The sequence below is a fragment of the Ambystoma mexicanum genome, chromosome 8 (genome assembly GCF_040938575.1).
Source record: "Ambystoma mexicanum isolate Mex_15411 chromosome 8, UKY_AmexF1_1, whole genome shotgun sequence".
NCBI classification, from domain to species: Eukaryota; Metazoa; Chordata; class Amphibia; order Caudata; family Ambystomatidae; genus Ambystoma; species Ambystoma mexicanum.
This window is the reverse complement of record NC_090929.1, coordinates 900963632-902117064: the sequence shown is the minus strand read 5'-3', so window position 1 is coordinate 902117064 and position 1153433 is coordinate 900963632. Positions and strand designations below refer to the sequence as shown.

Genomic DNA, 1153433 nt, shown 5'->3' with positions numbered 1-1153433 from the left:
CCTCACACCGCATGAAGATCCAGTGAAGTAACTGGACATACAGCACCCCTGCTGAGTTAAGCAGGATAGAGAGTTCACCGATACTATAAAGAAGGTAAGAAGAATCCCTGACAACAGAAATCACGTACAGGGGCATAATGGAGGTGGGTCCAAGACTACAACAGTGGCTTGAACTTATCGAGGACCCTCTCATTGCAGGCATACCTTCATCTGCTAGGGGAACCATCAGCAGCAGGGAATCCCAGACACCTCAGCAGAAGTCGCCCTCCTGACGGACCAGCGCCCCTGCGGAAACAAGGTGAGCGTAACAGCTGGCCCCCTGGAACCCAGGAACCCACCTAACTTCCTCTACTGCATTTTCCCATACCTCTGCCTCGACTCTTAGGGAGGTGGAATAGACATTCCATACCATTCTACTTGGTCTCTCTCTGCCCCCTTACCTAATCTACCTCTTTTTTCCTCTTTTTAATACCACTTCTCTGCCTTCTCTAAACCACACTCCTTGGCTTTCTTAACCATCTACCGTGCCCCTGGACTTTTGTCCAGCTTTTGTGTTGACTTTGACCCAATACTCTCCTTCTTCCTCCCAGATTTCCCTATATTCTACCTTCTAGGAGACTTCAATATCCATCTATCCTCAACCCATGTTTCTTCACCCCTCATTCCTTTACTACACTCTTATTCCATATCTAGCCTTCCCTTCCCTGCCCCTTCTCATATCTTGACCACAAAAGTGATGGGTGGAAGGTTTCGAATGAATCTAAACCACTGGCAATTGCTCTGGGCAACCTTCGACACCACCGTTTTTTAGCCCGTCTGCGCCATTGCAAAAGGGGACCAGCCATGTGCAAATCAGTCAGCAGCTGCCGCCACCGAAGGTAGCAGCCCAGCCCGAACTGCTAGGCCAGGTCCCCTCTGCACAGAAAACCAAGCAACCCCAGACATGTTTCGGCCTTGTTGGACCTCCTCAGTGAGGTGCAGCCTGGTTCCCTGTGGCGCAGCGAGCAAGGGACCCACGTCTGGGCATACCCTCTCTCACAAGGAGAAACAAACTGACCACAAAAGTGATGGGTGGAAGGTTTCGAATTAATCTAAACCACTGGCAATTGCTCTGGGCAACCTTCCACACCACCTTCTCATATCTTGGGCTCCTCTCTTGATCTTATCTTCTCTTCTCTAATTTGCCGGTCTCTTCCCTCCCCATTTACTCATCTGTTCAATTTCTTCTATCCGTCTCTTCCCACTTTCCTCTTCCCTATTCCCCTTCCTCCTCTCCCACACCCTTTTCTAGTTATGATCTCTGCCAATATTCCTCTTTAACCTTTTCTTCTACTATTCTTTCCACTTTCCCCTCTACCGATCTTTTCTCCAATTTCTCTCCTGCTCTCACAGTCTCCAATCTAAACAATGATCTGTCTTCCACTCTGGACACTCTTCAACCTCTCTCTACCTTTTCCCTTCCCGTCAACCTTCACAACTCTGTCTATCTGCTGCTCTCAGATAACTTCGTCCCACCCTTCCGAAAAGCTGAACGGTGATGGAAAAAATCGCCCTTTCAGGGAGATCTTCTCCATCTGTCCTCTCTCCACTCTTCCTACAATTCATCCCTCTTGGCTGCCAAAAACGTGACTTTCCTTCACTTACTGTTTTCCTCTCTTATCACCCTTACAGTCTCTTCCAACTTATTTATAAACTTCTTTTTTCTCCCCTTTCTAGATCATTCTACGTCAACACTCTTAGCCTCTGATTTTGCTAACTACTTTACATCCAAGGTCTCTCGCTCTTCGTTCTCTCAGGTTCCCCTCTCTCCTTGTCTCTCTAGCTCCCTCTCCCAATCAGTAATCCATCATTGTCCCCCTTTTCCTCCTTCTCCTCCTTGTCCTTCGCTGACACCTCTGCCTTTCTCTCTTAGGCCAATCCTACCGCTTCCCATCATGATCCTATCCCAGCCCAGGTCTATCCCCTATTACTGCACTACCTAACGGCTATTATCATTGCCTCCTTCTGTTCTTCTATCTTTCCTTTATCCTTTAAACATGCCACTGCTATTCCCATACTGAAGAAACCCACTCTGGGTTCTTCTACCCTTTCTAACTTTCGCCCCAATCGCTCTTCCTTCCTTCCTTTCTGAACTTATGGAAAGAGTTGCCTGTTCTCAAATCTCTTCACACCTTACGCATCATGCTCTGTTACCAAATACTCAATCTGGCTTTCGTTTTGCACATTCTACTGCCACTGCTTTCCTTCATGTAAATCTATTTTCTCTCTCTGTCACCATAAACATTCCTCCATCCTGATTCTTCTGCACCTTTCTGCCACTTTTGATACTGTTGACTCTTCTCTCTGCTCTCTCTTACCTTATCAAGCAAAGCCCTGCAATGGCTCAACTCATATCTTTCTGCTCGAACCTACTTCATCTCCTGGTCTGGTACTACTTCTCCACCCCATCCTCTTCTTATGATGTTCCCCAAAGCCCCGTCCTGGGTCCCCTTCTATTTTCTATCTATACCATCCCTCTTGACTCCCTCATTGAATCTTTTAATCTCTCCTGTCACTTCTATGTAGAAGACTCCCGGATCTATTTATCTTTCTCATCCTTCTCTGGCTCCCTTAATTCCTATATTTCTTCGTGTCTTCAAGCAATTCAGTCTTGGATGTCCTCCTGCTATCTTTCCCTCAATCCCACTAAAATTGGAAATCTCTGTTTTCTTCCACTGGCTCTCTGTCCCCAAATCCCTATCTACTCTTTCTTCCCCCCTTTCCCATATCCCACTCTCTCCTACAGCCTTTAACTTGGGTGTGATCTTAGACCCCTGTCTCTCCTTCACTCATCCGATTTCACCTGCTGCTTGCATCTGCATCTGTCGATTCCACCTCTTTAAACTGCTCAAGATCCACCCCTTCTCTCTTCCCATGCTAATAAGCATATGTTTTGTTCTATTTTTCTTGTCTTCACTATTTCTCAGCCTTACTTGTAGACCTCCCCATTTCTTATCTCACCCCCTTTGCTCTATCTCTAACTCTGCTGTCTGTCTCCTCGTGCATCCATAAAACACTCTCTCCTTTCAATCTCCCTTCTCCCTTTCGACTCACAGATTCTTTTCCACTTTCTGTGTATCATTTTTAAACGTTATCATGGTCATGTTCCCACTTACCTCTCTTCCCTAATCTCACCCTACATTCCTTCTCAAAGTCTTCCTTCCCAACATCTCCACCTTCTCACTTCTCCCAAGCTCAATGTGCCCCATTGAGGTTTTGTTCTTTTTCCCTTCTAGCTCCTTAACTATGATATCCGTGTTTCTCCCTCCCTTCACATCTTCCTTTTCCACCTCCAGGCTCATTACCTGTTATTATTCTCTTCTAGCTAAACTATCTCTTTTCATGTAACCATTTATTTTACTTTGTACCGTCCTTTGTTATAATTGTAAAGTGCTTTGGTGAAAACGCTTAATAAATTTAAATAAAATACCTATGCTTCGAGGCTCTTGTGCAGTTTAGCCCTCTTGACATTACTGCCATGAGGGAGTCCACGCTCCTGATAGAGTTTGCACAAGAGGCTTGCTTTCCAGATCTTCACAGCACTCATGTCAAGTTCCATAAAAGAAAAAATGCCTGTAAATGCATCTAACGTAAATTGCACAAACTTTCATTTTGGAAGAATAAGCTGTAGGCAGTCTGCCTCAAATCGCACTGATGCCACAATTCTGACGAAATTACTTCGCTCTGTACGAGTATAAGGATGAGTAGTGGCTATACCACCTACTCAGTCCGCACTCTTCTACCAACCGAAAGTTATCCCAATCATAAAGGTAAAACAGGCACAGCAAAGAGATGTACATTATTGGCCTTTTGGGGCAGTGGAAAGGCTATACTCCAAGAGGGAGTGTGAATGTGAGCCAGTAACAACGCAAACAACAAAGTACAACAGTTCCACAATAAAATAATGTCTAATCAAGGTCCTATACAAATCTATACTTTTAATTACACAAATCAATTATATACTCAACTATAAAAAATACTATAAAACTCATCCTTTTAAATGACAGATAGAGAAATGTAGAATGTAATGGTGCATCACTGTGGATATTCAGCAGCAAGGAATAACAGGCAAGGAATGCAACAAGGAATTAAAAAATGATACATTCTTAGTGGAAAGGGTGCAAGAGGGACTTAGTTAGTCTCTAGGGCCCCAGAAGATGAACCATGAGGGACATGGTCAGTTCAAAGAACCTTATTCCAATGCTTGGTGGTTCATCAGTGTGGAACATGGTTTTGCGCTGTACTGCGATGCGGGTTGAAGCTGATTTGGGTGCAGCGAGTTGTGCTGGTTCAAGTGGTAAGCTGGTGTCTGGTTGGGTCATAGCGGGTGCTTTGTGTGGTTTGAGTGCACCGTTGGTGCCGTGCAGATCAGGTATCCCACCAGGGTCGTTTCAAGTGTGGAGTTGGTTAGAGACGTTGGTAACCACTAGTTCGGGTTGATGAGCGATGCAATGCTCCAGAGGTTCGAGTCGAGTACTGTCAGTTTGATGCGGTTACCTTGATGATCCAATGCAGGGTTCAAAGAGGTGGCAGTTTGAGTTTGTCTACAGTGGCAAGCTGGTTGTTGGAGCCGAACAGGTGACATCCTCTGCTTGGCATGGTATGTTAGCGAGCAGGTTTGATGGATGCAAAGCAGTGGTGGTTCAAAGATTGGTAGAGTGACAAAAGCAGCACCAGTGGTTCCCGCTGGTTTGAGTGTGGTGAACACAGCTCAAATGCAGCTTGACTGGTTTGATGCTGTACAACAAGAAGCCTGGGCTGTTCCGACCCTCCAGATGCTGTGAGACCCACTGCAGGGTCTCTAGTACAGGGGGAGTCTTTTCAAGTTCTGCTCTCCCAATCTTGTTAGATTTGGGGAAGAGTGTCAGGTCCATCAGCAAGCATCACCCCCAATGTGCCCTTGAAGTTGGTAGGGAGCAGAGCTTGCCTCTGCCTTGGAACACACATTCTTCCTTATATCCTGAATGATCCAAAAGTTAATCAAAGAATAAGTGGGAGACACCATATTTTATAGGCAATAGTCCACAGGGATTGGACAAAAGCAAGAACCTTGGAAGGTTCAAGGTTACCCAGGTAACCCAATAGCATGTTATGTTCATTGCCACTTTTAAAGATATATTTGTTTATAAAGTTGCTATTCTGTTTCCAATGTAAGAACAACATGTTTTTGGGCTACCTGGGTAACCTAGAACCTCCAAAGGTTCCAAGAAGTACTATCATGACAGAATATGCAATGGCATTAACTTAACTGATATATTCAAAGATCTATCCTGGAACTTCAGGTAAGTATCACACAGAGCATGAAAACCAGGATACACAGTGAGTTTAAAAGGAAACCTCTTTATTTGATATTACAGAGTTACGTAAGGAAGTTAGGCAGGAGAGTACAGGTTAGACATCAATCATGTTCAAGCTCCTATCTTGAAGTCCTGTCCAAGTCCCTCCCAGATCCCACATTCCACTGCACCGTCGATTGTACACAAATGTAGTCATTCAGGTTGCTACAATAACATGGAATGACACACACAAGTAAGTTTTCCGTTTCATATCCCTACTAAGTTCCCATTTTGACATTCACAAGCTTGATAGTCACAAAAGTCTTGCAGTTTGAGAGTTCCCAGTAAACCTCTGGTTTGACATTCAAAGTAAGTTAGAGATTCATAGTAAGCTTGCCGTTTGATGTCCCATTAAGTGTGCCACCACCATTAATCTTCTAATTCCACAGTGCCAGCAGGCTCCCAGTTCATTCCGATTAAGAGCCCAGTTTGACATTCACAGTAAGATTGATATTCCCAGTAACCTCCCAGTTTGACACTCCCATCAAGCTCTAATTTTGACATTGCCAGTAAGTTTGCAGTATAACATTTCTAGTGAGTTTTCTGCGCCACATTTTCAGTGCAGTTGACATTCCCAATAATCTACCAATTTGAGCTTCCAAGTAAGGTCCCAGTACATGCCTGTTAAGTGTAAAGGACGCAAACTAGGCCTCACGTGGAACCTGTTTAGTTGATTCAGAGATGAGTCCCCCTTTCATACCCCATAGAGAAGTTATGCTGGCCAGCTCACCAGAAGCCGAGCTGTGGCGTGAACAGTTAATTGGGACCAGCTGCAAAGCTCAGCAGCGCTGGGAAGGGAATGCTGGGTCGAGGGGAGGAAGGGCTAGAATGTGCCTTTGAAGGTTAAATTCATGTGAACAGGTCATGTGGTTTGTGAGGCCAAGAGGCCTGATGAAGATTTAGAGCACTACTGCCTTCACCCAAAGGGTGGTCATTCTATTTGAACTGCAGGTGCTGCACTCAAGGGGATTAATAAATAAGCGAAATTCAAACAGAAGAGTGGTGCCCTGATAGCATCATCCCTGGGCACATGGATTCTCAGAGAGATAAGCGAGGAGACGTGCTAGAGCTGTACCGTCATTTGGAACGGTAGGAGCAGAGGTGATGCCAATAAATTCATTTACGAGGTCAGTAGGCTGTCTGCGCATGCCACAGTGTCTGCTACAATGAGGAGACCCATTGTATTATCAAAACAGAGTTGGCCTTGCTCTTCCCACTTTGACCAGGTTCCAACAGAGCAGTGCACATCACGTGGTAGAAAAGAATATTTATTTGGCAAAGAAATATATCACGCCAACAATGTACCTGGTAGTCAATGAACTCTTAAGTTTCATAGTAACGATGTAGTAAGTCACGCGTTTAGGGGAATGTGTTTTAGGTAATGAGTGACCAATAGGATACTGAACTATAAGAGAAAATTAGACTTGTGTGTAGGTTTTAGCCGATGTGAAGTGCGGAATGATGTTGTGCTCATTATTATGCATAGTTTTGTTAATTTATGGCTTTCTGCTATTAAAAGTGTAGCTCTTTCAGTTTCAGGTAACAATGCCACATGCACAACTTGAAGAGGTTTGCGGGCCCAGTGCTGACAGAAGGCCTGCCTGTTCATTGGAGCAGAGTGCTATGCCCAATTGGGCAGGTAATTTGATGGGGGCCCTGTGTCGGAGGTGCTCAGGAGAGCCTACAGTTAGGGTGGAGTGGAAATTCCCAGTCCCCAGCAGACCAGATAGGACAGGAAATCCATGCGCCCAAAAGGGAAGAGTGAAGGAAATTAACACAGGCCTGTTTTTTATTAACAATCAACATAAAACAGGGACAGCAGCAAGCATGAAATGTCTCAGTGCTCTCAAAGGGCCTCATTACACGGATGGCGGTAAGGGTTAACGGTCACCGTTAATGGCAACGGTGACCGTTAACCCTTACCGCCGTACTACGAGGTCCCTTTGCGGGTTGGAGGATTTAACGCCTGCTTCTTGCAGGCGTTAAAATCCAACCCGCTAAGGGACCTCGGAGCTAATTACGGCACCGCAAAATTGCGGTGGCGTAATTAGCGCCTTCCCCATTTCCATAGAGCCCTATGGGGCAGAAATGGGAATGGGGAAGGGCAATGGCGGAAAGGGGATTTACCGCCCCTCCAACCTTGGAATGGGGCGGTAAATCCCCTTTCCGCCAAGGCGGTGCCGGTATTTTACCGGCATGAGCCATGGCGCTAATACCGCCATGGCTCACCGCCTACCGTGTAATGAGGCCCAAAGAATGTCATGCAAAACATCAGCTTATAATCAAACATACATCATAAGTGACATTGTATTTACTAAAACCTACACAAAGGTAGGATTGGTGCTGTGAATTACCTACATATAGAATACATACTAGCCAGTGTTCTCATTGGATATAGAACTCTGGTGGCCCCAAGTCAGACCAACCCTAAAAGTGATAAAGTAAGATAATACATCATAACAATAATGAATTGTGTCCTGCAACATTTGCAAGACAGCGCTATCTGAGAGCAATGATTAGTTGGCACTGGCTTCCACAACCTTGGACGTTTGACAGGTCATCAGCACATGAGCAAAAATAGTGTTAAGGAGAGAATGTGAGGGGTCAGTAATGGGATTGCAGACAAGTTTTCTCAAAATATTTTTATCAAAGTACATTTTTTAAAACAAAACCTAGCTTGCCCTACTCTACCAAGGAGTTCCCTAACTAAACTACAGGCTACAGAAATAATCTCTAGCATGGGTAAACTGGCCTCCCTATAAACAACAAAAAAATAAAATGGAAATTATATAGCAACACAAGGCAATAAACAATATAAAACAATATCTGAATGGCCATCACCTGTCCTTTGTGAGATTCCTTCCCCAGGCTTTAAAGTCAACTTAAAAATGTTCACAGGAAAAGAAAAGTTTTGAACCAATTCTTGTCAACTCCAAATCAACACAAAAGTTCATGAAACAAAACTCCAAAGTCCAAAGACTGTGCAATATTTCCTCTATGACAATGATACACAATTCTTTAAAACATCTTCAATTACAACTTGACATTTGATTAGGACTTCTTCAGTACATTTGGTATATTTTTTAGGATGCTTCTCTTTGGGCTGCTACTTCCCTTTCAACAACCACTCTTCTACTGTTGTTACTATGAGAACAGTCACCTTTGTCCCATAGTACTCTGCTACTTCAAACCACTTCAATATGGCACCCGTTGACAACTTAGTATACCACCACAGTTCAAGTACTACTACCACTGCTTCATAATTTTTAGCTATTAGGTACAATCTGACAAGATACTTTAACCTCTTCAGGTATGCAAGGCACTCTTCCTTTTAATAACTCCCTAAAAAGGGTTAGTCTCTTTGCCTCCTTCATCTGTCTGACTGCCACCAAAACAATCTGATTCTGCCCACAAGACGTACTTCTCTCTATCTTCTGTAGTCTTTAGAACCACAGGTTTAATTTACTTCTGCATGTTCTTCACAAGCATTTTACTCACACCTCTTCTGCCCAAGTAATTACCCAGAAGCCGTAGTGTCACTCTTTCAGCTTCAGGTAACGATGCTGCACTTGTATCTTAGGTTACTTGACTGTTGACAGCTTCACAGGGTAGGCGGATAGCTCTTTAGATCTTAGAAAAACTGTCTTTACTATGAAAAGGGGTGGCCTCTTGGCTTGGTAAATGCTTGTTCTTCTCTTTTAGACACTTTACTTATTGAAATTAGAAAGAATGCCAATTCTGTATACAGTATGTTAATCAGTCTTTTAAGTGAAAACAAAATTGGGCCAACGCAACCGCTCTTTAAGGTTGACTTTCAAGTTTAAAGTTGTGAATAGAATTGATTTCCATGTAATGTTAAAGGATGCACTTTGACTTATTTCGGGAAACACAATTGGGCTCACAGGACCTTCTTTTGATGTAGTTTCCACTCTGGGTTACTGGAAACTGGTATAACATCAATGGTATGTAGTGGGGAATGCTCTAGCAAGTGTTCCTACTTTTCAATTAAGGACAAGCGACCACTCCGTCAGTCAGAAAAGAGTTCAACAATGTATTTAATTGCCTTTCGCTTCTCACATGAGTGTTAAAGGTTTTAGAATAAGCGCAAGTGCAACAATTCCACTGTAAACTAATCTTCAAGTATGTCAAACAACTTTGACTTGCTTTACACAGTATGCAAGTTTTTAGGAGCTTGCTACAGTTACCAGCAAGGCTTGCAAAGTGCATCTGAACGCTGTTCTTCACTCATCGGCTTCAGGGACACCGCAATTGCGGGTTGCTCTGGTTACCTTAACTTTCTCGACCACTGCTACTACTTTGTGCTCACTTGGGAGCCACACCTTTCTCCAAAATGGGTGTCCTTGGTCCAGCCACTCCAATTGGGAGTTCCTTTTCTCCTCCCGAGACCCCTGGCTTCCTTTTTTGCTTCTAGCCTTGGTCACTTGCATGGTCATGGCTCTGCAATCACAGCAACTTGGCCCACATGGGGTAAACTCATCTTCCAGCATGTTTTCCACACCACATCCTCTGCAATTCAGGTTTTGAAAGAACAGGACCCTCTCAGAACCTGAAGGTGAAATATGCTGTCTCCAGGTTGCGGCATCATTTCTGTGCTCCAACTACCTCTTGAATGGCCGGCTTCATGCTTCCCCTCTGCTGCTACTACTACTGCCAGCCTTCCAACTCCCATTACAGCTCCTTCTACTCCTGCTTTCCAGCTGGGGCTTTTTTGCTCACAGGTTTGGCAATAGGCTTCAGACTGTTAGCCTTTATTGCCTGACTACTACAATAGCTAATGGGCTTAATTGCCTGACTAATACATCTACAAGCCTCTTCAGTCCTCTTCCTCATCTCAGTACCTGTAGGATTCTGGGACATGTAGTTCTTTTCAACAGAGGTAGGGTTTTCTTCTTCTGAATTTCGTGTAAGTGTAGATTTAATTCCATTATGGCTTTTAACAGAGGGGTTGTACAATTTAGCTTTTTTAGAGGAAGATGTTTTAGATTAGGCAACATTTCCATAATTCTTTGTATTGCGCCCTTGCGATTGAGGAGGGTATTCAGTTTGGGATACCAAAAAGGATCCTTCTTTTGGTACAGTGTTTTTTTGATTTTATAACCTTAGAGTCCACGATCATAGATTTAGCATGAGGTTGAAAGATATTAAAATTGAAATAGGCTATGACCTCTTTAGGTACATTGGGAAGAATCTTCCTGTCAGAGGAAAAATACTGTGTCTCATCCCATGGAATCTCCTCTTTATCCTGAGCCCTGTCTCCTTCCAGGTGATCCTCCCACAGTACACCACCCCCAGGGTTGGGATCAGGAAGTGTCTGCTTTCCCCTGGCCACCTGGGAGGAGATTCCAGGCAGGGGTACAGTGAGGGATACGTAGGATTCTTCGCATACCCTTCCGCTAAAGACCTGACCTCCCAGTCCAGGTTCTTTTCCCTCTCCTACTTCCCACATTCTCAGTAGGTCCACCGGTTTCCCAGTCCCAGACTAGATCATTGTCAAAGAAATCTCCACAAACCCATGAATCATAAGATTATATTATATTTTTCTCCCTACTTTGGAAGTGATAAATTTCCCCTTAGGTCTTAAATTCATTTGAGATAGACAAAAATTTCATTTATCAAGCCAGGGAATTTTACTACCCAAAACCAAAGATAAAGGAAGATCAGGGATCACTGACACCGATATTGAACAATTCTTCCCTAGAATGGTAACATCAAGAATGGTTGAAGGGTGCTTTTCTATTTTGTATGTACACAACGTATTTCTTCTTAGCCCATGCTTTTCTAACTAGATGGAGGAAAACTAGCTTGCATAGCAGAGTTTTTACTTTCAGTGTCTAATTGGGCCCAAATGGTGTTACCCTGAAATACCACAAGTATTCTATAAATTGTCTTTTCTCCAGTACACAACATGTTATCTGATTGATCTCCCTTTCTGTAATTAGACAAGTTTATAGATGACATACTTTTTTCAGAGATTATTTGTTTTTCTTCTTTGCATTCATCGTTTAAAACACTATACAGATGCAGAGGTCTATAAAAACTTCCACATTGCAAACACCTTGACTTAGTAGAAACATCTTTTTCAGAGAAACCTATTTTTTACAAAAGGAGAAATGTTTTCCTGTGAACATCTAGAATTAGACATTTGAGATATATTAAAACGTGTAGGTAAAGTTCTGCTTTCCTCCTCATGTCTGGACTTTATTTTAATTAAAGAGGAAGAAGTATAACCATGTGATCGTCTATCACTAAATCTGATAGTCTCCTCAAAGGGATCAGGGTTTTGCTCTCCTTCCACACTCCAAGTATCACTTACTTGCTCTTGAAAAAGTGGTTCAAGTGCCAGGCAACTAGTTTCTTTCTCAAAACAGTATGACATGAGCATTTTCTCTGTTTGTCTTACACAGGGGTTCAAGATTAGGGCAACAACCCTCCTTTTTTCTATAATGTAACATGGTGTTCCGGTGATCTTCCTGTTGGTTCTTACTAGAAGAAGTGTCATAAAGTTCACAGGTAGAAAAGGATTTTCTAGGGTTATTCACAGCATTCCCAAGCTACATCATGCATCAATCTGCCCAATCGATCTCCTCGGTTTATTTCATGGGTAGTGGTTGAAAATTGAGAATCATAAGTTTCAATTCTTTCCCTCTAGGGATAAGAGGATAGATCTTAAATCTGGGTCCTTGTTCAGGTATTATATAGGCAGAGATATAAATGGGAAATTCTACCTCTAGTAACAAAGACACAATACATTTTTCTTTTCCTGGTATTGCATGATTCTGAGGGAAATACAGATGATACACATTTTCTTCAACATATTGTCTTATTGGAAGAATAGCCTGGCCTGAGACTTTAAAAATGTGTTATTCCTATATTCATCTTAAGATGCCATTGATTACAAGGGACTTTTCTTATTTTCCCGGCTCCTAAGGGAGGTATGAGAACCAGTGTTTGAATGGGAAGTACAAGTGGCGAGAGTAGGAGGAATAGGCTCAGACCAACTCTTCTCTGATTCAGCCTCAGTTTGATCAGAGTCTACCAAATACATTGTGGATGCCCAGTTTGTATCAGCTGATTCCGATCTCACTCCAGGCACCATATGTGAGGTGTCAGTAATGTGGACAACTGCTTGTAGTTTTCTCAAAGTATGACATTTTAATGACTACTACATCTACATGCCTCTTCATCCCTCATCCTCGTCTCAGTACCGCTAGGATTCTGGGACATGTAGTTCTTTTCAACAAAGTTAGGCTTTATTACTTATGAATTACTTGTAAGGGTACATTTAAATCCTTTAAGGCTTTTAATAGAGGGGTTGTTCAATTTAGCTTTTTCAGAGGAAGATGTTTTAGATAAGACAACATTTCCATGATTCTTTGCATTGCCCCTTTGGGATTGAGGAGGGTATTTAGTTTGGGATACTAAAAATGATCTTTCTTTTAGTATGAGATGCTTTGATTTTTATTTATAACCTTAGAGTTCATGATCTTAGATTTAGCATAAGGCAGACAGATATTAAAATGGTAATAGGCCATAAACTCTTTAGGTACATTGGCAAGAATCTTCCTGTCCGAGGACAAATATTGTGTCTCATCCCACAGAATCTCCTCACTACCGAGGGACCAGTCTCCTAACAGGTGATACTCCTGCAGTACACCACCCTCAGGGTTGGCATCAGGAAGCATCTGCCTTCTCCTGGCTACCTGGGAGGAGATTCTAGACATGGGTACAGTGAGGGATCCGTAGGATTCTTTGCAAGAGGCATTCAAGAGCCGCTTCTTTTTATTAACTAAGATACCATCCGTGATTTCCTAGGCCACGGGACAAGGCCTCTAAATTTGAACTTAGTCTTAACCAGTGTCTTCACTCTGAGAACATATAGGGACTTGAGGCAGTGTGTCTCCATATCTGGCACAAATGAATGAACACTGTTTGTTATTTGTGAGTCACATGGGAGGAGACCACATTTATATGAGTGCTATTGCTTTCTTCGGCCCGTAGAGACTTGGTTGAGTTACTCTTCAAGTGATTTTAAGCTTTTAATTAACCGGCACCTGGCACCCCAAAGCTTTTTGCTCTTTTACCTAATCTAAGAGAAATATGTCTTGCGATTGGGAACTGTTATCTTCTGTGCTACTTTATAGCTGGTCGACCTTCCCTTTTCTGCACTAACCTTATACAGGGCCGCGTAGTGCCTCTCTGATCCATGCAAATCTATGTTTCAACTAGTTGAGCAAACTGACTTTCTCTGCAGCGTCGGGGCATTCTTGAATTCTCCATTCATTCTAACATGGCTGCGTCATCCATTTTCCCCAAAATGGCCAATTGTTACAGTTACATTTCTGCGTTGTGCAAGCATTATATGTCTTCTTAGACCTCTTGCATTTCAGCGTATATATATGTATATATATTTATATATTTTTTTTTTAGTACATGTGTTCTAGTGTCTATTGGGTGTAAGAATATTCTTCATGTCTAAATGCAGTTTGGCCTAATGTCCGTGTAACTTCATGGTGAATGCATTACTGCTTTGTGTCTAATGCGTCTATGTGTGTCAGGTTGAGCAACAGTGTCACTTGGTTCCGTCATCTTTAGTTACAGCATGTCCAATTCTGCTAAAGCTTGCAGATTAATCTCGTCTCCCATTGTCCCGGGGTGTAATGCTCACCTGATTCCCACAGAGACGCTGACCCGAACTGGACTGCTACCGTTTCTTCTATCGTGAGGCGCAGGGCCCGGAAGATGCTCTGCACGGGGCCTCCGAATTTGGATTGCCTGGTTTGTAGAGTAAGTTTTCTGCAGGTGGAAGAAAAGGGATTGATTACCAGCTGGGGTGGATATGTGTTCCCACCAATCTCCCGTTTCTCACTCTTCTTGACCCCCAACTTGGTTTCTGCGAGCTCTCACCTTAGGTTTTGTAAAGATGAGCTCTCCATCCTGCTTCAGGTGCAGGGGTGTGTAGAATCCAGTTACCTCACTGGATGGGAAATAGTTGCGGACACTGTGTCCTTCGTTTCTCCTACGGTAGCCGTAAGTATGAGTGTCTTTTCTCCACAGGAGCCGGGGCCCAGAAACCTAAAGCTGGTAAGTCTCTTGGTGAGTATTTGTTCTCCGTGCTTAGTTAGTGCTCACCATGTATTCCTCTTATGCAGGTGCTGGGATGTAGCTGGCGTCGTAGCCGCGGTGGAGGAAGGTAAGTGAAAGAAAAGCGACTGCTTACTTCTAATGATTGTCTTTTTCTGCTTACAGGTGCCGAGATGCTGCCGGCGACACAGCTGCTGTCGCGCGTGATGAGGCACGTAAGTAAGTGGAAGAAATGTGGCCGCTTTAAAGCGGGCACCTCTAATGACTGTCTTTTTCTGTTTTTCAGGTGCCGAGATGCTGCCGGCGTCGTGGCCGCGGTGGAGTTCGGCGAGGCCACGGATGGGTAAGGCAAGGCGGCGCGGCGTTTGTGAGCGCTGCTAATCTTGTACCTTTCCTTTGCAGGATCGTCGGAGGTAGGATTGCTGAGGCCGGATTCCGGTAAGTAATTTCTAATGCTCGCCTTCTCTTTTCTTGTCTGTTTGCAGGTGTTCTGGGTGCTGGCAGGCGTGTCAGGAGGCGCCGGGACTGAAGTCCTTTATGAGCCTGGCGCCAAAGGCGCCAGGACACGGTCCAAAGGGCCCCTGTAGGGGTCTGCTGGGTCCGGAGATGTGGAAGAAGGGTCTGCTTCCGGGGGCGCTGGACCAGTCCTGGCTCCTCGGGAGTAGTGCTCATGACACGGGGTAAGGCCGGTAGGGTTGTCTCAGCAAATAACATCTCCTGTGCTTGCGGTATGCAGCGGAAAAGGGACAGATGCCATGAATGATGCACGTCTTTCATTCCTACAGTATTGAGCTGGGGGAGGGGCCAACGCTATGGATGATGCATTCATCTGCCTCTCGACATTGCCCTTCTGGTTGAGTCCTCAACCATATCTCTTGGAGATCCTTCTCGGCAGTAGGTTACCTTAGGGTTCCATATATTTGTCAGCCCTCTCAGGTTACCAGAGTTTGTTCTGTGCTCATCTACACTCCAGGTCATATAGCAGCACTCTCCGTGTCTGGTTTGCAGAATACCCAATGTCCCACGTAATTACGGGCATCTCTGGGATAATAGAATCTCGAGCCTGGAGGGATGATACGACTTTCTTTCCATTTCATATGAGGTAGATCATCGGTCTGTGTGCATTTGTGCATCCTCGCATCGACGTTTATCACTATCATCATCCCTACTGCCTTTGAGCCAACTTCTTGCATTGGCTAATGACTATTCTCAGGGTACTGAATCCCAATAGTGCTAGCATAATATGGCTATTAGTACTTTGAATGCATTAGCCAACCAGAAAGGGATCCAGGAAAACAGATAAGTAAACAAATCGTCATCCTCTGTTTCTTCTAACCTCTCTACCGTCTTTGTGTGGAGGTCGTCAGGAAGGTTATAGCTTCTGTGAGGGTCCCATTTTACTCCATGGCTGTTATCAGGTCAAGGACATACCTGTTTTGAAGAGTCATGAGCCTTATTGCTTTCAACTATTTTGTGTATCATTGAAGCCTTTCACTGTTGAGTTAATTGCTTGTAGCAGTTCCCACGGATTATCTGCAACCACTTGGCCTTGGTTCATGCTTGCACCTGTAACAATATATAGGGAGACCACACTCAACATAGGGAGTTCCCCACCCTCACTTAAGAGAGCCCACAATATACCCTTAGTTTAGGATCGAAATACGCCCTACTTATGACTCATATAGAGCCTCGTGGATCCCTCCCTCTATGCCAACAGTGAGTCAAGACCCATGCAGGTGTACAGAAAGAATGCATATTTATTTAAGGTATAGGTTCAATGAGGTTTGGTTTATGTTACACGCACCACCTTCTTTGTGGCACAAGCGAAATCTTCAACAAATAAACTGCTTTCTCCTTTTTGTTTCAGGTACATGGAACACAGGCTGCATAAACAGATCAAAACTCCTGTCCACGAATCCTTTTGGTATCAAAATGAAATAATAATAACACAGCACATTACGAGAGCATAAGCTTTAGCATTTTTGGATAAGGCTTTAGTTTTCAAAAACAGGCACAATTTTGTTTTGAAAATTAGTTACCCATGACATACACAATGCTTGATACATGCAATTCCTCTGTACACTCACAAATGTTTGAAAACACAGATTTCTAAAGATACATGTGGCAAACAGTACCCAGTTTCCTTGTCACCCAAAAGCAATACAAACTCGTTTCGCTCTATGGGTCACTTACTCACTAGCAGGAGCACCTCTCCCCCAGCACCGAAAACTTGGGCATCAACATGCAGCACCCCTTTGTTAAATATAATAACATTTGACAAATAACTGCCATAATATATACATAATAACATTCCCCTCCTCATGATGGATCAGTAGAAGTTATATTTATTTCAGCACCTTATTACATGGGTGTGCTATGATTTTTCACCCTTCACACAAAAGCTATAATAGTTCTGAATATGAAATTTAATATCCAGATATCTAATTTAACGAGTCATCAGCTCACCAACTTTCAAGTTTCCAATATTCTCAGGGCAGCTAGAAACACCTTTTGGATTGTCACAGGGTTATAAAACATTGAATCCAGATAAACATGACATCAGCACCAACACTTTGATAAAACCTTTCAAATGAGACCTGTCCCAAGTCTACGAGTCTCCAAATTATTACAGAAAATAACATTTGCAATGAAAGTCAGTGGTCACATAAATAACATATACAATGTTTAGTTTCACATCCCAGCACCCATTTCTTGGTTTTCATTTCCTTGAAACCACATGGTTCAGAGTCTATTGTTCTGCAATGTTGATATAGTCTGCTATTAATCCATTATCTCTACTCTGTCCAGAGATAATGGTTATTTGTATTGCTTCTGCCAGACACCAAGTCCTTCAGATCCTTTGATCCTTCCTCAAGGGTTCTGCATAGCAACAGGCTCAGGAATTGAAACACAAATCCATCCATTTCTTGGGCCCACGAAAGCCTTTCTCATTTAACCTGAAAAAAAGCTTATTCACTCTGTGATATGTATTTTGCATGAGAAGCCTATTTTTCATTTTAATACATTGTGTCTCGTCGTCCTTTTCCTGATATTTTTATTTTAGCATGATACCATTATTCTTTATGTCTTAATTAAACTGCAAACGCACATGTCAGGCCCTTTACATGGAGTCAATTTCAATTTGCCACATTTCCCATTCAGGCAAATTCTTCTGTTGTCTCCCAGCCAACAGTGTTGAGACTTTTCCATGTTACAATGCTCCTTGTGTCAACAGCAGAAATAGCTGAATTATGATTTGCTAGGCACATTTCTCAGTATTTAATTCACCAGTGGGCTTAGCCATAAGAACTTGCATTTTGCGGCAAGGCCTAACCTGGCCTTGCAAATATATCTGTTGGGGCTGTGATTAAACCCCACAAGTCCCCCCCTGTTTTTTCCCCTGGTAAACTGTGGGAAAAACAGGGGAGAGTGGGGGTTTCCTCTGAAGTCTTTTTTTCTTTTTTGAGCCTGTGTGGCTCATTTCCTTTCCATAGGTGGTGGGCGCTCCGGTCCTCCATTTCTGTCTTTTTGGTTGGGGTGTGTGGAATGGAACCCCCTTCCTTCTCCTTCCCGGGGTGCCGGGGGTCCTCCCCGGATTCCCCTCCTGCTCCCAGGCTGGAAGTGAAGGAAGGAAGTCATTCTAGAAATAGAAAGAAAAAGAAAGGCTCAATATTTTTTACAAAACATATTTCCCAGAAACGGTACAGAGAATTAAAGACACAATATTTGAGAAACACATAGAACAAAAACAAATAGATGGACAGCTGTTTCAATGACAGTTTTAAACTATGCTTTTCTTTTTATTAAATGTGTTTAAAATGTGTTCATGGGTATTAATTAAATGACCCCCTGTCACAAATATTTTGGTCTCCATCCGGTGTTTTCCTCCTCACCTCTCATTCCTCAAATAGTTCCTCAGCTCAACCTTCATTGGGCTCCTCAATCAGCCGTAAAGCTTGTTTGGGATGACAGCTTTTCAACTGATTGATGTGGACCCATTTTTCTCCTCTTGGGATGCAGATCTTGTAGGCAACAGGTGATATTTTATCTATGCTTTCAAAGGTACCACACCAAGCCGGAAGGAATTTCTGCTCCTAGGCCTGATTCCTTTGAAAATTGTACAGGTAAACCTTGGACCTACCTCATACTACTTCTTTGTGTTCTTTACATCATATTATGTTTTCATCCCTTCAGCTGAATTCACTAAATTGCGCTGTGCATAAGCAAAGCATGGTGGAGGTGCTTCCTTAAATTTTGAATGTACTCATGAGTGGTGGACGCATTGTCAGTGTCTACTCTTGAGCTCTGTAGAGCAGGTGGTGACGTAACACCATTTTCTGTCCGGTCATAAACTCAAATGTAGGTATTTTAGTTGCAGAAGATGGTGTAGATATATTGGCCATCAGGACAAGCAGTAATTGAATGTTCCAACTGGGTCCAGAGTTTGCCACAAACTTCTTTACGAAGCTCACAATTGTCTTGTTGTATCTCCCTATCCCCCACCACACTTAAGGCTGGGCAGTAGGCAATGTGGAGTTTTCTTTTTACCCCTAGAATCTCCCACATCTTTGCCATCACCTCACTAGTAAAATGACTTCTTTGGTCCGACTCAATTGTTTGTGAGAGGCCGAAACAAGAGAAGATGGGGTTGATCATTAGTGCGGCAGCCTTCTCTGCCTTACATTTCGGGCTGAAAGACATCCTGCTCACTTTGCTAACAAGCATGTTACAATCAACATGTACTTTTTCCTCTAGAAGAGTGAATCATTGTCCCGATGAAATCAACTTGCAAATCTGACCAAGGCAGTGTCATTCCCATTTTTTGTAGGGGAGCTCTGTGTGTGAGTGAACTAGGTTGGAATTGAGCACACACAAGACACCCCTTTAGGTAAATATCAAGGTCCTCGCCCAGTGTGGTCAGTAGGCAACCTTGCACAAGATTTCTAATGTCGTATGAACCCCTGAGTACCGGCAGTGGCCGCTTCATGGGCATGGTTCAACATCAGGCTTTGGAATGAGGTAGGTACCACCGGTGTCCAGTCATTTGGTCGACTGAAAACTGGTTGAATGACATTTGGTTGACGCAATTTGGTCGAAAACCAAATGCTCGAATTTTTTTTTTTTTATATATTTATTTTTCGGGTTTTCGTTTTTAAAAAAAAGGGGTTTTTAGAGAAAAAAAGGGGGTTGGGGGGACCCCCCCAAAAAAATAAATTTAATTTAATTTATTACTAATGTGTTACAGCTTATTATAAGCTTTTCACATGACGTAAGAAATTACATTTGGACAACAATTAATCATTAAAAATAAATACTAACATATTGAATAAATAGAGAAAATAATAGCATAAAAGGTACAGATTAGCAGAAAAGGATCCATAAATCCACCAATGAATGAATATTAGTTATTTATTTATTATTTTTTTTTTTTCCTTTTTCCTAAGAGTAACGTTCCCAAAGAGAACATCCCCGAGTTGGCATTTGCTATATGTTTATGCCCAATGATTTCTCAGCAATCGTCCAAACATTATACATAGCAATGTATAATTTCATTCCTTTTCCCTTTGCATTAACGGCTCTGTGCCAGAATTCGTTACTGCCAACATATTCCAAGTTATGGACAAAGTCTGTATAAAATATTGTATAGACCTTTGCCATAGCGACACATCTAGCAAGGACATGTTTGCCCGTTTCAGATTCCGTTTTGGAAAAAAAAGGGGTGAAAATAAAAAAAAAAAAAAATTCGACCATTTGGTTTTCGACCAAATTGGTTCGACCATTTGTCTGGTTGACCAATTTTTTTCGACCAAATGTCTGGTAACCGGTACCACCCACTGGTCACATCCAGATATTGCTCTCCTTACCAAAAAACAATCTTGGATCTAAACATCTTGGAAAACTTCATCAACATCCTGAGATCCTCTTTACTGGTATAATCCGATTCTGTTAGAAGGAAACCAACAGCGTCGTCAATGTGTCCATAGAATTTTCCAATAACCGGGTCCTCTTTCTGTGCAGTGATCAAATCTGCATCTGGGGTATCTTTACTCCACTGGGCAGTTGAGAGTTCACTGGTGGCACATGTTTATTACCTGGTGACTGCAGCGATTTGGGTTTCACCCAGCAGGGATTCTGTTTCTATGAAATCCCCCTGCAGAACTCTGGTTTTAGCCAAATGGTCAGTCAGGTCATTCGAGGTTTTATCTGGCCCCTCTAATTTGAAATGAACTCTTAATTTCTGCCAATAAATGGTCAACTCATTAGAGGTCTCTAGATCATCAATTGACTAGATCAATCTGCCATGCTTTAAGGTTTGTGGTTGGCACAAAGCATGCCTTGATTCTTCCAGTTGTTCAGGTGTTCCACAAACCCATTTATGACATAATCAATGTCAGTGATTATGACCAGTTCTTTGAGTTGGTGGTACACTGCAATGAGGATGGCTTGATAAACTGCTTCAGTGTACTATTTCACAGCCAGCAGACGCTCTGGGGTATCATTCACCCAGGCATTCACAATGTCAGCCACCAGTTCCTTTCGCCCATTGTTATCAACATGGTAGAAGCCCCCATCCACAGAAACTGTGGGTATTCCCTGGCATGCGTCTTCTTCATAGAACTTATGCTGGGAAGTTAAGTATGCCTCCAAATTGTTGTTGGTCATTAGATTTTTGTCCTTGAGAGAGTTTTCTTGAGAACAATCATGCAACTCCACCAACCCTTGTGCTAGGGCACTCTCTTGTTTTGGCCATATCTGACCTCCACAGGAAAGCCTTGCATAGACAGGATCCAGTAAGTAATTGGGTATTACTAACGTTCCCTGCCCGGATTCTGTCACTTTGTAAATATTATTAGGGTTGGTGAGGAGTCTCAATGATGATGTGCTCCCCCTGGATGAATGGCCGGTAGTTTTTCAATGCCCACACCGTTGCCAGGAGTGCCTTTAACAGGTATTGAATTTTTCCTCCACAGAGGACAAAGTTCTGCTCACGTACAAAATGACTTTGTTGACCTTGCCATGCTTTGATAAATGGACCAAGGGTCGAGTGACCTGTGAGTGGTCTTCAATGAACTTTCAAATATAATTAGTGAGTCCAAGAAGGCTTCCTAATTCTCACAGGGTACTAGGGTCTTTTAATTTCATTAAGGCTTCCACCTTCTTTGCCTGGGGATTAAGACCCTCAGGGTTGATCTCATGCCCTAAGAAGTTCCCTCAGGTCTTACACCACTGTGCCTTCTGAAAGGACAGTTTTGCTCTGGCTTTCTGAAACTGGGTCAGAACATAGTGTATTTCTGCTATTTGTTCCTACACAGTTGAACTCTTGATCAGAACATCATCTACATAGGGCAGGTTTCCCTTTTCACCCAAATCGGCATGGTTTTATGCAGAAAGATGTTGAAATCATTGCCAGAGTTTATGTATCCAAAGGGGATTCCGGTCCATGTATATAGCTGCCCTCTGAAGGTAAAGGCCAGCTTGTATTGGTCTTTCCTACTTACAGGTACTGTCCAGAAGCCGTTGGTCAAATCAATGGTGGTGTACATCTTTGACCCTTTGATCTGTGTCATCACTTGATCAATGTAGGGAAGTGGCAATCTTGACATGTGGACCAGTTTGTTCAACTCCCTCAGGTCTGCACATAGTCTCCATTGGCCGTTTGGTTTGAGTATCCCCAGTACCGGGTTATTAAAGGTACTCTGGATCGGACAAATTATCCAACGGGATTCTATGTTTTAAATAATCTATGTGAGTGACTCCATGGACGCGAGATGTAACAGGTATTGCTTAACAAATACTGGAGCCATCTCTGAGTCTGTGGGAATGGTGGTTGAATGAATGGACGTGCGTCCACAGTCACATGAGTTCACTGAGAAGATAGCCTGGAATTCCAGGAAGACCTGTTTCAGCTTTTGTCTTTGCTATTCGGTCTCACAGTCATCAGCAATATAGACTGCCCTTTTCCAAATGTTGTCAGATCTCTCCCCAATGGTGGCATCTAGTAATCATTTTATTTCGCCCACTGCTAGTGTCATCCCTGATGTCATTCTTTCCAACTCATAGATCCATTTCCCTGCCCCTGATGTTAATGTTGGCAATTCAGACCTCAGATTGTCCTTCTCCATCTGTGTCCATGGTATACATTGTAGTCGTCCTACCCCCTTTTCTAACAATGGGAATTGTGTCAATTCTGCATTATATCCAGGTTCATTTGTGCCTTTTGTCTTTGTGAAGGCACTTGTCATATTAATTATTTTCGTCCTGTAGCATCCTCAACTTATTTACATATGGGGTTATTTCTCCTAGGCTCCGCGATCACCCTTTAGAATGCTAGAGGGATGGTATCATTTCGACCCTTTCCCCTTCTAATTCGTGCACGTCAGAACACTCTGTCCCTTTCTCTGGGCCTCTGCCTGTAGATGGGTCTCGCGCGGCTGTGTCCCCTTACTCATTTTCACTTTCTTCCCTTTCCTCATCTGATCGCATTGTCCCACAATTGTCATCACTTTCTTCATCCTCTCTGTCCTCAAAGTCCAATCGCAATGAGTGGTTTGTCCCGTACATTCCCCTCAATGCTTTCTCCAACAGGCTCGGCTCTTCTTGCAGTGATCCTACCACAATCTTTTTCACCTTATGTATGGCACTGCTGTCCCTCTTACTTCTATATAGGTTGCAAATCCTCCTTTGAATCGCTACTTCCTCATCTTCATTGGGAAGAGTATTCTTTTAAATTAGTTCCTCCATTCTCTTAAGCATGTTTCTAGGCTCTTTTCTCTTTTCCTCTCCTGTTCATTTTCCTCTTTCCCTTTAAGTATGCATTCCTTAACAAGCCTTTGAACTTCCTTTCTCCTCCTTTATTTGTTTGTCGTTCTCTTTCTTTTTCTATTTCCCTTGCTCTCTTCTCCTATGCTTCCCTTTGCCTTTCCCTCTCCTTCTGCTTCCTTGCTCTCTCCCTGTCTTTTCTTTCTTTCTCTTTCTCTCTTTCTTCAAGCCCCTTCTTATTTCTTCCTGTCGTTTCTTCTCCTTTTCATTACTTGCCCTATACCTTCTCTCCCTTTCTTCTACTTACTCCATTATCTTTCCCCATTCTCTCTCTTTCTCCTCTAACTTATTTCTCTGTCATTCCTCTGCTATCTCTTTTGCCTGGTGCTTTTTAGCTTCCCTGGGGGTCATTCCGAGGTTGGAGGTAAGGGATTACCGGCGCCTGTAAGGGCACCGATGGCGGTAATCCCTTACCTCCGTATTCCGAGTTCCCTTTGCGGGTCCCTCTTTACCTCCTGCTTTTAGCAGGAGTAAATTACGGGACCCGCAAAGTGACATTGGAGTAAATTACGGCACCGTAATTTACGGTGCCGTAATTACCTCCTTCCCCATTCCCATTGAGCCCTATGGGGGCAGAAATGGGGATGGGGAAGGGCTATGGTGAATGGGGAATTACCGGTCCATCCAACCTTGGAATGGACCGGTAATTACTCCATTCACCATGCCGGTATTCCATGGAGTAAATAGCTCCATGGTTGCCAACCATGGAGCTATTTACTCCATGGTGTAGTCCTAACTCGGAATGAGGGCCCCTGTCTTTGTCTTTACAATCGTCTGTATTTCTTTCATCAAATTTAAGTAGTATATGTCCTCCCACCCACTCATTCAAAGTGACCGCCGTATCTTCTCTGTCATTCACTCTATTTTTCTGTCTTTGCATCCCCTCTTCAAGCTTTGCTAAGTTCGCCAGTAGTTCTTAGTACTTGCTATATTCGTCGTGCATGGGCACTGGCTTTGGATTATTTAACGTGGCTCCATTTACAGCATCCTCAATACATATTGATTTATTTTATTTTTATTTATTTAAACATATATATGAGCGTGCAAAGCCCATGGGCATCTAGGCACTTGTTACATGGATGTAAACGTTGCAGAATGCAGGGGGAACATGTAAAAATGGGGCACATTAATTTAATACATGGGTTATTAGTTTTTCTGAAGATGTTGTGGGAAGGCTCGTTACACAACAGAAGTGGCGGGTGGCGCATAAGCAAGGTTAGTATACCCTGCCGCTACTTTAAATTATTTTAATGGATAAAATCCCTGCCTTTGTTTGGCAAATCGGTGCTCTGGGGAGGAGGAGCCCAAGGCATTGTGCCGTCTCCTTCATGCTGTTTAACCATCCATTCTTTCACCGGTGGATCTTCCACCTCATTCCCAAAAATGTTCCATAGCTCTAAAATAACTAATCTCTTCTACAGCTTTTTTCGCTTATATGCAGCATGTAAATTTGTGGTCATGTGTTGTAGGACTGATTTCGAAAGAGTGCCTTTTTGGAGCCAAAGTAGAAACATTTTATCTGCTGTGACTGTGCGTGTTACCTTTGAATTTTGTCCTTTTGCCTCAGCAGGGAATTACACTTGTGCATAAGAGGACTGTCTCCTCCCATGATAGCACGCTCTTGACTGCCGAATCTTACCGGCCCCTCATTTTTTATTTACTACCTGTCCATTCCTTTTTCACAATCTTTTATCAACAATTTTTTCATCAAATTCCACCACTTTTCTATGCATCTTTTCCAAGCCTCTCAGCTTCAACAACATCCGTGTGAGCGCGCACCACAACCGCCACCCACTCTTCGGACTCTACCCCTTTGAGATCAAACCAAAACACCATGTGTTCTACGACGTAAAATCAGCCGTCCGCAAATCCTTGTTATTACAACTTAAATGACTCCTCACATTCCTGCTGTTACCCCACACTGCTAATAAACAAAACTTCTCCTATCACTTCTACAAAATCTCCTCACAACCTCCTGCTGGTGGACCACCTTTCTGCCAAATTCTCACTATCTTCACAGCCTCCTACTGGTGCCAACAATCACTTACACATATTGGTGTACTTTCAATATAACACAACGAAACCCCAAACTCCCACGGCCATCTTCTTCGCTCACTGCAGGAGATTCTTCTCTTACTTAAACCCCAAAGGGATGTTTGAAACGTACTGTTCCTAGCCTCACGTCTGAGGATATCTCTTTATCAATCACTACTTTGTGCAGTAGCACCTGGAGCATTTCAAGGGCCAAATGGAATTGCCAATAAAGATGTTAGACCCAAATAACAGGACAGACTCAAAGAATATGGCAATATACTACTTTATTATCAGCTCAATAAAGTAGGGAAACCTGGCGAACAACGATTCGTAGTCCACACACTCACAATAATAATGTAATTATACAAAGGCTTTATACCTCAATGTACGTCAGCTATGATGTCATCCTATGTGGCAAACTTAAAAAAACCTATTGACAGGAGGGATTGGTTAAGTGAACATATGTACCTATAGCTTGTATAAGTGTTAGTATCACTATTGGATGCTCCTTATCTGCTAAGTATGGCTTGAACTACCTCTAAATACGTATAATATAGATTAATAGCAGAATAACCGCAGCCTATTGGTTTCTGCAACTATGTATAACGCACCACTACATAGACCCCTATAATTGGTTGGCATTTTCTCCCAACCTTGGACTTTTGGCTCATTAGCAGCACGTTAGCAAAACAAAACTCATGTGCAGAGAACAATGTCAGACTACTACCCGCTCGCCCAATTAGTCCATCATCTCTCATTGGTCTGGCCCTAAGCCAAGGCCTCTTCTTTGTAGTTGACCTTATGGACTGTTCTCTTCTCTGGTACTTATAAGGGAGCGAGGGAACACCACTATCTCCATCTGGAGCTGAATGAATAGGGCTTTTTTTGAGTTCTGAATCATGTATGACCACGATTTTCTCCATTTTTAACTTTTATTTAGTGCTATTTAATTCAGTTAAGCTTGGTGTCATTACTCCTCTCGGCATCTGGAGACTTGGGGGGTCACCAGCAGGAGTTGGGCAATATCCTGTTGGTAAATGCGCTGTATATGCACTGGGATACTGCCCAAGGTTAATAGCATTACTGCAACTTGGTCTGGATCCTGAGTTGCGGGGGGGGGACTCTCCATTCCCATTGGGTCCATTGGGTCCAATGGGGCATTGTTGGTGCTATTACCACCGGCGCTAATAGCGCCACAGTAATAGCACTGAAAATGGGTGGAAAGTTGCAAGTTAAATGTTAAATGTTAAAGGTATTTGTACCGCGCACCGTCACCAACGGAATTGGTCCCCAGGCGGTCAGGCGGACCTGTAAACGATAAAGGTGGGATGGGTTAGTAAGGTGAAGAAGGGAGTGGGATAGTGAGAGGAGTGGTGTTCTGTTGGCAGCTTCAACTCAGTATACACCGGGTGCTGAGCTTTGGTGCGGGTATCGGATCGGAGTCAGTCCGTGTGTGCTGTTGTTCCGGCTTATGTGTTGTTGCAGTGTTGTGAAGTGCGTGCGGCTTGTTTGAGCTTATATTGGTTAGTGGGTTATCTGACCTTTACCATGCTAAAATTTATAGTTCTGCATAGTGTGGCACCTGTCGGCCCTCACATTCCCATCTAGAAGCGGCACAGGCCAATGTTTAGGACTCCATCCAGGTGTGGTCATGCCAACCCTCACACCCCCATCCAGATGCGGCGCAGGCTAGTGTCTAGCGACCCGTCAAGGTGTGGGCATGCGAACATTCACAACTCCATCTGAGCGCCACGCAGGCTGGTGTTCACAACTCTAGTTGTGGCACATGTTAGCATTCACGTTTTTCCTAGGCGCTGGCATGTTATCCTTCAATCTATCCTATCCAGGTGCGACGCAGGCCAACGTCTATCTAGATGCGTCTGCCGGTCTGGATATGTTCGTCCGGTACGTACGAGTGGGAGTGTCACTTAGGGCTTTCGTCTGGGTCTAGGTATGTGGTCAGTCTCTGCAGCCTTCCTTTGTGGCTATTTTCCATGATGTCTTATGCTCTGTCGAATGGTTGGTTCTTTGGTTTGAGTGTTTGTCCAATTTGACAGCGGTCGAGGTTGGAGTTATTTTTGTCATTGTTTTAATGTCTGGGAATTCTAGTGCGTCTCCGTTGTGGTTACGTTTTGAAGAGCCATGATTTGAGGAGTTTCCTGAATGCTAGATTGTTTGTTGTATTCCGTATATTCTTAGGTAGGTCATTCCAGGTTTTGGGTGCCTGGTGAGAGAAAGATGATCCTCCAAGTTTTTTTCTGTTGTAGGGTTTTGGTTCCAGACTTATGTCGGTGCTTGATCTTAGTGTTCTTGTCGGTTGGTGTAGGCGTAGTTTGTCGCTTAGGAATTCTGCGCCTTGTTTGTGTATTGCTCTGTGCGTGATGCACATGGCCTTGAACTTTATTCGTTGTTTCATTGGTAGCCAGTGTAGTATTTTTAGCGCGGGTGTGATGTGTTCTCTTCTGGGTAGCTTGAGGAGGAGTCTGGCTGCTGCATTTTGTATGCGCTGCAGTTTTTTTAGAAGTCGTTCGGGCATACCCAGGTATAGGCTATTGGCATAGTCTACTCTGGACATGATCAGAGCAATGATGGTAAGTGTTTTGTTGGCGAATGACAGGAACGGTAGGATCCATTTTGCTGCTCGCAGGAGGAAGAAACATTTCTTGATTACCGAGTTCACTTGTGGCTCCAGAGTGAGGTTGTTATCCATCAGGACCCCTAGGTTTTTTACAGTTGATGATGGTTCTGGTGTGGTGCCGAGCTCTCTTAGCCAGGGGATGTAGTTGATGTCTCCTCCCTTTTTTGAAACAATCATTATCTCTGTTTTGCCTGGGTTGATTTTGAGATGGTTAAGGTTCATCCAGTTGAATATGTCACGAAGGCAATTCTCTAGTGTGGTGTTTTCTTCTCTGGTGTCTTGTATGTTGAAGATTATTTGAGTATCGTCGGCGTAGTTGTAGCATGTGAGGCCATGTTTTTTGATGAGTTTGATTAGGAGGTACATATAGATGTTGAATAGAAGTGGGGAGAAGGATGATCCTTGTGGTACTCCGCACGTGGAGACTCTGGGTTTGGATTTACAAGGTTTCATCCATATTGTTTCTGTTCTGTTAGTTAGGAAGGATTTGATCCATAGTAGGGCAGTGTCTGTTATCCCTAGTCCTTCTAATCTCTTTATGAGGATGGCGTGGTTGACAGTGTCGAAGGCTGCAGACAGATCAAAGAGAATCAGGGCGGTGCTGTTGTCTGAGTCTGCGTTTGTTTTTAGGTTGTCCCATATTGAGAGGGGAGCCGATTCTGTTCCTCTCATAGGTCTGAAGCCAACTTGTGCCTTGTCTAGTAGGCAGTGCTCTTCTATGAATTCTTGGGTTATTTGGTAGACGTACGTTTCTAGCAGTTTGGCTATGTAGGGTATGTTGGAGATGGGTCTGTAGTTGGATAAGTCCTCTACGTTTCCTGTTGTGTCTTTGAGTAGCGGCTTGATGTATGCCAATTTGAAGGCCTGCGGTACTTTAACTATTGAGATTGAGAGGTTGAGGAGGTTCCTGTGGTATTTAATGGAGGTTCCTTGTTTGAGAATTGTTTTGTATATGTCTGGGGGGCAAGGGTCTTCAGGAGAGCCCGATTTGTTGCTTTGGTTTACCAGTTTGACAAAAGCCTCAACGGGTATTTCTGGGAAGTTTCGTAGCTTGTTTGCGTGTTCCTCGTCTGTGCCGGTGGGGTTTGAGCTGTGAACACTTGGTCTGTTTTGTATGGTGTGTTGGATGGAGGTTATTTTGTTTTTGAAGTGGTCTCCGAGGTCCTCGTAAAGTTTTGTCGATGGGATTGCCGTGTTGTTGCAGGCGGGTGGGTTTTTTATTTCATTTAGGATTTTGAATAGTTCTTTTTGAGCGTTTGGTGCTATGAAGATTCGGTTGTCGTAATGTTTCCTCTTCGCTTTTTGTATTTCCTTTTTATATGCGCGGATCTGTTGTAGGAATTTAAATTTGTTTGCAGTGTTGTTGTTGTTCCTCCATTCAGATTCTAGTTTTCGTTTTTTTTCTTTTCATGGCTTTGAGTAGTGGGGTGAACCATTTTGCTGTAGTTTTCTTGCGTGATGGGGTGAAGGGCTTTTTTGTCTAGGTCTGCTTCTTCCATGGTTGATGCTTGTGGTTTGCTGAGTTCTAGGAGCTCGGTTAGGTTGGAGTTTTTTATGGTTCTCCAATTTCTTTTCATCATGATGGGTTGCTTTTCTTGTTGCTTTTTTGTCGGAGCGGCCGTTGTGATTACGAACGGAATAATGAGGTGGTCGCTCCAAAGTATTTGAATTGGGGGTGCCGTGGTGATGAGATCCTTGTTGGCGAAGATTGCGTCAAGTGTGTGCCCTGCTGAGTGGGTTGCTCCTTTGACTAGTTGTTGTAGGTTCATGGCTGCTAGTTGGGCGGTTAAGGATTTTTTTGTGGTTGTGGTTTCTTCGTCGAATCAGATGTTGAAATCTCCAAGGATGATCAGATGATTGTACTTGATGGCTAGGGTAGTGATTGCTTCCATGAAGGCGTCTACGAAAGTCACATCGTAGGTTGGTGGTCTGTACATCAGTATGAATTTTAGGTTGCTTTCGGGGTTTACTGAAAGTCGTAGTATTAAGGACTCGCATTTATCGATGTTTAATGGTTCTTCCATTTTGTTGTTCCTTGTGGATGATCGCTAGTCCCCCCCCTCTTTTGGATTTTCTGTTTGTTTGGATGCATTTGAAGTCTTCAGGCAGGCAGTTGTCGTCTAGCCATGTTTCGGTTACAAATAGGATGCCTATGCCTCCTTCTGACAGGAGGTCGTATATTTCCGTTGAGTGTTTGGACATTGACCTTGCGTTTATTAGATTACAGTGGATTCTCTGGGTGAGATTTTGTTTTGAGGTTATTTGTTGCTCGAGTTTGTAATTGTCTGTTCGGGGAGTTTCCGCATTGATGTCGGTAGGATGAAGAACAGCGACAGATGCTTCTTCATTGAAGCGGTCTAGTAAGTTGATAACAGGGTTGATTAGTCTTGGTGTTTCTGCTGTGATGCTACTCGGCTGAAGATCAGCGGTGGTTTCTTCATTGGGTCCGATTGTTGGGTGGGAGGTGGCGTTGCTGGTTGTTGGTACTTCACCGTATTGTGCGGGATGTAGTGGAAATCGATGTTGCCCCTCTGTTCTTGTAATGTAAGGGGTAATGGGGTCGGAGCCCTCCCACTCTCTTGTTGAGCGCCCCCGTCTTTTTTCCGCGTGTATCGGGAAATTTTTTCCATGTTTCGAGGTTTCCGTGTTGGGGTGTCGGTGTACCGTGGTTGTTGCGAGGTAAGGTGTGAGGTATAAGGATTTTTCTCTTGTGGATTTTGTTCCGGTTGTGGCTGTTTTAGGCGTGTTTTCTTCCAATGGGGCTGTTTCTTGTGGGTTCTGTCGGTGTTGTGTGTTCGCGTCTCTTGTTGCACGATCTTGTTCTCTTTCTCAGCGTCCTTTTCTGGTACGGGCCATTTTCCAGTCTAGGTGCAGGCGTGGTATTTGGTCCTCTATGCTGTGCTGTGCGGTCGCAGTGACCTCGGTTTTCCTTCTCTGGATACGCTGGGGTGCTCTCTGGCTCAGTGTTGTTTTCTGTCGGTGGGTGGGGTGGGGTATATTTCCTAAGGGTGCACTGTCGGTGGGGGGGGTTAGGGTGTTAACGGTCTGCTGGCATGGGATTTAGTTGGGTTAGGTAGTGGTGGGTTTCCGGGATTCCGGGATTGGTAGAGTACTGAACTAAGCGCAGTTAGATTATTTGAGGGATCTGTATAGTGGGTGAGAGTCCTATCAGTGCAATCTAAGCATCATACAGTGCCGTTCGGAGAAAAGGCTCCTGCTAAGTTTGAGAGACCTGCACAGTGGGGAGAGACGTCCACCAGCGCAATCTAAACACCACACAGTGCAGTTTGGAGACGGAGCCCCTGTTAAACTTGAGAGACCCGCGCAGTGGGAGAGAGGCCTATCAGTGCAATCCAAACATCCTACACGGCAATTTGGGGAAAGAGCCCCTGCTAAATTTGAGAGACCTGTATAGTGGGAGAGAGGCCTATTAGTGCAATCTAAACATCATACAATGCAATTAGGAGACAGAACCCCTGCTAAATATGAGAGACCCGCACAGTGGGAGAGAGGCCTATCAGTGCAATCTAAACCTCATATAATGCAGTTTGGGGACAGAGCCCCTGCTAAATTTGAGAGACCTGTATAGTGGGAGAGAGGCCTATCAGTGCAACCTAAACATCATACAATGCAGTTAGGAGACAGAACCCCTGCTGAATATGAGAGACCCACACAGTGGTAGAGAGGCCTATCAGTACAATCTAAACCTCATATAATGCAGTTTGGGGACGGAGCCCCTGCTAAATTTGAGAGACCTGTATAGTGGGAGAGAGGCCTATCAGTGCGATCTAAACCTCATATAATGCAGTTTGGGGACAGAGCCCCTGCTAAATTTGAGAGACCTGTATAGTGGGAGAGAGGCCTATCAGTGCAACCTAAACATCATACAATGCAATTAGGAGACAGCACCCCTGCTAAATTTGAGAGACTTGTATAGTGGTTTGAGAGGCCTATCAGTGCAACCTAAACATCATACAATGCAATTAGGAGACAGAACCCCTGCTAAATTTGAGAGACCTGTATAGTGGGAGAGAGGCCTATCAGTGCAATTTGAACCTCATATAGTGCAGTTTGGGGACAGAGCCCCTGCTAGATTTGAGAGACCTTTATAGTGGGAGAGAGGCCTATCAGTGCAACCTAAACATCATACAATGCAATTAGGAGACAGAACCCCTGCTAAATTTGAGAGACCCGTATAGTGGGAGAGAGGCCTATCAGTGTAATCTGAAACTCATATAATGCAGTTTGGGGACAGAGCCCCTGCTAGATTTGAGAGACCTGTATAGTGGGAGAGAGGCCTATCAGTGCAATCTAAAGATCATACAATGCAATTTGGAGACACAACCCCTGCTAAATTTGAGAGGCCTATCAGTGCAATATAAGCATCATACAATGCAATTTGGAGACAGAACCCCTGCTAAATTTGAGAGACCTGTATAGTGGGAGAGAGGCCTATCAGTGCAGTCTAAACATCATACAATGCAATTTGGAGACAGAACCCCTGCTAAATTTGAGAGACCTATCAGTGCAATATAAGCATCATACAATCCAATTTGGAGACAGAGCCCCTGCTAAATTTGAGAGACCTCTATAGTGGGAGAGAGGCCTATCAGTGCAATATAAGCATCATACAATGCAATTTGGAGACAGAACCCATGTTAAATTTGAGAGACCTATCAGTGCAATATAAGCATCATACAATCCAATTTGGAGACAGAGCCCCTGCTAAATTTGAGAGACCTCTATAGTGGGAGAGAGGCCTCTCAGTGCAATATAAGCATCATACAATGCAATTTGGAGACAGAACCCCTGCTAAATTTGAGAGACCTGTATAGTGGGAGAGAGGCCTATCAGTGCAATCTAAAGATCATACAATGCAATTTGGAGACAGAACCCTTGCTAAATTGTGAGAGGCCTATCAGTGCAATGTAAGCATCATACAATCCAATTTGGAGACAGAGCCCCTGCTAAATTTGAGAGACCTGTATAGTGGGAGAGAGGCCTATCAGTGCAATCTAGACATCAAACAATGCAATTTGGAGACAGAACCCCTGCTAAAGTTGAGAGGCCTATCAGTGCAATCTAGACATCATACAATGCAATTTGGAGACAGAACCCCTGCTAAATTTGAGAGACCTGTATAGTGGGAGAGGGGCCTATCAGTGCAGTCTAAACAACATACAATGCAATTAGGAGACAGAACCAACCTGGAGGTAATTCTGCAACTTTCCGCCCAAACTCGGAACTGGGCAGCGCAGTAATAAAGTGGTAATAGCGTTACTGCCGCATTTTTACCTCTCCGCCCAACCCGTGATGAGGCCCTTGATTGCTCTATTTCACACATACTTTCTGCATCCTTGATTTTCCAACACTTGGTACTTGCAGACGTTTTCTTCTTTGCTTAATCTAAGAGAAATATTTCTTACGTACATGGTTTATCCTCTTGACTCCCTTTGTGCCTTGCAATTATTCCTTGATGTGGCATCCTTTGTACCAGGCCAATAAATATTCTTTGTTCCTCACACAAAGCTGTTTTACCGCACCTCTGACCTCTGCAGCCCTGGTCTGTTTTGGAGGTAGCTTGATTTGTTGCAATACAAGTTCGGTGTCTATCTTTCAATCATGGTTGCTCTTGTCACAATATATTTTCTTCTGCAGCAAGCTTCTGTATGTCACATCTACATTGCGTATTTGCATATGTACATTCACTTTGTCTCTTCTCACTTATTTCTTTGGTGCACACGATTTCTTCAAATTCAATTACATGTTTCTCTTTTTACTTCAGTTACATCTTTATTCTTTAAGTATTCGCATATCGTTTTGGTGCGTCCTTGTGTCTTCTCTTCATGATGTCACCCTGCCCTTGGCTGACTTCATTTTCAGCTCCTCGTTTCCAATGGTGTATACAAACGTCCTTCCACCACGTCAGTATGAGGGTACATTTGATATGGTATCTTCGGTCCAGTATTGGGATGATACCTGGTGTCACACATAGTGCTCTCTTACTATTGTTCCAGTATGACAGAAGTGAGGGGGCAGGAACTAGAGATTATGTGTACATCTGCTCCTCTACATTGCCCCCTCTGGTAGAGTCCTCAACCACCTCTTCTTCTTTCTCTTCTTCTTCTTCTTCAATCTTCTTCATTTTTTCTCCATACTTTTGTCACCAACTTCAGGTCGCCTGCGTTCTTTTTATGCTCATCCACACTCCAGGTCATGTGACAACGCTCTCCAGTCAGTTGATAGAATATCCAATGTTCTACATAGTTCTTATGATCCTTTGGGAAGTAAAACCCCATCCCTGGGTATGCTAGCGAAATCTTCTTTATGTTCTCATGGATGGTGTCTTCAGTCCCTTTCTAATAATATCCTGACGCCAGAGCTGACGGTTGAGTGCGCAAAACCTCCTCCTGAAGTTTTCACTTTTGAAAGAGTATCGGAAATGAAGGTCTTTGAAATTATCCACAAACTGAGCCCTCCTCTTGCAAGGGAGATGTTTTTCTAGCCAAACTTTTTAAGGATTTTGCCGAAACTCTGGCTCCTTGGGTCACTCACTTGTGACCCAATCTTTTGATGAATCCTATGTTCCAAACAATATTAAGGAGGATGGATTATACCACTTATAAAGAAAGATAATCTTGATCCCTCAGTGCCTGGAAATTTTAGACCCATCACCAATGTACCATTCTTATTAAAGATAATAGATAAGATTGGATACAAACAATATCAAACATTTGTAGAAAAAAACAACATTCTTGCGGAGGAACATTCTGGTTTTCGTGCCAATCATGGCACTGAGACCGATCTCTTGGATCCCCACACTAACATTGCTTCCATCATCTAAAAGGGAAATCCTGCCCTGCTCCTCTTGCTAGATCTTGTCCCAGCATTTGATTTGATTAATCATGAGCTTCTTGCCGAAAGACTCATAACAGTTGGTAGATGTTCCCCAGATCTACTGCGGTCATGAAGGGGAACTTTACCTCCCAAAAAATCCCACTGCTATGTGGTCTTCCACAGGGTTCTTCCCTGTCTTCTTTACTTTTTAATATCTTTTCAAAACTATTATGCAATATGTTACAAACCCTGGGTGTCAGGTTTACGAACCATGCCGATGACACCCAGTTGGTGTTTACTGTGTAAGGAGACTACGAAAAAGACATGCATAGAGTAAGAGAGGTTTTCTCTGCCATACAAATATGGATGGCATCAAACTAGTTGACCCTTAACGAGGCCAAAACCGAACTAATGATAATTGGCACCCCCCAAGATACTAAAAAAACTAGACGATAAATATCAAAGCTTTAAAATCAACAACAGCAATATTATGGTATTGGACTGTGTAAAAACGCTGGGTATCTTTATGGACTCTCACCTATCCTTTAAAAGGCATACCTCGTATATCAAATCCACGTGTGCCTTTTTCTCTAATTTTCTTTTGCAAATTCGCCCATACTTAAAAACCCAACCTTGCCATAATTGCTGGTGCCATTATAAACTCAAAACTTGACTATTGTAATAGTCTATTAATGGGCACCTCTAAATTGAATATAAAAAAAAATGCAAACCATCCAGAATAGAGCGGTTAGAGCAATAAATGGTATGAGCCGATACTCGAAGATCTCGGCTGAAAGAAGGAACCTTCCTTAGCTCCCAGTTGGACAGAGAATTAAATTTAAAGGCACAATGTTATTCTGCAAATGCATATCTGGTACTGTGCCTAAATACCTTTCTGATAAAATAAAGAAAGCCCCCCTTAGAATAAACCTGCGCTTAAACAACAATCACAATTTATTCCAATCCTGTCAACTTTTAAAAAGAGTTGGCAGTACCAATGTTAGTTTCTGGGCCGCTAAGGTCTGGAATTCACTTCCTCTATCTGTAAAAAATTGTGGATCTATCAACATGTTCAAAAAGCAACTCAAGACCTGGCTGGTCGACGAAGGAACAGAGTAATTCCTGCCCTATCCATTTTATTCCCGGGGAATCTTCCCCTCACCAGTCTTCTTTGTTCTTTACTGTTCTGTTCGTCCTCGTGAGCGCTCTGAGGCCCTCGTGCGATTAAGCACTATACAAAAACTAATATAGATAGATAGATAGATAGATATAGATAGTCTGTGGTGTATGATCACGATTCGCATCAATCTTTATCTTCATCCCAATAACTTTCTTTGCTGTCTTCTTGCATTGTCCTATAACGATCCTTACAAGACAGAATCCTAGTAATACCAACACTAGTATTGCTCCAGGCAGCTTGAAGGCATCGTTGAAAACAGAGATGAAAACCAATCATCCTCCTCAGTCTTGTCTACTTCTTCCTCCAGCTTCATATGTGGAGTTGACAACATGAGTATTGCCTCTGTCAGGGTTCAATTTTCTCCATCATAGGCAGGTGTGTATGTGCAACAGGAAGGCCCGATCTTGGTGCACACGCCGCCTTCCAATGCCTTAATCAAGTCTGGCACATACCTTTTCTGGAGGGTCATGAGCCTGATGGCCTTCAATTCTTCTCGGATTGCATTGAATCCTTTGATTGTTTCATTTATTGTTTGTAACAGCTCCCACCTGGTTATCTGCAAGCATTTGGCATTCACTGCCGTCTGTATTCCTGGCATGAATATGGCTTTAAATATCACTGTCGTCTTGCTGTATAGTTTATGCTCAGCTGGAATATCGTCATAAACTGCTATTGATTTTGCAGAGAATTAGATCTCTCTTCAATCGAAGGAGGTTAAGTGACCTCTTCTTTCTCTGGTGTCCATCCATTTTTGGAAACTCTTCAATATGGAGATCACTTTGCGGGAACACCAATGCAGGAACGTGTATGACCACAATAGAACATTTTCCTCCCCAATTCATAGACAGCTGCATGTAAGCTCGGGATCCAGAGGCCCAATAGTGGTCCATTAGCACAGAAGTTTCTCCACTCATTCCTGGAGTATCAACTATCTGCTTAGAGACTTCATTTTCTCCTACATTAGTCGATCCTGTATTTCTGAAGCACAGTGTAACATTCCTCATTGGCAATAGAGATGCAGGTCCTGCTTCATTCTTGACCCATGTTAGTAGTTTTGTATATTTGTCCCATGTTTTCAGGCATTTGTCATTCACTATTTGCACAAACTGCACTGGTGCTGTCATCAATAAATGTGAAGCACAGGCCAGTATTTTATTTTCCCATCCTGTGCTGTTTGCTAATTGTCCATATATCAACATCTGAGGTTTCTCCCAGCATTCTGGCAATCCTGGTGTTTCTCATGCATCTGCACATCCTAGTCTCTTTTGCTCAACAATCCTTATCTGGTCTCCAGTCATGCCACTGAGGGAATACATACGCATCCTACTCATCCAACCTTGATCTTTTTCCATTTGCTGCACTTTTATATATCCATCTTCATATGGAAATATCTTTCTTGACCTAAATCTTAAAGTTGCCCACTTTCCTTGTTGTGCATGCTGCTAAGTGGGACATCTTGCCTCATGTTCAGATATTTCTCTTGCAATGCATGTTCTGGCTGTGCTCATGGCATAGGGGATGAGTGAATACATGTAGCAGCTTTCATCTGATGTTCTCCCTGCCTCCTTCATGTGCTGATACCAGATGTTATTCTTTAAATGGACCAAATTATCAAGATATGTATTTATATCATCATGATCTTCACCAGCATCTCTTTTAAGTCGAACAATTTATTAAGCAAAAACAGCGAAAATTCTACTCATGCTTTTGTTAGGGATAATAAGAGATGTTTCATTGTCAACCACTGTATCTGTATTTTTGATCATTATCTGTCTAAATGCCATAGTAATAAGGAGGAAAGGACAAATCATTATACAGAATGAGGTTACAATTAGTGTTCCAAAGTAACGTATGATTTCCATTCTTTTTAAATCAATATGTCACTTTTGTTATACGCACTTTTATATAAAAAAACTGCAGAATGATTACATAAATGATCCAGAAAATCATATCACTGTTTTTAGGATTGCTGAAAAATGTAACAATGTCCAAGTGTCATCTTACTAGAACTGGGTAAGACTATAATATGTAAGTAAAAACAGCATACAGGAATGTGTGCAACATTATTATTATTGGCAGCATAGAATATGTGATGTGCTCGTTTCCTTTGGATCCAGTACATCAATGCATTGTCTCTTTCTCCTATCTAAAATAGTTCTGGAACTGTTTTAAAAGTTGTTCATCATTCTTCTCTGCCTTGAAAAGTTCCTTAAGGATTCAAAGTGTCTATATTTCAATGAGTCCTTGTCTTGGTTCTTTGCAGCTGATCTTGTCATCATCTCTGGAGCTTCTTCTCTTGCTTCACTATCAGCGGATGCAGATGCAGGAGGGGGTAAAGGTTTCTCCTTGGCATGGCTGTGCAGGTGCAGCCAGGCTCACTTTCCTTGTAGCTTGACAGCTGTAGGGTCAACCCTCTCTACTAAGTATGGTCCTTCAAAGCGTGGTTTATTCCAGGTACAAACAAACTTTCGCCTGTGCCACTGGAGCATCTATTGGCACCCAATGTGGACTATATGGTACTCAATCATCACCCTAAACCTTCCTAGACAATACCTATTCATATTTCTGTCTTTACTTTCAGTTGCAAGACTGTGGATCTTCCTTATTTAATTTCACAAACTACATGTCCCATATTGCACCCCGTGACAGTTCCCTTTCCCTGGCTATTCCTATGCAGTAGTCTTAGAACTGCAATCCCCAGAAACCTTGGAGATCAGGGCTGCTTTCACTTTCCCAGGACCATAGAGGGAGGAGGCCAATTACCTTCAGGTGTGCTGCTCCTGCTGCTGCTAATTAACCTGCTTCAGCACAGGGCGGATCAGTATTTAAGCAGCTGCCTGCAGGAGCACAAGTCTCTTGCATTGAGCTTGCTTCGAGCCCTTTGTTGCTTTGATCCTTGGATTCCCCTCTGACAACTGGTTCCCTGGATACAAACCTCATTGAGATTGATTGGTTGGCTGTTTTCTTCAATCCCCTTTGACTCCTGCCTCCGGTTTTTAATCTGTTGAGAAATAAAAGAGACACTAGGGGTCATATTTGTTAAATAATCATGCATCTCATGACCTAATGTCTTTGTTACACTGTGGGCATCAGCTTCTACCATGATAGGAGGAGCAAGGGGTATTCTCATACGGCGTCCAGTCTCCAACTCATGAGTAGTCAGGCGGTGATCTGAGCCAGTGCAAATGATGCAAGGGTAAGCAATGTCAGCCCCACTTCTTTAAGTAAATTTAATCTTAGCTGTCCTGTCTTTAAGGAGTCCATTTCAATGCTCACAGATACCATTCGCCTGTCTGTGATAGGCAGAGGAAAATGTGTGCTTTATGCCTACAAAAAGAGTAACCTGCTCAAATAGTTAATTTACAAAATGGGGTCCATTATCCATTATCAGACTTCAGGACTTCGCACACACCCCATCTTGGAAATACCTCATGTATGAGAACCTTGGCAGCACATGTGGCATCAGGGTGCATACATGGACCTGCCTCAATCCATATGGAAAAGGGACATACTATGACTAGCATGTATCTATACCCATTGCATACTTGTAACATATCCACATAATCTATATGCAGATGCTGAAAGGGGCCATTGGGTCTTGGGATTGCTCCTCTTACTGTTCGCAAAGTGTGCCCTGCTGTACATTTTTGGCACACAATGCAATTCACAATAAACAGTGCCACATGTTCTAATACATTTGGTGAAAATGCATGAACAGCATGAGCTAATGCTTGTTCGCAAGGGTAATGTCCTTTCATTACTGGATATAAAATCCCACTATAGTAGGCTAATGGTTTATGTCCATATCCTAATGTTGTTTTTTGTGTGTGGACTGCTGTTATTACTTCGCCATTTGAATGTGAAAATAAATAACTCTTCATTATAATCTGGAAATCCTAACACAGGGGCTGTACTGATAGCCTTTTTTAATTCATTATATCCTTCAGTCATTTCATCTGTACATTTATCTTACTTTTTCCTACCTGTGCTTCCTTAAGTCCTTTTAAAAGTGGTTGAATAAATCTGCTATAATCGAAAACCCAGGCTCTGCAGTAGTTACATACGCCTAATAATTGTTGCATTTCCCTAACTGTTTTAGGTTCTGAAGTCTTCATAATTGTTTCTGCTGTCTCAGGTGTCACTTTTCTCCCTTCTTGAGAGATTAATTGTCCTATATAGAGGACCTCTTCCTGACAATATTGTAGTTTTTCTTTGTCTACTTTTTATCCTTTCTGCTTGTATGATCATTTACTGAACAGAGTCTTTTCTGAGCTTTTGTTCTGTCTTGCGGCACACTAATATGTCATCTACATACTGAATTATGGCACTCTCAAGTTGTACATTACGTGTGGCCCACCTGAAGGAGCCTGTTAAAGATCCAAGGGGACTCACAGGACCCCTGAGGAAGTCTTGTATGTTTCCAGCACTGGTTTCTATACGAAAATGAGGTCAAATCCTCTGAGTCCTCATGAAGAGGTATTGCGAAAAATGCGCTCTTCAAATATATTACTGCTAAATATTTGGCTGTGGCTGGAATATTACATAATATCATAGCTGGATTTGGAACTAAAGGAAATTCTGCCTCAACTATATTATTTAACCCCGTGGAGATCCTGAATAAATCTCCACAATCCTCCTGTTGATTTCTTCACTGGGTACACAGCTGTGTTGCATGAGGATTCTAATGGCACTAATATTCTCTGCTGTGCTAAAGTGGAAATGGTTTCAAATATACCTTCATCCGCTTCTCTGGACATGGGGTATTGCTTTGCTCGTGGTAAAACCGCTCCAGGCTTAAGCTTGATTTTAACTGCTCCTACTCCACTAAATAGACCCACGTCAATATGGGCTTCTGGTCCATAAGATGCTTGGCACCTTTTCTAAATCTTCATGGAAAAATGATGTATTTTCTTTTACCATTGCCATCCTCTGTGGCAATGGTACTCTACTTTGATCCAATAAGTGAGACTTATGAAAAATGCAACTCATCATCTGAATAATGATCCCTGAAAAGTTCTTCATCTGTCAAGTATGCCAATCTATATGCTTCACCAAGGGCCATCACTGCTATCCATCTTCTTCCCTCATCATCTGTCCCATGAACAACCACCATTTCCTCTCTGACCACTGCTGTTTCTAGCTCTAGAGGAATAACCTTTCCTTCTTCATCGTCCATAGGTATTTCTGGTCTAAACATAAATTATTCAGGTATTCTCAATATTTTACCTACCAATCTAGGTAATAACGTCAATAAAATAGTCACTCAATACACAAATACTTCTGGGTCTAAAGGAACTCCTTGTTATGCTTTTTGGCCTGCAAATGCTATTATAAACTCTCTTACATTCATATTATGTATCCCTGGAGTGGAACACACTATTTCTTCATCGGTAAAAGATATTGTCATCTTAGGTTTTGTCATCAAATCACGCCCTAATATCTTAACTGGTGTGTGCCGAGAATGCAATAATGGCATAGATACATCATGTTCTCCTCTGGAAATTGGTAATTCATCAGTATCAGTAAAATGAACTAAGGTCATAGCCCCATAGAATCTCTGCACATTCATGGCAATGCCAGACATTGGGTATTTTCCCTCTCGAACACAGAGACGAGTTGTTCCAGTGTCTTACAAGAAACAAAAATATCTTACCTCCTATCGTTACCTTGACACTTGGTTCCTCTTGGGGGTCTGGTGTCACTGATAGTACTGAACACATCAGGTCCTATTGTGGAAAAAAATGCATCTCTGTGAAAGGATTCCCTCCTACTACAGTCATACAAACTATTCTAGGTGTGGTTACTTGTGGGACCCTATCATTCATGTTCCATAGTGGCACCATGGCCTGTTGTGTCTGTGCTTGCTGAGTTTGTACTTGTTGTGTGTGCACAGGCAGTTGCTGTGGTTGTCCTTGTGGCATTTGTGATTGCAATGGAGCTTGACAAATGCGGAGAAAAGTTTTCAGAAAGATTATAGACCTAACCTTAAATGTTTGTGCAAAGTCTGAATGGATTTTTCCAAGTGGGGGCTAAATTACATGGCTATTTTATGTACGTACATTTTGACACTTTGAAAAAAATAAAACGTGGGCAAATTTGCAGCAAACTCGTGTAAGGAGTATTGGCAAGGACCTGAAAGCATGGTTTTGCGAATGTGTCCATGTTTTATTTTTTGAAAAGTGTCATGTAGGTACAAAAATAGTGATATACCTTTGGTGACTAAGGCATAGACTGTGGCTTATGTCAGTGGCCAGATTTTCCAGGTCATGGACTATGGCCATGACCCGGACATTCTGGCTACTGGCCATGACCACGAGGGACCAGCGATGGGGTTAAAGTGGGCATGGCCACCAGGGACCAGCTATTTGGTAACATTTTTTTAAAATTGGGATGGGTTTGAAGGGGGAAAATAAATCTGCTGGTGGGTACAGGTTGAAGTGCTGGATGGGATTGCAGCAAATATGCACGAGGAGGGTCAGCAAGAACTTCAAAGCATGGTTTTGCAAATATATCCTGTTTTTTTTTTTAAAGTGTGAAAATGTAAGTTCTCAACACAGTGATATAACATTGGTGTCTGGGTAATGGACTTGGTCGTCAGCAAGGAGAAATGTGTACTGTAATTTGCTTATTGGGGCATGCAGGCATGGCCGAAGCAGTAAGTTTGAATGGGAAACAATATTCTGCTTCTGGTTACATCCTGAAGAGGTGGACTAGATTACACCAAACCTGCGCGACGAGTATTAGCAAGGACCTGAAAGCATGTTTTTGGAAATATGTCTTTGTTTAATTTTCCAAAGTGTAAGAATGGAAGTAGAAAAGCTAGTGATATACATTTGGTGTCTGGGTAGTGGTCATGGCCCTCGGCAAACGCAAATGTGTACTCTGAATTGCTTTGGGGAATCCCCCATGGATTTGGAGACTGGCGATGGCTGCAAGCCATGAGCACTGGCCATTGGTTACCTTATTAGGATATAGTGGACACAGAGCTAGGATGCACTGTAGGTGCAGTGAATAATATGGGTGGTTTGGTTGGGCTGGAGTCATGGTTGAGCCTTATGCTGTAAGTAACTGAATGATGATTTTCATCCCCAGCCTGCTCTGCTGATAACGACAGACATAAGTATGTGTTGCAAAAAATATGTTTCTTTAAGGAGGTTTATAGTTCTTTAATATATATGAAAAGAGGAATTCTTAATAATTTATATACACTGATGTAACACCATGAAACATTTTCACTTATAAACCTATTAAATTGACAGAAAAACATTGTTAAAGGGATGTTACGGTTAAGATGCAACCCGCCCTTGGGAATCCTCTGCTCCGGTAGTTAGCTAGTGGCGTCCCACCTTGGCATCCGTTAGCATTTCCCTCTTAAGTTCTCATGACATGAAAGATGACATCACAGATGTCCATTTGTGATGTCACCTCCATGTCCTGGGTGTTATAGCAGTGCACGGTGGTGTTGTGAGTTTTGGTTGCTTAGATTACCATAACTGGCAAATTTCTTGGGGTTTTCGGTTTTACTTGTAACCATAACGTCCCTTTAACTTTTTGACATTGAATTTCATCGATTTCTATTAGTGCAACTTAACCATAGCGTGCCTTTAACAATTTTTTTTCTTGGAAGCAAGCTGCACATGGGGGAAGAGCCAGATTCCAAGCTTTGCTATCTATGAGGTACTATTCGTGTCCTGGGAGCCGACACGTTCTAAAGGGTTTTGCGAAGGGGGCCGTAGGAAGAGCATAATTCAAGCCTTTAGCTGTTTTATTCTAACATATTCTACCATCGTACGAGACTGGCTAGCAGCTGTGAAGTGATTAAATGCCCTGCAGCTCTCTCCAAAGGCTACAGAGAGGGAGCGTGGGCATTCCTCTCTGGGCTACTCATGAGGAGTTTCAACGAACTCTTCAGTCCCGCGACCTTGTCCTTTCATATTCAGACAACAATGTTAACAGTTGAGCAGAGTAAGCAGAATTCACATGAATTGCAAGCTGCAAAGCAGTTTTAGACAGAAAGCAATGAGCAATGGTTAACAAGCAAAATGGCGATTCTTGCTACATTTAAAATGGCCGCTTGTTGGTCAAGCATAGCAGTTTATATTTCTATAATTCGGTGCATAAGACGGTTGGCCCACGGCCATCAAGTTACGTCTGTCATTCAAATGAAGGGTATTCATTTTTCCAGATTGACAAACCCTCCTTTTGGCCGTATGCCAAACTTCTTATTCATTCATTGTATCCTCCTCCAATGAGGATAAGTCTGGGGTATCTATGTCTGAACCATCTTCATCATTAATGTCTATAGTCATGAATTGTTTTACTGTTTTTGTTTCCTCAGTGTCTCTGTTATTTCGGCCATGCATTTGTTTTCCTCTTGACACCATGTGCATACATCCCTTAGTACATCCATCAGTTATTTCAGTGCAAACTATTGGTAAGCATTGTATGCAACAGCAGCATGTTATGAATATCCCAAGTACCATCATTAGTATCGAAATTAACTTCCATCCCCAAGACCGCAATAATCGCCAAAACCAGGATCCTATCTCCAACCCCCTTCTTCAGTAGAGAGTGTGGAATTTATGACATGTAATTTACGGATCGCTTTAAATATCATAGGGGAGTAATCATCTCTATACACACAGCATGAGGTTTTTACGAGTTTGCAAACTCCCCCACGATCAACTAATATTATATCGAGAGCCATCCTGTTTTGAAGTGCCATTAGTCTTATTCCTTTTTCTTCTACCGTCATATTCAATAAAATATCCGTTGTTGAATCTATTGTTTTTTGTAATATTCCAGACAGTTTTCTTATATTGTAAGAATTTTCTATTTGGGACAAGAATGGTATAAATGATTTGGCTATATCCATTGCTTATCATTCCATCCTCGCTACTCCTTTGAGTTCTACCTTTCTGGCTACTTCACTTCTGCTGTCTCCAAGAGGAACACTCCTGGAACACTCCTGGAAACAGTAGACCTAGGTAGCATGTACATCCCCAGTTCCTAGGTAACCATGGATATGCTTTTTCTCCACATATAAAGTAAACAGGGTCCCCTACGTACACAGGTTCTATTTCGTGTTTTAAAACCACTGTGTTCAGGCAGTTGCTAAACGTTCCTACTTTATAGGAACCCTTTTTCTGTAGACATAGGGGAGCAGTTTTGGGGCTGTGATCCACTGTATAGGCAGGGGGCACAGCATCTTTAATCCATTCATCCCTCATTCGAAATGTCATTACTGATGTTTTTTCTGCTGGCAGGGTTAGTCTATTTTGCCTATGTAATCTATCTAGTCTTGTTATCTTTTGTGTGTTCTTTCTCATGGGTTCTAGTGCAAACACGCGAACCTTTCGGAATATGGAACAACCCACAGGTCTGATGATCAATTCCTCAAATTCATTCATATTGGTCTCATCTAGCTGACCCGTATTACTCTTGTTCCATTTCCGAAAGAACATTGCACTTAATGTTACCTCACATGAATAAATCTATGGCAACGGTTGTACATACCAGCCTATCCCTTTCCCACCGTGCTGTGGTAAATGGGCGCAAACCCAGCAATCTTTTTTCTTTAAAACCGCATGGGTCATGTTCATGATGAGCAACAATGTATTGTTGCCGTATCCTTCTCTATGTCTCTCTTCCATTGGGGGCAAAATACCAGTGATTACATGAACCAGGCTTTCAGTAGCTGCTTTTGGCAAAAGTGTTTCTAATGGGTGCACGTACCCCAGGAACAATAGTGTAATAGCTGTTATTGTTGGTACTACCATACTTAAGAAACACAGGACCAATGTCCAAATCAGTGCCTTATTCCTTTTACCATGCTTTTTCCCTAAATTTACAGTCTCTAAATCTATTATCTTTTCAGCAGGGGTGCAGGAGGAGGCTGAAACTGGTCTTGACTTGTTCTTCATCGTCCTTCTTCTTGCTGGCAAAGTTTGTCGCAAATGTCTCTCATTCTTGATGCCAGAAAAGTTCAACGAAAAATGTCACAGTTCAATTCTGCCAGCCTTTTCACAGCCTAGATCACTTATCCACTCCGAGCAAGATTAGTTGTTCTTTCTCCCACTGCTCAGACGATTTCTAAACAGTTCTTTATTGATAGAGTACTATGTGCATCCAGCTTGTCCCGCTCTGGCTTAGGACACATGTACTCTATCAGCCTTAGTACGTATGTGCGTCCAGCTTGTCCTGCTATGGCTCCTGACACATGTACTTTTATAAGCGCACCGAGGAGCCGTGAGTCTTGAATTGTCCGACTTGCACAATTCTCACACTTCTCTCCTCTACGCCCCTGGCTCCTACTCCGTCCGTGAGTGGAACCAAAGGCAAAAGAAAAGCACCAAAGATCTGTGGATCCCTTTGCCTGTCGAGGCCGCAAATTATACCGATTCACTCCTGGTATTGTATGATCCGTGAATAGTGCCGTTGCATTTTCAGTATCAGGCTCAGTGTCAGCTTGTGGCACAATGATGGGTAGCGATGGGCGCCGTGGCAATGATGTAGTTTCTTTCTTTGGCTTTGGTGCATTTGCAGAATCTGGCGGGCGCCAAAGGGGTACACATGTTGTTTCTGCTCGTGTTTGCAATGCAGGGTTTGTGTCGCTCGGCAGTGATGTTGTTTCTGTTGAGCAATGTTGGGGCACTTTTCGCCCTCTCCCCTTACTGGCAGCCTCCTCAGACTCTGTTTCGAGTTTCGCTTCTCGCTTGCGCTTTGTTTCAACTTTCACTTCTCGCTCAGGCTGATGCTGTGGCAATGGACTGGCAACAGTTTCTTTCGTTTCCGAAACCGTTTCCTTTCTCTGGTCGTCGGAAGTTGTCAGCAGTTCTGGGAATCTTTTTGCATGTGTTGCATGGATCCATGCCTTCCGTCCGTCTACTCGGATGGCCGTTTGTGTCGCCAAAAGTACTTGGTAGGGGCCGCGCCACCTGGGTGCTAATGCTGTCTTCCGTTCAAAGTTCTTTATTAAGACCCAACTTCCAGGCTCCAGCGAGTGCCCTGGTCCGGTATATCGCACTGGTAACGCCTCCTGCACCTGCTGATGAATCAAACGCAACTTCTGTATTAAAAGTCCACAGTACGTGCTTAACATAGGATGCTCCACCTCACATAATCTTTTGGGCTGCGGTGCGCACCATACATTTGCTGGTCTCCCCATTATAATCTCATAGGGGGAGAGCCCAGTCTTAGCCTGGACAGACGTGTGCATGCACAACAGCGCTAGGGATAATGCATCCACCCAACTCAACTTGCTCCCAGCGCAGATTATTGCTATCTTTGACTTCAAGATTCCGTTATGTCTCTCCACAAGCCCGGCAGAACTGGGATGCCTGGAACTGTGGAATCTCTTCTCTATCTGCAGACCTGCACAGATCTGTAGCACTACTGCACCCACAAAGTGGGGGCCATTGTCTGACCACAGGACACGGGGCAACCCAAACCGGGAGAAATACTCCTTTAACATTACTTTTGCTGTTGACATGGCAGTACAGTTTTTTAAAGGATATGCCTCCACCCACTTGCTGAATGCACAAATCACCACTAACACATATTTGTAGTTCTGGCACCTTTCCATTTCTATAAAATCAAAATGGACCACCTCAAATGGCATAGAGGGTGGGCCGAAACTACCTGCTGGAGTCACGATTCCCTTTCCTACATTGTGTTGCAGGCACGTAATACAATTCTGCACTAGTCTTTCTGCATTCTTTTTTATGTGCTCGTTTTTCCATACTGTGGATAAATGCTGTACCATCTTCTTCGCGCAAATGTGAGTAGGGCTATGCGCCATTATAACCATTGCAGTCACGTAACAATTTGGCAACATCCAGTTCTTTGTTTCCTTGTCCACCCAACATCCTTCCAAATCTAACTCAGCAGAGCCCTCAGCCCACCCCTGAATCTCTTTGGTCATGGCCTCAGCCTGCATTTCTTTGACTGTGGCAACTCCATTCTCTATCATACAAGGTACTTCCTCAGTCTGTACTGTCATCATTTTATTTCCCAAATCTGTGGCTGTTTGCTTCGCAATCCTGTCTGCAAATGCGTTTCCCTCTCCCACTCTACATGTTACTTTTTTATGCGCCTCGCATTTCACTATAGCTAGGCGTTTTGGAAACGTGAGTGCAGACAACAATCGCACAATCAAAGGGCCATGCTGAATCCTGGCCCCATGTGATGTCAAGAAACCCCTCTCAGCCCAAAGTCGGCCAAAGTTATGAACCACGCCAAAGGCGTACTGGCTGTCAGTATAAATATTCACGTTCAAATTCTCAGAGAGTTCACAGGCTCGGGTCAGTGCTATTATTTCTGCGGCTTGCGCCGAATTGTAGGGGATTCTTCTGCTTTCTACAACACTCTCTAGGGTAGTAATTGCATATGCGGCCGTTGATGTGCCATCAGGTAATTTAAAACAAGAGCCATCACAAAATAACTCCCCATCTGGCTCTTTCTGTGGGATATCGCTCAAGTCAATTCTTCCCTTTGTTTCTTCTTCAGTGACCATTAAACAATCATGGGGTGATGATTCGTTGTCACCAATTTCTGCTATGGGCAGTGGCATTAATTCTGCAGGATTCAATGCGCTACACCTCATAATTTGGATGTGGGGTGCAAACAAGATGAGCTCATATCTTGTCAGTCTAGCTGAGGTGAGGTGTTGCGTCTGTGTCCTATTTAATAGAATGTCTATAGCATGTGGCACCATCAAAATTAAAGTGTGCCCCAATACCATTCCTTCCGTTTGTTTCACTGACGCAGCAGCCGCTGCGACAGATCGCAAACATCGTGGTAGTGCACGCGCTACAGGGACCAACGCGCAAGAAAAATAGCCGCACAGCCTATTTCTTCCACCTTGTTCCTGTATCAAAACCCCCAATGCACATCCTTCACTCTCAGTCACAAATAGTCTAAAGATCTTTTTATAATTAGAAGTGCCTAAAACTGGCGCAGCACACAATGCAGCTTTCAATTGCTCAAATGCTTTCTGACATTCCTCATCCCACTGTAAAGGCATCTCTGCATCCTTTTTAGTCAACTTTATCATCAGCTTCACAATCAAGGTAAAATTACTGATCCACTGCCGACAATAAGAGGCCATGCCTATTACAGCTCTCACTCCTTTTTGAGTTTTTGGAATAGGCATACTAGAAATACTTTCTATGCGTTCTGGTGTTAATCTTCTCCCTTCTTTCAAAAGTAGGTAACCCAAATAAGACACTTCCTCCTGATTATACTGGAATTTCTTCAAACTTGCCTTATGACCATGGGTCGCTAAGTGTGTCAATAGTAATATAGTACTTTCTTTACAGATCTCTTTCGTGTCAGCAGCTAATAACAAGTCATCTATGTACTGCAAGAGTATGCAACCTTCGGGTAATTCTAGCATGTCTAGCTGCTCTTTTAGCGCTCTGCTGTAAATGCTCGGGCTTTCTGTTTATCCTTGTGGAATGCGTGTGAATGTGAATGATCGACCTCCTAGAGTGAACGCGAACAGATATCTACTGCTTTCATCCACTGGAATGCTAAATAACGTGTTCTTCAAATCAACTACACTAAAGTATTCTGCAGTGGCCGGTATCATTGTCAGTATTGTTGTGACATCTGGGACCAAAGGGAATTGTGGGTCTACCACTTTGTTTAATGCACGCAGATCAATTATGAAACTATAGGGTACCTCATTGCCTCCTTTCTTGTAAACTGGAAGAATCGGGCTGTTGCACATGCTACCTGCAATTTCCTCAACCACCCCCAATCTCACCTGGTCAGTAACAATGCTTTTCAATCCCTTCTCACCTTCAACAGAAATTTTATACTGGGGAATTCGTGGTAGTATGACACCTTCTTTCAAAGTTATTTTTGCTGGCTCTATTTTCAAGCATCCTACATCATTATCATGCATTGCCCACAGACAGGTTGGTACTCTACTTAGTTCTTCTGGCAACTCTTTTGACATAAATTCCGTCACCGGTGCATCGTGAGGCCACATCGTGAGGAACACCCTGTCTGCCGTACAATGTATGACTGCCCCCAATTTTCTCAGGAAATTTAATCCTAGCAAGTTCTCTCCACAATTTTCTGTCAAAAGAAATGGACACTGTTCCGTAAATGGTCCCATTGTAATTGGGACAGCTTCGGACATGGGGTTAATTACTGGTGTACCTGCGAACCCTACAGAAACATTCTTCTGCCCCGACAGTGGTATCTCCGGAACCAAGTGGTGGTCTATCGAGCACTTCTGTGCCCCTGTATCTACAAGGAAACGGTGCTCCTTATTCCCAACTCTCATTTCTATGTAGGGTCCTCTCTGATTCACGGGAATAGACACTGGTTCCAACCCCTGCCATGGGCTGTCCTATCGCAAAAATAACACATCGTCCGATGTGTAGTCACCGCTACTGCTATAATACGTGTTTGGTTGGGTATCAAAAATATTCCCATTTCCCCCTCGATGTCCTCCACTCTGATCATTTCTCTGTTGGCCCTGCCCCCCTGATTTTGGTTCGAAACTCTTTGGTTCAATGCCTGCTTCTGTTGCGCTTGGTTTTGACCATAGGATTGGGTTTGAGTACCTCCATTGGTATATCCCTGCTGCTGCTGCATGCTATTTCTGCTTGGGCCGTTTGACCCCTGATGTCCTCTGTGAGACCTTCTCTGACCAAACCCACCTCTATTCTGTAGGTGCGGGCTTTGCGCTCGCCAGTGTCCTTCCTCCTTACAATACGCACATTGATTTATTCCCAATGACACCCCATGCATATTATTCAAATTTCCTCTGCCTTGTGCATTTCCTCTACCTCTATTGTATCCAATGACCTGCTGCAGTAACACCCCTACTATCGTTCGCATTGCTTCTTTTCTCATCTCTAATGGGTACCCATTACATATCTCACTTACTTCCTTTACTGACGTTCTTTTGTTCGACATCCATCGCATTGTTTCCCCTACCCATACCTGCAATCTTTGTTTATCACCTATTTGTCCCGCTACCAGCAAATGCTTTGTACCACCTGGAAAAACTCTCGGCCATGATTTTTGCATATACAACCTTGACGCCTCCTTCCTACTTTTCTTAATATACTCACTACTATATTCAGGTGTAGCAAACATCTCAGCATATCTGTCTTCCATTTCATTTTTTACTTCAATGAGTTTGTGCACATGTTTTCTTACACCCTCATCTCTTTGCTCACTGCGTGCTAACTTATTCAAATCTAACAATCGCTGTGGCGGTAAATTCCCGAGTATCTTTTTCCATTCTCCCACCAAAATTTCCCTCATGCATTCCAACACTACCTGTCTCTCGTTGCTTCTTTGGTACCCATACAATGAGGCCAATGCTGCCGTCCCATCATTTCCTTCTATGTACATTTCTGCCTCTTGACGTAATTCAATCTTTCTTTCTTTGCTGATCGCGCTTCGAGTTACCCGTCCAAATCCTGTTCCTTCAGCCCCACCTCTCACCTCCCCGGTCTCAATTTCGACTTGGGGAGGGGCGGATGGTGCTGAATCTGTCTCTGGAGCGGGAGGTGCGGATGGGACAAGTGACACAGGTGGCATCTGTGAAGGGCCTTCCTGGATGCTGGGAAATTGTGTGTCCGCGGTCTGCACTTGTGGGAGTGCTCGCGCTGTGGGTGGGGCTTGGGTTAATGCTTGCGTGAGGGGAAGTGCTTGGGCTACGGGAGGGGGTATGAGAGCTACTGGTTGGGCCTGTGCAGTCACTGCTGGCGTGTTTTGTTTCGATTCTGGTTTTGGGCCTCGACCCGTGTTAGTTAACAAATGTTCCATTAATTCGTCTGCTATGTGTAGTTCCCGCTGCGGGTATATTCTTTCTATGTTCATCTGGTCACGTCTCCCTTCCCGTCTTAGACTTGCCGTCCACTCCTCCTCTTCCTTTTCTTCTGCTACCTCGAGCTTCATTTTGTGCCTACGCGCATGCTTCTCTCTACTCCTAAATCGGAGCATTGCTTCCCTCCTCCAATCTTTGACAGTCTCAAAAGCTGCAGGTCGCGCTTTCTTTCTAATTAGCACCCTTTCTAGGTTATCTATCCTCCCAATCTCAAAACTACCATTTATCGGCCACTGATGGTCGTGTTGCTTTCTAGTTTGGCTATGCCAAATTTCACAAAATATTATCGCACCCACACCATATTTTGCATACATATCATAAGCCGGCGTTCCCCCAGGCGGTGCACTTTGGCCATATTCCAAGGACTGTCTACCGCAGCTGAAAAGCCCCACTAAAGTGGACAGTACTCCAGGCATGTTTCTTTAACCTTCCCCTTTGGTTAGCTAACTTTTACCTGGACGTTTGAATTTGCAAAATCAACATTCTACCAAAAATCAGGTTTTTCTTTGAATCGGGGAATGACTCACCTGATAAAACAAGCCGCCTGTCCTAACGCAACCTCTCCCAACGTTGTGTCTGCGATTCTCTGGCTTCTGCCTCGTCTCGCGACCCTCGCCTCCTTTGCCCTCTGGCCCGGTACGTCGATCAGGGATCAGATGTGTGCAGATCTGCGGAAGGAATCTCTTCTCACTTCTACAGGGCGCCCCGTACACCTCTTGATCCCGGCTCGATCGTCCCATCCTCGCCATTCTTCCGCCTTTACTCCGTTACAACGTATATGATGGGGCAAGTGGGGGAGGGTCCCTATTCGGGCGCCATCTTGAAAGGGGCCCCTAGGGGTCCCTCGTGCTATGGAAACAAGGCAATAACCATACACGAAAGATGCGCCAGACACAAGGTTCAAATTCCCAATGCTAGGGTTTATTGCACGCAAAAAATAGTATCAATTGGCCAATTCTGATCTCACGCCCCGCGACGTGAATTTCCTAGACCTCGAGAGACGCAAGAGAGCGAATTACGTACATCAGTTACATATATACAAAATGCATATCATACAATCAGCAATGTCATGTTTAACACCCCTCTTTATTAAGTTCCTTTGAACTCGGGATAACGATGGACATATCCGACGAGTATGACGATTATGACACTTTCGATGTCTATTCTAGTAACAATGTGCAATTAGAAAGTGTGGAAGCATCTTTTAGTTGTTGAACAGAACACAGTGGTTCTGTTCTTGGAAGCAAGCTGCACACGGGGGAAGAGCCACATTCCAAGCTTTGCTATCTATGAGGTACTATTCGTGTCCTGGGAGCCAACATGTTCTATAGGGTTTTGCGAAGGGGGGGCGTAGGAAGAGCATAATTCAAGCCTTTAGCTGTTTTATTCTAACATATTCTACCATCATACGAGACTGGCTGGCAGCTGTGAAGTGATTAAATGCCCTGCAGCTCTCTCCCAAGGCTACAGAGAGGGAGTGTGGGCATTCCTCTCTGGGCTACTCATGAGGAGTTTCAACAAACTCTTCAGTCCCGCGACCTTGTCCTTTCATATTCAGACAACAATGTTAACAGTTGAGCAGAGTAAGCAGAATTCACATGAATTGCAAGCTGCAAAGCAGTTTTAGACAGAAAGCAATGAGCAATGGTTAACAAGCAAAATGGCGATTCTTGCTACATTTAAAATGGCCACTTGTTGGTCAAGCATAGCAGTTTATATTTCTATAATTCGGTGCATAGGACGGTTGGCCCACGGCCATCAAGTTACGTCTGTCATTCAAATAAAGGGTATTCATTTTTCCAGATTGACACTATGACGTCATCCTACGTGGCAAACTTTAAAAACCTATACTGGAGGGATTGATTAAGGGAACATATGTACCTATAGCTCGTATAAGTGTTCATATCATTAGTGGATGCCCCATATCTTGTAGGCACGCCTTGAACTACCTGGAAACACGTATAATACAGATTAATAGCAGAATAACAGCAGCATATTGGTTTCTGCAACAGTGTATAACACTGCTACATAGACCCCTATAAATGGTTGGCATTCTCTCCCAACCTTGGACTTTTGTCTTGCAAGCAGCACGTAAGCAAAATAAAACTCAGGTGCAGAGACCAACGTCAGACTACTACCCACTTGTCCAATTAGTCCATCCTCTCTCATCGGCCCGGCCCTAAGCCAAGGCCTCTACTTTGTAGTTGACCTTGCAGACTGTTCTCTTCTCTGGGACTTTTAAGGGAGTGTAGGTACACCACAATCTTCATCTGGAGTTTAATGAATGGGCCTTGTTTTCGAAGTCTGCATCACATGTGAGGAGACCACGATTTTGTCAGTTTTGACCTTTTATTTAGTGCTATTTAATTCAATTACTGGGTGTCATTACTCCTCTTGGCCTCTGGAGACTTGGTTGCTCTGCCTCACACATGCTTTCTGCATCCTTGATTGTCCAACACTTGGCACTTGTAGATGTTTTCTTCTTAGCTTAATCTAACAGTAATATGTCTTACTTGCATGGCTTATCCTCTTGACTCCCTTTGCGCCTTGCAATTATTTCTTGATGTGGCATCCTTGATCCCAGGCCAATAGATATTCTTTGTTCCTCACACTGAGCTGTTTTTCCAGCGCCTATTAGATCTGCGCCCTTGTCTGTTTCTGAGGTAGCTTGAATGGTTTCAACACGAGTCCGGCATCCATCTTTCAATCATGGCTGCTCTAGTCACGTTATATTTTCTTCTGCAGCAAGCTTATATGTGTCTCATCTACCTTGCCTTTCTGCGTATGTACATTCACATTTGGCTCTTCTTACTTATTTCTTTGATGCACATGATTTCTTCATATTCGATTACATGTTTCTCTTGTTATTTCAGTTACATCTTTATTCTTTAAGTATTTGCGTATCGTTTCGCTGCGTCCTTCTGTCTTCTCTTCATGACGTCACCCTGCCCTTGTCTGACTTCGATTACAGCTCCTCAATGTCCAATGGTGTATGCAGACAACCTTCCACCACGTCAGTGTGAGGGTACATTCGATATGGTTGTGTATAACGTCTCTCAGATTTTTGGTGCGGTTTTGAGACGTTATCTGGGTTCACACATAGTGCTCTCTTACTATTGTTCCAGTATGACAGAGATGAGGGCACGAGAATTAGAGATGACGTATACATCTTTGAGGGGAAATACATCTCCTTCCACAACATTGTCACGGGTAGTTTTCTCATAAATACCACAATTCCCTACTCTATACAAACAACTCCCTCCCACCTTCATTTGTCAGTGCGATATTCTTATACTTACAATCCGTGGATCAGTCGGGGCCTTCGATATCAACCCTCCCTCAACTGGCCACTCCGCCGCTACCCTGCGGGGCATCCAGCAGCGATTGGGGCAGGTTTTTCACCAAGGGGGCTCCTGATGATCGTCTTAGTTTGCGCGTGATTTTCCGGTCCCAATGGGTCACTCTTCAGTCCTCAGGCTTGCAGCAGGAGGTTTCAACAATTGCGAGGGCTCTGTCCAACCATCTAGCTGCTACCAAATGTTACGGTGGGGTGGAAAGTTCCAGCCACCAGCAGACTAAATAGGCCGGGAAATCCCACGCCCAAAAACAGAAGAGTCAAGGTAATTGACAAAGGGCTGTTTTATAAACAATTGGCATAAAACAGGGACGGCAGCATGCACAATTGGTCTCAGTGCCTTCAAAGGATTTCATGCAAAACATTAGTTTATGATTAAAAAAACACATCATAAGTGATGTTGCATTTACTAAAACCTACATAAAGTTGATATTGGGGCAGTGAATTAACTTCATAAAGAATACATACTGGTCAGGGTTCTCATTGGATATAGAACTCTGGTGGCCCCAACTCAGATCACAGCTAGAAGTTATAAGGTAAAAATACATCATAACAATAATTAATTGGCTCCTGCAACAGTTGCAAGACAGTGCTATCTGAGCAATGATTAGTTGCTACTGGCTACCCCAACCCTGGACGTTTCATAGGTCATCAGCACATGAGCAGAAATCGTGGTAGAGGGACCAGAACCCTGGAGCCACTTATTTTAATTAACTAAGATACCATTCCTGATTTGCTAGGCCACAGGCCAGGGCTTCTAACTTTGAACGTAGCCTTAACCGGCGTCTTTGCTCTGAGAGCCTTTAGGGAGTTGAGGCACATGTGTCTCCATATCTGGTGCTAATGAATGGACCCTGTTCATTATTTGTGAGTCACGTTTGAGACCACGTTTCCAATTATCTTGCTCAGCTTCTACCTGGAGACTTGGTTGAGTTACTCTTCATGTGATTTTAAGCTTTTAATGAACTGGCACCAAGCACCAGAAGGTTGTTTGTTCTGTGAAAAACCAGAGGGTGTTTCACTGCCTAGACCCCAGGCATCCCTTACTCAGGTGGCCAGGGCATGGCCATCGCCTTTGGATCCAGACCCTGGCGGTAGACAAGTTCAGGAGGATCACCTGGGTGAAGGGTCCTTGGCGAGTGGGGGAGGAATGCCTGATGGTGAAACATGATATCCCCCCTTTCCAAATACCCCTGCCCCATCCTATTTTGTAGGTTATTCCAACTTCCCAGATTCCACCCCCATTTCCTACACAAACACTGAGCCGAGGAAGAGGAGGTCTGAGACTAAAAGGAGTACCCGCCATGCAAAACATTGGACATGTCCCACTAATAAGATCAGAGAGGGTCAGGCACTTGATCTTAATTATATAAACCTGGTACCTATTAGCTCTCCCCACATGGTTAAAAGGTGGAAAAATAAGACACACTCGGAACAAGGTGATGCATGAGAAGAAGCAGTTCTTCCAGGGCGATGGCGAACCAGGCGGAGCAGAACCTCAGGCCGAGGGACGGAACTGAGGTATGGAGAAACCTTGGAAACCCCAGCGAGAGATCATTACATCCGAAGGGCCTTGAAGGTTGCACAAGGAAGCCCAGCCAGAGAGAAGAGACAAACCTCCTTTGTGTTTCAAGGATACCAGCCACCCTCCCAGGTGAAAGGCAGAGTTGGGGAGGTGCAGCAGCAGTTGTGGTATCAACCTTGACTTCAGGATCAAAGCCATGAAAGACAAATATTAATTAGCACAACCGGTGAGTTGATGAAAGCAACGAAAGTCTGGTCTGTGTTAAATGAAACTTGATGGCAACAGTATGTGATGAATGAAGGTTGTGCATGTGCCGATAAGATTAGAGAGAAAGCAAAGCATTGTAAAGAACTGTAAATTAAATATATAAAGTAACAGAGTGGTACAGCGAAAGATGATTGCCCAATCGAAAGTCTCTGTGAAATGACCCGATGCCGTAGAAACGGCGGGAAGAGAAACAAATTGAAATGCAAGATTTGAACTGTTGTTAGGTTTGATCCCGGGAGAGGGAAACCTGGATGTGAGAGATATCTTTGAACTTTGAAATAAGTACTGTGCTTGAAACTACATTTACCAAGAGGCCTTGAAGTATGGGAGAAAAAGTGATGTTTGAGGATTAAAAGGCCGAAGTGGTCATGCCGAGGGAACAGCAAAAGCCTTGCAGCTTCGAAGGTCTTTGACAGCGGAAGGAAAGTGAAAGGATGCTTGAACACAACTGAGGGAAGCCTATGAAGGTGAGATTGAAGCTTGGGGAAGCGAACCCCAAACATTGTGATTAAAAGGTTTGAGCCTGGCAGAGGGAACCCTGTACTGAATTGTGGTAACCAGAAGGAAACACACTTTTGTTGTACTGTATTACAAGCTAAAAGGTGACCGGGGCTGGAGTGAGAGAAAGCCGAGAGATCCAGCGGGTAAACTAGTGACTTTTCGTGGAAGGCCAAGTGGGCCCTGGTCCATGAGAGGAACTGCAGCCTTATGTCCGAAGCCAGAGTGTGTCCCAAGGTCCAAGTGTGCCACCTTACCCTGTGCTACAAAACGTGGGGAAGGGAGTTTACTCAGCATACTGACATTTCTTTTGAACACTGATTTTCCTTTTTGCATTACACATTCCCTTCACACATTTATTGTATTAGAAAGAGGGCAAACATTAGGTTAATTAGCATAGGCCATTTTATTTTGACTATGGACTGACTAGGACTGTATTTTCCTTTTGTTTGATGGTCAAGAATACTCCCATCTTAGTTATAGGGCACACTAAGAGTTTTTCAACCACTTTTAAACCATCAATAACGATTTTGAAACTTGCAGCTTTTATGTCAGTGTCTTCTTGCGATACCATGCCTCCCTCAAAGTTTTTTCGCATAATCTACGATAAATATGTCTTGCGCTTAGGAAATATTATCTTCTGTTCTACTTTATAGCTGGCCGACACTCCCTTTCCTGCACTTACCTTGGACAGGGACCATGTAACCCTTGTCTGATCCATGCAAATCTATCTTTCAACTAGTTCAGCAAACTGACTATCCTTACAGCATCAGGGCATCCTTGAATTCTTCATTCACTCTAACGTGGCTATATATATATATATATGTATATGTATTTATATACATTGAGTATATGTGTTTTAGTGTCTGTTGGATGCAAGAATATTCTTCATGTGTAAATGCAGTTTGGCCTAACCTCTGTGTAACTTCATGGTGAATGCATGTCTGCTTCGTGTCTAATGCATCTATGTGCATCAGTTTCAGCGACAGTGTCACTTGCTTCCATCATCTTTGGTTACAGCATGTCCATGTCTGCTAAAGCTTCAAGATTCATCTCTTCTTCCATTGTCCCGGGATAAGGTTGGTAGGGTTGTCTCAGCGAATAGCATCTCCCATGCTTGAGATACGGCGGCGGAGAAGGGACAGGCTCCATGAATGATGCACGTCTTTCATTCCTACAGTATTGAGGCGATGGAGGGTCAGACGCCATGGATGACACAGTCATCTGCCTCTCGGCAGTACAGACGTAAGTGGACGTTTGCAGGAGAAAACAAAAGGGGGATGATGTATGAAATTGAGCAATTGTAAGTGTGTCGAGAGAACAGACCATTTGACGATATATATTGTTTTTGTAATAGTGGCCAAATGGATCTCCTTTGATGAGAAGAACGAGGACGTCCTAACTAGTATAGCTCTGATGAAAGGAAAGAGAGGGAACAGGATCTCCTCATAAAAGAGGGAAGGCAGCGCTGCAAGCAGAAGTAGTGGTCCATTATATAGAGGGCCAGGAATCCCTTTGCCCGGAATAAGGGGGAATGAGGAGGGGAAGTCCATCGCCCCAAGGCAAGGGGACTGAGGAAGGGTCTACACCAATGTTTAAATAAGTGTGGTTTTATGTTTCATGAAATTCTTTGGTATGGATTGTGGCTTAATATGTATATAGAATTGTTGTGGTGTTGAGCGGTGGTTGCCCAATTGTATGAATAGAGGAGAGGTGTGTGTTGGGGAGCGTGTGTGTGAGCAGAAAAGCAGGGTGTGGGTTGGGTTGATGGGATAGTGACTGGGGCGCAGGGAGTGTGCACAGCATTTGGAGGGCGGGTAAGGACGGTGTTGCTGGATCGGCTAGCTGAGAAACATATAATTTTGGTAATTTTTGGGGAGGTAAGGGCAAAAGAGGGAGGCATTATGGGCATTATGGGCACCCCACTTGAATACATGTGTTCTGCGGTTCCGCAGCACCAGGAAAAGATGCATGAATAGCATCACAAATGGGACGTTGGTAAAAAAAAGGAAAGATGGCACAAATAATAAAGATGTGCTGGGGCATATGTACAAGTATTTGGCCGCAAAGTATAAGGGGAAAAGGTTGAGAAGCAGACAAGGCATTCTTGAATTCTGGAGAATGGTCGAGGATTTTGAAGATGGCTCAGAGGAACAAAAGGAGCAGATAGAGGTAATACCTACACCTAGTGTCATCCCCACAGCCCGCCCCATACCAGTGTTTCCCCCTGCAACCCGCAGCAGGTTATACCAACCCTAAGTATGTACCCAAGCCAGCACCACGACAGAGAGCTCCCCTGTTAGCACAAATGCTGTGGGTGATTCAGTGGCTAATGCTACTCGAGACCCATTGGTCATGGAAGTAGATAATAGGGCGCAGAGAGAATTAGAAACAGCACTCCACAGAACAGAGGCAGAGTTTGCACGAGCAGTGCAGGACAAGCTGGAGGGATTGTGAGTGACGATAGGTGCAGACAAATGGGGAGGTGATATTCTGTTTCAAATCGATAGTAGAGTGATTAGGGACGTGCAAGTAGCCACAACCGAAGATGACCCCAATGGTGGGGTCGTATAGAGTTTCCCTGGCATGCTGTTAGTGTAGACTATGACTCCACTCAAACAGCTAGGGGCATTGAGGTTGCAGAGGAGGAAGATGAGTGGGCGTTAGATGGTGAGCAGGGGGAGGATGAGGAGGCCGAGATACCACTGTTACCAACACTGAGGGTAGAGAGCTTATGTGGGCCGAGGCTAAGGACTCGTCCAGGCCGAATGGCAGTAGCAAAGGGTAAGAAGTTAGGGAGAATGGTAAGGGGTAAACAGTCAGGAACACAACTTCCGTTACTACACAAGGGCCATGGCAGGGCACAGTATGTGCCTTGGACACAGATGGACAGAAACAATGTAATAAAGGCATTATCCTCTGCGAGGTGTTAGTAATGCAAGGCAGACAACTGTTTGTAGTTTTCTCAGTGTTTAACATTGTATTTTAAACAAAAGAAATGCAAAAAAACCTAACTAAGCCTTCTTTACCAGGGGGTTTCCTACCTTGTCTAGCATCTAAGGGAAAATCTCCTAGCATACACAAAGCTGGCCCTCAGACTAAACAACAAAAAATCAAAATAAAGCATAAACAACATAAATAAAAGATGATCAAATAACCGGTGTCTTGGATGGCTTCTACTTATCCAGGATAGTTCTTGTTCCCCAGGAATGTCCAAAGTCACTTTCTACCAAAGTAAAGTCTAAAATCAGTTCTTAAAAAGTTCCAAGGAAACAAAAGTTCACTCAAACAAAAATACACCCGTAACAGTTCCTTCTTCGTTTGTTGAAAAGTTCCCTTTCCAAGTTCCACTAAGAAAACAGCACCAATGGTTATCCTGGATAACCTCCTTCCAGGATATAATTGATAAAATTCAAAACAAAAGTACCACTCCTGCTTCAACAATGACTCCTCTTTTGTATGTATGTATGTATGTATTTCAACTTGTATAACGCCGGAAGTCTGCGGCCATCAGGGCGCTTGCACATGACAAACACAAACAAATGGCGGGTATAGCTCCTAATTCACGTGCTAAGGAGGAAAAAGAAAGTGTAATGTGGTGGCATTAAGTAAAAAGATGAGTCTTCAGGAGTCTTCTAAACTTTACGTGGCTATCTTCCATTCTCAGCATCGATGGTAAAGTATTCCACATCTAAGCTGCCAACACCACGAAGGACCTGCCCATGCCTGATTTGAGCTTGTACTTGGGTACAGTCAATTGGCTCTTGCCCTCAGAACGGAGATGTCTTTGCGGGTTATATAGTGTCAAGCTACTTTTGAGGTAGCTGGGGGCTTTACCATAAAGTTATGCACTAAGGTCAAAGAGTTAAATTTAATTCTCTCCTCAACCCTAAGCCAGTGTAAGGATCTTCTGGCCTGGGTGATGTGGTCCCTTCTTCCACAACGTTTTACAAGCCTCACAGCATCATTCTGTATGACTTGACATCTAGCTAGATCTTTAACGGAGGCCCCGATCAAAAGGGCATTGCCGTAATCAAGCCTTGATAACACGATAGCTCTGGCTATTGTGGTCATATTACATTCACTCAGAAAAGGCCTAATAGCTTTCATTAGCCGTAGATAATAGGCTGTGTTCTTTAGCAGGTAATCTGTCTGTGCCTCAGAGTTAACTGCGGAATTTACCATCATACCCAGGGTTTTAACCTGAGTAGATACTTGAATTGATCTTAAAGGACTCATACTCAGCCCCAAGCTTAGCTAGCAGGCGGCTGGATCCAAACAGCATGGGTTCAGTTTTGGTGTCGTTAAGATACATCCAGTTTGTCTGCATCCATTCATTGATCATACTATATACTTTTCCAATCTTGGCACTATCTGCACTGTGACAGACCTCTAGCTCTAGTATAAATTGCTTATCATCTGCGTAGTTTGTACAAAACACACCTGTTTCCACCAGTATGTTACACAGGGTGTGCATATATATGTTGAAGAGCATGGGCGAAAGACTAGCACCTTGGGGTACTCCGAAAATGATGGAGCTGGGATCGGAAAAACTGTTACCCCAATGTACTCTGGCTTGGTGGTCAGAAAGAAAAGAAACCAGCCACTTTAATGCCCTTTCGGAACAGCCCACGTTATCTCTCAATGATTTGACCAAGGTTGATGATCAACTAAATCGAAAGCCGCACTTATGTCCAGCAGCATAAGCATTCCTATTTTACCCTTGTCCACCAGGCTCAACATGTGGTTCTGAAGATCCAACATGGCCGTCTCGGTGCTATGTGAGGCTCTAAAACCAGATTGTTGTTGGTGTAAGGTGACATGTTTTTCCACATACTGTTGCAGCTGTTGAGTCGCTATTCTGTCTAAGATTTTAAGAACAAAATTGGAGTTCATAATAGGACAGAGATTACTCGGGTCCTTGGGGTCTAGCCCTACTTTCTTCACTAGCTGGGAGATTGTTACCTTCTTTAGTTCTTTGGGTAGTATGCCCTCCTTAAAGGAGGCGTTGACTATTTTCAGGAAAATAGGGGCAAATAGTTGCTTATTTGAAGAATGATGTTGGGAGGCAACACATTTTCTGTGCAGGACATGGGTTTAATATGTCCAAGAACTTCTATAAGCTCAGTTTCAGAGATGATGCCACGGTTAAAGTCCTCCTGTCCTGGCCTAACGTTGACCTCCTCTGGCACTGTTATCTGGTTCAGTGCTAGATTTGCTGTAATTATGTTTTGTCCGGCTTTCTCTATTTTGGCTATGAAAGCCTATTGCACAATGTCACAATCTGCCTTGGAAGGAGAAAATGGCGGGGTGAGATTTTTAGGTTTCTCTATGCTCTGTAGGATATCAAAGAATTTACTTGTCTTATTGGCAGCTGTTTCGATTTCAGCATTAAAAAAAAATGGTAACCTCTGCAGCGTCTTTAATATCACTTGTCAGGATGCTTCTTCTAAGGAGGTTGCTTCTACTTGACAACTCCCTTCTACAAGGTGTACTGTGGAAACAGGCTCATTTGCTTCACAGTCTACTACTATTTTAAGTACATTCCATGTCAAATGTTCTGACAAAATTATTGCCAACCACAGCCAAAATCCAATACTGTTAACTTGAGGTGCTCTACTTAGGACAACTAATATCAGCAAACGGCAAAAGAAGAATACCAGACAAAGCAGCATCTGTGCGCGCCACACCCAAACTAGTTACAGTGAAAGACATGCAGAAATTCCTGGGTCTGTGTAATTACTGCAGAGCATGGATTCTGGACTACAGAGCATACACGAGGCTGCTCCTGCAGAGTCTCAAGGAAGCACAGAAAGGAAACCACAAACTACAATGGACAGATGCATGGTACAACATTTTAATGATTTGAAAGAAGTGATTTCCACAGCCCCAGTTCTCACCATCCCAGATTACACACAAGAATTCTATATATTCTCGCATTCAAATGGCACACTCATGATGGCCATTCTCACACAGAAGAGCTCAATGAGCCACAAGCCATCAACCTACTACAGTGGTACACTATATTCAGTTATGCAAGGGCAGTTCGCATGCGAACAAGCTCTCACTGCAGCTGCTGTCGCCATTGAAAAAAGCTCCACAATTGTAATGGGATGCTCAGTAACATTGTACATTGAGCATTCAGTATTTTCGATCTTGGAAAGATCGAAATCTACCCTGATGACACAGAGAGCATCAGCATATGAGATTATTATCTCAAGGCCAAATATTAATGTGGTGCAATGCAAAACAGTGAATCCAGCCACGTTCCTAATGGAAGTGCGCATAAATAAGAACTTGCAATATCATGACATACGAGGGTGAAGAGGATGCTATGCCCAAAGCAAAAGACAGTCCACTGGAGGAAGAGGAGGTGCTCTTTGTTGACGGGTCAGCAACAATTGACCAGGACACAGGACAAAGACATACGGGCGCGGCACTAGTGCGCCTGGAAGGGGGGGAATATGGGACATCGGTGATGAAGAGATTACCCATGCACTACTCAGCACAGGTGACAGAGCTCATGGCACGCATAGAGGTACTACACACATCAGAAGGATACCACGTGACCATCGATTCAGATTTGGCATCCGTCACTACAACCGTGCAAGGCAAACTTCAGGGAAGAGCACCCAATGAAGAAAAATAACAGTGGTTCAAGAGGGTGTGTAAACAGTCCCCCACAGACTTACACTGGAGACAAGAATGCACTGCCAAGGCAGTAATGCCTGTTGAGCTCTTGACAATGGCATTCGACCAGCTACACCACTCATCCCACAGCTCCAAACAGCACATTGTGGCAGAAATACAGGAAGATTGATTCATACCAAACCTTCAGGAGCATCTCGGGAACATTATACACTGCACAACCTGTCAAACTTTCAGCACTGACATGACACTCCGGACAGTGCGGGCGCCATACCTCACCCTATTGGGCCTTTCCGTGAGTTACACATTGATTATGCAGACATGGGGGAAAGGTGAAATGGTTCACGATACTTAATAGTAGTAGTATGCCCTTTCTCACGGTGGGTTGAAGCTGGACTTTGTGCACATCCGGATGCCAAATGTGCTGCAAATTTTTTGTGCGCGAGGCCTTCCCTCAATTCAGGATGGTTATATTCCTACACTTGTGGGCTACACTTTACTGCTATTTTATTTACTATAATGAGGAGGAGGTTTAGGTGAAACATTTTACGGATGTATATGTGGGTGCCGGGGTAACAGGTATCGGTCTGTTCTCGGAAGTTAGGTGGCATGGGGCATTATGTTAGGATCTTGATGACATTGCTATGGAAATCAGGTTAAGCAAAAATTCAAATGCTCCGGGCCCCAATGGGTTTTCTAACGTAACTTTAAAATCAAATATTTTGCTATGGTCTCAACTATTGTCTCATCTGTTTGGGAACATTTTAATTTTACAAAAAAATGAGATCCCGGAGTCCTGGAGAACAGCATTGGTTGTTTTGATCTTCCAGGGAGAGCACAGATTGTCCCTGTCACAGTACCGACCCATATCCTTATTGGATGTTTCAAACTACATTTTTGCAAAGATGATTCTAAAAGAGCTGCCGATATGGACGGAGGGGGGGGGAACTGTTTGGATCAATGGCAGGCAGGTTTTAAGAAAGGAGCGGGGACATCTTTAAACAACTCGTATTGTCTCTACTATAAGGGAAAGCAATAGCTCAAGGTCAAGGGAGACCTGTCTTCTTGGCAGAAGCGTTGCTAGGGTGGGGCTGAGGGGGCTATAGCCCCGGGTCTTTTGGTTGTAGCCCCGGATAGAAGATCAGGGATTACAACCAAAAAGGCTAGCTAGCCCCCAGTCCCGAAAGTCTCAAAATTAGCATAGCCTCAGATCTTTTCCAGACCTAGCAACACCCCTGCTTCTTGGCTTTCCTTGATCTAGGTAAAGCCTTTGTTCATGTGAATAGGGCTATTCTCTGAAAGAACTTACATAATGGCTGCCCACTGCCTTTAATTAGCATTTTGGAGGCTATGCATTTGAGGACCAGTATAAAAGTCAGACTGGATTTACATGAGTCTTTTTACAGACTGGATAGAAATGAATCAGGAGCTGCATCAGGGATGCGTCCTCACTTTGTTTTTGTTCTGTTTTACATCAAAGATTTGGTCAAATGCTGGAATTTGTTAAGGACAAACCCCCCAAGGTTGGGGGAGGAAACATTGCAGCATCTGAAGTATGCTGATGATATTGTAATCTGTGACCTGACCCCTATTGGCCTGCAGAGAGACCTGTGTGCAGTTGATGAATGTATGCTCAAATTGGACCTCTCAATTAATGGCACTGAATCAACCATTTTGGTGCTAAACAAAGAGAGGTTGAAATGGAAAAAATGTGGGTGGCTAATCGATGGCACCGGTCTGGAGCTTGTAAACAAATACCTAGATTACAAATGTATGCCCAGATCATTACACCCCCTAAGGCTTATCTTTTCGAGTACATTTAAATTTTATGGTAGCAAAGGGAAACTGCGGGGTCCTTGATAACTGGGTAGTTTGTTGTACTCGGGCTCTTTTGCAAATTGCATCCTTGACACAGGAGTTAACATAAAATCCAAATAAAGTTAAATTAAAGTTGTATAGACATGCGTGGATTCAGCTGAGGGCAGACCTGCTGAAATACCAATGTTTAGATGGCAACTTCACTTCGGCTATTAAAAACTTCAACGTATTGGCCCCTTATCTGAAAAAGCACCCATCGAGAAACATCAGGTTTAACATGTTGCGAATGAAGCTTAATCTGTTGATTGGGGCAAGGAGAAAGGTGCCTAGGGGAATGAGACTGTGTCGCTATTGTGAAAAAGAGGATGAGACCCTCAAGCACCTTTGCATTAATGATCCTCTTTTACGGCCCCTGTGGAGGGAGAAAACTAAATTATTTGTCCATGTACCTGAGCAGGAGCTATGGATCCGAATTTTAAATACCAATGAAATTTCTTTATCATTAAGATTTTTGAAATTTGTGCAGGTAGTTTTAAGTGCTTAATGGGACACTTTTTATTATAGGTTTTACAGTGTTTTTAGTATTTTGAATTCGGAATTTGGAACTTTTTATTTTGTACTTGGATTTGTAATTTGCACCTTGCACTTTGTACTATGTAAAATGTAATCATGTGGAAATTGTGGTTTTGAGATGTTAGAATTGTCAAAATTGTGTTCAAATGTTTTTTAAATGTGTTAACTGTGCGAAAAGTATCGCACAATAAATAAATAATAATGATGTTTATGTTAGGACTTATTGGGGTACTTCATTTATCTGGGCAAGCCATCTAAAAGACGGGGAGGGGAGCATAAGGGGAAATGCACTTCTAAACACAACCACTAACTCTACCGTAGACGTGTTTGATATTTCTTAGACTAGTAATAACAGTGTCAATAATAACAGTTTTAACATGCAAGGGAATACACCTGGCCGAATGAGTGTGTGCATGAGCAAAATGTTCAAAATTTTATTTCCCACAATTAAAAATATTTTTTGTAGCACAAATATTGGTAATAGTAACAACGTTATCACTAATACGCTAACAAAGGGATATATATCACAGCATGATAGAATGAAGAGGCAAGCACGTAGAAACAAATAGGATGCACACCTTGGCCTAGACCTGGATGCTATTGAAGATATTAGACATCCCAAGCACTCTAATAGCTGGTAAACGGACATGAGTGCGGTGGGTAGTCAAACAACAAGTGGTAGCTGTTATGTATGCTCATTGATACCGCATGCATCGGGGGAACCCAAGCTTTTAGTACCACAGAAAGTTCCAATTATGAGGCACAATGCCTGGTTCATCTTGCGCTATGCAGATAAAAGGCACCTTCCAGGCACACAGCGTGTGGCTAGAGCTTGTGGACCCAGACGCCCTCCCATGAAACAACAACATGAAAAACCCCAATTGCTTACAACAACCATATTTAGTGATTGAAGGGTTAAAGTATGTAAACAGCAAGTGGCAGGAAACAACGCTCAACTGCCTAGCTGAAGGCCTGCTGGGATACGAAGAGAAAGTAGCGTCATTTGTGGGAAAAACATGTACACAAATATGGACAGAGCACTTCACAAAACGGACATGGACTGCGGCAATGGAGAAGCCAGTGAAAGTGCACCGAGAGGAGAGCTACGAATTATGCTTCCACATCGAAGGAACTGTCTTTGTTGGCTCCAAACGAGTGCTGTAACAGGACATTGTTGATTCCAGACTTAAAATGTGGTACAGTGGCGGTGATGAACTACGTCTGTGTTTGTGGCCAACAAGCGTACTTGCACCTCCTACTATAACGGAGGGACTACTGTTCGCTGGCCACGCTACACTCAGCACTACTAGTAGTCCCAGAAGAACACTTGAAAGGGGGGCTAATACACAACACAACCTCAACAGCATTCCCCAGGGTTTGAAGAACAGAACCCGATCCCACCACCAGAATTTTGCATTCCGCCCGGGAAGACCCAATATGATAAACTACGAAGGAAGAAAAGAGCATCAAACTATCTAGCAAAAGACTCAACAGCACTGCCCGCGGAGATACCTGAAGACTACAGAATGTTAAGCTCTGCTGAAACCCTTTTTGCCTCACTATTGCTACCCGGCGTGCAAACAGCAGCTAATGCCAAATGGCTGCAGATAGTACGCTGGGAACTGGTCCAATTGCCGAATGACACACTGTGCATGGCTTCAACGTCATAAAGTAGAGCTGCGTGCCCTAAGGTTGATGATGATGCTGAACAGATACGCCATGGATATGCTGACAGCAATGGAAGGAGACGTGTGCCAAAAGATCGTGATTCATGTTGCCTGTTCGTGCCCCCTGAAGATGCAGAAAATGGGTAATTGTCCAACATAATAGTGGCAGTACTCGGCTTGAGAGTGCGCATGAAACAATAAGCTGGTATCCAAGGAGAGGACTGTTTGATCTTGACTTTGACTGGGCCCCCATCAGTGCGAGGAGCCATTCTGAAAATGCTGGTACCTTGTTTTCATCCTGGTTCTTTTTGCACATGCCAAATGGGACTCTGGTGTTTTGCCAGAGCAGTGCCTAATAGCACAATGATGATGGTTTCAATTAGTGTTTCAAAAGTACCTCATAATACAAAAGAAACAGAAATGCAAACTGACCATGCCATCTCCCAAATGATCCTTATTTACTATGGAGATGAAGTAGATCGCTTATACCACACCATCATTGTCCCAACCCCTGACCCTGAAAATGATAAAGAAGTTTGCGTAGATTTAGCTGGGGATGGAGGATGTATCTACATGACATGCACCCCCGAAGAATATGCGCAAGCAGGAGAAAGCCTGAGGGATGTATGTAGGGCATGGAAGCCAATAAAAGGAACACCACAATATGAAGCTGCAGTAAGAAGAGAAAATTAACGCAAATATGCAGAAGAATTTTTTACTGTAGAAGTAACGAAAAGGGGGAATGTTGGGCAGGAAACTAACCTCTCGCAAAACCCTAGGCGCTTTAGAGTGAGGTGAATCCCATAGATACACCTGCGATGTACCATGGGGGTGGGAGGGTGCCAGAAAACCCTGCACAAACACAATTTTATATGACACACAGATGTATGGACCTAGTGCGCGCATATAAGTAAGCAGCATAATTTTGTAGTAATGGTAGAAAAACTCGGCCTGCGTGGCAACGTGGTAAAACACAGGCTCAACAAAGAAACCTGAACAGGCCCAAGCACAGAGGGTAGAGAAACCTGTGCTGCTAACTCCCATAGAAACTTCTCTTTGTTCCATAACTGTTGTGCGAATATTTGTTATCCCAAGAAGAAATGTGCCCTGCAAGGCCACGAGACAGCACCAGGCACCTCACCATGCACATCTATCACAGCCAGGCCAAAAGCAGACCCCACCCACACCCAGCCCACCAGGAGTTATGACGCCCAGAACTGCCCCAGCCCAAGATCCCTAAATTCCACAATAGTAGGTGACCCCAGACCACCAACCATAAACCCAGTGTTCATAAAAGATCTAAAACAACACGGCCATTCCACCTTATTTCATAATGACATACTTTGTAATACGAGGTACAGGGAGGTTTATATTATAGTCCAAAGCGAGGGTGGAACCCTTGTGTGCGGATAGCGTGATATGGAGTGAGAGAAGAATGTGTGGGTCAGCATGATCTTAAGCCTCTCCCTGTGCTAGTCCTAGAACTTTCCAGGTATCTGCCATAATGATAGAATAGCATTGTCTTACAATAGTAACTAATCAGGAATGTGGCCTTTATTCCCTGGTGACGATGAGCCCGGCTGACCCCACGTGATGGAAGACGGACGTACGGGACTGAGTGCAACAGCAGCCTGGCATCCCCTATGGAGCAGGTCGCCCATGTATAGGGTCTTACCAACCAGCCAGGCAGGTTTTTACTGGATACTGTGACTTCATTAGTGACAATGTGTTTCCTTATAACCTTCTGCTTGTACTCTTTTCAGGCAGAGCGTTCTCAAGTAGTTCTTTGCTGACCTATTTTTTGTGTGATTAAAACTTTTAATCCTTGCAAGAATCCCTCGGCCTTTTTTCCCTAGCGGGTTGTATTTTTCTGGCGTGAGTGTTCAGGGGTGTGCCTTCACTGGCATCCCTATTTTTGTAGAAATAAACACTTGTTATCCTTGCAAGAGTTTATTAAGCTTTTTTCTCCCTAGCAGGTTGTATTTTTTCTGGTGTGAGCGTTTAGGGGCGTGCCTTCAGTAGTTACCCCAAAGTTGTATTGTCACAATTCAAGCCTTGGATAACCTTGTCAGCCTTGAATCAGAAGACTCTGGGTTCATAACAGCTTCAACAACTTTTAAACACTGGTGTTTATATTTTAATTGGGCTGGTTCACCTTAAAAAGGATGTGTCTACTGGCATGGGTAATGCTTGTTATGCTCATGACTTCAGTAATTTATACGACTTCAAAGTATTCGTTCTGAATGTTACAAAAGTTAGGTTTCACTTTAGAAACAAATTTAGGTAAACACAACCACTCTTTGATGATGGACTTCAGCTTAATTACTTGCATTTCCGTTTTTCTTACAGCATTTTGCTTTAAAGTGGATCGGGAAACACAGTTTCTTACACGTGACCTTTCTTTTGATGTTCTTAGTCTTGTAGCCCTTTGGGAAAGTTATCTGCTACTTCTGAAGTGATTACTAACAACGTTCTCCCTCGTGACAGGAGACACGCAACCACTCTGATAATGATATAAATACAACAATGGAAATATAAAGGTTTTCTTTTCTACGCAAGCACTTTAACTTGTGCCGAATAAGCACGTGATACAATTTCATTTTGTTGCGAAGACTTCCCACTATTACAGACAACTTAACTCACTCTCACTTGAACGCAAGTGTTAATTCAGCTGGCTACAGTTACCGACAAGGAGTTTCTTGTGATTTTGAGTACAGAGCTTCACTCACTGGCTCCAAAGTCACAACGGTTGCGGGCTGCTTCCACTTTCCGACTTTCTTTCTGCTTTTACTGCTGCATGCACTCTTCACACCCATACCCTTCTGAAGTACAGGTGTCTCAAATCCAATGTCGAGCACAGAGAGTCTCTTTTTCTCCTGGCTCCCTCGGCTTGCTTCTGCACATGGCCCACGACTTCAGCTCTGCATTCATAGTAATCAGGCACACCTGGAAAGACTGTTAACTTCTCCCAGTCTCTTCCAATGCTGCCACAGCCAAACATGGTTTGTGAGCACAGGACCAACTCAGAACCTGCATGTGGAATCTGCTCTTCTCTCATCCCGGGATCCTTTCTGTGGCCACACTTCCTAGTGACCTGCCAGCCTCATGCACTGCTTTTTCTTCTGCTACTACTGCTAACCTTTCAGCTCCTGTTCCAGCTTCTTTTTGCTGCTCCTTCTTCCTCAGGTGGGGCAATCGGGTGCTTGACCCTGGTAAAGGCTGTTATGCCTGCTTGGCTGTCCTTTACCTCTGCATGTCTCTTCAGCCATCTTCTTCGTCACAGTGCCTGAGGGATGCTGGGACATGAGTCAATTTTGAGGTTATCAGCGTCTGCTCTCTCCTGGCCCCCTGGCCACCTGGGAGGAGACTGCAGGGGCAGGCAAATGGATACATGTGTTAGAAAACCAGACTGCCGAAATTATATTTGCAGTGGGGGACCTGACAAGTATACTTAATTCTTTACTTGGAGATCAGGCAGATGACATATGGAGAAATGGGGGTATCCAGGAGTACAGATAAATAATTACAATCATGACAGAGCACAGTTTAATGACTGTTGATCGAGGGTTTGGAAACGGTTAAGGCCAGCTTACCCTAACAAGAACGTAGAAATATTTTATGATATGCTATGGAAGGGCATCCCCAAGGATGTGCAACATGATTTAGAGAAGGTAGTGGGAATCGAAGCAAAGGGGTGGGCTGAGATTCAGGCAATAATAGTACATCATTGTAGGAGACTACAGGAGAAGGAAAAGAAAACAGCAGGATTGGTCACAGAAGGCTGAAGAAACTTTAGTACAGAGGAAGTTGGCAAAGCTAAGTGTAGAAGGAGTGCTAATTACTAGCCCCCCTGAGGGGCGGCAGAACTCGAGGAAAGCACCAGAATGGGTGGAGGGTTACCAATGGTACCCAGACAATAAATGGGGGGTTACCAGAGTGGAAGAAGAGGCTTCCAGGGAGAAAGAGGAGGCGGATTAGGGGAAATGAGGCAGAGGTTTGGGAGGCCAGGACCCTATTGGCCCTGCAGACATTTTGTGTGAGAGTGCAGGAGCAGACCAGCTTATTCTTATGATCCCTGTGCTTATCCCGCTCACATACCATCCACCAAAGAAAATGATGCCCCCATTGGCAAGCGCAGAGCCCGGGACTGCAACCAGCGTACCAGTACCCGTCACCCACATCAGCAAATTCTGAACCTAGGCCCGAATTTAGCACTGGCATACATGCATCAGCAAGCCACACACTCCCAATCCCAGTCATGGGACAAGGACACCCTATCACAGGGTATGGTTGCCTATTATAATGGAGCAAGTGTATTGTGGGAATGTTTTTCCACCAGGGTCCAACACCCATCTCCAATAGGACAGCCCACAGAGAGCCCTGATGTGCCCAGTCCTGTCAGTCACTACCAACCCAGAAGAGGAACCCCAGGTCGGTTTGAGGATAGGTAGTAAGACATTTTCCCTCAACATTTACCTTTATGGTTGACACAAGAGCTACAAAATCCTGTGTTAAAGAAGGTGACTTTCCCTTATCAGGAAAAGTAACGCACATTCAGGGTTTCTCTGGGGCAGTGACGTCAGTTCCATTTACAAAAAACGTACCCATTAAGGTACGTACCCAAGAGGTGGTAGCTGCTATTATATTCAAAACATACCCCAGTGCATTTGCTAGGTAGGGACCTCCTGAGCAAGCCAAACATGACTATTGCCTTTACGAAGGATGGTGTAGTATGTTCAACACCAGGATACATTATGCTAGGGTTGCTGCAATAATGCACGCCCATCAGTGATGTAGCTACCAGAGGAGTGCCTTTACATCCAAATTTGTTTTTATATGGAGTAACAGTATTGGTGGGGTGGGTGCCAGCAACGAAAACAGTGGTGTTTTTGTTCAGACCATCAGTTCCCCAAGAGCATGCCCCAGGAAGCATCCTCACACTAGATTTGGAAGCAGCAATAATAAAAAAAGATAAGAAAGTATTGCTAGGGACTGTTGAGAATGGAGACGAGTGGCACACGGTTTTGTGTATAGATCCCACCCAGCCATTAAGGGGATTGTCTAATGAAGAGTTGTTTGAAGATGTTGACGATGATGGTGAAATGATCTTTGAAATATGTATCCCTTGCCAGGTTGTGGTGCAGCAGAGAGAAGTGCACTACACTTATTGCGAGGACAGTATCCTCAAACTCACAGGAAGATATAGCAAAAGTATCCAGCACCTTTTGGACTATTAATCACCACGATGTAGGGTTATTGAGGAGCATAGAAGCCATTGAAATGAAGATGCATCAGGCAGCAGTAGTGCCTAGAGTATGGCAATACCCGTTATCTAGAGAGGCAGATCAAGGGATTTATCACACCATCGTAGCTTTATGGCAGCAAGGCATAATAGTACGTTCATAAATCCCCTGCAACATGGCTATATATCCTGTCAAAAAAGCAAAGGGTTCAAGTTGGAGAATGATACAGGACTTACACCATTGAACAATATTGCAGACACAGAATGTCCAGAAGTAGCAAACCCTGCCATGCTACTTTGCAGCATACCCACTGATGCCACAAATTTGACTGTAATTGATTTGAAGAATGTCTTTTTCTCCATCCTATTACACCCTGATTCCCAGCATCTCCCTGCGTATACGTATCGCGGGCAACAATTTCAACCCTCTGCATTGACCACAAGGCCTTCTGGGGCCTTGGGCCAAAATACCTTCAACTCTCTCTTCCTAACTATCTTCCTTCTCAAGCTCTTCGCTCATCCACCTCCAACTACCTCAGAGTCAGCCGCTTCTCCAAGCAACGAGTTGGGGGTAGATCTCTCTCTGCAGCAGGGGCCTCCCTCTGGAACAGCCTTCCTGCCTCCCTGAAACTTGAGGAGAACCATCTCCGGTTCTGGAAGCACCTCAAAACCTTCCTCTTTGCCATCGCTTTCTCTCCCTCTCTCCCCTGCTAAGATCACAGAACCTGCACTGAATCTGCAACTGGGCCACTCACCGATCTCGGTCCTTGGCCCAGCCACTCTTCCCTGCACTCTTCCCTGCACTGCCTACCTGCACTACCGGACTGTCTCTGTTTCCTACAGCCTCTTCTCCCGGCACTTACCTTGCACTTGCCACCAGCTGGCCCTGTGGCCCAAGTGGTTATCTTGTATTCTACTAACCATGTACTGAACTTTCCCCTCTCCCCTTCCCCTTGCACTTTTCCCATTCCCCTCTACCCTTGCACTTGCGTGATCTGAATGACACCTGGCCTAGAAGGATCGTTATCTGTCTCCCCTTGTTCCCCCCCTGCCTCGTCGCGCCTTGAAACACTTGTGTATAGGCGCGTTACAAATGCCATATCATATCATAACACACAAGGCTTCCTCAGGGGTACTTTGAGTGCCCCAGTATCTTACACAGAGTTTCACATGGATGTAGGTAGCATATATTTTCAAAGTGTTATCATTCAGTATGTAGATGACCTCCTAGTATGCAGTAATACAGAGGAACAGTGTAGAGTAAACTCAGTAAAACTATTGACATGACTCGCAGCAAAGGGGTACAAAGTAAACAAGGACACAATTTTATTGTCAGAAACAAGTGGTATATTTAGGACAAATTATATCCTCAGCAGGAAAAAGGTAACCCCAGAAAGAGCTACTCTAGTACAAAATACACCACAGCCTACTTCAATAAAAGAGATGGAACAATTTCTAGGATTGTGTAACTATTGTAGTGCGTGGATTTCCAACTTTTTCAGTTACACAAAGCCCTAGTTGCAAGGACTTAAAAAAATGCAGACAACTCAAGGGTCTCTTACATGGACAGGAGACATTACCACATGTTTCCAAGAACTTAAGAATGCCATAAGTAACACCCTAGTGTTAGCAACCCCTGATTACACAAACAAATGTTATTTGTTTTCACATTCCAATGGGGAAGGAATGACTGCAGTGTTGCCCAGCAAACCTCGATGGGACACAAACCTTTAGCATATTATAACGGGATCTTAAACTCAGTGATGCAGGGTCATTTCCTTTGTGAACAAACGTTAGCGGCTGCAGCGTTTGCAATTGAAAAATAATCTGTAATAACTATGGGGTAGTCAGTAACATTATATGTGGAGCATGCATTTTTTGCCATTCTGGGGTGCCCAACATATGGCCCTCCATCCCATGAAATGAGGCCCAGCAAGACTGCTTACTTTTGTAATGAGATGCCGACCACTTTAAGCAGTTGGCCGCATTTAATTACATAAGTAAACAATTTGCCTGGGACAGTTGCTGGGGTCAGGCATTCATGACAAGTCTGCACCTCTATTAGAGCGGCTATCAACATTATCTTTAGTTCCATTATGATGTATGCCTCCCTCATTTGCTTAGAGCGGAAAGAAGTCTGAACTACCCCTGGGGGGTATACATTATAATGGAGATAAAGATAAGGTTAATAGCCACCAATTATCACAAGACAGGGAGACAGCTTCATGCCTACTCAGCAGGGCGCTGAAACGCTGAATGCCCACAGTAAAATGTTACCCGCATACATTTATTTTGTTTTACACATGTCAACAGGACTGTCCAGATCTTATCCAAAAGTATCTTCCCCTTGCAGGGCCTCGACTACCTTGTAAGCGTCTTGTAAAGCCGGCATCCCGCCTTCAGCTCAGATATGAACATGAGCAAACTTTGTTTTCAACTACATATTCCACCTCTCGACCTCACCTCCCATGCATAGCAGCAGGGGCATATCCTTTTTCACTTCTTTCCCTGCAGTACCTGATAAAACCTTCTCGTTTCACCTTCTGTGGACCAAAGAAAGAGCACACTGAAGTGGAAGGAGATGTGAATTGGCCAAGCCTAGAAACGGCCCTTCAAATGGACATATTCCTGCATACCCCACAAGAGGGAATGTCGCTCAAAGGGGTACGTCTATGTGAGACAGGAAGGGCAGAAATCAGTGTGCTTTTTGACACACAGAGAGAAGTGTTGGAAGAGATGGGCCTGGCCCACCTTACCCTCCAGGGTGTGTCTCTGCCTGACAAACATTACAGTGGTCACTGCTCTCAAACCTTTACTGCAGGAACAAAAACTTTGGGTTGGCATCTGGTCATGGGCCATTTTGACTTCTGCAAAAGTGCCCACACCTGAACTAGCCACCTCCAGCATTAAAACCATCAAAGTGAGGCGGGACTGTGACAAATCTGGACAATATGTCCCTTCTCCCCAGAAGGGAGTCATTCCCTGTGAGGCTAGGGAGGTGAGCCCACTCTGCAAGACCATCACTAGGGGTCTGGGCAAGTGGGACCTCACTGGGAGTGACACCCCTCTTGGGTACAAGGACTCCCAGTCCAATGATGACCTCCCTGAATGAACTACATTGTCTGCCTACATGGGACTTGAAAGAACTGTTGGCTCTCCGGGAGTAGTCGTGCGCTGGTCATGCAACGTAGAGGGAAGGTGGCATTAACTGCGGCAGACCTGCCACACAAGAAAGAACTCTCGCAGGAGTAAATGGAGGACTGTAAGGGGGTGCAGGTGGAACCGAGAGGTAGGTGGGAGCAAGCTCCTGGAGTGTTGGTTACTGGAGGATTTGGAGCCACAGCCAGCCACTCAAGCAAAATGCTCCATGAGCCCCTCAGCATAACAATGTGTGTGTGAGAGAGGAGAGAGAGAAAGGGAGCGATATTGTGAGAGTGGAGCGAGCACGGGAGTAAGTGAGATACAGAAAAGGACAACAAAGAGATAGGGGGAGTTAAGGAGAAGCAAGCGAGAGAGGGACCATAGAGATGAAGAAAGACAAAGACATACTAGAGAGTGAGCGGGTGGTAGAGAGAAGAGAAGAGATAGAAAGAAAGCAAGACAGAAATAGTAACAAGGTAAAGAGAAAGAAAGAGAGAGAGAGTGCAACAGAAATAGTAACAGGGAGGGAGAGAGAGATAGAGGAAGAAGAGAAGAAATGGAAAGACAGAAAAAGAGAGAGACAGAAATAGTAACATAGGGAGGGATAGAGAGAGAGCGAGAATGAAAGGGAAGAAAGGGAGAGAAAGAAAGACAGAAAGAGTGAAAAAGTAACAGGAGCAAGCGAGAAGGGGGAGAGAATGAAAGACAGAGAGTGACAGGCATAGTAACATTGGTAGAGAGGAAGAGGGAAGAGAAAGAAAGACAGAAAGAGAGAGAGAGTGTAAAAGAAATAGTAACAGGGAGGTAGAGCGATAGAGAAAGAGAGGAAGAAGGGAAGAAATAGAAAAACAGAAAAAGAGAGACAGGAATAGTAACATAGGGAGGGAGAGAAAAAGAGGGAGAAAGAAAGGAGAAGGGGAGAGAGAATGAAAGACAGAAATAAAGAGAAATAGTAACATAGGAAGAGAGAGAGAGGAGTATGGGAGAGAAAGAAAGACTTAGAGAGACAGTGACAGAAATGGTAACACTGGGAGAGAGAAAGGTGGAGAGAAAGAAAGACAGAAAAACAGAGAGCGACAGAAATAGTAACTCTGGGGAGAGAAAGAAAGACAGAAAAGAGCGACAGAAACAGAAACAGACAGGAAAAGACAGAGAGAGAGGAAGAAGGCAAGAGATAGAAAGACAGAAAAAGAGAGACAGAAGTAGTAACAGAGCGTAAGAGAGGAAGAGGGGTAAGTAAGAAAGACAGAAAGAGAGTGAGACAGAGAGAGACAGAGAGAGAGAGAGACGGGGACTCCTGTTTCTCCTTGTAACAGTACTTAATCTCTCCGGCCCCAGTCTTCATGACCAGGACGCTTTTAGTATTTCCTTTTCCTAGATTCGCCCCCTTGCTTATGCCATGCGATTCCCATACTGCCGCTCCATGCCACACATTAGTAGTCTGACCCACTGTACTCAGCTTCAAAGGTACAATCGGCCTTCCGGGAAAACCAGTTGTGCACCCCTGGTCTTAATCAACTCTCACAACCCAAAGGGCATTGATATATGAGGTCATACTGTCTAACCCTTCCATTCCATTGTAAGGTGTTGCACAGTGAACCCTGCTATATTAATTGCAGTACCCATGCAGGCAGGGAACGAGGTGCATGACTGTGTTACATATGAAGGTCCAAAGGATGACATAATTCAAGGAAGGGAAGATGCACTGGGTGAGGGGGAGGTGCTCTTAGTTGATGGGTCATTGACGATTGATCAGGAGAAGGGGCAGAGACATACAGGTGCTGTGGTCGTGTCCCTTATTGATGGGGAGTACGGGGTAGCAGTTAAAAGAAGATTACTGACACATTATTCTGCACAAGCAGCTGAAATCATTGCACTGATTGAAGCACTGGAAGCATCACAAGGGTGTCTATTAATAATTTTCTCTGAATTGGCATACGTCACATCTACGGTACACTCAGGATTGTCCAGAGGATTCAGGAGGTCCGATGGGATGCCTGTGCAGCACGCTGCATTGTTAGAAATATTGATTTGTGCTTTATCCCACCCAACTGTAGTAGCAGTGGGAAAATGCGCCACCCACAGTCTAAATACGGATTTTGTTTCACGCGGCAATGATGCCGCAGACAGAGCCACCAAAGAAGCACAGTATCTAGAAGGCCCAGAAGATATGGCATATCCAGCGATAGCTCAGCAACAATTGCAGCTAACAGTACCTTACACAGCAGTTCCCCGCACTCAGAAAATTGAATTGCAGGGTCAGGCAAACCATGAGGAAAAGGATTTGTGGGCTTCCATGAACGGATCTTATCTGAGGACAAACCATTATAGGTAAAGTATTAATGCCAAGGAAATTGGTATGGTTGCTCTTGAGTAACTGCATTACCTGATGCATACGTCTAAACAGTATGTCGCAACAGATAAACAGGAGGACTGGTTTGTCCCCAACCTTCAAGAGTACATTGATAAGGTTGAGGCAAATTGCACTATCTGTCATCTTTACAGTACTGGGCACACTCTTAGGACGTTGCATGGCACATTGCCCCGTCCAACAGGACCCTTTCGAGACCTCAACATCAATTATGTGTACATGATCAACAAGTGCAGTAAGTATCATTATCTTATTGTTATTGTGTGTGCATTTTCTGCATTTTCTCATTGCATTGAGGCTGACCCAGATGCAAAATCAGCAGCCACATTTTTAGTATGATAGAGCTTTCCTTGCTGGGGGATAAGTGATGACCTAAAGTCAGACAATGGGACATGCTTTTTAAATTAATTATTTAAAGAGATACCATCCCTACTGGGGATTAAACATGGACTGTGCTTGATTTACCAACCTTCAAGCCATTGGGATTGTAGAGTTCCTTAATGGCCTCTTGAAACAAAAGCTGGCGAAGTTATGTCATTTGTTAGGGAGAAACTGGCTGCATTGTCTCCCTCTGGCTTGGTTCAGCCTGAGAAATCAGCCAGGTAAGGACCACCACTTGTCCCTGCTTGGGATAGTGATGGGGAGAAGGTTGCACACGTCGCTTACATCTGCACGTACTGCATCAGATGTACACAGGGCAGCTGAGATTTTGGGGGAGGAGTTTCAGGTGTATTTGAGGGATTTTACAAAATGTATAAAGGTTATCTCTCAACAGCTCGCTCCCAGGAGAGAAGAAACAGCTGCCACACCCATGCTCAATCCCACGTCTCTACAGGCGCCTCCGCTATATCCAGGATATTTCATCAACGTCCGCTCCTTTGTGTGGAAATTGAATGATAATCATTACCAGGGGCTGTACAGGGTTATTTACTGTACTCCGTCTGCAGTGCGAGTGAAGGAGTTGAAATGTTGGAGTCTGACGTGATAAAAGAAACTGGCACAGCACCACCTTCTGCAGGTCCTCAAGAAGATTGACATTAAAAAATGAATGCGGTTACTGTTATGGTGATATTCTTGCGACAGTTGCGCCCCTGAGCCCCCATAACACTATGTTTTCTTTTTCCCCACAGCGTCCAGGATTCAAAAGTAATACAATGTATGTAGTATTATATGTGGGATGCTTCTGTCTCTGTCTTCTCCTTTCCTTTGTCATAGGTACTTGTGTATGGGTGTGCATATAAAAGGGTGGTAGTAGTAATAACACAGATGATACTGAACCATTACCATTCAGCATAAGGATGCCACGAAACAAAAAAGAAACAGAAAACAAAATATAATATAATCAGTACAGAAGGTTCATTTTAGATACAGTTGTGGATGTGCACCACCCTGAGACAGATAATATCTGGTACGATCATATGAGGGAAGTGGGAAGAGTGAAGTCAAATCACAGCTGCTATATTTGTGCCCTTATACCCCATGCAGCAGGCACCACCAAACTGTTTCTCCCGCAGGAAATGCCACCTCTTATAGCCCAATGTTTAGTGCATCTGGCCCTTTGCAGAGCATGAAGCCTGTTCCAAGGACACACCATCAAGGCAGTCATAATGGACAGAGATGAAAGTGAGTGTGCAAAGAACAAAGAGCAGGTGTGTTTTCAAATAAGACCACTACTGAAAATGGGAGGTGCGCTGTTCTCCAATGACAGATGGGTGAAATGACTTGTGAGTTGTAGACTGGGGGGAGGGTTTACTGGGGTTTTCAGAGGATCTAGTGGCAAGTGCCAATGAGAAATATTCTAACATTTGGAGAACCTTTGTGTCAAAACTACCTTAGATTGAACTGAACGAGAAGCCAGTTAAAGTGCAAATATTGAAGCACTTCTCCTTTTGTTTCAGAGGAAATGGCACTGTATTTGAGGGCACAAATGAAAGATACAATAAGACTCTATTTATTCCTGATCTGACTAATGGCACATCTGCATTAATGGATGTGTATTGGGTGTGCGGACAATACACATATCTCCACCTTCCTCCATCCTGTAGAGGAATTCGTTCACTCACCACTCTGCATTCAGCTGTCCTCATAGTGCCTGATTCACATTTAACTGTCAGAAACGTGCCACCGCTAGTTGCAACTAAAACCCCTCCTCATCAGCGTGCTCTCTGCTCAATAAGAGGTTGTCAACAAAAGAAATCAAACTATTGGTTTCAAGACTCTTCTGACAAGTTGAAAGCAATCCCAGAACAATTCCATCTGTTCACAAAGACGGAATCATTTTTTAACTCCCTCCTTGTCCCGGGGATTCAAACTGCAGCAAATGCAAAGTGGCTGCAAATCACAAGGTGGGAGATGCTCCAGATAGCGAACGAGACAATGCAGTGTTTTCATTCAATAAAAACAGAATTTTGGGCTATCTGTCTTATGACCCCCACATAACTGCAATGTTCTGGAGTTATGTGGCACTGCAAAGGGGGCGTGTGCAAGAAGTTATGATCCTCCTGCTGCACATACATACCTCCTAATGATGAGAACAATGGATCTCTAACTCATGCAATAGGGGCCCTCCACAATTTGCGGATTGCCATGGAAAAGGAAGCTGGAGTGAGTGCGGAAGATTGGTTTGATTCGTGGTTCTCATGGGCCCTGCCTTGGTTAGGGATAGCCGTGATGGCGCTGGTTCCTATCATGGAATTATTTCTTGTCATTTTTTGTTTGTGTCAAATGATCCTACGATGTTGCTCCAAGACACTGCCTAAAAGTGAAATGATGTTGGTGTCGATAACAACAGGTAACACAAAAAACATGTACACACAGACTGAGAAGTGGAATGGGGGAACAGAATATAGGATGGTGAGAATAGAACAACCAGTTGGTCCCCTCGGGACACTGTTTTACCCCACGCCTGATACATAAAATTATGTGGAACATTGGGTAGACTTGGCAGGAGATGGGGGATGCTGCTTTATGACATGTACTCCAGAAAAATATGCCCAGATCAGGGAAACCATACGTCATGTGCGCAAGGTGTGGGGACTCAAAGATGATAATTACAGAAGGAGGGAAGCAGCAGGGTTAGTTAATGGAGTATTAACTAAAGTGAGAATGTTGCAATAAGAGGTGATGTCAATACATTCATTTACAAGGTCAGGAGGCTGTCTGGGCATGCAGCAGTGTCTGGTATAATGAGGAGACCCATTGTTTTATCAAAGCAGAGTTAGCTTCGCTCTTCACACTTTGATCAGGTTCCAATGGAGGGGTGCATATCACATGGTGGTAAAGAATGTTTTTTAAGTAACTAAATATATTATGGCAACAATGTACCTGGTAGTCAATCAACTCTTGAGTTTCATAGTGATGATGTAGTAAGTCACATGTTTATGGGAATGTGTTTTAGATTATGATTGACCATTAGGGTAATGGACTCTAGGGGATAATTAGACTTGTGTATATGTGTTAGCCAATGAGGAGTGCAGGATTATGTTGTAATCATTATTATGCATAGTTGTGTTCATTTGCGGTTTTCCGCTACAGAATGATTTAACTTCTTTGTGTGGGGCGAGCTCTGTGTTTGTTCACTTCTTTGGGGCCGTCTGATGCTTTTTGCATGTAATAAACCTTTGTTTTCCCTGCAAGCGTGCCTTGATTATTTGGCCTACTTGGAATAGTTTTTTATCATTTATCGGTCCTTAACCCTACACATTCCCAGTAATATCACAGTTTGGCATTTCTTGTAAGCTTCCTTTTTGACAACCCATTGTGGTTGATATTCCCAATAATTTACTGATTTCATATTCCCAGTATGTTCCGAGTTTAACATTCCCAGTGAATTCCCAGTTTGACATTCCCAATACAGTTTTAATTTCCAATAAGACTGGCATTCCCAGCAAGCTTTCAGTTTGACATTCTGAGCAACTTCCCTGTTTGATATTCCCAGTAAGCTTGCCACTCTTAGTAAGCTTACTGTATGACATTCTATTTACACTCCAAGGTTGACATTTCTTATAACATAGCTGCCAAGTTGCCCTGTTTCATGCATGACACCTAGATCCAGTCCTGGTTTGTCACTTGTGGTTTGGTTTTTCCTCATTGTTAGTATGTGCCTTCAAATCCCAGCATGAAATGGGAAATAACATGACTGATTCGAGATGTCACACAAATCTCAGGGAAACTTGGCAGGTATGCAATAAGTGTGACATCACCAAAACCAGAAATTAGGTTGGTATCCCAAGTAGGCTCCTAGTTTGGGAAGATATACCCCCATAGACTTCAATCTTCTTCTCTCTTCCCGTTTTTTTAAAATTAATTTCAGATTTAAGGTTGCCTCTCTATTGATAGTTCTTCCCATCACCCATAGAGTCCACAGTCATCGTGAAGTGCAAGATTGATCACATTATTTCATTTTCATTTATTAGTAATATACGTATAGCCGAGAGGCTTTGTATATACAACATAACATTACATACATACATAAACACATGAGACTTTTCCATTAAAAACACTAATTCATACTAAGTCTATCAGTGCAATTACAGTACAGTAAAAGTGGTCCAATGACCATATATGACAAAACTTCATATGTTAAAACAGCTTCCTAATTTAAAACAAAACTCTAAAAATCATCAATATCTTCAAATAGTATTTCACCATAAAAAACATAACATTTTCATCATTTCCTTTCATAAAATTAGACCATATTCTATTAATTTCACTACTATCTACAGTATTGTCATAAGACTTTAAAAAGGATAGATGTACCTTAGTTAAACTTTCACAGTCGACAAGCAGATGTTCTAAAGTTTCTATCACATTACATCCACATAGCCGGCACAATCTTGCAGTGGATGATCTCCCCAATCTTATAACTACGACTTCCAAGGTTTCACAGACATTGAATTTCATTAAAAGGTAATTTCTAAATATATAAGAGTTCGGGTATGCACTTATATATCCAGGCCTAGTTGTTCGATTTAGCCAATATTGAAAATATCGGCCACTGTTTTTCTTAGTTGCGAGTTCAATCAAGAGACACTCTTGGCTATACGCTAACATTTTCTATTTTAGCCAGAATTTGAACCTATTATGAGATAGACTGGTTGAAACTACCTAATAACCGCCCAACCATTTCTTATGCAGTTTTGCAATTTTCCCAATGGTCCCAAAGGCGGTATAACTGTCTGTTTGAATATAGGCTTGGATATATGTAACTATTATTGTATCATTATCCAGCAACATCAGATTATCATAACACGTCACAATTTTTCTCAAACATTCTATAGCAACTCCTTTCAGTTCAAATTCCAAATAGATGTACTCGATAGTTACATTTTTGGCATTCTAAATAATTTCCTTGGTATACAGACCTTGATTCTTTTAAGCTCATCCATATATCGGATCGGATCACAGCTATATAGCAACATTGGCAATATTTTTGCTTCATAAAACATCAAGATCGCTTGCGTGGAGATTCCAACTTTCTTCCCAATAAGTGAGCTCATAGCGTTCGCAGACTTCATACATTTTCCTTTTGTGGCCTCTAAATGAGAATCCCTTTTCAACTTTTAGTCTATCAGAACACCTAGATATGTGTATGCTTTAACTTGTTCCAATTTTATATTTTATATTTCCCATTTATGCTGTTTTGTGGTTGTAGGTACGCTAAACACCATAATTTTTCTTTTTTGATTGTTCACTTTTAGTCCATTTAGCTTTGCATATTTCATTAAGGCATTTAATAAAATGTGTAAACCACTTGCTCTGAGATCCAGTAGTAACAAGTCATCTGCATAAGCGAGCCAGCTTATCTTGACAATTCCAACTTTATTGGGTTAATCATCAAGTTCCTAAAGTGATCATCGATATCAGCCAAGTAAAGGTTAAACAGGGTTGCTGCCACAATGCAACCCTGCTTGACCCCTCGACTCTTAGCCTTAGGAACTGAGAGTTTTCCACTACCATCCAATCAAATTCGTACAGTAGTGTCTGCGTATAGCAGCATTAACATTTTCAGCAATCCTTGCGGAATACCCCAGGCACTAAGTTTCTTGCATAATCTATTTCTGACAACGGTATCGAACGCTGCACTGAAGTCAATGAAAGCGCAATAAACATTCCGCTCACGCCGCTTCCAGGAGTATTCAACAGCCGATGCCAGAATCAGGATATTGTACATCGTATTAGCCTTAGGTCGAAATACTATCTGATGAGGTGGCAGGATATTGTTGGCTTTAATCCATATGTTAAGCTCAATCAACAATACCGCGGAGAATATCTTTGAAGAGATATCTAACATTGCTAAAGTACAATAGTTAGCTGGATTATACCAATGCCCTTTTTTATACACAGCAAGAAGGTGGCTCACATGCCATGTTGCAGGAATCTTACCACTACTTTCTATTTCTTTAAATAAAATATAGAGTGTATGCGCCCATAGTTCTGGGGAGAGTTTTAATAGGGCTTACACACTCCATCGGGTCCTGCGGCATGTGACTTATTGAGCTTTGCAATTATTATTACTATATCTAATATGCTTATGTCACAACTTCATATTTCATTTGGAAGTGGGAAGGGTTGTTCACAATCTACACTTGATCCTAAAGTGAACTTAATATGCTCCATACACTGGCCTTCAGATACACAATGAATGCTCAGTTCTCTCTTTATTGCCCTGCGCATTACACCCCATACAGCAGTGTTATGCTGTTGCATGACAAGTTGTGCATTTGTGTTCCACCCTTCAACCTCTTTAGATTTCTTATAATTGTGTAACCATTTTTGGAACACGCCTTCATTGCTTTTTGGTGTAACTAAGCTTATTGCTGAAGCGATCGCTTTATGCAGCAGTTTCTTAGCTTCCGATATATTCTTATCTCTATTTTGTCATTTACCAAGGTCTTTATTTGCTCGCTCCAATGGTGATACATAAGACTGTTTAAAGATATTATTCTTATCGCTAGATGTCATCATATCAGTAAAAATATATTTTCTGCATTGGTACTTTCTCCACATTGCTTAATGTATTTCGAAACAATCTGCATAACTTGTTGGTTTACTAATTTCACATTTTTATCATGCCATTTAATTCGATTCTGCGCTTCATTCAAAGCAATCTGCCCATTATTGTCATAGATTTCTGAGGAATACTTAATTAGTATAAGAGCCAGGAACACACATAAGGGAAAATGGTCACTCTTGTGTCTATGCACTATGGCCATATCAACCACTAACCTAGCTCCACTATCATTTGTGAATACATAATCAATTGTTGACAATGCACACCCATCTGATCTTGTATAGGCCACGTTTGCATCACTGGGACAATTACCATTTAATCTTGTTGGGCCATACTCCTCCATAATGTTTTACCATACTTTCCCTTGACGATTTGATGTGTTATTACAAACCGGTTCAGAAACACACCTAACTGTTATTTTCAACTGGTTGTAGGCATCCTATTTTTGCATTAAAATCTCCTACTATCCACATGGGATACTGACGCAAGTATTTCTGTAGGATAGATGCTACTATTTGAGCATTCTTGACTGTGCCCTTATGATTGGGGGGATCATAAATGTTTATGCACACTATTGAACAGTTCAAATGCTCAATGTTGACTCCCTGGACATTGTTTGTGGATTCCTTTAAAGTTGTTGCCTGCATGGAGATTGAACAGTCAACAGAAGCCCCTCTTCCCCAATGGCCTCCCTTTCAGTCCCTTGTGGGCTACTTGTTGGACCGTACTGCGACCGTCGAACTGGACAGACTCTGTGAGCCATGTTTACTACAAGGCTACCAACACAAATATGTCCATTGCCGATATCAAGCCATCCTCCCCAAATATATGTATGTATCCACGTGTGTTCTTCTGAGTAAATAAGATTTATATCACTGATGTATTGAGTTAAAGTGTTGCTTAAAAGCGACTGGTAGCCATTGCCAGTATCCAAGGCTTTCAGGCGTGTTTATTTCCAACCTTTCAGAAGCTAGCTCAGTGTCCGGTACACTATTCCTTGGGGGTACAACACTAGTGGTGCCACCAAGTTGTGCTGGTATTCTCTTATGTTCTTTATTTAAGTTGGTTCACGGCAGGCTTTTACTTTGACAATTCTGTACAGTATCCTGTTGGTTAAGCACTTGACCAGCTCTAGGTTTCATCACCGGGATCCACACAACTTTGCAAGAATACCCTATTTGAAACAGCTCCACTTCCGAGCGAAGGATATAATCCAAGGTTGCACTATATTGGAACCAGATATTAGTTCTATATTCCGATATCTGTTCTACTTTGTCAACTATTTTGATATCTTTGGTGGTAATCACTCTCAGTGCTACTACCGAGTGTAATGTACATAACACTGCAGATCTATTAAGCAGAGCCATGTTTCTTTATGGAGATACCGGTTGTATTTGAAGAGCACGTGTGAAACCTTGTTGTTCAATATTCCCCTCCTGTATGGGTAGCAACGGACATACTTCATTACTAGATGACCAAGAACCTGGTAAGGAACTTTGTATCAGGGGTTTGGAGGTGGAAGGACATCCACCCAAGGCTTTTTTGTTTGGATTCTCAACTAATAAATTACTTATCTGATCGGTAATTGTTTTTCCTTTTAGTGTGGGGACATCCTATGCACTCAAATGTTCATCTTCTATATTAATTACCCTCCCAAACTGAATACCTTCTTGGTTCTCTTTGTTTGCTAGCTTAACCATATCAGTGGGGATTATAGGTTGGTCAATTGATACGCACGGAATAGCCAATGCAGGTACTACACAAGCATTCTTTCTAAGTATAATACGGTTGTCATACTTGAAAGAATGATTTAGTGATTGGGTTTTCCGCCTTTTAGTTTTAACTGTGTGTTTAATTTTAATTTGATATTTACCAATATTAGTATTCTGTTTAATGGTCGACTCTAACGTATAACCATTTAGTGTTAAAGGAACGTCTAGACATGCTTTTATGCAATAGCAATGACTGTAAGTCTAACTTCTTTTCAGTATTTTCTGTTTTATTAAGAAGATGATGCAACAAGTTTTCAAACGCCTCAAACATTTCATTTAATGACATGCTGATGCTACTACCATTCAGGACATCTCGCGAGTTGTTCTCACTCGGATCTTCCATCACTTTAAATGATTCTCTATTGCCTTTTCTTAGCCCAGTCATCATGTTAGCTATCGCTATCGGTTCTAAGGATGATCTGGTATCTTGTTCTATCGAAGGGGCATAGAGTTCATGGAGTTCTATATCATTGTAACTATGAGAGTAAAGACTTTGGGCCTCATTACAAGTATGGAGGTAGCCATGCCGCTTTTAGCAGCATGGCTACCCCGATACCGGGTACCAGGTCCGGGTCCCGCAAAAGGGGACTTACCGGGCCATTTCAACCTTGGAGGGCTTGGTAAATCCCCTTCGTGGGACCCGGACCCGGTAAATCCCCATTCCCATTTGAGCCCCCATATGGCTCAATGGGAATGGGGAGGATGCTAACAACGGGCCTGTTAATGACAGGCCCGTTGTTAGCATCCTGGTCTGCTAGCGGTCCCCGCTAAGGACTCCTGGTCTGACCAGGCGTTCCAGAGCGGGACCCGCTGCAGACCTCGTAATAGGGCAGCCCGGAATGTACTGTGCCGGTCCCTTACCGGCACCGTTCATTCCGCGGCCGCCAGGGTCCTAATGAGGCCCTTAGCCATATTTGCACCCAGATATTCTACATCTACTTCATCACTCATATCACACTCAGGATCCAAATGATTTTTCAGAGTTTTTAGCTTGCAAAGTATATCATTCTCACTGCTATCTTTCATTGTTTCACCGTCCCTTGCTTTGCTGACATATTATTTAGCCTGGGGAATTCTAGATTTTCTGAATTTTGATGTTCAATGACGGGCTCTAATTCTGACAAACTTTCGTGTGTCTCCCTATTCATTAGGGGAGGTTGAGGACAGTGCCCCTTCAAGCAATTTTGAACTTACACAGCCTAAGGCTTCGCTTAAGTCGTCCACTATTTCTTTTACAGCAGACTCTTCATCTATTGGATCTAGATGTTGTAACGTCTGAGCTTTCAGGAAGTACTCTTTCATTTGTTTAGTTTTCCCATTTATAGTAGGCTTGGAAATAGTCTATGGGGTAACAATGCGTCTACCTCAACGCAGTAGTTTATGTGGGCTCACCTTTGTTGCTAATAGTGACAGAACTCCCTCAAGTTTGTCACCATGTGGAGAAGTGCTATCTACTGCCATCTTATTTACCATTGCAGATGTGAGTTTATGCAAGTTTCAACTATTCACTGTTTAACCCAGTCCCCGCCCAAATGTTATTACTACTAACTGCAATAGGCACTTGGGTTCTAGAATGTTCTTGAATGTTCGTTTAAATGCAACAGCAAACTCTGACTTGCAATGGTTACACTCAAATGGATTATACGAGGCTGGTGTATCTTGTATATGTAAGCAGCTAAGTACTGTAAAAAATGCAGGAATCAGTTTTCACGCCAAATTACTGTCTTTTCTACAGCTCAATCAGCCACTAGCTCATTCAGCGCGTGTAATTAGTGTTTAGCTTCGCCACTGCTTATCTTCTTAGTGCCGAAAGAAAAACAGCTTGGAAGTCTATCAGTCACGCTGCCGCACCGTGAGCTGTGCGTAAACACAATTTTCCCTGTACGTTCAAGTTTTTACAGTTTACTATACTCCTGCAATTCACTAACGTAATAGCAGACAATATCATCAATGTCTCAACTATGTTAGACAATAGTCGTAGGAGTAGCTGCTACTTACAATTGTTTTCCCTGAAAAGTCGTCGATGCAGTCACTCTCCGTAAAACTCACAACACCTTGTCCCTCTTTGACCTCGCTGAGCTCTGCTAGTAGGACTTCAACAAAGGAATGGCCAGAGAGCATAGACTGTGATAGTAGACAGTGGACTGGTATAATCACAACAATCTCTTGCTTAGTCCCGCTTACCAGCACCGCTGTATGAAATTATACGTTCAACCACTGTCTGCCTACCTATTTCTTAAGCAGCATAAGGACACAAGGACATTTTGCCACCTTCTCTCTTTTGCAGTGAGTGATGTAACAATTAAGACTTAATCTGTGTTCACTACACACCCTCGTCCAATTTAAACAAATCTATTTTCAAGCCCGAGGGGGGAACCGAGACGAGATGTCTCTGAGTAAAGTGTTCTGGCTGTGCTGTTCCACGAGCCAGCGAACAGCAAACAACACTTGACTTAGCACACAACTTAATTTGTGCGCACAAATGCGCGCGTCCCTGGAATATATTGGCCTTATGGATAGGGGGAGGGACCACAACTTAGAAAGAAGAAAAATAGGTTTATACAGATAAAACAGCACTTTTAAGTAATGCAGTCTTCTTGTAACTCTTTAAATAATGATACCAAAGTCTTGTATTTTGAGAATAAAGTCTGTACCACAAATAAAACAATACAGTCCTTGGAGATCCTTGGAAGATAGTGTATGGTCCACAGCAAACAGCACTTGACTTAGCACGCGACTTAATACACGCGCAGTAATGCGCATGCCCCTGGAATATATTGGCCTTCTGGGTAGGGGGAGGGACCACAACCACAAATAAAACAATACAGTCCTTGGAGATCCTTGGAATATAGTATATAGTCCACAGCAAACAGCACTTGACTTAGCACGCGACTTAATGTGCGCACGCAAATGCGCATGCCCCTGGAATATATTGGCCTTCTGGGTAAGGGGGAGGCACCACAACTGGACCATCTACAATTCACCTGCTAGAAGGGTTTTAATTGCCATTCGCAAACAAGGAGTTTCAATTTCTTATCCTTTGTTCGCCTTATTCAAATTTTTTTGGAAGACTAAGTGATGATACATTTTCTAACATACACTTCCTGGCTTTATAATGCTGAAAAGGCTAGGTCGGAATTAATGTAATTTCCAATAAAACTTTAGCCTATTCCTTAGAGATATCTTTCAGGATCGTCTTCCGGGAAAAGATAAATGTGTTCTCCACATGTGAACAGAGTTGTGCTGATTGCCTATATTCAGATTTAATTCTTTGAGCGCCTCGGCTGACAAATGTACATTTCTGATGTTGAAAATTAGATAGGTTGTTTCCTAGGCTCTTAAAACGCGGGAAGTAATAAGTTGTGAACAGCTGCACTGGGCTTTTGACAAGAACATATTATTCTCTCAGAATTCGGATTACATTTTGCCACTAGTCAACTAGACCCATGCAGCCTTTTCAAATCCTTCTGGTCTCGTTTTAGTTTTAGCTATTAGGTGGTACTAAAAGAGCCACCTTTAAGCTGAAACTGTTGTCATTAAAATAAGAGCTTTAACGTAAGAGATTCAAATAGGGGTTTTGAATGAGGGTCTCTAATACTTTTCAATGCAGATGACATATGAGGATGGATTTGTGTTGCTAGGCTATGTGTCCCGCCCATGTACTGCTCATCTCTAGGGAAAATCTATATGATTTTCCTTCCATTCCCACCCATCTCCACCCAAAACCACACCCCTTTTTGCACTCTTTACCTGCATTTGTATGGTGTGCTGAATTTGTCAGCCATTTTTACTTCGAAATGTCAGCCGCCATGTGTTAATGTATAAAAAGTTATTTGACTTGTTTGATACTTTAAAAAAACATGTACTGCTTCTTTTAAGTAATGTCATACATTTGAAAGTATTTTGTAATAAAAATAAACAACATACTGTTATAGATATGTTGCACTGAAAATGCCGCTGAAAATGTCCATGTACTGATTTGTGCATGTTGCTCTAGTGTTTGGTGATGTAGCAGTACCTGATTGGATGTGCAGTTAGTGATGTCATTAGGTTTGCAGTATGTGCTTTTTTCAACAAGGTAGCCATTTTGTTTTCTCAATACTTACCATGGCACTTATCATTATGTGCTCCAAAATCCTCTGCTCCAAAACGCTCTCACGAATATATTCCACAGCGAGTGGTCTGCGTTTCAAAGAGGCCGCGACGAGTATGATGGGAAGCTTCTGGTGAAAGATAATAAGGAGTTGTGCGAAAGGCAGCTGTGATGCAGGTACAGGGGAGCTGTGGAGCCTTGGTGTTCGGCCCACAAGCAGTGCCAAAAAACGCACCTCGTGTCTAACAAAATTATTGTATGGTTTAAAATGTGTATATTTAGGCTGATGGCTGTGTGGCCGGGTGCGCTTTGCAGTGCCTATTCTGCATTAACATGGCTGTCCCTCTGACAGGATCATCGCCTAGTTCAGCACTCCTGTCATTTTGACAGACTGCCCTCCCCTTGCAACTGCCCCTCCTCAGAGTCACGCATGCACACGTGCCTAGGCGCAGTGAATAGAACCTAACCAAATTGCTATATCTCCTATCAGGCTGCGCAGGTGATCTACGGCTGCTTTGCATTGTCTTCGATCTTTTCATCCTTTATTGCACTTGTGCGAACAATGTACGCTGCATGCCCCTTGACACAGATGGGTCTGTGGTGGTATGTGCTGCTGTGAGCCTCTATACAATGTATTCATTTCCTGCGGTTTAGGGCTGCAGTCCTCGCTGCAGAAAGGTTGGCGAGCTATCCGAGCGGAATCAGAAAAGGAAGACTTCATAAGCAGGATAGCTCACACTGCACACATCTTTCTATGTCTTTCTAGCGTTCAAAAGCAAACATCACACGCTCTAAACATGAGGGACTTCCACTTCACTGACAGACACCACGAAGCCAATGGCATAAAAGTTTTAACAAGCACTTCCACTACATCCCACAAGGCCCTGGCCAAATCCCTCCTTCGCCTGTTTTGCTTCTTTCCTGCCAGGATGGCAGAGCCTAATTTTAAGGTAAGCCAATACATACATACGTAGTTAGACGATAGGCATTTGCGTGGTACTGCAATAATGGTACCACCCTGCCATAAAATGGCAACCGCTGGAAAATGGTGTGAGTAGCTGGGCATATAATAGCAGTGCCTGGAAAATAACCATCTAATACCCACACAGAAACAAGCCAAAACTATTGCCATTGCCAATGCTTGTTTCATCTGTCTGTTAGCTGTGTTCCTGTCTAGGAATAACTCAGGGAAGAGAGTTACATCCCCTCCAATGAGAATGTACTTGCATTTGGAGCTGAAGGTGGCATTTGCTATGTCTTGCTATGCAGGTCATGAGTACACGCACTGCAGATAAATGTTAATCATTAAAAGGCTTTTATTTTATACACCCATTCTCGTCTGCCATAGAGGTTCCAACGTGTTTGTTACAGTTCTTTTTTGCTCAAGTTTCTTGTCTAAATCTTGGCAAACAAGTTCTGGAACTTGCCAAACCACCAGAATTGTCTGTGGTTTCATGCTCCCCAAATCTTTGGGACCATTATATTAACGGCTTTGGCAAGATGGAGCACCGAAATGGGCCATCAAGATCAATGGCAGTCTGGTGGAGTTAAGGGGAGAAAGAGATTGTGTGTTGGGAGCCAAACTGACAAAGGACAGTACTAAGTCACCAGAAGACTGGTGGAGGATTTTTATTGAAGGAGAGAAGACACACATCACCTCGGCCCTAACGCGGTTCCTGTTGATTATATTTGATAAATTGGACAAAACAATGTTGGGTGGAACAAGAACGAACTTATAGGCGTTGGGGAGATGTTAAGAATTAAGAACATTTTGAGAAATCTGATTATGGTACTTTCGTTCATTTTGTGATGCGTACAGTTGGTGGCGGGTGTGTTTTCTCTGTTTCTCTTTTTTGCATTTGTCTTATTCCATGTTTATGCATTTTATGTATTTTGTGTATTTTTCACATTTTGAGTTTGATTTTTGGCTAAAGGTTTTCTAAGTGGTAAACCGTTTTGAGCCAAATTAAAACATTTTAAAAACAGAATTGTGTGTTGTTTCATGCTTACCAAACCAATTTGTTTTTTACAGAGATTCATCTGTAAAAGCTGGAGGACACCTACAGATCAAAAATGCGGGCCCTGCAAGAGTAGGCAAGGCTTCTGCCATCCGACGGTGGAGCACAACAGCAGTACTAGTTGGCGGGGTGTGCCACAGGAGTGACAAAAGCCGGATAAGGAGCCATGTAAGGACTTTTGACGCTAAGCTGGTGTCCCACAATATTTGTGCGGGTCTTTTTTGGAGGCATTTGCCCAGCCTTGCAGCTTGAACACAGTCGGATTGACCTGTCGGCCAATCGGTCCGTGGCCTGGCCGAAATCATGATTAGGCCCTGTGGGCCGGTTCCTGAAGCCCACGCCTGTGCCGGACTCTGGCCCGGGCGTGGGCTTCACTTCCGGAACCGGCTCCCAGAGCCTCGCCGGATGCAAGTTGCAAAGGATCTGTTACAAATACTTTGCAATTGCAGCCTCGCTGGCCCATCCGCGACACCATGGCGCCAGCAGCTGTCAATGTTGGAAAACACTGGGAGGGAGCAGCAGGGCTGGGCGGGCTGACTCAGCCCGGCCTGCTCCCTCCCAGTGTTTTGTTACAGACTCTGCTCTCCGCCCTCCGGCTCCAACACGGCCAGTGATTTGCCTTAGATTCATGCCACAGCAGCAGCCCCTTTTAAGGTGAGCCTTGCCCCTGTGCATTGAGCTAGGAACTTGATATGCTATACACATTCAAAGGCGTCCTCTGGCCTATCCATTGTAGGTAAAATTATTACTAATTCATGACTGAACAGTGCCCCTGCACCCCTAGCCAACCTCACTGTATATATGTATATAAACTGACCTGCTGAAATGTATAATACTGTATGTATATTTGTATATATGCCTACTTAACAGACCCTGTAAGAAATGTAATGCTCTGCTTACCATTCAACTGTTTCCTACCCTGTAACCAAGTCTTTATGTATACTTACTCTTCTGTTCTCTGTTGCGCCCTGTTACCTCTGGGTTTTGCACGCTATATCAAATAAATAAACAAACAAACAAATAAACTCCCATGGCACTTCATGCATCTTTAATCACAGCCAAGCGTTACCTGCGCCTTCGCTTCTGCGTCTCCTGCTGGGGCGACACGTGGGGCTTATAATGAGCCCTGCTAGTAGCGTGGTTTGCCTGGCCCTCCTTTGCGTGTAAATGGCAGAGGTCAGTCTGACTTTTAAAATGAGGTGATTGTAAAGTTCTGTTTGGTGGTATTTGCAGAAAGTTTGTTTTTATGTACATCACTGGGAGCACAAGTCTGTTTGTAAAAAGTGAATTTTGAAGCAACTTTATTTAAAGTGTGGCAAACATTGGTACAACTTTTCTAAACTCGAAGGAGGTCCGATTGCACACAATTTCTCAACACTCCCTTTTACTGCCATGACACTGTCAGCTGCCCGTCATGTAAAGCAACTTTTTGTGTGTTGAAGTGTCGCGTGAGTAAGGTAAGGTTGGATTTATACTGCCATGGATGTTGTTTTTAACTGAATGTTTTTAGTAACTGTAATGTTGACATTACCAACGTTTATAAACTGTACTTTTTATAAGTAAAACTGTAATTCCTCTTAAAGTTAATTGTTCCCTCTCTTTTTTTTCGAGGTGAAGTGGGTTGTATTTTTCATAATGTCTGGATTTTTCCTCTGTTTTCTATATGTTCCCAAATACAGAGTATACTTTCTGGGCTTCCTACTGCATGTTTGCGTCTTCACGCAGTTGGAAGGCTGCATCTGCACACGTGTATTTCATATCAATATGCATAGGGTAACATAGTTCGTATTTGCATGTGTTAGTGTATTGTGTATGCACACGAGCGTGTACTTGCGAATGCGCCACATGTGTCCGAGCCTATCAGACCATATGGCTGAGGTCGAGGTCGCATGTATCTGAGTGTTCGTCATATGGTTTGAATGTAGCTAAACATTCAGTTGTGTGAAATGTTTACATTATTTTGGATGTGGTCAAAATGAACATAGAAAACCCTTTTTACATTTTCCGATCAAAAGTGTCACGCCGCCTCGGCTATATTTACATTTCTGGAGCAGATACATTAGAATAAAGAAGCAGGAAAAAAGCACACTAGAAATGCTGCACCTTGTTTAACTAGATGTCGGAGCAAGTCCTGGTTGTTTTACAGCACTGACAGTGCATCTCGGCCAAGGTCAGGAGGGGTGGGCACTATTTGCTTCCCGCTTTCGTGGTCGTCTTAGAACGTTTCGTCTTTCAGGAGGCAAGGCCCAGCCAACCCCCATCGAGTGTGTGAGCCATCGCTGGGCCACGTTTGGCAGCCTTGACTGGTTGGGTGTTACACTGCTGCTGGCTGAGACTTAGCTTTTTGGCTGCCCATGGCCGGGTTTGTTAATGTTGTTATGTTTACAGAGATGCAGATAAGACACATTGCGATTAAATGTTTTGCCCAGCATCATACACTTTAGTTAAATGGTGAAACCGGGATGTGGACAATTTAAGCAACTGAACACATCTTCCCAGGTTTTCTTGATATAGGTATTTATTTAGGTGTTGCTTTGCATTTTCGTTTGCTTAAATAATACTTTATAGCAATGCCTTGGAAATAACTACATAACATAAACTAGCCTTTCATAATAAACTACCTTTACAATCGATACATCGTCATAGAAATATGTTGAGCAATAAGAGTCGATTGAGAAAGAAACTCGCAAGTCGATCTGTTGTGAAAATTGCCTTTATTTCTGCTATGCTCTTCACATTTCTATCCCAAACATGCTAGAACACCTTCCTCTCCCTACTCTTTCCACTTCCCTGTTTGCATAGAACCCTACCTGTAAACGTATGCCTGTGTCCCCCACTTACAGCGTTCGGCTGATTCCCTGCTAAGTTTACGCTTTAAAAATTCCACACATACAAACGCAGTGGCCTCTTACAAAAGAAAAAAGCATTGGCAAAGCCAATAGTTTGGGCCTTTCTGTAGGCATGTGATAGCCCTTTGCCAGGCATTGCCATTCTGCTGCTAACTGGCTCTAGGATGGAGGCATATGATAGCAGTGCCTGGCATATATCTATTTACTAATATTCACAGGCAAACGTGTAGGCTTTGCCAATGCTTGATTCTAACAGGATTTCAGTGCAGGGTACACTACAGAATAATTGCTCATTTTACTATAGCCGATATGATAGCTCAGTGGGTTGAGCGCTCACTGCTGCGATGAGTGTGTGATCTGCAGGTTGCAGGTTCGAACCCTCTTAGCCTTTTATCCTTCTGAGGTTGATAAATGAGTACCAACACAGGTTGGGTGATATTGTATGCATATTTGTTCTATAAAAAAGAGCTTAAGCTTAAGTGCTATACAATAACATATTATCATTTGGCCTTGGACGTCTGCTTGCATTCACAGTAATTTGACAATATGGATCTATACACACAGATATTAATGAGACATATGGTGATCCATTCTTGTATGAAATGTATATCACATTAGTGAAATCATAACCATATTTTTCGTAGTGTACTTAGGAACAATGCTATTTGATGCCACTTCCTGTTTTGTCAAGGCGTGAAAGATCGTGTTCATGCCACCCCTGCACCTCCGAGCTGCGGACCCTGTCACAGAACTGTATGCAAAGTTATGTTATTTTATGAGATGTCTTGTAATGTAACACACATGAACCCTCCTAAGTAGCATTTTCTGTAAATTCGTGAATTGACGCAATTCACGAATCACGGATGATGGTTTGAGGAAATTGAGGGCCACTTTTTTGAGGCGCGCGGTGGGCCACATTTTTTAGACGAGGGGTGGGCCACTTTTTTTAGGTGAGGGGGGGCCACTTTCTTTTGGGTGTCCGGGCATATTTCTTGTCCCAGTGAGTCCGACCCTGCCGTTGAACCTGTTGGATAGCATCTGTATTGCTCTCTGCCTGCTCAGAGTCTTCGAACTATCTCTGCCTTTCGATCTTGCGAGTGAGCTGCATTAGTAATTCTAGTTCTGGACCCATGGTTTTCCAATATGCCAAAATGTGTCACAGAATTCCCCCTTTCTCACCTGGGAGCGATCCTTGCAGGATTTCTTGGGCGGTGTCTTCTTACGCACGGACCTGGTCTTGTATAAGCCCGCGCGAGCCTCTTCTGACTCCAGCATGCGTTCAGAGTTCCGGGATTACGATACTGCGGGATCCAGGAACGAAGAAGGTGCGCACACGGCGCACGAGTCCAGGAAACAAGGAAGAGGGGTATGGGAATGGAATTAGGAGGTCCAGGAACAAGGATAACAGAGTAGCAAACCACGGATCACACGTCTAGTCGCTGCTTTCAATAGCATTGAGATGCGCGGGACTGCGGGGGCGCGGCCTATTTGTAAAATATGTTACATCTGACGTAAAGAAAGAGGAAGGCGTTCCACGTTAGACGCCATGTTGGAAGTATCAAGGAGTGCAAGCCCCGTTGTGATAAGGACCATGAAGTCCAAAAGGGGCGCATTCTGTGGGTCATGACAGCATGCCTCCTCTGGAGACCCGTTCCACCGGGTTTGCCCGGGTGTATGAGATGGTATCTTCTGAGCAATCGAGGGGTGTTCAGATTAGAAGTTGGTTCCCAGGTTCTTTCACTTGGAGGCTATCCTTTCCATTCAACCAGGTATTCAAGCTGACCCCGTTTATACCTGGAATCGCATATTCGGGACACTTCATATTCCACTTGGTCGTCAACCACCACAGGAGGGGGTCTGCAAGATTTCCGGGAGGATCGGATGTAGGGTTTTAATAAAGAAGTGTGAAAAACTCAGTGAATTTTCTTCCAGGAGTCGGGTAGCTTGAGCCGGTATGAGACTCGATTTATGATTTCCTTGATGGAAAATGGACTATAGTACTGGGGGGCCAATTTGTTTGGTCGTAAATGTCGGAGTAGCAGCTTTGAGGAAAACCAGACTTGATCACCAATCGCAGAAGAAGGCCCTGGTCTTCTTTTAGAATCTGCATATCGCTTAGTATGTATTCTGGCCTTCTCTAAGTGTTCTTTGACTTCCTTGTGTACATTGATGAGTGTTTCTATCCAGGAGTCGACGGTAGGAACTGGTGTGGGAAGTGGAAGAACAGAGGGTAACACTGATGAATGGAATCCTTGACTGCAATGAAAGGGGCTGGTCTTAATTGCTGAGAGATCGGAATTGTTGTATGTGAACTCAGCCACAGGTATTAGGAGCGACCAGTCACCCTGAACCCTGGTGGCGAAACAACAAAGGTATTGTTCCAGGGTCTGGTTTACACGTTCCGTAGCTCCGTTGGTTTGTGGATGACAACCTGATGAGAGAGCGTGTTGAATTCCTAGAATGCGACAGAGATGTTTCCATAATTGTGAGACGTATTGAGGTCCTCAGTCTGATATGATCTTGGAAGGGAGTCCATGAAGGTGGAAAATGTGTTCCAGGAAGATTCCAGCGAGTTCTGATGAGGATGGTAGTTTATACAGGGGTGTAAAAAGAGCCATATGAGTGAACAAGTCAATGGTAACCATGATTGTCGTGTATCCCCTGGAAGGTGGCAATTCCACAATGAAGTCTGTAGCGATGAATTCCCACGGTCTTGTTGATAGTGTAGGTTGCAGTAGGAGACCTGCCGGTCTCTTGTTATCGTGTTTGTTCTGACTACAAATAGAACAGGCTCGGATGTACAGTTGTACGTCAGTCTTCATTCTAGGCCACCAAAATTGTCTTTGTATAAGACGGAGGGTGTTGGTGATGCCACGATGTCCCTAGTGAAGGGTATCGAGGCAGAGGTTTATTATCCTTTGTTGTAATTTCTGTGTGGGGATGACTAGAGCATTATCCTTGAACAAATATCCATCCCTGGTTCTCAGATTCCATTGATTCTTCCTTGAAATATCCTTCTAGAGCTCAGAGGATTGGGTGTGCATCTGAATTTCTTCCAGGAGACTACAAAAATCGTATGGGGAAACATCTTGGGATAGGTCCGATCTTCAATAGTTTTGTAGTCAGGACGTCGAGATAAGGTGTCAGCAATTATGTTTTGTGATCCAGGGACATGACTGATGTGGAACTGGTACTGGGCAAAGGAGAAGGCCCAATGGGCCTGGCGACTATACCTACACGCCAAGGATTATAGAACTTTAAGATTCCGATGGTCCGTGCGGACCTGGACTGGATGTCTCGCTCCCAGGAGTAGGTGTCTCCATTTGGTGAAGGCTTGGCAGATGGCTAACAGTTCCTTTTCCAGGATGGAATAATGTGTCTCACTGGGAGTCAAGGTTCGTGAAAGGTAAGCAATGGGGTGTTCCATCTTGTCCTCAAATTCTTGCTTCAAAACTGCTCCTATGGTGTAGTTAGAGGCATCCGTCTCCACTAGGAATGGCCGATTAATGTCGAGTTGGGCTAGGATGGGGGCTTGAGTAAACTCTGTCTTTGTTAGAAAACGGTCCCAGATTCGCAACGTCCCTCCCGTTACCCCATCCTCTCGCAGGCAGCAGCAGGTACTCTTACCCGGTAGTACGCGGAGGGGAGCGGTGTTTTGTCCGCGAGCCAACTTTTGCAGACGCGCTTGTCAGAAACCGCTTTGCCGACGCTTTGTTTGGAAGTTGCCATGGCGATTACGGCAATGGGCGCATCGTGTCCCACGTGATTCCATACGTAGCGGATCACGTGATCGGGGTATTGCCGGAAGTCCGGTATTTAACTCCTCCTCGCCCTCCAGTCAGCACTTCTGATCGTGTTTTGACAGCAGCGTTTGTTTTCTCTTGGATTTGCCGGTACTTTGATCTCGGATTGCTTCTCTTGGATTTTGCGCCTGGATTGCCCTTGTATTACTGTTTCTTGGATATTTGACCTTGGATCGTTCTTGGATTGCCTTGCTTAGTGATTTTGTGGTTTTTGATTCTGGACTTTGGTGGGTTCGTGACCGCTCCCTACCTGGTACTTTCTACCTGTTTATCCATCATTTCTGGGGCTCTTACTCTACTGCTTGTCCAATACCTCTTTTTTCTGCTCCTCTTCTACTAACCTCTGTCTGGCTCAACTTAGGTCTTAGGCGTCCTCGTGCCGGCGGGCACAGGTTTAGGTGCTGGACTAGAGACTGCCTTGGCACTTAGGGTGTCCTCGTGCCGGCGGGCACAGGTTTAGGTGCTGGACTAGAGACTGCATTGGCACCTTAGGTGTCCTCGTGCCGTCGGGATAGGTGCATGGCGCATTGGAGTCCGCTTATCACCAAATTGGACTCGGTTTACAAGAGGCGACAAGGACAAGTAATCACCTGGGAATCTATCATATCCTGAGCACACTGGTAAGAACTTTTCCCTTTCTTTGCCATTTTCCTGTACCTTTTGTTATCTTCTATGCTAAATACCTTTCTTGTGGTCTACAGAACCCATCATTCCTGAGGACCAATTTATACAGAAGTTCTGTGGTTAATGTTACGTTCTTCTGCAGGTTAGTGTTCTGAATTATGTGAGGTATCACTAGAGGTTCCTATAATAGTTGGTAATTAGTTGTATTTCTCTTCAAGTCATCAGGAGTTGCCTGGATGTCCTCATTTTTGTGCAGCTGTCGCGGTTCCAGCGAGGTCACAACATCTTTTGACCAATTGGTTTCTCAGTCTGTCCTCTCATACCCCTGAGAATCACATTGGTAGGAAGAATACCTTACTTCACGACGCGTTCAACAAGAGGCAATCTATTAAAGGATTCTGACAGAATCAGAAGCCTCCCTTATGGATACAACAAGTGACCCGTTGGCCGCTCTGGTCCAATTAGTGGCTGAATTATGTGCTGATATGACAGCCGCCCACACTGACACCCATCGATGCATTGATGAAATGCAGGCTGGGATCAGGGAGGTGACCGTTGGGTCCCAGTCCTTGGCATCTGCTGGTGCTTCAGGTCAGGCGGGGTCCTCAGGTAGACCAGACCCTGCGCCTGTTTACATGGCTGCCCAGTTCCCGCTAGCTCCCCCCGAAAGGTTTTCCGGAGACCCTAAGACCTTCCGGACCTCCATTAATCAATGTAGGTTACATTTTTTGTGCCGGCCTACCTCATTCCCTGACGCAACTACTAAAGCAGCTTTTGTTTTATCGAACCTCGGAGGTATGGCCGCAGTTTGGGCTAACCCTTTGTTGGAACAGGGCAGTCCGCTATTGTTTGATTGTGATGCTTTAATCAATGCTATGAGTCTGGTTTTTGATACTCGATATAAGACACAGGCCACCGATTTAGAACTATTAAATCTACGCCAGGGAGACGCTCCTCTGTTATCTTATCTAGCCAAATTTAATCAGCTGACTGCTGAAACCGGTTGGCCAGAAGAAAAGAAGGCAGCGTTGTTCTACAAGGGGTTATCAGACTCTCTGAAGGATACTATAGCTATGGTTCCGGTGGTTCCTACATCATTCCCTGAATTCCTAGATTTAGTACTCCAGATAGACGCCCGACGGGCCGAGAGAAAAGGGGAAAAGAGGGCAAAACCATCCAACCCTGCTGGTCTCACTGTCCCCGTGACTGGGTCTGAAGAGTCTATGCAAATAGGTGCAGTCAGAAGCCCGTTAACGATGGAAGAAAGAAAAAACCGTAGACTAAACAATCTGTGCTTTTACTGCGGTTCTGCTAATCATTTCCTTCGTGCCTGCCCAAAGAAGCCCCAAAAATCGGGAAACGCCAAAGCCCGGCAGTAGAAGGAACCCCTACTCTGAGCTGTCCTATGCAGGGTTCCTGTGTATCTATGCCTTTTTGTGTCAACATCACTTTGAGTTATCCACAGGGAGTGCCTTGGAGTTCCGAAGCTTTCTTGGACTCTGGGGCCACTGGAAATTATATTGATGCTCAGTACGTCCAGACGTGGGGAATACCTCTTCTGCCTAAGGAAGTTCCAGAGGTGGTGAATGCTGTTGACGGTTCTACTCTTATTTCTGGATTAGTTACGGAGCATACCATACCTTTGCAATTAACCATAGGTATCGAGCATTCAGAAACCATCACTTTCAATGTCATTATGGCACCTCAATTTAAACTGATTTTGGGGTTACCATGGCTTAAGCTCCACAATCCAGGAATTGATTGGGATACTGGGGCTATTACCTTTAATTCCCAGCAGTGTCTTGCGAATTGTAACTCGGCTGAATCCGTACTTACAGCTCCCAGTCAGGCTTTACTGGATTCCGCAGCCACTATTGGTGCAGTTGTTAACACCGCCCTGCCTGCAGAATATACCCAATATATAGATGTTTTTGATAAAGGAAAAGCTGAGAAATTGCCTCCTCATCGGCCATACAATTGCCCGATTGATCTGAAACCAGATGCTAAGGTACCATCGGGACGCATTTACTCTCTTACCCAAAAGGAGGATGCTGTCCTAAAGGAATATCTGGATAAGGCTCTCGAGTTAGGTTTTATCCGTCCTTCTCATTCTCCGTTTGCTTCCCCTTTGTTTTTTGTACCTAAGAAGGAGGGTGAATTAAGACCCTGTATTGATTACCGCAAGCTTAATGCAAGTACTATACGGAACCAATATCCTATTCCTTTCATTTCTGTCTTACTGGATCAGTTGGGTTCTTCAGTGATCTTTACTAAATTGGATCTTAGGGGGGCCTACAACTTGGTGAGGATTAGTCGTGGTGATGAATGGAAGACGGCATTCAAGACCAGATATGGGTTGTTTGAGTATTTGGTAATGCCATTTGGACTCTGTAACGCCCCGGCCACTTTTCATAACTTTATTAATGACGTCCTTTGTGATATGATAGACAGGTTTGTCATTGTTTATCTCGACGATATACTCATTTATTTCCCATCTATGGAATTGCATGTGCGCCATGTCACAGAAGTATTACAACGCTTGCGAGACCACCACCTTTTTGTGAAATCGGAGAAGTGTGTCTTTCATGCTACCCATGTAGAATTCCTTGGATATGACATTACTAATGAAGGAGTTCAGATGAGTAGAAATAAGGTCAAAGCAGTTTTAGATTGGCCTATACCATCTACCAGGAAGGAATTACAGTCTTTCTTAGGCTTCTCCAACTTTTATCACCTCTTCATTAGACAGTTCTCGTATATCACTACACCACTCACTGAACTAACCAGTAACAAGAAACCGTTTGTTTGGAACGATAACGCTCAACGAGCATTTGAGACTTTGAAATCAGCCTTTACCTCTGCTCCTGTTTTGTTACATCCTAACGTCAAACAACCTTTTTATGTTGATGCAGATACTTCTCACTTAGCTGTAGGAGCGGTTCTGTCCCAGCCTTGTTCCGATTCAGGCGATCTTCATCCAGTCGCCTATCATTCACGAAAGTTAACACCTTATGAGCAAAATTATACTATCACAGAACGAGAATTGTTGGCGATTCGAGAAGCATTTACGGTGTGGCGGCATCACCTTCTGGGCACTGATATTCCGGTTCAAGTATATACGGACCACAGAAACCTGTTGGCCTTACAATCACTGACTTGTACTACTGCCAGGCACGCCCGTTGGTATGAGTTCTTTTCTATGTATAACTTTACTTTGACTTACCGCGCAGGGGTTTTGCATTCCAAGGCCGACGCCTTATCCAGAATCCATGGAGGTTCTGTTTCACGTATACAGGATGGGTCTCTGATGCTGCCTGCACAAGTGGTTTGTGGTTGTGTATTACAACCCACTTTGAAGACGACTCTCCAAGCCTGGGTAGCAAAGGAACCAGTGCAAATAGCAGAATAGAACATGGACGTTGTGCACGGCCTGCCTTACGTCCAAGGTTGTGTTTATATGCCCAATCACGACACTCGCTATGCAGCTATTGCGTTATGTCATGACGCTGCTATCGCAGCTCACCCTGGTTTGCAGAAAACCCTAGAGCTCCTCAAACGTTGGTGCTGGTGGCCATCAATGCAGCGAGACATCTCGCAATATATATCGACCTGCGCAATTTGTGCCCAGTGCAAATCCTCCTGGGCTAAACCAATGGGGCTACTGCAGCCATTACCGGTACCAGTTAGACCATGGGCGATGATTTCAATGGATTTCGTAGTAGAGCTACCAATGGTCGAAGGATATGATGCCGTCTGGGTGGTGGTGGACAGCTTTTCCAAAATGTCCTTGTTTGTTCCTTGCCAGGGTCTGCCGTCTGCTTCTAAGCTTGCCGAAATGTTCTTGCTACACGTATTTCGGTTTTTTGGGCTACCTGAAATTGTGATTTCTGACAGGGGGTCCCAATTTATGTCATGTTTCTGGAGTCACCTCATGTCCTCGTTGGGGGTGGATGATCGATGTTCCACGGCCTTCCATCCACAAACGGATGGCCAAACTGAGCGTGTTAACGCTACTATGGAACAATACCTCAGATGCCTCATTCTCCAGCATCAAGAGTCTTGGTTAACAGTTCTCCCTATGGCGGAATTTGCATATAACAATTCAAGCCACTCTTCTACAGGAACGTCTCCTTTTTTTGCTTTATATGGTCAACATCCTCGCACTCTGCCTTTGGACTTGGTGCTTCCCGCAGATTGCCCGGCTGTGCATTCATTTATCAAGGAGCTGTCTGCGGTTCATGCTAGCATTTTGGAACATCTAGTACAAGCTCAGACGCAAGTCAAACTATACGCAAATCGTAACCGCCGACTCTCACCTGATTACATTCCGGGCATGCGGGTCTGGCTTTATACGAAGAATCTACACATCCCGGGGCGTCGGTGTCTGCTACCACGTTTTGTTGGCCCTTATGTTATCAAAAAAGTCTTGAATCCTTTGGTGGTCAAGTTGGAATTACCCCGCTCTTGGAGGATACATCCAGTGTTCCACGTATCCATGGTTAAACCTTGTGTCGACCACACTAGAATTACTGCTCCACCTTCCCCGGTGGTTGTCCAGGGTGTGGAGGAATATGAAGTTAACGCAATACTTGATTCAAAAGTCTCTCGTGGGGTGAGATATTTTTTGGTGGATTGGAAGGGTTACGGTCCGGAAGAACGTACATGGAAACCTGAGCGTAATATACATGCCCCCTTGTTGGTTTCCCAGTTTTTGGCCTCTCGTAGCTTAGGGGGACCTTGGGGAAGGATACTGTTAGAAAACGGTTCCAGATTCGCAACGTCCCTCCCGTTACCCCATCCTCTCGCAGGCAGCAGCAGGTACTCTTATCCGGTAGAACGCGGAGGGGAGCGGTGTTTTGTCCGCGAGCCGACTTTTGCAGACGCGCTCGTCAGAAACCGCTTTACCGACGCTTTGTTTGGAAGTTGCCATGGCGATTACGGCAATGGGCACATCGTGTCCCACGTGATTCCATACGTAGCGGATCACGTGATCGGGGTATTGCCGGAAGTCCGGTATTTAACTCCTCCTCGCCCTCCAGTCAGCGCTTCTGATCGTGTTTTGACAGCAGCGTTTGTTTTCTCTTGGATTTGCCGGTACTTTGATCTCGGATTGCTTCTCTTGGATTTTGCGCCTGGATTGCCCTTGTATTACTGTTTCTTGGATATTTGACCTCGGATCGTTCTTGGATTGCCTTGCTTAGTGATTTTGTGGTTTTTGATTCTGGACTTTGGTGGGTTTGTGACCGCTCCCTACCTGGTACTTTCTACCTGTTTCTCCATCATTTCTGGGGCTCTTACTCTACTGCTTGTCCAATACCTCTTCTATTTTTTCTGCTCTGCTCCTCTTCTACTAACCTCTGTCTGGCTCAACTTAGGTCTTAGGCGTCCTCGTGCCGGCGGGCACAGGTTTAGGTTCTGGACTAGAGACTGCCTTGGCACCTTAGGCGTCCTCGTGCCGTTGGGATAGGTGCATGGTGCATTGGAGTCCGCTTATCACCAAATTGGACTCGGTTTACAAGAGGCGACAAGGACAAGTAATCACCTGGGAATCTATCATATCCTGAGCACACTGGTAAGAACTTGTCCCTTTCTTTGCCATTTTCCTGTACCTTTTGTTATCTTTTATGCTAAATACCTTTCTTGTGGTCTACAGAACCCATCATTCCTGAGGACCAATTTATACAGAACTTCTGTGGTTAATGTTACGTTCTTCTGCAGGTTAGTGTTCTGAATTATGTGAGGTATCACTAGAGGTTCCTATAATAGTTGGTAATTAGTTGTATTTCTCTTCAAGTCATCAGGAGTTGTCTGGATGTCCTCATTTTCGTGCAGCTGTCGCGGTTCCAGCGAGGTCACAACATCTTTCGACCAATTGGTTTCTCAGTCTGTCCTCTCATACCCCTGAGAATCACATTGGTAGGAAGAATTCCTTACTTCACGACGCGTTCAACAAGAGGCAATCTATTAAAGGATTCTGACAGTCTTTAAACGTTGGAATGCCTTGTCTTGAGGTGTAGACCAGAGAAAGGGAGTGTCTTTCTTCAAGAGTGCAATGATCGGCTGAACAATCTCAGAAAAGGTGGGTATGAACTTCCGATAGAAATTGGCAAGCCCCAGGAAGGATTGAACTTGTTTCACAGAAGTCGGAGCCGGTCAAGATAGTATGGCCTTTACCTTCGAATGATCCATACCAATTCCTTCTGGACTAAGGACAAATCCTAGATAATGAACAGAGGTGACGTGAAACAGGCATTTCTCGGGTTTGGCTAGGAGTCTATGTTCATGTAGTCGTTGTAATACTGCTTTTACATGCTCTTCATGCTTTAGAGGGTACTTGGAGTAGATCAGGATATCGTCCAGGTAGACGATGTCGAAGAGGAACAGCATATCAGAGAACACCCTATCCATAAAACGTTGAAAGACAGCAGGGGCATTAGCAAGTCCAAAGGGCATGACCAGATATTCAAAGTGTCCAAAGGGTGTTCTAAAGGCTGTTTTCCATTCATCTCCTTCCTGGATACGAATCAGATGATAGGCCCCCCTGAGATCCAGTTTCGTGAAGATTACAGCTCCTTTCACCGCTTCCAGGATATCCGAGATCAAGGGTAAGGCGTAGCGGTCCTTGAGGGTGCATTGATTTAATCCCCGATAATCGAGGCAAGGTCTAAGTTCCTTGGTGTCCTTTTGGGAACAAAGAACAACGAGGCTCCAGCTGGGGATTTCAATGGTCTTATGGTGCCATTTTCAAGGTTGGTATCCAAGTATTCTCATAGGGCTCTTTTTTCAGGTTCGGATAGGATGAACATCCTCCCAAAGGGAATCACTGCTGAAGGTTCTGTGTCTATGGCGAAGTCTTCAGGTCTGTGAGGGGGTAGAGCCTGGACTATGGCAGTTGAAAACACATCAGCATAACTCTGATAGGCCTTTGGAACCTGTACGATATTCGAAACCATGAGTGGTACTTGCTGTTCTATTGATGGTTCTTTGGAAGGTGTCAAGGAGGATTCCAGGAATAGACAGTGAGACATACAAAACTCAGATCCGAGAAATAAGGATCCTGCTGCCCAGTTGATATAAGGATTATGTTTCTGTAACCATGGCATACCCAGGACCATGGGGTAATGAGCAGACTTAATGATGTCAAATCTGATCAGCTCTTGGTGATGGTTTATTGAAAGCTGGATCTCTTTAGTCTGCAAGTTTATGGGTCCTGAAGTGAGGGGTCTTCCATCAATCGCTTCCACCGGTTGCATGGTACTTCGAGTCTCGTATGGAATTTGGTGACTAAAAACCCAATCTTGATCAATGAATACTCCCATAGCTCTGCAGTCAACCAAGGCCAAAATGGAGTAGGTCTTATTATTGGATGGCGATATGATGGCCTGTAAAATCACTAGGCTGTTTTGTCCAGGAGAGTTCAAGGATGGAATAGACGTGGAGCAAACATTTCTCTCCCGAAGCCTTGCTCCATCTAGGATCGGGAGCTGGCATTTCCCGAAAGCCGAGGAGGGGTAAGAGGACATTCTCTAATCAGGTGTTTATCCGAGGCACGGTACATGCATAACCCCGCATGAATCCTTCTCATCCTCTCTTGCAGGGATATGGGTCCACGGAAGGATCTGCATAGGTTCTGGTTCAGTAGCTGACCCTGGATTATTGTCAGTTTTGGAGGTAGTCCCGAAGGATACCTTCGGGGGGGTTACTTTGGATTTCTTCTTCTCTGCCTTTCTTTCCTGGATACGAAAATCTATTTGCATGGCAAGGTCCATAAGAGCCTGGAATGAGATTGGGCGAGCCACTCTGGCCAACTCATCTTTGATCATTCAGTCGCCTTCTGAACAGAGTAAAACTTGCTTCAGGAGACCAGTCAGCTTCCTTGGCCAATTGCTTGAATCCGGTTACATACGTAAGCATATCCTGGGATCCCTGTTGAAAGTCTAGCAGGCACTCCTGGGCCCTATAGACCTGCTCTGGGCGGTCAAACATGGTTTTAAGGGCTTGTATGAAACCGTCATAGTCGTCCAGGAGGGCATTAACGGAATTGACTAAGGGCGTAGCCCAGGTTAGAGCATTTCCAGAAAGGTGTGAATTATTATGAAGCCCACCTTAGCCCTGGGAGTTGAAAAGTAGTAGGGCTTAAAAGTAAAGTGAACCAAACAAGAATCAAGGAATCCAAGAAGGTTTTTTGCCGACCCATCGTATTTGTCAACAATGCCGCCCAGCAATACACTTTCCTTTGTGGCAGAATCACGGCATAGAACTAATTGTTTGAGAGCGGCGTTTTCCGCTTTTAAATTTTGTACCTCGGTTGTTAGTTCTTGCATGCCACGCGTGAGATCCTGAACAGCCGCTTCCATGTCGACTTCGAGTTCGGTCGTTTGGGCGTCTCAAACTGTCACAGAATTCCCCCTTTCTCACCTGGGCGCGATCCTTGCAGGATTTCTTGGGCGGTGTCTTCTTACGCACAGACCTGGTCTTGTATAAGCCTGCTCAAGCCTCTTCTGACTCCAGCGTGCGTTCAGAGTTCCGGGATTCAGATACTCCGGGATCCAGGAACGAAGAAGGTGCGCACATGGCGCACGAGTCCAGGAAACAAGGAAGAAGGAAGAGGGGTATGGGAATAGAATTAGGAGGTCCGGGAACAAGGTTAACAGAGTAGCGAACTACGGAGCACACGTCTAGTCGCTGCTTGCAATAGCATTGAGATGCGCGGGACCGCGGGGGCGCGGCCTATTTGTAAAATACGCTACGTCTGACGTAAAGACAGAGGAAGGCGTTCCACGTTAGACGGCCATGTTGGAAGTATCAAGGATTGCAAGCCCCGTTGTGATAAGGACCATGAAGTCCAAAAGGGGTGCATTCTGTGGGTCATGACAAAATGTTGCCCTCTTTTTACTGGATAGTTGAGATCATTCGGGGACCAGCATATTAGCTTTTTTGTATTAGAATTAATTTAATATAATTTGACAGGTGAAAGGGTACATATTATCCATATCAGAAACAGGGGACTTTCAAATCAGCGTAAAATAACACAGCCACACTCCCATCGGACCCCACCAGTCCTTGCTATAACTTAATTTCAACATCTCTGGTACTGGGATATTAGGGTGGGAGAGAATAAACAGGCACACGTTTGGAATATAAAGGGAGTTAAGAGAAGTAGAGGAAAAACGTGGAAAGGGTGTTGGGAAGGACAGGAAAATGAGGATGGGTTGGACGGAGAGAAGAAAGGAAAAAGAAATGCGAATGTAGGAATGAAGGAAAGAAACAGCACACGAAAACAATGAGATGTAAGGGAGGACGGAAGCAAAAAAGGGAATGTATGCACAGAAAGGAAGGAGAGAAGGAAGGGAGATTTAAGGAAAAAAAGGAAGGGAGGAGCAAGACAAAGAAAAAAAGAGGACGAAATAAGGAAGGAAAGAAAAAGGCCTGTTCAGGATCTGGACTGTGTCGTTGGTGGAGCATTCACTTTTCTGTGTGGTGAGGAGATTGTTTACTTGTGGGAACGTGCGTAGGCATTTTGGTTTAGGGCAACAACAAACAAACCAAAACCTTGAAGCTTTAGCAATGTGAACGACACGGGCGTTGTTTTTTTGGGATATGTAAGTCTATTGGGAGTTATGATGCCTTCTTTTGAGTTCTATGGGAGGCCTCAGTTTGCAGTGATATAAGGGGATTTCTCAAACTTTAACATAACATAAACCCTTATATCCTTTAACATAACATAAACCCTTATATCACTGCAAACTGAGGCCTCCCATAGCCCTTAACAGAAAGCCCCATAACTCCCAGACAGCGTTGTTTGTGGGCTAAACGCGATCTTGTTAGCAGCTAAACACTGACAGGCAGCCAGCCTGCCATTTAAAGTGGCATGACTTCCTGTGAGCATTAACCTGTGGACTGGACACGGCTACCAGATTGGAGTGCCATTGCATAACCACGTCTATGGGACCTAAGCGCGCTGTAATCTCTAGGTTTTATGTAGCTTTCGTTCACCGGCCTCCACACTTTGACAGACCAAAACAATCCCTGTTATGTCACTACAGAGCATGAAGCCACCGTGAGCTACGCGACTCAATCGGATTAGAACGCCCCTCTGACTTTCTCCGGAATTAATGCAAAGAAAAAAACATCAAATATGACGAAAACAGTTCGGATATTCTCGCTGGGGTCAGCAACACGGTTTGTCGGCTGCTAACATGGAATGTTGGCTTGGTCCCCTGCTTTGTTTGACCTCGGGCTCTTGTAAGATTTCATACTGTGGCAATCACCACCGTAGTGGTTCTAAAGTGCCATTACCTTGTCCGAGAAAATGGCATATTGTGCCTCTTCTGGGGTAAGTAGACATTACTCTGTGGAAGAAAAAAGGAAGAACAGGGAAACATTTGGGGAAGTGGGACGAACAGGATAGGCAGGGACGTCATTTCACAAAAATGCCAGGGATAGTGGAAGTGGCATCACACGACCCTTGACCTCTGATGACAACACAGGAAGTGATGTCATTTGACCCCACCCCGAAGTAACCACGGGAATTGATGGAACACGACCTTTCACCCCTTGACAAAACAAGAAGTGACATCACATAGCATTATTCCTAAGTACACTACGAAAAATATGTTTTACGAAATCACTGTAATGTGATATACATTTCACACAAGAATGGATCAAAATTAGTATCGTTAAGATCAGTGAGTAAAGGTACAATTACCAAATTACTGTCAATGCAAGCAGACGTCCAAGACCAACTGATAATAATGATGTGTTATTATATAGCACTTACACTTAAGTGCTCTATATAGAATAAACATGCATACAATATCACACGACCTGTGTTGGTACTCATTTATCGACCTCAGAAAGATGAAAGGCTGAGTTGGCCTGCGGGATTGTCGAACCTGCAACCTGCAGATCACACACACATTGCAGCAGCGAGCACTCAACCCACTAGGCTATCTTAACAGGTATAGCTATCTTACCGGCTATAGTAAAATGAGCAATTACATGTCTGAATGTTCTCAAAGTCAGAAAGCAAATTACACTCTGTAATGGATACCATTAAACTGGTAACTGAGATTTAACGGCAGGCCAGTTCATCTGCAGGTCTGGTGCAAAGTTGGCCACATGTCAAGCCTGCGTGGATCTACTTTTCAGGTTTCAAGTGTTGGCAAAATACATACCACTGGGAGGGTTCATAACTGTGAATTTAAGAATTTAGAGTACCGCAGGGAATGCAGCGCACTCACATGGCCTCCCGTACACTGGGCCCTCATTACCTCATACATTCAAACAAACATCCTGAACAGCATGCCAGCGAGATAGGAAGGATAGACACATTACAACAAAGTATTAAATCAAGGGCCACTTTATGTGCTATAGTCAAACATTTCTACACTGTACACAAGCTTTTAAGCACAAGGATTTTGTCAAGTGACCGAGGACGAGATGGAATGTCTTGTGATGATCGTAACAGAGAAAACGGCAGAAAAAAACATGCTATAACTACAACTTGCGAAAAGCAAACTACATAGTCCGAAATGGATGCTGAGTCTTCATATTCTCTAAATGCCTTTTGGAAGTTTTTGTCTGCATTGTGAATTTTAGAACAGCCTAAACCAGTGACTCATCCTCTCAATTGTGCCTGAAATAAACCTTTAATGAGTCTAGCAATTATTGTATAGAATTCCTAAAAGACTCATTATATGTTATTCCTATTCTTTCTTATATAGGGTCACTGCTGAAAGTGTTACACTTGTGGAACCCCCTGTTTTTTTTTTTTAAGAGGCCTGAACAAGAAAGCCAGCCACTCCAGAAACAAAGAGCCACAGCCCAGGAGCTTCCTTTAAAAAAAATATATATATATATATTTTTAGCGGAGGCAAGGGAGACCCCTGAGGTCAAGGGGGACCTCAGGGGTTGCAGCTGTGCCCCCTGGCGACCTCCCAAATGACATCTCTGAGGATAGGGACTCAAAGAGCTAGCAAACTGGGAAGATACAATGGTATTTAGGTTGAAAGCATATGGTTGTATAAGTAGGGGTGCATGTGTAATGGTAGGCAGTGGATCAGACGGGATCTAGATAGATGGAACATAAGAATACTTGCAGTAAAAAATGTTTTCCAATGATGCCGGTTTCTAGTATCTTGGAAGAAGTAGGAGAATTTGTGGAAGCATGGATGTGCGATGGTCCTGAGATGTGCTCAGGAAGCCATTGAAGTGTGGAGGCCAGTTTTGCCAGGTAGTGTTTTTTAGGTCCCCGCTACAAATCCCAGGAACATAATCCGGGAATGCCAAAACAACTGATAGAAGTGACAGAGCCAAGGATAGGCTAGGTAAAAGAATGAATTTGAGAAACCACAATGGGAGAAAGGGAATAGGGAAGAGGGAAGCAGAACCTCTGTACAAAAGCCACACATGCATGAGGGTGAGCATGAGCCAAATCTCCATGAGAGTGGATTCACTAATGTGAGCTGTAGATATGTGGAGCTGATAACTTGGCATGGTTTAAAGTCTGTGCAAACTCAGCTCTAATATCATAGGTCTAATCCCTTATGAAGGCGAGCATGCCACACATAAACTATGCTATACCACCAGAGATCCAAGGGTAAAAATGTGCAATGGAGCCCAGAGTACAAATAAGCCATGAAACCTAAGCAAAGTATAAAAAAGTAATGAAGAATAAAGAACACATCTGTAGGCATTATCTAAACATAAGAGCTGGTATGAGACTTACTGATCCCCCCCAATCTTAGCATGTAACAGTTAAATCAATGGCTGTGCCCTAAAACAATAGGTATCCATTTATTTATTATTTATTATTGCATTTATAAAAGCGCACAAAGCCCTGGGGCATCTAGGCGCTAGTTACAGACAGGGAAGACGGTACACAGAAATAGCAGGTAGATTCATGTCACACGTTAGTTAAACAAGTGTGTTTTTAGATTTTTCCTGAATAGCTGTTAAGAGGTTTCAGAACCTAGGTGAAGTGGCAAATTGTTCCAGAGGTTGGTGACCACCACCGGGAAGCTGGAGCCCCCCGCTCGCTTCCATCTGAATCTTGGGGTGAGGAAGAGGTGACTTTCAGAGCATCTGGGTGGTCTGGTTGGTGTGTATTTCGTAATCCTCTCGGCTAAGTAGGGTGGGGCATTGTTTGTTAGATAGTGATGGGCAATTGTGAGGAATTTGAACTTGAATCTATCCCGGACAGGGGGCCAGTGGGCAGCTCTCCTGGCTGCCGAGATATTATCAGACTTACTCAAGCGCAGTGCAGTTCAGAGGGCATTGTTTTGGATCACTTGCAGCCTGTTCAGGTTCTTTGCAGAGGTGCCACAAAGTAAGGCATTACAATAATCTAACTTAGACCCTACAAGGGCTCGGGCCACAATGAGTCGGTTGATAGTAGTCAGGAAAGGTCTACTTGCCCGTATGAGTTTTGTGGTGTAAGCCGTTGTCGGAGTGATGTTATTAATTTGGCAGGTCATGCTTAGTGACACATCCAGGTAGATTGCCAGTGTTTTCACAGAGGTAGAGACCGAGATCTTGTGACCATCTATGTTGAAGAGGTGATATGCCGTATCAAGGCTTGCGAGACAGGCAGAGGGGCTGACTAGAAGTAGTTCCGTCATCTCGTAATTCAGGCACAAGCTCTGCTGGGCCATCCAGGTCTTTGAGGATTATTTCATAGACAGAGTTTACGGAAGAACAGTCTTGGGCATAGACACCAGTTAGGAGGATGAGAATTTGTGTGTCATCCTCATAGTTTCTGAAGGAGATGCCCAGAACATGAAGGTGTTCGAAGAGTGGTTTTGTATAAATATTATAGAGGGTGGGCGAAACGCGGTAGTATTGCCGGACACCACATGGATTAGGTGTCGGGGTGCTGCTGCCTCACCAGCAAAAACTCTAGATGTTCTGTTGTCAAGGAAGGAGGCAATCCAGTAGGCGGCTTCCAGAGAAAATCAGGCAACAGAAATCAGGTGGTGGTATAATGTTTTTTGAACTACAAGATCAAATGCTGCTGAGAGGTCGAGTAGTAGAAGGAGAGAGAGTTTTCCTGCATTATTGGCTTTATCTAGTTGATTTTTAAATCCAGGAGGGCAGTTTCTGTTCCATGTCTTGGATAGAAGCCAGATTGGTAGGCACTGAGGATGGAGTGGTCTTCTGGAAATGCCTGGTGTTGAGTGGAAGCCATTCTGGCAAGGATTTTCAGAAGTAAGGAGACAGTAGTGATTGGTTGGTAATTTGTGTAGACGGTTGGGTCAAGTGAGGTTTTATTTAGCGGGGGCGGGGGTAATCCAAGATTCTTTGAGGGTGGGAGGGATGATGTTAGCAGCGAAGGAGGCATTGACTATGGCAGTGATAAGCGGGATGAGAGGTTCTATACATTATTTCGCCAGTGTGGCAGGACAGATATCCCCTTTGCACTAGTCGGTTTGAGGCCCTTCACGATAGTGGTCAAGTCAGGCTCAGAGATGGGGTTGAAGTGAAAGAGATGTGTATGGATAGGAGATATAATGGGGGAGTTTTGTGTCACATTATTGGAGATGCTGTCTGATTTGTCTTTGATTTTGCAAAGCAATTGAGAGATTTTACCAGTGAGTGCATCTCGGATGCTGCTGCACCAGGTGCTGTCTTTTATGACGGACGAAGGGACGAAGGGGGAGCGATTTGTAATTCTAATTCGCGGAAGATACTGAATAGTTCTCGTGAACACGAGGAGGCTTTGAGATCCTTCTATTGTAGGATGCTGCTTTGGTCATTAGGACTGCTAGTTTATTTTTTGTGGACCAGTCTGAGAAGAGAACCTTGTTGACTGTGTTGGGGTCCTTCTGCCAAGCTGCTTCTGCAGCTCGTTTTTCAGCTCTCAGGGTGTGGAGGTGGGTGGTAAATCAAGTACTGTTGTGGTTGGAATGCTTAGCTTTATGTGGCATGAGGGGTGCTAGTGATTCAACTGCCTGGGCTAGTAGGCTGCTGGTTAGGTTGTGGGTGCTTCACGCTAGTGTTGGAGATAAGAGCGAGGGGGCTTTGTTGCATTTCTTTGGCATAGGGATGGTGAAGGTTACACAGTGTTGGTCAGTCCAAGGATACAATGCAAAGCCAGGAGGGGGCTTTCTGTACTCCTGCCCTCTATATGGCAGAGTAGAAGCACAGAGCACCCCAGCTAAGATTCTCTATATGGTAAGAAAGGTCGAGCAAGCAAGGCTTAAGCTATCATGAGGTGAAGCAGGCTGGTTCTTAAGTACAGTGTAGTCCCCAAGCCCCAACAAAAGGATGTCCACACACTATGTTAGTGATAACACAGTTCCTTATATAAATAAGGTTCAGAATATATACACACACAAAACACACTTTGTGCTCAGGCAATACTATAATGATAAATATGTACAATATCTATGTGGTAACACAATTCACTCTTGACTCCTTTAAAATGCTCCAACTGCTGACAGTTGCAATGGCATACAAGTCTAATAGCATAGTGAACCAACACCAGATATGGGAGGACAGCAAGTTAGGTCAAACAATTGGCAGAATACTTGGTTCCTACCACAAGACACAGTTCTGTGTAAGGATCCCCCCACCTGGCCAACCTGTAAATAAAGTATATTAACAAGCCCAGTCCATATATTGTTTAGCAAAGTCTTGTCTCCTTCTAAAAATGTTCTACTACCCGAAGGTACCTGGTTTAGCAGAGTTCTTTGATGGGTCGCTGACTGATCCCTCTTGAGTGAACTCCCGTTACGGCAGGAGCCATGGGTTGTTGAGATTCCTTGAAGAAAAGGTGAACAATGCCACCGAGAGAGCAGCTTCGACCTTTGCGGTGCTCGTCGATGATCGGTCGTGGACATCCTGTGAAGATGAGGCATGCGGTGCACCTCGATGGCAAGAGTTTGTTGCCGCAAAGAGTCAATGAAGAACGTAGGCCCAGCAAGGGCGTTGTGTCATCGGCGTTGGCGTCAATGATCGGGACTCGGCCATGGCTGGCCTTCGGATCTTCTTCTTGGCGGGTGGCGGGAAACCCATCGCTGGATTCTCCTCAGTTCATCAGCGACCTCGATTTCTTCCGGCGGGACAAAGTGGTCGACGGTGATGAGCAAGGGAGTCCTTGATTTCAAAGTGTCTTAGGTAATGGAATGTTGCGGCTCCGGTCGACGAGGTTACAGCGGTCCTCCGAACCTCAGTTGACGGTGATGGTCGTAGACAGCCTCCACGTCCTGGCGCTTCACTTCAGATTCCTCGGTGGTCCCCATCTCCGGTCGGCAGCCTTTTCGAGGACTGACTTCCAGGGAGACTTGATGAAGATTATCTGGTGTATGATGGTCCCTCGTAGCTCGGGAAGAGGTCTCCTAGCCAGGTCCTCTCTTTGATCAGTTCTTGGAGGCACGACAGCTTTCGGATTGCGTCAAAGGGAAGCAGCAGCAGAGCCTTCTTCTTCCAGCTGGGCTTCAAGGTTAAGCATCAAGTTCCGACTTCGGCTTCTGACCAATTCCAGTAAGTGAGAGGTCCCCAGATATACTGTTCTGTCTCTTATTCACACTACTGAGCCAGGCTCAGGCAGCCGATCATTCAGAGGGCATTTAGCAGGCAGGCAGCCAATCAGGCTTACAGTGCATTCAGTATATCACTGAAAGACGCAGGGGACCCCACACTCTGGACTAGGGTATTAATATAACAAATTGCTGCAGAAAAAATAGTCCGGACGAGCTTGATTTATAAAAAAAGTATCAAAAAGAATTTGATTAAACCTGATACATCATTTAAGCAGACAAGTTAATCATGACTTAATCAGCACTTAAATTATTATTTACATTGCAGGAAAACTAACCATTAAGAACATACCAATTCATACAATTGACAATAAATAATTTGCCCATTCGTCCACATTCAGCCGCCATTCATTCAACAATTTATAAAATTCTACCCAAATACAATAAATATGTGGTAGGACCTACTGATGGTCACAACTAAGAAATTCATTTTATAAAGTGCATTCAATGTACAAGACCACTGGTGTTCTTACATATTTGAAATACTACCGGAGTGGATCAATTAGATGTACAGTACGATCACATCCCCAATTTTTCGACCGGTGTTGACGTATGAAGGTCGCTTGAACAACGTCTTCATCCGGATAAAACATATACACTTGCAGCTAAGAAGCAAAGTGGCCAATCCACAAGATGTCGGAAGCCTGAAATATAGTGGCCAAACGGACCAAAAATAAGCACTGCCACATTGGGAGTGATGAACTCGCCATGGCAGATTTAGGGGGAAATGATGTAGCGTGTCACAGAGATGGTGTTAGGGCGGAAGATTGCACGCTCAGATTTGAGCAGGAATCATCACATGTAGCGCATGCCTCTGAATCGTGCCAGTATGGAAACGGAACGCATGGACGACCCAAGATGTTACCGCAATGCCAGGAGTATTCGGTAGCTACTTAATCCTGGAGCCTCTCCTCGCCAATGCATTCAGGCCATTCTTCTCCATCCAGACACTCACAACAAGGAATGTGAATTAGGACAAGCACCCAGCCATTCAGCACTCCACACTGCATTCATACCCGTTTTGGGCAGGGCTGTCTCAGTCATTGTGTCACACACCAGAAACCGGACACCCATAACATGAAATGTATATTGGTCACACAATCCATTCACCCAAAGTCCCACCCCAAGGGACCCTCAACATACAGTCGCTGGGAAGGCTCCAGCCAGTCTGGCCTGGACTTCCCCACAATACCATATATGGAACTTCGACCCAACAGCCAGTCAGGGGAAGGGACAGAGTCAGGGCTTCCCAGTAACTTTGGGAAAACAAGGTAACAGGCAATAGAAAGCAAGAGGCCACAGGGGCCATCTTGTTTCCTATCAGGAATCAACTGATTCCAATGGCATGGCCTGTGTATCCCAACATGGAGGATACTCAGAGCACCTGTCAAATAAAGCATGGAGCTTCCACCAGCCCATACCCTGCTCTGTGGGCCACACACAGATGCCCAAAAACATACACTAGGGGTTCAGGGTTGTACCCCCACCCATGGGTGCCATAAGGGTATCCCAAGGGTCTGTTCACAACCAAAAAGAGGAAGAGCTGCACTGCCAGGAGTCCCACATGGACTCCTGTGCAGAATATTACACAGAACACACATGATAAAGGAGTATAGGACAAGGACATGGAGGCCCTGTCCCTCCAATACATGTCCAGCATCACATACAGTATATTGCGGACTACAGAAATGTTGCAGTTGTGATTTAGTAACCAGTCTAGCGTGTGGCCATGGGAATGTGTAGGCTCAAGTATCCATTGAGTGCAACCGAAGGCAGAGGTGGCGTTAGCCAAGGCTAAGGCTTTGACATCTCAGGGTTGTTAAAATCTAAGTTGAGATCTCATTGAACGATAAGCTGAGTTGTGGGTTTGGGGTTAGTGACGATGACTTGGATAAGATTGTCCTCAAAGGTGGCAGGTGGGCCCAGGGGATGGTAAAGCAGGAGGAATGCTATGGAGGAGTGGGTGAGCTGCTATGTTTTGTAGCTAAGGATTCACAGAGTGGGAAGGGTGTGGTGGTAGTCATCCATAATGGGATTGTATCCTTGTAGATGAAGGCGGCACCACCTCCTTTGTTTACTGTTCTGTATTCTCAGAGAAAAGTGTAGCCAGGGGAAACAGCGATGTATAAGCCTGGCCCCCCAGATAGGCTGAGCCAAGTTTCGGTAATGGCCAGGATGTCAATGTTATTGGTGGTGATGAGATTGTGGATGTCAAGGCCGTGGACGACAACTGATCTTGCGTTGATCAAGTACAACTGAGAGGAGGGGGTGACATAGGCGTGCTTTGCTCCGTATTAGTTTTAGTTGGTAGTGAAGGCTTTCAAGGTGTTTGGTAAGCTTGGGTGTAGGGAAACAGAAACGAGTTTTGTTTTAGTGTCTTGGGGCAAGGTCCCGTGGGATGATCAGTGATGTGGTTTGGGCTCTAAGATGGCGTGTATGGTCAGGTCCTAGGCATGACATAGTTACAGGTACACTGATGGCCCGGGAGCCTGTCAGTAGTGGCGCTGGTAGTGTACAGTTAGTTTGTAGTTGGGTGTGTGGGGGATTGCCTGATTGCCTACCTCCAATTTCGAGTATTCTGGATGATGGCTTACGAGGTGGGTCCCTGGAGGTGATGCTGCAGGGGGTATAGTGGGAGCAATGGGGAGGCTTGTTACACACTTCACTGAATCACATTTTTACGGTGTTCTTTTATGTTACATTGCTCAGATTTTAATGCAAATTTTGAACTTACCAGAATCACACTTTTAATTTATCTGTCCTTATTAGCATGCATCACTTGTAATGAGGGGCTGCTTTGGACCTCTAAAATATAATCTTACAGAGTGTCAGGTGCTAATTATGTTACACTACTCTGCTTTAAGTGCACATTTTGTAGTGTCTTACTTAATCACAGTATTAAGGTGTCCTTCCCCATCAGTATAATACACTGACAGTGAGGGATACTTCTGGACCTCGAAATACAATCTTGCAGTGTTTATGCGATTTATGTTAAGTTATGTTACTCAGCTTTTAATCCAAATTCTGAACTTTCCAAAATCACACTTTTAAGATGTCTTTTCTCATTGGTATACTTCGCTGATAGTAAGGGGATACCTTTGCATCTCCAACGTTCCTTCTTACAAGATGTATGTTCTATTTATGTGGTTTGGGTTATGTTAGTCAGCTTTTAATGCACATTTCAAACTTCTCTGAATCACTGTCCTGAGTCGAGCTGAGAAAGTCCTTTTTATTTTGTAAAATCTTCAGAAACAGAAACCAGTTTGCATTCTGTGAGCGCCAATGCATAGACCTCTCTTTTCATTCCATGTGCAGTCACTTTTTATAGTCCCTTCATCTCCTGCATAAACTTTCCATAGTCACTGCTAAGTTCATCCAATCAGGGACTCTTTTCCTCTAAAAATGTGTATTAATTTCTTAACCTGATCTCTTCATTCACCCACCCCCAGACGTCACCATTATGTAATGTTGTGCGATGGATGCTTCATCCTGAGCACAATAGCCTTTAGTCAAATTAAACACATTACCATCTTATTTTTTTAATGCTTTTACCTTCCTTTCTCCAGCAAACCTGCTGTAGCAAATGTTGCTCTTGTCCTGTCTAGTGCCTCGATTGTGCAGCAGCAACAATGCTTTTGTCTAACTGCTCACGCGTTGCTGTTTTTTTTAACAAGTTGTTAACAACCTTTCATAGACATTTCTCACAACAGTTTTAATTCTGTATTTTTTCATTTTTATTAGCATTTAACCGTTGATGACTTTGAACAAGCATAATTCTCTATGTTCAGGATTTTAGCAATATGACACACTGACCTTCACAGTATTTTTGAAAAATTCCTCTTTTGAACAGTGTAAACTTCCTAACACAGCAAAACAAGTGTTAATAATGTTTTTAGTAGTATGTTCGTGGCATCAATGGATTTTCTGTTATTTGTACATTTGGTTTTTACATGTCAGAGTGTCCATATTACTAAATGTTCATGTTCATGTGAATACAGCTCCCTTACATTCCTCGCCCATATCACAACACTCCTTTCATCTTTTGCCTTTCGTCGTGACAGTCCCACACGGATCCATCCTCTCACCCTTGATCTTCAACCTCCACAAGGAGCTCCTCGTGAGCCACAACATCCACATTCACCAACCCAGAGATAATGCTAAAATCTACTTCAAAATATCTTCCACCAAAGACAGCCACTAGCTCCCCGCTTACCTTACCCTGACGCAAGCCTGGGCGACCAGTGCATACCTCAAATAGAGCACCCTCAAAACAGAATTCCTCCTCCTCTCCAGTAAAACCAAACACTCCCAGATCCAGACCTGGCTTTCCACAATGACCACAGAGGGCTTCATCCCTCGGCTGACACCCTGTGCCAAGTCCCCAGAATTCCACATTGACAGTCATCTCTCCTTCAAAGGACAGTTACTTATTGGCCTGACCCAAGCAGGGTTCACCTTTCGTTCTATTTGATCAAATGCATTGACTGTTAGTACCATGTCCTACAGATAATAGAGGACACTGTAACACTCCTGTATCATTGTGTAACCTCTACATGGGCCTCTTGATCAATCTGTAACCTGGTCAACAAGCCATGTCGTATGTTTTTTTCTTGTATGTACCCGTAAAAATGTATGTATGCTCAAGCGCCCAGATACCTCCAGGTTTGGTGCGCTCTACAAATAATCAACTAAACTGAACTAAACAAAGCCAAAACAAAACAGACATCTTGGTACCAACTAGCTGTTGTGAAAAACAAACCCTTTTTTCCAGCCAATAACTGCTGATACTTAGTGAAGGCTGTCATACTTTCTCACCTGGATGATGACAAAAGCATGCTCACCAGCCTCACAGCAGGCTCACAGATATCTCAAACTTCACTCCAATTTACTCAGGTGCTAAGGTTTATGTGACTACTGGCTGATGGTGGCAGACATGGACAGATCAGTGGTTCAACTTTACAGGGGCATTTTGCTCCAAATTGACCCGCCTCCATTTGGCCCTGAACAAATGTCCCTATACTCAAAATCATCATTCTAGCATGGCTAGTATACAGTGATAACCCCATGGTCATGATTGTGAGAAGTTGAGGTGCTCAAAGTTAAGGGTATACAGATGTTAGTAGCATTCTGGATTCATGTCATTGGAATTGGGATTCCCAGTGGAATTGCTCTGAAACATGTATTGTATTGCAATGCAATCCAGTAAGAGTTCTGATCGAACAAATTAAATTTCTGTGACTTTTCACAACAATGCAAGTGTATAAGTATTCAATTTTACAATTTGTAATTCAGATTTTGTGAGTGGCAATCCAGAATGCTGATTGCCAACATATTTTTGCAATAATGCAAGATGCTGGCAATTAGGGATTTAATGTTACGCTCACCTGGCTCCCACATGGGCGTCGGTCGGACCCGGACGGCTGCGGTCTCCACCAATGTGATGCCTAGTGCAGAGATGACTGACTGGACTGGCCCTCCAAATCTTGCTGCTTGACCCATAGATGTATTCTCCTGCAAGTGGAGAGATGGATTTAGCCACCCGTGGATTCAAGTGATGGCACCCCCCACATTCCTCCCCACTTATCACTCCGAAGTGCCCTTTCAGCAATCTCACCTTATACTCTTGAAAGATGAGCTCTCCATCCTGCATGGATTGCAGGGGCGCGTTGATGACAGTTACTTCACTGGTTTGAAGGCGTGGGTGAGTTCCGGAGAGTATTGACTCTGAGGTTCCTGGCTAGGACCAGTAATTATCAAGTTCATAGAGTTCAATATGTCCGATGTTCACTCTTGTTTTCCACGCTTCCTTCCTTGTCTTGCAGCTGAGTTCGTGAGAAGATGCTCTCGTGGTAGCTGGTGGTGCTCAGGTAAGAGTCTGTATTACCCGACGCTGTCCGGTAAATGTTGCACGCGTTTAACGTGTTGTTTTCTCTCTCTTTGCAGGTGCGGCACATGAAGATGTGGAGAGTTATAGAATAATGCCTCCGGTGGTAAATCAGGTAAGTCTATGGTGATAAGAGTTATATTTGTTGGTTTTCTCGGCTCACCTTGTTGTTTTCTTTTGTCCCCCAGGTGCCGGAGTTCGGCGAAGAAATGATGGAGGCAGCGCCGAATCGGAAGATGCTGCGAGGACTGGTGAGTATGGCGCAGCGCTGCAGCTGGAGATACGACGCGTACTGAAATTATGTTCTTTCCAGGTGCGGAGGCGAGATGGACCCGGAATCAGGTGAGGAGTTCGAAAATAGTTCGTTTTCTAACCTTGTCCTTTTCTTTCCTCTTGTTTTTAGGCGCTCCAGATTCGAGGCGGGCGTGGCAGAAGACTGCATGCTGGCTGCAGGCACTGTGAGCATTACGCTGCTGGATGCAGAATAACGCAAAGCGTGTGCTGCTGTACAGGCGTGGTTTAAATAGCCTCCAAAGTAGTTCCAGGTAAGAAGTTCCCCAGAACCACGCCCGAGTAAAAAATAGTCCCTGTAATAAAATAGTCCCATCCAGGCCTCAGGTTGGCTTGGACTCACTTGCAGCATGGTCTGTATCAGGTAAGTAAAGTCTATGAGCCTGGCGCCTAAGGCACCAGGACTGATTCCTATGATGAGCCTGGCACGTAAGGCGCCAGGACTGAACCCAAACAGCCCCCAGCCGGGGCTGTTGGGGTTTTAATAAGTGTCTGGGTAGGCATCATGACATTTAAGTGGGCTGAGTGCTACCTGGTCGCAGGCCTGCCAAAGCTGCAAAAAGCTTCTTAATATGTGTCTCCCCTAGATTCCTCATTCCAGCCGGGGACAGCTGCGGTACTGGTTGTAAACTGGTGTATTTCGAATAAAAGTAACAAAACATCAACACATAATAAATATGCATTCAATTAAAATCAGCCAATATATCTCATGTGATTAACAATTCATCCTTTAAATAAAACCTTAATTTGATCTAATTTTCATTGCAGCTAATAGAAAAATGGTCCCAAACACCAACAACTCTAAAATCACGTGGCAAAAATATAAGCAGACATTTACAGTGTAAACTTTAATAATATGAAGCAAAGATAAAAAAATATATCTGCCTCGGATTTTCTTAGCACATTCAAAAGAACAGAAAGTGCCCATTAGACTTTTGTAATTATCTCATAAACATCTTTGTTTCGCTCTCGGATTAGATCTGATACGCTTACTACTAATGGAAGGTCATTAAATCGCAAACGGTTAATACGTTTCCTTGCGTTGGGGTTAGATACATATGAACGATAAAAACAATAATTAACAAGCATTGGAAAGGCACTTGCCATACACTGGTCTAGTGCTTTTAACTGGGAATTGGTGGTAGCAGGTGCAAAATGGTGCAAGTACCTGGGCATCTAATAGCAGAACCTGCCAAATGCCTAATACTTATACACAAGCAAATACTGTTGCCAATGCTTGTTTTTAACAGGACACCAGTGAAGGACATACGTCGTGCTTATAAACTGAGTGGCTGAAGGCAGACCTGGTTAAGACATTTTTATTACACCAGTAGCAGATTTACAGCTCCAATGAAGTCATCAGCTCTCAGAAGACTGCTTTTAAATACACGGTCAGGCATTTTGAGTTCAAAGTTTGATCGTAAGGCTTGAATAAAGTGGCCTCAAAAAGTTCCCACGGGCAGATGTTGTGGGGCGGGGAAGGGCAGGGAATGGAGATAGGATTAGCATGGTCCTGGGTAGTCAATGGGTGGCCAAATAACCAAACAATACGTACAAGATTTGTGGCCCTCCTCCTATTCCATTTCCCCCATCTGTACTCTAATGCAATAGTTTCAGTTTATAATAGGTCAAACTAAAAATGACATGCAAAAACGGTCCGAAAAAATCATACTAATATATTCTAAAAACATTTCTTGTATCTTGCCAAGCTCCTGTGGTTATGGATTTGGAGCTTTGTCAGTGCTCTTGAGCAGTACTATTAACTCCTTTGAAGAAGCATTATGCATTGATAAAGTACTAGTTTGCTTGATGCAAAGAGTCTCTACCCGCTTACCTAAGCAGGAATTACTGTCTCAGTGCAGACTCGTGGCACTTGGACAGGGATGTCCGCATCTTTCCCATCGCAGGGATTCCACAGGGCGTGGACATCCACGTCCTCTGCAAACAAGCACTTTAATAGACCACAGTGTTTCTCCACATATCATATTAATAACTACCATTTATAAACAGTGCACTGTAGTATGCAATGTGTAACTTCTCACTCATGGCAATGTCACATATCAGCCATGTTTCTTTCACAGAAAAGTTAAACAAATGGTATACCACAGCGTTTGCTGGGTGGGGTATATTCCCAGGGGTCTGGGTCTCCAAGAAGCCATACAATAGGTGAAACACATGTTGCACCCCGCCCTTAAACAAGAAAGAACATGGCACTTATTTCTACTCAATTGTAGGGGGGGGCGGGTATTTTGTTTGGATCCAGAAGGCCTAGTGTGAATCATTGCATCCTGGAATCACCAAACATGGTGTGATCCCGGGCAAACCACTGTCTCTATCCTTGCCACATCTCGTTAGAGTTGCAAAATACACAATTGGGTGTCAATAAAAAATGGAGAAGTAACTGATATGTGAAATCAAAGAAAAACGCGGCCTTTCTCTTCTGCCTGAAGTGTTTAGAAGGGTTCAACTTGCAGAGCTGAGTTATGCTCAAACCTCCTCTCCAACCTGTGGGCTTCTCTATGTAATCAGAACACTGGGGAATCCTGGATGTGCATGGACACGGGTGTACGACTCTTCACAGGCCGGCCAGGATCAGGTCATGGCCACCGAGTAACAGGGACAAACAGGGCACCTCTCCCGCACGAACCTTCCTTCCTTTGCCCATAAAGACGTGCCCGTTTTTGCTTTCTGACTGTCCAAAATGAGATGCCGCAGTGCTGCTGTTGCTGGAACAGACACTGTGAGGGATTTCCATCTGCTAAAGGGAATCTCCAAGACTGTGGTTTAAGATTTGGTGTTAATGGGTTTGTGCCCAGATGGGCCTGCCAGCTTTTGGGTGCATCACTGACCTTACAAACATCTATATTTAAGACACTGGGTGTATAGCTTCTGCGCGGCATCAGTAATTTACATGACAGTACCTAATTGGCATGACGCAGTACCTAACACGAAAGATGGCACAGTCAGTAATGGGCACATGCAGGAACTGAGTAACAGTTTCTCATGTTGGTTTTCTTTTCAACAAATACCTGCCACTAAGGGAAGGTTTTCACATCATCCAGCTGTCTTTCGACACATTTCACCTTATACAGGACAAAAGTTATTCTTCTTTTCACATTGGATTTTTTTCTCAATAAAATAGGGTACCGCTTTGAAAGTAAACAAGCTGTTTTCAGTATAACTGCACCTCCCCTAGGTATGGTGGCTGTTTGCTTAGAAATAATCAGAAAGCCAGATCTGGTTTGATGTGGAGGCCTATGGAAAGCAAAGTATTTGCTAGCATAAACCTTTTGATTGTATTTTTCAGCCTGGTTTCTAGATCCATTCCTTTGACGCAGCCTCTCTGTGTTAGCTTTCTGGGACTGGATTTCACCCAAAATAAACCATTTGGTGCAGTCCCAGTGATCCCCTTTGTTCTGTCTGGGAAAGCTTGTCCCCTTTCAGGGAAACAGCATCCACCCAGAGGGGTGCCGGAAGGGACCTGTGCTTCAAAAGACAGGCTATGACAACCAAAAGGCATTCACACCAGGATGGTAATTGATGGAGTCCCTGTGATGCAGAGCAAACAGAAGATGGCGTAGTGTTGCAGTAGCACAGGAGAGTGGTACAGTTCCGAAAAGGGCCTCACATTCTTGGAATATTTTAGGCCACTCACACTGCCTGTGCGCCCAAATTCCGGCAGACAAAGCACTTCTGGACTGATACCACCAGTCAAAAGCCTTTGCACATTACAGCCAGGATTGCAGAATTACAGAAGCAAATGGTGACCAATCTGCTGTGTGAGATTGACTATATAAGAGGGTGAGAGCACCCCTTTAACTGAATCACCTTTGCACTACAGAATAAAAAGGATTTTGCTGGAGCTCTACAGGGTATCAAAACTCTGTTGTTTATATAAACGGGGCCCGACTGGCCTCGCTGCTTTTCCAATGTTGTACGCTACTTCTCTCCATGCTCTGTAACTTTCACTGTGAATGTATGATATATGTAACACGAAAACACCTACGTACTAGCTTCACATCACTCTGCTAGGCTTCACGCTCTCTGTAACCCTGAGCAAAGCCTTCATCCCTGTAACTAAGACACTTTCTTGCAACAGCGCCTCGATGCCCCTGGGCTGCTAGTGCGCTTTACAAACCTAAAAAATAAAATAAATAACATAAATACCGTCTGCCCGAAGTCCTCTCCCATGGAGGTGAAGATAGAGGTCTCCGAGAAGGGAGAAAGACCCCTTCTTCACCTATCCCAGAGGAACAATTAGGGTGAGTTGCTGTTAGGCAAGGCCTGCCTGCAAACATAAACAAAGTCCTCTCCCATGGAGGTGAAGATAGAGGTCTCCGAGAAGGGAGAAAGACCCCTTCTTCGCCTATCCCAGAGGAACAATTAGGGTGAGTTGCTGTTAGGCAAGGCCTGCCTGCAAACATAAACAAAGTCCTCTCCCATGGAGGTGAAGATAGAGGTCTCCGAGAAGGGAGAAAGACCCCTTCTTCGCCTATCCCAGAGGAACAATTAGGGTGAGTTGCTGTTAGGCAAGGCCTGCCTGCAAACATAAACAAAGTCCTCTCCCATGGAGGTGAAGATAGAGGTCTCTGAGAAGGGAGAAAGACCCCTTCTTCGCCTATCCCAGAGGAACAATTAGGGTGAGTTGCTGTTAGGCAAGGCCTGCCTGCAAACATAAACAAAGTCCTCTCCCATGGAGGTGAAGATAGAGGTCTCCGAGAAGGGAGAAAGACCCCTTCTTCGCCTATCCCAGAGGAACAATTAGGGTGAGTTGCTGTTAGGCAAGGCCTGCCTGCAAACATAAACCTGATACCCAGGATACAGCTCATTGTATGTGGCATTCTCTGCCAGTGCTCTCGGGATACATCCATGGCTGGGAAGTGCAGAAAAAGGACTCCCCTTATCCCTTGAGACCCTTCACCATTTCTCGTTGCAAACCAGGGACTAAAGAACATTTCTGGGCTCTGGCTTCTGCCTTGACCCACTTGTGAGCTATGCTAACCCAGACATCTCTTGTCTGCCCCATGTTTCTGTGTGCCAAGCGCCCTTGCTGCTGGTTGACCCGCAGCATGTGTTGTACCCAGTTGACCGCTCACCCAACTGACACCGGATTGCTGCCTCAGAAAGCTCCCAAACTCTCGGATCGATACTGTCGAGCCTCAGTAATAAGCCTTAAAGGTATTTATCTAGTTCTGTCCCCCTGGGCTGCCTTAACGGGTCCTAGTGGAAATGAAGACCCCACTGCCTTACTTTTTAAAGGCATCTTCATTGGCCATGAGCACTGCTGCTAAAACTATTGCCTGGTTACCCCTGTGTTCAGATCCAGGGTGCCCGTTTTTTATTCTGGTGTCTGTATGTCTGTGTCTTCTCTTCGAATGCTGGTTTATTAGTGCTTGTATTAGTTGTGTGTATTGTTCGTTTAATTAAGACTTCTATTTATTTACAGAACCGTGGTTGGACATTCTTGTATCTTGGTATCACAAAACTGCTGTTGTTTCGATGCTTCTATGGCAGCTCATGCCTCCTCTTGAAGAGTGTGGACTGCGCTTAGCCCTCAATACCTTAAAGAGGTGAAGGAAGTGTACAATTCATGCAGTGCCCATTTCACCTTTATAGTAGCAGTCCAGGGCTGAACGGAGTTTCAGTCACTACACATGCCCGTAGCCCTACTCACTTACTGAAACTACAGGGTTAGTAATGCAGTGATATTGGCCAGTTTCAGGGGATTTAAATCTGAGCATTTGAAACTTGAGTGGGGAATACTGAGGCACAAAGCTGGAAAGGTAGCTCAGCACCATACATGCCAGCATTATCCACCACATTTGGGAGATGCTAGTCCAGTCCTGGTTTTAACTTTGCAATCTGGGACTTGTAGTCCTGGATTTCCCCATTATGAATCCAGGAAGGCACGCCCTAGAATGCAAAGATAAATCGAGGACTGAACTTGCGTCTCTGGAATGGAATGAATAATGTTGGCATGTATGCAGCATGTGCAGTGACTGCTGATTACATCTCATGTGTTTAGAACTGCACGTCAATCATATTGCTTTTTGAAATTATCTGCTAACACATTTGCTGTAAAATATTGATTTTGATGAATTATTTGAAAACAAGTTTTCCGGAGAGAACCCTCACAAAACCTTCTGGGTAGGGGGTTTGACTCTTTTGCTTTACTCAATCACTTGCTCAAATTCATGGAGGGTGAGTGGAGTTGGGACTTGTCCCTGTACTGAAAAGGAAATGTTTGCATTGCGATTCAGACCATTGATATCCTGAAGCTTAACAAAATACTGAATAATTGTAAGTATGCCACGTCCCCTATTTCGGTTCCATGTGTCAAAATTGCTGCAAAAATGGCTGTTTACAGCAAAAATCAGGGCAAAAAGGCTGTGGTTTTGCCGCCGCAGTCCATGTAAAGGATGTGGGGGACACCCCCGCAACCCCCAGACCCATTATACCATTTGAGTGGAGCGGGGGACACCCCTGCAACCCCTGCTCCCCTTCAATGGCATAATGGGGTACACCTTTACTGGGTCAACCCACAGCATTTTTGGCGTGATTTTTTGTAACAGTGACATTTTTGCCACGATTTTATTACTGCATACGCCTATTTCATAGACCACATCACTCTTGTGACACCTTAGGTAATCCGCACATTTTTCATCCCACTTGAAATGTTCCTGCAAATTATTCACTTAAAAACACATTCAAATATTTTGAGGGTATCCATTTGTAGCCATAGCAGCCAAATCCTATAATGGCATCCCAAACTCTTCCAGACCACAAAACTGGTATTTCAAAAGTATGACGCCGGCTAGCTGGTCAGTGGGTGAGCTTCTCATGTTTGTTAGAGAAACAAGAAGCTAACATCTAAAATAGAAATGTCTACTTGGCTCTGCTGGGCAACAGCAGCAGCAAGGCATAACATTTTTAGGTTTGGGGGTTTCTGGGGGCTCTTCGTCACTGAGCCTCTCAAACTCCTGGTATCTTCTGCTTGGTCTCCTCAAGCCGAAGTCTTCAAAGCACCCCTGTGTTCAATGTCTCCCAGTGGTAATCACAGGGCCCTGGGTCTTTGGTGGTCAGCCACAAGCAAGCTCCTTGGTTCTACTCCTTAAATGTACCTTCTATCCTGCCGGGACTTCTGGCAATGGGCCTTTCTCCCTTCTTGACTCTCCTGTCTTCACCAGTCTGGAAAGAGCGTCTGGGCCTTTGAAACTCCAACAAGTAACTAACAGAGTGGTCCTTGGCCACCAATTGATTTGCAAATCCTAGTAGGGGATTGGTTTTTTCCAAATCCCCCCAGGTGTCCAATAAGAAATCCCCCCCATAGAGTGTTCTCCTTTTTTGCAGAAATGCTCAGGGTACTTTGCTTCTTGTGCAGTTAGATGCTGGACATGTCAGGAGATCCACAACAGTAGAGGTGATTCGCATTTTTCTGAGCTCCTTGTTTGCCTAGCTTTGCCCATTTCCTGCCCCCCCCTACCCACCCCAAGAACGAGGATGCTACCATCCTGCTCTAAACACTCCCTTCTATACAGGCTTTAAGAATCTGTTATGAGTTCTGCCCCGCCTTTGGAAGTCCTGTCTTCACACCCAGACAGAGTGTGAATGTGCCAACTGGTCGGACAAAGGGCCTTCCTCGGTTTGACCCAATCCATCTGGTGTCAGCCCTGAGGGATGAGCTACTCTCCTGGCCGCTGCAGACTGTCTCAGGACCAGATGTCACATGCATTTATGTTATAACGTATATGAATTTAACTTGTCTTCTGTTCATACCACAACATATTCATTTGTCAATATGCTGATGTATATTCACTACCGCCTACATCCCAATGTGTAGGTGGGCAGTGCATTGCCGCCATGTATGACAGAACATTGACAGAAGCTAATTAATTATTGCATTACTGGTGTATATATTTGTTGGAATAATGTGTATGGATGTGTATTAAACAGCCAGCTAGCTGCATTCTAAGTGAGTGGGGAGAGAAAAAGCGGGGTTACGTTATGTTATGTTAAAGGTTTTTATTCCTCACACTGTCCCCACTTGCGTTGTCCCTTGGTGCTCTGGTGGATCTGTAAAGCAAGAGGGTAGGGTGGTGCAAGTTAGTGGGACTGAGCGGGAGAAAGGAGCAAGAGAGCTATGATGTGCTGTTGGCAACTTCAGTTCGGTTTACATCGTTCGCTGAGCATAGGTGTGATTTGCGGTGGGTAGGCGCCATGTGCTGTTGTGCGGGGCTATGTGCGGTTTGTTTAGTTGCTGTGGTGTAGTGAAGTGCATGCAGTTCGTAGTGCTGTAGAAGTATGGTTGTGTTTAGTATAGAGTTTCAGAGGTGTATGTAGAAGGATGAGTTTCATAGTAGGGTTGGTTAGTGGTGGTACCCCTTCTTACCCCCTCCGTTTTGACTCCATGCCCTGTTGCACATATTCCTTCCCCTGTTATACATTGTGGAGTGCAACAATCACCACTCCTATATTGTGTGCCTAGGTGTGGGTCATCAACAGGGCTATTCAGGGATGGTACCCTCTTTGCCCACAGTTTTCATAGCAGTTGCTGCCCACATCCCTTCCCCCATAGCAAATCCTGGTTTGAAGCAGCAATAACCCCCACAGATCCACCCCAAGAGGGGTCCTATCCCCTGTAGTCCTGGTGCTCACTAAGCCTCGTGGTCCATTTGTTCTGAGTTTGGGACGACCCGCTCTCCCCTTAAGTCCCTCTATCTGTAATCCTATTAAGTTGATCCCATCATGTGCACCTGTTTTCGGTTTGGAAATGGGTACACCTGGGTCTCACTCCCATTCTGACACCTCTCTACTTCCCTGCGCTTCATTCTAGTCTGGGCCACTCATCCTTTTTCCATCTGTGTGTTAAATTCATGGGGAACTGAGGGACGGTGATGTTCATTGGTTTTCGTCCCGTTCTGAGTTGAAGAGCTAGGTTTTTAGCTGTTTTCTGAATTTCAGATGGTCCTTCATGGTGTGAATTTCTCTAGGGAGGGAGTTCCAAAGTTTAACAGGCAGGAGGAGAATGCTGATCCATCAAGGTTTTTCCTTGTGTATGGTCTAGGTTCTAGGCAGATGTCGTTACTGGATCTGAGTGTTCTAGTCAGCTGGTAAATGGTGATTTTCATTTGTATGAATTCAGCTCCTAGGCCGTGGACTGCTCTGTGTGTTATGCACATTGTTTTAAAGGTAATTCGTTTTTGGACTGGCAGCGCATGCAGCCTTTTTAGGGGTTCAAGCAAATAGTGAATGGTCAGAACAAGTAATATGGGGTACGTTCCTTCATTTTGCAAATATGATAATTTTATGAGCCAATGTGATATGGTTATAGATAAAATAAGGGAAAGAAACAGACCTTTCCATGGTACATCAGATTCACATATGGTCATGCTTTGAGTCGCTAATAAGACATTTCCCGGAAAATGAAGTATTCTTGTTTTAGTTTATGGCTATAGCAGACCAAAGAAAGGCATTTGTCAACCAGTTTTTCAAAAAAAAGGGGAGACGAGAATTACTGTAAAAGTACTGTATAATTTTACCCCTGAAAGGACTAACCAGCTATATGTGTAAACCACTTAAGTCGAAAGAAGGTGTGGGAATAGCCTATTTCATGATCCCTAGTTATAGAAATAGCACATAGGGAAAAATGTACTTGACAACTTACCAAATGTTCATAAAATGTAGGACAAAGGATGACGGCTGTTCATAGCCTTTTTTGGGAGTGTAATATTGGCCTATTTGATTTACTGTCCTTTGTCTCTTTGAATAAATTACATAACATCGAGTATAACAATTGAGTTTTATCTTTTACAATAAAACCTCACTGCTGTCAGGCACAGTTTTGGGCATATCATTTTTCCTGATTATTATCATGTATTTTCTGACCAATAAGGCCAGAGTAACCAATATATATCTGTGTAACATTAAATCAATCTTCCGATTACCAATGGGCTCTAAGAGGAAGATATCATGAAAAGCGGTTACAGTTTCTCCTGAGCATATTTTAGGCCACGTGTAACTTTATATTTGGAAGGTTTATATTTCGGCTTTATGCTGCTGTTGTGTGTTTGTACTATTATAGCACATGTTTAGTTACTCTGCCCGTGGAACAAAAGTCAGCCTCGGTGTAATCACTGAAACCACTTTCTAACTGCAGGGCAGATGTGGAAAAATCTTTTTTTGCGGAATGTCCACTTTTTCTCAGCACCCATCTTCACTTTGTCCATTTAGTTTTAACACATTCAAGAGACTACACCTTGCAGTTGGCATTTGTACACTGATGTGAATACAATACTCGTTTTACATTTTGTATATGATACAAATAACTGTACGTGATTCCACCATTTTGCTAATCATCAAGAAAGCATATTTTTACTTTGAACTAGTGTTTTGGACCAATCATAACACAAGCATAGGGATCACTAGCTTTTGAAAGTATTGTACATTGAGTAACACTAGGGCCATAGCCCTGAATGTATGGAATCTTTCAGACTGTATATAACCTTACTTTATTACACCACCATCTTAAAAATATCCCTTTGGCTTAAGTGATGGGTGGGGTAACTCCTTGTAGCTGACTTGTTTAGACTCATATTGCCTAAATGTATTAGCCCTAACCCTCTTTATTTTGGTTCTTCCTTCCTTGTCCCATTCCTTATAACTCATGAGGTGAGGACACTTTGTTAGGCAGATGTCCAAGTACAATTGTAGGAAAATGTAGGAGGCATTTGGACCCTACTTGACCTAGACCTCCACAATCAATGGGCATCACCTCTGTTACGTCTTCTGTACAACTATCCATCTTTTAGGGGGTCCATGTGGAAGAGTGCATTGGGGTGGATGGGTGTATGGTGTATTCAAAGCACCGGGACAAGGAAGGAGTAGGAATACTATCCATCTTTTAGGGGGGTCCATGTGGAAGAGTGCATTGGGGTGGATGGGTGTATGGTGTATTCAAAGCACCGGGACAAGGAAGGAGTAGGAATACTATCCATCTTTTAGGGGGTCATGTGGAAGAGTGCATTGGGGTGGATGGGTGTATGGTGTATTCAAAGCACCGGGACAAGGAAGGAGTAGGAATACTATCCATCTTTTAGGGGGTCCATGTGGAAGAGTGCATTGGGGTGGATGGGTGTATGGATGTTTTCAAAGCACCGGGACAAGGAAGGAGTAGGAATACTATCCATCTTTTAGGGGGTCCATGTGGAAGAGTGCATCTGGGGTGGATGGGTGTATGGATGTTTTCAAAGCACCGGGACAAGGAAGGAGTAGGAATCAGTGTAATGAAGATTACCAGCAACTAATCTTGTCATTAAATCCTTTGTTTCCGTGTCCTTACATTCTAGATGGATTTATGGATATACTGAAGGTTATGTTATTTCTTACGTCTCTTGACCAAGCAGCATAAAAACACTGCACAACTGTGTTCTGCTAACACCTGCATTTCATATGGAAATACAGAACACAGGACAGCATTCCCACTAAGTCCATAGCATCTGCTGAAAGAATATGGACATGAAAGTCTAGGGCACCCCTATCTCACATGTTAAACCTGCAGTGAAAGACGAAAGTTGAAGGAGTCTTCCATGTGGCTGCTTTGTATATTTCAGTAAGAGAGGCCCATCCTCCAATCCTGGTGAAAAAAGACACTGAGGTACTGCTGATAGATCTGTCATGCATTCTTATAGGTGACTCAACTCTTGCAAAGGAATATACAAGGAGGGGGGTACGGGTGAGCCCAGCAAAGATGGCTGTAAACTAGTGGGCTCCCAGGCACTCCAGTAGATCTGGAAGAAATCCTGAAACCTTTTGGCGAGATATCTTGGTATCGGTGGAAGCATCGGTTGGGGGAACCCCCAGGGCGCTCTCTGTTGAAATACTGCAGCCCTAACACAGGATCTGAAGCAGAGAGCAACAAAGAAACAGAGCGGGTCCAACCTGTGGAAGACGCTCTTTAAAGTGTGTGCACAGACTACCGGAGATTCGGCGAGGGCCTCCCTGCAAAAGGACTTGGGCGGCTGCTGCTCTGCAGTATATTGGGAGCAGACAGTTGCAGTGATTTCTATTAGCTGGGATCTGGAAGGCGTGTGGTCAACTGAGCACCGGAGGAGACCGCAGAGAAGCAGCCTGGGCAACTGCATATGCTGGTGCATATCTAACACATGGAACGCCATCAGAGGAAGAAGAGGAGGCAGAGCGAGTGGCAGGCAGTGGGCCTCCGCTTCCAAAAAGATGATCCAGCACCAGGACACAACTCAACAGGAGCTAACATCAGATTTAGTGATTGATCTATCTGACAGGACATTAAGTCATGATGAAAGATTTGCATTGAACAGAGGGTTGTCGTTTGAACCAAGCACAGGAACTGATATGATAGAGTTTCAAATTGATATATACAAATTTGTGAGAAAATTAAAAGAAAAAAAAAAAAAATACTTCCATACCAAAACCACCACTTATGATCGCTCGGGCATACACCAGCCCACGAGTACCCTCACCATTAGGGACATTGAGAATACGCAACTCATACTCTCGCTTGAGGCTGGTTATACAAAAACTCAGCAAGAACTACATAAGGACCTGGGAGATCACCCTAGAAATCTTGATATGGATGAACTGAGACGGAAGTCTAAATTCATTCCACCAAGAAGTACAGAAAGTGTTATTGAAAACTTTTATAAGGCAGTTACTGCAGATATCCACAGCTACATCGATAGTACCACATGTGGTAATATCAATCATAAATATAGTCTGTCTAAACAGGAAAGGCAATCACTACAGGCACTGGCTAATGATCAGAACAAGGTTATCAAAGAAGCGGACAAGGGCAGGAACATTGTTATTCTCAACTGGAAGGATTACATCACTATGGCAGAACTACATTTATCTATTCCAGGATGTTATACCAAATTGCCAGGCAATCCCACCCGTTCAACTGTGGGGGAATTAATTGCATTAGTGCAAGAATGGCACAGGAAATGCATGACAGACAAAACAAAAGGCAATTTCTAATTCGGTAGAATCCAGTATTACCAACAATGTACTTCTTACCGAAAATCTACAAAGACTTTGGCCCTCATTAGGACCCTGGCGGAGAGGGTTTTACGCCGGCGTAGTGCATGGCGTACCTCTCCGCCAGACTACGAGTTCCCGTAGCGCCATGGATGATTTTTACGCCTGCTTTTTGCAGGCGGAAAAATCCATGGCGCTACGGGACTTGTTGTTAATTACGCCACCGTAATTTACGGTGGCGTAATTAACGCCTTCCCCACTCCCATTATACCCTATGGGGCAAGAATGGGAATGGGGAAGGGTAAAATGGGGATTGGGGACTTACCGCCCCGCCAAGGTCGGCATGGGGCGGTAAGTCCGCCAACCACCTTGGCGGAGTTGGCAGCTTAGCGCCATGGACCATGGTGCAAATTGCACCATGGTCCTCCGCCAGGGTGGTAATGAGGCCCTTAAGTACACCCCCTTATGAGTGGCATAGGGTGGGCCATGGAAGGGCTTTCGGAATATTTAGACATTTAAGCCATCAAACAGAGAGTTCCTTTGCTGACTTCAATCTCTGAGGGATTCAACCCAAGTTTTACAAATACTTCACAAGTTTAAATGGGATCAACACTACTTAAAGGCAACGTTGGATGTCAAGTCTCTCTGCACTTCCATCGAACCCAATCTAGCAATCCAATCTATGGACTTTACATATCGTAATTCTTTGTCCTCCAATAGTCAGCATGTGGAAATGCTCAAAATATTTTGAGAATTTACTTTGAAACACAATTATTTTCTGTTCAATGACAACTACTATATGCAGAAAAGGTGTGTAGCTTTGGGGGCAAAGTATGCACCATTTTTAGCCAGTTTATTCATGGGCTATTTCGAGCAATTGTATATATACATGCTGAGAGAATTGGCGAATTTATTGAATATCTGAGCAACAACACTTTTGGTATTGAATTTATTGGACATGTAGACAATATATGTGACAACAGGACAGTTAGCAACTAAAACCTATAGAATACAAACTGAAGTAAATTCCACATTATTTGCCAGCAGCTTTCATAAAAGATTGACGATTACTAACATACCTGTAGGAGAATTCTGTAGAGCCTAAAGGAATTGTAGCATGTCAGATGTATATGGGCCTCATTAGGACCCAGGCGGTAAGGGGTTTACGGCGGCGTAAACAGCGCCGACCCTTACCGCCTGATTCCGAGGTCCCTTAGCGCCATGGAGGATTTAACACCTGCTTTTAGCAGGTGTTAAAATCCATGGCGCTAAGGGACCTTGTTGTTAATTACGCCACTGTAATTTACAGAGGTGTAATTAACGCCTTCCCCACTCCCATTATGCCCTATAGGGCAAAAATGGGAATGGGGAAGGGTAAATGGGTTAATGGGGACTTACCGCCCCGCCAACCTCGGAATGGGGCGGTAAGTCCGCCAACCACCATGGCGTAAACGTAGTTTACGCCATGGTGGTAAAGGTACAACCCAGGCGGTAACTTACCGCCAGGGTCGTAATGAGGCCCTATGACAAGAATGTAATCTGCTTAGCCAAAGATTTGAGGCTAGGGGGTACTCGAGAGTGTGTGTACGCAAGGTCTGAAAAAGGGTGCAATGTTTGTTGAGAGAAGATATGATAAAACCCAAAGATAACAAACGAGCCTCGCAGGAAATCGGGGTGAGGTTTGTGACCAGGTACTCACATGAAAGTGATCATATGTACCAGATGGTATTAAAAAATTGGCATTTATTACTGTTGGATCAGGATTTGAGTAAATATATTGGGGAGAAACCGAGATTCGTGTATACACGTGCAATGACCATCAAAAATAGACTATGGGCCTCATTACAACCCAGGCGGTAAGTTCCCTACTTTACCACCATGGTGTAAACTCTGTTTACACCATGGTGGATGGCGGATTTACCGCCCCATTCCAAGGTGAGTGGGGCAGTAAATCCCCATTCCCCATTTACCCTTCCCCATTCCCATTTTTGCCCCATAGGGCATAATGGGAGTGGGGAAGGCGCTAATTACGGCACCGTAAATTACGGTGCCGTAATTAGCACCAAGGCGGGTTAGCGCCTTGCATTTTAACGCCTGCTAAAAGCAGGCGTTAAAATGGTAATCAGGCGTTAAGGGTTAACGGCGCCGACGGCGCCGTTAAACCCTTAACGCCTGGGTTGTAATGAGGCCCTATGTCCTTCATTCCTGAAACCAATTGTCGGAATGGAGAGTGGCAGTGATTGGCTAAGAGGCATGCCGAAAGGGTTTACTAAATGTGGAACATGTAGTGTTTGTCGATATGCATTGAGCAATGTTACAACATTTACATGCCATGGAGGATTTAAGACAGAGATAAGGGAATTCATGAACTGCAAAACTAAATATACATTTTATGCGATTCAATGCATTTGTAAAAAGTGTATGTTCATTGCACCATCCAGGAACTTTGCATTTGAATTAGAGAGCATTTGTACAGCCTGGCGAGTCAAGATCTCAAACTGCTGCTAGCAGAACATTGGCAACATCAACACCAGTTGGATCACAAGGCGGATTGGGAGTAATTTCAAATACCAAAAGAGGTGGCGACATGGAACGTCTAAGACAGCTGGAATCTAAGACAAAATGTAGATTACGCTGCACAACTTTGGGACTCAATAAAGAACACGAAATGCATGTGTTCCTGTAAATCAGTTAAAGGAGAGTTCCGGGACTTTTTTTTTATTGTCCCTACGGGTCGGCCATGTGTTTGTAAGCATAAATCGGTAGATCGTAGGAAACTTTCCTATGGACCTTACCCGACTTTTCGCCCCTTATCGCACTCGAAATCAGCCTCCATTTTGTGATAATCCTATCATTCCGCCGCATCGACCTGGCTCACCTGCCTTTGCGGCACTAAATCAAATCCCCCGCCCCTGAAACAGACTTTATCAAAACATTCATATTCCCCGCCTCTATCCGTGACGTGACTGTGCTGCGTAGGCAAACGCGCCCAGGCGTCTTCTACGCGACTCCACACAGACCCCGGAAATCAACACAGATCAGCTCACAATACAGCGCACCACAATTCGGAATATGAAACTGTACTTTGAAATCAAACCGCAAGATTGTAAATGTGGTAAAGTACATTTATTTGACATCAAATGTTTAGAGAATATTCAGCGATTTGCATTTTTATTTGCTCATGTTCCAAAAAGTTCGTATTGAGGAACGCGATGGTCCTTTGCTGTACACAGGGTCTTAGAGCATCTCACAATACAGCACCACAATTCGGAATGTGAAACCGTGGTTTAAAAGCAAACGGCAAGATTGTACATTTGGCAAAGTACGTTTATTGGACATCAAATGTTTAGAGAATATTCAGCGATTTGCATTTTTCTTTGCTCTCGATCCAAATTAGTTCGTCTTGAGGGAAGCGATGTTCGTGTGCAGTACACAGGGTGTTGGTTTACGATAAAAATAAGCTCTTCTGTCGCACTGATAATCGCATGGCTGTTCCAACAACGAGGCGCTAGGCCACCACAATGGTAGGTATGTTGCATCTAACCGTTAGTACCGCGTAAGGGCATACTTGTACTTGGCGATCGTCCCATAAAATGGTCAGGGTGGTAACGTTGTTCACGCGGAGAAGCAACTGGCGGCTGTAGAAGCCGTCCGCCGGTGTCTGGTACTCGTGACACAGACAGTAGTGAATGATGTACCTAAAAACATAAAAAATGAAATTAGTCTCACCATCAGATCCTTATTAAAATTATTCATTTCATAGCGAGGACAGCGCTACTGGGTGTACACAAGTGTTTAAAGGCGTGGCGAGGCATGGAGGGGGGGGGGGAGTGCAGGTGGAGAGTGGAAGGGCCCAGGACTGAGGTCGCAGACAGTGGACCAGTTGTAGCAGGGGAGAGGGAGAGAGAAAGCAGAAGCAAAGAGGAAGGTTTTGAGGTGCTTCAGTAAAAGCAGATGTTTCTCCTCAAGATAGTGCGCGGTAGAAAACAATATGCCACATAGAACGAACAAGTACAACTGAACCCGTCTTTAAAGCCACTGTATAGTAATGAAATTGCGGTATAAACTCATCAAAAGTTACTTACATTATATTTGCATTTTCCATTGTGTCTCTGTGTAGGGCAGACCCGAAACACCACTCCTTCTTTGCCGACGTTACTTCTTCTAATGAACGTGGCTCATCGTTTCGTTTCTGAAATTTTATTCATTATCTTTTCTTAGTCTTTCAGGATGGTCCCGGCCTGTCAAGGTCAAATCACAATAGAACCTTATATTGGGTCGTGGGCCGTTCCGCCACCCGAGCAAAACATCAAAGCAGCTGACCTTCACTTTGAGCGAGCACACATTTCTAGTTAGCTGCAGTTAGTTTTAGGGACATCTTGTCTGCGTGCCTTTTTTTTTATTGTCCCTATGGGTCGGCCATGTTTTTGCAATACGGAAACATTCTATAATTTTTGTAAAAATGATTTATATTACTGTTTGGTTTAATTGCAATGGGCCTGCAACATGAGGAGACTCGAGAGAACAGACAATCAAATTACAATCATTTAAACCGTGATGTGTATTTCTCAATGAGCTCTGCTTTAGGTGGACATGGAACAGAGGCAATGTTGGGTGGCAATGCAGTTGTCCCCTGCATAGGTTCGTTCACCACTCCATGTATGTGCCTATCGAGGACATCTACGATAAGTCTCTCAATAAACTCATATTGCATATCCTCAAACACTGGTTTGATCACCCATTGTTTACTTCTTTTAGTGAAGGCCTTATTGTAGCGAAGCGTCCCTAAAGTTCCGGTCGTCCTACTTTGTTGACGGCCAACATTATGGTTATGTGCCAAGACCGCTAAAAGAGTCCGATTTATCATGCCTTCCATGCCAAAATGCAATCTTTTGGGCCTGTACTTGAGGCACATATTGTGGAACACCTCCAAATCTCCTGTGTGGCAGAATTCCGTGAGTCCCCTCAAAGCTTTTGTTATAGTTTTATCAAATACAATCTTTTCAATGGCTTTGTGAGTGGGTGATGAAGGAATCAACCACTTCTTCTTCCGTGCCTCCTCTGTGGACAAATGGCCATGTTCACATTTGTGGAAATGCTCATTTGTCGACCATCGATGTACGTTGCTACAGTGCAACATTACTGACCGCCATTTTTCCAGTAGAATTTCCAACGACCCTTCACATGTTTTTGAGCTCCACCAAAGATGGTTGCTGATTGACTTGGACCACTGTGAAATACCTTGCAATTCTTTTTTTTTACCTGCAGCAGACAATTTTTTATTGATTGATTTTGCAAGATGCCAAACGTCAAATTGGTGATTTATATTTTTGTACTGTTCTCTCATTGTCTTGGCAATTGAAACGTGTCTGTCCGTGGCTATCAGGTCGATCACCATTCCCCGCGATTGTAGTTCTTGCAATGATGCTACAAAGCCAACTTTCTCCATGGCCACTGAGGATGTACTTTGTGACACCTGCACGACCACCGAACTCACAATTTTCTTACTTTCCATGTCCTGAAAGTGGTAGGTGCAGTACTTGGCTGAAAATCCTGGGCTGTCGCACTGTCCATCACCGGCTAGCCTGAAGCGTTTGCCCGCGAATGTACTTTCCATTGACATTTTTTCCATTCTCCAAGCTTCGCTGATGGCTGGAAATAGATAATCGGTTTGGTATTTGTAGAACTGACTTTTCGCAATGAAATGGATTCCCACAAACTGAAAGAAATACTGTAACTTTTTAAAACTTGAACCACTAAAAAGTGCGGCCGCTGCACAAAGTAGATTGCCTGCTGGCAGTTGCCCCAGCATGGGTTGTGCAGACCATGCGAACGGATGATATTGTGTACAGGTGGCATGTATTTTAAGGTTAGTGCCTCGAATTGCACGAGTCACATTAATCAATGGCTCCCCACATACTTCCCCACCAACCGAATGCCCACATTTCATCATCATAATAATATCCATCAAACAGCTATCGAATACAATGAATTTGGCCTCTTTCCTTATACTTTCACTCTGCATCCCAGCTGGTTCGGCCTGTAACGTTGAGGACATGTCACTCGCATGAAAGGTACAATCTCTGATATCGTCTTCCGCTATGCTGAGTGATATTGATGGTGTTTCATTGTCGTCCACGTCATTCTCTTCCATTGCAACATCTGTTCCTTGTCCGGAGATGGGAGAAAAAAACAATGTCTTCAACTTTCGCGCGCTCTTATTTTTTGCGGGTGTGGATTCTGTGAATTGATCTCCGACTGCATCCAAACTACCAGGAGGACATTCACTATCAATGGCTGGTGGTGGTATAGCTCCGTTGTCAATCACTTCATATTCTTCCCATTGGCACGATGCATCTCCAGTCTCAAGTCCCTGCCAAAAGGTTTGACAAGCAACATCTCTCGTTCGCTTCACTGTCTGTGTAGATTTAGTTCTTACACCCACTCGCAACTAGAGGACAGATTAGAAAAGGGATGTTCAGTTTAAACACAACTTACAGTATTGAACTATTGACAGTGAAAGACAACATAATATAGTGAACAGGACACTAACCTTCTTTTGCTTTCTTTTCTTTGAAACTTTCTTGCCTCGAACTTCAACATCTGGACGCTGTTGCTCCGACTCGTGTGTGCATGTCTCCACTTCCTCTCGCGCTGCAACGACTATATTTTCATGATAAGCACATCCATCACTCACTGAGGCTCCATCGACTCCCTGAAACATAGAACTTTCATTAGTATGTATAATAATATTGAAAACACAAAATGTACTTGGGGACCAATACCCATACGTACATCTCAATAGCAAAACACGAATGAACGCATTGTGTAGAACATTCAAACGACAATAGTTCACGCATTGTTGATCTAGTTAGATTGAACTGTCAAGATCCATACCTCGGGCTCCGCATAGACTTCCATTGATGATATTATTGAAGATGACGCTTCAGCAACTCCCTGAAACACAGTAATTGCATTAGTATGCTTTTCTATTTTGTTAAAAAGAACATAAACTTTGAGCAGGCGTCAACGGCTCATCTAAATAGACCTGCACAAATGATCAGTTGTCTAAAATAAATAATGGATATGTAAATATGATTCGATTTGCTCGATCGTTGGAAGTGTCACCACCCAGAGATCTGCATCAACTACTAGGGGTGATGTTCTTGTAGAAGAAGCTCCGTCATCTCCCTGAAACATAGTACTTGCGTTAATAAAGAAGGAAGTATAGCGGATGTAATCACGTCATATGATTTCGCTTGATCGAACTGTCAGTATCCATACCTCGAAATGCATAAGAACATCAAGGGACGATGTAACTGCGGTGCACACTTCTGCAAGCTGTTGCGCCGACCCGTAACTGCATGCTCCCCCTTCTACTTGGACTAATGCTCCATCGACTCCCTGAAACATAGGACTTTCATTAGTAATGAACACAATATTGAAAAAAGAAGACAAATAGGAGGGCGACGACAGAAGGACATATCAATGGCTAAAAACGAAAGAAACGTACCTCGAGCATCTGAGTGACATCTACGGTTGTCGTCAATGCGTTGGACTCCTCAGCATCTCCCTGAAAGACAGTACTTGCATTATTTTGGATAACAATAATTATAACTGAAAACAAAGACTAGAGGACGAGTACAAGGGTGTACCATTAGGTAAAATAATTACACGATCAATTAAAACTATTGATTTACATGCCTAAAACAAGTCAGTGTCAGAATAGCTAAGTAAGATTACCCGATAGGCGCTTGAAGTGGCTGATGACTGCAATAACGACACGGATGGAGAATCTTCCGCCTTCATATTGAGTGGATACATAAATGGGGAAATTATTGTTAGCTACTGCTACACACTACCGCAAGGCCGAGAACTAGATCCGTAAACTTGACTCACCAGTGGAGGCATGTGGACGAATAGAGTGGGAATAGCGGTTGAGAGCAATTTTCGCCTCGCTCGCGGTGTTTTCTTCTTTATTAGCAATGATGTGGAGTACATGTCTGGGCTAAAGTGCCTGCTGCAGATGCGGTATCGATCACCCCTCTTGTCCGCAAAGACTTCTAGGACTCTACTTTCTAGCTCAGAGGCTGGATATCCGCAATATCGGACCCATCCTCTTATCTGATCTATTGTCTTAGGGAAAACATGCATTATAGTACCTTCAGATTTGTTATGGGTCTTCGAAGGGCAACCGCCAATGGAACAGGCAGGCATTATGGAAAGTTCTGAAAAGTAAAGATCAACAATTCTCTATGAATACCAATGTGTTAAAACAGTAAATGACACATAAAAGGTTCAATGCAAGGTCCGTTTTGGTTCTTGGAACTATACACGTTATTCACATGCGGATAAGTATTTCAATAACTTTCAAAAAATAGAAAAAGTAATTTGACTAAACTCAGAACATGTGACTAGTTCCTTGCATGTACTGTCGTGAACGAAAAGAAAACATGGATGCAATTTGATGACTACTAGCAAATAGATATAAATTAAAAAATTGGACGCAAAATGATTATGGTACATGGACTTACCTTGACGAACAAACAGTTAGATGCAGGGATCAGAGTAGTTTCTTGTCGTAGAACAGGGAGCAGTTCACAGGTTGCAAACTGACGAGTTTGCTCAAAGTGGTCACGGAAGTTCACAGAGACGAAGAGCAGATAACCAGCACCTTCACGGGTTGACTAGCAAAGCGCAAAGAAGTTCTCATTAGAAATATGAGGTGGGTTATAAAGAATTCGAACCAGGGGTGTGTTTGTGAATGAATGACGTGTATATGTCGTGGCATTATGTGGATTGCAGGGGGCCGTCCAGCGTGAGGGGGATGCTTGGCAGGAGACACGGGGTCTGGAGGTAGACATGGGAACAACAAACCCATGCTCTATAGACCACTTTGAAGTGTACATGGTCTTTGGCACCTCTTGGCCTTTATCGCTCCCTGACAGCTCCACTTGCCAGCAGCTCAAGTACCCCGGTGCGAACTGCCTTTGATAGGGCGGGGGGTGGATCGGGGCGGTGGTCGTGCAGACAAGACACAGGAAGACTCGTGAATGGAGACACACTTATGTGGATTGCAGGGGGCCGTCCAGCGTGAGGGGGATGCTTGGCAGGAGACACGGGGTCTGGAGGTAGACATGGGAACAACAAACCCATGCTCTATAGACCACTTTGAAGTGTACATGGTCTTTGGCACCTCTTGGCCTTTATCGCTCCCTGACAGCTCCACTTGCCAGCAGCTCAAGTACCCCGGTGCGAACTGCCTTTGATAGGGCGGGGGGTGGATCGGGGCGGTGGTCGTGCAGACAAGACACAGGAAGACTCGTGAATGGAGACACACTTATGTGGATTGCAGGGGGCCGTCCAGCGTGAGGGGGATGCTTGGCAGGAGACACGGGGTCTGGAGGTAGACATGGGAACAACAAACCCATGCTCTATAGACCACTTTGAAGTGTACATGGTCTTTGGCACCTCTTGGCCTTTATCGCTCCCTGACAGCTCCACTTGCCAGCAGCTCAAGTACCCCGGTGCGAACTGCCTTTGATAGGGCGGGGGGTGGATCGGGGCGGTGGTCGTGCAGACAAGACCCGTTTGCCGCAGGGCCTCACCAAGGAGAGGCCATCTAACTGAATGTAAGAGGATGGCTGCAGGATCTACTACATGGAAGGCAGGGGGGTGAGTTTATAAATACCTCACCCTCCCAGGAGAATATACACTAGATTCATTTAAAAAATCAAAACAACCATTGTTAAAATATATGTTGGGCTTTATTTTAGATTTTAATTAAACATAAATAATAAACATTACACATTGTAAAGTTGAGGTTGCAGCACATCGAGGGAAAATCCGCGGTATTGTCCACTGTCACTGGGGAAATGTTGTCTAATGGCAAGTACCGCACAGGCAGGTATTACTCTCCGAACGCGGTGTCCGAGCCTCCCGTGAAGCCACCAAGTGAAGCAACGATAGGCCACCAGCCTGTACCACCTGTGAAAAAAAAAGATGCAAACTGTATTAAACTGACCAAACTTTCTTATCAATGTCGATTCAGGTAACACATGTCATTTTTCTTAGAAAAAAATTATATCTAGAAAATGCACTATATGGAACCAATTTACATGCGTTCCAATGATATGTAAATGTAATTTTATATGTGGGAGACGACCATGAAATAGTGGTGGCATCACTGACATCACAAACAGAGTATACTTACTCGTTACTCGGATTACGCGGACGAACAGTGCCACGAAGTTCGTGCATAAGCACCATCATCATCCTCAACACTGTCCGTGAGAGGCAGGCTTCCCTGAACTCTGGCAGCTCGGTGATGCATTGCGGACTTTGCTCGCCTTCCTGCTGACTTTGCTCGCTTTCCGAAATGTAGGCCAAGCACCCGGAATTTTCACGGCAGCAGCAGTTCTCCTCCTCAGTTGGCATTAGCTCGCACCGATTGCACGTGCACCAGGTGGAGACGCCGTCCATGCGACATGGTCCAGGCTCTTCATCCGTTGACTGGTCCTCCCAACTGCCGTCCGAATCCCCATCGTTTTCGCGTGCTTGCCTTTCCAGTAGTTCTTCCTCGGTGTACTCGGGCTCGTACATATACGGCATTATTGTGGCCATTGTGCGGTAAAGATAGTAAAATAATTTATAGCGGTGGTACTGGTATCTGTTCACACGGGCTACAAGCGGCGAAGGTAGCTGACCAGAGCACTGAAACGAGTCACAGAATACTCAAAGTAACACAGAGAGAGGAATGGAATCGAAAATCTGCTGCTGTATGTTGTGAAACGGTCTGTTTATACTTATTGGGGAAAGAGGCGTCCTGCCATTTCCATGGCAACACGTCAATAGCTGAGGCGCAGCGATTGTTGACACGAGACGTGCTTGAAATGGGCAGTACGCGTCTGCTGATGTCAGGCTCAGGGGCGGGGGATTTGATTTAGTGCCGCAAAGGCAGGTGAGCCAGGTCGATGCGGCGGAATGATAGGATTATCACAAAATGGAGGCTGATTTCGAGTGCGATAAGGGGCGAAAAGTCGGGTAAGGTCCATAGGAAAGTTTCCTACGATCTACCGATTTATGCTTACAAACACATGGCCGACCCGTAGGGACAATAAAAAAAAAGTCCCGGAACTCTCCTTTAAAGATCTGATTACTGTTTTGAAATATGCTGAGGTTACATGTTCATGTTTGGTTCTAGTGATTACGTATTGCAGTGGTATCTGAAATGATGTATGTTGTTAATCTTGGAGAATCTTATTAGTGTTGCAATAATAAGACTTCATAGCCTCTCACTGCCATTTGTCCATGGAACCAGCACAATATAAGATCTGAAGAAGTAATGTGATCCCTGGAGAAACTATTTCAAGAGAAAAATGAGAAATGACATGTCATCTACTCTGTTATCTAAATAACATAGATTTGTATTATGAGTGTCAAAATAAGGGACCATTTTGAATTAAGACTTTGCAAATGTATATGACGATTATCGTGAACGGATTGGGCAACCCTCTTCTCATATGTATTTGCAGTTACAAAATACGCTCATTTTTATATAGATGAGCTCCACTTATATGTGCTTTAGTGCGGGGACATCAATCGATGTATGCAATCAATGCATGCATACTTCAGATTAAGACCTGCAATTAAGTGGGGATATTAGAGGATAATTCACTTTATAGGAGTGTTGAAATCTATATGATTTAGACCATTGAGAAACCGTATGTTTAAAGTATGGATAATCCAATGTATGGATCGGGTATCAAAGGGATGCGAGCACTGACTCTCTAAATAGCGCTGTTATAGGACCACCTCTCATGATTAGCCTTTGAAATGCTCTGACATGAGCCAGAACGAGTCACAAGACGTTGCAGTAAGATGTATAATTTGGATCATGTGTTATCTAAAATTTATGACATCAGAGTTTGAGTGCTAAATTAACGCGAGTACTGTCTCTATAAATCATGCTATAGGAGCTGCCTCTCATAACTGGCTGTTGAATTGCTTCAACATGAGTAAAGGTGTATAATATAGTAGGGTCAATAACGTGCTGTCACCTTACAATTGCACGTAATGATGTGGAGTGTGATGTAGGACATTCATGTGCTGTGCCTTTAAAATTGTGCAGCGATCATGTGATCACCTGAGTCACCAGTAGAGACTCACGTGACCCTGGATCCCACTATTTAAATGAATGCCAAAATGGCGCCTGCAAGAATTATTCTTGGACGCTGGACTAAGGCAGGGTGCTTTGAATGAGAAAGGACCCTTCAGATGTTACCAGTATGACTGAGGTAAGAACAATGGGGAACTAAGTAATATTGAATTAGGTGAAACATGCAATACTATGAGTGGTTATGGATACACAATTATTATTAATCACCGGGTCAAATTATTCTAGATGAGAACTTGATTGAACCAACTCATGAAATTACGCTATTTATCAGCAAATTTAACTGAATCAGAGGGTAAGCACACAACGCTGATTATATATGTTAACAATTTGCACCGAGCGCTTACAGTGCATAGACTTTATATAACTGGTTCCTCTGCACTGTTATAGGTGAATAACTAATATGATGTGAACATCAGATTTGCTTTGGAATACACCATGCAAGCATTGGATCCAATGAATCTATAGGAGAGTTAATTGAAGTTATGCATGCTAGATTGATAAGGTACAGCTGACTGTGACTGTTGGTAATCAACAACAATAAAATGAATAAGGCTAACGCTCAATTGGTGTTCAATCTGCACAGTAAGGACGATACTTCACTTGCACATTAGGATTTTCTTAAAATGAGATCTATCGGAGAATGGGTCAATGCTAGAACAAAAATTAGTATGAATGCAGATGACTACGTTTTGAAATAATTAAGATTAAGTATTGAACCATGAGCACCGGCTAGGGATAAGTTATATGTCCAAACCTAAGGCACATTAGTAGAACAAGGTTTATATTTTGTGATGCAACGATTATGTCATGTAATACGACTGTCTACCAATAATGGGGCTCAGGGTTGAAATTGAAGGTTTAAAGGAGGTTTCATATTGTTAACAACACAGGCTATAATGACACTATGTAACATGGGAAATGATGACAGTGCATTTTGATAGTGCGAAGAAGCATGATGCAGTATTACATCAAATTGGCAAACTACTACATTCTGATGACTAATGGTTGGCTCCTTTTTATTTCCTTCACCTTTTTCTTCTTTTTTCCTTTCTCTTCCTTTATGTCTATTTGACAATTACGATTACGTCTGTACTCCTTATTTTAACTCACGAAATGTAATTAATTGTCTGATCTAACAACATGTTATAATAATTTTGTTACTGTCTGCATTACACTATCTGTGGCTCTAAATTATGATTAGATATCATTGATACCACTAGATATTAAGTTTATGGATTTGGATGACTGACAAAGTCAGTCAGGTGTTGATGATTTATGTTTTAGAAATTTAGCATTTAGGTTACTATCAAGAACTTTGAGATATTGTCAGAGATTTGCCTTGATAAAGACCAGAATGGTTGAAGCACGTGTTGGCTTTAGTGGGTAGGCAAGAGTTGATAAAGGCTGACACTAAGCTTTTGTTGCACTTAAGATAAAATAAATATCTACAGAAATGTATAATCAAAGTTTTCTTTTGAAGATTAGTAACAAGCGCATTGAGCATTGCACTTCTGTACGCTTGTTCTTACCGATATACGCAGGGGTAGCCTATACTGTGCAGAGCTCTGCAGCTGTACTGTTTGAATCAAATCCGAAATTACCCTGAACCAAAGCGCCCTAAGAACCTGGTTAAGACCCCAAGCATTTCCAGTTACTGCTGTGTAGATGCAGCAGGAGGTGGCGTGGAGTTGGGCGCCTTCACAGGATCGTGCTCACACACTCTGCTGGGTGCTCATGGCGGTAGCCCGTTTTGAGGTCTGCAATTTAACCAAACACGCATTGCTCTGGTTCAAACACCCCACAATGTTATGAAAGTGCTCCAGTAGTCAGATGCTGGATATTGAAAGTGAGGAGCAGGAGAGCTCATAGGGATATATATTGCACTGCCAGTGCAGGGAGACAACAGACACATTTCAAGGGCAGAGAGGAGTGTGCATCTGCTGGTTCTGACATTGGAGGTGTGCAGAGGCCAGATTGGAGGTGAGATTGGACCGTCTCTGAGTGCTGCTGTTGACAGTGAGTGGAGATCTGCCATTGCTCCGTGAGTGTGTGGACTGCTGCAGGGCCCAAAGTGGGCTCCACATCCATTTGCTCTGTGACTGGTGGACCACCATTGGGGGAGGAGACCTTATTGCATTGTGGATAACTGGTGCAACATGAGGTATGGAGACCGTGCCAGTGGGCTGAACTGCTTGGTGGAAGCACAGAGACGCTGGCCTTCCCTCCACTTCTCTGACTTGGGAGAGGGAGCGTGGGGGGGTGCTCACAAGCTGAGTGGTGGAGTGGCAGTGGTCAAGGGCTGCGGGGCAGGTCTACGCTTCTCCCCATTAGTGATAACAAGGGAACAAATGTTGTTGGTGAGGCCTTATACCTGGAGAATCCACAAAAGCTGGCAGGCAGTGACTTCAGAGCCAAGGGAGTGTACATTCGGTGGGTGCTAGTACAACAGAAGAAAATGGAGGACACTGCAGGTCGGACTTAGGTGCCATTGAGGCAGCAGCTCTCGAGAAGGGTATGGGGGAGGCACTTCCTCCAAGCTTGGTAGAGTGAAGAAATGTCTAAATCCCATAAAGCAGGGAAGCAGCAGTCCAAGTTACACTTTGACACCCCCGCACAAGTGAAGAGTAGCAAAGTGATGGAGAATTCTTCAGAGGGGACCCCCCAGTCTTCCTCTTCAGAATCTAGTGGTGCGCTCAATGATATCAAAGATATGTTCAGCCATTTACAGGTTGGTATACAATCTTTAGACTGTAAAATTGACACTTACGTGTAAAGTGGACCACAACTAGTTGTGCCTGGATAAGCACGGTGAGAGATTGCATGTGGTTGAAGGGCTGGTCTGCATGGTGGAAGATGAATCCTCAGCGGTGACACGAGAGCTTGTAAAACACAGAAGGGCGCTTAAAGATCTAGCGGATAAGCAGGAGGATATCAGGTAATGATCCAGGCAAAATAACCTAAGAATAGTTGTTGTAGCCAAGACGGTGGATCAACGAGTCATGGAACCCCTGTTTGAATCCATTCTGCGGGAGGTACTCGGGGGCAAAGACATCTAGGCGGTCTTCATCGTGGAAAGGGCACATAGGATACTGTAATGAACTCATGGTTACAAAAGTAAAGACAGACACAAGTGATCACAGTGCAAGATTGTTTATTAAACTGTAAAGGTAGGTTGGAGAAACGCCTACTCGAAACCTAAATCTAAGATGTGAGCAAGCTTCGACCATCAAACAATAATAAGGCAGTCCTAGTGGCATCTTGTCAAATAAAAAAGTCCCTGTTGAATATCAGCTTCTCTTTGTCAGGTTCACTCTGGCATGGCATGCATTCAAAGGCTTTCCCTCTTGAACTTTTCTTTGTTGCATTCATGGGGGTTGGCTTTTCTCCCTTGCATCCCCCTCTTCGGGCTCAGATCCTACTCGACTGCTCGCCTACCTCGATCAGGTTCACTATGACTTTCAATACAATTTTGTTGGTGACATTGCTGAATCTTAATGTCTTTTTAAAGAGTTCACTTTGGACATCCCTCGGCCGGATTCACTCTTGTCAACACACTGTCCCGGGAGGATAGCTCAGCGGCAGCGTGCGCGTCTTGGAAGCAAAACGACACGAAGCAACAACAGGTTCGATCCCCGGGTCCGCGCTTAGAAACCTCTGGGTGTTTAAGCGCGTTATAAATACGTAACTAAGACAAAAAAAACAAACACAATTACGCAACTAAGAAAAAACAAACTATTCCTGTAACAGCGCCTCGATGCCTGCAGGCTGTGTGGGCACTTTATAAATGTAATAAAATAAAATACCTTATTTCAGGACTTTAGACTTCACCCCCTCTTTATTGGCATCCCTCTTTCGGGTTCACTCTTGCCAATCTTGTTAATCGTGCCTTTTCTCATTCAACTCTCATGATGCGGGATTCACTTCCCTTAGTTTCACAATCATCTGTTGGTCAAAGACATTTGACTGTACAGAGGATTTTACAAGACCTCTGTATGACCACTGTGAGCCTCTTCATGCCTTTCCCAAGACCTTCTGGTAATGGTAGTTTCAACAATCGAGTAATTGCACAGAGTTTCCTGAGTGAGCACCCACGTGGTGCCAGACTCCTCTGTTGCTGGTTTTCCCCCTTTTCGATATCAACAGTTCTTTGTATCTTTTAGCAATTCAATTAGCCGTTTTCTACTTTTGGTTCAACACAGTTTGGTTTCTTATTGGCTCTCCCCTCGACTCACCGGCTGTGATGAACTGCTTAGGTTTCTTCTCTCTGGAGTCAAGGTTGGTACCACGGAGACAAGTGTCTCTCCCCGGCTTGGTTATTAGTGGAGGAGGGTCCTGTGTACCGTTGACATCTGCTGCAACACACGCTGTCTATTGTTTGCGGTCTTACGGTTCCTTCCACATAGGTTTCATGGGCTTGGTCGGAAAGGGCAAGGTTGCTTCTCTTCTTGTCACCCGCTCGGTTTGTGCCATTTTTCTCTTCCTCTTGAACGGCCATGCTGAGTTAGCTCTCTCGACGTGCGGTCTGCCTTGCTCGTATCGTGCTCTCGTGCACCATCCTTTATTCCTGTGGTTAAGGGAATGGGCTGTCAGGTGTGTGTGTGATTCTGGTCAATTGCCTAACTCTACCTGACCCTTGTGTTGGGAAAAGTCAGGTAGACAGCCGTCGTCTTTCGTGGTGTGCGAAAGTGCTAATGTCAGTAAAGGGGCGGCGGGTAGAGTATCTGAGCATCCCATGTAGTAGGCTGGGGAAAAGGTGTTATAGGAAGTGGGATACCGCATCTCACCTGTCGGTGTCCCACATCTACTCCCTAAGAGTCCCCCATCCAGGTGATCCTCCCTCACTGGTCCACCCCCAGGAACTGGATGCAAGAACAATGGCTGTGTCTTGGCCACCTGGGTGACATACCCCCGGGGACTAGTAAGTGAGACACCCTTGGGTTTCTCACAATACTCAGTGGAAACCGGTCCCTGGGGGCCGGCAAGACTAATCCTTGCCCACATGTTGAACTATTTTGATAGAGACTTAGGCTTGCGAAAAGCCAGAGAGAAAGTTTCCTTGTTATATAAAGGAGATACTATCATACTTTTCCTGGAATCTTCAGGTAAAGTGCTGGCGTATAGACAAACATTAATTGATGTGAAGAAGAGGCTTAGGAAAAGGCAAAGCTCCAGGTGGAACGTGAGGAGAAAATGCTGTTTTTTCAAAACCCAGATGAAGCAAATATGTTTTTGGAGTCCTTGCCCAGGGCCCATGACATAGGGGGGATAAAGATCGAGGGGGTGAATCCTCGTGAAGTATGTTATTGTAACCATAGTTGATGCTGTTTATGGTAATGTCTATGTTGGAGATGGTGGAAGGGTAGCAATGCTTTAGTCAGAGGGCTGAGGTTGCTGGGCACTGAAGTAGTCCTTGTGAGGAAGGTAATGATATGTGGGGTTTGCAGGGGTGGTGGGATTACCGGCAAGTTTGGCTTGCTGGTCGGGGGGAGTATAGGAATATGGTTTGGCTTTCAGGGGTGACAGTGGTTCGGGGAGTCACCATCACTCGAAATTGGGACTCCCTCTACTATCGAAGTAGGCTACAAAGGAAGGGTGGATGTAAAGCGGCTGGGTTGGTAAGCCCTGTGGTTGTTACACATGAGTATGGCTAAAGCGCTTAGATGTATGACATGGAGCATCCGGGGGTTGAACTGCCCATAAGGTGTTACTATGTAAGAAGCATCATCAGGTAGATATAGCGTTTCTTCAGGAGGCACACTTGGTTCCCCTTGAGGAGACATGATTTGGGCATGGGTGGGGATGCCACAGATACTTCTCCTCGTACTCCTCTTATTCCAGGGGAGTCTGTGTACTAATACACGGTTTGTGGGTTTGCACCTGACGAAGGTGGTCAAAGATCGTGAGGGGTGTGCACTATTGGTAATGGGTAGTTTACATGGTCAAGCAGTTACCCTACTTAACTATTACAGTCCTAATCAGTAGACAGTATATCCGTTGGAGTGGATGGCCCAGCAACTCTACAGACACTGTTATGTTATGTTATGTTACTTTATTTGTATAGCACCAAAGCCCTATGGCGTCCAGGCGCTGAAACAGTACAGACAAGGAAAATGAAAAGAACAGCTGAGTCTCAGAGTGTTTACTTGAACAATCTAGTCTTTAAAAATGTCCTAAACACCAGATGATTTTCCTCCTTACTGAGTGCTTACGACACTCCACAGGGGTGATTCTTTGGGCGGGGGACTATAATGCAGTAATGGAACCAGACTTGGACAGGACTGGGAATGACTTGCACAGACCCTTGATGGCGACTAACAAGTTGAGAGATCTGTGCTGCGCTTCGGAGTCGCTTGATATTTGGAGGGTGAGACACAGGAAAGAAAGGGGTTACACGTTTCACTCTACGCTTCACCAGTCGGTGTCCCGATTGGATATCTTTCTGATTTCAGACAAAATTGCAGGGTGGGTAACTGAGCTCACAATACTGGCACATATGCTGTCAGACCATGTGCCAGTAGTGTTAGCTCCGGAGCTGCCCAGGCGGAGGGGAGGCAGGCTGGTCTGGAGGTTTTAGAAAGACGGTTTGATTGAGGAGGTATTTCCAGCAGGACTTACAGATGTTATTGACAAGTCTTTTTTTAGGAAAATGTGGGCTCAGTTGAGTCCAACACTGTGTTGTGGGAAGCCTTTAAATGTGTGGTGCAAGGGGGGAGTCTATCTATCTCTAGAGAGTGTTGAAACAGATATGAGAGGAGCTGGCGGCAAGTGAGGCGGACATTCAGCAATTTCAAGCTCATGCTGGGGTTTTGAGTCCGGTGGTGCAGGGGGAGATCAGGGAAAAGGTGGACACATTTCGGGAAATAGCACAGAAATAAGTAACAGTTTTATCGAGAGAGGTGGCGGTCTGGCGCTATGAGGAGGGCCAGCGTCCTGTTAAATAACTTGCAAGAGTAGCTAAAGTGGATACACCAAGAGTGCAGATTCTAGCTCATTCTAGCAGTTACAAATTAAAATGAGGAGTCGCAGTACGGTAATTCTTCGCATTTTACACACGGTTATATTCCTCAGAAATATAGGTCAGACAGCGGGAGATGGAAGGCTTTCTTGACTGGTTGGCGCTGTGCTGGTGTGCAGATGGAAAGCGGGAGTGGTTGGGTCACTCCATAACCTAACAGGAAATACTGGAGGCAATCAAGGCACTCTAGTCTGGGAAGGCTCCCGGTCCAGACGGCCTCACCTCTGAGCTTTATAAACACTTTGCTTCAAAGCTGCCTTCATATCTGGTGGGGGTGTACCAGCAAGCTCTCCGCAATGGGGAGTTACCGGCAACAATGAGAGAGGCGGTGGTGACTATATTGTTGAAACCTGGGAAGGAGGAAGATGTGTGTTCTTCTTACCATACGATTTGGTTTATCAATCTAGATAATAAAATCTCTGCTAAGTTGCTTGCAACAGGATTAGCACCCTTGATGCATAAATGTGTAAGGGCTGATCAGTCAGGATTTATCCCGGGATGATCAACCTCCTATGGCTTGCAGAGGATGTTCTGTCTATTTTCTGTTCTACGGCAAGAGGATGATGTTGTGGCAGCCCTAATGGATGCCGAAAAGGCATTCGACTCAATGGAATGGCCTTTTCTTTTTATGGTGCTGCTTAGAAGGGGTATCGGGGAACAGTTAGTGTCCATGGTCTCATTATTGTTCACCCAGCCTACCGCACGTATTTGGGTAACTAGCCAACTAACATCTGTTATCCCCATGACGAGGGCTGTCCTCTTTCGCCTCTGCTATTTGCTTTGGCAATTGAGCTGTTGGCTGAGTTACTCCAGACGAACATATGCATAGAGGGGATACAGGTTTATACACACAGAGTGGTGGCCTCCCAGTATGCAGATGATATGGTGATTAACCCACATGTTAATCTGACCCCTATCATCAAAGAAGGGCTGCGATTGGAAGACTTCTCGAGTTTGAGAATTAACGTTAGCAAGTCGGTACTTTTCCCACTTACTGGTAGTGCAGGGAGTTTAACGATTTTGGGTTCCAGTCGCATGTGGTGAGTACTCAGTATTTGGGTGTAGACATAGCGCAGTCCTCTGAGGTGTTGTACCAGCACGACTATGCCAAGGTGGTGATACAGACGACAGGTATGGTGGAAAAAATTGACGGGGATGCCACTTAATCTGTATGGGAGGATATTGCTAGTCAAAATGGTCTTGATGCATCGATTTCTTTGTGTTTTTGAATGTACTATCGGCACTGCCTACGTCGTATTTTTGGGAGGTGCAATTAGTGGTGATTCGATTTATTTGGGCAGGTAAGCAAGCGCGCATGCCATGGCTGAAATTGACAGCGCCGTTGGAGCAGGGGACCCTAGTGTTACCAGATTTTGCAATGTACAACAAAGGAGCACAAGCAGGATTCTTACAGTACTGTTTCGTGGAGGGGGTGGAAAGGAGGCACGCACAGGTAGAGCGGGCCCTCAAAGCCCCCTTCATGTTGCAGGCAGTGCTATTGAGGGCACCAGCTACAGTGACTAGGGTTGAGAACATGGTGGACTTGACATGCGGTCGTGGGCTCGTATTGAAACGAAAGGGAAAGAAGAGGTTCGGTACTCTCCACGACTCCCAATCATACATATACCAGGTGTACCACTTACCAGTGAGCTGGGGTTTATCCGATGTATGAAGCGCCTTGGTATCTCCTGTTTTCGGGATCTCTTCCCAGATGGACAGTTCCTAACGGTGGACGGACAGAGAGTTGGAAGAGTTTGTACACCCTTAGATTTATTCTTATACTTCAGGTTGAGAGACTCACTGAGGGGGTTTATTCCCCACCTTTCCGCAGTAACCAGAGGTGGCTCCCATTCTGGGTGTTATGTTGGGTGAGCTGGTATCCATGCTGTACAAGAAAATCCAGGAGGTTAGAGGAGCTCAGGATGCGTCATCTCAGGGAAAATGGAAGGCTGCACTGTGTGGAACAATAGCCAATTCTATTACACTCTAGCAATGTTACATACATTTTATCCTGAAACTGTGGATGACTGTGTCCGCTGTGCGGGCTCACCAGCAGACTTTATGCATGTAGTGTGGAGCTGCCCACCGGTGAAGCGGTATTGGGAAGAAGTGTTTGAAGTACTGAGTGATATTATAGGGGAGAGGGTGGAACCTGATCCAGTGGTGGCCCTGCTAGGTAGCACTCGAGAGATTGCCGGCGAGTGAGGAAACTGGCTGGTTTCCTGTTACTGCTAGCCGACAGAATGGCAGCGATGACGTGGGGTTGATCAAAGCACCCTAGCAGAGAACGTTGGAGGGAGGATATTCTTTATAGTAAGGAGATGAAAACGGAGCATGCCTGAGTGCTGCACCCATGTGCTAGACCTGAAGTCATTAGCGGTCCGTACGTTCAATATTTGATTTGACGGGCCCAAGAGACTATGGGCATCATCATGAGTTGGGTGGTAGCCCTTAAATGCGGCGGAAATGGTGTTTCTGCCACATTTAAGGGTCCGCCCAATCTCGAGTCTGCAGGTTAAGACAAATCCACTTTTCATGGATTTAATAATTTGTAACTGTTGTCTGGCCTTGTAAGGTGACCAACAAGGGACTCACCTACAACATCAGAGGAAATTCAGTAGCGTCCTGACCCGCCCCGCAGAAGGTTCTGTTGCTATATGAAGCAGTAGAGCAGTGTCCTCTCTGGGTTAGTAAACACTGTCACATGGCCCGTCTGATCTTCCTCATGCGGGACGTGAACCCCTCATATTCTTAATGGATCCTCCCTTTCACACCTGAGTGATACCCCATAATGACTGCACATCTGATGGACACGAAAGAAATCTTTGGTATCTTACATCCCCTTTGGCTTACATACACTTCCCATGTAAATTGAAGCTCTTTTTTTGTTGTATTGTTGCATTAAATGCGTCTTTTGTTTCTTCTGTCACTGAAACCCATGTCCAAAATATTTGGCTTAATCCAAGTAAATCTGGAAATACTGACCAAATCAAGCAAGTGCCGTTTTAATGTGATAGGTTATTTATAATGCTCTTAATACCCCGTGGTTTCTAAGCACGGACCCGGGGATCGAACCAAGTGTTGCTTCTTGCTTTCAAGGCGAGCACGTTGCTGCTGAGCTATCCTCCAAAGTATGTTTGTATTTTTCGCCACAGGATTTCCCTACTAGAGACTGTTAAAGGGATTCCATCGAAATGTACAGGGAGCTTCACTGTTTGCACAAACTGAAGTTGAATCCGGAATTGCCATTGACGTTACTGATTGCTGCGAATGCTGAACGAGTGTTCTGGATGCCATCACATTCCGAGGTCTGCTGTTTTTAAGAATTCTCACTGATGTGCAGAAAGATAACGTTTTTATATGGTTTGTGCCTAGATTGGTGCTGAGTTTCACAACTCTCATACACCACTGGGAAGTCCCGGGAAATGAAGTCAAACACCTGTTTCAAAGTTAGACCATTAACTTTTTGTGACGCCCTCCCTATGGAATCCCAAAAGTGTAGATTAAAGCTCCCTGTCCAACATGGAGACACTCTGACCTCATCATTAGTATGCAAACGCTTTATGCAGGTCAGCCCGCGACATCTTTTTGCGTGTCCTAGAGGATGTACTGTCCTCTGGAACCCAGAAGGTCCCAACCTTGACCAAAGAGGAATCGCTTGACAAAATTCCACTAGTTGATTGCAGAAGGAATTTGCAATGAACACTATACATGTGACAAACAACACATATTTGGCACCTTGGGCCAGGCAGGCTCCAGACCCACTCTTGCTGGTATAGATGATCGTTTCCAAAGGAGGAATTCAGCACCAATCAGAATGAGATGTCCACATAAATCGAGAATGCCCGTGTTTACGAGAACCTGAACAAGCAAAAAAATCCCTCATATGCCCTCCACAAACAATGAAGAACTGCGAAGCGTTCAGAGCACCTGCAACTGCGAGACATGTAAATGCAAATCCAAGATGGTGGCCTGTTGTATAAGTAAGCACGGCAGGCGGAAATGCACCAGATGGCAGCAGCTGGGGAGGTTATAGTCACCTGAATGGAGAGCCAAAAAAAGGTGCTTGCTCCTCGCTTATGTCCAGATGAAGTTGTTCAAGCAATTGGGAACCACATGAGTGATGCTGCTAGAGATTAAAGAGGAGTCTGAAAAAGAGAGTGGTGTGGGAGACAGGAGTTGGAAGCCTGACGTGAAGGACATGTGTTAGTGGAGCGAGTGGGAGGGTTAAAGGAAGCCTCAGGATAGTAATACTTCAGCACTGAGAACCGTCTGTTGACTGACCATCTGTGTTTTGACCATAGGACTGCATGCAGGTGGACATTGGTGGAGGGAAGAGGGTGAGCGGACCATGTGTATGTGTAATTTGGATTTCAGGTAATGTGGTGCTGTGATATTTAGACTTATTTGGGCTAATCAAATAATTTTGAATGCTACCCTACTGGTTCCTCATGGGCATGACGGCAGTGCTGCGTTATGGAGCATGGCTGTAGGACATACTATGAGTATACCTGCCTTGGAGATGCTCGTATATGATTCAGTACTCCTGGTTAATGGGGGAGATGAAGGACAACTTGACTTACTATGTGCGATTTGCAATTTGGATACCGTGGCCTTTATACCGGTTTTGCAGAATTCTATTTCCACATGCAGGTATCACCATTGCAGCACGCAGAAATATGAGGCGGCCCCATGATTACAAGCGCGCAACTGAAACACTTGTAATGGAGGAACGCACATGTGGATAAACCTCACAGCCTGCATGCGGAATCAATACTGCACACAGTAAGGGTTATTGCCTTGTGTGTGGAAAACCAGAAATGCAGTGGCAGCCATTTTACGATAAGGAACACAGTGTATTCTGAACAACATCAACTCTCCAGTAACTAAGCATGTGATGAGAAAGCCAGCATTTGGGTAGATGTAATAAGCATACATTTGTATTAGACATTCTATCCAAATGGGCAAAGATGGGTGTTCACAGCTCATCCAATTCATAAATCAGTGCTTCATGTGGACTTCCTAGCAAGCCACCAACACTGTTGAATTCATTACAAGCTGTCCATCATTCTGTAATGTAGATGTATAAACTATTAGATATATAATCAGACACTTGGACATTCTTGTTTATTCTTTCATGTAGCCTTCATTAAATCATGATCAAAGGGCATTCGAATTAATAATTCCACTCAGTGTATGCACTTATGTAGCTAAACCCAAATCATGGGATGACCTTAACACTAGAAGAAGGACACATGAACCATCGTGATAGAAAAACCTGTTTTGTCAATTTGTATTGCAATCTTTGAATCCCCTGCACTCAAACAGGGATATGCCAACCAATATGCCACAGCCAGGGACACACTCCAGACAAAGAAAGGGGAATAGTGCATTACTCCTTCCATCCGTGTGGATCCTATGTCTCAAAATCCATTTCTATCTTTTACCTAAACACTGTGGGATAGAGCCACCATGTTCATTGTATCTGATCATCTCCAGAAGCACACATCTGAAATACATATCTGAATTGCCTTTTTCCAGTAAGGTGATACCACAGGTGCTTGTAAATTAGTTGTCGGCATCCTCAACCAGTGTTTCCCCACTCGTATGTGGAATGGATATCTGGCCATGGCGATATAGGTATGTTTGCAGCTATAAATTATAGCATGTAGCATATTTTTAGTCTTTTATCGAGGCCCCATGGGACATACAAACAAATGGACTCAGAAGATAGATTTCTGTTCAATCTTTGTTTTAAAAGGCAAAAGTTCAACACAAAGTCAAAATAGCAAATTAATCACAAAAACAAAAATCTCCAACCCGGGTGCCAAGTCCCCTTGGCCCAGGCTGGCCCAGGTCTTTGTAAGCTATGGCTATCTAGAACCATGACTTGTCCTGTGATTCATGTCTGACTCTGCTTCTTGACGCTCCACCTTGACTTGCTTCTGCATCGTCTTCAACCACTGTAGATACTGCTCGAGTTGGAGTTGCACCAGGGAGCACCCACTACCAGTCTCCAATCCCCAAGCCCACTCTCCAACTTCAAGATTGCTCCTCTGGAGTTCTTTCCCCTTCAAATCTCTGATCATAAACCTTCCTGTCACTGTCTCATTCCTTCTCCCGCCATCTGGTCCTGCGTAAGACAAGCCTGGCCTGCCTGAACTTTCCTAATTGTGCTATTTAGGTCACCTCCAAGGCCACCTGATACAACCTTCTCTTTAAGTTCAATACCACCTTCTAATATTTCATCCTCTTGCAGACTATCACTACCTCTTAAAAGTACAACCACCTCTTCCAGATATGCGCAATCTCCTCCTAATGTTTCCCGGGCACCAAACTATTACCACCTCCTGCTGATGTTATCACCTCATTCTTACTCTTGCGCCTCTTCCTGGCTCCTTCTCCCCCCTTTTGTCATCAACAGGCATCCACCCCTCCACAGTCATTGCAATGAATACCAAACTCCTCAAATTAATTTCCAATGTTGAGCCTAAAAAGATGGCAGAGATGGATACAACCCATAGGGTCACAGCCGAGTTTGGTTCTTCCGGCCTTTCTAGGGAGATTGATGATTCGCCGGAAAAGGGGACCAGATCTATTGTCCCTTCCAGGACAGCCTGCTGCACCTAGGGAGTAACAGAGACCAACCTCTAGGGAGGAGCTTTCTTTGGCCCAACACAGTGTCCATTGCTTAAGGTTGTTTTTTGACACTGCCATCGACACTGAGGAAGGCTGTACCCGGACAAGTCAATACTTTGTTGAAAAGACAGGCTTCTCTCCATTGTGGTAATAATGTAAAGGCCAATGGACAGATCCACTACCAGCTACAGCTCCCTCCTCCATTCCAAAGTGGGAGTCCTGGACCTGGCCTACTAGATACTCAATGTTGTATCATTTATTCTTGTGACTCTGACGTGCACTTCTGTTGTTGATGTTTACAATATTTTAGCCCCTCAAGGTAGGATAGGGTCTAAGGAATTTACTTTAACTACAGAAGCAAGAGATTATACTCCTTGGAGATAGTGGTTTAAGAGACAATGTTGAAGTGACATACTCTATATTACACAGCCACAGTAGTGGCTGTGTAGTTATGGTTAAGTTGCTGTTTCCATAGGAAGAGCACTTTTTGGGTGGCGTATAACTTCGCTCCCCATGGACACATTTTTGCAAAGTTTGGTGAGGATTCGTCGAGGGGGGGGGAGTTATAGTGGGGGTCCCAAAACGTCTTTTTCTCCCATAGACTGCATAGGGGAAAAACTTTGCGCACGCTACAGGCCAAACCGCTGGACGGATTTTCACCAAATTTGCGGCAGGGCCAGGGGCTTGGTCCCGAAAGCGTGCTTTTGCAAATTTGGTGACAATCCATGCAGTACTTTTCTTTAAAATGACCAAAAAGTAGGTCTAAAAAAATTAGTTATATCTATGTCTGCCAACTTTATACGTAGTGAAATTAGAAGCCACAATGGGTGCGATATGCTGTGGTGGTTCTGGCTAGGACCCAGAGTCTTGCAGTGAGGTTATAAGTGTGCTGTGATGCGGTGGTTGTGTTCACGACCTAGCGTCTTGGGTGCAGACCATGCACCCAAGAGGAAACTTATAAGTAGTGAAATTACAAGCACCATGGTTTTCATATGCTGCGATGGTTGTGGGTAGGACCTATAGTCTTGGTTGCTTGGCCGTAGGGTGTAGGTGGTAGGTTATACATCGAAGACGGTAGGCCCAGCCTATAGCCACTGCACCATATTACTGCCATAGATTAGATGTGTACATTCGAATATGTATGACATGATGGTAATTATACTTACTGTTTACTGTTTTCAGGCTCCATATATGCCTTACATGACTTTAGTACTTGACGGAAATATCCTTTTTTAATTTCTGTGATAAAAGAAAAAAGCATGTTAGTGTTTGCATTTTATGAAGACTTATTACATTGTATAATAGACAGTTTAGCTTTTTTTTACCCTCATATTTAGTTTACAAACCAGTGTACTGTGCATTTCTGTGTTTGTTTTTCAAATCCTTGGGTCTGGGGAATTTGTCGGATTAAAAAAAAACTTTATTTGCTATGCTACAAACTAGTTCTTTGTTTTCTTTGATTGTTCTTTCTGATTAATGTTATGTCTGTTGCCTTGTTGGAGATTTTTAACAACAGTTAGATCCCTGTTGGCGTATTCTAACTGTGCATTTGTTGTAATGGATCTGTAGTATTCATTTATCTGTGTCATTGTTATACACTCTTGAGCAGGTAGATACCTGTTGGCGTATTCTAACTGTTTATAGTCTTTTACTTGATCTTTTGGTAATGTTGAAGTACACATTAGTTATTAAATTTTGGCTTTAAGTAGATTAAATACGTATTTGTAAGATTAGCTGGCAATCTCTGCTTTAGAGTAATAGTGCTATCATTACAGTCCAACCATCCACATTTCCTTTTAATATAGGCAGTGTAGTGACCTGCATTGGTTGAAGCTCCTGCGTGGTAGATTATACCTATTGTTGTAAAGGTTTTCTTTCCAAGTGAAACTTGACCCTGTGTGAATCCAGTCAGCTTGCAGTTGTTTTTGGTACCATCTGCATTATAACGTAGAAGCATAAGTATTATGTAGTTACTATGTGTTTGTATCAGTAAGGTGGAGCGATTGTCTGAATTGCACATAGTACATAATCTGCCATGGTTTGCATTCTGTACAAGTTGCAGAAATGGAATGGATTCACAATTAGGTATGGATACATACACAAATCGCTCATTTGGGATTTGTTTCTGTATCACATTGTTACAGAGAGTGCATGTATGTTTCCACATGTATGAAATCTGGAAGATTTCATTTATAGGTATGCTTTTGTTTTCTAGTACTTGTACTAAGTACATTAGAAATTCTTGTGGATCTTCTTGTGAGTTTATAGTGAATCTCACCATTCCAGCACAGTAGTCTTATTCCGTGAATACTGTACGTGTTGTCAGGATTGTTTGTTGCGTTTCTATGAAGGACTAACATTTGCAAACACAATTGATCTGTACTGTGTAAGTAAATATTGTTAACAATTGGTGGCAATAGAAATAGAATGTTCATTGCTACATTTGCACAGCAACTTATACCACTTTCATTTGAAAATTTGAATGGACCAGATAGTTCTGTATCTGAGTGCTTTTTTCGGAGTTTCTGTTCCTTCTTTGAAGAAGTACCTGGTTTACTTTCCCTAATAAGTTCTTCTTTGCTTGTGGTAATTTGATGAAGTTTTAGCTTCTTTTGTTTTCTTAGAAGGATTTGCCGTCAGATTCTGTTGCATTTCTGTTTGAATTAGTTTTCTTTTACTACGTTTTACTTTTTCTGGAACAGGATATTGTTTCAGATGGAGGGTGTACAGTGAACGCAGTCTATTGTATTCTACAATGCAAGGAATATCAGCGTTCATTTTAATTGCATCAAAGTTGATTAGAAATAGACCGTGAAGTGTACGTAAGCGTGATAGTGCTACGTAGCTCATGCCTTCTTTAAAGACTGTGTTTCCTATATCTATCAATGCTTTGTCTAGGGTAAGACCTTGGGATTTATGAATGGTGAGTGCATATGCAAGAGTTACCCAAAATTGTTCTCTACGTACATACATGTCTTTGAAGAGAAGGAATCGAGCAGTTGAGCGCCCTATCCTTTTCACTTCTGAAAGTTTGTCAAAGCGAATATTGACAAACTGAAAGTTGTTGTCACGAGGCTATGTTTGAAAGCCAACAACTGTACCCGGTGCCCCATTAACTAGCCCTTGTTCCACGTCAAGGTTACGTTTAAGCGTTACTCTACAATTTAAGGATAATTTTTATATTTTTTCCAACCCAGCTGTGTTGGAGATTGAATTTTCTAAGCTATTTAGTCTTGTTGTGGCTTGCTCACACATGGGTAGTGTCGTAGCATGTACGTCTAGTTTGTCTGTGGCGCAAATTTCCATTACTGGTTGCATTTCTTTATTTAACATTGTTTGATTGAATTTGAAACAGCTTGCAAGAGTTGGCATTAAGGCCATACAATTGACATTTTTGTGCGCAAATTGTTCCATAACATCAGTAGCACATGCATTATTGCCATAAAGTGCATGAATGTGCCGGTTTTTCAATATTGCTTGTGCTTCTTGAGATAGTACACCAACTCTAATACTTTTTAACCTGTTGGCATAAGTGAGACCTGCAGATTGCCGCATGTTTTCTGTTAATTCTCTGTATTGGAAATGTTGCCAAAGGTTGACATTTCCTATGCTGCCAACAGTTTAACGGCAGAGTTTGTGTCCTAAGGTTTTAAAAATAGGTTTACCTTTCACTCAGGGACATCATTTGGGGGTCTCCATTGCGACCTCTAAAAAAAAAAATGTATTTATTATTTTTTTTTTTGCAATGCAAGCTCCTGGGCTGTGGCCAACACCATGTGGCTCCTTCATTCTGGAGTGGCTAGCTTTCTTGTTCAGGCCCCTTAAAAAATAAGAAAATGAACATGACGGCCACAAGTCTAACACTTTCAGCACTGAACCTAAATAAGAAAGAATAGGAATGACAAAAAATGTGTCTTTCTGGAATTCTATACAATAATTGCTAGACTCATTAAAGGTTTATTTCAGGCACACTTCAGAGGGGTGAGTCACTGATTTAGTCTGTTCTCAAACGCCTCAAGTCAGCCTTTCATCCTTCTGAGGTCAATAAATGGGTACCAACACAGGTTGGGTGATATTGGGTGTATATTTCTTCTATGTAAATCGCTTAAGTGTAAGTGCTATATAATAACACATCATTATCATTTGGTCATGGACGTCTGCTTGCAATCACAGTAATCTAGTAATATGGGCCTATACACACACTGATCTTAATGATACATATGGTGATCCATTCAGGTATGAAATGTACATCACATTATAGTGATATCGTAACCATATTTTTCATAGTGTACATTGCTATGTGATGCCAGTTCCTGTTTTGTCAACGGGTGAAGGGTTGTGTTCCATCGTTTCCCGCGATATCACTTTGGGGTGGGGTCAAATGACAACACTTCCTGTGATGTCATCAGGGGTCAAGGGTCATGTGATGTCACTTTCGCTACCCCTGGCATTTTGGTGAAATGACGTCCCTGCTTTCACTGGTGTCAATTGTAGAAGATCACCAAAAACTATAATTTGTTTCCCTGCAAAGAGTTCTTCATAGTTTGTTTTAAGTACTTCTTGCAATCTGAGGTGAATCAAAGCCAACATTAGGTTGGAGACCATGTTCACTTCATCTCTTAGTAGCATTTTCATTTGTTTTAATACTCTGCGTAGTTCCATTGCAGCTTCTGCAGAAAGGTTGTAATAGTCTAATTTGTTTTGGTGTTCTACTGGAAGGAGTAGTAATCGGTGTAAAGTGACACTGCCTATGTTGTAGGCACCTAAACCTGTGGGGGCCGTTACAACAGCTAACAGTTTGTTGTTTGTCAATTTTTGAAGGAACTTGCTGATGATTTTGATTAAGAATGTTTTCCCTGACCCAGCTTCACCACTGACGTATAGCAGTATAGGTTTGTAATTTTGGCAGGTGCATTCTTTATTTCGTGCTGTACACCATGTGCAATTTGTTTTGTTACATCTTCAAAAATGGTGCACTGATCTTTGTTAAGTTTTGCTTGTTGTACAGTTAAGTCTTCTATATCTTCTTGATAGTAACACATGGTGTTTTCCACTTCTGTCATAGCTAATTCTGCCTCATTTGCTATTAGTGGCTGTCCTAGTGGTTCTTGGCTTCCTGTTACAGAAGGTTGACTACTGTCGGAAGAGTCCTTGGGCCTCATTACAAATCAGGCGGTCCGGAAACAACGGTGGCGGCAAACCCGCCGCCACCATTGTTTCCGGACCGCCTGATCCCGACTCCTGCAGGCGGGAGGTGATGTTCCCGCCAGGTTTGACCTGGCGGGTTTAACACCGCTCGCCTGCAGGCGGACGAGGAAACACCGGCAGCATTACGAGATGCTGCCGGTGTTTCCATGATCCCCATTCCCATTGAGTCCTATAGGACATTCATTAGCCTTCATTTCAGGACCTATTTGCAAAAGCACCTTCCATGATATCAAAAGGATATCAATACATCATTGATATGTAAGAAATCTAGTGTATAAAATATACTATGCTAAAAGTCCAGATTCAGATTTAGCCAATTTAAATAACACTCTTCTGCATGGTACACCCAAATATCTACAGGAAGAAATCGACCGTATCCAGAGAAAATATTTTGGAAGTGAAAGCCACTTACAAAATGCAATCGTTTTTGAACAGACTAGCAACAATTCTGCACATAGCAGAGTCCTATAGGACTCAATGGGAATGGGGATTAACACCATTCCGCCTCCGTGATTCCCGGAAAACCGGGGTTGTAATGCCCCGGTAATTCCGGGAATCACGGAGGTGGAATGGTAATAAGAGTCCGGCGGTAACCAGGCGGTTTTACCTCCTCGGTTACCGCCGGAATCGTAATGAGGCCCAATATCTAGTTGGGCCTGAAGTTCTTCTTCGTGTTGCTGTTCATTGTGCAACATTTTTTTGTACTGCGTAAAGTTCACATCGGTGATAGCGCTTTCATTTGCTTTGAAAGCATCTTCATAGCAATCATAGTTATCTAGTATCTCTTCCTCTTTTCTCCATCTTTTAAAAAGTTATAGCAGAGACATGTAATATAGTTCTTTCTGTTGAGGAGTTTTTAATGACAATTTGACTGATTAATTAAGCTTCGTTTGGTAAGTTTCACTAAGCTGCCTTCACAATCTGTCACTCTATATCTACATTTGCTTTCATTGGGTTTTATATTATTTTTGCATGCAAAGTTTTGAGCTATGTGGTATAGACACATGCTTTCCAAAGTGATACTCCTGTTCGGATAGTATGTGTCCAGTAAATTGTTTTTTAAAATGTCTTGGCTGCTGGGATCATTTCTGGCAATTGTTTCCATGTCCTCATATGGTTTGAGAACTCTTTTTCTAGAGTTAGCAGGACCAAGACTTAGCCATACTATGTTGTCTGATTTTCCATACAAAGCAGTACCGGTTAAATGATCTGCCGCTTCATAGGCGCCACATTCTCTATGAGAGAGCATTTTTATGCCTAGGCTGTACAATTTCTGAGATAGTGTTTTGTCTGATGATAGGTCATCCCAGAGGTCTTGAAGCTCTGTGTTTTCTGCTTTTGTTAAGTAGGCCGTAACAAATCCAGCAACAGCAGTGGAATTGTCTGCAATGTACTGCACATCTATGTTTGCATTCCATAAGAGGGCAAAGATTGCATTGTAATCATTGATATATTTTGATTCTTCTGTTCTTTTTATGTAATACGTGTTCTTAGGTGATTTACCTTTAACACTATGTCGAACTGAAGACATGAAGTTGTTCACTTCACCTGTTTCTGTAACTGGTCTAGGGAAACCAAAGCGGTATTTGGAGTAGTATTTCCCTTTGTTTTTGTATTTGCGACGACAATATTTGCCACATTTGTCTCTTTGAAATTGTAAAATCTGCCCATGCAGGTCACTATGTGTCTGCTGTGAAGGGATTTCACAAGTGACATATTTTTGGATGAACTGCAAAACAGTGGCATCACTGTCGTGACCAAATTTAGGTGCACCTTTGATCCATAAAAGCGTGTGAATATGTGGTGCTCCTCTCTCTTGGTATTCTTTTCTCCAAAAGAAGTGTTGCACTTCTCTGAGGGGAGGAACAGTTTTATTGCAAATAAAGTGTATCATAGCAATGAAACGATGATGGAAATATCTTGACACATTAACTGGATCTAGAGAGCAAAGTTCTCCAGGTGTTAATATATCTATGTTGGTTTTGTTGTTGTTTGATATGCGTAGGAACTCATGTAAATCTTCCCATGCATATTGTGCACAACTTAGTGTAACAAACCAAGACGGTGGTCCAAGGTTTCTGATCATACAACGTACGTCTCCGTGCTGTCGGAACCAGTATTCATTTGTACCACGCATGTTTGCAAACAGATTTGTTATACTTGATTGTAAAACCTCATCTTTTTCTTGTACGTGTTGTATTAATTGCGTAGCTGACATATTTTGAAAGTGGGTTCCAGATTTCAAAATGTGTGCAACTCCGTAACATAGGATTGCCAGTTCACTTTCAAAGAGTAGGTGGAATATGTATTCCACATTTTGTCTAAATCTGGGATCTTGCGAATACATTCGTAGTGAGCGGTATTCTGATGCCGTAATCTGACTTGGTCTTTCATCGTATCTTCCACCTTTGCCAGTAGGAAATAGCAGTGGAAAAGCATGTGCTTCTATACTTTTTTCCCATATGCTCATTGGTGACCCTTTGGTTTGTCATATTTGGTAAGTTTCTAGTGCATCATCTTTGCTTTCATTGGAATGCAATGGATGAATTGTGTAATGGTCCAAAAGAATGGATACTGCAACAGGATCCAGAAGTTCAAATTGTCCAGTTTCTGATGACTGTAGAATTATTTCTGTTGTTTCCCTTAAGCTTTCTTCAATATTTATTTCCTTGTAGTATTCGTTATTGTCTTTTAGATTTTGCAAGGCTTGTCTAACTTTATGTAAGTCCACCAGTTGTTGCCAATTTTTTTTGTCTTTTGTTGGTACACCATTTATCAAGACAATTAAAGAATGCTCTATTGAACGTTGCACTCCTAGAGTGTTTACATTTTCTGTTAGATCTAATGGCAAATAAACTACTTTGCCACGAATGCCTTTCACCAATTCAGAGGGAGGTAATTTTGCTGTTTTTGGTTGAAGGCGTATAATTGCTTGAAATGGGTGAACTGTTTGAATTATGATGCTCTCATACAAATTGAGTTGTAGCAGGGTTTTTGGTAGTGGGAACAATTCCAAATTATTTGTGATCGCACGTGAAGGAGTTTGGTTGTTGTCCAGTTTTGTACTGCAGTAACTGCAACATATTAGGGGTTCACTTATTTGGTATTTGTTTGCTGCTAAAAGGTAGAGAGCTAATTCAAACCATTTGGAATCTTCATTGTCTTCTATTTTGTGTGCTATGTCTATATTTTTATGTATCTTTTGTAAAACATTCTGCGGCAACACACACATGGTTTGGTACTTCAGCCGATGCACTTTTAAATTTTAGTATTTCTTTTTTGTATGTGTGTAATAGAAGGTTGCTATGTGCAGAATTGTTGCTAGTCTGCATTTTGTAAGTGGCTTTCACTTCCAAAATATTTTCTCTGGATACGGTCGATTTCTTCCTGTAGGTATTTGGGTGTACCATGCAGAAGAGTGTTATTTAAATTGGCTAAATCTGAATCTGGACTTTTAGCATAGTATATTTTATACACTAGATTTCTTACATTTCAATGATGTATTGATATCCTTTTGATATCATGGAAGGTGCTTTTGCAAATAGGTCCTGAAATGCAGGCTAATGAATGTCCTTGTAGTCCTGTGTATTTGCGCACTGGACAGATATCCATATTTTGCAGCACTTTCATTTTAATTTTGTCTTTACCTTTCACATACTGATTGAGGAACTGACGTAAAGATTTGAAAGATTTGTTAGGAATGGCACACATTGATGTGCACGGCCATTTGTATACTGGACGGTCTGGTTCAGTCGAATCGAGGGGATAATTCTGACTTTCAGCGGATACTTTTTTAAGCGGTATTTCTTGTTCCATGATAGTATTATTGATTTTTCATACCCTTGTCCACTGCTATGGATGGCAATTGTGTTTGTTTGATTTTGTTTGTATGCTTTTTCATTAAAATATGGTTCTGTGGTTGTTGTGTGACTCCATTCACCTCCACAAATATGTAAGAAGTTATTTTTGTTGACATTCCGTTTATTGATAAGTTTCTTTTGTAGTTTGGTACTTAGTTTTGTTAGTGGTTACATCCTATTTAACACTAATATAAATAACTTCCTTTTGAGAAGGATTGCACTGTCCACGAGAGCTTGCAGGATTCATTTTCTACGGTAGGTTTTAAGGGTTGAGGATGATTTCGGTCCTCTTCTTATTAGATTCTGAAGGACTCTGTGGCAAAACATTTTTCCTAAAATGCTTTTTTTTACTATGGGTTCTTGTTACCATATCAGGATTAATAGGAGCGTTGTTAGCAGTACTGGTAGCCGATTTTTTGTGAAGAGTTTTGTGTTTCATGCCACATTTTGATGGAGGTAAAGTTTCGGTAGTTGAAGCTTCCTTTGTTTCACTAAATGACTATATTAGCTGTTTTGTTCCAACGTTCTCTACACACTCTGCTACAGATGGATGCTTAGTTTGGACACTTTTATTTTTATTTGCTCTATTTTTGCGTTCCTTTCTACAGACTTGCTTTTTGGTAGGTATTATTTGGGGTCTGTTGAAAAAAGAAGGCATGGTTTGGTCTGTTGTACAATGTATGTGTGTTGTGTGCATGAGTGCATGAGTTTGATGGGGAAGCTTTTTATGGTGGTGTGTGAATGTGCATTGGTCTCTTACAATGATTTGGGAAGGCTATTTTTCTGTTTGTATATTAGTACAATGTGCTTCAGATGACAGTACAAAGTGAGCTAGTGGTGAGGAGAAGCATTAATAGTGAATGTAATGGTATAAAATTGAAACAGCTATTTGTTTTCTAGTACTAACATTCTAAGGCTTCTGTATGTTATTTGAGTTCCAAAAACACAGGGATTTGTGAGCCATTCTGCCTGTTATTCTTTGTTTAATAAATGGGGATTTGTTGGTATAATGGTTCAGAAATCAATGTTTGTTTTGGTGCGCAAATTAAATAAATAACCCACACAGTCTCTTTGAGGAATAGTTAGAATATATAGGTAGTACTGTACTTACTTTTTTTACGGAATGACCAGGTTTCTTCGGATATGTTGTTTGCATTGTAGATGCTGTTGATTTTCAGGAGAGTAGTCTTCACTGCGATTGTAAAAAGAAGAAGTTAGTAACTTTGTGTGTTCAAAGCAGTGATGTTACTGTACACGTTAATTTAGCATCTTTCGTCGGAGTATCCTCCTTTGATATTTCAACACAGTGCATGTGTGCATTTCACTTCACTATGTACTGCCTTTGTATATTATTTGCAGTATGTTAGTTGCACATGAATCAGAAATGAGTACAATTATCAGGTTATGAGTGTAAGTGATAGGTGATTATAGTAGATGGGAAAAATTGCACTACTTTCATATTATAAGTACGAATCCAAAAAATAGGGAGACCCTCAGGGAGATGTCACCACAGCAATCGGGAGCGTTTATTTTTCTCATATGATCGCATTGGAAGTAGCATTAATGTAGGCGGTACACAGTAAAAAAGTGTGACATTTTCTAATGGGAAATCGAGTTTCGCGCTAAATAGGGAGGGTTGTAACGTATGTATAGGTTATGTGGGAGACAGTAAGAAGTAGTGTGGTTTGCCAATGAAAAATCGGACATCTTGCACTTAAAGGGGGAGCATTGGTATGTATTGGCTATGCAGATTCAGTGGCATTAATTTGTTTAAATGAAATCTTAAGGGTTCACATGTTCTTTGATTAAAATATGCATACCTGTACTTTATACTCATGCATGTGCGCATGCGTGGAGCTGTACATAGAAATCTGCGACACTTGCACAGTAGTTTTCGAAGTAGGTGCTTTGCAATGATATGCGACTTGCATTCAGAGTGATCAATAGTGTATTTGAAGTGCGAAATTCTGATGACGGCGTTAGATGTAGAGATGTTGAATGTGGTTGGTGGATGGTTGTGTGACTGCTTAACTGTGTCCAATGGGGGAATGAATTTGCGAGTGATGTGGAAAGCGTAGAAGGATTGGCTAAGAGTTACATGCCGCACATAGACAATGCTTGTCCGCAGGTATGGCGTGTCACATACGGGGTTCTACAGCAAATCCAGTATGGAAAGGGGACTGTAGGCATCAGCCAATCAGATGTTCACATTGTTCTTTTGTGTCGAAAGACAGTGCGTATACTGAAGATGGCAGTGGTGGAGAGGGTCAGGGTTTTGGTGCTTGGAGATTTTTTTGTCCATGGTTTACAGCATATGACGAAAGTAGACATGTGGCTCACAATTTCGATGTGAGTGGAGTGGAGGTGGTGTGGAGCGCTGAGACTGATTGCAATGTTGCGGCAATTCTCCAGGTTTGCAGAGAAATGCGTAGGATGACCACTCCCCATGTGGTACTTTTGCTCAGTGATGTCATCAATGATATTTGTGATGTCATCTTTGATGTCCTGGGTGTTAGTCTTAGCAGTGCAAAGTGGTGGCGCGAGTTATGGTTGCTTAGCCTACCATAACTGGCGAAGTTCAGGGGTTTTTCGCTTTTACTTTGTACCATAATGTCACGTGTGTAACATTTTTTTAGTGAATTGCACAGGTTTTTAGTAGGGCAACTTAACCATAACTTCCCCTTAAAAAAGTTTTTTTTAGTGAATTTTACCGGTTTTTAGTAGGGCAACTTAACCATAACATCCCTTTAACAACGTTTTTTTTTACTGATTATATATATTTATGTACCGAGGCGAATCTGTTTTACCGATGCCTAAATAAAAACTGGATATATGAACTAACTCATTGTTGCGTGATGGGCTAACTTTAAGGAATTTCCAACTGGCATACGACCGTAACTTGGAGAGTGCCGTCCCTCCTTGGGAGAAGTGCAACTACTTCTTCCTTTTTTGAAATATATATATATATATATATATATATATATATATATATATATATGGATCTGCTTTTTATTATGAAATGGGTGTGCATGGTTAGTGTTTGTACCTTTTTAAAGTGAAACATGCCAGTATTTCAGTAGCTTGCATTTGGCCATGTCCTATTATATGTGTGTAGGGTCTATTGAGTGATAGACTCCTAACACTTGCAAAAGTATCTGGTCCTGAAGAAGGCATGGGTACAGGCTTGAGGACTCTATATGCTGAAACTATCATCAATTGATTACTCATGTTACATCTTTTAGAATTTAATTACACACCCTTTTACTTTTTGATGTTTACATAATATTATCATATGCTATTTATATGTATGATAACATTTGGATAATATTACAATGTCTATGATTGTATTAATGTGTGTCTTTGATGTGAGATCATTGTGATTGTATGTCAATTGTATTGGTTTGTAGAGTTAGGCTTGACACATGAATGCATGTGTATTTGTAATAAAAAATACATTTTTTGACTAGAAAATGTACGATATTGCAGCCAACGTCCCTAACTCCCATGGTTACTTTTTGAAATTGGAGCTTTGATATGAGCAAATTAAGAAAAAAAGAGACAACAACTGGTTCACTGTGTTACATGTTGTGACAAGGCCTCCTGATGCTATGGCAACTGTCACTGTGCTTCAGAACTGTCACCAGATACCAATGGTTATTCTAAATGTGTTTATTAAGTACATATTCAACTGAATAACCTGTCAACAGGACGGCACGACTCAACAAAGAAGATGTCAGGATGGAAGCTTTACATGTCAGGGTGCCAGTGTGGTTTACTATTAAGGGTCTAAAAGAAAAGGGACTACCCCCTTTGCACTCAAGGGATTTGCTAACAAAGTGCTCAGTGCTCCAATGTTCTAGAAGTACAACAGTTAAGTGGCAGCTGCAAGTTAAGTTTAAACTACTTCCTCCGTCCCAAAACAAACATAAAGTCTCTCAGAGTCCCCACCAAAGAAAATATTAAAGAACCAATGTCTTCCCTTCTTACATAGGGAATTCCCCCTATCAAGGGGAGGTAGCTGATGGGGTATCTTGTCCTCCAACGCTTTCTCTGAGCAGTGAGATTCCCCGGGCAGCTGATCCACTGTTGTTGGGGAGGCAGATGTTTCTTGGACCTCCTTGTCCTCTGACTGTTGGGCCTTCACCTTGGGGTTCTCTTCGAGCAGAGCAGAGGCAGCGGAAAGCTGAGAGCCTAATCTATGCTTGCAAGATGTTCCGGTGCACCCAAATGGAGTTTCGTTGAGTAGCATGACCCTACTCTATGCTTTCACCCTCTTCTCCTCTCACCATCGACTCACAGGCTGTTTTCCACTCTGGCTATCCCAAGGCTCTCCTCCCTGCTCCATGATACACACCCCAGATGACCCATGCCAGCAGGGCTCAAGATCAGGGTGTACAAAAGGTGGACGGAGTCCCCACACTTTTTTCAGAGGGCACCTTCGAATGCTAATTTCTGGTGATGCCACATTCAATTGGTATGTTAATGAACACCTTGAAAAGCACCCCCCTCGGCTAAAGCGGAGCTTAAGTGGTGCGTAAGTGGTGTTTTCAGTGTTTGCCGGTGTGAGCTGGTGAGATGGTGAAAGTACAGTTGACGAGTATATCCCCCTGAGTTCTGTGGAGTCAGTTCTGAACTGTTGAGAGGAGCTGCACCACAATGAAGAAACCAGTGGGAGAGCAACTGCAGCAAGCCCAGGGAGAGCTTTCAGGGACGCGGACAAGATTGCAGGCGAGGAAACGGGTGAACTCACTTACAATTCAATCTCCCAGCTCTACTGCAACTACGATCCTTAGACAATCGCACCTGCCCTTTAGTGCACGGGAGTCAGAAACCCTGTACGTTTATCTAAACATTTTAAAAACGTCAACATAATCAATTGACAACAAGGATCAATGGGAGGAACCGGAGACGGAACTGACCCCTCGGGTTCAAGAAATCCTAAATCTGATAAATTTGTTGAGTGCCATGCAGCAGCGTTCGATGACTTTAGACCCGGTAAGAGCAGGGGTGGGGGCTTCTGTTATTGCTGACACATTTGTGGAGAGTCCACTTGCTGAACTCACAGAGGAGGATTTAACAAGGGGCGAGACAGAGGTGGTTTAAATACCCTGGGACCAAACCCCAAAGCTGCTTTCCGGGGGTAACAACTCTAGGATAGACTTGCCTCCACCTGCACAACCAGAAGAGTCAAAGTCCTCAGAAAACGAGCCCGGGGGGAAACAAACTAAAGTCCCCACTTTCCCACCCCTGTCTGGCCAGGAACAACAGAATCCAGCTCAACATGAAGGATGGGCTGTTGGGAAGAGAGATGGCGACCCCCAAGTTTCTGGAAGCATCACAGATTCGGCATCTAAGGAAAAGATCTCAGAGTCAGATTTCACTAATGTCCCTCCGGTCTTGCCTCAGAATGAAGACGATGCCTCCGCCACACCATTATCTACTAATAAGAAGACTGATAAATCCTATAAAGGAAAGGAGGTCACAGTCATAAGCAACTCAGATATTCTAACCTGGGAGGAGCTAGACGATCTGGAGGTTTTTGAGGCCAGAACACAGTCGACCGGAAGGAAATGGGAGCCGGTGATATGTGGCCCATTATCACGAAACCTTAGCCACAATAAAGGACACCGGGGAGATTCAGAGTTGGAGAGTTGTAAGCCCCTAGGAGAAAACCAGCCACCCCTAAACTGGATGAGGACCAGACACCCTGGCACGAGTAATGATACGCCCGTAAGGACCTTAGGCACTACTAGCCACTCAGTACTGGTGGAAAAGCGGATACAAGACATTTCAATCCTCAGTGGAAGAATAAAACAAAAAATGCGGGAAAAACGGAACAGCTTGTCTTTTATTAAAGAAAAGATTGCGACGCTGGAGATGGATTTTGCCCTTGTGCTGTACGCGGGGCAGAAAAAACAGAGGACAGATACGGCCAAGAAACCACTCCTCCTAATTCAATCCAGGGTGAGTATCTCGGCACCCAAATGAAGAAACGGTGTACAACTCCTTTTAGGAGCAAAGGGATTATAGATCCTAATGTCACATCCCAGAGGAAAAAGCAAGCTGAGATCACGAAAATGATAACTAAGGAAAAAGATAAAATGTAAAGGATGGAGGAGCTGGCACACGTACAAAACACAGTCATGGCAGCTTCAGTTATTGCAGTTGCCCCCCTTTTGAAATTGTATGAAAATATGAACGACTCTTTGCAAGACGTTAATGCAATAAACCTAAAAGCCAAGGAACAGATAAATGGCCTGGAATCCTTTTGAAAAAAATTGATTAAAGACTTGATAAAGAGGAGGAACAAACGCACTTATGGCAAATCCGCCTCAGCGATATGGCAAGAAGTGAGACAAACGATAAGTCACTACTTATGGAGGCGGTTTTAAAGGACTGTAAGTGGATGAGGTGACTCTTCAAAAATGAAGAAAATCTAAATAAACAGGCAGGGAAGCTTGGAGGCCCAACAGATAAGCTTTGCGGGGGCAAGGAAACCCGCAAAGGGGGGCGAACGAAGATAAAATAGATATGGGGATAAACCCTATTACAAACAATAGGTCAAAAAGGGGTCCATGGCGATTGGCTAATACCAAACAAATAACGCTGAAGGAAAAAGGGCCCAAACAAAAGCCCAAGGATTGGGAAAGAGAAAAATCACGTGGGGTATAGGTGTGCACGGGACAGTTTAAACAATCATATACAATTTAAGAAAACAAATAAATTGCAGGGGAATGTGTATCAACAAGGGTTAGAGAATAATATAACAAGAAATTCAGGTGCAGGCGGGCATACGTCACAAGGCTACTTGGGACAGAGAAAATCGAGCAGAACCAGAGCTGTGTATTGCTACACAGCAAGCCCGAATGCACTCCAAGGGGAAAATAATCCCTATATACAGATAAATATTTATCAACAAGGTTTGTGCCGTCAAGGTGAGTTTTTAGGTACACGGGTACCTTGTTATCTTCTTATACTTGATACAAAAAGTAAATAGCAATATCACATTAGCAAAAAAACATAAAATTTGAAACATCATTGAAGCATGTATAAATAAATCAGAACCTAGATTATAGAGGTAACTCTTGGATTTTAATCTTTCAAGTCCAACAAGTTATTAGAAGCGATAGGATCAGATTTACACAGTGGGCCTCATTAGGACCCAGGCGGTAAGGGGTTTACGGCGGCGTAAACAGCGTCGACCCTTACCGCCTGATTCCGAGGTCCCTTAGCGCCATGGAGGTTTTAACACCTGCTTTTAGCAGGTGTTAAAATCCATGGCGCTAAGGGACCTTGTTGTTAATTACGCCACCGTAATTTACGGTGGCGTAATTAACGCCTTCCCCACTCCCATTATGCCCTATGGGGCAAAAATGGGAATGGGGAAGGGTAAATGGGTTAATGGGGACTTACCGCCCCACTCACCTCGGAATGGGGCCGTAAGTCCGCCAACCACCATGGCGTAAACGTAGTTTACACCATGGTGGTAAAGGTACGACCCAGGCGGTAACTTACCGCCTGAGTCGTAATGAGGCCCAGTGTCCTCTATTCATGCATAGAGAACATATTTGTCCATGTCACATATAATACACAGAACCTTTTAGAACATAGAAAATGCCTTACAACAACTGGCATTGTGTAAATCGGCCACAGGTCTCTGAAAATGTGTCACTTCACAAATCTATAATCGACAGTTCAAATCAACATCCACTTCCAGCAAAAAGTCCCTTTTTGGGTGTCAAAAAAGATGACAGACGCGTTTCGGTTCAAAGAACCATCTTCAGGGTATAGACTTTCACTGTTCCTATTTCACAACAATATTCATTACATGGATCCTGAAGGGTAATAGAAAAAGAAGACTATTCAGTATAAACTCTTATTTTATATAGAATCTGTTAGGAGTGTAGAGAGGATAGAATACACTAACCTTGCTGATACGTAACCTTGCTGATACGTGAGTGAGGTGTCCATTCAAAAACCAGTCTTCTGGTAAGCAACCCAAAGGACAGGGCAGAGGTGGGGTACGGCCAATAGAATATCTGAAATCGGACCAAAGAAGACCTATATGTAAAAAGCAGTCTCCAACCTAAGGAGGACAATCCAATTGTAGGTACGAAAAAGAGAAGAGTGAGGTAGAGCATGTAAAATACTGCTATGGACACGGCAAAGCCGCACCATGGTGAGTGAAGTTTGTCATCTGCAAGCGGCATTGTAAGAAGGCTATGTGTGCTCCTCTCTGACATTCGTGTGTCCACGAGCGAAAGGAGCCGACTTCTTAGATCGGGTGAAGCCTGATGTAAATATGGAGTCATTCTCTTAAAATACGACATGTGATGCGGGTAAGTGTGCAGAGCAACGCGACTAACGTGCTTCTGAATCCTTACCTCTGTATCCGAGAGCTTCAAGGGAGTTTGGCCGTAGCACAACGCGCGGTCAGACTGAGCTCTATCGTTATGCGTCGTCCTGGCAACCCCACGCATGCGCATGGTTCACCAGGGCGACGTCCATCTTGGGATGGGCATAAGGAGGAGCTAAGTTGCCATGGCTACGCGGCACCAACTTCAAAGAATATCAAATCTAATGGAAAGACCAATCTGTCAGTTAAAGGGATATGAATGCACATATGGGGGCACAAACGCAGCCCAAGTGTGATCGCTAGGTGCCCCCATGGTGCAAAAGGTAAATATGGCAGGATCGCGCGCACACACAAGAAAAATCACAGCCACAAGAAACATCGGAAGACCAGGCGAAATCACATTTTCTGATTTTCCAGGGCCCTATTTCAGGAGAAAAACGTTTGAGTAAAGGAGAAAAGGAAACTCATTTGACCCAGAAGGAAAAAAAAAAATTATGAAACCAACAACAAAACGAAAAATAAATGGATCAAGATCATTCTTAATAAATATAAGAGCACCACCAAAACTGGAAGTATCACAGTGTGCTAAGAAGGCAAGAAGAGAAATGGTTATCACTCCAAACCCCCAAGAAATACAGGTTCTGGACGAAACGGATATGATGAATACAAACTCAGAAGGTGAAGACTCTCTGCAACCCAATTCAGAAGTATGTCTGAGCAATTTGATAGAGATCATGGGGGAAAAACGAGGATGAAGATGATTGGAATAACTTAAGTTTCCCAGAATGGGAGGAAATTGAAAACCAGATACAAGGACAGCCTTCCGAGGCAGTGAGAGTGCAACTACCCTCGAAAACAAACAAGGAAAGTAACAACGATGCAAAGAAGGTCAGTGGTGTTCCAAAGGGAAAAGATAAAGATCGGGTCGGGAATGAGAAAAGGGCTAGCCCTGCTGACTTTAGAACACGGGAAGAAAAAAGGAAAGGTATCATGAAAGAAATCCAAAAGAAAGTAAATGGAAATGAAAACAAAGTAATTAAGGCTGATATAGGAGGCCGAAGAAGGTCTCACTCCCCTCCAATAAAAAAGATAGATGCCAAGGAGAGCAATTAAGATCCCCGGAAAGAGGGGTCAAAGTGAGACTCGAGAAATTAAGAAAGGACACAAAGAAGGTTCTTTTAAATCACAAAAAAGTGATGAATCTTCTCTAGCAGATCTCCACCCTTCGTTTCATCTCACCTAATGACATCTCAATAGTGAAATTTGTTAACGAAAGGTGGTTGGATTGGGTGACCCTACATCTGAAATCCTGAGTTGTTAAAGAATCCCTAATGAACATGAGTGATACATTTGCCTTACTGGGATATGAGATGAGTGAACTCTAAAGACAAGAGAGAAAACCCGACAAGGCTCCGAGTACTTTGAAGGAAACGGGTAAAGTAAATACATCAAAAAGAATGTTGGACGACAAGAAACGAGTTAAGAGAAAGAAGTCTTGCAGAATCCAGACACAAATCGCAAAGACATACAAGGGAAGCTGATTCCAACAAAAAAAAGATGAGTCACACAAACAACAGAGGGAACGCAAAGTGGACTCACGAGGGGAAAACCTTCACAAGACAAAATGCTAACGTTACATTTTACCATCGATAACTCCAGAAAGAAACAGAAAATAACGAAATATAAACAACAAAGGGAAGATAAGAACGAATACTGGTTGTGGATAGCAGAGTCGCTGGCAGGGAAAAAAGTAACAATAGAATTTAAAAAATTAGGATCCGGAAAGAGTGGTTTGTGCCTCATGGAACACCCGAGGTTTTAAGCATCTGTACACAGGAGAAGAAAATGATTTGGGACAATATGAAATCGTCTGCCTACAAGAAACATGGATAAGGGAAAAACCAATATGTGATGGTTAGGAGGTATATGTCAATCCAGCAAGGAAAGGAGAAAAGGGAAGGCCTTTCTCGGGTCTCCTTACCTCGAGAAAAATGAATAGTGACCAACAGGTTTCCGAACATCATACCCAAATCCGTGTGCACAGATTTTAAAAATCAAGAAACGTATGGAGAAGATGGAAGCAAGATTACTCCTAATTAACACCTGTTGGAGCGAAAATAAAGGCCCCACGCAGACATACATAAAAGATATCATGGAGGACGTTGACAAATCCATGATTGAGGATCAAAATCAACTAATAATTATATATGGGGATCTGAACATCAACTTGTTAAACAAAGCAGGAAAGGTGAAATCGGAATCCCAACTGGAAGGGAGGGCTTTGAGATGGAGGAACAAAATGGAAATACGTTCCATGAAGATGCTAAATGTGACAAGAGCAGGGCACATACATCGAGCGGTTACGTGGTCTAGCAGCACTAGTAGTGCCTGTCTACACTACTGTTTCGTGGCAGGAAACACCCTGAAAAGGATCAAATCTTTTGAAGTCGAAATACAATCAGTTAACGATCACAACCTACTAAGAATTGAAATGGAATGGACATTCAGAAAGGCGGAAAACCTGAAAAAAACTGCAGAAGTCACATGGGGGCGGAATAGAATTAGAATAAAGCAGGAAGACTTGCCGAAACTTACAGGGAGATACAGAAACCATGTGGTGGACAATCCAGAAGGTATGGAATATAAGTGGCTACTGAAAGATTTCAAAATGAAGACCGATCCATGCAGAAATACAATGGTAGTAAGGAAACATGCCTATGACAAGGAACTGGTGATGAAAAGGAAGCAATACAGGGCCCTATTGAAACAACTATGCAGGAAAGAATGTCTCAATAAACAGGAAAAGATCAGAAGATGCAAATAAACATACAAAAACTGGTTGAAGTCCACCAGGGCAGCACAAGCCCAGGCTGACGCTGAAAGAATGTTAGCAGAGGTATGCTCAAGTAATGCTAGGAATCTCTGGGACATTATAAATAAGGGAGATGATTTTCAAGCAGCAGTCACAACTAGTCAAGTGTCTGAAGAACGTTGGGCGAAACACTACACAACCCCATTTCAAATGAAACCTGGGGCCAATAGCCCACAGAGGAAAAAGAACATAACAGCATGGCCGATAAAATTCGACAGAGAAGAAATCACAGGGATGATTACCAAGTTAAACTCGTCAAGGGCGGCTGGGCCCGATGGCATTTCGAATTACATGCTAAAGGAAAACAACGAGTGTTGGACGGAGCTGATCCAACTACTATTCCAACAAATAGTAAATACCAGGACCGTTCCAGCATCCTGGAAGGATGCCATTGTGGTCCCCATATATAAAAAGGGCGATCATGGAGAACCCAGCAGCGACTATATAGACAAATTATTCACTTCAATATTACTGCCAGATCTTAAAAGCTGGTCAAGGAAGGTGGGCATATTGGATCCACGACAAACAGTCTTTATAAGCTGGGTGGGTACATCATTGAACTTATTTATCCTGAATTTGTTGAAACAACAGGCTCTGGAGTCGAAAACAAATATCTATCTTGGATTCATAGATTTAGAACAAGCATTCGACTGAATCAGCCACAAACTCTTGTGGGCTAAATTACAACGATGGAAATGCCCAGAGGATCTACTTGAAGCCATTCAAGCCCTTTATACTAACACGACAATACAGGTCCAACTGGCAAGCGATGGTTCCATAACAAGAAAAATCAAAACCCATAGAGAGATCAAACAAGGGTGTGCCTTGGTGCCTTTTTTGTTTCTGGCAAACATGAAGGAATTACAGAGAAACATCAGGGCTTTCCCACCGAAGATGGAAGTAAAAGTGATTCTGTGGATTCTACATGCGGACGATTTGGTCTTTATTGACCAGACTGCAATAGGACTCCAGAGGAGACTCAACGCATTTAAGGAATATCTGGAAGGGAACCACATGTGAATGAACGTAAAAAAATCTAAAATCTTAATAATGAAATCAGCATGTGGAATCCAGAAAAAGACCAAGGATTTTAAATGGACCATACAGAAACAGCAACTTGAAGTGGTAAACTCGATAATGTATCTGAGAATCAGGATTAACAAAAATGTTGACGAATCAGGGCATTACCTACTGATAAAGGAAAAATTGGTGAAATTAACAAATCAGGGGAGAGCATTGCATCGCAGATACGGAACTTTCTCCCTAATTCCGATATTTAACTTTTACAAACAAAAGGTTGTAGCAGTACTGACATACGGAGCCGAGGCACTTCTAAATCTGTCCTGGAGGACCTGGGGAGTTTGTGAGGCCTTCTTCTGGAGAAAGATTCTGAGACTGCCTAACTCCTTGCCTATGTGTACAATAAGGTATGAACTAAGACTTTAATCATTGACATCAACTGTTATGTAGAAATCCATCTCACTCTTCTGGAAATGTGTTCTAGACTCCCCGCCCGTACCTTTCGAGACCCTAAAGAATTGCTCGACTGATAAGGACAGAAACCTGATCAGGTGGAAATCGCGATGCAAAGAATATTTGGAGACATATAACTTCGAGACAGAAACACTCAGAGGAAATCCCAATAAGGTAAAGAGGAAACTACAAGAGAAAGACTGGGAGGAAACTATGGATTTGAAAAATAAGAACAAATTATGCATACACATCATATGGGAGTGGAAAACATTAAATAAACCGCCTGAATATCTAAGAAGGTTCCCGTCACCCCATTATAGAGACATGCTGATGCGGTGTAGACTAAATATCTTGGCCTCAAGAGAGGTGCAGCTTTACTGAAAACAGATTAAATCACAAGAAGCTAACTGTCGCTTCTGTAAAGATCTGGAATCCATTGAAACAATCAGACATCTGATGCTGAGCTGCATAGCGATAAGTGACCAAAGAAAGAAAGCACTCAGACACTATATCCAGTTGTGTGGTCCCATGCAGGAAGAGGAGTTTTGGGAGAGGATGTTAACTGCAGATAAACTTGGACGAACAATTGATGCCTTGAAATTTGTGGAGAAATTGTTAAAGGATACAATTATATAAGAACGCTTGACTTTGAAATAGACTAAGGGACAATAACCTAAGGAATGAAATTAGGAAGCACTTATGAGTGCTATGGTTGAGTATGTTGAAGGTTGAAAATGTTTAACCAATAAAATATTAATAAAAATAAATAAATAATCCAAGTCACCCAGTGGCACCTCTTGTGGATCATCCGGTAGGTAGGGGATGAAGAATGTCCACACCTTTTCTAGGCTGTACTGCCGTGTTCCCCTCCTGCTATGCATGCAACAGAACCTGGCCTCCATAAAGCCAAATGCCCACTCCACAGCGCTACAGGTCATGATGCATGCGTGCAGAGTCGCAAAGCTCCTCATGCACATTTGCTGGGTCCTGGATGCACATTAGTAAACATGGCATATGGGGTATCTAGAATGACCTGCAACATGTCCGAGGAGTTCGGTAGTCGGGGAGGAAAACCTGGTGTGCCTTTGACACTAAATTACGCGTATTGGTCATGATGCACAAAAGTATCATGATCATGGAGCCTGTATATCTATCCGATGCCTGACTGTTCAATCCAACACAAGAATGCACAGGTCAAGTGACACACTAGTGACACACTACAGCTAAAAGAGTCTAGATGTTCACTTACACATGTGAAGCATGCTGCTTTTTATGCAGTAGCCACCATGGTCTGGAACTCTCTCACGGAAGTACTGAGAAAAATTAACCCGAATGAAAACTTCAAGAAAAAACTGAAAACACACTTGTTCAGATAACAAGTTACGAGTTGTCACTTTTTCCTGGAACCCTCTCGCCCACACCCCCACCCTTTCAGCTGAGCTTCTTGTTACATGTCTCTGTTCTTCGTCTGTGTTAGTTGCACCCATAAGCCTCCCGGTCCGGAGGTGCGCAGTATACATTATTAAAGTAAAGTAAAGTAAAAGCCATGTGTCCTATTTTTAAATACTGCTAACCCCACCATAGGCTTATTATTTGCTCCATTTGCTGGCTTCCCATTGGTAGGGAGATTCACTCTTACTTTGCTGGTGTGGGATGGATTTGGGGGTTTCAGCCGAGCTCTCTTCCAGCATAATTTGTTGTTTGCCTTTTTATGTGAATTGGGAAACCAAGCATACAAAAGTTCAAGGGGCTAGTGTGAGTCTCATTATGGGTGTGAGTTGGCGCTTTGTTAGGCAAACATTCCGCAAAATGTACACTGGTGTCATTTCCTTTTACCATGTGCATAGAGGTGATTATCCACACGGCAAAACTAGAAAGCAAAGGACCACCACCGAGGCATCCTTCATCAAGATGGACCCGCCATGGTCAAAGGGAAGACATCTTGCTGTGGGGAATGAGATTCCTTACCGTCAGCTTGCACTTCGCTCTATTACTCCCAGCACAGCTACGAGTCGCGGGGGATGCCGAGAGTACAAATGTTCCAGTGGCTACTTTAGATGTCATTATAGGACCAAGTTGGAACGTACCAGAGTGAATGCACCACAGAAACCACAGCTAAGTAAGGGAGGACCTTATATTATGTTCCTTTTTGTAATTCACAATGGGGTGATTTGTCATACTACGCGCCTAGAAAGCAAAAAAAGGAGTCTCCAGGGGGTCTCCAGGGAAGTTCCCCTCTTTGAAACTGGAGCCACAATGGTCAAAGACCAGGAATCTTGGAATGTTGCACAGCGCCCCGCCCAGTCCTTCATTCAGTTACCTGCAGCCCAGCTGGGAAACATACAATGAATGAGGTCGATTAGTTATTATATGGACACAATAAAAGAAGATCATGATCATCATCAGCTTTATTTTGGTATAGATCCATAAAAGAAACAACACAAATACAAAATCAATCAATCCACAATGCACACATTGTTAAAACAATCCATTTCTAAAAGCTGAGCAGTAGAAATACAAACAAATCATTAGCTCTAATTACTCTTATATAAGATCGCTTGCAACCATTCCTAATGTGAATCCACGCTGACACATTAAAATGTTTATCCTGGCACAATTTAGCCAAGTCCGCTAGATTCAGGATTCGGGTGTCGAGTTGGTATCTCTTAGAGCAGGCAAGGAAGCTCCATCAACCAGGATCTCCTCATCCAAGCATGGCGTATATCATTGGCTAGAAAATACCACTGGCGGATTTACAGTGCTTCCTCCGCGCATGCCCTCTCAGAACAGCCTAAAGGGCACAATGGACTCTTCACCATTATCACACACCGGACAGATGTGCACAGGGGGGCGAGATTAAGTCAAGATAGTCCTCATCCCAAACTCTTGCGTGTTACATAAATACAACATGGCTTACTCAGTTGGAGGCATGCTCTTTCTTGATAAGCATATTGCAGCTTTTTTAACTCTGAATTTGCTCTCGCTGTTGATCTCACTTGGGTTTAGCCAAAGACCTCTTAGGTTTAGAATGGCAAGTCGTCCCTTTTTAGGGTTTTAAACCAAAGGTGAAGCTTTCCTCCCTCTAGTGACAGGATGTGCAGAAATGCTTCCCTGTACTTCAGTAGCCCCGGGTGACCTCAAATCCTGACCCAGTGCAGCAGCGGTCCATTATTGGCCTCATATCACACCAGGGTCGGACTGGGACAAGAAATAGGCCCAGACACCCAAAAAAAGTGGCCCACCCCACGCCTCACGACCCTTGACCTCTGATGGCATCACAGGAAGTAATGTAATTTGACCCCACCCCAAAGTGAAATCCCGGGAAACAATGAAACACGACCTTTCACCCCTTGACAAAACAGGAAGTGGCATCAAATAGCATTGTTCCTAAGTAAACTACACTACGAAAAATATGGTTATGATTTCACTAATGTGATATACATTTCATACAAGAATGGATCACCATACGTATTATTAAGATCTGTGTGTATAGATCCATATTGTCAAATTATTGTGAATGCAAGCAGAGGTCCAAGGCCAAATGATATGTTATTGTATAGCACTTACGCATAAGCTCTTTTTTATAGAACAAATATGGATACAATATCAACCAACCAGTGTGGTACTCATTTATCGACCTAAGAAGGATGAAAGGCTGGGATGTCCTTGCGGGGATTCGAACCTGTAGATCACACACTCATTGCAGCAGCGAGCACTCAACCCACTGAGCTATCATATCGGCTATAGTAAAATTAGCAATTATTCTGTAGTGGATACCATTAAACTGGTAACTGAGATTTAACAGCAGACCAGTTAAGTTAATCTGCAGGTCTGGTGCAAAGTTGGCCACATGTCAAGCCTGCATGAATCTACTTTCAGGCTTCAGAGGTTGGCAAAATAGGGAAAGCAGCGCACTCACAGGACATCCCATACTCTGAGCCAGAGCTGGCCTTAGGGGGGGCGAGCTGGGTGACTGCCCGGGGCACCACGCCCCCCAGGGCACCATTAGCCCCCGCCACGCCAGCTCGGGGGAGTCTTTCAAGGGCTCCCTCGAGCTGGCATTGTGGGATAAGGCACAGCAGGAGGCCTTTTACTGCAAAATGTGCCCGCGATGGCGGGTGCATTTAAATGCGCCCCTCCGCCGTGGGCACTTTTCATAAGAAAAGGCCCCATTAGCCCCACACCACGCCAGCTCGGGCGAGTCTTTCAAGGGCACCCACGAGCTGGCCTAGTGGCAGGCGCCTTATTGTCATTGAATGAATCCGCGGGGGCGGGCTCATTCAATGACAATGGGGTGCTAACGGGCCCTATTTAACGTCCTCGCCGGAGCGAGGAAGTTAAAAAAATAATAATAAATAAAAGTGCCCCATCCTGGCCCCGCCCCCTTCCGCCCCGCCCCCTGTTAACCAGGGGCGCACGGTGGGCGAGGGGGGCGCCAGTTCACCCAGGGCACTGCTGCCCTTAAGGCCGGCCCTGCTCTGAGCATTTGTTACCTTATACATGCAAACAAACATCCTGAACAGCCTGCCAGGGAGATGGGAAAGATAGACACATTGCAACAAAACATTAATTGTGGCACAATGAAGTCAATGGCCACTTGATGTGCTATGGTCAAATATTTCTACACTGTACAGAAGCTTTTAGGCACAAGGATTTTGTCAAGTGACAGAGGACAATGAGATGGATTGTCTTGTGATGATCGTAACAGAGACAACGGCAGAAAAAAAAACATGCTATTACTGCAACTTGCGAAAGGCAAAATACATAGTCCGAAATTGATGCTTATTGTACTCTAAAATTGGTTGTTTATCACTAATATCACTAATACATATTTATCACTACTACAACAGCACACCCACTCCAGCCACGATTTCGTCATGGCCATGGGCCGAGAGACAGAGGGGCCAATCCGACCCTGGATCCCACTCCATATGGATCGATGCATTGGGGCTGCTCACAGGAAGCAAAAGCATCACTTTAAACACGTTCGGGCACATTCCGGCCACTGTCCTTTGTATGGAAATGCTGCACTCAGTACTTGATATCGTCAAATACATGCTGTTCACATAGACTAGAAATGCTACATATCACATGACCCGCACTCTGCAGGGAAACATAAATAGGTGAAATATGTGTCTGAATGTTCTCATAACTAGTAAAGATTTTTGGCCATGGGCATAACAAAGGCTGGCATAGACAAACCCAATCTACCAGTTTTCTAACTTTTGTGGTGGGTGTGGGGCAATGGCTGCATGGCTTTGGCCAGGTATGTCAGGTAAGCGCAGGGCAGAGGCTGCATAGCTTTGGCCAGGAAAGCACGGGGGAGAGGCTGCATGGCTTTGCCCATATCCTGGGGGCAGAGGCTGCATGGATTTGGCCAGGGATGTCAAGTGAGTGCGGGGCAGAGGCTGCATGGCTTTGGCCAGGTATGTCATGTGAGCGCGGGGCAGAGGCTGCATGGTTTTGCCCATATCGTGGGGGCAGAGGCTGCATGGCTTTGGCCAGGGATGTCAGGTGAGTGCGGGGCTGAGGTTGCATGGCTTTGGCCAGGGATTTCAGGTGAGCCCGGGGCAGAGGCTGCATGGCTTTGGCCAGGGATGTCAGGTGAGTGCGGGGCAGAGGCTGCATGGCTTTGGCCAGAGATGTCAGGTGAGCCCGGGGAGAGGCTTCATGGCTTTGGCCAGGGATTTCAGGTGAGCTCGGGGCAGAGGCTGCATGGCTTTGGCCAGGTATGTCATGTGATCGCGGGGTAGAGGCTGCATGGCTTTGTCCAGGTATGTCAGGTAAGCCCGGGGCAGAGGCTGCATGGCTTTGGCCGGGTAAGCGCGGGCAGAGGCTGCATGTCTTTGGCCAGGTATGTCAGGTGAGTGTGGGCAGAGGCTGCATGGATCTTGCCAGAAAAGCACGGGGGAGAGGCTGCATAGCTTTGGCCAGGTATGTCAGGGGAGCACAGGGCATAGGCTGCATTGCTTTTTCTGGGAAAGCGCAGGGCAGAGGCTGCATGACTTTAGCCGAGAATGTGAAGTGAACGTGGGGCAGAGACTGCATGGTGTTGCTCCCACTAGGGCAATCTCTGTCTTGGTGGGGTTTGGGGGTTAAACTTCACCTGATTAGTGCCCACCCAAGAGCCAATGAGCAGTTGACTCTTACCAAAGTTCTAAAAGGTAACCTATGGATTCTGTGTGGTGTTGGGTGTCAACCGCATATCTATAACCTCCCGCACCCAGTTCTATCAGCCTTTCCAAGGTTTGACACATGTACACTAAATAACAGTGGCAATGGGGATGAGCCCAGAAGCATATGTTGAATGATATTTCCGGTCAGCTTCTGTTTTTGTGGCGTTGCTGTGGCGAGCTTGAAATCTTGAATTACTCTTCCAGTCAAATGGAGCTTGTTTTGAGGATTCTTTTCTGAGGCGATGCACAATAGGAGGAATTTGGGCTATTTCCTTGTCGATTCACCGGGGCGGGGATATAAAAGGGACTTGGATAACTGACTACTTTTTATCAGGAGGCCATATTTCCCATCACACAGAGGAGGACATGGATTCAACTTGTGGACAGGGCCATTATTGATTAGGTAGCTGGTATTGGATTGCGATATGCTGTGCTAGTTATGGTCTCTCTTTTAATATTGTTCACAATTAATTCATAAATAAAACAAATATAGTCACATATGAATACAATCACATCCAGGGAACCCGTTCTCCAACAAGCAAATCAAATAAACATAAACATTGACTATATAACGTTAGGGAGCTACTTAAACATAGGTATGTACAACTAAGACTGAGAGGCCATCGTTGTATTCCTTAATCTTCCAGTGTTATATTTTCCTAATGGGCCTTTGTATGATCAACAGTGTCCCCGATAGGAATGCTCTACAATGGGCATGCCTCAAGGGCCCTGCTGCCCTCCATCACCACTCTCTGCGCCCACATCCATGGAGGAGATGCAGGACTCTTGCCCCACCTGGAGACTTACAGGTCGGGGCTCAGTCTACCTTAAATAGTGTAGGACTGATCTACATCTTCCCTTAATCAAAATGTACAAGCGCATTGGGTGTCAGGTCCGAAAGAGCAGTATCATTCTCATAAAATAATGATGCATAGATGTCATTCCCTAATTTCCTTGACTTCACTGCATTCAGAGGTGAAGAAGACACTTTGCATCCGGTTTTCCAAGGCCACAATCTTGCTGTTGAGACTCGAGCTGTCAGCGGTTAAATAACTTCCTACAGTGCGTGATTGCAGAGGTCATTTTTGGTGCTAATTAGGATATTTTGTAGACGTCTGATGTAGACGTCTGTTGCCCATTAGGGAGGCTAAATCTGTCATAACTGTTCAACAGGAGCAGAATCAAAAGACGAAAAATCAGTGAAGAACCCTAGCGCGTCCCCTTTCCGAGACTGTGACTTTGGATCCTAGTTTCTGCATGACTATATGGTTATACCTCATTAATGCTATGTTGCTCCGGTAGACCTTCGGTACCATTTGAGCAGTCTAAAGTCTATCTCTAGCCTGGCGCCAAGTTCCCATATGAGTAGGGTGACCAGATGTCCTGGTTTTCCCAGGACAGTCCTGGGAAATCGTCCTCTGTCCTGGAGTCCTGAGAGTTTTTTAATTGAATAAACCCTGTCCTGGGATTGGATGGTTGGGCGGCTATGGTCATGGTTTTAGCTGGGAGCCGATTCGTAAATCCCAAAATTGGGACTGGTGGGACTCTTCCTGCGCCACTCTCCTCCAATGAGAGGAGTGTGCCCGTGAATACTCCCCCACAACAGGCCAGCGACATAGAAGTAGAGCTACAGTTTTATTGGAGCCCTGTTTGTGTTTACTGTAGTCCTACCTCTATGTCTATGGCCTGTCCTATTTTTAAAAAAAATCTGGTCACCCTACACAGGAGTCTCGTATTGATCGAACCAAAGGCATGTGGCAGGTCTAGGAATAGGCAATGGAGATCTCCTGGTTAATAAAGGCTCAATTAGAGAGTCTAAAATATACCTCCTTCACTGTCCTGATAGAAGAATGTTGTACGGTATCTTGGCCTATCTCTGATGGTGATGCCAGAGAGAGAGTGTTCGGGCCTGAGTGCGTGGAGGATGACGTGCGGGCGTTCCGAGGAGTGGCGGTTGAGATTGTTGCTGGCTTTGGTGATGGATGGCCTGTTCCCTAACAGTGCTCTTGTTATATCTATGAGGACACTAAGAACAATAAACCTACATGAACTTACCTGCTGGGAAGTGTTCTTTGTGCTACAATCTTACTTCCCTAAACTGGCGACAAGGATTTTTGGAGCTGCTGCAGAGGTGGCGGAGGCGGATTGGGATACTGCCCTCATACGAATCCGTCCATCTCCATCTGATGATACCAGCCACCCTGGACTGTGAGGCTTGACGGCCCAGGGGTATCATGGCAGGCTGGAGGTGCCGTAGCATAGAGACTTCCACTGCAGCCAGGTGCCGGAGCCCTTGGGGTCCTGTGTGAAGTTGCTCCATTGTAGCCGGGTGTCGGGGACGGAGCACCTGGAGTCCAGTGCTTGAGAGCTGGCTGAAATCAGCAGCATGGTGCTGCTTTGCAAGGCTGTCGGGGTGCCAGTGAAGTGAGGAACAAGGGTTGAGGAAACCCTACAGTAGCCGGGTCTCGTGGATGGAGCACCCGGGGTCCAGTGATCGTGAGGCGGCCAAATATGAAGTGAAGTCGGAGGGCTCTGCTGAGCCGGGCACATCTGTGGCATGCCTGCGGTCCAGTGTGTAGTGGGACGGGAGAAACAGCAGCATGGCGCTGTGTTTCGAGCCGCTCAGAAGTTTTCGGCATCCACAAGTTGGTGGCCCATAAAAGTTGGGCCTGACTGGCGTGTCCTGGCGACAGGAGTCCCCGGACCAGGAACAGGAACAATGTTCACAGTGACAGGTGTGAATCCTGTTGAAGCTACGACCATAGTGATAACCTCGCCAGCTCATCTCATGGAGTCCCAGTGCTGTAACATTATTGTGGAACGTAGCGTTCAAAATGTTCTTTTGGAACGCAGTGCAGCCTCAGAGGTCGAGGTGCGTTCGCTTGCGTCTGTTCCTGTTCAGTGTGGTTGTGGTCCAGTGGAGGCACCAGAGCATCAGCACCAGGAGCCGTTAACAGCTTTGTGTGGGGGCAGTGCGAAGATGGCCGTACGGATGCCTGGATTCGACGAGGGTCCGTGTCAGTTCGGACAGGAAATCGACTTCACTCAAAAGAGCAAGGACGGTCGCGGTGAGGAGCAACAAGGCGGACTGCCTTTTGGGACAGGAGAAGAGACAGTGCCTGAACACGTGCGCCTTTTGCCTGGTGCAGGAGTGCCCATCAGTATCCTTTTGTGGTGATTGCCATCGCCTGGCTCAAAATGTGAAAGAGCTGGATCCAGACCTTTGGGATTTTTATGTGGAGATGAACAATCTCAAATTGGCAGAGTGTTAGCAGGATAGTCATCTGGTGAGGTCATGTGCGTGGCGTGTGGGCGTGAGTGATGGTGTGTTTAGTGTTGTGGCCTCAATAGATATGTGAGTCTGTATTGGTGACATTATGTTTAATTCTTTAAAATGTTTAAAATATTGGGTTTCTCTTGCAGGTGGGTTTTTTCCCTTGGACATGTGGGCGGGTGGTTTGCCTTATGTCCTATTGCAGTGGTTTATCTTCCAGGAGGGACTTTCAATGGAAGTTGGACCTCCAAGTCCCCCGCAGCCAGTCCTTTGTTCTTCGTACCGAAAAAAGGAAGGAGACTTGAGAACCTGTATTGACTACCGCGCATTGAACCAGATCACTGTGAAGAACCGCTACCCCTTGCCACTTATCCCTGAGATGCTAGACCAAGTTAAAGATGCCCAGATTTATACCAAATTGGACCTTCGAGGAGCGTACCACCTGTTCCGAGTCAGAAAAAGAGATGAATAGAAAACCGCCTTCCGTACTAAGTACAGCTTGTTTGAACATCAAGTCATGCCCTTCCGGTTATGCAACGCTCCTGCGGCATTCCAGTATTTCATGAATGACGTCTTAAGGGAGTTAATTGTTGTGTGCGCCTTAGTGTAAATAGACAACATCTTAGTATACTCAGCCTCGGAACAAGATCATGTCAGGAACGTTTGTTGAGTCCTCACCAAGCTCCGTCAACATCGCTTGTTTGCAAAGCTTGAAAAATGCTTTTTTCACGTCACCGAAGTAGAATTTCTTAGTTTTATCCTTACTCCAGGAAGCATCAGAATGGATGTGCACCAGGTACATGCCATTCTGAAATGGCTTTCACCGACGTCTCTGAAAGGGTTACCAAGCATGCTGGGCTTTGCGAACTTCTACTGCCGGTTCATCCCAGACTTCTCTCAGGTTGTGCACCCAATCACAGTACTATTACGAAAAAACAATAAAAAGTTTGCTTGGACCGAAGAAGCAGAAGAAGCCTTTCAGGAACTTAAGCAAAGGTTTACCTCCGCTCCAATCCTGCGACATCCTCGTCCAGACCTCCCTAATGTGTCCAGTCTCGCAATGGGGGCTGTCGTTTCACAGAGAGACCCAGAAATCGCCCAGCTACATCCTGTGGCCATCTGGTCGAAAAAGTTCTCGCCTCCAGAGATTAATTATGCCATCACGGACAAGGAACTCCTGGCTATCAAATCCGCCTTTAAAGCCTGGAGGCACTACCTTCTGGGGGCCAGACACACCATTACAGTCATCACAGACCACCGAAACCTGCAATATCTCAAAACAGCCAAGGCCCAGTACTCGCACCAATTACTGTGGGCCCTTTTCTTCGCCGAATATGATTATGTAATCACATTTCGACCAGGAGTCAGAAACGGAAAGGCGGATGACTTATCTCATATGGGCATAGATGAAATAGTATATACAACTCCAGACCCAGTACCTATTATACGTGAAGACAAACTCTTGGGTATCACGACAGCCTTAACACAAGCAGAACTATGAAAAAAAATCCAACGGACAATGAATCCTGATGCCTACCTTGCATGGAAAACTCAAGGAGAACAATATACCATCAAGGACCATCTACCATTTTTTAGGAATCGCCTATATGTACCCAAGAAGGAATTACAAAAGCATATTATTTCAAACTATCATGATTCACTTTTCGAAGGGCATCCTGGGATCGCCAAAACCCTAGCTAAGGTGAAAGAGAACTTTTGGTGGGCTATCTGGCGTAAGGACATCATTCAGTATATTCAGTCCTGGGGCGTGTGCGCACAAAATAAATCACAGAAACAAAAACCATCTGGTCTCCTACAACAATTGGACATTCCTCCAGTTCCATGGCACACTCTTTCCCTTGACTTCATCACTGATCTACCTCCAAGCCAAGGGTTCAATATAATCCTTGTAGTTGTGGACTTATTCTCGAAGATGGTCCATTTTATTCCTCTCAAAAGCCTCCCAGACGCAGCCACTTTAGTGAAATTGTTCCTGGAGGGCTTGGTTAAGCTACATGGCTTCCGATCGGTTCTGGTCTCTGATCGAGGCAGCCAGTTTGTTTCAAACTTCTGGAAAAAATGTTGTGCAATGGCGCAGATCGACGTTCGGCTATCTACCAGTCACCATCCCCAATCGGACGGCCAAACCGAGAGAGCCAATCAGACACTCGAGCAATATTTACGGTTCATGCTGCACCACGAACAAAGGAATTGGAAAGACCTATTATGGATAGCCGAATATGCATATAACAATTCTTTGCATTCAAGCACTGGACAAACGCCATTCTATACCCTTTATGGCAGACATCCACGTACCTCTGAACTAGACCTTCCAGCCAGCTTAGAAATGCCAGCGGTAAAGACTCTACATACAACCATTACTCAGGCTTTCAAAAGGGCAAAGGAACATCTTATTCATGCCAAAGAAAAACAAAAGAGATTTGCCGACCAACACCGGAAAAAGGCCCCTGATTATCAAGTAGGAGACAAAGTTTGGTTAGCCGCTAAATTCGTACCCATCAAAGGAACCCGGACCTTTCATCCCAGATTCTTAGGACCCTATACCATTAAGGCAATTATCAACCCAGCAGCCGTGAAACTGGATTCGCCACCTAATCTACACATTCACCCAGCATTCCATGTGTGCCTCCTGAAACCAATGCAACCCGGCACACGGATTGGGACACCAACTAAGCCCATACTTGTTGACGGAGAACCAGAATTCGAAGTCAAAGATATCTTGGACTCTAAATTCTCTAGGACTAAGCTACATTATCTCATCGATTAGAAAGGATTTGGACCACAAGATAGATCCTGGGAGCCCAGTGAGAATATCCACGCACCACGTCTAATCGGGAAATTCCATCGGAACTTCCCAACCAAACCTGGGCCAGACAGAAGGAACACCATGGGAGGGGCCTTAGGGGGGAGTGCTGTCAAGGCCCTCGCCCAAAACCCCCTCTGGCAAAGCCATTGGCCAGGTGGAGTCAGGCTCGGGCCTCTAGAGCCTGGCATCCTCTTCAAAAGCCCTCATGGGGCCAGTCCTGGCGCCTATGGCGCCAGGCTCATACACCATGAATAAACAATGTGCTTGGGAACTACTTTATTATTGCCAGCCAACATGGAGGCATCCACATAGCTTGGATCCTAAGAACCAAGCTATGTGGTCTCGTGTTTTGGGTGTGGTAGCCTAGGGACTACTTTTCCTGGACTATTTTATTGGGGCTATTTAAACCACACCCGAGCAAGACAACACGCTTCGCGTTACTTTGCAGCTTGCAACGTGATGCTCACCATGTCCAGCTATTCCCTCGAACCTCGGAGAAGCAGAACCTGCAAGGAGACAAAAGGAACATCATTAGCAGCAGCATCTCACCTGTAGTCTTCATCTTTAAACACTCGCAGCTACTGAGAACAGCTTCCTCGAATCTGCATGCCTCCTGGACCGAACGACCTGAAATAGGAAGATAGAGGCAACATTAAAGAAAGCAGTAGAGACATTTACAAATTAAGAACTGCTCAAAAGGCTTACCTGGCTGGTCGCCTCTCGACTGGCACCACTCCGGACATTCCACTCGCACTGAAGAACACCACAACCTACAAGGAAGGAAAACACAGGTTAGCAAAGGCAAGACTTCGCAGCGCTGCGCATAGCGCTTACTTACCGCATCATAGCGCTCTTAATGCGCCAACATTTACCAGCGGGGCTAAACCAAGCCAGTTCGGCGTGCTGAAGCTCCGCTTACCTAAGGGAGAAAAAGAGACATTTTAAACAAAGAAAGGCATGCAGGATAGCAACAAAACTAAAGAACAGCAATAAGACCTACCTGAACAATATCAAACGGTCCGGCGTCAGTGAAGTAACTGGACCGCACTCGCCCATGAAAGACAACGCGCCCCTGCAAAGAAGGCAGGATGGAGAGCATGCCTATTTCTACCACAAGGTGAGGAGAGGGCGCCAGAGGGACTGAAATCATACGGGGGTGTAGGGAGGATACTTACCCCAGTCGGTCAGTCTTGAACACAGTCCTCCTGTATTTTCAGGCAGAACCTTCCCCGCAGACCACATCAGGGCAGAGCTGAGAAGCATACCAGCGAGTAACCCGGCTGGGTGGCATCCCTATGGATACCAGGTGAGCGTAACAGATGGGGCCTGCGCAAGGAAGCATTAGACAGACTCGTAGCACGATTAGCAAAGGAAGGAATGAAGAACTGAAAGAATGGGCCGAAACGTATATTGATGATGACAATGAAGTGGCTGTGCAATGTTCCATATCTGATCATAGAGACCTTGGTGAACAGCAGGTATTGTTAGAATGCATGGGGAATAAACTTGTGAAAATATGGAGTGATTTGACCAATACAGTGGTACCGCAAGAGTTGCGTGATTTGGTTGCTCTTTCGAATTTGCGAGATAATGCAACAAAAGTACGAGAACACGTAGGCCGAATATTTGTGTATGAGTGAGAACTTGATCGATATGTCGTATGTCCAGCAATGGTTTTTGCCACCGTTGAAACCTGTTAGTGAAGAGATGCAAATTTGTACGCAAGATGCGCTCAGATGGATTACGGATGCCGCCATTTTCCCAATTGAAGTACATGATACGTTTAGTCAGTATACACCAGAAATGCAGAGAAAGGTATTACAGGTTATGGTAGAGTACCTACAAGATGAATATATGAAAAAAAAGATATGTTGTCGCCCTAATATAATGACAATTTATAAAAGAGCGTTTTCACCTGAAACTTGGAACAATTGTTTTTTCACTTGATTTAGCTTTGTTGCTTAATAGACGAATGAATGTAGAATTGCCTAGTTTGCAATTACCCATGAGGGAGGTGCCTCCGATGTTTGCCCAGAAAGTAGAGGTTGCTGCCTCTGGAGGAACTCCAGCGCGAATGATAGAAGCTCATTATATCGCACAGTTTGTACATGTCCCTTTTTCTAGGCAAGAGGTAAATACTATAAAGCAGACGATCCCTGATATTAGAAAAAAGCCAGCAGCATTCTAAGGAAATTGAATCTGTTTTGAATTCATCTGTTTTTACATTGAGTGACATTGATTTATTGTTTCCGTGATTCTTCCGGTAGACATATGGAAACAGGTTAGAAATATAAGTGATGCGCCCATGTTAGGCAAAACATGGGAGAATTTGACTAGAATTGATAGTGAGAGAAAGGCTGGAGAGAAGCCACCGCAGGTAATGTTGGATTTACCATCCGTTTGGATCAGGATCATACCAAGGTCTCAGCTTCTCTTCATGACTGTCTGACATCAGTCGGTGGCTGGATGGACCAAAACTGGCTCAAGCTCAATGGCGATAAAACTGAGGTGATGCTGGTGGGTTGTCCTCCCAGCCCATCATTATGGACCCCTGATTTCTGGCCTACTTCACTAGGCCCCCTGCCCTGCCCAGTGGACAAAGTAAAGAACTTAGGGGTCATTCTTTCCACCTCCCTGTCCATGACAAATCAGGTCTCAACGGTCTGCCAATCCGCCCACCACCAGATTAGGGTACTTAAGAGGGTCCTCCCTATGATCCCAGAGGCTATGCGCCCTCCTGTGGTGGCTGCATTAGTCCTCTCCTGGTTGGACTATTGTAACTCCCTATACCTCGCTCAGCCGGCGGGCCTTCTCCAACATCTCCAACGCATGCAGAACCTGGCAGCCAGACTAGCCACAGGTTCTCCCTATGGAGCACATATCTCGCCAGTGCTTCGCCAACTCCACTGGCTCCCAGTGGCCCAGCGAGTCAAGTCACTGTGTATTGTCCACCGAGCAATCCAGGGCCTAGGTGCCGAGTTTCTTCAAACCAAATTTGTCCGTTATATCCCGGAACGTAATCTTCGTTCCCTGAACACCAACCTCTTGGTGGTTCCCAGGTATAACCGGGAAAGACTCGGTGGCAGAGCCTTTTCCATTGCCGCGGCCAGGCTGTGGAACACCCTCCCACTACCACTCAAGTCTACCTCTAACCATTTGGCTTTCAGGAAAGCTCTGAAAACTACTTTATTTTAGCTTTTTGACTATTACTGTTCTTCTTGTTTGGTAGCTTCCTCAACCAGCGCCATGATGCCCTTGGGCGACCGTGCGCTCTACAAGTTCAGGTAACATAACATAACATAACATAACATAACCATCACGAATAGTAGAGAAATTGAAAATTTTGGTGCCCGAAAAGAGAATAGTTTGGGATAAATTGACTGCTTGTTTGCAGGGCAAAGAGGAAGGAGTGACGGATTATTTTAATCGATTTGAAGAAGTATTTGCAGATTTTAGTGGTCAAGATCTAAGTACTGAACCTGGGAAGAGATTGTTGATAAGTTTGTGCGAGGGTTACTACCGAAATTCAAAGTTTAATAATGACATCTGAAAGTGCATGGCAAGCAAAAACACTAAGTGAAGTATTACATATGGCCCAGTATTATGAGAACAGAGTAAATTCAGAAAAAGATAAGGAACTAATGGACAAAGGGAATTTAAAAACAAGAGTACTGTTACAGCAAGTAGCGAACAATAATAGAGGTGGTGAGAACACACTGTCCAGAGTCCAATTTGCATTAATGTCCAATATGCAAGGGGATCCAATAGGGATTAATCAATGTGCCTATTTCGGACAAGAAGGCCATTGGCGAGTACAGTGCCCGCATATACAAAGTAGAAATGGGACTTTTCCGAGAAAACAGAATAGAGGTCGTCCGAGAATACAAGGACAGAATAGAAACCAAAGAGCGCCACCATTTCAGGAAAATCAGGGTAATCAGAATCAGAATCAAGAACGAAACAATACAAATGGTGGGAATGTTTTTGACAATCAGTCCAATGCATATTACTCTGGCAACTTTACATCTGACGATGTACTGTTCTACTAGGACAGCCCGAGACAGCGGTTGGAACCAGTATCTATTCCCGTAGACCAGAAAGGGCCCGACGTAGAAATGAAGGTTGGGAATAGGGAGCACATTTTTTTTAGTGGACACAGGTGCACAAAAATGTTCAATTGACCATCAGCGGGTTCCAGAAATACCACTGTCAGGGCATAAGAATGTCTCAGTAGGGTTCTCAGGTACGCCAGTGTCACAACCAGTACCTATAACACTAGGTCCATTCACTGAATCTTGCCCATTTCTTTTGACGAAAACTTGCAGCAAAAATTTGTTGGGATTAAATTTATTAAAGAAATTGAATGCAATCATTTACTGTTCTCCTGATGGAGTGTATTTGACAATCTTGCCACAAAAGACTCCTGTATCACAAGCGGTGAACGACAATGATGTTGGTTGTTTGAAAGTAGAGCCAGTAAAAATTGTTCTGAAAGAAGGAATTACATTACCGCGTATTCCGCAATGTAACATTTCGGCTGAAGGAGAAAAGGCATTGAAATGCATTGTATCAGATTTGATTAAAAGAAACATAATTGAAGAAACTTCTGGTAGTACTTGCAATAGTCCGATTCTTCCAGTTTACAAGAAAGGAGGTAATGATATAACTTACCGTTTTGTAATTGATTTACACAGAGTAAATACAGTGGTTGATCCACAATTTCCATTAGTTCCGGATGTGGCTACAATTTTGACTATGATTCCAGCCTCTGCATCTTATTTTAGTGTAATTGATTTGAAAAATGCATTTTTTAGTATCCCAGTGCATCCAGATAGCAGATATTTGTTTGCTTTTACTCTAGGAGGACGTTCATTTACATTCACACGAATTCCACAGGGCTACACTGAGAGTCCAAGTATTTACAGTAGAGCACTGAAGGAACAACTAGATATGCTTGAACTACCAGCAGGCTGCGTATTCCTACAGTACATAGACGATTTGTTGATAGCTACAGACACAGAAGAAATTTGTAAAGAGAGTACAGTTGCATTATTGACACATTTAGCAGAACATGGACACAAAGCTTCACTAAAAGAATTCCAGTATTGTCGAAAGGAAGTGGCCTACTTGGGCTACCTCCTTTCGAAGGAGGGAAGAAGATTGACACCAGAAAGAATAGAAAGAATCTCTGATGTGCCTATTCCAAATACACAGAAAGAAGTCAAGAAGTCAGAGCTTTAATTGGCATGGCTTCATATTGTAGGCAGTGGAACGCTAACTTTTCAATGATTGTGAAACCAATAGTGGCATTGGCAAGGAAGGATGTTACCTTACCTTTGCCATGGAACGTGGAATGTCAAGAAGCATTTGACCTGCTCAAGGCTGCATTGTGTTCAGCTCCGGTTTTGGGCATGCCAAATTACAAGAGTTTTAAGTTATTTGTGCATGAAAACAATGGATGTGCTTTGGCTGTTTTGACCCACGAACACGGGGGGAGAAATAGATCATGCGGCTACTTCCCCTTCACGTTGGATCCTGTTGCATGTGCTTTGCTGCGTTGCTTGCAAGCTTTTTCTTCAGCCGCTGCGTCAGTAAAACAAACCGAGGGAATGGTTTTAGGTCACGCTTTAACCGTAGTGGTACCTCACTCAGTGGACGTTCTTTTAAATAGAACGCAGACACAACACCTTACATCAGCCAGATTAACAAGGTATGAAATAGTTCTATTTGCACCACATATCCAAATTAAGAGGTGTTGCGCTTTAAATCCGGCCGAGTTAATGCCCCCTCCACATGAGAAAGGGGGTGAAAAACAATTCCCACGTGATTGCTTAATGGTTACTGAACAAGAGACAAAAGGAAGAATTGACCCAACTGACACCCCACAGAAAGAGCCAGATGGAGAACTGTTTTGTGACTGCTGCTTATGCCATCACTACACTGAAAATTATTATAGAAAGCAAAAGAATCCCATATAACTCAGCACAAGCAGCAGAGATAATAGCGTTAACCAGAGCATGTGAAATTTCTGAAAACCTCAATGTAAACATATATACCGACAATCAGTATGCCTTTGGGGTGGTACACAATTTCAGTCGATTATGGGCTGAAAGGGGTTTCCTGACATCACACGGAACCAAAATCCAACATGGCACTTTGATAGTGAAACTGTTGTCAGCACTTGCGCTTCCCAAGCGATTAGCGATATTGAAATGTGAAGCACATAAAAAAATAACATGTAATATTGGAAAGGGAAACACATTTGCAGACAAAATTGCGAAAGAAACTGCCACTGATTTACAAACATGTAAATGTATGTCGAAAAAATAGAAGAAGTACTTTGCGTGATAGCGAATGGAATTGCAACAGTTAAGGAAATGCAACGGAAGCTACTGTAGATGAAATAAAAAACTGGTCTGAGAGTCCAGCAGAATTAGATTCTGAAGGTTGTTTGGTGGACAAGAAAAATAACCGATGGATGTTACCAAATGCCTATGTGATGGCAATGGTCACTATGGCCCAGAGTCCGACACATATATGTTCTAGAAAAATTATTCAACACCTGGATTCTGTATGGCAGAATCCACAAATTAGAAAAACTGCTGAAAGATTGGTTCAGAATTGCATGACTTGTTTACAACATAACATTGGAAAGGGAACAGTGACGCCAGTAGGAGGTTTTGGCCCACCGTCCATGCCATTTGAAGTCATCCATTTTGATTTCATAGAAATGGAGAGGTGCCAAAACTATAAGTATGTCCTCGTGGTGGTCTGTGCATTCAGTAATTGGGTAGAGGCCCATCCCCTGAAAGATTGTACAGCTATGTCCACTGCTAAAGCCATGCTAAAAGAATACTTTTCCTGTTTCGGGCAACCCCGTGTCAAATGGTCAGACAATGGCCCGCACTTTATTGCGGCCGTGATATTGCAAATTTGCGCAGGTCTCCAAATTGACAAAATGATTCCATTCGCCAGACACCCGATGAGTGCAGGTTTAGTAGAACGTTAAAACAGTATTTGGAAAACACAAGATAAGCAAAATATGCGCAGGGAGCAATTTGAAATGGCCCGATGCACTACCACTAGCTTTACTTTGCATGCGAACAACTGTACAGGCGAGGACTGGTCTCTCCCCTTACGAGATTGTGATGGGGAGACCAGCAAATGTTTGGATTGCCCCTCGGCCGAAACAGTTGAGGGATATAGAGTACCCATTACTTATTGATTACTGCCAACAGTTGACTCAAAACTTGCATTTGATTCATCAGCAGGTGCAGGAGGCTCTTCCTGTCAGATATACCGGCCCAGGACATTTTCTGCAGCCTGGAGACTGGTCTCTTGTGAAAAATATTGAAAGAAAATCTTCAGTTGCTCCACCTTGGACGGGACCCTTCCAGGTGCTACTGGCTACGCAGACTGCAGTTCGCGTGAATGGCCGCAAGCACTGGATCCACGCAACACACACAAAAAAGTTCTGCTTCCTTTGCCACATGAGAAAGAGCTTGATGATCCTGACATCAAAAGAAAGACAGCTGCACTTGATCACAAAGATATCGCCAGTTCTCTGTCAGAAGTGCTTCCTAAGCCCAAGAAAGGGCCTGGGAAGATTGCAACGAAGATCGAAAGGCCAAAGGTGCCTCAACTTTGTCCGACTGCTGCCTCATCATCACGCAGTGCATCTCAAGTTGTCACTGATCCTGCATCTGGAAATGAGAGTGCATTGTTCATCGACCATACTGTACCTGGAGCTTTGAGGTACAATCTACGTTCACAAAATCGGAAATGATCAGCTTTTGTTTCGCCTTTGTTCCTAGCTCATGGATGAAGTTGGGAACGGAGGCCTAGGGAAAAGGAGCGTATGAGCTGTATCAAGTTGAAAAGCTCTCACATGCGGTTTCCCGGTGCTGCCATTGAAAAGTGAAGGACCATTACAACCTAGCACGGACAAGCGGCGGCATATGGTACCGACACTATCAAATTGATACTTGCTCCTGCCTTTTTGAAGCTCTGTGCAAATTCACTGCTATCATCAATAAACAGGCTAGCCTGGAATGGCCTGAATGTTTGTTGCTAACGTGTGTTGCTGTGGAGAACTTTCCCTGACGGAAACTGAATTTTTTTTCCTGAAATAAACATTACAGACAATGCCTATATTCGCTCCTGTTCCCTCCAGCACCGATGCTGTTGATGATATAGAGATAGAGATTAAGCCTACTGCAAGAAAGACTTGGTTCGGAAAGAATAATATGCTAAAGATTATGATACTGCTTTCCATTTTGATTACACTAGTCCCAATATTTTGGTATCTAGAAACTGTGCATCCTTTGAACTCTCTCTTGACTACTACCAATGCTCCTACTATGTGCAGCCCAGTACATGTGCTCTCTTATACTCTCCCCTCACAAGAAGTGAAACATATAAAAGGGTATGACAATAATACATTGCTAATGATTATGAATATGACCCATGCTATCTTGAATACGTCTTATTGCTGGGTCTGTTCCCATTTACCCCAGCACGGGGAAAGAGGAATGGGTTGGTATGTACATCCTTTGCCACTTAATACCGCCTGTTATGCATCATTAAGAGCGCTATTCTTCGGAAAATGGAATGATAGTGTCACCGGTCAGTTTGATGGAACAAACATAAATGAATTTGAAAGACTGGTATTGGAACCGTTGAGTTGTTCCGTATTTACAAGCAGAAGCAAAGTAAGACCAGTAACAACGAGTCCAGTAGATAGGCTCTCTTGGCCTTACAAGTCCCTAATCACTTTTAAAATGGCTCCGGTAGGAAATAACGATGATGTGCCTCCCTCTTATACTATTAATCGTAGTGCACGTTCTGTCCCATTTTGCTTACGGAAAAGGGCTCCCACCCAGTGGCAACATTGCCTAGATGCATGAACATTGCTATGCTTGAACAAGAAGAAAAAAGATTATATATAGGAGGTTCTGTCTGTTTTATATGTGGAGATCAGGCCTACCCATGGTTACCTGGGACCTGTTATTTAGGTATACTTTTACCTGGTGTATTTCTTTCCAAAACTTCTGAAATAGCAAAACTATCTAGATCTCAGCCACGTCGAGATGATACCACAAGACAGATTGTAGGGGATATAGCAAAATCATTTATACCATTTTGGGGACAAGCAATACACTCATGAAATATAAGAAAACTGTCCAGGGTGTTAGAAAAAAATATAAATGGAACAACAGATATACTCTATAATATGACATTGAAACAAAAAGCAGTCAGATTAATTGCACTTCAGAATAGAATGGTGCTTGATATAATTCTGGCTGATCGTGGAGGAGTTTGCAAATTGGTGGGGTCAGAGTGCTGTGTATTCATAAGTGACTCCTCCCCCATGATATTTGAAGCAATTAAAAAATTGCATGTCCTAATTTCTGAAATTCATGGTCCCACAGGTGGTTGGAATCTGAATATAAGTTTATGGTTTTGGGAACTGCTGCGATCATGGGGAATCCTCTGCTCCAAAATTACAAATTAGTGTGTACATGCGATTAGAACGAAATCTCCTCACAGGTTAAGTGAAGGTACACAACACGAAAATGAAACAATTAAAGAATTCATGGCAATTAATATTTCTGATGACGATTACAGCAGCATGGGTAGTTTGGAATTGGACACGTGGTCCGACGAAGACGCAATGTATGGATGATGCTATAGGCTTACGGCCAAAAGGAGGGTTTGTTAGACCAGAAAAATAACCCTATAGTCGAAGGATATGTATAATATGTTGGCCAGAAGCCAATCGCATCATGCAACAAACATTGCGATCTAAGAATCGTAAATGTAACCAAAGGGCGTCCATTTTGTGAAATGTCGGTCATTTGCTTTTTCTTTTCTGTAAAAACGCTTTGCAAAATGTATTCTATGCTTTAGACTTGCACACCGTGCAAGGCCACGGCTTGAACGCGGAAACACTAACACAGACAGGAATGTCAAACTGTGCAGAAATACATTGTTTTTCTCTTTCCCTAAGTCCTTGAAGTCGTGCAGAAGCCGCACCTAATCAGCAGACCAGGTGCTGGTTTGTCTTGCAAGCGCTGTTGTAAAAGGCAGTTAAACATGAATTATATTCTCCTAGTGGTGCCCCTTCATGGAGAGTGGTATTTTCTGCTTGAGGACTATCTGACCCTTAGCTCATGAGCCGAAACACACAGATAATTTAGTAAGGATTGTTTCTCTGCTAAGAACACAATATCCTCGCTGAGCCAGAGCTCAATGTTCCCCATAACAGAAAGCTGTCTCTGCTGCTTTTGCTAAAATAACTATGTTCAGGCTGAATGAAGACTTGTCATAACGTGTCATAATTGTCATAATTGTCAATCACTGAACCCTAGCCTGTATGACATGTATGTGTGCGGGTCGAACTGGCTTAGCAAAGGTTATGTCTAATGTATATATATTGCTGCTTGAGCGCTGATCTCTCTCTCTTCCATCTCACACTGTTTAGGAACACACGTCATGAGGCAGTGAGACCCAGTTGGCCAACTGAGAATACTTTGAAATAAATCAGACTTGTTTGGAAAACGAACCTTGTGTCTGACATGTCGTTTTAGTATATGGTTTTTGTGCCTTAGTTTGCATATGCGGTCTTTATCGCCCAGCACTCAGATTAGGGGTTCTTAGGTGTTGAGGCTGTGTAACGGTTATGGTTGTAGCTCATGGCAGTTGTGAGTTATCACGGTAAGTGAACGTCATTATTAGCTTGTGGTAGTTGTGAGTTACCACGTTAGGTGAACATCATTCTTAACTTGTGGTAGTTGTGAGTTATCACGTTAGGTGAACATCGTTTTTCTGTTGTGTGTTAGTGGCCACTTTGGATGCTGGCCAGGTCTTGTTGTGCCACTATTTCGATGAACTGATTTGGCACTCATGCAGTTGGCAAGACTTGGGGTTCTGAGCGTAGTTATGCTGTGCTGATACAGTTGGCACGGACTAGGGGTCCTGAGTTGTGGTGACGGTGCACTGCTGTGATGCAGTTGGGTGGGACTAGGGGTCCCAGGTGTGAGTGTGTTTGATGTACTGTCATGGGCAGTTGGCAGGGACCTGGGGGTCCTCTGGCGTTGTGGTTGCTGGTGTTGGTTTGAAGCTATTGAAGTTGACCATGGGTAGTGAGGTAGTTGCGTGTGCGTGTGCTCTGTGTGAGGGTTGCGTGGACTGATGTTCGTATTGATGTGCATGTTGTTGCTCTTATTGAGCTGGGATTGGGCCTGGGGTGGCAGCCCTGCTACTCTAGGGGACAGACTAGGGTGGAAGGTTGTTGGTGCACAGAAGAAACCGTATGTTAGTGTAATGTATTTTTGAGGAATGCTGGAGCGTGGCAAGTTCTAGGTTTCTAGGGGCAGCTTGAAACAGGTGGAGTGCGCAGTTTTTTTATTTTAGTTCCTTGTTGTGTTTCCAGTTCTAGTTTAGGGGAGGTGTTAACTCTTATTCTATTCTGTTCGGTTCCTCATTTGTTGTGTTTTGTGGGGACAGAGTGGAGTTGGAGGTGTTCTGAGGTGTTACTCAGTGTAGTTAGCTTAATGTGTGGATTTTTGCTGGTATGGTATGGTGCAGTTGTTTCCTTTGGGGGAGCATTTTGCATTTTTTTTTCCATTGTTCACAGGCACGATTAGGGTGCAGATTCTTGGGGTGCCATTTATGTTTTGGCTGGGTTTTGGTGTTAGGTTGCGTGGCTTCAGATCTATTAGTATTTTGCTGTGTTGGTTTTGGGGGGTGAGCGAGCTCTAGGTGGAGGGTGTCTTCTTTGCATGTTAGGAGTGTCCATTTAGAGTTCTGGTGTGTTGGTGCTGTTACGTGCTGGCCACACGTACTTGTGGGGGGTTTGTTCGGGGTGTAAGTAAGTTCTTTCCTTTTTCAGCGATGTGTTGTAAGGTATCTTGGCCTATCTCTGATGGTGATGTCAGAGAGAGTGTTCGGGCCTGGGTGCGTGGAGGATGACGTGCGGGCGTTCTGAGGAGTGGCCGTTGAGATTGTTGCTGGCTTTGGTGATGGATGGCCGGTTCCCTACCAGTGCTCTTGATATATCTATGTGGGCACTAAGAAACAATAAACATACATGAACTTACCTGCTGGGAAGTGTTATTTGTGCTACAATCTTACTTCCCTACAAAGAACGGTGATGCTGTACTGTCTGTATTGGATCGCAAACCACAGGCATGACTTTGAGAAGAATTTGTCAGGAGTCCTTCACCAAATAGTATCAGTTACATATGCATCCTGAGTGTGCCTTAAGCCTAACGTGCATATGGCTCACAGGGGTGGCACGACCCAACTGCAGTACTGTAAAAACGGTTGGGTTTGTTTTCTGTCAGCGGTGTGCGGTATGAATTACAATAACATAACATTGGACGACATATGCCAGTAGCTTGACGAGTGGTTCCTTCTCTGTTTTCTATTATAGTCTCCTTAAGGTGATTATGAACAGTCTGCAACACCAGCTGGCTGAAAGGTACTGAGTTAATTGCAGATAGTAAACAGCACTTGGTGCAAGAAAAGTTTCTTATTTACCCGTGCCTTCAGCCACCGGATTTCAAAGGAATACTGAAACCAACACAAAGCCTTGAATTAAAGTACTGGGCATGTCTCGTTTTAATTCTCGTGCACAGAAAAGATGGAGGCTAGCAGTAACATCATTTGTTTCACTGCCGTTAATTATATTGAACTGTACTGTAAAAATGTGAAATATATGGAAATTGCAACATTAAAAAAATACGAACGGGGGAGCGGTAAGGGGTATTGCTACCCATAAAAAGCAAGAACTGTTAGCTTTAGTAATGTTTGTTTAACGCGCTGCAGTCGTTTGTGTCTTTGTAACGCAGAAGAATCTTCTTTATTGTACATCACAGTGGCGTTTCTACGGATTCCTTTACTGTCGTGTGCTTCAACGTGGGAGTAACATGGCGAGCACCGTCGTTTGCTAAATATTCGGTCGTTTGCTAAACATTCAGCATTGGATACATTTGTCTGTGGTGCGTCATTCCGCAGGATCAAATAAGACAAATGCACCCAGAAATGTAGTTTGTATACGATGTTCGTGGTGATTTGAGTGTTTTTCTCAGTATAGCCTCTAGATGGCACTAGACTCCATATGATCATCCTTGACAGCCACTCGTTACGGAGCATGACATTTCGGCGCAGGCAGTTCTGCGCTGGCCTATTTGGCGCGGACGTTTCGCCGCAGGACCAGTTTGGCACAGCTTGTTCGGCGCAATTCCAATGCGGTCACAGGCCTCACCGTCCGTAAAGCCTTATTTAGTCCCACACTCTGAATATCATACTTGATTCCTAGTTCAGTGCACTGGACTACATGTCCCAGAATCCACTTGAACACATAATTCAAGGAGGGATGGAGTGCTGAAAATGCAGTGCTCCAGTGAGCAAGAGGAGGGAAAGGAAACAACAAAGAACAAGCCAGATCACATTCCCAAAGTGGGTGTCTCAGTGAAAAGTCCCAATTTAAGTCAGTTTCAGCCAAAAGAGAGCTGACGCTGACGTTATATCCCCAGTCAGCCTGCCAGAGGTACAGTCCAATGTGTAGGATTTTGGCGAGGAAATACAGTTCTCCAGAAACAATCTAATACCATGCGGCTGGCAGTTGATTTACCCACCCAGTTCAGTGGGCAGTTATTTCATGTCAGTCTCTGAACAAATCAACATATTGAGAAACTAAAAAAGCATCAGACCCACCCTCTGGAACCATGGAGCCAGGGTGTGACAAAATACATTCCAAGGAACTTTACATTTCATGTAGGTTCCACATGGGCAGCCAAACAGAGGTGTCCATCTAACAACCAGGGACTTTTGCTTACAAAGAAGGCTTGTATTGCCGCGCTAAAGCATGGCGGCGCCACAACATCCCCGCGCTGGACTGGTCGCGCCTAACAGGGCGTGCCAAATCGGCCCGCGCTGAAAAAGAGGTGTACCGCACACATTATTGTAATGTACGTTATGTATTATATTTCAGGCCCACCGGCTGAAAAAGACATCCCTAATTTAAGAAAGGGTGATTTGAAGGCCCTGCGAAATGTAGTTTGAAAACCTCTGCTAGCATGTCACTGCGTTACAGTAAATGTTCATGCCCCGTCTTTGCGTTAGACTTCTTTCAAGTCGCAGTACTCGTGTTTCTTCCTACATTAATTTTTTCTGAGAGATTATCTTGTCATACAATGGTGCTTTGTCTAAGCAGCCAGGATTGACCACAGAACCCGTTCCACAGTTTTATTTTTTACACTTATATAGCGCACAAAGCAGCCCTCGGGCATTGTGGTGCTGTTACAAGCAAGGCTTACTTAGTTACATGAAACAGGGGGAGGAACAGGGGGAAAACCAAAGAGACAGACTGTCTGTGGTTCGTGGTTATATGTTCCCTTGATTGTTTTAAGTATTCTGACATGGCTATATTACATAATGAAAAAAATGGAGATACTCTTGTGTAAAATAATTGAAAAAATCACATATATAAAGAAACTGCCATTCCAGGTCAAATTAGAAAGACATGTACACATGCTGGATGGCTTCAAAAACAGGAATTTGAATCACATATAGAAGTGGCTGCGACCCTCACTGGATATCGATGAAACTGATTTCATTGACAGCTACTTCTAGATTTGATCCAAATTCCTGTTTTTGAAGCCGTCCAGCTTTCTTTTAGTAATAGACTGGGCATCCTTTATTGTGGAAGTCCATCGTTTACGCACATGTTTTACATGTCAGCATTTTGCTTATCTACACACAGTGGTCCAGATGTTTAAGAGTTGCCCACACACTACCATGGGACATTTGTATGTCATCCTGTGCAATCAGAAAAAATACAATATTACGGCTGTTACATCAAGCAAAGGAAAATACACCGACACAGGGTTGTAAAGATTCCCAGAATCTTTATTCCAAAACTGAACAGTAGTCACAAAGTACACAAATAGCTATTTGGCCGTCAATACATCACAGAGACCACCAGCAGGGCTCAATGTGAGCAGTGAGCAGAATTTGCTAGCTGGACATCAGCGTATTTATACAGTTTGTTATAATGATGTCCAGCCTTTTACAAGTTAATAATACATTGGGCTAGGGTCGCGCCAGGTTCACTTTCCTAATTTACATATCTCGTGCATGCGGTTTACTTTTGAATACATTTACTAACACACTCTATTATTCTTTAATTTAATGTTACACTCTTTACGTATCGTTTTAATACAGATCAAACAAATGTTTCGCACATCGTATTTGGATAGCATTACTGTTCTTGTATACTTATAGTTTAACATTTGCTCATTCAAGTAATTCCCTGATCCCGAGGTCGACAAAGGACAAGGTCTACATGACCCTAACAAGTAGGCCGGATGGCAGGTTGGACATTAACCCTCCTACAGAGGTTGAAGAGGTTAAGGCAAGAACAAGAGCACACGAGACGGCCATTTTAGACTACAGGGTGACTTTATACGAAAAACTAAAATGGCGGTTCTAACCTAAAATGGAGGCTCGATTTACTTGGGGTCATGACCTTGTAATACGGGTTTCCTCGCAAAGCGACTGGGCATAGGCCAACATATACGATGAGGACGAAACAATATTATATCAGTTCTAACAAACCCTCCTTTTGGCCTATGCCAAGCGCTAAACTACCTTCAATCACTTTGCGACTAACTCCACATTTCAACATCTATACATCCCGAATCATTGTCTGACATATCTATTGTCATTAGATCTGACACCAGAGTTTCTTTTAACACATACTCTTTGGAAACCTTCTCTGGGGTGTATATTTTATGCCCTAGTACACTTGTTGCTTGCGCGCAACACCCCCCTAATACTGAGCATATACCAGGCAGACACTGTATACTACAGCAAAGAAACAGAAAACTTCCCAAGATAATCAACAGGGCCGAAAACAACTTCCATCCCCATGACCGTAGGAGGTCCCAAAACCATGCACTAAGTTCCCAGTTTCCCTCAGGAACATGTACTTCTGAACTAAGAACATGTAGATTTTGGATAGCCCTAAAGATCGTCGGAGAGGAGTCTCGTGAGTAAACGCAGCCAGCGGACCCCACTAATTTACATACTCCTCCACGCTCGGCCAGAATGACATCTAATGCCATCCGGTTCTGAAGAGCCACTAATCTTATCGCTCTCTGTTCTAACGTCATATTATAGAGTAGGTCAGTGGTCCGATTGATGGTTCTCTCCAATACTCTCGCTAGTCCCCTGATATCTTCTGAATTCGTAATTTGCCCAAAAAATGGCACAAAGGATTTCATGATATCTCCTAGAGTTTGTGCTGGAGTATCCCCTTTCACATCTCGTCGTGGACGAGTTTTCAAAACATCTGCTGTACTAGCAATAAATACCCCAGGTAGTAGAATCCCTAAATAGCAGGTTCCTTGCCAATCCCTGGGCAACCATGGAAATGCCACATTACCGCAAACAAAATAGACAGGTTCGCCTACGTACAGAGGTCTGTTTTCACTAGTCAAATTCGCAACGTTGGCGCACTTTCTAAAATTGCCCATTGACCGCGTTCCATTCCTCTGTATGCAGAAGGATACTGAATCGGGGCTATGATTGACAGAATAGATGGAGGCGTGGCATCCTTATTGCCTATAGGAGCCATTTTGAAAGAGATTAAAGACTGAAAGGGACGAGACAATCTATCAGAGGGCCTGACAGAAGCAACATTTGGCTTACTTCTATTTGCAAAAAGCGAGCAACCCAGGGGCATCAAAACATGCTTTTCAAAGTTATTTAAATTTGTACCATCAAAGTTCCCTGACATGCTGTCATTCCATCGACCAAAAAATAGTGCTCTAAGAGAAGCGTAACAGGCAGTTGTCAAAGGTAAAGGATAAATATACCAACGTAGCCCCTTATCCCCATGTTGCGGAAAATGCAAACAGATACAACAATTGGTCTTATTCAAAAGTGCATGCGTGGCATTCATGATTAACAAAAGGGTATTATTCTGATAGTTCCGTCTATGCAAAGAATCTCTAGGTGACAAAGTATGCAATTGCACGGAAGGAGTGGGGATAACAGATACATTTTCAATAGGTAAAAAGTCTTCTAACGGATATGCTTCCTCCAGATACCATAACCCAAAACCAACAGTTATTAAGAATCCAGTAATTATCACAAAAAGGCAACAATACACTTTGGGGGTCCCTTTACATGCTTGATCATTGTCTCTGCTAGTCACATGTTTATCTAAAAGTTCGGTACGAGTGGTAGCGGGTGCAGGCATTGTAGTCTTCAACCAAAAAAACACCAATTGTTTGTTTGTTGGCGACTCCAGTCGTGCGTCTTCTTAATGTCTTTCCCGCAACCCTTAGCCAACAGAACCTTCCCGTACAGTCGGGCCAAAAGGCAAGCCTTCAAATGATTTTCTCAATCGCACAGTCAGACCATGCTGTACATTTACTTCCTTGGACATAAATTATATTTTGCAGTTTCTGGTGAGTGTTGTCACTTCCTCCTGGAAGTGGCGAATGAACGGAAATGGGATCAGAAAAGGATTGATCCGGAAGTTCCACTGTTGGGGAGTGCAGAGACAAGATGGCCGTTTGGTCCGGCCTTGCGGATTCTGAAGCGGTCTCAGATTCTCCCTTGTTGGTTTTTGCTGTTTCAGGCACGCTAGTTACAGCAGTGGGAAGGGATTCTGTATCTTCTGTATCGTATGGCATGGGCTGTGGGATCCGTTTGGTGTGTGTCACATGAATCCAGTTCTTACGACCCGCTACACGCACAGCAGTCTGAGTGACTAGCAGGACTTGGTAGGGACCCCTCCACCGAGGTGCAGGCAAGACGACCACTCAAAAACCTTTGTGAGGATCCAGTCCCCCGGTCGTAGACTGTGACCGGGACCCTCGTAGCGTACAGGTAATGCCTCTCGAACGTGGTGATAAATTGAAAACAGATTTTTAGTCAACTGGTTACAGTAATCTGAAAGAAGCACATTTTCTGTGTCCCGTAGTGAACGGCTTTTTGGCAAACCCCAAATATTAGCAGGTCTCCCCATTACCACCTCAAAGGGAGAGAGCCCAGTCTTAGTTTGAGGGGTTGTTCTCATCGACAGTAACACGATCGGTAAGGCGTCCGGCCATTTTAGCTTGGTGCCAGCACACGTCTTAGCGAGTTTGTTCTTTATAATGCTGTTATGCCTTTCCACTAATCCGGCACTTTGGGCATGTCTGGCTGAATGGAACCGTTTGTCAATCTAGAATCCTTTGCAAATTTGTAGGATTACAGTAGCAATAAAGTGTGGCCCATTATCTGACCAGATGACTCTCGGCAGCCAGAACCTAGGAAAAAACTCTTTCAACAGAGTTTTTGCCGTGGTTATGGCCATTGCATCTCCAACCGGGAAGGCCTCAACCCACTTACTAAAGGCACAAATGACAACCAACACATATTTAAGATTGTTACAACGTTCCATTTCAATAAAATCAAAGTTAATAACCTCAAACGGGACAGAGGGTGGAGCGAAACTTCCTCTAGGAGTCGAGGTACCTTTTCCTACATTGTGCTGCAAGCAGACCAGGCAGCTTTGGACAAAACGCTCCGCAGTTTTGAAAATCTTATCATTGGCCCATACACTGTGTAGCATTTTAGTCAATTTACGCGCACAAACATGTGTGAGACCATGAGCCATAATACCCATTATTGTAATGTAGGCATCAGGGAGTAACCATTTTCCTTTAATATTGTCTACCCAACACCCATTGTCATCCAATCTCCCTGCACCCTCGATCCATCTCTTAGTTTCCTCTATGGTAGCATCTGCTTGAATATCTTTTACAGCATTGATACTTTCACCCAAAGTGCAAACGGTTACAATTTCTTTTACAGCATACATTTCTGAACTGAAATCAGTGGCAGTTTGTTTAGCTATCTGATCAGTGAAAGCATTCCCTTTTCCTACATCATCTGTAACCTTTTGATGTGCTGAACATTTTATGATAGCTAACTGAACAGGGAGTGCGACTGCTGAAAGTAATCACACTATTAAAGTGCCGTGCTGGATTTTCGTTCCGTGCGAGGTCAAAAAACCTTGTTCTTTCCAAAGTCTACCAAAATTGTGGGCCACCCCAGAAGCATACTGACTATCGGTATATATATTTACTGTAAGCCCTTCAGAAAGTTCACAAGCTCCAGTTAACGCTATAATTTCTGTGGCCTGAGCGGAGGTATGCATAATTCCTTTAGTTTCCACAATCATGCTTAAAGAAGTGACAGCATAAGCAGCCGTGGATGTACCGTCTGGAAGTTTAAAACAAGAGCCATCACAAAATAGCTCTCCTTGTGGGCTATTCAAAGGCGTGTCTTTCAGATCGATCTTGCCTTTAGTCTCCTGTTCTGTTATATAAAGGCAATCATGTGACGTATCGTCACCATCAATAGTATCTTGCGAAACAGGTAAAAGTTCAGCTGGATTTAATACACAACATCTCTGAATTTGAATGTGGGGGGCAAACAAGATTAGTTCATATCTTGTCAATCGTGCAGAAGTGAGGTGTTGCATTTGAGTTCTATTCAATAAAATATCTTCAGAGTGAGGTACCATTAGGGTTAACGCATGACCCAGGACCATTCCCTCACTCTGTTTTACAGACGCAGCAGCAGCAGCAACAGCGCGCAAACATCTTGGCAAAGCGCATGCTACAGGATCAAGGGCGGAGGAATAGTAACTGCAAGGCCTATTCTTCCCTCCATGCTCCTGCGTTAATACAGCCAAAGCACATCCATCACGTTCATGCACAAACAATACAAAGGCCTTGTCATAATTCGGAGTTCCTAAAACCGGCGCTGAACACAGCGCGGATTTGAGCAAATCAAATGCTGACTGGTGTTCCAAAGTCCATGGCAATGGCAAAGAAATGCCCTTCTTTGTCAAAGCCAGCATTGGTTTAATCGTTAACGAAAAGTTAGGGATCCACAATCTACAATAAGAACCCATACCTATCAGGGCTCTAACTTCCTTTTGTGTATTTGGGACAGACATGCCAGAAATAGTCTTTATTCGTTCAGGTGTCAACCGTCTTCCCTCCTTTGACAGGAGGTAGCCTAAATAGGCGACCTCCTGACAACAATATTGGAATTTTTTAAGTGAAGCTTTGTGGCCATGTTTCGATAGATGACAAAGCAACAACACAGTGCCTTCTTTACAGGCGCTCTCAGGATCAGCAGCCAAGAGGAGGTCATCTACATACTGTAGTAACGTGCAAGTAGTAGGCAACTCGAGTGTATCAAGCTGCTCTTTCAATGCCCTACTATAAATACTTGGACTCTCAGTGTACCCTTGTGGTGCACGAGTGAATGTAAACGAGCGTCCACCTAGTGTAAACGCAAACAAATACCTGCTATCCTTATGTATGGGAATACTGAAAAACACGTTTTTAAGATCAACAACGCTAAAATGAGTGGCAGAAGCCGGAATCATGGTTAGTATCGTTGTTACATCAGGTACAATAGGAAATTGAGGAGCCACAATTTTGTTAATAGCACGTAAATCAATTATAAAACGAAAGGGAATCGCATTATCACCTTTTTTGTATACTGGCTAAATGGGGCTGTTACATATGCTACCCGTAATCTCCTCAATTACTCCACGATGTACAAAATCAGAAACTATACATTTCAAAGCCTGTTCACCTGCAACTGAGATCTTATATTGCGGGATGCGAGGCAATTTTACTCCATGTTTCAAAATAATTTTAACAGGTTCAATTTGAAGAATGCCCACATCATTATCATCAATTGCCCATAAGCATTCTGGGACGTTACTGAATTCTGGCGGTAAAGGTCGAGTCAAAAACTGAGAGGCGAGTGATTGCTGAGGTGAAATTGTTAACCGAACTCCGTCCGGAGGACAATGTATTACTGCATGCAATTCCTTCAACAAATTTAACCCCAGCAAGTTCTCCCCACAGTTTGTGGTAAGTAGAAATGGACACTGTTCCGTGAAGGGACCCAGTGTTATCGGTACCGGCAAAGAGACTGGACAAACTACAGGTGTGCCTGAAAACCCTATGGAAACGTTGGACTGCCCTGACGGGGGAATATTTGGAACCCGTGAACGATCAATGGAACATTTCTGTGCTCCTGTATCTACTAAAAATAGATGCTTCCTATTTCCCACCGCCATCTCAACGTAGGGGCCTTTCTGATGAACGGGAATAGGCGTAGGTTCCAAATCCTGCTTTGGGCAATCCTAGCGAAACAGAATATTATCAAAAGGAAGCTTTTCAGAGAGGTACGCGGCAGAAGGGTGATCAAAAATGTTTCTATTATCCACATTCGAAACTTGCTTATCTTGTGAAGGAGATTGCTGTGATTCTGGTACAAACTGACCTCTACCAGGGCCCCCTGCACCTGGGCGACCTCTGGATCGTCTACCCATGTTCTCAAATGACCTTTGCTGCAAGGTCGGACATTGTGCGCACCAGTGGCCTTCCTGCCGGCAATAGGCACACTGGTTAATGGTTACCTGAGCCAAGGGTACACTTCCCTGTGGAATGTACTGACCTCTAAATTGATTACCCCCTCTGGGGCTTCTAACAATTTGTTGTAATAAAACTTTTGTTTTCAGGTCACCCTTTTTTTCTCAAGTTTTTCCTTTTCAGTATTTACACGATTTTCATAGTACTGAGCCATATGCAGTACTTCTGATTGAGACTTCGCCTGCCAAGCGCTTTCAGAAGACATAATCTGTAACTGGATGTCAGGCAGCAATCCACGTACAAATTTGTCGACAAACAGTCTTTTCCCTGACTCTGTGCCTAAGTCTTATCCACTGAAATCTAAGAATACCTGCTCGAACCGATTGAAGAAATCGCTAGCACCCTCAGACTTTCCTTGGACACAGGCCGTAAGTTTGTCCCAAATGATTCTTTTTTCAGGAACCATAGTTTTCAATTTTACAATAATTCTATCAGGCAAAGTTAATATCACTTGAGGCGGTCGTTCGCCAGCTGGTCATTCTCTATCTAGCCTAACCATCTTATCCCATGTATCTCCCAACCCAGGTATGTCATCTATAGTCCTAATCTGTTTCCACAAATCGACTGGTAGAAGTACGGGAAATAATAGGTCAATATCACTTAAGGTGAATACCGACGACTGTAAGACCGACTCTATTTCTTTATAGAATTCGGTCGGATTCTTTCTTATATCGGGAATAGATTGTTTTATGGTGTTCACTTCCTGTCTTGAAAACGGGACGTGAACAAACTGTGATACGTAATGTGCAGGAATTTCTCCGGCGACTATTCCTCACCCAGCATCGGCCGCAATCTCAACTTTCAGGACAAATGTCGGAGGGGCCTCTCTCATAGGCAGCTGGGAAGTAGGCAGCTCTGAACGCTTACTAAGCAACAGAGCCAAATCAAGCGCTAGGGCAGTCGAAGAAGTATCAATCGAAAAAGCTCTTTTTCTCAACACTCAACAATTCTGTGGGACAACAAATGTTTCTTTTTACACACTCATCCTGTAGGTACTCTACCATCACCTGTATCACTTTCTTCTGCATTTCTAACGTATACTGACTATATGTGTCATATACTTCATCTGGAGTTATCGACATATCCGAAATCCATCTTATCGCATCCTTTATACAAATCTGCGTTTCCTCACCTTTTAATTCACGGCGAGGAGAAAACCGTTTCTGTAAGTACATAATACCTAAACTATCACCAGCTGCTTCCTCATTCTCTAACCCTTCCAACTCCTTCCTATACTCAAAAATCCTCTCAACAAGCTCATATACCTTCTCCGCAGTATCTCTGGACAACGCTAAGGCATTCAAATCCTGTAACCCTTGTGGGAAATCTACATCGTTCAATCCATTCCACATTATACTCAAATGAGTCCCTAATCCTTCAATAAAAACATTTTTCTCAGGAATACCTTTTAAATTTTTGAGTGTGGAAAAAACATCGGCTTGTTTACCCTTCTCCATACAATGTTTAGCCCAAGCAATCAATTCATTTGTTTTTTCTGGGGGCACAGTATTACGAGTCACAACCTTTGGTCTCGCTCCCTGGTCTACTACAAGCGATGCAGAATCGCTTGGAAGAAGAAGAGTAGGCACGTTCTGAATATCAACAGGTGGAGGCAAGGGGGCAGGCAAAGGAGCGATGGCTGGAAGAACTGGAAGAACAGCAGGGAGGACCGGAGGAACTATATTAGGGGGAACAACTACGGGAAGGGGCAAAGCGCCAGGAGGAGGGACGTATGGAGGTGGCGCAGAGGCATCGGGCCTTCGTTCATGCAAAAGTTTATTAATCAATTCATCTGACGTATGAAAATCTTTTGAAGGGTAGATTTTCTGAATGCCTAATTGAAACGCCCTGTCCGTGTTCCTGACTAACTCCAATTGTTTATTTTGGTCATATAACCGTGCCTTTTCGACACTTGTCATATGCCTACGCATATGTTTTTCTCTACTCTTCTGTTGCTGCAAAGCTTCTGTTTCCCAACTATGTAAGGCATCAAATGCTGCAGGTCTAGCCTTTTTCTTTACTAATACAGACTCTAAATATTCTATACGAGGGATTTCAAAACTACCATTGGTTGGCCACCGAAGATTAGAATTATGTCTGGTCTGTGCCAAATGTCATTAAATGCTATACTACCAAAGCCTTTCTTACAGTACATAGTATATGCCGGCGACCCCTCCTGTGGTGCGGGACAGCTATCTTCCAAAGATTGTCTGTCGCTGCGGAATAATGCCCTAAAGCAGGCAGACAATTTCCCAGACATATCAAAGTTCTGGTGTTACCTGGTTAAATAATTGTGCTCGCAAGTACAATGCTCCAAATTCAAATTGTCAGTGTTAGATTAAGAATCGGGACACGATTCACCTGACCAAAGGACTGGGAGGCCCAATCGGGTTACTAAGGACAATGCTAAGGACCCACGTGTCTGGTGATTTTCGGCAAATTTTACCCACCTCGAATGTATGGACCCTCGTCAAGACGTCGTCTCGGGCTACAGCTCACCGTTCAGGGATCGGATCGTGCAGTTTTGTCGAGGAATTCGCTTCTCGTCTAGAATGGCCATTTCTGTTGGCACCGTCCGATCCCAGGCCGATAGCCGAGCCAACCTTCAACGAGACGAGGTCAATCTTGAGGGTCCCTATTCGGGCGCCATCTGTGGAATCAGAAAAAATACAATATTACAGCTGTTACACCAAGCAAAGGAAAATTCACCGACACAGGCTTGTAAAGATTCCCAGAATCTTTATTACAAAACTGAACAGTAGTCAACAAAGTACACAAATAGCTATTTGGCCGTCAATACATCACAGAGACCACCAGCAGGGTTCAATGTGAGCAGTGAGCAGAATTTGCTAGCTGGACATCGGCGTATTTATACAGTTTGTTATAATGATGTCCAGCCTTTTACAAGTTAATAATACATTGGGCTAGGGTCGCGCCAGGTTCACTTTCCTAATTTACATATCTCGTGCATGCGGTTTACTTTTGAATACATTTACTAACACACTCTATTATTCTTTAATTTAACGTTACACTCTTTATGTATTGTTTTAATACAGACCAAACAAATGTTTCGCATATCGTATTTGGATAGCATTACTGTTCTTGTATACTTCTAGTTTAACATTTGCTCATTCAAGTAATTCCCTGATCCCGAGGTCGACAAAGGACAAGGTCTACATGACCCTAACATGTAGCCCGGAGGCAGGTTGGACATTAACCCTCCTACAGAGGTTGAAGAGGTTAAGGCAAGAACAAGAGCACACGAGACAGCCATTTTAGACTACAGGGTGACTTTGTACGAAAAACTAAAATGGCGGTTCTAACCTAAAATGGAGGCTCGATTTACTTGGGGTCATGACCTTGTAATACGGGTTTCCTCGCAAAGCGACTAGGTATAGGCCAACATATACGATGAGGACAAAACAATATTATATCAGTTCTAACAATCCTTTTGCCCTGAGGAAGGCGGCTATATTGTATAAGTACCACCGAAACTAGTTGGTGTTGCTTTTGCACATTGTGGTTATTCCATAAAAGTCTATATTTGACAGTCATCTAATTGTAACAGCACATTTTTTATTTATGTTACCCGAATATTGTCAGTATTCTGTTTCATACATATTTAACCTTGTGGTGGTATTTAGTTACACATTGGTGCTTGCATATGTATATTCTTTGCTTAATTTGTGTTGCTTACATATAATCATGTTATGTTTGATAGGTTGCTTTTGAAACATTATTAAATCATTCAAGGGCTTTTGCTGCCACAGCATTTGTACATGTCTTTCTACTTGACCTTGAATGGCAGTTTCAGTTTCTTTATATATGTGATTTTCCCGTTATTTCACCCAAGAGTATCTCTTTTTTTCATGTTCAATTCATACCCTTGATACTGGGTTATAGTTTGGGGTCCTCCTTTCGTTTTTTTAACTATATTAAATAATAAAACATTATGAACCGAAGATTGGGGGAATGACTATATGCTGGATGAATGTATAAGTGAGCAAGTGATGCAAGGTTGAGTGGGGGATTAATGCACGCATCATCCCATGCCTGGGTAATGAATGCTGACTGCACGCATTTATCTTTCAATATAAATGTTCATATGTAGCGCCTAGCCGCTTGATGTCTGCTGCAGAGTGTATGGTAAATACCCGACGAATGAATGCACAATGAATGGCTGAATGCTGAAAAATAAACAAATGTAACCATGAGCGTTGAATGCATAACTGAATGAAGATGGACCATCAAATTGTGTCTGAATGGATTATAAATGAATTATAAATTAATACATTATCAGCGAACTAACTCTCGCTGCTGGATCATTGAATGGTGAATGGTTAAATGAAAGAGTGAATTAATAAAAAAATAAAATATATTATGGTTTATGCAAATCTTTTTACATTTAAGCACATATATCTTTACATTTAGAAATAACATTAAAACGATCAAAGACAGTGACATTAATAATGTCACAAAACATGGTACATTAATACACAAACATACATTAAACGTCTGCCAATCTATTCCTTATTCAGCTACAGCTGCCCCATTCTTCATGTGTATGCTTCGCAATTTGGCTCGCAATCGTCTTCAGCAACAAAGCGCAGGAAATATAAGTGGGCTCTCTGGCAGGGTCACAGTGGGGCATAACAGCTTCTTGGGCATCAATGGAAAAGTGGCCCACATGTGCAAATGATCAGTATTCATTCCTTTTATGACAGACTGTTTGAATATTGCCCAAGGGGGATTTTCTGATAAATTGTGATGTAAATTGTGCAGCTTAAAGATTATTTATTCAGCCACAATGGTCAAAACTACTAGCCACATAGTGAAGTAACTCATGAAACTGGCCCACACCAGCCAAAAAAATGGTCCACTTTGACCAAAAACACTGGGCCGCACTAGCATTTTGCATTTTTGGCTTGCGCATTGCCCTATTGCCCTGTACGCCAGGCCGAGCCTGTTCTCTGGTCCGCTAACAACGTGTAAGGCCACCACAATCTCACCAAACGGGCAAAAACGTGTCCTGTCTCGAGTTATTGAGTCTCATGCTTTCCACATAAAGGTGCCTCGAAGAATGGATCTTACCAATAACACAACCGACGTCTTCTAACAGGACCTTTCCTGATACAGAATCCCTTCCCCAGATTAAGTTCTCCCTATGGATTCAAGCAGGGTCAGCCTAAATGTAAGAACATGTCCACGTCTTTTTCTACCTGGCAACAGTGACAGGTATGAAGTTACACTTTGTGCAGGTTGAGAAACTTCTCAAAATTCTGCAGCTCTGCGTTTCAAGCTTAGTTCATGGCAAATTGACTACAAGTCAAGCGCAACCAATTCCAGCTTTACAACTCTCTTAAGTGTGATCTAATCCGTCTAAGCATTAGCTCGTTCTCGCAGACATGGAGCTTAACCGACCAGCTTTGCGTCTTTATTTGCTATTAATGAACCAGGCTCAAATAAATCTTCTCTGATCCGAGCCTGGAGATGTGTGAAATGTCCCTTGCCTATAATTAACCTACCTAGGTCATCCCCTGCAGAACCCAGCAGGTTAGACCCAGGTCTGCCCAAACATATTCTACTAGGGTGCTCCTGCTCAAGCCTAAAGCTCCTCTAAAAGCTCTCCCCTTTCATTTTATTTCAACCAGGTCGTTCCATCAATCAAAAGAGGACACTGCTTATGAGCAAAGCCAAATACTCTGGTCTTCCGGGTACGAATCGCAAGCTCGTTCGCTAGCACACACATTTTAAGAGAGGATGACTGTCTTTTGAGACCAAGTGGTGTTGCGTCCCAAAGGACAGCTTGTACGTGTATGCCTTTAATTGAATATGGATCTTGCCCATTTTAGGGGACAAGGTGCGGGCATGTTTTAAATAATCAGTTACCTAAGTAAGATATAAATTAAATAGCCTGGAACCCAAAGCCTAGCCTTGCTTAAGACCACAAATAATTTCAATGGGGTCGTTAAGGCACTGTTGGCTGCCGGACATACCCGCGCACTTGGATACTCCTGCTGAGCTTCCAACATTGATCATTAACTACCCTCTATACCTCAGTTGTTCAATGTTTTCCAAAGCCTTGTTTGGTTGGCCCCTTCCAATGCCGAGGTGACATCAATCAAGACTTCATAACGTGGAGGACGCCTTCAATAGACAGCATTACCAACAAGGCGGGCCAGAACGGGGGTCCTGTGACTGATAGATGTTCCAGCCCTAATGCCAGTTTATAAATCAGGTCCAATATTTGTTTTACTAGCCCAGTTACTAATATCTTCCAAAAGGAGTTTAGCAAATATTTTAGGGGCGAATGTCAGCCATTACTTTTAGTCTATGACTTGAGGAGGTAGTTCTTAAGCCCCTTTTAAATATTGGTATCAAAATGCTTTGGTTTCACGCAGGGGGTAAAATCCTAGCCCCCTCCCCTCACAGTAGCATACAGATGAGACAACCCAGCAGCCAATTTCCATGGGTCCTGATTAGACATGCATTGCTTAACCGGTCAGGTCCCGGTACGGGTGATCGTTTCAGTTGGTCAGTTATAGACTTAATAACCGACCTGTGTCATAATGATGAGCCTTTGCACTGTGCTTTAAGTCAATACTTCAGGAATCCAAATGACATGTCACTTCAAGACTGCAAGGGCCTGATTCACAGAAGCGTGGTATAACGGCGCTCTCCCATAGGAACACTCTCTGTGAATCAGGCCCAGCAAGAGTGGAAAAGATTAGTGCTTCCAGCCACACGCTTCTTACCAGTCTAACATCATTAGGGCAAAAATTCAAAAGAAACAGGTCAGTTTTAATTATACACAAAACATCTGTTTTTGAGAAATACGTTATGAAAATCTCTGTAATAAATCACTTTTATAATAGTGATGATAGTGAACTTTTACAAATGTAGTTTTCTTGTTGAAATGCTCCCCTTTTGGCCATTTCTTTTAGACCGTCTCACTATAAGCCGTGGGCTCTGGTTTGGATTGTTCCTCTACTGCACAGATGGGGACATTAATAGCCATAAAGGAATGGGTGAACGAATAATTCAACCCAGGTAGGTAATTGGTTACCTCCTGTTTTAGGTCTATGACATGCTGACTAGAAAAATAATTGGCCGATGTATTTACAATTGCTTGTTTATTTTCGCTCTATTTTAGATTGTTTTTCATCGCTGATTCTGCCTACAGGCTCTGGAAGAAGTTTGTGCACTGCACTGAGGGAGTGAACAATGTTGGTCTTTTTAAGTGTTGGTAACACGCTTACACTTTCTGTATAACATATTTTTTGTGATTTCTAAATTCCTGTGTGACAACATTTAGGGAATCGGATTCTTGGATTTGCTTCACAACCAGGGGCTCACTTGTAGCTTTTTCGTAAAATAAATTGTGCTACACATGGAGATAGTCTTCAAAGCATATTGAGCCCCGCCTATGTGCAAATAGTTATTTCATTGCAATAAACCTTTGTATATTAGTACAAATATTTATTTTTAATTGGACTACAATGCATTGCATTTTATATAGAATTAGTTTCTAGTGGAAAAGAGGGTCATGGTTTTTGACATGTTGCTAGTTCAACCCGGATGTCCCCTCACTATATACTAGAGACAAAGGCCCCGGGCCTCGCTTCTAGGGTTTGCGTGGTTAGTTCAATCACTGTTCTCACTTGTTCTTCAGCATGGTGAGCTGCTCAACTTCTTTCCACAAGCATTGGCTTACTGTGGGGGTGCAGGCGGTCCTTCTATCCACTGAATTCTGGGTAGAAATCATAGCTCGGCAACTGCGGCGTCCTTTCTCTGAGGCGAGACAGAGGCTTGGCACTGATACTTGCAATATTGGGAGTATAGACTTGTGTTCTCTTGTGACATCAGATGTGTGTAGCTTCATTGGACGTGGCCTAAGCAGTTGTTTTTGAACAAAAGTATAAACGTGCAGAACATGTCCCCTCATACCAAGCTAAGAATCATTTTGAGTTGATACATTGTAAGACTATGCAGGATCTGAATACTCCTTTCCCCCCTCTGCTTTCTATATTGACTGATTATGTTATGTATTTGTATGTTATGTTTGTATTGTTTCTTGTTTTTGTCAGCGCACTGAGGCATACAGGGCGTGCTGCGCTACATTACAAATAAAAAAAAATAAAACAAACTATGTCCCTCTGATAGCGAGGACGCTTATTCCTGATCACACTCCCTGAGGGTAGCCCTCGCCTGATGAAAAGAAGGTTGAGGCTTTCTGATTCCAAGGGGAGCTGATTCTATGCCGGTGAGGCTGTCTATCTATCTTGCCGCGGGCAGGCAACTGACTCAAGCAGACTCATGTACACATTGGTGATGGGAGGTTCCATGTATTTATTTATTTATAGCATTTGTTACACGCCCAAACCCGTAGGTATCACAGCGTAGGTTACATGGTTACATAGGCAACTTATCTGGTTACAGAGGAGGTTAAATACAGATGGGATTGGTTACAGCATTAGTTATCATACAAAAAACATGGTTTGGGGAAAAAATGATGACAGTATCGGTCTACGCATTTCTGGATGCGATCCCACAGGTTAGAATTTGCTGAATAACCAAGTTGTAATAAGTCTCTTAAAGCAGGGGTCGGAGGGCTCATTTCTGATGTTCATTTGGAGAGAGTTCCAGATTTTCGGAGCTGCTACTGGCAAGCTGACACCGCCCGCCCTAGAGTTCTTGAATCTAGGGATTAAGAGGTGTGAGCTAGAGCCTGATCTCAGTGATCTAGTTGATCTTTTTTGAGTGACTTTATTGTTGAGATAGATTGGGGACCTCTTTAGTAATACATTTATGCATAATGATGAGAGATGTGAATAGAATTCTCGCTTCTATGGGTAGCCAATGCACATCTCTCCTGACATGCGAAATATGGTTACTTCTTTTTAGTCCTAGCGCTGCTCTTAAGGCTTTGTTTTGCAACAATTGCCGTTTGCCAGATTAGTCTTTGTGGTTCCTAGCAGGAGGATGTTGCAATAATCCAGTTTTGAAAGTATGAGGGCTCGTGCTAGTGTGAGGCAGTTCAGAGGTGTGAGAAAATGGCACCTGAGAGCAATACGTTTGGCCATGTAAGCAGTAGAGGAGATGAGTGCATTAATGTGTTTGTTCATGGTGAGATTGGAGTCAAGGTACACACCTAGAGTTTTGACCTGTTTTGGTATTGGAATGGGTGATCCATCAATGGTAATGGAGTGGTAGCCACGGTGCAGCATTTTAAATCGAGAGGGGTGCCTATCATGAGGATCTCGGTTTTTACGTCATTGTGTCACAGGCTGTTTGTGGCCATCCAGTTTTGAATTATGGAGTGAATGTTATGAGTGTAGAGACTTGATCATAGTCACCTGTGATTGGGATGAGGATCTGAGTATCATCAGCAAAATTGGTATATATAACTCCCATGGCATCTAGTGTGGCAAAGAGGAGTTTGGTATAGGTATTATACAGAGTGGGGGAAAGGCAGGACCCTTGCTGGACTCCCAATGGTACTGGTATGGGGTTGGCTGCCTCGTCGCCAATGGCTACTCTTGAGGTACGTTCTGATAGGAGCGACTTAACCCATGCAGTGGCCTCTGTGGAGAAGTTGCATTTTTTGATAATGCATTGGATGGCTTGTCGTGGTCCAACATATCAAAAGCAGCGGACAGATCAAATAGGAGCAGGATCCATAGTTTCCCGGAGTCTCTTATGGTGTGCATCTGGATTTTAAGGTCTAGTAGGGACATTTCTGTACTGTGTTTTGGCCAGAAACCAGATTGTCTATCTCCTAACAGGTGGTTGTTTTCCAGGAACTCTTGGACTTGGGAGTAGGCAATTTGTCAATTATTTTTAATAGGAGTGGAACTGTGGTTATGGGTCTTTAATTAGTGGGTATAGTGGGGTCCTGAGAGGGTTTTTTTCAGGAGGGGGATGACCCAGGCTTCTTTGATAATGGCGGGGACCGAGGTGGCGGTGAAGGAAGCTTTTATGAATTTGGTAATGGGCGCTAGGGTCGGGGCACAGAGTTTGACTAGGCGAGCAAGGAAGCTGTCTCCTTTGCAGTTGGAAGGTTTCTACATGAGATGGTGTTAAGGACCTGGTCTTGGGAGACAGTGGTGAAGTTGAAGTGGGTGACTGTTGTGTCATCGCTGGCGATAGTAGCGAGGGAATGCAGGCTTTTACTGGTCAATAGTTTTCTTTTAGCTAGCATCTTTTTTTTGTAATGTACTTATTTTGGAGGCTAGTGCATTCTGGATGGTAGTGAACCAGGCTTTGCTAGAGTTAATGGGGGTGGCAGAAGGGATGTGTGCTTCCAGCTCTCTAATAATAGTAAATAGTTCTTTACTATTGGAGGCAGCATTGTTTATGTGCATGTTCAAGGAATTTGCTTTGTGGGTTATGACTGCTGATTTGTATTTTTTGTTAGCAGCCTGGAGATCATTGATAGAGTGAGCAGCAGTTGTTGTTTTTTTAGATAGATGTTCTAGGCTCTCTTATTTCGTCGAAGGAAAAATTAGTTCTTCATTGAACCAGAAATTACTTTGTTTGGCACTTCGGGGGCTTTTAGATTTACGTGGGACTACTTCATCAATGGTTGATTTCAGACAAGTATGGTAGATCAGGGAGATGCTATCTGCATTGGTGTTTGTAATAGTGTGTGTTTCAAGTGTGTTGGACAAAACAGGGAAAAGATTTTCTAATGTGAGTTTGCAGGTGCTTCTCATGGCGCATGTTAACTTTTTGTTTTGTTCCTGTACATGTGTTGCACCAATTGAGTTGGCAGCCAGTGCTTTTTTCAGATTAGATATTTCTATATATGTATGAATACATATGACCTTATGCAATACTTTTGGCTGTATGAAGGATTTATTAATTAATTGCAATAGTCAGTACTATCACATCTGAGGCCTTGGCCCGGTTTAGTAAATAAGCCAAACCGGCCATACATGATACCTGCTGGTAACATCTTCTTCTGGTTGTTTCCTGGATATTCTCCAGTTCCCAGAGTTGAGAAGATTACCCTTTTGTGAAGAATGAGCATGGCGACATAAGCCATGTCTTTAGTGGGTAGCCTTTGCCCCCCTGTGACCAGGAGATGAAGCTGGTGTTATTTCACAGCACAGATGGTCGGTCTGTAGTTTGGCACCTGCAAATCCAAGTAGTGGTTATGATATGATGTGATAGGTTACTTATAACATGCTTAATACCCAGAGGTTTCTAAGCGCAGACAGGAGATCGAACCTGTGTTAGTCCGTGTTGTCTTGCTTCCAACGCGAACACGTTGCTTCTGAGATATCCTCCTGAGACAGGGTTAGGGTGAGAGGTGTTTATAATCAATCAAAAAGTTGATCTTGGACAGTATCAATTTGATAAAACTTCAATAAGTAATATAACGTAAAGATTACAATGTAATATATTCGCTATACACTCACGTGTTAAATTCAACCAATTGAGATGAGATCTGCATCACACCAAATATTGATATATTAATTTTATAACCAGAAAGCCGCGTGATGACCACAGACATTGTATGAGGATCCTGATTGGTCAATTGAGAAAAGTGAGGTGCGTCAAAACGTTTGAAACAGACGCCATATTGAATTTGTGAATTGCTCCCGTATCTACAAACATCATCGGAAAAAAATATTCAAAAAGACATTACACTTGTTTTATGGATGAAACAACCCCTGGTGAGGTGAGGGGTGGTAAGAACAGGGTGGAAAATGCACAGAAAATTGATAAAAACTGGTATTTTCTTTCCCAAGTCCACAAAATCTCAGATGTTCGGGGAATTGCTATGATTTTTCGTGAGCAAACCAAATGCTGGCAGACTTTGAGGTATGTGTACACATTTCAAGGTTTGCATAGCGACGCAGTATTTATGGCTAAATTGTTTTTTCCATAGGGAGAACACTTTTTGTCAAGCTTATATAACATTGGCAACGTTCGATGAATCTGCACAAAACAAAACAAAACAAAACAAAAAGTACGCAACTCTGCATTTTTCGGGAAAGTTTGGTGCAGTTTCATCAAGGAGAGGAATGTTGTGGGGGGTAAACCTTTCAAAATATGGATAAATTTGAATGAGAAATAATTATGTACTTGCAGCTACAGCCCAAACTGCTGGATGGATTTGCACCAAGAGGGAGAAGCGGTGGCTTGCCCTGAAAGCTTGCTTTTGCAAATTTGGTGTTGAATCTTCCTGTGTTTTATTATTTCAAGAGTGTCGACATGTAGGTACAAAAAATAGGGATATAACTTTGGTGTCTGAGGCATGGCCTGTGGGCATGGCCAGTGGCCAGATTGTCCGGGGCATGGCTGGCTATGGGGTTAAACTTGGCACTGGGCTATGCCCAATGTCTGGTCTGAGATGCTCTGCACTGCAAAAATACACTTTGCACCACTCTGTGAATCAGGCCAGGTTCAATGGGTTTGTTGGCAGTGCAAATTCAATTTGCATTGCGCTAAACGTTCTATGAATTAGGCTCATTGTGTCTGATACCAACAGCAGCTGCCTTTTCAATTCATCTTTATTTGAGCGAGCATACCTTGTGCGTCATGTCTGTCTACAGCCGATTCTGCCTTGTGACTGCTGTTTGTAGTTTTCTGTCGTATCTCTATGCCGCTGTCAACCATTAGTTTATTTTCACTCTGTAAATCTCAAGTAATCCTCTGTTAATGTGAATCATTGTCTGTTAGAGCTTCACCATTCATTATACTGAGCTCAAGTGTATAACCTTTCTATATGGTCAGCTTTCTGCAAGTGCAATGAGCCTTTTCAGCAACTTCTGATTTTGGAATTTCTGTGAAGTCTTTTAGAGCATGGACTTCGTGCTCGTTTTTGGGTATGTGGATCTCCACCCGAGGATGTTGGTTCCTTTTAAGGAGTGCAATTGGCTCAGAACCAGCATACAGTCCGTTGATGCTCATTGTATAAAACCCCCCTGAGTTGCTGCAGTTTTGAACGTTTTTCCATTAATTTCAGGGACACTTTGAGAGAGAGCGCTTGTTTTAATTAATAAAGGCCTGTGAAGTGCTTTCCGCTTCAAGGGGTTGCCAAACCATCCATTGAGGTTGCAATTTTATTAGAGGCAGCCTGATCAAGCTGGGTTAAGGTGGCAAGACCCAGTCAGATGGCACCTTGCTGACACCAGGGAGGCATAGGAAAACAGGGTGGGGGCAGTGTAGGAGGGGCTGGGATTTCTAGCCGCCATTTCTCAACTTTCCATCCCTCCATTTGGGTTGTTACATTATTCCCCTCCTTACTAATAGCAATGGCTGTATCACACATACTACCTTCATTCCTTTAAATGTTTTATGGTAGTTACCATAGTTGCATGACTTCATGCACATGATTAGTTTACTGTATTTCCCACAGATACTCTAAGTGTGAGGTCTATCTCGGGTTGCCTTTTTCGCCTAGCATACACCCCCTTCTCCAAAGACTAGCATGCCATTTGAATCAATTAACTCGTGCCTTCCTCTCCCTCATGTCCTCTTCAACTCGACCAATGAGAAGAAGTGTGACTTTGGATGTATAAAGTTTGGAATGCAGTGCTTTAAAACCATTGGAGCCTAACACAGATGTATCTATGAAGATAAACATCTTTTAAGCTAGTTTACAAGGCAATAGCAATATATTGAGGGGGAAGAGATTTTCCATCATATTCGCTGCAGAAGGCAAGAACTCACCGGAAATGTACTCACCTTTTTTCCGGAGTGGTGCAGGCAGCTGGAACATCACAAGGGTACTTGCCAATGGCTTGCACAGTGACCATTTTTAGGGCCAAAATGTGCAGGCATTTACCTGCGTCACCCTTCCAGGACTGGTGTTCAGCCAGCTTTCAACCTCATTGGATGCCTGTTCCTGCAGCTGATTGGCCTAATCACACTAGGTAAACAAAAATGTGGGAAGAAGTCACCAGTCAACCTTTCTGAAATTCACTGTCCTCGCATCAGAGCCGAGCGGATGCAGTTTGTCTCAGAAAGAGAGAAAGGAAACTCATCCAGGACGCGTTTTCTGAGCCTTTGAACCTAAGGTACATAAAATAAAAATGAACTAGTGGTACGGCGTACCAATCATTACTATTACACTTCCTCCTCAGGGACGCCATTTAGGGGTTGCAGTTGCAACCCCTGAGGTCTCCCTTGCTACCCCTGAGATCTCCCTTGCTACCCCTAAATATATATATATATATTTTTTTAGATGTAATTCCCTGGGCTGTGGACAGCGCCATGTGGCACTTTGTTTCTGGAGTGGCTGGATTTCTTGTGCAGGCCTCTTAAAAAAACAGGGGGTCCCACAAGTGTAACACTTTTAGCAGTGATCCTAAATAAGAAAGAATAGGAATAACAAATAATTTGTCTTTATGGAATTCTATACAATAATTGCTAGACTCATTAAAGGTTTATTTCAGGCACACTTCAGGGACAGAGTCACTGATTTAGTCTGTTCTTAAACACCACAACTCAGCCTTTCATCCTTCTGAGGTCGATAAATGAGTGCCAACACAGGTTGGGTGATATTGTATGTATATTTGTTCTATATAAATCCCTTAAGCGTAAGTACTATATAATAACTCATTATTTGGCCTTGGATGTCTGCTTGCATTCACAGCAATTTGGTAATATGAGCCTATAGACACTGATATTAATGATACATATGGCGATCCATTCTTGTATGAAATGTATATCACATTATAGTGATGTCGTAACCACATTTTTCGTAGTGTACTTAGGAACAATGCTATGTAATGCCACTTTCTGCTTTGTCAAGGGGTGAATGGTCGTGTTCCATTGCTTCCCATGATGTCACTTTGGGGTGGAGTCAAATGATACCACTTCATGTGATGTCCTCAGGGTTCAAGTGTCGTGTGATGTCACTTCCGCTACATCAGACCTTTTTTTGAAATGACGTAACTGTTCCACCTCTGTTTTGAACAGATGCATCTCTTCTGCCCAATTAGGTTCTACTTAAGTCTTTTAATTTTCCCTCCATCGACCATTGTCATCATAATTCCATGCAGAGACAGAAGCAAAAAAGAGTTACTACAGCCGTTCTTCCCCTCTACATCCGATGAAACCTAATACTTAGTGTCTGAGCAAGCCCATTCTTTCGTTGGCGCTTTGAAGGGCTTCAGGAGCCGTCCTCTTCTTTGAATCTTTGTCCTCCCCTCGATCACCTTCAATTTTTCATGTCCTACCTCCTTCATGTATACACCTGCCTGCTCCACCCACCATGAGAGACCTTCCTAGCAACACCCCGATCAATTCCCTTGTCTCAAAACCTCCCGAGCAACATTGACATCTGAAAGGGCTTATGGAAGCTGAAGAACTTGCACCCGATGGATAGAGCCCGCTTTGACGCAAGCAAGCAATAGACACACTGATCTTCTGGCTTCTAACCATGTCTCTCCTGCAAGAGAAACCCATACAATTGCACCACAGGGATCTCCATTTTGACTGTATTGCTGGGACCTGCTCTGCGGAGCTAAGTATAAGCTTGGATGAGCTCCTGCAAGATTGCGTTGGATTTCTTTGCTCTCTCACCTGTCTTCCGCCTCCAAGAAGTACCTTCCTTAGAACATTCATGTAAGGAAGGACTGTTTATCTGCAGACGGTTAAAGGTTTCACTACATTTGGAATATTAACGTCGGTTTGCGTTTCACTTAGAACAACAATATAAACCTCTAGTTTGATCCAGTGGTGCAAATGGAAAAAATGTAAAGGTGATCCCACAAGGGCCGGGTGAGAGCGGGGTTTGGGGGAGGGGGCTGCGTTCTGAGGACACAGAGTTCAGAGGGGGCGGAGATGGCAGTTGAACTCTGCTTAAAGGAAATGTTCAAAATAATAGTTTTAAAATGGTGCAATGTCTTTCATGCTGCTTCTTTCCAATAACGCAAAATAACAAGGGGGGTCCTGGGAGTCCCTCTGCCAGACATTTGTCCCTGTTATGAGAGACTTACCCAGTTTCTTTAGCTCATTTTCTTTCACAGAGGAGAAATATCCAAAACATATCAGTCTTTGCACTGCCATGGGGCAGTCCAGCACCGAAATGCTAGGCAATTCTCCTCTGAACAAGAGTACCAACAGCAACCACAGACACATGTTTCAGTCTGGTTGGACCTCATCAGTAGAGGGGAGCTGTGCCTCTCTAAGAATAGTGAGCAAGGGGTCCACGTCTGGATTCCCATAGTAACTTAGGGTGAGACCCAAAGTTACTTAAAATATGCAAATAACAAGGGGGGTCCTGGGAGTCCCTCTGCCAGACATTAGTCCTGGTTACGAGGGACTTAACCAGAGTCTTTAGCTCACTATCATTCATAGAGGAGAAATATCCAAAACATATCAGTCTTTGTCCTGCGCTTGGGCAGTCCAGCAACAAAATGCTAGGCAATTCTCCTCTGAACAAGAGGACCAACAGCAACCACAGACACATGTTTCGGTCTGGTTGGACCTCATCAGTAGGGGGGAGCTGTGCCTCTCTAATAATTGTGAGCAAGGGGTCCACGTCTGGATTCCCCTTGTAACTTAGGGTGAGACCCAAAGTTAATTAAATTATGCAAATTAATAAGGGGCGTCACATGAGAACGAAAGTCCTGCTCTCTTGATGTGGGTTTACATTGTGAAAGAAGCCAGGCCTGAGAAGCATGATGGCTGGATTCGCCACTGACGACAGCGCTGAAGATTCTCAGATGCTGACCCTCTTTCTCCCAAGGAGAACGAGGAACAGCCTCTGAGTGGGGCCCCATGAGCCTGAAGCCAAGTGCAGCTACACATGCTGCACTTGCCTAGCGCCAGCCCTGCACCCACCTCTAAGGCCAGGGCTGCGGCAGGCCCGGGCCTGAGATCCGGGGAGACTTTCAGATCCCAGATCTGGCAAGAGCCGGTCCATTGACCAGTACTCGTTTTATCTCTTCTTATAGAAGCAGCTTCCTTCTTTCTCACACGCATCTGCTGGTCAGCCCCCTGGGCTAAAAGTGGGCTGGGGATAGCCAGATCGGAGCCCTAGCAATCTCCGGAATATGTCACAGAGAAGGGCGCTGCCAGGGTTCCCTAACTCCCCAGTAGCCCCAGTCAGTAGCCCCAGCCGATGAGGCCGATAAAGGCCAATGCTTTTGTCTAAATCCTGAAGCTCTCCCTCACGTGCGAGAGATTCAGGCTTTAAAGAGCAATGTCTTTTCTTTCATAATTGTGGCACAGGCCATCATGCTTGCTAGGGGCCGGCGCCACAATTAAGGAAGAAAAGACGAGGCTGCTAGAATACAAGTTCATTATTCTGAAGCCTTTGAAGCTTCAAAGGCTTCAGAAAAAAATGCATTGGCCGTGCCTTTTCATACGTAATGGTGGCATTGGCCTCCACTTGGCACGCCTTTTACTAAGCGATGCAGCGGTAATCGCTGCATCTCTTAATTAAAAGGATGCCTGGCAGGTGTCGGCACCACCATTAAAGAAGAAAAGGGGAATTGCTTACCCTGCCGGGCATCCCTTTAGCAAAGAGAAGCATGGATGAGCAAATCCCCCACCACTCCCCAGAAGGTGCTGCGGCACTGCCACTGAATATCCTCGATGCATCCAAACATGATTGCTTCCTCCTCAATTCCTTTCCAGCGTACTTTACTAATGTTTCCACATAATGCATGTCAGGTTTTAATTTTTGCTTTCCGAGATGCGGCACCATGGCTTCTATTCACTTGCATTAACTGTGTTTTTTCTTTTCAATTGATCTCTAAGCTTGTATTTAAGCATATACTGACCTCTAGTGGAATTGGATGGAGCGACCTCATTCTTTAAGACTCTTCAAGCCAGCAGACAGCACCTTTAAATATTTGCTCGGGTAAGTACTGCTTGCATGTACACACATATGCACTACTTTATTATATACTAGTGGTACCACCTGGTGTTGCATGGGTCTGTAGCTGACATGCACGTGAGGCTCTGCTATAGCCTTATGCATTGCGTCATAACATCCTATTGTTTAAAGATCACACATTTCTCAATCTCCCAAAATCACCTATATTGATAGCACAGGCCCGGACCCCGCCCCACCCCTGCGCAGGGCGAATGGGTGGGGTTGATCAAATGTCACTATCGCCAGTACACCCCAGACTGGTATGCTGACCTTAAGTTCTAACTTCGTATTATTGGAAAAGTCACAAAATCGCGAATCTCCTGAAATCGCTTATACTGATAGCACAGGGCCGGACCCTGCCCTGTGCATGGCGGATGGGTGGGCTAGTCAAATCACACTATCGTCAGTACACCCCAGACTGGTGTGCCGACCGTGGGCCAGATTTTCAGTCCACCAACTGTTATGGGGCTGGAGCCAACCCCTGAACATGCAAATACACTTTCACAAATATATATATATAGAAAATTACTATCTTGCACCCCTGTCCCTCAAGCTGACCGTTTCTTACTTACTATGGAACTCCTACAAAAGCACTGGACAGCAACTTAAACTAGACCCCAGCAGATCTCTGCCGGCCTCCTATGCACCCCAGTACTTTGGGCTCATCACCCCTTTCCTCCTATGTATTACATTGATGGCACCCATAATGCATCAGAAGTTCTAATCTCCACTTATTTAGATCTCTCTCTGTTGTATTTTCTACCAGTGATATTTGCTTTCTACAATCGTTTTAAACACGCACAGACAATGGGGATGTTGGGAAGAAACTACACGCATGTTTGAAGGGTTACCTTTCGACTGATTCGTTCCGCGCCTCCCAAAATTGCGCACCTTTATTAATGTTCGCACTTCTTTTGCCTTTTCTGATCCTCTCATTGCATTCAGCTGTTCCTCCCTTCTCTCTGAATATCACACCCTCTCGTTTTGCCTTTCCTCTGCCAGTTAGCTTAAAGATGAGTGTATGACCATTACTATCACCACTGACCCTCTAAGACAGAATCTTTGCATTCAGGGAGCCCAATCAGCACAGCCCCCAGAGTCCCCCCTCTTAGCTGAAGTGATCACTGTTCACCCACTTGTCCCTAATCCTTCATTGCTTAGGCCTTACCCATTCTTGCATATATGCAACTAAATTGATGGCACATTTTCATCTTGGTTCCCCTTAGCACTTCCTTATCGGGCCCTCCACCAGCACTTACCCACTCTTCAGCTCCCCCACCCTCCCCCTATCCCCTGCAACTCTCCTCACTGCACTGGCACGTCCGAACACCACAAGGCCTAGTAGGACCACAATTGTATTTGACTATTTATTGCCATTGTAATTTTCCCCTGTTCCCTTCCCATTCAGGCTTGTGGTGCATTAAAACAAAATTCAGTTGTATAAACACCTAACAAGTGCTCAATAACATACAAATAAAATAAAGACACGGTCAGGGGTGCCCTGCCTGACTACCTCCAATTCCACCAACTCACGCAAGCACATCACGATGATAGAGTGTGTCTGAAGTGATCTACCCTTTTAAAAATCTGTACTACTCAGTATTAAGTATTGTCCGATTAACCCTTTGAACACCAAACTAGGTGAAATGTTGTCTCCACAGTGCTCCCCTGCCACTTTGATTTTAGCCGGTTGGCACCAGTGGGTGATGTCTACACCTGCGTTGATTCAAAATATCATTAACGCTCTGTGGGAGTTTCACCAGGTCTTACCCATCTCATTACTTCTGGCACGGACACTGCACATGGTCTCTTCTACTCTTACTGTCTCAAGTCATCTATTTCCTGTGACATCTTTACTCGTCCCTGTTCTGTTCATTTATTCTTTATTGAACCTAGTCTTGCCACCGCTTCACCCAGCAGCAGCAACGTGCTGCCTTCCCGAGGAAGCTTAGCGTTGCATTGCATAATGTTCTTTATTTCTTCACGACCAGTTTATAATCTTCCCTTGCATGCCGAAGAATTCATAGTAAAAACTGCAGTCTGGTGCTCACTGGTATAGCCGCGATCTTGACTTCTTCACTTTCTTGTACCCATGCTCGTCCCCTTTTCTACAAAACACCCCCTTTCCTTGTTGTCAACATTCATTTGAAACAATCCTTATTCCAATCACAACACCCTGATGCATGAAAATGTCTTACCTGCACAAGACAAGCAGACTTCTCTGTGTATTGCCCTACTTGTTTTCACATCACAGAATTGTTTCACACAAGCATCTTCTGGATAAAATGTGCAAGTGTGCATGCATTACATTGTTTCAGGTTTATGTGATGCATGCATTTATTGTGGAGAATACGGGGAATGAGGGCCTTTGGGAGGGATCGGAGGCGTAGCCAGGATTGTCTTACAATCGGGGCCTTAAGCTGATGTAGTCGGGCCCACCGCAGTGACAGTAGCAACTGTAAATGCCCACACTGCGCTGCGGAGTGGGCATTTGCATGTTTTGGGTGGGCCTTGCTCGCTCAGGCCCTACCCTGTCTATGCCTCAGTTTGGGATGCTAATGGCCCTTTCCCAGAGAGCTGTGACTTGTCAGAGAAAGGGGCCATTAGCACTCTCTTGGGGAATGATCTGTGACCTGTGAAGCCCAGCTACGGCTTTTACCATCAGGGTACTTCAAAGCCCTGGTTAGTGTCAACCTGCAGTATTCAACAAAAGAAATAACTTTTGTTACGTTTTCAAGAAGGCACACCTCCGTGTTTACACTTCAAAAAAGCATGCTTTTCCACGTTTTTTGGGATGAGGATGCGTACCACAGAGTAAAGTAAGTGGCGCTACTGGGAGCTAGTATCATCCACCAAACACTAAACATGGCCAATAGTTCCAAACTAAGGGGAGTCACGTGGCGCATTACAAACAATACTCATCTTGCGCTCAGACCTCAACCCTGCTCCTCCACCCACTGATTCCATCCCCAACATTCAAGAGACTCCCTCACTCACTCACTCCCTCACATTAGCTTCCCCTCCCTCAACCTCCCTGATGGCCCTCACCAACTCCCCTTCCCTCTTTCTCTTACAACCTAACTTGATCCTGGCTCCAACTTCATATTCCGGTTCACAACATTAACCCCTCAACCACGCAAAACACCCCGCTCCATTAATTCCCCGCCTCTTCTAACCTTTACTGCATATCTGACACCAACCACCCCTCTATCAGAACCTACGCTTACCTACTTCCAGAACATCACCTCACCACCCTTCCCCCCTCAGCTCTATTCAACACATCCCATCCCAGACCCACTCAAGCTACTCAGCCATCCGAGCCAGCACTCTCCTTGTCTCCAACTGCCTGCTCCGCTCAGTCTCTCCACACCCCTTCATCCCTGCCCATATACCACTTTATGCAAGCTTTTCACCAACCTTCCTTCCTCTTCCTCATATTCATCCCTCTCTCTTTGTCACACCAGCCTCTACTCTCTCTCCCCATCCTAGCAATGCTCTCCCTCTCTTTTGCCTCTTAACCCCCTCACATAACTTTCCCATTTTTCTTTCGTCATCATTTTCAACACGTTCTCCCCATAGAGACCCCTTCTCCCCTCTAAGTCTAACATCTGTCACTTTCCAGTTCCCAAACATGCAACACCCCACCCCTTCACGTCTAACACTCACACATTCTTCCCCTGCCTCCGCCCCATACTCTACAACTACACCCACCCTAACTCATCCCGCCTCAACATCCCTTCTCCGATCTGCAGGAGCTTTCTTCAACCATTCCCATGTTCGACTCCCTTACTCTCCTCCTAGCAACCCTATAATGAACAACCAGTTTCTCCCAAATAGACCTCTCCTTCTCTTTTCTTCAATCCACCCTGACCCCCCCCAAGCACACACTCCTGTAACAGCTTTAATCCATCCCTATCACCGGTCCACAGCATTGGCCGCTTTGCAGTCAGTTCCAGCCTCCACCCCTAATTCACAGATCCACCTACTCTTTAAACTCCCCTCCCCCGGTTCCCTGCCAAATCAGAATCATAAGCCCCCTCCTCGATTGTAACCCTATCACCTACAAACTCCACAGTTTCCTACTAAAAAGAGAAACCCTCACATCACCACCCCTTCAGCCCTCCAAGCCAGTGAAATTCCTCATCTGTTTCTTAAAGAGCTCCACCTCAATCCAACCCACTCACCTCTATCTGTGGAGTGTAAACAGCATGTCTCCTGAGCTTCACCCATTTGAATCTCCATCTGCAGAATCTGGGTCTGCCTCCCCCTCCGCTCTTATATCATCCCGGGTAACCCCCCTTGGCCTGACGGCCTATCCACAAATTGAGTATTGAAAACTATCTCATCATCACTTAGCCCCTTAACATCTAAACCCATTTTAACTGAATCTCTCCTCCCACTCTGCCACCCCCACTACTCCCACGCAACTCACTAAGTCACGAGCGAGGATAGCTCAGCGACAACGTGCTTGCCTTGGAAGCAAGACGACACGGAGCAACACAGGTTCGATCCCCGGGTCCACGCTTAGAAACCCCTGGGTATTAAGCGCGTTATAAATTACCTATCATATCATGTCTACCATCACCTTCCACCCACCCCTTCCGATTCCCCAACCCCGCCTAGATAACATCATCCACCCTCATATCCCACCTGGCACAACATGTCCACTGCTTCTAAAGCAACAAATCAACAGACTTTTCAAATGCATACTCATCAATGCCAGATCTGTGTCCAATAATTGGCATAATATCTATGACCTAATCATCTTGGAGCGCGCTGACATCACCTTCCTCAATGAAACATGGCTTTCCCAAGACTTCCTGCCGATTGCACATGATGCGTTCCCAGCTGGATACAATTTCATTGTCCAGAATCATACCAATAGGACAGCTGGTATTGCCATACTCCTAAAAGACTCTAGCAATGCTTCCCCTAAAGACTCTTCTTTTCAGATTCCAGACTGCCTCATTACGAGTCCGACGGTAACCCTGCTGGTGCTTCTGGCGGGTTGCCGCTGGACTCATAACCCTTTACCGGCACCTGACTTCCCGGTGCCACCAGGATATTACAAGTCCCGGCGGATTGGGAAGTCAGGCGCCGGAAAATGTTAGTCCCCATTTCCATGGAGCCCCATAGGACTCCATGGGAATTGGGACACGGTAGCACCGGAAACGTTGCTAATGGTGCTGGTGCTTCCGTGAAAACTCTGCAAGCAGGGCCGTTATGCCCGGCAGGTCAGACTTGCTGGACGCAACAGCCCCCACCCTCAGAGTTGTAGTGTGGCAGTTCGGAAATGGGTGCCAGTACGGTGCAACCAGCACCCATAATTCCCGACTGCCACACCTGTAATGAGGCCCAATGAATATCTGGTCAAATGCAAACTCTCCTCTATGTTATGTTATGCTATGCTATGCTATGCTATGTTATGTTATGCTATGTTATGCTATGTTAAGGAAACTTAATAAAGCACGTGTACACCCGAGGGCATCTTGGCGCTGACGTGAGGTTGGAGAACACTGACATAATCACGTCCTAGGACCCGTATTAAAAAAGAGTAGAGTAGTTTAAAGAATTTGGCAGAAGGTGAGATGATCTGCAGTAGCACAAAGAGCAAGGGGAAGATCTTTCCAAGAATGTGCAGCCACCACAGAAAAGGCACGTCCACCCTTGCGCAACAGACGGTAGTGAGGGACAGCTACTAGAAGCGCAGATTGAGATCTCAACAAGCGGGTTGGTATTTAGTGAACAAATTTGGCCTGAAGCTACTCAGCACCCATGCCATAGAAGGCACGGTGCACCATGCATATGGATTTAAACAGGATCCGGCTGGCCACACAAAGCCAGTGCAGTTTCCTCAGTAGAGGTGAAAGATGGGATCCAAAAGAGTGGGCGAAGTATGGAGTGGACAGATGCATTTTGCGATAATTGGAGCCTGTTTATCAGATAACGTGGTTGGGCCAAATAGAGGGAGTTGCAATAGTCAAGGTGAACTAAGGAACAGCGCAGCTACCACAGGTGCCTGACATTCGGCGTGAATGAAGGGCAGGACTTTCTGCAAAATGCGGAGATTGAAATGCCCGGACCTACACACGCTAGCCACCTGGTCATCAAGGACAAGAGAAGCAGAGATTTTTTTCGCCCAGGTTCCGGACTGATTGGACCGGAAGGGGGAGAGGGTCCAAACTCGATGGCCAGAATTGCGAGGTTCACAAAAGTTGGGGAGATGTAGTACCCACAACCAGGACCTCGGTCTTACTGCCATTGAGCTTCATCCAGTTTCTCATCATCCAACGCCCCAGATCCTCCAGACAGCTTCTCAGCCGAGCTGCAGTGTCAGAGCGTGTGATGTCAAGGCGAACAAGGATCTGAGTATCATCTGCATAGGAATGGTAGCGGAACCTATGCACCTGAATAACAAGCAAAAGAGGTCGGATGTAGACATTGAAAAGGATAGGGGAGAGTGCACAGCCCTGAGGAACACCACAAAGGAGTGAAACCAGGGTTGAACGAAAAGGAGAAAGAGAAATAGACTGGGACCGGTCGGACAGAAAAGACATGAACCAGCCGAGAACCCGGCCGTAGAGGCCGCGTCTGAGGGACGCGAGAGCAGGATGGAGTGATTGACTGTGTCGAAAGCAGCCGACAGATCTAAAAGGAGGACTGCTCTGACACCACCCTCATCAACCAGGCGGACCAAATCGTCGAGTACCGAGTTCAGGACAGATTCGGTGCCTCTACCCGGCCGGAACACAGACTGGAATGAGTCAAAGAAGTGAGAGGACTCAAGAAAATTAGACAGGAGGGGCGACACCTGTGCTTCCATAAACTTCATAAGGAAGGGAAGAAGTGAAATAGGGCGGTAGATGGACAGTACATCGGGATCAAGAGAGGGCTTCTTTAGAAGTGGAACCACCAGAGCATGCTTTTTCTCCAATAGAAAAGGAGATATTGACAGCGGTGGTAATATGCCCAATCAAATCGATAGATGTTGCCTCCTCTACCTCATGCAATGTCTTCCTGTAATGAACCCCTGCTTCTTTTACTAATAAAACACCTCAATCACAATCCCTCTGTGATTCTCTTTCTGACTACTTCCACAACAAAACCATTGAGAGCCACACATTTATACTATCAAAAATCTATGCCCAGCCTCCACCCTAGTCTCCTGCTTCTAACATCCTTACTGACCAACCTTCAACTCTTCCCCTTTCATCCTCCTTCTCCCAAGTCTCCTGTATCTTCTTCCTCAACCTTCAGTGTAGTAGCTGGACAGCAGGCTCACCTGGTGAATCCTACCCCTCTGCCTAAAAGTCATTCTGTACTCCACTTGTGAGGTAAATCTTGCCCTTTCCATCATCAACACTTCATTCATCTCAAGCGACTTCCCAGCAGAATTTAAAACTTCCTACATTAATCCTCTCCTTAAAAAGGCATCTCTTGACCCTCGTGACATGGCTAATTACAGGCCTTTCTATAACTGATACATAGCAAAAGTAGCCCGCTGATAGGCATACTCACAACTATGTCTCTTTTCTGACTCCAACAACATTGTATATTTTGCTCAATTAGGTTTCAGACCCCCTATGAGGAACAGAATCATCAATATTCCTTTCTTAATCCTCCCCCACAGAGTGACTGCAATTATTGCAATTATCTTTTCATGACTAGACTATGTTAACTCATTGTTCCTCAGGGCTCCCACTAGTCAACTGACAAATCTTCACCGAGTCCAGAACACTGCAGCAACACTGCCTTTACACTGAGGATCTAGAGAACACAGCTCCCCTGCCCCACAGGTCCTCCAGTGGCTTTCGATTGGACCTCGAGCCATCTTCAAAGCTTTGTGCATCACTCACCAAGCTTTTTGCTATAAAGAGCCTGCATTTCTGCAGTAGAAGAATTCACGCCATAGGCCCAGCAGAACCCTCTGATCGTCCTCTGCACTTCCACTAAAAATTCCAGCTTCCATATCCTTTCAGATTGGTGGCTCCTCCTTTTCACTACAAACACCTACAATCTAGAACTCTCTTCCAGTCAACATTCTCTGCCTGGAGGGCATTCTCCTCTTCTGCAAAGCCCTCAAAATGTGGCTTTTCAAAGACCCACAATAGCATAATCAGATTCGCACACTTCCCCTCACCTTAGACAACCCTCCAGGCGATGCACATGATCTACCCAGCCCTCTTGTCTGTTTCTCCCCAAGCCGAAGCCACCCCTCCAAGTCCTACATCTGATCTACCTAACCCAACCCTCAGTTTGTTTCTCCTCTGACTACTTACATCTGCACTACATCTTCCTGCTCGTTCTGGTCCTATATGAAGGTATTTAGGTTCCTCCCAGATTGAGGTCTTCTGCTTGGAGGCCATAATTATTGGACGGGGATACTGTGCCAGTTTCTCTGCCCATTTCTGTAGCGCTTTATGGAAATAAACCATGTTTCTACCTTTGAAGTCTGGTTTCCCTATTGGATTATTTGGGGATAGGGTGTGAGAATCGTCAACCTGGCTTGAATGGTAAAATCTATGAGGTTTGAAAGAGATGAATTAATGAATAACACATAAATAAATCATTCTTGATTCATTCATGCTTGACAGGTGAAAGAAGAAAGAATAATAAATGAACAATAAATGAACAGTGAATGATGTATTAATGGTCAATGAACTACTGACAGATTGAATGATGATGGAAATCAAGAATGAATGAATGATTGATTGCATTATGAATGGTTAATGAATAATAAAAGAAGAAACTCATCTATTGATGGATGTATACATGTGAAAATGTTGATGTAGGCGCATTGGAAGCCACACATTAAGACACCATTTTGGAATTATTTGCTTTGCTTTGTCACTCATCAAGTGTAGATCTATACATTTCTTACCGTGAGCCCTTTTTATAGGATCTATGTGATTATAGCTACGCCCATGATTACGACGGCTGAAAATGCAGACTTAAAAAAAAAACTTCTTTACACCTTTACACCACATACATATGCGGGGGAGACCACCGCAGAACCCCCATGTTACCATTATATCACATACCCCACCCCACATATATATATATGGTGTAAGAGGGGGACTAAAAAAAAAAGTCTGCATTTTCGGCCGTCGTAATTGTGAGGGCGACATTTTGGCCCATTACCCTTTTTATACCAAGCTGGAAAAGTACAAAGTGGGGGTTGGGAATATAGGATAGTGACTAAGAAGACAAAACAATCAATATAATGAAGATTACAGGTATGTAATCGGGCCCTTTCCCCCTCAGTATCCCAGTGGGAAAAGGCACGTGACAATAATTTTGCCTACACACTCCACAATTGATTCAGAGAGCACGTAAGTGGATACTGCAGTCCAAACCCTAATGAAAAGGTGTGTCCCCCCAACGATTCATAATATTTGATAAACGTAATGGGAACTGCTCCTGCTGCATGTCAAATCTCTTGGATGGGTGTATATATAGGCTGTGGAGATGGGCAACTTCGTTCATCTGCATCGCGTAGACGGATGGGTGTTGGGCCGTGGGTTGTCACCCATGTCACATGACAACCCATATAGTCTAAGGAATAAAAGGGATGCCCGCCCATCTGGAGACAGGGACATTACGAGTCTCATTCTATGCCTGCTGTTTGGTGCTTGGCCCCCTGGGGTGCAGTACCCAGGGGCCTCAACAACTGGCGAAGAGGTGGGGCTGGGCTTGCGTGACGATGGCACCACTGCCTGTGCTCCAGTGCTCCTGCTTGTGCGAGACTGCTGGGAACAGTGACCACGTGTCGGGCAGATGCTGTTCTGGCACCGCCGTGACCATGGTCACTGTAAGTACGTGAACATTATCATTTTTTTAAATAACGTTTTCTTTCTCTGGGCAATAAGAACTTGCGGTGCACAACGGATACCATGCCACCATGGGGGGGGAGGTTGTCGACGATTCTACAAGTGACGACCTTGTGCTGGACAAGAAGGCCTGCGCTCCACATGCTTCTGGACACTGTCCCATGGGAAACCCCAAGCTTGCAGTCCTCCAGGGGGCGCTCGTGTGGCTGGAAAAAGCGGCAAGGCACAGAAGAGTGCCCCCTGGGTGGCTCTGTGTGCAAGTTTACACCCTAATATGGAGTCTGATGGGGAGGATGAAGGGGTCTCCACATTCCACACCACGCCATGTTACGTGCATGCAGAGATGCTGCTAGGCCTGCAAGGACGACACAGGGAGCAGCAAGAGATTTTGCCGCGTCCCAGAATCCGATGTGCCACAGCAACGTTCGGACCCAGCTGGGACATGTGGGTTGAGAGGCTAGAAATTTTCCATCGCGACCTCAAGTGAGGACGATGACCAGAGAAGAAAGCCATGTTCCTGTTTTACGCTGCAAGTGAGGTACACCAGATCTTCAAAACCCTTCGACCAGGTGACGATTCACATGGTGATGTGAAAACGGCACTCCAGGTCTTCTTCAGGCCCATTGTCAACAGAGACCATGAAGGGTTCAGGCAGCGACAGGCACACCAGGACCCGACTGAACACATTGACGTACACCATGCACGGCTTCAGCTCTAGCCGTCTCAACGACAAAACACATGAAATACTTACTCGGATAATTCAGCATTGTGCTTCGACCCCACTTCAGCGACAGATCCTTAAGGAGCCTGAGATCGCGCTGCAGCCGATCCTTGAGCTGGGCCGAGTGCAGGAGCTGGCGTCATCCTGTGCTGTGCAGATGGAGAAGGAATCCAAAGCTGGCTAGGTGGAAAGAGTAAATGCCGTGATGGCAGATGGCACGCAGAGGCCCAGGGGATGGTCCTCAAGGGGGACTAGAAGGTCCGTGGCGCAGACTGACTCAGGTGAACAGAAGCCTTGCAACAACTACAAAGGCCCAACCCCACAAGGAAAAGAATGCCCGGCCAGTGGACAAAGCTGCAGGTGGTGCATTAAACCTAACCACTTCACCAGGATGTGCAGGGCACCATGGTCTGGCCTGCAGGCAGCAAGACCACTGCCCACACCTCCCTGGCCATGCCAGAGGAGGGTTGCAGCTGTTGGCACAGATCAGGATCATACAATATCTTGCTTGGAAGGCGCATTAGATCTGGAGGACGTCTTCTTTCTGTCAGCAGTATGCCTGGGTAGTGTTGGCACGTGAGAGTGCTCATTGACACAGGGGTATCGGTCAACTCGATGCCTCGGTGCAACCAGTAGCCCTGCAGCATCACCGCATTCCACTGCATCTGCGACAGAAGATGGAGGAAAAACTGGGAAGGCTCAAGAAGGCAGATATCATTGCGAGAGTGACTGGTCCCACACTGTGGGTGTCCCCCATTGTGGTGGCAGCCAAGCCCAAGATCCTGTGGAAATGTTTATATATGTGGATATGCGACTGCCAAACAAGGCCATCTGCCGGGAGCGGCACCCTATGCCCACATTAGATGATATTCTTGCCGATCTACAAGGAGCCAAGGTCATCTCCAACCAGGACCTCAAGACACCAAGTACCATCAGGTGCCCCTACATGTGGACTTGAGGCTGATTATCACGTTCTCTTCCAACGTTGGCCTTTTCAGGTACAAGAGATTAAGCTTCAGTGTGTCCTTGGCAGTGGAGTTCTTTCAAAATACCATCAGGGGCATGCTGGCCGGGCTACCGGGCATTCTGAAACATGAGTGACGATGTGCTTGTCTTCTCCAAGTCACAAAAAGGACACATTCCTCAGCTGGAGGCAGTCCTGGCTTGGCCCATGCAACATGGTCTAACCCTCAACAAACGCAAGTGCAAATTCATGCAACCCAGGGTTGATTTTTTGGGATTTGTTTTCCACGACGGGGGCTGTCACCTGATCCCAAGAAAATGGATGACATCAAAATGGCATCGACCCCTGAGTCACCCACTGCAGTAAGGAGTTTCCAAGGAATGGTGAACATTAGTGGGTGCTTCATCTCTCACCTGGCCACCCTCACATAGCCCCTCATGGTGCTAACTAAAAAGGATCAGGACTGGCAGTGGGGCCAGGTTGAGGAGGACGCTTTCCAGGAAATGAAGGCAGCCCTGGTCTCTGACACAGTAATGGCCTACTTCGACCCCGCCCATATTACTGCAATCGTCATGGATGCCAGACCTGTGGGGTTTGGCGCAGTGCTTCTGCAGGTCGGCAGACAAGGTATAAGGTGGCCAGTGGCCTACAGTGCTGTGCTTCTGCAGGTCGGCAGTCAAGATATAAGGCGGCCAGTGACCTCCGCCATCCGGGCCCTCTCAGAGGTGGAACTCTGGTACTCTCTGATTGAGCGAGAGTCACTGGCAGTTTTTACCTGTATATCTACGGGCACCCAGTGATGATCTACACTGACCATACGCACCTTATTCCTACCATGACGGGGTCTGAACCTCGTCCCCCGATTCACCTGTAACTGTGGCTTCTCCAGCTGCAGGAGTACAGGGTGGCGCTGCTGTTCAGGGCCGAGGCAGATAACCCGCTGACTATCTATCGCATCACCGCGCGAGAGGGAATGTCCCAGAAGCCTGCAAGGATGAGGATGGTGACACAAAAGCCCTCATCTCAATGATAACATGGGCATCTGTCCCCAAATCCATGTCGCTCGATGACATCGCTAACACCACCAGGGCCGACCCAGGGCTGCAGGATCTGATTGGCCAGCTCCAGGCAGGACAACAGAAGTTATTTCTGTCAATGACGCAGCACAGCACACCCAAAGTCCGGGCATTTCTTGAAGGCCTGTAGAGGGTCCATTCCAGACTCTCAGTCAGGCACAAAGGGGTTCTGCTGCGAGACACTCATCTGGTGATCCCACCGGCATTGCAAGACAAAGTCCTAACCCTGGCGCATGTCGGGAACCAAGGGACCAGCAAAACTAAGGCATGCCCCATGGAGAAGGTATAGTTCCCCGAGCTGGAACAAAAGGTTGATGACGCCTTGCTCAGATGTGCCTGGTGTCAAGCGGCAAGGCCAGTTGCAAAGGAACCAGCCATCGAGTCCCCAGTGAGGGCCACAACCCCATGGAAAGCACTCAGTTTGGATTTCCAGACCGTAATGTGGTCTGAACGCTTCATTGTTGTTCTGGCCGAATTTTCAAGGTACCCATTTGTCCAGTTTGTGGACTCCACGGCAGCCTGTGTTAGAAGACCTCTTTGCAGCACATGGGATTCTGGACTCCATCAGGTCCGGCAATGGGCCACCCTTCCAAGGGTCCGAGATTGAGGGTTTCTACAGTTCTATGGGGTGACGCACAAGAGCATAACCCCTTGCTGGCCAAGGGCCACCCGGATGTCGAACGCTTTATGAGAATGCTCAACAAAGCATTTCGGATAACATGGACAGGGAACAGCCACTGGACCTCCCCCTCATGTCCTTCCTCAAGGCATACCGGACAACCTGGCATGCATCAATGGGGATGTCACCGGTGGAGGCCTTCTTAGGGCACAAAGCAGCCTCATTCAAGAGCATTGCTCCAGGTGACCTCGACCTGGTGAGATGGAGAGTGCAGTAGGAGAGGGCCAAAGAGCAGCAAAATGCCAGACGAAGGCTGCGTGATGACCCAATGGGCATTAGTGATGTATTGCTGGTGCGAATAAGGCAGTCAACCCACAAAGTGTGCCTCCCTCATGAGACTACACCATGGGCAGTAAAGGCAAATGAGGAAGCGAGGTGATAACCAGAAATTCGAGTTGGTTTTGTCGGGTGAAGCAGACGCCGGCTACAGGTTAAGGTGAAGACGCAATGAGCGATGATGAAGGAGAAGCATCCTTCTGGGCGAGTGACGTGGAGGAAGACCTGCCAGAACTAGGGATCCTCGAAGAACCTCCAGATGTCCCGGAACTAAAGTATCCCCAGCAAGCTGCAAAGAATCCCCAGAGCAACTACGGGACTATGAACTGCAGTAGTGGGCATGGGGGGTCAACCGACCTACCTTTGGGTATTGTTATCACTGTTGTTGTTATTGTTGTGTGCACATTCTTTTTGAGGAAGGTTTGATGGGATGTTGTAACGTGGGTCATCACCCACGTCACGTGATGACCCATGTAGCGTTTGGAATAAAAGAAAGGCTCCACCTGTCTGGAGGCAGGGACACTCCGAGACTCATACATGTCTGCTGTGTGGTCCTTGCTTGGTCCCCGGGGTGCTACCTGAGGGCCTCAACAATGGGTTTTACAACCCTGCTTGGAGGTACCAAATGGCATGAACAGCAAATCGCACCATTATTACTATTATGGTAATTATTGAGTGTGGACCTAGCTTTGAGAAGCAATGGGGCACTTTCCAGAGGTATACAACAATACAGATTCATAACAGAGCGCTTTTCAAAGGTAATAACAGAGCAGATATACAGCGGAGGTATGATACAGAGGGGTTCAGAGGAGGGGTACAGGTGGTATTTAGCTGATCAGGTGGCGCGAGGGGCGATGTGATGGCATAGGTATTGAGGAGGAGAGACTTCTTGAAGAGGCACTAAGGGAATGATTGTGTTCACCAACAGTAGATTTGAAGGCTCTCAGACACATTTAGGGTGTGGGGTTCATCCGGTGATGCCAGAGAAGGTTCCCCAGGAGGACAGGAAGGGCTATTACTGGGCTTGATGATAAGTGGTCATGGCTGTTGGACGGAAGCAAGAAGGAGACTATCAGGGTAATTCATAGAAATTCGCACAAAAGTGGCGCATGCGACTGGCGCACAGCATGCCCGTGCGAATGTCTGCGCAAGCCGCGTGCGCTAAAATCGATTTCTGCGGACAGCGTATTCATGGATTTTCGCATCCAAAACCAGCCGTGGCGCAGCGTGACGCAGCGACCCTGCAGCAGCGCCAGTTACGCCCCCAAGAACGCCCTCGTGCAAGGAAATGCCTTCAAAATCCCCAACTAATCGCAGAGGGCTGCGCTAACCCTGGACCAGTTTACAGGGCTGGCAAACAGCAAACGCCAAGCGGGGAACGTGTATTTCAGTGGTTCGCGGGAAGTTCCACACGCGATTGTCCTGTGTACGTGTGCATCAGGGGTGCGCGGGAAGTTCCACACGCAAAATCAGCAGGGTACGTGTATTTCAGGGATGCGCGGGAAGTTCCACACGCGATTTCAGCAGGGTACGTGTATTTCAGGGGTGCGCGGGAAGTTCCACACGCGATTGGCCCCGTGCGAGCAGAGTACGTGTAATTCAGGGGTGCGTGGGAAGTTCCACACGCGATTTCAGCAGGGTACGTGTATTTCAGGGGTGCTCGTGAAGTTCCACACGCAATTCCATCAGGGTACATGTATTTCAGGGGTGCGCGGGAAGTTCCACACGCGATTGGCCCTGTGCGAGCAGGGTACGTGTATTGCAGGGGTGCGCGGGAAGTTCCACACGCGATTTCAGCAGGGTACGTGTATTTCAGGGGTGCGCGGGAAGTTCCACACGGGATTCCATCAGGGTACATGTATTTCAGGGGTGCGCGGGAAGTTCCACACGCGATTGGCCCCGTACAAGCAGGGTACGTGTATTCCAGGGGTGCGCGGAAGTTCCACACGCGATTTCAGCAGGGTACGTGTATTTCAGGGGTTCTGGGAAGTACTACACGTGAATTGGCCGTGTGGGTCCTCCCAGGTGTTCGCTCTACAACCTCCACGGCCCCTGCAGGCAGCCCACACCACGACGGACTACCCTGCACCCCTGCTCATGTCCCGCAGGCAGCCCTTCCACCATGGGCATGCCCCCCAGCCAACCCACATGTCACCTTGCACTACTGATCAACAATGCATGTCTCCCACCACCCCCACCCCCCAGCAGTGCAGGGGCAGCTTCCACCAGGCCCCCACCCATGTCTACCACCACCCCCACCCCCCAGCCACCAGGGGCAGCCTCCACCAGGCCCCACTCATGTCTCCCACCACCCCCACCCCCAGCAGTGCTGGGGCGGCCTCCACCAGGCCCCACTCATGTCCCCCTGCACCCCCACCCCCCAGCAGTGCAGGGGCAGCCTCCACCAGGCCCCCACTCATGTCTACCACCACCCCCACCCCCCAGCCACCAGGGGCAGCCTCCACCAGGCCCCCACTCATGTCCCCCTGCACCCTCACCCCCAGCAGTGCAGGGGCAGCCTCCACCAGGCCCCCAACCATGTCCCCCTGCACCCCTACACCCCAGCAGTGCAGGGGCGGCCTCCACCAGGCCCCCACTCATGTCCCCCTGCACCCCCACCCCCCAGCAGTGCAGGGGCAGCCTCCACCAGGCCCCCACTCATGTCTACCACCACCCCCACCCCCAGCCACCAGGGGCAGCCTCCACCAGACCCCCACTCATGTCCCCCTACACCCCCACCCCCCAGCAGTGCAGGGGCAGCCTCCACCAGGCCCCCACCCATGTCTCCCACCACCCCCTACCCCCCAGCAGTCAGGGGCACCCTCCACCAGGCCCCCACCCATGTCTACCACCACCCCCACCCCCAAGCCACCAGGGGCAGCCTCCACCAGGCCCCCACTCATGTCTCCCACCACCCCCACCCCCCAGCAGTGCAGGGGCAGCCTCCACCAGGCCCCCACGCATGACCCCTGCACCCCCACCCCCCAGCAGTGCAGGGGCAGCCTCCACCAGGCCCCCACTCATGTCCACCACCACCCCCACCCCCCAGCCACCAGGGGCAGCCTCCACCAGGCCCCCACTCATGTCCCCCTGCTCCCCCACCCCCCAGCAGTGCAGGGGCAGCCTCCACCAGGCCCCCACTCATGTCCCCCTGCACCCCCACCCCCTAGCCACCAGGGGCAGCCTCCACCAGGCCCCCACCCATGTCCCCCTGCACCCCCAGCCCCCAGCAGTGCAGGGGCAGCCTCCACCAGGCCCCCACCCATGTCTCCCACCACCCCCTACCCCCCAGCAGTCAGGGGCACCCTCCACCAGGCCCCGACCCATGTCTACCACCACCCCCACCCCCTGCCACCAGGGGCAGCCTCCACCAGGCCCCCACTCATGTCTCCCACCACCCCCACCCCCCAGCAGTGCAGGGGCAGCCTCAACCAGGCCCCCACCCATGTCTACCACCACCCCCATCCCCCAGCCACCAGGGGCAGATTCCACCAGGCCCCCACTCATGTCTCCCACCACCCCCATCCCCCAGCAGTGCAGGGGCAGCCTCCACCAGGCCCCCACTCATGTCCCCTGCACCCCCACCCCCCAGCAGTGCAGGGGCAGCCTCCACCAGGCCCACACTCATGTCTCCCACCGCCCCCACCCCCCAGCAGTGCAGGGGCAGCCTCCACCAGGCCCCCACTCATGTCCCCCTGCACCCCACCCCCCAGCAGTGCAGGGGCAGCCTCCACCAGGCCCCCACTCATGTCTACCACCACCCCCACCCCCCAGCCACCAGGGGCAGCCTCCACCAGGCCCCCACTCATGCCCCCCTGCACCCCCACTCCCCAGCAGTGCAGGGGCAGCCTCCACCAGGCCCCCACCCATGTCTCCCACCACCCCCTACCCCCCAGCAGTCAGGGGCACCCTCCACCAGGCCCCCACCCATGTCTACCACCACCCCACCCCCCAGCCACCAGGGGCAGCCTCCACCAGGCCCCCACTCATGTCCCCCTGCACCCCCACCCCCCAGCAGTGCAGGGGCAGCCTCCACCAGGCCCCCACTCATGTCCCCCTGCACCCCTACCCCCCAGCAGTGCAGGGGCAGCCTCCACCAGGCCCCCACTCATGTCTCCCACCACCCCCACCCCCCAGCCACCAGGGGCAGCCTCCACCAGGCCCCCACTCATGTTCCCCTGCACCCCCACCCCCCAGCAGTGCAGGGGCAGCCTCCACCAGGCCCCCACCCATGTCTCCCACCACCCCCTACCCCCTAGCAGTCAGGGGCACCCTCCACCAGGCCCCCACCCATGTCTACCACCACCCCAACCCCCCAACCACCAGGGGCAGCCTCCACCAGGCCCCCACTCATGTCTCCCACCACCCCCACCCCCCAGCCGTGCAGGGACAGCCTCCACCAGGCCCCCACCCATGTCCCCCTGCACCTCCACCCCCCAGCAGTGCAGGGGCAGCCTCCACCAGGCCCCCACTCATGTCCCCCTGCACCCCCACCCCCCAGCAGTGCAGGGGCAGCCTCCACCAGGCCCCCACTCATGTCTCCCACCACCCCACCCCCCAGCAGTGCAGGGGCATCCTCCACCAGGCCCCCACTCATGTTCCCCTGCACCCCCACCCCCCAGCAGTGCAGGGGCAGCCTCCACCAGGCCCCCACTCATGTCTACCACCACCCCCACCCCCCAGCCACCAGGGGCAGCCTCCACCAGGCCCCCAATCATGTCTCCCACCACCCCACCCCCCAGCAGTGCAGGGGCAGCCTCCACCAGGCCCCCACTCATGTCTCCCACCACCCCCACCCCGCAGCACTGTGGGGCACCTGCCAGCATGCCCCCACTCATGTCCAACTCATGTACCCCTGCACCCCCACCCCCCAGCACTGTGGGGCACCTGCCAGCAGGCCCCCACTCATGTCCAACTCATGTCCCCCTGCACCCCCACCCCCCAGCACTGTGGGGCACCTGCCAGCAGGCCCCCACCCATGTCCAACTCATATTCCCCAGCCAACATGTCATCATAATCTAGATCCCTGGTACCTATGGTCAGCCTCCAAATGCAAAACACCCACCCGAGTTTTGCATCCACCCACTCATAATTGGCAATTACATGACAGAACACCCATTGCAAGTTCCGAAACAAACATATTTCCCTCACATACACCCAATGGGTGTCAGTGAATCTCAAAAGCCATATCATGATATGCATTAAACCAATGAGATACTACACATTGAAGTTTGATAAAAAAAAATATGTATTGAAGGAAACATAAATAGAATCAAAAATAAAGAAACAGAAATGGGAATGTACAAAAATGAAAAGAAGCATGTCCGTGAAAAAAGGCAAAACCAAAAATCAAAATCCAAAGTAATGGTGTCCAAAGTCACTGTCCAGAAAACAAAATCCAATGGGAAATAAAATAGAAAGCCATTGCTCCATGGTTAAAATGTGAAAGAAAAATACAATCCAACAGTGAACTATGTACATACGAACAAGCCAGGGTCCATTATCCCAACAAAAGAAAGGAAACCTATCTAACTACACTAACTAATAAAATAAACTATATACAAAAATGTGGCCAATGTCCGAAAGGTCCAAAATAAATCCTAAAAAAAATGAAACCTAACATTACCTACATAACTATGTACAAGGGCAGCGGGCTAGTTTGACGGCTCACTTGTGGATGTCCCGGGCCAGGGCATAATCGAACTCCGGCTCAATGTACCAGAGGCGGACCTCCTCCATGGCCCCGAGGGTCCGTAGGGCCGTCGACGTGTCCACCTCCAAACCCCTGCGGATTGCCTCGAGGCACTCAGCCCGCCTCAGGGCCCTCCGCATGGAGTTCTCCGCCCTGACCATTGTGAGCCGTGCCTCTTCCGCCCGCTGCCGTTCCGCATCTATGGCGTGGCCCAACCGCTGCCACACGGAAGACACTCTCTGTCCTGGGTCCTCCTGCCCTCCAGCCGATGCCTGCCCCTCCGATGTTGAAGGCCCCGAGCCTTCATGGCTCCCACCACGTTGCTGCTGCTGCTGTGCCTCTGCCCGTGCAATGCCTCCTGCTGCCTGCACATCCTCCGCCGGCTGGGGTGCAGTCGTTGATGTGGCCACCCCTGCTGGACGTCCGACTCCCGACTGTGGCAGGGATGCCTCCTCCACCAGCCTGGCCGCACCGTCAGAGGCAGCTCCACAGGGCACCCAGGTGACTGATGGGTGGGAAGATGGCACGGAGGACGACTGGCGCATAGGAGGTTCAGTTGAGGAGGGGGTCGTGGCAAGCCCCATCATACGGAGGAATCCGGCCTGGGTGACCTGTCCCAGCAGGCTGACGTGGTCAACGAGCCATTCGAGATGACGTGCAGTCTCCTCATGAAAAGACTGCAGGTCACCTCGCATGGCCCGTTGACGCAACGCCACACCACTCAGAACAGGCTCAACCCGGACCCGGATAGCCACGTCCGCAGGCAGAGGAAGGCCAGTTGTCGTGAGCTCATCCCCTGCCTGAAAACGGGTCTGGACGTAGGCATCCCTGCTGGTGCAAGATGATGCAGGGACAGGATCAGGGACAGGATTGCACACAGGCACCTCCGCGGCGGCCTGTGCTGCCTCCTGTCCCTGGTCCTGCACTGCACCACAAGCACTAGTGGGATCCCCACCTCCAGACCCCGTCTCTGTTGCTTGCACGGCCTCCTCCTCCATCAAACCCCCCACCAACCTGGATGACTCCGTGCCATCTTCCCCCGTTGGGCCCTGTGGGGTCCCAGCTGCCCCTTCTGCTGCCGAGGAGTCCAACTCCAACCTCCGCCTCTTGGACCTGCCCCCGGCAGCTGCGGCCTGGGACGCGGCACCGGGCTCCTCACTCCCGACGAGATGACAACATGGGAGGGGAGCCGGGCCTTGCGTCTCCGGCTGGCGGTGGCTCCACAGCACCTTCTCCGCCCTCTTCATCAGTTGACGCTGCAGACAGGGAGAAACAAAACACAGGCATCAGGGCACTGTACAATGGACACATACACACATGACAGTTGTACATGAGTGGCATTGGCAAACCTCAGACATGTCATCACAATCCCCAACACACATGTCATTTCAACTCGCACACATGAGCCATACCACAGCCATATCGCAACTGCCAGCACCATCCATACACATACAACAGCATGAGCAGGCAAAGGTGAGCCAGACATCACATGCAACACAGGAAGTGCACCACACATGTACACACACCACCACACTTGCATGCATGTGTACACCTCTGCCAAGTGTTGCAGTGTTCAGATGGGCATCCATGTCACATCTGCCCATCAGGCTTCCACATACCGCTGTCACATGCATCCATGTTGCATCACTGTTGCACCCTTGTCAAATACACACACATGCACATGTACACAGTGCTGATACATGCAGCTGAAAACACATACATGCGTGACATCACGGACATGTCTACTTACATACACATTCATCCAAACATGTGTGCCCACACAACTGCATTTGGCATGCAAGCCTACACACACAAACACCATCCATGTCTCACACATTCCAGCCCTCGCATGTGTTAGCCCCACGGCCCTGTACACCCCCACCCATACTCGACCCCATACAAACAGATGTGCAACCTGCACACTACTGAAAAATCACCACACGCACAGCTCACAATCAGGATGCATGTACACTTACCGCTCGACTCCAGACGGGTCTGCCTCTCAAGGACCTGGACGTGGAGCGCTGGGGATATGCATTCCAGGACCCTCATCTGTTCTTCCAACAAGTGGCCCCGGCGCCCCTTGGCCTCCGCTGCCTTCCAGCGGCGACGGGCCTTGTTCAGGGTCCTGGACCTGAAGTCCTCCCAGCGCTTCTTGAGATGTTGGAAGTCGCGGACTGCCACCCCCTCCGCGTTGATGGCAGTCATGATGTCAGTCCAGATCCGAGTCCGTCCTTCCTTGTCGGCGCGGGAACTTCCGAAGAGGGCCTCATACTGCCCCAGGACTTGCTCCACCAGGACACCAACTTCGGTGGCACTGAAGCTGGTGCCCCTCTGCCTCTCTGGCCGGGGGTTGTCAGTGGTCTCAGATGGTGTTTGCCCTGACATGACAACCCCAGAGGCAGGAGTGGGTGGGCAACTGGGTCCTGGGGCTGGGCTGTGGAGCGATGGAATCCCAGTCGGGAGTCTTCGGTTCGAGCAGCGGTGGTCACAGCAACAGCACCCCTGGCTGATGTGCAGGCAGCAAATGGTAGGGCACGTGGGCAGCAGGCAGTCAGGCAGCAGCAGATGGCAGGTGGGAGCGTGCCCGGGGCTCTGGGGGGCAGTAGTTCGGCCTTCTGGGCAGGAGCATGGTCTTCCGTGTGCTTACGCGTGGCCATCTTAATACGGAGTGATTTGGCACGTGAAAATCCTGCACGTCTGCGTGTAAATCGAGGAAAGGTCCTTAGCGCGTATGCACGTCAGCACGCATATGCGATTTCATTGGACCAAAGGCCCTTAGCCCGTGAGCGCGTCTGTGACGTGAGGCGCGCGGGTGTGATGACAGAGCACACATGGATTTCCACCAATCGCGTGTGGAACTTCCTGCGCACCCCAGAAATACACGTACCCAGGCCAATCGTGTGTACGCTCACTTCCCTCCGATTACACGCAATGATACTCGGACGTGCAGTTTTACCACGTGTGCTCGCATATGCGATTTCATTGGCCCAAAGGCCACCATGCGCAGCTGTGACATCACGCGCAAGGCCGTAGAGAATGTCGTGTGTAAAAATGAAGAGATACACGTCCGAGTGTCAAAGCGCGTAATTGGTGGAAATGGCCTCATTGCGTATGCGCGTCTGTGACGTGTGTATAAAAGGTGCGTGTAGAACGCCATTTCCTTGTACGTGGTTTTCGTGGAGAGCGAGTGGGTTAAATCTGTACTTCTTGTCGGTTCACACGCAATTTACTTCACGGCGTTTCCAGTTCGTACTCCCTGTTACCTCTGACAGCTTTTTCTCTTTTCCTCTTTTTCCTGGGCCTGTTTCCTCAAACAGCTTCCCTACTACTGTTGTCCTGTCTCCTCAGAGAGCGTACAATTCTTCTTTTGGCGGGGGTGTTGCCAACGCGCACACGCGCATATTTTTCACGCTTTTGTTCCTGGCGGACGGTGAGTCGCGCACATATCTAACATCTGTGCTTGCCCCGTGTGTTGCGTACCCCTTCAGAGGTCATTCTAGGCTGCATGTGACACACATACGTTCATTCTTGTGTTCCTGGGTGCCACAGCATAGTGCAGGTTTATTTTTCCACGCACGTGGTCTAGGAGGGGTTGCGTGCACCTTACTTCGCTTTTTTGGGGTGCCTGTGCGTTGCGTGACCCGTCATCTTTCCCCAGGGGTGACATACAGCCTTCCTAGAGCACTAGGGTACGATTACCATCTGGTACCCAACCCCTTTGACCCCCAATTGCCCAGGAAAACAGTTCACATCGACTCCCATATGCACAATAACATCAGTGCCATGGCTGGGAGGCGAACAAGCCGTAAGGGTGGCAAAGGTGGCCGAGCCCCAAGTGGGGGCTATGGTGGATCCAGTAGGGGACGTGCCCGTGACTTGCAGGGTGCCCCTAGCCCCCCATGTGTGGAGGAGCAGTCAGGGACACCCATGCCCCCCCCCTCCTGGTTGAGGTTACCGTGGCTGACACCATCCATGCTCAGCCCTTGTTGGACCAGCCCACTGTGGAACCAGACCTGGCACAGGGTGACTCCATGGCTGACTTCCAGGTCAGCAGGTCTAGGCCACGTGCGCCGGTGAACGTTGGTGTCATCAGGTCACGTGGATCAGGGGCAGCTAGGTCATCTTCTGCCCTGCGTAGGCAGGTAGGGGAGGCTGCAGGGGCAGCTGCGGCTCCATCCACCCCATCTCTCACACACCCATCCAGGACAGTGTCGGTCCAAGTCCATCATGCTGACATTCCCCTTGACACCATCACACTTTAGATAATGCCTGCACCAACTCCCATGCTGAGTGTGCAATCCCACGCTCCTGCCCCTAGTGTCCAGAGCGGCGCAGGACACTCTGGATACCCACCACCTTCCAAGCGGAAGAGGAAGAGTGCTCGTCCAGTAGAGGCTGATGCCCCAGGCACGGCTACACAGTCCGGCCCGTCAAGGAAGCCCAGCTTCAATGAGGCCGAACTGAATGCACTTGTAGACTATGTGTCCGCACATGACCGCGAAATGGTGATTGTTGCAGGATCCAAGACCACACCTGCACAACGTCAGGCACACTGGCAGACCATTGCGGACATCATAAGTGCCCTTGGAATCGTGAGGCGCACAGCTAATGAATGCTACAGGCGCTGGAATGACCTGAAGCGCAGGGCAAAGAATAAGCTGGCCTCAAGTCATGCCGCAACTCTAGTGACTGGAGGTGGGTCTCCAGCAGACGACATAGAACTCACTCCACATGAGCAGGTTGCTGGGACCTACATCACGGAGGAACAGATCCAAGGCATGGGAGAAGTGGCAGATTACGAGGCATTGTCCGGTGAGTGCACATGCATGTGTGTGTCATCCATGTGCATGGTGTGTGGGAGGGCTTCTGTTTGGGTTCCAGGGGAGGGTGTGTGTGCCTGAGTGGTTCGGCTCACCCATGTGCCTCTTCCTAAACATTCTTGGCAACAGTTTTTGGGTATAGCAGCATCCCTTCAGCCAACATTAGACATCCAGCCCAACACCACGCCAGTTGCCCTTGGAGTGTCATCTTGCCACTACACTGTTGCTTATTTACCTCTGTTTATTCAGGCAGATTGTTTGCATACCACCACTTTTACTCGGGATTTCTCAGTCCTATTGTCACATGTTTGACATGGCTATGGTACAGTGGACTGCCTCAGTTTCGTGGACATGATTAGTTTGGACATGTCCCTGTGCTATAGGACCATTTTTGACTGGCAGCTGCATGTTAAACATTTGAACCATTTCAATGAAAATAATCAATCATATGAACAAACTGGACTGAATGAACAATTGGTGACCTCCTCTCCCTCTTCACTTCATGGCTAGGGTACATGCCATCTGTGTGATGGCATGTGTATTTGACCTGCCAATCACTGGCCAATGTGTGATGCCACTGCTAGGCAGCATGCAGCAAATGTGTTCATCTTCCATCTTGGTGTCATCAATGTGTGCCATCTGCCTCCCCATCACACGCAGTGACGGTGCATGCATGGGAGTGTTTTAGTCATGTGGGACATGTCAATCAAGTACTGTTTCTGTAGCCTCTCAGCCCTCATTGTGTGCCATAGTGCTAATGCCTGTTTCCATTTGTTTTCTTTTATGTCTTTGCAGGGGAAGACGCACCTGATACTGCTGGGGTTGTGGAGATGGTGCAGACCCAGGAGGGGTCTGAGGGCCGACCGACCACCAGTGAGGGACGTGGTGTGGTGGTGGGTGAGAACCCACAACTGCTGCAGGTCGCGTTCTCAAGGGGTGTCTCTGGCTGCACCTCCCCCGAGCTGTACTCAGGTGTTGATTCGCATGATGAGACCTACGTGCAGTCGCAGGTGAGTGTTCCTGGGAGGGATTCTGTTCTGTCCGACCCACCTGCACCAGGGTTAGAACCCTCAATGGGGATGTCAGTGTTGGCAGGTACGCCTTTGGTGATTACGGATGCAGGGTCACACTCCGCGACATCTGATCCTATTCCTGGGCCAGCAGATCAGAGGGGGAATGCAGTCCTGCAGCCTCAGGCAGTGCCGGCACAGCAAGGCACAGTTCGCCTTGCCCCAGACAGGTGTGGTGCCCGCCGACGTGGTGGCTGTACGCCACCTGGCAATACCGCATGGGAGCAATCCATTTACGGTATGGCAACCCAACAGGCAGCATCATCAGAGATGATGGCTCAGGCCATGGATAGGATGGCCACTTCCATTGTCCCCCCCGAAAGGCTGATGGAGCGACTACAGCAGGCAACCGACTCCATCTGCCAGTCACACAGGGAGGACATGTTGGCGTCCGACAGGGACAGGCGGGCGGCACTGGTGACTCTGCAGGAAGCCATCTCCATAGAGTCCCATGGCCACAGGGAAGCCCTGAGGCTGGAACTCCTTCACCTCAGGACGACTCTTGTTGAGCTTGAGGCTTCAACAAACCGAAGGACAGAACAGCAGCTGGAGCGTCTCACCCGTACGCTCTCAGCTGAGATGCAGGTAACTAGGGTGAAGGTCCGGGCATCCCGTGAGTTGTTGCATGGGGACCTCCCCACACTCATCCTCCAGAACGAGACCTACCACACCCGCATGCTTGCAGCCATGGAGGAACAGACTAGGGCTTTGCATGGGCTGCCTCCCATAGTGCCACCACCTCCGGATGCAGCTGCAGAGGGTGAGGATAGCGACAGCAGTGATACTCCCACAATAGGGTAGCCGTGTAGGCCATGAGCCCATGGAGGTGTTTTTTTTTGCAAGATCCACACAGGTGGGTTTTGGTGTGTACCCTGTCCTCGGACTTCCTGGGTGGCCTCCCCAACCCCCCCGGGCCCTTTAATGGCCATTTTTGATATTTTATTTTTATTTATTTATTTATTTATTTGGGACAGTGTGTTGCCTTGTGTGGCTCCCGTGGGCATACGCTGCATTGTGGCTGGGCACATGCAGGCTTGTCATGGATTTTGTTCAGATGCTTGGGTTTTTGTCACACACACCCCTCCTGCTTCCCGTTTCCATGGGCTTGCAAATGGTGTGCCCAAGTGACATTGACGTACATGGTGACATTGGACTCCCATGAGCTGTGTGGGCAGTCTGTATTCAATACTGTGTATAGATTCATAGTGCATATTGTTGTTGTATTGTACACTGCGTGGTGTATTGATATGTGCCTCTGCATCCATCTCATCCTCCATATTTGCAGGTCTATTCCTCATGTCTTCACAATGCGGTCCACCTTGGAACTGGAGTCCATGTTGTAAGCAGTGCACCTACACTCTTGCGTGGCGCTAACACTGTATACTTGCAAGTGATCGGAGGGCTGTCATCATCAGGTGGCGAGGCTAGCTAATTTTTAAGTCTGTAATGTCATGTTTAAGGTAGGTTGGAGGTTGTGTAGGTGATTGGTATTCTTGGTAAGTATTTGGTAATGTGGGTTGTAGGTCCTGCATTACTGTGAGCATTTCATGTGTGGACATGTTTCCATTAGGGATACTGTAGCTGCTGACACTTGGGGCATGTTGTGGGGATTCATTTCTTTCCTCTCACATTGCATGACATGCCATGGTGTGTTGTGTGGCCGAGGGGGTGGGTGACATGGCACTGTTTTCATGTAGTATTTTGCAAGTGGGTATTCATTTCTGCAGCATGGAAGTGTCTTTTCATGAAACTGCATTGGTGGTGTTTGTGTAGGTAGGGATGCACACATTGTGACACTTCCACATGAACAATCTCAGGCTGCTATTGTTCTGACAGTTGACAGTCCCTTTGTTCGTCTTAACTGTCAGGTCGAATCATCATTGCTTATCAGATGGTATGTGCCAGGCCTGTGTGCACTCCACTGGGGTGTGATTTCTATGTGAAGTAATAAGCCACCAGCTGCGTACGGGCTGCCTCACCCCATGCCCTCTTCCCTCCCATGCGCAGCGGGCGTGCATGTGGTTGGGGATGTGGGGGCACCACCATGTCCACGGCCAGGCCCCGGGGTGTTGCAACATTGTGCAGGACACATGCTGCCACTATGACCCTGCACACTACTCGGGGCGCATATAACAGCTGCCCGCCAGAACGGTCAAGGGAGCGAAAGCGTGACTTGAGCACTCCGAATGTGCGCTCCACTACGCCCCGGGTTGCAATATGGGCTGTGTTGTATCTTACCTCTGGAGGCGTGATGGGGTTCCGAATTGGCGTCATCATGTGGGTGCTCAGAGGGTAGGCACTGTCCCCTGGTGAGGAGGTGATGGGTATCATTAGTGGGGTAGTGACATAACTCTGCATCTGACATGCATGCATGTGCAGTGGCATTCATACTCACCAAGCAGCCATGTATCGCCATGCCGCCCAGCTTCTAGGTCCCGGCTTAGGGTAGACATTCGGTAAATGAAGCTGTCGTGGGTGGACCCTGGATAGTTGGCATATACTGAGGTGATGATTCCCTTAGCATTACATACTACCTGCACGTTGATGGAATGCCAGTGCTTGCAGTTCCTATAGATGTGCTCAGATGCCCTGGGGGGACGTAGTGCCACATGGGTGCAGTCAATGGCACCTAGCACTTTTGGAAATTGTGCCACACCGTAGAAATCGAGGGTGGCAGCCTGCCTTTCTGCAGGTGTCCTGGGTAGGTGTATGTGCCTACGGACTGATGGGCGTGCAGTGATGATGTTCAAGACCTGGTGTAGGCAGCGTGACTGCGTGGCCTGTGACACCCCACCCACTATGGCACTTGTCCGCTGAAATGATCCTGTGGCCAAGAAGTGCAGTACATTGAGGACCTTCTCCAGGGGGCTGAGTGCTTGGGAGCACAGTGTGGGTGATGTGAGGTCATCCTCCCACTCACTGACCAGGTCCAGTATTATGTGTGGGGGAAACCTGTACCTCCCATACACCTGGTCATCAGGCATCCCAAAAAGGCTGGTTCTGGGAGTGAAAATTCGGGCCCTCACTATCCTCCTCCTCCTTTGGTAACCCACGGCCACTGCTGCTAGGAATGGTATATTTATCCTGGCGTATGAGCTTGTTTGTTGTTTGCGCGCACTTTTATGCTGCGCGGGTCGACGTACACCTGCTTCATGCTGGCGTACGTGTCTCAGGATTGGACCATTTCCGGCACGTCGTAGGCGAACGTGTGAATCTTCCCGCCCACCCCAGGAATACACGTAGCACGCTCTCACAGGCACAGTCGCGGGTAAATATTCCCGCCCACCCCTGGAATACATGTAACCCACTCTCACAGGCCCAATCGCGCGTGGAAGTTCACGCGCACCCCGAAGTACACGTACAATCGCGTGTGGAACTTCCCGCGCACCCCGTAGTACACATACCCAGGCAAATCGCGTGTGGAAGTTCACGCGCACGCCGAAGTACACGTACCCAGGCTAATCGCATGTGGAACTTCCCGCGCACCCCGAGGTACACATACCCAGGCCAATCGCATGTGGAACTTCCCGCGCACCCCAAAGTACACATACCCAGGCAAATCGCACGGCTGGGGTGTGGGGGTCGTGGGAGACATGAGTGGGGGCCTGGTGGAGGCTGCCCCTGGTGGCTGGGGGGTGGGGGTGGTGGTAGACATGAGTGGGGGCCTGGTGGAGGCTGCCCCTGCACTGCTGGGGGGTGGGGGTGGTGGGAGACATGAGTGGGGGCTTGGTGGAGGCTGCCCCTGGTGGCTGGGGGGTGAGGGTGGTGGGAGACATGAGTGGGGGCCTGGTGGAGGCTGCCCCTGGTGGCTGGGGGGTGGGGGTGGTGGGAAACATGAGTGGGGGCCTGGTGGAGGCTGCCCCTGCACTGCTGGGGGGTGGGGGTGGTGGGAGACATGAGTGGGGGCCTGGTGGAGGCTGCCCCCGGTGGCTGGGGGATGGGGGTGGTGGTAGACATGAGTGGGGGCCTGGTGGAGGCTGCCCCTGCACTGCTGGGGGGTGGGGGTGGTGGGAGACATGAGTGGGGGCCTGGTGGAGGCTGCCCCTGCACTGCTGGGGGGTGGGGGTGGTGGGAGACATGAGTGGGGGCCTGGTGGAGGCTGCCCCTGGTGGCTGGGGGGTGGGGGTGGTGGGAGACATGAGTGGGGGCCTGGTGGAGGCTGCCCCTGGTGGCTGGGGGGTGGGGGTGGTGGGAGACATGAGTGGGGGCCTGGTGGAGGCTGCCCCTGGTGGCTGGGGGGTGGGGGTGGTGGGAGACATGAGTGGGGGCCTGGTGGAGGCTGCCCCTGCACTGCTGGGGGGTGGGGGGTGGTGGGAGACATGAGTTGGACATGAGTGGGGGCCTGGTGGAGGCTGCCCCTGGTGGCTGGGGGGTGGGGTGGTGGGATACATGAGTGGGGGCGTGGTGGAGGCTGCCCCTGGTGGCTGGGGGGTGGGGGTGGTGGGAGACATGAGTGGGGGCCTGGTGGAGGCTGCCCCTGGTGGGTGGGGTGTGGGGGTGGTGGGAGACATGAGTCGGGGCCTGGTGGAGGCTGCCCCTGCACTGCTGGGGGTGGGGGTGGTGGGAGACATGAGTGGGGGCCTGGTGGAGGCTGCCCCTGCACTGCTGGGGGGTGGGGTGGTGGGAGACATGAGTGGGGGCCTGGTGGAGGCTGCCCCTGCACTGCTGGGGGGTGGGGGTGGTGGGAGACATGAGTGGGGGCTTGGTGGAGGCTGCCCCTGGTAGCTGGGGGGTGAGGGTGGTGGGAGACATGAGTTGGACATGAGTGGGGGCCTGGTGGAGGCTGCCCCTGGTGGCTGGGGGGTGGGGGTGGTGGGAGACATGAATGGGGGCCTGGTGGAGGCTGCCCCTGCACTGCTGGGGGGTGGGGGTGCAGAGGGACATGAGTGGGGGCTTGGTGGAGGCTGCCCCTGGTGGCTGTGGGATGGGGGTGGTGGGAGACATGAGTGGGGGCCTGGTGGAATCTGCCCCTGGTGGCTGGGGGATGGGGGTGGTGGTAGACATGGGTGGGGGCCTGGTGGAGGCTGCCCCTGCACTGCTGGGGGGTGGGGGTGGTGGGAGACATGAGTGGGGGCCTGGTGGAGGCTGCCCCTGGTGGCTGGGGGGTGGGGGTGGTGGTAGACATGGGTGGGGGCCTGGTGGAGGCTGCCCCTGGTGGCTGGGGGGTGGGGGTGGTGGGAGACATGAGTTGGACATGAGTGGGGGCCTGGTGGAGGCTGCCCCTGCACTGCTGGGGGGTGGGGGTGGTGGGACACATGAGTGGGGGCCTGGTGGAGGCTGCCCCTGGTGGCTGTGGGGTGGGGGTGGTGGGAGACATGAGTGGGGGCCTGGTGGAGGCTGCCCCTGCACTGCTGGGGGGTGGGGGTGGTGGGAGACATGAGTGGGGGCCTGGTGGAGGCTGCGGGGTGGGGTGGTGGTAGACATGAGTGGGGGCCTGGCCGAGGCTGCCCCTGGTGGCTGTGGAGTGGGGGTGCTGGGAGACATGAGTGGGGGCCTGGTGGAGGCTGCCCCTGCACTGCTGGGAGGTGGGGGTGGTGGTAGACATGAGTGGGGGCCTGGTGGAGGCTGCCCCTGCACTGCTGGGGGGTGGGGGTGGTGGGAGACATGAGTGGGGGCTTGGTGGAGGCTGCCCCTGGTGGCTGGGGGGGTGAGGGTGGTGGGAGACATGAGTTGGACATGAGTGGGGGCCTGGTGGAGGCTGCCCCTGGTGGCTGGGTGGTGGGGGTGGTGGGAGACATGAGTGGGGGCTGCCCCTGCACTGCTGGGGGGTGGGAGTGCAGGGGCACATGAGTGGGGGCTTGGTGGAGGCTGCCCCTGGTGGCTGTGGGATGGAGGTGGTGGGAGACATGAGTGGGGACCTGGTGGAGGCTGCCCCTGCACTGCTGGAGGGTGGGGGTAATAGGGGACATGAGTGGGGGCCTGGTGGAGGCTGCCCCTGGTGGCTGGGGGGTGGGGGTGGTAGGAGACATGTGTTGGTAATCACTAGTGCAAGGTGACATGTGGGTTGGCTGGTGGGCATGGCCATGGTGGATGGGTTGCCTGTGGGACATGAGCAGGGGTGCGGGGTAGTACCCTGTGGTGTGGGCTGCCTGCAGGGGCCGTGGAGGGTGTAGAGGGAACACCTGGGGGGACCCACATGGCCAAATCACGTGTAGCATTCCCCGGCACCACCGAAATACACGTACCCTGCAGAAATCGCGTGTGAATCTTCCGCGCACATCGGAATACACATACCCAGGCCAATCGCGTGTGGAACTTCCCGTGCACCCCCACCTAGCCAGGCCAATCGCGTGTGGAACTTCCCGCGCACCCCATAGTACAAGTACCCGGGCCAATCGCGTGTGGAACTTCCCACGCACCCCCACCTACCCAGGCCAATCGCGTGTGGAACTTCCCGCGCACCCCGAAGTGCACGTACCCAGGCTAATCGCGTGTGGAACTTCCCGCGCACCCAGGAACACGCGCACATGCTATTTTTCACACAGCGGGTGTCTGTGTTTGTCGGGGCTCCTTTGCACCTCATTTGTCCTAAAGGGCCACTGTATGGGCCATTCATCATGGCTGTATATGGGTGCTTTTTGTTAGCGCACATTTTGGCGCACATTTTTCTCAGTCGCAGGGGCGCTACCGCCTGCTTTCTTGTGGCGTACTTGTTTGGCCCTGTGCGCGTCTTTGACCGTGCGCTGGTTTGCCCTATTCGATTCCATGAATACGGGTTGTAGGCGAGCGTGTGGGCGTTCCGCGCACTTGCCTCCTGTACTTCCCCTGATGCCCATATTTTCACGCGTAGTTCCCCATTCCGAGTGTTACGCCCCATGTTCCGCCTACTTTTGTGATGTGCGCCGCGCTATGTGCGATTTCGCAGTGGCCGTGGCGCATGCTGTTGGATGACCTGTGCGCCGGCGTGCACGGCGCACATTTTTAGCGCAATCCAATGTTTTTCTCGCGCACGGACTTCCATGAATCGCTGTGCGCTGGTTTTCCTGCGATTTTCGCACTTGCACTGCGATTTTCGCACTTTTCCTGCGATTCGCACGTTTTGGCACCTCTGCGCAGGAATTTTCGGCGCACATTAATTCCATGAATCGACCCCAAAAAATCTCCTTCAAAGAATGCAATATTTGTCAAGAGCAATTTCAATGGAATCTCAGAAAGTGGTTTGATTGGCAGCTCTTTTAAGACATGCAGGAACTGAAGAAGATATTTTCAAACAATAAGTGTTCATCTATCTGGACATCTTAAAGGATAGTTCCGGGACTTTTTTTTTATTGTCCCTACGGTTCGGCCATGTGTTTTTAAGCATAAATCGGTAGATCGTAGAAAACTTTCCTATGGACCATACCCGACTTTTCGTCCATTAACGCACTCGAAATCAGCCGCCATTTTCTGATAATCCTATCACTTGCTGCATCGCCCTGGCTCACCTGCTTTTGCGGCACTAAATCAAATCCCCCGCCCCTGAAACAGACTTTATCAAAACATTCATATTCCCCGCCTCTATCCATGACGTGACTGAGCTGCGTAGGCAAACGCGCCCAGGCGTCTTCTACGCGACTCCACACAGAACCCGGAAATCAACACAGATCAGCTCACAACACAGCACGCCACAATTCGGAATATGAAACTGTACTTTTAAATTAAACTTCAAGATTGTAAATTTGGTAAAGTACATTTATTTGACATCAAATGTTTTGAGAATATTCAGCGATTTTCATTTTTATCTGCTCATGTTCCAAAAAGTTCGTTTTGAGGCACGTGATGTTCCTTTGCTGTACACAGGGTCTTAGATCATCTCACAATACAGCGCCACAATTCGGAATATGAAACTGTGGTTTAAAAGCAAACGGCAAGATTGTACATTTGGCAAAGTACATTTATTCGACATCAAATGTTTAGAGAATATTCTGCGATTTGCATTTTTATTTGCTCACGTTCCAAAAAGTTTGTTTTGAGGCACGCGATGTTCCTTTGCTGTACACAGGGTCTTAGATCATCTCACAATACAGCGCCACAATTCGGAATATGAAACTGTGGTTTAAAAGCAAACGGCAAGATTGTACATTTGGCAAAGTACATTTATTCGACATCAAATGTTTAGAGAATATTCTGCGATTTGCATTTTTATTTGCTCTCGATCCAAAATAGTTTGTCTTGAGGCAAGCAATGTTCGTGTGCAGCAAGCGATGTTCGTGTGCAGTACACAGGGTGTTGGTTTACGATAAAATAAGCTCTTCGGTCGCACTGATAATCGCATGGCTGTTCCAACAAGGCACTAGGCCACCACAACGGTCTATATGTTGCATCTAGCCGTTAGTACCGCGTAAGGGCATACTTGTACTTGGCGATCGTCCCATAAAATGGTCAGGGTGGTAACGTTGTTCACGCGGAGAAGCAACTGGCAGTTAAAAAAACCATCCGCCGGTGTCTGGTACTCGTGACACATGCAGTAATGGATGATGTACCTGTTTGAAAAACATAAAAAATGAAATTAGTCTCACCATCAGATCTTTATTAAAATTATTCATTTTATATATTAGGTCTGGAAATTATTTCATAGCTAGGACAGTGCAACTGGGTAATATAAGTCAAGGGGGGGCTGTAGGATACTGAGACAGTCCCCCAGTGCAGGGATTGACAGGGAGGCAGTGCAGGTGGAGAGTGGAAGGGCCCAGGACCGAGGTCGCAGACAGTGGACAAGTTGTAGCAGGGGAGTGGGAGAGAGAAAGCAGAAGCAAAGAGGAAGGTTTTGAGGTGCTTCCGTAAAAGGAGATGGTTCTCCTCAAGATAGTGGCGGTACAAAACAATATGCCACATAGAACGAACAAGTACAACTTAACCCGTCTTTAAAGCTACTGTATAGTAATTAAATTGCGGTATAAACTCATCTAAAGAGTTACTTACATTATATTTGCATTTTCCATTGTGTCTGTGCGTAGGGCAGCCCCGAAATACCACTCCTTCTATGCCGACGTTATTTCTTCTAATGAACGAACATTAAATGGCTTTCGTTTCTGAAATTATATTCATTATCATTTTTTACGTTATTGCCCCACACCCCCAAAAAGAATTCTTTCGGGATGGTCCTGGCCTGTCAAGTTCAAATAACAATAGAACCTTATACTGAGTCGTGGGCCATTCCGGCACCCGAGAAAAAATCAAAGCAGCTGACCTTCACTTTGAACGAGCACACATTCCTAGTTAGCTACATTCAGTGTAAGGCCATCTCACAGGACTTGAAATTTACACTCCATCTTTGCATTTTGTCTGCGTGCATTTGCAGCCCCATAGAACCATTAATACGGAGACATTCTATATTTTTTGAAAAATGATTTATATTACTGTTTAGTTTAATTTAATGCGCAAATGAACAAGGTTGGATAGACACATTGCATGTACACTGAGCAATCACTTTTATTTACACATTACATAGATACACATATTCAATGGGCCTGCGACATGAGGAGACTCGAGAGAACAGACAATCAAATTACAATCATTTAAACCGTGATGTGTATTTCTCAATGAGCTCTTCTTTAGGTGGACATGGAACAGAGGCAATGTTGGGTGGCAATGCAGTTGTCCCATGCACAGGTTCGTTCACAACTCCATTTATGTGCCTATCTAGGACGTCAACAATAAGTCTCTCAATAAACTCATATTGCATATCCTCAAACACTGGTTTGATCACCCATTGTTTACTTCTTTTAGTGAAGGCCTTATTGTAGCGAAGCGTCCCTAAAGTTCCGGTCGTCCTACTTTGTTGACGGCCAACATTATGGTTATGTGCCAAGACCGCTAGAAGAGTCCGATTTATCATGCCCTCCATGCCAAAATGCAATCGTTTTGGCCTGTACTTTTTGCACATATTGTGGAACACCTCCAAATCTCCTGTGTGGCAGAATTCCGTGAGTCCCCTCAAATCTCTTGTTATAGTTTTATCAAAAACAATCTTTTCAATGGCTTTGTGAGTGGGTGATGAAGGAATCAACCACTTCTTCTTCTGTGCCTCCTCTGTGGACAAATGGCCATGTTCACATTTGTGGAAATGTTGGTTTGTGTTCCAGCGGTGAACGTTGGTACAGTGTAGCATTACTGACCGCCATTTTTCCAGTAGAATTTCCAACGACCCTCCACATGTTTTTGAGCTCCACCAAAGATGGTTGCTGATTGACTTGGACCACTGTGAAATACCTTGCATATCTTTTTTTTTACCTGCAGCCGACATTTTTTTATTGATTGTTTTTGCAAGATGCCAAACGTCAAATTGGTGATTTATATTTTTGTACTCTTCTCTCATTGTCTTGGCAATTGAAACGTGTCTGTCCGTGGCTATCAGGTCGATCACCATTCCCCGCGATTGTAGTTCTTGCAATGATGCTACAAAGCCAACTTTCTCCATGGCCACTGAGGATGTACTTTGTGACACCTGCACGACCACCGAACTCACAATTTTCTTACTTTCCATGTCCTGAAAGTGGTAGGGGCAGTACTTGGCTGAAAATCCTGGGCTGTCGCACTGTCCATCACCGGCTAGCCTGAACCGTTTGCCCGCGAATGTACTATCAATAGACATTTTTTCCATTCTCCAAGCTTCGCTAATGGCTGGAAATAGATAATCGGTTTGGTATTTGTAGAACTGAGTTTTCGCAATTAAATGGATTCCCACAAACTGAAAGAAAGACTCTAACTTTTTAAAACTTGAACCACTAAAAAGTGCAGCCGCTGCACAAAGTAGATTGCCTGCTGGCAGTTGCCCCAGCATGGGTTGTGCAGACCATGAGAAAGGATGATATTTTGTACAGGAGGCATGTATTTTAAGGTTAGTGCCTCGAATTGCACGAGTCACATTAATCAATGGTTCCCCACATACTTCCCCACCAACCGAATGCCCACATTTCATCCGAATAATAATATCAATCAAACAACTATTGAATACAATGAATTTGGCCTCTTTCCTTATACTGTCACTCTGCATCCCAGCTGGTTCGGCCTGTAACGTTGAGGACATGTCACTCACATGAAAGGTAGAATCTCTGATATCGTCTTCCGCTATGTTCAGTGATATTGATGGTGTTTCATTGTCGTCCACTTCATTCTCTTCCATTGCAACATCTGTTCCTTCTCCGGCGATGGGTGAATAAAACAATTTCTTCAACTTTCTCGCGGTCTTAGTTTTTGCGGGTGTGGATTCTGTGAATTGATCTCCGACTGCATCCGAACTACCAGGAGGACATTCACTATCAATGGCTGGTGGTGGTATAGCTCCGTTGTCAATCACTTCATATTCTTCCCATTGGCACGATGCATCTCCAGTCTCAAGTCCCTGCCAAAAGTTTTGACAAGCAACATCTCTCGTTCGCTTCACTGTCTGTGTAGATCTGGTTCGTACACCCACTCGCAACTAGAGGACAGATTGGAAAAGGGATGTTCAGTTTAAACACAACTTACAGTATTGAACTATTAACAGTGAAAAACAGCATAATATAGTGACCAGGACACTAACCTTCTTTTGCTTTCTTTTCTTTGAAACTTTCTTGCCTCGAACTTCAACATCAGGACGCTGTTGCTCCAACTCGTGTGTGCATGTCTCCACTTCCTCTTGCGCTGCAACGACTATATTTTCATGATAAGCACATCCATCACGCACTGACGCTCCATCGACTCCCTGAAACATAGAACTTTCATTAGTATGTATAATAATATCGAAAACACAAAATGTACTTGGGGACCAATACCCACGTACATCTCAATAGCAAAACACGAATGAACGCTTTGTGTAGAACATTCAAACGACAATTATTCACGCATTGTTGATCTAGTTAGATGGAACTGTCAAGATCCATACCTCGGGCTCCTCATAGACTTCCATTGATGATATTATTGAAGATGATGCTTCAGTAACTCCCTGAAACACAGTAATTGCATTAGTATGGTTTTCTATTTTTGTTAAAAAGAACATAAACTTTGTGCAGGCGTCAATGGCTAATCTAAATAGACCTGCACAAATGATCAGTTGTCTAAAACAAATAATGGATATGTAAATATGATTCGATTTGCTCGATCGTTTGAAGTGTCACCACCCAGAGATCTGCATCAACTACTAGGGGTGATGTTCTTGTAGAAGAAGGTCCGTCATCTCCCTGAAACATAGTACTTGCGTTAATAAAGAAGGAAGTATAGCGGATGTAATCACGTCATATGATTTCGCTTGATCGAACTGTCAGTATCCATACCTCGAAATGCATAAGAACATCAAGGGACGATGTAACTGCGGTGCACACTTCTGCAAGCTGTTGCGCCGACCCGTAACTGCATGCTCCCCCTTCTTCTTGGACTAATGCTCCATCGACTCCCTGAAACATAGGACTTTCATTAGTAATGAACACAATATTGAAAAAAGAAGACACATAGGAGGGCGACGACAGAAGGACATATCAATGGCTAAAAACGAAAGAAACATTGTGTGTAACAATCACGCTACAAGAATGCAAGATCTGATGATCTCCATCGATGGAACTGTCCGGAAACGTACCTCGAGCATCTGAGTGACATCAACGGTTGTCGTCAATGCGTTTGACTCCTCAGCATCTCCCTGAAAGACAGTACTTGCATTATTTTGGATAACAATAATTATAACTGAAAACAAAGACTAGAGGACGAGTACAAGGGTGTACCATTAGGTAAAATAATTACACAATAAATTAAAACTATTGATTTACATGCCTAAAACAAGTCAGTGGCACAATAGCTAAGTAAGATTACCCGATAGGCGCTTGAGGTGGCTGATGACTGCAATAACGACACGGATGGAGAATCTTCCGCCTTCATATTGAGTGGATACATAAATGGGGAAATTATTGTTAGCTAATGCTACACACTACCGCAAGGCCGAGAGATAAATACGTAAACTTGACTCACCAGTGGAGGGATGTGGACGAATAGAGTGGGAATAGCGGTTGAGAGCAATTTTCGCCTCGCTCGCGGTGTGTTCTTCTTTATTAGCAATGATGTGGAGTACATGTCTGAGCTAAAGTGCCTGCTGCAGATGCGGTATCGATCACCCCTCTTGTCCGCAAAGACTTCTAGGACTCTACTTTCAAGCTCAGACGGTGGATATCCGCATTATCGGACCCATTCTCTTATCTGATCTATTGTCTTAGGGAAAACATGCATTATAGTACCTTCAGATTTATTATGGGTCTTCGAAGGGCAACCGCCAATGGAACAGGCAGGCATTGTGGAAAGTTCTGAAAAGTAAAGATCAACAATTCTCTATGAATACCAATGTAAACTCAGAACATGTGACTAGTTCCTTGCATGTACTGTCTTGAACGAAAAGAAATTGGACGCAAAATGATTATGGTACATGGCCTTACCTTGACGAACAAACAGTTAGATGCAGGGATCAGAGTACTTTCTTGTCGTACAACAGGGAGCAGTTCACAGGTTGCAAACTGAGGAGTTTCCTCGAAGTGGTCACGGAAGTTCACAGAGACGAAGAGCAGATAACCAGCACCTTCACGGGTTGACTAGCAAAGCGCAAAGAAGTGCTCATTAGAAATATGAAGTGTGTTATAAAGAATTCGAAACAGGGGTGTGTTTGTGAATGAATGACGTCTATATGTCGTGGCATTATGCGGTTTGCAGGGGGCCGTCCAGCGTGAGGGGGGATGCTTGGCAGGAGACACGGGGTCTGGAGGTAGACATGGGAACAACAACCCATGCTCTATAGACCACTTTGAAGTGTACATGGTCTTTGGCACCTCTTGGCCTTTATCTCTCCCCGACAGCTCCACTTGCCAGCACAAGTACCCCGGTGCGAACTGCCTTTGATAGGGTGGGGGGTGGATTGGGGCGGTGGTTGTGCAGACAAGACACAGGAAGACTCGTGAATGGAGACACACTTATGTGGATTGCAGGGGGCCGTCCAGCGTGAGGGGGGATGCTTGGCAGGAGACACGGGGTCTGGCGGTAGACATGGGAACAACAACCCATGCTCTATAGACCACTTTGAAGTGTACATGGTCTTTGGCACCTCTTGGCCTTTATCGCTCCCCGACAGCTCCACTTGCCAGCACAAGTACCCCGGTGCGAACTGCCTTTGATAGGGCGGGGGGTGGATTGGGGCGGTGGTCGTGCAGACAAGACACAGGAAGACTCGTGAATGGAGACACACTTATGTGGATTGCAGGGGGCCGTCCAGCGTGAGGGGGGATGCTTGGCAGGAGACACGGGGTCTGGAGGTAGACATGGGAACAACAACCCATGCTCTATAGACCACTTTGAAGTGTACATGGTCTTTGGCACCTCTTGGCCTTTATCGCTCCCCGACAGCTCCACTTGCCAGCACAAGTACCCCGGTGCGAACTGCCTTTGATAGGGCGGGGGGTGGATTAGGGCGCTGGTCGTGCAGACAAGACTCGTTTTCCGCAGGGCCTCACTAAGGAGAGGCCATCTAACTGCATGTAAGAGGCAGGCTGAAGGATCTAGTACATGGAAGGCAGGGGGGTGAGTTTATAAATACCTCAGCCTCCCAGGAGAATATATGGGTGCAGTTCACCCTGGAGACCCAGGATGCCTAGGCAGTTAGTCAGCAGCAGGCTGGCCTGTGGTGGCAAGGCGGCACGGGCCAGAAGGGGTAATCTCTGTACCCGGTGCCCAAAAGGATGATTTATTATGATCAACCATGTTGATTATTTACCTATAACCATGTTTTGTATCAATAAAATCCAACGTCCTTTTATTGCCAACGCTTGAACAAAGTGGTGTGGTAAGTATTTTTGGGGGAGGATGCAAGGCCGGGAGGCTTGATGCCAACCCGCAAAATAACATATGTATGTCTGCTGCATATGGGTTCAAAGGTTATGTGGATTGAAGGTGGGCGGCCAGCGTGAGGGAGGATGCTGGCCGGAGACATGTGGTGTGACAAGACAAGGCTCAGGAAGACTATTCAATGGAGACACACTAGATTCATTTAAAAAATGAAAACAACCATTGTTAAAATATATGTTGGGTTTTATTTTAGATCTTAATTTCAATTGAACATAAATAATAAACATTACACATTGTAAAGTTCCGGTTGCAGCACATCCAGGGAAAATCCGCGGTATTGTCCACTGTCGCTGGGGAAATGTTGTCTAATGGCAAGTACTGCACAGGCAGGTATTACTCTCCGAACGCGGTGTCCGAGCCTCCCGTGAAGCCACCAAGTGAAGCAACGATAGGCCACCAGCCTGTACCACCTGTGAAAATGAAAGATGCAAACTGTATTAAAATGACAAAACTTTCTTATCATTCTGCTTTGAAAAAAATTCTATCTAGAAAATGCACAATATGGAACCAATTTACATGCATTCGAATGATATGTAGATGTAATTTTATATGTGGGAGACGACCATGACATAGTAGTGGCATCACTGACATCAAAACCAGAGTATACTTACTCGTTACTCGGATTACGCGGACGAACAGTGCCGCGAAGTTCGTGCATAAGCACCATCATCATCCTCAACACGGTCCGTGAGAGGCAGGCTTCCCTGAACTCTGGCAGCTCGGTGATGCATTGCGGACTTGGCTCGCCTTCCGAAATGTAGGCCAAGCACCCGGAATTTTCACGGCAGCAGCAGTTCTCCTCCTCAGTTGGCATTAGCTCGCACCGATTGCACGTGCACCAGGTGGAGACGCAGTCTATGCGACATGGTCTAGGCTCTTCATCCGTTGACTGGTCCTCCAAACTGCCGTCCGAATCCCCATCGTTTTCGCGTGCTTGCCTTTCCAGTAGTTCTTGCTCGGTGTACTCGGGCTCGTACATATACGGCATTATTGTAGCCATTGTGTGGTAAAGAAAGTAAAATAATTTACAGAGATGGTACAGGTGTTCACAAGGCCTAGAAGCGGCGAAGGTAGCTGACCAGAGCACAGAAACGAGTCACAGAATACTCAAAGTAACACAGAGAGAGGAATGGAATCGAAAATCTGCTGCTGTGTGTTGTGAAACGGTGTGTTTATACTTATAGAGGAAAGAGGCGTCCTGCCATTTCCATGGCGACACGTCATTAGCTGAGGCGCAGCGATTGTTGACACGAAACGTGCTTTGGCGTTGGGAAATGGGCGGTACGCATCTGCTGATGTCAGGCTCAGGGGGGGGGGATTTGATTTAGTGCCGCAAAAGCAGGTGAGCCAGGGCGATGCGGCAAGTGATAGGATTATCAGAAAATGGCGGCTGATTTCGAGTGCGTTAATGGACGAAAAGTCGGGTATGGTCCATAGGAAAGTTTTCTACTATCTACCGATTTATGCTTAAAAACACATGGCCGAACCGTAGGGACAATAAAAAAAAAGTCCCGGAACTATCCTTTAACTCAAAATTCGAAAAAGAGATGCACAACCAACTACTTTACCCGAGCAGCCATTTGTTTATTGAAACCCCTGTTTTTGGGGTGATACAGGTACAAGACCTCAGAGATGAGAACAATGACACACTGACACAGTGAACTGTAGCTAACTCTTTCTACACCATATGCGTGTGAGCACCCATTGTTTAGTTTGCGTAATTATGCATAATGCATACTTTCTTTAATCTCACGCCATTGGCCTATGCATCATGTGCGCAACATCACATAATTCCCTCCCCCAAAATATCAACAACATATATTGAATCGACTTTATTATCCAAATTGCCTTGCCCCAGTAATCTCATTATTTTTATCAATACATAAGGTAGTACTGAAATCTTTATCTGATTCTGAGCTCCTTTCTGCTGTGTGCACCTGGCTTCCTCTTGAATAACAATTGCTTATTTCTTGTTGCCCCTCTCTCTACAGGATGGCTGACTTGCAATAGTTCTGTCCGGCTGATCATCGTGTTCCAGGCTTCCACCAGTTGCCCCCTGTATTTGTGTTTGATCTGCCCGTGCCATGTCCTCAGTATCTCGTTTGTCTTCTTCTTGGGTTGTGGGTGCTTCTTCATCCACTTGTGCTGCGGGTGACACTACTCCAGGCTCATTTTATGGGGTAGATGTCTGTTATTTACTGTACACCATCACCTACAGCTATGGGAACATCTTTTGTACAATGCCACACAGCCTTATGGCCGCTTTCCGGTATTTGCTTCAGTCATAGCTTCTCCCTGCCGATCGTTGATGTAGGTCTGAAGGTTTGCCAGGAATTATTGGTTTTACTTTTCTCCCAGGGAAAGTCCCCGCTAGTGATACATTTCTGGATATGTTGGCGATGTCTTGAAGACCATCAGAATGCAAGAGCAGCCATGGATAATGGCTCGCCCTGCTCATGCGCAAGCCTCCTTTGGCCTTCAACCACAATTGGGTGATAGGTGTGTGGTGAATATTAAGTTCATATAGAAATGACTTGAAATCCACTCCTTAGAAGGGTGGCCCACTATCCACCCTCCTGGCTTCTGGTTTCCAATGGGGAACAAACAATCATTCCAATGTTGTGATGACTGCATCCACAGGCATAGATTGGATTATCGCGAACACGAGGTATCAGGAGAACACATCTGACAACACCATGACATATTGGTGGCCAAGAACATTGCCCAAATGTATGCTGATCCCTTGCCATGGTCATCCACTGCTCTGCGGGGACACATTCGGAAGCTTGTTGTGTGAGTTGGTGGCCTGGCACCATGTACAGAGCTTGATCAAAGAAGCTACTTTTGTTTCAAATCTGGGGTTCCAGAACTTCACCCTCAGGCAAAAATTAGTTTTGACTGTCCACTGATGCCTCACATGTGCTATGTCATTTCCTTGTCAAAAAGCGATGATTACATTACAATTCTGGACATAGGAGGAGACTGTTCTCTGTGAATGCCAGCTCCGTGTGCACAAGCGTTGTGCCTCCTTAGCCTCTGAAGTGTGATGCCTCTGTTGAGCAAGGAAGTCCTTCCATCTCGCCGACTCCAGGTGATGTTTTTCAAGTTAATACAATTATTTGTCTTCTGTGGCTTTGCACGATGAATTGTGTCCATTGAAAATTATTCCTGTAGTGCAGCCATGGTGATTAGTCTGATGCAATCCTCTGCCATTGTGTCTTCAACCCCCTTTTTGCCTAGTGAACCCAGCTGGTGTCGAGAAAGATGATCCATTGAATTGCCCACTCCTGAGTGAAAAGTCATACCATGTTTCTGAAGTTGCAGGACCTAACGTTCGATCCAGGGTGGGACTGGAGGTGCTGTACTTGTTGTAATGGGTAGAAGAGGCTTTTGGTGGTGACCACATTCATCGGATGGCTATAAATGTACAGGTGGAAGTGTTGCATCCCCAAGGACAGCCAGTACATCTCTCTTTCTGTTCCTTCTCACACCACTCCCATGACCAGTCTTTGTGTGTGATATGCCAGAAAGGTTCAACCATATTGGCCTAATCTGGGATAAACCAGCCACAGAAATTGGCTGGTTTATCCCAGGAACGCTGTGCACTTTAGAGGGAATGCAGGGCACTGAGGGTTCTCAAATGTTAGCCGTCTTCTTTAGATGTACTCATAAAGCAGGCTCTAGAAATATGTGTAAACCCAGTTCCTTTGAGGTTTTAGCATGTAAAGGGCTGAAGGTTCACTCTCAGGGGCAGTTTGTGTGATTTCATAGTCCTTTCTTTATGTCCGCAACCCGTTCCACGGTTGTGGTTTGGGCGCGCAAATTCTGGGACTCTGTTAAAGTGGGCTCCACCAGCAGGGGGAGCGGGGCTGCCGCTAAAGTGATTCCACCTCAGGTGCTGAGGGCGCTCTCCAGCTGGTGAGCGGGAATGGTAGCGCCTGTTTGCGCAGGGTCTCAGGAAGGTGTCCCTGCGAGCTATTGTGACGTCACAAGCCTAATGACGCCACAACTGCCACAACTGAATCTGACGGACCTAAGACAAAAGCAGTTGCAAGATGAGGAGCTGAGGGAAGTCCTGCTGAGCAAAGAGAATGGTGTCCCCGTGGGTGGTGCAGCAGTAGGGGGCACAGAGCAGAAATCCCCATTGGCACACTATTGGCGTGTCCACTGGTGAAGGGCCCAAGAGGGTAATTTTTCTCCCTTTTCCCTTTTTCCCAAATCTCGCCTCGACCTATTCGGTCGTGTGGCGTATTCTGTTTTTTTTAGCTGCCACCGTTCTCTCACAGGGGATATCCGTGACCAGAAGTGTTAAGTATTTATCAAAGGTGAAAGCGTTCTGCCACAAGAGAGATTAGTGATGGAACAAGTTATTTATTTAGCACATGGGGAAACGTGATCAGTAATGTTATGTACTTATCAAAGGAGACAGTGTTCATTCACAAGGGAGATTGTTGACAGGAACAGATATTAATTTAGCACATGAGAAATGCGTTCATTACCAGAGAGTACCTGTGACCAGGAATTCTATGTATTTATCAAAGGTGAAAACTCTTATTCTCCAGGGCCACCTGTGATCAAGAAAACCATTTAATTACCAATTGGATAACTGATCATCCTCAAGGAATGCCTAAACTAAGGAGGGTTTGAGCATTCACCACCTGTATCTCCCTAGTCTCGTAGTGTGGCCAGAAGGATCCCTGTTTGTATTTATGTGATAAGGACATCCAATTGTATGTGATGGGAGCAACTCTGTCAGGGACCTAATGATGTTATAGAGACCCCGTGAATTTATTGTTTGATTTGACCCTCTATCTTTATTTAAAACAAAATTGGGCCTCCGCTCAAACAAAACAAAGAAGGCTGTGATTGTTTATTGGCCCTTGACACCTTCGGTTGACAGGGCAACAATGACAGCAGTAGTACATTTATGTGATGCGATTTAAATTCCCAAAACACAGCGAAAACTAAATCTATAATACATTTATTGAAGAAATCTCAGATAATTTAAAATACACATGCTCAAAAACAGATTCATTTTATGAGTTATAAAAAACCTACTGTACAATGTATCATTAGAGTCATAGTTACAATTCATTTTGCTGCCGTGAGCTCTGTTAAGCACAACATTCTATATTTACATTATGGTGACTATGAAAAGATCCAAGAAATGTAAATACAAAGTCTCAATTTGTCCATAAGGCGTATAGATACATTCAGGATTAAAACAAGTAAAAGCAAGTTCAATTAAACAGCATACTTTACAATTCAGCATGAAGAAATCCTTATGAAAACATTTTGAGAAGAGAAAAGATTGAATTACTAGTCTAGCTTCAACATTTCTTATATCTTAGTGTATCAACTGAGTAGAGACAAAGAATGATCCTCACTGGCACATCTTTAGTGATGGCAAGCTTGAGATAACAGACTAATGCCATTTTACAGCGCAGAGGGAAAATGTATCAGGTTCAACCATGCAAATAGTGTGGACAGATAAACATTAAATCAATAGGCGTCTCAACAAGTCTTAAGTCAAAGGAGCAGAGCAATTCTTGACCCTCCCTTTTTCCCCAAATGCCTACAAACGATAAAAGAGGCAACACCTGCAAGCAGAATTTAAAAGAGACTGTTCAGGCAGTGAGTATAGTTACAAAATCAAGATATCTATCGCGACAGGGTTTACTTGTAATAGATAAATAATCTGATGCAAGATGCACGGTTAACATATTGTCAAGTAGCAAGCAATTACAACATTCCCAGTACACTGCCTTTGCCTTACCTTTGTCTTCTTTAACAATCCTTTCCAGATTAAGCCAAAGATTTTGAAGACCAGCTTGAAATAATAACCTTTTAATATGGACATACTATGGAATGCTCGCTGCTCCTTTTTACCTTAAAATATAGTGTATAACAGTCTCAAACCACACCCCCCACCCTCCCACCCCTTGATGTAGAATGCCAGGCACTCAGATTAGTATTTTACAACCAATGTGTGAAAGGAACATTTGTGGAAAACTAATAAAACATATTATAAAATAAAAAAGTGAAAAATAAACTATAATATTACTAGGTGGGCTCGGTCAAGTTGTAATCCAAAGCTCAGAAGGATTGAAGTAGAAATATTTGCCAATGTTGTGGAGGCTTAACTCCATCCGTAATGTACCTGGTGCTAAGGATTGTGGGAGGGAGAGAAGTGATGTTAAAGATTTATTTTTAGCTCTCACCAGGGAAGAACATTGCTCTGAACCCCAAAGCTCTCTCCCGAATGTTGCTGCAGGCCTCCTTTGGACTTGCAAACTTTAAGAGCAGGACTTACTACTTCGTCTATTAGTCATTTAGTTCATCAAATAATTTTATAACTGATCTTGTGTTAATCATTAAAGGGGCAGCAGCCTTTTAGATTGCGGAATCCATGAGCCATTGGCGGCAATGCAAATACCCAAATAAACTCATGTGTCCGCTCTATCTAGAGGTGTATCACCTATAGCACATTTTGGAATCTTGGCATTCCAACCACCCGCTATCATCACTTTTGTTTTCTTTGCATTAGTAATTAGTTCAAATCTGGTGCAGCGGTCATAAAAAGTCCTTAAAAGATGCTTTAAGGAGTTCCTTTTGCGTGCCATCAGTACAGCATTGTTGGTGCATTACAAGATGGGCCAGCGCTTATTAGGATCCGGTGAGCGAGGTTTGGCGGCATCCCAGCCAATTTGGAGGCTTAGAATGGGTTCTTTTCCAAACAGTAAAGACCCTGCTCAGAGCCTCCTCAGAGCAGGAGACCACCATCTTCCCTCACTGGGACTCAGGTAAGTGTGCTCCTCCGTGTTCCCTCTCCCCACCCCCCTTTTCCACATATCCAAGCCCTCCTAGCCCCGCCCCACTTACCTTGCTCTGCCTTGACCTGTGCCGGTGCCGGGATCACTAGTGTTCCCTGCAAATCATGTGACGGCAATGGCTGCCATGCAAAGGGAGAAGTGACTACATGTAGTTTCCCTCTTCCCTATGGTGGCGGCTGTTAGGAAAGATTTCGTAATTGTAGGGAATTTTCCTTCCATGTGGCAACCCCTAAACTTTTTGCTATTGTTTTTAACCGTGTTCTTGACTTTGCCAGAGAAGTACAGCCTTCTGCCGCACTTCTCTGGGCTTTCGCTCCTTTCTTACGGGGAAACTGACATGCCCTTAAGACAGTCAGTACCGGGGAACGTGGTTTCCCGTAGTTTCTTTTATCGTGTCGCCGCTTTAGTGCAACACGACACAAGAGGGCACTGTAAGCTAAGTTACAGCTCTCTTGGGTCTCTAGCCTTCTACAGGCCCTAGATACTCTTTTAGGATGGTATTTGATCGGTGCAAGTCATTCAGGGACTCGAATGGTGGCAGCGATCGTTTTGTTTATTTTGAGCTCCTTTTGGCGTTCTGAGCACGTTTTTGCACTGAACCCAAAATGGTGGCCTGGCTCCCAAAATGGCCATGCCGCGAGGCTCCTTTGTCTTGTCCACTGACCGTCTTGCTCCCTTCACCTTCCCCAGGTCCGGCGACCCGGGGCCTTCCTTATTTGGGCATGTACTTTCCCGCGAAACGTGGTTGCTTTCGCGGGCTTCTACATGTTGTTTGTGTGCCTCCAGGGTGTGGGCTGGGATGTCTGGTCCCAATACACATCCTGGGTGCCAGAGAGTCTAGGGTGGTGTGAATGCCTGGGACCACCGTGGTCCGTGATTGGTCCACGTATGGTATGTGTTTTGATGAGCGGATCTCCCATTGGCTCCCATCTGTTTTGGCGCGAAGGGAACCGTGGATAAGAGGGGGCTGGAAACACCACTACCATGTCGATCTCCTGAGTTCTCACGAACGAAGGAATACAGGAGCCAAGTATCCTGCAACTACGAGGCTGGACCGAGGAATCGCTGGTGACCCGCTGAAGGAATCCTCCTTTGCACTGCTGTCGTCCGGAGAGCCCCTGTCCTCCTTTGATCGAACCAGAAGGCCTGTACTGGTGCTTCGACCTTTGGAATAGCAGGAACAGCTATTCCCGGCATCTTCAACCATCTCCTGCCAAGTAAGCCTTCGGAAGCGTCTCTGGGCCATCCAGTTGACTGACCAGCTTACCAAGGAGGTTGGCTCTGCAACCGCCGCCAGGTTGTGTTGTATTGCAAGTCTTTGTCCCTCTCCCACGCTTCGTACGCTTGGCGTCCCAGGTCTGAAGGGAGGAGGGTTCATTTGGCTCGAATACACACGGCCGCTCCGTTGTCCTGTGCGGCAACAAAACTGTGCCGGTTTCGTCGATTGGGACGTCTTTTTGCTCTACACGACTACAAAGCGTTCCCTGCTCTTCTGAACCTGCCAGCTGCTGAAACTATCGTGGAGAAGCCTGGGTCTGCTTGCTTCGGGGACCGGTGAGTAGTATATCTAGGATCTGGTCGCCCTCCTGCAGTATCCCATTGCTTTTCCCTGCTGTGTAAAAACAGCACCCTTTTGCCGCGCTCGCGCTCTGCTTCTGCCCGCTGTGGAGGCTGCGCTTGAGTTGCGGAACCTGTTCTCCTTCTGCTGTGCACTAACCCGAACTGCCTGACTTCCTCCGAAGAGCTTCCCCTTTTGCCCGTTGGCACCGGCGTGGCAGGTACTTTGAGCACAAGGCTCCACTCTTCGCAGGGCTCGGACTTCCATCTAGTTAGGTGCCTATGAAGGCGAACTGAGTCGAAAGCATTATCGCACTGCCTGTTTTCCTTCCCTGGCAGGTGGACTACATATTTCGTGCTTTAAACGCTTGCGACTGTGTATTTGTATATATATTGTGTTGATATGGTATGTGTTGGTTTAATATTGTGATATTGTGATTTTCTCGCTACGGTCATTATTTTAAAGGCCTTAAAATAAATGTGTATCTATTTTTGATATAACAACTGTTTGGAGTAGTTTGTTAGCGCTCTTGCTTTGTGTGCTCATTGCGGGCTTTCAGTCACCCTCACCCCTCTTGAGACCTAGTCTTGACCGCCGCGATCGCTACCTTGATTGGTCTGGCTTGTCCAGAGGTTACCCTGTTCCAAGTAATTAGGTTGGCCTTCTGAACTTCTGCGCCACCAGGACAGAGTTCAGAAATCCGTCTTAACAAATTGGTGTACAGCGGTGGGATACGACTGAAGGTATCCAGTGTTGCGCTCGAACTAAGACAATTCAGGTTATTCCAAACAGTACACGTAGTGAATTGTTATAGTATAACTTTTAAAAGGCCATAGTCCTATCAAACAGTATGGAAACAAGTACGTTGTTAACTTTAAATGCTTCCAAATCAGAAACGCTGAAAAAGATGTGTGCGGAGAGAGGTGTTTCCTCTCAAGGCACTAAATTGGAAATAATCCAAAGAATCGTGGCGTGGCAAGAAGCGCAGCTTGATGCTATTACTTCTGAGGACAGTGCGGAAGGTGGTGGGGCTGCTCTCACTGGTAGAACCGACGGTTCTGCCGCCGCACTGTTCCACCGCGACCACGAGGACGGGGAGGATGTAATGTCTAATGTTTCCTCTGCCAGTGCTGATGGGGAGGCTATGCTTGAATTCAAGAAGCAAGAGCTGCGGTTTAGGCAGCAGGAGCTTGAATTCAGCATAGCCAAACTAAAAATCGAACAGGCAGAAAAACAAAAAGACAGGGATCACCAGTTGGAACTGGCCAAGCTTCAGGTTGCAAATGGATCCAAGGGTCCTGGACATGGGTCTGGGGCCTCCTCTCATCCACGGTTTCCAAAAGATCTGCTCAGTGTGTATGAAGAGAGGAATGACATTATGGACTGGCTGAATGCGTTTGAGTATGCATGCGAGGTCCAGGAAGTTGACAATGCTGATAAGATTGCGTGGTTGCTCAGTAGACTGCCCCATTCTGGCTGTAGTGCCATTATGGAAATGTCGAAGGCTGAGCGGGCTGATTTCGCAATGTTAAAGCAGACTCTCATTTTAAAGTTTGGGAAGACTCCGGCCCAATATTTAAAGCGTTTTCGAGAGTATAAGAAAAAGGAAGGTGGTACTTGGGTATCTTATGTCGCTGAATCTTTGAAAAACTTAACTGGCTGGGTCGAAGGCTATAAGGTTTCTACCTTCGACGGCATGATAAATCTTGTCATGCTGGAACACATTTTTGCTTCTTCTTCCCCGGAGCTTAAGCAGCATTTGGCCGATTCGAAGGAGATAGATCCTAAGAAGCTGGCCATTGCAGCAGACTTATGGGTGTCACATCGAGTGTCCCATAAGGACAAAACTCATCCTGGTAAGCAGGAGGAGGGGAAAAAGTCCAAAGATATGGAGGGTGGGGAATCTGCTAAATCTTCTTCCCAAAAGGGCCACAAAAAGAAAAACAAGGGTAAGACACAAGAGAACTCACAGGGTAGTGGAGGTGCGCCTCCGAAACAGAACTCTGGTTACAATAAGCCTCCCTACGTAAACAGACCCACTGGGGCTTGTTTTTCTTGTGGAGCAACTGACCATGTGAAGGGGGATCCCCGTTGTAAGGTTAGACCTTTGGGGGTCCACTCCGCTAATCTGGCCTTCTCCTCCTACGAGGAAGAAGAGATTACAGGAGCATCCTTCTCCTCAGACTCATTTCCCAGCGGAATAGAGGCTGAGGTAGTTTTAGTGTCCCTGGGTTCCTGGGAGCCTAAAGTCGCAGAGGCGTATGCTAGGATTCCGGATAATACCAAGCACTACTTTAAAGACAGTGTGCTGATCAATGGAGTGGATACTCCAGCTCTTAGGGATAGTGGGTGCAGTCGAACTGTAGTGGATTCTACCTTGGTAGACTCAGAGGAAGTTGCCAGAGCTACTCTGATGCCCACTAAGTTGGCTGACGGCCCCCTCCGTATGTTTCCCGTGATCCCTGTTAATCTAACTTTAAATGGTACAGCAGTCAGGATTCCAGTGAGCATTCAGAGAAACGTCCCGGGAAAGGTCTTATTAGGTAATGATCTCAGAGCTTTAGGGCTCGTAGGAGACACTGCCGAACGACCCTACACACGGTCTCAAGCACGGGCAGCATTGGCCAAGTCCAATACGCCGCCCCAGCCAAAGGGGAAACCCAAGGCGAAAGGAGTCTACAAGTCAAGACGGGGGAAAGAGAATATTCCCCCGAGCTCGCCTACCACTGCGGTGGAGGAAGTTGGTCGATCGCCCGAGCCTGACGAGGAGGTGGCGATGCCTGAAGTATTCGACCCCAACGATCATCCTGAACTAAAAGACTTGTTAGTTGAAGGAGGTCCTGATAGGGACGAATTCAGTAAAGGCCAACGTGAGTGCCCATCTCTGGAAGGCCTAAGGAGACAGGCCTGCTCCCAGCTTGAGGGTGAACCTCCTGGGAAGCATAGGATTTATTGGGAAGGTGGACTCCTGTATAGTGAGCCCACAGAGTCTACAGAAGGAGACCATAGGAGGTTGGTGGTTCCCCTTGCTGTTAGACCCTTCCTCCTGCAGTTGGCGCATGAAGTTCCCCTTGCTGGTCACCTTGGTATGAAGAGGACCAAGCAAAGGTTATCCATGCACTTCTACTGGCCCAAGATGGGGGTGCAAGTAGAAAGTCACTGCAGGAGTTGCGCCTCCTGCCAGCTGTCTGGTAAGGTTGGCGCGACAATCCAAGCTCCGTTGGTACCGCTCCCAGTTGTGGGGGTACCATTTGAAAGGGTAGGGATCGACATCGTCGGTCCCCTTGACCCGCAAACATCCTCGGGCAATAGGTTTATCCTGGTGCTGGTCGACCATGCAACCAGGTATCCTGAGGCCATCCCATTGAAAACTGTAACTGCCAAGTCAGTTGCAAAAGCTTTACTCGGCATATTTACTAGGGTTGGCTTCCCTAAAGAAGTTGTGTCAGATCGTGGCAGCAACTGTATGTCGAAGTATATGCAGGCTATGTGGAAAGAATGTGGGGTCACCTACAAGTTCTCTTCTGCATACCACCCCCAGACCAATGGTCTGGTGGAACGTTTCAACAGAACGTTAAAGAGCATGATTGGGGCTCTGGAGGAGCCCCAGAGAAGAAAATGGGATCTTCTTTTACCATGCTTGCTGTTTGCCTACCGAGAGGTACCACAGGAGGGTGTTGGCTTCAGCCCCTTCGAACTTCTGTTCGGTCATCCCGTACGGGGACCCTTAGCCATTGTCAAGGAGGGATGGGAGATGCCCACTCCCCCTGTTACTACCAATGTAGTTGACTATGTGCTAGGGCTCAGAAAACGGATGGTACTTCTGATGGGCTTGGCTAGTGATAAATTGAAGGCAGGGCAAGCGCTGGTGAAACATTGGTACGACCAGAAAGCTTCCCTCATCAACTTTACACCTGGTCAGCAAGTCCTGATCATGAATCCAATAAGGCCTCGCGCTTTACAGGACAAATGGTCAGGCCCTTACACAGTGGTGGAGCCCCTGGGTGAGGTGAACTATTTAGTGGACCTTGGAAGGCCTGGACAGGCTCCAAAAGTGTTCCACGTGAATAGGCTGAAGGCTTTCGTCCCAAGAGTCGAAATCGCAGCACTGCTACTGGCATCAGACGTTGAGGAAGAGGAGTCTGAACCTCTCCCCGACCTGTTCCAGAGCGGTCCTTCAGATAGCTCCGTTGAGGGTGTCCGAGTGGCCCCTCACCTGACTTCTGATCAGCAGGCTGAGGTGAAAAGTTTGCTTCGGCAGTTTTCCCCCCTGTTTTCACAGTCCCCTGGTTTGACACCTTGGTGCAAACATAACATTGACACAGAAGACAGTGTACCTACCAAAAGTAGGGGATACAGGATGTCGGATAAAGTACGGTCTTATATTAAGACCGAGGTCAACAAAATGTTAGACCTTGGGGTGATTGAACCCTCTAGTAGTCCTTGGTCCAGTCCTGTGGTTCTGGTTCCAAAGGCAGGCACTTCTGAGTTGAGGTTCTGCGTGGATTACAGGGCTCTGAATGCTGTCACCAAGACAGATGCCCACCCCTTGCCTCGAACAGATGAGCTGGTGGATACTTTGGGTGCCTCCAAGTACCTCAGCACGTTTGACCTCACTGCTGGCTATTGGCAAATAGCGTTAGCAGAACATGCCAGGGAGAAGACAGCATTTTCTACACCAGACGGCCTTTACCAATTCCGGGTAATGCCGTTCGGGTTGAAGAATGCACCTGCCACTTTCCAGAGGCTTGTGAATCATGTGTTGAATGGGTTGGACGAATTCTGTCTTGCATATCTGGACGATATAGCAGTTTTCAGTGCCACCTGGGAAGACCATGTGAAACACCTCAGGATTGTGCTCCAGGCTCTTCAGAAAGCCCACTTGACCATAAAGGCTAGTAAATGCCAGATTGGACAAGGCTCAGTGGTTTACCTTGGACATGAAGTAGGTGGAGGGAGGATACAGCCTCTACCCAGTAAAGTACAAGCAGTACAAGACTGGCCTACCCCCACTACGCAAACCCAAGTGAGAGCCTTCTTAGGACTCACGGGGTATTATCGCAATTTCGTGGCAGACTATGGCACCATAGCTGCTCCTCTGACTGCCCTCACAACTCCGAAGAAACCCAAGAAGGTAACTTGGACCGACGAGTGTGAGAAGGCCTTCAATGGCTTAAAAGACTCCTTGTGCCAGGCCCCTGTCCTTAGGGCCCCTGATTATCAAAGACCTTTTATCGTGCAGACGGATGCCTCTGACACTGGGATAGGAGCTGTACTATCACAAGTAGATGAGAAGGGTAAGGAACACCCTATCGGTTTTATTAGTCGCCAGCTTAAGGACAGAGAGCTCAGGTGGTCCACGGTAGAGAAAGAATGTTTCTCTGTTGTGTGGGCCCTAAGGAAGCTGAGGCCCTACCTCTATGGGACCCACTTCACTGTGCAGACTGACCATAAGCCGTTAAAGTGGCTAATGAACATGAAGGGGGAGAATCCAAAGTTGAAATACAAAAATTTGTGGGATCGCTAACAAGTTGCGTGCGCTCTTTTCCACTCTCAAATTTCAAACAAAATATATATAATAAAAATACGGAGGGGTCGGCAGCAAGTGATATCACTCCCTCAAACTTCCCACAAAGTTTGTACAAAATAGACAAAAAAACTTTCAGAGTTCGGGAGGATATCTCGCGCTCACACCAACAACTTCTTGTAAACCCTATTATCACTAGTGCTACAATTCTTCTGAATAGGTACAAAAAATTTCTTCAAATTGCATAACAGTTGTCAAATATATTATTTAATTTCGACTTTCAAAGTGTAGAACAGCCGACACGTGTTTCGACCTTTGGTCGTTATCAAGGCTGCATAAATCATTAAATTCATAAAATATATCATAAAAAAGAAAGAGAAAATTCAAGAAACCATACCATATAGTGCCAACATGTCAGATCAGGATATGGGAAAATTCACGCCATAAGCAAGATGTAAAATGAAAATTCAAAGAAAAATAAACAAAAGGCAATAGTTTAGTTTTTCCACATAGAAAAAAATATAAAAATAGATAAATAAATACATTAATTCTGTGTGTTCAACATGGTACCCAATTATCATCTGATTGTATAATAATACTCAACCCCAATATATTAGTTACACAAATTACTGGTTATCACCCTGTGACGCCATTCCAACATGACCAGAGAGTATGTGAATATTCCAAATACATCATTGAACAATAAAGTTGCAACTTACCCTCTCTATATCAATAGCTTATATCTTCTGTCTTTGTATAGTAGACCCTTTAGGTTAAAATTGAGTAATATGAATTACATAAGCATTTTATCCCATATTGGAACATAAATTAAAAAATAAAATATTCACCAACCTGAAAGTCTATGTTGCTAACATGCCATATGTTCCAATGGTCTTAACATTCCAAAATTTTTTTATCCAATATTGGCTTTCTCCTACAAAAAATATATGTATTATGGTACTTGTGCTTCATAGGGTTAACTATAGATCCCCCATGTGCTGTCATTTCAAATATATTGTTGAGCAAAATGATATTTTATTGTGTTTAGTTCCCATACACACATCATGAGTTACTTAAAGGACCTCCCCCAAACATACCAAAAGGAAAGTTCATTATATCTTGTTTATGAATCTCCATAGGCTTACCTATACATGGGCTGGATCCCCGAACTTCAATATACTAAGGTGGTCCCACGAGGTTGTCCTTCCATTTAAATGTATTGTCACTCGCGAGGTCGCGGGCCGCAACGTGATGACGTCACGCGTACGCACGCGTGATGACGTCACGCAAGCGCGATGACGTCACGCGCATAACCGCGCGATGACGTCACGCGCACGTCCGCGTGACGGCGCCTAATGTACGCACAATTAGCGTGATACGAACAAATATAAATAATTCTTGTTCATTAACTAAATCGATCAATTGTGGTTATCCAATGTCTTAATAATGATAAGGCTACTCTAACTCGAATTTAACTTGCTGTATTGGTTAATACAAAATGAGACAATAAAACCACAATTAGTTCTACAGTTACATCCTCATGATGTATATGCGTCCATGAGACATATGAATTTCATTACAACCCTTAAATTATTTGTATAATCTCCACTTTCACTAATGAATACATGGGATCCTATCTTCTGATACGAGCATTTATATCTTATTCCTTGGCTGCTACTTCCACTCGAATTTAACTAGCCGTATTGGTTAATAAAAAATAATACAATAGAACCATACCTAATTCTACACTTACATCCTCATGATGTGTATACGTCCACCAAACACATAAATTTCATTACATCCCTGAAATTACTTAAATGATCTATACTTTCACTGTTGTGTACATGAGATCCTATAATTTCTGATCCCATATTTTCAAAGCTCTGGTAAGGCAGGAACAGCATCACAGGTTGTGATAATTACAATTGGTGACATTACCGATAATGCTGGTTACATTCATTTGTGAATCAGAAAGGAGAAAGATTGTCAATCATATTACTTTATAAGAAAACATGCATTTCGTGGTCCTGATTAAGACTGACTATGGTACTCCTAAAATAACAAATTAGTTTGCTCTCTTGTTGCCTGAGTTTGAGCCTAAGATTTCCACCCCGTTTACCCATCTTCACTTGCATGAGACCAATGAATAACCAATACAGCAAGTTAAATTCGAGTTAGAGTAGCCTTATCATTATTAAGACATTGGATAACCACAATTGATCGATTTAGTTAATGAACAAGAATTATTTATATTTGTTCGTATCACGCTAATTGTGCGTACATTAGGCGCCGTCACGCGGACGTGCGCGTGACGTCATCGCGCGGTTATGCGCGTGACGTCATCGCGCTTGCGTGACGTCATCACGCGTGCGTACGCGTGACGTCATCACGTTGCGGCCCGCGACCTCGCGAGTGACAATACATTTAAATGGAAGGACAACCTCGTGGGACCACCTTAGTATATTGAAGTTCGGGGATCCAGCCCATGTATAGGTAAGCCTATGGAGATTCATAAACAAGATATAATGAACTTTCCTTTTGGTATGTTTGGGGGAGGTCCTTTAAGTAACTCATGATGTGTGTATGGGAACTAAACACAATAAAATATCATTTTGCTCAACAATATATTTGAAATGACAGCACATGGGGGATCTATAGTTAACCCTATGAAGCACAAGTACCATAATACATATATTTTTTGTAGGAGAAAGCCAATATTGGATAAAAAAATTTTGGAATGTTAAGACCATTGGAACATATGGCATGTTAGCAACATAGACTTTCAGGTTGGTGAATATTTTATTTTTTAATTTATGTTCCAATATGGGATAAAATGCTTATGTAATTCATATTACTCAATTTTAACCTAAAGGGTCTACTATACAAAGACAGAAGATATAAGCTATTGATATAGAGAGGGTAAGTTGCAACTTTATTGTTCAATGATGTATATGGAATATTCACATACTCTCTGGTCATGTTGGAATGGCGTCACAGGGTGATAACCAGTAATTTGTGTAACTAATATATTGGGGTTGAGTATTATTATACAATCAGATGATAATTGGGTACCATGTTGAACACACAGAATTAATGTATTTATTTATCTATTTTTATATTTTTTTCTATGTGGAAAAACTAAACTATTGCCTTTTGTTTATTTTTCTTTGAATTTTCATTTTACATCTTGCTTATTGCGTGAATTTTCCCATATCCTGATCTGACATGTTGGCACTATATGGTATGGTTTCTTGAATTTTCTCTTTCTTTTTTATGATATATTTTATGAATTTAATGATTTATGCAGCCTTGATAACGACCAAAGGTCGAAACACGTGTCGGCTGTTCTACACTTTGAAAGTCGAAATTAAATAATATATTTGACAACTGTTATGCAATTTGAAGAAAATTTTTGTACCTATTCAGAAGAATTGTAGCACTAGTGATAATAGGGTTTACAAGAAGTTGTTGGTGTGAGCGCGAGATATCCTCCCGAACTCTGAAATTTTTTTGAGAATCCAAAGTTGCTTAGGTGGTCCATAAGTCTTCAAGGCTTCGACTTCACTATTGAGCATAGACCAGGTGTCCAACATAGCAATGCTGATGGGTTGTCCAGAATGTTTAACCGACCTGAACAAGAAACTCATCCAGGGGTGGATTAGTTCCCCCTGTCCATAGTCTGGGAGGGGCGAGTGTTAGGAAAGATTTCGTAATTGTAGGGAATTTTCCTTCCATGTGGCAACCCCTAAACTTTTTGCTATTGTTTTTAACCGTGTTCTTGACTTTGCCAGAGAAGTACAGCCTTCTGCCGCACTTCTCTGGGCTTTCGCTCCTTTCTTACGGGGAAACTGACATGCCCTTAAAACAGTCAGTACCGGGGAACGTGGTTTCCCGTAGTTTCTTTTATCGTGTCGCCGCTTTAGTGCAACACGACACAAGAGGGCACTGTAAGCTAAGTTACAGCTCTCTTGGGTCTCTAGCCTTCTACAGGCCCTAGATACTCTTTTAGGATGGTATTTGATCGGTGCAAGTCATTCAGGGACTCGAATGGTGGCAGCGATCGTTTTGTTTATTTTGAGCTCCTTTTGGCGTTCTGAGCACGTTTTTGCACTGAACCCAAAATGGTGGCCTGGCTCCCAAAATGGCCAGGCCGCGAGGCTCCTTTGTCTTGTCCACTGACCGTCTTGCTCCCTTCACCTTCCCCAGGTCCGGCGACCCGGGGCCTTCCTTATTTGGGCATGTACTTTCCCGCGAAACGTGGTTGCTTTCGCGGGCTTCTACATGTTGTTTGTGTGCCTCCAGGGTGTGGGCTGGGATGTCTGGTCCCAATACACATCCTGGGTGCCAGAGAGTCTAGGGTGGTGTGAATGCCTGGGACCACCGTGGTCCGTGATTGGTCCACGTATGGTATGTGTTTTGATGAGCGGATCTCCCATTGGCTCCCCTCCGTTTTGGCGCGAAGGGAACCGTGGATAAGAGGGGGCTGGAAACACCACTACCATGTCGATCTCCTGAGTTCTCACGAACGAAGGAATACAGGAGCCAAGTATCCTGCAACTACGAGGCTGGACCGAGGAATCGCTGGTGACCCGCTGAAGGAATCCTCCTTTGCACTGCTGTCGTCCGGAGAGCCCCTGTCCTCCTTTGATCGAACCAGAAGGCCTGTACTGGTGCTTCGACCTTTGGAATAGCAGGAACAGCTATTCCCGGCATCTTCAACCATCTCCTGCCAAGTAAGCCTTCGGAAGCGTCTCTGGGCCATCCAGTTGACTGACCAGCTTACCAAGGAGGTTGGCTCTGCAACCGCCGCCAGGTTGTGTTGTATTGCGAGTCCTTGTCCCTCTCCCACGCTTCGTACGCTTGGCGTCCCCAGGTCTGAAGGGAGGAGGGTTCATTTGGCTCGAATACACACGGCCGCTCCGTTGTCCTGTGCGGCAACAAAACTGTGCCGGTTTCGTCGATTGGGACGTCTTTTTGCTCTACACGACTACAAAGCGTTCCCTGCTCTTCTGAACCTGCCAGCTGCTGAAACTATCGTGGAGAAGCCTGGGTCTGCTTGCTTCGGGGACCGGTGAGTAGTATATCTAGGATCTGGTCGCCCTCCTGCAGTATCCCATTGCTTTTCCCTGCTGTGTAAAAACAGCACCCTTTTGCCGCGCTCGCGCTCTGCTTCTGCCCGCTGTGGAGGCTGCGCTTGAGTTGCGGAACCTGTTCTCCTTCTGCTGTGCACTAACCCGAACTGCCTGACTTCCTCCGAAGAGCTTCCCCTTTTGCCCGTTGGCACCGGCGTGGCAGGTACTTTGAGCACAAGGCTCCACTCTTCGCAGGGCTCGGACTTCCATCTAGTTAGGTGCCTATGAAGGCGAACTGAGTCGAAAGCATTATCGCACTGCCTGTTTTCCTTCCCTGGCAGGTGGACTACATATTTCGTGCTTTAAACGCTTGCGACTGTGTATTTGTATATATATTGTGTTGATATGGTATGTGTTGGTTTAATATTGTGATATTGTGATTTTCTCGCTACGGTCATTATTTTAAAGGCCTTAAAATAAATGTGTATCTATTTTTGATATAACAACTGTTTGGAGTAGTTTGTTAGCGCTCTTGCTTTGTGTGCTCATTGCGGGCTTTCAGTCACCCTCACCCCTCTTGAGACCTAGTCTTGACCGCCGCGATCGCTACCTTGATTGGTCTGGCTTGTCCAGAGGTTACCCTGTTCCAAGTAATTAGGTTGGCCTTCTGAACTTCTGCGCCACCAGGACAGAGTTCAGAAATCCGTCTTAACAGCGGCCATCTTGATTTGTAGTTTTATCTCAACATGAGATAAAAATACTATTAGTACCCCCGTTACAATGTGCCGGGGTACTAATAGCAATATAACACTTGCAGGGTGGCATTACAGTCAGTAAATGCCACGGGCATAAATTATGCTTCATTATTTAACAATGGTACATCTACAGCCACAGGGGTGGGTTGTTAGACTATTGTTTGGTTTGCCTCATTAGGTTTAATTAAAAAAACAATAATAATAGGTGTGCGCTGTGGCATGCTCTGCTCGCTTTTCCTTAGTTTGCTGAGCAACCATTGACAGCAAATTGAGTTCACAGTACTAGCGCGCCTCGAGTGTTCAAGTCTTTCTGGGGTGCACCAGCACTTGCTGAATACTTTCCCGACCCGAACCCCGCTTGATCCCAGGCCAGCGGCAGAAGATAAGGTACGTTTTTAAAAAAAGTGTTAAAGGTTTTGTATTATTTTCATGCAGGGTCGGATTGGGCCATAAAATTGTCTTGGGCACCATTGGAAAAGTGTCCCAGAGTTGCAAATGGCTATTCATTCCTTTTGTGACACTGTTTGAATAGTGGCCATGGGGGAGTTTTTTGAAAAAATGTGATGCAAATTGTGCATTATATATAATATTTATTCAGCAACACTGATCAAAACTATTAGCCGCATAGTAAAGTAACTCATCAAACTGGCCCACATAGGCGAACAAAGTGGCCCATATTGACCAAAGAAACTTGCCCACGCCAGCATTTTGCATTTTTGGCTCGGGCATGGGCCTATTGCCCTAAAGGTGAGTCCAAGACTGTTTGCATGTGTCTGAGTGTTTGAATATTCTATGTGTATGTGCCTATGCAAGTATTTCAAGTGCATCTGTGTGTTGTATATTTAGTGTTAGATTAGGTGTGTGTGTGTTTGTGTGTGTACATGCAAGCAGGTGTGTCACTGCAATGTCAGCAAAATTTGGTGTGGGGGTCTGGGTGGGGTGAGGTGCTTATTGGCATAGGATGTCAGTGTGGGCTGGGGTTGCAGCTTCATGAAAGTGATTTAAAGGGACCATTACTAGCATAGATAGATCATGTCAGAAGCCTCATGCAAGTAGGTTAGAGTGATCTGTGACCAATAAAGGCATAGGTTCAACAGAGTCTCATGCAAGGGAATTACAGTGGCCATTGCTGGCATAGATTGTGGCTGCAGCCTCGTTCAAGTGATTTACAGTGACCATTCCTGGCATAGATGTGCCGCTGCATCCGGGAAGTGATTTAAAGTGGGCATTACTGGCAAAGATATATTGTGGCCACATTGTCATGCACATTATTGAGCATTGCTGTTACTGACATAGGTAGATTGTGGTCACAGCTCCTGTGTACTGTTCGTGATGTGGAATGTATTGTTTTATTTATTTGTTAGCCTAGAGAACCAACTGTACATTTGATTGCTTTTTACCCATGGTTCCAAAAGTTGTGTTGTGAACACCATTTCAATACATTATTCTCTGTGGAAACCCCTTGAACCTTTGCAGATCACGTTGGGCTTCCTTGCTACTCTCGATCGCTCACACCAATATGGCTTTGTTATTGGGCACCTTCACTGAAAATATTCACCGACTGTGAATGACCATGTATCATTTAAAATCCTGTTGCACTCTCAGGTGCCGCTGATCCCCCCCCGCCCCACCTCTCCGTTTCCCCTCACTGCACCAAAAGCTACCTCCACCACTGGGAAAATTGGCAAGCTTACGCCCAGAGAAGAAGGTAAGGGGGGCATCTTGTCCCCAGATAAAAGAGCCTGAGAAAGAAGCTCATGAACAGGCAGGGAAGGGCCATGGAAGTAAAGGTGGAAATGGTGGCCAATAAGGGACTGAGATAAAGAAGACAACACCAGGACCAGGAATAGAGGAAGTGCAGAAAGCCTGGCCAAAGAAGAGGTGCAGAAGGAAAGGACACAGGGAAGAAAGACGGGAGCTTCGGACCAAGACAGTCCAGAGGAAAGGGGCCCTCACTCTATCCCAAAGCCAAGCAAAGGACGGGGAGACCATGACCAAGTGGGAAAGGGAAAGTGCCCAAGGGCGAGGGATGGGGGTGAGGCAGAAAACAACGGGGTAAAAAGACACAGGAAAAGGAGTAAAGGCCTAAGTACGGGGGATTGAAATAAGGGCCAAAGCCACGACCCGGGAGAAGGAGAATAGGCCCAAGAAAGGAGCTGAATAAGCAGCAGTAGAGGCTCAGAGCCTGGATAGAAGAAGAAAGAAAGCCAATAAGAGTTGCATAAGGACAGCCTTGATAGAGGTTCAGTATCCCCAAGAGACTCTTGGACAGTGGCAGGGAACACTTTCAACATCCCAGACCATCCCGACCATGCAAATACACTGCATAAAGAATACCTACTGTGTTGCATCATCTGTAACAGACAGTACTAGCCTGTGTCCATCTCTGCCTAGGGTAATCTTCTTTCCTCAAAGACAGATTCTCCATACTAAAGTCTCAATAAGTCATATTTTTTTTTATTTTTTTATTGACATTAGTTTTGTAAAAAAAAAAAACTTTTTTGTCATGCTTTCCAATGTTTACATAATGTAAGCCTTATAAATAAAGTGACAGATTCAAAGTAAGATGAAGGTTCAAAGTAAGATGACAGGAACGAGCGGAGGGGTGTAAGCAGACAGACACACGAGAAAATGCTGATTTTAGCTCTTAATGGCTTATAACACGTCAAGGTTAGGAATAATTGAATCCATAAAGTTGATGGTGGCACAGGTTAGTTGGGTGTCTAAAATAAGGCATTCGATTTATGAAAATAACTCCTTTTTTTCCGGAAGGAATACAGGCGATCGCTGAGCTGACAGCGACATTATAAAAACCTTTAATTAAACAATGTACTGGCTCAGCCTGCAGCATGTGACCTTCAGTGTGATAGGATGCTGACTTGCCCCTGTCAGAATGATGGCTGCCCCATGTTCCCACGCCAATGTCAAAAGCACACTGAAGGCCAAGGAACAGGAACACTGATGAACCCTCCACGGAACGAGGACGCTGATGAACCCTCACAGTGTCACTGATTGACCCTCTTAAAGACGTTCATAGATGCAAGTGAATTATATTTTAAAAATACAACCTTCGTAACACAGGTAACATACACGTATTCCCACATTGGAAATACTGTACATATGAGCACACAGAAAGTGCCAGCTCTTTATTCCATATTGTGGGAAACACACACATTCCATCTAGATTAGCTTTATGAAAACGGTGAAGCTCTCTGGAATGAGCAAGTTCTATTAAAATGCAAAACATATGTACAACAGTTGCCGTTCATTTGATAAACAGAGGGCAGACATTACTTCCGCTGCCAAAATCACATGATTAGAGCAATCTCCGTGTCTCCTACTGCTTGGCTGGATCCATACCTTGGTACCGAGTACCGACCAATGTCACTCTAAGAATCCATCCAACTGAAGAGCATTGACAGCGACCGGAAGTCGGAATTGCTTCTTGAGGGATCCTCTTGCATTTTAGTAAGGTGCCCACATCCAATATGTCACTGGGTTCCTCCTTCACGACAGCAACCCACAGAGCAGCCAAGTGCTCATCCCCGCCTCCTCTTGTTCTCACGCCTCCTTATCACGGCTCGTGCAGCCTGTCCCAGGGGTGCTCATTATTTTATAGCCTTCCTCGTGCCCCATGGACTACACCAGGTTGTAAATGCACCTAGCCCGCATTTACGCTCACATAGGCATTCGGTGGTGAGATAAAATGCAATTGGATAGCCCTTTGCATTGTAAAACATATCTCCTTTGAAAAACTGCCTTGGGTGGGGGACACAGAAAAACAGAGCAACCATAACGTCCTGATTCTCACTTGGAAGCAAACTTACAAGAGAGAGAAACCTTGTCCTCAACATGTATATATATAGCCACAAAATGACTCAGAGAACGGAGTGCCTCACTATCTGCGCTACCCAGCCAGTGTTTAAGCAAATAGGCTATATGTCAAATGGGTATAAGAACCCGTAAGATACACTTACGCAGAATAATGGCTAACAGCAGAATAGGTCATAAAATTACATGGATTTATTCAACAGAAAAAACACCACGCCAACACGTGTTTCGGCCCTCTATGGGCCGTCTTTAGGGCGTGAAAAGATAAATTACTACAAGTCCTGTGCTGTACTGTTAATCACTCAAAGGTTGTTGGCTTGATCTGGAATACTAATGTTGTCTCATTCATTATCTACACGTTCTGTGCTTTCCGTTAGTAACTCAAGGTTTTTGGCTGAATAAGTGTATCTTACGGGTTCTTATACCCATTGGACATATAGCCTATTTGCTTAAACACTGGCTGGGTAGCGCAGATAGTGAGGCACTCCGTTCTCTGAGTCATAATAGCCTTGAAGGGGCACCGAGAAATTACCCTTCCATGCCCCACCACTGCTGCAAACCTTGTAGACCAATACTTACTTTAACCTTACCTATCAGTAGAGGTTGTGCGCAACTACCCTGTTGTGGCTTATTTCTCGGACATTCACTATAGCCACAAAATGCCCACCTCCTCCATAGAAAGCACATGCCACAAGTGTACAGGTTGCCAGTGGCAGTCTCATCAGATGCAGTCACCATCGAGCCACGCACCGCCACCACATCCATGAGACTAGGCTCATAGGTCAGAGAGCTTGCCTTGTGGATGCCGGTTCTTCACTAGCACTTCATCACTGGGAATCAGCTGCTGTGGGCGGAGTCCTCTTCTGACGCTTTCTCCCTGAGTCCTGAGTCTCCTTTCACGCTCCACCTGAGCATCATCAATCACGGCTGGTTCTCGCTCACTCACTTCAGGCATTAACCCCTTCAGACACTGCGCAAAACATTGCCTCCGCTGGTGCCACTCCAGTTGATGCATGAGGGGTGGCTCTATAGTCCCTCTGGAACTGGTACAGCGCCCGTTGAAGGCAGTGGCCCTGGCCATGAATGAAGCAGAACACCTTGTTCAGAGTCCTCATGAACCTCTCGGCTTCGCCGTTGGCACGGGACCAAACCGATGTAATTTTCCTGTGTTGCATGCCGTATTCTCCCATCAACTGGCCAAAGCTGTCCCCTTGGATTGGCGGTCAGCTGTAGAAGCACAGGGTCTGAGGCAGCCCATGAGTGGCAAAGATCTTTTCCAAGGCAACGGCCAACTTGCCAAACGACACTGATTTGATGAATTCGATCTCAGGGTACCGTGACCACTCATCCACCACCACCAATAAGTGAGTGTCTCTGCTCGTGGACCCAAAGTCAGCATGTACGTTCTCCCAGGGCCTTCTTCCTCAGGGCATCATCTCAATGAGGGGCTCTCTCTGTGCTGAGGCAGCTGCCTATCACCACACACAGGTCCACACAAACTCTTACACCCTTCTCTCCAGGTCAAAGAACCACACTTTCTGGCGTAATCTTGCTTTTGTCTTGGCAGTCCCTTGATGAGCCTGGTGCACCAGCTCAATTACCTGGGGGATCTTGCATATTGGTATCACTATGCAGTCTCCCCTGAGCAAAAGCCCTGACTCGACAAATGTCAGCTGCTCCTTCACTCTCCACAGCTGTTTCAGCGTCAACTGTGCCTCTTGGGTCCTTAGTGGCAGCATGTCCACCACCGACTTCCACGACCCTTGCTGAAGGGCTGTCTTCAATATTAGGAAGCACTCATCCTCGGCTGCCTTTTCAAGCTCTTGGAGAGGCACAGAGTTTGGGGTTGCTGACTCCACCAGTAGCTGTACATGCTCGTCAGCCTCCTCACCACTGATGTCTTCATGTCCTTCCACCCCGCCTCTGGTTTGCCTAGACAGATAGTCCGCTGTGTTGTTACTGCCCGGCCAATACACCAGCGAGACCCCATACTCCAGGAGCGGCAGCATCCACCTTTCAATCCGCCAGCCATGATCGGGAGCAGGGGCTTGTGGTCAGTCACCACTGTCACCAGCCGTTTCAGCAAGTACAGTCTAAAATGCAGACATCCCCACAAGACTGCCAGGGCCTCCCTCTCGATCTGTGAGTAGCGCTGCTCCATTGCCAATAGTTCCTTGCTCGCATAGGCAATCGATCTGACCTCTACTTGTGGGTCCGTTTGAGTGAGGTCCACGCCGAGACCAAATGGGCTGGTGTTCACCACGATCTCTGATGTCAAGGAGGGATCGAAAAAACCCACAGTGTCTTCTGTCATCAGAGCTCCCTTCACATCTTCAAACGCGGCCTGTTCTAGCAGACCCTTGGTGAGACTTCTCATGCGCTCAGACCTGGAAGCTAGTTTCCGGATGAATCGGATGACCATCCCCAGGAAGCTTCGGCCTTCAGCTACATTCTCTGAGGGCCTTGCTTCCACAATGTCCTTTATCTTCCAGAGGTCATGTGACACACCTCCTTCCTTGAATACAATTCCGAAAAACTCTTTCTTTTGAGGAATTCACATTTTTCCTTATGCAAGGTCAGCCCCAAAGCCTCCAGCCGTTCCAGAGTCCTCAACAGCCGTTCCTGGTGTTTCCGCCTCCGCCTTTGCAAACACTGGGATGTCATTGCTAATGTTGAGGACACCCTCGAGATCCGCGAGGGCCCCACGGATGATATTTTGGAACACCTCAGGGGCTGACGACACCCCAAAGCCCAGATGCTTGTATCTGTACAGGTCCAGGCCAAGTTGCATAGTAAAGGTGGTAATGTACCTCAAGTCTGGGTGCAACACCACCTGATGATAGCCCGCCCGTGGGGCAAGCTTTGAAAAGAAATGAGCCCCTTGTAGTTACGCGATGATGACATCGATCGTGGGCATGAGGTGTCTCTCTCTTTTGATGGCCTTGTTCGGCAGCCTCATATCCACACAGATCCTCACTGATTCCGGTTGCTTTGGCTTCTGTGCAATGACTATAGGCGACACCCACCGGGTAGGTCCATCCACCTTCTCGATGATGTCCAGCCCCACCAAATTGTCCAACTCTTTGTCCACCAGGTCCTGCAGATGGAATGGGATTCTGCTGTTCTTTAGCGCAATCAGCTATATGGACTCATCAATATGCAGCCTCAAGGGTTCACCGTCCATGCAGCCTATTCCTTCAAAGAGCTGGCTGTACTTTGCGAGACGTCCCTGTACATCTTCCACATAGACAGCATAGGCGAAGCTCACAATGCCCTATGCTTCTGCCACCGTACAGCTCATGAGATTGTTGCTGCTTACACTTGTCACATAGAACCGAGCTTTGATGGATGACCCTTCATGTTTAACTTTCGTCACAAACTCTCCGGCCAATGGGATGGGTTGCTCACCTACAAAAGTGAATATCTGCACCCTGAGCTTCTGCAATATGGGCAGCGCCACCATGGCATCATAGTGCACCCTTGCCATTACGCTGACTGATGCCCCTGTGTCCATCAGCACAGGTACCGTCAACTAATTGACCTTCACGTGGCATCGTGGCTGCCTTCTGGTGGTAGCATGTAGCGCATTGACACTGGATATCAAGAACATGTTCTCCCCCTCATCCTCCTCCTCCTCTTCGTGAGTCAATCTATCTTCCGCTTAATCTACTTGGGAGACATTGGGCGGGCGCTGTTGTCTAAAGAAGCCTGCCCTTACCAGCCCCCTCTGCACCACAACAGGCAACGGTGCCCTGCACATCTGGGCCTAATGGTCGAGCATCCCACAGTGGCCACATGCCTTCCCCCTTGCTGTGCATTCCGCGGGGTGCGGAAGATCATACCCACACTTGAGGCAGGACTCGAGGGATCTGGTTCCTCTGTCCCGCTGGCTACCACTTGGCCATCGGGCCCCTCTCGCTCCTTGACCTCGGCCTACGCACACACCTCCTCCATCTTCCCTGGCCGAATTGCTGCATCCATTTTTTAACTCCCACACCTCAGACACTTCATGGCACCGGCCTAGCTACAATATACAGGGCAGTGTGAGTCCTGGTTCCCGTAGCACCTGCCTTCTCAGCTTTCCAGACGAACAGCCCTGTATAAGCTGGTTACTGACCATAGTCTGGGGGTTCTCCCAGGCACACAACAGCGACATCCCATGCAGATGTCCATAGAACATGTCCAGCGACTCATCGTCTTTCTGTCTGGCGCTACACATGACAAAACGCTCATAGTCCGCATTGGCTAACGGCATGAAATGCTCAAGCAGCGCATCCTTGGCCGCCATGTATGATGCATCCACTGGCTGTAATGACTGAAAAACTTTGTGCACTGCTGGTCCTGCCAAGTATAGAAGCGTTGCCACTTTGCTATCCACATCTGTCTCACCCGTGGCCCGGAAGTGCATATCCAGCTGATCTATCCAAAGCCTCCACCGTGGTCCAAGGCTCGACGGGGCCCCAGAAATATCAAACTCAGGCATTGGTGTAAGCGCACCTTGCTTTCTCAGTGCACACGCCCCCACTGGGCCCACTAGTCCTGCCTGCACCACCGAGGCACCTGCACCATCTTTCTGGTCACACATGGTGGTGAGCGCATGAGCACCCCACAGGAATACTTGGGCCACAACTCACAATGCCCCCTTTCAGGCAGAATGCCTCCTCTCCCTTGACGCTGCCTCCACAAACCTTCTAACATTCTCTTCTTTATATCCTCACTTCGGAATGATGTTCCAGCACAATTTGCAAGCTGCACAGAGCTGTGATGCACCATAACACATCAGTGACACATTTCATCCACCTGAGAGAGACGGAGGACTACGCGGACCAAATTACGATCTACAGGTTACAAGTGGAGCACATCTGCGGGCGCATTGGCTCACGTGGGCACGGTTTCTAGAGAAAACTTCGAGCGCCAGGCAAGGGGACAGAATTGCTTTAACACTGTATTTTAATTATTGGCCGGCAGTTGTATGCCATGTGACTTTGCAAGGCTAAACTGCTATACAAGACCCTATACTTTTACTGCAGTGGGAACAGAATCTGGAAGTCCATCAGAATGACAAATTTGAAAGTGGAAATTTGGAGGTGAGAGGGACCATTATTGAACTGTTGACCCCATCGCATTACACTCTTTGCTATCGGTGCCATGTGCCCTGTGCTGGGCTCACAGCAGAGTGCTGCATTCTGCCTCAAAGTGGCTGGCGCCACCCATGCTGGATACTGCATCCAAAACACTGCAGCAAGATTCCTCCTGACACTAAATAGAAGCGAACGCATCAGACTGGCCCTAAGAAGTCTACACTGGCCACCAGTAAACAAACACATCAACTTCAAAGCCCTATGCATTGCCCATAACTCATTACACGGGCAAGGAGCCAAATTCATCCAAGCAAAAATCACCCAATAGCACCCGGGAAGAGACTCGAGATCTAGCACCGACCTCCACATAGAAACAAGACACTACAAAAAAAAAGAAAATTCGGAGAAACCACCTTCTCCTCTCTCATAGCCAAACAATCGATCTCGATCCCAAAAGAAATGATAGCGAAGGAAGGCCACCTAACTTTCAGTAAATTGCTAAAAACCTGGCTACTGAGCTTGCTGAGATAAACATAGACCAACAATACAACAGCCACCCTCACAAACGGACCGCCCAACCCATACAATGTCTGCTGCTACAAACCATAAGCCGGAAACAAGTGATACATACAGAATGAAAAACAATAACATAGCTACATATACCCAGACATCACCCAAAGCCCACTAACCACCTCTCTTCCACATTACCCACACCTCCCACCTACAACACACACCAAGAGGGCTAGTGAATCAACCCACCAAAATACACAAACTGCCGAAACCCTACACAATAAGATACATGGGATAAATCACACAAAAGGTGAACCTTTCGGAATGAGCACTAAAAAAGGCTTATCCTTGAGGAACAATAAATATGGGTGTAAAATCCTTGTTTTCTCTATGCAGTGTGAAATTCCAGGCTCAGGCGCATGATGGAGGGAAAAAAACAACAAATACATTTGACTGCCTTTTCAACCTCATACCGCCTGTATCTGTGGAATCCCACAAACTGGATCACCCAGATAAAAAACATTTCTGAGGTTTAGCATGGCCTCGGCAATGTTTTTCTTTTCTAGGGAGACTGTGCCAGGGATGAGGTGCTGCATAATTACTTTGCATCTAGCGCTCTTTATAGGAATGTTAGCGAGTAATTGGAAACAATGGGCCAGCAGAGGATCTAAAGCACTGTTACAGAATTTGATGTTTTTCTCCCAACATTCCACCTCATTTCTCAACATTCTACCAGGACATTCTACCAGGACAAGCCTAGGCTTCAAGCACCTTCTCTTTCTTTCTTTTTTGTGTGCCAATTTGTGTGATTTTGCCATATTATTTGTGCCTTTACCTGGAGACCCTGGAACCTACCTAACTGGAGCTCAGTCTAATCGACCGGCACTGCGAGTCGCTCCTCGACTCTTGCCGCTGTCTGCCGTGCCATACGCTTCCTGGAGGAGGGTGGAGCCACGCACGGCACGTGACCCATCACGTGACTTCGGGAGCAGCCAAAAGACCCAGTCTGCCTCCCGCTCTGTGATTTGTGCCTTTACCTGGAGACCCTGGAACCTACCTAACTGGAGCTCAGTCTAATCGACCGGCACTGCGAGTCGCTCCTCGACTCTTGCCGCTGTCTGCCGTGCCATACGCTTCCTGGAGGAGGCGGAGCCACGCACGGCACGTGACCCATCACGTGACTTTGGGAGCAGCCAAAAGACCCAGGCTACCACCCTTGCGGCGTTAAGCCCGACAGGGGTGAAGGGCGCTGACTGTTTTGCGACTGTTCGGCGCTGTGGCGCTACTTACAGATTGGAACTTGCGAAGGTGAGCCATCCTTATTGTTAAACCCATAAAACAGTGTCTCAGTGTACTCTTGCTCATACATATTGAGGAACCTGACACAACTGAAGTGTGACAGTATTTATACGATTGTACCTATTTTCCCCGCCAATACCTCTTATCAGGAGAAGGGTGACCAAAACCATCAAAACCCATGGCCAAATCCAGGCAGAACAAAACTCGCTACAACCTGCGTAAGGGCCAAGAGGGACCTAAGGACCTTCCTTCTCAGAAAGCTAATAAGAATAGTAATCCTACAGAGGTGGAGGGCAGACCGATCAAAGGAACTATTCCAGCTATGTTCGGGAAAATTCAAACCAAGCCAACTATCGCTGGGGATAAATCAGGAATGGAAGCCAGTAATTCTCAACCACCAGCCCTACATAACAATAGTAGCTCTTTGGACAATACTAACTTTAATGACATTGATAACAATTCTCTCTTAGATCTATGCCTATCAATACAAAAATCAATGGCCCCATCAAACAATCTTCCTACAGTGCCCAATGATTGCCCACTTGTGATTGAGGCACAGGTTCTAAATACAGCTCAGGGGGGGCAGCAAAAGCCTGGGAGACCTATTAGTCCAAGACAACCAGGTAATTCAACATCAAATTTATCGGGCTCTTTCCCCATGCGCCCCTCCTCTATCTCCTCAGTGGTTCTGTCCGAGGAACGGCTATCTACTTCCCCAAATCTCTATATAAGCTCTGATGATCCGGAACATATGGACAAAGGAGACAGTGGAAACTCTGAAGTCAGTAGCAATCCAGCCATTATAGATCTGCAAGCCTCAGTGGCCTCTCTTCAATTTGCTATGAAAATCCTGCTAAAATTATGCGGGAGGATCCATGCAAACTCACTAATACAGCTGGGGCTACCCAATCCTCTCATTCCTATGGGGCAAGATCTACCCAACCAGCACCCCCCTAAGGGAGATGAGGAACAGGATTCACAGATGATACCCGACAATTTAGATAAATCTATAGTGAATGCTTTGGAAATACCTCTGACAAAAAAACAGCGACGCCAACAAAGACGCCTAGCTTCGAGAAATTTGGTGGCGGAAATAGCCTCCCCTTTACCTGCCACTAACGTTCCAACAATACGTACAAAAAAATCTAAACGTAAGAAGCGAAAATCCAAGAAAAATGCTAAGAAAGGGATGGGGACCCTAACAAGTTGGATTATCCCAGATATAACACAAGAAATTACCAGCACGATTATAGAAGACCCCAACCCTGACCTTTCTACTAACTCAGCTGATGTGGACACTATATACCCGCACCAAGACGAACAGCATAAAGTGGATAACAAGGGACCTCCTAAACCACTGGAAACAATAGAAATCAATATCCCTAATACAAGTAAAATATGCATCATCAAAAACTTAAATCAAAAGCAGAGGGATAAGTGGCTGACAAGAACGGAGGTTTTAAATAAACTGCATCTGATCCCACAATTGCGGGTAATCCGCTCGGAGGACTTCTCTTTTGTAGAACCGCTCACTGTATGCAATCCCAATGTGACAGCCCTCCACTGTTGTGTCTTGGCATCTGCTCAATTGATTCGCTCTCATAAACAATGTCTATTACAGGTGGGGGTGGAAGTAGATGCTTGTAAAGAGAAGGAAGATCCTTTACTCCCAAGTGTTGAGCCATCGGCAGCCCCAAATAAGAGTGGTATACCCACCCAAAAAATGGGAAAGAATGTGCAGATGGCAGACATCCAAAACACTTTGAAATGGCTGGCAGATTCGTTGCCTTTAGTCCTACAACAATCATGAGATCAAACCCTGCTAAGCTGGAACACACATGGCCATCAGCATTTTCTTACTAACAAGGGTTCTCTATCAATGATAAGTAATTTCCCCATCTTTCTATTACAAGAAACTTGGCTGCTCCAGCAGACAGCCTTGGATGGGTATACTATTTATCACACCCTTGCGAAGAAAGGCATACGGGGACGACCATATGGGGGTCTAGCGATAGGGATTTCCAATAAGCTGAAAAGTAGAATGATCCCAGTGGATAGTGACTATCTGTGTGCTGCTGCTCTGACCCTTAGGATTAAAGCAAGATGGGAAGAAATATTATTAATTAATATATATAATCCCCCGGGTGCAAAACACAGAGAAAGTATACAGGACACCCTGCATAATCTCTTAAGTGAATGGAATGTAACCAATGGTAGAGATTTTATTATTCTGGCTGGGGACCTAAACTGTAGAATCAATAGCGGCGGTGGTACAAGTAACAATCAGCTTCTAACAAGTAACAGTATATGGAACCAGGCTTTTACGGATATTGAAGGGATGTGCTGGAGGGGTTTCTTTGACTGCTGGGACCTTGAAATAATTAATGGTCGTACCAGAAATGATAGCCCGGGTAAATTTACATGGAAGAATGGGAGTAGTATGAGCACCTTGGACTATATCTATACTAGTGTAGAAATCGCATTAATTGTCAAAGATATGATGGTGAGCGAATACAAATGGAGTGATCACGACCCGCTGATACTATCACTGGGACTCAGCCACCCGGATGCTGCATTGGCAAATCTGGGAGATCTTGTAATCAACCACTCCCTAAATCGCATTTCCTGGTCAACGAATAATATCCTGAAGGCCACAAGGGCGTCCGAAGAGTGGGGTATTAAACAATTAAATATGTTTACGCAAAAGTCACCGGAGGAAATCGAAAGGTGGATAAGTAATTTCTCTGCGCTACACGGTTCTCGTAAAATGGGCCTGATGGTGGGCAAGGCCTCTAACGAATTTGACCGTGCGATCAGAGATAGGAAACGCAAGCTTAGAGGAGATATGAGGTATATAAGAAATGGCCCTGACCCCAAGAAGGTGATTGCTCTTAAAATAAGAAAGCTGAAGACCACTTACCGAATATGGTTAAAACTGCACAAAAATACAAGGAAGTTAGAAAGGTGGCAACATACAGTTAGAACATTATGTGGTAAGAACACTCGCAAAATTTGGTCCATATTGGGGAAGGTGAAGGGGAAAACTTTATCCAGCATGGTTAATCCTATAGGAGATGATAAATGGATCTCCTTTCTGGAAACGAGAAATATGGGAAGCACCTCTGAGACCTATACCCCCAGGGCTAGCAAACCCCCGACTCCCCCATTCTCTATTTCTATAGAGGACTTACAGATAAGAATTAAGGCTTTAAACACCTCACGTGCTCCGGGACCGAATGGCCTCTCTAATATGGTGCTGAGGAGTAACCCCCTCTTTTGGGCAAACCTCCTGAAAATATTGTTTGATAAAATATTACATGAAGGTAGTATACCGACATCTTGGCAGGCAGCCATCATCATACCTGTCTTTAAGAAAGGTAGCAGGGCCGACCCTACGAACTATCGGCTCTTATCTATGCTGGACTGCTCTGGGAAACTGTTTGCAGCACTTATTCTGAAAGAATTACTAGTATGGGTGGAGAAGGCTGGGATCTTTGATCAATTCCAAAGTGGCTTTAGAGCAGGCTTTTCTACCTCTAACAACATATTTATTATGGATTCTTTGAGAAACAAGGCGCTATCTCGTTCTAACCCCCCTCTTTATGCACTATATATAGATTTTAAGGCGGCCTTTGACTCGGTCAATCGCTCCCTTCTATGGAATAAATTGAGGAATCTAGGCTGTCCAGAGCCTCTATTGTATTATCTGGAGCTATTACACTCAAATAATACTGTTCAAGTTAGGCTGGATAACTTGGGTTCGGTGACCAAACCCATTCCTCAGAAGCGAGGAGTAAAGCAAGGATGCGTTACTGCTCCAACATTGTATAACTTGTTTATCTCAGATATACCTAAATGTCTCCAAGGGATTAATAATTGTCCCCCTAAGATAGGATCCTACCACTGCCCGCTTCTAGCTTATGCAGACGATTTGGTGATCTTGGATCACACTTTTAGTGGTATCCTGAGATCAACCAAACAGCTTTGGCATTATGCAGAAATTAATGAATTAGTCATTAACAATAGTAAGACCAAGCTGTTGTTATACACTGTCGGTAGAGTGGCTAGACCAAGAATGATGATGGGTGTGAATGAAATTGAATACACGCACATGTATAGATACCTGGGGGTAGAATTCGATAACAAAGGAAACTATTTCACTTGCATCCAGGAGCGCAAAACAAAAGCTGCTCAACTTACAGCTTTAGTTTATAAATTCACACGAGAGCAATGTGGATTTTCAATTTGGGCAGCACGTCAGCTATATATTCAATGTCTGGCTCCTATGGTGACGTATGGCTTAGACCCACTGATAAATATGAATTTAGGATGGTTACAACTGATAGAGGGTAAGTTTTGGAGGAAAATCCTCGGCCTTCCGCAGTGTATTCCCATGGCAATTATTAGGCTTGAGATGGGAATATTCTCCCTTAGATCCATGGTATTAAGAAAGAGGATGGAATTCCATATTAAGCTCAATAATAAACCTACAAATAAACTATTACTGACGATCAGGGAAGATTGTGCGGCTGGTAGACAGGCCAAATTTGAAAATCAGACTCGATCCCTGACTGAAGAAATTAGCTGGGCACCTGAATGGGGCCGGGATAATGAAGTCCTGATTACCAGCATGCGCAATCGCCTTCATCTGTGGGATTGGCAGAACAATTTTAAACATCTTAATAGCCTGAAAAGCTATAGTTTTATTTTATTTAGACTATACACTTATGGAAAGGCGCAACTTTATCTAAATCAGTGCCCATCGGAACATTTGAGGCGGTTTATCTTATTAATGCGCCTTAATTACTTACCGATTCTATCTACTCAGGGCCCTGCACTGGGGCTGAACCTAGCAGAAAGATACTGCAGGATCTGTGATCTTCCTACCGAACCTGAGACGGCTCAACACGTGTTGACGTGCTGCGGCAGGATGAGAATAGAATACAATAAGTATTTGGGCGATTTTGTCCACAATGCAGACTATATGGGCCAAGCAGACTTTTGGAAGCAATGTGTTAACACATATAACCCTAAATTGCATTTAGCACTTTATCAGGTTTGGAGAGTGGCAGCTGCTCTCATGAAATTAAACTTAAGGGGGTCTCTCCCCGTTAGGTAAATGATATTTTGTTTCGTTGTGCAAGTATGAAATATTTTTAGTATGAATCAGAATAGGATGTTTTCTCATCTCTTTTAGATCTCGATCCAAATCCATATGAATTAACTTCCCAGAAATTGTATTAAGGATTTTATCAAGATTTGGAATCATATTGTATCTTACTGCGTTGTACTTTGTATTTTTAGATATTTGATGTTAAATTATGTGTAAAGTTTTTTACATTTGTTTAAAACTGTATCACATTAATAAATAATAATAATAATAATAATAATAATGGCATTACAGCTCGGGGGAGGGCTGTCAGAATTGTTATTCTCCCTTACCCACTTTATGTACACTTGACTTTGTCCAAGGCATGTAACTCAGCTGTGGGCCGATAACATCTATTAAAGTCCCCCTCCCTTAGGCTACAATGACTCACTCATGAGGTTTCCACGGACAGCAGATTCAGCATGAATGTGAGGTATCCACATAGTTGTTCCCACATTCCTGCAGGCATGTCACAAATGGATCTTTCTACCACAGAAAATATGCAGAAGCGGGTAAAAAACAGAAAAAAACTTTGCAAATGTTGTTACTGATTTCGCCGAGGGGAGAATAATGCTGTAAGCAAAAATGTGTAACGAGTTTGAGAAAGAATACTATTGTGCTGGAGAGGGAGATAGGGTGCAACATGAATACGAAATATAACCAATATCCTCAAAACGACATAGATCAAAACATCTGCTACTTTCTATGGTGAAACTGAAGGCCTATGATTATTATATAGGGAGCAAGCTAGTTTATTACAGCATGTGGGAGGCATTTTTTGGAATAGCGTACACTGTGAATTGAATCACTTCTAGGAGCACTTAATTTTGACAGGTAAGGAACAGTAAGATAACATGATTTTCGCAGGATCACACACTTTAGAGGGAAGGCAGAATTTGAGCCTAATCTGAAATTAAGGCACCTGACCTATCTTCCCAGATCGATTTGGTACATGTTTGGATTTGCAAACCTAAAATAATACTCCATTTTATACAGCTGACTTTAAAAGTTCATAAACCTTATGATAAACCAACTTGACAATGTATACATAGATGCAGAAACATGGTTATCAAAAGGATTATAGGGGTCTGTTTGTTTTGAATCCTAGGGCAAAATTTTGCTTGTTTCTACCACGTAGTGAAAAAGTATATAGTAAAACACAGGCGACAGCCTTTACTCTTCACTTTTCCACCGTGTCTGGAAAAATGGAAATGCCTCCGACAATTAATAATTGCAGGTGCCATATTCAATGGATTCCTTTGGAATCTGCTTATTTTTACCAGATGTAAAAGTCAGGCAGATTCCATAAAAATCCATTGGGTTTCCATTGGCATGAAAATAAATACTGTTAGAAAACCATGCAAATTTGGCAGGAGGATCTGGAAGAGCAGGCAAATATGTATGTTAAGTCAGCTCTGCTCTCCAACTTCACCTGTCAAATGATTCAAAATCCCATGGGTCCTAAAAAGTAGCGTTGAATGCTTTTACCATCACTTTTTCCACCCTACAGGACTTAGGAAATGACCCCCTTTGATAGTAGCTTTATTTTCCGCATCCTGGATGGAGGCCTTAAAGTTCCAGAATTATATGAATGTAAACCTACACAAATCTCCTGCAGAGGTTCTGCAGCGCCATACTTTCTAATCACCCAACAGGCACAGAAAAATGGCCCATTAAAACCTAGCAAACCTCTAGAAAAAAAAATGCCACAGCAACGGTCACTGCCAATAATCACTCCCCATGTAAATGGTCTGCTGCTCAGACACGTTAAAAAGATATGACCTCTCTTGGAGGCCGTGTGCAGCACTGGCTGTTTGCCTTTGAGGTAAGAAAGGGAGTGTGGGGGCAGGGAGATGGGGGTATAGGCATGTGTTCCTTGTCAGACTGTTACATTCATCTCTAGGCTTAAGAAGAGGGATGGGATGGCTTCTAAATGGTTAAGCCATTTCTCATTTAGAGAAGGCAGTGGATGGTGGCCTGCCACTGCAGAGGGGGGAGATTGAGATCAGCCTTCTGCCCGCCCACCTTGTCACAGAAGATCTTTCAATGAAGGAGACCTATTGAATGTCCAATGGAAATTGGTGCACCTTATGCTGGCAGCTTGTGTCTGTTTTTTGGTATACCAATGACCCTTCACTGGTTTGTTTTTCTTTTCTAATACAGCCAGACATAAAAACAGTATCGCTGTTTATTCCACAGAGTGTGGATAGCCTTCAGCAGTTAGGGTCGATGTTGCCCAGGGATTGCCGTTCAATAGAGAATCATGCCATGTGCACGTGGCATCAGGTTTTGATACTCTGCATCGCTTTTCAGCTCTTGGGGCATAAGACGCTGGGTTCCTTCCGAACTGGGATGAACACCATCTATTTGTGCAGATGATACCGCACAACATGCATTGTAGCACAAACTGCCACTTTATGTGTAGCGAAGAAAAGGTGGTGTGCTTATTGTGGCGGGCACGTGTCTACCAATGTTCCAGGATGAGCAAGGAAACATTGCAGTTGCTATACGTCATTTGGGGTTACACTTGAAATCTGTAATGACGCATCCCGGAAGTGTTGTAGGGCCTCATTACGAGTTTGGAGGTGCAGGAAACAAGTGGAGGCAATTCTGTTACCTCCATATTTCCCAATTTGGGCAAACTACCAATGGCGGAATTACCCAGTGGTAATTCCACTGATTTTTGGAGGAAACGTGGAGGATCTATCTCAAGCTTTATGCTGGAGGTAAATTCTTCACTTTTCCACCAGAAATCAGAGACATTTTCCACCAGTGATAATTCCGCCAAAAAACGCCAATTGAGTGCTATGGACTCAAGAAAATTGGGATTTAAACCGCCTACCACCACTTGTATTCCTGTGGTAAACCTACAGGACCAAGTGGTGGTAACAGTTATTCCATTTGGTGGTATCTCGGTGGATTTACCGTTGTGATACCACCAAACTCATAATGAGGCCCAAAGTGTACCATTTTATTGACTGGCCGTGCATATGTTACACATGCTCTGATGTTTTCAGTGCAACCATGTTTTGCTCATCACATTACGCAGCCACTATTTCCTGCATCAATTGTGTTTTCACAATAGGTTGTGAAATAATTCGGCACAGTATCAAATTCTTTTACCTTTATATGTCTTCAGATAGGACCTATGCCACCTATGACATGACTTGATGACTTGATGTAACCGCAGATATTACCCAAGAGTAAATAACACACAGTGCATATTCACTAAAAGCAAAGAAGTCAAAGGTAAGGCTTTGGTAACATATGAATAAGCTTGGGTACATGTATTCTGTAGAACCTCAGCACACACAGAGTTTGCAGAGATTCAAGGGTTGGCAGATTCCTGAACTTTTCCCAAATTCAGGGGGCGGCAATTCTTTTTTTTTGTTTTAGTAAATCCCTTTGGAGCAAGGCTAGATAATCCACATAGCAGTGCACTTTTTTACATAAACCCACTCTCCACTATTAGCAGGCTTACTTATCCCGGAAGCAACAGACAAGGCTCAAAGAATTTTTCTCTGAAACTATGAATGATGTGACTTCCACCCAAATGAACAACCACACTGGGTTAAAAAATCCCTCACATTTCTGCCGTTCCGTCCCCCCAGCCATTCCTATTCTCCGGAATCTATTATTTTGGAAAAAAATGTTCTTAGAGAAATTGGAAAACTCGAAAAGAAGAATCACCTGCCCTTTCAAAATCTCAGCCATTCAGAATTGAATGCACTAAATAACCTTTCTAAAAATTAGGATATTATAATAAAAAGAGCCGATAAAGGATCATCCTTGATAAAAAAAAGACTATGTAGATGAATGTCTGAGTCAGTTAAATAATACACAATATTATAAAAAACTACCAGAAAATCCCACTAAAGAACTACTACATATGATTGAGCTAAAAGCAGAAAAAGCTAAAGATAGAGGATGGATAAGTCGTCAGGAATGCGAATTCTTAACCAACACTGATTCTTCCACAACCACTTTCCACTGCTTACCCAAAATTCATAAGACCTTAATTAAACCACCGGGACGACCCATAGTAGCTGGAATTAATTCCATCTTAGAACCACTCTCGAAATATGCAGACCACTACTTTTTTACAAAAATAGAATCATATATAAAAGACACTAAAAGTGTCATCAAACGCTATGAAAACCTTCAATACGATACCAGAACACAATATCTTATTACTTTGGATATTGTCTCCCTCTATACGAATATTCCACATCAACAAACTATATAAACACTAGAAGAGATACTACTTACAAGGCTACATGAGGACCCTGTCCCCACTTCCTTTATCCTATGGTGGATAGAAGTAGCACTAAGTAAAAACTATTTCGAATTTCAAGGTCAGTTCTATCAGCAAATAGAAGGGACAGCCATGGGAGCTACTATGGCACCAAGTGTGGCTAACTTATACGTCAAACTCTTCGAGAAAAAACATATCTATTTTCACAATCCGTTTCAAACCCTCCTACTATCGTGGGCGAAGTACATAGATGATATTATCATCATATGGAAAGGAACTAAAGAAGAAGCCTACAACTTTGTACTTTGGCTTAACCAACAGAATCGACACCTACAATTTACGATGACAATTGAAAAAGAAGAAATTAACTTCATCGATCTAACTATTTTCCACCAATCAGGAACCTTATACCATACCATAAGAGCATGGATAAAAATTCTCTACTGCATTACCATAGTCACCAAGTCAAACATTTGAAAAATAACCTCCCTTATGGCCAATTTCTACGACTAAAAACAAACAGTAGCACCAAAGAAGGATATGAACAAGAGGCCACTACCCTCTTCCAAAAACTGAGAAATCGAGAATACCCAAAAAAACTCATATGGAAAGCAGCTAAAAGAGCGTTTAATAATAACCGAGAATCTTTACTTGAAGATAAAGTGATCAAACCACAAGATGACAGATTAGTTAGTGTGAATACCTTCACCAATCTGAGTCTATCCATAACTAACATTATGCGTAAACAATGGAAGATTTTCAACCAATCCACTAGCAATTTATCTTGCCCTCTATTTGCCTACAGAAAATCCACTACTATTGGACATAAGATAAGTAGTAGTAAATTTAGAGGTAACCCATCAGTACCAGATGATCTAACCAACATATGGGGCCTGAATCCTATTATCGGCCTCTACCCATGTGGACAATGTACAGTATGTAAATACACTAAAAAATCTAAAGAAACTGAAATTGGTCTAGCCACCCCATGGAAACAGATGCAAATGACGAATGCAATTCGGACCATGTCATATATATGATCACCTGCCCATGTGGCAAAAACTACATAGGTAAAACTATCCTAAAAGTAAAAACCCGGATGATAGAGCACAGAAGTTGTATTAGAAATAAAACTCTACTAACACCCATGGTCAAACACTACTTAGAAAAAAATCATTCTAGTGAAGGCTTTAAATGGACAATATTGCTCATGATCAAAGGCAAAGAAAAAACTACTACTTGAAAAAAGAACAAAGACTTATTTTTCTGACTAAAAGAGACAAAATAGAACTAAATGAATCTATTGAGTGGCACAAAATGTAATCCTTTTCTTTCTAGTAAAAACAGTAGATACCAATGTACTTGTCACATAACAGTTCTAGTACAACTTTTATCTCTGTATAATTACCTATCTACGAATAGAGCTATCTGCTCCATATTAAGTGGAGGATCTCTAGTTTACTGGATATTTAGAGATTACCTAAATTCAGCCCATAAGGTTTTATGCCTAATAGTTTACAAGATATTCCCCAATATTTAGCTTTTGCTTCCTCGTGAATTTCGCATATGTATTTTTTCATCGGAGAAGCAAGTCCTTTCCATTTCCACTTTTTACATTAACCATATTCTCAGAAACCAATGACATCCTATACTAGCAATAAACTGGATTTTTTGCTATCCCTATATACAAACGGGACAAATCGATTAGCATTTTAACAACCGCGACTTTTATAAAAACTAAAAAAGGACTACAGAACCTATTTAAATCCATACACCCAAGATGGCGACCGCCAGTTATATCCAAACAGCGTCGCATAGCGTCTGGAATTGATCGTGTTGGGTCCTATATACGGATTCAAACTAAAAAAGTAATTCTACATCTCTTTACAGACATACATGAAAAAACTAGGAACACCTGATGTGCAGCTGCACCTAATACATAGGCTTTCCTTAATTCACCACACCTAATGACTAACAGTCATTATATATGTTTTTCTCACTGTAGAAACCTATATATGGCGGTACAGCTGGACTAAAGATTGAAGATAACTCTATCTTGTAAAGCAACTAACAGTTTGCAGCCACATGAGCCGCTAACTAAATATCATCTAGGTGAGCACATGTACATGCAGTTCTTCCTCAATTATCCTTTTTTTAATTCCAACTAGAGGTCATAATACTTAATAATTAATTTTTTCAGATTGATGGACCACTAGGTCTTCACTAAACGACCCGAGCCACGTCTAAGAATCTAATACCCTAGACCCCAGCTCTACATATCACTAACACCTTGAAGTACTGCCCCTTCACGGAAGGTAAGCAACTAGAATTTGCACTTTATTTACTGTGGGAGAATAAGCTCGGCCAGACTAACAGCAGCTTCTATCTATGCAAATTTAACTTGCAAGTCCAACTAGTCCTTTTTAAGCATTTACTACAGACCTAGACCCCATTCCATATCTATGCAAATTTAACTTGCAAGTCCAACTAGTCCTTTTTAAGCATTTACTACAGACCTAGACCCCATTCCATACTTCCTCATCGAGGGGTGAGGGCAGGAGCCCCCCCAGCCCAGCAGAGGATCAACGCTCCAGCGAGCAACACGAACAGGGCCTGCCTGACCCTGTCCCCATACGGCGCCTGACTCGCCCATGCCGGGCGCAGCGCGGCGCGAAACCGAGGCTGAGCCTCGACTCCATCAGCTGGATCCGCCGGCAGGCGGATTCGCCGGCGGCCAGTCCGAAGGCCATACAAAGGCCTGTTCCTGCGCCCCAGATCACCCCATTCCATACTTCCTCATCGAGGGGTGAGGGCAGGAGCCCCCCCAGCCCAGCAGAGGATCAACGCTCCAGCGAGCAACACGAACAGGGCCTGCCTGACCCTGTCCGCATACGGCGCCTGACTCGCCCATGCCGGGCGCAGCGCGGCGCGAAACCGAGGCTGAGCCTCGACTCCACCAGCTGGATCCGCCGGCAGGCGGATTCGCCGGCGGACAGTCCGAAGGCCATACAAAGGCCTGTTCCTGCGCCCCAGATCACCCCATTCCATACTTCCTCATCGAGGGGTGAGGGCAGGAGCCCCCCCAGCCCAGCAGAGGATCAACGCTCCAGCGAGCAACACGAACAGGGCCTGCCTGACCCTGTCCCCATACGGCGCCTGACTCGCCCATGCCGGGCACAGCGCGGCGCGAAACCGAGGCTGAGCCTCGACTCCATCAGCTGGATCCGCCGGCAGGCGGATTCGCCGGCGGCCAGTCCGAAGGCCATACAAAGGCCTGTTCCTGCGCCCCAGATCACCCCATTCCATACTTCCTCATCGAGGGGTGAGGGCAGGAGCCCCCCCAGCCCAGCAGAGGATCAACACTCCAGCGAGCAACACGAACAGGGCCTGCCTGACCCTGTCCCCATACGGCGCCTGACTCGCCCATGCCGGGCGCAGCGCGGCGCGAAACCGAGGCTGAGCCTCGACTCCATCAGCTGGATTCGCCGGCGGCCAGTCCGAAGGCCATACAAAGGCCTGTTCCTGCGCCTGTTCGTAGCACTGTGGGCCTGGGCCACAGATGCTGCCCTTTAACTCTGGCAAATGGAGGCACGGAACACTCCCTACCCGTCTTGAAACATTGTCAGCCAACAAGGCATCACTGATGTGCAAATGCTTTCAAATTTCCTCATATCCACCAGGCCATGTAAGTAAACCAGTCTTACAGTGTTACATTCTGACTCTAGGCGCTCTAGCTAGAGTTTGCAGCCCACCTGTCCTGGTTGCTAAGTCGCACAATATACCTCTCAATCTTCTACACTGTTTCCTTTGCGGGTCTATCTATAGAGCCCAACACCTGTTTGGCTTATAAATACTTATTGACCACTGTCTGTGCTATGCCTTATGATCAATAGAAGACCTCATTTATACTGTGTTGTGCCTTATGGTCGCCCCTGACCACAGTTGATTTTGTGTTGTGCCTTATGGTCAATAGCAGACCTCATTTATACTGTGTTGTGCCTTATGGTCGCCCCTGACCACAGTTGATTTTGTGTTGTGCCTTATGGTCAATAGCAGACCACATTGAGACTGTGTTGTGCCTTATGGTCAATAGCAGACCACATTGAGACTGTGTTGTGCCTTTTGGTCGCCTATTTGACCACATTTACCAGTGTGTTGTGCCTCTTGGTCGACCTCATTTACAATTGTTGTGCCTTGGTCACTGGGCCGCCCACAGACTACGTTGTCTGTTTTGATGCCCTGCATAGCTACTCCTCAATTAAATTCAATCAATTTATGCTGTGCCTCTGTTCGCTAATAGACCACCCCCGTCACCTTGTGTACCAGTATCACCTTAAACATCATGTATTGGTACCTATCAACGCTCATACACCTACTGTACACTTACAGTAGTTATTGGTCCAGCCAGCCTGACCTACACTCTAAACATTACACACCCACTAGATTAGGCATGGCACTCACCACCTCCTCCCTGAGGCCTAGCACCATGACACCCGCAAATCTATACTTGGATGATCCAGCACTCTGGATACGACACTTTGCCTCCAAACCAACACCCAACCAACCCTGTACTATCACCATCAGAAATTCTAGACTGAACTCCAGAACTAGACCACCCACCCACCCAGGCTCGTACCATTCTAGCTCACTGAAGAGAAATACCAGTCTGAACATCCGAACCTGTCCACCTACCTCCCAGTACTCTCACCACCCTAGTATCTTAAGCAGGAACTCCAGACTAAGAGCCCGTACCATAAAACATTCGCATCTTGCCCATAATCATGCTGCTCCCCCCTTTGACATCAACAATCTAGCCCACAATCCACCGCCAACATTTGAAAAAAACTTCAAAAAAGACAAACTCATCAAAGCAGCACTAGTGAATGCCAGGTCTCTTCCTGCCCATGCTCTCGACATTGCTGACTTTATAACCTATGAAAACCTTGATGTCCTCGCAGTCACTGAAACCTGGCTCAATGCCGCATCCGGCCCATCTCTTGCCCTCGCAATACCTAATGATTATGCCATCATAAGATCTGACAGAAACACCACTCAAACAAAGGGAGGCGGACTTGCCTTCATATACAGAAATACCTTCGACATCAAAATCATCCAAGATGCGCAAATCCCGTCTGCCGAATCCTTGTCAATTAAGCTACCCCTCTCACCCAACCACACGGCCACCGTGCACCTCATTTATCGACCACAAGGACCCATCGCCTCTTTCACAGAGGACATTGCATCACTTATATCCATAAACACCAAACCTAACTCGCAAACCATCCTACTTGGGGACTTTAACCTCGGTCTCAATGATCCTAAAGACACCAATGCCCTTGACTTAGCCAATTCATTATCTGATTTGGGTCACACGCACATCATCCACGAATCTACCCATATTAAAGGTAGAACTCTAGACTGGCTCTCACACATCAACTGCTCTATTGACCTCCTATCCAATGACCCATGCATCTGGTCAGACCACCACAAACTAACCTTTGCTATCAAAGCTAACACTACTCACTCAGCGCCCACCATCGCCCCTGCCATCTGCACGAGAAATAAGAAAGACATTACTCCCGACAAACTCCTACCTATACTACTCCCCATATTGAATAACATTGATTCATATGCAGACCCTACAGCTCTAGTGGACACCTACAACCAGGCTATACTTAAAGCTCTGGATTCCATTGCCCCGCTAAAACTACGGAAACCGAAACCACAGCGTCACCTTAACACATGGTTCACGCCTCAGTTAAGAGAACTACGTAAAGCCAAAAGAACCGCTGAGGCACTTTGGAAAAAACATCCCACAGCACCGAACAAATTTGATCTAACCCTAGTATCCTCTAGCTACAAAGAAGCCATACTCCTAGCCAAAAAAGACTCCTATAACAAAAGGATTACACAAGCGGAATCCAATACTAAAGAACTCTTCAAAATACTCAAAGAATTAGAATCCCCTATTGCCCCGACTGACAAAGGTATTACTGACGCACTATGGTGCAGCAACATCCAGAAAGCCTTATTAGATAAAATAGCTTGTCTACAATCCAAAATTAACGCAAAAAAATCTGTGCTATCTGCAGACCCTAACCACAAACAACTGCCTAACATACCTCCAACCCTCCAAACGACTTGTAAACCTTTCAGCTTCTCACCCCTTTCAACGTGGGAAGTAGAAAACATCATCAGGAAACTGAAACCTTCAAACTGCCAAGGCGATGCCTGCCCTGCCTCGATTGTTAAAGCAGCTGCACACGATCTTGCGCCATTCATTACCAATCTCATCAATGCCTCTTTCAAATCTGGAATAGTTCCTGACAATCTTAAAGACGCTTGGGTCATTCCACTCCTCAAAAAACCTACGCTTGACCCAGCTAACCCGTCTAATTACAGACCAATAACGACGGTACCTTTCCTATTAAAAATACTGGACAGAGCAGCCTACCTACAAATACAGGCTTATCTAGAAGCCAACAACCTCTTAGGGCTCAGGCAATCAGGCTTCCGACCAAGACACGGTACGGAAACTGCACTTATTGACCTTACCACCCAGATCCAAACCTTGAAAGACCATGGCAAACTTGCACTCCTTTTATTGCTTGACCTGTCAGCAGCGTTTGATTTGGTTAATCATCAAACACTCTGCCAACACCTGAAATCTGCAGCCCACTTTTCAGATGCAGCCACGACATGGATCAGTTCCTTCCTGGCGAACAGAACCATGAGGGTCTTCTCTCCTACAGATTCCGCCGAGCCGGCCCCAGTACCTTGTGGTGTCCCGCAAGGCTCATGCGTGTCCCCGACACTTTATAATATATTCACGAAACCCCTCTTCGATATCCTAGACTATCTGGGTGTCACGTATACCAATTACGCGGACGACACCCAGATACTCTTTCCTATCACGGGTGACTACGAAATAGACAGTACGACCCTCAATGAAATCTATTCAGTTATACAAGCATGGATGGCACACCATGGCTTGTGTCTCAATGACGATAAAACCGAGCTGATTATCTTGGGCACTCATGCCAAACTTAAAAATCTCAATCCCTCATTCAAAGCATTTACCATTGATGGCAATCTCATCTCAGTCTCTAATAACACTAAAACCCTTGGTATTTACATTGATGCTACCTTATCCCTCTCTAAACAAACCAACGCAGTAGTGTCATCAGCTGCTTACACTTGCAAGCTTATCACTGCATGCAGACCATTCATCTCCGCACCCAACTGTATCACTCTAGCGAGAGCTCTAGTCCTTTCCAAAATAGACTACTGTAACGCCCTTTACTTGGGCACCAGCCATAAAAATATTAATAAACTACAAGTAGTCCAAAACAATGCTATCAGAGCTGCCTTGAACATCCCCAAAAAAGCACACATATCTGAGACCAGACGTAACCTACGCTGGCTCCCTGTCAAGCACAGAATATCCCTGAAAACGCTTGCCCTCACACACAAAGTCAGGGCTAACCTTGCTCCAGCATACCTCACTAACCACTTCACACCACACTCCGCCTTGAGACCTCTTAGAGCAGCCCAAACTAACACCTTGACCATACCGAGATTTAAACTCCTCAACTCGGGTGGAGCTAGCTTCCCGGTACAAGCATCCAAACTATGGAACACCATCCCCCCACATCTACGCGCAGAACCGTCATTCAACCGGTTCAAATATAGCACGAAATGTTGGCTCCATAACACGGACTCCTGACAGTTTAACTTCCGCGCATGCACTTGTTTATTATGCCAGCTCCTACCTGTAACTACTTTGGAACCTGGCCGACTGTATTGTTTTGATTGCATACTGTATTGTTTTGATTGCATACCCATGTAACTGTATCCTTCCTGTAACTGTAACATAACTCTGTTTAACCCTGTAACCAGCTCTACCTTACGCGCCCATATGCCCCAGGGCCTGGCTGCGCTTTATAAATAAACTAAATACAAAAATACAAATAGAGGACTAATACCTGCATACAACAGGAATACCTGTGATTCAAAACCACTCACCCCCAACGAGACTAGGTAATTACTTAACCTAGTCATGTTAGATACATTTATTTTATCATAAAAGAAGTAATAGCAGTAAAAGCTGATATTGTTTTATTTTTTATTTTTTCTTGTTATCAACAGTGACAGCAAGAACAATCAAGTTCAATACTAAACACTAGCAACTATATTCCATCACCCAAGAGATGCGCAATCATAGCACGCTCTAAGTTTGTTGTTAAAGTTGTTGTTTTTTTAGCATATGACACTACTCCTGAAGAAAGTTCTATAAATTATGTTAAGAACTGAAACATGTCGAGTTTTACCATCTAGAACTTAAACTAGAATGATGACCTAACAACCTGAATCAAGGTCCCGTGAACAGTTTGAGACAGCTACTGCTCCCCAGGCTGATCACTGAACCAAAGTCTTGCCATGTAGACGGAAGTCACTACTTCCCTACGGCCCAGTTTAAGTGTCACAACAAAACTGTTTGTATTTTTAAACAACGTACAATTGTTTTATGCCAAGTGAATGGGACTGACCCACCGCTTTTTTAAGCCATTATGTGTTTTTGTAACAGAAATGTATATTAAAAAGTAAATTAATTATTTGTTTTACAGCGCCATTTAATGAAATATGTCTGTAAGCTGTTGATAAAAACTAACTACCTCTCACGTCTAACACAATTGCCCTCCCGATAAAAGGTAGAGTAACTACTTCTGTAGTAACAATTGGGATTCCTCCTCTATAGTTTAAAGGCTCAGTCACCACCAGTATTATTGTGAGAGTGAACATGGAAGAAGGACTACCTTCTGCTATTCTATAGACATTGTAGAAGATAACCCGAAATAGGCATAATAGAAAGACTTCCTCCAGCTATTTGTTCTCTTATGGATTTGATGATGGGAGTGGTGATTGGATGAGAATAGGAAGTTGGCTTTGTTTTTGTTTTCTAGGAGATTTGCATCATCCTCTCTGCTTGATGTTCAGATAGCGACGTGGTGACACGTATGTTGTAGGGTGTATGTTTGGAGATTAAGCTTTATTTGATGTCATATCTTAATGACTAGTGCTTGATATTGACATCACTGTTTTCGTTAGAGTGGTTACCTGTCAGTTTGTGTGTGTTTGATTTTGACCCGGTGTGGGGTTCAATTCAAAACCCCAACATGCTAACACAAGGAAGTGGTATGTGAAAAGGCCTATCTGCATTAAAAAAGGAAGAGTGTTCATTAATTCAGTAATTCACAGTGGCAGAAGAAATTCAAAGGCACCTTTTACATGAACAACAGGATTTTCAAACACTGACAAGAAAATGGCTTTACTTGAGCGTTTGCAGTTTGAAAGCAAGACATGAAAAAATGTTCCCCTGTTAACATAAAGATGTCAGGGAAAAGACGAGGGCCCGATTCATGGAAAAGTGCACATTTATCCTGCAAAGGCTGTGAGCCAAGAATGGCACTGCGTGAGCCTCCACACATAATAAAAAATGTGTGTGCCGCGTATTCATGGAATTGTCTGCACAAAGTAACTGTATATGCCAGTTGTGTCTTGAACACCACAGACACGCCCCCATGCAAAGCAAAAACAGCCAGAGCAGCTACCTTTGCATGCTCCACCAGGTGCAAATACACGCACCCTTCTAACAGTGCGTTGGGTCCCCCACAAGCAGACCTGCATCTCGGGTAACCTGCGCGGGGTCGCCCATAACTTTCACTTGTACCCTGACACCATCAGGCCGATTCATGGAATAAATGTGCGCCGAAAATCCCGGCGCAGAGGGGCCAATACGTGCGCTGCGCCGAAAATTAGCGAAAAGCGCAGGGAAACCAGCGCACGTCGATTCATGGAAGTCCGTGCGCAAGAAAAGCAGAGGACGTGCGCCGAAAAAGCGCGCGGCGCAGGCCGGCGCACAGGTCAACCGACGTCGTGCGCCACGGCCACTGCGCTATCACTCCGAGCGCAGCGCACAGCTCTAAAGTAGGCGGAACACAGGGCGGGACACTCGGAATGGGGAATAAAATGGGGCACAACACTCGGAATGGGGAAGAATGTGGGCGGCACGGGAAAGTATAGGAGGCAAGTGCGCGGAACGCCCACACGCTCGCATACAACACGTATTCATGGAATAGAATAGGGCAAAAAAGCGCACGCTCAAAGCAGCGCACAGGCACAAACAGGCACAAACACGACCGCCACAAGAAAGCAGGCGGTAGCGTCTCTGCGCCTGCAAGAAATGTGCGCTAAAAGGTGCGCCAACAAATAGCACCTATATACAGACATGATCAATGTCCAATACTGTGGCCCTCCAGGACAAATGACGTACAAAGGGGTACCCACAAACACAGACACGCGCTGAGAGAAAAAATAAACGTGTGCGTGCATACCGGGGTGCGCGGGAAGTTGCACACGCGATATGGCTGGGTACGTGGATTACAGGGGTGCGCGGGAAGTTCCACACGCGATATGGCCGGGTACGTGGATTTCAGGGGTGCGCGGGAAGTTCCACACGCGATATGGCCGGGTACGTGGATTACAGGGGTGCGCGGGAAGTTCCACACGCGATATGGCCGGGTACGTGGATTTCAGGGGTGCGCGGGAAGTTCCACACGCGATATGGCCGGATACGTGGATTGCAGGGGTGCGCGGGAAGTTCCACACGCGATATGGCCGGGTACGTGGATTTCAGGGGTGCGCGGGAAGTTCCACACGCGATATGGCCGTGTACGTGGATTTCAGGGGTGCGCGGGAAGTTCCACACGCGATATGGCCGGGTACGTGGATTTCAGGGGTGCGCGGGAAGTTCCACACGCGATATGGCCGTGTACGTGGATTTCAGGGGTGCGCGGGAAGTTCCACACGCGATATGGCCGGGTACGTGGATTGCAGGGGTGCGCGGGAAGTCCCACACGCGATATGGCCGGGTACGTGGATTTCAGGGGTGCGCGGGAAGTTCCACACGCGATATGGCCGGGTACGTGGATTGCAGGGGTGCGCGGGAAGTTCCACACGCGATATGGCCGGGTACGTGGATTGCAGGGGTGCGCGGGAAGTTCCACACGCGATATGGCCGGGTACGTGGATTTCAGGGGTGCGCGGGAAGTTCCACACGCGATATGGCCGGGTACGTGGATTACAGGGGTGCGCGGGAAGTTCCACACGCGATATGGCCGGGTACGTGGATTTCAGGGGTGCGCGGGAAGTTCCACACGCGATATGGCCGGGTACGTGGATTTCAGGGGTGCGCGGGAAGTTCCACACGCGATATGGCCGTGTACGTGGATTTCAGGGGTGCGCGGGAAGTTCCACACGCGATATGGCCGGGTACGTGGATTACAGGGGTGCGCGGGAAGTTCCACACGCGATATGGCCGGGTACGTGGATTTCAGGGGTGCGCGGGAAGTTCCACACGCGATATGGCCGGGTACGTGGATTGCAGGGGTGCGCGGGAAGTTCCACACGCGATATGGCCGGGTACGTGGATTTCAGGGGTGCGCGGGAAGTTCCACACGCGATATGGCCGTGTACGTGGATTTCAGGGGTGCGCGGGAAGTTCCACACGCGATATGGCCGGGTACGTGGATTGCAGGGGTGCGCGGGAAGTTCCACACGCGATATGGCCGGGTACGTTGATTTCAGGGGTGCACGGGAAGTTCCACACGCGATATGGCCGGGTACGTGGATTGCAGGGGTGCGCGGGAAGTTCCACACGCGATATGGCCGGGTACGTGGATTTCAGGGGTGCGCAAGAAGTTCCACACGCGATATGGCCGTGTACGTGGATTTCAGGGGTGCGCGGGAAGTTCCACACGCGATATGGCCGTCTACGTGGATTTCAGGGGTGCGCGGGAAGTTCCACACGCGATATGGCCGGGTACGTGGATTTCAGGGGTGCGCGGGAAGTTCCACACGCGATATGGCCGGGTACGTAGATTACAGGGGTGCGCGGGAAGTTCCACACGCGATATGGCCGGGTACGTGGATTTCAGGGGTGCGCGGGAAGTTCCACACGCGATGTGGCCGGGTACGTGGATTGCAGGGGTGCGCGGGAAGTTCCACACGCGATATGGCCGTGTACGTGGATTTCAGGGGTGCACGGGAAGTTCCACACGCGATATGGCCGTGTACGTGGATTTCAGGGGTGCGCGGGAAGTTCCACACGCGATATGGCCGGGTACGTGGATTACAGGGGTGCGCGGGAAGTTCCACACGCGATATGGCCGGGTACGTGGATTGCAGGGGTGCGCGGGAAGTTCCACACGCGATATGGCCGGGTACGTGGATTGCAGGGGTGCGCGGGAAGTCCCACACGCGATATGGCTGTGTGCTCCCAGGCATTACCTGTACACCCTCCACGGCCCCTGCAGGCAGCACACACCACAGGGAACTACCCTGCACACCTGCTCATGTCTCCCACCACCCCCACCCCCCATCCACCAGGGACACCCTCCACCAGGCCCCCACCCATGTCTCCCACCACCCCCACCCCCCATCCACCAGGGACACCCTCCACCAGGCCCCCACCCATGTCTCCCACCACCCCCAGCACTGTGGGGAACCTGCCAGCAGGCCCCCACCTATGTCCAACCCATGTCTCCCACCACCCCCACCCCCAGCACTGTGGGGAACCTGCCAGCAGGCCCCCACCCATGTCCAACCCATGTCTCCCACCCCCCCCACCCCCAGCACTGTGGGGAACCTGCCAGCAGGCCCCCACCCATGTCCAACCCATGTCTCCCACCACCCCCACCCCCAGCACTGTGGGGAACCTGCCAGCAGGCCCCCACCCATGTCCAACCCATGTCTCCCACCACCCCCACCCCCAGCACTGTGGGGAACCTGCCAGCAGGCCCCCACCCATGTCCAACCCATGTCTCCCACCACCCCCACCCCCCATCCACCAGGGACACCCTCCACCAGGCCCCCACCCATGTCTCCCACCACCCCCAGCACTGTGGGGAACCTGCCAGCAGGCCCCCACCCATGTCCAACCCATGTCTCCCACCCCCCCCACCCCCAGCACTGTGGGGAACCTGCCAGCAGGCCCCCACCCATGTCCAACCCATGTCTCCCACCACCCCCAGCACTGTGGGGAACCTGCCAGCAGGCCCCCACCCATTTCCCCCTGGCCCCAGGTCCTGACGATACACAATCATGGCAGTAATGGCCAGCATACCCAGCACAAACACCCAGGCAAGGATTGCATGCACCCACATAGTGAATGCAATCACATGACACAACCCCAAAGGCAAGTATGCAAAAGAACACATGTCTGTCACACACACATACACAATGGGTGCAAGTGAATGTCAAAACCCATATCATGACATGTAAGAAACCAAAGAGAAAATAACACAAGTGTAAGATAATATAAAAATGTATTAAAAACACAAATCAAGTAAACCAATAAAACTTACAACTATGTGGCAAAGTAAATAAAAGGTCCATGTCCGAGAACAAAAATGATAAACCAAAAAACAAAGGATGAAAAAATCAATATAATTTGTCCAAAGCAAAACCATGTAGTAGGAAATCAAAGAAAAACCATTACGTCATGGTGTAAACAATAAAAAATTTAAAAAATGTATCTCCCAAAATAGATCAATATATACAGGAATGTTCCAGGGTCCATGAGCCCAACAGCACAAATGAAACCTAATACTAACTAATAAAATAAATATGTACAAAAAAGTGGCCATTGTCCGAGCGGTCCAAAATAATAAAAAATAAATAAAGGAAACCTAGCACTAACTAACTACAAAACTATATACAAAGGCAGCGGGCTAGTCCTGCGGCTCACTTGGTGATGCTGGCCAGGGCATCCTCGAACTCCATGTCAATGTCCTGGAGGCGGGACTCTGTCCTGGCCCCGAGGTCTCGCAGGGACAACCCCATGTGCTCACCAAAATCCCTGCGAGCCTCCTCGAGGCACTCAGCCCGCCTCAATGCCCGATGCATGGAGATCTCCGCCCTGGCCATGGCGAGCCGCTCCTCTTCCGCCCGCTGCCGCTCCGCACCTATCCGCTGGCCAAACTCCTCCCACACGGAACACACCGCCATGCCAGGGTTGCCCTGCCCTCCGGCCGATGCCTGCCCCTCTGATCTTGATGGCCCTGAGCCATGATGCCTCCCACGTCGAGCCCGCTGCTGCCTCCGACGCCACTGCCTCTGCCAGCACGACGGCATCCAGGCTGATGGTAACCACCGACGCCGTCGTGCACGTGCCCTGCCCGATGATGCCGGCACATCTTCCATCTGCTGGGGTCCACTTGCTGTGTCGTCCACCCCTGCTGGACCTCCGACTCCCAACTGTGGCAGGGATGGGATCCCCACCGAGCTGGCTGCATTGGTCGGGGCAGGTCCACAGGGGGCCATGGTGGCATCTGGGCCGGAAGACGGCAAGGAGAACGACCGTTGGATAGCCTGCACAGAGGAGGAGAGGGCCGTCAGATTGGCCAACACATGCAGGAACCCCCCGAACATGGCCGATCCCAATTGGGCCACGTCGGCACGGTGCACTTCGTGATGACGTGCGTGCTCCTCCCGGGAAGCACGCACGTCATCACGAATCACAGCCGTGCGCATCGCGACCCCAATCAGGACCTGCTCCACGCGGCCAGGGGTTCCCACGGCCGCAGGTGGAGGGGAGTCAGTTGACATGGACATCCCCACTACCTGCGGACGGGCCTGGGATGGGGCATCCCTGCTGGTGCATGGTGGTGCACTCACAGGGTCAAGGACAGCGACATGCACAGGCACCTCCACGGTGACCTGTGCTGCCTCCTGCCCCTGGCCCTGGACTGCACCACTTGCACCAGCAGGGATGCTCCCACCAGGCCCCATGTGTGCACCAGTGTCGGCCTCCTCCTCCTCTGTGCAAACCACCAACCTGGATGGCTCCTCACCGTCTCCCGCCGTAGCAGGCCCCTGTGGGGGCTCACCCACCCCTTCCGCTGCAGCCGTGGGGGCATCCCCGCCGCCTTGCTCCACAGCGCCGTCTCCGCCCTCTTCTTCACTAGCCGCTGCGTAGAGGGAGACAAAGGACACAAGCATCAGGCTACTGTAAAATGGTCCCCTAGACAGGAAGCAATAGCAGATGAGCACCCCTGTCAAAGTACACTTCCATCATGTCCCTCCACAACACATGGGTCAGTCCAGGCAAAACACACACAGTAACAGGCATGGTGCATGCCATGCACATTTCCATGCATGTCCAATTGACTCTTGAAACATTCAATGATATGTGACTCACATGCATCATGGCTCATGCATATCACATGCACACACTTCACCTCAGTCACATCCATCTGGCCCCAAACACAACGAACACAGGCGAAACAAGGGTTAGTTGGGTGCGTCACAGAATCTGTGCATTGTCACACACATGTGTCATGCATCCATGGCATGCACAAGTCACAGACACGCAGGTCAGGCACACAGACATGGCTACCATATATGTACCTGGCATCAGCACCCATCCTTCACCCCCATCCATGTCCAGGTACAGAGACTGGCATGCTCTCATGTCCTAAATCTGCATAGGGCTCCCCATGCCACATTTCAACACATGCAACAACCATGTGGGTCACACATCACTGGTCGCACATGCATTACCATGATGTCCCTGCACACATACATGCATACATGGCCCATGGCACACATACAGGCAAGTATCATAGAACCAGCACACCGCAACATGCCCTGTCTCACACAGTAATGCTTGCACACTTACCGCTCAACTCCAGACGGGCCTCCCTCTCAAGGACCTGGGCGTGGAGCGCTGGGCGTACGCGTTCCAGGACCCTCTTCTGGATGGAACTCATGCGGCCCCGGCCCCCCTCCACGAGGCGCCGGGCCTTCACAAGGGTCCTGGACCTCAAGTCCTCCCATCGCTTCTTGATCTTCTGGACGTTGCGGGTTGCCACCCCCTCCGCGTTGATGGCAACCACACAGTCGGCCCAGATCCTCTCCCGTCCTTCCTTGCTGGCGCGGGACGATCCAAAGAGGGCATCATACTGCCCCAGGACATGCTCCACCAGGACACCAACTTCGGTGGCAGTGAAGCTGGTGCCCCTCTGCCCCTCTGGCCTGGGGTTGCCACTGGTGCCAGATGTCGAAGTGCCCGACATGGCAACCCCAGAGGCAGGTGTGGGTGGGCAACTGGGTCCTGGGGCTGGGCTGTGGAGCGATGTAATCCCAGTTGGGAGTCTTCAGTTCCAGCAGGGGTGGACACAGCAACTGGACCCCTGCAGATGGCTGATGTGCAGGCACCAAATGGCAGGGCACGGTGGCAGCAGGCAGGCAGGCAGGCAGGCAGCAGCAGATAGCACGTGGGAGGCTGCTCAGGGCACTGGGGGGGCAGTAACTCGGCCTTCTGGGCAGGAGCGTGGTGTTCCGTGTGTTTTCGGGTGGCCAGCTTGATACGGAGTGATTTGGCACGTGAAATTCCTGCACGTCAGCGTGAAATCCGAGGAAAGGGCCTTAGCGCGTAAGTGCATCAGCACGCATACGCGATTCTATTGGACCAGAGTCCCTCACCGCGTAAGCGTAAGCGCGTCTGACGTGATCCGCACGGGCGTTCCCCACTCAGCACGTGATGACGGAGCACACGTGGAAATACTGCACGTCAGAGTGTCATCGCGTGTAATTGGCCAAAAGTGCGCGTACACGCGATTGGCCAATGTACGTGTATTACATCGCGTGTAATTGGCCAAAAGTGCGCGTACACGCGATTGGCCAATGTACGTGTATTACAGGGGTGCGCGGGCACTTACACACGCAAGTACGTCTGCGCACCTGTATGCCTGCTGCGTGGGAATTTCCACATGCTATTGGAGTGGGAACTAGATTCCAGGGGTGCGAGGGTCACACGCTCGCCTAGAACACGCACAAGGCATTAATTTGCGCACTTATCAATGAACAAGCCAGATGCCAGGATGAACATACCGTTCCTAGCAGCAGTGGCAGTGGGCTACCAAAGGAGGAGGAGGAGGAGAGTCAGGGCCAGAATATTCACACCCAGAACCAGCCTATTCGGGATGCCTGATGACCAGGTGTATGGGAGGCTATGAAACAAGATGTGTACCTTTACTGTGTTCTAGTAACCACTAGGGATTTGTAGAAAGACAGGCCAATCAAATGGTTGGGCCTGTCTACTTAATTTAAATTATAAAAGCAGAAAGTGTGTTGCCTAATCTTTGGCAATCACAGAATAAATCTGCACGTGGGTATAGATTATTTCAATCTCAAAAACACAAAAATGAAAGTACAAACAATACATAAAAAGAATTTTACTGTTTTGTAAAGAACATATCAAGAGAAGGTAGATGCAGAGAAAGCATAGTAACGTGATTATTTTGGATAATTATTTGGTCGTTATTCTACGGGGTGCGTGGGAAGTTCCACACGCGATTGTACGTGTACTTCGGGGTGCGCGTGAACTTCCACACGCGATTGGGCCTGTGAGAGTGGGTTACATGTATTCCTGGGGTGGGCGGGAAGATTCACACGTTCGCCTACGACGTGCCGAAAATGGTCCAATCCTGAGACACGTACGCCAGCATGAAGCAGGCGTACGTCGACCCGCGCAGCATAAAAGTGCGTGCAAACAACAAACAAGCTCATACGCCAGGATAAATATACCATTCCTAGCAGCAGTGGCCGTGGGTTACCTAAGGAGGAGGAGGATAGTGAGGGCCCGAATTTTCACTCCCAGAACCAGCCTTTTTGAGATTCCTGATGACCAGGTGTATGGGAGGTACAGGTTTCCAGCACACATCATACTGGACCTGGTCAGTGAGTGGGAGGATGACCTCACATCACCCACCCTGTGCTCCCAAGCACTCAGCCCCCTGCAGAAGGTCCTGAATGTACTGCACTTCTTGGCCACTGGATCCTTTCAGCGGACAAGTGCCATAGTGGGTGGTGTGTCACAGGCCACGCAGTCACGCTGCCTACACCAGGTCTTGAACATCATCACTGCACGGCCATCAGTCCGCAGGCACATATATCTCCCCAGGACTCATGCAGAAAGGCGGACGTGCATCCAGGAATTCTATGGTGTGGCTCAATTCCCCAAAGTGCTTGGTGCAATTGACTGCACACATGTGGCTCTACGTCCACCCAGGGCAACAGAGCACATCTATAGAAACCGCAAGCACTGGCATTCCATCAACGTGCAAGTTGTATGCAATGCCAAGGGAATAATCACATCAGTATATGCCAACTATCCCGGGTCCACCCACGACAGCTTCATCTACAGAATGTCTACACTATGCCGGGACCTGGAGGCTGGCCAGCATGGAGATACATGGCTGCTTGGTGAGCATGAATGCCACTGCACATGCATGCATGTCAGATACTGGGTCATGACACAACACCACTAATGATACCCATCACCACCTCCGCAGGGGACAGTGCCTACCCTATCAGCCCCCACATGATGACCCCAATCCGGAACCCCACCACGCCACCCGAGGTAAGGTACAACACAGCCCACATTGCAACACGGGGCATAGTGGAGCGCACATTCGGAGTGCTGAAGTCACGCTTTCGCTCCCTTGACCGTTCTGGCGGGCAGCTGTTATATGCTCCCCGAATAGTGTGCAGGATCATAGTGGCAGCATGTGTCCTGCACAACGTTGCAACACGCCGGGGCCTGCCCGTGGACATGGTGGTGCCCCCACATCCACAACCACATGCACGCCCGCTGCGCATGGGAGGGGAAAGGGCACGGGGGGTGGCAGCCCGTACGCAACTGGTGGCCAACTTCTTCACCTAGGAATCACAGTGCTGGCTAGTGCACACTGCTCTGGCACATACCATCTGACAATCAATGATGACACTACCTGACAATGTCACTAAATTACTCGACAATAAACTGTCAGATACACATCAGCCTGAGATTGTTAACATGGAAGTGTCACTATGTGTGCACCCCTACCTACACATACACCAGCAATGCATCACAACGAGAAGACACAACTCCATCAATCAAATATGCATTGCCACAGGCAATTCACTACATGACAACATTGCCATGTCACCCATCCCCTTCACAGTCCCGCCACTGAGGACACCATGTCATGGTATGTGAGAGCAAACAAACTGGCCATCACAACATGACACCGGTGTCACAAATAGCAGTGCCCCAAATGGAACATAGCCGCACTTGAACAGCTAACCGCGCTGGAGCCACTGCTACACACCTGTGTAAGAGTAATTTCAATCAAATTACACACCAACCCACCCTGAAGCCCACCCAAACAAGACACAATGCATGTAATCAATGGTAGTCTCATTACCTGATTCTGCTGGTATGTCCTCACCGTCCAGATGTACAGTGATGGCGCCACGCAAAAGTGTCAGTGCACATCTACCGACATGTAGTCTGACTCCAGAGAGTATGCCCGTGTGAAGAACTGTGTGAAATACCTGCAAAACATGAGCAACATATGTAAGTAGAGGCACATATCAAACCATCATGCATAGTTAGGTGCAACAACAATGTACACTATGAATGTCTACACAGTATTGACTATGGACTGGCCAACAGCTCATGGGAGTCCAATGTCACCGTGTAATTTGCTGTCACTTGGGCACACCCTTTGCAAGCCCATGGAAAGGGAAGCAGGAGGGGTGTGGATGTCTGCTACCCAAGCATCGAAACCAAACTCAGGACAAGCCTGCATGTGCCCAGCCACAATACAGTGTATGCCCAGGTACCCACACAAGGCAACACTCTTGGAAAAGAAAAAAGAAAATTGAGAAAAAATGGCCATGAAAGGGCCGGCGGGGGGGGGGGGGGGGGGGCCACCTATGAGGTCCGAGGACAGGATGCACGCCACAATCCACCTGTGTGGATCATGGGAAACTAAAACACCCCATAGGCTCGTGGCCCACACGGCTACTCTGTTGTGGGAGATGAGTCGCTATCGCTCTGGCCAGACCCTGCAGCTGACTCAGGAGGTGGGGGAGCTGCCTCAGAAGATGGTGTGACAATGGGAGGCAGCCCACGCAAAGCACAAGTTTGCTCCTCCATGGCTGCAAGCAGGCGGGTCTGGTAGTTCTGGTTCTGGGTTATAATCATGCGGAGGTCCCCATGCAGTAACTCCCGGGATGACCTGACCTCCGCACGAGTTGCCTGCATCTCGGCCGAGAGCGTCCGTGTCAGACGCTCCAGCTGCTCCTCTGTCCTTCTATGGGATGAAGCCTCAAGCTCTAACAGGGTCGACCTGAGGTGACGGAATTCTTCCCTCAGGCCTTCCCTGTGGCGCTGGGACTCCATGGAAAGTGATTCCCGCAGAGTCGCCAGTGCCGCCCGCCTGTCCTTGTTGGACGCCAACATATCCTCCCTGTGTGCCTGGCTGATGGACTCTGTAGCCTGCTCCAGTCGCTCCATCAGCCTTTCTGGGGGGACAATGGAAGTGGCCACCCTATCCATGGCCTGTGCAATCATCTCGGATGATGCTGCCTGTTGGTTGGCCATACCGTAGATGGATTGCTCCCAAGCGGTATTGCCAGGTGGCATACGGCCACCACGTTGACGGGCACCACACCTGCCTGGGGCAAGGCGGACTGCGCCTTGCTGTGCCGGCAAGGCCTCAGGCTGCAGGACTGCATTCCCTCTCTGATCTGCAGCCCCAGGAACAGGATCAGAGATTGTGTGGTGTGGCCCTGCATCCGTAACCACCGGAGGCTGAGCTGCCGACACTGACATCCCCATTGAGGGCAATGGCCCGGCTGCAGGTGGGTCGGACAGAGGAGATTCTCTCCCAAGAACACTCACCTGCGACTGCACATAGGTGTCATCCTCCGAGTCTACACCTGAATACTGCTCGGGGGAGGAACCCCCAGAGACACCCCTCGACAGCACGACCTGCAGCACTTGTGGGTTTTCACCCACAAACACACCACGTCCCTCACTTGTGGAAGGTCGGCCCGGGTTGCCCTCCTGGGACGGCTCAACCACCACATCCCCAGCATCAACAAGTGCTTCGTCCCCTGCAAAGACATGAAAGAGAAAAATGGAAACAGGCATTAGCACCATGGCATGCAACAAGGGCTGATGAACAACAGAGGCAGTAGTTCTACGACACATGTCCCACATGACTGGGAGACCTCCTATGCATTCACCATCACTGGGTCTGTAGGGGAGGCTCAGGGCATACAATGTACAGATTGGAGAGCAACGCCTGCTCACCATGCTGCCTAGCACTGCCATCACACATTGGCCGGTGATTGCCATGTCAAAGGCACATGCCATCACACACATGGCATGTGACATAGCCACCAAGTGAAGAGGGAGAGGAGGGCAACTTTTTTGGATTTCTACCACTCTGGTCCTGACATTGCATCATCACATCAATAAGTTGACATGTTGTACATGGATCTGCTAGTCCAAATTGGCCACGATGCACAGTGCCTTGTCTACATCAACAAAATGCAGTAAACAATGAGATTCCACCTCCCCATCACCTGTAAAGGAATCATATAGCATTCGTGAAGCAGCGGTCCAGAAATGTATGAAGGTACAGCGGAGCACTGAGGGGTGGTGGGGCAGTAGGGGATGCCAGTCAACAATCCTACTGGTGCTGGTGTCATTCATGTCACGCAAGTGCAGGGGTGGGTGGCACAATGATGTGCAAGGGGAAGTGGCGGCTGGAAGTGCTGTACAAGGTAAGTAGGACTTAACGTCAAGGGCAGATGGTGTTAGGCGCAGACAAGTGCTGGGGGGGGTGGCCTATAGGGGTACAGAGACAATCATGCAGTGCTGTGGGCTCGGAGGGGACAGGGGAGGTACACACTGCATCTGGCTCGGCAAGGTCCTTGCAGATTTCTATCTGTCCTGCAGAGTTGTCACATGCCGCAGATATGTGCCCTTGGATTGGGGATCTCATCTTGGTGAAAAGGGTGAGGCGCTATTGCCTTTGGAGCATGTGGCAGGCCAGTTTGCCAGAGGATGAGCATGATGCAGGACATTCCCTCTCTGCCACCCGGCACCTGTGGTCTGGGTTCACATGATCCGAGTCATGCCAGGACTCTGCATTGGCATGGGGCTTCAGACAGGTGGTCATGACCGTGGCAAAGACATCCAGTGTACCTGACATAGAGTGGAGCATGGAGTGGGCCCTGTCAGGATGGGAGTGAGCCTAAGGGGGAGCTGGATGGGGGGAGATTTTGGCAGCATGAGCCTCGACTGACACACACTTCATGGGTTGGAATACCAAGAAGGTGTGTGACAGTGGTGAGGGTGGCTTTGCCTCTGGTGTGGTGAGGGTGAGCTGGGAGGAGAGGAGAATGTGATCACTCCAGGAGAGAGGAGTGCAGAGATGGACGGAGAGGGGAAAGTCAGATGAGATCAGAGCATCAAGAGTGTGCCCTGCAGAATGAGTAGGGACAGACGGGAGTCTAGAGGGTGAGAGGGAGTTGCTGAGGTCACAGAAAGGTCACGTGGGGGGGTCAACAAGCATGCAGGTGGATGCGTACAGCAACAAGGAAGAGGATTTCTGTGTCTGGGGACATGAGTGAGGAGGAGAGGTGAGGACACTCAGAAAGGAAGTAGTACATTTGACCAGTTTTCCCAGACACAGTACGCAGTTTGTGAATGTCAAGGTGTGGTAGAGGGAGACGTCACACAAGCCATTCCAGAGTGGAGTAGGTCTAAGTAGGAGTGACAGTGGCAGGAATACCCTCAGGGAAGCCAAGGGCACACCCCCCCTGCACAGTAGTGGCGGGCAAAGGGGAGGGTCTCCTGAACATCAGGTAGGAGTGTGTGAAGGATGCAGACAGAGCTGGCCGTCAGACATGTTTCCATGAGACCAAGGATGTCAAGGTGCATAACCTCATGTAAGTGACAGATATCAGAGGAATGCCTGATGCAGCCGCAGTGAAAGGAGTGTAATTGTGGAGGAGGTTGACAGCCTTGGAGGACTTACGGGGAGTGCTAGAGATCAGAGGTGCAGCATGTGTAGGAGTTGGAGTGGGAGGCGGAGAAGGATCATGGGAGGGTGCAGGGAGGCAGTGCAGGATTGATGAGGAGAGAGGAGGGGGGACAGCAGGAGAGGTAAGGAAGTTGATGAGATGTGGCTAGCATTTCTCAAGGAGAATGAGGTTGGCCTAAGGGCCTTGGACTGAGATGCTCCCATTACCATGCACATCAATTGTGGCCTCTGAGGATTGGAAGGAGGCCAGGAGTACACCCCAACGGGTCCCACCATTGATGGTGGAAGAGGAGCAAGGAGAGAGGACAGGGACCATGTGAAGGGTCTATGGGACAGGCAAAGGCATGTATGAGCAGATGTCAGTGAGAGTTGGCTTTGAGTAGGCTCAGATGCACTTGTCAGCAATAGGGTGGGTCGCATTGGAGGGCAGGGTGCCCTCATTTGACTGTTAGCAAGCAGGTGTCGTGAGTAGGGCACGATGGTCTGAACTGTAGAAGTCAGGGAAGATAGACCATGAAGAGCAGCATGGAGTGTGAGGGAATGGGGCTCGAAACCAGACGGTACCAAAGCACACAGGTAGGAGGTGGATGTCAAGGCAACATCCACAGTATGACAGCATGTTGGTTGGCATTTATATACAGAGGACGCATTAGCATGTGGTATCATTGCATGTCAGGCATGTGAAGATGAAACTTGATTGGCTCGGGGAAAGTATAGGAATGGTATGTAAGACATCAGATGAATAGACAGGGGAGTATGAGCAACAATGTAGTGACAAAATGACAATTCAAGGGCAACTTCCATGGTGTAGGGCCATATGTGCACTGTTGCCAGTTGGGATAGTGCTGTGGGCAGATGGTGTTGCACTGAACATACTGGATGAGGCACATGGGTGCCACTATCTACTCTGCCACACACCCCCTTGACAGGCACCCAACATGGATGCTTCACACACACACCATGCACATGGATAATACACACATGCATGTGCACTCACCGGATGATGCCTCGTAATCAGGGAGATCTCCCACACCTTGGAGTTGTCCCTCGGTGACGTAGGATCCAGCTACGGACTCGTGTGGTGTGAGTTCTATTTCCTGTGCTGGGGACCCACCTCCAGTCACCAAGGTTGCGGCATGACTTGAGGCCAGCTTATCCTTTGCCCTGCGCTTAAGGTCATTCCAGCGCTTCTGGCAATCACTAGCTGTGCGCCTCACTACTCCAAGGGCACTTATTCTGTCAGCAATGGTCTGCCAGTGTGCCTGGCGTCTGGCATGTGTGGTCTTGGACCCTGCAACGATGACCATTTCCCTATCATGATCTGACACATACTGAACAAGTGCATTCAGTTCGGCGTCTGTGAAGCTTGGCTTCCTTGATGGGCCGGACTGTGCAGCCGTGCCTGGGGAATCAGCCTGTGCCGGACGTGCACTCTTCCTCTTGCGCTTGGAAGGGGGTGGGGATCCAGAGTGTCCTACGCCGCTGTGGACACTAGGGGCAGGAGCCGTGGTGGACTCAGTACTGGGTGTGTGGGATTGCACACTCAGCATGGGAGTAGGTGCAGGCATTGGGGGTAGTGGGATGGGGTCAGGCCTGATCTGAGGTGCATGAACTAGGACCGACACAGTCTTGGCAGGGTGTATGAGAGGTGGGGTGGATGGAGCCACACCCTGGATACGGGGGCCAGCAGATGACCTATCTGGCATAGATGCGCGTGCCCTGATGACACCAATGTGCACCGGTGCACGTGCAGTGGACCTGCTGACCTGGATGTCAGCGATGGGATCACCCTCGGACAGGTCTGCTGCCACAATGGGCTGGTCCAACAAGGGCTGATCAGGGTTGGTATCAGCCACATGACCCTCAACTGGGGGGGGGGGGGCATGGGTGTCCCTGACTGGTCCTCCAGACTGGGGGGGACAGGGGCACCCTGCAAGTCACAACCACGTCCCCTAGTGGATCCTCCACGGCCACCACGTGTGGCTCGGCCACCTTTGCCACCCTTACGGCTTGCACGCCTCCCAACCATGGCACTGATGTTATTGTGCTTATGGGAGTCGGTGTGCACAATTGTCCTGGGCAATTGGGTGTCAAAGGGGTTGGGTACCAGATGGTATTCGTACCCTAGTGCAGTGGCAAGGCTATATGACACCCCTGGGGAAAGATGACGGGTCACGCAACGCACAGGCACCCCAGAAAAGTTAAGGAACGTGCACAATACCCCTCCTAGACCACGTGTGCTGATGGAAAACCCTGCACTACGCTGTGGCATCCAGTAACACAATGAACGTATGCGTGTCACACGCAGCCTAGAATGACCTCTGAAGGGGTAGGCTACACACGGGGCAAGCACAGAAGTTAGATACGTGCGTGACTCACCGTCTGCCAGGTAAAAGAGCGTGAAAAATGAGCGCGTTTGGTTGGCAACACCCCCGCCAAAAGAAGATGTGTACGCTGTCTGAGGAGACAGGACAACAGTAGAAGGGGACACTGTTTGAGGGAACAGGCCCAGGTAAACCAGTACAAGAGGAAAAAGAGAAAAAGCTGTCAGAGGTAACAGGGAGTACGAACTGGAAACGCCGTGAAGTAAATCGCGTGTGAAATGACAAGAAGTACAGAATTCACCCACTCGCTCTCCACGAAAAGCACGTACAAGGAAATGGTGTTCAACACTACCTTATATACAGGCCCACACGTACAGCGTCACTTACGGCGTGTACGTGCTTGGCCCATGTTCACCAATCACACGCTTTGTCACTTCTGCGTGTGGATCCTTTTTCACCAATCACACGCTTTGACACTCCTGCGTGTAGCTCACTTTTCACCAATCACACGCTTTGTCACTCCTGCGTGTAGATCAATTTTCACCAATCACACGCTTTGTCACTCCTGCGTGTAGATCCATTTTCACCAATCACACGCTTTGACACTGCACGTGCAGGTAACTATAGACGCACATATGCTGGTGACGGGTTTTCGCGCGATTCGCTGATTGTGGGGTTTTCACGTGCTAAATCACTCCCTATCAGGCTGTCCACGCGTCCAAACACGAAAGACCACGCTCCTGGCCAGGAGGCCGAATTACAGTCCCCCAGAGCCCTGAGCACGCTCCCACCTGCCATCTGCTGCTGCCTGACTGCCTGCTGGCCACGTGCCCCACAGTGCTGGTGGGTGGGGGTGGTGGGAGACATGGGTGGGGGCCTGGTGGAGGGTGCCCCTGGTGGATGGGGGGTGGGGGTGGTGGGAGACATGGGTGGGGGCCTGATGGCAGGTGCCCCTGCACTGCTGGGGGGTGGGGGTGGTGGGAGACATGGGTGGGGGCCTGGTGGAGGGTGCCCCTGGTGGATGGGGGTGCAGAGGGACATGATCAGGTGTGCAGGGTAGTCCCCTGTTTTGTGGGCTGCCTGCAGGGGCCGTGGAGGGTGTACAGGGTACACCTGTGAGGGCCCACCCAGCCTATTCGCGTGTGATAATTCCCACGCACCCCTGTGATACACGTACCCTGGCCAATCGCGTGTTCTACTTCACGCGTACCCCTGTAATACACGTTCCCTGGCCAATCGCGTGTTGAACTTCCCGCTACCCCTGTAATACACGCACCCTGGCTGTTCGCGTGTGATAATTCCCGCGTACCCCTGTGATACACGTTCCCTGGCCTATCGCGTGTTCTACTTCACGCGTACCCCTGTAATACACGTACCCTGGCCAATCGCGTGTTGAACTTCCCGCTACCCCTGTAATACACGCACCCTGGCTGTTCGCGTGTGATGATTCCCGCGTACCCCTGTGATACACGTTCCCTGGCCTATCGCGTGTTCTACTTCACGCGTACCCCTGTAATACACGTTCCCTGGCTAATCGCGTGTTGAACTCCCCGCGTACCCCTGTAATACACGTACCCTGGCTAATCGCATGTTAAACTTCCCGCATACCCCTGTAATACACGTACCCTGGCTAATCGCGTGTATAACTTCATGCGTACCCCTGATATGCACGTTACCCGCTTTGCGTTCCTTGTTTGGCAGCCCTGTAAACTGGTCCAGGGTTAGCGCAGCCCTTTGCGATGATTTAGCGATTTTGATGGCTTTTCCTTGCGCGAGGGCGTTCTTGGGGGCGTTACTGGCGCTGCTGCAGGGTCGCTGCGATACTCTGCGCCACGGCTGGTTTGGGTGCCTAAAATCCATGAATACGCTGTGCGCCGGATTCGGTTTTGGCGCACGCGGCTGGCGCAGACTATCGCACGCGCACGCTGTGCGCCAGCCGCGTGCGCTACTTGTGCGCTGAATTCTATGAATTACCCTGCATGTGTTTGATTTATCGAAACTCGGCTAAAACTCAGAAAATCAGCTTGTGAACCCCCATAAACTGTTCCTGCACCCTGCTACACTGCGTTTGTGCCCCCTAAATTAAATCAGAACCCCAGCTGCGTACAAGGACCCCTAAATCTTACATAAAGACCAGAAGAGTTAGTACTGCTACTGACCAGGTCTGTTCCCACTAATTGTCAGTGAATGAAACAACTCTATTTTAGGAATGGGAACCCTGGTATTGTTGGTACTAATGGGTAAAGTCTCTAAGTTACTGACCCATAAGTTTGTCCAGAAAGAAAAAGAGGGTTGAACAAGAAAATCACATACAATAAAGGTTGTGAATAAATGTGGTTTGTATTAAAATGGAAAACATTCAAACAAGAACAAAAAAACATTTGTAGACAGTTTACATGTGAACCAAATCCAAATGGTCTTAACATAAATAAAGAAATAAAAAAATCACAGTTTTTGCTTTAGTACATAAAACAGTTCGAAATACTTGATCATGTAGCATAGCGTAAGTAATTAGTGAGATCAAAGGACTATGCTGTATAATATTAAAGGTGCCTTCACTGAAGCATCTCAGATTGCAAGTGCCTAAAGCATCTTGTATTATAGGTGCCTAAATTAAGCATCTCAGATTGCAAGTGCCTAAAGCATCTTGTATTACAGATGCCAAGGTGCCTTCAATGAAGCATCTCAGATTGCAAGTGCCTAAAGTATCTTGTATTATAGGTGCCTCAAATGAAGCATCTCAGATTGCAAGTGCCTAAAGCATCTTGTATTACAGGTGCCATTTTCTCTCTTCGTATTCTAATAACTTTTGTAAATCTAAACTAATTCTCTGTGCTGTTGTGATGGTGAGGACCATCAGGTCCCTACTGCACTTGGTAGCAATGTAACTAAAATTCGTTGTGTATTCCTTGTCTTCAAGGAATAGACATGGTTCGTTTCTAACAACTAACCCTGTGGGAATAATGCTTGCTCGTAAATATTCCTTCAAGAAGTGTCAGTGAAGTTCTGTTCGGAACACCTTCTTTTTAAGTTTCAGGAGATCGTCTCCTGTGCTTGTAGATGGTCCAGGAGCGTTGGATCCTGGAGGGTCAAAAACAAAAAAAGAAGCCCCTGCTAATAGGTCTAGTGTCTCTTCTTCTGTGTAGCTTAGAGTGGCACTTTCTGCCATTATTATAAGTAGTTTACTGGGGGGTCAACCTGTATGGGGTGCCTGCCTCCACTGGAAGAGATTCTATGTGCATGTGGGTAGAGTGCAAAAGATGTACCCAAGGTCATTTGCGCTGGCTCAGAGTGTATCCTAGAGCCGTGCACAGGAGGGTGTAGGCTGGATTGAGTTTATTGCACCGGCCCTCAAATAATTAATCCCCTCTCGTAGTCACTTATCCGAAGAAATCAACGGAGGTTGTCTACGTAATAAAGTAAACAGAGAGCTTCGGTATGCCCTTCGTGACACGTAGCAGACTCGGGCAAAAAGAGCTATAAAGACCAGAAGAGTTAGTACTGCTACTGACCAGGTCTGTTCCCACTAATTGCAGTGAATGAAACAACCCTATTTTAGGAATGGGAACCCTGGTATTGTTGGTACTAATGGGTAAAGTCTCTAAGTTACTGCCCCATAAGTTTGTCCAGAAAGAAAAAGAGGGTTGAACAAGAAAAATCACATACAATAAAGGTTGTGAATAAACGTGGTTTGTATTAAAATGGAAAACATTCAAACATGAACAAAAAATTATTTGTAGACAGTTTACATGTGAACCAAATCCAAATGGTCTTAACATAAATAAAGAAATCAAAAAATCACAGTTTTTGCTTTAGTACATAAAACAGTTCTAAATACTGGATCATGTAGCATAGCATAAATAATTAGTGAGATCAAAGGACTATGCTGTATTATATTAAAGGTGCCTACACTGAAACATCTCAGATTGCAAGTGCCTAAAGCATCTTGTATTATAGGTGCCTAAATTAAGCATCTCAGATTGCAAGTGCCTAAAGCATCTTGTATCACCCCTAAATCTGACACCTGATCTTACCTCTGCACAGTGAATCTTATGCGCAAGTGCCTGTACGCCTGCCTTCAGGTGGCAGATAGTATGAGTGCTTTGCATGGCCATTTCCGACCGAGTGGTAGCTCAGTAGGAGGCATGAATATGTATCGTTCCATGCAAAAGTGGGTGTGAAATTTACTGCCTGCGGGCCGTCCCTGGTAACGCCCACATTTTCCCTTGTTCTTCCTCATTTTCTATGTTCTGCACCCTACTCTGCCGTCTGTGCAAACCATGCCCATGCTCTTCATGGTGTCTCATGCAAGGCACTCGTCCTCTCCTTGTGATGTGCTGAGCCTGTGCAAAGTCCATGCAAAGTACGAAAAAGTCCAGCACAGTCGATTCCATAAATAGACAAACAGGATTTCACATGCAGTTTTGTGTGCAAAGTCCCTATTTTCTGTGCAGATTATTCCATGAATCAGGCCCTCAGTGTGTGTTAACAAGATGTAATGTATATTATGCTTCACATGCAAAATACCGGCAATAGAAAATAAAAGGATACTTTGTTTCCATGGGTCACAAGAAAAAATTCATTTAGGCCTGAGGCAGAGACATTTGCTTGTTGCTAGGCAGACTTCACGAAGGACTCCCCCCCACTGCAATCTTGGCTTTTGCATCCCCCAGCTATTTACAACTACAATTAAGTATGGCCTGCGAAGGTTGTTGAAAAGAAACTCTCCCCAGACCGGTTGTCTCTGAGGGCTCCTTTCTGAGAATGGCAAAGGACATAGCCAGTGCATGACTGGAATGTTGAAGGAGCCGTTACCAATAGAAGATGAACTCTAAAAATAAAATACTTGAAAATAGAAGGTTTTTCAGATCGAAACGGTGGTCCATGACAGATAATAGGATAGGATGCCAGTTGGCAGCAGGCCTTGTGACATCCCAGGGCTGCACTAGCTCATTATCTGCAGTTGGAGATCTCTGTGTTGCTGATGCCTCCCACTGTTTGCAACCGGCAGCCTGCCAACTTCAAACAACAAACAGGCTAATAAAAACATAGTCCAGGAAGCTCTGGTCACATGCTGGCAAGGAAAGGAAAATGGCCTGGAGGGAGGGGAGCTCACATTTGCATAACATAAAGATTTGCCATTAGTTTAAAGGGACAATCATAACTTGGGCATTTTTTTCAGCAACCACAAATCGTATTGCATTCATTATGTATAATTTTAAAGATACATTCCAGGCAATTTTGTTGAAATAAAATTCATCCACCTGCGATTCAGGGAATTGTAATGGCAAGATAAAATGTGTTCCTGGCTGCTTTTAACATGTACAGAATTTAAGAGCTGGTGGAGGGTAAAATTAGGTATGTGGAGAGTAAAGTACATGTTGTTAACTATTATGCCTTTTGTAGAAATGGTGGAAAATTACCACATGGCTGTGCGACATGGTATGGACCCGGCTGTTTTTTTAATTAAATTCACCATGATTAACTGAAGCTGAATATCTATATATTATTGCAGTTACTAATAAATTATGAAGCTTTGCCACATAACTAGATTTTTGTCATAGGTTAACATGAAAACAAAAGGGGATTTCAAATGGGAGTTGCCATATTTCTGCTCTAGACTCCTTAACCAAAACTTAGAGAGAGGCTGGACTTGGAGGTAGTGATAAGGGAACTGTCCATTCCTGGTTTCGTGAATTCTTGCAGGGCACCACCCAATATTGAAATCTTGAAGGAGGCATCACTGGTATATAAAGTGGATGCACTATGAGAGAAGTGGAGAGCTGCTCAAAATTACCACCTGAAAGCCACAAGGAAACACCAAAAGAGAATGCTGAAATTGCATCTGGATGGAGCTGTATATTGCTGGGAAGGCCAAAACCTGACTGGCCCTATGGTGAAGAACTGGGGGCCATCTTTGAGAGCGGAGTGATCAGACCCCTGCCCTCCAAGTGGGCCCTGAAATGCAGATGGCTTCCTGAACTTTAAAAAGAGGTTTTAAATGTAAGTAGAATTGAGCCATTTGAAACCAAAAGGTGGGGGAATCTGCTTGCCTTAAATTCTTTCCCTTTATAGTGGGTGGGGTGGGGGGGCTCTAGGGGATTAAACTGTGCAGATCCTTAGGCTATTTAACTAAAAATATTAATTTAATTAATTCCCCATTTGGCAGAACACGTCCAGTGATTTTAATTCCCAGTGTGCGCTGAAAACTATGGTCTGTAATTTAATTGGGTAATCCTATTGGTCCAGCTTCCCCCACACAGGCCTTTAAGTGAAGTGGGGGGTCTTAAATTCAAAAATCCCAAAATCATCCCAATGTTTGTGTCCGGCTTTCCCAACACAGGCCTGTAAGTGCAGGGGGGTTCTGAAATACAAAATTCCCAAATCATCTCTATGTTTTCTGTCCAGCTTTCCCAACCCAGGCCTTTAAGTGGAGGGACACCTGAAATCCAAAATTCCCTATTCATTCCAATTTTTCTGTCTGACTTCCCCAATACATACCAAAGTAGGGGCGGAGTCTGAAAAACAAATTGCTAAATCAACCTTTGTTTATTTTAAAGCAAAAGTGTGGGTGAAATGATAATTGTCATATGTATTTTTACAAATCTGTAAACCAAACTGTAGCCTTTTAAGCACGCAGGAAAATCGAAATTGCACAGCATTGCATATGTAAATTGATTTTGATCATTGACCATTGACCAGTGTTGATTATTTCTTGATGGGAGCTCTGTAGAAAGTAAAGTGTTGTGATTTGTGTTTTTGCTTTGATGCACCTTGCTCTGTAAAGCGAGCCAGCCCTGTGTCATGTTCTTTGTGCTATGCAAAGCCATTTTTTTTAGTTCATCTGAAGAGTCTAATGTACATCAGGAGTGCAACAAAACCTACATTTCGGAGGGGGGGCTAACTTGTGATGGACAGGGCCACTTCAGAAACTGGGCAGGGAAACTTAGAGGCTCTGCACCCTCTGTTCTACCCCAAGGGTTGTCTGGCGGGGAGCCCATATAGCCCCCTTTCCCCACCCTTCCCTCTCCTACCAACCACCACACAACCCCACCTCCCACCCTCTAGCCGCCAGAATCAGCTCCTCCTTAGTCCAGCATTGCACATAATACACACACACACACACACACACACACACACACACACACACACACACACATAATTACACATTCACTCACTCATTTACACATCCCATTGATCATGCACTCACTCATTTACATGCACACTCAGCACCCCATACATACTCATTCACACACGTATTCACACATACATTACATACACACTCCTTGCACACAAGCATACATACAAAATGAGCTAAAATGTGACAGCCTTTAACACTGCTAGTTTCAGAAAAGGCTTCCCTCGCCTCTCTGCGTAACAAAATGCAAGTGCACACATCAGCCCCCTCCCCACGGATGTGAAAGAACACATAATGTTGTTATATGTTCAGTGATGGAAGCCTTTCCTGACACTAGCAGCTTGAAAGTGTTGTTGCGTTTGTGCAAATAAATGTTTCTGCACGAACACAGTAACTAAAGGCCGGATTCATGGAAATGTGTACAGAAAAACTTCAAGTGCCATGCGCCGAGACGCACACTAGGTGAGCCTGCGTGCAGAATTCATGGAATTCACTGCGCAAAGCAACCATACTCGCAAGTCGTGCCCAGAACGCCGCTGACACACTCTCAATCAAGGAAGGTGCACAGGGTCCCCCTTAACTGTTGCCGGCACCCCAACAACATTCATATGAAAAATCATAACTCTGTTTAAGCTCGGAAAATCTGTTTGTAAACCCCAGAAAACCGTTTGTGTCCCCCAACACTCCGTGGGCTCACCCCTAAGTTAGATTGGAACCCTGGTCATGTACACGCACCCCTATATCTGATATGCAAACCCACCTCTGCACTGCGATTCCTACATGCAAGTGTACTTACGCCTGCCTTCGGGTGGCATAGAGATCGAGGGATTTGCATGACCATTACTGTGCCAAGAGGCTGCGTGGGTGCTTCAATGAATACGTGTTGTTTGGTGCAATTGTGGGCGTGCACGGGATTGCCTGCGGGCCGTCTCTCAGATGCCTGCTTTTCTACAGGTTCTTCCCCATTTTCTGTGTTCCGCCTCCTTCCCAGCACTCTGTGCAAGCCACGCCCATGCTCTGCGTGGTGTATCGCGCAAGGCACTTGACGGCTCACAGAGACGTGCCTAGCCTGCACAAACTCCACGAAAGTCCAGGAAAAGTCCTGCACAGTCGATTCCATGAATCGACGAATAGGGATTTGTGTGCAGTTGGCGCACACATCCCTGATTTTACACACAAATAATTCCAAGAAACAGCATCTAACACTTTTACGCCACTGATTTTAGGAAAGGCTTCTCTCCCCTCTCCAACAAAAAGCCCACCCCTCAGCTCAAATTTCATGGGGGGGGGCTGAAGCCCGGGCAGCTCAATGGCGTTGCGCGCCTGCTGTACATTGGCACTTTCCTCCTAGCATGGGACTGTGATGGAATTGACAAGAGACAGCTTTTTCTGCATTCAGAAATTGCTCTACGAGGCAGATATTGTGTGCATTCTGGAACTATTTTGTCTTTTGCATGTGTGGACCATTTCTTATGCATGAAGAAATTGTGCTGTTTCCTAAAGATCATGCAGAGCTATTTTTGAGTTGAGCCTATCCAATTGGCTCATGCATAGCTCCTAATTCCTATGCTCACTATGTTGTGTCATGTTCTCAGCTTGAATAACTGTGATCCTCTGTACCCATTTATATATACAGCTTAGGTTGCTGTCACAAGTCCTCTTGTAAATAATGTTGTTGACAGTTCATCTCATGATATAGTTGTTTCATTTGAAAAAAAACAATTGGAAGTTATATTTGGATAGTGTTCCCGCCCGCTGTGTTCACGCTATTGGCGGGCCTTCTATCAATTGACACCTCTGCATTAATCAACTGAATAGCCTTGAAAGAGGGCACACTGGTTGAAACACGTGTTGGCTAGACTAGAAACAATTCTTGAATTAGAAATATTCTATCAGGCTAGACCAGCAACAACTCTAAACCAGAAATATGTTATTAAAAATAGCTGGCCATTCAAACTGAAACAGACTCCGTATGGACCTCTTTATTCAATGTTCACAAAGAAGAAATTCGTTTTAGATTGAAATATATACTGTACTAATAATTCGTTTCATTTTTGTTGTTTATTCAACTCAAAAATAACCTGTGTATGATCTTTAGGAAACACCCCATTGTGTTTGTTCACTTACAGTTGGCTAGGGCCCAAAATTCAGTGATTCGGGCAGCAGCCACATATTAGATGGCACAGGCTTTTTGGCGCAGATCACGCTATGAAATGCCCACTTTCTTTCCAATTCTTGTGTTTGCCGTTTCATGTGCTGTGCACATAATTGGTCCCTGAGCATTGTGTCTTTGAAAAGCGTCATGGGTGATACAGTGAAAGAATTCTGGAGCTAATCTTCTCTTGGATGGTACGGGAAAGCTGAGATGCCACCTGCGGCTGCTTTATGTTGCGCCATTGATTATGCTTGAAGTGTGTGTCCTGCTGCAGTCGATCATCTCTAACCTAGTGTTGGAATGTAATGAATGCCTGATTTGGCCGCTAGAGGGAGACAGTGTCTTTCTGAAGGCAGGGATTGGCGCGCGCAGAGGCACGGAAAGTAGCTCGGAACTCCCGAGCACTCATCACTCAGGCGAAGCAGAAGCCACAGGATGTGAGGGAGAGTGCCGCACCAATTAGCCATTAATTCTGCCTCTGCAGGCCATGGCCGCCCCTTGCCTGCCGCTGAGGACGCTGGAGGGAGCAGGTAGTCCCGGTTCTTGCAGGGGAGAAGGACTGCAGCCTCGGGCACCTGGAGCACCCAGAGCGCAAACCTGAGGGATCCCGGCAGCCCCCACGCCAGGACTGGACTGGACTGTATCCAGACTTATCTAAAGTGAAGGGGTACAAGGACTTGCTGTGCAATTAGGCGGCGAGATCACACTCCTAGACGAAGACCAAGTAATTCAAGGCCAGCTGCTGGTCTGCCCACGGAGTCCGGTCCTGCCATGTCTGGTAAGTGCCAAGGCGTGCTCCTTGTTGAGCTTTCGCGCGCCTCAGTGCATCGGAATGATGTCTCTCCCAAATTACCTCGCACTCTGTGTGTCTCGCTGTCATGATCGGTCAGCCGCTGGCACAGCGCCTTTCTAAAAAGGGGACCGTTTTTGCAGCGCTCAGTAGGGCGGATGGCGCTTTTTAATAGTCTAGCGGAGACACCTGTCAACAGCTCTGCTGTGCTGTGCAGGCGCCCAGCGGCTATTGGGCAGACCGCCTCCAACACAGCCAAGCACAGGCACGACAGCAAGCAGATGCAAGCGGTCTCTGCGGCTGCGCTGCTCACAAAGCTCCGGCAATTACTTCTACAGAAAGTTTGCACAGTGTTAGCACTAGCGCAAAGTGTGCCTTATTTTTTTTAAAAACACTGGGTTAGATTAAAAAACTATTGCACCTCGACAAGTGCAGTTTGGCATATTAAAAGCACCAAGGCTAAAATTGCCCTAGTGCTAAAAAGATACAGTTTTGCATCAAGGCAACGTTTGCCCTAGTGCTAATACCATTCCGTATTAGCATTAGGGCAAACTTTGCCCTGGTGAAAACATGTAGTGAACATTTTTTTCTTTTTAGCACTAGGGAAATGTTAGCCCTGGTGCTTTTAATATGCCAAACTGCACTTGTCGAGGTGCAATTGTTTTTTAATCTGTCTCAGTGTTTTGAAGAATAGGGCAAACGTTGCCCTAGTGCTAATATCGTGCAAACTTTGCACTTGCACAGGTGTGGAGTTTCTGTAATCTGGCCCCTGTAAGGCATTTCACTGTCAGCAACCGCGCTTTTCATGTGGGCACATTTTTATTCAATTGAAATCATGATGGCCTATTATCATTTGCATGTAGGCTGCCCAACAGCACATCACTGCTCTCTTGCACTGCTCCAGCCTATCCCCGCCAACTCAGCACTCCCTTCCCTTTTCTTCCAGAGCCGCCAGAGCACCAGGGGACCACTCCGGTGGTGATAGTACGCTGTACAAATATCCTTTAACATTAACATGTAAGGGGAGTTCTTGGAAATTTGTAAGGGCACGGGTGAGGACTATTTCCACAGTTTCAGAAATGTAGGGGAGAGCTGGGGCTGTGTTTAACATTGAAGCTTCACCATGACTGCCCACAGGAAGAAAGTGACTCGCAAAACAGCTATTTTTTCTAAAAACTGAGTTCATATCAAATAGTTCTAGTTTAAAATGAAAAGAAAACTCTGGTTGTAAATGGGATTAAACTGCTGCTGGACATGCACAATGAACTAGCAGCTGGCATAGCCAACCACACGCTGCATCCCAACCACAGCAGTGCCGTGCTGGTCGAATACCAATAGAACTGTGCATGCTGTTCTTCACGCCAGCCATGTTTAGAGGCGGGGCCAGTGGCCTCAGGTGCTGTACATTGCACAATTTGCTGCTAACCTGACTCTAGTTTCCACAAACAGGCCTTAGTGGCGAACGCCCCCACACAGGTTAGTTCCCCGCACCCCACAGTCTCTCAAGTTAGCTGCTCACCCAACATTTGAAGGGTTAGCCCCCCCTTGAAGTTATAGTCTAGTTGCACCGCTGATGCTGTATTAATATGTGACAGCCCTGCTACTTATTATCAGGCCTGCAATACGTTTGCAGTAACTGTACACCAACGCAGCTGCTATACTTGCAAGGGACCGGCACTGTCATTTCTCTGCTGGTCCTTCTCTACCCTAACGGGGGAGTAGAGACACTTCCTAGCAGGGCTGCAGTACTCTGGTTGGGATCATACTAGCGCTTCCCAGTGGGGCCACTATACCTTTCACTGGGCAGCACTGACATGTTTAAGCATAGCTGTGAAGGCGCTTCCAGGCTCGGACTGGCCTATAGGGCAATAGTCCCATGGTCGAACCAGAAACACATGTAAACAGAAGGCAGTTAGCTCTTATCAACAGTCACAGTAATAATACATTACATCAATACTGTTTCGTTATACCAATAGACCATTTAATCAAAAGTATTCAAAATTTTAAAACAGAGGGACATCAGAGACTATCTGTTGTCACACAGGGTATTAAATGCTAAACCACTGTTTAAAAAACAGACAATTAGATCGTGACAGAAAGACCTAGATCAAGTGAGGTAATGTATATGTTATTAACATCATTTAATTACTAACTGTTATAGAGGCATTTGCCGTCTTAGTATAGTCAGAGCCCTTTTATTAGGATATATACTTCTCCCTGGTTCCTTCAAACCAGAAACACAAAATGCTGGCGTGGGCCAGATTTTTTGGTCAAAGTGGGCCACCTTTTTGGCAAATGTGGGCCAGTTTGATGAGTTAATTCACTCTGCGGTTAGTAGTTTTGACCAGTGTTGCTGAATAAATATTCTTTAAAATGCACAATTTGCATCACACTTTATCAAAAAACTCCCCCTTGGGGACTATTCCAACAGTCCACCACAAAAGGAATGAATGGCTATTTGCAACGGTGGCCCACTTTTCCATTGGTGCCTAACACTTGGATGGCCCAGTGCAGCTCTCAGTATGATATTATAGGTTATTTATATGAAGCGCAGACCCAGGGATGTGCTCCGTCTTGTTTTGCTTCGAAGGCGAGCACATTGCCGCTGAGCTATCTTCCCGAGGCGTTACGGTTGTAATACTTGTAACCGTAGAATACCCACACCTCTTAACAGGGATACTAGACCTTTAAGTAGACCATAACAGAACTGTTTAACAGGCCTGCTCTACTACTATCGGAGTGAGTACTTTTCTGCATGGCTATTCGTGTTTAATGGGGCAATATTTGCTTTTCTGAGCATGCTTGACAGGAACCTTTTAAAGGGAGTGTACCGCACGATTCATCAAGGCTGCTATACAATGAATGGCCCGACGCACTTCATGGCAGATGGTTATACCTTTGGAGATGGCGGGCATGTGTCTGGGCGGGATTGGGACTCACTTCATGGGACTGGACTGACATGTGTCCACCGAGCTACTATACTTTAGTGGCATAATGCTAACACTCAGAAAAGCTGCCATCATTAAATGGTGCTGCACTGGGACCCCCTTGCAAAGCTGCTATACCATCCACGGGTCACTCCATGCGCTTTTCGGAAGAGCTGCACAACTTTGATGTGGTACCACACTGTGCACAGCATACTTGACACTCGAATATTAAAGGGACAATTTAGACATGTCTTAACCATGGCTGCTACAAGGGTTAATAGGGGTGTAACATGGCCCCCTGCGAGTCTATGGTGCAAGTGCCCCTCCCCCTTTGTGGGCATCCAACATCGGCCCCAAACCTTTTCATGTCTTCAAGGGGCCCAGAATAACTTCTCACTGCTTGGCAAAGCAGCACAAGATGATTTGCTGATGCCAGCTACTGCATGCCGAAAGGTGCCCTGCTCAGCGATAGGTGGTCTGATATAAGGGCGGGAGGACCCCCCCTTCAGCGGTGGAAATCCCTTTGAGCATAGCCAACCAGGGTGCTGATCTCAAGAGTGTTCAAAGCAAATCTTCACCATTGGTGCATAGGGCCTGGGGCTGCCCCTCAAGAACCACACCTCAAGAGGAGTACTATTTCATTGTACTAATATCTGTTTCCTGCCTGGGGAGCCGGCAGCCAAAGTCGGCTCCCTCCAAGGGTCCCCTTTAAGGGTCTTTCCTAACCCCTGTCTGGGCCTGTCCGGGCGCGTACGATGCTTCGGCACAAACCTTGACCTCTACAACCCCATTACTATCTACGATTCGCACTGCATCTATATGTCATCCCGCCCTGTCACCTGCTGGTCTAACTTTCAAACTCCGCCCACACCCTCCGTCTATTAATATTGGGATGGATCTGCTGTGCGTCGGCCTCCCTGCTGTACATCAAATGAAACGCTCCACATCCACCATTCCAGTAGCTATTTCTTTCACCTAACTGCACCATACCATCATGTACCACGCCTCGTAGGGCGAGGCCTTCCCGTTGGCGCTGAACGAGCCACGGATCCCACAATCCACCACCCCCGCCGCCCTGCCCCGGATGCATCAGCTAGCTCACAGCTAATGAGGCACCCATTCTCTATATTGACACACCAGAGTTATTATTCCTGCTCTCTCTGTATATCACAGTCAGATGACCATCCCCTGCCGATCTTTGGCCTGTGCTCTATGGTAACCTGCATTTACATATCTTCGACTCTGCCTCCCTCAGTTCGAGGCCAGGCTTGCCAAGACTGTGTACACGCCCATTTCATCTCATATGCTGGATTGCACGCCTGAAGTACCCCCCGTCCCCCATTATGCACGCCTGAAGTAGCCCCCACACCATGAGGCGAGGTTTTCCTAGTCTGTGTTACCATTATTTTGCCTATATGCTTGTTTGCACACCTGAAGTAGCCCCCCCATCATGAGGTGTGGCTTTTCCAGTCTGTGTTTTCACACCAGTTTTGTCTACATCCTTGATTGCATGCCTGGTGTAGCCCTCTGCACCATGAGGTGTGGCTTTTCCAGTCTGTGTTCTCACACCTGTTTTGTCTTTATGCTCGATTGCACGCCTGAAGTAGCCCCCCCCCGCACCATGAGGCGAGGTTTTCCCAGTCTGTGTTCTCACACCTATTTTGTCTTTATGCTTGATTGCACGCCTGAAGTAGCCCCCCCCCCCGCACCATGAGGTGTGGCTTTTCCAGTCTGTGTTCTCACCTCTATTTTGTCTAAATGCCTGATTGCCCACCTGAATTAGTCCCCACCCCCCAGCACTGTGAGGTGTGGCTTTTCCAGTCTGAAGTAGCCCCCCCACCATGCATGCCTAAAGTAGCCCCCCACAATGCTGCCTGAAGTAGCCCCCCACACCATGAGGTGTGGCTTTTTCAGTCTGTTCCCACACCTGTTTTGTCTACATGCCTGATTGCATGCCTGAAGTAGCCCCCACACTCCACCCCGCACCATGAGGTGTGGCCTTTCCAGTCTGTGTTCCCACGCCTATTTTGTCTATATGCCTAATTGCATGCCTTAAGTAGCCCCCACACTCCACCCCCGCACCATGAGGTGTGGCTTTTCCAGTCTGTGTTCTCACACCTGTTTTGTCTACCTGCTTGTTTGCATGCCTGAAGTAGCCCCACCCCGCACTCACGATCTTACTGTAAACCATTTGCTTTCTTGCATTTTATGAACGATACCATGCACTTTTTGTAACTAGTGCCTAAATGCCCCAGGGTTTTGTGCGCTGAAATAAATGCAAACATAAATAAATAAATCACCCTCCCAACACGGGCCCAATGGTGGCACCTTCCATGGTCCTGCGTGGCCTCCTCACAGACTGCAGCTGCTCAGGTTGCACTAATGTGCTCCACGATTTCACTACTGCACGGAGCGGGGGTGGATTGGCTGCCCGGCTACAGGCCGATAAGGCCAGCCGCAATGCAGTGCATGTGGAGATAGACAGTGCCTGTCATTGCACACGTGTAATCAGACATTTCTGTGCCTGTCGTAAAATGGGGCTATCCACCTTGTGATCACTTGGAAGAATAAAACATCTGCATTTTGGGCATTTGAAAACTGATAGGGGAAATGCCATAGTGGGCGTGAAACAACTGCCAATATCTGCATACGCGGTGTTTGACAACTGGAACATCCTGCTACTGGGCAAATGGACACTGGCAATATATGTTCCTGTGCATGTAGAAATCAGCAATACATGCATAGTGAACATGGGGTCATGCACAATGCCAGCCAACACATTTGGCTGAAACTGGCAATATGGGTTCATTGGTATGCGACAACTGGCATTATCTGCACCAGGAAGATACTGCTATATTTAAGATGTTAGAGAAAGTAAGGCTGCAATGTTTTACCCTGGCTCCTGCGACATGTGAGCAGGACTATTGGCAGCCAGAGGTGAGCCATGTCTGACGCGAGCCAAGTTACCCCAAGCTATTCCTGGCTCACTCTTTGGTAGCGTCACTGAGCTCAAGCATGAGCCCATGGAAGATGCAGCAAACAACATACACAATTCAAAACAGCTCAAGAGTTTAATAAAAAAGTACCCTGGCACATGACATTTCAAACGTAACAAGTCTCAAGCGTCTTCTCCCCGATGAAATCCAGTGAGGCAGAAACGTCACACACACACACACCCAACCTCACCTCCCCGTCTGCCTCACAAAATCCAACATCACACTCTTCCTCCTCCTGCCTCTCACCCAGTCACCTCCCAGCAAAGCCTTGTTCAAACTGCTATATATGTCCTGCATTTTACAGACATCTCTTTATTAGGTTGAATATTGTGACCAATCCAAACAGAAGAGTCCATTATTTGCTTAAAAGGTTTTCTTAATGAATCACTATAGGACATGTTTAATCTTTAAAATTGCAGACATTATGTTGTTCCCATAATGCCATTTGCTTTTATGCAAATTGCCAGGCTTGGGTTCTCTATAGAGATATTGTGGTGCACAATCTGGCTGGGGACTCGCGTCCTCCTTTCCAAAGCCCCACCCCTCCTAAGAAGTGACTGTTCCCCCAGCAAATGTTTCCATTTCCAGCACTGCTTGGCTCAAGTTGCTGGAACCAGCTGTGCACTTAGAGCCCGAGGAATGGTGACATGTTCAAGATAATATTATCCGGGAGATAACACAGTGTAGAAAATTAGTGGATTTCTGAGTCTGGGTTCACCTTATTGATAAATCTGCCTTTCAGTTTTTGCCAGTTAAGATGCATAAATCTTCTCAAGACTATTTCGAAATCAAATATATTATTTCCATGTCATTATGTGCTGGAAATACTTGTTATGGGAATGCAAAATCGAATTCACTGGGCAAATTGTAAATTGTAAATATTTGCTGTACTGGGAATGTGGAGAACGCCCAATAGCCCCTTGAAAGTTGTCTTTAAATCTTACTAGGCTTTGGACAATGTTACTGGCTCATGTGTTTCAGCATTGCATTGTTTTTCCCACACAATGTAAACCTATTCCTATGGGCGAACCCCAGTCTCCAGGTGAAGTGTTGTTCTTTTAAAATCCCTGCAACGTTTTTGCCAGTTTTATTGTCCAGTTGGGCTCTGCTTAAAATTAATTGTTTTGCCAGTAAATCTACCAATTATAACATTTTGGAGAACCCCAGGATCCCTACTTCTTGCAATGTGGTGTTTAGATCCTATCAATTATTTGACTAATAATTATACATATCTGCCAGAAATATTTAAGAGCAGCCATCACATTTATGTTGAGAGATCCCATGTCACTTTTTTTGCGGGGGCGGTGGTGGAGGCTTCTATTTGCAAATCACAACTGTTGTGCAATGCTGATACATTTTCAGTAGGGTTGGCTATACTTTTATTGGGTTCATACTGGCTCTTTACAGAAGCTCTGCTATACTTTTATTGGGTTCATACCAGCTCTTACAGCAAGACTGCTATACTTTCAATGGGTTCATACTGGCTCTTTACAGCACGACTGCTGTACATTTATTGAGTTCGTACTGGCTCTTTACAGCAGGACTGCTATACTTGTATGGGTTCATACTGGTCCTTTACAACAGGTCTGCTATATTTTTATTGGGTTCATAGTGGCTCTTTACAGCAGGTCTGCTATACTTTTATTAGGTTCATACTGGCTCTTTACAGCAAGACTGTTATACCTTAATTGGTTTCATACTGGCTCTTTACAGCAGGACTGTTATTCTTTCATCGGGTCCATACTGGCTCTTTGCAGCAGGCCTGCTATACTTTTATTGGGTTCACACTGGCTCTTTACAGCAAGGCTGCTATAAATGTATTGGGTGCATACTGGCTCTTTACAGAAGGTCTGCTATACTTTTATTGGGTTCATACCGGCTCTTACAGCAAGACTGCTATACTTTCAATGGGTTCATACTGGCTCTTTACAGCACGACTGCTGTACATTTATTGAGTTCGTACTGGCTCTTTACAGCAGGACTGCTATACTTGTATGGGTTCATACTGGTCCTTTACAACAGGTCTGCTATATTTTTATTGGGTTCATACTGGCTCTTTACATCACGTCTTCTATACTTTTATTAGGTTCATACTGGCTCTTTACAGCAAGACTGTTATACCTTAATTGGTTTCATACTGGCTCTTTACAGCAGGACTGTTATTCTTTCATCGGGTCCATACTGGCTCTTTGCAGCAGGCCTGCTATACTTTTATTGGGTTCACACTGGCTCTTTACAGCAAGGCTGCTATAAATGTATTGGGTGCATACTGGCTCTTTACAGAAGGTCTGCTATACTTTTATTGGGTTCATACTGGCTCTTTACAGCAAGACTGCTATACTTTTATTGGGTTCATACTGTCTCTTTACAGCAAGACTACTATACTATACTATACTATACTATATATAGATGGGGTGGGATAACCAGACGTGGGAGGGAGGCTAAGCTCACCAGGCCAGTCAGGGGAGTGGGGCCGGGGTGGGGTGTGCTGGTACAGACAGGTCAAGAAGGGCATGGTGCTCTGTAAGCATCATGATGGACCAGGCTGCCAGTTGCTGCTGGAGGTGGGGGCATTAGCAAAGGAGGACGAGAGGGAAAGGACTGGTCACGGGGGGCTGGCACTCTGTATGTGTATGGTTCATGAGAGAACAGGCCGCCAGTCGCAGAGGCAGGTGGGGGGGGTAGCAAGGGAGGGAGAGCGGGAAGGAAGTAGAGAAGAGCAAGGTCTTTAGAAGCTTCCAGAACGTAAGGTGGTCCGGCTCAAGCCCGAGAGGGGCAGGGAGGCAATTCCAGAAGGAGGCACCTGCCGAAGAGAGAGATCTACCCCCCACTCTCTGCTTGGAAAAATGTCTGATCTGCAGAGTGTTGGAGCTAGAGGAGTGAAGAGCTCTAGCAGGAAGGTATTTAGGGAGAGAGAGCATTGGATGTAGCGGGGTCCCAGGCCCCAGAAAGCCTTTTTGGGTGGTGGAGAGGGTCTTGAATTTGATCCTTTTTAAATTTTATTTATTTGTACATTTATAGCAGCGCTTACAGCCTGTGAGCATCTAGGTGCTAGTTACAGGAGAAGAGAAATCTGTAGGGAGCGGATAGAGGGGGGAAAAGTCAAGTCAGTTAAGCAGTGTTTTGAGTTCCTTTCTGAAAACATTGTACAAGGGTTCTGCCCGCAGGTGAGGGGATAGCTTTTTCCAGCGAGATGGTGCTCGGACTGGGAAGCTGGTGTCCCCCGCTTTGGCACGATTGAATCTTGGAGTGACGAGGCAATGACTGTAGGCCTCCCTGGTGGGTCTTACTGAGGTGTGTTTTCTGAGACTGGTCGCCAGGTAGCCAAGGGCGTTGTTCAAGAGACAGCGGTGGGTGAGGGATAGGATTTTGAAGGTGATTCTGCCCCGATCCTTGCAGCCACCGGCAGCGAATGGAGAGATTTAAGGGCTTTAGAGATACAGTCCCTGGACTTGAGGCCAAGGATAAGTCTTGCAATCCTATTCCAGGTTAGTTGAAGGGGACAAAGAGAGGAAAGAGACAGATTGAGGAAGAGGCTGTTGCAGTAGTCCAGCGTCGAGAGAACCAGAGCTATAGAGACATTGAGTTTCTGGGGGAATGTAAGGAAGGGGAGAATGACTCTGAGGAGGTGATGCTGAAAGTGGGCCTTTTTGGCAAGATGCATGCTGTGATGGGAGAAGGAGAGGGAGGAGTCAAAGATGACACTAAGGTTTTTAGCCTAATAAGATGATGAGGTGAGGGGACCCATGGAGAGCAGCCAGAGAGTGGGAGGGAAGCAGGAGACAGGGTCCCAATGAGAAGGATCTCAGTCTTACTGGCATTAAGACAGAGATTTATTAGCCATGCACAATGCCTGGATAGCAGTCAGGCAGTCATGAATGAGAGAGGAAGAAGAGGAGGTAGTGGAGGGAAGCTTGAAGGAGAGCTGTGTTTGATCGGCATAACACTGGAAATGAGATAAGGAGGAAATCAAGTGGGCCACAGAGGCAAGATAGATGTTGAAGAGCCAAGGCGATAGGATAGAGCCCTGAGGGACCCTGTAGGTAGAGAGTGAGATGGAGGAGAGAAAAGGGAATGTCACTTAGTTAGGAAGGAGGTCAACTAATCCAGTACCAGGTCTGTGATACCAAGGGTATTATGGAGCCACTGTATGAGGGTGGCATGATTGACTGTGTCAAAGGCAGAGGCCAAATCCAGGAGGATGAGAACAGAAGGAGAGTTTGAATCATGGTTTGAGAGCAGGTCTTCACTGGTGTTCAGGAGAGCTGTTTCCGTGCCTCTGGATTCTCTAAAGCCAGACTGATGGTCGTGGAGGCAGCCAACAAATTCAGTGTGGTGGGTCAGTTTGGAGATGACCAACTTCTCTAAGAGTTTGCCCAGGAAGGGGGTAGTGAAGATAGGGTGGTAGTTAGCTGGGCAGGAGGGGGTTGGCAGACAAATTTATTTTTGGAGAGGGTGCACAAGGGAGTGCTTGGGGGATTGTGGGAAGGAGTCAGTGGCAATGGAGTGGTTACAGAAATCAGCCAAGGCAGGAGCGAGAGAGAAATGTTGTCCTTGATAGTTCTGGAGATTTATAGAGCGGACAGCTTTAGAGACCCCATCCGGTGCTATTGGCGAGAAAGAGGAGATTATGTAGGAGGTTAGAGGGGGGCCCAGGGAAGCCTGAGAGCAGATGAGGATGTAGGGAGGGGGGTAGAGGAGAATGAGGACAGTATGTCCTGGGTTTTGGTTGTGAAGAGGGCCTGCAATGGAAGAGAAGAAGTGAAAACTGTGGTGGGATGGGCGAGTTCCCTATATATCTTGAACAATTCAGCCGTATTGTTGGTGGGCCCAGAGATGCGGGCCCTCTTATTGGAGTGGATGGAGAGAGGGTATTGCCTTTGGAGCAGGCGACAGTCCAGTTTGTCAGTCAATGTATTTGTAGTCTGCCACTTCGTTTGGCCACCCTGCACTTGCGTTTCAGGGAGGCTAGGTCTGAATTATACCAGCTATTGCGCTTGGCGGCAGGCTTCATCATACGGATTCTCATGACAGGGGCATGAGTATCTAGGGTGTTGGAGATGGAGAGGCGAAGGTTAGCAAGGGCTGAGTCGGTGGGAGAGTCAATGGCAGGGCTACAGGAGGGATGAAAGTGGTGGCGAAAGCAGCGATTGACACTCGCTTCATCAGTCGGATGACTGAGGAGACTGGCGGTGCAGGTAGAGGTTTAGCCAGGGAGCCCAGTAGCTCCAGATGAGAGGAGAGGAGAGAATGATCAGTCCAGGAGAGAGCTGTAGCGAGAGGGTTAGAGGTAGGGATGCCTGCTGAAATGAGCGCATCCACAGTGTGTCCACCTGAGTGGTAGGACCAGAGGGAAGAACTGTGAGGGAGAGAAAGTCAGAGAGGTCGGCACTTTCCATTGGTGCCCGAAACCCTTTTATAGCCCAGTGCGACCCTGGGCAGCTATCAGTATGGTTGTAATACTTGTAACCGTATAATACCAACACCTCTTAACAGGGATACTAGACCTTTAAGTAGACCATAACAGAACTTTTTAACAGGCCTGCTCTACTACTAACAGAGTGAGTACTTTTCTGCATGGATATTCGCGTTTAATAGGGCAATATTTGCTTTTCTGAACATGGTTGCCACAAACCTTTTAAAGGGAGTGTACCGCACTTTTCATCAAGGCTGCTATACATTCAATGGACCGGCGTACTTCATGGCAGATGGTTATACCTTTGGAGATGACGGTCATGTGTCTGGGCGGGATTGGGACACACTTCATGGGACTGTACTGACATGTTTCCACTCCATGTGCTTTTCGGAAGAGCTGCACAACTTTGATGTGGTACCACTTACATTACACAGCATAGTTGACATTTTAAAGGGACAATTTAGACATTTCTTAACAATGGCTGCTGAAAGGGTTTATAGGGGTGTATCATGGCCCCCTGTGGGCCTATGGTGCAAGTGCCCTTCCCCTTTATGGGGCATCCAACATCGGCCCCAAACCTTTTCATGTCTTCAAGGGGGCCCAGAATAACTTCTCACTGCTGACAAAACAGCACAAGATGATTTGCTGATGCCAGCTACTGCTTGCCGAAGGGTGACCTGCTCAGCAATAGGTGGTCTGATATAAGGGCGTGAGGACCCCCCTTCAGCAGTGGAAATCCCTTTGAGCGTAGCCAATCAGAGTGCTGAGCTCAAGAGTGTTAAAAACAAGGTGTATTTATTGCACAAAGAGGTGAATAGCCCTCTAGCGTTTTATTTTTTTCCAAGCTAACCAAATCTTCACCATTGTTGCTGGTGACTGGGGTGGGCAGAGGGCCTGGGGCGGCCCCTCAGGAACCACACCTCAAGAGGAGTACTATTAAATTGTACTAATATCTGTTTCCTGCCTAGGGAGCCAGCAGGCGAAGTCGGCCCCCTCGAAAGTTCCCCTTTAAGGGTCTTTCCTAACCCCTGTCTGTGCCTGTCCAGGCGCATACGATGCTTCGGCACAAACCTTGACCTCTACAACCCCATTACTATCTACGATTCACACTGCATCTATATGTGATCCCGCCCCTATGCGATGCCGCCAGCTGTGCCTACCTCAGTGAAGTAAGGTAAGGGGGATCTTATCTCCGACTCACCTGCCCGTCACCTGCTGGTCTAACTTTCAAATTCTGGCCACACCCTCCGCCTATTATTATTGGGATGGATCTGCTGTGCGTCTGCCTCCCTGCTGTACATCAAATGAAACGCTCCACATCCATCATTCCAGTAACTATTTGCCTTGACTGCACTGTTAAGGATTTCAATCAGGCAATACACTCGGGTCTCAACCTAGCATGCAATGCACAAATGAAATACTTGTTTATTGTGTCTATAGGTTCAATATTCTGAGTGATATAGCACTCATATAACACCCCTTCTCAAAATACCCCCAGGTCACAATGGAACAGGAATCAGGCTGGTTGGTAAAGGTAATATTTATTATTTATTTAAAAATCAAATCAAACACAAGTTTTAATATATGGGGCAGCAATCACCAATGTGGTGACAATACAATCAGAAAGTAGATAAGGCAGTAGAATTCACTTTTGAGCAGCACAAACGATAAAACACAGAGAAACGAACACTTTTGGCTTGTGGAAAAGATAGTGCTTAGATTAAGATTTCCCCCTGCAAAGTTCTCAATTCACAAAGGAACAGTTCTACACAGATGTAAGTAAGCAGCAGGTATTCAGGAATGAAGAACAGAGTACAGTGTTTGAATGCAATCTTCCCTCCCTAAAAAAGAGAGAAAACGTTTTTGGAGCTTTTACACTTTTAAAATGACTGTTGCAAATGGCTGAGAAAAACAATGAAAAGTGTGCAAAAATCCTTAAATTGATATATAATCCTATGAGAGCAACACTGAACAGGTCCTAACAAACATAAGCTACAATATGAGCAATAGTACACACTTTAAATCAGAATGGCATGAAACACGTAAATAAAAGGCCTTTTTAAAAGTGAAAAAAATAACCAATTAATAAATTAGAATGGAAGGTTGGAAATATTTTCAATGGGAAAATACATGTGTAAAATTTTTGCAAACATGCAAATTCGTGCCTAAATTTCACTATGCGATTTTTTAATACAAACGGGTCAAACACAATGTTTCTGAATGCGGTTTAAGGGTAGAGATGTAGCTACAGGTCTTAGGTTTAAGTCAGAGTTGAAATTAAGCGGCTGATTCATGGAACTATCTGTGCTGAAAAACAGGGATTTGTACGCCATTCTGCCTGCAAATCCCTGTTTAACAAATGGGGATTTGCAGGGCCGAATGGCGCACAAATCCCCGTTTTTCGGCGCAAACAATTCTATGAATCAGCCCCCAAGTTTCTAGCTATAAAATTGAGGAAGTTATGCAGGTTTGAATGAGAGGCGTTTTTGAGAAAATAGAACAGAGAAAAAGCAGAAATTCGGTTTTAAAATGACCGACTGGTTTTATTTAAACTATACTAATGACTAAGAAAAAGAAGAATGTCACCCGTGAATCTCCACAGTTACGCACGGCCGATTGTAACCCTTCATGTGGCGGATACTCCATTTTCCTTTTATGGGAATTACTTTATTTAAGCCAAATTACTAATGGCTTATGGTCTAGTAAAACAAATGAGAGAAAATCAGCGCTAACACTAGCGATTACAAACAGGGTTGCAAGAATGATTCTGACAATAGTAGAGGTTCTTAAGTTAAAGATGGGATAGGTTGAGAGATGGGGATAGGACAAGGTAAGACAAGATATGCTATGGTTTACTATGATTCCTATTTATACTTACAGTCCACTTTAATTTAAGATTGGATCGTCGGGTTCTAGTCATCACGGATCGGGTCTACAGACAGCAGGGCTCTTCTGGCGGGATGGTCAGCTGGGCGGTTCTGTTCAATTGGACTGGATTGGATTGGCCCTTCCGGTTGACTGTAGATAAGTGGGTGTGGAAGTATGACGCGGCAGTCAAGGTGAGTTGCTGAAAGTATATTTATTACTTGTATAATTCAAGTGCAAAAGTAATTAACTGAAAAGTCCAAACGGTTTCCTTCACCGTAGGCTCTTCTTCCCTTGTGGGTTCCTGAGAAAGGGGACTGTCTCTTAATGTGTGAGGTCCGGATAGGCCCACCACTCTGGGTCGGCTCCACTCTCCGTCTCGGCGTCCTGTGGAAATGACAGACAGAGCAGGTTAGAATTCGCTGGCTTTTATCTTTCCCTGAGGTTTCAAAGCCCCACCAATCAGCAGGGTTTAGGACCTTCCCGTTTGTGATTGGCTGGGAAGCCGTTGGCCCGCCTCCCTTAAAGCCAGAACCCGCCCCCGTCACTTCCGCCTGCCCTTGTAGCATAGTGGGAGGCCCTGTGGTGCCTTTGCCCGCGCCGATGAAGTGCCACCGGGGCCCGAGCACATATGGGTGGGTCCGGGCGTTCGTGGCTCCTCCCGACTTTTCCCGCAGGCTGTGCCGGCTATGCGTACTCTCCCGCTCCTCCACCCCGGCTCCACTTGACCTCCGCCACTGGTCATGTTGGTCGCGGGCACTTCCCTGGCACTGCTTCCGCCCCTCTCCTGGCCCGGGCTGGCGAATCCGGAACGTCGGCTGCACCGCGCTGGCACTCCTACACGGTAAGCAACCATCCATGCTGCAGCTCACCGCTGCTGCTCCTCCGCTGGTCTTGCCTCCGTGTTGTTCCCCGTGTCCACCCGTTTCCCGGGAGTTGTTGGTTCCACCCCCCCCTGTCCGTTGTAGGCACCTCCTCACACATACCCACCCCGGGTACAGGCCGATCGGGCCAGTGAGAACATCTGGACAGGTAGTCTGCTACAAACTGGAACCTGGCCGGTTTATGCAAAGTCAGAAAGTCAAAGGGTTGTAGGGACAGAAACCAGCGGAGGACCCTCCGGTTAGTATCCTTGTGACGGGCCAGCCATTGGAGGGGCGCATGGTCGGAGAACAACGTGAATCGGCGTCCCATCAGATAGTACTTGAGCGATTCAACGGCCCATTTGATGGCCAGGCATTCCTTCTCCACCGTGGAGTAGGCGGACTCTTGTGGCAGTAGTTTCCGACTGATGAAACATATGGGTCGTAGCTCTGCTCCTTGTTCTTGAGAGAGGACGGCGCCCAGGCCCTGGTCTGATGCGTCAGTTTGAAGGAAGAAATGTTTCTGGAAGTCCGGGCAACACAGTACGGGATCTGACGTGATCCTATGTTTTAGCAGGGCAATGGCTTCTAGGGCAGCATCATTGTTTGTCAAGTCTGGGTTTCCCTTGTACCTCAGCGCATCGGTGAGCGGGGCGGCTATAGAGGAAAAATAGGGAATGAACCTTCTATAATAGCCGACGAGTCCCAGGAAGGCTCGTATCTGCTTCCTGCTCGCTGGCGTTGGGATCCTGTGGATGGCGTCCGTTTTGGACATCTGCGGTTTTAGAACCCCACCCCCCACTAGATGTCCGAGGTACTTAGTTTCTTGAGCACCCATTGTGGTCTTTCGGGGATTTATGTGTAATCTCGCCCTATGTAGGTCGGCTATGACCCCCTTTAGGTGGGTTAGGTGGTCTTCCCAGGACTTGCTATAGATAATTATATCATCCAGTGTAGGCCGCTGCATACCCCTCATGAAGTCGTAGTATGATGTCCATGAGCTTCTGGAAGGTGGCTGGTGCACCATGTAGGCCGAAGGGAAGGACCTTCAAATGGTACAGTCCTTGTGGAGTAGAGAAGGCAGTCTTTTCCTTGTCCTGGGGTCGTAAAGGGATCTGCCAGTATCCCTTAGTTAGATCTAGGGTGCTCAGGAATAGGGCGGTGCCAACTCCCTCCAGTAACTCGTCCATCCGTGGCATCGGGTAAGCCTCATACCGGGATACGGCATTCAGTTGTCTGTAGTCCATACAGAAGCGTATGGCGCCGTCTGGTTTAGGGACAAGTACTATAGGTGAGGACCAGGCGCTGGTTGATGGTTCGATGATGTCTAGTTGCAGCATTTCATCCACTTCGGTATTTATGACGCGCCTCCGGGCTTCAGGTATACGATAGGGTCTGAGACGTACTATCTTCCCGGGCTCTATCTTTATCTTGTGTTCGATTAATTCGGTATGCCCTGGTAAGGTGGAAAAGGCTTCTCGGTGGGGCAGCAGTTTGTCCAATAGTTCTGCTTTCATAGCGGGGGATAATGCATTCCCCCACTGCACGTGATCCAAAGAATCGGGGTCCGTTGTTTCGACGGTTTCTATGTCGCCGGTTGTTCCCATGGCCACCACTAGAGGTTCGTTCCACTTTTTCAGTAGATTGATGTGATATATCTGATCCGGGTTACTTCGGTTGGGTTGGTGGACTCTATATGTCACAGGACTGAGAACGTCGGTGATCTTGTAGGGTCCTCTCCATCTGGCCAGTAACTTATTGGCGCTGGTAGGCAAAAGAACGAGTACCTGGTCACCTGGGTTGAAACTCCTCATCCTGCTCCCCTTGTTGTAGTTCCTTTCTTGAGTTGTCTGTGCCCGAGAGAGGTTGGCTTCCGCTAGTGTTCTCAGTGCAGTTAAATGTTCCTTCAACTCTTCGGTATATTCGGTCAAGGACATTTCATCAGTGGCTTCCCATTCCTCCTTAACCAAGTCTACGATCGTTCGGGGTTGTCTTCCAAACAACAGCTCAAAGGGGGAAAACCCAATAGAGGACTGGGGTGTGTCTCTTAGGACCATCAGGACAAGGGGTATCACCCTATCCCAGTTCTTGGCGTCTGGTCCTGTCACTCTCCTCATCATTTTCTTTATTGTTTTGTTATAACGTTTGACCAAGCCGTCGGTCTGGGGATGGTACACAGAGGTTCTGAGTTGTTTGATATGTAGGCGTTCACACACCTGCCGGAGTAGGGCTGACATGAAGTTTGTTCCTTGGTCAGTGAGGATTTCCGAGGGTAAACCGACTCGGGCAAAGAAAGGTATGAGCTTATCACACAAATGTCTGGCCAACATACCCTTGAGGGGAAAGGCCTCTGGATAGCGGGTGGCGTGGTCTACGATGACAAGCATATACTTATATCCTCTACTGGCTGGTTCTAATGGTCCGACGATATCCATACCGATCCTTTGGAATGGTACTGCGATAAGGGGCATCTTTTGTAGAGGAGCCTTACCTGGCTTTACCCCGCTGGTTAGCTGACAGGTGGGGCATCTCTTACAGAACTGGGCTACCTCGCCATAGAGTCCTGGCCAATAAAACCGTTTGAGTATGTTTTGTTGCGTCTTTAGGGAAGCCATGTGGCCACCGCAGGGGTGGTTGTGGGCCAACTGCATGACCACGCTACATTGGGTTTTCGGTAACACCAACTGTTCCTTAACCAACCCATCATCCCCCTTGTATCTGCGGTATAGCAAACCCTGCCGTAGAACAAAACCTGGGCCCTTGGAAACATCTAGATCCCCTTCTTGGGCTGCCCTTTCTCGAGCTATCTTGAGGGTGTTGTCCATTAGGGTCTCTCCCCTAATGCTTTCCTCATTGTCTTCTATTTTCCAGTCAATGGGTCTAGTCATATAACTAGCCTGACACCACTCTATACGGGTTCGTCTCTTTTTGTTAATCGGGGTTCCTGGGGTAGTCGTAGCTTCTCCTATGTCTGGCTTGGATCCTGCTTCCCTCCTTCCCTCTCGACCGGTTAGGGCCTGGTCAAAGTTAGGTAAATCAGTAACCATGACTACCGGGGCAGGCAGAAAAGGCAAAACAGCAGCCCTTAGGGGTGACATTTCCCCGTTTACTTCAATAGCTACCTTCTTCATTGGATATAGTTTTATATCACCATGGATACACATAATAGGTATAGACACATTAAGCAAGTTGGGTTTGTTACTTACAGTGGGTGATATGGCGGTTCGCCTGCTGCCGCTGTCGAGTAGAGCGCATGTGGGTCGGCCGTCGACTCGTATATCCACCACATAGGGACCGGGCAGGCCTTCTGCTGGTAGCGGGTTTAGATATCCGATGTCCATGGGCTCAGCTGCTCTTCTCCTGGGACAGAATCGGGCTATGTGCCCCCATTCGCTACACTCGAAGCATTGAGGCTGCCGATATCCTGGACTGGTCCCTGCGGGCTTATCTTCAATCCCGTATTTCTTATCATCTGGTCTCCGGATGCTCTCGTCCGGTGGTCGCCATCTCCGCTGTTGGGGTCTGGCTCCCCGGGTCAAGTGGGGGTCAGTTATTGGAACTGCTATGCGAGCTGTTATGCCAGGAGGTTGTGCTCTGTGATATCTGGCCTTTTGGTATGCTGAGGCGATATCCACGGCTTCCGTCAGAGATGGTCGGTCATGTTGCCTCACCCATCTCTGCATCTGTCCAGGGAGAGCGTCCACAAACTGCTCGAGGATGATTTTATCAAGGATCGGCTGAGTAGCGGGAGTCGGGGTCAACAGCCATTTTTCCGCCAAGTCCTTTATGCAGTAATACAACTGCCGTGGGCTCTCGCCGGCCCTCAGCTTGGTGTCTCTTAATTGGATGCGATAGGCCTCCTCATCGAGGCCAAGGCGATCCAACACCACTGCCTTAATATCCCCATTCGGAGTGTTGCCGGTGGGGTTCACCGCCTGGTAGGCTCCCTGCATGAGGCCGGATAGGAGGGGAGCAACATATTGTCCCCATCGCTCTGGTGGCCACTGTGCGTTTCTCGCTATTCTTTCGAAACTGGTAAAGAAGAAGACCGGGTCCTCGCCGTCCTTGTATTTCTAGAGTAAGGCGGACGGGACCATTGGTTGAGTTCTGGAACTAGCTACCACCTCCGTGAGCCTAGAGATGGCTTCATGATGCTTATCCTGGGCAGTTGTTTGTACAGTGCTTTGCAACTGCATGGCCTGTTGAAAGGCTAGCCGGTCGGCAGCTGCTTGTTGGGTTTGTATCTGCACCAACTGTTGCAGCTGTTGCTGTCCTTCCGACAGGGTTTTTAACAATGCCTCCATCGCGCCGCCGAATATCCCACCTTCGTCGCCACTTGTGGAAGTATGACGCGGGAGTCAAGGTGAGTTGCTGAAAGTATATTTATTACTTGTATGATTCAAGTGCAAAAGTCATTAACTGAAAAGTCCAAATGGTTTCTTTCACCGTAGGCTCTTCTTCCCTTGTGGGTTCCTGAGAAAGGGGACTGTCTCTTAAAGCGTAAGGTCCGGATAGGCCCACCACTCTGGGTCGGCTCCACTCTCCGTCTCGGCGTCCTGTGGAAATGACAGACAGAGCTGGTTAGAATTTGCGGGCTTTTATCTTTCCCTGAGCTTTCAAAGCCCCACCAATCAGCAGGGTTTAAGACCTTCCCGTTTGTGATTGGCTGGGAAGCCGTTGGCCCGCCTCCCTTAAAGCCAGAACCCACCCCCGTCACTTCCGCCTGCCCTTGTAGCATAGTGGGAGGCCCTGTGGTGCCTTTGCCCGCGCCGATGAAGTGCTGCCGGGACCCGAGCACATATGGGCGGGTCCGGGCGTTCGTGGCTCCTCCCGACTTTTCCCGCAGGCTGTGCCGGCTATGCGCACTCTCCCGCTCCTGCACCCCGGCTCCGCTTGACCTCCGCCACTGGTCATGTTGGTCGCGGGCACTTCCCTGGCACTGCTTCCGCCCCTCTCCTGGCCCGGGCTGGCGAATCCGGAATGTCAGCTGCACCGCGCTGGAACTCCTACACGGTAAGCAACCATCTATGCTGCAGCTCACCGCTGCTGCTCCTCCGCTGGTCTTGCCTCCGTGTTGTTCCCCGTGTCCACCCTTTTCCCGGGAGTTGTTGGTTCCACCCCCCCCCTGTCCGTTGTAGGCACCTCCTCACACAGGGGTAGCGAGGTTCAGCAGGCAAGCATGAATGGTAGCAAGCCAGACTGGATCAGAATTATTTCCCTTATTAGGTTTTGGGATGGTTTCAGGATTTGGGCCTAGCTGAAAAAGAGTTCAGCAAATGTTGAGGCCTTGGCTTTTCAAAGAAGTTTGGAATCAGGAACAAGATGAAGAATTCTGGAACAGGGTGTCACGCAGAAATCAGGATGGAGTCAGGAATCAGTGTGTGTCTGTGTGTTGTGAGGTTCCCTTATTTATCATGCCAAGTGACATCACTCAGTCTATGGTAGGGGCAGACTTACAACCCACACCCACAAGGCTCTGATAGGTCAAAGGCACTTGCCTTTTTCTGGTTGGAAGCCAGAAAGGGCTGTCATATTTTATGATGTGACTTGGGAACTCCCACAGTTATTTGGACCAAAATCTAACTTTCCCACAAATACACATTCCTATAATTATGCCCTCTAATAAACTCAGACGCATACATTACATATTTTGTGGGTTACATTTACATCCAACTCCCACATCAGTGAGACCTGGCTTTGTGTCACGCTCACCTGATTCCCACGGAGGCGCAGGTCTGGCTTTGAGTGCTGATGCTTCTTCACTGGTGAAGCGCAGGACTCTGAAGATGGACCGGAAGGGCCCCTCTACTCTGGCTTTCCTGGCTCGCAGGAATATTCCCCTGTGCGTGAAAAGGAAGTATTACCTACTGACGGAATAATGCTCAAGCCTCCCACTCCCTTCCAACCCTCCACGATACCCTTCCACGATTCCCCGTGAAGTCTCACCTTAGGGTCTGGAAGGATGAGTTCTCCATCCTGCTTCTGATGCAGGGGCGCGTTGAAACCCAGTTACTTCACTGGATTGAGGTTTGATGGGAGTTCAAAATAAGCTTGACTATTCAGGTGAGGCGTTGTGAGAGTTCTGTTGCAAGTTCTAAAGTTCATGCTTAATAATAATGTTCATTGTCTTTTTGCAGCAAGCGCTAATGCTTATGTCTTTTTCCCCTTAGGGGCCGGGGTTCGGAATGCCGGAGATATGGCGCCGACCCGAAGTGAAACGTGCAGTTCCAGTAAATGACAGGTAAGTTCTGGATGAGGGTTCAGGTAATGTCTTTGCATTCGCTCATTCAATGCCTTTGTCTTTTTTCCCCATAGGGGCCGGGGTCCGGAATGCCAGGAAGCGGCAGGACCCGAAATTAAATGGGAATGACCCAACAAGTAAGTCTTAGAAGGAAACTGAGCCTTTCCTATTCCCTTCCTTCTCTCACCTTGTTTTCTTGTCTTTTTCTCTCTAGGCTCAGGGAAGTGGGTGCGGATCCGGATGATCGCTGCTGAAGATGGAGGCGCCCAGGAAAGGTGAGTGAAATGCAGCGCTGCAGCGATCGAAGCGAAATGCTTTTAAAATGATGTCTTCCCTTTCAGGATCGTCGGTGTGATGTCTCTGTGATGCAGCTTTAGCAGGTAAGGTCTTCTTTCTCCCCAATTCTCTCTTATCTCCCCTTGCAGGCGACCCAGGATGCTGACAGGCGTGGCTGAAGTCCAGATGCAGGAGCTGACACGGTGAGCGTCCAGCTGCGAGGAGCAGAACAACGCGAAGCGTGAGTTGCTGATCGGGCGTGGTTTAAATAGCTTTGGAAGAAGTTCCAGATATGTATCCTTCCACCGATCAGGTATGTATCCTTCCCTGACCACACCCAGGTGGAAAGTAGTCCCACAGGTAAAGTAGTTCCATTCAGGCCTCAAGAGGGCCTGGATGTGGCAGCATGGTCTGCATCAGGTAAGTGCACATTAAAACACTTGAACACATGTCTAGCTTTATGAGCCTGGCGCCTAAGGCGCCAGGACAGGGTTCTAACATGAGCCTGGTGCCTAAGGCGCCAGGACGGTGTCCAAAGGGCCCCAGCTTGGGCCCGCTGGCACTTCCCTGGGGAGAATGATGCCTGCCTCTGGGGTTGCTGGGTCGGACCTGGCTCCTTGGAGGTAGGCATCATGACAGTACCCCCCCTCAGGGCCCCTCCCAAGGTTGTTCCTTCCGGGGGTTTTGGCTTGTTCGGAAATCTCTGGTGGAACTTTTGTATTAATCGAGGTGCGTGAACATGGTTACTAGGCTCCCACAATCTCTCCTGAGGTCCATATCCCTTCCAGTCAACAAGATAGAAGAGTTTTGACTTTAACACCTTGGAGTCTAAAATGTCTTTAACTTCGAATTCTAATTCCCCTTCAATTTGAACTGGATCTGGAGGCTTGGACAGTCGGGTCCCTGGTTGTACTGGCTTCAAAAGTGATGCATGAAAAACTGGATGAATACGCATGTTAGACGGTAAATCCAGTTTAAAGGCCACAGGATTGATGATAGCCTTGATGGGATAGGGTCCTGTGAATCTGGGATTGAAGGTTCGCGGGCCCTTGAGGGGTAAATGTTTCGTTGCTAGCCATACCTGGTCTCCTACTTGATAAGGAGGAGTTTTACTTCGGTGCAAATCAGCGTTTTCTTTATACTTATTCTTGGCTTGCTCTAAATGAGTTGCAGCTTCTTTGAAGGCTCGGGTTATTGTGGAATGCAGATGATTTACTGCGGGCATTTCCAGGGTCAGAGGTGGATCTCGGTCAGAGGTCCGAGGGTGGTGACTATACAAAGTATAAAAAGGAGTTTGTCCGGTTCCAGAATGCACTGAATTGTTGTATGCATATTCTGCGATCCAAAGGATGTCTTTCCAATTTAACTCGGATTGGTGTAACATGCACCGAAGATATTGCTCGAGAGTCTGATTGGTTCTCTCGGTTTGTCCGTCGGTCTGGGGGTGGTGGCTGGTGGATAACCGCACATCTATTTGTGCTACTTGGCAACACTTCTTCCAAAAATGGGAGATAAATTGACTTCCACGATCCGAGACTAATATGGAAGGGAAACCATGTATGCGAACTATATTCTCCAGAAATTCCTTGGCCAAGGTGGAAGCTGAAGGCAAGCCTTTTAAAGGGATAAAGTGGGCCATTTTGGAGAATAGATCCACAATTACAAGGATAGTGTTGTAACCAGCACAAGGAGGCAGGTCAGTTATAAAGTCCATTGACAAGGTGTGCCAAGGTGCCGGTGGAATATCCAAGGGTTGAAGTAGGCCAGCTGGCCTTTTCTTTTGACCCTTGTTTTGGGCGCAAATTCCGCAAGACAATACAAAAGACTTTATGTCTTTTCTCCAAGAAGGCCACCAGAAGTGGCGTTTGATTTTTTCCTCCGTTTTAGCAATACCAGGGTGTCCTTCCATTAATGATTCATGATGATGGGCAGTAACAAGTTCTTGCAATTCTTTACTTGGCAGAAACAACCGCTCCTGGAAGTAGGGTAAATCATCCTTAACAGTGTAATGAGGACCCTTTTGACTCCATTCCAGTAAGGCTGAAGAGTCTAGAAGTTGTTTTACTTGCGTTTGGATGTCCTCAATAGTTTGCAATGAAGTTAGGCCTAAGATTCTTTGTTCAGGTATGATTGGCACAGGTTCTAAACTCGAATTGGGTTCTTCCATGCCAATCCGGGATAAGGCGTCCGCTTTACCATTCTTGCAGCCAGGGCGATAGGTAATTACAAAATCAAATTCCGCAAAGAATAGAGCCCATCGGAGTTGTCGTGAAGATTGAGCTTTGGCCTTCTTTAAATACTGTAAATTTCTGTGGTCCGTAATTACGGTGATGGTGTGTCTTTCCCCGAGAAGGTAGTGACGCCAAGCCTTGAAAGCAGATTTAATAGCCAGTAACTCTTTGTCGGTAATTGCGTAGTTGATTTCAGGAGGAGAAAATTACCTGGACCAAAAGGCCACAGGGTGTAGTTGGTTAGTTTCTGGGTCTCTTTGCGACAGGACAGCTCCCATGGCCGAACTGGATGCGTCGGTTTCCACAATGTAAGGGAGATCTGGGTGCGGGTGCTTCAATACAGGTGCAGAGGCGAATTTGGTTTTCAGGTCCTGAAAGGCTTGTTCGGCCTCAAGAGTCCATTCAAAGCGTTTGTTTTTCTTTAGGAGAGCTGTGATGGGTTGGACTGTTCGGGAAAATTCCGGGATGAATCTTCGATAGAAATTGGCGAAGCCGAGCATGCTCTGAACTCCCTTCACCGAGCTAGAAGATGGCCATTTGAGGATGGCGTCCACCTTTCGCGAGTCCATTCGGACTCCTTGAGGTGTCAGGATGAACCGAGAAACTCAACTTCTGTGGTATGAAAAACGCATTTTTCGAGCTTTGCAAATAGTCTGTGCTGGCGCAATTTCTCAAGAACTGCCCTAACATGTTTTCTGTGATCGGATTCTGAAGAAGAGTACACCAGGATGTCGTCAATATAAACAATGACACAGACATCGATAAGTTCCCGAAGAACATCATTCATAAAGTACTGAAAGGCGGCAGGTGCATTGCACAAACCGAAGGGCATCACCTGATATTCGAAGAGCCCAAATTTGGTGCGGAATGCAGTCTTCCATTCGTCGCCTTCTTTTATACGCACCAGATGATAAGCTCCTCGGAGATCTAACTTGGTGTACACACAAGCGTCTTTCACCTGGTCGATAAGCTCATGGATCAGGGGCAGAGGATAACGATTCTTAATCGTTATTTGATTTAGGGCGCGATAGTCTATACATGTTCTAAGGTGGCCCTCTTTTTTCGGCACGAAGAACAGAGCTGAGGAGACTGGAGACTTGGACGGGCGAATAAAACCATTGGCTAGGTACTGATCTAAATACTGACGCAAATGCAGGTTCTCAGGTTCCGTAAGAGCATAAATCCTACTACAAGGTAGTTGAGCATTGGGTACCAGATCGATTTGGCAATCATAAGACCGATGGGGAGGTAACGTGTTAGCCTGTTCCTTCTGAAAAACGTCTTGGAATTCTTGGTATTCCGACGGTAGCTGTACAGGGGTGGAAGTTGCTGAGGCTAGACCCATAACTGGATTTCTTGGATAACAAGTTGGTTCACAATCAGGAAAACTTATCTTCTTTGCTCGCCAGTCAATTCTGGGATTATGTGTTTCTAACCAAGGAATTCCAAGAACTACTTGAAATTGTGGGGCCTTGATCACATCAAACACGATTGCTTCCCGATGTCCATCCTGACCCACCAGTGTCATTTCAACAGTGGAATGCGTTACAGGCCCTGAGGCTATTTCGGTTCCATCTACTGTAGTAATGACATCTTGGGTTACTTTCGGGCGGAGAGGGAGCTTAATCCTCGAAGCCAATTCACGGTCTATGTAATTTCCAATAGCTCCACTGTCGATGTATGCTTTTATAGCATGCAACTGCTGAGGCTGTTTTGGGTCCACGAGCACCATTGGCATGACAAAATGCGAGGTCAAAGAGTCTGTTTTCAAGCTCGGCAAGCGGACCCCTACGCTTGTCGGGCTAGGTCGTTTCCCGAATCAGGTGTCAATAAATCGTTATCAGTGGCTCCAACCACTTTCTTAAGTGGTTTAACCGGACAATTTCGAAGAAAGTGACCGGAAGTCCCGCAATACAGACAAAGTTGCAATTGCCGCCTTCTCTCTCGTTCCTTCTGCGTTAATGGTCCTTTAACACCGCCGATTTGCATAGGTTCGGATACGTCGGTACTCTTGGAGTTAGCGTGGGTTTTGATCGGTACTCGGGTTTCGTACTTGAACCGATCTGCTTTTCTATTTTGAAGTCTGTGATCAAGTTGAACCACCAAGTCTATGTAGTCTGCGCAGACCTGGGGTGGATCTACTATCTGAGCTAGAACATCCTTAAGCTCTCCGCGCAGGCCTCGATGAAACAATGTGATCCTTTTGTTTTCCGGCCATCCAGTTTCCACAACCAGTCTATTAAAGGTGGCAACGTAGGACAGGAGATCCTGATTACCTTGTCGTAAGGATAGCAGTTCGTTATCAAGGGCCTGTCCTTGAGAGTGTCGAGCAAACAATCTTTCCATGCTGGCCTGGAAACCCTGAAAATTCTGGAGAATGGGATCATCCGGATTTACCAATGGAATAGACCAATCGGCAGCACTGCCACTGAGGTAAGATAGTATAAAGGCTACCTTGGTCTGGTCGTTAGGGAAGGCCCCGGGTCTGGATAGAAAGTGTAAACGACATTGGTTCATAAAGACGGCATATTTCTTGGGATCCCCGCAAAACGTTCAGGCGGGGCCAAAGGCATGTGTCCAGGTAGATTGATTTGTACCGGGTTATTCAAACCCATAGATGTGGAAGTACCTCCGGAATTAGGTAAAGGAGTGTGCCCTGCCTGGGCCTGCAATAACCTTTTGGCCAGGTCATCTGTTCTTTCCTTTGATAGGATCAGTTCTCTTTTGAGAGCGTTAGTCTCCTGGCGGGCTGAGTGCACTTCTGCCCGTAATTCCCCCAAAAGCTGGGCCAGCTGATCTGTCTCGGAAGTCTCCATAGCGCCCGGGTGGGAAATTGTGGGTAGGCTTCGCGTTCTGTCATGCTCACCTGATTCCCACGGAGGCGCAGGTCTGGCTTCGAGTGCTGATGCTTCTTCACTGGTGAAGCGCAGGACTCTGAAGATGGACAGGAAGGGCCCCTCTACTCTGGCTTTCCTGGCTTGCAGGAAAATTCCCCTGTGCGTGAAAAGGGAGTATTACCTACTGACGGAATAATGCTCAAGCCTCCCACTCCCTTCCAACCCTCCACGATACCCTTCCACGATTCCCCGTGAAGTCTCACCTTAGGGTCTGGAAGGATGAGTTCTCCATCCTGCTTCTGATGCAGGGGCGCGTTGAAACCCAGTTACTTCACTGGATTGAGGTTTGATGGGAGTTCAAAATAAGCTTGACTATTCAGGTGAGGCGTTGTAAGAGTTCTGTTGCAAGTTCTAAAGTTCAAGCTTAATAATAATGTTCATTGTCTTTTTGCAGCAAGCGCTAATGCTTATGTCTTTTTCCCCTTAGGGGCCGGGGTTCGGAATGCCGGAGATATGGCGCCGACCCGAAGTGAAACGTGCTGTTCCAGTAAATGACAGGTAAATTCTGGATGAGGGTTCGGGTAATGTCTTTGCATTCGCTCATTCAATGCCTTTGTCTTTTTTCCCATAGGGGCCGGGGTCCGGAATGCCAGGAAGCGGCAGGACCCGAAATTAAATGGGAATGACCCAACAAGTAATTCTTAGAAGGAAACTGAGCCTTTCCTATTCCCTTCCTTCTCTCACCTTGTTTTCTTGTCTTTTTCTCTCTAGGCTCAGGGAAGTGGGTGCGGATCCGGATGATCGCTGCTGAAGATGGAGGCGCCCAGGAAAGGTGAGTGAAATGCAGCGCTGCAGCGATCGAAGCGAAATGCTTTTAAAATGATGTCTTCCCTTTCAGGATCGTCGGTGTGATGTCTCCATGATGCAGCTTTAGCAGGTAAGGTCTTCTTTCTCTCCAATTCTCTCTTATCTCCCCTTGCAGGCGACCCAGGATGCTGACAGGCGTGGCTGAAGTCCAGATGCAGGAGCTGACACGGTGAGCGTCCAGCTGCGAGGAGCAGAACAACGCGAAGCGTGAGTTGCTGATCGGGCGTGGTTTAAATAGCTTTGGAAGAAGTTCCAGATATGTATCCTTCCACCGATCAGGTATGTATCCTTCCCTGACCACACCCAGGTGGAAAGTAGTCCCACAGGTAAAGTAGTTCCATTCAGGCCTCAAGAGGGCCTGGATGTAGCCGCATGGTCTGCATCAGGTAAGTGCACATTAAAACACTTGAACACATGTCTAACTTTATGAGCCTGGCGCCTAAGGCGCCAGGACTGTGTCCAAAGGGCCCCAGCTTGGGCCCGCTGGCACTTCCCTGGGAGGAATGATGCCTGCCTCTGGGGTTGCTGGGTCGGACCTGGCTCCTTGGAGGTAGGCATCATGACACTTTGTCTTTCTGTGGAATTTTATCAATTTTAATCATAAAGAGTTGCCTAACAATTCCTAATTTGGTACATATCTGTGCAATCACCCCTAGAACACGGGTATACAATATTAGATTTGCAGCATCAATAGTCTTTGCGCAATTGGTGTTTTTGTATAACTTTTGTTCCTTATGCAGTACGGGGTTCAATCACGTCTCCAAAGAAAGAGCATGAAATTAGATTTACAACTACCAACTTTTAGATTTATCCTCCTTCTTGTGGCAAAGTTAAAAGTCTTTAAATCTGAATTACAAATAGGCATTTAACCATCAGCCCTTAGCAAGTTTTTTTTTAACTTTTCTTTCAACTGGCAGCAGCTGTCAAATTCCCTTGATCAGGGTGGGGATCCTCTTCCTTGAGAGGGAAGTTTCCTGCCCCTTCCCTGTGGGGATGAGTGTTCAAGCCAGCCATTGTCTATGGCTGGGGCCCAGACAAAAGTCTGATGTGTTCTTTGTCATGAGTATGCAAAAACCTCAAAGCAGCAATTAGTCCTTTCGTGCCAGCAGTGAGGTGTTACCCATTCCCAGACTTTCAGATCAGAATTAAATAGTTAATTAACTGAAGATTGGGTTTTAACTTTAAGTTACCTACATCTTTCATTAAAACATATACATTGAACACAGTTTATAGGTGGATTTTGACATTAGCAATCCTTTGACATTTCTTTCAGAATTAGGCCTTCCTACAAAAACATGCTTTTAAAACAGGCGATTTTGCACTTTCTTCCTGAAAAAGCACATATACACTGAGTACTATAATTCAGATTTTCCTCTGCAGCACAGACATTTTATTCAGCACCAGTTCTTTCCGTGAGTGCTGGGATTTGTTTGCAATATGGATATATGTATCCAGTCTTTGTTTGAAGTTTCTGTCTGCAGAGCTGAAATTGTTACATGTTGCCATTTTTAGCCGCATTTTTCCAGTGGAACTGAAAACAAATGTTGTTGGGCTGGTTTTTCATGAGATACATTTCTTAGCTGCTGTCAGTCAATGATGCCCGGGTCCTCTGAGCCATACTGGATGATCTGTAATTTCAGTACCCTTTAATTTTCAATGATTCACTGGAAAATAAATGGATCTAGTGCCAAAATAGCACTTTGAAGGTTGCAAAGCTACATTTTAAAAGGTATTTTTGGTTTTTAGCACAATTCTGCTGCTTTGTTCCATGTTGAATGTGGCAAAGCCCACTGGCATGCTCCTGTAGTGATAACTCTGTTTTCACCCCCACTTTGACTGTGTATGGCAGGGGTGCTGCCTTTCTTTGATTGTTACCCAAACACGGTTTTGCAGATTTTGCGCACACAGGAGTTAGTGCATCCATTTTTGGCTGTTTCTTTCCCCATTTGTAAAGTGGTACAGTGGGGCACATTGGAATGGGTCAAAATACCCCACAGCACCATACCATCATGTTCCCAGCCTCGCAGGGTGAGGCCTGCGCATTGGCGCTGAACAACCCCCGGACCCACCATTACCCTCCCGGATGCACCAACTAGCTCACAGCTAGTGATGCACACAACTTAATAATGACAGGCCAGAGTTATTATTCTGGCTCTCTCTGTATATCACAGTCAGATGACCATCCTCTGCCGATCTTTGGCCTATGCTTTATGGTAACCTGCATTTACATATCTTCTACTCTGCCTCCCTCAGTTTGAGGCCAGGCTTGCCTAGACTGTGTACACGCACACTTTATCTCATATGCTTGATTGCACTCCTGAAGTAGCACCCCACACCATGAGGTGAGGCTTTTCCAGTCTGTGTTCTCACATTCTCACATCAGTTTTGTCTTTATGCTTGATTGCACGCCTGAAGTAGCCCCCCGCACCATGAGGTGTGGCTTTCCCAGTCTGTGTTCTCACACCTATTGTGCCTATATGTCTCGCACCTTGAAACACTTGTGTATAGGTGCGTTATAAATGTCATATATCATATCATATCATATCATATTATATCATATATGCTTGATTGAATGCCTGAAGTAGCCCCCTGTAACACTTGGTGAGGCTTTCCCAGTCTGTGCTGTCACACCTATTTTGTCTATCTGCTTGATTGCATGCCTGAAGTAGCCCCCCCCATCATGAGGTGAGGATTTCCCTGTCTGTGCTCTCACACCTATTTTGTCTACATGCTTGATGGTATGCCTGAAGTAGCCTTCTGCTCCATGAGGTGTGGCTTTTCCAGTCTGTGTTCTCACACCTGTTTTGTCTTTATGCTTGATTGCATGCCTGACGTAGCCCCCCGCACCCTGAGGCGTGGCTTTTCCAGTCTGTGTTCTCACACCTGTTTTGTCTACATGCTGGATTGCAAGCCTGAGGTACCCCCCCACCATGAGGTGTGGCTTTTCCAGTCTGTGTTCTCACACCTGTTTTGTCTACATGCTTGATTGCATGCCTGATGTAGCCCCCTGCACCATGAGGTGTGGCTTTTCCAGTCTATGTTCTCACACCAGTTTTGTCTACATGCTTGATTGCAGGCCTGATGTAGCCCTCTGCACATGAGGTGAGTCTGTGTTCTCACACCTGTTTTGTCTTTATGCTCGATTGCACGCCTTAAGTAGACCCCCGCACCATGAGGCGAGGTTTTCCCAGTCTGTGTTCCCACACCTATTTTGTCTTTATGCTTGATTGCACGCCTGAAGTAGCCACCGCAACATGAGGTGTGGCTTTTCCAGTCTGTGTCTTCACAACAGTTTTTTCTTTGTGCTCGATTGCACGCCTGAAGTAGCACCCTGCACCATGAGGTGTGGCTTTTCCAGTCTGTGTTCTCACCCTTATTTTGTCTACATGCCTGATTGCCCGCCTGAAGTAGCCCCCAACCTCTGCACGCACCATGAGGTGTGGCTTTACCAGTCTGTGTTCCCGCACCTATTTTTTCTTTATGCCTGATTGCATGCCTGAAGTAGCCCCCGCAACATGAGGTGTGGCCTTTCCAGTCTGTCTTCTCACACTGTTTTGTCTACCTGCTTGATTGCATGCCTGAAGTAGCAACCCCTCCACCATGAGGTGTGGCTTTTCCAGTCTGTGTTCTCACACCTGTTTTGTCTTTATGCTTGATTGCATGCCTGATGTAGCCCTCTGCACCATGAGGTGTGACTTTTCCAGTCTGTGTTCTCACACCAGTTTTGTCTACATGCTTGATTGCATGCCTGATGTAGCCCTCTGCACCATGAGGTGTGGCTTTTCCAGTCTGTGTTCTCACACCTGTTTTGTCTTTATGCTTGATTGCGCACCTGAAGTAGCCCCCCCCATGAGGTGTGGCTTTTCCAATCTGTGTTCCCACACCAGTTTTGCCTACATGCTTGATTGTATGCCTGAAGTAGCCCCCCCCCCCACCATGAGGTGTGGCTTTTCCATTCTGTGTTCTCAGACCTGTTTTGTCTTTATGCTTGATTGCATGCCTGAAGTAGCCCCCCACACTATGAGGTGTACCCTTTCCAGGCTGTGTTCTCACACCAGTTTTGTCTACATGCTTGATTGCATGCCTGATGTAGCCCTCTGCACCATGAGGTGTGACTTTTCCAGTCTGTGTTCTCACACCAGTTTTGTCTACATGCTTGATTGCATGCCTGATGTAGCCATCTGCACCATGAGGCGAGATTTTCCCAGTTTGTGTTCTCACACCTATTTTGTCTTTATGCTTGATTGTATGCCTGAAGTAGCCCCCCCAACCATAAGGATTGGCTTTTCCATTCTGTGTTCTCACACCTGTTTGTCTACCTGCTTGATTGTATGCCTGAAGTAGCCCCCCCCCATCATGAGGTGTGGCTTTTCCAGACTGTGTTCTCACACCAGTTTTGTCTACATGCTTGATTGTATGCCTGAAGTAACCCCCCACCATGAGGTGCGGCTTTTCCAGTCTGTGTTCTCACACCTGTTTTGTCTACATGCTTGATTGCATGCCTGAGGTAGCCCTCTGCACCATGAGGTGTGGCTTTTCCAGTTTGTGTTCTCACACATGTTTTGTCTTTATGCTCGATTGCCCGCCTGAAGTAGCCCCCGCACCATGAGGGGTGGCTTTTCCAGTCTGTGTTCTCACACCAGTTTTGTCTACATGCTTGATTGCTTGCCTGATGTAGCCCTCTGCACCATGAGGCGAGGTTTTCCCAGTCTGTGTTCTAACACCTATTTTGTCTTCATTCTTGATTGTATACCTGAAGTAGCCCCCCATCATGAGGTGTGGCTTTTCCCGACTGTGTTCTCACACCAGTTTTTTCTACATGCTTGATTGCATGCCTGAATTAGCCCCCCACCATGAGGTGTGGCTTTTCCAGTCTGTGTTCTCACACTTGTTTTGTGTTTATGCTTGATTGCACGCCTGAAGTAGCCCCCTGCACCATGAGGTGCGGCTTTTTCAGTCTGTGTTCTCACACCTGTTTTGTCTACATGCTTGATTACATGCCGGAGGTACCCCCGCCCCAACAAGGTGTCGCTTTTCCAGTCTGTGTTCTCACACCAATTCTGTCTACATGCTTGATTGCCTGATGTAGCCCTCTGCACCATGAGGTGTTGCTTTTCCAGTCTGTGTTCTCACACCTGTTTTGTCTTTATGCTCGATTGCCCGCCTGAAGTAGCCCCCGCACCACGAGGTGTGGTTTTTCCAGTTTGTCTTCTCACATCTGTTTTGTCTACAAGCTGGATTGCATGCCTGAGGTACCCGCCCCCACCATGAGGTGTGGCTTTTCCAGTCTGTGTTCTCACACCAGTTTTGTCTACATGCTTGATTGCATGCCTGATGTAGCCCTCTGCACCATGAGGTGTGGCTTTTCCAGTCTGTGTTCTCACACCAGTTTTGTCTACATGCTTGATTGCATGCCTGATGTAGCCCTCTGCACCATGAGGTGTGGCTTTTCCAGTCCGTGTTCTCACACCTGTTTTGTCATTATGCTCGATTGCACGCCTTAAGTAGCCCACCGCAATATGAGGTGAGGTTTTCCCAGTCTGTGTTCTCACACCTATTTTGTCTTTATGCTTGATTGCACGCCTGAAGTACCACCCCGCACCATGAGGTGTGGCTTTTCCAGTCTGTGTTCTCACCTCTATTTTGTCTACATGCCTGATTGCCCACCTGAAGTATCCCCCACCCCCCGCACCATGAGGTGTGGCTTTACCAGTCTGTGTTATCAAACCCGTTTTTTCTTTATGCCTGATTGCATGCCTGAAGTAGCCCCCACAACACGAGGTGTTGCTTTTCCAGTCTGTGTTCTCACAACGGTTTTGTCTTTATGCTCGATTGCACACCTGAGGTAGCCTCCTCCCCCCCATCATGAGGTGTGGCTTTTCCAGTCTGTGTTCTCACACCTGTTTTGTCTTTATGCTTGATTGCACACCTGAAGTAGCCCCCCGCACTATGAGGTGGGGATTTTCCAGTCTGTGTTCTCACACCAGTTTTGTCTACATGCTTCATTGCATGCCTGATGTAGCCCTATGCACCATGAGGTGTGGCTTTTCCAATCTGTGTTCTCACACCTGTTTTATCTGTATGCTCGATTGCATGCCTGAAATAGCCCCCCGCACCGTGAGGCAAGGTTTTCCCAGTCTGTGTTCTCACACCTAGTTTGTCTTTATTCTTGATTGCACGCTTGAAGTAGCCCCCCGCACCATGAGGTGTGGCTTTTCCATCTGTGTTCTCACAACCGTTTTGTCTTTATGCTCGATTGCACGCCTGAAGTAGTCCCCACGAACCATGATGTGTGGCTTTTCCAGTCTCTGTTCTCACATCTGTTTTGTCTTTATGCTTGATTGCACGCCTGAAGTAGCCCCCGCACCATGAGGTGTGGCTTTTCCAGTCTGTGTTCTCACCCCTATTTTGTCTACATGCTTGATTGCATGCATGAAGTAGCCCCCCCATCATGAGGTGTGGCTTTTCCAGACTGTGTTCTCACACCAGTTTTGTCTACATGCTTGATTGTATGCCTGAAGTAGCCCCCCACCATGAGGTGTGGCTTTTCCAGTCTGTGTTCTCACACCTGTTTTGTCTTTATGCTTGATTGCACCCCTGAATAGCCCCCCGCACCATGAGGTGTGGCTTTTCCAGTCTGTGTTCTCACACCAGTTTTGTCTACATGCTTGATTGCATGCCTGATGTAGCCATCTGCACCATGAGGTGTGGCTTTTCCATTCTGTGTTCTCACACCTGTTTTGTCTTTATGATTGATTGCACACCTGAAGTAGCCCCCCGCACTATGAGGTGTGGATTTTCCAGTCTGTGTTCTCACACCAGTTTTGTCTACATGCTTGATTGCATGCCTGATGTAGCCCTCTGCACTATGAGGTGTGGCTTTTCCAATCTGTGTTCTCACACCTGTTTTGTCTTCATGCTCGATTGCATGCCTGAAATAGCCCCCTGCACCAAGAGGCGATGTTTTCCCAGTCTGTGTTCTCACACCTATTTTGTCTTTATTCTTGTTTGCATGCCTGAAGTAGCTCCCCGCACCATGCGGTGTGCCTTTTCCATTCTGTGTTCTCACAACCGTTTTGTCTTTATGCTTGATTGCACGCCTGAAGTAGTCCCCCGAACCATGATGTGTGGCTTTTCCAGTCTGTGTTCTCACACCTGTTTTGTCTTTATGCTTGATTGCACGCCTGAAGTAGCCCCCGCACCATGAGGTGTGGCTTTTCCAGTCTGTGTTCTCACACCTGTTTTGTCTACATGCTTGATTACATGCCGGAGGTACCCCCGCCCCAACGAGGTGTCGCTTTTCCAGTCTGTGTTCTCACACCAATTCTGTCTACATGCTTGATTGCATGCCTGATGTAGCCCTCTGCACCATGAGGTGTTGCTTTTCCAGTCTGTGTTCTCACACCTGTTTTGTCTTTATGCTCGATTGCCCGCCTGAAGTAGCCCCCGCACCACGAGGTGTGGTTTTTCCAGTTTGTCTTCTCACACCTGTTTTGTCTACAAGCTGGATTGCATGCCTGAGGTACCCGCCCCCCACCATGAGGTGTGGCTTTTCCAGTCTGTGTTCTCACACCAGTTTTGTCTACATGCTTGATTGCATGCCTGATGTAGCCCTCTGCACCATGAGGTGTGGCTTTTCCAGTCTGTGTTCTCACACCAGTTTTGTCTACATGCTTGATTGCATGCCTGATGTAGCCCTCTGCACCATGAGGTGTGGCTTTTCCAGTCCGTGTTCTCACACCTGTTTTGTCATTATGCTCGATTGCACGCCTTAAGTAGCCCACCGCAATATGAGGTGAGGTTTTCCCAGTCTGTGTTCTCACACCTATTTTGTCTTTATGCTTGATTGCACGCCTGAAGTACCACCCCGCACCATGAGGTGTGGCTTTTCCAGTCTGTGTTCTCACCTCTATTTTGTCTACATGCCTGATTGCACACCTGAAGTATCCCCCACCCCCCGCACCATGAGGTGTGGCTTTACCAGTCTGTGTTATCAAACCCGTTTTTTCTTTATGCCTGATTGCATGCCTGAAGTAGCCCCCACAACACGAGGTGTGGCTTTTCCAGTCTGTGTTCTCACACCTGTTTTGTCTACATGCTTGATTACATGCCGGAGGTACCCCCGCCCCAACGAGGTGTCGCTTTTCCAGTCTGTGTTCTCACACCAATTCTGTCTACATGCTTGATTGCATGCCTGATGTAGCCCTCTGCACCATGAGGTGTTGCTTTTCCAGTCTGTGTTCTCACACCTGTTTTGTCTTTATGCTCGATTGCCCGCCTGAAGTAGCCCCCGCACCACGAGGTGTGGTTTTTCCAGTTTGTCTTCTCACACCTGTTTTGTCTACAAGCTGGATTGCATGCCTGAGGTACCCGCCCCCCACCATGAGGTGTGGCTTTTCCAGTCTGTGTTCTCACACCAGTTTTGTCTACATGCTTGATTGCATGCCTGATGTAGCCCTCTGCACCATGAGGTGTGGCTTTTCCAGTCTGTGTTCTCACACCAGTTTTGTCTACATGCTTGATTGCATGCCTGATGTAGTCCTCTGCACCATGAGGTGTGGCTTTTCCAGTCCGTGTTCTCACACCTGTTTTGTCATTATGCTCGATTGCACGCCTTAAGTAGCCCACCGCAATATGAGGTGAGGTTTTCCCAGTCTGTGTTCTCACACCTATTTTGTCTTTATGCTTGATTGCACGCCTGAAGTACCACCCCGCACCATGAGGTGTGGCTTTTCCAGTCTGTGTTCTCACCTCTATTTTGTCTACATGCCTGATTGCACACCTGAAGTATCCCCCACCCCCCGCACCATGAGGTGTGGCTTTACCAGTCTGTGTTATCAAACCCGTTTTTTCTTTATGCCTGATTGCATGCCTGAAGTAGCCCCCACAACACGAGGTGTGGCTTTTCCAGTCTGTGTTCTCACACCTGTTTTGTCTACATGCTTGATTACATGCCGGAGGTACCCCCGCCCCAACGAGGTGTCGCTTTTCCAGTCTGTGTTCTCACACCAATTCTGTCTACATGCTTGATTGCATGCCTGATGTAGCCCTCTGCACCATGAGGTGTTGCTTTTCCAGTCTGTGTTCTCACACCTGTTTTGTCTTTATGCTCGATTGCCCGCCTGAAGTAGCCCCCGCACCACGAGGTGTGGTTTTTCCAGTTTGTCTTCTCACACCTGTTTTGTCTACAAGCTGGATTGCATGCCTGAGGTACCCGCCCCCCACCATGAGGTGTGGCTTTTCCAGTCTGTGTTCTCACACCAGTTTTGTCTACATGCTTGATTGCATGCCTGATGTAGCCCTCTGCACCATGAGGTGTGGCTTTTCCAGTCTGTGTTCTCACACCAGTTTTGTCTACATGCTTGATTGCATGCCTGATGTAGTCCTCTGCACCATGAGGTGTGGCTTTTCCAGTCCGTGTTCTCACACCTGTTTTGTCATTATGCTCGATTGCCCGCCTGAAGTAGCCCCCACACCATGAGGTGTGGCTTTTCCAGTCTGTGTTCTCACACCAGTTTTGTCTACATGCTTGATTGTATGCCTGAAGTAGCCCCCCACCATGAGGTGTGGCTTTTCCAGTCTGTGTTCTCACACCTGTTTTGTCTTTATGCTTGATTGCACCCCTGAATAGCCCCCCGCACCATGAGGTGTGGCTTTTCCAGTCTGTGTTCTCACACCAGTTTTGTCTACATGCTTGATTGCATGCCTGATGTAGCCATCTGCACCATGAGGTGTGGCTTTTCCATTCTGTGTTCTCACACCTGTTTTGTCTTTATGATTGATTGCACACCTGAAGTAGCCCCCCGCACTATGAGGTGTGGATTTTCCAGTCTGTGTTCTCACACCAGTTTTGTCTACATGCTTGATTGCATGCCTGATGTAGCCCTCTGCACTATGAGGTGTGGCTTTTCCAATCTGTGTTCTCACACCTGTTTTGTCTTCATGCTCGATTGCATGCCTGAAATAGCCCCCTGCACCAAGAGGCGATGTTTTCCCAGTCTGTGTTCTCACACCTATTTTGTCTTTATTCTTGTTTGCATGCCTGAAGTAGCTCCCCGCACCATGCGGTGTGCCTTTTCCATTCTGTGTTCTCACAACCGTTTTGTCTTTATGCTTGATTGCACGCCTGAAGTAGTCCCCCGAACCATGATGTGTGGCTTTTCCAGTCTGTGTTCTCACACCTGTTTTGTCTTTATGCTTGATTGCACGCCTGAAGTAGCCCCCGCACCATGAGGTGTGGCTTTTCCAGTCTGTGTTCTCACACCTGTTTTGTCTACATGCTTGATTACATGCCGGAGGTACCCCCGCCCCAACGAGGTGTCGCTTTTCCAGTCTGTGTTCTCACACCAATTCTGTCTACATGCTTGATTGCATGCCTGATGTAGCCCTCTGCACCATGAGGTGTTGCTTTTCCAGTCTGTGTTCTCACACCTGTTTTGTCTTTATGCTCGATTGCCCGCCTGAAGTAGCCCCCGCACCACGAGGTGTGGTTTTTCCAGTTTGTCTTCTCACACCTGTTTTGTCTACAAGCTGGATTGCATGCCTGAGGTACCCGCCCCCCACCATGAGGTGTGGCTTTTCCAGTCTGTGTTCTCACACCAGTTTTGTCTACATGCTTGATTGCATGCCTGATGTAGCCCTCTGCACCATGAGGTGTGGCTTTTCCAGTCTGTGTTCTCACACCAGTTTTGTCTACATGCTTGATTGCATGCCTGATGTAGCCCTCTGCACCATGAGGTGTGGCTTTTCCAGTCCGTGTTCTCACACCTGTTTTGTCATTATGCTCGATTGCACGCCTTAAGTAGCCCACCGCAATATGAGGTGAGGTTTTCCCAGTCTGTGTTCTCACACCTATTTTGTCTTTATGCTTGATTGCACGCCTGAAGTACCACCCCGCACCATGAGGTGTGGCTTTTCCAGTCTGTGTTCTCACCTCTATTTTGTCTACATGCCTGATTGCACACCTGAAGTATCCCCCACCCCCCGCACCATGAGGTGTGGCTTTACCAGTCTGTGTTATCAAACCCGTTTTTTCTTTATGCCTGATTGCATGCCTGAAGTAGCCCCCACAACACGAGGTGTGGCTTTTCCAGTCTGTGTTCTCACACCTGTTTTGTCTACATGCTTGATTACATGCCGGAGGTACCCCCGCCCCAACGAGGTGTCGCTTTTCCAGTCTGTGTTCTCACACCAATTCTGTCTACATGCTTGATTGCATGCCTGATGTAGCCCTCTGCACCATGAGGTGTTGCTTTTCCAGTCTGTGTTCTCACACCTGTTTTGTCTTTATGCTCGATTGCCCGCCTGAAGTAGCCCCCGCACCACGAGGTGTGGTTTTTCCAGTTTGTCTTCTCACACCTGTTTTGTCTACAAGCTGGATTGCATGCCTGAGGTACCCGCCCCCCACCATGAGGTGTGGCTTTTCCAGTCTGTGTTCTCACACCAGTTTTGTCTACATGCTTGATTGCATGCCTGATGTAGCCCTCTGCACCATGAGGTGTGGCTTTTCCAGTCTGTGTTCTCACACCAGTTTTGTCTACATGCTTGATTGCATGCCTGATGTAGTCCTCTGCACCATGAGGTGTGGCTTTTCCAGTCCGTGTTCTCACACCTGTTTTGTCATTATGCTCGATTGCACGCCTTAAGTAGCCCACCGCAATATGAGGTGAGGTTTTCCCAGTCTGTGTTCTCACACCTATTTTGTCTTTATGCTTGATTGCACGCCTGAAGTACCACCCCGCACCATGAGGTGTGGCTTTTCCAGTCTGTGTTCTCACCTCTATTTTGTCTACATGCCTGATTGCACACCTGAAGTATCCCCCACCCCCCGCACCATGAGGTGTGGCTTTACCAGTCTGTGTTATCAAACCCGTTTTTTCTTTATGCCTGATTGCATGCCTGAAGTAGCCCCCACAACACGAGGTGTGGCTTTTCCAGTCTGTGTTCTCACACCTGTTTTGTCTACATGCTTGATTACATGCCGGAGGTACCCCCGCCCCAACGAGGTGTCGCTTTTCCAGTCTGTGTTCTCACACCAATTCTGTCTACATGCTTGATTGCATGCCTGATGTAGCCCTCTGCACCATGAGGTGTTGCTTTTCCAGTCTGTGTTCTCACACCTGTTTTGTCTTTATGCTCGATTGCCCGCCTGAAGTAGCCCCCGCACCACGAGGTGTGGTTTTTCCAGTTTGTCTTCTCACACCTGTTTTGTCTACAAGCTGGATTGCATGCCTGAGGTACCCGCCCCCCACCATGAGGTGTGGCTTTTCCAGTCTGTGTTCTCACACCAGTTTTGTCTACATGCTTGATTGCATGCCTGATGTAGCCCTCTGCACCATGAGGTGTGGCTTTTCCAGTCTGTGTTCTCACACCAGTTTTGTCTACATGCTTGATTGCATGCCTGATGTAGTCCTCTGCACCATGAGGTGTGGCTTTTCCAGTCCGTGTTCTCACACCTGTTTTGTCATTATGCTCGATTGCACGCCTTAAGTAGCCCACCGCAATATGAGGTGAGGTTTTCCCAGTCTGTGTTCTCACACCTATTTTGTCTTTATGCTTGATTGCACGCCTGAAGTACCACCCCGCACCATGAGGTGTGGCTTTTCCAGTCTGTGTTCTCACCTCTATTTTGTCTACATGCCTGATTGCACACCTGAAGTATCCCCCACCCCCCGCACCATGAGGTGTGGCTTTACCAGTCTGTGTTATCAAACCCGTTTTTTCTTTATGCCTGATTGCATGCCTGAAGTAGCCCCCACAACACGAGGTGTTGCTTTTCCAGTCTGTGTTCTCACAACGGTTTTGTCTTTATGCTCGATTGCACACCTGAGGTAGCCTCCTCCCCCCCATCATGAGGTGTGGCTTTTCCAGTCTGTGTTCTCACACCTGTTTTGTCTTTATGCTTGATTGCACACCTGAAGTAGCCCCCCGCACTATGAGGTGTGGATTTTCCAGTCTGTGTTCTCACACCAGTTTTGTCTACATGCTTCATTGCATGCCTGATGTAGCCCTATGCACCATGAGGTGTGGCTTTTCCAATCTGTGTTCTCACACCTGTTTTATCTGTATGCTCGATTGCATGCCTGAAATAGCCCCCCGCACCGTGAGGCAAGGTTTTCCCAGTCTGTGTTCTCACACCTAGTTTGTCTTTATTCTTGATTGCACGCTTGAAGTAGCCCCCCGCACCATGAGGTGTGGCTTTTCCATCTGTGTTCTCACAACCGTTTTGTCTTTATGCTCGATTGCACGCCTGAAGTAGTCCCCACGAACCATGATGTGTGGCTTTTCCAGTCTGTGTTCTCACATCTGTTTTGTCTTTATGCTTGATTGCACGCCTGAAGTAGCCCCCGCACCATGAGGTGTGGCTTTTCCAGTCTGTGTTCTCACCCCTATTTTGTCTACATGCTTGATTGCATGCATGAAGTAGCCCCCCCATCATGAGGTGTGGCTTTTCCAGACTGTGTTCTCACACCAGTTTTGTCTACATGCTTGATTGTATGCCTGAAGTAGCCCCCCACCATGAGGTGTGGCTTTTCCAGTCTGTGTTCTCACACCTGTTTTGTCTTTATGCTTGATTGCACCCCTGAATAGCCCCCCGCACCATGAGGTGTGGCTTTTCCAGTCTGTGTTCTCACACCAGTTTTGTCTACATGCTTGATTGCATGCCTGATGTAGCCATCTGCACCATGAGGTGTGGCTTTTCCATTCTGTGTTCTCACACCTGTTTTGTCTTTATGATTGATTGCACACCTGAAGTAGCCCCCCGCACTATGAGGTGTGGATTTTCCAGTCTGTGTTCTCACACCAGTTTTGTCTACATGCTTGATTGCATGCCTGATGTAGCCCTCTGCACTATGAGGTGTGGCTTTTCCAATCTGTGTTCTCACACCTGTTTTGTCTTCATGCTCGATTGCATGCCTGAAATAGCCCCCTGCACCAAGAGGCGATGTTTTCCCAGTCTGTGTTCTCACACCTATTTTGTCTTTATTCTTGTTTGCATGCCTGAAGTAGCTCCCCGCACCATGCGGTGTGCCTTTTCCATTCTGTGTTCTCACAACCGTTTTGTCTTTATGCTTGATTGCACGCCTGAAGTAGTCCCCCGAACCATGATGTGTGGCTTTTCCAGTCTGTGTTCTCACACCTGTTTTGTCTTTATGCTTGATTGCACGCCTGAAGTAGCCCCCGCACCATGAGGTGTGGCTTTTCCAGTCTGTGTTCTCACACCTGTTTTGTCTACATGCTTGATTACATGCCGGAGGTACCCCCGCCCCAACGAGGTGTCGCTTTTCCAGTCTGTGTTCTCACACCAATTCTGTCTACATGCTTGATTGCATGCCTGATGTAGCCCTCTGCACCATGAGGTGTTGCTTTTCCAGTCTGTGTTCTCACACCTGTTTTGTCTTTATGCTCGATTGCCCGCCTGAAGTAGCCCCCGCACCACGAGGTGTGGTTTTTCCAGTTTGTCTTCTCACACCTGTTTTGTCTACAAGCTGGATTGCATGCCTGAGGTACCCGCCCCCCACCATGAGGTGTGGCTTTTCCAGTCTGTGTTCTCACACCAGTTTTGTCTACATGCTTGATTGCATGCCTGATGTAGCCCTCTGCACCATGAGGTGTGGCTTTTCCAGTCTGTGTTCTCACACCAGTTTTGTCTACATGCTTGATTGCATGCCTGATGTAGCCCTCTGCACCATGAGGTGTGGCTTTTCCAGTCCGTGTTCTCACACCTGTTTTGTCATTATGCTCGATTGCACGCCTTAAGTAGCCCACCGCAATATGAGGTGAGGTTTTCCCAGTCTGTGTTCTCACACCTATTTTGTCTTTATGCTTGATTGCACGCCTGAAGTACCACCCCGCACCATGAGGTGTGGCTTTTCCAGTCTGTGTTCTCACCTCTATTTTGTCTACATGCCTGATTGCACACCTGAAGTATCCCCCACCCCCCGCACCATGAGGTGTGGCTTTACCAGTCTGTGTTATCAAACCCGTTTTTTCTTTATGCCTGATTGCATGCCTGAAGTAGCCCCCACAACACGAGGTGTGGCTTTTCCAGTCTGTGTTCTCACACCTGTTTTGTCTACATGCTTGATTACATGCCGGAGGTACCCCCGCCCCAACGAGGTGTCGCTTTTCCAGTCTGTGTTCTCACACCAATTCTGTCTACATGCTTGATTGCATGCCTGATGTAGCCCTCTGCACCATGAGGTGTTGCTTTTCCAGTCTGTGTTCTCACACCTGTTTTGTCTTTATGCTCGATTGCCCGCCTGAAGTAGCCCCCGCACCACGAGGTGTGGTTTTTCCAGTTTGTCTTCTCACACCTGTTTTGTCTACAAGCTGGATTGCATGCCTGAGGTACCCGCCCCCCACCATGAGGTGTGGCTTTTCCAGTCTGTGTTCTCACACCAGTTTTGTCTACATGCTTGATTGCATGCCTGATGTAGCCCTCTGCACCATGAGGTGTGGCTTTTCCAGTCTGTGTTCTCACACCAGTTTTGTCTACATGCTTGATTGCATGCCTGATGTAGTCCTCTGCACCATGAGGTGTGGCTTTTCCAGTCCGTGTTCTCACACCTGTTTTGTCATTATGCTCGATTGCACGCCTTAAGTAGCCCACCGCAATATGAGGTGAGGTTTTCCCAGTCTGTGTTCTCACACCTATTTTGTCTTTATGCTTGATTGCACGCCTGAAGTACCACCCCGCACCATGAGGTGTGGCTTTTCCAGTCTGTGTTCTCACCTCTATTTTGTCTACATGCCTGATTGCACACCTGAAGTATCCCCCACCCCCCGCACCATGAGGTGTGGCTTTACCAGTCTGTGTTATCAAACCCGTTTTTTCTTTATGCCTGATTGCATGCCTGAAGTAGCCCCCACAACACGAGGTGTGGCTTTTCCAGTCTGTGTTCTCACACCTGTTTTGTCTACATGCTTGATTACATGCCGGAGGTACCCCCGCCCCAACGAGGTGTCGCTTTTCCAGTCTGTGTTCTCACACCAATTCTGTCTACATGCTTGATTGCATGCCTGATGTAGCCCTCTGCACCATGAGGTGTTGCTTTTCCAGTCTGTGTTCTCACACCTGTTTTGTCTTTATGCTCGATTGCCCGCCTGAAGTAGCCCCCGCACCACGAGGTGTGGTTTTTCCAGTTTGTCTTCTCACACCTGTTTTGTCTACAAGCTGGATTGCATGCCTGAGGTACCCGCCCCCCACCATGAGGTGTGGCTTTTCCAGTCTGTGTTCTCACACCAGTTTTGTCTACATGCTTGATTGCATGCCTGATGTAGCCCTCTGCACCATGAGGTGTGGCTTTTCCAGTCTGTGTTCTCACACCAGTTTTGTCTACATGCTTGATTGCATGCCTGATGTAGTCCTCTGCACCATGAGGTGTGGCTTTTCCAGTCCGTGTTCTCACACCTGTTTTGTCATTATGCTCGATTGCCCGCCTGAAGTAGCCCCCACACCATGAGGTGTGGCTTTTCCAGTCTGTGTTCTCACACCAGTTTTGTCTACATGCTTGATTGTATGCCTGAAGTAGCCCCCCACCATGAGGTGTGGCTTTTCCAGTCTGTGTTCTCACACCTGTTTTGTCTTTATGCTTGATTGCACCCCTGAATAGCCCCCCGCACCATGAGGTGTGGCTTTTCCAGTCTGTGTTCTCACACCAGTTTTGTCTACATGCTTGATTGCATGCCTGATGTAGCCATCTGCACCATGAGGTGTGGCTTTTCCATTCTGTGTTCTCACACCTGTTTTGTCTTTATGATTGATTGCACACCTGAAGTAGCCCCCCGCACTATGAGGTGTGGATTTTCCAGTCTGTGTTCTCACACCAGTTTTGTCTACATGCTTGATTGCATGCCTGATGTAGCCCTCTGCACTATGAGGTGTGGCTTTTCCAATCTGTGTTCTCACACCTGTTTTGTCTTCATGCTCGATTGCATGCCTGAAATAGCCCCCTGCACCAAGAGGCGATGTTTTCCCAGTCTGTGTTCTCACACCTATTTTGTCTTTATTCTTGTTTGCATGCCTGAAGTAGCTCCCCGCACCATGCGGTGTGCCTTTTCCATTCTGTGTTCTCACAACCGTTTTGTCTTTATGCTTGATTGCACGCCTGAAGTAGTCCCCCGAACCATGATGTGTGGCTTTTCCAGTCTGTGTTCTCACACCTGTTTTGTCTTTATGCTTGATTGCACGCCTGAAGTAGCCCCCGCACCATGAGGTGTGGCTTTTCCAGTCTGTGTTCTCACACCTGTTTTGTCTACATGCTTGATTACATGCCGGAGGTACCCCCGCCCCAACGAGGTGTCGCTTTTCCAGTCTGTGTTCTCACACCAATTCTGTCTACATGCTTGATTGCATGCCTGATGTAGCCCTCTGCACCATGAGGTGTTGCTTTTCCAGTCTGTGTTCTCACACCTGTTTTGTCTTTATGCTCGATTGCCCGCCTGAAGTAGCCCCCGCACCACGAGGTGTGGTTTTTCCAGTTTGTCTTCTCACACCTGTTTTGTCTACAAGCTGGATTGCATGCCTGAGGTACCCGCCCCCCACCATGAGGTGTGGCTTTTCCAGTCTGTGTTCTCACACCAGTTTTGTCTACATGCTTGATTGCATGCCTGATGTAGCCCTCTGCACCATGAGGTGTGGCTTTTCCAGTCTGTGTTCTCACACCAGTTTTGTCTACATGCTTGATTGCATGCCTGATGTAGCCCTCTGCACCATGAGGTGTGGCTTTTCCAGTCCGTGTTCTCACACCTGTTTTGTCATTATGCTCGATTGCACGCCTTAAGTAGCCCACCGCAATATGAGGTGAGGTTTTCCCAGTCTGTGTTCTCACACCTATTTTGTCTTTATGCTTGATTGCACGCCTGAAGTACCACCCCGCACCATGAGGTGTGGCTTTTCCAGTCTGTGTTCTCACCTCTATTTTGTCTACATGCCTGATTGCACACCTGAAGTATCCCCCACCCCCCGCACCATGAGGTGTGGCTTTACCAGTCTGTGTTATCAAACCCGTTTTTTCTTTATGCCTGATTGCATGCCTGAAGTAGCCCCCACAACACGAGGTGTGGCTTTTCCAGTCTGTGTTCTCACACCTGTTTTGTCTACATGCTTGATTACATGCCGGAGGTACCCCCGCCCCAACGAGGTGTCGCTTTTCCAGTCTGTGTTCTCACACCAATTCTGTCTACATGCTTGATTGCATGCCTGATGTAGCCCTCTGCACCATGAGGTGTTGCTTTTCCAGTCTGTGTTCTCACACCTGTTTTGTCTTTATGCTCGATTGCCCGCCTGAAGTAGCCCCCGCACCACGAGGTGTGGTTTTTCCAGTTTGTCTTCTCACACCTGTTTTGTCTACAAGCTGGATTGCATGCCTGAGGTACCCGCCCCCCACCATGAGGTGTGGCTTTTCCAGTCTGTGTTCTCACACCAGTTTTGTCTACATGCTTGATTGCATGCCTGATGTAGCCCTCTGCACCATGAGGTGTGGCTTTTCCAGTCTGTGTTCTCACACCAGTTTTGTCTACATGCTTGATTGCATGCCTGATGTAGTCCTCTGCACCATGAGGTGTGGCTTTTCCAGTCCGTGTTCTCACACCTGTTTTGTCATTATGCTCGATTGCACGCCTTAAGTAGCCCACCGCAATATGAGGTGAGGTTTTCCCAGTCTGTGTTCTCACACCTATTTTGTCTTTATGCTTGATTGCACGCCTGAAGTACCACCCCGCACCATGAGGTGTGGCTTTTCCAGTCTGTGTTCTCACCTCTATTTTGTCTACATGCCTGATTGCACACCTGAAGTATCCCCCACCCCCCGCACCATGAGGTGTGGCTTTACCAGTCTGTGTTATCAAACCCGTTTTTTCTTTATGCCTGATTGCATGCCTGAAGTAGCCCCCACAACACGAGGTGTGGCTTTTCCAGTCTGTGTTCTCACACCTGTTTTGTCTACATGCTTGATTACATGCCGGAGGTACCCCCGCCCCAACGAGGTGTCGCTTTTCCAGTCTGTGTTCTCACACCAATTCTGTCTACATGCTTGATTGCATGCCTGATGTAGCCCTCTGCACCATGAGGTGTTGCTTTTCCAGTCTGTGTTCTCACACCTGTTTTGTCTTTATGCTCGATTGCCCGCCTGAAGTAGCCCCCGCACCACGAGGTGTGGTTTTTCCAGTTTGTCTTCTCACACCTGTTTTGTCTACAAGCTGGATTGCATGCCTGAGGTACCCGCCCCCCACCATGAGGTGTGGCTTTTCCAGTCTGTGTTCTCACACCAGTTTTGTCTACATGCTTGATTGCATGCCTGATGTAGCCCTCTGCACCATGAGGTGTGGCTTTTCCAGTCTGTGTTCTCACACCAGTTTTGTCTACATGCTTGATTGCATGCCTGATGTAGTCCTCTGCACCATGAGGTGTGGCTTTTCCAGTCCGTGTTCTCACACCTGTTTTGTCATTATGCTCGATTGCACGCCTTAAGTAGCCCACCGCAATATGAGGTGAGGTTTTCCCAGTCTGTGTTCTCACACCTATTTTGTCTTTATGCTTGATTGCACGCCTGAAGTACCACCCCGCACCATGAGGTGTGGCTTTTCCAGTCTGTGTTCTCACCTCTATTTTGTCTACATGCCTGATTGCACACCTGAAGTATCCCCCACCCCCCGCACCATGAGGTGTGGCTTTACCAGTCTGTGTTATCAAACCCGTTTTTTCTTTATGCCTGATTGCATGCCTGAAGTAGCCCCCACAACACGAGGTGTTGCTTTTCCAGTCTGTGTTCTCACAACGGTTTTGTCTTTATGCTCGATTGCACACCTGAGGTAGCCTCCTCCCCCCCATCATGAGGTGTGGCTTTTCCAGTCTGTGTTCTCACACCTGTTTTGTCTTTATGCTTGATTGCACACCTGAAGTAGCCCCCCGCACTATGAGGTGTGGATTTTCCAGTCTGTGTTCTCACACCAGTTTTGTCTACATGCTTCATTGCATGCCTGATGTAGCCCTATGCACCATGAGGTGTGGCTTTTCCAATCTGTGTTCTCACACCTGTTTTATCTGTATGCTCGATTGCATGCCTGAAATAGCCCCCCGCACCGTGAGGCAAGGTTTTCCCAGTCTGTGTTCTCACACCTAGTTTGTCTTTATTCTTGATTGCACGCTTGAAGTAGCCCCCCGCACCATGAGGTGTGGCTTTTCCATCTGTGTTCTCACAACCGTTTTGTCTTTATGCTCGATTGCACGCCTGAAGTAGTCCCCACGAACCATGATGTGTGGCTTTTCCAGTCTGTGTTCTCACATCTGTTTTGTCTTTATGCTTGATTGCACGCCTGAAGTAGCCCCCGCACCATGCGGTGTGGCTTTTCCAGTCTGTGTTCTCACCCCTATTTTGTCTACATGCTTGATTGCATGCATGAAGTAGCCCCCCCATCATGAGGTGTGGCTTTTCCAGACTGTGTTCTCACACCAGTTTTGTCTACATGCTTGATTGTATGCCTGAAGTAGCCCCCCACCATGAGGTGTGGCTTTTCCAGTCTGTGTTCTCACACCTGTTTTGTCTTTATGCTTGATTGCACCCCTGAATAGCCCCCCGCACCATGAGGTGTGGCTTTTCCAGTCTGTGTTCTCACACCAGTTTTGTCTACATGCTTGATTGCATGCCTGATGTAGCCCTCTGCACCATGAGGTGTGGCTTTTCCATTCTGTGTTCTCACACCTGTTTTGTCTTTATGATTGATTGCACACCTGAAGTAGCCCCCCGCACTATGAGGTGTGGATTTTCCAGTCTGTGTTCTCACACCAGTTTTGTCTACATGCTTGATTGCATGCCTGATGTAGCCCTCTGCACTATGAGGTGTGGCTTTTCCAATCTGTGTTCTCACACCTGTTTTGTCTTCATGCTCAATTGCATGCCTGAAATAGCCCCCTGCACCAAGAGGCGATGTTTTCCCAGTCTGTGTTCTCACACCTATTTTGTCTTTATTCTTGTTTGCATGCCTGAAGTAGCTCCCCGCACCATGCGGTGTGCCTTTTCCATTCTGTGTTCTCACAACCGTTTTGTCTTTATGCTTGATTGCACGCCTGAAGTAGTCCCCCGAACCATGATGTGTGGCTTTTCCAGTCTGTGTTCTCACACCTGTTTTGTCTTTATGCTTGATTGCACGCCTGAAGTAGCCCCCGCACCATGAGGTGTGGCTTTTCCAGTCTGTGTTCTCACCCCTATTTTGTCTACATACCTGATTGCCTGCCTGAAGTAGCCCCCACCATCCCCCCCGCACCATGAGTGTGGCTCTTCCAGTCTGTATTCTCACACCTGTTTTGTCTACCTTCTTTATTGCATGCATGAAGTAGCCCCCCCATCATTAGGTGTGGCTTTTCCAGACTGTGTTCTCACACCAGTTTTGTCTACATGCTTGATTGCATGCCTGATGTAGCCCTCTGCACCATGAGGTGTGACTTTTCCAGTCTGTGTTCTCACACCAGTTTTGTCTACATGCTTGATTGCATGCCTGATGTAGCCATCTGCACCATGAGGCGAGGTTTTCCCAGTTTGTGTTCTCACACCTATTTTGTCTTTATGCTTGATTGTATGCCTGAAGTAGCCCCCCAACCATAAGGATTGGCTTTTCCATTCTGTGTTCTCACACCTGTTTCTCTACCTGCTTGATTGTATGCCTGAAGTAGCCGCCCCCCCATCATGAGGTGTGGCTTTTCCAGACTGTGTTCTCACACCAGTTTTGTCTACATGCTTGATTGTATGCCTGAAGTAACCCCCCACCATGAGGTGTGGCTTTTCCAGTCTGTGTTCTCACACCTGTTTTGTGTTTATGCTTGATTGCACGCCTGAAGTAGCCCCCTGCACCATGAGGTGCGGCTTTTCCAGTCTGTGTTCTCACACCTGTTTTGTCTACATGCTTGATTGCATGCCTGAGGTAGCCCTCTGCACCATGAGGTGTGGCTTTTCCAGTTTGTGTTCTCACACATGTTTTGTCTTTATGCTCGATTGCCCGCCTGAAGTAGCCCCCGCACCATGAGGGGTGGCTTTTCCAGTCTGTGTTCTCACACCAGTTTTGTCTACATGCTTGATTGCTTGCCTGATGTAGCCCTCTGCACCATGAGGCGAGGTTTTCCCAGTCTGTGTTCTAACACCTATTTTGTCTTCATTCTTGATTGTATACCTGAAGTAGCCCCCCATCATGAGGTGTGGCTTTTCCCGACTGTGTTCTCACACCAGTTTTTTCTACATGCTTGATTGCATGCCTGAATTAGCCCCCCACCATGAGGTGTGGCTTTTCCAGTCTGTGTTCTCACACCTGTTTTGTGTTTATGCTTGATTGCATGCCTGAAATAGCCCCCTGCACCAAGAGGCGATGTTTTCCCAGTCTGTGTTCTCACACCTATTTTGTCTTTATTCTTTTTTGCATGCCTGAAGTAGCTCCCCGCACCATGCGGTGTGCCTTTTCCATTCTGTGTTCTCACAACCGTTTTGTCTTTATGCTTGATTGCACGCCTGAAGTAGTCCCCCGAACCATGATGTGTGGCTTTTCCAGTCTGTGTTCTCACACCTGTTTTGTCTTTATGCTTGATTGCACGCCTGAAGTAGCCCCCGCACCATGAGGTGTGGCTTTTCCAGTCTGTGTTCTCACCCCTATTTTGTCTACATACCTGATTGCCTGCCTGAAGTATCCCCCACCATCCCCCCGCACCATGAGTGTGGCTCTTCCAGTCTGTATTCTCACACCTGTTTTGTCTACCTTCTTGATTGCATGCATGAAGTAGCCCCCCCATCATTAGGTGTGGCTTTTCCAGACTGTGTTCTCACACCACTTTTGTCTACATGCTTGATTGCATGCCTGATGTAGCCATCTGCACCATGAGGCGAGGTTTTCCCAGTTTGTGTTCTCACACCTATTTTGTTTTTATGCTTGATTGTATGCCTGAAGTAGCCCCCCCAACCATAAGGATTGGCTTTTCCATTCTGTGTTCTCACACCTGTTTGTCTACCTGCTTGATTGTATGCCTGAAGTAGCCCCCCCCCATCATGAGGTGTGGCTTTTCCAGACTGTGTTCTCACACCTGTTTTGTCTACATGCTTGATTGTATGCCTGAAGTAGCCCCCCACCATGAGGTGTGGCTTTTCCAGTCTGTGTTCTCACACCTGTTTTGTGTTTATGCTTGATTGCACGCCTGAAGTAGCCCCCTGCACCATGAGGTGCGGCTTTTCCAGTCTGTGTTCTCACACCTGTTTTGTCTATATGCTTGATTGCATGCCTGAGGTAGCCCTCTGCACCATGAGGTGTGGCTTTTCCAGTGTGTGTTCTCACACATGTTTTGTCTTTATGCTCGATTGCCCGCCTGAAGTAGCCCCCGCACCATGAGGTGTGGCTTTTCCAGTCTGTGTTCTCACACCAGTTTTGTCTACAGGCTTGATTGCTTGCCTGATGTAGCCCTCTGCACCATGAGGCGAGGTTTTCCCAGTCTGTGTTCTAACACCTATTTTGTCTTCATTCTTGATCGTATACCTGAAGTAGCCCCCCATCATGAGGTGTAGTTTTTCCAGTTTGTCTTCTCACACCTGTTTTGTCTACATGCTGGATTGCATGCCTGAGGTACCCGCCCCCCACCATGAGGTGTGGCTTTTCCAGTCTGTGGTCTCACACCAGTTTTGTCTACATGTTTGATTGCATGCCTGAAGTAGCCCCCCACCATGAGGTGTGGCTTTTCCAGTCTGTGTTCTCACACCTGTTTTGTCTACATGCTTGATTACATGCCGAAGGTACCCCCGCCCCAACGAGGTGTCGCTTTTCCAGTCTGTGTTCTCACACCAATTCTGTCTACATGCTTGATTGCATGCCTGATGTAGCCCTCTGCACCATGAGGTGTTGCTTTTCCAGTCTGTGTTCTCACACCTGTTTTGTCTTTATGCGCGATTGCCCGCCTGAAGTAGCCCCCGCACCACGAGGTGTAGTTTTTCCAGTTTGTCTTCTCACACCTGTTTTGTCTACATGCTGGATTGCATGCCTGAGGTACCCGCCCCCCACCATGAGGTGTGGCTTTTCCAGTCTGTGGTCTCACACCAGTTTTGTCTACATGCTTGATTCCATGCCTGATGTAGCCCTCTGCACCATGAGGTGTGGCTTTTCGAGTCTGTGTTCTCACACCAGTTTTGTCTACATGCTTGATTGCATGCCTGATGAAGCCCTCTGCACCATGAGGTGTGGCTTTTCCAGTCTGTGTTCTCACACCTGTTTTGTCTTTATGCTCGATTGCACGCCTTAAGTAGCCCACCACAATATGAGGTGAGGTTTTCCCAGTCTGTGTTCTCACACCTATTTTGTCTTTATGCTTGATTGCACGCCTGAAGTACCACCCCGCACCATGAGGTGTGGCTTTACCAGTCTGTGTTATCAAACCCGTTTTGTCCTTATGCCTGATTGCATGCCTGAAGTAGCCCCCACAACACGAGGTGTTGCTTTTCCAGTCTGTGTTCTCACAACTGTTTTGTCTTTATGCTCGATTGTACACCTGAGGTAGCCCCCCCCATCATGAGGTGTGGCTTTTCCAGTCTGTGTTCTCACACCTGTTTTGTCTTTATGCTTGATTGCACACCTGAAGTAGCCCCCCGCACTATGAGGTGTGGATTTTCCAGTCTGTGTTCTCACACCAGTTTTGTCTACATGCTTCATTGCATGCCTGATGTAGCCCTATGCACAATGAGGTGTGGCTTTTCCAATCTGTGTTCTCACACCTGTTTTATCTGTATGCTCGATTGCATGCCTGAAATAGCCCCCCGCACCGTGAGGCAAGGTTTTCCCAGTCTGTGTTCTCACACCTAGTTTGTCTTTATTCTTGATTGCACGCTTGAAGTAGCCCCCCGCACCATGAGGTGTGGCTTTTCCATCTGTGTTCTCACAACCGTTTTGACTTTATGCTCGATTGCACGCCTGAAGTAGTCCCCACGAACCATGATGTGTGGCTTTTCCAGTCTGTGTTCTCACACCTGTTTTGTCTTTATGCTTGATTGCACGCCTGAAGTAGCCCCCGCACCATGAGGTGTGGCTTTTCCAGTCTGTGTTCTCACCCCTATTTTGTCTACATGCCTGATTGCCTGCCTGAAGTAGCCCCCACCATCCCCCCGCACCATGAGTGTGGCTCTTCCAGTCTGTGTTCTCACACCTGTTTTGTCTACCTTCTTGATTGCATGCATGAAGTAGCCCCCCCATCATGAGGTGTGGCTTTTCCAGACTGTGTTCTCACACCAGTTTTGTCTACATGCTTGATTGTATGCCTGAAGTAGCCCCCCACCAGGAGGTGTGGCTTTTCCAGTCTGTGTTCTCACACCTGTTTTGTCTTTATGCTTGATTGCACCCCTGAAGTAGCCCGCCGCACCATGAGGTGTGGCTTTTCCAGTCTGTGTTCTCACACCAGTTTTGTCTACATGCTTGATTGTATGCCTGAAGTAGCCCCCCACCATGAGGTGTGGCTTTTCCAGTCTGTGTTCTCACACCTGTTTTGTGTTTATGCTTGATTGCACGCCTGAAGTCGCCCCCTGCACCATGAGGTGCGGCTTTTCCAGTCTGTGTTCTCACACCTGTTTTGTCTACATGATTGATTGCATGCCTGAGGTAGCCCTCTGCACCATGAGGTGTGGCTTTTCCAGGGTGTGTTCTCACACCTGTTTTGTCTTTATGCTCGATTGCCCGCCTGAAGTAGCCCCCACACCATGAGGTGTGGCTTTTCCAGTCTGTGTTCTCACACCAGTTTTGTCTACATGCTTGATTGTATGCCTGAAGTAGCCCCCCACCATGAGGTGTGGCTTTTCCAGTCTGTGTTCTCACACCTGTTTTGTCTTTATGCTTGATTGCACCCCTGAAGTAGCCCCCCGCACCATGAGGTGTGGCTTTTCCAGTCTGTGTTCTCACACCAGTTTTGTCTACATGCTTGATTGCATGCCTGATGTAGCCCTCTGCACCATGAGGTGTGGCTTTTCCATTCTGTGTTCTCACACCTGTTTTGTCTTTATGATTGATTGCACACCTGAAGTAGCCCCCCGCACTATGAGGTGTGGATTTTCCAGTCTGTGTTCTCACACCAGTTTTGTCTACATGCTTGATTGCATGCCTGATGTAGCCCTCTGCACCATGAGGTGTGGCTTTTCCAATCTGTGTTCTCACACCTGTTTTGTCTTTATGCTCGATTGCATGCCTGAAATAGCCCCCTGCACCAAGAGGCGATGTTTTCCCAGTCTGTGTTCTCACACCTATTTTGTCTTTATTCTTGTTTGCATGCCTGAAGTAGCTCCCCGCACCATGCGGTCTGCCTTTTCCATTCTGTGTTCTCACACCTATTTTGTCTTTATTCTTGATTGCACGCCTGAAGTAGCCCCCCGCACCATGAGGTGTGGCTTTTCCATCTGTGTTCTCACAACCGTTTTGTCTTTATGCTCGATTGCACGCCTGAAGTAGTCCCCCGAACCATGATGTGTGGCTTTTCCAGTCTGTGTTCTCACACCTGTTTTGTCTTTATGCTTGATTGCACGCCTGAAGTAGCCCCCGCACCATGAGGTGTGGCTTTTCCAGTCTGTGTTCTCACCCCTATTTTGTCTACATACCTGATTGCCTGCCTGAAGTAGCCCCCACCATCCCCCCCCGCACCATGAGTGTGGCTCTTCCAGTCTGTATTCTCACACCTGTTTTGTCTACCTTCTTGATTGCATGCATGAAGTAGCCCCCCCATCATTAGGTGTGGCTTTTCCAGACTGTGTTCTCACACCAGTTTTGTCTACATGCTTGATTGCATGCCTAATGTAGCCCTCTGCACCATGAGGTGTGACTTTTCCAGTCTGTGTTCTCACACCAGTTTTGTCTACATGCTTGATTGCATGCCTGATGTAGCCATCTGCACCATGAGGCGAGGTTTTCCCAGTTTGTGTTCTCCCACCTATTTTGTCTTTATGCTTGATTGTATGCCTGAAGTAGCCGCCCCAACCATAAGGATTGGCTTTTCCATTCTCTGTTCTCACACCTGTTTGTCTACCTGCTTGATTGTATGCCTGAAGTAGCCCCCCCCCCCATCATGAGGTGTGGCTTTTCCAGACTGTGTTCTCACACCAGTTTTGTCTACATGCTTGATTGTATGCCTGAAGTAGCCCCCCACCATGAGGTGTGGCTTTTCCAGTCTGTGTTCTCACACCTGTTTTGTGTTTATGCTTGATTGCACGCCTGAAGTAGCCCCCTGCACCATGAGGTGCGGCTTTTCCAGTCTGTGTTCTCACACCTGTTTTGTCTACATGCTTGATTCCCATGCCTGAGGTAGCCCTCTGCACCATGAGGTGTGGCTTTTCCAGTGTGTGTTCTCACACATGTTTTGTCTTTATGCTCGATTGCCCGCCTGAAGTAGCCCCCGCACCATGAGGTGTGGCTTTTCCAGTCTGTGTTCTCACACCAGTTTTGTCTACATGCTTGATTGCTTGCCTGATGTAGCCCTCTGCACCATGAGGCGAGGTTTTCCTATTCTGTGTTCTAACACCTATTTTGTCTTCATTCTTGATCGTATACCTGAAGTAGCCCCCCATCATGAGGTGTGGCTTTTCCCGACTGTGTTCTCACACCAGTTTTTTCTACATGTTTGATTGCATGCCTGAAGTAGTCCCCACGAACCATGATGTGTGGCTTTTCCAGTCTGTGTTCCCACATCTGTTTTGTCTTTATGCTTGATTGCACGCCTGAAGTAGCCCCCGCACCATGAGGTGTGGCTTTTCCAGTCTGTGTTCTCACCCCTATTTTGTCTACATGCCTGATTGCCTGCCTGAAGTAGCCCCCACCCTCCCCCCGCACCATGAGTGTGGCTCTTCCAGTCTGTGTTCTCACACCTGTTTTGTCTACCTTCTTGATTGCATGCATGAAGTAGCCCCCCCATCATGAGGTGTGGCTTTTCCAGACTGTGTTCTCACACCAGTTTTGTCTACATGCTTGATTGTATGCCTGAAGTAGCCCCCCACCATGAGGTGTGGCTTTTCCAGTCTGTGTTCTCACACCTGTTTTGTCTTTATGCTTGATTGCACCCCTGAAGTAGCCCCCCGCACCATGAGGTGTGGCTTTTCCAGTCTGTGTTCTCACACCAGTTTTGTCTACATGCTTGATTGCATGCCTGATGTAGCCCTCTGCACCATGAGGTGTGGCTTTTCCATTCTGTGTTCTCACACCTGTTTTGTCTTTATGATTGGTTGCACACCTTTAGTAGCCCCCCGCACTATGAGGTGTGGATTTTCCAGTCTGTGTTCTCACACCAGTTTTGTCTACATGCTTGATTGCATGCCTGATGTAGCCCTCTGCACTATGAGGTGTGGCTTTTCCAATCTGTGTTCTCACACCTGTTTTGTCTTTATGCTCGATTGCATGCCTGAAATAGCCCCCTGCACCAAGAGGCGATGTTTTCCCAGTCTGTGTTCTCACACCTATTTTGTCTTTATTCTTGTTTGCATGCCTGAAGTAGCTCCCCGCACCATGCGGTGTGCCTTTTCCATTCTGTGTTCTCACACCTATTTTGTCTTTATTCTTGATTGCACGCCTGAAGTAGCCCCCCGCACCATGAGGTGTGGTTTTTCCATCTGTGTTCTCACAACCGTTTTGTCTTTATGCTCGATTGCACGCCTGAAGTAGTCCCCCGAACCATGATGTGTCGCTTTTCCAGTCTGTGTTCTCACACCTATTTTGTCTTTATGCTTGATTGCACGCCTGAAGTAGTCCCCCGAACCATGATGTGTGGCTTTTCCAGTCTGTGTTCTCACACCTGTTTTGTCTTTATGCTTGATTGCACGCCTGAAGTAGCCCCCGCACCATGAGGTGTGGCTTTTCCAGTCTGTGTTCTCACCCCTATTTTGTCTACATACCTGATTGCCTGCCTGAAGTAGCCCCCACCATCCCCCCGCACCATGAGTGTGGCTCTTCCAGTCTGTATTCTCACACCTGTTTTGTCTACCTTCTTGATTGCATGCATGAAGTAGCCCCCCCATCATTAGGCGAGGTTTTCCAGACTGTGTTCTCACACCTATTTTGTCTTTATGCTTGATTGTATGCCTGAAGTAGCCCCCCCAACCATAAGGATTGGCTTTTCCATTCTTTGTTCTCACACCTGTTTGTCTACCTGCTTGATTGTATGCCTGAAGTAGCCCCCCCCCCATCATGAGGTGTGGCTTTTCCAGACTGTGTTCTCACACCTGTTTTGTCTACATGCTTGATTGTATGCCTGAAGTAGCCCCCCACCATGAGGTGTGGCTTTTCCAGTCTGTGTTCTCACACCTGTTTTGTGTTTATGCTTGATTGCACGCCTGAAGTAGCCCCCTGCACCATGAGGTGCGGCTTTTCCAGTCTGTGTTCTCACACCTGTTTTGTCTACATGCTTGATTGCATGCCTGAGGTAGCCCTCTGCACCATGAGGTGTGGCTTTTCCAGTGTGTGTTCTCACACATGTTTTGTCTTTATGCTCGATTGCCCGCCTGAAGTAGCCCAACCACCATGAGGTGTGGCTTTTCCAGTCTGTGTTCTCACACCAGTTTTGTCTACATGCTTGATTGCTTGCCTGATGTAGCCCTCTGCACCATGAGGCGAGGTTTTCCCAGTCTGTGTTCTAACACCTATTTTGTCTTCATTCTTGATCGTATACCTGAAGTAGCCCCCCATCATGAGGTGTGGCTTTTCCCGACTGTGTTCTCACACCAGTTTTTTCTACATGTTTGATTGCATGCCTGAAGTAGCCCCCCACCATGAGGTGTGGCTTTTCCAGTCTGTGTTCTCACACCTGTTTTGTCTACATGCTTGATTACATGCCGGAGGTACCCCCGCCCCAACGAGGTGTCGCTTTTCCAGTCTGTGTTCTCACACCAATTCTGTCTACATGCTTGATTGCATGCCTGATGTAGCCCTCTGCACCATGAGGTGTTGCTTTTCCAGTCTGTGTTCTCACACCTGTTTTGTCTTTATGCTCGATTGCCCGCCTGAAGTAGCCCCCTCACCACGAGGTGTAGTTTTTCCAGTTTGTCTTCTCACACCTGTTTTGTCTACATGCTGGATTGCATGCCTGAGGTACCCGCCCCCCACCATGAGGTGTGGCTTTTCCAGTCTGCGGTCTCACACCAGTTTTGTCTACATGCTTGATTCCATGCCTGATGTAGCCCTCTGCACCATGAGGTGTGGCTTTTCGAGTCTGTGTTCTCACACCAGTTTTGTCTACATGCTTGATTGCATGCCTGATGAAGCCCTCTGCACCATGAGGTGTGGCTTTTCCAGTCTGTGTTCTCACACCTGTTTTGTCTTTATGCTCGATTGCACGCCTTAAGTAGCCCACCACAATATGAGGTGAGGTTTTCCCAGTCTGTGTTCTCACACCTATTTTGTCTTTATGCTTGATTGCACGCCTGAAGTACCACCCCGCACCATGAGGTGTGGCTTTACCAGTCTGTGTTATCAAACCCGTTTTGTCCTTATGCCTGATTGCATGCCTGAAGTAGCCCCCACAACACGAGGTGTTGCTTTTCCAGTCTGTGTTCTCACAACTGTTTTGTCTTTATGCTCGATTGTACACCTGAGGTAGCCCCCCCCATCATGAGGTGTGGCTTTTCCAGTCTGTGTTCTCACACCTGTTTTGTCTTTATGCTTGATTGCACACCTGAAGTAGCCCCCCGCACTATGAGGTGTGGATTTTCCAGTCTGTGTTCTCACACCAGTTTTGTCTACATGCTTCATTGCATGCCTGATGTAGCCCTATGCACAATGAGGTGTGGCTTTTCCAATCTGTGTTCTCACACCTGTTTTATCTGTATGCTCAATTGCATGCCTGAAATAGCCCCCCGCACCGTGAGGCAAGGTTTTCCCAGTCTGTGTTCTCACACCTAGTTTGTCTTTATTCTTGATTGCACGCTTGAAGTAGCCCCCCGCACCATGAGGTGTGGCTTTTCCATCTGTGTTCTCACAACCGTTTTGACTTTATGCTCGATTGCACGCCTGAAGTAGTCCCCACGAACCATGATGTGTGGCTTTTCCAGTCTGTGTTCTCACACCTGTTTTGTCTTTATGCTTGATTGCACGCCTGAAGTAGCCCCCGCACCATGAGGTGTGGCTTTTCCAGTCTGTGTTCTCACCCCTATTTTGTCTACATGCCTGATTGCCTGCCTGAAGTAGCCCCCACCATCCCCCCGCACCGTGAGTGTGGCTCTTCCAGTCTGTGTTCTCACACCTGTTTTGTCTACCTTCTTGATTGCATGCATGAAGTAGCCCCCCCATCATGAGGTGTGGCTTTTCCAGACTGTGTTCTCACACCAGTTTTGTCTACATGCTTGATTTTATGCCTGAAGTAGCCCCCCACCATGAGGTGTGGCTTTTCCAGTCTGTGTTCTCACACCTGTTTTGTCTTTATGCTTGATTGCACCCCTGAAGTAGCCCGCCACACCATGAGGTGTGGCTTTTCCAGTCTGTGTTCTCACACCAGTTTTGTCTACATGCTTGATTGTATGCCTGAAGTAGCCCCCCACCATGAGGTGTGGCTTTTCCAGTCTGTGTTCTCACACCTGTTTTGTGTTTATGCTTGATTGCACGCCTGAAGTAGCCCCCTGCACCATGAGGTGCGGCTTTTCCAGTCTGTGTTCTCACACCTGTTTTGTCTACATGATTGATTGCATGCCTGAGGTAGCCCTCTGCACCATGAGGTGTGGCTTTTCCAGGGTGTGTTCTCACACCTGTTTTGTCTTTATGCTCGATTGCCCGCCTGAAGTAGCCCCCACACCATGAGGTGTGGCTTTTCCAGTCTGTGTTCTCACACCAGTTTTGTCTACATGCTTGATTGTATGCCTGAAGTAGCCCCCCACCATGAGGTGTGGCTTTTCCAGTCTGTGTTCTCACACCTGTTTTGTCTTTATGCTTGATTGCACCCCTGAAGTAGCCCCCCGCACCATGAGGTGTGGCTTTTCCAGTCTGTGTTCTCACACCAGTTTTGTCTACATGCTTGATTGCATGCCTGATGTAGCCCTCTGCACCATGAGGTGTGGCTTTTCCATTCTGTGTTCTCACACCTGTTTTGTCTTTATGATTGATTGCACACCTGAAGTAGCCCCCCGCACTATGAGGTGTGGATTTTCCAGTCTGTGTTCTCACACCAGTTTTGTCTACATGCTTGATTGCATGCCTGATGTAGCCCTCTGCACCATGAGGTGTGGCTTTTCCAATCTGTGTTCTCACACCTGTTTTGTCTTTATGCTCGATTGCATGCCTGAAATAGCCCCCTGCACCAAGAGGCGATGTTTTCCCAGTCTGTGTTCTCACACCTATTTTGTCTTTATTCTTGTTTGCATGCCTGAAGTAGCTCCCCGCACCATGCGGTCTGCCTTTTCCATTCTGTGTTCTCACACCTATTTTGTCTTTATTCTTGATTGCACGCCTGAAGTAGCCCCCCGCACCATGAGGTGTGGCTTTTCCATCTGTGTTCTCACAACCGTTTTGTCTTTATGCTCGATTGCACGCCTGAAGTAGTCCCCCGAACCATGATGTGTGGCTTTTCCAGTCTGTGTTCTCACACGTGTTTTGTCTTTATGCTTGATTGCACGCCTGAAGTAGCCCCCGCACCATGAGGTGTGGCTTTTCCAGTCTGTGTTCTCACCCCTATTTTGTCTACATACCTGATTGCCTGCCTGAAGTAGCCCCCACCATCCCCCCCCGCACCATGAGTGTGGCTCTTCCAGTCTGTATTCTCACACCTGTTTTGTCTACCTTCTTGATTGCATGCATGAAGTAGCCCCCCCATCATTAGGTGTGGCTTTTCCAGACTGTGTTCTCACACCAGTTTTGTCTACATGCTTGATTGCATGCCTAATGTAGCCCTCTGCACCATGAGGTGTGACTTTTCCAGTCTGTGTTCTCACACCAGTTTTGTCTACATGCTTGATTGCATGCCTGATGTAGCCATCTGCACCATGAGGCGAGGTTTTCCCAGTTTGTGTTCTCCCACCTATTTTGTCTTTATGCTTGATTGTATGCCTGAAGTAGCCCCCCCAACCATAAGGATTGGCTTTTCCATTCTCTGTTCTCACACCGGTTTGTCTACCTGCTTGATTGTATGCCTGAAGTAGCCACCCCCCCCATCATGAGGTGTGGCTTTTCCAGACTGTGTTCTCACACCAGTTTTGTCTACATGCTTGATTGTATGCCTGAAGTAGCCCCCCACCATGAGGTGTGGCTTTTCCAGTCTGTGTTCTCACACCTGTTTTGTGTTTATGCTTGATTGCACGCCTGAAGTAGCCCCCTGCACCATGAGGTGCGGCTTTTCCAGTCTGTGTTCTCACACCTGTTTTGTCTACATGCTTGATTGCATGCCTGAGGTAGCCCTCTGCACCATGAGGTGTGGCTTTTCCAGTGTGTGTTCTCACACATGTTTTGTCTTTATGCTCGATTGCCCGCCTGAAGTAGCCCCCGCACCATGAGGTGTGGCTTTTCCAGTCTGTGTTCTCACACCAGTTTTGTCTACATGCTTGATTGCTTGCCTGATGTAGCCCTCTGCACCATGAGGCGAGGTTTTCCCATTCTGTGTTCTAACACCTATTTTGCCTTCATTCTTGATCGTATACCTGAAGTAGCCCCCCATCATGAGGTGTGGCTTTTCCAGTCTGTGTTCTCACACCTGTTTTGTGTTTATGCTTGATTGCACGCCTGAAGTAGCCCCCTGCACCATGAGGTGCGGCTTTTTCAGTCTGTGTTCTCACACCTGTTTTGTCTACATGCTTGATTACATGCCGGAGGTACCCCCGCCCCAACGAGGTGTTGCTTTTCCAGTCTGTGTTCTCACACTAATTCTGTCTACATGCTTGATTGCATGCCTGATGTAGCCCTCTGCACCATGAGGTGTTGCTTTTCCAGTCTGTGTTCTCACACTAATTCTGTCTACATGCTTGATTGCATGCCTGATGTAGCCCTCTGCACCATGAGGTGTGGCTTTTCCAGTCTGTGTTCTCACACCAGTTTTGTCTACATGCTTGATTGCATGCCTGATGTAGCCCTCTGCACCATGAGGTGTGGCTTTTCCAGTCCGTGTTCTCACACCTGTTTTGTCTTTATGCTCGATTGCACGCCTTAAGTAGCCCACCGCAATATGAGGTGAGGTTTTCCCAGTCTGTGTTCTCACACCTATTTTGTCTTTATGCTTGATTGCACGCCTGAAGTACCACCCCGCACCATGAGGTGTGGCTTTACCAGTCTGTGTTATCAAACCCGTTTTGTCTTTATGCCTGATTGCATGCCTGAAGTAGCCCCCACAACACGAGGTGTTGCTTTTCCAGTCTGTGTTCTCACAACTGTTTTGTCTTTATGCTCGATTGCACACCTGAGGTAGCCCCCCCCCCCATCATGAGGTGTGGCTTTTCCAATCTATGTTCTCACACCTGTTTTGTCTTTATGCTTGATTGCACACCTGAAGTAGCCCCCCGCACTATGAGGTGTGGATTTTCCAGTCTGTGTTCTCACACCAGTTTTGTCTACATGCTTCATTGCATGCCTGATGTAGCCCTATGCACAATGAAGTGTGGCTTTTCCAATCTGTGTTCTCACACCTGTTTTATCTTTATGCTCGATTGCATGCCTGAAATAGCCCCCCGCACCGTGAGGCAAGGTTTTCCCAGTCTGTGTTCTCACACCTAGTTTGTCTTTATTCTTGATTGCACGCTTGAAGTAGCCCCCCGCACCATGAGGTGTGGCTTTTCCATCTGTGTTCTCACAACCGTTTTGTCTTTATGCTCGATTGCACGCCTGAAGTAGTCCCCACGAACCATGATGTGTGGCTTTTCCAGTCTGTGTTCTCACACCTGTTTTGTCTTTATGCTTGATTGCACGCCTGAAGTAGCCCCCGCACCATGAGGTGTGGCTTTTCCAGTCTGTGTTTTCACCCCTATTTTGTCTACATGCCTGATTGCCTGCCTGAAATAGCCCCCCCATCATGAGTGTGGCTCTTCCAGTCTGTGTTCTCACACCTGTTTTGTCTACCTTCTTGATTGCATGCATGAAGTAGCCCCCCCCATCATGAGGTGTGGCTTTTCTAGACTGTGTTCTCACACCAGTTTTGTCTACATGCTTGATTGTATGCCTGAAGTAGCCCCCCACCATGAGGTGTGGCTTTTCCAGTCTGTGTTCTCACACCTGTTTTGTCTTTATGCTTGATTGCACCCCTGAAGTAGCCCCCCGCACCATGAGGTGTGGCTTTTCCAGTCTGTGTTCTCACACCAGTTTTGTCTACATGCTTGATTGTATGCCTGAAGTAGCCCCCCACCATGAGATGTGGCTTTTCCAGTCTGTGTTCTCACACCTGTTTTGTGTTTATGCTTGATTGCACGCCTGAAGTAGCCCCCTGCACCATGAGGTGCGTCTTTTCCAGTCTGTGTTCTCACACCTGTTTTGTCTACATGCTTGATTGCATGCCTGAGGTAGCCCTCTGCACCATGAGGTGTGGCTTTTCCAGTGTGTGTTCTCACACATGTTTTGTCTTTATGCTCGATTGCCCGCCTGAAGTAGCCCCCGCACCATGAGGGGTGGCTTTTCCAGTCTGTGTTCTCACACCAGTTTTGTCTACATGCTTGATCGCTTGCCTGATGTAGCCCTCTGCACCATGAGGCGAGGTTTTCCCAGTCTGTGTTCTAACACCTATTTTGTCTTCATTCTTGATCGTATACCTGAAGTAGCCCCCCATCATGAGGTGTGGCTTTTCCCGACTGTGTACTCACACCAGTTTTTTCTACATGTTTGATTGCATGCCTGAAGTAGCCCCCCACCATGAGGTGTGGCTTTTCCAGTCGGTGTTCTCACACCTGTTTTGTGTTTATGCTTGATTGCACGCCTGAAGTAGCCCCCTGCACCATGAGGTGCGGCTTTTTCAGTCTGTGTTCTCACACCTGTTTTGTCTACATGCTTGATTACATGCCGGAGGTACCCCCACCCCAACGAGGTGTCGCTTTTCCAGTCTGTGTTCTCACACCAATTCTGTCTACATGCTTGATTGCATGCCTGATGTAGCCCTCTGCACCATGAGGTGTTGCTTTTCCAGTCTGTGTTCTCACACCTGTTTTGTCTTTATGCTCGATTGCCCGCCTGAAGTAGCCCCTGCACCACGAGGTGTAGTTTTTCCAGTTTGTCTTCTCACACCTGTTTTGTCTACATGCTGGATTGCATGCCTGAGGTACCCGCCCCCCACCATGAGGTGTGGCTTTTCCAGTCTGTGTTCTCACACCAGTTTTGTCTACATGCTTGATTGCATGCCTGATGTAGCCCTCTGCACCATGAGGTGTGGCTTTTCCAGTCTATGTTCTCACACCAGTTTTGTCTACATGCTTGATTGCATGCCTGATGTAGCCCTGTGCACCATGAGGTGTGGCTTTTCCAGTCCGTGTTCTCACACCTGTTTTGTCTTTATGCTCGATTGCACGCCTTAAGTAGCCCACCGCAATATGAGGTGAGGTTTTCCCAGACTGTGTTCTCACACCTATTTTGTCTTTATGCTTGATTGCACGCCTGAAGTACCACCCCGCACCATGAGGTGTGGCTTTACCAGTCTGTGTTATCAAACCCGTTTTGTCTTTATGCCTAATTGCATGCCTGAAGCAGCCCCCACAACACGAGGTGTTGCTTTTCCAGTCTGTGTTCTCACAACCGTTTTGTCTTTATGCTCGATTGCACACCTGAGGTAGCCCCCCCCCATCATGAGGTGTGGCTTTTCCAGTCTGTGTTCTCACACCTGTTTTGTCTTTATGCTTGATTGCACACCTGAAGTAGCCCCCCGCACTATGAGGTGTGGATTTTCCAGTCTGTGTTCTCACACCAGTTTTGTCTACATGCTTCATTGCATGCCTGATGTAGCCCTATGCACCATGAGGTGTGGCTTTTCCAATCTGTGTTCTCACACCTGTTTTATCTGTATGCTCGATTGCATGCCTGAAATAGCCCCCCGCACCGTGAGGCAAGGTTTTCCCAGTCTGTGTTCTCACACCTAGTTTGTCTTTATTCTTGATTGCACGCTTGAAGTAGCCCCCCGCACCATGAGGTGTGGCTTTTCCATCTGTGTTCTCACAACCGTTTTGTCTTTATGCTTGATTGCACGCCTGAAGTAGTCCCCACGAACCATGATGTGTGGCTTTTCCAGTCTGTGTTCCCACATCTGTTTTGTCTTTATGCTTGATTGCACGCCTGAAGTAGCCCCCGCACCATGAGGTGTGGCTTTTCCAGTCTGTGTTCTCACCCCTATTTTGTCTACATGCCTGATTGCCTGCCTGAAGTAGCCCCCACCCTCCCCCCGCACGATGAGTGTGGCTCTTCCAGTCTGTGTTCTCACACCTGTTTTGTCTACCTTCTTGATTGCATGCATGAAGTAGCCCCCCCATCATGAGGTGTGGCTTTTCCAGACTGTGTTCTCACACCAGTTTTGTCTACATGCTTGATTGTATGCCTGAAGTAGCCCCCCACCATGAGGTGTGGCTTTTCCAGTCTGTGTTCTCACACCTGTTTTGTCTTTATGCTTGATTGCACCCCTGAATAGCCCCCCGCACCATGAGGTGTGGCTTTTCCAGTCTGTGTTCTCACACCAGTTTTGTCTACATGCTTGATTGCATGCCTGATGTAGCCCTCTGCACCATGAGGTGTGGCTTTTCCATTCTGTGTTCTCACACCTGTTTTGTCTTTATGATTGATTGCACACCTTTAGTAGCCCCCCGCACTATGAGGTGTGGATTTTCCAGTCTGTGTTCTGACACCAGTTTTGTCTACATGCTTGATTGCATGCCTGATGTAGCCCTCTGCACTATGAGGTGTGGCTTTTCCAATCTGTGTTCTCACACCTGTTTTGTCTTTATGCTCGATTGCATGCCTGAAATAGCCCCCTGCACCAAGAGGCGATGTTTTCCCAGTCTGTGTTCTCACACCTATTTTGTCTTTATTCTTTTTTGCATGCCTGAAGTAGCTCCCCGCACCATGCGGTGTGCCTTTTCCATTCTGTGTTCTCACAACCGTTTTGTCTTTATGCTTGATTGCACGCCTGAAGTAGTCCCCCGAACCATGATGTGTGGCTTTTCCAGTCTGTGTTCTCACACCTGTTTTGTCTTTATGCTTGATTGCACGCCTGAAGTAGCCCCCGCACCATGAGGTGTGGCTTTTCCAGTCTGTGTTCTCACCCCTATTTTGTCTACATACCTGATTGCCTGCCTGAAGTAGCCCCCACCATCCCCCCGCACCATGAGTGTGGCTCTTCCAGTCTGTATTCTCACACCTGTTTTGTCTACCTTCTTGATTGCATGCATGAAGTAGCCCCCCCATCATTAGGTGTGGCTTTTCCAGACTGTGTTCTCACACCACTTTTGTCTACATGCTTGATTGCATGCCTGATGTAGCCATCTGCACCATGAGGCGAGGTTTTCCCAGTTTGTGTTCTCACACCTATTTTGTTTTTATGCTTGATTGTATGCCTGAAGTAGCCCCCCCAACCATAAGGATTGGCTTTTCCATTCTGTGTTCTCACACCTGTTTGTCTACCTGCTTGATTGTATGCCTGAAGTAGCCCCCCCCCATCATGAGGTGTGGCTTTTCCAGACTGTGTTCTCACACCTGTTTTGTCTACATGCTTGATTGTATGCCTGAAGTAGCCCCCCACCATGAGGTGTGGCTTTTCCAGTCTGTGTTCTCACACCTGTTTTGTGTTTATGCTTGATTGCACGCCTGAAGTAGCCCCCTGCACCATGAGGTGCGGCTTTTCCAGTCTGTGTTCTCACACCTGTTTTGTCTATATGCTTGATTGCATGCCTGAGGTAGCCCTCTGCACCATGAGGTGTGGCTTTTCCAGTGTGTGTTCTCACACATGTTTTGTCTTTATGCTCGATTGCCCGCCTGAAGTAGCCCCCGCACCATGAGGTGTGGCTTTTCCAGTCTGTGTTCTCACACCAGTTTTGTCTACAGGCTTGATTGCTTGCCTGATGTAGCCCTCTGCACCATGAGGCGAGGTTTTCCCAGTCTGTGTTCTAACACCTATTTTGTCTTCATTCTTGATCGTATACCTGAAGTAGCCCCCCATCATGAGGTGTAGTTTTTCCAGTTTGTCTTCTCACACCTGTTTTGTCTACATGCTGGATTGCATGCCTGAGGTACCCGCCCCCCACCATGAGGTGTGGCTTTTCCAGTCTGTGGTCTCACACCAGTTTTGTCTACATGTTTGATTGCATGCCTGAAGTAGCCCCCCACCATGAGGTGTGGCTTTTCCAGTCTGTGTTCTCACACCTGTTTTGTCTACATGCTTGATTACATGCCGAAGGTACCCCCGCCCCAACGAGGTGTCGCTTTTCCAGTCTGTGTTCTCACACCAATTCTGTCTACATGCTTGATTGCATGCCTGATGTAGCCCTCTGCACCATGAGGTGTTGCTTTTCCAGTCTGTGTTCTCACACCTGTTTTGTCTTTATGCGCGAAAACCCGCCTGAAGTAGCCCCCGCACCACGAGGTGTAGTTTTTCCAGTTTGTCTTCTCACACCTGTTTTGTCTACATGCTGGATTGCATGCCTGAGGTACCCGCCCCCCACCATGAGGTGTGGCTTTTCCAGTCTGTGGTCTCACACCAGTTTTGTCTACATGCTTGATTCCATGCCTGATGTAGCCCTCTGCACCATGAGGTGTGGCTTTTCGAGTCTGTGTTCTCACACCAGTTTTGTCTACATGCTTGATTGCATGCCTGATGAAGCCCTCTGCACCATGAGGTGTGGCTTTTCCAGTCTGTGTTCTCACACCTGTTTTGTCTTTATGCTCGATTGCACGCCTTAAGTAGCCCACCACAATATGAGGTGAGGTTTTCCCAGTCTGTGTTCTCACACCTATTTTGTCTTTATGCTTGATTGCACGCCTGAAGTACCACCCCGCACCATGAGGTGTGGCTTTACCAGTCTGTGTTATCAAACCCGTTTTGTCCTTATGCCTGATTGCATGCCTGAAGTAGCCCCCACAACACGAGGTGTTGCTTTTCCAGTCTGTGTTCTCACAACTGTTTTGTCTTTATGCTCGATTGTACACCTGAGGTAGCCCCCCCCATCATGAGGTGTGGCTTTTCCAGTCTGTGTTCTCACACCTGTTTTGTCTTTATGCTTGATTGCACACCTGAAGTAGCCCCCCGCACTATGAGGTGTGGATTTTCCAGTCTGTGTTCTCACACCAGTTTTGTCTACATGCTTCATTGCATGCCTGATGTAGCCCTATGCACAATGAGGTGTGGCTTTTCCAATCTGTGTTCTCACACCTGTTTTATCTGTATGCTCGATTGCATGCCTGAAATAGCCCCCCGCACCGTGAGGCAAGGTTTTCCCAGTCTGTGTTCTCACACCTAGTTTGTCTTTATTCTTGATTGCACGCTTGAAGTAGCCCCCCGCACCATGAGGTGTGGCTTTTCCATCTGTGTTCTCACAACCGTTTTGACTTTATGCTCGATTGCACGCCTGAAGTAGTCCCCACGAACCATGATGTGTGGCTTTTCCAGTCTGTGTTCTCACACCTGTTTTGTCTTTATGCTTGATTGCACGCCTGAAGTAGCCCCCGCACCATGAGGTGTGGCTTTTCCAGTCTGTGTTCTCACCCCTATTTTGTCTACATGCCTGATTGCCTGCCTGAAGTAGCCCCCACCATCCCCCCGCACCATGAGTGTGGCTCTTCCAGTCTGTGTTCTCACACCTGTTTTGTCTACCTTCTTGATTGCATGCATGAAGTAGCCCCCCCATCATGAGGTGTGGCTTTTCCAGACTGTGTTCTCACACCAGTTTTGTCTACATGCTTGATTGTATGCCTGAAGTAGCCCCCCACCAGGAGGTGTGGCTTTTCCAGTCTGTGTTCTCACACCTGTTTTGTCTTTATGCTTGATTGCACCCCTGAAGTAGCCCGCCGCACCATGAGGTGTGGCTTTTCCAGTCTGTGTTCTCACACCAGTTTTGTCTACATGCTTGATTGTATGCCTGAAGTAGCCCCCCACCATGAGGTGTGGCTTTTCCAGTCTGTGTTCTCACACCTGTTTTGTGTTTATGCTTGATTGCACGCCTGAAGTCGCCCCCTGCACCATGAGGTGCGGCTTTTCCAGTCTGTGTTCTCACACCTGTTTTGTCTACATGATTGATTGCATGCCTGAGGTAGCCCTCTGCACCATGAGGTGTGGCTTTTCCAGGGTGTGTTCTCACACCTGTTTTGTCTTTATGCTCGATTGCCCGCCTGAAGTAGCCCCCACACCATGAGGTGTGGCTTTTCCAGTCTGTGTTCTCACACCAGTTTTGTCTACATGCTTGATTGTATGCCTGAAGTAGCCCCCCACCATGAGGTGTGGCTTTTCCAGTCTGTGTTCTCACACCTGTTTTGTCTTTATGCTTGATTGCACCCCTGAAGTAGCCCCCCGCACCATGAGGTGTGGCTTTTCCAGTCTGTGTTCTCACACCAGTTTTGTCTACATGCTTGATTGCATGCCTGATGTAGCCCTCTGCACCATGAGGTGTGGCTTTTCCATTCTGTGTTCTCACACCTGTTTTGTCTTTATGATTGATTGCACACCTGAAGTAGCCCCCCGCACTATGAGGTGTGGATTTTCCAGTCTGTGTTCTCACACCAGTTTTGTCTACATGCTTGATTGCATGCCTGATGTAGCCCTCTGCACCATGAGGTGTGGCTTTTCCAATCTGTGTTCTCACACCTGTTTTGTCTTTATGCTCGATTGCATGCCTGAAATAGCCCCCTGCACCAAGAGGCGATGTTTTCCCAGTCTGTGTTCTCACACCTATTTTGTCTTTATTCTTGTTTGCATGCCTGAAGTAGCTCCCCGCACCATGCGGTCTGCCTTTTCCATTCTGTGTTCTCACACCTATTTTGTCTTTATTCTTGATTGCACGCCTGAAGTAGCCCCCCGCACCATGAGGTGTGGCTTTTCCATCTGTGTTCTCACAACCGTTTTGTCTTTATGCTCGATTGCACGCCTGAAGTAGTCCCCCGAACCATGATGTGTGGCTTTTCCAGTCTGTGTTCTCACACCTGTTTTGTCTTTATGCTTGATTGCACGCCTGAAGTAGCCCCCGCACCATGAGGTGTGGCTTTTCCAGTCTGTGTTCTCACCCCTATTTTGTCTACATACCTGATTGCCTGCCTGAAGTAGCCCCCACCATCCCCCCCCGCACCATGAGTGTGGCTCTTCCAGTCTGTATTCTCACACCTGTTTTGTCTACCTTCTTGATTGCATGCATGAAGTAGCCCCCCCATCATTAGGTGTGGCTTTTCCAGACTGTGTTCTCACACCAGTTTTGTCTACATGCTTGATTGCATGCCTAATGTAGCCCTCTGCACCATGAGGTGTGACTTTTCCAGTCTGTGTTCTCACACCAGTTTTGTCTACATGCTTGATTGCATGCCTGATGTAGCCATCTGCACCATGAGGCGAGGTTTTCCCAGTTTGTGTTCTCCCACCTATTTTGTCTTTATGCTTGATTGTATGCCTGAAGTAGCCGCCCCAACCATAAGGATTGGCTTTTCCATTCTCTGTTCTCACACCTGTTTGTCTACCTGCTTGATTGTATGCCTGAAGTAGCCCCCCCCCCCCCCATCATGAGGTGTGGCTTTTCCAGACTGTGTTCTCACACCAGTTTTGTCTACATGCTTGATTGTATGCCTGAAGTAGCCCCCCACCATGAGGTGTGGCTTTTCCAGTCTGTGTTCTCACACCTGTTTTGTGTTTATGCTTGATTGCACGCCTGAAGTAGCCCCCTGCACCATGAGGTGCGGCTTTTCCAGTCTGTGTTCTCACACCTGTTTTGTCTACATGCTTGATTCCCATGCCTGAGGTAGCCCTCTGCACCATGAGGTGTGGCTTTTCCAGTGTGTGTTCTCACACATGTTTTGTCTTTATGCTCGATTGCCCGCCTGAAGTAGCCCCCGCACCATGAGGTGTGGCTTTTCCAGTCTGTGTTCTCACACCAGTTTTGTCTACATGCTTGATTGCTTGCCTGATGTAGCCCTCTGCACCATGAGGCGAGGTTTTCCCATTCTGTGTTCTAACACCTATTTTGTCTTCATTCTTGATCGTATACCTGAAGTAGCCCCCCATCATGAGGTGTGGCTTTTCCCGACTGTGTTCTCACACCAGTTTTTTCTACATGTTTGATTGCATGCCTGAAGTAGTCCCCACGAACCATGATGTGTGGCTTTTCCAGTCTGTGTTCCCACATCTGTTTTGTCTTTATGCTTGATTGCACGCCTGAAGTAGCCCCCGCACCATGAGGTGTGGCTTTTCCAGTCTGTGTTCTCACCCCTATTTTGTCTACATGCCTGATTGCCTGCCTGAAGTAGCCCCCACCCTCCCCCCGCACCATGAGTGTGGCTCTTCCAGTCTGTGTTCTCACACCTGTTTTGTCTACCTTCTTGATTGCATGCATGAAGTAGCCCCCCCATCATGAGGTGTGGCTTTTCCAGACTGTGTTCTCACACCAGTTTTGTCTACATGCTTGATTGTATGCCTGAAGTAGCCCCCCACCATGAGGTGTGGCTTTTCCAGTCTGTGTTCTCACACCTGTTTTGTCTTTATGCTTGATTGCACCCCTGAAGTAGCCCCCCGCACCATGAGGTGTGGCTTTTCCAGTCTGTGTTCTCACACCAGTTTTGTCTACATGCTTGATTGCATGCCTGATGTAGCCCTCTGCACCATGAGGTGTGGCTTTTCCATTCTGTGTTCTCACACCTGTTTTGTCTTTATGATTGATTGCACACCTTTAGTAGCCCCCCGCACTATGAGGTGTGGATTTTCCAGTCTGTGTTCTCACACCAGTTTTGTCTACATGCTTGATTGCATGCCTGATGTAGCCCTCTGCACTATGAGGTGTGGCTTTTCCAATCTGTGTTCTCACACCTGTTTTGTCTTTATGCTCGATTGCATGCCTGAAATAGCCCCCTGCACCAAGAGGCGATGTTTTCCCAGTCTGTGTTCTCACACCTATTTTGTCTTTATTCTTGTTTGCATGCCTGAAGTAGCTCCCCGCACCATGCGGTGTGCCTTTTCCATTCTGTGTTCTCACACCTATTTTGTCTTTATTCTTGATTGCACGCCTGAAGTAGCCCCCCGCACCATGAGGTGTGGTTTTTCCATCTGTGTTCTCACAACCGTTTTGTCTTTATGCTCGATTGCACGCCTGAAGTAGTCCCCCGAACCATGATGTGTGGCTTTTCCAGTCTGTGTTCTCACACCTATTTTGTCTTTATGCTTGATTGCACGCCTGAAGTAGTCCCCCGAACCATGATGTGTGGCTTTTCCAGTCTGTGTTCTCACACCTGTTTTGTCTTTATGCTTGATTGCACGCCTGAAGTAGCCCCCGCACCATGAGGTGTGGCTTTTCCAGTCTGTGTTCTCACCCCTATTTTGTCTACATACCTGATTGCCTGCCTGAAGTAGCCCCCACCATCCCCCCGCACCATGAGTGTGGCTCTTCCAGTCTGTATTCTCACACCTGTTTTGTCTACCTTCTTGATTGCATGCATGAAGTAGCCCCCCCATCATTAGGTGTGGCTTTTCCAGACTGTGTTCTCACACCACTTTTGTCTACATGCTTGATTGCATGCCTGATGTAGCCATCTGCACCATGAGGCGAGGTTTTCCCAGTTTGTGTTCTCACACCTATTTTGTCTTTATGCTTGATTGTATGCCTGAAGTAGCCCCCCCAACCATAAGGATTGGCTTTTCCATTCTTTGTTCTCACACCTGTTTGTCTACCTGCTTGATTGTATGCCTGAAGTAGCCCCCCCCCATCATGAGGTGTGGCTTTTCCAGACTGTGTTCTCACACCTGTTTTGTCTACATGCTTGATTGTATGCCTGAAGTAGCCCCCCACCATGAGGTGTGGCTTTTCCAGTCTGTGTTCTCACACCTGTTTTGTGTTTATGCTTGATTGCACGCCTGAAGTAGCCCCCTGCACCATGAGGTGCGGCTTTTCCAGTCTGTGTTCTCACACCTGTTTTGTCTACATGCTTGATTGCATGCCTGAGGTAGCCCTCTGCACCATGAGGTGTGGCTTTTCCAGTGTGTGTTCTCACACATGTTTTGTCTTTATGCTCGATTGCCCGCCTGAAGTAGCCCAACCACCATGAGGTGTGGCTTTTCCAGTCTGTGTTCTCACACCAGTTTTGTCTACATGCTTGATTGCTTGCCTGATGTAGCCCTCTGCACCATGAGGCGAGGTTTTCCCAGTCTGTGTTCTAACACCTATTTTGTCTTCATTCTTGATCGTATACCTGAAGTAGCCCCCCATCATGAGGTGTGGCTTTTCCCGACTGTGTTCTCACACCAGTTTTTTCTACATGTTTGATTGCATGCCTGAAGTAGCCCCCCACCATGAGGTGTGGCTTTTCCAGTCTGTGTTCTCACACCTGTTTTGTCTACATGCTTGATTACATGCCGGAGGTACCCCCGCCCCAACGAGGTGTCGCTTTTCCAGTCTGTGTTCTCACACCAATTCTGTCTACATGCTTGATTGCATGCCTGATGTAGCCCTCTGCACCATGAGGTGTTGCTTTTCCAGTCTGTGTTCTCACACCTGTTTTGTCTTTATGCTCGATTGCCCGCCTGAAGTAGCCCCCTCACCACGAGGTGTAGTTTTTCCAGTTTGTCTTCTCACACCTGTTTTGTCTACATGCTGGATTGCATGCCTGAGGTACCCGCCCCCCACCATGAGGTGTGGCTTTTCCAGTCTGTGGTCTCACACCAGTTTTGTCTACATGCTTGATTCCATGCCTGATGTAGCCCTCTGCACCATGAGGTGTGGCTTTTCGAGTCTGTGTTCTCACACCAGTTTTGTCTACATGCTTGATTGCATGCCTGATGAAGCCCTCTGCACCATGAGGTGTGGCTTTTCCAGTCTGTGTTCTCACACCTGTTTTGTCTTTATGCTCGATTGCACGCCTTAAGTAGCCCACCACAATATGAGGTGAGGTTTTCCCAGTCTGTGTTCTCACACCTATTTTGTCTTTATGCTTGATTGCACGCCTGAAGTACCACCCCGCACCATGAGGTGTGGCTTTACCAGTCTGTGTTATCAAACCCGTTTTGTCCTTATGCCTGATTGCATGCCTGAAGTAGCCCCCACAACACGAGGTGTTGCTTTTCCAGTCTGTGTTCTCACAACTGTTTTGTCTTTATGCTCGATTGTACACCTGAGGTAGCCCCCCCCATCATGAGGTGTGGCTTTTCCAGTCTGTGTTCTCACACCTGTTTTGTCTTTATGCTTGATTGCACACCTGAAGTAGCCCCCCGCACTATGAGGTGTGGATTTTCCAGTCTGTGTTCTCACACCAGTTTTGTCTACATGCTTCATTGCATGCCTGATGTAGCCCTATGCACAATGAGGTGTGGCTTTTCCAATCTGTGTTCTCACACCTGTTTTATCTGTATGCTCGATTGCATGCCTGAAATAGCCCCCCGCACCGTGAGGCAAGGTTTTCCCAGTCTGTGTTCTCACACCTAGTTTGTCTTTATTCTTGATTGCACGCTTGAAGTAGCCCCCCGCACCATGAGGTGTGGCTTTTCCATCTGTGTTCTCACAACCGTTTTGACTTTATGCTCGATTGCACGCCTGAAGTAGTCCCCACGAACCATGATGTGTGGCTTTTCCAGTCTGTGTTCTCACACCTGTTTTGTCTTTATGCTTGATTGCACGCCTGAAGTAGCCCCCGCACCATGAGGTGTGGCTTTTCCAGTCTGTGTTCTCACCCCTATTTTGTCTACATGCCTGATTGCCTGCCTGAAGTAGCCCCCACCATCCCCCCGCACCGTGAGTGTGGCTCTTCCAGTCTGTGTTCTCACACCTGTTTTGTCTACCTTCTTGATTGCATGCATGAAGTAGCCCCCCCATCATGAGGTGTGGCTTTTCCAGACTGTGTTCTCACACCAGTTTTGTCTACATGCTTGATTTTATGCCTGAAGTAGCCCCCCACCATGAGGTGTGGCTTTTCCAGTCTGTGTTCTCACACCTGTTTTGTCTTTATGCTTGATTGCACCCCTGAAGTAGCCCGCCACACCATGAGGTGTGGCTTTTCCAGTCTGTGTTCTCACACCAGTTTTGTCTACATGCTTGATTGTATGCCTGAAGTAGCCCCCCACCATGAGGTGTGGCTTTTCCAGTCTGTGTTCTCACACCTGTTTTGTGTTTATGCTTGATTGCACGCCTGAAGTAGCCCCCTGCACCATGAGGTGCGGCTTTTCCAGTCTGTGTTCTCACACCTGTTTTGTCTACATGATTGATTGCATGCCTGAGGTAGCCCTCTGCACCATGAGGTGTGGCTTTTCCAGGGTGTGTTCTCACACCTGTTTTGTCTTTATGCTCGATTGCCCGCCTGAAGTAGCCCCCACACCATGAGGTGTGGCTTTTCCAGTCTCTGTTCTCACACCAGTTTTGTCTACATGCTTGATTGTATGCCTGAAGTAGCCCCCCACCATGAGGTGTGGCTTTTCCAGTCTGTGTTCTCACACCTGTTTTGTCTTTATGCTTGATTGCACCCCTGAAGTAGCCCCCCGCACCATGAGGTGTGGCTTTTCCAGTCTGTGTTCTCACACCAGTTTTGTCTACATGCTTGATTGCATGCCTGATGTAGCCCTCTGCACCATGAGGTGTGGCTTTTCCATTCTGTGTTCTCACACCTGTTTTGTCTTTATGATTGATTGCACACCTGAAGTAGCCCCCCGCACTATGAGGTGTGGATTTTCCAGTCTGTGTTCTCACACCAGTTTTGTCTACATGCTTGATTGCATGCCTGATGTAGCCCTCTGCACCATGAGGTGTGGCTTTTCCAATCTGTGTTCTCACACCTGTTTTGTCTTTATGCTCGATTGCATGCCTGAAATAGCCCCCTGCACCAAGAGGCGATGTTTTCCCAGTCTGTGTTCTCACACCTATTTTGTCTTTATTCTTGTTTGCATGCCTGAAGTAGCTCCCCGCACCATGCGGTCTGCCTTTTCCATTCTGTGTTCTCACACCTATTTTGTCTTTATTCTTGATTGCACGCCTGAAGTAGCCCCCCGCACCATGAGGTGTGGCTTTTCCATCTGTGTTCTCACAACCGTTTTGTCTTTATGCTCGATTGCACGCCTGAAGTAGTCCCCCGAACCATGATGTGTGGCTTTTCCAGTCTGTGTTCTCGCACGTGTTTTGTCTTTATGCTTGATTGCACGCCTGAAGTAGCCCCCGCACCATGAGGTGTGGCTTTTCCAGTCTGTGTTCTCACCCCTATTTTGTCTACATACCTGATTGCCTGCCTGAAGTAGCCCCCACCATCCCCCCCCGCACCATGAGTGTGGCTCTTCCAGTCTGTATTCTCACACCTGTTTTGTCTACCTTCTTGATTGCATGCATGAAGTAGCCCCCCCATCATTAGGTGTGGCTTTTCCAGACTGTGTTCTCACACCAGTTTTGTCTACATGCTTGATTGCATGCCTAATGTAGCCCTCTGCACCATGAGGTGTGACTTTTCCAGTCTGTGTTCTCACACCAGTTTTGTCTACATGCTTGATTGCATGCCTGATGTAGCCATCTGCACCATGAGGCGAGGTTTTCCCAGTTTGTGTTCTCCCACCTATTTTGTCTTTATGCTTGATTGTATGCCTGAAGTAGCCCCCCCAACCATAAGGATTGGCTTTTCCATTCTCTGTTCTCACACCGGTTTGTCTACCTGCTTGATTGTATGCCTGAAGTAGCCACCCCCCCCCATCATGAGGTGTGGCTTTTCCAGACTGTGTTCTCACACCAGTTTTGTCTACATGCTTGATTGTATGCCTGAAGTAGCCCCCCACCATGAGGTGTGGCTTTTCCAGTCTGTGTTCTCACACCTGTTTTGTGTTTATGCTTGATTGCACGCCTGAAGTAGCCCCCTGCACCATGAGGTGCGGCTTTTCCAGTCTGTGTTCTCACACCTGTTTTGTCTACATGCTTGATTGCATGCCTGAGGTAGCCCTCTGCACCATGAGGTGTGGCTTTTCCAGTGTGTGTTCTCACACATGTTTTGTCTTTATGCTCGATTGCCCGCCTGAAGTAGCCCCCGCACCATGAGGTGTGGCTTTTCCAGTCTGTGTTCTCACACCAGTTTTGTCTACATGCTTGATTGCTTGCCTGATGTAGCCCTCTGCACCATGAGGCGAGGTTTTCCCATTCTGTGTTCTAACACCTATTTTGCCTTCATTCTTGATCGTATACCTGAAGTAGCCCCCCATCATGAGGTGTGGCTTTTCCAGTCTGTGTTCTCACACCTGTTTTGTGTTTATGCTTGATTGCACGCCTGAAGTAGCCCCCTGCACCATGAGGTGCGGCTTTTTCAGTCTGTGTTCTCACACCTGTTTTGTCTACATGCTTGATTACATGCCGGAGGTACCCCCGCCCCAACGAGGTGTTGCTTTTCCAGTCTGTGTTCTCACACTAATTCTGTCTACATGCTTGATTGCATGCCTGATGTAGCCCTCTGCACCATGAGGTGTTGCTTTTCCAGTCTGTGTTCTCACACCAATTCTGTCTACATGCTCGATTGCCCGCCTGAAGTAGCCCCCGCACCACGAGGTGTGGCTTTTCCAGTCTGTGTTCTCACACCAGTTTTGTCTACATGCTTGATTGCATGCCTGATGTAGCCCTCTGCACCATGAGGTGTGGCTTTTCCAGTCTGTGTTCTCACACCAGTTTTGTCTACATGCTTGATTGCATGCCTGATGTAGCCCTCTGCACCATGAGGTGTGGCTTTTCCAGTCCGTGTTCTCACACCTGTTTTGTCTTTATGCTCGATTGCACGCCTTAAGTAGCCCACCGCAATATGAGGTGAGGTTTTCCCAGTCTGTGTTCTCACACCTATTTTGTCTTTATGCTTGATTGCACGCCTGAAGTACCACCCCGCACCATGAGGTGTGGCTTTACCAGTCTGTGTTATCAAACCCGTTTTGTCTTTATGCCTGATTGCATGCCTGAAGTAGCCCCCACAACACGAGGTGTTGCTTTTCCAGTCTGTGTTCTCACAACTGTTTTGTCTTTATGCTCGATTGCACACCTGAGGTAGCCCCCCCCCCATCATGAGGTGTGGCTTTTCCAATCTATGTTCTCACACCTGTTTTGTCTTTATGCTTGATTGCACACCTGAAGTAGCCCCCCGCACTATGAGGTGTGGATTTTCCAGTCTGTGTTCTCACACCAGTTTTGTCTACATGCTTCATTGCATGCCTGATGTAGCCCTATGCACAATGAAGTGTGGCTTTTCCAATCTGTGTTCTCACACCTGTTTTATCTTTATGCTCGATTGCATGCCTGAAATAGCCCCCCGCACCGTGAGGCAAGGTTTTCCCAGTCTGTGTTCTCACACCTAGTTTGTCTTTATTCTTGATTGCACGCTTGAAGTAGCCCCCCGCACCATGAGGTGTGGCTTTTCCATCTGTGTTCTCACAACCGTTTTGTCTTTATGCTCGATTGCACGCCTGAAGTAGTCCCCACGAACCATGATGTGTGGCTTTTCCAGTCTGTGTTCTCACACCTGTTTTGTCTTTATGCTTGATTGCACGCCTGAAGTAGCCCCCGCACCATGAGGTGTGGCTTTTCCAGTCTGTGTTTTCACCCCTATTTTGTCTACATGCCTGATTGCCTGCCTGAAATAGCCCCCCCATCATGAGTGTGGCTCTTCCAGTCTGTGTTCTCACACCTGTTTTGTCTACCTTCTTGATTGCATGCATGAAGTAGCCCCCCCCATCATGAGGTGTGGCTTTTCTAGACTGTGTTCTCACACCAGTTTTGTCTACATGCTTGATTGTATGCCTGAAGTAGCCCCCCACCATGAGGTGTGGCTTTTCCAGTCTGTGTTCTCACACCTGTTTTGTCTTTATGCTTGATTGCACCCCTGAAGTAGCCCCCCGCACCATGAGGTGTGGCTTTTCCAGTCTGTGTTCTCACACCAGTTTTGTCTACATGCTTGATTGTATGCCTGAAGTAGCCCCCCACCATGAGATGTGGCTTTTCCAGTCTGTGTTCTCACACCTGTTTTGTGTTTATGCTTGATTGCACGCCTGAAGTAGCCCCCTGCACCATGAGGTGCGTCTTTTCCAGTCTGTGTTCTCACACCTGTTTTGTCTACATGCTTGATTGCATGCCTGAGGTAGCCCTCTGCACCATGAGGTGTGGCTTTTCCAGTGTGTGTTCTCACACATGTTTTGTCTTTATGCTCGATTGCCCGCCTGAAGTAGCCCCCAAACCATGAGGTGTGGCTTTTCCAGTCTGTGTTCTCACACCAGTTTTGTCTACATGCTTGATCGCTTGCCTGATGTAGCCCTCTGCACCATGAGGCGAGGTTTTCCCAGTCTGTGTTCTAACACCTATTTTGTCTTCATTCTTGATCGTATACCTGAAGTAGCCCCCCATCATGAGGTGTGGCTTTTCCCGACTGTGTACTCACACCAGTTTTTTCTACATGTTTGATTGCATGCCTGAAGTAGCCCCCCACCATGAGGTGTGGCTTTTCCAGTCGGTGTTCTCACACCTGTTTTGTGTTTATGCTTGATTGCACGCCTGAAGTAGCCCCCTGCACCATGAGGTGCGGCTTTTTCAGTCTGTGTTCTCACACCTGTTTTGTCTACATGCTTGATTACATGCCGGAGGTACCCCCACCCCAACGAGGTGTCGCTTTTCCAGTCTGTGTTCTCACACCAATTCTGTCTACATGCTTGATTGCATGCCTGATGTAGCCCTCTGCACCATGAGGTGTTGCTTTTCCAGTCTGTGTTCTCACACCTGTTTTGTCTTTATGCTCGATTGCCCGCCTGAAGTAGCCCCTGCACCACGAGGTGTAGTTTTTCCAGTTTGTCTTCTCACACCTGTTTTGTCTACATGCTGGATTGCATGCCTGAGGTACCCGCCCCCCACCATGAGGTGTGGCTTTTCCAGTCTGTGTTCTCACACCAGTTTTGTCTACATGCTTGATTGCATGCCTGATGTAGCCCTCTGCACCATGAGGTGTGGCTTTTCCAGTCTATGTTCTCACACCAGTTTTGTCTACATGCTTGATTGCATGCCTGATGTAGCCCTGTGCACCATGAGGTGTGGCTTTTCCAGTCCGTGTTCTCACACCTGTTTTGTCTTTATGCTCGATTGCACGCCTTAAGTAGCCCACCGCAATATGAGGTGAGGTTTTCCCAGACTGTGTTCTCACACCTATTTTGTCTTTATGCTTGATTGCACGCCTGAAGTACCACCCCGCACCATGAGGTGTGGCTTTACCAGTCTGTGTTATCAAACCCGTTTTGTCTTTATGCCTGATTGCATGCCTGAAGCAGCCCCCACAACACGAGGTGTTGCTTTTCCAGTCTGTGTTCTCACAACCGTTTTGTCTTTATGCTCGATTGCACACCTGAGGTAGCCCCCCCCCATCATGAGGTGTGGCTTTTCCAGTCTGTGTTCTCACACCTGTTTTGTCTTTATGCTTGATTGCACACCTGAAGTAGCCCCCCGCACTATGAGGTGTGGATTTTCCAGTCTGTGTTCTCACACCAGTTTTGTCTACATGCTTCATTGCATGCCTGATGTAGCCCTATGCACAATGAGGTGTGGCTTTTCCAATCTGTGTTCTCACACCTGTTTTATCTGTATGCTCGATTGCATGCCTGAAATAGCCCCCCGCACCGTGAGGCAAGGTTTTCCCAGTCTGTGTTCTCACACCTAGTTTGTCTTTATTCTTGATTGCACGCTTGAAGTAGCCCCCCGCACCATGAGGTGTGGCTTTTCCATCTGTGTTCTCCCAACCGTTTTGTCTTTATGCTCGATTGCACGCCTGAAGTAGTCCCCACGAACCATGATGTGTGGCTTTTCCAGTCTGTGTTCTCACACCTGTTTTGTCTTTATGCTTGATTGCACGCCTGAAGTAGCCCCCGCACCATGAGGTGTGGCTCTTCCAGTCTGTGTTCTCACACCTGTTTTGTCTACCTTCTTGATTGCATGCATGAAGTAGCCCCCCCATCATGAGGTGTGGCTTTTCCAGACTGTGTTCTCACACCAGTTTTGTCTACATGCTTGATTGTATGCCTGAAGTAGCCCCCCACCATGAGGTGTGGCTTTTCCAGTCTGTGTTCTCACACCTGTTTTGTCTTTATGCTTGATTGCACCCCTGAAGTAGCCCCCCGCACCATGAGGTGTGGATTTTCCAGTCTGTGTTCTCACACCAGTTTTGTCTACATGCTTGATTGCATGCCTGATGTAGCCCTCTGCACCATGAGGTGTGGCTTTTCCATTCTGTGTTCTCACACCTGTTTTGTCTTTATGATTGATTGCACACCTGAAGTAGCCCCCCGCACTATGAGGTGTGGCTTTTCCAGTCTGTGTTCTCACACCAGTTTTGTCTACATGCTTGATTGCATGCCTGATGTAGCCCTCTGCACCATGAGGTGTGGCTTTTCCAATCTGTGTTATCACACCTGTTTTGTCTTTATGCTCGATTGCATGCCTGAAATAGCCCCCTGCACCAAGAGGCGATGTTTTCCCAGTCTGTGTTCTCACACCTATTTTGTCTTTATTCTTGTTTGCATGCCTGAAGTAGCTCCCCGCACCATGCGGTGTGCCTTTTCCATTCTGTGTTCTCACACCTATTTTGTCTTTATTCTTGATTGCACGCCTGAAGTAGCCCCCCGCACCATGAGGTGTGGTTTTTCCATCTGTGTTCTCACAACCGTTTTGTCTTTATGCTCGATTGCACGCCTGAAGCAGTCCCCCGAACCATGATGTGTGGCTTTTCCAGTCTGTGTTCTCACACCTGTTTTGTCTTTATGCTTGATTGCACGCCTGAAGTAGCCCCCGCACCATGAGGTGTGGCTTTTCCAGTCTGTGTTCTCACCCCTATTTTGTCTACATACCTGATTGCCTGCCTGAAGTAGCCCCCACCATCCCCCCGCACCATGAGTGTGGCTCTTCCAGTCTGTGTTCTCACACCTGTTTTGTCTACCTTCTTGATTGCATGCATGAAGTAGCCCCCCCATCATTAGGTGTGGCTTTTGCCGACTGTGTTCTCACACCAGTTTTTTCTACATGTTTGATTGCATGCCTGAAGTAGCCCCCCACCATGAGGTGTGGCTTTTCCAGTCAGTGTTCTCACACCTGTTTTGTGTTTATGCTTGATTGCATGCCTGAAGTAGCCCCCTGCACCATGAGGTGCGGCTTTTTCAGTCTGTGTTCTCACACCTGTTTTGTCTACATGCTTGATTACATGCCGGAGGTACCCCCACCCCAACGAGGTGTCGCTTTGCCAGTCTGTGTTCTCACACCAATTCTGTCTACATGCTTGATTGCATGCCTGATGTAGCCCTCTGCACCATGAGGTGTTGCTTTTCCAGTCTGTGTTCTCACACCTGTTTTGTCTTTATGCTCGATTGCCCGCATGAAGTAGCCCCCGCACCACGAGGTGTAGTTTTTCCAGTTTGTCTTCTCACACCTGTTTTGTCTACATGCTGGATTGCATGCCTGAGGTACCCGCCCCCCACCATGAGGTGTGGCTTTTCCAGTCTGTGTTCTCACACCAGTTTTGTCTACATGCTTGATTGCATGCCTGATGTAGCCCTCTGCACCATGAGGTGTGGCTTTTCCAGTCTATGTTCTCACACCAGTTTTGTCTACATGCTTGATTGCATGCCTGATGTAGCCCTCTGCACCATGAGGTGTGGCTTTTCCAGTCCGTGTTCTCACACCTGTTTTGCCTTTATGCTCGATTGCACGCCTTAAGTAGCCCACCGCAATATGAGGTGAGGTTTTCCCAGTCTGTGTTCTCACACCTATTTTGTCTTTATGCTTGATTGCACGCCTGAAGTGCCACCCCGCACCATGAGGTGTGGCTTTACCAGTCTGTGTTATCAAACCCGTTTTGTCTTTATGCCTGATTGCATGCCTGAAGTAGCCCCCACAACACGAGGTGTTGCTTTTCCAGTCTGTGTTCTCACAACCGTTTTGTCTTTATGCTTGATTGCACACCTGAAGTAGCCCCCCGCACTGTGAGGTGTGGATTTTCCAGTCTGTGTTCTCACACCAGTTTTGTCTACATGCTTCATTGCATGCCTGATGTAGCCCTATGCACAATGAGGTGTGGCTTTTCCAATCTGTGTTCTCACACCTGTTTTATCTGTATGCTCGATTGCATGCCTGAAATAGCCCCCCGCACCGTGAGGCAAGGTTTTCCCAGTCTGTGTTCTCACACCTAGTTTGTCTTTATTCTTGATTGCACACTTGAAGTAGCCCCCCGCACCATGAGGTGTGGCTTTTCCATCTGTGTTCTCACAACCGTTTTGTCTTTATGCTCGATTGCACGCCTGAAGTAGTCCCCACGAACCATGATGTGTGGCTTTTCCAGTCTGTGTTCTCACACCTGTTTTGTCTTTATGCTTGATTGCACGCCTGAAGTAGCCCCCGCACCATGAGGTGTGGCTTTTCCAGTCTGTGTTCTCACCCCTTTTTTGTCTACATGCCTGATTGCCTGCCTGAAGTAGCCCCAACCCTCCCCCCGCACCATGAGTGTGGCTCTTCCAGTCTGTGTTCTCACACCTGTTTTGTCTACCTTCTTGATTGCATGCATGAAGTAGCCCCCCCATCATGAGGTGTGGCTTTTCCAGACTGTGTTCTCACACCAGTTTTGTCTACATGCTTGATTGTATGCCTGAAGTAGCCCCCCACCATGAGGTGTGGCTTTTCCAGTCTGTGTTCTCACACCTGTTTTGTCTTTATGCTTGATTGCACCCCTGAAGTAGCCCCCCGCACCATGAGGTGTGGATTTTCCAGTCTGTGTTCTCACACCAGTTTTGTCTACATGCTTGATTGCATGCCTGATGTAGCCATCTGCACCATGAGGTGTGGCTTTTCCATTCTGTGTTCTCACACCTGTTTTGTCTTTATGATTGATTGCACACCTGAAGTAGCCCCCCGCACTATGAGGTGTGGCTTTTCCAGTCTGTGTTCTCACACCAGTTTTGTCTACATGCTTGATTGCATGCCTGATGTAGCCCTCTGCACCATGAGGTGTGGCTTTTCCAATCTGTGTTATCACACCTGTTTTGTCTTTATGCTTGATTGCATGCCTGAAATAGCCCCCTGCACCAAGAGGCGATGTTTTCCCAGTCTGTGTTCTCACACCTATTTTGTCTTTATTCTTGTTTGCATGCCTGAAGTAGCTCCCCGCACCATGCGGTGTGCCTTTTCCATTCTGTGTTCTCACACCTATTTTGTCTTTATTCTTGATTGCACGCCTGAAGTAGCCCCCCGCACCATGAGGTGTGGTTTTTCCATCTGTGTTCTCACAACCGTTTTGTCTTTATGCTCGATTGCACGCCTGAAGTAGTCCCCCGAACCATGATGTGTGGCTTTTCCAGTCTGTGTTCTCACACCTGTTTTGTCTTTATGCTTGATTGCACGCCTGAAGTAGCCCCCGCACCATGAGGTGTGGCTTTTCCAGTCTGTGTTCTCACCCCTATTTTGTCTACATACCTGATTGCCTGCCTGAAGTAGCCCCCACCATCCCCCCCGCACCATCAGTGTGGCTCTTCCAGTCTGTGTTCTCACACCTGTTTTGTCTACCTTCTTGATTGCATGCATGAAGTAGCCCCCCCATTATTAGGTGTGGCTTTTCCCGACTGTGTTCTCACACCAGTTTTTTCTACATGTTTGATTGCATGCCTGAAGTAGCCCCCCACCATGAGGTGTGGCTTTTCCAGTCGGTGTTCTCACACCTGTTTTGTGTTTATGCTTGATTGCACGCCTGAAGTAGCCCCCTGCACCATGAGGTGCGGCTTTTTCAGTCTGTGTTCTCACACCTGTTTTGTCTACATGCTTGATTACATGCCGGAGGTACCCCCGCCCCAACGAGGTGTCGCTTTTCCAGTCTGTGTTCTCACACCAATTCTGTCTACATGCTTGATTGCATGCCTGATGTAGCCCTCTGCACCATGAGGTGTTGCTTTTCCAGTCTGTGTTCTCACACCTGTTTTGTCTTTATGCTCGATTGCCCGCCTGAAGTAGCCCCCGCACCACGAGGTGTAGTTTTTCCAGTTTGTCTTCTCACACCTGTTTTGTCTACATGCTGGATTGCATGCCTGAGGTACCCGCCCCCCACCATGAGGTGTGGCTTTTCCAGTCTGTGTTCTCACACCAGTTTTGTCTACATGCTTGATTGCATGCCTGAAATAGCCCCCTGCACCATGAGGCGAGGTTTTCCCAGTCTGTGTTCTCACACCTATTTTGTCTTTATTCTTGTTTGCATGCCTGAAGTAGCTCGCCGCACCATGCGGTGTGCCTTTTTCATTCTGTGTTCTCACAACTGTTTTGTCTTTATGCTCGATTGCACGCCTGAAGTAGTCCCCTGAACCCAGAGGTGTGGCTTTTCCAGTCTGTGTTCTCACACCTGTTTTGTCTTCATGCTTGATTGCATGCCTGAAGTAGCCCCCCCACCATGAGGTGTGGCTTTTCCAGTCTGTGTTCGTCTACATGCCTGATTGCCCGCCTGAAGTAGCCCCCCCCGCACCATGAGGTGTGGCTTTTCCAGTCTGTGTTCTCACACCAGTTTTGTCTACATGCTTGATTGTATGCCTGAAGTAGCCCCCCACCATGAGGTGTGGCTTTTGTAGTCTGTGTTCTCACACCTGTTTTGTCTACATGCATAATTGCATGCCTGAGGTACCCCCCCTCCCCCCCTCACCACGAGGTGTGGCTTTTCCGGTCTGTGTTCTCACACCTGTTTTGTCTTTATGGTTGATTGCACGCCTGAAGTAGCCCCTGCCCCCATCATGTGGTGTGGCTTTTCCAGACTGTGTTCTCACACCAGTTTTGTCTACATGCTTGATTGTATGTCTGAAGAAGCCCCCCACCATGAGGTGTGGCTTTTCTAGTCTGTGTTCTTACACCTGTTTTGTCTACATGCATAATTGCATGCCTGAGGTACCCCCCTCCCCCCCCGCCACGAGGTGTGGCTTTTACGGTCTGTGTTCGCACACCTATTTTGTCTTTATTCTTGTTTGCATGCCTGAAGTAGCTCCCCGCACCATGCAGTGTGCCTTTTCCATTCTGTGTTCTCACAACTGTTTTGTCTTTATGCTCGATTGCACGTCTGAAGTAGTCCCCTGAATCCTGAGGTATGGCTTTTCCAGTCTGTGTTCTCACCCCTATTTCGTCTACATGCCTGATTGCCCCCCTGAAGTAGCCCCCCCCGCACCATGAGGTGTGGCTTTTCCAGTCTGTGTTCTCACACCAGTTTTGTCTACATGCCTGATTGCCCCCCTGAAGTAGCCCCCCCCTGCACCATGAAGTGTGGCTTTTCCGGTCTGTGTTCTCAAACCAGTTCTGTCTACATGCTTGAAATCATGCCTGAAGTAGCCCCCTGCACCATGAGGTGTGGCTTGGCAGTTCGTGTATCTACTACTCACGATCTTACTGTAAACCATTTGCTTTCTTGCACTTTATGAACGATACCATGCACTTTCTGTAACTAGTGCCTAAATGCCTCAGGGTTTTGTGCACTGAAATAAATGCAAAAATAAATAAATCACCCTCCCAACACTAGCCCAATGGGGGATTTCACTACTTCACGGAGCGGGGGTGGATTGGCTGCCCGGCTACAGGCCGAGAAGGCCAGCCGCAATGCAGTGCATGTGGAGATTGACAATGCCCGTCATTGTAGAGGTGGAATCAGACATTTCTGTGCCTGTCGTAAAATGGGGCTATCCACCTTGTGAGCATTTGGAAGAATAAAACATCTGCATTTTGGGCATTTGAAAACTGATAGGGGAAATGCCATAGTGGGCAAGAAACAACTGCCAATATCTGCATACGGGGTGTTTGCCAACTGGAAAATATTGCTGCTGGGAACATGGACACTGGCAATATATGTTCCTGTGCATGTAGAAATCAGCAATACGTGCATAGTGAACATGGGGTCATGCACAATGCCAGCCAACAGGTTTGGCTGAAACTGGCAATATGGGTAAATTGGTATGCGAGAACTGGCATTATCTGCACCAGAAGATACTGCTATATTTAAGATGTTAGAGAAAATAGAGGCTGTAGTGTTTTACCCTGGCTCCTGCGACATGTGAGCAGGACTATTGGCAGCCAGAGGTGAACCATGTCTGACGCGAGCCAGGTCACCCCAAGCTACTCCTTGCTCACTGTTTGGTAGCGTCACTGAGCTCAAGCATGAGCCCATGGTAGATGCAGAAAACAACATGCACAATTCAAAACAGCTCAAGAGTTTAAGAAAAAAGTACCCTGGCACGTGACATTTCAAACGTAACAAGCCTCAAGCGCCTTCCCCCCGATGAAATCCAATGAGGCAGAAATGTGTGTGTGGAGTGGAATGTAGCAGCCCGCATTTCTGACCAGAGTGGGGTGGGGTTAGACTGATTTCCAAATGTGTGGCTCACTTCTGTAACTACGCAGATGAGCTAAGTGTGATCGAATGCTATCCCGGAGTGTAGTTATAACACAGTGGTCAAGAGTTGCTGGCTCCAGTGCATGAAATGGGCCGGAACAAGACAGAGCGGCGTTCCAAAAAAACACAGTCCTACTGAAAGCAGACTGGTCGTTGAGCAGCCTGTTTTTTTCTGAGAACAGTCTGCTAATTATGAGCGTTCAGAAAACACACATAGGCGAAATCTCACATACAGGTTGGCAGCTGTTCAAACTCTTATATATGTCCTGCATTTTACAGACATTTCTTTATTAGGCTGAATATTGTGACCAATCAAAACAGAAGAGTCCATTATTTGCTTTAAAGATTTTCTTAATGAATCACTATAGGACATGTTTAACCTTTAAAATTGCGGACATTATGTTGCACCCATAATGCCTTTTGCGTTTATGCAAATCACCAGACTTGGGTTCTCTATAGAGATACTGTGTTGTGCAATCTGGCCAGCCGGCCCTTAGCGACGCCCCACTCCTTCCCAAAGCTCCGCCCCTCCTAAGAAGTAATGGTTCCCCCAATAAATGTTTCCATTTCCAGCACTGCTTGGCTCAAGTTGCTGGAACCAGCTGTGCACTTAGAGCCCGAGGAATGGTGACATGTTCAAGATAATATTATCTGGGAGATAACACAGTGTAGAAAATTAGTGGATTTCTGAGTCTGGGTTCACCTTATTGATAAATCTGCCTTTCCGTTTTTGCCAGTTAAGATGCATAAATCTTCTCAGATTATTTTGAAACCTAATATGGAAGATCAGTACTGCCAGACATACCCCGGGGTGAATGCTCCTGTCCCTGGGGTGAACAATTCTGCTTAAATAATACTACTACTAACAATAATAATAAAATATATGAAATTTCATCTGTCTCCCAAGTTTCTACACCTGCTCTTCCTGGGACAGCCGTAGAGCGTACGCGCTGCCGGGTAGTTCTAAAAGAAAGTCCTACGGTTCGAAGGGTCTTCGTATTTGCAAAAATACATATGCGCAGGATTGCTCAGGATTGTGAGAGATTTCACTATGCAAAAAATAAACTTTGTAATTGCGAATGTGGACAAGCCAATTGGGAAAGAACCCAAGGAAACACTAACAAATAAAGTGATGGCATGGCTCTGCCAGGAAACTGCGCTAGGAATGATTAGATCTTCAGGCTTTAAGCTTAAGTGCAAAGGACTTGCATAATAGTCTGGCACTTTTAAGGTTCTTCGACAGCTTGAACTGGATAGCTGTGTACCCATGAATCCAGGGGTGGTATACTACTAGTAGGGTGTGGCGGCAGCCTGTGTGAAGATCTGGACCTGGATCGAGGTTCGACCAATTTAAGATTGATTGTTGATTTAGTGTACGGCTTCTATCCAGGTAGAATGGCTAGAGGTGCCGTTTGAACTTCAACATGTGTGGGCTGTCATGAGAATCCTCTTTTTGCATCTGGCTGCTTTTTATTTGATCTTCGCGCGTAATCTGACTTTCCCTTATCTCTTGCTTTGAGTTGCTTTATTTTTTCGTTTGTCTGTTACGTTAGGGCCCCTATGCCTGTGGCCCGTGTCTTGTGCGCTATACAAATGCAAAAATAAATAAATACAATAAAATATAGTATATCCATGTCATTATGTGCTGGAAATACTTGTTATGGGAATGCAAAATCGAATTCACTGGGCAAACTGTAAATTGTAAATATTTGCTGTACTGGGAATGTGGAGAACGCCCAATAGCCCCTGGAAAGTTGTCTTTAAATCTTACTAGGCTTTGGACAATGTTACTGGCTCATGTGTTTCAGCATTGCATTGTTTTTCCCACACTATGTAAACCTTTTCCTATGGGCGAACCCCAGTCTCCAGGTGAAGTGTTGTTCTTTTAAAATCCCTGCAAAGTTTTTTCCAGTTTTATTGTCCAGTTGGGCTCTGCATAAATCTACAAATTATAAAATTTTGGTGTACCCCAGGATCCCTACTTCTTGCAATGTGGTGTTTAGATCCTATCAATTATTTGACTAATAATTATGCATATCTGCCAGCAATATTTAGAGCGGCCATGTCACTTTTTTGTTGGGGGCCAGGGGAGGCTTCGATTTGCAAATCACAACTGTTGTGCAGTGCTGATACATTTTCAGCAGCTCTGCTATACTTTTATTGGGTTCATACTGGCTCTTACAGCAAGACTGCTATTCTTTTAATGGGTTCATACTGGCTCTTTACATCACGTCTTCTATACTTTTATTGGGTTCATACTGGCTCTTTAAAGCAAGACTGCTATACCTTTATTGGGTTCATACTGGCACTTAACAGCAGGACTGTTATTCTTTCATCGGGTTCATACTGCCTCTTTGCAGCAGGTCTGCTAAACTTTTATTGGGTTCATACTGGCTCTTTACAGCAAGGCTGCTATACATGTATTGGGTGCATCTTGGCTCTTTAAAGCAGGTCTGCTATACTTTTATTGGGTTCATAATGGTTCTTTACAGCAAGACTACTATACTTTTATTGGGTTCATACTGTCTCTTTACAGCAAGACTGATATACTCTATATAGATGGGGCAGGATAACCAGATATGGGAGGGATGCTAAACTCACCAGGCCAGTCAGGGGAGAGGGGCCGGGGTGGGGGGTGCTGGTCAAGAAGGGCTTGGTATTCTGTAAGAATCATGATGGACCAGGTTGGCAGTTGCTGCTGGAGGTGGGGGCATTACCAAAGCAAGACGAGAGGAGAAGGACTGGTCACGGGGGGGGGCTTGGCGCGCTGTATGGTTCATGAGAGACCAGGCCGCCAGTCGCAAAGGCAGGTGGCGAGGGTAGCTAGGGAGGGAGAGCGGGAAGGAAGTAGTGAAGAACAGGGTCTTGAGAAGCTTCCAGAACGTAAGGTGGTCCGGCTCAAGTCTGAGAGGGCAGGGAGGCAATTCCAGAGGGTGGCACCTGCCAAAGAGAGAGATCTACCCCCCACTCTCTGCTTGGAAAAATGTCTGATCTGCAGAGTTTTGGAGCTAGAGGAGTGAAGAGCTCTAGCAGGAAGGTATTTAGGGAGAGAGAGAGTTGGATGTAGCGGGGTCCCAGGCCCCAGAAAGCCTTGTGGGTGGTGCAGAGGGTCTTGAATTTGATCCTTTTTTATTTTATTCATTTGTACATTTATAGCAGCGCTCACAGCCTGTGGGCATCTAGGCGCTAGTTACAGGTAAGGAGAAGAGAAATCGGTAGGGAGCGGATAGAGGGGGAAAAGTCAAGTCAGTTGAACAACAGTGTTCTGAGTTCCTTTCTGAAAACATTGTAAGAGGGTTCTTCCCGCAGGTGAGGGGATAGCTTGTTCCAGAGAGATGGTGCTCGGACTAGGAGGCTGGTGCCCCCGGCTTTGGCACGATTTAACCTTGGGGTGACGAGGCAATGACTGTAGGCCTCCATGGTAGGTCTTACTGAGGTGTGTTTTCTGAAACTGGTCGCCCGGTAGCCCAGGCCGTTGTTCAAGAGACAGCGGTGGGTGAGGGATAGGATTTTGAAGGTGATTCTGCCTGGTCCTTGAAGCCACCGGGAGCGAATGGAGAGATTTAAGGGCTGGAGAGATACAGTCCCTGGGCTTGAGGCCAAGGACAAGTCTCTCTGTCCTATACTGGGTTAGTTGAAAGAGGCAAAGAGAGGAAAGATGCAGATTGAGGAAGAGGCTGTTGCAGTAGTCCAGCCTGGAGAGAACCAGAGCTATAGAGACATTGGGCCTCATTACGAGGAGGGCACTAAGGGGTTAACGGCGCCGGTAAAGGTGCCGGAGCCATTAACCCCGTACCAGCCTATTACGAGGGCCCCTCGCGGGACCCGCTCTGGACGCCTGGTTTTACCAGACGTCCTTTGCTGGTCCCGCGAGGGGACAAGCATGCTAACAACGGGCCCGTCATTAACGGGCCCATTGTTAGCATGCTTCCCATTCCCATTGAGCCCTACGGTGGCTCAAATGGGAATGGGGAGGGTCTGGGTTCCCTGAATGGGGAAATACTGGGCCCTCCAAATTCGGAATGGCCCGGTATTACCCCATTCAGGGACCACGGACCCTGACCCGAGTTTGGAGGCAGCCATGCCCTTATTAAGGGCATGGCTGCCTCCAAACTCGTAATGAGGCCCATTGAGTTTCTGGGGGAATGTAAGGAAGGGGAGAATGACTCTGAGGAGTTGATGATGAAAGTGGGCCTTTTTGTCAAGGTTCATGGTGTGAGGGGAGAAGGAGAGAGAGGAGTCAAAGATCACACCAAGGTTTTTAGCCTTATAAGATGATGAGGGGAGGGGACCCAAGGATGGCGGCCAGAGAGTGGGAGGGAAGCAGGGAGCAATGGTCCCAATGAGAAGGCTTCGGTCTTGCTGGCGTTAAGACAGAGATCATTAGCCGTGCACCATGCCTGAATAGCAGTCAGTCAGGAATGAGAGAGGAAGAAGAGGAGGTAGTGAAGGGAAGCTTGAAGAAGAGCTGTGTGTCATCGGCATAACACTTGAAATGACGAGAGAAGGAGGAGATAAAGTGGGCCAGAGCAGAAGGTAGATGTTGAAGAGTGATAGGATAGAGCCCTGAGGGACACCGTAGGTAGAGAGTGAGATGAAGGAGAGAAAAGGGAACGTCAGTTAGATAGGAAGGAGGTCAACCAATCCAGTACCAGGTCTGTGATACCAAGGGTATTATGGAGGCGCTGTATGAGGGTGGCATGATTGACTTTGACAAAGGCAGAGGACAAATCCAGGAGGATGAGAACAGAAGGAGAGTTTGAATGAAGGTTTGAGAGCAGGTCTTCACGGGTGTTCAGGAGAGCCGTTTCCGTGCCTATGGATGCTCTAAAGCCAGACTGATGGTCGTGGAGGCAGCCAACAGATTCAGTGTGGTGGGTCAGTTGGGAGATGAGCAACTTCTCCAAGAGTTTGCCCAGGAAGGGGGTAGTGAAGATAGGATGGTAGTTAGCCAGGCAGGACGGGTCGTCAGTTAGATTCTTTAGGAGAGCGTGCACAAGGGAGTGCTTGAGGGAAGGAGTCAGTGGCAATGGAGTGGTTACAGAAATCAGCCAAGGCAGGAGCGAGAGAGGAAATGTTGTCCTTGATAGTTCTTGAGGAGCAGGGGGCACCTGTTTGGAGGAGACATTCATAGAGCGGACAGCTTTAGGATTATGGAGAAGGTTAGAGGGGAAGGGAAGGCAAGGGAAGCTGGAGAGCAGGTGGGAAAGTAGGGAGGGGGTAGAGGAGAATGAGGACAGGATGTCCTGGGTTTTGGTTGTGAAGAGGGCCTCTTATTGGATTGGATGGAGCGACAGTATTGCCTTTGGAGCAGATGACAGTCCAGTGTGTCAGTGGATGTGTTTGACGTCTGCCACTTTGTTTGGCCACCCTGCAGTTCCGTTTGAGGGAGGCTATGTCGGAATCATACCAGCTATTGGGCTTGGCGGCAGGCTTCATACAGATCCTCCTGACAGGGGCATGGGTATCTAGGGTGTTGGAAATGAGAGGTGAAGGTAAGCGAGGGCTAAGTAGGTGGGAGAGTCAATGGCAGGGATAGGGGAGGGATGAAAGTGGTGGTGAAAGCAGCGACTGACACTCGCTTCACCAGTCGGATGACATAGGAGGTTGGCGGTGCATCCAGAGGCTTAGCCAGGGAGCCCAGTAGCTCCGGATGAGAGGAGAGGAGAGCATGATCAGTCCAGGAGAGAGGTGTAGTGAGATGGTTAGAGGTAGGGATGCCTGCTGAAATGAGCGCACCCAAGGTGTGTCCACCTGAGTGGTGGGACCAGAGGGATGAATGGTGAGGGAGATAGAGTCACAGAGGTCGTGGAAGAGTACAGTGGCTGCATCATAAGAATTAAGGTGAATGTTAAAGTCTCACAGGAGGTAAAGCTTGGAGGTAGAGGTCACGAGTGAAGAGGTGAGATCAGCCCATTCAGAGGCTAAGAGGGAGACCGGGCCACAGGGCCTGTAAATGGTGACGAGAAAAGGCGAGATGGTATGAGAAACACCCAGCCTGCAGACGAGGCATTCAAAGGAAGAATAGGGTTGAGTGGGTATGATAGTAGCAGAGACACATTCAGGGAAGATCAGTGCCACTCCACCACTAGATCAGTTGGGCCTGCGCTTGGAGAGGATCTTGTGACTGTAAGGAAGGAATGGTATCAAACAGTAAACAGACACAAGTGATCATAGTTCAAGGGTGTTTATTGAACTTCAATTGGGTTTGATAAAACGCCTATCTAATCCTAAATCTAAAGATGGGAGCAAGCTACGACCATCAAACAATAAAAACACAGTTCTAGTTGAGTCTGTCAAAATAAAAGGGCCTTTACAAATAAACATATTGCCAATCCCTACTTCTAAATACAAAATAGTGTGGGAAACAATGTTATGCAAAAGAAAAGTGTTCAAGAAATGATATGTCAGGATATTCAAACCACTGTCTTCCCTTCCCCACGTTTTCAGCACAGGACAATGTGGCACACTCAAGCTTAGCACAATCTCTGGCTTCTCTAGCACGAGGATGCAGTTCAAATCTCAATATCAGGGCCTTCTGTGTCAAAGTCTCTTTGCCATTCAAAGTCTCTTACTTCAGAGGGCCTGATTCGACAAACAAACATTCAAATGTTCCTTTCTTCTCAGGATTCGAATGTACAACTTCTTGGGTGATTTTCAATTCACCCCAGGCCCCCCTCTGCCGGGCTCAGACCCACTTTAACACAAAGATTCAATTGATCTCCCTCTGTCAGGCTCGGACCAAATCCATGTACTTTTCCAATCTTACTCTACATGGGATTTGACTTGACCCGTCGCATGACCACTTCGATTCACATTGATTCGTTCTCCTTCAATTGATCTCCCTCCGCCGGGCTTTGACCAACTTTATCTACTTTTATCACTTCTCAGCTGGGTACCTTATAGAGACCTTCGATTGAGCACCCACGCAGTCTGGATCACTCTGTCAAAGGTATTGTAGCTTGTTTTAAAATTCAATCACTCATCAGCTGTTCAACTTCTCTTGCGCCTCTTATCACATGCGTTTCTAACAATGTTTGTTCCAGTGCTCGACATACAATGTTGCTGCTTGCAACCTTGACTTCAACAAAGACCGGTCTTGTATCGGTCTCCCCAACTCATCAGCTGTGTTGATTTCACTAATGCTGCTTTGTTCTTGGAGGCAAGGGCAGAACCACAGTAGCTGGCACTTCTTACCACCTTGATTATTGACGCGGGAGAGCCCCGGGTACCTCCGACACACAATTCAGGATTCTTCAGCCTGGTTTACTGGTCTTACGCTTTCTGTTCCTGAGGTTATGTGAAAGTAACGGTTTCTTATCGAAAAGGTCAGGGAACTTCCCTCCTTGCAAGCTTCTTCTGTTTCGACGTCTATCTTCTCTTGTTAAACTGCCATCTTGGAACCACCGTTTCCTCATGTGCTTTGCCACGCTCAGAGTGTGCTCTCGTGCTCTGCCTTTTATCTGTGTGGGGAAGTCTAATGGAAGTTAGGTGTGTGTAATGGTTGGTAATTGCCTGACCTTGCCTGACCATTGTATTGGGATTCGTCAGGTGTACTGCTTGGGTGTTAGTCTGTTTTCTCTCCTAGCCAGCTGTCTGTGAGAAAGTGTTTGTGTTGTAAAAGGGGGGTGAGGGTTGAGTTTCTAAACATTCTACCTGTTAGGATGGGGTAAAGGTGTTACAAGGAAGGGGATACCGTGTCTCACCTTCCGGTGTCCCACTCCCACTCCCCGAAAGCCCCTCACCCAGGTTATCCTCCCGCACTGGTCCACCCCCAGGAACTGGATCCAAAAGCGATGGCTGTGTTCTGGCCACCTGGATGACAGATTGCTGGGGACTAGTGGGTGACACACCTTCTGGATTCACACATAGCCCTCAGGAAGAAGAGTGTCAAGAGCAGTGACAGATCAGGCATTGAACTACATCTGAGTGAGGGTGAGAACATCAAGGTCAAAGTCTTCAAGAAGGAAACAGATGTCAGCAGAGTGTTTAATGGCAGACCGAGCATTGAGAGTAGTTAAGTGAAGCTGGATGCCCCCTTTTAAAGTTTTCCGAGGAGTGGTGCAGGGATGTGGTACAACCATCAGTGTGGCGAAGGAAACTGGGTGGTGGAAGAAGGAGGAATGGCAGGAGAGGGAATGAAGTTGGTGAGAGAAGGGAGACGCCTTTCAAGAAGGAGGAGATTGGGCTGAGAGCTTTGGGCCATGCCAGTGCCATTCAGAAAGATATTCATGATACACCTAGAGGATGAGAAGTGGGCCAAGAGTACTTCCCATCTGGTTCCACCATTAATGGGAAAGAAGAGAAAGGGGAGAGGATTGAGACCACATGGGGAGTCCATAGGTCCGGAGAGGGGACAACAAAGATGATGTCAGTGATAGTCTGCCTGGAGGAAGCATTGTCGTAGGTGTTAGAAATGGGCAGGCCTGAGTTGGAGACTGGGAGTCTTTTCTTAAACATTTTCTTGCCAGGCTTAGAGAGACAGGTAGCATAGGTGATAGATAAGCAGTTAAAGTAGATAGGGGAGATGGTGAGCACCATGGAGGCGGGTGGGGGTAGGACAAAGAGAGAGACTACAAGTAATTGCGTATTCCTATTTCCCTAAAGCAAGGGATGCACACAAATAAAATATCCAGCTGCATCCTATTCCCCAGACCCGGCCTTAAAGCATAGGGGTTCCAAATCATAACTGAATATCTGGGTTAGTAGCATAGGCAAAGTGTCTTCCCCAAAATTAAACAGGGTGAAATCACTGATTTAAAAGCACATTTCTACAGAGTGAGAAAGTGACTCCTGATAGAAGAACAATTCTACATTGCATATGGGTGAAGGAAGCAAGGTTCTTTATAAATATGTATATATATATATATATATAGTGTTTGTTATTAAATGTCTGCTGTGCTCTAATACTGTAAAGCATTGTCAAGCATGCAGGGAGAGCAAATGTAGATTGCTGCGTGTCAAATTGCTTTTGCAAATAGGAAAGTGTTGCATATTATTTCAATTAAACTTCATGTAAAGTGTATTGCCAAGCGTATGATCCGGTCAGGTTTCAAGGTGCTACATGTTATAAAGTAAACCCCATTCAAAGCATTTTGGGAGGTTCAATTGTGCTGTCATCCCCACGGGGCTGCACAAGTCTGTACACATATTTTGTGAGTGACTCTGGTATCTGCAGTATTCCATAGTTTGTGTTTCTATGCAACTAGGGTGGAAATAACCAAAGTAGGAAAACTGTACATGCCGAGCGGTTAAAGAGTCAGTGTTCTGTGTTATTCTAACTCAACTGGTATTCGAAATTTGTGTAAAAAGTGAGTTTGTTTGGGCCACGGAGTGAGGTGGCTTGTCTTGTTATGTTATGCAAATATTCATTTTCATAGTCATTTATAAATATATCTTCTTTCTACACACTAGCCTGATTCTTAGCTTACCTATTGCACTGGGGTGAGGGCAGATAGTGGTATTATATGGATCACAGACAGGGCTAGATTGAACAAAATCAACAGGTATATTGGTGTGGCGCTTTTGATTGGGGGGGAATACTGCGTGCATTCATTGTTGCCCCATAGATATCTCCTACTTATAATTGCATAAAAATAAGCAGATGCTGCCTGAAACAACCTCTTTTAGCTCAAATAAATCTCAGTAGGACTGATTTATAAAAGCATTTTATAATAGCGCAACTCCATCGAAAAATGCTTTGTAAATCAGGCCCTGTGTGTTCTAATATGCTTCAGAAGATCCTTGACGTGTAAGAAGACAAATATGGGGCTTACTGTCCACAGCAAGCTTTCTTTTGTATGATAATTAACTAAATGGGCATTTGAGTTGATATTTCTTCAAACTCTGTTTTCCTACATTGATAGCTGCATTATTTTATATTTTGAAACAATGAATGACATATCAATAAATGTTCAATATTACAAATCTGAAACCTATATTCTGTTTTTTATAATAGTGTTTGTTGCAGCTAATAAATAATCATTCATCATCACATTCACATTGTATTATCTTACACATCTATATTCCATATATCACATCATTGCTGACATTCAAACATGTACTAATAAACAAAGGAAAATCCTTAAAAAAGAGTTCCTGCACTGCCACATTTTACTATAAAGATCTACTTATTTTGAAGATGACTTCATGCCAGTCATTGAATGTAATCCAGTTTTTCCTTATTTTGGTATGTATCCTCCTGATAATTTGGTTTCCTTGTGATCCTCCCAAAAGAGGCCAATGTAGATAGTTATGATTATTCATTTGTCTGAGAGGTTTGAATCTAGCCCTGGGGAAAGCATATCATTGTACATAGAAGTGGAGTAGAAATATGTATTCCTGTGAGTAATATGCAGGTTACATTTCGCTAGATTACTAACGGTCTATAAAGAGAACATCTTGACCTTGCAGGGGAGGCGGGGTTGAGAGTATGATGCAATTCAGTTCAAGTGAATGACACATCTGTCGATTGGTTGAAAGAGGAATTGTTTGGCCAGATGAGCTTTTGGCTCCTCTTGAACTCCTCTGTGCAGGCGCAGTCTGATAGTTAGTGGCACCTCACTTAAAGAATCTTTGGGTGTACAAGCATCTTCTCTCATTATCTATTTTTTTATTTTTTTTATTTTATTGTTGGTTTTAATCAAACAAATTGATTTTTACAACTTGCAACTTTTTCGATCTTGGTCTCATCTAAGTAGGCAACCTCAATGTCACCAGTTTTTGTGGAAAAGTCTCAGAGAAGAAGAAAAAAAAAGAAACAAAGTCTATTCACGCTCGTCAGCGTTTAGGATTCCTGCACTGAGGTGTTTGATAGCTCTTGTAGGATTGTCGTTGTGTGTTGTAGGATCTTGAATGTAGCTATTTGCCACGTTGCTTTGTCTCCGCTGATCATTCTAGACCACAACGTTTCTTCATCCGGTAGGAGATGATTTGTGAAGAAGAACTTGACATATTGGGACCTCACCCATTTTGTACCAGGACAAGATAAGAGGAGATGGTGAATGGTCTCTTTCTCATGTGTGTCTTTACATATTCTGTAGGTGTTAGTCATTGACTGACCTCTAATTGCTCGGATCTCGTTCGTGTCCAGGAGATTGAGCCTTGTTCTTAAGATGAAATTGCGAGCTGGCCTGCTAGGAAATTTCTTGATGTAACCCTGCAAGTCATTTAGCTTTTTCTAAATTGGGGGCAAGTGCGATGTAAGTTTGTATCCGTCCGCCTCTGTTAGTGTCTTGATCCAGTCCAGTTCTTTTAATTTCTTTAGAACTTTGGTAGGGTTACTGATTAATTCTTCTTCTCCACTTAGTATTGTTTCCAGAAGAGCCAGGTTCTCCACATTTTTAACATTTCGCAGTTAGGGTTTCTTAATGCTTTACTTATCAAGGTGTAAAGGTATATGCTATCTGGCATCACACATTTCCTGTAGAGCATCAGAGAGTTGCAGTTCACCGTGCCCTTCATGGAGAGTAGGCTGAGTTCCTGCCTTATTAGTACAGCCGGTGTAGATTTTGGTAGGTTCAGTACCGTTCTCCAGTAGAGAGCTTCTAGCTTTACCCATATTGATTTAGGTATAGCCGGCATCGCCTCGGCGCCGTAAGTGATGGTGGGTACTACTTTTAGTTTGTAGAAATTTAGGGCAGGAATGAAGGAAAATCTGCCAAATTTCCTGTCAATTGCCTTGCCTTGTGCGGCCAATTTACGAGTTTTCAGGAGTAGATTGTCCTGCATAGCTTTATCTTTTTGTGTGCTATCCAGGATTATACCAAGGTATTTAATGTTTTTTACTTTGTCTATTTTCCTTTTGTCAAGAGTCCAGGGTGATTTTTCCGTCTTCTTTGGAGCCTTTCAAAAATCATAATTTTGGTCTTCTCGATGTTGACGGCGAGATTATTTGCTGCTGTGTAGTTTAACAGGTTATCAAGTTGACGTTGGAGCGCAATTTGAGTCTGATCGAACAGAATTAGATCATCTGCATATAACAGTCTACTGATTTTTATTTGAGCTAGAGTTGGAGGAAATGATCGAACTGAGTCCTCAGTTTGCTTGTAGTCTCCTATGTAAGCAAGGAATAGAGCTGGGGCTAGTGGGCACCCCTGCTTAACTCCCCGATATGTCGATATCGGGACTGACCAAAATCCTTTCTGACTTAGACAGACTTTTATGTTGGTGTTTGTATACAGGGCTTTGAGGGGTTCCAATATTTTTTGCGGGCAATCCCAGAGAGAGAGCTTCTCCCAAAGTGGTCCCTGTTCACCCGATGAAATGCCCGGGATAAGTCTATGAATGCAGTGAATAGCTTAGGGCTCCCCTCCATCACTTTGTTCTTTGTTCTTCTTCAGGATAGTTATCAGCAAGATGTTAACCGCTGTGCCTGTTTTCTTTTTGAATCCTGACTGGAACTCGTCGTTACACACAGCCTTTGTGGCCCAACTTTGAAATTGTTTTAGGAGCAGGGAGCCAAAGATCTTTCCTATCGGGTCCAATAGCGCAATTGGTCGATGGTTGGCTGGGTCGTTGTAGATCCCTTTTTTAAAAATGGGGACCACAATAGCAGAGGTCCAGGAAGTATGAATCGATTTTGAGTCGGTGCATCTTGTAAAGACTTCTGTCATGAATTTAGCCCATTCTTCAGGGTGGGCCTTCAGGTCTATATTCGTTATGCCATCTGGACCAGGTGCCCTGGAGTTTTTCAGCTTTTTTAGAAGGTCGGAAATTTCAGTTTGATTGTCAAATTTAATCCATTTGACTGTGTCTATTTGTGATCCTTGTTGATTTTTGCTTGAGGTCTCTGGCAGTTCAGGAACTGTAGGTTCTACAGTCAACAGTTCTCCTGGAGAGGTCAGTTTAGAGTCTTCTGGGGATTGAAAGAGGTTTGTAAAGTAGCTGACCCAAGTAGCTTCCCCAATTCTGTTTAAAATTGCATCTTTGGTAGTAAAAGCTGTGGATCCCAAAAGGGACCAAAATTCCCTGGAGTTGGTGCTGCAGATAGCTTTGAGAATAGCTTCTGCATCCTGTTGATAAAGTTTCCAACGGTGTGCTCTTGCCCATGACTGATAGGATTTCACGGCGTCTGCAATGACTGATTTTTCCTGGTGTGGATCCATTTTGGTCGCTGTTCTTTTTAGTCTCCATGTTCTCGTCGTTTCAGCACCACAGCCTTGTCGTACGTGTGTTTTTTCTGAGAGGTCACCGTAAGATTCCTTTGACCTGGTTTCTGGTACACCGTCAGCAGAGGGCCATAGTCTAATGGTTTGGAGCCCTCGGGGACATCTTCCATCATGTATCTCCGGGTCAGCTCAGACAGTTTAGCTTATTTCCTTGGCTGTTTGCTTCCAACGTGTGTTTAGTTCTTTGATCAGCCCGAATGGTGTTCCTCCACGTTGTCAGCAAAAGGTTGTGGTCGCTGGCTTTGGTTTGGATGACTTTGAAGGACGTGGTCACCTGTAGGAGTGGAGTAGAGACATAAATATAGTCAATAGTGGAGTTCAGTTTGCCGTTATTCCATGTTGGCAGGCGATCTTCGGTTTTAAAAATGCTGTCTAGGTTATGCAGGTTTCTTGATTGCATCAATTTGAGCCATAGTATTCCCCTGTGTTCCGTTTGTGATGTTTTAGGATTAGGAAGTAGTGCGGTGCACGTAGCATTTAAATCTCCACATACTAGGATGTGGTAGATTTGGTGCACTGCTAGTATCGAATCAATTGCATTCTCAATTGTGTCGAGGAACTGTGACGACGTAGGCGCTGCTGGATTCCAGTACACGTTAAGCACAGCAATGTTGGTCTCCTGCTTGAGATTAGAGGCGGCTAACTTGTGTGCCCAGATCAGAGACACCGTGAGTAGAGAGTGGTTTGACACTAGTATTTCCTTTATTGAAAGGCCCTGGCTGCTTTTGCAGGCATTTAACAGTCCTGAAGATGGACGGCCCATGAGTCCTTGTTTAGCCGGGGCCAGAATCGTTTCATATCCATCCAGGACTGGGGTCTTGGTTAACCAGGTTTCCTGGAAACACAAGATGTCGTAGTAGGCTAGATCGACATCACCTGCAACCGTTAAATGGCGGAAGCCCCTTGTATTCCAGCAACCTAGCCTTAGGTCGGCGGTGAGAAAATGTTGCAGTGAGTCCTCCTGCCCAGATGGTTCCGCGGGCTTGGATTGCTATTTGGCTCGCTGGAGGGTTAACGCTTTCGGGAGCCAGGACCAGAAGCTATTCTCGTTCGATCTAGGTTTGTTAGGAACAGCCAGGAGACTGTTCCAGGTGTGTCTTGAGTGATGGTTCTTTTTGTATCTGTATAAACCTTTTGTTTTATCTGTGATCGGGAAGAATCTTCTTTTTTTGTTTTTGAATGGAGGGAATATTGTTTAGCTCTTGTAGTGACTGTTTGAGAGATTTTCACAATCTTGTTCGATTCTTGTTTTGATAGTGGCTGCTTTGTCAGGGTGGATTTTAAGCGAGCGTCACCACCATCTCTGTCTTCAGTGCGTGGAGCCGAGAGATGGTCATGTCTCTTCGATGGTTGGTCTACTTTGTTGTTTCTTGACCATATAGGTTGGTGTCTGCTGGGTGAAAACCTCCTTAAAGCTCTTTCTGAGGACAAGTTTTGATCTTTACATTCAGATAAATGATAGACTAGTCTTAATAGTTCGTCTTTCTCTCGCTTGAGAAGACCTTGGACTGTAGTTGAAGAGATATGCAAGTGGCTTCTTGCCTTGCCATGGCTGTGGCTTGGGTCCACTATTTTTAAGTCGTCAGTTTTGATTTGTTGTAGCTTTGGGATGTAGTGGAACAGCTTCAAAACCGATCTTCTATTTAAAGTCACGTCATCGTGATTTTCCGGGATTTGTTCTTATTTCAGGATCTACTTACGGAGGGGTGTATCAATTACCGCAGGCTTCCAGTATTTCTCCGTTCTTGATCTATATCGAGTATCAGACGTCGGGTCTTTATGATTCGTTGAGTCTTTCCTGCCATGGGATATTTAAAGACTGGATTTGATTCGGAAGATTGTGTTCGGTTTTCTCGTTTATTATGTTTCGACCCTTTGCTAGAAAGCTTAGCGTTTCGGGTGGACTCTGTGTCTGGTTTCTTATGCGACTCCTTGTACCTTTCATTAGGAAGGTTTGAGTCCTGGGTCATTTCTTTAGATAGTTTGTTTCTTCGTTCTTCCAATGTAAGGAAGGGCATCGAGGCGGCGCCTTCGGGACAAGGAATGCTTAAGTCGGCTTGATGGGTAACAGACATTGCTTTCTTCTGCTTTTAGATCGTGTCTAGGTTCCTAACTGGCGCTGGAGATTCGTCATCAAGATGTTGACTTATGTTCATCAAAGATTCATTCTCCAGGAAATCTTTTGTAGTTGTAGGCGAGGCATGTTGATCTTCAACGGGGGTCGATCCATGCTGTAGAAGTAGTTAGGGTCCAATTGAGGCTTCAGTGTTGAGGCTGGTATCTTTTTAGGACGACTTTCTTTAGGGAAGGTTACTGCTCTTACTTTAGAGAGTTGTTTCGGTCTTGCGCCAAGAGCCTTTTCTTAGGGCTTTTCAGTCCTTATCTGTTGGTTGATGAATATTGCATATGCTTGGTCGGAAGCTCCTTTTGCAGGTGGCTTGTTCGGTTGATGTTGGTCGCACTCGTCAACAATAAGTACGACTTCTTTGTCTTTAACTGATGCAGTAGAGAGTGGATTTGATTTCTTTGGGGTCTTGTTAGCAGGCTCCTCAACAGGAGTGACTGTAAGGGCCAGGTTTGAAGACGTCAAGTCAACGAAAGGTGCTGATGTCGTAGTTGAGCTAAATGTTTCTAAGGAGAGAGGAACTTGTTTTTCCTGTTCCACTGGAATCTTCTCCATGGCCAAGAGACGTGTTGATAGGGCCTCAAGGGTTGAATTTGATTGTTTAGCTCTTTCCTCTTGCGCCATTGTATAGCCTTCAAGGTAGATTAGCTTAGTGTGGATCATAGCTTGGAGTGTTGTGTGGTCTTTCATTGTGTCGTACATTGATTCATAGAGCTTCATAAAGGGCGCTAGTGAAATAGTAATGGCCGACATTATGGAGAAAATATCTGGGGTTTTTTGGAGTGTCTTTGGTAGTTACTCCCGGCTGCACTTGGGGTTTGTTCAAATGAAAAGGAGAGGGAGATGGAACTGAGGACTCTCTAGGATTTTTTTGGATTGGAGGGCAGTCCAAAGAGAATCTGTGATGCGGGCTCCGAGTCGAGTTCCTTTTAGGGAAGTCAGCGTTGATTTCTGGACGTATGCAGCTACGGGCCAATGGAGTTATAATGACAACATTTCTTGGATTTCTGGTTCAATAGTGCTCTTGCTTTGACTCGTGTCTTTTTGACCAGAGGTACTGAGCTCCTTAGGCCGAGGTTGATTTGTAGATTCTTTCTCTATCAGTAGGCAGTCTTGGGGCCAAGGATGGTTCAGCTTGTGGGGTGTGCTGGCTATAGGAAGGACAGTCAAAGTGGATTGATGATCCGGAGTCTGTTCACCATTTGTGGCATCATTTTGTGTGCTGCGATGCTACCAGCCTGTTTGCCTGCAGTGGCTTGGGTCCCGATAAGTCTGTGGGGACCACGGCCGTTAGAGAGGGGACTTTCAGAAACGCTAGGTTCCCTAAGTCTAAAGGTTCTAGGTTCCCTAAGTATGAAGATTCATGGTTGTTTAGGTGGCTTGAAGGTGCCAGCGGTAATTCATTTGGTTCAGAATGTATGTTATAAACTCCTTGTTTCGTTACAGTCTTGTCATTGGACTTATCATTTGTCCTTCTTAGCTTATGTGCCGGTTGATTGTCCAGGACTGCCTCTAAGATCTCTGCATCTGACAGTTCACTACCGTTGCTGGTGAGGTGATTTGTCTGTTTATTATAAAAATTAGCCAGCAGGGTTAGGGGAGATGTTTTCCTAGCAGGTTTGTTCACGGTTGTAGTTTTTCTGCCATAACAGGGTTTATTTTTTTGAAGAGCCATCAAGTGTGCTTTATTTTTGTTTGAGATTTTCAGTGGTTTCCAAGTTTTTGAATTGCTACGCAGGGTTTCTAGCAGTGGTCTGTCACGTTTCTTGGGGTTTGAGGTTGGGGCTGGCTCGAGTGTCTCCAGTTGTGCTGCAGTCACAGGCAGCCTGGGGGCTTGGTTTCCTGAATCCTAAGCGTAGCCCGCCTCCTCAGCATTCCCCACGGGGGAGGAGCCAGGCACCGACGCTGCAGGATCGAGTCGCTCTCCCAAAGGGAGGAGGGGCACACCCTCCGTCACCGCAGCGTGGACCATCACCCGAATCAGAATGGCGGCCTGCGGGAAAGTCTGGGCGCAGCCGAAGGATGACTCTCGGGCGGGTCCAGCCGCCGCATGAGGCAGCGGCACTGTGTCACTGGAGACGGCCTCACAGGACGCTGCACCACGGTCACTCCAAGGCCCCAGGATCGGAACAGACACTTCGCCCCTCGGCGGCCTTTGGTCGGGTGCATCGATGGAAGAAGGCTCCACCGCGGCGCAGCGCTCCACGTCAGCTGCCTCCCCCGATCCACCTCCGGAAGTAGCTGGTAAGCAAACTGAAGGTGGGCTACTGGCCGCGGGAGGTGTAGGCGGTTGGTCGAATGTTGATGTCTCTTGATGGTGACCCAGAGTAAGAAGGGAGGGGGACTCCTCTTGTGGGGTTATGGCAAGTTTGGGTCAATTGGCCCCATTGCAGTTCTTGGCGCAGCAATTCCAGCCTGTGTCTCAGTTTTCTGGGTATTGTTTTTATTTTGCAACCGGGGTAGAGGGGGACAATCCAATGGCTCCATGGTGGAAGCTGTATCAGTGTTTGTACGTAGACGGGTACTGCAGAGCCATCTCCCTTCCTCATTGTGAGGGGATGTTTATGGGGTGGCAGCCCTTGTAGCCAAGCCATCCATGACTGCAGGACTGCCACTCACTGCCACTCTGCGTTCGCTCCGCGGTAGCAGGCAGTCTTTATGGTAGGGTGGATTGTAGACTCCTCCTTCAGCAAAAAGAGTAGCAGGGAAGACAGACCAACAGAGAAGGGTGCTGCAGGACTGCCACTCACCGCCACTCCGCCTATATCTATTAGGTTTTGGACAATAGGTGCCACAAAGCAGCACCAAGTTTAGGGAAAAATGGTACGAGTAAGAATAATGGAAGATGGCGTTCTCTAAAGGATACCCTGCAGTACTTGTACCTACCATCTACACACTTCTGTCAGGCAGCCATTTGTGGCCCATCTCACGCCCTGATATGCCAATGTTTTTTTCACAAAATCTTTCAGCCGTAGCCAGTGTAAGGTGTTGAATACAGATCTGTTGCCGGAATTCTGTTTATGTAATCTAACTATCTTGCTTTGTTAATTTGAATAATCTCTTACTAATGGGCTACAGAACTGCTACGCGTTGACCTTTCTTTCTGGGTGATGTGAAAGCTCTGGGACCTGTCTGTATTGCCCAACGGTTTTGCATTGTATGGCTCATGTTTGACAATGTTTAATGAAAAGAAGACATGCTAAGTAATGATGGACACATTATCAATGTACTTGAAAAGTGTGGGAAAGTCACTGATATTGAATTGAACTGATTGCTCATCAGCGTCAGTGATGGTGAAATGGGATGATCCTGTAGTCACAGAATATTACTATTAACTTTTGAATAGCTGCATTGCAGTGAAATTCGGCAAAACGAAACTTAACTTGTTAAATATGTCACTAGTAAACGTGACTTTTGTTTGGTACATCTTTGTGAAAATCATATTAATTGACTTCAATGTTCACAATAATTGGCCTCTGCTGTCTCACGCGTTTTCCCTCGATGCAGGATGCTATGGTGTACATTCCAGTTTAGGTACAGCTCCTGAACCAACAATAAGAACGTTTCAGTGGTGGCTTCGCTCCATCGCTGTGCACTGCATTGCCCTTGCTCCCCATCCTTCTGCAGACAGCAGCTCCCTGCGGCCTTCACACTTTTCCTCCCTCATTGTACTTCTTCCCCTCCCTTATTGCGCATACGAGGGCAACCCCAATCTGACCTGGGGTTCGCCACAGAGCAGCATGCAACATTATAAACCTACCGAAAATGCAAATGATCATAATAACATTGTAAAATATATCCAATTTAATCGAGGTTAGAGGGAAAGTAAGAAGATTTGTTTCTTCCTTTTGCCTACTACTGTTAAGAAATATTGATTCCAAAAAAAGCAATTAAAAAGTGTGTTTCTTCATAGGTTATAGTGAAGCTACTGTCAGCGGAAAATGCAACAGTGGACTTAAAAGGGAAAGGTCACTTATGTTACTCAAAGGCCACGTAAGGATTCGCGATTTATTTGTAGGTTTTATATAGCTCATTATTGGGGCATTTGAGGCTGTCTATGGCATATGTAAAGAGGGACTACTTACACAAGTAATCTGAAGAAAAAAGGTACTAAGATTACTCCACAGAAGAGTGACACTGTGCAGGAAAAAACACATCTTTATTAAACCCCCAGAGCTGGGAGACATAAGTCCAAAACAACCCTGCAAGCTTTACTGGTTGGAAAGGTTCTCAGCCCTGCCCTCTGCTAACACACTTTTTATACAACAAAACATGAATTATATTTTGTGGGAGGTCAAACAAGATGATTGGTGCAAATATGCCCCATATATTGGTGTAATCTTACTGGCTAACATATTTCCTGGAACAAAATCCACACCACCCACTTCTGACATCACAATCCTGAAGTCTCCCTCCTCTCAATCACATCACCATCTGCTGATCTTCAGAAAAACTCTCTGCTTCGATTGGCTGGCACAATCCTCATACAAAACTTGCTATGCAGCTGCAGCTTGAACATGATTTAGTTGACTTGAAGACAACACGAGCCCCACCAGAAAAGTGCCAAGGTCAAAAACATTATCCCAACTCTCTGATAGGTTACTTCCTCTTTCCATCTCCTACACTCACCTCCTTCTGCATGCCTGGTGCCAGCTCTGCTTAGACAAAACACATGCACCACCATTGCTGGAAAGTAATTCCTGCTTTTTTATTCTCAATTGCTATTGTATTCACTGCCAAAGCTCCTGAAGCTTATTGTGTGGAACTGCATCTGGAGTCTGGCTTAGGTCCCTGTGAGGGTCTCCTCCCATGGAAAATGTTTCCCTTGGTGTGCCTCTACCTTGGTGATCTGATGATTGGTTGATCGTGTCAGCAGAAACTCAATATTACTGTGTGCTGGGGCCTCCTAAACTAAAATATAATAATGGCTTCTATCAAGTCTGCCTTAGGCCTTCTCCAAAATAGCTGCACTATGATTCATTAATACACATAACACTAATCCTTATTATGCTTCTATTTTACTGCTACCATTACCTCTAACTAAAAGCCCCAATTATACGCTACCTATACTTAAAATAAACAATAAGCAAATCTCCATGTGCAAATATGCTAAAAAAAGAAAAACCTGCACACATTTTCTCTAAAGATGAAAACAATAGGCGCGGGTGTTGAGACCTGTTTCCTGCCTCCCAGTAAGCCAAGGAGGGTCACTGTAGCAGCTGAGGGGAGGCCACGGCCCCTCCTAATTAACTCTTCAGCTTCCCCCTGCAGGGCCTGAAGCCCGCCGCGATCAAGGGCGCGGGTTTGGCGGCCTTGTTTCCTGCCACTCAGTAAGCCCAGGAGGGCCACCGTAGCAGCTGAGGGGAGGCCACGCCCCCTCCTCATTAACTCCCCAGCTTCTCCCTGCAGGGCCTGAAGCCAGCAGGGATCGAGGGCGTGGGTGTTGCGCCCCGTTTCCTGCCTCCCAGTAAGCCCAGGAGGACCACCGTAGCAGCTGAGGGGAGGCCACATCCCCTCCTCATTTACTCTCCAGCTTCTCCCCACCGGGCCTGAAGCCCATGGGGATCAAGGGCGTGGGTGTTGCATGCTCGTAGGGTGTTTGGCACCTGGACGGAGAGGCGCACAGATAGGCCCCCAAACAGAGTGCATCATGTGGACTGTGTGGACAGTGGGGTCATGGGCACAGGGTGTTGGCTGCGGACCTGCGGGGGCCCGGCAGATTGGTCTGCAACAACCTAGACTGGACTTTGAGGTGAGAAACAAGCAAGCCATTGCTATTCCTGGGAGGACAAAAGTATTCAGCGTTTGGGGGGGGGGGGATCCCAGCCACTACTCACAGTCGCTTGAGGCCCAGCGTAGAAGCCCACAGCACGTTTTCTGGGTAGACTTTTTTTTTTCTCTGTCTGGAGCCGATTCCAAAGGCTTCTCTCCACCCAGTCCGCATGATGGTTGGCTTTACCCAGGGTGCTGATTTTGGAGCTACAGACATATCCTCTCCCTTCTCCCCCCTCTACCTCTCCAAATCTTCACTCTCATAAATGCTACCAGCACCATTGGCACACTGGAAGCCAATCATGGGCAGAATATGGAGGGAGGGAATGTGAGTAAAGCCCTGAGTAAAGCTCCGGGGGTCACACAGGGAGAGGGAGCCTGCACTGGAACCTGCACTGAGAGCCTCTACGTGAACGGAGCATCTGCCCAACGGCCTCTGGCCACTGACTGTGATAAAGGGGGAGATTCTGGGGTGCTCTCATCCATGCCACCCTGCAATTACAGTTCGAAAGTGGGGGCACCACTACGGCCTTTGGGTATCACTTGTGGCCCTGTTTCATCTATTCACCCCATGATCGATCTTGCAAGCCTTTTTTCCGGATGAACCTGTATCCCCTGTTAATTTGTTAACTCCTGGAGGAGGTCTTGACTCTGTGGCCACCGCCAACCTATTGGATACCCTGGCTAATGGCTGTGCGAGGATCTCTGTGGGCATTTTGAAGCTGACGGGAGGGCATGCCTTGTTGGCCTCACCCGGGACACCACCCCTGGTCTCTTCACCGGCATTGGCCCCTATCCATCCTTCTTCTGCCCCCAATCTTAACTTCTCAGCCCCGCGGACGTCATTGGCTCTCCCTGAGGCTCACTCCCCTCTTTCTCATGAGCTCATGTCTTCGGTGTCTGGGGGAGTGGGCCCAGAGGGTCTGGGGCTGGGAGAAGTCCAGCCTTCCATCCAGCATAGGGAGCAAGCCCACGTCTGATGCTCCCTCGGGGGCCAGCTGCTTCCTTCGTCTTAGCCCTCTCTGGGCTCTTAAACCCCCCTCTAAAAGACATCATTGTCCACCAGCCCCATCGTCCACAGCACTTGCCAATGTGCCTAGTTGTTCCTGGCACCACCTGTTCTCCGAGATGGCTGAGATTAAAAACCTCCTATTTGTGTTGATCAAGGGGGTGCTGGGGCCAAGGGGGGAAGGAGGTGCATGGAGGGTTGGAAGGGGCTCAGTAGGGGCTGAGCCAGGGGGGCCGAATCTAGACTCTGACAAAGGGGTATACCCCACTCAGCCCTGTCCGTCCCCTGCTTCTGTGGTTAGGATTATTCCATCTTTGAGGAATCAACCAGGGGTGGTTCCTCCCTCACTGCCACTATCATAGAGGGAGATCTTAGGGACCCTAGCCTCGGGGTCAACCCCCACCATCGTGGCTCCCCATTGGGAGAGCACAGGACAATATGTGCCTGGTGGGGAGGGGAGAAAATGCTTCAATCCCCGGTTAAGGGGGGCTTTTGTCGGGGCACCACACACATGAAGGCTGTAGCAGCTCCATTCTGTTTCTTCATGGAGTCCCAAAACTATTGTCTGCCACTAGAAAACCAAGGGACGCCCTCTGGAACAAATGCCTTAATTGGTTGCGGGCTGTGGGGGAATGTGGGTTTGTGTCGGCGGGCTCTCTGTTGGAGTGCACTAGATTGTCCAAACTTGTAGCCAATACGGGTATTGTTAAAGTGGTCTTTAGAGATGTCGACATGGCAAGGGACATCACAGAAAGATGTAATGGCCATGGGCGGACAAGGAAAAGTGGTATTACAGTCAGTCCATTGCATGTCTCCGCCACTGTGTACCCCATAAGAGACTACTCTGGTAACAGTTCCCTCTCATGGGCAAACCTGACTACCTTGGGACCGAGGCGTTACAGGGTTACCAGAAACAGGGGGTCGGTGGTTCCTTTTTACTGGCTCATAGCCCTGTTCTGGGGCACTCATGAAGGGCGTGGTTTTTCTCATGATTTTGCTGTTCCGTTCACTGATATGTTTATTGCAACTATGCACTAGTACTGTTTTTTTTTTTAGGGTGTGCTTTGATGACCTTTTTGGCTGAATAAAGTTGTTGGACTGACTGAAAACATTACACAATTATGGCAACACAAGTTATTATTTTTTCCCAAACATTGTGCTTTCCCACCCCTATATTCCTATGCTTCTTCATTGTGTGTTTTCGTGCGTATTTTTTCTTTGCGCAGCACCCTAGTCCCTGTTATGTGCCACTCCAGGTGTAATGTACGCGTGTCATGAAATCATGCTACATGTGCCGCTTGTGACGTGCGTGCTCTCCCACTCTTGTTGACACTACATTTACCTTTCTTCACATTTGATGGCGGCAGTTGGGCAAGTGGATTATACCTTACAACATAGTGACTGCTAGGCAAACGATGGCATTATTTGAGGATGCACTTGACATATTTATTAATTGGATTTGTAAGGCCCAGGATGAACTAAATGTCATTGAAATCGTTGCTGTTTACCCAGTTTTATTTTGCGTGTAATTAAATATCCATTGCACGTATGTGTGTGTGTGTGTGTGGACATGTATGGGATGTATGTGTGTGTGTGTGTGTGGACATGTATGGGATGTGTGTGTGTGTGTGTGTGTGGACATGTATGGGATGTGTGTGTGTGTGTGTGTGGACATGTATGGGATGTATGTGTGTGTGTGTGTGTGTGTGTGCGTGTGTGCGTGTGTGTGTGTGTGTGTGTGTGTGTGTGTGTGTGTGAGAGAGAGAGAGAGATGCCAGGCATGGGAGGATAGGCACCCTTTCGTTGTCAGGGGAGAAGGTGATAGCATTCCCACTGCAAACTGCCATAGCCAGGAGGGCAGTGGATAATAAGCCCCCCTCCACAAGGTGCCACTAGTCACACCGCGACTTGTCACAACCAAGGAAAGCAGTAAAAGATGCCATCCCTATAACAGTAACATTAAGGAGCAGAGTTGGTAGGAACCACACAGCCAGAAGGCAAGGTGACTGCCCATAAAACCATACTACCTGTGAATTGGGGGCCTAGGGCTGTGTAAACGGTGTGATGGGTTGTGGAGAACTATGTTGCGCAGTAAGCCAAATAATCGTAGGACGTTGGAAAAATTCGAGTGTGGAGCTGTTGCAAATGTTGTTGCGAAGAGTGGATGCATTATTGGCAGTCCTCCCTCAACTCATTTGGTGGGACACTGTTTTATTCTTATGTTCTGCACCTTAAACCCTTAGGTTGAGAATTTTGGAAATAAGCTACTATTATATAGCATACCAGAATATCCTGATACACATTATAGTGAGTTTCGAGAGTAAAGGTCAGATTAGGATTTTCGGACACAGGGCAGAGGATGCTCTTTTGTTTAAAACATCCTGACAGAGGGTCCTTAGTTTTGTTGAGGCTGGGAAACCCCGCTTAGATTTAGGTATATATATGATTTTCTCCAACCCTTCATATTATTTTCTGAAAATAAACATCTATAGCAACCAACAAACATGCCATTGTGTCCGAGTCTTACCATTGACCCCTAACACTCCCCTTTCAAGGGGGCGAGGTTACTCTGATATAGAGTCTCCCCTTCAAATGGGAAAGTTTATTTTGATACAGATTCTCCCCTACAAGCTTAAGGTGTTATTCTGATATAGTACCTTCCCCCATAAAGGGAGAGAGTTTAATCTGGTACAGACTATTTGCCTACCCTTTTCCTACCTGGGTGGAATGGTTATTCTGATACAGTGTCTTCTCTTCTTCAAACCGGAGAGTTTATTTTGATAGCCTGCTACAAGGGTAAGGTGTTATTCTGATATAGACTCCCCACTACCAGGGACAAAGTTTAATATGATTAACTGTTCCTCCTTACATTGGGTGGAGGGCTATTCTAATACAGAGTCTCCATCTTCTAGCAGAGATTGTATTCAGTCTAACCTTCAAGTGGTGAGTCAGCACTGATACAGAGTCTCTCTTTTCAAAGGGAGAGGCAATTCAAAACAAAAGCTCCCCCTTCAATGGAATACATTTATTCTGGTACAGATTCACGTCCCTGTGTCAAAGAGAGCTGTTTCTGATATTTCAAGGGAGAGTATTTATTCCGGAACAGTTTCTGCCTGACAGTGGTAGAGGTTATTCGATGCAGGGTATCTACTTTCAAGAGGGTTACTTCCTTTCTGATAAAGTGTGCCCATTTTTCAGGGGCGAGTGCAGTCTGAAACAAGGTTGTGGCACAGCTTTTAGTATTAGGCAGTTTACATCAATAGCATAGTTAAAGTGAGTCTTATGGTTAGTGTTGTAGTGGTATGCAATGGGTGTTTATAGTCAGACTCTTTTGGATGCTTTTGAGTATGGGGTGAGTCTTTATAGGTGTACTTTTGTGGTTGCATTTCTAGTTGAGTGTATTAATTGTAGTGGCATGTACCTAGTACGTGTATGTTAATTTTGTTATTCCTACAGTTACTAGACTTAAGTTTATGTTGGATTAATTTTAATATATAATGACACAATCCCCCCCAACCTAGTGTGCAAAGTTCCATATTATTAATCAATGCACTCTTGAGCCATAATGCTTGTACCCTTGCTTTAAGACCTGTATGCCAGTGCACTCGTACTTGTGCCAACGTTTACCCACTGGTGTATGTGCAAATGTTTCACCAAGAGTGTTGCTTTTTCTAGGCTAGACACATAAATCCTGTTCTCTGATTTTCCTTATATGCACATTACAAACACTCCTCGGTAGGATTTACATTTCACCTCTTGGTGTCCTCAAAGTTGACTGCTCTCTTATTTATTTATATGGTATTTATAGAGCGCACAAAAACCGTAAGGTATCGAGGCGCTAGAGGTGAGGGGGGGAGGGGGGCAGGTCGGTCGAACTAAAACAGAAGGGTTTTGAAGGCCTTGCGGAATGGGAGGAACTCATGCAGTTTACAAAGATCCAAAGACAGAGTGTTCCAGAGTGCAGGGGCAAGTACCGAAAAGGATCTTCCTCCAGCTCTAACGCAGAAAAATCTGGGGACATGTAACAAAAGTTTATTAGATGAGCGCAGTGATCGGTTAGGAATATACGTCAAAATCTGTGACCGCAAGCATTCAGGCCCTCCATTATGAATTGCCCGATGGACCAGACAGAGAACCTTAAACTTAATTTGGCTTCTGATGAGGAGCCAATGCAGTTGATGTAAAAGTTCACGGGAGTGCGCAAGTCTGGGGGCTCCAAGCGCAAGACAGTATCATTCTGAAGGGTTTGGAGGCGTTGCAGTAACCTCTCCGGTTGCCCAAGGTAGATTGCATTACAATAGTCAAGAGAGCTCATGATTGAAGCTGTGACCATTTTTGACCAAAGAGTGGTTGGGAGCAGGGGTAGAAGTTATTTTAGGACCTTAAGTTTAACAAAGCCCATCTGCCGAAACCTGAGCTTCCCGCAAGACAGTGGCCATAAGTTTGATTCCAAGACTCTTAACCAGAGGGGAAGGATCGGGGCAAGGGGCAAGGGCCAAGGGAAGACGGCCAGTAGTCAGAGGTCCATGACTGACTCTTCACATTCGTGCCAACCAGGAAAACTTCAGTTTTATCGCCGTTAAGATTCAATCAGTTATTAGCCATCCAATCTCCAACCGCAACAAGGCAGTTTTTCAGTTCTGTCAGTCTAATTACAAGACTGTGGTCATATTACTGGTTCACTAGTGTGTCTGTGACATCTTCCCAATACTACAAGACCCTCTGATTCTTTACCGTCCACTCTGTTTCGAAACAGTTATTACGGTGCTAGAATAGCCATTCTAGATTAGTCTGATCAATAGAATCACACCACCCGCTTAGGCTGTGTCATGCGTTACAGCGTTCCCCACAATAGTTGATGACAGTTGACCACGATTCAAACATGGAAAATGCCAAAGCTGACAGCTGCACTGCACGGCGCCGGGCCATGTGAGAAACTTATGTTCATTTTCTTTTTCTTTAAAAAAAAAAAAAAGACACCATTATCACCTGTGTTGAAACTACATGGATGCTAAGTGGTGAAGAGAGGGCGAGGAAGGGAAGGGAGCACTGACCAGCCTGGCTACTAGGAACACAGGCTTGTACTAGAGAATACAGCCCACATTCAGAGCATCCTGATTGGACAGCGCCCCCTCCCAAGGTGCTAATGGCCATTATGTATTGTTGGAAGAGTCACATGACAACTCCTGTCAGTGGGGAAAACCCTGCTCTCTTCACCCTCTCTGTGACACCAGTGGCGGAAGACTAGTAGCCAGGTTGGCTCAGTAGAAACAGTTGCGATGATACTGCGACCTTGTCCCCTTGTACCATTCGTGTTGTATGTGAATTTAGTATCCTGGAGCCGACAGACCAGGAACATCAGTCCATTTTTAGATCGGATCCTAGCTGCTCTAAGATCGGTTCAATTTTGCAGGGTCCACCTGCAGGTCTGGCAGACTCTTGGAGGCAAGGTTAGCCCAGGGGACTCCTCCTACACCCAGGGATCGGGCCACAGGGGCCAGTTCATCGGTGTTGGGTGGTCGCCACACTGCTCCCCTCTCCAGCAGGTGGTTACGCTTCATCAGTCCCGTGCGCCACAAGGCAGGAATAGTTAGAGGCGACCTTTCAACAAAATATTGTTTTATGCACATTGGAATACCAAAGCTGTAAACAAATACTTATTTCAGCCTCCCTCTCATGTTAAAGTTAGATGTAGTCAAACAGTGGCTACTTACTTACTCTACTTGCTTGCAAAAAAATCTTGCAAGAAATCTGATTCAACATGCAAATGTTAACTTGTAAGTGTATTTCAATGTTACTGACACTTGCTTTAGAGCACTGATATAAATCTAGACAGCTATGTTAAGTCATGGTGTGTTATACCGTGTCATATTACTAGGAAGTATACTGCGCACCGCTGCCATTATCATGGTCTCCAGGGCCTCTGAAGGGGCATGGGTAAGGTTATTGGGAGGGAGGGAAAATGCAAGATAGCTTTACTGCTGTGTTGATGCATGCAGTACAGAGGTACGCGGATACTGTGTGAGGGCCTGCTTCTACCTATACTGTATTTAACAAAATACACACTTTTTTCCTTTTGGTGTAATATAAAATAATGTGCAATCACGAACAGTTTAAGGACATTAAAAGTCACCTTAAACTGCTGTGCCTGTAGAGCAGGGTTGTCCAACTCTTGGCCTCACAGGCCGGAAACAGGTCAGATGCTCAGGATACCCCCTCATTAATATTTATGAGATACATTTGCATAAAACGATTCTAAATATATGCATATTTCTTCTCATGAATATTAATCAGGGATGTCCTGACAACCCATCAGGATTCCGGCCCTCGAGGCCTGGAGTTGGACAACCCTGCTTTAAAGCATCCTGGCAACTCTTGGGTGAATTTGAATATCCTCATGGTACAGTTGGGGTGAATGTATCTGTTAATTGGGCGTGCAAATAGAGGGCAACGCAAACAGAATAGGTTTTTGGGCATTCTTGACAATTGCACTTGTGAGCCCCTGTCATCAAAGAAAAATGTTGTACTGCTCAAGATACACTTATCCTAAATGTATGTATATTTGCAACTAAACATATAGTCCCTGCTTTTTGGTGTCGCCTCTTATTGGGAAAAGGCCAAATAATAAGAGTGCCAGACCCTGAGCAAAAAAGGAATAGAAGTAGTGGCATAGAGGGACCAGAACCACCAGTAGCAGAGGCAGGTTTGGGCAAAGAAGGAGTGGCGAGCAATCACCATTTCATTACCTTGCGGGTAGCATAACCGCTCCTCAGGACCTAACCGTAGCCCTGGTTGAGCAGAGCGAGCTGGCTATTTGCTCCACCGCCGAGAAATAGAAAAATGCATATGTGTGAGCTATGACGGGGACTCTTGAGTCCTGTATTTCCGCTTCATTAGTGGTGTAAAGGGCAGACCAAGCGAACCTCATTCAGGTATAGTTCCGTACAGTCCTTTAGAGAGAATCTCTGCGGGGCCTGAAGCTCCCTCTCTCTTATGACTCATGGTAATCCTGTAATAAAAATAATAACAACATTAGGTCCTTTCATTGAGCTTACTTTCCGGAGCTCAATGCTCATTTGTGACATAAATCAGCAGAAAACGAATTGTTTGCCAGAGGCAGGCTGTTTTCTTGGGCAAGCGGGAGATTTCCTGTCAGTGAGTTATGCCCAGCTATGCCAGCCTTTCAGAGGCAATGGTTGTCCGAGTATTGTCTTGACAATGACTCCATCCCTACACTCCTTTCATAATCACCATCCTGCAGTAACATCCCTCAATCGTCCGTCATATCAGGCCCCCTCTGTTCCAGGCATGTCATTAGTATCACAGGGTGAGTGCCCTTGCCTACATTGGAATCATTTTGGCCATTATTACATAGAAATTGATGTTTGCCTTGGCGGGATGAGATTACAAAAAGTAATTTCCCTCCCGCTGGAGCAAATAGTGAAATTGTTTGATTAACTCCAGATGCGCCCAAATCCTTAGTATTACTAACTTCTGAAACTTTTAAAAAGTGAATGTGCTAAGTTCCTGCTAAGTTGACAATTTTAGGCTGGTGAAAGTATCTATAAACAGTGAATTGATACGGTAATTGACATAGACTTGAGTGGAAAAATGTTACTTGCCGTCAAGGCTAATTGCCCGCAACTGGTATGCCATCAAGTCTCAGATACATATCAAAAATAGTATTGTCCTACTAGATATGTTGCAGTGTTTAATGTATTGCCTTACCAGAATTACATTCAAAGATGAATGCCACACTATTGCTTCTTGCTTCCGCTATGAATCCTCAACCTAACCCACCCTTCCCTTACCCTAGTTTTTCTATGTTATTTATGGCACACTGTCAGATGCACAGGAGGCAAAACATTTGATTTGTATGTTCATGGCATTGTATTCCACCAGACAGTATTACCCAAATTGACCTTTTACAATTGACCTTATGCACAATCTTCCTAATTATAGTGTTCCCAATAGACTTTCTGCACAATTGACCTTTATATTACTTTAGTTATTTTATATATGTATTGCGTTGGTTTTGGATTATAAACAATATAAGGGGATTGGGAGGGGGGTTGTGGGGGTTTTGGATTGGCTGGGAGGTTGTGGGGGGTTTCCTGCCGCATATATGTCCTAATTGACCTTCTAAATTAGGTCAATTCTCCCGAGGTCAATTCTCCTGAGGTCAGCTGTGAAAAGGTCAATTAGTATACAACCATTCCAGACACCTACTTCACAAGAAGCTTACAATCTGGGTCAACAATTGGATCAAAAGGTCCAACTGATCCAAAGAGCCTTTTCCCACTTAAACAGAAACTATCACCACAAAATGGCCAGTTCCCTTTGGACCTCATTATGAGTCTGATATTAGTGGCAAAACATAGGTAGTAACATAGTTTCCACCTATTTTGCCAGTGTGCCAGATTTTGGGTTTTGAAAGCCATAAGCAAGAAAACAGATTGCTTGTAATTCAGAGTAAGAAGTAACAAACCCCAATAGTGGGGCAAAGAAGTATCATTACCACTAATGGTAACAGTAATTCAATTTGGTGGTATTATCTCCTAGCAGTTAACTCTTTTAGCACCACAAGGGAGACAGGAACAGTGGAACAGAAGATGAAAACTAGGGACCATGGGCTCCTCTCTAGTGATGTCTTTGTGAGTAGCCTTTCAGATGCATCAGCTGGACTTTTAGGATGTTTTAAACATGGGAATAACTCCTTGCCAGCCATAGCATCCATACAGACACACCACCATGTCTTGAAATCTCGACATGGCTCCTTCTGCCCACAACTCAGTGGTGGCTTCTCTGTAATGGGTGAGGGGGTGCCGACCCACCAGTTCCCTCAACAATTATTTGTATTTGTATTTATTTGACATTCATATCGTGCTTTACTCCAAAGTGCTATACAGAAATAAAAACTACAGTACAGTAAATGAATTCACAAGTTTCAATTAGGAATGGAGTAGACGATTTTTCAAGGAAGTACGAAATAGAGTATAAGAAGTAACAGATTAAAGAGAATAAGGAAGGGAAATCCAGTAAAGTGGGGCAAGAAGAGAAAAGGCCCAAAATCGTGATTGAGCACATGAAGGCCGATGAAATTATAATAGAAATTGAGAATGAGATCAAAAGGAACGAGAAGGAGAATAGAAGGAAACTAAAAACAAAAGATAGATAGGTGCAAGGCCATAGATTTAAACACAATACAGAGAATGTTACATTTAAGACGGGAGTAGAAAGAGAGCCAACCAAGCGAAGGTAAAGATAAAGAAATAGAGTCACGAGGAGATAACAAATATAAAAGACAAATAGAGGCATTGTAAACAGAACTGATTGGAACCAAACGAGATACAGGAAGGTAAAAAAGAATAGTAGAACAGTAGAAAAGACGTAAGAAAATAAGACAAGAAATGAGAAGCTTTTTAGCATTGAAGGTAAGAAAAGAGCTAGCTTTACGAATATTAAAAAGATGAAAATGACAAGAGTGAGAAATAGTAGAAATATGACAAGAAAACGAAAGATCAGTGTTGAGATAAAGATTGAGATTACGAACAGTAGTAGAAATAGGTAATGATGAGGGAGGAAAAAAGATAGAAGAAGGAGGAGAAGGCAGGGTAATAGCAGGAAAAAAGAACTTTGGTTATAATCGCATTGACTTGATTGCTAACAGACAAGAAGTTAGATTATCATGAACAGAAGATGAGAAAGAGGAAAAGGTCAGAAAACTTTGAGCATCATCAGCATAAAAACTATGTGATGTGAAATCCCAAAAGATGAGATGACTGCAGCAAGAGGAGACATGTAAAGAGAGAACAGAAAAGGACCAAGAACAGAACCTTGAGGAACTCCGTGATGAAGAGGTAAAGTATCAAAAGCAGACCCATCCCAGGAAACAGAATAGGTGCATTTGGAAAGATAAGAATGAAACAAAGGAAAGCCAGAACCAGCAAAACCAAGTGAGGAAAGAGAAAATAAGAAGATAAGAGTATAGTATGATCCACTGTGTCGAATGCAGTGGGGAGATTCAGCAGTATAAGAAGTGAAGAGTGTTTAGAGTGTTTAGAGTAATGAGTGGAAAGGAAAGAGCCACACATGGATAAAAGAGCAGTTTCAGTTTCAGTTTCATGAGGAGGATGAAACTAGACTGAAAACAAGGAAGAATAGAGTTATCTGTGGCAAAAGTAGAAACCTGAGAATAGACTAGACCTTCAAGTAATTTAGGAAGATAAGGAAAAAGAGAGATTAGGTGGAAATTAGAGGGGAGAGAAGGATCTAACGATGGTTTTTTGAGAATAGGAAGAATAGAAGCATGCTTAAATGAAGAAGGAAAGGTTTAAGTAAGAAGATAAATATTAAAAAGAGTAGTATGATAAGAGACAAAAGAAGGATAGACTTTAGATATTAGTGATGAAGGAATAGGATCAGAAGAAGAACTTGTGGGATGAGAGCGAGCGAGTAAGAGAAAAGTATCCGAGTTACTGATAGGAGATAAACAAGAAATAACCAAATTAGAGGGGGAAAATGGGAAAGAAGAAGAATACTTAACATAGCTGCACAAAGAGAAGCTGCTTTAGAAGAGAAATGTGTTGCAAGATCAGATGCAGTTAGAGTGGAATTAAGTAAAAAGTCTGGAGAAGGAGGAGAAATTAGATGAGAAAGTGATTGGAACAAACGACTAGGAAGAGCAGATTGAGCAAGCAAAAGATCAGAATAATAGGCACGTTTAGCCAAAAGGAGAACCACATCATAAAGTAAATGATAGGTTGAGAAAGACAGACAATCCAAATCAGACAGGCTTTTACGACAAGGATGCTCAAGACGAGGAAGAATCTGCTGCACTGAACGGAGATGGGGAGTAAGCCAAAGTTGAGGTGGTTTCCTAGAGGGAGAAAATGAGGAAGCAGGATGGAGAGTATCAGAGATGAGGACAGAGAAGAAGAGTGAGCAGAGGCTTCATCATCTGCAGATAGAGCAACACATGCAGAATGAGACAGGAGTCCAGATATACAAGTAGGTGGCTCAGAACAGGCTGGATTAGATGATGGAGGTGGAAGGAAAATAGATAGGAAAAGGAGATGGTGATTTGAAGAATAAACAGGTAAAGCAGAGACAGGAGACACGGATAATGAAAACACAAAAATAAGATCCAAACTAGAACTAGAAACATAAGAAGGATGAGTAGAAAGTGCAAAAACGTGATAATAATCAAGAATGGAAAGAAATGGAAGTAAAAAAGGAGAAGATAGATTAAGATTGAAGTTGCCTAAAATTATAAGTGGAGTAGAGCATGGTAGGACAACAGAAAGCTAAGCATCAATATTGTCACAAAAGTTACAGCAAAACTACAACCTCGGTAAATAAGTTAAAAAGTCAGAGAATAAAGTAAAACAAAAGTAGGTAGGGAGTATTCAAATGTGGAAAAAGTAGGAAGAGACAGAGAAGAATCAGAAATAACAAAGGATGAGCAATAGAGAATACCAGTTCCACCCCAAAGAGACGCAGAGCGACGAGTGTGAAGAAAAGCAGTGGCAGAGGTAGAAAGAGTAGCAGGGATAGATGTATTAGAAGATGAAAGTCACGTTTCAGTAATACCCAAGAAATGAAGATTCAAACGAAGAAAAGTATCAAATGCAAGAGTGGCATTTATTACAGAGTGAACGAGCATTCGAGAGAGAAAAATTAATAGAAGACAGGTAAGAGAAGCAAGAAGGATAAATAAGATTAGTTACATTTAATGAGGAAAACCAAGGAGCAGGTGACTGCAGAGTACAGAGAGTAGGAAAAGGAACAGACATATCAGCCACAGTCATGAATAGGGGGCCTCATTACGACCCTGGCGGAACGGGTTAAATGGCGCCGTAAAAGGTGACGGCGCCGTTCAACCCTTTCCGCCACATTACGAGGTCCCCTTGCGGGACACGTTAAGCATGCTGGGAAAACCAGGCGTGCTTACCGGGTCCCGCGAGGGGAATAGTGAGCAAACAACGGACCATCTCGTTATGGACCGTTGTTTGCTCCCTCTCCCATTCCCATTCAGCCCTATGGGGGCTGAAATGGGAATGGGGAAGGACCGTGTCCGGGTCCTTGAGGGAGGAATTACCGGGCCATCCGAACTCGGAATGGCCCGGTAAGTCCTCATTCCGAGGACCCGGAAACGGATGCGATTTCGGCGGCAGCCATGTCGCCAATAGCGGCATGGCTACCGGCCGAACTCGTAATGAGGGCCAGGGTGTTTTGAGATTGAAAGAGTAATAATATGGCCAGCATTGAGATGGAAAGCAATCTTGAACCAGCAAGGGAATAGACTGGGTGTGCAGCGTTTGGGGAAGCCGGCAAGTCAAATGATCCCAGCAGATGGAAAGGACTTAACTTCCACATTAGACCTACGAGAACAGAACAAACAAGAAGAAAAATAGACAGTGGAATAGTCGTGACCATCTGCAGACAGCTGCAGACAGCAGCGGAGAGATTTAGCCGTCCAAGGCGAGATGCTTTAATATCAGGGGACTGATGGGAAGCCCAAGGGGGCGTGGCCAAAGTCTGTGGGACCAGAGGAGCCGGATACCAAGGAGAGCAGGTGAAGGGGCTACCCGCAGAGAGGAGCGACAGCTGACACCCTCAGACCAGGTGAACACAGTCCAGTCGGGCACAGAGTCTTTTAGGCACTCGAGATGTTGCACAGGTCACTGCAAGTCCAACCCCAGCACTGCCGCAGACACAGCATGCCACACGCCGTCTCAGCTGCAGAGAACAGCAGAGAGTTAGCCCTGACTTTGCCATGGGCTTTGCCCAGGCGAGATGTTTTAATGTCAGGGGGGCGATAGAAAGGCCACGGGGTCGTGGCAAAAGTCAGTGGGACCAGAGGAGCCAGATGAGAGCAGCTGAAGGGGCTTTCCCCCTGCACCCCTCCCCCAAGAGGAGCAACAGCTGACACCCTCAGACCAGGTGAACACAGTCCAGTCAGGCACAGAGTCTTTTAGGCACTCGAGATTTTGCACAGGTCATTGCAGGTCCAACCCCAGCACTGCCGCAGACACAGCATGCCACACGCCGTCTCAGCTGCAGAGAACAGCAGAGAGTTAGCCCTGACTTTGCCATGGGCTTTGCCCAGGCGAGATGTTTTAATGTCAGGGGGCCGATAGAAAGGCCACGGGGTCGTGGCAAAAGTCTGTGGGACCAGAGGAGCCAGATGAGAGCAGCTGAAGGGGCTATCCCCCTGCACCCCTCCCCCAAGAGGAGCAACAGCTGACACCATCAAACCAGGTGAACACAGCCCAGTCAGGCACAGAGTCTATATGAGAGTCAGAGAATTATGCAGGCGCTGAACCAGTCCTGAGTAAAAACTAAGCGCTCCTCTAGCTGCTTTCTGAGACTGAAAGAGCACTCCAGGGCTGGCTTAAAATGTCAAAGGGAAACAGAGTTTCCCTTTGACAGTTTCGATCCCCAGCATACATGTTCAATGAGCCATGAAAGGCTGGGTGCGTTTTGCTTCCCCAGCCTTGCATGGTCCATTGGGAATGCAGGTTGGGCAGCTGCACCTTTGAATGTGTGTGTGGGCGCTGTGATGCATGCATGCACATTAAAAGTGTCTGGGGCAGTGGCAAGTCAGTGCTCAGGCTCATAGGCGCATGTGTGGGGACCAGGAAGTGCTCTTTGCTTCCTGTTTCCTGTTTGGGTGCCGTGGGAGCCTGAGGTTTCCATGTGGTGTTGGCACGTGGAGAGGAACAGAGTAAGGGCCGGGACTGAAGGTAAGTTTATGTATGTATTATGTATTATGCATGTGTGCGTGTGTAAATGAATACATGACTGAGTATATGTTACATGGGTGGGTGCACAAATGGATGAGTGAATGTAATGGTGTGTGAGGGACTGTTATGTGACTGAGCAAGTGGATGTTGCGTGGCTGTGTGTGTTTGTGTCAGGCCGGGCCCTTGATTTGGAATGTGGTTGGGGATAGCATGCTGGCAAAATCAAAGGTCGCCAGTAAAAAATGATGCTGTGATGGTTTTCTTCAGAGGACCATTTTAAGTGACACGCTGCTTGGACAAGGCCCTCCTGCCACTGAGACCAATGGCAACCAAGATCCTACCACTGGAGGTAATAGCCCCCTGGTTCTCTCTTTGCAACCTTCCTTGCTGGAAAGGGCAGGCAAAGGACTCACCCTGGACAGGATTTGCTAGCAACTAAAAAGCCAGGGAACAGCTCTGGGCTGTTTCCAAACTCAAACTGCTTTCGAGCCGACTCAACCACTTTCAAGTCATTTTCAAGCCGCTGAAGGAAACTGGGAGCTGCCTTTGACACTCATCACTGTTTCAAACTTCTTTGAGCTGTAAAGCTGCTGACTAGACAATTGCCTGCACTCGAGCTGTTTCAAGCTAATTGCCACTAAGGAACTGCCTCAAATTGCTGGACATTGTCAAACGGACTCAGCACTAATTACAGTCTCCTTTTTATAGAACCTACATTGGACATTTGATTTCTTGTTTTTTGGCATCTGAGTGCTATTGTTTGGATGCTTCTTTGCTAGCTCACACCCCTTCTATATAGTGTAGACTGCCCTCTGCCCGTGATACCTTGAAGAGGTAAAAGAGGTGCACCAGTCATGTTCTGCCTGTTTCACGTGTATGATTGGGGTCACTGCTGGCTTAGGAGTAGTGAGGGCTGAGTAGGAGTTTCAACCACTACTCAGCCCTGTACTCTTGCAGGGCCGTAGTCATTTTGTCACAGTCACTTTACCAAGAGTGTAAGAAAATGACCAATACCCAGCAGATTTGCTTTCAGTTTTATCAACCACAGAAGGATGACAGGCTGACTCAGGCCTCTATGGCTCTACTATGCCACCGGCAGGTTATATAACAAGTTCTGCAGAGGGTGCTTCAACATACTGAGCTTTCTGGGCCACATAGCATGAATCAAGGGGTCACGCTGTGCTACATTGATATTTGAATCGATGCGCTTCTTTGACTACTTCGGGAAAGGCATTGAAGTTGCAGGAAAAATGCTGTATAAAGTTATCAATATTTATGATTTGCTTTTTTCCAGGAACATTTTCATGCAAATAAACACACATAGAATGTCTAGGATGTGTCTAGTTCATCGCGTAAAACAGAATTAAACATTGACTCAATGTCACCTCGATTCAGTGAAGTAACATACAATGTTTCTCTGTGTTTTTGTAACTGTGTGCATTATCAGAACAGGTGGTCGCCGTGGCTGGAGGTGTGATTGGCGGAATCCTCCTCCTGGCCCTTGTTGGGGTTGCGGCCTATCTCCTTTGGAAGAAGATATGCACCTCGCCGTCCTACGAGGAGCTCTTCAATGTGGTTTCTCCCTCATACTCAGAAACCAGCATCATCGAGCAGTCGCTGAACCATCCCTCCACAGCCATCCAGCCACAGCAGCCCAGGTGAATTATTGTCTGTTTGTGTTGTATTTAGAAAAGTGAGGTCAAGATGTTGCCATGGAGAGTGTAGAGAGAGGTATGGCATGTTGAAGGCGAGTAAAGATTATGGGCGTCCTTAGGCTGCTTAGCTTTCTTTCAAAGGTTTTGCTTTAGTGGCAAATTAGTTTTGGCTCTTGGGTGGCGCTTCAATGCAACTCATGGGTGGTACTTTAGCGCCATAATTCATTTTGGCTCACAGGTAGCAGTTTAGCTGCTCAAGTAATATCAGTTCTTATGTGGGCTCTAGCAACACAATTAGTTTTGGGTCAAAGGTGGCATTTTAGTATCACATTTAATTTCAGTTCACTACTGTCGATTTTATTTATTTATTTATTTATTTATTTTTGTATTTGTAAAGCGCCTAGCAGCCCGGAGGCATCGAGGCGCTGTTTCAAGAATATGTCTTAGTTACAGTGGTGGGGTTAATGCAGGGTAACAATGGTCAGAACAGGGTTACATTGATTGCCTTACATTGGTCGTATAAGGTTACAGTAATCAAGAGCTTTACATAGGAGGAATACATACATGTGGTAAGGTCCTATGTGGTGGTTACATGAACAGCATGGTTTTTATTGCTTTCCTAAAGACCAACTGGGACTCGATGCCTCTGATAGCGGGTGGTAGCAAGTTCCAGTTGGTCGCTGCTAGGACTGGGAAGCTCGAGCCGCCTGCTTTTAGGAATGCTTAGTCGGTTGGTGTGGCTGGACCAGACAGGTCTGGTTGAGGGGGGCACAGAGAATCTTTGCGCGAGGTAGCGAGGTGCTGTGTCATAGCGACATTTGTGGGTGAGTGCCAGTGACTTAAAAAGGATGCATTCCTTGACGGATAGCCAGTGGACGGATTTCCTGGTGGCCCAGATGTGGTCTCTTTTTGAGACCCCGGTGGCAGCTCTGAGGGCATTGTTCTGCACCGTTTGAAGTTTTTTGATGTTCCTTGCTGATGTGCCAAGTAGGAGTGCGTTGCAGTAGTCTAAGCGAGATCCTATGATTGCTCTGGCGATAGTGAGGGAGTTTTGCTGCCTTAGGGAGGGCCTGGCTGCAGTGATAAGTTTTGAGTGGTAGGCTGCTGCTGATGAGATTGCGTTCACCTCTTTAGTCATGGTGAGGTTTGAGTCCAGGTATAACCCCAACGTTTTGACTGACTGGGAAACCAATATGCGGGTGTTGCCAATGACAAAGGAGTCTTATTGGGATCCCATTTTTTTGATTGTGGCCGGTGACCTGATGATAAGGAGTTCTGTCTTTTCACTGTTAAGGCAGAGGCAGTTTTCAGCCAGCCATGTCTGGATGGTGGTGTAGATGGAGTTTAGAGTTTTTTGGTCAGATTCGTAGTCGCCGTAAGAGGGATGAGGACCTGCGTATCGTCTGCGTAATTGATGTATGTGATGCCCATCGAGTCGAGCTATTTGAATTGAGACCTTGTGAATAAATTGTAGAAGGTGGGTGAGATACAGGAACCTTGTGGGACCCCACACTTAATTAGATGGGTTTGGGCGCATGCTTGGTCTGAAAAGACTTTCATAGCTCTACCTCTGAGGAAGGAAGCGATCCATGCAGTGGCATCTGATGAGAAGTTGCCAGCCGTTGAGAGATGGTGGCAAAGGGTTTCATGGTCAACCAGGTCGAAAGCCGCAGAGATGTCAAGGAGTAGTAGGAGGGCTGGTTTGCCTACATCTCTGAGGTCATCAATTTGGTTTTTGAGATCCAATAGTGCGGTTTCTGTACCATGGTTGGGGCGAAAGCCAGACTGTCGGAGACCCAGCAGATGATGAGCTTCTAGGTATTTCTGGACTTGGAGGTATGCTGCTTTGTCCAGAATCTTCAGAAGGAAGGGAACCGTTGTGATAGGCCTGTAGTTCCCTGGTGACTTTGGATCTAGTGTAGGTTTCTTCAGCAGTGGGCGCACCCATGCTTCTTTGAGGCAAGCGGGCGCTTGGTTTGATTTGAAAGAGGCATTGATGAAGGCAGTGAAGAACGGTACCAGTGTGGGGGCGCTGTCCTTGATGAGCTGGGCCGGGCATGAGTCACCCTTACAATTGGAAGGCTTGATTGATTTGAGTATGGTAAGGACTTCATCTTCTGTCATCTCCTGGAATGAAAAGGCTGGAATTTCGGATGGGATGTTCTGGTGTAGGTCAGATAGTTGTAGAGTTAAGGCTTTTTGGTGACTGATGATTTTTTGTTGTAGGGTGTTCAATTTATTGAGCATGGCTTCTTGAATGCTATTGCACCATTCTTTGTCCTTGTTCAAGGGAGTAGAAGGGGGCGTGGAGGTCGCCAGTTCTCTGAAGATTGCGAAGATTTCTCTGGATGCAGATTTGGCGTTGGCTATCCTGGAATTGAAGGAGTTAGCTTTGGCTGTGATGATTGCGGATTTGTATTGTTTTGCAATGTTTTTAAAGGCACGTTTAGTGGTGTCAATAGGATTCATTTGCCATGCTGAGAGAGCTGATCGTTTTTGAGAGCGCAGTTTCTGGAGATCCTGGGTGAACCATGAATTGGTTTGTCTGATGGGTTTGGCTTTCCTTTGCGTGAGTGGTGCAATGGTGTCAACGGCTTTGGTGATAATGGAGCTGTAGGTGGCTGCAAGGGTGTCCGGATTGTTGGTGAATGGATGCTTGAGTTCTGGAACCTGGAGATGTGGAAGTAGTCTGTCCTTAGTGGGATGCCTAGCGCTCCTGGTGAGGGCGGGTGACAGTGTTCCTTGGGTGGTGGTAGGGGTTCTGGCGTAGTTGAGATCGAAGTGAATGGCATAGTGGTCTGACCACGGAATGAGGGTGATGATAGGGATCGATAGTGGAAAGTTGTGTTGGGCGATCCACTCCAGGGTGCGACCTTTGTTATGGGTCGGTTCTAGCACTGCTTGTTTGAAGCCAAGGGTGGCAAGGGCATTGTTGAAGGAGGTGGCATTCGCATCTGCAGGGTCATTGAGACCAAGATTCATGTCACTAAGGAGGATGGCACTCTCTGGTGCTAAAGCACCGCCCAGGAGACAAAACAAATGATGATGCTAAATAGCTTTTGAGCCAAAGCACCACCTTTGTGACAAAACTAAGGCCCTGATACATGGAATTATTTGCATGTAAAACAGGGATGTGCGTGCCATTCTGCTCGCAAATCCTTGTTTGACGAATGGGGATTTGCGGGTCGAATGGCACACATACTCCTGTTTTACACGCAAATAATTCCATGTATCAGGGCCTTAGTTTTGTCACAAAGGTGGTGCTTTGGCTCAAAAGCTATTTAGCATCATCATTTGTTTTGTCTCCTGGGTGGTGCTTTAGCACCAGAGAGTGCCATGGATATATATGGGATGTGGCATACAAGCAGGCAGTACATGTTGCAATTCTCCCAGGAGGCATAAAGGGACCAGTGAGGTGCAGGTACTGTGTACTTCTCTTCTATAGAATGGCTCAGTTGGCCATTCAGGATGTCTTTCCTGGTCTCTATGCCTGGGACATTGGAGACAGTGTCCCAGGCGGCTAAAGGGGTTCTCTTTAGCAAAGACACTGGGCCTCATTAGGAGTTTTCCAGGTCCAGAAACAAGGGTGCCGGTAAGCTCACCGGCACCCTTGTTTCCGGATCGGCAAACTCTGAGTCTGCCTGCCATGGCCACTCTGCCCGACAGGTATGAACCAGCCGGGCGCAGCGGCATCGGTAAGCAGACACGTCAAAGAAGCACCGGCACCGTTAGCAATGGTGCCGGAGCTTCAGTGTCCCCAATCCCATAGATCCCATTGGACTCTATGGGAATGGGGATTTACAATTTATCAACGCCTGACTTCCCGGGATGCCGGACTTGTAATCAGCAGGTGGCACCAGGAAGTCAGGCGCCAGTAAAATATCACGGGTCTGGTGGCAACCCGCCAGTAACACTGGCAGGGTTACCGCTGGACCTGTAATGAAACATGAAAGGCCAAGGAGAACGAGATAACTGCGTCATGAGAAGAAAGTCCACATAAAATCAATTTTTCCTGGGTCTGAAGAAGCCTGAATTGCCTTTGTTGAACTTGGACATTCAATTACATTTACAGTATCCAGTGATAATAGAGAATACAATTACAGAGAATGCTATAACAGAGAAACAAAAACAGAAAAAACATTGAAAATGTTAAAAATAGATATGGGGTGGGTTAACCGGGTAACATGGGAGAGAATGGGGTTGGGGTTGGGTTAAGCACATAGAGAAACTGTTATTGTTTTAGCTGAAAAAGCATTCTCTGTTCTGTATTCTCTGTAATCATAGAACCACATTTACACCAGTACTGGGCCTAGAGCTTCTCTCAGATAAGTGTATATCATGGGTGACATTTTAGTGCTTTCCCTAGGGGATACATAGATAAACTGAATAATGTACTTGCATTGCACTAGAAACAGGTAAGAGTAGCAAGGGACTACAACAAGGTAATTGTAATGAGGGACTAGGTACAAGGTAACTAGCAATCTGTACCAAGGGACTGCATCTAGGTAGGTAACTGAAGCAAGCTGTAGAAGGTGGCTGGATACAGCTGAGCTATATAAAGCAGAGGCATAGACCTCAGAACCAGAACTAAGGGGAAAAGGAGCCAACAGAATTAATAAAAGAGAGAATCTGACTATATAGGACCAAATCTTGAGCCGCAAGAAAGTCGGAAACGGACAGAACAGGGAGCAGGTATGGAGTCTGCAAAAAACACTGCAAGGACAGGAACTGTAGACTGCAGCAACAGCACAAAGAGCAGAGACTGGCGGCTGACGGACACAATGGAAGCATCATGAGCTAGAGGCTGCAGGGACACAGCAGAAGGGCAAGGAGGCAGGCTGGAGGCAGAGGGGGAAAACTAAGTCTCTAAGAAAGGGAAGAGAAAATGGAGCAAGGCAACGCAGGAGGAACAGAGAATAATCACGGCCAAGGCACAATGCAGACTGATCAGCAGGGTAGGGATCAATTTGAAATGTGTTCCAGGATCGACAGCCAATGCATTAACAAGGAGTTGCAGGGCCCGACAGCTTATTAGCAGGGAGAAATCCCAGGCCGGGGTCATACGATGGGGGGTGCACACATGCAGTCTCAGGTGTGATTAGTTCCAAACTCAAACGTAGACGACTCGGGAGAGCAGCCTGCACGGACAAATTCCTTTCGTTTTTGTCCCGAAAAAGGCACTCTAATTGTCACATCATTCTGAGTACTGCAGTCATTAGAAATGTGCTTTCATTCTTTCGGACCCTGTGTACATGCAAAATTATATTGCACACGTGTGCCTTTACTTAAAAAGACTTGTGGTGCTCTCAGCACCAGCGCTGCAGTGGCACAGGGAAGGTTCAAAGGTCACACATGCATTTCTGGCTGCTGCAGGAACACAATGTTCCTGCATGCAATGGTGGCTTTTAAACTGTCTGAACCTCTGGTCTACATTATAATAATTGTGTAGCTTAGTAAGCTTGGTAGCACATAACACTGAAAACATAATGGTGGCTGCTAGGAACACACAATTATGCAGCCACAGCAGTTTGATATCACACTAGTGTCCGGTCTGTGAGAAAAGCTCAGCTATGACCGGACTGATGTTTATTAGTGTGTGGCTTGACTATCTTTACAGCTGCCATGCAGGTGGATGGCCAGGCTGCTGCCTTTGATCTTCCTGTAGGAAGGGCAACACCTTCTGCTGGTGCACAGGAACCTTCACCAGGAGACCCCCTGGGAGTCAGTGCTTAAAAGGCAGCATGGCCATAAAGACACATTCATACCTGGGGGCTGACCACTGGAGTTCCTTTGCAGTGAGCAGGCTTGGTAAGGGGGAAGAGTTAGGCTAGCCAGAAGAGGTGGGCTGAGAGAGTGGTTCCACCATCTTGTTTTCTGTTAGAGCTTTCTACCACTTATTTTCCCACAATGTCTTGCAGGCAAGGCACTCTTGGTGTGATGTCAGAAAGCAAATGGCACTTGGTACAAAAGCCTGGATTGAACTCTTTACAGCAGTCTTTGGACCAAGGCCTGTGACATTTTGCCTTCATAAGAAAGGCCTCCCTTCTTCTTTGCTTCATTTTTGGACCAACAATGCTGGATTCACTGGACCTCTATACAGAATACAGTCTGCTCCACTATCCTCTGCCATGCAGGTGAAGACAGTAGAAGTGAGCTCTGTTCCCCAACTATCCTAAGGGATCAGTGGAGGTGGACTCCTGTGAAACAGGGCCTCTCTCTTGGCTGGACTGGAATCAGGACCTGCTCACTGGAGGTGACACTGGAGGTGACAGACCCCTTGTAGGTGCCATTCAACTTTCTAGAGTTGAAGTACAGAAATAAAGGATTCACCTTGTCCTGGTACCCCTAGTTTGGGACTCTTATCAATCCAGAAGCCGCTGAAATCCTGTTCTATCTCACCAAGACATCTGTGAGCTGGCTCAACCGCGCTTGATGCACATCGAGCCAATACAGTACGTGCAGTGCTGCTTTTGGAACTCTATAAACCATGGTGCCTTTCAAGCCATCAAGATTCCTACTGAAATCATTGCCGTGGATCACCTCGATCTACCTGATCACAGGCTTGACATCATGGGAGCAACTAGCTCAAGCAAACACCTCTTGACTACTAGAACCCATTGACTGGCCAATCTCAAATGCCAATTCAAACGAGCAGAGGCATTGCCTCATCGCAGACTTGACCACTGCCCCAAACTGTTGGAAGCCATTACCGTCTCATATGTGAACTCGTCACATCGGGAGCCAGCACCTTCAAATTGACTTGACACCAGCCGCAAGTAGGATAGATTCAACTCATATGTCTCGACTTCGGCTCAACCACAGCTGAAACATCAAGAAGCCTTGCTTGACGCTGTCCAGATCCAAAGACAAGTTTGAATGTACTGTCTAGAGATCCCCGAACCACTGATTTTCTGGGACCGTAGTGCCTTTTAAGCACCCTTCTCTACCTTTCTCTACAAGAACGTGAAAGTTTGACATTGGTGTCCAATCCGATTGCCTGAACATCTCTGCGTATCAATCCAGAACACCCTTTCACAAAAGTCTGCATTCTCTGTGTTTATTATACAGTGGTGGTTTATCCTAATGCTTTGTGAATAGTTTGTTTGCAATGTTTTTTTAAATAAGTACCCATATGTATATACAACCTTGATTGAATGTTCTTATTTTGGAACCATTGTACTGAAGCTGTTTGGGTTGCTGCTGTTTTGTTTGTTTGCTTATTAATTTGTAGGCCACACCAAACCCGTAGGTAACTGGGCGCAATGAAGTACAAGAATACTTAAAGCTTAGGTTACACAATGAAGTAGATACATTAAGGCATCAGGAAATATACAAAGGACATACAACAAACAGGTACAGTATTTACATAAATCAGATACATAGGTATATACATTGGAGTTAGATCCAGTGGGGATCATGTGTCATTGGAGCACAGCCAGTTCAGGGTATTGCGCCTAAAGCTAAGGTAGGATTGGTCAGCTCTGAGTGCTGGTGGTAGTTCGTTCCAGGACTGGGCAGCTTTCACAGGGAAGCTATTTCCTCCAGATTTTGTTAGCTTAAATCTGGGTATCTCCAGGCAAAAGGAGTTAGCCACTGTGGAGGGGCAGGTAGATGTTCTCCTAACCATTCTCTCTGTAAGGTATAGGGGTGCTGCGTTGTCAAGGAATGGGAATGTCAGCGAGACTGTTTTGAGTAGGATCCTGTCATATATCTTTAGCCAGTGGTGTTATCTCCTAATTTTTGAGACATGTTCTCTGTTGGGTATATTCAGGGCCATTCTAAGGGCATTGTTGTGTAAAATTTGGATTTTGTCTAGGATATATTTGTTAGCCCCTAGGTATAGGGCGTTACAGTAATCCAATTTTGACAGTATTAAGGCGGTGGCGAGGATGATGCAGCTCGCTTTGGATAAGAATGGTCTGCAGGCTCTGATGAGCTTGCAGGTTTAGCCAGTAGACGACACCATGGAATTTACCTGCTTCCTTAGGGTTAAGGTGGAATCTAGGTAAAAATCTAGGGTTTTTACTTCTTTAACTACCTTGATTGTCTTTCCGTCTATGTTAAAGGCGGAATAGTTTGAGTTCAGATTTTTTAGGTTGGCAACAGATCCAAGAATCAGGATCTCTGTTTTGTCGTCATTCAGGCAGAGGCCATGGGATGGCATCCATGCCTGAATGAGGAGGTATATTTTATTTACCAAGGCCGTATCCTTATAGAAATTGCCCGAAATGGGGATGAGCATCTGGGTGTCATCTGTGTCATTCGTGTAGGTGACACCCAGTCTGGCCAATTTGTTGAATAGAGGCTTGGTAAATATATTGTACATGGTTGGCGATACACAAGAACCTTGTGGAATACCACATGTAGTCTGGATAGGGTCTGCCGATGCCGAAGGGGAGAAAACTCTCATCGTTCTGTTGTCTAAGAAGGACTGGACCGTTGCTATGGCATCCCTCGAGAAGTGGGCCGCCGAGGCAAGGTGTTTGCACAGAACTTTGTGGTCCACCAAGTCGAAGGCCGCCAACAAGTCAAGGAGAAGCAGCATGGCAGTTTTCCCTTTGTCCTTCAGCTCATCAATTTGTGTTTTTAAGTCGATTAATGCCGTTTCCGTGCCATGTTGTGGCCTGAAGCCGGATTGGTGGGAGTCTAGAAGGCGGTTCGCTTCAAGGTAGTTCTGGATTTGCAAGTACGCTACTCTGTCGATTATTTTGAGGAGAAAGGGCACCGTAGTAATGGGCCTGAAGTTTGTTGGGATGGAGGGGTCCAGAATCTGTTCTTTTAGCAAAGGTAAAAGCCAGGACTCTTTTAGGTTGCTTGGGACAGTGTTAGTCTCGAATGAGGCATTGATTAGTTTTGAGATACATGGCACTAAGTCTCTCGCTGCATCTTTGAATATTTGTGCGGGACAGTTGTCACCCTGGCAGTTGGATGGTTTTAGGGACAGAATAATTTGTTCAGTTTCCTGGATAGATACTTTAGTGGAACTGAATGGTTCTAAAGGGCTAGTGGATTCAGTGGGACTAGTGGATTTCAGCTCAGTGGGAAGCAAGGAGGCTTTTTTATTGGCAATCTTATTTTGGAGTGTGGTTATTTTGTTGGTTAAGGCATTTGGAATGCAAGTGCACCATAGTTTGTCCTTATGTGCATTGTCTAGGGGAGGAATGGGGGATTCCAGTTCCCGGAGGGTCATGAAAGTTCCTTAGTGTTGGAGCTGGCATTGGATATTCTTTCATTAAATAGGTCTTTTTTTGTGCAAATTATTTCCTTTTTGTAATTATTTGCAAAGTGAGTCAGTTGCAACTTATTTTCATCCGAGGGGTGTGGCACAATAGGGATTCTAGTTTTCTTTTTTGCAATCTGAGATCTTTAAGGTAGGGTGTAAGCCAGGCATTGAGGTGTGCCCGCTGTTTGCTTTTGAGAAGTTTGACCGGTGCAATCATGTCTAAGGCCTTAGACATGGTATTATAGAATACCTCCACAAGGAGTTTGGGGTTGGAGTCACTTGGGAGAGAATTGAGGGGTGAAAGGATATGTGGTAGTAACTTGTCTGATGTGATATTGTTTTTTTGCTCCTAGTTGGAAGGGTTGGCGCCATGACTTTATCTTTGGCTGTTTGTTTGTTTATTGCTAGACAAAAATCAACCAGATGGTGGTTGGTCAACAATTGTGGGGTCACTTTATTAATGGAAGTTTCACAGTTCAGGTCGGCCACCCAGTTTAAGGTCCTTCCTTTGACGTGGGTCGGTATATAGACTTTTTGGGTCAGTCCATGTTCTGAGAGGATAGTAGCCAGTGCCTGGGCATGTTTATCCTCTGGCTCATTAAATCCAAGTTTAAAGTCACCCAGCATTAATATCTGCGAGGAGTCTTTTGTGTTATTGGCAAGAAGGCTGGATATGTCCTCCTCAAAGGTACCAATGGGCCGCAAAGGTCGCTATAGCAGGTAGATGGTTACGGTACGGCAATTAGAGAGGTGTGGCTGTTATCAGTTGACACGCCTCCAGGAGATATAGCCAGCCCTCCGCCTCCGCTATCTCATAAAGTGAAGGAGGTATACATTTTGTGCTGTACCTGTTTCATCTTTTTGACTGTGGTCACTGCTAGTTTAGTATTGTGTGTGAGGATGAGTAGGTACTTTTGCCACTACTCACTGCTATACTCCTGCAGAGCAGTAGTCCTTTGGTTACAGGAGTGGTGAAAGAAAAGAATCAAAGAATCTAGACCCACTCAATCTACCAACCCCTTGTTGGAAGTTCTGGGGTTTTGTTTATTACTGCCTTACGCCATGACAAGGCCTAACATGCAGGTGTATGTAGGGCCGAAAGACTCCGGAAGTGAGGTCTTCCAAAATCGAGGAAAAGAAGCAGAGGACCAGAGACGCTGAATCAAGGATAAAAGAAGAATTGCAGGGAACACTTACCCTTGGTACTGGGAGTGAAAGTAAACTGACTGGCTGAACTGGAGAGGGACCATGAGCTGAGATATTCAACCCGAAAGACCTAGTACATGCATGCAAAAGCGATCCTGTGGTTGTCACTAAACTTTTACGTTCCATTTTTATGACCGGGCCCAAACTTTTAACCAGCCTTTATAAGGCTTTGTGGATCTATAATTTCTTATACCTGGTTTATGATGATCCTACTCTGCTTTGTGGCATATGATATGAGTGGAATGCACACCATATTGGGGGACATGCCCTCATTTACCAGGTATAACCTTGAAAAGCCCAGGTTCCCACACCATATCCAGGTTTTGTTATCAAAAGATCACTTACTGACACCATTGGCAGATATTGCCATCAAAACCGCAGGTATTCTGACCATTACCCCCAATGCCCAGTTAGCTGCACCAGTGTGGCAAACATGGCCAGTTATCATAGCACTGGCATTTTCCATTATGTTCAGTTGGCATGTCAGGGCCATACTCCATTATGGCCATTTAAGGCAGAAGCAGCAGCAGGCTGAATTGTTTGCTCCAAAGGAATGCGAAGGTTTTTTTAATCAGCTGGCAAGCTGGTCTTTTATGAAGGGTGTACAAAGCGGCTGATTCACAAAAGCTTTCTTGATGCGGGTGTAGGGGATTTGCTAGCGCTGTCTCGTCACTTGCTCCAAACAAAATGAGTACAGGTGCACACATTCAGTTGCCCTTTTTCCATCCCTGTCTGGAATGTTGCAGACTGCGTATGCCTGGAGGTGTGCCCACATACTGTCATGAACACTGTCTATTTGCAAAATGGATCTGTATTAAAATGTGTGGATTTTCCATGCTTTCCCCTGGGCCGGTTTGGTCTATTTCCGATACTTCTTAGCATTTGATTTTACTCAGGAGAGCAGAGGTATGAACCTCGATGTCTCACATTAATTGCTATCCCATTCACTGGAGTAGAAATGCATTTTTTTCCTTTTTCTTACATTTCACCTTGACAAACACAGACACTGACCATAGCAGCTTCTCTTGGACAAGTCCACAGATAATAACAACCTTTTCAGGTTTGAACCGGACTTACTTGCATCCTGCCTGTCACCTCTTTTCCTTTTATAACGCAGAAGCGGTTCTAGCATGTCAGTCCCTCTACTACATTCCCCCAGTTGCAGCAATTGGCTGATTAATGGGTAGGTGAACGGGAAGGCAGCTCCTACTTTCAGCTCTTTCTGTAATTAGCTCTTTATGTTCCCACATCTTGATTTTAGTTTTGGCAGTTGTGTGCTGCTTAGTGAGTGAATGACATGCTGCTGAGAAGAGTTCTGGAGTGTCCTTCGTCAGCATTCCCACCGCTTCCTCCTGGTGCTTACCACATTCCACAGACCCTGGTAAGCCTGTAGGGGAAAGAATACTTTCCAAACGAGGGACATAGGGCACTGTAGGGTAGTGGGGCACGTGGCATCTTTCCTCTGTGCCCTGCTCCACTGTGGGCCACCTTTTCCACTAGGCTACTGTCAGCGTTCTCTACTGAAGTGGTACTGTAGGCAACTCACTGTATATTGGATTTGGGTGGAATTAATATTAGGAGGTGAAAATTGTGTTTAATTCTTTCCTTTATGGAGTTGGCCTTAACTGTGTTATTTAAAGTGTGGACACTTGCCCAAGGTGGAGGTTTAATAGGGTGATCTGATTGGCTGGATAATTCACAAGGTCAGTTGGAAAACATTCTCAACTGCCTTTCATCATCCTTTGTCCAGCTGAGAAGGTCAGGATCTATGAAGCTCCCAAGTTGAGGCCTTTGCCCTTGGGCCCAGTCAGGAAATGTACTGAAGGAAGACAGTTGGCCTCATTACGAGTATGGAGGTAGCCATGGTGCTATTAGCGCCGTGGCTGCCTCCATACCGGGCCCCAATACCGGGTTCCTTCAATGAGGAATAACCGGGTCATTCCAACATTGGAGGACCCGGTAATTTCTCCTTGAAGGAACCATTCCTCATTCCCCTTTGAGCCCCCATAGGGCTCAATGGGAATGGGGCGGGAGGTAATAACGGGCACGTTATTAACGGCCCGTTATTAGCTCCCTCTTCCCCTCGCGGGACCCGGAAAAGACATCTGGTTTTACCAGACGTTTGTTCCTGGTCCCGCAAAGGGAACCTCGTAATAGGCGCTCCCGTAATGAAGGGTGCCGGTCCCGTACCGGCACCCTTCATTACGGGAGTGCCAGGGTCGTAATGCGGCCCAGTGTTTTCAGAAGAAGTCATGCAGACTAAGGAACCTGTGTAGCTTTCTTCAATTTCAAAGTTAAGTGAACTAGCAGCTAAAGATTTTTTTAAATATCTACAACATATTTGAGAGATTCTCTTCAGTTTTATTTAAAAGTATATACTGAATTAATAGGAAAAGGTTAATTGACTGAAGTAGGTTTGAATTAACATTGGACAGCCTGTGAATGCTTTGAACTGTGCGCACTTGTCTTTTTTGTTTCCAGTTTGCACTTTAATTATCAAGCGTTTCGGTTTGTTTATTTTTTCCTGTTGTTGCGCAATCAATCAGAAAACCTGTTCATTTCAGCTCTGTTGCTAGGAAACCGCTGGTGTCGGATTACACCAGAGAGTTTCCGTCGCCATATGAACTAGCTCATTTCAACCCACGCAGTGTTAATGCAGGGTATTACGGTCGCCAAGCGTGTCATTTCAAGACCGCTTTGTCTCTTTGTGATCAAATCGAGGTCAGTCGTTGCGCGGGTCACGCAGAGCACTACTACGGCCTGCTTTCCATCGTCGCTGGGACTCTCTGACAGAGCAGAAGCGCAGGAGCCTTTTTCCAAGTCAGTTTCATTTCTTTTTCTTACACGCGCGTTGCACAGCGACAATCTTCCTATTCCGTGGCGACAGGAGAGCGCAAGATTTCGCAGTCTTCAGCAACAGTTCAGTTTTAAGAAGATGAGACATTCTTTTTACTCAGAGGAGTTAGCCCATTAAAGACTGGTCAAGAGTGAAAGTTATAAAACAAAGTTAAAACTTAAATCTTACCGTTATAAGGGTTATAAGGGTTGTTAAGGGGCCAGAGACGTTGGACTCTATATTGCAGTTAACAAAGGAAGAAGAAAGAGAGCGCAAAAAATAAGTAAGGAATTAAAGGCATGGACCTTAGTTATTGTTAAAAAGAAAGAGTTAAAATTAAAAGGTGAAGAATCACATTCAAGAAACATTTCAAACCAACACATACCAGTCAAGTGACTAAACTAAGATTCTTCCTCTGGGCAGTCAGCAGAGGATTGTAGAGAACAAAACCGTGCATCACTACACGGTGGCTCTATGGTGCACTCCTAGGCGACAACAGTCCCAGTGATTATCAATGTAATTTATTGTGTGGTTCACCCATCACCAGGGAACCCAAAAGTTCAAACATGAATTTAGCATTGTTATTTGGTTCTAATCGAGAAAACATATACATTTCATGAAGCCAATGAGGAATCCGTGGACTAAGTAATCGTGTCACAAAATATACAAATCAAATCCACGATAGCTCCTTATAGGTTTATATGTAGCCAATGCGTTTTGGATTCCTAATAATCCATCTTCAGGGCTATCTGTTCCTATTGGGTTAGTGTGCTTCTTCCATGGGGTCCTAAGGAGTTACAAGGGATAACCATTCAGTATTGGTAATATTCATGCTGGTCTATATGGCTCAATCAATATTCCAAGAAATGCTACTAACCTGCACATTCATACAGTGGTGACATAAGAAGAATCATCCCTGTAGGGTGAGAAATTCATTGTAAGTGGGTTATATCCAATGATAAGTAAAATTCTAGATGCAATGGCTACTGCGAGTAAAAAGCAATAAGGACTCACCCAGCCGTATAGACGATAATGGCACCAGCTGGGCAATGGTGGTAGTGCGATCAATTGGAAGATCTAGTCACACGTTAAAAGAGGGAGAGAACGTCAGGATTAATCAAGGCATGTTGGGCAGAGGGCCAGATTCCATGGTTTAAACTGTAGTTGGGTTCCAAAAATGGTATGGGTAGCCTAGTTGGAGTTACCAGGACACGTATTGGTGTCCGAGATGCAAATAGTAAATACATCACTTGTCTCAACGTCTTTAATTTAGCGTGCCCAGTTATGATAAAATAAGGCACCAGGATACTTCAGCTGAAACACATTAGTAAGGAAGGATTTAAAGGCATGGACCTTATCTTTGTGAAAAAGAAATAGTTAAAATTAAAAGGTGAAGAAGCACATTCAAGAAACATTTGAAACCAACACATACCAGTCAAGTGACTAAACTAAGATTCTTCCTCTGGGCAGTCAGCAGAGGATTAACAGGTATACATATTAAATATTTGGTTTGGGGTTTCAGGAAGGTAGAGGTGGAATGTTGTGCATAACCAGAATTGTTGTTCTCTCTTCTTTCCGCTGCAGATTATCCTGAGGGCACAGAAGAAATCTGTTTCTTTATTATTTTCTCCACTTTCCCTTTCCCCCGAGGGGGGGGGTGAGGTGTGCTCAGCTGTGAAAAAGTTAGTTCAGTGCACCACGCCTTGGAGGGTTTGTCTGGGTTCAGCAGCTCCTGTGGATATCTTCAAGACTCAGCCTGACAGCTACACTCCATCTTACCTGGCTACATATTTTCAGCCTTACTGATCATTTCAGAGCCATTTTCAGGAAGGCAGAGAAAGCACAGGGAATCAATACATCGGAATTGCTGCACTCTCCTGCCAGGCAACACTTTGCTCTTCCCACTGTCAATAGCAGTGGTAGGGTGGGTAGGTCCACTGTAGAGCAGCAATGTTGAACTCGTCTCCGGCGGCCAGCTACATTGCAATTTTGTAAGAATGACGCTTCGTCTATTGTTGGTTAACATCAGAAAGAGAGGGAGGTTGATTAAGAATGTTAATGTACTGTTTCTGAACTGTTTTGATATACTTGTATGCCTCTGATCCAAAAATAAAGTGTTTTAAAAAAGAATTGTATTTATTTGAGTTCATGGTTTATAGACAACAAGCTTACACAAGATTAACAGCTATTACAATTCTTGCTAAGGGAAAAAGAAGAGAAGTCACAGAAACATAATATTAGAATTAAAATAGTAAACATCCTAACGTATTGCATTCCTAACGTATCCACTTGGCATTCAGAACATAAATTAAAAATATGTTACATTGATTCTGTGCAAACATCGGAAACGTGCATACGGAAGGGCTATAAAGTTCCCTTTATATATCCTTTCCCAGACGGTTTCACTCAACACAAAAGAGAGATCATGAACATGTCGAACACACAGATTTGTAAGCACTACGCATTCAAGGACCAGATGGTTCAAATTCTCTGCTGTTTTGGCACAACATGGGGTTTGAAATATCAGATCTTTCATGAATATGTTACATTTCCCTTGTTTTAAGGAGGTTGAAACTGACTCTCATCACGCTTCTATGTCATGTAGTCAGGATAGTGGCGTAAGACAAACTTCAGGGGCCCCCCATGCAAGCCATACTGATGGACCCCCCCAACTCGTCAAACAAATCACAGGTTGCGCCACACTTTGGGCCGGCCTAGATTACCCCGTTTGCACAATACACACAAACATGCTGCTGCATGGGTACACTGCACACTGCACTAGGAGAAAGATATTTAATGCATTATACAGCACACTTTCTGAGAAAAATTGGCTAAAAGGCCATAGCGTTTGCAATTGTTTTGAAGGGTACCACCAATCCAAAAATGCAATGCATGCAAGTCACCAACAGTGCACAGGAACATTAATGCTTTAATTAATATAATGCTTTGCTATTAAAAATGCCATGCCACAATGAAACATGTCCAACTGGCTGCACAATGTATACCAGTCTAGACATGTTATAATATAGTACAGTAAAACATGCCAGGACACATTTAGACATACCTAGAGTGGTTGCACCAAAATGCCAGTCAAAGCAATAACATTTATTATGGTTATTTTATCACAGATGCCCAGAAATATATACAATGCACCAGTAAGAAACGGCTAGACTGGTAGCACCCAAATGCCAATCTAGCCAGATTATCAGAGATGCCCGGTTAAAAAAAAGGCAAGCCAGACTAAGAAATAGCTAGACTGGCTGCACCAAAATGCCTTTTTAGCCACTAATAACACATAGCATGCCTGCTTAGCCTGGACATGGATGACCACTACGATTTATCACACAATAAACCCCCCCACAATCCCCTCTCCCTCCCACCCCCTGCCGCAACCCTCAAAATCAGCTTCTCTGCCCAGAATTACCTCCACGTCCCTTTTCCTTGTCCCAGTGCTTACGTATGAGGCTTCTTACTTCATAGGTAAGTACTGGGATGAGGAAGAGTGGGACTAGGAGTAATGAAGTGTACAGGTAACTAAGCCAGGCATTACCTCCATGTCCCTTTACCTCATCCCAATCCTTGTGTATGAGGCAAGGTACCTCATACACAAGTATTGGGATGAGGAAGCATAGGACTATGAGAAATGAAGATTACTAATAAGTAACCAAGGGATTAAATACAAGAAGTGGTACAGCACCATTGAGCTGACTGGACTTCAGCCCTCCCCCAACATCCCCTGAAATCTTGGGTTATGTTGACTAGACTGCTGTTGGTTTTCCCTGGTCTCTGCTATTCTGTTAATGGATACTTGGTTCTCACCCGGATTGCTATCGGATTTCTTTTGGCTCATGATCTCTTGATTGGTTCTTTGGACTTGCCCTGTGTTCTCTGGACTGATTTGGACACTAGACTCCCTCTGATGGCTCCCCTTCCTTCTTTGGTCCTTCTGCTTCCTCTACCATCATTTTCATTTTCTAGAACAGTCTAGAGTGGGTATAATCCCTATCCCAGACCCTTCAGCCGAGCCCTCTGCCATCCTGTGTGAATACTCACAGGGGTGGTGCTCTCGAGATGACAGATAGTCGTGTTATCACGACCCCTGGTGCGGAGATGGACACCAGGACCTGACATGCGTGAAGGGTTTATACTGCTCAATGTTTAGTCAAGTGTCACACCAATCACTTTGCCAGAGTATTTTCTTTGATGCTCGAGAATATTTATAATTGTGTGCAATGAAAACCGTTAGCTGGTAACAACTATTCACAGTTTGATAAATAAATAATTTTTACATCTTGCAAATGAGCTTGAAGACATTCATACAGAGAATTCGAAGGAGTAAGTAAAACGTTGTTGTCACAAAAGGCTCCTCTTCCAGGTTAGTCTCAAGTTCAACGAGACTAATCCTAACACAAACTGGATAATGGACATTGTGAGTCCATTAGGTAAGGACAAGACATGTCTCCATGGGTATCCTATCCTTCTAGAGATGACAGGAGAAGATCATACAAAAGGTGGTAGATTTCCATACCATAAAAGAGGGATGGTATAACTTTCCCTTCATATTACTTGAGTACTGCTAACAGGGGGAAATGTCCCATATCTTTTATTGAAGGGTTTCATGTGTGGCAGTAATTACATCGCTTTTTTAAAAGTTATTGATTAAAACATTTTTATTCGATCCAGCAGTAATTTTGAATCCAAGATATTTCAGATCATCTACCATCTCCAGTTTTGGTTATCCGACAAATGATATTTTGATGTTTTCCTGCTTGATGTAAAGTGTACCATTTTTGCTTTCTTGCTATTAATCTCTAGATCGTTGATGCACGTATCTTCATAATATGTGGCCAGCAATCTTTGAGGTCCTGTTTGTGTAGAGTCAAATTATAATATCATCAACATAGGAAATCCAAAGAAGCTTGATCCCATTCACTTTCGGGGAAATGAATGCCGAATAGGCATTGGAACGCCTATAGGGAGTAGTGCAATATAGCAGTTTGCTAACACTTTTCCCCACTCCCGCCATCCTCACCTGTGTCAGTGGCTGCGGGGAACTGCAGGTCTGGGAGAAAGAACTCAGCTTCACTCTTGTTCCTCGTCCATCTCCATTTTCTCTTTCTTCACACAGACAGTTGGGGGCAGTGAAAGGGGTGCTAATGGGCAGTTGATCGCAATCTTTGACAATGGGGCAATGACCTAGGCATTTGGTGGCAATCCCTAAAAATGAGATGGGTACCTGACTGGCAATGGGGTCACTATCTGCACACGTAGAGAAATCTTTGGCAATTAAATTACTACATGGGCATTTGATGTTGATCATTGGTAAGTATTCTGTGCATTTTGTGATGATCCCGGTAATAGAGTGAGTACCTGAGCGTTTTAGGACAATCTCTGACATGCGCGAGTACCCAGACATTTAATGGCAATGAGGTTAGCATTTTGCAATTGGATGTTCATGCCTGCCAATTGACAGTGATTCCTGATGAAAGGTCAATTACCTGGACATTTGATGGTGAACTCTAACAATATGATGAGTATCTTCGATTTCATTGGCAGTCTCTAGCATGGGCTAGGCACTTGGGCATTTACTGGCAATAATCGGCAGTGGGTGAACACCTGCCCACTGTAATTGCAATGCCTGGCAATGGAAACACTACTTTTATTTAGATGGCGATCCTTAACAATGTGTCCAGTATCTGAGCAGCTGATGGCAGGAATTGGCAATGGGGATAATACCTGGATGTCTGTTTAGCGGCGGGGAGGTTGCCTATCATTTGATGTCTGTCATAGTTACTGTTTCACTAAATCAAGCCAGCCCCTCTTGGAAGCATAAGCATTGTCCCACTTGCCGTATATAAACTGCATTATATACCTATAGGAAGGTGTGAGGTCCTGTTAAGGGACACAGGGTATGTAGAAAATAAAGAAACATCTGACCTTTGACTAAAACATAATATTGCAAGATGTCACTCCAGTGCCCAATTTCCACTGAAGGTTAAAAATAGCTCTACCCACCCTAGTGGCTGCACCCAGTGTTCAGTTCCTTGGGGAGGTGACTGCCTTCCAACCACCGTTGGAGCTTCTTCTTCCATGCCTCTGGTTTGAGCTCCGACAAACCCCATCCTTTTCTGCAATTCGCGCCTGAAAGTTAAAGTGAACACAAGTGAGGAAACACTATCCCATGCACCACACTGACTCTAACCACATGCATGCGCAGATGGTTCCTGAACTCACTGCAGAGATGCGAAATCCTGCATGGGAATACTTTAGAACATTTTTAGAAGTACTTAGGTTTGGATGCAACTTATGTCAGTGAAACCATTGTTAACCTAATTGCAATTTAATTGAGACCAACAATACTATGTTTTGATGGAACTTTGATGTTAACACCTCCCCTCCTCACCTATCGAGCAAATTCACAGAGCCATAATCTACTAGACCTACACGAGCAGCCTACTCACACCTCCTCTCTGTCCCTACATTCAAGCAAAACAAAGCAGGGGGCTGCAGCTTCCCGGTGGTAGCAGCCAAACACTGGAACGCACTCCTGATCTCCTTAAGTTCTGACCCTTCCCTCTGGTCCTTCCGCAGGAGACTCAAGACTTGCTCATTCACGCAAGATCATTGAATTGCGGGCCTCACCCTGCCCGGCCATGCATGCAAATCAGCTTCCTCTGTTTATAAATGATAGCACTCACGGTCGGGGACTTGCACCTATGTAACCAGCAACCCGACCATAGGACTACCTACATTACTGTGTTGTTCATGGTCCCATCTACTGTGTAACCAGGCCCAGATGCCTATGGGGCCTGGTTACAAATGTTAAATAAATAAGAACTACTACACTTATCATCCAACCTTGAGTATTAAGCTAATGCTTCCTTACCAAGAGGCTCCTGGAAGTCACTGCAACTGAATTACTATGCCTAGGTGTAGGGTTAACTCCTGGGGCTACACTTCATGATCCATTAAAGGCCAACAAGAGGGAGGAATATTGGGTACTATGGGGAAAACTGCTGTGGTAGGTGAACATAGGATAAGGAAAGGGCCTACAGGTTACAGGTAGCCCAGGACCTCTAAAGGGGAAACTTGGGAGTCACACAATAGTTCATCAATAATCCAATCAATACTCCTCACCTTGGGGTACCAGCCTCACCTGTTATTATTTCTCAGGAATCTGAAACCCAGCTACAGTGGTGTGGGCTAGAGACAGGATTCACAACGTTCTCAAGGAGTTTTTAGGCAAGCGTTACAATTTCAATGTGAGGTAATGAGCATTTTAATACATTCCTTGGCAAAGGGTCAAGTACTTGTGTGTTTTATTGCATTGCATAACAATCGGTGCAGATACTGGTGTATTTAATTACAATCGCATGGGAAAAAAGCTTGTTACTGGGCATGGCAACGCTCTGGGCATTTGATGGCATTCTACGGCAATATGACAGAAGATGGGAATCGCTGCCATTGAGGTGGTACCTCTTAAACTCATTGGCCCTCATTACGACCCTGGCGGATTTTTTCCGCCATCGGCGGACTTTTCCGCCATGGCGTAAAGTCCGTTTACGCCATGGCGGATGGCGGACTTACCGCCCCATTCCGAGGTCGGCGGGGCGGTAAGTCCCCATTGACCCATTTACCCTTCCCCATTCCCATTTCGGCCCCATAGGGCTCAATGGGAGTGGGGAAGGCGTTAATTACGCCACCGTACATTACGGTGGCGTAATTAACACCAAGGTCCCATAGCGCCATGGATTTTTACACCCGCAAAAAGCGGGCGGAAAAGTGACCAGGGCGCTATGGGAACTCGTAGTTGGCGGTAAGGGGTCGGCGCAGCTAACGCTGGCGCAAACCCCTTACCGCCAGGGGCGTAATGAGGGCCATTGCATATCTGCCAATGCTGTGAGTACCTGAACATTTGTTGGACATATCTGACACACCATGTGGTTCCTGGGTATTAATTTACCATGCCTGGCATCTAAAAGCAACACCTGCCATAAGCTGTGAGCACTATGTTAATTGATGGGGATGTGTGGCAAGTGATGTGAAGACCTAGCATGTTTGAAGACCCAGAGAACATGGAAATGGAACTATATAATGGCCAACTCAGTTCATTTCCCCAAAGCTTGTTGAAATGCCACATAATTGGTTCAGATCTAAGCAATAATTTATGGTCCTTCATGGATGATACCCTACACAGCCAAGACTGTTTGGGAGTTGGAAGGAAGTATTACACCTGAAAGTGGGCATGAGGGGTGGCAAATGGCTGCTTACGTGGTATTGTTGCCAGGGTGCTGAATCGGCCACCCCTGTTCTGAATAGCTAAATGACAAGTTGGTCTAGAACATGCTTACATTTCATGACTAAACCCAAGGTTTAGGGGATGCAGTAATTTTCGCAAAATATGTTAGTGTGACATCAGTGAGCTCGGTACACACTTTCTTTTCCATGCTCTGCTCACGGTTAGCAATGAGGACTAAGGGCCCAGTTCATGGAATTTTTTGCAACACACACCTCACCTACAACATTATTTCGGCCACTAAGTCGATACAAGCTCCACCGTTCAGAAGAAAGAAAAAGCCATTAATGTTTATTCATTTTACCATCATTTAACCTGGGGTCTCACCTGCTCTTAAACCAATGTTTCACAGTGGGAGTTCTATCACTGCCCAATCTTCCCTTTGTGGCCATGAACGCTATGGGAAAGATTCTCAAAATTTGCGCAAACCCTCACTTGCACCAAAAAAAGGAGCAGCCCAATTCAAAAAGGCATCTGAATGAGCACATCTTAGATGCACTCATTCTGAGGGCCTTTTTCGTCCCTTTGCACATTTGCACAAATAAGGGGGCATTTCAGGGCATGTAAAAGTGCATCCTGAAATCACAAATGAGATGCGCTTTAAAATGCCCTGAAATTAGGGTCTCTCCCCCTGCACCGTTTTGGACCCTGTCATGATTTATTGTTTTGATGTGACAGTCAGCGGTTAAACCGCAGCTGTCATACTTGCCTTTCCATCCCCCAAACAGGGATAGAAATGCTTTTACTTTTACGTGGGGCATTTAATTGAGATGGCCCCTTTAACATCCTGTCTAGTTGAAATGCATTCTGTGCTGGGTGCCTGAAATACATTAACTGCAGAGTCATTTGTCATACCGAACATATCGGCAAACATTCACCTTGTGTCTCTCCTTCCACACTACTCTAAAAGGATCGAAAGGATTGTGTTAAACCCCCTTATACATTTCTTAGACATCCACAAACCTTTGAGATCCCCTAAAAACAGGTTTCTGCTTCTGTCACTCCACGGAAACTGCTTTCATGAATGTCTCTAACTTCATCGCCTCTGCTGAGCACTCCAACCTATCATCTACCCTAATTCTCTTTCAACTGTTCTCTGCTTTTGAGCTTATGGCCCTTTAGTAATGTGAATGCAATGGATGGGATCACAGAGTAATTTTTAGTCCAAAATAACTGAACCATCTCAGGAAGATGGCAAAGATACTATTTTATTAACAATTATCTAAAACAGGGAGGTTACAACGGACATCAAGGGAGGTTCGCTCAGGCTCTCAACGATTTTCTCATAAAACATCCTTATATGCAAAAAATACATCACAACTGACGTCATACTATGTGGCAAATAATAGAAAACCTATCAATGGTTGAGATTGGTTAAGGGAAACATCTAAATATACTTTCTATAGGGACTAGGATTGTGATTGGCTGTCCACTGTAGGGTGGATATCTTATGCCTACCTCTAAAACATGTTATCTTCAACACTATTAAGTACACAGTTTATCAGTGGTCTTCAACCTATAAGGCCCTTTGTTATATGGTCCTCTACAATTGGTTCGCACGCTTGTGCCATGTCTGGAACATTCAGTTCACTTAATAGCACGTAAGCTCAAGCCCAGGTGCCAGGAGGTGGACTTGACCTTACCTCCCCACCCAATTAGCCCAACATCTCTCATCACACATGCCATCTGCCATGAAGATTGTCTTTGAACTTGGCCTTGCAAAGTATCCTTGTCTGTGGGAATATATGGGAGTTCAGGCTCTCACTATCGTTGTTCTAGGACTTCAAGCTCAACTCTATTTCCATCCTTGGCTCACCTGACAGGAGACCACGATTTGGTCCATTTTGCAGTATTTAAATGTCTTAAATTAATAAAACTTGACACTCTTAGTGTTCTTTCTTTGCCCCTTACTAAGGGACGATTCATCCTTTGCACATTCACTGCTTACAAGAATAGATAACCGACCTTGGATGTTTCAGTTTTGATGCCAGGCCAGGCAGCTTCACCAGGCGCTTCCACGATCTCAGCTTATTCTTGCTGCAACACAATTCTCAGCCTTTCCTCTCCATGGGTCTGGGCTTACTAAATTCATGACACTGATGTCCAGCTCCTATACAATGGTGGCTACACCTGCAGTCTATTCACTACACCACGCCTCCAGCAGTATCTGAAATGTCGTCAGGCCTAGTTTGATAGTCGCTTGTTTTGTTCCTCCCCTCCCTTTCTGCACCCCTCTCCCTCACCTTTTGTTTTTCTCCGGCTCTACCAGAAATGTCGTCAGGCCTAGTACGGTAGTCGCCTGTCTGTTTCCATTTCCTTCCCACTCTCCCCCTCCCTTCCTTATCTCTGTCTTAGCTCTTGCACTATCTGAAATATCGTCAGGCCGAGTACGATAGTTAATTTCACATCCTTACTGTTCATGGCCTGTAAGAATGTGGTTGTATTTTCCCTTGTTCCCTCCCTTGCCTTGAAGCGCTTTGAAACACATTGTGTATAGGCGCTATATAAATAAACAATCATATCATATCCTACATATAGCCAGCTTCTATGATGACTTAGTCTACTAGCGTTTCAGCGTCTGTACAATTATTGAACGGTTGATTTTCTACAGCACTTTGCACACATGCAATTGTCTTTTCAGATATGAAAGTTTACTCGATTCATAACTTCGTCATCAGTTTCTGTAAGATCCATGCATTCTCTTCAGCCAATATTCTCAAGGCGTCACGCATGTTTCTTGTGACATCATTAGCTTCTCTCTTCACTCCTTTTCATATTCCTTCAGGGAATTCCTCACTCACATTGTCACCTCTTCGGGAATACATTTGATAGGGTTTTCTCAATGGATATCTTCTTTTGAATATCTGCTGCGGTATTGGCACACCTGCTGGTGTCAAACATGGCACAATCTCAGGACTCTGACATATAGGAGGTAGGGGAGTGGGATTTCCTGCAGAAGCATGTAACTGCTCCTCTACATTCCCCCCTCTGGTCGAGTCCTCGAACACTTCCTCAATTGTCTCCACATCTTGATATTTTCTCTTGAAGAAATGCTTCTTCAGAGTTAAGATCTTCATCACCTCAGCGTGGCGCCTGATTTAACATGCTCATCTACACTCCAGGTCATGTAGTTGCATTGTCCATTCGGATTACAATAGACACATCATCCCCCATACTTCTTATGATCTTTGGATTCAGGAACTTTGTTCCTTCAGGTGCTACTCTGCTGGCCTATATATAAGATCTGTCAATTCCTTGTGTCCAAACCCAGATTCGACATCGATCATGATCTTCATTCGTTCCGCTTTCTTTGCTGTTTTCTTACACTGGGAAATCGTTATCCTGATCACAAAGAATCCCAACATCACCATCACCAATATTGCTCCAAGAATCTTGAAAATGTTTGCCAGCCACTGCGGAATCCATGAGAATATGGAGGCAAAACTACTATCATCCTCAATGTCCTCTGTCTCGTCTTCCATCTTATTATGCAGGTTTGTTAACAACGATATGGCCTCTGTCAAGGTCCCATTCTCGTCATCATGAGAAGGTATGAATGTGCAACATGAAGGGCAATTTTGGCACAAACTCATCAATTGCTGTGATAATGTCATAGTCATATCTGTTCTGCAGGGTCATTATCGTATGGCCCCCAGCTCTTCCTTTATAGCATTGAATCCCTTTATGGTGGTATTGTCTGCAGAAGCTCCCATCTTGTAATCAGCAGCCACTTGGTGTTGGCCATCATTTGGATTCCAGGCATGAATATAGTCGGAAATATTGAGGCAGTCTTGCTGAACAACCTGTGTTCATAAGGAATGGAGTCATATGCTTCTATTGATTTGGCTGAGAAGTAATTCCCTCTTCTGGTCCGACTGAGAAGTTCAAGCTATCTTCCTTTTCTCAAATGGGCATCTGCTTTTGGAAATATCCAATGTTCAGGTCACTCTAAGGAACCACTAATGCTGGAACATGGATGAGCACCAAGGAGCATACTCCACCCTAATCTTTGGAGAACTTCATGTAGGCTCTAGACCCACAAGCCCAGTATCAATCCATGAGGACGGCTATCCCTTCTCCCATCCTAGAAACGTCAACTGTAGTTCTGCATTCCTTGCTATCTCCCACATGATTCTTTCTGTGTCTTCGGAAGCACAATGTTGCATTAGCCAATGGGATTTCAACCATTGGACCTGATTCATCTTCTACCCATGTCAGTAGTTTGGCATGTTTAGCCCATGACTTCAAACATCCATCGTTCACTCTTTGCACCTCTTGTACATGTACTGGCCTCAGTAGATGAGCTGCACAAGACATCATTCCTTCTTTCCATCCCTTCTTGGATTTCACTTGTCCTTAGATTAAGAACTGAGTTTGCTCCCAACATCCAGGTGATGCAGCTATTTCTGTCACATCAGGGTAATTCATTTTCTTCATCTCTTCAGTGACCACCTCATCCTGTCCTTCTGCAGGATACGGAAGAATCTTGCTCTTCCATCCAGGTTCCTTTTCCATCTGTGTGGTCTTGATATAGTCATCCTGGTATGTAAATGACCCTTTTGATCTCCATCGTAAAGTGGGCCAACTTCCATGAAATTGTCCTATAGTCATACATGCTGCAAGATGACTGAGGCACCTTGCATCATGTTGTGGGACGTCTCTGGCGATGAAAGTTTGCACTGTATTCACGGCATAGGGGATGAGAGAGCAGACATAGCAACTGTCCTTAGATGTCTTTTCCCCCACTTTTCTCATGTGCTGGTACCACATGTTAAGTGTGCTGCATTATCTAGATAGGTATTTATCCCCTCATTATCTTCCTCTACATTTCTCTTTTGTCTTTTAGAGGCCAAGTACCATTCATGAAGTATATCAAAAGAAGTTTCCATAGCAGGGAGAATCATAGGGACCTCTTCCATATTGGGACTGCTAACATGATAAAGACCGTAAAAGATGAGGAACAGAAAGACAAAGTGAACAATCATGCAAGCTTATAGTATGCCTAAGAATATAGGCATCCATCTGTCGTGCCATCCTACCACTCAGTGCACTTGTTCTTTGCCTAGAACCATGCCATTTTCTTCTTTAATCCTTTTTAATACAATCACCACATTTCTTTATGCTTACAACTGTAAAATCTGCTCAATTATGGCAATGAGAAGCCTTCTTATCACTGGGCCATTTTTAGGATCCTGTAAGAAACTGCGAAAAATAAGCGTCTCTTCTCACAAGAGAAGGGTAAGCTTGAAGTATAAACACAAAGACAGTAAGTATAATTCGGTGAACATCACTATCGGTAGGTATCATATGTTTAACTTCTTAGAACAGGTATTCTCCAATAAATTGATCTGGATACTGATCTCGTTTCCAATTTCTAATCAAGAACTGACATTTAGGCATAACTCTGATGCTTTAATGTATTTCTAAAAGTTAATCTAAAAATTCCTGGAATTCTCTTCAAGTCTGCTAAAATATCTATAAGGAGTGTCCACTGAATTTCAGTCCAATAAAAAATCTACATTAACTGCTGGTTGATTTATAGTCCTTCCTCTTTGTCATCAATTGAGTCTGCACATGCTGAAATTCTTCTTCTTGTCGTGCTTCTGGATGAGCAACAGTGGGAGGGTGGGTCTCACCTTTATAGGCCTTTACGTCACTAAGGTGAAGCCAAGCTCATCTCCCTTGGACCTTTACAGCTGAAGGGGTTATATTCTCAATACAAAAGGGACCATTGAAACGTGGCTCATGCCACCTTCTAGCATAGTATTTAATGAGGACTAGGTCTCCAACATATAACTTAGGTGCCGGTAATAGTTCAATTGGGTTGGTTGTTGAATCGTCTTCTTCTGTGTTCTGAGACCAACCCCCATTGCACTTGAGTTGATCTGAAATTAAAGAAATGTTAGTGGTCATACATGTCAAATAGTCGTGCATCTCATCACCTAAAGTTTTGGCTACACTCTGGGCATCACTTCTACATCTAGATGAAGGTGTAAGGGGCAATCTCATACAACGCCCTGTTACTAGTTCATTAGGGGTGAGGTGGTGGTCTGATCCTGGCTGATTCCGAAGGGCATATGAGGCTAGGGGTAGGCAATACAGCCATCCCTTCTTCAAAGTCAATTTAATCTTGGCAATCCTTTCTTTAAGGAGTCTGTTGAGTCTCTCACAAAATCCCATTTGCTTGCAGGTTATAAGCAGAAGAAAACATATGCTTAGTACTCAATTGAAGCCCTATCTGTTTGAATAGCTCATTAACAAAATGGGGCCCATTTTCGGATCTCAGCACTTCACACACACCCTACCTCTGGAAAACTTCATGCACTAAAAACTTAGCTCCGCAAGTGGCATCAGGGTGTGTACACGGACCTGCCTCGATCCACCTAGAGAAGGGACACACTGCCACTATAGATACCTATATCCACTACATACTTGCAGCATATCAACATATAAATGCTGAAACTGACCATTCAGTCAAAGTATTACCCCTCTGATCGTCCTCTGTGTATGCCCAGCAGTAAACATTTGACACATGATGCAGTTTAACATAAATAGTGCAATGTGCTCCAACAAATTAGGAATTAACCATTCTTCTGCAATTGTAGCAGCAAGACTCTCCCTAGTTACGTGCACAGTGTAATGCAGCTGTTCAAGTGCAACCTTTAATAAGGCAACTGGCATCACCGGCATTCATGTGCTGTCTTGTCCCCATAATGCTTCTGTGGGGGATAAAGAACACCCCCTTTCTTTCCACAATTCCTGCTCTTCCTCTGGTGCACGGCCTTGACTCTCCATTAGTTGTGTTATTGACAATGTATTAAACCCTTCTTGCACTAACATGGTTGTGACTACTTTTTCTTTAATACTCGAAATATCTGGAGAATATGAAAGCATTTTGACTTCTTTGTCTGCAGCTTCATTACCACAAGAGATACAATCTGTTTGCTTACTATGCGCTGTGCATTTAATGAACGATATGGCCACTGGGAGTTGTAGTGCCTTAATAAGGCTATCCAGTAAGGATGCATGTTGCATTGGAGTCCATTCTACTCAGAGGTAGCCCCTCCTCTTCCAAAGTGCTAACCCTGCGTGTATGGTTGACATCTGATAGGCAGAGTCACTGTACACCGTCACTTCCTGTCCTTCGTGTTTCTCGAGCGGGACAATGAGCGCTACTAATTCTGCCGCATGCACTGAAAAGTGAGAAGGTAGCCTTGGACTTGCTACAACTTCTAATTCTCCATTTAATCTATGCGTCATTACTCCAGTGCCTGAATGGCTTTCCCCGCTAGTCTGATCAATTTTTGAAAAACCGTTGATAAAGAGATTTTCCCCTCCTGCTAAAGCCATTTCCTTCTCATTGGGTATGGCATCATAAAATTCACATAATTAGCACAGTCATGCACATGATCGCCTTCTTCTATTGGCTCAGCTATAAACGTGGCAGGATTCACTATTTTACATCTTACAAGTTTACATGTTACAATTTTAATCGTTGGGTTAGAAATCATTACCTCATAAACTGAAGCTCTTTGGCTCTTTGAGATGTCAATGTGCCCTTGGGTTTCTCTAAAATAGCAAATAGAGCAGGCTCCATGAAGAGTGTCATGGAGCAGCCCATGACAATACTTGTAGACTTCTCAATCGTGAGCGCGGCAGCAGCCAAAGATTGTTCACAAGGGAAGTATCCTCTCATAACTGGGTCTAAAATCCCACTGTAATACGCAAATGTTTTGTACCCCAATGTAGTACTCTGCGTAATCACTGATGTCAAGACTGTTCCATTTGTGTGCGAAAGCAAAAGAAATTCCGCAGCACAATTGGGAGTTCCTAAAACAGGCACTTTGCAAATTGCTTTTTTCAGCTCCTCAAACCCTTCCTCCATCTCTTCATCCATTCTTTTTTGATTTTACCCCACTTGTGCTTTCTTTAAAGCTTGCAGAAGTGGTCTTGTGTACGTACTGTAATCAAAAACCCAGGCACCTTGGGGCAACCTAGTATGTTTCAGTTGAGTTTGGCGGTATATAAAAGAAGTCAAGGCTTGTGAGTCCTTGTGCAACGGGATCGATAAAAATGCATTCTTCAAATCGATCACCGTGAAATATCAAGCTTCCACCGGAATACTGCACAGTATCATCACTGGATTAGGAACTACAGGAAACTCTGCATCTACAATCTGGTTAATCAGTCTCATATTTTATATAAATCTCCACAACCCTCCTTTAGATTTTTTAATCGGATACACCATGGTATTACACGATGATTCTGATGGCACCATAATCCGTTGTTTCATCAGTGCTGAAATGGTCTGAAATATACCTTCATCAGCTTCACGAGACATGGGGTACTGTTTTGATCTAGGTAAAATTGCTCCTGGCAGAAGCTTCATTTTAACCTCCCCTATTCGCTTTAATAAACCTATGTCATAAGGGCCTGTGGTCCAAACGACGCTTGGCACCTTTTCTAAGTCTTCCTGCAAAAATGATGGATGTTGCTGCATTATCGCCATTTGCTGTGGGACTTCATTTTTTCTATCTTTATCCAGTATGTGATGCTCATAAAGAGCACCACTTCATCATCTGTTCAGTCTTTCCTGAACATGTCGTCATCAGTTATGTCAGTCAATCTGTACCCTTCCTTGAGAGCTATTACTGTTCTCCATGGTCTACCCTCATCATCTACTCCTTCGAGCATTGCCATTTCCCTTCGTACTATGGCTGCTTCCAATTCTATAGGGATAGTCTGCCCCCCCTTCATCCATAGGTATTTGCGGTATGAACAAAAACTCAACAAGTGTCCTCACAATTCTTCCCACCAAGCCAGGTAGCCAAGTCAATAAAACGCTCACTCCATATTGAACAATCTCTGTATCTACTGGAACGCCTTGCAGAGGCACTTGCCCTGTGAATGCCAGTATACATTCTCCCATGTTTAAATAGTGTATTCTTGGAGTGAAGCACACTATTCCTTGATCAGTAAATGAAGTTGTCATGTTTGGTTTTGTCATTTAATCTCTTCCCAAAATGTTAACCGGTGCCTGTCGTGAGTATAACAAAGGAACATACATGTCACATTCTCCTATAGAGACTGGTGATTTATTGGTAAAAGGAACTTTACTCGTAGCTCCAGAGAACCCTTGAGCATCCATGGCAAATCCTGACATTTGATATTTTCCTTCCTGTATACACAAATGAGTTGCTCCAGTGCCTACAAGAAAAGAAAAAGATTTGCCTCCTATCGTCACATTGACCCTTGGTTGCTCTTGGGAGTCTGGTGTCACTGATAGTCCTGAAAACATCAAGTCACCCTGTGAGCTGTCCTATTGTGGATACAGGCTCACCCTGTCCCTCTAAAAGGATTTCCTCCTACCACAGTGACACCTCCTATTCTTGGTGTCAGTACTTGTCCTGTGTTTGCGCACTGCTGTGTCTGCATAAGGGCTTGTTGCGACTGCCCTTGTGGTGGATTCATTTGCACTTGTTCTTGTTGCTGTACCTACTGTACTCACGGCACTTGTGTCTGATAAAGTGTGTGATCCTGGGTAAAGCCCTCTCTAGTCTGTGTGCTATATGGTGGAGGATAATCTGTCCCCCCGCACTTGAAAATTGACCATTTTGTACATTCCCTTGGCTTCCACATACGCGTGCAATATGCCCTGTCATCCCACAAGTTCAACATGGTGGGGGTGCCCGTCTGACAAGCCCTCCTTGGTTATATCCTCCTTGAGTACTCTGGTTCTCATTCTGCCTACCTTGAAACACACCTTGATTATTTTGGAATCCACCGCCTCTTCCTCTATAACCCCTACCTCTGCCTCATACTCACCTTGATCCATCGGGCGCAGATTACTCGCCTGTGATGCACCCATTGCTTCCTGCATTCCCAATCCTTCTCCACTTGTCAATACTGCCCCTTCTATAGCAAATGTTGACAATTTCTTCTAAACTAACTTGCCTTCCTTGATTTTCCTATTCTCATCTTTCTTCTTATTTTTCTCTTGTTATAACATACAATGATGGACTATCGTCAGCTGTATCTCAGCCCATGGCTCCGCTTCCATCCCTACTTGTTTTTTAATCTGGCTCTGTGCTGGCTCAGTCAACCCATGGCATAAAATGTGGTAGAAAAATGCCACTGTCTTTTCCCACGGCTCGAGAGTTTCAAGTTGCCATTTCTCCTGAATATCCTGAATGTAAGCAATAGATCTTCATCTTCCTTTACACTTTCATGCCTTAATTGCACCCATATCTGATCTATCTGGGTACTGTACCCTGAGAGCCTTCCAAACATCTGCTCTACAATTATTAAACAGCGCTCCATCATGCCCTGTATTCTGTGCTGTCACACTTGAATATCCTGCTCTTATCCATATCTCATCAGCCCTCTCTCCAAGAATAGTTGCCAGAAAACCTTTTATGTCCCCTATGGCCAACCTGTTTCCTCGTGTCATTTTTCTAATTCGTATATCCATTTCCCAGCACCCAAAGTCAAACTTGGGAGCTTACACCTTAAATTATCCTTGTCCATCTGTGGCCATGGGATATACTGTGGTCTTTCTCCCCATTTTTCTAATAAGGGCAACTGAGTGAACCTCCTCCCAGAGTCAGATCCCATCACTGGTCTATCCATGGCCGGGATGATCGTCCCTGTCTGTCTCCTCATGGGTTACAACCTTATCCTACTCGCATATGGCGGCGACTCTCCCTTCTAACTATATGATCGTCCTTGGGGACACCCTGGATATGCAATGGGATCTGGCATCCTATCTTTAGGCTGTTCCTGATCTGACCACCTCACTTCTTTATCCATTTGCAGAATTCCTTCAGAGGCGCACACGCTCCCTCCTTCTACCTCAAGACTGGACTCTTTTTCCTCATCCGACATGTCTATTCCCCAACTAGTGTGACTATCATCCCCTTCACCCTTATACAGATTCAGTCTACTTAAAGACAATGCTCTACGTCCATGACTGAACTGATTTTCTTCTTCGCTTCCTAATTGAAATGCTAGGCATTGATCCCTTTTCCCTTGAATCCCATAATTGCTACCTTCCTTTAACTGTTGATAGACCTTGTCAATCCTTTCTCCAATGCTTGCCGCATCAAATCTATCTTTCTTCTTCCAATACTACTCTAGACACCACTGGCATTGCTTCCTTTATTGGAAGGAACTCTTCTGTTCTACCCCATCGTATTTCTGGGCTTGTCCCTACTGTTCCTTATGAATGAGACTGGTGGCAAGACCTCATTGTCTCCTTTTTCGTTCAATCATCTATTTCGCTTCGCTTTCTTGCATCTCGTCTAATTTTTTCTTCCTCTTGCCTTTGTTCTACTGCTCTCCTGATTCCTTCCCTTCTTTCCTCTTCTTCCCTCTGTCTCTGTGTTTTCTTGCCCCTTAATCTTTGTGCTTCCTACTCTTCTCTCTTCCTTTCCTGTCTATCTCTATCTTCTATTGCTCTATGTCTATTATCATACTTTCTTTGTTCTTCTGCCTGTTCTTCTTTTTTCTCTTACTCCTCCTGATACATCTGTTTTCATCGATCCCTTTTCTTCCTTTTCTGCTCGTCTTCTTTCAATCTCTTCTCTCATTCCTTGTCTTTTCTTTCTTGTTCATCCTTATCTTCTCTTTGCCTAATTTCCTCGATACTTTTTACATCTATTTTAAATAATATCTGTCCTTTCATCCATTTGTTCTGCACAAGCACTATCTTGTCAGCTTTATCCTTCTTTCCATTCCATCTCTTAATCTCCCTGTCTATTTCTGTCGACAGATTCCACCACTCACTCCTTTCTTCTTTGTCTTGTATGATCTTATAGATCTCTTCCTTTCTCTTAGTCTACTCTGGGTTATCCTCACTACTGTAAGCGGGGGTTCATATATCAGATTACTATATCCGGCAACGTTTTAAACTCCTCTAAAGGATATTTCCTCCATACTAGCACCTTTTGCTTCGGCTGAGGTAAGGGGAGTTGAAGGCTCAACACCTTCCTCTTTTCACTGAATAAGCAACCACTCTTCAGGTGGAGGGTCCTCTCTTTCTTCTTGGTACATCTTCCAGAGCGCTAGAATTGCTAAACTTTTCTCTAATTTCTTCCCCGTGTACGCAGTGTGCAAGTATGTGGTCATGTGTTGCAATATTGCTTTTGACAATGACCCCCCCTTGTGGCCACGGCATGAACATTTTATCTGCCGTGCCTTTCACCCATTCCGCACTATACTGTTTGAGCTTGGGCATGTGCTTTGGTAATGTTTTGCAAAAGCGCATAAGAGAAGTGTCACCGTTAATGAAAGTCTCACTTGACTGTCAATACTTACCAGACTGTTAAATAACTTTTATATTTTTGCTTAATTCACCACTTTTCAATGTTTAAAAACAACAAATTTGAGCATGCACCATCAATCGATGCTCAAGCCTCTAATTTCAACAGTTTACCTTTTTTCTTATTCAATATATCTATTTCCTTGTTTGGTGCCAATCACTTCACTACGCTCAATCACTGTTGCTCCTCAACTTTTTAATTCTTTCACAACTTCTATCACTCTTCAATATGTTTCCTCAACAAACAATATTCAGACTAGTCGACATTACACATTCACAAACACTGTGATCACCTGATCTCTCGCCTTCATTCTATACCCTATACAGGGTTTGAGACCTCACCTTACGTAATTCTGATTAGGCATTTTGTGTTTCTGCTCTACCCCCACTGAGATTTGAGACGTCTCCTTCTGAAACTCCCAGGACGACTAGGTGCTACCTTTTTCTCTTCACAATATTTCCCATTAATCAAAAAAGTATCACAATCCCAACCCCTTTATTTGACATTCCCCTTACTCTACTCACTATTGGTTAATTGACTCGAGGCCTTCAGTATCAACTCATCCTTCAATCCGACCACTTCGCCTTCCATCCGCAGAGCGCCTGTGGAAACCGGGCAGGGATTTAATCAAAGGGGGACCTGCCCACTGTCTCGGTTCTTCTTGCAAGTTTATTTCTATTGGCCGCTCTCCACAGGAAATCACGCGATCTTCTGGATAATGGCGGAGGATGCCCGATCGTCTGAAACTCTGGAGACAATCTAGCTTGGATCTTTTTCAACCATCTGCACCGCTAACAGATGAGTTTATGGCCCTTTAGTAACGTGCATGCAATGGATGGGATCACAGAGTAATTCTGAGTCCAAATAATTGAAACAACTCAGGAAGGCGGCAAAGATACTATTTTATTAACAATGATCTAAAACAGGTTTATTACAAAGGACATCAACAGATGTTAGCTAAGGCTTTTGATGAATTTCTCATAAAAACATACTTATATGCAAAAAATACATCAGAAGTGACATCATACTACGTGGCAAATAATAGAAAACCTATCAAGGGTTGGGATTGGCTAAGGGAAACATCTAAATATACTTTCTATAGGGACTACGATTGTGAATGGCTGTCCACTGTCAGGTGGACAATTTATGCCTACCTCTAAAACATGTAATCTTCAACACTATTAAATACACAGTTCATCATTGGTCTTCAACCTATAATGCCTTTCATTATACGCCCCTCTACAATTGGTTGGCTCGTTCGTGCCATGTCTGGAACATTCGGTTCACTTAGCAGCACGTAAGCTCAGGCCCAGGTGCCAGGAGGTGGACTTGACTTTACCTCCCCACCCAATTAGCCCAACATCTCTCATCATCCATGCCTGCTGCCATGAACATTGTCTTTGAACTTGGCCTTGAAAAGTAGTATTGTCTATGGGAATATATTGGAGTGCAGGCTCTCACTATCATTGTTCTAGGGCTTCAAGCTCAACTATATTTCCATCCTTTGCTCACGTGACAGGAGACCACGATTTGGTCCATTTTGCAGCATTTAAATGTCTTAAATGAATAAAACCTGGCATTCTTGGTGTTCTTTCTTTGCACCTTAACAAGGGATGATTCATCCTTTGCACATTCACTGCTTTGAAGAATAGATAACCGACCTTGGCTGCTTCAGTTTTGATACCAGGCCACACAGCCTCACCAGGAGCTACCACAATCTCAGCTTGTTCTTGCTGCAACACAATTCTCAGCCTTTCTTCTCCATGGGTCCGGGTTTACTAAATGTATGCCACTGATGTCCAGCTCCTATACAATGACAACGTTGTCTGCAGCCTATTCACTACAAATAGCCGGCTTCTATGATGACTTAGTCTACTTGTGTTTCAGCGTATGTACAATTATTGAACGGTTGATTTTCTGCAGCACTTTGCACACGTGCAATCTTCTTCTCGCATATGAAAGTTTACTCGATTCTTAACTTCGTCATCAGTTTCTGTAAGATCCATGAATTCTCTTTAGCCAGTATTCTCAGGCGTCATGCATGTTTCTTGTGACGTCACTAGCTTCTCTCTTCGCTCCTTTTCATATTCCTTCAGGGAGTTCCTCCCTCAGATTGTCATCTCTTCCCGAATACATTCGATAGGGCTTCTCAATGGATACCTTCTTTCTATTATCCGCTGCGCTATTGGCACAACTGCTGGTGTCAAACATGGCACAATCTCAGGAATCCAACATATAGGAGGTAGGGGGCGGGAATTTGTGCAGAGGTGTGTGACTGCTCCTCTGCACTTTTGACACTGTTGACCACTCTGATCTCCTCAGTGCTCTTTCTGTTCTTGAGATTCACGAATGACCACTTGCCTGGATTGAATGCTATCTGGCACCTTGCCAATTATCTGTCTCCTGGATCAACACCACATCTTAACTCACTCCTTTAACTGTTGGAGTTCCACAAGGCTCTGTCTTGGGTTCTCCCGTCTTTACACTCTACACTTCTGCTCCTGGGGCACTAATCTCCACCTTTGGCTTCTCATACCAATTCTAAGCGGATGACACCCAAATCTTCTTCTCTTTTCCTGAACCCTCCTCTGATCTCTCTGTCATAATTTCAAGCTGTCTTCTTCTCAGCCAAATACTCATTCTCATCTCTTCTCCTATATTAGGAAAACTAGCCATGTCCTTCCTTTCAACACCACCAATCACCTCTGAACCCCTCTTGTCTTCTCTAAACTGAACTACTGTGCCTGCATCCTCTTTGGTTTCCCAACTACGCTTTCTGTCCTCACGGTAAGAGAATTAACTTTGTTACAAGGACTCTCTTTGAACTCCCTCACTTCACACATATTTCTTCATACTGTCACCGTGGTGGATGGCTGAGAATGCAAAACAGGGCCAGATTTAAATGTCTTCTTCTCGTTCACAAATCTATCCATGGTAACTCACAACTGTATCTATCATCCTCTATCCAACGCTACAATCCTTCTCATAATCTCTGTTCTGCCTCCCCGACAACCCATGTGGTACCTCACCCTTGGTGTGCTTTCATTTCCGCTCTTTCTCTCGTCTTGCTCACCTTTGCATGGAATTCTCTTCCCCAGACATGTACTAAAGCCTACCTCCATGCCTCTGAGTTACCCTCTTAACCTACCTCTCATCTGCCTTCTAGCAAAAAAAATCCTAGCCTCTAACCAGCCTCTCTCCCTCATTTTCTCGGCCTCCACTCTAGCACTTCATCCATCATGGTCACATCCCTAACACGGCTGGCCATACCATCTACCTGCACTTAGACATTTCTGTGTGTTGTCCTTAATCTATGTATGTCCACTATTGTCTCCGGTGGCTGTTCCATTTACTCCCCTCCGCAACCTGGTCAGAATGTCACTGAAACTCATCCCATTGTAAGAAGGTCACTGCTTCCCATCAAACCGATTTCTTATCTACTGGCCATTCTTTTGTGATCAAAAGAGTATTGTTCCTCCTTGTATCTAAATAAATAAGTAAATAAATGCAAGGAGGCTAGACAGAGCCTCTCTGCGCAGTTGTTCAAACCCTCCTGATATGCTCAGGTCACAATTGAGAAGAAGGTGACATGAGCATTTCAGCGATGAAATGCTTATTTCTAAGACTGCGGCCATCTGTTGGGATCGGAGTCTACGCTTCATGATATTCGCAAGCACAAAATACAGGCTGGTAAATGTTCCTTTTCCTTTATGGGGATAGAAATCTCTAAGATTTTCCCAATGACGCTATCTTGTTTGTGACTGTCAGCCTACAGACAAAGCCACAGAGAAGTCTTAATGGAAGTCCCTTGAATCTCACACACTTCCAGTGTTTGCTGTAGTGTAGTCTTCGACTGTAGAATTTATAACAGTGATTTTTTTTTATCAACAGGGACACTTTTTCATCCAAACAAATTCCCACCATGTTGTTCACTCTTCCTACAAAGGTAGGCATTATTTTTTTCTAGGAAAAAGAAAGCATATTTGTGTATTCATGTATACATAAGGTTTCCATGGTTCAAACAAGCAATGCACTCAGCTGTTGTCTGTAGAACCTTGCAAAGGTTGCCATTGAATTTGGAAAGTATGGCGGAGGACATTTGGAGAAAGAAACAGTGTAAAGGAGACACACTGACTGTTTCTAGCATGTGGCTTGAGGGCTATCCACTTTAAACATATTGACATATAATCTATGAAGGTGTAAAACAGGAGAAGAGCTTTATTTGAAACTGAGAGCATAGACCCCAAAATGTAGACCTGTAACATTTTGCATATTAAAATCTTATTTCCAAATAGCTTTTTTAATCAAATGAATTACACAGATAACGAAAATAGGCAATCCCAAAATAACACAAATGTGTCAATTTATATTTAAACCGATCCCGTCACTGCTGTACTGTCACAGCAGGCCTTAATGATCTGCAGAGTCTCCAGGGTTTTTATTTTTAAACAACATAAAATATGAATATTATGTTGGTGCTTTTGGACTTGTCGGTGGCATTCAACCTCCTCGATCATGAGCACCTTCTCCTTAGCTTGGAGGAGGTAGGCAACTGCTCAAAGGAAACCATTAGGTGGGTCCAGTCCTTCCTGACACATCGCATATCCAGAATCTGCTGGGGGATCCCCACCAGCTGCTATCAATTGCGGTGTGTCTCGGGGAGCCTGTATGTCACCTGTCTTTTTCAACCGATACATCCGCCCACCCTGTAGTCTCCTTGAAGAAATGGGCCTATTTTCTTACCAACTATGCCAACGACACACAGCTACTGTTGGAGATTAGCAGAGACTATGACCTTGACTCAACCAACCTCCAACGCACATACAGCTTAATTGAGTCTTGTATGACCAGTAGATGGATGTGCCTCAATGGAGGCAAAACTGAATTATTGATTTTTGGCTCCCCACAGGTTAGGAGCAAATTGAACCCTGACTTCCTGAGCTTTACAATACAGAATTGCAGTATTTCAGTACTGAGTAAAGTAAAAACACTGGGTACCAATCTCAAACCATCTCTGACCGCAGAGGCTCATGTCAATTAGGTCTCCAAGAACTGCGCTTATTACCTTTGGCTATTAAGAAACATCCGACCTTTTCTCTCAGAGAAAAATTGTGTGACCATAGCCAAAGCAATCATTTTCTCGAGGTTAGACTACTGCAATGCCCTCTTGGTCAGTGCAAATAACTATTGCCTTCAAAAATGTCAAACGATTCAGAAGTATGCTGTTCGAATTATAAAAGGAATACCCAGGAGAGAACATATGTCCAAGTATAGAAAGGACCTGCATTGGCTTCCTGTACTTGAGCGCATACGCTTCAAAGTCGCCACGTTGATCCATCGATACCTTCACAGGTCTTTCCATCTCAACCTTAAATCTTTGGTGTCCAGTTACAAACCAACCAGAACCTTGCGCTCATCAAACCTGGCACAGGTTAATTGGCCAAGCCTTAAACGCACCAATGGCTCTTTCTCTCGTCTTGCTCACCTTTGCATGGAATTCTCTTCCCCAGACATGTACTAAAGCCTACCTCCATGCCTCTGAGTTACCCTCTTAACCTACCTCTCATCTGCCTTCTAGCAAAAAAATCCTAGCCTCTAACCAGCCTCTCTCCCTCATTTTCTCGGCCTCCACTCTAGCACTTCATCCATCATGGTCACATCCCTAACACGGCTGGCCATACCATCTACCTGCACTTAGACATTTCTGTGTGTTGTCCTTAATCTATGTATGTCCACTATTGTCTCCAGTGGCTGTTCCATTTACTCCCCTCCGCAACCTGGTCAGAATGTCACTGAAACTCATCCCATTGTAAGAAGGTCACTGCTTCCCATCAAACCGATTTCTTATCTACTGGCCATTCTTTTGTGATCAAAAGAGTATTGTTCCTCCTTGTATCTAAATAAATAAGTAAATAAATGCAAGGAGGCTAGACAGAGCCTCTCTGCGCAGTTGTTCAAACCCTCCTGATATGCTCAGGTCACAATTGAGAAGAAGGTGACATGAGCATTTCAGCGATGAAATGCTTATTTCTAAGACTGCGGCCATCTGTTGGGATCGGAGTCTACGCTTCATGATATTCGCAAGGACAAAATACAGGCTGGTAAATGTTCCTTTTCCTTTATGGGGATAGAAATCTCTAAGATTTTCACAATGACGCTATCTTGTTTTTGACTGTCAGCCTACAGACAAAGCCACAGAGAGGTCTTAATGGAAGTCCCTTGAATCTCACACACTTCCAGTGTTTGCTGTAGTGTAGTCTTCGACTGTAGAATTTATAACAGTGAATTTTTTTTATCAACAGGGACACTTTTTCATCCAAAGAAATTCCCACCATGTTGTTCACTCTTCCTACAAAGGTAGGCATTCTTTTTTTCTAGGAAAAAGAAAGCATATTTGTGTATTCATGTATACATAAGGTTTCCGTGGTTCAAACAAGCAATACACTCAGCTGTTGTCTGTAGAACCTTGCAAAGGTTCCCATTGAATTTGGAAAGTATGGCGGAGGACATTTGGAGAAAGAAACAGTGTAAAGGAGACACACTGACTGTTTCTAGCATGGGGCTTGAGGGCTATCCACTTTAAACATATTGACATATAATCCATGAAGGTGTAAAACAGGAGAAGAGCTTTATTTGAAACTGAGAGCATAGACCCCAAAATGTAGACCTGTAACATTTTGCATATTAAAATCTTATTTCCAAATAGTTTTTTTAATCAAATGAATTACACAGATAATGAAAATAGGCAATCCCAAAATAACACAAATATGTTAATTTGTATTTAAACCGATCCCGTCACTGCTGTACTGTCACAGCAGGCCTTAATGATCTGCAGAGTCTCCATGGTTTTTATTTTTAAACAACATAAAATATGAAGATTATGTTGGTGCTTTTGGACTTGTCGGTGGCATTCAACCTCCTCGATCATGAGCGCCTTCTCCTTAGCTTGGAGGAGGTAGGCAACTGCTCAAAGGAAACCATTAGGTGGGTCCAGTCCTTCCTGACACATCGCATATCCAGAATCTGCTGGGGGATCCCCACCAGCTGCTATCAATTGCGGTGTGTCTCGGGGAGCCTGTATGTCACCTGTCCTTTTCAACCGATACATCCGCCCACCCTGTCGTCACTTTGAAGAAATGGGCCTATTTTCTTACCAACTATGCGGACGACACACAGCTACTGTTGGAGATTAGCAGAGACTAGGATCTTGACTCAACCAACCTCCAACGCACATACCGCTTAATTGAGTCTTGTATGACCAGTAGATGGATGTGCCTCAATGGAGGCAAAACTGAATTATTGATTTTTGGCTCCCCACAAGTTAGGAGCAAATTGAACCCTGACTTCCTGAGCTTTACAATACAGAATTGCAGTATTTCAGTACTGAGTAAAGTAAAAACACTGGGTACCAATCTCGAACCATCTCTGACCGCAGAGGCTCATGTCAATCAGGTCTCCAAGAACTGCGCTTATTACCTTTGGCTATTAAGAAACAGCCGACCTTTCCTCTCAGAGAAAAATTGTGTGACCATAGCCAGAGCAATCGTTCTCTCGAGGTTAGACTACTGCAATGCCCTCTTGGTCAGTGCAAATAACTATTGCCTTCAAAAATGTCAAACCATTCAGAATTATGCTGTTCGAATTATAAAAGGAATACCCAGGAGAGAACATATCTCCAAGTATAGAAAGGACCTGCATTGGCTTCCTGTACTTGAGCGCATACGCTTCAAAGTCGCCACGTTGATCCATCGATACCTTCACAGGTCTTTCCATCTCAACCTTAAATCTTTGGTGTCCAGTTACAAACCAACCAGAACCTTGCGCTCATCAAACCTGGCACAGTTTAATTGCCCAAGCCTTAAACGCACCAATGGCCTCAGAAGATCCTTCCCCCGCCTGCCCAGCAGAGACCTTGAACTCAATCCCCCTAAATTTAAGGCAGGAAGAAAACTTAAGGAAGATTCAACGGTCCCTGAAAACATTTCCTTTTGATTAAGTCTCCTGTGCAGTTGCATCTTCAGGCCCGACCTTTGTTCTCTGTCTCATCCTTTCTGTATGTAAACTTGTGTAATTGTCGCCTGATGCCGGCAGGCTTTCTGTGCAGTACAAATAAATACTAATATTCAAAGTTAATATGTTCAGGTATTTCAATGTTATTATGTGCAGTTATGATAAGCAGATTGTTTAATGTAATGCACTGGCCGGACAAGGGGGGGCACTATTGGATGTCCCTCTCTCGTCTTCCGTGTGCTTCTACCTCTCTAGACCAGGCATCCCTCAATCGCAGTGTGGTCAGCTAGTGATCAGTAACCACTATTATTTAAAACACTAGTTTTGGTGAGGGCCTAGTGGCCAAAGCCTTGTTCATCTGGCTCCTTTTGTGGTTCTTCCATTCTTCCATGGGTTCCCTACCCTAACATTCCCCGGGTCTTCTTAATAGAAAAAAAGATTTTTATTGTGCCAATAAAAGGCACCCTGGTCTGCTCTTTCACTTGCTCCCTTCATCTGATTTCTCGGATCTTACTACTTCTCTCTGCTCCACTCCTACTCTACTCCAATACACCTCTGTTTAGGCAAACATGGCCTCAAGATAATATCAGGCCAGGTGCTTAGCAATAGTATAAACAACGGTGCAGTTTGGAGACGTAAAAGTACAAAGAGGATAGTGATTCCCGCGTAGCTACTCATGTGAGTCTACCTCCTGCCTGAAAAGTGGCAGCAGTCAGCACTGATATACATAGCTAAGATATTTAGTCTTTACCCAAGAACCATACATATTGTTCAAACCCTTGACTGGGGGATGTACTAGAAATTAATGTGACAACTCTGATGTCTAACCAGAGCATTTTTGGAGGTCGTATTTACTACCTGACGGGAAAATAAATGTAATCAAAGCCTAGATGATCCACATCAGAAGCTCAGGTGATTGTGGGAATCTCCTGAGTTCGGGTAAATTGCGTTTCCTCTGACTGATTTGCAGTTGGATACAAGGTATAGCAATATAACCCATGGTAACCAAAAGCAGCATCCTTATATGCTTCAAAAGCAAGCATGTTGGTGCAGCGTAGCAAGATAAGTTACATTCATCTGAAGGCACCATAGTAGATGTATTTCGACCCCTACAACCATGTATACTTCTAAAGGACAAGCACTCTCAGTGTAGCTAACATGGTCAACAATCTACCCAGGAAAATATATACCTTAAGTGCCCAAGAAGGTGGATGTTCGAAGATATCATGTCTAATAGGCTCCTTAGCAAGCAGAGAAATATTAGCGGTGACAATTGAGTGGCTAGGATCTAGCATTAAGCTCAGTTCAGCTAAGTCAAAAGATATGGAATGCTTATCTTATCGTAGACGAGCAATGATCATTGGTCTCAGAGGGTTCAATACATCTCCATGCATAAGGGCATATGAAGAATCATTTTTCTGAAGGCCTGAAGCTCTATTCTCTTAACATTTTATGTTTAAGGAAAAATGTAAATGATGGCTAAGCCAATAGGTGCATGTTTGCTATGCCGACTGTGGTGAGTTACCCACACTTCTATCTTGGTATGTGGGGCAAGGGAGCCACCAGGGACTGAGCTGCCCGGCCGTTACCTACTGTGTCTCCCAGAGGCTGGATGAGGTGGGAATATTCCTGTTCACTGTCTCCGAGAGACATGGTAAACATTTCATAGAGGAGACACTTCATGCTCCTTTTAATAATGACTCAGTTTTCCAGAATGCATTGCAAAGCTGCATAATGGCTCTGAGAATAGTATGGCCCACTTATAAAACAGGCTAAAAAATTTGAAATTTTTCTGTTGGCTATATTTTTTGGGACAGTCTTTGTAGATTAGGATGCCCCAGGAGGGACAAGAACTCTTAAGACTATCTTGGCTTCATGATTTCGAATACTAATTTGCTGAATGGGCTGTACTTTGGCTTATCGTTGAGAGTGTTTTCATTAGAAATATCCTATTATTTCTTGAGACAACCCTTAGCACTACTAGCCATTTAGTCCGACCCTTACTTAAGAAACAGAGAATACAAGTCAACCTGTTTCCAACCTTATAACACAGTGTCAAGTGTGTCATTTGCTTGGCATACCACAATGTATAGCACATAATGACATTGTAAAAAAAATATCTTTGCTGGCTGTGACAATATGTACCAATACTGCCATGTAATGGCACCCACAGGTTTCCTTTGCCCATATAGCCACTAATGGCATTGTAAGAACACATTTCCATGCTGGATGTAAAAAATATGTACTGGGGTGCTTCTGTAATTCCACCCTCCTGTTTGCATTGACTATCTAGCCAGTAATGTTGTAAAAACATGTCGATCCTGCCTGCACTCATTTGTTCCAATATCCCCATGTAAATACATGCTTATGTTTGCTTTGCCCATATAGGCAGTAGCGACATTGTAAGAAAACTTGCCCATGCTGACTGGGCCAATATGTGCCAGTTTACCCACGTAACTATACCTCATGTTTTCTTAGTCTGCATAGCCCATGATGACATTGTAGGAAAACATGTCCATACTGGCTGCATCAATAAGTGCCAATATCCCCACATGAATGCTCCCTCATTTTTGCTTTTCCCATAGAGCCCTCAATGCCACAGTAAGAAAACATGTCCATGCTGGATGCTATATGTGCCAGCATTATTATTAATATTATTATTATTATTATTATTATTATTATTATTATTATTATTATTATTATTATTATTATTATGTTTATTGAGCGCAGACCTATCTTCGGGAAACAACAGAGCACTTTACAATCGTAGGGTGAAGAACAAGGTTGGGCAGAAGAGAAACAAGGGAAGGGGAATTACAACAGGGGAGGAAGGACAATTGTCAGCAATGGGTTTATAAATAACCAGGGGATGAAACAGTGGTGATCAGATCACCCAGTCTCAAGCATGGTGTTGAGAGGATGGTGTATGGACCTATGTGTTAGGGAGGAGACATTGCTTAAAGAGGAGGGTATTGAGCTCCTTCCTGAACTATAGAAATGAGGGGGTGAGTCAGATGTGGATGGGGAGCAGGTTCAACAGTCTTGGGGCATAGAGAGAGAAGGCCTGTCTTCTGTTGTTTACCTTCCTGCACTAGCAGAGTTCAGGTTTGCACATGTCCTTACTTCTGGTGGATCATAGGCCTCCACAGATGCTGAGGTTCTCAGCAAGGTAGGTTGGGGACTTCAAGGTGACAACCTTGTAGATGATGAAGCAGGATTTGAAGATGATTCAGGCTTTCAGAGGGAGCAGTAAAGTTCTATGGCGGTCTGGGTGATGTGGTCAAATGTGTAGAGTCCTTTGATGAGTCATGTTGCAGTATGCAGGACACATCTCAGGCTACCAGGACAGTCACCAGAAGGCCTCCCAAGAAGGCATTGCCACCAACCAGGTAGGAGAGGACCAAGGCTTGGACAGGAAATCTTATAAGTTGTTTTCTGGGATGAATGGCTTTATGTTCTGCAGGCGCGAACGTTGGTACCAAACTGTTTGTGTGTTCCTTGCTATGTGCTGTGTGAAATAGAGGTGCCTATCAATGTCAAACCCAAGGGACATCTTGGGTGTGAAGCCCTCAAGGTGCACAGCAGAGAGCTAGCTCTGGACATCAGGGTGTTTGGTGTTGTTGGTCAGCAGTACGAATTCAGTCCTGGAGGGTGTGAGCTTAAATGAGAGGCAGGCTTGAGCCTGTGGATGTCTTCGATGGAGGATATCTTGAGGTAGAGCTGTGTGTCATCTTTGTATAGGTGGATGTGAATGCTGTGTTGAGCAAGGAGGGTTCCAAGAAGTTCCATGTAAAGACTTAAGATCATAGGAAATAGAATGCATCCTTGCAGGGATCCACAGGAGAGGGGTAGAGTTGGTGATCTGGAGGAATCCATTTGTACAAACTAGCATTGATTAGCAAGGTATGATTTGAACCAGCTGAGGACGATCTTGCTGATCCTCCTGCAGCGATGTCGATTGTCTGTGAGTGTCTGGTGGTCTACTGTGTAAAATGCTGCTGAGGGCTCAAGGAGAATAAGGAGGCAAGGATGGCCATCATCAAGGATTTTAATGGCATAATTGATCACCTTGATGGTACCCGTTTCTGTGCTACATCCGGATCTAAAGGCAGATTGGTAGGACTGAAACCAGTTGTTGGCTTCAATGTGTTAGAGGAGTTGTGTGGCTGGTGCTTTCTCAAGGATTTTACCTATGAAGGAAAGATGGGTGATGGGGTGGTAGTTGCTAAGGTTGTCACGGTTCAGTGTTGGTTTGTTGAGATGCATGAGGATTTGTCTGGTCTTGAGGGGTGAGAGGAAGGTGCCTTTAGTTTGGCGGTGCCTTTAGTTAGGGAGCTGTTGATGATTGTCAGGTAAGGGAGGAGTGCTTCAGTCAGAAGTGTCTTGTGTACGGAGGTAAGGAGGGTGTTGTCAGCATAAGAGGTTGCCTTGAGGGATGCTAGAATGGCGGTGATGTCTTCCATAGTAAGCGTCTGGGAAAGTTGTTCAGGTAGTTCGGGTTTTGCGAGATGGGATATGTAGTGTGCTGTCAGTTGTAGCGTTGGAGTCTATGGGCCTCATCACAACTTGGGCGGTAACGGTACCGCTATTAGCGCGGGCGGTATTAGCCCTACCGCCAAACTCCCCGGCGCTAATAGCGCCGGATCACGAGTTCGGCGGTAATGTAAGTCCCCATTCCCCACTGAGCCCATTCGGGAATGCCCCACTCCCCATTGGGCTCAATGGGGAATCTTTGCGCTAATACCGCCGGCAGATTTCCCGCCGGCGGTAATAGCGTGAATTTCCGGCGGATTTCCCCCCAGCTCAGAGCTGGGGCGAGATCCGCCGAAGCCCTGATTCGGCGGACCCTTAAATCTGGTGGTAATAGCGATACCGCCGGATTTAAGAGTTACCGCCAAAGTCGTGATGAGGCCCTATGTGTTGATAGATCATGCTGATCTTATTGATGAAGAAAGAGTTGATGGCAGTAGATTTCTTGATGGAGTGCGGTACGGGTGGGTCAGGCAGAGGATTGATGCAGTGCTTGATGTCTTTGAAGAGGGCTCTGCTTTCATTGTTGGCCTTAGCTAATGTCAAAGGGAATTGCAAGATGGCCTGACAAGTCAAGTGGGATTGTAGAGCTGTGATGCAGGGTGGGCAGGGCAGTGGTGATGAGGTTGAGGATATTACCTTTTCTCTGAGTTGAGTCTTTCAAGTGCTGCGTGAGGTTCAGAGTTTTGGTTAGGCAGTGAAGATCTTTTTTCATTGACTTGATTGCTGGGTTACCAGGGATGTTAAAGTCACAGAGGATGATGTTGCCGGCATGCGTGCAAGACATGGTGGTGACCAAGTCTGTGAAGTCTTCCATGAATGAGCTGTTGGGCTTGGATGACCTTTAGATAAGGTGCAAAGTGACAGGAAAGGTTTTTGAAAGAGCCAATGGTGGCGACGTCCAGTTGGGTGCATGGCTATGATGCCTTGTGAATTATGGCGAAGACTCCACCGATCTTGTTTGGACGGTCTTTTTGTGCAATTCTGCAGCCGCTGGGGATGATGACATCTAGGATATGGGGGGAGGAGGATGTTACCCACGTCTCAGTAATGACAATAGCATCCAAGTCATGTGTGGTGGTGAGGTTTGTGATGTCTGCTGCATGGTTGATTGCTGAGCAGGCATTGGAGAGTTTCCCCACATAATTACACCCTCATATTTGCTTTTCTCATGTAGCCGATAGTGCCATTGTAAGAAAACATATCCACGTATGTTTGCTTTGACCATATAGTCAGTGATACCATTGTAAGAAAACATGTCCAGGCAGACTGAGCCAATATTTGCCAGTATCTCCACGTAATTATGCCACTAGATAATATGTGCCACTATGCCCTGTATATGACATCCTCATGTTAGCTTTTCCCATGTAGCCAGGAATGCCATTCGAAGAAAACATGTTCATGCTGGCTGTGTCAATATGTGCAGGTATGGCCAAGTAAATACACCATCATGTTTGCTTTTCTTTGCCCGTATAGCCTGTAATGCAATAGTAAGAAAACATGACCATGCTGAATGCATCAATATGTGCCAGTATCGCCACATAATTACACCCTTTTGTATGCATTGCCCATACAGGCAGTCATTCCACTGTAAGAAAACATGTCCATGCAGGGTGTGCCAATATGTTCCAGTATCCTCACGTAATAACAGACTAAAGTTTGTTTTTCTCCATATAGCCAGTAATGGCACTGTAGGTAAACACGTCTATGCTGGATGTTCCAATATGATCAATATCCCCATGCAATAAAACACCCATGTTCGTTTTGACATATATCCAGTATCTATGCCCCAATAAATATCATTAACAAATTGGCTGTGCAACAGGCCTGGAGCCTGAGAATCCTCACTCTATTATGGTGTACCCTATTTGACCTTTGCCCCAGTCTCCCTCGCACATAAACTCTAATCAACACACACACACAAACACACACACAGATGCTAGAACCACACACAGATGCTCACAGACACCCACACCTCATAACAGAAAGACACATACTCTCTCACACACACACATTCAAAATCACTGAATCACACACATGTACACTCATTCCAAATCTTCTCTCTCTCTCTTTTCTCTCTCTCTTCTCTCTCTCTCTCTCTCTCTCTCTCTCTCTCTCTCTCTCTGTCTCACTCACACACATACACACACAGACCCACATAACATACTAAATCCTGATGCTGTTTTACCTTCTTGTTTTATATTCTGCTTTTAATTAGTACTTTTAATCCATGCTGTTTTAAAAAGCGTGTTCATCGTTGATACTAGAATCTTATTGCCTCGTGGGAAGTTGACTGCCTTCAGGATTTTAGAGCCTTTAATTTTGCTTTGAAGTTTGTGACGTGATGGGACTACACTTGACATCTTTTGTGTAGTCGTGCACAATATTTCCTGATTGCGAGGCGCGTCAGCGCGTCAGGGCCCAGCTGGTCTGTGCTGGTTCGTGCTGACCACACTGATTTGGATGGCTAAGCTTTCTTACATTTGGTTTTCTGTGCAATGCATCCATTGCAAAACGAACCTTTGGCACTCGTTTGCCCCCTAACGACTGTCTTGTAGCACACAGTCACGTCTCCAGTATCCTTTCTCGGTATAAGTCTGAGTTGAGGGACTCTGCTTCTACCGCTGTGGGTCTGTTTTCAACTTCAGTGAGTCCTTTAGTCAGCACTACCGACCATGCACCCAACCTTTTTTGACATCTACGTCTCTGGGCGATTCCGATGTTTAAGATATTAGTAAGCCGACACAAATACTAGCCTCAGTTTCAACTATGTCTCTCACCAGTTCTGTTCTGATGGATGATATAGTTCTGTGTGTTTTTGCTCCTACTCTTATGAGCCCTTTGACTTCTTTGCTAAGCGATGAGGTTAATGCAGATTCCCCCACTGCCTCTACTGTGCACAAACATTCTGTATCCACTTTTGAAAGTAACATTAATTTAGCCCTCCTTAACACTCACTCCATTGTTAAATATGCCACGGAAGTGGCGGATTTCATACTAGAGCACAAACCTGATTTTTCCTGGCTTTCAGAGACTTGGCTGACTCATGTTATCAACCATGCTGCTCTTCTGGCCACCCCAGTCAGCTATAAGATTGCCAAAGTGGAAAGGAAAGAAGGTTGTGGGGGTGGGGAGGAGTAGCTGTCGTATACAAAGAGACCTTCAAGATACACATGCCTAGCACTCCTTAACATATATCGATCGCCCTCCCACATAATCTCCTTTATTCAAAGAACAACTGCTTGCATCAATTAAAGATATATCTAAGGCCTCGTCATTTACCTTGCTTTTTGGTGATTTCAGTTTTTGGGAGCATCATTATTTGGATTCGTTTGCAAAATCGTTATGAACAGCTCTCCAACTCTTGGCTTTTCCCAGCTTGTCACTTTACCCACAAATAGAGATGGACACACTCTTGAATGGGTCCTTTCTCATAGTTGTGTTACTTCTTCCCCTATTATTGAGCCCTGTCCCTGGTCAGATTCTTTTTACATCTGTTATGAACTTGGTCTCCCAAGCAAATATAGTCAATGACTGCAATCTTCGAGGCCACATATTCTCATTTGAACTTAAAGAAAGCCTCCCCTGCAGCCTTTTCAGCACTGGTCACTAAATTAGTGAATCTGCCTCTCACATGTCAAAATGCAACCTTGCTGGTTCAGCACTTTCTGGACGTTACATCCTCTGCTATTGATACTCTAGCTCCCCTTACTCTGAAAAAGAGGAAATCTGAAGGTCCATGCAAACTATGGTTTTCAGATGAACTAGTAGAAGACAGGAAGCATCAGAGGTTACTAGAAAGACTCTGGAGGAAATCTCCTACTGCCCAAACTCTCATTAATTATTCTGCTAGTGCATTAGTATATACAAGATATGGCTAAAATATCATATTTCAATAGAAGGGTTGCAAATGCTAAATCGGAGAAGAAAGAACTATTCAAAGTCCTAAAGGACCTTGATGGAAAAATGGACTCTGGGATATCTATCCAGACCAGTGACGCATGGTGTGATGAACTAAAAACTGGCTTCTTCTCCAAGATAGATAAACATTTAGCTAGTATCACAGACCAACGTAACTCCCAGGTGGCGGAGGAAATACTCCCTCCTCCAGCTTCTTCTAGGGTGATGATCACACAGAAATGTCCTTCTGTGTTTTCTTTAGTGTCACCTTCTGAGGAAGCCCTCGTAACTATTCTTCGGGTGCGGAAATCTACATTGTGTCCCTCAGACACTTGCCTGGTTTCCATTATTAAAGAGCCTATTGATACCCTGGGACAATTTATGACTCTCATCATCTCTCTGTTATGTGTCTCGAATCTCTTTTTTGCATTTCTACTTTTCACTGTGCACTAAGGTCCTTGTGTGTGTTAGCGCACTATACAAATTATTTAACATAACATAACATACCTCAGACTCTAGCACTTTTTCCAATGTACCCTTTTTCGCGGTGTGAGATACAGCAGCATGGTGGCATAATGGGGTATCCCTCTGCCTTGAGAGGCGTAGGGATTGGCATTGATTGCTTGTAAGCTTCTCCCTCCATTGGCAACACTCTGACTGATGTCTGCAAGCAACCTTCCATGTTCTGTGTCAGGTGGTTCTTCCTCCTTCCTGCAACTGAGAAACAGGAAGTCATTGCTGCAGCAGGTAGCTCGTTCTCTGTATCAAAGCACAGACGTGAGGAAGCTTGCATCAGATTACAGATTATCTAGTAACTCTCCGAAATTGGTACATTACCTAAACAGACAGCTTGCTCTCGGCTCACCCTTAGCCTTAACTTTCTTCTCAAGTAAACCCAAAAACACACATTTTCAAAAAAAAATATTCCTGGGCCTGCTAAATGTTTTGTAAATCAAATCCTCACGAATAGAAGATGGCAGCTTTCATTTCTCAAACGCCTGAGATCCTGCAATGCTCCTCTATGCTCAATTTATCAACTAAGTTAGCGAACGGATTTCTGCATAACCAAGCTAGGAAACTATTCAACTATTCCCACTCATTCCCTGGGCCCTCAAAATAATTCAGCGAAGACCCATTGCGTGGTCTGGTCTGTGGCTGCAAGCAAAATTGTGCATTTTATCCCTATCAGAAAATAAATGCCATAAATCTAAAACTTATCTTTTATTTGGTGCATTATAACTTTTAGACAGAAGTGCACTAAGCTTTCCATTCCTTTTGCTCATGGGCTGAAGAAGCCTATTGGAAATTGCTGTGCTATTTTGTCAAACAGCAAACGGATCAAACGTTTTAAACCTTTAATATTGTAAAAGCCAATGGAGGAAGAATGTAGAAGCTTTATTTTTATACACATAACCCTTGAAATTCAGAGAAAATGTTTAGTTGAAGTGACTTTACGTTGCCGATTTAACGCAACAAAATCATTGAAATGTATGCGCTTTGAATAAAATAAGGTATTGCTTTCTAAATTTAATATATAAAATGTTTTTGTTTAGGGCAAGGGATTGAGGAGAATTGGAGCTGGAAAATATGGCCAAGAGAAGGAAACCAGGTGTCGTTTCATTTTATACTAATGATACTGAGGCTCGATCACATCAAGCATATGTATTTGTTAATAGCAATTTGAATTGGAAGCACATTTTGTGTAATGTTGAGACGTAGATTAGACTCAATTCGGCAAAAGGCAAGAAGAGAGAAGGGACAAGGAATTTTGACCGATATTGTTTTGGTGTATATTTTTAGTGCCTTTGCAGAGATAATTTCTGACTATTTGAGCAAACATTGAGCTTTTTCCCTTGAGGCATTGTTGGAGTAAAGGCTTTTCAGTTTTGAAAAATCTATGATTTAAGAATCATGATGTCTGATCTCGATGTACGGTAAGAAAAAAATGAAACATTTTTAAAACATCTTAGAATGGTATATATATGGGTTCCTGAGATATGTTTAAATGTAGCAGAGAGGTGGAGAATGAACGTTAATTGGATTTGTAAAAGTACAAAGTTTGTGAATGCCTGAGAAATCCTTTTCTGAGCGATTTTGACATCTCAATTTTTCATGAGCGTGAGAGAAAATTTTAAAAAGGGATAAAGAATGAACATTGAGAAATGGTAATCGAGGGAGAGCTTAGTGGGTGGGTGATGGATATTTTACTTATTTTATTTTACTTTATTTAATTTTATTTTACATACATTTAGAAAGCAATCCTGTATTTCAATAAGATAAGGGAGTGTTTTCTAAATTTAATTTAAATAACATGTTTGCTATTATTTAATTGGTTATGTATAACGCGCTTTACACCCAGAGGTTTCTAAACACGGACCCGGGGATCAAACCTGTGTTGCTCTGCATCGTCTTGCTTCGAAGACAAGCTTGTTGCCCCTGAGCTATCCTCCCAAGACCAAGGGATGTTCAAGGGATGGAGGAGAATGTATGCTGGGAAATATGGCTGGGAAATATGGCTAACAAAAAGAAAGTGGAAATGGTTTGACATTACATATATCCCACAGAGGTGCGTGTGCATCCAGCATGTATATTCATTATGAATCATTTGAAATGGGTGCATATTGAGAAAACAACTGGATGTCAAACCATGATGTTATCATCTCAATGTGATAGCTGGATGTTTGCATATATGCCAGGTATGAAAAAAACACATAAAGGACTAGTTTAGACTTAATTGTGCAAAAAGGGAAGAAGTTAGAAGGAACTAAGAATCTTTATTTAAAAAGATTTCCCAGGATTGGCAGTCTATGCTCATTTTAGACAATATGGGTAAACATTGAAATATATCAACTAAGAATCACAATTTTCATATACAACGTGTACATAAAAAACACCTATAATGAAGCTGTTTGATATTTTGGGGTAGGAAGAGAAGATTTGTGATGTAGGAACTAAAAAAGAATCTGTTTTAAAGTTGGTTAAGTTGTTTAATCCTGTATGTAGTGTGAATTTTAAGGACTATTTTACAAAACATTGTGTTGTTTAAGAAAACACTGAGATGTTTATTTTTATTTATTTGAAGAAATTATGTCAATTTCAATCAGTAATGATTTACATTAACCCATTTACAGATGGTGGCGACATTCCCACAAAGCGTGCCTGTACAATAGCACAAATATGAGAACAAGTATTAAGCCAGTTTATGATGGTGTAAAAAAAGTGGGACATCTATCAGGACAAAACAAAACAAAGAGAAAAAAATATATAAGAACGCAGGTGACTTACAAAGGTAACATTAACCTAATGGGCAAGTGCTTCAAACTAAAGAGGAGTACTATTTAAATATACAAAATTACATTCTTAGGCGGCAATGGAGACAGGGGTGGGGTCGGGTATGGAGAATGAGGGAGATGGCAGAACGCTCCCTCCTTAGCGAGTATGTGAAATTTAAGCCAAGCCTTGAAGAGATCCACAGTTGAGCAGGCTTCGATTAGTCTGAGTGATGACTATTTTAATTACATTTAGAATGTTATCCCGCAAGAGCCAAAAGCAGCAAATGGTAGCTTCTGTTTGGGCCTGTTTTGACTGGAAAAAGCCTAAGGCCATAACCGATGCTCAAGCCAAGACTTTGCCGAGCTATCCCTTTACCAGACTTCTGCTTCCAAATCCAGCGATCTTTCCACCCATTGAATAGCTATACACCACTGAGCTTTTTTTACCCCACAGGACAAAGGAACATTACTGTTTTGGGCCTGTTAACTGTCTTTGGGCTACCAATAGACACATTGTAGCCCTACTCATAACGTACACTTGCTTCTTCTCAGACAACCACCCACCTTGTCCTTTTCTGAACACCCATCTACCCTCTCTCTCTCTCTCTTGGGCTGTACACTTTCTTCATTGTCTTCACTTGCATGTTTTTTCCAGCCATAATCATTTATTTATTTAGTTTTTGGTCAATTGTATGGCACCTTTACATAAGTGTTTCCAGGCGCCACAAGACAAAAAAGGGCGGGGGGACATAGGAAAAAACAAACAATGATGGTTATTTTGGCCTTGTGACAATCCTTTGGGGCAAGTGTAAGAAGAGGCGATAAGTGCAGGGGGGGGGATAGGGTGCAGGTAAGGGAGGAGTTGAGGAAGTGCAGGAGAGGGGGCCCATGGGGATGATATGAAGGCACAGGCCATTGTATATATATATATATATATATATATATATATATATATATATATATATATATATATATATATTTTATCATTAGTTATTTATAACGTGCTTAATACCCAGAGGCTTCTAAGTGTGGATCAAGGGGAGCGCTTTGCTCCTGAGTTAGCCTCCAGGGACAAGTGCTGAGGGGGGTAGAGAGGCTGTTCCAGAGGGAGGAACCTGCTGAGGAAAGAGATCTACCTCCCACTCTCAGCTTGGAGAAATGTCTGACCTGCAGCGAGTTGGAGCTAGAGGACCGTATAACTCTAGCAGGGAGGTATTTAGAGAGAGAACATTGGATGTAGAGAGGTCCCAGGCCCAAGACAGCCTTGTGGATGATGCACAGGGTCTTTAATTTGATCCTTGCGGTCACCAGGAACCAGTGGCGAGATTTTAGGGCTGGGGAGATGCAGTCCCTGGGCTTGAGGCCAAGGATAAGGCTTGCTGACCTATTCTGGATTGGTTGAAGGGGCTAAGGGAGGAAAGAGGCAGATTGAGGAAGAGGCTGCTGCAGTAGTGCAGCCTGCAGATAACCAAAGCTCTGGAGACATTGAGCTTCTGGGGGAAGGTGAGAAAAGGGGGAATGACTCTGAGGAGGTGGACTTGAAAGTTGGACTTCTTAGCAAGGTTTGTGATGTGTGGAGAGAGTCAAAGATGACCCCAAGGTTTTTTGCCTCACAGGAGGGTGAGAGAGGGGGCCCAAGAAGGGTGGCCAGAGAGTGGGAGGGAAGGAGGGAGCAGGGGTCCCAATGAGAAGGATCTCTGTATTACTGGCATTAAGGCAGAGATCATTGGCAGAGCACCCTGCCTGAATAGCAGTTAGGCAGTCAGACATGAGAGAGGAAAGAGAGGAGGTAGAGTATGGAAGCTTAAAGGAGAGCTGTGTGTCATCAGCATAACACTGGAAATGAGGAGAGAAGGTGGAGATCAAGTGGGCCAGGGGGGCAAGGTAGATGTTGAAAAGCCATTGCGATAGGATAGAGCCCTGAGGGACGCCACTGGTAGAGAGTGAGGTGGAGGAGAGAAAAGGGACCATTTGCACTTGGGACGGTCGGTTTGAGAGGAAGAAGGTCAACCATGCCATGCCCAGTCCATGATGCCTAGGCTATCATGGAGATGATTTATGAGGATGGAGTGGTTGACTCTGTCGAAGGCAGAAAAAAGATTGAGGAGGATCAGAACAGAGGGAGAGTTTGAGTCTAGGTTAGAGAGCAGGTCTTCACAGTCTCATGGAGAGTAGTTTCCGTGCCTCTGGATGCTCTGAAATCAGACTGGTGGTCATGGAGGCAGCCAGCCGCTTCAGTGTGGAGGGTCAGTTGGAAGATGACCAGCTTCTCCATGAGTTTGCCCATAAAAGAGGTGATGGAGATAGGGTGATAGTTAGCCGGGCAAGAAGAGTCAGCAGACAGCCTTTTTTAGGAGAGGATGCATAAGAGAGTGCTTGAGGGGTTGTGGGAAGGGGCCAGTGGCCAAGGAATGGTTACAGAGGTCAGCTAGGGCTAGTAAAAGAGAGGTGATGTTGTCCTTGATGGTTCTGGAAGAGCATGGGAGCACTTGTTTAGACGAAACATTCATAGAGTGGACTACTCTAGAAACCTCATCAGGTGCAATGGGAGAGAAGGAGGAAAGTATGGGGAGGGTGAAGGGGGGGCCAAGGGAGGCGAGAGAAGAGGGGTGGTGGGGAGTGGAGTAGATGACAGTCAGGACAGGATGTCCTGAGCCTTTGAGAAGTGGGAGGCCAAAGCAGTGCATAGGAGGATGGGAGGAGGAGACTACAGTGTGATTGGCAAGTTCCCTGCAGATTTTAGAAAGTTCAGCCGTGTTGTTGGTGGCCTCAGTGATGCAGGCTTGGACATGAACCCTCTTCTTGAAGCAGATGGCTAGGCGATATTGCCTTTGAAGCAGGCAGCAGGCCAGTTTGTCAGAAGATGTACTTGAGGCCTGCCACATCCGCTCAGCAGCTTTGCACTTGCGTTTCAAAGCTATCAAGTTGGAGTCATACCATGAGTTGAATTTGGCGACAGGCTTCATGCGGATCCTCATGGCCGGGGCAAGGATGTTGAAAGTGCTTGAGATGGAGGGGTAGAGATTAGCCAGTGCAGAGTCAGAGGAGGGGCAGTAGGAGGGATGAAAGTGGCAAAAAATGCAGTGACTGACACATGCTTCATCGGTTGAATGGTGGAGAAGGAGACTGGCAGTGCGGGTAGAGGCATTGACTGGGTGCCAGGGAGCTCAAGATGGGAGGAGAGGAGAGAGTGGTAAGTCCAGGAGAGATGAGAAGTTAGAGGGTTGAAGAGAGGGAGATGAGATGAGAGCATCCAAGGTGTGTCAGGCAGAGTAGGTTGGACCAGAGGGAAGAATTGTAAGGGACAGGGAGATACAGAGGTCGTGAAAGAGTACAATGGCCAACTCCGGGGAGTCGAGATGGATGTTAAAATCCCCAAGAAAGAAAGGTTTGGGGGAGGAGGCAAGGAGAGAGGAAGAGAGTTCTAACCATTCCGAGAGGAAAAGGGAGGATAGGTCCAGGGGGGGCGGTAGATTGTGGCGAGAGTGAGGGAGAGGGTAGGAGAGAAAGACAGTCTGCAGACGAGGCATTCAAAGGAAGAGTAGAATTGAGTGAGAATGATGGTGGCCGGAACCCACTCAAGGTAGATCAGAGCCACTCCACCCCCAGCCCGAGTGGGCCTAGGATTGGATAGGTTCTGGTAGCCCTTGGGGAGAAGCGTGTCGAAAGCAGTTAAAGAGCTGGCCTTGAACAACAGCTCAGTGAGAGCAAGGACGTCAAGGTCAACGTCTTCAAGAAGGACACAGATGTCAGAGGAGTGTTTGATAGCAGAGCGAGAATTTAGGGGGTAGCTAAGTGAAGCTGATTACCCCCTTCAAATGTTTTCTGAGGGGGGCTACTGGGGCAGGGTACCACCACCGGATGGGGGAAGGAGGAGTGAGAGAAGAGAGTGGCACGACAGGGGTGGGGGAGTTGAATAGAGGCGGTAGGTGCCTGTCAAGAAGGAGGAGGTTGGGCTGAGAGCTCTTTGCCATGATAGTGCCATTTCGATAAACATTAATGATGCACCTTGGTGATGAGAATTGAGCCAAGAGCACTTTGCATCTGTTGCCACCATTAATGGGTGAGGCAGAAAAAGGGGAGAGGACAGACACCATATGAGGAGTCCATAGGTCAGGAGAAAGAACGGCAAAGAGAATGTCAGTAATGTCTTCCTCCGGACTTCGAAAGAGAAGGAGGATAGGTGATGGAGAAGCAATTTGAGTAGATAGGAGAGATGGAGAGCACCATGGGATGAGGGTGGGTCAGAGGGTGCGAAATGAAAGTAGAGGGACACATATTCGACAAGTAGAGGAAGGCCAGCCATTCATGAGGGGCAATGAGGAATAGCTAGAACAAAGAAATGGAGGCAGCCATTTTTAAAAGTCGCATAGCTGCCGAGCTGGAAGGGCATCAGAAGAAAAACAATGCTGCGGCCTGCAGGTGTAACGATAAACCCCCGGGAATGCATTTCCATGCATCCGTGGCCCAATTGGGCAGTGAGCGCTATATTTAGCAGGCACCTCTCACTCGATGGAACAAAAACATATAAGGGCTCAGAAGTGCACAACAATATGCACGTACCTCATAGGACTTCAGGCAGCTGGGTGATGTTGCTGCAGGCTCTTCAGCAGCTCCGGTAGAGAGCATGGATGTTGGCTTTGCTTTATTCCTCCTTTTACCCACTCTTCTCCTTCCCTTCTCTCATAGCCTTCACCGTTTTATAGCCTTCATCCTCAACTTGGTGTATCTACTACACCAGCTATGTGCTGAGGCTCATCTCCCGGCTTTACAAAAGTGTGGGAGCCCCTCTATTAATAGCAAACATGGCACAAATTACCTGCTCAATGGGATGTATCTACTCAGGAATGTCTACAACCACGTTTTTGCTCACTGTGCCTTTCACAGAGGAGAAATATCCATTTGCATATCATTCTGGTCCTGCCCACAAGGGCAGTCCATCACCGAAATAGTAGGCAATTCTTCACTGAACACGAGTAATCAGCAACTCCAGACACATGTTTCAGCCTTGTTTGGCCTCACCAGTGAGGGGAAGCTCAGCCTTTCTAAGGCACAGTGAGCAAGGGCTATATTTCTGGATTATGTTTCGGGATTACATTTAGTAATTTAGGGTATAACCCAAGGTTTTACAAAATTTACAAAAGTGAGGGAGCCCCTCTACTGCCTCAAGATTATACTGTGATCCTGCTAGACCATCTTATCTCACTGTATAGCAGTGCACTGTCTTTAGTGAACAGGTTTACCTGTTCACAATCTGGTGGTCTTGTTTAGCTCATTGTCTGCTCCTTGTGTTCATACGAGCCATTTCAGTAGATGGGACCCTAGAAAGGAGAAAGCTAACCAAATGCCGCAGGCTTCTGGCAAGCGTGTTTTAATGTCTGCTTATTTGACACAAAAATTATTTGCTTTTTTCTACAATTATATTAGACTTCTTTTTATGATGGAAAGCATAACGCTGAAATCATTGCCCTTTTGCAAAACCTGCATCTATAAGGATTTTTTTTTTATGTTGTTTTGTTGGTTTATTCTGTGATTTGTGTAATTTAAACATTTGGTCTTCAAAAGGTATTATTTTAGTTATTGAAAGTTAAACATTCACAAATAATTACACCATGCAGTATGTCAAGAACTGGGAAAGATGTCCAAGGGCCGAAATTGCAGACTGCACTCAAATCCCAGCTTTAACACAAAACCAAAGTTTGTGATGGACAACTCATTTAATCTCACAGTGCCCAACCTCTCAAAATTGCCACTCCCTACATATTGCAATTTTGTCAGCCACTAATGGTGATTTTAGTTATCTGAGTGCACTCTTCAAAAATACCTCACTGGCTAAAGTACTTCTTGTAACAATGAGCATATACTGCAAACTACAAAGCTATGTGTTTCTTGGCTCACTCGCGGCAATACCACTTGAAAGCCATGGCACTCACTCATTTACACGTATGTGCACTTTCCTGGTAACTTCTTAACCGTATATCCTATCTATAATATGGTATGTGAATCTTCCTCGTTGCTCCAAATCTGTCTCCTGTGATCATGCTTTGGCAGGTGTAGATTTGTTGAGGCTGCTTATCTGTATACTTCGTCTGTGATAGGTCTATGTGTGCCTTCCTCACGGTTTATAATCCCTTTCCTGTATTTGCATTAGTACATGCTCACCTTTCTCATATCCTCCAATCTGTGTCCTTTAGACAACGCTATGGGACAGACACCTTCCTACTGACTTCTAATCTCTTAACATATTCAAAACATATGCTCCCCTATACATTGCTTCCTTGTGATGTGTAATGAGTGCCTACGCTGATGTATGTGTTCCTTTTTCATATGGCCACTGATCTCTGTCCTGCATCTATGCCTCAGTCCATATACCTAAAAAGAGTCCTGTGCATATGCTAGAACACAAGCAGCCTGAATGTGGACTTTTAATGTTGCCCTTGAAATGCACGTGTTCATTATTCTCGTTCCTGCACGAATGAAGAGGAAGGGGACTTTGAGGGACTTCCTAGACCAACTTTAATGGTGCAGGGCAGCGTATGAACTTACGGGATATGAGTTAGACCGAAGGGCGTGTTGGGGGCAGGGCACGACCAGAGATTCTTGTATCAGCTCGTTTTTTTTTGTTATTAGAGGGATGTGCCCCAGCCCCCAAAACCCTTCAAGTAGCCTTGCTGGTTAGGAAAAGTATAGACTTTGCCTGCAAGCCCATGAAGTCCTATGCAGAGACTCTCAGCCCTACCGGGAGAAAAAGACACAGGTCTTGCATTTCCAATGAAAATGAATGTCAAGTAGGTATGACAAACAAGTTCATACTAGGTCGAACCACAGCTGCTGCCGGTTGCAAAGGAATACCTGCAACCTTTATCAACTGCTTATCACAGGTTTCTCTGAACCATTGACGATAACTGTATTTAACTGGCTATTTTTGGCCTGAAAACACACAGCAGTTTCAAGCACTGTCGGTTTTTCGGTAAACAGCACATGAAGCATGCAGTCGTCTGTTTGCCTTCCAGATGTCCAAATTCAAAGTGAAAACTGGACACATCTGTTTACTTATTTATTTTTCCCAATATCTTCAACCCCTGTTGATAAAGGAAAATTCTATAATGAGCAGAAATAAAAGTGGTTCGGCCAGGCTGTAATCATAATTAAACTGTTGATAAAGGACAATTCTATAAATAACAGAAATAAAAGTAAAGGACAATTCTATAATGAACAGAAATAAAAGTGGTTCGCGCAGCCTGTAATCATAATTAAACTGGAATATTAAATCGGGTGTCATAGACTTACTTCCTCAATTTCCAAGGAGACATGTTGCCACGCAATTCACAATGTAGAAGTCTGTGGTGAAATGGCGTCCACGTGTAGCTCACAGAGTTGCTGCATCCCCTAGAAAGACCTGAGCCAGTATTATGGAAAGTACCACAGCACTGCAAACGAAGGGCCTGCTCTATTGCAGGGCCAGTAGCAACAGTCTCCCGATCACGGACAGCAGATCAAACACCATATATGGCTGCAGCTTCGTATGCACGTGTATTTGCGTTTCCTTTGGTGCAAAAATGTTCACAGCACACGTGCAACAACATGTTCACGCACGCAATGTTCACCTGACAGTGTCGCCTTCTATAATATTGAGCGTGATGGTCACAGGTTAAAATCTGGGTGCGGTATATTCAGAAATGAGTAACATGAGCCCTTAGGTGTCCCTATGGTGCTCTTGTCCCTGTTGGCGGTCTCCGGATGCCGCCGTCCGTGAGCCCCCCACCCCCCGTGACACAGAGACACGGAGACAGCGGTGCTACCAGTGTGGGCTCCCCGGTGACTGTGTCGTCACGGGGAATGCCTCGTTTATTTAACTGCGCACGCGACGGAGTGAACGTCACCCCGTCGCGTGCGTACCCTTAAAGGGCCAACGCCACACTCCTCCTTTTCCATAACAACAAAGTGGAAACAGGAGGGACTAACTATCACACATTTATAAAGCACACAACTCTGTCAACTCCAAAAACCCCCATTTATTCACAGCCACCCTGGATCCCCCGCGGGTACCTGTCACGGCCTGACCATTACCCCCGGTCAGCCTCCCCAGCTTAGTCCGTCACATAGTCTGTGAGACGGGCAGGTTTCCCACGCCCTGTTCTCAGGGGGTACCTCCTGCCAACGTCCCTGGCCGGTGTCTCTTGACCTGGTCTGCCTCGAGCCGGAGAGTCCACGGCGGGGCTTTCACCCCCACCTTCATCCAAGGCACCCTCACCCTCTCGGTTGTCCGGGCTGTCCACTATCGGGTCGCCGATTCTCCTGAAGAAGGAGGCATTCCTTGTTACAGACGACGTCCCGTCAGAGGCTGTCACCATAGAGCCCTTGACCGCCACGACATCTAGAGGAGCGGGTTCATACGTGAGGGACAACTTTCCTTGTGGGTGGCGATTCCTCACCAAAACCTCATCTCCCGGCGCGATGTGCGGGGGTCTCAGACCCCTCCGGATGTTTTCCATCTGCGTCCTGATTCGTCTGTCCTCTTCGACCTGTTCATTGTCAATGACGGCAGGGTCCCTGTCCCCCACCTCTGGTATAATGTCTCTCGGGCATCTCTGGAAGAGAGCCTCCGCCGGGGCCACACCTGTTGAGGAGTGAGGTGTGGTCCGATATCCCCGCAGGAAGACGTACAGGGCCCTCTGCAAGCACTCGCCCTTTCCATGGGCGATCCGGAACACTTTGTTGAGGGTGCGCATCATGCGCTCTGCCTCCCCGTTGGCCCGGGGCCACAGTGGGGTTACCCGCCGGTGTTGAATGCCATACTCCCTCATGAGCTCGGCAAAACTCTCGCCTTGGAATGGTGCCCCGTTGTCGGAGCACAGCACAGAGGGCAGGCCATGGGTGGCGAAAATCTTCTCCAGCGCCACCACCACGTTCTCAAATGCGACGGACTCTATGAACTCGACCTCCGGGTATCGATACCACTCGTCCACCACAACTAGGAAGTGAGTGCCTCTCGACGTGGACCCGGAGTCTGCGTGCACTACTTCCCATGGCCTGGTCCCCCTGGGCATCACTTCAATGGATGGTTCCCGCTGGGCCGGTGCCGCAGCCTGGCACCATACGCACGACGCCACAAATGCTTCCACCTTCCGCTCGAGTTCCGGGAACCACACCTTCTGGCGGAGGCGAGCTTTGGTTTTGGGCGCCCCTTGATGACCCTGGTGCGCCAAGGTGATGACCTGTGCAATTTTGGCCTGGGGCACCACAATTCTCTCACCCCTCAGTAGCAGCCCCGACTCTGAGAATGTCAGTTCTTCTCTCACTCTCCATAACTGCTTGAGGGCCACTCTGGCTTCACATGTCCTGCGTTCCACGGGCTCCAGTACCGTCTTCCAGGTACCCCTCTGCATGACTTCCCTCAGGATGGCGAAACATTCGTCGCCTTTTGATGCAACCTCGAGCTCTTCCACCTGCATGGAGTTTGGGGTGGCCGTCTCCACGACCAGGCGGACATGTTCGTCGGCCTCTTCCGCTGATGCAGACTCCTGCGAGTCCCTTCTTGGGTGTCGAGAGAGGTAGTCTGCCGCGTTGTTAGCCCCTGGACAATATGTCAACGACACTCCATACTCGAGCAGGGCGAGCATCCAGCGCTCTATTCTCACTAGTGGACGGGATGATGAGCCCGCCATGATCGGCAACAACGGCTTGTGGTCAGTGACCACAGTCACGGGGCGCCCCAGAATGTAGAGGCGAAAATGTCTGCAACCCTACAGCAGCGCCAGGGCTTCCCTCTCAATCTGGGAGTACCTTTGCTCGGTGTCGGAGAGCGCCTTACTGGTGTATGCTATGGGTCGAATCTCCTGGTCATTCCCCACTTGTGTAAGTACGGCCCCCAGTCCATATGGGCTGGCGTCCACAACGATCTCTGTCTGCAGACTCGGATTGAAGAACGCCATGGTGTCGTCCGCCGCCAAGGCACCTCTGATGTCATCGAATGCCGCCTGCTCAAGGGGGCCCCACTGCCAGGTGGTGTCCTTCTTTGTGAGCGATCTCAACGGCTCTGAACGGGACGCCACATTCCTGATGAAACGGCCACAGTAAGTAACCATACCCAAGAAGCTCCTCACCTCCGCAACATTCTCTGGCGGACGCGCCTCCTTTATGTCCCTCACTTTGCGGGGGTCTGGCGACACCCCATCCGCCTTGAACACGAACCCAAAGAATTCGATCGTTGTTTTCAGAAATTCACACTTGTCCTTGTGCAGGGTGAGTCCCAGCGAGCGCAGGCGTTCAAAGGTCTTGGCCAGGCGTGCCAGATGCTCCGTCTCCGACCTGGCATACACCAAAATGTCGTCGCTAATATTAAGGACTCCATCCAAATCCGCTAGTGCCCCTCTTATGATGTTTTGGAAGACCTCCGCCGCGTAAGACACCCCAAAACTCAACCTCTTGTATCGGTAAAGACCTCGATGAGTGGTAAAGGTTTTGATGTAACGGGACTCGGGGTGCAGGACCACCTGATGATAGCCTGCTCTCAGGTCCAGTTTGGAAAAGAACCTCGCCCCTTGCAGTTCTGCTATGATGTCATCGATGGTAGGGGTCAAGTGTCGCTCCCTCTTTATGGCCTTATTGGGGAGTCGCATGTCCACACAGATCCTCACCGCATCCGGCGATGACAATGGGAGACACCCACGGGGTGGGGCCCTCAACCTTTTCAATAATGTCCAGCCCCACCAGATTGTCCAGTTCTCGATCCACCAGATCCCTGAGATGAAAAGGAACTCGCCGGTGCTTCAGCGCCACTGGTTGGATTGACTCATCGATGTGGAGCCAGACCGGCTCACCCACCAACTGTCCAATGCCTTCAAACAGGGAGCTGTGTTTGGCCAGGAGTACCTGAATGTCGTCTAAGTACACTGAATATGCAAATGTGACAATTCCCAGCGCCTCAGCCGCAGCACAGCAAAGCAAGGTGTTGTCGCTCACCGGGGTGACATAGAATCTGGCCCGGATGTGTGAGTCCCCATATTGAACATCAGCCACGAATACGCCGTCCAGAGGGAGGGGCTGATCGCCGCCGAAAGCAAATATGCGTGCTCTCGGTGCGGTCAGCATGGGCGGGGCCTGCATGGTATCATAGTGCTGTCTGGCCATCACATTTACGGACGCACCGGTGTCCACTAGCATTGGTACAGAGTCACCATTGACAAGCACGTTGCACCTGGGCTGTCTCTTGGAGCGGGATTTCAGCATGCTCACACTGGACACGAAGAAGACGTTTTCCTCGTCCTCTTCCTCCTCCTCCTCTTCCTGAGGCGCCCCTTCGTCACCCTGGTCCAACTGAGCGACGTTGGACGTCCTTTGGGGTCAGAAGAAACCAGCTCGAACAGGCCCCCTAGGCACTATCTTGGGAGCTGCAGATCTGCACATCCTGGCGAAGTGGTCTACGCCTCCGCACCTACCGCACTTAACCCCAGTCGCAGGGCATTCAGCTGGGTGCGGGAGATCGTACCCACACTTTGGGCACGAGGAAGTGGTCCCAAGCGGGCGCAGGCTCTGAGTGTTCATGGGGCGCCTCGCTCCACGGCCTCTTCCGACCGCGCAGACCTCCTCCACCTTGCCCGGGCGGGCACCAGCTTCCATTCTGGTCGCCCGCAATTCCGACACCTCGTGGCACCTTCCCAGTTCTAGGATGCGAGGAAGGGTGATGCCAGGCTCGCGCAATATCTGGCGCCTCAGTTTCCCAGAGACACACCCCTGAATGAGTTGGTTGCGAATCAGCCGCCCATAGAATACATCCAGAGTCTCGTCATCCTTCTGTCGAGCCGTTCCCATGAGAAAACGTTCATAATCTGCGTTGGCCATTGGCAGAAAATGATTATGGAGTGCATCCTTTGCCGCCGCAAACGACCCATCCGCCGGCTGCAGGGACAGAAATATCTCATGCACTGCTGGGCCAGCAGAGTACAGGAGAGTGGCCAGCTTGCTGTCGTCGCTTGTCTCCATCGTGGCCCTGAAGTACATCTCAAGCCTATCCATCCACATCTTCCAACTCTGTCCCAGGCTTGACGGAGCACCCGAGGTATCAAACTCAGGCATTGGCTGTAGGGACCCAGGTGGTTTCAGCGGGGGAGCAGGCAGAGGCGCAGCAGCAGCAGCAGCAGCAACTTGACTCATGGTGGATAGCGCACAGGCACCCCAGAAGATATAATTGATGGGGCCGCAACTCACCACCAGCAGTTAGCCTCCAGAGATGGATTGAATTCTGCCTCTCACCAGGCGCACTCCTCGCAGACGTATCACTCAAGCCAGCAGGCAGACAATGAAGTGTCCAAAAATTGAGCAGGGGGAAAAGACCCCTAGTGCATTCAGCAGGCTTCCTATAGAGTCTCACCCATCTACTCGGTGAAAAACAGTGAAAATGTCAATGAATCATTCTGAAATTGACACGGGCTGTTTCCAGCGACTGTCCGCCGCTGAAATATCCAAAAATTATGTCCGGATGGCTCACCGACGCTTCGCTATGAAGCCGTGAGTCTCCGAGGCCTATTCATCAAGATGGCCGCCGGCCGCGTGTGTCGCTTCCTTCTCCGCGGTCAGAATTCGCTGGAGCGTTCACGTAAGATCATCTACGCTCCCAGCAAATGTCTCCGCCTGTTCCAGGAAGTGATCCTGGCACTCGTCGCCACTGTTGGCGGTCTCCGGATGCCGCCGTCCGTGAGCCCCCCAACCGCCGTGACACAGAGACACGGAGACAGCGGTGTTACCAGTGTGGGCTCCCCGTTGACTGTGTCGTCACGGGGAACGCCTCGTTTATTTAACTGCGCACGCGACGGAGTGAACGTCACCCCGTCGCGTGCGTACCCTTAAAGGGCCAACGCCACAGTCCCCACCCGTAATTGGTGCTCTGCCCCCCAACTTGTAATGTGGCTCTCTCTGGCAATGGCCACTTTAGAGTCGTCCTAAAGGTACTCGTCTGACTGGCTTCGAACGCATTCTGACAGTTTGTTTGATTTAAGCATTCTGTCTTGTGTGCTGAAATGGACGCCGCCATTGGAGATAGGCCATGATTATCATGGGGGTGGAGGCCATCACATCTTGAAAGCAGAATTCCCACATGCCAAGGCGCACCGCTAACAGTGACTGCTTGCAATTACATGTGAAACCTAAAAGACAATTCCATAGTGAAATAATTTTCTGAAACCTAAAGCACAAGTGGGTTTCCCTTCATTTCTGATGAATTTGTCTTTGGAAATGCCCCCATGCACAGCCCAACCTTTTGTACCCCTTGCTTTATTTATATTACGTTTTAAATGGTGTTCTTAGCCTGTCAAACCGCTCAATTGAAATTAAATTCTACTGTTGTACTGGGACAGTAGTTATTTTGAAACTTTGATAGGAGGGATCTCCCTCCTGGTACAGTGATTAAATGCTGGCTTATAGGTCTGTAGGAGCCTCGGTCAATGATGAACACTCACACCAGATAGAAGGTTGCAAGCACGTCTATTTTTATTGCGATCTGCTTCCTTTAAACATTTTTTATTACAAAGATGTCTCTATATGTGCAGACATGCACCATTACACGGTGCTGCGTGTGGAGCTCCTCTCTCCAACCCCCTGCACCGTTCTCTATGCTCCTCACTCTCTGCGCACTGTCACTCCCCCCAGACTTGATGATGGGGAGTGCGGCCATCCTGTGGGGTGACGCGGCTTGTCCATGTCACTACCTTATCCCCTTTGGTTGACAATGAATTAGTCCATAACATAGTCTTTTTATTTACCAGGTGGTCTTCCCACCCTACTGGTTGTCAGGGACCTCTTTTCTCTACCCCTTCTTTCGTCTTCTCAGATGTTGTCTTTCTCCATGCCACTCCACGTCTGTACTGTCTTCCATTGCTTTCGATTATAAGGATGACCGTTCTGTTCTGGAACGAATTGTGGGATTCGGTCACTTCTCCCCAATCGGGAGCCTTTCCTCATGAGGCTATGGGGGTGATCCCGCTACGCAATACCCTTGCTCCCCCGTGTGGACAAGGACTCCTGTTGAAATGAGGACCTCCCGAACTCACCCACCTATAACCCGTCACTACTAACATCTACCAGAAGAAAACATGAAGAACAATGTGACATTTGTTATTGTCATGTAAAACCCTTGAGTACCTATCCAGTACTGAGACGAAGAAAACTACTTGAATAATACAGAGTGCAAACAGGACAGAGAAGAGGGACTTGGACACTCTGCCAGGGAAGTCCCACGGCCACATCATAAGTCAGAGAGGAGGAGACCTGGGAGTGAAAGAAACCTGAGAAACCCGAGCCTGTTGTGAGAGCGGAGCTGAAGGAGGTTGAGACGCATGTCTTCAGGTGCAAAGAGGAAGCTAGAATGCAAGGCCGGGTATCTTAGGCTCAAGAGAACCTGAGATCAGAGGAACCAAAGGACTGACAGACGGTCCAAGGAGTGAGCAAGTGACAAATGGTGGCATGACCGAAGCTCGGTGGACTTGGGAATCCCTAAACAACACCGAGACCAGTTACCAGAAGATGCAGCAGGGGGTGCCGAACAAAGAGGAAACCACAAGCCAACCTGACATCCACAGAAAATGACCCTGTGCAGATCGCAAGCCCGGTGACACTATTCCCAAGGCAGAACGGTAACTGGGAGAGTGGGACACCCGAGTGGGGAACCGAAAATAACGAGTGGAATATTCCTACTCATCCTAGTAAAGATCAAGTATGGGAAGTACCCCACGAGAGTCGCAATAATTACTGGATCATTTATACTCGACCCCAGTAAGCATCAAGTAGTGGAAATACCCAGTGAGAGTGGCAATCATTACTCATCCCAGTAAGAAGCAAGTATCGAAGACAAGGGAGAATGATTACTGGAATACTCCTACTCATCCCAGTAAGATGCACGTGTTGAAGAAGAGGGAGAATCATTACTACAACCCTCATACTCATCCCAGGAAAAGACAGGTAGTGAAAAAGAGTGAGACTCACTACTGGAACACTCATACTTGTCCCAGTAATGACCAAGTAAAGAAGAGTGAGAAGTATCACTGGAGCCATCATACTCATCCCAGTAACTGCCAATTGTTGGAAATGAGTGGGAATCATTACTGGGACACTCATACTCATCCCAGTAACTAGCAAGTGTTTGAAAGGAGCGAAGAACATTACTGGAAGAATCATACTTGTCCTAGTAACTACCAAGTGTTGGAGAAGAGGCAGAATCATTACTGGAACAATCATACTTGTCCCAGTAACTACCAAGTGTTGGAGAAGAGGGAGAATCATTAGTGGAACTCTCATACTCATCCCAGTAACTACCAAGTGTTGGAGAAGAGGGAGAATCATTAGTGGAACTCTCATACTCATCCCAGTAACTACCAAGTGTTGTAAAAGAGTGAGAATAATTATTGTAACAGTCCTACTTGGCCAAGTCGGGAAAATGATTGAACATTGAGTAGAAAAAAGTCTCAAGTTTAATGAACAAAGAAAGAATGGGATTGCCCCTAAGGAAGAGGGGAATGGAAACAACAAAGGTCACAAAACAGAAGAATGAAACAGAGAGTGGGAACCCAGGTGTAAAAGGCACTGTTGAAAACTTGATGAGCTCAATATCTAAACTATACAATTTGAGAAAAGTAGTTACCAAGAACTACCTACCAATGCTTTACTAAAGGGAACTTGCTGCGAAGCAACCCGCAGGAGAAGGCAGGAACAGATTAGATTAGTTTGGATAGAAGACAGATCTTCCTTTTAGACTCACTGACAACTGACAAGCACCCAAGTTAGTTTTTGATGGCAGGGAAAACCCATACTTTAGGGAAAGTCAGGAGTTGTCACTTTTTTTTTAAATAAAGCATATCTGAACATGGAAGATTAGAGTCCTTGTCCTTCTTCTGATCCGCCACAGGTCCCAGTTACTCTCTGGTGGATCCCCTCGTTACCTTCAACTGTACAGTGCAAGACTGCCTTTGTTCCATTTCTTTCAATCTGCTGTCTGGATGCAATGTTCATGTACCTTTCTTAATTGGATAGGAGCACTGTATTTGGATATTGTCCACTTGTCTTTGTGTGGCATTCTGATCTTTACCCAATCGCCTCGCATGATGCTTGTCTTTTGACTGCTTTCCTCACATCATGCTCTTCTTTTTTCTCTCTCTGAGTTTCTTTCACTCTACCTTCTGCTTCTCTTAGTTTCTTCTCTATTGGCCTTTCATTATTTTTTATCCATTTCTGAGATAGTCTTGTGTTTGCTTGTGTCTTCCTCATCATGTAAAATGGGGAAACACTTGTTATACTGATCTGAGCCATCCGATGTGCTGCAATACTCTGGCTTACTTCTTCTTGGTAATCGAGTCCACCTCTATACAATATCTGTATTATTTTTTTCACATAACAATCATTATTTCCACCTGTCCATTCCCTTGTCGGTGGTACAACTTGGATTTCTTATGTCTCACATTTTATCCCACAGGTACTCTTTAATCTCTTTGGAGACGAACTAGAATCTATTGTCAGTGACTATCATCTTTGGGTATCTTTCTCTACAGAATACCGCTTCAAAACGGGTTATAGCTGACTTTGTTGTTATCTCGGCCACAAAATGAATCTCAGACCACTTGGACAGATAGTCAACTATGACTTTAGTATACTAATGCTCTGCTCAGCGGTATTCCATTAGTCCTATGAAATCCAAACCTAGTTGATCCCATATGTCTTTGGGCCATTTTGCTGTTCCCAACGGTGCTACTCTTGTAAAAATGTGCGTGTCTCCTTCCTTTCAAAGGACGCTGCTACTCAGAGTTCTTTCAGCCTCCATATCCATTTAAAGGTCACCAATATTGTTCCCTTATTCTTCTTTTGGTGAGTGTAATTCCTGTGTGTCCTTGATGGCCCAGTCATATTATCTTGCTCCTGAGACTGGTGAGATGTAGCAACAGGTTTCCTCTTATTAGTAATCCTTTGTGCTCATGTAATTCTGTTTGTATTTTTCTGTAGCTTTGCATTTCTGGCACTAGCATTCTTTCTCCTGCCTTTCCTTTCCTGGTGTCCTCCAATGCTTTCATTATGTTTTTATATTTCCCTGATTCTATGCACCTTTCTTCTGAAGTTATGGTTTTGGGTACCTCGATCAGCATCATCAGTGATGGACGTGACTACACATTCTTCTATTAGATATGTTCCTTCTTCTTCTCGTGATAGTGGTAATCCTGATAGACAGTTCCCATCCATATATGTGCTCTATCTGAAAGTTATACTCTTCCATTTTCGATGCCAGTCTCACTAGCATTGGTGTCTGATTTGATTCCCTGTGCTGCTTGGTCCTAATATATTCACTAATTGCTTGAGGCCTGCCCATAACTTAAACCTTCTTCCCCATCAGTATGTCCAGAAATGGTTTACTGCCCAGGTGCCAACTAATATTTCTTTTTCTATCACAGAATAACATTACTCCGTGCATGTCAGTGCTTTTGATGCAAACGCTACTGTAAATGCTTCTATAATGTCCTTCTTCATGTTGTTGAATGTCATCCTTATCTGATCTATATTTTCAAATGTCTCTCCTTTTCTCAGTAGTCTCCACAATCCTGCCTTATTGGAAACATCTTTTACAAACTTTGTGTAATGCACCCAAATAGACCTTTTTGTACAAAAAAATCATTTGAAAATGTACACATTATTTGTTCATTTAGCACACAATATAATGGAATGCACCATGCACAAACCATAACTGTACACCTCATATTATCACTTCAGTACAACTCTTTATACAGACACCACTTGCTCAGTCCAAAACAACCTCTTACCAAATAGTAAGTACACTGTATTTATTTCTGTATTATTACCATTCATTATACAAACATTTCTTATAAGCAAAAAGCACTATTTATTGTATTTTCACAGAAATGGCAAACACGCTTGAGTGGTTGTCAGAAAACTTCCCAAAAGAGGAAATGAGTGATGATAACATCTCTAATGGTAAACAATACATCTTTCAATATAAACAAATAATGTAATGTATGCAGAGCTCAGTGAAATAATAATGTCTTCTTTTATTATAGCACATACTTTACATGAAGAAACAACACCCCAGTTTAATTATGGAGAATCCCAAGAATCACAATGCCAATCTCTGTCCCCAAATGCACATAATGAAATCATGTTCTTGTCTGCAAAATTGGGTGAACTTAGTAATGACATTAAGGAAGTTTTAAATTATGTTAAAAATCATGTTATTAGAAATGTTGATTATCACTGTCCTTCTTGAACCTGTTCCCTTTGCCCCCAGCAATCACCCCCATAAAATTCCCAAAATCTAAATGAAAGATGTTTTGATAAAACTTCACTCCCTTCTTCCCCTGATGATCATTGTATAGAAATTCCAAATTCACCCATTTATGTTTCCCATTCCGACACCCCATACCTTTCATTAATACATTTATTTTGTATACTATAAATATCTGGTATATTGTTCTGTCATATTTTCTTTTAAACCCCAATTAATAGTCTACCGACTATAAGGGTGTCTGTCTACAAAATAAGGCGTCAGGGGACATTGAGCAGTGTCCGAGCATGTCCGTTCTCGCATGACGCACTTTTAATTAGTCAGCGGAAAGAGCACCCATTTGCAGACATCAACACATATGCGCACTGTGGCTCCTGCCCGATGGGTGTCCGCGGACACCCACCGTCGCCAAGGACGTCCAGGGACGTCATCATGTCACCACTCTGCGACTGCGTATCCATGAACAGTGTCCGTCACTGCGGACAGTTTTAAACTGCATTTACGCCCAATCTAGGATGTTTCAAGTTGAAAGGGTACCCTTGCAGACCTCCTAGACCAATTCTTAGTTGATCTGGCCACTTTGTACAACTTTACAAGGCCTATTTTCGACTTTGTTGTCCGTGGACATTTGCGTGGTCCATGGACAATTCTTCTGAAGGGACCCACCTATTACTTTTAGTAATTCTCAATCTGGCAGAAGAGGAGACAGCACCTGATATCTTGACCACTTTGCAAATCTTGAAACTTGGATTAATGGCATCTGCTATGGCCATCCCTACTCCTTTCCAGGGGCCACCACCACCACAACAACCTGGAGGCCATGGAGAGGGGAACAGGCATGGAGATGCAGAAGAGAATGAAGAGAAAGAGCAGGATGAGGCAGAGGAAGCGCCTACCTCCAGTGACCGGAGTGAGTCATGGGTGTGGTGGTTTTTCACCACCATTGGGGGTGTACCGAAGGCTCGGGCAGCCAAGGTGAGATGCACTGAGTGCAGGGTCATACACAGTCATGGGAAACCTGGGCTGTACTTCTACAGGACTACCTCCTCAGGGAGAAGCAGGTTGACAGACTCTACCACATCTTCCTTGACTGCTCCTGCCACCACACAGGCTACTCCTGTGGGGTAGAGGATCTCGGCGGCTTCCTTGGAGGCCATACAGAACGTTTTGACCCTTACCTTTTGAGGCTCACAGTACTATGTTTGTACTGTGATGAACCAATCTGCAGGGGGGAGCAATTACAAAGTGCATTCGGGACCGCAGTCAAGGAGTACGAGAAACAATGTGAACTACCTAGCCCGCCTAACAACTTCCCCTGTCTACCTGCCCCCGTCTCTGTGGTAGGTGCCTCTTCCATTCCCCAACTTACCTTGCCTCTCCTGTAAAAAACAGAAAAAAGGCACAAAAAAACTAAATCACAAAATATGAAAAAAACTGTTCCTTTAGGAGTCACCTTTCACAGTTAAAAAATAGAACTTAAAAAGAAATCACAGGACCCTATGCAGCCTGCATAGTCTGTGGACAGTGCGTTAGCCCGCAGACACCAGGAAAATTCCAGGCATGTGTTGGGTAATGAAACTTATTTTAATTGTTTTTCGTAAAAAAAATGGTGGCTCTTAAATGAACCTTTATTTTTCTCTTTCTGGCTTTTATATGTTTGTTTCATTATTTGGTTTTATGCATTAAACTCACAAATGTTCTACTAAATTTAATTATTTTTCTAACTTTCTCAAAAAGTGCTTCTACATTTTCTTTCTGTCTTATTGTTTACTTCAACTACTAAATAATGCTTGAATCTATATTTTTTCTGTTCACAGGAACTGCTTCAATGCATTTTGAATGTTTTCAAAGAAAATCTGATGGCCTACATCTGTCAGATGCACTCCAGTTCTTCAGCAAATGTTGACAATATCAAATGTCATGCCAACATCCTGCAAAAAAAGCACATACAATTTTGTTCAGATTGCGCCTTGCTTTCCCAATTGTGGAGAAAATAAATTCAAACACATCCACATTTGTCTCTGAGATATCTGAGAAAAAATAATTTTCAAATGTGAAACAGTTCCTTCAACTTTCCAAATGTATCCTTCATGGCAAACTGGAATGCAATTCCAGTAACATAGCCCACACTGTTGCCTCCACAGTTAACTACAATGATGTCCGGATGCTTCAAGTTAAACATATTCTCACAAAACAGGAGGAATTCTGCCCACTTTATTCCTCAAACTCCATACCATGAAACTTGAAATTCATCTAATCCAAGATTCTCAGACAATTCACACTTTTCAGAATACACCGTCAGCCAATGGACCCAAGAATCGCCCACAATCAAGTCACTCTGCTTCCTCAAAGTCATAGCCGTAGCCGTCTTCACTGCACACAACAAAGATAACTCTTGCTACCCGATTTTCCTGTACACCACACCCACGAAACCTGATTGGGTAATCCCCGATGTCCACAAACAACCACAACTGTATGCTAAGGAACCTAGACCCACCCACATGGTTTGTTACTTTAAATTGTGCAGAATACACATGGATGACTTGCATGACTTCTTACACAGTGCAAACTAAAATAAAGAGATAATAGATATCAAAATACCAGAAGAATTCTGTTCTCTTGACCCAGTCAATGTATCAAGGTACTTTCACCATCACTACAATGCCATGCTGCACTTCATCTGCAATAAATCCAGCCCTCCACTCGGAAAAGTGGTTAAAAGATGCTCCCAAATTGGGCAATGACAGTGATGCCACTATTTTACAGTTTATTGAAAAATACATTACCTGCAACATCCCTTCAGAAACCACACATAGTGATCTACGTACACAAATCTTACGCTTCCGAATACATACGTTTGGCAAATACTATCGACATAGATATAAAAACAAAGGTAAATACTATACCAAATGTCGCTTTGGCTTCCCTAGGCCAGTCTGCAAAAAAGGACAAGTAAATAGCTTGATTTCTTCTGTAAGACACAGTGTAAAAGGCAAATCTCCTGAAAACAAATACAATATTAAAAGGGACAAAGCATCCAAGTACATCAATGATTACAATGCAATCATTACCCTCTTGTGGAATGCAAATATAGTCATACAGTGCATTGCAGACAATTCCACTGCAGATGCAAGATATGTCACAGCCTATCTCACCAAAGCTGAGAAGACAGAGCTAAAAGACCTCTGGGATGACATATCATCTGACAAAACACTGTCACAAAAATTGTGCGGCTTTGGTATAAAAATGCTCTTCCATAGAGAATGCAGGTGCTACAAAGCTTCAGACCGTTTAACAAGTACAGCCTATATGGCAAATCTGAACACATTGTCTGGCTAAACATTGGTACAGCTTCATCCCAAAAAAGAATACTAAAATCTTATAAGTGATAGAAACAATAGACACAAATGATCCAAACAGCCAGGACATTTTAAAAAAATGTAATTGACACATACTATCCAAACAGAAGTACTGCTTTGGAAAATATGTGCCTGTACAACATATCCCAAAACTACTCCTACAAAAACAATTTCACACCAGATGAGAGCACTGGCAAATATTCAGTCTCAACTTGTGAAGGAAGCCTAATGAAACTTACCAAACCCATACTAATTAATCATACAAAGTTATCATTTAAATTTCCACAACATAGAGAACTTTATTACATGACCCTACTGCAACCTTTTATACCTTGGAGAACAGAAGAAACATTATTAGGGGACGGTGACTCATTTGAAGCTGCATTCAAAGCAAATGAAAGCAGTATAACAAATGTCAATTTAAAAAAAATGCAAAGAAATGTTGGACAATGAACGCCAACAAGAGGAAGAAATTGAAGCTCTACTAGATAAAGACACTCCTGAAGGCAGTCAACTTTCCCTTAAAGGAAGCCAAGAACTACTTGGAGAACCACTCATTTTAAATGAAGCACAGATAGCCATGACCAAGATACAAAATACCATGTATCAATCTGAACAATCTGAAGACTTGTCAGTGCTCAAATCACAGCTAAATGATGAACAACTCACCATTTATCTAGAATTCCCTGAACAAATTGAACATTGTTTTAAACATGAAACTAAAACTTATAGCTGTAAAAATTATAAACCTCTGCTCTTGTATGAAAGTGGTGAAGCTGGTTCTGGTAAAACAATCTTAATTAAAATAATCATCACATTTCTATTAGACTTAACAAACAACAACCTTTCATCTGTTGTAACAGCTCCCATAGGTTTAGCTGACTACAACATAGGAGGTGTAACTTTACACCGACTACTGCTCCTCCCAGTAGAACACTAAAACAGATTATAATACTACAAATTATCAGCAGAAGCGGCTACCAGTACACAGAATTCTGAAACAAATGAAAGTGCTTCTGACAGATGCAGTAAGAATGGTTTCCAACCTCATGTTGGCTTTAATTAATCTCAGAATACAAGAAGTCTGAAAAACAGCTACAAAGAACTGTTTGGAGAAAAACATGTTATTGTTTTCGGAGACCTCCTACAGTTAACACTGGTAAAAGGTCAACCTATTTTCAAAACATTATGACACAAACAATGCTGTAGCACACTCGACAGCATTGGAAATGTAAATCTCTGGCAACATTTTTGCTACAAAGAACTAACTCAAAACATGCATCAGTCTGCAGATCTCACCTATGCTAACATCTTAAAACGAATTAGAACTGGTCTGCTAACTAATGATACAAATTTCATCTTAAATACTAGACTAATGCATGAGCTCTATGGGCAAAACACATCTGCTCCTGATGTCATGGAAAAATGAACTCAACAAAATATAAAATGCATGTGCTTAAGTCCAACCCTTGCAAGCTGTAGTCAATTCAATGATACAATGTTGAACAAAGAAATGCTACCCGTATTGCCTATCAGCTCCACAGACAAACTAAAAATGCATGGCATGACACTCCCTATGTGTCAACAAACAACATCACGACTAAATAGCTTACAAAAATGTATCAAATCAACTACACATCCGTCAGAAGACAAAATATCTCTTCTCAAAAAATAACTGCAGGCCCATCAAAGGATGCAGAGGCACAACTCTCTGGTCTATTTACATTCAGCAACACAACTGGAGTAAATTGCTCTGCAAATGTAGCAATCAATGTTCTCTTCCAATTGCCACCAATTGTTCACAACATTTACTTCAATGGCTCAGACCAGTTGTGTTTGAAAATGCTTGTCCTTCATAGAAATGCCACAAATAATTCTGACAACACTTATAGTGTCTCAGTTATAAGGCCCGAATTAGACTACTGTACAGGAATGGTACATTTTACAATAAACACACAGGAAGATTCACAACATTTCCTAATGTACTGGAAAACCAAAAACCCAAGAATTCCTAAAGTACTGGAAACCAAAAATGTCCCTATAAATGAAATCTTCCAGATTTCACACATGTGGAAACATACAGGCACTCTCTGCAACTGTGTTTCACAAGAGCACATCCCCAATGAGCGATTTGTGTATGTATCCATTTCACCAGCTTCTGCAGAATGCAAATCGTAGCATATGATGCACTTTTTGTAATTCAGACAATCGTTGCAACATAAACTCACAAGGCCACTATGTGATACTAATGTTTCTAAGGTACAATGCAGATGGTACCAAAAACAAGTGTAAGCTTACTAGCTTCACACACAGCTAAGTTTCTCTTGGCAAAGAAACCTTCACAGCAGTGGGCATAATCTACAACACTGGTGCTACAGCCCCTTCAGGCCAAGTGGTTGGTTTGAATGTAACACAACCTCGGTTACTCCAAAACATAGGTTGCCAGCAAATCCAACAAACGCCTACTTAATATTCCTTCAACTAAAATTTAGTCACTAAACTGTAGCACAATAAACAGTTAGAATACACCAACGGGTATCTAACTACATCCATAATACTACAATAGTACTTTTAAAAATCAAGATATTTAGAATACGCCAACGGGTATTTAACTACTTCAAAAACACCCTTCATTGCAATACACTTCAAATATGCCATAACAGTTCTTGTTACAACAGTACTTCTTATAAAGTCCAATATAATTACAATACGCCAATGTTACCACCAAATCTAACAAATGCCTACTTAATATTCCTTCACTCCAAATTTACTCACTAAACTGTACTACAATAAACAGTTAGAATAAGCCAAGTGATATCTAACTACATCTAAAATACCCTTCATTGCAATCACACTTCATGCCATCACAGTTATTCTTACTGCAAACCATCTTGTAAAGTCCACTATAGTTAGGATACAGCCTTAATTACAACACACTTCAAACACACATACTATCACACTTACATTCACATACATAAATCTTCTATGGATTTTTTTCACAATGAGCCAATGATTATGTCATGTCAATACAACAACAGTGTAGCACACACTAATGGTGTACCAAACATAGCACATAGAATGTACTCTTAATGAGGGTCAATGAAGTAAATGTAGATGTAAAATCATATGCAATTAAAGGTTTTTAACTATCCTGCTTAACAAAAGATACTCTTTTTTTTTACAGAAAAAGAACCAGAGATAACAGCTTTATTACTGTATGCAACTAAGTAACCATACCAAGTACTATCCTATTTGTTATCTTCACAAAGAAACAAAAACATATTCCATAAGCACTATTCTCAATTGTGCTACAATCATATATACCATGTACACTTCAATCAAATCATTCAACCATATTACAAATGCTGTATACGCCCCCCACAGACCTATAATTACTATGCACATATTACTATACTATGTGTTGCCAGTGGCCACAACAACCACAATAGAATTAAACCATATAATCAGTACAATACATCTTCAAATAACAAGATTGCCCCGAACCCCCTGCAATCCACATAATGTCTGTGGACACTAAAATTGACCTCGGACTTGGTGGTACCTACACACCTTTTTTTCACCTCTAAAAACAATTCCATGTTAACTTTATTCCAGCCCACCCTTTCCAGACCCACTTTTGGCCACCAAATAATCCAAAATGTGTTTTCCAGACTTTTTTTTCACTTCGCTGTCCGCGGTCAGTGGCAATGTCCGTGGACTTGGCGGCACCTGCAAACCCCTTTTTCACTGATAAAAACAGCTCCATATCATCTTTATTCCACTCCTCACCCTTTCCAGACCCTCTTTCGGTCACACTTTTTCCTCACCACGCTGTCCGTGGACACCGGCGGCTGCCCGCGGATCCCACATGGCGACCGTTTGAAAAAATCTCACGCACCTCATGTTTTTAACTGACCAATAAGCGAGCTCGTATGATGTCTGGGAACATCACTCCTCTCATTGATTGGTCCAGCTGCATCCGCGGACCGAGAAACAGGAAATGAGTCAGCGGACCGGACCCTTATTTTAAAAATGTTTTAGCCTACTTTTTGCCCATTTTTAAAAAGAACTACTGGACGGATTTACACCAAATTTACAAAAGCATGCATTTGGGATCACGCCGCAGCTTCTGGTGCAGGTTTGGTGAAAATTCAGCGAGCGGTTTGGTCTGTAGGCGTGAGCAACATTTCTTTACTGTTATCTCTATGAGAATTTCAAAAGTTTTGGGATGCACCCTAGAACTGTAGCACAAAGTCAAACTCTACATGCAAAGCACCTTTATAGTATGTGTATCATGGTTTCAATGTAGTATAACCACATGAAGTCCTCAGCTTAAAATTTATACTGTCACTGAACAAAAACAACCACCTCAGGTATGTGTTGTTATGAATGATGTCATTTGTGACATTATCTTTGATGTCCTGGGTATTAGTGTTAGCAGTGCATGGTGGTGGCGCAAGTTATGGTTGCATAGCTTACCATAACTGGCAAATTTCTTGTGTTTTTCAGTTTTACTTCTAACCATAATGTCCCTTTACAAATGTTTTTTCCCTGAATATATAAATATATATATATACACATATATTACAGAGCGGCGACAGCCACCCTATAGTTAAGGTCAAACTATTGTACATTGACCTTTCTCAAAATTCTATTGCTAATAACGTTTGACTCAGTGGATGCAATTGGATAAAATTTCCCCCAAAAGAACTGGATGTTTTAGGAATAATTTGTTAAAAATGTAAAAGTTATTAATAAACCAAAAACCACTGTTCTCGGCCTACTCACATAAATTTCCATGTAGAAAAAAAGTGGAATTTGTGGAAAGCCATTGCACAAAAACTGTTGATATGATATGATGTGATATGATATTTTATTTGTATCGCGCTCGTACACAAGTGTTTCAGAGAGCGACTAGGCAAGGGAGGGGAACAAGGGAGAACACAGCACAACATAAAAACTATCTTACTAGGCCCAGTGACATTGAGAACGCGCAAGTGCATGGTAAAGGGAAAAGGGAAAAAGTGCATGGAAGGGGAGAGTTGGATGTCCTTGACTTGTTTGAGATAAATCCCTCCAATAGTTTTTAAAATATTCGACAGAGAAGGGAGTGCCAACTGCTCCCCAAAACGTTTATGTATTTCCCATGGTGCTTTGCAGCAGGGAGGCTTTTTAGAAATGCAAATCTGCCATTTTTTTTATTGCTCGATGCAAGCGATTCCCATGATAATACTGGGGGAAGCCGAAAACGAAAAGGGCTCAAAAAGCTATTTGTAAAATGAAAAATAATGCAATTGCATCAGGCTAGAGGATAGGAGGGGAAAGAAAACACCATGTGAAGTTGTGGAGTTGGGGGTGGTCTGGGGAGCCAGTTACAGTAAGAACATATTTGGCTTGCCAGGGGAATCTTGCAAAATTACTGCAGCAATGCTGCAAGACACGCTTGGAAAAGGAACTGTGTCATATGAACCAAAGAGTGGTAGGGGGTAATGGGGTAGGGTCAGGGAGGCAAAAGGCAAATGAGGAGAGTGGAGGGGATGAAGGAAAAGCAGGGAGGCACATGGTGAGTGCATGCAAGGATGGGGAAGAGTTTTTAATTTTCAAGTGTTATCGGGTGAATACCTGGAGAATCTCTTGAGAATCGGAAGGCTGTTACAATTCCACTGAATCGGCATAATGGGAATTGATTTCTTGGAAATTACCGGAGGAATAGAGAGTGAAGAAAAAAATGGACACATGCAATTATCGTATTTTCTAGGCAGGAGGCAATGGGTCTTTGTAGTATAATAAAACCCTTGAAAATTCAATTAATAACTTTAGTTAAGAGTGAGTCAAAGTGATCAGATTAAATGCATCAAATCCCTTGAAATTCAGTGGATGTGGGAAATCATGACCATCTGAACTCGCCGTTCCCCAGTTTAAAGCCCACGAGCACATAAATATTGGAACAGAAGAGAGATACAGTGACATATATAATGATATCATGGGGGACATCTATGGGAGATGCTGAGCTAAGATGGTCATCACTTCCCACATCCACTAAATTTCAAAGGTTTTGTTGCGTTAAATATGATCACCTTAACTCTCTCTTGACCAAGGATTGTTCACCAATTATATATATCATAGCTCTCAAATCACACGCTTTTGGCGGGTGTAACCCGCCTTCTAAACAGCTGACTCACCCGCCAAGCCTCCTGCATGCCCATTCACTTCAATGGGCCTCTCACCCGCCAAAAAATAAAATCGGGTGTTTTCACCCGCCTTTGTGACACAAATGGTTGAGAGCATTGTATATATTCAATGAAAAAACTTTAGTTAAGGGACAGTTAAGGTGATTAGATTTAGCGCAACAAAACCTTGAAATTCAGCGGATATGGGAAGTGATGATCATCTTAACTCGGCACCCTCCATATTGCAAAGCCCATGAGCACCTACATAACAGATGGGATTCACAATGGCATACAAAATTAGAGGCCAGCAAGATAGTTCAGTGGGTTGAGCTCTGTGTCCACTGTATATTTTACAAAATACCAGGCCACTAGCCATGGTCTTTGGACATGGCCAGTGGCCAAGGCCTTCGGCTCTGTCCACTCTATATTTTACAACATTAACAGGCCACTAGCCATGGCCTTTGATTGAAACACTTGTGTATAGGAGTGTTATAAATGCCATATCATATCATATCTTTGGCCATGGCCTGTGGCCACAGCTTTTGGATGTGCCCACTGTATGTTTTACAACACTGCCAGACTTTATATTTGACAACACTACCAGGCCACTATCCATGACCTTTGGCCATGTCCACTGTATATTTTACATTACCAGGCCACAAGTCTTGGCGTTTGGCTGTGCCCACTGTATATTTTACAACATTACCAGGCCACTAGTCATTGCCTTTGGCCTGTATATTTTACAATACTACCGGGCTGTGTACTGCATATTTTCCAACATTACATGGCCTCTACATATGTGTATCAGCCCACTTACGAGGGCCTTTGGCCCTAGTCAGTGAGCATGGCCTTCGACCGGGCCCACTGCATATTTTACCACACTACTAGGCCACAAGCCATGGCCTTTGGCCATGGCTCTGCACACTATATATTTGAAAACATTACCAGCCTTCACCCATGGCTACAGGTAATTGTTTGTGCTCTTACCTTCCTCCCTAGCCCATGTCAAAGTCTCCAATTTCACACAGTGTCCTCCCCTCACCCAAACTCTAGCCTGATGCCATTTAATAGTTTTACCTTATCTAAATGGCACTTTTCTGCCTTTTTGTATAATGAGATGGTAGTAGTGGGGAACAGTGACGAGGTAGAGTGAGTTGGTGGTAATGTGGTAATGAAATGAGGATGAGTGGCATGGTGATAGTCGTGTTAGTGGGGTTCTCTGACCTTCCAAACATTTAATTGTGCCTACTTCACTGCTGAAGAGATATACCTTACACATTATGAACCCAAAAGTCATTTTAATGACCACCCATGAAGATAATTGTTTTTTTTAAATAACACACAAATCGAGATCTAAGAAAGTACGAGGATGAGGAAGAAGGCCGTGCTGATACCAGATCGAGATTCATAAGCAGTATCCCTAAAAATGATTAAACAATAAAAAAAGTAATAATTCAACATTATTCTTGTACTATTTCATGTGATTTCACGATTCGAGATGAGAACTGCCCTAAGTAACTCTGTGAATCGAAAACCAGCTCAAATAGCTACAACTCAACACAAAATGTTTTAAAGTGTACCATGCTTTTATTCTCCACTCAAAACAAATCGAGAATTTGTAATGTTACGAGTTATTCAGACGGTTCAGAGACAAAGCAGAGCAGATTGAAAATGAATGCTAACAAATTCTTGATTCAAAACGCTCTACCATTCTTGTAGATCGAGAATCACGTACACACCCAATGAAATACAAACTGCATCTTAATCTTCCAATAGCTTTAACACTACAAAAATCATTGATGATTTGTAAAAAGTTCAATAAAATTGAAGAAAAAAGCACATTGCTTTGCTTAACTTCATAATTCAAACCATAATGAAATCAGCACTGAAATTCAAGAATCCCTTCTCAAATCTAGATTTGTCAGAATATTCATATACATATGAGATTCATCGAAATAAATATTTGCCACAATGAAACTAATCAACACCAAAAGTGTCACTTCACATATTGAAAAATCCATAATAAAAAAAGAATACAAATTTACCAATTTCTTTTTGAATCGCAAATCACATGTACAAATATTCTGTAAACTGATTGGCCTAACAGCACGTGCACACTACCCCATAGGTTTTATTAGCTAAGCGTAATACTGGGGGCCAGAGGACTTAAAAAGTCCCCACCATTTAATAAATCCATGGCACCACAAAATCATTTAAAATTAAAAACACCCACCATTTACTTCTCACCCGGCGACTCACTGGCAGACTTCAAGGCGCATACTGCACACTACCCCTTTGTCAGACTGTGCTGCCCAATGGCTTAGCACAACATTTGGTGCCCCCCCCTGTGAGCCACGCTGTGCCCCCCCCCAAGCTCCTCAACAAAGCACAGGGCACGGCACACCCCGGGCCAGCCTGGGCCACCACGTGTGCACAATGTCCATGATGATTATGCCGCTGCAGGGGCATGCACTACTGCAAGTGAAAGAAGTAAATATTTTTGTTAATGAAAGCTTAAATGTTTCAGGTAGTGTAGAAAGAAGGGGGTGGTGCTTGGTCCACAAATATAACAGGCACCAGTGGTGGCTGATGAGTTTTATTTTTTTGGAGGGTGTACATATTTGCCACAAGTATGCAATTGCGACCGAACATAGCAAAGGAGCCCGAACTATTGAAAATGGGTTTGAGTTGTTTGGGATCAGGGGGGATTCTTGTTCCTTTCCATGGTTTTTTTTTCTTCGAATAATGGGTTAAAATGGTGCACAGCACACTTTCTGTGAACATGTGGGCAAAAGGCCAACAGTTTGGGTAAAAGGCCAACAATCAGTTTTGTAGGGTGTAGGGTAAATCATGAAATAGATGCAAGTCACCAAAAGTGCACAGGGCATTTCCCAGCGCATTATCATGCAGGTCCCTGCAATACATGCCAATATAAAGAACATTTTCTTGCTGGCTGTGCCCATGCATTTCCATGATTGCTCCACCAACATATGCTAGTATTCCCATATAAGACCATACTCATGTTCGCTTTCAGGTGTTTTTTTTTATAGTATCATTACTGGCACTGGGCACAAAACTGGCTCTGCCAATATATGCCAGTACTCCTATGTAAGAACATACTCCTGTTGGTTTGGCCATTAAAAGTGACATGTCACAATATGAAAACCTGTCCAAACTGGTTACAATGTAAGCCAGCCTATACCCTTAAGAACACTTATCATGCTTGATTCTTCATAGATAATCAGTTAATATAAAAGTCATGCTACAGTAAACAATATACAGGCTGCCACACCAAAACATCAGTCTAGCGAGGTAACACTACTTATCATGCTTGCTTTTTTAAAGATGCCGAATAATAAATGTCATACCACAGTAAGCAATGGCTAGACTGATGGCACCAAAATACCAGTCTACCCATGTAATGACATACATGAACTTGGCTCTGCCCGAAAATACCAGTAAAACATGCAAAGTCAATAAAGGATGTGGAAAAAATGCTCCAGTGATCCCCAGTCTCACAGGGCCTTACACACACATGCACACATGCATCCCCTTTCACCCACTGGTCACTCACCCATACATCCACACTGCATTGACCACACAGGAACACACACAACCCTGCAGAACATGCAAACACACACTACAACATTCATAGTCATTCACTCACCAATCACTCACTCACACCCTCTCTTACATCCACTCATTGCATTCTCTACACAGGCACACACCCACTCATCCAGAAAATTCAAAACACACCATCACATTCATACTCATTCACTCACCAGTCACTCACTCATGCACATTGTCTTACCTACACCCATTGAATTCTCTACACGGGCACACACCTATCCACCCAGAACATTCAAAAACACACCATCACATGCATACTCATTCACCCATCAGCAAGGTGGGACTTGGCCATAAAATTGTCTCAGGCACTAATGGAGAAGTGGCCCACAGTTGCAAATGGCTATTCACTCCTTTTGTGACACTGTTTGAATAGTAACCAAGTGGGAGTATTTTGATAAAGTGTGATGCATTTATTAAGTCAGAAACACGGTTCCAAACTACGAGCTGCAGAGTGAGTTAACTCATCAAACTGGCCCATATTGCCCCAGAAAGTGGGCAACGTTGACCAAAAAAACTGGCTGAAATCAGCATTTTGTGTTTTTGTTTCGCCCATGGACCGATTGCCCTATAGGCCAGTCCGAGGCTGGCCACCAGTAACTCACACCTTCTCATACATCAACTCAATGCATTCTCTACAGAGGCACACACTCACCAACAACATTCAAAAACACACCATCACATTAATTCCCATTCACCCACCCGTCACTCACTTACACCTTCTCTTACATCCACTCATTGCATTCTCTACAGAGGCACACACCCACACGGGAAAGAACATTTAAAAACATACATTGCATTCATACTCATTCACCCACCAGTCACTCACTCACACCTTCTCTTACATCCACTCATTGCGTTCTCTGCACAGGCACACACCCACCCACCCAGAACATTCATAAACACACATCACATCACATTACTTCTTATTCGCCCACAATTCACATACATAGATCTTACACACACTAAACACACTCAAAAAACACATCATATTTTTAAAAAAGCTTTCTTACCTTTTTCCTGCAGCTTCGGTCTGTCCTTCCAGGCCACCCTCGGCTCCTCCATGCTGCTCACAAACAGGAACCAGGAAGCTGCAAGAGCTTCCTGGTTCCTGTATCTGAGCTGCAAGGAAGCCCAGGAAGGGGTTGGAGCTGAACGTGGCATGTGCCACATGTCATGGTCGACTCCAACGTCAAACCATACTGAGCACCTCCCTGGCCAAACCTTCACCCTGATGTGTGAGGAATGGGCCTCTACACCAGGAGCTTCTTTATTTGGGGCTGCAAGGGAGTCCCCAGGGGTTGCAACCGTGGCCCCAGGGGTCACAGCTCCAACCCCTGGCGACCCCGAATGACACGCCTGCTACAATCCTGACAATATATTTTAATAACCATCCAGTGAAGGGCAATTTCCCAGTTTCCTAGGAAACCTCATACATTGTCCTGATTTTTAAGAAGGGATTAAAGGAATGGTTCGGTCAGAAATCTTTATTGTCCCTACGGGTCGGCCATGTGTTTTTAAGCCTAAGTCGGTCGATATTAGAAAAATTTCCTATGGACCTTACCCGAGTTTCTGTCCATTAAACACACGTGAAAACAGGCAATAGGGCGCCGCCATTTTGTGATAATCTTATCACTTGCCGCATCGCCCTGTGTGACCTGCTTTTGCGGCACTAAATCATATCCCCCGCCCCTGAGCCTGACATTATCAAAACATTCATATTCCCCGCCTCTCTCCATGACGTTACTGTGCTGCATAGGCAAACGCGCCCAGTCGTCTTCTACGCGACTTCACACAGAACCCGGAAACCAACACAGATCAACTCACAACACAGCGCGCCACAATTCGGAATATGAAACTGTACTTTAAAATCAAACAGCAAGATTGTACATTTGGTAAAGTACATTTATTTGACATTAAATGTTTAGAGAATATTCAGCAATTGGCATATTAAATCGGAATGGAATTTGTTTTCTTTGCTCTCGATCCGCAAATCCGCTAAAGTTTATCGTGAGTCACACGCTGTTTCTTTATGGTACACAGGGTGTTGGTTTTCGTTAAAAGAAGCACTTTGGTCGCACGGTGAATCGCAAGGCTGTTCCATCAACTAGGCAATAGGCCACCGTAAAGGTTGATATGTTGCTTCTAGCCGCTAGTACTGCGTAAGGGCATATGGGCCCTTGGCGATCGTCCCATAAGATAGTCAATGTAGTTGTTTACAAGAAGCTGCAGCTGGCGATAGAAGAATCCGTCGGCCGGGGTCTGGAATAGGTGGCAGTCGCAGTAGGGTAGGATGTACCTTTTTTGAAAACATAAAAATTGAAATTAGTCTCACCAGCCGATCTTTATTACTATTATTCATTTTATTTATTAGGGCCGAGGTGAAACTATTTGCTTGCGAGGATAGTGCAATGGAGTATGTTCGGCTCTAAAAGCAATGCAAAAACTGATGAAAGAAATCGAGGTTAGCACACAAAGTAATGATTTATTAACGTTGAACCACTGAGAAACGACTATTTGTCTACATGTGTGTCGAATGGGCAAATGCATGCCCATGTGCCCGGTAGAAAGACGATCCCACAAATGTTTTACTTGCTCTTCATTGTAATATGCCACACAGAACGAACAAGTACAACTTAACCTGTCTTTAACTGAACGCTATTGTTATTATATTTCGGTATATAATCATCTAAAGAGTTACTTACATTATATTTGCCGTTTCCATTGTCTGAGTAATGCAGTCCGTAAATTGCACTCTGTTTGTGGCAACGATTTTTCATATACTGAACTAACATGAAACTCGGTGTAGTTTCAGAATTTTCAGCCTTATCGACTCTTACATTATTGCACCCCTCCTTCAAATGAAGTCATTTCGGCATGGTCCCTGTCTCTCAAGGTCAAAAAACAATAGAACCTTATACTGCCAGTGCGAGTCGTGGCCCTCTCCAGCCCGCCAGCAAAAAATCAAAGCTGCTGACCTTCACTCTGCATGAGCATACATTCTTACTTTGCAATATCCTGTGTAGTGTAAAGCCATCTGTGAGAACTTGAATTTTCGACTCCATCTTTGTACTAGGCCTCACTTTGCTAATGCGAACGGGCTTCTCTCCCATCTGCAATGCCTCGCTTGGCGCGTTCCAAGGCCCCCAAGTTTGTCCTCGTTGTCCGCATGCTTTGCAGCCCTAGAGAACCATAACTATGGAGACATTGGACCTCATTACACGGTAGGCGGTGGACCAAGGTGCTATTAGCACCTTGGTCCAGGCCGGTAAAATACCGGCACCACCTTGGAGGAAAGGGGAATTACTGCCCTATTCCAAGGTTGGCGGGGCGGTAATTCCCCCTTCCCCCATTGCCCTTACCCATTTTTGCCCCATAGGGCATAATGGGAATGGGGAAGGTGCTAATTACGGTACCGCAAATTGCGGTACCGTAATTAGAACCCTGGTCCCTTTGCGGGTTGGTTTTTAACACCTGCTAAAAAGCAGGTGTTAAAGTACCAACCCGCAAAGGGACCTCGTAATCAGGCGGTAAGGGTTAACGGTCACCGGTACCCTTACCGGTGACTGTTAACCCTTACCGCCTACCGTGTAATGAGGCCCATTGACTTTTTGGGGGAAGGTGAGGAAAAGTATAAAGTACCCGAGGAGTTGAGTTGAAAGTGAGATTTATTGTTTGTTTGTTTTATTATTTGTAATGCACAAGCCTCCCACCAGGTAACAGTGCGCAGCATTTACATGAGATTGCGAAGCTTAGTTACAACAACAAAAATATATACATACACATATTGACAAGGTCAGCGATATGAGGTGAATAGAGAGAGAAGTAAAGATGACACCCAGGTTGTTCGCCACCCAGGATGGTGAAGGGAGGGGTTAGGGTTAGCATACTTTGTATGTACACTGTACAATAACATTTCTTTCAAAAAGACAATCAGATTATAATGATTTAAACCGGGATTTGTACTTCTCAACGAGCTCTTCTTTGGGTGGACATGGCGCAGTGGCAATGTTTCGTGGCAATGTATGTGTGCTCTGCACAGAATCGCTCAAAATTCCATGTGTGTGCTTCTCTAGTACATTAACAATAAAGCCTTCAACAAAGTCGAACTCCATTTCCTCATATACTGGTTTGACCCCCCATTTCTTACTTCTTTTTGCAAAGGCCGTAGTGTAGCGAAACATCCCTACATTTCCCGTAGTCCTAGATTGTTCACGGCACACATTCTCGTTATGGGCCAAGACTGCTAGTAGAGTCCTATGTTTCATGCCCTGTATGCCGAAATGCAATCGCTTTGACGTGTACTTTAGGCACATATTGTGGAACACCTCCAAACCTCCTGTGTGACAGAATTCTGTCAGTCCCCTCAAATCTCTTGATAGAGTTTTATCAAAAACAATCTTCTCAATGGCTTTGTGTGTAGGTGAAGATGGAATCAACCACTTCTTCTTCCGTGCCTCCTCTGGGGACAAAGGGCCATTTTCACATTGGTGGAAATGTTGGTTCTCTGTCCAGCGGTGAACGTTGGTACAGTGGTGCATCAGTGACCGCCATTTTTCAAGTAGGATTTCCACTGACCCTTCACAAGTTTTGGAGCTCCACCACAGATGGTTGCTGATAGACTGGGACCACTGTGAAATACTTTCCAAACCTTTTTTTTTCCCTACAGCCGAGATTTTCTTATTGATTGATTTAGCAAGATGCCATACGTCAAATTGATGTTTAATATGTGGGAACTGCTCTCTCATTGTCTTGGCTATTGAAACGTGTCTGTCCGTGGCTATGAGGTTGATGTGCATTCCCCTCGATTGTAGATATTCCAATGATTTTATAAATCCTAGTTTCTCCATGGCCACTGAGGATTTACATTGGGACACCTGCACGGCCACCAAACTCACAATTTTCTTACTATCCATGTCCTGAAAGTGGTAGGTGCAGTACTTGGCCGAAAATCCAGGCCTGTCGCACTGTCCATCGCCGGCTAGCCTGAATCGTTTGCCTTTGAATGAACTTTCTATAGACAATTGTTCAATTTTCCAAGCATCATTAATGGCCGGAAATAGATAATCATGTTGGAATTTGTAGTACTGCGTTTTAGAAATGAAATGGAGTCCCACAAACTGAAAGAAAGACTCTAACTTTTTAAAACTGGACCCACTAAAAAGTGAGGGAGCTGCACACAGTAGATTGCCTGCTGGCAGTTTCCCCAGCATCGGTTGTGCAGACCATGAGAACGTATGATGTAATGTACAGGCGGCATGTATTTTGACGTTACTGCCTTGTGTTTGACGAGTCACATGAATCAATGTCTTCCCACATACTTCCCCTCTAACTGAATGCCTGCATTTCAGCATACTTATAATATCCATCAAACAACTGTCGAATACTATGTATTTGCCCTCTTGCATTTGACTGTCATCCTGCATCACAGTTGTTTCGGACTGTATCGTTGTGTACATATCACCAGAATTGAAACTAATATCGCTGATATCATGTTCTGATGCGTCAATGAATAGTGCTGCTGGTACATTCTCTGTCATTTCAACATCTGTTACTTGAACATTGATGGGAGAACACAACAATGTCGACAGCTTTTTGGGTGGCATTTTTTTTTGCTGGTGTAGATTGTGTGAATTGATCTGCGACTACTTCAGAGCTATCGTGAATACATCCAGTATCATCTTCTTGTGGTGGTGCAGTCGCTCTGTAGCAATGGTCCAATAAAACTTTGCTGGATTCTCCGGACACATTCAATTCATGTTCTGGCCATTGGACAATCGCATCTCGAGTCTGAACACACCGCGCCTGAATTAATAGTTCCTCCATAGTGTAAATGGTCTGGCAAGCAACATCTCTCATTTTCTTCACTGTCTGTGTATGTATAGTTCATACACCCACGGGTAACTTGAGGACAGATTGGAAAAGGGATGTTCAGTTTAAACACAAGATAAAGTATAGTACAATTGACAGAAAGAAAACATAATATAGTCCCCAGCACAAAACAATTTATAAAAATATGAACTGTTTGTAACTAACTTTTTTTGTTTTCTTTTCTTTGCAACTTTCTTGACTCAACTTCAAAATCTGCACGCTGTTGCTCCGATTCGTTTCCGCATGTCTTCCCTTCTTCTTGCGCTGCAGCGACTATATTTTCTGGATCCGCATAGACAGCACAGAATGACGCTCCATCGACTCCCTGAAACATAGTACTTTCATTACTATGTAACACAATATTGAAAACATAAAACACACGTGAGGACGACCACACAGGTACATCTCAATAGCTAAACACGAATTAAACATTGTGTAGAACAATCAAACGACAAGTATTCAAGCTCTGATGATCTAGTTCGATGGAACTGTCAGTATCCATACCTCTGGCTCTACAAAGACTGCCATGAATGATTTTATTGGAGAGGAACGCCTCAGCAACTCCCTGAAACACAGTACTTGCATTAGTATGGTTTTCAATATTGTAAACATAACACACACTTGGGGTCGACGGCACAGGTACATATAAAGAGATAACCACAAATGATGCATTGTCTAAAAGAATCAATGGATATCTAAATATGATCCGATTTAATCGACTTATTTCTCCGATTTTTTTACGTCTGCATCGTCTAAATGGGATGTTGTGATTGTAGAGGAAGCTCCGTCGTCTCCCTGAAACATAGTACTTGCGTTAATAAGGAAGAAAGTATAGCAAATGGAATCACGTTATATTATCATGCTCGATGGAACTGTCAGTATCCATGCCTCGTGCTGCTGAAGAATATCTATGGATGTTGTGAATGTAGAGAGCACTTCCGAAAGCTGTTGCACCGATTCGTATACGCATGGTCCCGCTTCCACTTCCCCTGGAATTACTTGAATGTCAGGCTCCGCATCAAGTGCAGGGGTTGACGCTCCATCTACCGCCTGAAACAAAGTACTTGCATTACTAAGGATTACAATATTGAAAACATAACACACACTTGGGGTCGACCGCACAGGTACATATCAATGGCTAACCACGAATGAAACATTGTGTAGAACAATCAAACGACAAGTATTCTAGCTCTGATGATCTAGTTCGATGGAGCTGTCAGTATCCATACCTCGTGCTGCTGAAGAATATGGATGTTGTCAATGTGGTGGATGCTTAAGCATCTCCCTGAAAGACAGTTGCTTGCATTAGTATGGATAACACTAATTATAACTGAAAACAAACACTAGGGGACGACAACTAAGGTGTATATCAATTGGAAAGCACTAACCAAACATTCAGTAAAATAATTACACGATACATAAAAACTATTACTTGACATGCATAAAACAAGTCTGTAGCGTAATAGCTAAGTAAGATTACCTGGTAAGCGCTAGAAGTGGTTGATAACTGTGGGCACGTCACGGATGTAGAATGTTCTTGCTTCAGATTCAGTGGATAGTCAAGCAGTTGCAAAGGTAAATTATTGTTTGATAATGAAATGCCAATATTAAAAATTGCCATGTAAGGCAACAGAATACTTGAGAATAATGCTATTGAAAGTCCACAATATAGCACAGTTCCCTGTGCCCATAAATAGATTTCCTTTGAGGGTTATAAAATCAAAAAATAATTTATTGATAAATGTCATTATTCAAAAAGCTATACACTCATATCAATATTGAAAGTATTACAAGGGACACAACACCTAAAATATCAATTAATCCATTCAGCTACCAACACACTACCGCAAGGCCTAAAGCTAAATCCGGACACTTGACTCACCAGTGGCGGAATGTGGACGAATAGAGTGGGGATAGCGTTTGCAAGCAATTTTCGTGTTGTTCGCCGTTTATTCTTCTTTGTTACCCAAGATGTGGCATACATGTTCGAGGAAAAGTGCCGGCTGCAGATGCGGTATCGATCACCCCTCTTGTCCTCAAAGATTTGTTGGACTCTACTTTCAAGCTCTTCCGGTGGATATCCGCAATGTCTGACCCATTCTCTTATTCGATCAACAGTTTTAGGGAATACACGCATTGTAGTGCCTTCAGACTTAGCATGGGTCTTCGAAGGGCAACCGCTAATCGAACAGGCAGCCATTGTTGAAAGTTCTGAAAAGTAAATATCAAGATTATTATAAAACCTTGATGAATAAAAATGCCATAAAAAGTAAATGAACCATACAATGTTCAATGCAAGGTTTGTTTTGGTCGCCGGAAATATACCAGTTCATCAAGTGCGGATTAGTATTTGCATTACTTTCACAAATTAAAAAATGATGGAACTAAACTCTGAACATTTGACTCGTCCCTTGGATTTACTGTCTTGCACGAGAAGGAAACATGCTTACATTATAGACAGGACCTGCGAAGGATGAAATTTGATGACAATTGACACAGATGAAAATAAATAGATCTATTGATAGCATAACAATTGAAACTCAAGTCAATAGCAATGAGACAAATGAACCTAGCACTATTGAGTACTCTACTCGCAAATAGATAGAAATTTAAAAATGACCGAAATATGACTGTGATACATGGCCTTACCTTGACCAACAAACAGTTAGATTCAGCAAGCCCAGTAGTTTGTGGCAGGAGAACAGGTAGATGCCCACAGCTAGGCACACTGACGAGTTTGCTCGAAGCGGTCACAGAAGTTCACAGATAGCACGATGACGAGCAGATTAGCATCGATCTCAGTGGTTCTCAGGTATCACGTTCAGGAGTTGACTTGCAAAGCACAAAGATGTTCTCATGAGACATATCAAGTGGTTTATAAAGTATTAGAAACAGGGGTGTGTTTGTGAATGAATGACGTGTATATGTCGTGGTATTATGTGGTTTGCAGGGGGCCGGGGTGGATGGGCCGGTGGGTGTGCAGACAAGGCACAGGAAGGCACTTCCCAGGAGGATAGCTCAGCGGCAGCGTGCTCGACTTGGAAACAAGATGACACGGAGCAACACAGGTTCGATCCCTGGGTCCGCGCTTAGAAACCTCTGGGTATTAAGCGCGTTATAAATAACCTATCATATCATATCATAACACTGCTGAATGGAGACACACTTATGTGGATTGCAGGGGAGCGGCCTGCTTCAGGGGAGGCCTGCCTGGAGACACAGGGTCTGAGGAGGCCATGTGAGCAATGGCCTCTGGGCGTGGGATACCTTTTGAAGTGTACATGGTGTTTGGCACCTTGGCCGTTATCGCCCCTGACAGCACACCATGGCAGCGCTCATCCCCGGGTGCGAACTGCCTTTGATAGGGGCGAGGGTGGATGGGCCGGTGGGCGTGCAGAAAAGGCACCGGAACACTGCTGAATGGAGACACACTTGATTCATTTAAAAAATCGAAACAACCGTTGTTAAAATATATGTGTTGTTTTATCTTGTTTCTTATTTTGAAGGCACAAAAATACTAAACTTTACACATTGTACAGGTCAGGTTGCAGCACAGCGAGGGAAAATCCCCTGTACTGACCGCTGTCACTGGGGAAAGTTTTGTCTTATGGTACCAACGGCACAGGCGGGTATTACTCTTCGAATGCGGTGTCCAAGCCTCCCGTGAAGCCACCATGTAAATTAACGATAGGCCACCAGCCTGTACCACCTGTGAAAAAGAATGATACAAACTGTTTTTAAATGACCAAGATAAGTTTATTAGACCTTTGTTGTCAATGACAATTCTTGTAACTAATGGCATTCTGCTCTGACAAATGCTATCTAGACACTGCACACTATTGAACGACTTTCATGTGTTACAATGATATGTAGATGTAATTTTGAATATAGGAGACGACTATGAAATAGTAGTGGCATCACAACCAGAGTATACTTACCCGTTACTTGGATTACGAGGACGAACAGTTGCGCGAAGTTTGTGCATAAGCACCATCATTACCCTCAAAACGGGCCGTGTGAGGCAGGCTGCCCTGAAGTCTGGCAGCTCGGTGATGCATTGCGGCCGTGGCTCGACTTCTGAAATGTAGGCCACGCATCCAGAGTTTTCACAGCAGCAGCAGTTCTCGTCCTCGTTGGCATTAGCTTGCACCGATTGCATGTGCACCAGGTGGAAACACCGTCAATGCGATTAGGTCCAGTGTCTTCATCCGTTGATTCGTCCTGCCAACTGCCGTCCGAAGCCCCATCGTTTTCGCATGTTTCCCTTTCCAGTAGTTCCTCCTCGGTATACTCGGGCTCGTACATGCAGGGCATTATTGTAGCTATTGTTTGGTAAACAAACTAAAATAATTTATAGCGATGGTACTGGTATCTGTTCACACGGGCTACAAGCGGCGAAGGTAGCTGACCAGAGCACAGAAACGAGTCACTGAATACTCAAAGTAACACAGAGAGAGGAATGGAATCGAAAATCTGCTGCTGTGTGTTGTCAAACGGTCTGTTTATACTTATTGAGTAAAGAGGCGTTCTGCCATTTCCATGGCGACACGTCATTAGCTGAAGCGCAGCAAATGTTGACACGAGACGTGCTTTGGCGTTGTGAAATGGGCGGTACGCGTCTGCTGATGACAGGCTCAGAGGCGGGGGATATGATTTAGTGCCGCAAAAGCAGGTCACACAGGACGATGAGGCAAGTGATAAGATTATCACAAAATGGAGGCGCCCTACTGCCTGTTTTCGCGTGTGTTTAATGGACGAAAACTCGGGTAAGGTCCATAGGAAATTTTTCTAATATCGACCCACTTAGGCTTAAAAACACATGGCCGACCCGTAGGGACAATAAACATTTCTGACTGAACCATTCCTTTAAGATCTGACCCAATTATTGACCAATCCCAGTGATGGACAAGGATAGTAAAATGTTTCCGTCTATTCTCCTAATTCACTTATCGACGTGGGCTGAGAGTGTTGGGCACCCATACAGGATTTCGGAAAAGCCAGGGAACAGCTTTAAATGTTTTTTTTTGCTGAAGTGCTTCCCAAGAGGCAATGGCCCAAAATATCACCCTCACAATGGTGACGTCCGAAATGCCCGTCTTTTATTTTTTTAAAAACACCCCTTTTACACCACATATATATGTGGGGAGTATGGGATATTATAGTAATATGGGGGGCCTGCAGAGAGTCTCCCCCTGCATATCCATGTGGTGTAAAGGGGGTTTAATTAAAAATAAAACTGTTTTTTTTCGGCCGTCGCAATTGTGTGTGGTCACCCTTCCAAGATATGACAAGGGAAAAAAATATTCTTATTTATTTGGCCTCAATCGCCCTTTCTTCTGCTTTTGACTTAGTCAATCGCAGTCCTTTCTGGAGAGAACTCGATAGGTGGGTACTACGGCGTGGTCGCTCACAGATTATTATTAAATTGCATAATAATTAAAATATTCAGGAGGGACTGGCATGAAAGGTTTTCTAAGTAGGAAGATATTCACTAGTTTCCGACTGCGACAAGGGTGTCATTTGGCGCTGTGTTTATTTAATTTATGTGTGCCAGACCAAGAAGAATGGCTTATGCCGATGACTTCCTTTTATTGGATTGTACTACTATAGGTTTGCAGCGACTTTGAAATTATGTTTCTTTGTTCACATAGATATGGATAACGTTTAAAAAATGAATCCTTTAAAAACAAACATTCTTCAATGTACTCCTTCTAAAAAGGTACAGTCTTCTAATTGTGCATTGAATGAGGTCAGGCGGCAGAAGGTGTAACTATAGATTGGCTTTCCAACTTTGAGCAAAGTGCATAAATCTACCACAGATGAACATGTGAAGCACACATCAGTAGCCTTAGCATGCCACATGATTAAGATAAACTCGAAATATGGTCGGTTCTTGGCTTGTCCATAGATAATATTTTATGAGGGCACGGTTTTCCCTAAAGTGATTTATGGAACAGAGGTCATGCAACCTTGGGCCTTGGAAATCCTGGTGTCCTGTGAGGTTCTTATTTGGCACGGTGTCCTGAGGTTGCACAACAACAGGAATCCTGTTGTGGCAATACGCTATGAATTGGGCTTAAAATCTTTGTTAATCAGCCTACGTGGTGCCTTCTTTTATTGTTTAATAAATGGTTAGATCCACCAACTCATTCTTTATTCATTGAACTTTCTCTCGTTACAATCACAAAAAGAGGGCTCGATTAAACGATTTGCAGAAAATTGCACTGCCATATTGTCTAAAGACGGTTTTAATTAACGTCTACTGATTTAGCTGAGAATACGACCGGTGTTAAAATGGCTATAATGGTTTTGCATTACAAACTACGAACGGGGACGCTGTGGCAACTCCATAAGCGTTTATTTCTATGGCACCGTTTGGGCCGGAATTCCCATTCTAAGATGGAGACAAGTCGTTACCCAGCGCGCACATGTGCATGGGTTCCGACGCCGTGACACGGCATCAACAAATACCAAGAAATGATGGAAGGACTTCGCGTTGCAACTGTTCACAGCTAGTAAGTCCTTATATTCTTCTCGCATTTGAGCTATTTTCTGTCTTCCTGTCCTGGGTCCTCTCTAGCCCCGTTCCTTGAGCCTTGTCCACTGTATTTTTATTCCGGAGCTTGCCTTCGGATGCCTTCTTGCTGTTGCTGTCTATCTCTTGCCTTTCCTAGCCCGCTCTGTTTTTTCCTCTGTTCATCCTGCTTCCTACTGGTTAGTTTTTTTTTTGCTTGCACATTGCAAGGCTCTGCACACGCTACCCTGTGTAGTTATTTGGGAAGCACTTGGGATTGTAGACCTGCATTCGGAGTTACCACCAGTGTCTATTTTACTGTTTAAAGCCCGAAGAGCCCAAGAACTCTGCAGATGATAAAAGGGTTTTTTCCCTCTCTGAAGCCGGTAAGATACCTCAGCGGGTTGAGAGCTCGCTGCTGCGATCTGAGCCAACTCAGCCTTTCATCCTTCTGAGGTCGATAAATGAGTAACAATTTCAGTTGGGTGATATTGTATGTAACTATGTGCTCTGTAAAGCGCTTTGGATTAAGGCGCTATATAAATAACACATCATTATCATTACTAAGAGGGTGTTTTCCCTATATTTGAGACCCAGCTCTCCGGGTGGCCTCCGTTCCCCCCAGTTCTTTTGGGTTGGCGTGTTGGCGGCTTGGAGTGATCGGCCTTACCTCTTCTCACCGAAAGAAGGGAAGTCAAAGAAGGAAGACCCAGACTCAGCAACCAAGACCAAGAAGGTGAGACCCAAACCTGACACTGGCCTAATATCATCAAGATTATATTTCTAAGTTGGAATCCTTCCACACATATCATTCTCTTGCCCATTTTAGTACCGAACCTAAAGCCCATGGTAAATTAGGCCCTATGTATATATTTTTGTGAATAGTTCCTCTGAGTGTGACTTTAAGCGATTTAGGTTTTACATTTGATCTACTAGTCAACCTTATTGGGGTGAAAATTGATTGCCCCGAAACAGGATTTTTGTAGATGTTGTGGGGATATGAACATTGTGAAAAATCTGAAGCACGTGACAGTGTTCTGTCCTTCGTTAGTAGCACAACACACTTTACATTTTAGTAAATTTGTCAAGACCATTGATTTTATTAATTGTGAGTTTTGATAGCATCTTTTATTGGGTGGATATCCCACATGAGTTGCATTGGCTGTTTTAGGGTTATAGAAGCATTTGAACTTTTAGAATTGTGTGTGTCACTGATAAAGGGGGAATAATACATCTTACTCAAATAACGTTGGCTCTTGCAATCTTTTACTATCTAAAAGATAGAAGATCGGATTTTTTACATTTCATAATTTACCTTTTTTACGTTGTATACTCTTTTCGTTAGGCACGCCTTTCAAATCGAGAAATCATGTGAAAAAGTGCAGATTTATTCCTGTGCCCACGGGGCCTTTCCCAAAACTGAACGCTAATCTACCTCCTTTATTTTTGTATTTATTTATTGGGTATTTAGAGAAAAAGGGTGTGGCGGACAGGAGTGAAGGATACCAAAAATGGACCTTCTAGGCTTTGGGCCTCATTACACGTTAGGCGGTAAGGGTTTACCGGTAAACCCTTATCGCCTTACTACAAGTTCCCTTTGCGGGACCCGACCTAGCCGTTAAAGTAGGGTGCCGCAAAGGGACCTTGGAGCTAATTACGGTACCGTAATTAGCACCTTCCCCATTCCCATTATGCCCTATAGGGGCAAAAATGGGAATGGGGAAGTGCCTTGGTGAATGGGGAATTACCGCCCCGCTCAACTTGGAGTAGGGCGGTAATTCCGCCATCCACCAATGCGGACAAGGTAACATACCGGCGGCAACCATGGCGCTAATAGCACCATGGTTACTGCCTACCGTGTAATGAGGCCCTTTGTTTCATTCGGATCGTGCAAGTGCAGTAGCAAGAAGTGCAGGGGCGAGATTGTCCAATGCTAAGTGCGAGGACTGGGCTGGATCGGGCTCAGTACAGCTGCGGCCCCACCGGCTAGTAAGGGGGAGGGATCCCAGCAGGGCAAGTGCAGGAATTGGGGAGGTGGTCAGGGGAGTTTGAGGAGTTTGGGGTAGACTGGGCGAGGAGGGCCTGGTGCCCTGTATGAATCAGAGGGAACCAGACAGCCAGTCAAAATCAAATGCTGCAGAGAGGGGAAATTGGCAGGGGGGATAAGGAAGAAAGAAGAGAAGATGAGAAGTTTCTGGAACTTAAGGAGATCCGGCTCAATCCTGAGAGGGGCAGGGAGACCATTCCAGAGGAAGGCTCCTGTAGAAGAGTGAGGTCTACCCCCCACTCTCTGCTTGGAAAAGAATCTGATCTGAAGGGAGTTGGAGCCTAAAGACTGAAGGGCTCTAGAAGGGAGGTATTTAGGGAGAGGGAGTTGGATGTAGTGCGGTCGCAGGCCACAGAAAGCCTTGTGGATGATGCAGAGGGTCTTCAACTTGATCCTCACAACAATCGGGAGCCAGTGGAGAGATTTCAGGGCTGGAGAGATGCGGTCCCTGGAGTCCAAGGATAAGTCTTGCAGTCCTTTTCTGGATTAGTTGAAGGGGGCAAAGGGAGATTTAAGCAGATTGAGGGAGAGGCTGTGGCAGTAGTGTAGCCTAGAGAGGACCAGAGCTCTGGAGACATTGAGTTTCTGTTGGTAGGTGAGGAAAGGGAGAATGCTTCGGAGGAGGTGCAGCTGAAAGTGGGCCTTCTTGGCAAGGTCTGCAACGTGAGGAGAGAAGGAGAGAGAGGAGTCGAAGATGACACCAAGGTTTTTTCCGTTACAATAGGATGAGGGAAGGGGGCCCATGGAGGGTGGCCACAGATGGGAAGGAAGGAGGGGGCTGGGTCCCAATGAGAAGGATCTCAGTTTTACTGGCATTAAAGCCGAGATCATTAGCAGCGTGCCATGCCTGAATAGCAGTCATACAGCCAGGAATGAGAGAGGAAGAATATGAGGCAATGGAGGGAAGCTTGTCATCCACATAACACTAGAAGTGAGGAGAGAAGGCAGAGATCAACTGACCAGAGGGGTAAGGTAGATGTTGAAGAGCCACAGTGAGAGGATAGAGCCCTGAGGGATGCCGCAGGTGGAGAGGGTGATGGGGGAGAGAAAGGGGCCCAGTTGATCCTGGGATGGTTGGTCAGAGAGGAAGGAGGTCAACCAGTGCAAGGTCTATGATGCCGAGGGTATCACAAGCCTATTTTGAAAGGTGGCATGATTGGCTGTGAAGTAAAATACCTGCTAATGGTAATTCCCAGATGTTTTACCACTACCACCAAACTCGTAATCAGGCACCATGAGGCACACTTATCTACTTAAAAATGAATTAAGTTTGTAAGAAAAATGATTAAATGAAGCACTTTGGAAGGTTTTCAACCTTTAAGGTTCTTGGTTCTTTAGCCTCATTCAGACAGCATTGGGAATTGAATGAGAGGATGGAATGGTTGCAACACCTTTTACTTCATCAGTGTTTTTTCTCTCCCCTCACAACATTTTAGAAGTGGAGTGTCTGAAAGTATGGGGTTCTACACATGCCCAGTCCCCAATGCACAGACATCCTTAGAAAATGATTTACATAGAGGATTGTACAACTATACATACCAGTTAGAGTCTGTGTAAGATTTGTAGGTGGCTATAAAATATGCAGTGTGAAGTTTTAAATGTCTGGGAAAATATTTTTGCAAATGATTAGTATCATGATTGTGAATGGAGAATGATGAATATTTATTGTATGTTATTTGCAAATTCATATTATTGCATGGATGGAATATATTTTGAAACTTTTCTTGATACTAAAACAGAGTTATTCAGTTTTGTAAACGAAAACACAGTTATGCAGTTAGGATCTTGTCTCTCTCCAAAACTCTTGAACATTTATAGGAGGCCCCTTTTTGACCATCTGGATAATATCGGTGTAGTACAGACCAACTACGCTGATGAATCACAAATCCTTCTTAAATTATCGGTATCGGTATAATTGATCGAAAGAAAAAAAATGGGAGATTTGATCTAATTTGGGATGTGCGAACATTTTGTACAGTCGAAAATTTAAAACAAATCCCCCATTCGGTGGCATTATAGTGAACAAGCAGATCGGGTGCTGCAGTGGTGTCAGCCACACCATTGTTCCCTATAATGTCATCAGAGGTATGCGGTGGTGCCCTCGCACCATTCGAATAAAGCAAAACAATAAAAACGGAAAGAGGACTATGCAGCACTGGTTCCCATCCACGTAAGTGAAGGGGACCGGAGTTGTAGAGGGATGCAGGAGACGGCGGCACACAAGGAGATGTGCCACGCACAAGTGAGTAAGGGGATGGGGGCAAGCGGGTTGTCCGAAATGTCAGCGGGAGAGAAAACCGAAAGTAATTTTCAGTAAAATAACTTTCGTTTTTTTCTCCTTTGGACATTTCTGGTTCGATTAATTCATGGACATTCTAAATTACCGGGAATACATGCTGATGATTCTAAAGCTACAAATGGGATCTACTCGACCCAGCAGCATTGGATGGCTAACAACTTGCTTGCCTTGAATGACGGCAAGACAGAGCTTCTAATTGTGGGCTATTGTCCTAGGCTGAATAAACTTCCACCTAGCTATTCTCATTTTATTATTGCAGACCCTAGTGGTTTACTTTGAGACGCAGAGGACCTTTGCTAAACATGTAGACTCTGTCAGGTTATCTTACCCATATATGAATAAACTGTTATGTCAAATCAGCCCATTTTTAACTATGGAAAATATGGTCGTTTTAGCTACGGCCTTGATCAACTCTCGCCTGGGTTATTGTAATTGTCTACTCACAGGTACATCAAAAAGCAATATAAGGAACCTAAGATTTTACAAAATGGCACAGTGAGGACGATTCATAGCCTAAAGCTAAGAGAACATGTCACGTGGAGGTCCCTTCATTGGCTTCCAGTACAACATTGTATACATCACAATCTCCAACACACAAATGCATCACTGCTTCAGCCCCTAAATATTTGAAGGACACATACTAAAACTGCCTTCAGAGTTGTTTGCTCTAATGAGTGGCCTCTGTCTCACTCAACTACGCTTCAAACTCACAAGATTTGGTGCGACAAGTTTTGACGTTTGGGCACCCAAAGCTTGGAATGAGCTCCCAGGTGCCTTTTACAACCTTCTATGCCTCTTGAACTTCAAAAGGGATCTCAAGACCTTTCTTTTGAATGACGGGATTGACTAATTACCACTTGTTCTTCTGTGTGTTTGTTTTGTCTTGTTTTCTGTAAAGCGTTCTGAGGCCTGTGGGTGAGTAACGCTCTATAATAATTGTAAAAAATAAATAAATATAAAATGTGCAAATCATTTCCCTCCCTTCAATTTTCATCAATTCCAAGACGTAGGGGCAAAAAGAAGTGTTAAAACAGGCAAAATCACTTTTATACCTTTTTATTTCACTACATTCTGGAAAAAGTGTAAATACCTTTACCAATTGAGGGAGACATTTACGATGGATTCCCATGTAATATAAACTAATTGATAAAAATCCATTGATTTTAAGCCAGCATGAAAATGTCATGCTGGTGCAAAACCAAGCGTTTTTTCCCGGTGGAGCAGGAATGCATGGTGAGCCCTCATGCCCTGTTCCGTGCCCTCATTTCGCCTACCCTGGAGCAATAGACATGTGTAACTTTTGTATACAGGTGTATATGGATGTCTGTCTTAGCACCTTTTTTAAAGCTACGGAGAACTGTAAACTAAGACCCATATTTATCCAGATTCTGGCAACAAATCCCAAAACAATTGTTGATGTTTCTTCCCTAATACCTTTGCCAACTCAGCAGCATGGAGGCCATTTTGATTAAGACAGATGGAAGCACGAATCGTAATTTAATGGCATGTTTCCCGCTAGTACTATCTGTGTCATTTTTGTCAGTATGCAGCATGTGACGGGGGGCGGAGTCTCTGCCAGCAGCTCTGCGCTACAAACCAGCATGCATTTCTTAAACACGCAATGAACTTTCTTGCTGACATATCGGAGTCCATATGAATAATACTGCCTGTTTTTTTTTTTTTGCACCTGGGAATCATGTTAATGCCATCCACCGGGCAACATTAATGATTTGTATTTGTATTTGGATTTATTTATTTAAATTGCACGGCCTGCCCACAGGCATCAGGGCGCATGTTTGGAAGGGTTACAATGAGAAGTTACAGAAAGGCAGTTACAGGAAGGCAGTTACATATTACAAAGTATAAATATACATAGGGCAAAGAAATATACATGTATTTACAAGGTAGTTAGTCGTCCCAATATATACAGAGGTGATAGGATTGGTACAGCATGCAGTGAGTGTTTACAAAAAGGAGGCTGAAGCTTCATCTTGCTCATAAAGCCATTGTTTTGCTCTATTTTTGAAGGATTGAAGGGAGGGGACATTCCTGAGATCATTGGGTAGTGAGTTCCAGAGCTTAGCTGCCAGGACTAGGAAGCTCGAGCCTCTGGCAGTCTGGAGCTTGAAGCTAGGAATGATGGTACAATTATTGTTTTAGTGCAGGGGCGTCAGTAGACATGGAAACATTGAACTGCCCTGAATGCTGGCATGATTTACACATTCCTAAAATAATCAAAGCCATGCAGATAGGAACGCGTGCACACGTGCAGTGGCTGCAGTACTCTCTGCGCTATTTGGAGGCTGTACAAAAGGAACCTCGGTGTCTTCATTGACGTATTCAATGAGAAATTGTATACAGGGCCCACCAGGCAAATGCCAGGATTGTCTAGTCAATCCAAGGCGAGCAAGATATCAACTTTCAATGGGCCTGACTCACAGACGTGCTTTATAATGGCACAATCACATTGGGAAACGCTCTATAAATCAGTCCCAATGTGTTTTTGGATGACAAATAACTATTACTACATCCAACAGTCCATGTAAAGGACAACTCCACAGACAGTTTTATAAGAACCACGGTAAGTTGAAGCATTTTCTTACTATTCATCAAAGTTTGATTATCAACCAACTCAGCGTTATAAGACCAACAACCTCATTAAGAGTTCAATGGAAGGGGGAAAAAGTGGCAATATTGGGTGTGCTGTTATTATGTACATACTTACACATTCCTGCTATGTGGAGTTTTTACATCAATAAAAAGGGAGAAATCGTCACTGACGTGTTTTCCACTGGTGATAATTTCTCCAAGCCACACTCTTAAATAAGGACTAACACTGCTAACCCACTACTCGTAATATGACAGATACACTGCCAAGACAAGTGGTTGCATCGGAAAATGAGCTTTGCAGAATTGCCACAAGTAATTCTGCCAAACTCCTAATCAGGCTCCATATCTTTGCATAACAATACCGAATTACCTAATAATTAAATTTTCAATTTCCATGGGAACAGTCAATATGTGAATCGGTGTGGCCAGAAATCTGACAATGCACAATGTGATCCCTGAATACAGCGATGTATTTGCAAAACAATTCATGTTACCAATCCTTCCTCTTAGGCCCTCGTTTTGGTGGTAAGTGAGAAAACATGGTGGTAATTGAGGAAACAGGCGGTAATGGAATTGTTGTCTCTTTTTTCACCAAATTAGTTAAGGAGGGAATACATCATCCAGCACTTGCCTGCAGGTATTTCCCACTGAAAAATGCATTTGTTGTAAGTACCACCAATGATCATTCTTCCAATCCCCAACTCACAAATATTGTAGTGTTGCTTATTTATCATAAAAATAGCCAGTGGGAACGGTAAACAAATTACTAATTCCACCCAAAATCATAATGAGGACCTAGTGTGAGGAATTTGACCATCCGCACAGGGAGAGTGCGCTCGCCTGGGCTATTTGATTTTTTGTTTATTTTTAAAAGAATGAATGAAGGGAGATCAACCTCCAGAAAATATGTGGGGCCATTCCTGCACATATTTTTCATGCTCACCGCACAGCAGAAAAATAGTCATGCACTCTGGGAGGACACAGCTTACCAGCCCCGCCCTCCCCTGTCATGTGTAGCTGACACCTGACAGCTGTGGGTACATCAAAATCATCTGGCCGTGGGCATCCTGATTAGCATTTCAAGGCCCCATGGATTTCCATCTCCATTGTTATACCTCGCTGGTGATGGCGAATACTGAAGAATGTTAATTAGCAGGCCTCAGGGAGGCCTGAGTGCAGGAAGTGACAATGGAGACCAGAGACCAACACCGTTTTGTAATGCAATGTGTCAACTTGGAACTAACACCAATTCTTGATTCAAAAGGTCAGTGAATGTCCTGTCTGGAACCACTCCTTTCAGACCAGGGAAGTATGTGAATTGTAAGACGAAAGTCTGCAGTCCCCTACTTCAAAGCAGCCCATGTTGTGACAAAGCGCTGCATAGGGCTCAGTTAATTTGGGAGAAACTTTGATGTACAGCAGACAGGAAGATGGGTGGGACTTAGAAGTATATGTTGTCATCCTTCCCCTGTCTGTTGCCAAGCGCCCTGATTCTAACCTGAACCATCACTGAAGATTGTTGGTGGGGACCCAGGATTGGTTCATTAAGATGGGCTTAGCCTATACCAATTGATGGGGCCCAATTGGCTTTAAAAGAGGGCTGTAGCCCTCAATGATCAGATCATCTGAAGACTTTGCAAGGAGTAAGAAGAAGGACTCATTTTGTCCTGAGTTGAAGGTACAGTCTACCTTACATCTTCTGCCAGTGAAGGAAGGCCAGGAGTTCCAAGAGGCAAGCAAGATCCCTCCCCTAAACATCTCTCAGGGAACAGAGGGAGATACTGGACTCGGACATCCAGCAGCCCCAGAACTGGTACCCAGCCAGCACACAGTGTGCCCTACTAGGTTCTGACAGCAAGCTTCCTAGGTGAGAAGTGCCGGAGAGTCTCTGGACAAAGGACAAGGCCATTGCCTGCTAACACTCTGCAGAGCTTTGGGCCGTCCACCTTGAAAAGACATGATTCCTGCGGAGAAGCTAAGAACGAGTGCCACACAAGTATCATCCAGCGTCCATCTTTTTAAGGACAATTTCAAGACAGTCAGTTTTTCACACCGCAGTCACCAGAGCCATCTGAGACGCCCCAGCCGACATTCCAGATCTGCCAACCGGCACAGAGACAACGATTCTTGGCCCGGGCCGTCGCACCAGACAGCCTACAAATGTCTGTCCAGCCTCGCTTGCTGAATTGCCTGACGCCTGGTACCCGCAGCTGTCTCCCGCCACTAACTCTGTCTCACGGGCTACAAAGCACTCTGGAACCGCCTCAATGCTGTTGAGCACCAAGAACTTCTTCAGCACCAGGTACATTGTGGTTCTTCCCCACTTGGTCCTTCTCAGAAGGCCCCTACAGACAGTTACAACTCTTTGCCCCTTTGGTGTTGAAACCAAATAACCTTGAACAGTAAGATTGATTGCTTTACCAGCTACCCTCCTGTCAGTATCCAGAGTGCATCCCTTTCCTTTGTGAAACTGTCTGTCCTTTACAGTGTGGGTTATAATTGTAGTGTGCTAGAACTGTCTGTTGTAGTAATAAAAAAGTAGATATTTTTATTCAGCATTGGCTGGACAGTCCCTTTTATTGGGTAATAATTGTATTTTCGCTGTGTTGCAACTAACCAACGATCCACAACCTTGCAGAGATAAGCCTGCTGTTCTGTACACGTTACCAAAAATGGACAAGGAGGTCTTATAATTTACTTGTATTCCAAGTTATTCGTATCCCTTCTGGTGTACTAGAGGTGTGGGGTTGATTGATGGTTTAGAAACCAATATTTATCCCTGGATCACTGGCGCTCCGGAAGTTGATTTGTCACATTGGTGGCAAGCAGTCGGATCAGTTGGAGCATTGAACACAGCGTAGACACTCAACAGATAAAAGTACTGTTGCAGGCAATGTTTAGTCACTGCTAGGTAATAGTAATAGTCATGGAGCTTGACATGGAAAGTATAAAAGGCATGAGCGAGGATGTCTTGCGCGTCTCATGTCAAGAGAGGGGACTTCCCCACAGCACTAAGGTGAATAAACCTGAGTTGTTCACCAGCCTCCAAGCTTGTGTAGAAGTGAGGGTGGTTGGAGAGAAGACCCCAGGAGACAGGCTAAGCCCTGTGTACCCGAACGGACAAGAACTTCGGGAAGGGGGTAAATGATGAGGACGACAGCATGAGCAGTTTTTCTCACCAATCATCCCGCCGGGGGGCAAATGTGGTTACTCATCACTCAAGAGTGTCAGTGATGACAGGGGTGAGTGTGGCATCCCGCAGGTCCCAGGCTTCAGCACAGTCTCTAAGTGGCCCAGTAATTGTTCCGGCTGTTAATGAGGTAGCGGCTAGAAAGCTCCTGCTCGAGGAGAGGAGACTAGCACTAGAGAAACAGAAACATTGGCACATGGTCACCATAGAGTTGCACAAGCTAGCGCTTGAAGAGCAGAAAGAGGCCAACAGGTCTGCCTCTAGCGAGAACAGCAGTAGTGGCTCAAACCAGTGTGTCCAGGATTAGCCCTGACAGCACATCCCCAAAGATTTAGTACAGTTTTATGAAGTGGGGAGAGATATTTTTCACTGGTTTGTAGCGCTCAAAATGGCATTCCAGCTGCAGGAGGTAGATGAGGTAATGTGGGGTGCAGCCTTGATGAGTCGCTTACCGACACCATTGACTGATGCAATTCTTCAGTTAGCTTCTGAGGAAAGGCCCGTTTATGAGAGCATGAAGGCAGCCCTCCTCAGGAAGTTCTGTAAAACCCCAGAACAGTATCTCAAGAGCTTCAGAGAGCTCGGAAAGAAAAGTGGGCAGACATTTGAAGCATTCAGACACTTGTTTAAATATCTGAGCGTGTGGGTGACTGGTAACAAAGTTGACACATTTAAACAGATGTACAATTTGATTGCATGTGAGCATATGTTGAAAAATTGTGAGGTTGACCTACACCAGCATCTTGTGGACAAGACTATCACAGACCCTAGGGAGCTTGCAAAGGCTTCCGACAGGTTTGTGAGTAATCAAGTCCAGAAAAAGACTCAGGCAAGCACACACAAACCGGAAGAGAAATCTTCGGACAAAAAAGTAAACGAGGATGGGAAGGTCCAACCCAATCCTATTCAAAGTCAGGTCCCTAAAAGAGTGAAGGGAAACCCCTACACTCTAGTCTGGCCATTCACACCGAAAAGAAGAGCACAGACACCTCTAACAATGGGACACCTGCATTCTGACCACCCAAAGGTTGTTTTGTGTGTAAGGAGATGGGCCATAGGAAAGGGGATCCTGCTTGCAAGGGGTTACCCAAGCAACCCATAGTGGATGTTGGACTCATGGAGGAGGCCATCATTACTGAAGGCGTCTCAGAGGATGATTTCGTATTAGGCCATGGAGGGGCCGAATGTGGATTGGTTACCCTGAGTGGGAACAGTACCGGATCTCCAGAAGAGACCCCAGTTCCCAATAATACTCAACTCTATTTAGAGCACATGTACATTTATGGACACAAAACTCCTGAGGCCCGAGACACCACGGTTAGCATCACTTCTGTGACCCAGCAGTGGTTATAGCCAGGCCAGTATATTGATGGGCATGATTTGGGCATAAGTGGATTTGCTGGTAAGAGTTACATGCCCCTTGTTGATAGTAGTGTTCAGCTGGCGAGGTGTAATGACCCAGCGCTGTAGCGGTGAAAGACTCATCCATGTCCCATGTCTGTTGGGTCATGATCTTCCTGATCCTGAAATAGTCACAGCGGCTGGACAATCGAGGGTCAATGAGAACGCCAGATTAAACGCTCTGAAAGCATTAGGGGCTGGACTGCTTCCAGCCTGCTGTTCTGTCCACGTTACCAAAACTGGACAAGGAGGTCTTATAATTTACTTGTATTCCAATCTGTTCGGATCCCTTGTGGTGTACTAGAGGTGTGGGGTTGATTGATGGTTTAGAAACCGATATTCCTCCTTGGACCACTGGTGCCCTGGAAGGTGATTTGTCACACCTAGGTCACAGATCATTGAGATCTCATGCATTGCTTTCTAAGCCGTCTATTAACATCTGTTTAATGCCCTGTTATCACTGTCGAGCTTTAAGCATAACTATGCACTAGTGAATTTGGTTTTCTGATTAAAAGCTCAGAGGGTTTGAGCCTTGAACATTTTTCCAGGTTGGGAAAAGGTGAACAATAACTCAAGCATTTTGTTTTTTATAGCTACGGTATATGACTTAATGATGGTGCCTAAAGGTTTTGCTTTGTTTGCAGGAAACAAAGTGTACCATTCATCGTCCCCCCTAAATTCCACAGGCGAGATTGGGTTAATCTGAAGAATGGAGAGCGGATTCAAGACGACAGTGAGCCCTATGTTGCCCCTGAGTATTTGCCCCGAACTTCCTTCCACGCGTTGGGTATGTGTAGACTGATTTATGTATTTGTGTAAAAGATTTTCTATGAAACTATTCGTCTTAACCCATATTTGGCAAAGATTGATTTGTTGAATGGATTTGTTGAATCCTTCTTTACCAACCGTAGGTCGGCAAATCCATGGGCCACTGACTGGCCCAAACAGTGACCACAGGATCAGCTAAAGCTTTTCCACTTTCTAGATCCAGTGTTCACTATACGGCCCTGGAAGTGGGGCACAGTGACAAGCAGGTAAGGAGATTGGGAGTGTCTGCGGCCAGGTGGCATAGAGGGACTAGGAGGGCTTTCTATTTCCATGGAAAGAAAGATACTCCAGGTGCAGTTCATTTCCTCAATAGTTATACATTTGTGCCCGTTCTGTCAGGGTTGAGCACATCGATCTGTGTAAGAGTGTAATTATTTAACTAAATTGCTGGTCACAAGCATTAATACTAAGGCAATGAATCCTCGGTGTGCAGGCTGCATTGGATGCTAACGGCCCGCCAGCTGAAGATAACTGGCCAAGAGAAGCAAGTGTCTTTTCCAGAGCAGAGCGGTGCAGTTACAAGCCGGAAAAACACTTCCACCATTAACGACCATTTCCTCCACGTCCCTCTTCCTCGTCCCAGTACTTACTTGTAAGGCCCAAGCCACCATTACATAAAACTTTTTTAAATCCTTTCATCTAGGTAAGCCTGTAATGTTTCCACTGAGAGCTTAAGACTCCTTGATACCCATAAAGTACTCGTTTAAATCCCTGCCCTCTTCAATGACCTCGCTGTCTCCTGGGATTTACACTGCAATGAGGATCCTCTCACTTCAGGGCTCTGAGGGAGAACATTGGTGAGGCTATCACAGCATCTCACTGTCTACTGGGCAGCAGAATGAGGTATCAACCAGGGGAGTCTGTTGAGGGCAATTAGAAGGCTGCACATTTTGTGACTAAGGCTGTGCCATTCAATCCTTTTTATTCTAACAAAAACAACATAAGCAAAGAGAAGATCAAACGGCATAAAAAAACCATTAAAAACCATAAGCAGCCAATTGTTGTACAATTGCAGAAAAAGCTGTAAACATGCTACTGTTCTTTCCCTCCCCAAACAAACCCACCTCTCCCTCAATGCAGTTGAAATACAGTATAGTTTTGGGTATAGAGCTTGGTGCATATGCATAGGTAGGCTTTCTTATAGGATGTTCGAATACTAAATTATATCATAAATCGGAGCCTGTGGGGACCTTGATAATTGCCTAAGACTGTTTCTCTCCAACCCACATAGCCTAGACAGTGAAATAAACCATTGGTTCTTCGTTGGTGGGGACTCAGATTTCTACTGCAATAGGATGATTTTCCTAGCTGCGAACAGCATAAAATGCATAAGCTTTCTGGTCATCACATCATCGGGCCATTCTTCAGCTTTAGCACTAAATATGATCATCGGTGACAATGTAATTGTTGAACCGTGTATGCGTGAGGACATGGGACCACAATTCAATTATTTTTGGGCATGTCCAAAACATATGGCCCATAGTGCCCAGTTGGCCACATTTCTTGCAGCAGTCGGCGGACTGAGCTAGTCCCATGCTGTACAAACGCGTAGGAGTGTAGGATCTTAAATTGAAATGATCTATTGTGTGTATTTAATGAGAGTTCCCTAATCCCAGAGAAAAAACATATATATCTCCACATCTGGTGTGATAGCTACGTCTTCTGCCCAACAGTTGGCAAATGTTATGTTTCTGTGAAGGTTGTTCAGGATACATAGTTCATAGAAAGTCTTAAGTTTGGGGAATGATGTAAGATCCCGACCTAACTCTGCTTCACAGGTCAAGAGCTCTCGACTGCACGTCCCTGCAGTAATCAAAGTATTTATTGTTGATTGCAAAGCTGTGTATTGAAGTCAATCTGTGTCAGCAAGGCCTAATATGTGTTTTGCGTCATCGAATTTAAGGGTCTCAGAGTCTTCAAAGAGATCCATAACCCATATATGTTGCTATTCTGTAGTTCGCCTGCTATGTATCGTATGTTTTAGGCCAAATTACAATAATGCTCTAATACTGATCCAGGGCGGGACTGTGCGTATGTCAGTTCCAGTAAGCGCACGCATCTTGTGACATTGAGAAAGAGTGGATCCCATAAGAGGATGTTTTTTTCAAAGCCTTGCGTATCTTAGCCAGTGGAAATGCAAGCATCTCCTGTGAGCTATTTGGCTGTAACATCTGTAGTTCTAAAGATTGCCACCTCAAAGATTTTTTGAGAAACATACCTGTGCAGCAAGATAATACTCTTTCCATGACGGAAGTGTCAGGCCTCCGTCTGCTTTAGTGGCTTGCAGAATAGATCTGTTGAGCCAAGTTATTTTTCCACGCAAGATAAATCTTGTCACATGCCTATCAAACTTAATGAACATTTTGCTGTGGGAGATGTTAGGATCATGGAGGCCAAGTACGTCAGTTTGTGAAAGGAATTAATTTTAACTGCTTTTATCCTCCCAGAGAGTGATACTGGTAAGTTCTTCCATTTAGCCATATCATACTTGATTTTAGCAAGTAACGGAGGATAGTTGAGGGTAACTAAGTTTGTTGAATCCGTGCTTATATATATTCCCAGATATTTAATGTGTTGATCTTGTAGTCGAAAAGGAGCCATTCCGCCCTGGTCCCAGGGGATACACGATGTAAGGACATGAACTCTTATTTATCCCAATTCACACTGTAGCCTGCCACCGGGCCATACTCCCGTAATATTATTTGCACCTGTGGGAGAGAAGTGGAGCAGTGACTAATATGCAATAAGAGGTAATTTGCATACACCGAAATGTGATGTTCTCTGTCCCCTTTGCTTATACCTGTCCCTTCAGTATCATCTCTTAGTTTCTGAGCGACCGGCTCAATCGCAAGAGCATATAAACAAGGAGAAAGTGGACAGCCCTGATGTGTTCCAGCATGCAGAGAAAAGGGTTCGGACCTATGTCCATTAGTGACCACCACCACCCAAAGGCTATAATAGAGTAACCTTATCAATTGTATAATTTGTCCCTTGAGGGCAAATTTCTCCAATACTGTGAACATGTAGTCCCACCTGACTTTGACGAAAGCTTCTTCGGCGTCTAAGGATAGAATTGCTTCGTCTGATCCCACCAACCCTGCGAGAATATGGAGAAGTCGGTGTGCTTTATCTGTCAAGTGGCAGTTTAGAATAAACCCTTTTTGGTCCTGGAGGACAGTTAAGGGCAGAATCTGTTCTAAGCGTCTGGATAAACATTTCGCAAGGATCTTTGCTTCCAAATGTATCAATGATATTGGACAATATGAGCTTCATTCAGTGGGTTTGTGATCCTTCTTGTGAAAAACCACTATACTTGCAAGCATAGTGGAGTCCGGCATGTCTCCCTTTTTCACCGCCTCTGAGAATGCTGTCTCTAGTTTAGGAGCCATTTGGTCGACCATTCATTTACAAAGTGTTAAGACGGATTTCTGAACTCTGTCCTGGTGGCGCAGAAGTTCAGAAGGCCAACCTAATTACTTGGAACAGGGTAACCTCTGGACAAGCCAGACCAATCAAGGTAGCGATCGCGGCGGTCAAGACTAGGTCTCAAGAGGGGTGAGGGTGACTGAAAGCCCGCAATGAGCACACAAAGCAAGAGCGCTTACAAACTACTCAAAACAGTTGTTATATCAAAAATAGATACACATTTATTTTAAGGCCTTTAAAACAATGACCGTAGCGAGAAAATCACAATATCACAATATTAAACCAACACATACCATATCAACACAATATATATACAAATACAACAGTCACTAGCGTTATAAGCATGAAATATGTAGTCCACCTGAAAGGGAAGGAAAACAGGCAGTGCGATAACGCTTTAGACTCAGTTCGCCTTCAGAGGCACCTAACTAGATGGAAGTCCGAGCCCTGCGAAGAGTGGAGCCTTGTGCTCAAAGTACCTGCCACGCCGGTGCCAACGGGCAAAAGGAGAAGCTCTTCGGAGGAAGTCAGGCAGTTCGGGTTAGTGCACAGCAGAAGGAGAACAGGTTCCGCAACTCAAGCGCAGCCTCCACAGCGAGCAGAAGCAGAGCGCGAGTACGGCAAAAGGGTGCTGTTTTTACACAGCAGGGAAAAGCAATGGGATACTGCAGGAGGGCGACCAGATCCTAGCTAAACTACTCACCGGTCCCCGAAGCAAGCAGATCCAGGCTTCTCCACGTTAGTTTCAGCAGCTGGCAGGTTCAGAAGAGCAGGGAACGCCTCGTAGTCGTGTAGAGCAAAAAGACGTCCCAATCGACGAAACCGGCACAGTTTGTTGCCGCAGCAGGACAACGGAGCGGCCGTGTGTATTCGAGCCAAATGTACACTCCTCCCTTCAGACTTGGGAACGCCAAGTGTACGAAGCATGGGAGAGTGACAAGGACTCGGAATACAACACAACCTGGCGACGGTTACAGAGCAGGACTCCCTTGTAAGCTGGTCAGTCAACTGGATGGCCCAGAGACACTTCCGAAGGCTTACTTGGCAGGAGAGGATGAAGTCGCCGGGAATAGCTGTTCCTGCTATTCCAAAGGTCGAAGCACCAGTACAGGCCTTCTGGTCCGATCAAAGGAGGAAAGGGTTTCACAGGACGACAGCAGTGCAAAGGAGGATTCCTTCAGCGGGTCACCAGCGATTCCTCGGTCCAGCCTCTTGGTTGCAGGATACTTGGCTCCTGTATTCCTTCGTTCGTGAGAACTCAGGAGATCGACATGGTAGTGGTGTTTCCAGCCCCCTCTTATCCACGGTTCCCTTCGCGCCAAAACGGAGGGGAGCCAATGGGAGATCCAATCATCAACACACATACCATACGTGGACCAATCACGGACCACGGTGGTCCCAGGCATTCACACCACCCTAGACTCTCTGGCACCCAGGATGTGTATTGGGACCAGACATCCCAGCCCACACCGTGGAGGCACACAAACGACATGTAGAAGCCCGCGAAAGCAACCACGTTTCGCGGGAAAGTACATGCCCAAATAAGGAAGGCCCCGGGTCGCTCGACCTGGGGAAGGTGAAGGGAGCAAGACGGTCAGTGGACAGGACAAAGGAGCCTCGTGGTCTGGCCATTTTGGGAGCCAGGCCACCATTTTGGGTTCAGTGCGAAAAACGCGCTCAGAACGCCAAAAGGAGCTCAAAATACACAAATCGATCGCTGCCACCATTCCAGTCCCTGAATGACTTGCACCGATCAAATACCATCCTAAAAGAGTATCTAGGGCCTGTAGAAGGCTAGAGACCCAAGAGAGCTGTAACTTAGCTTACAGTGCCCTCTTGTGTCATGTTGTACTAAAGCCGCAACATGATAAAAGAAACTACGGGAAACAGCGTTCCCCGGTACTGACTGTCTTAAGGGCATGTCAGTTTCCCCGTAAGAAAAGGAGCGAAAGCCCAGAGGAGTGCGGCAGAAGGCTGCACTTCTCTGGCAAAGTCAAGAACAAGGTGAAAAACAACAGCAAAAAGTTTAGGGGTTGCCACATGGAAGGAAAATTACCTACAATTACGAAATCTTTCCTAACACTCGCCCCTCCCAGACTATGGACAGGGGGAACTAATCCACCCCTGGATGAGTCTCTTGTTCAGGTCGGTTAAACATTCTGGACAACCCATCAGCATTGCTATGTTGGACACCTGGCCTATGCTCAATAGTGAAGTCGAAGCCTTGTAGACTTATGGACCACCTAAGCAACTTTGGATTCTCCCCCTTCATGTTCATTAGCCACTTTAACGGCTTATGGTCAGTTTGCACAGTGAAGTGGGTCCCATAGAGGTAGGGCCTCAGCTTCCTTAGGGCCCACACAACAGAGAAACATTCTTTCTCTACCGTGGACCATCTGAGCTCTCTGTCCTTAAGCTGGCGACTAATAAAACCGATAGGGTGTTCCTTACCCTTCTCATCTACTTGTGATAGTACAGCTCCTATCCCAGTGTCAGAGGCATCCGTCTGCACGATAAAAGGTCTTTGATAATCAGGGGCCCTAAGGACAGGGGCCTGGCACAAGGAGTCTTTTAAGCCATTGAAGGCCTTCTCACACTCGTCGGTCCAAGTTACCTTCTTGGGTTTCTTCGGAGTTGTGAGGGCAGTCAGAGGAGCAGCTATGGTGCCATAGTCTGCCACAAAATTGCGGTAATACCCCGTGAGTCCTTAGAAGGCTCTCACTTGGGTTTGCGTAGTGGGGGTAGGCCAGTCTTGTACTGCTTGTACTTTACTGGGTAGAGGCTGTATCCTCCCTCCACCTACTTCATGTCCAAGGTAAACCACTGAGCCTTGTCCAATCTGGAATTTACTACCCTTTATGGTCAAGTGGGCTTTCTGAAGAGCCTGGAGCACAATCCCGAGGTGTTTCACATGGTCTTCCCAGGTGGCACTGAAAACTGCTATATCGTCCAGATATGCAAGGCAGAATTCGTCCAACCCATTCAACACATGATTCACAAGCCTCTGGAAAGTGGCAGGTGCATTCTTCAACCCGAACGGCATTACCCGGAATTGGTAAAGGCCGTCTGGAGTAGAAAATGCTGTCTTCTCCTTGGCATGTTCTGCTAAAGCTATTTGCCAATAGCCAGCAGTGAGGTCAAACGTGCTGAGGTACTTGGAGGCACCCAAAGTATCCACCGGCTCATCTATTCGAGGCAAGGGGTGTGCATCTGTCTTGGTGACAGCATTCAGAGCCCTGTAGTCCACGCAGAACCTCAATTCAGAAGTGCCTGCTTTTGGAACCAACACCACTGGGCTGGACCAAGGACTACTAGAGGGTTCAATCACCCCAAGGTCTAACATTTTGTTGACCTCTGTCTTAATATAAGACCGTACTTTATCTGACATCCTGTATCCCCTACTTTTGGTAGGTACACTGTCTCCTGTGTCAATGTTATGTTTGCACCAAGGTGTCAAACCAGGCGACTGTGAGAACAGGGGGGAAAACTGCCTAAGCAAACTTTTCACCTCAGCCTGCTGATCAGAAGTCAGGTGAGGGGCCACTCGGACACCCTCAAAGGAGCAATCTGAAGGACCACTTTGGAACAGGTCGGGAAGAGGTTCAGACTCCACTTCCTCAACGTCTGAAGCCAGTAGCAGTGCTGCGATTTCGACTCTTGGGACGAAAGCCTTCAGCCTATTCACGTGAAACACTTTTGGAGCCTGTCCGGGCCTTCCAAGGTCCACTAAATAGTTCACCTCACCCAGGGGCTCCACCACTGTGTAAGGGCCTGACCATTTGTCCTGTAAAGCTCGAGGCCTTATGGGATTCATGATCAGGACTTGCTGACCAGGTGTAAAGTTGATGAGGGAAGCTTTCTGGTCGTACCAATGTTTCACCAGCGCTTTCCCTGCCTTCAATTTATCACTAGCCAAGCCCATCAGAAGTACCATCCGTTTTCTGAGCCCTAGCACATAATCAACTACGTTGGTAGTAACAGGGGGAGTGGGCATCTCCCTTCCCTCTTTGACGATGGCTAAGGGTCCCCGTACGGGATGACCGAACAGAAGTTCGAAGGGGCTGAAGCCAACACCCTCCTGTGGTACCTCTCGGTAGGCAAACAGTAAGCATGGTAAAAGAAGATCCCATTTTCTTCTCTGAGGTTCCTCCAGAGCCCCAATCATGCTCTTTAACGTTCTGTTGAAACGTTCCACCAGACCATTGGTCTGGGGGTGGTATGCAGAAGAGAACTTGTAGGTGACCCCACATTCTTTCCACATAGCCTGCATATACTTCGACATAAAGTTGCTGCCACGATCTGACACAACTTCTTTAGGGAAGCCAACCCTAGTAAATATGCCGAGTAAAGCTTTTGCAACTGACTTGGCAGTTACAGTTTTCAATGGGATGGCCTCAGGATACCTGGTTGCATGGTCGACCAGCACCAGGATAAACCTATTGCCCGAGGATGTTTGCGGGTCAAGGGGACCAACGATGTCGATCCCTACCCTTTCAAATGGTACCCCCACAACTGGAGCGGTACCAACGATGCTTGGATTGTCGCGCCAACCTTACCAGACAACTGGCAGGAGGCACAACTCCTGCAGTGACTTTCTACTTGCACCCCCATCTTGGGCCAGTAGAAGTGCATGGATAACCTTTGCTTGGTCCTCTTCATACCAAGGTGACCAGCAAGGGGAACTTCATGCGCCAACTGCAGGAGGAAGGGCCTAACAGCAAGGGGAACCACCAACTTCCTATGGTCTCCTTCTGTAGACTCTGTGGGCTCACTATACAGGAGTCCACCTTCCCAATAAATCCTATGCTTCCCAGGAGGTTCACCCTCAAGCTGGGAGCAGGCCTGTCTCCTTAGGCCTTCCAGAGATGGGCACTCACGTTGGCCTTAACTGAATTCGTCCCTATCAGGACCTCCTTCAACTAACAAGACTTTTAGTTCAGGATGATCGTTGGGGTCGAATACTTCAGGCATCACCACCTCCTCGTCAGGCCCGGGCGATTGACCAACTTCCTCCACCGCAGTGGTAGGCGAGCTCGGGGGAATATTCTCTTTCCCTCGTTTTGACTTGTAGACTCCTTTCGCCTTGGGTTTCCCCTTTGGCTGGGGCGGCGTATTGGACTTGGCCAATGCTGCCCGTGCTTGAGACCGTGTGTAGGGTCTTTCGGCAGTATCTCCTACGAGCCCTAAAGCTCTGAGATCATTACCCAACAAGACCTTTCCCGGGACGTTTCTCTGAATGCTCACTGGAATCCTGACTGCTGTACCATTTAAAGTAAGATTTACAGGTATTACGGGAAACATACGGAGGGGGCCGTCAGCCAACTTAGTGGGCATCAGAGTAGCTCTGGCAACTTCCTCTGAGTCTACCAAGGTAGAATCCACTACATTGCGACTGCACCCACTATCCCTAAGAGCTGGAGTATCCACTCCATTGATCAGCACACTGTCTTTAAAGTAGTGCTTGGTATTATCCGGAATCCTAGCATAAGCCTCTGCGACTTTAGGCTCCCAGGAACCCAGGGACACTAAAACTACCTCAGCCTCTATTCCGCTGGGAAATGAGTCTGAGGAGAAGGATGCTCCTGTAATCTCTTCTTCCTCGTAGGAGGAGAAGGCTAGATTAGCGGAGTGGACCCCCAAAGGTCTAACCTTACAACGGGGATCCCCCTTCACATGGTCAGTTGCTCCACAAGAAAAACAAGCCCCAGTGGGTCTGTTTACGTAGGGAGGCTTATTGTAACCAGAGTTCTGTTTCAGAGGCTGACCTCCACTACCCTGTGAGTTCTCTTGTGTCTTACCCTTGTTTTTCTTTTTGTGGCCCTTATGGGAAGAAGATTTAGCAGATTCCCCACCCTCCACATCTTTGGACTTTTTCCCTTCCTCCTGCTTACCAGGATGAGTTTTGTCCTTATGGGACACTCGATGTGACACCCATAAATCTGCTGCAATGGCCAGCTTCTTAGGATCTATCTCCTTCGAATCGGCCAAATGCTGCTTAAGCTCCGGGGAAGAAGAAGCAAAAATGTGTTCCAGCATGACAAGATTTATCATGCCTTCGAAGGTAGAAACCTTATAACCTTCGACCCAGCCAGTTAAATTTTTCAAGGATTCAGCGACATAAGATACCCAAGTACCACCTTCCTTTTTCTTATACTCTCTGAAACGTTTCAAATATTGGGCCGGAGTCTTCCCAAACTTTAAAATGAGTTTGCTTTAACATTGCGAAATCAGCTCGCTCAGCCTTCGACATTTCCATAATGGCACTACAGCCAGAATGGGGCAGTCTGCTGAGTAACCACGCAATCTTATCAGCATTGTCAACTTCTTGAACTTCGCATGCATACTCAAACGCATTCAGCCAGTCCATAATGTCATTACTTTCTTCATACACACTGAGCAGATCTTTCGGAAACCGTGGATGAGAGGAAGCCCCAGACCCATGTCCAGGACCCTTAGACCCATTTGCAACCTGAAGCTTGGCCAGTTCCAACTGGTGATCCCTGTCTTTCTGTTTTTCTGCCTGTTCGATTTTTAGTTTGGCTATGCTGAATTCAAGCTCCTCCTGCCTAAACCGCAGCCCTTGCTTCTTGAATTCAAGCATAGCCTCCCCATCAACACTGGCAGAGGAAACATTAGACATCACATCCTCCCTGTCCTCGTGGTCGCGATGGATCAGTGCAGCGGCAGAACCGTCGGTTCTACCAGTGAGAGCAGCCCCACCACCTTCCGCACTGTCCTCAGAAGTTATAGCGTCAAGCTGCGCTTCTTGCCACGCCACGATTCTTTGGATCATTTCCAATTTAGTGCCTTGAGAGGAAACACCTCTCTCCGCACACATCTTTTTCAGCGTTTCTGATTTGGAAGCATTTAAAGTTAACAAGGTATTTGTTTCCATACTGTTTGATAGGACTATGGCCTTTTTAAAGTTATACTACAACAATTCACTACGTGTACTGGTTGGAATAACCCGAAATGCCTTAGTTCGAGCGCAACACTGGATACCTTCAGTCGTATCCCACCGCTGTACACCAATTTGTTAAGACGGATTTCTGAACTCTGTCCTGGTGGCGCAGAAGTTCAGAAGGCCAACCTAATTACTTGGAACAGGGTAACCTCTGGACAAGCCAGACCAATCAAGGTAGCGATCGCGGCGGTCAAGACTAGGTCTCAAGAGGGGTGAGGGTGACTGAAAGCCTGCAATGAGCACACAAAGCAAGAGCGCTTACAAACTACTCCAAACAGTTGTTATATCAAAAATAGATACACATTTATTTTAAGGCCTTTAAAACAATGACCGTAGCGAGAAAATCACAATATCACAATATTAAACCAACACATACCATATCAACACAATATATATACAAATACAACAGTCACTAGCATTATAAGCACGAAATATGTAGTCCACCTGAAAGGGAAGGAAAACAGGCAGTGCGATAACGCTTTAGACTCAGTTCGCCTTCAGAGGCACCTAACTAGATGGAAGTCCGAGCCCTGCGAAGAGTGGAGCCTTGTGCTCAAAGTACCTGCCACGCCGGTGCCAACGGGCAAAAGGAGAAGCTCTTCGGAGGAAGTCAGGCAGTTCGGGTTAGTGCACAGCAGAAGGAGAACAGGTTCCGCAACTCAAGCGCAGCCTCCACAGCGAGCAGAAGCAGAGCGCGAGTACGGCAAAAGGGTGCTGTTTTTACACAGCAGGGAAAAGCAATGGGATACTGCAGGAGGGCGACCAGATCCTAGCTAAACTACTCACCGGTCCCCGAAGCAAGCAGACCCAGGCTTCTCCACGTTATTTTCATCAGCTGGCAGGTTCAGAAGAGCAGGGAACGCCTCGTAGTCGTGTAGAGCAAAAAGACGTCCCAATCGACGAAACCGGCACAGTTTGTTGCCGCAGCAGGACAACGGAGCGGCCGTGTGTATTCGAGCCAAATGTACACTCCTCCCTTCAGACTTGGGAACGCCAAGTGTACGAAGCGTGGGAGAGTGACAAGGACTCGGAATACAACACAACCTGGCGGCGGTTACAGAGCAGGACCCCCTTGTAAGCTGGTCAGTCAACTGGATGGCCCAGAGACACTTCCGAAGGCTTACTTGGCAGGAGAGGATGAAGCCGCCGGGAATAGCTGTTCCTGCTATTCCAAAGGTCAAAGCACCAGTACAGGCCTTCTGGTCCGATCAAAGGAGGAAAGGGTTTCACAGGACGACAGCAGTGCAAAGGAGGATTCCTTCAGAGGGTCACCAGCGATTCCTCGGTCCAGCCTCTTGGTTGCAGGATACTTGGCTCCTGTATTCCTTCGTTCGTGAGAACTCAGGAGATCGACATGGTAGTGGTGTTTCCAGCCCCCTCTTATCCACGGTTCCCTTCGCGCCAAAACGGAGGGGAGCCAATGGGAGATCCGCTCATCAACACACATACCATACGTGGACCAATCACGGACCACGGTGGTCCCAGGCATTCACACCACCCTAGACTCTCTGGCACCCAGGATGTGTATTGGGACCAGACATCCCAGCCCACACCGTGGAGGCACACAAACGACATGTAGAAGCCCGCGAAAGCAACCACGTTTCGCGGGAAAGTACATGCCCAAATAAGGAAGGCCCCGGGTCGCTCGACCTGGGGAAGGTGAAGGGAGCAAGACGGTCAGTGGACAGGACAAAGGAGCCTTGTGGTCTGGCCATTTTGGGAGCCAGGCCACCATTTTGGGTTCAGTGCGAAAAACGCGCTCAGAACGCCAAAAGGAGCTCAAAATACACAAATCGGTCGCTGCCACCATTCCAGTCCCTGAATGACTTGCACCGATCAAATACCATCCTAAAAGAGTATCTAGGGCCTGTAGAAGGCTAGAGACCCAAGAGAGCTGTAACTTAGCTTACAGTGCCCTCTTGTGTCATGTTGTACTAAAGCCGCAACATGATAAAAGAAACTACGGGAAACAGCGTTCCCCGGTACTGACTGTCTTAAGGGCATGTCAGTTTCCCAGTAAGAAAAGGAGCGAAAGCCCAGAGGAGTGCGGCAGAAGGCTGCACTTCTCTGGCAAAGTCAAGAACAAGGTGAAAAACAACAGCAAAAAGTTTAGGGGTTGCCACATGGAAGGAAAATTACCTACAATTACGAAATCTTTCCTAACACAAAGGTCTATCAGTTTGCCATCAGTGCCAGCTGCCTTGTCGTTGTTTAATGCCATGATGACCTTAACAACCTCATCCTCCATAATGAGTACATTGAGAATTTCTAGATCCATGGCTGATACTTGGGGAAGGCTCAGAGGTCGTTAAAAGGCCTGAACTTGAGTAATGTCTCTATCTGGGGAGAGGCATATAGTGATTCTTAATATTCAGCATACCGAAGATTAATAGAAACATCTCTGACTAGAAGGGAACCATTTTGGCTCAAATCTAGCTAATCGCTTGCTTACTTTGTTTGCCCTTGACCGCCAGTGCCAGCATGTGAAATGGCCTATGGCACCTTGTGTAAAAAGTTTGGGTCCATCTAGTGAAGGCTTTCTGTTGTGCGTACAGTAGTTATATGCTTAAATTCAGAACAGATTTGACAAATCTGTGTGTGTACTGTGGGATCATGTGTCTATTTATATGTTCGTTCTGCATCTCACAATTCCAAGGTCAATTTTGTTGTGCTTACTCCCCATGATTTACGTTTATGGGCCCATTGTGATATGCTCTCCCCACGTAAATATGGCTTATATGCATCCCAGCATCTATATGCAATGAACTTCTCAGTTATGTTGTTTTGCCAAAACCTCTGCGTATCCGGTGTGAGAAGTTCTTCAATGTCTGCATGTTTGAGAACCATCAAATTGAGTCACCAAGAGGGGGTTCAAAGGGCATCGATTGGAAATACGATTTTCATTGTCACTGCCACATGATCCGATCTAACGATTAGTAGAATATCGCAACTATCAACCATGTGCAAATTATTGGACGATAGCAGCCAATAATCTAATCTCAAGTAGCTGTGATAAAGATTTGAATAGAATGTGAAGTCCCTGTTTTTTTTATGTGTACACTGCAATACATCATTCAACCTTAGCTTGTTCATCAGGGTGCGAAGTGTCATGCTCTTTTTGGGAATGTGAGGTGATGTATGGTCTGTACCCTGTCTGTCCAGCCTGGGGTCCAGGGCAATGTTAATATCTCTCCCTATAATTGTCAGTCGGCCCAGGAGAGAAGCACATCTTGCAAAGGTATACATAACGAAACCTGGGGAATCATTGGTGGGTGTGTGTATGTTTAGGAATGTGATATGTTGTTGAAATAGCAGTCCATGATCGGCCCTCCTTATCGGTCTGGGGATCCAAAATTGTAACAGGTAATCGTTTTTGAATCATTATTGAGACACCCTGTTTCCCATGCTATGGCGAGTGGACCGCTGCACCAACTCAACCCGTTAACCAGTTTAGCAGATTCCCTTGCATCCAAGTGTGTTTCTTGTAAGAAGATAAAGTCACTCTGTAAGTCTCTCCTATAACTAAGCAGTCTGTGATGTTTGATGGGGTGTCCTAATCCTTGGATATTAAGGGTGATACAATTAAGCGAAATCATTTTGTGTACAAAATCATTTTGCGACTAAAGACTAAGCGTAAAATATCAGAGGAACACACATCATATTGCTTATCAATTCCTGAACCCTATGTACTATCAATCGACATCAATCCCAAAGGAAGCTTGTCCTCATATGAGGCTAGCTAGCTCTTCATATTTGTACGCATATAGATCCCATGCACTGAGAGTTTTCACCATACAAAAAAACATAAGCAATAACATTGGGGCCTGATTACAACAACACAGTAACCCATGCAGGAGTCAACAGTGGAGACCTATTACAACCTACCACTCAACCTCCACATTGTAGGAGACCCAACTGTGAGGGAGAATTCTCAAAATGTGCTAATTCCTCTCTACTTTAGAGACCCCCAGCTCTTTTGCTGAACTTTGGGACTCTGAACTTTTTAATTCTGTTTGTGTTCTGTGTTTATTTCTTTTGATTATGGAGTTTTAGACAACTCCATAGGCATCATCTTTTTTATTTGTGTCACACAGCACCCTCAGTGTCGTGTCACAAGAAAGCCTTTTTAGGCTGTCCCAAGGTTTAAATACCTTCTCTGAGATAAACTACTGTTTCCCAGAGAATGTGTAGTTAAATTGACTTTACTAGTCTTTTTAAATTCCTAGACCCAGCACACACTATCTTACAATAGAGCACTGGAGGGGTTACCTAGTATCCCCTATGTCTAGAAACTCATGTAGCAGTCAAATGCTACCCTTTCCTATTGAAATGGCTGGAAGCAGTGGTTTTACAATGAACTACCATGATTTTTCCCGACCGGGAAAACTGGTAGCTAAAAAACACGGGAGCCATGTTTTTTAAGATGGCGTCTGAACCCCCTTTGTTTAAACAAGTACCGGGCTTCTTTTTCGCCATTTCTTTTTGGAAAGGTCATTCTAGTGTTTGTCTCTGCGTGCCAAACTAGGTTTGGTCCCTTTGTTTCTATGCCTTTGGCGGGCTTCAGGACTGAAGACTGCCTCTGGTGCCTGAGTATCTGTGGTGGGCAGGAAGTGAGGGAGGTACCCGAAACTCCCTGTACTTACTCTCTTAGGAGACCCAAATGCACTTTGGTGTGATTGGCTGGCTGACTCTCCAGTGAAAACAGCCGCCCTGCTGGGTGAGTGGCAGCTAGGCTGGAATGAATGGGAGAAAACTGTTTAAAAGGCGAGTCTCTTGGACTGGAAAGCAGAGTCGATCACTGGAACGAAAGAACCAAAGACGAGCTGGAAGAGGACGGCTGCTGCAACTACTGGACCATTGGTTTGTATGGTGGAGCCCTGCTGCAGGTCCGAATCGCCAAGTTCACCTCGACAGAGAAGTCCTTCAAGGACGACTTCTTCCTTTAAGTTGGTAGGACCAACTCGTAAGCCACCTGGATACCATTCTGGGAGCTGGTTAGGATAACTGGGGAGAAGGACACCAGCTTGTGTGCTTAAAGAACAGCAACCAGAATCGAAGATTTGCCAATTTGCCAGCTTTGCGACCAGTCCCCATGCAGTGCAGGAGTCCCCCGACGTTCTACCTCTTGTCCCCATGACTGAGGCTCAGGAACAGCGAGATCTGCAGGAACTGCCAGGAACAGAAGTCTTCAGCTGCATCTTTTTCTTCAATATAAGGTACTGTGACAACCCGACCGAGAGAACTTACCTCTCACTGCGAAAGTGCGTACAACTTTGGCAACTTGCAGGCCTAGTCAGCTTGTGACCCGACATACAAACCTTTCTTTCGTGAACTACTTCTAAGAACCGTGGCAAAGACTTTTCCGTTTTAAATACCGGAACCATTTTTACTTATACGAGACACTAGTCCATTGACTTTGGCCTACCTATTGCATTGAATCAACTCCTCTGGTAAACTCAAACTATTTGCACTGTTTTAGAGTAACTGTAATATTCGTTTTATTAACTTATGCCTTTTTGCTCCTACTTCCATGCTATTTTGCTCCTCCTTCAAGAGAACTCAACTGCTTAGTAATCAGTACTGTAGTATAATTTTAGTGTGATATTGGTTGCCTCATCTAGTGAATGCTTCATAAATGATTGTGTATTCAATTAATAAGTGTTTTACCAAGAAACCTTGAGTGTAAGTGTTTATCTGAATACTTGTAATTATAGACCTTTGTGTAACACCCTTACAAACTCACATTCCCTCTTGAGATAAGCCTGGCTGCTCAGCTCGCTACCAAAAACTGTGTGGTACAGCCTTATACCAAAGGGTGGTTTTGCTTACACCTGTAGTCCTAGTTGTGTGTAGTGGTCCCTGAGGGTACTGCATACAAACTTTGCCTAACACCAACCTTGTGGTAGAATTATCAACACTGGAACAATATAAAGACATAATTCGCAAGGGGGTGTAATATGTGTTACGGTAGACAAGCTATAATGATGCACTGTATCTGTCCATCAAGGGTCGTAATATGACATGTTTGCTCTGAAGTGTAAGTCGCAAACATCTGCAGCGTTGAAGTTTACATAGTCACTCTGTGCACAAGGAGGCTTACGTGTCGAGGTCAGTATTAGGTTTTAGTCCAACAAGGTCTGTGATGTCGGCATAGGCACGTGGCATTATAAGTTCAAAATTATATCCATAGTCACAACATTGGAATCTTGTAAATCCATTATCGTCTAGTAGAGGACCCCATCATCTCTTCAGTCTTTTATCTTGAGTGTGATCAGAGCATTTAAGTGATCTGCCAACTTTTTTCCACTTGGTACGGGCAGCGTCATCCTGGTGTGGTCGAGGATCCTGCGAGGATGTAGGGACTACCTCCGATTGTGCTGGCATATCATTTGTAGGAACTAGATCTCGTTGTCGCAGAAAATGTCCATGCCTCATCAGGGGCATCAAACGTGTGCAATTGCTGATCTATTTGAATTCACAAAGTAGCTGGAAACGTTAGGTAATATTGGAGGTCGGAACCCTTGAGAGTTCAAAAATAGGGTTAACATCCCTTCTGCATTTAGAAACTTCAGCAGAAAAATTGTTAAAGACTCCTACTGTGGCATTACCCCATAATATCGTCCCTGCAGCGCGGTAGGCCTTAAGTATGGCCAACTTGTGTTAGAGGTTGAGTAGTCTGAGGCTAATGATACAAGGATGTTCTCCTGCATTGGGTTTTGGAATCGGGGCCCTGAGCTCCCGTTCTATTTTATAATTTTTAGGGTCAGTGAGTTTCAGTTTATCTTGAAATAGACCTTACAAAAATCTCTCCATATCTGTTCCCTCAGCATTTTCAGGAATCCCGACGAGCCGAAGGTTGTTATGTCAGAATCTATTTTCTTGATGTTCAGCCTTGGCCTCCAGTTGCTGTACCGGCTGAATCATTGCATCAATCTCTGCCAACAGGGATTCACGGTTGTCTTCTAATGCACTAATACATTGCTCGTTTTCTGTAGTGCTCTCTGCTTATGTATTAAGCCAGCCATTAATGTCCTTTAATACCTTCTTTGTATCTTGCACAGTTCCATTGCATTAACCAATAATTTTCATCTCTGCAAGGATCATCTGTAGTTGTGATGTGACATATGATATGATATGATATGATATGATAGTTTATTTATATAGCGCCTATACACAATGTGTTTCAAAGCGCGTCAAGGCAGGGAGGGAACAAGGGAAAATACGACGTCATTCTTACAGGCCATGAACAGTAAGGATATGAAATTAACTATCATACTCGGCCTGACGACATTTCAGATAGTGCAAGTGCTAAGACATAGATAAGGAAGGGAGGGGGAGAGTGGGAAGGAAATGGAAACAGGCAGGCCATTTTTTGTTTGTTTAGATGATCTGCACATCTTAATACGTGATTGGTGTCCTCAAGCAATATGTTCCGCTTCAGATTTGGACGTTTCAAGGGGCATATCCTCAGTAATCATTATTCAGTTGGTGGTTGAGACTTTGAGTCAATGCAGAGCTTATGGATCCCAGGGTCACAACAATGCATGCAGCCCACTGTGTCTCTAGTCCCCTATATGAAAGTGCATCCAGCCCCTAGGCACCAAGCACCATACTTCCCACCACCTCGGCTGTTCTGAAGTATTGCATTACAGCAAGAAGAACTTGCTGCGTCATAGGCCTGCCTAAGGCGCTTGCACATTTGCAAACCACATCTACAAGCAAGATTGATTAGTTCCATATGTAGAAGGGCTATTATGAGCAGTGTAGCCACTGCTGATGCACCCCAGGGTATTAACTCAGAGTCACAAGTGCGGGTTTCATAAGACTTGTTGGCCCAGTCTGCATGTGGAGCTGATGGGCATAGGTTCTTTTATTTATTTAAGTTATTAAACATTGTCATTATTTTTCCTATTCCTGTTTCCTTTCCTTTGGTAAACATGTAGCAGTAGGGTCACAGCTGGCTTCCAAAGCTCCTTACCCCTCAAGATCATGCATTTCATCAATTGGCTCTGAAGTTGGTGTATACGTTCCCCCTCAGGTTAGGGCCATCAACGCTGCACACAGCCGCACCGCCATGCTAATTGGAAAAACTGGATCACACGGGCCAGCCTCAACAGCCAAGCCGCAGCACAAAGGCAGGTCACCCCCCAGCCCATCAGCTGCCGCTGAAGTCAATGTCTCACCCACAGCGCTCAGATCGACGAACAAGCAGATGTTTCTCCCATGGGTGTCTGAGTAGCAGGTAATACACCCGCGGTGGCCTGATCTCAGATGCCTGCTCCAGCATTCCCCGGTTGAAGAACTGGTGCCGCTCTCAACTGCGTTTTTGTGAACTGCAATCAGCGGACCCGCCCCAGATCTGAACCATAGCTGTCCTACCGGTTCTGTGCCCTGAGGTCAATATTTAGAGCGTATATGCTCATACCTCAACAGGCAAATAGTGAAGCAGCCTGCTCGCTTATCTCAGAGCTTCGTAACCAGCAGTCATCTTACTCGGGCTCTCAAGTGCCCCCTGTCAGAGAGTGTTTGGTGTAACTTTTAACTTTGGTGGAAAGCATGCAGGGCCACTACAGCTTGCTCTCTCTAGGCCCCACACCAGTAGAGACACAGGACAACCTTCCTATTGGTAACCTATTCATCCAGCCATTCCTAAAGTAGGTCACACCTATTTCAGGTAAGTGTTGTGATTGGTATCACATTTGAGAACTCATATTCGGATGGAGCCCAGAGAAAGCCTGACGGCAGAGGAGTGTTATAAAAATGTGTCAATCTTCTGTGCCCAAGTGCCTGGATCATATGTGATCCAGATAGGTCTTACAATTTATGAATCTTGAAATCTTGGGTACTGGAGGATGGAGCAGGGGTGCAGCAGAGGTTGTTCGTGCTTTGAAAATATGTCTAGGTAAACACTTAATATATGGCCTCATTGCCCTATATAATTTGAGGAACTCTAAAACCTCTATTTGATTTCACCACATGACCACATCGTGAGATTCTGAGCAATTTACTTTATCATCTTGTGTGCTTCTGTAAGTGCAGAGAAACAGGGTAAACACATGTATTAAGCTCCATATAAAAGACTCCACCAAAGACTCGTTTAACATCCCCTTAACATGGTACATATTCAGAAACCTGTATTTATTTACAAAGATATCTTAGATGCAAATGAGCAAGACAGTAAAGGAGGCTTCATTTGTGCAACAATGGCCATGTTCAAGGCTTTTGGATTATTCAGAGATTGCTTTGGCACTGTTCCATTATTATGCAGCCAGCTATTGCATACCTAAACTTGGATATTTTGAGGTCTTGATGCTCTGCAATTGTAAATTACTAAGGCCCTCATTACGATCCTGGCGGAAAGCGACTGACCGGAGCGCCACAGCGTAAATAGCGTTTCCGCCATTGCACGAAGGAGCAAAGTGCGGCCCATTCCGACCCATCGGGCACGAGCACCACGGCATGGCGGAAGTGCAAAGTCCGCGATGGCGGAAATGACCCCAAAACGGCCCACACCGCCGCCGTACGGCGCCCTAGGTGCAATACCGCCACCCCTCTTAGCGGTCACCGCAGTGTGCGCCTACCGGAAAGTACGGTGGCCGGAAATATACGGAAACGGAAGTTAAAACATGGGCCCGGAACGGGAAACATCCCGGCGTACACCTATAAATACACTAAAACCACACAACCACTAAAATCACTACCCTGAAACACACCCCAACCCGTCAACCACCCTAGCGAAACCAAGAAAAATGGGAAAAGTAGCGAAGAAAGCGTGCGACCGCAAGCGGCAGGTCCACTTCTCCCGTGAGGAACTCACCGTGCTAACAGAGACCCTCCAGGAGAATGCTGCCGTCGTCTTCTGCACGCAAATGACCAGGACGGCACTTGCAAACAAGAAGGCCATATGGGCTCTGGTGGCACAGCGGGTAAGTGCGGTGGGGACCGCACCCCGCACCCCACAGCAATGCCGCAAGCGATGGGACGACCTGCGGATACGCGTCCGCAGCATACTCTCTGCCAACCGCAACATTGCCACAGCCACCGGGGGAGGTCCTGAATCACCCATCAAGTTGACCCCCTGGGAAGAAATCTGTGCCTCCACCATCGGAATGGAGAGCATAGAGGGAGTCGGAGGGATGGAGAAAGGAGTGCAGACATCCGAAGATTCAGGTAGGTGGGCCAGATAAAACAATGCCAAATCCACACAGTCCATCCATGTGAAGTACCATGCTTCCACATAGTGCAACAGAAACACATGTCCAGGAGAACGTCCACACACATCGGCCTGATAGCGCACGTTAAAACCCACAATAAATACATAAATAATTAAAAACCCCTAATACACGCACTACACGTGCAGCAGGCACACCCTAACTGCAGGCTGCCAAACAACTGCACCCTCACTCCACACACAAATCAAAGCACCTCCAAGGCCCCGACCCAAATCACCCTCAGGTACCACCCCAATGCATGTGATACAATGCCATTCCAATTCCCACAGACCCATCAATAACCCTCGCCCTCCTTTACTCCACCACAGGGTCCGATCCAAACGACGAGCTACAGGACACCCCTACCAGCACACCTGCAAAGAGGGCCAAGACCAACGGCCAGAGACCCTCCACCTCAGCTGCACGCATCAAGACACGGCAGCAGCACAAATCAGGTGGCAGCACAGAGGAGGGAACATCAACAGGCACCCCAGCAGCCAGCATGCCCACAACACCACCACCACAGGTCCCCCCAATGGATGCCACAGAAGGCACTGCCTCTGGTGGCAGCAGCACCATAGGTGACACCCCATTGATGGCAGCATGCTCGGACACAGAAAACGGGGATGCCGAAGTCAGATCCATCCATGACCTGTCCCAATCCCCCTGTCTGTCCCATCCCGTACAACATGAGGATACCACGCAGGGGCACCCACAAGACGACGACTGGCCATCCCCCACAAGCCCTGTGGCAAGGCAACATGAGGACAACAGCCCCTCTGTGACACCCCCGCAAATGGCCATGGCCCAGCAGAGGCAACAGTCCCTCGACCAGTTGATCGAACAACAGCAGCAACTGGCCACGCTCCTCAAGGACCATGCTGATGAATGTGGGGGCACTAAGGCAGACATAGAAACATCAACTGAGACACTTAGGGCAGAAATGGAGAGAAGTACAGAGACACTAAGGGCACAAATGGAGAGTAGCACCGAGTGCCTGAGAGTCCAAATGGAGAGAAGCACCGAGAGCCTCAGGGGGGAACTGCATGCGACGGCCAAGGACGTATGTGCCGAACTTGCCGCAGTGCGCCGTGTGCTCACTGAGCTCTCGCAAACCCTTAGGGACATGCATGGACGTGAGCAGGCAGACACATCATCCGTTGCAAGTTCCGTCCAGGGCAGCCCCCAACGTAGATCTGGAAGGAACCTGCGCTCCACAGGCAGGGGTGCCCCTGATACCCGCAGAGGGGGCATGCAATAGCGACAGCCCACTGACAATGAGCATCTTTGGACACTGGTGTTCGGGGGGGAGGTAGGAGGGTGGAGGGGGTGTGTTGGGCTCACTTGGGTGGCGGGTCGATAGGGTGTTCAACATGACATCACATATGCCATAAAAAGTGCACGATCAACCAATGAGATGTGTGGACATTGATCTTTGTGTACTAGGCCATCATAGGCGTACAGTCCATATTGTGCATGTCCCAGACACGCAGTGCCACGAGTCCCGTGTCCATGTATCAGCCACCAGGCATGAGTGCTAGAAGCATACATCAATGAGATGCTGACGAATGTCACGGGCCTCTGGTGCCTCGCAGACTCCATGAGGTGCTGCCACATCCCCACCCTCATCATGACCATCTTCAGGTGCTTGCAGTTCTGCGTCAGGGGGCATGGGCACATTTCTACGTACGCACATGTTGTGGAGCATGACACATGCCATCACCATCTTTGCAACCTTCTCATGGCGGTACAGGAGTGCCCCGCCAGACCTGCTGAGGCAGCGGAAACGGCCCTTCAGTAGGCCGAATGCCTGTTCTATGACTACACGGGTACGTGAGTGGGCATGGTTGTAGTCCTCCTCATGCTGGTCCCGTGGGTTCCGGACTGGTGTGAGGAGCCATCTCTTCAGTGGATATCCAGCATCACCTGTATGTGGACGAGAAACGTATGATGTGGAATGCCATTGATACGTACGCACACCCCCCCCCTTCCTGCCAGGTCATTGCCAATTCACATACCCCACATCATCATGCATGTAATGAGACTCACCGAGTAGCCAGGATCTGTTCCCTGCGTGTCGCTCCATGTAGCGTGGTATTGTAGAGTTCCTCAAGACCATAGAATCATGGGTTGATCCAGGGAATCGGGCACAACAATGTGTAATGATCCTGTTGGAGTCACACACCATTTGTACATTCAGGGAATGAAATTGTTTTCGGTTGCGGTACTGGGCCTCCATGGCATGTGGGACGACCAATTCAACATGGGTGCAGTCGATGGCACCAATGCAACCCGGTATGCCGGCAAGTGCATGGAATCCCACTTTCGTGTTTGTGATTTCCTGCTCCGAGCGTGGTAGGGAGATGTAGTCGTCTGCGTGCTGCAGGAGGGCATCGAGCACTTGCAATAGTGTCCGTGAGAACAGTGGCTGAGAAATGCCATGCAACTGTCCGACTGTGTGCTGGTAGGTGCCTGTGGCCAGGAAGTGGAGTACAGACACCACCTTCAGTAGGGGTGGGATGGCGGTTGGGCTATCTATCATGCTGACAAGGTCAGCCTGTGTCATGTCCACAATGGCGGCTATGGTGTCCCGGTCCAGACGGTAGAGGGTGTGGATCTGCTCATCAGTGAGGTTGAACGGATGTGCTCGGAGGCGTGGTATTGCGGGCTGCCTGCGTGGTGGTACTGGCTGTGCTGGTGGGCCTTGCTGGCCCTGCCTTGGCCTCCTCCTCCTCCTGCGTCTCCTCCGTGCGGCTGGTTGTAGTTGGTGTTCGTCTTCTTCTTGGAGTTGGAGCACTTGCAGTGCTATCAGGTCCCCCAGGGCCAACATCGCGAGTCCTGTCGGTAGCATTTCGGTGTGGTTGTGGGAGGAGACTGGCTGTGCAATTTATGTGTTTTCAGGCTGTATGGCCTCCACCTGTGGTGATTCATTCCACCTGTGCAAACTGCTCTCCCCTTTGGCCGAGCACGTCACGCGCACAACGCTGCAATTCGGGGAATGGTATCTTGCTATTGCTATCATGTATTTGTACCCGATGGCCGTGTAAGATTGGTTGATATGTTCATTCTGCTGTGGTCCCATTGTTTCCCATACTATCTGTGCAGTCGCGAACAGACTTGTGAAGGGTCAGTGGAACGTAGTACTCGAGTAACGGTGGGCCCTCATGCATCACTGTACCGAGTTGCAACGACAGGCGGAGCGTCCCATTCGTGGGTGAAGGCAGTTGCCATTTTCACACACAGCCGCACTCGATGGAATAATTAGTGATTTCAAACGGCCACAGATGCCTTTTCGACGTGATGTTGCAAATGTGGAATTCGAAGGGCGGCGCTTTCGGTTTCCAGCTAGCGGCGAGGAGATGCCCACAGGTCTGACTGCAAATATAACGTTCTATTGTTCAATGTCCTTGAGACAGGGCCCATGGCGAGGGAGCAATGATTGATATGAATAGTTTGGGATGCGCAATAGCTACGTGGGCGATGAGGCCGGCCGTTCCCAAATACATGTTACTTCACAACACTGGAATTACGGGCTGGGGCACTGTGGATTTTGCAGGCTGCATAACGCACAGACTCAATGGATGTTTCTAATGTTATGTGAGTAATTATTCAGGCGTTTTGATCCCGGGATGAGGGAATGATGAATGGATGCATGGGCAGGTGATTTGATACAGAGTTTGCCATGTACAGGGCTTCTTGGGATCTATCTGCCTCCCCTACGCTATGTGATGCAGGGCTGCCATAGTGGGACCATCGTCTATCTGGCCTTGTTGAGCCCTCCCTGTCTCGAGGCGCCCTCAGACACTTGTGTCCATGCACGTTAACATTCCCATCTGATGGATTCTGTTTTGACAGACGCATGCACAGGTACACTCGTTTGTGATGGTGTTTGCACCTCGATATAGATGGTTATGAGTCGCAAGTGGTTTTGGGGTGGTGATGATCCTTTTGAGTGGGCTAGCATGCATATGGCTTTGGATTTCGTGTGATCATTGGAGTGAGTTGTTGGAATGTAGTTCTGATGGCCATTCTGTTCTTTTTCTTTTCTTTTGGTTGACAGGTATCTCCTCCCCTTTTGCCACTGCCATCTGTATGCCACTCCTGCAGATGGATTTTACTCCCAACACCTGCTGCTTCGTGTTAATCAGTGGAGCAGCATTACGATCTTATGGGACGATCGCCAATGGCCCACATGCCCTTACGCAGTACTGGTGGCTCGGAGCAACATTTCGGCCTTTCAGCTGGACTAGTGCCTCCCCATTGGGACGGCCCTGCGGTTCTGTGCGCTTCCATGTTGCCTTTTCGTACGTGAATGTGGCTCTGTGTACCATGGGGGAACAGGGCGACACACAAGTAGTGGCTGGTCATTTCTTGCGGATGCAGCCCACAATGGTGATTAGTGTTTTGGAGTTCATGGCCTGATGGCTGTATGGGCTTGGTGACTTTGATGTGCATAAATTTCTATTCTGATTTGGCCCGTGTAGCGTTTTTCTTTGCAAGTGATGTGGCATATGCCTATTTGGGGGGCGATGTATTGTGAGGAGATCTGCATTGGGTTCCAGCTTCGGGGTTTAGTTGCGTGGTACTGTACTGGGCGCGTTTGCCTACTAAGCCCGTGAGGTCAGGGATGGGGGCTGCCTATATGACAGTTTGAATGTTGTCATGCTCAGGGGCGGGGGATTGGGTTTTGTGTAACAGATGCCGGTCAGCCAGGTGGACTGGTGGAATGATGTGATTTTCGGAATATTGCTGGTCACAGGTGCCTGTGTTTGCGTGCGTTTCTTGGTGGGGGACTGTGGTCATGTCCATTGGGATGGCTTCTGTATTCGTGCCATCTGTGCCCTGCAGCTCCCATTGGCCCCTCTTGTGTTTCTTTTGTTCGTTGGCATGCATGGGTGACTTGTACATTTCAATGGTTGCATTGTGACTTCATTGCACCTACGGGGAGTTGTACTTTGTGGGCAGGGAGCGGTGTACAGGCACTCAGTGGGGCCGTTTACGGTTGATTCGCGATGCCGTACTTCTCGCCATGGCGGAATGGTACATTACGCCATGCCTGATGGCGTTAGGTACATGTCCGCTAGGGTCGGAATTGGCGTACCCTTGCGCCATGGTGGTGTTTGCGGTTTGGCATGGCGCGCGCGCGCGTGCTTGGTGCAGTTAGCGTTGGCGTTCACTACGGTGTCGCTAATGGCTTCGTACTTTGCGGTGACGGGTCATAGTCGCACCGAGCGCTATTCGATGGCGGTATTGCATTTCCGCCATCGTTTTTCGATTTCCGCCAGGGTCGTAATGAGGGCCTAAGTCTGCACTTTCCACTGACCTCTGTCTGGAGGAAAGACTCTGAAGCTCTGTTAGGCACTGGCATAGTGGCCATAGAAAACAAATGCTGGTAAATTCAGTTCTCTCTGGGGAGAGGTTACTAACCAGTCAAGTGCACAAGGAGCGCACTTATGCCATTCTGTCTTTTGAATGCCTTCATCAGTGATATGTAGGGAGTATATGCCTTTTTTTCTCAGGATACCCAAATATATGACAGAGTTGATATCCTGAAATTAGTGGAGCAAGTGGCAAGGGATTTTAAGATGAAAAGTGGTCAGTTATTTGGCAAAGAAAATCCAATGAAGCTAATGACACAATCATGCATTTGCTTGCAGTGATAGGATTGTGGGAAGCATTGCAAGACAGGGCATAGGTTTTTGGAGATAAGTGTACATAGGAGGTTTCTTGGGATTATCGTTCTCAAAGCCCTTAAAACAACATGACTGGACATTCCAAAGTAGAACCAGTAAAATATAAAAAATGGTGACTGAGGGTCTTTTAGTCCCAGCCCTTCCTCCTTCACTACTATTTGGGAGTACCTGTATTTGCTGTCTCAAAAACACACAATGCAAATGTGAGATACTTAATTTGCAATTAGTGCAGTGGGTACCTCTGTATACTGGTCACGCTACCTATACTCATCCATCATGAACCGCCACACTTCAATTCCATAAGTTTCTCATCCCTCCAGAAGGGCAATAGAGGCACTGTATTTAAAACCTGAGGGTTGGTGGGATGGGTGCCACGAAAGAAGAACTAAGAGAGCCTTAATCACCATGAAGCAATTTTTCCTTGTTTGTTTGTTTATTTGTTGAGCGCGCCAAACCCTGAGGTGTCTTGGCGCTTTGTTTCTGTTACATAAGTACATGGTTACATAATAGGTTACAGTAGACAGGGTATGCAAAAAAGGTCACAAAAGAAGATACAAGCCTTGGCTAATTACAGCATGTTGCCAGACAATTACACAAACAGGAAACAAATACATTGCATTTACATTATGTACAGAGACATGAGCTAAGAAACATTATGGATTAAACAGTCTCTAAGGAAGAGAGACAGTTTTTGGTCTTTGCCCTGAATATGGTGAAGGAAGGTTCTGCTCTTAGTGCTAGATGTATGGAATTCCAAAGTTTGGAAGCCACTACAGGGAAGCTACTGCCACCCGATTTCTGGAGGTTATATCTCAGGACTCCAAGGGAGTGTAGTTGGCCAGATCTAGAATGTCAGCCTGACTGATTTTTGGTGAATTTGCATGTGAAGGAAGGTTCTGCTCTTAGTGCTAGAGGTATGGAATTCCAAAGTTTGGAAGCCACTAAAGGGAAGCTACTGCCACCCGATTTCTGGAGGTTATATCTCAGGACTCTAAGAGAGTGTAGTTGGCCAGATCTAGAATGTCAGCCTGACTGATTTTTGGTGAATTTGCATGCCAGGTATATAGGTGCTAAATTAGACAAGCATTTACGCATAAGTGTCAGGGTTTTGAGTGAGTTTCTGTCTTTGATAGTTAGCCAGCAGGAGTAATGTCTTGTTTCAGTCATGTGTTGTGATCTGGGAATGTTGAAGGCTGCTCTACAGCATTATTGTGTAAGACCTGAAGTTTATTTACATTTGTTTTGCTAGTTCCTAAGTAGAGTGTGTTGCAATAATCCAGTTTGGATAAGATCAATGCCCTAGCTAAGGTAGAGCAGCTTGTTGGGGAGAGGAAGCGCCTGCAAATGTTTAATATTTTGCAAATGTAGACAGTAGCCGAGGCTAAGGCATTCACTTGTTTTGTCAGAGTTAGGGAGGAGTTAAGAACTGCGCCTAGTGTCTTGACGTTTTTGGAGACTGGGATGTTATGTTCAATCGTTTGGTTTCACTGTCGTAGTTGCCAGCTATAGGGATGAGGACCTGGGTATCATCTGCATAATTCATGTAGGTGACACCCAGGAGATCCAGATCATCAAATAAAGGCTTGGTAAATATATTATAGTACGTCAAAGCGACGCAGGACCCTTGAGGTACCCCACATGTTACGGGGGCTTGGTCGGTAGAGGCGGTAGGAGAGAAGACTCTCATTGTTCTGTTGTTTAGAAACAATCATATCCATGCTGTGGCTTCCTCTGAGAAGTGAGCTGAAGTGATGAGGTGATTGCATAAGACATCATGGTTAACAAGGTCAAACGCAGCTGACAGATCTAGTAGGAGGAGCAGTGTAATCTTGTCTTTATCTTTCCTCTTGTCAATTTGCGTTTCTTTAGAAGTGGGAGGACCTATGCGTCTTTCAGGTTGGTGGGAACCATTTTAGATTCGAATGAGGAATTTATGAATGAAGTAATGACTGGTGCAAGTTCTTTGACTGCCTCTTTAATGATGGTCGCAGAGCATATATCACCTTGGCAGTGAAATGGTTTCAGGCTAGTGATTATGTTTTCCACTTCTGGGATAGCTAAAGTGGTGAATTTATACTGGTTACATGGTTTGCCGGGTGGCCGCTGAGGCATAGGAGTACTTGATTCAAGGCTAATGTTACATTTTTTCTTCTCAATTTTAGATTGGAGCTGTGCTATTTTATCAAGTAAGGCTGCTTGAATCTTCGTGCACTAAATCTTGTCTTTTGAGCAGGTCTCGGTTGCTCGGGTAGGTGATTCCAATTCTCTGAGTACCTTAATAAGTTCTTTTGAGTCAGATTTGGCATTTGTGATTCTATTGTTGTAAATGTCGCTTTTTGTTTGTAGGATGGCTGTCTTATATCCCTTAGAGGCTTTTCGGAATAGCTCTCTATTGGAATCAGAGGGATGGTTTTACCAGATGGATTCCGCCTTTCTTTTTGTTATCATGTGTGATTTTAGGGCTAGGGTTAAACCATTATTTAAGTGCGCTTGATGCTTAGCTTTCCTTAATTGCAAAGGGGCTATGTTGTCGACAGCTTTGAGAAGTGTTTGGTTGTAGAGATCCACAAAGGTAGCTGGATCTGTGTTAGTCTTTGAATAATTGAGGATTGGTTGTAAGAGAGGTAGTTTGGTTTTCTGTAGTGATACTCTTGTTATTTCAAGTTAGCGTCGGTGGAGCCATGGCGGTAGTGGGGTTTAGGTGTGGGTGAGATTGTATAGTGAAAATGATGGAGTGATGGTCAGTCCAAGCACATGGTTCATTGGAGAGAATGTTCGTTTCGCACTTAAGGTAAAAATTCCAGTCAAGAATTCTGCCTTTGTTATGCGTTGGTTTGGTAATATGGTTGTAGAATCCCAGTTCCGTGATGGCGTTGGCTAGTGTGATGGCTGATTTGTCATTAACATCGAGGAATCCTAAGTTAAGGTCCCCAAGTACTAATATTTGTGAGACAGTTTTAGTATTTGTGGCAAGGAGTTGTTGCAAATATTCCTTGAATGTGCCTACAGAGCCTGGTGGTCTGTAGGTAAGGTGAATCTTAGGTGTGCGTGATGCAGATAGTTAGATTTTTAAGGAGAGAAATTCAGCAGATGGGAATGGATAGTGGGGGAGTGCTCCTATACCTAAGTCAGTTTTGCTGATAATAGCGACGCCAACGCCTTTGGGAGTTTCTCTGTCATGTCTTATGATGGTGTAGTTCTATATAACCAAGGATAGGCGACCCCTACAACGTGGACGCTGGGAACAAGATGAAGCCAAAAAACCCAGAGGAAAGGGTGGGTCAATTAGTAAAACCAAGAAGGGGATAGGCCAGGTCAAGGATAGTATAAAAATAGCATATCGTTACTAATCACATATCAAACCGCATAACAAATAGTGCGAAGTGCATAATAAAACTACATATAAATTCACAGCTCATATTGAATATACAAGAATAAAGTACATGACAACCAATCACCCCCACTGCATTTAGGGGTAAGAGCAGCATAGAAAAAGTCTGCTGCTGTTCAAAAAGGAGAAAAAAGGGGGAAGGACTATATCATAGATAAGTCTGTAAGTGAATACCATTAATCACCCTAATATATTAATACATACACAATTCAAGATTCAAATCTTAGTATAGATAAAGTAATTCAATGAGTTCTAAATAAATATTTTTGACAAACATAAGAAATGTAAAAGCGCTACGTGCAATATTACAAATTCTATCCAGCCTAATGAGCTGGAGTAACACAATTAATTGGTAGTAAATTAAGAATTGTCAGTCATGCTTGCGATGCGAAAGTAGTTAGAATACTGCATGCAATGCTCCTCACCATTTCAAACTTAATAGAAATTAGGCAGCAGACTTAATTGCTGGTGTTTCCACTTCCCCATTCCTATGGGACTCCATGGTAATGGGGATTAACAGAATTCCGCCTCCCGAATTACCGGGTCACCGGGTTGTAATGCCCCGGTGATTCCGGCAATCACGGAGGTGGAATGGTAATACGAGTCCGGCGGTAACCTGCCGAAATTTCCTGCATGGTTACCGCCGGACTCGTAATGAGGCCCATAGTTCAGATTATGCTGCCAGAAGTGGGAAGTCCAAAAAATTGGTCTGTCAAACGGTTTAATAATAAAATCGCAGTGTCACTGTTATATGAAAATGCCCAAGCATTGTTAAAAATTGGCCTTAAATTAACAGTGTGCCAGGCCCGGACCCAGAATAAAGGTAGTTATGGCTTAAATGCCTATAGTCAGAAAGGCCAGAAGATGGGGGACCGGACACAGGGAGACTGGCGAAGACTGCCAAATGTGGGGCACGAAGAAAGGCAATATACTGATCACTACACATAAGAGTATGACACCATGGACTGGGAAGCCGAAAAGATGAATGTGCCATATCAAAGTAGGGAAACACTGGCCCACTGACCTTTGAGCATCGATATTTGGAACACACAAGGATATACTCACCTGCTGAATAATGCTGACTCATTGTAGCATTTGAAAACTTATGACATCTTTATGCTGCAGAAGACATGGTTTGACTGCCCCTTCTGTATTGAGGGTTACCATATTCATCAAGAACTGGCAAAAAAGGGTGATAAAGGTAGACCCCATGGAGGGCTTTTAATAGCAGTAGGCCAGAAATATCTTTCAAGACGGGTGTTAGTGGATTCAGCCAATGGCAGCCTCAGGGCGGTAGTGGTGGACCAAGAGGGGACCACTGACTGGGAGATGCTTTTGATAAATGTGTATGCCCCCCCGGGATTGAAGGGCCCGGAGGAAATTCTAAATAGTATTGAAGACATATTATCAATACCAGAGTGGGTGGCGGAGACACAATTGAAAATAGTGGTCAGTGACCTAAATTCTCGCTGTGTTGACACCAAACTTAGGGCAACTTATAATAACATTGTGCCAAGGAGGGTGATGGTACAGGAGAAAGGAAATAATAAAGGAGAAAAATGGGTCTCCTTTCTAAGTGAGTGGGATATGTGGATGTTGAATGGTAGGATGGTGGGTGACATCCTAGGCGCCTACACACGGAGGGGCTACAAAGGTATTGCCACCCTGGACTATCTATTTGACAATAATGCATGCTTGCAGATGGTGAACAATTTATCTGTAATACACTCAGAACATAGTGATCATGATGTATTGGCACTAGAAAGTAATATACACTCACAGGAAGGGAGGTTTAGTGGGGTAAAAATTGTGGTAAATCATGCAGGAAATGCGGTACGCTGCAAAGAAAATAACCTCACGAAGGTTGGGACTCTACCAGGGGACTACCCTGGGCCCTTTTTAAGTAATATTGAAAGAATTAGTGCTGATGAGTTTGAAAGTGGATCCAACAGTTAACTAAAAAGACGGGGACCACAAAGAATATAGGACCTGCTATCTGTAATAAAAATATCCATTGCATGATAAAACAATACAGGATGAAAAACGCAAGATGCGTAGTGAATGACGTAAACTCTGTAGAAATGGGGTAAAGTGTTTGGAGTTGGCCATACAATGTAAAGCGATCAGAAATAGATATCAAATATGGCTTCGACGCTGGAGAGCCTCCATCCGAAACGTAGACTGGCAGTTTATGATTGAAGCTCTTTGGAGCAACTGCCCCTGCAAAATGTGGGCAAAAATGTCAAAAGCAAAAGGTGAGGTAAGAAAATTGACAGTAAACCCTATACAGGAAAAAACCTGAAAGTCTACCTTGATGACGGGGCACTCGCGCCACCATCAAACACGCACCCAGTTTATGAAATTGGGGGTTGGCCACTCAAATTTACTAAGGAGGTGGCGGAGAAAGAAATTGTTAATCTGAAAAACTCTAAATCACAAAGCCATAATGGTCTGGCAAATATTGTGCTCAAGAAAAACCCAGATCAGTGGGCCCATATACTAAAGATTTTATTTGAGAAGGTTTGTTACACACAGTATATACCTGTATCATGGCAGCAGGTAATATTATTACCGGTATACAAAAGGGGGATAGGAACCTCCTGCTAAATTATAGATTATTATCTATGTTAAACGTAGCGGGTAAAATATTCTCTACCTTTGTGTTGGAAGCGCTGCAAGTATGGGTGGAAGAATCTAAGATATTACACTTCACTCAGAATGGGTTTCGAGCGGGTCCCGGTACGAGCTATAATCTATGAACACTTGATACAATAATCAAAGGTACCCTGGACTCAGGGAGCCAGACTTTGTACGTAATATTTGTGGACTTTAAGGCTACCTTTGACAGTGTAGATCGGTCACGCCTCTGGGAGAAGCTAAATGCAGGTGGGTGTCCATCCTGGTTGATTAATATTCTGAAGGGTCTGGATCAGCATACAAAGGCTGGTGTTAGGCTTACGGAGGAAGGTATAGTAACGGCCATGGTAGAACTGCAGAGGGGAGTGAAACAGGGTTGTACCTTGGCCCTGACTCTGAACAACCTTTAAATGTCGGATTTACCTGAATGGCTAAGTCCAGAGGTGGGATGTTGTCCGAGGGTGGGGGTTCGTCCTCGACCCTGTCTTTTATATGCAGACGAACTTATGCTTTTCTTTTAAACCACACATACTCTGGTGCAAAGGCCATGTTCGAGACATTGTGCAGATATGCAACACTTAATAAACTAACTATTAACATGGGGAAGAATAAAGTTCTGGTTGTATCTGCAAGAAAAGTAATATGCCCTACCTTTAAGACTTTGTTAGGAAATTTAGAAAATAGGTTGACTCTTATCCCTATCTAGGATTGTATATAAGTGTCCCCAAAACATACACACACATTGTAGAAGCTAAGAAGAAAAGAGTCTGAACGCTGGTCCAGCAGGTGCTGAAATTTGCAAGAGATACAGCTGACTATTCCCTAGAGGGCATACTAATGTTATATTAACAATATTTTTGCATTACGGTATTCTATGGACTGGAAACCATTGCCAAGCGAGACTTAGCTTGGCTAGGTAAGATCAAAAGTGGCTTCTGGAAACGGATGTTGAGATTCAAAACTGGGGCCTCAATACAATACATTAGATGAGAACTGGACCTGATATCACTAAGAGGTGAGCACTTGAGAAAACAGGGCTTGCTATATATGAAAATTCATGCAGTCCCCAAATGTGAGCTACTTGGGTTATTGGCTGCACTTGGCCGTGGAAAAGACAGTTTTGAATGTTTGGTCAATTACCTTTTTGATCTCATAGGTTGGCACCCAGACTTCTCCAGGGGTTTTTTCTATGAAACATTGCAACATGTCTTCACAAGGAAAATAGAGCAATGGGATTGGGTGGCCAATTACTCACATGTGGAGACCCTGAGCAGCCATGGCTCTTGTATGAAGGTCTGTGCCTTTAGGTTGAGGCTGCGGACAAATCAGCTCCAAGTATTAGCATTAGTGGGCCAACAAATGGGACTCAACCAAAGTGAGAGATATTGCCGTCTCTGTAAACTCCTATAATATATCGAGACGGCAAGGCATATCCTGACAGAATGTGGAAGCATGGGTAATGTATGCATGGCTCTATTAGGACCTATTGTGTGCAATTATGATTATATCAAGAGTGTTGATTTTTGGTTATACTGTCTGAATACAGAGAACCAAAAGGTACACATCGCACTTTACCCAATGTGGGAAATAGCCAAAAAGAGACTTGAGACTGTTACTAGATGCAATGACACACATATCTCAATCTAGTAGAACTAAATAGAAGTCGGAATTACACTGATGAGGTATTTTATTGGTAAAAGTTTTATCTAAGAGTTTTTGACTTTTAAACTTTTTAGATGTCACATTTTATATTTTTAGGAAATGTAAATTGTGTTTTTAAGCAATATGTGGACAGAAGCATAGGTATACAGAATACAGTTATCATAAAGGAGTTAAGAAAGAAATGACTTTGTTGAAATTGAACACTGTAAAATAGTAATGAATTAATGTAAAATGATTTGACTTATTGTATTGATATGTATTATGTTAGATGTTTTAGACTTGGTGTTTAAAAAAAATGTAATGTCATTTGTCATGTTTTATGAATATTTTGTAAAGTCTCTTATGAAACTAAACAAATAAAGAATATAAATTATAGTGCTACAATTTACAATGATATTACAACGTTGTGATAAAGATTGACATAATAAGTGCGTTCCTCTGGTGTTACGATAGGTTAACGCAAGTCATAGTATGGCGAGTTTGGCTTACTGAAAGTAGTTATATAAACAGTATTGCAATTATACGGAGTCCTTCAATTCAGAAACAGTTATCGTGCATGTAAGGCTAAACTTGTACAGGCGCAGGGTGTGGAACGAATCATGAGATTAGCAGGTGGTCAAAGAGAAGGCTACGAGAGGCGTGGAGGTGGCTGAGAGGGATTTATTGGTCAGTTATACAGTGCATGGTGATATTGGTATATGGTTTGCTGCATGACTTGAAAGCCTCCCTAGGCGGAAGTCTAAATGCAAGAGCAGGATAAGATGACCGGCCAAACAGATAGTCGGAATGAATGCAGTTTAAGGGGGACAGGCAAGAGCACAGTGCAATAAATGTAACAGAAGCACATTGCAGCAAGACAATTTCAGCGCAGATACACAAGTAGCACAGTGAAAGTAGCCTAGCTTTGTTTTAGGTACATGTTATTTGGAGCGTAGAGTAGTAATAGGCAGAACCACGATACGGCGTACTGTGAGTAGGTATTTGGGTCGGTTGTAAGGTGGTAAAATGCATTTTACCACTTTAGGGTGAACTGCATTTCTCTTTTCTTCTGCGCTCCCTCTTTTCCAACTGGTTGGTCATAGATTACAAATATGAACCGTACACAAAACCAGTGCAGGAGGCAGAACATACCTAATCAGACGTCAAGTAGACAAGTTGAGCAGCACTTCCTGCACAAATTAAGCATTCCTTCTAGGGGACGTGTCCAGTGAATAATGCTTAATGGCAGCCAAAAGAATGATCCAAAGAGCAGCTTTGCAAATTCAGGAAATGGGGACATGCAGCAGCACAGCCATCAGTGCTACCTCATCCCTGGTGTAATGAGCTTGAAGTCTCTGCAGAGTTTGCTCTCCTTTCAGAGCTTAAGATTTAGAGATGCATTAAATTGTCCACCTAACAAAAGCAGCTTTGAATGCCTTATGGCCAGAGGAAAGAACACCATAGGTTACAAAAAAGACAATCAGCCTGTCTAAATGGTTGAGTGCCTTCTATATAAAATATATGGTGTTTTTTTAGTTTTTTTAATTTATTTTAATGGTATGGTTTATTTATAAACTTTTTCATTATAGGAAGAAGTGTTTTTAAGAAGAATGAAATATGGTGTTCTCGCAACATCTAAGTTAAGGTTTCCTCTAATCTGTAAGAGTGGGGCCTTGAAATGAAGACTGGGGAGTTGATTGCTTGATTGAGATAGAACTTAGTAACCATTTTAGGAAGTAATGACAGAAGAGTTTGTTAGAGAATGTTGTCCCTATAAAACACTAAATAAGAAGCTTCGTAAAACAATGATTGGAGTTTTCCTATTTAACTAATGCTAAAGACTAGGAAACAGTTTTCCATGTAAGAAGATCAAGGTTGTTAGTTGCCATTGGTTCGAAGAGCATGCTCATGAGTGAGGACAAAACAACATTTAGATACCACTGATGGATAGGCTCTCTGATTGGAAGATTTAACTAAAGCGGACCCTCAAAGTAATGCTTAATGGACTCATTAGAAAGAGAAAATTAAAGTTGTTTCTATTCAGCTCACATATTTGATAATTAGAGCTTACAAGTGCCTACTAAACACTGTGGTAGGTCAAACACAGGAGACTGACGACTGGGCATTCTTAAAGGCTCTCACATTTATTAAAGTAAATGAAAATGCCTCATCTAGCCCTATTTCAAAGGTGGAGCCCTACTTCAAAGGTGGAAGTTCCCTACTGTACAAGATAACAAAGGGATGCTCGTCAGGATGTCTTATATAAATCTACCTAATCCTCCGTCCAAACCTGTGCTATCCTACTAGCTAGTCCTACCACTAACTAAGGGAACAAAAAAGGATTTAGCATAGAGAAGGGTTCTTACTCCCTTTTCTTGGCTTGTGCTGGTTGGTGCATGGCCCCCCTCCCCAAATGTCTCTTTTGAATCTTATTCTCTTCGGTTTTTCCTCAACAGTTCAAAAACAAATTTGAAATGTCTCTTGGTTTCTCTCCTGGTTTGGAGACCTTTTTCCATTTATACAGTTCACAACAAAGTTTCTTGATTGGTTTTCTACAGAGTAGGGGCCACACAAAACCTTGTTGAAGATAAGAAATATGTTTCTTAAGTGTACAATTTGACTCTGCAGATACTTGAATTCAGGTTCACCCCCTCTGGTCGTTTCTCATGGTTTCCTACTCTGGTAACCCCCCGTGGGTTATTGGGTTCAGGTTCACCACCTTGGGATGTTTCTCTTGCTTTCTGCCCTCTGGCAACCACTCTTGGGTTATTGGGTTCATCTGCATCTGCTTGGGGTGTTTCTCGTGCTTTCTGTTCTCTGGTAACCTCTCATAGGTTATTGGATTTAGGTTCATCCCCTCAGGGTGTTCCTCATGCTTTCCGCTCTCTGGTAACCCCTCATGGGCTATTGGGTTCTGCTTTATTGGCTCTGTTAGTTTCTTGTGCTTTCTATTCTCTAGCCCCTTGTGGGTTATTGGGTCCCGCTTCACCCCCCGTGTGTGTTTCTTGTGCTTTCTGTTCTCTTGTAACCCTTCATGGGTTATTGTGTTCAGGTTTAACCCCTCAGGGTGTTTCTCATACTTTCTGCTCTCTGGTAACCCGTTGTGGATTATTGGGTTCAACTTCACCCATTCAGGTTATTTCTCGTGCTTTCTGTTCTCTGATAGCCCTGCATGGGTTTTGGGGTTCAGGTCCAACCCCTCAGGGTGTTTTCTCATACTTTCTGCTCTCTGATAACCCCTTTTGGGTTATTGCGTTTAACTTCACCCGTTCAGGTTATTTCTCATGCTTTCTGTTCTCTGATAACCCTGCACGGGTTTTGGGGTTCAGGTCCAACCCCTCAGGGTGTTTTCTCATACTTTCTGCTCTCTGGTAATCCCTTTTGGGTTATTGGGTTCAGCTTCACACCCTCTGGGTGTTTCTTGTGCTTTCTGTTCTCTGGTAACCCCTCATCGGTTATTGGGTTCAGGTTCCCCCCTCACAGTATTTCTGTTGCTCTCTGCATTCTTATAGCCCCCGAGGGTCCTTAAATACTCTATCCAGTTTCTCAATGCTCTTACTCACTTCCAGAGTGTGATAGAGCTCAATCACCCTCCTCCCTCTCTTTGGCGTGATCCACTTACCTGCTTGTTTGCGGTTCTCTTCTGCCAGGGTGGCTGGCAACTGCCCTTCGCAGGTCATCGGGTTCCCTGGTTGTGCTTCTTCATCTGAGCACTGCTGGTTGGGCACGCTGCTATGCTTCTTCAGTGCCACTTCGGTCTCTCAGTGTCAGAGACCTCAGCGTCTTGGGTTTTCAGCCCTATGGGTCTCTGCAGTATTACGCAAACTCTCCACCCACCTGCCTCCAGTATACCCTGACGTTGTGCTGTAGTGCATGCAACTGCAGAGCGCAACGTTGCTTCGGCTGGCTCCTGCCACCTGGCTTGTTAGCTCCTCATTTGCTCCTCCCCTCCATGTAAGGGACTCTGTATTTTTACTTCTGTCTCTGTAACTAGAGATTCATGGAAGGGTCAGCAACCAAACCAGGCACCCCTATTGGGATCCTGCTTGCCCTGTCCCCTAGAGACTATCATGCATAGCCGACTCACCTCCCTAGTCCCAAAGGGGGGAACTCCCTCTAGGGGCGAACAATGAACTCCCTGGATTTGCCACAACACCTGTGAAGGCCACATAAGAAATGAAAGACTTGGCATCATTGATGGAAACTTTTGAAATAGGCTTCAAACCATTTCCAAAAAACCAATGACAGAATCTTAGCCATTTACTTTTGTATTCTTTTTTGGAAGATTATTTTCCAGAATCAATCATAATTAGGATGTTTCCTTCTAAAATATTAAGAAGGGCAAAGACTTCTTTTTTCCTGTTACTATGCTTTTAAATAAAGCAAAGATATGAAGAGGCGAATGGTTATTTATTTTGCTTTGAATAAGAGGTCTGAAGTCTACGGGAAGTGATACTGACCTGCGGATTGAAGGAGAAGAAGATCTGATAATTAGATTTGAAGTGGCCAAAACGGAACTATTAGAATCATTGTCAAGCATTTGTTCAATTTGAATCTGAACAGAATCAGAGGGAAAGGAAGGATGTCATAAATGGTCTTTTGCTAGACCTGTCTTGAAAACAGTATAGCCCAGGAATATGATATGATATGGCATTTATCATTTATAACGTGCCTATACACAAGTGTTTCAAGGCGCGACTAGGCATGGGTGAGGGAACAGAGGGAAGACAGAGACAATGATCTTACTAGGCCAGGTGTCATTCAGATCTTGCAAGTGCACAGGAAAAGGGAGAGATCCATTATCCCCATTCTCGACATAAACTGGGCAAAGGGAATTGAACGGTGTCACAAATAGGTTTATCTGTGGGACAACCCCAATTATTGAAGATTTCTCCAGCAACTGACAATGTTAGTGCCCACTCATGTGATACATGCACAATTCCGCATAGTGTGCTGTGCCTTCACATTTTCCTTGCCTTGAAAATGATATACAATCACAAAAAGGTGGTGTTGAGAAGCCCAATTCCGGATGTAAACTCCAAATAGACACTGGCAATGGGTATTATCTCTTGCTTGGTGGTTGGTGAAACCCATTGCTACTGTGTTGTCTGTAAACATTCAAGCCACCTTTCCATGAACTGAAAGCAAGAAAGATTTCATAGTTAGAAAACTGGCCTCAATTTTAGGACATGTTTGGTCCTAACAGTTTCAGAGACCTTGTATTGCATTTACAAGCAGTGAGCTCAGTGTCGGTATTGTGAGGAATCTGTGGTTACAATAACCTTGACCTGACCCTGAAAGGGAAACCTTCCATTGTATTTTCTGACTTAACCTATGGAGGAGACAGTTCCACATGCGGGGACAGATGGTACCAAACTCATGAGATGAATGGATTTGGGCAAAGCTTTATTAACCGTCAAGTTGTGCATGTCTGCTCAGATTGGTGCAAAGGGTGCAGAGCTCTTCTTTAGTACTTCTATAATTTTCTTTTTTATGAATACGCTATCCAGTACCAAAGCACCAGTGGCTTCCTCACCAAAGGGCAATAAAATCTTCCCACCAAGAGGTAATTGTGCCTACCTATGAGAGACACTCCCTATGTAGAGAAATTGGGGGATTGATGGCCAGAACCAAGATGTGAATTCCCCGAAACTGGAGGTAGGACATTCACTGCTGAACTGATAAATCACTGTGGTGCATGTACCTGTGGAGACACTGAAGCCCTCTTGCTCATGTTGTGTCTGGCAAAGCCTTCCATTGCCTTTGGTACCTGAACTAGCTGTAAAGTTGAACGGAGTGGATTTTACAGTGATCTGGGGTGAATTCCTACACACATAGCAAACACAATCATTTGGTTGAAATTTCTGAGGTCACTAGACACCTGGATTAGCCCCCGTAAATTGTGTTCTTGAACTGATGGTCTGCTTAAAGCCAGTCTTGTACTGAGTGCTACAGCGAGGGGCACCAGCAGTTGTAAAACTATTTGAATAAATTAGGTAACAGTCCAAAAAAGATCTTCCTGGGATGATGGTGACCCTGAAAAGGTGGCAGTGGCAGATAAAAAGATGGAATCCAAAAGAGAAGGCGAGGTTGAGCACAGCAAATCTAGACTGGAAATATTGGTAAAAAACAGAAACGGGTATGGCGAATAGTGACAGGCGGGCAGAGGTAGTGGGGACGGTGCACTGAAAGATACATGCACACATAGGCCCTCCCAAATGCAAATTAAGTTTCTTAAAGTGGTTGTGTACCTTTTGGAACAGGTTTTTCAAACACATCTGTAGATTAATGTGTTCACAACCATTTGGGAAGGAGGCATAGCATGACAGAACTGACACGTGGCTCATACGGTGTGTATACCTAATTTAAAAAGAAGACATGTCTTACCCATTTATAACTCATTTGTGTGACTAGACCCTGAGTATTATGTCAAATTCTGGAGATTGCATCTTCAGTATAGAAATTGTAGATTGGAGAATGTCAACAGGAGAACTACCAAGATTTGCCAAGGTCCGAAGAACTTGTATGGAGAACGACGCAAGAACTGTATTCTGCTCAGGATGGGAAGATCATGCAGCAAGGAGATAGGACAGAACCTTTCAAACGCATGGAAAGGGTCTGCAGAAGAGCGGTTGAGCATTTCCATTGGAGGTTCAAAGAAATGATAGTAACTGCTGAGAACCCCAATGCAGTGACGTTTTGGGAGCACAATCTAGAATAGAACTCAAAAACACATTTACAGATTGAGTATATGGGTAACAATCTAACAACATATACAACTAATGCAATATCATTAATAGAAGCATTTGCTTTAGTATCACCTTTAAGTAATGTTTAATAAAGAGATTACAAATTAAATAGAATTTGCTTACTATATGACTGACGTGGTCTAGATTTACTGTTTACAACGCCAATATAAATAAACTCTGACTGTGTTATTTGGATGTGGTTGTGTGAACAATGAGCTGCACTGAATGCTAACATTTTGTTTTATTGAAATGTTGTCTCTCAGGGACTTTTGTCTTGGGCTCTGTCAACCCTGACCTCTACAAGTTCCCTGAAGACAGCGACGAGGGTGACTTCCCCGAGGGCAATGTCGGCCGTCTATGGTTCGCCCTGGAGTACGAGCAGGAAGCTGAGAGGCTTCTTGTCTCCTTGATCAAGGCAAGGAACCTGCACTCTCCCTCGGACACCTGCAGCCCCCTTGTGAAACTCTACCTCCTTCCTGATGAACGGCGATATCTGCAGTCTAAGATAAGACGAAAAACTCTCAACCCGCAGTTTGATGAAAACTTTGTTTTCCAGGTAAAAAACTTTAGTGTAATAATGAACACCAAGTGAAGTAGACCACCAACATGCAGCTGAAGATCAGTGTGCCTCTGGGAAGGGTAACCTTGTGTTCAACGGGTTGGGTCTGAAGCTAAGGAGTTGTAAGGGCATGCCCTATCTTTGTGTCCCATCCGTGTGCAAGGTCCTTGAGGTATCTGAGATCCTTCACATTGCCTGAGATTTGCAGACATGTTACTCCCTTAAAATTGTAAAGCAATGTGCAAGCTCAGAGGGCTTTTACAGGTATTACCCATTTATCAATTGTTTGAGGCATAGATTATGATCCATTTAGCAATGATTTAACTTGAGCATGCTTAACAATGTTTTATTAGCATCTCCTGGAGCCAACGTCTTAAGATTCGCAATCACTAGGAACAGGTAGTAGGGCATAGAATAAGGAAAATAAGGACACTTAGAAGACCATGTGAAAGCTATGTTAGAATCGTCATGCTTCACCTATTCAAGATAAGTCTCAATTTTTTGATCACAGTCTCCCTCTTGGTTTTATGAAAAACACAGATAAATATTTTAGACAGTTAAAGCAGGCCAGTAAGTATAACTTGTGTACAGTGGCATTGACAGTCATGCAAACATATGGAAAGATTGGGGCTTAAGGGATAAACAAATTAGATTTAAAGTGATTTATTATTTTTGTAAAATAAAATACTGTAATTTACAAGGAACAAAAATAAGAAGCTGTGATTTTCAACATCGAATATATGGAGTCTGTTTGCTCACGATTTATAGGGGCAGCATTGAGCAGAAGGACATTGAGTGTCTCTGCCACCACCTCATTACACACGTTCTAAGAATGCATTTCTGTCGATTTAAATATTTCCTGGCTGGGCATTCCTTTTGTATTTTGCTTATACTGAGGAGAATAGCACAGGGGCAACACGTTGGTCTTGGAAGCAAGACCATGCTGAGCAACAGAGGTTTGAATCCCGGATCCGCCCTTAGAAACCAAACTCAGGTATGGTATTAGGTGCGTTATAAAAAACAATTAAATAAATAAATAAATACTACCCCGGCCCTGTTGGGGACCCCCTCAAGTTTATATTGTGATGAAGTTTGTGTACACGAGGTAAGGAAGAGAAATTAATAATCACGATGTTGGCTCAGCTGAGCATTAGCCAGCATAGATCTATCTAATGTCAGATGGTGGAGAGGCAGTCAGTGTGTGAACTAAATAGAGGGGGATACTGATGCGGAATGAGAAGATGTGTTCCTCATCAAGAAAGAAGCAATAGGGAAAGCCGAATAGAAGATAAAGTTGCTAATGTTGTGAGCTATAGTGATAGGAGGGGTGGCCACTCATGTAGTCTAGAGGGATGCCAGCAGGAGGTTTTATGGTGGCAGCTCTCTTTAAGAACCACAGTATGGACCAGACTTGATTGGGGCGGGCGGGGGGTTTGGCCAGGAGAAGGGAAATGCAGGGTGTTGAAACGGTGTAAAGGAGAATGCTTTGGTCTAAAGTCATGAAGGTCATGAAGGTGTTTGGGAGATAAATAAGGTTGTCGACAGAGGAAACATGGCTGTTACCAGAACTGGTAATGTAGCTCAATGGGATCGAGCATCAGCTGGTTGTTTCTTGAGTATGGGAATGGCTAATGCGGAATAAAAGCAGAGGTAGGTGCAATAGGAGGCACCACTTTGGTGCCAGTGGGGAGGGATGAGTTGAAATGATTTGGGGGCATTGAATAATGATAGAGAGGGCTATTTCATCTTCAGGTCCATATTAAGGGTTTAGAAGTGAACTTGTCTGGGAAGCAATGGAGGACAGACATGGTTTCTGTTTCAATTGAAATAATGGCAAGGTAGTAGAAAGATGTTAGAAGTCAAGGAGAGTATCATTATTAAGGTTCATAAAAAAAGAAAAAATGGAGGGCTGAAATGCTGAGTCATCTTTTTTGAGCCTGTGGTGTGCTGGCTACTCACAGATCTCTGCTTCTGATGCTCCACGCACTGCTGAATATGGTGGTGAAGAGTTGTGATCATGGAGGGAAATGATACTACTGGTCATGGAATACTGCATGCACACCTCTGGCAGTGACCACAAATGTAACATTTCAGATCCAGTGTTTTCTCCAGCCATAAGGTGCGCTGTGCTCAGGATCATGTTATCCACATAGGCAGAGCAATCATTAGCGATGAGTGTTGGGCATGGCAGATTCCCAGCATGCAGTGCTCAGGATCATGTTATTCACGTAGGCAGAGAAATCATGATTGATGAGTATTGGGCATGGCAGATTCCCAGCATGCTGTTGTAGAGAAGCAGACGTATACGTCATTAATAGAACCCGCCCCCTCAAATCTGACATACCGGATGAAGAACAAGAAGGCGCTGTGCATGAAACCGGTATCAATCCAATACTGCTTTGGGTGTATGAGAGACGATATGCACTCAGACAACCATATCAAATGTATCCTTGAACTGAAGCGGGAGCAGGAGATTTGCAGACACTGCTGAACATTGAAGAGCTGTAAAAGAAATCTGACTGGTGTAAAGTGATGTCATAAGACGAAAATACAATGACGCACAGAAACGATATAAGAATACTTACAGAATGTAGACGTAAATGAAGAAGCAAAGTAAACATATATACGAGTGAGAAGAAACCATATATGCAAAGATGATATGTAACCAGAGAAGTAGTAAATGTATAGACGCCCAGGCGCAAGGTAGATGAATCACATAGAAGCTTGCTGGAGTAGCAAATACAACACAGGTAAAGTGGCCATGTTGAGAAGATGGACGTCGTTTCTGGATAAAAGTAAGCGAGAAGCTTGAAGGAGAAAGACGAGGGTTGCAGAGCTGACAGAGGCTGAAAAATGGATTTGCAAACCAACAAAGGTTATCTGTTGGCCAGAGATCAAGGATGCCACAGCAAGCCGCAACTGCAGGGTGCACTGGGATTCAATGAAGATAAGCAATATACACAGGACATATTTCTCTTAGATAAAGTAAATGAGAGAACATTTATGAATGCCAAGTAATGAACAATTAAAGATGCAGAAAGCATATGTGAGACGAGCAACCAAGTCTCCAGAGGCCGAAAAAGGTAATGACACCTGACATAATTGAATCAAATAGCACCAAATAGAAAGGTGAGATGGACAAAATCATGGGGCCTCATTCCGAGGCTGGAGCTATCCATGGAGTAAAGAGCACCATGGTAAGCAACCATGGAGCTATTTACTCCATGGATATCCGGCATGGTGAATGGAGTAATTACCGGTCCATTCCAAGGTTGGAGGGACCGGTAAGTCCCCATTCACCATACCGGTTCCCCATCCCCATTCCTGCTCCCATAGGGCTCAATGGGAATGGTGAAGGAGTAAATTACGGCACCGTAAATTACGGTGCCGTAATTTACTCCAAGGTCCCTTTGCGGGTTGGATTTTTAACGCCTGCTAAAAGCAGGCGTTAAATGCCAACCCGCAAAAGGGAACTCGGAATATGGTGATAAGTGTTAACGGTCACCGTTGCCATTAACGCTGACCGTTAACCCTTACCTCCAGCCTCGGAATGAGGCCCATGGTCTCTTCACATTTGGTGCAAGACCAGAAAGCATGGCCTATTCATAAGCCCGAGAAACTCCCCTTAAAGTTCCAGGGAAGAGAACATTCAGCTTGGTCAAGTACAAAGAAGAAGCCTTGGCTGAAGGCTTGGCTGATAAGAGATGTAGACTAATTTGGCAAGTGGGCAGTAGTCTCACATTGTTCTCGCAACCCCGGTTTCAATTTGCTTACGTGCTGATAACGAGCCAAATGTCCATGGTTGCGAGAGAATGCCAACCAATCATGAAGGCCTATTCAATGGTGAGCATACATTGTTGCAGGGGGAAATCTGCTGCTGTTATGGTGCTATAATCTGTAGTATACGTAGTTAGAGGGAGGTTCATGGTATGCCTGCCATATGAGGGGCAGCCAATCATGTTACTAACACCTGCATAAACTATAAGTAGATATGTTCCCCTAACCAATCCCTACGTCCGATGTGCCACATCGGATGACGTCATAAATGACGCACATCGACAAATAAAGCCTTTGTGTAATCGAAATGTAACTGAGAGTGTGTGGGCTACGATGTGTTGTTTGCCAGGTTTCCCTACTTTATTGTGCTGATAAAGTAGTATTTTGCCATATTGTTTGAGTCAGTCCGGTTATTTGGGTCCAAGATAATTTATTATGGTAATCCCATTCTCCGCATAAAGACGCCCAAAGGTGCTACTGCACATTTTGGTAGCAGATGATGGTTCAAATCCAGACCCTCGGATGCTTGACATCTTCTACCATTATCCGGAGGACTGCAGAGTTTCCTGTGGACAGTGTCAGTGCAACACATGTGACCTGAGTCAGTTGGCAGGTGCCCCTTTGAAGAAATTCCTGTCAGGTCCCCACTGGCGTCCAGTGGACTGAAGGTGAAGTGGTTGATTGGGGATGAGTCCATACTGCAGGGCTCTATGAATAACGGATGTAAGTAAAAGCATCGAAAAGTGGCAAATAAAAGGGAAGGCCTGTATTACATACATATATGAGAGAGAGAGAGAGAGAGAGAGAGAGAGAGAGAGAGAGAGAGAGAAACATAACAGGATTTATTAGAGAAAAGGAGATACCTCAATACCTGTCCTCAAGGAAGCAGCAGGGAACACACCAAACTTTGGAATGGAATATTATTTAAGGGATTCCTACACCCAAAGAAGGGTTTGCGACACACTCCAAAATGGAGTAAAATAGAGATGAGATACTTCTATCAGGAGAATAAGACAAGACAATCATAGAAAAAGTGTGCACACAAGTTTGCGGATTTGCAAAAATATCAGTGTAAAAATATATTGGCGTGTTTTGTATTAGTGGTGATAAAATAGGTTGAAAGCTTAAAAACTATAAGAAAGATAGCAATAAAATTTGACGAAGTTATTGGACCCTAGAAAAGCACGCCACTGGCGCCATTCAAACATAGGAGGGTATTATTTAAGGAAAAATAGTATAAAATAAGATTCTTAAATCATCAAAAATAAAACAGGATAGTATGAATTGATAAACATTATAAATGAACAGATAACATGGATATTGTTGTATAGGCTTGGAAATTGTTTGGAGAAATTGTTTTTTGGAAATGGGCGGCGGTTGATGGTGCTGACCGGAAGTGGTTGTTGTAGTGTGATTAAATAAATAATAAACAAAAACAACGGTAAGTATTGACAGTTAAAAATGACTTGTCATTATGGGGTACACTCCCCTTTTACAGCTATCCAGGACATTACTAAGATACGCACCTAAGATTAGAAATTACCATGCTGAGTGGGTAAAAGGCACAACTAATAAAACACTCATGCAGTGGCCTCAAGAAGGCTCATTATCAAAAACGGTACTGCAACATATGACAACATATTTGTATGCTACATATACAGGGAAGAAGCTACAGAACATTTTTATATTTTAGAACTATGGAAGATGTATCAGAGTGAGAGAGAAGAGCCGCTTGAGAAGGAGTGGCTGCCCAATCAGCATAAAGAGGAGGATGTAACGCCCTCAGCTCATCTTTCTCCTCCAAAAAATGATAGCACAACAGAAGACAAACAGGGAATTTATCCTCTAAAGGATTTAAAATCAGTGGCATGGTATGTTAATCCAATATACGCACCACCCTGTTATAACAGTGAAGATGGAATGCAAGAAAGTAATCATAGAGAACATAAATATATGTCCACATGCGACGAACATAAAGAGCAAAGTGAAAGAAGGGACAGACAGAAAGTGTAACGCTCACCTGGTATCCACAGGGACGCCACCCGATCTGGCTGGACTGCTTCCAGCCTGGACCCACTCCCTCAGGTTCTTGTTCTGCCAAGGACCTAGTCTGGAATACAGGAGTACTGATTATAGCTTATAGTCTCTTTTCCACTGAGCCCATCTCCCTTGTGGACCCAACAACCCCCTTAGTGTTTTCCTCACCTTGGTTTTCGATATGGTGCGCTCTCCGTCCTGCTGTTCTGTGCAGGGGTGGGTCAGAATGGGTGCGCCACAACCAAGTTGCTTCAATGGTGCGGGCCCTGTGAGTCCAGTCCTGCTGTGACTCGTTTTCTCAGGTAAGTCTGTTGATTTGACAGCTTGTCCTTAATTGCAATTGCCCCTGTTAATGTCTTTCCTTCTCTTTCAGGAGCGGAAGGAGTTCTGAGGAAGCCATGCTGGCTGGGGCTGTGCTTGAGATGGTAAGTGAAAGCAGGGAGCACGGCACTATGTGGTTTTCTTGCCGTGTGCTGACCTGTGTTGTCCCTTTCTTGCAGGCCGTCGTGATGTTCCGGATGATGGCTGCTGAAGATGCAGAGCGGTGAGTAGATGTTGTTCGAATTGCCTCGGGGGTATTTATTTATGCGTGTTAATCAGTCTTGCCTTTTCTCTTGCAGGTAGGCGGAAGACCGAAATGGCCTTGAACAAGATGGAAGTTCAACTCAGGTAAGCGTGAGACTGCTGATGGTAAATGTGAAGAATAAACACTTACTAATGCTGCTTTTCTATTTTCCCAGGTTGCGGCTTCCAAGGAAGAGAGCGAGCGTTTGCCGAGAAGCGGGATGTTCTGGACACTGAAGCGGATGACGAGCTGGCTCGCTAACAGGTAAGAGTACTAATGATGTTCTTCTTCTTCTTGCAGGTGTCGGCCCGTAATGCTGAAGAAGATCCCACAGGTCATGGTGAGCGTCACGCTGCGAGAGCAGAGCAACGCGAAGCGTGTTCTCCAGCTTGGGTGTGGCTTATATAGCCTGCAGGTATCCCAGGTGCCTTCAGGCCAGACCACAACCTAAATGCTAGACCGCATTGGTTCAGTTCTGGAACTGAACCACGTGGGGGCAGCCATGTTGTGGCATTGCCATTGAGAGCTCCAGCTCCCCTTTCTGCCATATGAGGCTGGCGCCAAAGGTGCCAGGACTGACTCCAAGAGAGTCTTGGGGGTCAAGACTAGGCCCTTGGGGCCATGATGAGACACTGTGGTGCGGTCCAGGTGGCCTGACTGCCAGGGCGAGCGGTATTGGTAATGACAGCACTCCTCTCCAAGCCCCCTCTCAGGATGGTTTTATCTGGTCCTGGCTTGGTGGGATAATCACGATGGAAACGTCATATCAAATGTGGTGCATGGATGTAATCACAGGATTCCCATTCCTGAGGGCCATATCCCTTCCAGTCCACTAGGTAGTATAGTTTTGTTCTGACGTACTTTGAGTCCAGGATGTTTTTTACCTCAAATTCCAGTTCTCTATTGACCATTACTGGTTCGGGTGGTGTAGTTACCCGTGTTCCAGGCTGAACTGGTTTTAAGAGAGATACATGGAACACAGGGTGAATATGCATGTTGGTCGGCAGGGTCAGTTTGACTGCAGCTGGGTTTATAATAGATTCAACGATGAAAGGTCCTAGGTATCGTGGGCGAAATGTCCGGGTCCCTTTTATAGGTACATGCCTTGATGCTAACCAAACTTGATCTCCCACCTGGTAGTTGGGAGCCTTTTCATGACGCTGGTCCGCATATTTCTTTTGACGGTCTTTGGCTTCACCTAAATGTTCAATGGCCTTTGTAAAGGCCTGAGAAATGATGGTGTGTAAGGTTTTGATGGCCCCCATTTCCAGAGTCGTGGGGACGTCCAGTTCGGACGTGCGTGGATGTCTGCCGTATATTGTATAAAATGGGGTTTGTCCAGTACTGCTGTGCCGGGAATTATAATAAGCATACTCGGCAATCCACAACAAGTCCTTCGAATTCCCTTCTACTTGATGGAGCATACAGCGCAAGTATTGTTCAAGTGTTTGGTTCGTTCTTTCTGTTTGACCATCCATTTGAGGGTGGTGGCTAGTGGATAGTCTGATGTCGATTTGAGCCATTGAACAGCATTTTCTCCAGAAGTTGGATACGAATTGGGTACCTCGATCTGAGATCAGTATTGACAGGAAACCATGGAGTCTTACGATTTGTTCCAGGAATGTCTTCGCCAGACTGGATGCATTTGGGAGACTTTTAAACGGCGAGAAGTGGGCCATTTTGGAAAACAAGTCTACTACCACTAGAATGGTATTGTATCCTTGACTGGACAGTAGATCAGTGATAAAATCAAGTGATAATGTATGCCAAGGCGCTGGCGGAATCTCCAAACGTCTGAGGAGTCCAGCTGGTTTCTGCTTAGATGACTTATTCTGTGCGCAAATACCGCAAGAGAGAATTAATTGAATTACGTCTTTACACCCTGTGGGCCACCAGTAGTGTCAGTTCACCTTGGCGAGAGTCTTAGCAATTCCAGAGTCACCCTCAACGAGGGAATCATGATATGCTGAGATGACCTGTTCCTGAAGCTTTTTCTTGGGCACGAATAGATGATTCCTGAAGTACAGGAGTTGGTCTTGAACTGTATAGTGTTCTCCCCGCGAATCCCATTCTTGCAATGACTCAGGAGTCATCACATGTCGGACTCCTTGCAGTAATTCATCTTGAGTCAACGTGGTTGTAATGCCCAGGAGTTTGTCACTCGGGATGATGGCCACGGTGTCAGGGGTCATGTATACCAGTTCATCAGTACCCATGCGCGAAAAGGCATCAGCTTTTCCGTTTTTTACCCCGGGCCGGAATGTGATCACATAATCATACTCCGCAAAGAAGAGGGCCCAGCGTAGTTGTTGTGAGGATTGAGCCTTTGCAGTTTTTAAGTACTTTAGATTTCGATGGTCAGTTATCACGGTGATAGTGTGCCTGGCACCTAGCAGATAATGCCGCCAGGCCTTGAAGGCTGATTTTATGGCCAGGAGTTCTTTGCCCGTGATGGCATAATTGAGTTCTGGTGGTGAAAACTTGCGTGACCAGAAGGCTACTGGGTGTAGCTGACCAGTTTGTGGGTCCCTTTGTGATAGAACAGCAACCATCGCCATGCTGGAGGCGTCCGTTTCCACCAAATACGGAAGATCTGGGCGAGGGTGCCGTAAGATCAGGGTGGAAGTGAATCTCAACTTGAGCTCTCGAAAGGCCTTTTCTGCCTCTTCTGTCCACTGGAACTTCTTGTTGGACTTCCTTAATAAAGACGTGTTTGGAGATACTATTTGGGAAAATCCTGGGATGAATCGGCGGTAGAAGTTGGCAAAGCCCAGCATGCTCTGAATCCCTTTGAATGAACTTGGGGCTGGCCGGTTTAGAATGGCGTCGACTTTGTGTACATCCATCCGAATTCCCTTTGGAGTGAGGATGAACCCAAGGAACTCTACCTGGGTGACGTGAAATGAACAATTTTTGAGTTTTGCATAGAGGTAATGTTGGCGGAGCTTGGTAAGGAGGGAACGAACATGTTTGACGTTATCCTGTTTTTAGCTGATTATACTAGGATATCGTCTAAATGGACCAGGGCACAGACGTCAATCAGTTCTCTTAAGACATCATTCATGAAGTACTGAAATGCGGCGGGGGCATTGCAAAGGCCAAATGGCATTACCTGATATTCAAATAAGCCATATTTGGTACGAAACATGGTCTTTCATTCGTCCCCCTGTTTAATTCGGACCAGATGGTATGCCCCTCTAAGGTCCAATTTTGTGTAGATTTGGACGTCTTTTACTTGGTCTAACAATTATGGAACGATTTTTGACAGTGATTTGGTTCAGTGCGCGATAATCAATGCAAGTCCTCAAATCTCCTTCGTTCTTCGGCACAAAGAATAAGGGAGATGCTGCAGGTGACTTCAAGGGGCGGATAAAACCGTTAGCCAGATATTGTTCTAGATAGGACTTCAAATGTTGATTCTATGGTTCTGTCAGCGCATAGATCCGGCCAAAAGGGATTTGTGCACCAGGTATCAGATCGATCTGGCAATCGTAGGGTCTGTGTGGTGGCAAGGTGTTAGCTTGTTCCTTTTGAAACACATCTTGAAAGTCTTGGTATTCGCTTGGAAGGGTACCGATCACACCCAGGGTAATTGCTGCTTTTTCCTGGGCTGACGAGCTTGTGTTCGTTGACTTCCTTCCATTATAATAGAAAGTGCATGTACAACCTTCGTAAAAGAACAATTTCCTTGCACGCCAGTCGATGTGCGGATTGTGTGCGACCAACCATGGCATTCCTAGTATTAACCAGAACTGTGGTGCCTTGATGAGATCAAAAGCGATAGATTCTCGGTGGCCATCCTGACACAGGAGGGTTAGAACTGTTGTGCATTGGGATACAGGGCCGGAAGCAATTTCTGTACCATCTACAGTAGTCACTATCTCGGTGGTTGGCTTGGGGCAGAGAGAGAGCCCCATCTTTGCTGCAAGATCCTGGTCCATGTAATTTCCAATGGCTCCACTATCGATGTATGCTTCCACCGTATGCATCCTAGACGGCTGTTGGTGGTTGATTAGGATCACTGGCAATGCAAAATGAGAGGTCTGTAGTTGACTTTCTTCGCTCGACAAATGGACCCCTACATTTGCCGGGCATGACAGTTTTCCAACTCCTCACTCTGGTTTTCCTTATCAGTGGCTCCTACGGTCCTCCTAGGTGGCTTTACTGGACACTCTTTAAGGAAATGACCTGTTTTTCCACAGTATAAGCATAGCTGCTGTTCTCTCCTTTTGTCCCTTTCAGCTTTGGTTAAAGGAGGTCTTACCCCTCCTAGTTGCATTGGTTCCACGGAACTGTCTGCCGCTCTTAGAACATGGTCCTTCAAACGCATGAACATAGGATGAGTGTCTGGTCTGCTCCGATCTGCTCTTCGGTCTTGCAACCTGTGATCCAGTTGAACCACAATGTTGATAAACTCGGCATAGTCTCTTGGAGGATCCACTACTTGGGCAAGAACATCCTTTAACTCCCCCCTTGGGCCCCGGTGAAATAGCGTGGTTCTCTTTTCCTCCGGCCACCCTGTTTCGACCACAAGCCTGTTGAAGGTTGCTATATATGTCAATTGGTCTTGGTTTCCTTGACGGAGAGACAAGAGTTTGTTGTTTAGTGCCTGTCCGTGGGTACTATGGGCAAAGAGCTTTTCCATCTCCTGCTGAAACCCCCCAAAGTCACGTAGCAGTGGATCATCCCAATTTACGAAAGGTACAAACCAGTCCGCCGCACTGCCACTTAAATAGGACAACACAAAGACCACCCGAGTCTGATCATTAGGAAAGGCCGCAGGCCTGCAAAGAAAATGGAGGCGACACTGGTTCATGAAAGTCGCATACTTACGAGGATCCCCTGTGAAACGCTCCGGTGGGGCTAAAGGAATTGATCCTGGGAGGGTAATCTGCACCAGATTTGTCGGTGGTGCTGGTATTGATGGAACTATCCCAGGCAATGGGGCTTGTCCGGCCTGTGATTGAAGGAGTTGTCTACTCAAATCATCAGTATGTTCTTTGGCCACTATTAATTCTCTCCGCAAGGTGTTGGTCTCCTGTCTGGCTGAATGCACCTCAGCGATTAACCGCCCCAGTACCTGAGCTAACTGATCGGTTTCCGAGGTTTCCATGCTTGGCGCCCGGTGGATAGTAGTTGTGAGGCTTCGCGTTCTGTAACGCTCACCTGGTATCCACAGGGACGCCACCCAATCTGGCTGGACTGCTTCCGGCCTGGACCCACTCCCTCAAGTTCTTGTTCTGCTGAGGAGCTAGTCTGGAATACAGGAGTACTGATTTTAGTTTATAGTCTCTTTTCCCTTGATCCCACCTCCCTTGTGGACCCAACGACCCTCCTAGTGTTTTCCGCACCTTGTTTTTTTTTATATGGTGCGCTCTCTGTCCTGCTGTTCTGTGCAGGGGTGCGTCGGAATGGACGAGCTGCAAATGAGTTGCTTCACTGGTGCGGGCCCTGTGAGCCCAGTCCTGCTGCCACTCGTTTTCTCAGGTAAGTCTGTTGATTTGACAGCTTGTCCTTAATTGCAATTGCCCCTGTTAATGGCTTTCCTTCTCTTTCAGGTGCGGAAGGAGTTCTGAGGAAGCCGTGCTTACTGGGGCTGTGTTTGAGATGGTAAGTGAAAGCGTGGAGCGCTGCGCTATGTGCTTTTGTGCCGTGTGCTGACCTGTGTTGTCCCCTTCTTGCAGGCCGCCGTGATGTTCTGGATGATGGCTGCTGAAGATGCAAGCGTTTTCCGAGAAGCAGGATGTTCTGGACACTGGAGGGGATGACAGGAGCTGGCTCACTAACAGGTATGAGTACTAATGATGTTCTTCTTATTCTACTTGCAGGTGTCGGCCCGGAATGCTGAAAAAGATCCGACAGGTCGTGGTAAACGTCACGCTGCAAGAGCAGAGCAACGCAAAGCATGTTCTCCAGCTTGGACGTGGCTTATATAGCCTGCAGGTATCCCAGGTGCCTTCAGGCCAGACCACACCCTAAATGCTAGACCGCATGGTTCAGTTCTGGAAATTAACCATGTGGGGGCATCCATGTTGTGGCATTGCCATTGAGAGCTCCAGCTCCTCTTTCTGCCATATGAGCCTGGCGACAAAGGCGCCAGGACTGACTCCAAGAGAGTCTTGGGGGACATGACTGGGCCCTTGGGGCCATGATGAGACACTGTGGTGCGGTCCAGGGGCCCTGACTGCCAGGGTGAGGAGTAGTGGACACGACAGATAGAAATAGAAGAGGAAGTCAGGAGACAAGAAAGAAAGACAAAGCAAATGGAATGACAATAGTATAAAACGGGTGGATGGGAGGACAGATACTACTTAAATTAGACGGAAAGGGCATTGACAATGTTAAAGAGAGAGAAGAAAGAGAGGAAAGAGAAAAGAAGGAAATGGTATGAGGATGGGCATACAAGGAAGAGAAAGAAAGAGATAGGAAATGAAAGGAAGAATGGAGAAGGTGTGAAAAACAGCAAAAAGAGAATAGAAGAGAAGAAACGTGAAGTAATAGAAGCCCAAAGATTGAAAGAACGTAGGTTGCAAAGAGAGATGAGAAGAAGGGAAGAAGAAATGAGAACAAGTAGGGGACAAAAAGATGATGACATAGATCATATTGTTAATAGAAGTATGATACCCATTAAAGCACAAGAGCGATTGGAAGAAGAGAGAGGACCACAGCAGCCCGAAACGGAGCTGCAAGGGATGCCAAGAATACAACATTCTTGTTACTTCAAATTGCGGGGGACAGTTTGTGAGGTTTGCTTTCCTAAATATCATCAACTTGTTCGAAACAACTTTTGCTCATAATGCTATTAACTCCAGTTCATGACGACATATTGCAATTGGTACTGTTCTTGGTATCCTTAACATACTCCTCCAAAAGGAACCTTGTCTCAGGTGCCAAAACTCCCATCGATGGCTCAAACAGGTCTCTCTCCCAAAGGTCAACACTGGTGATACTTTTTTGCTTGTAAAAAGCAATGATAGGGGGAATGGAAAATTTACCAAATCCCCTGTCTACCGCCTTTCCTGGGGAAGTCTGTCTTTTTATTTTCTGTCTTAGATCCTCCCTCCACGCTTTATCTCCTGTTGTTGTACTTAACGTTACACCTAGATATTTGATCTCTTTCACCGTTCTAAATGTTTCCCATCAAGAGCCCAACTTTCCTTAGACTTTCTTCCACTTTTTGCACCACCCAGTATCATGATCTCAAATTTAGTAGCATTTATTTTTAAGCCATTTGTGTCAACATATCTTTGTAGCATATTTAGCTTTCGTTTTGGCTATTAGGTGGTGATGAAATCACTACCTTTAAGCCAAAACTATTGTCATTAGAATAAGAGCTTTAACATAAAAGCTTGAAATAGGGGCTTTGAATGAGGGTCTCTAATGCTTTTCAATGCCAGGTGACATATGAGTAGGGATTTGTTTTGTTTGGCTTTGTGTTCCAACCATTTAATGCCCAAACCCTAAGTCAAAGCTATATGATTTTCCTCCCATCCCCACCCATCTTCCCTCAAACGACACCCCTTTTTGCACTCTTTTCATGAATTTGTATTGTGTGCTGAATGTGTCAGCCATTTTTACTACCAAAGTGGCGGCTGCAATGTGTTAATGTTATTAAAAGGTTATTTCACTTGATTGATGCTTTAAAAATATTTACTGCATCTTTTAAGTTATGTTACATATTGTAATGTATTTGGTTTTAAAAATAAAGAAGTTAAAGTTAAAGATATGTGTTTTGTAAAATGTCTTTCAAATTGTCCATCTACTGATTTGTGGGTGTCTGCAAGTGTCCAATGATGCAAACACGACCTGATTGGTTCAAGCCTTAGGAAAAAATAAATAATGCTCCAAACTTATATTACGTTTGTGACGTACACTGACTGTCACCTACTCTTAAAGTCTTAATGGTTGTGTCCAGCAGGTTACCTCACAATATTTGAAATAAATATCCCAATATAATGCACAGATGATAGCTGCCGATTTTCCTAGTGGTACACTAGTCCTGCCACTATTGGTCCTCAACCCAGCATCCCCCGCCCATCCTTGGTGTAGAGCAGAGGGTTTCAAGCAAAACATTGAACAACTGCCAACCACAACATGGCTGCCACGACCAATGTGTGCGGGGAAGAATGACACGCCTTCCTCCGGTTCAAAACTTCCATTTCTCCCCACCCGTCCGATAGTGGCAGGCACCAGAACCAGGTAATAGGACCGTACAGCTATAGGAGCTGCTATAGGGTGAAGGTGCGCATGTCGAAGCTGTCTGAGCCCCGAGGTGCCACACTGTCCACCTCTCTTTTTGGACCAATGCTCACTGTTTCTGTGGTGATTACACTTACATTAGCCAAACATTCCCCAGCATAGAACACTGATAAACGCTGCAGATAGCTGTGCCTTAGTCTCAGGAACGACGTCTCACTTTTCTTTGAGGTGGAGGTTGAGGTATGTGTGGACATTCACACTACCAAATATAAAGACTGTGCATTTTGGCAACTCGAAAAAGTTCAGAATATATTTCTTCCTTGTAGCAGTCTGTTGCCAAATCCGCAAATTTTGCGACCTCGTGCAGTGCTTTCTGCAGCAGTCGCATGGCTTCTTAGGGCTGCAAATAAAAGGAAAACGTTGGCACTTTTATCCAAATGTACAGACACTCATTTTATCTACCGAGAAGGGTTGAAATGTTTGGTCTCTCGCCAAACAAAAGTGCATGCGACCTTAAAGCCGCATGCACATTTCCACCACACGCGCGCAAATCCACAGAGCTGTGCACTGCTGCTTCATTCAGTGAGCAACTACAGCAGTGGAATCTCAGGTAGGAGGTGCGTGTGTTGGTGTGCGTGTGTGCAGGGGAGCCGACTTATGAATTTCCCCAGGGGGGCCCAAATACAGGAAGTGACATCACTGGCAGTTATATGACCGCAAATGTGCATGTAGTCGCCAACTTGGTGCAACGGCGCGCGGGGGAGGGGAGTGTTGGCGCGCGCAGAACAGTGGAAACATTGGGTAGCATGCACTGCATATACTAAAGTCAAGAAAGAAGGAGATTTAAGTCTTCGAGTTGCATTCAGTAAGACATCACTGCCCCTACTCCACCGCTCTATAATCGTCCAGCAACACAACTAGGATAGGAGAATGAAATGCTTGCTAAACAGAAGGTACAGCTGCACGGTGGAGTACCACCACCACCACCAAATAAAAGTTCTCAATTCAAGGGAAACGAGAAGTAAAGACGTTTCCCGATTAAAAACTACCAAGCAAGACGTGTGTGTTGCCATAGTTCAGTAACACATCAACAATTCAAACTTACAATAGTGCTGCTGTAGATTGGCCAGCCACAAGTGACATTTGCTAAGATGTTACCTCTGTTAGGGATGTAGCTTAATCTTAAACCTTTCAGTGGACACATCAGATGTGCTGCTGAAGTATAATGCAATCCTGGCTGAAGTATAATGCAATCAAGTGTGGTTTCAGACTTGGGGGGAAGAGCGTTAACTGCTTTTAACATTGTAGTTTACCAGAAATTCTGGTAAAGTAGTGTACAATGTTAAAAAGCAGTTACCCAGGCTCACCCTGCGCCCAGGTGATGTTTGGGACTGATGGAAGCACTCGCGTCTAAATGTTGTAGCCATGGTTGTCTCCATGTTTTAAAAACTCCCACTTTCCTGGTTTTCAACTTTCATTTGAAACACCCCTTATTCAAAAAATGAAGGAGTCAGTAAAAAAAAAGTACACCCCATTTATGCTTAATAACGTCTTACCTTCCAAGAAACGAGCATAGACCTCATTTGTCAGGGACTGCTATTAGAGGCCCTGGTAGTCGCACCATTTTGCACCTGCTACAATCAATGGCCAGTTAATACCACTATGGATGTGCCTGGCAAGTGCCTTTCCCCTGCCTGCACAAAAGCCCAAACAGTTGGCATTGCCAATGCTTGTTTGAGGTTACTGTAGACGGATGCAGAGAGAATTAAAGTGTGCAAAATAAAAAACGGCATTCACCGAAATATTCCAAATTGCTCAAATGACAGCCTACCCTATCAAGAACACAACTCTGTGTAGCGACACGAAACGAAGTGGTCCATAGCCATAGCCATGTGGCCCTTCCCAGATGTTGCCCATTGTGATCAAAACACAGGACTGTGATTACTGGAATTAACAGTGACAGCTTTAAAATTAGCTTTAGCAAAGCCAACAGGATTAGCTCCTTTGCCAGCACAGGCTGCCCAACTGTGGGTCCTGGAAAATGCCATCATGGCGGAAGGACGGCCACTGGAGAGGAGGGCATCAGCCACGTACTCTGATATCCCCCTCCTTGGTCCGGCTTTGCATCGCAGAAATGGTCATCAACTGCCAGGACCATCCTCCATTCCCAGCTACTAATCAGGTGCTTGCACAATTGTCAAGTAAACTACCTAGATGTTTGCAATATTGCCAAGAAGGAATGGCAACTGACCAGGAACCAAGGGCCATGGACAATGCTTGCCAAAAAATACCCAAGAACTTGCCCCATTACCATCAACTGCCATGGCTTTCACCCTAATCAAGGATTACCATCAGCTACCCAGGTACTTACTCCATTGCTAAGGATTGTGATCAACTGCCCAGGTATTTACCTCTCTGCCATCAAATACCTAGCTACATGCTCCATCAATAAGGACTGAAAAACTGCCCAGGTACTTGTGCCACTACCATGGATTGCCATCAAAAGCCCAGGTAACAACACATTGCCATCAAATACCCAGGAAAGTATCCGCTTTGTTGCAGATGTGCCTTTAACTGCCCAGATACCTGTCCACTTAAAGCCATTAGTGCATGCATGCTTGCCTGACACTTACCCTGGTTCTAGTGGTCTTAGTTTCCTTTATAAAATACACAAATCACATAGTATGTCAACCAGACAATGTATCATTGTGTACAGCTTAAAGGGGGCCACCAGACCTAAAGCAGCACACTAGGAGATATATTTTGGAACAATCAACATTGTAAACACACCTCTAGTTTAGATTGTAAAGAGTGCTTGTGCTGCAATTACATGCACCCAGTTAATAAAGTCCAGACTTAAACACTTGATCAGCATTCAGTGAGTAAAATAACCTTGTAAAAATAAAATTCAGCTGTGCATGAAATTAAAGAGAATTTTGGAATTATCAGGCACTGGCAAACAGGCTCTGCTGTTGCTGTGGAAGAAGTGAGACTTGCGATGGCGACAAATTTAAGATTAATAGCTGCTGTTTATCACAAGATGGCAGGCCAGCACAGATCTTAACCACTGAATTCCCACTGAAAAGCTATAAACCCTTCTATGTCAGCAAGAGGCTGATGTAGAGGAACCAGTGTTAGAAAGCAATGAGGTGATTATACTGTACCATATCCCTTGGGAGGTGATGCCCCCCAAGACTCAGTGAAGGCCCCTCGTGTCAAAAGGTTGAAAAGTCCTGCCGTCTCAGTCCCCAGAGTCCTAACTTCTCCCCCGCTTAGAGTGGAAGCACTCTTGCGGCACACAGCTTGTAATGCAAATCGCACATATTAAGCGTCAGGACAAAAAACAGAGAACTGAATACATTGCTGTGGTAAATGAGTTCTGACTGGCAACACTGGCCACATTATCGCACAGCCCAACTATGAGTTTGAGGGCAAAGGTGGAGGAAAATCCTCCAGCAAGAAGCTGGAGGTATTTCCTCCACCATACTGCCCAAAATAGAACAATTTGGGGTATTACCACCAGCAAAATTACTACCAGCAGTAATACCTCTGAAATCCACCATGGAGTCCTATGGACTCCAATTAATGGGGACTAACACTGCCTACCACCACTTGTAATCCGGCAGTAATACCGCCAGACCAAGTGGCAGTAATGGTAGTACAGTTTGGTGGTATCTCGGCAGATTTACAGGCCACACAGAGACATCACCCCTATCCATGTTGTCTTTTATAGTAAAGGGGATTACCAGGTTTCAGACCTGTAAAATACCCCTGTCTCCTCAGGTGACTCAGACCCCCACCATTCCATCCTACATAAACTTGATGCCCCCAGGCTGTTGATCTTCTAGTCTACTTTTATTCTACCCATGTAAATCCAGGAACGTAATACTCATGTTACTTTCATGGATTATTTTACTTCCTGTTCCTTAAAGCCAGGGGTCTTAAACATGGAGACTTTATGCCGGCCCTTTACCCACAAACACTGGTTGTTAATGTTATACCTTGTAGCTGCACGCGTTAATAGCACTAGTGAAAGAAACAGGCGGTAAAAAGACTTATGTGGGTCGTATACGGCCTATGAGTTCACAGGGTTTGGTTGACCAGGGAATAGGACACGAGGCATGGAGTTGGGACAGGTTGGCAGGTTAGCTGCTGGCAACCTTTCAGGTGGCAACCGTAAACCCATGAAGAGGGAGCGGAGATGTGCAGTGCTTCTTTGCCCCCCTGATTATCTGATTTGTCAGAACTACATTTTCAAAGCCTCTCTCTGAATGGAGCATGAGTGCATTCATCTCTCGGTTGACTCACACAGTTATTGTTCTGTCTGCGTCTTTCATTTGTTATAAAACAGCACCCAAGGTTGGTGGCTCTCAGGGGGTAGGGAGCCTGGCACGCTCCAAGGACAACGAACTGGCAGAGAGGGGGTTTTAGCAATATGCTACTTTTGTAAACAAAATTAACCCCCAAAAAATCTTTTTTTTGTGAGTGCACCAGTAAATCATCAAGAATCGATGACTGGGAGAAAGGCTGCAGGAGAGCGATCCCCCTTATTAGTATGGTACAGTAGGACAGATAGGAGAAAGAGGTTGGTTGGCTCTCGACTTACCTCTACCTGTTCAGTAGCACACATGGGAGTGGGTAGTTGAACTGGTTTCTCTGTGATAGCATACTCTTGAGGGCATACTTTTTTAATGAACATTTAATTGCAACTGCATTTGTATACCAAGTGCTTATTTTGTAAAACAGTAGGTGCCTTTGCCCAAATATGTTCTAACACTTCTGTGACACTTGGGCAGTTCCACACCACTGCTGCCACAACCAGGCCTGGCCTTAGGGGGGCGGGCCGGGCGACCGCCCGGGGCACCATGCCCCCCAGGGCGCCACTAGCCCCCGCCACGCCAGCTCGGGGAAGTCTTTCAAGGGCTCCCCGAACTGGCGTAGAGGGAGAAGGCCCGGCTGGCGGGCGTATTCAATGACAATCGGGTGCTCAGCACCCGATTGTCACCAAATGCGCCCCTCAGCCGCAGCGCCTTCAACAACAAAAGGCGCCATTAGCCCCCCACTACGCCAGCTCGGGGCAGTCCTTCAAGGGCTCCCCCGAGCTGGCATAGTGTCAGAAGGCGTGTCAGGCGCCTCATTATTATTAAATGACCCTGCGGTAGCAGAGATCATCTAATAACAACAGGGTGCTGATGCGCCCTATTCAAATAATTACATCCTCGCCAGAGCGAGGAGGTTTTAAAAAAAATGTGGCACTTCTTGGCCCCGCCCCCTTTTCACCAGGGGCCCACAGGGGAAGGGGGGGGCGCCAATTCACCCACGGCGCTGGGACCCCAAAGGCCGGCCCTGGCCACAACCCATATTGTGACAGAGGCCGGGCCTTTGTGGGGCCTCAGGCTCCATTAGGAGCCTATTCATGAAGAAAATAAAAAGCACACACCTTCTTTTGTCTTCATAAATAGGCTGTTAATGGAGCCTGAGGCCTCCCAAAGGCCTGTCACATTAAGCATGTGTGGCAGGGGCCGTGGATCGGGCTGCTGCTTGTTGATGAAGCAACAGCCCGATCCTTTGGTAATGAATCCTCTTTTTTTTTCTTTTCAAACTGTGGATGCGTGCCCCCCCTGGGCATGAGGCTGCACCCCACCAGAGTGGCGTGCCCCACAGTTTGAATACCGCTGCTCTAAGCCCTCCCCTCCAGGACCATACACCAATATGAGTGCTAGAGGGGAGGGCCATCGATGCTGCATCACTTCTCTCGGCCGGGGGTGGGGGGGCTCAGCCCTGACTTGATTTTGCGGGGGGGGGGGCTCGGGCCCCAGAGCCCCCGTACTCGGCACCCCTGAGTGTGTGAGCGTTTTCCTGCATTCTGCGATTGTGCCAGAGGAGGATGAAAAACAGAGGCAAGCAGCGACCCCTCCCACATAATGGGGGCTGCATCGATCAGGCGTGGGCTGTATTAATCAGTATGCCAGGGTATCGAAAACACGTCTGCGAAGTACATTTTTTTTGCTTCCATAGCATTTCGGTACTGGTTTTCCATTCATGGTGGGACGATTCTTTCATTTAACGAATTTCTTTAAGGCTTTAGAATATTGTCATTATGAAGTGTGTACTTTTCACAGTTCTGTATTCCTCTTTCGGACTGAAATTATACACATACTGTGATACAGGGCAATGCAAGACTAAACATTCACTTTTTAATACACACCCCTGTAGCTTGTAATTATGAACATTGTACAGCAAAAGTTACATTCCTAAAGGGTGGAACAACCTAACCGCTGTCATTCCTGCACGTTAAGCAGACATGGACAAAAATTAGGCAGTTTAAAAAGAGGTCAATGATTTGATATGGCATTTGTAACGCGCCTATACACAAGTGTTTCAAGGCGCTACGAGGCAAGGAAGGGTGAACAGAGCGAGGACAGAGACAACAATCTTACTAGGCCAAGTAACATCAAGATCGGGCAAGCGCAAGGGACGGGTAGGGGAAAAGTGCCAGGGGAAAGGTGTGGGACAGTCCTGTACAAGGGATCAAAACAATAACAAGAAGTGCGGCCAGCAGGTGGCAGGTGCAAGGGTAAGTGCAGACAGCAGGTGTCCAAAAGTGCAGGCGGAGGACTATAGGGTTACAGATAAAAACCCAAGTGCAATGGGTAATTTTGTTTCCGTAGTGAACTGTTGGTGGGGAAGCTGCGAGGGCTTTCAGTTGCAACAGCCCCCATCAGCTCCTATCACCCAAACAATGTTAATTTAGGGAGACTTGCTGCTGTTCACAGTGGACAAAGGACTGTCCTTTCCAAGGCGCAGAGACACTGGCCTTATTGTTAGTTTTAGGGGAGTGGTGTTTTGGAGCAAGTATCCTCCTAATGATGGTTCTGTAGGTGAGAGGTGGCTGAAAACCCCCCAAAAGTGCAAATCCTTGGGCAGTCACGCAGGCGACACGTGCCTTCTTCTGGCTCTGTTACCTACTTTTTTCCAAATGAAAGTCTGCTGTGTAGAGTAGCCCAGAATTGGAAAACCTGTGTATGATCATTTGTCCCAGCACAGAGATCTCTTTATGGGAGGGAAAAAAGGTCGTGTATCCCTGGCCTCACCCTGGGTGTGTGCAGCAACTGGCCCTTTAAAAAATATATGTTTATAACTCATACCAGGATCTATTAAGGTGCACTGCTGAGGTGCAAGTCTGCTGCCAGACTGTTGCTGACAAGTACATTTTGCTCTGATCAATTATCCCCGAAATGCTTTTGTGTTCATTGTTGTACGCACACTTTGTCCATTCACAACAGTACAACTGACCTCGTGTCGTTTTCCCACCCTTGTGTAGAGAATGTATAGATTGCCTGCTATTCGCACAGTTGAAATGCATCTTGATAAATTTGAGTGCCAGTGTTGCTCAGTGTGTTAAGCACTCATTGCATTGTGTTCATATGCCGGATCACAACACCAAACTCCAGCAAGGCCGACTCAGCCTTTCCTATATGTCTGAGGTCGCTAATGCATATACACTTTTATGATACTAACACTGTGTGCTACCCAGCAACCCTCGAAGTGCAAATAGCAAAAAGAACTCCTGCGCTGTTTCAGCCTTTTCCAAATCTCACCTTTACTCTCAGCTTTTATGTTTTCTCTTGTCCTTCCACTCACACTTACTTTTTATCTTACTCTCTCACCCTTTCTCGTTCATATTTCCTCTTGCTCCTCATCCATGGCATCCTCTATCAATGGCTTCCTCCCTTGCTCTGTTCCCCTTCTCATTCCATTGCACACCTGCACCCATTATCGGATCCTGTTTTAAAACTCTGCACTCTCCTGCTTGCACCCAGGTGCCTACAAATGCAAAATGCAAAGAACAGCATTAAACGCCAAAACTATTGGCATTGCCAATGCTTGTTTCTACAATCACGTGGCTCAAGAAGGAATGCAGGAAGGCAGGAATTATTCAAGTGAAGCACTTGTGTGAAACACGTCTAACTGGTTTCTGGCAGCTTTTAACAAGGGGCTCAAACAAACACTCTGAAAAGGCTTGAAACCGGTTGCAGACCGACTAACCGCATATTTTGGGAGATTAGGGTCCTCTCATGATTTCAAGGAGAATAAACCACGCTCAAGGCATTTTTTGCCAGGGCTGTCATGATGTTGTTAAGAGCTGCCTTTGGAAGTGTCGATTGTGGGGTTGGGACAGAGGCAGCGCATGACGTGCGGCTTTCCCTGGAGGTGCTGTACCCGGATGGGAGCGTCCATCGAGAAGGCAGTCAGTTTGGAGGACATGTATTGGTGATGTTTTGCATTAACAATACGGACCGCGGAGACAACCCCAGTGAGCTGTGGCTGGGCACAGCGCGTTGTTGTGTCTTAGGATGTGGTTAAATTGCTCAACTCATAGAAAGAGCACTTTTTGCTAGAAAGAGATGAGAGCCTTTCTCTCGCCAATATTTAGTGCCCCCTCCTCCAATCCCCTTGCTTCTGCCGATTTGTGTTCTCTCTTGCCAGCTGTGCCACTGGTCCAATTCAAAGAAGGGTTTTGGCCCAACCCTGCTATGGTGCTCCAGTGATGAAACTACAAAATTGCTTTGTGTCATCAGGGACAGCAAACCCAAGTCCAGGATTTTATTTCTCCTTCAATTGCATTCTGGGAGTTGAAGGCTTGGGTCACCCCAATTGAATACAATGAACTCAAGCAGAACTAGAGTAAAATCATAACCCTGGAGTGGAATAGGAAATTCCAGACACATGGGATCATCTCGTCACCATATCCAGTGATAAACCTTTACCAAAGTCTAAGTAAAGCCGAGACTGTGCAAGGAATATTGCATCCGCAGCCGAAATTACATCAAGCCCCACATAACCCGCGCGGTCATGCGCATAACTGTTGAACCCATATGCAGCAGATTTACATTAGTTGTTGTGGGGTGTGTGCGTCATGTCTTACGGCCCTTGCCCTCCCCATGAAATATAACACCACAACAATATGGTCAAGTGTTGGCAATAAGAGGCCGTAGGATGATTTTATTGTTACAGATATGGTTATGGAAACAATAACAATAATCACATATCCATATGATATCATACTTTTGGGCACCAGGTCCAGAGGTTACCCCTTCTGGCCCGTGCCGCCTTTCTTGTCCCACGACTTGTTGTGGTCACCGTACGGTGTCCTGAGTTTCTTTCTATTGTTCTTCTCCCCTTTTTCTAGGGTGGCAGGGTTTTTGTGGAAAAGAAAAAGAGCAGGAAGACGCTGAGTAGCACAGCGAACTTCCTTATCCTGCAGGGTCCACAAACAGTTTGTGCTTTTGGAGCTGCAAGCAGCTCATTATATAAGACCCAGGGCAACCCTTGGGTCTTTGTAGTATGTGTGGGAGGGGCTGTGCACCAACCCCCCCAGGCCAGCCATGCAGCTGACTAATGGGGCCTCCTCCGCCCCCGGGGGAGAAGGTTAGGGGGGGGCATCCCTTTGTAGTTCCCTGCCTGGTTCTCATGTGTGCAAGGCACACATATATTCTCGTGGAAGGGTGAGGTACCCTTCCTGCGCTTTGATGCGCCAGACACTGCTGTCTCCCTTATCTGTGGGGAGGAGAGGAGCGCTGACCCTGTAGGAGGGCTGCTGCCCCTCTCCTAACCCTGCTGCCATGTAACAACAGTTACCTGGCCTAGCCTTGGGCGGCCCGGCGGCATTGCCCATAACTCCACTATGTTTACAGGATATATTATATGACTGCAAAGGTAATGGTGGAGGGGTTGAGACTGCCCCCACCCCAAAACAGTTTATACAATTAGAAAGAATCCCTCACTTCCTAACAAGACATTCTGCTGTTTGTAGTGGTGCTTCATGCTGGTAAACTACACAATTGTTTGTGTTGCCTCGTTATGAAATAGAGTCCCTGGGGAATCTGTCCTCTGAGGACGAATCTCCCACTGAGAAATATGTTCCCCCCCATTCAAGGAAATGGACCGTACCACATTGTACATCCCTTCGGCCCCCATCGAGTGAGTGAAATACTCGTTTCCTCTTCAATGGGAGCATCTTTTCTGAATGGATTCTGCCCCAAACAGATGCACAGCCCCCCAGGGGAAGGTTCCATTCAGGGGGAGGTTCCATTCTGATGCACAGCTGACTGCCTGTCAGAGAGCTCAGAGAGTTAAGCGCTTGCCTCAGACATCACACACACACTGTGGGCAGAGGCGTGATGTGGTACAAAATGAAGTATGGCTGTTTCCCCACTGCCTGATCTCCCTCATCTCCCTCTTGTTAAGAGTGGCAGGGGGGGGGGTGGGCACAACGCTCACAGGGTCTCCATGGACCCCTGTCGTGCATTTCTCCGCCACAAACAGAAACACACACGAGCGTTTCCCACATTTTTCACCACCCTGGGAATTAATGAGCCATATAGACCGGAGATGGATAACATTTTATGATAATACTCTGCCCATTGGGGCAGAATGTTCTAACGCATTAGGCTGCATTCCGGAAGCCTGGCGTAGAGTGAAGCATCACAGCGTTCCAGGTGGCTTTCTCTTCCATTGCCTAATTTCTGCCTACAGCACTTTCTAAAAGGCCCGCACCAAACCAGTGGGTGGAGTCAGGGACTGAGAGAAGACACGTTACAGTAGAAGGTGAGGCAGGGGCTGAAAAGGAGCATCGCAGGGAAAAAAGCAGGGGGAGTGCCTATCACTTATGCAGCTCATCTCCATTCTGCAGATCCCTCATTCCTGTACAGGAGAGAAGTTCATGGGAGAAAAACTGGAGTAATATTGGAATGTTGAGGCAGAGGACATGCACCGGTATCTACAGCCCCTTGCTGCTCCCTTGCCTGCAATTCATATCCTTACACGGAGGAACGCCCCTTGCTGCTTCATTGCCTGAAATTCATATCCTTACACGGAGTAACCTTGGAATGTTGAGGCAGAGGACATGCACCGGTATCTACAGCCCCTTGCTGCTTCATTGCCTGAAATTCATATCCTTACACGGAGTAACCTTGAAATGTTGAGGCAGAGGACATGCACCGGTATCTACAGCCCCTTGCTGCTCCATTGCCTGCAATTCATATGCTTACACGGAGGTACCTTAGAATGTTGAGGCAGAGGACATGCACCTGTATCTACAGCCCCTTGCTGCTCCATTGCCTGCAATTCATATCCTTACACGGAGGAACCTTGGAATGTTGAGGCAGAGGACATGCTCCGGTATCGACAGCCCCTTGCTGCTCCATTGCCTGAAATTCAAATCCTTACACGGAGGAACCTTGGAATGTTGAGGCAGAGGACATGCACCGGTATCGACAGCCCCTTGCTGCTCCATTGCCTGAAATTCAAATCCTTACACGGAGGAACCTTGGAATGTTGAGGCAGAGGACATGCACCGGTATCTACAGCCCCTTGCTGCTCCATTGCCTGCAATTCATATCCTTACACGGAGGAACCTTGGAATGTTGAGACAGAGGACATGCAACGGTATCTACAGCCCCTTGCTGCTCCATTGCCTGCAATTCATATCCTTACACGGAGGAACCTTGGAATGTTGAGGCAGAGGACATGCGCTGGTATCTACAGCCCCTTGCTGCTCAATTGCCTGCAATTCATATGCTTACACGGAGGTACCTTGGAATGTTGAGGCAGAGGACATGCGCCGGTAGCTACAGCCCCTTGCTGCTCAATTGCCTGCAATTCATATCCTTACACGGAGGATCCTTGGAATGTTGAGGCAGAGGACATGCACCGGTATCTACAGCCCCTTGCTGCTCCATTGCCTGCAATTCATATGCTTACACAGAGGTACCTTAGAATGTTGAGGCAGAGGACATGCACCTGTATCTACAGCCCCTTGCTGCTCCATTGCCTGCAATTCATATGCTTACACGGAGGTACCTTGGAATGTTGAGGCAGAGGACATGCGCCGGTATCTACAGAGCCTTGCTGCTCCATTGCCTGCAATTCATATCCTTACACGGAAGAACCTTGGAATGTTGAGGCAGAGGACATGCGCCGGTATCTACAGCCCCTTGCTATTCCATTGCCTGCAATTCATATCCTTACAAGGAGGTACCTTGGGATGTTGAGGCAGAGGACATGCACTGGTAGCTACAGCCCCTTGCTGCTCCATTGCCTGCAATTCATATCCTTACACGGAGGTACCTTGGAATGTTGAGGCAGAGGACATGCACTGGTAGCTACAGCCCCTTGCTGCTCCATTGCCTGCAATTCATATCCTTACACGGAGGAACCTTGGAATGTTGAGGCAGAGGACATGCGCCGGTAGCTACAGCCCCTTGCAGCTCAATTGCCTGCAATTCATATCCTTCGCGGAGGAACCTTGGAATGTTGAGGCAGAGGACATGCACCGGTATCTACAGCCCCTTGCTGCTCCATTGCCTGAAATTCATATCCTTACGTGGAGGAATCTTGGAATGTTGAGGCAGAGGACATGCACCGGTATCTACAGCCCCTTGCTGCTGCATTGCCTGAAATTCATATCCTTACACGGAGGTACCTTGGGATGTTGAGGAAGAGGACATGCACCGGTAGCTACAGCCCCTTGCTGCTTCATTGCCTGCAATTCATATCCGTGCAATCAAATATTCTATTAAACAGATGTTGCTAGGTCTGGAAAAGACTCGGGGCTAGCTAGCCTTTCGGCTGTAGCCCCTGAGCTTCTATCCAGGGCTACAACCAAGAGATCTGGGGCTACAGTCCCCGTAATACCCCCCTAGCGACACCTCCATGTCCCAGATTCACACAGTCTTTTGCGAGTGCAAATGCATTTGAACTTCAAAAAAAAAGTGCAGTTTTGGTGAAGGCAAAAATTGGAGCTTATTCCCAAAGGTTTTAAAGGAACAAATCCCTGGGCATTTGCTTGCACTCCGTGGGCGCATGCTGCCCATGTGCGGGCTCTCAGACACCCACTATGCATGGGGGTGGGCAGCAAGGGAAGGAACCACAATTACCTCCAGCTTGCAGTGGAAATTCGGGCACATGAACAAGCCTATGAAGAGCTTGATAATTGATTTTTTTAAAAGTTGCAACTTGCCCCAGTTTCAATTTGGCATAAATCACGTTTGGAAATGGGGCAAATATGCATGGACTAATTCCACTTTTTTGATCAATACTTTCTGAAAGTGTTTCACTGCCCCACTGAGATTTACCATTGCATGTGTCATTTCATCTTTTTCACATTTCACTTTTGCATCTGCATGTTCCCTGCCAGGGATTTGTGCCTGGAAAATGTGCTCTCTTTTCTCATCACAATGCTGTTTTAGGCGCAAATCGCTCTCACTCTCTTCGTGAATCTCATTGTGTGTCATCAGGTGGGATTTGGCACCGTCACACTTTTCCCCTGTGTTCCGGTTTCTTCGCGAATCAGGCATCATGGGGATATTACAGAAACTTTGCACTGGTGCAAGAGTAATTTGAACCAGGAATCGGGGCAATGTTTTACTCGTCAACTAGTCCTTTGCCCTGGTGCAAATGCATTGAAAGAATGTTTTTTTTTCTTTCCATTAGGGCAATTATTGCCGTTGTGCTCATTGCACTTGCACTGTGCAAGATTGATGAAATACCACCCTTGTCTTTAATTAAGTCTAGTAATGTCACCAGTTCACAGTGTTAGTGTTAGCTATCCGAACACAGTCTCAACATTTATTTAATACACAATGGCCCTCATTACGAGTCCGGCGGTAGCCATGCCGGTAAAACCGGCAGACTGCCGCCAGACTCATGGGGATTTACCGGCACCAGACTTGCCGGAATTACCAAGGCATTACAGCCCCGGTGGTCCGATAATTCCGGCACCGGAATTCCGTTACTCCCCATTCCCAATAGGACTTCATGGGAATGGGGGCCGTGGAAACACCAGTACCATTTTATCGGCACCATTAAATCCGGACCGGCTAACTTGTAATAAGGCCCAATGTCCGGTTCCTTGTTAGTTGAAGGGACTGGAAATCCTTTGTGAAATCTTCCAAGGTCCGCTCTTGGAGTGAATTATGAACAAGACACAAGGTTTTGAATTGGGACTCTTCCTTTGCCGGTAACCAGAGAAGGAGCTATCGTGCTGGTAGGATGTGGTTTTGTTGTCTTAGGCCAGAGATAACCAGGTGGCGCAGGTCTGAGCTCTCACATGTTTTGCAAGTGTCTTTTCTGGGATCCCAGTATCGATGCCATTGCAATGTAGTATGGGGAATGCTACCACAGGAATATGTGGTGGGAGTTTATAGGAATTTTCTATGGCACTTCCCAGTCATCAGCTCATAAGGAAACATTTGGGGTATTTTCGTAATACGGTACACTGCTAGACATCTGGGTAGTAGCTGCATAAATCTGTGTGTTACGTCGAAAATTAAAGCAGGCAACCTGATATGTTTAAAACCACTTACCTTCAATTGGTCAAATAGTGCAAAGAAATATCTCAAATTCTCTTTGTCTCTGCCTGAACCAAGAACTACCACCAGCAATAAAGATTCCATGTTGCCAATTTAAACGTAGTGACTTCTAATTAAAGCCTGTGTTTTTCTGCACAATACAAGAGCCTTGTTGATCAAGGGCGCCTAGAACCAGAATGTGGTACTGCACCCTTGCATAACCGATATACCTTTCTCCAAAGTGACCTTTAGTTACAGCCAGTGGTGTGTATGTCAGAAAATAGGTCTATCCATTACAGGGGCATTTAAACTCCAGGTTTTCATACCTTTCACAGAATTAACTGAAAATATTATATAATATTAATAAATGGTGCAATTAAGTAGCTTTTGAAGAGTGTTTTTCAGTCTGTGGGACTTTGAAAGTTAAAGCATTACACCATTTAAGCAGAATATTTTCCTTTAGTCCAATAAAAGGAATCACAGTTTTGTCATTTTATAATTGGATTAACACAGAGTTGAACATTTCTTTGCACAGGTGACATCTAGTAGCACACGCAATTTCTCATGGTTGAAAAGAGTGAGATGGCCGAGCGGGACATCCAAGTGTATAGGTATAATGTCAAGTCTCATGTAATCTCTGATGGCTTGGGTGACCTCATGCATGAGGAGGGTATGAGTTTTAGTTGCGTACCTAGCAATAACTTTTGACTTTCAGTGGTTTTTAGTTTTTGCTTTGTATCTTTCATACAATTTTAAGAAAAGTTTTTTCAATTAATTTTGTAAATTTTGAATAGAATAATATTATACCAGAGGAGCCCTTTTGTGAATTCTAATAACTTTGGCCCTGTTAGAAAAAACTCTTCAAAACTTTCGCAAACAAATGTGCACCCAATCTAGAAAGGTTTTGTGAAGTTCTGTTTGGGTGGGTGAAGTAATAGGTGGGTCCCAAAAGTTGCATCTCCTATAAAAACATAGGGATTTTTTGCTCTTACCTACTTCAATAACGAGTGGACGTATTTATTCAAAACATGCTGCAGAAGCTGCAGATCAGTCTCGCTCACAATCTTTACCTGGTCTGGTGAAAATCTGTTAATAAAGGGTCAAATGTAGTTACGATATCTTTCACTCTCAAACCAGCCAGCAGACTGGCATGCCTATTGTTGAAATTGATTCCTTTATTGTGATCCCCAGATCCATACTGCCCTAAAAAGCAATTTCAATTTGTATTGGAAAGAGAGCAGTTCTGATTGGCCAGGGCATCACTGATCATTTGTTATATGTCACCATCTTGCACTATGAGCTTCACAAAAGGATTTGTGATTCAAAATTGAAAGAAAAATAGAAAAGCGGTATATGCCAGCCCTCTGGGCATACTCCAACTCTTAGCAGGCTATAGAGGTGCCTGCGAGGAGTAGAATCTGATACTTTTTAATGAAAAAACTGTGGATTAATAGAAAAGGCTAACAGGCTCAAGTCCTGAGACGCAGACCTCAATAGATCAAAAGACCAAGATCAGTGCACATGCCACTTACATTGTGTCGGGCCCAGTGGGTGTTTAGCCATTACCCGGGTACAGTGTCCACTCTGTGCAGACCGTGCCCAGTAGTAATATTTGGGCTCTTTGAGATACCCGGGCTGCACATTGGGGCTCTCTGAAGGGAACAGAGCAAAGGCAAACGTCATGCCAGTACTGTGTTCACAGGGCTTATCTATGAGCCTTGCCTGTTGGGCCTTTGAGTCTATTTGACATGATCAAATTATGGCTGATGCCATGGTCTGGGCTGTGTGTCCAATGGGCATGACCGCAGCCCATGCCTGTGTGTGCGAGGTGCCCCGGGCATGGCCAAGTGGTAAGTCCATGTCACAGCATCTTCTGGCCATGGTCTGCAGCAATACTAAGTGGGCGCATTCGGTCTCTCTCTCCTCAAAGTACAGCCAAAGGCCAGGCCCAGGGCAACATCTCCCCTGGTCATGACCACAGGGTCTGCACTGTGGTACATTGTGTGTCTATGAAGTGAGCACATCTTGTGCTTGGCAATAGCAGAGCCAACAAAACACTACCTTCTTAATGGTCAGTACATTTGGGAAAGACACCAGTCCCTTCCCTAAAACAAAGACTCTGGGAATCCCGTTTCACAACTACAGGTTATGCATTCCACAAAACAATACGATCCAGCAAAGAATACTCTCTATGTGATGAAGAAAACCATCCCTTAACTCGAGATCATGCACGTAAGTGAGGTCACACGAGCCTTAGTGCTTGCCAGACTGAATGAGTGCAATCCTTTCCACATAGGCCTAATTAATCTACTGATCAATCCGTTACAAATACTGATAAACAAGGCAAAAATAATTGAGTCAGCTATGATGCACTGGAGTTCTATGGCACAGGCCTTAAAGGTCTCATGCTGGCTCCATGTCAAGCAGAGAATCACCCCCAAATGAACACAGGTCTGGGGTTCTTGAAATCGCGTTCGTGAAGCAACTAACGAAGAAGGAATCATAGATACACTAACTGTAACTGCGAGCTAATCACTGCCCTAAATTTCAGAAAGAGCAAGCATGAAAGCTGCACCCTAGCAGTAATGGGATCATCTAATGAAGTGACCTGCAACCTTTGGTGCTCGAGATGTTTTGGACTACAAGTCCCATCAGCCTAGCCCGCATAGTCCATGGTGCGTGGTCATGTGAACATTAGTCCAAAACTACAGATAGCTACATATGTTGCAGGTTTATATTGCCCACTAAACAGAGCTGAATACATCCCTAAAAGGTTCAAAAGGCTGACCAAGACCTGAGTGTTGAATCAGGCCTTTGGTGGGTAACAAAAGTATCTTGTAAATGATTTGCTATGAGCAATCTCTTGTTTAAATCCCAGTGTTTGTATCCTCCGATGTCATGCATGTATGTGATCATGAATGTGTGGGCCTGCTCACATTGTAACTGATTACCTCTCTCTCCTGCAGCTTCTTCTCTCCCTGTGTTTTGAATCGGCTATGCTATAAAACCTCAAATAAATACATTCGTTCACCAGTCACATTGTCCACAGAAGTCATGCCCAGTGGGCATTGTGAGTCTCTTTAATGTGTCTGGGGCCTTTCTGAAAGTCATGTCCCAGAGAAAATGTCCAATAGGTGGTAAAGTCTCCTTTGGCCAGTGGGTGCGTTGTGTCTCAATGGGGGACCCAGGGCATGACAAAAGCCAGTGCTGAGGCACAGCGCCCCTAACACTATACACGCTGGGTCTCTTTGAGGTGTCTGGAACATGCCCTTTCATAGTTTCCACATGCTATGCTCATTAGACATTGTGGGTCTATTAGAAAATATCATTGAAAATCTCCCAAAATTCTACGGTTGTAGAGCCTTCTGTAATAAAATCCTGAGAAATGTGCTAAAATGATCTGGTTGAAGGGGTGTTAAGGCTGCAGCACAACACAAAACCCACAGAATATTACCAGTTACAGTAACCATAACTCGGCGATCGCCATTCACTGCTCATGCCATCTTTTTGGTGCCGGGCTGGGGGGGGGGGTAGTTCCTGAGGCGGCACCAAGATTCTAAATGGTTCAATGGTGAGCCCTCACAGGGGATAGTGAATGTTTTTAGTGCAGGGAGCTACATTTTTGATCAAATAAGTGCGAGCAACCGAGAGTAGCGAGGCAGCCTTAAATAAGTAAGGGGATTTCGGGGGGTTTCCCTCCCCCCGATAATTTATTTTTAAATAATGTGCTGAACTGATGCATTTTGCAGCACAGTTTTTTTTTTTATAAAAACGGGATTAAAGCCATAGAATTGTTTGTCTAAAGAAACAACAATATTATTTTTTAACTATATACATATGGCCTTATAAAAGGCCTTATACACATACCAACAGATCATATGCACATCCAAATCAAGATCAGATGTCACATACATCATTCAAGATTTCAAAAATCATGTCACATAGTTTTACAATGTAATAAATTAAGTTAAACTCATTTCCATTTAAAAACTCCACCCACAGTGATTGCATATCAAAAATAGTTCCATCATTTCTATACTTCTTTAAGAAAACATTGCCTTAGATAATTCAAACTAGGACAGTGCATTATGAGACGCCTTGTAGTTTCTAGTAGCTGATCACCACATAGGCGACAGCATCTACCTTCCCGTGAAATCCTGAGGCGCCCGCCTGACGCTTCTATTGAAGGCAAGCAGTTGAATTTAATTACCAGATATTTTCGAACAGTATTACCATATGGATATGCCGTTAAATATGCAGCTTGGGGGCAATAACTGTCACTGTAACTCAGAAATTCACCACTGGACGATTTAGTTGCTAATGACACAATTTGTTGCTCTCTATCTTGAACCTGACGTACACTTAAGAGGTTCTTAAAATTACCAATGGGATACTGTAGCATCCCCTCATTTAAATCTTCTGCTTGAGTATCAGTTTTTTTCCATAGGGCAACCCCTCAATGGGGCATCCAGGGCTCGATAAGCCAATCATAAACCTTGTATCAAAGTATCCCCCTCAGCTGTTACCAGCTATAATAACAAAATAACCTCTCTACAGCTTAGCATATTGAATTCCAAGGTGACATATTCCACCGTGAGCTTTGGTGGTAACCTAAATAGTTTTCTTAGACATTTACCTTCCAGTTGATTCAAGTGTGTGCAGAACTTCCCATCCCCATACTTCAGTCTCATGGGTCATTATTGATCTAATTTTCATTTTGTACAACATAGCTATTGACAGAAGACTGTGTCCACCATAATTACCCGCAAAAACATGAATCACTCCCACAGTCTTATTAACTTTTCGGTTCACAAGTGCCCACTGTTTTTCCAATTTCAACTGATCATCAACAACTACTCCTAGATATTTGTAATCCTTAACCAATTTAATTTCCTGGTTCTGGAGATGCGACTTATGAGTTTTCGTTCTTTTTCTCTCATGATTAAATAAAATTATCTTAGTTTTGGCTATAGGGATCCTCAGATCATTACACCTGGAATACAGTTCTAGGTCGTTGAATTTTATGTGTAAACCTTGTGGAGTGTAGTCTATGATTATCAGATCGTCGGCATATCCTAACCAGGACAATGTCATTTTTCCAAAAGTTACGTGACAAGTACCATTTACATCTACAAACTCCTGTAGATCAGTCAGCTATAAGTTGAACAAGCAGGGAGCCAATAAGCAACCCTGCTTAACACCTCAGTTTTTATCCAGTTGGAAATCTTACCAGTCTGATCTAGATGCACCTGCGCCCTAGTTTCGGAGTAAAGTGAAACAATCATACCTAGCAGGCCATCAGGAATATTCCAAACTTGCAGTTCTTTTCATAATTTGCCTCTGCAAACTGTGTCAACAGTTGCTGACTAATCTACATAGGCAACATACAAGGGTAGACCTCTCCCGGACCATGTGTAGTCAATAATATTCACTAAAGTTAACAAGTTACCAGTGGTGACCACCATCTTGTGAAAGCCAGTTTGCCATCCTTTAGGAATTCTTGCCTGTTTCGCTAATGTCCAGTAACGCTCAGGAGAGCACACTGGCACACAACAAAGGATCTAGTTTTAACAAGGCCTTACAGGTCCCCTCGGGGCCCACTACTCTTGAGAACGTAAGTTTACCAATTATTGCCATTAAGTCATTATTCGATAGGTTATAAGTCCAGACAGAATCTGTTAAATGTTTGTTTCTTTATTTTATTAGCTAGTATTGTACAGCAGTAAAGTAAAGTTCCTTAACATGTACAAACATAACACTTATTAGCACAGTCAGCAGCATAACAGCATAATAAACCTGAGGTGTCACAGAACAAGTTGGTAGCTGACCACAGGCAAAGAGTTCTCCAACATGTAAGCCACCGTCTTCCAAAAAATAGTAAAAAAACAATGCAAGGTTCATGATTCCCCTCATAAAAATCTCCCATAGTGCTTGGCCAGGAAGTAAGGGGCCCAAGCCTGCTGCTATTTAGCCACCAAGTCGGAGTGTATCCAACATCTCACAGTAGATTAACAGGTGTTTAGCCGTCTCAAGAAAAGCAGTGCCACATAGGCGGCACGTGCGCATGAGCATAGGATCATTAACCCACACACCCGTCCATTCCAAGGTTTTAACAGAGTTAGTTTTTACCTTAAGGTAATCCCAAACCAGGGTGTTGTCAAATTGGTCACCATACTTCAGAGAGCTGTCCCGGCTAAGGATGTATTCCGTGAATAGAACGCTGTTCGCCTTGGTGGCTAGATGCGCAACATACTGCTCACGATAGCTAGCATACACCGCCACAGGCGCAGCAGCCTTGAACCTGGGGTAAGAACAGCTCTCACAGGCAGCTGGAATGGAGCCCGACCATCTGCCTACTGTCGAAAGAATGCAATAGAAAGCTCTGTGGTGCATATAAGCAACCTTAGACAGAGCAAGACTGTAGATAATGGAGTTCAGTGAATCAGCCTCAGCGTTAGCCAAGCGCCAGTATATGCCCAAGAGAGAGAGCTCTAATCTTGCCATGCAAGAAAAGATACCGAACTCCAAAAATGGATTCGAATGGAGCATGCATTGGTAATCTGAGTAACCTCTTCAGAAGGAGGGATTCTAGTCTTGCCACTCCCAACTCGTTACCGGGGTGCCAGCCTATGGCACCATAGATATGGATAGGACTGATCTTGGCCAGGTATAGCTGCAGCAAAATACCAAAAGAGTACCAAGGTATTGGTACACCTTTACCACCTCAAGTCTAACCCCTTCCAGGTACCAAAGGACTGTGACCTTTTGGCGACCCGAAGGGTGAAATACCATGATCTTGGTCTTTTTAATATTAACCACAAGGTCCAGAGAATCAGAGTATCTTTTCAGTTTGTCGAGAGATGCCTGTAGGCCTGCGGGGTGAGGTAGGTCCAGTAGGATAATGTCATCCATGTAGCCCAGCCATTGGAGAGGAAAGTCTCCCAATTTTAGGGGGAAAGATATAGAATTTGCCAAGGCTGGGCCCATGTCTGCTAGGTATAGAATAAACAGAAGAGGGCCAAGGATGCAACCCTTCTTCAAACCAAGGACCGTCGGATTCCAGATGGAAGTGGAACCAGACTAATCCAACCAAACCTTTACCCTAGTTTCGGTGTGTAATAGGATAATCATGGACAAAAGGCCTGATGTAATATTCCAAGATGAAAGCTTCGGCCAAAGCTTGTTACGGTTGATGGAGTAGAAATCTGTGCTGTCGTCTATAAATGCAGTGTATAGAGGACACTGTCGAGTGAGTCCGGCCTGTTGGATGGCAGACTTCAGGGCGAGACAGTTGGTTGTCATGCTCAGACCCTGTTGGAAGCCAGTCTGGTTAAGTGGGATGAGTTTGGCTTCCACAGACCAGGTCCAAAGGTTGGAAAGAACCATGGGAGTAAATATTTTTGAGGAAGCATAGAGCATTGCAAGGAGGCGATAGTTTCCCGGCATGGATCGGTCACCCCTTCTCCAGATGTGGACAATAATATTGTCTCTCCACGAAGGTGGGATCAGCTGGGACTTGCCAATTCAGTGCAATAGGCAGTTTAGTGCTGAACCCCAGCTGTCCAGATCTTTTTTGAGCACATCACTGCAAATGCCATCAGGACCAGAAGCTTGCGATGACTTGCTACTAGAGATGATGTTTATTAAGAGGAGTCACCTCATCTACCGTGCTCGGGGTCAATGCAGTGTGCAGTCATGCATGGTGAATATTTTGAGTGGAGGGCCTAATTATTTCCCCATTTATCGAGAGTGACCGAGTGTAGTGAGAGAGCACAGAATAATTATGTGAAGAACATTTCTTTTTTAATTTCTGAAATATTGCATTTTGCGGGTACTCATGGATTAACTATGCTTTTGTAAGGGAGGAAATGGTAATGTTGGTGGGGAGGGTGGAGTACTTGGATAGGACACTCTCTGACCATGCCCCCCCATCTGTGGAAATCCTGCAACACTATCTGGTTCCCCCTATCCCCAGGTGGAGGTGTAATAATAACATGTTAGTGGACCTGGCATTCAAGTCATCACTGAGGGTCGAGATAATTCAATTCTTGGATCACAATTGGGGTTCCACTGCATGTAGATGTATGGAATGGGGGGCTATGAAGGTATATTTTAGGGGATTTTGAATATCTGCTAAGGTTGGGGTGAGGAGAGCATTGACTGATGAGGTTCTTCGACTTCAGAGGGAAATAGCGGATTTGGAACCCCGAGAGGGTAACGGCGAGGAAGTACAGTCCATCAAGGTAGATGTCAGTGACAAACTGAAGGATTCCTGCAGTACCTTCTACATGTTCGATTTTACTGGGTATACAGGTCAGCTGTATTCAACGGGGGACAAGGTGGGCAAGCTTCTGGCTCGGTTAGTTGAGAGAGAGCGGGGTAAGCGAACATGTGACGGGGTACGAGATATCAGAGGTGACCTGGTCTCAGATCCGGAGGGGATCTGTGCTATCTTTCAGGAGCTCATTAGTGGATTGTATACCGATCAAAAGGGGGTCGATAGAACACATGGAATCGCATGGCTGGAGAAGGCTGACCTAAAGAGTGTGTGGGTGCAGCGAAGTGCATAACTAGGCGCGCCTGTTGTGCAAGAGGATGTCGGGTGGGCCATGGACAATTTAGGGCTGGGCAAAACCCATGGGGTCGACGGCTTTACCGTGGAGTTGTACAGAGCTTATAAAGATGTACTCACTGTTAGGTTGTTGCAGGTGTACACGGAGGCTCTGCAGGCTGGGGTGATCCCTTGTTCCATGTTGGAGGCTTTGGTGGTGGTGCTACTTGAACTGGGCAGGGATGCGACAGACTGTGGTTCATATAGACCGCTATCCTTGATTAATGTGTATATTCAGATCCTATGCAAAATCCTGGCCGGGCGCCTAGCACCAGTGGTTGGGGACCTGGTCTATCCGGATCAGACAGGTTTTATCCCGGGCAGGAGGACTATGCACAATTTGAGAAGGCTCTTCATAATTCTAGATGAATACGGAGACGAAATGTACAGCAAACCTTGTGAGTGGTGCGGTGCACTTGTCAGCGTGCCACTCGCAGAGCTTTTTTTATATCAGGGCTGGCGGTCAGGGCAGGTACATTGACAGCCAGTCATGGTAGCGGGCTGCACTCGTCGGAGCGCCACTCACAAGTTATTTTTTTAATCAGGGCTGACACTCAGTGCCAGTCCTGACTGGGTGTTAGCCCTGCAGGCGGCATGGGGTCACATTGGACACTAGGGAGGTGTCAGGCGGTAACCGATTCCACTGCCACCCTCTGCCTGCGCCCCTGTATGACATCACACGTTCAACTAATTGAGATAGAAATGTGCCTTTTGAAAATAATCCCTGTGGTCCATTTGGACTTGACGTGGGCTGCCAATCAAAACAAGAGAGAGGCTCAGCATAAGCATTGTGGGGTGCTACTGCTTTTCCTGTGCCATTTCCATTCCTCATGCGTGTGTGAGTTGTTACTACATCATGCGTCATGCCATGAGCGTTGCGTGACAGTGGCTTCATGGGTATACAAATATACAAAAGCATGTTCTCTCATACACACATTTACCGATATGGACAGGCAGTCTTAGAATCACACTTCCACGCTTCCCCAGATGTATACACCATTAATCCCACAAACACACACTTGTCTCACAAATGCCACAAATAATCTTTCTCGTTTTACCTGACATGCTTACTCTCTCTCTTTCTTGTGCACACAAGAGAACGGAACACATAAAAACATTACAAACATACACACGTATACCCCCCCCCCCCACGCACACACACTGAAGTATAACCGCCCACTTACACACATATAGAAACGCACACACCACCTTCGCACACACTCCGAGGCAGACATCCACATGGACACACTCTTCAATAGACACACAAACACACTGCACTCTCACAAGTATGCAAGGCACACGCTCACAAAGACCCATACACAAACTCCCAAATCAAACGCCATATGCTAACCAGCAGGCACCCTTTCTCTTGGTACTCAGCCCATAGGCACGTTCTCACACACCTGACAGCGGCACACTCACATCATGCTCTGGAAATGGCGGCCTGTGGGGGAGAGCTGCTGCTGCTCTTACTCAGTGGGAGCAGTCCACGTCACGCCTATCAGGACACAGAATAGTTGGCAAAAAAAAAAAAACAAGCAGAGCAGTCTGGCATTATTGAAGACGGTTAGTTGCTCTGACAACAGTGCTGCCCTGCTGCCCGCTTCTGTTGGGCAAAATATCAGAACATACTGGTGGTATCCCAGAAGAATTGCACCAGTGCAAGTGCAGTTAGCACTACGACAACAATTGCCCTATTGCAAACAAATATTCTTTCAATTAATTTTTGGCCCAGGCAATTTTTTTCCCTCGTCTAGGCTCTTTGCCCTCGTGCAAAAATACCTTGAAATAAAATGTCCTAGTGCTTTTGAACTGGTGCAACGTTTGTTTTTAATACCACCTCTGGTATAACTTCATGGGCTGAAAGCCTTCTCTGCTGACAGTTAAACACACTAAAGAGTCCTTTCTTTCTTTCCCAGGTGTCCTGCAAAACGGTACATCAACGCACGCTGAAGTTCTCGGTCGTCCACGTGGATAAAATGAAGAAGCACCACCCGCTGGGGCACGTCATTTTCCCCCTGAAGAACGAAGTTCTCATCGGCGACGGCAGGATCGTTCTCTGGAGGGACCTGGAGACGGAAAACCTGGAGGTCAGCATCTCACTTTACAATGATACCGTGAGCAAAGAAAACAGTGAAAAGACTGCACTGCCACGGGCACTAGGAATCACACATTCCTATCTACAGGCTATGCGTCTATGCTTATGTCCACTTACCTGCATAGTGCAGGGGGCTATGCCACAAGTTGTTCTTGCCTGCATCACACTTTCATCCGACTAGGGAGGACTCTAGTCAGAGGTGGTAAACAGACATTTGTTAAGTGCATACCCAGCCCATCCAACTTCACTTGGATGTGGTTCGTTGAGGGTGTTGACTTGGGGCCTGGTGTGAATGGGCCTATCGCGTTTTCGTCGACATGGAATGGTTGTTTCAGCGTGTGACACCTCTGACCAGGGCACAGTCGAACATGTATTTTCCAAAGTGTGTGATCCTGGGCAAATCATTTTTATTTTACTGTACCGCTATGCGCCAGGTGGTGAGATTGGCGCACACTACTTGTTATTCGGGAGTGGGGAGACGGTGCATTTCGGTGGGATACATTGCCTCCTCTGGATCTCGGATGTTGGTTGAGTAGACGCTCTGCTTGGCTGAAAATGTATCTTTCGTGTAGGCAATGTGGGCTGTGCTGTGGTTACTCTTGGTTGTGGTGTCTCTGCTCTAGGCGCTATTTGTGGCATCGTCCTTTGAGGGGGCTGAGGTTGTTGTCTCGGAAAGGTTTGGCTCAGGGGCAACATGCTCGCCTTGGAAGCAAGACGACACTGAGCACCGCAGGTTTGATCCACGGGCTTAGAAACCTCTGGGTATTAAGGGCGTTATAAATAACCTATCATATCAGGTTGTAGTACCATCCCTTGTTTGTTGGTCTTTTTTGTGCTCACTTTAGGGGGGGGCAGGCCCCTACAGTCTGAGTGGGAGAGTCGGTGAGTGCTGCAAGTCAGTAATCGCCACGAGCACTGGAAGTTCAATCTATGGGGGCTTTTAACAAGCAGATCTTTGAAGTGTTGGACAGTAGTTTCTGATTAGATCAGAAGGTGGGACGGTCTTTCTAGGGGGTCAACTTAGAGAGGAGGTCTGGGGATAATGGACTGGCGACATGATCTAACCAAGGCACTTGTGTCTTGAACCTGGATGTTGTGTTGGAGGATGGTGTCCAGGCTGTTCTTTCTATTGCCTGTCCCAGAGGTTGAGGATGTGTTTGAAAGAGGGGATGGCTTTCAGCCTTAGCTTAAAAAGTCCTGCTATCAAGATGCGTTTATCATAAGGACTATTTCTGTGGGGAGGGTGGTGAAGGAGTTCAAGATGCCTCTGAAGTGTTCTGGGGGCCAGTAGCAACTGAAGTGGTGGTTGGGTGGCGTTTGTCAGGGTGCCATTGTTCTTGCACCCATCACATACTGAGAGGTCTAGGTGTGTGGCTTTGTGAGTTTTCCTGTGGAAGGGGAGTACTCTGCCACCGGGCCCTGTGGATGTAGTCACCAAAAAGAGGTTCTAATCTGATGAAGGAAGAGTAGGAGTGAAGGAGAAGATGAGAATTCAGTCAACCATCTTTCTTTAATGAGCAGGCCATCGAGGTTTCTGTCCACACATACATCATATATGTCAAGTAAGGGCAATGTGGCCAGTGAAAGTGGTTATTGGGCGTGTGCTGCACGTAATTATGACTGAGATCCTAACGGTTTTTTGCATATGGTAATTCATGTCGGACTGCTCATGTTTCGATGCGCTGTAGTACTGGGTGCCATTGTTACCTAGTGTATCAACCTCAGGAGGATGAGGAACTGGGATGCGAACGTACAAGATGTGGGTTGGCCCCCGTCTGATGCAAGCGCTTGACCTACTGAGCTAGCCTCCTTTGGGAGATGTCTGTGATTGAGCATCAAATAAACCTGGGAGAGCCAGGGAATGTATGGGTAGGGTCCGAGCCTGGGGGTCTGGCCCGGCTCTTGGGGCCAAGCATGAGTCGATCCTGGCTACACGAAACGGGGGAGGGAGGCAAGAAAAGGTGTGAAATAGGTTTTGGAGCAACAAAAGGGGCATGACGTGACTAGGAGGCAACAAAATGGGCTAAATAAAAAGGGGCTAAAGGGGTGAGGGGCAATAAAACGGGACTGGGGCAAAATGGGCTAAAGGCGATTGAGGCACTGGGTGAACGGATAAGGATTGTGCCAGTGGGGGTGTAGGGAGAGGCAGGGGTAGGGGCTACTCTGGCGTTTTGGTGATGGCTTGCCTGAGTGGAGTCTGGGACAGGGACAAGAGGATGATGGCGCTTAGGGGCTGGAACAGCACCAGTGTTTTTTTAAAGGGAATGAGAAGGGTGGGGTCATTGCAGATGGCAAGGCTGGAGGGGCACAAAGGAGGTGGTAAGCGCTGCTTACCTCCTCCTTTGTGCTCACCTTCAAATGTGCTACATTGTTGCCAAGTCGAAAAATGAGCTGAACGTCCCTTCAAAACAATCTGAAAACAACTCCCATCCAAACAAGCTGAAAAAACAAGCACACGCCTAAGAAATTGTGGATGTTTCTCAAAAGTAAGAAACCTGACATAATAACATAAATACACATTGAGGGAACACAGGCATAGTACTTTAGAACAAAAAACATCTTTCATTATAATCGCATTTTTCTGACAATTAGTGTAGCTCCTTTTCATATCTTATATGTTAAAAACACATTGTTGGTTTTTCCAATCGTTTGGCTATTCATTGCCACTGGGAGTGGTATTTTTGTTCTTCCTATTAGAAGTATGAGCATGCAAAGTGAGAACCCAGGACTGGCTCATGGTGTCCCATATAAAATGGCCCCATTTGGCAGCTATGCCCATGTGAGTTGCTTCTCTGTTCCATCGCCCCTCTAGTCCTTGGCTCCCTGGTGGGCCCCCTCTCATCTGGCCCATTGCCCCTCTGGTCATTGGCTTGCTTGTGAGTTGCTCCTGTGTTCCATCATTTCTCTGGTGCATAGCATGTGGTGCATGGTTGACTTTGTCAGTAGTTGATGGTGCATGTACATCTGCATTGTGCCATAGTCCCATGTAAGACTGAGTGCTGCTACAGTTGGAGTGCCTTTGAGGGAATCGTACCAAAATCTCGCCCTGACAATTACGACGGCCGAAAATGCCACCTTTTCTTTTTCTTTTGTAAACCCCCTTACACCACATATATATGTGGGGGGTATAGAATATCATATTAATATGGTGGGGCGGCGGGGGGTTTCCGCCGCATACATATGTGGTGTAGAGGGCTGTCGCAATAATCACATAGATCCTCTTTGCGGAGTCAGGGGGACAGTCATAAGGGAAGTCCCAGGAAACTGTCAAGAACCCGTGGGCCCTATGTTTTTGTCATGGCATAGTGTCACCTGATTTAAGAACATGTAGCTTAACATTATAATATACAGCAGAACAAGGCATGGAAGCTGGAGAAAGAATGTTTTCCATTGATACACGCAAATAAAATGTGACCAACTATGATGTTTCCAAGATGAAAAAGTTCGCGCACAGTTTTTATCAGGTGGTCTGTTGAGCAATATATGGTAACAGTAACTACCTGACAATCATTCCACAGCCCCCGCCTAACAAACAACACATCTTCACACACAACATGCAACTGAATCCATAGGGATTACACAATGGAACGCATACCACCTGAAGAAATACGTCTACACTAAACTTTGCTGACTAGCACACTAACCTACCAAAGTTACACCAGTACAGGTCCCACCACTCCTTAAACACTACGACAGACCCCACAATCACATAAACAATCTGTTACCAACCTTGAGCACACATGAACTACCCATCCATACAACTCACAAAATATATCAAAACTGCACACCACAGGTAATCCCACCTTGCCAGATCATGCACACATCAACATTGCAAGAAAGCAACCTATCCTGCTTCCGCGTTAGCCTATCCTGAAAAGCCAAGAAACTGTGTAAATAGTAGACTGTGTGCTATACACGACTCAATAAAACAGCATAACGGGGCACAGCAAAACGTTTCACACATTCTCCTGTGAGGCATACTATGGATGGCCCACACCACTTTGGTGACTGGCACCAACAGAGGAGAAATGTACTGTTGGCTCTGTTGAGATCAGTCCTATACTTGAAGAGATTGAATTATTTGCCCAAGATCACACTCTTCGGTTTAATTGTTAAGCTGGTATTTTAACGCAATCTACAGTTTAGGCACTTGAACACATAATTTCCAAGCTCAGCTAGCTACAAATATGTACATTTTGGGTTTCCAAACCTATAATATTCCTGTCTTATGGAGCAGAGTGCTTACGTTTTCTATGGCCATGTGCAAGAAGGCCGTACAGTCCTTTTTATGTTTGTCATTCAGGAACTTCTACTTTTCCTAAATTTCAAATGGGAAAGAAAAAAATGCAAGTACCATACTCCAAGGACTCTCACTGAGCCCCAAGCTCCTGTCATGGCAGGCTATAAAATATAAAGCATTTGAACAATACATGCAAAAAGCCATTCTTTACATACACCAGAGGAAAAAAGAATGACATCTGTGCAACTACAGAAAAGGAACTGTTTAGATGGAAACCTCAGCAACACCAGAACGTGGTCCATCCATGAGGTTTTAGGGGTCTGCAATCTTTACATCGCCAGATGTTTCGGACTACAGCTCCTCTCAGTCCTACCTAGCATTGTCAATGGTCAGGGATTGTGGAAAGCATAGCCCAAAACACCTGCAGAGCTGCAGGGTGGAAACCACCTAATTGGAAGTGTAGACATACTGAAATAAAGAGACTGCAAAGGCACTCCCTCTGCTGTGCTTAGTAACAAAATAATAATGATACAATCAGGTTCTTGTATCACTATTTCTCACAGGTGTTTAAGTGCTGTAATACAAGGTGCGATTAATTCTCACTTTGCCAGCACTCCATGTTTGGACCATAGAGGCATGAAGGACTGAGTTTGCCATGGCCGAATTTTGATGTGCACATTGTAGGCTAGCCCCATGTCAGAGGCATGCGTCTAACTTGTGAGCTATCTACCAGTGAATGAGTACAAAGGAGGTTTGCTGAACGCCATGTCTACATCTCTCAGAATAATTCAAGTCATCACAATTTTAGAACGTTTTGACAATCACCAGGTATTTCAGCTCTAATTCAACCAAACACTTCCTGTTTACATAAATTCATAGGGCCCATGCCCTCTTTCTGGTCTTTGATTTATTCCAGGGCTCAGCAACAATTGTGTTTCCATATGTTTTGGACTTCGTCTGCCATCAGCCCAACCCAGCATAGTCAACGCTGAGAGATCTTGGGATTCGTAGTCCAGAACTTCAGGAGAGCCAGAGGTTGCAGACTCCTTATTTAACCAGTGCCTTTTCATCCATCTCTCTTCAGTGTTGCTCTCACCCCAGCCAAACTTTGTGGTGGCTTTGGAGAATGTATGTGCTGCAAAGCTGAGGCACACTTTACCCTAACATTGATAAAATATTGCTCCGTAGGGGAAGTGCCTGCACTTTGTACCCTAATTCTCTGCCGCTGAATTTGATCCTCAGGTAATAACACTCTATTTAGGACTGAATTTACCTCCATGCACTGGGCACTCCTTGGACCCCGAATAATCCATACGAAGAAATGTGTTGTGGGCTTCACTGCTGCAACGTTTTAGGCCAAAGCTGAAACAATTGGTAATTCTGTCCTATTCACTGTCATATCCATTGTTAAAACTTAATCCTGGAATGTTGTTAAGTGGAAGCGACTCATGAGTATATGGGTCGGTAGAGGCAGTTTGCGCTTCACTATCTGGTATCCACATGTTTGTTTGTTTGTTTGTTTGTTTATTTATTTATATAGCGCTCTTGACCCGGGGGTATATATGCGCTTTGAACATCAGGTTACAGGTAAAAGACAATAGTACAGTGTTGATAGGGCATAGATAATAGTATTCAAACAATATACATAAAATTGGACATTCGGAGTGCATACATATGTGGTAGGACAGTTATTTGTTGGTTAACCAGGAAATGACCTTGGTTCTGAAAGGTTGGAAAGTAGGTGTGGATTTAATATCCAGTGGGATGGAATTCCAGAGTTGTGATGCCAAGGTTGGGAAGCTGGATCCTCCGGCTCTTTTGAGGGAGTATTTGGGAACTGTTAGTTGTAATGAGTTGGACGATCTGGTGGTTCTAGTGTTCTGTCTTAGTGTAAATTTGTTCGAGAGGTAGGGTGGGGCAAGATGATTGAGGGCTTTGTAAGTAAGGCATATGGTTTTCAAATCAATTTTCTGTTGGATGGACAACCATTTGCAGGCAGTTCTGGTGGCGGAGATGTGTTCCCTTCTAGGAATATTGAGGGCGGCACGGAGTGCGTTATTTTGTAAAACTTGCAATTTATTGATTACTGTTTTGTTGGCACCTACATAGAGGCTATTACAGTAATCCAGTTTAGATTGAATGAGTGCTCTGGCTAGGATGAGACAGTTGCTAGGGGAGATCAGTGGTCTGCAGGCCCTGATAAGTTTACCGGTGTAGGCAGTGGCTGAGGCGGTCATGTTGATTTGTTTAGCTAGGTTGATGTTCGTGTCTAGGTAGAAGCCGAGGGTTTTTACGCTCTTGGCAATGGGTATGGTGTTACCGTCAATAGTGAAGCTAGTGTAGACGGGACAGAGTTTACTGATAGTGTTCGGTGAGCCGACAAGAAGCAATTCAGTCTTGTCATCATGTATTAAAAGAGACTCTGGGCCTCAACACGAGTCGGGCTAAAGCCCATAAATGCAGCAGTAACTGTATTACCACAGCATTTAAGGGCTGGCCCTATCACGAGTTGGGTGCTAAATGAGCTGTTTTACCTCCAGCTTTTTCTGGAGGTGAAAATCCCATTTAGCGTCCTGTTTTCGCTGGTATTACTGCCGGCTGTATTAGCCCGCAGTATTACTGCCGAAAATGCCCCATTGGCATTGCCAATGGGCCCAATGGGGAATGGGGATTTACTGTTAACGTCCAACCCGTGATCCAGCGGTAATACCGCCAGACCGGTGGGTGCTAAGGCTATTACAGTCAGGCGGTATTACAGCCGAGATACAGCCCAACTCGTGATGAGGCCCTCTGAATTGTATTGTATGAAGTCCTACCACTTAATTTGTGTCTGCGTGCACAGAGGCATGGAATGCTCCAGGTGGGGCCACACAATAGTTAGTGGTATACCTACCTTCGCTTCGACACAAGATCAGTATATTCTTGGAAGGCACAATGTCAAAAAGATTCCCTTTCTCATTTTATATGGACCAACCCATTGCATGCAGACATACCAACAATGACTACGGAATATGCACTACCAATGGAGTCCTTTTGCTTTGCAGTGGTACTCAGCCCCTCACAATTCAGTTTGCAGGAGTCAATTGCAATGTACATGCTTGGGCCATAAGCCACTGCACAGACAGTAAGCTGTAATGCTCTGAGGACGTTTCACTTACATATACAAACAATTCTATTGTCTTTGAACTTGTAGATGAGATTGTTTTTATGTTTCATGATATATTTTATATTAAGTGATGATGTTATCTAGAAGAAATTACATTTTTAATAAAGGTGATATGATAGAGGACTTGGCATTAATGGAAGTATTGGCACATCTTAACATGGACGGCCATGGACACCTGAATTGACTCACATTCTAAATGCAGTTTGTATGTGATGCTACCATTTCTTTTCAGCCTCCGTCGGAGTTCGGAGACGTCCAGTTTTCTTTGAGCTACAACGATTACCTTGGACGCCTCACCGTGGTTGTACTGAGAGCGAAGGGTCTACAGCTCCAGGAGGAGAGGAACGCCGTCAGTGAGTGTGATATTTTTCTCCAGTGTTAAAACAGTTATCCTCCCTCTGCAGGCATATTTTCACTTCATTAGCAGGATAGTCCTTCGTTTGCCAAGAGATGGCAATCTGAATTGAGATGTCTTATTGAACTTCTATGGGTCCTCGCCAACCCAGCTGCAGGTGGCCACTACGTCCACTGTACGCGCACCATGAAGATAAACAGGTGATTAGCATAGGAATGTCGTCTTGTCTGCCCATTTTCCCATTACAGAGTCAGGTTGGCTGGTAAAGTGTCGGCCATTTTGAAAATGTCAACATTTTCACAAGTAGGGTTCCCAGCATTCGCATATTTGGATACACATTCACAGAAACTGACCTATATGTGAAGTACACGATTTCTTATCAGGCTCCTCTTGCATGTTTCAATATTAATTTCACATCATTTATAGATTTTGTAGTAGAAAAAGAATGGAGGAAAAGTACCTGAAACAAACAGCCTATTAAAAGACTGGAGATAGTACAGTTATCTTCATTAACTTTTGATTACCAAGTCCCTCTATACCTCCGCCTAGTCATGGCCATTACCTTACATATTCAGATGTGTGGGTGATGGTACTATCCTTATAATCCTGCACATGTGACTCTAAGCTCAATTAGCACCTTAGCGATGATTCGTAGGCAACCAGACTATTTCTTGTGAGGGCTGTAGGCACGATACACATCTACAGTTCGAGCAAACTGTAGATCGCTTCTTCCAACACCTACCATGCTTCACCAACTGCCAACTACCCTACCAAAATAAATAAAAAACAAACGTGCTTTTCTTTTCATGTCCTTGTTACTCTGTGGCCACGCCTCTTCTGCAACACTAAGGTCACCATTGACATTAGATGCGGCCTCTATATTGTGAGCCGCCTTTTCTTTTTACTCGGCCACCATGAGGAATTGTGCCTCTTATTCATTTATGGAAACATACTCCCATTAATCATGTTCTCATGAAATAACTGACTTGAATTCGCCAATGGCCTTAGGTGCTAATGGCAATGATCGTTTGTTTAGCACTGTGTACCGACTGGCAACAGCTCCTTCGGCCCGTGGCAAACCCTGAAGTCACTGTGAAAGTGGTTAAATTGCAAACAACTGATGGTTAATGGGGCAAAACCTCAACCCATCTGAGTATGTATAGTTACAAATCCTACTAACAGAATGTGCAAGTCCTTCATTACCAAATGTGGGTGTGGCTAAATCCCCAATAACCAACTTACAGTCAATCAAGCACGAACAATCCAGTTATAAAGCAAACAGCTCAACCATGCAGAATAGAGATATTCAATGCTGTTCATGATCACTTTTCTTAAAACATATGTATTACATGCAAAATATGTTTATTTACATCCCTTTGCAAGAAATGTACACTCTAGCACTTCTTATTCGAAGGCAATAGTATTCAAACTTTTTATACTGAGCTTGTGGGGGTGGACCTCTGACCTGCGTAACCCAAAGTAGGCCCACCTCTGAAGAAGCGAGTGCACGATGGTCGGTAAGCGAGTTTAATTGTACAAATCCAACTAACGCTGTGAAGTCATGGAGTCAAACTAACCTGAGTCTCCTCGAACCACACAAGTTTGCACATTTTGTACATTTTTGCGACAGTTAAAACACTCCAACATATTTAATTACAAATCATCCCCCTATAAATGATTGGTCAAACGTATACAAAGGAATCTATTCTCCTTTAGTTCCCACTCTCACATTGGACACATGTATTTAAGCACCATCCACCTTTCAACACATGTTTGCCTCAGCTCGTATTTACAGCACACCCCTTGTTGGGATCTTTCCAAGTTGGTCATGACATTGTTTCATGGTGACATATCCAAGCAACAGACATAATTAATTACAAGTTCCAACTGCCCGGGGATCACTAACCCCGATCATGACACACATGGTCTTTGCAAGGACACTTCAACAGTGAGGAGGGGGAGAAACAAACAAGTTCACTTTGAACGGTGATAAATATCTTATCCGCCCAGACTTGCTGGCATCCTCATTTCACACCAACCTATACGACTACCAATTCAGCATGCATGGCCTCTTGCCACATCCTGGTCCCTCCCGAGAACCTGATCGAAACCAATAAACCATATGTCCACTCTGCCCTTAAGCATCCCTTGCACTGGGTTTATTACCTTCACTCAAACCAATACTACCAGTTGGCCAGACTGCCCTTGACAATGAATAACAGGCTCCCATGTACTTAAAAGATTACATCTCCTCTCCACAATAGTACCAAGTCGTAAAAAACCCAAACCTGGCCGTAAATGACCATTTTATATTATTGCCGCATCCCGCTGCCTTCCCTCAGCCTTTAACCTTGCTCAACCAGCCTTCCCGGTCACACAATCACTAGTTATGGGAGGACTTGCAGTATCCAGATTTCTGTATTTGCCACGTACCCCATGTACCCAACTATCCCAAACACATTTCCCTAAATACTGCAATGTATTTATGTCTGTGCATGTATGTTCAAGACTACCAGGTCCCCTCATAGTGGTGTCTCCATCATCAATCTCCTTTCTCGTGTGCGCATATGAAGTTCCTCGCTGCCCAACTTTCAGGAGCTACGTGGCATGCCACACACCTAGATTGTGTTTATATTGTATCAGCAATTTTGACATCATGTTTCTGCATGCGTGCAGATCTAATATGTATCAACGTAAACACATAGTAACAGTAATAGTAACACTTATTCCTTCCTTGTTAACTACACTAGATGCATGCTAAATCAAATCGCCATCAACCGAGTCACCAATATGGTGCGCACAACGTAAACCCTTCTTTCTCATTAAGACCTTTATCAACCACCTCAACAAGGTCTCCCTTGAGTAAAAATATTGTTTCCGGACCCCTCACATGCTATAATTGCTTATATTTCCTATTAAAAACAGTCATCGTAAACCCTTTTTAAAGCGCTTTGGGGCCCTCTGTGGAGTTGGGCCCCCAGTTTGAAACCAACTGTTCTACGGCTAAATTGTGGTTGTTGCTTTTTCAAAATGTAAGCAATGATGACGACTTGCATGCATCAGGCATTTATAACAAGCACTGCAGCTTCTTCACACCCTCACCCTCTCCTTGCATCCTCTTCCCTTCTGCTTTTTCTTCTGACAAATCCTCTTATACTTGAATGCTGTTAAAAGATCCTAGAAGGTGGATGCTTGCACTCTAAGATTTTTAGTATTTCATGGCCAAAGTAACATACTGTGCGACATTAAGAAACGAGTGTACTTTTACAAGCATATACCTCTGAAGATAAAATCTCATCAAAGGTGTGCTCATATTTTGACATTTAATGAATCAACATATAGCATAAGGCCTTATGCTCATTTGACTCATGCACTTGTCTTACTTGGCAACAAGTGAAAGCCAGTTGGTTGGAAATTAGATGACCCAGGCTCATCTAATCCTCAAGCAGATGAAGGTAAATACCTTCCATAGATTCTATTAAGGAGGTAAGAAGTATTGCTACTATGTACACTGCAACAAATTGCTATAGTTAATAAATAAACCCTCAATATGAAATAGTACGTACAATTGTACTTAATTCATCTTGGTTACTATCATTTCAGCAGTGGAAAATGTGCTCATTTCAGTTTGAAAGTGAAGATTGCATCATTTTTAATCTTTTATTTATTTAATTTATAGTGTGTTATAGTTACATGAACCTTTCACACAACATCTCTAATTTAATCTTATACAATCATAAAAACATGTATTGTAAAATAGCTCAATCGTATACTTACTAGCAATTAGTATCATCACATATTAATTTAATAAAATCATTAATAAAATCTATCGAATGTAACACTTTAGTTGACTTTCAATTCATTTGTTTACAATCCTGTTACCTTATTCTCTAATTATTTCCATAGTCTGCCAAGTGAAATGGTTAGGGATATTTGAGTGCCCGACAGGGAACAACCCCAAAAATGATCTGTTTTTATATGATCAGTGTTGTATACAAACCACCCCAAATACAAGATGTATTTGTTCCCCAATGTTAGACAACTGGTCAAAATGTGCCTATTAGTTTCAGGTAGATATGTTACCTTACATAGCATTATCTGCCGTCTTTAGGGATGCCAAGCCGGGGTCCTTGTTCTGACAGAGTAGGTAATAAATTCAGTCTTAGGATCATTAAACATGTCCTAGAATGGGGAGAGGGCCACTGTACCATATAGTTCTGAGGTGTCATAAAATTATAGGACAATCTGGAGACAGTGTTAAGTGTTTTCAGACGTGCCAAATGTTCATGATTAGTATACCCTTCCGAAGGTTTTACTTTTTTGTGTATTCTGATATTAGTTGATAGCAGGCGCAGTCCCGAAGCGCTTTGCTATTATTGAGAGGCCCATGATCTCTCAGCACCGTCCTCCCCTCCGTAGAGGCAGTTATTTTTAAATCTTCGTTTATGTACGTTTTACAGAAGGTATTTTCGCAGGTTTTAGGTTGATAATCCAGATCGTAACCTAACTTTAAAAAATTATGCATGTATGTTTTTATTAGAGGAATCGTGTCTCTAGGCATACAGTGCACTCTTGTCCTTGGAGGGGAGGAATGATACATATATTTTGCATAGTCAATATCAATAGATTTAAAAAAAACCCTGAGTGGGGGAACAGGATTAAAAAGATACACAATGTGTGACCGATTGAGAACATTGTCAAAATTATCAGGAAATAATGTACAGATTGTGAAAGAATAGTCGTTTCAGCCATTGTGTCACTAGCTTTAACAGTTACTGAAGTGTCCGGCATGGAAACATGTTCTTACTGTACTGGATAGTGCTTTTCCTTTTCTGCATAGTATTTTCAAATACTTCTTGGACCGTAGACATCGGCTCGTCCCAGGAGGATAGCTCAGCGGCAGCGTGCTCGACTTGGAAACAAGACCACACGGAGCAACACAGGTTCGATCCCCGGGTCCGCGCTTAGAACCCTCTGGGTATTAAGCGCGTTATAAATAACCTATCATATCATATCAAGGGGAATGGAGCACCAGTCTCCATATGCACACTAACTTCCATCCAAGGAGGTATCTGGGAGCACCGTTTCTATGGTACCCAATCTGCTTAATTACCCAACTAGTTAAAGTCCCATTGGCAGAGTTTGCTCTTTTCAGCTGCTTATTTGCTGTTTTCTGGCTTTTTGTATGGCCTGGCAATGCAGATCCCACCTTAAACATCTGCTTATCCTCATTGAAGGAAACAGTTTTCTTAGCACCTAATTTAGGTTTTTGATATTTATCTTCTTCAATCCACCGCACTCCTTATGAGAGATGAGAGACATATGTGCCTTCATTGCTCTCCTCTCCAATGGATAGCCATGATGGTGTAAACACTTGTGTATGAGCATGATACAAATAAAATATCAATATCCCCCAAAATATCATCATCTTTGCGTTGTCCAGGGGGTATAGTCCTACTTTTAGATGCGGTAGGATTTTCTGGAGCCGTTCTGTGACTCAATGAACGTAATGTCTGATCTTTTACTTTAGCTTCAAATATGTTACTTTGCCTCTATACGCTGCACTATATGTGTTTGGTAGGATATATCCTTCTGCATCTTATTGCATATGTTCAGCAATCATTTCTGAGAAAAATGACTGCATTCCTGCAGTTGTAGCCCCCGATGATATGGTCTTTATCGATGTTTAGAGCACATCTTTATCTGCAAGTGAGCAGCGAGGTAGCAGAGAGGCAATTGTTTAGCCGCTCCATAGGCTGCACACGCTGGGTGTTTGTTTGTGTTAGTGGGAGTACCCCAGGCAATATGCTTTCAGCCGCCAAGTTATTTGCTATTACCGTTTGTAGGGAATTGCATAAATTCAATAGAGAATTGTTGTCAATCGGCACCAAGTTACAAGATTTAGATGCCATAATTGAGGCTTCTGTGGTTGGGGTAGTAGCATCAGTATTCTGACCCGGGGAAAAGTTCCCCAATTATTTTCCCTCTAGGCGTACTTCAATCTTCACTCCCCATTCAGTTGGTTAGTTTAAGTAGTGGGCAGGGACGTCATTTCACCAAAATGCCAGGGGTAGCGGAAGTGACATCACACGACCCTTGACCCCCTGATGACATCACAGGAAGTGTTGTCATTTGACCCCACCCCAAAGTGATATCGTGGGAAGCGATGGAACACGACCTTTCACCAGTTGACAAAACAGGAAGTGGCATCACATAGCATTGTACACTACGAAAAATATTGTTACGATATCACTATAATGTGATGTACATTTCATACCTGAATGGATCGCCATATGTATCGTTAAGATCAGTGTGTATAGACCCATATTACCAAATTACTGTGATTGCAAGCAGACGTCCATGACCAAATGATAATGATGTGTTATTATATAGCACTTACGCTTAAGCGCTTTACATAGAATATACACTCAATATCACCCAACCTGTGTTGGTACCCATTTATCGACCTCAGAAGGATCAAAGGCTGAGTTGAGGCCTTTGAGAACAGACTAAATCAGTGACTCACCCCCTGAAGTGTGTCTGAAATAAACCTTTAATGAGTCTATTAATTATTGTATAGAATTCCATTTTTTGGCATTCCTATTCTTTCTTATTTAGGTTCAGTGCTGAAAGTGTTAGACTTGTGGCCCTCATGTTCTTATTTTTCTTCTTTTTTTAAGGGGCCTGAACAAGAAAGCTAGCCACTCCCAAATTAAAGAGCCACATGTTCTGGCCACAGCCCAGGAGCTTGGATCGAAAAAAAAATATATATATATAGATTTTTTTTAGAGGTCGCAAGGGAGACCTCTGGCGACCCCCAAATGACGTCCCTGGTAGTGGGTGCTGGTAAATCTCTGTTCTGGTGGTCAGTGTTGCATGAGCGTAAATTGTACTCATGCTTCTTTGACTTGTTTCTTGAAGGCATGTTGTTTGATGGTATACACAGTTACCAGACGTTTGATAGTGGAAATAACCTTCTGCTCTCCCTCGCAGTACAGTCACAAACAGTGGATCAGTTACTTGTTTTGGTCTGCCTGTCATGGTCCGCCAGTGTGGGTTATGTCAATATCTTGGGGTTCAGCTTATTGAAAGCTTGTACTCCCTCCACCCCCACAGACTCGCACACTGCCAGACTGTGCTATCACTTTGCTGCACTTCACTGCTCAGCCCGCGATGTCACATTTTATCGCACAATATCCATCAAGGTCTTTAAATGGTGTCTCCAGCTTGCAGAATCTCGATTGTTACCTCCAAATTCTCTCGACCGCGGGACACAGCAAGTCAGCTCCATATCCAATGTGCAGGTCCAAACAATTCAACAGAGCGAGAAGATGCGGAGGGACGGCCGCCAGAACTGGTGGATATCAAGCACTCTGAGACAGTTCTCTTTCTGTTTCAAGCAGTCTAGCGTTCCCCACTTCCACTCACAAATTTCCAACACGACCAGTTCCTGTTAGAGAAGTGGGAAGTCCTCCTTCCATTGACTTTCTTTGTCCCGGGGATTAGCCACACAGATGCAAAAGCTATCACTTGCTTTCTGGGGTGGCCCATACAATGCCAGAGTAAAGTCAGTTTCTTTGTTTGTTTGTTTGTTTATTTGATAATGCGCAGCCAAGCCCTTGGGCAGCTGGGCGCAGCAGTACAAGAAATCCGAAACTTAGTTACAGTGCTTGTCAAGTTATAGTACATACATGTAAATACAGAGGTGGATTACAGTACATGATACATTACATTTGTAGTTGTAGCAGTGAATAGGGGGTAGGGTACATCATAGGGTCTTAGACAGTAGTTATAGGGAGTGAAGAGGTTAAGAATCGTTACAACAGTCACAACACCACCAGGTATTAAATCACCTTTCTGTTTTGAATATAATTTAAATACTGTCTTTATAAAATATTATGGATTTTCATTGTTTACTAGTAAGTTAGACTTATCACTGTGCCATTTAGCAAAAAGCAAGTGATAACCATGACATGTTGTTTTTTTTTTACATGTATAACCTCTTGAGAAAACTCCTTTTGTAAGAACGTTTCTGTAAAAAATATTCTTGCCCACGTTTGTCCTAATTCTGCATTTTACTCTCAGCGTGTATAGATTAGAATATCCTGCTTGGAATTAAATGAATAATGAAGAGGATTGGCAGTGTGAAAAACAGGATCAGGATGTGATTACATAACTGTAAAATGTTCTCAGGTTAGGATTAATGGAAACTGAACATGCCAAAGCAATAAGAATAATCATTGTTTCACATGTTTCTCTCGCATGTCCCCCTCTTTGTTCATTTAAATACATCTTCAGCCCTGATAAGCATAAAATGCTTGAAGCACGTTTTGCCAGATTTGTGTCATAAAAGTATGTATTAACAAAACCATGTTAAATGGAGATAAAATCTATGTTGCTATAACTTGATTGTCTGATGGGTTGGTAAAAAAGTGAGGCTCAAAGTATACATTTTTCTAAATGTCTCAGTTAGTTACTTTGACTATGATGAAATTATACATATGTAAGCGGGCAAGCTCCGACTTTCCAGGGTCTTAGAAAAATATCTTCAGTACCTGGGGTTTAAGTAGCTGCTTAGAAAAATATCTTCAGTACCTGAGGTTTAAGTAGTTGCCGCTATACCTAAAAAAAAAAAAAAACAACACATAGCTTCTCTGACCCAAATATAATTATTTCACCAAGGTGCACTAAAGGTGTTGGTCTGATGGTCCTTAAATGATATTTGTATACTTTCCGCATTATGTTATGTGTTGTGTGAAGATCAGTGTTTCATTGATAGGGGTGGGGTCCTAATTATATGTGGAACTAATACAGAGAGGCAACATTTTGTGAGCTTTCTTCAATATGACATGCCTTGTTCACTCACCCATATCCGCTCAAGTTTTGAATTTGGAGGGTGATGGGTGAACTAAAATATTAATTTGTGTCATCCATTTATTTTTGGCAAGTGTCCAATTGATGTGTTTTGAGCATCACAAATGAATGAAGCATATTACTCAGATAACGTAGTAAATAAATTAAATATCCCACCATGTTGCTGAAGTATAATATGAACCAATGTATCGTAATATGCAGGGTGGGGGACTGGCTGCTGGTGCAGGGAACCTGCAGCCAACCCACCCCTCCATGCATGTGCAAGGGTAAGGTTTAAGCCCAGCACTCAAATATGGATGTTCCCCCTGTATTGATGTGGTGGGATGGGTGGCATAAGCCTGAGTGGCGGGTCGCAGAGGAGCAGTAGGGGGGCAGTGTAATTGACCTAAGGAGCTTCAGCAAGGGTTTAGTGGCAGGGATCAGGGTGGTGACAGTAAGGCCGCCAAGGTTGAAGGGAAGTCAAGAGCCAGAAATTGGATGGGGAGAGGGAGCGGCAGAGCAGGCGAACACTTGTGGCAGAGGTAAGAGGGGCAGTGAGAGGTGACAGTTGGTGGATGTGCAGAGGCGGCGCGCGGTGGGTATGATTAAGTAGCAACAAAGAGAAGGGGATCAGAGGAGCACAAAGTGATGGGAAGTGGGTGAGAGGAGTGCAGTGGCAGAGAAAAAGGTTGGAGGGGGAAGACCCGCCCCATTAAGGTGGAACAAAAAATGGCAAAGCAGCAGAGGGGGGAAGAGGCCGAATCAGGTGGCATCCGATTCTGAAGTGAGGCACGCAGCATTAAGAGAATCAGTGGGCGGTATTCGCCAAGTGGGGTTTGGCGGGGTGGGGCTTCAGTGAGGAGTGGATCAGCACATGGATCCATTTTCATGTCCACACTGTGCTGAGTACCCCCAAAAGAGCCAACTGGTTCGACCATCTAAGGCAACACCCGCTGGAGTTATTGGGGAGATACCCACTCTAAAAAGCAACTTCTGTGGGTAGCGTAGACATCTGTAGACTTTTCATTATGCTATTATGGGAGTTGTTCACTGAGAAAACACCCAGGGATCTACAAAAGATGTAAGCACGTTCCAGAGATCTGTGCTGATTCAACCGAGAAAGCCTTGCCCCCATTCTAACCTGTAAACTATTACCTTAACCCTGGTGCAGATTTTAGATGTCTGGAGATTTAATGAGTTTACCTATTAATGGGAAATTGGGGGCCGAGCCTATTAAAAAATGGTGGTACAATCATTCTTCACCAGCAAGTCTACAATGTTATATACTCACTCCCTGGCCCATTTTAATAACAATGCGGTAGCAATACATTACATATGCTGTGCAAAAAATGTGAGTAGCTAGAGATAGCATAGCAATATATGATGGTTAGCACACTCATTAACTACGTATCCCATGACATGGGGCCACGTTATATTAGTCGTAGACACACCTGCATACCAATAGTCTCTCGACTGGAAATTACGTGTTTGTCAGATTTAGAAACTGCCAGCAGACAGCCAATGGTAAGGGAAGGGGTCCGACTGTCCAAGCAGCCGTGCCACCTAATGACCCTGACTTCCTAGTCAGAGCAGGAGAACTAACCTCCTCCACTGCAATGAATGGTGTAACTTCCTTGATGGCCTGTCAAGCACCACCAGCAGCAAAACAACCACCCCTGGTTGCCATGGTAGCCAAATCTCAAAATTAGGCACTAGTCTGAAATGGGCCGCTATCAGTCATGGTATTCCTTGACAGCTGCAAACAGGCCTGTCCACTACTCCAGATAAGATTTTGAAGTGGGAGTATTTTACTCTCTATATTTTAAAGTTGGGAGTAAAATTATTTTTAGGGAGTAAAAAAGTAAGTCCCATTCCAAATGAGAGTATTTAATAAGGGAGTAGGCCTATGTCTTAACTTTAAAACAGAAATGTTTAGCAATAAATATTTCTCTGCACCAGAGAATGCAGTAATTGGTAAAGGAGTGGTGTGGATGAAAGTAGGAGGACCGGCCCAAAAGTCGATTTTTTGGGGAGTTTTTTTACTCCCTATTTTTATTAATTGGCAGTATTTGGCTATTTTTAAGCAGCAAAAGTGGCCGATCTACCCTTTATCTGTAGGGCTTGGCCTGCCCATTGCTAGTATATGAAAGTTGGGTTCATGGGCGTAATTTTAGGGGGGGGGCGGGTGTTTGTCCCCCTCCCAACTTTCGTGGCACACCATTCTGTCTCCATTCATTTGGCGGGGGCACCTTTTCTTCAGATGTCATGTCCCCCCAACACTTTCAGCAAAGTTAATCCACTGGACGGGTTGGTTATTTGTGTTTCTTTCCAAACAGCAACAACACAGTCAGCTGTGTGGGAGCCACTATCCTGTAAGATGGTACTTCAAGGATACTGTTCCCGTGGCATTCACTGTTTTGCTGTACATTCTGAGGTTTTGTTATCGGGGCTCTAAAGGTGGATGTGCAGACTGCCTCGTCTGCGGTGCCAGCCCAGTAAGGGCTGTAAACGCATGGATTGTGACTGTGTCATTGCCTCTCAGTGCTGCATCAAAGTGCTTTAAGAAAGGGGGTAGCCTCAGCTTTAGGACACCTCCCCCTTCATGTTTTAAAAAACGACGGCTGTGTGCCCCTGTGGTTCACTCCAGTCTTATAAAGTGCTGGGCTGACCTGGAACTGAGAGCCTCGTGTGCTTGCAGTATTAACATTACTGGGGTGCATCTGTTCACAATCCGGAAGACTGTGGATCCCTGTATACACAGACAGCTCATGCTTTGTGGGTTGATCTTGATTTGATGTTTTTGAGGGCCTTTAATGTATTTAACACTTCGGCTCTCAGTCTGGCAACATTGACTTTTGACTTGTGCCCCTTTTTAAAGTGTCCCGTTTACAGCATCCGCCAAAGGGCGAGGCGCCATCTTGCGCATTTTCTGTTCATTAGCCATATTAATGACGTCTTGGGCCTTGCCGCCATTAGGCTCTATTGTGGGCCTGTGGGGATGCCTGTGACCTCTGCCGAAGGAAGGAAGGAAGGAATACACCAGACGGCATTAGAACATCCTCAGCTGGGGCTTTAAATTAATAAAGCTCGCCCGCTGCGGCTTCATTGCATGCTGCCAGGTCCCTGATCTCTGCCGCAGATGTCCTGCTACAGAAGAGTCTGGAATGTCTCAACGATTGTAACATGCTAAGGGTAGTTAATGCCTCTCGAAAGCACTTTGCGAATCATTTTTCCAATGCAATTGACAGATGATTTACATGACATTTGCCCCGGATTACATTAGACATTGCTCTCAGTTTATTAAGGCACTTTGTTAATGGGAGACTGTTGGTCATCAGTATTTGCAGTGGTGCAGCTCCATGATCCTTTGCGATATTGCAAAGGCCCCCCAAATAGATGCATTCATGATCTGGTTGTAGATTTTAAAAACAAATGGAAGTTGGGGAGATCACGTCCTCTGATCTGTGTTCTTCCCCATTGTGAAGATGGCACACCCTTTGTATTAAGAAAGAGGTCATCTGCTTTTGGCTTTGCAGCTGCTTTGCACTATAACTCCCATCAGACCTAGCCAGCTTTGCCGGATGTGGGGGATCATGGGAGCCGTAGTTCAAAACACCCAGAGATCAGCAGGTTGTAGTCCCCCGTCCTAAGATCAGTGTCTGTGGTCCTGAAAATGAGAGGCAGTCCTAATCATCCAGGTTTTACTACGTCTGGACCACTGCCCTTTTCCCCCCAAAGCAAACATAAAATAAGCCTGTAACTGGTGTTCTGATCATGAAGGTTCCCTCCTAACGCCGAGCTGCGTTTTTTTCCCTGTCTAGGCGCTGTGTATGTCAAAGCGTCCCTGATGAACCACAACAAATTCATCAAATGCAAAAGGACATCCGAGGTGCTCGGGACGCCCAACCCGGTGTACAACGAGACCTTCAGCTTCAAGGTGGACCCGGTGGAGCTGGATACCGCCAGCCTCAGCTTGACAATGCTCCAAAACACAGAGGGAGACAGTAGGTGGCAGGAACTACTTGCACGTGTGCTCTGCATTTGTTATACGCTGCTGCACCATTCATCATGCCATGGCGCTACACCATCAAACACTGCAGGGTCATGAGTTCTGGGGACCAGGCACATACATGTCCAGGAGGAACCTTACAAATTCGGTGGTTTGCTTATTTTAATTTGTTTCAGTTGAAATGGTGTACACAGCACACCACAGCTTAAAATACATCTATTTTGCATATATATATATAACCCACAATACAAGGCTAGCCTACTTACTGCAGAGGGTGCCTTTTCCCAAAATTCCTCCCAACCCACGCTGGAATGCTATCCACCGTCAGTGTACGGGTTCCACAGCCTTTTTGTGTGAAAGTAGGGTAGCTGTTTTGTGGAACCCGTACACTGATTATGCATACTGGTCCTCATCCACACAGCCCCCTATAAAAAAACAGGACCCCTTTTGCTCTGTTGTAGTATATCTCATGCTACCCACCCTGCCATTGCCAATACCACGAGTGCAGTTACACGCTCGTAGACATGTTTCAGGTCTATGAATCCCAATGCCTGATTAAACATTCTCTCCTATGCGCTAGTCATATACATCCTTAACATTTGACAGGATGTCGTCTCATTCCTGTTTACATCTCCTTCATATGGGACTGGTGAGTGATTTCTGGCCAGACATTGTTTGGGGTGTTCATATAGTGCTGCAAGTCTGGCTCATATCGTCTATATTGGTGATGCGTTTTGGGGTTGGACGAGTAGTGTTCCAAATGTATGTAGTTTAGCAGCTATGTCTATGTGTACATGGTTTCAATCGGATCATGCAAAGTAACCCAGCATCTACAGATCATTCTATCATATGTTGACGATGTCAGCTGTTCATGACGTCGGTTAGTATCATGACCTGTTATTTCCCTGGATGGTTTCTTTTATTTGAAAGGATTATCCAGTATTTGACACAGCAATGTTTTTATGCTGACAAACATATTTTACAGATTGATAGATATCAGCAACGGGTTTCATAGTGACATGGTAGACGAGCGCGAAAACGCTTAGGGCCTGATTGACAGAACATTTTCCTATGGGATTGCGCCATTATAGAGAACTTTTGTGAATCAGGCCCTTCAAATCCTAAAGTGGAAAACCTCTTTCTTCCCCTAAAATCTACAATTTCATGTTGTACTTCATGCTGTTTTTGGCTATTGGAGCCCATAAAAGCCACATTTTTAGTAATAGCTTGCAGTAGTGCGTCTGCGCCACTAGGTGGCAATGTAATAGAGATTCATGGGGTTGTTCGGCACCATCACATATTGAGTCTATTTTTTGTGTGGTCCTCCTGCCACCACCTGTACAGCGTGTATGGATGAGGCATGTGACAGCGTGTTATTACTTGAGTTGCGGCTAACCGGGGTTAGTAGTACACTTAGGTTGGAGTGTAGCTCAATTGCATTAGAGTCTAGTCTAAATTACTTTGGGATAGCTGCAGTTCCTGATGTACTAAGGCTTTTAGTGTCCCGGTGGCCGAGAAAGTTCAAAGGCTGTCTATCTTTCTATCCAACCAATCACGAGTGAGCTACATAGTCGCTGTGTCTGATGGGGCTCCACGAGCTTCATCAGTGTTGAAATATTAGTGGTAAGAGCTTGACTGCCTGCTTCATGGGTCGATAGTGCTCTCTCAGGTGTCCACAAGCGCCGCACACCAGAGGCACCACCAAGGGGTGGCCATGGAGTCCCACGGCCACCTTTATATAAAAACAATATCCCCCCACCCTCCACTGGCCCGCCTGCCTCTTATAATCAATGAATCATGCCACCCCAGTGACCTCATCAGGCCACCCCTATGAAAAATGTCTGGGGGCTCCGCTGCCGCACACTGATGTGTGAAACGCAGCAGAGAGGGCGAGTGGCAGCAGCTCTCGGTTCTGTGCATAGCTTCTCCACTGCTTAGGTTCACTGGCGGCAGGCACCACCGGAGGCAGCTCTAGGGCCTTCAGAGACAGTGAGCGAGCGAGCGAGCGAGTATTACAAGAATATATTCTTTTGTGTGGCAATGTGGAAATCGGCATGGAAACATGTTCTTACTGTACTGGATAGCTCTGCTGAAGAGCCTGGGAGATCTGCAAAGGGTAATGTGTAACACGTACCAATATCAACAGAACAGGCTCCCCAGCTAGCTGCGTTTTTTAGCAGCACCACTAAAACATTGGATATGCCTTGCCTGTACGAGGATCACCTGTGACAGTGTGGTGCGTTTCAGTGATACATATAATAATGACATATATTTTTCATATAGTGCTTCATTTGTGATGTATCTCACTTAAAAGCACTGTAATGAAGGATTGAGTCAGCCCTGCCGGGCTTAGAACCTACGTCCGGCCGAATGAACAGAAATCTCGGAGGCGAGTATTTTACACTCTGAAATAGCTTGCTGGCGTTTGATGGCTTCCTGACCTGTATGATCAGCTCCTTCGTGTGGTTAAAAAACGAATTTGGCACAGTTGTGCAGCACCCGGATATGGAGGCTCATAGTTATAGAGCCTGTTCTGGAAATTCCTATACCGCGTCTGGGGGTTACTCCAATACTGATTAATAGAGGTTACACCTACTCTGACCGAAAAGGGTAATTTAGGTTTTTCTACATGAAATTCCCATTCATCCATGTAAGCACAATTTCTGCATATCACACATATGGGTCTGATTCATGGATTTTTTGCGCGGTGCAAAGTGACTGCACTGGTGTAAAGTGACTTTGCAGCCAACAAACACCCTGATTCACAGAGAGGTGAAATATGTATTTTTGCACTGTGCTAAATGGGCCTAATTCACGGTACAAAGAGTATTTTTGCAGTGGAAAGTGACTTTGCACTGCAAAAATACACTGTGCACCGCTCTGTGAATATGGGTGTTGGTTAGCAGTGCAAAGTGACTTTGCACTGTGCTAAAAATTCCATGATTCGGGTCCCTAGTTTTTTTCAACTGAAATGGTTTACTCATGGTTTAAGGTGTGGGGTGCATTTAAAGGCCGTAAACAGAAATTTCTTTCATTTGAAAAACTGCATTTAAACTCTGCATCAAAAAGTGAGTGATGTAATTTGGGATATTTAAGGGGAACTGTATTAAGTCAGCACACACAAAAATCTGGGGAGACAGGAGAAGGTGGTCGGAGAGGAGGCAGCTGAACCATACCAGGGAGAGTGCAGTCATCATTCCCCTTGCCTAGCTGTCCAGAGTGTCCTGAGATCCAGCTGGCTAATGAGAATCCCAAACCATGGAGAGTGAACTGGCCAGACCCCTTGCCTAGCTGTCCGGAGGGTCTGAGATCCAGCTGACTTTCCAGAATTCCAAACCAAGGCTTACTTTGTAAGTAGCAAATAACCCCAGCCCTAAATTGCATAAACCCTTCCTTTTGCAGCATTGCACCCATTGAAAACCCAGTGAAAAACCCATTGAATCCCCCAGTTGAAATCCCCATTCACAACCCCATATTACTAGTGTAATTCTGTCACCTTCCCATAGAAGAATCTGTATTTAGCCTATGTATGTTCGCATATTCCCTTTGGTAAACCTCTCAGTGTCTGTGTAAATCCTTAGCATATTCTTAAGTAAATCAATTAATTCCCCATTGAAATTCACGGTACAAGTTGGTTAAAATTCAAAATGAACCCTCTTGTCCCTGGTGTCTTTCATTAATAATTATAGTCATTAAAGTATTGCCTCAAAAGAATTAGTCTCCTGGTAACTGAAAACCGAATTTGCCCGTGTATTGTGTGCTTACTCCACAAATTCCTAGTTGCATCTGTCCTATTAAAACCGCAAACCGTAGTCCCATTAAGAGCAATCCCTTTTGCCTACAAGCCTAACTGTCATGCGTATCTGCCCGTGTCAATGAAAACCGATTTTCCTATTCTGAGCTATACCCCTTCCCTGAGCTGCCTGTCATTGTAAATCCAGTGTAAAACAAATTTCCATTTGCCATTTGTATTTTTCCTTTTGCATCTTCTTTCTCCCCAAAATCGATTTTCCTACTTCTACGTTGCCCTGGAGTGCTGATTAGTAGTCTCTAAGCTTCTCTATCTCCTCAAGTGTAGCAACACAAATTTCCTTTTATTCTGTCACATAGCAGTTGTGAGTAGGCGTGTGGGTAATAATCAAAATCCGATTCTGCCGTTTTGCTCCAAAAACGGGTTTTTACTTTCTTAGCAGGCCTCCCATCCTGGGGTGGTGGGCTTTACTCAAAATCTGATTTTCTCTCTCTATCCCTACTCTTTGCCACTGCCTTCCATTCAAAGGAAGTTAGCTATTGTTAGTGAGTGTTGCAGGGGGAGTGCTAAACCATTCGGGTTATCTCTTTCCAAAAATTGCTCTTTTTATGTGTTTCCCTTAAAGATTTTGAGAATTGTAACAGTATATCTTCACTGAATTGTTTTGTAGAGATTAGTGCAATTGTGTACCACAACAGTAGTGGCTGTAAAATTGTTTGATTTTCCTTTTCCATTAAATAGTAAATTAATAAATATCTTATTGAAACACACCAGTCTGATTCCTGGTGCATTGCGACACAGGGTGTTTTTGGAAGTTGGGTGCCAGACGAGTTGGAGGCCTACTCAAATAAGAGAACCTGTGGGTTATTAAAAATAAAAAGTGTTTTATTGTACGCCACATTAATTATCGGGGAAGGAGTCCCTGGCTGGAGTGTGCCGTGTAATAAAACCATGACAAAGAATGGCACTGTTTTTCAGAAGACCAAGATGATTTCTGCCCTCGCCGCCTGGCATCTGGAGCATGGCACAGAAGAGTGTGCCCTCTGTAAGTTAGAACATTTCAGAAGTGAAAAGATAATTTATGACGTCATGAGAACTTTATGCTCCACACAAATCACACCTCCTCCCAACAGTGCTCATGCCCCTAACCTTCAGCCTTTCCTTGCTCTTCGTGAGAAGCAGTGGTTTTTCTAGTTTTGGAAATTGGCAAGGATAGAAGATGGGTACCAAGTTTACCGCCCGATGCCCAATGAAACAAAAACAGATCTCCTCCTGTGGGGTCTTCACTCATAGTGCTGCCGCGCCACAGCAGTTCAGTTTGAATCTGCCATGACCTTGCAAAACTCTGGGTACACTTTGGATTCCAACACTTTGAAAGGACTCACTTCCTGTTGTCCTGGTATTGCCAAATGTCGTCTTCCTAATCCCATTTGACTCTTGGTTTTCAACATTTTTCCAGACCCATTCGCAATGGCCATTCTGCCACCATAATTTATTTTGTCAAAAAGCCATTTTTGTACCCCATCGTCTCAGTCAGCTATCGGCCTCCTTGCGACTGAAGAGGTCATTGGCTCTGTGAGGATGAATACTCAAAGGCGCTTTTGTTAAGGCTTGAGAACTTCTTTGCTTTTTTCAGCCTGGCTTTCTCCCATTCATGGGTTTCAAGGCATCAGGTGGGGTCAGCCCTGGGCTGGATCAGGTCACTACTCCCATGGACATTCCTTTCACTCATTGTCATGAGGGGATCTGCAGAGCTCCCCAATACTCCCCTCAGACTCATTAATCCTAATGTTCTGATTCTAGTCACAGGCAATTCTCATTTACACTTACTCTAACTGCACTTAACGGTTAATTAAGGCGGTCTCCCAGCTGGATTCCGGTTCCATGCGTTAATATCCCCGCAAAAATATTTTTGCAGCGATTTTGAGCCATGGACCCAGCGGGGGACAGCCCGGCAACCTCTGCATTATTTTTACATGTGCGGGGGACACCCCCACAGCCCCTGCTCCCACAAATGATCCCCCCAAATGATCCCCCCAAAAAATATCGCCTATGGCGGGACAAACGACCATATGTACAGCAATATTTTTGGTGGGGTTAATATGTAGGGATACCCTGGATTCCAAAGCCAAACATCTGCACAACAGAATATTGCCATTGTTAAATGTATTAGATCTCTATTACACAAGTAGGTCACTTAAAAAACAGAGTTTAAATATGGGGACTGTGTGGATCCCGTGGCTCTTGCCCAATTCTGTGGGTCATTGTTCCATCTTTTTCAGGAATCTCAGTATCAAATTCAATGCAATCCTAACCTTTTTGCAAAGGTTACGGCAGTCTCAAATCCCTGCTCCTTCTTTCAATAGTGACCAGAAATTCTTTCCGTTACCCCTGATGAAAACAAAATGGTGGTTCTGTTTCCATAATGTTTTGCCACGGTTATGCCACCCTCTTCTGTCTGGGACAGTCATCTGCCTTTTTAAGAACCTTCAAATCATCTATAAAAAAAGGCCGCTCAGCGCACTCCCGAAGCAGATGCGTAGCGTACACTATGCCTCTCCTCAGGTCCTTATACCCTCAGACTTTTTAGCAAATCCTACATGTGTACGCCCCTTCTTTTGGACCCATCATTCGTATTACGGTGCTAGGCCCGTGCTTCTATCCCCCAGACTTCACCATAATGTTCCTACCTGAGCACTGCTCATGACTCAAACACGACTAATGTCAGCCTTCGCTCCCAAAGCATCAGGAAGGCCCCCCTACCCCAACCCCCAAAGGAGTCTATCCCTTCCCTTTTGAAATCTGGACAATTAAAGAGCATGCCTGATTTAATGTAAGAGCGAGACCCTGCTTCCAAATCACCACATTATTTAATGCTCTTTTCTGACTCTCATTAGGAGCAATAGACCACACCTTGGTTAAAGCGGGGCTTTTTAACCTTCCATGGACAGCCATTTATATTAACTATTTGAGGAGAGATTCCTGCTCCTCAGAATCCCCCTTAACCTGAGTCCATTCACTGCCTGCTGACCTCATCCCTCCACCAACGTGGGTGCAGGCCGATACTGAGATAGCAAGTGGGGGCTTACCCCTCCACCCCCACAGTCCCCAGCATGCAGCTCTAAACTGCGGTTCAGAGGACCGGTGGCAGGCGCTTTGCTGTTGCATCCTGTAACCAGCAGGTATGGCCTATTGTCCGGTATCATGAGAATGCTACCGAGTTCACCAATTCCCTCACACTCTGGCCTCACATCTCAAGGTTTCATGTCCTAGGAGAGATGTGATGCGGCCTGAACTCCTTGATGCCATGTGGGTCCACCATTTCTCTCCTGCCACCTCCATTGTAAAGCACCCCGAGTCCCACCAAGGATCTAAGACATTCTTATGGCAGAACGAATGATGCACAAAATGAAAGAAGACACTTATATCGCACAATCTCAAACCGAGCCACCTGTTCTTATTACCTTGTCCCAGAAGAAGGATGCTGTTGCCTTCCCTGAAACAAGCATACACCAAGCTCTACCTTTTCTTTTAAATATTTTAATTTTGTATCTACATAAAGCCCCCTCCTGCAGATGGTAAGCGTGCTAGCAGAGAATTCTGCTTTGCGCTCTTGAAGAAGGATGAATGCCAAGATAACGCCCCCCATCCCGCGCTCATTAATGGCCATTTTTGATATAAGGGTCTTTTTGATGTGGCCCGAAAAGTTAAGTTATATTTTGAAACCTGCGACTTGAACTAAATTTATTCAGAACCTGTCTCCTGTTTCGCCAGGAGGGGCGAATACAGACGCAGGCACCAAGACCTGGAAAGTACTTATTGGAAAAGTTGACTTGCTTGAGTTTCACAAGGTATCAGGGGGATTCCAGAAGCACTGACCAGGTGGGTTCATGTGACACATAATTCCGGCCTTGAACTCCTCCCACTCATGTAGATACTTGGGATTGTCGGACTTCCAACGACAAATTAGTTTAGCCACATAAATGGGTGGGTGAAATGCTAGCTTTCGAATAAGGTGGTCTCTCACCCATATAAAATTGTTAAACACATTGGGCGTCCGTGCAGAAGTCCGGATCAAATCCAGGTGGTGTGTACGCACACACACACACCCATGATGAAATGTGTGGCAGTCACAGGCAGACGCTTCTGTGACTGGAAACTCTGCTTGCAGAACTTCCTGTCGTTATCCCGAGCAGATGGTGGGCCTGGTCAGCTTTGCATGTGGGCCTCCTCCCTTCCAACTCAGACCCATCCATCCCAAGCTTCCGGTGTCTCAATGTACCACAATGGTATTGCTGATCCAGATGGGAAAGGAGCCAAAAGTCCAGAATGTGGCTTTTCCTATTCTGGGTGTTTTTCCTGAGGGGAACATGTCGTTCTCCCTGGCCGCACATGTGGATAGGTCAATCCTTAACCGCAAGGGATAGTGTCACTGCGCCACCTACATGCTGGAGGATCCCAAGCAGCTTCACTTCAGCCAGTAAGGCAGTTGACTGGGCTGGAAAACAGACCCCTTATGTGGGATTTCTCTGTGTAATTTCACTATCCCGAATTAAACCGCAAGGAGCATACCTACCATCCAGTAAGGTGCACGGTAGATAATCTATATTGAGAGCTATTTGTTTCTTCCAATTCCATGTTCACACATTGCCATAGTGAACAACACCCCAGGGAGCAGTGTAAGTGATTTCAATCCGGCACTTCACCTAAGTCAATGCCTAGCGTGGGATGCACAACTGAAACCCATAATTATTTATTTGTGTCTATAAGTTCTTTTATTCTGAACAATGTACCACTTATATCACGCCCCTCTCTTTGAATCCCCCCCGGTCACACTGAACCAGGAATCAGGCTGGTTTGCAAAGTTAAAATATTTATTTAGATATTTTCACAATATATCACACTATTTTTAATGGTTATGCAATAGTCACCAATGGGGCGATGTCACACTAAACTATCTCTTTAATCATAAGTAGTAATAATGAGCAAAAACAATGCAGCACAGAAATAATACTTTTGGGTGTATGTTCAAATCAAATACAATGTGGTTACTCTTTCCCCCTGCACACCCCTCAATCCCACAATATGCAATGTAGAGATATAGGAGGAGAGAAACAATCGGAAGCGGCCTCTCTGTGACTCTGTAGCACTAACGCTGTGAGGTGCGGCTTGATTCGTTTCCGTGTCACGTTCTCCTACGCCGAGAGGTTCTTTCCTCTAGCTTTGAAGCATCGGGAGCATCGAGAGCAGATTTCGGGTTGCGGTCTGCTTTTGCTTTTGTTGGAGTTTTGTCAGAGTTTTGCAAACCTTGCTGCCTGAATTCTGCATGAAGCGTGGAGCGGGCAGCTTGAAGCCTGAAGCCTGAAACCTGAAGTAAACCTTGCTTGCCCTACTCGCTCCTATTGCTCCTCCCCAGTTCAGCAGCCTGTGGGGGAGAAACGGGGGTGAGGCATCCGGCACCCGGCACCTGGCACTTGGCACCAGTGCGAATGTCTGGTGAGGCACTAAGGGGGTAAAGCTCTCGTTTTTGCTCTTGCTTTTGCTCTTGCTCCTAGGGCGTCAAGCCTCGAGTGCTCAAGCCTCAAGCCTCAAGTGCTAGCTTCCAGCTAAATAGCTAACAGTCAACAGCTAATTGCTAACCGCTAATCGCTAATTGCTAATTGCTATATATATAGGCTATAGGCTATATATAGGCAGAATCCAGTCTGCCCAACCCCTCTGAGCCCCCCCGTGTGCGCCTGTGCATTTGTGGAGATAATGTCTGACTCTCCTAAGACCGGACCCCAAACTCGTCACAAGACTCTCCAGCATCGACGGATGCTGAATCCATGGACTGCTGCGCCCCACAAAGGCCTGTCTGGTCTTCTGACCAGCAAGATACACAAGGCAAGCAAGTTAACCATGCCTGACATCTCGACACAAAATACTCTTGCCAATAACCTTGAGTCACCTCTGTCTGAGTTGCCTGAAGCTGCACCTCAGCCTCAGCCCTTTATGCAGTCTGCACTGGCAGGCTCCTTGATTCAAGCTGCTCAGCTTCCTTTGAATGATGCTGCCTGCTCAGCGGACTAGTGTGACATTTTTCAGGCTCCAGTGGTTGCTCGCCCGATTATGTTGTTGACACTTTCAACACTTGCTTCAGTTCCCATGTCCGTATCGGACCAGGAGCATACCCTGATCCCACGAGACTCACGAGATTCACTGATGAATGTGGACTCACCCGACATTTATTTCTCCCCGTTCGACTTCACGGACGCCGTGATCATGAGCGTCTCACAGGTTACCGAGGAGGCCCCACAGCCTGAATCAGCTGATCCTAATGTGACTCCTGCGACCTCACCGGTATTGAGCCGCGCTACAGAAAACTCAACCAACTGCTTGCTCAACCCGGATCTTGAAGCTGCTCACCTTACTACGGTCAAGCCTCGAGCTGCCCACGATATAAAGAAATCTGCAACCGCAGCTGCGAAAACCCACGGTCTCACTTTCTAACCCACAAGCTTTGAACTCACCGGCAACCAATAACTTACTTTTGCCATCCCCTGTCAAAATTGTCGCAGGATCTTTGCCGCCACCAATTGTGAAACTTACCTCGGCCGCTTCACTCGCCTCTACGCCTCAACAAGCGCCTTCCTGCCCCAAGAAATCCTTGGAATCCCGGAAAATGGCAAGCCTGCCCTTATCTTCTTAAACTAGAAATTTGTCTAAAAAAGTGCGATCGATTCCTGACGCGGCCAACTTTTCAAACATGCAAACTCCTCATAGTGACTCATCACGTCGAGCGAGTCTGAGTGCTGACTGTTCTACAACTCTGCCTGCAAAATCACGTCTCTCAGTTGCGGCTGCCATTCAAATCCACAACAACGTCCTTGCAGCATCATCACAAGCAATGATTCCCTTTGTCAAACTTTATGAATCAGTGAATTAATCTATTCATGATCAGGCTGCCATTTTGATGACATTAACTACTAAAATGGACCAATTTGATAGCATCACCCAATTCTTGAAACATCAAATGCAGGCAGAAGCTGAATCAACGTTGCAATGGCAACTTCGGCTTGCCGACCTGGCGGTACGTCATTACTGTCAAAATGACGGTCTGACCTCAGGGTTGCTAGATTCAGTCAAATGAATGAGGAAGCAAACCAATTCAGTCAACGCCTCATGTGGCTGCCAGCACAACATTTTGAACAATGAAAACTCAGCCAAATCAGGGGCCCACAGACCCCCTTTTGCGAATTCATTACACACAAACTCCTCTGAGGTGCCCGGCTCAAGCGATGCTCTGAGTGTGTCACCAGGAGATCCTCGACCAGCGCCAAGTGCTGACCTAACCATGCCTGACTTGCCACCATGTTCCAACAGCGCTGTGGCTCAGCCCTCACTTGAGGTTAACAAAAATCTGATCATTCCAGATCTACCGGCTTTCATTACAGGGCATGAAAAGCTTCCCAAAGGTCAGCTCCAACTGGACTTGAAAGCACCGCAATGTGCCTCATTCGGAATCTTTGTTGGCTCCGCAAAATCTGGTAATGTCGGTATTTCACCAAAAATAATACCTGCAGCTCCTCCAGTAAAACCGACGATCCGACTAAGAAGCAGAAGTCTGCTCCAGTCTCAAGGCCTTACAAAAATAAACCCAGCACTTCTGGTCATTCTAACTCAAAAAAATGTATAAGAAATCTGAGGACCCCCCCAAGACCAGGGCTCTTTGTTCGCAACACTGGTGTAAGTGGATGCGCCTGCACAAAAGTGCCGGATGGTAATGCGCAGCCTTCGAAACCACTCCTAAAAAGAAGGCAAATCACTTCTGATGATTGCTCATCAGTAACGTCTGTGGTGTCTGTTTCAACGGAGCTATGCGACTTATCTACGTATCCTTGTTCTGAGGAAGATGTTAGTCCCCAGTTGCCAGATGCTAATTCAATCTTGGACCCCATATATGCAAAGAGTCAAGCAAAAAGTGCCAACAGTCCTGTCCCAGCTAATGATCACGGCATGTTCTCATCATATTCTGGAGCGGACTGCGGAACATTGCCAACTATAAGTCCGTCTGTCCCGAGCCTAGATCCAAAATTGACCCTGAACCAACGTAAACAACTTACGCACTCTAAATCTCGAGTTCATGATTCAAAGTCAACCTTGCAGGCTGGGTACAGTTACAAGTTAAGGCACCAGAACATTCATAGTGATGATAAAGAGCTGAATCTCAACAGAGGCAATGTGCTAAAGCTGTTCAAATGTATTCCACTCCTCCGCTCGATAACTTCAGATGATATCAAAATCGTTGAACATGCAGCGGAGTGTTGCTGTGATTCAGTTCTGCTTCACATTGACTCAGCAGGGGTTCACAATACGATTCTCAAAGCTGCCGACGATCTTCTGTTCTTTGGCTTTGACATCTCTGTGGAACCAGTGCTAGCACCTGTATCTCGTTCGTCTGACTCTGCTGATTATAGGCAGAGGGCCAAGAAGAGTTCTGACGTATCGCATGTATGGTCTCTTATGCATACTGCTCAGATCTAGAGCCGCCCTGAAAGTTCAAATGCAAGTCGCGAAAATCCTGACAGATCTTATGCATGGGCCTAGCCATGATTGAGTTCCTTGGAAGGGCAAAACTTGAGGATTTAAACATTTGTTTAACAACTTTGTGGTCTCCTTGGATCAAGTGTTCGCAATCTGCTTGCAGGAGACGTGGTTACTAGACCCTCCTTGGAGAGATGATTTCACCATGTCAGTAAATCCAGCGGTCAAAAATACCCAAGGAAGACCTAGCGCTGGGCTACTGATAATGATTCGCATCTCTCCAAATTGGTCTTCTCCGATCTGTTTTAATCCTAACCCATATGTCCAAGGAATCATCATGCACACACAGATTCCTAGTCCAGCGATGAAAAAACAACTTTTCATTATCAACAGCTATTGGAAACCTGCAGAAATCAGTGCAAAGGTGTTTGTCAGTTCTGTATGTAATTTAATGGATGATGCTATGTTGTTACACAACAATTTAACAATTATTTGTTGTGGGGACTTCAACCGTTCATGGTTTCAATTTGATCAGTCAACCAATTGTTATAAGTGGCGTCCATCAAGGGATGTGCAGCCAGAGGGCAAATGTGGGCCGACGCAATGAAATTGCGAGACTGTGTTATGTTAAATGGTGCTGTCAATGGCGACATCCCTGCCCAGCCAACCTGGCACCGTGAGCCTCAGCATAGCATCATTGACTATTTCTGGGTTTCAAGGACCTTGTAGCCGAAGATTTTAAGTCTGCAAATTCAACACATGACCAACAGTGACCATAAGCTCTTGAAACTTACCTGTCTGTTAGACACTTCTACCTCTGGTCAAGTATACAATCTTCCAATTGAAACCAATACTGCGGGCAAACGTCTTCGCATAAATGCCCGGCAGATCAGTTGTATGACTGACAGATTTGTTGGCCTATTGAATGGTGTTGATTACCCCTCACTACTAATTAACCATCAAATCGTCACCAAGGTTCGGGCTCTAATGCACACTCATCATAATCAAGCGTTTAGTCTAGTCATCCATGAGGAAAAGAAATCCCTACGTCAAGACCTACGCACAATAAAAAAATGGTTAATCTCACATAAAGTTATTATCGAACATGATCATACCGAGGTGATGATGAAGCTTTTAATCACCAAGAACACTCGAGAAATTTGGCAGATATTAAACATGGGTACAATGGACCGTTCAACTACACCTCAAAATACCATCTCTGGCGATAGATGGTCCAGACATTTCTCTGATGGTTTTGCCAGTTCATCTAACCATGTTGTGCGTTATTCAGCTGCAAGTCAGGGTCCTTGGGCTGTTGCCACCTCGCTCAATGAAATTGAACTGTCAATCAAGAGCCTAAAGAATTCTCGTGCTGCTGGCCCTGACATGATCAGCAATGTGATGCTCAAAGAGAATCTAACTGTCTGGGCCACCTTTATTGAGCATTTATTTGTCTGAATTGCTCTGCAAAAATGTCTTCCAGTGTCATGGCTAACAGCCATTATAGTCCCCATCCATAAGAAAGGTAGCTGGGATTGCCCGGACATATACCGACCGATTGCTCTCCTAGATACAATCGGGAAGATCTTTGGTTCTCAGATGCGCTTGAAACTTGTTCAATGGGCGCAATCATCTGGTATTCCCGACGTATGGCAAAATGGCTTCACAAAAGGTGTGGGTGTCGATGTCAACCTTTTGATTCTCACAATCCTGAAATCTGAATCTCAGAAATCTAGGTATAACATCTGCCTAGCATTTATTGATATGAAGCAGGCCTTCGACTGTATAAACAGAGGCCTCCTCTGGAACAAATTAAGAAAGTGGAAGTGCCCATCAAATATTCTTGATCCAATTATGGCTCTTCACTCGAACACCTCAATCTGGGTACGCCTAAATTGAAATGGAGACCTGTCCGATCCCATTCCAATGTCAAGGGGTGTAAAGCAGGGGTACCCCCTTGCTGCGGATCTGTTCAAACTATTTTTGGCTGATTTACCGGATCATCTAGGCCATGTCCACTGTTTTTCCCCAAAGGTTAACCGAGTTCCAGTAAGTTGCATTGCCTATGCAGATGATCTGGTGCTAATTGATAGAACTCAAATTGGTCTCCAAAGGTTGCTCAACTATTTATATGAGTATCTAACGATCAATGAGCTCACAATTAACACTGAAAAAAACAAAGATTGTGGCAATCGGCACTGCTTCAAGTAAAAAGGCAAAGGCGTTTAGGTGTACTGTAGACGGCCAGTTCCTTGACACTGTAGACTCAATAAGATACTTGGGTGTGCAGTTTAACAATTCCATTTGTGAACATCAATGGGAGAAAGACCTGAAATTAAAAACCATGAGTCTTGCCTTTCAAGTGGCAAAAATAAACAAAAGTTATGGCAAATTTTCATTATCCCCGGTCTTAACGTTCTACTTACAAAAGGTAGTACCTATACTAACTTTTGGTGCTGAGGTCAGCTGGAACATCAGCGAGCGCATTTGGAATTCTCTAGAGGGGCGTTTTTGGCACTATGTTCTCCATCTACCACAATGCATCTCAATGATATCTTTACGTGATGAACTGTCATTGAACTCACTGCATAGCCATGTGATTTGGAAATCAATCACATTATTGCAAAAAATGTCTGTTGAGAATCCAATGCCCGCCTATCAAATATTCAACAAATTCTATGTTGATATCAATGCTACCCTATTAGATATGTGGCGTCTGAGAGTACAGGCCTGGGTTGATGCTGCAGGAATCTCTGAGTTTGATCTTTTGACTAGACCACAAGTTGCAAAAGAGAAATGTGAGTCTTGGGCTTGGATCATCAACATAGATAAACGAGAAAAGCTATCTTCAACATACTGGCTAGACATTGGTCAAAAAAAGCTAAATCTTCAGTCGCATTATTTAATGTATTCTCCTTCTCGCTACTATCGCGAGCTATTCCTCAGGTTTCGATTGAATATCTTGAAATCTAAGGAAATACTTTGGCAACGAAAAGACAAACTGGTAAAAGACAATCTATGTCGCTTTTGTTCATTGGCAGTTGAATCGCTGAAACACCTAATCATTGAGTGGGAGAAAACTAATGCATTGCAATCTATACACCTGGGTCAATTTGCTCCCTTAGATGATGATATGTTCACTTGGTGGCTTAAGATTTCATCTGGTGCAAATGCAAAACATGTTGGTGCAATTGTAAACTATCTAGATGCACTTCTGAAATGCCCGTTTTGAGCTGTGATTTCAAGACTCAATTCTGTGTTCTGGTGAAAATGAACAGAGAATGAATTAATTTCTTGCATGCTGTGTACAAACTGGCTGATGTATTCTTATCTTTGTTTCTGATCATCTGCCTTCTTCCTTTCCTTGATGTGAAGAGCTATTGGTTTTGGAGGAGTTTGGTGCAATGTCAGTAGAATTGAAACAAAAGTTTTTACATATGTTAAAACTGTACATTTTTCAAATAAAAAAACAGGTTTCAGGAATGCAGAATTCAAGCAAATATATAAATCCCAAATTCCACCCAGCAAACACAAGAGAGAAACAGAACTAATTGGCAAACTGACAAAATGGTTTTAAAGTTGGCTTTGAATGAATAGGTAAAACACTAAAAATTGTCTAGATCACCAAAATTGTTTAAATACTAATGGGAGTGGCTTTATATGGTTGCAAACCAACACTAGCAATGATTTGAAAGTGAAAAGCAATGAGAAAACTTAATTTTGAGGTCGGTGCAATGAAAAGCTATTTTACACGTTATAGATTTTGCCAAAATGAAAAATTCACTGCAAACTTTTCTGTGTGCGGTAATCACAATCGCGGGAGAATTATAAGGAATTGGGATGCTGTTTTGGGTTCTATAGAAAGCTTAGGATGTTAGCTACAAGCAGACACTTAAATTACGTTTCTAGCAATCAAATTGAAGAAGTTATGGGCGTTTTCGTGGAGGTCGGGTTTTTCAGATAGAAGCAAATTGTAGAATAAGGATGCGCTTTTAAAAAGACAAACAGGATTTCTTGACACTAGGGATGGACTATGAAGAAACAAACTACAGAACAGCACAGCCACCAGACCAGGACGTCTCTGGATGGTTTTTGCCCCCCGAGATGCTCGCCTTCTTCAGATGAAATATATATCAGCGCAAAGATCGGTTTAACACTACTAGTACAGAAGATAATAGGGATGAGATAGAGAGTTCAGGCAATACAAAAATATTCTAACAATGCAGTTCTGGATATAATAGAGGATGAGTTTGGAAAGGGATGACTATGGACAGTACATGTGCTAGTGACAGTCCTATACTAAGGATACTCACGACATAGGTTTGGACAGAACCGTCAGGGATTCAGGTCAGTCAAGATTTCTGGACAGGAATTCTGCTGGGTATACAGGACCGGACAGCAAGGCACTCTGGTCTACAATCAGCAAGGTGCTCTGGTCCCCGCACGCAGGACTGGACTGAATCTGCAATGGCTCTGGTTCACAGCTATCTGGTCACAGCACAGCTCTACTGGTTTGGGTCTTTGGATTCTGGCAATAATTCTTAGCAGGAAAGCAGTTACAGCACAGCCAGGCTGTTCTTTGGTTCCCCTTAGAGGTCTGGGGTGAATTCTGGTTTCTGGAATTTTCAAGGCCAAGCAGAGAACGGTTCAGCTCTGGAAATGGGCCTTTCTGCTTGCCAAGTTTCTGGAGTCTGGAGCAAGGGAGATGTCAGGTCCTCTGACAGGGTGCTCCGCCAGCAATCGGTTGGTGGGTGAATCTGTGTGTGTGTCTAAGCCCTCAACTGTCTCTATTTATGCATTTAATAAAGGGGCGTGTAAGTTGAATTATCATAAGCGCGCCCCCTAGGTAGGCTATTGGCTGGAATCCTCTCTCTCCCTTGATTGGAGGAGAAAACAGTGTGTCGCCATGATGATGTGGTTTTATGAGTCAAAATATCCCCCATTGGCCTTTGAACATGAAATCTACTTTTCATATAATACATATTTACAATTTTACAAACCTTATAACAATAGCAAATCTAGATCACATATTTTGTGGAGCAAGTATTCTTCCAAGCCCTGTCTCTGTAGAATCTTGCGTCTGGATTTGACAGAATTTCACACTTTTTGTCCGGGACACAATATCTGATTTGTCCAAATATTGGTACATATGTGCGCATTATCCATGGGCATAAGTGCGTGAAGTTTCATGCTTCTGACATAAATACATTTGCTGCAAAACCAGAATTTCCACTGTGCCTTCCCTGAACATCGCACAGAGTTCTGGCATCTTTTAAAATGTGCACCCAAAATTCACATTAACGCTGCTATTAATTCTATAATTTTTAAAAATTCACACAGTCATTTATCAGTCTTTTGCAAAAATATGCTTTCTGTGCTTTGTAAATCCACAAATGGTAGTCTGTCCCGACTCCTTTCCTCCTGGCAGGTCTGAAGCAATCCGCCCCCTTCCTTCTGGGAGAAGCCACTGTTGACACTTCACAATCTGCATATCCTTTCAGCCAAGGAAAGTCCATTGTCCCCTTCTGCTGCAGCAGCCCAAATCTCCTCCTTTGGTCTACTCCTCACAGAGGTGTGAGTTCCTGGCCTTGGTGGGAAGCAGGAGGGAGATGCCTTTTGTTGGGGGAAAGCTATGGAACTGGTTTGGGTGGCTTTGAGTTCAGCTTAAATTCACTGTCATTTTCTTACCTTTTTCTTGGTTTCAATCAAAACTTTTTCACACAAGCAGCTAGAACTCTTATTCCAGCTTCTAAACCATGGAAATTAAATAGTTACAACCTTGGTTCCTCTTAATAACAGGTCGCTTAATTTCCAAACATTTGATTTCAATTGCACAAGTTTAAACTTCTGATGCAAACTAATGACAGCTGTCATACAGGCGGCCGCTGGTACTGGGCCCATATTTTGACAGATTTTCACAGGCAGGCACACTTTTTACTGTGGATATTTTGATGACAGATTCCGCTTTCCATGACATTGTAGGTTCATAATGATTTCTTAAAGAAGGTGACGGGTAACACCCAGCAAGGATATTGGATGTTTTGTGGTGTTTTGGACCAGTATTTTCAGCAACCAAGAAATAGGGATTTAAGAACAATTTCTGGGTTTTCTTCAGTAAAGCACTGCCTATCATGCAGTTTCCATTTTTACTTGGTGGGCCGCCCAGTGGCATGTTTCAGCAGTGAGGTCACCATTCCACCACTGACACAGGCAAGGTAGATTTGGCAGCCGTCTTTTTGTGCTTGGTAGAGCTCAATTTCCTTAGGTTTTTGAGCGCATAGGGTTTTTGTGGCCATTTTGCTGATTCTGTTGCCACCAGCACACAGTGATGCCACAGGGCAGACCAGAGTGGGTTAAAACATCCCACAAAGCCCCACCTCGCGACTTGACTTTGGACCACCATCAAGGGGATGTCGGGAGATAGGGATGTCCCCTATGGGTTTCCAGATGAATCCTCTAGTTGCTGCAGAGTGTGCCGAGGATGGCAACACTTCAGCTGGTTGATGTGGACCCACTTATCTTCCCCTTCTGCCAAACTGCCTTTGGGGATACAGATTTTGTAGGCTGTTTTGTCTACAATTTCAAAAGGACCCCGCCAAGAAGTGAGCAATTTGCGCTGTTTGGCCTGGTTCCTTTGGAAATTGTATAAGTAGACCCGGTCTCCTACTTGGTATTCTTTCTAGTTGTCTTGAGGTCATAGTGGGTCTTCATACTGTCTGCAGATCTTTCTAGATTTCGCTGAGCATAGGCAAAAGCATGTTGAAGGTGTTTTCTCAGATTCTCAACATACTCATGAGTTGTGGAGGCATTTATCAAGCTATGCTCTTGGGTTCTGTAGAGCAGATGCTGGGGAAGCACCATCCTTCGTCCAGTCATCAGCTCAAATGGTGACATTTTAGTTGCAGCAGAAGGGGTAGATCTGATGGCCACCAGGACAAGAGGTAACCGAATGTCCCAACTTGCCACAGAATCTGCCACAAACTTTTTTAATATGCTCACAATTGTCTTGTTGTATCTCTCAACTCAACCACTAGAGGCCATGCGGTAGGCAATGTGTAGTTTCCTTATGACCCCAAGTATCTCGCACATCTTTGTCATCACTTCGCTAGTGAAGTGGCTACCTCGGTCTGACTCAATCCTTTGGAGTAGTCCAAAACGTGAGAAGATGTGGTTGATCATCAGGGCAGCTGCTGTTTCTACCTTGCAATTTGAGGCCGGGAGACATTCCACCCATTTAGTGAACAAGCATGTCATGGTCAACATGTACTTGTTCCCCCTAGAGGAGCGAATCACGGGCCCGATAAAATCGACTTGTAAATCTGACCAGGGCAGTGTCATCCCCCTCTTTTGGAGAGGCGCATGCTGTGTGAGGGATGTTGGCTGAAATTGTGCACACACAAGACACACCTTCAAGTATTGGATGTGGTCCTGCCCCAAGTGTGGCCAGTATGCAACCTCTCTTAAGATTTCAAGTGGTGTATGAAACCCCCGATGACCGGCTGTGGCTGCATCATGGGCGTGACTTAGCATCAGGCTTCGGAATGAGGTAGGGACCACCCACTGGTCATGGGCAGCTAGGGATCTACTCACCAACAAACTGTCTTGGATTCTGAACATTTTTGGACATTTCATCAACACTCTGAGGTCCTCTTTCCCTATGTAATCAGTATCCATCAGGGGAAAGTTCTAAGGGTCCTCAATGTGTTGATACAACTTACCAATTATTGGATCCCCTTTTTGAGCCGTAATCAAATCAGCATCTGGGGTCTCCTTACTCCATTGTGCAGTTGAGAGTTCATTGTGAGCATTTGTCTGGGACCTAGTGGTAGCAGTGACCTGGATTTCCCCCAACAGGGACTCGATCTCAAGTAGATCCCCTTGGATGGCTCCGGTTTTGGCCAGCTGATCAGCTAGGTCATTTCCAGTTTTGTCTGGTCCCTCTACTCTAGAATGACCCTTGATCTTTTTCCAGTAGATGGTCATCCCATTCGAGGTGACCAGATCATCAATATTTTTGATTAATTTCCCATGTTTCAATGGTTTGTTATTAGCACATAGCATGCCTCTGGTTTTCCAGTTAACCAGGTGCTCCACGAACCCGTTCCGTACATAATCCGAATCTGTGATTATGACCAGTTCGTGGAGTTGGTGTTGGACAGCAGTGAGGATGGCTTGATGCACAGCCATCAACTCTGCCACTTGACTACTTCGGGGACCGATTTTGTACTCAGCGGAGGGTTCTGGGGCATCATTCCCCATGCATTCTCTATGCCGGCCACAAGTTCCTTTTCCCCGTTGTTGTCAACATGGTAGGAGCATCCATCCACATAGACAGTGGGCATTCCCTTACACTGGTCTTCTTCATAGAGTTTGTGTGGGGAATTAAGGTATGCCTCCATGTTGTCCTTGATTTTAAGACTTTCGTCCTCGAGACAGTTTTCTCTGGCACAATCATGCAAGTCAGCCAGACCTTGCGCGAGGGGACTCTTCTTGTTTTGGCCATATCTTACCTCCATAGGAAAGCCTTGCATTGACAGAATCCAGGAAGTAATTCGGGAATTACTCACATTTCCGGCCCGGATTCTGTCACTTTGGAGATATTGCAGAGGCTGGTGTGGAGTCTCCACTATGATGTGTTCCCGTGGATAAATGGGCGGTAATTCTTCAATGCCCACACCGTTGCCAGGAGTGCCTTCTCACAATCGTTGAATTTTTCCTCCACAGAGGATAAAGTTTTACTCGCATAGGAGATTACTTTATTGACCTTGTCATACTTTTGATATAATACTGCAGTCAAGCATGTATTTGAGAACCCTGTCTCCAAGAAGAACTCCTTGTTTTTGACAGGGTAAGCTAGGCAAGGCGCGTGTGAGAGGCTTCGTTTGAGTTGTCTTACTGCCTAGGCTTATTCTGGACCACACTCCCACTTGACCCCCCCCTTAAAAAGATGTGTCGGGGGGAAATTCTGCCGGGGTCGACCGGGCCGTCCGCAGACCTCCGGGCAGGGAGGCCCCAACTCCTCCCGTATATCCCAAAAGAGATAGAGTATGAGACACACACAAGAAGCAAGGTGACTCTGCTGTTTATTAAACACAAACGGCAGGGATGGGTCAAGGATCATACGCGTCTGACCTGACACACACACAATCGTGGGGCTCGCAGGCCCTTTTTACTGTAGTATGATGCGCTACTTGCGTCACTTTAGAAAGTTAACAAAAAAACATATCGCCACTCTTAATTGGTTGCTCGAGTGGTAGGGTTAGTATAGCATACGTATAGAGAATAATATGAGTGGATGAGGGTTAGTCAGGTGATATATCTGGGTTGTCCCTACAATTAGATACATGAGAATTGTTACATGAAGACTCCTAATGATTGGTTAATGTTACTGGCGTCAGTGATAAGAGCCCCATGTTCTGATTGGTGCGCCCGTGAGCTTCCCAGCCTGGGACCATCGCTGTTCCCAGCTCTCGGTGTACCTGCAATTTGCAACAATGTTTCACTATGGGTACATGCAGACAATGTGAAGACTTATTCATGAGCTGGACGGCCGACTACTCCCACTGTCGCAGATGTCCATTGATCCTTTCAAGTGTATCTGCCTGTGTCTTGTAACAAGGGATCCAGACGCCTCCTTCCTCCTGGGCTTGGCATCTTGTCAGGTTCGGCTTGGTCACGTGAGGTGGGACCGTGTTTGAGGCAGAATTCTGCACAATTAATATAGTTTTTCCACTGTGTGCCTGGTTTAATTTGCAGGTGCGACTTTGATGTTGGTGCACGGCGTGCGAGGTTGCAACATCGTGCCCTTGATGGTCTGCTTTTGGAATGTGGGTTTGCAACATTACGACCTTGGCTGTCTGCTTTCGCCAGGCTCATTCTGCAGGATCAGCAACCTGACTCTTGTTCTGTTAACGTCCACGGGAGCTCTTGCTTGCGGCCTACTTAGGCCTGGTGTATAGGTGGAACCGTTTGGTGCACAGGCGCTTTAGGTTATAGTTTCATATTGTCTTATGACCAGTATCGTGTCTTCGTTATAATTCTCATTATGGCACCTAGGTTTAGGAGAAGCGTAAGCAAGCTCTTTAGATGAGTTCATGGTGCGTCTTGCGTTTCTGCATTTTGAGAGCCTAAGTGGAAAATAATAAAGATGCACGTCCGTGAGTATGTCTGTCACCTACGTCATAGCACTGAGTATATGCTTCGTGTAGATTGGTGCGGGAGTGTCCAGTGTGTATGTTGGCACAGGTGTGCTATCCGTTGGCTAGGTCGTCATGGCATCTCTAACGACGTATAGTTTTTTAGTCTAGCTGATCCATGCCGCAGGCATCGGCATGGGCAGGGCGGGCTGCTGGGCAGGCAGATGGACACATCCTTATGTTCCTGTACCAGGGTATCTGGTCGTCTGGTAGATGGGCAAACTCTTCTCGTGGCGGGTGCTTGGGCCGTGAACCTTTAGGCCAGGCGCGAGAGGGGGAAGATGGGAGCCTGTTTTGTCGACCACAAACATATCCTTTTCGTTATCTCCTCTTACTCTCCATATTTTAGTTATTCCTCCTAAATGTCCATAATGGTTAACATGATCTTCAAACGACCAATACATATATTCACAGGTTCCTCCAGGAGTACAGTATACCCATTTCCCTATGTAACTCCTGGGGTTTCTTGGGTTCTCGACCTTCACCGATGGTGGGTCCAGGTGGTTGGTGATGATCTGGTTGCGCAATTTCTCTCTCTCTTGTATGATTATGCCTGTGTGTTGGCCGTCATCTGCTGGCATCAGTGGGTGCATACCGACCATTTCAAGCAACTCGTCAGTGGTGCGTGCCTTCCGGGCTTTCCAAAATCTTATTATGATCAGTGTAGCTCCAGCCAAAATAATACAACCAACTATAATTTTCAGTCCATCTGACAGCCAAGATGGCATCCATGACCATAATAGCGAAAACCAGCTCTCATCCTTTTTCACACCTTTACTTTCATCCACCATTTTGGAGTGCAACTGGGCCAATTGTGAAACTGCTTCTGTCAGTGTACCGTTGTCAGCATCGTTGGCAGGAATGAATGTGCAGCATGATTGTCCTATCTTTGCGCAAACTCCTCCTTCCATGGCAGTGAGGAGGTCCAATACATATCTGTTCTGCAGTGCTACCATCCTTATTGCTCGCAGCTCCTCTTTTATCGCGTTGAATCCGTTTACTGTAGAATTGATGGTCATCATAAGTTCCCATCTAGTTATCTGGAGCCATTTTGCGTTTGCGTAAGCCTGTAGTCCCGGATGAATTATTGAGGAGAAGAACATTGCTGCTCTGCTGAATAGTCTGTGTTCTGGCGGGATTGAAGTGAGTGCCGTTTCCGACCTTCCCCATAGGTAATTTCCTGTCAGAGGTTCTCCTTGTCTTTTCCGTCTATTTAGGACAGTATCATTGCCACTGGTCCTGTTCCCTGGCTCCTCCTGAGGTGGTGCAGATCTCTTATTTCTCTTGTCCCCTTCATCCATTTTGGGAAAGTTCGCCACATTCACATGCTTCTGGGGTACCACTAGTGATGGTACATTGACTTGCACCATCGTGCATACACCATTCCACAGAGGGGGCAGTGTGTGATATGCCTTTTCTCCACAGGCCCAGTAATGGTCCATTATCACTGCTGTTCCTGCTCCCCCCTCAGGTAACTCCATCACGCTTCCACAATTGGTGTTGTATCCTACGTCCACCTCTCCTTTATGTTGGTAGCATACTTTAGGCGCAGTCAGCGGCAGTATTGTTATCGGGTCTTCATCCGTTTCTATCCATGTGAGCATAGGCACGTATTTGATCCAAGTTGTCCAACATCTGTGGTTGTGTGCATCGATAGTTGAAATAGTTTCTTTTGTTACCATGTTGCTGCCAACCACTCCTATCTCCCATTTGTTGTCCAAGTACACTTTCCCCCTTATCGTCACCAGTGCCCTCTCCCAGCATCCTAGTTTACCAGGAACTTCAGTGGCGTACCAATCACATGATAAATACTGCAGTGTTACTTTCTTTGTTTCTCCTTTTGCAGGACCACTTGTTATGTATCTGAATGCTTCAGCATGTAAACTGCTCTTGTGGTAACTCAAATAAGTCTTGAGGAAGTTGTTTTCGTATGGGTATGAGTCTCGTGTTGTCCACGTCATATGCACCACTGTCCCTTGAAATCTTCCTTTCGTTTGGAACAGTGCCAAGTATATTATGCATCGTGCTGTTTTTTCGTCTATTTCTGTGGCAACAAATGTTCGAGAAGCGCTCATGGCGTATGGTATTAATGAGCAAACGTAGCAGCTGTCTTCTGTTGTCTGCTTACCAATGCGGGTCATGTGTTGATACCATATGTTGTTTGAGACGTGTGCTGAATCTTGTATATAATTGTCAATACCTTTATTATCTGAGTATGTGCTGCGTTGAACTCTATTTTGCTTGTGCGCAATTTTACTAATATCACCTGACGTAACACCTGTTGCAGCTGGGGATGGGGGTGTGTTAGGTTTGGGTACAGCAATAATATTGATAGCACAGCTGTACTGCCATACAGAGGCAGCTACGAACCCGGTGATTATCAAAATCCCTATTACTTTTATTACATATGCTAATTTCACCGGCATTTTGCTCTTACCTTGCTGCAGTCCGGCAGCGTATTCTTGCGACGTTAGAGTTGCCCGCCTGAAAATTCTCAATATGCTGGTTATTAAATGTTAGTTGTTGTTTTTTAAGCTCTCCCTACCAAATAATCATTCAGTGCCCAGGCGAAGAGCTGTTCCCACGCTACTCTAAGCGATCTATCTCTTAGGGCAGGCAAGTATGGGTGGAGGTGGGGCATCGAGTATTCTATGGCCAAAAGGAACGCTGTGTAGTAGACACGTACCCTTTTCCTTTTCAGGTACGTTGGCCTTTTTATTTCATATACAAATTGGTGTGACAATTCTTCTGGGTAATTATCGTCGGAGGGTACCATCTACTCCTGGGCAATGAATTTGTTAGTTATCTACTTTCTTAGCAATACAATAATACGCGGTTCCTGCATGTGCGAGAGAAAAGAAAAGAGAGCATTCACGTGTTTACATGTGTATTTGTGCAAGACAATGTCCTTCAGTTCAGTTACTACTGTAATGGGGACAGGGGTCAGTGGATGGTGGGCAGGGGGTTTTTGGGCTCAACTGGTGGGCGTGGCTTTTACTCTTTGAGCGTGTGATCATGGGGTGGGCTGTATGGGGATCACCCCTTTCTTCTTCAGTTATTGTCTCTGGGGAGTCTGGGGAGTGACAAGGTAATGGAATACTTGGGCCGCTGGCTGTGGTAGAACTTTCTTCCTCCGTTGTCGATGTTGTTGCTGTTCTCTCAATGGACCTGTCGGTGGCGCTGGGGCGGGTCTGTTGTTTGTAGATCTTTACGTCGTGTAGGTGGTTCCAGGCACGCTTGTCCTGTAGCTTTACTGCTCTTGTTGATACCTCCTCTACCAGATGGGGACCAGTAAAGCGTGGGCTGTTCCACTTCCTATTGAAGTTGCGAAGTAGAACGTGGTCACCTTTAGCAATTTTACACAGTCCTTCCTTTTCCAGTTCTTTATCCGCGTCTTCTTGCTGGCTTCTATTAGACCCGCCCCGTGTGCGCTCGAGCTGTTGAGACACAAACACTACACTAGTAATCAAAGAAGACACATATTGGTACATTTCATCACCAAGAACACTTGCAGTGCTTTCGTGGTCGGTAAATGCTCTTGACGTTGGTGTTAGGGGAAGGCGCATTTGACGTCCGGTAACCACCTCATGGGGAGTGAGGTGGTGGTCGGACCCTGGCCTATTCCTTAGCTCAAATAAGGCTAATGGAAGACAATATAACCAACTCCTCTTTGTTGTTTGCTGTATCTTTGCAATTGCCTCCTTTAATAGGCCATTCAGGCGTTCACATATACCGTTGGCCTGTGGGTGGTATGCACATGCAAATTTATGTTGAATGTTCAGCAGTGATGTAATGTGCTGAAACATCTCGTTTGCGAAATGTGGGCCATTGTCTGACCTTAACACCTCGCACACTCCCCACCTGGGGAAGACCTCCCTCACTAGGAACTTAGCTGCTCTAAATGCATCTGGGTGTGAACAGGGCCCTGCCTCAATCCACCTAGAAAATGGGCATACTACTACAATCATATACCTATTTCCTTGACATATATTGATCATATCAACATAGTCAATATGGAGATGCCGGAAAGGTCCCTCTGGCCGGGGTATAGTACCTCTTATCACCTTTAGAGTGTGGCCGGCCGTAAACTGTTGACATGTGAGACAATTACTGATAAAATTTGACACATGCGAATTTAACTCGGGGCAGAACCAGTCTTCCCTAATTCGTGCTGCAATTACTTCCTTGCCTGTGTGGGCTGGATGATGTAGTTGGTTCAGGGCGGTGTTCAAAAGTGCCAATGGTATTACAACCTTTCCAGTGCCACCCTGGCGCCATAGTGCGTCGGTTGGGGACATTGTACATCCTCTTTTTACCCATATTTCTTTTTCGGCCATTGGTGCAGCCGCTTGTAACTCCATAATCTGTGTGGCTGGGAGATGGGTGTACCCTTCTCTTATCAACATCTCCTTAGCCATTCCCCTCCCTCTCCCTCTCTGTGACTCTGGGGGATTCCACATCTCACCAAAGTATGCAGCATACTTCGCATGTGCGTCCGCTGCTGCGTTTCCCTTCGAGACGTGGTCCTCACCATTGGTGTGTGCGGTGCATTTCACTAAAGCTAATTCTTGGGGATCATTAATTACTTCAATTAGTTCAGCCAATAAGAGGGCATGTTGCACTGGAGTGCCATCAGCTCTCCTAAACCCTCTTCTTCTCCATTTCGACAGCCCTGAGTGGACAGTGGATGTAACATATGCGCTGTCGGAATATATGGTGACCCGTTTGTCAAAGCTTTCCTTCAACGCCAAGATCAGTGCGACCAGTTCAGCTGCTTGAGCGGAGTAATGCTGTGGTAATTGTACACATTTCATTGCCACACACACCGGTACCTCCATCATTTTTACCACCGCAGCCCCAGTTCTCCTCACACCATCCCTCTGATCGATAGTTGATGACCCATCAATAAATAAGAGCTCACCCCCCTCTAGTGCTTTTTCCTCAACTTTTCTAGTACATGAGTACATTTCAGTTATTTGTGTACAGTCATGGGCATAATCTCCCTCCTCAATTACTTCTGCTAGGAACCTTGCAGGGTTGACCGGGCTGCATCTAACAATTGATAGTTCGGTTCTGGATAGAATGATCTCATAACCTGATGCTCTTTGCGTGGTTAGGGTGGATTTAGGTTTATTTAATATCGCAAAAAGTGCATGTTCCACAAATAGTGTAGTGGGGCACCCCATGGTGATTGCTGATGCTTTTTCTACCGCAAAAGCAGCTGCAGCGAGACCTTGTTTGCAGGGGAAGTGGCCTAACATTACAGGATCTAAGTGGCCATTGTAAAATGCTACTGGTTTGTAGCCCATGCTTGTTTTTTGAGCCAACACTGCTTTCATTACTGCTGAGTCGCAATGTGAAAATATAAAAAATTGCCGCTCATAGTCTGGGGATGCCAGTACCGGAGCAGTTGATATCGCATCTTTTAATTCATCAAAAGCTTCTTTCATTTCCATCGTCCACCCCAGTTTTTTCTCCCCTTTATTAGCTTCCCGTAACGCCTCAAGCAGGGGTCCTATGTATGAACTGTAATCAAATACCCAAGCTCTACAGTAGTTGCAGAGCCCCAGGAACTGCTGCAGTTCCCTTACAGTTTGTGGCATTGGAGTGGTCGAAATAGCTTGTGCTCTTTGTGGTGCGATCTTTCTTCCATGTTGGGTTATAAGCTGACCAATGTAAAGTACCTGTTCTTGACAGTACTGTAACTTTTCCATGTCTACCTTGTAACCTTTGTCAGCCAATATTGTCAACATCTTTAAGGAGTCCTCTCTGCATGTTTTTCGTTTTTACTGCAAATTATTATGTCATCCACATACTGCAACACCGTGCTTTCTACTTCAATGTTACCCAAATCCATCTGTATCACTCTATTGAAAATTGAAGGCGATTCACAATACCCTTGTGGCAATCTGGTGTGCTTCCACTTAGTGTTTCTGTAAGTGAAGCTCATCAGATCTTGTGAGTCTGGGTGTAATGGTATTGAGAAAAAAGCATTTTTAAGGTCGATCACTGTAAATCGTGATGCTTCTGCTGGAATGCCACACAATATTGTGGCCCGGTTTGCAGCTACGGGATATTCCGCTTCTACTATGTTGTTCAAGGGCCTGAGATCCTGTATAAAGCGCCAAGACCCCCCTTTAGCCTTGCGCACTGGGTACACAGCCGTATTACATGGTGATTCTGAGGGGACCAATATACCATTATTTATAAGGGCCGTTATGGTTTCATATATGCCCTCGTCTGCCTCTTTTGATAGTGGGTACTGTTTTACTCTGGGGAGTATTGCACCTTTTTTCAATTTTATTTTTACTCCCCCTATACTTTTTATGCAGCCCACGTCATAGGGGCCAGTAGTCCACAATGATTTGGGTACTTTTGACATATCGTCCTTAAAGAAAGGGACAGGGGTGCATGCGGGTGCCTCAAGTGCCATTGCAATTTTCTGTGCTACTTGTTTGTAGGCCACTCTTAGCCATATTTCCACACTCATCATAAACACCATTTCACCTTCCTCCTTTTCATCTGAAAACAGCTCCTCATCTGACACCTGGGTGAGCCTACATCCTTCTGCTAATGCTATCACTGCCCTCCATGCTCTTCCTTCTCTGTCTTGGGCATGTACAGCAATATAATCAGCTGTTGCAATAATGCTCTCAATATCCATTGAAACCACCTTCCCTTCTGGTTCATTAACAGGTGTTTCTGGTCTGAACAGATAGGCTGCTGGCCTTCGCCATATTTTCCCTTCTATCCCTGGCATCCATGCAATTGCCATGTCCGTTCCATACTGGAAGAGTTCACCATCTACTGGCTCCGCCCTAATCGCTGTCTGTCCACAGTATGCCTGCATAATCTGTCGTGCTGTGAGCATGTTAATCCCCGGAGTAGAGCAAATTATGCCGTCCTCAGTAAAGGAGATCGTCATATTCAACCTGTTCATTATATCTCTCCCCAGTATATTTACTGGTGAGGCACTATAATATAAAAGTGGAACTGACAGATCGTAATCTCCAATAGATAAGGGAATGTTATCAGTAAAGGGAACCAACCCTCTAGCCCCAGAGAATCCTTGGGTGTTCATGGTCTCGCCTGACATCTTAAATTTACCTTCCCTTATGCAAGACCGGGTCGCCCCGGTGTCAACAAGGAATGATCATTTTTTGTCACCTATCGTTACCTCTATGCGTGGTTCCTCCGCACTATTAGGTGTTACTGACAGGATGGGACACACCAAGGCCGTCTGTGGGCTGTCCTATTGGGGGTACAACGACTGGCCATTTCCGGTATAAGGGTTGTGTCCCAAAACCGTCACCCTACTCAGTTGTGTTTGTGGTATTTGTGGTTGTTGTGTCATCGCTACCTGTTGTTGTGGCAGTGTTTGGGGCTGTTGTTGAGTTAATTGTTGTTGTTGTTCACTTCCTTGTTGCAACATTTGCTGTTGTGGTATGCCCTGCTGTACCTGTGCGGGCCGTGGTTGTCCCTGATCACTCCATGATGGTGTTCCTGGTCTAACTCTACACGTGCGTGACATGTGCCCCAATAGTCCACTGCTCCAACACACCGGTGGTTCCCTATTCTGCCATGGAAAGCTCCCTGTGTTGTCCTGGTATACTGGTTGCCCTGTGGGGTAGGAATTTCTAAGTCCTCCCACCTGCGGTTGGGTGCCATATCCGTACCCTCTCCCTCTCATAATTCCTCCTCTCCCCCTGTTATAATTATAATACCCAGCTCCTTGCATTGGGTGTCCTCCTCCCATGTTGGGCGTGTATGGTTGGAGTGGCGGCACCTGTTGTGTTGTAGTCTGTGAAGGTGGTATTTGGGAGGAATCTTGTGCAGCCACTACTTGTGTGGGGCTTTGGGTCATTGTTGTAGGTGTAGTTATTAGTGCCCCTTCCATTGTGTATTTAGTAAGCTTTTTCTGTACTAATTTAGCCTCTTCCGTTTTCCTGTCCTCTTCCTTTTGTTTCATTTTTCCTTGCCATGTCCTACAATGATGCACTATAGTCAGTTGTATTTCGGGCCATGGTTTTGCTTCCATTCCCACTACTTTCTTTAGTTGTTTCTGAACTCCTTCTGGGAGCCCTTGTACCAGTATATGGTAAAATATTGCTGGTGTTTTATCCCATTGTTCTCTAGTTTCCATGCGCCACTTCTCTTGGATTTCCTGGATATAATCAACAGGATCTTCGTTCTCATGCATCTTGCGGGATGTAATTGCTCCTATATCTGATGTGTCTGGGTACTGTACCCTCAGTGCCTGCCATAGTGCATGTCTGCAGTTTGCGAACGGTGCCCCATCGTGCGATGTATTTGTTATTGTTACCCCATGAAATCCCGCTCTCTTCCAGATGTCATCCGCTCTATCCCCTAATATTGATATTAAAAGGCCCTTTACATCTCCTACTGCCAGCTTCTGTCCTGCGGTGTGTTTTTCCATTTCATATATCCATTTACCCGCACCTCCACTTAATGATGGGAGCCTACATTTTATATTTTCTTTATCGGTATGCTTCCAAGGAACATACTGTGGCCTAACCCTACCTCTCTCCAAAAGTGGCATTAAATTATGTCTCGTTTCACCCTTTGTGTTCCATAATATTGAGTCCTCACACCCTTCCTCCTCTTCCCTTTCTTCCACATTTTCACTTTCGTTTGTATTTCCCCTGCTCATACCTCTTTCTTCTCCATCTTTTCCCCTTCTTCCATCTTTCTCTGTATTTAATGTGGGCATGTGTATACCTCTTTCCTGCCTACGACTAGGGAGGTCTCTAAGCCGCCATGTATAGGGTGTCAGTTCGTCGGTGAAGGGCACTAGTTTTATTTTGCGTAACGAACGTGAGGTGGTTGAGCATGTAGGGTGCGATAGGGGAGGGCGTGATGGGGATGGGGATGTTGCGGCCTCATGTGCCTGTCTTTCCTCTATTCCTTTCTTTCCCTCCTCACTTCTCTCCATCTCATCCTTTCTCCTACTGATCCATGGTGAGTCTATGTTGGTCCGGGTGATGTATAGTTTATCTAAGCTTTCCCTTTCACTGTTTCTTCCTTCATTTTCCACTCCCTCTTCCTCACTACAAAAGCTATTCATAAACGGCACCCCCCACTCGGTCTTTTTCCCCTTGATCGTTACTGTTTGTAAATCTATTAGGTCCAGTTCTCCTCTTTCTCCTTTATCAACCGCTCCCCTTTGTGCTGACGTTGTTGCTACTTCTGTGTCATCATATACATCCCCCCATGTTCCACTCTCCCTTCCCCTATCTCCTCTTTCTCCTTCATACCTTTCCTCCCTTTTCCTTTTCAATTCCTCCATCACTTCACTTCTCATCTGTTCTAATATTCTTTCATCCTCTTTCTTCCTTTCCCATTTCGCCCTTTCTTTTTCTACTATACTCTCCATCACCCTCCCTTCTTCGTATTTCTTAGTTGATTCTGATAGTAACCTCCTCCTCCATATTGCCATTTCTTTTTCTTTTTCTTCTTCTTCCCTTTTCTTTTCCCGCAGTACTACTCTTGATACCCTTTCTGCTGCTGCTTTTAACCTGTCAGCTTCTCTCCTTTGCTCCTCAGTTCGTTCCCTTATTTTTTCCAATTCATTCTTACCTTCTTTCCTTTTCCTCGCTCTCTCTCTCTCCTCCCTCTCAAGCTGCTTGATCAATTCATTCTGTTCATCCCTTAATTTTGCTAATCGTTCCTCCAAAATCTCTTCTTTTTGTCTTAACAGCTCTTCCCCCCTCAATTCACTCTCCCTGGCATTATCCTCGTCTGTTTTCTTTACTACCTCCTTCTCTTCTCCTGTTAATGAACCTCGTAATTTTAATAATATCTGTGCAGCTACCCATTCATCATTTCCTATTTCCACAGTCTGGTCTTCTCCAGTCCTCCCCTCCCCTGCTGGCATTTTCCTATGAGCCACATATGGTGGAGGGCTGTATGCCAGGTTCGAGTATCCCTCAGCCGCCCTTAACTGTCCTCTTTCTATTTCTCCCAATTCTCTTAAAGGGTACAACCCCCCTCCCTCTGTTTTTACTCACGTTGCTATGGGTATATCATTGCTCGGTTCCTTTTTTATTTCATCTGCTTTATTATTCTTTTCTCCTCCCTCACCTCTGTTTCATGTGTTCTTTGGGTCCTCATTCCCCTGTTTCCCATCCTCTCCTTCCTCCTTAATCTCTGTTTCTTCTGGTATTTCCCCCATAGTAAATATTCCATTTGGTCCTGGTCGGGACCCCTGGAACATCCTCCATAAGTTAAACACCTCCACGTGGTTTGCCAACTTCTTCCCTTTATATGTATTGTGCAGATGATTTAATAGTGAATGTTGGGCATATGGATCGAAGCTACCGTTAGGCGGCCACGGTGTTAACATTTTGTTATCCGTCCCCTGGGTCCATTCTATGCTATACTTAATCAGTTTCTCCCTCTGGGGTGGCAGTGTTGTGCATATGTATTGTAGTGGCGTGGTGAGGGTGTTCCCCCACCCTCCCGATCCTGTTCCGTATGACATAGTAGCGCTCCACTTGCTACCCTTCCCTAATCTGGTATCAGTTTATCCCACTAGTAGCTTACAATATACAGCCTTATATCGTTACCTGGCCCCGTAAGGTTGGGGACTTACGATAGTCTGCTTAAGGAAAATTATAAAAATATAGTATGTTACATTTGTAGATTTTCCTCTGCCTTTCTTCCTTTATACAACACCCTTACGGCCCCCTGCAGCCGAGGCGTACGTAGCCCCCTGCGGCTGCGTACCCCTTATTACGTTCTTATACAGTCGTCCTGTTTTCACGTGCTCCTCCCCCTTCTACACTTGCCGTGGCCGGCGTTCTCCGTGCGCAGCCACGTTCCCCGTTTCGCCTTTCCTCGATCAACTCGTTTACCGTTTATCTCCGTTTCCACTCCCTTACCACAGTTCTCTTCCCCACCACTCTCAAAACGAAGATGCCTCGTGCTTGCAATATCCTATGAAAACCCTACTGGTGACGTCACCGATCTCGTAGAGCTACTGGTAAGTTCTTTATATACTCTGTAAATCCAAAATACACCTCCAATCTACCCCCGTTAACCCCACAGCTGTCTTCCTGTCACTCCTGGAACAAGGTAATCAAATCAACAATATAATCGGACTGCGCACGCTGCATCGCCTCGCGTGTGATACGCCCCTCGACAGGAGGGCTTAACCAGCCAATTATCTTCCGTATTGGGCAACTAACTAGCTACCGCCTACAGGGAAACGTCATCTACCTATCGAGTGTCTTGCTCGAACAATAGGGATCCTCATCTACTCATTGATCAATAAATGCCAAATCGTAGGAAACCACACACACACACACACACCCTTACACGTAGTCGCGACCTAGGCCAATCAGTTTCTACGAGCGGCCGCATGTGATGTTTTCGTGCTCCGCCCCCTTCTCTCGCGTTACGTAGCCAACTGCTCTCGCGCTTGTTCAACTACCATTCATTCTATTTCTAACACTAAATTGTCAAACCTTCGCCGTTCACCTGTGCAACACCTCCCGCCTCCCGTATTTAATTCCTGCCCCCTCCCTCACAATTTCACATTGTTTGTTGTGCGTGGCATGCTCACCAAGTTCTCTTGATGCGGGGCCGCTCGAATGCGTGCACCCCTCCGAGCGGCTCGTCACCTCCCCTCGTCTGGACCACGTCTGGACACTCGCCAACCACGGGCAGGATACTTCTCAACCGGCTCCCGAGGGCCAATATCCAGATTGCGCTGTCCGGTCTTCTCGCAGTTCCGCGATGGTCCTGTAGTCCTCAGAAGGGGGCGACGGCAGAGGGGGCCGCGCCGCCGGGCCTCCTCGCAACTGGAGTGCTTGGAAAAAAGTAAAAAATAAAAATGCCGATCTTAAACAGATCTCAGCAGTGCCTCCAACTTGTCGGGGGGAAATTCTGCCGGGGTCGGCCGGGCCGTCCGCAGACCTCCGGGCAGAGAGGCCCCAACTCCTCCCGTATATCCCAAAAGAGATAGAGTATGAGACACACACAAGAAGCAAGGTGACTCTGCTGTTTATTAAACACAAACGGCAGGGATGGGTCAAGGATCATACGCGTCTGACCTGACACACACACAATCGTGGGGCTCGCAGGCCCTTTTTACTGTAGTATGACGCTCTACTTGCGTCACTTTAGAAAGTTAACAAAAAAACCTATCGCCACTCTTAATTGGTTGCTCGAGTGGTAGGGTTAGTATAGCATACGTATAGAGAATAATATGAGTGGATGAGGGTTAGTCAGGTGATATATCTGGGTTGCCCCTACAATTAGATACATGAGAATTGTTACATGAAGACTCCTAATGATTGGTTAATGTTACTGGCGTCAGTGATAAGAGCCCCATGTTCTGATTGGTGCGCCCGTGAGCTTCCCAGCCTGGGACCATCGCTGTTCCCAGCTCTCGGTGTACCTGCAATTTGCAACAATGTTTCACTATGGGTACATGCAGACAATGTGAAGACTTATTCATGAGCTGGGCGGCCGACTACTCCCACTGTCGCAGATGTCCATTGATCCTTTCAAGTGTATCTGCCTGTGTCTTGTAACAAGGGATCCAGACGCCTCCTTCCTCCTGGGCTTGGCATCTTGTCAGGTTCGGCTTGGTCACGTGAGGTGGGACCGTGTTTGAGGCAGAATTCTGCACAATTAATATTGTTTTTCCACTGTGTGCCTGGTTTAATTTGCAGGTGCGACTTTGATGTTGGTGCACGGCGTGCGAGGTTGCAACATCGTGCCCTTGATGGTCTGCTTTTGGAATGTGGGTTTGCAACATTACGACCTTGGCTGTCTGCTTTCGCCAGGCTCATTCTGCAGGATCAGCAACCTGACTCTTGTTCTGTTAACGTCCACGGGAGCTCTTGCTTGCGGCCTACTTAGGCCTGGTGTATAGGTGGAACAGTTTGGTGCATAGGCGCTTTAGGTTATAGTCTCATATTGTCTTATGACCAGTATCGTGTCTTCGTTATAATTCTCATTATGGCACCTAGGTTTAGGAGAAGCGTAAGCAAGCTCTTTAGATGAGTTCATGGTGCGTCTTGCGTTTCTGCATTTTGAGAGCCTAAGTGGAAAATAATAAAGATGCACCTCCGTGAGTATGTCTGTCGCCTACGTCATAGCACTGAGTATATGCTTTGTGTAGATTGGTGCGGGAGTGTCCAGTGTGTATGTTGGCACAGGTGTGCTATCCGTTGGCTAGGTCGTCATGGCATCTCTAACGACGTATAGTTTTTTAGTCTAGCTGATCCATGCCGCAGGCATCGGCATGGACAGGGCGGGCTGCTGGGCAGGCAGATGGACACATCCTTATGTTCCTGTACCAGGGTATCTGGTCGTCTGGTAGATGGGCAAACTCTTCTCGTGGCGGGTGCTTGGGCTGTGAACCTTTAGGCCAGGCGCGAGAGGGGGAAGATGGGAGCCTGTTTTTCCATTTTCCCACTTCAGATGGATCAGGGATCTTGTGATCTCTACGTAGTCCTCAATGAACTTTCTGCCGTAATTAGTTAGTCCAAGGAAGCACCTTAGTTCCCGCAGAGTGGTGGGGTCTTTTCATTTCTGAAGTGCTTCTACTTTCTTTTCCTGGGGACAGAGACCCTGAGGAGTAATCTCATGCCCCAAGAAATTGACACAGGTTCTGCACCACTGTGCCTTTTGAAAGGAGAGTTTTGCTCCGGCAGCCCTTAACTGTGTCAGAACATAAAGGATCTCCGCTATGTGTTCCTCCACAGTCGAGCTTTTGACTAGAACATCATCTACATAGGCCAGGTTACCCCTCTCACCCAGGTCGGCATGGCCTTGTGTAGAAAAATGTTGAATTCATTGCCAGAGTTGATGTATCCGAAGGGAGTCCAGGTCCACATGTACTGCTGCCCCCGAAGGTAAAGGCCAGCTTGTATTAGTCCTCCCTACTGACAGGTACAGTCCAGTACCCATTGGTCAGGTCTATTGCAGTGAATAACTGTGACCCCTGGATCTGGGCCAGCCCTTGGTCAATGTAGGGAAGAGGCCATCGGGAAGTATGGACCCGTTTGTTGAGCTCCCTAAGGTCGGCACAGAGTCTCCACTGGCCGTTTGGCTTCAAAATCCCCAGCACCAGATTATTGCAGGTGCTGTGGACTGGACGAAATATCCCACGGGACTCAAGGTTCTTAATTATTTCACTAAGGGACTCCATTGATGCGAGAGGCAAGCAATATTGCTTCACAAACACTGGAGTAATGCCAGGGTCCGTGGGAATTGTTGTTGTGTGGATGTCGGTGTGACCACAGTCATATGAGTCCACCGCAAAGAGATCTTGAAAATCTAAGAAAATGTATTTCAATTTTTGCTTTTGCTCCAGAGTCTCAGAGGCATCGGCTAGCTTGACTCTCTCTTCAACCATCTGCCTGAAGCTTGGAGAGACTTCTGGTTTTGCTATCTCAGCGGCTTCCTCGAGCTCGGTGGAGAAGTCCCTGGTCAAAGTGCTGATTTGGACTGGTGGCTTCAGGTGGGGAAGGCAATCCTCGCGGACTTGGAAAATCACCTCATCCCTCCTGAAGTCACAGGTCACATCTTCCTTACCATAAGGGCAGGAAGTGCACACCAGGAAATTCCCCCCATGCTGGGTGAAGATCCTGTCTGGTGTTGCGTCATCATCGCTATCACTGTCAAAACAGTCCTTGTGGATTGGTCCTAACAGTTCATTACCTAAATCTATGGATAAATGTCGGTCATCAACCGCCATTCCAATAATGGTGCATGCGGATAGAGTGATACTCTTTAAGTCTCTGTTATCCACCTCTATTGGAATGGTGTCATGTTCTATGTTGACTAGTGGTGTCGGGTTTACCCCCAACCCTTGCTGTTGGAAGTGGGCATTAAGATGAATATAGGCGTCAGGGTTTTTCAATTTCTGTCCTCTTTTGACTTTCACTTCCAGGGAGAATTGTCGGGTCCTTTCTGAGATGGTGACTTCCTCTCCAATCTGAATTTCAACTGCATAAGGCAGCAGCTGAGCTGACCTAAATTCTTTCTCTGGGTCATCAAAGCCCATGGGATTACCCGCTAATCAGGACCAGGCTTTGAAGTTTATTAGGTCCAAACTAATGGCAAAGCGATTGAGAATGTCACTGCCTAAGTAAAATGCAGCAGGGACATCTCGCACGACCCAACAATTATGGACTATGCTCTTGCTGCCTATGGAAATTCTGAGCATACATCTGCTAGGCAGGAGATGTTTGGAATTGGGTGTTTCCAGGTCCATTTCCCATTTGTCTATCTGTTTAAATGTGGGAATGGCTGGATCTTTTGGGAGTTTGCGGAACATGGCTTCGCTGATGAAGCTCTTACCATTTTTTTCACACACACTCAGGCGAGAATAGAGTCCTTCTCTTCATTTAACTGAATAGGGATGAACAACTGCTCCCCAATTTTCTGAATATCAGCTAGGCTTTGAGCTGATTTCTCTGGACTATAGGACTGGGATTTTCTGATTGTGAATTTGTAAAGAATTTCAGAGTGTTTCCTTCCAGTGTGGAATGCCACTTTAGACTGGAAGGAAAGTTGATTTTCAGAAATAGAGAGGACCCCCATCACCAGTTTGTTGTCCTGCTGCAATTACTGTCACGTCTGGGATTTGATTATTCTGGAAGTGAAATTCTATTTGGTCAGGTTTTTGTTCAACCATGTGGCATGTGCCGTTTAAACTAACATGGTTGACACTCTGTTTCAATTTTATTGGTCGGTTAGTCTGGGTCCAGAGGACCTTGTTTACACAATCTATGAGGGGAGACAACCTTCGCAGGATGTCATTCCCTAGTAAACAAGGGGTGCCCTCTGGAGTCACAACTATGACCTACCGGGTGCTTCACCTTGTGTCGCCCAATTTTAATGTCCAAATCCGCAGTCCCCTCGACAGGAATTTTCTTCCCTTCGAAGTTCTGAAGTTGTCCAGGAAGAGGGGTGAGAGGAATTTGGTATTTCTCCCCACTTCCAGAATTCAGTTTATCAAAGGCCCTTTTTGACAGAAGGGTAGCTTGGGATCCAGTGTCCACCAGTGCCAAAATTGTACATTGCCCCTGTATTTGGACCGGGGCATAAAATCTTCCCTCCTTTTCCTCAAGGGGGCAAAGATAATGTACATTTTTGGACAACTGGTGGGTTAGTTTCTTGGTTTTGGACACTGACAGGAAGGTGATTTGGGCAGGATTCTGTTTGGAGTCTTGGGAATCTGAAAGAAAAAGGTGACAGCTAGATATGGGGGACATTTTGGGTTCGCCTGGTTCTGATTCTGGGCTGACCCCCCTTTTTGGAGGCAGTCACCAGGATGGGTTTGAACCAGGGGATTTTCATGCTGGTGATTCTGGGGTTTGATGATGGGCGGTGCTAACTCAGTCCCCACATCTACACAGTCTGGATTTGGATCCTTTGGGAGCCATTTTTCTTTGGGAGGATCCCCCATCTCTGAAGGAGAAGATCCTTTTCCCAGGATCCTCGGAGGATCCCTCTCCTTCAAACTGGAAGATTTGTACCGCCTCCTCAAAATGGGTCTTTTTGGGCTCTTTATTTCTCCTACCCCCCCCCCCACTCTGCTCCGTGGGCTGCAGACTTTCAGGGGCAGGAGATTTTGGTTCCGGTTCCTGGGTTTCCAGGGGCTTTTTTCAAGTGGGGAAGGAAGCTTCCTCCAAGGCTTTACACCCCCCTTTCCCTTGTGCCTCCCCCCTGGGAACCAGTGGGTTGTCAGGGTTCTTCCCCGTCATTGCTCTGGAGCACCAGGTCCTGGGTTTGATCGCTCAGCATGTGACCCAGATCATGTGCCATGTTCTGGACCTGGCGCTTAAGTTGGGACACCCGCTCTGGCTGGTACGGGGTCCTCATGTCTCGCCTGGGTTGATCCCGGGAAGGGTAGCTATCCCTTCTCCCAAAATACCCTGGGTTCGGAAAGTTTGGGTACCCCTCCACCCTTGGCCTCCCCTCTCCCAGATTCTGTCTGGGCTCAGGAAAGTGGGCAAAGAAGGGTGAATTGTTTTGGGATTGTTTTGGGGGTTAAAGTTTTGCGTTTACCTTGAGAAGAAATTCTGTCCAGTATTTGGGGGATTACTGCCCTCCTGGGGAAAGTGAAGAGTGAGAAGGGAAGTCTCCTGGGTTAGCAGCTGTTTGGTTGGATCCCCCCCTTGGGCTAGAGGAGTCCACACATAACCCAGGATTGGTCTATTGCCCTTGTAGCGTGCGCTGATGTAGTCAGGGGAGTTAGGGGGTCCCATTTGTAGGGTTGCCTCCCTGGCTCCCTGTTTGTGATTGGCCCGAGGGCCTTCTGGGTTTGTGGATGTTTTGATTCTGTGCGGGCAGGTTTTTAGGCCCCCCATCTCTAAGTCTAAATTGGGGGCAACCTTCACCTCCGCCACTTTGGCAGCAGCAGGGATGTTGGTTGTTGTGGGTCTTTTGCACCTCATAAATGCATGTGGCTTGTTCAATGACCCAGTCTAGTGATCTTTTCTCGTGAAAGTCTCTCACTAGCTGGGTCATGATGTACTTAGGGAGAGCATGGAAGAAAGTATTTACAAACTCTTTGCTGTCAGTGTGCACCCTTCTAGTGGTCTGCACGAAGGCACGTTTTAACTCTTGAACAAATTCTTGTGGGGCCTGATCTTCCCCACATTGCAAGTTATCGGCTGCCTTGCGAGCCTCCTGAGGATTCCTGTGAATAGAAAAGTGTTTCAAGATGGCTGCCCTATAGGTGGACCATCTGGAATGATTCTGATCCTCAAGCCCAGCAAAGAAGCTGGAGTACTCGGGAGAAAATGTCCACTTTACATATTGAATACAGCTTTGGCTGTCCTTCAAATGGAAAGTGGCCATCATTTGTTCAAATAGCTCAAGGTGCACCCAAACCGAATACTTTGCATTCTTATGATAGGGCATTATGACGCTCCTAATGGCTTTGATTTGTTTTAGGTGATCCTTGAGCAAGGCCCTCTTGACCTTGCTGGCTTTCTTGGTTCGGGTGACCCTGGTCCACTCATCCTCTGACTCAGAGGCACTGCTACCAGAGGTGCCTGTCTGGTCTTCTAGGCTCTCCCGGATTCTGCATGCTTGGGAATGGCTGGCAGAATGTGGGGGCCTAGTTTCTTGAATCCTGTGGCGCTCAGAAGAGTCTTCTGATTCTTCCTTGCTCCCAGTATTCGCTGAGTACCCCCCTCCCCCGCTGTACTAGCTGGGAAGAGGTTTTCAGGATGCCCTTAGGGGGCCTACTCTCATGGAGTTCCCCACTAAATTTTACCATCTGGTCTCTGGGTAAATTATATTTTTGAGGATCCATTTCTCTGACCCTCCCCTCATTGGAGTCTCCCTGATCAGAGAAGATGGCCCTAGTACTTGGGAACCCATATACAGATTCCCGCCCATCCATTCCTGGGAGGTGCTGATCTATGAGCCCCATATTTCCCATTGGATTGAAGTCTGCCATCCCCGTGGCCCTTGGCTCATGTGCGCCAGTGAACATGGGGGTGGCAGAGTCCATGGATTTGAAGATATGAACGTCTCTGGTACTAGGGTTCCTGAGGTTATGCTCAGGTGTTTCCCTCTCCCAGCGGACCTCATCTCTCTCAGGCCCTACTCCCTGTTGCCATGCAAGAATCTGGCCCTTTTGCTCTTTTATCAATGCCTTATTAGTCTCTATTAGTTGTTCCTGCATAGCTACCTGTCTGTAGAGCCTGTCATTTTTCTCACAGAGAGCCTCATTGTCTCTCTGTGCTTCCTGGGTAATTTTAGAATATTGGGCCAATCTTTGCTGCAGGAGGGTGACCTCCTGAGTCCTGTGCTTACTGGCCTGGTCCTTCTTGGCTAGAGCATCTTCCACCCTCCTGGCACGCTCTAACAGTTTTCCGTGGTCTTTTTGGAGTTCACCCAATCCCTGAAGGGCCAGGTGATTTTCTTCCATTTTAGCTTTTAAATAACTGACCTCCTGGCCTAAGGTGTCCCTTTCCTGAATGAGAGTACCCGTCTGTGCATCCAGGTCGTCCCTTTGTCTTTGGAGTGCACCAGCTTTCTGGCGCTCTTCATCAAATTCTGTCTGGATGTCAAGATCTTTGAGAATTAATTTATTATTTTCTTCTTTTTTCTTGGTCTAGGTGGTTTTGCAAGGTGACTATCTGCTCTGCACATACTTTATTGTAGTTCAATTGCTGCTCCAGCTTTTGTTGGCTCCGTAGTAGAGAGTCCAAACTTTCTTGGCACTCTTTCTGCAGCGCCAGTACTTTGGTATCCTGCTCTACCTTTTTCTGCTGCAGGATATCCAGATCTCCTTTTATCTTTACCAGGTACTCTCTGGTTTCATTTTCTGATTCTAGGCTCTTTTGTAGCCTCTTCTCTGCAGAGTCCAGATCAGTTTGGGCCTTTTCTGGTGATTGTACACGCCTATTTGCCAGATCTCGGTTTTCGGCATATTTTTCCTGCATTGCTCCAATATGGAGGTACAGATATGCCGCTATTCTGGCAATCCTACTTTGCTCTTTTTTACCTTAAGGGCCATGTACAATTCACTAAGTGCCATGTGTAATCGACCCTGATCCTTACATATGTCTAATCCTGTGGCAGTGGCATGTTCTTTAATTTCCTGCAACCAAACATTCTGATCCTGTTCTGTCCATTCACCCCTGACAAATAATTTGTGCAGCAGGTGTTCACTTGCCATATTAATTTCTACTAGGGTCGCCATTCCCGAAATATTAATTTCCTTTCTGACTTACAGAAGTTATTTTATTTTTGCAAACAGACCAATTCCTTAGAGTGTTCCTATTGAAGGGTGCTTTTCACAGTTTAGCACAGTGTGGTAGCCAGCCCAACAGGGTTTATGTACCCCGTCAGTTGGCACGCTGTATTAGACTGTCACAAATGGTATGTCTAATTCAGAAATCCCAGCACGAGCCCCCAATCTTGTAAGTGATTTCAATCCGGCACTTCACCTAAGTCAATGCCTAGCGTGGGATGCACAACTGAAACCCTTAATTATTTATTTGCATCTATAAGTTATTTTATTCTGTACGATGTACCACTTATATCACGCCCCTCTCTTTGAATCCCCCTGGTCACAATGAACCAGGAATCAGGCTGGTTTGCAAAGTTAAAATATTTATTTAGATATTTTCACAATATATCACACTATTTTTAATGGTTATGCAATAGTCACCAATGGGGTGATGCCACACTAAACAATCTCTTTAATCATAAGGAGTAATAATGAGCAAAAACAATGCAGCACAGAAATAATACTTTTGGGTGTATGTCCAAATCAAATACAATGTGGTTACTCTTTCCCCCTGCACACCCTCAATCCCCCAATATGCAATGTAGAGATATAGGAGGAGAGAAAACAGGTTTCAGCAATGCAGAATTCAAGCAAATATATCAATCCCAATTTCCCCCCAGCAAACACAAGAGAGAAACAGAACTAATTGGCAAACTGTCAAAATGGTTTTAAAGTTGGCTTTGAATGAATAGGTAAAACACTTAAAATGGTCTAAATCACTAACATTGTTTAAATACTAATGGGAGTGGCTTTATATGGTTGCAAACAAACACTATCAATGATTTGAGAGCGAAAAGCAATGAGAAAACATAATTTTGAGTTCGGGTGCAATGAAAAGCTATTTTACACGTTATAGATTTTGCCAAAACGAAAAATTTGCTGCAAACTTTTCCACACGCAGTAATCATGATCGCTGGAGAATTATAAGGATTTGGATGCGGGTTCTGTAGAAAGCTTAGGATGTTAGCTACAAGCAGACACTTAGTTTCACTTCACTTCATTTCTAGCATGCAAATTGAAGAAGTTATGGGATTTTCGATAGAGGCAAATTGTAGAATAAGGATGCACTTTTAAAAAGACAAACAGGATTTCTTGACACTGGAGATGGACTATGAAGAAACAAACTACACGACAGCACAGCCACCAGACCAGGATGTCTCTGGATGGTTTTTGCCCGCCGAGACACTCGCCTTCTTCAGATGAAATATATATCAGCGCAAAGATCAGTTCAACACTACTAGTACAGAAGATAACAGGTATGAGATAGAGAGTTCAGGCAATACAAAAGTATTCTAACAATGCAGTTCTGGATATAATAGAGGATGGGTTTGGATAGTGAGGACTATGGACAGTACATATGCAAGTGACAGTCCTATACTAAGGATAATCACTAAATAGGTTTGGACAGAACCGTCAGGGTTCAGGTCAGTCAAGATTTCTGGACAGGAATTCTGCTGGGCACACCGGACTGTACAGCAAGGCGCTCTGGTCTGCAATCAGCAAGGCGCTCTGGTCCCCGCACGGTAGGACTGGACTGGATTTGCAATGGCTCTGTTTCACAGCTATCTGGTCACAGCACGGCTCTACTGGGTTGGGTCTTTGGATTCTGGCAATAATTCTTAGCAGGAAAGCAGTTACAGCACAGCCAGGCTGTTCGTTGGTTCCCCTTAGAGGTCTGGGGTGAATTCTGGTTTCTGGAATTTTCAAGTCCAAACTGAGAATGGATCACCATGATGATGTGGTTTTATGAGTCAAAACATCCTCCCCTTGGCTTTTGAACATGAAATCTACTTTTCATATAATACATATTTGCAATTTTACAAACTTTATAACAATAGCATATCTAGATCACATATTTTGTGGAGCAAGTATTCTTCCAAGACCTGTCTCTGTAGGGTCTTGGGTCTGGATTTGACAGAATTTCACACTTTTTGTCCGGGACACAATATCTGATTTGTCCAAAAATTGGTACATATGTGTGCATTATCTATGGGCATAAGTGTGTGAAGTTTCATGCTTCTGACATAAATACATTTGCTGCAAACCAGAATTTTCACTGTGCCTTCCCTGAACATCGCACAGAGTTCTGGCATCTTTTAAAATGTGCACCCAAAATTCACATTACCACTGCTATTAATTCTATAATTTGTACAAATTCGCACAGTCATTTTTCAGTCTTTTTCAAAAATATGCTTTCTGTGCATTGTGAATCCACAAATGGTCATCTGTCCCTGCCTCCTTTCCTCATGGCAGGTCTGAAGCAATCCGCCCCTTCCTTCTGGCAGAGACCACTGTTGGCACTTCACAATCTGCATATCCTTTCAGCCAAGGAAGGTCCATTGTCCCCTTCTGCTGCAGCAGCCCAAATCTCCTCCTTTGATCTACTCCTCACAGAGGTGTGAGTTCCTGGCATTGGTGGGAAGCAGGAGGGAGATGCCTTTTGTTGGGGGAAAGCTGTGGAACTGTTTTGGTTGGCTTTGAGTTCAGCTTAAATTCACTGTCATTTTCTTACATTTTTCTTGTTTTAAAACAAAACTTGTAATTTTCACACAAGCAGCTGGAACTCTTATTCCAGCTTCTAAACCATGGAAATGAAATAGTTACAACCTAGGTTCCTCTTAATAACAGGTCGCTTAATTTCCAGACATTTGATTTCAATTGCACAAGTTCAAACTTCTGATGCAAACTAATGACAGCTGTCATACAGGCGACCGCTGGTAGTGCGCCCATATTTTGACAGATTTTCACAGGCAGGCACACTTTTTACTGTGGATGTTTTTATGACAGATTCCGCTTTCCATGACATTGTAGGTTCATAATGAGGCACTATTACTTAAATTTCTTAAAGGAGGTGACCGGTAACGCCCAGCAAGGATATTGGATGTTTTGTGGTGTTTTGGACTGGTATTTTGTATTTTCAGCAACCAAGAAAAAGGGATTTAAGAACAATTTCTGGTTTTTCTTCAGTACACCACTGCCTTTCATGCAGTTTCCATTTTTACTTGGTGGGCAGCCCAATGGCATGTTTCAGCAGTGAGGTCTCCGTTCCACCACTGACACAGGCAAGTTAGATTTGGCAACCATCTTTTTGTGCTTGGTAGAGAGCAATTTCCTCAGGTTTTTGCGCGCATGGGGTTTTTGCGGCCATTTTGCTGATTCTGGTGCCACCAGCACACAGTGATGCCACAGGGCAGAGCAGAGTGGGTTAAAATATCTCACAAAGCCCCACCTCGCGACTTGACTTTGGACCGCCATCAAGGGGAAGTCGGGAGATTGGGATCCCACAGCAGATCATATGGTGTTTGCCGCCAGTGCTAAAAATTCAGCAAATTCATTTAGTAACAGACCGCTGGTGTGTTCCACTTTTCCATTTGAAAGATGCGGCTTTCTTTGGGGCAGAAAATGAAACCTTTTAGGTCCTGCGGCTAACATAGAAGAAAAATCAAACTGCTTCCTGATTGCCACAATGCAAAAATCTCTATGTAATTTGAGGCCAGATTATCCAATTTTTGCACCTTTTCCAAAAAATTGAGCCAATGCATTAAGCGTCAATTTTTATCGGCTTGTGTAATAATGAATGGAGCAAACAGGTGTTGTCACGATACATATTAGCGCAAGATTTTTGCAATTGGATGAAACCATTTTGCCCATTATTTCTGCTAGCATGACATAGAATAGGGTAAATAGGGTTTCCTCCAAATTTAGCTAGGATCATATTCAATAATAGTTTAATACAAGGCCATATAAATTGAGCACGTACTGATTTTTTCATGTGTTTCTATTCATGTCATAAGAAACAACACTGAAAAATGCTGCTCCACTTTTGCAATTTGAAATATTGGACTTTCTTTTAGCCAACACCTGTTTCTTTTGGGGGTATGACCAGCCATCAACTAAGATAGCCACTTTGCTCCTGGCTCTGTGAGACTGGCCATGGAACAAATGGACCACACCTGCACTGAACCCTGTGCCCCACACAGAAATACTGTGCCTTCCCGGGTGTGCTGCTGCGTGGCACAAGAAGACCTACATAACAATAGGCCTTGTGCACTGATGGCCCCAATTGCTCCAAGGATTACAGGGCCTTCGTCCTTCATATGGTGGGAATGGAGCATGTGAAGAACCTACCTGGTGGCCTTGCGGTGGGCTGCTGTTCTGGCTAAGGACTTTGTTGGGGGACACTGATGAGCACTGGGACAATGCATCATCCAGCAACTCGATTTGGAGAGTGAGCACCCCATGAATGTGAGGGAGTGATGGCTCCAGGACTGAGAGGTGAGGCAAGGCTGGTGATACCATCTAAAGTGTAACTGTCCAATTTGCATGGCCATCTTGGTTGAGGCCTGCAAAGGAAACAGAAGAAGGGCTATAAGCAGATATAAATTGGAGGCCATCTTGAAGCCCAGCAGGAGAGGTGCTTGCTTATTAACACCAACTGTCTATTACATTGAAGACAAAAGAAAGCAAGTCTGTCTGCAAGGGTACTGTACGCTACCCTCTCTAGTACTAGGCTCTTCCAACAAAATAGCACAAAAGTGAGAAGATGAATGAAAATTTAAAAAATGGAAAACAGGAAATCAAGGGGAAGGAAGTGGAAACAGATTTCGTTACTCATCACATTAAGGCATCTAAATTAAAACCCAGCGATAACTCCTCAGTGGATGCTTTCTCTCCCCCATGAGACTCGTTCTGGCAGCTATCAAGAGGATTGTGAAGTCGATCTCACGACTGGAAGACACGGTTGGTCAGTTAAATGACAGAGTAACCCAGCTTGAAGGGAAAATGTACTGCTTAGAAATAAGATTGGAAGTGACTGACTGACAGCAGTCAGTGACAGCGGCACATTTGTTGTACATGGATTCAACGTTGAATGCCATCATAAAAGAGTGTCAGGCCTTGCGCGCCAGTACCAAGCTAATGAATAATGAAATCAGTCTGCTGGGATTCACCAATGCTCTGAAGTGAGCAGACAATGGCACTCTTATTGAAAACTGGATCATGGAAACCTTGGGTACCGACCGGGAAGAGGATCCTATACATGTGGACAAAAGTCCTAGAATTAAAGCCAACAGAGGGACAATGTTGCAAAAGGGAGGAGGAGGTCCAACAATGATTTCCAGAGTGGCTGGCCTAAGAGATAAAGAGCAGATTTTAGGGCTTGCCAAAAAGATAGGAAGCATCCAACGCAAGGGCCAAAAAGTGAGGCTTTCCCTGATCCATCCCCAGAGATAATGAAGAAGAGATACAACTTTATATTATTGAAAAAAAGAGGTTTCTATCTCAGAAGATAAACTGAAGGCTTCTCCAACCAGCTAAATGAAGAATAACGCTGAAAAATAATATATTTTCTGGAACGCACGGATGGCGGAGCAGCACTTGCTGTCTATAGAGGAGAAGAATGGGACATGGGGATAGGGACAATGGTTGAGCACGTAAGGGATAGGTTTGGCTCATAAACATAGCGATTAATCTGTTTCATATTTTGTATGTTCACTATGTTTTTAAATGTGATGCTTTGTTTTCCACTGCTATAACATAATAGTTTGAAATTAAAGAATACGGTAATAAGTGTTTTATGTAAAGTAGGAGGTGGATTGTTACTAGGATGTACTTTATAAACAGTACAAAATAAATGTATAGGTAATATTCTGAAGATTATATAAATTAGAAGAGGAAACAGCATTCTACAATCTTCTACTTCTGTATTATTGTGTAAAACACTGTATATTTTAATATGTACAAGTGTTCCCTATAAGTGCTAGGTTACATAAATGGTTCCATGTGCATTGGATGTGCCAGTTTGCTTTTTGGCCACAAAAGAACAGATCAAGCAATTTCAAGAAACCAAAAGCTTTCCCCATTCCTTTCATTTAAATCTTTAGTAACGAGGATGGTGAAAGAGACCCATGTGGACATTCCTGTGTGTAATTCGGCAACGTGGTTAATTGTGTTTCCGCATTCTCTCCGTAGTGGGTCATTTCCCTACTACGTTTGAATGTTATTTTGTTGAAAGCAAAATAATACAAATAACATTTTTTTAAGCAGTTTCTTTTTATGGCTTGTGGCAAACACAGTACACACATCTCACAAGTTCATGTTTGCCCCATTGCAAAAAACATTGTGTAATATGATTTGGGGCCACACCTGTTTGCTCCATCCTGTATTACACAAGCAGCTAAACTGGTGCTACAAACATCTGCTCCATTTTTAGCACTGGTGCAAACTTTAGCTACACTGGTGATAGAGTGTAAAGTTGAGACGGTGTCCAAAAAGTAGGAAAAATACAATATTCTGATTAACTGTGTGCCCATGTTGATTAAATGCTCTTTGTGCCGGAGACTTTGAGAACGAAGCAACATCCTTGTTGCTGTTGGCCAACCTCCCAGAGTTCCCAGGCAATCAATCACCTGTAGGCAGGTTTTCTCAAACATATAAAGCATTAGAACAATGAACAGTAAACCTTCTCATAAGTAATGCTCAGAAATACATAATAGGAAGCAAGAGATTCCTATACTGATTTACATGGTAAATCCTTCCTCGAGCCCTATGTACAATAGTTCACCATTTGATCTAGTGATAAGTTCTGGGTGTGTGACTGACTTATCCTTAATCGGCCACACATAGTAATAGTGCCTTTAAGTCTGTGCTCAGAATTAATCATATCTGTCCCCCCTCGTTAAGGTGAAAGTGGTATACAATAAAGGGCACAAGTTGGGGAAATTTGAAGACTTAAACTCCACTGCAAAAGAAAACATATTAACTTCCTGGTTCAGGTGCAGGTCAAGGCGGGATTCAATTATCTTTGCTGCAAATCTTTTCAAAGAGGAAGTTAATACTTCTGTTTCATTGGACCAGGGAGTGCTACCTCAAGATGCTTTTACTTCCAGTCTGGGAGGATATGTGAGATAAGAGATATATGATATGATATGATATGATATGGCATTTATAACGCGCCTGTACACACGTGTTCAAGGCGTGACGAGGCAAGGGGGGAACAGAGGAAAGACAGAGACAGCGATCTTACTAGGCCAGGTGACAATGAGATTGCACAAGTGCAGCTGAGAGGGGAAGGGGAAAAGTGCGAGGGGAAAGGGGGAGGGGCAGTGCAGTACATAGGATAACAGTAAAATGAATTAAAAAAATTACAGACTCCTATTCCACATACACATTTAACCCCTACTCTAGGACGTAACACCTTATGGACAGCGTTTGTTGGCTGACCCGTTTTCTTACCTGAGTGGACCAGTGTGATGAGCTACTTCACTGTACAGCTAGTAGGTTTGACCAGCGTTACTTGACACATTTTCTTTAAAATGTACAATTGTCAACACTTTTTACCAGACCCCTCTTCCCCCCACTGTTGGGTACTACTCAAACAGTCGGTCATAAAGGGACCACATTGCCATTTGCTGCTCTAGGCCACTTACCAATGATGCCCCAGCCAATTGTATGCCCCAGTTGGGTTGGACCCTGCACAGTGCAGCTTTGTCACAGTGTCAAACCATTGCCCTGCACCCAAATTACTCATCAAGCTTAAGGCATAGGGGCTGTCAACCATGAGCCACTCAAGGCAAGGCTCATGACCAGGGTCGGCTGTGCAAGTGATCACACCAAACACCCAACTCATGGTTAGAGGTTTCAAGGCACAGCAGACATTCATCCTTGCTTACTCGTTTGCCAGAACGACCAGTGTCCTTTGACAGAACAGGCGTAACAATGCCACAATGCGTGGAGCATTGTCAAGTGGCCACCGGGGTAAAGGTAACAGCCCTGGGACAGCAGGCACGTCTGCTGCCCTTATGTCTACTGCTTCTTCCGGAAGGGTGGAAGCAGTCTGCCACCGTCGGTGAGCTGACACAGGTCGTTGATCCATTTCCTTATGAGAGGGAGCTGCCCGTTTTACAGCCATTCACTCATGGGGTCATAATGCAGACTTGCAAATGGCAATGTCTATTGGGAACTTCAATGTTACTGTTCTGCATTGGTAGTAAGGACTTTGTGCACTTGCAGCTGCAGATTTGTTTAGGCTTTTAAGATGAAAATTGCTATCCTATTTCAGGTACTTTAGACCAGGAGTAAACTCATACGTACCATAGTATAGTTTCGTGAAAACCTCGATTTGATAAACAATTGTACACATTTAAAAAGGAAGCCAAGACACCACACTAGTAGATTTTAATGCTATCATTTCCATATCAAAAGGGCATGAGAAACAATGATTATTAACACATAGTTAAAGGACAATGGATAGGGCCACAACAATCAGCTTTGAGGCACTGGAGTCCATTAACAACTCCATTAACAACTCGCATTTCACCACTGTTCTCAGAACTGTTCACCTCCAAATACAAAATGATGGATTGTCTCGCAAGACTCACCCACGATTTTACAACATTCATTTCAGTGTAAACAGGCGAGTCCTCCACACAATCTTTCCCAAAAAAAGGAATAAAGCGTCTAAGGGACAAAATATTTATTGTATATACACGTTCAATGTATCTCCCGATCTGCCTCTTCAGTGGCCCATTTGAGAATCAGTGGATGGGTCATACTTACCCTGAAGCTTTCACCTCCAAAGCTCTGGTCTCTGACTCAGCATCAGTGCAGGAGAAAGTGCCAGTGGTAGTTTGTTAATTATTGACAGTCAGCCTCCACACCACCGACCTTGTTACTCTACGACTAACAATAGAAACTTCAACAAAGAGCTTGTGCTAAACCCATTTCTTAAGGTAATAATCTAGCGTTAAGCACCCGTTCCATGGGCTGAACTGGGTGACAGCAGCCTGGGTCCCCAGTTAAAGGCTGGAGGATAGCGAGAGTGTTTAACGAGAACTCCCATGATGTTACAACCTGGTTCAGCCTCTGGAACAGGTGCCTAATGCTATTAGCACCCGTCCATGTGTGAGTGCTAAAAGAAAAGTATTTTCGTTCAATGAGCGGCCCGCCTCGCGGCGACCCCGTTCATTGAAAGAAAAGACTCACCCGAACTGTCCACCATGGATCAGGAAGGCAGGGCTCCATACACAGCCCCTCTTCCATTTCCATGGCATCCACAACAGAGTGGGAGCTGAAGCAGCAACGGCCGTAGATCAGGTAAGTGGGGATGAGTGGGGGATTCAAAAATAAGGGATGTTCGGGGGAAGATGGTGGCCAGGGGAAGCAGCCATCAAGCAGCTCGGAATGTGGTCTTAGATGTGAATATTTAGCCTGTGTTCCGTGCCTCCTGTTTGGCTGGCTCCCCCAAGCACAGTGCTATATTTGTTAATGAGAGCAGAGAGATCTCTCCATAAGTGTAGAAAATCGCAGCCTGTTTGCCCCTGTACCACATGTGTTGTGTGCAGTGTGCTGGCTGGGGCGGGGGAGCATCGTGGGCCTTTTATAGAGCACTGGGGCACGGAATCCAGAGTCCCCAAACTTCCAGAGCAGGAAGGAGTGCCTCCTCCACCCAGATGACAGGAAGCCTTGCAGGTAGACCTCCAACTGAAGAGCAGTGCACAGCACAAATATATGATGAGTGAAGAGTAATGCTGTGTTCTAAGTTCCACTGCTAAAACTGTCCTGCAGACTCTGCAGTCCTTTCCTCCACCGCTCTGAAGCCGATCTCCATCCTGAACGTCCAAAAAGCAGAAGCAACGCCGAGGGTGGTGTCAGACTGTGTTTATGACTGTGTGTAAGGTTGTTTGCTAGGCTGTGTATGTTATGTAATGTTATGCTATGTTGATTTACACCAAACACCGCGACCACCCAGGGGTAGTCTCCAGGCTCTGCAAGAGAGGGGGTGGGATTTTAGTGGGGAAAAGGGTGAGAGGATAGATTCATAACCAGAAGGAACTGGTGTCTGTGAGTGTTGTTTTGCATGTGGAGGTATTGTGAGAGGCCTCATGCATTGTAACCATATGGGTCATATGGGTAAGATTCCGTGCCTCGGGTGTATGGTAGTGTTTTGTGTTGGTGTTAGTGTGTTGTGTGGTTATGATGGGTTAGTCGTGTGCACTGGTTAGATAGTGTCCATAAAGGATCCAGAGTCACAGGTGGTTGTAGCTGTAATGTAATCTGGCATCTTGGTGTGTAGTTGTATTGTTGACAGTTTTCAGACTATATGGGTAGTTCACTCTAGGTGTGGACATAGTAATGGTTCTCTGTTCATGTGGAGTGTGGTTAGTCCAAGATCTAGTGTAGTGGCAACTGGTGTGTAGGAGGAGTAGGAAGGAAAAGGGTCAGGGAAGTCAGTCAGTTTTTTGGGGCCTCTGGCGCAGCACTTTGGATGCCGACGGTATCTAGCCAGGTTCTTGTTTGTGGTTCTTTTGGCCCATCTCATCTCCTCTCTTGTTGTTTGTCTGCGGTTTTGTTGTTGCCATTGTCCCTTCTAGGTTGTCATTGTCTGCTGAATAGCCGTGCTTTGAGCATTTCCTGAAGGTGATGTGGTCTTCTTTGGATCTAATTACTTTGGGCATGTTGTTCCAGATGTTAGCAATTCGATTTGAGAACACGGTTCCAAAGTTTTTTTTTTTTTTTATAGTGTTTTGCCTCTATTTGTATGTCGTTGCTGGATCTTAATTCCCATCCTGGGTGATACCGGCTAATCTTGTCTTGGAGGAATTCCGCTCCTTGTCTGTGCCAGGCTTTGTCGGCGATGTAGAGTGCTTTGAATTTGATGTGCTTTTTTACTGGTAACCAGTGTTGGATTTTCCATGCTGGAGTGATGTGGTCTCTTCTGTTTAGTCTTAATAGGATCTTGGATGCTGTATTTTGCACCCTTTAGAGTTTCTTGGTAAGCCTTTGGCATTTCTAGGTAGAGACGGTTTGCGTAGTCATTTCTTGCGAGTGTCAGGGATATGATTGTGAGGGCTCTGTGGGGCAAGGAGAGGTACAGGAGTAATCCTCTGAGCAGTTGTAGGAGAAAGAAGTGTTTTTTTAGCAATTGCATTGACTTGTGGTTCCTGTGTTAGTCCGTTGTCCATGAGTATTCCAAGGTTAATTACTACATCATTAGTCTCTGGTTGCATTCCCCTGCCGACCAGCCTGTCCAGTTGTGGGTTCCCACCCTCGAATCCTGCAGATGAAAGCATTATTTCAGTGTCTGCTCATCCAGTTTAAGGTTGTTCGTTGTCAACCAGCTGTAGATGTCTGTGAGGCAGTGGTTGAGGTTATTATTTTATCCTGTGTTCTGTTTGTTTTCAGAATAAGTTGTGTGTCGTCTGCGTAGTTGTAAGCAGTAAGTCCATGGGATCAAATGATTTTCATCAATGGGCACATGTAGATGTTGAAAAGTAGGGGGGAGAGTCTGGAACCCTGGGGGACTCCGCAGGATATATTTTGAGTGTTTGAGGTGAACGCTGGTAGGTATGTTCTTTCCGTTCGGTTTGTTAGGAATGAGGTAAGCCACTTAGTGCAGATTCCTGTATGCCACATTCCATCAATCTTTTTATTAGTGTTGGTGGCTGATTGTGTCAAAAGCCGCTGATATGTCCAATAGTATGAGGGCGGATTGGGCATTGTCATCTGTGTTTATTTTCAGGTCTTCCCATATTGATAGAAGTGCTGATTCTGTTCCTCTCATTGGTCTAAAGCCAACTTGTGATCAGTTGAGTATTCTGTTTTTTTCAACGTGTTTGAAAAGGATTTTGTACTCGTGGTTCTCCAAGATCTTTGCTGCGTTGGGCAGGTTGGATATCGGTCTGTAGTTTATTGGGTCTTCTGTGCTTTCTGATTCCTTTTTTATCAGTGGTTTGGTGTATGCTGATTTGAAGGAGGATGGTAAGATTCCTCTTTTGAGTGATAGATTCATTAGGTCTGGAAGTGTGCCGCCGGGGTTCTGTGGTTGAGGATTCCTTGAAGATGTCCGGTGGACAGGTGTCCCTTGGGGATGGTGTCCTTGATCAGTGTGGCAAATGTTTCCTCTGTGATTGGTTCTAGGCACATGAGTTTTGCTGTAATCTGTGTTTCGTCCAGTGTCTGTGGTCCAGCAGTCGTGGGTGTATTTGCCCAAGCTAGGTTGATGATCTCCTGTTTTGTGTCTATTTTTGCTCTCAGGTGGTTGGTGATGTTGTCACAAAGTATTTGTGTCGGGGTGATGGACTATTTGCCAGGAAGAAGATTTTTTTATCTCTTTGATTATTCTGAAGAGTTCTTTCTGTGGATTGTTTGCCAATTCTATTCTTGTGGTGCAGTAGAACTGTTTTGCTTTGATGACTGTTGCTTTGTATAGTTTGAGTTGTCTTTGGTATTTTATTTTGTCTCATCGGGTGTATTGTTCTCTCCATTTTCTTTCCACTTTGCAGTGGGTTTTTTGAATTTTTTCCAGTTCTTTCAGTTCTTCTGTGAACTATTTTGCTGCCAGTTTATTTGGTGTTGCTTTGAAAGTTTTAGCTGGTGCTAATTGGTCAAGTGCTTTGGTGATCCAATTGTTGAGTGTGTCTTCTGCTGTGTCTATGCTTGTTTCAGTGGGTTAACTTTTGCTTGGGACGGTTGAGTCTAGAAGGTGTGTTAGGGCATCTATGTCAGGTTCTTCCAGTTTCTTTTCTTGCTGATATGGAATATCTCCTTCCCGGCCGGTAGGTGGGTTTAGGATGTGATGTAGAATGGTATTAAGTAGTGGTCACTCCTTACCATTAGTGTAGGTGACGTGGTTGCGTATAGTCTTTCCCTGCAGAAAATTGCATCCAGGTGTGTCCGGCATTGTGGCTGAATCCATTTACTACTTGCTTGAAGTGCAACATTTCCAGGAGTGTGCAGACTGAGCTTGCTTTGGACTTGTTTTCTTTTTTGAACCATATGTTGACGTCTCCCAGTATGACTCGGTTGTCTTGGTGGGTTGATAGCATGGTTGCCTCATCCGCTAGTTTCGTTGTAAAGTTGGGGTGTAAGAAGGTGGTCTGTAGATCAGGAGAAATAGTATGTTGTATTGGTCGTTGAGTTTTATCTAGATGAGGAGGAATTCATAGTCTTCTGAGTTAGTTGTGATGATTCTAGATGCTCAGATGTGTTCTTTGTGAATAATTACTATTCTTCCTCCTCTTTGGTTTTCTCTGATGGTGTTTATTAATTTGTAATTGTCCGGTATTGCTTCATTCGCAATGCCTTTATAGTTGTTTGGTAGCCAGGTTTCTATGAGGAAGAGCACTTCTGTACCTCCTTCGCTTGTGAGGTCATTGATTTCTGTTGAGTGTTTTGCCATAGATCTAACGTTGAGGAGGCTGCAGTGTAGTTTGTTTGATTTTCCTCTTGGGTTGTTGTTTATATTGTTTGTTCTGCCCGGTGTGCTGTTGGTTCGGTTTCCGTTCCAGGGAGGTTTTCCCTAATTGAACCTGTTGGGTAGAGTGGTACTTTGTTGATCAGTCTCTTCGTCAAGGAGACCGATAAGGTGTATGGCAGGGTTGGTTGGTTTCAGATCGTTCCAGGTGGTAAATTGGATAGCTACCCATCCATTGTTCTAGTGTTTGGTGATGTAGGGGGTGTAGAGTGTGATGGATTCCAACTTGTCCCTTATTCTGGTTGGGGTTTTGTCTGTGGTGGAGACAGGGTTGAGATGGTTTATTAGTTGTCGTGTTGCAATAAGGGGCCTGGTGGGGTCTGTAATAGTGATGCTTGTTGGCTGTCGGTTTGTTGTTGCTGTGCCATTTTTGCTTGTCACGTTGTATGTGGAGAGGTAGTGAGCAATGCAGTCTGTCTTTGCTCTATTATTTGTATGTCTCCTCAGGCCATGTTTATTGTGGAGTTTTCTAGCGTTGTGGGCTCATGCTGGTCGGTGCCTTCCCGAGTGGTTAGACTGTTCCGATTATTTCTGTTGTCTGTTCTGGCTTCTTTTTTCTTTCTTGAGTGTTTTTCCTGGTCTTTCGGGTTTAATCTTTGCTGTTTGTGGTTTGTTGTTGCGTGTGTTTGGTAGGTTGTGGATAGTTGAGAACTCAGTTGATGGAACTTTGTGGTTCGGTTTGCTTATTGCTTCTTCCTTTTTGGTTCCTATGTGGTTTTGTTTTTTATCTTAGAGGTCCTTTTGATTATGGTTGTTGTTTGTTGAACCGGGGGTTGTAAACCTTCACGGTTCTTTTGTTTTAGGGGTCTTTTCCTTCTAGGGCAAATGTGCGCAAACAGCTGGGTGGAGATTTTGGACCCATTGCCAATGCCTGGGTCCAAAATACCTACAGGTTTCCCTCTGCAAATACCTCCCCACTCGAGCTATTCACTCCTCTACCTCTAAATCCCTCTGGGTCAATCGTTTTTCAAAGAAATGAGCTGGGTGTAGATCTCTATCTTCGGCTGGAGCTTCCCTCTGGAACAGCCTCCCTGACATTCTAAAACTTGAGGAGAACAATCTCCGGTTCCAGAAGCACCCCAAGACCTTCCTCTTTGCTTCTGCCATCTCTCCCCTGTCCCCTGCTGACCGGCTCTCTCTTGGTACTGTGCACCTGGCCACCCTCTTTCCCCTGGGCCCAGGTACCTGCTCACCCTGCTGCCCTCCTGCACTGCCTCCTGGGTCACTCCTTGCACTGGTGGACTGTATAGTGACACGTGGGGGATGTTGGTCGGATGGTGAAACTGAAGCCCATGTAGACCTCAACCTGAAATTGACAAAAAGTGCAGCATGTGTATGCATATGTGTGAGGGGTGCCTGAGGCATTGGGGTCACTAGTATAATCTGGCATCTTGTGGGTGCAGAGAATGTTAAAGGTAAAACAGCATGTTACTATTTTCTGGGGGCAATATAATACTAAAATGGAAATTAGCTTAACTGGGGCAACACTGGAAAAGGCATTTCTAGAAGCAATATGAAACAACATAGGACATTTACTGAGGAAATGCAGAAACCAACATAATAGTGGACTAAACTTTTTAACACTGGCATGACATTTTTGAGACAGATATCAATATTTTTTTTAGGCAATGTGGGCGTCAGCACAAGAAACTGTTTTGCTGGGGAAACGATGACATGGCTGGGCACTGTAAGGAACTCATGGTGGCAACAGTAAAGACAGACATAGAGTTCAAGGGTGTTTATTGAACAATGACTGCAGGGTGGAAAAACATCTTAGCTAAACCTAAATCTAAGATGGGAGCAAGCGTCGACCATCAAATGAAAAATAAGGCAGTTCTAGTGGCGTTGTGTCAAAATAAAAGGGCCTATATTAAGAAAAACCCATTGCCAATTCTTTACAACTAAGTATAGAAAGAGTGTGAGATAGGGTTTCAATAAAGAAAAGAAGTGTTCCAAATAATAAGTCAGGATGTGATTGCCATCCCAACGTTTTCAGCACGGGACAAGGTGGGATCTTGGAGCACAGCACACGTTCTGGCTTTCTTAGCATGAGCCGACAGTTCCATTACCGCTGGTACAGTACACGCTCAAGCTTTCTTGGCATGAGCCGACAATTCCAGTCTAGTAAACAGGTTCTTCGATAGTAAAGTCTCTTTTCAATAAAAGTCTCTCGCCTTGATCGTTTAAATAAACAAACTCAAAGGTTCTGGTCTACAAATACTTTGAGTGATGGCTTGACCCCTGGGTCCCCCTCTTCTGGGGGCATACCCCTCGCAAGTCGTATTCAACAATTTAACTATACCGTTTTTTTCTCAATGAACTTTGGATGTTCACTTTCATCCCTGAATCTCCCTGAGCCGGGCTCAGACCCCAAATGACAATTTGCTTCACCTTGTCTTGCATTACTTCTTACGTATCTTAATGTTTTTTTAAACAGATCCTTAGGGTTAAACCCTGTCGGTCGGTCTCCCTCTGCCAGGTTCACTCTGGCCGCCTTTTGCACAACAGTTCACTGCGGACATCCCTCAGTAGGGTTAATTTCTTTCAACACACTGTTCATAGGGACTTCAGGCCTCATCCCTTTTCATTAACATCCCTCCGCTGGGTTCACTCTTGCCAACCTTTATAACACATTGTTCCTTTGCTTATTTCACCAAGCAGAATTCATGTCCTTCCGCTTCACAATCATCTGTCAGTCAAAGACTTTCGACGGTACAGAGGATTTTGTTTGACCCCTTATGACAACTTTGACCCCCTTTTTGCCTTCTTCCAAGGCCTTCTGGTTCTCGTAGTGTCAACAAACGGGTAATCGCCAGAGTTTCCTAAGTGAGCACCCACGTGGTGCTGGGCTTTTCTCTTGCTGGTTTTCCCACTCTTTTCAATAGTGTCTTTCAACTTCTCAAAAGTTCAAATTAGCCGGTGGCTATTTATCCTTCGACACAGTTCTGTGTCTAATCGATACTCCCCTTAACTCAATAGCTGTGATGATCCGCTTGCCTTTCTTTCTCTTCGAGTCAAGGCTGGTACCATGGAGACCAGCGCCCTTCCCCGGCCTGGTTATCAGCGGGGGATGGTCTAATGTACCGTAAACATCTGCTGCAACATACTTTGGCTATTGTTAGCGGTCTTAGGCTTCCATCTGCAGAGGTTTCACGGTCCTTGGTCGGAAAGGGCAAGGTCGCTTCTATCCTTGTCACCATCTCGGTTTGCGCCGTCTTTCTCCTCCTCTTGAACTGCTGTGCTGAGTTAGCTCTCACGATGTGTGGTCTGCCTTGCTCGTCCTGTGCTCTTCTGCTCCATCTTTTATCCCTGTGGGGAAGGGAAAGGGCCATCAGGTTTGTGTGTTTCTGGTCAGTTGCCTGACTTTGCCTGACCCTTGGGACATGTCAGAAAAACGGCACTGGTGTTAGTCCATTGTCTTTCGTGTTGTACGAAAGTGTTTGTGTGGGGGAAAGGGGAGGGAAGTGTTTTGGAATATCCTATGTGGTAGGATGGGGAAAAGGTGTTGAAGGTATGGGAATACCGTGGCTAACCCGCAACTGTCCCACTGACACTCCCTGAGGACCCCCGATCCAGGTGATTGTCCCTCACTGGTCCACCCCCAGGAACTGGATTCAATAGCGATGGCCTTGTCCTGGCCACCTGATGACAGATCCTCAGGGATTCGGCAGGGAGACACCGTCAGATTTCTCACAGCACTTTAAAAATGCAATGACAATATTTCTCCAGTAAAACACATTATGCTGATGTGACAGTGTTATACTGAAGCAACACTGACATGGCTTTGTTAACAACTGCCACTGAAGTTTCAGAGGGCAGTGAAGATGTCAGCATGATAATCTGTTTTATTGTGGAAAATCTGGCATGGCCAGCCCCTCTCAGATCCCCTGTCTTTTGCCACAGCACCCCTTCAGGGCTCTTGGGCACCAGCACTAGCCCTTCCTCTGACTTTCTTGTCTCCTGCTCCACCCCCTTTCAGGGCGCCTGCTTCAGCTCCTGATCCGGACCCTCTGCTAAGCAATCAGATATCAATTTGGAGAAGCCCTCTGCATCTCTTTTACAATTCATTGGTCTCTGTGCAGCCTCCAGCTGTCTCCTCCACCTAGCTCCAATTTGGATCCCCTCTCCTCTTGACAGTCTGCAGCTCGCAGTAACCTCCTGCTCTCTGCAAACACCCACACTGACTGACTAGGGCCTCCAGTGTTTATAATGTTCTCCTTGGGTTAAGCTCTTAGTATGTGGCTGCAATTGTGTTTGGTAAGTGGGGCAGGTTTGGGTGTTGCTGCTGGGTACACCAGGCCTCACTTTGGGACCAAAGGGTCGCACCAAGCCAGTGCGCCATCTTGGATTGCACTTTGCCTTCCTTGCACCCATTGGGAGCTGCTTGTCCAAAACGCCGGCCTCCTGTTTTCCAAGCGTGTGAATGATGTGCTTGAAAACCTTTTTATACTCTTGTAATTTCCCCCTGAATGGACAGAAATTACCATTTTGCAATGTCAACATTGCATCCTCAGAGCAGGAACACTCTTCTGGGAGAAAGTAGATTGGGAATGTTGTATCATCTGACGTTAAACCCACAATTGGGAAGATGCCCATTTGCCACACTGTATCAACCGCGTTTCTGGGCTCTGGAAAAACGTTCCGAGGGTTTGAAATGACTTCCTCTCTAACGCTGGATGATTTGTAACGGTAGCTAGATGCATTTTACTAATGCTATGTAAATGAAATTGACTCGGGTTAAAGGGAGATGTTTTGTTTTTCTTTTTCTGACACTTTTAATCTATCTAGAGAAAGCGTCATGCTCCCTCACTTGCGGGGATGGGTTCGGTAGCCAATTTCCCTGTGACTGTCCCCTATTTTAGGATAATTTCTGAAGAGAGAAACCGGAGAATCTGCCCCATAGGCCGCGTTGTGGACCACCATCCTCCATCTTAGAGAGGTACACAGCTTCCTTGATCACATGAAATCTTATATTAAGCGTGGTACACAGTATTGCCACCCTTAGTATGACCAGACGTCCCAGTTTTGCCGGGACAGTTCCAGATTTTTTAATTTAAAAACCCTGTCCCGTTTTTGGAGAAAGGGAGGGTAGGCAACAATTATAAAGTAAATTATCAATACACTACACTCAGAATTTTTCTATGGTAGGAGGGTCTCAAACTCCCAACCTTACAGGTACCAGTCTCACGCATTAACTGATGTGCCACCAGACCAGTTGGTAAACGAATGGACAGCAAGGCCTACAATATGCATCAGAGTAAAAGCTCTGTTTTATGCTTATATTCACAGAGAAAACCGGAAAGTTATATACTGGAGCAGTGCTGGAAATACTGTGGGATCAAGGGGGGTGGACGTGGGGAAGGTTGCAGGGTTGTGGGACGGGCTATGAGTGGGTAGTCCTTCTTTTATGTCATTGGCTGTCCTGGTTTTTCGTATAGAAAATCTGTTCACACTACCCACCCTTTACATAAGATGGCTATATCTGAATTATTACATGTAAATGGAAAAATATGTTCAGCATTAGAGGCTGCGCTTGGTGTATATTGCCAACATAAAGGCACATTAAGCTGTTGTTTTCCTGACATATGACTCTTTACCTGGCACTGAAAAGTAAGTATTTGTCAATTTGGTGCTGGACCAATGGCGTATAGTGTTAGTACCTGGTATAGGAAGCTGTACTTCTATTACTACACTAGGCATATGAGGCTTTACCTGGCACAAGATGGCAGTCAATTGGCTATTGAGTCTGAACTTGGCATACGATGGCAGCACCTGTACATGTGAGGATGCGCTTGAAATATGGTGAGCATACCAGCATATGAGACATTGTCAGACATAGGATAGAATTACGGGCATCGCAGACTGCACTTGACAAATGATGTCAGCAATGGGAAAAGGATATGTGAGAATATGCCTTACATGTGATGACTATACCTAGCATATGACAGGTTGTCTGGCATTAGATGACAGCGTTTGGGCATGTAAGGATGGCCTTGGCATATGATGGGAACACCTGGGCATGAGAGGCTGTAACTTATGCATAATGACTGTACCTGGTAAGAGAGGCTCCAGCTGCATATCACCGCAGTAACTGCCGCACAAGACTATACTTGTATCAGGGAAGTTTATATGTGCAAAATGCTACCCTAAGTCCAACTCTAGCAGTCTTAAACGAAATATCACTAGGCAATAGGCCTCTTATTGTTTACAAAAATATATCTTTTAAAAAACAGAAACCAACACCTACAGTAGAGCTGGATCAATTTAAAACATGAATATAAACTAACAATGTGGAAATCACAGGGGAGTTTTTCTCAATTCAATTCATACTCCAGTCATATCCCATTCACTCCAGTTCTATATGCAGCTCATCTAATAATACATACTGAAAGAGGGTTAAATGTAATACAGGGCACGTGGCACACCTCGTTAAGCCTAATACCGTTTTTAAAAATGCGCAGCTGATTTGTCTGTTTTAAACCAAGTGCCTTATTTTGAAAGAATGCACTTCTATGGTCAACCGGTTTCTGATTAAGCATCCACTACAAAGGCTTAAACCCTTCCTCAAGTACAAATATATTCTAAAGCATGGAAAACAGAGAACAATTATAATGACGACATTCTGTCACACTGCCTAATCCTTAGAGACTGAAACATTAGCACTTTTCGCATCAACAATTCCTCAGAGTTAACGCAAAGTTAGAGTGAACCAGCACTCTACAGACATTTGCAAGTAGAAAATGAGATGCCTCTTCAGCATGAGAAGTTAATTAATTATACATGAGACTTCCTGGCAATCATTTTTTCCTGTATCGAAGAACAAACATAAGAATGGAAGAGAGAGAGAGAAAACAGAGGGTGGTCTAATTAGTCTCATGTCCTGATTGGAAGAAACATTAGTCATAAACAATCGAAAACAACACAAGATTGGGTGGGAGTGCATATGGCATAAGTAAAGCATACCATTCATATACATATTGCCAGAGACGTTTTTATGGGAGGGCAAAATGGGCACTTGCCCAGGGCCCCCACCTTGGAGGGGGCCCCAATTGGCTTCCTGATCTAAAGAAGATTCCATTGTTCACCAGACTTAAATAGAACGTCAGGATATGTTATGGCATGCTGCTGAGGCTCCAATCCTATTGCCTGCCGGTTGTTGACAAGTACATTCTGCCTTGATCAATTCATCATGTAATGCTTTCTGTGTTCACTGTGGTATATAGTCTGTGTGTTCACTACTGCACAACTCCTGTAGCATTCTTTCCTTCATGTGGGAATTATATTGATTATGTGCAATACCTAAAGTTGAAATGCATATTGATAATTTGAATGCCACACTCGTTAAGAGGTTAGCTCAGCATGTTAAGCACTCATTGCAGAGATATGTAGTCATATGTAAAATTCGAATAGCACATTCCAGTAAAGCTGGCTGAGCCTTTCCTACGCTTGCAGTTTATAAACCTGCCTGCATATGTACTTGGTTTTATAGCACAACAGATTCTATTATCAGCAAAGTACCTGCACCAGATAGAGGCTGCTATAAAAACGAACCTCATCCAGTTTATAAACCTGCCTGCATATGTACTTGGTTTTATAGCACAACATATTCTATTATCAGCAAAGTACCTGCACCAGATAGAGGCTGCTATAAAAACGAACCTCATCTGTATGGTGAAGGTCTAGAAATTGGTTTGTTAAGAAGGGGTGTTGTAAAACCTAGGCAAACAACTCCAATGATGAGCATAAACTGTTAGTCCAAGAGGTGAATAAGTATCCAATTTGATGACTGTGGAACAAAAACGTTCATGCTTGCATCCTGGCTTTGTCAGCAGATGATACAGTGATCCTGGGCAAATCATCTAATATCTCTTACATTACTATGCTGTCTTCTGTGAAGTTTGCATTCTTGCATGGAGTGGCATTGTTTAGCCCATTACTTGATCTTTCTTCTTATGTAGGCCATTTGACCGCAAGAGAGTGGACCAGGTGTTGCAGGCCTCGGGCAAGCATATTTTAAGGTCTGCTCATTTGACACAAAAAAACGGTTTGCTGTTTTGTAAAAGTCAAAGGTTTTTACGCATGTTTATAAATGACAATGTCACAAGCATTGTTTAGGAAGTATTTAAAGCATTAAAATACGAAAGAAAAAACACAGATTAAATGTGTTAAATCAAATCGATTGGTATGCTGGTACTCGTATACTTCCCTTGATGATGGAGAGACTGAAGCTAGAATCATTCCCATTTTGCGTAACAACCTTCTATAATTTTATGTTTTTAAAAATGGTCATGTTTGTTAATGTGATGTGTGTACTTTCCGAATCAGTTTTATAAAATGAGATTGTTGTAGTTCATGAGAAGAACTGGAAGAGGAAGTGTTCAAATGCAGAAATTGCAGAGTTGGCACAAATCCGCCCCTTAACCAATGTGTGATCCCGGGCATCTCATTTAATCTTGTATTGACGAACCTCTCAGTATTGCCAGTCTGTAAACCTTTCCAAATTGTCAGTCCTTCAGAGTGATTTCCTTCTCAGGGTATGATCTTCATAAAAGCCTAACTAATGGTTTCACTGGCTATAGGGTTGCTTCCACTATCCACTATAATAGTGAGCATTGATACATTGCACACCGCAGGCACTTGTTCCTTTGATCTCTAAGACGTATACATACTTATTGACACAGACTGTTATCTTCAAAACTCTGAAAACGCTGGCCCGTATAAACCACTCAACAAATGTGGGCTGTGTGAAACCTAATCAATGACATGTATCAAAAAACAAGGAGGTGTGTCCTTAAAATTTCATCTTTTAATTCATTTGTTGAAAAGCACAAGTATCAAAACATTATTTATAAAAGTACATTTATACCACATAAAAAATACACAATGTTTAAAAGTAGTCATTCCACCACACAAAGTCAAATTATACAAACACTTCAAAACATATACAGTAGCAACTTAATTCCTCTTGCTCCCTACTGCATACAAACAATTAGCCCAACTTATATAAATTTCTGTCCTTGATGTTACTATTAACTGGACATTCCTCAGGGGCAGAAAAATGTGTCTTGTGCTTCCTGTAGACTTTTTCTCTATGGTCCTGGTTCCTATAGCTCTGTCCCAGTACAAGCTTTTATCTCTCTTGAAAAAGGTTTTGTAAATTCTTTTAGGCCCGCCATAGAACAATGCATTCACCATGCGGGTTAGGCATAGGATCTTCGTATCGCTAGTTTTTAAGATATTATTAACATCTAAGATCTATGGTATTTAATATACGCTTCCAATCCCTGGTTTGTTGATCACTCAGTGGGAGGGATGGCGTATCACCTCTAAACAAGAGCTTTCTCTGCCAAGTCTTCAGTCTGTTGTTTTATACTACCATATTTTACTTCCTATCTTAGTCTATCCGGATACAGACACCTTCCTGGTAGCTTCTAATCTGCATCCACTATCCACGCTACATTATGTGTAGATTTCTCCTTCCTTCCAATTGGTCTCTTCTATCCATGCTTAAGCACTTTTGCATTCTGTCAGGTAGTTTATGTGAGTTCTCTGTCTATTCTGGGTTACATGTACATTTTACATACAGTCCTGCATTAATACTACAGGCTGCATACCTTCATGGATGCTACTGATAAAAAGTATCCTGTATCTGTGCTAGAACAGAAGTACCCTCTTTGTAACCTCTTCATAGACTGCTAATGTTCGTCTTCAAATGCTACTTGTTTATCATTCCGATTAGACCAAGAATGAAGAGGGTAAGGGGATTTAAAGGGAGTAAACATGCTTATTTTGAATGCTGCAAGGCAGCATATCAACCTATAGGTTGTGATCGTGACGAGGGGAGGTGAGTGGGCGGGGGGGGGGCTTTACCAGATATTCTTGGTCAGTTAATTCCCTTGGTTTGGTGGAGGGGGGGCCCCCAAAGATGTCCATGCCCAGGGCCCCAAATGGGGTTAAGATGGCAGTGCATATTGCCGTAAATTGGAGTGTACAGTTCCAACAAAAGATCTTCTATCGGAAAACAGTTGTCACCTGTAAGAGTTTTAGCTCCAAGTGGCAGGAAACTGCAAAGACACAAACGTGTCCAAATCAAAAGACGGAACCACCTACTGAGCAACAGTAAATACAGCTCCTCAAATGTTCACTACCCAAATAGCTGTGGGGTGTAATCAAAGGCCACAAACCAACAGAGCTGAAGGACCCAATGGGGAAAGGACCTGTCAGCATTCAGAAACCTGCAAGCTGAAAACTGCCCTATTTAGGCAGACTATGCCGCTGTCTTTCTGCAGTGGAAATCCAGAGAAAGCTAAAACAAACATGTAATCCGAGCAGATTGGAAAAGCACATCACATTGCTGGCTGAGACATGAATGCATCATTTTTCACTGAAACTGTCACCCATCAAAAGGGGGTGCACTGTGACAATTCAGACCCACTTTGCAGCAGAAAAACGAACAGCAGATAATTAAATGTGTATTTTATTAAGGACTGAAAGAAACAGCACTGTACTTTCCACTGTCATCTTTAAAAAGAAAAACAATGCTGATTGAAAAGAAAGAAGAAATCTGTGCTCTAGCACCTTGAAGCGTCTTGTGTGCTAGATGGAATTGCAAATATTGATCTGTGAGAAACCTGAAGGTGTCTCCCTGACTGGTTCCCAGGGATCTGCCATCCAGGTGGCCAGCACACAGCCATCGCTATTGGATCCATTTCCTGGGGGTGGACCAGTGAGGGAGGATCACCTAGATAGGGGGTCCTCGGGAAGTGGAAGTGAGACACTGACTGGTGAGATGCGGTATCCCCCTTCTTATAATACCTTTTCCCCAAACTACCACAAAGGATACTTAAACACTCTACGCCCGCCCCTTTTCAACACAAACACTTTTGCATATCACATAGGACAACGGACTAACACCTGAGCCATTTACCTGACATGTCCCAACACAAGGGTCAGGCAAAGTCAGCCATTTGACCAAAAACGCACACACCTGATGGCCCTTCCCTTCCCCACAGGGATAAAAGGTGGAGCACAAGAGCACAAGATGAGCAAGGCAGACCGCAGGTCGAGAGAGCTAACTCGGCACAGCAGTTCAAGAGGAAGAGAAAGATGGCACGAACCGAGAGGGTAACAAGGGGAGAAGCGATCTTGCCCTTTCCGACCAAGGTCTGTGAAACCTCTGCAGAAGTAATTGTAAGACCGCAAACAATAACCAGCGTATGTTGTAGTTGATGTCAACGGTACACAGGACCCTCCTCCGCTGATAACCAAGCCTGGAGAGATGCTTTTCTCCATGGTACCAACCTTGACTCCAGAGAGAAGAAAAGCAAAGCAGTTCATCACAGCCGTTGAGTCAAGGGGAGAGCGGATAAGAAACCGAACTGTGTTGAACGTAAGTAGCAAAGGGCTAACTGGGAATTGTGATGGAGCATGAGAACTATTGATACGAAAAGGGGGAAACCAGCAACAGGGGAATCCGGCACCACATTGGTGCTCACTCAGGAAACTCTGGGTGATTACCCGATTGTTGACACGACAGTTACCAGAAGGCCTTGGGAAAGGTGCAAAGAATGGTTCAAAGTGGTCATACAGGGGTAAAGTAAGATCCTCTGTAGAGTCGAAAGTCATTGACTGACAGAAGATTGTGAAACTAAGGGAACTAAGACTGCATCATGAGAACTGATTGCCAAAGTTGGCAAGAGTGAACCCGAAGGAGAGATGCCGATAAACAGAGGAAAAGTCTAAAGTCCTGGCATACAGTGTGTTGATAAGAGTGAACCCGGTAGAGGTATGTCCACAGTTTACTGTTTAAAAGGACATTAAGATTTATGAGTATCACAGATGAAAATTGCATTGAAATCCATAGTGAACCCGACAGAGGGAGGCGAATAGTCGAGTAGGATCTAAGCCAGGAAGAGGGGGATCCAAGGGTGAGAAGCCAACACCCACCGACCCCTGAATGTAACAAATAAAAGTACAACAGAGAAAGTCTTTGAATACATGCCATGCCAGAGTGAACCCAACCGAGAGAAGCTAATATTCGAGAGGGGTCTGAGCATGGACGAGGGGGACCCAGTGGTGAAGAGCTATCACCCAAATACAACCAAAGAAAAACTCTAGAACCTTTTTTGTTGAACTTTTGTTTGGTACTTTGAACCTGTCAGGCCCTCGGACGAAAGAAAACTTCACTACCGAAGGTCCAGATATCATTAAGAACTTTTTGTGGATCTGGGCCCAGAAAAGGGGGGTCAAGGGGTGAAAAAGCATCACCCAAAGCACAAACAGAAAGGACATTTATTTTATTTTAAAAACCCATCAGGTCCTCAGAGGAAAGAAGACCTTTTGTAGAAAAGAGACTTATCCACCAAATGCCCTGATTGCTGAGAGCAGAACTGTTGGCTCATGCTGGGAAAGCTCAGGCATGTGCTGTGCTCCAGAATCCTACCTTGTCCTGTGCTGAAAACGTGGGTAAGGGAAACGCCCGACTACCGCATCCTAACTTCTTATTTGTGAACACTTCCTTTTTTCTTAAGAACATTATCCCACATTTCTTTTTGTATTTAGCGTAAGGATTGGCAATATTTTTTTTTTGTATAGGCCCTTTTATTTTGACAAGATACCACTCAGACTACCTTATTATTGTTTGATGGTCAGAGCTTTCTCCCATCCTAGATTTAGGTTTGGATTTGGCGTTTTTCCAACCTACCAACACAGTTTAATAAACACCCTTGGACTGATCACTTTTGTCTGTCTTTACTGTTGCCACCAAGAGTTCCTTAAAGATCTCAGACCCAAATAACAGGACATACTCAAAGAATATAGCAAAATACTACTTTATTATTAGCATTAAAAAAAGTAGGGCAATCTGTTGAACAGCACACTGTAGTCCACACATTCATACTAAAATGTTGTTATACAAGTTTTTGTACCTCGAAATGTATCATTTATGACGTCATCCTACATGGCAAACTGTAAAACCCATCAAATGGATAGATTGGTTATGGGAACATATATACCTATATAGCATGTAAGTATCAGTAATATTACTGGATGACCCTTAACTACTGAGCACACCTTGAACCACCTCTAAATATGTATAATACAGATTATAGCAGAATAACAGCAGTGGATTGGCTTGTGCAACACTGTATAGCATGTTGCTACATAAACCTTTTGATTGGTTGGCATTCACTCCCAAACCTGGACTCTAGGCTTGTTATCAGCACGTAAGCAAAATGAAATTCAGGGGCAGAGAACAACGGCAGACTACTACCCACTTGCCCAATTATTCCATCATCTCTCATCGGTCAGGCCCCAAGTCAGGGCTTCCTCTTTATAGTTAACCTTGCAGCCTGTTCTCTGTTCTGGGACATTCAAGTGAGAGGGTGTGGGGGGGTGGCAGGGGGTATTGGGTGAGGAGGGGTTGGGGGGACCCCCCCATAGTAAATGATACTCTTTTTGTTTATTTAATTATTGAATAAATAAATAAATATATAATTAGAATGTGTTGAGTATGAGGGGCGAGAGGGTGGTGGGGGGTGTGGGGGGGTGGCAGGGGGGTGTTGGGTGAGGTGTTGATAGTTCTAATTGACATTTTTTTGTCGACATTTTTTTTTCTAAAAAATGACTTTTTACATTATATGTATAGGATGTCGACATTATTGTTTTCTACTTTTTTTTCGACATTTTCTTTTCGACATTATGACTATAAACCGTGTTTGGTAAGTGGGGCAGGTTTGGGTGTTGCTGCTGGGTACACCAGGCCTCACTTTGGGGCCAAAGGGTCGCACCAAGCCAGTGCGCCATCTTGGATTGCACTTTGCCTTCCTTGCACACACTGGGAGCTGCCTGTCCAAAACCCCGGCCTCCTGTTTTCCAAGCGTGTGAACGATGTGCTGGAAAACCTTTTTATACTCTTGTAATTTCCCCCTGAATGGACAGAAATTACCATTTCGCAATGTCAACATTGCATCCTCAGAGCGGGAACACTCTTCTGGGAGAAAGTAGATTGGGATGTTGTATCATCTGACGTTAAACCCACAATTGGAAAGACGTGCTTTTGCCACACTGTATCAACCGCGTTTCTGGGCTCTGGAAAAACGTTCCGAGGGTTTGAAATGACTTCCTCTCTAACGCTGGATGATTTGTAACGGTAGCTAGATGCATTTTACTAATGCTATGTAAATGAAATTGACTCGGGTTAAAGGGAGATGTTTTGTTTTTCTTTTCTGACACTTTGAATCTATCTAGAGAAAGTGTCATGCTCCCTCACTTTCGGGCATGGGTTTGGTAGCCAATTTCCCTGTGACTGTCCCCTATTTTAGGATAATTTCTGAGGAGAGAAACCGGAGAATCTGCCCCATAGGCCGCGTGGACCACCACCCTCCAGCTTAGAGAGGTACACAGCTTCCTTGATCACATGAAATCTTATATTAAGCGTGGTACACAGTATTGCCACCCTTAGTATGACCAGACGTCCCAGTTTTGCCGGGACAGTTCCAGATTTTTTAATTTAAAAACCCTGTCCCGTTTTTGGAGAAAGGGAGGGTAGGCGACAATTATAAAGTAAATTATCAATACACTACACTCAGAATTTTGCTATGGTAGGAGGGTCTCAAACTCCCAACCTTACAGGTACCAGTCTCACGCATTAACTGATTGTGCCACCAGACCAGTTGCTAAACGAATGGACAGCAAGGCCTGCAATATGCATCAGAGTAAAAGCTCTGTTTTATGCTTATATTCACAGAGAAAACCGGAAAGTTATATACTAGAGCAGTGCTGGAAATACTGTGGGATCAAGGGGGGTGGACGTGGGGAAGGTTGCAGGGTTGTGGGACGGGCTATGAGTGGGTAGTCCTTCTTTTATGTCATTGGCTGTCCTGGTTTTTCGTATAGAAAATCTGGTCACCCTACCCACCCTTTACATAAGATGGCTATATCTGAATTATTACATGTAAATGGAAAAATATGTTCAGCATTAGAGGCTGCGCTTGGTGTATAATGCCAACATAAAGGCACATTAAGCTGTTGTTTTCCTAGTAAGACTACTCCTGACATATGACTCTTTACCTGGCACTGAAAAGTAAGTACTTGTCAATTTGGTGCTGGACCAATGGCGTATAGTGTTAGTACCTGGATACAGGAAGCTGTACTTTTATTACTACACTAGGCATATGAGGCTTTACCTGGCACAAGATGGCAGTCAATTGGCTATTGAGTCTGTACTTGGCATACGATGGCAGCACCTGTACATGTGAGGTTGCACTTCAAATATGGTGAGCATACCAGCATATGAGACATTGACAGACATAGGATAGAATTACGGGCATCGCAGACTGCACTTGACAAATGATGTCAGCAATGGGAAAAGAATATGCCTTACATGTGATGACTATACCTAGCATATGACAGGTTGTCTGGCATTAGATGACAGCGTTTGGGCATTTAAGGATGCCCTTGGCATATGATGGGAACACCTGGGCATGAGAGGCTGTAACTTATGCATAATGACTGTACCTGGCAAGAGAGGCTCCAGCTGCATATCACCGCAGTAACTGCCGCACAAGGCTATACTTGTATCAGGGAAGTTCCCTGGAGTGTTTATATGTGCAAAATGCTACCTTAAGTCCAACTCTAGCAGTCTTAAACTAAATATTACTAGGCAATAGGCCTCCTATTGTTTACAAAAATATATCTTTTAAAAAACAGACACCAACTGTACAATAGAGCTGGATCAATTTAAAACATGACTATAAATTAACAATGTGGAAATCACAGGGGAGTTTTTCTCAATTCAATTCATACTCCAGTCATATCCCATTCACACCAGTTCTATATGCAGCTCATCTAATAATACATACTTAAAGAGGGTTAAATGTAAACACAGGGCACGTGGTACACCTCGTTAAGCCTAATACCGTTTTTAAAAATGCACAGCTGATTTGTCTGTTTCAAACCAAGTGCCTTATTTTGAAAGAATGCACTTCTATGGTCAACCGGTTTCTGATTAAGCATCCACTACAAAGGCTTAAACCCTTCCTCAAGTACAAATATATTCTAAAGCATGGAAAACAGAGAACAATTATAATGACGACATTCTGTCACACTGCCTAATCCTTAGAGACTGAAACATTAGCACTTTTCGCATCAACAATTCCTCAGAGTTAACGCAAAGTTAGAGTGAACCAGCACTCTACAGACATTTGCAAGTAGAAAATGAGATGCCTCTTCAGCATGAGACGTTAATTAATTATACATGAGACTTCCTAGCAATCATTTTTTCCTGTATCGAAGAACAAACATAAGAATGGAAGAGAGAGAGAGAAAACAGATGGTGGTCTAATTAGTCTCATGTCCTGATTGGAAGAAACATTAGTCATAAACAATCGAAAACAACACAAGATTGGGTGGGAGTGCATATGGCATAAGTAAAGCATACCATTCATATACATATTGCCAGAGACGTTTTTATGGGAGGGCAAAAGGGGCACTTGCCCAGGGCCCCCACCTTGGAGGGGGCCCCAATAGGCTGCCTGATCTAAAGAAGATTCCATTGTTCACCAGACTTAAATAGCACGTCAGGATATGTTATGGCATGCTGCTGAGGCTCCAATCCTATTGCCTGCCGGTTGTTGACAAGTACATTCTGCCTTGATCAATTCATCATGTAATGCTTTCTGTGTTCACTGTGGTATATAGTCTGTGTGTTCACTACTGCACAACTCCTGTAGCATTCTTTCCTTCCTGTGGGAATTATATTGATTATGGGCAATACCTAAAGTTGAAATGCATATTGATAATTTGAATGCCACAATCGTTAAGAGGTTAGCTCAGCATGTTAAGCACTCATTGCAGAGATATGTAGTCATATGTAAAATTTCGAATAGCACATTCCAGTAAAGCTGACTGAGCCTTTCCTACGCTTGCAGTTTATAAACCTGCCTGCATATGTACTTGGTTTTATAGCACAACAGATTCTATTATCAGCAAAGTACCTGCACCAGATAGAGGCTGCTATAAAAACGAACCTCATCTGTATGGTGAAGGTCTAGAAATTGGTTTGTTAAGAAGGGGTGTAGTAAAACCTAGGCAAACAACTCCAATGATGAGCATAAACTGTTAGTCCAAGAGGTGAATAAGTATCCAATTTGATGACTTTGGAACAAAAACGTTCATGCTTGTATCCTGGCTATGTCAGCAGATGATACAGTGATCCTGGGCAAATCATCTAATATCTCTTACATTACTATGCTGTCTTCTGTGAAGTTTGCATTCTTGCATGGAGTGGCATTGTTTAGCCCATTACTTGATCTTTCTTCTTATGTAGGCCATTTTACCGCAAGAGAGTGGACCAGGTGTTGCAGGCCTCGGGCAAGCATATTTTAAGATCTGCTCATTTGACAAAAAAAACGGTTTGCTGTTTTGTAAAAGTCAAAGGTTTTTACGCATGTTTATAAATGACAATGTCACAAGCATTGTTTAGGAAGTATTTAAAGCATTAAAATACGAAAGAAAAACCCAGATTAAATGTGTTAAATCAAATCGATTGGTATGCTGGTACTCGTATACTTCCCTTGATGATGGAGAGAATGAAGCTAGAATCATTCCCATTTTGCGTAACACCCTTCTATAATTTAATGTTTTTAAAAATGGTCATGGTTGTTAATGTGATGTGTGTACTTTCCAAGTCAGTTTTATAAAATTAGATTGTTGTAGTTTATGACAAGAACTGGAAAAGAAAGTGTTCAAATGCAGAAATTGCAGAGTTGGCACAAATCCGCCCCTTAACCAATGTGTGATCCTGGGCATCTCATTTAATCTTGTATTGACGAACCTCTCAGTATTGCCAGTCTGTAAACCTTTCCAAATTGTCAGTCCTTCAGAGTGATTTCCTTCTCAGGGTATGATCTTCATAAAAGCCTCACTAATGGTTTCACTGGCTATAGGGTTGCTTCCACTATCCACTATAATAGTGAGCATTGATACATTGCACACCACAGGCACTTGTTCCTTTGATCTCTAATGGCAGCACTATTTGAAAACCATATCCTACTTCCTATCTCAGTCTATCCGGATACAGACACCTTCCTGGTAGCTTCTAATCTGCATCCACTATCCACGCTACATTATGTGTAGATTTCTCCTTCCTTCCAATTGGTCTCTTCTATCCATGCTTAAGCACTTTTGCATTCTGTCAGGTAGTTTATGTGAGTTCTCTGTCTATTCTGGGTTACATGTACATTTTACATACAGTTCTGCATTAATACTACAGGCTGCATACCTTCCCGGATGCTACTGATAAAAAGTATCCTGTATCTATACTAGAACAGAAGTACCCTCTTTGTAACCTCTTCATAGACTGCTAATGTTCGTCTTCAAATGCTACTTGTTTATCATTCCGATTAGACCAAGAATGAAGGGGGTAAGGGGATTTAAAGGAGTAAACATGCTTATTTTGAATGCTGCAAGGCAGCATATCAACCTATAGGTTGTGATCGTGACGAGAGGAGGTGAAGGGATGGGGGGGGGGTTTACCAGATATTCTTGGTCAGTTAATTCCCTTGGTTTGGTGGAGGGGGCCCCCAAAGATGTCCATGCCCAGGGCCCCAAATGGGGTTAAGATGGCACTGCATATTGCCGTAAATTGGAGTGTGCAGTTCCAACAAAAGATCTTCTATCGGAAAACAGTTGTCACCTGTAAGAATGTTAGCTCCAAGTGGCAGGAAACTGCAAAGACACACACGTGTCCAAATCAAAAGACAGAACCACCTACTGAGCAACAGTAAATACAGCTCCTCAAATGTTCACTACCCAAATAGCTGTGGGGTGTAATCAAAGGCCACAAACCAACAGAGCTGAAGGACCCAATGGGGAAAGGACCTGTCAGCATTCAGAAACCTGCAAGCTGAAAACTGCCCTATTTAGGCAGACTATGCTGCTGTCTTTCTGCAGTGGAAATCCAGAGAAAGCTAAAACAAACATGTAATCCGAGCAGATTGGAAAAGCACATCACATTGCTGGCTGAGACATGAATGCATCATTTTCACTGAAACTGTCACCCATCAAAAGGGGGTGCACTGTGACAATTCAGACCCACTTTGCAGCAGAAAAATGAACAGCAGATAATTAAATGTGTATTTTATTAAGGACTGAAAGAAACAGCACTGTACTTTCCACTGTCATCTTTAAAAAGAAAAACAATGCTGATTGAAAAGAAAGAAGAAATCTGTGCTCTAGCACCTTGAAGCGTCTTGTGTGCTAGATGGAATTGCAAATATTGATCTGTGAGAAACCTGAAGGTGTCTCCCTGACTGGTTCCCAGGGATCTGCCATCCAGGTGGCCAGCACACAGCCATCGCTATTGGATCCATTTCCTGGGGGTGGACCAGTGAGGGAGGATCACCTAGATAGGGGGTCCTCGGGAAGTGGAAGTGAGACACTGACTGGTGAGATGCGGTATCCCCCTTCTTATAATACCTTTTCCCCAAACTACCGCAAAGGATACTTAAACACTCTACGCCCGCCCCTTTTCAACACAAACACTTTTGCATATCACATAGGACAACGGACTAACACCTGAGCCATTTACCTGACATGTCCCAACACAAGGGTCAGGCAAAGTCAGCCATTTGACCAAAAACGCACACACCTGATGGCCCTTCCCTTCCCCACAGGGATAAAAGGTGGAGCACAAGAGCACAAGATGAGCAAGGCAGACCGCAGGTCGAGAGAGCTAACTCGGCACAGCAGTTCAAGAGGAAGAGAAAGATGGCACGAACCGAGAGGGTAACAAGGGGAGAAGTGATCTTGCCCTTTCCGACCAAGGTCTGTGAAACCTCTGCAGAAGTAATTGTAAGACCGCGAACAATAACCAGCGTATGTTGTAGTAGATGTCAACGGTACACAGGACCCTCCTCCGCTGATAACCAAGCCCGGAGAGACGCTTTTCTCCATGGTACCAACCTTGACTCCAGAGGGAAGAAAAGCAAAGCAGTTCATCACAGCCGGTGAGTCAAGGGGAGAGCGGATAAGAAACCGAACTATGTTGAACGTAAGTAGCAAACGGCTAATTGGGAATTGTGATAGAGCATGAGAACTATTGATACGAAAAGGGGGAAACCAGCAACACGGGAATCCGGCACCACATTGGTGCTCACTCAGGAAACTCTGGGTGATTACCCGATTGTTGAAACGACAGTTACCAGAAGGCCTTGGGAAAGGCGCAAAGAATGGTTCAAAGTGGTCATAGAGGGGTACAGTAAGATCCTCTGTACAGTCGAAAGTCATTGACTGACAGTAGATTGTGAAACTAAGGGAACTAAGACTGCATCATGAGAACTGATTGCCAAAGTTGGCAAGAGTGAACCCGAAGGAGAGATGCCGATAAACAGAGGAAAAGTCTAAAGTCCTGGCATACAGTGTGTTGATAAGAGTGAACCCGGCAGAGGGATGTCCACAGTTTACTGTTTAAAAGGACATTAAGCTTTATGAGTATCACAGATGAAAATTGCATTGAAATCCATAGTGAACCCGACGGAGGGAGGCGAATAGTCGAGTAGGATCTAAGCCAGGAAGAGGGGGATCCAAGGGTGAGAAGCCAACACCCACCGACCCGTAAATGCAACAAATAAAAGTACAACAGAGAAAGTCTTTGAATACATGCCATGCCAGAGTGAACCCAACAGAGAGAAGTTAATATTCGAGAGGGGTCTGAGCATGGAAGAGGGGGACCCAGTGGTGAAGAGCTATCACCCAAATACAACCAGAGAAGAACTCTAGAACCTTTTTTGTTGAACTATTGTTTGGTACTTTGAACCTGTCAGGCCCTCGGACGAAAGAAAACTTCACTACCGAAGGACCAGATATCATTAAGAACTTTTTGTGGATCTGGGCCCAGAAAAGGGGGGTCAAGGGGTGAAAAAGCATCACCCAAAGCACAAACAGAAAGGAACTTTATTTTATTTTAAAAACCCATCAGGTCCTCAGAGGAAAGAAGACTTTTTGTAGAAAAGAGACTTATCCACTGAATGCCCTGATTGCTGAGAGCAGAACTGTTGGCTCATGCTGGGAAAGCTCAGGCATGTGCTGTGCTCCAAAATCCTACCTTGTTCCGTGCTGAAAACATGGGTAAGGAAGACCCCCCGACTACCGCATCCTAACTTCTTATTTGTGAACAATTCCTTTTTTCTTAAGAACATTATCCCACATTTCTTTTTATATTTAGCGTAAGGATTGACAATATTTTTTTTTGCATAGGCCCTTTTATTTTGACAAGATACCACTCAGACTGCCTTATTATTGTTTGATGGTCAGAGCTCTCTCCCATCCTAGATTTAGGTTTGGATTTGGCGTCTTTCCAACCTACCTACACAGTTTAATAAACACCCTTGGACTGATCACTTTTGTCTGTCTTTACTGTTGCCACCAAGAGTTCCTTAAAGATCTCAGACCCAAATAACTGGACAGACTCAAAGAATATAGCAAAATACTACTTTATTATTAGCATTAAAAAAAGTAGGGCAATCTGGCGAACGGCACACTAGTCCACACATTCACACTAAAATTTTGTTATCCAAGTTTTTGTACCTCGAAATGTATCATTTATGACGTCATCCTACGTGGCAAACTGTAAAACCTATCAAATGGATAGATTGGTTATGGGAACATATATACCTATATAGCATGTAAGTATCAGTAATATTACTGGATGACCCTTAACTACTGAGCACACCTTGAACCACCTCTAAATATGTATAATACAGATTATAGCAGAATAACAGCAGTGGATTGGCTTGTGCAACACTGTATAGCATGTTGCTACATAAACCTTTTGATTGGTTGGCATTCACTCCCAAACCTGGACTCTAGGCTTGTTATCAGCACGTAAGCAAAAACGAAATTCACCCACTTGCCCAATTAGTCCATCATCTCTCATTGGTCAGGCCCCAAGCCAAGGGTTCCTCTTTATAGTTAACCTTGCAGCCTGTTCTCTGTTCTGGGACATTCAAGGGTGTTAGGTACACCATTATCTTCATCTGGAGCTTAATGAATAGCCCTTGTTTCCAACTTCTGAATCACGTGTAAGGAGACCACGATTTTGTCCATTTCACCCTTACATTTACTGCTATTTGATTCATTTGTGCTGAGTGTCATTACTCCTCTCAACCTCTAGAGACTTGCACACTCCATATTGTATAGGCTTTTTGCATATTTAATTGTACAATACTTGGCTTTTGCTGATATTTTCAGCTTTACTTAATCTAAGAGAAATATTTCTTACCTACATGACTTATCCTTTTGACTCCCCTTGTGCCTTGCAATTATTCCTGTTTGTGGCTTCCTTGATCCCAGGCCAATAGACTCCTCTCTTTATTCCTCACACAAAGTTTTTCTTCCAGCTGTAGCGGTGGAGCCAAGTACCCCCACTCAAAGCTCCGCCCCCATGATGCCTATATGTTGGGAGCCAGAGTGTGAGACACGTGTAGTGCCAGTGAAAATACCTATACCAAAAAGAATCCTTGAAGTGAGTTACCCATTTAAGAAACCGTATATGCACTCACGACAATATGATGCTCATTTGAATGAAATCCCAGAGGAAGTGTGAAAACGAGCAAAAAAGAAGATTGGTGACGTCATGCGAAGCAGAGCTGATGCATCCAGAAAAGTTGATGAAGACCATAAACATTCTATTAGATATAAGGAGGAGGTGTTAACGATGAGCAACATTGCGGGCTCGAGATGAAGATGCTCATGCTACAGAAACAATGAAGAAAATGCCAAGTCATTTTACAATTGTACGGACACAGTAACGCAAGCAGACAAAGTATTCTTAAAGGCTGGCAATGCGCCAACGTATATAAATAGGAATGTATAAACTATGGATGTTCCACAACGCACTTTAGCAGAGCTTGGACCCAGTAAATAGAAAGGCTTGTTCAGTGTGGTGCAGTTGGAAAACGACTTAATGACGGTGGTAAATTCAAGAGAAGCTTGGCTGGCCCAGCACCAGGAAATCAAGGCCACTCTGAGCTTGGATGTTTATGGTGTAGCTACAAAACGTGTGAAAAGAACAAACTCCTGTCTGAGGAGAAAAAACATTGAAGACGTCAGAGGTTCATCATTTAATTGTATTTCAAATACAGAAAAAGCTCTGAAACATGGTCTCTAGTCACATGGTCAGATAAAAATAGATACTGAGTTGAGCTGTATGGAAACCAAGAAACAAAGTATGCCTATACAGCCGTTTATTCTCATGCACAGAGAACATTTCCAAGGCCATTTTCAAAGGCTAATTGATTGGCAGATGGCAAGAGTGATGATAGATGGCAGACTAATTAGGTGGGAAGCCATGGTTATGACCAGCCCAACGGCACCTGGGTGCAAGCCTGCATGCTACTAGCGTGTGTGGAATATTACCGAGGGGTACAAGGGTGCCAACCAATTGTAGAGGACCACAAAATAGAGAGCCCTATAGTTGATATAACCAATAGGACTTTGTATATTTGATGACGTTCATAGTGACTTGCACTAGAGGAGGGCTTAGTTGACCCACCTGATGTTAGAGACTCAATCACTTTCCCAAACAAGTATGTGTCATGGCCACAGGCCCCAGAACACAAAAACCACACCATCTAGTGATGGGGCAATGGGTCACTTGACTCACTTATGTCCCTTTGGGACCTATAAACACAGGTGTCCTGGCTGGACTCAGCCCTGGCGCCTTCAGGCTCATATAGAGATGTGAGCAGGAACACTTTATTTCAGTGCAGGAGTGCTTTTATTTTACAAGAACTTTCCAGGAGCTGAAAGCCTTTATTCCAGAGAACATCCTCATGTGCTGACTCATTGGGTGTGGCTCCCTAGGCCTGGTCTTCATGTGCTGACTCATCAGGTGTGGCAGGGTGTGGCAGGCAGGCTGAACCTGGTGGGTGTGGCTTCAGAAGCTCAGCTATATAAGCTGCTCCATCCTTAAGGCCGGTGCTTCGCGTTACTTTGCACTCACGTGCAACGTGACGCTCACCGCCGCTTGGACCAGTTTACTTACCTTTGGAAACCAGGCGTTCTCCTGCATACTCACATCCAGGAAACCGGTGCTTCATCGCTTCATCTGCAGACTCATCTCCTGACATCCAGTGATCTTGATCCCGACGCTGCAGAACTGCACTCCGCATCCACGAACACGGACCCTGTGAAGAAGAAGAAAGACAAGGTTGGAACATCTGTCCTAGGGGCGCACCGTATTTTTTACCCTGCGCACCCCCTAGTTAACAACTTACCAGCTACTGTATTGCTGCAGCTTCGTTCCTCATTCCCTCCGGCTGTCGCCTCGAGCTCCGCAGCTTCTGCCGGGCTGGCAACATCACCTGCAAGGGAAGAAAGCAAAAGAGCAAACATCAAAAGTGGAACGGACAGCAATAAAAGACAACAAACTTTACAATACAACAAAAACAGACGAGGAAAGACAAAGGCAAACCGGAACACTTACCTGAAGAATAGTGGCTTAGTCGCAGAAGGACTGGACTACCACGTTCAAGGGACTAGTGAAGGTACTCGGTCCAGATTATACAAGCGCCCCTGCCAGAAGCAGCAGGACAGAGTGCTTGCCAAAACTAATCAACAGGTGAGTTTTCCAGGGACAGCGCATCCCACGGGTACCACGGTTTGGGAGAAGGAGTCTGGAAGGGGATCAGGCACCCAAGCTGGCTTACTCATGCCCCCTATTCTCTACCCAGGAGCAGTTCCGAGCAGCATCACCTATTACCACCAGTCACTACATAAGCGCAGAGGACGAAGTCGGACCCGAGCGAACTCACCCTCGCGAGGGCTGCAACCGTGCCCCAGCGCCTCCTCAGAGACCAGGTGAGCATATGTCATGCACGGCTGGCAAATTACCTCTGGACCTGTTACACTGTCTTCATCCAGAACTGTTTATGCCCATAGAACTGCTAAGCCTTTCTATTCTAAATGGAGGTTGTTTGATATCTTGCCTGGAAAACGACGTTTGCATTATTCATGTCGTCAAATTCACATGACTAGAGATTGTCACGTGTGTTTCTGCATTATGTAAATAAGCAGCGTGTGGACGTTGCTCGCTGCTTCTGATTGAACCATCATGGCGTCCTGTAGCTGAATCTTTGATCTGCGTCCTCGCATCTCTTCAGCTACTTCTTTGGCTTTCCTCCTGCGTGTTAACCTTACACGTGAACTCCTGTAGCTGCTTCCAAGAAGAAACGACAGCTTTTCTTGTTTGCGTATATTTTCTACACAATACCGTTGGTGGCCGTTCACATGAAGACCAACGTATGGCTTTTCCTGCACAAGCGAGTTCTGGCAGTCCTGGCCGCGTGTACTTTTGGTGCATGTAATTCCACACGCGGTTTCCTGAACTCTTAAGATGCGGCTTTCCTGGTTGCTTGGAAGTTTGTCGCGTGTAATTCCACGCGCAGTTCCTGAACTCTTAACGTGCGGCTTTCCTGGCTGTGTGGAAGTTTGTCGAGTGTAAAAACCACACGCAAGTTCCTGAATTCTTAATGTGCGGCTTTCCTGGCTGCGTGTAAGTTTGTTGCGTGTAAAAACCACACGCGTTTTCCTGAACTCTTAACATGCGGCTTTCCTGGCTGCGTGTAAGTTTGTTACGTGAAAAAACCACACGCGGTTTCCTGAACTCTTAATGTGCGGCTTTCCTGGCCACGTGTAAGTTTGTCACATGTAAGCCACACGCGGTTCCTGAACTTCTAACGTGCTGGTTCCTGGCTTTGACTATTGCACGTGTGATTCCACACGCAAGTTGTGCTATGCTTTTGATTTAAATCCTGGTACCTGTGATGAAATAACAGGTGGATTTCTACTCCTTATTTTCTGTTCCTCGTGGGAAAGGAAGTACTACCAACAACTGTTAATTAGAAGGTGATTGTGCACATTACTTTTGGATTCCCTTACTAACCTTCCCTCTTTTTGTCGTTGTTTCCTTATTTGGATTGCTTCAGAAACCTGTTGGTGGAGCCTCCAGTTATCCGAATCTACAGGTTAGTGTTGTATTAACTGCTATTGCTGTTCTATTAGTGAGAGTTAATGTTGGGACACTTCCTCATTATACCTTATCGTATCCTAGGCTGACTTCCCATGATTTTCCCACACCCTTTCCAGTGATTCCTCTCTCTGCCTGTTTCATTAGTCAGAGAGTGGTATCATTTGGAAGGTTTATTTTGACTTCACTCCTTTGAAGCCATTTACCTCATCACGGATCCGGAAGAACCCTACCAATTGTATCCTTTATGGTTATACCTGTATCCTTTACATAAGGTACTTGGTTGATTTATGACAGAATCAGAAGCCAAGGAGGGTAGGGATTCTTTAGCAGTCTTGACTCAGTTAATCACTGATTTAAGAAACAAAATGATCACAGCACAGGATACATTGCGTCATCGCATGGATGTTATGCAAGATGCCATGCATGCCTCTCCTCAGGGAATTGAGGCTCCATTATCCACGGAATCTGGGTCAGGGATATCAGCACCACAACGGGAAGCCGTTCAAGTGGTTATGCCAACACATTTTCCTCTGGCTCCCCCTGAAAGGTTCACTGGTGATCCTAAAAACTATAGAACCTTTGTCAATCAGTGTCGACTTCATTTCCTTTGCCGGCCTAATTCGTTTCCTGATTTAACTACTAAAGCAGCCTTCGTGTTTTCCCATTTGGGGGGTACTGCTGCTGCTTGGGCTAATCCATTACTGGACACAAATAGTCCCTTGCTTTACGATTGTGATGATCTTCTGGCAGCCATGAGTAAGGTTTTTGACATGTGTTATGCCACTCAAGCCACAGACTTGGAGTTGCTTAGTCTACAACAGGGTAGCCAGACCTTATTGGCATATATAACCAGATTTAATCAATTATCAGCGGAGACCCAATGGCCTGAAGATAAGAAGATGGTTGTTTTCTACAAGGGTCTTTCGGGAAGAATTGAAAGATGCCTTGTCTACTGTTCCTGTAGTCCCTACTGGGTTCACAGAACTGCTCGGTTTAATTTTGCAAATCGACACTCGACGAAATGCTCGTAAAGGGGAGAAAAAACATTTCCTGCAAGCATCTGTTCGTACTGATGGACCAGCAGTTCCCTCCAATGAGCCTGAACAAATGCAGATTGGAGCTGTGAGGGGGTCGATTATCTAACGCAGAAAGAGAGAACTGAAGGAAAAACAACGTATGTATGTATTGTGGTTCCTCTGAGCATTTACTGGTTCATGTCCCAAGAAACCAGTCAAGCGTTTGGGAAGCGCCAAAACTCGACATAAGCAGGAGTCCCTGTGTCCAGTACTATATCGGACTCCCATACACTTCCGGCTTTTGCTCCTATAGCCGTGGAAGTGACATTACATTTTGCAGACCAAGAATTGTGTTCCAGGGCTATGGTTGATTCCGGAGCCACAAACAACTATATTAACATTACATATGCCAAGAAATGTTCTATTCCCCTGATAACCAAGGACAAACCTGAAACAGTGAGCACTGTGGGTGGGTCGGTATTGACTTCGGGAATGGTAACTAAAGAGACTGTACTTATTCGGATGATTTTACCGAACGGTCATTCAGAGGAGCTGATTTTTGATGTTATAGCGGCTCCTCATTACAAACTGCTGCTTGGTCTTGCCTGGCTGACTCTCCATAATCCGACTATTGACTGGGTTACGGGACAGATTCAATATCCATCTGTTTATTGTAACAAACATTGCTTGTCAGATCAGGTGGTGTCAACTAAATCACATATATTGGCCTCCATGAAGGAAGGTACAGCTATCGTCAGTGCTATACATCAGGGTGGTACAGATATACCATGCGAGTATACTGAATATGCAGATGTTTTTGACAAAGGCCAGGCAGAACAGCTGCCTCCACATAGGCAGTATGATTGTCCAGTTGAACTAATTCCTGGGGCTAAAATCCCTGCTGGCCGAGTTTATTCTTTAACTCCAAAAGAAGATGTACATCGACAAAGCTCTCAATATGGGGTTCATACGGCCATCTCAATCGCCTGCTGCCTCTCCATTATTTTTTTTGTCCCGAAAAAGAAGGAGATCTAAGATCCTGCATAGATTACAGGGCTCTTAACGACATCACCATAAAGAATCAGTATCCATTATCACTGATAATTGTATTGTTAGATCAGCCAGGTACTTCCATGTACTTTTCTAAATTGGATTTACGGGGAGCCTACAATCCGGTTCGCATTCATGAAGGTGATGGGTGGGAAACCGCTTTTAAGACGCGGTATGGCCTTTTTAAATATCTGGTGATGCCTTTTGGCCTTTTTAACGCTCCCGCCACATTTCAGTTCTTCATGATTGACATTTTCAGAGACATGATGGACCAGTTTGTGGTGATCTATCTGGACGATATCTTGATATATTCATCGTCATTACCAGAACATGTGAGGCATGTGTCAGCTGTCCTTCAAAGACTCAGAGAGAACAAACTCTTTGTTAAAGCTAAGAAATTGTTAGGACACAAGAGCTAACTCCAGTAGTGGTGGCTTCACACGTCGTGATTTAGTCTTTCTGACAATATACCCCTGAAGAGTACAAAAGGACAGATTGAGGTGAGTACTGCCCAAAAATATGGTACACCCTGGTACTCCAACAACTGGCTGCAAGAAAAATTAAAACAGATATTAACAGGTGGTTTAAGGCAATGGATTCCCCAAAGCAAAAGGCTGAACTGATACTCACAAGCAAGAAAATCTGACTGGGACTGAATAGTTCCAAGTTACATTGGTGAGTACCCTGAAAACAAGAAAAGTAACTATTACCAGGAGTATGAAATAGCAAGAAGAAAGTAAGAACCGAATAGTTTTGTGCTTACCAAATGAGTGACCTGGATGGATGCTGCAGAAGAGGTGAGAATGGAGTGGCAGTCCTGGAAACACAATGTCTTGTTTTCCTATACCTGCCGGCACAAGGACGCCTAAGGAGTTATTGATCCAGGCGCTGTTGCGCTGATGTCCTTTGATCCTTGTGCTGATGCGCCAATGTCTTTTGATCCTTGCGCTGATGCGCGAGCGTCCTATGTGCAGTAGTGTCTTTGAAAAGTTCCAGAGTGAAGATATGACACAGGTAAGACTTGAGGAAGGAGGTATATGCAGTCCGTGGAAGTTCCGGATTTGACAATAAACGGGTAAGACTTGTGGAATGAGACAGATGCAGTCCGTGGACGTTCCGAGTTCGACAAGGAGCAGGTAAGACTTGAGGGATAAGACGAATGCAGTCCGTGGACGTTCCGGGTCTGGTATGAGCAGGTGAAATTTGAGGGATTAAGCGAATGCAGTCGGTGGCTGTTCCAGGTCTGATATGAGCAGGTAAGACTTAAAGGATTAGGGAATGTAGTCCGTGGGCATTCCGCGTCTGGTATGAGCAGGTAAGACTTTGAGGGATGAGACGAAAGCAGGCTGTGGATGTTCCGGGTCAGGTAATGCAAGATGGTCGAAGGCAATGACAAGAAGGAAGCATGGAAAGTCACAAGGCAGGCGGCGGTTCAATGAGCCAAGAAGACAAGTTACGAGGTTTGTAGCTTTGAAAAATTACAAATTCAGAAGCACCGCCGTGCGCGGGGGCAACGCTTATATACAGGTCAGCTGACCGCACGCACATGACAGCGCCGTAGGCCTGAGTACCTACGCGAATACAACGGCTGCCAGCGTTTCCATGGCAACCCATAGCGTTCTGTGAAAGGACTGTTAAGACGGATTTCTGAACTCTGTCCTGGTGGTGCAGAAGTTCAGAAGGCCAACCTAATTACTTGGAACAGGGTAACCTCTGGACGAGCCAGACCAATCAAGGTAGCGATCGCGGCGGTCAAGACTAGGTCTCAAGAGGGGTGAGGGTGACTGAAAGCCCGCAATGAGCACACAAAGCAAGAGCGCTTACAAACTACTCCAAACAGTTGTTATATCAAAAATATATACACATTTATTTTAAGGCCTTTAAAATAATGACCGTAGCGGGAAAATCACAATATCACAATACTAAGCCAACACATACCATATCAACACAATATATATACAAATACGATAGTCGCAAGCGTTATATGCACGAAATGTGTAGTCCACCTGAAAGGGAAGGAAAACAGGCAGTGCGATAATGCTTTAGACTCAGTTCGCCTTCAGAGGCACCTAACTAGATGGAAGTCCGAGCCCTGCGAAGAGTGGAGCCTTGTGCTCAAAGTACCTGCACACGCCGGTGCCAACGGGCAAAAGGGGAAGCTCTTCGGAGGAAGTCAGGCAGTTCGGGTTAGTGCACAACAGAAGAAGAACAGGTTCCGCGACTCAAGCGCAGCCTCCACAGCGAGCAGAAGCAGAGCGCGAGTACGGACAAAAGGGTGCTGTTTTTACACAGTGGGGAAAAGCAATGGGCTACTGCAGGAGGGCGACCAGATCCTAGCTATACTACTCACCGGTCCCCGATGCATGCAGACCCAGGCTTCTCCACGTTAGTTTCAGCAGCTGGCAGGTTCAGAAGAGCAGGGAACGCCTCGTCGTCGTGTAGAGAAAAAAGACGTCCCAATCGAAGAAACCTGCACAGTTTTGTCACCACAGCTGGGCAACGGAGCGGCCGTGTGTATCCGAGCCAAATGTACACTCCTCCCTTCAGACCTGGGAACGCCAAGTGCACGAAGCGTGGGAGAGTGACAAGGACTCGAAATACAACACAACCTGGCGGCGGTTACAGAGCAGGACTCCCTTGTAAGCTGGTCAGTCAACTGGATGGCCCAGAGACGCTTCCGAAGGCTTACTTGGCAGGAGATGATGAAGTCGCCGGGAATAGCTGTTCCTGCTATTCCAAAGGTCGAAGCACCAGTACAGGCCTTCTGGTTCGATCAAAGGAGGAAAGGGTTTCACAGGACGACAGCAGTGCAAAGGAGGATTCCTTCAGCGGGTCATCAGCGATTCCTCGGTCTAGCCTCGTGGTTGTAGGATACTTGGCTCCTGTATTCCTTCGTTCGTGAGAACTCAGGAGATCGACATGGTAGTGGTGTTTCCAGCCCCCTCTTATCCACGGTTCCCTTTGCGCCAAAACGGAGGGGAGCCAATGGGAGATCCGCTCATCAACACACATACCATTCGTGGACCAATCACGGACCACGGTGGTCCCAGGCATTCACACCACCCTAGACTCTCTGGCACCCAGGATGTGTATTGGGACCAGACATCCCAGCCCACACCCTGGAGGCACACAAACGACATGTAGAAGCCTGCGAAAGCATCTGCGTTTCGCGAGAAAGTACATGCCCAAATAAGGAAGGCCCCGGGTCGCCCGACCTGGGGAAGGTGAAGGGAGCAAGACGGTCAGTGGACAGGACAAAGGAGCCTCGTGGTCTGGCCATTTTGGGAGCCAGGCCACCATTTTGGGTTCAGTGCGAAAAACGCGCTCAGAACGCCAAAAGGAGCTCAAAATAAACAAAACGATCGCTGCCACCATTCCAGTCCCTGAATGACTTGCACCGATCAAATACCATCCTAAAAGAGTATCTAGGGCCTGTAGAAGGCTAGAGGCCCAAGAGAGCTGTAACTTAGCTTACAGTGCCCTCTTGTGTCATGTTGCACTAAAGCCGCAACATGATAAAAGAAACTACGGGAAACAGCGTTCCCCGGTACTGACTGTCTTAAGGGCATGTCAGTTTCCCCGTAAGAAAGGAGCGAAAACCCAGAGGAGTGCGGCAGAAGGCTGCACTTCTCTGGCAAAGTCAAGAACAAGGTGAAAAACAACAGCAAAAAGTTTAGGGGTTGCCACATGGAAGGAAAATTACCTACAATTACGAAATCTTTCCTAACAAGGACGCACAAGAAACAACACACCACGGCTTCGAGGCTTTACAGACAACCTCGATTTGTAACGAAGATTGTTTGCTCCACTGGGGCTTCTAGACCGTTTGTTCTTGTGCAAGCTCAATCTATGATTATCCAAAGAGGCATCCAATGGAACCCTGACAGTTTCCTCCCCCAAAGATGCATCCCCGGAGTGAGCAGCCAAGAACCTGGACAAGAGAAGAGGAGCATGTACATTCGACTAGGGTTCCCATGTATGCTCTTCCGGACCGTACCCTTCCCAATCAATGAGGAAATGACGAACCCCACGTACCATCTTAGTATCCAGAATAGCCTTGACTATGTACTCCTCCACACCCTCGACCATCACTGGCGCCGGACGAGAGGAGAGGCGAGTACCTGCAGGACATGGCCTCAGGAAGGAAACGTGAAAGACTGGATGTATCTTCCACTGGGAAGGCAAATCTAAGTGAACCACCAAAGGGTTGATCACTTCCTTAATCGGGAAAGGCCCCACATCACAGGTGATGCCCTCATTTTGCATGTGTTCACTAGTTACAGCATCTATATCGATCATTATCTTCATCCCAATAGATTTCCTAGCTGTGTTCTGGCATTGTCCCAAACTTATCCTTATAAGACAGAATCCTAGCAATACCAACACTAGTATTTTCTCCAAGTAGCTTTAAAGCATTTACCAGCCAGGTTGGAATGCATGAAAACAGAGATGAAAACCAGTCATCTCCTGCTATCTCGTCAACTTCATCTTCGTATGCAGGGTTGCCAGCATAGTCATTGCTTCTGTCAGGGTTCCATTTTCTCCATCACGAGAAGGTGTGAATGTAAGGCAAATAGGCCCAACCTTGGTGCACACATCTCCTTCCATTGCTGTAATTAAGTCCAAGACATACCTGTTCTGGAGGGTCATAAGCCTGATGGCCATCAGTTCTTCTTTGATTGCATTAAATCCTTTTATGGTTGCATTAATTGTTCTCAGCACCTCCAATCTGGTAATCTGTAACCACTTGGCATTCACCGCAGTCTGGAGTCCTGACATATATATAGATGTCATCATCATTGCCGTCTTGCCGAATAATGTATGCGCATCTGGTATATCGTTAGAGGCTTCTATTGACCTTGATGAGAAATTGTTCTCCCTCATCAACTGATGGAGGTTGAGCGTCTTCTTCCTCCTCTGATGTTTATCTATTTTTGGGAACTCATGAATATGAAGGTCACTTTGAGGAATCACTAATGCAGAAACATGGTGTCCAGTCATAATTTCGAAAACATAATTTCGAAAGTCAAAAAAGTCGAATCAAAAATGTCGAAAAAAAAAATGTCGAATTGTTTTTTTTTTTCGATATTTTTTTTTGGGCTCTAGTTTCTGTGAAGAAAATAGGTAAAAATAAAAAAAAGGGGGGTTGAGGGGGAACCCCCCCATTTGGAAAAAAAAACGTCATTAAAAAAAAATTCGACATTTTTTTTTTCGACGTTTTTTTTTCGACTTTTTGACTTTCGAATATTTTGTATTCGAAATTATGTCTATGAACCCAGAAACATGTATGATCACAATAGAACATATTTCTCCTCAATTCTCGGGCAGCTGCATTTATGCTCTGGATCCGCAAGCCCAATATCGATCCATCAGTATGGCAGTTCCTCCATGCATTCCTGGTACTTCAATTATCTCCTTAAATCCTTTATTTTCTCCAACCCGAACCAGGCCTTTGTTCATGAAGCATGTTGTTGCATTATTTAGTGGTACTATTGACACTGGTCCTGCTTCATTGTCAACCCATGTCAGTAGTTTAGAATACTTGGCCCATGACTTTAGGCATATGTCATTGACTATTTGCACTATGCGCACTGATTCCTTCTTCAATAAGTGTGGTACTCCTTCTCTTTCCACTATGTCTGAACATTCCATCCTCTTTATTTCAACAATCTTTACTTTTTCTCCAGACAAGGATGAATATACAAGCATCTTGCTTGTCCAGCCGATTCCTGTTTCCATCTTTTGAGTTGTCATATATGCATCTTGATATGGAAATGTTCTTCTTGCAGGGATGTCATTTCACCAAAATGTCAGGGGTAGTGGAAGTGACATCACATGGCCCTTGACCTCTGATGACATCGCAGGAATTGATGTCATTTGACCCCACCCAGAAGTGATATCATGGGAAGCGATGGAACCCGACCTTTCACCCCTTGACAAAACAGGAAGTGGCATCACATAGCATTGTTTCTAAGTACACTACAAATAATATGATTACGATATCACTATAATGTGATATACATTTCATACAACAATGGATCGCCATATGTATCATTAAGATCAGTGTGTATAGGCCCATATGGCCGACCCCTGGTGACCCCAAATGACATCCCTGTATTCTTGATCGCCATTGTCAGGTTTGCCCATTTTCCTTCAAATTGTCCTATGGTGGTGCATGCTGCTAGATTGCTGCTGCACTTCGCAATCATGAGCAGGCATTTCTCTTGCAATTAATGTTCTGGCTGCGTTCATGGCATAGAGAATGAGAGAACATACATAGCAGCTTTCATCTGACATACTCTCTCCCACCTCCTTCATGTGCTGGTACAACATTTTATTCTTTAAATGGGCCAAATTATCAAGATATGTATTTATATTTTCATTATCTTCACCAGCAGCTCTTTTAAGTCAAACAATTTGTTTATTAAATTCAGGAAAGATGATGCCTGTGCTTTTGTTATGGATCATACAAAAATATTTAATTGTCACGCACTGTATCTGCATTTTTAATCATTATGTGTCTAAATGCCATAATAATAAGGAAGAACATACAAATCATAATGCAGAATGAAATTATAATACTATTTCTTACAACATCACACGCACATGTGCGCCTGAACAGTCACACTCTTCCATCATCCGGAGCAGGCACAACACAACACATCTCCTTCCCTTTCATAGTACACACACACACACATACAAAACAAGCGGATGGGGCCCATTTGGCATTCCATCACTCAGCATGCACAAACGCACCCCGTTGAAAGAGTGGGCAACTCTGAAAATATGGAGAGGCATCCCCACTCCCTTTTAGACAGGTTCTTCAACTTGGAAAGCATCCTTCCTTCTCTAACCATTTTCTGGCATGCCGCTCCTCATGCGCCATCCAGACTACGATACTTTAAACCAGGCATGACACACACACACCCATACCAAACATATTTCTAACGTGGTGTGAGCATCTACACACCACCCAAACCGACCTAGCATGTCTCATATACCATTCATTTATTCAGCGCGACCCGCACACTGCAGCGTTGACTAGGTATCTCTCACACTTGCCATTTAGATAAACCACATCTGTGAGACCAACGTGGCTCACACACTGTTCGTACTGACAATGACAACACACATGTCATTCAGACCTGCCAAACTGTTATACAAGCGTTACACACACGCGCCATCCGTACTGACCATGGCACCACACACATGCCATTCAGATCTGCCAAACTGTTATATCGGCATGATGCAAGCCCGCGCCATCCGTACTGACCATGACAACATACACATGTTATTTAGACCAACCATACTTTAAATTGGGGAGACCCTTTACACTCCACATTCAATATGTCTCATCACCATATTACCCATTGTACAACATACCTTTAAATATGCATATACATTTCTGACAATATTGAATCCTACATGGAATACTATGTCATATAAACCAAACCAACACTTGACAAATGAAACATAGGCCATACTAAATCTAAAAATCCATAACTTGTTATGGTTGTAACCTGCACTAATCGTGACCTGAAAGTCCATGTCGCACTTGTTGCAACCTGATATTCATTAACCTAAAAGTCCATGTTGCGATGAGCAACCTACCAGCTGCAATTCCTCAAAAATGTTAGATCTATAGTTCAGGCCCTTGGTAATAATGGTGCATCCTTTGCACCATCCACACTGACTAGGTATTGCCTATGCACACTTTGCACCATGACCAAACTATACCCTTATCTTGTAGCCTGTAAATCCTCAAAAGTAGTTAAACTGGATACAAACTGTATGCGCCAAGATTCCATACAGCATACTTACACCATGCACCTTGCACACTGCATTGCTGCAACCCCCATAACCAAAACCAGTCATTTAATATCAAACGAGTTAAAACATTTTGAGCTGCATATCTCAATACCATGTCACAAATGGGCACTCAATTACAGATCCTTTTTCGTTCACTACTTTTCACATAAAAAGGATATTTCGGGTGTGCTCGTAACACCAAAGGTCGTTCCTCTGCTTCAATAATATCCATGTCGTTTTACCCTTGAGCGCACCAGAGGTAATCATTCCAAACCACATTCTTCCTGAAACCTCCATGCACCTCCTGCGCTTCCATAATCTCCTCTGGAGCCCCACAGCGTTATCACTGATGTTGTCAGAAAGTTGCTGCAGATCTGTCCACGCTTGCAGAAAACACATCTTTCCCATATATAGCATTACAAGATAGCTGTAATATTCAACAACCTCGCAACCTCGATCCGTCTCCTTTCCCATCGAATGAAATGCGTGACATTATCACGTTATTCTTGGGTCCTTTCCTCGACCGCGCCGCTACCCTCCGTGCTTTTACAGTTCCCATGAAAACCAAATTGTTGGTTTTCGTACTGCATGCTGGGCTGATACACATCTATGCCCGCAGCATTCTCACCGGAACGTTGGACGAACGTTGTTCCATTTGTTCGCCAACTCCCCCAGCCACCTATGTGACGTCATTAGTCACCAGTCCACGGTGGAGCAGTGCCGAGCTCCGCTTGATCAATGGTCGCTATGTCGGCTGACAATCATGGAGTATCGCACCAACGTTTCGTTTTCTTTGTTACTTGTACCACCACACTCATTGTTTGCTAAGTTATGGGATGTCCTTAACTTTTGGAACTGGCACATCTAGCGCAGTCCATCAGCCCCTCCCGTCACCAGTGAAATGAAGTGGCTCTCTTAGGTATCTTGTGGTTACTTCATAGGTTTATCACCAGTTCTCAGGTTACATTAATACAAGTAAGTTACATTGGACAGGAACACAAGCACACCCATCACCCAGGCAGGGGCTTCCAACTGCCTGGGCTAGGAACCTTCACCAATCATTCTATCATTCACACCCAAACACTGCAGGTGACATCACAACATTCCACAATGCAAACCAGGCACTACATAACACTATTTCAGAAAAACTCATCTTTGATGGTAGTGCATCTCTTATATTTTGGAATCTTCGCACCTTTTTTTAATTCAATATGTAATTTTGTTATTTTTTGTAAATCACACTTTTATATCAGAAACTGTAGGACAATAGTGACAAGGATTCTGAAAATAATATGATTGTTTTTAGGACTGCCAAGAAATGTCACAATGTCCATGTGCCATCTTATCAGAGCTGGTTAAGACTGTAATATATAGATGAAAACAGCATACAAGAATGTGTGCAATGTTATTACAATTGGCAGCATAGAAGATGCAGTGTGATCCTTTTCTTTAGGTTCCGGTACATCAACACATTGTTCCTTGTTCCTATCTAAAAATGTTCCAGGACAGCTGCAAGTCCATTCATTCCTTATTAGATTTTAATAAATGTCTATTTTTAATTCAAAAGTATTATTATTCCATAGACTCTTTTTCTTTACTCTTTGTTGCCGATCTTGTATCTTGTCTGCATGCGCGGAAGTTCTTATATTGCTTCACTGTCAGCAGATGCAGGAGGGGTTGAGGTCTCTCCTTTGTATGGTTTGATGTCATGCAGATGCATCCAGGCTCACCTTCCTTGTAGCTTGACAGTTGTGGGAGCAACTTCTTTCAGCTCGTAGCGTCCATCAAAACAGGGTTTATTCCAGGTGCGAACTAATTTACGCACCAGCGCCTGGTCCGCTGGGTATACACTAGGTTGCTTCAAAAAACAGTCTGGGTCAATTGGCTGGCTTTCTTCTTCACTCCTCTTTGACCCCTCTCTCTGGTGGTTCTTAATCTGTTGAGAAATAATGGAAACACTAGCATTCATAGTTGCCAGATAATCATGCATCTCATCACCTAATGTCTTCGCTACACTGTGGGCATCAGTTTTTAACCTAGTTGGAGGAGCAAGATGGGGTTCTCATTCGGCATCCAGTCACCAACACATGAGGAGTTAAGTGGTTATGTGAGCCAGGCTGATTCAGCAGCACATAAAGTGCAAGGGGTAGGTGATGTAACCACCCCTTCTTTAAAGTAATTTTAATCTTGGCTATTCTCTCTTTAAGTAGTCTGTTTAAACGTTCACATATCCCAATTGCCTCTGGCTGATAGGCAGAAAAGAATATGTATTTTATCCCTAATAAAAGAGTGAACTGCTCAAATAGTCATTTACAAAATGCGGTCCATTGTCAGACAGCAGGACCTCGCACACACCCCCTCTTAGAAACACCTCATGCACAAGGATCTTGACAGCACATGTGGCATTGGGGTGCGCACATGGACCTGTCTCAATTCAACTAGAAAAGAAACATACCATGACCAGCATATACCTACAGCCATTGCATATCTGCAACATATCTACGTAATCGATATGTAGGTGCTGAAATTGGCTATTGGGTCTAGGAAGTGTGCCCTGCAGTAAATTTCTGGCACACAATGCAATTTACAATAAACTATTCCATGTGTTCTAATGCATTTGGTGAAAACCAATCTTCTGCAATTGTAGCGGCAGGTGCACCCCACCCTTCTTGCACACAAGTGTTGCTTGTTTTGCTTGATTCTTCTACCATGCCCCCGCCCCCCAGCCTACTTCTGCAGGAGTCTGTCCTCGTACATTCTGGGTTCACCATCACCGTCTTGGGGCAAATGCTGGATTTGACTTTTATGGACTTCATTGATTCATAGTGCGTCACCCTTTCTTAACTTTCATGCTGGACTTCCTTTGCATCTTGTACTCATGATGGCCCGAATCATGCTGTTCCCATCTTCATCTTGTATCCTGGCTTGCTACATTATGTGTTACTACTGACTTCTGCATTTGTATTCGCTCTCCCCTCTTGCTTCTCCACTCTTTTTGACTGCTTACTCTCTGTTCTCTCCTCCTCTCCCTTTCTCCCTTTTCCTATCTCCTCACCTCCTCCCCTTACTTTCTTCTATGCACTTACTCTATCAGAATTGTCCCTGGACCTAGTATGATAGCAACCTCGTCTGTCTTCGCCCCCTCCACATACTTGCCCCCCCCTGCCCTCCAGCACTATCTGAAATGTCATCAGGCCTAGTATGATAGTCGCTTGTTTTGTTCCTCCCCTCCCTTTCTGCACCCCTCTCCCTCACCTTTGTTTTTCTCCGGCTGTACCAAAAATGTCACCAGGCCTAGTACGGTAGTGGCCTGTCTGTTTCCAATGCCTTCCCACTCAACCCCTGCATTCCTTATCTAGGTCTTAGCTCTTACACTATCTGAAATGTCATCAGGCCGAGTAGAATAGTTAATTTCACATCCTTACTGTTCATGGCCTGTAAGAATGTAATTGTATTTTCCCTTGTTCCCTCCCTTGCCTTGAAGCGCTTTGAAACATATTGTGTATAGGCGCTATATAAATAAACTATCATATCATATCAAAACTCGCTCGAGTCATATGCACGGGGTAGTGTGAGACACCAGAAGGTGTCTCACCCGCTGGTCCACAGGGATCTGTCATCCAGATGTCCAGGACATGGCCATCGCTTTTGGATCCAGTTCCTGTGGGTGGACCAGTGCCGAAGGATCACCTGCACCACCTTTGCCCCATCCTGCTGGGTAGGATGTGTGGGAACCTTACCCCCCTTCGCTTCTCCAGCACTTTCACACAGACAGCCCACTCTGGGAAAAAACAGACTCACATGCGAGCAGTGTATCTGCCATGTCCCGCTACTGCAGTCAGGCGAGGTCAGGCAATTACTGACAATCACTCACACCTGACTTCCATTAGACTTCCCCACATGGATTGAAGGCGGAGCACGAGAGCACACTGTGAGCGAGGCAAAACACCCAAAGGGGCAGCAGTTTCAAGTCGGCAGCTGAACGAAGGGGGAAATATGGGAAACCAAGAAGGGTTAGTAAGAAGGGAATTACCCTTGACATTTTCAGCCAGACACCATTACTTTCAAGAAACCTCTGAGGTCAAAAGTGTAAGGCCAGGAAACCCGACTAAAGAATCCTGCATTGTGCGTCGGAGAGACCAAAGGCCCTCCTGCGTAACTGGCCGAGACGGGGAGGAGCAGCAACAGCCTCTGTGGTTTTGTCCTTGGCTCCAAGCACAAAGAAGTACCAGAAAGAGCAGCACAGCTGGTGAGTTGAGGAGACTGATGCAAGATTGGTCTGTGTTGAAGGCAAGGTTCCAAGCGGCAACATTGTATAACGAGAGCTGGAATGAACACTGTGAAACACGAGTGATGAAAGACGCAAGTAAAGCTAAAATGCTGATGAATGTTTGAATTTAAGAAGGACAGATATGTTACCATTGACAGAGTGGTCCAGCACTGTAGATGTACTCAATCGAAAGTCTCTGTAAGGTATCCCACCAAGAGAAACGAAAGGAGAAGATTGATAAGAATAATAGTGCGAAGTTGATCGAAGTTGTCCTGCGACGGTTTAAGTGAAACCCATCGCACATTTGAAAGTCTTTGATTTTGGTAAAAAGAGGATCTGAGCCCGAACGAGGGAAGTCCATGGTCCGAGCCCGAATGAGGGAGACCAAATGTAAATATTAAGATATCAAGAGGATCCGAGCCGAACGAGAGAGGACCGTGGTCCGAGCCCAAACAAGTGAGACCAAGTGTGACCATTGTGACAAAAAGGGGGTCTCAGCCTGAAGAGGAAGACCCATGATGAACATTGAAAGCGAGAACCCTTTGCATGTGAAAATCCTGATAGGAATGGAACTTTGAGACTTTGTTTGTTACAACAGACCCTCTGCAGTAAGAAACTGTTATTGAAGAGTCTTTGGCAGAATGCCCTGATGTCTGCGCTTTGAACTGTATCCTCGTGGCCAAGAAGCCAGAGTATGTGCGAAGCTCGAACGTGCCGTCTTGCTCCATGCTGAAAATGTGGGGAAGGGAAGCAAACTACTCAACCGTCCTGACATATTATTTCTTTAACACTCTTCTTTTTTTAATACACCATTGTCCCACCCCCTTTTGTATTAAGAAGTAAGGATTGGCAATAGGTTTATTAGTATTGGGCCCTTTTATGTGACAGACACTTGACTACGACTGCATTATTATTATTTGATGGTCGTAGTTTTCTCCCATCCTTGGCTGTAGGTTTAGATAGGCGTTAAACCAATCCATTTGAAGTTCAATAAACATCCCTGAACTGTGAACACTTGTGTCTGTCTTCAGTATTTGATACCATGCCTTCCTTACAGTAGTGAAGCTGCTCCAGCGCCACCCTCAATAATGCTAGAGGCATAACTGGCTTTCCAGTGCTATTCTGCCTCCAGATCGCCCAAGTGGGGGCTAAAGAGCACCCCCATTTTCTCCATAAGTCTTGAACTGAACCTCCTTTACCATCATACACCTTCCTGTCATCTGTTTAACACTTTTTATTTCAAGATCAGAAACGTTTTGGAAATAGGATGCCTTTTTGTCTTCTAAATCTGTGGCTTCGTTACTGCGGGAAATCATGTCTGTTCTTTTAGTATGTGCTGCACATTTTACGACTGCGATAGTCAATGGGAATCTTAATGCCTCGATTAGCTTATCCAATAGGGCCGCATGTTGCACTGGTGTGCTGTCTGCACACAGGAAGCCCCTCCTTTTCCAGCATAACAAACCTGCATGTACAGTTGGCGTTACATAGGCAAAGTCAAAATACACCGTCACTTCCTCATCCTCATATCTTTGAAGTGCAGTGATAAGCACCACTAATTCTGAATCCTGTGCTGAACAATGCAAAGGCAATCTCACGCGTGTGACTACTTCAAATTCACCAACTCGGTTGAGCTTTACTACTGCTGATCCAGGAAGCCTTTTGCCCGCTCTTTTGTCAACTTTCCAAGAACGTTAATAAAGAGAATTCCCCCAGCCCCCACAAGAGCATTTTCTCTAACACAAGGAACATCATCATAGAATTCCCTATACATTGTGCAGCCATGAACATAATCATTCTACCCCACTGGTTCTGCTGTGAATGTTGCTGGGTTCACTAGTCTGTATCTGACAATTTTGATCACAGGATTCGAAATAATTAGCTCGTATCATGATGCTCTTTGTTTAATCAGTCTACTTTTGGGGTTTTCTAAAATAGCCAATAATGCGTGCTCAACAAATAATGTTATTGACCACCGCATTGTAATACTTGAAGCTTTTTCAATTTCAAATGAAGCAGCAGCTAAAGCTTGTTTGCAAGAGTAATGCCCTTTCATAAACTGGATCTAAAATCCCACTTTAGTAAGCAAATAGTGTGTGTCTATGTCCTAAAGTCATTTCCTTGTGAGGACTGCTGTCACGACTCCTACATTTGTATGGGAAAATAGGTAAAATTCTTCATGATAGTCTGGATTTCCTAACACAGGGGCTGTATTGATGGCATTTTTTGAATTCAGTAAATCCTTCAGTGATTTCATCTTTCCATGTTATCTAACTCTTGTCCACCTGTGCTTTTTTAAGTCCTTTTAAAAGCGGTTGAATATATGTGCTGTAATTGAAAACCTAGGCCCTGCACTAGTTACATATGCCTAAAAATAGTTGCATTTCCTTCTCTGTTTTAGGTTCTGAAGTCTTCTTCCATTTGAATGGGAAAATAGGTAAAAGTCTTCATGATAGTCTGAAATTCCGAAAACTGATGCTGTACTGATTGCTTTTTTTAATTCCTCAAATCCTTCAGTCATTTCATCTGTCCATGATCTTACTCTTGTCCAACTGTGCTTCTTTAAGTCCCTTTAAAAGTAGTTGCATATATGTGCTGTCATCGAAAACCCAGGTGCTACAATAGTTACATAGGCTTAAAAACTGTTGCATTTCCTTCACTTTTTTAGGTTCTGAAGTCTTCATAATTGCTTCTACTCTTTTAGGTGTCACATTTCTCCCTTCTTCTGAGATAAACTGTCCTATATACCGGACTTCTTAGTCACAATACTGTATTTTTTCTTTGTCTACTTGGTATCCTTTCTCTACTAATATGGTCATGAGTCACACTGAGTCTTCTCTGCATCTTTCTTCTGTCTCCCTGCACACTAAAATGTCATCCACGTACTGAACTATTGCACTTTCAAGCTGAACATTACCCAAATCCATCCGGAGGACCATGTTAAAGATTGAGGGGGACCCACAGTACCCCTGGGGCAAACGAGTATGTTTCAGGTGGGTATTTGTATATGAAAATGAGGTCAAATCATGTAAGTTCTCACAAAAGGGTATTGAGAAAAATGTGTTTTTTAAATCTATGACTGTAAAATATTTAGCCTTAGATGGGATGTTGTATAATATTGGAGCAGAATTTGGAACTAAAGGAGACTCTGCTTCAACAATATTGTTTAGGTGGCGGAGATCCTGAATAAATCTCCACGACCCCCCAGTTGATTTCTTCACTGGGTACACAGCCATGTTACATAGGGACTCGGATGGCAGCAATATTCCCTGATTCATTAAAGCAGAAATAGTCTCAAATATAGCTTTATCTGCTTCTCTGGAGATAGGATATTGTTTTGCTCAGGGCAAAATTGCTCCTGTTTTAAGCTTGATTTTAACTGCCCCTACTCCTTTCAATAGACCCACATCATATGGACTAGTAGTCCACAAAATATTTGGCCCTTTTTCTAAATCTTCCTGGAAAAATGATGGTTTCTTTTTTACCAGTGCCATTCTCTGTGGTATTTCTCTATTCTTAACTTTAATCCATTAAGTGAGACTTATAAAAAATACTAACACATCATCTGAATAATCATCCGTGAAAAGCTCTTCGTCTGTTAAGTCTGTCAACCTATATCCTTCAGTGAGTGCTATCAGTGCTATCCATCCTCTTCCCTCATCATCTGTTCAATGGATAACCACCCATTCTTCTTTAACCACTTCTGCTTCTAACTCTAAGGGGGTGACCTTTCCTCCTTCATCATCCACAGGTATCCTCAGTTTTTTACCTATCAACTTGGGTAACCATGATAACAAAACAGTCACTCCATGCAAAAATGCCTTCTGACCTGTAAAGGCTAATATAAACTATTTCACATTGATGTAATGTATCCCTGGAGTGGAACACACTATTCCTTCATCAGTAAAAGATATAATCATATTAGGTTTTGTCATCAAGTCATGCCCTAATATGTTAACTGGTGTCTGCCGAGAATATAATAATGGCATAGACATGTCGTGTTCTCCTATAGATATTGGTAATTCATCTGTAAAACTCATCACCCCAGAGAATCCCTGCGCATTCATGGCAATGCCTGACATTGGGTATTTTCCCTCACGGACACAGGAACGAGTTGCTCCAGTGTCGACAAGAAAAGAAAATGTCTTGCCTCCTAGACCTTGACCCTTGGTTCCTCTTGGGGGTCTGGTGTCACTGCTAGTACTGAACACACCAGGTCACTCTGTGGGCTGTCCTATTGTGGATATACATTAATCCCTGTACCTGTGAAAGGATTTCCTCCTACCACAGTCACACGCCCTAATCTAGGTGCAGGTGTTTGCAGTACTCCTTTGTTCGTATTCCATTGTACAATGGCCGGTTGTTTCTGCGCTTGCTGAGTTTGTATCTGGTGTGTTTCCATAGGCACTTGCTGGGCTGCTCTTGTGGCAATTGCATTTGTAATGGAGCTTGCTGTGTTTTCTGTGATTGCAGAACATGTGTCTGATCATGTTTGTGATCTTAGGCATAATACTTCTGTGGTTCTGTATTATATTGTGGAACATAGCCGATCCACCCCCCTTCTTGGAGCTTACCAATTTTGCTGCATACCTCCTCTACTTCTACATGTTCTGGCTATGTGTCCTATCATTCCACAATTCCAACATTGTTGTAGCTGTCTGCCATTAAATCCTCCTCCTCCTTGGAGGTTCTGAGATCCAACTAGTCCTCCTCCCCTAGGTCCATTCCCTCTCCCTCTTGGTCAAGAAGCATACCCACTCTGATCCCTACAGTATACTGCCTTGCTTTGCTACGCTGGTCCCATCTCTTGTGTTGCCACACCTTCACAATTCGTTAATACCGGTCCCTCTATGGCTAGCTTTCACAATTTTTTTTAACTAACTTCGCTTCCTCCTGCTTTCTACTCTCAGCTTTCTTTGTATTCTTCTCCTGTAACAATAGGCAATAGTGCACGATAGTCAATTGTATTTCTGCCCATGGCTTAGCTTCCATCCCTACCTGTTTCTTCATCTGCCTTTGCACTGGCTCGGGCAGGCCTTGGCATAAATGTGGTAAAATAATGCCACTGTTATATACCACAGTTCTCTCATCTCAAGACACGATAGCTCTTGAATAACTTGAATTAAGGCAACAGGATCTTTACCATCACCCATTTTCCTAGTCATTATCACACGCATATCTGATGTATCGGGATATTGTACTCTAAGCGCCCGCCATTCATCTGCTCTGCAATTGTTAAATGGTGCTCCATCGTGTGTCGTGTTTTTTGTAGTCACACCCACATACCCTGCTTGTTTCCAAATGTCGTCAGTTCTTGCCCCTAGAATGGCTGACAGCAGGCCTTTTATGTCACCTATTGCTAACGTCATTCCTGACGTCTTCCTCTCTAACTCATAAATCAATTTCCCCGCACATGAAGTCAAGCTAGCTAATTTACATTTGAAATTATCTTTATCCATTTGTGGCCACTCTAATAATGTGAATTTTGAAAACTCTGATCCATTATCATACCCACCTACACTTCTTGTTTTTCAGGTGGGGCTAGTGTTGCCCATTTGTCTCCATCCTGGTAGTGACCTGAATCTGCTTACATAAAGTGAAGATACATCCCCTGCACTGCACGATCAAGCTACTTTGTGGTCGCTCAGTGTATGGTGCCGGTTCTGGTGTTTTTTCTTTAGGGTCGTCTAGGTCTGGCCATTTTACCCCTTTTTCTACACTTGAGTCTTTCAATAAACCACATGCGCCATCTCTTTGCGCTTTCGCATTGTGTTCCCTTTCTTCATCTGACATGATCTAGTCTACTTAAAGACAGCATTCTATGCTTGTCTGTTATGATATCATCTGACCTACCTCCTGTTTTCCTCAATAGAGATCCTTCGACATTCTATTTGGTTTTACATCCATCTTTATCCCTCATCTGCCTATATAAATCCACAATCTGTTTCCCAATATTTTCTGCTTCAGCTTGTCAGCCTATATTTGCATTCTCTATATCCCTTGCAGTGCCTTTGGGGCTCTTGTGACCCTCTCTCTTCCTCTGCTCGTTCTCATGTTTAAATCGTCACTATACTTGTATTAAATAGATAATCTACCTCGTCGCCCTTTAGTCCCCTAATTCTGTTCATCTCTTCTTCCCTTCTCCAAATCTCTCTCATCTCTTCTTCCTCTTGCCTTATTTGCAATCTACGGACTTTCAGTCTCTGTGCTTCTATCTCTTTTCATTTCTTATCTTCTAGTCTCTCCTTGTCTTTCCTTGCCTCGTACCTTCTTCGTTCTTCCTTTCACTTCCACTCTTTGTCATTCTCTTCTTTGTATGCTCTTGCATGTTCTTTCTTTCTTTTCCCATTCTTCTCTTTCTTCTCTTTCTCGAACCCCATCAATACCCTTATCATCTAGCTATAGTTATATCTGTCCTCCTATCCATTCATTCTGTACTATCATAACTCCCTTAGTCTTATCTTTCACTTTCCTTTGTCTCTTTGCTTCTTCCTCTATCTCTATCTGTCTATCCTGCCTGTCATTTCTCTCATCACACTGTTTACTTTCATTGCATGTTGACATATATTTGTGTTCCCTACTTTTGCTTTCTCCCTCATTATCCTCACTATTATAAGCAGGGTGCTTTCAATTCCTTTAAAGGATAAAATCCCGGCTCCCCACTATCTGCGCTCTTGTTTTTAGAAGGGAAAAGAGGAGCTGAAGGCGTTACATTCTCCTCTTTATGTTGATTAAGCATCCACTCATTCTCAGGCGGATCATCTTTCTCACTCTGATACATCTTCCACAACTCTAAAATGGCCACACTTTTCTGTAACTTCTTCCCTTTATATGCAGCATGCAAATATGTTGTCATATGTCGCAATACTGTTTTTTACAATGAACCCTCTTGATGCCCCGGCATGAGTATTTTATTAGTCGTGCCTCTGACCCACTCCACTTGATACTGCCTTATCTTGGGTGTATATCTCGGCAGTGTGATGCATCAGTGTAAAAGAGGAGTGTAACCAATGATGACAAGTCGATCTCGACTGTTGATACTTCCCAGATCATTTATTCTTTTATTTATTTTATCAAATATACCACACTGATCAGTTTGAGCAGGCGCCATCAATCATCGCTCATTACCAAAAAAACAATGTTTTGACAACTTTAATAATCTATGCAATGATGTTCTTTTTATCCTTCGTTTACACTTTCTATCCATTTTGGATATCTCATTGTTTTATTATTGATGTTTTAAGACTCTCTTCTTTATTTATTTATTCTTCTTCTTTGATTTTTACCCTCCTGATTGACGTCAATCTCTTGATTTAAAAATCTGATAATTACCTTCATTTTTTACTATCATTTTATATCTCCTAATCTAGAGTTCTGAAGTTATTTATATTCATTTTTATTTTATATTCACATATTTATAACCCCATACACGTGCACTTTTTAATTTTCTACTTATGCCTTCCTTTACTATCCTTCGTAAATGTATCTCTTCTCATTTTTGACCCCATCTTGGAGTTTGATACGCACTCTTCTTTTTGGCCTTGCCTGAGAAATCCTTAATACCCCTGGAGTTTGTAGTGTGTACCCTTCTGCCCATCTTGGAACCAGGAATCGAGGTGTCTATTTCTCTTCTTTCTAATCCCCAAAATTCCTATTACTTCTATGCATATATTTACAATACAGTCCCTCCCCCTATATTTGTCACATTTGATGCTCTACTTACATTGTGACTCAGCTGGAGTCCCTCAGCGTCGACTCTTCTCCAATCAACCAGTTCACCTTTAGTCCGCGGGGAACCTGGGAGGACCAGACAGGAATTTCATCAAAGGGGCGCCTGCCAACCAATTCTTCTCACACGTGTGATTTGCACGGCACTCTCAATAGGAAGCACCATGATTTTCCGGCTAATGGTGAAAGTAGTCGAGATTCCGACAGTCTACATATGGAAGCAGGTTGACTGGACCAGAACCATCTGCACCGCTACCAAAATGTGCTCTAGCACCTTGAAGCATCTCATGTGCTAGATGGAATTAACAATAGTGATCTCAGACCCAAATAACCGGACAGACTCAAAGAATATGGCAAAGTACTACTTTATTATTAGCATAAAATAAAGTAGAGCAATCTGGGGAACAACAAACTGTAGTCCACACACTCAGAATCAAATTTGATTATGCGAAGGTTATATACCTCGATATGCGTCATTTATGATGTCATCCTACGTGGCAAACTGTAAAACCTATTGAAGGGAGGGATTGTTTATGGCAACATACATACCTATATATCATGTGGGTATCAGTAATATAAATGGATGCCCCTTATCTCGTGGGCACGCCTTGAACCACCTCTAAATATGTATAATATAGATTATAGCAGAATAACAGCAGCGGGTTAGCTTGTGCAACACTTTATATAGCATGTTGCTACATAAACCTTCTGATTGGTTGGCATTCTCTCCCAACCTTGGACTTTCAGCTCATTAGCAGAGCGTAAGTAAAATGAAACTCAGGTGCAGAGAACGACGTCAGACTACTACCCACTTGGCCAATTAGTCCATCATCTCTCAACAGCCAGGACCCAAGCCAAGGCTTCTTCTTTATAGTTGACCTTGCAGCCTGTTCTCTGTTCTGGGACATTCAAGGGAGTGTATGTACACCATTATCTACATCTAGAGCTAAATAAATAGCCCTTGTTTTCAAGTCTGAATCACGTGTGAGGAGACCATGATTTTGTCCATTTCAAGCTTTGATTTACTGCTATTTGATTCAATTGTGCTGGGTGTCATTACTCCTCTCGACCTGTAGAGACTTGCTAACTCCACCTTGTATAGGCTTTTCACATCTTTAATTGTCGAATACTTGGCTCTTGCAGATGTTTTCCTCTTTACTTAATCTAAGAATAATATGTTTTACTCACATGGCTTATCCTTTTGACTCCCCTTTTGCCTTGCAATTATTCCTTGATGTGGCATCCTTGATTCCAGGCCAATAGACTCCTCTTTATTCCTCACACAAATCTGTTTTTCCAGCATCTCATCTGCAGCTCTGGTCTGTCTGTGTGGTAGCTTGATTGGTTTCAATGCAAGTCTGATGTCCATCTTTCTATCATGGCGCCCTAGCCACATTATGTTTTCTTCTAAAGCAAACCTCTATATACCTCATCTAACATTCGTTTCTGCATATATACACTTATTAGTCAGCAGGTTACTTTATCTGCTTTGCATATTAAATTTCTTCATATTCAATTACATGTTTCTCTTGTTACTCCAGTTACATCTTCATTCTTTAAGTATTTGAATATTGTTTCAGTATGTCTCCATATCTTTCCTTCATGACATCACTCTGTTCTGCCCAATTTTACCTATAGCTCTATGATGTCCAATGATGTGTACAGACATCCTTCCACCCTCTCAGTGCAAGGGTACATTCGATAGGGTTGTCCAAGTGCATATCGTCTCTTATACACTCAATGTTGTATTGGGATGATACCTGGAGTCCCACATAGGGCTCTTCTCCTGCTGTTCCAGTATGACGGAGGTGAGGGGGGGCAGCTAGGGATGACGTATCCACCTGCTCCTCTACAAATCCATTAATGCAAAAGCAAAGTGAACCCTCATCAGTAAAACACACAGTAGGCCTCATTACGAGTCCGGCGGTAGCCGTGCCGGATAAACCAGCAGGCTGTCGCCGGACCGGTAATATCATTCCGCCTCCGTGATTGCCGGAATCACCAGGGCATTACAACCCAGGTGACCCGGTATTTCCGGAGGCAGAATTCTGTAAATTCCCATTCCCATGGAGTCCCATAGGACTCCATGGGGATGGGGACCATGTAAACACCGGTTCCGTCTATGACAGAGCCGGTGTTTCCATGTCCGCAAGCAGGCGGGTGGTGTTACTTCCGCCAGGTCAGACCTGGCGGGAGTGACACCTTCTGCCTGCAGGACTCTCAATCAGCCGGTCCGGAAACAACGGTGGCAGTGGATTTACCACCACCGTTGTTTCCTGACCAGCTGTCTTGTAATGAGGCCCAGTATGTCAAAGAATAAAGGCTGCTGTTAGAGAATGCAATATATGAGTTGCTCTCAGCTAAGGACAAATGGTGGGTCTCTGGGCAAACTTCACAAAGGACTCCCCCCACTGAAAGCCTGGTTTGTGCATCCCAATTGTTTGTAACTGCAATAAAAGGTGCTCTTCCTGAAAGGTGTTGAAAACCAAGTGTCCGCCACACTTGGAGTCTCTGAAAGCTAATTTCTGTGCAGGGCATATGCCCTACCTGGTGCATGACCAGAATCTAGGGGGGAGATGTGAAAACATGGGCTGAAATCAAGGATGAACTCTGAACAAATACAGGAAAATAGAAGCTTTTCAGATCAAAAGAAGGTCCCTTCAGATAAGAGGACATGATGCGAGATGTCTGCAGTTGGGGGTCTCATTGTTGGCTGTTGCATCCCAGGTATTTACAATCTGCAGCTACACTTCAAACAACAAAGAGACTAATAAAAACACTAGTCCACAGAGGCAAATGACACTGGAGACAAGAGTGCTCCAATTTGCATAACATGAAGATTTTCTATTCATTTAAAAGGACTATTATCATTTAGCCATTTTTCTCAGCAACCATAAGTTGTACTTCATTGATCCATGTGTAATTTTCAAAATAATTTCCAGGTGCTTTTGTTGAAATCAAATTCATCCACCTGTGATTTAGGGAATTGTAATGGCAAGCTAAAAGGTGCTCCTGGCTGCCCTGAACCTGTGCCGGATTTAAGAGTTGGCAAACTGGTGGAATGTAAAATTAGTTGAGATTAAATTACATGTTCGTAATTATTATGCTTTTGGTGTAAATGGTGGAAAATTGCCACACAGCCGTGCAACATAGTGCAGTCCTGACAGTCATTGTATGCAGAATATATGTACATTAGGCCTCAATATGAGTTTGGCGGTAACCCTCCACTGCTACCGGCGGGTTGCTGCCAAATTCGTAACAACATTTCTCCCACCTGATATCCCGGTGCCACTGGGGCATTACAAGTCCCATCGGGCCGGGATATCAGGCGGGGGAAAGTGTAAGTCTCCATGGGAATGGGGACACACGGAAGCACTGCCACCATTGCTAACAGTGGTGGAGCTTCCATGACAAGTCTGCCTACCGGGACTGTTGCACTCGGCAGCTCAAACCTGCCAGGCGCAATGGCCACTGCAGGCGGACTTGTAGTGTGGCGGTCCAGGAACAGAAGTGGATTGCAAATGGGAATTGCCATGTGGATGCTCCAGACTCTTAAACCAATCCTTAGAGAGAGGCTGGACTTGGGGGTAGAGAAAAGGGTAAGTATCCAATCCTGGTTGCGAGAATTCTTGCAGTGCATTGCCCAGTATTAAAATCTTGATGTGTCATCACTGGTATATAAAGTGAATGCACTATGAGAAAAGGACAAAGCTGCTGAAATGTACCCTTTGATATCCGCAAGGAAACCCCAAAAGGAGATTTTTCTGAAATTACATCTGGGTGGAATGGTCTATTGCTGGGAAGGCCTAACAGCTGACTGGGTCCTATGTTTAAGAGCTGGGGACCATCCTTGAGAGTGGAATGACCAGACCCCTGCCCTGTACTCCCAGTGGAAACTGAAATGCAGCTAGATTCCCTGAACTTTGTAAGTAGACTTGCGCCATTTGAAACCAAAAGGTGGGGGAGTCTGCTTGCCTTAAATCCTTTCCCTTTATAGTGGGTGGAGGGGGGGGATAAAACTGTGTAGATCCTTAGCCTATTTAACTAAAAATATTAGAACACCACAGGACGATTTTTGTTAAAATTTGCAATTAACAAAGCTCATTCCCAGTGTGCGCTGAAAACTATAACCTGTGCTTGAATTGGGCAATCTTTCTGTTCATCTTCCCCCACACAGGCCTTTAAGTGGATGGGGGTCTGAAATCCAAAACGCTCAAATCATCCCAATTTTTACCATCCAGCTTCCCCAACACAGGCCTTTAAGTGGAGGCGGTCTGAAATCCCAAATTCTTAAATCATCTCAATGTTCCTGTCTGACTTCCCCAACAGACTAAAGTAGGGGGGTCTAAAAAACCCACTGCTAAATCACCCTATGTTTTTTTACTGCTATCCTTTTAAGCGTTCAGGAAAATCGAAATTGCACAACATTGCAAATGTAAAGTGATTTTATTCATGGACCAGTTTTGATGATAATTTAATTAGAAATTTGTATAAAGTAAAATATAAAGCGGTGTGTGATATTTTAGTGTGATTTTCTATTACCTATCCTCCAAATAAATACAAATATATTTCCTGTACACCGGCCTGGTTCTTGGCTCATTGGTAACTCACGGGGAGGGATCCAAGGGGTATGATATGCATCAGAAATAGGCTGAATAAACCATTTTTTTGTTTGACGCCTAGAAACGTACATAGACTTGAGAATATCAGACACATATGTGTATTACAAATACCAATTGGGACAGAAAGCATGCCACACAGGCCACTGATGCCCACCCCCAGGCCAGCATTTTCCAATGACTGCACTGTGAGCAGCACTGACCTCCACACAGCACATGCTCTCCTCCTTACCTTGCTGTTTCGTCCCTTGCAAGTTCACATGTTACTGCTGACACCATGAACACAGAAAAGGGACCCTGGTGGCCATTTTGGTTATATATCTCTTTAAGGGAATTTGGCGCTCGTAATCAGCATGAAGCCAAATTCCTTTACAACAAAAAAATGTAAGATGTGAATGGTACATATACATATTCAGGAAACAGAAGAGACATTTTAAAACAAACTCCTTTTGTAAGAAAATACACCAACTCCAATTTGGGGGGAATTAACAGAGAAATACATTTAACAGTGTATTGCTTCTAATATAAACACGTCTGTTTTGTTACCCCTACCAAAGAATGAAGAAAAACATATCTGAAGAAAAAAATTCAATATAAGCACCCAGCTTGCATGCCTGGTTTGGCTTTACTGGGCAGTACAGAACCGGACCTGCCTTAACCAATAGGGCCATTACTGGCCAATAAAGCCCCCTCTTTGGTACATGCTGCTTAAATATGGATAGTTCATTGTCCATGGAAGTGCCACACTTATCAGGTTTAGCCATGCCAATCGCAGTCCATTTCACAACTTGGCCTCCATGTCTCATTTCCGTGAAGTGTTGTAACAGTGGGGCTTATTGGTAATCCAAAAAGGTAGGGGGCCGATGTTCCCCAATGAGTTTGAAAAAAAGCTCCCACATAGTGCATATTACATCGGCGTGTCATAGGGCTAATACAGTTTGTAGTATTGCAGTGTGTGTGTTGTTCCAATCGTTCCAGTGGTCGCCTTGGTATAGTGACAAACAACAGAATAAATTACAAGGGTAATGTACCATGATGAGTTCCATTCCCCGGAGTGCCAACCAGCTATTGCCAGGAGTCATTCTCCCACTCAAGGAGTGGACCAACTGGTCCCTCAAGTGGCACCCTCTCCAGAACACGAACAATGGATTATTCTTGCCTAACTTCTCAAACGCGCACAGAGTTCAGTAATTCTCTTTAATCTGTTTTGATTAACTATTGTGTGTAGAAAATGTAATCATGCGTACTAGACATTGCTCCAGTTTGATGTGGCTGTGGCATATCATGACTGCAAAGTTTGGAGTTCAAGGCACCCCTGGAGGTGATATATGGTTGGCAACAAAAATAGCCTCTTGCCTGCTTTGGTAACTATTCATTAATCTTAAGATTTGTGTAGTTGTATATGATCCGTTGATCTTGTGTGATGTTATCAAGGTTAAATGTCACGTTACATCACTTCCTGTGGTTTATCATTCAGTTCAAGGTCATGTGCTATCACTTCCTATGATGTCTTCAAGTATGCCATGTCACCTCTGCCATCGCCGGCATTTTGGTGAATGGATATCCCTGCCCTTGGTCAGTTAGTAACACTAGCATAGTTGATCATACTACAATCAGAGATTACCTCAAGTCTAGTTTGTAGCAAAACATGCCCCTATGAGGCCTCCTCTATAACTTGCATAAAGACTATTAGTACCCGGCGAGGGCGCAATCAGAATGAAAGAACCATTCTGATTGGCCCTCGCCGAGGCATTACCTGGCCGGGAATCCCTCGGCCGGGATTCCACGGCCATTGTCCCCAGCAGGGGACATGGCAGCCCCTCAGCCAATGAGGAGGCTCGAAGTGGGCCATCCCCGCTCCAATCCTGCCTTTGCCCCTGCCGGGGATTCGGGTATGTTTTTTTTTTGGTTTGTCCTCCCCATCCCCTCCCTCCCAACGCCACTGTGTATTTTAAATGTTTTTAAAGGTTTTAGAAATGTACTGTTTAAAAATTGATTATGAACTGATTATGAACTGTAATATTATGTGGAAAAATATTTGAATTAATATGTGTTTTTGCAAAGGTTTGAATTAACCAAATGCAAATAAATAAATAACACCTTGAGCACCGCTGCACTTATTTCAATTGTGCACCCTATATATCAGCGGCATAAGTTAAATATGAAATATTTCAGTGGGCGTGCATTTTAAGGCTGTCCCTTGAGATGAGCTTCCTGTAAGGACGTGAGTGGGGAGCTCGCTTGTTTCGGCGGGTTCCATCCCTCCTCCGTTTTGGGTGCACTCCCTATGCATGTGAAGGTATTGCCACTTTACTGAGCCCTTGTGCTGTCGGCCAGCCATCCCAGTCAACATGCATGTCCCACTTGTAAACGCAGGACCTGCGGGTGCCACAGGGTTGTGCGCACGTTGCAGATATGACACAAACCCTTAGGTTTTAAGGCCCTTATTCATATCTGTTAATAGTTGTGGGGTAATAGTGGTGGTCGAAGGGGACAAGAGCGATACGCCTCTACTTTTTTAAATTAAGTTTCACCTTTCCTATACTTGTATTTAAATTAAAAAAAACAGTTCCTGAATGTTTTTTTTTTAAATAAAAGTGTATGAAGAAGTTGAAACGTGCACTTCAGTGCACTGCACTGACATAACGTGCAAATACTGCAGACACAACTGTACGTGCAGTTAATGGGTAGGTGGGAGGGGTGGCTTAAATCTTTAGCATGCCCCTTAAGGGGTGCCAATGGTGGGTGATTAGAGAGGGGAGGATGCGTAAAGCTGCATGCTGTGGGGGGAAATGAACAGAGGTAACAGGGGTGGTTTAAAATGCATTTTTCTTTTATTTTCAATGTGTTTCTCTCAGCCTTTACACAGTGGTGGGGGTGGAAGGGAGGAAAGGCGGGACCCAAGTATGAGGTTAGATTGTGCGTGGAAGGGGGTGTGGTGATGCAGTTTGTGGGAGGTGGGCAAGAAGGGAACATAGCTCCACTACTTCTTTTCGTACATTTCTACCAATGATAGAAATAAGTGCATATGAACTCAGAGAAGCTAGTGTAAGAGGTAGTGCACTAATGCCAAAACAACACAAGTGCAAAATAACATGAGATTAGCGGAAGAAAACACGTGGATCCAGTGTAAGAGCATGGAGAGTGAGAAAGAAACAGAGGGCAAGACAGTAATAACAGAATGTAAGCAAAGAGTCCCAGGATAAATGCTGAGTCTAAACTCGGGAGGATAGCTCAGGGGCAACGTACTCGCCTTGGAAGCAAGACGATGGAGCACCGCAGGTTCGATCCCTGGGAGCGTGCTTCGAAACCTCTGGGTATTAAGCGCGTTATAAATAACATATCATATCAAACATTTGTTTTAAATGACTTTAGACTCTTCCTAAAATGTAGGTGGTTCAGTGCCTCTTGCCGAATCCAAAGTTCTCTCCCAAGCATTTTCCTCCTGAAGGGCACAACAACAAGGATTTACACTGAAGATCATATGAGCAGCCTAGGTGAACAGTAGATTGTGTTTGTCTTTGCAAGGTTTTTATTGCTGAATTAATCCTGTCATACTTTAATAATGTTTACATATTTTTAAATTCAATTATTTATAGTTTTAACAACATCATAACAAGCAATACACAGAAGATGAATTACAATACAGATTCCATGAAATTAAATAAAAGCACACTATTGAACAACTTAAACCTGGAGTAAGATAAGATCAATAATACAATGAGCTAGATACATTATTCAAGAGAAAGAAGAAGAGAGAAAGAAAGAAAACATGAGAAAAAAACACATACTGGGCCTCATTACGAAGTTGGCGTTAAGCCATCAGTGCGACTGTCGGGTTGCCACCAACCCTGTACTACCGTTTCCGCTGCCTGATATCCCGAGCGGCGGCGGCCTGGTAAATCCCCATTCCCGTGGAGTCCCATAGGAATCCATGGGAATGGGGACACTGAAGCACTGGTACGGTTGTTAACAGTGCCGGTGCTTCAGTGAAAACACTTCCAGTAGGGGCCTGAATTCCCAGTAGGTCAGGCCTGCCAGGAGTTCCCGTGGCCTTACAAGTAAACCTGCAGTTTAGCGATCCGGAAAGGGTGTTGGTACGTTGCTACCGGCACTTTTATTTACCCGACTGCCAACCTTGTAATGAGTCCCATAGACTAATTATGCACAATCACATACCCAGACCAGGGCTTAGTAGCAGGCAAATTAAGAAATGACCCATCAAGATCATTAAAGATTGACCACACCGATAGCTCAGGGGAAACACAACACAGGTCTGAAACCCGATCCTGCACTTAGAAACCACTCGCTGGTATTAAGCGCTTTATAAATGAACAATGAATAAATAAATAAATACATATCAGCGCAGTCTTTATCTTTGTAGAACACTTTCTCAAATGTAGACAACACTACTAAGTCATTTATTCAAGCAGCCACCTGAGGCTTTTTCCTAGTTTTCCACACCTTTAAAATGTGTTTTTGCGCAACCACCAGCACTTTAACCAGCCACATTCGCAAAACAATAAGCAGCCCCCTTACCACAACCACTCAACCACAATCTTTCACTTCAAGTAAGCCAGGCCTGGGTCGCAGAAGGCTTTATGGATGATACACTAAACTGCGGGTGGCAACAAAGAGCCAGTGGCGGGGGATTGTGGCTGGAGTAATGTGATCCCAAGGTTTGAGGTGCAGTGTCAACCTGGCTACAATGTTCTGGTCTGGATGTACTGGAGCAGATGGATCAGACATTTATGTAATCCTAGGTACAGACTTTTGCAATAGTAGATGCTTAAAATCACATTGCGGGTGCTACTTTCACCATTTGAAAAAGATTAAGAAACAGGAGTATGCATTTATATCACAGGGAGCTGGAAGTGCTATCTCCTGGTAACCTAGATTTGAGGAAGATTGACAGGTATTGTTCGTTTCACCTCTCTGCACGGCCAGAACTTGCTGAATGTGAACATCTGTGGGCCTCATTACGACCCTGGCGCTAATGGGTTAACTGCGCCGTAAAAGGCTGCAGCGTCGTAAACCCATTAGCGCCTTACTGCAAGGTCCCTTTGCGGGACCCGACCTGAACGGCTGGTCTAGACCAGCCGTTAAAGTAGGGACCCGCAAAGGGACTTTGGTGCTAAGTACGGTACCGCAATTTGCCCAGTCCCATTGAGCCCTATGGGGCAAAAATGGGAATGGGGAAGGGCCAATGTTCAATGGGGAATTACTGCCCCGCCAACCTTGGAATGGGGTGGTAATTCCCCATTGAACATTGGCGGACTCATTACGATACCGGCACCAACCATGGTCTTAGGTTACAGGCAGAGTGGTTATGTTACATATTACAATCGAATAGTAGGAGTTAGCTAGGTGTTTAGTATTTGATGAATAGCCAGGTTTTAAGTTGTTTCTTGTATTGAAGGCCTCGGTCTGGTTCTCACAGGTATGGTTGGAGATACCTGCGGCATTTACAAAGAATTTTATAGAGTCTTAAAAAAGGGCAGAGGTGAGCAGCTGTTGATTGGGGGTGACTTTAACTTTATGATGATGAGGAAGATACACATTTTAATGTACCATACACCATACTCACAGATTCAAAGTTTGGTAATTGATTTCTTGCTTATAAGCATGGAATTGGGTTAGGGACAGTACATGGTAGAAAGCCTTCAGAGACCCCAAATAATGTAACCTAAAGGGGGAGCATAGAAAAGTCCACTGGAGATTGTCTTTCCGTCCCGATTACAGTCTGGTGTATGTTCAACAATATGTCTGTTGAGGAAAGCCTAGCAATTGACCACAAGAGCTTGGTGCTTTCATACCTACTTGGCCCATGGGTTGGCCTCAACGTGACAGAATCTAGATTCTCAACGGGTACTGTTACCAGAGGCGTTACTGGGGGGGGGGGCCTGAGGGGGCTATAGCCGCGGGTATTTTGGTTGTAGCCCCGGATAGAAGCTCAGGGGTTAAAAGCAAAAAGGCTAGCTAGCCCCCAGTCCCGACAGTCCCACAATTAGCGTAGCCCCGGATCTTTTCCAGACCTAGCAACACCCCTGACTGTTACCAACAATGGGCATGCATTGAAATGGGCAATTTCCTTTCACATGCCAATCAAGTAGTTAGGATATGCTAAAGAGCAACTAACACTGCTGGGGTTGGAATATTAGTTTTCAAATCCAAGTACTCTGGATTTGAAGTCTAAAAATACACTCAAGAATTGTTATTTTTAGTATCAGAACTCACAAAGAGAAGCTAACGAGCTCGCGAAGCCAAGGGTGCGGTAGCTTAAACCAACTGTAGAATTGAAAGGTTACTTAACCTGGGTAACAGAAAGGTACCCTGGTCAATTGTCGAGCAAATGTAGGTTTCATTTGTTTCTTTTTTAATACTGTGACTTACAAATGGAATAACGGGGAAAATTCCGTAAGCGGTTGGAAATGTGATCTTAGCATCCTGGAAGACGCGTTGCATGTTATGTTGTTAGGTCCATTGAATGATGCTACACCGCAGAACCATTATTCCTATGGTAAGGAAGATTCATTGTATACAACCTCGCCCCGCTTTGCTACTGTTAATGATGTGCAAGGAACATTCCGTCTGTTACTCAGTGGAAACTTTTTTAATTAAATGTTTTACGAAAAGTGTTTGTTTGCGATACAAGTGTTTATTCAAACTTTTATGATTTCAAATCCTGCTGATGATGTAGGTTTTATTTTTTGATGTTGCGGCCCTGTCAATGGGTTCGGGGGGGAGCCTGCCCGGGGGGAGGGGGGGGGACCGCCCCAACCCAACACGGGTTCTTGAGTGCCGGTAGACAGGCCACCCCCCTACCCCTACTTACCTCGCGTGATGGCGGGCTCCAGGCCACAGAAGGAGAAGACGTGCACTGAGAAGACGCTGGGGAACGCAGCAGTAACCCTGGCAAGGGGTGCCAGAAAATGGCACAACACCGGCCAGAGGACATGGCAAGGATAAACGTGACACCAAGGGGTCAGCGTCCATCGCAACACTGACAGGCTCCCACTACACCCATAGGGGACCCGGCTAGCCCACAAGGAATTATTTACCCGAGGGGCCTTTTCCTCCATTAGCCAACCAGGGAATATATTTATTTATAAAGGCCCCATGGAGGCCTTCCATGCAACGTCCAGGGGCCCCAGCAAGGTCCATGTTGGAAAGTAAGCCTGTGTGAATGCTTTAGTGTGGGTTAGTTGGGTGAGGACAGGAGGTGGTAGAGGATGTCCGAGAGACCAGAGCAGGTGAGAGTGAACAGCGTGCCAAAACTATTGTTAAGAGGGGGTCTGTTGGGTGTTTGTGTGTGAGAGTGGAGAGTGTGCGTAGTAGTGGTAAAGTAGGAGTAGCACTGGGGTAGGGTAGGAGTGCCGGAAAGGGTAAAGGGTGAGCAGGGCACCATATCCCTGGGTTCTGTGATAGTGAACGGTATGAGCAGGGCACCATATCCCTGGGTTCTGTGATAGTGAACGGGGTGAGCAGGGCACCATATCCTTGGGTTCTGTGATAGTGAAACGGGTGAGTAGGGCACCATCTCCATGCCCATATGCTTGGGTTCTGTAATAGTGAAAGGGGTGAGCAGGGCACCTTATCCCTGAGGTTCTATGATAGTAGGAGGGGTGGGCAGGGCACCATATCCCTGGGTTCTATGATAGTAGGAGGGGTGGGCAGGGCACCATATTCCTGGGTTCTGTGATAGTGAATTGGGTGAGCAGGGCACCATATCCCTGGGTTCTGTGATAGTGAACGGGCTGAGCAGGGCACCATGTCCTTGAGTTTTGTGATAGTGAACGACGTGAGCAGGGCACCATATCCCTCGGTTCTGTGATAGTGAACACGGTGAGCAGGGCACCATATCTTTGGGTTCTGTGATAATGAAAGGGGTGAGCAGCGCACCACCTCCATGCCCATATGCTTGGGTTCTGTAATAGTGAAAGGGGTGAGCAGGGCACCATATCCATGGGTTCTGTGATAGAAGAAGTGGTGAGCAGGGCACCTTATCCCTGAGGTTCAAGGCATAATAGTATTAGTTGGGAACAAAGCATTAGGTAGCAGAAATAGTGGGTAGTGAGTGAGAGATGCAGACAGCAGAGTGGTAATTGGTAGAAGAGGGTGATAGCCTGCACTAGTGAATAGAAGAGCCTGACAGTAATAGTAGTGGGAATTAAAGGTAGGACAATGATGCTGTTTGCAATGAAATAGGAACACAAATAGACAATGTGTGGGGAGAGTGACAGTGAGTGGGAGAATAGGATCATCTATTGGTGTAGAGTGAAACAGATTATAACTAGAGGAACAGTAAGAGGCGGGAAGTAGAGTGGGAGGAGGAATGGAAGAGACTATAACGGAGATAGTGGGGTGGTTGGAGGTACGACCGATAGTAAGAACAGCAGTAGGAAAAGAAGTAGGGAGTCAGATAGCCAACAGAAACATTGGGAAGCTTTTAGTTAAATATAGGAATACTTAATAAGACTTTCTATCGGACAGGGCGTCAATTAGAATTGAATTGTACATTCCCTAGAAAAGTGAGGGAGCAGTTAGCAAATTGGGGAGTGGAAGTATTACCAGAAAGGGTATTAGAAAAGGAAAAACAGAAAGAAGAAGGGACATGGGTTGATGTGCAGGGTGAAGTATTTTTAATAGGCTCATTAGATTCACTGCATGGAGGACATTTTTTCACTTCTCTGTGGTGCAGGAGTGATGACCAGTCACTCCATTCAGTGGGTTGGGACTGCCAAAAGCTCTCGGAGCAGGGTGCGTTGAGGTGACCAGTGACAGATATCTGCCTGGTTTCTAGTCCGGCATTAGAAAGTGGCTGAATTGTGGTGGCGCGCATGGAGTGATTACGGTGACTGATTTTGGGCATGAATGTTCCAAGTGTATTTTTGCCGAAAGGTCAATTTGAGTGCCAGAATTTTTCATGAGCGTACTCATCGTTTTTAAGCTTGCAGTGCGCTACAAAAAAGCAACAAGAGGGAGCTTGGACATACCTCAAAGAAGGGAATACACAGGACAATTTCCATCAATGGGGACAGCATCCATACTGCCACGAAGGTCACTGCGGTGTCGTTCAAGGAAGGAGGGATTTTTGTAAGTTTTTTGGAAGTTCGTTGAAAGTTAAGCTGGCCTACTGCTTTCCGTTTTCATCTGCAATGACTTGGAAAGCATGAGCGGTCAATAACCTGAGTCCTTCACGACCACACCGGGCAAAATGAACCACACTTTCAATTGAAAAATTCCACATGTGCGCTGCTTGAGGAGGTCAGTGCTGGAAATTGGAGCTTTGTGCACAGCTAGGTCTTTTCCAGTGCGTCGGACACGTTTGATTATACTGACAAAACATTGTTGGCACTAAGGAATTGTCCATTGTGCCTTATGGTAAGTTTGTGGCTATAGGGAGGATTATTTAGGTGACGGTTGATCCATGAGCATAGATAAATTAAGCTTTGCAGCTGGTACTCGGTACTAGACATTGTGCGAACCTCTGCATAGAATTGCTGCAGAAGTGAGGCTAAAACAGGAATAGGTTAATGGGAAAAGGATTGCAAAAGTCCTTTTTGGTTTAGCCAACTTTTAAATGTATCAACCACCCATTTAGTGGCACATTGGGCCTCATTACAAGTCCGGCGGTAACCGTGCCGGTAAGAAAGGTAGTTTGATGCCGGCCCTGTATATTTTACTGGCGCCTGGATTGCCAGAAACACAGGGGCATTACAACCCTGGCGTTCCGGGAAGTCAGGCGCTGGTAAATGTAAATCCTCATTCCCATTTGAGTCCCATAGGGAACATCGAAAACCTAAAAAATATATATATAAATAAAAAAAATTCGATCATTTGTCCTGTCGACCAAATTGTGTCGACCATTTGTCTGTTGACCATTTGTCTGTCACCATTTGACTAGACACCGGGTGGGATGGCACCCGCCTGCAGGCTCGTAGTGTACTGGTCCGGTAACAACAGTGCTGGTAGGTTTACCGGCACAGTTGTAACTGGACCGGCACACTTGTAATGAGGCCCATTGTGTATGTTCTTCCACTTTTGTTTACTTCAATGTGGTTCAATTCACTGAGGCACACAGTCTGCTAGTTTTGTCTAGACCAGTGTTAATTAATTAGCAGCATTGGTGACAGGGCTACTTTCAAGTCTGTCTTCTGTTTCCATGGAGCTATCTTTCAGCCATTCGTCAAGTGTACAATTTCCTGTGAGGCTAAAGGAAATCTCTGAGGCACCAGCAATGGAATACGAATGATCATTAAATGCGGAGGATTTGTACATCGCGATAATGCAGCAGAACAGAGGGAAACTCGTGATGGCAAGAGGCGAAGATTTGTTTCAGTAATTTGCACTGCGTGGCATAAATGGCAAAAGATGCTGCAGATTACGAAAAAAACAGAAACAGAAAAGGAAGGAACAACGAGGGATGCGCCGTGCCAAATGACAGAAGGTAAGGGATTGTCTTGCTGGAAATGCCAGCATTTGCTCCAATCACCGGCGTCAGAGGCAGACATACATAGTGCCGGGGTACTAACTACAATTAGTACCCGGCGAGAGTCAAGCAGAATGCAACACGCATTCTGATTGGCTCTTGCCGGGTCCTTACCCGGCCGAGAATCCTTCGATTCTCGGTCGGGACTCCAGCTGCCTTGACCTCGGCGGGGGGGCGTGGCAGCCCCTCAGCCAATGAGGAGGCTTGAAGCGGGGCCATCCCCGCTCCAAGCCTCCCCACGGCTGAGAGGCTGCATCGGCCTCCCACTGGGGCCTCGGGTAAGCTTTTTTTTTTTTCCTCTCCCCCTCCTCCCTACCCCACCCCACCCCACTTACCTTCTTGCTCATGCGTCCCTGGTGGGGGACGATGGCAGCCTCCAGCAGTGTGGAGACTCCGCGCCTCCACACCGCTGGAGGCTTCCATCGTCCCCTGGCAGGGACGAAGGTATTTTTTTTTCTCCCCCTTCCCCTCCCTCCCACTCTCCCAACCCCACTTACCTTCTGCTTCGCTCGGGCCTATAACTATGGGCCCCGGGGCATTACCTGAGTCGGTAATGCCCCCGCCGCTCGGGTCATATTGCTTAATTATAGCCCTAAGCTGTTTTCAGAGTCATTACTTTCAAAAATTAGATCAGGATAAAGTACATAGGGACATTATAAGTATTATTATTATTAAAACATATGACTGTCTATAATGCGTACTGGACAAAATCACTGCTGGGGGATTGACGTTATGGTTTTTAAGGAAATGAAGGCACAGTAGTGTGAGGTTATTTTCTCAGGATCACAATTGTGGGGCATCTCTTGCGCGGGCTACTGGAAAGCTCCACAACACCGACCGCAGCATGTAGCAAGGATAGGCGCAGTACCAAAGGGTGCTGCCTCCATTACAACACTGCCAGGCTCCATGTCTGCTGAAGTCTGCCCCCACAGAGAGCCACCACAAGCCCACCAGGGAAATTGTAATAATAAATAAAGGACCCATGAAGGCCTTCAACCCACTTTGCCACCAGTGATTGTTTTTTGTTAAATAAAGGCTGCTCGTAGGCCTTTGCCCACTGCACCAAGGGATATGTTATTTTGAAGGGCCCCAAGGAGGCCTATCATGTAACGTCCATGGATACCAGCAGGGTCCATGTTGGAAGGGGGCAGTGTTTAGCAGCCCTTTTAAACCCTCCCATGACCTTCCCCTGCCACACCCCCTGGAACCTGGTAAGCTATTTGTTAAGGGAAGTGGCCAATCCTGGGAGAGGATGGGGTATTTAAGTAAGCCTGTGTGAATGGTTTAGTGTGGGTTAGTTGGGTGAGGACAGCAGGTGGTGGGGGATGTCCAAGAGACCAGAGGAGGCGAGAGCAAAAGGAGTGCAGAGTATGTATAAGCGGGTGCTCTATGTCGTGTTTGAGTGGGAGAGTAGACAATGTGAGTAGTAGTGGTAGCATAGGAGAAAGAGTAGCAGAGGGATAGGGGTAGTAGTGGTGGAAAGGAAAAAGGAGTGAACAGGGCACTTTATCCCTGAGTTCTATGATAGTGGAAGGGGTGAGCAAGGCACCATAACCCTGGCTTCTGTGATAGAGAAAGGGTGAGTAGGGCATCATAACCCTGGGTTCTGTGATAGAGAAAGGGTGAGTAGGGCATCATAACCCTGGGTTCTGTGATAGAGAAAGGGTGAGCAGAGCATCATATCGCTGGGTTCTGTGATAGTGAAAGTGGTGAGCAGGGCACCACATACCTGAGGTTAGAGAAGTAATAGTAGTACTTGACAGTAAAGACAGTAGGAAGCAGAAATAGCTGGGTAGAGAGTGAAAGAAATAGGCAGTAGAGTGTATTTGGTAATTGAGTATGATAGCAAGCGCTAGTGAATAGAAGAGTCTGTCAGTAATAGCAGTGGGAAGCAAAGGTAGGTCATGAATACTGTTAGCAATGAAGTAGGGGTAAAAATAGACAATGGGCAACATTACGAGTTTGGCGGTAGCCTTGGAGCTATTAGCTCCATGGCTGCTGACAAACCGGGCTCCTTTACCGGGTTCCCAGAATGGGGAATTACTGGGCCATTCCGAGTACGGAGGGCCCGGTAATTCCTCCCTCTGGGAACCCGGGCCCGGGCCTTCCCCATTCCCATCTGAGCCCCCATAGGGCTCAATGGGAATGGGAGAGTGAGCTAACAACGGGCCGATTACGTGCGGCCCGTTGTTAGCTCCCTCTTCCCCTCGCGGGACCCGGTAACAACGCCTGGTTTTACCAGGCGTCCTTACCGGGTCCCGCGAGGGGACCTCGTAATCAGGCGGAATGGTGTTAACGGGTCCGCACCCATTAGCGGTACCCATTAACCCATTCTGCCAGGGTCGTAATGAGGCCCACTGAGTGGAAAAGCAACAGTGAGTGAGAGAAAAGGAGTAGCTATTGGCATAGAGTGAAATAGAAATTATAACTAGAGGAACAGTTAGAGGTGGGGAAGTAGAGTGAGAGGAAGCCGATAACGGAGTTAGAGGGGTAGTTGGTGGTATGGGCAATAGTACAAAAAGGAGTGGGAAAAGAAGAAGAGCGGAGGTGGAAAGGCGGAATGAAAGATGGAAGGGACAGTGCTGTGGTGGGACGAGAACAGCCTAAGAGACCAGTTTAGCGACTAGTATATGGAAGAGTCAGGTATGAGAGGGTGTGAAAGGACTGAGTGTGACACTGGGTGAAAGAAGGCATCATTCATTTCACCCTGAGACTACTAAACGGGGATAGGCGAGGGAAAGGCAGAAGATCCCTAGGGAGTCAGATAGCCAACGACTTAGGGAAAACATGTGGAGCCCAGGTAATGATAGACAGATAGGGGTTACCGATCCTAGCGCTCCTAACATCGCTGATAGGGAAGTCTGGGTTAGGGTGGCGGGGACAGGGCTGAGGTAGACCAGAGAGAGAAGGACGGCTCTAGCACCAACTATCCCAAGCTCTGCTGTGCCCAGATACCCTTGCCACAAGAGATAAGGCTATCCCATCTGTAAAGAATTTGAATAAACACATTTGGACTTGCCAACAGAGTCAGTGTTGTCTTTGTGGCGGGCCACCCCGTCACAGCTTGCACAGACATTCTTATCTTAATGCCCAGCTCCTTCTCTTCAAATATTATGTGAGGCTGGACTGACAGATATTGCATCCATATAATCCTGATAGCCAAAGTCTCAGGCTGTTCAAATGAGTATATATTGTTTAGAGTTGAAAAATATTGTCGGCAATTTGAATGAGTGTATTTGATGTTTGTTTTGTACTATGATGGACACCTTTTTTCCGAATAAGGTTTATGATGATGAAGTGTAAATATGTGACTATATGGTTAATGATTACAAACACTTTAATGTTAGTGTCAATGTTCTTAGAGATTCACACTTTCAGCCCTTTAACAAAGACATATTTGCCAAATATAAAGATCTATTGTCATTCTTATGTTCCGTTAATGTTCTTTGATTGTATGAAAATCAGCAGGAACCCTCATTGGTGCTATTTGTCTGCTTCTCCTTACTTATAGCGCTGTTTCAAAAGACTGCATTAGGAGTGCACTAAAATGTCCCTCCTGTAATAATAACCTTCAAACAAAAAATAATGTACATGAATATTCTGTTTTGCAAATATGCTTTGCGTGGTACAACAAGTGTAATGTTCATGTTGTTACTATAATATATTCTGGAAGTTATTATTAGATATTACACAGTAAAGTTTTATAAGGAGACAATTTACAATGTTAGTACAATTAAATAATGTCCTTTCATTAAATAGCTTTCTTTGCAGAGGATATGTAAACAGTGGTGGCGTGGTTGTGTATGAGTCTTGCAACACAAATAACTTTCCCTGGTCCTCTCATTCCTTGCGAGTTGTATAGCATTACCTGAGAAGGGGCCCGCAGAAGAGGGACCGCGGGATGCCTGCATCAGTCCCTTTCAGTCCTACACAGAGAAATGCAGGAGGCATACATTGTGAATAAAACATAGAAATATACAAATAACCTGAGTGACTCACCTACTTATAATGAGGGAATTGGGATAATGGCCATGAGGCTTTGCTGCCTTGTCTCTTGCATTCTCTTAGAGCTTCCTGGAGCTGTCAAGCTATGTCTATCTCTTCATGTCACAAATAACAGGACATACATGTTTCTGGAGGGCTAGGCCAGCAATGCTAGCTGGCAATCAAGCTGGGGTGAAAAAGACTATATTAGGATTGATTATTAGTTTGATGGGTGTCAAAGTTCAGGGAATGTAAGATTCTGCTTCAACGAGAGACTCTTTTCACTACAGACGTGAGATGGGAAGAGAAACGTAATTCATAATTAACAGTGGCAGCTTCTTTGTTAGGTAGGGGTGTGCCACCCCATTGCTTTGGGTGAGAGATGTACATGTTTAGATTAAGATTCTAATGTTAAGAATGTTAATCTAAATGTACATCTCTCATCCAAAGCACATGGCCAGACAGCACCGTCTACCTTGGTGCTTTGTTTTGATCTGGGAACTATGCTGTTTGCCTCTGAGTAGGGGCGTGTCCCACGGCTACATATTTTGATTTTGGCTATTAGGTAGGGGTAAAGTGCTAGCAGTAAGCCAAAACGATTACATTTTAGTACAGCTAGGGTTATTTGGTTATTTACCCACCCATTGCATGCCTATGGCCATAGGAATCCCAATGGCCATTCCCACTTACTCCTGCCCCTCCCTGCCCAAAACACATCTTCCTGATATCTCTTTGAGCTAGCTTTATCAGGCCTTACCATAAAACGTTGTGCTTGAAATACCTGCCAGTGTTTTTTCGAAGCAGTCTTCTGAGTGTTAAAGTGCCTCGTTATTAGTTTGCTGGTCTGGAATTAAAGTGCCGGTAATTCGATTTACTGGCACGTATAATGACAAGCAAACTACAAGTTTGCCGGTGGGGTGGCCTGATTTACCTCCAGCCAAGAGCTGGAGGTAAATCAGGCATCCAACCCGCAAAAAACAACCAGTATTACCAGCACCTTTATTACTGGTGCCGGTAATACCGACAATCCCCTATCGAGTACTATGGGACAACATGGAATGGGGATTTCTATACCCTTACTGGCACCTGTAATCTGAAGGTAATTCCGGCAGATCAGCCACTGGTAATGGTATCACCATTTGCTAGTATCCTGGTGGTATTACCGCCAGGATACATGCAAACTTCTAAAGAAGTCAATGACATAACTGGAGCTGTAAATGAGCTTCTGGTATGATATACATGTCTTAACCAGGTCTGCCTTCTCCCACCTGATTTATAAACACTATGAATATCCTTCACTGAAGTCTTGTTAAAAACAAGCAGTGGCAAAGCCAACAGTTTTGGATTGTGTACAAGTATTAGACATTTACGGACACTACTATTATATGCCCATGTACTTGCAACATTTTGCAGTTGCTACCATCACTGGCCAGTTAATACCACTATGGCAGTGCCTGGCAAGTGCATTTCCCATGCATACACTAAATCCAAAACTGTTGGTATTGCTAACTCTTGTTTTTTTTGCAATTCAGAGCCTATTGGGCTTCACAAAAGACACAGAGCACCATAATGAGAAGCCAGCGGGGCAAAGGAAGTCTAGCCTGCCACAGTAATGTACTATAATGTAGCGCTCATTTGTGCACCCCTGCATTCACTGCAACTTTGTGGGCGTACAAAATACTGACTCCCATTACTGCCCCAAGCAGAGCAAGGGTTGCATGGGTGTACCCCGCTCTCCTGGGGGGCAGTAACGGGAGTCGGGGGTTGCGGAGGGGTGCACCGCTTACTATTGTGGTAAGCGGGAAAGGGAAAGTAAAAAAAAAGCACCTGCAGCATCAGCTCCGACCCACACAAGTGGGAGGAACCGACGCCGCAGGGATAGCCGGGAATCGGCGGTGCACACAGAAGTGTGCCGCTGTGAAGGTAAGTGGGGTGGGTGGGTCGGGTAGGGGCATGCATCTTGGGGGAGGTGAGTAAAGTGATCTATTTGATCGCTGCTCTGTGCCGTAATTGGCGTAGACATTTTCATCAGCGCAGTTACAGGTGGCGCAGTGATCACATAGATTCGCCTGTCATGGCTCATTATTTAACAGTGTATACCCCCCTTGAGCCTCCCCGACTGACAGTGAAGGAGTCCTCTCCTGTCAGTCAGCGAGCTCAGAGGGGAAGAGAGTGGGTCACTGTGCTGGGGTTGCTTGCAGGTAAAGGACATAGTAACAAATGCGTAAGTAATGTATCTGGGTGTATGTGTGCATGCAAAGGGGGTTGTCTGAATGTGAATGTATGAATATGTCCGTTTATGTATGTTTGTTTTTATGTATACATGCATGCAAGGGGTTGTCTGAGTGCTGTATGAATGCGATGGTGAATAAGGGAGTGTATCTTGTATGTGCACTACAATAAAAAGGACCAGGAAATACAACATGGCCTGGGAGAGCGTCTGATGGGATGGGAAAAGAGCGGGAACAGAGAGATAGGGATGGGGAATCACTATGGGGCCAAGGAAGAGTGTAGGCCTGAGATAGGTAGTAGGATCAAGAGAGACAGAAGTTGAAGGGTTCTCTATGAGAGTTGGATGTGTGAAGAATGGGGCAGAGAAGCACTGCAAGACTAAGCACGAGACTGTGGTAGAAAGACATTGATTAACTGAGAGAAAGGAAGTGATGAAGGGAGACAAAGTGTTAATTCTGCTACTATTACGCTGTCGACTGGTTAAATTGCACCAGTCTGCTGGAAGGACCTTTGTGGATATCTCACTAATTTGCTTTAAGTGAATGTTCAAAATTTTCCAAGAATTCTTCAAAAATAATAATAAGTTCAATTAGTTGTAACCAAAAAATCTTTTATTTAGAAATCTGCATTTGTCTGAGGCCTTTAGCAAGCATTATATTGTCCAATGCATTTCGGTCTGTGCTAGACCTTCATCAGGGACTATTAGTGATCAAAAGATAAAGAATAAAAAATAAAAATCATGTTATCTAATATGTTAATAACAGCATACATTTTCATTTAATCCAATACAACGTTTTACATTGTACTTAAAGTTTGCTCCAAAATGTACCTGTATTAAACGATGCTTCTAATCTTAGGCCTGTTTGTATTCAATTCCTTATTGGAGAATTATCCAACTCTGCTTCACTCAAACATGCTTGTTTATATTTTGTTATATGCCCTTTGTGCAGCTTGCTTCTGTTCTTGATAATCTAAATGATAACCAATGTATACTTTAAATTTCAGAAAATATCTAGTCACAAATGGTTCTATCAACCAGAGTTTCACTTGCTCTCAAAAAGAGTCTTACCTGTAGTAAACTGATGTAGAAGCAGCCGGGCACCTTGCTCGCGTGAAAACGCGTTGCTAGTTGCTCGGGCTGCTTTTATAGTGCAGAAAATGGCGCCGGCGCGCAACGTGATGACGTCATCAACGTGATGACGTCATCGCGTGCCGGCGGCCATTTTAAAATGTTGAAAAAAAAAAACTTCAATTGGATGTCGACTGTTCCTTTGTGTGTACCAATGTACATATACAAACTTATAATGTGTTTAACTTCTGGGGTATTAGATCTTTTTTAGTTTCACACATAATTGGTTTCTTAGAGTATTAACTCTATATTCCTGAACAAAGTAAAACCAACTACAATTCACATGTTCCATATTATGGTATAATTGCCACACATAAATTGTTATATTATTAGTTATTTTCTCATATGAATTATTGCTGTTGTAATTCCACATGAGGTTCTGTATATGTTGTTTCAGGTACATGTAACGCGACTATCAACACTTTAACTTACTTAATATGAACACCCAATGATACAAACCAATTATTTACTGATATGCTCCTGGTTGCTATATACTTCAACTTTGTATACATATTTTTGGACATTCAATAATTAACAGCATACTTGATCAGAAATTTTGGAGATACAAGAGCAATTGACCACAGCATTGAGTGCAACCGATCTAGAAAAGATTTTGGAAGAGATCAACACTAATTTACTAGAATATCGCACAGAATTAGAAACAAAGAAATTGCGAAAATATCGTAGAGATACGTATGATTATTTAAACGATGAGGTGTATACTTGGATGAATAAATACAATCAGAGACCAGTTCCAAGAAATTCGTCAGGTTCATCAGATCCAGATACTAGTGGACCCGAGACATCGGGTGCAGAGCGACAAGACGCAGGTGAAGGAACAAGTACTGGTGATAAACGCCCCACAGGAAGAGGAACCAATTTCAGGGGCACTTTTTTAGACAGAGGCCAACGCGGAAGAGGACAAGGAGGGGACGCAGACAGAAATCAACAGCGTCCACATACATGATTGAACCCCAGGAAAACTTAGTGATTCATTTGTCAGAATACCATTTGTCTAAAGAAGAGAACAACCTATTACAAAAAGGACTTAACTTTGTTCCAACATATCACTCTACTTTATTTGAGAAGAAAGTAGAACTATTCAAATTTTCAAGAAAACTCAGATTAAAGGCTTTTTTGCTACAATTGAGGAAGAGAATATAGAGTATCCAACACCAGAAATTGAGTACAAAGAATTTAACCCCAAGAGTACTTTCATACCTCCTATAAATTATCCTATAATTGACTTGTTTCAAAGAATGGTCACCACCGATTTGAAAAAACTTTCATATAAATCACCGCAATATGGTAACTTTAGTAAACAAGATTTAAGTAATAGTTAAATAGTTCGTAGACTATTTTCGAACAAGAACATCACATTTAAACCTGCAGATAAAGGGGGAGCTGTGGTAATTCAAAATACTGCAGATTACCATCAAGAATGCATGCAACAACTGATGGACAGATCAGTGTATCAACCCATAGATAAGGACCCTATCGATGACATTCAAAAAAATTTGGAATACATACTCGATTTGGCGGAGAATAACAAGTGGATTACAGAAAAGACCCAACGTTTCCTAACCACTACAAATCCGAGAACACCTGTCTTCTACACTATTCCGAAAATTCATAAAACATTAGAAAAACCACCAGGCAGACCTCTTGTATCAGCCACTAACAGCATTTTACAACCTCTAGGTACATATTTGGATTATTTTTTGCAACCTATAATACAAAATACTAACACGTACATTAAGGATACCACTCATTTTTTGAATATTCTCACGAACATTACCATGAATGAGAACAGTATTTTATTTACCGCAGATGTACGTAGTTTGTATACCTCAATTCCTCATAATCAAGGACAAGAAGCGGTGGAATGGTTGTTACTAAATACTAGAGGGGTAGAAGCATCTAAGGAATTTTTTAATGATTCTCTTTTCACAAAATTCATACTTTAGATACCAACAACAGTACTATTTACAGACGAGTGGAACTTCTATGGGAGCCACAATGGCACCCAGTTACACCAATAGTTTTATGTACAAATTCGAAACAGAGAATATACTGAATCATGACATTTGGAAACATCATCTCCAATACTGGGGAAGATACATCGATGATGTATTCGGAATTTGGCAAGGAAGTGAAGAACAGTTCGTACAATTTACAAGATTCCTGAACACAATCGACACACATATACAATTCACAACAACTTATAGTAAAAAAAGAAGTTAACTTTCTGGATGTCACTGTGTCAAATCAGGATCTCAAACTAACCACTACCTTGTACCGAAAATCGAGCGATCGTAATAATCTGCTGCATCGTTCAAGTTTTCACCCTCAAAATACTCTTAGAAGTCTCCCTTACAGCCAGATGTTAAGGGTTAAGAAAATAGTGCAAGATGAAGTGGAATGTGGTAAGCAAATACAAGATATGGCAAAGAGATTTTTACAAAGAGGTTATCCTGTACAAGAGATCAATGATTCTATTTCCAAAGTGATAACCATGGATAGACAAGAGGTATTAACCAAATCTATGTCAGTTAAAGAAACACCATTCATCTATGTGACTAAATATTCTACAGAGAGTAATAAAGTTAAGAAAATTGTTTTGAAACATTGGCATTTTCTATCAGAGGACAGAATACTGGGACACCTCTATACCACTCCTCCAATGTTTGCCTACACCAGAAGCAGGAATATTAAAGATATGTTGATAAGGAGTGACATTCAAACACAAAAAACAAGAACAACAAGAAAGGGAACATTTCCATGATTGAACTGCTCAAATTGTAACATGGTTCAGAAAGGGGACGTTGTGTTCCACCCAAACACAGGTCGCAAAGGGCCTCATTACGACTCAGGCGGTAAGGGGTTTACGGTGCCGTAAACAGCGCCGACCCTTACCGCCTGAGTACGAGGTCCCTTAGCGCCATGGAGCTTTTAACACCTGCAGGTGTTAAAATCCATGGCGCTAAGGGACCATGGAGTTAATTACGCCACCGTAATTTACGGTGGCGTAATTAACGCCTTCCCCACTCCCATTATGCCCTATGGGGCAAAAATGGGAATGGGGAAGGGTAAATGGGGATTGGGGACTTACCGCCCCGCCAAGGTTGGAATGGGGCGGTAAGTCCGCCAACCACCATGGCGTAAACGTAGTTTACGCCATGGTGGTAAAGTCACGGCCCAGGCGGTAACTTACCGCCTGGGTCGTAATGAGGCCCAAAATCTACTTAACGAAATTCGCAACATGTGACACTATGAATGTTATATACAGTATCAAGTGCCCATGTGGCAAGTACTACGTGGGACAAACCGCCCGTAAAGCGAAAACAAGATGGAACGAACATCGTTCAAATATTCGTACAGGAAACATCAAATCTCCAGTAGCAAGACATTTTAGAGAAGCTAATCATCAAATAGCGCAAATTAAATTTCAAATCTTGGATGTATTGAAAGTTACTCAAGGACAGAGAGTTGACATTAACAGACTTCTAAATCAGAAGGAAACCTACTGGATTGAAAAACCCAACTCTATGCATCCGGATGGCCTCAATGAGGAATGTAACTTTGTATGTTTTCTTTGAAGTAAATTTAATGAAATGAAATTACGTTGAAATTAGGTACCAACACATGAATGTGAGTATGCTGTTAATTATTGAATGTCTAAAAATATGTATACAAAGTTGAAGTATATAGCAACCAGGAGCATATCAGTAAATAATTGGTTCGTATCATTGGGTGTTCATATTAAGTAAGTTAAAGTGTTGATAGTCGCGTTACATGTACCTGAAACAACATATACAGAACCTCATGTGGAATTACAACAGCAATAATTCATATGAGAAAATAACTAATAATATAACAATTTATGTGTGGCAATTATACCATAATATGGAACATGTGAATTGTAGTTGGTTTTACTTTGTTCAGGAATATAGAGTTAATACTCTAAGAAACCAATTATGCGTGAAACTAAAAAAGATCTAATACCCCAGAAGTTAAACACATTATAAGTTTGTATATGTACATTGGTACACACAAAGGAACAGTCGACATCCAATTGAAGTTTTTTTTTTATTTCAACATTTCAAAATGGCCGCCGGCACGCGATGATGTCATCACGTTGATGACGTCATCACGTTGCGCGCCGGCGCCATTTTCTGCACTATAAAAGCAGCCCGAGCAACCAGCAACGCGTTGTCACGCGAGCAAGGTGCCCGGCTGCTTCTACATCTGTTTACTACAGGTAAGACTCTTTTTGAGAGCAAGTGAAACTCTGGTTGATAGAACCATTTGTGACTAGATATTTGCTGAAATTTAAAGTATACATTGGTTATCATTTAGATTATCAAGAACAGAAGCAAGCTTCACAAAGGGCATATAACAAAATATAAACAAGCATGTTTGAGTGAAGCAGAGTTGGATAATTCTCCAATAAGGAATTGAATACAAACAGGCCTAAGATTAGAAGCATCGTTTAATACAGGTACATTTTGGAGCAAACTTTAAGTACAATGTAAAATGTTGTATTGGATTAAATGAAAATGTATGCTGTTATTAACATATTAGATAACATGATTTTTATTTTTTATTCTTTATCTTTTGATCACTAATAGTCCCTGATGAAGGTCTAGCACAGACCGAAATGCATTGGACAATATAATGCTTGCTAAAGGCCTCAGACAAATGCAGATTTCTAAATAAAAGATTTTTTGGTTACAACTAATTGAACTTATTATTATTTTTGAATAATTCTTGGAAAATGTTGAACATTCACTTAAAGCAAATTAGTGAGATATCCACAAAGGTCCTTCCAGCAGACTGGTGCAATTTAACCAGTCGACAGCGTAATATTATTTCATACCTCCCTTTGCAACGGGAAGGAATCTGGCGACAGGACCAAATACTTTACTAAGTTTAAATTACTGAATTAACTTACAACGTAGTGCCCACTCTATTCTTTCTTTGGACAATTCTGCTACTATTATCAGCACTGTCATTTTGGTGTTCCTCCCTGCCTCTCTGCATTTCTCTTTAAGCTGTTCTATTTGGCGATTTAGATTGTAACTTCTAGGATGATTCAACACAAAAATCACCTTTTGAGACTTTGACTAAATAAATAAAATAAATTAGTTCCACTAGATTATCAAAGAGATCCACTTTCCCCTGACCCTTTCATCCTAAACAAAGCCAGCTTTTTGTCAAACTTTTTTTATTTACTTTGCAGTTGTCATGGTACATCACATCTACAGCTTTTGCAGATGAGGATAATGACACCTTATAATGTAAATGTTTAGAGTTACTTATAAATTGCCTTCTGCATATATGTCCTCTATATATTTTTGGCAAAGTTATCTCCTACCTTGGAGTGTTGGATCCAAAATGAATGCATGTATCAACCAGTTCTACAGCATTGAATCTTTCATAGATTCACATACTGTGAATATTCCCCGTCGTCAGGCTGGAAATCCTCGGTAACATAGACAGTTTATACTTAAACTGAAATTTACAGTCACTTTTATGCTCTATCATAGTCATCTGTGGGTCCTACTGCCCAAAGCCAGTAGGAACACCTCCCTTAGCTCCTCCCCTGTCGCCATCCTTCGATTTGTTACCGCACGTTAGTGTAGGAAGTCCTCAAAAATCATCTCTCCAACTTTTCTATGATAAAATTATAAAATGAACCTCTTTTTCATGAAAAATAGATTTTTTTATGTTGACTCGATGACCGGCTTTAGCGGTGACAGTGACAGCAACCGTTGGCCGCTCAACCGCCGGTATGCTTTGACAAAGCTTCATCTGTGCGCAGTTGAGCCTACCTCATGGCGGAATCCACGAGGAAAAGCCTGTTCAAGGCCTGTGCCCGATGTCGACTGAAGAATGTCTACATAGAGGATCCTCACGACGACTGCCTCTACTGTCTTCCTCCACACCATGTTATCCAGGACTACAAAATTTGTCAGTCATTCTCCAACAAGACGCTGAGAGATCATCGCCACTGTCTCGTCGCTTGGCTCGAGGATGCCGGCAGGGCCACTGACTCTGCTTCAGTACAGTGTAATGCTTTGTTAGGGTGGGACAGGTCAGGCCAGCGAACCATCTCTTGCAAGAGGTCTAGGTCGCACGAGGTCCAGGTCTCCAAGAAGAGGCACAAGGATTCCTCAACCGACGAGCCTGAATCTTCACACAAGGACCGGTAATCGATACAGGTCAGTGCCCAAGGGGTGTCAACAGTGGATGAGAGGCGAAGCTCCTTCCATCGCACCAAGGACGTAACATCTCCTAAGTCCCTTCACCTGGAGTACAGCAGCACCTGCATCGCCTCACTCTGAGTGATCCCTCTGCCTGAAGCCTGTCTACGTTGTTGCCCAAGTCCGTACTTGTATCCCAGCTGTACCTGTCTGCTCGACCATTGCCTTCATCAGCCAAAGGTAAGTAAAGCCACCTCGAGGACCATGAGGGCTCTTTTAAATCAGGTAGAACAAATCGTGGGGCCACTGTTCATCTCCAGGGTCAAAGACAAGCTCATCGTCCTCTAAATCTGTGATGAAAACGTCATCGTCGACGGCCAAGCCTCACTCCAGATCGTCTACCCCGAGGCCTTCGACACCATCCACAAGCATGACTGGCTCGCAGCAACCGTCAACTAAACTGTCTACGGCAGGTGTCTCCAAAAGGTCGATCGCGAGCGACAGGTGGCTCGCTTGAAGCTTTCCAGTCGCTCGCTGCCATCAAAGACAAAAATAAACACTGCTGTAAATGATTAACTTAACTGCCTCCGGCCCTGTCCGGCCTCCTTAACAAAAGAGGAAAAGCACACCAATTAGCACCCTGACTGCCCAAGTCCAGCTCCTCCAATCAGAAAGTAGTACACAAAATCACTAATGATGGCTCATTAGGGGCTTAATGGTTTTGTGCACTACTTTCTGATATGGGAGCATGGGCAGCCCAATCAGTGTGCAGGCAACTTCTCTCAGGGAGGCATTTCTATCACTTCACACACAAGTAAGACGCCAATATGCTAAAATATGGATTTAAATGGCACAGAAACAAGTCCTTTCACCTGTCGTACAACAGCACCTGCATCACCTTACTCTGAGTGATCCCTCTGCCTGAAGCCTTTCTACGTTGTTGCCAGAGTCTGTACTTGTATCCCAGCTGTGCCTGCCTGCTCGCTCATTGCCTTCATCAGCCAAAGGTAAGTAAAGCCCCCTCGAGGACCATGAGTGCTCTTTTAAATCAGGTAGAACAGAGCCCTCATGGGCCTAGTTTTTCCCACAGCAGCAGGGTCTAATATGCAGAGGTTACTTGGGAGCGTATATATGCACGGGGCACCAGTGCAGTCCCTGCTTTAGAAAAAATTAGGGCCATGAGAGCTCTTTTCAATACGGTAGAACAGAGCCCTCATGGGTTTCGTTTTTTCCACAGTAGCAGGGCCTAGTATTCAGTGCCTGCTTGTGAGTGCTTATGCATGGGGTGCCAGTGCAGTCCCTGTTGTAGAAAAAATGAGGACCATGAGGGCTCTTCCCAATCAGGTAGAGCAGAGCCCTCATGGGCCTCATTTTTATCACAGCAGCATGGCCTCGTATGAAGAGCCTGCTTGGGAGTGTGTATGCCCAGGGCGCCAGTGCAGTCCCTGCTGTAGGAAATATGAGGACCATGAGGGCTCTTTTCAATTATGCAGAACAGAGCCCTCATGGGCTTCATTTTTCCCACAGCAGCAGGGCCTAGTATGCAGAGCTTGTATGCCAGGGCACCAGTGCAGTCCCTGCTGGAGAAAGAATGAGAACCATGAGGGCTCTTTTCTACCAGGTAGTTTACACAAGGTGCGCTACCTCAACAGAGCCCGAGTGACACCAGTCTGCAACTACAAATCTCTGCTGGGCATGTTGTCGTCATGCATCCCATTAGTCTCCAACTGTGATTACAGATGAGACTGGTTCAGGAATTCCTCGATGCCCGGTAGGTCCAGTCCTCAGGGTCCTGGGTCGACCGCATTACCGTAACACCAGCTTTCAGACAAAGCCTATGCTGCTGGTCAGTAAGGGAACACCTGGTGAAGGGCTCCCCCTTCAGACTGCCGGACCACCAGGGAACCATCACGACGTGCTTCACTGGAAGATTGGTGCGCCCACTGTCAACGGCAACACACCAGAGCGCTTTGGTCGGAGGAAGAAAAGAGCCAGCATATCAATCTGCTGGAGCTACGAGCAATCTTCTGGGACCTGAAGTCTTTTCTCCCCCTCATGTAGGGGAAGATGGTGCGCATTTACACCGACAATACAACGTCAATGTGGTTGTTTATATCCGCAAACAAGGAGGTACAAGATCCCCACAGCTTTCCAAGGAGGCCCACGCCCTATGGCACTGGGCCCTACAGCAGGCCATGTTTCGCATTTCCCTCCATCTAATAGGGATTTAGAATAGTCTGGCGAACTCTCTCAGCATGTAGTTATGCTCCTACCATGAGTTGGAACTGCACAATGACCAGGTAGACCGGTGCGGCGCCCTGCACCAGCATAGGAGCTCAATGTCGGAGGAAGAGAAGAGCCAGCATATCAATTTGCTGAAGCTACGAGCAATCTTCTGGGCCCTGAAGTCCTTTCTCCCCCTCATGTAGGGGAAGATGCTGCGCATTTACACCGACAATACAACGTCAATGTAGTTGTTTATATCCGCAAACAAGGAGGTACAAGGTCCCCACAGCTTTCCAAGGAGGCCCAAGCCCTATGGCACTGGGCCCTACAGCAGGCCATGTTTCGCATTTCCCTCCATCTAATAGGGATTTAGAATAGTCTGGCGGACTCTCTCAGCATGTAGTTATGCTCCTACCATGAGTGGGAACTGCACAATGACCAGGTAGACCGGTCGGCGCCCTGCACCAGCATGGGAGCTCAATGTGCTACTCTCAAAACTTAAGAAGCCACCTTCGAGCCAATGCAACAAGCATCTATTAAACATCTTTCCTGGAAAACTGCATTCTTGGTGGCCATAACTTCAGCCAGATGAGTAAGTGAAATCCAGGCATTTTCTGTGAAACCACCCTAACTAAAGTTTCATTAGGACAAGGCGGTTCTACATGCGAACCCAACGTTTGTGCGGAAGGTGCCATCTGCTTTCCACCTAAACCAGCAGGTGATTTTGCCTGTATTCTTTGGCACACCCTCGTCTCCAGTGGTACGTACTCTGAACATGCTGGATGTGGTGCGCGTCCACAATTACTACGTGGCACGAACAAAATCTTTCCGCACAATGGGTCAGTTGTTTGTTTCATTTGGACCATCTGGTCCTGCAAAGGCTCTCTCTAAGTCTTCCATTTCAAGATGGGTTGCTACCTGTATCTCGTTCTGCCATCAGCAAGCCGTCAGTCCGCTTACCCAGCAGGCTCCGGGCTCATTCTACCAGAGCAGATGCTGCAACCACGGCTTTTCTCTCCGAAATTTCGCTGCCTGACATCAGCTGTGCAGCAACCTGGAGATCGGTGCATAACTTCACCAAGTACCATTGTGTCAACAGACATTCTGCAGAAGAATCTAGAGTCGCCCAACCGGTTCTGCTGTACCCCTTTGCATGAGGTGGGTAAGTCTGCAGTGGTACGTTATTCTGGGAGCTTGCCTCCGCCCATGGGTATTGTAATACTGCTTTGTAATCTATTCACAGCATGTGAATCTATGAAAGATCCAATGCTGGAGAAGGAATATGTTACTTACCTGTAACTCCTGTTCTCCAGCATTAGTATCTTTCAAAGATTCACATGCGACCCTCCCACTTACCCCGCATGGCTCATGTTTTGGCTCTTACTGCCACTCACGTGCGCTGCCAACTCTGAAGATGGCCGACAGGGGAGGAGCTAAGGGAGGTGTTCCTATTGGCTGTGGGCAGTACAACCCAAAAATGGCTATGATAGAGCATAGAAATGACGGAAAGTTTCAGTTTAAGTGTAAACTGCTCTTTGTTACCGAGGACTCCCAGCCTGATTACGGGGAATATTCACAGCATGTGAATCTATGAAAGATACTAATGCTGGAGAACAGGAATTACAAGTAAGTAACTTATTCCTTTCATCTTAGTAGATGTGTGGATGAAGCCCATCAGATTTACAACATACAACCCATCCCTCAATTATGTCAGTAATTAAACTTTGATGGCAGTCTAATTTTTAATATTAGTTGTCTGGCCCAAAAAAACATGCATGTGCACTTACACTATACGTAGCCAACACTTTTACTTTATCTTGAGGCCCTTATATGTCCAGAAACCTTCTTAATCTACTGGTCAAGAGAGTTCAAACTCCTGTCCATGGTTCAGCAGATCTGGTGCCATGTCCCTAATTACCTGATGGTTGACCTGAGTTGGTATTCCTCAGTGAAAAACCTTAGATTAGCAAGCACAGGTCTTCTTGGAGCTCCACGATCAAAACAGACTTGAGGGGCATTGGTCAGGGCAGGTGTAATCGTGTCAAGCTATCACTGAGCATCAGATTCAATGAAAACAAATTGTCCACCTGAAAAGAATTGAAAATGACACTCTTCCACAAGGCTTTTTCCTAATTATTTCATATTGACCTGATGTACATTCAGTGACTTCTGCAAAACAAAAAAGGTGATAGCTGGAAGGTTTAGAATAAATCATAACCTCTGGAATTGCTCTGGGCAACCCTCCAGATCATTGTTTTTTGCCTGCCAATCCATTACAAAAGGGGAAAGACCGTATGCAAATCAGGCTTGGTCCCAACCCCAAAGGGTCAGTCAAGCCCGATTTTGTTAGCCACATCCCTTCTGCATAAGACCACAAGACTCCCAGACATGTTTTGGCCTCATTGGGCATCATCAGTGAGGAGTAGCTTGGGCGTCTAGGCCCAGCAGGCACGGGCCCACACCTGGGCATACCCATCCCAGTTGGGGTAACAAAAGCAAAACAAAAGAGGTGATGGCAGACAGGTCTAGAATAAATCATATCCTCTGGAATTGCTCTGGGCAACCCTCCAGACCATCACTCTTCACCTGACAGGCCATTACAAAAGGGGAAAGACCATATGCAAATCAGGCTTGGTCCCACCCCCTAAGGGACTGACTAGCCCAAACTGCTTGATCACATACCTTCTGCACGAGACCACAAGCATCCCTAGACATGTTTTGGCCTCATTGGGTGTCATCAGTGAGGAGTAGCTTAGGTCTCTAGGCCCAGCAAGCACAGGAACCACGTTTTAGCATACCCGTCCCACTCAGTGTGACAATAGCAAAACAAAAGAGGTGATGGCTAGAAGATTTAGAGTAAATCATAACCTCTGGAATTGCTATGGGCACCCTCCAGACCACCGTTCTACACCTGCCAAGTAATTGAAAAAGGGAAAATACCATATGCAAATCAAGCTCGGTCCGACCCCTAAAGAGGCAGTCCTGCGCGAACTTCTTGACTGCATCCCTTCTGCAAGAGACCACAAGCATCCGCAAACAAGTTACGTCCTCATTGGGGTCATCTCTAGGCCCAAATGGCAGGGGAACCATGTCTGGACATACCCTGTCTTACTCAGCGTGACAATAGCATAACAAAAGAGATGATGGCTTGAAGGTGTAATTGCTCTGGGACCAGGCAGTTCGGGCTGGACTGCCCCTTTTGGACTGATTTGCATAAGTTCTTTCCCCTTTTTTAATGGCTTAGCAGGTGAAGAACAATGGTCTGGAGGGATGCTCAGAGCAATGCCAGAGGTTCAGATTAATTCAAAACCTTCCAGTCATCACCTCTTTTGTTTTGCTAAAGTCACCCAGAGTGAGACTGGTATGCCCAGGCATGGGTGCTCTGCCTGCTGGGCCTAGAGACCTAAGTCTTCCATGATGCCTAATGATGCCCAATGAGGCTGAAACATGTCTGGGGATGCTTGTGGTCTTGTGCAGAAGTGATATGGCCAATCATTTTGGACTGGACTGCCCCTTTTGGGGTATGAACAAGCCTGATTTGCATATTTATTTCCCCATTTGTAATGGCTTGGCAGGCAAAGAACGATGATCTGGAGTGTTGCCCAGCACAATGCCAGAGGTGAGAACAGATATTCAAAGGTGGGGGAAAGAGGAAGGTTAGGGAGAGGAGGAGCAAGAGTGTAGGATGAACGATACAGAATGCCAACGCCACCACCATGACCTGGGGCCTAAATACCTTCAACTCTCTCTTCCTAAATATCTTCCTTCCCGAGCCCTTTGCTCATCCGTCTCCAACTCCATCAGGGTCAGCCGCTTCTCGAAGCAACGAGCTGGGGGTAGATCTCTCTCCGCGGCAGGGGCCTCCCTCTGGAACAGCCTTCCTGCCTCCCTGAAACTTGAGGAGAACCATCTCCGGTTCCGGAAGCACCTCAAAACCTTCCTCTTTCTTCTGCTTTCTCTCTCCCTCTCCCCTGCTAATCCTTTGCTGAATCTGCACCGAATCTGCAACTGGGCCACTCTCGCCGACCTCGGTCCTGGGCCCAGCCACTCTCCACTTGCACTGCCTCCCTGGCAACCCCTGCACTGCGGGACTGTCTCTGTATCCCTACAGCCCCCGTTCCCAGCACTTGTCTGCACTTACCTTGCACTTGCCACCAGCTGGCCCTTTATTTATTTATTTTACACTACTTACCTTGTACTGCACTTCCCCCCTCCCCTCCCCTTGCACTTCTCCCTTCCCCCTACCCCTGCACTTGCGCGATCTGAATGACACCTCGCCTAGTAGGATCGTTGTCTGTCTTCCCCTTGTTCCCCCCTCCCTGCCTCGTCGCGCCTTGAAACACTTGAAACACTTGTGTATAGGCGCGTTACAAATGCCATATCATATCATATCATATGAAGTGTGGGGAGTGTGTGTGACAGAGGTAGCAGAAGAGAACAATGCAGTAGGGTTGACGAGATTAGATGTGGTGTTTTTTGAAAGATGGATTTAAACACTAAAGTGGTTACTTTCAATTTAATATGTGCTTGCACTGGGAGCCAATGTAGTTTTATAGTAGTGGAAAAGCGTGGTAAAAAGGCAGTATGTTTAATACTGTTCTAGTAATATAATTCTGAAGACTGTATCGTTTTTTTATCTGGTGTTAATGACAAAGTGCAAGTAGGTCATTGTCATAGCCAATTTGTGCACCTATTATGCCTCTGGCAAAGTGACCTAGATGTGTTTCTGAAAAGTAAGCTTGAATTTCCTAAAGAGAGGAATGGAAGATATTGTAGACCTTATACTATAATTTGGTTCTGCTGACATATCTAGATGCGGGTCAAAATAGACTCCCAGATTGTTTATCTTGGGGAGCAAGGGCACGTTTATGTTATGTATTGAACATGTAGGTGTAAATCCAGTGTGCTGTTTTCATTTGTTAAGTTTGTTAACTACTTTAATCTCGGTTTTTGAAGTGTTAAGACTATGACAATTTCTATCCATCCAGTTTTTAATGCGTTTATGAAACTTAGGTTATAGTTCTTACATGCATAATTTTTGGATAATTTCAAGTATATATGGTTTCAAATAAATATTAAAAATCAAAGGGAAGGGGGGTGCTGTTGCGCGCGCGGAGAGATGACTGCTCCCGTGTGAGCTCCTGGGATACTTTGGCCGTACTACATATAACCTTGTACTAACGTTTCCGTTTTTGACAAGAACCTGGAGCAGACATACATTATGGGCTAGAGAACATTGACACGAAGTTTCAGTTTAATTCGACGTGCGGATCAGGAGCAACATCGAGTGTGCTGCGAGGGGAGGTGTGACGCCGACACCAAGCCCGATCAAGCTGCACAGTGAGAGGAGGAGCCCGGCGGCGGCGCACCCGAGAGCGGGGCGTGCTGTGCGGAGGAACTCGCCACAGGCACCCCACACGATCGCTCCGTTTGCGTTGAGCGCCTGCTGAACCATTGACTTGCCCAGCAGTGAGGAGGCAGTGCCCGCCGCGGCTACGCAGCATGGGATCAGCGAGAGGACGGTAAGGAGGGGGGGCACCGAGCGATGGATGCTGTCCCTTGGCTCATTCCGGCCCTGATTTGTCTGCATCCCGCGACGTGCCGCGGGTCCCCTCTTCCCCCGCACCAGCATACCCAGAGCGAAAAATCAGCCGGGAGGCGTGGAGCATGGACTTTTACACTATTCACAGTGCCACGAGCAGCCGAGGTGGAGGGTTGTGACATGTACACACAGCGCGCAGCACAATTGGCAATAAACACGTGCTGATCCCCACAATACCCACACCCGGACAGGCACCATCATTCCCGAATCTAAGGGAGACAAAGAGAGTGGCTAACAAGACGCTGGCAGCCTCCCTGGCATTCACCAACGTCCCTGTGGACATGGAAAGGCTGGGTCCTGGGCTAACATAGCACCCGTCAGCCTTCAACACTGGCTTGGGTGCGGTCCAGAATGCCCGGCCTCCCCAAGCCATTAAGGAGATCAAAAGCCTTGGGTTACAAAGACACGGAGACCTCCCCCCACATACAACCAAGTGTCTCCAGAGCAGGGCACAACATAAGGATTGCAGGTGCAATGAGTTAAAGGGGACAGCCCACAAACTACAGATCTAGCCACCGAGGCCTAATTCAGCATATTCATCCTAGTGGATCGGGGCTACCTGAGGCACCTGCTCCCCCCCAAAACTCTGTAGTTACATTTATAGGGCAGATCGCAGATAGAGGGAGTGCGGCCAACACCAGGTGACATCTAACTACACCTCTGCACCTTCAGGCCCAGCCATGACTGCGCCACTACCAGGGCCGACGGCGGCTGGCCTGCACGCCCTGTATGTGGGACATTCTGTGTGAGCCCAAAAACAACAGATCCTGGGCCCCCAGGCCACTACACATTACAGGGGCTTACTGTACACCGATATACAACAACAGAGGAAAAGAAGGTGAGGCAACCTGGAAGCGACAAAAGGAGCGTTACCACAGAAACACATCACTCCATCAAGACCAACAACCCCTAGTCAACCATGACACCACGGCACAACTAAACGCAGTTGGTGACGAAGTAACCTATGAGACCCCAGTAGTGGGTAAAGGAGCATTGCGGAGTGAAACAATTGCATGACAAGCCTGGAACGATCAAAAAAATGATGCCCAAGGGCCTAGGGCCAAAGAAAGGGAAAGGAGCTATAGACAAATACACGACGGCAACAAAAAGGAAGCTGGAACTGCTATGTCTATAGAATAAACATCACAGACACTACCGGCCACAGCCACACCCGCGATGGACCCCCAGGTGGTCTTTGTGGCTATGCAGCAGGGCTTCACCGCCCTCAATGAGAAACTGGATGGGATAACAGTCAACGTAGCGTCTATTAAGACATAACTGGACAAGACCACGAATCGATCACGGAGGCCGAAACCCGAATCAGCACTACGGAAGACACGTTGGAATCACTGAAAAACACTGTAACAACAATGGGCAAGGAACTGGGAACGGTCAAAATAAAGTGTGAAGATTTAGAAGCCAGGTCTCGGCGGAATAACATACGCATAATTGGTATGCCTGAGGAAGCTCTGAAGAGACCCATGGAAGTGGCAGTAGAGAAACTACTACGAGACTTTCTGGGGTACCCCGTCTTGTCTACCATGTTCATTGTGGAGCGTGCACACAAATCATTGGCCCCGCGGCCCAAACCCGGAGCCTACCCGAGACCAATCATAGTGCGCATGATGAACTATAGAGACAGAGACCTGGTACTGAAGTCAGCCGGGGAAAAACAAGAACTGAGATGGCAGGCCAATACTATCCGCATATTCCCTGACTACATGCTGGCAGTACAGCAGGAGCGACGCTCGTTCATCGGGTTCAAGAAACTACTGCGTGAACGCCAAATCCCATACGCAATGTTGTATCCGGCCAGGTTACAGTTACAATGCAAAAATAAAACCTTATTTCTTTACATTCCCTGAAGAGGCAGCAAGCTTTGTCGAAGCCAACATTCTACTACCGACTCAACAACCAAACAACGGAGAAAACTCCTGAAACGGCAAGCACTCGCGACTTAGAATCAAGATGTGAAAACATTGATGAGGGGGCAAGGGTTCCCCCATGTGGGTGCCCATTAAGTGCTCGCTTTAAAAAGTTGAATCATGGATACTAACAATGAGCGCACGTCCGATATTCAATATGGGCTCGAGCAACAACTAAGCTACCTGGTCAGGAACGAATAGAATTGTGAAGCCGCGGCCCGGAGTGTTGCAGCAGTACCCCCAGTTGCAGGTGCATATAAGTAATGAGTGGGAAAGGGGATGGACTTGGGGACATAGTTAAAGTTCAGGTAACTATGAGGGAGAGAGAGGGAAGTGGGACAAGTTTATGGGAGTTTTTGTTAAGGGAAGGGGGAGTTCAAGTAAAAAGCACACATGCACTGAGTTTTGACACGGGCATATCGCTAGCAGAACTAGAACATGTACGGCAATATCGTACGAGGATAAGAGATGATGGCTGAATCGGATGAGGAGGGTATAAAGATGTTAAGCTGGAATGTCCGAGGGCTGGGATCCCATATAAAGAGAAGGAAAATTATGGCATATATCACAAGGCTAGGCTCCAAGGTAGTTTTCTTACCGGAAACTCACTTACTACATCAACAGGCTGTGAAGCTCGCCCCTAATTGGGGACCAAACCACTATTACACATCATACTCTAGCCGTGCTAGGGGAGTGGCAACCTTAATACATAAATCCATACCCTTCATGTGTCTCGATAAGGAATGTGACCCTGAGGGCAGGTATGTTATGGTACACGGCACCCTTCAAGACAAAGAAGTGTTATTGCTTAACATTTATGGCCCAAATGTGGACGACCCCATTTTCTACTCCACGGTGTTCGAAAAACTAGCAAAATATCCCACGGCCCATCTGATATGCGGAGGTGACATAAACACTATTCTAGATATACAACTGGACCGCACATCGGATCAGCCAAGGTAACTGACCAAGGCAGCCCAAATGATAATCACTCACATGGCTGACCTAAACCTAAGGGATACATGGCGCTCCTTAAATGGTAACAAACGTGCATACACATTTTACTCTTCGGTGCATGATATGCACTCCAGAATAGATATATGGCTGTTATCTAGTGAGGTACTGGGCTGGATTGCCAATGCTCATATTCACCCCAGGATGTATTTGGACCATTCCCCTATCCAGATAACACTGCAGATCCCAGAGATTAAAATACAAAGACCCCCTTGGAGGTTTAAAACTGTGGCACTACAAGGCCAAGTCTATAAGACATTGCTGGCCCAACACATTCAGGAATACTTTGAAATCAATGAGGGTTCAGTGACTAGCCAAGCAGTATTATGGCAGGCATTTAAAGTGTGCATTAGAGGTACTGCGATGTCAACTGAATTCGGTGTCCTGAAAGACATCCGCAGGAACCTAGCGCAACACGAAACCTATATTGCCCTGAAACAAGACCAGTATGTGCAGACACCATCGGCACAACTGGCACTAGACATTAAAACCAAATTGGACGAATTTAAAGACGCAGCCGAGTGCGAGGTCCGCTATTTTGACAGACCCGCAGCTCTTAGGCGATATGGGGAGCGAGAGAGCCCGGGTAGACTGCTGGCTAGGATGATACGAGGGGAAAGGGGCCCAACGAGTATTCCCTGCATAACAAGGGACGACGGAATTGTGGCCACGGATAGACAAGAGGTCGAGAACGCATTTTATGACTTCTATAAAAACTTATATTCCCCACAGAGTAATGCCACGGAAATGGAAATAGACCAATATCTATCCCAAATACCAACAACACTATTATCAGATGTCACTAGAGAAGCCCTAGAGACTCCAATCACCGAAGCCAAGATTGCCAAAGCCATTAAAACGCTACCCATCAGCAAAGCGCCGGGCACAGATGGCCTTAGTGCAGCGTTCTATAAAGAATTCACCCAGCTTCTTATGCCCAAGCTACATGCAGTGTGGACAGAAGCCTTAGAAAAAGGGGAGCTACCAGAAACCACTAGAGAAGCGGTCATTACATTACTGCTTAAACCAGGGAAAACCCCCCCAAAGACTGTGGGTCATACAGACCACTATCATTAATCAACACTGACGCCAAGATCTTTGCGAAGATCCTGGCCACGCGACTAACCCCACTGATGCCCTATATGGCCCACGAGGACCAGGCGGGCTTCATAATGGGTAGGTCCACAGCAACGAATATCAGACGTTGCCACAAGATTCTATCGGCGATACCAGAAGAAACACAAGGGGTGGCAGTCTCATTAGACATGCAAAAGGCGTTTGACACGGTATACTGGCCATTCCTATTCAGGGTCCTGCACAATTATGGATTTGGCCCTAGGATAAGAATCAATGGCACACTAACTGAACTACTAGAGCTATTAGGGGGCACTCGACAGGGCTGCCCATTGTCACCGCTCCTATTCGCACTGGTGATAGAGCCCCTTGCGGACATACTTAGGGCTAGATACAGCGCACATGGATTATGGCTAGAGGGCAAACTTGAGATTATCACGCTATACGCAGATGACATCTTACTCCATCTAAGAAATCCTGAACGTGCACTCGGCAGGGTTCTGTCAGTGGTCAAGACATTTGGCGAATACTCCGGCCTGAAATTAAATGTCAAAAAATCAGAAATCTTTCCACTCACAGGAGCAACGGTCAAGCCAACTGACCTCCATGGTCTTATGTGGAGCCCGGTACATATTAAATACCTAGGGGTGAATGTTGCTAGGACGACGCAGCTCTCCCGGGCACTGAATTACGATGCCCTAGCGGATGCCCTTTACGCCAAGATGGCACGGTGGATCGCCTTACCAATATCAATTATGGGGAAAATTTCCCTTATAAAGATGATAATCCTTCCTAAACTATTTTATGTGTTTAGCACGGTGCCAGTTTGGCCGGGTAGGGTATTATTTGAAAAAATTGGGAGTGCTTGCGCCACATTCACATGGCGCGGACCCTCTAGACTAAGATGGAGGATACTTACCGACCAATACCCACAGGGAGGCCTAGCAGCGCCAGACTTTGAACTTTACTACCTGGCAGCACAGGCACACTATGCCGCTCAGTGGGTGACAGACTTTCTCAACCCCAAGGGAATAGCTAACGAACCTCCCATACCAAAATCAACCACCGTACTCCATGGCCTGACAACAACACGCCCTAAATGATACAATACCATCGACCCCACTCTGGTCACAACCACAGCATGGGCCAAGATTGCTAATATATATGGCACAGACACGTTATACCATCCGAGTATGCCGATTTGGGGCGCTCACTACATACCTCCTACCCTAGATAAAGAGTTAGCCACACAATGGGGTGCCAAGGGAATTGTGCGATGGGGCCAATTATTTAAAGAACAACGCTTTGTGACATGGGAAACTCTTGAAGATATAGTGGGAGACAACCCAAAACATAAGATGCAATACATACGCACGAGGTCCGCTATAGCTAAGGTATGGGTGGAATTTCCGGCAGATCCTCCATTAAATCTAGGGCTGGGCTATATGTTCACTGCGGGGAAGGGAAAGATATCAGCATCTACACTTTACAGAACTATTACTTAGACCGCCCACTAGTGGTACACAGCGCCAAGGCCAAGTGAGAGCAGGACTTGGGTCACCAAATCACTGATAACCAGTGGACACAGATATACATATTTCGTGTAACGCAAGATATAAGCTGATTCATTACAAAATTGTTCACAGGACACACTACACCCCAGCCAAACTGAAACGCATATACCCCACAGCTGAAAGTGTATGCCCCAGATGTAGTTGCAAGGAGGCAGACACTCTTCATATGTTATGGTTGTGTATACAGTTGAAAGATCATTGGGCCGAGATTTGCAAAGCATTAGACGACATGGCTGAACACCCTATTGAATGGTCCCCGATAATGTGTCTACTGGGGGCCACAGGGAAGATGAATCCAACATGGCGGAAATTGTTAAATGTATTGTGAGCCTACTGTTAGCCAAAAGGGCGATTTTGCTAAAATGGAAGAGTAACCCCCTCCCCTCACAAAGGGGGATTGGGACAAAGACATGGTATGGACACATGACACTGAAGAAACATACATAGATTTACTGAAAACAACCTCCAGACCCAGAAACATATGGACCAGATATAAACAACATCTGGCTGATATGGCTGCTGATGAAGACATGTAATGATATGCTCCGTCACCTGAAAACAAAGTATAAGCTGTGTAAATGATATATATTATAAGTGCTGTGAACCTGTGTGCAACAGTAAATAAAGTGTTTTTTTTTTAAAAAGAGTTTGAACAAGGGGGGACCACCAAAAAGCCTAGAGGTGGATTAAAAAGGACCCTAAACGTATCAGTGACATCTGTGCCCACTTTTCTTGAAACCACCTCTAACAATAATAAAGCCACACAGAGTGGAAGGGGGTACACCCCAGAAGTAGCAGAGAAGCAACAAAACCATAAGTGCCCTGGGTGGCAAAGGGACACTGTCCCCATTAACATCAAGTGGCCATGGGTCCACCCTGAGACAACAATATCCCTCCACCCCGAGCCAACAATACCCTGCCCTTCTTCCACCTTTGCAGATGTCTAGTGGTTAGGCAGATGGTGTGTCCAGGGCAAAGGTTACAACCGATAAGGTAGCAAGTAGGACTGGCCACGCTCCTATTACCTTCGCCAACACCAGTAAGGTATTAGTGGCCAGTACAGGGGTGTCAATATACTTACACAAGGTCCCCAGATATGCCCTAAACCTTCACAAACCCAGGGAAGCACTTTTAAACAAATGCATACATTGAATATGGATATGGATAGTAAGGGGCTGCTGATTTACATCCCGGGAGAAAATTGTAAGTTGCACTAGAATGCACCAACACGGGGGAAATGGCTTTGATTCTGTTAGAATTGACTTTAGAAAGATAGGTATGGCCAGAGGCTTAGCGAGCTTTGGCAGGAAATGCAATTCCACAGAGAACAGCATAATAGAACTTAGTGCCCACCACCTGGGCAAGACTGTTACCCCCATCCTCATGAAAACACGTCACAAGGGTCTGTGCTCTCGGGAGCAAATACCGTCCCATTGGGGAATAGGATTTTGGGTGATACCTCTTGGACTAAACTCCCACAGCTAATGATGCATTGATGTCCCAGCCCCCCCCCCTCGCAATCCAAATTGAGAATACTGTGCTGCAATCTGAGCGCCTTCCGGTATAGAACTAGGCCGGATGGTTGTACTCAATTTAATTAAATTTTCTTATGAATTAAATGCTACATTTTTACATTATTTGCGATGTCGTATATTTGTTGTGAAATACTTTTATGGTTCAATGCCGAATAAAAGTGTTGACTGAAAAAAAAAAGCAAAGGGAAAAAAGAAACCCCTGTGGAACACTACTGGCCATTGGTATTGTAGCAATGGTCTGATCATTCAAAATAAGACATGCATGGCGATTAGTTGTTAACTATTTCTTGACCGAGCCTGACACTGTCAACTAAGGGCAATTGTTCTGATACAATTTCATGGTCATGGCCGTGTCGGACTGGGACAAAACATGTGTTGGGGTAACAACAAAATATTGGCTCACCACCCTTATCACAAATCATAACATTTTACATGAAATTGTTTGAAGGTGTGAAATGGGTGCCTTATAATCCACATTGAGGCTAACATTATTTGAAACTACTAGCTGCACCAAACACTCAGTCATTACAGTTGCCCACATTGGCCCGGATAACTGGTCACACTGGCATAGTGGTTTATCACTTGGGTGTTGCATCATTACCCCATGGCCAGTCTGATCCTGGGTCCAGGCTCTCGATTGCTGCTGATAGATCCATCATACCATCATGACAATTAATGAAATCAATGAAAGATAAAACATTCCCGGCTGCTTTCGCTGCTTTTTTACGGTGTTATATTTGTGTTCCTCTGGTTGAATGAAAGTTAAGAAGATAGGAACTTGATGGGACAGCATGTACTATAATCTTGGAAAATATCCGTTTCAAGTAATGTGGTTCCATACTGATCAACAATGATCTTTTCCTTGTCCCCAGAAAGTCACCTGCTTGGCCGCGTCGTGGTTGGCCCATTCATGTACACCCGGGGCAAGGAGCTGGAACACTGGAACGAAATGCTCAACAAGCCCAAGGAGATGGTGAAACGATGGCACGCCCTCTGCCGCAGTGGCACCTGACGCACAGCACCATGCCGTAGAAGATGTGGAGGAAGCCGATGTGCATCGGCCATCGCGCACAATGGCATGTCGTTCATTTGAAATTTGTGCATCTCACACACTAAACTTGGGAAGCTTTTGAACATAAATACAGTATGTTTATGTATAATGAAGTTATTGCTGATGCAACCCATGGCGTGGTTAATATAGTTTGACATATTTGATGTGATGTTCCACTACACGGCCGAACAATGTTCACACATCTGGGGGAATACAGCACGCCGCTATTAAATGAAAAAGCATCGCCATCAAGGGGAGATTTGGTGACTGTTGAGCCCACAAGACTGACTAGCTTTCAAACAGGAACTTCATCTGCTGCCATTTTATGACAACGTTCCTACATCATCTCTTAAAAGGTATCAGGCACGGCATCACCAGATGATTGTGCCCATGGAAACCTCAAAGGTAAAGGACTGAGATGAAGCTGAAGCAAATATCTCTCGAAACACATTTTTTGACAAACCAGAAGAGTTATTAGCTTCTGTTCTTTACAGATACCTGACCAACAACAATAACACATGTATGCTTCTGCCTTGAGTCAAATGTTCTTGTTTTGTTCTTTTTTAAATCATAGTTCTGCTTGAGGCTGCACATCTGATATATCAGAAATGTCAATATACTTGAGTGTCCACTAACATGCACAGTTGAACGAAGGCTACTAGTGTTCCAGGCCAATCAGAAAGAGGACAATATATACCTTAGATGCTGGCCATGCGCCAGGCAGTTATTTACTCTGTGTGAGTCCCATGGTCATTTTGGAGGAACTTTCACAAGCTGGTCAGGCATTTGCAACCACATAGTATAACCGCAATGAGTTGACAGCAGTCATGCTGCGTGACAGTAATACTGTTGAGTTTCTAGCTAGCGCCTATTGATTCATATCTCCTACTTCCGGGGCTGTAATGCTAACAGATCTACAAACAGCGTCAGCCCTATCCTCCACCGAACCACACGCAACATCAATTAATTCTCACTGATTGAAAGCGACCCAGCAAAGAGCGTTCTTTGATCCCAGTGATTCACCGAGGTCCTGGATGAGGACTTTCTGGGCCAAACAGCAAAAGAATATAACAATCCCCTGCCAGTTGACAACATCTTGAAAGGCTTCCTCTTCTGAGGGCTACGTCCACATCATGCAAGAAATGAGTCCAAACAATCTACAAAAAAAAGAACCTCACTGGATAAACACACTTACATCACGACTGTCCAAAGGCAATCATTTCTTAGTTATTGAAAGGGCAACGAAATTGATAATGGCACAACATTAGCAGTTCAAGGAATTCAACAAAACCTTTAAAATTTCAATTCCACGTTAGATCCTACCAAGACCCATCACCATTAACTATGCCAGCTAGGGCGGGTGGGAGTTGTAGATCAAAACATCAGGAGATCTGAAGATTGCAACCCCTGGAGTAGGAAGCCATCCAAGGTGAACCCAACAAGCATACTATTACTGCCTTCATGCGCCTATAGGCATGTCTATCACCATCACACAGAATCTTTCATTCCAACAGACTTAGAGAGAGAGCAAAGCTGGAAGACTTTGCATCAGCACTTGCCACAGTCACCGTTCACCTCCAGTCAAGAACCTCCCTCACTACGTCTGTGCAATATATACAATGCATATTTTCTAAAGATCATGACCTGTCATTGAAACCCATGCTGTTTGCTGACAGAATTTAATTTTATATTCATATTTTTAAAAAAAACAGAGGATACCATCTGCTTCATGTCAAATGCCCTGAAGTCTTTGTGGCATGTATAGGAAAGTGAATAATTAAACTGAGCACCATCAAACCTGTAAGTCATTACTCCAGGTCCCTGCCACATGCCCAGCCCACCCTCTGATCACTACTCCTCAAAGTTCTGCCACAACTACGCCAAGTCTGATCTATCTACTCGTACACATATTGCAATGTGAGCTTGCAGGTCAATGCTGTAACCAGAGGAGTCTTCTTCGACATGACACAGCTCAGAGAGATCATCTGTTACGACCCCCCAGCAGGGTCAGGCACACTAATCAATGGTACATCTCATTTTGCCAATGCCTTAAACATTGGGGCACAGGGATCACAGATCACCAACCTTTAAAAGTGACAGCAGAAAGTCCAAGAATTCAACTCAAGTTTATATGGATGCCTTCAACTGCTGTGGCGCCCCTGCCCAACCTAACTCTACAAAACTATCCTCACATAATGGTCTTATGGGCCCCATAGGTTGACACTATATGAGGGACCAGTCTACCTACATCCAGGTACATCAGCCAGGAGGTGGATGTTTATCTGCTGAGCCTGTTAGCTCTGGAGCATCCTTTCCCTGATCCTCTTCATGGATGTCATTAAATCCTTCCTGTTGTTCTAATGCATTACACCCCAAAGCAGCAGTGAATCCGATCGCAATCCTGTGCAGAGATATGCCTTGGGCAAATTCATTTGGAAGTGCTTGCTACAAAACACTTAAATTATAAATAAATTGAATCAAATTTTGAGAGAGGAAATGACTGTTGTCCCTGAATTAATTCCAACAGTACAATTTGCCTACATTTTTTCCACTCATGGCCACCCTCGCAGGTGAAAAAGAGCGTGGCAGGCCAGAAGGCATGGGGCGGGATTGCAAAGCTGAGACAGGGATGTCAGTACAGGAAAAGGATATTTTCTAGATGTTTGTGAAGTATTTTCCACAAAATCCAAAGGCGAGAACACCCAGAAACATAAACAGATAATGCTCTGATTACTTATCGGCAAGCTGCATTACTACTAGTTCGGCTCTTCTTTGCCACCGTATATGCTCTTTGAAAGTGATCCACTTTCTGACAGAAGCCATTCCCGAAGCTGTTTTCGTTGTGGCCTCTCCCCTACCTTCATCAAGGGTAGGGGCCGGTCATAATTACTGTGACACAGAAGAATAAGGCAAGAAGTAATGAAGATTACTGATAAGTAATCAGAACATTACCATCCTGGTCCCAGTAATTACTCTATCACACATACCAAATACAGTAGATTGTGCTCAAAATCTCTATGGGAAAGGGCTGACCACACCAAAGTCGGGAATCTGAAATGGAGATCAGAGTGAAATGGAATGGCAAAAAAATGGCATGCCATCCGGAACCCTGACAGGGTAGCCAGGACACCCACAAATATCCTGAGCCAACTAAAGGAAATATTCTAGAAGAATGAATACTGAAAAACATACTAAAATAAAGGATCCACTTGAGTTTTGTATTGACCACTAAAGGAAGGTCCCAAGTGACAATTCAAAACTGTGCACCTTTAGTTTCAAATCATGCGCCCAGTTAAGTCTGGAGGGCAATGAAACAGGAAACATCACGTCATGCTCCCATGGGCTCTGCACAGAGGCCTACTCCTGACCATGCATGGTCGGTAAACTGTAAAGTGCTTACCCTACCAGGGTCAAAACAGCCTCAGTAAACATCCTGCATCAGGTTGATGCATCCCCGAAGGGATAAAGGCAGGAGCTAACTACTTTCCAGCTCCACATTATATAAAGAGAACCAGCGCCCACGGTTACTTGTCAAACCCTGGCAAAAGCTCTCTCTCATCTCTTCCTCTGCTTATGCAGTTCCTACCTGACACTCTCCCATACTCTTCTTCAGCTAGAAACCTCTGCATCATCTATGACCCTTCTCACACCTTCTCTCCTTTCACCTCCTAAACTAGACAGCAGCTTGCCTCAACCTCCTAAATATTAGGAAAATTAGGCACCTCATTTCTTTCAACACTGCCAAGCATCTCTTAACTACTCTTTTCTTAACTGGACTACTGTGCAAGCATCCTCTTCGGTCTCCCCAACTATGCTTTCTTTCCTCTCAACAAGATCATTAACTTTGCTACCAGGATTCTCTTTGTACTCCCTCACTTCACACCTGCATCCCCATACCGTCACCAGGCTGGCTGGCTGACGAAGCACAACAGGGCAAGATTTAAATGTCTTCTGGTTCACAAATCTATCCACGGGAAGGCACCACTGTGTCCATCCTCCTCTATCCAATCCTGCAAACCCTCTCATAATCTCTGCTCTGCCTCCTTGATTACTCTTGTGGCTCCTCAGCCTCTATGTGCTTCCTCTTGCTTCCGCTCTTTCTCTCTTCTTGCTTCACTTGCATGGAATTCTCTTCCCCTGGACATCCGAGAAACAGTCCACACGCATTTGTTCAAAACTAAAATAAAAGCCTACCTGCTCACCTCCGAGTTACTCTCTTAAACTACCTCTCATCTGCCTGCTAGTTAACATTTTTCCCTTGCCTCTAACCTGCCTCTGCCCCTCACTTCCATTGTAGCCACTCTTGCACTTCACCCATCATGGACACATCCCAAGCACAGCTGGCTATACCACGTACCTGCACTTAAAAATGACCAATGGTCATTGTCCTTAATCTATGTATGTCTACTTATGTATTGTCCCCAGTGACTGTTCCATTTACTCCCCTCCATAACCTGCTCAGAATGTCCTTCAAGCTCACCCCATTGTAAGAAGCTCACTGCTTCCCGTCAAATCGATTTATCTATTGTACGTTCTTTTGTGCTCAAAATAGCATTGTTCCTCCTGTATATAAATACATAAATAAATGCGCTTTGGATTAAGGCGCTATATAAATAACACATTATTATCACTATCATTATCATTAAATAAATAAAGATAAATACAGGAGACTACTACTTTTCAGCTCCACAATATAGGGCGAGAATTAACCCCCCAATCCCACCACACGGGGTCACTTATCAAACTGACCATTAGAGAATACATTTTGTGCTGAATGAATCAAAAGGAAGACATGTTTTGCATGCTCTTGCAGTTGTTATGGCAGAAGTGGGACCCAATCAATCTTCCCTATACAACAGACAAGCGCCTCAACACAGGACCGGACCAACAGGCGGTTGGCCGATATCTGTGTTATCATCCAGGCCCCATTTCTATGATAGGGAGCCTAGTTATAAATCTCCACAAGGGGCTACACCTCAACGTATTCTGCTGTAATCATGCATACAGAGCTATCTCGCTCAATGGTATCATAATCGAGTCATCCCAGTAGCAGAAACTCAATCAGGCAGCAAACAAAGAAAAATGCAATACTAGATGCCTCCCAGCGACACCGGAGAAATGCCAGGTCCATAAAAAAGGCAAACTCCTCATCTCCTATGGCAGCGTGGCATAGCTGGGAGGAAACAATATGATGCTATAGCCACATGCCCTATCCTAAAGGATCAAGAGGAAGGACATGTCTGCCAATGGACGATTATAGATTCCTTAATCAGGGTTCATTGTAATTCCAGAAGACAAAAATAAATATCCCTCAGGAATCCAACAGACCGTCTCTCCTTCACACCTGACCTACCCACTGCCTTACATATGGAACTCTTGTATCATCAGGAGAAGTTGTCACCAGGAGACCCAGACTAGGTGCTTAGAAGGTGTACTCACCACTCCCAAGTCCAAGCAGAGACATTGAAACCCAGAATTGGACAACCCAAAGCTGAAGACATATCCCCTGTTGGGATTAATTTAATAGTCCCATGGCCCCACACCAACCCGGACCTGAGTGGCTGTTGTCGCTTCTCTACATGGGCCTGATATCTCATGGATCCCTCCCGATGTCCTCTGTACTGCTGACCACAGACAAGACCATTGAAACAACAGCAATTACTATCATGACAGAAAATTACCATTGACACTGAATATGGTGGTTCCCTTGCCCATGTAACCCCTTAATAGGAAAACAGAACGATACTGCCTTTGCTGTTATCATCTATCCCACCCTGGAGAATCCTGGAAAAGTAAAGCAGGACAGCTTAATATAAGTAGTTTTACAAGTACCACAATTCCACGCAGGGTGATCCCCAAAGCCCTGACTCTAGAATGGTTCTTTATTCTCACATTCACCCAGCAAAGAGACAGATCTCACATTTCCTTTCTGTATAGCACTCAGAAATGAATGGGGTTCTTTTACAACATACGATGTAGAAGAAACGCCTGCAGGCAGAACACCCCAAATGTTCCCAGCAAGCGCAACTTGCATCTCAACGTGACACCACAACATATTCAAACATAACGTTTACATCGCTTGACAACTGTAAACACAGCAAATAGCATGCAAGCATTTGCCAGCGTCTCTGGTGCCATAGACCTCCGATGCAGCTCAACCCCAGGGCCTGCCAGTTGCAGGCCCAGATAGAACCATCCAAGGCCACACCCAGGCACTCGGCACCCCTCGCTCTCCACCCAGCTGGAACCCTAGAGACTCACCACATACTCACCAGGCCCAGGGCCACCCTCCCCATCGACATCTAAGCCCAGTAGGGTCTGAGGGGTAAATAAAATGAGCAGAGAAGACCCACAAATCCCAACGACAGGATCATAATTCCAGAAAACAATTAGGCCTGCCATGCAGTACTCATCAGAGTTCACTGTCCTAAGGAAGGAAAGTCAAACGGGGATTCTAGGTAAGGTAATAGGCTCCTATATCCCGAATGAGAGGAGAGAGGGATCACAAAAAAGAAAAAGAATGTAGTGTGAATGGATTCTGTCGGAAAGTAGATCACCTTCAAGTAGTGTGATGAAAGAGGGCAGCCACTCAAAATCTTGCAACTTGGGAAGGGTCGGGCTGGGGGGTCAGGACTTGCGCCGTGTTGGCACTGGTAAGAGAGATTGAGTGAGTGTGTGAGTGCGGGGTTGGGGTGGGAGGTGGATAGGGGAAGCTGAGACGGAGCTCTTGAACAGGAATGTCATTTCACCAAAATAACAGGGGCAGCGGAAGTGACAAAACATGACCCTTGACCTATGATGACATCACAGGAAGTGATGTCATTTGACCCCGCACCGAAGTGACTTCACGGGTAGTGATGGTACACAACTGTTTACCCCTTGACAAAACAGGAAGTGGCATCACAGAGCATTGTTTCTAAGTACACTATGAAAAATATGGTTACAATATTACTGTAACTACTGAAAAAAACATGCTATAACTGCAACTTGCCAAAAGCAAAATACATAGTCCGAAATGGATGCTTATTCTACTCTAAATGCTTTTTGGAGGCTGTTGTCTGCATTGTGAATTTGATGTGTTTAAGAACAGACCAAATCAGTGGCTCACCCACGAAAGTGTGCCAGAAATGAACCATTAATGGGTCTTGCATGGCATTGGCCACAGCACGGGAACTTCCATTTGTAAAAAAATGTAATTAAATTTTAAAAAGTGTGTTTTTTGTAAAGTTATTTTTTAGGGGTAGCAAGGGAGACCACAAGAGTAGCAAGGGGGACCTCAGGGGTCGACCCCCTAAATGACATCCCTGCTCTTGAATTTCGCCTAACTCCCAAAAGGTCGTATCTAAACAAGCTGAATAAGGAGGTTTAACAAATGAGAATATTTCTAGGTGTACTTTGATTCTCTTTTAGCCATTTTGAGTTGTCAACATACTATATTACATTACACAGTTGGTAGCCATTACTTGATAAACACCTGGCTGTGTTTGTTGTATAATAAAAAGCATGATCGACATATTTTACCATTGTAATACATGTAGATATGGATATGATACTCTCAGATCCTGCAAACGTCTAAACGCCAGGGCATACGGCACTTCCGCCACACACTAGCATCGGCGCTTAACCGCCTAGAGGGGGCGCTGTACGCGGACATCTTAGCTCCGTGCCCGAATTATAGATGCACTTTGCGGCAGCGTGTTAACAAATGTGCCACTGACGTGTTCAGTGGGGACACAGATGCCCCAGGCAAACAAATTTGCAAAACATGTTTGCCCTCAGGTAATTGTTTCCTTGCTGCAAGTGCGAAACTACTGCACCAACGCAACTAGTCATTTATGCTTCCGTGCAAAGCCACGTTTTTGTTGAACGTCGCCTGTATTCGATTTGTATTGTGTTAGAAAAATACAAAATGCAGTGGTTTTACAAAATAATATGCGTATTGAATGACTTCTTTTTGCACAATATGTGTTTTGTCAGGACAAGGCTCTGATAAATTGTAATTACACCAACAATGTTACAGGTTATGACTATAGACTGGAAAACAAGCGAAGGACTCTTAAAAAAGGTCTCCATGGAGGATGCCTAGACATGTAGCTTCTGATAGTGTGTGCATAGGTTTAAAGAGCTGCTCTCATTTATGAAACAATATGTTGGCTGCGGATATGTGTACATACTGATAAAAGTTTGCAATCTAGCAGAAATTGGAGTTTATAAATGTGTCTGCTTGTTTTATAAAAAAGGAACCATGTTTTGCGCCAGTCCATATTACAAAGAATATTCTGCAGCCGGGCAAAATGGAGCAATAGGTTTATCACACATTTAAATGCTTTGGTGATAGAAATGGAATAAAAATTAGATGTTGCTCCAAAATTCACTTAGACCAACTAACATGAAGCTTTGCAGCAGGGCAGCAAAAGGATCAACATGACATTTCATTTTTTTTTTTTACCAATTATGCCTTTCTCAACTTTTAAAATATGAAAGATGGGTCTATGTGCAAGCCAAACTCTGTTTCTCATTGTTGCCTTGTTGCCAAACAAATCTGTTTGCAATATGTATTTCAGCAGCAGCTGTTTCACACATCCACTATTTTGTGGCTTTTGTATAGGGACTGTATAAGCATTTGTCAGGCATTTTCATCGCCTGCCCACTTATTCTTACCATTTAGTAGGTATTGGAATCATATGCAAGACCCCAGCAGGGAAGGAGACAGGCACCACAAAGGCAGCGATGTGTGCTGCCGAGGGCACCCATACCACATGTCTGCCCATGCCCTTCGACACTGACGGACAGTCAGTTAGTGACACTCTATCGCTTGAACCGTCCCACCATGACACACCTGCTCACCCTGATTGAGGCTAATCTCCAGAGCTCCACTGCAATCAGAACTGCCATCCCCTTTGGTAAAGCTTGTGTCCGTCCGACAATTCTGTGCCACAGGCATATTCCAGCGAACTGTAGGGACGTTGCATGAGATGTCTCAGCCAACTATTTCAAAAGTGCAGAAACAAGTCCTAGATGCCCTCACGACGTATGCTCATCAGCACACCTCCATGCCCAACACCCAGGTGCAGGTGCACGCAGAAAAGGCAAGTTTCTAAGCTATTGCTCATTTCCCCAACACCATAGCGGTAGTGGATTGCACACATGTGGCATTAGTGGCCCCCATGCAACGGAGCAGGCATACCGGAACAGGAAACAGTTCCATTCCATGAATGCCCAAATTACATGTGATTCCGACTCACAATCAGCCTCTGTTGTGCCTGATACCGTGGTGCCACACATGATGCCATGATACTGAGGAACAGCAGCCTACCAGCATACATGGTTACACACAGAGGACAGCGTACCTAGCTTGTGGGTAAGTATTAGTAGTCAATCTGCCAAAAACATAGCACTGTGACACACATGGAAAACGGAATGAGAAGTAATGTGGGCAAACTACATGTCCCATAATGCATCACAAGAAAGCACTGAATAGGAAATGAACCATCACTGACTTACCCCAGTACACATACTGATCTCAGTCGACTCAACGTGACATCTTGTCATGCAAGGTAGCAGAACACAATCAGTGACACCAACCAAGACACCTGCCAAAGATATTCCCTGCCAATGCATGGTCATGGGGCTGTATCAAGCATACCGCCATCTCCATAGTGTCAACTACATGGGTGACGTCAGCGCATAGACAAAAACATGATGAATGATGTGTCATAAACTATGAATGACTGAAAGTGCGCTGTGAGGAGCCAGGAATGAGATGCAGAAAAAGGGGACTCATGTTTGTGGATACAAACATTTAATGAAATAATAATGAGGTTTGGAAAAAGGCCTCAATGTCCCTAATCTAGGAGGCAATTCTCTACCTCAACTAAAAACGAAGGGTCTGTCCTTTGTCAAGATGTCCAAAGCAAAAATGTCCTGTGTCTGAAATGTTATCCTAGCCCTCTCACACTAAAAATAACTATATGTTGCTAAGGATGATGCGTTTGGCTTGAAAAGTGCACTCCAACAGAATATTCCAATGGATAGTGTTCACAGTTCCAGGGGATGGCTCGCCCTTCACTAAAGCAAAAAGTTCAAAAAAAATAGTCACATTCCTGTAGCCCAAGTGGAATACACCCTCCTCTTGGTATTGCAATTCACTCCCGGGGAAATGACTCCCATATTCAGGTTTCCTCCTCAGGCAATGCAGTTCAAAATCTTAAGGGTATGAATCCTTTTTTAAAATGCCACAACTTGGGTGCAGGTCCCAGACTCACACAACACCTGGTATACTTCCCTGCCAGTTCTTTTGCACAGTTCCTTTCAAGAAGGGGTATTGCTCTTCCTTTCTGTTTTGCTTCAATTCCTTAGCCCACCTGGCATACTCTCCTGCCAAGCATTTGTACAGTTCCTAAGGGGAATTGCACTTCCTTTCTGTTTTGATTCAACTCTCTAGTTTGACGGGTATATTCTCCTGCCAGACCTTTCAATTTCAACTTTATGGGTGCGAGTCCCACACTGGGTGTTCACCTGGTGTACTCTCCTGCCAGAAATTTCAACACAACAGTCAACAACTTTGGGACCAAGGGGGTATTTAGCTTCCCCAAGTGCCCTTTTTCATTTGGGACACTTGTATTTTCCTTCTTCCTCAACTACTGGGACTATGGAGATTAGCCACATTGCAAATTGTAGGGATTCGCCTCCCACTTGTGCTTAGGAGTGCCTTCTCCCACTCCCACCTGGTGCCCCAGCCTTCTACTATGGGCTCACTGGTGCTCGAATGGCTTCCATAGCTTTTCCGACCCCTGTTCGAGTCCTGCTTCATGCCTGCTCTCTCTTCGGTTCAGACAGCTCAGCTCTATGGCTTCCCTTTGCCGGCATGAAGCTTCCCCTCTGCTTTACGTCCCTCATCTGTGTCTCCGGTGCCTGTGGGGGTGCGCCACCAACACAGACACTGCCTTTCCTGCTCTCCATCCTGCTCTTTAGCTTCGCTCATTTCCTTCTTTTTCTCCATGGTTCACTCGCGTCTCTCTGCTTGTCGGTCAACATGACAGCTTGGCTTACTAGGCGTAGGCTAGCTGGTCAGATCTCCCTGTGTTGCTCAGCTGTACCGTCTTTACACTTCTGTGATGAGAAAGGGAGATGCTCAGAGCCAATCGGATTTCTCCAACTACCAGACTTCTTGTTTCAATTTAATGGAGCAAACTTCATACTGGTTGTCCTCTTCCTTGTGTCAGTGTTTGTCATTAGGTTAGTTTCAGAATATTGAAGGACACCGTCAAGAGGCTATGTGAGTTGCTGAGGGTCATTATTACAATATGCCATCAAAGCATGTGGAATTAAGGGGATATGCCTAAAAGGGAAAGAGGGATACCATGTCTCATCCGAACTGTCTCACTCCCCCTCTGAGGGTCGCCTCCCCCAAGTGATCAGGTAGCAGCTGCCATCCCCTGGCCACATGGGGAGACGCTACCTCCGGGAAAGAAGTGATGACATCATCAGATTCATCACAGCACTCTGTAGGCCACGGCCGCTCCACCACACTGGATGCAAGGTGTGTCATTCACATGCACAGATGAGCACACATAGGCCAATGGCACAATACACCCATATACATGTATATCAACAGACAAACAGCCATTTCCAACACTGTACATTCAATTTCTTGAAGGTTATCCACAGTTACCCTGGCTGATGTACCTCTGGAGTCTGTCTATAATGAAGCCTACAGGAGAACCAGGACATGCATTGAGCACATCTTCAGACTGCTGAAGGCTAGATTCAGGGGCCTCTACCAAATAGGTGGAGCACTCATGTACAGCCCTAAGAAAGTGTGTAAAATCATAGTGCTATGCGCAATGCTGGACAACATGTGCATATAAAGGAACATACAAATGCCTCCAGATGAGGACAATGCCCGCCCTGGCTCTGGGGAGGAAGACGTTGCAGGTGAATACAGGTCACCTCAGGACATTCGTGGGGAGGTGAGGGAAAAACAAATGGTCCGCTGTTACCTCATGGACAATTTTCTTTTTTAATAAGCACAACAGCACCTCTGACATCACTGATGATTCACTAAATGCACATGTATCACCACCATAGTAAAACACTGTACAAATTGTCTAGACTCAATAGTGATTTATTTTCAAATCAACAAACCCTGATACCCAACTCGATAACCCACCTGATACCCTGATCCCCAACTCCATCATCCACACACACCCTGAGCCTGTCCCACGTGCTGATCCACTAGCGTTTCCTTTTGTACTCTTTTTGTCTTTTTGCGCAGGCAGGGGAACATGAGACGTGCAGCGCTGGGAGTGCCTGGGTGGCGTGCTAGCCAGCGACCCCTCAGTGTGGGTGGCTGGCATGGAACTGACTGGCTCACTGCACCAGAGGTGTTGCATGATGAGATTGATTCCTCCGGCCATTGTCTGATGTGAGGCCGAGATTTGTTCTGCAAGCTCCCTCACCCTCTGGTTGATGAGGCTGTTACATGCATTTGTGTGCACTGTATTCCGGCACAGCCAATCAATGGTTGTGGCCACCTTCCATAAGGCCCCCTGGATCATGCCATGCATGGCCTGTGAATGGCACAGTTGCTCCTTTGCAATGGCGCGCATTTCAGACTGTCTTTCCTTAATTCAATCCAGCCGCTCCCAAATGGCTTGCAATGTGGGGCCCTGCACTGGCACAGGAGATGGTTGGAGGCCCACACCCTCATTGTGGGATGCCCGGCCTGCCTGGTCTGCATGGTCATCCGTGTCATCTGACTGCTCGGAGTGGAGGGCACAGCGAGATGATAACAGAGAGTGGGAGGACCGCATGGCCGAGAGAAATGGGGAAGAGTCTGGTGAGAAGTGTCTCACAGGTGAACAGGAAGGACTGGAGTTGGATGAGGAAGATTCCGATTGCACAGTGGGAGCGGGTGCAGTAGGCTGGGCACATGCCTGGATACTGTCAGTACTCTGGCCGGTGTGTACTACTCCTGAATCCCTAGCAGTGGTGGGGGGTGACCCTGTTGCAGGTGCGGCACCCGTAATGGCCTGAGTAGGCCGGTGTGCCAATAGTCATGGAGGTGGACGGCACTGTCCCCTTGGATTTTTTCCTTTAGGTGACTCTCCCACTCCTGGCCGAGGCATGGCCTGTGGCCTTTGTAGCGCTTTCTGGTGCCGGTGTGCCAGAGGTACTGGCACCTCCAGGGAGTTCCTGGGTGTCTTGTGTGCCTGTTGGGAGACATGAAATTGTGTGTCAATTTAATTGGTTTACAAAAAACCTTAACAAAGTGGAAAATAGTAAAACAGTACATATCATTAAAAAGAACAAAACTATTTGTAAAAATTAAATAAAAATCAAATGCACCAATCATGAACACGAGACACATTTAAAACATCCACCTAGTAGCAGCACTGTAATTTTACAGAATTACAAAAAATATTGATTTATCCCTATTAATAAAACCGAATGAATTCAGGAAGTATAAAATTGATAATAATTCTTACTACCCTATGCACATAGATTCCATTATAGATTCATAGGCAAATATAATTACATTACTTTAACCCAAATTCACAGACTTCAAAAAAGATGCATCAGCTATCCCTTCTGAAATACTGTGCATACTAACACATCGTCTCCATAAGGATTCTGCTCCTAACCATATTATGGAGTATAATAGTGGTGTTTGCATTACCTTGGAGCTTCGTTTTGCAGTTTGAACTCTACCCTGCTATTCACAGCATTGCGAGCTGCAGATAGCTCTTGCTGTGGCCCCTTCTGCTTCCTGGAGGAGGCGGAGCCACGCTGCATCACGTGACGGATCACGTGACTTATCCGGACCTTTTATTCAGCCGTGAGTCAGCTGAGCTGTGTGTTTGCATTACCTTGGAGCTTCGTTTTGCAGTTTGAACTCTACCCTGCTATTCACAGCATTGCGAGCTGCAGATAGCTCTTGCTGTGGCCCCTTCTGCTTCCTGGAGGAGGTGGAGCCACGCTGCATCACGTGACGGATCACGTGATTTATCCGGACCTTTTATTCAGCCGTGAGTCACCCTCGCGGCGTTAAGCCCGGCAGGGAAAAGCCCATCAGCTGTTGTGCGGCTGTTAGGCGCTGGTGGTGCCACATTCACTCGGGAAGTGCGCCTATGTGCAGACTGTGGCAGGAAGACAAGAAGGCAGCAAGGTAACTGCAAGATCTATTTATTCTGAAAAGATCTGTATATCAACCTGGTACTTCTGAAATCTTAGTAATTCGGCCTGGTCTTACTGACTAACTGTTCACAATGGCACACTCACCGGTCTCAAAGCTCTCGCCATATAGGACAGGGGTGGGCTGCTACCCCGAGGTAGCCATTACATGCAGCACTGCCTCATTTGAAAATATTTTACAAACAAATGTGGAAACGGCTGAGGAGGTGGTGAACGGATCAAGTATAGGAGAAGGGGAAGGCTCCCACACACAGCTTCACCTACAGCCCCAACAGTCTTCCAAGACCCCGGATATATCAGTGTCCCCCATCGAAATTGAAAATCAGGGACTTTTTAATAGCACAATGGTCATTGACGATAGGGGCCAGAACGCGAAACCACAAATAGGACTGTCCCCCAAGGCCACAGTGTGGGAGGTTTCGCCCAATTCGATTCCCTTAAATTCTACTCTCTCCTCCCCAAAGGACTTGGGCGCAACTTATGATGATGAGACGGGTTCTCGAAGGCCAACCGCACCTCCTGTTGTGAACCCCTTTGTCTTCGGTTCCTTAAATGGGAACAAAAGAGATCAGCCTCCAGCAAAAAAATCGGACAATGGTTGGAAACCCTTCGGGATTTCCTTACTGAACACCGATTTCCACACAAACTATTCAAGTACGAACCAGCAAAACAGGGTGACTATTCGAGAGTGTCTTCTGGACCCCTCTACGCCACGGTCTAGATCCCAACAAATGGCCACCCCAGGGTCGTACACATTTATCCCTGAGCGTAAGGGGTCATCACCAAATAAATGGGGGGGGGTCTCTTGCCTCAGTCAACAAAACTTTACCTCATGGACCCCCACAAAGATTCCATAAAGGAATATTCCCCCAGCAAGCGCTGTTTCCAAGTAAACGGCAAAGAAGACAACCCTCTCCCACAGACGAGGATCTCTTGTCCGTCTTGGAATCAACTCAAGGAGATGCTCCTTCTAAAAAGGATCCCCAAATCGATCCTGGAATGATCACAGCTTTTGCTCTTGTAATGGCCCCCTTTATGAAACTTATTGAGTCACAAAATGATCAGCTTCGGGACCATACGACAACAATCGCAATGATGTTTTCTAAAATGATCTTTATAGAAGGCTTTGTTTCGGCAATTCAGTCGAAACTCGAAAAAAATGACGAACATACGACAAACATTTTGAAAAGTATCATCGAGCCAATCATAAAAGAAAAAGAAATAAGAAGATCGGAAAGGACAAGTCTCAGGTTAGGGAGTGCAGGTGGCCCGGAGAGTGGTCCGGCTTCCCTGGAACAGACTCATAACCAGCAGGTGGTTCTGTCTACAAAGAGTACTTTTGAGGAACTTTCCACTACTAAATACAAGGACAGTTCTACCAACACGGACCCTGCTGTGCGGGCAATTAGCCCAGTAATGAAGGAGGGTAGGCTAGCACCGAAGGAAGGATGTTCAGCATCTTCCATTGCAACTAATACTCTGCCCCTGGTTACACGGGATCAGCTCGAGGCTCCAGTGCTAACTAGCAACATCAAATTATTTCACTTATTTAAGAAACCAAAATCAGGTTTATCCCCAATGAAGGAAGGTCTACTTAAAGTAAACAAGAAAGGCGACAAAAACTATGGGAAAATAGTCATACCAACGGACAAACCTATAGGACAGAGACCTTTTCCTACAAGAAAACCCACATTGAGATCTAAAATTGCAACTGGTCTATCCCTTCCAAGGAACTTGGCACTTCCCTGCAAACTGCCAACTCATGAGAGACCAGTAATAAAAAAAACAGAAATTGCTCCTGCTGCCCGCCTAAAAGTAACTCCTGATGAGTCCCCTCGCCCACTGGACATCACGTCGACAAATGACAACATGGACATCTCTCTCATGGACTTATTTGTTTATTCAGACATAAACACCACATGGGAGGAGGAGTCAGAATCGAATACCTCCGGAACAGAAAGTGGTATTGAGGAAGAAGATCCAGAAATATACAGCAAGATAAAAGAAGTCGACCTTAAAGGGGAGACGAAGGCTCAGACGATTAAAGACAGGGCGGTGCGGCTAGTGTCCTTCAAAAAGCCCTCAATGCCCACGTCATCGATTCCGAACTCGGTCTTCGATAAAAAACTCAAGTGGAAAACTAGAGTGCACTCCGGTAGAGAAATATCGGCCAGCCCCACAGAAAAAGAGAGGGCAGACATACATCCATCTAACGCCTTGGTTTACACAACACTGGAAGACAGACGGAACTTTCTTGTCCAGAGATCCCTGGAAACTACCAGTAATAAAGGAGTCAGCTCTGACGCGTCAAAGGAAACAAAAAGAACAGTGTCATGGGCAGAAACGATTGAGAGAAAACCGACATGTGGGCCCAACAATCACAATGCCCACAATGGACCTGGGGCAAAAAATGCCAAGGAACGCTACAGAATACTATTGGAAAGAACTCAAGGCTACGAAGACAACTTAATTATAAATCGGGCTAACGTTATGAGGCTCTTACAATCCCTGGATCTTCTGGAGAAATTAAAATCGAGGGATTTAGACTGGATCGAATTTCATAATGAACAGCGACACAACAGTGTGATTCTTCACACAAGTGATCAAAACACTAAAAATTTACTCTTAGAGTTGGGCCCAAAACTTAACTTATGTGGATTCGTGCTTAGGGAGTTGGAGGAGGAAAACAGATCCGACCGTGTAGCTACTCGGAAACATCTACTACACAACCACCGAAGTACCACTACCAAACCCTATAAGGATCATCCGATGAAAGCAGGAAATAGTGGTAGAGGGACCCGAGAGGTTGATAGTGGAGGAGACCAAGTGCATATTCAATCAGAAAAAGCAGGACCAAACTTGGTGAATAGTCAAGACGACTGGAGTTGGCTGGCTGGGGTCCTATCTGCTAAGTCATAACGCCAACAACCATCTACGAGTGCCCACTCCAACTCCAAACCAAAAGGGATAAAGATCATGAGTTGGAACACAAGGGGTTATGTGCATTTACTTGGCAATTCAGCAACACACCTGTCCTCTTACGACCTATTTTGCTTGCAAGAAACCTGGTTGTGTGATCTACCTCCCCTGGACAGGTTTGAGCTATATCTAAACCCCGCAACAAAGGGCTCAAAAGGCAGACCGAGCTCGGGTTTACTGTTGGGGGTAAAGCGCACCAGTGGCATAAAAGTGCTCTCTTCTCTAAACAGAAACCCTTGGATCCAACTTACTAGGATTTCATCCACATCAGAACCAGCTTCACTTACTTCAGACTGGCAGTTGCTTATATGCATTGTATACTGGGGCCCGACAGCCCGAGATGAGGACAAACTTATGGAAGTCCTACTGGAAGCCATAGACGACGCCAGGATTGAATGCCCACTACTTGAAATTCTGCTATGTGGTGACTTGAACATGGAATGTTACGACAAGAAGCAGCGGAAAATAGAGTTCCTGCCTTTGAACGCCTCAAAAAAAATAACGAGAGGCGTGGTCATGGAGAAGGAACTACTAGCCAGAAATATATACTTGGTAAACGGTAACTTGGCGGGCGACAAACCAGCCGCCCGCACATGGAAACGGGGTGCCCAAACAAGTACACTGGACTATATGTTTGCATCAGAAAATCTCTTTGGCAAATTAATATCGTTGGAAGTGATCCCCATGATCCAGAGTGATCACAACATCCTGGAACTCAAATCTGAAGCCTGGAACAAACTCTCGTCTGTACCAGGCAAACATCTACCAAACCAGTTTCTTGAGTCAACTCCTGGTGGCAATAGACTACGCATGGGAAAAAAAGAAATGGCCCTGGTGCTGGATTCCTTAATCAAGGACCAAGGTCCAAACCTGATAGAATATGATGAAACACTGAAGATCTTTCGCCCAAAAGTAGTCGCCAAGGAAATTCACCAATGCAAGCGGCACCACTATAATCACCAAGTAGTGACAAAAAAAACTGGTTAAAAAAGCAAGGAGATTATATGTTAAAACTAGAGCACCAGCTGACTTAGTCCTGTATACTAAAGCTAGAAACACCTACAGGAACTGGCTTAAGCAACACAAACATCAAATAATGCAACAGGACAGTGAGAAGATGCTTCACCTACTATCTATTAAAAACATCACTGGTATTTGGAAGTTGATCAATGAAACAAACATCCCTTCCGACTCAAAAATGGTAAATCCAATAGCCTCAGAAGTTTGGGAAACTCACTTTCAGAACCTTTACTCTATGAGGAAAATCTGTGGTCCTGCCCCATTCTTACCATCGAATGAGCCCTGGGACTTTAAATTTGGAAAACAAGATATTCTAGACCTTATTAAACAGTCCAATTCTTCAAGGGCTGCAGGACCTGATGGTCTCACCAACAACATCCTCAAAAGGGACCCTGAAAAATGGGCTTTGTTCATGCTGGATTTGTATAACAACATAACACGACTAAAAAAGTTACCTAAATCTTGGACGATGTCCATAATTGTGCCGATCTTTAAGAAGGGAGATAGGTCCGTGCCCACTAACTACAGACCGATTGCCCTTTTGGATGTCGTCGGCAAAATATTTGCAGCACTAATCTTGAAACATCTAAATGATTGGAGTCGGCTGGCAGACCATCTGGACCCTTGGCAATCAGGCTTTCGAAAGGGCATTGGAACATCCTTAAATGTGCTACTCATCAACATAATCAAATGCATGGTTAAGGCCAAGAAATATAAGAACATCTATATCGCGTCAATAGACTTGGAACAGGCATTCGATTCTGTTGATCGCGGAATGCTATGGCACAAATTAAGGAAATGGGGATGTCCGACCAACCTGAGAGAACCTCTCGAAGCACTACACACGGGGACAACCCTCAGAGTAAGGTTGGACAGACAGGGCAATCTCTCAAACAATGTGGTGGCCATGCACGGTCTGAAACAGGGCTGTCGGTTGGCTCCTGCTGTTTTTTGCCTTTTTATATCCGACATGCAGGAAGCTTTCGAAGCAGTGAGGTGTTTCCCCCCAAAAATCGCGGAGACCGTCGTGGGAAGGCTATTTGCGGACGATCTTCTGTTGCTAGACCAAACGGCCATCGGACTTCAGCGGCAACTAAAGGCACTCGAGTCATAAACACAAGGAAACGGCCTCTGTATAAATCCAAAAAAATCAAAGATCTTGAGGCTAGGACCTATCATCGGCATGAAAAATCTAAGGTGGTACCTTTCCGGGGAAGAAGTACCAGTGGTTTCGTCCATGATATACCTTGGAGTAACTTTAAACAACAGCATCCAAGATGGTCCAGGTATCTGCAGGCTTAGAAGTAAAGTTACGAACTTAGCTTCGCAAGCCTTGTTAATCAAGCGACGATACTGTTCTTTTTCCCTTCGTCCTCTGATAGATTTCTACAAACTGAAAGTTGTGCCAATTCTCACTTACGCAGCAGAGGCGAATTTCTTCATCAATTCAGATGTTTGGAAACTGTTGGAGGGCCTATTCTGGAAAAGAGTATTGGGCTTACCGACATCAACTCCAATGGAAAGTGTGCGTAAGGAACTAGACCTATCGTCCCTTTACATATCTACGGTCTGGAAATCCCTGACACTCCTCTGCAAATGTCTGCACCCCCAGGAAAGAAGTGGATTTGTGGCAATTAACGAAGCAATCAAAAGACAATTCATTCCGGTCCTAACCAAGTGGCAATTAATTTGTTTAGAAATCCTGAATACCATAGCACTAAAACCAGACAATCTCATGTTAAATCCGCTCATGGTAAAGAGAAAACTCTTGGACTGGGACTGGATAGCCACCCTGGACAGGCTCAGTGCTTTGCCATCAATCACCCAAGGCATGGACGAGCACTATTGCAGAGGCACCGTCCACCCTTACCTGGATAAATTTCCCTCAAATACGGAAAGACAGCGGTTCTTAAAATTCAGACTAAACCTCTTCCACACAAGAGAAGTCTTAGGGAGAAGAACCAAAAAAGAGGAAAAACCCAGTCTGCTGTGTCGAGGCTGTGGGCAAGAGGCTGAAACCTTACAGCATCTAGTGATGAATTGTGTTACCTTAACTAAGTTCAGAGAGAAATGGTTGGGGACGCACCTTTCAAATTTAAGCACTTTAACCTTGCAGGACAGGTGGCTAATTCTGAGAAGGGGGGCAAAAGTATCTACGACCCTGGCTCTGTTGAACTTTATGAGAGAAACCTTTACAATTGTGGACATTTAGTTATTTTTCTCGAGTTATACTGTTTCCCCCCTATATATATATATAATTGATGTAACTGTTTTTTTTTTTTTTTCTTCTTCCTTTTCTTCCTTTTTTTCAATTTTTTTCTTTTCTTTTTATCTCCACAATGCATTTAAAGTTTCCTTTGGTAACTAATTGATGCAATGAAAAAAAAAAAAATAATAGTTTCCCCATCAGAATATTTTTCTTTAACTTTTGTGCATCGCATTCCAACAATAAATGCTTGGTAGTTTCAAAGGTATCCGTCTCACCACAGAATCGACATGAGGCTTCAGTTGGGGAAATTACAAGTCCCAGGGGTGCAGGAAATCAGGTGCCGGATTTAGTAAGTTCCCATTCCCATAGAGTCGAATAGGACTTACTAACACTGCCAGTGCTTCCATGATGACTCTGCCTACCGGGGCGGATGCACCTGGCAGGGCCTGGCCTGTCATGTGGAGCAGCCCCGGCAGTCAGACTAGTAGAATGGCAGTCTGGAAACAAAGGTGCTGTGAGCTTACCGCAACCCTTGTTTCCTGACCGCCACACTTGTAATGAGTACCATAGTCTTTTCTCATCACCTTGAGAACGTGCACTGAGCGCTGAGAAAAGAGCTGGGTGCCAGGCCTGGGAAGATCAGCTTCAGCCAATCAGGGAACACAAATCTAGGGGTGGATGGCAGAGGGCAAGGGCCAATGGTAATCCTGTGACCCTGCAACAATGTAATAGCTCCTGGGGAAGGGGCAGGCAAGCTACCTGACATGCAAGGGACAATAGAGTAACCTCTATTGGTGCTGTGTATAGGCACTACCACCCCAACTATCCAATCATGGACCCTCGTAGGTTTTGAAGAAAGAGCCCCATATCGTGACACAGTAAGTGAACAAAATCACCCAGCACAGGCTCAGGAGCTGTGATTTTGGGAGATTCTCAATGTCCTGTATGATCCCTATCTGTTTGTGTAATAAATGACAGTTCTAACTTGGCCTTGGCTGAGTCGTTCAGTCTGTGTACTGGGGAAGGGTTTGTTGGTCCCAAACGTTGAGCTGATAGAGTGAACCCCCAGTGCCTCTGGTATACCTAAGCAAGCAAGTTGGTAGCAGAGGTGATGGTTGACTACGCCCATTCGGCATTAAAGCCACCTCTTCCGTCACAGTGTCAGTGGATCATGAAGTGTAAGTATTGACTCAGCCACGCGGCAACTGTGGGGGGGTGGGAAAGAAATGCTGGATGTGGGGTGGTGATGAGTGTTGTTGTGTATCGTTGAAGTATTGTTGAGTATCGTTAAGTAGTACTGAGTTCTGTAAAATATAGTAGGGAAAGGAGCTCAGGTAGATGTCATTTTTATCTACAAGGTGAAGAAGTAGGTACAGATTGAGAACAAAAAATATTGGTATCCCCTACTAGGAGGCTGGAAGACAACTGTGGGTATATGTCGGGTTCGTAGAAATGGCTGTAGTGTAAGAATAGCTTTTGGGCTTTGTCAGTGATTTCTATCCTTCCTTTATGTAGTGAAGCGGTAACATCACTCATAAGGCCTGTGCATAGGGCTAGGAGAGCACGAGGAGTTATAGAAGTAGGTGGTCATAATCTACAATTGACAGGATAAGCTGTTCTGTGGAGGTGCACAGAAGGCGCATGCGCAAGATTGGTGGGTGAGCCTGAGGAGGTAGAGAGTTGTAGAAGTGTGGTGCACGAAGCATGCCTCAAAGGTTGGGTGGGAGCCAGAGAGGCTTGTGATAATTGACAAGAATTTGTATTTGTGAAGTTGAGAAAAACAAGATTAAAGGTATTTTTGTTTTTGAATAGTAACAGAAGTGTCGAAAGCCTCCACTTGAGGTCAAGTGAGTATAACGCAATGTATTAGGGGACGTGCGGGGGATATGCCCCTACAGCAACTATGTAAGGCCCTTCCGTGATATAAGGACAAGATCTATAAATAAACCGCAGAATGGATGAAAAACACAGAAGGTAAATTGACCAAGCCATTGCCGCGATATGAGATCTTCTCAAAATATGTGCCGCAAACATTACACACACACATACAAGAGGCTTATAAGGGGAAAAAGGTGAGCAGTCGTATAGCGATATTCAATCTCTGGAGAATGTTTCAGGAGGACGAGGGGGACGTAGCGAGGCGTCAATGGATGCTGAGCCAGCAGGAGACCCTGGGCGCAGCACCATCAGCCCCGCTCCTCCACCTCCTCCTGACCCTGAGATCAAAGGGGACACAAGAGAAGTGCAGGGATTATATCCTATATGGAAATTAAAAGCAGCAGAGGGGTACACAAACCCAATATTCGAACCTCCTACATATACCAAGGAGAAAGGGCAGAAAGGGAAATGCAGTGAGACCTAGACGAGTGCCAAGGAGGGGCAGGGAAATATAGCATCGAACGAGTGGGTAGGAAGGCAAATACTATTGAAATTAGATGGGAAAACAGCAGGAGAAAGAGGAGGTTCAAGTAAGGAAGCAGCTGGCTATAAGGGAAGTAGTGAAGCATGAGAATGGGCAGAGATAATGGAAGAAGTAGAAAGGAAAGAGAAGGAAGAGAAGGAGGAATGCAAAAGGGTGCAAAGAGAAAAGCAAAGGGAAGAGGAGAAAGAGCGGGAGCACTGAGAGATGAGGAGAAAGCAGGAGCTCAAGGAAATACCGAGGCAAAGGGAAGAAGATAAGAAGGAAAAGCATGTTTTGGTAGGAAGGGAAAGAATGAAGTGGGTACTAGAGCAGCTCGCAAGAGAGCACAAACGCAAGGAGAAGGAGGAGCATGCAGAAATAGACATAAGACTGAAATGGGGATTGACCGCATCTGAAGATAATGCAGGAAGTGATAGGCAAGCGGAGCAGGATCGCAGCAATAATATGATAAGGCAGACAAAACCAGTGCAGGGTCCTCCTTGAGGGGGGATGGCATGAACATGATGGACTTAGGATGGGAACCACAGGGTGGCAAGGTCCTGAGGAGACTGATCTTCCATGACGATTTCGACAGTGACCTGGGAGACACTGAGTCAGAAGATGACATGGTAGAGAGTGAGGATGAGGGGATGGGGCAACCTGTTCATCGATCGACAGGGAACAAGACCAATCGAAGCACGACATGAGGAGCAGACAGAGATGCAGGGGAATTGTGGGGTGAGAAAGACGAGAGACCACGACAGTACAGGGATACATCGCGCAGCATTGATGGGGTAACACCATTTGCGCAGAAGCTTAGGGATCTCCCAGCCTGAAGGAGGGAGGAAATAGTAAGGGCGTTCACCACCACCAAAGACACCGGGAGATCAGAGGGGGAGATTCAGTTGACAAGAGAATTGAACGGGGAGATTGGGTTCCCACAGATGCCCTTAGTGGAAAATGGAGGGGGCGACCTCAGTACATAACATGGAAACATATAGACAAGGAATGCTTGAGGTGTAGGCTACCCACATTGACTGCGGGTGCAGGGAAATAGATTTACGAGATGGAAAGGATGATGGCAGGACAGAAATTATCAGTGGGTGACATAAAAGGTTTATTAGTGGTGGTCCTCAGATAGGCTGCCGATGATGTATGGAAAAGGGTGGGGTACCTCAGAGTAACAACCCAGAACACAGAGCACAATGGTTCATTGTTTGTTAACTGCCAAGCAGCTGTATGTCAAGCTCTGTGGACGCAGTACCAAGACACGTCAGACACTAGTGCGATTATGGCAAGCAGAATTACAATATATTCAGGCTATGCAAGAGTTATGGCGCCTTGAAATGCGAGAACTGTGGGATAAAACAGTGGCATTATTCTATCATATACTATGCCAAGGGTTACAAGAACAGGTGCAAAGGCAACTAAAGACGTTAGAGGGATGGAAGCAAAACCCTGGTCAGAAATAAATCTCATAATAGTACATTACTGCAGGCTAATGCAAGAGAACGCGAGGAAAAAGTGTGAGGAAAGAAAGCAGGAGGAGGCGAAGTTAGTGCAGAAGAAACTGTCTAAATACTCTGTGGAAGAGGCAGTATTAACAAGCACAGGAGGACAAGGGGTGCCACAGACACAGTATGCACCATTGCCCACGGGAGGGTAGTTCATGGCTTAGGGGGATGCAAAGCATGACTTTTAAAGAAGAGGGGGCCACCTAGGGGACACAGGTATGGACATCAGATGCAACAGGCCAAGGGGGATTTCAGGGAGGAGGTCGAGGATATGGGCAACAAATGCACCAGTGTCCAGATGGATTCTCTCGAGGGTATCAGAGGCAAATAAGAAAACCACCCCAGTGCCGGGTGTGTGGACAGATAGGACATATCTCTAGGGTATGTAGAAGCCAAGGGGGAATGGCACAGGATGGGGGATGCAATACCAGCCAAGATATGCAGCGGAACAGAATGAGTTCTATGCCCAGGACCAGACACAGCTACAAGGACAGACACTGAATGCATACCCGCAGACACAACAGCCGATGACACAGACACCACAGATGCTGGCACCTGTACAGCATTATTCACAAGCACCACAGATACAGCAGATGCAGGGTAACACACAACAATCATATGCAGCACAGTAAATACCACAGATGCAGAACAGCATACAGCCAAACGACGGGACAGTGGCATGTACGGCCCCCATGACAACGACTCCCATTAAGAAGCTAGGGGGAGTAACAGTGGTGGGGGCAACCCATTCTTGGGAACCAGAATGCCATACCCTCAGTAGCATCAATCTCGAACGAGTCAGCTCCCCGCGCTAAAACTGAGAGGAGCTGCACGACGAACAAGGAAGACTGATCAGCTGAACTTTTCAAAAGGTCAACTGAATAAAAGAAATAGACGATACCTTTGAAAAATCATCCACAGGGCAAACGTGCAGCGATCATAAGATCTAGCGCAAAACCGAATCATAGGACTTGGATATTAAATTATCAGGTCCAAAGTCTGAAGTATCTCGACGTAAGGACCAACATTTGTTTTGCAGCCTAAACAATAGAGAAGAAATTCATTGCATGATGACATACAGAAAATAAGAAGCGACTTCATTGTGTCTTTACAACAAAAATCAAAAACTTGAGTCCGACCACAAAAGCATATAAAGCATTGGAAAATAAAGTGAATACCTGGGGTTTTCTGAATTTATGTCAATCTAAAAAAACAGCATCCGGTCCTGAAGAGGGCCACAACTAGAACAGCAGAACACCAGGGATGGTGTTGATGCAAACTGTGTGCCGAAACATATGTAGACATCCCGACACAAATAAAGTGAATACCTGGGGTTTTCTGAATTTATGTCAATCTAAAAAAACAGCATCCGGTCCTGAAGAGGGCCACAACTAGAACAGCAGAACACAAGGGATGGTGTTGATGCAAACTGTGTGCCGAAACATATGTAGACATCCTGACACAAATATAGATGTGTCTTTTTTGCAGCGTTAAAATTCTCATGCTGTGCATTTAATGTCTTGGTTTTCCCCAAACAGAACGAGAAATCTAAACAATTGATTTGTAAAGGTGTTTAAGAAGAACTGTCACTCTACTAACCCTAGACACCACGAATAGAATATGTGTGTGTTTTTGCTGGACTTTTGAATCGTATGTGTTCTAATTTGTTTCTAAAGTTTGGAGGTGTCTTGTGGAAAGCACCGACCATTTATAAAAGTGTATAACCTAACCTATTAAAATTTAGTGTTTTTTACTTTGAATGCTCTCTGGACAATGATATGTCTTTATGCGATTCCTAGATAGATAAGAAATACATCTATCAAAAAATCCCTTTGTCCCTGATCCCTTTGCAAGGCGGACAAAAAGAGGGGTAATTGAGCTTTTGTTACTTTTTCTCTCATACCCTCAATAGGACAGCCCACAGATGGACTTGATGTGTTCCATCCTGTCGATTACCCCCAACCCTGTGGATGAATAATGCATAGGGGTGAGGACAGGTGACAAAACATTTTCCTTTCCTGTAGACAAAGGGTGACTAGATCCTGCATCCGGGAGGGAAAGTATAGTATGTCAGGCGATGCCATTAATGCTTAAGGGTTCTCTGGGGTGATGGAAGGGCTTCCATTTACAGACGATATTGCACTTTCTGTAGGAGAGCACGATGTAGCTTTACCTCTACTATACTCTCGAGATACACCCATAAACATACTGGGGTTAGATATCATGAGCAAACTTAACATGACCGTTTCATTCACTGACAAAGGAATAGTGTGTTCCACACCAGGGATACACCTTCTAAATGTGAGGGAGATCATTCAAGCCTATTGTGGACAGATGGTACAGAGGGGGGTGCCAGTAGATGAGGAGCTGTTCCAATATGGAACTGAAATAAAAATAGCATGGCTCTCAGGGATTCAAGGCAAAGATCGAAAGATGAATAGAGGCAGCAGAGCAGGAAAAACATCGGTTAGCAGAGTGGGAGAAGAGGAAGTTGCTGCTGGATTGATTAGCAAGGTAGGGAGCGTGCAGGGAGGAGGACGAGCGAGCAATAAAGGCAGTAAAGACACAAGAAGCCCCAGACAGGGGAGGTGACAGACTCGAGGAGGACAGACGAACAGAACCAGACAGCACCAGTTCATGATGCAGGGGCATGATAGACAAGGAGGGAGCAGGCCTAGTGGCCTGGGGAGGAGGAAGCAGATATGACTTGAGAGACATCGACCTCAGCATGAAACCTAATACAGACTTCACATCGAGGAGACTGAGTTTTGTAGGCAATTTCTGTAGTAATATGGACACAGGTTCTGACAATGAGGACAGGTACAGCGGGGATGAGAGGGGGGAGCAGTCCACGTCCCAGTCAATGGGGGCAGAGACAAATAAGCGAGTGGCATGGGAGTTCAAGACACACACAGGGGGAGAAGGAAGGGGCAGCTCAAATGAGCACACAAAACTGAACACCCACTTCAACATCCAACAGGAAACCACTGCATATATCGATAGGCTTAGAGACCTCCCAGGAAGAAGGAAGGGGAGACAGCAATGGCTTGTTCGAGGGAAAGAATGACTAGAAGCTATGACGATAGCAAGAGAGCACCCATAATGGAGCCAATAGATGTATGTGCAGGCATCGAGAGTGAGAGGGGGGATCGAAAAGTCAGACTGACTAGGAGGGTGCAAGAGGAGGAGGCAGTATACACACAGATGCCCTTATTAGAGAGAGGAGGGCCGCAACCTCAGTATGTACCATGGAAGCACACAGACAAGGAGGGGCTGGGTAATAGATATACGAGATGGAGAAAATTACAGCGGTACATAGGTTAGCTGTGGGTGACGTAAAGGGACTCTTAGTATCCATTCTAGGAGATGCAGCTGATGACATATGGAAAAGGGCAGGATTTCCAGGGATGACAACATAGAACACAGCGCATGACGTTTCACCGTTTGCAAACTGCAGGGCAGCAGTATGGCAAGCATTGAGGGCACAATACCCAGACTCGTCGGACATTGGGGAAATTACGTCACACAAAATGAGGGAAGATGAAGACCCTATACAGTACATTCAGGTGATTCAAGAGCTTTGGCGCCTTGAAACTCGAGAGCCTTGGCACAAAACAGTAGCAATATTCTATCACATACTAGTACAGGGGATGCCAGAGCCAGTGCAGAAGAGTCTAAGTAAACTAGTAGGGATGGAGGCAAAAGGATGGCCAGAAATACAGCTCATGATAGTTCATAATTGTAGGTTGTGGCAGGAGAAGGTTAAGAAAAGGCAGAGGACAGGAAGGCAGATGAAGCAAAACTAGTACAGAAAAAACTATCGAAGTATGCAATGGAAGTGGCAGCCATCACCAGCCCCACTCCACAGACACCACAGCAGCAGCCGCAAGTGCAGCAGTTTACACTTCCCATTTGAGGAGGGTTTAAGGGGAAGGGGTGGGGTGGCCGACAGCAAGGGTTCTGAGGAAGGGGAGGCCAACCGAGAAGGTGTGGCTTTGGGTTATAGATGCATCACAACCAAAGGTTTCCCCTGGGGGGTTTCGAGGATATGGGCAACATATGCAGCCAAACCCAGGGGATTTTTCTGGAGGTTTGCAGGGGCAAGGGAGGGAGCCACCACAGTGTTGGACATGTGGGTACACATGGCAATTTCAAGGGTGTGTAGGTATAGGGAGATGCAGCAGAATTGGGCAGGGCAGGGCCAGCAGTGCTACCAGCAGCCCTACCAAGGAGAGCAGGACAATTATTATGCACAGGACCAGCAATAGCAAGAACAGGTGCAGGGCACATATCAACAAATGCCACAAACATCAACACAAGCATCACCAGCACAGATGCCAGCAACAGTACTGCAGTATTTACAAGCACCGCAGCAGGTAGCACAGACACAGAGCAGTGACGCATCAGCACACAAGGACAATTGGGAGGAGTTAGCATGGTGGGGGGATGTCCCTGTAACCTCAATAGGACAGTCCACAGATTAACTTGATGTGTCCCATCCTCTCGATCACACCCAAACCTGAGGAGGAACCTTGCCTAGGGGTGGTGATAGGTTACAAGGCTTTTTCCTTTCTCGTTCACACAGGGGTGACTAGGTCCTGCATTAGGGAAGGAGCATTTACATTGGCAGGTGAGGCCATGAACACTGAAGGATTCTCTGGGGCTTAGGAAGTGGATCCTTTTACAGACAATATCTCACTTTCTATCGGAGAACACGATCTATCGCTACCTTTGCTTTACTCTCGACAGACACCTGTAAACATCCTGGGACAAGACATTATGAGCAGACTAAACATGACCATCTCATTCACAGACAAGGGAATAATGTGATCCACACCAGGAATACACATGCGTAATGTAAGACAGATCATCCAGGCCTATTGTGGACGCAAGGTACAGCGATGTTCCAGTATGGAACTGATATTGCCATTGCATGGCTTTCAGGGATCGCAGGAAAGATGTGGTGAGTTCCAAATGAGTACCTATTCAGGCCAGAACTACCAATGGACGAGCCCGAGGGAACCATATTGCCAATAGAAATAGAAGCAGTGGTTGCAAGAGAGGATTGGATTGCAGTACGTGGGATGGATGACACAGGACAGGCATGGAGAGCAGTTATCACAGTGGCAGAGGGATGCAGGTTGACGACAATGACAGAAAAATACATTTTCAGGGAAGAGAGGCTAGAAATAGAGATGGTATTCCAAATTAGTGTGACCTATTGGTTAAAAATCCATTACAGAGAAGTGCCACAGAGAATGGCACTGGTGCTGGAGGCGCCACCAGCATTCTGGGAGCAGGACATGGCCAAGGTGCCCAGCACCCTGTGGGCTACAACTCCCTATGACGTTGGTTGCATAAAGAGCATAGGGGGAGTGAAGATAAAACTAAAGCCAGGAGCAATTTTACCAAGAGTAAAGCAGTCTCCCCTAACCAAAGAGGCAGAAGAGGGCATTTATGAGACAATCACAGCCCTGATCGAGAGAGGCATTCTTGTGCCATCAGAGTCCCCATGTAACACTGCAGTATACCCAATCAGCAAGACAACAGGAAGGTCATGGCATTTCATTCAGGATTTGAGGCCTCTTAACAACATTGTCGAAGCAGAGTATCCTTTAGTTGCAAATGCAGTGACAATTTTGTGCAGCATTCTGGCAGAAGCTGCCTGCTTCATGGTCATTGATTTCAAGAACGCCTTCTTCTCAGTACCACTACACCCAGACTCACAAGACTTGACCAGCTTTATGTATAGAAATCAGAAGTGGAAACACACTAATTTACCACAAAGGTACTGCGAGTCACCATCTATCATTAACAGGGTGATACAGATGGACCCAAGCAACATACAGATTGAGAACACAGATCTTCAATATGTAGATGACATTTTGGTCTGCAGCATGACAGAAGACCAGTGTATGAAGGACTCAGTACACATGCTACCTGTGTTAGCTGACAAGGGATACAAGGTGGGCAAGGCCAAGCTACAGTACTGTCAGAAGGAGGTGCTATACATTGGACAGACAATCCCAAAATGACCAACAGATAACCCCAGAGAGAGCAGAGACATTACACAAAACACCTAAGTCCACAACAGTGAGGGAAAAGCAACAGTTCTTAGGGTTGTGCAACTATTGCAGAGCATGGGTCTTTGACTGCAGCACATACATGAGGCCACTAGTAGGCGCACTGAAGGAAGCGCAGAAAGGAACAAAGACACTGACATGGACCACAGAGATAACTGAGGCCTTCAATGAAATAAAGGAAGCAATAAGCACAGCAGCAGTGCTACGGATCCCAGACTACAAAAAGGATTTTTCCTATTTTCTCACACTGATGGTGTAGTGACAAAGGCAGTACTGACACAAAAGACAAGCATGGGGCACTAGCCAATAGTTTATTACAGTGGGCAACTGGACCCAGTTATGAGAGGGCACTATCCATGTGAACAAGCTTTGGCAGCTGCAGCATTCACAGTGGAGAAATCAGCAGCAATAACCATGGGGTGCACCACCACTCTTTATGTGGAGCACGCCCTCTTTGAAAAACTTCAGGAGCCAAAGAGCACTTTGACCACACAGAGAGCATCAGGATATGAGGTGATACTATCCAATTTAGGCCTGAAAATAGTGAGATGCAGGATTGTCAACATTTCTAGCAGACGTTCTACAGACAGGGGACTATGCACACGACTGCACAGCAAACATAGATATGTTTGATGGCACTCGCAAGGTAGAGGAAGGTGTCTCACCTGCTAGACCTTGGAGATCTGTCATCCAGGTGGCCAGGGCATGGCCATCGCTATTGGATCCAGTTCCTGGGGGTGGACTAGTGGGCGAGGATCACCTGGATGGGGGGTCTTTGGGAAGTGGAAGTGGGACACCAACGGGTGAGACGCGGTACCCACTTCTTTGTAACACCTCTTCCCCATCCTAGCCTGTAGAATATCTACAAGCTCTACCCCCTTTTCCGACATGAACACTTTCTCACACCATAACAGAGAACATACTAACACCAGAGCCATTTACTTGACATGTCCCAAAACACGGGTCAGGCAGTGTCAGGCAATTGACAATAACCATGAACACCTGACAGCCCTTTACCTTCCACACAAGGATGAAAGGCAGAGCACGAGAGCATACTACGAGCAAGGCCAAATGCACAAGGACACACCTATACCGGACCAGCAGTTCAAACGGAGGAGAAAGGCATTGAGACCTGGAGGGACGACAAAGGTCAAACTGCCCTTACCCTTCTCAACTCATACCCGCGAAGCCACAGAAAGGGAAATCATAAGACCAGGAGTTACAGCTGGCATGTGGAGTAATAGAAGTCAACAGTGCATGGGGCCTCCCGCATTGGTAGCACAGGCGGGGAGGCACACTCTCTACTCTGGTACCGTCCTTGACTCCAGAAGCAAGACAAGCCAATAGGTCCAAACGGAGCCAGTGAGTGGGAGGAAGCTGATAGCAAACCAAACTGTGTTGGGCCCAATGTTGCAAGTGGCAACATTATATGAAAACAAGTAACTTCAGAAGATAGAACTTGTGTGTGTGTTTGAACTTTTGGGAAAGCCCAGACAAGGATCAGCTGCAGAGTGGTCAGGTGCCGCAGGAGTGCTCATTCGAAGAACTCTCGCTGGCCCCTTTGGTTTTGAGTTGAACTGCAAGTACCAGAAGGCCCTAGGAATGAACGGTGTGAGATGTCGGAATGGTCCTACAAGGGTTACGTCAAATCCCTTGTACAATTAAAAGTTTCTGAACAATTGCCGAGAGAAAGCTAGGGGAAGGAACCATGCCTTCTAATAAGATTGTGAACTGAGGAATAAGGCAAGTGTGAACCTGATAGAGGGAGGCCGAAGGAAAGCTAGGAGAAGGGAACCCATGCTTTCTGATGAAACTGAGCAAATCATGAACTGTGTTAGAAATTCATGAACTGTGCTAAAGAAGGCTATGGTGAACCCGGCGGAGGGAGGCCCACTTTGCAAGGAGGATCCGAGACCGGAGGAGGCAAATCCTAGGGGCGAAGAGCAATCGCCCAAGGTGCAAGACCACGGAAGGAACATTTATTTGTTTGTTTTGATCCAGCAGGCCTTCTAAGGCAAGAGACTTTTGTAGAAAAGAGACTTGGCCCTTGAAGGTTCTGATATCATGGAATCAACCTGTAAGCCTTGTGCTGGAAAGGTCCAGGAGTGTGATGTGCTCAGGAGTCCCGCCTTGTCCAATGCTAAAAACGTGGGGAATGGAGACCCCACCATACCATCCTGACTTATCATTTTGTGAACAGTTCTTTCTTTTCTGGTGAACATTATTCCACAATCTTTTTGTAACTTAGTGGTAAGGATTGGCAATATATTTTTTTGTATAAGCCCTTTTTATTTGACAAGACGCTACTAGGACTGCCTTGTTATTATTTGATGGTCATAGCTTGCTCCCCTCTTAGCTTTAGGTTTAAATTAGGTTTTTTTCTCACTCATGCATACAGTTTAATAAACACCCTGGAACTGTGATCACTTGTGTATGTCTTTACTGTTGCCACCATGAGTTGCCTACACTTCCATATAGGATTAGTGCTCTGATTGGTTACACATTATCTGGTGGCTCCACCTGCGACCATCTCCTAAATGTTGCAAATAAAGGCATGTCAGGTAAGTGCATTATAACTGGTCGATGCAACAAAGTGTGAATCGGCGCAGGAGGCGAGTAGGCATTGGTCAGTGAGGGTCTTCTCAGCCTTGGTGCCTTGGAAGTTTACCAGCCCATGAGCAACAATTCGAGGTGATGAGAACAGCCCCAAAGGTGCTATCTGTCCTAATTAGGTTGCGATCTAAGATCTTCTAGTCCTTGAGTTAGGATATTTAGCTTTCAACCTTCTATTACTTTGTATAGTCTGTCCTAAAATGATTGTGAGTGACCATATCTGTCGGGCTCAAATAAATAGGCTTTGTCCCTGAATCTCAGTACATCTGTGCAGAGACCACAGGCTCGATTCTCCTGCTCAGCATATATAAGGATTTGTAGCCTTTATACATGCAGGTGTCATTCCTTCCATGTCCTCTGGACACTTGCCTTTTGGTCACATTCAGTCTGATTCACTGTGTCTCTGTCCTTCCAGCAGCATTTATTTCTTTACTAATCTAAGAAGACTGCTTCTCACATCTGCCTTTGCCTGTCCCTTTGGCTGCTGATGTGAAACTCTCCCTCCCTTGATAGCCTTGGCAAAAATATGTACACTGGCTTCATGAGCAGTCTAGTCTATGTGTTTCTGCTAAGTCAGTGAGTCAGGCCTCTCCCTGCATCTTCGTGCCTTCCCAGTGCTTTCCATTAACATCAATGTGGCTGCATTGTCCATCTTGATTTTCATGGCTATGTATGTTAACTGCATTCTGCATTCTGCAAGCCTCATGTTTATTCTCGTGAGTCTTTCATTCTAGCATATCCAAAAGAGTATATGTCCTCTAACTAAGTGGGTCCAAGCATGTTCTTTGTGTCTATGTGCAATGTGGCCTATTGTCAGTAGACCTTCATGATGGATTAGTATATGCTTCGTGTCTAACGCATCTACATCTTGTCCCTAGTCATGACATCCTTGCCCCCTGCACGGTCAGGGTCCGTCCAATTTCTCCATCTTCTGCAAGTTTATCTCTTCCACTACCTCATCAGGGTAGGGTCTGTATGGATGTCTGAGTGAATATGGTTTTTCGCATCTGCGGTACAGAGGTGATGGGGAGGAGCGGGCCAGGAACAATTTACACCTTTCATTCTTGTAATGTTGAGATGAGGGAGGGACCGGCGCAACGAGGGACACATTCATCTGCCTCTTTTCAATTCCCCCTCTGGTTGCAATATCGACCACACCTCTGTGAAGATCCTCCCTACTGGCGTAAAGCCTTGGGGACCAAACATTCACCACCCCCCTCAGGTTGTCCATTGCCCAGGTAATTAAGCAGCACTCTCCATTGGGGTTGCACCATACCCAGTGTCCCGCGTAGTTGTCAAAGAGAGCGCTCTACTCGCTGTGCTATCTGACCGGCTTTATAGCATTGAACCCTTTAACTATTGAATTGATTGTCTGCAACATTTCCCATCTAGTTATCTGGAGCCACTTGGCGTTCACGTTGGTTCTGATCCCTGGAACAACTGAAGCAAAAAACATTTCAGTCCTGCTAAACAGTCTATGCTCCTGTGGTATTGCATAGAGGGCTTCTTCCATCTTGCTTGAAAAATAATTTCCTCTTCACTCTGGTCAATTCCACAGATCTTCTCTTACTCTGGTGTGTATCTATCTTGGGGAATTTGTCTATTTATATGTCTTTCTGGGGCACTACCAAGACTGGTGTATTCAGCAGTACCAGAGAACATATCCCTGCCCAGTTTGGTGGCAGTTGCATGTATGGCTTGGAACCACAGGTCCAATAGTGGTCATTAGTACTGCTGCCGACCTTCATGCCAGGAATTTTTGGTGTTTGCTTGTATCCTCTGTTCGACTCAACCTTTACTGGACCATCATTCTGGAAACACAGTGAGGCATTCTCGAGTGATATTATTGACTTACAGTTTATGTTACTACTCTAGCTTCCCCTCGGTTTGGACCATCCAATATATATTGCATCGTTTTATCTGAGCTCCAATAATCTTCTATCATTGTTTGAGTCTTTATATAGCTATCCTCACAGGGGAATGTCTTTTGTGATATCAATCGCAGTGTGGCTCATTTCCCTTGAAACTGGCCCCTTGTGGTACAGAGTGCTAAGTGCATAAGGTATTGTGGTCTGGCTGCTTGAATTTATGTTGCTAAAATGTCCTGGAGGCGCTCATGGTATAGAAGATGAGTGAGCACACATAACAGCTCTCACTTGAGGTCTCTCTACCCACTTTGGTCATGTGCTGGTACCACATGTTATTGGAGATATGGGCCAAATCGGTCATATAAGCATTTACATGTTCGAAATTGGGGTTAATGGTTCGCTTGAACCTCTTTACTTCTTGAATAGCGCTAGTGAGCAGCTCAATCATAGCATCGGTCACTGATGGAGCGGGTGTTATGTTGGCATATGCTTGAGTGTGTGTATAATATAATGCAGCTCTCTGTGGTGCTAAGAGGGTAAAGAGGTAGAGACAGCAGAATGCAAAGAATGTCAATACAAAAGCTCTCGCAGCAGTGTCCATTTGTTGCATGTATGTACGCCCTTGCCCATGAGCTCAGAACTATTGCTTACCAAAATCATTGTTATAATTGGCCAGCTTTTCTAGTGAAATAATTGTACTAATATGGCAACAAAGAGTCTCTCAAAAATTAACTGAAGATTAGGGTTACTAAGCAAGGCAATAATAGGCACTTCACTCATTTTAAGTGTCAAATAGCTATTTGTAACGTAGATAAGGAAAACATTTACAAAGAGTTTTACTGGCAACATTCAATCCTTGTCCCTGTATATTCAAAAGTGCTTCTGTGTTGTATTGTGCAAATAAAAAAATGCTTTTAGAAACTCTGTTCATGCAGGTATGCTAGTTGCTGAATGTAAAAAGGACAGTGTGCCTGAACTAGTTTGGTTCCATGTAATAATGTCACCACATAAATCTGCCATGCAAAAATATTGCCGAAAAATTGCAGTTTTTTGTGGCGACATTATTGCATGGAACATGCGGGGGACACTGTTACACAGTTGATGGTCGTGCAGAGTATGGGCTATCCCTCTGTCCCCAAGTATCAAACTGACATCCACGATAATACCTGTCAGAATGAATGTTAGGGCCAAAGATGGTAGTCCGTGGAGTCAGGACGCGGGAACAACCGGAAGAACCCCTGGAGCGCTGTAAGGGAAGGTAATTGGTTATGTACTGTTACAGAGAGCAGTATCTGAGTATAAACATCCGAAACACTGAAGTACCTGTGAGTGTTGGAGCGTGGATCCAGGGAGTGGTTCTAATGGCAACTGGTCCGGGTAGAGCGTGATAAAGTCCTGGCAGGCAACCACCTAAGGCAGGACCGAGGTCCAAAAACAGGGGATCCAAAAAGGAAGGCTAAACACAAGGCAGTCCGTAATGCGGAGAGTAGGTCGGTAACAGTTGATCAAAGTTCCAAGGCAAGTAAGGGCAAGACACGAAACAATCCGTTAGGGGAAAAAACAGTTCGGCAGCCAAATATATCCAAAGTTCCAAAGTAGACAAGGGTTTGACAAAGAGCAATCCGTAGTTCAAAGCCGTGGTCAAAAAGTGAAAGTCCTGAGCGAAGCGAGAGCGACACGTGATCCAAAAGAACAGCTGTGAAGCAACGCTGTCAGTAACTGGACTCCTTTTATCCGACGTAGGGAAACACGTGACAACGGTCACGTGACGCAAGTTACTAAAGCGTTGCAGTATTGCTAGGCAACTAGTCACGTGATCCGTGCCGTGTTGTGTCAAACAGTCCTCCGTGGACGGTGTGATTGTTTGTGATGAAGGAGCCTCCAATTAACTTGCCACAAACGTGAAGGGCGATAAACTCCAGTTTTGTCAAGCATGCCATGTCGTGCCTTACAGTGTGAAACCTGTTGAGGCAGTAAGGTACCTCTGTTGGGACGTGTGTTTTTGAGTGCTGCTTGAGAGGAGGATGTAGAGGGGCGTGTCTTTTGTGCGGGGGGCGGTGAGGGGCGTGCCTTCTTTTGTGCGGGGGCGGTGTGACAGAATCCCCCCTCAAAGGCCCACGACCACGTGGGCTCGCCGGGTTATCCCTATGAAACTGCGACACCAAAAGCGGCGCCAGGACATCACGGGAAAGAACCCAAGAGCGGTCCTCGGGGCCATAACCCAGCCAGTCCACCAGGTACTGGAGGTGACCCCTATGGAAACGAGACCCAAGGATGGCACTGACCTCAAACACGTCCTGGGAAGACACAGAGACAGGGGCGGGAGGAACAAGGACACGAGTGGAAGCAAGGTAAGGCTTAAGGAGGGAGACATGGAAGACAGGATGGATCCGCCAAGCACGTGGAACAGACAAACGCAGGGCTACGGGATTCAGGATTTTAATGACCCGATAGGGACCCACAAAGCGGGGCAATAATTTGCGACAACCAGGGATTCGTAGGTGTCTGGTCGATAACCACACCCGATCGCCCACCTGATACACCGGTGCCTCAGCCCGCCTACGGTCCGCCTTAACCTTCATCACTGACTGCGCCTCACGGAGGTGGACCAGAGTTTGTGCATGAACACCAGCTAGATCACGTACGCAGGTGTTGGCAGCAGGAGTGGCAGACGAAAAATCAGGGAGCGGAAGGACGCGTGGATGTTGCCCATACATAGAGTAAAAGGGAGAAAACCCAGTGGCTGAATGACGAGAATTGTTGTATGCGAACTCAGCAAGGCAGAGCAGTTTGGACCAGGAGTCCTGGAACTGAAGGGACAGACAACGTGGGTATTGCTCTAGGGCTTGGTTAACCCTCTCCGTTTGCCCATCACTTTCGGGATGGTACGCCGAAGAGAAGCGAGCATCAATACCCAAGAGTTTGGTAAGAGCACGCCAAAAGCAGGACGTGAACTGGGATCCCCGGTCCGATACAATGACTTGTGGTAAACCGAAAAGACAAAAAACCGTTTTGAAGAACAAATGAGCCAGTGTTGGGGCCGATGGTATGCCTATGCAGGGAATGAAACGGGCCATTTTTGTATATGAATCGACAATGACCCATATGGTATTGTAGCCTTGCCTACGGGGTAAATCAGTAATAAGATCCATAGAGATGGTGTGCCATGGCCTGGGAGGTATGGGTAACGGCAGAAGCAACCCTAACGGTCGTCCTCTGCGCGTTTTGCATTGGGCGCATATAGAACATGTGTTTACATAGTTTTCTACGTCTCTTCTCATGGATGGCCACCAGCACCAGCGATGTAATAATTCAAGGGTGCGTTGTTGCCCGGGATGGCCGTTTATGGCAGCATCATGCGACCAGGCAAGCGCCTGATTGCGTACCTCGCAGGTAGGAAGAAACAGCTTGTCCTGGACAAACGGCAGCCCGTCCTGGAGTATAATGTCCCATTCAGTGAGTGCATGAGGATGTTGAGCAACCCATTGTCTGATAGCAGTGAGCATGGTTGGCGAGGGTGTACACATACAAACAACGTGGCCTTTCCCTAATAACGTGTCTGGAAATGAAACTAATGAATCCCCACCGGGAGATCGGGACAAAGCGTCAGCCTTGCCGTGGATGTAGCCTGGTCGGTGTTTCACAACAAAGTCGAAGGCAGCAAAGAACAAGTGCCAACGTACTTGCCGGCTGTTGAGGCATTTCAGGGAAGCCAAATCTTGTAGATTTTTGTGGTCAGTATAGACCACTGTTTGATGCTTGGCCCCCAGAAGATGGTGTCGCCAGGTCTGGAGGGCGTCCTCGATGGCCAGCAGCTCTTTCTCGGTTACCGTGTAGTGAGTTTCGGCTGCCGAAAACTTCCGAGAATGATAGGCCACTGGATGCAAACTACCCGTGGCTGGACACGGCTGGGACAATACAGCGCCTAGAGCAAATGATGAGGCATCTGCCTCCAAAACATAGGGGAGGTCGGAGTCGGGGTGTTGCAGGACAGGGGCAGAAGCAAACCTGGACTTAAGAGTCTCGAATGCCTTTTGATGCGTAGGGTTCCATATGTAAGGAACCTGAGGACTGGTCAAAGCGGTCAGAGGAGAAACAATGGAAGAGAAGCCTGCGATGAACCGTCGGTAAAAATTTGCGAAACCAAGAAATGACTGGAGTTGTTTGATGTTAACCGGTGTCGGCCATTCCATAACAGCACGAACCTTAGACTGATTCATGGACAAACCCCCGGGGGAGATGAAAAAACCTAGGAACTCCACTTCTTTCGAATGGAAAGTACATTTCTCAGGCTTGGCGAGCAGAGCGTTTGCCTTGAGGCGAGAAAGAACCTCTCTGACATGACAGATGTGTTCCTCCAATGAGGATGAGAAAACCAAAATATCGTCCAGATATACCACCACGAACGTATCCAGAATGTCAGAGAATACGTCGTTGATAAACCGTTGGAAAGTTGCGGGAGCGTTACAAAGCCCAAAGGGCATTACGGTATACTCGAAAAGTCCCTGCTTGGAGCAGAAGGCCGTCTTCCACTCGTCCCCAGGCCTCATACGGATCAGGTTGTATGCCCCTCTTAGGTCCAGTTTGGTGAAAACAGAAGCCCTTGTCAGCCTGTCCAGTAGGGTGGAGATGAGCGGTAGAGGGTACCTGTTTTTAATAGTGATGGCATTCAACCTCCTATAGTCTACACATGGCCTCAAGTCGCCTTCCTTCTTTGGCACGAAGAATATTGGGCTGGCAGCTGGGGAACAAGATGGACGGATGTGACCTAATTGTAAGGCCTGATGGATGTATACTTTGAGGGCCTGTTCCTCTGGTTGTGACAACGAGTAGATCTTACCCCTGGGTATAGGAGCGTCTGGAACCAGATCAATCGGACAATCGTATGGTCTGTGTGGGGGTAGACCCTCCGCAGTGGCTTTATCAAAAACCATGTGGAATTCATGATATTCGGCGGGAATATTAGCCAGGGTGGCCCCCACGGTATGCGAATGCCTAGTGTCTGGTGTAATGTCATCAATGTGAGTAGCTGCCATGGCACCAAGGATTGTGGCAGGAGAGGAGAGCGACTCGTTTTCCACAAGACAAAACTGCTGACACACTTCTGATTCGAACGTGACTTGTCCCGTTCCCCAATTAATTAACAGATTGTGTTGCCGTAACCAAGGTATTCCCACTATAATGCCGAATTGTGGTGTAGTGATAAGGTCAAATGACATGACTTCTCTATGGGTACTCTGGATCAATACCTCCAAGGGAGCGGTCTGGAACTGGATGGGACCGGAAGACAAAGACGTGCCATCAACCGCATGGACGGGTTCCGGATGTTCTTTTCTGACCAGGGGTAGATTGAGACGATGGGCCAAGTCTATATCGATATAACATCCTGTAGCCCCGGAATCGATTACAATATGAACCACATGTGTGACCTCCCTAGTGGGTTTCATAAGGGCATGGACTACTACCGGTCTGACGGGGCCGAAGGCGGGTTCAGAGGGATTTGCGGACAGGCTCGCCGGTGCCCCCTGAATCATTGGCGAGCCCTCTGAAAACCCGGGGTTTTGTTCTTAGGACGTTGGGGGCATTCCCTTACATAGTGTCCGTTTAACCCGCAATAAAAACAGGCATTATCCGCTCTCCGGCGTTCTCGTTCGGTTGATGTTATCGGGCTTCGGATACCACCTATCTGCATGGGTTCGGAGGTGGTAGAAGGGGCTTGACCGGACTGGCTAGTGAACGTTGTTTCTGTCCTTCTCTCGGATCTCCTTGCGTCGATCTGTAAAGCGAGATCCACCAGATCCGAAAACACCGAGGGAAGAGCAGGAACCACTGAAAGCGCATCCTTCATGGTGTTGCACAAGCCACGGTAGAACACAATCGCCTTTTTCTCCTCTGGCCAAGAAGTCTCAGCGGCGAGTTGGTTATACCGAGCGATGTATTCTATCAATGATAGTTTACCCTGTGTTAGGTCTAGAAGTTCCAGATCCCTTGATTGAGCCTTATAGCGTGTATCAAAGACTTTGGCCATTTCTGCTGTGAGAAGATCAAAATCATACAAAGCAGGATGATTGTTTTCCAACATTGGATTTGCCCAGGTAGCCGCTACCCCAGATAAATGTGAGAGAAGAAATGCGGCCTTCGTGACTGAATCGTGGAAAGCCAAGGGTCTGCACAAAAAATGAAGCTTACATTGGTTAATGAAAGTACGGTATTTCCGAGGATCCCCCTGGAAACGTTCTGGAGCGGCAAGGGGAATGGGTGTTGGAAGTAACACAGGAGTGGGTGTAGGGGCTGGAACAGGGGTTGGCTGGTCCGGGGGGACAGAATCCCCGAATTCGACATCTGGGGGCAATGGGTAACGTGTGCTTTGTAGGGCATCAAGCCGGTTGTGTATGGCAGTCGTGGCGGCGGCCATGTCAGTCCTGAGGGACGCCACTGCCTGTATCAAAGCGGTCACTGGGTCCCCGGTGGAGGGATTCATGCTCTGGGCGACCAAAAATAGGCTTCACAGTCTGTTACACAGTTGATGGTCGTGCAGAGTATGGGCTATCCCTCTGTCCCCAAGTATCAAACTGACATCCACGATAATACCTGTTAGAATGAATGTTAGGGCCAAAGATGGTAGTCCGTGGAGTCAGGACGCGGGAACAACCGGAAGAACCCCTGGAGCGCTGTAAGGGAAGGTAATTGGTTATGTACTGTTACAGAGAGCAGTATCTGAGTATAAACATCCGAAACACTGAAGTACCTGTGAGTGTTGGAGCGTGGACCCAGGGAGTGGTTCTAATGGCAACTGGTCCGGGTAGAGCGTGATAAACTCCTGGCAGGCAACCACCTAAGGCAGGACCGAGGTCCAAAAACAGGGGATCCAAAAAGGAAGGCTAAACACAAGGCAGTCCGTAATGCGGAGAGTAGGTCGGTAACAGTTGATCAAAGTTCCAAGGCAAGTAAGGGCAAGACACGAAACAATCCGTTAGGGGAAAAAACAGTTCGGCAGCCAAATATATCCAAAGTTCCAAAGTAGACAAGGGTTTGACAAAGAGCAATCCGTAGTTCAAAGCCGTGGTCAAAAAGTGAAAGTCCTGAGCGAAGCGAGAGCGACACGTGATCCAAAAGAACAGCTGTGAAGCAACGCTGTCAGTAACTGGACTCCTTTTATCCGACGTAGGGAAACACATGACAACGGTCACGTGACGCAAGTTACTAAAGCGTTGCAGTATTGCTAGGCAACTAGTCACGTGATCCGTGCCGTGTTGTGTCGAACAGTCCTCCGAGGACGGTGTGATTGTTTGTGATGAAGGAGCCTCCAATTAACTTGCCACAAACGTGAAGGGCGATAAACTCCAGTTTTGTCAAGCATGCCATGTCGTGCCTTATAGTGTGAAACCTGTTGAGGCAGTAAGGTACCTCTGTTGGGACGTGTGTTTTTGAGTGCTGCTTGAGAGGAGGATGTAGAGGGGCGTGTCTTTTGTGCGGGGGGCGGTGAGGGGCGTGTCTTCTTTTGTGCGGGGGGTGGTGTGACAGACACCCCCGCAACCTCGCAATTTTTTTATTTTAATTTAAAAAAAAAAATGTTTGACCCTGTCCCCATATATATGGTCACCTAAATCATATCGCCACGACATTTTCCCGGTGATATTATTTACGGCGACCATATATATGGCGATATTATTACAGGATACCACTAGTAGTTTTGTGTATGCTTCTGTCTAGCCCTGGTCCTGGACCGTGTCTGAATCTGTCTCTCTTCTTCTTCTCCTTGTGCTGCACCATCTGCGTCTTAGGCTCGGGGGTATCACCTCGGCAGGGCTTGATGTCTCCCAGGTAAATACAAGCCTTCCTCCCTACCAACTTCACAGCTCTCTCAGTGGCTTCCTCTACAATGAATGGACCATTGAAGCAAGGCTCATGCCAGTCTCTGTTAAGGTTTTGTAGTAGGACCAGGTCCCCCGGGTAGAGTGGAGGGGCTTTGAGCAGTTCTTGTGGTTCTACTGATGTGCCATCTTCATCATTGATCTTCGACCTCCTCTGCCGAGCCTGTAGCTGTTGAGAAATAAAAGACGCACTAGCCATCAATGAAGCAAGATATTCATGCATTTCTGTTCCCAAAACAATGGCAGCTTTCTGGGCATCTGTCAGCGCTGTAGTGGGAGGAGCAATGGGAGGCACATGCGTCATTCTTCCACCACCCCATGAGGAGTTAAATGATGGTCGGAGCCGTGCTAATTGCGCAATGAGAACAAGGCTAACCCTGTTTCAGAGTCATTTTCAATTTTTTCTATCTTTTCTTTGAGCAGGATGTTGAGGCGTTCACAGACCCTTTTCGCTTGCGGGTGATAAGCGCAGAAGAACTTGTGCTTAATCCCCAGTAGGATTGTGATATGCTCAAACACTTCATTTAAGAAGTGCAGTCCGTTGTCAGATCGGAGGTTCTCACACCCCCTTCATCGTGGGAATACCTCTCTAGTGAGGAATTCTGCTGCACAGGTGGCATCAGGATGGGTGAATGGACCAGCTTCAATCCATAGAGAAAATGGGCATATGAAAACCAGCAAATACCTGTAGCCATTGCAATTCTGGATCATGTCCATGTAATCTATGTGTAAATGTTGGAAGAGGCCAATAGGGCGGGGTATTGCCCCTCTCACTACTCGCAACATGTGTCCTGCTGTGAATCATTTGCATACAATACAGTTATACATGAAGGCGGCAATGTGCTCTGCCAAGTTGGAACAGAACCAATCTTCCTCTATCTGTGCTGCAAGACTCTCTTTACTTGTATGGGTCAGAAAATGGAGTTGCTCTAAGGCTGTCAAGAGTAATGTGAGCGGCATAACTGGCTTGCCAGTGTTCTCTTGTCACCACATCGCATCCTTGGAGGATGCTGAACACCCACTCCTTTTTTCCCACAATTCATTCTTCTTTACTGGTGCTCATCACTGTAACTCCATTATGTGGTTAATGGACAATGAATGAAACTCTTGCGTCATTACCATATTCCGCACTCATGTGTGTCTATTGGGAGAAGTATCAAATTCATTTATCTCTGGAAAGTACGCAGGCTTTTTTTGCTTCTGTGTCTGTGGCTTTGTTGCCATGGGAAACCATGTTCTCCCCCATCGTGTGGGCTTGGCACTTCACCACTGCAATGGTCGATGGGAGTTGCAGTGCATTCATGAGCCTGTCCAATAGGGGCACGTGCTGTACTGCTGCATCAGCAAGTCAGCAACCACGCCTTTTCCATCGCAACAGTCCTGCATGTACTGTTGACGTCACATATGCAGAGTCAGAGTACGCTGCGATCTCCTCGTCCTCATGTGTTTCTAGTGCTATGGTGAGTGTTACCAATTTTGCTACTTGTGCTGAGAAATGTGAGGGCAACCTCACACTTGCCTCTACTTCAAATGTTCGATTCTGTCTCATTTTTACCACTGCCGTCCCAGTGTGCTGTTCCTCTGAGGTCTTCTCAATCATTGAGGACCCGTCAGTAAAGAGTACTTCACCTCCCCAAGGGCATTTTCACAGACCCATGGGATGTCATCATTGTGTTCTCTGTATTTAATGCAGTCATGTACATGGTCTTCCTCCTCCACTGGTTCTGCTATGAATGTCACTGTGTTTAGAATTCTGCATCCCACTGCCTTTATGGCTGGGTTTGAGATGATCACCTCATATCAAGATGCCCTGTGTGTGGTCAATGTGCTTTTGGGTTTCTCAAGAATGGCAAAGAGGACATACTCCACGTAGAGTGTTGTACTGCAGATCATTGTGATACTTGATGATTTGTCAACTGCAAAGTTAGTTGCAGCCATTGCTTGTTCACAAGGATAACGGCCTCTCATCACTGGATCCAGAAGCCCACTGTAGTAGGCTACCGGATTGTGCCCCAAGGTAGTTTTCTGTGTGAGTACTGCTGTCATCACTACTCCATTTGAGCGCAGGAATGAGTACAATTCTGCACTTTAATCATGGATTCCCAAAACTGGGGCTGTGCATATTGCTCGTTTCAATTCATCAAATGCTTCTGTCATTTCACCTGTCCAGATTGGGCTGCTGTCATCCCTTTGACCTTCCTTGAGTCCATTTAAAAGGGGTCTGGTGTATTTGCTGTAGTCAAACACCCAGGCCCTACAATAATTGCAAAGACCCAAACATTGCTGCATTTCCCTCACAGTCTTTGGCTGCAGTGTTTTCATAATTGCCTCTGCCCTTTCAGGGTTTGCCTTCCTGCCTTCCTGTGATATCAACTGCCCAATGTATAATACCCCTTCCTGGCAGTATAGTAATTTTGCCATGTCTATCTTGTATCCCTTCTCTGCCAAAACTGTCATCAACTGTATTGAGTACTTTTGACACTACTCTTCTGTCCTGCTACATATCAGAATATCATCCACGTATTGGACCACTGTGCAGTTTAAATGTACATTTCCCAGGTCCATTTGAAGGACCCTATTGAAATGGAAGGAGATTCACAATACCCTTGTGGTACCCTTGTATGTTTCCACTTTTTATTTGTATACATAAACAAGGTTACATGTTGTGATTCCTCATGAAGTGGGATTGAGAAGAACCCATTCTTCAATTAAATCAATGTGAAGTGTGTGGCTTCTGGCAGGATGTTACATAATATTGTCACTGGATTAGGAACCAAGGGAAACTGCATCAACAATATTATTCAGAGAAAGCAAGTCCTGAATAAAACCCATGACCCCCCATTGCCTTCTTTACAGTGTAAAGAGGCTTGTTGCATTTAGACTAGGATGGCACTAGGATTCCCTGTTATTCTAACACAGACATTGTTTTAAAAATGCCCTTTTCTGCCTCCTTAGACATGGGGTTGTGTGTTGACCTCAGTAGGATCTCTCCTAGCTTTAGTTTGATTTTGACTGTGCCTACCCCTTTTTAACAGGCCAACATCATATGGGCTATTGGTCTACAATACACTTGGCACCTGTGCCGGGTCGTCCTCAAGAAATGGTGTTTTGTTTTTATGAAGGCCATCTTCTGTGGGTCCTCCCTGTACTTAATTCAGTAAGTAATGCTCAAGAAAAACATTGACTCAATATCTGAACAGTCGTCCTGAAACAGTTCTTCGTCTGTCAAGTCAGTCAGGCTGCGTCCTTCGCCTAATGCGATTACTGCTCTCCAAACTTTCTCTTCATCATCAGTCCCGTAAATGACTATTCTCTTTTCCCTTCCTATAACTGTTTCCAATTCCAATGGAAATAGATGTCCTTCCTCCTCCTCCATCAGAATGTCTGGTCTGAACAAAATCTCATCTGGAAAGCAAAGTAGTTCACCGTGTATCCATGGGAGCCATGCTAACAACACATTTACCCCATACTGGAATACCTCGGGATCTAGGGGCACCCCCATCTCTGTACCATTTGGCCGCAAAATGCTTGGATACATTCTTGTGTATTCATATAATGATTCCCTGTGGTAGAGCACATTATCCTCTGATTAGTGAATGAGATAGTCATATTGAGCTTACTCATCATGTCCCTTCCCATTATGTTAACTGGTCTCTCGTGGGAATATAACAGTGGGATGTTAAGGTCTTACTCTCCAACAGTGATTGGCAATTCATCAGTGAATGGAACCAGATCTGTGAACCCAGAGAAGCCTTATGCATTCAGGGCAATGCCTGACATGGGGTATCTCCCCTCTCTAACACAGGAACTGGTAGCCCCTGTATCTATGAGAAAGGAGAACGTCTTGTCACCTATGGTTATGCCCACTCGTGGTTCCTCTTTCAGGTTGGCCGTAACAGATAGGATTAAAAAGATCATGTCCGTCTGTGGGCTTTCCTATTGTGGGTATAGGCTCATCCCGGTCCCTGTGAAAGGATTCCATCCCACTACAACCTTATTCCCTAGCCATGGTGCAGGAGTCTGTAATGCAGTTTTCAACAGTGTCCTGCTGTACTGGTGCTTGTATTGCTGCCTGGGGTTGCTGTGTGTATACAGGTGCTTGTGGTGCATGCGTCATGCGTTTCTGCGACTGCACTGGTACGTGTTGTACTGGTGCCATTTGAGGCGCATACGCCAGTGGCTGTGTGTGATCTTGGGGATAATAGTCAGGTGGCTCTGTGCTGTATGTGGGTGGGAATGCCACCCCCCTCTTTGGTCCTGCGGATTCTGTTTCATCCCTCCCCTTCCCTTACATACTCAGGATATGTGTCCCATTTTCCTGCATGGCCAACATTGGAACGGTGGTCCTGAGTGCTGAATCCTTCCCCTCCTTGCTGTACGTGGTATCCTGCTCCTCTACACTGGGCATGCTCCTCTTCCCTGTGGCCAATAGTTAATGTCCCCTCTTCCTGCAAAACCTCCCCCTGCCATTTGTTGCAGGTGCTGTGTATTCTGGATGACCACTCCCTCTCCACTTTTCACCATCGCCCCTTCCATTGAATACTTCGACAATTTTTTCGGAACTAACTTTGCTTCTTCTTGTTTCCTTTCCTCATGTTTCTTTCTCGCATTCTCTTACATTAACCAACAATAACGTACTATAGTCAATTCAATTTCTGACCACAGCTTTGCCTCCATCCCCACTCATTTCTTCAATTGTTTCTGTACTTGCCCTGATTTAATATGTGGTAAAACAGACCCACTGTTTTGTCCCATGGTTCACGAGTCTCAAGAGGCTAGCGTCCCTGTATCTCATGAATATATTCAATTGGGTCTTCATCCTCATGCATTTTGTGTGCTATAATCACGCTTATGTCAGATGTATCAGGGTATTGTACTCTCAGGGCCTGCCACACGGCTGCCCTACAGTTGTTGAAAGGTGCTCTGTTATGCGCTGTGTTTTGTGCTGTTACTCCGGGATACCCTGCTTACTTCCGAACATTGTCAGCTCTCTCCACAAGAATGGCAGAAAGAAAGCTCTTCATGTCACCCACTGCTAATGTTGTCCCTACTGTCAACCTTTCCATCTTATAAATCCATTTTCCCACCCCCGCAGTCCACAATGGCAATTTACATTTCAGATTATCCTTGTCCATTTGTGCTATGGTATATATTGTGGTCCACTTCCACCCTTTTCTAACAGTGGGAATTGTGTCAGCCCCACACTTTTCCTGGTTTCCTTATGTCTTTCGTTATTGTAAATGCTCCAGTCATGCTAGCTCGCTTTCCTCCCAGGTAACGCTCTCAACCTCCGAGTATATGGGGTAACCTCATCTGTGCTATGTGGTCGGCCTTTTGGACTCTTTGTATGCCCTTCAGGTTCTAGCTTCACTCTTTCTATTTCCTCCTCTTCTACGCATTGTGTCTCCCGCTCTGGGCTCTCTCCCTCGGAGGGGCAGTGCAAACTCCTCCTCCCTTCTTCATCATAGCTTTCCCCTCATTCCTCATCTGACCCCATTGTCCCTAAGCTATCATCACTCTGTGCGTCTATTTTGTCCTTGAAGGTCAGTCGTTTCAGTATATTTTTCCCTGCCGTCCTCTCATTGATGTAACGAGTGGGTCACTTCTCTCTCTCTGCAGGCATACAGCTGTGCTTCTACTTGCCTTTAGGGCAACAGCATTATCCCTCCTGCTTCGATATAGTGTCCCAATCCTCCTTCGCATTCTGCCTTCCCAGTCTTCGTCCGGAAATATGAAATCCGTAGTTATGTCCTTCACTGACTTGAGGCGTCTCTCCCTACTTCTCTCTCTTTCCTGCTTCTGCCTTTTACCCCTTTCCTCCACGTCTCTGCATCATCGTTCTTTGATAATTCTCTCAATTTCTGTTCTTCTCTTCACCCTTCCCAATTGTACCTGTCTCTTTTTTCCTCTTCAGCCGTTCTTGTTCCCTTCTTCTCTGCTTCCTTGTTTTCTCTTCTTTTCATTTTCTTCTATTTCTTTCTCCTTCTCTACTTCTTCTAATTCCCTCCTCATCTGTTCCTGTCGCTTTATCTCCTCTCTTTCTCTTTTCTTTGTTTCCTCCATTAGTTTTACCTCTTTCCTCTTCCTCTATTCTCTTTTGTTTATCCTTTTCCTTTCACTTATTAGCTTCCCCTCTGGGTCTCCGAGCTCCGTTATACCCCTTGCATCTAGTTTAAGCAATATTTGCCCTTGCATCGACTCATTTGGTGGGACTGCCCTCTCTTTGTCCTTTTCACGTCTCTGGGTCACTTCCTCACCCCCATCAACTTCGCTTGCAGCTCTCACTGTGTTCTTTACACTTGTCAGTCATGGTCCCTAATTTCTGATTTGTTACCTGAGCTCCACTAAGTGTGTCTTCGCTACTATACACAATAGGTGCACAAACGGGGTTAGTGTAACCTGCCGATGCCTTTAATTCCTTCAAGGGGTAAAATCCCTGTACTCCTGTTGGTGGGTCAGTTGTCTGAGGAGGAGGAAGAGGAGCCGTGGCTGAGCATCCACTCCCTCTTGGGTGGGTCTGCCTCCTCATCCTTGAACATCTTCCATAGTTCCAATATCACTAATCTGTTGCTCAATTTCTTTCCTTTGCATGCAGCATGCAAATATGTGGTGAAATGTGGCAGTACAGATTTTGAAAGATTACCATCCTGGGGGCCATGACCTCACAATTTTGCCCTCCATATTGTGAGTCCATTCCATGCTATACTTGCATATCTTATCCTTGTATTGTGGAAGGGACTTGCACAGATGAGTGTCCCCCAGGATGCCACGTCACCTTCTGACTGCTGATACTTACTTGACCTCAAAGCAGGATTTGTGTGTACTCTAGATAATGCCACTTTGCAGTTCTTGTCAGCAATAAATCAACTCTTCCAAAATGCAACAATCTTCGATCCTTTCCACAAGCCTCTCCGGTTTCCCCAACATCGATGAAGGTGCCCATCACAAAGCCACCCACACTCCAACCTCCGCCCTTAAAGGCCAAACCAAACCTCCAAGTGCTCCCAAAGCCCAACCCAATGGTACTACAATTTTTTCGGTTTTAGAACCTCAAATGCTTGAGCTAGCTCTTCAACCATCACCTTACATCACTACACAACAAAGGCTTTTACCCCTTTTTTTACCAGCATCTCTGTGCTCTGACTGCAGGCCAACAATATCATACCAATGTGCTATGTCCTATTCACAACCTCCTTCTGACGTCATCAAATACTATGCATGCAAAACATATGAGTGCACTCTTAGACTACCTCAAAAATCAAAATACCCCAACATCCCACTTTATTACCCAGCTTAAATACCCTGTGCTATCTTCCTGCTTTATTTATATTCACAGGGGATCATCTCTTAAAGTGCCCTCTCAGGGGCATGGCCCTTCTTCTATGCCCTAGCAATAGCCTTGTCTTCTTTGTTTTTTTATGCCTTTTTATTTTTTCTGTATTGTTCAACAAGGTGCCACCTTCTGTGACCTCAGCTAATGCTTGGCAACAGGGATCATCTCATAAATAACAAATCATAACTCTTCCCCCACACTTATAAACAACAATTCCCGCCCAACTGTATTTGTCAGATTGCTGGTCTCATAATTACACTCCGTTGATACACCGAAGGCCACGGACACCAACACTCCCACAATCTACCACCCGGCCTTCTGGTCTGATGGGCATCCCATGGGAAGAGGGCAGGAATTTCACCAACGGGCCTCTTGATGACTTTCTCAGTTCATGCGTGATTAAAAATCTCATCCTCGAGGGTCACGATGCATTCCTTCAGGCGTGCAGTGGGAAAAACCGTTATGTCACCAGGGGTATTTTGATGCACCGTCCTCTGCTACCACTTCTAGTGGAGGGGTGGGAAAGCTCCCAATGGATAAGCAAGAGGGAAATCCCCACACCCAAGAAACGGAAAAGTCCAGAAATGTGACAAAACCACTGTTTTATTAACAAGATCTCATAGAAAAGGGACAGTAATGGACATCTCAGGATTTTCAATGCTCTCGACTGGTTACAGGCTTGTCAACAGTTTATAAAGGTTTATCACGTCGCAAATTACAAGTTATTCCACAAATCCTAAGGAAGATTGAGGTTGGTTAGTGGGGTAAACTACATATAGCTTCCATAAAGGGTTAGTGCTCTGATTGGTTACACATTAACTGGAGGCTTTGCCTGCAACCACCTCCTAAAGGTTGCAAATAAAGGCATGTCAGGTTAGTACGTTAAGACTGGTTGATGCAGCAAAATGTGAATTGGCGCTGGAGACGGGTAGGGATTGGTCAGTGAGAGTCTTCTCAGCCTTGGTGCCTTGGAAGGTAACCAGCCCATGAGCAACAATTCAAGGTGATGAGAACAGCCCCAAAGGTGCTGTCTGTACCAATAAGGTTACCATCGCTGACCATCTAGGCCTTGAATCAGAACATTTAGCTTTCAAACTGGTATTACTTTGTATCATCTGTCCTAAAATGGATGGGAACAACGGTCTCTGTCTGGCTCGGATGAATAGGCTTTGTTCCTCTGTCTCAGAACACGTGTGTAGAGACCACAGGCTTGATTTTCCTGCTCAGCATTTACAAGCCTTTGTAGCCTTTATACATGCAGGTGGTATATCTTACCTGTCCTCGATCACATTCAGTCTGATTCTGTGTGTCTCTTTCCTTCCAGCAACATTTGTTTCTTTACTAATCTAAGAAGACTGTTTCTCACGTCTGCCTTGTCTGTACCTTCGGGTGCTGATGTGAAAAATTTCCTCCCTTGATACCCTTGGCTGAGCAGTCTGGTCTATGTTTTTCTTCTAAATCAGGGAGACAGGTCTCTCCTGCGTCCGCAAGCCTTCCCAGTGCTTTCCATCCACCTCAATGTGGGTGCATTTTCATGACTACTTATGTTAACTGCATTCTGCATTGTGCAAGCCTCATATTTATTCTTGTGTGTCTTGCGTTCCAGCATAACAAAAGAGTGCATGTCCTCTATCGTAGTGGGTCAAAGCATGTTCTTCGTGTCTCTGTGCAATGTGCTATTGTCTGTGTACCTTTGTGATGGGTGAGTATATGCTTTGTGTTTAACGCATCTATGTTTTGGTCCTAGTCGTGATGTCATTGCCCCCCTGCATGGTCATGGTCAGTCCAATTGCTCCATCGTCTGCAAGTTTATATCCTCCACGGCGTCATCAAGGTAGGGTCTGTATGGTTGTCTGAGTGAATAGCATTTCTCACATCTAAGGTACAGTGGTGATGGGGAGGAGGGGGCCAGGAACAATGTCCACCTTTCGTTCCTGTAACGTTGAGACGAGGGAGGGACTGGTGCAACGAGGGCCACATTCATCTGCCTCTCTTCACAAGCATCAACAGACTTCGAAAAATGGATTCCAGTCTCTGCCCAGGTTGTGGCCTCGCTTCAATAGTGGCATCCACCCTCATCAGTTGCGGATCAAACTCAGTGCAGCCAGGTTCTTCGGGTGGTCTATTTTTGCATTTCAGGCCCCTTGGGTGGATGTCGAAGAATCTGATGTTCTCATTTCCAGGTTGCTGTGTAAATTCTCTAGCTCTCATCTGAGGGCTAAATCCCTTACTCTCCTTTTTGGACTACCCCTTCATTCTCAGAGCCTTCAGGGCACCACTTTGGGCCCCTTCTGCCTACATACATAAGCCACTTAAGTTTAAAACTGCCTTCTTCAGAGCATTACTTCGGCCCACAGGATTGGGAAACTAGGGGCTCACCTGTGCTCTCCCCCGTATCTGTCCATCTTGCCGGAAGCAGACACATTGCGCTGATCCCTCTTTCCTTACTCAATTTATGTCAACCTACTTGTCATTTTTGATGTCAGCTCCTGTCATGATGCCCGCTCCCGGGGAGCCGGTTCAAGCCCTGCGTCCCCGAAAGTGGACATCCAGTCCCCAAGGAAGGACCCAGCAACCCCATATAGGGGCCCTTTGGACAGTGTCCTGGCGCCTATGGCGCCAGGCTCATAAAAGACACCAGTCCTGGCGCCATAGGCGCCAAGCTCATTATGGGAGTACTTGGTTGCACTTACCTGATGCAGACCATGCTGCAGGATCCCGGCCTCCTTGAGGCCTGAAAGGAACTACTTTACCTGTGGGACTAATTTACCATCCGGGCGTGGTCGGGGAAGGATACATACCTGATTGGAGGAAGGATACATACCTGGAACTTCTTCCAAGGCTATTTAAACCCCGCCCGAACAGCCACACGTGCTTCGCGTTGTTCTGCATCTAACAGCTGGACGCTCACCGTGTCTGCTCCTGCATCCTGACTTCTGCCACGCCTGCCAGCATCCTGGATCACCTGCAAAGGAAGAGAAGAAGAGAACAGAAGTAGGAAAATTCCTTACCTGCTAAATCCGCATCCCGGAGACATCTCGCCGACAATCCTGAAAAGGAAGACTTTTATTTAAAAGCTCATCGCGTCGATCGCTGCAGCGCCGCATTCCACTCACCTTTACAGGGTGCCTCCATATTCAGCAGCGATCATCCGGATTCGCAGTCACGCCCCAGCGCCTAGGGAGAAAAAGACCACAACAAAAGGTGAGAGAGAGAGAAGGGAATAAGGAAAGCTAAATCTCCATGTTAAGACTTACCTGTTGATTCATTCCCTCTTCATATCGGGTCCGCGCCACATCCTGGCATTTCCGGACCCCAGCCCGTAAGGGGAAAAAGAGACTTCAGCGTTAATGAGCGAATGAAAAGACATTACCAGAAAACGATCATTAAAGACTTACCTGGTTTCTACAAGGATTTCACCTCTCATCTCGGGTTGGTGCCTGTTCCCCGGCATTCTGTAACCCGGCCCCTATGGGGAAAAAGACACTAGCATTAGTACATTAATGCATGGACACAAGGGGAACCTCTTATCAAAAAACTTACCTGAACCAAAGCAAGTTTGGTTCTCACCAATCCGAAAATCCGGTGAAGTAACTGGACACCAACGCGCCCCTGCATCAGAAGCAGAATGGAGAGCTTGTCCTTCCAGACCCTAAGGGGAGACACTACAAGGAATCACAGAAGGGTTTCGAGGAGGGTGAGAGGGGAAAGTGGGAGGCCGATTGCATTACCCCGCAGACAGTTAATCCCCTATTTTCGCCTACAGAAGGATACTTCTGCGAGCCAGACAAGCCAGATTTGGGGGCCCAGTCCAGTCCGTCTTCCGAACCCTGCGCATCACCTTAGAAGAGGTCACAGCAGCGCAAACCAGGCCAGCGCCTCCGTGGGAGTCAGGTGAGCGTCACAGCTCCATTGTTTTCACGTTAATTGTGCAGTTTAATTTTCCCACAAATTGTTTTTTAATTATTTAATGGGGGTTTCACCCGATCCCCCTCTAACCCATCCCCTTAACTCTCCACCCACCAAGCCCCTGCCCCCACACACACATAACATATATATGAAAAGATAAATCGAGTAAAACAACAACGAGGAACGCTGCATGACTAAAGTGCAAACAAGGGATTTAATCTACAAACTAACAATATATTATCCTCAGGAAATAGTGCTCACACCATGGTTCCAGCTTTCCATCTGGAGTCCACTGGGCAGTTGGCATTCCTGGATGTACATTTTGTGATGCTTGCCAATCAGGCTAGAACCTCTCCGTTTAGTTTCTCAAACAGATTTTGTATGACTTTTGGAGGCCCAAACAAGGAGAAACAAGGCCCCCTCCCTTTCCATCAGTCATTGGATTAAGGATACAATCTCCTTCACTCACTGAATTGTTGGTTGCCCTCTCTCGTGTGGGGTGGTGGGACCATCTGCCGGTGGAATGGCCGCTTCTTGGGCAGAAGCAAAGGGGGCATCTCTTCTGGACATATGGAGCTGCAACCTGGGATTTACCTTACACTTTTGCCCATAATTACTTGCTTTCTATTTTTCTGGGCAGCTCCTCTGCAATTCCACAATCTGTCCTTTCATGAAGTCTGGTTTGTGTCCTTTGGGCATGAAAGGTTCAACGGATTTTGTGGTTTCATGGCTCTGCCTTTCGTTTTCTTGGCAGAAGGGTCAATCTTCCTTCTTTGGGAACCTTGATTTAGTTAGGGGCGAGGAAGAGGACACATGGTGATAACGCTCAGATTACATACCATAATCTTCATTACATCTAATCCATCTCGTCCTACTAACAGTCCTGACTTCCCCTCTCCCATGCTTGGTGAATGATAGCCCTGTCTCCTTGGGTATCATTCGGGAGATTTTATACCCGTGGAAGGCAGGCAGGGGGTGGGGGGGCAGTTGCTAGTGTAATGAAGGTCCCGACCTATATATATATTGAATCAACAGCTGAATGAAGTGGAGCCCCCCCCACTTAAACCTAAACAGATAAATTTGAAGGGATTTATGTGGTGTTGCAATTATGTGAAATTGGTATTTAAAATGGGCACTATACTGGTATTCAAAAGGCATTGTGTTTATAAAGCCGAAAATGGCATTACCGTGATGTAATAAGGTGGCGAGGCACAGAATGAACAATAAGATAATCTGTAACACAGACAGAAAATCGTCTGTCTAAAATGCCTTTAATGAAAATACATGTAACCAAATTTTGACTAAAATAAGAAGAAACTGAGTAGTGCTCAAAGTGTGTAATGATGAGCTCATTTTAAAGTTGAGACGTTCGAGGACACCATGCTTTCAGAAACTTGACTAATGGACAGAAACCAGACATAAAATCGGGCCTGGTTGAAAACCTTATCTGAAGAATCCAGCTGTACAAAATTATAATTGAACAGTACACCGAAAGAAGAGTCAGGAATGTATGCTAGAGCGTATTTCATTTTGAAGGTTTTAGTCCAATTAAAATTAATTGCCCAATGAGCTAATGCTAACGATGAGGTTGTCTAAGACTGAGCAGGAGCAGTGGGGGCAGATTGCTTCCTCATATTTGGCTATAAAAATGAGCTCTGGGGAATGCTGAAAGGGGGTTCTTTTGAGGCAGAGAACTTGACCATAGTAGATAGGGCTGCTCGGTGCCAGCAGGGAAATGAAATAAACCTTTATGAACTTAACAGTCTCTTTGTCACATTTTTGAGCTGTCCTTATTGAATTGTGTTGGAGTATGTGAATCCTGCACCCTAACTTCCTCAAGGTGCAGCTATCTTGTTTTACAGGTAGTAGAGGGTGTGCTCTGACCTATGGGCCCGTCAGAAGACTGTGCGCTCTCTTGTACACAAGTGAAGCAGGGAAGTTTCTACAGGTTATGAAAGGAGCTGGGGGTAAGGGTGTGGAATTAATTTACACACGACTGTGACAAGGAAGAGGTGGACTGGGTGTAATGAATATTACCAGTAAGTAATCTATGCAATACTGGAGAAAAAAGAAGTGGAATTATCCTTGTTACATTAATAAAACAATGGAATATGCACTGTTGAACACCAAAAGCCAGTTTCAATCTTCAAACAGAATAAAGGGGCACCCTCTCCATGGCAGATCGGTATGTGCACACACCTCATGCTGCAACTGGGTTCAGTAGGCACCATGTGCAGCTGCTGCACTGGAATATATATATACGAAGACATCCCCCTTCCTCAGCCTGCACGCTGCCTCCGCTGCTATCATACAACAGGAACCCCCCCCCATCAGAACAGAACATTGCTGGAGCAGAGGCTTCCCAGAAATGTCAATCAAGCCTACCTAGCGAGGTAACACATATTTGAACTTTCTTTGTTGGAAATTTGAAATGAAACACTCCATACTTTGTTCAACCTTATTTTACAAACTTAAGTTTTTCATATGAGAGATGGTTCATGAAACAGTTCCCGCGAGACCGGACTGGGGCGTTTAAAGGTGCAACAACCCTTGCAATGTAAACGTGGTGAAAAGAAAACGTCATTGTTTATTATGCTCCTAAACTATGTATGGAGTACCTCAAAGAGCAAAATAATACCTGAGAGAGGAATCTCGGCAACTTTGGGGCTCAGTTTCTCTTTCCAATATGTGAAAGGATGCTAACACGACTTGTTTAGCCAAGGCATGCTGTCAGGCTTTGGGGTTCATGCTTAGGCAGTTATCCAAGGCAAATAATGCACAGAAATAACTATTCCATGACATCACTATCAAAGAAATGAAAATATCAGAGTAGATACGCAGAGCCCTGTGAATTCGGTGTCTAAAAGAGCATTATTAGAGTGACCAATTTTACAAATAGGTTTTGCGGGACACTTTAGAGGAAGAGTTGCATCCCTGGTGAATGTGGTTCCATAACTTGAGTTTTTAATATATATATATATATGTATATATATATATATATTGCACTTCATGCCAGGGACCAGCCTTTCAGTGCCGCACCGGGATACAAACCCGTGAAGCTCTGCTTTGTCTTGCTCCCAAGACAACCGGTCCACTTCCAAGACAAACGTGTTGTCCCTGAGATATCCTCCCACCCGTCATTCAAGCCCCTCTTCCCCTGTATCCAAATGTTGGTAGCATTAGTCGCAGATGGCATTTTAACACACACAACATAGAAAAAGAATAACACACCTGTAGTACTGTTGTGCATACAGAGCACTGGCCTGTTTGATTTCTCGCCAAGGTCTGTCCTGTGCTTTCCAGAGCCCTGTGCAGCAAAAGACAGTATAGAAAAGTGATAAAAGTAACATCAAGAGATATTATAGAAACGGCCAGTGCAAAGAGTATCATTAGTCTTGGTTACTCGTGGGCATCATGGGTAAGAACATTAAAAGAAGTTGCCATGAGTTAGCCAAACGACAAATACCTTTGTGGTATGCAATACGTTCATGTTCACGTTTTTATATGGAGCCACCCCAAAGTCTAGTAAACCATGAATAATGCCGTGTTTTTTATTTCAAAAACTCAAAATTGAATCACTTTCAGGGACTCCTATTCTTGGCTGCTATAACACAGTGAGATTCAATTATTTGCCCAAAATCACACATTTTGGTTAACTGGTGAAAATGTGATTTGGGTCCAATGTGCTATTTAAGGAGTTGACCACGTATCCTCCCAATTTTACTTCATTTGAATGTTTGTTACGGCTGAGGTTTCAAGAGCAAAAACAATAATTTGTTTATGGATCCTCCTTGAAACGTACAAACATCACAAAATGAACTAATCTGACAAAAAAATATGGTTATAACTTGGAATTTCCCATCGCGAATGGCAGTTTAGAAAAGCACCGTGCAAAGTCACGTGAGCCTAAAGAAAATGGTTCCATGTGTTAAAATCACAGCAAAAATTGCTGTGGATACAAAATATTGCGGCATAAATGCTGTAGTTTTGCCGCCGCAATCCATGTAAAGGATTCACCTTTACCGGGTCAAACCACAGCATTTTTGCCACGATTTTTTGTATAGACGACATTTTTGACGCGATTTTATCACTGCATACCAAGAAAATGAACCTTTGAATTTTAAAGCTATATTATCAAGATTTAAAGATACATAGTGAAAGAATATGCAAGGAATTAGGTCACCTGCTTGTGGTTATTATTTTACACAACATGCAGGGTTGTTTACCTCTCGCTTTTTTTATCACTCACCACCAGTCACACCTATTAATGGCCAACAGTCCATCTCCAATGCCCCATCACTGCCTTGTTAAGGTTATTAACCTCCATCCAGCCTAACTGTAATGCTCATCTAACAGCGAGCCACATTCTGCTGCCCGGGGCTTGAAATATCAAATGAATAAATGTGAGCTCAGAGCATTGCCAAGGCTTCGAACATCTGATCCTTTGGCAGACAAGCAAAGTGGGAACTGTCCACAATCCCAAATAGCTCATGTCCTGCGCTAGGGGCGTTCAACAATTTCAATTGAAATTGAAATGGGCCACCACACCTGTGAAAGACCGTTTACCAGCTTATAAGCAGTGATTCACGGTTTTGGCTTCCCCTGCATTTCCCGCTGGTAAATGGGCCACCACACCTGTGAAAGACCGTTTACCAGCTTATAAGCAGTGATTCACGGTTTTGGCTTCCCCTGCATTTCCCGCTGGTTACCTTTTTTTGTTCTGCTGTGCAGAGGCCAAGAAACCTGTCCCCAGATGATCTACAGCAAATCTCCCCTTCCTTCCATTGCTTTATCTATGATTTTGTCATAGCATGAAGCCCCAAGGTGGGGCTGATGGTATGCATACTTTCTCTAAGGAGGCATCAGTGTTCACAATAGACCTGTGAATATTAGCCTGCTTCACAGTAGATGGAACTGTGAATATTAGCCTGGGCCACATCGAGATTCAACTGTGAATATTAGCCTGCTCCACATTCGGTATAACTGTGAATATTGGCCTATGCGACACTGAGATAAAACTGTGAAGATTAACCTTCATCGCACTCGGAGAGAACTGTTCATACTAGCATACGCCACAATGAGATAGAGCTGTGAACATCGATGAAAATCCATCAACACAAAATGCTTTAAAAAACATTTCACACTGTGAAACCTAGGCCTCTCTTCCACTATACAGGGCTCTCGAATCTAGGTGTATCCCCGATATCTGCCTATTATGTTGTGAACCCTATTGTATTGTTAAACCTAGGCCTCTCTCCCGCTATACGGGACTCTCAAGTCTAGGTGTGTCTACCATACCCATATTGTACTGTGAAACCTAGGCCTCTCACCTACAATGCAGGGTTCTCGAATCTAGATGTGTCTACCTTATCTGACTATTTTACTGTGTAAGCTACTGTATTGTGAAACCTACGTCTCTCTCCCACTATGCAGGACTCTCAAAGCTAGGTGTGTCTCCCATACCTGTATTGAACTGTGAAACCTATGCCTCTTGCTTACTATACATGATTCTCAAAACTAGGTGTATCCACCTAATCTGCCTATTGGGTAACCCATTGTATTGTGAAATCTAGGCCTCTTTTCCACTATACAGGACTCTCAATTCTAGCTGTTTTCCCCTGTACCCAAATTGTATTCTGAAACCTAGACCTCTCTCTACTACACAGGGTTCTCAAATCGAGGTGTACCCACATTGTCTGCCTATTATACTGGGTAACCGACTCTATTGTGAAACCTAGGCCATATCTGCCTACTATACTGTGAAACCAACTGTATTTCAAACCTAGACCCCTCTCTCATTGTACAGGGCCCTCAATCCTACTATACAGGGTTCCCAAATCTAGGCGTATTCACCTCTTCTGCCTATTATACTGGGTAACTGACTGTATTGTGAAACCTAGACCATACCTGGCCATATCACTTGCCCTCACCGCTCAGACTCTCACACCAGAGAGACCACAAATAATCAGACCATGCGTCTGTAGTGGACAAAGATCGCCGCAGCCGAACAACATCGAAGCCTACGGTATGTATACCTCACAACACGTCGGTGGACACGGGCTGCAGGCACGGCCAAACATCCATGCACTGTAGAATGCAGCTATGGCTATGCTCCTCCGGTCTAGCAGCGCATATAGCTGTCCACACTGAAACACCTGACGTACCTCAACCCCTCTGCCATTAGCATACAGCGACTACCAACGAAAAGAAATTTGGTAGAGCTGGCCACACATCGACTCTTTTCAACAATAGCACTCTATCGCAAACTACCAACTGTGCCCACCCACGTGCCTGACCTATTTGGGCTGTTTAGTAGAGTCTAGCCAGCCACCTAAGTCCTAGACCTGAAAAATAGCACATTGACTACGGTCACCAAGGGCATTCCAAACACAAAGCGTGTTGAGGCCATACAAATGGGGAAAGAGCCCTATATAAATAATCAAATACAATAGAATGCAAAGGCTGTGTCACTTTCCAAAAGGCATTCAATAATCATAGTCATGTGTTACTCTTCTCTCAGCTCTTTGGTGTGAATGAACAAATGTATGGTTGGAAATTAATGAAATTCAGGTGGGCTCATGTTATGCAACTTTAATGATAAAACCAGGGAAATGCCCCACTTGTGCATTTAGAAACATATTCTCCATTATGTATTCACCACACAGCTGCCACCCCAAACGAAACCCTTTACCTCAACTTCACTGAATCCATTCATTACATTTAAATTCTGTGTATTAAATAGTATGTGATACATAATGCGCTCCTGGGATACGAAACCCCACTAACTCAATCTGCTTGGGCCCAAAAAAAACATATTTGCCATTTCTCCAGTCAACGGATCTCTATAGTTCAACTACACACCAGATATATGCCTTTTGTTGTTAAAATATGAAGACGGGTTTACAGAGCGGTAGGCAAGGGGGTCCCTCACATCATTTTGAAATGGGACCCGCAAGGCTGCTGCACGTTTTTGAGCCGGAGCCGGAAAACAGCCCATTAAATCAGTACAACGCTGCTAAACATGGGACTGTTGAGCACAATACGCATTACTCGGAGTACAAAGGGGTGAAGGGGTGCAATCACGTTTCATTCTTTTCAAGACACAGAGTGGACATTGGCATATTGGATGTAAACACGAGTTGAATACTTTATTTCACTGATTGTCATCACCTCAATACTCGAGGGCTTTAGAAGAAATGACGATGAGCCCCCGGTTAGAGAAAAGGACCACACCACTGCATGTCACACAGCCGGTCACCGTAATGGGCTATTGTGAGGTCACCCCTTCGCCCTGCTGAAGAGGAGAGACAGAGGTTACTAAGGAGATCTCAGCTGGAAGCCAAGGGATGTGGTATGGAGCCACCCGCCTCAAGCGCCATTTGGCCCCCGCTGCCTCTTGGCCCCTGGGCTGGGATACTGAAGATGAGGCAAGCTGGAAACTTACGAAGACCTGGACACTTAAAGTAATGTAGTGGCGATCCCAGTGGACGTGGTGTTTGTGGGGAGGAGGGGCATGGAGTGGGAAGGGAATACCCATAGGCTGTAGTGTGGCCATAGCTATCGAAGGGACGAGCACAGAGCCATGCAGCATCAGCAAACTGTGTGGCCCTCCTCACGTGCCCTTTTCTTCCTATCTTCAGTGCTGGAAATTGTCAGAATTTACCGGGAAACTCCCCTCGCACCTCCAATTCAGCTGGGGGGTAATGGGGTTAGGGTATGAAGTGTTGAGTGATGTGCGTGTCCTGAAGATGAGATGCTGGCTGCTTTGCATAAAAACAAAGTGCATTTTGGAACCATAAGAATGACCACAAATGTATCAAACAAGTCAGTGCTTGTAATTCAAACGTTCATTCATTCTGAGCATGCAATATACACTTGTTATGTTGCTCATTTCCTCTGTCAGAATAGTCATCTTGACAGTAAAGTGTGGGCAAAGCATGAGGCACCTATACAGCTCTGGACGGTTTTAATGTTTGAGTTTGGGCTGTTGAACAAAAGACCTCTTTCAGATCAAGTCTATGAATATTTGCATATCACAGCTCAGCTGCATGCATAGAAACACTATATGCAACGAGTGCTGTATACCTTCCCGAGGTATGTTGAGGACGCTCTCTGCTCTTGACTACTGCTCATGGCAGTTTCCTGACTGCTAAAACACTGCAAAACTCACAACAGTCAGGGGCAGAGAGCATCCTCAATTTAGGGGGCAGGAGCTTCTACACGGAATGGCACTGCGGCAAGACAGTTTTTGCCAGAACGCAGCTCCGTCTTGTTCCGGTCCAATTCCTCCCCTGCCCATCTTACGTCCCTATGCCATCAGTTTCGTCTTGCTTTGCTAAAACGAATGATTAAAATGTAATGTACCCAATTGTTTTCCAAATACATAACTTATATTTTGTGGCCTAAGGTTTGTACTAGGGTAAAAATGGGTCACATTCAGAACAACACTGGACAAACGACAGTTTTACAGATAGAAAAGGGCTGAACTTAAACATCAGGAAAAAAAGGCAGCATATTGGGTCAGGATTCTTGCACTGCACCATCTACCTGATCTCTAAGCATTCTTAGATAAAGTAAGGAATTATTTTAAAACTGAGAGTGAGTAACTTTACACTTGTGCTAATGCTATAAGAAATAGAGAAAAAAACTACATATTGCAAAAAAAAAATCTTTCATTACACTTGTAAAAGCCCTACTCAGCCCCACACTACTATGAAACGAGCAGTGATGCAAATCATATAGCTGAAACAGGCACAGCCTAAAAGGCGAACCTCATTTGCCTCTTTTTGTATCATGGGCATAGAGCAGGCCACAATCTTCAGGAGGGATGTGAGATGGCACAGGAGGGATCCAGAAAACAATAGTACAGCGATACCAAAATAAGAGAATGCCCAACCAAGAGTTTATAAAAAATAGGATTTTAACTAAACTAATAAAAATGCACACAACTAATAAAAACACTACTGCCCAACTCTTTAAGGAAAAACAGAGAGCAAGCAGAGTTTAGAGTAAAGGGGCACTATCGGTTTGTAGACATGGATGCTCAGGCAAATATTTCAGCAGAAAAATGTCAAAGATATTGATAATGTGTTTCAAAAAGTAGAGAAGGGGACTTAAAATTCACTAGGGTTCTTTTAGGCTGACCCGGGAGACAGGGTGACTTCAAATATATTTAATTTCTTATCTTTCTGTTTTTTGGTCTTGGGGTGCTTTCAGCGCCAATTTGCAGGTGGGGTTGACAGGTTCCAACGTTGTGGTGCGTGGTCAAAGATGCTAGTAAACTGGCTGCCTAAAATGATTCCAAGGGTAGACCTGCCTTTAGTGGCAAGCAGGCTCAAGTGGCTCAAAATGGCATCAAGGTACTCCAACAGCAATCTCTAGGTGCTCGAAGAAGTGGTATTCGGGTAGGTTGTGTCAAGTTGGGGACGCCAGAAGACTCAGAGGGTATCAGATCCACAGACTGTGGAGCTTTGGCATCTTGGTCGAGAAAATCTCTGAGATGTGGATGCGGTCGAGTGTTAGGGTTGGAGATGAATTCTGCAGTTCACTTGCAGCAGGCTGGATGGTGATGAAGGTGCCCAATCAGGCAGGTGAGAGCCAGGGGTTGCTCCTTTGTTTTGCGACTCAGGGGCAAGGTGAGTCCAATGTTCTACCTTTTAGAACCAGGAAAGTATGTAGTAAGCACTTGCCGTTTCTGTCATCTCAAGTTAGCGGAGTCCTAGGTACCAGTGCCTCAGTTGTAGTTGGCCTTATCCAGCGAGCTGGCCATACCAAATATGCTCTTGGAGTGGTTACGGAAAAGAGCTTTCCTCTTTCCTTGAACTCCTGTCCTCACCTGTCCAGCAGAGGACTTTGTTGTAGAATGTACTCCCAACCAGGTTCCAGTGAATCCTTCAAAAGTGTTCCAAAGAGGAATCCACTAAAGGGAGACTTTCTCCCCCCTTATTTAGACAAACCAGGACAGCAGGTAAGTCCACAACAAGCCTTGAGGCTGTAGCAGGTGCCCTTTGCATGCAGAGGGCATACCCACAGTGCCTTGTCTGTGTGAAATGGGGAGGAGGTCCAGGAAGTTTAAGAACCCTAGCATAATCCATGATGGTGAGACCCCTCTGTGGTCTGAACCTCTCCGCTAGGCTACTCTAACTCCACCCCTTCCTCTGTTTGCCTACATCCTTGTGTTATGTGGCCATTGCAATTCCTGGGACTGTCTTTGAAGCACCAGGTCCCGGGGTCTTCCCTTTGAGGGTTCTGTTCCCTGGAGGAAGGTGTCGACCCTCTTCAGGGAAATCAAAGAGAGGCTTGCTGCAGTGGACCCAATGTGGTTGTTTTGGGTACAACCAGGCCAGACGGCTAATATACACCAGGCCCTGTTATGCATAAATCACTGTTCACGATGTTGCTAACAGTATGACATGCGATGTTTGTGGCAGTATAATTGTGTAGTCTCAGTAGTCACCATGTCATAACCAGGCACGGCTTATATTTAGATATTAATAATGGTCACCAAGCTGCTGGGGTACACAATTATAATATTTTGAACAAGGTGTGAAGATGGTTAAAAAGCCTATTGGAACTTTGAATTACAGCAGATCTATTTAGAAATGCAAATAGGACATTTGAACCAGTCCTGCCACTGCTGGGCAGCTGCTGAGGATGTCAAGAGACAGTCACTTCAGGGTACATGTGCACATTATGCTCAGGGAATCCCAAAAAAGAAATTGGTTGGCAGGTTTCTGTGAGCCACTGGTGAGCTGACACTCCATCTTTGGCCATGAGAGTCTATAGCCTGACTTGGCACTTGTGCACTTTGAACAGTGAAAGGGACACTCTCTGTATTAATAGGTCTACTAGTGAACCCCAAGATCTGGCAGGAGGTCAGAGATGACTTTTGGTTGTTTTCAATCCTCACAAAGTGAGTCAGCGTGTTGCATACTCAGTTCAGGGAGGCTAATCCAGGGTGAAAAGGTGCATCAAGCACTTGTTCAAGGAGATGTGAACAGAACTCTTCAGGCGATGGGGGTGTCCTGCAGTGGTCAACGACCTTTGAGAACACTGGGGTGGACTTTAGCCCAAATGGGAGAACCCTGATATGTAACTGGGGGACAGTCATTGTGATCCTCAGGAATTTCTAGTGTGAAGCGAGGACCAGCAAGAGGAGGTAAGTAACCTCCAGGTAGACCTAAATCATGAAGTTACCCAGAGAGACTTGGGGCTTAATTGAGGATAGGCTTGACATGGCTGTTTGCCCGCTTCAGCGATATGATGATGGGTCTCCAGTCACCTGATGTACCTGATGTATTTGCCACCAAGCAAAGGATGGAGAATGCCCATGTAACCCACTCTAACTATCAAGCTAATGCTAAGACTCCCTTGCACATGAAGACCTTAATTATTGTCCTCAGGGCAGCTTTATTTAAGTGATCTATGGGCAAGGAGGCAAGGAAAGAGACCACTGTATGGAGCAACCCCCTTTTGCAATGTTCCAGGCCTAGGCATCTGGGATTTCTACCTTTCAAGGGTACCAGAACAGTTGAAGGTGCCCTCTAATACTTGTGTTGCTAGGGCCTAGAAGAGACACAAGACTTGAGATCTCCAATAACTCAGGAAGGCAGAAAAGCAGCACGAAACATGGCAAGGTGCTTGAGAGGAGTGTGAAGAACCAGGAAACCACCAAACGAGCAACCATCCAAAAGTGCGAAACACATAGGAATATATGAAGAAGGTACGCCGAATGCTCTGAACTCCTCTACATGAAGCCCATGTACATCAAGAAAAGGCAAATAACAAGGAAGCAGGACTACACTCTTTAAGTAGGGAACAAGGTGATGGTACTACTCCTGATGACCCAGAACAAACTGCTGGCTAGGTGGCATGGACCCTACATAATCACAGAAGTAGTCTCCCACCTTACCTACAAAGTCAAACAGGCCGACTGGCCTGACCCTCTCAACTTTATCACTTGAACAAATTGAAGGCCTGGAGAGAGAACACTAATCCCCGGTTATTGTTACTCTATGCAAACAACACCAGGGAGGCATATCTTCCAATTAGGATTTCTGGGGTAACCATGCCGACGGGTCACACCATAACCGCTCACCAGAAGCTTGCTGAAGTAACTGGGAAATATCCACATGTATTTTTCCCAAAACTCAGATGGGTGAGGGGATATTACACAAAATTCAGATAGTAAGGGTGACACACCTAAAACCTTACTGGCTCCCCAAGGCTCAAAAACAAATTATCTAAGAAGAACTCTAAATAAATCCTCATCCTTGGTGTAATTGCAAAATCCTGAAGCTAGTGGTCATCGCTTATTGTCCTTGTCCCAAAACCCAACAATAATTGTCGGTTTTGTATCGATTTCCAAAGGCTGAATGAAATATCCTGGTACGATGCAATGGCCACAAATTGATGAGTTGGTGGAAACTCTGGGCCAAACATAGCTCATATCAGCATTAGACCTAACCAAGGGTTTGGCAAGTTCCTCTGGACGAAGATGCAAAAAGAAGAATTGCCCTCGCCACCCCAGTTTACAATGCTACCATTTGGGCTACGCAGCACCCCAGCCACGTTCCAACACCTGGTGGAGTGAGTTCCAGCATCATTTTGAATCTTTGCTGGGGCCTATCTCTTTGACATCATAATTCATAGTAATACATCAGAAGACGAAAAACACCTAGCTGCCATCTGTGATCAGCTAAGATGAGCCCACCCAACTGCCAGCCCAGTGAAATGTCACCTAGCCCGACATGCCGTAAAATACCTTGGATTTCAAGTGGGGAACAGGCAAGTTCTGTCCAAGGTGGAGGCTGTCTAGAAAGCCCCCCAACCGATCACCAAGAAGGGTGTCTGAACTTTTCCAAGCTTTTCTCTGCCTCGTGGGATTCTATCAGAGTTTTATACCAAACTTGTTGGAGAAAGCATGACCACTTGACGAGTCCTATGATGTCATACCTTCTCCCCAGAGGGGAGAATATTTTTATGAGGCCAGGGCTTGATAGTCCCCTGTGGTTGTTGGGGGGCGTACTCAGCGGGAGGATCTCACAGGGAGGTATTCCTCTTCAGGGATAGAGCATGGACATCATTGGCAGATGCATTATTTTCCCAATTTGCCCACCTCTTGCACACCTCCTTCCTTACCATCCTCTACTCCTACCAACGACCCTATCTACTTTTGCCAAACCTTAAATACCTGTAGTAGTAGGACAAGGCAGAGCAGGGATAACATTCGTATCATGAGGCATTAGGTAGATCAAAACCTCCAAGATGGGCACCTGGGTCTGGGACTGTTGGTTTATGGACACTGGGGTGCAGAGGGTAGAATGCAAACCTGTAACTTGTCTATGAACTCTGGGATGCACCCACATTCCTACCAGACATTATGATTGTCATTTGTCTCATGCTCTCAGATCCTGTCATTGTTGAACAGTTAGTCAGGGAAAGTGTCATTTTTGCTAGCCTGACCTTCACCTCACAGAGAAGAGCCCAGCTGACCCCCAAGCAACAGCCAATCCTACGTGGTCAGTGCCTACACTTCCATACTGTACTGACAACTCAACCCAATTGTATTGTAGAATTGTGAGCTTGTAACATGATGTCATCGATGACGATTTTCTCTCTTATAATGTGCTGCCCTTGTAATGTTTGGCAGAGCACTCTCTCGGCAGCAGAGTTCTCTGCGTGCACAATTTATCTTATATAAAGTTTGTTCTACTTGCAATCTATCTCCTGGTCTCATTCCCTACTGGGGTGTGTCCATTATTCTGTAAACAGCCCCCTTGTATAGTGATCGAATAAAGAAATATCATGGGCAGTGGGTAGCTGAAATAAAGGGGGAGGGGTCACCTCATATCTGGCCAGAAGGAGGGTCTTTTGATAAAAGGATATTGTACCATGTAGTGACCTATTTAATGGCAAAGTACAAAGGGAAACAGCTTCAAAATAGACGAGAGGTGCTAGATTTGTGGAGGATGCTCGAGGAAACACCCCCTACAAATAAACAGGAAAAAGAAATAGAGCACACAGCCGTGCCAAACAACGAAGGAGGAGATAAGGGGAAGGAAAGGGAAGAGCCAAAGAAAATATACCCATTGCTTACAAGACCCGCAGAGGGGTACGCAGACTCAGCGTATGTACCAGGGGCCAGTGCGCCCGTAACTCTGGTCACTGCACCACCTCCTCCATACGTTCCATCAAGCACAACTCCTGCCCCCACAGGGCCCACCACTCGAGATATAGAAGTAGTGTTAACGTCTACCCAAGCAGAATTGGCCAGATTACGAACACTGTGCGAAACAACCCTGCCCTTATCCGGGGATGGGCAGGGTTACCACCATTAAAAACCCCACTAACAAGTCATGCTGCATTACCAGAAAAACGAATGGAAATCTGTGGATTTCCTTTTTAGAGTAGACAGCACCCCAATAAGAGCACTATGGATAAAACAAGAAGGCGAGGTGAAAAGTGTGGGACATGATACAGTAGCCTCAGAACGGGATGAGGAATGTTGGAGTGACTTTGATGAGGCCGATGAAGGGGCGGTAGGATGCGTGCATTAAATACAATGGGCTACTCCACAAATAACGACAACAGACAAAGGATGGGAGGGAAGGCCCCGAAACAGGTTAAGAAGAATGACATTGGCAAAGAAGAAAGGAGTAAATATGAGTAAGAGGAAGGTGAGATCAAACTTACAAATGCCTCTCATCCACAAGGGAGCGGGATGACCTCATTATATATCTTGGGCACTAATGGATAAGAACAATCTCCTCAAAGCACTTCCACCGCTTTCAGGCGGTGTGGGAAAACGGATATATGCATTTGAAAAGAATACAGCAGGAGGGCCATTAGCAACTGGGGACATTAAAAGGGTTTTAAAATCTGCGGTGGGAGACCAAGCAGACACAGATTCCGGGGGTGACCATGGGAAATGACATGCATGACGGGGTGTCCTTTAACCATGTGCGGACGCGAGCATGGGATGCACTGTGGAGGACTTTTCTGACACCCTAGATTTACACTCTGTAATGCAATGTACCATGGGAGACAAGGAAAATGCTGTGCAGTTCATTCTTCGGATGCAGGTGCTGTGGCAGGTGGTGACGGGCATGGCCTGGGACCAGTCCACCTCCCTCTTCTATTTTATCATTAAGCGTGGCCTCCCAAAGGAGTTACAGAAGGCCCTTGATAACATTGCTGGGCTAGAAGCAAGGGGTGGCCAGAAACACAAAGCATTATAGTACACCACTGCAGGAGGATCAAAGAAATGGAAAAAGAAATAGCTCAGAGGAGATTAGCTGATGAAGCCAAGCTGGTACAGAGTAAGTTAGTGAAGGTTGCAGCAGTAACTGCTGCACAACCCTCAGAACAGCAGGGAGAAGAAGGGGAGGGGCCACTAGTGCTACAGGCTACGATGGCAGCTACATGGGCAGACAACGGCCAGGAGCAATGACGTGGAGAGGAACAGTACATGGGCCCTCAATGGCAGGGAAGACTGGTAAGAGGAAGAGGTGGGTATTGAGGACAGCAAGGAGGAGGGGGTGGATATGCATATGGAGGGCAAGGAACAAGGGGGGGTGGACCTAGACCATGCTGGTCGTGTGGGAGGTAGGGACACTTTGCAAGGGAATGTCGTATCCGACCTGTAACCAATTACCAGAATGCCCAGAAGTACAGTAGTGAACAGCAGTATGGGCACCCACACCCATGTAGCCCGTATGGACTCTCCATGGGCCCTTTTGAACAGGATGGGCAGCCCAACAATAGGAAATGTTTGGTTGTAGAGGTGCACACCTAGGTAGTAATCAATATTAGTTACAATTCCAAAAACTTTTTTTTAAAGATTGTGAGTAAACTTTATAGTGCTCCCTGTTGAGATCTATGCAACTAGATCTAAATACTAAAAGGAGAAAGGTGGTATCCCAAGCTATTATTGGGCGTCCAGGTGGATTTAGCAGGTTTTTATGGATTTTCGGTAAAATATATATTACTGGCATCATCGGATGTGAATTAGTTAAGAATGCTTTGGTCTTGTAGGAAATTATTTCTTCTATTTCCGCTTCGTCTAGGACTTTCTTTATTATTCCTCTCACCTGGTCTGTTGGATCTGTGTAAACTTCCATGTAGGTTTCTATATCTGATACTTGTCTTTCAACCTCTGCTTTATACTTCACTGTATCTAAGATCACCAATGCTCTGCCCTTGTCAGCAGGTTTGATGATGATATCAGGGTTTTGCCAGAGTTTACCAAGAACCTGTTTTTCTCTTGCGGTCAAGTTGGTGCGTTGTTTCCTTTTAAAGTTGATTTTTTTAAAGTCACTCAGAACTGACTTTTGAAAAGACTCTAGAATGCAGTTTTGAACTGGAGGCACAAATGTACTCTTGGATTTCATCTCGAGAAATTCCGATTGATTTTCCCTTTCTGGTAACTCTATAGAATCAAAAAAGACTTTAAGTTTCATCTTCTGCATTAAATTAAAAAAGTTAATCTTTTCTTTTAATAGATTTCTGGAATAGTGTGGTACAAATGAGAGTCCTTTTTGAAGCGTCTGATGTTCAAATCTGCTTAGTCTATATTTTGAAATATTTACCACTAGGTCTTCTTGGACAGGTTTCTTTTTTTTGCCTCGTCGGACCTTAGCCGGTCTAAAAAAGAGTATGTTGTAGGGGGTATATCTGTTGTAGATGTTTTAGAGGTATTTGGTGTTTGGCTAAAGCCCCGTTGTTCTCTATCTGGTACTTGAGGCTGCTTTGTTCGTTCACTAGATTCTTGGGGAATTTCAACTTCTCCACTTGATGCTTCTGAAGTAGTGGTTGAGGTGTTTGTTGTTTCTTTATTCCTCTTGTTCCTTATAATGTCCTGTTGATGGTAATATTCTTTCCAAGAATATACAATGTCTAATTTATAATCTAACTAATCTCTCCTGAATTTGCAAACTTTTTTGGTCTCATTTCCAATTTTGGAATCCTCCAATTTATTATTGACCTCCTCTAAGAGTTGTGTTAGTTCCTCTTTATTGATGATGGTAGAGAGTGCTTTCTTTGTATTTTCAATGTCTGTTTCCAGTGTGGTTAGGGATTTAGATAATTCTTCTATCGTCAGGATATTCAAATCCAACGAACACTTATTCAAAATGTGTCTCCACCTTTTAATAAATTCAGGGTTCTCCTTGCATAATGTGGGTTCCAGATCAATCCTAAGTCCTCTCTGAATTCTTTGGGACCTATAGTATTGTAACAGGGTAGTAGCGTGCCGTTTCTGATTAATTTCACAACGTATTAGCCTCTCCAACTGATACATAAGTTGTTCAGGTTTAGTTGTTGAGCTCAGTTCTTTTTCAGTAGTTTTAATAAGTTTAAGGATATGATTTGCTTCTTCCTCAGAAAATGCTAGAGTTTCTGCTCGATTGGTAGTGAGGCTCTCTATTTTAGAAAATGACATGGTATTCAATGTTAAGCTGTCAGCAATAATTTATGGTGCAACCTCTAGTATTGGTGTAGCAACAAGAAAATACTACACAATGTTTGGTTATAGAGGATCACACCTAGGTAATAATTAATATTAGTTACAATTCAAAAAACATTTTTAAAATATTGTGAGTAAACTTTATAGTGCTCCCTGTTGAGATCTATGCTACTAGATCTAAATACTAAAAGGAGAAAGGTGTATCCCAAGAGAAACTCGAGATACAAACAGGGGCACAGACTTAAGCAGCGTCAATAGCTGTAAAGAATTATTCCATAAACAATTCATATATACTGGAAAAAATTCAGAACAATGTGATTTAACCAGAGATATTGTTATTGGTGGTGTCAATTATCAACATAAAGCATATATTTAGAGATAGTCATAACAGATGATTCTCAGTAACATAATTCTCATGATTCCAAATTTGTATACATTTTTAACAAACAAAAAATGTATTTTACAATTAAATATAGAAAATAAGCATCTCATTCGATTGTCATTGAATAAACTTGAATTCATACAATATAAACTTGTTTCAACAAACACACAGTCTGATATCTAGACAGGGAAATGCTGTTATTATTTCTCCTATCTTATCCAACCTTTAGCTCAACATGCCACCTCTTACATTAAAGACACCAACCACTTTCTGTCAAGATTAGCAACAATATGTTTCGATTCAACCACAGACATCATGTTTACAATGGATGTCACCAGCCTTTACACGAACATACCCATCAGGCAGGTCCTGAAGCAATAGAATGGACACTCCTTAATTCTGCAGTCAACATGAAGAGTGAAAGACTGTTTGTCATAAAACTAATGACAATAGTTCTGAATAATAACTTCTTCATGTTTGAAGAAAAATACTACATCCAGATTTCCGGAACCTCCATGGGAGCCGCCATGGCCCCTAGCTATGCGAATATCTTTATGTCATATTTGGAAGAGACGAAAGTACTCAATAATCCTGTGTGGAAAGTCAAATTGAAATTCTTCGTCAGATACATAGACGACTTGTTTGGTATATGGAGTGGGACAGAAGAAGAACTTGAAGACTTCTTCGTCTTCATGAACACATTGGCACAAAGGATCAAATTCACTTACAAAACTAGCAGAATATCCCTTGAATTTCTTCATGTTATGATATATGTAAACCAAGATAAATTGTCTACAACTGTATTCACGAAACAGACATACAGGAACAGCCTTCTTTTGGCATCTAGCTTTCATCCACAAACCACAATTGAAAGCATTCCTTTAAGCCAACTACTTAGGTATAGAAGAATTGTATCTGAAGAAGATGAATTTTACAGGAAAGCGAATTAACTCACCAAAAGATTTCTTTCAAGAGGCTACGACCCGATTCAATTACAACAAAACACGGAGAAAGTGAAGAATATCACCAGACAACCAGCCCTACAACCCAGTGTCAAAAAAGACACTGCAGACTTAGTTTATGTTACTACTTATTCACAGCAAAGTAGGCAGATCAAAAAATAATGAAAAAAAATTAGGCTAAATTATCTTTGGATCCGAAATTGGAAACCCTTTTTCCCACACCGCCTCTCTTCGCATACAATTAAAGTAAGTTGGTTTGAGATCTTCTGATTAAATCAGATTTTGGCACCAAGAAGATTCAAATTAACAAATTTAAGGGAACCCTCCCGTGTAACAATTGTAACTGCTGTCACAACGTGATACAAGGTAATTACATCTATCACCCACACAAAGGAAATAAAATTGTATTGAATCATACTTCCAACTGTGATACACGAAGTGTAATTTACGGCATCAAATGACCCTGTGGGCTCTATTATCTGGGTCTCACTGGGAGGAAAGCGAAACAACGATTGGTGCGAACACAAATCCAATGTTAGGCTGAAATCGATCAAGTCCCCAGTTGCTCAACACTTTACTGAACAGAAACATACAGTGGCTCAAATGCAGTTTGTTATTTTGGAACATGTTCAACTTCCAAGACGTGGAGGCAATTTACAAAAATTGCTTCAACAAAGGGGAACGTTTTGGATCGACAAATTGGACTCAATGTCCCCACGAGGGATGAATTTTGAATGGGATTTATATTGCTATTTGTGACATTTGGGTAGTCAATCACCTAATCTGCGAACCATTTTTACCACCTCGACTTTATATTAGTGTACGCCTATTTAGCATTGTTAGATTGAATTTTGCCTTAGTGACACACCTTTTAATTCTGTGCCCAGTATCAAAATTGACTATGGGCTTTAGTGAACTTGATCTCTCATTAATGATTAATAGTGACATTGGTTAATATTTAACAACAATATGTTCGTAATTATAATATGGGACCGCTATGCACGTATCCCTTAATCTACTCGTAGTTCATTTTGGTTTGCATTATGCACATTCAATTTAGTTCTCCATTAGATCCCCTGCAATGATTTACCGGCGGCCATTTTTACTTTCAAGATGGCTGATACCGGACTCTTCGGTGCAATCGATAGACTGACCAGTCTATATCACACACACACAATCACGGGCGTTGCTCAGCAACGGCCAACAAAACAGGAAACAATCCACGACTTTCCAGGGAGACCCGAACACACACTAACACTTTGATATTCAGGTAACTCTTCGTTTTACTGTCATAACGTAGATCAAGTTGATTTAATATTGCTCAAAACAGCTACAGTTCATTTGTACAACTTTATGACTAAAGCAGAGTTATTTCTCGCCTCTAGTTAACCACGGACAGTAACGCCAGGTTACCGTAGTATGCTGAGCTTTCAGACAACAACGCGCGTGAACTCACTTACCTCGAACATACGCGGTGTGTCTAATCCTCCTTAAGCCGGACGAGAACGAAATATACATCAAGTCTCTATTTCTAATACGGAGAAGTCCGAACAACTGACCTTAAGGTATTTACCTTTGAACAATTACGCCATATATTTATGAATGACCACTGATATTAATTCTTAGTTATATCAGAGCATTCTCTGTCTTTTACGATAGTTACCATTGCATCATTCAAGATGAAGTCAAGGGATTAGAGAAGCGTTTCATGAATCCGTGATTGACAAAACTGTGAATGACTTAACCGATTAGGTGAGTCACAAGTTATGCTACCTATAAACCACTGACTAGGCAGATAGGCAGCGATCTATGAGCGGGACCCAGCGCTTTCTTTTAAGCTACTGGTCCCGTGATAGATCGTGATTCAACAATAGATAAAATGGAAGACGCAGATTTCTTTTTTCTGCTAATAATAGGATCTGAACATCCTTCACAGAGTCAAATTGCGAATCTTGACTAGGAGTACTGATTGCAGTTATAGGTTAGTTATGTACAGGCTTCAGTTTTTTATCTCAGCTTTTTCTTTAGAACATCAATATTAATTCAGTAACACCATTTTATGTTAATTTTTTCAGAATTAATCATCTGATATCGATACCTGAAGAAGGGTTTTAATCAACCCGAAACGCGTAGTATAAGATAGGAGAAACAATAACAGCATTTCCCTGTCTAGATATCAGACTGTGTGCTTGTTGAAACAAGTTTATATTGTATGAATTCAAGTTTATTCAATGACAATCGAATGAGATGCTTATTTTCTATATTTAATTGTAAAATATATTGTTTGTTTGTTAAAAATGTATGCAAATTTGGAATCATGAGAATTATGTTACTCAGAATCATCTGTCATGACTATCTCTAAATATATACTTTATGTTGATAATTGATACCACCAATAACAATATCTCTGGTTAAATCACATTGCTCTGAATTTTTTCCAGTATATATGAATTGTTTATGGAATAATTCTTTACAGCCCAACAATAGGCCCACACTGTGGTATACTGCACCCAGAAACCCACTGCATTGCTTCCAGGCACGCCCAACTCAGCAAAATCTCATCATAAACACACATGCAAACCCATTTGCCACCACAGCTTGTAGTGCCCCAGCACCTTATCAAGGAACGTGTGTGCTAAGTGAGAATGTTTTCTCCTGTCCAGGAATGAACAACCACCCAGATCAGGACAGCCCACAGAGAGCACTTGCATGTCCAGTCCTAACCACTACCTTACATCCACACGAGGAACAACTGGTGGTGGAAGAGATAGGAAACAAACAATTAATTTTTATGGTGGACTCATGGGTAGAGAAATCTTGTTTATGTGAAGGTGATTTTCCGTTATCTGGCAAAAATCTCGAGACGCAAGGATTCTCTGGGGATGTGGTCACGGTTCCTTACACAGAAGAGCTAGATGTCAAAATAGGAGGAAGGACAGTACGAGCACCCCTACTGTATCATGAGAACTCACCTGTGAATTTACTCGGACAAGACTTACTAAGCAGACTAAACATGACCATTGAATTTACAGACCAAGGGATAGTATGCTCCACCCCGGGCATGTGCTCCATGCGAGTGATGCTTCTTATACAAACAATAGCAAACGAGACAGCTGTTCGAGGGGTACCAACCAACGCAGACATGTTTGTTTATGGTATACAGGTGTTAGCTACGGTGGTGCCAGAGATTACACGTAAGGATTGGCGAGTGCCCTCTGATTTTGCTTTCCACCCAGTAGCAACCCCTGAGATATTGCCTGGCACCATTTTGTCTTTTGATCTGTAGGGTGTTCAGGTTTCCGCAAAACGTATTGTGGCGATTGGCCTGGACGTGCATAGCTGTGAGTGGAGGACAGTATTGTGTATTAACCCGAACATAGCACTGCATGAATTAACTGATGAAGATCTGTTCACTGGCAATGACACTGATGGTGAAATAATAATGGAAATATGTATGCCTTTTGACATAATGATACAAAACAGATGAGTAACAAACCCACTCATGGCCATTATCAGTGCACCGCCATCTTTCTGTGACAAAGATTTACAACTAGTACCACCATATGTATGGACTACAAACCCCTATGATGTAGGGCTATTTAAGGAAGTGACCCCAATAAAAATAAAGATTAAACCAGGGGCAGTGTTGCCCAGGGTCAGACAGTACCTCCTATCAAGAGAAGCAGAGGAGGGCATAAAAGACACTATATACACACTTTTATAACAGGGCATCATTGTCCCCTCAAATTCCCCATGCAATACCGCAATTTACCTGATTAAAAAAGCAAAGGGGGGGTCATGGCGTATGGTGCAGGACCTCTGCTGACTTAATGACATTGTCCAAAAAGAGTTCCCTCTTGTCCCAAACCCAGCGTCCATCTTGTGTATCATTACATAACAGGCCACGCACTTTACTGTGGTGGACTTGAAAAACACCATTTTCTCAGTGCCCCTCGATCCAGACTCTCAATACCTAAAAGCCACAAAGACCTCAACAATATTCATGTTCAAAGCACCATCATTCAAAGCGTTGATGACCTCCTGATGTGCAGTGAAGGGGAGGAAACATGCAGGAACGACTCAGTCACCTTGTTAACATTACTTTCCCACAAGGGGTACAAGGTAGATACGAACAAACCTCAATACTGTTTGGCAGAAGTGTAGTATCTGTGTAGTGTAGTGTAGTGTAGTGTAGTATCATTTAATCTCCAAAGATGGTAAGAGAATAATCCCAGACAGAGCAGCGATGGTACGGGCAACAGCAAGACCTCACACAGTGAAAGACATGCAAAAGTTCCTTGGCATATGTAATTACTGCAGGGCATGGATCTTAGATTATGCTTCATACATACGACCCCTATTACAAGGCTTAAAGGAAGCACAGAAAGAAAACACAGCAATAACATGGACACCTGAAATGCATACTGCTTTCACGACATTAAAAGAACTGATATGCACAGCACCCATCCTTGCCACACCTGACAATGACCAATAATTGTTCTTGTTCTCACATTCAAATGGAACACTGATGACCGCAGTACTGACACACAAAAGACCTCCTTGGGCCATAAACCGCTAGCTTACTGCAGCAGTTCCATCGATTCAGTAATGCAGGGCCATTTCTCTTGCAAACAAGCTCTTGCAGCAGCTGCCTTCGCGATTGAAAAAAGTTCCACAATTGTGATGGGATGTTCAGTCACATTAGTTGTCGAACACTCTTTGTTTGCCACACTCGAACGATCAAAAACCACACTTACAACACGAAGGGCCACTGCCTATGAGATTATCATCTCAAGCCCAAACGTTCATGTGAAACACTGTAAAACAGAGAACCCAGCCACATTCCTCACAGTGCCTTGGACATTAGAGGATATGCAAACGCATGATTGTGCCACTTAAGAGGGAGAAGGAGACATATTCCCAAAGCAAGTGAAATTCCTTTGAGTGAAGGAGTGTCACGCTCACCTGATTCCCACGGAGGCGCAGGTCTGGCTTCGAGTGCTGATGCTTCTTCAATGGTGAAGCTGAGGACTTTGAGGATGGACAGGTAGGGCCCCTCTACTCTGGCTTCTCTGGCTCGCAGGAATATTCCCTGTGCGTGAAAAGGGAGTATTACCTACAGACGGAATAATGCTCAAGCCTCCCACTCCCTTCCAACCCTCCACGATACCCTTCCACGATTCCCCGTGGAGTCTCACCTTAGGGTCTGGAAGGATGAGTTCTCCATCCTGCTTCTGATGCAGGGGCGCGTTGAAACCCAGTTACTTCACTGGATTGAGGTTTGATGGGAGTTCAAATAAGCTTGACTATTCAGGTAAGGCGCTGTAAGAGTTTTGTAGCAAGTTCAAAAGTTCAAGCTTAATAATAATGTTCATTGTCTTATTGCAGCAAGCGCTAACGCTTATGTCTTTTTCCCCTTAGGGGCCGGGGTTCGGAATGCCGGAGATATGGCGCCGACCCGAAGTGAAACGTGCAGTTCCAGTAAATGACAGGTAAGTTCTGCCTAAGGCGCCAGGACTGTGTCCAAAGGGCCCAGCTTGGGCCCGCTGGCACTTCCCTGGGGGGAATGATGCCTGCCTCTGGGGTTGCTGGGTCGGACCTGGCTCCTTGGAGGTAGGCATCATGACAGTACCCCCCTCAAGGCCCCTCCCAAGGTTGTTCCCTCCGGGGGTTTTGGCTTGTTCGGAAATCTCCGGTGGAACCTTTGTATTAATCGAGGTGCGTGAACATGGTTACTAGGCTCCCACGATCTCTCCTGAGGTCCATATCCCTTCCAGTCAACAAGATAGAAGAGTTTTGACTTTAACACCTTGGAGTCTAAAATGTCTTTAAATTCGAATTCTAATTCCCCTTCAATTTGAACTGGGTCTGGAGGCTTGGACAGTCGGGTCCCTGGTTGTACTGGCTTCAAAAGTGATGCATGAAAAACTGGATGAATACGCATGTTAGACGGTAAATCCAGTTTAAAGGCCACAGGATTGATTATAGCCTTGATGGGATAAGGCAGGTCAGTTATAAAGTCCATTGACAAGGTGTGCCATGGTGGCGGTGGAATATCCAAGGGTTGAAGTAGGCCGGCTGGCCTTTTCTTTTGACCCTTGTTTTGGGCGCAAATTCCGCAAGACAATACAAAAGACTTTGTGTTTTTTCTCCAAGAAGGCCACCAGAAGTGGCGTTTGATTTTTTCCTCCGTTTTAGCGATACCAGGTTGTCCTTCCATTAATGATTCATGATGATGGGCAATAACAAGTTCTTGCAATTCTTTACTTGGCAGAAACAACCGCTCCTGGAAGTAGGGTAAATCATCCTTAACGGTGTAATGAGGACCCTTTTGACTCCATTCCAGTAAGGCTGAAGAGTCTAGAAGTTGTTTTACTTGCGTTTGGATGTCCTCAATAGTTTGCAATGAAGTTAGGCCTAAGATTCTTTGTTCAGGTATGATTGGCACAGGTTCTAAACTCGAATTGGGTTCTTCCATGCCAATCCGGGATAAGGCGTCCGCTTTACCATTCTTGCAGCCAGGGCGATAGGTAATTACAAAATCAAATTCCGCAAAGAATAGAGCCCATCGGAGTTGTCGTGAAGATTGAGCTTTGGCCGTCTTTAAATACTGTAAATTTCTGTGGTCTGTAATTACGGTGATGGTGTGTCTTGCCCCGAGAAGGTAGTGACGCCAAGCCTTGAAAGCAGATTTAATAGCCAGTAACTCTTTGTCGGTAATTGCGTAGTTGATTTCAGGAGGAGACAATTTCCTGGACCAAAAGGCCACAGGGTGTAGTTGGTTAGTTTCTGGGTCTCTTTGCGACAGGACAGCTCCCATGGCCGAACTGGATGCGTCGGTTTCCACAATGTAAGGGAGATCTGGGTGCGGGTGCTTCAATACAGGTGCAGAGGTGAATTTGGTTTTCAGGTCCTGAAAGGCTTGTTCGGCTTCAAGAGTCCATTCAAAGCGTTTGTTTTTCTTTAGGAGAGCTGTGATGGGTTGGACTGTTCGGGAAAATTCCGGGATGAATCTTCGATAGAAATTGGCGAAGCCGAGCATGCTCTGAACTCTCTTCACCGAGCTAGGAGATGGCCATTTGAGGATGGCGTCCACCTTTCGCGAGTCCATTCGGACTCCTTGAGGTGTCAGAATGAATCCGAGAAACTCAACTTCTGTGGTATGAAAAACGCATTTTTCGAGCTTTGCAAATAGTCTGTGCTGGCGCAATTTCTCAAGAACTGCCCTAACATGTTTTCTGTGATCGGATTCTGAAGAAGAGTACACCAGGATGTCGTCAATATAAACAATGACACAGACATCAATAAGTTCCCGAAGAACATCATTCATAAAGTACTGAAAGGCGGCAGGTGCATTGCACAAACCGAAGGGCATCACCTGATATTCGAAGAGCCCAAATTTGGTGCGGAATGCAGTCTTCCATTCGTCGCCTTCTTTTATACGCACCAGGTGATAAGCTCCTCGGAGATCTAACTTGGTGTACACACAAGCGTCTTTCACCTGGTCGATAAGCTCAGGGATCAGGGGCAGAGGATAACGATTTTTAATCGTTATTTGATTTAGGGCGTGATAGTCTATACATGTTCTAAGGTCGCCCTCTTTTTTCGGCACGAAGAACAGAGCTGAGGAGACAGGAGACTTGGACGGGCGAATAAAACCATTGGCTAGGTACTGATCTAAATACTGACCAAATGCAGGTTCTCAGGTTCCGTAAGAGCATAAATCCTACTACAAGGTAGTTGAGCATTGGGTACCAGATCGATTTGGCAATCATAAGACCGATGGGGAGGTAACGTGTTAGCCTGTTCCTTCTGAAAAACGTCTTGGAATTCTTGGTATTCTGACGGTAGCTGTACAGGGGTGGAAGTTGCTGAGGCTAGACCCATAACTGGATTTCTTGGATAACAAGTTGGTTCACAATCAGGAAAACTTATCTTCTTTGCTCGCCAGTCAATTCTGGGATTATGTGTTTTTAACCAAGGAATTACAAGAATTACTTGAAATTGTGGGGCCTTGATCACATCAAACACGATTGCTTCCCGGTGTCCATCCTGACCCACCAGTGTCATTTCAACAGTGGAATGCGTTACAGGCCCTGAGGCTATTTTGGTTCCATCTACTGTAGTAATGACATCTTGGGTTACTTTCGGGCGGAGAGGGAGCTTAATCCTGGAAGCCAATTCACGGTCTATGTAATTTCCAATAGCTCCACTGTCGATGTATGCTTTATAGCATGCAACTGCTGAGGCTGTTTTGGGTCCACGAGCACCATTGGCATGACAAAATGCGAGGTCAAAGAGTTTGTTTTCAATCTCGGCAAGCGGACCCCTACGCTTGTCGGGCTAGGTCGTTTCCCGAATCAGGTGTCAATAAATCGTTATCAGTGGCTCCAACCACCTTCTTAGGTGGTTTAACCGGACAATTTCGAAGAAAGTGACCGGAAGTCCCGCAATACAGACAAAGTTGCATTTGCCGCCTTCTCTCTCGTTCCTTCTGCGTTAATGGTCCTTTAACACCGCCGAGTTGCATAGGTTTGGATACGTCGGTACTCTTGGAGTTAGCGTGGGTTTTGATCGGTACTCGGGTTTCGTACTTGAACCAATCTGCTTTTCTATTTTGAAGTCTGTGATCAAGTTGAACCACCAAGTCTATGTAGTCTGCACAGACCTGGGGTGGATCTACTATCTGAGCTAGAACATCCTTAAGCTCTCCGCGCAGGCCTCGATGAAACAATGTGATCCTTTTGTTTTCTGGCCATCCAGTTTCCACAACCAGTCTATTAAAGGTGGCAAAGTAGGACAGGAGATCCTGATTACCTTGTCGTAAGGATAGCAGTTCGTTTTCAAGGGCCTGTCCTTGAGAGTGTCGAGCAAACAATCTTTCCATGCTGGCGTGGAAACCCCGAAAATTCTGGAGAATGGGATCATCCTGATTTACCAATGGAATAGACCAATCGGCAGCACTGCCACTGAGGTAAGATAGTATAAAGTCTACCTTGGTCTGGTCGTTAGGGAAGGCCCCGGGTCTGCATAGAAAGTGTAAACGACATTGGTTCATAAAGACGGCATATTTCTTGGGATCCCCCGCAAAACGTTCGGGGCCAAAGGCATGTGTCCAGGTAGATTGATTTGTACCGTGTTATTCAAACCCATTGATGTGGAAGTACCTCCGGAATTAGATAAAGGAGTGTGCCCTTCCTGGGCCTGCAATAACCTTTTGGCCAGGTCATCTGTTCTTTCCTTGGATAGGATCAGTTCTCTTTTGAGAGCGTTAGTCTCCTGGCGGGCTGAGTGCACTTCTGCCCGTAATTCCCCCAAAAGCTGGGCCAGCTGATCTGTCTCGGAAGTCTCCATAGCGCCCGGGTGGGAAATTGTGGGTAGGCTTTGCGTTCTGTCACGCTCACCTGATTCCCACGGAGGCGCAGGTCTGGCTTCGAGTGCTGATGCTTCTTCAATGGTGAAGCGCAGGACTTTGAGGATGGACAGGTAGGGCCCCTCTACTCTGGCTTCTCTGGCTCGCAGGAATATTCCCCTGTGCGTGAAAAGGGAGTATTACCTACTGACGGAATAATGCTCAAGCCTCCCACTCCCTTCCAACCCTCCACGATACCCTTCCACGATTCCCCGTGGAGTCTCACCTTAGGGTCTGGAAGGATGAGTTCTCCATCCTGCTTCTGATGCAGGGGCGCGTTGAAACCCAGTTACTTCACTGGATTGAGGTTTGATGGGAGTTCAAATAAGCTTGACTATTCATGTAAGGCGCTGTAAGAGTTCTGTAGCAAGTTCAAAAGTTCAAGCTTAATAATAATGTTCATTGTCTTATTGCAGCAAGCGCTAACGCTTATGTCTTTTTCCCCTTAGGGGCCGGGGTTCGGAATGCCGGAGATATGGCGCCGACCCGAAGTGAAACGTGCAGTTCCAGTAAATGACAGGTAAGTTCTGGATGAGCGTTCGGGTAATGTCTTTGCATTCGCTCATTCAATGTCTTTGTCTTTTTTCCCCATAGGGGCCGGGGTCCGGAATGCCAGGAAGCGGCAGGACCCGAAATGAAATGGGAATGACCCAACAGGTAAGTCTTAGAAGGAAACTGAGCTTTTCCTATTCCCTTCCTTCTCTCACCTTGTGTTCTTGTCTTTTTCTCTCTAGGCTCTGGGAAGTGGCTGCGGATCCGGATGATCGCTGCTGAAGATGGAGGTGCCCAAGAAAGGTGAGTCAAATGCAGCGCTGCAGCGATCGAAGCGAAATGCTTTTAAAAATGATGTCTTCCCTTTCAGGATCATTGGTGTGAAGTCTCCGTGATGCAGCTTTAGCAGGTAAGGTCTTATTTCTCTCCTATTCTCTCTTAGCAGGTGACCCAGGATGCTGACAGGCGTGGCTGAAGTCCAGATGCAGGAGCTGACACGATGAGCGTCCAGCTGCGAGGAGCAGAACAACGCGAAGCGTGAGTTGCTGATCGGGCGTGGTTTAAATAGCTTTGGAAGAAGTCCCGGGTATGTATCCTTCCACCGATCAGGTGTATCCTTCCCCGACTACACCCAGGTGGAAAGTAGTCCCACAGGTAAAGTAGTTCCATTCAGGCCTCAAGAGGGCCTGGATGTAGCAGCATGGTCTGCATCAGGTAAGTGCACATTAAAACACTTGAACACATGTCTAGCTTTATGAGCCTGGCGCCTAAGGTGCCAGGACAGGGGTCCAACATGAGCCTGGCGCCTAAGGCGCCAGGACTGTGTCCAAAGGGCCCCAGCTTGGGCCCGCTGGCACTTCCCTGGGGGGAATGATGCCTGCCTCTGGGGTTGCTGGGTCGGACCTGGCTCCTTGGAGGTAGGCATCATGACAGTGAGAAGTATATTTTGTATTTGGGTCAGCTTCTATTTGTCCAGAGAGAGGTGAAAAGCATGTTGGTTTGGCAGTAATAAGATTGGAGAAAGGATAGTATGAGGTGTTAATACAGAAGAGGTTGCACATGCATTATTCAGCTCAAGCGGCAGAATTGGTAACACTAATTGAAGCACTCCATGCGGCCAAAGGATGTGCAGTGAAGATATACACAGATTCAGCATATGTGACCACCACGGTACATGCTGTACTATCTAGATGGAGGAGAAGAGGGTTCAGGAGAGCAGATGGGTCACCAGTGCAGCATGCAGGGTTGCTAAATGAATTGATCGAAGCACTTGCAGAGCCGTCAATAGTAGCCCTGGTAAAATGCATGCACTCTAACAAGTGGTACTCTGATATGAGCACCACAGGGAGACAGGCCACAAACGGTAGCTGCTATGTGTGCTCACTGATACCTCATGCTTCAGGGACGCCTAAGGCTTTAGTGCCACAAGAATCCCCCCCTAGTGGAAGCTCAGTGTCTCGTTCATCTCACACTATATAGGATAACGAGCACCTTCCAGACACACACAGTAAAACTAAAACTGCTTCCTCCTGATGAAAAGCTATGCAAGAAGAAACCTGAAGGTGCAACATGTTTTAAAGAACCATTCTTTGCAATAAAAGGGACAATATTTGCTAAAAACAAATGGCAAGGAGAAACAGTAATGTGGAAGGCAGAAGGGCTACGTGGCCTATTGGACAAAAGACTGCAATGGATGGAGGACACATGCACCCACGTATGGTCTCAACACATCACAAAACTAATATGGGTCACAGCTCTCAAAAACAATCAAAATCTAGCATGAAGAAAAATATGAACTGTGCTTCCAAGGGGAAGGGAGAGTACCCATGGGTTCGAATACACGCTGCAACATAACTCACATAATACCTGAAATACGAAAAGTAACTACAGCCTTGATGGAAACTATTGGGTGTGTGGCAAACAGGCGTACTTGCACCTCCTATCATCATGGGGGGGCCCTGTGCTCTGACAACGTTGCACTCTGCACTACTGGTGATTCTGGAGAAGAACATCAAGGGGGAAGGGGTGCCCAATCCATGGCAACTGGCACCCAAACCTGCAAGTGTAGAGCCCCCAATCTATGACATGTTATCAGAAGACAAGCTGCAAGATCAAGTGTCCCACAGAAAGTGAGAATCCAATTACCTCCCAAAAGACTCTTCAGACCTCTTGGCACAAATCCCTGATCAATATAAACTCTTCAACTCAGGAGAGACATTTTTTGCATCACTTATCCCCAGCATCCAGGCATGAGCAAATGCCAAATGACTGCAAATAATCCGCTGGGAGCTGATCCAATTATCCGACGACACAGAAGAAGGATTCAATGTCATCAAGGTAGAACTAAGAGCACTTTGACTAATGACAATGCAAAATTATTACGTGCTCGACCTGCTCATGGCTATGGAAGGTGGTGTTTGCCTAAAAATCAGGAGTGCATGTTGCACATTCGTGCCTTCTTCAGATGCTGAAAATGGAACACTCTCACATGTAATCTCAGCAGTGCATGAACTCAGAGTGCGGATGAAAGAAGAAGGTGGTGTTCAATCTAGTGACTGGTTCAGCGTGGCATTCGACTGGGTACCATCATGGCTCAGGGCTGCAATGAAGTTACTGGTCCTCATTATTGTCTTCCTCCTGCTGATCTTCTGTGTGTGCCAGCTGGGAGTAAGATACTGTGCAGAGGCGATTCCTATTGTGCGATCATGATGGTGACTGTGGGCAATCCAAATAGAAGGGGCAAAATGCCTCCTGATACTAGGGAAGCCCAATTCCAAACAGGCAAAAGTGATGAACCCACGTTCGAAACACATGTCATCACCAAAGGGCATTACATTTCTTCAAAAACCAACACTGTGTGAAGCAAATATATACTGAGTGCGATCTTCACATTTCTGTTAATTGAAACAGACAAATGGGCGCATGAGTACCCCCCAAGGGTAACCTTTATTAAAAATGAGCGCAAATATCGCATGGTGACCATCTACAACACAGGGGATATAGTAGATACTTTATGGCAGACAACCATCGAACAGCCCCAAGATTTAGAAAACCACAAGGAGGTGTGGGTTGACCTAGCGGGGGATGGAGGTTGCATTTATATGACAGTTAGTCCTGAAGAATATGCACAGCGTGGGGAAAGTGTAAGAAGTGTGTGCCCTGCATGGATGCCAATAAAAGGTACACCCACATGGGATGAAGCGGTAAAAAGGGCAGAAGAATGTAGACGTACTGGAGGAGGGTATTCCTTACGTTAGGAGTAACAAAAGGGGGAAGTGTTAGGGGAGAGGTGGTCTTTCCCACCCCTCTCACCACTCCCGCATGCACGGATCTCCCTTGTGCTGAAGGGGGGAGATGTCCCCCTTCCTGCCGAACTGTAATCTATGTTAATCACCTACTAATTACTAACAAGGAAAGCATGTATGCAAGCCTTATTGAAGTGCAAAGACTCCATTTTAGGTAACCCGCCAGACGCCATCTTTTACTAGCCCTGAAAATTATCTCTAAAAGCATGTCTCTCCCTCTGCCCTGCGCCTCACACCGCCAGCCCAGGCCCCTGCCCCACTGCCCCCTGCCAGCTTTGCCTAAACCCTGTTCTCACGGATGTTCAGCCATTCATTGTTGCAACCTTTAGTGCTGTCCCAGAACAATTGAGCTCACTACACCATGTGAGACCAGAACAGGCCCCCGCCTGAGTGCCCATCCATCTCCACTAACCTGCTCATGCTCCTTCTGACACCCACCCTGCCAAGCTGTAGTCCACCAGGCCCATGCCCATCTGCTCTTTGATACAGATAAACATCTGACCTCCCGTAGTGGCCAAATGAAGACACCCCGAGAGCCCTGACCCCAGACACTCATATATTCTTTCTAATTCTAAAACTTGTCTATTCGTATCATGAGGCACTAGGTAGATCAAAACCTCTGTAGGTGGCTTTCCGTGTCTTACTACGTGTGAGAGAAAAAATAAAATAACAGGCAAAACCCCTTGTCAGGGAAAGAGGCACTGAGACCCGGCTGCAAGAGTTCAAAGGATGGTTTATTTCTCCAGCTAGGAAAAAACCCAAAAAACACATCAGTGTCAACATTTATATTAGTTAAAGTAACTCTAACAAAAAATACTAAATGGACCCGATTGGCCAGACGGTGTGGTGCTGTAGGTGTGGGTAGCATCTCTTCCTCCTGGTTGGCTGAGTAGCTGACGGATGTCAAACATCTTGCGCTCCATGCAGGTCAGGGTCCGGTCACTGTGGTCACTACCTAAGCTAGTATTGTTACATACTAAATGACAAATTATTTAAAACATTTTATGCTACTTGTCACATTTCTACATAAGTTACACACAATGATTATTGTCAGTACAATTGGGTCATTCGTGGCTTTAATTGAACGCCTTGACCTTTATTGTGCATGTCAAAGAATCAGGCTATGTTTCGCATCTCTTTCTAGGTTTCAAACTCATTAGTGCAAGTAAAAGCATATATAATAATAAAAATGCTTAAGGTTAATAGTGGGTGTGTTGGGTGGGTTTCACAGCACAGGCGAGGGTCTGGCACTTGAAAGAAATACCTTTCAGGGGGTGGAGGGTCAGGATGGCAATAAATTGTTTTAATGGGGGTGGGTGGCGTGCACGTTTATGAGAACGAATCGAGCAGAAAGTGCTTAGCTCATCTTGGTTCACATGCCGGTTTTCAGGCAAACAGTGATCTCAGAGGAAGAAAACTGTAGCATATTCATTGTTGCAACTTTTCTCCAGCTTCAGCGTGAGAATGGAAGCGCAGAGCTTTCCTTCGCAGGGGGAGTGCAAGGGTGGGGGCCAGCCAGCTGCCTGCGTGCCTTGTGTGTGTGTGTCTCTGTCCTTGGCTGCTGTGGTGGAAAGGGGAGCTGAGCATTGCTGTACTATCGCAGTGAGGCCTGTTTACCCAAGATGGAGTTGAAAGGGGGCACAAAAGATGGATGCCTCGTGTCCTGCTCAGTAGTCCCATCTACGTAGCAGTCAACCGTGGTTGACTTTACATAAGGGCAAGGGGCAATCCCACTACCAGAGGCACGCGGTCCAGGCCTTGTACTGAGGAGCGTATGACGCGAGGGGGCCTGAGGACCCTCGCTCCCATACATTCCCCCCTTTCGTAGTATCTAAAGTAACAAACTACTTTATCTCATTCTTTCCGTTCTCTCTTCGGTAGCGCTCAGCTTCAGCCACAGCCTCATCCCAAGCAGGTGTACCCTTTATTGGCATCCATGCTTTACACACACTTTTAAGCTGTTACCTTGCATATTCTTCTGGGGTGACCATTAAGTATATCCCACCATCCCCATCTAAATCTATCCATACCTCGTTATACCACAGCAAGTTTTTTGGTTCTCTAATGGTAGTGTAATGTAGATTATCGACCACGTCCCCATACTGTCTATAGACGGCAGTCATCCTATACTGTGGTGTGGTGTATTCTCCGGTTTGTACTTGGGCATCTATCATGGTAGCCACCGTTGTCTGTCGGCCCACTGTTACCATCATCATTGCTGAATTAGGCATATTATTTTCACAGCATCTTAGTCCCAGTTGGCACACACAGAATATTAAAAGAAGAAAGACTATGATAGGAATGAGTATCTTTGCTGCGATGTTCACCCACGAAGGTATCCAGCTGAACAGGTCGTCGAACCACGTGTTGTTGTCTACTCGGCCTTCTGCTCTCATTCTTTCTCCTAAATTATGCACTGCTGTTATCACATGTGACAGTGTCCCGTTATCAGCATCGGAAGTTGGTACGAACGTGCAACATGCCCCCCCAATTTTTTTGCAAACACCACCGTCCATCGCTGTGATAAGATCTAAGACATATCTGTTTTGCATCGTCATCAGGCGCAGTGCACAGAGCTCTATTTTTATGATGTTGAATCCTTCTTCAGTGTCTTTGGCCAGCTGGATGAGCTCCCAGCGTGTTATCTGCAGCCATTTCGCGTTTGCCCTTGCTTGAACGCCGTGTGCTAGGAACGATGCAAAGAATGTTTCTGCAGATGAGAAAAGCTTATACTGTTGTGGGATTTTAGCAAGGAGTTCTGACGATTTGGACGAAATATAATTGGATCTTTTGCTGCGTGACAACTTGGTTTTCAAAGTTTCTTCTGACAATAGTTTGTATGCTGGGGGCTCTGTGATTGTCTCATTGGGCGCTGTCGATGGTTCAGCCGATTGCCCTGCTGCCGATGTATAAGTCGATTAGCCTGCTGTCGATGTGTCAGCCGAAGGCCTTGCTGTAAGCTGGACGTGGCTCTCTGGTATCACCATTAGTGATGAGTGAAGTGTGGCTAGGGCACAATTGCCCCACGAGGATGCTGGGAGATGCAGGTAAGCTCGTTTACCACAGATCCAGTATATATCCATTAATGCAGCAGTGTCTTTTTTCATGACTGGCATTATTAAAGTCTTATTGCACTGCCGCACCGTTCCCATGTTCACCTTCCCTTCTCCATGGAAGCAAAGTTCGTGCGGTATTTCCTTTTGAATCTTTATGGGTCTCTCCAGGGGTGTGACCCATGTCAGCTTGGTGATATGCTGTGTCCAGATGGGGAGGCATGTTTCTTTTGCCCATTCGTATGTTTCATCTGGCAGCCCTCGAAGCCCCTCAGCTTTGCATTCAATCGTTTCATCATGCCACTTGTCATCTGCATATCTTGTGCCTTTTATAACGAAAAATGGCTCCTGGAGGCAGATTACTCCTTGTCGTCTGCTGGTGCAAGTTTGTTCGTTTTCCAATTTCTCCATAGTGACTGTGTGCGCTTGAAATGTCTTTTTTATTCTACACAGCATCAGATGAATCAAACATTGGGCCTCAGACAAGGGTACATCCTGTGGGATCAACATGTTTGGGGTTCCAGTTGCATGAGGAATAAGTGAGCACACGTAACAACTTTCGTTACTTGCTTGCTTTGCTGCGGTGCTCATGTCTGATTACCATTTATTTGATTGGTCAGGGTGTCGGGGGTCCTCTATTTCATCTAACCCCAAGTTATGATAAATATCGTATCTGTTTTTTCCAACCCCCTTTTTCTCCTTCTGTTTTTTAATTGGGTACCAACTAGTGAATATTGCAGCGGGAATATTCTAGACCATGCTTCATCTATGTTGTTCATTGTGACATGTGTGTATTCAGTAGTGGTTTCTGGTGCAGTGTGTGTACGCATGCTTGTATTTCTGGAATCAATTAACCAATAGTAATCATCATTTACATTCCATCCAAGCTCTATTTACTTGGCTCCAGTATTATTCAACAATGGAATAGTAGTTTTGTTTACGTGCAATTGTACAAGGGGGCAATGTTATATTTTTATCATTAAATTCAATGTTATAAGTGTCCTTCAACATAGCCGTTGCTTCAGTCCATATTAGTTTAGACCCTGGTTTTGTCATATCAGTTCTGCTCCCCCCTTTGTTCATTTCATTTGCCACATATAAAACAACATTATACCAAATAAGATAAAACATCATTATTGCAAATAATATGGCAGCATATTTTATAACACATTCCAAATTATTTAATCTACTGGCCCTAGTGGCATCCCTATTTCTATCTAACATTTCAGCTTGCTCAGCCATTTCGTCACATTGGCTCATGTTGAACCTATGTGGGCGAGACAAATTCGTTAAGTCACATGGAAGAAAAATAATTGCAATTATTCATTTCTTTTTCATTTCTTTACTGAGTTAGGCATGTAACAATTCCTTTTCATTTCATCATGGAATAAATTAGGAAAAAAAAAATAGAAAAAACAACACGATTTATATGAAAAGAAAAGAAAAAGAGAGAGAGAGAGAGAGAGAGAAAGAGAGACAAAAATATATAAAACCTTTGCTTTTCCCCGATACTTTCCCCGTCTTAAGTTGCAATTGTCATCAGTTCAACCTGTGCCAGTGGTGGCATCCACACAGTCAGTTTCATTTTGGGGAGGTGTAACACTGTGTGCCCTTCTTACGTCTGAGTTGTGCACCCAGTACTTTAACCCTGTGACCTTAAGTGCAGTTGGGGTGCTGTACACCACTGTGTATGGACCATGAAATCTTAGTGAATTCCACCTTCTTACAAAGTTTCTGACGAGAATTTGCTCCCCTGGCATTAAAGGCCCCTCTGGGCTGTCTGCTGTCGGCATGGAGGTGTCTGTTGCTACATCTTCAGTAAATGGTGAAACAATTTGTTTTGCTATGCTGCGTACTGCGCGCATTAGCTGTGTTAGGTATTCCTTAAATTCTTCTCCCAGCACTGTGGCAGCCCATCAGACGCCCTCCTAACAGGGGAGAGCGGTGTGTGCATTCTCCTTCCCGTCACGATTTCGTGCGGGCTTAAATGATGGTCCTTGCATGGTTGGTTTCTGAGTTGGAACAGTGCTAGGGGCAGACAATATACCCAATTTATTTTCAACGTGCTGCATAATTTTGATAAATTGCTTTTGAGCAGCCCATTGATCCTCTCCAAAACTCCATTGGCCATTGGATGATAAATCGAACATAATTTGGGCTTCACCCCCAGAAGGGAGGTCACCTCTTTGAAGAGGTCATTTACAAAGTGCGTGCCGTTGTCTGAACGGATCACGTCACAGATTCCCCACCGTGAGAATACTTCTCGCACAAGGAACTTGGCAGCACATTTTGCATCAGGATGGGGACAGGGGCCCGCTTCCACCCACCGTGAAAAAGGGCATACCACCACAATCAAGTATCTTGCTCCATTACATCTTTCTCCCATATCGGTGTAATCGATATGTAGTTCTCTAAATGGACCTGTAGGGCGTGGCAAAGTGCCACGCAGAGTTCGCAATGTCATTCCTAAATTGTAAGTTTGGCATGTAGTACATTCAATCACAAAGTCAGTTAAGTATTCATGTAGATTAGGAACAAACCAATCCTCTTGAATATATGAGGCAATGTGGTGTTTTGCAACGTGAGCTGGAAAATGTAGTTGTTGGAATGCTACTTCTAATAATTCTACGGGCATCACTACCTTGCCTGTCATTTCCTGTCTCCAAATGAGATCTGTGGCTGATTGCTTACACCCTCGTTTGCCCCACAACTCCTGCTCTTCCGGTGAGGCCCTTCTCTGAAGTTCTATCAATTGTGCTATGGGCGTGTTATTGTATGCATCTGTTGGTTGTTCTGCTGTGGTTGTTTTTACAATGTACTCTGATGTTGGTGTCTTATTGAAGTACGAGGCTTCTTTTGTTGCCGCGTCGACTGCCGCGTTCCCCAATGAGACGGCGTCTGTGTTATGGGTATGGGCTTGGCATTTAACCACTGCTACTACCGATGGTTCTGCTAAAGCTTCTATTAGTTCATTTAACAACGTGGCATGTTGTACAGGGGACCTGTCTGCTCTTCTGAACCCTCTCCATCGCCAACGTGATAGCCCTGAGTGAACTGTGCTGGTAACATAAGCTGAATCTGAATATATGGTCACGGCACAATCTTTGGCTGTGTGTAAAGCGCTGATTAGCGCAGTCAGTTCGGCTGCTTGTGTAGAGTAATGTGAGGGGAGGCGTTTTTGCACAATCACTTCGTATGTGTCTTCTTCCATGCGCACTACCGCCATCCCCACATGTTTCTCTCCTGTCTCTGAATTTATGGATGCTGACCCATCTATAAAATATATTTCTCCTTCTGTAAGGGCGTTTTCGCTTGCTTTGGGAATACCATCGCCCTCTCCCTCGTATGTGCTACAATCATGTTCCTGTAAATCCTCAGTTGTGCATGGCTCTGTAATGAAGGTAACTGGGTTCGCTGTTTTGCATCTGACCACATGTACATTTGGACTTGATATTATTATTTCATAAGCAGAGGCTCTCTGTGTTGTGAGGGTAGATCTTGATCTTTCCAAGATAGCAAATAACGAATGTTCCGCATATAGCGTCACTGAACATCCCATTACGATCGTGGCACTTTTCTCAATGGCGAAGGCCGCTGCAGCGAGGGCCTGTTCGCAAGCAAAATGTCGCTGCATTACTGGGTCCAATATTCCACTGTAGGACGCTAATGGTTTGGGGCCTAGTGATATCTTTTGCGTCAATACTGCTGTCATTAATGTTCCATTGCTGTGTGAAAACAGGAAAGATTCCCTTTCATAATCTGGATTTGCAAGGACTGGGGTGTCTGAAATAAGGTCTTTTAATCAAGAGAACTGAGCAATTGTCTCCTGTGTCCATTTTATTGGAGCTCTGTTCTTTTGTGCTTGTTTTAGTGCTTGTAGCATTGGCCTTGTGTATGCTGCGTAATCGAGGATCCACGCTCGGCAACGGTTACATATGCCAAGAAATTGCTGCATGTCCTTCACTGTTTTTGGTATGATAATGTGTCGAATGGCTGCTGCTCTGTCTGGTAATATTATTTTTCCATCTTTAGATATTTGCTGGCCAAGATACACAACGTCAGCAAGGCAGTATTGTAACTTTCCTTTGTCCACCTTGTATCCCTTGGCAGCCAATACGTTAAGCAGTGTTATCGAGTCTTCTCCACAATCTTCTTCTGTTTTGCTGTAGACGAGTAGATTGTCTACGTGCTGTATAAAGGTGCTCCCTACATCTATGTTGCCAATGTCTTCTCGTAGTATTCTGTTAAAAATGCTCGGGCTTTCGCAATACCCCTGTGGGAGTCTGCGATGTTCATATCTGTTGTTTCCTAATGTAAAAGCTGTAAGGTACTGCGACTCTGGTGCGAGTGGCACAGAGAAAAAGGCATTTTTCAGATCAATGACAGTGAAGCAAGTTGCCTCTTTTGGTATACTGCACAATATTGATGACGGGTAAGGCACTAAAGGGAACTCTTTTTGGATGACGTCATTGAGTGGGCGGAGGTCCTGGACCATTCTCCACGCCCCTCCTTTTGCTTTCTTAATTGGAAAAATCACTGTGTTGCATGGGGAAGTTGATGGCACTAAGATACCTTGGCTTAGGAGTGCATTCACCGTTTCTCTAATGCCTTCCTCTGCTTCTTTGGATATTGGGCATTGTTTCACTCTGGGTGGGAGGGCACCTGGTTTCAGTTTTATTTTTATGGGAGTTACCTCATGCAACAATCCTACATCGTGTGGTCCCGTAGTCCAAATTTCAGGTGCAACCCTGGCCATGTCTTCTTCAAATATTGTCAGTGGGGCCTTTATGTTAGCCATGAGTGGGTTGTGTATTTCTCTGTATTGAATCATAATGTCACATGCTATGCTTATTTCCATTATTATTTCTCCATCCCCTTCGTAGTCAGTAAACAATTCTTCATCAGTAATATCTTTTAGCATTATGTTTTGCTCTATGCATAGCATACTTCTCCACTCGCGTCCTTGCGTGTCCAGGCCTATGACCACAATGCGTTTGTTGGAAACTTGAACTGCCTCAATGTCTGTAGACATAATTGCGCCTGGCACTACATCTGTTGGTGTGATTGGGCGGAATATGAAATCGGATGGTATGCTCCACTCTTTTTGTGTTATTTCAGGCACTATAGACGAACATGTCCATGTCAATGGGAATCCCTCTTACTGCAACTTCCTTTGTAATCGTACTTATTAGCAAGAGTGCCCGTACGGGGCATAGCCCTGGCGTCGAGCACACTATTCCTCTTTCAGTAAAGGCTATGGTCATGTTTAACTTACTGAGTAGGTCTCGTCCCATCAAATTGATTGGCGCGTCTTCGTAATACAATAAGGGTGCACGCACTGTTTTTTACCCCACTGTTACATCAAGATCTTTTGTATAAGGAACTTTTAAAATAGCCCCAGAGAACCTCTCTGTCTTCAAATTTCTTCCCGAGAGCTGAAACCGCCCTTCTGTGAGGCATGATTTTTCTGCTCCAGAGTCTACCATAAAGATAAACTGCTTGTTTCCTATCTCTGCCGCCACTAGTGGTTCCTCATTTGCACTTTGTGTGGTGGATAGGACTGGACACGCAAGTGCTCCCTGTGGGCTGTCCTAGTCTTGGTATCTTTGCTGACCTGGCATTGAAAAAACGTTGTCACCCACGACCGTTATGCCGCGGTATGGTGCAGGGGCACCGTTTGCGGCTGCTGCTGCAAAAGGGTTATTGTTTATGTTCCCTACTGGGTTTTGTCTCGCCATGGGCTGTAGTGTGTTTTGCTGTTGTGGCTGCTGCTGCTGTTGCTGCTGTTGTGGGGCTGGCTGTCTTTGTTGCATTTGGGGGTCATAGCAGTATTGATCCTGTTGTCCCCCCCTCCCCATTGGAGCTCCACAAGGGCTACCTGGGTGTGGGCAGCCCCACCCCTGTTCATTGTTCATGGGCTGTTGTTGCTGTTGAAAATACCCTGATGGTCGCATTCTACAATCTCGTGAATAATGTCCCCATCTTCCACAATTCCAACACGACCCCTGTTGTCCTCCCCTTGGCCCTTGCCCACCATACCCTCTGTTTCCCATTACCCATGTATCCTCCCCTTTGCCCGCGGTACCCACCTCTTCCTTGGGCCGGCCTGTTCTGCCACTGCGATCCTGTGGCATGGTTGTTCCTCTCCGTTCCACTGTCCTTGGTCCTCTCCAACCCACTGCGCTGCTATCCCGATGGGCCTTCCTCCCGCGTTTTCTTCTCCTTCGTTTCCTCTGTCTGCTGTTGCACTGGCAGTAATGGCGGCGACCTTCACTAATTTCGTCTGTACTAATTTCGCTTCGTCAGCCAGCCTCTTTTGCGTGACCTCATTTTCCTTTTCTTTGATCCTCCTCCAGTGGTGTACAATTATGCTCTGAATTTCAGGTCACCCTTTGGCTTCGATCCCAGCTATTTCGTCCAAGGCCTTCTGCACCTCTTCCGGCAACCCCTTTTTAATGATAAAATAAAATAAAGCTGTTGATTGATTCCATGCCGTACCAGTTTCGCTTCTCCATAAATCTTGCACTCGCAAAATGAATTGCGCAGGATCCTCGTTCTCCTCCATCGTACACTGCATCACTGCATGTAAATCTGGAACGTCTGGAAATGCACGCCGCAATGCATCCCACACTTGTGCTCGAACATTGTTAAATTGTGATCCATCGTGTCGGTCACAGCTCATCATTACTCCCGGGAACCCTGCCCTTTCCCAGATTGTGTCTGCTTGGTCCCCGATTGCTGAAACGAATAGACTTTTTACATCACCTATAGCTAACGGCACGCCTGCCGTGTTCTTCTCAAATACATGTGTCCACTTACCTGCCCCTCCCGTCAGCGGGGGGAGGAGTTTTAACAGGTTGGTTTTGTCCATTTGGGCCCACGGAATGTAATTTGGCCTACCTGCTCCTTTATGTATCAGTGGCATTTGTAGTTTTTGTTTCTTTCCCGTTCTGTTTTCCCTTTTTTCGCTTTACTTACCAATATGTTTCCTATCCTCCCTGTTCATTGTCTTAATCTACCTTGCCATAATGGTGGCGATAGTGTGTCTGGGTAACAGTGGTTTGGCAGTGGGGAACCCTCCACGGCAGCTGCCTCTTCGTATTCATCTAAATCGTCCCATATTTCTTCTATTTCTGACTCGTTATTATCCTCCCAGTTTTCCTTGGGTTCACTTCCTTGTCTTCCACTCTGGTCTCCACTTTGTTGACTCTCTGGTGTATCTGGGCATATAATTCTCACTGGCTTGTTATTCAATTGGAACAGGACCTGTCCTGACTGCCACTCTTGTTCTTGCCTCTGCTGCGATGACGTCCCTTGTGATACTATAGACTGCCCTGATACTGAGGCTGCTGGGGTTGCATTGCTTGCTGCCCCGATCGGAGGTGTGAGATCTGCCAGTGACAGAGGGGGTACTTCCCCTCCACCTGGCAGTTTTTGCCCTTTGTCACATAAAGCTCTTAACCGTGTTATTTCCATTTGTGCGTGTGCTAGCTGACGGTTCAAATCACCTGTTAAACGTGCTATATCCACAGGAGGCGCACTCGTGGGGCCATACAGGCCTCCTTTGTCATATGGTGGAGGTTCGGGGGCTGTTGCCCCGCTCTGGGCAGTGGCGGTGGGTGGTATATACAGGGGTTCACTAAACCCTACTGCTGGCCTAGTCATTAAGTGATAGATTTTGTTACTTCGTTTTCGGTTGTAGTTGTTGAGCATTCCCCTTTTGGTGTCCCACCTACTTCTCCAGGGTTTTTCTGCTTTTTTGTCATTCGGCTTGTACCTACCTCTGCCGTGGGGGAAACTTCCTCAAACATTCGCCATAAATCTAACACTTCTCCTCGGTTCTGTAACTGTTTCCCTTTGTATCGCGCTAGCAAATGTGTTGATACTAGGTCCAACACTCTTTTGTCAAATGATCCTCCTTCTGGCCAAATTGGTGTAACCCCGTCTCCCTTTATCTCAGTGATCCACTGATCGTGATACTTCTGTATCCTGTCGTTATAAAGTGGAAGGTGCTGGCAAATATGTGCTAGTGGTGTTACTCCCCCCATGGCAATGTTTCTTTTTCTTTCTTGTGTATTCTAGTACCTTTGAATCTCTTCCCACCTCTTACTTGATATATCAGTTACGATATGTAGAAATAATACGTTTTTTTTATCAATGCTCACAATTACCATATGTCACATTAGCTTTCTGAGAGGTGTTACCTGATCACTCCTCACAGTTTATTTCTTCTGCTTTACCTTATATCAATCACAAATTTCTTGTGTTAAAATACTTTAGCGTGTTCAACAAGACATATACAAAAAAGCAGACCAACAAACATATAATCATGCAACATACACATGCACTGCCTGCGCGTGTTTGTTTTTTCCCTATTCCCGTTACTGTCCCTGTTTTTTTCTTCTTCCCTATACTATCCACTATTTTGCATTCACTCCCCACCTCTTTCACCTTTATTATGTCTCAAGATTTCTTACTTCCATGGAAAAAGAATATTCTAAAAATTACTCCGAGCCTACACGAGACCCCTACTATTTTTCTCTTTATCTCTATTCTGCACTTGGTCAGGACAAATGCTACGCGGCGCTGCCTTCTACCCCCTACGGGCTAGGATACCACTTCTCTTCTTCTTTTCACTTCTTACAACACCTAATGGCCATATAAAGGATAGATCAGAAAAGCCTCACCGACACTCACACAGACCCTATTCTTGGCTACCTTCCCTTTGTTGCTAATTCCCTTCTTCCCGTATTTTCCCCTTACCTTCCTTTGGGGTCTTTGCAACCGGGACTCCAAGTGTTCAGTCAGGTACTCCGAGGGTCGCCGCTCACGGCCGGACCTCGCTCAGGTACGTCCCCCAACCAAGCCGTGGCCTGCCTTGGCGAGCAGCTTTCGATCGGGTATTCGTCTACCGGGAACCCTTGACCCTTTCTTCTTGGTGTGCACAGTCTGGTCAACCGCGGAGGCGATGGTTCTGCTGCGGGGCGCCCTGGATCTCGCTGCCGGGCAGCGCAGGCCTCAAGGCACCTCTCTAAATCACGTTGCGGGGGTCACCAAAAATGTAGGTGCCTTTCCCCGTCTTACTACGTGTGAGAGAAAAAATAAAATAACAGGCAAAACCCCTTGTCAGGGAAAGAGGCACTGAGACCCGGCTGCAAGAGTTCAAAGGATGGTTTATTTCTCCAGCTAGCAAATAACCCAAAAAACTCTACCACATTTACATCAGAGTCAACATTTATGTTAGTTAAAGTAACTCTAACAAAAAATACTAAATGGGCCCAATTGGCCAAATGGTGTGGTGCTGTAGGTGTGGGTAGCATCTCTTCCTCCTGGTTGGCTGAGTAGCTGACAGACGTCAAACATCTTGCGCTCCATGCTGGTCAGGGTCTTGTCACTGTGGTCACTACCTAAGCTATTATTGTTACATACTAAATGACAAATTATTTAAAACATTTTATGCTACTTGTCACATTTCTACATAAGTTACACACAATGATTATTGTCAGTACAATTGGGTCATTCGTGGCTTTAATTGAACGCCTTGACCTTTATTGTGCATGTAAAAGAATCAGGCTATGTTTCGCATCTCTTTCTAGGTTTCAAACTCATTAGTGCAAGTAAAAGCATATATAATAATAAAAATGCTTAAGGTTAATAGTGGGTGTGTTGGGTGGGTTTCGCAGCACAGGCGAGGGACTGGCACTTGAAAGAAATACCTTACATGGGGTGCAGGGTCAGGATGGCAATAAATTGTTTTAATGGGGGTGGGTGGCTTGCACGTTTATGAGGACGAATCGAGCAGTAAGTGCTTAGCTCCTCTTGGTTCACATGCTGGTTTTCAGGGAAGCGGTGATCTCAGAGGAAGAAAACTGTAGCATATTGATTGTTGCAACTTTTCTCCACCTTCAGCGTGAGAATGGAAGCGCAGAGCTTTCCTTTGCAGGGGGAGTGCAAGGGTGGGGGCCAGCCAGCTGCCTGCGCGCCTTGTGTGTGTGTCTCTGTCCTTGGCTGCTGCAGTGGAAAGGGGAGCTGAGCATTGCTGTACTATCGCAGTGAGGCCTGTTTACCCAAGATGGAGTCAAAAGGGGGCACAAAAGATGGATGCCCCGTGTCCTGCTCAGTAGTCCCATCTACGTAGCAGTCAACCGTGGTTGACTTTACATAAGGGCAAGGGACAATCCCACTACCGGAGGCACGCGGTCCAGGCCTTGTACTGAGGAGCGTATGACGCAAGGGGGCCTGAGGATCCCTCGCTCCCATACACCTCCAAGATGGGCACCTGTGTCGGGTACTCTAGGTTTATGGGTTCCAGAGTGCAGAGGGCAGAATGCATACCTATAACTTTTCGATGAACTCTGGAAAGCACCCACATTTCTACCAGACTTTATGATGTCATTTGTCTCATGCTTTCAGATCATGTCATTGTAGATCAGTTAGTCAGGGAAAGTGTCCTTTTTGCTAGCCTGACCTTCACCTCACAGAGATGAGCCCAGCTGACCAACGTGCTGCGGGTGTGACACCCAAGCAACAGCCAAGCCTACGTGGTCAGCGCCTACTCTTCCATACTGTACTGACGACTCAACACAATTGTATTGTAGAATTGTGTACTTGTAACATGATGTCATCAATAACGATTTTCTCTCTTATAATGTTCTGCCCTTGTGATGTTTGGCAGAGTGTTCTCTGGGCAGCAGAGTTCTCAGCGTGCACCATTTATCTTATATAAACGTTGTTCTACTTGCAATCTATCTCCTGGTCTCATTCCCTACTGGGGTGTGTCCATTATTCAGAGTTTTGGATATTGTGTCGTGGAATGGGTGCCTTCAGGGTCTGAGACCCCTGTGAGAGAGAAACCATATTGGTAGGGTCTCGGACCCAACCAAGGGAAACCCAAATGAGAGAGAGCATACCTACAGGGTCAGGACCCAAACACGGGAAACTATAATTACGGGGTCACGTACCCAAACAAGAGAAAACCCATTGAGCGGGGCTGGGTCCCAAACGAGAGAAACCATATTGACAGCGTATGGGACCCAAACAAGAGAACCCATATTGATAGGGTTTGGGCCCCAAAGAAGAGAAACCAAGTCGAAGGGGCAGAAGACCCAAACGAGAGAGAGCATACCTATGGGGTTGGGGGCCCAAACACGAGAAACTATAATTATAGGGTTAGGGACCCAAACAGGAGAAACCACATTGAGAGGGTCTGGGACCCAAACGAGAGAAACCATATTGACGGAGTCTGGGACCCAAACAATAGAAACCAAGTCGAATGGGTCTGCGACCCAAGGCAGTACCTGGCAGGGGAGTATACCAGGACTGCACGCCGAGTCACTGGAGAGGCTCAGATAAACAGCAAGAGAGAGCATGTTGAAAGGGTCTGGGACACAAGGCAGTACCATTGAACACGCATGAGAAAGGCCAGGGGAAGGTCGACATTCCCCCTACTTTGTTGATCTGCCAAATAGAGCCTGCAAAAGGCCAGGGGAAGGATGACATTCACCCTACTTCATTGAACTGCTAAATAAAGCCTGAGAAAAGCCAGGGGAAGTGCGACATTCCCCTACTTTGTAAATGCCAAATAAAGCCTGACAAGGCTAGTCGAATTGAGATATTCCCCCTACTCTATTGAACTGCTAAGTAAATCCTGAAAAAGGCCAGAGGAAATTATACATTCCCCCTGCTTTGTTGAACTGTCAAAAGAAGCCTGAACAAGCTCAGGGGAAGGGAGGTATTCCCCCTTTTGTACGGAACTGGGCCTGCCCAGAAGTAAGGAGTCGTTCTTCTGGATCAGTGACATCCACTCACAGCACTCTGCACAATGTGGTACACCTTGTGGAGGATGAGTAGTGACTTCTGCAGTCAGGACACCTCAGGTAACTGGTGGGTCTTACGTAGCCCTGTGAGTTTTTCGGGTCTCTGATGATACTCTTTGCTGTGGCAAGCTCAATGACCTGCATGCCATCCAGGAGAAATAGGAGCAACTCCATTTTGACATAATGGCATGTCTACGGACAGAAGAGGGTAGCAGGAAATAATTCCCTGTGGAACCCCAAGAGTATTGTAAGATGACGTGAAGTCGATCTCTGTGTTTAGTTCCTGAAGAAGGTGACATCAAATTGTTTACCTGTTCACTGAAACCAATCGACCGACTTAATCTGCAGATATCCTATTTTAATAAACAGGCTGCAGCGTTAGATTTGGCAAGCCAAAAGGAGTGCTGTGAGTGGATGGCACTGCCCAGTGGCATACTTGAATAGACAGTGTGGCACACATTCAGGAAGGGGGAGAATAAAGTCAAAGAAATATCCCTGCCTGACTGTACCCCTTTTATTATTGTTGGGATGAATGTCTTATACCCCAAGATGAGAGAAAATATAAGTTGAAAAGACCCATGAAGCACAAGTCAGGAAACACCTCAAAAGCCAAAGGTACAAGCCGAAAGCAAATTAACCTATCATTCCGACTATATCCGTTCACTCAGAGGTAAACTAAAATCAGCCCAGACACACACGCATGTACAGTAGGGATAACGGATAAAAGGGCACCATGAACTAACAAACACATGCCAATAGCCAAAGGTAGTCAGTCCAGGACAATATAAAGGAATTCAGTGGCAAGGACAGCAGCCATGAGTACAGTGTAAAGATGCGCAGCGATTCGTTAGGAATATGAGGTGAAGTCCTTTCCCAGCAAAAAGCACATTGAAACATGACTAAATGAAATATTGCCAAGAGAAGCAGGGTCCTCAAGGGAAAGGGGGTTGGATGCGGCATAATGATTGGCTGCGAAGGAGAAAGTTCAATCCGGTCTCACACATTTAGCAAATGAAACATATAACAAATAAAAGTTCTGCTCATGTCCCCAGAAATGGACCACAACAAGGTCACAGCCCTGGTGGGAATTAGACCACGTGCGGAGGCAAGCATAGTGCAGAATCACTCAGATAGGAGAGACAACATTACCCTATGTAGGGACATTACCGCCCAAGTATGAAAACAAAATACAGTGAAAAGCCACCTCCCTGCCTAAGTAACACATACATACACACAGATTTAAAATCATTAAATTGACACCTAGGATACCACAAACAGGATATTTATTACAGTTAAGCTGCTGCGTTATTTACTTAGGTTAAAATAGAACACACATATCCACGACAGTTGTTCAGCCCAAGCAAAGCCAAAGAGCACAGAGCATGAGGTCATACACGCTAGCAATGAAAAAGGAAGAAGCAGCGTTACATGTTTCCAATCAGGAGTTGCAATAAAAGTGCTTCCAGTTGACGCAGTTAGAAAGGGAAGCAATGGTAAGATGGTGCCAGCATTGAATTCCCATGAGAGCTAAAATGTACAATTACAAATGTTGCCACACTGTCAACACCTCACATTTTCATTGGTTCGAAATGATCAAAGTGTCCTACCCAAGGATGGCCACAGGAGCTCCACCAATTAAATGCCAAAGACTGAAGCAACAAAGGTGTGATTTCAAGTGTAGAATGGTAGCTTTGGGAAAGTAGACAAATGAATATGAAGTAATTTTTATGAATTAATAAAGAGTACAGTCACAAGGGGTAGGTTAAGCCAATAGGGCTAGAATGTATATAGATTCATCTATAGAGTATCAGCAAATCACCAATCAGAAGCTTGTTACTGACTACGTATTTTGAAACATTGTCAAATGATGAAAATCGCACTACACTATAAAGCTCTGCCATTTTGCAATATTTAGTTGATGATTTCTATTGTATGATTCCCTGCCGCAGTTGCTTGTAATACTTTTTTGTCCTTCTTGCTCTTGTGCACTTTTATTGACTCATGCAGATTACTTTTCACTGGTGACATTTGGGTCTTACTCTACATTTGGTGACCTCGTTTTCATGATCTCAGACTCTCTGAACCAGAAGCCCCTCTGCCGTATTTGCTGGGTACACAGCATTGGCCTGCAGGGAGCATAATCAACCTGCACCACGAGGTGGCCAGCAAGCACTGGAATTACCCATCTGCCCGCCTGATTGCTGGAGGCAGAGACGCCGCCCCCAGGAAGGGAGGGACATCATCAGAGGACCTCGGGAGAATTTAGCGAGCAAAGTGCACCAGACGCAAGAACAACGATCGAGAGAGGGAGTATATGTGCAGAAGTGAAGTGGGTGAGGAGTGGACCACCTGGTGTAAAACTTGTGTATACGCTTTGATTTTTGTAGAAATAGAAGAGGGCTCCCGTACGGAAGGAGCAGTGATGTCACATGTGAGGGCATCATGACGCAAGACACAGACAACAGCTTCAAAGTTCAAATAAAATTGTTTATTAACTTAAATGTCAGGATGGTTGAAGGTCTAACTTGCGTTATGCTAAGGTGGGGTTTCCCTACCTCAAGAAACTAAGGCTAGTCTGAGTCAGAAGGTCCAACTTAAAATTATGTCTGTATCCAAAACCTATACTTGCCCTCACAACTAAGGCTACACAATGTGCAGGGATGTCAGCAATAACAGAAATAGTGTTCCAAAGAAACTTCAAAGCTTTTTCCAGCTCTGGGCTTACTTTCCAGCTCCCCTTCCCCAAGTTCACAATAGTTCCACAAAGTATCAAAAAGAATCTCGGGTTCCCTTCCCCAAGAAGACAACACAGATCCAAAACGAGATCTCAGGGTTCCCTTCCCCCAAGAAAATAACACAGATCAAAATGCTTCTCAGGATTCTCCTCTCCCAAGACACCAGCTTGCTCAGCTTTCCTATTTGTACTTAAAGTCAGTCTCTCAATATTCAAAACCAACTCCAGGTCACCTTTATTTTCCTTCTAGTTATGAAGGTTCATAGAGATTGCTTTTTTTCTGCTCCACTTCAGCAATCTCTTTCAGGCACTTGGAATTACTTTCTGTATATCTCTTTAACTTTCCCAAATCGGGTAAACCCGGGCTAGGTAAAGTTGTCAGACCACACAGTCCACCCTTTACAGGTCACGCAACCTTTCACCCTAGGCACACTTGCCCACACAGGTTCTTCTGTATCTGTACCTAGCTCACACTCAATTGGCTCTCTCTTTGCCAGTCTTTTGACTTTGCCAAAACGTGATTCACTCTTTGCCGTTGTTGGACTTTGCCACTATGAGCTCATTTATACAGTTCAGTTTTTGGTGCTCTCTTCCTTTCACCACGTTGGTCTCACACTCCTTAGCAATGTTCCATTCTTGCTTTATACTGTATTTAATTAGCTTTGCTCTTAACTTGCAATATATAGTATTCGCTTTTCACACCAGCTTGTCGTTTGCACATTGGTTCATTAAAAGCTTTCATGTGCTAACCAAAAGCGTTCATTCAGTTCGGAATTCAATAATTTCCACTTCTTGTTTGCTCACACTTTGCAGTAATCATCAAAAACCATTTACTTTGGTTCACCATATCTTGCACTTTAATTCTCATTCATTCGGCATTGCCTGTTTGCCTCGTAACAGCGTCAGGAGCACCCCGGTTTGAGTGATGCCTCTTCCCCACTCACTGTTCTCCGGCATCACCTCTGGGCGGATGTCACCTCCTGTTCTGCTCCACGTACACGTCCCTGGTGGAGAGCGAGCCCTGCTCGCAATTCGCTGCTCTCTCTCTCACTGTGTGGGTCGCCAGCAGCACTGCTCGCATACAATAACTGAATCTGTTCTCCAGCCTGCAACTCCTCATGCGGGCAAAGACCGGCGGGGCTCCCAATACTGTGGCTTTTGCTCAGCCCTTTCTGATGCCACAGTTTCTTCTTGGTTTCGCTGCCATCCTGTTTTCCCCGACAGGACCACCCTCGGCTGCCTCGTGCCCTTTATGATTCCTCCATATGCAGGCCTCCCTGCTGGTCTCCCTGCCAGTCTCTTTGCTGGTTTCCCTCTATGCACTTTAACTCCACCTTTTATACACCTGCAACTTTTTTAACAGGTTGCAGGTGAGATCATCTAGGCTCAATTGCTTGACCACAGTTAGCAAGACATTCAGGATATGTCTGACCCTTACACCAGTCTGTAGGCCTCTTCCTCGCCTGAGTACTAGAATGGTGAAAGGATATGGTAGTGTGCATTCCTCCTAGCTGCATCTTCTTCGTCCCAGTAGCTGCATCTTCTTCGTCCCAGTACTATAGTGGAATGAATGAGAGGAATTGAGGGGAGCAGGTTTGCAATACCCTATTAAGGCAGGAGTAGGGAGATGTTGGTTCTCAATTGGAAAAGGAGGATACCATGTCTCGCCTGTGGATACCCTCCACCCAGGTGATCCTCCCTCGCATCTCCATCCCCCAGGGTCAGGATCCAAAATCAATGGCCTTTTCCTGGCCACCTGAGTAGAGGATCCATGTGGTTTTAACCGCCTCTCAAAGAGGAGAGAGGGCAGTGCTGTTTAACTAAGTGTGGGAAGTCCTGCATTTGCAAGGACTGTATCCTCTGTTCCGCATGTAAAGGAACGAGAGCAGGAAAAATAAATGAAATGGTGTAAATAAGTGTTGAATTTTAATCGTGTTGTAAACAGTGCAGCTATAGTACGCGAATTTGGTCAGAGGTGGAAGCAGATTTTGGTGTGAGTGTGGAGAGGGATTTTAAACATGGGGACAAGAAACTTCTTAATTTTTGAAGTAGTGCGAAGAAGCACAGAATCTATCTCTCTCTCTTTCTCTCTCTCTCTCTCTCTCTCTCTCTCTCTCTCTCTCTCTCTCTACTGTTCTCTGGTTATTGGTTTATGGAGTTTGTGTTGTGGGGTTAGCTTGGGGGTAGTCCACAGGGGGCAACCTCAGGAGATTGGTGTTGTTCATCTGCAGTGTTTTGTCCATAGTGTTTCCCATTGACCAACAGGTATATGGACACTCAGGGATTCTCTGGGGCAGTAATCAATGTTCTTTTCACAGAAGATTTACCTATCACTATAGGGACACAAGAGATGCTATCACCACTATCATACATCATTGAGATACCCGTAAACTTGCTAGGTAGTGATTTGTTGCACAAGTTCAAAATAACAATATCATTATCAGACAAAGGAGTGGTGTCCTCCACACCAGGCATGCATTACACCAGAATAGTTGCTGTAGTCCAGGCACTGTGCAGCACTAATGCAGCTCGAGCCCTACCCTGACTCGAGCAAATGTTGTTATATACAGTAACAATCTTGATTGGATGGCTCCCAGGAATTCTAAACTTGATATTTCGCTGACCAGCAGAATTCCTCTTCAGACCAGCAGTTCCCCAAGAGAGAGCCCTAGTTACAAAAATCATCTTACACATTGATGCAATGATCACCTGAAAAGAGTCTATCATTCTCACAGGCACAGACAAAGAGTGAAAGAATGGCGCACAGTTCTGTGAGTAGATCCCACACTACCATTGAGGAAAATCACAGACAAGCGATTGTTTGCAGACACAGAATCTGAGGGAGAGATATTATTTTAAGCATGTGTTCCCTGTTATATGGTGATATAACACAGAGAAATACCACAGACAATGTTATTGACAACAGCACCACCCACCCAACTAGAAGAAGATTTAGCAGCAGCACCAAGGAGATTATGGACAGACAACCCCCCCCCCCTTGTGTAGGGATATTAAACAGCATAGGAGCAGTAAGAATGAAACTCAAACCAGGAGCAATACTTCCATGAGTGAAACAGTATCCACTGTCCAAAGAGGTAAATGAAGGGGGATTTGATACAATTGCAGCACTCATGGAGAAATGATGGGAGGACTGATGGGGAGGAGGTGAGTGCAGTGGAAAGAGGCTGCACAGGGGGGGGAGAAATGGTGGATGGGGAATTATGGCTGTCTCAATGTGGGGAATGCAGACTCAGAAAGCACATCTGCAGTGCTTGCAGTGGCCTGCTGGCATTTTAGGCTGTTGTCCCCACTCTGGCTCATGTGTGAGTCCACAGTTGCCCTAGCTGTAGTAGTGTTTGGCCCTATTACTGGTGGTTTAGCTTCCACGATTGGGTCCTGTGGAGGCCTTGTGGCCGTGTCTTTCTCGACAATGGGTTTGTCTGTAGATGGCATGCTGACATGGTGCATTTTCTATGGTGGCACACTCCCACTCCCGGAGCTGCCTTCGGCTGTCTGCTTCATGACACTGGTTGCTGCTGGTGTCGTGGAGGGTCTGGCCACCTCAGTTGTTTCCTGGATGTCTTGAGTGCCTGTTGGGGGATATTGAAATGTGTATTAGCACATTGGTGCTGAGGTGCATGGTGGGTCAACATTTATTGTCACTTGTACTATGTTATCACAGTATGTTGGGCCTCCTGGGGGGCATGCATCATGTGTCAGGAAGTGTGTAAGTAGCATGCACTGAATCTGGGCAACCATGTTCCAGGTGTGGGGTCCCCTGCTTGGTTCGGACATGCAACCCTGGAACAGGTTGTCCTACAGGGTGTCCTGTCCACATGTGCATTGGGACGGTTTATGTTTGGTTTCTGGTAGTGCAGTCAGGTGATTGGTGTGCATTTAGTTATGTGTGAGTCAAGTGCACATCATGTCGGGCATGGATTTGACAATGTGTGTCTACATGGAGCATTACAGTTGATGGGCTTGTGGGTCTGACACACACATCCACTGGTGTGCATTCATGGACATGTGCTTGCCAAATGATTCAATTATGGCTGTGTTGTCTGTGCATGGGTGACCTGTGTGCGGGCAAGGGATGGTTTTGATGTGCAACGTAGATGTGCATTGCATCTTCTAACTTGCATTGCAAAGGTGATACTTAGCTACTTCATTCCCTCCATGTAAGGGGTGTCATGACTTGACTCACTCATGTCGTTGTGGCCTGCTACATCACACTGATTTTGTATTCTTGCTGGGGTTGACATGGCATGAATGCATGGCAGTCTCTGTGTTTGTTAATGCCTGCATGGTTGACCATGTATGGGACCATTTTTTACTCAGGTACTCACCAGATTCCCCCTGGCTACTGCCTCCAATCTCAGCGTGCCCACATCTCGATCCCAGCAATGTGGAGGATGCCCCTAATCATGTCCTCCCAGGGTGTGAGTTGCAGTGGTTCATCTGTGCCACCAATGGCAGCTGTCTCCCGACAGTGGAGGGACATTAGGCACAGGACCCTGGCCTTCAGGTCATTCCATTGCTTTTTCATATCCTCCATGTCACGTGGGAGATGACCTACAGCCAACTCCATGTCCCTGATCTCTGCCCATATTGAATTTTTCCACTGTTGGCTGGTCTTTTCATTGTGGGCCTCATATAGTTTCTCTGAGAAGGCCACCACCTGCTCTGCAAGTACTGTCAGCTCCTGCTCAGAATATGTTGGCTTCTGCAGCCTCATATCAGGTACCCTGGCTTTGCCATTTACTCTTGACATCTTTGCAATTGTCTGGGTGTTCGGATGGCACTCCGGCATTTTGATATTTGAAGGAGTGTGATTTCCAAAATGGCAAATGGAATTTCCACTGATTTAAATTCTGCTAGCGGAAATTCCGCTATCCGACATGGCAGTAATAGTAATTCCACTGATTACTGGCAGAAATTCCGTCATGTACTCAGTTTTCTGTGGTAATTCAGCTGAGCAGAATTACTGTTACCAATGTTTGGTGCGTGCGCCTGCCAGTTTGAAATACGGCAGTAATTCTGCTGCTCCAGACGCTGTAACACTAATTCCTCTGCAGCGGAGTTACCACTTATTTTGGCCAGGACTCGCAATGAGCCCCCAAGTGCCTTTATATAACACTTGGGCTCAACCTTCTTGTGGTCCTGGGCCCCACACTCCCAACAGATGCCAGGAATGAGTTGGATCCACAGGAAGCCTGCTTTGAAGCATGAGAACCACTACTCTTGCTCCCAACCCCATGGGACCTATCCCCACTAGAATTATGGACCTGCGAGGGCGAATGTTTAGGTTTTTTCAAATGTGGCTGTTTCTTGGACACCTCAGCCTTCTGGGTCCCCTTTTCTTTGTCCTTGTCCTTCCCACTGGGATCCTTATGGGACACCCTGTGGCGACCCATTTGTCAGCCAACTTGGCCAACTTGAAGGGGTCCTAGACATTCTGATCAGCAATGAACTGATGCAGCTCTGGTGAACAAGCCTCTGAAAAATGTTCAATAAATAAGAGGTGAGACAATTCAAAAAAAGACTTCACTTTGTAAACATCAATCCACCACATCATATTCATGTGTGCGGCACTAACCCAATCAACCCAAGACATATTCTCTTTCTTCTTATAATCTCTTTTATTTTTTTGTTTAATCATTTTTATTTCTGAACCTCCTATGGTACTGGGAAGGTGTCTTGCCACACTTAGCAATGGAAGCAGCTTTCATACACTGATACTTGCCCCTCTCACCCAAACTCACCTTCAGAATGCAGTCATAACCAGTCTGAGGAACTCCGCTCAGCAAACAATTAGCCCAATCCTGTTGATCAACATTAATGATCTCACAAGCCCACTGAAATGCTCCCAACCACTGGAGAATATATGAACTCTCCACATACACACCAACTCAATCTTTCAAGAACTAAGTGGTAGAAGATATGACACTCTCAACTGGTCTGGTTAAAGTCTCGACCTCCAACTAGATTCTTTGTGATTCAGTGTCTCCATCTTTGAGTATTACTTGCTGTGCCAATTCCTCTTTCTTTAACTCAGGTTCAGTCTCAAGCTTGTTGTATTGGAAGGCTAACTGCTCTCTCTGGAGCTCAAATTTCAAAGGTTCAAGCCTCAGAGCATCTCCCTGAAGAGCAGTGCTAACTTTTAGAATAGAAGTGGCAGGAGAGGTGGCAATCTCATTGGTAGCATCTCTGACGTTGCCAGCGGTAACGCCACCATCAAAGCCCTCCCCACTTCCATCATGTGTATCATAACCTGCCTGGAAATCCACAAGAGCAGCTATAAGCTCTGCCCTAGACCTATCCCCAAAGTCTATGCCTCTCACATCACAAGCATTCTATAGAGCTTCTACGCTCATCCGTGCCCATTTGCCATTTGCAATAGGTTCCATTATTTGAGGTGAAGTCATACCAGTATACACCACTAAACCCTAAATTACCAAACGTTTGGATATTTTGTAGTAGCAAGGTTAAACACAGTCTTCAAACCAGTGATTCCACGTCTACCACCAGTGTAAAGACTGGAGGGGGTGACTGTACTTCTGCCCTCCATATGGTTGGAGCAGAGGCACAGAGCACCCCAGCCAAGGCTCTCCAAGGGTTGCAATGGACAGACAACCAAGGCTGAAACTCTCAGGAGGGGATCCAAGCTGGTTCTTATGTATAATTAATCCCCAACCCCCACAAAGGAATGTCCACACAATAAGTCTGGTGCTACCATTCACCTTTATATTAAATAAGGTTCAGATAAATATATACATATAAATAACACACTTTGTACTCATGCAACACTATTTTAATAATGGCAACAATATATATACTCTGTGGTACCACAGTATGCTTAGATTCAGTACCAAAAATAAATCAACTGCTGACAGTTTTTAAAAAGCATAAGAATTGCTAAGCAAGCTGTAACTTCATAGATAAAGGTAGAAAGGCAGGTTAGTTTAGGAACATTGGCAGAATGCTTTCTTTAAAGTAGATATGCAAGTCTGTGTGAGGATCCCCCACCTAGGCAACCTTTTAAGGAAATGTTAAGGTGTACTTTAACTTGTCTACTAGAGCCCAGTCCATAAATGTTAACTAATGTTCTGCTTTTTCTTGTATAGGTCCCTCTGCCCCCAACATACCTGAGATGCCACAGGAGAACAGGTTCCAAGACGACTGGGACCCCTGGATGATTCCTGAGGCTAGAAGATGCTCTTCTTTGTCACAGTACCTTTGGTGCCTTGGCTGGCCAAGTGGTGGAGTTTCTTGGCTTTACTCCTCGAGGATGGACCCGCTATGGAAGAAGGAGTTGCTAGGATGTCAAGGTCAAAAGAAAAGAAGGATCCAAGCAGTGTCAGAAAGGCAGCACTTTCGGTCTTCACAGTGGTCTCTGTCCGTGGGTCGTTACTCTGGCTGTGAATGTCCCATAAAGGTAACATTTGCTGTGTACCACGAAAAGGCCTGGCTGATGAAGACAGACACAACCCTTGGTAACCTTGGATGATTTTCGGTGGTGATGGCTGCAGTGGCAGAAGTAGGTGTTGTGTTTTGGATTTCACGGTTTACCGACTTTCAGTTCTGCTGTGCTGCAGTCGCAGCATGGCCCTCAAGATGGCTTCCGGTGATCTGGACTAGACTGCAGACCCTTACCAAGTCTGAACCATTGGGACGTCTTCTTCAGATTTTGGTGTTTGAAAACCCACTGCACACAGAGACCCTGGATCTTCATGGCAGTGATGTCCCTTGAAGGATTCTTCAATCAAATGAAACGTCTGCAGCTCCGGGTATCAAGCAGCCCTTTGCCAGCTTACCCCCTCTTCTGTGTGACACATAGCAATATGGCTTCTAGCGGCCACGAACAAGCCTCCAGACCCTGGGTAGCACAACTGGACTTCTTCAGATCATGATGTCCAGGCATACCTCTTCTGGACTCAGGAAGACCCCTTCTCCGGACAGCAGGCACACAGGTCTGGCTTCCAGGGTAGTTCGGAAGAAGTGCAGCAGGTGCACAATGGTCCCTCGTAGCTCGGGAAGAGGTAGCCTATCCAGGTCCTCTCTTGATTCTGTCCTTGGGTCAGCTCAGCAGTCTTCGTATTCCTTGAAGAAATGCAGCTGCATACTCCTTCCTCTGATTGGACCCAGGATACAAGCTTCAGGTTTCAACTTCAGCTTCCGTTCCAGAACAAATTAGTGAGTAAGGGGTCCCTAGTTATACACATTTGTTCCCCATTCAGTCAGGCTGAACCAGGCTCAGTCAGCCAATCATACACAAGTGCATTCATGCAGGCAGGCAACCAACCAGTCTCACAGGGATTTAGGCCATTCACCAAAAACCAGACACCCATAACACAGAATGGCCCTCATTACGACCCTGGCGGAAATCGCGGTGCAAAATGCACCTTGGAGCACGGCGGAAAGCTGCCGATAGCGCCATGGGGGTTGGCGGATTTTCCGCCCCATTCCGACCTTGGCGGGGCGGTAAATCCCCATCCCCCATTTTACCCTTCCCCATTCCCATTTTTGCCCCATAGGGTATAATGGGAGTGGGGAAGGCGTTAATTACGCCACCTCAAAATACGGTGGCGTAATTAACGACAAGGTCCCGTAGCGCCATGGATTTCTCCGCCCGGAAAAACCAGGCGGAAAACGCTCCATGGCGCTACGGAATCTCGTAGTAGGGCGGACGGGTCCGCCGCGAATAACGCTGGCGTAAACCCACTCCGCCAGGGTCGTAATGAGGCCCAATGTGAGTTGGCTTCATACTCCATTCATACAGGTCCCACCCCAAGGGTGTGCTCACAGCACACAGTCACTGGGAAGGCTCCAGCCAGTCTATCTATAAGGAGGCAGCCCCAGAGCAATATATGGTTCTTCAACCCAACAGCCATTCAGGGGCAAGGGGACAGAGTCAGGGTTTCACATGACGTCGGGAAACAAGGGGTAAATACAATAGAAACCAAGAGGCTATAGAGGCTATCTTGCCTTTGTTCAGTAATCCATTGAATCCTATGGTGGACCGGGATGTCCCAAAAATTGAGGACACTTAGAGCCACTGTCAAGTCAGCATTTAGCTGCCACCAACACATACCCTGCTCTGTGGGCAACACCCAGGTGCCCTAAACATACAACGGGTACAAGGGTGTTAACCCACCCATGGGTGACATAAGGGTATCCCAGGGGTGTTGTTCACCAAAAGGTAAAATGAAGAGCTACACTGTCGGGGTCCAGGCTGGACCCTCATGGCAGAAAACATACAACAATCTGGCACAGAGAAGTGTTGCAACAAGGACTAGGAGGCCCTGTCCCTCAGAATGCATTTCCAGCATCACAATCATTAACGCCAGTAAGTAGTGATGTACGAGGAGTGTGAAGGCATCATAAAGTACAACATAGACAGCAGATTCAATATTAACAAAATTACTTTTATTAACTTAAATGTCAGGCCAGTGTAAGGCCTGACTTCCCCTATGCTAAGGTGGGATTTCCCTACCTAAAGAAACTAAGCATATTCCGTGCCTTTACGTTCAACTTAAAAATCTGTCTGTGTCCAAAACCTATGCATTCCCTCATATCTAAAGCAAAACAATGGGTAGGGGGATGAACCATAAGCTGAACAGTGTTCCAAAAGTAAAGTTCTGAGATAATTACAGCTCAGGGCTCCTTCTTCAGCTCCCCTTCCCCAAGTACAAACAAGTTCACAACAGTTTTCAAGTTACCTTCTCTTGGACTGAAGGTAATACAGTTCCACACCTTTCTCAGGGTTCCCTTCCCTAAGTTCAATAAGACTCATCACAGAAGATCTCGGAGTTCCCTTCCCAAGTTCAATGTAACAGTGATCACAAAATAAATGGTCTTTAGGCTCCGTCCTCAAGGTAATTTCGAACAATTCTTCACAGCTCAGGGTTTCCTTCCCCAAGGTTCAAATGCAACAATGGTAGTTTTCCTTCTTGACGCTTTGCATATTCATCTTGACCTTTTCCAACACGTTGGGGTTCTCTGGTCTGGGCGCAGTTGTCAGACCACACGGTCCACCCATCACAGGTCATGCAACAATGAAACCCTTAGTTCTGCTGCTCACACATAGGCTCTTCGGTATTGTGCCTCTGTGTTTGAGTGTCCTTAACTTGTCTTCCTTGTGTCAGCCTTTTAGGTTTTCCATAGAGTACCACATATCTCTAAGCCAGTCCTTCACATCCCTGTTGTGTACGCATTCAATGTCTCATTGTATTTCAGGGTCGTATTCACACTTCACTGTTGGTGACTCTTTTTCCCCCTTTGTGCTTAGCTTCTTTCAATTATGTAGGTTACTGTCCTTTAAGCACAGTTTTAGGGCTCAATCTGTTTGCAATTCAACAAACAAATGGTTTCTCAGACTTGACTTCAACTCTTTAGTCAGAGTCCTTAATTCGACTTGATTTAATATTGGCAATTACTATGCCTCGTGAAACTTGCCTTTCTTACATTCACTTAGTATCACAGATCCATCTGTAACTGAAGCATTTTTTTCCTTCAGCACTGCTCTATGCTTTTGCAGCCCGCCCAGAGCGCCTCGGTCTCTGAGTGGCTTTCCCAGCATACACCAGTCACTTACTTCCTCCTCCGTTGGCTCTCGCTGCTTTTCTCCTCTACTACGGTTGCTGCTTCTGTTTTCCCGAGCCCCGCCTGCCTATGGACTGGAGCTCGGCTGGAGCACTGCTTCTGCGAATACGGACAGAGAGTACTCTTTGAACTGGATTTGCTGCAGCTCTGTTTGTTCCCACTTCTCATTGGAGGTTCCTTCCGGCTTGGGGATGTCGGCTGGCATACCGGCTCCATCTTGGGTACCACCATGGCTGCCTCCAGTTTTAAGGGGTTTCCTGCTGCTCTCTGCCTTGACAGTTCCCCAGATCTCTCTCTCTTTCTGATCACTTCTTGGTTTCCCATTTTATACGCCTGTAATCCTTCAATAGGCTGCAGGTGTGTACCATTGTCCAATTCTGCCCGACTTTGATGAAGAGGACATGCCTGACCCCCAAACCTTTTAGCAGGCCTCTTCCTTGTCCCAGTGTTAAAGTGGACATGGGAGTTGTTAGTGGTCGTTACTCCTAGTCGCCTCTTCTTCGTCACAGTACTGTTAAAGGGAAAAGGTGGGGAAATGATTTGTAATAGCCAATAAAGGCTTTGGGTAGGTTGGGTTGACTTTCTAAAGCGAAAGGGGGATACCATGTCTCACCTGCAGGTACCTCACTCCCAATTCCCAAGGATGCTCCACCCAGGTAATCTTCCCTTGCTTGTCCACACCCAGGGTCAGGATCCAAATATGATGGACTTTCCCTGGGCACCTGCGCAGAGGATCCCATGGAGATAGGAGTGAGAGTACCCTCAGGTTTCCACAGGAGGCAGAGGAGTGCAAAGTACAGGACCCACTTCAAAGGTAAGCTGTGTTTATTCAAGCCCCTTCCATGGACACCCCAGCAGAGCTGCTAGCACTGCTGAACTGTGTGAGAAAGTGAAGGAATTCTCACTTTCCTCTCTCCAGAATCCTCTACTTACGTGGCCAGGGACAGGCCATCACTTCTGGATCCTGACCCTGGGAGTGGATATGCGAGGGAGGATTACCTGGCTGGGGGAGACTAGGGGAATGGAAGGAGGGTGTCTTTAGGTGAGATGCTGTATCCCCCATTGCCATTCCACAATGAACCTTCAGTCCACAAAGCCTTTATAGGGTATTGCCATACCCACTCCCTCCCTTTCTTACAAACAAACCTCAGGTAAAACATCTATATAAAGGAACAGGGAAAAGAACAAGAGGGAAAACATCTTCTCTTATGGGCATACCAGACCCACATTCACCTCCTCAGGGTAGATCAAGAAATTGTCAAAATACATCCTCTCCTCCCCTGACTGTCATAGATTATTACCACTCATCCCCACTGTCACACATTCCATCTGTATCCCATTTAGATCTTTTTAGGACTGGGACGAGGAAGAGGTCACTAAGAGGAATGCACACTTCCACCTATGCACACCACTTTGGTACTGGGACAAGGAAAGAGGACTTTAGAAACCATCTTGAAATTCAGGCATGTCCCAGTGAGTTAATTGTAGTCAGACAAAGGACTTGCACCAGCAACCGCTTAAGAGGCTACAGGTGCATATAAGAAAGAGTGACCCACATGGGAAGGGGGAACCGCCTGGGAAGACAGGGCGCCGTGGAGCAGGCTGGAGAGGAGAAGTCACTGAAAAGGATCCCGGCAGCTGCTGGAGAGTGGGAAGGACGCAGAGGTTAGAGAGATCCACGAGAGAGTCAAGAGCCCTGCAGATCTCTGAGCTGTGTGTCCCCAGCTGAAGCTGGGGGACATAGCAGCTTCCACTTCACTGCAGGTGGCAGCAAGAACGTGCGGCAGAGGCGAGCGCGGCTCGCCGGTGCTCCCGATGTGAGTGAGGGGATCGAGCGAATGCAGGAAAGGATTGCGCTAGCACCCGGAGAAGCTGCCGAATATTACTGAGTGGCAGGGAGAGAGCACTCGTACCGGGGCGCTCCGGGGGCGCTTCGGGGCTTAATCTGGGCCAAAGAAGGGGCCAAACAAACTAATGCATATAATGAAGGTGTCTGGAGACCCAAGGGACATTATTGATTGTCGAGAGAATTACCAAGTTTAACAAACATTGAATACCAAACTAAAGAAAGGTTATGCACAACTGAAATGAAAATACTGCACACATGGAGAGAAACTGTTGTCTATTTACGAGCAGAGTGAAATTAAGGAAAAAACATTTATGAACAATGTGAACACGAAAAGTCAAGTGAACACCAGTAATGAGAATTGGTGAAGCATGTGAAAGGCATATAAGAGGCACTATTGGTTAATGTGAAAGCAAGATGATAACAAGGAATAAATACAGCAAAGTAAAGTTTGTGAAAGACACGTGTTGGCAGGGTCAAGAGACTGCCATGAAGAAACAAGACTGCAAATGGACCAGTGTCACAAGTGCAGAGAGGAAACATATTGCGGCAAAGTAGTCCAATGAGATTCAGTAGACATTGTGAAGTGCCATGGGTTCTAGGTTGGGTGAGCTCTGATGGGTGTACCATGTGATCCGACAACTGCGCCTAGACCAAGTAACCCCTACTTGGAGTGAGCCAAGGAAAACAAGGAGATTGAAGTTGTTTTGTCTCATCAGTCTGGAAATGACTAAAAGAGAAGGAAGAGCCAAGCGGTTAGGAAGCCTAAAAGATCACCATTTATACTGAAAGCTGACGAAGTTGAATTAATTTGGAGCTGTGCTGAACTTGGGGAAAGGAACCCTGAGGTTGTTTGGAACTGTGTTGAACTTGGGGAAGGGAACCCCAAGGTTATTTGGAACTTTGTTGGACTTGCGGAAAGGAGCTCCAAGACCTTTCTGTGGAACTGTTTTGACCCCGGGAAAGAAGAAGCTGAAAATAGACCGAGAGCTGGACGAAGCTCAGAACTTTCAACACTGTTTCTTTGGTTTACGACATTTCCACAGATTGTATAGATTTAGTTGTGAGGGCAAGCATAGATTTTGGACACAGACAGACTTTTGAGTTGAACTTTATGACACAGACTATCCTTAGTTTCTTTAGATAGGGCAATTCTACCTGAGCATAGGGCAAGCTAGGCTTTACTCCATCCTGACATTGGAGAAATAAAAGCTTCATTTAAAAAAAAAAAGAGAATCTGTTGTCTGTGTCTTACTTCATGATGCCTTCATAACTGCCACCAATTGTCACCCTAAAATCCTGTGTTGCTCATGATTTTGAGGACCCTACGGTTCCAGTGTGCAACAAACACATCTGAGCTAAATGGAGGAATATGGGAGGGTTTAAAAAAGGATATAAATACGGTGCAAAAACTATTAACACCAGGTGGAAGAAACAGAACTGAGGCAATAAAACAGATAAATGATATCCTGAAGGGGCACAACATGAAAAAGGAGGGGGCGTGAACAAGGATATTCCTTTGTCAGGTAAAAAAATGTACACCCCCACATCCTGACATCATCCCATTTAATCACTCTAATATGTATTTACTTCTATTTTTTAACTCTTAGTGGACTTTGATCAGGGCACGCATTTGCCCCCTATTTGCTCCAGGCAATGCCAGACTATTATGAACTGGACTGCACATGTGTGTTCTAAACCACTGACTATGCACTTTCGGCCTGCCTGGGTGCACTGGAGAAAGATCATTGAACTGAAGTCAGTGGATCTTACTGGCTTAAGCCGGACAGAACACAAGGCTCGTTATTTACACAGGAAGTCATCAGGGGGGGACAGAGGCCTACGCCCCTCGTCTGTGGTGGATGAGACCAGAAGTGCATGTTTCCCCGGAAATGTAATACCACGTTGTGTCTCTCAGCTTGGATACTAATGATGGGATTCGTTTTGGAATAATGGGAGGTATTGTTTGGGGAACAGGGGGTAGCGTGCGTGGAGGTGTGGTAAGCGTCATGGTCAAAGGCCCTAGAGAGTATTGAATTAGTGGATCTGGAAGGTGAGGCTGATGAGTTGGTTGGGAATGGGTTAATGTCTAGGATGCTGTCTGTTTTTCTAGTCTTTTGCTTAACCATCTCCAAACATTAAGGGCCTCATTACACGGTAGGCGGTAAGGGTTTACCGGTACCGGTATTTTACCGTTACTGGTAAATCCTTACCGCCTTACTACGAGATCCCTTTGCGGGTTGGGGAATTTAACGCCTGATTTCTGCAGGCGTTAAAAATCCAACCCGCAAAGGGACCAGGGTGCTAATTACGGTACCGCAATTTGCGGTACCGTAATTAGCACCTTCCCCATTCCCATTATGCCCTATAGGGAAAAAATGGGAATGGCGAAGGGCAATGGAGGAAGGAGGAATTACTGCCTTCCCAACCTTGGAATAGGGTGGTAATTCCCCTTTCCTCCAAGGTGGTACCGGTAAATTACCGGCATGAACCATGACGCTAATAGCGCCATGGTTTACCGCCTACCGTGTAATGAGGTGCTAAAACATTATTTTTGACGTTCACAGGGCTATTGTACAGGAATTAAGTGGACTAAAGAGGTGCACATTGGGAAACGAAGCAACAAAACAGTAAACCCTTTGTAGGTAATGCTGAACATTATTCATCAGTAATCAATCCTGGGTCACTGAAAATCTCTGTGCAAATCAGTAAAAAAGTAAAGGCCTAGTTAAAGTAATTAACTCAAACAAAGTGAATGGTTGTGTAGCCACAGCAAACTCCCCAAAACCTATCCCATAACAGCCTACATGAAGCCTAAGAATCAACACATTTAACTTTGTCTATCTTTAAACTGATGGACGTTGGCACAGTACTGAAGCTAACAAACAAGATTAACGTGACCAACATGCCCACAGAGCCATGCTTTGAAGAATGCATCAGGGAACTCTTCAAAATCCACTTCCAAACTTAGGAATCTCATGAATGCATTGCAATCTCAAACATGCCATCTTCACCCCCTTTAATTAAAAAGCAATGAAGCAATGAGGCCGTCTCATCCCGATAGAATCTGAGCAAGATGCTTACAAGGGACGTCACCAGACTAGTTGAGAAATATGCAGAACACTGTGACCTTCACGATTATTGAAAGTCAGAATTCAGACATGCAGGAGAAACAGAAATTGCATTTCTTAGAAGCTACTTGTTGCCCGGACTGGGTTTGGATATTAACACAAGGACGCAGAGTCGGAGGAATGAAGGAAACACCTTTCTTTATTCAATCCAAACTGGAACTGGCACGTTTGCGGCAACACTCCTCCCATCCCATCTTGCAACATGAAACACACCCCCAACAGAGGAGCTTCAACTTAAAGTAGCCATGGCCCTTTCCACTACCCCTGGACAAATGTTCGGACTTCCATTTTAGCACTCTTCAACCCACCGCAGTGGCTTCTTTATCACCCGCTGGGGTCTGTTGCTTCTTTCGGTCGGCTCACAGGCTCCTGACTCGTCAGAATTTGCCCAGCCCTGCCCTGGGTCTCCACCTGGCAGGTCCCACAGGTCGTCCCTGGGCTCCCTCACCTCATGGTCAGGCTCCGGGGGAGGCAGCTCAGAGTCTTCCCTCTTGACAAAGCGTTTGAACAGGGAGCTGTTCCTCGTAATCTCCTTGTCCCCATTTTGGGCCGTCACCATCGTCCCTTTCACGGTGGTAACGTTCATGGGCGTACCAAGAGACCGTCTTCTTGATCATGGGTTGTTGGACAAGAACTTCGTCCCCGATTTGGAACTCCTTTGGTACCACTCGGCGCCTCAGGTCTGACTCTAGCTTGGACCTCTCCTTCACCTCTTGTCTCTCTGGATGACATCAACTACCGCTTCACCAGGGGCCGAGGAGTCTCTCACAATGCGAGTGTGCACATCATACCGGACCATTAACTCGGCCGACATCATGTTGGTGGCCTTGTGAGGGGTGTTGCGATAGACTCGCAGGAGCCGGCACAAGGCTTGATGAGGATTAGTGGCTTCTATCCACGCTCTCTGGAGCGTTTTCTTTCTGGACGCCATGAAGCGCTCAGCCATCCCATTCGCTTGAGGGCATCTCAGAGTTATCTTGAGGTGCTTGAATCCAAGGTGTTTTGCTAGTGTCTCAAATTCATGACTGTTGAATGGCAGGCCATTGTCGGATTTGATCACTCTCGGGATCCCCCATTCGCTCAGTACTTCGTCCAAGGTGGCTGCGACATGGGAAAATGTGGTGGCAATTCTCTTGACGAAGGGGAACCGTGAGTATTCGTCAATGAGGAGGAGAAAGTATTGCCTTGACTCTAGCAGTCCATAGAAGTTAACCACGACTCGCTCCTACGGTCTCTCCAGGATTTGAGTTGACTGAAGAGGTATTGGGGGCTTTGCAGGAGCTGTGCACTGACAAGCGAGACAGTTCTTGATCCATTCGTCGACTGCTGAGTCCAAGAAGGGGAACCAGACGTGACAGCGCAGCTGCCTTTTTGTGTTTTCAGGACCTCGGTGGCCCTCATGGGCGGTCCAACCTACTTCTGCTCTGAGCTGCAAAAATGACGATGGGACAGCCCCTCAGTAGGATATTGTGGTCCTTGACAGCCAGTTCGGTTTGTATTATGGCTAGCCTCTCCATCTCCTCTTTGCATACCCCCAGGTGAGCCAATGTTGCGCGTCGGTAGTCTCTCCATCTGTTATTACTCGTCAGGCTGATGGCCAGGGAGGTTGTTGGGTCGGCAGCCGATGCGGCCGTGACCATGTCCAAGGACAATGCAGGTGGGAGTGAGTTGGAGGCCACGTAGTTGATGTAGGTGACCCCTCCGGCTCGGGTCATCGGAGGGGCGGCTGGGTGGCGGGAGAGATCGTCTGCTGGGTTAAGGTCACCTCCTGGTCGGTGCACTATGTCATAATCGTACTCTTGATGTCCCAGCGCTCGATCCTTGGGGGCATCTTGGTGCGTGGGTTGCCAAATAAGGATAGTAGAGCCTGGTGATCTGTGATTAATGTGAACTTCTTCCCAATGACAAAGTTATGGAAATGCTCACAGGCCCAGACAGCAGCTAGGCTCTCCTTATTGGCCTGGGAGTAAGCAGATTTATGGGTGGATAGTGCCCTGCTGGAATATGCCATGATGTGCCTTGGGTTGATATCAGCTCCACTTGTCTGCGCCAGGATAGCCCCCAAACCAACGGGGCTGGCGTCCACTGTTATCTCTGTGTGCCACAACAGGTCGAAATAAGCCTGGCGATGGGCCTCCATCAGGGCCCTCTTGATGGAATCAAACACCAGCTGGCATGCAGGGGACAACTCAAAAGCAGCCTCTTCCTGCAATAGTTTCCTGAGTGGCTCTGTAATCGAGGCGTAGTGGGGAATATACCTTGCACAGTATCCTGCCATTCCTAGAAAGGATCGAACGTCAGCCACCTGTTGGGGCTCCTTCAGCTTGGTAATGGTGTCGACCATGTCAGGGTCAGGGGTCATCCCGTCAACTGAGAAAATGTGTCCAAAAACTTTATCTTGGACTTACTGAACTGGCATTTGTCGATGTTGAGGGTCAGGCCAGCGGCCTGGACACTGCGCAAGTGGCTAAGAGCGCTGCGTCATGAGCTTCCTTGGACACCCTGAAAATTAGTATTTCATCGCTATAGTTCAACGCACCTTGTATTGGTCTTATAATTGCCAGACGGCTTCCTGAAAAATCTCGGCCACTGACGAGATACCAAAGTTCAACCGTCAATATCGAAACAATCCTTCATGGGTAGCGAACGTTCTTATCACTCTTAAGTCAGAGTGGAGCTCCATCTGGTGGTAGCCCTGTATCAGGTCCAGCTTGGAGAACATTCTGGTGTTGTTGAGTTGCACGATCATGTCCTCGATGCATGGCCCGGGGTGTCTCTCCCTCTGGATGGCAGTATTGGCCATCCTCATCTCGACACATAGGTGTAGCCTCCCACCGTCTTTTGGCATGATGACCAGCGGGGATACCCACAGGGTTGGCCCCCTGGCCGGCTCAATGATGCCGTCTTTGAGCAGTTGGTCGAGCTCTCTCAAAACCGCATCTTGAAGGTGGAAGCCCACATGCCGAGGATGCCGTGGGACTGGCCGTATTGATGGGTCTATGTGTAGCTTGATAGGTGGGCCTTTTAGCTTACCTAGGCCGGTGCATAGTTGGGGGAACTTCTCCATGATGTCATGTTTGGTTATGAGTCCTTGAGGGTTGTCAGCGGTGACCGCTCTTATCATGTCCTCTCCCTTGTGGCTGACAGCAGCCAATGTTATCACATCATCTGCTCCAAGGTGGATGTCAATAAGCCCGAGGCATGAGGCAGTGTAGTAACTGAGGAGGCATCGACTCTTGGTGGGGCTTCGGATGATGTGGATGGTTGTGTCGGTCTGATGTCCTTTGAGAAGGAGCCAGCGCTTGAAGTGACCAATGGCATGCAGGGGCTTTGCTGCACCCCACTGGAAGATCTGGGAGTGAGTTGTTTCTAATGTTGGTTTATCAGGGATTCTCCGGTATTCCTGCTCTCCCATAATAGTCACTGTGGCCCCTGAGTCCACTAGAAATTGGAGGAGGCTGTTGCCCATCTTGACGGGGATTCTCAGGGCTTCCTTGACCTCCTCACTGTCTCGGAGGATGTTGACGTATTCGTCTTGTGCCTGTTGGTCATAGTGTGACGTGCTCTGGTGAGGCATGAACATGTAGTGGCTTTCATCTTCTAGGTATCCCTCCATGGGTATGTTGTATGAATCCACCAGGCAAGGTTGTTGCTCCTGGTATCCGTAGTCTTGTGAGTAGTCTGGGTACTGGTATTCATCGACTGCACGAACATAACGTTGTGCGTTAGGCTGATAGAACCTCTGTTGGAAATGTTGTGGTTGCGGCGGTCGGTATGGCGTCCTCGTGGGTGCCTGGAATCTTGGGGTAGGAAACGGTCTCCCTTCTCTACAGACAAATTGGAAGTGTCCTTCTCTGCCGCAGTTGGTGCAACTTTGTGACAGGGCCAGACACGACCCTGAATTGGGGAACGCCATGCTGCAGCGGTAGCACTGCCTCTGCTGTCTGGGACCCGGCAGGTTGGATTGCCTGTAGGGTGTGGCCCCCGTCTTGCTTTATCCCGGACCAACTTGCTGTGTTGGGCGGGTGCTGGTAGCCCATGTCCTTGCTAGGGCAGCAGACACAGCTGTGTAGAACGTTGCAGTACGCCGCTGTTGGGAACGGGTGTCGGTGGTCACCTGCTTCCTCTTTCACAGGTCGCCGCAGCCGCGTGTTGGATGCAGCTCTTAGCTGTGAGTGTGTGGAACGCTGTGCGTGGATCTTATTGTGTCGTCGCCCGACACTAGGAGGACTTGATGGTGGGATCGCCGGTCACGGTGTGCGGAGTGCACTCTTTGGAACGGCTCAGTGGGATCACTAGCCATATGCCTGGACCCTAACACGGTGGGATCACCGGCTGGGGGGGACACCGACCCGCGGGAGACAATCCTTGTCGCCAGTTGTTGCCCAGACAGGGCTTGTATATTAACACAAGGACGCGGAGTCGGAGGAATGGGGGAAACACCTTTCCTTATTCAGTACAAACTGGAACTGGCATGTTTGCGCCAATACTCCTCCCATCCCATCTTGCAACATGAAACATGCCCCCAACAGAGGGGCTTCAACTTAAAGGAGCCATGGCCCTTTACACTATTCATACCCCTGGATGATGGCCCGATGCAACTCTCATAATCCCTGAACTCTCAGCGGCCTATGACAATTTACATATGACATTGTGCTGAAAACTCTGTTGGAGTCGGTGGGAGTCTTAGGAACTGTCAGCCGAGAGGATCAACTAATTCCGCATGGCACAAATTCAACAATTCAGAATTTTGCCAGCGGAATCAACCAGAAAAAGGGTATTACGCTGCATTCCTCTGTGGTCCCGTCCTTTGCTCCTGCATGTGCTCCTCTGTCCAGTTATGAGGACAGCATAAATTGCAATTTAAGATGTAGGCTTACAGAAAAGAGATCTATTTTCACTTGAACAATTGCACTGGGAGTAGCGGTAGTGCAAATTAATCTGCATTCGATTTTTACTTGCTCTAATGCAATTGTGCAAACACATCACAGAGCAGCTCTCTTGCCTGTTTGCCTGTTCACCGTGAGCACCATTGCATTAGCAACAGTTCAACTGCAATATAAAGGCATTTGCATTGGCACTAATTTGCATTGTGAAATTGTGCAAACCAGTTTGCGCTACTCTCATTGTGTTGTCCCGCCCCTGCTACCTCTCAGTCCAGCCTCTTGTCTCTCCTCCCTGTTCGGCTATCAAGACTCACCAAGCACCAGAGTCTTTCGCCATGCTGAGTGAATTCTGTGCCCATTTTGATGTGGCATCCAGCAGGCACCACACGGTCTGGTAAGCGCCAGTCGTTTGTAGATCATTGTGTGCGTTCCCCGTGGTTTCTGTTTTCTTTACTTTTCCCAGACCCTCTTCTCGTTGTGTTCTACCACCCACCCCTGCTCCCTCCCAGTCCCGCCTCTTGCCTCTCCTCCATGTGCGCCCATTGAGCCTGGATTTGTCTTTGAGACCGGAAGACTCATTCAGCACTAGAGTCTTTCTCCATGCTGAATGGATTCCCTGCCCATTTTGAAGCGACCTCCATCAGGCACCTCATGCTCTGGTAAGTGGCAGTGGATTTTAGATCATTTTGTGCGTTCCCTTTGGTTTCTGTTTTCTGTTTTCTTTAATATTTCTCAACCCTCTTCTCGTTGTGTTCTCCTGCACCTTGCTCCCTCCCAGTCCCACCTATTGCCTCTTCTTCCTGCCCACCCATCAAGCCTGGATTAGTCCTTCAGCCATAAGTGCTCCATTTTAGAGGCTCTCCGGGGCTCTCCCAGGGCATCCTTGCCCTTGGGCAGCTCCCTCGCCTGTTTGCCTGTTCGCCATGAGTGCCTCAGCCCAGTCCACAACGCCATCCAACATTAAGGGCCTCATTACACGGTAGGCGGTAAGGGTTTACCGGTACCGGTATTTTACTGTTACTGGTAAATCCTTACCGCCTTACTACGAGATCCCTTTGCGGGTTGGGGAATTTAACGCCTGATTTCTGCAGGCGTTAAAAATCCAACCCGCAAAGGGACCAGGGTGCTAATTACGGTACCGCAATTTGCGGTACCGTAATTAGCACCTTCCCCATTCCCATTATGCCCTATAGGGAAAAAATGGGAATGGCGAAGGGCAATGGAGGAAGGAGGAATTACTGCCTTCCCAACCTTGGAATAGGGTGGTAATTCCCCTTTCCTCCAAGGTGGTACCGGTAAATTATCGGCATGAACCATGACGCTAATAGCGCCATGGTTTACCGCCTACCGTGTAATGAGGTGCTAAAACATTATTTTTGACGTTCACAGGGCTATTGTACAGGAATTAAGTGGACTAAAGAGGTGCACATTGGGAAACGAAGCAACAAAACAGTAAACCCTTTGTAGGTAATGCTGAACATTATTCATCAGTAATCAATCCTGGGTCACTGAAAATCTCTGTGCAAATCAGTAAAAAAGTAAAGGCCTAGTTAAAGTAATTAACTCAAACAAAGTGAATGGTTGTGTAGCCACAGCAAACTCCCCAAAACCTATCCCATAACAGCCTACATGAAGCCTAAGAATCAACACATTTAACTTTGTCTATCTTTAAACTGATGGACGTTGGCACAGTACTGAAGCTAACAAACAAGATTAACGTGACCAACATGCCCACAGAGCCATGCTTTGAAGAATGCATCAGGGAACTCTTCAAAATCCACTTCCAAACTTAGGAATCTCATGAATGCATTGCAATCTCAAACATGCCATCTTCACCCCCTTTAATTAAAAAGCAATGAAGCAATGAGGCCGTCTCATCCCGATAGAATCTGAGCAAGATGCTTACAAGGGACGTCACCAGACTAGTTGAGAAATATGCAGAACACTGTGACCTTCACGATTATTGAAAGTCAGAATTCAGACATGCAGGAGAAACAGAAATTGCATTTCTTAGAAGCTACTTGTTGCCCGGACTGGGCTTGGATATTAACACAAGGACGCAGAGTCGGAGGAATGAAGGAAACACCTTTCTTTATTCAATCCAAACTGGAACTGGCACGTTTGCGGCAACACTCCTCCCATCCCATCTTGCAACATGAAACACACCCCCAACAGAGGAGCTTCAACTTAAAGTAGCCATGGCCCTTTCCACTACCCCTGGACAAATGTTCGGATTTCCGTTTTAGCACTCTTCAACCCACCGCAGTGGCTTCTTTATCACCCGCTGGGGTCTGTTGCTTCTTTCGGTCGGCTCACAGGCTCCTGACTCGTCAGAATTTGCCCAGCCCTGCCCTGGGTCTCCACCTGGCAGGTCCCACAGGTCGTCCCTGGGCTCCCTCACCTCAGGGTCAGGCTCCGGGGGAGGCAGCTCAGAGTCTTCCCTCTTGACAAAGCGTTTGAACAGGGAGCTGTTCCTCGTAATCTCCTTGTCCCCATTTTGGGCCGTCACCATCGTCCCTTTCACGGTGGTAACGTTCATGGGCGTACCAAGAGACCGTCTTCTTGATCATGGGTTGTTGGACAAGAACTTTGTCCCCGATTTGGAACTCCTTTGGTACCACTCGGCGCCTCAGGTCTGACTCTAGCTTGGACCTCTCCTTCACCTCTTGTCTCTGGATGACATCAACTACCGCTTCACCAGGGGCCGAGGAGTCTCTCACAATGCGAGTGTGCACATCATACCAGACCATTAACTCGGCCGACATCATGTTGGTGGCCTTGTGAGGGGTGTTGCGATAGACTCGCAGGAGCCGGCACAAGGCTTGATGAGGATTAGTGGCTTCTATCCACGCTCTCTGGAGCGTTTTCTTTCTGGACGCCATGAAGCGCTCAGCCATCCCATTCGCTTGAGGGCATCTCAGAGTTATCTTGAGGTGCTTGAATCCAAGGTGTTTTGCTAGTGTCTCAAATTCATGACTGTTGAATGGCAGGCCATTGTCGGATTTGATCACTCTCGGGATCCCCCATTCGCTCAGTACTTCGTCCAAGGTGGCTGCGACATGGGAAAATGTGGTGGCAATTCTCTTGACGAAGGGGACCCGTGAGTATTCGTCAATGAGGAGGAGAAAGTATTGCCTTGACTCTAGCAGTCCATAGAAGTTAACCACGACTCGCTCCTACGGTCTCTCCAGGATTTGAGTTGACTGAAGAGGTATTGGGGGCTTTGCAGGAGCTGTGCACTGACAAGCGAGACAGTTCTTGATCCATTCGTCGACTGCTGAGTCCAAGAAGGGGAACCAGACGTGACAGCTCAGCTGCCTTTTTGTGTTTTCAGGACCTCGGTGGCCCTCATGGGCGGTCCAACCTACTTCTGCTCTGAGCTGCAAAAATGACGATGGGACAGCCCCTCAGTAGGATATTGTGGTCCTTGACAGCCAGTTCGGTTTGTATTATGGCTAGCCTCTCCATCTCCTCTTTGCATACCCCCAGGTGAGCCAATGTTGCGCGTCGGTAGTCTCTCCATCTGTTATTACTCGTCAGGCTGATGGCCAGGGAGGTTGTTGGGTCGGCAGCCGATGCGGCCGTGACCATGTCCAAGGACAATGCAGGTGGGAGTGAGTTGGAGGCCACGTAGTTGATGTAGGTGACCCCTCCGGCTCGGGTCATCGGAGGGGCGGCTGGGTGGCGGGAGAGATCGTCTGCTGGGTTAAGGTCACCTCCTGGTCGGTGCACTATGTCATAATCGTACTCTTGATGTCCCAGCGCTCGATCCTTGGGGGCATCTTGGTGCGTGGGTTGCCAAATAAGGATAGTAGAGCCTGGTGATCTGTGATTAATGTGAACTTCTTCCCAATGACAAAGTTATGGAAATGCTCACAGGCCCAGACAGCAGCTAGGCTCTCCTTATTGGCCTGGGAGTAAGCAGATTTATGGGTGGATAGTGCCCTGCTGGAATATGCCATGATGTGCCTTGGGTTGATATCAGCTCCACTTGTCTGCGCCAGGATAGCCCCCAAACCAACGGGGCTGGCGTCCACTGTTATCTCTGTGTGCCACAACAGGTCGAAATAAGCCTGGCGATGGGCCTCCATCAGGGCCCTCTTGATGGAATCAAACACCAGCTGGCATGCAGGGGACAACTCAAAAGCAGCCTCTTCCTGCAATAGTTTCCTGAGTGGCTCTGTAATCGAGGCGTAGTGGGGAATATACCTTGCACAGTATCCTGCCATTCCTAGAAAGGATCGAACGTCAGCCACCTGTTGGGGCTCCTTCAGCTTGGTAATGGTGTCGACCATGTCAGGGTCAGGGGTCATCCCGTCAACTGAGAAAATGTGTCCAAAAACTTTATCTTGGACTTACTGAACTGGCATTTGTCGATGTTGAGGGTCAGGCCAGCGGCCTGGACACTGCGCAAGTGGCTAAGAGCGCTGCGTCATGAGCTTCCTTGGACACCCTGAAAATTAGTATTTCATCGCTATAGTTCAACGCACCTTGTATTGGTCTTATAATTGCCAGACGGCTTCCTAAAAAATCTCGGCCACTGACGAGATACCAAAGTTCAATCATCAATATCGAAACAATCCTTCATGGGTAGCGAACGTTCTTATCACTCTTAAGTCAGAGTGGAGCTCCATCTGGTGGTAGCCCTGTATTAGGTCCAGCTTGGAGAACATTCTGGTGTTGTTGAGTTGCACGATCATGTCCTTGATGCATGGCCCGGGGTGTCTCTCCCTCTGGATGGCAGTATTGGCCATCCTCATCTCGACACATAGGTGTAGCCTCCCACCGTCTTTTGGCATGATGACCAGCGGGGATACCCACAGGGTTGGCCCCCTGGCCGGCTCAATGATGCCGTCTTTGAGCAGTTGGTCGAGCTCTCTCAAAACCGCATCTTGAAGGTGGAAGCCCACATGCCGAGGATGCCGTGGGACTGGCCGTATTGATGGGTCTATGTGTAGCTTGATAGGTGGGCCTTTTAGCTTACCTAGGCCGGTGCATAGTTGGGGGAACTTCTCCATGATGTCATGTTTGGTTATGAGTCCTTGAGGGTTGTCAGCGGTGACCGCTCTTATCATGTCCTCTCCCTTGTGGCTGACAGCAGCCAATGTTATCACATCATCTGCTCCAAGGTGGATGTCAATAAGCCCGAGGCATGAGGCAGTGTAGTAACTGAGGAGGCATCGACTCTTGGTGGGGCTTCGGATGATGTGGATGGTTGTGTCGGTCTGATGTCCTTTGAGAAGGAGCCAGCGCTTGAAGTGACCAATGGCATGCAGGGGCTTTGCTGCACCCCACTGGAAGATCTGGGAGTGAGTTGTTTCTAATGTTGGTTTATCAGGGATTCTCCGGTATTCCTGCTCTCCCATAATAGTCACTGTGGCCCCTGAGTCCACTAGAAATTGGAGGAGGCTGTTGCCCATCTTGACAGGGATTCTCAGGGCTTCCTTGACCTCCTCACTGTCTCGGAGGATGTTGACGTATTCGTCTTGTGCCTGTTGGTCATAGTGTGACGTGCTCTGGTGAGGCATGAACATGTAGTGGCTTTCATCTTCTAGGTATCCCTCCATGGGTATGTTGTATGAATCCACCAGGCAAGGTTGTTGCTCCTGGTATCCGTAGTCTTGTGAGTAGTCTGGGTACTGGTATTCATCGACTGCACGAACATAACGTTGTGCGTTAGGCTGATAGAACCTCTGTTGGAAATGTTGTGGTTGCGGCGGTCGGTATGGCGTCCTCGTGGGTGCCTGGAATCTTGGGGTAGGAAACGGTCTCCCTTCTCTACAGACAAATTGGAAGTGTCCTTCTCTGCCGCAGTTGGTGCAACTTTGTGACAGGGCCAGACACGACCCTGAATTGGGGAACGCCATGCTGCAGCGGTAGCACTGCCTCTGCTGTCTGGGACCCGGCAGGTTGGATTGCCTGTAGGGTGTGGCCTCCGTCTTGCTTTATCCCGGACCAACTTGCTGTGTTGGGCGGGTGCTGGTAGCCCATGTCCTTGCTAGGGCAGCAGACACAGCTGTGTAGAACGTTGCAGTACGCCGCTGTTGGGAACGGGTGTCGGTGGTCACCTGCTTCCTCTTTCACAGGTCGCCGCAGCCGCATGTTGGATGCAGCTCTTAGCTGTGAGTGTGTGGAACGCTGTGCGTGGATCTTATTGTGTCGTCGCCCGACACTAGGAGGACTTGATGGTGGGATCGCCGGTCACGGTGTGCGGAGTGCACTCTTTGGAACGGCTCAGTGGGATCACTAGCCATATGCCTGGACCCTAACACGGTGGGATCACCGGCTGGGGGGGACACCGACCCGCGGGAGACAATCCTTGTCGCCAGTTGTTGCCCAGACAGGGCTTGTATATTAACACAAGGACGCGGAGTCGGAGGAATGGGGGAAACACCTTTCCTTATTCAGTACAAACTGGAACTGGCATGTTTGCGCCAATACTCCTCCCATCCCATCTTGCAACATGAAACATGCCCCCAACAGAGGGGCTTCAACTTAAAGGAGCCATGGCCCTTTACACTATTCATACCCCTGGATGATGGCCCGATGCAACTCTCATAATCCCTGAACTCTCAGCGGCCTATGACAATTTACATATGACATTGTGCTGAAAACTCTGTTGGAGTCGGTGGGAGTCTTAGGAACTGTCAGCCGAGAGGATCAACTAATTCCGCATGGCACAAATTCAACAATTCAGAATTTTGCCAGCGGAATCAACCAGAAAAAGGGTATTACGCTGCATTCCTCTGTGGTCCCGTCCTTTGCTCCTGCATGTGCTCCTCTGTCCAGTTATGAGGACAGCATAAATTGCAATTTAAGATGTAGGCTTACAGAAAAGAGATCTATTTTCACTTGAACAATTGCACTGGGAGTAGCGGTAGTGCAAATTAATCTGCATTCGATTTTTACTTGCTCTAATGCAATTGTGCAAACACATCACAGAGCAGCTCTCTTGCCTGTTTGCCTGTTCACCGTGAGCACCATTGCATTAGCAACAGTTCAACTGCAATATAAAGGCATTTGCATTGGCACTAATTTGCATTGTGAAATTGTGCAAACCAGTTTGCGCTACTCTCATTGTGTTGTCCCGCCCCTGCTACCTCTCAGTCCAGCCTCTTGTCTCTCCTCCCTGTTCGGCTATCAAGACTCACCAAGCACCAGAGTCTTTCGCCATGCTGAGTGAATTCTGTGCCCATTTTGATGTGGCATCCAGCAGGCACCACACGGTCTGGTAAGCGCCAGTCGTTTGTAGATCATTGTGTGCGTTCCCCGTGGTTTCTGTTTTCTTTACTTTTCCCAGACCCTCTTCTCGTTGTGTTCTACCACCCACCCCTGCTCCCTCCCAGTCCTGCCTCTTGTCTCTCCTCCATGTGCGCCCATTGAGCCTGGATTTGTCTTTGAGACCGGAAGACTCATTCAGCACTAGAGTCTTTCTCCATGCTGAATGGATTCCCTGCCCATTTTGAAGCGACCTCCATCAGGCACCTCATGCTCTGGTAAGTGGCAGTGGATTTTAGATCATTTTGTGCGTTCCCTTTGGTTTCTGTTTTCTTTAATATTTCTCAACCCTCTTCTCGTTGTGTTCTCCTGCACCTTGCTCCCTCCCAGTCCCACCTATTGCCTCTTCTTCCTGCCCACCCATCGAGCCTGGATTAGTCCTTCAGCCATAAGTGCTCCATTTTAGAGGCTCTCCCGGGCTCTCCCAGGGCATCCTTGCCCTTGGGCAGCTCCCTCCCCTGTTTGCCTGTTCGCCATGAGTGCCTCAGCCCAGTCCACAACGCCATCCCCTACCACCCCAAGGTAAGTCACCACCACACTATCTGATTTTCCTGTATTGCTGCCTCTAACTCATGAACTGATTGCCCCTTCAAGTTGTACCGCTGTGTGCATACTGAACACTATTTTCGAGTACTCCCTTTTTTGCCTTTACTTTTGATACGGGCGAGAATAATCGCCTTCCATCACCCACCTGTGCATAACACGGCCGTCTCTCTGAGCATAACCCCCATTGTGTTCTCAGCCACTCCTAGTGTAGCCTTTATAACCTGAACTCAGCCACACCTGAATACATCCCCCTCCCTCGACTAGCATCTCACAGTTTCCTCAACCAACCACACCTAAAGCATAGCATTTGTGTTTCTTACTCCTATCCTAGCTGTACACTAAATATTCGCTTAGCATAGATCCCACAGAGCCGGTAGCTGCCTCAGTGTCACTTCAACTGCTCTTGATTTCTGCCACCACCTAAAATTAGAGGCACATTTTGAGTACAACCATTATTTTGATTTTAATGCACAGTCAATGCTTTGAATTTAGATGAATTTCTGAGTACAGCCTGTAACGTCCCCTCTCTATGTTTATTATGTTGGTGAATGACAGGCACGCAGTCCCCTTTCCTTTGTTGTAATGTTGAAGGCGGGATACTGCCTTCGCGCCAGTTTGAGATCTGAGATTAAAGAAGAAACACCTACCAGTGTCGTCTCCTGTGCTTTATTTGAATGCGACATCATTGTCTATATATTTATGCGAATCCGCAAGAGAAGATTCAATATTCGTGACGAGGATGGGATGCCGGCGACACAGCTTGTGTAATTTTGATATTGCTCAATGATTCTGTCTGCAGGGACAGTGAAGAGTCCGCCCTGGCGAGTTGAAGAATTTCCTCAAGGGTTCTGCAATAATTTTTTACTGGATTCAGGTGATTCACAGCCTGCGATGGCCTGTGATTTTAAAGCCTCCTCTGTGGAGTAGCTGTCGAAATCACAGTATTTTGCTCTTTTTCCCAGTCTCATGAAAAAATTGTCCATGTTTTCCCCTTTGTCCTGCGTGGATGTGTGGAAAATGTGGCGCTCATAATCTACGCTCTTCAGTGGCGCAAAATAGTTATTCAGCGAGTCAATTATGCCCTGAAAAGTGTCAGTCGTGTTTTCCCGCATTTCAAATATAATGTCACTCACCACCGGACCTAGTAGTGAATGTAACAGTATGCCTCTGAGGCGGTGTTCTTCCCTGACACCCGTTGCATCAATGTAGATGTGCAATTGCTTGAGCCACCTGTTCCATCTTGGTGCCAGGCTGCTTGTATCAGAAATATCAGAAGGTTGTATAGCTTGGCGCTGTAGAGATTCATGGCCTCCCTCCTCTCTGGGCACAGGATTGCGAGGGGTTGAATTTGTCTGTGGGCTATGCTAGCTACTGCCCACTTCATTGTCCGACATGGTGGCTTAGGCGTGTGTGTAAAGCTAGTGCAGGGCTCACCTTTAGGCAAAATCATGGGCATTGTGTGCTGCACGTGCTTGGCCGGAAGTGGTGCTGTCCATGTCAGCCAGGGAGGCACAGGGCCTTCTAAGACATGTGTCCCCCTGTGGGTGCTTGGTTTCACTAATGCTTGGAAAGTTCCCCCGTGGTGGTGCATGCAGCGTTGAAACGTTGCAAAGCAATACATTTTCCTCTTGGCGGTGCACCGGTATGACACGCTATGACCGGAATAAAGTATGTTTCCTCTGTGGCGGTGAAAGGGTGCATGCGTTCAAGGTTCATCAGTCCTGATGCCCCGTTGAGCGATGCAGTCGGAATGATGCTGGGTTCCTTGTGGAAGCGGAACGCAGGCTGCAGTGCGGTGCATGAGGGCAGCGTTCTCCGGCTCCGTGGGAGTGCGGACCCAAGAGGGCACTTGTGTATCAATCTTGCACAGGCACTCAGTGGATAAGACCTTGTCGCCAATATTCCATGTCAGTCTGGAATTAACATGCCAGTAATTCTGTTTACCGGCACATTTCCGGAATGGCAGAGTACAAGTTTGCCGGTGGGCTGGCTTAATTTACCTCCAGCTCAGAGCTGAAGGTAGTTCAAGCACCTCACTGGCAAAAAACAGCCGATATTACCGACACCATTATTACCGGTGCTGGTACTACTGGCAATCCCCCCTGAAATCCTATGGACTCCATGGAATGGGGATTAACATACCCTTCCCGGCTCCTGTAATATGTCGGTAATTCCGGCAGATCAGACGCCAGTAACGGTATTACCGCTTGGTGGTATCCCAACAGATTTACTAGTAGGATAACACCAAACCGATAATGAGGGCCAATGTTTTGAATTTAGATGCATTTCTAAGTGCAGCCAATGTTCTGACTTTAGATGCATTTCTGAGTACAGCCAATGTTTTCAATTTAGATGCATTTCTGAGTACAGCCAATGTTTTATAATTCAGCTGCATAGTCGAGTCATCCATTGTCTCAATTTTAGCTAAATATCTGAGTTAGCCGCTGAGAGACACTAAAGCTAGCCACAGGTTGTTAATTTCAGCTGGATATTTGAGTTAGCCACTGCTCTTAAATTTAGCGAACCATCTGAGTTATCCACTGTTTTACCTTTAGCAGGATGTCTGAGTTAGCCTCTGTTTTTAATCTTAGCGAGATATTTCAGTTAGTCACTGCTTACATTTCACCTGGATACTTGAGTTAGCCACTGGCTGTTAAGTTTAGCAGAATATTTCAACTAGTCACTGGGTTTAAATTTTAGCAAGAGATTCAGGTCAGCCACAGCCTGTCAACTCTAATTGGATTTGAGTTAGTCACTGCATCTTAATTTTAGAGAGACATTTAAGTCAGCCACTGCTTGTCAACTCTAGTTGGATTTTTGAGTTAGTCGCTGCAGTAAATTTTAGCACGATATTAAAGTTAGCCACTGCGTGTTAAGTATACCTGGATTTTTAAATTAGCTTCTGCTTTTTAATCTGAGATGGATATCTGAATTAGCCACTGCTTTTAAATCTAGCGAGACATTTGAGTTAGCTACTGTTTTAATTTTTAGCTGCATAGTCGAGTTTGTCACTGTTCTAATTTATAACTGGATATTAGAGTTAGCCACTGTATTGGTACTTTAGAGTACAGCCTCGGGCCTAAATTAACGACATGTTTAATACAGCCACTGCCTGACTATATCCTGATATTACCTACCTCTGTGCACAGTGAACCTAGCTACTTCCCGAGCATAACCACCTTACTTTCTAGCTGTGCTTGACCAAACCCTGCCTTCTCTTTGATAGCATTGACAGTGTGGCAGTAACACCTCTCATCCCTGCTAGCCACCTGAACAGTCTGAGTATAAACCATTACACTCCAGCTCTGCTCTGCTGCCAAATCTGGCCTCCTTGTTGATAGTACTGGCAGAACCGATAGAGTGACAGTATCACCTCTCTCCACTGCTTGCCAGTGGAAAAAACGCAACAGTCTTTACATCATGCCGACTAACTCACATACCAGAGGAGCACTTTGGCGTACAATAAATCCAGCTGACCTCCCTGCCCGCTCCCTTTCCCTGCACTCACCTCGCATCCTGCCTTCTGGGGGAACACTCCCCACCACTCCAAACCCCTCCATCCGCATCCCCACAACCCTCACAAACTGCCCCCTCTCATCCCTGTGCCCGCCAGACCCCCTACCACCACTTCCTTCCCTTCCTAAAGTGCTGCTTGGGCATGCCTTTGCTAACACCCCCTCCTCGGAATATCCTCCAACCTTCTCGTACACACCACATGGATAAAGGAACCACTCAAACATAGAATTTGCAACACCCATTCTGTTTCAATTCTGCACACCTCACCTTTTCTGCCTACCCTCATCCACTCCCACACCTCTTACCTACACTGCTACAACATCTCCCTTGTCTCCCAACCCATCTCAGACTCCGAGACACAGGCATGCAATGCAGACTGCGAATCACTGTTAGTGAAATTTCTCATCAACCCCTCGCTCACCCAGAGCTTCTTACTCATCTACAGACCCCCCCAGACACAACCGACACTTCACTAACACCCTTAGCAACTCTCTAGTGGCCATCCTGATTCTCTCACCCTACTAGGAGACCTAAACATTTTGTTTGACGCCACAGACAACCCCATGACATGGCAACTCTTAGACAACCTGTAAGCCCTCAACGTGATCCAGCAGGTAACAGGTGCCACTCACATGGCAGGCCATACTCTTGATGCAATTTTCAGCTCCGCCAACCTTATCTCCATACTCCCTTCATGATCGCTCATCTGGACGGACCATGCAGCCATTCGGTTCTCTCTCCTGCCACTCATCAATCCACCATGCATAGCTAACACTGGATCCACCCGCATCCCACTATTGAATAAGGTCATAGTAACGCCAGACCCAGCTGCTACCCTGCCTGCCTCCCTCCCCAACCTTCTAGTCGAGGGAGGACTACCGTCCATCAGTCACTTCGACCTATGGCTCTCCAACGCCCCTTAAGACCAACCTCTAATAGACAAGGCCCCTCCCCCCGATGGATCCCCCCTCCTCAAATCCCTCAAAGCATTCAACCACGCCTGTGAACGCAGAAGGTGGGCTTACACCCATCAGACACATGTCTACAAAGCCCAAATCTGGAAGGTCAAAAAATAATTTTACGGGAACAGAATCTCTAACGCTTATAACAGTAGCAAGGAGGTCTACAAGATCATCACAGAATTCATGGCCCCTCCTTGGCCCTCCCCACCTTACACATCTCCCAAGCTCTTTGTGATTCCCTCCCGGACCATTTTTACAACACGGCACTAGAAAGAACCCACATCATCGGCATGAAACAAGCACCACTCCCACCCCGACCACTGCCACCCCTGCATGAACCCTCTAATAAAGATTGCCCACGCTAACAGCTCAGGAAGTCTTCATTCTATTAAAGACAAGGAGGCGAGCATTATGCTTCACTTTCTTTATTTGCTCCCACACCAGCACTTTAAAACTTTAATTTTAATACTGCACATTTATGTTTTTACAAAACCACAGTTATGGAAAACGAAATGGTCCAGTTTAAATGTTTGGTCTATATTTGCATGTGACCACTGCAATCACCAGGGAACTACTAGTCCCATGATACCTATGTCTCTGGTAGTCCAATCCTGTAAGCTCTGCACCTATCAGAGGGCAGTCTCCTGTATAAGAACCCCTCTGCCCAGGTCCTTTCCTCTTTCTTTATGTCTGGCCCTTGAACTCAATTCTCTTTTCGCCAACGGAGCTATCCTTTCAGGATAAACTGTTAACAATCCTCGGAACTGTAGACTTTCCGTTCAAACACGACCAACTTGAACTGTTATTCCTCAATTTCGAGAGTCTCTTCATCCTGTAGTCTTTTGCTCATTTCCTGTAAGGAATGGGGAGTAATTATGAGGGTGGGAATGAGCAATGGTGTTACAAAGTTAACCACATGACCCTGCAACTTGATATTTGTTCACCACCCTACTTGGTATTTCAGATACAGGCTTAAAATGGAATGTCTTGAAGGTTGACTCAGAGGACCAATCTGCTGATTTCATAATGTCTTGTAGAGACACCCCTGTAGTAAAAGCTTTTGAAGCCATCGCCCCACTGGCCGAATGCGCGCCAAAAAGAGACAAGTCAATCCCTGCCCAATGCATTATTTCTCTCACCCATCTAGCAATGGTCGCTGACGCTACTGCATGATAGGGCTTCCTGCGCGCAATGAGTAGCTGGGACACTCCCTGCGGCCTAAGGTGCACTGTTGCTTTCTCATGATCCTTGATACATTGCGCCACGCAAAGCTTTTTATTACTTGTGAAGTACGGGTAGTCAATCACTCTCGAATCTGTCTTTGTCCTTTTAGTAATGGTAAATGATATGCCATCTGGATAGAATATTTTCCTATCAATTTCAAGATCTTTGACATCAGACACTCTCCTACAGGCTGTAAGGTAAAGTAGCCTGGCTAGTTTTCCTGATAACTGTGATCGGGACAAGTTCTCGTTATCGGGCCATCGAAGAAAGAGGCGAAAAACGTCTCTGACATCCCACAACACTTTGTACTTGGGCATAGGTGGTCTTTTGAGCTTCATCCCTTTGAGTAGTCGTACGACTGCTTGGTGTTCGCCTACTGCGCTACCTTCTATTTCATCATGGCCCGCTGAAATGGCTGATCTATAAACTCCCACTGTTCTGAAGGCGCTGCCTTCTTGAAATTTGAAAGCTAAGAAGTTAAGGACTTCTACTAAAGGGGCTGAAACGGGATCAAACTCGTGCTCGGCACACCATCTGGACCACCCATTCCATGCCGCACTATAGCTCCAAAGGGTGGAAGGCGCCCAGGAGTCTCTGATGCAATCTGCAGCGAGCTGTGAAATTCCTGGCAAGTCCCATCTTTTCCTGAAACCCTGCATGCTATCAAATGTAGCGAGCCCGCTGTCACTAGCGGGTGAGGTTGTCCGGACGGGTCGAGAAGAAGGTCTGGCAGATGCACTATCCTCGGAAAATCCATAGAAAGTTCCATCGCTATTGGAAACCAAGGCTGTGCCTTCCATAGGGGAAGCACAATCACAATCTCTGCTTGGTCTCTGCGAACTTTCGCTAGTGCTCTCGTGATCATAATGAACGGCGGGAAGGCATAATGTACTGCTCCTGTCCAAGGTTGCAGGAAGGCATCTGTGCCCGCTGCATACGGGTCTATCCTCCACCTGAAGTACTCTGGAGTCTGGGCATTCAGTCAGGACACGAACAGATCTATGTGTAGGGGCCCCCATAGATTCTGTAATCGCTGAAAGACTTGGGATGTAGTTTCCAATCGCTGGAGTCCACAAGATAACGTGAATTCCAGTCTGCTACTTCGTTCTGCGTCCCTGGTAAATATTCCACAGATACGGATATTCTGTTTTGGAGACAGGAATGCCAGAAATGTTTCGCTAACTCGGCTAGCATTTTGGATTTCGTTCCTCCTAATTTGTTTATATATCGTACTGCGGAGATGTTGTCCATCTTGAGCAGTACGCAACATTTTACCTTGTCTTTCGTAAAAGCATGCGCTGCGAAAGAGCCCGCTAACAACTCGAGACAATTTATATGGAGATGTAACTCTTCTTCTGACCACTTCCCTCCTGTCTGCACATGCTCGCATCTGGCTCCCCAGCCTGACCTGCTTGCATCTGATTCTATTACTAGATCTGGGGCATCGCCAAAAATGGCGCGACCGTTCCAGGCTTCCATATTTTGTAGCCACCAGTTGAGCTCTGTGAGGGCTTCGTGATCTAGACTCACTAATTGATGGTATCGAAGGCCTCCTTGAAGGTGTTTTATTTTGAGCCGTTGCAGTGCTCGATAATGAAGAGGTCCCGGAAATATCGCCTGAATGGAGGCTGCTAGAAGACCTACTATTCTGGCCAGCTTGCAAAGGGAATTAGTCCCTTTTGCTAGAACGGCTCTTTCTTGATCGCTCTTACTTTGTGTCCCGGGAGTTCGAGGGAGGCTCTCACTGAGTCTATTGTAAAGCCCAGGAATTCGATCCTCTGAACAGGACGTAGTTGAGATTTGGCTAGGTTCACTAGGAACCCTAGAGAGGTCAGGAGCGAGAATACCCATTGGACGTTCTTTGCTAGAGTAGCTTTTTCTGACCCGAAGACGAGAATGTCGTCTAGATAGATGGTGATACGGATGCCTCTTTCTCTGATGGCTGCTGCCACCGGTTTCATGAGCTTGATGAAAGCCCAAGGAGCGGAGGACAGGCCGAACGGGAGACACGTGAATCGCCATACCTCTCCCGCTATTGGAATCGTCAGGTATGCGACCTTCAGGTCTAGGCGAGCTAGCCAGTCTCCCGAACGCAGAAGATCTCGGAGAAGATTAATCCCCTCCATCTTGAAATGGTTGTACAACACCCATTCGTTTAAGCCTATCAGATTGATTACTGGTCTTATTTTGTCCCCTCTGTGAACTAGGAACATGCTGATGAGGAATCCGGGATCTCTTTGGAATTTGCGCTCTATTGCATTTTTGCTTTTTAATTTGCTGAGCTCGCTGTGCAGGAGCGCTGCTTCCTCTTGGGCCATACATATGGGGCGAGGTTCTGATCTCTGCATGGGCATACCTATAAACTCTATCTGTAGGCCTGCTACTGCCTGCAGCACCCATGCATCGCTTGATAACGCTTGCCATTCGCACAGGTAGTGGAGGGTTCTTCATCCTACACGCAAACATGCTGTACTCACCGGCTGCTGCCCCAGGTTGCCTGTAAGATCCTCTTCCTCTGCAGCCTCTATGGAACCTCGATCTCGCTGGGAAGATGGAGTCTTGTTGTCTAGAGTCCCAGTACTTGGCACGTTGATTATGGGGCCTTCGCTGGGAGTTATAGCGACCAGACGAGCGAGCCCTATGTCATCGGTCCCGGCAAAAATTCACCCCGGAAAGTCTTTCCTGATGGAACTCTGGGCCTTCTCTAAAGCGGATAAGTTCCAACAAATTGTGCCATTTCTTTAGCAAACGCCTCTCCGAACAACAGACCTTTGGCGCCTTCGTCTGCTTCATAGGTGGCTAGGTCGCTCAACTTGTCGTCAATCTTCAATAAGATTCCTCTTCTCCTTTCTGAAGATAGGGCACAATTGGCTTTGCCCAAGAGGCATACTGCCCTTTGTGCCCAGTTGCCTAGGACGGTTGCATCTATTGGAGTACCTGCATCTTTTGATTTCTCAGCGAGGTCCATAATTTTGGCTAATGGACCCGAAATGTCTAGGAGCTTGTCCTGACATCCCCTCCAGGCTCGGTCTACTCCTTTCCTGACGCCTCTAGATGTTTTGGTTACAAACGTAAACATCTTGGGGTCTAAGTCTGGCGTCTCAGTCAGTTTATTCGGCAGCTCTGGTCTAGGGCACTCGGATCTCATTCTCGATCTCACCTCCCTTTCCAGAGGTTTTCGAATATGCTAAGCCATGTATAGTGCCACTCTAGGGGAGGGTACCCATTCCGACAACTTAGGGTGCCGGATGGCCTCGGGGTCGAACATGTCTGCTGTATATTCCATGTTCTGGGGGTCTTCTACATCTTTACTGATGTCTTCCTCTTCCTCACCCCCTTCATCATCGGGCGAATAGCCCTCGTCGTCTTCCCCTAAATTGTACACCCCTGGGTCAGGGAGTCTTTCCTGGCCATCTCTGTTCTTTGCCAGAAAGGCTTCTTTAAGCCTGGTGACAGGGTCGCCTGTCAATTGGGGAACAGTGTTAACCCTTTCAGAGTTACCCGGGGGGACAAAGAGTGCTTGCTCTTCCGGGCTACCTTACACCCCTTTTTCTCAACCCCTCTTTGGGGGTGTCCTACTGACGTTCCTTCATCAGGGCTACTAGCCCATCTTTTCTTGGCTGCGATCTGTTTCTGTTGTTCAGCCATTATCATTTCCAGAGTCTCCAGTCTCTTTGTAATGGGCTGCACCCCTTGTGAGACAGCCTGCTTCAAGGAGTTTCCCAGCACCTTCTTAAAACTCTGTGACAAGTCTGATTCTTGATGGGAAGGGTCATCTTCCCCCTCTTCTTGACTCCACTCTGGGGAAGTGGATGGAGTGTTAGTGGGGGTGCCAAACTGAGCCATATTAAAGGTGTTGGCAGGGCCAACTGCGTGGAAGTCAGCAGATGAAGGCTCTTGAGGCTTTTACACACGTGATGAGGATTGATGCAGTGTGTGTCTGTAAACTGCTTCTCGCGATTTATAATGTCTTCAAAAAAGTATTTTTTTTTTTTAATGAAAAACGAATCTGGAGCTCTGGGTAAACTACTTCACTTGTACGTGACTGAAGGCGCAATGCGAGCGGAAGCCGGGCTCCCTGGGGAAGCTGGGAAACATGAGCAGTTCCCGCTCCCCAGGGACCCTGTGTTCGCCGGCGCCGTAATGAATATAGAGAGCGTGGGGCTCGGCGGCCTGAAGCGGGTGGAATTGCTCGCGGCTCCGGCTCTCGCTAGATCTTCACAACATTCGAATGTTCTTCGACAGAAATTTAACACGCGCTGACTGAATTTGACACACTGCGTAACGCTCGTGCTACGCATCAAGGTAAACTCTTTTGAGGAGAAATGAAAACTCATCCCATGCGCGCGAGAATTCTACGGTGTAATGCCATACTGTTATACATATATTTTAGATATTATACGAATTTATACGTGACTAATATTCACTTCTATAAGCAATGGTAGAGAAATATGTCACTTATCTCAGGCAGCAAAAAGAAAGAGGAAAGGACCTGGGCAGAGGGGTTCTTATACAGGAGACTGCCCTCTGATAGGTGCAGAGCCTAGAGGCTTGGACTACCAGAGACATAGGTATCATGGGACTAGTAGTTCCCTGCTGATTGCAGTGGTCACATGCAAATATAGGCCAAACGTTTAAAGTGGACCATTTTCGTTTTCCATAACTGTGGTTTTGTAAAAACATAAATGTGCAGTATTAAAGTTAAAGTTTTAAAGTGCTGGTGTGGCAGCAAATAAAGAAAGTGAAGCATAATGCGAGCCTCCTATCTTGTCATAGAATACACCCCCTCAATCCCTATCTTCTATTTCTCTCCCATCTCTAGACCCAAATTCCTTAAACTACTGGTCAGCATCTGCTGAGATCCCCGAGAGACCCATGCCCCCTATCCTCCTCCAAAAAAGAATTACCTCATTTCATTTATTGTTTATAAAGCACCTTTCTCCAAAAGCGCAATTGCAAAATATTAGAAAACGGTATAATTTACATGATAATGCAAAAAACAACTAAAAACAGAAGGAGGGGAAGAAAAACAAAGTCACTAAGTAGAAAGAAGGGAGAGAAGATGAGCTTTCAGGTTAGAATGACAACTACAAAGAGATGAAGACAGCCGATAGAGAGAGGGAGAGAATTTCAGTGTTTAGGAGCTTAGAGGGCAAAACATCGGAAATGGGAAGAAGCACAGGAGGGTTTGAGGACAGTGAGAAGAAGCAGATTATGTGATCAGAGAGTCAGAGAAGGAGAATTAAACGAGACTAGCAAAGAATGATAAGGAGGAGCCAAGCCATGAGTACATTTAAAAACAATAGAAAGAAAATGGTAGGGAGGACGTGATTCAAAGGGAAGCAGCAGTAAAGAAGATGTTGGGATGGAAATGAGTCTATTCCACCCTCCAAGGCGCTTTACAGTGCAGAAATCCCATAGGTGCCGTGTGATGTGCTAGTGGGGAAAGAACACCATTTTATAGTTATGGTAGACGCATACATGGCCACACGGTACAAGTTTAGCTCAATGGAAGTACCTGAATAGGCCTATAACATTAGGACTGGATGAGCCTGCATGGTCAGTTCTTACAGAATCTTCCCCTTGTCCCTTCATTGGTGCAATTACATAGTATCACTGAGGAATGTGCCCTGCATGGCCATGAGACAACACCAGGCTCCTCGCAGCGCCCATTCATCACAGTCAAACCCATAGCAGACCTCTAACCCCCACCCAGCTACCAAGAGTAATGACCCACACCACTGACCCGGTCAAAGAACCTCTGCATTCCAGGATAGTGAGTGACCCCAGCCCACAGCCATAAAATCAATGGCCATAAAATATCTGAGCATGTACGCCTATTTCAACGCTCCACATAAATAGATCCTTTGTAGTGCGAGGTACAGGGAGGGATAAATTATATATCAAAACAACGCTGGGGGCCTTTGGTGCGAGCGGTGTGATATCAACAAAGCACAGAATGTGTGGGTCAGCTTGACTGCATTCCTTCCTTCCTCCCTTCCCTCTAGCACCAGTCCCCGAGCCTCCCAGGTGCATGCCACAATGATGTTGTAGTAGGCTCAGTGTATAATAGCAGCCTTGAAACAGTAACTTATGAGGAGCCTGACCTTCACTCATTGGAGAGATAAGCCCAGCTGACCCACGTAGGAGCAGACTGATGGTGAAAAAGAGAACAAATCATGGCCTAGCATACCCTATGGAGTAGGCCCATGTATAGAGTCCCACCAACCAGCTATGCAAGTTTGTACTGTAAAGTGATGACGATGTGCTGCTATTAAGCTTCTGTGTGTACTAATGTTGGGCAGAACTTTCTCGAGCAGCAGAGTCCTTTGCTGAAACCTTTGTATTCTGAACAATTAAACCTTGTTATCCTTGCAAGCAATCTCTTGGCCTTATTCCCTACAGGGTTGTATTCTTTCTGGCGTGAGTGTAAACAGGGACTTGCCTTCAAAGATGTGATAGAGGAGTGAAAAGGTAAAGAGAAAAGAAGACAAATCAAAGAATTATAAACAGATCATAGAGGAAGAAGATGTGAGGCAGGAAGACCAAGAAGAAGAGAAGAGCAGTAGTCGATACGAGAAAAGGCCAGGCAGAACAGAAGAAGTTTAGTAGCATGAAAGGAGAGATAGGGACGAGCACAACACATGTTAAAAAGGGCAAAACGACAGGAGCGAGCAATAGACACGATATGCAGTTTAAAGAAAAGCGAGGGATCAAAGATAACCCCAGAATTGCATGCAGAAGAGGAAAAGGGCAGGGAGGAAGAAGGACAAAAAGAGAGACAGAGGAGGAAGAGTAGATGGAATAGTTGAAGCGGGAAAACACAACCTCAGTTTTAGAAGGATTGAGGTGTAGAGAATGAGAAGACATCCAGTTTTGGGCAGCAGAAAGGCAAGTCGATACAGTGGAGTGCGGAATACAGTCAAAGGAAGAAAAAGCGGAAGATTTGTGTATCAGTGTACAGATGAAAGGAAAGATTAAATGAAGAAATAGGAGCAGAGAGTGGGGCAGTGTAGAGAGTGGAAAGGAGAGGACCAAGTACAGAACCTTGAGGGACACCGTAGAGAAGAGGAAGTGTGGAAGAGCAGTGTCCAACCAAAGTTACAGAATATGAATGCTACGAAAGATACTAGCAGAACCATTCAAGGACAGACCAAGTAATACCCAAAGATGAAAGGGAGTAAATAAGAAGCGTGTGATCAACAGTATCGAATGCCGCATATAGATCGAGAAGAATAAGTATAGAGGAGAGCTTAGCATGACAAGCAGAGAGAAGAGAGTTATAGAGACATGCAAAAGAGCAGTCTCAGTAGAACGAGAAGGACGGAATCCAGATTGGAGAGGTGGTAGAAGAAAATTAAGATTTAGGAAACTAGCAACCTGGGCATATGCAGCCTTCTCAAGAATTTTAGAGAGAAAGGTAAGAAGTGAAATTGGGCAAAAATGTGCAGGAGTGGAAGGGTCAAGAGTTTTTTTTTTAGAATCTGGAGAATAAGAGCATGCTGAAAGGTAGCAGGGAAACATGAGTTAGAAAGAGAAAAATTAATGAGGGAAGTAAGATAAGGAAGAAGATGGATATGTGAAATAAGAGAAGTGGGAAAAGAATCAGAAGCAGACGCCATTGGATGAGCACGGTTAGGAAGGGCTGAAGTATCAGAATCAGTAAGAGGAGAGAATGAGGATAAAGAGTATGAAGGTAAACTGGAAAAAGAGGAACGAGGAGAAGTGAGAGAAGAAGCAAAAGCAGAATGAAGATAAGCAACTTTAGATGTGAAGTAACTAGCAAAGTCAGAGGAAGAAACCTGTACGGCCGACTCAAGAGCCATCCATAACTCTTCCCGCACCTCAGGTACCTTCCCAGAAACATTCAAAACATCACACATCAAACCCCTCCTCAAAAAACCCTCACTTGACCTCCTCCTTCCAGCCAACAACAGACCCATTTCTAACACCCGTTTCTTAGCCAAACTCACTGATAATACGGCTTACTCCGAGCTCTGCTCTTTTATCGAATCCAACCACATTCTTGACCCGTAGCAGACCCCTCCATTGAACTGAATCATCCCTAATCCCCATATCGGATGACCTCAAAACCACCAAAGACATAGAGGGCTGGGCCACACTCATACTCCTTGACCTCTCAGGGGCCTCCGACGCCATCGATCGCAGCATCCTCATTGAGAGACTCGGCATAAAGGACACAGCACTAAGGTGGATTTCGTCATTTCTCCCCAACAAATACCAAATCATCCACCTGCCTCCCTTCTCCTGGACTGCTCACCCGGTCAACGGAGTCTCACAAGGTGCTCTTCTGTGCAACCTCTACATGAGCCCCCTCCTGCACTTATCCACTCACACAACCTCACCTGCTACAGCTACACTAACGATTCCAAAATCACCCTTAAGATCCCCAAGTCCTTCTCCACCCCCACCCTGACCTTACATCTTGCCTCACAGACATCCATCATTGGATGACGGCCAACCACCTCCTCCTCAATCCCAGAAAAACAGATATCATGCTCTGCAGAAAGATCGCTCTCTATCCCCAACCCACCCCCTGGCCTTCCTCCCTAGCTCTCCCCACCCCCTGCTGCAGCCAACACAGTACAAAACCTGGTCTGCACCACAAACACTGAATTGACACTCTCACACCACTTTAATAGGGTTCGAAATTGAGATTTGATGAGCAGGAGCTAAAACCAGCTCCAGTGCGTCAGACATCACCCAGTAGGCAGGAGCTGGTGCTGGGGAACTAGGAGCAAGTATCCATTGCACGGCAAATCTAACTTCCACACAAGTTACACACTTTAACTTTTTGCCCATTATGTATGATCCATTTAGTTCCAATTCTTATTTGTTAACTTTATAAAAATTCTTAGGGGCTCATCACTGTATCCCGACTGTAATAGCGTCCGACTGTAATAGCCTTAGCACCCACCGGTCAGGCGGTATTATCACCAGATCACGGGTTGGGCATTAACGGTAAATCCTCATTCCCCATTGGGTCCATTGGATCCAATGGGGCATTTTGGCGCTAATACTGCAGGTTAATACAGCCAGTGGTAATACTGCCGAAAACAGGGCGCTAAATGGGATTTTCACCTCCAGAAAAAATCTGGAGGTAAAACAGCCCATTTAGCACCCAACTTGTGATAGGGCCAGCCCTTAAATGCGGTGATAATACCGTTACCACCACATTTAAGGGCTACAGCCCAACTCGTGAGGAGACTCTTAAAGGCCTCATTACAAGTTTGCTGGTCCGGTAACTACGGTACCGGTAAGCTTGCTGGTACCATTGTTACCGGACTAACAAACTACGAGTTCTGCTCGCGGGTGCCTTTTCACCCACCAGGTCGGACCTGGCAGGCGAAGGGCACCCGCGAGCAGAGCATGTCGGATGCACCGGCACCATTCTGAATGGTGCCGGTGCATCCGACCTCTCCATTCCCATTGAGAGTTTCCGGCCCCTGGCCATGGGGAAATACAGGATCTCCCAGGTTTGTAATGGCCCTGTATTTCCCCATTGCCAGGGGCTGGAAAAATGTGCGCAAGTTTGGCGGCAGCCTGCTGGTTTTACTGCCAAGGCTACCGCCAAACTTGTAATGAGGCCCAGTATGTGTTATGTTCAAAAGCTAGGGGCATACTATGAGTGCACGCCTATGCTATTCAGCTTGTCTCGTGAGATCCGAAATTGGTGTGTGAGTGTGTGTGTGTGCTAAAGCTCAACCAAGTTCAGTTTAGCACACACACATGCACACCAATTTTGGATACAATGCCATAAAAACATTTAAAACAGATGATCCACCAGGGGGCGCAGAGATGTTCTGACGCATCTCGGCTCGTCTCTCCAACAGGGCGCTGTTCGCGGGACTCGAGCCCCCCCCCGACACCCCCGGAGTGAGGAGCCGACACCACCCCCGCCAACGCGAAGGTGCAGGGCACCCTTGGCCCAAATCTGAGCTTCCGAGGTGAAACGGTACCGGAGATCTGAATCTGCGAACAGCGAGCGGCGGAGGCCCCTCCCCCTGCCAGCCCAGCGGCTCCGCGGAGATCGGTGTTGAGCCCGGGCGTGAGCGAGGCCCGTAGAGGCCCAGACAACCCAGGCGTGCGGCCCCCGCCCCCACCGGGCGTCGTCGGAGGCCGGAGGGACAAGCCTGGAGGCAGGAGCGGCTGCCCTGAAGGTGCGCAGGGGAGGCACCACAAGACGGGGACCCAGGACAAAGATAGCTCCGCAATCCAGGAGACGGGAGTGAAGGTGCACAGCCCTGAGAGCGGCGGCCCCGGGCGGGGCTTACGCACGAGATCTGCTCACAGGCCGGGTGGCACAGCCAGGCCTCTGAGGTAAGAGGAATCGGCCGCCGGGAGAGTCTAGATAACCCAGGGAGAAGAAGGTGGGAGGCCCTTGGTGAGCATACGAACTCCGGGGGGGCCGGAGACAGCGAGGAGCCCCCGACGCGGCTCTCTGGACTTGAGGAGCACACAGTGCCCGGTAGAGTGAACCCTAAAGTCCCCCTCACAGTACGCCCTGCCGCTGAAGCACCATATTGTAACACGGCCCTGACAGGGGCTAGAGACGTTGGGGGAGCACGGTGGCGCCTGGACTTCCAGTCGTGGGAACGGTGCGGGTCGAAGGACAAATTTGCCACCCCCAGGCTGACAGTGGCCCCCCCCCCAAGGAGCTGGGGTAAGAAGCAGACCACAGACAATACAAACGTTTGAAGATAACCCCCAGGGAGGGTGTATGACCTGGAGAGAGTCCCTACAGAAGTTTCGCCGTTCACGCTCATCTCCCGAGCCCACGATAGCCCCTGAAATGGCAGCCCAGACGCAGCAGGAATCTGTTGAGGCAAGCACGGTCACTAAGGGGATGGCGGCCCTGCTTGAAGAAATCAGAGGCTTCCGAGCGGATATTGCCCTACAACTGGACACCCTAGACAAAAAGGTGGACAACATAGATGACAGGGTCCAGGCATTGGAGAATAATACAGCCTCGAGCGATATCTTCGAGACACAATTTGACATGCGCCTATAGGAACTTGAAAGAAGGGAAGAGAAATGCTCTTTAAAAATGGACGATTTGGAAAATAGGGAACGACGCTGTAACCTACGCTTCCTGGGCTTCCCGGAGCATGATGGGGAAACACAGGCAGACATCATCAAGGCCGTCAACGCGCTTGTAGGAGTGTTGTGTGAGGGGGCCAACACCAATGAACCCACCATTGACAGGGCCCATAGAGCAGGGGCTTCCTCCAGAGGCCCCAGATCCATCCTGGTCCGATTTCATTACTTTTCTGAGAAAAGCAGGGTCCTCGAACTGGCACGTAAGAAGGGCCCAGTGGAATGGGAGGGGGCCCAGATCTCGGTGTATCAGGACCTTTCGGCCTTCACCCTTGCGAGACGGCGCCTCTGCTCCCCGCTGACAAAAATGCTCCAATCCAAGGGAGTCCGGTACAGGTGGGGGTATCCATTTTCACTCTCTTTTGAACTCGAGGGCTATAAATATGCCTTGGTCACTGAAGATGACATCCAGAGAGTTTCAGGCAAACTCCTGGATAGCCCAAGTGGGGGGCCAGGGAACCAAGACCTTGAGCGTTTCCCGACAGGCCCGAAAGAGAATAAAGCTTCCAAGGAAAGGCGCAGAGTCCGAGGCCAGAGGAAATTCAGGAGAGTTGCCCCAGTGTCACTGGGCTCCCAGAATGGCTGAAGCGGGCTAACGGAGATCAATGAATAACTCTAAGATTGTTGCTGTTGGATGGAGGAGTTGTTGTAACTCGTGGTTTGCATAGATCCTGGGGGGGGGGGCTCGAGTTGGGGTTAATGGAGAGTTTATGAGCCCGGAGGGGGGGAGACATTGGTGGCCTGGTGTTGTGGAAACAGAGAAATTGACATGAGGCCGGGAAGCCCAAATGGAAACACACCAACACAGGTTACAAAGGACCATATAAAGCGCTTTATTTCAAAGTTACAAAGTTACCAAGTTATCAAAGTCAATTGACATGCGAATAGCTATTCGGCTCTCTGACTAACACACGAACCTTCAACGTTAGGTTCGCACTGAAAGTGGGAGAGACCGATCATCGGGATGCTTGGGTTTTTATACATTTAGTACTGCATTGGCCAGCCCTCTTACAAGTTAACCATTTCTGGAACCATGGCTAGGGTTCGTAGCCAGGTCGAACATGCAATTTACATACATTAGATCAGTTCCGCTGATACAGTTACATATTTACACAAAGGTTGAACAGAGGACAGGGTCTTAGTTCATGACCCTAACAAGTAGCCTGCGGACATATTATTCATTCACGTGTGCGGAGGTCACCATGGCCGGAGTCTTACTCGCAATGTCGTTCGGCCTCCATTTTGTGGTTCGAGGTGACTTCCACACTGCAAGAATACCTAAAATGGCGGCTAAATACAAGATGGCGGCTTACACAATACATTAAGGTCAAGACCTTGCCGCGGAACCTATGTTTACGATATTCTTTAGACAGCTTGGCGTAGGCCAACATACATTTAAACAATGCGGTTGGGGTCACAATATTATATCGATTTCCACAGACCCTCCTTTTGGCCTATGCCAAGTGCTAAAACATAATTTTCTAATACTTTTGAAAATACTTGAAGGCATTATTCATCCATAGGTTCCGCATCATTGTCTGAAATATCAATAGCCATAAGGTCGTTCGTAAGAACTTCTTGCAACATGAACTCTTTAGATGCTGTCTTCGGAGTGTATATCTTTCGCCCTATTGCGCTCACTACCTGGGCACAACATCCCCCCATCATTCCGCATATACTTGGGAGGCATTGAAAACAACAGCAAAGAAATAACAGGGTCCCTAAAATACCTAAAATGACAGAAAGCACCTTCCACCCCCAAGATCGCAAAGAATCCCAAAACCAAGTACTAAGGCTCCAGTCTCCTACAGGGATATGGACTTCAGAACTAAGAGTGTGTAAATTCTGAATTGCTTTAAATATTGTTGGTGAAGAATCTGGTACGAAAACGCAACAAGCGGACCCCACTAATTTACATACTCCACCTCGTTCGGCTAAAATGACATCTAATGCCATTCGATTTTGCAGTGCTACCAATCTTATCGCCTTTTGCTCTAAGGTCATATTGTAAAGTATGTCCGTGGTCCGGTTGATCGTTTTCTCCAATACCCTAGCTAATCCCCTAATGTTTTCTGAATTTGCTATTTGTCCCCAAAAGGGGACTACTGATTTGGCTATATCCCCGAACACTTGTCCGGGGGTATCTCCATTACTATCTCGTCGCGGGCGAGCCTTGGATACCTCTAAGGTACTGGCTATAAATACACCTGGTAACAGTATCCCTAAATAACAAGTCCCCTGCCAATCCTTGGGCAACCAGGGAAAAGCTAAACTACCACAAACAAAATAAACGGGTCCCCCTACATACAAAGGCCTATTTTCCCCAGTCAAATTTACAATATGTATACAAGGCTCAAAATCTCCCATTGGCCTAGTGCCATTTCTTTGTACACAGAAAGGGACAGAATCAGGATTGTGATTTACAGAATAAGAAGGAGGCATGGCATCCTTATTGCCTATCGGAGCCATCTTGAAAGAAACTAGATTTTGGAAAGGAAAGGAAAGTTTATCAGACGGCCTAATAGAAGCGATATTAGGTCTACTCCTATTTGCGAAAAGCGAGCATCCCAGGGGAGTCAATTCACGTCTCTCAAATTCATTCAAATTAGTGCCATCGAAGTTCCCTGAGATGCTATCATTCCATCGGCCAAAGAAGAGTGCTCTAAGAGAGGCATAGCAGGAAGTCGTTAGAGGTAAGGGATGTATATACCATCCCAATCCCTTGTTCCCATGTTGTGGCAAATGCGTGCAAATCCAACAATTACTCTTATTAAAAATAGCATGCGTAGCATTCATCACTATCATCAGAGTGTTATTATGATATTTCTGTCTATGCCGAGAGTCCCTAGGGGACAGAGTGTGAAGGTGTACAGAGGGAGTCAAAACAGTTGGTACAATTTCGGTCGGTAACAGAGGCTTCAAAGGATAAATCTCTTCAAAGTACCAAAGTCCCACGGCAGCAGTTGCAAAACTAACAATAATCAAAACAAGAACACAACAGTACGTTTTCAGGGCCCAGGCACATTGTCCATTGTTCGAACTGGTCACCTCCTTATCAAATAGTTCTATACGAGGAGCAGTGGTGAAGGCGGCAAGCATCATGGTTGTCCCGATCGACGGCCCCAATGTTCGTTGCTGGCGGCACTTCGGCCGCGCGACTTCTTAGTCCTTCCCAACCCTAGCCAACAGAACCCTCCTTTTCTGTGTTCCAAAAAAGGAAAAGACAATAGTATTCCAATCACTCCTTTTTCTTCCAGATGCACGATACTCGTGCAACGATTTTATTTTCGTGGTCGAAGGTTGTACCTGATGGTACCCAAGTTTTCCGAATCCAAAGGCAAAGTATCGTCGCTCCCTGAGGGGAGCGTCACGTCGGTGGCGACGGAAGTCGCAGAACTTGAAACCAGAGTTTCCGGAAGTGATTGATCAAGGGAGTGCGGAGACAAAATGGACGGCTTCCTGAGCTCCTCAGGCTCAGAGAACTTCTCCGACGCACTCACAACGCTGCCTGCTACTCCGAGATCAGAGAGTGTAGCACCAGCGAGGGGTTCTGTTTCTTCTGTAACGTGTGGCGTCGGGTGAGGGATCTTCTTGATGTGCGTTGCATGTATCCAGTTCTTCTTTCCTGCCACCCGCACTGCCGTCCTGGTGACCAATAGAACCTGGTAGGGTCCCCGCCAGCGAGGCGCGAGACAGGAAGACCTTTCGTAGGCCTTTACCAGGATCCAGCTGCCGGGCAATATATCGTGTCCTGGGCCCGTAAACCGTACAGGTAAGGCGGCCTTCACCTGGTGATAGATGAAATACAGGTTTTTAGTCAATTGATTACAATAATCTACTAGCAATACATTCTCCACATCCCTCAGGGCTTTAGGTTTAGGGAGGCCCCAAATATTAGCAGGCCTTCCCATCACTACTTCAAATGAAGAAAGCCCAGTTCTAGTCTGGGGTGTGGTGCGCATAGCTAACAATACAATAGGTAAAGCATCTGGCCATTTTAATTTAGTCTCAGCACATGTTTTTGCAAGTTTGTTTTTCAAAATACCGTTGTGTCTTTCTACCAACCCCGCACTTTGAGGGTGCCTAGCTGAATGAAAACGTTTCTCAATCCCTAAGGCAACACATATTTGCAATATTACAGCTGCGATGAAATGTGGGCCGTTATCCGACCAGATTATCCTCGGGAGCCCAAATCGAGGAAAATATTCTTTCACCAAGATCTTTGCAGTGGTCATGGCGGTAGCATCTTTGGCAGGGAAAGCCTCGACCCACTTGCTAAAAGCACAAATGATAACAAGAACATATTTCAAGTTATTACAACGTTCCATTTCAATGAAATCAAGGTGAATGGTTTCAAAGTAATATCTCCGCAATTTACTGGGCACACACATGTGTTGGACCGTGTGCCATTGTGACCATTGCTAATACATAAGAATCAGGAAGCAACCATTTCCCGTCAGATGCGTCCACCCAACACCCTTCGTCGTCCAATTTCCCCATGCCTTCAGCCCATTTCCTAGATTCTTCAACAGGGGCATCAGTCTGAATATCTCGCACAGACCCAATGCCTTCATCTATTATACAACCATCTCTCACTTCCCTTGAGGTATACATGTCTTTGCTAAGGTCTGTAGCTGTTTGTCTAGCTATCGAATCTGCAAAAGCATTTCCTTTGCCCACATCATCTATGACCTTGCGATGAGCTGCACATTTCATAATCGCTAGTTGTTTAGGGAGTGAGAGTGCTGAAAGTAACTGTACTATTAAGGGACCATGCTGAATCTTGGTCCCATGTGAGGTCAGAAACCCTCTTTCCGACCACAATTTTCCGAAGTTGTGAGCCACCCCAAAGGCGTACTGACTATCCGTATAAATATTAACTCTATGCCCTTGGGAGAGCTCACAAGCACGAGTCAACGCTATAATCTCTGCGGCCTGCGCAGAGTTATGCGGAATCCTTTTAGTTTCTACGATCTTGTTCAAAGTAGTAACTGCATAAGCAGCTGTAGATGTGCCATTCGGAAGTTTAAAGCAGGAGCCATCACAAAACAGTTCCCCTTCCACATTCTCCAAAGGAGTATCTGAGAGGTCTATTCTGCCCTTTGTTTCTTGTTCGGTGGCGTACAGGCAGTCATGTGATCCATCATCGCCGCAAGCAGAAGTTTGCGGGAGAGTCAAAAGTTCAGCCGGATTAAGAACACAACACCTTTTAATTTGGATATGAGGAGCAAATAGAACTAATTCATACCTGGTCAACCGGGCAGAAGTAAGGTGTTGTGTTTGAGTTTTATTCAATAGAATATCAACAGAGTGAGGTACCATCAAAATCAAATCGTGGCCTAGGACCATCCCCTCACTCTGTTTTACAGACGCAGCAGCAGCAGCAACAGCGCGCAGACATCGCGGCAAAGCGCATGCGACAGGATCGAGGGCGGAGGAATAATAGCCGCACGGCCTATTCTTCCCTCCATGTTCCTGCATTAACATAGACAAAGCACATCCATTACATTCATGCACAAACAACACAAAAAGGCCTTATCGTAATTTGGTGTACCCAGAACCGGTGCTGAACACAGCGCGGCTTTGAGAAGCTCAAATGATCGTTGATGTTCCGATTCCCATGGCAGTGGCAAAGAAATGCCCTTCCTCGTCAAAGCCAACATTGGTTTTACCACTAGGGCAAAATTCGGGATCCACAGTCTACAGTAGGACGCCATCCCTATAAGGGCTCTGACTTCCTTCTGTGTTTTTGGGACAGACATGCCAGAAATGTGTTTTATTCGTTCAGGTGTCAATCTTCTCCCCTCCTTTGACAGGAGGTAGCCTAGATAGGCAACCTCCTGACAACAATATTGAAATTACTTAAGTGAAACTTTACGACCATTTTCAGCTAAATGAACAAGCAACAATATAACAGGATCGATGTGCAATATCCCGACATCATTATCGTCTATTGCCCACAAACATTCTGGGACAATGTCAAATTCGGGAGGTAGAGGTCGGGTCAAGTATTGGGAGTTAAAGGGTTGCTGTGGTGAAACTGTTAATCTTATTCCGTCAGGGGAACAATGAATCACTGCATTCAGTTTCTTCAACAAATTTAACCCCAGCAAATTTTCTCCGCAGTTTGAAGTAAGAAGGAAAGGGCACTGGTCTGTAAAAGGACCCAAAGAAACGGATAACGGCGCAGAAACCGGACAAACAGTTGGTATGCCAGAGAACCCTACAGAGACATTTGTTTGCCCTGACAGTGGGATGTTTGGAACCCTTGAATGGTCGATGGAGCACTTTTGTGCTCCAGTATCAATCGAGAACTGATATTTCCTATTCCCCACCAATAATTCAACATAGGGGCCCTTCTTAATAACGGGAATAGGTAAAGGTTCCGAACGCTGCTTCGGGCAATCCTAATAAGGCAGAACTTCATCAAAGGGAAGTTCCTCAGAAAGATAGACAGCGGAAGGGTGATCAAATATATTTCTTGAGTCCATACTCGAAGTCTGATTTTCCTGTGAAAAAGGTTGCTGGGGATCTCGTAGAAGCTGACCTCTATCAGGACCCCCTACTCCAGGGCGGCCCCGTGGTCGCCTACCCATACCTCCGAATGTGCCTCCTGACCTCTGACGGAGGGCAGGGCACTATGCTCGCCAGTGACCTTCCTGGCGGCAATAAGCACACTGATTAATATTTATAGAATTTAGAGGAGTATTTCCTCTTGGAATGTACTGACCTCTAGTTTATGTCGTACCTCCTCTGGGGTGCCTGACAATTTGCTGCAACAATACCTTAGTCTTTAGGTCACCCCTTCTTTTTTTTTTTTCGATTCTCTCTTTTTCGTTCTTAACCCGATTCTCATAATACTGAGCCATATGCAAAACCTCTGACTGAGATTTTGCCTGCCAAGCGCTCTCTGAGTACATAATTTGTGACTGGATGTCGGGCAACAACCCACGCACAAATTTGTCCACAAACAACCTCTTCCCCGATTCTATACCCAAATCCTGTCCACTGAAGTCGGAGAACACCTGTTCAAACCTATTAAAGAATTCAGTGGTACCTTCAGTTTTTCCTTGGACACAGGCCGTAAGCTTGTCCCAAATAATCCTTTTTTCTGGAATTATAGTTTTCAATTTGGCAACTATTCTATCAGGTAAAGTGAGTATTACCTGGGGTGGCTTCTCACCAGCTGGTCGTTCCCCATCTATTCTAGTTAGATTTACCCATGTATCCCCTAACCCCGGCACATCATCTACCATCCGTACCTGCTTCCATACATCAACAGGTAAAAGCACTGGAAACAATAGATCCATGTCACTTAAGGTGAACACGGAAGACTGCAAAACGGATTCTATTTCTTTATAAAACCCTGTCGGGTTCTTCCTAATATCAGGGACTGATTGTCTGATCGTGTTCACTTCCTGTCGAGAGAACGGAACGTGAACAAACTGTGATACGTAGTGTGCTGGGATATCCACCGCGGGAGCACCAGTCGCCGCGTCAGCGGGGATTTCTACTTTTGGGACAAGCGTCGGAGGGACCTCTCTCATAGGCAACTGAGATATAGGGACCTCCGACCGCTTACTGAGTAATAAGGCCAAATCAAGCGCTAAAGCAGCTGTGGAAGTGTCAGGCGAAAAGGCTCTTTTACAAATACCTAATAAGTCTGTGGGGCAACCAACCTCCTTACTTATACATTCTTCCTGCAAGTGCTGTACCATCACTTGAATCACCTTCCTTTGCATTTCTACCGTATATTGACTATATGTATCGTATACCTCATCCGGCGGTATTGATGAATCCGAGATCCATCGAACCGCATCTCTAGTACAGATCCGTATTTCCTCGGGTGCTGATCTTCGGCACGAAAGGAACCGTTTCTGCATATATATCCTATCGTCCTCATCATCCTCATTTTGTAATCTTTCAAAATCCTGTCTAAACTCAAACAATCTATCAACATGTCCATATACTTTCTGTTCGGTATCCCTTGAGAGTGCCAAAGCGTTCAGATCTCTCACCCCTTGTGGGAGATCCGAAGTCTGCAATCTACCCCACATTACACCTAAATGAATCCCCAGTCCTTCAATAAAAAACGTTTTTCTCGGGAAAATCGTGCAAATTAGATAATGTTGAAAATACATCAGTTTGATCACCTTTTTCCATACAATGTTTAGCCCAAGCAAATAGTTCCTGTTTCCTGCCCGCGGGAACAGTACTACGAGTCACAATTTTCGACCCTGCACCAGGATCTGATTTAGTGAACACAGAACTCCCCGGAATCGAAAGTGTAGGAGAACCTAACAAGGGTGCAGGGGAAAGAGATGATATAGTAGACGGAATAGACAGAGATGCGACAGTCAAAGGACTGGAAACAGCAGACTGCGCAAGGGGAGTAGGAATAGCAACAGGAACAATAGGAGGAACGGGCAAAGCGCCCACAACAGGAGCATATGGCGGTGGCGCTGAAGAATCAAGCTTCCGTTCGTTTAATATTTTTTCCAATAAACTCCTCGGAAACATGGAAATCTTTAAAGGGGTAAATTTTCTGGACCCCTAGCGAGAAAGCTCTATCCATCTTCTAGGTTTCATCTAATCGTTTTTCCTTGTCATACAACAATGTCTTTTCGGCATTCGTTTTATGACGTCGTGTATATTTTTTTTTATCCCTACTTTTAAGCTATTGTAATGCTTCCTTTTTCCAATTTTGCAACACATCAGAGGCTGCTGGCCTAGCCTTAAACAAGATCGATTCTAAGTATTCAATACGGGGGATCTCAAAACTACCATTGATTGGCCACTGAAATTCGGAGGCATTTCTGGTCTGTCTGTGCCAAATGTCATTAAATACAATACTACCAATGCCATACTTACAGTACATAGTACACGCCGGCGACCCCTCCTGTGGTGCCGGACGGCTAAATTCAAAGGATTGTCGATCGCTGCGGAACAGAGCCCTAAAGCAGCTAGACAATTTCCCAGGCATTTCTCAAAGAATTGGTGTTACCTGGTCCAATCATTGTGTCTGCAGATACAATACGCCAAATTCAAATTGTCAGGGTTAAATTAAGAGCCGGGTCACGACTGCACCTGACCAAACCTAAGGAGGACCGTACGGTTTTCAAAGGACTTCAACTAACAAATTTTACCTGCGTTCAGTGGTTTCGGCAAATCTGCCCGCCTCGGATCTGGACCCTCGTCAAGATGCCGTGTCAGACCGCACGACTATCGCCCAAGGATCGGATCGTGCAGCGCTGCCGAGGTATCGCGTCTCGATCGGTCGGGCCCGCAGAATCACACCGTCCGATCCCGATTCGATAGTCTGCGTCAACCTTCAATGATCCGGCATCAATCTTGAGGGTCCCTATTCGGGCGCCAACTGTGGAAACAGAGAAATTGACATGAGGCCGGGAAGCCCAAATGGAAACACACCAACACAGGTTACAAAGGACCATATAAAGCGCTTTATTTCAAAGTTACAAAGTTACCAAGTTATCAAAGTCAATTGACATGCGAATAGCTATTCGGCTCTCTGACTAACACACGAACCTTCAACGTTAGGTTCGCACTGAAAGTGGGAGAGACCGATCATCGGGATGCTTGGGTTTTTATACATTTAGTACTGCATTGGCCAGCCCTCTTACAAGTTAACCATTTCTGGAACCATGGCTAGGGTTCGTAGCCAGGTCGAACATGCAATTTACATACATTAGATCAGTTCCGCTGATACAGTTACATATTTACACAAAGGTTGAACAGAGGACAGGGTCTTAGTTCATGACCCTAACAAGTAGCCTGCGGACATATTATTCATTCACGTGTGCAGAGGTCACCATGGCCGGAGTCTTACTCGCAATGTCGTTCGGCCTCCATTTTGTGGTTCGAGGTGACTTCCACACTGCAAGAATACCTAAAATGGCGGCTAAATACAAGATGGCGGCTTACACAATACATTAAGGTCAAGACCTTGCCGCGGAACCTATGTTTACGATATTCTTTAGACAGCTTGGCGTAGGCCAACATACATTTAAACAATGCGGTTGGGGTCACAATATTATATCGATTTCCACAGTGTGAGTTCTTGGGGCGATGCCACAACACAATCAGGCGATCAGGGGGGAGGGGGGAGGGGAGGGGGGGAGTTGGGTAGGTGGGGGGACAGTTATAGAAAGCCATGTTTTTGGGTCTATTTTGCACCCCGGGGGCGGCTTCGAGCCCACCGGGGGTTGCTAAAGCAACAGGGGAGTAACAACGCTTGCATTTTTGAAAAAGGAGCCATGAGAGACGACCAAAGCTCTAATGGATGATTCGCTTCAATCCTTGACAGTGGGGTCTCTGAATGTCCGCAGGCTTAACTCGCCAACAAAGAGGTCGCTACTTATGAGGGAATTTGCTAGGACTAGGTTACATTTCCTATTGGTGCAGGAAACTCACTGGGTTCGTGGGAAGGAGCCTAAACTGAAGGCCAAAACCATAGATCAGGTGTACATGGCTTCTACCCAGGCAAAGAAGAGAGGAGTAGCTCTGCTGGTATCTCCCGGGGCCCATTTTGAGTTTAAAGCTTTAAGGGTGGACCCGGAGGGTCGATATCTCATGGTGAAAGGGGATGTGCGAGGACGTTTTTTCACCTTGGTTTGCATATACGCGCCAAATGAGGCACAGGACACCTTCTGGGAGGGTATGAAAGGGATAATAATGGCGTTCGCCGAGGGCACCCTCCTGGTGGGGGGTGATTTTAATATGGTGCTCTGTCCCGAGAGGGACAGGAATTCTGTGAACCCCTGCCCCAACATCCGCCACCATAAAAAATTGGCGTCGGCCTTTCTAAAAGTGAATGGGGAACTGGGGCTCAGTGATACGTGCTCGCCAGGGAAAGACCGGAACCCGGACTACACTTTTTACTCTAAACCACACGCGTTTTTTTCTCGTATAGACTACATACTGGTAGACATAGCACTACAGGGAGAGGTCTCGAACTCAGGGATTAGAGGCACCCTTATTGGTATTGGGTCGGGGAAAAAGAGGGAGAGGGATCGGGAAGAGAGAGTGTTGAGGGACAAGATAGAAGCTATCCAACCAGGAGGGAAGTTGAAAACACAGATGCTCCCGGGGAAGTGGGAGGAATTGCAGAGGCTGCGAGCTAAATTGGCCGACCTACAAGTGGGACAAACGGAGAGGAAACTCTCTTTTCTGAAACAAAAATACATGGAAAAAGGGGAAAAGGCGGATAGGATACTAGCCTGGAGACTCCGTGAGCTCAGGCAAAGCAGGAGGGTGAACTCAATCCGCACCGTGGAGGGGAACTCCACGGCAAGGGACACCAGAATAGCGGAACAGTTTAGGTTATATTACGAGAAATTGTACTGCACCGAATATATGGGGGATGGGGAAGACGTCGACAGGTTCTTAGACTCCCTCCTGGTCCCGGGCCTTCTCCCGGACAAAGCAGAGACACTGGAGTATCCCATCTCCCCTGAAGAAGTAATTGACACCATATCCTCATTGAAGAGTGGCACTGCCCCGGGAGATGACGGTTTCACAGTTAAGTTCTATAAGACCTACAGGTCTACGCTCGCCCCATTCTTGGCTAAGCTGTTCAATGCTGCACTGGATCAGGGTTCTCTCCCTCCCACGATGATGTCAGCTTTAATTGTAGTCCTGCCTAAGGAGGGCAAAGACCCCGCCTATTGCCAGTCCTATCGCCCCATATCACTTCTTAATACCGATGTAAAAATATTGGCCAAACTCCTGGCGAACAGATTGGCAAAACTCCTCCCCACCTTAGTACATGGGGATCAAGTGGGCTTTATCCCGGGGCGCCAGGGGTCTGATAATATAAGAAAAACCATTGATCTTATGCACGAAACAACTGTACAGAAAATGGAGGGGTACCTCCTCTCACTTGATTCAGAAAAGGCCTTTGACCGTGTCGAGTGGCCATACATGATCAAGGTGCTTCGAAGGATGGGCCTGGGGGACAATTTCTGTGGGTGGGTTGCAGCACTGTATAATGCTCCCTCGGCGAGAGTGCTGGTTAATGGGGGTACTTCAGAGCCTTTCTCCCTCTCCAGGGGCACCCGGCAGGGATGTCCCCTGTCCCCTCTCTTGTACGCCCTGGCAATGGAGCCCCTAGCTATAGCGGTTAGGGTCGACTCGGAAGTCACAGGAATACGGTGCGGTGAGTGTGAATTCAAGCTCTCCCTATTTGCAGATGATATACTTAGCTACCTAACCAATATTCATAAATCTCTACCGAGATTGCTTGAGCTCATACAATACTTTGGCTCCTTCTCGGGGCTAAAAATAAACACCTCTAAATCGAGTATCATGCCCATGGGTCCGGGGGATAATGACATCGGGAATAATGCCGATATTATGGGAGTTAGAATCGAACGAGAATCCACTAGATACCTGGGCACCGTCATCCCCAGAGACCTATCGCAACTATACCAGTGCAACTTCCCGGAAATCCTCGCTCAGGTCAGTAGTGACCTTAAAAGATGGGCACCCCTTACGCTTTCATGGCTCGGACGCATGGTCTCGGTAAAGATGAATATCCTGCCACGCCTTCTCTATCTCTTCACGGCCCTTCCCACTGTAATACCCGAATCCTTTTTCGAGGTTCTCCAGTCCCGTATCCTGTATTTCATCTGGAACGGCAAAAAGCCGAGGGTTAAAACATCCACCTTGACCCTCCCAAAGACTCACGGGGGCTTCGGACTTCCCGACTTCAGGCTCTATTATAAAGCTGCCCAGCTCAGGGTGATGATGGAACATATGCGGGACGAAATGCGGACGTATTGGAGGTATATCGAAGACACCCACGCTCACCCGAGGAAGGTTAGGGATTTTCTTTGGACCGCTCCTAGGGCCCTCCCACCCCAGCTTAAGTCGCATCCCACCCTGGCAGCCCTGTGGGCGTTATGGAAACCCAGTAAGGCGAATAAGCTGCTGTCGTCTTGGCCCTCTCCGTTGTCCTCGCTCTGGGGCCCGCCTATAGACCTGGGCACAAGGGGTTTTAGGGACACGCAGGCCTGGTCTGATATGGGCCTGGAAAGAGCCTCCCAGCTCTTACAGGAAAAGGGCTTCATAGAGTATGAAGACCTGGCTGATGCCTTGGTAGATAGGCCCCCCACGGTCTTTGAATACCTGCGGCTGAAAGGGACCTTGACCCAAACCCAGTGGTCCGAGCAGCTCGGTCGCCCCCTCACCCCGTTTGAACTTGTACTGGCTAAAAGCACATCACGAAAGGGCTCACTGTCCAAGCTCTACAGTGTACTAATAACGTCCGACCTAGAGGGTAGACAGCCCTTCAAGCGCATATGGGAAGAAAGGTTGGGGATGTCCCTTGACGACCACTCCTGGAGGGCTGTTTTTAAGGGCATTTTCACGGGTTCCCTGTACACAGCTGCCATGGAACATAGCTTCAAGATCCTCCATTCCTGGCATCGCCCCCCAGCCCTGTTGTCAAAGATGTTTCGGGATGTTTCCCCTTTTTGTCCAAGGGGATGCCACCAGCGGGGAACCTGGTTTCACATGTGGTGGGATTGTCAGGCCATACAGGTTTACTGGGCGGAATTGCTTAGCTGGATCAAGGACATCAAGGGGTTTTGCCCGGCACTACATCCGCTGGAAATCCTTCTGGGCATCCCCACGCCAGACTCAGAAGTAAATGGCTACCCCAGGGTTGTCGGGGCTATGTTGCGAGCGGGGAGGTTGGCACTAGCCCAAAAATGGAAGAGTACCTTGGCTCCCACAAAAGAGGAGTGGCTTTGCAAACTTAGGGCAATTTTTAATTATGAAAAATTGACCGCAATAGCTCATGATACCCTCACTGATTTTTTACAAGAATGGACAGCTGTTCTATTGCACGACGATTGTGTTTCCAGGCGCTTGTAGAATGGAGACAGACTAGAAGCAAACATAACACATACCCTTACATCCCCCAAAGACCTAGCCCTACCTGTGCTTAATGGTATTCCGGTAGTACCCCACTGATTCAAGGAATGCACTAGATAATCGAGTGTTATGCAAGTGTTCTCCCACAAACTGTAATTATTTGCATTTCTTCTAAAAACTTGGCATGTTTATTGTTAGGGAGGGTGGGGAGGGAGGGGGGAAAATGGGAAAGGGTGTTTAGACAATGGAAATAAGAAAACGGTACTGACAATGTGATTTTACTAACAGTTGTTGCCGGTCAAATTGGCCATTGGGCCTAACCGAATGTGAATATTGTCAATAAAAACAATTTGAAAAAAAAAAAAAACATTTAAAACAACCGGAATGTAACCATTTAGCCATTCAAGCACACATATCATTCAAAGGCAAATGCCAACCTTATTTCTATAGTGCCATTTTGAAACCATGATATCTCCAGCTCTGCCTGGTCGGCCATATGTCCTTCATAGAGAACAAGAGATCAGTCGGCTGGCGGAACATCTCAATGCTCACCTTCTTGATGTATTGGGCTGGTGGTAGTTCAGTGCAACAGAGGTGCTATGTCCACTGAGTTTGGTAAAGCATAGAATATGAAGTCACTCAAATTGGTTTATTTAATGCACAACCCACCTTTACAGAAAAGCAGATCATGTTTTGCACTTGCTTTGGTGATTTAGCAAGGCCTTCAATATTTAGTTTAAACAAAGACTTGCGAGACAGACTTCTATTTGAGTTCGTAGTTATATGTTTGATGAAAAAGCAAGAGATGAAAGCAAGACAAGAAAAACATGAGCTAGGTGGATATCAATAAAACATTAGCTGTGGACAATGCATACAAATATACAGATCGGCGAGTCCAAAACCCATTACTGCCCCCAAATACGTAACCACTGACTCTCCTCAGTTTCAGAAAAGTTAGATTTATCACCAAATATACGGCGCACAGTCTTAAGATGCACAACAAACTTTGTTGGAACCTCTTGTATTTAGAGGAGGAATTCACAAACTACATAGATGACAAACCAAGAAGAACAAAAAAGAATCATGCAAGCCGCAGTCGCCCGGATATCCGCAGGGAAACAATATCAGCATGTTATTTAAAATGTGGTGTCTGTATATGCTTGCAACACAAAATGACAGAATTTAAGATTGGAAGATAGGCCATCAAACTGATAAAGCGGAACTCTGATTAGTGTGTAAATGTTAGGTGTAAAGAATTCCAACTGAAATGCATCCATCACTCGGTGAAACTCTGTTTTGCCCACTTCTGTCTATATTTTGGAACATTTATTAACAAAACAAAGGCCACTGAAATAGGCTAATCAGGACGTTCACAGTCGGAGGTAGTCCAGAGATCTGCTTCCTATTTGACCTAATGGGTCTTGTTTCAGCAAGGCATCAAAAACGCCATGGTTTGGGGGGGGAGTTGTCAAGACTTGATGGTCGTGTAGCCGATGAAACCTCCGTCCCCAAGTACCACTTGAGCAAACAAGAAATTACTGCCCGAGCAGTCCTTGAGGCCACAGGTGGTGATCTTCGTCAGCCGCAACCAGGAATGCCTGAAGATGCCGGAAGGTGCCCCCTATGACCACTGTAAGGCAAACACGAAGTTAGGTCATAAACACAGAACCCCAGACTTGTATATGAATGTGTAATAAGTCTAGAATAAGGCTTACCCTTAGGAGTTGGTCGGGACTTAATAATGGTGTAAAGATGTTTGTCGGAGGCAGCCGGCAAGGGTGACGACCAGATGACAGGTTGGTAAAGCACTTAGTATGAATGAAATCACCACCTTACGTAGAAGCCAGAAAACATAAGTCAATTAGTTGAAAAGTGTGTAATCCAAGAACATAGTTCATAACCAAAAGGGCAATCCAAATAGCAATCCAGGGACGGAAATGTGGTCGAATCCAGTAGAAAATAGTTCCAAACAACGGTACCGTGAAGGAAGAAGCCAAAATCAGAGTCCAAGATCAATCCGAGGTCAGTGGTAGTAATCTGAATCCATAGTCCGTAATGCACCCAACAGGATCAGCTGTGAAGCGCTGAAGGGCAGTCAGCGCGTCCCTTTTGAACGCTGACTAATGATCACATGACTCTCATCATCCGTCATGTGATCGAACGTGCTGAACGAGGAGCTCTCAGGTGCCGGCAACGGAGACGTTGTAGAATGCCCGTGGCGCGTCTCCATGGCAACTGCCTCTCCTTGTCCCGTGCCTTGCCGGCAGGCCTGCAGGGGAGAGTGTGTTTTGGCATGTATTTTGGTGGAGATATTGGGAGCTGTATTGTGAGATGTGTTCATGGAACGTAGGGGCGTGACAGAGCCCCCCCTCAAAGGCCCACGACCCCGTGGGCTAGAAGGGTTCTCCCGATGGAACCTAGACACCAATAACGGGGCATGTACATCAGACGATGGGACCCAGGACCTCTCCTCAGGACCATAGCCCAACCAGTCCACCAAATATTGTAACCTCCCTCTAACAACCCGGGATCCCAGAATAGTGCTAACTTCATAATCCTCCTGGGAAATCACAGGGACAGGACCAGGAGCGGGAGCAATGCGTGTATCATCAGGACAAGGCTTGAGGAGAGATGTGTGAAAAACGGGGTGTAATTTCCATGAAGCGGGGACGGCGAGTCTATAGACCACCGGGTTCAGGACCTTGGAAACCCTATACGGGCCGACAAAACGGGGCAGCAGTTTACGACAACCCGGTATATGGAGATGCCATGTAGACAACCATACCCGGTCGCCTTGCTTATATGACGGGGCCTCTTTCCTTTTTTGTTAGCGGCAGTACTCATAGACACCTGGGCCTCCTGGAGATGGACAAGGGTTTGAGCATGGACGGATGCGAGATCTCTGACACAGTCATTTGCCGCAGGGGTACTGGTACTCAATACAGGGGCATTGGCAGGATTCGAATCAGAAAAGGGTAAAGTACGTGGATGTTGGCCATAGAGCGAAAAAAACTGAGAAAACCCAGTGGACGAGTGCAGGGCGTTGTTATATGCACTTTCCGCAAAATGAAGAGACTCAAGCCAGGTATTCTGGAATTGCAAAGTTAAGCACCTCAAGTACTGTTCCAAGACCTGGTTTACTCTCTCAGTTTGGCCGTCGCTTTCTGGATGGTAAGCTGAAGAAAAACGGGCATCTATACCTAGTAGTTTGGTAAGAGCCAACCAGAAACGTGAGGTGAACTGAGACCCCCTGTCTGACACAATGATACTCGGCAAACCGAACAGACAGAAAACAGATTAAAAAAACATACGAGCCAATGAGGGAGCAGTAGGAATGCCTTTACATGATAAAAAACGGGCATTTTTGTGTACGAGTCTACTACCACCCAAATCGTGTCATAGCCTTGTATTCGTGGTAGATCAGTTATCAGGTCCATGGATACCGTATGCCATGGTTTCGGGGGTATGGGCAATGGTTGTAGCAGTCCTAGTGGACGACCCTTCCGAGTCTTGCATTGTGCGCATATAGAGCAGGTGTTAACATAGGTTTCCACGTCTCGCCGCATCGATGGCCACTAGCACCAGCGTTTCAACAACTCTAGAGTACGTCGCTGACCTGGGTGGCCATTGATAGGAGCATTGTGGGACCACTCTAAGGCCTGGTTGCGAGAGTCACTGGTGGAGAGGAACAGTTTTCCTTGAACAAAAGGCAACCCATCCTGCATAACGGTATCCCAATCATCCAATACTTGGGGATGTTGTATAACCCATTGGCGTATAGCCGTTATCATAGGAGGAGATGGAGTACAAGTACAAACAACATGGCCTTTACCTAAGAGAGTTTCGGGATATGAAGGGAGAGGTATTCCCCCAGGTGAACGGGACAGAGCATCCGCTTTACCATGTGACAAACCTGGTCTGTGTTTGACAAGGAAGTCGTATGCAGCAAAACAGAGGTGCCAACGAACTTGTCTACTATTGGCACATTTCAGAGACGCTAGGTCCTGTAAGTTTTTACGGTCTGTGTAGACGATAGTCTGATGTCTTGCCCCCAGAAGATGGTGTCTCCAGACCAACAATGCGTCTCTGATGGCCAGGAGCTCTTTTTCAGTGACCGTGTAGTGAGTTTCAGTCGGTGTGAATTTCCTGGAATGGTAGGCCACCGGGTGTAGTGCTCCGGTGGTAGGACAAAGCTGAGATAGGACGGCCCCTAAGGCAAAGGAAGAAGCATCTGCTTCTACGATATACGGAAGCTCTGGGTCAGGATGCTGCAGGACTGGGGCCGTGGTGAACGAGGTTGTAAGGGAGTCGAAGGCTGCTTGATGTGCATAGGTCCAGATAAATGGTACTGCAGGACTGGTCAATGCGGTTAATGGTGCCACAATGGAGGAAAAATTAGCAAAGAACCTCCGGTAAAAATTTTCGGACCCTAGAAAGGATTGCAATTGTTTCAATGTAACAGGTACTGGCCAATTTGTGATAGCCTGGACTTTGGATCGGTTCATTGTTAGCCCCCCAGGTGAAATATGGAAACCCAAGAATTCAACTTCAGCTGTATGAAACAGACATTTCTCAGGTTTAGCGTATAGTGAGTTCTTCCTGAGTCTTGTGAGTACCTCTCTAACATGAATGACATGTTCGGCCAATGTTTGGGAGAATATCAGTATGTCGTCCAGGTACGCCACGACATAAACATCCAGAATATCACTAAATATATTGTTTACCAATCGTTGGAAAATGGCAGGAGCATTACAGAGGCCAAAAGGCATCACCATGTATTCATACAATCCTTGGCGAGAGCAGAAAGCAGTCTTCCACGCATCCCCAGGTCGCATGCGGACTAAATTGTAAGCCCCCCGGAGATCTAGTTTGGTATAGATGGAGGCATTGGTCAACTTGTCTAACAGGGTAGAGATGAGTGGAATAGGGTAACGATTCTTTATGGTAATCGCATTCAGGCGTCTGTAATCTACACAGGGGCGGAGATCGCCTTCTTTTTTCGGGACAAAAAAAATGGGGATGGCCACGGGTGATGAAGAAGGCCTGATATGTCCTAACTGTAGGGCGTGGCGGATGTATTCTTTAAGGGACGTTTCTTCAGATGGTGATAGTGAATAAATGTATCCTTTTGGAAGCGATGCCCCATCAATTAGGTCAATAGAACAATCATACGGTCTGTGAGGGGCAGTATCTCGGCAGATGTTTTATCAAAAACCGAATGGAAATCATGGTATTCTGGGGGTACTCCTGACAAAGTGGCTCCCACCGTGTGGGTTGTTTCGGGTGGGTCGTTCTCCCCTACAGGGGCTAAGTGTAGGGCCCCAAGCGCCCTCGCAGGGTTGTTGAAATCATCTTCCAATAAACAAAAGTGTTGGCAAATGTCTGATTCAAAAGAAACCTGCCCCGTACCCCAGTCGATGAGTGGGTTATGCTTCTTTAACCAGGGAAGGCCTAGGATTATTCCAAACTGTGGTGTGGATATCAAATCAAAGGACAACTGTTCTTTATGGTTACCCTGAATAATCACGTCCATCTGAGCGGTCTGTTGTTTAATCGGACCAGAAATGAGAGAGGACCCGTCCACAGTTTGGACTGGTTCGGGATGTGTCTTGGTCACTAGTGGAAGGTTCAGTGCTTTGGCCAGGGGTATATCAATAAATCAACCAGTAGCCCCTGAATCAATAACTATATGTACTGTGTGTGAACACTCCCTATCAGGATGAAGCACTGCCTGAACGACCACTGGTCTTACTGGGCCGAAAGTAGGAACCCTGGGGTTGTGAATCGAGCTCGTCTTGTCCCCCATACTCAAGAACGAGCTTTCTGAAAACCCGAAGACTTGTTCTTCGGGCGTCTAGGGCACTCTTTGACGAAATTACCACTGAGTCCACAGTAGAAGCATGCATTGTCGGTTCTCCGACGCTCCCTTTCGGTCTGAGTGATGGGACTTCGTAGACCACCTATTTGCATGGGTTCAGTTGCACCATCCTGTGGAGAGGGCAAGGGTTTACCTGAAAAACCAGATTCCGCCCGACGTTCGGTCTTCCGAGCGTCTACCTGAAGAGTTAGGTCTACTAGTTCGGGATATGCATCAGGAAGGGAAGGAATAACAGAAAGGGCGTCCTTCATAGCGTTACACAGACCTTTGTAAAATACCACAGCTTTCTTGTTTTCAGGCCATGAAGTCTCAGCTGACAATTGGTTAAAGCGTGTGATGTATTCTATTAAGGTTTGTCTGCCTTGGGATAGTTCTAGGAGTTCCAGATCCCGAGACTGGGCTTTGTACCTGGTATCGAGTACTTTGGCCAACTCGCTCACCAGAAGATCGAAATCGTAAAGGGCTGGTTGGTTGTTCTCAAGAAAAGGATTAGCCCAGATAGCTGCAACCCCGGTCAAATGGGATAACAAAAAGGCAGATTTTGTGGTGGAATCATGGAACACCAGTGGTCGGCAAAGAAAATGAAGTTTACACTGATTAATAAAAGTGCAATATTTTCTAGGATCACCCTGAAACTTCTCAGGAGGTGCCAATGGAAACTGAGTAGGTAACACCACGTGAGTAGGTGGTGTAGGAGGTACAGAGGGACCCGGTGGTGGTGTTGCCTGATCGCCAAACTCAGCATCTGCCAGTAAAGGGTTGCGGGTACTTTGGATATTATCTAAGCGATGATGTATTGCAGTTGTGGCAGCCGCTACTTCGGTTCTAAGGGATGCAACAGCTTGCATTAGAGCAGCCACAGGGTCCCCGGCAGCAGGTTCCATCGTCTGGACGACCAAAAAATGGCTTCACAGTCTGTCAAGACTTGATGGTCGTGTAGCCGATGAAACCTCCGTCCCCAAGTACCACTCGAGCAAACAAGAAATTACTGCCCGAGCAGTCCTTGAGGCCACAGGTGGTGATCTTCGTCAGCCGCAACCAGGAATGCCTGAAGATGCCGGAAGGTGCCCCCTATGACCACTGTAAGGCAAATACGAAGTTAGGTCATAAACACAGAACCCCAGACTTGTATACGAATGTGTAATAAGTCTAGAATAAGGCTTACCCTTAGGAGTTGGTCGGGACTTAATAATGGTGTAAAGATGTTTGTCGGAGGCAGCCGGCAAGGGTGACGACCAGATGACAGGTTGGTAAAGCACTTAGTATGAATGAAATCATCACCTTAGGTAGAAGCCAGAAAACGTAAGTCAAACAGTTGAAAAGTGCGTAATCCAAGAACATAGTTCATAACCAAAAGGGCAATCCAAATAGCAATCCAGGGACGGAAATGTGGTCGAATCCAGTAGAAAATAGTTCCAAACAACGGTACCGTGAAGGAAGAAGCCAAAATCAGAGTCCAAGATCAATCCGAGGTCAGTGGTAGTAATCTGAATCCGTAGTCCGTAATGCGCCCAACAGGATCAGCTGTGAAGCACTGAAGGGCAGTCAGCGCGTCCCTTTTGAACGCTGACTAATGATCACATGACTCTCATCATCCGTCACATGATCGAACGTGCTGAAGGAGGAGCTCTCAGGTGCCGGCAACGGAGACGTTGTAGAATGCCCGTGGCGCGTCTCCATGGCAACTGCCAACGCCGGAATGGAAACCAACGCTGAGATGGCAAGAACCGGCGTCGTTGACCTTGTCCCGTTCCTTGCCGGCAGGCCTGCAGGGGAGAGTGTGTTTTGGCATGTATTTTGGTGGAGATATTGGGAGCTGTATTGTGAGATGTGTTCATGGAACGTAGGGGCGTGACAGGAGTAGAGCGGGGGAGCAGTAACTGAATAGCACATCAGTTAGCTTGGTTAGGTAGGGAACACCCTTACTATAGGGAAAGTTCTCACCCTTCAGTTAAAAAGAAACAGCAGTGAAATGAAAATTCAGAGTCTGTGTTCTTCTGACCCGACACATATGGTGTCATGGGTGGGATGTTAGTGTCCCCATAGAGAGGACACCAACTAACAATCTATCCCCCGTTTCTTTTCCTCCTTTTCTTTCTCTTCCCTCTTCCATCTTTTAAAAAAATGTGTATGGCCACACCAATTTTCAGGTTACCACTTATATGTTTGTTGGTGGTAAAACCTAGCTTAAAAAAGAGACCACTACTGCTGAGTTAAACCGACTCCACTAACTTCTCAGTTACCCGAATATTCAGAAAGTTTAAATGAATTAGAGTAGAAGATATTGATAAGTCATACAAGTGGGAAGAACCTGAATGTGAAGACTCCCAAGATTCTTTCTCTGACGAAAAGGTAGACTCCAACATGAATACCCTAGAAAGTCTCTTGAACCGCTTAGTAGATCATCCCAGGCCGACAGATGCTTCCAGGAAGGGTTAGATCAAATAAGAACAGGACCACAACCTAGCATAGTAGCAATAATGGGGTATTGCAACCTTACCAAAGGGTGAGGCTCTGGGAGCCTTTTTGTAAATTTTGAGAGGCTTGTTACCCAGTTCCACTGGATGAGGGCATGAAGACCTGTTATTTGGCCCTGTTACTGAACAGAGAATTACAAGCATCTTTTCAAACCATAAACGCTCAGGGAACTACACCATTCTCTGAGATAAAAAGAGCCTTGTTAGAGAGGGTATGTCAGACAGAGGCATTATATCATCAAACATTTAGAAAAATGCATCTATTAAGCACTGAAACTCCATTAGAAATATGTGCCCGTGTCTAGAATACCCGTTCACAATGGTTGGGGAAGAAAACTCTCCCACGAGATACTGAAAGTACTAGCACTAGAACAATTTATTAACGGCTTTCCCCATCCTTACAATGTGGAGTCCTAAAACAACACAAACCCACGTTTCAGATGGCCATTCAAGAAGCCCAAGCTCACGCAAAGGCTGCCAAATACTTGCAGTTGTTGAATAAATCCTGAGAAGGAAAGAGCGATAAGAAAGCCCCAACCAAAAAATATTTCCCCAGAAAAATTGATAAGGGAAGATTAACTTGAGCCACAAAACCTTGGTACTAGAGAGGATTTTAAGAAAAGTTTTTCTTTGAGTACACTATCTAAAGTAACCTCAATAGCTAAAGAAGAAATGGGAAAAGGTAGAAACCCAGTGCACTTTACCCCGGTCTATTTTTCCTGTGGAGAAAAGGGGAATATTGCTTGGGTTTGCCCCAAGAATAGGTCTGAAGAACCAATGGAAGTTCGGAGGATGTCAGCAGAACCTCGGCAGGAGGAAGAGACAGAAATAGAGGATGAGACCGAAACAACAGAGATCTGTTTATGTAATTCCCCTTCATTTAAGACCCATGAGAGAGTCTCTGTAAATGGTTTAGAGGCTGTTGCCCTTATTGATTCTGGAAGCAAGCAGACAGCTGTTAGGGCAGACCTAATATATGCTGAAGATTTAAAAGGGGGTCACCCAGTAAAAATCATGAGTTTGAGGAGGTCGAAACATTCCCACAAGTTCCTTTAACCGTAGAGGTAAGTAACCAACCGGTTTTGATCAAATCTGCTATAGTACCAGGACTATCTGAGTAGGTTATTATAAGCTCTGATTTTCCAAGCTTTGGTGATTTCCTAAGACCTCACCAGACACCAAGAACTAATTATTCACCCTTTAATTCCTGAGAACCTTCTATTGATAACTTAGACAGAATCCTTTGGACTTGGGAAACAAATAAGATTATAAAACCAAAGAAAGTAATTACATCAATTTCCTGGTACAAAGCAAAGAATAATAAATCAAAGGAAGAAGGGGAACCATTAAACAAAGGGAAAAGGTATGTGATGAATCACAGGATTCTGTCACTTCTCCCAAGGGGGGAGCCTTTCCCTGTGAGGCTAAGGCAGTTAGCCTGCTATGCAGTACCCTCCCTAGGGGTAGAAGCAAGTGGGACATCACCGGGAGAGACTCCCGTTCATATGAGGAACTCCCTAAGCAACACATCACTAAACCTCATTCACTAATATCTGTTATGACTTGAGATCCACATAGATTATAATGCCTCTGTCCCCAAGTACCAGTTAGAGATGAGTAAAAGTACTCACTGACCAGTTATTGGGGCCACAGGAGATAGGCTGGAGCAGGAAGCACCGGGTCCCCGGGTGGCTGAAAAGAAAAGCAAAGTTAGAATGCAAGTTTCAGAACACTGCAATGATTAATGGTGAAGAGGGAAACTGATAAACACATACCCCAAGGATAACAGGTGCTAGCGTGGAACCTAAATGCTCTTGTCTGAAGGAATGGAGGGCGGGATGTTGGTAATCAAGGTGGTAAAGTTGGGGCTGAATACTTGAATCTTGAGTTCCAAGAATGTCCAAGACAAACAAATCCAAAGGGTAATCCAGGTAGCAGTCCAATAATGTAGTCCAGTGGTCAGCACAGTTCCAGTATACCAGGTTCAGTGGGAAAATCCAAAGCTATCCAGGTAAGCAGAAAAACAAGGTCCAAATACCATAAATCCAACAAGAAAAGGTCCAGATAGCGACTCGCTGGCGAAAACAGCTGAAAAGCAATGAGAATACGGACCGACGCTCCTTTTAAGCGTCTCTTCCGGGTCACGTGACTGCCCACCTAGTCAAGTGATCGATTTGTACAAATCTTCCGGGTCACGTGACCGCTAATCGGTTCACATGGCCCTCTGCTGCGGGGCGCTGGATTCCTGGGGTGCCCGTGTCATCGGTGGGCACTCCTGTGTGCCCGGAAGCGCTAAGGCAAGCCCCAGGAGAGGCGAGGACAGAGGCACCAAGGACGCCACAAGTGGCGAAGTACCGCCGGAGGCCGAGTGGAAGGGATCCGCAGCCCGCGTGAGTGCCAAAGCTCCAACCCGGCAGGTAAGGAAGGGGCCGAGGGGGTGAGGCGGACAAAGAGCGCGTGACAGAGCCCCACCACAAGGGCACACATCTTCGTGGGATTATCTCTGTGGAATCGGGCAACCAGCAAAGGGGCTTTTACCTGACTAGCGGGTTCCCAGGACCTTTCCTCCGGGCCATACCCCAACAAATCTATCAAATGATATAGACAACCACGAATGACACGGGATCCCAGAATGGCATTAACCTCATATTCGACTGAGGTTCCTTTCAGGACTGGGGAAAGAGGCAGAACTATCGGCATACTGTCAGGACATGGTTTAAGAAGGGAAGTGTGAAATAGTGGGTGAATGCACCAAGAGACGGGCAGTGAGAGGCGATAGGCTACTGGATTGACTACCTGGGTTATTCGGTATGGACCAACAAAACGGGGCAAGAGCTTGAGGCAGCCTGGTAACGGAAGATGTCTAGTGAAAAGCCAAACTCCATCCCCTATAGTGTAGAGAGGTGCCTCAGTACGTCTCTTGCTGGCTACATTACTCATCTTAACCTGTGACTCCTGCAGATGTAGTAAGGTCTGTGTGTGCATTTCCCTTAGGTTGTTAACGCATGAAGAAACAGTCGGAGGAAGTGTGGGTGGTAGATCAGGAACAGGGAAGACACGAGGATGTTGGCCATACAGGGAATAGATGGGTGAATATCCTGTGGTTGAATGAGGTGCATTATTGTATGCAAATTCAGCCACATGGAGTATCTGGTACCAGGACTATTGATGTTGTAAGGAGAGGCAACGCAGATATTGTTCCATGGATTGGTTGACACGTTCGGTCTGCCCGTCTGTCTCGGGATGGTAGGAGGATGAGAAACGTGTATCAATTCCAAGTAACTTGGTGAGTGACCGCCAAAAGCGGGAGGTGAACTGTGAGCTGTGGGATGTTCTGACCCACTAGTGTATGCCCTACAACATCACTGTGCGCTGCTTTCATCAAAAACAACAGAATGGCCAGCGGAAAGCCTTATGGGTGCTAAAAATCTTTGAGAAGTGCACAGGGAAACCTGAAAAATAGGCTGCTAAATCCATTTTACCTATGTCAGTGGTAAAACAGGAGACCACACTGCCAAAACCTATCATTGGGCTACCCACAGAGTAAAATAAAACTACTTGAAAAGGCAGTGCTACATCCCAAGGAAAACCCAGAAGTGCCTAAAATCCGTTTTTTCTTGGCTGTTAAATTTGCAAAATAATGATTCTCAAACAGCAGAGAAGATCCAACATCCTTGTGGGGTGTTCACCCTCACCTTATTTAAGGAACCCCCATAAGCACAATGTCAGGAGAAACACCTTTCATCATAAAATAATCCACATTCAAAAGGTGCTTGCATGGGAAAAATATGTCAGAAATGGGCGCAGTACCGCCGCTCGCCTGTGTCAGAAGATCTCATTACTTATACTGTCAGTTTAAAACTTGTGTCTTAAATCAAATTGTAGAAAAGAAGAGACTTGCCATCAAAAGCAATATGGGTTGCTACAATTCAATTTCTATGTTTTAAAAAGACTGGAATTAAGAGATTTGTATGGATATTTGTAGAAAATGTAAATTGTATTTTAGAAAAGCCCATTTTTAAACAGTGTTTTAAGGTGGATTAATGGAAGCTACACTGGACTTCAAAGACATTCCACAGCTTCTCCCCAAACAAAGGAAGTTTCCTCCTGCTCTCTCCTTAGGAACTGGCATTGAGTTATTAAGGGAAGTGGGAGGAGATGTTGGCCTGTTGTTCTGAGTAGGGACAAAAGGCTCCCTTGACTGAAAGGAAATGCAAATTCGGGCATCGATAGAAACCAACTGCTAAGGAAGAGAGGCTCAGGTTGATCTGGCCCAGCCAAACCTTGGAGGCGGAGCTAGACTGATATGTGTATCTGAAACTTCAAGGAAATATGTTTTTGGAAAAAGACTCATAGAAGACTGTGTAAAACTTGGAAAAATCTGTATTTTATAGGTTGTAAATATGAAAAAGCCGCTCATAATTTGAAAATACTCTGAACCCTGTGCGATATTCAGAGACTGGACTATCAAAATGTTGATATTGTAGCAATTGTGATAAGGCTAGGAATATGAAAGTTTACAGGATTATGCCCAGATGTCTTGCGCATGTATGTGGAAAAATGTGTACAGATCTGACACTGGGTAACCAACCAAAAGCGCAAAAAACTGTCCGTTTTGAACCGAAACTCTCAAGAAGATGGGACTCGGACGGAGACGTGCTTTATTATTATGTAATGTGGATATGTATTATTAGCAAGTTGGTGATATTGTAGATATGCTTTCTATGAAAAATAGATTTTCTGTGTAGGAACAAAGGGGAGGTTTTTCCCTGGATTGTAAATTGCAGCATCACTATGACACTTGATTTATTTCTCAAAGGAGAGAGGGAATACTTTGACCAATCTGATCCCTAGAGGGTGGGCTTTGTATAATCAGCCTACCCACCCCTTTGGAAAATATATAAATAGGGACTGTTTAGAACCTGCACACACACATTCACCCATCAACTGATTTACTGGCAAAGCGCTCTGCAGGAGAACCCAGATCCAGACTCCAGAACTCAAAAAGCAGAAGGCCCAATTCCAAAGCTGAACCCTTCTCAGCTTGGCCTTTAAAAATCTTGCAACCTGATTTTAACCCCAGACTTCCAAGGGGCACACCAAAATTGAACAGCCTGGCTGTGCCGTTTTCTGCTTCTAGACAAGAACTCTTGCCAGAACCCAGAGATCCAAACCAGTAGAGCAGAGCTGAAACCAGATAGCTGTAAACTCCATAACCAACCCGTCAGATCCAGTCCAGAGTTCCATGCAGAGACCAGAGTGCCTTGCTGAGTGCAGAACCAAGCGCCTGAATCCTATCCGGTGGCTAGCAGATTTCAGTCCAAAACACTTTGACCAGATCCTGACGGGCCTATTCCAAAACAATATTTGTTGTGAGTATTTAGCATAGAGTTGTCCATAGCCAATCTCTTATCCTTAAGTATCCAATCCAACCCATTCTAAACATATCCAGAACTGCATTGTAGAATCTCTTTTGACTTTTCTGAATCTTTCCCTCATCCATATAGTCCTTTGTTAATTGTAGTGATAAATTCATCTCTGCGCTAATATTTTTGCTGAAGAAGGACAAGTGTCTTGGCAGGCAAAAGTCAGAGCGGAGGCGCCGCTGTTCTGGGTGCTGTCCGTTGGGTATCTTGGATCTTCATAGCCTCCCTTAGTGTTAAGAAATTCTTGTTGGTAATATTCAAAAGCGCATCTTTTATTTTAAATCTTGACTATTTTCTGAGAACAATTGACCTTTACTAAAACCTCTGTAACTTTTGAACACTACATGCTAGAAACGATTCTAACTCCTCATAGTTTTTCTGTAATCGTGTTCCTCGTGCGCTGAAAAGATTGCCGCAAATCTGCATTTGGCTCAATTTCAACACATGTAAAATAGCTATTCTTTGCATTCAACCTCTGAATTCAGTTTCCTATCTGCCAGTCATTCAATCATCATTGCTAGCGTTTACCTGAAGCTATCCAAAGCAGCTCCCACCAGTTTTGAATCCAATGTAGAGAATTAAATCCATTTTTAGTGTTTTTCCCATTCATTACAAAACCACATTCAAAAGCATTTGACCTGTTTGAAATCATTCCTGTTTCTCTCTAAGCTTGCTGGGGGGAATTGGGATTGAAACTGCAATTGTTGAGTGTTTATTCCTGAAACCTGTTTTCTCTCCTTCCATCTCTATATTGCATATTAGGGGGGATTGAGTAGTATCCGGGGGAAAGAGTGATTACATTGCATTTGATTGAACACACAAAAGTATTATTTCTGTGCTGCATTAATTTCCAATCATTGCATTTGACTGAACCCACACAAAGTTTTATTCTATGCTACATTATTCTTCTCATCCATACTCCTACTGATTAAAGAGATTGTTGATTGTAATATCACCCATTGGTGATGATTGTATAAATATGAATAGTCTGATATCTAGATATTGTTTAAATTCATAAAAGTGTGATATATTTCTTGTTCAAATCCATCAAATAAATCTTTTAACTTTGCAAAACAACCTACTTCTTGGTTGAGTGAGACCGGGGGGATTCAAAGAGAGAGGTGTGATATAAGGGTACATCACTCAGAAAAAAAGAACTTTAGACATAAAAATATATAATTAAGGGTTCCAGCCGGGCATCACATGCTAGGCATTGATTTAGGTGGAGTGCTGGATTGAAACCACTTACAGATTGGGGGCTCGTCGAGGGATTTCTGAATTAGATATACCACTTGTGACAGTCTAATACAGTGTGCTAACTGACAGGGTACATAAATCCTGTTGGGTTACCACGTGTTACACTGTGAAAAGCACCCCTCAAAAGGGAACACTCTAAGGAAACGGTCTGTTTTGCAAAAATAAAATAAAACTTCTGTAAATCAGGAAGGAAATTAATATTTCCAGAATGGCGACATTGGTAGAGATCAATATGGCTAGAAAACACCTATTGCATAAGTTATTTGTGAGAGGAGAATGGACAGAGCAGGATCAGAAAGTGTGGTTGTAGGCAATCACAGAACAGATCACTGCAACAGGATTAGATATATGGCAAGATCAGGGTCCCTTATATATGTTCCCTAAGGCTGAGGAAGAACAAAACAAGATTGCCAAAATAGCGACATATCTATACCTGTATATTGGAGCCAAACAGGATAAATATCCCGAGGGCCAAGATCTGGCAAACAGGCAACTGCAGGCATTAGAAAAGGCCCAAACTGACCTGGACTCTGCTGAGCAAAGGCTGCAGAGGAGCCAGGAGTCAGAAAATGAAAGTAGGCAGTATGTAGTCAAAATAAAAGAGGACAGGGGTATCCTGCAGCAGGAAAAGGCAGACCAGTATACCAGAATTCTGGCCTTGCAGAAGGAGTACCAAGAAAGTTTGGACTCTCTACTGCAGAGCCAGAACAAGCTGGAGCAACAAATAAACTTTAACAGGACATGCACAGAGCAGGTACCCACCCTGCAAAGCCAACTAGACAGAGAGAAAGAGGAGAGCAATACTTTGATTTTGAAAGACCTGGATACCCAGGCAGAGTTTGATAAAGAACGCCAGAAATCTGGTGTGCTTCAAAGACAGAGGGATGACCTGGCGGCACAGAGGCAGGCTCTTGCTCAGGAAAGGGACACCTTAGTTCAGGAAGTCTGTCATTTAAAAGAGAAAGTAGAAGAAAAATCACCTGGCCCTTCAGGGACTGGGTGACCTCCAAAAAGAGCATGAAAGATTGTTAGAGCACACCAGGAGGGTGGAAGAGGCTCTGGCAAGGAAGGACCAAGCCAGTATGGGCAGGACTCAGGAGGTAACCCTCCTGCAGCAAAGACTGTCCCAGTACTCAAAAACAACCCAGGAAGCACAGAGAGAAAATGAGGCTCTCTGTGAAAACAATGACAGGCTCCACAGGCAGGTAGCCATGCAAGAGAGATTGATAGAGACTAGTAAGGCCTTGATTGAGGAACAGAAAGATCAGGTTCTTGCATGGCAACAGGGAGCAGGGGCTGATAGAATGAGGTTCTCTGGGAAAGGGAAACACCTGAGCATAACCTCAGGAACCCTAGTACCAGAGGCCTTCACCTCTTCCAATCCCTGGACTCTGCCACCCCCATGTCCACTGGCGCACATGAGCCCAGGGCCATGGGGATGGCAGATTTCAATCCAATCAGAAATATGGGGCTCATAGACCAGTACCTCCCAGGAATGGATGGTGGGCATCTGGGTATGGGTACCCAAGTACTGTGAAATTTAGTGGGGAACTCCATGAGAGTAGGCCCACTAAGGGCATGCTGAAGATCTCTGCCCAGCTAGGACAGTGGGGGGCGGGGTACCCATCAAATCCTGGGAGCAAGGAGGAATCAGAAAACTCCTCTGAGTGCCCCAGGACACAGGAGACTAGGTCCCCACATTCTGCCAGCCATTCCCAGGCTTGCAGAATCCAGGAAAACATAGAAGACCAGCTGGCACCTCTGGGAGCAGTGCCTCTGAGTCAGAGGAGGAATGGACCAGGGTTACCCGAACCAAGAAGGCCAATAAAGCAAAAAGGGTCTTGCTTAAGGAACCCTTAAAGCAAATCAAGGCGATAAGGAGTGTCATCACGCCTTATCATAAGAACACTAAGTAATCTGTTTGGGAGCACTTAGAGGTTTTTGAGCAGATGATGGAAACTTTCCATTTGAAGGACAGCCAAAGCTGTATTCAATATGTGAAATGGACCTTCTCACCAGAATACTCCAGCTTCTTTGCGGGGCTTGAGGACCAAAATCATTCTAGATGGTCCACATATAGGGCGGCCATCTTGAAGCATTTTTCTGTGCATAGAAATCCGCAGGAGGCTCGCAAGGCAGCCTACAACTTGCAATGTGGGGAGGATCAGGCCCCACAAGAATTTGTGCAGGAATTAAAGCGAGGCCTTTGCGCAGACCACTAAAAGGGTGTGCACGGACAGCAAAGAATTTGTCAATAATTTTCCACGCTCTACCAAAGTACATCATGACCCAGCTAGTGAGAGATTTTCATGAGAAAAGATCACTAGACTGGGTCATTGAACAGGCCACACAAATATATGAAGTGCAAAAGCCTATAGAAAACAAGAATAATGCAAAAAGCCCCAGATCAACCAACACCCCTGCTGCTGCTAAGGTGGCAGAGGTGAAGGTTGCCCCCATTTTAGATTTGGAGATGGGGGGGCCTAAAAACCCGCCTGCACAAAATCAGAGCAATCCCAAGCCCAGAAGGCACTGGGGCAAGTCACAGACAGGGAGCCAAGGAGGTAGTCCCACAAATGGGATCCCTCACCCCCTGACTACATAAGCCCCAGCTACAAGGGAAACAGACCCATCCTGGGTTATGTGTGGACTCCTCCAGCCCAAGGGGGGGGTCCAACCAAACCGCAGCTAATTCATGGAACTTCACTCCTCACTTCCCCCAGGAGGGCAGAAATTCCCCAAATCCTGGACAGAACTTTTTCCCCAGGTATCCACAAAACTTTCAGCCCCAGAACAATCCATCCTTCTTTCCCCACTTTCCTGAGCCCAGACAACTCTATATGGGAGAGGGGAGGCCAAGGGTGGAGGGGTACCCACATTTTCTAAACCCAGGGTATTTTCAGAGAAGGGATAGCTACCCTTCCCAGGATCAGCCCAGGGGAGACAACAGAACCCCGTATCAGCCTGAGCGGGTGCTACAGCTAGAGCGCCAGGTCTAAAACATGGCACAGGATCTGGGTCGCATGCAGAACCCTCAGATGAGCATGCCGGCGCAGAATGCATCAAACTCCGGACCTGGTGCTCCAGAACAATGACGGGGGTAGAACCCCGACAACCCACCGGTTCCCAGGGAGGAGGCACAAGGGTAAGGTGGTGTAAAGCCTTGGAGGAAGCATCTTCCCCACTTGTAAAAAGCCCCTGGAAACCCAGGAACTGGATCCAAAATCTCCTGCCCCGGAAAGTCTGCCACCCAAGGAGCAGAGGGGGGGTAGGAGAAACAAAGAACCCAAACAGACCCATTTTGTGGAGGAGGTACAAATCTTCCAATTTGAAGGAGAGGGATCCTCAGAAGATCCTGGGAAAAGGATCTTCTTCTTCAGAGATGGGGGGACTCCTCCCAAAGAGAAATGGGTCCCAAAGGATTCAAATCCAGACTGGGTAGATGTGGGGACTGAGCTAACGCTGCCCATCATCCAATCCCAGAACCAACAACATGAAAATCCCCTGGTTCAAACCCATCCTGGTGACTGCCTCCAAAAAGGGGGGCAGCACAGAACCGGAACCAGGGGAACCCAAAACCTCTCCCATATATAGTTGTCACCTTTTCTTTTCAGATTCCCTAGATTCCAAACAGAGTGCTGCCCAAATCTCTTCTCTATCAGTATCCAAAACTAGAAAACTAACCCACCAGTTGTCCAAAAATGTACATTATCTGTGCCCCCTTGCGGAGAAGGAGGGAAGATTCTATGCCCTGGTCCAAATACAGGGGCAGGGTACAATTTTGGCACTGGTGGACACTGGATCCCAAGATACCCTTCTGTCCAAAAAGGCTTTTGATAAACTGAATTCAGTAAGGGGAAGAACTACCAAATTCCTCTCTCCCTTCTTCCTGGACAACTTCAGAACTTTGACGTGAAGGAAATTCCCGTTGAGGGGACTGCGGATTTGGACATTAAAATTGGGCGACACAAGGTGAAGCACCCGGTCATAGTTGTGACTCCAGAGGGCACCCCTTGTTTACTAGGGAATGACCTCCTGCGAAGGTTGTCAGCCCTAAGAGATCATGTAAACAAGGTCCTCTGGACCCAGACTAGCCGACCGATAAAATTAAAACAGAGTGTCAACCATGTCAGTTTAAACGGCACCTGCCACATGGCTGGACAAAAATCTGACCAAGTAGAATTTCACTCCCAGAACAACCAAATCCCAGACATGACAGTAATAGCAGTAGAATCACAAACTGGTGATGGGGGGTCCTCTCTATTTCTGAAAATCAACCTTCCTTCCAGTCTAAGGTGGCATTCCACACTGGAAGGAAACACTCTGAAATTCTTTACCAATCTACAATCAGACATTCCCACTCCTATAGTCCAGAAAGATGAGAAATCAGCTCAAGGCCTGGCTGATATTCAGCAAATTAGAGATCAGTTGTTCATCCCAATTCAGTTAAATGAAGGGAAGGACTCTGTTCTCGCCCGAGTGTGTGTGAACAACGGTAAGAGCTTCATCAGCAAAGCCATGTTCCGCAAACTCCCAAAAGATCCAGCCATTCCCACATTTAGACTCATAGACAAATGGGAAATGGATCTGGAAACACCCAATTCCAAACATCTCCTGCCAAGCAGGTGTATGCTCAAAATCTCCATAGGCAACAAGAGCATAGTCCATAATTGTTGGGTTGTGCGAGACGTCACTGCCACCTTTTACTTAGGCAGTGACATTCTCAATCGCTTTGCCATTAGTTTGGACCTAATAAACTTCAAAGCTTGGTCCCGATTAGCGGATAATCCCATGGGCTTTGATGACCCAGAGAAAGCATTTAGGTCATCTCAACTGTTGCCTTACGCAGTTGAATTTCAGATTGGAGAGGAAGTCACCATCCCAGAAAGGACCCGACAATTCTCCCTGGAAGTGAAAGTTAAAAGAGCACAGAAATTGAAAGACCCTGATGCCTATATTCATCTAAATGCTTCTCTCCAACAGCTAGGGTTGGGGGTAAACCCAACACCACTAGTCAACATAGAACATGACACCATTCCAATAGAGGTGGATAAAAGCGACTTAAAGAGTATCACTCTAGCCGCAGGCACCATCACTGGAATGGCGGTTGATGACCGTCATTTTTCCATAGATTTAGGCAATAAACTATTAGGACCAATCCCGAAGGACTGTTTTGACAGTGATAATGATGACAACACAACACCAGACAGGATCTTTACCCGGCATGGGGGGAACTTCCTGGTGTACACTTCCTGCCCTTATGGTAAGGAAGATGTGACTTGAGACTTCAGGAGGGATGAGGGGATTTTCCAGGTCTGTGAGGACTGCCTTCCCCACCTGAAGCCACAAGTCCAAATCAGCACTTTGACCAGGGACTTCTCCACCCAGCTGGAGAAGGCCACTGAGATAGCAAAACCAGAAGTCTTTCCAGGCTTCATGCAGATGGTTGAAGAGAGAGTCAACCTAGCTGATGCCTGTGAAACTCTGGAGCAGAGGCAAAAGTTGAAACAAGTTTTCTTGGATTTTCAAGATCTCTTTGCGGTGGACTCATATGACTGTGGTCGCACCGACATCCACACAACAACAATTCCCACGGACCCTGGCTTGACTCCAGTGTTTGTGAAGCAATATCGCTTGCCTCTCGCATCAATCGAGTCCCATACTGAAATAATTAAGAACCTTGAGTCCCGTGGGATAATCCGTCCAGTCCACAGCACCTTCGATAATCTGGTGCTGGGGATATTGAAGCCAAATGGCCAGTGGAGACTCTGCGCCGACCTTAGGGAGCTTACAAACGGTTGCATACTTCCCGATGGCCTCTTCCCTACATTGACCAAGGGCTGGCCCAGATCCAGGGGTCTAACGTATTCACTGCAATAGACCTGACCAATGGATACTGGACTGTACCTGTCAGCAGGGAGGACCAATACAAGCTGGCCTTTACCTTTGGGGGGCAGCAGTACACATGGACCCGGACTCCCTTCGGATACATCAACTCCGGCAATTAATTCAACATTTTTCTACATAAGGCCATGCCCGACCTGGGTGAGAGGGGTAACCTGGCCTATGTAGATGATGTTCTCATCAAAAGCTCGACTGTGGAGGGACACATAGTGGAGATCCGTTATGTTCTGACCCAGTTGAGGGCAACCGGAGCAAAACTTTCCTTTCAAAAGGCACAGTGGTGTAGAACCCGTGTACATTTCTTGGGGCATGAGATTACTCCTCAGGGTCTCTGTCCCCAAGAAAAGAAGGTGGAAGCCTTCCAGAAATTGAAAGACCCCACAACTCTGCGGGAACTAAGGAGCCTCCTTGGACTGACTAATTACAGTAGAAAGTTCATTGAGGACTATGCAGAGATCACAAGACCCCTGATTCATCTTTTGAAGGGGGGATCAAGTGGGAATGGGCTCCAGAACAAGCCGAGGCAGTAAGACAACTCAAAAGAAGCGTCTCAGAAGCGCATTGGCTAGCTTACCCTGTCAAAGACAAGGAGGTCTTCTTGGAGACAGGGTTCTCAAATACATGCTTGATTGCAGTATTATATCAAAAGCATGACAAGGTCAATAAAGTAATCTCCTATGCGAGCACAACTTTATCCTCTGTGGAGGAAAAATGCATCGATTGTGAGAAGGCACTCCTGGCAACGGTGTTGTTCTGACTTGAGTGTCGTGTAGACCGTTGATACCTCCGTCCCCAAGTGACGCACAGGGGAACCTAAAAGAACCCCGCTGTGCGACCTTTGGAGCCACAGGTGGGAGATGTTGCTTCCCGGATCCACGGAACCTCAGGAACACCGATGCTGCTGCAGAAAGAACATGTTTAAGTACCAGGCAAATACAATAGAATACAAGAATCACAGGGTCTGAATGATTTTACCTATCCGGTGTTTGGAAAACCCAGGAGACCTAGTGAAGGAGGTTCGAGACTCAGATGAGAGGTAGTCCCCAGAACAACGGGGACCAGAGTCACACGTGGGTACAGGACAGCCCACCGTAACCAAGGGCTTCGAGACGTAGCGTGAGCCCTCAAAGGGCAATGGCGTAGTGCAGACAAACAAAGTTCAAAGGGATGATCCGAAGGCAAGTGAGGGACGGGCCGAGGTTCAGCGATGAGTCAACAGTTCCAAGCAAAGGTACACAGGATAATCCGAGGGAGTCCAGGTGAGTGATCCAAAGTCAAGGTAAACCAGAAGAGCAAAAGTCCAGACGTAGCGCCAAACAGAGTCGAAAGACAGCTGAGAAGCGGTGAGTGCTCCGAGCATCAAGCGTTATGTACTGTACGCTTCCGAGTCACGTGACGCCCTCCATCGTCACGTGGGAAACGCCGCTCTGAGTCACGTGAACGGACGACTGTTCGATGCGGAAGCGTTCTGCCGCCCCTTCTGCTGTGTGCTCTCCATGGCAACTGCCAATGCAGGAAGGGCTGCAACCGGGCACTTACATTGTACCCGGTACGGAGCTTTCGGTCCTGTGGGGCAACCAAATCACGTGAGTCTCAAAACCTGGGGGGAGTAGTGTGGGAAAGCGGGGAAGGTGTTGTGGGGGTACTAGCAGTGTTCTTATGTGCAGAGGAGCGTCTAACATGGCCCTCCCCAATGGTCCACGACCCCGTGGGCAGGACGGGTGATCCCGATGGAATCGGGACACCAACCAAGGAGCGTTAACATCCAGGGCGGAAACCCAAGAACGCTCCTCCGGGCCATAACCCGCCCAGTCCACCAAATACTGGAGCCTACCCCTAAACCAACGGGAACCCAGAATAGCTGAGACTTCAAAGACATCAGGAGAGGCCAGGGACACCGGGGCCACCGGGGCACGGAGACGGGAGGAAGCAGGGCAAGGCTTGAGAAGGGAGACATGAAAAACGGGATGGATGCGCCAAGAGCTCGGGAGAACCAGGCGAAAAGCCACAGGATTCACAACTTGGGATATCACATACGGCCCAACGAAGCGAGGCAGAAGTTTCCGACAACCAACCAGGCGAAGGTGACGGGAAGACAACCCCACCCGGGAACCCACCGCAAGAGGAGGAGCAGCCAAGCGCTTGCCATCAGCACGGGACTTCATGGAGGTCTTCGCTTCAGTAAGGTGGACCAAAGTACGGCCATGAACAGCAGACAGATCCCTAAGACAAGCTGTGGCAGCAGGATTCAAAGAGACAGAAGCGTCAGGGACGGGCAAGACCTTGGGGTGCTGGCCATAGAGGGCGTAGAAAGGAGAGAGACCGGTAGCAGAATGAGCCCCGTTGTTGTAGGCGAACTCGGCAAGCCGCACAACACTCAACCAGGAGGACTGCTGCTGTAAGATAAGGCACCGGAGATACTGCTCCATAGATTGATTCGTCCTTTCCGTCTGCCCATCAGTCTCGGGGTGATAGGCCGAGGAGTACCTGGTATCGATGCCAAGCAGCTTAGTCAAAGCTCGCCAAAAACGAGACGTGAATTGCGACCCTCGGTTAGAGATAAGGACAGAAGGGAGCCCAAACAACGAGAAAACTGATTTGAAAAACAAGTCAGCCAGGACCGGGGCTGAAGGGATCCCCTTACAGGGGACAAAGCGAGCCATTTTGGTGAATGTATCCACCACCACCCAGATGGTATCAAAACCCTGCACCCTGGGGAGGTCTATCACGAAATCCATGGTCAATGTTTGCCAAGGTCTTGGGGGAACCGGTAGCGGAAGCAGCAGGCCAATTGGGCGGCCCCTTCGGTGTTTGGCTTGAGCGCAAACAGAGCAGGAGTTGACATAACATTCCACGTCGCGCTTTATAGAAGGCCACCAGCACCAACGCTTTAGGAGATCCATGGTACGCTCCTGGCCGGGATGGGCGTTAAAGGGGGCATCATGAGACCATTCAAGGGCCAGGTTACAGGTGTCGGGCGCGGGAAGAAACAGACGATCATGCACGAAATCTAAGCAGAGAAATTCGTATGGACTAATTTGATGTTGTAATTATGTGAAAATGGTATTCATAATGTTAGTGTATACAAGTATTCAAAAAGCATCGTATTTATAAGGTTAAAAATGTCATTACCAGGATGTAGTAAGCTGACAAGGCACAGAATGGAAAATAAGATTTTCTGTACATAGACAGAAAATCGCTCTGGCTAAATGCCTTTAATGAAAATGCATGTAACCGAAAATTTGACTAAAATGAGAAGAGATTAAGTAGCGCTCAAAGTGTGTAGGATGAGGTAATTTAAAACATTCAAGGACACCATGCTTTCAGAAACTTGACGAATGGGCAGAACCTAGACTCTTAATTAGGCCTTGTCTGGAACCTTATCTGAAGAGTTCAGCTGCATCAACTATAAATTGAACGGAACACCATAGGAAAAGTCAGACATGCATGCTAGAGCGCATTTCATTCTGAAGGTTTAGTTCAATGAAAAATAATTTGCCAGTGAGCTAATGATTAACAATGAAATTGCCTAAGACTGTGCAGGAAAGGTGGGGGCAGAATGCTCCCTCACATTTTGCTATAAAAGTGAGCTCTGTGTGATGCTGAGAGGTGGTGGAGTCAGGGAACTTGACCACGCCGCTAGGGGTGCACTGTGACAGCAGTGGCATGAAATAAACCGTTAGGAACTTAACAGTCTCTTTGCCAAATCCTTGAGTTGTCCTTATTGAATTGTGTTGGAGTATGTAAATCCTGCACCCCAACCTCCTCAAGGTGCAGCTATCTTGTCTTAAGGTATTCGAGGGCGAGCTCTGATCCCATGGGCCCATCAGAGGTCACTCGGTCCTCATTTACACTTAGTAGCGAGAAGATGGTTTCGGCCATTGATTATTGATTATATAATCCTAAAGACACCTAATGGCCGTTGACACAGAGTAACTCTAGGTCTTTGGCAATATCACGAGTGCTTCGCCATTTCAGGCTGAGTAGACTGTGAAGCTCCCAGTAGACAATGGCAGTGTAATTGAGACTGCAGTCGGGACCTGAAGGGACCTGGGCTTATAAAACATCTCCATTACCATTCCTATGGGCAGCTGACCAGACGAAAACCTGAAGAAGGCGGTGATCGCGAGGATCGGAAGAACGGTGAGAGAGGTGAGTGAAAAACCAAAAAATTGCTATGATTCAGGAATGGGGCAGACTGCATCTGCCCTCGCCAATAGAGACTGGGACACGGGGAAAGGAATAATGGCAGTCCAGATTTGGGAACAAACCAAACACATTAACTGCATTTAAAAATCAATAACAAGAGTAAAATATTCATGAGGGGCTTGCATGCAGCCGACCAGATTGTGTCTGAACTTTGTCACGTCATGTTCAGTTGTGTGTCTAATTGTTGTATGTTGCGGCTGTTCATGTGATTTATTTTATGGCATAACTGTCTGTGTGTGCTGTAAAAACATAGAAAATGATATTTTAAGCTAAATTAAAAACATTGGTGACAAGCCAAGGTTTTGAAATTGCAAAAAATTACATTAAAATAGGTGGTCAGATATTATGGTTTAAGGCACACAAATTTGTGGTGATTTTACCCCCAAAAGATCCCAAACAATCCCAAGATAAGTGTAAAGAAGCTGGTGCACTTTAAGCAAACACAAACAATTCAAATCTGCAACTATGGAGTTAAATTTGTAATTTCCTCATAGCAGGCAAGATAACTGATAAATCGTACTAAGAACGATAGATTTTCGCATTAAAAAGGCTGAGTTATATTGATTTATAGAAGTACTGTTCTTGTGAGTTAAGCGCGCTGAGAGAAAGGAATGCACCATGTGGTAATGTTTTAATTGTGAGGTGCAGAGGAGGTCCGGTTAGATCTAGGAACTGTGAGCCTGTGAAGTGTGTAAAATATAAGAAATGATTGAAAGATTCTTAAAGCAAAAACAGAGTTAAGTGAAATGTAATCAAGGGCGCATGTGTGCCTAAATTCAAAAGATGTTGATCTGAAGTATGGATTATAATCTGGTTTTATTAAAATGTCTGTATGAGGTTGCAAGTAGTGATCAAAGGTAGTGTTTTTTTATGTTTTAACATCAGAGCAACTGGCTGGAAAAACGCACAGTGGAAAGCGAAGATCTCAGAGGATTATGAGAGAAATGAGTCATGCGAAAGGAATGTGCAAATAGCAGCCCTTGAGATAAGCACTGCGAACGCTCCATGCGTGCCTTGCAAGGTTGTCTTAATCACACACAGAGTATTATAAAAAGACAGGCTGTAGATCATGTGGAAACAAGGTGTGAAATGCAAATCGCAGAATGCAAAGAATCATTCTGAAGCATTGTTGCAAATTATGGAATAAAAGGCCCACATTTAAAAATAGGAGAAATGCACAAGTGCAGTTACGGCTTACCCATGTAATAACCAAGCGGTAAGGGGATATTTATTAATGAGAACAGCAGCTAAATATTTCTGTGGGATGGCTGGTAAATGCAGGGCTCAGATCTGGCTGGGCCATTACATTTTTCATTATGACTCGCGCTGGACACACTAAGAGTCGTTGTAATAGTGAGGTTATTTCAGTGATCTGGAGAATGCTCGAGAGAATGTGTCTTATACATTGCATTTATTTTGAAAATAGAGTGCATCACATGCAGAATGAATGTGTTTCACGGCAGGACAGCCCCAGGAATTGTCCGGGTGTTGACTAAAAAAGTTAACTGGCACTTGAGTTTTGAAAATATGTCAGCTGTGGTGTGAGTCTCATAGGCACCTTTAGAGTGGTAGTCATTTAAACTTGTAGGCACATTAGCCCAGTGGCATTTTTGGTGAGCGCAGAGGATGCTATGGTGCTAACGCAAGAATACATGATCAAGAGAAGAATTAGCACATGACTGGCATTTCTAGAGCCAGCCTAGCTGTTTATCATGAGGAAATTAGGAAAGGGACTTGATTGCATATTAATGCGTGCAGCCTGTTGTGGAAAGCACTGCAAGATTCTTTCATTTTAGTACTGGTGGGCGGACATTCCAGCTTTTAGGAGCCGGATGACTAAAGCTAGGCCCCCGGTTGTGGAGTTTTAAGGATAGGCGTATATTATTGGTCTGACCTGGAGGGTCTGGAGGACTAAGAAGAGTGATTCATTCCAATAAGGATGAAAGAGCGCTGACAAAAAGACATCTTTTGCGTGCTGCCAATGAGGTTAACAAGAAATGCATTATTTTACTGATAACCTGTGCGCTTCTCTCATGTCTTATGGTAGGCATCTGTATGGGAATATTCAGTAGTGCCTAGAGGCCTTATTCTTAAGATGCCTTGTAACATCCAAGATAAGCATGCTTACGCCCTTAAATCCCCTACCCTCTCCATTCCTGCTCCAAGCAGAATGATAAACAAGTAACATTGAAGGCCAACATTAGCAATATATGAAGGGGTAACTTCTCTTCTAGTATCGAAGCAAGATACCTTCATCAAATAACATCCGGGAAAATATGCAGCCTGCAGTATTAATGTAGGACTGCATGTGAAGAGATACACGTAATCCAGAATAGGCAGAGAACTCGCATTAGCTGCCTCGGAGAATGAAAAAGTGCTCAAGCATGGATAGAATAGACTGTAAAGAAGGAGAAAGCTGCACATAGCATAGCATAGATAGTGAAGGCAGATTAGAAGCTGCCAGGAGGGTGTCTCTATCCAGGCAGACTGAGAGTAGGAGTGGGACATGGTTTTCAAATTACGTTGTCATTTAGAGATCAAGGTACCAAGTGCCTGTAGTGTGCAACATATCAATGCTCACTATCATAGTGGAAACAATCCCATAGCCAGTGAAACTATGAGTGGTGCTTCGATGAAAAACATACCCTGAGAAAAAAATTACCCTGAAGGGCTGATGGTTTTTGAAAGGTTCAGGGACTGGCAATCCAGAAATGTTAGGCAATAAAAGATTACATGAGATGCCCAGGATCACACAGTGTTTAAGGGTTGAAGCTGGGATTTGTGCCAATATTGCAATTCCTGCAGTTGAGCACTTTCTCTTCCAGCTCTTAACATGAACTAAAACAATCTAATGTTATAAAACTGACTTGCAAAAGTACGCAAACCGCATTTCCAAACCTGACAATTGTAAAACCAAAATATTACAGAAGGGGGCTACACAACGTGGGAATGATTTTAGTGTCAGTTTCCCCATTATCAAGAGGAGTACCAGCATGCAAGTAGGTAAAACCTCACAGAAGACAGCACAGTAATGCAAGGGATCCTATATGATTTGACCAGGATCACTGTGCCATCTGCTGGCATAGCCAGGATACAAGCATGAACATTTTGCCTGCACAGTCTCGAATTTGCATACTTGTTTGCCGCTTGGACAGATATTCTATGCACATCTTTTAAGGGATTGCTTAGGTTTTAAGAATGCCCCAGCTGAGCAACTAATTTCAACCCCTATCTGGTACAGGAACAGTGCTGTTAATTGCACCGCTTGTGCTGCAAAACCAAGTAAAAATGCAGGTATGTATATGAATTTAAGACTTAGAGACGGTTCAGCCATCCTCACTGGGATGTGCCCTTCTGATCTTTCATATGAACGTATATCCCTGTAATGAGTGCTTAACACACAGAGCCAACTTCTGAACCATCGTGGATGAATATGGATTTCAACTTTGGCCATTGCACGTTACCAGCAACATTCCCACAGAAGAGAAATAACGCTACAGAGATCGTGCTACCCAAACTATGTATTCCACAATGAAAACAAAAGGCATTACATGTTTAATTGATCAAGGCAGAATGCACTTGTCAAAACAGACAGGCAATGGGTTTAGAGCCTCAGCAGCATGCAATCAAATTTTCCTGGCATGCGCTATTTAAGCCTGATGTAAAATGGAATCTTACTTCAGACCAGGCAGCATTGTGGGGGGCCCTGGGCAGGAGCCCCATTTTCCCTCCAATAAAAACGTCTCTGGCGCCTACTGTCGTCTGGCAAGGAATGAGCGATTCCTAGTAGCATGGAGCACACAGAAGCCCATAGGCATCGCTGTGCTATTACAAGGAAGGGGCTTGCAGATTACAATAAAAAGGCATACACTAGGGGCTGCGTGACAAAGCATCGCCTGTAGTTATAGGACAAATAGATATATATTGCAATTACTATGAATGAGCTGCATGTTAAGCTCACACTAGATAGAGTATATATTAAGTAAAACACAGCATAGTGGTTAATTTAGCAAAAGGGGGATGGGTACAGACACCGCTGGGGGAACTGATAGAGGTAGGTAACCAAAGTAGGGTGAAGAGTTTTGCGAGAAATGAGGAGGCACGGTTCCGCTCTAAGTTTGCTAGACAAAGCATTCCATGGTTTGGGGACAAGAAGGGGGAGCTTAGCCCTGTGGCATTAGCTCCTTTAGTTAATGGGGACAGCAGCTGGTAACAAGGAGTCCATGAGCATAAGCACTGGTTGGTAGCTCAGGATTTAAGAAATGCTTGACTCTCGTATTACATGCCAGAAAAACTCCTCATCTAGGTAGGCCCTGCATCAACGCGTGTGTATGTGTTTATATATTGTTAAGTGCTGTATGGAGACAGAATGCTAGCAGTAGTGGTGAATTTTAACACTGAGGTTGCAGGGTGAGCGCACCTAATTGGTTTGTTAAATTGGGTTTTTATTCCTTGCATGAGGAGGGGGAATTTAAGGCTGTGTATGACCGTCCTGCACACCCAATAGGGGAGACAGTGATGACAATGAAACAGGTCTTAGCTTCATTTCTATTCCTTTGTGTTGTGGGTTGGCAAGCAGCCTGGTGCAGGTAGGCAACCTGGCCCTGGCCGAGCATCACAGAAGATACTGGTGAGTCATTACGCCAGAAGTCCCAGTGGCACATACATGCAGGACTGCCAGCAACTTAGGCAGATGGAATATGGCAGTCAGAGTGTGAATGCTGCTTTCTATAGCATGTGTGGCTCTGAAAGTGCTAGTGAATGGAGGTTATAGTCTCATCTAGCTGTCTCCTCGTTCTCAACCCCTTTTGTGGGCTGGCAGAGATCCTTCAAAGGGCAAAATCTGTGGCTGTGCATATCTGTGAACGCCACCAGCCTCATACATGTTACTCAATGGTGTGCTTTTTGGACACTTGGCTTTCATACCATTTGTTTGATGACACCTTGGCTCAGATATTGCTTTATATTTCTGATATGTGGACTTTTAGATAAGTCTATTGTGTATGTGCGTTATATGGCAGAGGCACAGTGTTCCCATTTTTGTGAACTGCCTTTGGTGGTGTTGCTAGGTGCTTCATTTTAGAAAAATGTATTCACATGCATTATTTGTTAATGCCCTCACATTGGTCCAGTCCAGATGTCCTTGAGCTGGAAAAAACCATTGCCGACATTTTAGTGGATTCCAGGCTGTTTTCGACTGATAATTAGGCCGGGATTTGTGATGCCATATTTCAGTGGGTTTGGACATTAAATTGCACATTTTGGAAGCCATTTTTTCCAAAATGTCTTGCAGGGGGAGAAGCCATCGGCACACTGGTTAGTGTGAGTCGGCCTAGCTCATTCCCAAATTCCCACCAAGATATGTACGCCCCACCAACTTTCACAGTCACCAGCCGCCACTGGCTGAACTGACCCTAATAACAGCATCAGTTAAATATACTAACGCTGTGTAAGACTTACATTCGTGATTTTAAAAAATGTGCCTTTGCTCCATGGATAGCCAGTGAGCAGCTCATCTGGCGTGAAGTCATGTGTATTCTTTCAAAGAATACTGAGAGTTGCACACTGCAGCACTGCGCATTTATAGAGCCTGTGAGGATTTTCATAAGATGCCTACAAGGATGGCAGTGTAGTAATACAATTTAACACTGATAATGACACGAGAAATGAATGAGCAGGTTTTGTAAGTATGGCGGGGAAAGGAAAGGGCCGGGGGCATTAGCATATGTGGTAGTGAAAAGGAAGTAATGACACAGGGACGTCATTCCACCAAAATGATAGAGGTAGCAGAAGTGACAACTCATGACCCTGGACCTCTGATGACATCACTGTAGGAGAAGTTTTTAACATTTTTTTATTTTAGGGCAGCAAGGGAAACCGCGGGGCAACAAGGGATACCTCAGGGGTTAAAACTGCAACCCCTGGCCACCCCCAAATGACGTCCCTGCAATGGCACTCAAATGATAAGTGCAACAAAACAGAGTGTAGCATGTAACCTGGCATTACATGAATAAGGGTTATTTCACAGCTATAAAAATAGTGTTAAAGTTAAAAGAGGTAGTGATAAACTTCATGAGATGGGAAGCAAGTGAGTTTACATGGGGTTTTAAATCAACGTGCGGGCAGGAGCAGGCATTGCCCTGTAGCTGAATGGTCCATTGCCATTCATGTGTTCTATCATTTATTGACTTAGAATGCCCACTGAAACTGAAGGAGGTTACTGGGTCATCTATGACCTGCTTTTGGGGAATTTTGAGAGTAGCACAAATGTAGTGAAGGGGGGTTTTGGGGTGCTCCTAAAGGTTTTTTCTTCCAGGAGCTCCACCGTGAGGGGTAGGACCGTTTGCATGGAGTCATACCAGGGGTGGTAATTTAAAATTTTGAGGCCTTGACGGCCAGAGTGGAGAACATTTTTATTAAATAGGGAAAACCCTTTTGTGATTTGAGACAAGCAGTTGTGATTCAGGTATTATAGGATTTAGATGAATGAAGAAAGGTTTGAATGACAATATGTGAAAGCATGATGATAGCTTTTAAATTGCCATGGAAAGCATGTTTTAGGTAGGACATGCCCCATTTTGAGATAAGCACGATTTTGAGGCATGAAAGCGGCAGAAGGTCAATGAGAATGTTTGGGTGAAAACTAAAAGATTTCATTATCATGGCAGCATAGTAAAGTACAGCTAGCTGTATGACCTGGTGAAGAAATAATGAAAAAAAAGAGAGGAAGGATTCTAGAAATTCAGGCGCAGGCTGCGAATTATGAACATTTGCAGACACGAGGTAGAAACAGATGACCTCCAGGAAAATAAAGGCAGCCATAAAATAGGGAAATATGGCAAATAAATAAAGAACAAGCAGAATGAAATAAGAATCATGAAGGACAGAAGTGGTTCAAGTGAAAGGTTTCCGGGGGGGCACCCGAGAAAAAACGTAAGATTACCGGGGGGGCACCCGAGAGAAAAACATAAGGTTTCTGGGTGGGGGCACCCGAGAGAAAAACATAAGGTTTCCGGGGGGGGGGCACCTGAGAGAAAAAGTAAGGTTACCGGGGGGAGGCACCCGAGAGAAAAACATAAGGTTACCGGGGGGCACCTGAGAGAAAAACGTAAGGTTACCGGGGGGCACCCAAGAGAAAAATGTAAGGATTCACCTTGTTCCTGCGCTTTAATACTGCGGTCAGAAGAAGCGTGAACTCAGAGCCCACATAATGGGGGACAATTAGGCTACGGTGACGTTTAAAGACGGCATCAAAGGGGTTCGTTTAGACCCCATGTCGGGGGATTGATTAGAAGGCAGGTATATGTGAGTCCAGCTGGTGTTTGTCTAGTCTGTCAAGTGTCTGTTATACATGACCTGTTGTATGTCACAGGTAAGGAATTTTGTCTTCTTGTTGTTTGAAATCAAGTAAGGGTTTTTCGCGATTCTATAGTTGAGAGGGAATCGCACACGGATTGATGTTCGTGAGTAAATTGGAGGTATAAATAGTTTGGCGGGAAAAGACTGGATTGGAGCTTGCAGCATTTGGTGCTAGTTCATAGTGATGGGAGTGTTGGACTGGCATAAGGATATTGTTAAAAACAGATTTAAGCTTGAAAAACATCACTCCACTTAGCACCAAGTGGGTTAAAGGTACCGCCTACGAGGTGTTTATGCCGTGGCTACAGATTGAGTCTTCATCTGAAGCCATCTTACAAAGCATGGCAATTTACTTGCATGCCGCATATACAAGCAAAAAGTTTGAAAACGCTATGCTGTTCTCAAATTGTAAAAATATAAGAACAGGGAAAGGAGGAAGAGCCTCCAGCAGCTTGGTTGCAAAAATATGAACTGAGGGGAGGTGAGACACCTGCAGCGATGCATGCCCCGCCTGAAACAGGAACCGAGGGAAGTAAGCCTGAGGGACTCTACCCATTAAGAGAGATAAAAGCAGCCACAGGGTATAGCAACCCCGCTTATGAGTCGCCTACATACAGTAGTTACAAAAATCAAGGGAAGGACAAGAATCTCACATCCCTAGCCCCAAGGGGCAAGAGTAGACGCAATGATGTGTTAATAAAGGAGGGGATCAGGCACAGACAAGTGCATCTCTCGATAAGAGGAGATAGGGAAAGAAGAGGAAAGGAAGTAAAGACAGAGCTGATGAGATAGCATTTACAAAGGACGAATGGATGGGAGGACAAATCTCATTGAAACTCGATGGGAAAGAAAGTGATGATGGGAGACCTAAAAAGAAGTTAGATGAGGCACAGAGAAAGAAGAAAGAGAAGGAGTTAAGGGACGGAAGGATAAGAAGGAAAGTTAGGCTAAGGCGGAAACAGCTATATAGCGAAGAGCAAGAAAAGCAGCTCGATCGCAAACCAGAGAGCAGCCTATGAACGAGACAGACAGAAACAGCAGAGGATAGAAGAAAAGCAAAAGCTATGTGAAAGAAGGGATGAGGAAGTTCAAAGGACAGAAAAACATAGAAATAAAGGGAAAAGGAAGAAGATAGGGTCAGAGATGAGGCGAGGAAGCGCAAAAGGATTGGTTATGGGAATAAATAAACAAATAAATAAATCAGGAAATAATTAAATGAGTGATTATCTTGAATAAAAAATGAATAAAAGAAAGTTGAGTAAAGGGAAAATTGGGTCAATTAAACAAAGGAAACTCGCACAAGCCATTTTAAGAAAATATGGTGAAGTAAGCAAAAACAACTTGTGAGTGCCTGTAACAATTTTGATTTATCTTACAGACAAGCTATGGACCCCTTGCGTGGAAGCACAAGAAGTTGTCTGCATGGCCTTAAATTAGGGAGAAAAAGAAAAAGGTAGGTACTAGTTCACGCCAAAAGGGTGTGAACACACAACTGATCAACACTTAATGTAAGAGGATCCAGGTGAGTAACAGGAAAAGGTAGTAAGAGATACAGTGGCCCTCATTACAAGTCAGGCGTTAAGGGTTAACGGCGCCATTGGCGCCGTTAACCCTTAACGCCTGATTCACACTTTAACGCCTGATTTTTGCAGGCGTTAAAGTCCAAGGCGCTAAGCGACCTTGGTGCTAATTACGGCACCGTAATTTACGGTGCCGTAATTAGCGCCTTCCCCATCCCCATTATGCCCTATGGGGCAAAAATGGGAATGGGGAAGGGCAAATGGTGAATGGGGAATTACCGCCCCACTCTCCTTGGAATGGGGCGGTAATTCCGCCATCCACCATGGCGGAATCCGGCATGGACCATGGTGCTAACAGCCCCATGGTCCTCCGCCTGACTTGTAATGAGGGCCAATGTCTTTAAAAGTTAGCTGTTGTTCCCAAGACAGGTACAACAGGTGTGGAAAGAGTAGAAAATAGGTAACAACATGGCGATTTCAGACAACCACAGAAAACAGAAGTAAAATTGAAGGTGAGTAATCATTTTCATGTTCATAATGTCAAAAGGATAGTTATGATAGGGGTATGCAATCATTAGAAGAGGCAAACATTAATGGGAACGATAAAAATGGAGGCACGTAGTAAGAATTGGTGCCATAGTCTTGGAAGACAGGGGTAGGCTAGATCAAGTTAGACAGGGACAGTGTGCAGCGAAACGCCTCTGTTTTATCTCCATAGGATGAACACAAAGCACAAGCATAGACCCTGGTCCAACTAACAGCAAGAAACGAATAGCAAGAATGGCTGCTAAGCTGAGGAAGAATGTGCAGCTAACCAGCAAGTATTTACTGCTAACCTGGAAGAATACAGCTAAACTGAGCAAAGAACCAAGCCAAAACTAAGTATACCCGCGGGGTGGTTGTGTGTACAAAAAAGGCGATAACGCAATTCCTTTTAGTTTCATAATTGATTTGCGTGCCATCAATAAGATTGTTGCTCCACAATTTCCAATTGTGCCTGATGTGATGACAATATTAACTATGATCCCAACTTCAACTACTCACTTTAGTGTTGTAGATCTAAAGAATGCTTTCTTTAGTATTCATATAAACAAGGACAGAAGATACTTGTTTCCGTTCACCTTAGGGGGACGCTCCTTCACATTTACCCGTGCACCACAAGGTTACACGGAAAGTCCTAGCATTTACAGTAGGGCTTTGAAAGAACAATTCGATACCCTTGAGTTGCCCTCTAATTGTACACTGCTTTAATATGTTGATGACCTGCTTTTAGCTGCTGATTCAGAACGCGCTTGTAAGGAGGGCACTGTGTTGTTACTTATTCACCTGGCTAAACATGGACATAAAGCTTCGCTTCAAAAATGTCAATATTGTTGCCAGGAGGTCGCCTATTTAGGCTATCTCCTGTCAAAGGAGAGAAGAAGATTGACACCTGAACGGATAAAACTCATTTCTAGCATGTCTGTCCCAAATACACAGAAAGAAGTTAGAGCCTTGATAGGAATGGCTTCTTACTGTAGGCAGTTGATCCCCAACTTTTCGTTAACGATTATGCCGATGTTGGCTCTGACGAAGAAGGGCATTTCTTCGCCATTGCCGTGGAATATGGAGCACCAGCGTGCATTTGATTTGCTCAAGACTGCGTTGTGCTCGGCACCGGTTTTGGGCACACCAAATTATGAAAAGGCCTTTGTGTTGTTTGTGCATGAATGTGATGGATGTGCTTTGGCTGTATTAATGCAGGAACATGGAGGGAGAATAGGCCATGCGGTTACTTTTCTTCCGCCCTTGATCCAGTAGCATGCGCTTTGCCAAGATGTTTGCGAGCTGTCGCTGCTGCTGCTGCGTCTGTAAAACAGAGTGAGGTAATGGTCCTAGGCCATGCTTTAACCCTGATGGTACCTCACTCTGTAGGTGTTCTACTGAACAGAACTCAGACGCAACACCTCACTTCCGCACGGTTGACGAGATATGTATTGATCTTGTTGTACCACACATTCAAATTAAGAGGTGTTGTGTTCTTAATCCGGCCGAACTCTTACCTTTCCTGCAAGGTACTCCTTGCAGTGACGAAGAGTCACATGACTGCCTTTACACTACCAAACAAGAGACAAATGGTAGAATTGATCTAAATGATACTCCTTTGAACAGTCCACAAGGGGAGCTGTTTTGCGATGGCTCCTGCTTCAAACTTCCGGATGGTACATACACAGCTGCTTATGCAATCACTACATTGAGCACGATCGTGGAAACCAATCGAATCATGCATAACTCCGCGCAGGCCGCAGAGATTATAGCATTGACCCGAGCTTGAGAACTTTCCAAAGGGCTTACCGTGAATATATACACTGACAGTCAGTATACCTTTGGGGTGGTTCACAACTTTGGGAGACTTTGGTCAGAAAGAGGGTTCTTAACTTCACATGGTACAAAAATCCAGCATGACGCCCTGATAGTACGGCTACTCTCAGCGCTTGCACTCCCTACTCAGCTGGCTATCGTAAAATGTGCAGCGCATCAAAAGATTGTAGATGATGTAGGAAAAGGGAACGCTTTTGCTGATCAGATAGCTAAACAGACTGCTGCTGATCTCTCTTGAGACATGTATACTTCGAGGGAAGCCACAAATGCCTGTACAATGGATGAGGGTATTGATTCCGTAAGGGATATCCAAGCCGATGCCACATTAGAAGAGTCTAAGAAATGGGCTGAGGGCTTGGGGAAACTTGATGATGATGGGTGTTGGGTGGACAGAGTTGAAGGGAAATGGCTACTTCCCGATGCATACCTTATGATGATGGTTGTTATCGCTCATGGTCCCACAAATATATGTGCCCGTAAAATCACAAACATTTTGGAAAAAGTATGGGTAAACAACAAAATCTCTAAGGTAGCTGAACGCTTTGTTCATGACTGCATGATCTGTTTACAGCATAATGTGGGAAAGGGAACATCAACTCCTAGGGGAAGTTTTGGTCCACCTTCTGTCCCCTTCGAGGTTATACACTTTGATTTTATTGAGACATGGAGTTATTTGTAAAGTGATTAGAAGTAGTTTAGCGATTGGCATAGGCCAAAAGGAGGGTTTGTCGAACGGGAAATCATATTATACCCTCTAGATGGCATGTATATATATTGGCCTAGGCCAAGTCGCTCTGCGAGGAAATCTGTGTTGCAAGGTCCTGACCTTAGATCTGTGTTAGCCACCATTTTAGGTTCATCTGCCATTTTAGATTCTTGCTCTAAAGTCACCCTGTGTTCTAAGATGGTGGACAGTGTTGTTTTGAATGTAACATGGTCATCTTGACCTCTGTGTACAAGTTAATGTGTAAACTGCCCGCAGGCCAAATGTTAGGGTCATGTACCGAGACCTTGTCCTTCGTTGACCTGTGTATAGAGGATTACCTGTACCAATGAAGCTAATCCATGAACATATATCGTGCACAATACTGTTCGAGCATCTAATGTGAACACTTGTTTAACTATATTGTATAAATTTGCACGAAGGCTCAATATGAAATCCAAAGACACACTGTTGCTATTGCAACTTGTTGGCAAATGTATTAAGGATAACCCCTAAATGTATAGATGCATAAATTAGGAACAAACTCGGCACAAACCCTAGATCCGAGATTCATTAACTTACAACTGGGTTGGACATCATGTTTTGGATTGTATAAAAGGTGCGACTATTCTGATGTACAGTCCCACTCACTGAACACACCGAACTGGGCTGGTATTCACTGTGTTGTACAGAGAGCCTGATAGCTATCTGTTGCTTTGTCCTTTGAAATTGTTCAGTTGTAGAATAAATATCTGTGTATCTTTTGAACCCGCGTTTGGTGTATTTCCTTTTGGGGTACTCAGCCTCAATATCTTCTTTTTGCTTTCACATCCCCATGCTGAAACGTCCCCTCTTGTGGACTCATAGAAAAATGAACCCTTTTGAAAGAGAGACACTCTGGAATAAATTGAACGTCTTGTGAAAAGGAAAAAACAATGGACTTCTGGTCTAAGCATCAAAAGAACCTGGGAGACCGACTGTGAAAACAGCACAATGGAAAGGAAAAGGCGACAGGACGCAGACGATCCACTAACGCCAAACAAAAGACGAGTAAAATGGAACATACGGAAAAGGAAAGAGTGTGAAAAAGAGGGAAGGACAAAGTGAAGATGATATGTATGTGTAGGAGAGATTGTACTTTGTTGGGGTGGGAGTTGCAGACAAGGTATGACATACGAAGAGACAATGGGCTAATGGGTTACCTCAAAGCTTGACCAAACCTCTTGAGTCTCACAATGGCTGTGAATTGTCCAAGGCATACAGTTAGTTTAAAAGCAAACGATTACAGGATGTGGGGTTTAAATGGAAGGAGATGACGCACTCATGTTTGTTTTAAATAACAAATACGTTAGTATGTGCCAAATTATAAGATTGTGTTAAGATGCTTTAGATAAATATTAAGGAGAATATACATTGGATATGGTTCAAAGTTGTTGTTTTACAAACAAAAAACTTTTAATACGAGGGAGTGTACTGGAGGACCCGAATTAAAGATATATTGAATCAACAACTGAATGAAGTGGAGGGCCCCCCCACTTAAACCTACGCAGAGAAATTCGTATGGACTAATTTGATGTTGTAATTATGTCAAAATGGTATTCATAATGTTAGTATATACAAGTATTCAAAAAGCATTGTATTTATAAGGTTGAAAATATGATTACCAGGATGTAGTAAGGTGGCAAGGCACAGAATGGACAATAAGATTTTCTGTACATAGACAGAAAATCGCTCTGCTAAATGCCTTTAATGAAAATGCATGTAACCAAAATTGTGACTAAAATGAAAAGAGTTTAAGTAGTGCTCAAAGTGTATAGGATGAGGTAATTTTAAAGTTAAACCATTCGAGGACACCATGCTTTCAGAAACTTTCAGAAACTTTCAGAAACTTGACAAATGGGCAGAACCCAGACTCTTAATTAGGCCTTGTCTGGAACCTTATCTGAAGAGTCCAGCTGCATCAACTAGAAATTGAACGGAACACCGGAGGAAAAGTCAGACATGCATGCTAGAGCGTATTTCATTCTGAAGGTTTAGCTCAATTAAAAATAATTGCCCAGTGAGCTAATGTTTAACTATGAAATTGTCTAAGACTGTGCAGGAAAGGTGGGGGCAGAATGCTCCCTCACATATTGCCATAAAAGTGAGCTCTGTGTCATGCTGAGAGGTGGTGGAGTCAGGGAACTTGACCATGGTTGACAGCTAGCTAAGTAATAAAGCTGTTGCCAAATCCTATTTTTGCATGCTAAATAATCACCCTTTACCAAAATGTATAGGTAAAGAGATCTAAAAACAAGTGGCAGGACGCCTCCCTACTCGTTTCATGTACTATTAGCTCTCAAGTTCTTCCACTTATTCATGAGCTTACCCTTCAGTTACACAAGTTTAAGATATAGCAACTGCTATACTAGGGTCTTACAAACTAATATTTCGAAATTAGTTTTCCAACCCAACCAATTCTATGACCATAGCTTGCCTAATACTCACTCGCTGACCTATACACTCCATCTCCAGAATGGAACAAGTTTTAAGTTTCTCTGAAGAAGAAACTTCAGATATTATTCAGGGACCAACTCTGTTTAATCTCAACGGTGCCCAGCAACATATCGCCTCGGCTGCATCAGGGGACGACTTGCTGAAGTTAAAAAAGAAATGTTTCCGGACAGAAGTTCATGGACATTTTCTTAGGGAATACCTAAGGGTCCACATGGTCCCATTAGGACTAATTGTTCGTAACGAACCAGCACTATTCCTGGAAGATCAAGAATACATGCTTGGCTTCAGTCAGATATCCACGAAATGCTCACGAGATCTGATGGTGCTAACTATAACTACGGCCAAAAGGATACATGCTAAAATTAAATTGGACCTAGAGGCGGAAGAAGAAAAATTTCTTACCAACACAGACCTACAAAACGCACGAGACAAGCTTAAAGAAATCAACACCACCTTCGATCAATTTATGGCCCTTACATTAGAAAAGAAGCACAAGAAACTGGCCAAGGACATCCAAAATTTCAAAATAGAAAACATATACCCTTACTTATCTCCTGACTACAAAGACAGAAAAGAAAAAGAAAGAACAGCTAATCAAACTGGTCCAAGGAGAAGCGGAAGAAAAGGGGTCTCATTTTCAGACACCTCAAGCTCGGGTTCATCAGATGACCAATCACAAGCAACAGGCAGAGAGCAGCAAGGAGGATATTTCCAACCACTACCCCCTCAGCTCCCTTTTTTAGGGAGAGGGGGCCCCAGAGGCCGTTACTGGGGCCCACCACCACCGATGCCTATGCCCATGCCATACTACCCCTTCAATTACCCACAATGGAATCAACCACCCAGAGGGCGCCGCAACAAACGGAGACCATAGAGGACATACCCATATTTAATCTCTCAGGGTTCACACTATCCAAAGCAGAAATACAGGTCCTAACCAAAGGGCTGTCATTTGTTCCATCCACTAGAACGAACTGGTTCCAACTTGATCAAGAAATTTCCACGTTTTTCAGAACTATAAGACGGAAAGCATTCTTTCAAGATAAGGAACCCCTTGAACAAGATGAAGACTCAGGCCTAAGGGTACCTTCCAACTTTAACCCAAGAGATAATGAGGTTGCGTCCCATATTATCTCGTTTGAAAAATGTGTCAAGAAAGAAATCTCGAAACTACAGGACTTGACCACCAAAGCCAAACCAAATCTATCTAAGGAAGAACATAAAGCACTCAAACAACTGGCCTCCAACGATCAAATCGTCATAAAAATGGCCGACAAAGGTGGAGGGATAGTAGTGCAGAGTCTCACCCAGTATAAAGACATGGTCAACAATCTTTTAGAAGTCACCACGAATTACAAAAAACTCAGAAAAGATCCCTCCAAGGAAATAAAGACCAAGATACAAGAAGCTACTAAACTTGCTTTTGAACGAGGGTGGATTTCAGAAAAGGAAGAAATATTTCTCAACTCATCAGAGGGCAGAACACCGGCGTTCTACGCCCTACCAAAAATACATAAAAATCAACAAAACCCCCCCGGCAGACCCATTGTGTCAGGATGTGGTTCAATCTTAGAACCACTATGCAAATTTGTGGATCATTTTTTGAAACCCCTGAGCCAAGAAACCCCTACGTACTTAAGAGACACCATGGCTACCATCGCCATTTTTGAAGACTTGACATTCCAGCCTACAAGGGACCACCTAGTCACCATGGATATCTCGAGTCTCTACACGAGTATCCCCCAAGATGCAGCATTAGAATGCATCCATCAACACTTGATACACCATATGAGACAAAGCAGAGTCCCAGCGGCTTTCATAGTAGAACTCTTAGAACTGGCTCTCACAAACAATTTCTTTGCATTTGATGAAGACTTTTACTTACAGGTCAGCGGGACCGCTATGGGAGCAGCATTTGCCCCCAGCTTGGCCGTGATCTTTATGTCAGAATATGAACAACAACACATCCTGAATATACACAATCCGTTCCGGGATAAGATTGCACATTGGCACCGCTTCATTGATGACATCATTTTCATATGGCAAGATATTAACACCCCGGTGGAGGAATTCTTGGAATGGGCCAACCAACGAACGGAGGAAATTAAATTCACACTCAGCAAAAGCAACCATATGATCAGCTTCCTAGATTTAGAGATCAGGGTTAAAGAAGAAAAACTGATATGTTCCCTCTACAGGAAAGAAACAGACAGGAACACTCTGTTACATTACAGAAGCAACCATCCCAGGAACCTTCGCAATAACCTACCATTTGGACAATTTCTAAGACTCAGGCGAAATTGCACGGAACTGGAACAGTATAAAAAACATGCCAGTATACTGCAACTCAAACTTCACAATAGAGGCTATCCGAAGAAACTTATTCGGAACACCACCAAGCGCGCCCAGTACACTCCTCGGGAGATTTTACTCACCCCGAAAACGCGCAATACAGAAAGTGAACAACTACTGACTTGTGTCACTACCTTTGGGCCCAACACGACCAAACTTAAAACCATCATTAAGAAATTCTGGCCACTGGTACAACTAAGTCTTCCAAATGAACCGATTCCAAGAATGGCCCTCAAAAGAGGCAAAAATTTGAAAGATTTGTTAACCCATGCGAGGCTAAATAAGAAATCCCAAAGGACCAAACTTTGGAATATGAGAGAAATACTGGGACACTACCCATGTGGCACATGCAATGTATGTAGATTCACGAGAAAAACAACATCATTCCAGGTAGAAGAAAAAGAGTGGAAAATCAAACACTTCTCTAATTGCAAGACCAGCAATGTGGTATATATCATCGAATGCCCCTGTGGTCTCAGATATGTTGGCCAAACTCAGAGACAGGTCAACAAGAGAATTGGCGAACATCGCTCAAGGATCCGATGTCGGGTCCATACAGCACCACTAGTCTCACATTATATGGAATTTCAACACAGCGCAGATGACATCCGCTGGTGGGTGGCTGACACAGTAGTTAATACCACCAATACCTCTAATGCTCTTATTCATAAAGAACTCTGGTGGATTTTCAAACTTAAAACCATTACAAAGGGCCTTAATGAGGCCACACCAACCATCCATGGGCAGTAGGGATACTTCCCCCTTCCCTCCCCCCCTTCCTTTCTCCCCCCCCCTTCTCTAGGCTACCTGGTTCCTAACATACATCACTAAGATGCCAAATAGGGGCTGTAATCCATGAATCCAAAACGAACAAGTTGTTTGTGATTATATAATTGTTTTTGTTCACTTGGCCTTCTATCTGAAAATATGGCCCGACCAGGTTTAAGATCATAATTACCTGTGATAGTTTTGAACTCTGCATGTATATTCACAACTATGTCTGCTGTAAAACCGACTGTCTACAATGCCTGTGATAGCCTTAAAGAAGCAATGTACCTTTATCTCATTTTATAAGTATGACAATATGTGCGCTATTTTGCTGAAGAGGGTGATTTCTAGATAAATGTCTGCATAGCTAGTTTGTGTTGACATGTGAACTTACTAATAACCCGAGAGGACCCCATACACAGACTCCCCTCCAAACCTTACTTCGAGCATGCACCTCGCCACCACAGCAAAAATCTTCATGATTGCGAGTGCTAGGCTCCCGCACGTACACAAGCGGGTGCCATGACAACTTAGAGACAGAATTCTAAATGCGCATGCGCGGCTCTTAGACACTGGTCTCACGCGCATGCGCACTTCCTAAATTATACGCACAGCTCAGTCCCTCCACTGAAGCTACGCGAACAACAGTAGCTGCGGAGCGACACATAACGACCTCGAGCCAAAATCAAGCGCCCCAGGTAAAGACACAATACAATGATAGACGGACTGTGAACAGGAACAGCAGTACTTTACATTCTGCCCTCCTGTCCACTAGTCCTCCACCGTAATACCGGTCTCCTTCATATGGACTGGTTAGCCCGCGCATATCCATTCCCACGAGTCCTTAATTGCTTTCACACTAATTGATTACGATTTCTTTTCTACTTGTTTCAGGGGCACTAAGCAGTCCCCCATAGACGGTTCCGACGCAGATCCAAGGGCCCTAGGACTGTGAACACAACCGCGCCTCCCTACTTATACTTCATTATCTAAGTTGCAGGCACAAGGGTTTTCCCCCCCTGCTACTACCAGCGCAGAACCACCCATTTGAATGCACTTGGACGTGCGCCAAGGTAATTGGGGCTCCCTTATATGGCATATGTTCTATCAGCCCACATTAGAATATCAATGAGACACACATTGTTGTCTTCTTTTTCTTTTCTCTCTTTTGCCTCCTCAAGCACATTCTTAACCAAAGAAGCTGTGACAGTGGATCCGCCCATATTCTACTATCAATCCCGCTGAGAACGGCGGTCTCACAGCCCAATTGTACACTGTGCCTCCAACCACGTGGAGCCAGTCTAAACCAAGCACACTTGTCCAGGTCAGTGAGTGAGCTACAGCAAGCCACAGGACAACTGCAAATGTTGTACCCCCACTTGGTCTTTAATTATTTTAATGCATGCAGGCCACACTAGCACTAGACTCATCCCTTTATAGAGATGCACCTAATAGCAAGTTTGCCCCGCATTTTTATGTATTTTCTATTTAATACTTTTTCTCGTTTACCACACACAGGGGTGACCAAGTCAAGGCCCAAGAAGAAGGCTCTAAGCCGAAACGTCACGGGACTAAATAAGTTTGAAGGCTTTATTTCCTCCAATCCCGTCCATAAGTTGATTTGTCTCCAGACGTAGACCAAAGACTAGGTCCCTGTTTTCCTAAGAACTTACAGACACCAGTTGTCTTGCACTTATTATTTACTTAAGACAAAAAACTTTGTGAATGATGGTTCTAGGTTTTTTCATTTGTTTATTAATTTTTTTGTATTTTTCAAGTTGTTTGCCATAAACATGTTTGTTTTTCTGTTCCTTTCTCAAATGCACTTCTAAAAATGAGAAAATGAATGTATTTTGACGAACGATGTACCTTAAAAAACACCTATACATCTTCTTGTAAAATTAATTGCATAGAAGATGTTGTGCAGCTACTAGCACTAAGTAATCCCTTTTTTTCTTAAAAAGAAAATTAAAAAATGTGGCAATCCAAGGGCCTCTTTTGCTCATCTTTTTAGAATATCCTTTGACAGCTAGCTAAGTAATAAAGCTGTTGCCAAATCCTATTTTTGCATGCTAAATAATCACCCTTTACCAAAATGTATAGGTAAAGAGATCTAAAAACAAGTGGCAGGACGCCTCCCTACTCGTTTCATGGTTCTAGGGGTGCACTGTGACAGCAGTGGCATGAAATAAACCTTTATGAACTTAACAGTCTCTTTGCCAAATCCTTGAGTTCTCCTTATTGAATTGTGTTGGAGTATGTAAATCCTTCACCCCAACCTCCTCGAGGTGCAGCTATCTTATCTTAAGGTATTCGAGGGCGAGATCTGATCCCATGGGCCCGTCAGAGGTCACTCGGTCCTCGTTTACAGTTTATCGCCGACCACATTTTGGCAATGTTCTTTCCCACTAGAATCTTTAACATTTTCATTCCATCTTCTTGATACAGAAGAGCGCGATGACCTCTCACCCAATTCCTATATCTAGTTCTCAACCTAGTGGCTGTGGATTTTCGTACCTGTATGGGTTCTTTTTGAGCGGCTCTGAAGTCCACACGTACCTGTACTTTCCTAACTTTAAGTTCCTTGTCGTATGAGTGAAGATGGGAAATTACTTGATTTTTTATACAAGGAGCATGTTGAAATGCCTGAAATAAATCAGCTTGTACATTACAAACATTATCATCAAGTAGGCCACGATCTGGCAAACCTAATCTCAACAATCGCTCCAGATTTCCTACATCTTTCCCCAACCATCACAGTCTATTCCCCCCTGCATCAACTACACAGGATCCATTCATTACCACTCGCTCTTGTCTATCTCTAACAGGGCCAACCACCCATTTTGCTCTGAGGACATTATGGTCACTTACGTCTAATTTAGACACACAGAAATTCGTTACCACCGGCCAGAGTATGCTATTCACAAATATATAATCGATAATTGATTTATTTTTGCCCATTTGCCATGTCGGAGCAGGTGGAATATCTGATTTGAACGCACCATTCAGGACGACCAAACCTTTGGCTTTCACTAAGGCGGACCACCTACTGAATCTTTCTTTGTTTCTATTTCCTGCTTCGTGCAGGCTATTTAAATTCAAATCCCCCACCACTATTAGGGAGCTTACATCTTTTGTCATAACTACCATATCTAGGATTGAATTTAGATTGTTAAAGAAGGTGTCGTCCCACATGGCTATCGGGTTCCAATAGATATTCAAAATAGCGTACCCAACCTCCTCGGCAGTAACTTTTACTAACAGCATGTACCAAAGTTCTGCAGTCTGACCTCTGCCCATTTTTATTGCTGTTAGAATTCCCAACATTGGACGACCAATGACAGGTTTTATTGCAGGATTTAGAAATAAATCATGATTGTCCCAAATCAGCATTGCTGTGAGCCATGTCTCTTGCAGGAGAATGATGTCACAATTACTTAGCTCACTTTGGTCATTATTTATCAGATGACAAAAACCCCTGGTATTCCAACTTACTAGGGATAGCTGTAACAACCCAGCCCCACCCTCACATAACTTCTGAGGGCCCCATAGTTTGCTCATTCCAGGTGTCACGGGGGGTTGTGATTTCATTTCATGCTTCAAACCTGCCATATCCCCACTCCTAGGATCCCTCATATGATGCAAAGTGGGCGGTTGTGGAGCTCGGTTTGTTGAAAGCACAAATCCCAATTTATGTAGCTCATCTTTGGCTTGCCAAATTACATTTTGCAATACCCGTTATTTAAACCACAACGTTAAAGAGTTTAATAGACCCTTCACAGTAAACTTAACCAAGACCATATCTGATGACACCACATCTTCTAGTTGTGATATCTCTGAGAATATTGCCATTACCGCTCTTCTTTTTAGGTCATATTGCGTATATGGCGGGTTTCTACATGCTAAAACTAAAGCATATGGTGCAGGCGCTCTCCGAACTGGTAACTGTCGCGCACTGTTCTTCCCTTGGGCGGTGATAGGCAACGGGGTGGGGAGACCTGTTTGGTGATTATGACCTTGCATCTTATTCAGGGCATTCTCTATTAAGGACATAATCGCCCCCGACATGTGAGACAAGTCCCCACTGTTTTCTTTTTGGTTAACACAATTAGGGGATTGTATTTGAGACCTGCCCATACTCGGGCCAGCATCCCTATTCCCTTCATGCATTTTGCCCACTGGATCCTGACCCATATCGCCGGTCCCAAATCTCACTGCCTCCCTGTTATTCCCGGCGTGACGCTCTCTATCATGCATTAAATGCTCCTTCACTCCTCCACACACACTCCCATGCGAAGGGGGAATCAAGATAGCCGGTTTCTGATTTGCCATATAGGCATCCACCGCCTTCCTAATTTCGTGCGGCGAGGGCCAAGACATCTGCCCCTAATGCCTTAAGAGCTTCCGCAGCCACTTTCCCACTTGCAGAGACCTCAGTTGTCCTTATTTGACCTACTTGACTATCACCATTTTCTTTCTTTGCTGCATTGCCTGTGCTGCCTTGAATTTCAGAGTATCTGATTTCCTCTCTTGTGGCCTTAGCTGATATTTTTGTTTGATGGCATGTGATGCAGCAATTGTGTTTTGTTTTGGTACCGTAATTACCTTAAAGAATTGCTTTACAGAGGATTTTCCTACATGTTTCGGTGTTTGTTGGTTTTTTGGTGAGTTTTTTTAGACTTTTTGCCCTTCCCCAATCTTACTTTTTTTTCTCATTTTACTGTCAACGGATGCAGACAATCCCTTCTTATTACAATGGGTCAGAACGTCCTGCTCCACCCTGATCACATAGGGTTCTATTCCCGGTCCACTTTCCCCCATCGTTTCTGGATCTGTATTTCTCAATACTTTTTCACAGATAATTCCATCAATACATGGAATTACCGATTTGCCCACATGAACCTCTTTCTGGACAAGCGGGATTTTACGGCAAGTTTCACTACTTTTAAATATGTTGTCTGTTTGGGTAGCCCTCGAGCTCCCTGGCACTTTCAGACCACTTGTTGACACTATCTTGTCCAATACCGTTACCTTTGGACATGTATTCCTTGTTTGCCATTCAACAATTTTTGCATACATTCACTCTGAGCAAATAGTTTCCGTTCACTTACTATCAGTGCTCTTGACATAGAGCTCAGTGCAAGATTCATGGCCTTTAGGGTGATTCCCCATACACTATCAAGTTGCTGAACGATCACAGAAGTATTCATGCTGTGGATGTTAGTTGACAATTTCATTGATACCTGGTGGGCCCCCCTACTAGATATCGAATCATTTGGAGTACTCTTAGAAAACATTACAGGAGAGGCAGACAGATTTTCAGGTAGCAGATTTTCAGAGAATACTGAGTCATTTGCATCCAAATCAATAACCAGGACATCAGCCCCATTCACCACCCGTTCCTTAGGGACTACTGAGCGTTCATAAGGCGGCTCTATTACCAGAACTGAATCTAACATCGCTGTGTCTGATATCGAGCACAGCACCATCGGACACCCCAAGGATGTCTCCCTGTTTTTCCCCATACTTTGCTCCGGTAAGCTCAGAGGCTCCGCGTTTAGAGCCTGGTTCATCCCCAACGATGATGTTTCCTTGCCGGTACCCCCGATCGGCATTGACCTTGAGGGGAATTCCAAGGTAACGCACGGAAAGCCAACAAGGATCCACTACAACATGTTCTAATGTCAGCATTCCCCACAGCTCTATGCATGTGCTTGCTTCCACCCCGACGTGGAGTGTAATTTTTTGGTGCAGCCTCGCTGGGCTGTTCTACTCGCTCTGCTCTCTCACTCTCACTCCACAGTGGACTCCGAGCCGGCATGCCCGATTTCAGGGTAATTCGATGCATCCTACCTCAGCAGGTCTCCCACCTGTTAAATGCCAGTCAAATTTTAACAATGACCCGTTCAGCCCTAACGCACGGAAAGCCGATAAGGAGCCACTACAACATGTTCTAATGTCAGCATTCCCTGCAGCACTATGCATGTGCTTGCTTCCACCCCGACGTGGAGTGGAATTTTTTGGTGCAGCCTCGCTGGGCTGTTCTACTCGCTCTGCTCTCTCACTCTCACTCCACAGTGGACTCCGAGCCGGCATGCCCGATTTCAGGGTAATTCGATGCATCCCATCTCAGCAGGACTCCCACCTGTTAAATGCCAGTCAAATTGTAACAATGACCCGTTCTGCCCGCCGGGCCCCGCTCAGCAGCGACGCTGCGGCAAAGCAGGACTCAACGGGACTCACACGGATAAACGTGCGCGGTGTGCGCACCTGGGTTCCTTTATAGTCCCGCCTCTAAATCCACAGCCACAATGCCTAAACAAAGTAAAAACGAAGTGTAAATAGTCACGGTACATAGTTAATACCAGGTGCGCATGTCCTCTTGTAAAAGTTCACCTTATGGATAAGGTAGTCTGTGCTCCACGGCAGATTACACCAATTACTCCAACTGCTGGGCAGACATCCACGGCAAAGCGGGACTCACACGGATGCGTGCACGCGGTGCGCGTGCCTGGGTTCCTTTATAGTCCCGCCTCTAAATCCACAGCCACAATGCCTAAACAAAGTAAAAACGAATGTAAATAGTCACGGTATATAGTTAATACCAGGTGCACGTGTCCTCTTGTAAAAGTTCACCTTATGGATAAGGTAGTCTGTGCTCCACGGAAGATTACACCAATTACTCCAACTGCTGGGCAGACGTCCACAGCAAAGCGGGACTCAACGGGACTCGTGCGCGGTCCGCGCGCCTGAGTTCCTTTATAGTCCCGCCTCTAAATCCACAGCCACAATGCCTAAACAAAGTAAAAACGAAGTGTAAATAGTCACGGTACATAGTTAATACCAGGTGCGCATGTCCTCTTGTAAAAGTTCACCTTATGGGTAAGGTAGTCTGTGCTCCACAGCAGATTACACCAATTACTCCAACTGCTGGGCAGACGTCCAAGGCAAAGCGGGACTCACACGGGTGCGTGCACGTGGTGCGCGTTGCGCGTGCCTGGGTTCCTTTATAGTCCCGCCTCTAAATCCACAGCCACAATGCCTAAACAAAGTAAAAACGAAGTGTAAATAGTCACGGTACATAGGTGCGCATGTCCTCTTGTAAAAGTTCACCTTATGGATAAGGTAGTCTGTGCTCCACGGCAGATTACACCAATTACTCCAACTGCTGGGCAGACATCCACGGCAAAGCGGGACTCACACGGGTGCGTGCACGCGGTGCGCGTGCCTGGGTTCCTTTATAGTTCCGCCTCTAAATCCACAGCCACAATGCCTAAACAAAGTAAAAATGAAGTGTAAATAGTCATGGTATATAGTTAATACCAGGTGCACTTGCCCTCTTGTAAAAGTTCACCTTATGGATAAAGTAGTCTGTGCTCCATGGCAGATTGCACAAATTACTCCAACTGCTGGGCAGACGTCAACGGCAAAGCGGGACTCAACGGGACTCACACGGGTGCACGCATGCGGTGCGTGGGTTCCTTTATAGTCCCGCCTCTAAATCCACAGCCACAATGCCTTATGGATAAGGTAGTCTGTGCTCCACAGCAGATTACACCAATTACTCCAACTGCTGGGCAGACGTCCACGGCAAAGCGGGACTCAACGGGACTCACACGGGTAAACGACCATGAAGATGTCAATGATATCGTGGAATATGGTATTCATGAATCTTTGAAATGTTGCTGGTGCATTACAGAGCCCAAAGGGCATAACCGTGCATTCGAAAAGACCATATTTGGCGCAAAAAGCTGTTTTCCATTCATCACCCTTACGGATGCGTATGAGGTTATAGGCTCCGCGTAAATCAAGTTTGGTGAAGACTGTGGTGTTGACAAGGCGATACAGTAAAGGAGTGATGAGGGGAATAGGATAGCGATCTTTGACAGTAACATGGTTGAGGCGACGATAATCAATACATGGGCGGAGATCGCCTTCTTTTTTAGGGACGAAGAATATCGGGCTTGCAGCAGGGGATTGAGACGGCCGTATATGCCCTACTTGGAGAGATTGGTGTATATATTCCCTCAGAATGGCATCCTATGGAGGGGATAGGGAATGTATCCGGCCACAAGGTATTGCAGCCCCAAGAACCAAATCTATGGGGCAGTCGTAAGACCGGTGAGGTGGCAAATGTTCTGAGGCTTTTTTGTCAAAAACCTCTAAATACTCATGGTATTCAGGAGGTACATTGGTGGTAACGAGACTGACTACATGTTCTGAGACATCCAGCTCCATCAGCTGTAGGTCAAGTATGGACATCTGGGCCATGGCGCCCAGTACTTGGGCGGGTGTGGTCACTGGATCTGCGGGGATAAGACAATGTTCTTGGCAGTATATTGACTCAAAAAACACTAAATCTTGGGACCAATTGATGACAGGGTTGTGAGTACGTAGCTAAGGGATGCCAAGGATCGAACCATATTGCAGGGTGGTAATCAGGTCAAAAGTAAGGACTTCTTGATGTGCGTCTTGCATGAGAAGGTGATTACTTAAACCAGGTAAATTCCCAAACTTTTTTTCTCGGGGGATCAGAACTCAAAGGGAATTCATTCAAAGAAGAAATAACAGAGAGTGAGTCTGATTACCCCTCTTTCTGTTGCCCTAATGTGTCAGCGTAACGCTCACAGACTAGACACAGCCCATCTTACTACTACAGGACATCATGAACCCAATGCAGGCACTTAATTAGAAAAAATAAATTCACTTTTAATATTTGTGTGGATAAAAGCAGGGGGCGACAAATGCCCTACAAACAACATGACACAATTAAACAATTGAACAAGACATAGTTTGTTAAAAAAAACTTTGTTTCACTATGACTAAACAAGGTACAAAAGTACTCATCGAACACGGGGGTGCAAACAGACACAAAATGCTTTGTTTGTATATGAATCCCACAGTTAAATCATGAGGGTATTACAGATAGATGTCAACATGTTTCGGCCGGTTTTTTGTTTCAGACACTATCTCTAGTGTCTTAGATCTCTCTTTTCTTAGGCCATCTTCAGGACGCAATTCCTTCAAAAGGTCAACAAAGACTTTATACCCAGAGTTGATCAGCATAACAACTTTCCCACTCTGATGGCAGGTGACTGCAATGCAAGAAGAGGGATAATGATTGCCCTAGTTCAAGTGGGTGGTTTATGAGAAGGGTCAGAGGTGCCGTTTTTTGTTTGATAGGACCCGAAAGCAATGGAGACCCATCTACGGCCTGTACGGGTTCAGGTCTTGGTTTGTTCTGTAAAGGCAAGTTAAGTGACGCTGCTAGTGAAATGTCAACATAATTACCCGTAGCTCCTGAATCTATGACCAATTGAACCTGATGTTTAATTTTGTCAGCAGAAATCAAAACAGCTGAGAGAGATAAAGGTTGCGTGACTTTGCGACAAGGGAGGGGGCATATGATGCTGTATTGGTGGGCTCGTCCATGCCCCCTGCTCTAGGGACGAGCCTTCAGAAAAAACCCGTAGATCGTTGTTTGGGTCATCTGGGGCATTCTTCAACAAAATGGCCATTCAGGCCACAATAGAAGCAGGCGTTGGCCTGTTTGCGCCTTTCCCTCTCAGTAGGGGATATGGGACTACAGACACCCCCGATTTGTATAGGTTCACTGGATGATTCGAACGTGATGGGATGCTAGGAAAACGAAGGGCTAGGTCTTTTGGACTCCGTCTTTCTTTCAGAGTGTCTGGCATCTACTTGTAGTGCTAAAACCACTAATTCAGGGTATTGTGTAGGAAGTGAGGGAATTACAGCAAGGGCTTCTTTCATGTGATCACTCAGACCTTTATAGAATAAAACTGCTTTCTTTTCTTCTGGCCAGGCCGTCTCGACTGATAATTGATTAAACCGTGTTATGTATTCAAGTAGGTTTTTTTTTCCCTGTGTTAAAACAAGGAGTTCCAGGTCCCGTGTCTGTGCTTTGTGGTGTGCGTCAAACACCTTAGTCATTTCCTCAACTAACCTGTCGAAATCATACAATACAGGACTATCATTTTCCAGCAACGGGTTGGCCCAAGTGGCAGCAATGCCAGAAAGATGAGACAAAGTAAAAGCAGCCTTGGTGGAAGAATCAGGGAAGGCTTGGGGACGACACAAAAAATGTAATTTGCCTTGATTTAGGAAGTTGCACAACTTCTGAGGGTCTCCGTGGAATTTCTCTGGGGCGGCTAATGGGAAGGGTGTAGGTACATAGAGCGGAGCTGGAGCAGTTGGTGCTACAGAGGGTTCTGGCTGAGAAGGGGCATCTCCGAATTCTTCATCAGGAGGTAGGGCATGTCTCTCGCTTTGAATCGTATCTAATCGCTGATGGTTGGCGGCAGTGGCTGCCGTCAAATCAGCTCTTAGAATCTCGTTGGGGGTGGCTTCTCAGTCTGTTATGACTTGAGATCCACGTAGATTATAATGCCTCCGTCCCCAAGTACCAGTCAGAGATGAGTAAAAGTACTCACTGACCAGCATTGGGGCCGCAGGAGATAGGCAGGAGCAGGAAGCACCGGGTCCCTGGGTGGCTGAAAAGAAAAGCAAAGCTAGAATGCAAGTCTCAGAACACTGCAATGACTAATGGTGAAGAGGAAAACTGATAAATACCTACCCTAAGGATAACAGGTGCTAGCGTGGAACCTAACTGCTCTTGTCTGAAGGAATGGAGGGCGGGATGTTGGTAATCAAGGTGGTAAAGGTGGGGCTGAATACTTGAATCTTGAAGTTCCAAGAATATCCAAGACAAACAAATCCAAAGGGTAATCCAGTGGTCAGCACAGTCCCAGTATACCAGGTTCAGTGGGTAAATACAGAGCAATCCAGGTAGGCAGAAGAACAAGGTCCAAATACCATAAATCCAACAAGAAAAGGTCCAGATAGCGATTCGCCGGCGAACACAGCTGAGAAGCAATGAGACTACGGACCAACGCTCCTTTTAAGCGTCTCTTCCGGGTCACGTGACTGCCCACCTAGTCACGTGACCGATTTGTACAAATCTTCCAGGTCACGTGACCACTAATTGGTTCACGTGACCCTCTGCTGCGGGGTGCTGGATTCCTGGGGTGCCTGTGTCGTCGGTGGGCACCCCTGTGTGCCCGCAAGCGCCAAGATAAGCCCGAGGAGAGGCGAGGACAGAGGCGCCAAAGACGCCACAAGTAGCGAAGTGCTGCCGGAGGTCGAGCGGAAGGCGTCCGCAGCCCGCGCGAGCCCCGAGGCTCCAATCCGGCAGGTAAGGAAGGGGCCGAGAGGGTGGAGGCGGACGAAGTGGGTGTGACAATATCCTGTGAAGAAAGAGATGAGGAACAAACCAATTGTGCCACCGCCAAAACGGATACATCCGATAGAACACTCCCTTCACTCTGGCCACCCTTGATGGGCTCTCCCCCTCTGAGTCCAGATACCTGGGAATTATCTTCGACTCCTCGCTCCTTTTCATTCTTCAGATCCTGGACCTTGCCAAGAAGACCCATTTCCAACTCTACCTCCTCAGGGGCAACCCCCCTTTCCTCACTTTCCCCCAGAAGCTCAATGTTTCCAGAGCTCTGGGACTCTTCAAGCTGGACTACTGCAACAGCCAGTTCCTTCACCTACCTTCCTCTTCTATCTGCCTGCTGCAGCTAATCCAGAATTGGGCCACAAGACTTATCCTTGGCCTTAAGCCCAGAGACCATATCTCTCCAGCCCTAAAATCTCTCCACTGGCCCCCGGTTGCTACAAATTTAAATCTCTCTGCATCATCCATAAGGCTGTCTGGGGCTGTGGACCACGCTATCTGCAATTTGCTCTCACCAAATACTCTCCTTCCAGATGCCTCCGATCCTCTTGCTCCCACTCTCTGTTTGTCAAGCGCTTCTCTAAGCAGAGAACGGACGGTCGTTCCCTTTCCTCGGCTGGCTCCCTCCTCTGGAACAGCCCCCCGCCTCTCTCCGTCTTGAGCCTGATCTCCTCAAGTTCGGCAAACACCTCAAGACTTTCCTCTTCCTTCTGTCTCTCCCTCCCGTGCTAAACCCCACAGTAGCTGTGATTGGTGACCTGGGCCTTTTTGTGTCCCTCGGATTCCTGGCCTTCTGTCTGATCACCCACAGCATCCGCCATCCCCCTCACTTGACTGCGGGCACCACTTGGCCTGTGCTGCCCCACAGGTTTAACTTACTGTATGGACTGGTGACCCCTCGCACATTTATTGGTCACTGCCTAGCACTTACCTGTTGCCCCCGACACCGGCTCTTGGACTTACATGCCACCTGCAACTGTCTCCCTGGCACTTCACCTTTGTGTAGATTCTCTAGCACTTACCCCTTTCCCCTGTCCCTTCTCTCCCTCTGCACTTTCACGATTCAAATGTTCAGAAGGCCTAGTAGGACCGCTCTGTTTTGTATTTTTGCATATTCCATTGTCTTGCTGTTTTCAGCTGTTCCCTTCGCTTTGCCCTGTGGGTGCTTTGAAACACAATTTCTTGATGTATAGGCGCCTTACAAATGCCCAATATATAAATAAATACATTTTTAAGATTGATTCACATAGTGAGGGACTAAAGTGACATCTATGCTGATGAAAACCCCAAATCCCCTTACTTCTTCTATGCACTTACTCTATTAGAATTGTCCCTTGACCTAGTATGATAGCAACCTCGTCTGTCTCCTCTCCCCTCCCCTTACTTGTCCCCCCACCCAGAACTATCTGAAATGTCATCAAGCCTAGTAAGACAGTCGCTTGTTTTGTTCCTCCCCTCCCTTTTTGCACCCCTCTCCCTCACCTTTTGTTTTTCTCCGGCTCTACCAGAAATGTCGTCAGGCCTAGTACGGTAGTGCCTGTCTGTTTCCATTTCCTTCCCACTCTCCCCCTTCCTTCTTTATCTATGTCTTAGCTCTTGCACTATGTGAAATGTTGTCAGGCCGAGTATGATAATTAATTTCACATCCTTACTGTTCATGGCCTGTAAGAATGTCATTATATTTTCCCTTGTTCCCTCCCTTGCCTTGAAGTGCTTTGAAACACATTGTGTATAGGCGCTATATAAATAGACCATCATATCATATTAAATCTTAATTCATCTTTGCAGAAAAGCCTAAGCGAAGAGCGGATCAAAATAAAGAGTAACAGGGTCCACTGTAAACAGTGTTCTCCAAAGAATAAATGGTGTTTTCCAAAGAAAGACAGAAAAGCGGTTTCAAATGGAAACATGAATGGCACAATACAATTTCTCCTCAAGACACAGAGCCCTCTCCCGTATCCCCAATTAAACGGCCTTGTTACATACCAACTTCTGAAAGGGAATGAGCAATTAAAATTAAAAGAAGGACATATATTGCACTTCCTGCGTATTCGACACACATATTTAGTAGAAGCAGGATAAAACGCATCTCTTAGAGATTAACAAGCTACTCGTGCCCTTTTCTACACAGCTCCTTCAGTTACTTTCCAGTGAGCGCATATTGCAATGTTCTGATAATCATGTCTAGTAGGTCACTGACTTTTTATTTTGATGTAGTGTCGCTCAGCGTGAAACCCCCCCACCCCGACCTTTCACGGGGCGGCCAGAATTTCCTGCGCAGTCTTACACATCTCTGAGTCACAGCCGGTCGCCCCCAGTCTTTCCTGGAGGCAAAGTAAAGGCGCTGCACTTGAAGGGTTCTGGCTACTACCATCGTTACTTGTGAACACACAGGCTACCCCAACCAAACATCTCTTTGGAGGGAAACGGTTTCCTGATGATAACAAACTGGGGTCCACGACCTGCAAAGGACGAAAGAAAGATGTGACACGTTGTTGTTTGCTCCTGAATGGATGCTGAGGTCAATTAAATGCAGCAGGAAGACTGGACGCATTGTACCAGACAACAGCATGACTCATCTTTCACGTTTTACTTGAAAGAATGTTGGATTCTGATGTCTGAACTTTTTTTGTCAAATGTCTAGTTAAATACATGTATGTTTAAAGAAAAATTGAAGGAATACTAGTTGATACATATCTGAAAGTTTTCAATATGTTGTTGAGTTACAGAGCTCATCACTATTAGTTTGGAAGCCCCACACTTTTGGGATCATCCATCCTCCCGTTGGAGTCTTAGTAAACATAAATGCACGAGCAGGCACACTGCACACTGGTGGCAGTCTGGCGCCGGAGTCTGTGTCCTCAAGACACGAGCCCTCTGTCTTGCTCTCCAATAATACCTAAAATGCTCTGAACTCAAAGATGCCAGCCTCCAATCACTCAGATCCGCATTGAGCGTGAAATGCATAATTGGGTTGTTTGTTGCATCCTTGAGAACTGTCAGTCTTGAGCTAATAAAGCTGTGTATACAATAGCACTGCAGTAATAAATTAAAGGGATCCTGGCACTTCCCTGATCTGTCCAGGCAAACAAGATTAGCCTGTGTCTGGCAAGAGCCGTTACATTCGGTCTCGTAATCGTGGGTATTTGGGATCACTATGCAAAACCACAATCCATTGAGAAACTCTGGGGTTTGCCCTAGTGCAGGGATATTACAAATGTGGCCACTGTGTGGCCTGTCAAATTAGAGACTCGAAACACGTTTCAACATGGAAACATCCAGTGGGTCCTCAAAATGCACTTTAATTGCAACATTAAAATGGTGATCTACATCATAGAGCCTCCCTGTGGGCTACTGTACGTAGGAAACATGATACAGGCAGTAGAAAAATGTCTCTCAGAACACCAGTCTTGCTTCCACAACAAAGTCCCCGAAAAACCACTGGTGGAACATTACATTCAAAAGAAACATTCAGATAAAGACCTGAAGTGGTACGTTTTACAGATGCTGACCCCACAATTGAGAGGTGGTGATGTACATAAACACTTAAGACAAATCGAACAAAGGTGGATACACCGCCTGGACACTGCCAGAAATGGTCTTAATATTTCAGTTGAGTGGAACAGCCTTTTAATGGCACAGTAATAACAGCAGCCTCAATGCATGGTTCCATTTAACCAACTATGTCTGTTGAATACACCCAGTTTTTTCATACAGAGATACACTATTAGTAGTCACACATACCCGGAACTGGACAAGTGTATAGCTTTTCACTCACTAACATCAAGAGATGATTGACACCACACAACCGTCTACATATTGGGCCACTATACACATGGCACACAGGATGGCCACTGTAAATAGTATGACTTGGAGCAGGGAGTGTTCTTGCCTACATTGCCTGCATTTTTTTGACATCCGCTATTTCATGGTCACACTCATGCCCTTACACCTTAGACATGCGTGGTTATGGTTCCTAATTTTGCGAACCTTTGGACTTATTTGGCCCTTCGTTGCCTTTTGGTCCCCACAGACACACAGTTTACCTATACAATCAGATCTAGTCTCTAAGCACCCTCTGGGGTTGACTGTACGACAATCGAGTCCACTCCAAGATGGCCAACAGTAATTCTAGCATAGTGTTTCCTCATCGCCTTGGAAACCATATTAACACGCTACGATGTACTTTCGGCGCGGGATGTTTTTTCGCTGGTTTTTTTAACGCACATTTTTTTTAGAAAAAAACATCACATTTTTTAGAAAATGGGTGGGTTGGAGGGGGAACCCCCCACAAAAAAAATTCGATGGGTTTAAAAAAAAAAAAACTCGCAGTAAAAAACCCAGCGAAAAAACATCCCGCGATGAAATGACATGAAACCCACTGGAACACACACAGCACCATTTTCTGTACTGGAGAGTGTGAGCAGAAACGTATCATCCAAGTGACTTCCTGATCATGCTTACAACTAGCGTGGCCAACACTTTGATAGTCTTTCGCGGGACACTTGCCCACAAGGCGGTGATGACGTCACAACGTTATTCACGTTTGACCGCCCCTTTTTAAATTTAATTTTTTTTAATATCTCTTAACACCTGGCTTAATTGAAAGGCAAATGGTTTGTGCTTGGGAGGTGATGGTCACGTTTTTTAACTGCAAACATGACCATCACGACCCCAGGAACAAAGCATTAGCATTTCAATTAAACCAGGTGTCAGAGCATTACAGCTCGACCTGGAGGCTCAAAAGGAGCCAGGGCTGCAGAGCCGCCAGAGAAAGAAAGCAGCAGGCGGCATCGCCGTGCTGTGTTCATGGCCACTTCAGTTTGCAGAGTGGCTGTGCTGGAGGCAGGTTGTCCTGACGAAAGTCTGGACAACCTCCGTCCCGCACAGCCACTCTGCAAACGGCGGGACGGAGTCCCTAATTGCAGGACAATCCCGCGAATTCCGGGACAGTTGACCACCCTACTTAGAACAGGTAAGAAAGAAACCTGCTTTACCGATCACATCTTGCTCCCCCAAAGGGAGAATGCACAGCGCGAGGGACAGCAATACTAGACCTGCGTTTTGCCCACACACACCATCACGAGTGACATGAGACATTTGGCACTCGCTCTCGGCTGGTTCTCTTCCGCAAATGTAGATTCAGATGTATGCTTTACTAGCACGAGGAGAAAGAACGGATTAGCATCTATGCGGCAGCGATATATGTGCACACAGACGACCACGGACCGGTATGCCTTCCAACATCAATGTGCTTGCTTTGAGACGGTCTCACTTACTCGTCCACGAGGTTGAGTGGCTGGCAGTACAATTGTTGGATCTCCAACTTCCAGTTTTCAATAAGCACCCACCCACAGGACTGTACGGCACTTTTAACCCTTAAAATGAAACCAGCCACCATCTCTTGCTTCTCCATGTGTTTGTACATGCCCTTGCAAGCAATATCTAGGCGCCGAGTAACCCACATACCTGCATGGCGCACGCTGCACTATCAGAATAGACAGCACAACTTCTTTTTTTCCCCCTATCAGGCGGATACACATTCCAACAGTGGCCAATGCAGCGACACTGTGCCTAAAACTAAAGAAAATAGTGATCCATCCTACCACTCACACCTCCAGATAATTTGGTTTAACCTTTACATCTACATTGCTTGCTGGAATGATTTAGATACTCTGTATACATTGACATACACACTGATATATTAACATATATCCACAGATTCTTCACAAACAAGCATGTGAACTATCAGCTGCCATCCATGAAATTCCTTGCACGGTAAGTCCACAAGGGACAATTATTCACAAAGCATATACATTTCTTCATTGTTTATAGATTCACACAGGAATATCCATTAAGTGAATGCCCATCTATTTGTCTGTCCTGATGAAGGCCGTTCCACCCACAGCACATTTCAACTGCTCCCTGTGGCCGAAACACAGTCATGCCGAAAACCAAATCTCTACACAGTATTGATTGTACATACTGTTTAGCAAGCTGTTTTTTCAGCAAATACAATGATTTGCGGTTCCTATAAAATGTGAAGGGTCTTTTTCGCACATGTATAAATAATCACTTGCAGCCATTAGACCTTTATTTTTCAATGTTTGCACTGTATTGTTGCCATATATTGTTTTCCCTGTGATGCACTTTGTTTAACAATTATATGTGAATGTTTTACACCATACTGATGAATGGCATTGTGATGTTTAAAGTAAGTCAATTCATTAAAAATCCTGTTTTGGGTCAAAATACAATAGCACTGCCCCTTTAAGACAATGACAATTTCCTCATGTAGAGCAAAAAGTAAGCTTTTCAGCTAATTTCCATGCCAAAATGCATTGCTGTGTGGCTCTGACAGTTGGTGAACCTCCAGTAATGGCTACTAGGTGGCACAGTGCACATATGGCTTTTTAGCTGAAATTGCCTTTTCTACTATCACATTGCAAGTAGAAGGTTTTATTTTTTGCTTTTTCAAAATCACCATAATATTGATGCTAATGGATTAACACTTAAAGGCAGCGCATGTTGTGAAGAGGGCCAGCCCTGAGCATAGGCCAGCAAGCATGACAGTGTAGTGAATGGACAAGAGATTTCAACCTTTCTGAGAGCATGTATATTTGTGCACAGGAATTGCACATGCTGGTGGAGATGAAACATGCAGCGAGATACCTTGTGTTACAAATTCCTTCCTGGCATGCAGCATGAGACTGAGCTTGATTGTCAAGTAGGCAAGAATGTCCATCATCCCTCTGAATGCACACCAGGAATAGGAAGGGAACGAGCTGGTACCACAGTCCAGGGCCTTCGGTTTACTGGAAACATTCCTGTCAGAGGTTCTCTGTTCCCTCAGAGGATCCTTGGGCAACGATAAGGGCCTGAAAGTGGCAAAGAGGGGAAAGGTTGTGCCTCTGAACACATCAGTAGGGAGCACCTGGCTTGGCGCCTACCATTACTCCCAGAAGATAAAGATAATTTTAGGGAGGAGATCCCACTGTTGTTGAATTAGACTCAAAAGAGAATCAATGAAATGGACCCTCAGGATCCCGGGACCTAACATGAGAAAATATGTTTTTCCATGATCAATATGTCCTTCCAACTCCACGAAAAGAGGCTCCTTATTCAGGAAGTAGCTTATGTGTATGGCTTTCTTAGGCCCAAGTTAGACTCCATCACCAATAGCAAGAGAAAAGAAAAATTCTGAAGGTCCATATTACTTAACAAATTTGCAAACAGAACTTCAGTAAATCCAAAGACAGCTATATTTTAAAAATGTTACAGGTATATTTCAAAAGAGATTGAAAAGGCTTGGTTCTCTTTAATGTTACATGGCCCCTTATGAAGATACTTGATGTTTTTATTTTTTTATTTTACATAGGAACCCTTCAATCCTAATGAAATCAGTAGATGGGACCCATGGTCTTCTTGATTCCTGGGTGATACGAATGCCTCCACTTCCAAGGGCACTCTACTCAAGGTCAGGTCTAGAGAAGGGGGCTTGGAAGGACTCTGCCGTTGCATGAAGGGAAAAGAAACAGAAGCCAGGCCTTCTCTGTCTACGAACCAAGGCGCTGGAACCTCTTCTCCATCAACATCCCCTATGCTTCTACAGTTTAGGAAGGAGCTCAAGACCCTCCTCTTCAATGAATGGCTCCTCCCTAACACCTAGGTCCGTACATCATCCACTCAGCACCATACTTGAGACTGGGTGATCTGTTCCCCGCTGTTTCCTCCCATGGTTACTTGTAGACCAATTTCTGACAATTGCCCTCCCTCCCATTTTGTTAGATCCCCAGTCCCTTGTTTCTCTACTCACTAACTGTGTTCTTCACCCGATGATTGCAACGCTCACTATTGCTTCCCCAGGCTAGGTCCACACTCAATAAATACCCTAGTAATCATAGAATAATCTAAGAATTGCCTGGATATAGAAAAAGTACTTGTTGAAGGACGATTTTGTGACAGAACAATGCAATACTCGAAAACTTTTACCTCTCTGGGTAAGTCATCCCTGATGAAGATATCCTTCCATTGGGTCTCCCACACAGCTGAAGGAGACAGGAGCCAATCGTTCAGCTGCACTATCAGAGGTAACAGTTACTCAGGCTCATTCAGGAGAGACATCCAGTGAACACTTTGGAGATCCAGACCAGACCATCTTTTTTTGTCTGGTGAAGAAAAGGATTCAGAAACAAAGTTGGCAGAAAGGCTGTGGCAGAGCCTGATACCTCTAAGGTATACACAAGTCAGGAAGGGCAATGATTAATTTAGTTAGTCAAGTTGCCTCATTTTGATAAATTGGTCTATTCGTTCTCAGGACCGCTTGATAAATAAGATGGTTCAGGGACACTGACTGAATGTCATGAATCGCAGGGTGCGTCCCTTTTGGGCCTCATGGTCCCTGTCACAACAGACTTATACACATTAATACCTCCAATATGGCCATCCAACACATTCCCTTCTTGCTCCATGCGTTGGACGTAACCTTTCTCTATTTCTAGACCACGCCTTCCGCGGCTCGACGTGTCTCAATGCTATAGCGAAGTAGCGACCAGACGTGTGCTCCGTAGCTCGCGGTTCTTCTCCTTTCCACTCCGCTTTCCCTTCCTCGAACCCCCCCCTTCTTCTTCCTCCTGGATTCTAGTTCTAGCGAACTTACCTTGCCTCCTGGATTCCTGGATACGGCCTCCTGGAAAACTGAACACATTCTGGATTCGGCAGAGACACGGGACGCCTTCTTCAAAACCTGATCCATCCAAAAGAAGGCAGCATCCAAGGACACCGGTAAAGAACGGATTCAGGTGAGAAGGGGGGAACTCCTTGACAGTTTGAGACGCCACCCAATCGAAAGCGATATCGACATGGAGGCTGACGTGCAGGACTTGATGCGTCGTATGCAGGAACTATCAACCGAGGTACAGAATCTGAAAGCGGAGAACGCCGCTCTCAAACAATTGGTCCTATCCCGGGATTCTGCTACAAAAGAGAGTGTTATACTGGGCGGAGTCGTGGATAAATATGACGGCTCAGCAAAGACCCTTCGTGCATTCCTGGATTCGTGCTTGGTCCACTTTACCTTCAAGCCTTACTATTTTGCGACCCCCAGGGCCAAGGTGGGTTTTATAATCTCTCACCTTTCCGGGAATGCCTTGACTTGGGCCAGTCCCCTCCTTAACTCTAGTGATGCCCTCCTGGACGATTATGATGGGTTTATACGGGCCCTAAAAGACATGTTTGACTGCCCTGAGCAGGTCTATAGCGCACAAGAACGCTTGTTAGACTTTCAGCAAGGGGCCCAGGATATGCTCACGTATGTGTCCCGATTTAAACAACTGGCAAAGGAAGCCGACTGGTCCACTGAGGCGAGTTTTACCCTGTTCAGGAGAGGATTGAATGAAGAAATTAAGGATGAGCTGGCCAGAGTGGCACGACCAAGCTCATTCCAGGCATTAATGGATCTTGCCATGCAGATTGACTTCCGTATCCAGGAAAGGAAGTCAGAAAAGAAGAAATCCAGGGGAACTCCTTCCAAGGTATCATTTGAGGGTACCCCCAGACCGGAAATCAACCCAAGCCCAGTTTCAGATTCCGAGCCCATGCAGATTGGGGCCTTTCGTGGACCCATATCTCCACAAGAGAGAATGAGGAGAATTAATACGGGCTTGTGCATGTACTGTGCCTCAGATAAGCATTTGGTTAGGGAATGTCCTTTAGCACCCCTCGGCGTTCGGGAAACGCCAGCTCCCGATCCTAGATGGAGCAGAGCTTCGGGAGAGAGATGTTTGCTCCACATCCATTCCATCCTTGAACGCTCCTGGACAAAACAATTTGGTGGTACTAGAGGCCTTTTTATCACCATCCAAGAATACAAACTATTCCATTTTGGCCCTGGTAGATTGCAGAGCTCTGGGAATATTCATCGATCATGAGTGGGTTGATAAACATCAGATTCCCTACGAAACACGAAGCACCATGCAGCCTGTGGAGGCTATTGACGGAAGACCCCTCACATCAGGACCCATAAGCCTTCAGACCAAGGAGATCCAGCTTTCAATAAATCACCATCGAGAGCTGATCAGGTTTGACATTATTAAGTCAGCTCATTACCCCTTGGTATTGGGCATGCCCTGGCTACAGAAACACAACCCATATATCAACTGGTCTGCGGGTTCCCTATTCCTAGGCTCGGAGTTTTGCATGTCTCATTGTCTATCCCTAGAACCTCCATTAACACACCCAAAGGAACCAACAAAGGAACAACAGACACCATTAATGTTATCCAATGTCATGCAAGTTCCTGAAGTCTACCAAGCTTATGCTGATGTGTTTTTGACTGCCATTGTCCAGGCCTTACCCCCACACAGACCTGAAGACTGCACAATAGATACGGAACCCTCTGCAGTGATTCCCTTCGGCAGGATGTTCATTCTTTCCGAACCCGAGAAGAAGGCCCTAAGAGAATAGCTGGATACCAACCTTCAAAATGGCACCATAAAACCTTCGAAATCTCCAGCTGGTGCGTCTCTATTCTTTGTTCCCAAGAAGGATACCAAGGAACTCAGACCCTGCCTTGATTATCGCGGGCTAAATCAATGTACCCTCAAGGATCGGTACCCGTTACCCCTGATTTCGGATATCCTGGAAGCCGTGAGAGGCGCAGTGATATTCACCAAGTTGGATCTCAGGGGCGCCTATCATTTGATCCGCGTAGCTCATGGTTCTTCTCCTTTCCACTTCGATTTCCCTTCCTCGAACCCCCCCCCCTTCTTCTTCCTCCTGGATTCTAGTTCTAGCAAACTTACCTTGCCTCCTGGATTCCTGGATTCGGCCTCCTGGAAAACTGAACGCATTCCGGATTCGGCAGAGACACGGGCCGCCTTCTTCAAAACCCGATCCATCCGAAAGAAGGCAGCATCCAAGGACACCGGTAAAGAACGGATTCAGGTGAGAAGGGGGGAACTCCTTGACACTGAAGGTCATGTCTCAGCCTATCAAGAACGGTTTGGAGAGGGTGACTTTCTTTTCCAAGGAGAACTTGCCATTGATGGGGAGGAGGTCAGGAAGCTCTTTCTCATTGGGGTAATAGAGAGTCCATGATTACATCCAGAGGATTTTGTGAGCAACATATTCTTAGTCAAGAAGAAGGGACGCAGTTCCAGACTAGTCACAAACCTCAGGGAAATCAACAGCTACTTAATAAGTCATCACCTCAGGATTCAGATGATTGCATTGCTGAGAGACATACTGCGGCCAGGAGATTTGTTGGTGAGAATGTACGTCAAAGAAGCTGACCTTACAATACCACTCTTCATACCTGTGGAAAAGTCACATCTCTAATGCAAAGGGATAGAACTTTGGGAGGCCATGGAGGCCAAGATCGCCACCCGATCTGCAAAGTGGGCCGTGGAGGTGGTACAAGGGGATTCCCTAGGATCCTTATCCCATTTCAAGCTTGCTCTGCTTTATACCTCCCACAACCCAGAAAACCCTGAGCTGATTAAGGAAGGTGATCCTTGAGGAAGTTACATAGGATTCAATGTTCCCCTTAAACCCTGGGAAGTTAAGGAGAGAATGTGAGGTACTTTAAAGACAACAAATGTGACACTGTTGATATGATGCTCAGACAATGTTATTCTTCAGAAACATATATTGCTTTGGTCTTGACTGCTGTTGACCAGCTCCAACGGGCATCCACATAGCTCAGGACTGGTAGACAGAAATATCATTTGAGGCAATGTCAGAATTCAACAGACATCCTTTGCATGCCTGATCCTGATCCCTCTCATACAGAACTTGCGCAGCTGGGTTCAGAAAAGAGACAGTTAAGCTTACCAGTTTGGGAATGAACGCCAATCAGCACGAATGTGGGGCCTGGAGAACCCAGCCATGTGCCATCTATATTCAAGATGGCACCTGTGCTTAAGAAGGAAGAGTGTGCCGGTAAGATAGCTCAGCAGGGGTTGAGCACCCGCTGCTGCAAGCTGTGTGTGATCTGCAGGTTGCAGGTTTGAATCCTGATAAGGCCAACCCAGCTTTTCATCCTTTCCGAGGTCCCTACATGAGTACCAACTTTGTTTGGGTGATATTGTATGTAAATATGTTCAATGTAAAGCACTTTGGTAAAAGCTGTATATAAATAACACATAATTATCATTATCATTAGTGTGAAAGTCAGGGGTTGGAGGTGAGACGAGAAAGGCAATGCATGGTAGAGTGGCCAGATGAAAAGCAGAAGAAAGGAGGCAGCAGAGGTGATGAAAAAAGAGCGAAGCAGTCTGGAGAAGATGGGGTGATCAGCAGTAGAGAGAGGAGGAAAGAAGGTGAGATAGAAGAAGAATTGTTTAGAAGGGCAAGGGGACAGACCACCAGTTGGGAGGTCCGGAAGTGATAGAGCAGTGAAGGAGTAGTCAGGAGGAGGAGCAGAGAAAATCATAAAGGAGTGAACTGCAGGAAGTGATAGAAGCAACAAGAAGCAGTCAGGAGGAGGAGGAAAGAACACTAGATATAGGGAAATGAGTGGCACCGAAATGAGGAGGAGAGGAAGAGAGGGAGGTTGAAAAGAAACATAGAGAGGATGACTGGAGGTGGCAAAAGAGGAATTAGAGGAGCAGTCCAGAGGGTACAGAGGAAAGCCTTCAAACTGATACAATAGAGGAAAGGACCAGAGAAAAAGAGAAAGGATGAGTGGAGTGGGAAAGCACTGTACACTGCAAAATATCAAAGAGGAAAGAGGCAGAAGAGAATGGAGTGAAGGTCAAAGAGGAGAACAAAGGCAATCATGTGGAGGTGCCCGACAAGAAAGACAAGGTGAAAGAGAGATTGTCAAGAACCAAGTGATTATGGAGGCTCTCAGATTGGTGGAGGAGAATGTGGTCTATGAAAACCTGTATAGGGGTTAGCCTAACAACCCCAGAGCCCAACATGATCTGTCAAGGGATCTTAAAGTGATCTTGACATCTTCACAAGACAAGCAAGAGTGAAGTGCAGGGCGCTTAAAACCCCAAAGACTGTGAGTGACTGCATTTGTTACCGGCAAGAAGGTAGAGTCAAGGGGGGAGAGGGAGGACTGAGGACCATGTCCTAAAGAGAAGCATAATAGTTTTTATAGTGTTGAATCTTCATTTATTTACTTTAGTTCATACAAATACTATATTCATTTCTTATGATAAAAACTGTTGAATCTGGCTTTGAGTCGTCTATTAATCCCTTTGCCATGATAGACCCAAGAGGCATTTCATTTAGGTCATCTGGGACAGGGTGGTTTACAAGTTTTCTCTTTACCATTCAGGCTCACTGCTGTCCCATGCTGTTTAAAAAAAACTGATAATGCTGGTAGCTGCTTATCTGAGGGCAAGGGGGACAGTTTCTTTTGGATGGCATCCTGATCATAGCGCTCTCTCCAAGTGATTCACGGTTGCATTTGTTGACACTTCAGTCCTTGAGTTTGGTGACCAACTCAGTGCTGGTCCCATCACAGAAATCCAGGTCCTTGTATTGAGGATAGACAGCCGGGATTCTGCTCTCAAACTTCCTCATAGCTATCCGAGGTCCACCAAGAAGGGGTTAAGCAGGGCTACATCTTCCTAATATATAATTGAAAGTTAGTGAGGATAATAGATCTTTTCTCTTCCTCAATCCAGACCATTTTCCTGAGCCTTCGAAATTACAGGGAATTCCAAAGGTCAAATAATGGAGCAGTAAACAAAGGTTTAGACTATTCATAGAATCAAGAAAGAAGTAACAGTGGTGGATAATTCTCATTGAAGCATGGAATGGCATGACAATGTTCACTTCTTCTCAGATCTACTATTGGATTCAGACACACGCCTTCTAGGATGGGTGTCATGAACCGTCGCCCGCGTCCCTTTTGGACCTCCTGGTCCCTGACCCATAGAGCTCTGAATACAGTAACCCTCCCAACATGGCCGTCGTATACGAAACATAGCTTGCCAGCCTTTACGTTCCGCGCTTCACACACTATTAAACAGACACACCCCCGTGGCGCTGCACGTCTCAACGCTGCTGATCACCGTAGCTGGACGTGTGCTGCCGGAGTTCGCTCGGGGCTTTCCTCTTGAAATTCCCTTTTCCCGGTTCCTTGATTCCTCCTCCTTTCCTTACATCCTCTAAACTTACCCAACTTCCTGGATTTTCACTGGGCTCGAGTCACGGCTACCGTGCCTCCGTGCCCAGACATTGTTCCTTCCTGGTTCCCTCCCAGACAGTCTGAACGAAGCACGCTGGAATCCGAAGACCCGCGCACAGCTCTATACAAATCCCGGACTGTGCGGAAGAAGTCACGAAAGAAGGTCGCAAGCCAACAGGAAAGACAGGTGAGACTTGCGACAGATTGAGATGCCCAAAAGTCAATACGGATACAGGGATGGAAGCCGCGGTTCAAGAACTCATGCGAGGCATGCAGGAACTTACCACCGAAGTTCAAAACCTTAAAGCTGAGAACACTGCCTTAAAACAGCTGGTATTGTCTCGGGATTCTGCTACCAAGGAAAGTGTGTTATTAGGAGGAGTGGTGGACAAATATGACGGCTCTCCAAAGACCCTTCGTGCCTTCTTGGATTCATGCCTAGTGCATTTCACCTTCAAGCCCTACTACTTTTCCACCGCTAGAGCAAAAGTAGGGTTTATGATATCACACCTCACTGGCAACGCATTAACCTGGGCTACTCCCCTAGTCAATTCGGGGCAACGCCCTCCTGGATGACTACAATGGATTTGTGGAAGCCCTAAAGGCCATGTTTGATCCCTCCCCTAGTCAATTCGGGGCAACGCCCTCCTGGATGACTACAATGGATTTGTGGAAGCCCTAAAGGCCATGTTTGATCGTCCTGAGCAGGTCTATAGCGCTCAAGAACGTCTACTTGATTTTAGACAAGGATCCCAGGATATGCTTACCTATGTCACCCATTTCAAACAACTTATGAAGGAAGAGGCTAGCTTCACCCTCTTTCGCAGAGGGTTGAATGAAGAAATAAAGGACGAGCTAGCCAGGGTAGCTCGCCCTAATTCTTTCCAGGCCCTCTTGGATCTTTCCTTGCAAATTGATTTTCGAATCCAGGAAAGAAAGGCAGAGAAAAAGAAGTCGAAATCATCATTCCCAAAGACTGTCATCGATCATCCTTCTAGTCCTGAATACGCAGTCTCTTCAACCTCAGACCCAGAACCTATGCAACTGGGGGCCTTCCGTGGACCCATTACCCCACAAGAAAGGATGCGCCGTATTCACACTGGTCTCTGCATGTATTGCGCCTCCAATAAACACCTTGTAAGAGAATGCCCTATTGCTCCTCCACGGCGTTCGGGAAACGCCAGCTCCCGATCCTAGATGGGGCAAAGTATCGGGAGAATGATGTCTGCTCCACATCAATTCCTTCCTTGAACTCTCCTGGACAAAATAACCTTGTGATTCTACAGGCCTTTCTATCACCTTCCAAGAAAGAATCCTACCCCATCCTGGCATTAGTGGATTACGGAGCCATGGGCATATTCATAGATCAGGATTGGGTCACAACTCATCGTATCCCATGTGAAACATGAGAGATTATGCAACCTGTCGAAGCAATCGAAGGAAGACCCCTGTCTTCAGGACCCATAACTCTTCAAACCAAGGAGCTTCTTCTCTCCATAAACCACCATCAAGAAAAGGTTACATTTGATGTTATAAGATCTGCCCACTATCCAATGGTTTTAGGTATGACTTGGTTACAGAAGCATAACCCCTACATCAATTGTGCAGCAGGCTCCTTGTTTCTTGGTTCAGAACATTGTATGTCCCATTGTTAGTCCCTGAACACCTTACCAAAAGCCTCTGAAGACTTCCCAAAGAATCAACAAATACCAGTCACTGTCTCTAACATCATCCAGATTCCCAGGGCCTATCAGGCGGACTCAGATGTTTGTTCAAGCTCTACCACCCCACAGACCTAAAGATAGTGCCATTGATACTGAACCTTCAGCTGTAATTCCGTTTGGAAGAATGTTTATCTTGTAAGAACCTGAAAAGAGGGCCCTCCGGGAATACCAGGATGCCAATCTGGAAAACTGAACTATTCGTCCATCCAAGTCCCCAGCGGGCGCCTCCCTGTTTTTTCGTTCCCAAGAAGGATTCCAAGGAGCTTAGACCATGTCTCGATTACCATGGCCTTAATCAATGCACTCTTAAGGACCGTTATCCACTGCCTCTCATCTCAGACATCCTGGAAGCCATCAGAGGCACTGTCATCTTCACAAAACTAGACCTCAGGGGCGCCTACCATCTTATTCGTATAAAGGAAGGTGACGAATGGAAGACAGCCTTTAGAACACCCTTTGGCCATTTTGAGTATTTAGTTATGCCCTTTGGACTTGCTAATGCCCCAGCAGTTTTCCAACGCTTCATGGACCGGGTATTTTCTGATATGCTGTTCCTCTTTGTCATAGTATATCTAGACGTCATACTGATCTACTCCAAGGACCATCAAAAACATGAAGAACACGTAAAGGCGGTCTTACAACATTTACGGGAACATAAACTCCTGGCCAAACCCGAGAAATGCCTCTTTCACGTGTCCACTGTTCACTATCTCGGATTTGTTCTTAGCCAAAAAGGGATTGGAATGGATTCTTCGAAGGTTGACTCCATTCTATCTTGGCCTGTTCCCATTAATGTTAAGCAAATTCAATCCTTCCTGGGGCTTGCTAACTTCTACAGAAAGTTTATTCCAGCATTTTCGGATATTGTTCATCCAATTGTCACGTTGTTAAAAAAGGACACCCCCTTTCATTGGACCTCAGTCCAAGACTCAGCGTTTCAGTGATTAAAATTGGAGTTTACACAAGCCCCCATCCTTGCTCAACCTGACACAAACAAACCCTTCATTGTCGAAACTGATGCTTCCAACTACGCCATTTGGACAGTCTTGAAACAGGAACTTGGAGACCAACTAGAACATCCCATCGCCTATCTCTCCCGCACCTTGACTCCCAGTGAAACCCATTATTCCTTCCTTAAGAAGGAATTGTTAGCCATCCGTCAGGCCTTCACTGATTGGCGTCATCTCCTTCTGGGAGCAAAACGGCCAGTTCAAGTTCACACAGCCCATCGGAATCTCCAAGTATTACAATCCCTAGAATGCAGAAACAGTCGCCAAGCTCGCTGGGCCTTCTTTTTTGCCCAATACCAATTCCAAATCCATCATTTCCCTGCAACACATAACATCATAGCCGATGCTTTATCCAGGCGTCCCGACTATGAGCCCCTTGAGGATCGGACCTTTCCTAAAATGTTTCCCCACACAATATTTGTTGCCCAAGGAATCACCCTCTTGGAGGATATTCAAATTCAAACCCAGTCCTCTGAGCTATGGAAGGAGTTTAAAAGAAACAATCGATGGAATCTCAAAACAAAGGACGGATACCTGTTCAAGGACAATCGCTTGGTCATTCCCACTCCTGGATTGAGACAAAGAATCACAAGCATATGTCATAATACTTTCCATTCAGGGCACCGTGGCATCACCAACACTCTCCATCTAATACAAAGACAGTTTTGGTGGCCAAAGATGAAGGATGATATCAAGGTCCATATCCAGATGTGTGCAGTCTGCAATTAGAACAAACACAATAACAAAAAACCAGCAGGTCTCCTGCTTCCACCGGAGATACCAACAAGGCCCTGGGAAATCATTGCCACGGATTTCATAGTGGAACTACCCTCTTCCAGGGGCTACACAACTATAATGGTTACCATTGATTTGTTCACTCATATGGCTCACTTTACACCTTTATCCAAACTGCCATCCTCATCTGAGCATGCTGGAATTTTCCTGGGACACATATTCCGGCTTCATGGGCTACCTTCCAAGATCATTTCTGATAGAGGGCCCCAATACATATCCCAGTTCTGGAAACAGTTATGTCGTATACTGGGAATCCAGCGTGCCTTGTCTTCAGGATATCACCCACAGACCAATGGAGCTACTGAGCGTGTTAACCAAACTTTAGAACAATATCTTCGTTGCTTCGCCACCAAGGTCCAGGATGATTGGTCACTCTTAATACCTGTGGCCGAATTCGCATACAATAATTCGGATCATTCAGCTATCAAAACCAGTCCTTTTTTCTGTAGTCAAGGATTTCATCCTTCAGTCCTACCATCCATTCTTCCACATCCAACCCAGTTCCTACGGTTGATTCTTGGATTGAAACATTAATCAATGTACATAAGGAAGCTAAAGAAAACCTGGAAAAGGCTCGAAGAGACGTGAAACTTTATGCGGACTCCAAAAGAATAGGCGAAAAAGTCTGAATATCCTCAAAACTCCTCCCACGTCACTTACGTCCAAATAAATTGGCACCCAGGTATTACGGTCCCTTTACTATAAAAGAAATCATCAATCCAGTGGCCTTTTGACTCCAACTACCTGAATCATGGAAAAGGATCCAACCAGTTTTCCATACTTCTCTCTTAAAGCCATATGTCCAACCCTCTCGAACTGACCAACTCGAATATGAGGTCTCCAGAATATGTGATTCCAGGTACCGACGTGGTCAGCTGCAGTACTTGGTCGAATGGAAAGGATATTCACCTAGTGAGCGAACCTGGGAACCCCTTTCAAACATGAATGCCCCCAGGTTGATTCGAAGATACCACCTTATCCATCCAGGCAAACCCAGAGGAGCTGGGCTTCAGAGGAGGCATGCTGTCATGAACCATCGCCTGCTTCCCTTTTAGACCTCCTGGTCCCTGACCCATAGAGCTCTGGATGCAGTAACCCTCCCAACATGGCTGTCGTATACGAAACATAGCTTGCCAGCCTTTACGTTCCGCGCTTCACACACTATTAAACAGACACACCCCCGTGGCGCTGCACGTCTCAACGCTGCTGTTCGCCGTAGCTGGACGTGTGCTGCCGGAGTTCTCTCGGATCTTTCCTCTTGAATTTTCCCTTTCCCGGTTCCTTGATTCCTCCTCCTTTCCTTACATCCTCTAAACGTACCCAACTTCCTGGATTTTCACCGCGCTCGAGTCAGGGCTACCGTGCCTCCGTGCGCGGACATTGTTCCTTCCTGGTTCCATCCCGGACAGTCTGAACGAAGCACGCTGGAATCCGAAGACCCACGCACAGCTCTACACAAATCCCGGACTGTGAGGAAGAAGTCACAAAAGAAGGTCGCAAGCCAACAGGAAAGACAGGTGAGAAGGGGAGAGACTTATGACAATGGGGGTGTGTGAGGTGGTCACATGTTATGGGCTGAGTGACAGAGCTGGGATAACAATGGGGGATGGGTGCCAACACCTGCCCCAGGAAATTTGGCTGGCAGAGGTAAATGTAGGATTTCCCAGGCTCCCAGCTCATCACCAACCTCAGAGGTGATACCTGCTAACGAAAGCCCAAAAGACCACAAGACTTAGACAGAAGCAACGCTCTCAGGGATGTATGCCCCCAGAGGGTGCCAAGAAGCTGAGCATGTTCAACACAAGGCAGACACACAGGTTTTATCAGTAACATTAGTCTATTCAGAAGCTTCACTACAACTGCATTGCCACTTCTCTGTCACAAAGTTCTGGCCCTCCCTCTGCCCTCCTGAAGTCCCATCCTCACCCTCGTCCTCGATGGGTTGATGCAATCCCATGCATAAGGAACGCTCTCCTGCATCTCTTGTATTATCCTTCTCACTGTCACTCTCCCATTTCTGCTCCTCCTTGATGTTCCACCACATACTCAACCTCTATTCTCCTCAGAATCGACCATGTCAGGCACCGGGTTTGACTTTTCCTGAATTCTCTTATCTACATCTCTTCCCTCCTTTCTACAATATCTAATTTTAGGGCTCTCCCAACCTTCTCCTGATTCTTCTGCCCTCCCCCCCCAGTGTCCTACCTAATGACCTTACATTGCCTCCTTTACCCTTCTCAAATATTCTGTCTGTGCATTTCTATTATATCTCCTCTACACGCCTTTGAGTATCTGCTTCCAACTTCCTGCTGGATTTTGCTTGTGTCTTCTCCATGTGCCTCCTTCCCCCCTTCCAATCTTCTTCGATAGGGTTCTCTCTCTGTAAGGTTTCTTCCAACCTTCTCTCTCTCTCTGTAATGAAAAACACAACATCAATATTCTCTCTCTCTCTCTCTCTCTCTCTCTCTCTCTCTCTCTCCCTCTCTCTCTCTCTCTCCCCCCCCCCCCGCTTCTGTTATGCCACCTCACTTCTTCTCCCTCCATCAGCCACCTTCCCCACTCCTCCCTCTACCTCTCTCAGCCTCCTTCCTTCTGCTTCTTTCCAATCCCATTGAACAACACAAGTCCACAACCCAGTCACCTATTTGTTACACCCTCAGCCATGCCAAACATTCTGCTCTCCTCATAGGGCCCTAGCTCCGCCCACTGGGCCATTCTATTCTGGAGAGAGAGTGCATATGTTAGAGTGGACCACACTTCTGCTCTTGCTCTTGCTCCAGGTCGGATGGCAGTTACGCTGACTCACATTTACTGTCCTGGTCCCATCGTGGCATGCTGATCTCACATCAGACACTGGTGCCATGTTGCTAAGGAGCTCCACAATTTCCATAAAACACCTGGATGTTTTTCTTGTGCCAGACCCTCACAAAGGATAGGACTATTCTAAAGGGTCACCAGTGCACAAGCTTTTGATCTTCATATGAGGGGCAGGGGCGCAGAATAGGTGCTCCCTGTGATATTCCCCTGTTTTAGTCCTGGGGAAAGGTGGGGAGTTTACCTCGTAATCCCCCATGTACCTCTTCTGGACCCAGCATGACATGGATGGTGGTGTCACCCTCCCCTCATCCATACCACCTCATCTACAACCACCCTTTGCTACAGCCCAGAACTTTGTCATATATATATACCCCTTTACATTCCCCTCCAGGGATTGGTACTCTGCTCAACAGGGGAAAATAAGGACAAAGAAAAATCTGCAGTTTTGGGCCATGCCCAGTCCCACAAAGACTCACAAGCTCAACAATCTACCCTATGGTTCTAGGTAGGCAACTTGTGGTTTTCCATCATCAGTCCAGTGCATCCTCATGTTGTTGTCACTGTGTCTCTCTGAATTGTGGTAAGCCTATTCATAGGATAATTTCTTCTAATAATCCTCGCATTACACCGACTTTGGCTTGGAGCTATTGATGGGCAGTTTAGAAGATCAAATAAGCGTTGGGTTGATCTCCTGGTCACCATATTCACAGGGTATGGGTAACAAACTCTGTGGGATAAGTTGTAATGGGTAGTGTTACAAAGCCAACTTTACTCAAGGGATGTAATTTCAGTAAGTGTTTTATGTTACATTTCTGGGTCTTTGTAAACCAAGGAAATAGGATGGCTTTTTTTAAAGTAACGCTACACAAGTTCTCTCTACCAATTCTAGTAGGCTCTGAAACACTCCACCTTCTGTCATTCATAGCCTCTTTGATCTTTCTAGATTACATTGGTTGTGGCATAACTGCTGGAGGTGGAATATTACCACCTCTTGGATCGTACGTCAATCTCTGCAGTCATCATTGGACCTTAGCTACTAGGCTATGGTGAAGTTGAGAGATTCTCTGCCACTCTGGGCTTCTGACAACTAGAAGCACCTCAACCCCCACTTTCCACAGGCATCGTTGGGCCTCTCACCACCTCTCAGTCTTCGGCTACGGGCTTGACTACCTAAAAGCCAATACTCTTCTGTCTCGAATAAGCACACTCTCTGTGCCTATAAATCACCTGCACCATTCACCACGTTGCCCCATTTTATTTAATGCCCAGGACCGGTAGGGCTACCTCTCACCACCCCATCAGACACAGGTGTTGCGATTGGGGTTTGAAACATGTCCAACAGCTGAAAATGTGTAAGTTCGCCCCTCCATCTAAAGTAACTAGATGTGGGGACCCTGCAGAGCCAGCTTCTTCCCTTTCTCCAGCATCCATGGTCCCAGATGCCTCTAGCGGACTTGCTTCTGCAATCATCTTCTTCGGATCCCGATTATCTTGGCTCTGTAGAGCCTATTTTATAGAGGACCGCCATAGCCCTCTCGATACTAGCTCTGGAGGAGACCGCCATAGCCCTCTCGATACTAGCTCTGCAGGAGGCGCCTTTCCTGATTTTCTTTGCTAAATTGTTCTCAGGAAGAGGGGTTATGCCCATCATCTGTCCGTGTGCAGGACCCTTATCACTGCCACTTAGAGAAAGAGATCATGTAGCAAAGGTCAAAGACCAATTAATAACAATAGACAGTGTGCTGTGAGCACAGCACAAGGGGTGTTTTTACCCTAAGGAAATAAAGTGAGGTGAGTGAGGGCTAGTGATATCCCCCAAAACGTTGAGCTCACCCCCACCTTGCCTTACCATGTATAGGAAGGGGACTTACGAGTTCGGCTGATAGGTTCCCCCCTGCACAGAGAGCCAGCACGGGGACCAGGAGAGGCAACCCCTTAATCTGCACCAGGTACTGCACACCTTAAAACCACAGACCAGGGCCCAGGGCTCTCTCTGCTCACTCCGCTTCTCAAAAAGTATGCTGCGCCACTCATACCCGGAGTGGAAAGGATCTGTTTCTGAGCACCGCGCTCGCATCAGACTCGTCAGACCCATGAGCATCACATGCTCGTTCTCATCAAGCCGCACCAGTAGCGATAGGAAATGGCTGCGTCCAACAAGAATTCAGAACTGGAAGTAAGAGAACACACAAGAATTAAATTCCGCAAAAGACTCAGTGCATTATAAAAGTATCCAGAAATCATATGATATTGTGGGGTTTACAACTGTGTTACCAAGTGAGAGTTTCAAGTTAGAAAGAGGCAAAGGATCAGTGAGCCAGGACGTGTGTTGGCCCGATCAGGTGGTCCAACTAAGCAGAGAGAGAGAGAGAGATAAAGGGAAGTTGTTCAGCCAAGTAAGCCGCAGTCTTGTAGAGAGTAGTATAGGAGGTCTGCTGAGAACCTGGGTGCAAAGACTGGCAGAGGCAGACAAATAGTGACTGTAAAGGGGGTGAAGTGAGTTGGATTGCTGTATACCCATAGGAAATGAAGGAGTTAAAGATTCTCATGGAGCTATATCCTGAGGACCCAAACCTAGGATTGAAGCTATAATGGCCTATTGGCCTTGGTGGCAGCAGCAGGGCCACCAAGAAAAACGAACAGCCTTGAACTGTGAGCGCAGGTAGGATAGGAGATAATCCTACTTTGAAGTACGAGGTAGTGAGGAGAATACCTACTCACATTGCCCAGACAGAGAAGCAACAAGCCAGCAGTGAACTCTAGAACCAGTGGCAAACTACAGACCTTGCCCAAAAAAGCAACCGAGAGGATGCAGAATTAACCTAGGGAATGTACTTTAGGTCACAGGACACTATGCACTTCTGAAATAGGTTATTAGTGGAATTCTTTCCACGCTATCCTGACACTTAATGGCCATAGAAACTCCCTCATTTTTTATGCCCTTCCTGAGAGGAATTTCCCAAATTTCAGTTGTGTTAATAAACATGCTCTACCAAATTCTATAGGCACAACCTCGTGACAATATGGATACTGGGAGAATATTCGAGTTCACGGTGGGTTGTTGTTGGTAATGGTGTCTGGTCATGTGGCCATGGCTTACCCACAAGTTAGGAATTGGTGTCACTTCGCACCTCCTGCACATGCAGTTATAGTGAAACATTTACTTTTCTTCAAATAATCTCTCGAGGTTGGCTGATCCCATTTCAGAAATGTTATAACATGTACCAGTGCAAGGTAAGGGCAAAGTGCATGCCAAAATGTCCAAAACGAAGCAATTTTGAGATAAGCGTTCCCAAGCGTGTTCTTTGTTTCATCAAAACCCAATAAAAAAATTCAATTTTTTCCAGCATTGAAGGTTTAAGACAGTTCATCAAATTTACCACGGGTGGTCAGATGTGTCTGGATTAGATCCTTGCTAAATGTGGTATACTTTCATAGATGAAGTCAAAGGATTGTAGACAACTATTTCTCGTTTGCCAATGCAAAGTGCACCTTTAACTATAGGAGGTGGTCTGGTAGGTCCGGTTCTTCTTAGCACGCATTCAAATAGTAGAATGTTCACTAAGCCATTATAACACAGTACTAATAAATCAATAGTTGTTAATATCTATTTTACGATACATTGCAAGGTCTGGCTTGAAGTAAAACAACCTGGAGAACACAAAGCATTGCATATTATGGCACCACCTAACAGAACATGACTCACATAGCATAACCTGGAGTAGCTTGACCTGCTAAAGAACGGCGCATCAGACAAGGGGTGGGCGGGGGGCTGGGTAGGCGTGTAGGAGGAATGGGCAGATGAGGGGTGGGTGGTTGAACAAGGATGGTGCATACAAAGGTAGGTGAGTGAGTGGGGGTTAACAGTTAGTAGAGGAATGGATGGGGGAACAGGCAGATGAGCGGTGGGTGGTGAAATGAGGAAGAGGTGAGCCAATTGGACGTGATGTCAGACAGGAGTTGGACGGGGTGCATTTGAGTACAACACATACTAAGGGCCTGATCTACAAAGCGTTTTTTAAATTGACTTTCCAAATAGTCGAAAGCTGTGCATGTAGGAACTGTCAGATCTGTCAAACTACTGTTCTTTCATTTCCTTAAAAGGCAGCCCAGTAGCGTCACATGTGGCAATGTAAAGAGCCCCTGCCCTCCTTCCGTGGCATTGTGGCGGTAGCCACGGGAATCGACCACATGCTGCCCCAAACCCAGCATCATGAGGCTTGTGGTGTCCCCAGACCCTTTGGTGATCCCACCATCCACCAGCAAGGCCACGCAAAGGCACTCGACACAGAGACTATGAGCTCTATGTCATGTAACAACGATTGGTGATGCAGGGGGGTTTGAAATTTCAGCTAGGCAGTGAAGTGTGCACAAGGCCGGCAATATGTGGTCTCCTGTGCAGAAGAGAAGTATGGCCACAATATTCTGTATCATCTGCATTGTCTGGCAGGGAGGTAGTCCAAGGTGTAAGCCGTTGGCATGGGGTCAAGGTGAGAAATTCCCAGAAAAATATCAACAGGAAGCTTTTTTGGATACGTTTGGTATTGAAGGATGTGCAAGAGACTATGTTAGTGGAAAAAGGAATTTTTAACAACTGGATTTATCTGAGGTTCGAGGATCAGATCTGAGTCTAGAATGGCCCGCAGACCTTTTACAAGCTTTGTCGGTTTGAGGCATGTGCAGAGTGTGGGAGTCCAGGAAAAACGGGAAGGATGAGGAAACCGAATAGAGCATGATCGCTGCCTTATCAGAATTCAGTTTGAGACAGTTGTTGGCCATGCAGAGACAGATTTTTTGGAGGGAGCTGTGAGATGGGCATGTTTTCAAGGGAGACACAGACTCAATCGTTATAATTTCAAAACCTTTATTTACTACAATGCTGGGGTTGGTGTAATACCTAAGTGGTGTTTCTAAGGGCTGTCATAGTGTGAAAATCCAAAACCAAAATCCGTCTGTGTCGAAACCTATGCTTGCCCTCACTCTCTGATAAAGTGTGATAGGAAATCTCTTTAAAGAAAAATGGTGATTCAAATAGAAATAAATACCAAGGCTGGTTTCAGGTGGTCTTCTCACCAGATGGCTTGGTCAGTATCATCAAAGTTCAGCACAATCAAAAAGAGGTTGTTCGTTAACTCTTCTCCATAAAGTTCTTGCACTCTGTTCAAACAACCCATAAAAATTATCGGCGCCTTACTTCCCAGTGCCACCAGACTATTACAAGTCCGGCGACCGGGAAGTCAGACGATGGTAATTTTGTTAATCCTCATTCCCATAGAGTCCCATTGGACTCTATGGAAGTGGGGATACGGAAGCACCGGCACCGTTTTTAACGGTGCCGTTGCTTGCGTGACAGCTTTGCCTACTATGACCACTGTGCCCGGCAGGGTCAGACCTGTCGAGCACAGCGGCTCTGGCAGGCAAACCCGTAGTTTGCTGGTCCGGAAACAAGGGTGCCAGTGACCCACCGGCACACTTATTTCCGGACGGGCAAACATGACAAGAGTCCCAATGTCTTTAGTTCCTGGGGGTGCCCTTCCCCAAGCTTCAATCCTTCCAAGTTTCAGACAAAACTAAAATATAACACAGTTTCTCTCAGGCTTCTCAAGGTTCCCTTACCCAAGCTCATGCCTCCTTGTTTCACCAAATAAGTATTCACCTTTGTTAGGCCTCTTAGGGTTCCCTTCCCCAAACTCAGGCCCCTTCAGTCCAACCACACGTTCAGTTTAACAACACAGTTCCTCACGGGTGTCTTAGGGTTCCCTTCTCCAAGTTTGGGCCCCTTCAGTTTCAAACACAAAATTCAACTTGTCGAGATGTTCCCTTTTTCTTATTTACAGTTCCTTTCACACACAACCTTCTAATGGGGTAATATCAGAGACTAGGCTCTTTGCTCCTCCTAAGCACGACCACTCTAATATTTGGCATCTCTCTGTATTTCCTTTACTTGCTTTTCTTCTATTCTTTCATGTTTCATGTGCCTCTGGCAACCCTTTGTTATCTTCCAGTTTGCTGTGCACACATGCACCTTCTTTGTCTCTCTATTCTCTCACCTTGTCGTGCCCCTCGTACCTTCCTTTCTCTTCACTGTGCCTCTTGCACATTTACTTCTTTACTTTCGTGCACTCTTGCATGTGTGCATTTCCTTATTGTACCTCTTGCACACTTGTTTTGCTCTTCGATGGTGACTTGCACCTTTCCTTTACCATCGGGTAACTCGCACCCTTCTTATTTACTTTTAAGCCGTTTTGCTTCCTTTCTGCTCTCTTAGCGCTTCGCTGCTCACTGGCACCTTTCCTTTACTTTCAGGTCACTCGCACCCTTCTTATAAACTTTCAAGCCTTTTTCTTCCTTTCCGCTCTCTTAGTTCCTTTCTCAAGCTTTCCATTCAGTTTCCATTTTCTCTCTTGCTTTCTGCTTTGTGCCACTTGCAAAATCTGTGCTTCTTCCTTCCCGCTCCAGCTTGCCGCATGCTCCTGAGTTTCTCTCGCTTACAGGCTTGAAACTCAACGGGTAGCATTGCGCTGGCGAGCGGTCTCTCTGGGCATATGGGATCAAGTTCAGGGTCTCACCACCTGCCCCTCAGGCCCCTTTGGGACCGGCACACATCGCAAGGGAACAAGCAATTTTCTGCATGCCGACAGCAGGACATGGGCTGCCTCGCTCCGGTTTCCTGGATACATGGCTCATTCCCTAGACACGCTGCAACCTGTCACAAACACCAGGACAGTGTCTTGGCATGGCGCTCTCCACTGGATCCTCCAGGCTTCTCTTCCTTCATATCACTGCTTCTTGGCTTCTTGGCTCTGATCTCGATTCACAACTCGCTCCTTTGATTGTGCAAAACCAAACCTTTAATACTTAAAACAGGACACAAGTGGAGTCAGGTGTGAGTAGTCAGTGTTAAATGCCTGACGCGGGCTGACTCTATTAATGGGGCAACCTAATGGTAGTAGGTGGCAGTCTTCCTTTTGTTTCTCAACGTGTTTCATGCAGGTAATCCTCACTACTCTCAGTTGCCTCTTCTTCTTCCCAGTATTTGTCATAAATGGGGAGGAGGAGATGGAATGGGATTCAAAATACCCCATGAAGACTGAGGGTATTCTCCTCCCAATCCCTTGTGACCCTCCACTCAGGTGATCCTAACTCGCTTGCCCACACCCAGGGTCAGGATACAAAAGCGATGGCCCTTGCCGGGCCCCCAGAATAAAGATCCCGGGGGTGGAGGAGTAGGTGGGAGAACACTCACAGGTCTCTCACAGAGCATAGTAAGTATACAGAGGTGGCATCATCTGTGTTATCAAGCCAGTTGAATATTTTTTTATAGTTGGAACACTTGATGGCATAGTAGTAGATTAGTCTGATTAGTGGAGGCAGATGAATGTTGATGAGGTGGGGGCATAGAGTGGAGCCATGAGGAGCCCCACAATTACCTGGTCATGTGCTGAAAATAAAAGTAATAGCAACTGGACTCTGGGAAGAGGAATGATGAAAGCATTTTGAGGGTGGTACCAGTGATGGCTGCTTCCTCTGCCTGTTAATCAGGATAGTGCAGTTCATTGTGTCAAAGGCTGCTTAGGCAATCTTGCTACATTCACGGTATGGAAGGCTATATAAGCACCTGGAAGTTACCTAGAAAACCCAGCAGCCCAATCTGGAAACTCTTTTAGAATCCGTGTTGCATGCAATCTAGTTTCACTGTTACTGGAAGAACGCAGACTCCTTTCAATGGACTGCAGCATTCAAAATTCTACTGCAATTATCATGCTTTTGTTTCAATTCTAAAACTCCTGGTGTTTGCCAGCACTGGATCCTCTCCCAAAGTCCATGCCAGAGAATCCCATTTACCACATCTGTGACTGATTGTGTGCACCCAAATCATGCAGCACCACCCTGCTTTCCACCCTGCTAGCACGGCTTATAAGCTGCCATAATGCAACCTTTCTTGTTCTTGCATTGTGTTCTGAATTTCCTGCAGCTGTAACATTTTGCAGTCTCCCTCTGCATACTATTCTGCATTGTGCTTTGCCTGTGAAGACCCCTCTGCTGCCTTGCTCCAAATCTTTTAGTTTTGCCTAGCAGGCTGGGCCCTGCACACACACCCTGCTCTGCCATTCCCTTATTTTCAGCTTTACCCAATTAGTCAGTCTCTGTTTATCTTGCTTCTGTTTGTATCTTTCTCAGTTACCTTGTACCAGTACTCTGCTCAGTTACCTTTGTAGGGTAAACCTCCAACAAACAGACAGTAAAACAACAGTCCTCTAAGGAAAAAGGCTATGTCCACCCTTTTGTGAGAAGAACAAGAGCTTTATTTGTATACAAAAAATAAACCGCGACAGGGTATTACAGATCCACTTCTGCAGAGCTATCTTCATTCTTCAGAGCAAACAGCACATTATAACTGTAAGAATCCGTAATTTGTGACACACAGCATAAACAGTATTTATACCCCACCCATTCGCACATAGAAGTGCAAGAAACCACACCTAAATTTCCCAAAAACGTATTTTATATATTTGTTGTATCTACTTTCTTCATGGTTTAGGTATAGTGCTGAACATCATTAGTTACGAAAGGCAAGCAACCACAGTTGCACAATAAAACAAAACAGAAGCAAGTTGGTTCTCTTGCACATAGTTCTATACAATGGACATAATACAGTTTCTACTGTCGCTACCACAGAGGAACGACGGGGGTCAAAATCCGATAAACAAGTGAAAAACAAGTATACAATACATATATTGGTGTGAAACAGTAAACATTGGTAACACTGTGTTTGGACGGAAAATTCGTCTACACCCGGTGTTTCGGCCCTATGTAGGGGCTGTGTGAGCCAGATTCTTCCTAGGGCCTACGTCAGGACAGAGGAGGACTATGTAGTCTGGATGTTCAGATGGTGCTGTGGAAACGTGAGTAAAGCCACAGGCGTAAAGATAGAAGGTGGTCCGAGGCCGGTAGTGCCTATGGGTAGTTGTCACAGTGGAAACCTATATTAAGGCATCCGCGAAGTAGACTTAATCATATGCTGCAATGTAATTTCCCCCTTGGGTCCTACACACACAGGGCCTGCAGCAGCGGCCCTGTAGTTATGGTTAAGTTGCTCATCCCAACTTTGGGTGGATTATAGGGACGTGGGTCCACGGACCGGACTCCGATATCACTAATTTTGTTTTACCTCATTTTGGTTGTTTTTTAAAAAAACAAGCCACCACTCCTGCCACATATTTGGTGAAAGTCCATCCAGCGGTTTAGGCTGTAGACATGAGCACATTTTATTTTCCTTTGCGTCTCTGGGAAAAACCACACATTTTGGGACCACCCATATAACTTTGCCACCAAAATTAGTGATATCGGAGTTCAGTCCGTGGACCCACGTCCCTATTCGGTCAGCGTAAAGCCCTCCGATTGAGTCCAGAATAGGATTTTGAGGTCTGAGTACATCGGACGGGCCCACTGATTGGATGGAGAAAAGCGTAAGGTGCGTCAGATTTTTGGAAAACGTCCGCCATGTTGTGGATTCGCAGACAGCCGTAGCTGACCGCGGACAACGCAGTGGGGAAAAAGTCTGGAAAACACAATTTGGGTTATTCAGTGATGGAAAGAGGGGCTGGAAGGGTGGGAGAGTGGAAACTGGAGGATATGGGGCTGTTTTTGTAGGATGAAAAAGGCCCCGCAGGTATCGTAGCTGTCCGCGGACACTGTGGTAGTTTGCGGACAGCGCCATGAACAGACAGCTTGGGAAAGACATTTGCGGTTATTTGATGCCTGAAAGAAGGAGTGGAAATGGTAGGGAAGTGGAATTAAGGTAATCTAGAGCTGTTTTTATAGGTAAAAAAGGGTTTGGAAATGCTGATGGGTCTGCAGTCAATTTCGGTGTTTGTGGACATCATTTCGATTGCAGGGGGTTAGGGGTGAGTTTTATTAGTTGAACGTGTATGACACTTACTTGTTATTCAGTTAATGTTGTTGTGGTCAGTGGCCAGATTCTGGGGGCCATGGCCCACAGAATATGTGCACTGGGTACAATCACCACAGTAGTAAGATGTGTATTCTAATCAAAGGTGATGTAGTAGGAGTATGGCCAGAATCACCATAGTAGGAATATGTGTGAATTAATTGTACGTAATGTAGTGGAGGTACAAATTGTTTGTAATATGGAAGAATTATGTAATTGAATTGTATACGGTACTTATGGTTGTAGTACAATTGAGGATAGTGCTCACAGAATATGTAGTTGATTAAGATTGCAGTGTTTACTTAGTGTTGTAGCATCATGAAGATGAAATCTCTGGTTTCTTTTCTGTGAAAAAAAAACAGTACAATTGGTTAAGCATGATAGTTCAAAAGCTGTAGTGGTATACAGTTTTCAATATACATTTTCTTTTTTAGACCCTCATAAACAGTGCATTTTAAGTAATATGTTTGGTACAACGTTAGTGTATGACACACTGCTGTTGTTTTGCCATTACATAATCATTGGGGAAAAAAATCTGTACTGGATAAAGAAAACCTGATTACAGTTACGTGAGTGTAAAGGTGATAGTATGTTTGTTTGAAGTATGTTGTAATTAAGGGATTGCTTGAAATAGTAAGAAACCTGTTGGCATATTCTAACTATATTAAAGTTTAGAAGATGTTGTGTCATATAAGAATTGAGATGGTGTATTTGAAGTGCTTTGGAATGACGAGTGTTTTTGAAGTAGTTAGATACCTGTTGACGTATTCTAACTAGATTGACTTTCAAAACTGTTCTTGCAGTATTATGGCTGTAGTTAGATACCTGCTGGTGTATTTGCTAATTGAGCTATTGTTTAGTGACTAAATTTGGGTTGAAGGAATATTAAGTAGGCATTTGTTCATTTTGCTGGTAACCTATGTTTTGGGGTAATGGAGGTATCGTTACATTCAAACCAATGACTTTTTTATTTACATATGCAGTGTAGTGCCCTGAAATAGTTTCAGCACCATATTATACCTATTGTTGTGAAGGTTTTCTTTCCAAGAGATACTTGGCCGTGTGTGAAGCCGGTAGCTTACATTTATTTTTGGTACCATTTTCATTGTACCTGAGAAGCATTAGTATGACATATTGGCTATGTGAGTTTATTTGTGTGGTGGAACGATTGTCTGAATTGCAAAAAGGGCATAATATGCCATGATGTGCATTCTGCAGAAGCTGGTGAAATGGAATGGATTCACAATTTGGTATGGATAGATACACAAATCGTTCACTAGGATGTGCTCTTTTGAAACATGGTTGCAGAGAGTGCATGTATGGTAACGTGTCTGAAATCTGGAAAATGTCCTTTATAGGAATGTTTTTGGTCTCTGGTACTTGTAGTAAGTACATTAGGAATGCTTGTGGATCTTCCTGTGTGTTTATGGTACATTTGACCATTCCTGCACAGTAGTCTAATTCTTGTCTTATACCTAAGACACTGTAAGTGTTGTCAGGATTACTTGTGGCATTTTTTTGAAGGGCAAGCATTTGCAAACACAACTGGTCTGAGCCGTTTAAGTAAATATTGTGAACAATTGGTAGCAATTGAAAGAGAAGATTCATTGTCACATTAGCATAACAATTTACTCCAGTTGGGTTTCTGAATTTAAATGGAGCAGAGAGTTCTGTTTGTGGATCGTTAAATGGGCCTGCAGCTTTTTCTGGAGAAGAGACATTTCTGTGTTTCTTTTCTGATGGATGTGAAGTTGACCTTGTAGTAGACAGTTTTGTGGTTGTATGGTTTGATGCAGGAGTTGGTCGTTGTTTTTTAGTGACATTGTTGGCAAAACTGCTATAGCTTCTGTTTCTATTATTTGTCTTTTAAAAGTTTTTTTTTTTTGAGGTACAGGGTATATATCTAGATGGGGGTTGTATAGTGCCCGTAGCCTTTTGTATTCTAGAATACAAGAATGTCAGCATTGTTTTTGCATCAAAGTTAACTAAGAATAGGCCACTGAGTGTACGCAGACCTGAAAGTGCTATGTAACTCATACCTTCTTTAAAGACTGTGCTGCCAATGTCAATCAATGCTTGATCTAGGGTTAGAGCTTGTGATTTGTGAATAGTGACAGCATATGCAAGTGGCATAGAAAATTGCTCTCTGCGTACGTACATGTCTTTGAAAAGAAGGAAACATCCTATTGTTTGGCCAATTTTCTTAATTTCTGCAAGTTTGTCAAAGTGGATATTGACAAACTGAATGTTGTTGTCATGTGGATATGTTTGGAATGGAAGCCAACAACTGTACCAATTGCTCCATAGAACACTATGTACTATGTCAAGGTTATGTTTTAGAATTACTTTGCAGTTCAGACACAAAGTTATCATTTTCTTCAATCTGGCTGTGTTGGAGATACATTTTTCCAAGCTATTTAGTCGTGCTGTTGCTTGTTGACACATAGGAAGTGTCATGATGTGCACTTCTAGTTTGTCTGTGGAGCTGGTATGCAGTATAGGTTGCATTTCTGTTCTCAACATTGTCTCGTTGAATTGACTACAGCTAGCATTAAGGACATAACATTTTAGATTTTGTTGAGTTAATTGTTCCATGACATTAGGAGCAGATGTTTTTTGCCCATAAGCTCATGGATTATTCTACTATTTAAGATGGATTTTATCTTTAATGAGCAGCCCAGTTTTAATGCTTTTTAAAATGTTAGCATATGTGAGGTCTACAGACTGGTGCATGTTTTGAGTTAGTTCTATGTAGTGAAAATGTTGCCAGAGATTTACATTTCCAATGCTGCTGAGAGTATTACTGCATTATTTGTGTCCTAATGTTTTGAAAATAGGTTGCCCTTTCTCTGGCATTAACTGCAGGAGGACTACGAAAGAAATAACATGTTTTCCTCCAAACAGTTCCTCATAGTTGGTTTTTAGGACTTCTTGCATTCTGAGATGAATTAAAGCCAACATGAGGTTGGACAACATGCTTACTTCAGGAGCACTTTTATTTGTTTTAGAATTCTACGTACCTCAGTAGTAGCTTCTGCTGACAATTTGTAACATTCCAATTTGTTTTGGTGTTCTACGGGGAGGAGTAGTAGTCAGTGTAAAGTGACACCACCTATGTTGTAAGCAGCTAAACCTGTGGGACTTTTATCACAGCCAAAAGATTGTTGTTTGTTAAGTTTTGCAGAAATGTGCTGATTAAGAATGTTTTGCCTGAACCAGCTTCACCACTTACATACAGCAGCAGACGTTTATAATGTTTACACGTGCAGGTTTTATTTTCATGTTTAAAACTATGGTCAATTTCTTGAGTGACTTCTAGATATATGGTGCATTGTTCATTCAGCTGAGATTCCAGAACTGACAAGTCTTCCTCAGATTGTTTATATTGATACATTGGATTTTCTACCTTAGTCATGGCTATTTCTGCTTCATTTGGAATGGGTGGTTCTCCAAGTTGGCTTGTTGTCCAGTAAGGGAAGGTTGACTGCCCTCAGGAGTATCTTTGTCTAGTTGAGCTTCAATTGGTTCCACTTGTTGGCGTTCATTGTCCAGCATTTGTTTGTATTGTTTGAAATTGTCATTCTGCTTTCATTTGCTTTAAATGCAGCTTCAAATAAGTCATAGTCACCTAATAATTATTTTTTTTTCTCCAAGGTTTAAAAAGTTGGAGTAGGGACATGTAATACAGTTCTCTATGCTGTGGAGTTTTGAATGATAATGTTACATGATTAATTAGACTGGGTTTGGTTAGTTTCACTAGGCTTCCTTCACAAGTTGAAACTCAATATTTGCCAGTTGTCTCATTTGGTGTGACATTGTTTATGTAGGTGTAATTTTGGACAATGTCATATAGACAGATGTTTTCCAAAGCAGTACTTATGTTTGGGTAGTATGTGTCAAGTAAATTGGTTTGTAAAGTGTCCTGGCTATTGGGATCATTTGTGGCTATATCTTCTATCTCTTGGCAGGATTGTAGTACTGTTTTCGGGAGGAGGCTGGTCCACGGTTCTGCCAGACAATGTGCTCAGATTTGCCATATAAGACTGTGCCTGTTAAATGGTCTGCAGCTTCGTAGGACCCGCACTCTCTATGGGACAACATTTTTATACCGAAGATGTACAATTTCTGTGACAGTGTTTTGTCAGATGATATGTCCACCCAGAGGTTCTTAAGCTCGGTTTTCTCAAATTTGATGAGATAGGCTGTGACATATCTTGCAATTGTAGTGGAATTGTCTACAATGTATTGTATGTCTATTTTTGGCATTCCACAAGAGGGCTGTCACAACCTTATCCCCACCGTATGGTAAAAGGACCCGAAAGACCTTATTTGGCCCCCTCTCGGATCCCTTGGAGCCAGTCCTGGCGCTGTTGGCATTGGAGGCGCATGCTAGGATGGGGTTTCAATGGGCAATGGACAAGCATGGCTGCCCCCATGAGGACTAATGGGGAACTGCAACTAGCGGTCTAGCGTCCAGGGCGGGGCCACCCCAAAGGCACCTGGGATACCTGCTGGCTATTTAAAGCACACCCGATTAGAGGCACGCGCTTCGCGTTATTCTGCTCTTGTAGCGTGACATTCACCGGGTCCTGCTCAGCATCCTGGCCTGCACGGGCAAGGGAATACAAGAACCATCATCATCCTTGCCTGCCCAGTTGCACCCTCCATCATCTTCCTCCGGCATCATCTCTGGAAAGGAGAGCATGAACAAGACATTGTGTAAGCTACTTACCAGTCCGTCTGTAAAGCCTTCCTCATCAGCTCATCGTCCATCAGCTTCGGGTTCTGGTGGGCCCATTCTTACTGGATTCTTCCATGACCTGTAGGAAAGACAATAGTATAGATTAGCCAATTGCAAGGACGCTCGCAGCGCCGCTTGGCACAACCATCCTCACCTCCTTGAACTCTGCTCCAGTATCCGCTCTCTGCCTTCACCATCTGCAAGAAAAGAGGAGAAGATCATTTTGGTGCTCCAACCTATACAGACATTACTCTCATCTTAAAGACTTACCTGAAAAGTGGAGTTGCAGCCGGTCTGGACTCCGGCCCACGCCAGTGAAGAAACTCAGCGGAACGGTGCCACTAGCAATGCGCCCCTGCCTGGTGTGGCAGGATGGGGAATGCATCTTCATAGAAATCAAGGTGAGAGAAGTCCCCAGGGGAACCGCAAGGGGAATCCGGGAGTTGGGTCGCGAGGGAAGGAATAGCAGCTAAACTTCGCCTCCTGTCTTTTAGAACTGATCCTCGGCAGCACGAACTTCAGAGAAGGCACGGATTCCCAGAGAGCGTTTCGGCCAGTCAAGGGTTTTCCCCGTGGATACAAGGTGAGCGTTACAGGGCAATGATTGCACTGTAATCATTGATGTACTTGGATGCTTCATCCCTTTTAATGTTGTATGTATGTTTAGGGGATTTGCCTTTTATGCTGTGTCTAACAGACGACATTAAGCTATTTACTTGTCCTTTTTTGCACACTGGTCTAGGGAAGCCAAAGTGACATTTGGTATAGTATTTCCCTTTGTTTTTATATCTACATCGGCAGTATTTGCCACATTTATGTTTTTGGAAGCGTGAGATTGTGTATGTAGGTCACTATCTGTGGTTTCTGAAGGGATGTCGCAGGTAATGTGTTTTTCAATAAACTGTAAAACAGTGGCGTCGCACTCATGGGCAAATATTAGAGCATCTTTTATCCACAAAAGGATGTGGATGTGTGGTGCTCTTCTGGATTGATATTCTTTTCTCCCAAAAAAGTGTTGCACTTCTCTGAGCGGGAAGGGGTGAGGGGGGGGTGGTAGCTTTATTGCAGATAAAATGCAGCATGGCTATGTAGCAATGGTGAAAGTACCTTGATACATTTACAGGGTCAAGAGAACAGAGTTCTCCTGGTCTTTTTATGTCTATTCCATCTTTGTTTTGGTTTGCAGTATGTAAGTAGTCGTGCAAGTCGTTCCATGCGTACTCTGCACAACTTAAAGTAACAAACCATGTGGGTGGGCCTAGGTTCCATAGCATACAACGCACATCAGCGTGACGTCGGTACCAGTATTCTTTTGTACCACGCATGTTTACCAAGAGATTTGTGATACTTAACTGCAAAACTTCATCTTTCTCTTTTATTTTTTGAAGCAGTTGGTAGCGGATAAAAAGTTTTTAATGTGTGTGCAACTTCATAACATAGAGTTGCTAGCTCACTTTCAAAGAGGAGCTGGAAAATGTATTCAACATTTTGCCTGAATCTGAGGTCTTCCGAATACATTCGTAAAGAGCGATATTCTGATGCACTAAGTTGTGTGGACCTTTAAAGATATCTTCTTCCTTTTCCTGTAGGAAAGAGTAGAGGAAAAGAACGTGCTTCTACACTTTTTTTCCCATACACTCATTGGGGATCCTTTTGCTTGACGCATTTGACATTTTTCTAATGCATCATCAATTGTGTCTTTGTAGTGTAGTGGGTGAATGGTATACTGGTCTAAAATGTTGGCTGCTGTAACAGGATCTACACGTTCAAATTGGCTAGTTTCTGGTGACTGTTCAATAATGTGGGTGGTTTCTTTTAAGTTTTCCTCTATGTTTGTATATTGTTAGTATTCATGTTTTCGTTTAGATATTGTAGGGCTTGTCTTCCTTTGTTTAAGTCAACAAGCTGTTGCCAAATTCTTTTGTCTTTTGTTAGCACACCATTAATCAGTACAATCAAAGATTGAACTATTGGCCGTTGTAGTCCTAGGTTTTGAACATTTTCTCTTAGATCCAATGGTAAATACACTACTTTGCCACGGATGCCCTTTAGTTGCTCGGACGGAGGTAATTTGGCTGATTTTGGTTGAAGGCATATTATAGCTTGAAATGGGTGCACTGTTTGTATTATAATGCTCTTGTACAAGTTAAGTTGTTGGAGAGGTTTTGGAAGTGGGAATATAGTGTAGAGTGGGAATATATTTGTGATAGCGTGTGATAGCATTTGGTTATTGTCAAGCTTTGTGTTGCAGTACGTGAACACTCTTGAGGGGTTAGTTATTTTGGATTCACCTTCTGCTGTTAGGTATAAAGCTAATTGCAACTATTGGAATTCTTCATTGTCTTCTATTTTGTAAGCTAGATTTACTATTTTTGCGCTCTTTTTATAAAACGTTCTGCGGCAACAGCCATATTTGGTTTGGTATTTCAGTAGATGTATTTTGAAACGTAGCTATTTAATTTTTGTATGTCTTTATTGGGATGTTGGTGTTTATGAGGTTTCCGGTAATGTTTTCTGAAGGTACAGAATTCTCGAAGTCACCTTCAGTTCCATAATGGTTTGTTCCACCATTTCATACCCTCGACCACTATTGTCTATGGCAATAGTTTTTTGTTGTTCTTGTTTATAAGCTTCTTCATTGAAGTATGGTTCTGTGCTGCTTGTGAGAATCCATTCACCATTACAGAAGTTCGAAAAAAGGTCTCTATATTGACACTGCGCATGTTTAGAAGAACTTGTAGTTTATTGATTAATTTAGTAAGTGGTTTCATTCTGTTTAAAATCATTATAAATAATGTTCTCTTTACTAGAAAAGCGATGTCAATTAGAGCTTGCAGGATTCCTCTCCGGCGGTAGTTTGTAAGGGAAGATTGTGATTTACAGATGTTTATATAAGATTGTGAAGAGCTCTACAGTGGAAAATATTCTGTAACATCATTATTTTGGATTGCTTTTACTGTGACTATGTTAACACTGTTAGATAGAGGATTGGGTTTGATAGTAGGTCTGCTTTTCTTTGTACATCATGTTTTACTTTTTTGGTTTTGCAAGAGGGGCCTTACCTCTTTAGTCATGGTGTGGAAGGCAGTGGTAGTGTGGTGGAATCTGTACAGTGATTGTGCTGTTTTGAGGAACAGAGTGGGTGTTACAATGGAGGTGTGTAAATGGTAATAGTAGGGGTGTGAATGGTGGAATATAATGGGCTAGAGTAAAATATATGTTTGTGTAAAAAGAGTAGTCTGGGGTATATATATATATATATATATATATATATATAGAAAAACACATATAAATGGAGGGTTGTAACACTGCAAAAAACCCCACAAAATATGTCAGAAGTATTCCCAGCACTCAACACCAAACCACCTTCTTACAAAAATACTTCGTTTTTATTCATTATAAAAACAAGCAACCAACTGTGCAAAATATGCAATAAAGGGTAGGTATACATCAAAACCTTCCCATGGCATACAGGTTTAAACAACACTCACCCCCCAGGGTGGAAAATCGCCACGCGTTCCGCCTGGATGTACCAGGCTTCCTCAGGCTGATCAAACTCCACATCCGTGTAAACACAACCCATTTAAAACTTAAGGAAAGCAACTCGAGCGAGCAGCTCCTCCCCCCTCTCATTGTCTCTGATCACGTGATCGCTAAATACCGCATTGAAACTTACATCAAGCGGGCCACCATAGTAGAATGACTATATAGTCATTGTGTTCACTATGAACACAATACAATGGCCATAAAATATGTGCCATCTTAGTATGCGAGTAAAGGGACAGAAAACTCCTCGCTCCACGTTGCATTTCCCTAATTAAAATTATGAATTTCTTTAAACATTTACTTGTGTTTGATTGCGCTAGTGCACCTTTCTATACCATGGGTAAACTTTATCAACCTTGACAAGAGTTTAACCCATTACGTCCCTGGGTTTGTGTTGCTCTGAAAGCCAAAGACGGCACAACAACAAACTCTTAAAACACCAAAGCTCTCCTATATAGATGTGGGACATAGTGCCCTCTAGTGGAGAAGAACTATATCTCTTTTAGTACAATCTTATGTATAAGGCTTTCATATGCTCAGAATAATTTCCATTGCAATTGTATTTATCTATGAAAGTGCATATCCATTAAGATGTTCGGTCTGATTAATATAAGAGACATGTATTTACCACCGTAGTTATAGTTGCTAAACGTGACTAATACATACTAAAAGGGAAATATTCTCTTAATGATCCTATACAGCAAGTCACAATATATTTACAGAAGCTATTCAAAGTGCAAGTGCTCAAAGTATTCAAACTCAAACATCACATTAGATGATCAAATACTGATGTAATGAATCTTAAATTGCAATATAGTACTACAATAGCAGCACCACATTGCTCACTAAAATAGGTAATTCCCTCTTGTCCACAACAACATTAATAGGGGGATATACCAAACTAGCTAACCAGGGTCCTGTTGTTGCATACATTTACATAGACATCCATCCAATCTACTGAAGAAATACAAACATCTCTGAATCAGTGTTGAGTCCATTAGGCCTTAAGGTGTCAAATTTACAGATTAGGGTTGCCTCTAATTGCTTAAGTTTCAATTCTCGGTTACCCAGTCTTCTGTGTTGTGGGACATGGGCAAGACCAACAAATGATGTATAGGATCATTAAGAGAATATTTCCCTTTTAGTATGTATTAGTCACGTTTAGCAACTATAACTACGGTGGTAAATACATGTCTCTTATATTAATCAGACCGAACATCTTAATGGATATGCACTTTCATAGATAAATACAATTGCAATGGAAATTATTCTGAGCATATGAAAGCCTTATACATAAGATTGTACTAAAAGAGATATAGTTCTTCTCCACTAGAGGGCACTATGTCCCACATCTATATAGGAGAGCTTTGGTGTTTTAAGAGTTTGTTGTTGTGCCGTCTTTGGCTTTCAGAGCAACACAAACCCAGGGACGTAATGGGTTAAACTCTTGTCAAGGTTGATAAAGTTTACCCATGGTATAGAAAGGTGCACTAGCGCAATCAAACACAAGTAAATGTTTAAAGAAATTCATAATTTTAATTAGGGAAATGCAACGTGGAGCGAGGAGTTTTCTGTCCCTTTACTCGCATACTAAGATGGCACATATTTTATGGCCATTGTATTGTGTTCATAGTGAACACAATGACTATATAGTCATTCTACTATGGTGGCCCGCTTGATGTAAGTTTCAATGCGGTATTTAGCGATCACGTGATCAGAGACAATGAGAGGGAGGAGGAGCTGCTCGCTCGAGTTGCTTTCCTTAAGTTTTAAATGGGTTGTGTTTACACGGATGTGGAGTTTGATCAGCCTGAGGAAGCCTGGTACATCCAGGCGGAACGCGTGGCGATTTTCCACCCTGGGGGGTGAGTGTTGTTTAAACCTGTATGCCATGGGAAGGTTTTGATGTATACCTACCCTTTATTGCATATTTTGCACAGTTGGTTGCTTGTTTTTATAATGAATAAAAACGAAGTATTTTTGTAAGAAGGTGGTTTGGTCTTGAGTGCTGGGAATACTTCTGACATATTTTGTGGGGTTTTTTGCAGTGTTACAACCCTCCATTTATATGTGTTTTTCTATACATTAAGGAGCTCAGTCAAAGCTTCTTTTCCTAGCACCAGCTACGAGTTAGGCAGTGCACTAAATTTGGCTACTTTGTTTTTACATATATATATATATATATATATAGTGACACTGTGCTGCTATAATAACATACATATTCCTGGTTCATTAACGTACTTTGTTGGATGCGAAGGGTATTTGTTTTTCGGTTGTTGATTGCAGTGATGTGCTTCTTTCCTGTAATTGTAAAAGAAAGTTAGTGGGGATATGTGGTAATGGCGAAGTACTGTTTGGAAGGAAGGGTCATATTTGTAATCGAAGCAGGAGTAGTGGGGAAATGTTAATAGAATTGGTGGACAGTTAAAAATGGTTGATTTCAGGAGCATTTTCATGAGATTTAAGAAATGTGTATGCACATTTGCAGAAGCTCAGTAACATTTTCTAAAAGATAAGAAAAGTTGATTAAAAACATTTGTAGTACTCTTTTAAATGGCAGTTGGTGTGTATAAGTTTACTGTGTTAGGAGTATATGCATACTTGCCAACATGAGTCATTCTAATTTGTAGGTCTTTATGTATTCATAGAGTTTTTGTAGAGAAAAAGTAGGACTTCATAAGCAGCTCAAGATTGGAATGGGTTATGTTAGGAAGTATACATGTACTGTTAATATATTAAACTGGCACACAGTGAGTGCCAATTACAAATGGTGAGCAAATCTATTTTTTCTGCTTGTACTTTCTTTTCTGAAAAAGTGACACCGTGCTGTTGGAAATGCAGATATGCATTTTTTAACTTTCTTCAAAAGGCTTCCAAAAAATAATTTGAAAAGCATAACATTTCATATCTTTATTTGATATACATGTCACAGTTTCAAATTGTGAAGTTCAGTCGTGTTTTTTCTTTGCATTCTGGGACTTGTAGTTTCAGTTTTATAATGGGTGAAGTCAATTGGAACAGACAGAATGCAAAGGAAAAAAAGACCTAAGAAGCATCTATACATTGGAATGGGTGATGCTGTGATGTATGCATGTGCTGCCAACATATTAAACTGTGAGACACTAAGTGCCACTTCAAAATGGTCTACAGGTCTATTTTATCTGGTTTTCACTTATTTTATGGAAAAGTGACGCAGTGCTGCTGTACATGCACATATGCATTTTTTAACTTTCATCAAGATGCTTATAAAAATAATCATTTTGAAATGCAGAGCATTCTAATTGCTTACTGCTGCATGTGAGCAGGTGATGAATGCTGCACTGCATGCCATTTTCTGGAGTAGTTAAAAAAAGAGAATATGCTTATTGAGAAACTTATTACAGGCTAAGTAGCAGGACCCGCCCCCCTCTCTATATATATATATATATATATATATATATATATATATATATATATATATATATATATATATATATTTGTGAAAGAGTTCAAGAAAACCTGTTATAAAATATAAACCTGTACTTTGTTTTGTTAGATGCAGATCTTGTTGAATCTGGAAATAGAAATCTTGGGCGGTTGCACAGTAGTTTGTGGTGCAGATGTCTCTCATTAACAGGAGATATGCACTCTGAGAGTTTAAGTGTACATCTGAAGTGTTGAAGTGAGATGACAGGGTTAGCTGAAGAGGTTTTGGATGTGATTGGTGGATGGATGTGTGACTCTTTGAAAGCAGCCAATCGGGCAGTGCTGAGAACATGCAAGTGGAAAGGGTAGAAAGGTTGCCCTCTGTAAGTGGGTCCGTAGACAACGGGGTAGTCCGCGGACAGCACAGGGCACATCCAGGTCTTTTGTAGAGGACTGGCATGGAAAGGGGACTGTGGGGAGTAGCCAATCAGGTTTGCTGGGCGTGGGGTACAGGAAAAGAGGGCAGTAGGAGTTTTATTTGCAGGAGTTGTGAGAGCAGGGATAATGGTTATGGCTCTGTGTTTGAGAAGGCAGGCTGTGTGGATTCTTGGGGACTCTTCAACTGTCATTGAAGTTATAAGCTGATAATCATGGCATCCTTGGAAAAATTGGATTGCCAGAAGTGGAAGTTTCCTGGCATGCAGTTTGTGGCTCAAACTGGGCAACCTTGCTTTCATGGGCTGCCTTGCTCCGGCTTCCTGGATACATGGCTCATTCCCTAGACACGCTGCAGCCCGTCACAAATACCAGGACAGTGTCTTGGCATGGCGCTCTCCACTGGATCCTCCAAGCTTCTCTTCCTTCATATCACTGCTTCTTGGCTTCTTGGCTCTGATCTCGATTCACAACTCGCTCCTTTGATTGTGCAAAACCACACCTTTAATACTTAAAACAGGACTCAAGTGGAGTCAGGTGTGAGTAGTCAGTGTTAAATGCCTGACCTGGCCTGACTCTATTAATGGGGCAACCTAATGGTAGTAGGTGGCCGTCTTCCTTTTGTTTCTCAACGTGTTTCATGCAGGTAATCCTCACTATTCCCAGTTGCCTCTTCTTCTTCCCAGTATTTGTCATAAATGGGGAGGAGGAGATGGAATGGGATTCAAAATATCCCATGAAGACTGAGGGTATTCTCCTCCCAATCCCTTGTGACCCTCCACTCAGGTGATCCTAACTCGCTTGCCCACACCCAGGGTCGGGATACAAAAGCGATGACCCTTGCCGGGCCCCCAGAATAAAGATCCCGGGGGTGGAGGAGTAGGTGGGAGAACACTCACAGGTCTCTCACAGAGCATAGTAAGTATACAGAGGTGGCATCATCTGTGTTATCAAGCCAGTTGAATATTTTTTTATAGTTGGAACACTTGATGGCATAGTAGTAGATTAGTCTGATTAGTGGAGGCAGATGAATGTTGATGAGGTGGGGGCATAGAGTGGAGCCATGAGGAGCCCCACAATTACCTGGTCATGTGCTGAAAATAAAAGAAATAGCAACTGGACTCTGGGAAGAGGAATGATGAAAGCATTTTGAGGGTGGTACCAGTGATGGCTGCTTCCTATGCCTGTTAATCAGGATAGTGCAGTTCATTGTGTCAAAGGCTGCTTAGGCAATCTTGCTACATTCACGGTATGGAAGGCTATATAATCACCTGGAAGTTACCTGGAAAACCCAGCAGCCCAATCTGGAAACTCTTTTAGAATCCGTGTTGCATGCAATCTAGTTTCACTGTTACTGGAAGAACGCAGACTCCTTTCAATGGACTGCAGCATTCAAAATTCTACTGCAATTATCGTGCTTTTGTTTCAATTCTAAAACTCCTGGTGTTTGCCAGCACTGGATCCTCTCCCAAAGTCCATGCCAGAGAATCCCATTTACCACATCTGTGACTGATTGTGTGCACCCAAATCATGCAGCACCACCCTGGCTTTCCACCCTGCTAGCAAGGCTTATAAGCTGCCATAATGCAACCTTTCTTGTTCTTGCATTGTGTTCTGAATTTCCTGCAGCTGTAACGTTTTGCAGTCTCCCTCTGCATACTATTCTGCATTGTGCTTTGCCTGTGAAGACCCCTCTGCTGCCTTACTCCAAATCTTTTATTTTTGCCTTGCAGGCTGGGCCCTGCACACACACCCTGCTCTGCCATTCCCTTATTTTCAGCTTTACCCAATTAGTCATTCTCTGTTTAACTTGCTTCTGTTTGTATCTTTCTCAGTTACCTTGTACCAGTACTCTGCTCGGTTACCTTTGTAGGGTAAACCTCCAACAAACAGACAGTAAAACAACAGTCCTCTAAGGAAAAAGGCTATGTCCACCCTTTTGTGAGAAGAACAAGAGCTTTATTTGTATACAAAAAATAAACCGCGACAGGGTATTACAGATCCACTGCTGCAGAGCTATCTTCATTCTTCAGAGCAAACAGCACATTATAACTGTAAGAATCCGTAATTTGTGACACACAGCAAAAACAGTATTTATACCCCACCCATTCGCACATAGAAGTGCAAGAAACCACACCTAAATTTCCCAAAAACGTATTTTATATATTTGTTGTATCTACTTTCTTCATGGTTTAGGTATAGTGCTGAACATCATTAGTTACGAAAGGCAAGCAACCACAGTTTGCACAATAAAACAAAACAGAAGCAAGTTGGTTCTCTTGCACATAGTTCTATACAATGGACATAATACAGTTTCTACTGTCACTACCACAGAGGAACGACGGGGGTCAAAATCCGATAAACAAGTGAAAAACAAGTATACAATACATATATTGGTGTGAAACAGTAAACATTGGTAACACTGTGTTTGGACGGAAAATTCGTCTACACCCGGTGTTTCGGCCCTATGTAGGAGCTGTGTGAGCCAGATTCTTCCTAGGGCCTACGTCAGGACAGAGGAGGACTATGTAGTCTGGATGTTCAGATGGTGCTGTGGAAACGTGAGTAAAGCCACAGGCGTAAAGATAGAAGGTGGTCCGAGGCCGGTAGTGCCTATGGGTAGTTGTCACAGTGGAAACCTATATTAAGGCATCCGCGAAGTAGACTTAATCATATGCTGCAATGTAATTTTCATAAATGTGCCCTATTTTGTTACTGAATAAATATTCTTCAAAATACACAATTTGCACCAGATTTGATCAAAAACCTCCCCCTTGGGTCCTACACACGCAGGGCCTGCAGCAGCGGCCCTGTAGTTATGGTTAAGTTGCTCATCCCAACTTTGGGTGGATTATAGGGACGTGGGTCCAAGGACCGAACTCCGATATCACTAATTTTGTTTTACCTCATTTTTGGTTGTTTTTTAAAAAAACAAGCCACCACTCCTACCACATATTTGGTGAAAGTTCATCCAGCGGTTTAGGCTGTAGACATGAGCACATTTTGTTTTCCTTTGCGTCTATGGGAAAAACCACACATTTTGGGACCACCCATATAACTTTGCCACCAAAATTAGTGATATCGGAGTTCAGTCCGTGGACCCACGTCCCTATTCGGTCAGCGTAAAGCCCTCCGATTGAGTCCAGAATAGGATTTTGAGGTCTGAGTACATCGGACGGGCCCACTGATTGGATGGAGAAAAGCGTAAGGTGCGTCAGATTTTTGGAAAACGTCCGCCATGTTGTGTATTCGCAGACAGCCGTAGCTGACCGCGGACAACGCAGTGGGGAAAAAGTCTGGAAAACACAATTTGGGTTATTCAGTGGTGGAAAGAGGGGCTGGAAGGGTGGGAGAGTGGAAACTGGAGGATATGGGGCTGTTTTTGTAGGATGAAAAAGGCCCCGCAGGTATCGTAGCTGTCCACGGACACTGACACTGTGGTAGTTTGCGGACAGCGCCATGAACAGACAGCTTGGGAAAGACATTTGCGGTTATTTGATGCCTGAAAGAGGGAGTGGAAATGGTAGGGAAGTGGAATTAAGGTAATCTAGAGCTGTTTTTATAGGTGAAAAAAGGGTTTGGAAATGCTGATGGGTCTGCAGTCAATTTCGGTGTTTGTGGACATCATTTCGATTGCAGGGAGTTAGGGGTGAGTTTTATTAGTTGAACGTGTATGACACTTACTTGTTATACAGTTAATGTTGTTGTGGTCAGTGGCCAGATTCTGGGGGCCATGGCCCACAGAATATGTGCACTGGGTACAATCACCACAGTAGTAAGATGTGTATTCTAATCAAAGGTGATGTAGTAGGAGTATGGCCAGAATCACCATAGTAGGAATATGTGTGAATTAATTGTACGTAATGTAGTGGAGGTACAAATTGTTTGTAATATGGAAGAATTATGTAATTGAATTGTATACAGTACTTATGATTGTAGTACAATTGAGGATAGTGCTCACAGAATATGTAGTTGATTAAGATTGCAGTGTTTACTTAGTGTTGTAGCATCATGAAGCTGAAATCTCTGGTTTCTTTTCTGTGAAAAAAAACAGTACAATTGGTTAAGCATGATAGTTCAAAAGCTGTAGTGGTATACAGTTTTCAATATACATTTTCTTTTTTAGACCCTCATAAACAGTGCATTTTAAGTAATATGTTTGGTACAACGTTAGTGTATGACACACTGCTGTTGTTTTGCCATTACATAATCATTGGGGAAAAAAATCAGTCCTGGATAAAGAAAACCTGATTACAGTTACGTGAGTGTAAAGGTGATAGTATGTTTGTTTGAAGTATGTTGTAATTAAGGGAATGCTTGAAATAGTAAGAAACCTGTTGGCATATTCTAACTATATTAAAGTTTAGAAGATGTTGTGTCATATAAGAATTGAGATGGTGTATTTGAAGTGCTTTGGAATGACGAGTGTTTTTGAAGTAGTTAGATACCTGTTGACGTATTCTAACTAGATTGACTTTCAAAACTGTTCTTGCAGTATTATGGCTGTCGTTAGATACCTGCTGGTGTATTTGCTAATTGAGCTATAGTTTAGTGACTAAATTTGGGTTGAAGGAATATTAAGTAGGCATTTGTTCATTTTGCTGGTAACCTATGTTTTGGGGGTAATGGAGGTATCGTTACATTCAAACCAATGACTTTTCTATTTACATATGCAGTGTAGTGCCCTGAAATAGTTTCAGCACCATATTATACCTATTGTTGTGAAGGTTTTCTTTCCAAGAGATACTTGGCCGTGTGTGAAGCCGGTAGCTTACATTTATTTTTGGTACCATTTTCATTGTACCTTAGAAGCATTAGTATGACATATTGGCTATGTGAGTTTATTTGTATGGTGGAACGATTGTCTGAATTGCAAAAAGGGCATAATATGCCATGATATGCATTCTGCAGAAGCTGGTGAAATGGAATGGATTCACAATTTGGTATGGATAGATACACAAATCGTTCACTAGGATGTGCTCTTTTGAAACATGGTTGCAGAGAGTGCATGTATGGTAATGTGTCTGGAAATCTGGAAAATGTCCTTTATAGGAATGTTTTTGGTCTCTAGTACTTGTAGTAAGTACATTAGGAATGCTTGTGGATCTTCCTGTGTGTTTATGGTACATTTGACCATTCCTGCACAGTAGTCTAATTCTTGTCTTATACCTAAGACACTGTAAGTGTTGTCAGGATTACTTGTGGCATTTTTTTGAAGGGCAAGCACTTGCAAACACAACTGGTCTGAGCCGTTTAAGTAAATGTTGTGAACAATTGGTAGCAATTGAAAGAGAAGATTCATTGTCACATTAGCATAACAATTTACTCCAGTTGGGTTTCTGAATTTAAATGGAGCAGAGAGTTCTGTTTGTGGATCGTTAAATGGGCCTGCAGCTTTTTCTGGAGAAGAGACATTTCTGTGTTTCTTTTCTGATGGATGTGAAGTTGACCTTGTAGTAGACAGTTTTGTGGTTGTATGGTTTGATGCAGGAGTTGGTCGTTGTTTTTTAGTGACATTGTTGGCAAAACTGCTATAGCTTCTGTTTCTATTATTTGTCTTTTAAAAGTTTTTTTTTTTTGAGGTACAGGGTATATATCTAGATGGGGGTTGTATAGTGCCCGTAGCCTTTCGTATTCTAGAATACAAGAATGTCAGCATTGTTTTTGCATCAAAGTTAACTAAGAATAGGCCACTGAGTGTACGCAGACCTGAAAGTGCTACGTAACTCATACCTTCTTTAAAGACTGTGCTGCCAATGTCAATCAATGCTTGATCTAGGGTTAGAGCTTGTGATTTGTGAATAGTGACAGCATATGCAAGTGGCATAGAAAATTGCTCTCTGCGTACGTACATGTCTTTGAAAAGAAGGAAACATCCTATTGTGTGGCCAATTTTCTTAATTTCTGCAAGTTTGTCAAAGTGGATATTGACAAACTGAATGTTGTTGTCATGTGGATATGTTTGGAATGGAAGCCAACAACTGTACCAATTGCTCCATAGAACACTATGTACTATGTCAAGGTTATGTTTTAGAATTACTTTGCAGTTCAGACACAAAGTTATCATTTTCTTCAATCTGGCTGTGTTGGAGATACATTTTTCCAAGCTATTTAGTCGTGCTGTTGCTTGTTGACACATAGGAAGTGTCATGATGTGCACTTCTAGTTTGTCTGTGGAGCTGGTATGCAGTATAGGTTGCATTTCTGTTCTCAACATTGTCTCGTTGAATTGACTACAGCTAGCATTAAGGACATACAATTTTAGATTTTGTTGAGTTAATTGTTCCATGACATTAGGAGCAGATGTGTTTCGCCCATAAGCTCATGGATTATTCTACTATTTAAGATGGATTTTATCTTCAGTGAGCAGCCCAGTTTTAATGCTTTTTAAAATGTTAGCATATGTGAGGTCTACAGACTGGTGCATGTTTTGAGTTAGATCTATGTAGTGAAAATGTTGCCAGAGATTTACATTTCCAATGCTGCTGAGAGTATTACTGCATTATTTGTGTCCTAATGTTTTGAAAATAGGTTGCCCTTTCTCTGGCATTAACTGTAGGAGGACTACGAAAGAAATAACATGTTTTCCTCCAAACAGTTCCTCATAGTTGGTTTTTAGGACTTCTTGCATTCTGAGATGAATTAAAGCCAACATGAGGTTGGACAACATGCTTACTTCATCTATCAGGAGCACTTTTATTTGTTTTAGAATTCTACGTACCTCAGTAGTAGCTTCTGCTGACAATTTGTAACATTCCAATTTGTTTTGGTGTTCTACGGGGAGGAGTAGTAGTCAGTGTAAAGTGACACCACCTATGTTGTAAGCAGCTAAACCTGTGGGACTTTTATCACAGCCAAAAGATTGTTGTTTGTTAAGTTTTGCAGAAATGTGCTGATTAAGAATGTTTTGCCTGAACCAGCTTCACCACTTACATACAGGAGCAGACGTTTATAATGTTTACAGGTGCAGGTTTTATTTTCATGTTTAAAACTATGGTCAATTTCTTGAGTGACTTCTAGATATATGGTGCATTGTTCATCATTCAGCTGAGATTCCAGAACTGACAAGTCTTCCTCAGATTGTTTATATTGATACATTGGATTTTCTACCTTAGTCATGGCTATTTCTGCTTCATTTGGAATGGGTGGTTCTCCAAGTTGGCTTGTTGTCCAGTAAGGGAAGGTTGACTGCCCTCAGGAGTATCTTTGTCTAGTTGAGCTTCAATTGGTTCCACTTGTTGGCGTTCATTGTCCAGCATTTGTTTGTATTGTTTGAAATTGTCATTTGTTATACTGCTTTCATTTGCTTTAAATGCAGCTTCAAATAAGTCATAGTCACCTAATAATTATTTTTTTTTCTCCAAGGTTTAAAAAGTTGGAGTAGGGACATGTAATACAGTTCTCTATGCTGTGGAGTTTTGAATGATAATGTTACATGATTAATTGGACTGGGTTTGGTTAGTTTGACTAGGCTTCCTTCACAAGTTGAAACTCAATATTTGCCAGTTGTCTCATTTGGTGTGACATTGTTTATGTAGGTGTAGTTTTGGACAATGTCATATAGACAGATGTTTTCCAAAGCAGTACTTATGTTTGGGTAGTATGTGTCAAGTAAATTGGTTTGTAAAGTGTCCTGGCTATTGGGATCATTTGTGGCTATATCTTCTATCTCTTGGCAGGATTGTAGTACTTTTTTCGGGATGAGGCTGGTCCACGGTTCTGCCAGACAATGTGCTCAGATTTTCCATATAAGACTGTACCTGTTAAATAGTCTGCAGCTTCGTAGGACCCGCACTCTCTATGGGACAACATTTTTATACCGAAGATGTACAATTTCTGTGACAGTGTTTTGTCAGATGATATGTCCACCCAGAGGTTCTTAAACTCGGTTTTCTCAGATTTGATGAGAGGCTGTGACATATCTTGCAACTGTAGTGGAATTGTCTACAATGTATTGTATGTCTATTTTTGCATTCCACAAGAGGGCTGTCACAACCTTATCCCCACCGTATGGTAAAAGGACCCGAAAGACCTTATTTGGCCCCCTCTCGGATCCCTTGGAGCCAGTCCTGGCGCTGTTGGCATTGGAGGCGCATGCTAGGATGGGGTTTCAATGGGCAATGAAGAAGCATGGCTGCCCCCATGAGGACTAATGGGGAACTGCAACTAGCGGTCTAGCGTCTAGGGCGGGGCCACCCCAAAGGCACCTGGGATACCTGCTGGCTATTTAAAGCACACCCGATTAGAGGCACGCGCTTCGCGTTATTCTGCTCTTGTAGCGTGACATTCACCAGGTCCTGCTCAGCATCCTGGCCTGCACGGGCAAGGGAAGACAAGAACCATCATCATCCTTGCCTGCCCAGTTGCACCCTCCATCATCTTCCTCCGGCATCATCTCTGGAAAGGAGAGCATGAACAAGACATTGTGTAAGCTACTTACCAGTCCGTCTGTAAAGCCTTCCTCATCAGCTCATCGTCCATCAGCTTCGGGTTCCGGTGGGCCCATTCTTACTGGATTCTTCCACGACCTGTAGGAAAGACAATAGTATAGATTAGCCAATTGCAAGGACACTCGCAGCGCCGCTTGGCACAACCATCCTCACCTCCTTGAACTCTGCTCCAGTATCCGCTCTCTGCCTTCACCATCTGCAAGAAAAGAGGAGAAGATCATTTTGGTGCTCCAACCTATACAGACATTACTCTCATCTTAAAGACTTACCTGAAAAGTGGAGTTGCAGCCGGTCTGGACTCCGGCCCACGCCAGTGAAGAAACTCAGTGGAACGGTGCCACTAGCAATGCGCCCCTGCCTGGTGTGGCAGGATGGGGAATGCATCTTCATAGAAATCAAGGTGAGAGAAGTCCCCAGGGGAACCGCAAGGGGAATCCGGGAGTTGGGTCGCGAGGGAAGGAATAGCAGCTAAACTTCGCCTCCTGTCTTTTAGAACTGATCCTCGGCAGCACGAACTTCAGAGAAGGCACGGATTCCCAGAGAGCGTTTCGGCCAGTCGAGAGTTTTCCCCGTGGATACAAGGTGAGCGTTACAGGGCAATGATTGCACTGTAATCATTGATGTACTTGGATGCTTCATCCCTTTTAATGTTGTATGTATGTTTAGGGGATTTGCCTTTTATGCTGTGTTTAACAGACGACATTAAGCTATTTACTTGTCCTTTTTTGCACACTGGTCTAGGGAAGCCAAAGTGACATTTGGTATAGTATTTCCCTTTGTTTTTATATCTACGTCGGCAGTATTTGCCACATTTATGTTTTTGGAAGCGTGAGATTGTGTATGTAGGTCACTATCTGTGGTTTCTGAAGGGATGTTGCAGGTAATGTGTTTTTCAATAAACTGTAAAACAGTGGCGTCGCACTCATGGGCAAATATTGGAGCATCTTTTATCCACAAAAGCATGTGGATGTGTGGTGCTCTTCTGGATTGATATTCTTTTCTCCCAAAAAAGTGTTGCACTTCTCTAAGCGGGAAGAGGTGAGGGGGGTGGTAGCTTTATTGCAGATAAAATGCAGCATGGCTATGTAGCAATGGTGAAAGTACCTTGATACATTTACAGGGTCAAGAGAACAGAGTTCTCCTGGTCTTTTTATGTCTATTCCATCTTTGTTTTGGTTTGCAGTATGTAAGTAGTCGTGCAAGTCGTTCCATGCGTACTCTGCACAACTTAAAGTAACAAACCATGTGGGTGGGCCTAGGTTCCATAGCATACAACGCACATCAGCGTGACGTCGGTACCAGTATTCTTTTGTACCACGCATGTTTCCCAAGAGATTTGTGATACTTAACTGCAAAACTTCATCTTTCTCTTTTATTTTTTGAAGCAGTTGGTAGCGGATAAAAAGTTTTTAATGTGTGTGCAACTTCATAACATAGAGTTGCTAGTTCACTTTCAAAGAGGAGCTGGAAAATGTATTCAACATTTTGCCTGAATCTGAGGTCTTCCGAATACATTCGTAAAGAGCGATATTCTGATGCACTAAGTTGTGTGGACCTTTAAACATATCTTCTTCCTTTTCCTGTAGGAAAGAGTAGAGGAAAAGAACGTGCTTCTACACTTTTTTCCCATACACTCATTGGGGATCCTTTTGCTTGACGCATTTGACATTTTTCTAATGCATCATCAATTGTGTCTTTGTAGTGTAGTGGGTGAATGGTATACTGGTCTAACATGTTGGCTGCTGTAACAAGATCTGCACGTTCAAATTGGCTAGTTTCTGGTGACTGTTCAATAATGTGGGTGGTTTCTTTTAAGTTTTCCTCTATGTTTGTATATTGTTAGTATTCATGTTTTCGTTTAGATATTGTAGGGCTTGTCTTCCTTTGTTTAAGTCAACTAGCTGTTGCCAAATTCTTTTGTCTTTTGTTAGCACACCATTAACCAGTACAATCAAACATTGAACTATTGGCCGTTGTAGTCCTAGATTTTGAACATTTTCTCTTAGATCCAATGGTAAATACACTACTTTGCCACGGATGCCCTTTAGTTGCTCGGCCGGAGGTAATTTGGCTGATTTTGGTTGAAGGCATATTATAGCTTGAAATGGGTGCACTGTTTGTATTATAATGCTCTTTTACAAGTTAAGTTGTTGGAGAGCTTTTGGAAGTGGGAATATAGTGTAGAGTGGGAATATATTTGTGATAGCGTGTGATAGCATTTGGTTATTGTCAAGCTTTGTGTTGCAGTACGTGAACACTCTTGAGGGGTTAGTTATTTGGATTCACCTTCTGCTGTTAGGTATAAAGCTAATTGCAACTATTGGGATTCTTCATTGTCTTCTATTTTGTAAGCTAGATTTACTATTTTTGCGCTCTTTTTATAAAACGTTCTGCGGCAACAGCCATATTTGGTTTGGTATTTCAGTAGATGTTCTTTTGAAACGTAGCTATTTAATTTTTGTGTATCTTTATTGGGATGTTGGTGTTTATGAGGTTTCCGGTAATGTTTTCTGAAGGTACAGAATTCTCTAAGTCACCTTCAGTTCCGTAATGGTTTGTTCCACCATTTCATACCCTCGACCACTATTGTCTATGGCAATAGTTTTTTGTTGTTCTTGTTTATAAGCTTCTTCATTGAAGTATGGTTCTGTGCTGCTTGTGAGAATCCATTCACCATTACAGAAGTTCGAAAAAAAGGTCTCTATATTAACACTGCGCATGTTTAGAAGAACTTGTAGTTTATTGATTAATTTAGTAAGTGGTTTCATTCTGTTTAAAATCATTATAAATTATGTTCTCTTTACTAGAAAAGCGATGTCAATTAGAGCTTGCAGGATTACTCTCCGGCGGTAGTTTTTAAGGGAAGATTGTGATTTACAGATGTTTATATAAGATTGTGAAGAGCTCTACAGTGGAAAATATTCTGTAACATCATTATTTTGGATTGCTTTTACTGTGACTATGTTAACACTGTTAGATAGAGGATTGAGTTTGATATTAGGTCTGCTTTTCTTTGTACATCATGTTTTACTTTTTTGGTTTTGCAAGAGGGGCCTTACCTCTTTAGTCGTGGTGTGGAAGGCAGTGGTAGTGTGGTGGAATCTGTACAGTGATTGTGCTGTTTTGAGGAACAGAGTGGGTGTTACAATGGAGGTGTGTAAATGGTAATAGTAGGAGTGTGAATGGTGGAATATAATGGGCTAGAGTAAAATATATGTTTGTGTAAAAAGAGTAGTCTGGGGTGTGTATATATATATATATATATATATATATATATATATATATATATATATATATATATATATATATATATATATATATAGTGCCACTGTGCTGCTATAATAACATACATATACCTGGTTCATTAACGTACTTTGTTGGATGCGAAGGGTATTTGTTTTTCGGTTGTTGATTGCAGTGATGTGCTTCTTTCCTGTAATTGTAAAAGAAAGTTAGTGGGGATATGTGGTAATGGCGAAGTACTGTTTGGAAGGAAGGGTCATATTTGTAATCGAAGCAGGAGTAGTGGGGAAATGTTAATAGAATTGGTGGACAGTTAAAAATGGTTGATTTCAGGAGCATTTTCATGAGATTTAAGAAATGTGTATGCACATTTGCAGAAGCTCTGTAACATTTTCTAAAAGATAAGAAAAGTTGATTAAAAACATTTGTAGTACTCTTTTAAATGGCAGTTGGTGTGTATAAGTTTACTGTGTTAGGAGTATATGCATACTTGCCAACATGAGCCATTCTAATTTGTAGGTCTTTATGTATTCATAGAGTTTTTGTAGAGAAAAAGTAGGACTTCATAAGCAGCTCAAGATTGGAATGGGTTATGTTAGGAAGTATACATGTACTGTTAATATATTAAACTGGCACACAGTGAGTGCCAATTACAAATGGTGAGCAAATCTATTTTTTCTGCTTGTACTTTCTTTTCTGAAAAAGTGACACCGTGCTGTTGGAAATGCAGATATGCATTTTTTAACTTTCTTCAAAAGGCTTCCAAAAAATTATTTGAAAAGCATAACATTTCATATCGTTCAGTCGTGTTTTTTCTTTGCATTCTGGGACTTGTAGTTTCAGTTTTATAATGGGTGAAGTCAATTGGAACAGACAGAATGCAAAGGAAAAAAAGACCTAAGAAGCACCTATACATTGGAATGGGTGATGCTGTGATGTATGCATGTGCTGCCAACATATTAAACTGTGAGACACTAAGTGCCACTTCAAAATGGTCTACAGGTCTATTTTATCTGGTTTTCCCTTATTTTATGGAAAAGTGATGCAGTGCTGCTGTACATGCACATATGCATTTTTTAAATTTCATCAAGATGCTTATAAAAATAATCATTTTGAAATGCAGAGCATTCTAATTGCTTGCTGCTTCATGTGAGCAGGTGATGAATGCTGCACTGCATGCCATTTTCTGGAGTAGTTAAAAAAAGAGAATATGCTTATTGAGAAACTTATTACAGGATAAGTAGCAGGACCCCCCCCTCTCTCTCTCTCTCTCTCTCTCTCTCTCTCTCTCTCTCTCTCTCCCTCTCTCTCTCTATATATATATATATATATATATATATATATATATTTACATATATATATATATATATATTTGTGAAAGAGTTCAAGAAAACCTGTTATAAAATATAAACATACCTGTACTTTGTTTTGTTAGATGCAGATCTTGTTGAATCTGGAAATAGAAATCTTGGGCGGTTGCACAGTAGTTTGTGGTGCAGATGTCTCTCATTAACAGGAGATATGCACTCTGAGAGTTTAAGTGTACATCTGAAGTGTTGAAGTGAGATGACAGGGTTAGCTGAAGAGGTTTTGGATGTGATTGGTGGATGGATGTGTGACTCTTTGAAAGCAGCCAATGGGGCAGTGCTGAGAACATGCAAGTGGAAAGGGTAGAAAGGTTGCCCTCTGTAAGTGGGTCCGTAGACAACTGGGTAGTCTGCGGACAGCACACGGCACATCCAGGTCTTTTGTAGAGGACTGGCATGGAAAGGGGACTGTGGGGAGTAGCCAATCAGGTTTGCTGGGCGTGGGGTACAGGAAAAGAGGGCAGTAGGAGTTTTGTTTGCAGGAGTTGTGAGAGCAGTGATAATGGTTATGGCTCTGTGTTTGAGAAGGCAGGCTGTGTGGATTCTTGGGGACTCTTCAACTGTCATTGAAGTTATAAGCTGATAATCATGGCATCCTTGGAAAAATTGGATTGCCAGAAGTGGAAGTTTCCTGGCATGCAGTTTGTGGCTCAAACTGGGCAACCTTGCTTTCATTGTGTGAGAGTATGGCTCACTTTAAATGTCCAGATATTGTGACTGTTCATTGTAGAGGGGACAGTTTGAGGTTTGTGACTCCAGTGCCTTTGCAAGTTGCGCTGAAGGATTTTTTAAAAAGCCTAATGCAACTGTTTCCTGCAGCTCACATTATTTTTTCAGAACTAAATCAGAGATGCACATGGAGATGTCCAACAAACTTTTTTAGTCCTCAAATTGAACACTGATGGCAGATTGACAATAAAGGTGTATCTGCTTTTTTGTATGCTGGAATGTCCCAGGAGGATAGCTCAGGGGCAACATGCTCACCTTGGAAGCAAAACAACACGGAGCAACAGAGGTTCAATCCCTCGGTCCGCGCTTAGAAACCTCTGGGTATTAAGCGCGTTATAAATAACCTATCATATCATATTATGATTATGATATATTATGATCATATACATTCTGAGGGTGTGAATTTCTTTTGCCCACAAGGAGTTCACTTCACAGATGTCAGAAATGCAATTTTCCTTTACAATCTTAGGAATACATTGAAGAGGTTCCTATAAGAAAAAAGAAAACATAAAAGCAAAAAATAGGAAAAAAGTTGTTTGTTAACAAACCACCCAAAGAAAGGTTCTTTTCAGCACCACCACTAAAGATTAAATAGCTTACATTGTGTTTAATTTCCCACCCCCACACCCTTCAAATGGAGGATCTGTTCGCAGACACTGCGGTAGTCCTAGAACAGCACATCCAGGTCTTTTGAGGTTGCCTGGCATGGAAAGGGGACTGCGGAGGCGCGGACAGTCGAGGTGTCCGTGGATATCGGAGGATCAGCCAATTAGGTTTCAGGAAGAGAGGTGTACAGGAAGAGAGGGTAGCAGGAGTTTTCTAGTAGGAGTTGTGAGAGGACTGAAAATGGCCATGGCAATGTCTTTCAGCAGGAAGAGTGTTTGGATTGTGGGGGACTCTTGGGTCAACTGGGTGAAGGTGTATGCTGAGCATTGTGGAATAGCCAAACATCTTGGATTCCCTGAATTGGAAGTGTTCTGGTACGAGTGCATGGCATGAGGTGAGTGGACTTGCTCCCATTTTGTGCAAATATGGTTAATTTGAAGCATCCAGACATTATTATCATTCATTGTGGTGGGAAGAGTTTAGAGAATGTGATTGGAATCTCATTGCAGTTTGCAATGAAGGAGACAATGGGAAAGTTGAAGGAAATGTTCCCTAATTGCAAAATATTTTTTCACGAATTGCACAGAGACAGATGTGGATGCGTTCCAGTTCATTTTGTCCGCAAATGGAAAAAACGAGGTGCAACGTCACTAAAGCTGTGTGTGCTTTTGTTCGCAATGTTGGCATGACATCGTTCTATAATTAGAACATTACATTTAATAGAGCCAATATTTTTGGACGAGATGGAGTCCATCTAACTGATGTGGGTAATCAGATTTTTGTGAAAAACATTCAAAATGCTTTAATGCAGTTTCTGTGAAAGTGTGAAGAAATAATGAAAATCAGTAAAATGTTTTCTTAGTTTAGTCTGTAAAAAACAAAAATTGAAAAAAATATATAAAAGCCAAAAACAAACAAAAACGATTCTTTTAAGAGCCACCTCTTTTGAGCGCAAAACAATTGCAATGATCGCAATTGTCCCACGTCTGGAATTTGTTACCTGTCCGCAGAATACTGCACTGTCCGCAGACTATGCAGGTTGCACAGGGGCCTGTTATTTTTTTTTTCACTTCTATTTTTTAACTGTGAAAGGTGGGTCCTAAAGGAACCTTTTCTGGTATTTTTTCAAATTTGTATTTTTTGGGAACTTTTTTCTCAGGCACGGCAAGGTAGAGGAGGGAAGGTAGGGTAGGGGCACCAACCACAGGGACGAAGGGGCAGGTGGATAGAGGAAGATGTTGGGCAGGCCTTAATTAGGTAGGTGGCAGTGTTTCTCATGCTCCTTGACCGCAGCCTCGAAAGCAGTCCAAAACTGTTCCCCCTACAGTTCGGTGCTTCACAGTACATGCATAGCACTGTGACCATCAAAAGGTAAGGGTGAATAGCGTTCTGTACGGCCTGTGAAGCCGCTGATGGGATCCTCTGCCCCAAACGAGTATCCTTTGTGGTGATAGGAGCAGATCAAGATGATGGGGTGGAGGAAGTCAACCTGCTTTTACCTCCGGTGGGCCGAAATGGCGTGGCGCCTAATGGAAGTAGACCCGTAGGAATGCAAGCCAGGTTTCCTGTGTGTCAGGAATTGGAGGCTGTGGAAGCGCTGGAAGCTTTGATCACGCTCCAGTCCTCACCCAAGATGGCCGCCGATCGATCACTCTCCAGTCCTCACCCAAGATGGCCGCCGATCTCACCCAAGATGGCCGCCGACCCCTTTATAGGCTGACTCCTCCCACAAACCGACGCGTTGTATCTGTTTACCAGCGCTCGGTTCGTGTGGAGATTCTCTCGTGAAATTCATCCGTTCCGGCTTCCTATTTTCGCCTTCTGTGTGATTCCCTTCTGTTTTCCTCAGCCCAATTCTACTGCACTATACGCGGTATCGGCTTGCTTTGGGCCGTGCCGTGCTTACTTACTCTTGCCTTTATTCTTTGAGCACTTTTGGTCTTTTCAATTCTTGTAGGTACCGGGGGTATATTGCTACCGGTGCCGTCACTCCGTTTTTGCGAGCTAGCCTTGCTCACTGGGACCTTAAGGAGCATTTCTAAACTGGTGAGTGGGTTTCTTTCTATACTTCTTCCTTCTTCCTAATGGTTCATCTTCGCGGTCTGCTTTGTATGGGTTCTTTCATTCTTTACCTACTTATCCTTTCTAATACTTTTCTCTGTCATTCTGTTTAGTCTTAACCACTGGTTCTAGTAGCTTCTTATATCTCCTGTTCTATTATTCCACTTCTCCTGGATACACTGAGCATTCATCAGCGGAGGAGTTTGTTCTCAAGTCTATCGGACTTCCTTGCCTGCTGCAAATGGAACTTTCATAATTGGAAGAGAGGAGTTCTAATTGCCACCCAGCAGAACCCAATTGGGAACAGGGTTTTTTCTGCCTTAGTGCTTTTTCCCTGAATCTAGGACTGGCCCCCTGGGGATCCCCGCGGTCAGGGATTATCTCTGCCAAGGTGGCCTCCGGAGGGGACAGACCCTATCTGTACGATAAAAAGGCCCGAGCACCAAAGGACAAGACTCCCACAAGGAAGAGGGATCAGAAGAGATCAGAGGCTACTCTTACAGAACCCATTCCGGAAGAAACAGGTGAGGAGTTGGGGGAGGAAGCTTCGGTATCTGACAGAATACAACGCCCAAGATCCTTCATGGCGTCGCTCGAGCAGTATCAGGAGTTGGTGGCTGCTCTGCAGAACCTTACTATGGAGGTGCAGGCCCTGCGAACAGAGAACGTAGCCCTCCGACAGCAAGTGGTGCTACATCGGGATGATCGCGGGGACCTGCCTACGATGCCCTTTTCCTTTGGCAAATACAACGGACATCCAGGAGATCTGAAGGAATTCCTTGACGCTTGCAGGGTGTATTTCGCCTTCCGACCTCACGCCTTTGAGACAGCCAGATCAAAGGTTGGGTTCATTATAGCCAATCTTACCGGAAATGCTCTTTCATGGGCTACACCCATTGTCACCCGAAACGATCCCCTTCTGAGTGATTATGACCGTTTTACGGAACTTTTCAGTGAAAGGTTTGATAGGCCAGAAATATTCTATTCATCCTTGGAAGCAATCCTAGACATCAAACAAGGAAATACAGACGTCCAAACCTATTTAACTCGCTTCCAGAGGCTAGCAGCCAAGGCAGATTGGCCTGATTCCGCCCAGCAAACCATCTACAGAAGAGGTCTCCAGGACGAGATCAAAGATGAACTAGCCAGAGTAGCCCGTCCTGCATCTTTTCAGGAGCTAGTGACATTGTCCCTTCAGATTGAATCTCGTCTGCAAGAAAGAAGATCTGAGAGAAGAAGAAACCGAAGCTTCTCACAACCTAACCCTACTCCTCCACCTAGAGCCAACCCTGCTATAGATGAGCCTATGCAGATTGGAGCTGCCCGTGGTCCTCTGACGCCAGAAGAAAGAAGAAGGAGGAGAGAGGCAGGTCTATGCATGTACTGTGGCTCTTCGACACATTTGTTGAGAGAATGCACTGAAGTCCCTCCTCGTCGACAGGGAAACTTCCGCCCCCGATCTTTAGCAAGGGAAGTCTCGGGGGAGGTAACAAGCACCCTTGCAGCTACACAAGAGCAGTGAATACCCCGGAAGATAACAGTTTAATGGTGTTCAGAGTGGACCTATGGTTAACAGAAGAAGCTCCCACAGAGGTGTTCGCCATGTTGGATTGTGGAGCAGCGGGAAACTTCATCGACTCCAAGTGGGCTACAGAGCACTTGGTACCCGCCAAAACCAAGATCACCCCGATTCCGGTAGAAGGGGTTGATGGTAGACCCTTGTCTTCCGGACCCATCACATTGGAAACTGTTCCATTAAGGGTGAGGTTAGGTCAACATGAAGAGTTCCTGGTGTTTGATCAGATCCGAGCTGCTCATTTTCCATTGGTATTAGGGATTCCTTGGTTAAGAAGACACAACCCTCACATAGATTGGACTGCAAACCGAGTTTCTTTCAATTCTAAGTTCTGTGAAAAACACTGTATGACCTTGTGTAACGCTCCCCACACCATAGACCGCAGGAGAAGTATCCAGAAGCCAGTCACAGTGGCCTCAGTACCCTTACATTACCAGGACTTTTCAGAGGTATTCATGGACATAATTCCTAGACAACTACCACCCCATAGAACAGAGGATTGCTGTATCGATCTAATACCGGAAGCAGTAGTACCGTTCGGAAGAATGTACCCTTTGTCACTACCGGAAAGGAAGGCGTTAAGAGAGTATTTAGATGCAAATTTGCAGAACGGACTCATTCAAGAATCCAAATCTTCATGTGGGGCCTCCCTTTTCTTCATTCCAAAAAAGGACTCGACAGAACTTCGTCCTTGTATAGACTACAGGGGTCTCAACAAGGTCACTGTCCGGGATAGATATCCCATGCCCTTGATTCGGGACGTCTTGGAGGCTGTACAAGGGGCTGAGTACTTCACGAAGCTTGACCTGAGAGGCGCCTATCACCTCTTGCGAATCAGACAAGGAGACGAGTGGAAGACGGCTTTTCGCACCCCATTCGGGCTCTATGAATATTGTGTGATGCCCTTTGGCCTAGTAAACGCACCAGCCGTCTTCCAAAGGTACATGGACAAGGTTTTCGCTGACATGCTGTTTGTGTCGGTAGTGGTGTACCTGGACGACATCCTGATCTACTCCAAGTCCTTGTCTGAGCACAGATCATTGGTCCGACTAGTTTTACAACGTTTGCAGTCTCACTATCTGCTAGTAAAACCAGAGAAGTGTTCATTTGAATCCAAGAGGGTGTCCTACTTGGGTTTCGTATTGTCCAAGGAAGGCGTTGAAATGGATGCTAATAAGGTAAAGGCCATAAGAAACTGGAAAGATCCTACCAACATCAAGGAACTGCAAGGGTTTCTAGGCTTGGCAAATTTTTATAGGAGGTTCATTCCCAATTATTCCAAAAAAGTACTCCCTCTGACCTCCTTGTTGAAGAAGGGTGTTAGATTTGCTTTTGACGGCGAACCTCGAAAAGCATTCGACTTTTTAAAGGATTGCTTTTCTACAGCACCCATCTTGGTTCAACCAGATCAGACTAAGCCCTTTATTCTGGAAACTGATGCTTCTACGGGGGCAGTAGGGGCAGTATTACTTCAAGAGGCAGAAGACAGCTATGAACATCCGATCGCATACTATTCCAAGACTTTAACTAGTAGTGAGCGAAACTACTCGGTTATCGAAAAGGAACTTTTGGCAATAAAGCTGGCCTGCCAAGAATGGAGACACCTCCTGCAAGGAGCCACACATCCTTTCACTATTCGAACTGACCACCGCAACCTACGGGTCTTACAACAATTGGAATGTTCCAACGCCAGACATGCCAGATGGGCGTATTTTTTCCTACAATACGACTTCATGATGACTTACATACCAGGCACAGAAAACAAGAAGGCAGACGCCTTATCTAGAAGCCTAGGAGATCCATCCGGATCCTATATAGGACATGAACTGGTTTTACCACATCTCACTGTGTTGGCTTCTACGGTTTCGTTTCTTCAAGATCTAATCCCTCATTATCAGACGTGTGCGGAATTTCCGCTATCTACTAAACAGGAAAAGGACGGGTTGTTTTATCATGAAGGAGCCCTCTATATCCCCACTAAGAAGCTGCAAGAACAGATACTTTCTTGGTGTCATGACACCCCCCTGACAGGGCATTCTGGTATTAGGAAGACTTTTGATTTGGTCCGGAGAGGATTCTGGTGGCCTACCCTACGAAGGGATGTAGGTCAGTATGTCTCTACCTGTTCAATATGTGCTTCCAACAAACATCAAACAGGAAAACCTCTGGGGTTATTACACCAACACTCCTTACCGGATCGCCCATGGGAACACTTATCCACTGACTTTATTGTGGATCTGCCTCCTTCATACGGAATGACCACGATCATGGTGACGGTTGATTCCTTTAGCAAGCTGGCACATTTCTCCGCCTTCAAGCAAGTGCCTTCGGCCTCAGAGATGGCTGCAACATTTCTCCAAGATATAGTCCGTCTACATGGTCTACCTAAGACCATAGTTTCGGACAGAGGACCACAATTTACCTCAAAATTTTGGTCTTCCCTCTGCCAGGTTCTCGGGATTCATAAGGCTCTTTCCTCAGGATACCATCCTCAAAGCAACGGCCAAACTGAGAGACTCAATGCCAATCTAGAGCAGTATCTCAGGTGTTTTTGTAGTCCCCAGCAGGAAGAATGGTATCGCTTTCTCCCGCAAGCGGAATTCGCCTACAACAACTCACTTCACACCTCGATCCAGATGAGTCCTTTCTATTGTACCTATGGCTACCATCCTCAACACCTGCCCGGGCTCAGTCCGCCTTCAACCAAGATTCCAACTCTGGATACGATTCTACAGGACTTGCAAGAAGCTCACAAACTCGCTAAGGAGGCACACCAAGCAAGTCAACTTTCACAAAAGAGATGGGCCGACAAAGGTCGGAGAGCCCATCCCAGCTGGAAGGTGGGACAATTAGTCTGGTTATCCACCAGATTCCTACCCAAGTGGGTTCATAGGGGGAAGTTCTCCTCTCGTTTCCTTGGGCCATTTGCCATCATACAACAAATCAATCCAGTTGCTTATAAACTCAGGATGCCAGAATACCTCAGAAGGATACATCCTGTCTTTCATGTCTCCCTTCTCAAAGAACATAAGGAGGATCCTTTCAAGAGACCTGTAATCCGTACACGAGCCCGAGTGAAACCAACACCTGAAGAATACGAGGTGTCTCATCTGGTGGATTCTAAGTACCGCAAAGGGCGGTTGTACTATCTGGTCCATTGGAAGAACTATCCAGTAGCAGAGAGGACGTGGGAACCTGTGGGTCATTTACACGCCCCGCGTCTGGTGCAGAAGTTCCATCAACTCCATCCGGGCAAACCCGGGGGCGCCCCGAGAAAGAGGGGGTATACTGTCAGGAATTGGAGGCTGTGGAAGCGCTGGAAGCTTTGATCACGCTCCAGTCCTCACCCAAGATGGCCGCCGATCGATCACTCTCCAGTCCTCACCCAAGATGGCCGCCGATCTCACCCAAGATGGCCGCCGACCCCTTTATAGGCTGACTCCTCCCACAAACCGACGCGTTGTATCTGTTTACCAGCGCTCGGTTCGTGTGGAGATTCTCTCGTGAAATTCATCCGTTCCGGCTTCCTATTTTCGCCTTCTGTGTGATTCCCTTCTGTTTTCCTCAGCCCAATTCTACTGCACTATACGCGGTATCGGCTTGCTTTGGGCCGTGCCGTGCTTACTTACTCTTGCCTTTATTCTTTGAGCACTTTTGGTCTTTTCAATTCTTGTAGGTACCGGGGGTATATTGCTACCGGTGCCGTCACTCTGTTTTTGCGAGCTAGCCTTGCTCACTGGGACCTTAAGGAGCATTTCTAAACTGGTGAGTGGGTTTCTTTCTATACTTCTTCCTTCTTCCTAATGGTTCATCTTCGCGGTCTGCTTTGTATGGGTTCTTTCATTCTTTACCTACTTATCCTTTCTAATACTTTTCTCTGTCATTCTGTTTAGTCTTAACCACTGGTTCTAGTAGCTTCTTATATCTCCTGTTCTATTATTCCACTTCTCCTGGATACACTGAGCATTCATCAGCGGAGGAGTTTGTTCTCAAGTCTATCGGACTTCCTTGCCTGCTGCAAATGGAACTTTCATAATTGGAAGAGAGGAGTTCTAATTGCCACCCAGCAGAACCCAATTGGGAACAGGGTTTTTTCTGCCTTAGTGCTTTTTCCCTGAATCTAGGACTGGCCCCCTGGGGATCCCCGCGGTCAGGGATTATCTCTGCCAAGGTGGCCTCCGGAGGGGACAGACCCTATCTGTACGATAAAAAGGCCCGAGCACCAAAGGACAAGACTCCCACAAGGAAGAGGGATCAGAAGAGATCAGAGGCTACTCTTACAGAACCCATTCCGGAAGAAACAGGTGAGGAGTTGGGGGAGGAAGCTTCGGTATCTGACACTGTGACTGAGCACAACTTTGCACTCAATGCATCAAACCTTGCTTGCACAAGCCTTTCGGACATTACCAATGGTCATGAAAAATTGCCACGTACTGGTGACAGGGACTTCCTGCATTTCATCCTCCTCTTTTTCTACTTGATTCTCCTCTGTTTCACCGTGCCTGTTCCCCTCTCCAGGCCCTCCAAGTTGTTGAGGTGGTGGTGGGGGGGTTGGTAAGCAGAGATGGCCATAGCAGATGCCATTGCAGCAGATTTTCAGAGATTTGCAAAGCAGGTGTTCTCCAGATGCTCTCTCCTGGGCAGCCAGATTGAGAATGAGGAAAAGCAAAGGACGGGTCCCTTCTGAGGAACCGTCTGTGGACAGTACGACTGTCCATGAACTACAGAGTCAAAAATAGGCCTTGGAAAGTTGTAAAAAGTTGCCAGATCAATGTAGAATGGGGCTGACAGCTGTGCAAGGGTAACATTTCTGCTTGAAACACCCTAGAGGGGCTGTAAAAGCACTTTTCAACTGTCCGTGGCCACAGACACCTTTCGCGGACACCACCGTCACGCTGCGTGGGTGCAGTCATATGATGATGTCCCCAGATGTCTGCGACCCCGACGGGGGTTCCCGGACATCCTCCAGGCGGGAATCGCAAGGCACATGCGCCGGGTGTCTGTTGAGCAGGCGCAGTGTACGCGGACTAATTAAAAGTGCATCACACGAAAAAGGACGTGTCCTGGGGCACCTCCATTTTGAGTGCAGACAGTTGCATGGTCCGCAGACTCATGGTGGGAGTTTTTAAAAAACAAGGGAATACCACACAACAATAAACAAAACATTTGTAGTGCAAAAAATATATTTATTTAAGAAAGGGAATGGGGTATCGGAATGGGAAACATAAAAAGGGAAAATTAGGCCTTTGTTCACAATAATCATGAGGGGAGGAAGGGACACAGGTTTCATCAAATTGTCTTTGATTAAAACATTCAGAATTTGATGGGGATGATTGCTGGGGACAAGGGGAACAGGTGTAAGTAGGACAGTGAGAAAGAACATTTTTAATAAGATGAGTTTTGACGTATTGTACAAGTTTATTAAAATCATGACTTAGTTTATCCAATTTATTTGACAAATTATTGATTTCACTATTTACATTCAGGGATACGACTTCTATTTCTGATTCTAGGGACTGTAAATTATCAAAATGGGGCATGCTTTTGTCATGAAAACTATGTACTGTAAGAGAAATAGAAATAATTATTTTAGTAAGGTGTGTACAAAATACATTATTTGTTGACAGTAAAATATGTATTGCATACCATTGGAGATGTTATCACCGCTCATTTCCTCTCTTGGGACGTTCTCTTATAACCATTCAAGTGTGCTTGGCATTTTTATTACAAAAAAAGGCTTCTGTCTTATAACACGTTTATGTAATGAAAGCTAATAAAAGAGAAATACATGCAATGCACTTACTATTTAGTGAGAATGTATTTTCCAGTAGGCACCTGCTGTTTCTTAATCTGTATCCAGAGTTGTACTGACGAGATTATATGAAGTGTACAGTTATGGTTTGTGATTGGTGCATCCCATTGATATTTGTCTTACATAAAAATAAAATCATATTTTTAAACGTGAGTATTTGTACAAAAAGGTATACTTACATGTTGTAAACAATAGTTGTGATTTTAGGTACATCTGTTTGTTAGTTGATGGGTACATCTTTTTTGGCAGTCCACTATGATTTTGAGGCTTGTAAATGCCGCCTGACGTCCACGGACTACCGCACTGCCCGCGGATTGCATAGCTGGCACATTGGGGGGTGTACAATATAAGGGACTTGTAGCAAAGTAAAAGTGCACTAGTAAAAACCCATGAAATTCACTGAAAAAACTTTGTTAAAGGGACGTTATGGTTAAGTTGCACTAATAAAAACCTATGAAATTCAATGTAAAAATATTGTTAAATGGACATTATGGTTATAAGTAAAACCAAAACCACACCGAAATGTGGCAGCTATGATAAGATAAGCAACCATAACTTGCGCCACCACCGTGCACTGCTAAGACTAACACCCAGGACATCAAAGATTGCATCACAAATGGTGTAGGAAGAAAAATCCTTTATTTTCTTTACCACCCCGGGTATCCGGTTTGGGAACCCGGGGTGCTAATTGTCTTCATCCCCCATTGCAGGGGCTGGAACGGGGATAACGGTCCGAAGCACTCATTATCCACCCTCGCTTTGGTTGGGCTGATAACTTGTGCTGCCAGGTGTGAGTACATTCTTTAAAAGATTAAGTAGTTCATGATAGGTCTCCCGATCACCCATGATATCTTGTTACCAACATTATAAACACAACCCCTTGTAGGGACTTTTCATCAAAATTAACTTCACATGTGATGTCACGAGTGATGCCATCAATGACATTTGTGATGTCATCTTTTATGTCCTGGGTGTTAGTCTTAGCAGTGCATGGTGGTGACACGAGTTATGGTTGCTTACCTTACCATAACTAGTGAATTTCTGAGGTTTTTCGGTTTTACTCGTAACCATAACGTCCCTTTCGTTGTCTTGTTTGTTATGAGCTATCCTGGCAGCTCTGATTCAGCGTTGTCTATTGGAACTGACATTGCTAGGAAGTCTAATTGATTATCCACTATTTCCACCTCGTGGCACAAGGTCGAATTGTTCCTCTGAGATTTCATGTAGCAATGATCTGTTGCTGGCTGGTCGCTTTGTATAGCGGAGTATGTTATTTTTATTTCATTTGTGTTTATTTTTAGTTAGTCGGCTAGTTACGTGTTGGATTTTGTGTGATGCACACATATTTTTATTTTACTCAAGAGCAGGCAGGCAAGTAAAAGGGCAATGCTGTGAGTGCGTTGTGCTAACAGCCTTTCATGTGTGCCAATTCTTAGACTGGCAGAGGCATCTGGACCCATCTGCAGGGCATGGACTTCAGAACAAACAGCTCTTGAAGGGGAACGGGTGGCCCTTAGTTTGCACTGAAGCCCCAAACCCATATCCCAGCATGTCGAGTACCAGTGTACCACACATAAGCCTGGATCCAGAAGTACCTGTTCAAATGGAGAATCAGCATCTCTTGGTTTAAATAATTAAAAAAGGAGGTAACAAGGGTACAACCTCAAAAAAATTACCCCATTTGCATAAATCTGCCCCAAGATAGTGGCCCTCCTTAAGGATGCCCGAGGGAGTTTGAGCGAGGTGGGCAGGGGTGACCTGTGAACTTTCAAAGCAATCCCACACTTGTCCCATACCTGCCTTTGGTGTATTTCCTTTATCCAACTACCATTTTGTGGCCAGAAAATATGCTTGCGAGACTACAGAGAAGTGGTTGCCACCAGATGCTTCAATTACAGTAGCCACAGCTGCAAAATCCCATCAAGAATTTAACTGCAAGGCAAACCCTACCAAATCCCTGACCGGCACTAGACTACGCTCTACTAAATACAACCAACTGCTTAGCCAGGGCGTAAGTCGAGGGTGCAAGAAAATGTTGAGAGGGTAGATGCTAATCCCCTTGGGGTTTTGAGCAGGCAGTAATAAAGTTAGTTAGCTATCTATCATTGAATTACCGGTCTAGTGCTTGTTCGGTTACTATAAACGGTGCAGAAGCTGGGACCCAAGTCATCATGTTCCAGACCGGGCAGTTGCGCGCTAAAACATATTAACATGGATGCAAAGTGGGTCATATGGAGACTTTGCTCTGCAGGAAATATTTGGATACAGATTCCTTGGTTTCACATTTTTTTGAAGTGGCTTGTCACGAGTTTTGTCCGCTTATCGCGTTAATTGGTCACTTATTGTTGCGCTTATTTCTTCATAAGCACAACAATAGAACAGTTCAGTACCCCTTGCAGCTAAAACCAGCCCCTCCAATCAGAATGCAGGCAAGAAACTGCTAATGATGGGCCATTGGTCACTGAATGGTTTGGTGCCTGCATTCTGATGGGAGGGGAGGTGCAGTGGGGAGTGTGATTGTGCATTGTAGGCAGCTTTGCCTCTCTACAGGTGTGCAAGTGTGTCTTGACATAACAGTTAACACTCGTTGAAACACGCGCCACTATGCCAGCATAAAAAGCGCTTTAAAATGCCCCAATGTCAGCACAGCACTGATAGCAGCCAGCACGTTGCCACTTGCGTATTGCCTGCCGACCTCCAGTGATCTCGCTTCATCTTTCTTTTGCTGTTCACTGTCAGTCACCAGAGGATCCAGCCAGCATCCTGACCCCAGCCGCCCCGTCCAGTATCAGAGGTAAATCATACTAATAAAGGACTGAAACTGTTTGTTGGTCAGCTTTTTATAAAGACCCATCTCTCAACACTTTGTTTGGCCCCACAGAGCGAGTCAACCAGTCCCGGGGTGAGTGATGGGGGAGCACGCACAGCCTGGGGTGAGTGGTGGGGAGCACAGTCCCGGGGTGAGTAGTGGGGAGCATGCACAGACCCAGGGTGAGTGATGGGGACGAGCATGAGCAAAACCCTATTGAGAAGGCACTGGGAATCTTGAGAGGAACGACACAATCATGCAGCCAGGTTGCCCAATTACTCACCATTAAAAAGAATACCTTCTTTTTAAATGGGATTCAGCTTTTGCAAATTTGGGAGGGCATCAGCCAGATTCTATAGAGTACCAGGGTGCAAGATTTTACTGCTGGTATTCAACCAGTACCTCGAAAAGGGCGAACTTTAATGGAATCTAAGTTATGGGCAAAGTCCCCGCGGCATGGTATATCAAATAAAGCAAGTTTTGGGCCTTCGGTGAAGGCATGTTTGCTTGCTGTTTCCCTGCACCCGAGTTATCACGCAGGTCCTATTTCCCCCAAATATATTCCGGGCTGCCCCTGTTACGAGTAACACGGGAAGTCGGTTTATTGGAATATACCTGGAAGGGCAGAGTATCGAGTAGGGCTGCTGCTCCCAAAGGCGTGGGTCATCTTGGGAACAGGTGCATAAGATCTGTAAAGTTATTGCTCCAGTTCCACGGTGCACCCCTGAAAGCCCATGACCCTTCAGTTATCCCTCCAATCATTGAGGATTGGAGGGATAACAAAAGGGTCCTTGCTTGCAGGGGCGCACCGTTGGCCAAAACGGAGTGTTGAGAGATGGGTCCTTGTGCACGGTGGCTGCAGTGTCATAGTGGGGGGCAGTGCTTTAAGTGGGGGCCCGTCTCCAAATAGTGGAACTCTGCCGGGGCCCTGCCATGACTGTCGGATACATTCACCTGGATAATTTATTTATTTATGCAATGTTTGTCAGATACCTGTATATAAATAAATATACAGGTATCTGACAAACATTGCATGAATAAATACATCATCTGGGTCCATGCATCCTTTAAAACAAGTCAACAGTCAGACTTTACTGTATCAAGGCATACACTTGGCAAACTAAAAGTCAATAGCAGGTCCCTAGCAGAAAAGCGACTTCTGAACCATGCCACTTTCTATGTGTTACAAAATGGGAAAATGGGAGGTTCATAACGAATTGGAATGGGAACTTAAGAATCGATAAGAGTTATACTTTTACTCTAATGCGCCAACCACTTGTTTTGAATTTGTTTTCGGTGAGTACTCTCATAAAAAATATGAAAAGCAAAATTCCACAAATTAATAATTACAAGTAGTCCACTTTGTAGTTCCAATGTTCCATTTATTTATTGTAGGCTACACATGTTAGCATCACATGCAAACTTATCCATTGAATTTGTTTTTCAATTTTCCATTTAATAGATTCCAATTCCCAAATACTCTCTACACGTGTTTCCCCATCACTGTTTGCAATGGTTCTTCAGGAGAGTTTAACATAATCTTGATAACCTTTTTCTAAAAAAGACAATAAATCAAAAAGAAAAGGATAACTTTTAGAAAAGGGACCATTGCCATATGCTTTTTAGCTTCATAGTGATTCTTTATATAGTTAATAGTTTGACAAATATTATTTTATACTCACCAAATAAGCTTATTCTTAAATTTCCCTTAATTTTTGGGGTTACTTTCACTTTAATCCTTATTTATTTTTGTATATTACACTGTTGTTAATATTGCAGCCCTCTGCTGTCAATTCCTTTCAGATTCTATAGGGGATAAAGAAGGTTTTGTTTTATTTTATATTAAAGTTTCAATTTCAACAAATATTTGGCTATTGGAGTCCTTTTTTCTAACCAAAATTTCAAATTCTAAGACTAAATGCAGATCCAAATACCTCACCTTGTTATTTAGCTTTGGTTTTCCTCTCAAAATCCTGCTTTTGTCCAGGTTCCAAAGCAGAGTGCGGCCGGATGCTTTCGCGGCCACTCTGTAGCTTATTACTCTATTTCTAACGCTTGCGCGGGTCACAATGACGTCATCACGTCACGCGTCACATGATTTCGCGCAACGCGATGACATCATCATGCCCAAAAAAAGCTGTAGCGGCCATTTTGTTCTAAAATCGATCCTGTATGTGCTCACAAGATACAGGCTCATGCAAGTAAAAACATTTTTAAGAAAAAGGAAGTATGCAACTATTTTATCTTTCGATAAGAAAAGATCTGATTTCTCATACAAAATTATTTTATCAACCTAAGTCTTATATCCTAACGTAACAAAACACAATACTTTATATTAATACATTTTTTGGCCAAGCAATTTGCTCACTTCAAAAATAAATTAAATAATAAAATAAAAAAATATAATATCATAGCCAATTACAGTGTCATTGCCCAAACAATTAGTCTCATAACCAGTTATAAATTTCTGTATCATTATTCAAACCAGTTGTGCATGTATCCATTATACAAATCCACTTGCATTCCTGCTTTCTCAAAATGTTTTCTTTGTTCCCCCCTCTTGGCGGTAGGGACATTTTTTCCAAGCCAAATATTTTCAATCCTGATATATCAAACATAGGATGATTTTCCAAAATATGCATTGCAATGGGAGATCTTAGGTCACGGTTTTGAATAGCTCTTAAATGTTCAAACATTCTAACTTTTAGTTTCCTTATCGTGCTGCCTATGTAGAGTTTTTTGCAGACACATTCCAGTCCATAAATCACAAATGTAGAATTGCAATTGATAAGTTGTTTAATTTGTTTAATATTGCCATTGGGTAATAAAATTTCCTTTTTTCCTGTGCTCAAGAATGGGCATAATTTGCAATGTCCACACTTTTGAGTACCTTTCATTAGTGATTGAAAAAATATCTTCCTTGTGTCCGGTAATGGTTTTAGAAAACTCGGGCTCACTAGGTTTCTTATGGTCGGAGCTTTACGGAAACAAATGCTTGCTTTTTCATCCACATGGTTTCTTAAGCTTGAATCCGTTAGAAGAATATTCCAGTTCTCCGATAATATTTTCTTTATCTTCCTTGAGTCTGTACTGTAAGTTGTTATGAATTGTCTTGCGTTTAATATCTGTGGTTTTTGGTTTATCAAGTAGTAAAGAATCTCTTGAGATAATTTCAACTTTCTTTATTGCCGTTTTTATGTTGTTGTTGCCATAACCTCTTTGTTTAAATTTCAGATGAGTAGATTTCAAATTTTCCTGATAGGTAGAGATAGTGCTACAATTCCGTTTTAGTCTAAGGATCTCCCCGAATGGTATGTTGTAAATTGTATGTCTTGGATGAAATGAGGTTGCATGGAGGAGACTGTTTCCTGCTTGTTGGTTTAGTAAACAGTTTTGTTTGAATGTGTGCATTTTCAATGAATAGTTCCAGGTCCAAATATTCTATCTTGCTTGAGTTTACTGATTTCGTGAAGGATAAGTTATAGTTGTTGTTGTTTAGATGAGTTACATAATTATCCAGCTCTGTGGTGTTGCCTTCCCAGATCAGTAAAATGTCATCTATAAATCGTCCCCAAAACTTAACATTGGTGTTGAAGAGGGGATGTTTCCATGCATGTTGTAATTCAAAAAAAACCATAAACAGATTTGCATATGATGGTGCGAACTTTGATCCCATTGCTGTGCCTTGTCGTTGTTTGTATAGGGTGTTATTGAATGTGAAGATATTATTATATAAACAAAAATGAAGCATTTCTAATATCATTTTATTTTGTTGTTGATACGAAATAGATCTTGTTTTAAAAAAAAATGATGTGCTTTCTATTCCTCTATTCCAAGGTGACAAATAAGTAGTTCTCTTCCCATGGGATCTGATTAACTTGTTGAATGAGCGAAAAGGAATACTATGGTCTTCTCACGAAACACTCAATATTAGCCACAATGTATTTTCTACCAAAAGTACATAAACCATTCACAAAATTTCCATCTTTACGACCCATCATAAATGGTATCGGATCGATTACAGAAAATGTTTCACAATATATTGACACGCATTTGCAACCATTAACCACTAATCTTGCCTCTTTTGTGAAGGATTCAAAACATATCATTCAACATTTGTGAAGGATTCAAAACATATCATTCAACAAGTTAATCAGATCCCATGGGAAGAGAACTACTTATTTGTCACCTTGGACGTAGTACAACTTTACACAAGTATTCAACACAATAGAGGAATAGAAAGCACATCATTTTTTTTTAAAACAAGATCTATTTCGTATCAACAACAAAATAAAATGATATTAGAAATGCTTCATTTTTGTTTATATAATAATATCTTCACATTCAATAAAACCCTATACAAACAACGACAAGGCACAACAATGGGATCAAAGTTCGCACCATCATATGCAAATCTCTTTATGGTTTTTTTTTAATTACAACATGCATGGAAACATCCCCTCTTCAACACCAATGTTAAGTTTTGGGGACGATTTATAGATGACATTTTACTGATCTGGGAAGGCAACACCACAGAGCTGGATAATTATGTAACTCATCTAAACAACAACAACTATAACTTATCCTTCACGAAATCAGTAAACTCAAGCAAGATAGAATATTTGGACCTGGAACTATTCATTGAAAATGCACACATTCAAACAAAACTGTTTACTAAACCAACAAGCAGGAAACAGTCTCCTCCATGCAACCTCATTTCATCCAAGACATACAATTTACAACATACCATTCGGGGAGATACTTAGACTAAAACGGAATTGTAGCACTATCTCTACCTATCAGGAAAATTTGAAATCTACTCATCTGAAATTTAAACAAAGAGGTTATGGCAACAACAACATAAAAACGGCAATAAAGAAAGTTGAAAATATCTCAAGAGATTCTTTACTACTTGATAAACCAAAAACCACAGATATTAAACGCAAGACTCAATTCATAACAACTTACAGTACAGACTCAAGGAAGATAAAGAAAATATTATCAGAGAACTGGAATATTCTTCTAACGGATTCAAGCTTAAGAAACCATGTGGATGAAAAAGCAAGCATTTGTTTTCGTAAAGCTCCGACCATAAGAAACCTAGTGTGCCCGAGTTTTCTGAAACCATTACCGGACACAAGGAAGATATTTTTTCAATCACTAATGAAAGGTACTCAAAAGTGTGGACATTGCAAATTATGCCCATTCTTGAGCACAGGAAAAAAGGAAATTTTATTACCCAATGGCAATATTAAACAAATTAAACAACTTATCAATTGCAATTCTACATTTGTGATTTATGGACTGGAATGTGTCTGCAAAAAACTCTACATAGGCAGCACGATAAGGAAACTAAAAGTTAGAATGTTTGAACATTTAAGAGCTATTCAAAACCGTGACCTAAGATCTCCCATTGCAATGCATATTTTGGAAAATCATCCTATGTTTGATATATCAGGATTGAAAATATTTGGCTTGGAAAAAATTTCCCTACCGCCAAGAGGGGGAACAAAGAAGACATTTTGAGAAAGCAGGAATGCAAGTGGATTTGTATAATGGATACATGCACAACTGGTTTGAATAATGATACAGAAATGTATAACTGGTTATGAGACTAATTGTTTGGACAATGACACTGTAATTGGCTATGATATTATATTTTTTTATTTTATTATTTAATTTATTTTTGAAGTGAGCAAATTGCTTGGCCAAAAAATGTATTAATATAAAGTATTGTGTTTTGTTACGTTAGGATATAAGACTTTGGTTGATAAAATAATTTTGTATGAGAAATCAGATCTTTTCTTATCGAAAGATAAAATAGTTGCATACTTCCTTTTTCTTAAAAATGTTTTTACTTGCATGAGCCTGTATCTTGTGAGCACATACAGGATCGAACTTAGAACAAAATGGCCGCTACAGCGTGAGCGGGCGTGATGACGTCATCGCGTTGCGCGAAATCATGTGACGCGTGACGTGATGACGTCATCGTGACCCGCGCGAGCGTTATAAATAGAGTAATAAGCTACAGAGTGGCCGCGAAAGCATCCGGCCGCACTCTGCTTTGGAACCTGGACAAAAGCAGGATTTTGAGAGGAAAACCAAAGCTAAATAACAAGGTGAGGTATTTGGATCTGCATTTAGTCTTAGAATTTGAAATTTTGGTTAGAAAAAAGGACTCCAATAGCCAAATATTTGTTGAAATTGAAACTTTAATATAAAATAAAACAAAACCTTCTTTATCCCCTATAGAATCTGAAAGGAATTGACAGCTTGAGAGGGCTGCAATATTAACAACAGTGTAATATACAAAAATAAATAAGGATTAAAGTGAAAGTAACCCCAAAAATTAAGGGAAATTTAAGAATAAGCTTATTTGGTGAGTATAAAATAATATTTGTCAAACTATTAACTATATAAAGAATCACTATGAAGCTAAAAAGCATATGGCAATGGTCCCTTTTCTAAAAGTTATCCTTTTCTTTTTGATTTATTGTCTTTTTTAGAAAAGGGTTATCAAGATTATGTTAAACTCTCCTGAAGAACCATTGCAAACAGTGATGGGGAAACATGTGTAGAGAGTATTTGGGAATTGGAATCTATTAAATGGAAAATTGAAAAACAAATTCAATGGATAAGTTTGCATGTGATGCTAACATGTGTAGCCTACAATAAATAAATGGAACATTGGAACTACAAAGTTGACTACTTGCAATTATTCATTTGTGGAATTTTGCTTTTCATATTTTTTATGAGAGTACTCACCGAAAACAAATTCAAAACAAGTGCATTAGAGTAAAAGTATAACTCTTATCGATTCTTAAATTCTAGTTTGTTTCTGTGTAGCATCCACACATGGATTAGAGAATTACTCATGCTGACAACCTTCTAATTAAAAAAGTGAACAATTTTGACCACATAACTGTCACCAAGGCAAGCTTTTTTGTTTGGTTGCAAACTTCTTTACTGAACGAATTAGAATGGGTTTACAGTTTTCATGGGAGGCGAGGGCCGTGGCGTATCATCAGCATCGCAGGATGGGGGAGGCAGAATACGCATGCGCTTGGCTTGTCGGGGAGAGGATTCGGATGGAGAGCTCGGTTAATTTATGGCACAGCATGCAATGGTATTATCGTTGGTATTTATTTGTTTATTGTGTAGCACAGATTATTCCCATAGTGAATAAAATGATGTCCATGGAAATTATTCATAGCTGAAATATGTATGTTGTCCCTAATATTCAAGTTTCACAAGTATCTAAATAATTGTATGATGCAAGTTTGTCGGGCAGAAAAAAATTCCAAACTCTGACCCCCACAGGCTGTAGAGGACCGCCTAAGATGGAATCGTGGTTAGTGGGGAGTGGTTGGCTTTCCCTTCATGCAATGGAGTTCTGAGGAGCAAGAACAGTCCGGTTACAGTCCCCGCTTTGAAAGTTCAAGGGGATTCTTCAGCCCAGGAAAGATGGCCTGTGCTGAAGGGTGTGTTTATTTTTTTAAAACAAAGTAACTTGGACATGCAGTACACACTGTAACTTTTTGTCATTTGCAAATGGCCCATAATTATATAAATGTGTCCCAAAGCACTTTTATGCACATTCCCATATTATATTCCCAAACCCAAAGCATTAATGTCAGATAGGTAATTTTTGGTGGCACCAGCTAGTCATCTAAAAGTAGCTCCTGGTAGCTGTTTTCAAGTCAACCAGAGATTGCTATAACCAGGAGCCTGCAACCTTTGGCTCTCGAAATGTTGTGGACTACAAATCCCAACAGTCCTAGTCCAAAACATCTAGAGAGGTGCAGGTTGCAGACCCTTGTTCTAAGGGCAAAGGTCAATTGAAGTAAATGTGTATATTTCACTTTAAGATATGTTCACTCACTGCGCATTTATTAATGTGTGGAAGCTTTTGATTTTCGCTACGGGCAGAGACTCTCACACTGAGTGACGCGAGCGAGCTGTACCCATCCAGGGAAGACTATGTTCAGCCATGCAGACAGTTTGCTATACTGGGACTCTTTGTAACCTGCCAGGGTTATATTAATATGGGTTTTCCCTTGCAGAAAACAAAACTGGATTTGAGATGGTTGGCACCATCAAGCAATCAGAATAGTAGTCACTGGACTATAGAAGCCAAACAGTAGCCACCTGAATTCACCCAAGTTAAGTTTACACATTAATTTGTCCAGCCATGTTCACGTGACCAAGCACTTGCTGTTGTGTTGTGACATATTTTGCTGTTATCTACATTACTGCATGGCAGCTCTTCTCTAGCCACAAAAGACAGGAGCCAAATAGCGAACATTAGTGGCTTCACGTGTCATCACCAGGTGACATTATGTAGTTAGCTGAGGTGGACTGATGTATTGTAATTCTTTTTATTTCATTATTCATAGAAATCTCAGGGAAAGCAATGCACTTTTGGTACCAAAACACCTACAAAAGTTAACAAAGCGCAGGGCATAGATCCTTGACAATGGGGTGAGAGAATGTGACTTGAAGACCAGATGTTGCAGGTGAAGGTACTGAGACTGAATTTGAAGGACAAAGTTAATGCCATGCTTCTTCTAAGTTTAAGTAGTCTCCTCTTGTAATTGTTCCAATAGGCTTCTCTGACATCGAGCAATGCCCCACAAAACCAAGACCGCTGAGGATTATGCACAGGAACACAACGATTGTATAGCAGAATAACAAAATGGAAATAAATTGTTAATTTGTCAGGCTTTCAGAGTAACTATTTCATTAGTAAATGGAAAGACTTCAAGCCGAATCGCTGAGCATGTTTCTTCAAAGACCCACTTAAGGTTGAAAGATCTGCCAAAATTTGTAAGTGGTCTGTGCCAAATGTCCCTTACGAGACACTGATGAGGAAAAAGATGTGGCACATGAATGTGTGCGCGTCTTAGTGCAGCCAGGAATCAGCATGCACCTGGCACACGGCCCAATTGGTAATCTTTTCCGCAGACAGGCCCCAGCAGCCACAACATTACTCAGATCCACTCAGATGTATGAGAAAAACCTACCTGAAGTTTTTATGACAGACCTTGCCCACATCAAAGAGTTAGTCCAAGGCGATGTAAGCATTTCAATCACCGTCGATGAAACGCCCAAGATGCATGGTGATGCAGCAGTGGCAGTCTTCTTCCCTTTTTGTGACCCAAAAATTGGATAGGTGCGCCGTACTAGGATGGCAGATTTAGAGGTGGTTGAAACTTGCAATGCAGTTTCAGTGGTGGCATTACTCTAGAAAGTCCTCAGCAAGTTTGGGAAAGACTGGAGAGATGTAGTGTGCATTTGTAGTGAACGGCAAGTTTTATGAAAAAGTTATCTGATGATCTGTCCAAGGGCAATGCCGATTTCAAGGCCTTCCCCATGCGAGACCCCTGCCACACTGGGAGAGTTTCAACCAAGAACTGTTCTTAGAGAGGCACAGCTCCACCTCACTGGTGAGGCCCGACTAGACTGAAACACGTGTCTGAGGCTGCTGTTTGTACTCTTGTTCAGAGGAGAATTGCCTAGCATTTCGGAGCTGGACTGCCCCTGGGCAGGACAAAGACTGATATGCAGAGATATTTCACCTCTGTGAAAGGGACAGTGAGCTAAAGATTTGGTTGAGACTCTCCCAGGGGTCATCCACCCAAGAACAGGTCAATGGGCAGTGTTTGTGCCGGTAGAGAGACTCCCAGACCCCCCTTTGGTTTGCATATTAAGTTACTTTGGGTCTCACCCTAAGTTACCAGGGGAAACCAGGTGTGGACCCTTTGCTCACTGTTCTTAGAGAGGCACAGCTCCACCACACTGATGAGCCCCGACTAGGCCAAAACACGTGTCTGGGGTTGCTGTTGGCAATCTTGTTCAGAGAATTGCCTAGCATTTTGGTGTTGGACTGCCCCTGGGCAGGACACAGACTGATTTCCAGGGATATTTCTCATCTGTGAAAGGGACAGTGAGCTAAAGACTTGGTTGAGACTCTCCCAGGGGCCATCCACCCAAGAGCAGGTCAATGGGCCGTGTTCGTGCTGGTAGAGAGACTCCCAGACCCCCCTTTGTTTTGCATATTAAGTAACATTGGGTCTCACCCTAAGTTACCAGGGGAATCCAGACGTGGACCCCTTGCTCACTGTTCTTAGAGAGGCACAGCTCCACCTCACTGATGAGGCCCGACTAGGCCAAAACACGTGTCTGGGATTGCTGTTGGTACTCTTGTTCAGAGGAGAATTGCCTAGCATTTTGGTGCGGGACTGCCCGTGGGCAGGACCAACACTGATATGCAGGGATATTTCTCCTCTGTGAAAGGGAAAGTGAGCTAAAGACTTGGTTGAGACTCTCCCAGGGGCCATCCACCCGATAACAGGTCAATGGGCCGTGTTGTGCTGGTAGAGAGACTCACAGACCCCCCTTTGTTTTTCCCTTCAATAAGGGCAATTAGCAGTAGAGCAAAAATCACCCTAATGCAAGAAACATACTTTCAATTTATTTTTGCAACAGGGCAAATTTTGCACTAGAGCAAGGGCAATGGCAAGCATGGCTCTGGAGAAAAAATGCATTGAACGAATATGTTTCTTGCAATAAGGCAATTTTTGCCCTAGTGCTAATTGTGCTTGCACCAGTATACAGTTTCTGTAATATCACCCCTGTTTGTTTTTAACACAGTAGCACAAAAAGTTACAAAGCAATAAGAGCAAGGTCTTTTTGTGCAGAAAACGTGAGGATTAGACACAATTTTTACAACTGAATAAAAAAAACTGGGCATAGAAATGTGCACGCATATAGGAATCTTTTAGATTTATCGGATCATTTTTCGTGGTGCTTAATAATGCATTCCAAAGGCACTGCTACCTCCTGATAGAAGCAGTACCTTAAGTGGCACTAAAAAATGAGCAGGGGCTCATCAAGGGTGCGTGGCCTAATAGCATGGGGGTCACCTACTAGCTTGTTGGTCCACGCCCCCTTTAATATCCCTGGCTCACTGGGCTACCGGCACCCCTGGCAGGCAGCCTTTTGTAGAGATGGGGGAGAGGGTGCTGATCTCTGTATTTATTTTCTAAAGGCTTGACTGGCAGGGGACAGCGCCTCGCCTTTTCAGACTTAATGGTGGCGCTGCCCCTAGCCAGGCTGGGGAGAGGCAACATCACCATTAAGGCTGAGAAGACAAGGCCGCTGGAAGCCAAGGCATTTTTTCCTAAAGCATGAAACTCGCGCAAATGAGCAGGAGCTTCAAGATTTAGAAAAAAAGGCCTCTGCTTCCAGCAGCCTTACCTTTCTTCCATAATAGTGGCATTGATCCACGGGCATCTCTTGCTTGAAGGGATGCCTCGCAGGTGCGGCACCACCATTATGAATCAAAGATATTTTTTGAGAGAGAGCTTCAGGCTTTAGGAGAAACAGCCTTGTCCTTTAGCAGCCGTGGCTGCCAGGGGAGATTAGTGAGCCCCGGCAGGGCGCCGCATCAAAATGAGATTTCTGAGCCTGCCGGGGGGCTTGGCACTGGCTAGACCTGGCCTACTTAAAGCCCTACATATAAGTGGCAGATTTAGAAGTAGGGGTGAGATCTTGGCCATTCAATCCACTAAGGCATCATTCACATGTCCGTAGTGATGCAGATGGCACAGACTGAGGTGTCTACATGAGCCACTGTGGACTCCATGATGTCTTGGGCCACCAACTTTGCTTCTGCCAGCCCCGTCTTGAAGCGTACCTGACTGTGTACCGGAAGTTCCAGCAGGAAGTTGGCTATTTCCTGCCAAAGTCTCTGGTTAACGGATGCGGGCATGGCGTCCGCATTAGACTGACGAAGGTGCAGAAAGGCGTTGACCTTTTTTCCATTCGCCTCCAAGATCTTCTCCTCCTTGCCGAGCAGGACCGAGGACGAGGTGGTTGAGGAAGACTGAAGCTTAGAGTAGATGGAGGCTGTGGCAATCACTGAACAATGCGGTTGAGGGTGTGCCGACAGCAAGAGTGTATCCCCCTCCAATTGCCTGTACTTGGCGGCGAGGTGCTGATTGGTGGCCCACGCCAATTGGGGTTTAAGCCATTCTTTCTTGGCCAAGGCAACAACGTCCTTCTGCATCGGAATCACTGTTCTAGCCCCGGCGCGTAGAGTGAGAACATCAGCCAGGACAACCGCCTAAGGTTGTTCAACCTCGGGTTGTGGAAGCCCCAAGTATTTGGCCAGACCTGCAAGTTGATCATGGAAAGACTTGGCTGAAGACGGTGTGTCGGGGTCCTCCTCCTCGTCGGTGTCCCCCAGTGTGTCTGGTTGGTCAGGGACAGGTGGGGGAGTACTGGGTGCCACAGGTTGAGGTGTGGGGACCGGGCCGGAGGCTGCTGTGGAGGCTGGTATGGAACTACCTGGGGTTCAGGAGGCAGAGGAGCCGGAACCACGGGGGCTGGCGCGGGCAGCAGAGGCTGCGCAGGGGCCTGAGGCACTGGAGCCATAGGAGGAATGACAATGGGCGCAGGTAGCATGCCCCTGATCACATCCCGAAGGATGCTGCCCATCTGAGGGGATCTCATAAGTGTGAGGAATTTCTCTAAGAATCTGTCCTCACAGGCCGGTGGGGCAGTAGGTGGCGTAGAAATAGGGCCCTGAGGTTGCTGAGGTCTGGGCGTACTATGCCTTGTTGCCTGCGGGGAGTATCTACCCTGCAATGTTGAAGGATATGCAGTAGGTTACATACCTGGTGAAGATCAGTCCCACCTTGAAACCCGTTCTCCCACCTGCTCCGCAACATGGGGTGGTATCGGATGAGCAGCCATTTTGTCTGGCACGGCAGCCATCTTGTCGGGCTGCATGCCACGTGGCTGCACCGTGGTGCTTGCCCCGCTGGGCCCAGCCTCCTCCAGGACTCTTGGCGGTGGAGCCCCCTCAATCATTTGTCTGGTAGTAGGGCGTAGCCCCTCGTGTGAACACCCGGTAAAAGAACCTTACGGTCCCTCAGCAACGTCTCTGGTAGGATCTTGTGACCCCTCGGCCTGGAGGACGGTAGCTGAAGCAGCCTCTGTACCCGAGCTGGTGGTAGAACCTGAACGGTCACTCCCGCTCGGATATCTGCTTGGGAAGGGGTCGCCTTTGCGGGGTGCAGATGAAAAAAGCAGCCCTACCTTGGGCCTTAACCTGTGCTTGACAAAGTCCTTCAAGTCCTCGGAAGGCGATCATTCGAAGAGCTCCCTCCACCGAGTTAACCTGTTCTTCAGAGTGCGTGGTGTAAGCGCATCACCCGCGGAAACAACCTTCTCAGCCGTGATCAAGGCCAAGGCCGCAGAGGCAAAGAGCGTGGGGGTCGGACGTAGGGAAGAGCCCTTTGCAGGCTGGACACCTGCTGAAACCCAAAGACGTCGACATGTGCCAGGGAGAAGCATGGCGCCAGAGGACTGAGTACCTGATTAAAGACAAAAGACTAAAGACAAAAGACAGTATCCGGGGAAGGCCGAAGCCAAACACAGCAGCGCTGGTGAAAGCGGTCTGCTCCTGTCGATGCAGAAAAGAGGACTGAGAAGTGGCACCGGTGGGTGGAGTCAGGGGAGCGCCTGCTCCCAGGGCCGTGCCTCCGCGCGCCTCTAAATTTAAAGGGGAAGAAGATATTTTCTGGTGAAAAAGATTCTGTCTCCCGTCCCTAGTGAGGGATGCCCACACTGTATGTAAGTGTGAGAACCACCCACAACGAGCTTGGGGGTAACAGATCCAGTAAAAAGCCACAGGTCGTAAAACCTCTAGACAATGCAACTTCCAAGAGAACCAAGAACTAATTGGAAGGGGAATCGCCTAGAGTAATCTATACTTCAGAACTAAACGTGATTTCTGACGATAAAGTAGATCCAAAACATGTACTCACGTAAAGCAATCCAAGCAACGTGAAGGACCAGGAAAACCAGGAGAGCTGATTTGATGTTGATTCGATGTTGGACGGTTAAAGGCTTTCTTAGTAGGAGTCCGTCTGATTCTGCCAGTTCCAGGGTAAGGACAATCCAACCTAAACCTATACCCGACGGCACGAGGACGCCTAATAATAATCCCAATTCCTTATAGCAAGTTCCAAAGCAAAGTTCAAAGCAAAGTTCAAAGTGCAGAAAAATCCACTGCGCCAAATCCAGAAATGTCAGACAAGAAACCAGGTCGTTCGTTCCGAGTTCAAGGGAATATTCAATCACAATCCGAGGGACAAAACAGGGTGCAAGACAGGTAAAGCGAGGACAAGGTGGTGAGCTCCAAAAATCGAAAATTCAGAAGCAGCTTTCCGACTACCGGGTGGAGATTTTAAAGAAATCACGTGACTCTGCGTGAAACGTAGTTACGCCGCAATCGTGCGCGAGCGTGCTCAGGCAACCAACGTCTCCACGGCAATCCCCAACGTTGTTTGAACCGCTGGAAGTGTCTCGACTCCGAAGGTTTTGAGATTGTGGAACGTGTAGTTCTGCCATAGCGCTTGAGGGGACGTGAAGCAGACGCTGATTTCTTGACAGTATCCTCCCCCAAAGATGTCTTCACCCCCTGAGAGGCCAGAAAACGAGCCAAAAGTAACGGGGCATGCACATTGGACTCAGGCTCCCAGGTACGATCCTCTGGACCATAACCCTTCCAGTCAATAAGGAAATACTGAACACCCCGGGAAACCTTTGAATCTAGAATCGCCTTCACCTCATACTCCTCTTCCCCCTGTACCTTGACCGGAGGTGGACGAACGGGGAGCATGGTTCCCTCCGAACAGGGTTTCAGAAGAGAAACGTGAAAAACTGGATGGATCTTCCAATTATACGGCAGTTCGAGTCTCACAGCAGACTGATTGATTACATTCTTGATAGGATACGGACCAACGTATTTAGGCTTCAAACAGCTCCTCATGGGAATACGGAGATGTTTGGTGGAAAGCCAGAGCAACATACCAGGACGGTAATCGGGCGCTGGAGACCTACGCCGATCGGCGTATTCCTTAATACGGTCTTGAGCTTCCTTTAATCGGGAATGCACCTGTTGGTGTAGAGAAGCAATATCTCTGAGACTGTTTTGTACCGCAGGATTGTCTGAGAAGACTGGAGGATCCAATGGCAAAGAACGAGGATGAAAACCATACAAGGCCAAGAAAGGAGAAACACCAGTAGAAGTGTGGACTGAATTGTTATACGCAAATTCAGCAGTAGCCAACGCCGACAACCATGATTCTTGAAGCTGCATGGTAATGCAACGTAAATACTGCTCCAATGTAGCATTCAAGCGTTCCGTCTGACCGTCCGTTTCCGGATGATAAGCTGAAGAATACCTTGCGTCAACACCCAGAGAAGTAGTAAGATGTTTCCAGAATCGTGAGGTAAACTGTGAGCCTCTGTCAGATATAACAATATCCGGAAGACCAAAACGACGGAACACATGGCGAAGAAATAGGTCCGCCAAAACCGGAGCCGTGGGCAAACCTTGACAAGGAACAAACACAGCCAGTTTGGAAAAGTAATCTATGACCACCCATATGGTGTCAAACCCCTGAACGGGCGGGAGTTCTGTGATGAAATCCATAGACACCATGGACCAAGGTTTGCTTGGAACCGGAAGAGGACACAATAGACCCACTGGTTTTGTGGTTGAGGACTTACACTGGGCACAAACGGCGCAGGTAGAGATATAATTCGAAACATCCTTCTGCATCGATGGCCACCAGCACCATCTCTTGAGTTGTTCCACAGTCTTGCGTACACCAGAATGAGCTGAAACCAACGAATCATGACTCCAACGTAAGGCAGTTTGTCTGGAATCAACATCTGGAAGATAAAGACGATCTTTGACATAAGGCAAAGAGTTGATTATTGTCATATTCAATTTCTCAATCTCTGAAGGATTCTCCGAAACCCATTCTCTAATGGATTCCTGTAGTGATGGATTCAAGGTACAAGAACATATTACCTGATTAGGCAATAATAGACCACCAAATTCCCTGGAGGATGAGTCATTCCCGTCCCTCCTTGAGAGAGCGTCTGCCTTAGAATGTAGAGCCCCAGGACGGAATGTGATCTGGAAATTGAATTGCGAAAAGAATTCGTGCCACCTGGCATGCCTGGCTGTGGTACATTTCACTGACTGCAAGGCCAGCAGATTACGATGATCAGTGTAGACCTGTACTGGAACAGCAGTACCCAGAAGATGATGTCGCCATACCTTAAAAGCGTCACGTATGGACAATAATTCACGCTCGGTGATAGTATAGTTAGCTTCATATTTGGTAAGCTTCCTGGAGTGAAACGCCACAGGATGAAGGAAACCTGTATCTTTGCAAAACTGAGACAAAACTGCCCCAACCGCTTGATCAGAAGCGTCAGCCTCCACATAGAATGGCAATGAAGGGTTAGGATGTTGGAGGACTGGCGCGGTGGTGAACGCTGTCTTGAGGCTCTCAAAGGATACTTGTGCTTCAACCGTCCACTTGAAACCATTCTTAGGACTAGTAAGGGTAGTTAAAGGAGCCACTATAGCAGAAAATGAGCGTATAAAACGTCTGTAAAAGTTCGCAAACCCTAAAAAGGACTGCAAGGATTTAACAGACGTAGGAGCTGGCCAGTCCAATACAGCCCTTACTTTGGTATCACTCATGCCGACTCCCTGATTCGTGATGTCGTATCCTAGGAATTCCACACGCTGGGCATGAAAAATGCACTTTTCTAGTTTAGCATAGAGATGATGGTCTCTGAGCCTTTGTAATACCGTAGAAACATGTTGTACATGAGTCTCATAATCTGGGGAGTAGATCAGGATATCATCGAGATATACGATGACATATTGGTCGAGAAAATCACTGAAGACATCATTAATAAAAAACTGGAATGTAGCTGGTGCATTACACAACCCAAAGGGCATGACTAAGTACTCATACAGACCATATTTGGTTTTAAACGCCGTCTTCCACTCATCCCCCTTCCGTATTCTGACCAAATTATAAGCGCCCCGCAAATCCAGTTTGGTGAAGATGGTAGAAGAGCCCAACTGGTCCAGAAGAACCGAAATGAGTGGTATTGGATATTGATTACGGATGGTGACCGCGTTTAATGCACGGTAATCAATACATGGGCGCAAATCGCCTTCTTTCTTTGGAACAAAAAATAAAGGCGATGCCGCTGGAGAACGTGATGGTCTGATGAAGCCTGAAGCCAGTGACTTGTCCAGATACTCTTTGAGCACTACATCCTCCTTGTGGGTCAATGAATAGATGCGGCCAGATGGTATATCGGCATTTGGAACCAGATCAATAGGACAGTCATACTGACGATGTGGTGGGAGGGTCTCTGCACCTCGCTTGTCAAATACATCTCTGAAGTCTCGGTACTCCCCAGGTAACACTGTATTCATGACTGTCCCAATAACCAGAGCGGAATCCAAGAGATGAGTACTGGGTCCCGAAGACAGGGATCCTGCTGTCCCACAGGAATTAGCGCAGTATTGAGACCAAAAAGAAACCGTCCCTTTAGCCCAATCCACTAACGGATTATGCCTTCTTAGCCAAGGTAGTCCAAGGATTAACTTGAACTGAGGTGCTGAAATAACGTCGAAGGCTATGGCCTCAGTATGCCCAGAAGAAGTAGTCATGATGAGATCTACCGTTTGTTCTGTGACCAGACCAGATAACAAGGTTGTACCATCAACAGCATTGACCAGTTCCGGCGAAGATTTGGGAATAAGAGGAATACCAAGACTCTTAACAAACTGGCTGTCAGCATAATTCCCAGTAGCCCCTGAATCCAATATAGCATCCGCCATACAAGAAACCATGGAAGAGGCACAGACTTCAACAGATATGGGAAACAAAACCATGGTATTAGAGCCCGTATTTGCGGGACTCGACAACGGGGCTCTCTCTATTGCCGAGCTTTGGAGTTTCCCTGTTTTCGTGGTTTTTTAGAACACTGTCTTAGGAAATGTTCCGAGGAGCCGCAGTAATAACACAAATTGTTCTTTCTACGATGCTCTCTTTCTTCAGCCGAGAGTGGAGCTCTAAGAGTGCCTATCTGCATAGGCTCGGGCGAAGTATGACTCTGCTCCGTGGCTACTGGTGTAGGATAGGGAACCGGACTCTTTTCCCCTTTGCGTTCTGCCCTCCGTGCGTCTATTTGCAGGACTAGATCTACCAATTCCGAGAAAGCAGTAGGAACCACTGGGACAGAGGACAAAACATCCTTGAGAGAGTCTGAAAGCCCTTTGTAAAACAGAGCCCCTTTCTTTGCCTCAGGCCAATCCGTTTCTGCGACCAATTGGTTGAACTTGGCTAGATAGGACAGCAAGGGCAAATCCTTTTGTTGTAAGGAGAGCAGTTCCAAATCAGAAGCTTGGGATTTATACCGGGTGTCAAAGACACGAGACATCGCTGATATGAGAGCATCACAATCATACAAAAGATGACTCCCTTGTTCCAGTAACGGGTTAGCCCAGACCGCAGCGGTACCCCCAAGGTAGGACAAGACAAAAGCCGCCTTGGTAGTGGCATCAGGGAAAGATGTAGGACGGCACAAGAAATGCAGTCTACATTGATTGATGAAGGTGCGGAACGTTTTGGGATCCCCCGTAAAACGTTCCGGAGGGGCCAATGGAAACTGGGCCGTCATGTACACGGGCGCATTGCCCTGTCGAGGAGCGCCCGCTCCAAAGGCAGAACCAGAAGGAATAGCACCAGCACCATCACCCGCCTGCAACCCGGCCTGAAGGGCGTCGATCCGGCGTTGGGTGGCATCATGAGCCGCAGTCATGTCTGCGCGTAGACCAGCAACCAACTGAACCATAGCTGCCAACGGATCGTCGGCAGTTTCCATATTATGGATATAAGGCTTCTGAATATGTGAGAACCACCCACAACGAGCTTGGGGGTAACAGATCCAGTAAAAAGCCACAGGTCGTAAAACCTCTAGACAATGCAACTTCCAAGAGAACCAAGAACTAATTGGAAGGGGAATCGCCTAGAGTAATCTATACTTCAGAACTAAACGTGATTTCTGACGATAAAGTAGATCCAAAACATGTACTCACGTAAAGCAATCCAAGCAACGTGAAGGACCAGGAAAACCAGGAGAGCTGATTTGATGTTGATTCGATGTTGGACGGTTAAAGGCTTTCTTAGTAGGAGTCCGTCTGATTCTGCCAGTTCCAGGGTAAGGACAATCCAACCTAAACCTATACCCGACGGCACGAGGACGCCTAATAATAATCCCAATTCCTTATAGCAAGTTCCAAAGCAAAGTTCAAAGCAAAGTTCAAAGTGCAGAAAAATCCACTGCGCCAAATCCAGAAATGTCAGACAAGAAACCAGGTCGTTCGTTCCGAGTTCAAGGGAATATTCAATCACAATCCGAGGGACAAAACAGGGTGCAAGACAGGTAAAGCGAGGACAAGGTGGTGAGCTCCAAAAATCGAAAATTCAGAAGCAGCGTTCCGACTACCGGGTGGAGATTTTAAAGAAATCACGTGACTCTGCGTGAAACGTAGTTACGCCGCAATCGTGCGCGAGCGTGCTCAGGCAACCAACGTTTCCACGGCAATCCCCAACGTTGTTTGAACCGCTGGAAGTGTCTCGACTCCGAAGGTTTTGGGATTGTGGAACGTGTAGTTCTGCCATAGCGCTTGAGGGGACGTGAAGCAGACGCTGATTTCTTGACAGTAAGAAAGGGGACGACATGTATGAGTAAGCCAGTATGTCATCCAAAGGGGAGGTGACAGGGTCCAGACCCTTTTCACGAGCCCAATGGCAGAACCTAATCCATTTACTCTAATACTGGGATCGATTTAAGGGCCTCCTGGCCTGCTGAATGATGTCCTAGTTGTCATCTGAAAATTAAGCATGTTGAAGCCTCAGCTGGTCAGGAGCCAGGCCGCCAGCGCCAGCTTGGCTGGGTCCGGAAGCTCCACCGCCCCGCCCTGATGTGTCAGCAATACCCTGCTGGAGATCTGAAGGTGGACGGGACCCTGGGAGCACAACTGCAGCAGATCCGAAAACCAGGGTCTCGAAGGCCAGTGGGGCGCAATCAGGATGAGGCTGCAACCCACCGAAGCCCGGAACTTGAGGAGGGTCCGTTGGGGCAGAAGCGTGGGTGGGAATGCATAATAACTGCGCTGTGCCAACAGATCTGGAAGGTGTTTCCCAGAGAACTCTGACCCCGTCCTGCCCATGAAGCAAACTAGGGGGAACTTGGATTCCAGAGGGGATACAAACAAATCCAGGTCCGCGAACCCTCGACGCTGGAACAGGGGTAACAAGGAGTCGGTGTGCAACTCCCACTCGTAAGTGGGGAACCTCAAGCGGGTCAGCTGGTCTGCTTCTGAATTGCTCTCCCCCAGTAGGTAGACTGCTGAAATCCAAATCCCTCCGGCAGGGCCCATTCCCATATCGATACCACCTCCATGCAGCGGATGGGTGCCACCATGCTTGTTCAGGTAAAACATTGTAGTAGAATTGTCCGTCCTGACCAAAACAGACCTGCCACTGAGGAGGGGCAAAAAACACCTTGAGGGCCAGGCTCACTGCCCTGAGCTCGAGCAGATTGATATGCAGAAGGGCTTCCGTCCTGGACCATGCTCCAGGAATCGCATATCCCTCCAGAATAGCCCACCAGCCCGAAAGTCTTGGAGTCCGCCATCACCACCACGGTAGGCTCTGGTCAGGTGAAGGGGACACCCACTGAAACATTGCTCATCATCAGCCACCAAAAAAGATCGGGCCGTGGGAGCACTGGTATTGGGACCCTGTCTGACTGAGACCGTGTCTCCTGATCCCAATTGGCAGCAAGGTGGAGCTGGAGGTGCCTCATCTTGAGGCGAGTGTGCTGTACAGTGAGCACGCAAGAGGCCATCAGGTCCAAAATGTGCTGGAACACCGATGCTGAGGTGGTCGAGTTGGCCAGAAAGTGCCCCAACAGTCTTGCGGAGGGACATAAGCCTCTTAGGTGTAGGGAACACCCGCCAAACGGTAGTTCTTGAGACAGGTAAACTGTGACTTCCTCTGGTTGAGGGAGAACCCCAGCTGATGAAGGATATTCACCAATCTGTGTCAAGAGTGCACCACCCCTTCCAGTGACCCCGCCCTCACCAGCCAGTCATCCAAATAAGGGTATAGATAATGGTCCTCCAAGCGGAGAAGGCCTGCCACTGCGTTCATCAACTTTGTGAAGACACAAGGGGTCGAGTTCAGGCCGAAGGGCAGCACCTTGTACTGAAAGTGGTACAACATAATCATGAACCGCAGAAACCTCTGATGCAGTTGGTAGATGGGTACATGCAGGTTCGAATCCTTGAGTTCCAGGGAACACATCCAGTCCCCTGTACACAGAGACTCGGCTATGTGCACGGGAGTAATCATCTTGAAGCGTTCCAGCAGTAAAGACAGATTTAGAAATAACAGGTCCAGGACAAACCTTGGGCCAGCCTGGTTGTTCTTGGGTACAGCATAAATCCTGGAATAGTAGCCGGAACCCCTGTCTACAACAGGAACCGGTTCTATTGCCTGCATCTCCAAGAGCTAAAGGACCTCCTATAAAATAGCTGGGGACCCGATCTGACGAAGAGGAGGAAAGGATGGTAGAGGCAAAAAAAAAGGAAGACTTAACCCCGTGGAGACTACGGATAGGATCTATGGGTTGCTGAAAAGACACTTCAAGGTATCCTGGAAAAGGCGAGCTATGTTTCCGACCTTGACATCACTGCATCTTGGCATCAGAGAAGGGGGAGCCAAAACCCCATGCAACCTCCTCTACTGCTTCCTCCTGTTGTCGCTGGGTGACCAGTCAGGCCTCTGTTTACTGTGGTCTTGGAGCCCGTTGAAGCCGGAGGAAGCGCAGGACTTGAACTCAGTCCTGCCTTGGGATTGAGGGAAGGATTTCTGTCCAGGTTTTGTAAGGATGACCAAGGACTTGTCAGTTTGAGTGGAGGTTTTCGTCTTTTCAACTCATCATCGGTTGACAAATGAAAAAGGCCCACGCCCTCGAATGGCAGATCCAGGATCCGTTCCTGCACATCAGATGATAACTTAGTGGCGTGAATCCACGCCGTCCTTCTAATCTCAACTCCAAGGCACATAACGCTGCTGGCTGTGTTGATGCGGGAGACCGAACACTCTATGAGTTCCTGCGCAATGGTCTGGGCATCTGCCAGACCGGCCTTGAAGGATGCTTACTTGTCCAAAGGGAGGTCGGGAAGAAATTCCCTGAGCTCCCGCCACAGCTTCAGGTTAGCCTAAGCCAAGAGGGCGTCTGCGTTGGCTTGCTGCGGACACAGTCCTGAGATGGAATAACAGCACTTTCCCAAAGACTTGAGGAATTTGCCCTCCTAGGAGAGACAACTGGAGGTGGCTCCCATGGAGATAGACGATGAAGGCGATGGTTTAGAATACAAGGAGGCTGCATCCACCACTGAATAATGAGGTTGCGACTGGGAGGCCAGGTGGATTGGCTCCCCGTCTCTCCGCCTGAATGTTCTGTCCAACTTCTTGTTCATCAGGGTATTGGCCCTGTGCTTCTCCCGGACCTTTCCCACCACATCCATGACATCCTTCTGGAGAGGAATGTCAGACCCGATCGTGGTGCGCTTCCCTAAGACCTCTGCTAGCACTCCTGACTCCTGTGGGGCTTCCTCAGGCAGAGAGACCCCCAAAAAGTCCCGTAGGCCCTAAAGGCAGTCATTAAAGGTCTTCACGGATGCCGAGGGTTCATCATCCCGGGCATCATCGTCCTCATCGTTCCCCATCCCTTTTTTCACAGACTGTGGGGAATCCGGGGCCCGGGACACAGGTGCCAACAGAGTCCCACCGAAGTCTGGCGCCAAAGCCAAGTCCAACAGCTGTTGAGGGGGAGGCATTTGTGGTACAGGAGGAGGTGGAGGCGTCAGAACCATCGGTAGGGCCTGGATCGGGGAGAGACCGGCACTGGAACCGGCAGTGCTGGAGGAACAGGAGGAGTACCCAGAGGAGGGGCCGAGGCGGTGACACCAGCAGGATGACCTCCTTCACTATATCCTTCAGGATCCCCTTCATCTGAGGGGAACGCATAAGGAAGAGGAAATGCTTGAAAAAGCGGTCCTCGCAAGCCACTGTGTCCCTAGGGGCCCCGCCCTCCAAGGCGCTGGGTCTCTGCTCCTGGTCAAAACACTGAGGCACCTAGTGCATGTAGCCATACGGCTGTGATGGGTAGATCTATCCCTGAAGAGACCAGATACCTGTACCATACAATCAGTTGCCGCTTCGAGAGGAAGGGGATTGGAATCATCTTGCAAAGCCCATTCGATGGGCGAAAGCACTGATGGGCCCTGAGCTGGATCCAAGATAGCCACTGTCCTGGCAGGCTCTGCCACGTGCCTCGCTGCCATTTTGAAGCCTTGCACCACGCCCTGGGTAGAAGGGAGCACATAGGCCCTGAGCCACGAGAGGCCACAAATACGGGAGGATACAGCTTGGGTCTTGCAGAAGCGTTGACCTCAGAGATCTCTCTGGTAGGCGCTGAGCCCTCGGCCAGGCGGCATGTAGCTGTAACGCCCTGACTCATGACATTGGAGCGAGATGGGGATGCCCTGGGCACCTGTGCCGGTAGCTGTGCTCGATAGTGCCGATGACAGACTCTTGAGGTGACAGTCGACGTTCCCTTGCCCCCTTGGATCAAAGAAGAGGACGAACTCCGAGGAGAGCCTGGTAGGGCCCCTGAGCTACTCAGCTTGGGAGCTGGGAGCCGGTAGCCAGGACGGCCTCAGGTCTGTCCACACAGCACCTGGAAGAGCCCATGGGCCCCTCAACTTGGGAGCAGGTAGCCTTAGAGGCCTCGGGCCTGCCAGAACCTGAATCCAGGGAACCCAGATCTGCGGGAACCCCAGGGAAGGAGTCGCTGCACGGTGTAGCCATGCTGAACAGAGAGCCTAACTTGACTTGACGAGAGGACCTGGACACGAGGTCCTTAAGGTGGAGAGGAGAAGTGTGGAAGGTCTCCCTACACCGTGACAACCAATTCTTCAATGCCCTGTGACCGAGAGCACTGCAGTTTTATCAAAACTTCAATTTATCCGAAGAAAATTAAAGTCAAATCTAAACAAAGATGGCCTCTAGCTTTATGCCAGTGAAGTCACCACAATGTTGGTCAGGAAAACAAAATGTTACCTGCCTGCGTGAATCACACTATGTTTCACACACACAAGCCTTCATTTCCATAATCAATTCTATGTATATAAGTGTAAAGACCGGAGGGGGGTGTCTATACTTCTGCTCTCTATATGGCAAAGGAGAGGCACAGAGGACCCCAGCCAAGATTCTCTATTGTGGTAGCAATGGACGAGCAATCAAGGCCTAGCTTCTCAGGAGGTGATGCGGGCTGGTTCTTATGTACAGTGTAGTCCCCAATCATCCACAAAGGAATGTCTGCACACTGTATTAGTTAAAACACAGTTTTTGTATAATTAATATTCAAGGTTATGTACAATATTACAATAACTCACTTTGTACTCTGTTATCTATAATGGCAAATATACAGTTCTACGTGGTACCACAATTACTATTAGATCTCTTTAAAGTGCATCACCTGGACGGTTAAAGGTCACACAAATCAGTTTGTAAAGGAAACCAACAATAGATATAAGAGGAAAGAAGTTGGTTAGAACAATTGGCAGAATACTGGTCCCAATACCTAGACACAGTTCTGTGTGGAGATCCCCCCCCACCTGGGCAACCTGTAGAATAAAAATATATGACAAGCCCAATCCATATATTGTGCACAAGAGACTTTCCAATAGTTCTGCAACCCCAAAGCACCTAGCGTAGCGTTCTTTGTCGGGGAATCGACAGCCCTTCTTGAGTGGCCTCCATTTAAGGCAGGAGTCACGGGTCATCTAAGGTCCAATGGAGAACAGGGTGAACTACAACAGTGAAGTGGCAGCTTCTTTCCTAGCGGTGCTCGTCGACGGGGAAGCGTAAACATCCTGCAAGGAAGAGGCGTGCAGGGCACCTCGGTGTCGATAGTTCAGGACCGCAAAGAGTTTGAAGAACTGTAACCCAGCAAGGGCGTCGAGTCGTCGGCATCTCTGTGGTCTTTGGGTGGTAGGAAACCCACCGGCGGATGCTCCTAGGTGCGCCGACGGCCTGGCCTTCTCCGGCGGGATAAGGCGGGCGGCGGTGCGGACAAGCGCGTCCATGAATCGAAAGTTCTTAGGCAACGGGAGCATGGCGGCTCCGGTCGGCGACGGCGGTCGTCGACAGTTGCGGACAACAGTCTGGGCACTTCTCTTTGAGATTCGTGGCAATCCCCGTCTCCAGTCGGCAGCCTGTCATAGGTCTGTCTACCAGGGAGCTTTGGCAAAGATCAGCTGGTACACAATGGTTCCTCGTAGCTCGGGAAGAGGGCGCCTTACCAGGTCCTCTCTGGATCAGTCCTTGGAGACACAGCAGCTTTCAGATTGATGAAGAAGAGCAACAGCAATTCTTCTCTTACAGCAGGGCTTCAAGGTTAAGCTTCAGTTTTACTCCAGTTACTCGTTGTGATGCTGGAAATCCACTGGAGGGACAGGGCCTCCTTGTCCTGTAGTCCTTTTTCATTTGTGTTCTGTGTTGTTTTCTGCCCAGGAGTCCATGTGGGACTCCTGGCAGTGCAGCTCTTCCTGTTTTTGGTTTGGTGTACAGACCCATGGGATACCCTTATGGCACCCATGGCTGGGGGTGCAACCCTGTGCCACTAGTGTATGTTTTTGGGCACCTGTGTGTGGCCCACAGAGCAGGCTATGGGCTGGTGGCAGCTCCATGCTGAATTTGACAGGTGCTCTGAGTATCCTCCATTTTGGGATACCCAGGCCCTGCCATTGGAATCAGTTGATTCCTGATAGGAGACAAGATGGCCCCTGTGGCCTCTTGCTTTCTATTGACTGTTACCTTGTTTTACCAAAGTACTGGGAAGCAAGCCCTGACTCTGTCCCTTCCCCCTGACTGGCTGTTGGGTGAAAGTTCCATATATGGTGTTGTTGTGAAGTCCAGGCCAGACTGGCTGGAGCCTTCCCAGTGACTATATGTTGTGGGTACACCCTGTGGGTGGGACCTGGGTGAATGGCGTGTGTGACCAATATGCACTTCTTGTTGTGGCTGTCTGGTTTCTGGTATGAGAGATAAAGACTGAGACGGCCCTGCCCGAAACTGGTATGAATGCAGTGTGTAGTATTGAAGGCACCCTCAAACTTTCCATCGACGCCGAGTTCACCTTCTTCACGCCTCTAGATGATCCGTGGCTCCTGCTTTAAAGGGAGTCACTCAAGAGGGATCCATCGACGCCTCTTCGAAGAACTCTGCTCCACCAGGTGCATTGGGGGGAGGTAGAAACATAATAGAAGGAAATAAGACTTATAGAACAATATATGGACTGGGCTTGTGATACATCTTTGCTTTACAGGTTGCCCACTTGGGGGGATCTCCACACAGAACTGTGTCTAGTGGTTGGGGCCAGTATTCTGCCAATTGTTCTAACCAACTGTTTTCCTCCTATGTCTATTGTTGGTTCCCTTTATTAATTGATTTGTGTGACATTTTAACCAGAGTACAGTTGATGCACTTTAATGAAATCTGATAATAATTGTGGTACCACTTAGAACTGTGTATGTATTTATTTATTTATTTATTTATTTATTCGGATTTGTATAGCGCACATCAGCTCGGGATATATATTTGCCATTGTAGATTTTCTGAGCACAAAGTGAGTTATTGTGATAGTGTACATAACCTTGAATATTAATTATATAAAGACTGTGTTTTCAGTAATACAGTGTGTGGACATTCCTTTGTGGGGGCTTGGGGACTACACTGTACTTAAGAAAAAGCCTGCATCACCTCCTGAGAAGCTAGGCCTTGATTGCTCATCCACTGCTACCAACAATAGAGAATCTTGGCTGGTGTCCTCTGGGCCTCTCCTCTACCATATAGAGAGCGGAAGTACAGACCCCACTCCAGTCTTTACACTCTTCATAGTGGACTTCAGCTTCTGAACACCATTACTAGCACTGAGAGGCCCCCAGATATACTGTTGATCTCCCATTCATTCCGCTGGGTCATACTCAAGCATCTAATCACTGCGAAGGGCATTCATGCAGGCAGGCAGCCAGTCAGGTGCATAGTGCATTCAGGCCATTCACTTCTCTCCAGACACTCACAACAAGTTATGTGTATTGTGCCAAGTACCCAGCCATTCAACACTCCAAACTGCATTCATGCCAGTTTCGGGCAGGGCTGTCTCAGTCATTGTGTCAAACACCAGAAACTAGACATCCACAACAAGAGGTGCATTCACTTAATTCACCCAGGTCCCACCCACAGGCATAACCACAACATACGGTCGTTGGGAAGGCTCCAGCCAGTCTGGTCAGCACTTCCCCACGCTACCATGTATGGAACTTCCACCCAACAGCCAGTCAGGGGGAAGGGACAGAGTCAGGGCTTCCCGGGACTTCGGGAAAATCAAGGTAACAGGCGATGGGAAAATCAAGGTAACAGGCGATGGAAGGCAAGAGGCCACGGTGGCCATCCTGTCTCCATCAGGAATCTACCGATTCCAATGACAGGGCCTGGGCATCCCAAAATGGAGGACGCTCAGGGCACCAGTCAATTCAGCACAGAGCTGCCACCAGCCCGTACCCTGCTCTTTGGGCCACACAAAGGTGCCCAAAAACATACACTAGGGGCACAGGGTTGTACCCCCACCCATGGGTGCCATAAGGCTATCCCATGGGTCTGTTCACCAAAACCAAAAGAGAGAGCTGCAGCGCCAGGAGTCCCACATGAACTCCTGCACGGAAAACATGACAGAACACACAATAAAAACAGTAAAAGACAAGGATACAGAGGACCTGTCACTCTGATGCATTTCCAGCATCACAATAAGCTCTAAAGAATACCAGATATTCGAAATACACTTATATTGCTCGTCCATAAATGTCCCTCAAAATCTTAAACTGCACGGAAGCAAACCCATCGGAAATGCAAGGTAACATTAGCAAATTAATCAAAACACTGTTTTTACCTTCCCCACGGATACCCACCATTTATAATGTCACATCCCTGTTAATACCAGAAATATGGTACAGGGGCTTCATAACCTATGTGTGCATTTTTCTGGACTTCTGTGTGCAACTTTCAATCTACAAGCTTCTTATTTTTCAGAATCATCCTAGACCCTTGCAGATGGAGTGCCTTCAACAGCAAGGTCCCTTTTAGCTGATGTGGCCAGGCTGATGTGGGCTGGTCATCTCCTTCTGAATAGGGACATCCTTCTACCACCTATATGGAAAACCAGCACTCCAATTGGTGTCTGTTCTTCCCCAGCCAGCCATCTACTTCCAGTAATATTCACAATAATGCTGATAAAAATTCTGTCAATCTGTATGCAAGGTATTTTATAATCAAAACTTCTCCCCTATTCTTGTGACTAAGTGGTGGGGACCATGCACTCCTTGTGGCTAGGCAAGGTGTGGCTGTGCACCCTAAACTTGTGACTTAAGAAAAAGGGTAGGAGTTACATCACTCCTCGTGTTAAACTAGCGATTTTGTTTTGGTAATATACCTTTTGATGTGAATATGGTACATTACTAATATGAATACCAATATAATCTACACATCAGGACAAATGATTTGAGACAATACAGAACCTTGTGAAAAGTATCATTTTGGAGATACAAATTTGTTATGCTTTTAATATTTTTATTATTATAAACTAGGTAACTGCGAAACACATATTTTTTTTACTACAAATCACAATGTGTCTCACGTGTCAAAGATGTTCCACTATAAAATTATAGGTTTTAACCTAATATGTTTTGGGGTTAAAATGCAACAAATGGAACATTTTGTTTAGCTTGACAAGAAATGTATGTTAGATAAATGCCACTTTCGACCACCAGATGTCACTGGTGGTACATTGCAAGCTTGCTCCTTTCTCTGATACTAATCTAGGAAGCTGAAAATATATTTCTTCTCGGGGTAAACACTGTCTTGTGATCAAAGCCTGGCAAAACTGGTTTAATCTGGCTTCAGGCAGGTGAATCTTAGTATGGCGACAAAATCTCATGATCTGATTCCCATGACACATTCCTTTAGTGGGGGTTTACCACTCCAAGCCGAAACCAGTTTACATGTAATCAATGCATTCTCAAGCTAAACAGAATACAGGGATATTCAAAGTAATGGAACTTCAAATGGTGTTTGCTTTCCTCACTTATGAATGCATTATGTTTCTCTTGAAATTAATTATCTGACTTTACTGTCAGGAATAAAGAAGCACATTTTAAACCTACAAATGTATTTTCTCTACACGGCATCAATAATGTAGCAACAAGCCGAGAAATTTAGTTTGTTTAAGCTTCAGAGCTGCAAAATACGTGTTCTGGGGCCCAGGCTAAGGTATTTTGGTAGTAATCACATGGCAGATGCTTTTACGAGTTCTGAGTTCCACAGAACAGGTTCTCTGCGTGTCCTTGCAATTGACAACCCAGTCTCTGGACACAATGTACTTTAAGTGCCTTAGAAATTGTTGCAAAGTTTCTGGAGTTCAATTTTACCTAATTGAAAAATATCTTTTTGGTGCTTAGGTGATTATTTTTATCTTGCAGGTGCACACGTTTTATTATGGTAGTAAGAGGTCGGAAATCCGGCTTAAAGCTAAATCTTTTAAGCAATGCCTTTCTCTCCCCCTATACCGAAGCAACCTCCATATTTTCTGTTTATTCCAAGGAAATGGCACTCTGCTCCACAATTCCCCATAGATGGAGGAAGAAACAGCAAATTCCAAAGCTAAGCATCATTGTATTGCCTCTTGATTTGTTTAACATATGTTATTTGTTTACTTTCTTTCTAGATTCAGCACGTCAGGATAGCTGTTCTCAGTTTAGTCTAAAGAGCGCTCATGAACAGGTGTGATCATAAGAACAAACTCTTTCTAAAAGTGTTCGATGAACATAACATTAAGGACTGCTATCTACACAAATACCAAATCTGAATACTGAATACAAAGTAAAAACAGTAAATGACTCGAGAGGCTATGGGATGTGGCACTCTGGCTTAGCATTGACATTTGATTTTCCATGTCCTGTTTCTTTCCGCCACCTTGTCAAACCTTCTCCCATTGCTTTCCCACCATAACTTTCATATGCAGTTTCATGTCTTTTCAATGCAGCCAATAATAAATAAAGTGGAAAAGCTAGAATTAGAATATGAGCATGTCACAGCGTGTGCTGAGTGGGGAACACTAGACAATGATTGTTGCTCAAGTAAGGATTTTATTAGCTGTCCAGAGAATATTTTGCTTCAGACAAAGCAAGCATAGGGGTTAACTCAAAGTGAAAAGAGAGGTAGGTAAAGAAACTAAAAATCAGCTTTCTTCAGTGAGAACCCCACTAATTCCTATTGGATGATCGGGCCACACACCCTTGAGTATGGAAGTCAACTGTTCATGAGGGGGGTGCTTCCAAATGGGGGATTGAAATAAAATCAATACAAAGAACATAGTCTCTTAAATAGTCAGAGGGGCTGCATTGGTTTGGCCCTACTCAGATGTCAAATGGATTACGCTTTTCCTTGTTTTTGGGTTGTGGGTTTATCAGACCCTTTTCAGTGGAGTGCAGTGGTTGGTGCCCTGCTGCCAACACATCATCGGCTTGAAAAAAAAATGAGCAACTCCTCTGGAAGATTGTGCCACCCTTGATGTGGTTCTTTTTCCTTTAATCTTGGAAATCAATTTCGGATCAAGGGGTTCATGGTCTGCTGACCACCTCCCTGCTAGAGTCCTGGTCCCAGTGACACCTCCTTCTGCTTACACCTATTTTGAGCTCACTGATTCCCTGGTTAGGTAATGCCAGGTTGTACTTTCTCCCACTGGCTCTAGATTCTGACTTGGACCGACCTGGTCCAGCGGATTCACCCTGAACGTCCTATCTGGTGGGGGTACCTGTTCTCCTATTGTCTCCTTGGGTATTGTAGCTATATTACCCCCTCTAGGTCTTAGCTCTCCACCATAGATATTATAGGCATAGACCTCCTTCCTTCTCCCCAATCACTCTCTCTCTCTATGTATGGTATAAAATCTCCTTGAACCTCCCCACAATGTCTTCTCTTTCTCTGATGGTCCTCCTCCACTTCCCAGCAGGTTTTATCTGACTGAAAAGAATGTCCTCTTCCTTCAATCTCCTAACAACTCTTTCTCTGATGTTCTTCTCAACATCCCAACAACTCTTCTCCAAATGGCAACTCCCTCTTCCCTCAACCTGCAATTCCCTCCCCTAGATTATGCTCCCTCTTCTTCCAGACGCCTCCAGACTCTTCCTCCTCCCGACAACTCTCTCCTCCTGCACTCCTTTAGGGACTCCTCTTTCTCACCACTCTTCCCCCAAAATCCTTACTCCAACACTTTCTCTTAACTCCCCCATCTTCTCAGCCTTAACTCCCCTTGTGTGGTGCATTAGGATACTGGGGACAACTGTGTATTTGTATTTGTATTTATTGATTTATAGAACGCTTTACACCAAAGCGCTGTACAATTGAACAACTTAATACATGAAAACATAAACAATATAACGGTAGAAGCAAATTACAATATGAATCAGTCAACAAAATAGTGAGAAGACCAATTAACTGAAGGAAATAGGGAGAATAGTGGAGTAGGACTGGGTGGGGTGGGGAGGGGTGATGATGAGTAGGAGGAGGGAAGGGGATAGGTGAGAGTGGGGAGGTAGTGGAGGGGAGGGAGATAGTCAAGGGGAAAGATAAAGGAAGGAGGGGAAGGTTCTGCTATTTTATGATTTTACCATGTGTTGGTAGTCATGTGGTTTGTGACGGAGCTGGCCTGAGGTTTCACAAAGGTCTATCACCATCCTGGATTTCTGTGACGCCATGAACGAGTGTGGGTTCTCCTGCCCTGCTGCTTGAATCCCTGCTGCTATTGCTTGTGTCACTCTAGGTCACTCTGCTCTCTCAGCTTGTGAATTTGGAGTCAGTATATTCTCTGGTAAGTAAGGGATGCTGCCTGCTACCTTTTCAATGCCTTTGTTGATGGGCATTACAACTTTGCGATCCCTGAAACATTGGTGACTCTGGAAGAATAGGGTTTGTTTATTTTCTCGCTCACACTGTATTGTTCATTAATCGGGCAAAACATAATAAACGCAGGACTTAGGTGGATTGTGAGAGCATACCCCACAATGTGGAATGTCTCCCATGGCCTCAACACTATGGGAGAAAATGTATTTCCTCACATGTCAGGTCCTTTTAAATGTTGCAGTATTATTCCTTGAAAGGGAGAGGCTTCATTGTCTAAGCTGTATAGTTGGGTCTAGCTACATGAGCTTGAATGGCGCTCCTAGTGTGACAGCCCCAAGCAGGAGTCTGCTAAAGGGGGCTTTGCATCCCTATTTGTTTGTGGTGGCCCCTGGCTTGATTAAGGTTGGTGGGAGTATTAGAGCTCCTTTTCTACCCCCTTGGTAATCTTGTAAATTCGCAGAGGTGGTTGGCGTGATCTCTCCCACAACTACC

At 45.5% G+C, this 1153433-nt stretch overlaps 1 protein-coding gene across 1 annotated transcript; it reads left to right on the top strand.

The window, feature by feature from the left end:
- Nucleotides 1-350912: 350912 nt before the first annotated feature.
- On the top strand, nucleotides 350913-843335 carry LOC138472557 (synaptotagmin-15-like). The gene is made up of 8 exons (XM_069610789.1): nucleotides 350913-351269; nucleotides 475522-475732; nucleotides 585329-585471; nucleotides 626488-626780; nucleotides 666246-666416; nucleotides 674063-674183; nucleotides 686860-687042; nucleotides 834951-843335. Exons 1-8 carry the CDS (start codon nucleotides 351263-351265, stop codon nucleotides 835088-835090), a joined length of 1269 nt encoding a protein of 422 aa, XP_069466890.1. The 5' UTR covers nucleotides 350913-351262; the 3' UTR covers nucleotides 835091-843335.
- The last annotated feature ends 310098 nt before the right edge of the window (nucleotides 843336-1153433 follow it).

Bases quoted from the DNA above. Each gene is read 5' to 3' on its own strand.
- LOC138472557 (XM_069610789.1), top strand. The intron at 585,472-626,487 runs GTATGTGTAGAC...GTTGTCTCTCAG, and splicing joins AACTTCCTTCCACGCGTTGG to GGACTTTTGTCTTGGGCTCT. The intron at 666,417-674,062 runs GTCAGCATCTCA...ATTTCTTTTCAG, and splicing joins TGGAGACGGAAAACCTGGAG to CCTCCGTCGGAGTTCGGAGA.